The 1,145,508-nt window shown below is 42.4% G+C and overlaps 53 protein-coding genes, 8 long non-coding RNA genes and 1 other non-coding gene across 136 annotated transcripts in view; 30 read left to right on the forward strand and 32 right to left on the reverse strand.

The window, feature by feature from the left end:
- znf710a (zinc finger protein 710a) overlaps window positions 1–2,078 on the forward strand; it is a 7,196-nt gene extending 5,118 nt beyond the window's left edge. Inside the window, exon 5 of the mRNA XM_037106488.1 lies at window positions 251–2,078. Coding sequence (XP_036962383.1) covers window positions 251–420 — 170 coding nt within the window. The 3' untranslated portion in view covers window positions 421–2,078. The remainder of the gene's footprint in view (window positions 1–250) is intronic.
- Window positions 2,079–2,113: 35 nt separating this feature from the next.
- Window positions 2,114–14,969, reverse strand: idh2 (isocitrate dehydrogenase (NADP(+)) 2). The gene is made up of 11 exons (XM_037106498.1): window positions 14,715–14,969; window positions 8,679–8,770; window positions 8,071–8,236; window positions 7,616–7,776; window positions 7,346–7,489; window positions 5,798–5,934; window positions 5,486–5,637; window positions 5,249–5,361; window positions 4,889–4,986; window positions 4,711–4,803; window positions 2,114–2,528 (listed from the first exon to the last, which is right to left on the reverse strand). The coding sequence occupies exons 1-11, from the start codon at window positions 14,827–14,829 to the stop codon at window positions 2,444–2,446; spliced, it is 1,356 nt and encodes a 451-aa protein (XP_036962393.1). The 5' UTR covers window positions 14,830–14,969; the 3' UTR covers window positions 2,114–2,443.
- Window positions 14,970–19,473: 4,504 nt separating this feature from the next.
- Window positions 19,474–24,265, forward strand: LOC119024071 (retinol dehydrogenase 12-like). Its single transcript, XM_037106499.1, has 7 exons — window positions 19,474–19,755; window positions 21,152–21,292; window positions 21,383–21,574; window positions 21,663–21,824; window positions 21,935–22,051; window positions 22,167–22,371; window positions 23,499–24,265. Exons 1-7 carry the CDS (start codon window positions 19,683–19,685, stop codon window positions 23,593–23,595), a joined length of 987 nt encoding a protein of 328 aa, XP_036962394.1. The 5' UTR covers window positions 19,474–19,682; the 3' UTR covers window positions 23,596–24,265.
- A 555-nt stretch (window positions 24,266–24,820) lies between these two features.
- On the reverse strand, window positions 24,821–34,100 carry ankrd34c (ankyrin repeat domain 34C). Of its 7 annotated transcripts, none has more exons than XM_037106489.1 (3): window positions 33,665–34,099; window positions 27,509–27,549; window positions 24,821–26,564 (listed from the first exon to the last, which is right to left on the reverse strand). In XM_037106489.1, exon 3 carries the CDS (start codon window positions 26,512–26,514, stop codon window positions 24,928–24,930), a length of 1,587 nt encoding a protein of 528 aa, XP_036962384.1. In that variant the 5' UTR covers window positions 26,515–26,564; window positions 27,509–27,549; window positions 33,665–34,099; the 3' UTR covers window positions 24,821–24,927. The 7 variants fall into 7 exon arrangements, with proteins under 7 accessions (XP_036962384.1, XP_036962385.1, XP_036962386.1 ...); XM_037106490.1 differs by having other exon boundaries at window positions 27,509–27,554; XM_037106491.1 differs by lacking the exon at window positions 33,665–34,099 and adding an exon at window positions 31,230–31,248 and having other exon boundaries at window positions 27,509–27,554.
- A 24,071-nt stretch (window positions 34,101–58,171) lies between these two features.
- Window positions 58,172–61,630, forward strand: LOC119024939. The gene is made up of 2 exons (XR_005076651.1): window positions 58,172–58,262; window positions 61,237–61,630. It is a non-coding gene; the product is annotated as an uncharacterized LOC119024939 (long non-coding RNA).
- Window positions 61,631–66,902: 5,272 nt separating this feature from the next.
- On the forward strand, window positions 66,903–96,984 carry rasgrf1 (Ras protein specific guanine nucleotide releasing factor 1). Its single transcript, XM_037107713.1, has 27 exons — window positions 66,903–67,579; window positions 77,730–77,836; window positions 78,130–78,277; window positions 80,510–80,602; window positions 80,682–80,935; window positions 81,577–81,656; window positions 81,808–82,001; window positions 83,519–83,628; window positions 84,398–84,516; window positions 84,950–85,110; window positions 86,259–86,322; window positions 86,643–86,785; window positions 86,899–86,981; window positions 87,072–87,320; window positions 89,505–89,875; window positions 89,967–90,086; window positions 91,034–91,204; window positions 91,409–91,515; window positions 91,820–91,932; window positions 92,049–92,109; window positions 92,556–92,659; window positions 92,749–92,833; window positions 92,925–93,122; window positions 93,204–93,283; window positions 93,410–93,527; window positions 93,622–93,690; window positions 94,152–96,984. Exons 1-27 carry the CDS (start codon window positions 67,304–67,306, stop codon window positions 94,242–94,244), a joined length of 3,771 nt encoding a protein of 1,256 aa, XP_036963608.1. The 5' UTR covers window positions 66,903–67,303; the 3' UTR covers window positions 94,245–96,984.
- Window positions 96,985–98,799: 1,815 nt separating this feature from the next.
- On the forward strand, window positions 98,800–102,322 carry ctsh (cathepsin H). Its single transcript, XM_037107714.1, has 12 exons — window positions 98,800–98,958; window positions 99,123–99,154; window positions 99,309–99,414; window positions 99,508–99,578; window positions 99,696–99,800; window positions 100,081–100,167; window positions 100,274–100,329; window positions 100,437–100,518; window positions 100,608–100,676; window positions 101,211–101,317; window positions 101,780–101,905; window positions 101,983–102,322. Exons 1-12 carry the CDS (start codon window positions 98,895–98,897, stop codon window positions 102,050–102,052), a joined length of 975 nt encoding a protein of 324 aa, XP_036963609.1. The 5' UTR covers window positions 98,800–98,894; the 3' UTR covers window positions 102,053–102,322.
- A 773-nt stretch (window positions 102,323–103,095) lies between these two features.
- On the forward strand, window positions 103,096–111,659 carry blm (BLM RecQ like helicase). Of its 2 annotated transcripts, XM_037107194.1 has the most exons (22): window positions 103,096–103,467; window positions 104,293–104,353; window positions 104,444–105,044; window positions 105,148–105,274; window positions 105,813–105,916; window positions 106,041–106,155; window positions 106,249–106,889; window positions 107,134–107,310; window positions 107,419–107,537; window positions 107,636–107,749; window positions 107,854–107,952; window positions 108,043–108,191; window positions 108,296–108,402; window positions 108,702–108,862; window positions 109,014–109,209; window positions 109,635–109,825; window positions 109,923–110,067; window positions 110,176–110,375; window positions 110,481–110,676; window positions 110,766–110,888; window positions 110,978–111,173; window positions 111,284–111,659. In XM_037107194.1, the coding sequence occupies exons 1-22, from the start codon at window positions 103,373–103,375 to the stop codon at window positions 111,471–111,473; spliced, it is 4,107 nt and encodes a 1,368-aa protein (XP_036963089.1). In that variant the 5' UTR covers window positions 103,096–103,372; the 3' UTR covers window positions 111,474–111,659. The 2 variants fall into 2 exon arrangements, with proteins under 2 accessions (XP_036963089.1, XP_036963088.1); XM_037107193.1 differs by having other exon boundaries at window positions 104,293–105,044.
- A 1,541-nt stretch (window positions 111,660–113,200) lies between these two features.
- LOC119024412 (FERM domain-containing protein 5) lies at window positions 113,201–174,842 on the reverse strand. Of its 2 annotated transcripts, none has more exons than XM_037107204.1 (15): window positions 174,508–174,842; window positions 174,289–174,419; window positions 131,962–132,066; window positions 130,761–130,803; window positions 130,249–130,327; window positions 127,439–127,536; window positions 126,551–126,674; window positions 125,549–125,636; window positions 125,308–125,396; window positions 124,496–124,559; window positions 124,298–124,389; window positions 123,282–123,356; window positions 121,872–121,940; window positions 121,562–121,668; window positions 113,201–117,340 (listed from the first exon to the last, which is right to left on the reverse strand). In XM_037107204.1, the coding sequence occupies exons 1-15, from the start codon at window positions 174,545–174,547 to the stop codon at window positions 116,754–116,756; spliced, it is 1,791 nt and encodes a 596-aa protein (XP_036963099.1). In that variant the 5' UTR covers window positions 174,548–174,842; the 3' UTR covers window positions 113,201–116,753. The 2 variants fall into 2 exon arrangements, with proteins under 2 accessions (XP_036963099.1, XP_036963100.1); XM_037107205.1 differs by having other exon boundaries at window positions 124,298–124,380; window positions 174,508–174,841.
- Window positions 174,843–175,448: 606 nt separating this feature from the next.
- LOC119024413 lies at window positions 175,449–183,705 on the forward strand. 5 transcript variants are annotated; one of them, XR_005076468.1, is made up of 4 exons: window positions 175,449–175,549; window positions 179,345–179,505; window positions 182,429–182,518; window positions 183,571–183,705. It is a non-coding gene; the product is annotated as an uncharacterized LOC119024413 (long non-coding RNA). The 5 variants fall into 5 exon arrangements; XR_005076467.1 differs by lacking the exon at window positions 175,449–175,549 and adding an exon at window positions 176,009–176,284; XR_005076466.1 differs by lacking the exon at window positions 175,449–175,549 and adding an exon at window positions 176,042–176,280.
- On the reverse strand, window positions 175,772–175,843 carry trnah-gug. The gene has a single exon. It is a non-coding gene; the product is annotated as a tRNA-His (tRNA).
- Window positions 177,185–185,123, reverse strand: malt3 (MALT paracaspase 3). Of its 2 annotated transcripts, none has more exons than XM_037107198.1 (15): window positions 184,982–185,123; window positions 184,598–184,668; window positions 184,370–184,491; window positions 183,862–184,000; window positions 183,565–183,740; window positions 183,236–183,332; window positions 182,748–182,783; window positions 182,410–182,613; window positions 181,431–181,608; window positions 181,178–181,252; window positions 180,840–180,967; window positions 179,328–179,477; window positions 178,670–178,824; window positions 178,009–178,125; window positions 177,185–177,876 (listed from the first exon to the last, which is right to left on the reverse strand). In XM_037107198.1, exons 2-15 carry the CDS (start codon window positions 184,638–184,640, stop codon window positions 177,532–177,534), a joined length of 1,965 nt encoding a protein of 654 aa, XP_036963093.1. In that variant the 5' UTR covers window positions 184,641–184,668; window positions 184,982–185,123; the 3' UTR covers window positions 177,185–177,531. The 2 variants fall into 2 exon arrangements, with proteins under 2 accessions (XP_036963093.1, XP_036963092.1); XM_037107197.1 differs by having other exon boundaries at window positions 184,964–185,093.
- Window positions 185,124–185,452: 329 nt separating this feature from the next.
- On the forward strand, window positions 185,453–201,664 carry alpk3a (alpha-kinase 3a). Of its 4 annotated transcripts, XM_037107190.1 has the most exons (15): window positions 185,453–187,198; window positions 187,513–187,789; window positions 188,123–188,155; window positions 188,535–188,656; window positions 189,542–189,659; window positions 189,763–191,047; window positions 194,452–197,368; window positions 197,698–197,845; window positions 198,384–198,511; window positions 198,597–198,632; window positions 198,733–199,007; window positions 199,091–199,179; window positions 199,267–199,484; window positions 199,556–199,604; window positions 199,691–201,664. In XM_037107190.1, the coding sequence occupies exons 2-15, from the start codon at window positions 187,650–187,652 to the stop codon at window positions 200,025–200,027; spliced, it is 5,895 nt and encodes a 1,964-aa protein (XP_036963085.1). In that variant the 5' UTR covers window positions 185,453–187,198; window positions 187,513–187,649; the 3' UTR covers window positions 200,028–201,664. The 4 variants fall into 4 exon arrangements, 3 of the variants coding, with proteins under 3 accessions (XP_036963085.1, XP_036963084.1, XP_036963087.1); XM_037107189.1 differs by having other exon boundaries at window positions 185,453–187,789; XM_037107192.1 differs by lacking the exon at window positions 188,123–188,155 and having other exon boundaries at window positions 185,453–187,789.
- Window positions 201,665–201,750: 86 nt separating this feature from the next.
- On the reverse strand, window positions 201,751–208,400 carry slc28a1 (solute carrier family 28 member 1). Of its 4 annotated transcripts, none has more exons than XM_037107199.1 (18): window positions 208,280–208,400; window positions 207,952–208,031; window positions 207,793–207,869; window positions 207,359–207,450; window positions 207,018–207,207; window positions 206,793–206,934; window positions 206,447–206,560; window positions 205,738–205,812; window positions 205,558–205,638; window positions 205,366–205,446; window positions 205,077–205,202; window positions 204,098–204,228; window positions 203,831–203,999; window positions 203,314–203,493; window positions 203,086–203,167; window positions 202,905–203,003; window positions 202,711–202,816; window positions 201,751–202,273 (listed from the first exon to the last, which is right to left on the reverse strand). In XM_037107199.1, exons 1-18 carry the CDS (start codon window positions 208,281–208,283, stop codon window positions 202,159–202,161), a joined length of 1,944 nt encoding a protein of 647 aa, XP_036963094.1. In that variant the 5' UTR covers window positions 208,284–208,400; the 3' UTR covers window positions 201,751–202,158. The 4 variants fall into 4 exon arrangements, with proteins under 4 accessions (XP_036963094.1, XP_036963096.1, XP_036963097.1 ...); XM_037107201.1 differs by having other exon boundaries at window positions 207,952–208,028; window positions 208,280–208,300; XM_037107202.1 differs by having other exon boundaries at window positions 207,678–208,031; window positions 208,280–208,361.
- A 3,059-nt stretch (window positions 208,401–211,459) lies between these two features.
- znf592 (zinc finger protein 592) lies at window positions 211,460–219,783 on the forward strand. 2 transcript variants are annotated; one of them, XM_037107195.1, is made up of 9 exons: window positions 211,460–211,659; window positions 212,162–214,383; window positions 215,081–215,259; window positions 215,354–215,527; window positions 215,633–215,792; window positions 215,983–216,243; window positions 217,041–217,153; window positions 217,266–217,407; window positions 217,512–219,783. In XM_037107195.1, the coding sequence occupies exons 2-9, from the start codon at window positions 212,182–212,184 to the stop codon at window positions 218,004–218,006; spliced, it is 3,726 nt and encodes a 1,241-aa protein (XP_036963090.1). In that variant the 5' UTR covers window positions 211,460–211,659; window positions 212,162–212,181; the 3' UTR covers window positions 218,007–219,783. The 2 variants fall into 2 exon arrangements, with proteins under 2 accessions (XP_036963090.1, XP_036963091.1); XM_037107196.1 differs by lacking the exon at window positions 211,460–211,659 and having other exon boundaries at window positions 212,049–214,383.
- A 288-nt stretch (window positions 219,784–220,071) lies between these two features.
- nmba (neuromedin Ba) lies at window positions 220,072–220,888 on the forward strand. Its single transcript, XM_037107919.1, has 3 exons — window positions 220,072–220,262; window positions 220,359–220,536; window positions 220,684–220,888. Exons 1-3 carry the CDS (start codon window positions 220,100–220,102, stop codon window positions 220,703–220,705), a joined length of 363 nt encoding a protein of 120 aa, XP_036963814.1. The 5' UTR covers window positions 220,072–220,099; the 3' UTR covers window positions 220,706–220,888.
- Window positions 220,889–221,101: 213 nt separating this feature from the next.
- Window positions 221,102–226,400, forward strand: kti12 (KTI12 chromatin associated homolog). The gene is made up of 9 exons (XM_037108517.1): window positions 221,102–221,357; window positions 222,403–222,454; window positions 222,540–222,592; window positions 222,675–222,730; window positions 222,824–222,903; window positions 223,080–223,239; window positions 223,348–223,410; window positions 225,404–225,472; window positions 226,189–226,400. The coding sequence occupies exons 1-9, from the start codon at window positions 221,207–221,209 to the stop codon at window positions 226,330–226,332; spliced, it is 828 nt and encodes a 275-aa protein (XP_036964412.1). The 5' UTR covers window positions 221,102–221,206; the 3' UTR covers window positions 226,333–226,400.
- A 699-nt stretch (window positions 226,401–227,099) lies between these two features.
- ch25hl1.1 (cholesterol 25-hydroxylase like 1, tandem duplicate 1) lies at window positions 227,100–228,726 on the reverse strand. The gene has a single exon (XM_037107549.1). It carries the CDS (start codon window positions 228,482–228,484, stop codon window positions 227,438–227,440), a length of 1,047 nt encoding a protein of 348 aa, XP_036963444.1. The 5' UTR covers window positions 228,485–228,726; the 3' UTR covers window positions 227,100–227,437.
- A 289-nt stretch (window positions 228,727–229,015) lies between these two features.
- On the reverse strand, window positions 229,016–234,278 carry si:dkey-24l11.2 (uncharacterized protein LOC100034462 homolog). Its single transcript, XM_037108270.1, has 12 exons — window positions 234,153–234,278; window positions 232,401–232,993; window positions 231,734–231,793; window positions 231,579–231,631; window positions 231,362–231,506; window positions 230,879–231,246; window positions 230,561–230,789; window positions 230,339–230,453; window positions 230,091–230,208; window positions 229,886–229,997; window positions 229,325–229,437; window positions 229,016–229,203 (listed from the first exon to the last, which is right to left on the reverse strand). The coding sequence occupies exons 2-12, from the start codon at window positions 232,980–232,982 to the stop codon at window positions 229,134–229,136; spliced, it is 1,965 nt and encodes a 654-aa protein (XP_036964165.1). The 5' UTR covers window positions 232,983–232,993; window positions 234,153–234,278; the 3' UTR covers window positions 229,016–229,133.
- A 119-nt stretch (window positions 234,279–234,397) lies between these two features.
- Window positions 234,398–236,345, forward strand: ch25hl1.2 (cholesterol 25-hydroxylase like 1, tandem duplicate 2). Its single transcript, XM_037108271.1, has 2 exons — window positions 234,398–234,527; window positions 235,330–236,345. The coding sequence occupies exons 1-2, from the start codon at window positions 234,523–234,525 to the stop codon at window positions 236,162–236,164; spliced, it is 840 nt and encodes a 279-aa protein (XP_036964166.1). The 5' UTR covers window positions 234,398–234,522; the 3' UTR covers window positions 236,165–236,345.
- Window positions 236,346–237,221: 876 nt separating this feature from the next.
- On the forward strand, window positions 237,222–242,212 carry tspan3a (tetraspanin 3a). The gene is made up of 7 exons (XM_037107426.1): window positions 237,222–237,594; window positions 239,110–239,301; window positions 239,542–239,616; window positions 239,815–239,916; window positions 240,004–240,156; window positions 240,259–240,342; window positions 241,367–242,212. Exons 1-7 carry the CDS (start codon window positions 237,532–237,534, stop codon window positions 241,457–241,459), a joined length of 762 nt encoding a protein of 253 aa, XP_036963321.1. The 5' UTR covers window positions 237,222–237,531; the 3' UTR covers window positions 241,460–242,212.
- On the reverse strand, window positions 241,591–250,982 carry pstpip1a (proline-serine-threonine phosphatase interacting protein 1a). The gene is made up of 15 exons (XM_037107422.1): window positions 250,851–250,982; window positions 249,557–249,657; window positions 249,385–249,459; window positions 249,234–249,268; window positions 249,034–249,140; window positions 248,856–248,918; window positions 248,257–248,361; window positions 246,779–246,824; window positions 246,423–246,502; window positions 245,596–245,694; window positions 245,387–245,483; window positions 245,143–245,230; window positions 244,930–245,015; window positions 244,024–244,130; window positions 241,591–243,916 (listed from the first exon to the last, which is right to left on the reverse strand). Exons 1-15 carry the CDS (start codon window positions 250,878–250,880, stop codon window positions 243,785–243,787), a joined length of 1,251 nt encoding a protein of 416 aa, XP_036963317.1. The 5' UTR covers window positions 250,881–250,982; the 3' UTR covers window positions 241,591–243,784.
- On the reverse strand, window positions 250,463–254,020 carry rcn2 (reticulocalbin 2). 3 transcript variants are annotated; one of them, XM_037107423.1, is made up of 8 exons: window positions 253,955–254,020; window positions 253,311–253,451; window positions 253,114–253,216; window positions 252,832–253,025; window positions 252,624–252,737; window positions 252,426–252,519; window positions 252,172–252,311; window positions 250,463–251,550 (listed from the first exon to the last, which is right to left on the reverse strand). In XM_037107423.1, the coding sequence occupies exons 2-8, from the start codon at window positions 253,449–253,451 to the stop codon at window positions 251,407–251,409; spliced, it is 930 nt and encodes a 309-aa protein (XP_036963318.1). In that variant the 5' UTR covers window positions 253,955–254,020; the 3' UTR covers window positions 250,463–251,406. The 3 variants fall into 3 exon arrangements, with proteins under 3 accessions (XP_036963318.1, XP_036963320.1, XP_036963319.1); XM_037107425.1 differs by lacking the exon at window positions 253,955–254,020 and adding an exon at window positions 253,811–253,950; XM_037107424.1 differs by lacking the exon at window positions 253,955–254,020 and adding an exon at window positions 253,533–253,734.
- A 935-nt stretch (window positions 254,021–254,955) lies between these two features.
- Window positions 254,956–317,125, forward strand: scaper (S-phase cyclin A-associated protein in the ER). Of its 3 annotated transcripts, none has more exons than XM_037107521.1 (31): window positions 254,956–255,278; window positions 259,918–260,035; window positions 262,280–262,356; window positions 262,935–263,132; window positions 265,312–265,412; window positions 265,879–265,995; window positions 266,634–266,761; window positions 266,853–267,139; window positions 267,657–268,007; window positions 269,384–269,551; window positions 269,662–269,728; window positions 269,814–269,931; window positions 270,277–270,388; window positions 270,847–270,987; window positions 271,359–271,514; window positions 271,611–271,753; window positions 271,882–271,963; window positions 272,059–272,211; window positions 273,240–273,347; window positions 278,062–278,198; window positions 282,935–283,000; window positions 283,725–283,851; window positions 291,772–291,887; window positions 300,685–300,808; window positions 302,362–302,591; window positions 304,219–304,374; window positions 306,984–307,218; window positions 308,642–308,791; window positions 314,988–315,179; window positions 315,987–316,035; window positions 316,367–317,125. In XM_037107521.1, exons 1-31 carry the CDS (start codon window positions 255,111–255,113, stop codon window positions 316,459–316,461), a joined length of 4,470 nt encoding a protein of 1,489 aa, XP_036963416.1. In that variant the 5' UTR covers window positions 254,956–255,110; the 3' UTR covers window positions 316,462–317,125. The 3 variants fall into 3 exon arrangements, with proteins under 3 accessions (XP_036963416.1, XP_036963419.1, XP_036963418.1); XM_037107523.1 differs by lacking the exon at window positions 254,956–255,278 and adding an exon at window positions 256,215–256,422; XM_037107524.1 differs by lacking the exon at window positions 267,657–268,007.
- A 1,779-nt stretch (window positions 317,126–318,904) lies between these two features.
- isl2a (ISL LIM homeobox 2a) lies at window positions 318,905–323,824 on the reverse strand. Of its 2 annotated transcripts, none has more exons than XM_037107323.1 (6): window positions 322,979–323,824; window positions 322,305–322,494; window positions 321,895–322,154; window positions 321,253–321,539; window positions 320,293–320,460; window positions 318,905–319,566 (listed from the first exon to the last, which is right to left on the reverse strand). In XM_037107323.1, exons 1-6 carry the CDS (start codon window positions 323,034–323,036, stop codon window positions 319,450–319,452), a joined length of 1,080 nt encoding a protein of 359 aa, XP_036963218.1. In that variant the 5' UTR covers window positions 323,037–323,824; the 3' UTR covers window positions 318,905–319,449. The 2 variants fall into 2 exon arrangements, with proteins under 2 accessions (XP_036963218.1, XP_036963219.1); XM_037107324.1 differs by having other exon boundaries at window positions 322,745–323,824.
- A 1,307-nt stretch (window positions 323,825–325,131) lies between these two features.
- etfa (electron transfer flavoprotein subunit alpha) lies at window positions 325,132–332,310 on the forward strand. Its single transcript, XM_037107838.1, has 12 exons — window positions 325,132–325,272; window positions 326,048–326,197; window positions 326,356–326,437; window positions 326,629–326,711; window positions 326,958–327,057; window positions 327,296–327,406; window positions 327,658–327,759; window positions 327,978–328,046; window positions 328,145–328,227; window positions 329,677–329,742; window positions 330,015–330,095; window positions 331,841–332,310. The coding sequence occupies exons 1-12, from the start codon at window positions 325,234–325,236 to the stop codon at window positions 331,874–331,876; spliced, it is 1,002 nt and encodes a 333-aa protein (XP_036963733.1). The 5' UTR covers window positions 325,132–325,233; the 3' UTR covers window positions 331,877–332,310.
- A 3-nt stretch (window positions 332,311–332,313) lies between these two features.
- On the reverse strand, window positions 332,314–362,972 carry tmem266 (transmembrane protein 266). 2 transcript variants are annotated; one of them, XM_037107837.1, is made up of 11 exons: window positions 362,619–362,972; window positions 361,042–361,151; window positions 352,929–353,117; window positions 342,396–342,550; window positions 338,872–338,945; window positions 337,885–337,941; window positions 337,600–337,738; window positions 336,352–336,467; window positions 335,693–335,885; window positions 334,135–334,197; window positions 332,314–334,040 (listed from the first exon to the last, which is right to left on the reverse strand). In XM_037107837.1, exons 2-11 carry the CDS (start codon window positions 361,053–361,055, stop codon window positions 333,403–333,405), a joined length of 1,638 nt encoding a protein of 545 aa, XP_036963732.1. In that variant the 5' UTR covers window positions 361,056–361,151; window positions 362,619–362,972; the 3' UTR covers window positions 332,314–333,402. The 2 variants fall into 2 exon arrangements, with proteins under 2 accessions (XP_036963732.1, XP_036963730.1); XM_037107835.1 differs by having other exon boundaries at window positions 335,621–335,885.
- Window positions 362,973–363,009: 37 nt separating this feature from the next.
- LOC119024847 lies at window positions 363,010–366,388 on the forward strand. Its single transcript, XR_005076624.1, has 3 exons — window positions 363,010–363,226; window positions 365,997–366,123; window positions 366,353–366,388. It is a non-coding gene; the product is annotated as an uncharacterized LOC119024847 (long non-coding RNA).
- A 2,077-nt stretch (window positions 366,389–368,465) lies between these two features.
- Window positions 368,466–375,026, reverse strand: lactb (lactamase, beta). 2 transcript variants are annotated; one of them, XM_037107981.1, is made up of 7 exons: window positions 374,781–375,026; window positions 371,683–373,453; window positions 371,496–371,562; window positions 370,221–370,411; window positions 369,795–370,113; window positions 369,546–369,711; window positions 368,466–369,372 (listed from the first exon to the last, which is right to left on the reverse strand). In XM_037107981.1, exons 2-7 carry the CDS (start codon window positions 372,142–372,144, stop codon window positions 368,847–368,849), a joined length of 1,731 nt encoding a protein of 576 aa, XP_036963876.1. In that variant the 5' UTR covers window positions 372,145–373,453; window positions 374,781–375,026; the 3' UTR covers window positions 368,466–368,846. The 2 variants fall into 2 exon arrangements, with proteins under 2 accessions (XP_036963876.1, XP_036963878.1); XM_037107983.1 differs by having other exon boundaries at window positions 371,695–373,453; window positions 374,781–375,020.
- Window positions 375,027–377,314: 2,288 nt separating this feature from the next.
- tpm1 (tropomyosin 1 (alpha)) lies at window positions 377,315–389,899 on the reverse strand. 13 transcript variants are annotated; one of them, XM_037106963.1, is made up of 10 exons: window positions 389,653–389,899; window positions 389,190–389,315; window positions 388,851–388,976; window positions 385,471–385,604; window positions 385,005–385,122; window positions 383,893–383,963; window positions 382,989–383,064; window positions 382,721–382,783; window positions 382,562–382,631; window positions 377,315–378,162 (listed from the first exon to the last, which is right to left on the reverse strand). In XM_037106963.1, the coding sequence occupies exons 1-10, from the start codon at window positions 389,764–389,766 to the stop codon at window positions 378,080–378,082; spliced, it is 981 nt and encodes a 326-aa protein (XP_036962858.1). In that variant the 5' UTR covers window positions 389,767–389,899; the 3' UTR covers window positions 377,315–378,079. The 13 variants fall into 13 exon arrangements, with proteins under 13 accessions (XP_036962858.1, XP_036962853.1, XP_036962851.1 ...); XM_037106957.1 differs by lacking the exons at window positions 377,315–378,162; window positions 382,989–383,064; window positions 389,190–389,315 and adding exons at window positions 379,988–380,818; window positions 381,973–382,051; window positions 383,605–383,680; XM_037106954.1 differs by lacking the exons at window positions 377,315–378,162; window positions 388,851–388,976 and adding exons at window positions 379,988–380,818; window positions 381,973–382,051.
- Window positions 389,900–403,167: 13,268 nt separating this feature from the next.
- tln2b (talin 2b) lies at window positions 403,168–495,540 on the reverse strand. 7 transcript variants are annotated; one of them, XM_037107859.1, is made up of 59 exons: window positions 495,398–495,436; window positions 485,510–485,606; window positions 459,109–459,282; window positions 458,921–459,018; window positions 458,575–458,704; window positions 457,742–457,897; window positions 457,024–457,166; window positions 450,003–450,130; window positions 449,641–449,704; window positions 449,337–449,441; window positions 447,115–447,270; window positions 446,259–446,360; window positions 446,087–446,163; window positions 444,946–445,129; window positions 444,389–444,502; window positions 443,887–443,995; window positions 443,007–443,215; window positions 442,690–442,788; window positions 440,983–441,150; window positions 440,423–440,717; window positions 438,162–438,328; window positions 437,254–437,382; window positions 435,957–436,070; window positions 435,569–435,682; window positions 435,321–435,455; window positions 435,008–435,136; window positions 434,557–434,659; window positions 433,345–433,553; window positions 432,772–432,891; window positions 431,864–432,061; window positions 431,204–431,343; window positions 430,475–430,568; window positions 429,924–430,013; window positions 429,692–429,814; window positions 428,638–428,781; window positions 428,247–428,432; window positions 427,988–428,128; window positions 426,941–427,122; window positions 426,115–426,247; window positions 425,900–426,001; window positions 425,605–425,775; window positions 424,008–424,154; window positions 422,056–422,157; window positions 421,799–421,918; window positions 420,981–421,127; window positions 418,900–419,066; window positions 418,403–418,586; window positions 417,825–417,950; window positions 415,659–415,775; window positions 414,430–414,615; window positions 413,848–413,955; window positions 411,508–411,613; window positions 410,693–410,698; window positions 410,063–410,187; window positions 407,418–407,543; window positions 407,253–407,315; window positions 406,978–407,160; window positions 406,773–406,898; window positions 405,315–405,443 (listed from the first exon to the last, which is right to left on the reverse strand). In XM_037107859.1, the coding sequence occupies exons 3-59, from the start codon at window positions 459,242–459,244 to the stop codon at window positions 405,315–405,317; spliced, it is 7,665 nt and encodes a 2,554-aa protein (XP_036963754.1). In that variant the 5' UTR covers window positions 459,245–459,282; window positions 485,510–485,606; window positions 495,398–495,436. The 7 variants fall into 7 exon arrangements, with proteins under 7 accessions (XP_036963759.1, XP_036963755.1, XP_036963753.1 ...); XM_037107864.1 differs by lacking the exon at window positions 485,510–485,606 and having other exon boundaries at window positions 403,168–405,443; window positions 428,271–428,432; window positions 495,398–495,540; XM_037107860.1 differs by lacking the exon at window positions 485,510–485,606 and having other exon boundaries at window positions 403,168–405,443; window positions 407,418–407,540; window positions 495,398–495,540.
- On the forward strand, window positions 414,561–417,073 carry LOC119024776. Its single transcript, XR_005076599.1, has 2 exons — window positions 414,561–414,643; window positions 416,408–417,073. It is a non-coding gene; the product is annotated as an uncharacterized LOC119024776 (long non-coding RNA).
- Window positions 495,298–500,106, forward strand: c2cd4a (C2 calcium dependent domain containing 4A). The gene is made up of 3 exons (XM_037107869.1): window positions 495,298–495,316; window positions 498,451–498,563; window positions 498,676–500,106. The coding sequence occupies exon 3, from the start codon at window positions 498,703–498,705 to the stop codon at window positions 500,044–500,046; it is 1,344 nt and encodes a 447-aa protein (XP_036963764.1). The 5' UTR covers window positions 495,298–495,316; window positions 498,451–498,563; window positions 498,676–498,702; the 3' UTR covers window positions 500,047–500,106.
- Window positions 500,107–514,590: 14,484 nt separating this feature from the next.
- LOC119024775 lies at window positions 514,591–553,728 on the reverse strand. Its single transcript, XR_005076598.1, has 3 exons — window positions 553,503–553,728; window positions 552,054–552,308; window positions 514,591–516,325 (listed from the first exon to the last, which is right to left on the reverse strand). It is a non-coding gene; the product is annotated as an uncharacterized LOC119024775 (long non-coding RNA).
- A 1,373-nt stretch (window positions 553,729–555,101) lies between these two features.
- roraa (RAR-related orphan receptor A, paralog a) lies at window positions 555,102–739,247 on the forward strand. 2 transcript variants are annotated; one of them, XM_037107867.1, is made up of 11 exons: window positions 555,102–555,292; window positions 682,597–682,626; window positions 730,373–730,458; window positions 731,999–732,140; window positions 734,071–734,466; window positions 735,105–735,226; window positions 735,331–735,463; window positions 736,475–736,582; window positions 737,623–737,733; window positions 737,950–738,062; window positions 738,451–739,247. In XM_037107867.1, exons 1-11 carry the CDS (start codon window positions 555,139–555,141, stop codon window positions 738,613–738,615), a joined length of 1,560 nt encoding a protein of 519 aa, XP_036963762.1. In that variant the 5' UTR covers window positions 555,102–555,138; the 3' UTR covers window positions 738,616–739,247. The 2 variants fall into 2 exon arrangements, with proteins under 2 accessions (XP_036963762.1, XP_036963763.1); XM_037107868.1 differs by lacking the exons at window positions 555,102–555,292; window positions 682,597–682,626 and adding an exon at window positions 698,373–698,502.
- LOC119024773 lies at window positions 630,069–636,510 on the reverse strand. The gene is made up of 3 exons (XR_005076596.1): window positions 634,574–636,510; window positions 631,998–632,072; window positions 630,069–631,715 (listed from the first exon to the last, which is right to left on the reverse strand). It is a non-coding gene; the product is annotated as an uncharacterized LOC119024773 (long non-coding RNA).
- LOC119024774 lies at window positions 736,787–739,343 on the reverse strand. The gene is made up of 3 exons (XR_005076597.1): window positions 739,244–739,343; window positions 737,948–738,023; window positions 736,787–736,903 (listed from the first exon to the last, which is right to left on the reverse strand). It is a non-coding gene; the product is annotated as an uncharacterized LOC119024774 (long non-coding RNA).
- A 7,553-nt stretch (window positions 739,344–746,896) lies between these two features.
- On the forward strand, window positions 746,897–755,996 carry ice2 (interactor of little elongator complex ELL subunit 2). Its single transcript, XM_037107866.1, has 15 exons — window positions 746,897–747,050; window positions 748,649–748,750; window positions 748,881–749,238; window positions 749,326–749,445; window positions 749,535–749,669; window positions 749,864–749,980; window positions 750,295–750,454; window positions 750,893–751,074; window positions 751,172–751,979; window positions 752,082–752,254; window positions 752,357–752,486; window positions 753,731–753,815; window positions 754,057–754,107; window positions 754,685–754,928; window positions 755,550–755,996. Exons 1-15 carry the CDS (start codon window positions 746,908–746,910, stop codon window positions 755,703–755,705), a joined length of 2,964 nt encoding a protein of 987 aa, XP_036963761.1. The 5' UTR covers window positions 746,897–746,907; the 3' UTR covers window positions 755,706–755,996.
- A 278-nt stretch (window positions 755,997–756,274) lies between these two features.
- Window positions 756,275–761,396, forward strand: LOC119024772 (annexin A2-like). The gene is made up of 13 exons (XM_037107871.1): window positions 756,275–756,399; window positions 757,012–757,069; window positions 757,182–757,275; window positions 758,754–758,848; window positions 758,971–759,084; window positions 759,243–759,333; window positions 759,550–759,629; window positions 759,719–759,778; window positions 760,115–760,208; window positions 760,307–760,402; window positions 760,567–760,625; window positions 760,890–761,012; window positions 761,114–761,396. The coding sequence occupies exons 2-13, from the start codon at window positions 757,022–757,024 to the stop codon at window positions 761,171–761,173; spliced, it is 1,014 nt and encodes a 337-aa protein (XP_036963766.1). The 5' UTR covers window positions 756,275–756,399; window positions 757,012–757,021; the 3' UTR covers window positions 761,174–761,396.
- A 9,080-nt stretch (window positions 761,397–770,476) lies between these two features.
- On the reverse strand, window positions 770,477–773,719 carry LOC119025164. The gene is made up of 3 exons (XR_005076713.1): window positions 773,472–773,719; window positions 770,984–771,082; window positions 770,477–770,643 (listed from the first exon to the last, which is right to left on the reverse strand). It is a non-coding gene; the product is annotated as an uncharacterized LOC119025164 (long non-coding RNA).
- A 485-nt stretch (window positions 773,720–774,204) lies between these two features.
- On the reverse strand, window positions 774,205–829,771 carry foxb1a (forkhead box B1a). Of its 7 annotated transcripts, none has more exons than XR_005076712.1 (4): window positions 829,635–829,736; window positions 828,098–828,121; window positions 783,403–783,466; window positions 774,205–774,579 (listed from the first exon to the last, which is right to left on the reverse strand). XR_005076712.1 is itself a non-coding variant. In XM_037108566.1 (3 exons), the coding sequence occupies exons 2-3, from the start codon at window positions 828,119–828,121 to the stop codon at window positions 795,957–795,959; spliced, it is 975 nt and encodes a 324-aa protein (XP_036964461.1). In that variant the 5' UTR covers window positions 829,635–829,771; the 3' UTR covers window positions 795,673–795,956. The 7 variants fall into 7 exon arrangements, 1 of the variants encoding a protein (XP_036964461.1); XR_005076707.1 differs by having other exon boundaries at window positions 774,955–783,466; XR_005076710.1 differs by lacking the exons at window positions 774,205–774,579; window positions 783,403–783,466 and adding exons at window positions 821,490–821,875; window positions 822,913–823,056 and having other exon boundaries at window positions 829,635–829,742.
- On the forward strand, window positions 829,698–841,239 carry bnip2 (BCL2 interacting protein 2). Of its 4 annotated transcripts, XM_037108563.1 has the most exons (12): window positions 829,698–830,720; window positions 833,910–834,005; window positions 834,144–834,211; window positions 834,318–834,494; window positions 836,152–836,334; window positions 836,509–836,611; window positions 836,691–836,822; window positions 836,905–836,991; window positions 837,086–837,184; window positions 838,418–838,453; window positions 838,983–839,010; window positions 840,508–841,239. In XM_037108563.1, the coding sequence occupies exons 1-11, from the start codon at window positions 830,365–830,367 to the stop codon at window positions 838,993–838,995; spliced, it is 1,350 nt and encodes a 449-aa protein (XP_036964458.1). In that variant the 5' UTR covers window positions 829,698–830,364; the 3' UTR covers window positions 838,996–839,010; window positions 840,508–841,239. The 4 variants fall into 4 exon arrangements, with proteins under 4 accessions (XP_036964458.1, XP_036964456.1, XP_036964459.1 ...); XM_037108561.1 differs by lacking the exon at window positions 838,983–839,010; XM_037108564.1 differs by lacking the exon at window positions 838,418–838,453.
- On the reverse strand, window positions 840,994–843,671 carry gcnt3 (glucosaminyl (N-acetyl) transferase 3, mucin type). The gene has a single exon (XM_037108565.1). The coding sequence runs from the start codon at window positions 843,376–843,378 to the stop codon at window positions 842,092–842,094; it is 1,287 nt and encodes a 428-aa protein (XP_036964460.1). The 5' UTR covers window positions 843,379–843,671; the 3' UTR covers window positions 840,994–842,091.
- A 145-nt stretch (window positions 843,672–843,816) lies between these two features.
- LOC119025158 (proprotein convertase subtilisin/kexin type 5) lies at window positions 843,817–860,682 on the reverse strand. Of its 2 annotated transcripts, none has more exons than XM_037108559.1 (17): window positions 860,580–860,682; window positions 859,376–859,574; window positions 857,097–857,300; window positions 856,944–857,012; window positions 856,749–856,791; window positions 854,016–854,161; window positions 852,940–853,134; window positions 851,289–851,375; window positions 851,010–851,208; window positions 850,702–850,925; window positions 850,337–850,579; window positions 848,560–848,805; window positions 847,181–847,376; window positions 846,610–846,815; window positions 846,365–846,465; window positions 845,116–845,287; window positions 843,817–845,036 (listed from the first exon to the last, which is right to left on the reverse strand). In XM_037108559.1, the coding sequence occupies exons 1-17, from the start codon at window positions 860,580–860,582 to the stop codon at window positions 844,654–844,656; spliced, it is 2,916 nt and encodes a 971-aa protein (XP_036964454.1). In that variant the 5' UTR covers window positions 860,583–860,682; the 3' UTR covers window positions 843,817–844,653. The 2 variants fall into 2 exon arrangements, with proteins under 2 accessions (XP_036964454.1, XP_036964452.1); XM_037108557.1 differs by having other exon boundaries at window positions 860,463–860,598.
- A 67-nt stretch (window positions 860,683–860,749) lies between these two features.
- On the forward strand, window positions 860,750–906,786 carry otud7a (OTU deubiquitinase 7A). Its single transcript, XM_037108560.1, has 13 exons — window positions 860,750–860,884; window positions 880,020–880,153; window positions 884,378–884,531; window positions 887,774–887,959; window positions 888,061–888,279; window positions 890,983–891,084; window positions 891,614–891,741; window positions 892,333–892,445; window positions 895,131–895,258; window positions 895,354–895,503; window positions 902,435–902,549; window positions 903,141–903,225; window positions 903,543–906,786. The coding sequence occupies exons 3-13, from the start codon at window positions 884,447–884,449 to the stop codon at window positions 905,121–905,123; spliced, it is 2,892 nt and encodes a 963-aa protein (XP_036964455.1). The 5' UTR covers window positions 860,750–860,884; window positions 880,020–880,153; window positions 884,378–884,446; the 3' UTR covers window positions 905,124–906,786.
- A 9,773-nt stretch (window positions 906,787–916,559) lies between these two features.
- On the reverse strand, window positions 916,560–935,608 carry klf13 (Kruppel-like factor 13). The gene is made up of 2 exons (XM_037106884.1): window positions 934,638–935,608; window positions 916,560–921,268 (listed from the first exon to the last, which is right to left on the reverse strand). Exons 1-2 carry the CDS (start codon window positions 935,116–935,118, stop codon window positions 920,949–920,951), a joined length of 801 nt encoding a protein of 266 aa, XP_036962779.1. The 5' UTR covers window positions 935,119–935,608; the 3' UTR covers window positions 916,560–920,948.
- A 21,747-nt stretch (window positions 935,609–957,355) lies between these two features.
- LOC119024152 (transient receptor potential cation channel subfamily M member 1) lies at window positions 957,356–977,068 on the forward strand. Its single transcript, XM_037106650.1, has 27 exons — window positions 957,356–957,630; window positions 964,791–964,867; window positions 965,568–965,763; window positions 965,868–966,081; window positions 966,382–966,506; window positions 966,584–966,755; window positions 967,086–967,260; window positions 967,686–967,809; window positions 969,405–969,477; window positions 969,601–969,701; window positions 970,869–971,045; window positions 971,146–971,280; window positions 971,388–971,438; window positions 971,566–971,706; window positions 971,806–971,835; window positions 971,925–972,217; window positions 972,364–972,592; window positions 972,725–972,856; window positions 972,967–973,098; window positions 973,189–973,317; window positions 973,409–973,660; window positions 973,786–973,960; window positions 974,616–974,636; window positions 974,725–974,869; window positions 974,959–975,164; window positions 975,362–975,494; window positions 975,585–977,068. Exons 1-27 carry the CDS (start codon window positions 957,559–957,561, stop codon window positions 976,939–976,941), a joined length of 5,067 nt encoding a protein of 1,688 aa, XP_036962545.1. The 5' UTR covers window positions 957,356–957,558; the 3' UTR covers window positions 976,942–977,068.
- Window positions 977,069–977,204: 136 nt separating this feature from the next.
- LOC119024162 (ras-related protein Rab-8B-like) lies at window positions 977,205–983,162 on the reverse strand. 2 transcript variants are annotated; one of them, XM_037106677.1, is made up of 9 exons: window positions 983,024–983,162; window positions 981,667–981,760; window positions 980,332–980,392; window positions 980,179–980,239; window positions 980,001–980,078; window positions 979,794–979,883; window positions 979,615–979,680; window positions 979,466–979,516; window positions 977,205–978,479 (listed from the first exon to the last, which is right to left on the reverse strand). In XM_037106677.1, exons 1-9 carry the CDS (start codon window positions 983,030–983,032, stop codon window positions 978,384–978,386), a joined length of 606 nt encoding a protein of 201 aa, XP_036962572.1. In that variant the 5' UTR covers window positions 983,033–983,162; the 3' UTR covers window positions 977,205–978,383. The 2 variants fall into 2 exon arrangements, with proteins under 2 accessions (XP_036962572.1, XP_036962570.1); XM_037106675.1 differs by lacking the exon at window positions 983,024–983,162 and having other exon boundaries at window positions 981,667–982,358.
- Window positions 982,391–983,817, forward strand: rps27l (ribosomal protein S27 like). Its single transcript, XM_037106679.1, has 4 exons — window positions 982,391–982,548; window positions 983,153–983,261; window positions 983,368–983,478; window positions 983,587–983,817. Exons 1-4 carry the CDS (start codon window positions 982,543–982,545, stop codon window positions 983,613–983,615), a joined length of 255 nt encoding a protein of 84 aa, XP_036962574.1. The 5' UTR covers window positions 982,391–982,542; the 3' UTR covers window positions 983,616–983,817.
- Window positions 983,816–987,726, reverse strand: dnaja (DnaJ heat shock protein family (Hsp40) member A). 2 transcript variants are annotated; one of them, XM_037106664.1, is made up of 8 exons: window positions 987,592–987,726; window positions 987,132–987,280; window positions 985,564–985,738; window positions 985,346–985,450; window positions 985,001–985,228; window positions 984,666–984,896; window positions 984,451–984,551; window positions 983,816–984,341 (listed from the first exon to the last, which is right to left on the reverse strand). In XM_037106664.1, exons 2-8 carry the CDS (start codon window positions 987,261–987,263, stop codon window positions 984,117–984,119), a joined length of 1,197 nt encoding a protein of 398 aa, XP_036962559.1. In that variant the 5' UTR covers window positions 987,264–987,280; window positions 987,592–987,726; the 3' UTR covers window positions 983,816–984,116. The 2 variants fall into 2 exon arrangements, with proteins under 2 accessions (XP_036962559.1, XP_036962558.1); XM_037106663.1 differs by having other exon boundaries at window positions 987,582–987,724.
- Window positions 987,624–996,214, forward strand: acsbg1 (acyl-CoA synthetase bubblegum family member 1). 4 transcript variants are annotated; one of them, XM_037106653.1, is made up of 15 exons: window positions 987,624–987,837; window positions 990,839–990,940; window positions 992,247–992,302; window positions 992,479–992,747; window positions 992,831–992,919; window positions 993,054–993,174; window positions 993,264–993,344; window positions 993,430–993,579; window positions 993,698–993,874; window positions 993,977–994,158; window positions 994,276–994,509; window positions 994,623–994,840; window positions 994,991–995,130; window positions 995,253–995,499; window positions 995,612–996,214. In XM_037106653.1, exons 1-15 carry the CDS (start codon window positions 987,656–987,658, stop codon window positions 995,686–995,688), a joined length of 2,325 nt encoding a protein of 774 aa, XP_036962548.1. In that variant the 5' UTR covers window positions 987,624–987,655; the 3' UTR covers window positions 995,689–996,214. The 4 variants fall into 4 exon arrangements, with proteins under 4 accessions (XP_036962548.1, XP_036962549.1, XP_036962550.1 ...); XM_037106654.1 differs by having other exon boundaries at window positions 987,646–987,778; XM_037106655.1 differs by lacking the exon at window positions 987,624–987,837 and adding an exon at window positions 988,244–988,526.
- A 4-nt stretch (window positions 996,215–996,218) lies between these two features.
- On the reverse strand, window positions 996,219–1,000,758 carry idh3a (isocitrate dehydrogenase (NAD(+)) 3 catalytic subunit alpha). 3 transcript variants are annotated; one of them, XM_037106665.1, is made up of 12 exons: window positions 1,000,494–1,000,758; window positions 1,000,115–1,000,171; window positions 999,315–999,377; window positions 999,101–999,184; window positions 998,880–998,994; window positions 998,512–998,699; window positions 998,115–998,248; window positions 997,919–998,021; window positions 997,727–997,791; window positions 997,248–997,332; window positions 996,922–997,074; window positions 996,220–996,832 (listed from the first exon to the last, which is right to left on the reverse strand). In XM_037106665.1, exons 1-12 carry the CDS (start codon window positions 1,000,518–1,000,520, stop codon window positions 996,749–996,751), a joined length of 1,158 nt encoding a protein of 385 aa, XP_036962560.1. In that variant the 5' UTR covers window positions 1,000,521–1,000,758; the 3' UTR covers window positions 996,220–996,748. The 3 variants fall into 3 exon arrangements, with proteins under 3 accessions (XP_036962562.1, XP_036962560.1, XP_036962561.1); XM_037106667.1 differs by lacking the exons at window positions 1,000,115–1,000,171; window positions 1,000,494–1,000,758 and adding an exon at window positions 999,865–999,933 and having other exon boundaries at window positions 996,219–996,832; XM_037106666.1 differs by lacking the exon at window positions 1,000,115–1,000,171 and having other exon boundaries at window positions 1,000,494–1,000,750.
- A 678-nt stretch (window positions 1,000,759–1,001,436) lies between these two features.
- lrrc61 (leucine rich repeat containing 61) lies at window positions 1,001,437–1,005,139 on the reverse strand. Its single transcript, XM_037106678.1, has 9 exons — window positions 1,004,781–1,005,139; window positions 1,003,597–1,003,692; window positions 1,003,361–1,003,507; window positions 1,003,204–1,003,264; window positions 1,002,871–1,002,956; window positions 1,002,719–1,002,784; window positions 1,002,542–1,002,610; window positions 1,002,222–1,002,347; window positions 1,001,437–1,002,116 (listed from the first exon to the last, which is right to left on the reverse strand). Exons 1-9 carry the CDS (start codon window positions 1,004,806–1,004,808, stop codon window positions 1,002,010–1,002,012), a joined length of 786 nt encoding a protein of 261 aa, XP_036962573.1. The 5' UTR covers window positions 1,004,809–1,005,139; the 3' UTR covers window positions 1,001,437–1,002,009.
- On the forward strand, window positions 1,003,893–1,014,552 carry cib2 (calcium and integrin binding family member 2). 7 transcript variants are annotated; one of them, XM_037106668.1, is made up of 8 exons: window positions 1,003,893–1,004,575; window positions 1,006,451–1,006,717; window positions 1,008,236–1,008,485; window positions 1,008,677–1,008,711; window positions 1,011,074–1,011,185; window positions 1,012,639–1,012,786; window positions 1,012,867–1,013,062; window positions 1,013,818–1,014,552. In XM_037106668.1, the coding sequence occupies exons 2-8, from the start codon at window positions 1,006,707–1,006,709 to the stop codon at window positions 1,013,837–1,013,839; spliced, it is 774 nt and encodes a 257-aa protein (XP_036962563.1). In that variant the 5' UTR covers window positions 1,003,893–1,004,575; window positions 1,006,451–1,006,706; the 3' UTR covers window positions 1,013,840–1,014,552. The 7 variants fall into 7 exon arrangements, with proteins under 7 accessions (XP_036962563.1, XP_036962566.1, XP_036962568.1 ...); XM_037106671.1 differs by having other exon boundaries at window positions 1,003,893–1,004,571; XM_037106672.1 differs by lacking the exon at window positions 1,003,893–1,004,575 and adding an exon at window positions 1,004,578–1,004,595.
- Window positions 1,013,816–1,025,548, reverse strand: LOC119024155 (SH2 domain-containing protein 7-like). Of its 2 annotated transcripts, none has more exons than XM_037106658.1 (8): window positions 1,025,430–1,025,548; window positions 1,020,709–1,020,842; window positions 1,020,053–1,020,228; window positions 1,019,364–1,019,453; window positions 1,018,842–1,019,007; window positions 1,018,603–1,018,743; window positions 1,017,853–1,018,506; window positions 1,013,816–1,017,757 (listed from the first exon to the last, which is right to left on the reverse strand). In XM_037106658.1, exons 1-8 carry the CDS (start codon window positions 1,025,488–1,025,490, stop codon window positions 1,017,710–1,017,712), a joined length of 1,470 nt encoding a protein of 489 aa, XP_036962553.1. In that variant the 5' UTR covers window positions 1,025,491–1,025,548; the 3' UTR covers window positions 1,013,816–1,017,709. The 2 variants fall into 2 exon arrangements, with proteins under 2 accessions (XP_036962553.1, XP_036962552.1); XM_037106657.1 differs by lacking the exon at window positions 1,025,430–1,025,548 and adding an exon at window positions 1,020,948–1,021,719.
- tbc1d2b (TBC1 domain family, member 2B) lies at window positions 1,025,498–1,040,840 on the forward strand. Its single transcript, XM_037106651.1, has 13 exons — window positions 1,025,498–1,025,871; window positions 1,026,682–1,026,832; window positions 1,028,094–1,028,271; window positions 1,029,844–1,029,995; window positions 1,030,139–1,030,374; window positions 1,032,649–1,033,074; window positions 1,033,171–1,033,281; window positions 1,033,481–1,033,674; window positions 1,034,771–1,035,265; window positions 1,035,356–1,035,473; window positions 1,035,656–1,035,841; window positions 1,037,162–1,037,283; window positions 1,037,999–1,040,840. Exons 1-13 carry the CDS (start codon window positions 1,025,527–1,025,529, stop codon window positions 1,038,192–1,038,194), a joined length of 2,910 nt encoding a protein of 969 aa, XP_036962546.1. The 5' UTR covers window positions 1,025,498–1,025,526; the 3' UTR covers window positions 1,038,195–1,040,840.
- A 96-nt stretch (window positions 1,040,841–1,040,936) lies between these two features.
- On the forward strand, window positions 1,040,937–1,058,796 carry dapk2b (death-associated protein kinase 2b). 3 transcript variants are annotated; one of them, XM_037106661.1, is made up of 12 exons: window positions 1,040,978–1,041,138; window positions 1,041,705–1,041,842; window positions 1,049,031–1,049,252; window positions 1,050,325–1,050,463; window positions 1,052,108–1,052,237; window positions 1,052,337–1,052,385; window positions 1,052,478–1,052,504; window positions 1,052,610–1,052,762; window positions 1,054,231–1,054,276; window positions 1,056,699–1,056,788; window positions 1,056,885–1,056,965; window positions 1,057,809–1,058,796. In XM_037106661.1, the coding sequence occupies exons 2-12, from the start codon at window positions 1,041,766–1,041,768 to the stop codon at window positions 1,057,884–1,057,886; spliced, it is 1,092 nt and encodes a 363-aa protein (XP_036962556.1). In that variant the 5' UTR covers window positions 1,040,978–1,041,138; window positions 1,041,705–1,041,765; the 3' UTR covers window positions 1,057,887–1,058,796. The 3 variants fall into 3 exon arrangements, with proteins under 3 accessions (XP_036962555.1, XP_036962554.1, XP_036962556.1); XM_037106660.1 differs by lacking the exons at window positions 1,056,699–1,056,788; window positions 1,056,885–1,056,965; window positions 1,057,809–1,058,796 and adding an exon at window positions 1,055,007–1,056,532 and having other exon boundaries at window positions 1,040,937–1,041,138; window positions 1,041,702–1,041,842; XM_037106659.1 differs by lacking the exons at window positions 1,056,699–1,056,788; window positions 1,056,885–1,056,965; window positions 1,057,809–1,058,796 and adding an exon at window positions 1,055,007–1,056,532 and having other exon boundaries at window positions 1,040,939–1,041,138.
- A 10,344-nt stretch (window positions 1,058,797–1,069,140) lies between these two features.
- Window positions 1,069,141–1,078,039, reverse strand: LOC119024446 (circadian-associated transcriptional repressor). The gene is made up of 6 exons (XM_037107275.1): window positions 1,077,883–1,078,039; window positions 1,075,034–1,075,493; window positions 1,074,591–1,074,666; window positions 1,073,814–1,073,892; window positions 1,071,845–1,071,971; window positions 1,069,141–1,070,832 (listed from the first exon to the last, which is right to left on the reverse strand). The coding sequence occupies exons 2-6, from the start codon at window positions 1,075,451–1,075,453 to the stop codon at window positions 1,070,446–1,070,448; spliced, it is 1,089 nt and encodes a 362-aa protein (XP_036963170.1). The 5' UTR covers window positions 1,075,454–1,075,493; window positions 1,077,883–1,078,039; the 3' UTR covers window positions 1,069,141–1,070,445.
- Window positions 1,078,040–1,100,571: 22,532 nt separating this feature from the next.
- Window positions 1,100,572–1,109,962, reverse strand: fbxl22 (F-box and leucine-rich repeat protein 22). The gene is made up of 2 exons (XM_037108298.1): window positions 1,109,162–1,109,962; window positions 1,100,572–1,104,412 (listed from the first exon to the last, which is right to left on the reverse strand). The coding sequence occupies exons 1-2, from the start codon at window positions 1,109,497–1,109,499 to the stop codon at window positions 1,104,064–1,104,066; spliced, it is 687 nt and encodes a 228-aa protein (XP_036964193.1). The 5' UTR covers window positions 1,109,500–1,109,962; the 3' UTR covers window positions 1,100,572–1,104,063.
- Window positions 1,109,963–1,112,466: 2,504 nt separating this feature from the next.
- Window positions 1,112,467–1,122,820, reverse strand: usp3 (ubiquitin specific peptidase 3). 2 transcript variants are annotated; one of them, XM_037107436.1, is made up of 16 exons: window positions 1,122,630–1,122,820; window positions 1,122,104–1,122,141; window positions 1,121,771–1,121,831; window positions 1,120,763–1,120,900; window positions 1,120,235–1,120,318; window positions 1,119,904–1,119,985; window positions 1,119,510–1,119,589; window positions 1,118,280–1,118,393; window positions 1,117,978–1,118,091; window positions 1,117,636–1,117,785; window positions 1,117,200–1,117,306; window positions 1,116,955–1,117,035; window positions 1,116,752–1,116,870; window positions 1,116,521–1,116,634; window positions 1,114,600–1,114,667; window positions 1,112,467–1,114,004 (listed from the first exon to the last, which is right to left on the reverse strand). In XM_037107436.1, exons 1-16 carry the CDS (start codon window positions 1,122,815–1,122,817, stop codon window positions 1,113,527–1,113,529), a joined length of 2,016 nt encoding a protein of 671 aa, XP_036963331.1. In that variant the 5' UTR covers window positions 1,122,818–1,122,820; the 3' UTR covers window positions 1,112,467–1,113,526. The 2 variants fall into 2 exon arrangements, with proteins under 2 accessions (XP_036963331.1, XP_036963333.1); XM_037107438.1 differs by lacking the exon at window positions 1,122,630–1,122,820 and having other exon boundaries at window positions 1,122,104–1,122,562.
- A 932-nt stretch (window positions 1,122,821–1,123,752) lies between these two features.
- si:dkeyp-73b11.8 (BPTI/Kunitz domain-containing protein) lies at window positions 1,123,753–1,128,028 on the reverse strand. Its single transcript, XM_037107441.1, has 6 exons — window positions 1,127,885–1,128,028; window positions 1,126,525–1,126,716; window positions 1,125,872–1,126,048; window positions 1,125,699–1,125,749; window positions 1,125,431–1,125,509; window positions 1,123,753–1,125,307 (listed from the first exon to the last, which is right to left on the reverse strand). The coding sequence occupies exons 1-6, from the start codon at window positions 1,128,024–1,128,026 to the stop codon at window positions 1,125,226–1,125,228; spliced, it is 723 nt and encodes a 240-aa protein (XP_036963336.1). The 5' UTR covers window positions 1,128,027–1,128,028; the 3' UTR covers window positions 1,123,753–1,125,225.
- Window positions 1,128,029–1,129,356: 1,328 nt separating this feature from the next.
- ca12 (carbonic anhydrase XII) lies at window positions 1,129,357–1,143,879 on the forward strand. 2 transcript variants are annotated; one of them, XM_037107440.1, is made up of 11 exons: window positions 1,129,357–1,130,120; window positions 1,130,491–1,130,511; window positions 1,133,235–1,133,414; window positions 1,134,436–1,134,578; window positions 1,137,025–1,137,120; window positions 1,137,204–1,137,267; window positions 1,137,400–1,137,557; window positions 1,137,690–1,137,816; window positions 1,141,655–1,141,678; window positions 1,141,910–1,141,994; window positions 1,143,747–1,143,879. In XM_037107440.1, exons 1-11 carry the CDS (start codon window positions 1,130,057–1,130,059, stop codon window positions 1,143,823–1,143,825), a joined length of 1,041 nt encoding a protein of 346 aa, XP_036963335.1. In that variant the 5' UTR covers window positions 1,129,357–1,130,056; the 3' UTR covers window positions 1,143,826–1,143,879. The 2 variants fall into 2 exon arrangements, with proteins under 2 accessions (XP_036963335.1, XP_036963334.1); XM_037107439.1 differs by lacking the exons at window positions 1,141,655–1,141,678; window positions 1,141,910–1,141,994; window positions 1,143,747–1,143,879 and adding an exon at window positions 1,138,461–1,139,756.
- The last annotated feature ends 1,629 nt before the right edge of the window (window positions 1,143,880–1,145,508 follow it).

The following is a 1,145,508-nucleotide window of genomic DNA, read 5'->3' on the forward strand; positions in this document are numbered from 1 at the left end:
GGCCAAGTGTTTTGATGTTTCTCTGTCACTCCATCCCTGTGTGTGTTTAGTAAATATAGCAGTGCCTGGATTAGACATGCCTGTCTCTATCAGTAGAGACTGATACTGAGGCAGGGGAGGAGAGGCAATCTACTGGCTGTCCTCAATGAGGCCATGTGTCTTTAGGACGAGCTCTGTTTGTGTGTGTGTATGTGTGTGTGTTATTGAGGACAGGGCGCGATCATATTTGTGTCTTTGTTTCCTTCTTCAGAGCCCCCCCCGGACACGGAAGGCCAGGAGGACTACGAGGAGGAGAGCTTTGAATTCAGCGAGCGAGAAAACCGGGCTAATAACAACAACACGCCAGACATTGCTAAACTCACTCAAATGGAGTATTATAGCACCTATGGGAAGGGCACGGGGCGCTTCAGCACCGCGTGAATCTTTAAAATGACCCCAAATTGAAAATAAGTGAACTAATGAAAACGGGATATTCTTTTTTTTTTTCCCTTTTGTTTTGTTTTGTTCTTTTGCTGTTACAGGCATAGTGCTCGGGTCACTCTTCAAGGGTGAGAAGGAACCCGGCAAACTGCACACTCATATGCACTGGAATCACTCGTAATACTACAAAATTTGGAAATGTATACTTTTTACCTTATTAAATATTTTTCATCTCTAAGTCACAGCACATCTACTGAGTAAATATATTATATTTGAGAAAAAAAATGGACTGACGTTTAGGGGAAAAAAAAGAGATCTATATAAATAGGTATATCGTCAGCTGCTTAACTACAGGAATATCATCTGAGCCCGATTTACAAAGCACATTTTTAAGCTACAAGCGTAAAAAAACATATGGTGATGTTATACTGCACTTACTCATTCAGACAATCCCGGTCTCTCTCAGTCTGCTGGGGCACTCTAATGTGAAGGGTTTAAAGAAGGGAACAAGTGTTACTGTTCATTTCCACTTGCCAAAGCTTATCAAATTGCAGAGGTTTTAATGATTCACTCTGATTTATACTGTGATGAATTACATTTGAGGTCTGCAAAATAAGTTAAATTCCTTGTTTTATTGTATATTATTGTACAGAATGCATCAGTCCTCTCGTCTGTCGGCTGGTACCGTGATCAGTGCGTCGCACTGAGGACCACTGTGTCCACTTCTTAGGATTCTGCATTAACAAGCATCACCCTGTGTTGATCTCTAGTCTATGAATGTAATTGTTTCCGTGGAATGTTTTACAACGCTAATGAAAGAAAATCATAATAATGGTAGGACCCCCTTTACCAAAGAATTGGATCAAACCTTGCAGCCAACAGGCACTGTAAGTCTCTTTTCCTTGCCGGAAAAGGGACATTGGATTTCTTGGGGTCCAATCGCAGACCTCATGAAATTACATTCAGGTTCCCCTCCCACCCATCTGTAGATCTCTTCAAAAGATTACCACAGAGAACAGACTGTGGTACAGCTTCTCTCTTAAACCTCACCATTCCCCCCTTCCATCCAATCCAGGCCTTCAAAAGACAAGACTGCAGCATTTTTTTCCCCAATAGCAATGCAAAACCCTGCATTCATTTTGCAGTTTTTTTTTGGTTGTTGTTGTTTTTTTAAAATGGATGAATCTCAGCAAGAATTGTCCCAAAAAACTCGGACAGAAATATTAAGTGCCCCGGTGTGTCTGCGAGAGCATGCCATCCATCATGCTGTACACTGGTCTCAAGTGATGAACGACAACCTCCCAACATGTGACAGGGCCGTGGACCTTGTGGAAAATGATTTGGGAAATGCTCAATATATTCAGTTTCCCAGTGCTTAGCTTTTCAAACTCGTAACCTGCAAACAAGGTGTCCATTTGCAATGTTGATATAGTGCATTTAAAATAAAAAAAAAAAAAAAAAAATGCTCAATTTTGTGAGTTTTTCCAGCTTCTGTGTTCATTCCATCACTGTTTTAGTGATGATACGAAGGGAAAGGTGTTCAGCTTAAATGGCTTTCTGTATTAGACTTTAGCGTGGAGATAATGTGGATAGAGATGTATGTACAATGTTGTGTACCAGACAATACTGTAAAATAATAAATTTATTTACCTTTAAAATGGTTTGTGCGTTTTAAAAAACAAAAATTCAGATAGTGGGTCAAACAAGTGATTTATTGGCAAATATGTTTGACGTAGGCTTCAGTCCTGCCCAAGGCATTACACAGTATTGAATACAGTACTTCACATTACAAAAATAAAACCTTGCGAAGAATGGGACAGACGGTTAGGGAGGCATTGGGTGTAAGGACAGCTGTCGACCATTTAATAATACCCTAATAGAATACTACATAATGCTACAGACAGTACATAGTTTTACTTCAGGTGAAAGTGGATTTATTGACCTTTTTAAGTTAAAAATGAGGTACAAAAACAGATGATCAGACTCGCCTTCTCCAGGCTAACTATATTCTTTTTCAAGTCCTTCACTTGCCGAGGGCTTTATCCAGATTTGTCTTGATGGCGTCGAGGAAGTCTGTAGTATTGACGTAGTGCTCGTTCAGCTTGACACTGAGGAGGCAAGACGAGACGAGTTCAGAAAATTCAATAGCGTACTTTAGAAAACAGCACTGTAGCAGTATGACCAGAAAGCTTCATTGTGTGTTAGGGTTTAGCGTTAATTGAGGTTGTTGGTTAATAACACCATCATAATTATGACTTAAACCTTAAAATGAGGGGGAAATCATGATATGTGCATCTTCAAAACGCATTACGACAGTTGTATCATTTAAAAAATGTGTGTCTTCCTGTTCTGCTTAATGGATTTAAAAAAAAACAAAACAAATGCTTTAAAAAGGAAAATCAATGCATGTTAATGCTTGCAGAAGACAAATTTATGCTGAAAGCTAATGTGGTAAATATGCCAGTCATGTGCAAACCAGGACTACACAACCCTTATCTGAGGGTTTGATCAAAAAGTAAATGTTTCAGCGGTACCTGGATCAATATGTGTGATTGGTCTTCATTATTCATGTGAATGTGTTCATCAGAAATGAGCAAAGAATAACCCTTGATAAAGATTTGATGATAGTCAGAGTCCATTTAAAAAGTTTCCTGAAACTACATTTTGATTTTGATCCAAGGCCAATCCATTTTTCTCTTGGACCACAGCCTAACTTTCCACCAAACTTCAGTGCAATCTGTTTATAAAATTCTAAAGATATCCTGCTAACAGACTAGATGGAGCAAAAAACATCACATCGAACCTTACACCATATAGGCTCAGAGAAGATCATTGTTGCTTAAACTCCTGTCGGCTAAAAACAAGACGAGGTCATGATTGGGACAAGTTTCGGATTACCAACCTGTATTCCAAGATAGCAAGTCAGAGTCTGGGTAAATACCACCCTGTTTTCTGTCATTGTTTCAGACTGATGCTGGTGGTTTAATCAAAGGGAATATTTTCATTGATTGCTTGTTAAACGAAGGATATCTGCGAGAGAAAGCACCAAACATTTGTTCATGGGTGCCATTACAGGCTTAATGTCCCAAAACACTAAGATGTGCTACGGACTAAATGGATACATACTTCAAAGTATGGGCTGCAACTAATGTGTTTTTGCGTGATTGATTAATCTGTAGATTATTTTCACAAATTGTTTGGTTGCTAAAATTGTGAAAAATGGCTGTTAAGACTTTTTCACAGCTCATCGCTCTAGAACAGGGAAGAGCAGCAGGTCCTCACAACTGAGATGCTGAAACTGTGGTATGTTTGTCATTTTGCTTAAAAAAAAAGTGAATAATTAATTCATAAATAATAGTTGCAGATTATTTTTCTCTCAATAACTGTACTGATAACTGATAACTGTTTTGGCTACAGTCCAGGATTACATTAAATGCTGGACATATTGTGTGTCTTCAGTGAGTTGATGAAAAACATTTTTATTATAATTACACTTTAAAACGAAACACTCTTCTTTTGCAAGTCTAACAGACACACTGATGTCAGTTTTTCTATATCTTTTAGGTGTGATGTTGCACAGTTAAGAGCTTTACACTCCTTATTTTTAGTGTTCACAAGGCTGAAAACCTTCTTCCAAGGAAACACATGTATACTTCACCAGCTAGGGCTGCAACTAATAATTATCTTTATTCTAAATTTATATATGCTGATATTTGCATGCTTCATTGAGCAAATGTTTGATATAACACTTCTCAATACCCATTTCACATAAATGGTCAATTCACAGTTATTAATAGTAATTAAATGTTATTTTAATTTTTACTTAAACAGCATTTATTAAGCAATTGTTTATTTTATAAACCATTGCATTGTATGTCAACAATCAAATAACTATAACTATGGTTAATGAGTTAAATATCACAAATGTTACAAAGTGTTTGCAATGACAATGGTCTGCTTTTCTTTTGAGTGACTTAAAGTGTTAAAGTTATAAATAAGTCAGAAATATTTCATTCACAAATAACCCAGTTCTGCCTGAATATGTAAAGAGTGCGCTGTCATCAATGTGCCACATGACAATCTGAGTGCACAAAGATCCCCGACGGATATGTCCACAACTTTGGTTGAATCAATGAAGAACTCTAATCTGGAGACAAATCTACAACTAAGAGCAAAAACTAGGTTAATCTAATGTGTATCACCATGATACTTGTCGTCGCTAGAAATATATTACATAGATTTGAACAACTATTTTGTAAAACTCAAGCATCAACCCAGAGATGAACTTACTTGGACAGGCCGTGGATGCATCCTGCGAGGTCCTTGGTCATGGTGCCGCTCTCAACAGTCTCGACACACACCCTCTCCAGAATCTGGGAGAACCTGCAGATCAACAAAAGACACTTAGAGGTGGCATGTTCCCTTCATCCCAGGGTCAGAACGCTTATATTTTAAACACATCTCTTACCTGATCAGGTCGGGGTTGCCATCAAGTTTGCCACGATGCTCCAGGCCTCTGGTCCAGGCGAAAATGCTGGCGATGGGGTTGGTGCTGGTCGGCCTTCCCTGAGAACAGAGTTGAGAAATATGTTAATATGTTTTACTATTACACAGTAACATGAAGGGTTGCGTTTACTTATGAATATAAAGCATCCCATTTCCTACATTTGAGCATCTGAGCAGACATCTCATTCTCACCACATGATGGCAGTGTAACTCCACAGATAACACAGTCTGTTTGCAAGGCCATAAATTTGGCCTTTATTCGTTTCGTGTTTCATTACCTGGTTGATACGTTTTCCTAAGAAGAATAAAGATGGTTACTAACCTTCTGGTGCTCGCGATAGTGCCTGGTCACAGTGCCGTGGGCGGCCTCAGCCTCAATAGTCTTGCCGTCGGGGCACACGAGAACTGATGTCATCAATCCCAGAGAGCCAAAACCTAAAAGAAGAAACATGAAGCACAATTCTTCTTAAAGCAACCCACATCTGCTCAAAACCAGCAAGTAGCACAAATGCTTTCACAATTTCCCAAGAAGTGGTAGTCATGTTTCCAAATATCTCACCCTGTGCAAGGATATCAGACTGAACATCTCCGTCGTAGTTCTTGCAAGCCCACACAAAGGCCCCAGAAGACTTCAGCACTTGTGCGACCATATCGTCAATAAGCCTGTGCTCATACCAGATCTTCAGTTTGTCAAACTCAGGCTTGTAGTGCCTGAAGGAAGCACAAACATAATAAAACTAAATAAAACTCCTTTTCTTTTTTTCCCCCTCCTACTTTACTAATGACACAAAGCAAAAAGATGATTCAAATCTGCATGTGTCTGTGAATAAACTAAACTGAAAATCAAATCAAAACAAAAAGACAGACTCACTTCTCAAAGATATCCTGGAAAATGTCTTTAAATCTGCCATCATAGGCTTTAAGAATGGTGTTCTTTGTGCTCATGTACAGGGGCCACTTCTTGCCGATAGCGTACTGGAAGCAGCTGTGTGCAAAGCCCGTGATAGACTGTTGGGAGGAGAAACAAACAGTTCATGACTGCTGTAGCATTTTATCAGTAGAGTAAGGAGGTTAACAACCTTCCCCTTGACGAGTTGAAAGTCATCTACTGTGACCTCTGATGTTGTTAAATCAAACAGACCGTGCTGATGAAGGCAAACAAAACAGTAGCAGAGCAGGTTGAACGGAAGAGAGCGTACTGTAATGACTGTTGAGTTAGATTTACAAATGGCCTTTGGCAGAACTTAAGAGCACAATCAGGTTATCTTCTAGGTGTAAATAGAGTTATAAAATACAAAGTTTACGGTTTGTAATCCCTCAGTAAGATTAGGGATGACTGCATGAATACAAACCTTTGATCAATTTTAAATGCACTGTATGTGTTTTCTGTTGTTTCAATTAAAAAATGAGAAAAAGTACTGTGGGATCAAGGAAGTTGTTGTCTTCAGTGTTAAACAATAATGGATGAAAAGAAGTATATGATTCAGGCATAAACGTTGATGGATGAACACACCTTTAGTCGTATTACTAGTTACACGTTACGCTTGCCGACTTCCTTCCTCAGTAAGTCGGTATATAGCAACATGCGACCAAATTTTTAAAAAAAGGTACTGTCACTGTTCTCTCTGGGTTTCAACACAGTCGCTAAGGTTTCAGATAATCTTAGTCAAGTACACAGCTTGTCAAAATATATAAAGAAAGGTCGGGTTCAGACATTTTGAAAAAAATTCTAAACACACTGCCAAGACTTATAAACCTTTGATTATCTTGTATTCCTCTCAGTGATGAATATGTTTAAAGCTATAAATACTAAAAAGGAAAACATCCCACACACTTTCTGAAGCTTACACCTACAACAATTTCACTGCATACAGACAACAAGCCTCTCACTCTCAAGGTTTCATACACAGAGTGTCTTTGAGGACACAATCATCCCTCAATACTTTTGTATAGCACTACCAGCTCTACGTTTCCTCGCTAAAAACGCAACATTTCCTTAAGTACTATCTAATCAAAGACAAAGACATATTTGATGCCACTAGTATTTAGTATGCGCCATAGAACCCTTAATAAAAATAGATCAATAACCCACACCATTATCATCATTACAGTGATAAACATGGTAACTGTAGTTCACATCGTGTTGATCACATTAAGGTGTATGTGCAATCAACCTCCTATACATTTTCGAAGCACATCGAATACACAGCGGTGAAAAGCCCCTAGAACTACAACATTTACTTCTTCTTGAGGGCTCCCCAAACAGTGAGCGCATTTCTAAACGTTGGTCCCAAGTCTGCATAAATAGTGAGGGTTGCATCAGAAAGGACGATTTGTTGACAGTTCCAAAAACGTAAAATATGTTTATAATATTGCCAGGCTTAACTTTTAAATAGAACATTTAATAGTATTCACTCGCCTCATCGGTGTTGTACATGCCCATTCCGCAGCCGCCAGCGGGAAAGTCGTACACCTCCCATTCCTTGCCTGCGCTGCCATCAGCAGGTGTGAAGATCATCTTGAATTTTCCGGGCTGATCCACAACAAAGTCTGTAGCTCTGTACTGTACAAGAAACACGGCAAGGCTCATTAACTCTAAGAAATCTGATATCAGTGGTGAAGCTGTCTGGTTTATTTGGGCGCATGAGAAACTGTAAACTCAATTAATGCATCTTTAGATGAGACTCACCTGATCGCCAAAGGCATGTCTGCCAATGGTGATGGGCTGCGTCCAACCTGGAACAAGCCTGGGAATGTTCTTGCAGATGATTGGCTCGCGGAAGACGGTGCCGCCCAAGATGTTCCTGATGGTTCCGTTGGGGCTCTTCCACATCTTCTTCAGGCTGAACTCTGAATATAAAAACACAGAAATTATACTTAAGACATAACTCAGGGTGATCCGAAAGGTTTGGCTGGTCTGCTGTATTTTTCTAACACTGCTGATTAAAATGCAGCACACTTGCCAGGAGGAGAAGAAGAAGAAGGGCGTTTGCATAAAACATCTATGCATTCATAAATCATTTAACTTGAGTTCTGTCTGGAGTTTATTTATATAGCACTCAGCTTTACAAAAGGGCAGGTGAAATTTCTCCTAAACTCCTCTGTGATGTGCATGTATGTAAATATATAAGACTTGTTCCCTACCTTCCACTCTGGCTTCGTCGGGTGTGATGGTGGCACACTTGACCGCAACGTGATACTTCTTAGTGGCCAGGGCGGAGTCGATGGTGACCTGGTCATCAGTCTGGTCACGGTACGGCAGACCCAGGTCATAATACTTCAGCTCAACATCGACATTGCTCAGGATGAGCTTAAGGACACAGCAAAAACACACAAAAGACATTAATACCAAAACTAATTCATAACACAAGACATAAAACTGAAGTAGCATCCTCAAAATAAAGACCCTTAGAAATCAGCTAAACAAATCTCAACTTAAATAATGTACTGCAAAAGGCATTTGCATGATTGTGCTATTCACTTTTGAAACAACAACTCGTTATTTCTAATCTCATGCATCTCCACGTTTCTCCCTGAGCCAATGTGCCATCTGCCAGTGACGGAATGAAACATCACAAAGCCCCTCCCCCACATCATCATATAATCTTCCACATAACCCTCCCCTCACATCCACGTGTTGGTCTGCGATATAAAAATAGGCGAGTCAGACCGCGTAGGCACGTCCTCCACTGAGACTCGCAACCAGCGTCTGTGTGTTATCAGCCCTCCACCCCTGGACGCCACTTTGTCACCTTCTCTTTGATGAACTCCCAGATGATCCTGGTCATCTCATCTCCGTCCATCTCCACAACCGGCTGGGCCACTTTGATGCGTTTGTCGGCATCTGTCAAGTCACATATGCACAGGGGTTCAAGCAGGGACAGATTTTTTATTCACAACAGAATGTGAATTTATTTATGGGTCCATGACGGCTGGACAACAAACACAGGAAGCTACAGTGATTGGAGGTTTTTTGCTGAGATTCTGTTTCCTGTCTCCTTTACATTTGCCAGCTAACATCTGTGCCTTAGGCTGCATCTTACAATCACTACTATTATCAATTAATCTGCCTTTTATCCCCTCGGTTACTGGATCAACTATTCAGACTATGGTGCACTCAAAAAAAATGTTCCATACAATTTCAAATCTCTTTTCAAACCAACAGTTCAAAACCAAAATTATGTTCAAATTGTTGTTGTAAGAGAAGCACCAAACCAAAAACATTTTAGAGGCTGGAAATCTGCCCCAAAAATATCTATTTAATCAAATCACGATTCACAATCAAAACAGTTATCGATGTCTCAATTTTTTAATGCCATGTAGACTAGCAAGTCTTGAAAAGGCATACGAATTCACCATTTGCACCATGAAAAACACAAAACTGCATTTTTGGCACAAGCTTCTCGTCCTCTTCCTACTGGCGTTGCATTATCCTGAAAAACGTCACAGAAAGAGGAGTAATATGTCCAATCAGCATAGCCATCTTGACTAAATAATATACTGGAACGTTCAAGATCAGAGTCGGCCAGCTCTGGAGTCGAGTCAGGTGCAGAGCCACACCTCCTGAAGGAACAAACATCCAGAGTCTCATCAGATTCTGCTCTGATCTGGGTTCATTTATCATCGTAAGGAGAGTTTAGAGATTACTTTTTCAAAAAGTGGATTTTTTTTTCACTCATATCGACCTGACTGCAGCAGCGATCTGCAGAGGTGATCTCAATTTTCATGAGTTTCTGTCCTGTAATGTATTGTTGACTGGCAACTGGAGCTGTGGGAGAAATGTACTTTACTTGAACATAATGTTTAAAAAAAAAAAAAAAAAAAAAAAAGAACCAGAGTTGTGATAGACCTTAATGCAAACAGACAGGTACACACCCTTTGCATGCCATAACTTGCTAGGTTATGACTAATGTACAGTAACAAAGCTGTTTTGGGGTGAATCAACAAATGATCCTGCTGATGAAAATCCAAGTGATGTGACTCAGACACAAATGTTCACAGACGAGTTAATGATTCAGTTTTTATTCAGGTTACGTTGAGTCTCACTCGCTGACTCCCTTCCTCACTCTCTCACTATCCTAGAAGTGCAAGGGACAGGTGACCAAATGAAAAGCAATTACCTTGTGAATATATAACAAGGTTGTCATTTTAACAATAACTTATGATGAATACCAAACATTTGCTGGCTGCAGCTCTTCAAATATGAGGTTTTCTGAATGCTTGTCAATTTGGGATCATGTAACTTTTGACATTGGTCTTATACGACTTCATAGAAAATGTACTAAAATCAGTGAATTGAAAAGTGCTTTCTATTACTCTTTTCTTTTAACCAAAACACATTTCAGTTTACTCTCAGTGTTCTTACTAAAAATGCAGTATTCAAGCTGACAAACTTTTTAAGCAGATTTGCGCTCCATGTTTTGACATTTGCTATGCTTCTGATGCATTACCACTGTAGACAGCTGATTAAGGGAATAGCCAAAAATCCAATGTCAGGAAAGGGACGGGACCTGCTTACACCCCACTGCTCATTGCCAAAAACTCCACAGGGTACTTATAAGCAATGCTAATTAAAACTCACATTGGGCCAATCAGGTTTTACTCTTAAGTATACAGTCAACAGCTTCACTCCAGGATATAAATAGCCATGATCTAGAATGTCATTTTCTCAAAAACAAACACTTAAGAGTGTTAAGAGTTTTTAAAAATCACACACCAAAACTTTAATAACTACAAGTGTGTTTTGTTTTTCTCGTCAACAATGACTCTTGTGAGAGTGCCCTCTTTGCTCTCCAGTTGGATCACTGGAGATTAGTATCCTTAATCATATCTGCTCTCATTCTGCTCAGTGTGCGAGTCCTGCCAGCAGGACCATTTCACTGAATTGCCAAGTATAGGGGGAGGTGCAGAGGATCAAGTGACGATTTCCCAGCCGAGTTAATTCTCCCCTACTGTTACAAGCCTTCCTAGAATAATGCAAGTAAACATAAGGAGTCTGGTGGAATCATTACACAAACAACATTTCTTTACACGTACATATATTAACATTAATTTAATATCAAACATCTGCATAGATCAATGGAACTAGTTTGGATTACAAAGCCTTGGCAACACCTGTCCAAACAGCCACTCTTAATATGACACGCTGCCCACTGAGTACAGATACATGGTGTGACCGTGACGCACTGAAAATAACCTTATAGCAAAGACACTTGTGACCTTTATGCTAGCCAGTTAGCAGCACAAAGACAGACAGAAATAAATGACAAAAGTAAAAGTATAATCTCAGTATTACTGGTTTGTTGAGTTTTTGTTTGATTTTGGAAAAACCTCATGCTCAACAGGTTTAATCAGCAGCACTGCTAACTGTGAATAAACAACTTCTGTGTTTTTGATTACCGTCTTCGGGGACGTGAGTGGTCATTTTTGCAGAGTGGATCGTGTGTAAACGTAAATTATGACAATCATTAAGTTTTAAATTTATCCTCGGAGATGACTGAAGTTGCTCCACAAGAGGAAACGGACAGAAACACTGTCCCCAGTTTAATGTCATCAATAACCTGTATAAATATATTTATTTTCTTTGTGAAATTGTACAGCACACTAAATAGTTTGTGTGGTTCATTTAATTTGCTGAGGAAACAAGCAGTTTCAAGATGCGACTTTGGTCTTTAGAGATTGCTGATTGCTTGCCATTTTCTAACCCTGTTGTAAACCAAATGTTAAACTGAGAAAGTAACTGGCAGATTAATCAATAATGAACATAATCATTACTGTAGCTGCTGCCCTATTTGTCAAAGAGTCCCGGATAGATAGACAGAAAACAGTACATCAAATAGCAGGCTCTTCCAAACCCCTATCACCCATACTGTGTATGATGTCCATGACATAAGCTGGGAGGTGATATTTTAAGTATTATGTAATAAGATCAGGAAAAATGAAGCGTCACATAAGCAGCGGAGGTGAACTCAATTTGTGTTAATTCAATAATAGTCGAATAATTATTCTCCATCTGCAATTGGAACAGCAGTCTCCGCTACAATACATCATGGGCGAGTCATTAACAGCTACCGCTTTGGCATCATTTCTGTCTGGTCTAACCTAAATCTGCTAAAACAGCTCTCCACTATCACAGTGCAGGGGGAGGGGAGCGCAGGAGGGAGCTGAGTAGGTTACATAACTTCTGAATGTATCAACAAACTGGATGGTGAAGGGCGAGCTGAAGCAAAGTCATGCGGGTCTGCCTGCCTGACTGCCTGCCACATCATTCACACATGCACCGGAGAGACGTCTGCAAGACTTTATTTTCCCACCGGTAACCTCAGTGGAAGATAGTCAGCAGGAGGGAATATGCAGCAAAGTATAAAATGGTGGAATGAAAGAACTGCGCAGGAAATCCTGATTTGATCCTTAGCTCAGCACGGGTATGTTGATAGGAGCTGTCTCCATTTAAAAAAGACACGATAAACACAAGAGTGAATGGAAAACAAGTCAAATGTTGAAAAGGAGTGGATACCTTTCAAAAGGTTTTTAATCCAGTGCTTTAGCTTTAACACCAACATCAAAATACTTGATACTTTGAGAAATATATTCAAATAAATTGTACGTCTTAGAGGCATCATTACTGAATTTTGTCATGGCTCAAACAGCTATAACATAATCTGTATAATGAATTTGAAAATCAAGAAATATCTGATGAAAGAAGTAAACAAGACATTATGACCAAACTTTCAGAGCCAACTTTCAGCATTAGCCGTTTAAATACCCCGTCTGTAGCAGCGGGTGCTTACCACTAATTTTAGAGCTGAACTGTGGGGTTGGATGCTGAGGTCTTTACAAATAATATGTGCTCAAAATAACTTGTGCAATATACATTAGTGGCAAGCAGTCAAAGACCGCCTCAAACAATGTGTGCCTTGACTGGATGACTCCAACAACCTTTGTGTGTGTCCTCTGGTTAACTTTCAACAAAGACAGGCAAGCCCTCAGAGCCCTTCAGATTTAATCCTAAACCCAGACAAAAGGCAGTTGCCATGTAAAGACAATACCAAACCGATCTACACGCAACACTGAAGACGTTTGTAAGAAGGTCAGTTAATGAAGTGTTAAACCACAAAAAAAGCAAGCTACAGCAGCTACAAGGCGTTAAAGGTCACAAAATAAAAGTATCCTTGCTGTGTAAAATCCACAGCAAGATGAAAAAAACAAAGACTGAAAGTCGGCCAAATTTATGAGACCTGTGAAATGTTATGGGGTCATGTAATTGCAGGGAAACAACTGCAACTTGTGACCGATTGAAAAAAAACAAAAGTGCTTGCAATCTTGGTCACACTGAGGTCACAAAGACATGCATGCCGCTTTCTATCCAAGATCCTTTCAGAATAAAACACCAAATAAAAATGCTGTGCCAGTTATGTGAAACAAGGTGTTTTAAAAGATTGGACCTGTTGGACCTTTTCCACTTGGATTTTAAAAAGGTGGTTAAACTTTAAACAGCACGAGTTGTTTTAGACGTTCCAGGTGCTGCAAACAGCGACAGTTTGGTACACTACTAAAACTCAGATGACATGTTGATTCAATCAAAGTGCCCTTCAGCTGACCCAGCTGCTGTATAATCACCACATGGCAGTGCTGGAGAGAAAGGAGTTTCAAGTTCCTGCTGTATGAAATGTTGGATGTCTGCAGAGCCCAAGTGATAAGTGAATTTGGATCCCTGCTCTCATTCACAGACAATTAAAAGGGAGGAAAAAAATGATTGTGGTTGCTCCCCTGGCACTAGTCTAAATGGGGGAAAAAAAAAACTAATCTGTAATACACTTGGAGCCAATATCAAAAATAGAATCTGTCAGATGTGCAGATGTGGTTAAAAAAAAAAAACAAAAAAAACCCAGGTTTGGGATGTAAACCCCAGATTGAAAAAAAAAAAACATTATGTAGGACAAAGCGAGCAGCAAATGGCAGCGGCAGCCATTGCTCTCTATAACGGAGTCTCGTCTGCGGTGACCTCGGGAAAACTTTTCCCACCGAGTCAGCGTCGCGCAAATGACTTCAAGACGCAAGAGGTGCACATCTATTTTGCAATGTCGGACACATTATTTCACGTGATTTTCGCCTGTAAACATTCACATTCAGCTCCAGTTTGAGAGCGTTGACATTTCCGCACACACACAGAGCCAAAAACGGAAGATTCATTTTTGATTCATACTGCTTTCAGTTTTTTTTTTAGCGGCGCATCGTTATCTCCTTCATTAGTCGACAGCTGGAGTGTAAAAACTCACCCAGTCATATCTGCTTTTTAAGGCAGACAGTTTTAAGTTAACGTCTCATTCATTCATGTCAACACGTATCTTTACATTTCCATCAACTGCTCCTCGAAGTTTACATGGTGGGGGAAACAAAGACCGCTCTCCCCCGGCTGCTGCTCCTCGGCGCTTATCTCTCGATGTTTACAGCCCCCTTTATTAAGCTCGACGACCTAGACTCGACCGGCCATAAAGCGACCATTTAAAAGCAGTCGGAGGCGTTTGGAGCATCGTCGAACCTGAACCATTAAAAAACTATTAATAGCATCCCAGCTGGCTAGCAGCAGATGCAACTTGGCTAGCATGGCTGCGGCTAGCGCGGCTCCACCGGCTCCTGCGAGCTGGCTTGATTTGTCGCTCTCTGGCTCGGCTCGTATTCTCTAAAATGCACTCTGAGCGACATTAAACCCCCCGTCACCATAAAGCAGAGGTCAACAGTGAACACAATGATGCTGAGGATGACACCGGTAATCTGTCTCCACTCACAGTTTCTCTGAGGCACACTCTGGATATTTGCAGCCGGCGCAAGCACCGCGGGGTTTCTGGAGAAAGCGGCGGCGGACCTCGAAAGGGAGCTGAGGACTTTCAAATATCCAGCCATGTTTTTTTTCCCGGCCCGGATCACTTTGCGGTACAGACTCGATGAAACTCGGAGCAAAGAGGGGGCAAAGCGTCGCTGTGCTCTGGGCAATATAGTGAGCGGCTGTCGACAGCACCGCCCTTCTTCCCCTCCCCGGCGGGAGACGCTGGGCGCTACGTCAGAGGCACACGGACCCAGAGGAGGGACCGACACGAAGTAGCGGTTAAACGGCTGCAGACTGATCCGAAGATCAGACACCAAACACCGGGAGAGAGTCCTGGACGGGGTCAGCCCTGAGCTGCTCCTGCCAGGGTCATCCCAAGATAAAGTCACTCGCTGCCATTAATGTTGTGTTTCTTCCCTCGGAGTAAACACTCTGAAGAGATAGCTGACATCTTAATCCTCAATACTTTCACTAGGTGCAGCAGGGCCGTAGCCAGGATTTTAAAACTACGGAGGCCCTGCCCCCACCCCCACCACCCTGACATCCGGAAATAGTCAAGATTATTATATACATCTGTGCATTTCTCTCCATTTTGACATATAGATATATTCATTAAACATAGGTCCACTGGCTAAAAATTATCTATTAACCCTGTTCCCACTTCTCACAGACGAGGCAGGTAGTTTGGGACTTTTATCTGAAGCACCATGTTGTACGTCACTGACACCACATCTCACTTCTTGAATAAAGGTTGCAACATAAGAGAAAACAACAGTACACCCATTGTGAAAGAAGTGTCACAATCCCTGAAATGACTTGTTTCACTCTCATAATTTGAGCCATTAGGTCCAATAACATAAGGACAAGTCTAGATGAGCTGCACGATTAGATTATTTTATCCCCCTTCAAGTTAGCCATACACTAAACTGGAAAATTAGCCGGCATGGCCGGCGATCCAGGTGTTTTCACAGCTCAGAAGTCGAGCTTTATTGACTTCGAAACACCACTAAGCAGCTTTTATAGGAATGAATGGGGCTCCACCTCCAACACTGTCACCAGTAATAAAATGTCCTCAATAGACCGTATCCCAAAGTTCTTCCATATTTATGTGCCACCACTGGATGTTGATCCAGAGTCATCATTTCACGGGGCAGAATTTAGCGCGTTCTTGCGTACACTGTAAAAATGAGGGAAACCAGAAAGGGCATCACTTCAGCTCTTTAATGATGATGTTAACACTTGTAGCACAGGAGCTTTTCATGCGTGAGGGATTTAAGCAAGCAGGTTTTCCATTGCCAGCTTGCCCGTCTTTCATACGTGTGACTAAACTTGGGCCCAGCAGCTCTTGTTGACATCAAGACAGAAGCAAAGAGTCTGAGGACGTTGATGGTGGAAAATGAGACAAGCAAAACCGAAAGTGTCGGAGCAACAGGCAAGAGAGGAGAGTGGCACAAATCTCAGAGTGGCTTTTTCGTTGTTGGGGAGATCTTTGCAAAATAAAAGGCTGCAGGACATATACTGACCTGGCCTTCATGCCTTCAGCTTTCTAATAATAGCTGCCTTGTTGTGTCTTGTTTTGTTACATTTTGCAGGCTTGTTGGCAAAGCTGTCAGTTCATTCGCTTTTGATTCTAAATAATGTAGTCGTAAAACATGCATGTCATCAGTGGTATAAGTTGATTGCAATCTGAAAAACTATAGGGGTGCCAAACCACAAAACCACTTCTAACAACCAATGTTGCTTAAGAGAGAGCACTCATGTGAGACAGATTTAAAACACCTTTATTCTCAGTAAACGATCCCTCCAAAATATCAGATACTACACTTCCAATAATGCAATTTAAACCCCCAGTGACATCATTAAGGTTATTTTGACATTGTTTAGCTGTTTTCCTGGTACTCCTTGGTGCTCACCCACCCCCCAAAAGCCCCTTTTTAGAAGCTTGCCAACTCATTTCCCGTGTGTCTTGTTGAATATCTGTTACACTTAAACCACGAGTTTGCAGGAATATTTAATTCCCCCAAAACATAATTTTGTATTTTTCTGATATAATCCTACCAGTTGTTTGATCATTTGCCTTGAGCCAGTTTACTGATTGTTGAAGCCAATTGTTGAATGAATGAATCTGATCATTATGTGATATGAGAGCAAGTCTTTTCTGAAGAGAAGTGTGAATACTGATGTTGAAAGCGGACGTGAAATTGCATTGCCGGCTATTAAAACTGAAGAATATCAATAATGTGTGAAAAATGCTAAATATTTTTGGTTTGTTGAAAATTCTGGTGCTAAACTGAATAACTGCTTCCATTTGTATTGGGAAGCAACTGATGAAGGGGTAGGGTTTTAATATTTAATTTAATTTGAGAGTTGAATAAAGCTAGTTTGATGTATGAGTAATTGAAAACAATTGAAAAGGGATGAAGAGGAGAATTTAATGATATGTTCTTGTTTCTGTATTACACTGATAAGACAAAATAATGAGTGGTTTTCTTTCATCATTCACAATGATTACTTTGGATAGATCAGAAAAATACAGTGATGGAAATGCACTGCAGTGTACAGCAAAATAACAGATAATAACATTTGAGTGTCAGCATATTAATAATCCAACCCAGGCAGTTTATTGAGATGCAAATACATGTTGTAAGAGAGTACTTCACTGTTAAACTGGTCAAATACTTGGAAATATAAAAAATACATAGAGCTCACAGACATGGGTACATACAGTAGTCGTTTTTGAGATTTATGTGCCACAATTCTGTAGATCCACAAATATGAGTTGTACTTATATCATCAACTGAGAGATGAGAGCAGTATGTTGTTGTAAAAAAAACAAGCAGTTGTTGTTAAAAACCGACGGACGTGGTGAAATTCATTGAGATCTCATATCCTCTTGCTGGAGAGGCACAGGATAGTAGCCACCTTCCAAAATGTCTCAGCAGAGGGCCCTCTAATTTTAGCAAGGGGAAGGTTACCATACTGGGAGAGAGATTGGGAAGTGTGCAGAGCAGTCACATGACGGGCTTGGTAGTGAGCCAGCAAAAGAGACAGCCAGGTCACCTCTGAAGAGCTACTTTTGAGAATATAGGGGGCCTGCATCGACAGAGGTCAGATATACAAAGGCCAACCATTACTACATCTATTTAATCTATAAACATGCAATGTCTTGAGCTGTATTAAAAGGTATTCCTTAACATTTGTATATAAAAGTGAAGGACAGTGAAGGTCATCTGGTTTTGTCTCTGAAATACATTTTTTTTTCCTGCGCGTGCGAAAAGAGACTGTTGAATGTGGTTATTGCGGTCAGACAGAGACAGCTGTAGTTACATAATGTTTTAACTTTCCACAGCGACCTTTGACCTAATGGTATGTAAACAGTGGGCACATGCCGTCTGCCTTCACAGACACTCAGCAGTTCTCCGCTGTGGCTCTCAGATGTCACCCTGTAAACCCCAAGGTCAGAGCTGTAAATGTAGTCCTCGTTCAGACTCATAATGTCGCACCCCTCCATTGTTCCTCGAAGTTATAAAAAGAGACGGGGAGTGACTTATTGACATGACGTGTTAAAACTTTACTCCCATCAATATGCAATGGAATGTTTTATTTCAAGAGTCAGTTGCTCAACCGCAGCTCTGATCAGGCTTTGTATTTAGACCCGAGGGTGTAATGTCATAATTACTGTCATCTTGGAGCTGCCACTGGTTTTCTTCCTTTGTCGGCCCGAGACACGTGGTATTTTGCTCGCAGGGTATAATTTCATGCTATATAAAGTGCTTTCTTAGACTTCACTGGCAACTGTGCATATAACATAAAAGTGAGGTCTGATATTATGTATGTACTCCACCTGCTGGACTCCTTCAGAAGGCACACAGACTGTGATGCTGAGCCTACGACGACCTCTGCTGGAGGATTTCAGCTCATGGATTTCTTCATGTTCATGTTCAATTTATACCTGTGTTAAATGAAAGATCTCAACTGCAATTTAGCATTGTTAGGAGAGCAATATACACATATGTTCAAATTAGATACACACCTTTCCTGGCCTAAACACATAGCCTGTCTTGGAAAAATCTGGGTTTTGAGGCCCAGTGATAACACATCAAATTAGGCAGGGCTGATCCACTCTTTCTTATGGAAGAGTAGTGCTTTTTGTAATTGTAACAACTCTAAAAACAATTTTATTTTATAGTCTTCAGGGGAGTAACCACAGAACAAACACAGTGTAAGATTCTTATACTCTGCATTATGAAAAGCAGTGTCCCCTAGTTCATTGGGTCTAAACCTTTTCAAGTCGGGACCTCACAGAAGATATCAGATTGCAGATTAGCTTTAACTCACAACATCCTGAAAGAGTCAAAATGAACCTGTTCATCAAGACCGGCAACCTCCGCTAACTCAGTTTACGTTCCATCACTCCAACCTACTCAGTCATCTGCCCAACATCTCTCTAAAGCGGTATATAAAACTTGGATATCATATTGATTATCAGAATATAATACGTTTAATGTAAATAATGCTGTATTATTATTGTTGTAGTTATTATTATTATTATCATTATTATTATTATTATTATTATTATTGTTGTTGTTGTTGTTGTTGTTTTAACCTTTGGAAAGAGTTTCACAAGTCTTACACCATAAAAAATGTCAGTCAGAAGCGCTTTAGTAAAAACAACCAATAGGATTCTTCTCCTTCTTGGGGGTGGGCGGGACTTCCGGGTGGAAATCAGCGTGTTATGTAGCTGTCGGAGCTGCAGCTGAAGGAGTCTTGAGAGAAGGCAAATAGTCGCTTCTACGTAGTAAATTTGCAGCTCATTTGATTAAAGGACATTTTAAATCAGGAGAGACACAGTTTGGACGCTGTAACCGGACTTAAACTGCCAGGAAAAGGGTTAATTCGGTGTAAAACAGTGTAGAGTTTGGTTGGGACGATGCAGACCTTACAAACGATAAGATCATTTGTTTTCGAGTATCCCAAAACTGTCGCTCTGGTCACTTTAACAGGTCAGTAATGCGCTGAATGAATGTCTTGTGTATTAACGGAGAATGAATTAGCTCCTACAGACTGAAGCTAATGATTGATTGACCTACTGTACAGTCCTCATTGATTAGAGACAGTTTGTTATGTAATCAGTGGGGTTGCATGCTTTTAAAAGTACGACTGAACTTTCACTCATATTGTCAATAATTACCCAGTGTTATTATTTATAATAACTGAGTGTTTTGTAAATAATTTGAGATGTACCTATTTTGCGTTGTTCTTATGTGATAGCTGTTTCAGTGCACAGCTAGTAATTCTTTTTTTTTTTTTTTTGACTATGTAAATATGTAATTTTGACAGCTTTATCTATTAAAGATTTGTTGCATTGTAAGAATTGAATGAGAATAGATACAAGTGGAAGAGAGTATGAAAAGGAGAAAAAGTGGCAAAGAGATGGAGAGTGCAAAACTTTAAATTAAATTTGTTTTCTTGTTTCTGTATTATGTTTGTCGGGCACAGTAGTAAGTCTTTTTGCTGTATGTTATTAGTCAGGCTAACAGACTGACAGATGGATGGATGAACAGCTTTATTGGACGACAATAATGATACACAAAATCACCCAGTCCAGACACACAATTAAACTGTGTGAATAAAAACACAGTAAACACTTTCAGTATGGTTCTCATAAGAAAGGGATCTTCAAGTCTGGCAGGACAGATTTAAATGCATTAAATATTCAAAAACAAAGACACAAGACTGACTTTTGAGAGAAAACAGAGAAAAGTTCTTGTAGAGTTTTTGTCGGAGTGGCTGGTGTTTGGAAATAAATACATAAAAGTTATACTTGACTAAAAAAGATGACATTGTGTTAGAATATTATTGGTAAAAGTGCAAGTCCCCCATATGAATAATACTTGAGTAAAAGTCTGAAAGTATCTGAGATTAAATGTAATTGATGTAGTATCAAAAGTACAAGTAAAAGTAAAATATACATATCTTTACATGTATACAATACGTTGACCAAACATCGCTCTGGCTGATACGATATTCAGCATTTTTCTGATTATTGGTATCAGAGTTAAAACATTTTTTTAATCTGATGTCAATCAGTCAATCAAATTAAAATTATGCTGCGTTGGCTCTGATGGAGCATTTAGGAAAAAAATGGCGACTAAAAGGTTTTTGCCTACAAAATGTACTGGAGTGGAAGCAGAAAAGTATCATTTTTAAGGTACTTGTACTTTTCCATTAAGTACAGCTGTAGATTAATTATTCATCATCAGTCCTTTGGGATATGAAGGCAGTTTTTGGTAAAGTAAGATAACAAAATAAAAACCTGCAGGACTTTTACAGACAACTCTGAAGTTAAGGTGTTATGATTAGAGGAGTTTGCTGTAACTGTGTTGACTTTTCTGCCAGGAGTGGGACTTTTCAGTGTGAAGAAATGGATGGCAGGTGGAGTGTGTCGCAGCAGAGCCCGGCTGGATGGAAAGACCGTCCTGATCACCGGAGCCAACACTGGGATCGGCAAAGAAACCGCTGTTGACCTGGCGAACAGGGGTTAGCTGCTTGTCTATCTTTTTGTGTGTTCTAGTCTTTAATTACCTGAGTTCCTTTAGAAATAAGCAAGAGTTGCCGGTGTGTTTGCAGGCGCGAGGGTCATTCTGGCCTGCAGAGACATGGACAGAGCTAACAAAGCTGCAGAGGAAGTGAGGAAGAGGACTGGGAATGGCAGCGTTATTGTCAAAAAGCTGGACTTGGCATCTCTACAGTCGGTGCGAGAACTCGCCAAAGATGTCCTTGCGAGTGAAGAGAGGCTGGATGTTCTCATAAATAATGCAGGTAAAAAATAACGACATCTGATGGTGAGACATTTTCCAACAGCTATGAGACAGTGTTCACATAAACAAACTGATATTCTGGCGTTTAGGCGTTATGAGCTGTCCTAAATGGCAGACTGAAGATGGCTTTGAAATGCAGTTCGGCGTGAACCACCTGGGTCACTTCCTGTTAACAAACTGCCTGTTGGATCTCTTGAAGAAGTCGACCCCAAGCCGCGTTGTCAGTGTCTCCAGTTTAGCTCATGAAAGAGGTGCAGTTTTTCTTTCTTTCTCACTAAAAAGATGTGGATTTTCTTTTTTTCCTCTCTCATGAATGCTGTCCTTTCAGTGTCATTCAGTGTGTACTGTTTTCACCTGACAGGTCAGATTTATTTTGATGACTTACATCAGGATAAAGATTACAACCCTTGGAGAAGCTACCGGCAAAGTAAACTAGCCAACGTTCTCTTCACAAGGGAGCTTGCTAAGAGGCTACAAGGTACTGTAGCCTTTTCTAATCCTTAGCATATCAGAAAATGTGTCTATGTGTTTATTTTCACATAACTCCGTAAACATGTGGGACATTTTTTTTAAAAATTATTATTATTTTGCAGGTACCGGAGTAACAACCTACAGCCTCCATCCTGGAGTCATCCGGACTGAGCTCGGCCGACACTTCTGGCCCACCATCCCCCTTTGGAAGAGAATTGTATACACGCCACTCATGCTCTTCCTCAAGTCTCCAACAGAAGGAGCACAGACCACCATCCACTGCGCTGTGGAGGAGAGCCTGCAGAATGAGAGCGGACTGTACTACAGGTCAGTCAGTGTAGATCAGTAGAGTGTAGCTTCATTATCAGAGGCATTAATGTCTGTTCACGTCTGTTGCTCCCCGCCTCTGTTGCTCCGTGTACAGTATGGTTATGCTTGGAAATTAGTGTATTTTATAATATTTGTGTGTTTGCCACTTGGTGGCAGCAGAACAAACAGCTAACCATTGAATGTATGGACAACAGAGAGCTTTCCGTAGATGCCATTGTGAAACTTCCTTAAAAGTGCATTCTCTCTAATGGCGGGGGGGTTGCAAAAAGTAGGAGTCTATGAGAAAACAATCCTACTTCTCACTGGATTTATTACCTCAGTAAACAGTTGATAATGAGTTTATCATCTCGGATGTTAGTTTAAAGTATTCTTCCATACATCATTATGATTATCATTATGAAAATTATGATCCCATTTAGAGTAAGATAGACGGTAAAGTAAAGCAGGGTATGCTTGTGACTGACAAGCTACCGCGGTGACCATCAATCAGGAAAGAGATCCGCTATCTTGGGTATCTTTAGGATTTTACTCCTTATTTGTTGGATTCTATTTCTTAAACTCTTATCTGTTCTTTTTTTATTTATAGCTTTCAAAAAATATATTGTGTTATTATAAAAGAACCGGTAACTTTGGAGCTTATCAATGCAGTATTAAACATTTCAGTCCCAGGACTCATTTGATACCGGGTCTGTTACCCATTCCTGCTCTTCACCAGCCAAGTAGCTGTCTTTTGTCAGTCTGCCATCAGTGTGTTTATCAGAGATATTCTATAGAAATCAGCCGCCTGCTTCAGGTGGAGACTCGAGTTGATGATAGAGGAGCTGTGAAGCCAGAAAACCCATTTTAGTGTCTGCTGTCTGTAAATCTACGGAACCAAAGGGTCCTCAGAATTTAGTGAATATATACAAATCATCAATTCATTGTTGATTATGGTGCTCATCATAAATGAACCTGGATAACCTACATTATGTTAGATTAAAAAGTACCGTTATGTTACTGTGTTGTAAGTTACCCTTCGATTCCCATCTGTATGCACCACTAATAACTTATTTCCTGTGACTCCATCAGCACAGCGGGAACAGATCCAGTCACATGTTTAACACTAAATTCTGCACTGATTACAGCGACTGTGCTCCTAAAACGGCGGCCCCTCAGGGTCTGGATGATGAAGCTGCCAAGAAGCTGTGGGATCTCAGTGCCTCAATGGTCGGTCTGGCATAATCGTAGTGACATTGATGATGATGATGATGACGACGGTGGCGATGGCGACGATTGTCATCAGTACCAATTGGACTGCCGTGTGGCCCGAGGAAAGACTGGTGTGGTCTCTAATGAGCATCTGTGTGGCGACTATCAGCTGAGCATCCTCCTAATTTGATCAATGAGTAAACAGGCAGAAAAATCACAAGTGATAGACATTTATTCATAATATACAACAAACTACTTGCAAAAATACTATGGGTTAAATTATGTTTTTCTCTTTTGTTAAACAGAAGCACTGCTTCACAGGTAAGTTACATGGAAGCTGTATGATCTTTAGTTTGATTGCCATTAGCGTGAAATGACATTTAAATTGACAAGTTTCACTAATCTCTGCCGACTATGAACTCGAATGTCATTCAATGTTACTTGAACTCATCATATAAGAATTACGTGTGCTTTGAAAGTATCTTGTAACACTGTTAATAGCAACATTTTCTGTTTCTTTTTTTTTTTTCCTCCTGGGCGATAAAGTGCTGTTATACATAGCCCATAGTTTTACCTGTTTCTTAAGGCATGTTTTTCATTCATTCACATCACGTCTACTCATTTAGTTCCATGTGTGACCAACGATATTGGAATAAAACACATTTTGGTTACATTGTCATGAAATAAAAATGCTCCTAATACATCAAATGTATCTGTCCACTCTGTTTTTTGTTTTTTTGTTTTTTTAGCTTTCTTTATCTTGAAGGCACTTTGTACAAATTTGCTACAAACAGTCAAATTTCATCTTACTCAAAGCTACATCTCAGACAAGTGCATCACATTTTTCTTTTTTCAAAAGAAACTCCATTAATGGTGCTAATTACATATGCACAAAGTGCACCCAAGTGGCCTGCTGGCTACGAATGGACCCTGTATGTTCCCTACGTATTACATTATCATGTAAGAGAGCTAGTTCAGAGGAGAAGTACCATGTCTTGGCATTTACATTCAAAACTGTACTACATAAACAGCAGATGTTGTGAAGAAAACAATCCTTAAGGTTGGGTGTACACAGGGAAGAAATCTACCTATATTGCTCAGTTTCAATATATATATATGTATGTATATATATATATATATATATGTATATATATATATATATATATATATATATATATATATATATATATATATATATATATATATATATATATATATATATATATATTCTTTAAATAAATAATACATTATTCAACATCTGTGAGTCTACACAGCTGAACCTATGGATGTGCTTCCTGACAATGTGTGGTGTTGTTATAACATTTCTACCCTCACAATATGTGCTGCATAAACACCATCGCTTAACTAATGAGCCAGCTCTTCGAAATCAGAAAGCTGTTTCATCTGCTCCACTTGCATAGAGTGCCTTCTCACAAGTTTCTTCTTGGACTTGAGGCCGCCTCTCTTTGGTGTGTTTGGTGCTACTGGAGCTATAGATCTAATACCTGTGGCCAGAGGTGACGAGGGCTTGCTACTCGCCCCGATATCGGGAATGGGAGGGTTGGGGTTGACGTTGAGCGGGGGCAGGTGGCCGGGCCTGGTGTGGGAGATGTGGTCCAGCAGCAGCGTGCCCGAGCCTCTCCTCTCCAGGAGGCCCGGCGCTCGCCTGTGTGCTGTGCTGGGGGAGGAGGGGCTGGCGTTGCTGTCGAGAGATTCTCTGGAGCTGGTCAGCATCGCCAGTGGAGACGTGTTTAGTTTCCTCCGCTCCACTGGGACCTTAGGAGAGTCTAACATGGCAGAGTCTAAATAGAGCTGCGAGTCTGAGTCATAGTGATCGTTCCCCAGACGTCTCCTGTGCATTGTGTCTCTCAGACTGGCGGGTCCAGTGCCGCTGCAGCTCTCCTGCTCCGTTGGCACGGTGCTGCGCCGTGCCAGCGGCTGGTGCTGGCAGAGAGATCTCTCGTACGATGCTTTGGACGTTGGAGGAACTGATAGTGAGGTTGTCATTTTGCAGGCTTGCTCGCCCACCGGTGGGAATAAAGTGTCCTTTCCGTCCACGCTGTTGTGTCGAGACAGAACCGACCTCTTGCTTAGGGAGAGCCCGTTCACCCCTGCGACTACATCCTCATCAGAGCTTGCTTTCTTGCTCTCCTCATGGGCGGCGGCTGCAGCCAGGACTGAGGGAGCAATCAGCCCCCAGGGCTCAGACTGCAGCCTCTTCAGCTGAGGCAGACGTGCACGTTTGGGGTTTGCAGGCCGGCGCGTTGGAGACGTTGGGCCGTTGGCAAGCTTCGCAGCCGAACTCGAGGTTTTCAGCTTCGTCTGGAAACTGAAGACTGTGTTTTGCAGCTCTTGCTCAGGTGCTGGCGACGCGGACACACTGATGTCAGACGGAGAGGTGCAGTAAGTCGGGGAGGACCTCTCGTCCAGCCCTGGTGACGGTGGCGCGTTTAGGTACTGTTTGGTGGTTTTGGTGCCGGACGGCGATTTATCTGTGGTGATTATGATGACCTCCTTGCCTTTAGCCTTGCACGCATCCAAGAGCAGTTTCAGTGTCTGCTTATCATCTGCATTGATGGCGTAGACCAGGGCCGAGGCCCCGCTCCGGTCCTCCAGGCTGGGGTCGGCTCCGTTGCTCAGCAGGTGATCCACCACCTCGTGTCCGGCCCTGTGGATGCAGGCGTGCATCAGGGCCGTCCTCCCCGCCTTGTCCTGTATGTTGGGGTCTGCATGGTTGTCCAGCAGATATTTCACCAGCTTCGACTTGCCGACACTCTGCTGGTCAGTGTGTGTGGACATGCAGGCCACCATGAGCGGCGTCTCCCCGCGCTCATTGCTCTCATTGATGTAGGCGCCTCCCTCCAGCAGGAGCCTGGTCAGTCTCAGGCGTCTGAGCCACACCGCCTTCAGGAGCGAGTTCCCGTCCGTCCGCAGCTCCAGAATGTCTGCCATCTCCCGGCCAATCACAGATGTTCTCAGCGTTGAAGTTGCAGCTCACAGCCCTTCGGACAAATCAGTGAAGGGGTTCAGTTTACATGGCAAAAATCTGTATAATTAAAGCCTCATATTGTTTGTTCCTGTAATGTTTTGCTAAATCATCACCAGCAGGTGGCAGTCTATTACAACTTAAAGATAATATCTATCACTTTCACAGATTTATGGTGAAGGAAATATATTCTTCAAATGATAACTCAGATGAAAGTAGGGTGTAACAAGAAAATATAGGTTAGCGCGTAAAGCTGAAAAACAGGAGACAGCTTGCACAGCACCTGTCAGATCCACTAACGAACACTAAAGGGATGATCACACGGTTGTAATTTAATATCCAAAAAAAAAAATCAAAGTTCATCTAATAGCTGCAGCTTGTTGTGTCTTTTTCATCATATTTATTTACGGGAGCGACGAGGAAAAGCATCCACCGACCGACCCGAAAGTGCGCAAAAATCACCAGCCATGAATCTGCTGCCACTGGCACAGAAAAATGCCCGTGAGACTTCGCGTCAACGTGATTTTGTTTTTAAAAATATAAAGCTGAAATAAAATAGCGACAGCACGAAAACACCTGACCTGACAGGATCGTAGCGGCGCAGTGTGAGGCGTGAGAGCGGCGGTGCGTGCTCCTCTTTTTGGATAACTTGGCCACAGAGACGCGCTCCTTCACAACCATCGCCTGTACTCTCCATTAAACGCCTCCTTTAAGACTGTATATATAACGCAAATATGTATTATCGTGATGTACAACGAACCATACATGTGATGTTACGCGTAATGCATGTAGGTTTATCCATTCTGCCTCCTAGGATGAAGAAACCACCGCAGCGCTTCGAGACATTTACATAAATGTGAAATCGTCAACTCTCTTTTCATTTACAAAAAAAAATCTCTTTTTTTTTTTTTCTAGTTTAATAATTTCGCAAAGCAGCTTAATGTGTGTGATGTCTCTTACCTGGTCGGAAGAGAGGGTTCCCCATGCTCTCAAAGTACCCGCTGCTCTGACATTAAAAGAGATGGAGAAGAAAAAAATGATTCAAATGGAAAGTTTGGTCGCAGCTCTTCGTCCAATGTTCCCCTTTATTTCTTGTTTTTTAGTTGTTGTTTTTTTTTCTCAGCCGTGGCCGTTTCCCCACCGACGCGTCCCTGGTTTTAGGTGACAGGGAGCCGTACCTCCTCTGGCACCATCGCACATGAGCTGCGTGGCTTTTGTTATGGAGGCGCACTACATCAGTCCAATGGGGAGTATTCCTTTCACTGCGCACTCAAGGATCACAACCTGGAGACGCTGCGGGTTAAAAATAACTTACTTTCCCTGCATGTTGAATGAAACGTGTATTCTCTTGACGTCAGAGTCGACCAAAAATAAATTGCGTCTGATGGAAAAAGAAAAAAAAAAAAAAAAAAAAACCTCTGTCCTGATGCCTCTCACATCTGCTGGACACAAACAAAACGAGCACCCAAAGACATGGAAATGTGCTTTTGTGCGTGTGAAAAGGACAATTTGTAAATGAAAGACACTGACACTGTTGGGCCCACACATGGTGGAGATGAGGGGGAATCATTTTTGTTCATGTTTGTGTGCGTGTGTGCTATAAATAAGATTAAATCTATCTGCAGTCACATTTGTTCGAATAATACAAACAAAAAAAAACAGCCTTTCTCTCTCTGCCATGTGGACCATCCAGCAGTTAAAAATCTGACAGAGGCAAAGGTTTTGGGTTGTCATCGCATCACACACAAGTCACATAGATGTGCTGTGATTATCTCCATAACACAACACCAAGTCTCCAAGCTGACTGTGTCTCTGATTGGGGCTCGACACATGGAAAAGATAGAGCAGAAAAGAAAATATCTCACACCTATCTATCTATATATATATATATATATATATATATATATATATATATATATATATATATATATATATATATATACATACATACATACATACATACATACATACTGCACAATTAAAGAGGCCAAAACTTGTAGCAGCCATCACAGCCATACAGCCTAATAGGGACATTTCTATTTTTAGGTTGCTATGAGACAGCACAGAAGCAGTTTCTAATGAGAACAGTGATGTTCTCAGCCCTGCATGGAACAGGTGAATCCGACACATAACATTTCACAAAGGAGCGAAAGCCTTTTGTGTTTTTTGTTTTATCTTGTTTAAGGCACTTGCTCAAATTGGATGAGTTTTGACGCCGGTGTGTTTATTACCTTTTATTTGAATTTTTTTTTTTTTCACTTGCACACGTAGCCTATGAGCAAACGTCACATCGACCACCGCCAGCACCACGTTCAATCATTAGTCCTCTGACCCCTGCTCTTTCCCTCTGAGACTGGGACTAATCACTTTATGACCCATCCAAACACTTGACGTCTCAGGACTCCAGACGTCAATGCTGGCAGTGATTTCTCACCTGTGATTGCCTTCTCAGCCCCCACGGGGACATGTTGTTTACGAGGCACATCATGGAGAAGGTGTTTTTTTTTTGTTTTTTTTAAATAAAAAGGCACATACATATACTGTAGTCACCGAGTCAGAAGGATGCCTCCTTCCTCATCTTGATGTGGTTAAACATCTTGAATGAATAATGATTTGTGTGGATTATCGTTTTGGTATCTTTGAGACTCCGGCAGAATCTGTGACGTAGACGTATTTTTTTCACAGAGCTGATTGTCTCAGTGGTCATGCCTAGACAACCTGAAGTGCAGCTGCTATAGAAATGGTTTGGTAATGTCGAATGTGATGGGAGGCGACCTGCTGTCCGCAGAGATACGATGGATCAGAACAAGGCCAGAGCTCACATGGAGCCGCACCAACGTCAGCAGGCCTCATACGGCGCGATCCGTGCCTCGGCGTCGGTGTCTTCGTCAGTATATTAAAAAGGGAAAATAAATAATTAAAGCGGAGCTGTCACCCCTGGGAGCAGTTTCCATTTTCAGATATCGTACATCGCAGCTGCTGCTCTTCCTCCCCACCTTGTCTAAATATAACCTTTTCTTCTGCCTGCATTGTGAGGGGTTTTTACTCAACAGACTACAGTAGCTCTGAGGCTATTTATAGATCCTGAAAAACTAAAAAAAAAAAAAAAGTTATTAACAGTGATCAGATTTCAAGTGTGATCACAACGTCTCCCAAAGAACAGTCTGTGACAGAAAACATGATGATGTCTCGGCGTGATCCTCAAACCCGTGTGAGTGCTTCGAGAAAAAAAAAAGAGGAAATTGATTCAAGTGAAAATGAAAATGGAAATAAGCTCAAATTGAATCTATGAAACGTGGAATTGATTATCCAGCTACCTGCGCAGGCCGCCGCCATGCCTATTTTTAAATCCTAATGTTGATTGAATGTCTGGCTTCACTGGGCCATCAGAGGGAAGTTCAACAGTGATGTCAGCAAACCGTTGATTAATTACACACGGATATGTCACCGTCTATTCTTAAACCTTAACCCACACAGATCCAGGCTATGAGCGTATATCTGACACACAAGTCTCTTATTTGCTGTCACAGAATGCATTTTATTTTCATTCTAAAGGTCTTATTTTAGCTCAGTACCAGACAGAAATCCACCAGCTCAGTGAAATCTGTGCAGCTGAAACTGGCAGAAATCATGAGTGTAGTTATCGACTAGGTCACAACTTGACTTGGGCACGCACAACTCAGGCTTTCACTAAGCACAAAAAAACTGCAAACACTGGATAAAGTTATCCTGCCTCACTCCAAAAGTAATATGTTGTGGCCCGGCTCATGTTTTTTTGAGTCTTTATGCTAAGCTAAGTTAAACTTCTCCTTTAAAGGAGCACCGCGGAACTTCTGTTGTGCTGGAAGCCGGTCGCAAGTTTACGTTAGCAGACTCCATTTCTCAACCATCGTTAGCTGCTGTTGCTCTCTGCTAGCGGAGCTGGAGACGAGAGGCACCGAGACGAGATCCTCGAGAATCTGCGTAAAGTCACATTCTGTTCTGGAAAATCCGACCCATGTCTTTCGCGAGGCAATCTACGGTACGGCAGCTTTAAACCACTTAAAGGAATCGTCTAATTTCTCACATCGTGTTACAAACTGGTCATGTACGGCCGATAAAAAAGTAACTCAGACACGTGAATTGCTGCTAATCACTACGTACGTTCGGAAGACTGTCTAAATCTGTCTCCGTCATGCAGAACTATATTGTAAACACAGAATATACACAAGCTGTTCTTATTCGATTAACTCATGAAGGAGACTACATCCTGCCCAGCTTTACCATCTCGACAACTCCATTGTTGATTTTATTTGTACTTTTCTGTCCTCGGTTTTTGTGCTGCAGTTTGTGTGTCTTTTCCCCGCGATCGTTGTCTCTCTAAAGACCGAGTTTGACATTCTCGTGGCATTTGGTGTCTCCGCGATTGTATCAAGCGAATGTGTGGGCTGCGACAGCGATGAACTGGCACGAACCCTGCCGCAGCTTTCGCGCTGGACCGCTCCATGCCTCCCTCCTACCTCGGCGGATTTAGGAAGAAATGCCTCCAGTGCAGCTTAAAAACCTGCCACCCCTCACATATGCTGCGAGTGATTTTTTTATTTTTTTTTTCTCTTCCTTCTCCCTCATCCACTCACGATTATGTCCCGTGAAGTATAACACATTTCCGGACACTTTGATCTTTTCATATTAAGCGGTATACTTTTTCTGGCACTTGAAATCTTGGAATGGTTCCACTCCTCCTCCTCCTCCTCCCCTGCCTCCTTCTCCTCCATCACTCCTTCTGTTCTTCCACATCTCCTCGCTGTGCAAAAACCAACACCTGCCCTCCTTCTGGGCGAGCTGTAATTGAGTAGAGTGTTATTCAAGAGCGGGAGCATTGTACGGGCAACGATTTCGCCTGGTGATCCTTGTGTATGCTGGCTGTATCCTAGGAGATGGGTGCATATCTAATAAGGAGTTTGTTACTCATTTTGCAGAGTGGGCACTTTGATGTCCTCCGCGTTGAATGTTTCTGTTTCAGCTCCACGTCCCTTCCTAATGAAGCAAGAGGGCTTGAAGCTTCACAATTGGTTGCTTATCAACTCTACACCCCACTTATTAGGAGCTGTTGTAAGGAGCCTTTAATTGGATATTGGCACAGGGGGGCGGGATTTAATGGCCTGTCAGTAATCAAGTGGTCAAGATGTATCCTCACGGGACGGCACCGTTCACACCGTTGAGAATGTTGCCGTCGGTACCCGAACCGAACGCCTCGTGCGCCGTCCCCTCCACATTTTGGCGCGACCGCCTTGACTCAATCAACAAGCGTTCCGATGGTTCGTCCTCGAGTTTGGGATTCACGTACGGCCGCCTCGCCGACTACTAAAGTAATTAGTGGCAAAATTGATGTTTCGGCGGGATCTGTCACACCTCCGTTCACACCACCAGATCAAACGCTCACCAACATGTCTGCCGCCCCATCGAGCGGAGAGCTGGAAACTCTCCCTGCATCCAAATAAGTTGTTTTAATGAAACACTACGGAGCAAAAATACACAGCCATCAATAAAGGATCTGTTTATCGAGATTAATCTTAGAGGTTTTGTTCTTTCAAACCTCTCAGTTCGACTGTGCTCTGCAGAATAAACGTCTGCTGTAAAGTTTTCGACGTTCGGCGCCGTGAACACATCACGGGCGGTTTTTCGAGCTGCTCCTGTGAGCAGTTTCAGAGCACGTGGGTACATCGGCGTGGATGAGTGGATGTTCTGACAGTGAGTTGGAAGACTTCACTCTGCTCGCGGTTCACACCCCTGAGACTGTGACGTCTTTGACACCATGAGGCACTCTGACCAAAATACACCTCCTCTGCAGCACAAGATGAGGAGAAGAGCTTTTTCTGTGCCTGTTGTTGTTGTTGGTGACGTCAAATTGTTCCTGTCCAGCCTTGAGGATGTCAGGGCTCATCTGCGACATTCGACACGACAGGATCAGCCTGGCCTCTGCAAAATGAGTGCTGTCGAGGTGACAGAACTAACAATAGATCTGAAGCTTCACAAACACGGCCGCATGGCAGAATACCTGCCACCTATTAATTTAAGACTGAATCATGCTCCACTGAGTGCATCCATAATTAATCACCAAGCAACTGAATCAACCTGCAGCAGGCTGAATTCTACATCTCTATTAATCTCCTTTAATACATTTAAGTAAGTGTTGGATCATAATAACACAATCCCGCTCCAGCAATAAAAGGCTGGCGAACGGAGCTTTTGTTCAGGGAGCCGACTGTTCTTCAGGTTCCAGATAAGAAAACGCGGCAAGTGAAAGACGGCACAACTGTGCGGCAGCTGGGTCTGATCAGCAGCGTCAGGAGGTGGGAAGAGCTGGCAGGTACCAGAGGACAAACACAAGTCAGTAATTATTGCTGGGCGCTAAAAGAAAGGAGCTGTGAGACAATGAAAGCTGTCACACTGAATGCATTCCAACTCCTCAGAGATGAACCGCTCTTACGCACACGTTCCGGTTTGAGGCGGAAGATGGTGGAGGTCGCCAAACAAGGTTGAGAACTAGATGCTAATGTTTGTAGGCTAAATGGCAATGTTACACTCTGAGAGTTAGCAGGTGTACCAAGTCTGCTATCGCGTCAGAACGCTAAGATCTGCTATTTAACAATCAGAATTGTTGTCACGGTTGTCATCATCTGAAAACAATTGGAGTTTTGTTGAAATTTGACATGCAGATATTGTCAAACTCCTTTCAGCTGATTGTTGTTATATCCATATACATGCACATTCTTTGTTTACCACAGAATTACAGAAAGTATTTTGGTCCAACCCCAACTACCCTGCCACTTAGGCTGTTTACACTTCCACGTATGATGTCCCAGTTTAGTGGGTGTAAGGGCTGCGGTAAGTTCATCTGTATCATCTGTCGCTTTTTATTTTTGGTTTAATTGTCTTTTAAATGCATTCGTTCTAGCTAGCTAACTAGATAGCTAACCAGGCTAGCTTATAGCTGATTTGTGCATCTTACCTCAAAAACTAACCTACTGTTGATGTTTTCCCACGCGTGATCGTGTCACATTTACCGATCAAACAATATGCCACAGAAATGAGAAAAAAAATATTGTGTAAGGGGCAGGAGAGGAAATAACTTACATTGTCCCCCTTTGATGGCGAAATGGAACTGTGTCGCTCCACTTACATCAGTCCAGACTGGCAGGGTAGGAGCACATCTTGCTAATGTTAGCCTAATGTTGTCAACAAATTGGGAGTGTCCATGCTTTGCTATCTCCATCAGACGGTAAATGGCATTGTGATAATTCCAGGATTGCAAACATTATGCAAGAGAAATCGGCACAGCTCATACTGGAATCATCCATTCATGTCTGTGTTGCAGCGATGTCCCATTTCTGATATGTTGTTCTGTTCTGATAAGCAAGAGGGCACTTGAAAAGAGGGCTAGGGCTAAACAGTGGAAATGGGATTGAGCCAAACTCTTTCATGTAGTCGGATTACCATAACATTACCGATATTGTGATGACCCGCTGGTAGATGCACACAGACAAAGCTTTTCAGAGTGTGCAAAGAACAAAATTTTGGAAATTTTGACCTGCTGGTGGTCGTCCTTAGAATTATGTGCATTGCCAAATTTGTGGGAGACTACAAATGTCTGTATAAAAATTCAGGTCAATATGTAGAAACGTCCAGATTGATGGCACATTACAAATAAGTCAGTCTTAGTCACCTCAATAAGCAGGCATTGATCTGTATTGACCAACTTTAAGAAGTTTTTAGGTCAATGACTGCATGTTCAGGCAAACAAGAGGCTTTAAAGAGAAATAAATCAGCGTCCTGGTGTTGAAAGCATAGTATCACCTGCGTACCTCTCACGTACTCGCTGACTCTCTGAATCTGAGCGGTTCAGCCGACACTATTGGCTGACGTGTCTGTGATTGTGTCCTGCTGTTAGCGCACACAGACCAGGCAGGATTTTTTATCAGAGTTTTCAACAGGAGGTAGAGCGAGTGAGGAATCTCTCTGCTTGAGTCACACCGCTCCGGCTTTTTAATCCCCTTTCCTGTCTGATTTCAATTCCAAACAGGCGCCACAATAATACACCACCACGGTGATCTGGCTGCTGGCCTGTTGGCGAAAATGCTCGGCGCGCGAGGAAGATAATAGACGTAATTAAAATACACAGAGCTCAGTTAAAGAAAGGAAAATTCATCTGCATCCTGGTTCCCAGTGTGCTCGTGAGGCCCACAGCTAGTGTTCCCCTGGGCTGGGAGCTCTCATACCTGACTGAGCAGATCAAGATAAGAACCAGTTATCTTTGCCTCACAGCACTCCACATCCCAGAGGGAGATCACCTCTCTAAGTAGACACGGCAGCATGGGATTTATTCAAACAAGAACACAACCATTTACTCTTCCGTCTACAGTCATTTTAAAAGCAGGGGTGCATTGAAATGTGATTAATCACTATTAATCGCAGAAGAGGGTTTTGAGGAAGAATTCCTGCTCAGAGGAGATGTGCGCTCATACTGCAGATGCATCCTGTTGTCTGAGGTTGTTATTTTAACCGGGCACTTTGAGTCACAATAAGCCGAGGAAGCAGGCTGACGTAAAGAAAACGTGTTGAAATCCCTTCTACTTAATTATACCAGCGGCTGATTAGTGTCATCTTCACTGCAACAGCTGCTGAGCTGCTTATTATACATCACAGGATTCATGAAATACAACAATTTTAACCCAGAGGATTGCTGTACATTGGAAGGAAAACTACATTTTTGTCCGTGTGTGTCAGTGTACATGAATCGTAAAGATTACATTCCTGAACTGATTTTTATCACCCGAAACCACAATCTTCCCCCCTAAACCTTAACCAAGGTGAGTCCTGATAGATACACTGTGCTGAATGTTTCCTCTCTTAAACCTTAACCAAACCTTGTTGCCCAAACATAATCACAGTCTGGATGTGAACCCTGGATTCTGGTGTGGCAGTCTTGGACTTTGGATCCAGGTTTAACTTTGTAGCTCTTGCAGCATAAAAGTGCAATATGTAAGAACTGCCCATCTGTCAACTCCATACTCAAAACCAAACATGGGGCAGCATATCACCAGAGTAACCCGCCAAGTGTAGCTGCCATTAGCTGGTTAGCTTGGTTAGCTGTGCATCTAGTGGTCTGGACTGGGAGTGTAAAGGCATTTTCAGAACTAGCACAGGTGCAGTGGACCAGCATGGGCAGGGGCTAGCTAGTAGCTAGCATGCTAACAACAATAGATATCCCTGCAACACAATACATAGCCGTCGTCATGTCAGCACTGTTATTATTTTCCAATTTAGTGAATTCTTACACATTTTCAATTGAAATTCTTACATATTGCTCCTTTAAATTTGATAGCCTAATCAGTGAATCTGTTAAATAAGTAATGTCAAATTGTACATATTTATTGTGGTGCAGGCATGAAAGGTAATCAAAGTCAAATTATAATTGTGGCCACTCTAATTGTGACAATTTGACAAACTGTCGGTGAATCCGGTGCTCAAACCTCCCAAAGGTTTTGGTTTCAAATATTAAGTTTTTAAGCAGAACTCATGATTAAATGTGCAACATTCAAACTTCATATTTTTAAAAGACTTCACCTGATCTGCTTTTTTCAAGACCGTGTGAGTGTTGTTGGATCGCTGTTGACTGACGTTGCTGGAAACATAAGATAATAATCCCCCCCAAAAACCGTCCACACATTTTGATTTAAATTACACAGAATGTGGGAATCGCTAAAGCACTAAAACCTTTGTGCGGGCTCAAAGCAAACTAATCATATGTCAAGCACCACGCTGAAATCTCTGAAATCCATTATTGCTTTCACCATTAAAGCTGCATGAATTGATTTCTTTGGCCACTTGGGGAATGAAAACACGATATTGGCATATAATCACCTCAGAAGGTTGTTGGTCAACATCCACAGTTATCTACGCATCCAGCAAATATGAAGCAACATTATCACTCATTCGGAGTCGTGTTTCTGGTCCTGCATTCAGTGTCTTTTTAGTTGTTTTGGGTCTTTTTGAGGAATAAATCTCAGGCTTTCGCGGCTTGTTCACCAGCTTGCTGCTAACCGCCTCGGTCTGGTCCGTTTATCAGCGCATGTTTGCTGCACATACTCGTTCGCTCCACTGTTAATATATGAAATATTGATTCGTGCTCCTTCAAGTTTTCTCAAATGACTCAGTGTTTGAGCAGACGGAGGATGAACTGGTGTAGGCCCTTTTCATTACACTGGGCTCTCCCAGCATTTGTGTGAAGAGGAGTCAGATAAGTTTGGCTCCACACTCAGGAGTGACAAGAGCTCCAGTTGGCACATTGCGAGAACAATATCTTGTGTGGTAGGATGACGGCACGGTTGGTTATAGATGCTATCAAAGGCACACCGCTCTGTCCAAATGAAGATTTCCTGTCCGGTCAGTGCCGAGCCAAACGAGGGCACGACTGCATTCTGCAAGGTCACGAAGGGAACGCATCGGATCAAGCCCATTTTTAGTTTAACCTTAAAAATTGGCTTCAGGGGGAATTTTCATTAGAGACATTATTTTCTTGAAACAATGCGCCTTTTGTGGGCAAACCTCTGTCATTCAGATTTCTGTTTTAATTATTTAACCATTAAATGTGCTAAATGTAAGAGCGTCAGTTTAAAACATGCAAAAATTAGCATTATCATTTGACTTGGGTTGCAGAGACATCCACAGAAATTAGCATGCTAACCAGCTAGCTCCTTGCCACTTTGTGCTCCAAGCGATGCAAGTCGGATTGAAAAACACCAACATTCCCCCCGGTGCTCCAAGCTCTTTTGATGACCCCGGATCGTCCCTTCCTTTTAAGACACATTTTTTTCAGCACACATCCCATTCACTTGGAGACAGGGTGCTGCTGGGTGATGTTTTCCACGGCACGATTGTGTCAGTATCACAATGTGGTGACTCACGTTTATCATCCTCTCTCCTGTTGTGCCTCCTCTTAGTATGAGGTTTGAGGAACATGACAGATACCGTGCGTGCGCGAGTGTGTGATTCAGTATCTGTGTTACTGTCTGTGTTTACGTTAAAAAGCTTAGTCATCTGACAAGTAATTGAGATGAAATCTTCAGTTATTATGATGTCTTCAAAGCGTACATAATTCAGGATGCGTCTCTTTCTCCTGACTGTTTTTTTTCTCCTTCTATTGACTAGTCTGGCGACACATTAACATGATGTGTTGTCCTCAGACTCAATCTGTGATGCTCCTCTCCTATTCAGCGGGACGCGCTGAATGCAGAATGGAGTGGGGACCTGATTTGGTTAGCGCCGATCAAAGGCTTCACCGTGCATTTAATTGCCCACGTGTGCTTTGACAAAATGGTCACAATGCAAAATCGGCGGCGGCTTTGATACCACTGCAACACATTTGATCCAGGCGAAGTGGGCGATAAGTTAGTATCAGCTCAGGTCTCAATTCAGCACATCAGATACAGAACTCCATTTTGTTAATTTTGAACTCGCATCTTCGGTTTGCTGTTGCGATCTTTTAGCTATTTTACTTCGTAATCAGCAGTCTTACTACAGGTTTAACTGTGTCAGCGCTTGTGGGCTTTGCAACTGTATGTGCCAGCAAAAGAAATAAAAGAGAATCTGTCGAAGCACGAGTGTTGCACCTCCGCAGTCATGAGGCGATGTGGCTGTGTCTGTGTTTTTACAGTGTCACTGTTGATACTGGCACAGATGGAGGGGCTGTGCCCTAAATAAATATGTAAGTAGCCATGCTGAGTTCCTGGTCCTCCCGCTGCTCTCACTGATGCTATTGATCTAATTGCTCTTTTAAAGCCCAAATGCCTCGGCTAAAACGTTCCCAGCGCAAAATAAGTCAGCAAACGAGGGCCTTCGGGCTTCCTCGACGTGATCATCCCACTCATGTTTAAACCTCTTGGCCCCTGCACACACACACACACACGGAGCAGAGTAAAACAACGCTTTGCCTGGTTTGACTCCCTTTGAGGCCTAACATGACGACAACATGACAAAGACATTTGAATAGTTTCAGAGAAGGTGCTTTGGAGTGACTGATGATAACCTTTTACTTCTCAAAAACAACTGTTATATAACAATACGCTACAGGATTTTGCACATGATTGCTTATGACTGGTAAAACTTACAGTATTTCCCTATTTCCACTCAGTTACATGACTTTATTGGAACAGGTGTGTGTGATAGCTGTCTGTCTGTAATGTGACCTGCTTGGTCCACATGGGTCAACCATCAATAAAATGTTACATGTTTTCTTATATTAACAAGTACATTTTGACTTGCTCCACTGATGGATTTATCTACTTTTCACAAGCAAAAACCTTTGTATTTATTGTAGTTTTTCTCGATTTTCTTTTTCAAGTGACGCTGTTTCCAATGAAGTTTTAGTCAGTTGGCATCACATTCCCTGTAGCGGCTTCTCAATACACAAGAGCAAATAATAAACTTTACACACCAACAGGAGAAGCACCACCGAGGGGGTAATATGTCTCTGTGTATTTTTAGGGATGATTAATGTGATTCCCAATCCAGGACAGCCGACTGGAGAGGACAATTCATGAGGGACTGTGGATGGAACTGAATGGGGTCATCCCACATAAAAATAAAGGCAAACACTCGGTGGATGTGCAGAAACAGTTGAGCGCTCTTTCCTTCTTATTGTGCTTATCGTGACGATTATTATATTATTAACTGTTTTCTCATTTATCAGTTTTATTGGTTAAAAAACTAAACTGCTTTCTAATCTGACACTGGTTAAAGCGCCAATATACTTTTGTTTTGTTTTATGATGATGTATGATGTATGATTTTATGTTATGTTTTAAGTATGATGTAAGCGGGTTCACTAAGAAGTAATACAATTTACTATGACTGACGGCAGGAAACAGGAAACAAATGGCGATCTAAAAGCGACTCATTCATCCTCCTGTGGACTCTGTGCTCCTTAATAATCACCTGACTTCCTCCTTTGCTGCCACCAAAAAGAGAACCATAACTACTGTCATGATTACTACAGTCATCTGACGACTAAACATGTCATTGTAGCACTTTCTGAACTGAAGCCCAACAGTCTGAAGTAAACATGGCTATTTTCATTCGGACCCTTCCCTTGATTCTACGGCAAATGTAAGAAATGTAGCTGCTCTCTCTCTCTCTCTCTCTCTCTGCAGGCTGGTGCAAATGCACACATTCCCCCGGGGGGAAGACGGTCAGTCTCACAACTATCAAGATGATGCAAGTCTATTCGGTTTCTAAAAAATCTGACATATGAGTCAGACAAAATACCAGTTGAGATTGATGGGCAAATAAAACCTTGTTAGAGAGACAATCAGCAAAGGGCGGAACACGTGATGTTAATTCTCGGAAAGTCCTGTAAATACATTTAATACAAGGCGTTGTGTTAGAGTGATGCATTATTCTGCTTACATGGCAGGCTTTTGCTGAAGAAAGGTGTTTTTTGATAACGTCACATGCACGATAAAGGTTTTCATAACTTTCTAAACACTATCTCAACATCGGTGCTGACATTTGACAACAGAGATGCGACAGACGAGGATTTTTAAAAAACGAAGATAAGACACAGGTTTTGAGGCGTTCAAGGCACGCTGCTGCTGCTGCTGCTACTGTTGTTGAGCACACATTGTTAGGAGAGGTTTGGCTCGGTCAATGTGATCAGCCATGCACAGCCAGGTGTGTGAAGAAGCTCAGCCAGGCACAGGGACAGGGGTTTATAAATAAACCAAATAAAGGACGGTGCCGTCAGTGACCCTTGAGATGTGGCTTTGGAAGGGGTGGAAAGGCAGACGTTTATCCTGAAGAAACTAATAAAGCACTGTCTGTCAGCTGAGAGGTGAGTCAGCCCAGAATAGCATCATTAGAGAGAAGCAGCGCTCTGATCATGTCTCTGAGGGGAGATGACCACCGCGCTGCACCACACATCCAGGCGAGACCACCTAGCAGGCTCACTACACAATCTGTTTGTGAAAACAGCAGCTCTGCAGCACTGAAATAGAAGAAAAAAAACACACTTGTGGTGTTAGAGTCAATTGTCATGGTGACATCTCCAAACGGCGGGGGGGGGGGGGGATTATTCATCTTATCAAGCATCTTTTGTTGGATAATGATGTGTTAGCGTGTGATAGCTGTCATTACACCTCCCTCCCACAAATATCATCATCCAGACCCTTCACAACATGATATTCTTTGACTTTTCAGATGTGACAGTGTGCATCCAGAAAGATTGATTCGCTTCAAATGTCCAACATGATTGTTTACTAGAGCAGGAAAGACAACACATCATTAAGCATCATTGATCCGGCCAATGCGCGCCTCTGCCCGTCATTGCATGGAAACCATTTCGTCATCCTTGTTGGTGACGGTGTCTGTATTGAATCAGATTAAAAGAAAAGGGGTGTTTTAGTGCATTTAAAATTATTGAAAATGTGAACTGAGATAATTTTTAATGCTCGACAGTGTTTTACTTGAGGGAATAGTTTGATATATTGATTCTGGAAGGGATTCCTGGCGCTCCAAAAAAGAAAATATTAGCCGTTATTTAAGGGTGCTCTTTTGTAAAAATGCCATTTTATTGATATTGCAACAACAATAAATGCTTTTTAACATTTCCTGCCTCGTTTCTTGATATTTTCTTCTATTGGAGTGCCTGGATTGCCTTTGGAATAACCCTTTCCTCCAGGTTTCCATGATCAACCAACACAATTTTTGCCGCTATTCTGTCATAAGAGCAACCAGCGATCTTTTTGTTTCATTTTTTTTTTTTTTTTCAGAAGACCTAAAATGTTGACTGTGAAAGCATCTACCCATCAGTATTTCCAGTTTTTGTCAGAAGCCGACCGCTAGTGGCCATAGTGATTATTACTGCAGCAAAGGAGGAAGTCAGGGGAAGTTGTATAATGAGTGACAGGTCCACGTAGGAAGGTCGGGATCAGTCAGGTCAAATAAGCGCTCAGCAGGTTGCTGTCCGTGTCCAGTGTAAACTCTGAGGTTTGAAGATGTGAAGCTTGATACCACACTCATTTCTAAATGGTAAATATCAAGCTACAGCCAGCAGCTGGTCAACCAGAAGAAAGTAAAAATCCACTCATCAGCATCTTTACATCTCACTCATTTTGTTTGTTATGCAAAAAAGCTGATTTTTGTTCATTTCTGCAGGGAGTCAGGCTGGCCAATCTTCATGCCAAGCTAAGCTCTTGCAGGTTCATGTTTGGCGCGCAGACTCCAGAAAAGTATTGATCTGCTCTTTTTAGCTCTTGACAAGAAGATGATCAAACGTGTTACCCGAAAATGTCGAGCCGTTCCTTGAACATCTCCTTGCAAGTTGTACGACTTCAGTGGCGTTGAAGTGTGTCTCGCTGTCAGAAAAAAAAAGACTGTGAGCCTGACTTTACTCACACTTGCATGTCTGCATATGCTCGCTAGTTTGCTGCAAGGCTGCGGTTTCTTCCAAATACGAGGCGTTTTTTTAATTTATCTATTTTTTTTATTTCCAGCAGTCTTCAAATGCTGATAGATTTTTCAGAGCTGATGAGACTGAAAGAAAAAACTGCATGCTGCTGCAGATATTAGGTACAAAGAAGAAACGGGAGCATCGCGGACACGAGGATCTACTTTAGGCCCTTTCCACAGTGCTGAGCTGTCATCGAACGTGACGATGAGTTTGCAGCGTTGCGTCGGGGTCAAGCAGGAGTAAAAGTAGCGCAGCACAAGTAGAGCTGACCACGTCATTTGATTTAAGGAGACGACTGAAGATATGAGGGATTCGCACTGTTTTTATTTATAGTCTGGTTAATATTTCAAAGGGGAGGGAGGAGATGATCCAGCTGTGTGCTGACACTCTTCTCACAGAGCTGCATCTCACCCAAATATATATATAATATATGATGAGACTCTGGTTGCCGGAGGTACAGCTGGCATCGTTCTGATGAGCTTGTTTTTCGATTAAATAAAACACGCAGGTCTGCTTGAATCAACCTGCACAAGGAAAACAGTGATTATAAAGGTTTACAGCAGTGTAAAAAAAACAAAAAAACAAAAAACAAAAACATGACAGGAGATTTTTCTGGTTAATATGTTCGCGTATGGGGGACTGTGTGACCCATCTACCCAGGCTTTATGCCTATGATTATTTGAAATATATCTTAAAAACAAAAACAACAACAACAACAACAACAACAACAAAACAGTTTAATACAACAGTCCTGCGATAAATCCTCCTTTCATGGCACTTATCATTTTCAGTTTTAGAGATGATGATGATGATGTAGACTGAAATTTTTGGTCATTTGTAGTTTTTTGGTGCTGTGGAATGATGCGTTGCCACAAGGAGTTCTCGGTCTAAGCAAGAAACAGAGGCAGCGGGGGACCATGGGAGTTGTGGTCCCAGAGCCTTGCTTAAAATGTTTGAGTTGCTTCTTTTTACCGACACACACCTTTGTAACACCAACGAAACAAGCGACATTTGTGGCACTTTCGTCACGTTTTTTCGCGGGTAAGCTCTTAAGCAAACCTCGACTCTTTTGTCTTTTTTGTCTGTTTTTCAATATTTGATGGGCTTCCACAATTTGTTCACCTCTCCCGTGTATGTCATAAGCGTTCGAAAAGGTCAATTGATTCCCGCTCTTGCTTTCTGAAAGGTCAGTAAGGTGAATGGCAAAAGGCCGTACGTCCTGAAGGGGAGGCTCTTTCGTCACTTCGCCTGTCGAATGAAACACAATGGAGCGGGGTAAATCCAGATAGCAGCTGAAGTGGCCGTTTCTTTCATCCCTCAGCTTGCGCGGTGGCTCATCTCTGGGTGTGAATTTGCCTCCCTTGCCTCACTGGTTGGTGGCAAATAGTCATATGAAAAAAGTACATTTGGCAAAAAATATGCTCGTGCGTGGCAGCAGCACATCTCTTGTTAGCACTTCGCCAGACTTCCTGTCAAAGCTGACGCGCAGAGGCATGAAGATGTCACTGGCAGACTGCTCACGAGCCACCTTCCCAGGTCTCGTCACCATCTACTGGCATATTAAGAGGGGAAAATGCAAACCAAGTGACACAGAGCAGCTGGGGAGCGCCTCAGACCTCTGAAACTCAATTTGTTAGAGGGAAATAACTTTAACGAGGTGCAGAATCTAATAAAGACTTACACGGGTTTCCACTGATGATTTAAGTGAATGAATTCTCGGGTTCATTTTCTGGTTTTGCGACGTCCATGCAAAGTAAAAGGCCTTCGTTATTGACCCGGATTTTTCAGAACGGTTGTGGCAGGGCGTCGAAGCTCCGTGCGGCCTTACCTTTGTTGTCATAGATCCCTCCTGTGAGTAAGGCTCTGACGTCAGAGCTCGCAGCAATTACTGGCAGCGCTCGCTTCGCCGCGTGTCAAGCCATAGTAACTGCTGAGCTCCATACCAGGCAGATGGATACAAACCAGTCCCAACAGGCACAGCGCCGCTCTCCAAAAATTAATTGCTGGGCTCCTTCTCCGGGTGTCCTGAACCCAGCCTGGGATTGTTTGACTTGGATCTGTCATTCAGCCTGTCCTCTGTGGTCGGCTGGTGTGCGGATGGTGCAGGTCTGAAAAAAAAATAAAATAAAAAAAGGTCTGGTTTTTGAGGCAGCGGATGCCTGGTTAAACACTTAGCACATGGCAACAGATGGCGGCGGGGAGCTCCAAGCGTCAGTGGGTGGTCCGCTGTTAGCTGGAGATGATGGGGACGTGTTCCCCACTCAGTTTAAGGTGTGCCTCATCTCACCCCTCTTGTCCTCCTTCAAGGAATCACAGGCAGGCCGGGTTTCTCATCTCTTCAATATCCTGGACATAATCACAGCTCATTAACCGTTCTATATTTTGACCAGTGTGGAGCCGCCATCCATTCAGAGGGACCTCATGTGTCACGATGTGGTCGCGGCCTGATTTGAGGAGCGCGTCGGAATAAATTAGCAGCAGATATTAATAGGATGCGGCGATCGTATCGTGAAATGATATGCCAAATGTATGGTGATATGCGGTGCCCTTTCTGCTGCCAGAGATGCACACCAACCTCTGCCTCTCGTCTTTTTTTATTGTGTCGTCATGGTGATGGGTTTTCGTCTTTGTGCCTAATTAAAGACAGGGATTTAGATGTATTGACTATCTCAGATCACAGAACACCTCTCCTCCAATAACCCCCCCCCTTCCCCGTCGTGTCGTCATCAAACGGTCAATCTTTAATTAGAAGCGCGCACGACGCGGCCACACAAACAGCACGCAGCAAACATGTGGAGCCAGTAGTAACAGAGACAGAGACGGGCTGCTGCACTGTTATTTGGTTAAACTGTTATTATCGCTGATTTACTCACGCTGGGAGAGAAAGATTCCATCCTCCTGTGATGAGCGCTTTTGCAAATAAACTCTGCGTGACCTTTGCTGACAGACACTGGTGTCGGTAAACAAGTTTGTTTTTAGAAATATGCAGAAGTGCGAAAGAAAAAAAAAATTTCACAAATTTATCCCGGAGCGTGTCAGCAATCAAAAATCAAGTTCTTAATTAAAACACATAGTTTCCATAGTTACCAGGAGAACAGGGAAAGGGTGAGCCAAAAGCCTTCCAGTTTCAACGTTTCCACGTCATGTGTGCCACAGCTCCTATTGGAAGGGACATTATGTAACATGAGGCTGTGGATCGTGGAGGTGATGTCAAGTGACGGCGTCACCTTCTTTCTCGAAGTTGAGTTCATTCCTCAGCACCTTCACCGAGACGTTTGGAAGGAAAAGTGAAACAGTCCAAGGAGCCGAGAGAAAGAAAGCTCGAGTTATGATTAGTCAAATATAAACAGTCATAACAAAAGAAAAGCCAGAAGATTAGAAGCATCGTTGTTTTGGACCACTGCTTTGTTTCAGAAATAAAGTGATAAAGCATCTCTGTTTGTCTTATTAATCTTAGAGCTTCACTTATTCACAGAGCACTTCATCTTTTGAAAAATAATTACCCAGAAGTTGTTCCTTTTTCCAAGCCGCACATAATATCCCACCGGCCTTATTGTAAACATGATTACAAGAGCCACTCTGAGGAAATTCAACAGCTATGTCTCGCCCCATGGAGGCGTAACAACGATCCCGGCAAACAAATCAGGCAGAACGAAGCTGGAGGGTCCTTTGCTCTGCATGTGAGGATGCTTAAAGTACATTTTGATAATCCCTGAGCCCGAAGTCTGCCCTGTGCCACCGATCGACTTCAGGCGACATTGGTTGACCTTGCATATTTGATACGATTGATGGTCGTTGTAATAGATTTGGCTAATCCAAGTTGATTGCATTGGCTCTTCTCAGAGATGTCATTATAAAGGCTTTGGGTATATCAGTGGTGTGTGCACAACATCCAGTCCACCTGCGTCTGACAACCAGCGAGCCACTCTGCAAAAGTAGTGGAACAATACCCTCTTGTGTCGACTGCTGCAGCTGCAGTCTCTCGATCACAGCACAGGAGGGTTCTCTGCACAGATCCTGCAGAGTCCATCGAGGCACAAAGGTGGAAAAGCAACAGTTTGGTGGAGAAATTCGAAACGTGAATTGTTTTAATGTTGGATGAAATGTTTCAGGGAAAACAACCAAGATGACAGCAAGCCTGATCGATGGTTAATGTGCTGTATTCGTGTCATCCTGTGCCATTTGCTGAAGAGTTGTAATGAATTGATTTTCTCTAAAACTTGGTTAGATGTTAATAAACTGTCTCTCAATATCAAGAAAACCACATTCATGTTTTTTGGAATACGTGGATATTAAATTAAAATCTGTAAATCTGGGTCAGCCTTTAAACAACTATAGATTCAATCGTCTTTCTACAAAACCAAGTCACGTGTATTATTAACAGACCGATTATTACGATCAAAACAATACACTTTTGCTAAATCCCTATGGTCTGAAATGTATAGACTTGTTTTATTATCAAAAATGCAAATCCCCAGCAGTGTACAAAGGATATTTGTTTATGGTTTTCAAAAGTGTGCATGATTTTAATCATTTTCTTTTCATATTTCACAAGGGAAGTTTAAGTTTATATGTAGGATAAGCATACATAAGCCTGTTCAGTCTCTGTGACCACTGACTTTGCGAAGAAAAATAATAAAGACCGGATAGAAGGATTTCTTCAAGCACATAAAAGGAGACACATGATGCACAAATATGACATGAGGTTAGATTCATGGCACACTTTTATTTTAATGGCACAACATATTGGATCACAATAATCCTACTTGAAGTCAGGGCAGACAGAACAAAACTGTCAGAGCCGCAATTTTGGTTCATGATGTTTGAAAAAAGTGAATATACGTCTGTTCTCTTTTCCTCAGAGAAGTGTGTGAACTGGTGAAAACGATAGATGTGGCTGAATCTCTCTTTTTTTTTTTAAATGAAGTGGTGCCGTGCAGCAGAGCTGGAGCGTTTCCAAACCAGCGCTTTGCCGCATTTTGTTTCCACCAACCTCAAACCAGGATTTGATCGTTGGAAAAAGTGTCTCCCTCATTTAGTTTTTTAGTAACACTTTATAACAACATTGGTGAATAACTGGTAAAGTTATGGTTAATCAAACTTTAGTTTTTTCACTATTTCACGAGCAATAGTTTATTATAAAGTTGAAATGATGCTTATAAGCCTTTGCAATTGCCTCATAAATGTTTGTTAACAGTGAAATAACTATTATACCAGGGATTAATTAACTATAAATGTACCATTTATTAATGATGGGTCATCTTAGCAGACAGGTGGGATGACGCCTGTACAGACTGGCACTCGATCACATTCTCATTCATCTTTTAATGATGGCTGTAGCTGTGTAAGGGTACTAAAATGTTAGTGTTACATGTTAATTAAGTTTCCTGAATGGGCAACCCTGACAAGCAAACAGCAAAGCCTGATAAACTGGGTGGTTAACAATATGCCACCATTATATAATACCATACACTCACATTAAACAATGAGAAATGAAACAATGAAAACCTCCAGCTGATCAAAAATAACATGCTATTAAAACAAAGTGAGGTTCTGCTGCATATACACCAGTGCTGTATGTAGAATTTAACAAGCATGCATCAGCAGAGAGCTTCTTCTAGATGCCGCCTTGTGCCTCCACAATGCCAAATTCCAAAAAACAGTCTTGTTTTTAGTTTGATGTTGCAGCATTGGGACACAGGAACAAATTCAAACTAGTAAAATAAGATTAGATTTGTACGATTTTTGTAACCCAGCGTTGATTCGGTACAGTGATAGAACAGATAAAGGCCGGACAAAGAAGGCCAAATGAAGGCGATCATCGATGCAACATTTTTTTGAGATTAAAAGTGAAACTGGTAAGACCTGGTTGTCCCAATGACCCCGTCACTGGTTCATATAATGAACCCCTTTTTCTCCCCCAGTGGCAGCATATTGTGTCCAGTTATCAGTGATGGAAAGTGTCAGACACATACCCTTATCAGTTCTCCGTCCAACAAACATTTGATAGATAGCTGGGCTGGAAAAGTGATAAGGAGATGTGCTCGACAACATTAAAACCTGAACAGCATTTTCTAGCAAAGCAAAATTAAAAAAAACATAAACTGACCTGTGCAAAGGTCATAGACCTTAAAACAAAGTCTCACTTAGTCAGTGCAAAACAGTCGTCCAAGAAATTGTTTTTTTTTTTTTTTGTCCACAATTTAAAGTTGATGAACACAAAATGTCCTCAAAGGAAGGAAGAGCCAAAAGGTGCGTCCGGCTGCAGTCTGTGTCCGCTCAGGTCAGCACAGCTCGGTGTCCATTTAGCATCATCATCTGCATCCAACAGGCTGAGTAACTCTGAGGACACGTCCCACGAGCTGTTTTATGTCATGCTGGCCCCACCTCATCCCTGCTGCCGTCCTGTCTCTTACTGGTTGAAAAAGACTACTGAGATTATCTTTTCACTCCCTGGTCTGCACTTTGTCCGTCAGTCATTGTGTTACTGGGGGACTGAGTTTATCCCAGGAAAATAATGATAATAGTGATGACTTCATTACACTTTTATAAAACACAGTGTTACCAGAGTGCTTTGCAATAAAAGGGGGATAAATAGATTAAGCAGGAAAAGTAACAAATGATTTCTAATTGTTAAGTCATCTTAAAATGAAATAGGTGATGATTAAAAATATAATATGTAGGAATCCTGAATTAAAATGTCTAAAACACGACTAGGTCTTTGTTATATGTCGCTGAGTTGTGTACGTACATTATCCAAAATGCTTCCAACAGAGTTCACTCAAGGTAACTTGCCGAGTAATTCAACAATTAATTCAACAATTGGCAAGTAAAGACGTCTGACTGAAATGAGTCAGGAAACAAAATTCAACAATTAATAAAACTTCAAAACTACCCTGTGTGTGAATGTGTGTCTTACATGAGATATATTTTCTCAGCAGTGTCAGTTGTTAAATGGTATTAGCCACCAGCAAAGCAAGTTTGGCTGAAGGGTCATTTGGGTTTATCCACTGCAAACAGGCAGATTACTGTACTACATTAGCCGCGAGCTAGCATTAGCCAGAGTGTGTCTTGTGTGTTTGAAGGTTAATTCTTATTGTTCGGCACTCAACAGAGACCACGGTTCCCATCTCCTCTATTCCCTGCACTCCAGCACCGACATCATAACTTTTGCTTTTAATCTTAAAGGAACAGTTCACACTAAAATGAAAATTCAGTCATATCACATTTGTGCACGTCATATGCTGCTTACCGTCATATCACATTCACATCACACGTTTGTGATCTGACGGTCATATCAGGACGTGGAGGGGATGATGGCGCATTTAGGCGATTCGGCTTCTGAGCAAGTGACCACAGTTCAAGACTGCACATACACATGAAACAACTGGATATTTTAAAAGAGGCCTGGGGACAATTTCCAGCGTCATGTTTGTGCTGACAAAACAGGTATTTTACACCCAAGCATGATAATTCTAACCAATGGCACTTTTTGGCCTCGCACAGAATAGCCTTTCCATCACCAGTTTAACTGCACCGAGATGAGCCGAGTGTGTTCGCTTTTAGCCGTTTTGGGTGTCATGTTAAGTTAATGCTGGTGAAAACATTTACTCTAATGCTGCTGAAGAAGTTATAGGAAATGAAACGTGTTTGTGACTAATTAAGCAGAGCCACTTTGTTAGCAGTGATTCATCAACGGGGACCACGATGACGCCTTCTAGCAGGTAGTCCAGTTGTGGTGGCAGTGCAAATCCCTGCTGCGGTTGGATGCCAAGCCGAGTCATACCGAGTAGAGCCAGGCAGGCGGATGTAATGGAAAAAGTGTTTTTAGTGCCTAAACCCAAGCAGAGCATGAGCACAGCATTGTCAAAACATAGAAATAAACCTTAATAAATGTAAAGTTTGCAGAAACAGCGATGTAGAAATCAAAACATGTCAGTTATCTGCAGCAAAGTGTCCCATTTTTTAGGAATCCACTTTTTAAAGAATGGTGGTCACCAGATGAGAATCAAACAGGATGCTCCGACACATTTGACCCTGGATGAATTCACATCCAGCGCCGTGACATGCTTGACCCTTCGGCTTGTTATCTATGGTCACTCCAGGGCAGTGCGGTTGGCAGGGGAAGGACAGCAGACGTCTCTGTGTGCTTTGGTGCTGGTTATGTCTGCCTAGTTCCTCCCCTGGGTGTGAAAAGTCCCGTGCAAATTAACCACGGCTGGCTCGCTTTCTGATCCAGTTCCGGATTTCTTCTCCACACCAGCCGCCAACAGCAGTCACACGGATGAGGGGAGATCTGCCAAGCATCTCCTCTGCAGTGCTCTGCTCTCCTCTGGGATTAGCTGCACTGCATTCCTACCATCAGCAGCACCGGGCCTTCACACACACACACACATACAATTGAGTGCAGGCAGTGGCTGGTCGTCTATCTAAGCAAACACACACATAAATTCCTCTTCTTTCTCTCCTCTGTCTCCCACAGACTCACACCAGTCTGGTTTTACTTTTCTTTTTTTTTTTCTGTTTCGCTCAGCGTCCACTCTCTCGTTTCACCTGTAAAATGCAAACAGACAGAGTGATGCTGTAGGTTGACAAAAGTTTTTAAAGGTTGTGGTTTTTGTTTGCGTCCTCCCCAAACTGACAGGACAGAGACAGACCCCCCCCCCCAGTGTATGATCCCCGAGCTGCAAAAAAATATCATAAATCTCTGCAGGAATGTTAGCTGAGACTGTTTTTAGTCCTATTCGGACAGACTTTAAGGTGTTTCCCCCCCATCATGCTTTCCAAGAGCTTCCTGATTCAAGCCCCATTTGGTAAGATAAATCGGCTCCCTCCACCTCCTATCACTATTTATCTTCCTTGCCTCTTCCTCGGGCTGGTCGGAGGAGGTTGCAGCCCAACGTTGGGCGCCTGACGTGACCTTGGACCCCCGCTGCATCCCCCTGGGTCACGATTGCCAGTTGTTAAATAACGATAGATGATTACCCGAAGACAGAAGGGGATTTCCACGGCTCTACTTTGTCTGCAAACAAAAGAGGCACTCAGTTTAGTGGAGGCTTGATTAGGCTTTTCCATGGGAGACCAGGTAATTCCCACTAATGACGCCCTTAGAGAGAGCGAGGTGGAGCTTGGGGATCGGCTGCGTGCAGGCATGCACGCAGGGAACATGTCTTCGTGGAGAAACAGGCATCACGGAGCTCAGCTGATTGATGCGGCAGTGGAGTTAAGAGTGCAAACCTTATGATACAGTCTTGTGCGCGTGGACTCCAACATAGCATCAGTCTGCGAGCAGCCCTGCAGCACTGCTGAGTGTTCCAAAATACAGTGCAGTGCACGTCAGTGGCTCAAATTAATCTCCAGCAGAGGGCACCATGGACGCTTTCTATTTATAGTAGTTGACTAAGATTTCTAAAGGGGATTAGAGGCTTCCTGAGGATGCCTTGCTCTGTATTCAGGGATAAAAAAGGGCCATTTTCTCTGACTGAGCAGGAACAGGAGAACGTACAGCAGTCACGTATAGCCAAATGGTGATAAATGTCTGTAACTTTTCCTCCATGGATGATCTTTGCATGTCTTTTGCTTCACAGTGGTTATACACCATAGCAGCATAGTGCATTTTGTGAGATGCCGTTCAATGCGTTCTGATGATGCTGTTGCACCGTGTGTGTGTGTGTGTGTGTGTGTGTGTGTGTGTGTGTGTGTGTGTGTGTGTGTGTGTGTGTAACTGGTCGCTGTTTGTTCGGTGCACGACGCCGGCATCTAATACACATATCTCACATCTCTGAGAAGACTTGTGCCTAAACCATTTTTGGCAGCACTAAACTTGACTCAGTTGCTATGGACACAGATGATGTTTTCTTTTTCTTTTTTCAGCCTTTTTTTTTTCTTTTCTTTTTTCTATCTGTGACCATGACAACAAAATGGCTGTATGGTATGCATTTTAAGACCCAAGAAAGGGAAGGAGGGGTGACGTGTTTGTTAGTTATGGCAGGTTAATCTGGACAGTGATCACATTTTGATAATCATACTGTTGTTTCACACTACATGACTTCATCCACTTTTTATTTACACAGACATACTCTTTTAAATGGGAATCCAGGAGACAGATAACGGTCAAGCTGTAACGTAGACAACATGTGCGGTGGTGAACTGAGTCGTCACACAGTGAGTGGATCTCGACTGAAGCCTAAAGGCAACGTGAAGGCGGAAAGAGGTGGGAGGGGGGATGGTGGGATATCCCTGATGACGGGCTATTACTGTCTTCTCTTTTGTTTGTTTGTTTGTAAAGGAATACCAATGAGGGTTCAGCTTGTGAGATGAAGAATTCAGGAAAACAATTGTATTATTTGTCCGACGCTTAATGAAGCACAATATAATGTTTATTCAAGTTTTTTGTCAACAACGCATGTGATAAAAACAGGATGAATAAGCAGCTAGTGAATACTTGATAACATTATATATTTCTACTGATATATAATGACGCCAGTATGTCGTGACATCACCACATTTACCAAGACGAGATAAACTGGGAGTGCTGTGATTCATTTCAGGTGTGACCTCTTCCTTCCTGGCCTTGGACGTGTTGTATGTAGCATGTGAAGTATGCAGTTTTTTCCAGTAAGAAAGTACTTTTTATGGACTAAGTCTATTTTTTGATGAGATCATCGTGTTAACAACTATGTTTTAATGTGTTGTAACAAACTGATATAACACCAATATGGATGCTTCACAGGAAGATGTAAAGAAAGCCAAAACTACTGACTGGTATATAACCTGTTAATGAATGCTTTATAATATAATAATATGACAGAAACTATATCATATACCATGATAAGGTGTTTAATGTCAATAGCTATGCTGCGTCATCAACTATTACCTGAAACCAATGTTTTATAACAGGAGGTAGAAGGGAAGTGAGGACTCATCTTATACCCTGTACCTGTGTCTGAACACTCGATAAATAGTTTTATAATGAATTTATTACAATTTAATAAAAAAGGGCACTTTTGTAGCTGTGTTGATAGATAAACCACATCTGAAGTCATATATGAATATATGTATCTTCATGAGTTGTTAACACATTTACAAACAGTCTTCAACATATCTGAAGTCATACAGTGTGCAAGTGTACTTTATATTAACATTCAATTATTTTGATTGTGATGATTTTACATAGCTGTGTTTTTATCTATGATTTATCATCTTAATCTAATCGATTCTCCGTCATGATTGCAGTTTATGAGTTTAAGAGGTTTTTTGTCCATTGCAATTATTTCAGTTTCCTCAAATGATCTGATAACACCTGAAACCTGAAACAATAGTTTTTCTTTATCATTTTTCACGCACAAACTGTAGAACTACCTTTTCTTTTTCAGTGTTTCCCCTGTTATCGTTTCTTCTCTGTTTCTTTGTTTTGTTTTAATCTGAAGTCATTGTTAATGAGGTTCAACTCTCAGTGATCGACTATAGATAAATGGCATTGTAGTCACTGATTGATTCATTGACTGATTGATTTTAGTGTAAGGTTTAAACGTTTCTTAATGTATCCGTCACTTACTAAGATATATCACTACATATCAATAAAAATATGTTATCAAGCATCAGTTAACTGTTCATATCCAGGTGGATGCTTCATTAGAGTTATAGTTATTTACAAATACACTTGAAACGTCCTTACATCTGCTTACACCTACATTATAGTGCGTTAAAAGGTCTATACTACTTGTTTAGATTCTGCTTATAAATACTAAATAACAAGTTAATAATAAAAGCTATTACTTCACCATGTGTATGAGCTGAAGCCTCCCAGGACCTGATCCTGTTGCGTGACCACTAGATGGTGGTGTCAAGTCAACCATCAGCTGGTGTGGGGCTGTGTGGCCACCAGGCTCATTATTAGCACATGATGAGGCTGCACTTCTTGAGAGAAGCGAACGCTGGCTATACTGGATGAATATTTAAGAGGGATAAAGGAAACAAACTGAGTAGCAACACATCCAACACAAGTGGACATCCAAGGTCACTGTGAAAAAAAAAAAAAAAAAAAAAACACCCCTGAGGCTCTGAGCTCAGCAGCAGCAGCAGCAGCTTTTACACCCATCATGGATAAATTATAGACACTTAAATCATAGCCTATGTTTATTAAAACTGTCATGGAGAGGAAATGCCAGCTGTGCAGATTCAACCAACTACACACTGCTGGAAGTTTTTAAAAGGAGATTTGTCCTAACAGTAATAATAAAGGAGGCCACTCAGGAGAAAGAGCTGACGCTCCAAAAACAGCGTACAGCACAAGGGAATCTACATGTTCGGCTCTTTCATAAAACAGACTTTAATCCATCTGTGTAGAGCAAACAGAAACAGTTCCTGCAGTGGCACGTCTACTGCTAATCATTTCTTCTCTACCTCCATCTAACTCAGTGGTCAAGGTCCTGCTTCACCGACAGCGCTGAGTAAATGATTGAAGATTATATTGCATGCATGGTTTTGACTGTCAAACTAAATGGCAGCACGAGATGCAAATATGAGCCGCGGGTCTTCATGCCTTGTACATTAAACTGGGTCTGATGCAGCAGGGAGATGAGAAACCACCACATCAGTTAGTTCCTGTTTTTTTGTTTTTTGTTTTTTGTTTTTTGTTTTTTGTTGTTTTTTTTTTTAGCTCGATTTGAGGCTGATTGATTCCCTTCAGTGATCAGATTGATGACATCTGATGAGCAGAGGTGACGTTTTTGTGACACACACGGGGGGGGGAATGCATTTTCCACAGGATACTGCAGTAAAAAGGGAGAGAAAGGGGGTATTAAAGATCACAACCTCAAATATCAACTCTGCACAGTGTTGCCAAGTCCTGTTGCTATGGAGATTGCATCCTACTGCAGGTGTGAGTAACGACAGAGGAAGTCAACTGTGCTTCCCTCTCTGTGTCTCTTTTCTGCTCCTCTGTATCTCACACGGTCCTCGCTGCATGTGTGAGCGCATGTGAGCGTTCCCACCCTCAGACATGCTGATAAACAGCCTCGGAGATGAACCGCGAGCGACTCAATGCGTCGTGCACTTAAAAAAAAAAACAAAACTTTCTCTGATCTCCGTGTGCTCGTCGCAGACACCAGCAGATCGCACTTAAAGGCTTCCTTTGTCAGATCTCGTCATTTTCTTTTTTTTTCTTTTCTTTGCTGCCTTTGTCTCTCGCAGAGGCAACAATGGAGGACCTATGGACTGTGCAAATGTAATTAGCCCTCAGGCAGGGCGTGCGCACAGTGTAGGCTGAAATAAATACATGCATGCATCCACATACTGCTAGGAGATCTCCACTGAACCGAGATGGCATTGCTTTGCCTCGACGCCGTTGGAGGAAATCCAGTCTGGGAAGCTGAAAAGATCTGATCTGGCAAGATGGGATATGACTCTTTCCTGCAAAATCTTGTTTTTCGGATGTTCCTGGCAAAGAAATTGATTCAAATTGAACTCAATCAAAGACTGCTTCTTTTATCATCTTTCACTGATTGCAGTGATCAGCACAGTGACAGTCACTAAAACACACACAATTACTTCCACAGCACTTGTCTTTTTTTCTGTTTATTCAGCAACTATTTTGATAATCCATTAATGATTTAAATCATAGTTCGAGCAATCAAACATTTGCCATACTCAGCTTCTAAATGTTTATATAGCACCTTTGAAAATCATAGTTTAATAAGCGCTTTGACAGAAACTCAGGAAGACAATAACGCAGGATAAAAGCTCAACAGGCCAACCAAACACAAGGAAGCCCAAACAAAAGAGAAGTTGAAGGAGACATATTTTTAGGCTCATAGTTTTATTTTGGGTTACTACTAGAATAAGTTTACATACTTTTGTGCTCAAAAAACACATCTGTTTTCTCACAGTGTCCAGCACTGCAACACTGTCATCCCTCTGTTTTAGCTCCGGTCTATTTAAGGCCCCCCTCCTAAATACCATGTCTCCTCTGATTGGTCAGTTCACACACGCCTGAGCAACAACAGAGCAGCTGTGCCAAATGCAGTCTCATGAGCCACACTAGCCTAACAAAGTAACATAGATTATGCAAATGTGTGACATGGTGATGTAGTGTGATGTCATGAGACTACTGGCGAGGCGTTTCTGGAGCAGTTTTTTCTGTGGGAGAGAAGAGCTTCTGTTTGACCTTTTTAACACTAAAGATCTTTTACATGCACAAGAACAGTATAACACACAAGAGAAGGAAAAAATGCAAAGCCTAAAGATTGCCTTCTAAACAAGAAGGCAAAAAAAAGCAATTAAAAAAGGTGTAAGTGGACAAAAGCAATACAGATAAAATAATAAAGAAATAAAGGATGGAGAGGATGACATCACATACAAGGAATGGGTAACAGAGAAAAGTTATATATGCAGGAAGAATGTGTGTTTTGGACTGTGTGCTGCCCAAAATCAATTCAAAGACATCGGCCTTGGCAAACTGTGATGGGCATTTCCCAACATCAAATTGTTGAATCAATTGATCAGAAATAATTTTAAAATTAATGCAAGTAATCATTAGTCGCCGCCCTACAACAAGCTATTCTCTCTCTCTGAGCAATTCCACATCTACAATGCATGAAAATTTAAGTGGAAACCGTGTTATTTTTCCACAAGAATTACACCCTCACATTGACTTGTCCAGTTCCATCAGATTTGGAGCTGTTGTTATGCACTGCAGGCGGCTGATGCTCGGCTTCCTTGTGGCTTTGTGGCTTTGAGTCTAACCGAGGCAGACTGAGAGAGGCTTATTAATCCCAGGGCTGCAGCTTCACTCTGAAGGCCACAATCAGGAAAAAGAAAAAGGGAAAAAAATCACTCACTGTGTGACATAAATAGACTTCTAATGTTGATCATCTAAATAACCGGGACGAAGTTCAGACGTTAGGATCCAGCGTAGTTGATCCAGCATTGTTATTAATAGGGGCTGACATTTTCACAGTTCACGCCTCAATCACTCTATGCAAGCCTTGGCGAGCCTGCACATTTGTATTACGAAGCATAAAAGCTCACCCAAGTGTCCAAATGTGTTCATAACTGCATTTTTGAAGTACAGACACAAAGCTAAAGATAACTGTCTGCAGTGAAGGAGCAAACGGAGGTCTCTATTGTCACAGCTCTTGCTGCTAAAACCACGAGGAGAAGAGGAACAGTTTGGTTTTACGTCATCATTATCATCAAAATAATGACCCACGTTCTGCCACGTTTATCACGCGTAGCCCATAAACGAATGAATGACAAGCTGAACGCCTAATGATCTGTATCTCATTAGCAGCCGGCTGGAAAGGGCAGCAGTTTGATGAACAAATATAAATCAGAGATGGTGATGCCGATGATTGCGGCAGGTGCAGTCTTAACTCAGTGGATTTTGGTGTGAGAGGGTCACCATCGGTGTGCTGGTTGGCATGTGAAAATCACCAGAGACTAACCACAATCGTCAGACGAGGAATGCTCCAATAAATCTTTGTGAGCGAAAAATCCTTACATACATCCTGAGTAAAGAAATCAAAACAACAACAACTTTATAACAGGCCACAGATATAGAGTTTAAATTATTTGTAAAAAGCTAGGTGCTGTAGTTTTTTTAGCAGACATTGCTGACACTAGAGGAAATCATTTGTATTTCATTCAGATACACATTAGTGCTTTGGTGACTATTTATTCAAATAAACAAGTGGTAATGTCAATAATTATAATGATGAAATGATTGAATAATAATGAAACATGTTCAAACTGATGCAACAGTTTGACCCGCTGATGTGTTTTTAATTTGACAACAACAGCGCCATGGTTTGTGTTCATGGTTTAGTTATTTCCTGTTTTATTTTGTAGTCATATCCTCATGTGTTGAGTTCCTGTCTTTGTCTTTTTACCTGCCATTTTTCCAGTTAAATCTGTGTTTAATTTCCTGTGTATTCAAACCTGTTTTTTCACCTCACCCTTCGTCAGAATGTCTGTTTTCAGTCTGCATCTTCTGCACTTCCAGTGCTCCTGTGCCTGTTCCCCGGTCCTCCTCTGTGTCCACAGGCATTGGCTGCACAAATTATACTTGTTTTTAGGATAAATTCATTATTGTATGTGTGCTTTTTGTAGGATCTGCTGACAATGACAAGACACAGACTACCTCCAGCCTTGTCCTTTGAATCAGCGCTGTCACACAGACAAGAAAGGGACCAACAGCTGAAGAAGCTTAAAGATGGGTTCACGCTGGGTAGGACACTGCTGCTGAAGGAGCTGTTGATGCACTGCAAGAGCTGAGATAATAGCGGTTTTATTGAGAGCACTCGTCAACAGTGGTATAACCTTGCCCGGGCCTGGTGAGCACTGGGCTGTAGTGTAAGCGATGGCGCTCTGCCAGGATCTGACCATTAAGGCTCATTAGTCCCTATTGATAGCCCCGATGATAGGCACTCTGAAAAGAGCCAGCCGAGGAAAAGGTCAACGTTTGGATCTTAATTTGACCTCACTAACCCGTCGCTGATTGGCAGCATCTGTCATCCTTAGATTTATTTTAACAGTGATTGAGTGCTGCGGAGGCCATACAGGCAATAACCCCTGCAGGCCGTCTCATAGCCCCTGTTCTTAAAGATTAAGTCTGCGCCTGACACCCGTTATGGCACAACTGTCTCCTGTGCCCATTTCATTTAGAGAGTGAATACAGTCAGACTGGTGCCGGGGCAATTTCTGTTCGTTCTCATATAAGTCTTCAAATGGAAGTCGCAGTTAAACACCCTAAACCAAGAATATAGCAGAGATCGCTGTTATTTGCAACAAGCCAACATTTTTGCTCTCTGGCGTTTTATTTTCAGTGAAACAGTTAAATGTAATCTCCACCACTGTCTGTCTTTTCAATAAAACTCTAACAAGAGTCTACAGCTGCACTTATTGGCACCTGGTTCACTCCTATGGTCACATTCCTGAGGTTTCTTCCATTTGTTTCCCCGTTAAAGGGGACATACACCCCAAAATCACTTATTAATCCACGTAGATTGTTTTTGTGTGAGTTGCCAAAGGAGAGCGGACGTAGAAATGTTTGCTCACGGATGAGAGGCTAGCTGACTAAACTAAGGACCCGTGTCCACACAGCATTTCTCTAGAGCAGGAAAGTGCTGGCAGCGCACTTGGGAACACGGGGCTGAGGCACTTGTGCAGTGAGAGAGAAAAAAAAACTGCATGTTGGTTTTTATATTAGCTAACACGATGTTAACAGAGGGTTGACTACTGTACGCAGCAAACAACAAGCTTACAACATGTAGGGTGATAAATATACCATTCACTGTTTGATTGATCTGTTCCCGCAAACTGGCTTTTCCATCTCAGTTACGATAATGATCATTTCCGTCCGATAAAGCTCAGTCCCGCTCCATCTAACTTATGGTTGGCTGCCTGAAAAATAGCGACAGCGATGACCCCATCACCTCAGAGAGAGACCTCAATCTCTGGAGCCAGTTTCACAGCAATTCATCCAGTAGTCTTCAGGATATTTCACTTTAAATCACAATTATCAGCCCCTGCTGTCAGAAGAAAATTCAGGGGATCTCCGACGTCAATGTGTATTATGAACGCCAGAGGAAGTGCGGAACTAGACAACATCAACCATTTCCAGTCGCTGCTTCAGCTAGCGAGCGGAGAGAAGACATGACAACGACTGGGTGTGTAGAGAGAGGAGAGGACGCTTCAAGGAAGAAGGGGCTGATTATGTAATGGAGGGACTTGTTTACGTGTCCCCTCTGAGTTCATGTTAGCTGAAGGAAGACACCCTGCCTCCGCGGCTCCTCTTGGGCTCTGCCACATTGCATTAATGTCTTTATTCATAGTGACTGGTAATTGGCCTACTTTGAGCCGAGCGCCCGTCTCGTATGTGGAAATGTACAGTAAGGGAAGGGGATGGAGACCGCCAAGTGGGGACGCAAACGCAGGTATAGGAGGGAAAAATATGAGCAACAAACTAGAGCTGCACCTTTGGAGACCTGCAGCAGGTCCAGATCATACGGCACTGACCGGTGCAACAGTGAAGTGTGTCTGTTTGGTGAGGCTATGTCAAAAGTTTTGCTTTAAAAAAATTTAGATTGTAATCACGAAAATGTTATTACTTTGTATGTATTTGAATTGTTTGGGATAAGCGGTAATGATGTGTGAGCTCATGATGGCTGGAGAGAAATAATTGAGGCCATAATTGATTCTAAACCCTGGGTGCAAGACAAAGCTAGCATTTAGCAGCTAAGGACCCAAATATTTCCCTCAGTAGTTCAGCGGAAAACTGCATTAACTACATTAATTGAATTTCAACATTTGATATCTTCAAAGGTAATATTTGGAATAGTTGATTTTTGGGTCTCATTCCAAATTCGTTAATTTATGAGTTTAATGCAGTTTAAGGATCTACAGTCTTGTTGATGTAGCTTGCTAAATTAGGACCAACTGTATTATTAGTCAGTCAACACACGTCTACCCAGACAGGCTACGACACACAGTGAAATTGTTTGGCTGCATGACGATAACATTTGCACACCATATCTGATGTAACTGTATACAGACCTATAAAGGCAGTGGAGATGTCTGTATCACTTAAATCTAGGAGGGGAAAAAATGACACACTGAAATAGTGTTTCTTGTTTTACTGACGAGGTTTTAGCCTGAAGCCTGAAGAACTAAACCCAAAAGTCACGCTCCAGCAAAGGGGATATTTTGCCTCCTTCCTCTCAGGCTATGTTCACATCCTGCCTCTCTTACCTGGATTGGCCAACATAAATATCGTAACCTCCCAACCTGCTATACCGTATCTATATTGTATCCACTGTATTGATTAGAGCTGGGAGGATGTATGACCTGCAAGGTTAGTTAAAGTTAAAATGTCCCTTGCAGGTTGGGTCAAAGGGTGATTTAACATGCTGGTTAAGCCTGTGGCTCTGAAGGTATGGAAGGTTAATACATAGCATCCAGATAATCGCATACCGCTGGCAGGTCAAGGTCGACCCTCTGAAAAACACTGAAGTTTTTTAATGATTTGGCGCCGCATTTGATTTATCTTTGCGACAGGAGTTCAAAGTGTGCAGAAGCGCCGAAGTATATCCTCCCTAATCTCGATAATTCTCAACCATATCAAGATTAAATTTTTCAAGGTGTGCGCACCTTCCAGAAAACACAGTTAAGCTGACTGTGACATGTGTGAAATTCAATTACAGACCTGCTGTGGATGCACTCTATGTAACCCAGGGAGACTGGAGGAAGCGGCAGCCAGGTGGCGACCCTGTAGGCAGCGGCGAGAACAAATCACAATGGCCTGGGCCGCTGCCAAGAGCTGGGACTCTGCCATCACACAGCCCACCAACACTCACAAGAGCAGCTCATGGTCACTCATCGCAGACACTCTCCACACGTCTCTCTCTCGCAGCACTCAGGTCAGTAGAAAGGGAATGCTATACACATTGTTGGCCACTTCGCTCTATAATTCATGCACTGCTCCTAAAATAGAGTACTCGAACAGTACGCACTGTTTCTTCGGCGGCTGCAAAAACAGAGTCATGCATGTGGAGTAAAACAACGGCATGTTTTCAAATAAAAAGAGAATAAAATTGGCATATGAGGCTGTTATTTATCATGTCTAGGATGTCATGTCTGGTGGCTCTGTGCATTGTGTCATCTCTTCACACAGCTAGCAATCACAACAAGATGCGATTGGCTCATGTGAAGGAAGAAATCTCTTACTCAGCCAGGCAGACATGAAATCTGCATGCGAGCAAGCTCAGACTTCCTACATGTGACCAAGACTAAGCGGCCCCTGGGGATCCTGGAACATCTCCGTGCCGTTACACAACGATGGGAGTGTCAGCGAACGACACATGGCAGCAGCCATCTCTGGAAACAATGTATTTGCCCTGGAAACCAAACACACATGATCTGAAGGTTGGATATTGTGCGCCACGGCCAGTAGTATCACTGGACTGCTCAAACAGAATGCAGCCAGTGTCTGGTGGGTCCAGTTCCTCCCACCCCCCAACTCATGAGCTGTGAATGGCAGGCCGACTAACCGGTCGTGACACGGGGAGAATCAGCCTGAGTTGAGAGGGAGCAGCCGTGGGAGCCATGCCTGCCTGCCACATTGGAGACATGTCAGCCTCCATTCCAGTTAAAGTCGTACCATGTGTTGTACTGTACTGCAACACAGCCGGGCCTGAAACACAGACAGGAGCAGAAAGTAAATACAACTCTGCAGTATGTTAATATAATCCCAAAGAACACATGCAGGTGTTTTTCTTCTAAATTCATCAAAATTAACAATATTGCATTCAATCATTCATTCAGTGGGACACTCAACGGGCCCTTCAGAGGCTCAAGTGCTCCTAAAAGTGGCCCTCCGGTTAGTTCAAGTGCCACTTTGATGCAGCTTGAGGTAAAAAAAAAAAAAAAAGGAACCCTAATGAGATACTAAACCTTTAGATCAGTTGTAAATTATTAAAAAATAACGTTTATGTGGCCTATATAAGATATGACCCTATATTTGTGACTTTATTTGCATTTGTAACTGCTCAATTGACGACTTATTTTTATAGTTTTAAAGTTCACCCGAAAATTGTCCACCAATCATTTCTGGAGCTGAGCAGTAAAACAGCACCGCAGCATTCTCCAACACAACTGAAGTACAGCAGGACTAAAATGTTATAAAACAAATTCACTTTATAGTCACCCAGTCAAGCTTGTGCACCCACTTTAGACAGGACTGAATTTATATTTTGGGTGAACTTTGAAAGTACTTTTCTTGTAAATGTTTCATAACTGATCTACTAAACATTAATACAAGATTTATTTACCATTAGCAACCATTTATCAAGTCATAAGTTATAAACCCTTTATAAAGAAAACTTATTAGAAGTGCTAACACTGACCTCTGCGTATGAAACTTCACCCGCGCTGCTTAGAGAGTCTGTGCACGCCACTGACCAGAAGTTTTCCCAGCATGCACTGGGCAGAAGGCATTGAAGCATCCCAGACAGGTCTCAATGGGAGTCCTGGCAAGAGACGAGATCTTATGCTTTATAATTCATTGCTCTAATAAGTTTTCTGTTGAACGACAGCACATATTGGGGAAACAATCCTGAACAGTTGGGAGGAAAATGTTGGTTGCCTTCTTTGAAGAGGTCGTGTGGGCTCTGACAACTCCGCTTTTTGTCCCAACGTTGCTGCACTGCAGATTTCCCTCCACATCTCTCTGTTTTTATTTAATCCCTCTCTCTGAAAATCCAGATTGTTGAACACAGCATCATGCTTTAAGGGGATTTCAGATGTCTGTTTGTATGTTTGCTTACTCACTTTCAATCAAATAGGCTGTGACTGCCACAACAGCCAACTTGTTTGTTGCTACATGACAATGAGCATGAGGGAGCCTGGATCAAATCCAGAAAGCTGCTTCTAAAAAAGGAAGGAGTAATTAGTAAATGTCATTGGAGAAGAGTATGGCGAATTAGAAGCCTGGTGGATCATGTAATTAGGACTGGAGCCTTTTCAGAGGCGGCTCAGAGAAAGACGGGGGACACCACGGCAGCATCCTCTGCTGAGGGCTGACAGCACAACCAGTTGTTACAGAAAACACCATTTGACACACACACACGCACACACACAGTCAGACAAGGCTGACAGTGATGCATGACGGTTGCACTTGTTTTTTCCCTTGTTTCACATATCGGACCAGATGTCTCGAATGTCACATGTGAAAAAGAACATGTGGGCTTTAACGTGTAGGCTGAGCTTTAAGGGAAGGTTTGGGATTTCTACATGTCAAAGAAAGAGGACAAATTGTATGTAATATTTTGACACATCACCATTTGCAGATGTGCTTTTTTTGGTTTTTACATGTGACCTTTTTATTATTTCTATGATGTTTCTTGCCTCTCAAGTGTGCTGCTTTTGTCAGTTTCTGTGTGGAGTTTGCGTGCATGGATTTCCTCCAGGCACTCTGGTTTCCCCCATCATCAAAAACATAAATTCTTCAAAGAGTGCTCATGACAAAGGCACGGGTCATGATCTGGAGTTGGTCAGCAGGCACTGTAGCTGCCCACTGCATCCACCAGCTTCCTTGTTTATGTTAATAGACACAGTGATGTACACACACATTTGTTTCTCAGTGTGAGGATTATCTTCAGACACATCACCTTTCCATGTGTCCAAAAAAAGCAGTATGGCCTGAAAAGTCCTCACATTGAGCACAAAGGCCGCCGGATACCCTCAGTGTTATCGCGTGTTTATGCAAATCTATTCAAAAACGTGGCAGCGTTTATCACTTAGCACATGTGGTTTCATCAGTTTATGTCAAAACAGGTGTTCACTGTCATTTCTCTGATCACCTGCATTATTTTAATATAATATACTTGGGTTCAAATCGAAGTAGAGAGTTATTAATTGAAGTAAAAAAGAAAAGAGAGGGAAAAAAGGAGGTCTTGTCGAGGAGGACGCTGCACAGACTTCAGGGATTTATGGCAGGATAGATGAGAGAGCGCAGATAACAACGGAGATGGAGCAATAAATAAATCTCCTCTCTGAGAAGTAGCCAGAGGACTGACAGCAGCAGATTAGAGCCTGTGCCTTTTAAACAAATTGGGTGCTCAAAGAAGCATATTGGCCGCGTGCTCGAGTGTGTTTTACAGTGCAGATCTGTAAGACGCACACACGCCCGACGGTCACCACATGACATCATGGTGCAGTTCAAACAGGCTCACGCTGCAAAAGACGGATACGGTGCCAGGATCAGCAGTTTGTAAGCGACGAGGGATGAGATTAACCTGCATGAAAAATAACAAAAAAACAGGTAACACTCAAAAATAAGACTGAAAAAACTCAAACTAAACACAGAAGACATTCGGGATGAGAAAAGTAAAATGTTTTTAACATAAATCATCAATATGAAAGACTTTGTTTTGAGGGAAAATATCAAATATTGTTCTAAACTGATGAAACAATAACCTCCTGAATAGTAACGATGTTTATTCACATCAAAAAGGTGAAGTTGTCATAATGTTTTTTATTGTGCCGGTCCTCTCAAAGAATCCAGAGTTTCACATTTGATTTAATTGAACTCCTTCAGTGTAATCTGTATATCTGATAGTAAAGACAACGTGATCAGTGTTTGACAAGTGATATCCTCCAGAGTCTACATCCTACCACAGCAGCAGTTCATCTTCTACTATCTACTTCCTGCAACTGATCTTAAACAGTCGGACCAAACGTTAAAATCTTTTTTCTTCAAAACAACAACTTCACGTTGCATCTTATCTAAGCGGACTATGCTGGTGGGTTTTTGCTGTTTGTTCTTTTTCACAACTTCCAGGCCACCGTAGACTCCAGATGTCACACCACACGAGGAAGAGCTCAACTAGAAACATAAACATGAAATATTACAACTGAACTGAACATATCATGGCAGAAATGTGAAGTGTTTGTGACTTTAGGTTGAGAAGATGCTTTGGTTGTTCGTGTATTTTGTTTCCTACAGTGGCTAATTTGTCTAGCCCCAAAGGATGCATTCACCCCCAAAATGAAAAATGTAGTCATGATCTAAAGTCCAGCTGAAGCAAGTCTGTCCCAGCATTCTCCTGATCAGCTGAGGTAGAGGGGGGCTTGTTTTGAAATATAGAAAAAAGCAGCCCTACCATTGTGATTAAAGTCTCCTGAGGCCCCGAGATCCCAAATTTATTTGACAAAACACCTTGGACACAAGGGTGTGTGCTAACACTTTTAGCTTAGCATCTACAGTGAAGACTTCAGCTTCAAAAGGGTTTGAATAATGCATTTTTAAAACAGTGTTGGGTCTCAGGGCTTCTGGAGATTTTGATTAGAGTTTGTTTTTAGTTTGTTTGTTTTTCACGTTGTAAAGTAGTCCCCAGTTGCACTTCTGTTGTTTCTGTGTGAAACTCCAGAAATGTTTTCGTGGACGACCACACTTCACCAGATTCTGGTCGTCACGATGGGAAATAACCAATGACTTTTTCATTTTTGGATGAACTTAACCTTTAACTCATATGACTTAAGCTGCTGGCAGGAATGTAAGAAGTGTTTGTGACTTGTTGTTGTGCAACACAAGTAAAAAATACTGTTTCCTGTCAACTGTTTGTTATATGGGGTGTTTTTTTTTAATTGTCTTTTGTTTTCTACACCGGGTCTTTGGTCCTTGTGTCCTCATCTTCACTCTCTGTGACCGTGAGATGCAGTAGAAAGTTTGAGAAGAGCTTTGTGAGATTTAAAGTTGCAGGCCATAAAAAAAAAAAAAAAGGGAAAAAAATTGTTGCACCAAATGCACAAAAAAAGAAAGAGAGAGAAGACTCCTCCTCCTCCTCCTCCTCCTCCTCCTCCCCCTTCGGGTCGTGGAGCCACTTTTTAGTCAACCACTTCGAAAAAAAAAATGTAAAGAACTCAGCTTCAAATCGACGGTGTTTGCCATGAAACGATGATGAAAAGGACAGAAACGTACCAAAGAAAAGAAGGTGAGCGCACATTTATCCAGCCTCCTGCTAAACGTCTCCTCCCTCCACTGAACATCTCTCATCTCCCTCTTTATTTTAAATGTGTTGTTCCTTCCGTCCTCGACAGGATCCGCTGCGGGCTCGGAGGGGAACCTCAACTTATGCGGCATCTTGTAGAAAACGTCCCTGTCCAAGGTCCTGAAATCTGCTTTCCCAAGCATGCGTCATGTGACTTCAGCCAGCACTGCCGAGCTCAGCAGCAAGCCTTCTGCTTTCTGGAGATTTCATGTGAGAAAAGGGACAAACCCAGAGAACCCCTTCCCCTTCTCATCTTGACTAGGTTTTTTTTTTTTTTTTTTTTTAATTTTAATTTTTTTTTTTAATCCGCTCCCATTTTTCTCCCCTTCTTCTTCTTTTTTTGTTTTCCTTTTTTTGTTCTTCCTGTGGTTTGTACTCGCTGGGATGATGTGGACCCTCACAGCGCTCGGAGTATGACAGAAGATTTTTAAGGATGCTGGACTTGTGCTGCTCGTTTGGCTCCTCTCTTTCTACTTAGGTGCCAACACGGTGGATGCGTCGGACCGGAGTGGACGAGCCTGCTTCCTGCCCAGCGGTCCGCATTCACAAAGTCAACATCTTTTCGTGTGTGTGTGTGTGCGCGCGCGCGTGTGTGGTGCCTTTATTTATTTATTTATTTATTTTCTTTTTGATTTGATTCTTCTCCGGAGCGACTTGCAGAAAAGATGTAACGACCGATCCGCCTTTTATTGGTCGCGCGTCTCAGGTCTCCTCCAGCAAAATGCAGAAGGGAATACGACTTAATGACGGTCATGTCACCTACCTGGGGCTTTTGGCGAAAAAGGATGGTACGAGGCGAGGGTGCTTGAGCAAAAAGAGCTCTGACAACACGAAATGGCACACGAAGTGGTTCGCTCTGCTGCAGAACATGCTCTTTTATTTCGAGAACGAGTCCAGCTCTCGACCCTCGGGATTATACCTGTTGGAGGGATGCATATGCGACAGGGCGCCTTCACCCAAACCCTCGCAGTCAGCCAAGGAGTGTTTGGAAAAGCAGGTATGGAGAAAGAGCGCACACGCACATTCACACACACAGGCTCTCTTCTCTCCTCACACACACACACACTGCTGCTTCAGTGTTTTTCGGGGCTTCATGTTGAAATATTGTCGAGGTGCATCATAAATGTCCCTTTCTCTTTGCGCCTTGTTTGAAATATTTCCTTCACGCATGTCTCCCCACCACCATCCCGCATGATGACCTCAAAATCCAGCGCAGCAGAGCAGCACGAGGTTCCACACTGCCGTATTGCTCTCGTTATGTAATCCATACATGGCATTAATGATGAGGTAACAATATTAACACCTAATGATGTTACAGCAGCCCTGGCAGCGGGGCTCTGCAGTGTTTTCTGCTTTAGGTTGCAGCAAAAAACCCCGAGCTTCACCCCCCCCCCCACCACCTCCCTCCCCTTTTTTGTCCCCCCCTCCTTATTGATGGGATAGTTGTCAGTGGCGCATGAGATGTAAATGGACTTCTCTTCTCATCAGGGGCGATGCATTTTGCATCCTGGTCCAGCTCACGTTTTTTGCTTTTGACTTTCAGTCATCATCTTTTGGACGTTTCAGGGCGGAGAGTGGTATACCTAACGCTCCTGCCAATAAAACATGCAAAACAGAGAGCGAGAGAGAGAGAGAGAGAGAGACAGTTGTTGCTTCAAGGTTTCCATCTTGTGGTGAGGTGACGACACTGCAGCTGGAGCACCGGAGAAACAGCAGGGTGCCGGTGATCAGTCAGCTCTGATCTAGATGACCTGGATGAGATGGTTCAACCCAACGTTTTTAGATGTTTCGTCGCATCGTTAAAGAAAGATTCTCGTGGAAGGTTTTCTCACAATCTTGTTCAAAAGATCTTCACTGATTGCTGCTTATAGCAGCAAAACATGGCAGCTGGGACTGGAAAGGTTAACAGGTCTGGTGTTGTGGTGAAAAAAGAAACAGCAGAGGAACGTAATGCCTCAACCGCCACCAGCTCTCCTTTTCCTCTTCCTCTTCTCCTCTTCCTCTTCTCCTATTCCTCTCCTCTCCTCTCCTCTCCTCTCCTCTCCTCTCCTCTCCTCGTTTCCGTTTCCGGTGAGCGTGAGTGAGCGTGAGTGGTTGGTTGGTGGTGGATGTGCGAGTGGCGCGGAGATTTGAATTGTTTTGCTGTCCCTGTTTATCAGTTTCTTCTGTATGTGCATGATCAGGTAAGCTTTTTGATACTTTACTGAGTGACCGACTAATCAGTAGTTTTTTGGTGGTTTCTGGGAGGGATGGCGTCCGCCGAGACGCCACCTCCGTCTATCCGGCAGGGAGTGCGGATAGTCCCGCCGGATAGCAGCGTTAGTGTGGAGGAGGTTCTGCTGGCTGCAGGTGAGCAGGTGGGACATGACAACCTCTGCTTTGCATCGCGGATGAACAAAGCGGTGGTTGTGTTCGTTAAAGACGAGCCACTTGTTCATCTGCTGGTGCAGAGCGGAGTGTTTGTCCGAGATTTGTTTGTGCAGGTGTCCCCGCTGTCCGCTCCCTCATCGCGGATCATCGTATCCGGTGTCCCGCCGTTCATTCCCAACGAGCTGTTGGAGAATGAGCTGCGGAGGTTTGGGAAGTTTGCCAGCGGCTTTAAAACAGTGAGTTTGGGGTGTAAGGACCCGAAACTGAAGCACGTTCAGTCTCTAAGACGACAGGTGTTTATGTTTTTGGATTCGCCAACACAAACACTGGAGGTGTCGTTCAGAGTAAAACACGGAGACGGCTCTTACATGGTGTACGCTAGCTCAGGACAGCTCAAGTGCTTTGAATGTGGAGATGTGGGTCATAAGCGCTACACCTGTCCGCACAAACAGCAGGCGGCAGCCCACAGCAGTGATGCGGTGGGGGGAGCGGATCGGGCGCCGGTCGCCGCCGCTGCTGCCGCCGCCGCGGCCCGTGCGGGCTCCGCTGCCGGCGGCGGTGACGGGCCCGCTGCCACTGCCGACGGCGGTGGTGGCGCCGGGCCCGCGGCCGGCGGCGGTGGCGGCGCCGGGCCCGCGGCCGGTGGCGGCGGCGGTGGCGGTGGCGGCGATGGGCCCGCGGCCGGTGGCGGTGCTACGATCGGCGCTGCGGACGGGGGCGCCGCGGTCCGACCCAGCGGACCTGAAGCCAGTGCCGATGACGTTGTTGTGGACGCGGCCGGCGCTGCCGGTGCGCTGTTGAAAGATAGCGTAGATAGAGAGGAAGAGAGTCAGCAGGATGATGTGGCTGCAGTAAACCTGAGCAGCTCTCAGTATGCAGCTGCTGAAGCTCAGGTAGGACAAAATGAGACAGCATCTACAAGTGTTGCAAATACACAAAACAGTGAGATCGCTGAAGAAGGACTGGGTGTGTTCAGCAGCCAGGTGTCAGGGGAGGCAGATGAAATGGAGTATGACTCTGAGTCAGACACCACTTCTGTAGGTGAAATAACCACCAGGGCCACAGATCTCTACTCGCTGGAAGAAATCAACCAGTTTTTGGACGAGACCTTTAAAAAATCTGTAAAAGTCAGTGACTACTTCAGTGACACTGACAAATTCATAAGATCTGTAGATATGCTAAAAAGATTAGTCGGTTTTGACCTTTTGGATGAGAAGAAGCGCTTTCGCCTCAAAAAACATCTGACAACCTTGAGAAAAGCAACAAAAGGTAAAACTGTCAGAAGAAGGACCAGAAAGTAAAACGCGATCATGCACCACATACAAGTCTTCTCCACCTACTGTACTCTGATAGTTTCTTTCTGTCTGTTTCTTCTCTCAAACTTCTTCATGGAGAGTCTCAAAATAGGGTCTCTGAACATCAATGGGGGGAGAGAAAGACAAAAGAGGGCCATGATAGCTGAAGTTTCCACTTTAAAAAACACAGATGTGCTGTTCCTGCAGGAGACGCATTCAAATCCAGCGGATGAAACAGACTGGAGATTATGGTGGCAGGGTCCATGTGTCCTCAGCCATGGCACTAACTTCAGTGCAGGAGTAGCTGTTTTGTTTAAGACAACAGCTAATGCAACTGTTTTGTCCTGCACTGAAGTGGTGAAGGGCCGACTGCTCATTGTACAGGCAGAAATACATAACAATGTGCTCTGCTTCGTCAATGTTTATGCTCCAAATCATGGAGCAGAAAGGGTAAGGTTCTTCAGCCTGATGGAAAATGAGCTGAGAAATTACCATCAGGACCAGCTCATCATCGGTGGAGATTTTAACTGCACATTAGATTTCACTTTAGACAGAACAAGTGAGGAACCTCACCCTCAGTCAGCCCAAAGTCTCAATAAAATCATCACACATCTGGATCTGCTAGATGCATGGAGGGTAAAACATTCACAGTCCAGACAATACACATGGGTGAGGGTCATTAACAGCAGGGTCAGTGCTGCACGATTGGACAGGATCTACATTTCCCCAAACCTAAGCTCCAGACTGATTCATTGCCACATAAATCCCGTTGGTTTTACTGACCACCATTTCATCAATTTAATTTTGAACATCTCGCCAGGTGAAAGGGTTAAGTCCTACTGGCTCTTCAACAACAAGCTCCTGCAGGACACTGCTTTTTGCCAGCACTTTAAATCTCTGTGGCAAAAGTGGAGGCTTAAAAAAGCTAACTTCAGTTCTCTGAAGCTGTGGTGGGAGGTAGGCAAGGCACAGATTCGTGTTTTTTGCCAGCAGTACACCTCCCATTCAACCGCTAAGATAAAATCAACAGTTCAGGAACTCGAAGCGAGCATAAAGAGCATGGAAGAGGAATTACATGGAGACCCAGATCCAACTAAAGGCCAATTGCTGAAGGAGAAGAGGTTGGCTCTGAGCTCTTTTCTGCAGGAGAGGGTGAAGGGGGCTCTGGTAAGGTCTCGTTTCCTCCAGCTGAAGGACATGGATGCCCCAACCTCGTTTTTCTTCAACCTGGAGAGGACGGTGGCACAGAGGAAGCACATGACCTGCCTTGAGCTGCCAGGAGGTAGAGTAACCACCTGCCCAAATGAAATGAGGAACCATGCAATGGATTTCTACACCAAACTTTTTGCAAAAGAGCAGTGCAGCATGGAAGGCCGTGAGGAGCTCCTGGAGGGGCTTCCACAGCTCAGCGAGGGGGAGAGAGCTGCTCTGGATTTTGAGCTGACTTTACAAGAACTGACGATTGCTGTCAATCAGTTGGCATCAGGGCGGGCACCGGGGATTGATGGCCTTTCCACTGACTTTTTTAAACACTTTTGGAGTATACTTGGACCTGATCTGCACAGTGTTCTGCTGGAGTGTTTTAGAACAGGATCTCTTCCTGTTTCGTGCCAGCGTGCAGTGCTTTCCTTGCTGCCAAAAAAAGGAGACCTGGCATTACTGAAAAACTGGAGGCCTGTGGCTCTCCTTTGTACAGACTACAAGGTGCTTTCCAGAGCCTTATCGAACAGACTTAAGGATATACTGGAAATAATTGTACATCCCGATCAGACGTACTGCATTCCTGATAGGACGATCATGGACAACATTTTCCTCATTCGTGATATTATTGATGTGTGTAAATGTGACAATGTCAGTGTTGGCATTGTCTCTCTAGATCAGGAGAAGGCTTTCGATAGGGTTGATCACTCTTATTTGTTTTCTGCACTTAAGGCCTTTGGTATCGGCGATGGGTTTTTGTCTTGGGTGAGTTTGTTGTACAGGGATGCACAGTGTATGGTGAAGGTGGGGGCAGGGTTGAGTCGGCCAATCCCTGTACAGCGTGGAATCAGACAGGGTTGTCCTATCTCGGGCCAACTGTACAGCTTGGCCATTGAACCCTTGCTGTGCAGGCTGAGGGATCGCCTCGGCGGTCTCTCATTGACCGGTTCCTTCAAACCTAATCGAGGTTTTCCGGCCCTTTCTGCCTATGCAGATGATGTTAACATCTTCATCTCCCACCAGGGGGATGTTCAGGGTTTGAAGGACGCCCTGTCCCTATATGAAAAGGCGTCTTCTGCACGGGTGAACTGGGAAAAAAGTGAAGCTTTATGGGTTGGACACTGTAATAAACAGGTAATGCCAGGTCTGCCTGGAGGACTCAAATGGGGTAAGGAGGGATTGAAGGTATTGGGAGTCTTTTTGGGCACAGAAGGCTTCCAGAAGAAGAATTGGGAGGGAGTGAAGGAGAGAGTGTGTGCTCGGTTGTCTAAATGGAAATGGTTGCTACCCCAAATGTCATATAGGGGAAGAGTTCTGGTAGCCAATAATTTGGTCGCCTCGACCCTCTGGCACAAACTGATAGCGTTGACACCACCGAGAGGCCTGATAGAGGACATTCAAAGAGCCATTCTGGACTTCTTTTGGTCCGGAAAACACTGGGTCCGTGCAGCTGGCCTGTATCTACCTGTGGCTGAAGGGGGACAGGGACTGATCAGCATCCAATCCAAGATCACCGCTTTTAGACTCAGAACAGCTCAAAAACTTCTCTATGACTGTGTCCCAAGCTGGTGCGACATGGCTCGCTGGCTGCTAAGAAGAGCCGGACGGCTGGAATACGACAAACACCTGTTCCTCCTACAACCTGAGAACATGGACCTAAACGGATTAACACCTTTCTATACCTCGGTTCTGGAGGCATGGCGGATACTCAGGAGCAAGCGTGACAGTGCAGAGACTCCAGGGCTGTGGCTGTTTGAGGAACCTCTGTTCTTCAACAGTTTAATCAACACGCGAACTCTGCAGTCTGCCAGCCTTCGAGCCAGTTTGAGAGGAGCCGGCTGCACCAAACTTGGCCAACTCATGAAGATGACGGCTACATCCCTGGATAACCTGAGGAACAAGAGTAACATCACATCTATCAGGCTGATCAAAAAAGTGGTGGAGGAAGTCTGTGCTGCCCTGCCTCAACATCTTAAAGAGACTGCTGAAGATCGCTCACTGTGTGATCAGTGGAGTGAAGAGTGCGAATACAGCTTCCCCTCTCTGTTTATCACCCCAGCGGTGGGGGAGTGGCAGGAGGGAGAAGGTCAGCTGCTGTCTTTTGAAACCCCACACCTGGACAAGTTTCAGGCGGTCGGAAAAAAAGCACTCTATCAGATAAGCGTCAAGACCCTAAACGTACAGTCTCTGGCAGGGATGGAGGAGTCGAGGTGGACTGAGTTTTTTGGCCCAGACGCTTCCCCGAAAGGCAGTTGGCGGTCCCTGTACAAGCTGCCCATTGAAAAACGGACAGCAGACCTCCAGTGGAGGATTGTACATGGGGCAATAGCTACGAACAGATACAGAGTGCATCTTGATCCTGAGCTCGGGGAGGGATGCATTTTTTGCTCACAGGCTGAGACCTTGGCACACTTGTTTGTTCAGTGTCCTCGTTTGGACTCGTTGTTTCATTTGCTAAAAACCTGGTTTCGGGGGTTTGGGGAGGCTTTTTCTTTTGAGTTGTTTATATTTGGTCCAAAATATTCTGTAAAGAAAAGGCCTGTCCATACTCTGCTAAACTTTATATCTGGCTCTGCAAAGCTGGCCATCTGGCTGACCCGGAAAAACCAGGTACAAGCGGTGGGCAGTGTAGAGCCGGTACCGGTTCTGAGAGGACTGCTGAAGGCCCGACTGCGGGTGGAACATGCCTACTACAAAATGATGGGCACTCTGCAGGTGTTCAAAAATATATGGGCTGTTGAGGAGGTTTTGTGCTCTGTGGGGGAAGATGGGGAGCTGGATGTACATGTCTGAAACTCCCTCTGTGTTGGTGGTGGTGATCGTGTTGTTGTTGTTGCTGTTGTTGTTGTTGTTGGTGATGTTGTTGTCACACTGAGGCAAGTGAAAGAGTGAACCTGTTTGACTCCTGAAGTGGCTCAATAAAGGGATTTTTAAAACCAAACCTCTCCTCTCCTCTCCTCTCCTCTCCCTCTCCTCCTCCCCTCCTCTCCCTCTCCTCCTCCCCTCCTCTCCCTCTCCTCCTCCCCTCCTCTCCTCTCCTCTCCTCTCCCTCTCCCTCTCCTCCTCCCCTCCTCTGCCACTCCACCTCCTCACCTCTCCCACTCCTCTCCTCTCCTCTCCCTCTCCTCCTCCTCTCCCTCTCCTCCTCCTCTCCCTCTCTTCCTCCTCTCCTCTCCTCTCCTCTCCTCTCCTCTCCTCTCCTCTCCTCTCCTCTCCTCTCCTCTCCCTCTCCTCCTCCCCTCCTCTCCCTCTCCTCCTCCTCTCCTCTCCTCTCCTCTCCTCTCCCTCTCCTCCTCCCCTCCTCTCCCTCTCCTCCTCCTCTCTTCTCCCTCTCCTCCTCCTCTCCTCTCCCTCTCCTCCTCCTCTCCTCTCCTCTCTCCAGGCTCGGTGCCTGACTCTGTAGGTAGGGCTGCAATCCAAAGTGAGGCCAGGCTCTTCCTGTGAACAGCTGCCTTTGTGCTGACGAAGCAGAATGCAACACAGTGGCTAATGTTGCGCTCCCACGGTTGCTAGAAAGGCAACCCAAAAAAACAATCAAATAAAAAAAACCTTCCTATTTTTGTCACCAGTGCTGCTTCCTCTGCATTGTGCTCCGAAACGTCAGCTCGTACAGATCTCTGCCATCTTGGTCTGTTTTCACGATTAGACTCGAGGCTAGAGATATTTGATTCTCTTTGATTTTGTTTTCTTTTTTTTGTGAATCCTGAGAGTGCAGAAGCTCAAATAATGAGTGGCTAATGTGACAGGCTGCTGTCAATGTAAACAAACAAACATCCTCAACAAGGACAAACAAACACAAGAAAACATCACCTCTACTTCCAATCCCCCCCTCCACCTCCACCTGGATTTATGGTTTTAAGCAATCCCCTCCGTAATCCCCACATTATATTTATCCTCAAATGCAGTTAGTGTGAAAATGATAATGCGTTTGAGCCCCCTGGGTTTCTATGGCAACCCTTATTTGCATCCTAAAGAATGATGCAGTTGGAGGAGGCGCGGTGTAACAACCGAGAGAGGGGAGAGAGGAGAGGAAGAAGAAGAAGAGGAAGAAGAAGAAGAAGAAGTCGCAACTCTCCTATTAATGCGAGCGCTATCTGGGCTAAATTTGTTCCTTGCAGTGCCTCGGAGGGGTCAGAGTCCATTTATAGACAACACGGCTCGCGCTCACACATGGGGAAACAGCAGCGCCACACAAGAATCTGCTGGAGTGTGGAGATGGTTGATTTGGTGCAGGCTGCACTCAGAAAATCAAAAGACCTGGATGATAAAATGTGATTGTCCTGCACTGTTTGGAGTCTTTATCTGCCCAAACTAAAGCGCCGCATTAAAATGAAAGTAGAGAGATTACCAACACAACAGTTCTCCTGGACATACGTCACTGTATAGATCTCGTTATGTGATTCTTTTACAGTATTGCTGCAGGAAAACAGAGCTGTTTATCAGCGAGAAGCAAGTGTTCAAGGCAGAAGAAGAATGTAGAAAGAACGATTAATCAAAAACATGTCTACATGACGGTGCCTCACATATTCAAAGCAAATAAAACTCATGTATCTATAAGATGGATCTGATCAGCGTCCTATCAAACTCATCTCCCCGTTCAGATCAGTAATGTTGTTTAAAGGTGCATGACTCAGCCGTAAACATAAAAGCAGGAAGCAGACGGCGTGCTCAACGTCGCCTCACACCAGACACTCGCCGACCGGCGCGCTCGCAGAGACCATGAGGGAAAACTACAACAACACGCATGCCTCGCCGCCAGAAATAGATTTTTCTTTGACGGTAGGATGAATACCTAATGAATGTGAAGATGGAAGAGCAGTCGGCCATGAATAATGATCAGCTCGCAGGTTGATAGGCGCCTGTTGAACATCTGCAGGCCAAAGATTAGAGACCGCTCTGCCTCAGCACGGAGAGAGAGAGGTGACATTTCACTTCTGGGAGTTGTGGTATCGCCTCATCGTGGCTCACTTTTCGGAAATCTTTGATGCGTTTATAGTAAGAAAGATGTGCAAATGTTCTCATTATACACATAATATATAAACCCACGAGTGCAAACTTATCATGTTTCTAATTGAAAGAGAATATGCCTTGATAAGAAGACATCATTTTGACTGTGTTGTGTATATTTTGGACACATTCTTGTGGGTTAAAACACTTGAGCCCACTTTGGACAGACATCTTCGTTTGATATAAAGGGGACATTTGCTCTTTTTGACTTCATCCACGTCACACTCAGTGGCCACTTTCGTTACAAAGATTATATTATTGCGCTTTTGTTCTTAGAAATTTGAGTTATTTAATTTTTTCTTTTTTGCAACACCGGCAACTCTTTATAACAACCATCATTAATTGAATAATACATCTATAGTGAATTAAAAGTTAGTTACAAGTTATTTTGCTGTTAACAAACAATGAAAGTCTTTATGAACCATTTATGAATCAACTGTTTATTGTTAAGTTGCGAGTGATGTTTATACACTTTGTAAATGATTAATAAATAGGGTGTAGTTAACCTATTAACATCCAAATGGCTGTTATAAAGTTGCAATTGACTTTACAAATGTTACATATAAATGGTTATAAGTTGTCTACATTGTTTGCATTTGTTTACACACCTCAGTTACGTTTTTCAATCGAGCCAAGTCAAAAAAAACAACAGTATTTTAGAACTGTGAATGGAGCACCAGGAAAAAAAAACAAAACTTTCTCACTTGCCCTTCGGGGCTTCCTTAGAAAACTGATACAGTGAAGTAAAGTGGAATGTTTTTAACACAGTTAAATACCTACAGTGGCTTTTACAATTTCAAGTAGTAAAATTTACCCCCAACAATGACCCACGATTAATCTACGATCCCCCAGTAAATGACGTATTAATAATAATAATAATAATAATAATAATAATGATAATAATATTTTCAGCTGAGCTACAGTTGCTAGGAAACAGTGCTTCCCTCACTGTGCTCCATCAGTTGCACTGGTGGGCGAGGAAGATGTGGCTTCCCCAGGCCCTGTGTGGTTTTAAATCACCCGCTTGATGTCTGCAGCAGCGAGGCAGCGGAACAAACACAAAGACAAAATCAGCGGAGAAGCTCCGGTTAAGCCACTATATAATAGATTTATCGAGGAGCCGCGCAATAACGAATGCTCCGTGTTCTGTGTGGAACATATAACATGTCAGTTTAATGATAGTCCTGTTGTTTTCTAACTGGAACCCCTCTTCCTCCTCCTCCTCCTCCTCCCCCTCCTCCCCCTCTTCTTCCTCCTCCACCTGTTTTGTTTCAGTACTATTTCACCGTCAGCTTCACCCACGAAAACCAAAAGGCGCTCGAGTTACGCACAGAGGATGTAAAGGACTGCGATGAATGGGTGGCTGCGATATCCCACGCCAGGTAAAGGCACACATGTCAGGGAAACGTGCAAGCGTGGCAGTTAGAAGTTTGAGTTAGTCAGTAGAGGAGTGAGACTGCTCAGCCTGGAGGGACGCGGTTTCATAAGTGGGGTCAAAACATGAGGAACGACATGAAAAATGCTTTGTTCACAAGAAAAACCTGACTGCTTTGATGTGAGATGCAACTACACACACAGTGATGTGAAATTCATTATGCAAGCTACAAAAGAAAACCGTGTGTGTGTGTGTGTGTGTGTGTGTGTGTGTGTGTGTGTGTGTGTGTGTGTGTTACAGTTACAGAAACTTGGCCAACGAGCATGAGACTCTCATGCAGAAGTATCTTCATCTGCTTCAGATTGTGGAGACGGAGAAAACAGTTGCTAAGCAACTTCGACAACAGATAGAAGACGGGGAAATAGAGATTGAAAGGCTTAAGTCGGAGGTAATATTCACCGTGATGTCTTTACACTGAGGGGAAGGGATGTAAACAAATATAAATACATTATTCGGATATGAGCAGATAATGCGCTCTGAGCAGATACGAGCAGCATCTGGATTTTGCAGTAATATTTGCCCCTCCTGCCTCTCGCCAAATGACACAGTTTGTATCAAATGTTCCTCCTCAGTCTGGTCTAAACACAGCTTGCAACATACAACTGAATTCATTTATAACAGCGATGGTAAGATCTACAATGACCTTTGAGGAGAAATGTCTATGAATATGTTTAGAAATGCTAAAAAAAAAGAAAAGAAAAAGGTGCTCCTTGTGACTTCAGATTTTGGCTGATAATCATTTTGTTCTGACGTTTTCCTCAAAATCGGACTGACTGTTGAACCCAAATAGGCTCAAAACAAACAGAAAGAGAGTCTCAACGACATTCCTCAAGGTTCATGATCAATGACTTTCTGCAGTCATCTTCAGATTTGTTGTGCAGTTCAGGATCAATTTTAAGCGATGTTCCTCTTGACCTCATGATCTGAAGCCAGTAAATGGATAAACTGAGGCTGTATTTTAACAGAGAAAACTTCCAGGATGTACTGTAGGTCCAAATGAGGGCTGTCACGATATAACAATATAGACGATATTTGAAAGTTTGATATTGTAAAATCTACAATGTAATCTGGACAAAACACATGATGATGAGTAAATAACCCAGCATCTTAAATTATTTCTGTTCCTTTCCATTTTCGCTTTGTCATCATAGCAAGTGTTAATGGGTCTTAGCACTGACTGCTCACTAGAAGAAGAAGAAAAAGAAAATTGTGCAGTAACTTGCTGGCTACTATGTTGTTAAATTCTGATTTTGTGACATCCCCTTGTCCAAACCTACATACTTTTGTTAAATAAACAGAGAGAGCAGCAGTACTCAGCGGTGTCTGTTTGGGCTTCTTTGGCTGCACTGGGTGTCCTGATGGCAGACCGTATCTGTGTCCTCAGCACCAAAGCGAGTGCCGTTAAAATATCCAGGATTTTGTCCTCTCTGTATGAATCACAATAGCCGCGGATTACAGGATTTTCCATCTATAGACAAATGTGTGGCGGCCACACACAATATCAGTCAGACCTGCTGTAAATAGACTTCCTGAACTGGCACCATAACACAGCACCGCTTCTTCTTCTCGCGTCGCTCTCTCTCTCTCTCTCAATCCTTTCCAGAATTTGCCTGCGTCCGATCGTCACCTCGTCCTGCCAGCGCAACAAATAGCAGCTGAACCAGTGGGAGAGAGATGGATTATGTTGACTATTGTTATGTCTGTCTCATATGTGCACGGAGTAGCGTGAGAGGACCGAGATGGAAGAGAGAGAGAGAGACGCGCTCAGGCCGACCACTCTGCATCTCCTCGCTCAGAAACAATGCCTCCGACAGGGCCGCGTTCCTGGCTGTATTCTTCAGATCAAATAGTCATTTTACTTTAATGTGCAAATGTGATGCTCGAAATCAAATTATGTGCTGAATATGCATGAACACAGCTTTATATTGCACCTCATCTACGAAACGCAACGACAATTAACTCACTCGCCATCTGCGAAGTAAATGGAGACACTTTGCTTCAGTGGCGGTTCTAGACCAGTTTTAATAGGGGGGCCAGGTTGGGGCCGGCTTTTTTGTTAGGGGGGAAAAAAAGACAAATGCCTCATTCAGACGAGGGATAAATGGGACTTAAAACAGTGTTTACAATTTCAACAATCTTGATTGGTTGGTAAACTGCTGAGACACTTTATTTCTGCCATTCTCTTCAGTACAAAATGAATGTGTCATTGTATTACTGATGCAGACTCCCTGTCGAGAGGAGCCACAGGGGGGTCCGGACTGGAAGTTACGGGGGCACTGGCCCCTGTTGACCCCCCTTAGAACCGCCCCTGCTTTGTTTCAGACAGTTCAAGGCAGCTTCGGTCTGTCTGGTTTTTTTCAGCTGTTCATGCCGACTTGCAGGACAGTTTGGTGCATATTGCTTTTAAATGACCGAAGTTAAGTACATATTGACGCAGAGACACCAGCCAAGTGAAGACAGATAGTTTAGTCAGGCTAATGTCTCAGTGTTGACAGTGCTGACAGGTCCCGTCCTGTTGACTCAGTCACTGTTTTCACATGCCGGTGCAGTAAGTGAGAAGAAGAAAAGTGTGTGAGAGGGAATGATCGGTCTTTCCTCTGGCTGCTTTCCCCCCCGGCAGATCGCTGGGCTGCTCAAAGACAACGAGAAGATCAGCGCCAGCCCCGCAGCTGCCCCGTCCGATGACGACTCAGAGATCAAGAAAATCAAAAAAGTAAAGTTTTGAACCTGCTGCAACATATTCAGAGTATCTCAACATGACGAGAACTTGACCAGAGCCTTTGAATTCCCAGGTCCAGAGCTTCCTGCGAGGCTGGATCTGCAGGAGGAAGTGGAAGACAATCATCCAGGATTATATCCGCTCGCCGCACGCAGAGAGCATGAGGAAGAGGAACCAGGTGGTGTTCAGCATGTTGGACTCGGAGGCCGAGTACGTCCAGCAGCTTCACATCCTGGTGAACAACTTCCTGAGGCCGCTGCGCATGGCGGCCAGCTCCAAGAAACCGCCCATCACCCACGACGATGTCAGCAGCATATTCCTCAACAGGTTGGATTCTTTCATAATCAATCTTAAAGGTTTGAGCAATCTGTAAGATATGACCAGAATAGTATCGTAGTAGTAGATATGGAGAGGCCAGAAAAGAGTACCAGCAGCTTGTGCCAGTACGTAAGAAAAAGTTCCAAAGAGTAAAAGTACTGCGTGCCAGCAGGCCATACCGGCAATGCATAGCAGTTTGTAGTGGATAACAATGGTACGTAGAAAATGAATCAAATCCTAAAGATCTTGGTCACCTTCCTGACCTTTTCACAAGAACAATAGCTGACAATAAAAAACCCTAAACCTCAATATCTAGCAACCAATAACGTGCTGAATACACGGACGCTCCTGAGAACATGCTTCTGTATTTCCACCTCGATAAAAACAGAACTTCTATGAAGAAAGATTAAGAATGAATAATATTATTTCTCACGATGTAAACTGAAAGGACACATGTGTGCTACCTATTGTATCATCCAGACATTAAGCACTCTCAGATGTGAGGTCTCAAGGTTCCAGCTTTAGAAAAATCTTTTCCCAGACACACACTGACACCCACACATTCGTCCATGCAGGTTGCTCTTATAGACAGGGCTTTGATTTACTACTTACTTACATTTGTAATGATATTTTTCTTTCCTTTTTTGCAGTGAAACCATCATGTTTCTACATCAGATATTCTATCAGGGGCTAAAAGCTAGAATAGCGAGCTGGCCAACGTTAGTACTTGGTAAGAAACATCTCCTCTACCTCCTTCGTTTCCTTTTCATGATTTTTTTTTTTTTTTTTTGGACTGTTGTGTATCTCACGATGAATTACTCCACACCCCTCAGTACCGCTTGTGTCATTGTTACAGTATCTCTGTATTGATCTCTCCCCAGCCGACCTGTTCGATATCCTGCTGCCCATGCTGAACATCTACCAGGAGTTTGTGAGGAACCACCAGTACAGCCTGCAGATCCTGGCTCACTGCAAGCAGAACCGCGACTTTGACAAGCTGCTGAAGCAGTATGAGGCCAAGCCCGACTGTGAGGAGAGGACTCTGGAGACCTTCCTCACCTACCCCATGTTCCAGGTTAGCTCATTTGTCTCACTGATATACACAAGGAATAAAGGCAGAGCCATTTATTTGCGGCAGAGCTGCAGCCTGGAGCCAGATTTTGTCGTTAATTCTGAGCTCTCACGGCCGTTCTGGGCCAAGTTCCTCTCTCCACATATAAATGTTACCCTTGGGCCATATAATTCACCAACTTAATGCTAGTTGGCAATAGCTATGCCAGTGAAACCCAGTTATAGCTGTCTGTAAAGCAGTTGGCCTGCTTTGTTTTCTGGATATTCAAACCTGGACGTCTGTTTAAGGCGCTGCCTGTGATCCAGATGTTAACAGAGACAGAAGGTCCGTCATTAAAATCCAGAATAGACACGAGTTACAACTGGAGTGTGCTATTAGTCCTATAATGGTATGTCTCATCTACAAATCGAACTCTTAGAATATTCTTGAATTATGTACATGTGATGTGTGTTGCCACCAGTTTTCTGAAGTCCAAAGGCATTTTATCGTGCGCTCACTTTTGACTTTAAAGGTGCCCTGTGAAGTTTTATTATTTGTACTTTGAGGTGTAAATAACATGTTGAATTGATTTTGCGTTGTAATTTTTCATTCAACTCTTGCAAAGCCATTTTTGGATCACTCTGAAACTTGCAGTCTTCTTTCCACCTGCATTTCTTTGGCTGAATCCCGCCCCTAGCATTTAGGTATCCTGATTCTTGTTGCGTTGGAAGTGTTAAGGCTACACGGCCCTCCAAATACCGATACCAGCTCGGTAGCTAATTAGCTTACTAGCCAGTGTTACATTGCCAGTGTGGATTTGATCTATATAGACTTATTTTTTAGCCTACAGACTCTGGAGATGCTGCTGCTCATCTCTGTAGGGTTTTTGTTGTTGTTGTTGTTGTTGTAGTTACATCTATACCTCTACTTATTGGAGGTGTCACAATGTGTAAGATGAGTGTGAGCAAAAATGGCAAATGGCACATATGGTTAAATAAAATCCCTGTCACCGAATGGAATCATTTCCACTCGACAATATTTTCACGAATGCGTCCTGGCCTCTACTCTGGCCATCATGGCTCAGTCAGGACTTGGCTCCAAAGACCCGCCTCCTCCTTGAGCACTCACTGGCGACCGTGAGCGATGTCCCATATTGTTGCAGCGCTGATCAAAAACAGAAACAGCAGGCATTTGTCTGCTCTCGCTCAGAATATCCCTGTAGTGTTTTTCATGTCTATAAAAAGCTGTTTTTTTTAGTTGTTTTTTTTTTTTTTTTTTGAGGCTCAGGCTTTAATAATGGCTCCTTTCTGGCGAGGCACGCAGTTTCCCGACAGTCCACTCTGCTGGGGCCTACTGCAGGCTGTGCTGTGTTGATAATAAATTTTGCTGATGAGTGTAGATTGCGCTCTCCGCTGATCTACTTCTCATTAGCGAACGTGCCCATGTATATTCCTGCGGGTGCGTCTTTGTGTTGCTGTTGTTGTCACATTTACGACTGCATGTAAGCTGTTATGTTTGAGCGTGACTCTCTTCCTCTGTAGATTCCTCGCTACATTCTCACGCTCCACGAACTCCTGGCCCACACACCTCACGAGCACATAGAGAGAAACAGTCTGGACTACGCCAAGTCCAAGCTGGAGGAGCTCTCCAGGTACTTTTGTGTGACTCAGTTAAAGTCAAGCCACAAGCAAAGGATTGTGTTACAGAAGCCCTGAGAGTTCAGCGAGACATCTTTTTGATTTAGGAACAGGTGAAAAAAATTACGTTGTGCCTGGTTAATCTTTTCTAAGTTCCTTTTTCTGAATCTCTGAAACAAGCGTAGAAAAAAACAAACATTTTTTTGAGAAAATGACACTGGATTAAATCTCTGGATTTTTTTGCCTCTCAGGGCTTCAGTGGATGGGCGATATGACCTTTAAATAATATTGTGATGTTTTTAGGCTATAAAGCAATACACAATATATATTTTGATATTTTAAAATCTCCTCAAAGCCACTTCATAAATGTTAGGATTGGGTGACAAAAGCTGATGCCAACACCCCGCGACCCCATGGAAAGGGATAGGCGGTTCGGACAATGACATGACATGACAAATGTTCTGTATGATTCACAATGTTAGAGAAAATTAAGAGAAAAACCTTGAAGCCATCCTTTAATTTGGATCTGGACCTAAAGTTAAAGGCGTATATTCTGCCCCGATCCCCATCCAAGTTTTTTGGACATCAGTTCAGCAGTTTTTGTGTAATATGGCTGACAAACCAACAAACAAGCAGAGGGGAAAATATAACCTCAGCAGAGATAATTGTAAAAAAGTAGGAGGGGCAGTCATCAAAAAATCTACAGTAAGATTCAATATGTTTGATCCTCTGCAGCCCTATAAAGTTCGAAGAAGAATGACGAAATGTCCCTTTTCCCCTTAGAATCATGCACGACGAGGTGAGCGAGACCGAAAACATCCGGAAGAACCTGGCAATCGAGCGCATGATCGTGGAGGGCTGCGAGATTCTCCTCGACACCAGCCAGACGTTTGTGAGACAAGGTAACTCCTGTCTTCAAGTGTTGTACTTCAGATCACAGCAAAGAAAAAAAAAACATCCAGTCACTGTCCCTCCTTACCTGTCTGACAGCCTGATCCCAAATCTTTAGCTTCAGTTTTTAAAAAAAAAAAACACCCATCTCTCTGTCTCTCTCTCTGGGGATCAACATGTACTCCTCGTGAGGAGAGTCTTTCATTTCCAAGTGTAATTAGACTGTTCAGAGGCAAACTGATGATGAATCTGTGACTTAAAATGTCACACATCCCCAGCAGGCCCTGACGGATGAGGAAAGGGACGGCAGAAATGCTAGATTATCTAATCTTTAGTACGTCTTTTATTCAGTTTCTACACTGTCCCCACTGTCCACCGTCCTTGCCTCTTTTTTCCACTTGTATATGTATCTTTCTCCCTCTGCTCTTTTATTCCAACATCCAGGGTCTCTCATCCAGGTACCGATGAGCGAGAAGGGCAAGATCACCCGTGGGCGACTGGGCTCTCTCTCTCTGAAGAAGGAGGGGGAGAGGCAGTGCTTTCTCTTCTCCAAGCATTTAATCATCTGCACCAGAGGTTCTGGGGGAAAGCTTCATCTCACCAAGGTGGGCCCGCGCTGCTGAGCCAGCAGTGGCGCCGCTTCTTATTTCAAACGCTGCAATCTTACGGCTCCGCATTAAAAAAAAAAAAAAACCCTGAATCTCGGAGCTAAATTGAACGGATTAACTGACAGGAGATGAAAGCTACGGGGTTAGTGATGTCGCAGCTTTTATCAGTGGCAGTGACCACCGGCGCTACGTGCGCTCATACACGCCTGCATACACACACACACACACACACACACGCAGGCTCAGTCTATATGTTTGAAAGCAGCTGCTTGATGCCTTAATTATTATTACAGCACATCTATGGCTACTTCTTGTGAGATGCTTTAAAGATTTAAACCCATCGTTCATCTTTAAGGTCGCCTCAGTACTTCAGTACGCTTTCTTACTCCCTCAGCCTCGTGTTCGGTCGACTCCTGAGGGAAATATCTGTCTCTTTAGCTGCCATATGCTCCACTACATTCACCATCTAGTTGCTAAATGGTCTCTGCCTGCCGTTTGAAAACTTAACAACACCACGAGAGCAGTAAGAGCGAGCCAAAACTGTAAAGTTGTGAGGTGGACAGCTGAACAATAAGCGCAAAGTCACCATAAAGCTTACAGCCGCAGATTCAGGTGATAAATTCTCTGTGGGCTCATCACTAAAAGTGCCCCTTTTTCACATTTGATGCATTGCTTTTATATGATACAGCTGTTGGAGGAATCATAATCCTCGAGCTTCTTATGAAATCAAACCCTGTACGCAACCCGATGAATAGTTTTCACTGTGAGTGCAGGGCCTTCACATGCTCAGGCGTCGCAGTAGATGACGCCTCCATGTAATCTGCAGTTCCCCTCATTTTGCAGAGGCAGGCGAAGTTAGGTTAGAGCTGTAACATAAAAAAAAAAAAGCTGAATGATACAAGAAGATAAACACAGTCGGCACTCAGACAGATGATGTCAAAGTTTAGCAGCATATGAGGTTTTGCTGCTGAGCTGTTTTTCACAAAGAGATCAGATTTTACTTCTAAAATTCATAACACCACTCGACTGATGAACCCCTGACCGCTGTAGTGTAAACACATGTTGGGTCATGCAATGTTACAGCGCAGTGAGTCAAACATGACTCGTGTGAAGGAACTAAAGGTATATTATATGTTGTTTTGCAGAATGGAGTAGTCTCGCTGATAGACTGCACTCTTATGGAGGACCCTGAGGGGACAGATGATGAGTGTGAGTGGTTTTTTTTTCATGTAGTAGCTTATGAAAATATGCATCCCCCGTACCATGTTTTATTACTGCAGTGTCCCCGAATCTATTAATATTTGGAACAGTTATAAAGGCAGGTAGTGCCACTAGAAAGCAGTTTACTCTCTAAATAATTCAATAAAAAAGATGAAATGATATTTTGACACAAAAAATATGTTTTCCTTTGTCTTTTGTGTAAAAAAAACCAAAACACACCTAACATGTTTGTATTTTTATGTCTCTACTGTTTACGTACATCAATTTGAAGTAACATCGAGTCATGTCTTTACGTTTTTGCCTCAAAGCCAAATCAGACAAGAGCGGCCAGGACATGGAGCACCTGGACTTCAAGATTGTCGTGGAGCCGAAGGACAGCCAGTCATTCACAGTCATCCTGGTGGCCTCCTCCAGGCAGGAGAAGTCTGCATGGACCAGTGACATCAGCCAGGCACGTCAACACCAATCACAGTCTCCGGCAGTCAGACGAGAAGCCGAGAATGTCGGCAGAACTCGCTAACGTGTCCTCTCTGTTTCCCCCCCTCTGCTGCATCTGTCCTACAGTGCATAGACAACATCCGCTGCAATGGGCTGATGATGAACGCGTTTGAAGACAACTCCAAAGTCACAGTGCCACAGATGATCAAGTAAGCCTCATTTTCACTGTGGATATTCACGCAACTCTGCGCATGCTTGTCTCTCTCTAAGGTCGCTTGTGTTTTTGTTTCCCTGAGCAGGTCAGATTCCAGTCTGTACTGCGATGACGTCGACATCCGCTTCAGTAAGATGATGAACTCCTGCAAGGTGCTGCAGATCCGCTACGCCAGCGTGGAGCGCCTGCTGGAGAGGCTGACCGACCTCCGGTTCCTCTCCATTGACTTCCTCAACACCTTCCTGCACTCCTACCGCGTGTTCACCACTGCCGATGTGGTGCTAGACAAACTCATCACCATCTACAAGAAGCCCATCAGCGCCATCCCGGCTCGGTGAGTCACATTTGGACAAGTCTGAACGTTGCAAGGTTGTCGACAGCGTTTGCGATTGAAAAACAAATCTTCTTTGCCATGTTTGGCATCGTTCCACCCCTTACTGTGCTGCATAAAGATGAGATCGATCTGTAATGATGTGAAGCTTTGTTGTGCTCTCGTGAACGCGAGGCATGGGCAGGCGCCAGAGTGGCTTGAACTTTCAGGTTTAACTGCAGCCATATAAATTTATGAAATTGTGAGTAGTTTCACTCGAGGAATCTCAGTTCGAACATAAAGGCTGTGCGAGCTCTGTGGCAGTGGTATTCAAACCATCTGTGCCCAAGTTACACTAAAGGGCAAGATAAAATCTCAAGGCACACCTGTATTCATTTGTCTGTGTGTAAAGCCTCTATGACGGGTTACCTAAGCACTCTGTACACATTTATTTTTTGGGGTTTTTTTGGTTTATTTTCTCAAATGTTTTAAAGGATTTTTTTAACGGGTTCAGGATTGGTAAATGAATGTCTACAGCAGACTGGAACAATAAATGAAAACTCATTCATTGTAACAAAAAACCCACAACACACCACAAATAACTGGTAGAGGCTTTAAATTACAGTTCCTTCTAATATTTGTTAGTCGATAAGTAAACCACTTTTAAGGCGTCTTTATCAGATGGTTATTAACATAATTATGTTTTAATAAGACCACATATGTGTTAATATGCATCACAAACACGTTTATTGTATGACATTTAACATTTATAAGAAACTTGTTCATCTTTTACAGACTGCTTAAAGACATAAATAAAAGCCTTGAGTCACTTTTAATTGTGTATAATAGCATTACAGACATATTAATTGAGTTTAAGTTACAACTGCTAAGCTTTAATTAGCTGACTTGAATAATTTCTTCATTATGAACTTATTAACAGTTAACTATGTTCTTGCAAGACGGCCTTATTATGTTGAGTAAATCCTTTATTATTAGAGATGCATTAGGTGGCTTTTGCCTTTATTGGCCTATTGACACTTGTGTTCATCGTAGTTATTAGTACAAAGACTCATATCCTATAAACTAATGCTCTTTAGAGGGACTTGAAAATGAAGCTTTACCGACCAGCTTGGTGATAGATTCGTCTATCCCTTGCAAAATCCCGAACATTGTATGGAAGCAGCTTAAAAATTCTGAATTCTTATTCTTCACATTAGCTCTGAAAGTGCTGCCAGTGAAGTTCATTTACATTTGAATGTGAATTACATTGAGGATGGATGGGAGGAGGGTGAAATATGAGTCTAGTCGGTGTTCACAGATAGATATTGGTTACATGTGATGGAGTTATTGTTTTAGATTCTGTGTGTGACACTGGGTAGCTTGTTTTGTTGGTAAACGTGAGCAGCAGCAGTCAAGGAAGACAGGTTCTATGATGTTTCAGCATCACTGTGCATGTGTGTGCGTGTGTGTGTGTCGAAGGTAGTAATTGGGTCCGGTCTCTCCTGCCTGCCTGGGAGTGTCTCAACTGGGCCCTGTCGCTCTATGGCAACCATCCTCGGTGCTGCAGGACCCCACCCTCCCCTCTCTGCTCTCTCTCCCCTCCCTCTCTCCCTCCCTCTCTCCCCTCCCTCTCTCCCTCCCTCTCTCCCTCCCTCTCTCCCCTCCCTCTCTCCCTCCCTCTCTCCCCTCCCTCTCTCCCTCCTTGTCTGCAAAAGATCCATAGTGTGAAATATCGACGGAGCGTTGCGGTGGGGCTCGCTCGCCTCGCCGCAGGCTGAGAGCGCGGGGGCCCCTCTGTGGGGCTCGGATCACGGGGAACTCCCCATGCCCACGCCCTGCAGCATGCTCTCCCGTGGCGCTTGTCATGTTACTGTGCGACACCTACACTTGTCTGCGTGTGTCAGCAGTGGCCATGCGCACTATCACTCGCTGTGCTATTTATGGGAACCCGTGAGGTCGCCAGGAGGGTGGCAGGGAGTGGGAGAGGTTTTTTTTCTGCAACACTGCAGCTTGTATCCTGCTTTAAAAAAAAAAACGACCAGACGCGGCTGCAGAGAGACTTCTGGTTGCTGGGCTGCATAAATTATTTAGGAGGTGTTGTGTATTTAGCTAAGCTCTTAAAACATGAGGTATGGTTGCAAATTTATCAAAGAAAAACACACTCTTATATGTCCTAAATTCATATGCTCATATCCTCCCTTGATGCAGGTCCCTGGAGTTATTCTTTGCCAGCAGTCAGAACAGTAAACTTCTATATGGAGAGCCTCCCAGCTCCCCCAGGGCCAGCAGAAAGTTCTCCTCACCCCCTCCTCTCGCCATCGCCAAGAATTCATCCCCAAACCGCCGGCGCAAGCTCTCCCTCAACATCCCCATTATCACTGGGGGCAAAGCTCTTGACCTCGCTGCCCTCAGCTGCTCCTCAAACGGCTATGCAAGCATGTACTCATCCATGTCACCGTTCAGCAAGACCACCTTGGACATCAACAAACTGTATGTGTCCAGCCCTATCGCAAGCAAAATCCCCGACGAGGGAGAGGACAAGAAGGACAAGGCGGAGGACACTCCGGCATCCAAACAAGGTAGGTCGTCGAGCCAGTCCTCGGTGAATCACTCCAATTTTGATCTGCTGCAGTGATGTTTTTAACGACCCGCGCGATTCTGTCGATGCAGATCTCTCCGTGAGGGAAGAAAGTGACAACGATCCGAACCAGAGTGATGACGGGGACGCAGAAGCCTCTCCCACTAAGTCACCAACCACCCCGAAAAACCTCAAATGCAAAAACTCCTCAGGTACATCGTGTCCTAGATATGTGCACGACTCGATGGTGTCATATACCAAGCTTGGAACATGCCACCTGTATCCAGCGCCTCAGCCTGTTCATCACTGAGCTTCCCACAGTATTTCGTTTGACCACTCGAGCAGACTAATACAAGGCTGAAAACAGTCTTACTCATACTCAGAGCTTGTAGTTTAATAATTGTATACGGAAATTAAAGCTCTCATTTCGCGTTAGCTCGCCCTGCTGAAGTGTAATCTATATTAAAATTAAACCAGTTGATGATCATGTGGGGAAAGCCAATGCTTGGCTTCAGTAGGTGTTAGGGAAACTTGTGTCATAGCAACTACATCAAGAGCGTGTTTTCCCTTTCCGCCCACAGCAATGAGGCTGTTTCACCAGAGCCAAGATTATCTGCGCCCTTCTGCATCTTATGACAGAAATCACACGATGGGTTTTTTGTTTTTTTCTTTTTTTAAAGAATCTATCGTGGGAAGTCAGGAATTAACAGAAATTGTGAGGCAGCGAGTGTCTCGCAAATGTGTAGGCTCCTCGGCTGCCTGTGATGTGTCGATGTTCCCGGGATTTAAACATAGCAGACTGCAGAGAATCTGTTGATTCCTCTGTTATGCTGATATTTGGTGGCTATATTTAGCTGCAACCATCTTGAATATCAAAGCCTCTTGTGAAGGCAAGTCTGGAGGGAAAGAGTCCTGTTGGCTTGTAGTGCCCCCCAGTGGAGGCTTGTGCAACAACAGTCAGGCTACTCTGCAGTCTATACAGTAACAGTCGACATAAATGATGTTTTACTGACAGTTTTGAGTCACATTTAATGTAAAAACATGTTGTTCCTTATGGCTTTCCTCAACATGACCACCCATATATTTGAAAATGGTACCAAAATCAATCTCTTGCCAGTTTTCAGAGGCTTATTTTCTTTGTCTCTATGCTTCCCTGTAGAGTTTTCCCTGTTTTCCTACAACAACGGCATGGTGATGTCCTCGTGTAGAGAGATGGATAACAACCGCAGTGCCCTGTCTGCTGCCTCTGCCTTCGCTATTGCAACAGCCGGAGCGAATGAGGGCACACCTACCAAGGAAAAATATCGGCGAATGTCCCTCGCCAGCACCGGTACGCACACCGATCCATTCTTACATAGGGCCTGAGGTCTAGTCAGCTTTCCAGTATTGCAACACCGCCCCATGTCAGGTTCAGTTTACTCAAATTTAAGATTTTATGGATTCTTTAAATTTAGTTTTTCTTTGTTGCTAAAGCTGTTTGTATCATCGTGATGAGAGCTCAGCATAAAAACCTCACCGAATACATCTTCTGCAGGCTTCCCAACGGATCAGAGAAATGGAGACAAAGAGTTTGTGATCAGACGAGCAGCGACCAACAGAGTTCTGAACGTCCTGAGGCACTGGGTGTCCAAACACTCTCCGGTAAAAACATCCCAACACACGGACATATTTTTAGGCGCAGTTCACAACACTGTTATATTAATACTGGTTGTGTATATATATCTAGATTCATATCCTGACTCACTGCTTCTGTTCATATTGATTCAGCAGGTGAGCTGTGAAGCATTAATTTAACACTTAAAAAGCTAAATATATCAAATGTTCTTTTTAGGGAGTCAGTGTAGATGTGACTTTAAGATAATAATATGTAATTCTGCAAGTTTAGATTTCAAGCCACATGTGTCTGTCTGTTTGTCTGTCTGTCTGTCTGTCTGTCACTCTCCAGGATTTTGAGACAAACAACGAGCTGAAGACAAAAGTGATCGCCTTCCTGGAGGAAGTGATGCATGACCCAGAGCTGCTGACCCAGGAGAGGAAGGCAGCCGCCAACATCATCAGGTACAACAACAACAACGACAACAACAATTTATTATACGAACCCGACATTTGGGAGGATTTATGATGCTGCACACATCTCAGGGCTTGAACTTCTCTTTTTTTTAACCGTCTGTCAGGACTCTAACTCAGGAAGATCACGGTGACAATCAGATCACCCTCGAAGACGTGACACAACTGGTGAGTTAATGTTTAGTGTGGAGCAGTTGTGAAGGTGCAGGAAGCAAGGTTCAACAGTCCAAACTCCAAAGAGATTCACAAAACCATAAAATATTAACATTTGAGAAGCCAATACCAGAGAGTCTGTGGTATTGATTTCTTAAAATCAAAGAGCAATTATTAAAATCGCTTTAATTAAATCTCATTAACTGACATATCGTTTCAACTCTAATCCACATAAACTGTGAAGTATATTTACAGTGTTGATATTTGAGGTCTTGTTTCTAAATTTCTCTATCCAAAGCACGTGAAACATCATAATCAGTGAACCTTTGCTCAGCCTTCAGATCACTTGACATTAACTGTTTACCACCATCTATTTACCAGACTTTTTTTTAACTTGCTGTACATGCCACTTCTCAAAGGCTACAGTTTGAATCCATTTTTGGCTGCTTTGTTTCTCCTAGATGGACGGAGGGAAGTGCGAGCCATTCGAGAGCCACTCTGCTCTGGAGATCGCAGAGCAGCTCACCCTGCTGGACCACGTGGTGTTTAAGGTCATCCCATACGAGTGAGTGCCGTCACATCTCAGCCGACCACGGCTGTACAGGAACGAGCCGAGTCAGTGTTCACATCTTCTTTCTGTCAATCCGTCAACAGGGAATTCTTTGGACAAGGCTGGATGAAGAACGACAAAAATGAGAAGACACCGTACATCATGAGAACGACGAAGCACTTCAATGATGTGCGTTCCAGTCCGCTTAACTTTTTTCATTACGCGTCTTGATTTTGAAAAAAGGGGAAGACCAATCGTTTCTCTCTTTTCCCCTGGCCAGATAAGCAACCTTATCGCCACGGAGATCCTGCGCTGTGACGACGTGGTCACTCGCGTATCCGTCATAGAGAAATGGGTGGCTGTGGCCGACATCTGTCGCTGTCTCCACAACTACAACGCCGTGCTCGAGATCACCTCCTCCCTCAACCGCAGCTCCGTCTTCCGCCTCAAGAAGACCTGGCTCAAGGTTTCCAAGCAGGTGCTTATCTCCTGATGTTTTCTTCTTTTCTCTTCTAAGTGTGCTCTTGATAACCTCTTTTTTGTTTTTTTGTTTTCCCAGACAAAAGCTTTGATTGACAAGCTGCAGAAGCTGGTCTCATCAGAAGGCAGGTTCAAAAACCTGAGAGAAGCTTTGAAGAAGTGAGTTCACTTCAAGGACATAGTTTTGCTCTAGATCAATAACGAAGACATGCAGGACAAGTCAATAATGTGTGTGTGTGTGTGTGTGTGTGTGTGTGTGTGTGTGTGTGTGTTTTTCCCCACCAGCTGTGATCCTCCCTGTGTGCCCTATTTGGGGATGTACCTCACCGACCTGGCTTTCATCGAGGAGGGAACACCAAACTACACCGAAGACAACTTGGTCAACTTCTCCAAGATGAGAATGGTGAGATGTTCGGTGGCCTGTCGCCTGACAGAGACCACGTGTGTTTAGAGTCAGAATTTAACATCCTGGATTTTTTTTTCTTTCTGTTTCTCAGATCTCTCACATCATCAGAGAAATCAGGCAGTTTCAGCAAACAGCATACAAGATTGACCTGCAACCAAAGGTAAATAAAGACCAAAACTAAATAGATCAGTGGAGATGAACCTTTTTGGCTTGTGACACCTTAAGAGACGATACGTCTGTAACAGATACAAGCATCTGTGATAAGTACACAGAAACATTTCAAATGTTAGATTTAAACACTGACGATTTTAAAATTAAAGGGTATTCTTTAGGGCTGAAATAGTAAAAAAGAAGCTTTGTCTCTTTGCAGCTGGATCATTCTTTTTAGTTTGTCTTAATTAAGTTAAATTATACAGAAATCTACATGGAAAAAGGCACATATTCTTTTAAAGGGGACTTAGTATGCTCATTTTCAGGTTCATAATATTACTACTAGAATATGTTTACATGCTTTAATGCTCAAAAAACACAATCTACAATATAGACCAACTTAGCTGTCAAGATTTGATCTCAATTGATAGAACGTTCTTCAAACTTGCCTTTCTTCATGTGATGTTGCAGGTATCCCAGTATCTACTGGACCGGAGCTTTGTTCTGGATGAAGAAAGCATGTACGAAGCCTCACTCAGAATTGAGCCGAAAGTGCCCAACTGATGGGGAAGTCGGTCCTCCACGTTATTTTCTCTGTTAATATTACACATCAGTTAATCATCTTTTGTATAGTTGTACATGTTTAAGATATTTGCTCCTCTGTACAGTAGATGTTTAATGACACAAAAACTTTCAGTGTATTTTTTTTTTTTTTTTTGGTTTGTTGCCATGACGCCACCTGCATTAAGGATTTCTTTTTTTAAATTGTTTTGAGGTATTTCATGCATAATAACAGAGGTCACTTTGGTTGTTCACAGCTGTGCCTTCTTAGTGACCAATGACATTATTTTGCATCATCATACTGTGTCGACTTTGCACTTTCTGAGCACTCGTGCTGCCGGCTGTTGTTCTCTTTGCTTGAGTTTTATCGATAACTGAGTTTCTCTGCAACCAATGTAGCATTGTAAAAAATGTAACTGCATCAAATCAGGTAAAAGAGCAAAGAGAATATAACTGTTTCTTAAAGATAAGGAACAATGATCAGTGGAGAAGACAGAGAGATATCTGAAGCATCACTGTCTCAGTGCTTCCCAAACCAAAATAAGGTTCTTCATCTTAATCATATTTTGCACTGCGGACCATTTTTTTTTATTATTGGTTCTGTCATTGTGGATCAACCTAATCAGACAAACAGAGGATGAAAACAACACATAAAAACAAAGCCACTAAACTTATTTAAATGACACGACTTACTCCACAGCCGTGCTACAGCAGTGATTTGAGCCAAATACTAACATCATTATGTTAAAATGCTCAAAATGACAATGCTGACATGCTTATCATCATCATTTCCTATGGTCACCATCTTTTTTTGGTGTATAAGCAAGCTTACATTTGCTAATTACTGCGAAAAACAAAGTCCAGCTGAGGCTGACAGGAATGTAGTTCATTTTGCGGGTATTTGATTATAAAGAAAAGTATTACACCAGTTGAACTTATGATCTGATGGTGGCTCCAGATCAAATGTCTGAGGATCACTAAAGTAACTACATTTCATCCTGAGAGGGACCTGAACGTTTGTACCAAATTGCAGTGCAATCCATGCAATAGTTGTTGAGACATTTTATTAGAAACCACTAAAGTGAACCTCAAGGTGGCACTTGAAGAAAAGTCAGACAGTCATTAAAGTCAGTCGGCCTCATCCTTTGGGGCCACGAATTTGTGCCAAACTTTAGCGCAATCCATCTAATAGTTGTTGAAATATTTCAGTTTGAATCAAAAGGGAGACCAGCTGACAGACCTGCATTATCATCTTCATGTCCACACTACTTGCATGGCTATGAACCGTACAGTTTCTAACCTGCTCGATGGCAAAAAATGTGAAGGCCATTAACAGCTGACAGGGGTCGAGAGCCTCCGCTCTACGATACATATTAACCTAAAAAAAATCAAAGTGTCTTTATATTTGCTTTAAAGGAGCAATTGCTGAGATAAGGCCAGAATTTTAGCTGAAAAAACATTCTAAAAATGAACTTACATTATCAACAGAGTTTGAAGAAACAACAGTGTTGACATAACACCAAAGATATGTACTGTGTTCGAGGAATATCCACTGAAAGTAGCATATACCAGCTAGCCCCAGCCTGTACTGTCTCATAAATCCACTTTCAACTGGAAAGTGGCATCAGTCTAATAGCCCCGTAGTTTCACTGGGTAATAACTGAACAAAATAAATTTAGAAAATAAACAAGAAATGAAATACTTTTACTTCTATTTTTCTTTTACTACATAGAAAAATAAAATGCGTACCTTCAGAATTCATGTTTACTCGCTAAGTAGTACTCTACTAAGATGAGCGTAACTGCCTTGTTATCTCATCGTAAAACACATCTCAATGAAACTCGACATGAAACTTAATAAAAATGACAAACGCAGTCTTGGTTTGTCTTTCAGAAATCAGCCCTGATTCAGTTTAAATAAAACCTAAATTCGCAGAGGAAGATGGGATACTCGTTAGTCTCGGAGGCTGTGTTCCCTCTCATGTCAGGTAAATCCCCCTGTGATCCGAGGTCCGGCTCCAGAAAAACTCTAGGAACTACTACCAAGGTCAGCGAGCAGCAGCTTATAGCCTATTTTTCTAGAACTACCTTCAAATTCTTGCCATATTCTACAAATTACACCTTTAAGGAGCCCAAACTGATCTCAGACACCTCACGTTCATTAATCTGATCAGTTCTAAGCTGCCCAGCAACACTCAGTGAATCCTTTTCACAGATTGCTGTGAATTAAGGTGAGAAATTAGTCATTTACTGCAACGCTCAAAATACACCAGTACAGGACACCAAGTTCTCCCTGTCAAATTTCATGTTTCTTGGTTTTTTTAAATTTTTTTTAGTCCAGCTCATAAAAAAAAAAAAAGTTCACATACGATGGAAAGTGTTGTATACCTTCAGGTTTGGCGATACTTCTGTAGAGTGAAAGGTTGTTGCTCTTCTGTAATTAAAAGACAATCTGTCCTTTTTTGCTGTTCCAGTGATTGTGGAACGTGACTGTATACCACTCTGTTATATGCATTGCTGTTTAAGAACTATGATAAAACATATGTGAATGACCTCTGCCTGCAGCATTCAAACACTATTTTTGTAGTAGTATAAGAGAGAGTGACCTGCTCTTTATATGAACATGGGAAAGTATTTTGTACTTTGTTGTTAAACTCACCTCACTGAGATGTGCTGTACATTTTGTACATGCAACCCTGCATATTTCTCAATGTGGAACAGTGTAATCCTTTAAAACAAAACAACAAAAAAAATGAAATAAAAGAAAAGTTGTATCTCAAGCTTAAACACAAAACGCTACAACGGTGTGGTCCTGAAACCATGACTTAGAGGTAGGAGACAACTTCAAGGTGTTTTGCATTTATACTGTAATCCTGTCTATAACCATTTCTGTTAGCAGGAATATAGTAACGTAGTGCTTATTCTGTGAATATTTGTATGTATTTTTACTATGTATGTACAGTACACTTTTGAAGCTCATATGGCAGGCATGCAACACCCTCACAGACAGAATAATACTATATACTTATACTGTATACACTTATACATGCACATACTCTTATAAGGTATATAAACAAATAAACATTTTGCTGTTAGCAATACCCAGTGGTATGAAAATTATCTTTCAACCCTCATGTTTCCACACCTGAAGAAGAAAATATTGCCAGTTTTGTAAGAAAACAAATGAAAAGACGCCAAAAGAAAAGCTATTATGATGATGATGATGACAGTGATGATGATGATGATGATGATGATAATAACAACAACAAATAAACAAACATGTGTTTCCCGGTTTACCTCTTGCTAATAAATCCATTTTATATCAGGGGCATTTTGTTTCAAGTGTTTTTGTAGATCATCCATCAGCTGACATCACACTCGCTCCGCACGAAATAAAATGTAACGTGAAAGCATCACCAGCATCTCTCTGTCCAACTCATGTGAGCCCTTCACTGGACAAGCATGTAAAATCCTGGCTTTATCTGGGGGAAAAAAGATCTAATTATATAGAATCCACAGGTATAAACATATTGAGAATACATGGCTGGTTACATATTTTGGGCTGAAATGCAAATTAGTCTCAGGAAACTGATCAGACTTTCACGATATGTGAAGAGAATTAATCACAGGACAGGTAAAGTCAGTGTTTGCAGTTTCTTCACATCTATTTCTGTACATATATGATATAAGTGACCTCATTTAAGCATGGATAGATTACTGCCCTTGGGTGAAAAATAAGAATACCACTGCAACCTTTACTCTGTCTCCTTTATATGCCTGAGATTCCAACTAGCAGGACTCCTGTGCAAAAATACAACCTGGTCACAGGTTTTCCTTCTGTTAGCTTGAGGCAGTTTGGTTAAATACAATACAACTTTAGGAATGTGTGAGCACAATATAAACTATGCTTAAAACCAGATTTTGACATTAAAAATCAAAAAACAGCAAAGCTAGTGTGCCAATGCAGCACTAGTTTCATGACACACAGCCAAAACAATCAGATTAATGAGAAGAAATACAACCAACAAACAGCTCATTTGCGATTTCTTTGCACCTTAAGATGTTATTTGTAAGCAGTTATTTTTTAAGTTGTCAACAAGATTCAAAAATCAACTTTTCTTACAAATAGTACGTTTGAAGGCATTTGAAGGAGACACTGATCAGACATTGGTGCTTGTACTCCAAACCAAAACATCAAAATGTATATCAGAAAGTGCATTTTTTTGTATTAGTAGGGTTTTGTGATGTAGGGATTTATTCACCGAAGGACTAAAGACTTAGTAGAGTCAATAAACTGGATTAATTAAGGATTTGTATATTTGATCCACATTTTGCAGATTCATTATGATAACCAAATGAGCCCTGAGCTGACTGTGAGTTGTGTGATTTTCAACCCGAGACACCAACAAAGAGAGTGTTCAGAGGTGATTGCCAAGTCTGTTGTCATTTTTTTCCATTTCACATCTCACGTGATGTCAAAACAATCGACGAAGAAAACATTTGGCACACGGACATCATGCTCGACACCGATTGGTTCGTTCACTTGTGAGCTGAGGGGGGAATTTTTACGGGCGGGTCTTGATGTGTTGTACTTTCACCCGCCGCCTCTCTGCCTCTCTGTCACATCACCTGGAGCTTTTGACGAGTGATCATCATGAAGGCTTTCCTTCTGGTCGCCCTCCTGTCGGCAGCTTCAGCTTTCTACCTGCGTGAACAAGGTAAACTTCTGCGATCCGTCCATCCTTCACAGCCCGCTTTCTCATTGTCTCATTGTTAGTGTTTAACTTTCACTTTCATATCCTGCCATGGCGTCCGATCATGAACCAGCATTGTGTAAATTCTCTGTTTTTCACACTTTCTGACCTGTTTTAATTGTTTTCAGACGAATTTGACTTCAAAACATGGATGGCACAGGTAGGTTCGAGTCTTTGATACGTGCAGTGTAACATACGCACTGTATGTGGTTATACAGGAAGTTGCATGCAAGTGAGAAATCACTGCTAGTTTGTTGCTTGGCTGACCACACACCTCCATTTACACTAACAACAGCTGCCTCCATCCTCTGCAGCACAACAAAGCCTACAGCACACAGGAGTACAATGAGAGACTCCAGATTTTCACTGAGAACAAGAGGAGGATCGACAAACACAATGCAGGGAATCACTCTTACACAAGTAGGAGCAGCTTCATATTTCGTTTATTCATATTTTTTTTATATGTTTAACAGAGTGAAATGTGTTGAGTGTGGTTTTGTGTCTTTCCTGCAGTGGGACTCAACCAGTTTTCAGACATGACGTTCGCTGAATTCAAGAAGTCTTTCCTCTGGTCCGAGCCACAGGTAATGCCATCCATACAGGAAGTTGGTTAAGTATTTGTCAGACGTGCTTTTTGTTTTTTGTTTTTTTTGACAGTGAGGGTAATTTTTTTTTTTTTTTAACACGCTGCCTTTTTCCAGAACTGCTCTGCTACCAAGGGGAACTACCTCAGGAGCAACGCACCAAATCCGGACTCCATCGACTGGAGAAAGAAGGGCAATTATGTGTCGCCTGTGAAGAATCAGGTGACATTTAACAGCACAAACATCCACATAAACATACATATTTAATCAATGTTTTACTATTTACAACTGGGCTTTTCACACTTAGACATGTCAAGACATTTTAAGTGAAAATGGTCCCTTGATCAAGGTTGTTTTTCAGCTTCCGAGGAGTGGCATGATAGAAAAACATTTATAATCATCCTGAAATTGTTGCTGTGCATTTACTTCTTCATCTACAACCTCTCTTTGCATTTTATCTGCCAAAATAGTCACACAATGGCTGTTTGTTTTTGCGTTGAAGGGAGGTTGTGGCAGCTGCTGGACTTTTTCCACAACCGGCTGTTTGGAGTCTGTCACCGCCATCAACAAAGGGAAGCTTTTGCTACTGGTGAGTTTCTTCTTTTTACTTCTCTATAAAAACTGCTGATCTACTATGACAAAACACATTTCCTTTATTATTTGCTGTAAAGTTCAACTATTGTTATATTACTTAGTCAGAACAACAGCTGGTAGACTGTGCCCAGGACTTCAACAACCATGGATGTAACGGGTGAGAGCAAAACGTATACGTATAAGTAGTTCCCTCTTCTTTTGATAATTTCCCTGCAACTACCTACCGTCACAGTTTATATCACAAGATCTTTATTTGTCCTCCAGCGGCCTTCCCAGCCAAGCATTTGAATACATCATGTACAACAAGGGACTGATGACAGAGGAAGACTACCCATACACAGCTTATGTAAATAAATACTTTTCTATTCCACTAAATGACTGTGAATTGACACATTTGATGGTCTTTAATTTTTACTTTCTTTTCAACTAAAACAGGAGGATACTTGCGTATATAAACCAGAGAAGGCAGCCGCCTTTGTGAAGAATGTGGTGAACATAACAGCGGTGAGTGAACTTGATGGTAGACATTTTATGCTATTTTGGGTTATGACTAGAATATGTTTACCTGCTTTAATGCTGCAAAAACACACCAGTTTTTTCAGCACTGTACTCCCCCTCTGTCTGTTTTAGCTCCTGTCTCTTTCAGGCCCCTCCTCCTGAGTACCCAGTCTGCTCTGATTGGTGAGCTCACACACGCCTGAGCCAGCACCACTAGCAACAACAGAGCAGTTATTCTAAATCATGTCTTACATGCCAGTAGCCGCAAATTGTGCAAATATGTGACATAGTGACATAGTGCGATGTCACAAAGTCACAGAATTAAAGGCAGGACTACTGATGAGGTGTTTTGGGAGCAGTGTTTTCTGTGGGAGAGAGGAGCTTCTGTTTGTAAGGACTTTGGGCTATTTAACTTTCAAGACCTGTCATGGCACTAACACCGATACAGCACACTGATGGAAAGGAAAAAATGAAAAACCATAGTAGTTCTTCTTTAAGATCAGTGTCTTTATTGAGTGACGTGAGTGATGTCTGTTACAGTACGATGAGAAGGAGATGCAGGATGCGGTCGCCACACGCAATCCAGTCAGTTTCGCCTTTGAGGTGACCAGCGACTTCATGAGTTACTCCAAGGGCGTGTACACCAGGTGAGGAGAGCTCACAGAAATATTGTCACGTATGTTCTTGAAAATGTATTTCTCTGTCAGATGTTTATGCTTTTTGTACTTAAAATTATGATAAATTAGGATAACTGTGATGATACTTTCACTGGATTAACACAACATATACAAAGAAGAATTGCATTTTAGGGAAATATACGCTATGTTAAAGGGTAATAAGTGTAGTAGTTTGTTTTTTAGGAGGACTGTTTCCTGTTTTACCTCCAGTGATGCTAGTAAATTAAATACATGTAGCAGTGTCTATAAGTCACATAATTGTTTGGCTTTTTAAAATTGTGTTTTTCTGTGCACTGTGCCTTTAGAGCACACATTCAAAGGGCTGTTTGTACCCATGACGCTGCTGTATTGAAAGTGGTTTGGTTCCTCATTCTTTATCAGGCAGTCATGTGTTTAGGTTTTCATTTAACTTCCATCTCTTCCTCCTTTCAGCACTCACTGCCACAAAACCACAGATAAGGTGAACCATGCAGTGTTAGCTGTCGGGTATGGAGAGGAGAACGGCTCCCCTTACTGGATAGTGAAGAACTCATGGGGAACCAGCTGGGGAATTGACGGGTAATTCTTCTGTTTAATCACATCCTGGAAATGTGTATTAACTAGAGAAAGATAATAATGACTCTCTCCTCTCACAGCTACTTCCTCATTGAACGCGGGAAGAACATGTGTGGACTCGCTGCCTGCTCCTCTTTCCCGGAGGTGTGATTTCTGCATGACTGACCACTACAAAAGGGATGAAAACGGAACATAATTCAAACTACTTTTGGGACTTTTTTTTAAAATTATTATACAAGGTGATTTCTACAAAATCAGTATCATACAGTGCCTTTATGTCCAGTGAGATTTTGCACAATGGAGTAAGCACTTTGACTGGATAGATCATAGTCATATCCAGATAACTCAGTACATTTGAAATGATCATCAAAACTGCAATGGTTTGATTCCTGTACCCACAAATAAAATCTATCAAATCTGTTTTTTGAGTCAGTGATTACAACGTACTGCGACTGTTTGCAAAATGCCCAAATATGAGGTATGATTCAAGATGACATATTCTTTCCTGTGATTACAGAGAACTACTGTAGAAAGATAAGCACACACTAATATAAAAATAGCTTTGTATCTTTGATGTGTTCAGTAAACTACAAACATAAAATATCAACGTTATTGTGTTTTTCATTCAGAAGTAGGTAAAAACCTGCCTCGAATTTTGTGGTCCAAACACATGAAGTAGTGCAACTTTTCAAGTCCATCTCCAATAATTATATTTAGGTTAAACAGCTTTTTAATTGTGCTTCATGGAATATATAGAACATATTTCATCATGTTACAGGCCTATCTGTGGCTGTCTCCCCCAATTTTAGGAGCCATCCGCTTACATCAAAGTCATGGCCCCTCAAGAGGCACCAGTGGTCAAAAGTATGTCTAGAAACAGTGTTGGAAACTAAGTAACAAAGTAATTTTGAGTTACTTATCAAATATTTTGAACTTCTTCACTTTTTATTCTGATACATTTAGTTACTAGCCACTTTGCAGACTGAATTTAATAGCATGAAATATAATAAGAACATTTAAATTAAAAACATTTAAATTAACACACAAATTAATACATCGTTATGTATATGGGGATTAGGCTAGATTAAATTATGTTTATTTCTTAGATTACACAGGTGCTGGCAGTGCATGTCATGTTTATACTACATTTCCCAGAATCCTCGTCCCTCCCTCATTCTCAGCCAATAGGTGGGCAGTTTATTGAACGGGCGCTAAATCTGTTGTCTGTGTATCTCCCAGTGCAGTCCAGAGGAGAGTAAGCTTACTGGTGAAAACAAGTAGTTTAGACAGTGCCGTTTTAATGAACTTTGATGTAACTCGACCCAGCGGCGAGATAAACTCATTGCGAGACGTCGGCAGCTTGTGTTATCGCGTGTCGCGAGCAATGCTGAGGAAACTAACCGCCACTTCGTGAACCGAGCTGGAGACTGCAAGCTAGCAAACACTCGCTAGCTTAGCTTCTTAGCAACAATGTCTGGACTTCCACAGAATAATTTGAAGGAGCAGCTGGCGAGGCACAGCAATGCTGCCCAAAGCAGGCTGTCTCTGGCTAAACCCAAAACGGGGTAAGTCCACTGTGAGCTCACGGCACAGCAGGGAAATAACTCGAGCTAACAGCTAGCAGTGAACTGTCAACAGTGCTAACGAGTCAACACTCAGCTGCATTAGCCACTTTAGCTTTGTCAGAGATGATGTCACTTACATACAGATAAAACAAATGTAAATTCATTAAGAAGACGGTCCATTTTTCTTGTAATATAAAACATTGTATATTGATTCACCTGGTGGAGGTTGTACAGATTATAGTATATTGGTTTTACTGAGTTAGAGTTTAAGATGTGCGTGTTAATAAATGCTGCCCATAAGATGTAATTAATGCAGTCATTACAATGTATCTCTGTACAACTAATGTTTGCAGTGTTTGATTCTAGGAGTCGACCGATATGGCCTTTTCAGGCCCGATACCGATTATTGGAAATCAAGGAGACTGAAAAATGATATTTGGGACCGATATTCATTTACAAAAATGAAAATCTTTGTGTCAGAATTTTGAAGAACCAGCGATGAAATAAACCTAAAAACTATTTTTACTCAGTGACCCTTCTTGAGCACAATTTTCAGGTACTTTACTTGAGTATTTCCATGTTCTGCTTCTCTATACTTTCCGCTCCACTACATGTATTAATTGATTAATCACTAATTACGTAATTATGATATGCTCCACATTGATAATACATTGGATGCTGCACCCAAGCCTTCCAGTGTGGGGTAAAACCTAAGCTGCCATTTTTTTCTGGCTGAAGACACAACGTAAAACAGCACAAAAGTAATCTATGAATCTTTGATTATGTTTTCAATATCTCATGCTTTTTTCTTTGTTTATTTTTCAGGGCTTTTTGTTTCAAAAAGAAATCATCATCTGGTACAACCAAAGTGGAAGTCCCATCCAAGGTAATCAGCTCTAATGTTTTGGCAAACAGGAATGTCAATGTCCCTAAGAACAGTTTGGTGACTGAATCTCCTTTGACATTTTCAAACAAGCCTGAAAGACCTCAAAAATCCAAAATCAACAGCTTCTTCACTACCAGTTCAAAAAGCAAGTCGGACTCCTGCAGCCTAGCAGGTGACTGTGCTGCAGCAAGCCAGACTTCTTCAGCAGTGTCTGCAATTAAGGTGACTACAGCTCCAGCAAAATCTGACAACCAGTTAACTAGTAGTACACGAGGCACTTCCAGTCTGGATGCATCTCTTGGATTTCCACTGGACGACTGGGATGATTTTGATGACTTTGAAACTCCTGTCAAAACCAAAAAGGACTCATTCAATTCAGAAATAACTGAAAAGAGCTACAACCCTGTGCCATCTCCTGGAGAAAAAACACAATTCGCTGGAAAGACTGGTCTTTCCATAAGTGAACAATCTTGTATCAAAACGGATGAATTTGGCCACAGTTTCGACAAAGCTGCAATTTCATCAGGACCTAGTTTAAATCAGGACCCAGTAGAGAGTGAACCTGAGGATTCGCCAATTAAAACCACCAGAAGACGACGTCGTCCTCCCCCTCCTCCTCCTCCGAAATCTGTCTTCAGTGATAGTGAAGAGGACAACGATGTTGAGTTTGAGCCTTTTAAAGGAACAGCAGGTGAGAAGCTGTTTGTTGAAGCATTTGTATCTTTAATTTGTACATTGCATGGCAGAAATTGATCAGGAAAGCTTTGAACAAGCTGTATCTCTTTGCCTTTTAGAAAACAAGAAAACATGGATTGACCCAAAGGTAATAGAGCTTGATGAAAACTCAGAGCCTGAAGATGACCTTGATTTCATTCCCCCTTCTCCGATCCCTGATGAGATCTCATCTGCATTGGAAACGAGGTCAGTTCCTTAAATTCATTTTGTATCACCACAAACATTGCTTTCCTATGGCGATGCTGATTCAGGTGACATGACTTGAGGCAGTTCATCAGTGTCACACATCTTTCTCTGAAGCTACAGATTACTTTATAGTATTCCTCACATAGTAGAGACTTTGATCCTGAACTGTTTCTCTGTCTGTGAAACCAAACAGACATTGTTGTTAGTTGAATTGAGTTTTATTTCTCAGGTGAATTTGGGAACTGTGCTTTATTGCCTTTCCTTCAAAACATTTGAGAACAGAAAGCTACGTAGCAACGTTTTTTTGTGGCTATGAATACATTAACACATCTAAAGAAAATGTACTACCAGTGAGATACACATTACTTCTGATAGAAGAGTGATTATAGTTGGTACATGTATGTTGCCAAGGTATCAAATCAATGTCTGCCCTCTTAAGTGCATATGCTTGTTTTTACCGGGATATTAGACCGACTTGAAGTCCAACGAGAATTTTTAAAAAAAGATGGCATCTAACTTTTCTTTTTATTTCATACAGATTTAAATCAGCTGCTACTGAAAACAAAGCCAGTCCTGTGCAATCAAAGGGACCTGTCACAACACTAGATGAACCCTCTGATCACCTATCAAAAGACAAAACAAGTGGGTGTTATGTCCTTTTTTTGAAATTTTCCAGACTGGTGCCCATTTTAGTAATCAAATTAGAAGAAAGGTCTTCGTCACTGTTCATTCATTTCATTGTTTCTTTCCTCTGATGGCGTCACAGATGAGCAACTCCTCACTATCATGGAATCCATTTGTGCTCTAGTTGATTCCATCCCTGAATATGAGCTAATAGGACTGTCTTGTGGAAATGAGCTTTTGCTGAAGAGGGCTCAAAGGTGTGTACATTTAAGTGGAGAATGAATTTGTTATTATTCATGATATTTAATTATACCTCCCTGTGATTGCAATTATCTGCTTTTCTTACGCAGGAAGCGGATTATTGCAACTGGTGGTGGCAGTTTAATGAGGATGCAGCAGCCAGACAGCACTGTGCTTTCTGAGCCCAGCTTTAAAGATAAATCTTCTTTTAGCTGTGATACATCTAGTTTGATGTCGCCCAGCTGCTCGGTTCCCATGGACTCCAAGAATCCTCTTCAGATCAGGAGATCTTCAGCCTTCTCAGTGGACTATGACACTGATCATTCTGACAGTATTATTAAAGTAAAACCTTTGCGCAGTGAACACAGCAGGACAACACACGTGGAAAGTGAAAATATCGGTGACTCAAATCCATATTTTGATTGCTCAAAGAAATCGAGCACAGACTTGAACGGTTCAGATCTCTTCTTCTCAACCAAGAAGTCAGAGACTTCTGTCGTTCACAGCAAATTTGAAACCTCAGCTGTAGATAATAAAGAGCTAGATGACTTTTACGATGACGACTTTGACATTGATGATTTTAATGACTCGGACATCCCAGATTACTTTGATGAAACCCCAACAGCGCCGCAAAAGAACTCAAGCAATGTGACTACAACAGTGAAAGAGGGGGGACCAAGCAAGTCTACATGGGAGAGGAAACCAACAACACCAGTGTCTGCACCTAAACCTTCAAAGATCAGCTCTCCAGGCAAGTCAACACAGCGTGGAATAATCTGGGCCTGTACTTTGTCCTAATTGCTTGCACATTCTCAGAACGCCTTTTTATGCATTTATAAATTAATTTGTTAGTATGAATACTGAATAGTCTGTATTAAACCCTTTGCAAGTGTGTATCTCAAATGATAAAAACAGTATCTGATTATGATAATTTGTGAAATAGATTGATAGTCTGGTGCATTTTACTGACTTGTTTTTAATGTTTTATATTGCAGAACCGAACTTCAGAAATCCAGCCCATGATCGCTTCAGAGGGTTCGGCTTCCCCTACTCACAGGAGATGATGAAGATCTTCCACAAGCGTTTTGGTCTTCATCAGTTCAGGTTCAATCAATTGGAAGCAATTAATGCCACGCTTCAGGGAGAAGACACCTTTATTTTGATGCCCACAGGTAAGTAGTGACCAAAGCAGCACTGTCTCTTGGTAATGTGAAGAATAGGTTTAGGATGTCAACCGCAGTAAATATGACCACACTTCTCTGTAACTGATGCGTTTCTAGGTGGCGGTAAGAGTCTTTGTTACCAGCTGCCTGCCTGCGTATCTCCAGGAGTCACTGTGGTCATCTCCCCACTCAAATCACTCATTGTAGACCAGGTCCAGAAACTCACTACACTGGATGTAAGTGTGTTTGTACCTACTAGTCTATGAAGATGTTGTTGCAATATGTCTGATTCTCGGAAAGTGAATTGATTATTTTGTAATGTCCCACATTTCAGATCCCTGCAACAAGCCTGTCTGGTGAAAAAAGTGACAGTGAAGCAGCAAGGATCTACATGCAGCTGTCAAGGAAAGACCCCATCATTAAACTGCTGTATGTCACTCCTGAAAAGGCGAGTTATAAGTGTGGTACACTCTAAATGTGTTTTCAAGTTGACTGTAACTGATTTTATTTATTTTTTTACTTACGGCTGATGCATCTTCTCTTCTCCCCTAGGTGAGTGCAAGTAACAGGCTGATCTCCGCCCTGCACAACCTGTACGAGCGAGGCCTTCTGGCCCGGTTTGTCATAGATGAGGCCCATTGTGTCAGTCAGGTGTGTTCATCTGCTTCATACACAGTCTGCGGTATGCTTTTATTTTCACGACGCCCATCTTGAATAATCTTGTGACTTTATATCTTTCAGTGGGGCCACGATTTCCGCCCAGACTACAAACGGTTGCACGAACTGCGTCAGAAGTTCCCCAACGTGCTGATGATGGCCCTGACGGCCACTGCCACCCCCCGTGTTCAAAAAGACATCCTCCACCAGCTGAATATGACTCGGCCACAGGTGTACGTCCTCCATCCCAGTCACTCTGACTCAGATTTTTAAATGAGTTGTGTTTCAGTATTTTTTTAGCTAAAAGCTGCACGTTTTCCATCCAATATATTTTCAGGTTCACCATGAGCTTCAACAGGACAAACCTGAAATATGCCGTGTTGCCCAAGAAACCCAAAAAAGTGGACGAGGACTGCATCAGCTGGATCAAGAAGCACTATCCACGTAAATAATTCAGGAGTGCTTTTTTGTAGTGCTGGTTATTTTCAGAAAGCTGCCGTGACTGTTGTGTTGAAAACTCATCAGAGATTTGTATGTGAACGCAGTCTGAGGTCTGTCATATCTGAGTACTGTTGAAGGGACACTGGATTATATTCTGTCTATTTCATTTCTCTGCCTCGTGCCAAAATGATGTTGCCTTTTCTTGAGCTCGAGCTTGTATCAAAAATAATTTGAAAACAAAGCTTTGTAATTGATGTTAAATGACAGTGTTTCTAATTAACCTGCTTGTCTACATGTTGCAGGTGACTCTGGCATTGTTTACTGTCTGTCCCGTAATGACTGTGACTCCATGGCTGAGAGTCTGCAGAGAGCAGGGCTGTTAGCTTTGTCGTATCACGCAGGCTTGAACGATGCTGACAGAGAATATGTGCAGACCAAGTGGATCAATCAGGATGGCTGCCAGGTGAGGGCACTGATATTATATGAAGATGACTAATAGTTGGTTTTGGTATTGGATAAATAAAAATATAATGTAATGTTTTGCTGACCTGTAGCTTTTTGAAGAATTTAAAGCAAGCATTGCTCCTGTTTCACATTTTTCTTTTGTCTGCCAGGTCATCTGTGCCACCATCGCCTTTGGCATGGGCATCGACAAGCCTGACGTGCGCTATGTGATCCATGCCAGTCTGCCCAAGTCAGTGGAGGGTTACTATCAGGAGTCCGGGAGAGCTGGCAGAGACGGAGAGATCTCTCACTGTATTCTCTTCTACACCTACTCTGACGTGCAACGCATCAAGAGGATCATCAGCAGTACGTGGCCAAAATATGCACATAAAATTTATGAGCAGTTGTTGTTTGGTTTTTCTTATTAATGTATGTCCCTCTATAAGTGATGTTCCTGATGCAGAATTACGTTTTATACTGGGATTAGTTGACTAACAGTAAGAAAACATGCAGAAAACTGTTTAATGTATGAGCTTAAACATCTACCTAAAATGAGTGTGTTGATTATTAAAGCCATTTAAAAGCGTTAATCGCATTCTTAAATAACTAAATCAAGTTTTAACATCATCTGGCCCCCTAGTGGCTTATTATGATTATCAGTAAAATAATACAATTAAATTCATTTAAGTTCTAGTGCTGACTAGTGAGGGTAGCAGTGTTACTTTGTAAATGTCAAATATTTTGTAAATAGAATTTTTAAAAAAAAAAATTTTATTGTCCCTTCCTCACAGTGGACCGAGAAGGTGACAGACAAGCCAAGGCAACACATTTCAACAACCTCCACAGCATGGTGCACTTCTGTGAGAACACGATGGAGTGCAGAAGAATTCAGCTACTCGCATACTTTGGGGAGCTGAAGTTCAACAAAAGCTTCTGTAAGGACCACTCAGACGTCAGCTGTGACAACTGCTCCAAACCCAATGTAGGAATCGTTTCTGTAAATTTTCCTTTTTTATTCATCACACACATAAAACCTACCTGGTGGTTTCTAATTGATCTGTTGATATTCCTGCGTGCAGCAATACAAGAAGAGAAATGTCACCGAGGATGTGAAGAAGATTGTGAGGTTTGCCCAGGAGAACTGCGAGAAAGTTGGAGGGGGGTACCGTAAGACATCTCAGCAAAACAGACTGACACTGAATATGCTGGTGGATATCTTCATAGGTAAAGTACATGCACAGAAAAGACTAGTTTGTTACTATAAATCTTGCATGATGTTTGTAATGCAATCTCTCTGTGAATGGTCTTAATTTGGTGCATTCTTTCTCTTAGGGTCTAAAGCTGCTAAGGTTCAGACAGGAATGTTTGGGATAGGAGGAGCTTACTCGAGGCATAATGCTGACCGTCTCTTCAAGAAACTGATTCTCGACAACATCCTGATGGAGGATCTCTACATCACCAACGGCGGCCAAGCTGTGTCTTACATCTCTGCCGGACCCAAAGCTATGAACGTGCTCAATGGACACATGCAGGTAGCGTGACGTACGCTGACAGCATGAAGAGCTGGAAATACAAGTCCACATTTATTATGTGTTAATGAAAACAGTAATCACTGACTGGTATTCCTCACATTGCAGGTGGAATTCTATGAGACAGAGAGTGCATCTAGCATCAGGAAACACAAAGCTGCTGTATCCAAGAACGTCACTCAGAGAGAGGAGAAGGTTCAGGAGTGTCTGAAGGAGCTGACAGATCTATGCAAGCAGCTGGGAAAAGCTTTTGGCGTTCACTATTTTAACATCTTCTCCACCACCACCTTGAAGAATATAGCTGGTAATTTTTATTCTTTTAAAAGCCACAGCAGCTCATGTGATACAGCTAGCATGTTATAACTTGTGAATCTTTCCGTTTCACATGAACAGAGAAGCTTTCTCCTGACACTGAAGTCCTGCTACAAATTGACGGTGTGACAGAAGACAAACTAGAGAAGTATGGAGCTGAAGTGATTAAGGTCCTGGAGAAATACTCTCCATGGCAGATGACTGGTAAGAGACCCAAGTGAAGATTCTGCATAATATTTTTCCTTTTTTTTTATCATGCACACTGCGGTTTTAATCCTACATTGTCTCTGTAGCTGAGGAGCCAACTGACAATGGCGGAGACGGGTGGATAGATACGACTGCAGGCCGCGCACAGATAGATTATGATGATGATGAAGACGCAGAGTCCTCCACCTACTTCAGTAATCGGGCCCCACGGGGACAGAAGAGAAAGAAAGCTCCTTTCTTCCAGTATTCCAAGAAGAAGAAAGGAAATTACAACTCTAAAGGGTTGGTAGTGTCTCTGCCTCACACTTTATCAGCTAGTTGAGGATTGCACCGCTGAAACTTTTCCTCACTTTCCTTTCCTGTCTTTTTCCGCGGTGGTGTTGGGGATTCAGTCGTGGCTACAGCAGCAATAGATTGTCGTCGTCATCGGGCTCCAGGGCCGGATCAAAAGCTGCAGGCCGGGGGTCCAGGAGCTCAGCAGGAGATGCATCAGCAGGAAGGAGACCGGGCTTCATGTCCATCCCGACCCCTCAGACCAACCACAGACCCTTCCTAAAGCCGACCTTTTCTCATCTGGGTTAATACCGTCGACTGGATGACAAACCACTTTTTCACTACATTTACAAACCAGTTGATGTAAGTAACTGTATAGTTATGTTCTGTGCAGGATGATAATATTTGTATATTGGTTGTACAATGTGTCTTTCACTGTCTGTCTTGTGGTGTACATGTTATTTTTTATAATAAAGACAAATTGATTTTTTTTATCCATGATCACTGCTTCAACTGATCCAGCTGTACATCTGTTGTACCACAAAGCAACATGGAGCCACATCACATTTTTATTCAATGTTTATTTCAAGTTTGAATAGTTTTATTTAATGGCACCAGTTACAAGGGACTACTGGAGAGAAACAATATTTTATACTGACTTGTACAGAAGGTTACCTACAGTACAAACATGGGTTCGGAATGGATCAGACTGAACAAGAACTGGATTTTGGCACATGGATTTATATATATTTATATACTCATATATATATAACGTAATTAAACAACAATCTTCAATCCCAGGATAGAGCAATGCAGACTACGTAACACACCACCAGACATGGATATGCGTATACACTTATTGACGTGTATTGGCGTGTGAGGGTCTGTCTACTGGGAGCTGACGGGCAAAAAGCAGATCGAGATGTCTTCGCTCATGACTAGTTTCATCCATCAAACCCCTCATTTTTCACATGCATTAACATTAATGTGACGGGTTTGGGCCGGGAAGTAGCTAACTGAATATAAATTACTTGATTTCAATCATCCTAATTGGTTATTTTATTCTTTTTTTTCACCACATAAATATTGACAAACCTTAAAAAAATGACAGCTTTGTAAAAAAAAAAATCTTGATTATGTCGTACTTAAATTGGTTTTAGGGACTTTTCTTACTTTTTAAAAACTTTTACTTAAGATAATGATGAGTGCTAAATATATGTAAGAAAACGGGATGGACAAAAAAACTAAAACACCTCAGTACAATAATACTGTAAAATACAACCCCAGAATTGACCCTAAACATCTCTTTGACATCACTTTAGCAAAAATATAACTTTTAGTTTACTTTTTAAAGTTTTTGTTGTTTCGTTGGAATTGGATTATACCAAGTGAGTGTTTCAGTTATTGAGTAAATCCCCTGTGTATTAAATTTAAGGATTGATTTGTCGTCTTCCAGATGCACTGCATCATATTCGCATGGCTGCACCTTCACTGCTGCTTTTCAGGGACGGACACGCTGTTCTTTAACTGTTAATCAAAAAGTCACACATCTGGCCAAAAAAACTGTAGCCAATCTCCTGTGAGGTAAAAGAACTGGTAAAATATGTAAACATGACACAGCAAGCTGAACTGTAAAAAATGTAAGTCAGGTCTGTCACAGGAAACACGCCTGTAAAGACAAATTAAGACAGAGATTTTGGGGCTGCAATCAGTCTCAGACAGAGATTTTTTTTTCCCTCTCTCGACCTGGGAGATTTAAGGATGGAGTAGACTGAAGTACAATTGTTGTTGTTGTTGTTGTTGTGTTGGAGAAATTGTGTCTTTCCATTCCTTCATCGTTGCACCTTTGGTAAACTGCAGAGTTAGGATCCAGGCACAGGGAACAATTTGTCACTTAACAATGAAACAGCAAAGAAAACAGCAGAACAAATGTCCACACAAGAGGTCTCTGAGGAAAATGGGGATTTCTTTTTTCTTTTATCTGTTTTTATATATATATATATATATATATATATATATATATATATATATATATATATATATATATATATATATATATATATATATATATATAAAATGTTATTAATGAATGTGTCTTAGTGGTCACATTGTCAGTATAGTCAGCACAACAGCAATTAAGTGCTTTTCTAGAAACACAAAGGACATATTTGACTTACTCATTAGATTTTCATACACAAGTTTTCTAAATCACATCTTTTTGCTCTCGTAGCTAATTATTGCTTGTTGAATAATGCTGCCTTGTTTGTTTTTTTTAATCGTTGCATGTTCAGAGAGACCGCTGAAGCTACATAACGCTGATAGATGTATGATGTAACAGATGTAACACCTTTTGCAGACCGACCTTTGAAAAGATGTCCTGCTAACGACTCAGCCTGGCCTCGCCTGGTCAGCCATGTTGACCTTTGTGTCAGTAAAGAAGTAATAAATATGAAGTATGAATGTATACACCAAAAAAGAAAAGTCAACCCGCCCACCCTGCTCCACGCCCTGTTAGGAAATAATGTGCTTCATCTTTGCATCTGGATGTATCCGAGTTAAAAAAAACAAAACAAAAACAAAGTGACATACTTAAGCTCCTGGTGAGCTGACAGGCTTCTTTTTTTGCCAATGTAGCTCTAACAATTTGAAAATTCCCTCCAGCATTGTCGGTGCTGCTCCCTCCGCCTCTTTATAGCTGCGGTTTGAGAGGCATTAATGGGCTACAGGAGTGGATCCAGCCACAACGCCACAAGTGCATGCTACTCTGTGGTCAGGACTACAAATTGAGCCAAAGGACAAGACATGCTCGGATTACACAGGAGCAAACAAAGAAAGGTAGCACCATCGGGCCTTCTGGTGGAGCAGCTTGCAGGTGCTGGTATGAGAGTGTGACGTTCTGGGAGAAAAAAAAATCAGGCCAAAAACGAGCAACCCTGTACAGCCAGTAGATCGACGTGTGTTTCTCATTCCCAATTTCTTTTTTAAATCCCTCTTTTTCAAAGAAGCAGACCGCTCACTTGAACCTGTTCTCCAACCTCTGTCCTCTCTTTTCCTTTCTTAATTTTCATCCTTCTACAAAAAAGATGAAAAAATGAACTTTTAGACCCCCTCTCTGTCTAAACATCCGCCCGCTATCACCTCGAGTCTTGTTTCCATTCCTACATACAGACATACTAACACTTACACCTGCACTTGGTACAGGAGGTAGACACGCATTAACACAAAAAACAGATTTTACCCAGAATCCAGCAGCCGTGACAGTTATTGCTCTCCTGGAGCTGAGAGGCAGAAGAGTCTCGAGCCTGACCGACGAATCTGAGTGCAGATTATTGGCAGATATTCTGCTGCCTGATATTATTTTGGCTGACTGGAAACTGAAGTTCACAATTAGGAGAAATAGTGAAAATGAGGTATCTCAGAAAATGTCATGACTATAAACCAAACATGTTTAGTTTAGCTGCAACAAGTGATTTAATTTCTTTATATATCAATCATATTCTGTAGATGAACTGATTAACTCAGAATTTCTCAGAATCTAAAGTAAAATATTCAAAATGTTTCTTTTTAATCAGTCTGACAGTCCAAACCCAGAGATATTCAATTTAAAATTATAAACAAAAAGAAAGAGAGAGAGAGAAAAGCAGAAAATCTCTCTTTTGGAGAAGCGGAAACCAGAAATTGTTTAGTATTTTTGCTTGAAATATGAAATAAATATTAACTGATAAGCAAAATAGCTGCCAATTGATTTTCTATTGTCCTAACTAATCATTCCATCTCTACTTTAATCTCACACATTTTAAAAATATTTTTTAGTGCCACGATAGACTTTTTTTTGTGCAGATCTGTGTCGGCCAGGCTCACAGTCACCTCTCTGAACTCTTCAAGTAAAAAAAGATGTCATGAAGGGTGAAAATATGTGTTTTTGGACTATTTGGTATTTGTGATGATGTAATGACATCTCCAGATTTCATTCTGTACAACCATAATGTGCACACGCTAAAGGCTGATTCACTGCTGGTGGAGTGATGAGAAGTGTGATCAGTGTCGAGTGGATCTGGATAAAAACCCTGTTTTTTTTAAGTCCCCCCCCTTCCACATTTCCATAAAATGCTTCTGACCTTACTTGAAACACAGCGCTAAAAAAGGTATAATTTAATCTTCAATAACAAAATAACATTTCAGTTCTGTTAAAATATACATGAAAAACCTGTCAATATATATTAGGAAACAAACTAATTTGTACAAAAAGTACATCATTATTCTTATTCTAATAATAATAATAATAATAGTAATAATAATAATAATATAGTATGATACATGAACCTAAGAACAAGGTTGATATGAAACCAAAATAAATCATAAACTCTTCATACAAAGAAATTATTGAAATTCATCGAATTTCAACTTGATGAAAAAAGAAATGCAAATCAAATTAATCGGAGAAAATAACAGAACAACTGAACAAATGAGCACATTCAGAAGTACTTAATTATTAAAACCATTGCACATCTATCTAGACTATCATCTATTATTGGTGCCAGTGAATCTTTGCTCATCAAGAATGTTTTTTTTTTGTTTTTTTTTAACCGCATCTGACACTACTGGGTCACGTAACACTATTGGTTTTTATGTTTTTACTGTATCCTTATAAAATGTTATAAAACAACTCTGAGCTCTCGCCTGCTTACTTTGTACACCGCTGTATACTAAAGTATAATTTTGTCTTAAAACAATCCACAAAATTCAAGACCTGCCGACAGTCATGGACATCTTCTCAGCAAAAAAAAGAAAAAAGAAAAGAAAAAAAGGCATTTGGTAATCACCCTGTCTGATCTCTGTCTCATGAACCTTCACCGTTATTCCCTTCAGATTCTGTTTTTCCGATGAGGTGAAATCTGCTGTTTGCCTAGTTGACGTCTGACGGGGCTGAATTCATATCAGAGGATACATCGCACTACTTCGCCTCACTTCGCAGCAGCAGGCCTACCGACTCTTAACATTCACTTCCATCTTCATTTTTTTAAACAACAAATCAACTTCCTCGATTACCGTTTTCCATCCTCTCCTCCCCTTTTTCTTATGCAAACACGTGTTTTCGAAAGCAATAAATAATAATAATAATAATAAATGAATGCAACGTTCATCCGTTGCAAACGAAATCTTCCGTTCCCGTAAAAAGGAACTGTTTTGAAATTCTCCAGTTCTTTGACTTCAGTTTTTAATTTTTTTCCTTTGTGTTATTTGAAAAAATAAAATACCTGACATGATGTGCAATAAAAAAAAGGAAAAATGCAAAAAAAAAAAAAGTCTTCTGGTTTTGTAGAAAAAAAACGAAGAAGAAAATAAGCGAAACGAGGAGGTGGTTTGGGTGAGGGGGGGGGGTTAACGCAAAGTGAAGGAGGAGGAGGTGGGGGGGAGGGAGAGAGATCCTGGCCCGGTGTTACCAGGAGTGGTCCAAGCTGTATGTCTGCAGGAGGATGATGAGAGAAGCAGGGTTCATGGTTGGGACGAGGATTCCCTCCATCGCTCCGGAGTCCTAACCGTCTTCCCAGACCCCCGAACGGGTTTACGAACTCTACGACCTCACTCTCACTTGTTAATGAGCAACCCGCCCACCCAGCGGAGCTTGCAGGCAAACCACCGCCTGAGGGGACAAAAGTATTCGTAATGGAACTGCTCAAATTCGGGGGTCTGGCGGATATCACGTAAAAATGCAATGTCAAGGTCTGACTCGGTGAGGATGATGAGGAGGAGGAGCAAAACAAAGAGGAGTCCAATGGTCACAAGGAGCAAACGGAGGACACTTAAGACAAATTTATTCACCTGTTCCACCTCGCTGAGGGCCGAGTCCCCCCCAGCACCCTCCTGAGCAGATCTACCGTCCGCACCAAATTCACCCCCTTCCCCGTGCATAGGGGTGCCCGCCTCCGACTCCTTCTCCTCCTCTATGCTGCAGGGTGCCCCGTTGATCTGGCGCGAGGCTGACAGCTCCATGCCGTGCTCGGCCACTGGGGTGGGCAGGACGCTGTCGGAGGGGCTGTAGGCCTCATCCGAGATCACCGCAGTCCTCTCGCTGTGGTCTGTGGCCTGGCTCCGGGAGCGTGGCATGAAGGATTCCCCGTGGGACACTGAACGCACCGGTGTAGAGTGGGCACTGTCACGCAACGACTCCAGACCTTGTGGAAGTGGAGGGGGGGTTCAGGGAGGGAGAGGAGGGAAACAGACAGGAAGAAAGGAACATCACACACATTTCCCAGCACGACAAAAGATTTCTGATGTAACATGATGCAGCAGTTCATACTCTACAGTAGAGTGGCGTTCACGGACACAATGTACTGTAGCTCTGGCTCTAAAGGGCTGAGAGGTCTCTTTGCACCATGCCCAGCAGAGGTTAGAGAACACAGACAGAAATCAAGCAGGGATTAATACCACTGTACAGAAGGCTCATCAGCTGATGCGATGCCTGATCATCATCTTCGACTTACACCGTAAGTGTCAAACTCATTCATCAACCACGGATTGTACAAAACTATTAGGACAACGTCCGCTTTAGAGACAACCAAACAAACCGAGCCTGCTTCCTCACAACATCTTCTCTTTTTATCTACTGACACTTTCTGAGCACGGATCTCTAAATACGACAGCCTCGGATCTACCAGAGGTTCCACCACTGATCCCATGTCAGATGTTAGATTTCTCCACATGTATCGGTTGTCTTAGAAGCTTATATAGAGATGCTTAAACAACTTATACAAGCAACTTTTAAGTGGTTATGAAACAATCTTAATTTAATACTGATGGTGGTACATGACCCACGAAAGCAAATGACACATGTAAAGTTGTTCTTAATGACTGACACAAGGTCAGATTTGGAAATGTCAACTATTTTTGATGGCGGACTGTTGAGTGTGAATTTAGGAGTCTCACTCCTGAAGAAAGAAAGAAGCCGCTCTGGTTTCTGGCGGTGTGTTCGCAGATACTTGTTACCGAGCAATTTCATGCTGTTGGCTTATTATTATGACAACAGAACTTCTCAGGTGAGTTGATGACTTCAGCTTCAGCTCAACAGAATTAATGTTACCGTACGACAGAATCTGTCACCTACAGACTGCAGACAAAACATCCAACTTCCTTGAAGCTGGATATAGTATAAGTTTATTTTCAAAGGATATTTGTTGAGCTAATAGTCCTTTTTTATTCTTTATTCTTTATTTAGATAGAACAGTTCAGGAAACCAAACCTCTATGCACAGGGCTCACGCTCTACCAGGTGAACTAGCATGGCTCCCCGGTTGCTGTAATAGTTCTGACATAGCCTCATCGCTTCATACACAAACACAATGGAGGTTCACACTGAAACTCACAAGCCCTGTCCACACCGGCTTAATAGAAATCTGAGTTAGTTTGAGGCATCCAGTCTTAGTTAGAAAAGCCAAGGGGGTATTTTTTGGCGGCCTTTTTAGTACAAATTTCCCTCTTTGTGGTATAATCCCCCCACCACTGGAGCAATAACAGCAACCGCACATTGTTTCAATGCACATCTGAGTGTTGTTTAATGTAGAAAAAACTGAACTAATTCCAAACCAAACTGAAAAGGACACCAAAATATTTTTAACTTACACTTACCAGGAGGGGAGCTATCTGGGTAACATCTTCTCTTACAGTGTATGTAATCTGATATTGTGATACATAATAATGTTTTGTTACTGTCTGTTTTTAAGTAAGTTCACAAGATCGAAAATCACACACAAATCCAGCATAGCCACATTGCAGTAGTTGCCCACTGACTCACAACATTGCCCAAAATAGTCTTATACAACTGTACAGTACAGTACAGTGCAGTACAGTAGCAACCTCAGTAGATAGACCGAGAATACCTAAAACTATTCAACATTAGCTTCAGGACACGGTAAAATTACTGTTACTGTACGACTCTACTGTTACAGTACAGAATGTGAGAGGCTCACTACTTTGTACATGTCACTGAAGATGAGCTGCGGTTGAGCCCTTTGCTGACGATATCACATTCTCCAGATTGTCACAGCAGCAGCAGCATTACACTTTCACTATAAAGAGAGGGGATTAAAATTCATCTTTTGATGAGGAAGCAAATCGTTAAAAGGACGTTTTAAAGAAAACCGGCAGGAAAACTGGGGCAGATTATGTCCGGCGCCTAAGCCTCTGCTGACACGAAAACTCCCGTCAAGTCAAAAAGGAAGGAGGCATAATGTCTGGATGAGTGTCAGCGGCCATCTTTACTGAGTGTTGATCTGCCTCGGCTTACCCTGTATTATGCTTACAACAGCGAGGTTAGTGAGAGGAACTGTTTTAATTGTGTTTGTGTAATGTTCAGAGCTTTAAATTTGAAATACTAGTACACAAAAATATGCCCCTTTAAATACTGTATACTGATTGGAACCAAATATAGCTGCTGTATAAAGAGTCCTCCAGTTCAAATCAACCAAAAACCACTCAGCAAAAGCACAGAGAATAAAAACTACAAAGTCCCTGTCCAATTACTGAGACATCCAAGAGACACAGACAGCCACAGGAATGGTGTCTCCCCCTCCCTGCCAGCAGTGATGTAGCACAGACTGATTTAGAAGACAAAAAAGCCAATGGCACCTCCATGTAAAGCACAACACTGGCTGGCTCTGTGGTGAGTTTACCTGGAGGGTTGCTGGGCTGAACGCAGGGCAGCGGAGTGCCAGAAAGAGGAGTGGGGCTGGCAGACTCCGGCATCCCCGTCAGGGCAGGGTAGAGGGGCAGGACGCCCAGGGCCTTGCCCAGCATACGAGGCCCCAGGCTCAGCACGCGAACCTTCACATCCCGGTAGCAGTGGTTGATCATACGCAGGTGGACGTTCACCCGGGTGGTGATACGAATCAGACACTTCACCATGGCTGCAGCATGCACGTGTTTATCCCACCCTGATGGTCCCTATCCTGGAGTCCAGGCCACAGTCTCGCTGTGTGTGTTGTGGGCCGAAGGGTTCTGCCTTAGTTGCAGTTTCAGAGAGGAGTGTGTGGGGAAAAAACGGTGTGTTTCTGCAGCAGTGCTACAGTCGCCAGCATTGGCCTGGCCTGGTTTGGCCCCACCCAGGCCAGTGACATACATGGAGTAGAAGACCCAGGCTATTTTCAGCTGGGGTATTAATACCTCTGTAAGACACCCAGTCAGCACACACTGGGAGCTCTTATGGCTCTCTTGAGCCCACAGAAAAGGACCCTCAATATACACAGTCCACCTGCTTCTGACCTCTATTTATCTCAGTGTACACAGAGTTATAGTGTGGACTGAGAAAAGAGGGCCGAAGGGTCTCACTGCTGGTTTTACCCAGAGCCAGGCAGGACAATACGCCTGCTGCTTCCATGTCAGCAGCAGAAGCGTGGCCACCTGTTCCGGGCCAGGAGCCTGCAGGTGGGCTGAAGGAGTGACTTTAGCTGCCACTGTGTTGGCACAACAAGAACTCAAATACACACTCTGTAAGTCTGCACTGAAGTGGAGCAGGCTGACTGACGCACACACCTGCAGCATGCCCCACCAGCTCTGTAAGCATGAACCGGGCTAAATGGCTCTAGTTACAGTGTGTGTGTGTGCACGCGCATGTGTGTGTGTGCACAAGTGTGTTTTCTCAAGAAGGGGGAGGAGTTCTCACAGATAGGACTAATGAGTCCCAGATCCATGTGAAAATTAGCATTAATCATGCACTTCCATGACAAATGAGGTGTTTCAAAGGATGAGGATGACATGTGAATAAAACACCACGCTCACTGTGAGGTTTCTGACACAACAAACCCAGGAGAGGCAGTGAAGAAGACCGACATGTGCGTTACCTCACGTCACCTGTGTCTCCGCCAAAAAGCTGCACTTGAACACACCACGAAGACTACAGCTGACGATCAGTTCACTTGTACATTCTGCATCTGTGTGAAATAACATCCCGTACCACCATTCAGCGGTTGTTTGTAATCATTAAAAAATGGGAAACCAGAACACTCTGGACTGTTGATATACAAATCGTTGTAACGATAAAAGCATTTTTGACACCACTCTCACGAATAATATCCACATGAAATCAAGAATATGTCTGATAAACAGCTGCAAATGACACCAAAATAACCTGCTGAGCTGAACAGCCAGTCAGAAGGATTTCTCTCATCAACAGTTTTACCTGCTCCATCAGCCAAAAAGCTGCCGACAAGGGCTGACCCCTGTTAATATTGTGGGACGCACCACAACAACCAGGCCCGCAGCTCTCACCGATTGGCTCCAACATTGGCGTGTCAGGCATCATAAAGAATCCATACTTTTTTTTTATTAAACACACATCTGCCCTTCGGCCTCGTCCATGACTAATGGAGGATTTGTCGCTTGGCACTGAAGCTCGGTTCTTACCCTCCATGATGGATATGTGCACAGCTCTCCGACGTGTGCGCGGCACACTGCTGAGGCGAGGCCCGTGGGTGATGGATGGGCAGCTTCTGCTGGGCACGAGTCCAGCCCTGCAGAGACAAACACAGACACAGATACACAAAACATCACTGCACAGAGAGACACGACGAGAGAAGGGTAACTCATACTGTAGCCAGTAGGTGCTGCTGATATAATGACATCTACAGTAGCTTGGTGCCTAAGAAAAATGGAGGAAAATGAAAGAAAGATGTGATTGAGAACATTCTGACCTCTCCTGAGTTTACAACTCTACCTGTGTATTTCTGGAGGTTCGCGTTTGATTTTGGCACTCTGCTCCATCACCTCTTTTGCCACTCGTCCACTGTTATAAAGCACAGAGACGATGCTCAGGATGAGTTTTACATACACACACGCGCGCACACACACACACACAACCAGGCACTCTAGTGTCACCCAATGCCATGAAAGCCATCAGTGCAGTGGATGAGTACAGTTCATGAGCATCATGATTGAATTAACTCGGTGAATTCAGCCTTGTGTAACTGAATTACCACCAGTCAGACAAATGCACACACAGACTTGCAGGCAAAAATATCAAAACAATGATCATGGTTCGCCCTTCAACAGTAAACTCAATGTTAAACTAAGTGGGCTTGGGATGTCAGTTCAAGTGCAGTCTCCTTAAATTAATGAATTATAATTTTCAAATGCAAATTACTTTCCATCCCTTTCATCTTGACCTTTTAATATCTTACATTTTCTTCATAAAGGGCCCGATCATCCAAAATTGAAATATATTTCCTCTCACATTATATCAAGATATGCCGACAGTTTTGGTTTTAAATGCACAGAATGTAATTTCTGCCACTAGGGGTCGCTAAATCCAAATAATGAAACAAAAGACGCAGTTTGACCCCCTAGCGTGGGATCATGGGAGTTGTTGTTTGGACTATTGAACAGCCACCACCGCAGATGAAAACTGATTTAACGTAACGCAGAGAGAAGTCATGTAAGCAGACAAGTTGATGGTCGCCAACGTCCTTTCTCACTCTTTGTCACTACTTTGTTACAACTGGGAAAGTGAACAACTCACCAAAATATTTAACAAATGTCTCTTCATGTTAACGCACTGTGTTATACGTCTTAAACGGCTAATGTTTTGAGATATTGATGTTTTTCCAAAGTCTCAGTAAAGGGTATTCATTTAGTGTAAAGTAGTTCACATCAAGGTTTATGAATTGTCTAAAGATACCAGTGCACTGTTTCTGAAAAACACTGTCATCGTTAAAAATTGTAAATGTCTCCTGCAGGCAAATTATAATAATAATCTGTGCAAATAAAACAAACATTATCCATATGCTTGATACCACAAAAGTAAACTGAGTGCATACTTTTTAATAATTCATGTGAACTGATCCTTTAATAAAGGACAATATCTTGTCCACACTAAAGGTTTACAGCTCATACAAGGTGATAATGCCTCATGTGATCAAGTCCCCTTCATTTTTGCCCTCTGTGTCCTCCATCTTGTGAGGTGTCAGTTCTATCCTCCGGGCAACAGCAGGCTGATGTTACAGCACAGAAGGCCAGGAGGCCACGTCTCCTGGGAACACGTCTCTCCCTTTCCAGCTGTTTATTTTTTTTATTTTTTTTTCTCCCCTCCCTGTCATCATCAGTCACAGTGTCCTGTCGTGTACTCTACCTGTAACGGAAACGGCTGCCCTTGAAGAACAGGTTGCTGCTGGACACCGTGCGAACCTGACTCGACTTCTCAAGCCTGATGGAGCAAGAAAAAAAAAAAGAGAGACAAATGAAGCTGCCCCTAAAGGAAGGAAAAGCAGAAGTATGAACTCAAAAACACTAACAGTTCCTAGACTTGAAAGAATATGCTCCTGATATGATCACGCTGTTGGAGCATGAAGATATGCAATCTTTGCTTTCTGCATCCTAGAACAAAAGCAGAAGGAGGATTAAACACCCTGCTGTTAAATTATGCATGTTCTCTCCATGCACTATAGGCACGGCCCCATACAGTATTCAATATGTTTATATTGTCACACTAAGTGAGACATTAATATTTCATGTTTCATTTCAATGGATATGTGGGCTCCCCTGTCAGATTATCACGTCATCTTGCCTTTTAGCGGCCCACGCTCCTTATTACAGTGAGATCTTAATAGGTGTTAAGCTGATAAAACATTATCTGCCACTTCAGAGAGTCATCAAAAGGTCACATCATGTTAACTCAATCGGCGCTATGCCCTTCCCGTGCCCCCTCTCTTTCCATCTGCCGAACCCCCACACCTGCCCTTCATCATTACACCCCCACCACCACCGGGCACACTCACACACTCACACACTGATTTTTTTTTTTTCTTTTTTAATTAATCACCTTTTCTGTGCATGAGAGAGCAGAGGGGACCTGCGCTGTTATTCATGGCTTAGACCGGGGAGCCATATCTCAAAAAGGGAGCGCTGGAGTGCTTGCTGTCTCGTGCCAGCGCACACTCATCTACTGAAAGGTCAGAAGCAACTCACACCTCATTTTCCCCGCTGACAAACAACCCGGAGGAGAGGGCTTTTAAGGACACCAAGGTACCGTGACGGTAACCAGCCCCACAGTGCTCAAGTGATGCACGGCAGGTAGCTAAATCATGACAGTGTGCTTCAGGGGGGAATGAGAAAAAACACTGAGACGGAAGCAATTTGTGGACTCACTTGTAGAAAGCCTGGTTCTCCACTCCGCACTTCCAAAGGTGCTTGCATGCCTCCGGCGTGGGCGCAAAGTATGTCAGGATGATCTTTTCATCCTGCACGTTGAAGATGAGAGAACGTGCAGGAAAATATAACAAGCCGAGACAAATAAAAAACAAGCCTCTAGAACGTGCACGTGTTTCCAACAATTCATACTCTCACCTCCCTCTGATTTGCATATACGTGGAACGTCTTGCCTTCGAACTTCAGTTTGGTCACCTCGTTCCTGTCCGGGAGAGAGAGAGAGAGAGAGAGAGAGAGAGAGAGAGAGAGAGAGAGAGAGAGACAGAGAGAAGGAGCGCAGCAACAGTTATACATCGAGCGACGGAAACAGGAAAGCCACAGCTTCTTTAAATATTCATGAGAAAACACTTTGAGATCACATAAACAGTCACAGAGCTCTATGTTTGCCTGACAAAACAAATAAGGGATAATATTCCCTGCAGAGAGGGAGTGGAGAGCGGGGAGAAACCTGAGCACTGCCGAGCACAAACAAACCAACAACGCCAGAATAAATACTGCAGACATCACAAGTCTGTCGTCATTATTGTGACAGTTGAAATGAAACAAAACAAATGTTACATAGAAATGCTCCATGTTGCGTATATTTTCAATTCTTCAGTGAAGCGTCTTGCTGAATTCACATCAGCAGGCATCAAGCACAAGTAGAGTCTACTGGTACCAAGCTATTGTACTGGTCTAGCTGGTGTAATTAGCCATCTGTGCACACTGCAGCCGCCGGCTCTGATCGCAGGTAGAGGCAGATGGATGAGCTTTGTTGACTGTGACTGTACAGCCAGCTGTAATGCACACGCTGCTTCATGAAGAAACACTCTGCACATAGAGCGCGTTTGTCAAATCAGAAAAAATAAAAAAAGGCCTGCAGCAAAGTGTTTGTCTATTTACATCCTGCGAGTACTCGAGGCGTGTGCCGTCTCTGGCTCACATAGGAGAATGTTGCACATTTGGCTCACCATTTGAGAAAATGAACTCTCTTGTTTCCCTGAAGCACCACAAAACCAAACGGTGTGAAAGCGAGGAAGGCCGGGTTCCCAGACACGTCCTGAAAGGCAATTTGGAAAAAAAAAAAAAGAGAGAGAACATCTGAACACAAATAAATCATAAATCAAACATGTTTTGTTGTGATGTTAAAGTTAGACGTAACACTTTTTTTGTGCTATCTAGAAATAGTGCAGCAGTGCTTAAAAAAAAAACCTTGCACGGATGTGGATCAACACCATATGTCTCCAGCATCTGGGCCTTCTGCAGGAAATTTCGCTCTGATGTTTCAGGTGTCTGTCCACTGGGGGGAGAGCAACAACACACCGAACATCTGTGTCAGTCCACCATGCACATAAAAACATGCAACACAAAAAGGCCAAACACTTCTGAGAAGAGACACCAAGACAACTGTCTTCAGTTATTGTGATATATTAATGTTAAAGAGGGTTAAATGTTGAAACAAGATCAAGCTGTGGCAAAAAAAATAAATACACCTTTTCTTTATCACATCTTCAACATCCAGGCTGTCAAATCACTGCCAAGTATGAGTTTACTTGGTGGTGTGGAAAGGATGAACCACTAGTGGGCAGCAGAGTCTCATGCTGTTTGTCGCTCTGCTCCCACAGCATCAAATCTGGACTTGATCGATGCCATTCTGCCTCTTTTGTGTCTCACTGTTCGCCAGTAAACAGACATCTTTTGTTCTTTTCTTGATGACCTTCATTTGTTCCGTTTGTGCTTAAGGAATGCACGACGACACACTGGCTCATTCACAGCAGAAATGATAAAACGCATGGTGGGGTTGTGAATGAAACATCTCATCAGCTCACCTGCTGTGTGTGAGCGTGGTGTGTGTCTCAGTGTGTGCGTGGACCTGCTCTGTCTGCACACTGTCATGGCTGCGCTGCTTTTCCGACTGAAGCTGGGACCCGTCACCAGTGATGTGACTACAATAGAGGGCAGGCTATGAGCTCAAGACAATCTGACCTGAGCTATCTGAGTGGATGGTTGGGGAGAGAGTGCTATTCTTTGCTATCTGCTCGAACAAGCGACGATAATCTGTCCGGCAGACCCAACAGAGGACCAGCAGGGCCTCATTACCGCAGTCAATTACATAAATGTCAGCTGTTTGCTCAGCCTGAGTGAGCGCAGGTATGTCAAAACAACAGAGGCGCTGATTGTTTTGTGTGTTTTTTTTTTTTTCATAGCTCTTACATCAGCTCTGTCTTGTGCAGGTCTGCAATCCGGCGCTCCAGCTTCTCCGAGTGTTTCGGGAAAAACTGGAATTTGGAGCTGTAACCTTCAGGATGCTTCCCGGGGTCGTAGTCACCGATCTCAGCTGGAGGAAGGGCCAGAGAAAAAAAAAAAAGAAAAAAAAAAAAGTTAAATGTTAAACATATTCACAAACATTTCAGAGCAAATAAAAGTACCAAAAAAAAAGGATGTCTATGCAGTTCAGCACAGCGGTGCTTTTACCGGGGCTGAACATGGCCAGGATTATTTGTGTTCCTTCATGCCACGCTGCACTCCCTCGGATGACCCTGATGCTGAATTCTCTCTGCAAGGAGGAGCTGACCAGGCAGCCCATCTTTAATTCATCAGCTCCTCCTCTTGAGGACAAGCCTCTCCTCAAACAGGGCACTCTATCTGATGTTAGCTGTGCCACTGTACCTCATGTGTTTTGTGTTTGTTTATGTTTGTGTGTATGCGATGGTAAGAGGCCAGATAATCACCTCAAAGACTTGTGAAAATGAGCCTGAATTCTTGTTGCGAGTCACCGAACTAATCGTCTTACAAACAACAGAATAACCTTTCACTCTGCGTGAGCTTTGGAGTCGATATCGGTACGGAAAATCACATCAACATCAGCGTGAAATGCTTATTACACAGGCAATCTAATGTGTGAATAAAATAACACTGCGGGCCTAATCTTATAGCGCGCATCCTCACTGTGATTCAGCTTCTTTTCCACATAAAAATCTATTTGCTCGGCTGGCAGTATTCATCAGAATGGTGAATACAGGGCACGGTAAAACAGAGGTCACGAGCACAGTGCGAGGCAGAGAGTGGTGTAAGTCATTTCCATCTGTCACCTTCCATTACCTTGAAGGATGTGGGCAGCCAGCATGGCCGCATCCGAGGTTTTACACAGCAACCTCCCGTGGTAGAGGTCTCTCTTAATTTGCAGGAAGACAAGATATCTACAAAAGAAAGGACAAAATAAAAAAACACACTTCAGGCTGTCTGACAGGCCCACTCGTAACTATGCTGATGATATTCATAAATAACCTGAGCCACTCGCACAGCTACATTTCTCAGTGAGAACACGGCAGGATTAAAACAGTAAGAAAAGGCATAGCAGGAGCGGCAAAACAACAAACCTGACATACCTCAAATGCTGGTGAGTTCACGTTCCCTATGGGTGCTTTGAATATTTCTTTTTGATTTAGCTGAAATGAGGGTTTTGTTTTTGGGAGGAAAAGGAGGATAGGAAGGCCCTGAGGGAGAAGCTGCTACTGATACTGTGCTTCTCTTAAAGCCTCCAGCCTAGTTTCAGACTCACCCGACCAATCAGCTCCTCGAGCATCGGATTTACCCTTAGACCTGAAGCTAATACCACGCTGACGACTATCATCATTATCATTATTATTATTATTGTTAGATTGTTAGAGGCTAGAACACCACAGTCAGTCAGACATTTACAATTATTCTTTTGCGAACCTTGAACATTTATCTCATTTTTCACAATCAGCCAGGCAGACCTGCTTCCTTCAATCTAGGCCATTTCCACACAGGCTAATAATGTTTCCTGTGCTTCCAGGGACGCATTAAAAAAAGCTGCTTTCGTTTCACATGTTCAGCAGCTTCCAGAGACCCTCCTGAAGGTGTGACGGGTATATAATGAATGGGTGATAATTCAACAGTCATTTTAATTCCAATGGCTGTTGGTGTTTCGCTTGTTTCACTTCCGTACGATGCAAACATGAGCTCACAGACAAATCACTGTGTGAAGCGATTACACTGTTTTTAGGTGAAATCACACCTATAAAGAGGGGAAATCAGCTAGTTAGGTAACCCTGTCGCATTAACACTGATGTTTTTAAAATACCAGTGTTGATTAATGTGCATTTTCCCCTGTAAATGAACAGAAAAATGTCTCAGTTCCAACTATCTATGATTGTTCTTTTTATGTTTGTGGTTTGCATACATGCTATATTTCAAGTTCTGATGAGGAATTAAAGCTGAAACACATCAGCAGTTTTGTCAGCCATTACTTGACTAGACATGAGCTGATTCTTGTGCTTTATTTACCACTAGTGTGGTAGTTATTCCTAAATTTGCCTTTGAAAAACACATCAGGGAAGCACATCAGCAACATGTCCTACTTAACAGAGGATAGTCTGTTTACACCTGCCATTAACATGCATCTCTGGGGGGGATCTACTCAAAAGGTGCTGTTCACACCTGAGTGCATCTCTATATCTCTCGTGTGAGCACTTGTCATTGAATCTCAAACACAATACATCATACCAGTTTTCAAGGACCAAGTACATTTTTGTTCATAAGTGGTGGCCCAACAGTAGTAGCCAACACGCTGAGACAAAGGGACACACTGAACTGATGTGCGACAGTTGCTGAATTTACAAGAAGCCCCAAATAATCAAGAGTTGTTCATAAACAGTGTCACAAACTTCATAAGTTTCTCCTAACTCAACAACTCACAAAATTGCGTGATTTTCTAAGGGAGTCTGGGGCCTTTCTCTAAGGGTGACAAAAGAAATAGAAATGCATTGGTTACTGCATACTGTACTGACATGTCAGTAAAATGAATGATGGATAAATTCCATTTGGCTGCTTCAGTTTCAGCGTCCTGATATCACAGAACTGAGCTCCTGATAATCAAATAAATCTTTTGCTTTTCCTTCCATGTCAAATGTCTGCCGTGAAGAAGACCTATACCAAGAAAGTATATTTTATGGAACGCTGTCTGTTTTTTGTTATCTAGAGAATTTCAGCCACATCAACGTGCTTTCCAAACAAAATCCCTGCACAATATGTCGAGAGGGAACACCCACTGAATGAGGCTCGCGTGTGATTGATTATTTACCCTCTCCCTCCCTCTGTGGCCTGCCCTCTCCACTCTCATCATCATGTATCACTCCTTACCCCCACACCCCAGCCTTTCATTCCCCCTCCCTCTCCTTCCCACTCTCAATCAGCACCCTTTGGCCCCCATCTCCTCTATCCACCCTGTTCATTATGTACACTCTACATGTGGTGCACATTTCATCTCATTACACCTCGGAGAGGCTTTCTCTCCATCGTGTCAGTGATGAATACATCGGTAAACTGTACATGCACACATATACCAGCTGGCCAGGCTGTGTCAGGTCTTTCTGCAAATTCATTTGAGAAAAACATTATGATAGGACTGCTTTTAGGAGGTGTAACTATGGAAACATTTGTGCATTTACACTGAAAAATCTGGCATGCTGTTAATTAATTCTCTATCTATTTTCTTTTGGAGATGACGTACTAATGAAGGCTTTTACATTCCTCTCTTTGCCTACCAACTCCACTTGCAAACTGTGTTCTGTGTAATATTTATCATAACGTTTGAGACAGTAAAGTACTCAGCGATTTTAATTATGAAGGGCCCATAAATAATGCTTAAGAAACAGACATGTTTGCTCTATTTAAAAAATTTCAGGGCACAAATCGCTCCAACGGGGAAATCAGGGTCAAAAAAACAAGTAGAAATCACAGCTGCTTTTCAAAAGGTGTGTCAAATGTCAAAAAAAAAAAAAAAAATGTGCCCCACCACCCTGCTGTTAAACTGACACAAAGAGAAGATGAACATGAAGTGTCCTTATCAACTCATGTGAAGTGACAGCGGCAACAGGAAGTCGTACCGAGTGATTTCCTCCTTGAGAGCAGCAGGCTCAGGAGGGTAGAACTTGACTCGCAGACACATGGTGAACGGAGGCTGAGCTGGAGGAAAAAAACACAAAATGTTTAAGAGATGGACATGAACACTTTTATAAGAACTGATCAAACAATCAACAGGACGTCAGGGCAGCAACTAGTCCTCTGATGTTCCTTCCTTTGCATGTGTTTGTCGAATTCTTACAAATTGATTATGGATTATAACTAAATATCAGTGGCATTATTGGTGGATGTTCACTGCACTGTTTTGTGCATACGTACTACTTTGTATATACAAAATTCTTAAGATATATTGTTTTATTTCAATTTTAGGATGACTTTTAAACATCTTGCAAAACATAGTTATAATAGTGATTTTCAAATAAAGAGTCAACTAATTTTTCAGTCATTTTCTCAATAAAGTGTTATTAAATGTTCCGTCATATACATTAAGTCACGGAGCGATATAAGGTTGCTAACATGAATTCAAATTTCTTACCTTTCATTTGCTTTCCGATTGATTTTGTGAACTCCAACCAGTGCTGCGTTAGAATGACAGACAAATGCGAACAAAAATTCAATGTTACAAAAAAAAAGAAAAAACTCCACACATTGAATCATTCTGCTGACATTTTGGATATGAGTTGCCATGATGCTCAGCTGTTACTAGCGACAGTTTTCTGGAAAAACGTGTTGGCAACAATATGGCAAAGCTGTATCTAATTTAAAGAGTTTTTTTATTTTGAAAATATGTCAACAGAGGCTCATTAGACAACTGGTTTTGACTTTACACTGAGCTCCTGCTGGTGGTGACAGTCATATGGTCTGTCTAAAGCCAGATTCAGATTTCCAATTCTCTCTGGGAGCATATTCTCTCTCCATCTTTCTCCCACGTTGACTCCTCGCCGACCCCACCCACCCACAGCAACAACCACCAAAATAGTCCTGAGTGACAGCATGGGAAATGCAGCATCAGCAGGACTCGGCTCTTGTCTGCAGGACTACAACATGATCTGTGAACATGTGAATACTTCATGAATCAAGCAGTGCTCGCTACATGCCCCGCAGCCGAGGAGCCTGATGGAACAACCCGCCAGTCTGAGAGGCGCCGTGAATAAGAGAAACCGAAGAACACAACTTTTCACTCTGGACCAAAGTCTCGCTCTCATTCCTCCAACTAGATCAAATCCAATCCATTTTTTAAGTTATAGCCACGCGTGTGATTTTTATGTGGAGCAACCAAGTCGTGTGTGTGTGAAGTCATTCTGAGTTCACATTAAACCACTTCTACTCTTAAAACATCTCATGCAGTGCATATAAGAAGAGATGCTTCAAACAAGCCTGTGTCAACAAGGCTCTATTTTTGGACCAGGGAAATACTTTTATCACTCTTTTTTTTGGTAGAGAGTTACACGAGCACGTCTGCACCAAGTGTACGCCAACCTTGACGTCACTCAATGGTTTGAAGAATAAGGTTTTAGAGTCTTTACTCTGGTTTTACAGATGTCGCCATCTTGGTATTAGAGGAGTCTGAAGTGACCACACTTGGACAAGAGAGTTCAGCTGATGAGCATACGCATAGCTACGCCTATATCTTGACTGACAGTCACCATCAATCATGAGGTAACCCTTAAGCATAATAATTCACAATCAGCCATAATTCATCACACACACACACACACAAACACAAACACACTTACCCGCTGCTTGTCTGGGTCCACATATCTGATGCCAAAATAGTCTTTCTCCAGCAGGTTGAGGTGGTGGCAGATGAGGTCAAAAAGATACTGTCCCTTTGCATCCCGCTGTAATAGAAGAGAAGGAGAAACAAAAATTCAGCAAGCATCACCAGGACAACAGCGAACAGCCAACATCCGTCCATGAACAGATTCAACAAAGAGAAAACGCCACTGTCCTGAGTTCAAACGTGAGGAACTTCGTTTGGGCAGAATGTGCTTCAGATTTTTATAAACCCTGCCAGAGATATCTGAGATTCATCCAATATTAATACACAGCCAGAGCCATCTGAAGTGTCTGGAATAAACCCCCCCCCCCCCACCCCATATCTAAAAAGAGGAGCTCAGAGAGGATGGATTAAATATGCTGAGATCTCACTGGGGTTTTGCTAATACTCGGCAGCACAGATAGAAGCCTCTGCATCCTCCATCCACTGTGTCCAAATATCTGATACCCTCCTCCCGATTCACAACAATGTATCTGCGTAACGCTGCTGAACATTCTGGCTCAAAACCAGAAAATAGGGATCCGACTGGAACAGATTTTCTTGCAGAGATCCAACAGTAGCACATAATGCTCTTTGAAACGCTCCGTAGTATTTAGAAACTCGAAACGACGGCAAGACGGAAACAAATTAAGTGCCGCTCTTCAACATTATTTGCTACTTTCCCTGAGGCCAATCTTATACTCCTGTGAGGGAGGCATATATATTTTGCATAAAGTACATGAAGAGTGATGATTACAACGAGACACAGAGCTGCAGAGAGTCAGGTAGAGGAGTCACTGTGTTCCTCGACTAATCAAACACTGAGGAGGTTCCACGCCACTGCAAATCAGCGCCAGTCACTATGAAGAGCTGGAATCAAGTCTGAGTCTTGAAAACTCTCAAACAACTCAGTAAGAATGCTTAAAATTTTAAGCAAATTCAAAAGACAACAAATCATTAACATCAACATTTCAGCATCGTGACGCATATTTCTTGTGTTGAGCTAGAGGGTGGGTGTGGTTATCCAGTATCAGGACGACAGCAACATTAAGCCTAGAGCCTCTTCAGAGCTCGTACTGTTCCCTGTCTCCCTCGGTGCCACGGAGATGTCAGGCCCACATGCCACATCACAGACTCTCAATGGGGGATTTTTCTTTGGAGGCCCGCTTTATTGGGTCAGTTTGCCAGTACACAAACACCTATGAGGAGTCACGCTGTTCACTGGCACCAAGCGGAAACTCTTTTTGCATCTTTGTTCAGGCTAAATATAGTAACTGTATGTCCGTGCGTCTGTTAAGGCGGCACTAATCCAGAACTCTATGAGAGCAATCAGCCAAATGACTGCGTCCCAGTCCCAATGATCGCACCTGAATCTGCAGGACCCTTCAGCTCTATGACGCATTTTAGCGTCTTTAAGCCCATTTCAGTTTTATATCCCACAGGTCTGCAGTTTTTCCACTCACACTGAACTCATCAACTTTGCATCCATCCTTGTCTAGCAACACCAGACAGCAAAAAGACAAAGAATGTGACTGACTGGTGAACATAGTTGAGCATTTAGCAGCCAAACAGTCAAATGTGGATTATTATCAGCTCTAGCTTTTCAAACTTTCTGTGCACAGCTATGTTAGTAATAATAATTGTCTAAATGATTTCAAATATAGTTGAATAACATAACGTTAACATAACATAACATACGTGCACCTGAACCTATTACACCAGACATGTGATTCAACTTCAGGAAAAGCAAAAGAAATTCAGACTCAGAATTTTAATATTTGAAATTATTAGGATATTTCTGATGAATCATAAACTGTTCTCAAAGGAAAATAAGGTCCCCAGAGCATTGTTAGAAGATAGAGATGTGGCAGGGTCTGCAAAATATAAATGTGGTAAAGCAGTGTGAGATTATGTTGTGCTTTGGGGTCACATTGATCAATTAATTAATCAAATCAGTCCATGAGGATCTTTCTCTTGTGACTAAAATGTCTTCCTCAGAACTACAAAGTGCACCTTTAACCTAAAATGACCTAAAATGCATTTACCAAATATGTCCTTTCAAGGATTATCAAGCTCATCAGTAGGTATTTGCAACAAACGCCTGAGCAGATTATTGGTCTTGTTCAGCAATTCTTTGATTTTCTGATCCAAATCCTTAAAACGTTGCTGATTAAAACTATTTCAGAGCTTTCACGCAGCTGCTGTTCTAAAATATCACTGGTAACAGTTTGGCATAAAAACACGCTTACAGAGATTAAAATCTTGAAATGATACCAAGCCTAATTCATGTCCGTGTTTAAATCACACGTCAGCTGCAGTCTAATGGCCGAGTCTCAACCCTCATAATGACTCATGAGGAGGTCAGCTGAGGTCAAGGTTGTACAGCCTCAGTCGACCGTCTCACTCCTCCGTCCTCTCTCTCGCTCTCTCTCTCTCTCTGGTCTTTTACCCTCTGATGGCAAGTGGAAGTGTCACTGGCAGCACTCTCCTCCATGTCATTACTCAGGCTTTCAGATAAAAGGCACTTCATTAGCACAAAAGGCCTGTCGATGCCGGGCTCGTCCCTTGACCGCCGTGACTGTGACCAAACGCCGATAGCAGCTCCGCCACTCGAGGTACCTGACCTTTCCATGGCGAGACTGAGGGGCTTCGTGTTGCTCTCGCTACTGTCGCTCCAAGATTATTCCCACAATGTAATGTTAGCCACCGATCTGAGCCTCCATGCCTGCTCACTCACAGGGCCTTTCACGGCAATTATCTTTGTGATGTGCTCTTAGACATAAAACCATGTTGTACTTAAAACACAAAAAGGAGATGAGAAATGATTTTAAAAAAAAATAATACGAAGAAGAAGTGTTACACATTCTTCCTCCTGTGGGTTTTATCATCGGGCTGCGAAGGAGCCGCAGCGAGAGACAAAGCCAACCACAAATTAAAGCACGGTTCTGTGTGGAGAGGACACACTGAGTCACAAAAGACATCTGCTCTTTTGTTGAACGGAAAGAGCAAGTTTGTTAGTATTCAACAGCCCTCCCGCAACACCAGCGTTCCCTTCACCCCCTTCTTGCTCCCAAGTGCCCCCTTCCCCAGTCTTTGCCCCGCACCGAGCACAGCTGCATTTATCCCCCCACTGGTCTCTCTAATTACAAGACTGAGGGAGAAAGGAAGTCCAGAAATTTCTAATTAGCACTAATCAACCTTTTCCTCGCCCTACATTGGCATCTCTGTACAGCCCTACAGGAGCCTGAACAGATTTGCAAAATGTTTTATTAGTCTGAAAAAGTTTAAAATCAACCAGGTGACCGAGTGTGACCCTAATCCTGTCACACCCAGTCCTGCAGCGTTGGAGCTGTTGTATATAAACAGGCAGAGGCTCAAACCTCTTGTGAAAAAAAGGCAATACATAAACTGAATTAGAATGAAAATGTAACACCAGTGGCCAGATGTGCTTCTTACACAGAAAACACTGAAATGATAAATCTCAGAGAGTGTCACTGAAGAGATGTCGTCTCGTGTTGAGATAACAAGAGCTCTTATTAAAAAAAGCAAACACAATATACAGGATTTCAAGCAGGAGCTCATCCTTGTTACGAAAAACTGAATTCTTCAAGAATTGATGGCCCATTAGTCTTTATGTCTTTGTCAGGAAACAAACTTTCATACATTTGTGAATAAGAAATATTTAAGTAAGATGTTGATGACTCATCTTGTGCATTTTGAGGTTGGGAACCGCTTCCTGATTGGATGAAATACTCACTCAGGACATAATCAAATAAACAGAAAATAGAACAATAGAACAAACGAACTGGCAACTACTAATTTGGATGATAGATTAATCAGTATTAGTTGCCTATCAAGAAGAACATTGCCATCATTTTCTGGTTGCAGCTCCCCCAGTGTAGGGCCTAGATGATTTTTTGTATGGTGGTATTGTAAACTGAATATCTCCATAGATCTATCAAAACAAGACGTCTGGAGACTCGGATGTCTGGAGACTTGGATGTCTGGAGACTTGCACGCTGGGAAACCGTGAAGGACATTTTTCATTGTTGCCCAATAAAAAACAATTAACCTATTAATGAAGAAGATAATTAGCAGATTAATAATTAATATCATAATGAGCTGCAGCCCTGAAGTAATTACATAAATACATATATACAAAATAATATTGTCTGGGATTGTGAAGTAAAACACCCTGCACCTTTTACTCAAAGGTTTCTTAAACAGTCCTCAAATTCATTTTTGCTTTTTTTCCCATCCACATGATTATTCATCTCATATTGTTTTATTTAACTAATGTTGAACACTTTCAGCCTCCGTATCAAGATGTAACAGAAGTGACGGACTTTGTGCATAACTGGGCTTTGATGAAACATTTGTATCTATTAATTATTTGGTAGTTTCCTGTATGCCTGGAATGGATTGTGACCGATGAAGTCTATATACTGCGATAAATGTTTGACTAGCTCCACTGATGAATGAATTCACTCGCAACAAACATGTTTGCATCTCTCACAGAGGAATTAAAAAAAGACATTTCTGATGTTTCTCTGACTGAAAACAACTTTGTCCCGCTATCTTACTTCCTGAAGAGTCCCCAGTGTACAATGGACACTTTCCTTTCAGATTAATCATTAAAACGGTCTCTATGTCAACGCAGGAGCACAGACCATTAATAAAAGATTGTATCACTTTATAGTGGGAGGAATGGGAACACGATGCCATTGACTGTGAGGGACTGTGTGTGTGTGTGAGAGAGAGCAATGTAAAGCTAAAGGCATCGAGAACCCTGAGGTGATATCGTTGGTTTCATAAGCAGATTACTTTCTTTTGTCCCTGGAGGCCGAGCGATTGCGGCGGGTAATGTGTCAGAGCAATTCAGGCTCCTGACCGAGCTGCACCGAGTTCAAGTCATGACCCGGCCACTTCGGCTGGGACTGGGTGCACACAGAGGCCAACCCACAGCCACTTAGAGTTAATATGAAGCTTTCATTACATACAGTAGGCTGTAAATTCAAGTCTTAAACCTAAATGCTCACCACCTGGTTCAAGTTAATTAATCACACAGCGTTATAATTAAATGAAGTGTGTTGTTATGCTTTCAGCAAGTACATTAGCAGTTAGTCACCATGACAGAGGCCTGTTCACAGCCTGTGCCTTTATTCTCCCCCGTCGCTCTGCATAAAAGGCATGATGATAGACTGATGGGGTCATTCTTGTTTCGCTGTTACTTCAGCGGAAGTTGTAACAGTCGAACTGATGAGAAAGAGATTAAAAAAGTTAGCTAGCAGGAAGTTGCAGCTAATAAAATTAATAAATTAAATGCAGATGCTGTTGTGTTTCCTGTCATGCCTCCTTTTTCTTGTGAAATGGTGTCATGCTATCTAAAATCATGGCATGACACCACTGCTGTTTTGTTCAGAAGCGTCTGAGTTCCAGGGGTACTGCACAATATCAGGGCGAAAAAGGGCAAATGTCATGTTTTGCCTCACCCAGACGTGAAAAGTAAATGCATGTATGAAAATTATGAGGGAGAAAGTCTGCACAGATAGGATGTTATGTTGGACAACAAAAGACTTTCATACAGGAGTTTCTTTTTTGTGAAACCAATTGTCAACATTGATTGCTTTAAGGGAAGTAGTTATTCTAACTCAAACCACAGTCTTTTCCTAAAACTAACCAAGCGGTTCTGGTGCTTATAGTTAACCAAACTGTGACCTTCAACTGAAATAGTTCTTAGCCAGTTCTTATTTAGAAAGTCTTACGAAACATTGCACATGTATTATTGCTAACATGTTTTACAATGCCTTGGCATGAAAAGCACTCTGTGGACCGACCTGTGTATAACACACTTTTGTGTGTACACGGTTGAATTATCACTACAGTAGGTATTTCGATCATTATTTTGTCATTTCACACCAACAGATTAACAGATTGCAGTATTTGAGTGCTGATTTTAAACATGTTCTAGGAATCCATTCTCTGAAATGAAAATAATTGATATGGCTTCACAGAATTAGTTTGAGGCTGTAAATCTGCTGAGTTCTGTGGAAAAACCTTTGTTTGTTGTTAGTCACAGTAATGACACACATGGCAGGTGCTCCTGATGCAAAAGCAGGCTTCTGTTCAAGAGAAAGGGAATCGATTACCTGCTGAAATTCATGGCACATTGCTTTGTTAAAGCACCAGACATCGTTGTGGCTGAATGATTAAAAACAAGAGCGGCGCGTATTGACACACACCAGTTGAGTTTTCTTCCGTGGTTTATTGAAAAATCAATGCAGAGAAATCCGTGTTTTCAAATGCTGCTTGCGAATCATACGGCTGTAAGGAAACGACTGCTATCAGCTGCATTTATGGTGTTAATTCTCAAACAGTCGACACATTACTGCAAATACACTTCTCAAGACAACTCCAGTGGCTAATGGGGTGAGAACGAGAGAGGTTTTGGGTGGAAAAAAAATGAAAGTGTCTTTAGTATTAAACTCTAAAAACTCCCTCTCCCACTGAGCCACAGCCAGACTGAAATTACCACACTCATTAAATGTGGAGGATAATATATGAGATCTGCGAGGAAATAACTTTATCAGCGACACCATCCTCGCAGGGATCCATGGTCAGAAGGAAAGAAAGAGAATAAGAGCTTATTCTGATGTCACATGATGCTATTTATGGCACCAGATCTAATAGAAATGTTGCGGCCAAACCCCCCATTGAAACGGGAATAAAACGAAATGGCACATCTCCCAAAGGTGTGGAACCAATTGATCAGCAGTGGTCCAACATCTGCCGTCTTTCCAGCAGCACAATGGTAGCTCTAAAATATGGTTATTAAGTTATATGCAACCATGGTGCGATAAGAGGAGACACATAACATGTAATGGATCGTGGCAGAACATCTCATGTGTGATTAAAACGCTTCACTCAGACCATTCTAAAATCATCAGACATTTAAATAAAGACGCTTAAGGGACGCGACAACATCGACATCAAGCTGTCAGAGTGACGCCTCGGGGAGCGATTCAACATAAAGAGCAAAGGCACATTTTAAGATTTGACAAACACTGACCCTCAAAAGCCACAAGCGAGTGTACACAGATTTTCTTTGACCGGTTTAACGGCACACACTGATGTAACGTCATGCTGCTGTAATGAGTGTACGAGAGGATGCTGAAAAACACAGAAACAGTTTGCGGTACTATCTCACCAGGAGAAAAGTGGGCCATCAAAACACGACAGAAATGTGAGGAGGGATTTGCCCCAGAAATGTAAGGAATCGAGAGAATAAGCATGGCAAAGAGAGAGAGCTGTGGATAAAGCAATACGGATAATTGCCTTTAAAGCTTCTCAATGGTAGAAAGTTTGAATGGGTGAAATGTGAGTTTTAATTAACGATTAAAAGTGGAATTCATGAGAGAGGAATGTTCTATTCAGCTAAATGCCAAAGGGGTCTCTCCACAACCACGTAAAATATGATTCATAATTGATACGTTTAGCTGTAACCCGGCCTGACACTGTTGGAGGGGCGTTCAAAACCTCCGCAGCATTACGGCCGATGTTATTGTACTTTGACACAGATGACAGCAGAGAAGAATCGATTCAGAGAACTGACGAATAGAGGCCAAGTGTGATCTTATTGTCCTCTCGTGTGAGTTTAGTGGTTGCTCTTGTCCGCTAATGCATCCGGATACAAGGATATTTAGTAATTATAAGGGAAAAAGAGAAAGTAGTTCAGTCAAAAGTGATGATTAACTGCGTTGACCGAACGTAAATACGGCAAAACACAAAGCAGCAGTATGTCTCTTAGTTGCTTTAAATGCTTATTGGCAAGTGGTCCTAACAGCTCAGACCAATCCCACTGCTCTATAACTACTGTAACATATACACCCGTTCACACTGGACAAAAAGTCTAGTGATTGATGTAGACTGGATCCATTTCCGATCAGCTGTGATGAAAACAAAAACATCTGGGTGGACCTGAGAAGTGGCTGTGGACGTACATTTGATGGAGAGATGCTTGTGACGTGTGCATAGACGACGCTGCGTCTTCATGCCGGCATGTTTTCATGTCTAGTCTTTCAGCCCCACCGTTGATGGATTTCACTGCCTGTCTCGCCAATAGATTTTCTGTTACATCTCTCAGCTGCACGTGCAGCTGAGCATCGTGGGTGCAACTATTTCAAAATATACCCCCCCGGAGAGTCAGGTTTTAAATAATCAAAGCAAGGACAAAACAAGAACCAGGTACTAGAGTCATGTTTCATTGGCAAGCTACATATTTAATGAAATCTTAATTTTACTATCCACAATTCTGTTTGATACATAAATTTCCAGCGAGCCTGGTGTTGCTCCCCTTCTCTACAACAGTTAGGTTTTCTTACTAAAAAGTGTGACAAATACCCCCCAAAACAGAATGAGCAGCACAATTGGTGTAATGCTCGGGATTAGCATATAAACAATGCTTCATTTCTTGGCATTTGCACAGCCCTGGTGCGCCGGTTCAGCCTCCCCCAGCGTAGTGAAAGGCTGTCGGGTCTGACTCAGTGTTGCTAATTCACACTGTATCAGCCCCTCAGACCTGACATTTATTCTCACGCACTGTTAACCTACAAGAAATGAGAACTGCGCAGTCCTACAGCATTCGGTATTATCATAACTACGTCTAGGTTTGGCCCACAGGCACAATGCGTTCTAACACACATGCACAGTTGAGATGCCGGCGAAGATTTATTCACACACTGACTAATGTCTGTTTATCAGTGGAACTGCACTATTGGATTTCCTGGCAGGGTCAGCAGTTAATGCCCCTGAGCCTTTAGTAGAATTCCATCCATTTTATAAATGCCATTTAAGAACATTAGACCTCAATAGAAACTATTCCCAAGCAGGTTCAGTGTGAGAAGTTGTTAAATGCTGCACTACACGGTCTCGTAATTGGTTTCAGGCTATAACTTCCACAGTGCATCTCGACCCGGGCTTCTCCTAAACAATGGGCCTCATCCTCGTTAGGCGAAGGCAGCCGGGGCTTCACCACCGCTGCCGTTTCTAAAATATGCAAGGTACAAGGTTCATTTATTTATCATTCTACCATGCAGGTTTTTATAAGGAAATGTTAGTTGTATTCAACTCGCAAAACAACAATCATATAAATGGATGAATGAATAGAAGCCCTAAAAATAAACTATTTCATGGTGGAGTGGAGTGCTTTTCAGCCAGTAATCTGGTGTATGGCACGAAGACTTCTGTATCGCTTTCCAGGCGGCAGCAGGGAGAACAGAGCATGTGTACTTGTTCACAAAACGTTCTGTCTGGCATGATAATCAGTGATGCCGCACTGATAATGTGAACCCTCTGTCTGTGTGGGCGATCCCCTCCCGACTGCACCCTGATGACCTCCGATTGCCTTCCTGTATCAGAGCATCTCTTCCGCACGTTTACCAACTTTACTTCCAAATGAGACTTTCCTCCTGTTTTAGACACTAAACACTTTGCTTTCAACACCTGTCATTTTTGCTGCTACTTAAAGCAGGTGTTGACACAACAACAAAAAAAGCTGGTTAAGGCACCGTGTGTCTCCTTCAATAAACTGCTTGTGTCTGATCTTTAATGAAAAAAAGCAAGACTGCACGAGATAGCGGGCAGGAAGACAAAGGATTTCTGGGAGAGAGATAATTCACTGAGACACAGTTCTCTTTTGACTGTCAAACTGTAATTTCCCTTCTGAATTCTTGGTCTTTCTCTATTTTTATTGAAGAGGGATATTTCCCAGCCGCAGCCTCTCCTATTTTTGTCAAGTGGGCTGATTGAATCTGAAGTCACAGGAGGAAACATCCGTTGGGAACAGCCCTTTTGTCGTCTTAGCTGTACATTTGATAAAATTCAAAAGGATCATGACCTCGTGGTGAAAGTATTGCATCTTGAGGATTAAATCAAGATAGAAAATTAATATCATACCCAGGAATTTTGAGTTTGAATACCTGCAAATAATAGTTCTGCACCTCAGAATAAGTTGGGTTGGCAGTAAAGAGAAGAAGCCGCAGGGCTCCATCTATGGAGATATTTGTTCCTGAGATTCTCTCCTCCTCTGTCACATTAAGTTAGGCCAATATGAGGCTACGTTGTCTAAAACAGTCAACTCGTCTGAGAGCCTAGAACCAGTATTGACCACAGAGGTGATGACAGGCACATCACCTAGTCGGAAATAGCTGCAGAAGAGCATAATGGAGCTGAGACGTGACCTGTTTGTGTAGTTTTTCTTGCAGGTAGGAGAATGTGACTGAGGAGGAAATTATGAGGAATAAAATTCCAGGAGAGATTCATTGTGATGGAGCCTTTTATTTTGTGTGAATGACCTTTTGATGCCATTGTTTGCTCATGAGGAAACCAGTCTAACCGATCAAAAAGCTTGAGTGACACCTGCCAACATAAGCGCCGCTTTCTTTTTGTCCTCAGTGTCTCAGTGAGTATATCTGCAGATCAGGGCATGGTGAGAGCCTTTTTCCCTTTTGCATAATTAAAGGCTTTTAAACACCTCTGACCTCAGCATTTCCACAGGTGGGTTTAGAGACCTAAAACTGTACTGCTCTCTCGGACCCAAAGCACACTTGGGTGAAATGGAAGTAAAATGATCAGTTGCCAGCAAGGGACAGTGATAAGACTGCTGCTGTAAAGTCAAAGGCAACACATTAATGTGAGCAAGAAGAGGCAAAGGCAGCAGAATCGTTTGGAGTGAATTCAAGCTTTTCTGTTGTGAGTAGGCGGAAGCTTGATTTTTCTGGCTCAGCTAATGAAGTCACTTCCAGACTTTGCAGTGAGGACCCACTGAGGAAGTCATTGTCAGTCAACCAAAAATAACTTGTCAGAGATTAAAGATGAAATCCTTTTTCTTGGTTGTTTTCTTCGTATCCGCAACGTTAAAACACTAGTGTTGTTATGTTAACTGCAGAGATAAATCATCTCTTTGGACAAAGACATTTTAATTAGTTTGATAGCTGGGCAGATCGATGTGAGCGCAAAGGATGAGCACATTGAACAAGATGTTCTGTTGCTTTTATTGTAGTCAGACGACTCATCAAAAGGCCTTGATAAGAAAACATATTGTTCTATAAAATGCCACACAAGTTATGAACTGCTGCTTCTGTGTAAACTGAATCCAGTTGCCCCCTCACTGTAGTGAAGCCTGAATTTCACTCACTGTGCCTTTAGTACTCATGATGACCTCCCACATATTTTGGAGCTGCGTCTGTCTCCAGCATGCCAGAGGCACTCAGTGTACTGTAAATCAGACTCTGTTTATCCCTCTGAAGTGGATCGCTGCTGTTACAGAATCTCAGAAACAGCTACCACAGTTGGTTGTCTACTTGATGGATTTACCTAAATGTGAACTTATCTGTACATGACGGAAGAGCAGTACTTGTGTGACTGGCAGACAAGCTGACTGATTGGCAGTCTTTTGCTGCTTTAAACAGCTCATAGGGTGAGCGGAGGGGCCCCACCGTGGTGCCACTTCACCCTTTACATTGTCTCCAGAGCCCCGGGAAAGATCACTTTCTAGTGGTGAATCCAGCCATAAAAATGCAGAAAGCTGTTTGGCCCTGGAGACTAGCTGCTTGTGCACACAGGCGTGAAAAGACCCACCACTGCCCCTGCGTGTCAACGCTCTAATGGAGGCCCGAGGGAGATGCAATCTTCTCAATAAATGATTCAGACAAACAAGGTTTTTCATAGAAGGCAGTCCCACATAGTTATAACAAGGGTAAACGTGGCCAAAGTTGGGTCATCAAATTTCCTGCCCCTGGACCTAAATGTGCCCTGAATGCTTTGAGAGAAGATTGACTAGATTCAGTAGGGAGGAACGGTTCAGCACAGGGAGATTACTGAGCTGTTATTTCAGGAGCTATAAGATTTTATTTTTTCTAAAGTGGGGTATTATTATGTGTTACAGAGCAGACTTTTCAGATCTTTTTGTGCATAACATGACTGTGACAACAATAAAAGCAGACATCATGCTCACTAGTGCTGCAACTAAAAGTCGATTAATCAACGAGGCAGCCAATAATAAACAATGTAATAGCCAAACTTAGCTGGCAACAATTGTGATCACTTAATCACAACAAAACACTGCAACTTGCTTCAAACAACAGTCATCATTCTTGAAAGCACCCCTATGCGAGCACCCCCTCGGGTCTACTACTATTGTGCTACACTGAGGTGAAGTAACCTTCAAAAGTCACAAGCTAGCATTGAAACCAAGTAATGCCAGGCTCCACTGTAATGAAGGGGAATTAGGAAATTATCTGATTGGTCACAGACAATTGGATCGCCTACCGGGAGACAAAGGGCCATTTCAATGTCGCTGAGCTCTACGGTTCCCTACAAAACTGAGCTGTCTTTGAAAACTCCCAGAGGACACAGCAGCAAGTCCTCGTGCTGTAGGCGATAAAGACATTAGACATCAAACCGCCTGCCTCGCCATCAATTTCAAACAAAAACCTTTTTGTTAGAAATGCAACAAGAGGAGACCTATAAATACACTGCACGTTTAAAATATGCAACATTTACCAGAGCAATGTTCAAAAAATCTGTGAACTGTGTTTTGTGTGATCTAATATGATATGATGTAATATCTGGCTACTTTTCATGGCAGGCACTCCAAACTGTCCCGAGGAGGTTGCTGAGGGCTTTGGGGGGTGGGGGAGTTGGACTGAGTTGCACAGCAGCTCTCTACTTACTTTTCACCATCTTACAGACGCAATGAAACACAATCATTTCTTTGAGATTGTGTTATTTTCGTAGATTATTTAGTGTGACAGCCGTGAAGAGTTTAACTATGAAGGCGAGGGCGGCTGCTGTCTGTGACCCACTGTGCTGTACTTGGCAACCACGCAGCGAGGCAGGACAAGCTAAAAAGTGCTGTTGAGTTGTTGGCCGGGGATTTGGAGTGACAGCTTATTTGAGAGATTTGCTGTGGTGTCACTTAGGAGGCTTCAAGACTGAGTCTCTGATTGCCTAATCCTTGATACTGTTACAGCTAAATTGGACACACTGGAAATATTTTTCTTTGATCAACGTTTTAATAAGGACTAAAGTAAACAAAGTGGCCATCAGTGGAACAAAATATGAAAATGAACTCAATCCCATGACTAGTTTGTGCTACTTCTTCTTTAACAGGACATCATACGAGTAAAATCATTAAAATGTCAATTTTTTTGACAATTTTCTTGATCTTATACTATCTGCATTTCAGTCGCACCAAAGAACAGAAACGGCTCCTGTTAAGGCCTTGAATGACATCGACTCAAACACTGAAAGTTAATATTTCCATCTTAGTGTTATTTGATTTGAGAGCCGAATTCCATATGGTCTACAACAAGATACTACTAGGCAGATTGTAAAACTCGATTAGACTTTATGGCGCAGTGCTAAAAGGGTTTTAAATCCTATCTGAATGACAGAGGCCACTTTATGTCAAAAAGCAATTCCATATGTGAGCATACAAAACCATATGGAGTTCCCCAGGGCTCCATTCTTGGGCCACTTGTGTAATTGCTCCGACTAAGGCAAATTATTGAAATTATGCAGATGACACACCAGTTTATTTAACTGTATGATCAGGGGTCATATGGTCCCTAATAAGTGATATTCAACATATCAGTGAATGGATGTGCAAACTTTTCCACTAGTTAAAAACAAGGTTAAACTGTAATAATTGTCTTTGGATTTGAAATCACTATCATATAAGACCACAATCCAGGCTAGACATCCTGATGAAGTCATTGACTGAGACATACATTTCAATGTTCACATTAAAACAATAACAAAAGCTGCCTACTATCATCTTATGCAGATCTACAGATCTACCGTACTGTAGATTGTTCAAGTGGTATCTAAAAAAAAGAAGCATGTCATTCTAAGGCTCCAACTACCTAGTCATCGATTTATTATAAAGCCAATGAAATTGTTAAATATACACTCAATTAAACAATTTAACGTATAACTTCAAAAACGCCACGAGGAAAAAACGGCATGCAGAGCTGGAGAGGACTGCATTTGCAATAAGAACACGATGGCTTTCAGTGGGCTGCCTTGGCCTGCGCTTGTTTACTTTAAACCAGAAAGGTTTTATGAATTGGAGCACAAACCCTGTGGTAGTGGACGCCTTTGCAGCTAACCTTGTCTGAGGTTAACCACGGGGAAACGAAGAAGAGCATAACTTAATTGGTTTGCACGCTTAATTAAAAGCTGGTATTTTGAGAGTGATCTGATTGTACGGCTAATATAAATTAAGCCTCTTAGGATAAATTTCCCGAAGTGGAGCAAAAAATAGAACTTCCAAAGGCTGCCGTGAGAACTCTTTTAGCCGACTTTCATTTTCGGACTAGCTAGGCAGCTTGGCTTGTCCTCCTCATGGGAGACATGGTGCTGATTGTCTTAGGGCCCCACAGCGACTGAGGGTTAAAAAACCTACCACGCAATCATACGTGATCCATCATGCGGTAAGAGAGAGAGCAGAGACTGAATATGTCTCAAAGCATTCGGGTTGTGTTTTTACCAGAGAATGACAAAAAGCTGAGCAGGTACAAGAAGGATATATCAACAAAACTGACACACCGGGGCACAGGTTGTTAAGCATTGTGCCCTTTTCCGAAACATCGCTGAAAATCTGACTCCTCTCCTACAACCACTTCCCACAACCTTCTAAATCTTGACACAAACCTGGAGAGACAAACACAGGCCCTTTTGTCTCCTTGATATTCATGCTGTGTGAAAATAGAGAGGAACTGACAAGAAAACCTAAAAAATATAGAGTACTTTCACAGCGCAGGCTTATCATTCTCACTGCTTTCAACGGGCACATTATTGCATGTTTCGTAGCGGAGGGCTTAGCATAATTCTGGTGCACACAAGCCTTAGCATTAGGTGTTAAAAATATTTTAACTTTCCTCAAAACAGAGCTGTGCTTCAAACACGCTTTCCGATAGTCTCATAGCAACAGCAGTATCCATGAGCAGCACTCCTTACAAGCCTCTCTTACGCAGGGCCTTACTCTTCAATGCATGCCCTTTGAATGAATGTAGGCGACTTCTTGCAGAACATACACAATGTAAAGATAGCACTCAGTCTTCTTAAGTAACAGTCTCAGATTCATCTTCAGCTGTCTCCCACACAGCTTGCATAAGGTATTGATTTGAGTGTGCCAGACTTCAAATGGAAAAACAAGTGAGTAAGACACAACTCCAAATAGCTTGGTAAATGAAATATTCCAATCTTATCAAAGACAATCTGTTTGATTCAAAATGACTGCTTTCAACCTCAACTGTAAAATGACAGCGAACTGACGTGTCGTGATTGGAAAGACTGAGCTGAGAAGGAATGTTTTGCCTGAAGCAAAACAATGAAACGGCATCCTCATCTGGACGTGTGTTCACTAAAAAACACAGCGTTTGAGCAAAGAATTGTTATTCTAGATGCAAGTGGGTCAAACGCAAAAGAAGACAAAGACCTGAGGTTACGAATCCTATGAAAGAGAACAAACTTTCAGTGGAAACAGAGCCCAGAAAAATACCAACAACACACTAGCAGAGGATTTTTCCAAAATTCTGTGAAGAAATTATTAACATCATTTTGAAACCTGAAGAGGTAAGGTGAGCCCGTATTTTTATAGCACCTTTTCTGACAACTCAAATTGTCTGCAGCACTTGCCACATTCACCCATTCATACACACACACACACACACACATTTATACACTAATGGCAGAGGCTGCCGTGCAAGGTGCCAATCCTGCTCATCAGGACTGACACAGCTCTTCCCTAACCAAAGCACCCCGAGATATTTCTTTGCTTTCACTTCCACTCATACATCGATGGAGCAGCCATTGGGAACAATTTCACATTCTGTATCTTGCCAAAGGATATGTCAACATGAAGCCGGAGCCAAGTAACAAACACTGACCCCTCTGATAATGGAGACAACCTGCTGCATTCGAAAAGCTTCAGTATTTGGCAAGTTGGGAAGGAGAAGCGTGAGTTTATTCACCTCATAATGAGTTAAAGCAGAAATGTTGTATATTGCTAGTTAAACTTTATTGAGGAAGACCATTCAAATTGATTTTCAGAAAGCATAATGGGTTAGTATTTTTATGTACAGTGGTTTTATAAGAGGTAAGGAACTATCTGCATTTGAATGAGTTGAAAATGCATCACCACATTAGTGGCATCAGCACATCCATAATGTGACACTGAGAGAGCATAACACAGCAAACATCTTGGATGAGAAAGCAACTTAAATATAACTTAGAAAGTTGCTGCTATTTCAAAAACTTCCTTCACCTCAAGTCGCCTCCTTCAGCACTGTACTGTAAAGTCAAAAAATGTTTTGGCCCAGAAAACAACTAGTCGACCATTTAAACAAAAAAAGACTGACTGTAGCACATCCTTTCTCTGAAGAGTACTGAAGTTGCATTTCTGTAACAATCATGTTTGCCAGTGACAGCAGACCGTCTCTCCGCTCAGCTTCTGTCACACTTCAAGTACCGTCACGCCCGTTTGGCCCATCTTTCAGAGATGCCGTCTGTAGCTGACTGCTGCGTTTCGATACGACCTGGCATTGTGCTTGTGGAGCCATAGTACACAACCTAGTGCCAAATACACCATACAGTGAACAGGACTGCTGGTTATGGTCTAAGAATAATACAGAAAGCTGATTGTGGACAAAACATGGTTGGTGGGGGGGCACTGAGTGGAAGGGAGTTTCAGATTGCAATCAAACATACTGACAAGGATGATGGTGACATTTCCTGTTCCCCCTAAGTTCAGTATTTCATATGCTTCTGAAATGTATGCTGAATTTTAGGCCTAAATCAACACAAAAAATATAGAATTATGAGCTTTATTTATTTATTTCTATTTAAGGTTCCTAACAGCAAAATAGGATATAATATTACAGCTCAGTAATAACATAGTAATAGTGGGAATATAAAAAAGTAACAATCAAGTAGAACCATATAATTACCAGTATATCTCAGTGTGAGAGACTAATGGTCTAAAAGACCATAGACAAGAACGGAAATACATTTAAAGATATCAACAAAGCAAACCTATTTAGTAATAGTACAGTAATATTTTAAGAATAGAAACCTGCTAAATGGTTGAATCAGTGCAATAACTAGTATGGAGAAGTGTGAATATGGTGGCATTAAGGGGATAATGACATGATAATATAGTATTGTATTCAAATATAAAGAATGTATGTTTTTAATCTTCTATTCTTATTGAAAACATATTTCTAATAAATGTTAAAGCAAACACATAAAACAGAGATCTTAGTGTGCAACACACACTAGTCATGTTATTTTTTTTATGCCCACGACCCTTCAACGAATAGTGCCTATATGAGAAGATACAACAGAGGTTATGCATAAAAGAAACTCAGTGTTACAGCTTATAGAAGTCAAACCCTGAAATGAAAAGCAATGAGCATCATTTGTAAGTCCACTTTGCTGTTTTTTTCTCATTCTACTCTTCAACTTCTTATTAAGATAGCTGCATGTTCACAATTGAAAACAAGTGTCCTTACAAGAGCCTTCTACTTGACAGGGTTAAAATGAGATTCATGCCCCACAGCACTGTACAGTAGTAATAGCACTGTGGAAAAAGTAGGCTGTCAGCGTGACCAAAGATGGAGAGCTCCTCGTATTCCCCTTTTCGATGGTAGTGCTATGAAAGAGTTCTCACAGACATTCGCTGCAGGTTTCACCTGAAATGAATAAAGTTAGCCTGACTGATAATTTGTACTCGAGACCCACAAAGATAACAAAGTGTCAGCGCAAAAACTCCTGTCATGCAAAATGCTAAATATTCACCAGTAATTTATTGCCGGATCGGTCTTTTTTTACGCCTTTAAAAAGCCACAGTGGATGCATCAATTCTCAGGAGAATACACAAAAAAATTCAGTAGAAGGTTACATAAGTCAGGGTTTCTGTTCCCTCATCTGAATTCTACAACTGAGAGAAGTGACAGCAGTGGCTGATGAAAACCAACAAATCAATACCCTGAGAAATACATCTTACTCAGCTATTGATTATTATTGCACAGCAGATGAGTAGCAAATATTCTGATGATAAGGAGAGAGAGTGGGAATTTTAACACTAATCAACATGCTAGAGGAAAAAGTTCAGCGTCTGCAGTCACTGCTGTTCCAAACAATGGATTTACTAATCAGACATGATCATAATGTGAAATTCCCACTTCTTCTTCTTTGTTCTTCCACATTTCCTGTCTAATCAAAACTGATCCTCCTTCCTCGAGTCTGTGATTTTCTTCTAATGCAAACAAAAGCTTCCTTGATAACCTTAAAAATGTCTTGAGGGCTCAGAGGCTTTTAGATTTTGTAGGTCGAGGCTTCTTGAGCACCTTGACTGCTGCAGACAGTGACTGAATGAGGCCAGTGGATTGATGCTGCAGGTAGAAAGAAATGGGAGCCCGCTGACTGACAGAGTAGAGATGTGACATCACCCCAGAGGGCTGATGGGAGTACAGGTGCATGCTGGTCCACACTGCCCAGTCCGGACTTTGTCATTCAAGTAAATAGCATTCTGGCCTGCAGCATCTTAGACCATCAAAGAGCGTCAGGAAAGTCACCCAGTATCAGAAAAATACCTTCAGCTACTGTTCAACTTTCTCACTAACAGAATCCACATCATCGAAGGCTATAGGGCTGCAGGATATGGACAACATATGTGAGTAGTTTTAACCAAAACTACAATGTTTTCCAGTCTAAAAACCAAGTAGGTTTTTTTTTTTTGCCTAAACCTAACCAACCTGTGATGCAACAACAAAGTACGCCTGTCGCTGGTATGGTGGTATGTTGTTTTGGGAACGCTGATATGTTGTCGCTGGCAATGAACCTATTCTGTCATTTTGATACAAGGAAGTGTTAAATAAGTAGGTGGGTAAATTGCACTTTCATTTCATTGTTCTCAGTCAGGCAGAAGACTGTAACATGCGTCCTTCCTTCCAGAGTCTCTTCTTTCGTTTTTCTTGTCAGACAATCTGTTCATTTTGGTACCTGATATCAATTCAGCTTTCGCATTTTGATGAAGTCTTCGTCTTTGTCATTCATTTTTAAATTTTAATGTCATCTTAGATTTTTTAAGGCTCCAGCTGTCATCATCTTTTCTAATGTACAGTTACCATGGTAACAGCTCTCATCTATTGCAAGGTTTTTGGAAAAGACACTGTTTACTTGTTCACACAAACAACGGCCATGCCACTCTCGTTGACAGAATCATAAAACTGCAGATAAAGACCATAATCAAGAACATTTTGGTTAATTGCCAGTTTCGTTTGATACATTTCATAATGGAATCCAGTGGACAAGACACATGTCAGAGAATGATTAAAATGCACCAGAGTGTCCCCCCCCCCCATTTTCTTCAATTTCAAAACCATTCTACTTGGCATAGTTATGCACGCGCATGCTTTTCCTGCGCAATGAGGAACAATTGCTGCTGTCTGGTGATAAGATAATAAGGTGGTAAATGGATCGTCCATTGGCGCAGTTGGTAGAGCGGGCATCCAATGTACATCCCATGTGTCCTCGCTGGTTCTCAGTCCGACCTGAGTCCCTGCATACCACATTTATTAGCGATGTCACTGCAGCGTTACTAAAAGAGAAATTGTTGATTTCACTTATTTGCTGACTTATTAGTTTGTGGTTTGTTTGTTTTTTGAGGCTATGGACTATGAACCCATGCTTAACACGCTGATACTACAGACACATTCAAAAGCAGAATCAGCCGGGCTGGTTGAGCGTTGCACAAACCAGTAAAGCTGGAGCAAGGAAAAGGCTGGGTCACTTCACAGTGAGCAGCCAAGAGGAACAGATTGCTTCTGCTCTGCATGATCACAGTAGGGACTGGCCTGAAAGGGGTCTTTGTTTGCCCCGGGGGAAGCTAGAATGGCATGGCTTGGCTGCACAGGGTGGCATGTGGTCTGGTGTAACTGGGACCGGGGTGGCGTGGGAGGCTGCACTTTTTACTGCAGGGCTTTCCCCGAACCCTGTCTTTCTAACCTCTTCTCAGTCATGCAGCTCTGACAGCAATGATATCATCCAACGCTGCAGGCAGTGGGCAGTCTCCCTGAAGATACAGGGTACAAAGTCTGAGATGTAAAGACAGGCTCAAACATTCCTGTGTTCCAATGCTCTTCGTGGTTAAATGAGAACAATTTGCAGAACCATCCTTAATGTCTGTTTGTGATGCATCTGTGGTGTGCTCACATGCATAAACACTTCCCTCAAATCCCAGCAGAAGATGGTCAGGAAAAAACAATTAGTGCCATCAACAAGTGCCAACAACAGAAAATTGAAACATGAGCTGAACTGACTCAATCTATCTTTCTTCCACACACCATGGCAGGAGTGAGCACTGAACTGAATGTGACGTTCACGACGGTGGGTTTGGAGGAGAGCATCTATCACCTCAGACTGTGAGCAGCATGAGCAGAGTGCAGAGGTCCCAGAAGCAAAAGGTGTGTCTTAACATTATCATCACCTTTCTCGGCACACTGTGCTGCTGCTGCTGCTGCTGCTGCTGCTGCTCTTCTGCTGTAGATGGATGAGGTGTTGTAAGATGAAAATCTCACAACCCATAAAACGAGAACCTCCCCAGTCAGCAAAGGAAAACTGCAACTGCGAAGTAAGCTGATTGACTTGTCAGCATACATGAATTTATGACTCGGTGGTGACTCAGGTTGCATACCATCAAAATGTCAGGGATAGGGACAGAAGGAAAGGGATTCCCTGTAATGAATTTTAAAAAAACACACGGAACCTGGCAACAATTTAACTGGAGGAATAAGTGGTTTGACTTTCAAAAGAGAACAGAGTTGTTTCTGTCCCACAGAAACAACACAGCCACTAAATCTGTTTTAATCCTGCCAAACGAGGCTCTTGCTTCTTTTGACTTTCGCTAATTAATAAATACTTGTAATCAAACTGTAATCCCTGTTCAGGGATGAACGAGGGCGCACACAACCATCCGTTCGTTTTCATTGTTTAAATTCAATGACAAGACAGAGACATACAATGTGACATTTCAGGAGAGGAACGGAGAAAAACTAAAAAACACACCTACGGCCGTGCTGCGGTCAGCAAGATATGTGCGGTTAGCTTTGGTCCGGAGAAAATGCAGTGAGGGTTGGCAGCTCAATGGAAAATCATTGACTTGCATGAAGCACACACACACATCAAACATCTGTAACTGGCTGTCTGATCAGTGACAGTGATGAATGAAGGTAGGCTAAAGAGCTCTTAAGGATGACGCATCGCCTATTTAAATACCAATTGTCATCGCTTAATTTGATTCTGTGATAATAGTAATTTAAACAGAGATAACAATAGACTGTTTCTATAACAGTAGATAATCACTCATTCTTAAGTCAATTATTATCAGCATTATTTCTTACTAATAAGGAGACATTTATTTGAAGAAGAGGAAGAAGAAGAAGAAGAAGAAGAAGAAGAGTACATCAGAGTACAGAGTACATCATGCTGTTGTCGCACTCATAATTTCACAGTGTAGACAACAACACAGACCTATGAAATATTTAAACATCCATTTCAGCATTTCTAAGTACAAAAATGCAAAAATTCTGGGTTATCTAATCTGTATCGGACAACAGAAGCTGATATTGGTTATCAGTATCAGTTGAAAACCCTAGTATAATCATTTATGCACTTATCATCATGATATCAAAAGAGACAACTCTCTGACCTACAATCCCAAAGCGGTATTTGACCGGTCAGGAATGAGACTCAAAAATAAAATGTTCTTACAAACTTCAATCTTCAGGTTTTTGATCCCCAAGCAAAACAACAAAACACTGAATCGTAAGTTGCTCCCAGAGTGGATACAATGGGAAAGAAAAGTAAATTCCTCTGGCCAAAAATATTGTGCAAATTAAATGTTACATAAAACAAGTGACAGTTTATATCTAGAGATGGCATTTTTTTCTTCTGATCTTGGTTAATGAGGGCAATGTCATAACACAATGTGCAGAGGTTAACAAATTCCCTTCAGAGAACCATGACCTTGTGAAATTCACTTGAAAAAAGAAAAACAAAACCTCTTCTAAGACAGAAGTCCTCTAAACTGTGCTACAGAAGCCCAGAGAGAACTGGATCTTCCTCAAACCACCAGCCTTGAACCCAAAATGCTGATCTCATTACCACCATGTAATCAGCCTTTTTTTAATGATCAGGGCCCCTTTTCAGCCTCCCTCGGATCACGTCATCCATCTGCTCCACTAGGATTCAGTCCTACTCTCCTAGCCCTGAGCCCACTGGAGCACCGGCACTGGATTAGCAGAATGCGCTAATGCTGCACCCTTCAGGCACTAATTACTGTACCAGAACAAGTGGATTTTCATCTGCGGGCTGTATTGCTCACTGTGATGTGCCGCCACTTACTGTTGTTTTTTTGGCACGCTGCAGTTGTGAATACAGGAGGAGAAGAGAGCAGTTTGGAAGGCGAGCCAAGAAGAAAATCTCAAAGATAACAGGTCTGGTACCAAGCCTGAATGTTGACTATGGCGATGACACACAGATTGGGTGATAGGGTGCGAAAACAAAAGGAAAGGCTTCTTGTAAACATGCGATAACCAATAAATCATGAACGTTAAATAACAGCATCTACATCATGATGAAGGTATACTTAGTGTAGCACAAGGTGAAGTTCAACATGAGGTGAGACGCAGTTGGCAGCAGGGAGAGTTTGAGTGCACATTACACGGCACACCTGGGGAGCAATGAGGAAATGAAGCAGTTGCCATGGTAATGAGGCGCTACAGCGTCCCAGAACTCCAAGGACATGGAAAAGTCATTTTTTTCCTTGGCTGCCACTCAGGAAGGCCAAGGATGGATGAGAACACAAATTACAACATAAGAGCTTGTTAAAGTTGCTGTACGTCAACTTGAGTGTCGACCGTCTCTGTGAATTTAAAGGTGTTTCGGTCAAGAAATCAAGGAGCGTGTCATTTGGACCCGATAATTCTTCCTTAAATATTCAAAGACAGATTCGATGTTAGCCTTGGAGACATTAAACCCACCACGATTCACACCAGAAGGATTATTATTTACATACAACATACGACAGAAAGTAGGGCCGCATCTTCATGGCTCACTGGACTGAATTCTAAAAGTGGAGTGTTTTTTCTATAATCCTCTCAGGCTAGTGGTTACATAAAACATCTTGATTGAGAAAAATAATCCACTACTAGATATCAGAACAGGGTCACAGAGAAATAAACCTGCAGAGCGGGTTGCGATCTAAACATATCTGCAGAAGGAGGCGGAGATGGAGACCTGGATTAGACCTGCACAGCTGCAACTAGCTGACCACAACCCTCTCCGCAGTTCAACAGCAAGGAATGTCCAATTTATCTAATTCAGAAACTGTCTACTTCCATGGACAGTATGAAAAAGGGGGATAGCAGTAAAATATAGACCAGCTTTTCAGTATCAGTCAAATTTAATTCGCTTTGGATTCAATTTCTGCTGTGGCCTTACTCTCCTCCATCTGTCTTTCTCCAGTGTTGACACACTGAAGGATTTGTGACCATGTTTAAATATCATTATATTGTCATTTTGGCAGTCTGCTGTGCCCCCTCTTCCTTTCTCTCGCTGCCTCCCCACGGTGACTCATCGGGCAATAACCTTGACAAATGACCTTCAACACCCACACTCAGCATCGCAACACTGATAAGATTTACAAAGCACTTCAGAATTGGCCTTCATTTCCTTCCATCTGTCATCGTCCCAATTATATAGGTCTCCAAGCATTTCTACACTCATGATTCACCTTCTGAACATCTACAAGCGAATTTAATAGAAGCTGTGGGTTGATGCACGAATGAGATGTAATATCACCTGACTCAGTGCAGTATTAGAGGCAATTCATGCTGTGCCCATTTGGTGCAGTCTTGTTGACAAACTAGTCAACCTTGTGTGTTTGAGAAATCTAGCTTTTGTATATTTGTGTTAAAATGAATAAGGATCCCTGTCAGTCAAGAGGAAAAACAAAACCAGCACTATCTGTGGTGTAGAGTACGCAAGGAGGAAAAGTGGAGCAGTGCAATATGCCAAGCTCTGTCCTGAGGGACAAATGCAATGTGCAGCATGTACATTACTGCCAAAAAATGCCTGTGCCTGTTTGAATTGGGCCAAAGAAACATGCTCATGTCAAGCACCTCTTGTAGTTCAGAGGAAATGCATGTATTCTAAGGACACTGGTATTTTGAGTACAGTAGGAGGAGGTTTACATTTTTATTTATATCAAAGAGCATAAACCGTGTGCAGGATTAGCAGAGAGGGATGCTAAAGCGCATGCACCACCAACACACGCGTAAGAAGCAAGAGACACCTTTTCAGCCAAGGCTATCTGCTGGCTAAGCAGCTTTTACTGGAAGGGATGGACTACTCAGCCATATTCCATCTAATGTTTAATACATCCACGGTGTAAACATAATGTACATCGCAGAGCTGTGACCTTGCCTGAGGATTTACACAAAGACGCGCCTCAGTCTCCCGAGAGACACACATAGAAGGGATTTGTGTTGTTTGGCAACAACTGTGCCACTGAAGAGAGATCCCAACAGACCTTTACCACAGCAGATGTTTTGACTTGTCATGCACTTAGGGGCAGCTGGTATTTTCTCCTATTCTCCATTCACATTTCAAAGGTTTCTGTAAAGGTCCCATATTGTAGAAAAAGAAACTTCCTGGCTTTTATGAATATAAAGCAGGTCTATCACAAACTATCACACAGTCCTAACACTCAATCCACAGAGAAACGCACAGAGCTCGAAGAGTTATTCGGTTGGGTTGCGAGGTTGAGATGTCACAACTATGCAGTCTCCATCCTCAACCATAACCCCAGCACAGCTATATTGGCAAAAACGCCAGCAGAGCTTGTGAAGAAAAACAATGGGCGGTGCCTGCTCAGGCTTGCGAGAGCTGACCAATCAGCACAGACTGGGATCTTTGGGAGGGCGGGCTTAAAGAGACAGGGGCAAGTACAGCATGTTCAGACAGTGTGTGAATAGAGGTACTGCAGTAATGGACAAAAATTATTTATGAACCTAAATAAAGAGCATTATATGGGACAACATCCTCACCATGCTATGAAATCATGTTATAAAACTGATTCTGATTCAAAATGTATTAAGCATTGTAAATGGGAAGCAAACAACACTGTTTAAGTTGCTGAATTCATGTGGAATTGACCCAGACATTGCACTTGATTTAAGGTCGTAAAATCAGTTTCCTCAACATTTGATTTGATGTTTCTTGCCAACATGCACTCTGGGAGTGTTTCAACTTCTTCAGCTTTTTGTCAAACAACCAGATATTTTTTGACGCCGTTGTTAATCTTCTGTGCTGATGATTCAGCCAGGAGGAGCGCGTCAAGTGTGAGTCACAAAACATTTTCTATGGGAAAAAACGAACTGCACTTTTACTTTTAGGTGCTTCAAATAGCCACTCACAGTTCGTAAATCTTTAAAATTCTTGATTATTTTGTTACATTTTGGTGTCCAACCAAACCATACCAGTTAGCCAACGTGTACAATTCCAGCAGTGACACTCACAAAAAAGAAAAAGTTGCACAAGAAATGAAAGGTTCAAACATACTGCACAATTTTGCTGATCCTCCAATGTCCTCGATTCAGGGACAGGAGCCTTAGCGATAAATCAAATCAAGGTGATGTTTGCAGTGAATGAAGTGGGCAGTGAAGTATTGACTGCAAAGTCTGGCCAACTGTCACGGAGCAAACAGGGCCTGACAGCTGGGGGGTAATTACTACACCATTCGCAGAAGGATGCAGCCTTGGCAAAGACTCAAACACTTTTTTTTTTTTGCCCACACTAGAGTTCAAAAAGATTTAAGTTCAAACTTGTGAAATATCAGAGACAGGCAGTATGCTGATTTTTGCCAATTAAGCAACGACCAACCTTGGCATTGGTCAAGGAGAAGTGGCCTGCATTTAAATTCAATCATGTATCTGGGAGTGCGTCATCACTTTCCCAGTCAAGTAGAGTAATATCTGAATGGCACAAATCTGCAGTGTTCTGTATAAAAATACATAATTAATATATTCAGTCATCTATTATCTATTATTGAGCTACTTCCGACTTTAAGAAACTGTCTGGCTGAAGCTATGATACAGCTGATGCAAAAGGGGGATGCACTTCCCTCGTGGCTGAGATGGTGACTGTCAAACAGCGTCAATGTTGTTTGTTCTTTAATGATGTCCTTTAGTACAGATAAAAACATATTTCACTGTATGACTGAGAATTAAGCATATAGAGACCGGTGATGGAGGGATGAAAAGGTCCAGAGCTGATGTAGTAAATATAAGCAAACCCTCTATTAAAGAAAAATACATGTACTGACAGCAGTTTCACTAGATTTGTAGGAACAATAAAAAACAATCTCAGCTTGATTGTACCTCCTACAGACAACAGCACTCTTCAGCCATGACTGCCACCACAAAACATCATTACCAAGCCAGCAGCAACAGTCAGTCTGCTTCCACCAGAGGAGAGGGGTAATGGGATGTCCTGAAGGGCACTCCTGGGGGCTTTCCATAAAGCTGTGCTGCCACTCCTCAGTTAGCTACCCTCATTAATTATAGAGGACAGTTAATGCCTACTGTATAGGAGGCATTTCAGGAAAGCCCAAAGGAGCTGGGAGTGAGAGCGAAGTGGTCAATGAAGATCACTCGGGAGGAAACTCTGTCCCGCTGCTACTTGTGCTAAGAAAGTACAAGCAACAAAGCAACAGAGATGAACCAATTAACTAGGGACAGATCAACCTCAATATTAATATCAGTAATGTTTAGGGGAGATATTATGTCTATTGTTTGTTTTGCGAGCCAGACTACACGTTGATCATACTGCTAGACTAGCATCTGTTTTCCATACAATGTCATAATGGGCTGTGAAACCAGACAGATTTGCAAGCTCATGTTTCATTTGGCCTTGGTGGATGTGTCCAGTGCCTTTAGAACAGTAGCAGCGTTTTGTTGTGTGAAGTAGGCCAATGTAAGACAACTGACATTCATGAACATGAATCCACTTCACCCTGGGTGCACACCAAAACCTGTTTATGAACAAATTTGAGGTGAAATATACGTAATCTTAAAATTTGTTCTAATTTTTCTAAGGCAATGGTTGTGCTGTACTACTGTTCATTCTGTCTCTTTGGACAGAAGCTAATGTGCTAGTTAATGATGTGTTAAGTTGACAACATTATAACAACGGCAAAACAAATTAAAAAGCAGGCTGTGATTCACACAACTTATAGCTTTCGATATACAGTACTTTTTCTGAACACTGCAGAAAGGCATTTTTTGCCATTGCCAGTGTAATCATCTTACATCTATTCTTTTAACGTCAGAGAGGACACAATACTCTGAAAAGATACAAGCAATTAAAGAAGACCTCTTTACTATTTTGACAAGGCATATTTTGGATTAATAAAAAATGAATCCTAATGCATTAAACAAAAGCAAAAGGAGAAGCATTTACAAATTTGAACCAAAAAAGCACACGCAAAGCAAAGAAATACATGGCGGATACATACAACAATCACAAAAGCTACTTGTTTAAGCAACACAACACAAATGCAATCAGTAAAACTAACTGACACGCTGTTATTGGTAAAAAGCTTACAGTGGGTGTTGAGTCGACATGTCCAATAAAATCAGAATGTTAATTGTATATTCGTGTCACATTTCTTTTCTCGGATTTCTGAGAGGCACACATTTTGCTTTTTTTTTGTTTTTTTGCAGGTCTACTGTTGATTGGATGTTCGCTGTGCTGCACCTTATTCCCGTTGTTATGTTATAATTGGCGCCACCGGATCATCCTAAAAAGCAGCAACTGGAGCATCTGCTTTGAGCCGTGTTGTGAGAATCCTCTCAGAGAGGGCTACACACTATGCAACGCAACAAACTTCTAAGACTCCTTCGGCTTGAAACGGCAATAAAACTGTAGCAAAGTATGTGCAACACAATCAATCCGAGATATATCAGTGAATCTTCCCAGAGCGTTTGTACGCAGGGCACCGACAGATCAGATAATGATAGTCACAGAATGTGTTCATGATTCATTAGCTCTGCGCTGTGCCTGAGGCAGCATGTGGGCGGAGGTGGCTAGGTCCAACTCCTCTGTAGAATTTATTCTCTGTACCTGTGCTGAGGAATGACTTGTGCTATAAATAGCTAAGCTCATCACAAACAGGACCACAGCATCGTCAGCATCATCAGTGTCCCCCACGGCCCGCAGGATACCTAATTGATCTCTGTATTGATTGGACTGATGCACACTTAATTGGATTCCAATTAGGATAGCTCCTATGGTACAAGGAGGGATTGTTGGGAAAACTCTATTTGCCTCACAGTGATCACACCACCTTTGGCATATAACATATATATGATGAAACAATTCTCAAAATAAGCTTATAAGCTTAATATTTCATCTAGTAGTATATCGTGTAAACAGAAACAAGGTTTTTTGTAATGTCCTCTTACTATTTGCTATCATATGAAACTCTACCGAGGTGGCTCTGGCACTGTACAAGCAGCCAAAGGGGCCCGGGGCAAACAATCACTCTTCCCTTCCAAATGAGTTGGGAGACGGACGTGCTGGGTAGCTGTGCAAATAGCCCTTTATTCCCTTCAGCGGCACCTGTCCCCCACCCCGGGGACAGTGGGGAGCTCCATGAACACCATTTATTGAGAGGAAAGCACCACTGTTGAAACAATCCCCTCCAGACTGCCATTCTGCTGCCATATGGCACACCTCTGTCTGTGTGCTCAGCCAAAACAAAGACACGGAGCTGCGACCAAAGGCTTAAATTATTTCCTCAGCTCCACTCTTTGTTCAGATTCTGCAGTTTTGCAGTGCTACCACAGCAACACACAACACACAAAAAAAACAATAAGGAGACAATTTTGCTTAAAGGGCCATAAATGCAGCCATGTTTTCACCTAAAGGGCGTTCTTTTTAAACGCATCATTTTAGTGTTTTGTTCCTCATTTGTTTTCAGTTCTGTTCAGACACTAGAAGGCACAATAGAGTATGTGCAGGCCACAAAAATGAACACTCTCAGGATGCTGGTGTTATTTTTGGTCACATTAGCAACATGGCTCTAGGGACAGCAACGTTGTTCTGATGATCTGTCCATCACTTCGGTCTGGACTGAAATATCTCAGCAACCTTTTGATTAAATTTTGTGACTTTTTGTATTGACATTCATGGTCCCCCACGATATAATTCCCCTTCCATCGACGTACAAACTCAAATACCCCACAATATCCAAACACTAATCTGAGTTGTAGTTGTTGTAGTTGCTGATGATGCTACAAGTTGAAGCCCAGTTAGGAAGCGAAGGCTGGTGTCTACGTCATGGTTTCCAAGAATTCTCAGACACAAACAATTAAGTTTCTGAATATCGTCCCCCTGGTCAGTTTTCAGTGATTTAAAAGGTATGTTTAAGTATATTAAAGGCCAAAACTCAATAAAATGGCTTAGTTTTAAGAAACACCCATGTAAGTGTGGACTAGCCTGACTGTAGACTCTTCCAACTTTAACCACAAGATTTACCTTACCGATTCTGCCATGTTGCCAATACAAGTTTTCAATTTTCATAATCTTTCATAACTCCAACTTTCCCTTATTGTTAGGTTGTTGAGGTTTACCCTGACAATGGACTCTTATAATAAATAACAGGGCTTCTGAGGACCACTATTCCAAATCAGATTCTGGGAGAGGTGATTCTTATGGACAGTGCTGCAAACAGACTGTGGTCACTGAGAGCTGTCAGTGTGATATTTGGTAAGAAACAGAGAATGTACAAGACAGGACACAATAGCAGCAGCACATCTATGGTTTTACATAACAGGAGAGCAGGAAAGAGCATTTGATGGCTCAGAAGATATCAGATGCTCTTTTTAGTCAGTCATGACACAAACATCTCCAGAGAGACATTCACTGTGACACTCACGTGCACGGCTGTTAAACCTTAAAACCCAAGTCACTACTTTGGCCTGAAAACCCATTTTCCTCGAGACAGCAATGCAGGCGTTCAGCGCTATAACACTTCTGATGTGATTTTCTCGTGCTAGAAGTGGGAATAGTCTCCTCTTACATTTACAAACATTACAGAGCGCAGAAAGTTTTCACAACCAAATGAAAAGATGCCTGTGATTGAGTCTGCAAGGTACTCACTCTCTACTGTGGTCAGCGAGGCATTCAGAGAGGAGCGGAGAGGAAATACCCAAATAACAAGTCTCTATCTCGGCTCGTTGTCTAACATATACAGACACAACCTAATGAACCAGGAATAATGACAATGATTTTCCTTAACTGATTTCCAGCAGCTGTTGGGGCCGAGGGAGGACGACACCTGGGAAATACAATGTGACAGGCAGTGGTTGTTGTGGTCACTGAGACCGGCTTGGCTGGTTTCCAGGTTGTCCAGCTAATCAGAGACTGAGAAGATGACTCATTAAGACATTCAACAAGATTAATTCAGACAAATAAAATGATAAGAGGGCTAAATGACTTATGATTTCTCTTTCCAATGCTGTCAACTGTGAGCAAGACCAAGCCTGGTGTAAAATAGAGCTGCAACATCAGTCGATAAAGAGAAAAATTTGTTCCCAATTATTTTGATAATCGATTAATAATTAACGCAAAACTGCTGCTGAATTTAGCTTCTTAAATCTAAGGATTTCCTGCTTTTCTTTGTGAATTTTGATAGTAAATGGGGAGTCTGGGTTTTGGGCTGTTGGTGGGACAACTGGCGTGATCAAAAAACGTCATGAGGAGATGTGAAATAAAGTGACAACTAGTCACAAATTAATTTAGCAATCAACAGTCATTTGCCAACATTTGACAGGCAAAAACCTGCAAATAATTGGCATGTTTGTTTGAAAAATACCTGAGACGATCAATTGATAATAAGAAAATAATCTCACTGACTAATCACTTCAGCTCTAGTAACAATGTTTTTTTCTGGTCATAGCTGCAGGCGGTGTATGAGCCGGACTCAGGAGAAATAAAGAAGCACCAGCAGCATGTTTGCCAACTGGAAGTCATATTACAAGTCATCTTTTTTCTATTTGACTTCAGCACCAAGACAGCCAAACAACTGCAACAGTGATATTAACAGGACCGTCACAGAAAGAATACAAATCACTAAAAACAAGTCCACATTTTTTAAGTTTGGCAAAGATTCACAAAGACTCAAATAACATGCTGGTTTAGAAATACTGGAACAACAATCTAATGGTGTAAAATCCAGAAACCAAAGATCTTATGAGTTAACTATTCGGCAATGGAATACATGCAGGACTGCGAGTTTAAACAGCAGAAAAATGTCAAATAAAAGACGTCAGCTAATGCAGCTGAGGGAGACGTTCGGCTGCAGCAGAGGCAGAAATTTGTGGTACATCAGCTGAATTATATATATATAAAAAAGAAAAAACACTGTTGCAGACATATATGTCAAAAAGGAGCTAGCGAAACGTGAAAGATCCCTCAAGACAACAGAAATCTTACAAAAGATCTACATTAAACTTTGTAGGAGAAGCTCTACCCTCATTTATTACAAGCAAAAAGAAATACTACAAACCGGATTTTAATGACAAACACTACGCTACTGTTTTTAATCAAAACACACTTGCTGAATTGACCCACAAGCTGCAGGACAGCTGGCTTTGTGTCTGAGGCTCATGCGTTTCCAGTGGCCAGCCTCTTTGTCTCCGGTGTGTGTTCATCTATCTCCTCTCCAGAGACACTCATCTCATCTGACTGCTGCGCTGACACACACACAAAGGACAAGGAGACTGATTGCATGCACCGATGACCGTTAGTGTAATCTGCAGGCCCAGACACACGTGGAACAATGGAAGCCACCCAAGAATTTATTTGAGCATAAGATGGGGATAAAACATTGACCGATGGACGATATGCAAATATATATATACACACACATGTATGCACACAAGACACACACGATGCAATCATACACGCACAAACACAAATAATGACTCTCATAAAGCAGCTCAGCCTCATCTATCTACACAGTTGGAAAGCGCAACTCCTTCTCTGGAGGAAAATTATCCAGTGTGGGTGGCATATTAGACTTAGATGAATTAAACATTCAAAGGGTGATTTTCAAATCTAAATACCAAAAAAAAAACCATCCAGCACCGTCTCAACGTCTCGCTGCACCAATGCACACGCCTCCCGTCGAGCTCCTCCGCTCTCTGCCTCCCTCCATTTTTATAAGCGGATTTGTTGAACTGTGTGCCATACACACCTGAGAGACGGCATGTTTTGTCAGTCGTTTGAACAGAGAGATAAAAGACAGAAAAACAGAGAGCAGGGGTTGAGACCCACAGAGGATGCGCCAACCTTGTACTCTCTCAGCGCAGCTCGAGTAGCCCTCTTCACAGCCTCTTAGCCACATCTGTATGAAGATGACAGGAGCTCTCTTGGAACTAGACACTCGTTTGTGAGAGTCCTGACACCTTTCCTTCATGACCATTTTACTATGATGCTCAAGTTCAGCCACCATTCTCCTAATAATGAGAGCCAACAAGAAAATTACTTCATCTTTATATAATATAAAGTAGAACATACTAAAAAGAGATAATTACCCCAATACAATACTGTAAGAATAAATTATTGTCAAACGTATTTATTATTGTTCTTATTGTAAAGCTTGCACTGGTATCAGAACAATCCTAATTTGGCACTAAAGGGCTCAATGTGTGCCAGTAAAACATTTGCCACATTAGATAGCAGCGAGTTTTCTCAGTGCTTAAATCCAAGTCTGATATCATAATTCCAGTTCAGAGTGGGGTTGCGAAATTTAAAGAACGTTCAAGGTGGGAGCTTTCCATTTGAATAAACAGGAATGAAATGGAAATATAAGGGTTGTTTGCTCTGGCTGTTTTTACCATGTCATAGGCACACAGAAATAAACCTTTTACCAAATCATAAGCAGAACTGTAAAGACTTTTAATAGAAATGGAATAAATAAACAATTCGGCTGAGTCCCAGTTCACCCCTTCCAAAAAAAAGACATCTCTCCAAGAAAATGATTCCAAGCTCAAGTGTCTATATTGTCTCCATGGATTTCCTCAATGTCACACTCGGACCAATACAGACCCATTGTGAACCGTAGTTCAGGATTTATTGGCTCACTTAAACGCTAGGCACTGATGCGACAATCTGATGCACCCGATCATATCGCCAATATTGACTCAAGTAAACAGACTGCCTTGATGTGAACGCACTGCATCACATTATGTTTGGTTTTTTTTCCCCCGCCACACCTGGCAAACAACTACATTGCATCATATCTCAGGACATCATCCAAGATGCCATAAGCTTGTTCATCATCATATTCCATTGAAAACACTGAACATATGTGCACCATTTAGTCCGCTGCCGAACTTCTCAACCCTGTCTGCGTGCTTTATACTGATGTTTCATTTATTCATGACTCACTTTCTGGTTAAGTTAACTGCTTTTTAAAGACAGGAAAGATGTACAAAGTGGTTACTGAGGCTATTCAGATACAGCGCAGAGCACTGTTTATATAAGGAGAAAATAAGCTGTTACCAGATTCTGTCTGCTGAACACAGAGCCCGAAGGACCTGACAGCTCTTCGTTTGAAGATCTTTTTTCCCCTTTTACTGAACATATTGTGTGTGACATTATCCAGTCAACACAAAGTCATCATCCAGTCAAATCAAGACACCGTAAGTAATACCTCAATCTTCTGAAGGTACAGTGAATCCCAGAGGGACAGGACCCATGAATCGAGCCCGCCTTATGAAATCAAGTCAACCACAAATCCAGTTTATGTGAGCACTGAAAGCAAGAGGCTACAGCTGACCTTGGACTAAGCCTGGGGTTTCCTTCCCTGGAGCAACAAATACTGTACACAGTATTTAGAACATACCCTGTCAGAATAAAAATCAATACCGATCCAGAGGGGTGTATCTATTGTATGTGTGAATGCGTTCTTGTTTATTTGATTAGCACCAGCGTAGCAGGAGGTGTAGGATATATAATGGCACAGTTGGAAGTCTACAAGAAACTGGTTGGATATCCCAATATACAAACAATAACTGTAAAGCATCTGTTTCTTGAGCAGCAAGGACCATGATGAAAACATTACAGAGGCTAGACCCCCCACAGAGCACTCCGAGTAGGAAAATCTGCTGAGGAGACAGATAAGAGCAGGAAAAGAAGAAGGGGAGGTACAGCAATCATTAGCTCAAAAACCCTGCCGAGAGGCTGTGTGCAGCAGAACCACAAGCCTGGTGACATAAACAGAGAAAGAGGTGACCCGTGGAGTAGATGAGCGCGGGATGGACGAGAGGAATAGCAGGAGAACAAAGGGGAGAAGGATGTGTCATAAATAAAAACAGCTCAAACTCATTCTTGAGAAAATGCCCCCATGTGGGACGTCAAAATTAATTGACGCAATGACGACCAAACTAAAGAGAGCTGGAGAGGAAATTACTCTCTACACCTCGCTGGTCGTTCTCTGACTTTCACCACTCCGTTGGCCAACAGAAGAGTGTCGCGGCTGTCAGACCACGTCTGTTTTCAGCCCAGCACCTGGCCTGAGCTGCTGATGACACACAAATTAATATTAATCTCCATCACAAAGCAACTTTTGTATTGGGGAAGCATGACCGCCAATTATTCACAAGCAACAAACCATGCTGGGCTGACGAGAGACGAAACACACGCATTGCTTTGTATTTATGAACTCGGAAAACATGTCCAACAACAAGAAGCCTAACCTCACCTTAACCCTGCACACAGATATACTCCAGATCATTTAATTCTCCGCCTGCCGTGGTGCAACCTGAGTCAACGGAAAAGTGCAGATCCGCTGTTTTTCACTGTGAGCGGAGCAGCACGAGCATATGCCTGTGTTTCCTCATTAGTCTGCAGAGGCACAGGGCCTTGAAGTACAGAGCGAGACAAAGGATGGATTCTCTCATACAGCAGAGAGCCCAGAGGCCCAAAGACAAACAGGACCAGAGCAACAAGCAGTACTGACAGAGGAGAGGACAAAAAGGAAAGTGTGACTGTGGATAGATCATGATGGTTGATGCATGAGGAGTTTACATACTTACATACCAGCATTGTCTTATTGTTGGTATGAAAATCTTTCTCACTGCTACTTTATTTTACCATTATATTTGCCTTTGATGATGTTGTTTCAATGAATGTGTTTGTATTTAGAATGGAGGCTCTGAACACGATCACATGTATATCAATCGGCAGCTCATCCTGGCACTATTCACCCACTATTTCGCTTGTATTTGTTTTTTGTCGATGTTGTTTCGACAATACGTATCAGCTTTTTGTTAGTCACTGGCAGGATCCTGGCAGCTGTTTAAAGGGGTTACACCCACAAATGTCTCAGTAATGCTGAGGAAAGCCTCAGGCTAAGAGTTTCCTACTGCTGCTGCGCACCATTAAAAGTGTTACAAACTATGATTGCTGATGACTTCATTTGTTCTGATTTTGGTTATACTCCAAAGACTTTCGAGTTTTGTTGACATCACATCTTAAAAAAACTGTAAATAATCAGAATCAATTTCTATTTCAAAGTGATAAAAACCCTCCTGAACAGCGTATTCTGTGCTGTGTAAAACTCTAAAAATTAGGTTACAAAGACAACATCAGCAATAACAACGTTCCTCTCTTTCATGTAAATGTGTATTTGTTACAACACTGTACAATAAATAAGGCAGAAAATGTATTACAGTAACATCAGTTATCAGTTAATATAAAATGATATATTTGTGCCCTCTATTCACAGCTGCAAAACTGTAATCGGGCACGTTGTGCTGTGCATGAGAGCAGTTACTCAACATTACACGCCTCATTATCAAACACTACTCCATATCCAACAATAACCAAGGCTGATGTGTTGTCCTCCTTCAGTTTATGCTGAGCCTGATATAACCGGGCAATTAAAATTCTGTTTGATACCGAACTGTGCTCACAAACTTTTGAGGTCAGCATCTGAAGACGGCTCTTAACTGAAAAACTCTCTGGCTCGAGGTGGTGCATCACTCCTGCGTGTCATAACTGCAGGTTACAAACGCCCTTCATTTTCTGATTAAAGCTTAGCTCCACACTCTTTTTAAATTAGTTAAGCTATCGGAGGCTCTCCCCTCTCTGCAATCCTCAGCAAGAGCTTCGGCGCGCCGCGTTAACTCATTTATGAGGCCACTGAAGTATATAAATATCAACCAACAAGCTGTGCGATCTGTTTGCATTACTATGGCTGTAGGCTGTCTCCTTTTAAAGTGAACCTTGGCCTGACGGGGGAAATGGGATCATCAACAGTGTTCCGCTCTCGTCCACTTCTCTCATTAGCAGGCCACTCACCAGAGGAATATATTACTCTGGTAGGAGGTTTAATATTCATGCTTCCAGGTGGAGCATAACCCCAGACCCCCTTCTCTGTTTCTCTTTTGTCACACAAAACATCCCAGGCAGCACAATGGAGGTCTCAGCAGACTGCTACCGACACACTGACAGACTGCCTGCCTGCTCTCCATCCATCCACACAAACACACACACACACTAACGCACAAAGAGACGCTGGGGAGTATTATAAGAGGGCCATTTGATGAAACCCAAACAAGCTCTACACCCACATTTGTTGGCCTCGGCGTCCAGCTACGACGAGAGCTGATGACATTTCCGCGAGAAAAGTGTAAACGTGCGAGAGCCCATGTTTGCGATGAGTGCCTAACAAAAGAGTCATTTGCCATCTCGTCTTCAGCTAGGCTCATTCTTGAATCCAAGGTCAGGCAAAGTTTATTTTCTCTGTAAAAACCCGTCGGCAAATCAGAGCTGTGACTGAGAGAGCCATGAAACACAAGGGTGAACACTAAGGACCACATCCAAAGGCAGCGACAGAGCTGCCGCTGCCCTGTGCAACCTTGACACGATGCATCAGCCCTTTCATTATCAACAAGACGTGACTGATAGAGCGTATCTGGCAAGGGGCTGCTCCCACATTTCAAATCCCCGTGAAAGAGATCGAGGAGGGCTGCTAGCCGGGTCTGTCCTGCACCGCTCTGCTGTGTAGATAGATGCCACAGTGATGTAATCCTTGATCACAACCAGCCATGCGCCACAGGTTCAGCCAATCGTGATGCCGGCGCGCAGTGATGCTGGTAAACATAAGTGACGTTCTCCTGAGGTTACTCTTCATGAAACATTCAGACCTAGCACACATTTTAATCATTCATATGAAGAACAGCAACAGTGTGTGAGCCGCTGCTGGGAGCTCAGAGCGCACACACCTGCACACGAAGGACACCGTGGAGATGTCCGTGTCACTGAAGGTCCTGACGGTGTAAAGTCAGCAAAGATCTGCAGTCACCAGGGATCTCTCAAGTGTCACACTGGACACTGCAGATAAACCTGCGATATCTATATATGAGCCAGCTACATTCATCACGAATGTTTCTATTTTTCATATGAATGTACAAAAAATGGCAAAATACGAGCACTGAATGTAAAGACAGGACTATCAACTGCACTGAGAGAGACACAAAATGTTCAAAAACTGCAAAAACTGTTCAAAAGACAAAAAATCTACCACTGAACGTCTGCTCATTCTTTGATCGTGTAGATCCTGGAACTTTTGTAAGTAACGATTTTACTGAACAAAACCAAAAAAGTGCTTATAATCGTCAAAGTAGGCTATCCAAAGAAAAGTATGATTTTGTTACAGGCCTAATTCATAGCAGACATTTTGACTTTGTCACAACCAAGCTCAGATGGTCAAAACAAGAAGGCACACACGACCACATCATAGTAGAAATTCAAATAATATTTTACTAAACCAAATTGAACCAAATGAGACCGTATGTAAAGCAGATCTAAATGTAACCACAAACAGAACCAAACTAAAACGTTGCTGGCTGGTAGACACAGATGACGAAATGAAGAGCTGGAGCATTAAACTAAACCAAATCAGTAGGATATCTCTGCGACTCTGCCTCTAAACAGAAACAGGTAAAACACACCAAAAAACAGCCACAATCTGTAGTAGGAAAGGTGTTACTAACACTAATGATGGCTTTGTTCTATTCAAGCACCCATTACGCGATGAAAGTGTGAAAGAGAACCAGCATGCACAATCCCAGGAACCTGAAACTAAAGCGGCAAAATGGAATTTAGCCATCATTCGTTTCATGATTCAGATCTGTGCTTTTCATACTGTGACATGTCAAAATGTCTCAAGTAAAAAAGACCACCTAGTACCAGAACTTGTTTATTGTATCTGCATGAGCACGAGGGCTGCACAGTATGGTAAAATATATATTTTTACAGACATAATTGCATTATCATCAGTTTTGCATCACTGCTTTAAGTTTCACTGCAAAAACGTTTAAAATCATGAGGATGTGACATTCATTGGTGTCTGTAACAGACAACAAACGTGTTTTCTTACAGGATTTGTAGGCCATGGCATCTCTGTAGCACTACAGAACTTCATTACAGTGCCTGGCCATACTCCAATTTCAATAATGGATTGATTAATTGTGCAGCCCTGACTAGTGCTGAAAAATTTTAAAATGGCACCAGTTCTCGAACACATCTTAGATGTTGGTGCGAGCTTTAATGGCGTCACAGGAGGTAAAACACTGAATGTGTGTCAGGGGAACAGTGGGACAGTCCCAGGATCATCTTGGTCGGTGTCCTCCAATAGCATTCAGGGAATTAATTACCATCCTGGAGGCGCTAACGACCAAGCCTTTGTCAGGGCTTTTTGGAAGGGCAATCCTGACCAGTGAGTGATCTCATATTTTGTTGGAGTAACTGTGGAGTCACCGCAGCAACAGCTGAGAGCCTGGCACCATGCTTCAGTGTAAAGCACTCCTCAATGAGCACAAAACACACACAGCTCCCCTCCCCCGGCGGTCCCCTCCACCCACCAAGATGTCAGCAGACCTCGGGGGAACTTGTACAGCATTGGTTGTAGTTAGAGCAGCAGTGACTCTTTCTTTTTTCTACCTTAATACATCCAGAATCTGAGTCAGGATTATTGCCAAGTTCGTTTTTTTCACAAGCGATAAATGTGCCTTGGTGTTTTCTGGTGCATAACAACAAACATAACAAGTAGAAAAAAAAGGTAGAGAGCAAGATCTCAAAGTCTAAAAATGTCAATGTGGCTGTTATTTAAATGAAGGAGCTTTACAGTTTTAGGCAAGACAAGTATTCGAAGAGGAATCTGCCAAAAGCGCCATTTGAAATTCAAGAGGTTTTTTTTTTGTTTTTTTTACTGTGGGGTACAAAAGTGACACTGCCCTGAGAGCTGGTGGCTGGGGTTTCCATTAAACAAAACAGTTATTAGAAAGCCAGGGGTAATCACAGATTTCACTGGGTGTAGAGTAAGCTATAATTAACTATTTGTGTGGAGTAGAGTGGGCCAAAGCTCTGCGCTGACAGTCATTCAATAAATCCTTTATTAATTAGAAGCACAACAAAGAAATGCTGGAGGTTTTCAAGAGTGCGTAACACATTTTCTACCAGCAAAGGAGAAATTTGGTATGATATATGTTTTCTGCATTGTCTTTCGTTTTTTGCATTATAAGCATTCAAAGAAATAATAATCAGCAAAAATATGGGAAAATGCAAATCCTCAGGAACAGCAGGATTCGGGAGGAGGGGAGCTCAAAAGACACCCCACTTCGTCTTTGTAAAAGAAAAGCACGCCAATCCTTTTAGGCATAAACAATAGTTTTCCTTCTCACTCCTCACCCCACACACAATTCACAGTACATAACTGTGTAACAGTGTCATCAGTGGGGCTCCTTCATACGCACAAGCTGGGAGAACTTTTAAAGCTAACCAGAGAGAAAACAGCCTGCATTTACCCATCAATAATGCATCCGGCGGAACTTAAATTAGAATAATGCTCGACTTGTGCTTCAAGAGCACAAGCAGATGAGAGTGCATGTTGTGATGCAGCGGGTGAATCCACTTAGTCTCGTCTTTGATTAACTGTGGTGTTTTCTGTCATCCAAACAGGTTAATGACAAATTAGAGTCCCAGTCAGTCTCTCTGCTGCAACACTGCACTAAAATCAAGAGAGCAAAAGAGGCCTGAGGGCAACCGAGGATTTCAGGCACTTCCATCAACCTGCGACTGGATGTGAGCTAAATCTACAGGACTGTGTAATTACGGGTGCTCACATTTTCCTCCATAATTCATTAAGGCAAAACTTAAGTCCTTGCATTGCAGCTGCCACTTCTTTTAAAAAGGGATGGACATGTTTGCTTCTGAAAAGACCTCAACGCTCAGGCCTGGTTGAGTTTTCCTTATTTCTGCCGAAGCCAGTTTTATTAAAGCAGAAACACCACGGTGACGTCCACGTCACATCTGAAGAAGTGAGCACCTTGTTCGATGTCAGACGAGAGGATGGAGGCCGACGTCTGTCACGGGCAAATCTGAGTTTGGAGCCATTAAACAGTTTAGGGAAGGGATCAGAGTGTAATGGAAACAGGTCTAGTGGGAATAAAAGCTCAGCATAAGAAGGTGAAAAAGAGAAAGAGAGACAGAAAACACAGGGAGGCAGAGAGAGCTCATGAGAGACTGAGAATATATGACCTAGTTATGCCTCTTACTTTGCATTCCCTGGTCTAGGTGTCCTGGTATCCAGGGTGATTTGGGTTTTTTGGCAGGCCTGGAAGCCAGGAAGGAAGGAAGGAAGGGCAAAGTTTGAACTGAACGAGGAACACGCTCCAGCGGTGTGGCTGGTCAGGTGAATTAGCCTGCTCCCTCTCTCTCTCTCTCTCCCTCCCCCAGGTGCCAGGTTAGACAGAGAGAGAGTCAGGACGCCAGACAGCCGCAGCAGAGCCGGAGCATTCTCCTCTTTCACTCCGCTCCCCTCCTTCCAGCCCTGCTGACGTCAGCCACCCAGACCACACGACTCTGCTGCAAACAGCACACCTGCTGGCTTCACAGTCCATCTGGCCCAGCTCCATCTCTGGCTCAGCTCTCCGAGCGGAGACGCAGGTCTGTTTACAACCTGGGCACACAATCACGATCCTACAGTAATTGCGGTATCTATTTCACGCTTTGCTCGTGGGAGAAAAAAAGGACAAGTGGTGGCTGTACATCCTGCTGATGATAACACGTCAAAAGGGACGAGAATCACACATGTCTTATTAATGTTTCACATCGCAGGTTAACATTGTGGAGCGGCTTTAATGCATCTACATGTTGCTGCTAGTCAGGGGAGTCCCATAGGATTTCCTTGTGCACCTTTTTTTACTACAAACACAAAGAAAGGGAACAATTTTTGTCCTGCTATTGAAGTGACAGGCCCTCTAAAACACTTCTTTTCCTGAAATCAAAGCAGAGCAATCATCAAAGCATCGCCTGTAGAAGAGAAGACATTTTACTATCAGGGCCTGGTTCTGTTTTTCCATCTCTCGACAAGCAGATGAGCTTCAGCCAGCTAAATATCGATAGTTTGTTTTCATGATTGTGGAAGAACACGCACATCATTCCTGCATAGACATGGCACGGCCCATGCTTCCACCTATGCATGTGAGCCACACTGCATGTTCTCCAGGGTGGCAATGGGATACCCCATGTGCATTATTGATGTCACAGGTTCAAGGGGAAACTGCATGAGCAACAACCAGCCCAAAATGAGGAACCAACGCGCTGCTGATGAACCGACACGTAAGAAAAAAAATAATCCTGCCTTCCAGCCACACATCTCAAGAGTGCAATGTGCTCCTGACACCCCCATCCAGCCTTGTCATGTCTGTCCTCCAGAGCCCCCTGACGTCTCACAGCCGGGCTTGCCACCAAATTCCACAATTCATGTTTTTTTTGTTGTTGTTGTTTTTTTCTGGCTGCTGTGGGGCATGTGCGGAGGGAAACACATCCTCCCAGAATACGCCTTTTCTATTATTTAAAATGACAAAAATAACTCTGCATAATGCTCATCCAGGGTGTCCTCTTAGGTTAGACAACCAGCAGGCGGGACATGCAGGCAGGCAGGCAGGCAGGCACTTGCTGTCCCCCCCTTCTCTGTCTCTCTCTCTCTCTCTCTCTCTCTCTCTCTCTGCTCTCACACACTCTCGCCTCTTCTGTCTGCCAGGTCAGACGCAATCGCCAAACACCCAGAACCCCCGGTGGTCGACAGGTGACTAACCTGAATGGTGCACGTATATTCCGTATCGTCCAGCAGTCTGACGGTGCAGCTGTATTCCCGCTCAAGATTCCTGATGCTGCCGCTCATGAATCGGCTCAACATCTTCTCGGAGAGTCGCTGCTGCTCTGCGTCTGTAGGACCAGAACAATAAAACTCAACACCACAGCGCTGCGAGTGAATGTCACATTGACCACAATCCCACACGGTCCCCTACACGACCAGCAGCAGCCACGGATTCACCCGCCGAGGCGTGCACCATTGTTGTCCCGTTAAGTTTGTCTCTTTTTCTTTCTTCTTTTTTTTTTCGTGAGCTCGGAGGGCCCGTGAGAAGAGCAGAATCCGAGGGATGCCCGCATCCAGATCCAGAGGCAGCTCAGCCCTGTTGTGTGTCTGTGGCGGAGCCGAGGATTATCTCTCACCATTCACCGCCGCCACTTGAGCGGAGCGGGCGGGACCCAGAGAAAACTGACGTCAAATTGAGCCAACGGGAGCGTGTGGCGATTTCTCTGCACTTTATCACCCAATATTGTTTTTTTTTTTCTCTCCTTCTTCTTCTTACACCGCAATTATTTATCCTGACTTACAGCCGTCAAGGTACAAAAAAATAACTAAAAAAATAAATAGATAAAAACCGAATCCTGTTGGTGAAACACCCTCAAGAGACTTTACAATTAGGCTAAATATATAGGGTCATGTTTTATTTATAATGCTAAATCTTGTGGGGAAAGCCTGCAGTGCAGTTACCCCATTTATTTAAACAAAAAAAAAATGCATCAATCAAGACATCCTTGGCAAGTCCTCTTTAGGATGAGAGCTGTTTATAAATAATAAATGGTGTAATGGAGCGTAAATATTATATCAGCAGTAAAACAATTCAAACTGTAATACTTGATTTATTGACAAAGTGTTCTTTTTATTATTATTATTTTTATTTATTTATTTATTTATTTATTTATTTTACTGGAAATCTTAATAAAGGAACCAAAATCACAACAGACTGTCCTCAGGTGTCACGTCGTGTCTTCTCGAACTTAAGGTGAGCGGTGTACTATTTTTATAACAACTCTTTCTGTCTTGTTGGTGAGTGCATGTTGTAAATGTGTGTTTTGACTGCCACCTGCAGGCCAGTCAGCGTTAGTGCGATTTAATAAACAGCCATCAGTGACCCCAGTGTGTGAAAATCATTAACCCAGGCTGGTGTGAGAGGATCCTCTGGGGTCTTTAAATGCACGGTGGAGTGGATATCCAGGAAAATCAACAGGTTTGATTTTACTGCTTTTGTATTCTCACTTATTTATGTTATAACAGCACAGTTACAGCCTACGGGAGAGGAACATGTCCGGCTGAATGTTATTAAGCCAGTCTAGATTGCAACATAAACACATTTCTTGTAAAACATACTATGCTATTGTTGTGTATCTTCGGTGGGGTATTGTAAAGTTAAAACAACTAAATCCAAAAGTGGGCGCCACTTGGACTTCCCTGCCGTGACCCGGATTCGAACCGGGGTTGCTGCGGCCACAACGCAGAGTACTAACCACTATACGATCACGGCGAGCTAGCCGGGGCTGGTGGCGTCAGGCGCCATTTACAGTAGAAGAATAAAGAAGACCCCCAGATCTGATTGATTAACGATTTAACACGATGCCCTTGTTAACTAACCATATAACAATAGAGGGTCACAGTAGCCAAATGAAACGAGAACTATAGTTCGCTATGTAGTTAGCTCCGTTTTGGTAAGCTAACTTTAGCTAAAGTTTAGCTAGCGCTTCTTAACATAACGTTACTGCCTGATGACGTAATTTAACGTCTTTTGGTGAACTTTACTCAGTTACTCTTATGTCGTGTAACTACTTCGCCAAGCGGACATTTTGTGCACATTTTCAGGCTGTTCTTATATTAACTTTACCTTAATAATAACTTCTCACAGAGCTTCTCTCCTGGGTGTATTCAACATTATGCAGAAGCTAGCTTGACATTTTGCAAGATGCTGTAAGTAAGTACGCTGTTTCCAGCGTAACGCTATACCATAGGCAATAGAGGTAACGTTAACGTTAGTCTGTATAATTGGTGTGAATTCTGAAGGCATCATTTTTATGCATTATGTTAAGTTAAGGCATATGTTTTTCTAAAGAGTACACTGAAAGTACTTTATCTCCCTTTTGGCTTACATACCATCATTTATCTTGACTGGATGTAATGTTTCTTATCATATACATCCAGGTATCTTCACTGTAGCAGGGTAGTAAGTTTAGTCTTTAAAGGATAAGTTCACACAAAAATGAAAATTAAGTCATCGTCTTCTGACCCTCCTGTAAAGTCATGTGAAGTTTTGTAGTCCAAGATACATTTTCTGGAGCTTCATATGAAAAAGGGTTGTAACATCAACTATTAAAGTACATAGGAATGTAAAAAAAACAAACAAAAAAGGTGAAGAATGAAACATAAAATGGCTTCATACAGCTCTACCGAGTTTCCAGAATAGGAGATCCCATATTGAGTTGAAAAGAGGTTATTTACACCCTTACTAAAGCACAAATCTTCACTGTAGTAGCTAAGATAAAAGTGTAAGCACACCCTGTCTAAAGATCTCCAGGCATCCAGATACTTTTACTTTTTATAGAAGGTCCCAATATACTTTTTGTTATTGCAGAAAATGCTGTGATGCTCCAAAAATGTTTTGTGGCCTACAAAACTTAACAAGACTTTCCTTTGGCATTTCCAATGAACTTGCATTTCTCAGGTTTTGTAAAGAAGGTCACAACATCATAAGTGTTTTATTATGTATATGTGGTTTTTCAAACACATTCTGCAATCCAGTAAAGCTGTCAATTTTACAGAAAGACATAAGAGACATATTGGTATGTTAAAAAAAGACTGACGATCAAAACAGTGATGAAAGTAGTAGTCTTTATTTGATAAATTACAGGAATAGTCTTTAATAAGTTAGGCTAGCCAGCTTGCCACTGATGAAAAAGGAATCATTTTAAAGTATTACACAGTTTATGATGAAATCAGTGGTTTGCAAAAGCATTGCTTAATGTTTCTTCAGTGTTTAATTAAGGATTAAATGATAATACAAACCAAACACAAACTCCAGTCATTCCCTCACTCATTCATCATCATCACCAACCACAATCAACAAAGATGCATGATCAGCAACTAAGAAATTCCTAATCACATCAGTAAAAAAAAAAATGAAACGTGTCAGACTTGTATTTACAATAACAGGACCAGAAAGCCCTAATGTCGATGAGCAAGGCAATGCAGTTCGTTCTCATCATTCTCTTCAGGTTCGTTGCTCCGTGTGGAGGCAACTTTAGCAGCGCACACTGCCTTTCTGGTGAAAGGGCGACATGGACCAGCCTGAGTGTGATGCAGTGGTGGCTTGCTGCTTGAAATGTTGCCCATGCTTAGAGCACAGGCACCTTCTTGTTTCTTGGTTGTTGTTGTCGTTTGATGATTCCTCCTGTACAGTTTCCAAGATGCCGCCAGAGGCTCTCCTATGTTCACGTGTTGGCTCTCTGTCTGGCGCAGTTTACTGTCCTTGTGAGTATAGTGTAGATCCACCTTTATGAGCAGGGACTCCTAAGACAAGCAAATGAAAAACACCCATTTTCACGTTAATGATACAGACTTTCTTATTAAGACTAGTTATATCTTATTTTTAAGTAAAACCTCTCTGTAACAGGATTGGGATGCACATAATGTACTGCATACCTTGAGCTTTTGAAGACCACAGAGTCGTAGAGTGCAGTCTGGATTATCTGATTTCTTAAATAGTAAAGAGTCCATTTCATCTGACCTGCCAGGGCCGGAAAATATGTCCTCCATCGGCTAGGGATTCAGAGCAGAAAAAGACTGTGTCAGCATCATCTGAATTTTTAACCAGCTACATCAAAACATATAAATTTACTGATTAACTGTCAGCCTTTACACTGATTCTCTGGTACACAGACACCAAAAAAACTGATGCATTCATAAATCAGCCACTAGATGTCAGTGTGATCCCAGACTCTGTTGTCGTCAACAGTGTGCATGTATCAAACCGCAGCAGATAACCATTACAAGTTCCTGCTTTGTCTGTGGTTGCAGCAGGCTGGAAGTCCATATATGGGCAGAACTTCCTCAGACATGTGAAACGTGGGGGTGATTGGTCATTATTGAGAAACTCCTGCCGGCTCATGGAAACTCACTGCGCTTCCATGCTGAGCAACATGGAATGTATGATGTAGATACAACTTGCAATTTTTAAACTTATTTTTGGTTTTAGTGACTCAGACAAAAGGAACTTCAGTGGGGGCCAAAAAAATTAAGAATAATCTCTACTAGTGAGAGATTTGTTTGACCTATTATTAAAAAAAAAAAATTAGATACTTACAGGTTTGCTACTCAGAGTGACCGTGCAGTCCTGGGTCCGGGGGCCTGTGGTCTTCACAGTGGCAAACGCCACCAACACGTTAGAGAACAAAGCCGAGAAGCTGACCTCCACTTCCACTCCGCAAAGAAACATTAGCCGCTTCTTCCGTGGTAGCTCTGAGAAGAGATATGAAAAAAAGTTTTACTTTTACTGCACATCTTATGGCAGAGGTAGAACAGCTGATTTGTCTGATCCTTTTTTTTTACCACATCAGGGACTTTCACCCTCACTGTTATTTTAGCTGCAGATAAGTGTGAGGGGAAAAGCAAATTTGAGGAAGTTATGACAGGAAAATGCACTACGTAAAAACAACCATTTCCCTGTTTTGATCAATTTAAGACCACGAGGGGGCTTCTTTGAATGTTTCTGCAAACATGAAAGCACAATGTCTGCTTTGGTTTGTCACATTCTGGAGTGTAGGAGGTGTGAGGACGAGTAAATAGGACAATCTCTCTCTCTCACTCAAGGTGACAACAGATCAAATGAACAGAATTGTGGTTTAAGTGCTGGCAAATAAACTTTGGAGTGTGGATGTATTTTACACATCCTGTCCTCAACGTGGTTTGAGGATTTCCTAAATAAGAAACATATAAGTTTGGGACATTTTTCCTCAACTCACCATTTGCCCGTTTCCAGCAGGCATCTCGCAGGTGTAGCTCCCTTGTGTGGCCGGCAGTCTGAACTGGGTCTGCAAGGGATCGGGCTTCCTTCAGGGTGTGTTTGATCTCCACCACCTGCTTACCTCTCACAAGAGGGTCTTTGCTCAGATCTGGTGTAAAGAGAGGGAGAAAATGCAGGTAATTATGATCAAACTCTGCAGCAGCTTCACATTCAAAAGTCCAGGGTGTTTTCCCATATTTTACTCAGTCCACTTTGACTAATTTTTATCAAAACCACCACTTCAGTAACAGCTAACCTGTGCAAAATCCTTGACCACAAGAGCCTGTGGACTCATACTCATTTGATCGTGGGACTGCCAGAGTTTTGCAATAGCAGTAAAGAGGAGCATGAGTGGATTTACAGAAAGGTTAATTAAATCCACATGGCTAGCTCTGAGGAACTTAGGGAACTTTGAAAAACAATTGATGGTTAATATTCACAGTAATTGATCAGGCTGGATTAGTTGTGGAAAACCCCTGTGTACAATATTTAGTGAATGCAAACGTAGAAACCATTAAAAGGGTGGAATGACTGGCCAATAGTGCAAGCATGTTCATTTGATATAGATTCATGCTTGGCTTTTCAGAGGATTTGGCATCAGGGATATTCGGGGCAAGCTGTCGTCACTACGTTGACATAATGGATGAGCAACCAGCAGCTTGACTCTTTTCCCATCTCTAAATGCGTCCCAGAGAAGATGAGCAGATATCGAAATGCCTGGGAATTTCAAGTTACTGCCCGTATTGTGGCTCTGGTATTTTGAAAATAAAAAATACAAAGAGATAAAAGTAAAAAAAACCCTGTTGTGAACATGTCCTAACCAGCAGTCTAATTTGTCATGTAACTATGTCCACACATGTACACATAGAGACACACAGAACACTCTCAGCAGGGCGTCCTGTCCTCCTAGCGCTGATTTCGTGAGTGACCCATGAGAGCAGTAGCAGGGGTGCCCAAATGGCAGAGCAGCTGTCCTGCAATCTGCAGCTCTCAGGTTTCTTGCTGTTCTCTCGCCAACAGTGTGAATTTCCAGAGAATGAGGTCACATGCTAATGGTACCTCTAAAAATTATTTTACCAGAGACCCATCAAACAGACAAACAACTTGATAACACCGTACCCCGGCTTCATTCGCAGCTAGACTTACAGCTCCTGAGAAAGCAAGACTACTAAAACGATTTGCCAACGATTATAAAACTTGTCTGTGCTCCACCCAGCACATCGAAGAACACCCTGTTCCCTTCAGATCTGTTTACACTCAGTCTATAAAAATAATACTGACAAGGTTTTTGTATTCTTTGGGTAGACTTGAATTTCAAACACTAATGATTTTAGTATTAGCCATAAATGTGTTTAGTTGAATTGACCACAACCTCTCAGGAGCACACGTGTCCACTCAGCTACTACGAAACACAGCATGGTCAAAGTACACATAGATTTGTTATCATGTACACAAAAAAACAAATGCTCACCCTCAGACACCCTCTCCAAGACATGTGTGACTTTGTCAGTCTGTAGGATGTGATCGTTCAAGTACTTTGTGAAGATTCCAGTACTTTTCCCTCCGTCCTGGACCTCAAATGCCTCCGCATCTTCACATCTGCATTAGTTAACAAAGAAAACGTTATTCAAGAACATTTAGCAAAAGATTTAACTTTCGCTTTTACAGTATGTTGACTAATTTTAGAAAAGATTCTCAGCTCACAGGCCAAGGCTAATTGCGCTTGAACTGTTAAATCCATTTGCTGGTTTGGCATTGGTTTCTCCATGTGTAATTCAATATTTGAAAAACAATGAATAAAGTACATACGTGGCATAACCGTAAACAGTATTCCCAGTGGGTCCCAGTGGCATGATGCCTGAAGGAATGCAATCCTGGTTGTACCTTTTAGAAATTAAAATACATTTTTTCAGAGGAATGAAGCAATCCAAACAAATCCTGGTTATTATAACAAAAATCATCTGGCAGTGCAATAGTTTACATTTGTATAAAGCATGTGTAGAGTCATCAGTTTATGATACATTTGAAAACGCGTGTGAATTAAATTAGTCACTACACCTACCACTTTCTGCAGGTGTCCAGTAAGATCACACTCAGCGCAGTGCGTCTTTTCTGCATGCTGAGCATGACCCTCTGCACACACACACAGTTTTCAGGTCGATACGGCTGTGGAGCATCAACAGCTACCAAGTAATTCCTCCCCGCATGCTCATACCCATGACCCGCATAGTAGCAAAGGCCTGTGAGGAGTGATAAAAACACACATTTAGTTACAGCTGCACGAAAAATTGTAATCACTGCATTAGTCTGCACATATTCTTCCATCCTGGGAACAACTGTGAGAAAGGTCACGATTTCTATACAGTTTCAAAACGTGATTTCTCAGTTTTCAGCCAGTGTTTCGTTATTAGCAAGAGACAGTAGGCGAGGGGATTGTCACAGACTGTCTAATTCTGACACAGCACGACATCATATTAGAGCTCCATAATGAAAGTGTGTACCTGTCTGGTGTTTATCAAGTGGTTAAACTGTTAGTTCCAGTTAACAATATGACCAAGTGTAAACTACAATGCCACCTTTCGTTTTTCAAAAGAAAAAAAAAAAGATTTTAATACAATGGATTTCAAAAACGAATTAACAATCACATTAAAATAAGAAAATTAAAGTTAATAAAATCATGTCAATCAAATTCTGGTGTGCACTGGAACTTTTTTTGTTTTTTAGTCCACTGTGGTTTCTCCTGTACCAGCTGCACCCATGAAAAATGTTTTTCACTGTATTATCAAATGCAGAGTTGAAAGTGTATCTACCCACTCAGCCACTCATACGTGTAAAGCGATATACTATAAACCACCCGTGGGTTCATGACCGATGACAAGTGGACAACAGCAGATAAGGACCACAAAACACGACAAAGGAAGTTATATTTTAGATCGAATGAATAACTGTCAGCATTTCTCTAAGGAAGGTGAAACCTTCAAACGGGGAAATTTAGCTAATTTAAAAAAAAAAAAAAAGATTTATACGCAATTTGTACTAACCATAAACTCCTCTGTCCAGGAGCTGGGTGAACTTTTCAATAGCGGCAACCATCTCCTCCTTGGTGAGATCCAGGAGGGAAACAACTCTGAAGCCGAGCTGCTGCAGGAGGTTGGCCAACTCATGTACATCCATAACGGGGGCCATCAGGTTAGGGTGGTTTGTGTAATTCAGGTTGCCAATGAGAAGGGCAACTTTATCAGTGGCTGAAACAAAGATCACAGGATATTTGTCATTTAAACATGTAAATACAGAGCATTGTAATTTTGGTCTGTAACACAGTCGAAGCAGCGTGGGTTGACACTGACACTGAGGTTCTTTCCATAAAACTGTGGCCTACCTGTGAGTGCTGCAGGAGGGAGCTGATCAGGTTGCACTGCAGGGAATGAAAAACGACAAGCACAACATTTTTAGTTTAACTACAATCAACAGTAAGATGATACTTTCCACAGGGAACTTACGGGGCAGTACAGTTTAACAATTTGACAACAGTTGTTTTTTTGAATGTACCATACAGGACCACAATGTGAGTTACACACAGACGAAACACTGCAAGAATTAGTTTCACTTTACATCATTTTCCTGTTGTGTGTCTAAGGCTCGGCTCAAGTAGTACTGGAGTCTGACAACTTCCTTTTTGGTCTGTAGAAATGGGAAAGTACCTCGAGCATAATGGAAATAGTCCAACTGCTAAATCAGTGGAATCAGTCTTCAGAGTGATTTCATTGAAAATGAAGGAAGTAAACTCAAACAGTGAAATACAATAATAAAATCGGGAAAAGACGGCCTTTTACAGAGTAGCTACAAATAGTCTGAGATATGACCTACCTATGTCAACGTCGACTGCCTCGGTCCATCTCTCCTCTAGCACGTTAGATATGGAGCACAGGTATGAGCCTCTGTGTTCGCCTGTTGCATGGTCAATCTGCAAGTACCACAATGATTAACTTCTCACCACTGTTTGTCTTCCTTACACATGTTAGAGTACACAACCATAAATCAAAACTTTGGATAGACCTCATTTCCTAAGTAAATTGCATGGTTGGTGAAGGGTGCATGAATCAGAGTCAGTGAAAGGAAACAGTAAATATAGCTCTGTGTAAACAATCACTGTCAACACTGAGGTAAGTAAATACTGGTTTGTCATCCTTGCTTACCTGCAGAGTGTCACCAGTCTTGTCCGGCAGTGGCTGTCCATTTCTGTACCACTGATAGTGAGGAGTGGGGATGCCAAAGGCAGTGCAGCGGAGGGTGAGTTTCGTACCTTGTCGGACTGTCTGGGGTTTAGGATTGACAGCAATGTGTGGTTCACCCTGCCAGTGTACCGGCAAACCTGATGACGTTTGAAAAGAAACATCAGAAAACCAGCAATATGCGTAATACTGATAATAAAGTGTTGGAAATATGAACAAATAGCTGTGGTATGAGTCAACATGAGAGCGGCTGATGCATACCTGACTTATCGATGTCTAACACCTTCACTTTCGCCCATTCACTGAACTCGTAGTTACCACGGTGGTCATTCACTCGGCACACATAGAGCTTAGTGTCTTTGGCTCTGATGGTCAGGTCTGCCTCAGTACCACCAAGTAGCTTAAAAACAGAATAAATAATAATTCAAAGTTAGAGCACAGAAACATTCACGCTGATGAGAAAAAACGAGGCGCTCAAGATGAGTGCAAGATTGTCAGATATTTTCTCGAGGACTTGTTTCGGTTCTTATTCTAAGTAGCTGATTAATCCTGTTTGAAATGAGCAGTTTCAGTGAGACCAAAACAGCTGGGCACCAGATCAAACCTGGGCTGTAGAAGCACAGCGACACACACTCCTCACACACTGTGGACATTATTCACACACCAAATAAAACTATAGGTATACAAACTAAAAATTAAAAAATTATTTAAAATGCTTGGGCAACATTGTACATTTAAAAAAAAAAAAAAAAAGGTAAAATCCACATACCTCTTCATCACTAGTGAACCACTGGTATTTGAGGACACCTGTGCCCTCAGCACGGACACTCAGAGTCACCTGATGGTTCACAGGCACACACACGGAGACGGGGTGGCGCACTATGACAATTTCTGAAACAAATCAAGTGAGAATCTCAGTCAAATGAAATCACAATCTGTGTAATATGAAACATTGCTGCATATTGACGATGTGGCGTTGAATGGAGACATAACATACCTCTGATCATTATTCGACAGGGTTTGGGTGGGGATCCGGTCATTAGTGCATGTTCTTCTTCTTATTCCAGACTGTAAGAAGTTGATGAAAAGTTTTTAATCTTAAGTATTTTTCAATCACTTCCTATTAGAGAATGGGGTAAACAAAAAAACAAAAAACAGAGCAAACTGCGAAATGACTGACGTCAGGAAATCACGGTAAAACTGATGACTAGACTCATCCACTGACTTCTCATTTCTGGTGAAATGAGCTTTAAATGAAAATCGAAGTGATCAGTGCTGAAGAGTCACTTACAAACGTCCTGATTAAGATCAGAAAATAATCCGTGTTCAAAACATCCATAAACAGGCATGTTTGAGTGTATACCTGCCGTCTGTCTCGTACCAGATGAGCAGCTGTCGGACCTCGGCCAGAGTATGTAATGTTTGTGTTCGCTCAGTCTTCATAACTTCCATTATATCGACTAAACTCTCCCCTTTCCCGGAACGAGGCGGCGGACACAGAAATTACCGCTAAGCACATAATGTTGGAGCATCTAATATAACAGAAAGAGTCTCTCGCCAAATTGTTCACCGGGAAAAAAGAGATGTATGTTTGATTTTAAAATCATAAAACGTCTTGAATTGAATAACATCTAAACAGGCCGGTATGGGCCGGTTTAGTTTGTAGAAATCATGCGAGACAGATGAAAGTAGTAACACTTTTAGTGCCATTACGGTAATGAGCAATCTGGCCCCTTTTCAGGCGCAGCACAATCACAACCCAGAGCTGAGTTCAGGGAGGCACATAGATACAAACGTGCCGTTACAACTGGACAAACACTTACTGAAGTAGAGAAATCATTGGCTAATCTATATATAGCCTGGCTTGTGTGATGAAATATAGATCATCATCACAATAGCCTTACAGAAAGGAGACGCAGACCAAATCCTGTAACAGCCATATATGGCTTAACTTCATTGTATGTGACTTTTAAACTGTATATTGAATTGTGTGCGTGTGTGTGTGTGTGTGTGTGTGTGTGTGTGTGTGTGTGTGTGTGTGTGTGTGTGTGTGTGTGTGTGTACAATATGGACTACATTTCTTTTAACTTTTCAATCGCAAAATTAATTAACACAGTATAATGTGTTATGTCTTTAAAAGTTTTAAAATATATTCTTCAAGTCATTTATAAGAGTCACTTATCCTTTAATGATCATCTGTGTAAATAAACTATATTCAAGTAACATGCTTATTAATGTTTAACTTGTCTTTTCTTGTATACATACAGTATATTTTGTAGAGCCATACCGATATACCAGTAGGCCAATTTTATCGGCTGACAGAGTATATCAATATCAGCATATATGCATATATTTCATGCAGTATTCGCCTATATTTACCTTTTTTCTTTTTTGCAGCACACAAAGCAGAAAACCATACTTGGGGTCATTTATAATTATTCACTTTCCATCAGTATTTACTGTGTTTTTGTTAAACTTTTAAATGTCCTGCCTCTCTTACACAGGCTACATGTCTCTGCCACAAGAGTTTGATAACCACATTTGTGGGATTATTGCAAAAAATGTGTCGACACATTATATATCCTGTATATCCATACACACTAGTTTACTTGTATTGGCCAATATATCAATATCAGCATTTTTCATGCCCTGTTGGTATCGGTATTGGCCTAAAATATCCAGTATTGGACACACTCTAATATAATTGACTATTTATGTTCTTTTAGCATCCTTTTCAAATTGAAGGCAAAGGCTATATAGCATTTTTACAAATGTGCGTGTTGTGTAAATAAAGATATGTGCTTGATTTGAGGATATGCTATGTTTGTATTGAAGCCAAATTTTATTTTTGTAATCTAATATTTATCAATACAGGGAAACATCTTGGTCAATATAGAAGATGGAGTTCAGTGTTAGATTATAAATGTCATGTGCTGTAACACAAGAGCATAACAGAATTATTCTAGGAGCGAAGTTTGCAACAATGTCTAAAACCATAAACATAAATAAGACTGATGTAAAACTATAGCAAACACATTCATGAAATACCCTCAGGTCTTCAGATCAAAGTATAGATTTGTCAGTCAAGCCTCCTCTGATGTGAAATGTGAGCAGCAAGTGGGTCTCTATGTTATGACTATGTGTTGCAATACGAAGTGAGGGTGCCTGTCCTGTAACAACTCTTGTGCAAAGCATAGGACATAAATCATTGGTCATCAGCTACATCATGAACCACATTCTACAGACACGTTTTTCAAGTCCACATGCACTGCCTCACCAAGATGGGACATTATTTTTTTCCAACTTTTTAAGATGGATCAAAACAAAGCAGTGAATTATTTACAGTGTTGCCATTAAAAAATGGCACATTTTTAGTTCTGGTTCAAATAGTTAGTTTTTACTCTGAATTCAGTTTAATTTTTAGGCTTCTTCGCTAAGTCTAAAGTCTACTTTCGGAAAATCTGATGTGCTCTTGCACCTATTTGTAGGGCTGCTATAAATAGGCCCCTGCTGGCAACACATGCATGTCTATGATAGGCAGTTACAGAGATTTTCTTCACAGACTCTGGCTCCAAGCAACACTGAAGACACCTCGATGGTAGGTTGGAAAATTTACAAAGTTTAACGGTGACCAAGAAACACCTGAATCTTAGTCCTAACACATACAAGTAGATAACATGTCTTGGATTGGTTTTTGACCACTAACAGCCCTTCCACAACCTGATAGCTGATCCTATTTATAACCTGCTCCAATGTAAGTACTTTGCTTGGTTAGAAAGGACAGGCATTGAGTCTGAACTGTGTCTTTGAGATTTCTACAGCCAAATAACCCAGTGTGTATCTTATGTCTTCTTTAATTAACTTCAGACAGGTTTTGTTACCAATCTAAAATGTTTCTATTTTCTTCTTCAGGGGCTTTTACATGGATACCACCATTGAATTGGAGCCTTGAATTCTTAACAAGCTGTGGATGTGACCGTGGAGTAGTTTCATACTGGCTGATACATTTATTTGGATTTTAAGTTTTTTGTGAATTGCCTCAGTGGACAATGACTTCCAGAAGGCCTATGACTCGCACTTATTCCGGCAATGGCAGGACAAGCAGCTTCAATGAAGAGGACAGCAGCTCTTCCAATGGCCGCCCAGAAAATCGTAATAATTACCTCTCCAATGTTAGGCCTGAAAACAGGTACACAACCTTATCTATAATTCATGTATATTCAGAACATGTGAATCTTTGTTCCTCTTGAAGTGATATATATTTAAAAACATATATGTTGCATGGTGGTCAAGAAAAACAGCTTGGTCGGAGAGACCAAGTTAAAACAACAAAAAGAAACATAACTGAAATTGTCAGAACTACTTTTGTTTGAAAGAATAAATGATGAAGCCTTCACATTGTCAGTCAAAAATCATATTTATCACATGAATAATGCGTGAAGGGGGGCAGATATTTATGTAGGTTGGTTCATAGATCTCACTGAATCAATGACGTCAATTCATTTGCCTCCTTTCTGAATAGCTATTCAAGGTATTCTCACTACAGACCAACGAGGTAATCTTCACTTTTAAAACATTCCTCCCAACTAACATCTTAACCACAAACAATGGTTTACCCCAAGAATGACACCAACAGACATTTTAACTGTAATGTAAGTGTCCAGTTTGTCCAGTGATGCGTCCTGATTTAGTGATCAACATCGGTTTCAGTGTTGGATTGACAACTTTGTTTTGCCTGACATCTCACACGTCTCTGTGTCACTCTCCCCCACTTTCGTCACTACCAGATATTTTCATTAACATCCTTTCCACTAAATTAAGAAAGTTTATTGGAATGTACTGCACAGAGATGAAGAGGTCGCTGAAATGAAACAAAAGTTTAAAACTGTCTATTTGGAAGCATCAAATTAACTCTCGTGAGTGTTTGTTTCCAGGAGCACGTTGTGTAGCGTCATGGCTCAGCTGACCGAGGACATCCAGCCCTCCTTTGAGACCACCGTGAAATCAAAGGCGGTGTCAGAAAACTGTAATGTGAAGTTCAGCTGTGTCGTATCAGGTAGGACTATTCTTAACTTCCGTGTTCATTCGCATGCCTTCTTGAAGTAACAGAAACTTTCCAAAAAGTTAGTAATGTGATGATGGAGGATGTGAGTAATGTGGAAACAAGGAAGGAGTTCACCTGGAACGTCTAAATGAACTGCTTTATTCTTCCTGACCTGCTCTATAAAAACGCATCAGACCGTGTTTTATTCAAACTGGTTTTTACAGGATGTTGTTTTTGACTCCAGGCAGATTTGAAGATTGGGCCCGCCCAACAGCAGCAGCAGCTGTTCCTCTGTGACATATCACAAACATGATGCAAGAGCTACAACACAATCATGCCAAAGCATGTCCAAGTTTCAGAACAGTGATTTGTTGACTGCATAATTACATCCGGCAAATGTGTTGGTTGGTTTGGTTGACTGGTTTATACAAAAACTACGGAATTGATTTCCAGGAATCTTGGCTGGGGGATGGGTCTCGGCCCAGAATTTACCCCTTATTAACTTTTGGTGCAGATCTGGACAGAGGGACTGATTCAGGAATTTTTTTCTCACTTTCTATAACATTGCAAGAAAAGACGTTTTTCAAGATTTTCGTTAGCTTCTCAGGGAGTAACGCATGGAGCAATAAAGTCCCATGTATTTAGTTGGCTGGTACCTATGAATGAGTAAAATTTGATACAGATAAAGGGGACTGTTGGGCCTTGGTGGAGGTATGCTCTATACAGAGTGCCATTCTAGTTTCCTAAATTAATGGATCATACAAAAGGATATCGGTGCAGACTACCTCTTAGGACATGCATGTAACAAATGTTCATAAATAGTGCTTTGCATTACTTGGAATGTAATTTTTATAACCCAGAGACAATCAGTTCATTATAGTTTATCCATGTCTGCAGGTTATCCAGCTCCGGAACTGAAATGGTATAAAGATGATATGGAAATGGACCGATATTGTGGACTCCCAAAATATGAAATTCGTCGTAATGGAAAAATCCACACCCTTCATATTTACAAGTATGTAACACAATTTAGAATAATCCAATTGTTCAAATTATTAGAAATGCAGCATTTTTTGTGCAAATATCAACACTATAATATGAGATGTTTCTGTTTTCAGCTGCACATTGGATGATGCAGCTATCTACCAGGCCTCAGCCAGCAATAGCAAAGGTATTGTTTCCTGCTCGGGAGTTCTGGAGGTTGGCACCATGAGCGAGTATAAGATCCACCAGAGGTTCTTTGCCAAGCTGAAGCAGAAAGCAGAGAAGAAGAAGAGCGAATTGGAGGCGCACACCAAGAAGGACGATAAAGAAAACATTCAGAAAGAGAAACAGCAGAGTAGCCCTGAACGTCCACCAAGAAAGCGACACATCCCCCGACCAGAGGAGCTGCCAAAGGTCAAGGAGCCTGAGGCCGCTGAGCAACTTGGAGCTGCTGCAGAACCAAATGGAGTTAGCGCAGAAGTCAAGGAAAATGTCCCTGTGACACCCAAAGATGGTGACCTTGCTGCCAAAAAGAAACTAAAGATCGCAAATGGTGTAGACATTGGAGTAACCAGCGGCAGCGGCAGTACAAGCAGTAGCAATGGCAGAAGCCATATGATGGGGAATGGAGGTGAGAACTGTTATGATGGAGGAATTGGTTTAGCACAGTTCCTGGCAGAGACCCTCCAGGCCCAGACTGCTGAGGAAAAACAGAACTCATCTCGAGGGGAGAAACCTAAAGAAACTGATATACCTGTTGTAAGTGCCAGTAAAGAGAGAGAGAGAGAGCAAGAGAGGATGCGAAAAGAGAGTGAAGACCAAGAAAAAGCACGAGAGGAAGAGTATGAGAGAGAGAAGAGGAGAGAAGAAGAACTGACCACAGACAGGGAGAGAGAAAGAGAGAGGCCAGTGGCGATGTCACACACGGTACCATACACAAAACATGGTTCAGAGGTCAAACATCACAGCAAGGCTCATAAGGATCACGACCACCACAACATCCAAGCATCCATCTCTTCTATGCTCCACTCAGTCAAGGATTTCCTCTTCGGTAAGGGTAAGAAGGACTCTCATGATTACCATGAGAACAAGGAGAGAGAATTTGACCACTTGCCGTCTCAACCAGAAATGCCACCGTCCTTTCAGCTCCAACCAGAGCATAATCAAGTGTGCAAGCCACTTGCTGAGGATGTTGTGCCGATGGAAACAGATGAACCAAAGCAGCCCTCAGAAACTGTGGATATAGAACAACACTTGGAGCTAAACGAATTTAAGACAGCTGAGAGCGGAGAGGAGTCCAAAGGCCAGAGTGTCAAAGAGGTCGAGGATGCTGTAGAGGCCATGGAGGTGCCTGTTGGGCCAGGGGTCAGCAGTCCAGGTGAAGAAATGTCATTGTCTGGGCTTCAAGTTCTTACTAAGGTACGTGCGGTGGTCTTTCTGAACAGCTGACTGCCACTTGAGATTTAAATATAGGCTGCATTTGTTTGACAAGATAGTACATGATGAGCCACGTCAGGGCCAAAGCCTGAACAATGTCAACTATGACACAGTTAAGGATCCGAGCTGCTGCTGTTTGTGGTGGATGAGAATCAAAGTTGGATGTTATACTCATGGCACAATATAAGACAGTCAGACAATACAACTACTTTTAAACATACAGTATAACATTGGTGATAAGCAGTCGTTGGAGTGAGTCATCTTGGCCACGTGAGACTGTGGTTACACTGCACCAATATCTCTGAGCAGCATCGAGCCAAACAAGATAGTGTAGAGGAAACAGGGAACCATAAGAACTGGGGCAACTTGTATTTAATATATGTGGGGGTGGGGGATGTTGTGTCTATACTGCACACTGTAAGACTGGATGGGGAATATCTGAGATGTTGGCTGTGATGAGTGGGACACCAGTGCGTCAGAGATCATGATGAAACCTGAATGTCAGAGGACGCTCTCATGTTACAAACAGGGCTTTGCATGACAGAGTGACAGGGAGTAGATTTAGTTCTGCGGCAGGTCTCAGCAGGAAAGGAGGGCCTCATCACATCAACCACATTCCTCCTGCCTACACCCCTTCCTCATTTAAAGAAGAGGGAAGAGGGCAGTACTTCTGTCTCTCTCTCTTCTGTCTGAACTCAGTGTTCAGTTCGGAGAATGGTTCCATGTCTTTCACGTTTGAGGGATTAGTGCTATCACACTATGATTAACCGGCTGTACAGTGTACACCCATACAGTTAGAAAGCTGATAAGCATACCGAGTGATGAATAATTGTTGTTATATTTGGGGTTGAAATGGTTTAGTGCAGTCTGACCATGTGACTGTATGACTCTTGGCTTTTGAATATGGGTTTGTTTTATGTCTTTCTGTGAAGTCAAAGACTGAAACTCTTATGCTGTAAATACGTTACCATGTAACTTCATCCAAAGCCGTGCCTTATTCTTTTCCCATAACACTAACGTCATTATTTATTTCTTAAATTTTACAACAAAAAAAAAAGTTTCAAAGGAGCAATTTGTAAGATATGGCCAGATCGTTTGTTGTTTGTTTGTTTAAAACATTTAAAAAATGAACTAACCTTATCAACAGTGAAGAAACAAAAGTGTTGACATCTATGTATTGTGTATGGTCCGTCCTGTCTTTTACTGCCACATACCAGCAAAGATGCATAGAGATATGTGCTGGCAGGTATATGCTACCTCTTAGCAGATTAAATAACAAAATAAACTCACAAAATATCAGGAAAATAAAGCTGCACAACTTCTGAATTCTGACAGATTCCTGAATTTAAGTTTCTTTCATCTACCAAACTCTCAGGTCAGGCTACCAAATCCGGTTGAGATGGGCCCCGTCTGCCGTCCCTGTCTAGACAAACTCAAGAGCCACCTGTGCCATGGCTAACTGAGCCCATGAGCTAATTAGCTAAAGGTAGCTAGCTACAGCCAAGCATAGACAACTAATTGGTTATATGCTGCCTCCCATGCTTTTGAGGTTAGCTTTGAATTGGCAATATTCTACCAATCACTCCTTTTTATATAAACCACTTGTTCATGTAAGTGTTGTAATAGTTTATGAGAGCAGTTGATTATAGTGGCCATATTGAATTGAAATCCACTGAAGTCCATAGCCAAATCTTGAGAGCATACATTTGTTTTCAAAGACTGAATCTTAGTTTGAAGTGGTTGACAGACGGTTTAAGTTGCACATATCATAAATCAGTATCAATATTACAGCCATTTTTAGAATGTTATTTCCGCTTCTGCTAATCTTATTCAATTTGCCTGCTTGCTTGAGCAGAAGGTTGGGAAGAATTTTGTGAAAGATTTTGTCATGATTTTTATCCCATCAATCCAAAAATGTTCCTGAAAATGCAATAATTGTTATCCCTAATAGACAATCCTATGATTGGTTAAAATCAAGATATATTTAGCATCTATTAATTGTTTTTGGCACTTCAACAGCACATGTATTGAATTTGACATTGTGCCTTAACATTCACTTATATGGTGCTCAGTGAGATGACAAGTGGAAAAGGGAACTGCTGCTTTTAAACATTATCCACCTGCAGACCAGTCGGTCAAAAATGTGGAACTACCTTTGTTGTGATGATGGAACATTCTTGATGAATGACGGGTCAGAGGAAGTCAGACCTTTTACAATTTGTGCAAACAATTTTTTTTATCACATGAGTGCATTTACACACAGAGGTGTTGCGATGACCACAGCTTCATTTTTAGGCTGAGTGTGTCACCACTTCCCTTCCATCAAAAGCATGGACTTCTTTCTTTCAGTGATAGGCGCTGTGAGCCAAACGTGTTGTCACGAGGCGACACATGCTTTTTTACTCTTCTGCATTAATTGTCACAGTTTCAACGGCCAAAACTGGGGCAGTGAGGGGAAAAACCCCTGGTGATATACTCATCCATTTTCTCTTAACTGCTATGTATGTCCAATGTAAATTATTTTTCAGGAAAATCTCATTTGTTTTAATGTCCCATCGACAACAGATTTATATGAAACAGACATGTTAGGACTTGTATCCTGGTAAAGGAGAAGTTGTCATTCATTCACTGCCTAGCCGCCCAGCAGTGTTAACAGCACACGTGTGTCATTTCGCTGGGATTTCCCCTGTCTGTGTTTCAAGGGTTAGGGTTAGGGTTAAAAAACACAAGCACACTCTTTGAAGGATTATATTATTGACATAAAAGTTTGCTTAAAATGGATGTTCAAAGAGTTTTCAACAAAAAAATATAGACCCTGTTTGCTAAGGGTAAGGCTTACTTCAAAATTTTATTGGACCACTGCATGTGTAAACACCTGGTTTCAGCCGCCTTGCACGTGACATGAAGTAAAGCAGTTCCTAGAATAAACTGACAGACCATAAAACCCAAGAATGTATTGACTTACTGTGTTTGTTCTGCATATTTTCAGAGCTATTGATTTTCTACCTAATAACTAGTGTTGATCAGCTTTGTCTACAGACTGACAACAGGGTTGTCCTCCTCTGTAGGAGATATAGTGGTGCAGCACACTTAGAATCACACATCTGTTGATTTATGGTCGGAAAATGGTCTCATTCTAAAAGCGTCACGCTGTCAAAGGTCACCACAGTAACTTCTTCATAACAAGCTTCTTAAAAATCCTTTAAACTTCTCAACATGACCTGTTTTTTCTTGTTCGGTCTCTTTGCTGCCAACAAATTTGACTCTTAATGATATTTTGCATGCACAAGAATCAAATCCAGCAGTGTTAGGCATGTGCTTTCTTGGAGTTCTTTGCATAAGGTAGAAACTGGTGTCTCTAAAATGTTTTGTTTACTTCCCACCAGGATGAATCTCAGGCAGTCTCTGTTGTCACAGAAATTCCTGTTCAACCCCGAGAGCCCGACTGTCTGGTAGTTACACCACAATCTATTCACCCAGCTGCAACACACGAGTCTTCACCTAAGGAAGATATATCTGTCTTGCCACAAGCCCAAACCCCTATTGAAGAGGAATCCTCCCCCACAGCCGCCCTCACTAGTTTGGAAGAAAGCTGGGCTCCCCCCCACAGTGTTATCTCAGGGTCAGGCAGTCACAACCTTGGAGAAACACCCACTGACACTTTGAGAGAAGACGAAAAGAGTGGTGATAAGATTGGCAAAGATGACCAACCAGAGGAAGCAGAGGAGGGCCTTTCTTTTAAAAAGTTAAGTGAGGGAGAGAAAGCTGAAGTGAAATCAAACAAAGAGCCACACTCAGTTATAAACAGATCTGAGATTGCAGAATTAACAACATCTTCACTGGAAGAGAGAATAAAGCTGTGCGAATCTAAAACGCCGGATCAGGTGCTTTTACCCCTGTCTGCCGTGGCTGCGTACAGTGTCGAGAGAGATCATGTAAAAGAAGAAGCTGAACATACTTCTCTGATTCAGGAAATGAATATAGGATTTCCGCCCACTGCCGCCCCAGAGAGTTTAGAGAAGGGTGACCTAAAAATACAGCGAGAATGTGCCTCTTCAATACTGGAGGAAAATGCAGCAGTCCAAAACGTCAGTACAATGCAGAGTCCTAACTCAGAATTTAGAGGCAGTGAAGAGAGAAGTGAATTGAAAGAGGTATTGATTTCTGCTTTAGAGAAAGATTTAGACGTTAGTCCATGCAAGAAAACACACGAGCTGGCAATTTTAGAGGGTGAGAGCAGTGAAGCAAGGAATGAGAGACTACCGTTTGAAGTGGAGACAGAAAAGGATCCAATGAAAGTAGAGACGCTTGATGAATCGGAGAGCCTTTCAGTAACACAAAACAAGAAAGGCAATGACAGTGTTTTAAAGAAACATAGTATTGTTGCAAAGCCAGACAGCAGTGAGAGACCACAGGATTGCCCTTCAGAGAATATTCCACAAATCCAAATATACACCGCTGAAGACAGCCCAGATACTAAACCAGCTGTGCCAGATGTAAACCCAAAAATTGAAATAATGGAACCTGAGCTCAAAGAGTGTACTTTGCCACTCACTATTTTGTCACAAAACAAGCAAAAATCAGAGGCTGACGTTATGCCAAAACATGATGCAACTCGTGTGTCATCGGTAACAACTCAGGTCCAGGGAAAGGCTGATTCTCATAGTTTGTTGCCCACACAGAAAGGTATGCCAGATGATTACATCAAACCAAATGCACCGGATGTAAACAGCAATGAACATTTCGTAATCCCAAAAATTGAAATCATGGAGCCTGAGTTCAAAGAATGTAGTCTGCCACTGACCATTTTGTCACAAAACAAGCAAAAGTCAGAGTCTACTATTATGCCAAAACATGATGCAACGTGTGTGTCAGCAGTAATAACTCACGACCAGGACCAGGCTGATTCTCAAAGTGTGTTGCCCACACAGAAAGGTATGCCGAATGATTATATCAAGCCAAATGCACCAGATGTGTACCCCAATGAAAATTTTGTAATCCCAAAAATTGAAATCATGGAGCCCGAGCTCAAAGAGTGCACTCTGCCACTGCCTATTATGCCAAAACATGATATAACTCATGTGTCCATGGCAGAGATCCAAGACCAGAGCATGGCTGATTCTTCAAGTTTGTTGCCCACGCAGAAGGGTATGTGGAATGATAATAACCTCTCACCCACAGGGAAAGTAAAGGAAATTGTGCAATTAGATGACAAGACAGGAACATTTGAGCGAGATCAGGCTTGCGTGAAAAGCAGTGAACAGCTCCCTCAGATGGACTTTGCATCAATTCCTCTTATTAGTGTTTCATGTACTGATGACAGGGAGGATGATGGTTATGTAAACACCCATGTTTCAGATACCTCACAGCCTTTTGAAACATCAGCAGTGCCTTCGTTTGTGGTCCCACCGATCTCTGTCACTTGTCATGAAAGTGATTCTGCTCTCAGACTGTCCACTCAAAGTGAGTCAGAAACAGAAACCTCTGCTGCCACGCAAAGGGGAACAAGGCAGGATGTTGAAAATAGTATGACCATAAAGTCTGAAAAAACTCAAAGCAGAAAACAGAACCAAGAAGAAATGTCAGAAAAGATTATAAAAGAGAACACTTCCTCGATGCTATTTGAAGGTTTAGTACCACAGCTTGGTGAGAATGGGCCATCATTCAGTAAAACAACAGAAGATAACATTGTCCCTGAAACCCTGAAGACAAAACCCCTCAAAGAGCCCAAGATAGAGAATTCTGTGTCTGTTGAGAGACTCTGCTCTAAACCTCCAGCACATCCATCACTGAGTCCAGCCAGTCTTCGCAAGTTCATGTCCAGATCTTCCCCAGACTCAGACACTGTGGGTGACCGTCAGAGTGACAAGGTGGATGATGATCTAAGCGGAGGCTCAACGCCAACATCATCCCTTTCCTGTGAAAGCAGCCCCCGGCTGAAACGCAGAGACAGTCTGTCACTCATACGCTCTGCCACACCTGAGGAGTTGGCCTCCGGAGCCCGACGCAAAATCTTCATCCCAAAACCTAAAGAAGATATTGAGGGAGTAGTGGTTGGTGCGCTCGACACTCAAGGCAAGAAAGAGAGCCCCTACATGTCACCCAGCCAGGCTCGCAGAGCCGCATTACTACAGGCTCCCACAGGGCAAAATACCCCACCAATGGAGAGACGCTCTCCGCTGCTGAGCCGCAGGAAGGTCACCTTGGAGGTGCCAAAAGTCGTGGCGGAGACTCCCACAGAAGAGCCAGTCAGCATCAAACGAGAGGAAAAACCAGCTGAGAAGAAGCTAGACCCTTTGAAAGGTAAAGAATCAACCTTCTCTGTCTCTCTCAGGCTGTGGATTTCTCTGTGAAGGACTTGGGTCAGATTTTCTGTGACACTTTCTCTAGTGCCTCATCTTAGTGTGTCTCTCCACTCCACTAACAGAGAGGAACAGCGGCTAACGTAACATATATTTTGTGAGGTTTCCACAAAATATCATGATACAAATGGTTCTATGAAATACTGCATGTTTGTTTTTTTTTACATCACAGTATTGGTATCTGAGGAGATGGAAACATTAGAAAGTCTCCACTCTCTCGAGTACAGTATATATTTACTTTGGCACCCCCCCTCTCTCATGCCCCACCAGCTCCGCAGGTCATCCGTAAGATCAGGGGGGAGCCCTTCCCAGATGCCTCAGGACACCTGAAGCTGTGGTGCCAGTTCTTCAACGTGCTCAGTGACTCCACCATAAAGTGGTTCAGAGATGAGGAGGAAATACTAGAGGTGAAGAGAAGGTAAATCCCCTTCTTGTCTTACAGCCTCAACACTGCTCCAACCACCTGTAACAGAAAGTATCACATGGTGTTCACATTGCATTAAAATAATTACTTGTCTCCTTTTTCACTGCATTCATTCAGAGAATTCCCATCCAGTGTGACTGGTAAAAATGGGCAGGTTCCAAATGTGAAACAGTGTTGCTTCAGGATGTTTTTTGGGGCCTCTGAGTGCATCCCGTGTCCCTCTGTCATTCTCATATTCTCAATGCAGAGAGAGAGCCCTGCTCATGTGACTGTGAGCCCCACAGCTGTGACACAGAGAGGTGAATCTCTGGCTAGACACAGAAACTGTAACCTGACACAATATTTTTCTCATCTCCAGGGGGCATTAAAAGTCTATATATGTGCTACTGGCTGCTGTGTCAGCAGGCATGGCCTTCTTGTCTTACAGTGACACCTTGTGGGTCATTGTTGAATCTCTCAAGTTTGGTACAACTCTGATGAGCCAATCAATTTGTTTATGATTGTGTATTTTTCCCTTTTTTCATCAACCTAGTGGAGGAGATGAAAGCCAAGTAGCTCTGGCTATTGTCCTAGCGTCCAGCAAAGACTGTGGGGTATATGGCTGCTCCATCAGTAATGAATATGGGACTGACACCACTGACTTCCTGCTCAGCGAGGACAGTAAGTGCCTTAAGACATCAAGTGTGAAATCTACAGCATATGTTTTCACGTGAGCTTTAATAAGTCTGTTGTTTTCTGTTAACAGTTCTGTCTGAGATATTACTAAGAGATGATCTGGAAGGTAATATTTTCAGGAAACTATCTGCAGTATCAACTTTTTTTTTTTTTCATTTTGCATAAATTATTTCTCATTATAAATGTTTGTTTCTGTTTTCTTTTAGTCGGAGAGGAGATCGAGATGACGCCGCTGTTGTTCAACAGAGGCCTGGCTGACTCTGGTAACTGGGGCGACAAGTACTTTGGCCGCATCATGACCGAAGCGGCAAACATCGGAGAGGGCTGCGCTCACAAAACCAGCAGAGTGAAGGTCATTTACGGCCTTGATCCCATCTTTGAGTCTGGAAGCTCGTGCATCATCAAAATTCAAAACCCCATCCCCTATGGGACCAAACAGGAGAGCAACCTTGCCGAGAGAAACATAGAGATTACTAAGCAAGTGAGTATTTTGCTACCAATGAATTCCCAGTGATAGTAACTGCTGTACATTAACTTGCTCTGTTAATTTGTTTTTGTTGCCAGGAATGCAAAGTCCAAAACATGATTCGGGAATACTGTAAAATCTTTGCTGCCGAGGCAAGAATCATTGAGAACTTTGGCTGCTCACTAGAGTATGTACCAAACGTTTTATACAATGGCTGTGATAATTGACACTGCCTCTTGTGATCAACCCACTCATTTTTTTGTGTTTCCCAAAGAGTGATTCCTCAGTATCTGATGTACCGGCCTGCAAACTCTGTGCCATATGCCACAGTGGAGGCTGAACTGAAGGGTGCCTTCCTTAGCTATTGTATGATGGATGCTAAAGGCAAGCTGATTACACAAACCACTTCTGAGGTGGAGCAGAAATGCAGCACCTTCCAGCATTGGATCCATCAGTGGACGCACGGCAATTTGTTGGTCACTCGGCTAGATGGTAAGACACATGTAACGTTAGTGGCCGTTTATCTCTCTATATATTATTAATAATCTTCCTCCTCTTTGCAGGTGTTGAAACGAAGATAACAAATGTTAAAGTTGTGACCAAGTCTAAAGGGTTTGTATCTAAACCTGTACATGCAAATGTTATTATTTGTTTTCTATTATTATAGTTGCAATAAAAAGTTTTTCTTCTCCTTTTAGATATCAAGGACTGACAGAGTATGGCTCTCCTGAAGTATTTGAACAGTTCCTGACACACCATCAGTGCAACTACTACTGTGGACTGCTCAGCCTGAGGCCACTTAAGACTATGGATAGTCTGCAGCCCACCAAGACGAAGGGCTCCAGGAGCCCTCTGCTCAACCGCAAGTTGGGCTCTAACAGCCCACAGCTGCAGCGGAAAGGACAAAGCCCTCAGATGATAAGAAAGGCAAATTCTAGCCCAAAGGTGCCCAGAAAAGTTCAGGAGACCGAGGACAATAAATCAGGTGCCAAACCCATGCCTGCAGAAACCGGTGATGTTCTTGAAACGAGGTAGGAAAAAAAACACCTCTTTCGTTTCAAGCAAGATGTTAGTTCTTTTAATGGTATAGTATTACCTGTTTCTTTCCAGTTACCAAAGCCAGCAAGGACTTGAAGAGTTAATATTGTAAGAAAAGGAACGGTTCGTTGACCTGACTTGTTATAAAGAATTGTGACCTCGGTCACCATTACAGTTAGAATATGAGACATACGTCCTCATGTTTATGAGAATGTTTTCAGCATTGGGCACAGGGTTTTTGAACTTATAGCTCACCAATGCTAAACAGCAAAATCAGTGTTTTTAACTTTAACGGTATGAAAGGCAACTGGGCCACAAACATATACGCTACTGAATGGTTTGAAACACTTGTTTCAGAGTCTTATCAGCTCTATGAGTGGACAAAACTCTCCAAACACAATTTGTCTTTTAACGTCAAACCATTTGAATGGCTTGATTTAAAAAAGATTTAGCAGATTAAAGCTGCAGCCACTGAGGTTAGCTGAGGTAATGTATCCACACTATATGCCATATGTTCATCTGTGATGTACAGTATGTGTGAGAGGCATAAAGTTTATTTTGGATATGGTATTTAAAGGTGGCATTTGAACAGCATTTCTTTTCATAGCTCACGTTGTTGAAGTAGAGCACCGTTATCAGGTCAAAGATATTTGTGTGCACTTTGTTTTTGGTATTCATTTTGAGTAGTTTTTGAGTACTCTGTATCTGTCTTTGTATCTGTATCTGTGTCTTTAATAATTCCTCTTCCGGTCTTTTAAAATAAACGCTGGTGAATGCTACTGTCAAATCCATGAGCAGTAAGGGGCTTATCAGTAAACTCTTTAACTATGGTACGCTCACGCTCATTGACATGCAAACACACAAGTGTGTTCCTAGTCACATGGAAAGCTGGTAATTGAGCGCCACACAGTCATTTGCACCTGACCTATGGACTCTGGGGATAAAAGCCCGCTGAGCAAAATAACCGAAAGAGCGGAATATTGATCACCAAGTAAGGTTCCCTGCATGAAATCTGTGACATTTTTTTCCACAACTAGAAATCACTTTTGAATGAGCAAGAGAGCTGAGTTTTGCAGTTGGTCAGTAGTAACATGATCAATCTTAAGCATCGCCTTTTCTTTTTTTTTTCTATTCATTTTTTGCGAGGTGAAAAGTCAGCATGGACTGAATACAAATTAGAATGAAATCTCTTAAGTCTTAGGAACTTCAAATAATGAGGAACTTCTGTAAAGGATTGTTGGTTAACGATCAACCAGCGTCTACAAATGAGCCCAAATAGTCACATTAAACATTAGCTACCCTCACAAAAAAAAAATTTAATTGCATGAGTTTTTTTGATGATTGAAAACCCAAATTCTCAAAAAAAAGAAGAATGTTGGAAAATGACAATGACATAAGGTGTGGTGTCATGCAAACAATCTGTTGTATTTATGTGTATATAAAGTCAAAGCGCTAAATATCTGAAGTAGTGTGAAGAAAATGCAAATGTGTGAGGGAGTGTGAGTGAGCCAATGAATGAGTAGTTAGGAAAGAAGCATAAATGTGTGTTTACAATGTGTGCTGTCTCATTCGTGTAACATCATGTCGGCTTATGTTTTTTTTTTTTTTTTTTTTAAATAAACATGTAAAACATTTGTGTCCAAGCGGAGCTCACGTTTTCATTTTCAGAGTTTTATGTAGTCAAAAAGTATTACTGTGTGTCTCATTAACAATAACTTTATGAAATCATTGGTTTTTATTAGAAATATTTACATTCATCAACATTTGTGTCCAAGCAGTTCGTAAGTTTTCATTTTTACAGAGTTTTATATAGTCAAAAAGTATAACTGTGTGTATCATTTTCAATAACATTTTGAAACAATTGGTTTATTCAAAAATATTTACATTTATCAAACTGTTGATGCCTGAATACATAGGGAGGTATATGTCTAAAGGCGTGTCCTTTGAATCCTTGGTGTCAAATAAAAGCCAATATGTGAATTAATTTACAATATAATACATTAAATTTACAGTATTTCTGAAAACATGTGCATGTACATTTTTACATGAAGTATGACACAAATTTACAAACATGGAGAAAAAAATTAACCGCAGTAAAAAAATAGACAATGACATGTATTTTTCTCCTCTAACTACAAAAGTTCAAACCAGGAAGCTCACAGCACTGACAACATTTAGACAAATACAGAGTGGCATTTGCTACTGTGCTCCATGATCCTTCAATTGTCCCGTTGCTGAGAGTGCTGCAAAATAATTGATTTAAGATTTAAGTCCAAATAACCACAAATCAGATGCAAATCAGAACCATTTGAGTGCACATTTAAAGGTGACATATCATGCTCAGTTTCAGGTGCATATGTTCATTTTGGGTGTCTGCTAGAAAATGTTTACGTGCGTTAGTGTGCAAAAAACCTCAGTTCACCCTCTGTCTGAACGCTCCTGTCTCTTTAAGACCACCCTCCCAAAAAGTTCTGTTTTATAATCACAAACGTGAACTGAAGAAGCCTCTTGAATGAGAGGTGAAATGTCTTCAAGAAACCAAAAAAAGTCCAGTTGCCTTTGATACAGCACTTCAATATGCGACCCTTAAGAATCTACTGACCCTGTGTATAACCACTGCTTTCTCAAAATGATCCCAGCCACCAGAACGTATTGTTGTAATGAAAGTGCACATGCTCACCTTCTGAAGAGGTCTTCACAGCAAGTTTGTACATCTGCACTTGTGGCATTGAAAGAAGATACCTTGAACAGCTCCACACAGTCAAGTGGAGGAACAAAAAGGATCCCTGAGAAAAAAAGTGAGAAAGCTATTCAGTTGCAGTACAATAGGAAACAAGCTCAACTGCACTGCTAGTTCAGTTCAAAAGCTCTTACCTGCAATACAAGCATTGACAAGAGACACACAAGTCCCGGTGAGCATAGCTCTCAGCACCAGAGACGAGACATCGCTTCTTCTGGATGGGCAGATAGAGGCTTTGATAAAAGAAAATAGTCTGTGTCAAAGGTTGTCACTGAGGGAAAAACAGGATCTTTTTTTTGTGGTTGAAATACTCACACAGGCCTCCAATCACAATGCCCAGTGAGCTGAAATTGGCAAATCCGCAAAGAGCATAGGTGGTGATAATTTCTGATCGCACCTGGAACAAGAAAGGCCAAAATCCTGCAATGTTAATTTTGTTCTGCGTAAAATCGGCTCCCTTCCACTGTGCAGTGCTCGGGAGTTTATACATGCTGCACATCCCCATTGACAACATTCAAAGTCCAGTGAAGAACATTTACTCACAGAAATCGATTCTTCACCAAGTCCATTAATTCTGTTGCTGCTCAGTTCAGATAATTTCTGATAAGCCACAAACTCGTTGAGGAAGAGCTTTGTGCCGATCAGTTCAGCCACGATGAAACTGTCTTTATATGGCACTCCCATCATGAAGGCAATAGGCATGAAGACGTAAGAGCAAATCAGCTGTGGACACAGAGGGAAGTACGTTTATTTGAATATTGTGAGATTGACTAAATTTACAGTAGAAGCAAGCAAAATACTTGAAATGTGCCTTTAAATAAATATATGTACAGTTTATGTCAGAATGATTACTAAACATGGTGAAATATCATCATAAATAAGAAAATAATCAAAACAGCAGTGTTTGCATATTATTTGTCCACTCATTTTTGGTTTTAACTGGAATGATAATTTTATATATCGGGGCCAAACATATACATCAGATTTTTAAAAATCCAAGGAAGTATTTGACGTTTTTAAAGCATCCTTCTTGAGTTATCAGTCTTTAGCTAAAACATACCTGAAATGTCACATCAGGATATCCCACCATACCTCCAAACCAGCTCAAAGCTGCATTTATGAAGCCGAGGATGGCGAGAAAGGCGATCAGATTTGCTGCAATGTTGGCAACAAGAACTATTGAAGCAGATGCTCCACTGCTTGCAGCCTCCAGAATGTTCTGTTCATCTCTAGGGAGTTAAAAAAAAAAAAAAAAAAAAAATAGTTAAATCACAAGAGTATAAAAATCATTAAAGGGAAGAGAATAAACCAAGGGACAGATACACACCCACAAGCCACTTTAATATTGCCCTCTGACTTAAAGGGACTCTCCTCTGTCTCTGGGTAAGAGAGCTTGGAGATGGCCAAGGCACACGGAGCAGCCATCACGGAGGCTGATATCAAGGAAGATGCATCTATCTGCAAAAAAATGTCATTTATTGTTAGTGCTTATTTGTAGTGCTGTAGTGGAGCAAAGATCTGCAACAGATGCAGTATTTGATATTATACAAGATGGTGAGATTTAGCAATCAGACTTTATTGGCTTCAGTTTAAGAGAAACGGGTTGGGCTCTTTGGCTCAATTTGTGCCAGGTTCAGAAGTTACATAACAGGTCGAAACCACTTCGTAGTACTGGTATCTTAAGTCCTCTAAGTGACTTTTTTTCTCACAGCACAACGCTATACACATGTGTTTACAATAACTGTATTGCACTTTTTACAGGCCTTCAGAGTCTTATCTTCAACTGATTCAAAATATTGCAGCCAGGAGATTCACCACCATAAAACCAAAGGGCACACCTCGTTCCCCGACGAAAAGCTGCCCACATGGTTGCCTGTCACCATAGAAAAAACTGAAGGTGCCTCTCACTGTTTTATATTCAGTTCACCCTCTCATTCTGGATTAAATCACTGGTCTCCTCACAGTTCATGTTCTTAACAAATCTCTGATTTGTGCCGACACTCCCTCATTAGCATTTCCCCCCTTTAAGAACTGAAGTTGCTGGGGATGCTGCATTTAGTGTATACAGCCCCAGACTCTGGACTCTCTCAATCAAGATTTAAAACTTCATAAAGAAAAAGTAAGAGTAAGATACGGTTTTACACGTACAATATGTAATTATTCAGTAACTTGGTTTTCTGGTTCTCATTTTAATGTTCCTGTTTTGGTGTTTTTCATGTCTTGTTGAGCGTATTCAATTGCATCTTTTGCATGGAATGTGCCGTATGTATTATTTGTTGTGTGTTGTGTAAACAGCTTCATCTCACCCCAAATGAGATGAATGCCCCCATGACACTGCCTGCAATTGTGGCAAATCCGCCAGTCAAAACAGCATGGATCTCAGATTTGGTCATGTCCTTCAAATAGGGGCGGATCAGCAGCGGAGCCTCTGTCTGAAGCACGAAAAACATGAGGCAAAGTTTTTTAAATTTTTTTAAAGCAGTTATTAGTGATTATTTATGTAAACATGACAGTAACGTACTGATTGACTGGAGCTCATTACATATTAAAGCCAAATGTAATCAGACTAGTGTCAAAGATACCAAGCCAGCGTACCTGCCCAACAAATATATTGCCTGCCACACTCAAGGTCTCTGTGGGAGAGGTTCCCATCGTTATCTGCATAACCCATGAGATCTGCGTGCACAAAAACACATGGCTCTTGGTCATGGTATTTCACTGCAAGTGTAAGCAAGACCAGCAGGAACAATACAATGCTGTAAGATGCATGTTTGAACTTTTCTTTACCTTCAGAATGAGCCACTGCATAACCCCCAGAAAGTAAAGGACCGACATCACGCTGCTGAAGAACACAACAATGGGCAAAGCCTGAGGAAGAAATCAACACTCACATGAAACACATTTACTTTCAATAACTTAAAATCTTGTTAATCTGGTTATGAAAAAAACACATCATCATCCACTTACTTGAAAGGCAAAAATGTCCGCTATCAGATCCCCAAAAACAAACGATGACCCTTGTTTGGTGTAGTCAAGGAATATCTGGAATTACAGGGCAAAGAACAAACATGGGTTATTTGATTTCAAATGATTATTTATTTCTTCTACCTATTCATTTATGACATTTATGATGCGGTAACCTGGATTTGATCATTTCGATTTTAATGAAGTGCCAACTACACATTACAAAGTGATTAACAGACCGCATGCCTGCACTTTCTCAATCCTGAGATAACCCAGGAATCAGGGTGAACAGCATAATAAAGCGCTCTAAAGATAAGCATGTATAGGCATATACATGAGCGTAAAACTGTTTTTATATAAGCTTAGGTTAAGAATATATTAACACGGCAGAAAATGAACACTGTGCGCCGCCCTGTAAAGCCTGTTATGTAAACTAAAACCTTCAGGGTCACACAGGATGTGACTGGTTTAAAGGGCTGAATGTACATTTTAGATGTTATTGATATTACACAAAATGAAAGGTTGTTTCTGACAAAATAAGTGATTCTTTTTAAACATGCAAACACGTGTTCACATCTAAGCCTAACCCTAATCAAGTAGGAATTGTATGCTGTACATTCATGATGACAATGAAGTATGGAGAGCTGAGCTTGTGTAATAACCATATTGAAGCTGACATCTCCTTGTTCCTGCTGCTAAAAGAGTCTAATACCTGCACTTGTTGTCCAAGCCATTCGAATGCAATGAGTCCAGGTTGTGTTCTTATGACAAAAAGGCCGATACAGAACTGCATCCCGAGGCCCCACAGCACAGGCCTCCATTGTACCTAAAAAGGATTTTAAAAAAGGAGGTCGAAGTAATAAGACCTTCAGTTTATCAGGGAGTCTCTATAAAACTTTGTGTTATTGCAAGGAAGCATTTCTGCTAAACCTTATGATGATAGGGGCACAAGGCCAAATGATATCCAAAGTCTCAGCAAAACAGACCAGAGATAACATGTGAGATAAACCCGGACGTGTGTCAACCCAACAATACTTCGTCTTCGAGAAGTGACTCACCGCTGTCCTGTGTGCTGACAAGATGAACAGAATCACAACGAACATGCACACACCCCCGAATGAGATAAGCTGCTCGGGACGCTTGCTTGTGTCCAAGACGAGCCACACCACCAGCAGGACCACGACAGCCAAGATGAAAACCCTGAAAAACACGGTGAAGCGCCACCTTCACTTGTCAACACATTCCGTTATGTGTAGCCACCGAAAACAAGGTCAACCACTCACCATTTTAGCCATTTCAAGTTGGATTTAAAGCATCGAACGGCGGGCTTGAAACAGCGGCTGATGCTTTTCCCCTTGTAGTGCTTCAAGAGTTCATACACTTTTATAAAGATAGCCAAACTGGTTAGGACTACCAGACCAATGGCCCTCTGGAAGTCCAATACACAGGCTGCAATGAAGTAAGCCACATAACCTATAGAAACACAAAAGAGCACATTAAACACTATATTCACATGGTTGTACTTGTCTTTTCACAATCAAAGTGTTGAGGACACAACTACAGAATAAACTGCTACTGCCAGTGAAAACAGAAAAACAAACAGATTTATAAATGTTGTTTTTACCTGCTCCAAGTATGGCCAGCACAATGCATTTGAAGATTCTTGAGTGAGCCTTGATGTAATCCTCTGTGGCGTTAATCGGCTTGGAAACTTGGCTGAAGTGCAGGAGAAATTAGAGGTAAAGTCCAGATGTGTAAAAAATATATACAATATTGAAATACAAAATGTTCTCTCTCACATAATTAAAGATTCAGTGTCTTTATATATGTGTATATTTGCTCAAAAGTTATCATTTTTGTATCTTAACAGTGTCCAGCTTCACAGTAGCATCTAAAACACAACCGGTTCTCTGTTGTACATACGTTACTGTACATTTACTTACAGCATAAACAAATCCAACATGTCAGAGGTTTAATTTGATGCGATCCAGTACATCCAGAAGTATTGCTCCCTCACTATTTTTGCTTTACAAAATGCAATCACTTGAACTGACACACCTCAAGTATGATCCTAATCCCTTTTTAGTCTTTTCAGCCTGCCAATTCTGGCTGCCAGTATCAATAACGTCGTCCTCCTGAGAAAACAAAGCCGTTTCAGTTTTAAAAACACTGATCACAGTGTGCTGTGCTCTCTTAAAAATGAAATGTGACACATACCCCTATTTCAAAAGCCTTGTTGTCCACGCCATTTCCGCCGGCTTGGATTACGTTTTTGAGCTGGACGCCGTTGCTTTCTGCTGAAAAAAAGAAAAGAAAAAAAAAAGCCTGTTCACTTCACATGCAGCAGCCTTCAGGAAAGCACCCTTGTACAACAAAACCAGGAATGCCAAACAACTGACAAGCTGTGTTTCTGTCTCTGTGTAGATAAAATAATCTTAAAAATAAGTCCACACAGTCCTTGTGGCTCACTTTGTGTGGAAAGAAATCAGTTTACTGCTGCAAAACAAACGGCTTAACTCAAGGAAAGGTAGAGCTGATGGCTTACTCATTGTGCGTCGTCCTAAAGTCGGCTGTCAAATGCTGTGCCTTTAAAAGCACTGCGGGAAAATATACTCTGCCCTCTATGAAGCATCTATCATTAATTAACAGAAACGCTCCTCCGAGGAAGTACAGGACACATGCGTACGTGTGATAATGAAACAGGGATGATTTAATAGACCTTATGAAGCAACATTTGATTAGATGTGATGTTGACAACGTTCGTCACATCACTGGAGCAACAGATGATAAGTTCATTCTTGTTATTAGATATGAATTCACTGGGTCCGACTGACACAGCGAGGAAAACACACTGGATTAATCATGAATGAGTTTATCTGGAGGAGGTTGTCCTCCACCCATGTTAGTCATAAAGAGTCACGCTTATTGCTCATGTTTGTAGGGAAGAACTGTCTAACAATACATCAGGATCATGTGAATGAATGTCACGATGGTAAAGACTCAGAAGCACAACTTCTACTCTCCCTTTTCTAATCTAACAAAATTATTGGGACACAAAACCCAAATTAGATTATGAGTAAACATGATGAGATTCTCACCCTTAAATCTAAATTGAAGTAGCCTTTATACAGACATGCTGACAGATACTATACTTGTATCATACTATAATTAAAAAAAAAATGCAGATAGATGATCCTTGAGTGAGACCTACAGTGAATAAACTCCAAGAAAAAAATGCTAATTTTTTGAAAAACTCTAAATCTTACAGAGTCAAAATATTACATCACACTTAATACAAGACACACTCACCTTACAAGTAACGTCTTAGGAAGATACAGGGGTCTCTCTCTTGGATATCAAATCGTATTTCAACGAGTACATTTTCACCTTTTAACTTGTGCAAGCGAAGACTCATCTTTTCAAACCTTTCATTTTGCATAATATTAATTTCTGTCGTGTCATTATATTCTTCAACTCTGCTTATATAAACACAGTATATTTCTTTTTCGTTATTTTCTTACTGTCACATTTTGGTGCATTTTTGAATGATGACCATGCTGTGGAAATTCAGTAGGTGAAGTTATTTGTTTTGTTTTGTGGGTCGAAGTAAGGAACTGACAATTTAGCTTGTATTTTTCTGAAAGAATCTCATTACTCTTAAATATTATTTATAACATAAGTATACCGATTAATTTCCCGAGAATCAAATCGCCTCGAAATCAGATAGAGCTGTTATATGGACTATTAAATGTATTGCACCGCAATTTGTATTTTACTTTCAGGGTAATGATTCATGATTGGATATAATGGCAGCTATTTGTTCTACTCGCTGCTGTTCAGATTTTTATCTTGTCACACACACAGAAAATAAAAAATCTGTTTTCCTCATAAAACATGAATTTGTCCGCGGCTCATAACTCTCAATGGGGGCTCATTCTGCCTGGATGGATATGTTAACATTAATCCTTGTTTAAAAGTCCAGGATACTTGTGTTCAGAAAGCCTTGCAGAGCTTGTAATTCATTAGAAAGAACTTAATGTCCTGGATTTTGTACCGTATGTCTTGGTTTATTAACCCAAGACACTCTTTTTAAGTAAGCCATAAACATGTCTGACAAAAGATTCAATTTGTCAGTTGAGACGTGACAGAGCAGATGGCGCAAACTCTTGTAGGAGGATGATTGTAACGCATACAAAATAAGGAAACCTAATTCATCCAAATTTAAACTGAAGTGTGGCCATCACACAAATTAATCATATTTAAAGGTGCAATTTGAGTTTTTGTTGAAAAAGGAGAAAATGATTTGATCTTGCAGCTTTTCTAGACTATCCACTATTTATTGAACCAAATGGCTCAAATTATGATAGTAGGATGAATCATTTCGATGGGGTTGTGAAGCTAAAACAAAAAAAAAAAAAACACCATTTCACAGAGACTTCTTCACAGTGCCTCAGGAGATGTTGTAATTACTACTCTGCATTACAGTTAACTGTTGCATCATTATGTCCTTTAATAAGTCTCTAGCTGTAAACTTCTCAGGAATAAGTGTCATCACTTTACAGCCTTGCTAGTGGGAAGGAAGAAAAGATGAGTATTTTTGCCCTCAAAGTTGTCTTACAGGATTGTTCCTTCAAAAAACACAGAGGCACAGTGGCTCCTGAGTTTCTTGAATCTTAAAAACTAATATCTGAACCTTCAGTCTCCTCCTCAGATGATACTGGTACATTTGGACAATTCACATTAAATCGCAGACACAAGTGGGGAAGTGGGATGTAGTTTAGTGTCAGTTTCAGGCCACAGTCTGAGCTGTGGTGGAAAAAAGTGGTAAATACTGTGCCAGTTTTGCCTGCATTCAATTCCACATTACCTTTTGTTACATCTCAGTGTCAATATAGATTTCCAGGAAGTCCTCTGTGAACAAATATTGAAAACAAACAGTAAAACAATAGCTTATCTTTGTCTGCAATGTCATGGGATTTACAGTAGATTCAGGTCACTGACAAGAACAAACAGCGCAGCTGATGCCTATTTTTTTTCTTTGTTGACATCCTGATTATAAATTGACATGGATCAACAAAACATTAATTATAGCAACTGAGCATATCAAAGGAAGCATGGGTTGTTTTGCTGTTAGGATCAATATCCAACTGGTAATAATCACTGTGGTTTTGGTATTTAGCTGATAGGTCTACCTTATCTTAAGCAGACGGCACAAGAAGAGCAGCAGCCAAATCTTCAGGGCCACACAATTTGATCATGGACACTATTTAATATTTCTGCAGCCTGTATGTCACCTTTAAAAGTTATTTGTATCTTATTTGATTTGGATTTGATATATTTCTTTTAACAGTGAGGGTCTAATGAAAGACGCTGATGAGTTGCTTGATGGAAATTGTATGACCCGGTGGTTCTGGAGCTTGATCTCGAAACTGTTTCAGGTTCGGCTATTCTTTATATTTAGTTGTGAATCTTATAGGAAGTGTATGAAACCACACAATTTATCACTGAGAGTGTGGTTGCAAGCACTGCAATGGCAATCAAGGGCCCCTAACTATTTTACCTACAGGCGCCAAGCACGTGTTTAACATTGATTATTTTATTAACACGACACAAACCCACCTTTGACCGCTTGCCAAATGTAATAATGGCAGCGTTCAGGCTCACTGGACTCATTAAATTGGTTCCCTCTTTTGCTTTGAGGGACATGAAGGGTAGAGCCATGGCACCGCCTATCGTCTGTAAGTCAGAGTCGAGGGCAGCAATCACCCAGATACAGGAAAAGGAAAACGAAGTTAACGCTAGTAGCTTGTAGCCTAGCTATGAAACCCTGCTACAGACAAACGTAGCTGCTACTCACTCCGCGCCAACACTTAACTGGCTGTATAGCTAATTTACTAGAGCTGTAAAACATAATCGGATCCAATGGTAAGCGCACCTGTGTATCGCTAAGGGTTAATTATTTGCTCGATAGTATGATGCTAAGCTAGACTGCCAGCTGGCTAGCTTGGCTCCGTTAGCTAGTCGGCTAACGTTAGCTGACAGTACGTTCTCTTGTTAGCTGGGGTGAAAGCAAAACAACTTTCTTACACGTCGGCCCTGGAAGGAGTTGTTGTTTTCTTAACAAAATGAGCATTGTAGTCTGTATTAAACGCGTATCTACATACACATGTGTGTATTAATGCATGCCATGGTACAAAACAGTAGCTGTATATACGAAGATCAGCAGACCCTGTTAACGTTCAGCTTGCTAGCTAAAGCTAGCATTAGCATAGGGGAGAGAAGCCAGCAGTAAAAACGTTATTACTCACATTGTAAAGCAGCTATAACGCTGACAGCAGTCCCTTAAGTGCAGACTTCAGTACCCATGGTGGTAAATTTAAATAAATCAAGTTAAGATGTTTTTGTTTTTGTTTTTGTTTTTTTGCAGGTTTATGACCCTGTGCAGCTATGGGTGACATGAAAACCCCAGATTTCGATGATCTTCTCGCCGCCTTTGACATCCCAGATGCCACAGGGTTGGATGCTAAAGAGCCCATCCATGGGAGTCACGAGGAGACAGAGAGTCAGCTGAAACACACGGGAATATGTCTGGATGATGGCTTATTAAGTAACCAAGGTGTCACACCGGCAGATATTCCTGTTGTAAGTGTTATTGTGAAAAACACAAGTCGACAGGAGTCAATAGAAGGGTTCGGATCAGCGGTGCAAAATGGATTCAGGGGACAAGAGACCTCCATTGATCCGGTCGAGACAACTAACACCGTCTTTTCCAAATCATTTGTCTCTGCTTTGAATGGGGAGAGTTCAAGAGAGCTTCTTGGAAGGGCACCTATTCAGCAAAAACCTGATGGAACGCCAATATTCACTCAGTCACTTTCTCATTTTAGTCCCATCTCTAGTCCCGAGTCTGAAGACATTCAGTGTAGTCGTGATGAAATGCATCCGAAAGACAGACCCTGTTTCCCAGAGGCATCAGTTATGGTGGAACCCTCGATCCCTGACAATCCCAAAAAACTGGACCTCAGCGTGTTTGATGACTGTCCGAAGCACTCTGATATCCCCAAGATCTCTCAGAAAAGCAGAACAGAGAGTAGTAGAAGCGAGGAGCCCTCTGACATCTGTGTCGGCAATGAAACGACTAAAACGCGGAGAATACACAGTGCGCTCCCCCCACCGCCCGTGAACCAGAACTTCACTGACACCAACTGCAATTCAGGAGCCTCAGTGGATGTTCCCACTCCCTATCCACATGTAAAATCCCAGACAGCCAAATTATCTTCTTGCTTAGAGGCTCTGGTGGCTCTGAATGCTAGAAAAGACCCCAGAGAGTCATCGGCAGTTCATAATGACTGCATGAAAGCAAGCCCCAACGTGCCTATATCCCCACGAAGCCCCAGAAGTCCACTAGAGGCTGTGAAACGGTTAATGAAACCCTCAGATAGCCCTGTAAGCATCTGCAGTGATAGCAGTGGCAAAGCATCCCCTGCTGTGGCATCCGGGTCACCCCCTGCCATACCCAGGGTCAGAATCAAGACCATCAAAACCACGTCCGGGCAGATCAAGCGCACAGTCACCAGCGTGTTGCCAGATTCAGAAACGGATGAAATTCATTCTGCATATGAATCCTCTCCGTCCCAGAGTATGATTAGTGAGGATTCTTACTGTAACATGTCTCCTCATCCATCTCAAAGTGTTGATAGCATTGTCGGAATACAAACAAAAGGTCCCCCAGCTAGTACATCCTCGCCGAAAGTCTCACACAACAAATCGGAGGCTAACTCCAGGAGGTCAGGCATAACGCAGCCCGCAGCAGTATTCCATAATACCACCGGTCCCGTGAAACGATCTGGTGCACATCATGGGCAGAAACCAAAGAGGGGATCCGCTACAGCAGGCCATTCAGCTAGCACAAACCTGCTTCCCAAAGCAATGCACTTAGCTAGTCTGAACCTGGTCCCTCACAGTGTTGCGGCTTCAGTAGCTGCGCGCTCCACCTCTCAACAGCAAAGCCAACACACAATCTCCTCGACAGTGTGCAGCACTGTCCCACTGGTGCATCAGGTCAAAACAGCCAAACCACATCCTCGCACATGCACTACCAACACGGCAGCGGGAACCCTAAACAGACTGTTAAACAATGCCAACCCTGTGCCTACATACGTGCCCAACCTGAACCCCCCTCCAGAGAGCGATATCAGCCTTCCACCGCGCGGATACTGCTGCCTGGAATGCGGGGACTCCTTCGGGGTGGAGAGGAGTCTAGCATATCATTACAGCAGGAGGAGCGTTCACATCGAAGTCGGATGCACACACTGTGCAAAGACGATCGTGTTCTTCAACAAGTGCGCCTTGTTGGCACACGCACGAGAGCACAAGAACAGTGGTATGGTGATGCAGTGCACGCAGCTCCATATGAAACCCATAGCAGAGGAACAAATGTTCGCACCGCCTTGTACTGACCCTGGGAACATCGACCCTGTGAACTACACCTCACCGTCATCCTCATCCAAAAACCAACCTGTCCTGCCCCTATATCCTGACAACGTCATTCGCCACCGACTCCGTTGCCTCGAGTGTAACAAGCAGTTACCTGACTATAAAGCACTTGCAGGTCATTACCAGAGACCGTCAGAGGCTGTGGAAGGACTTGTGAGTAGATGTTTTATTGAAATATTCCAGGATAAGGCTAGAGAATTTTTTTATAGTTTCCAATGAAAAGACCAATATGTATTTAATTTCACAGCCCATTCGTTCCTATTGAGGATACATATCCTAAAAAATAGGAGACTATTGTGTGCATTTTTTGGGACTGTTGTTAGCCGAGGACTGATATACATTTAGTGAGATTGAGATTATTTATGGCAGAATAGATGTGAGACTGATTCAGAGCAAGATTTCCCACTTCAGTCAGAGTCACCCGGGAATATTCAAAGTTGATATTCATATTCATCTGTAACTGTTGGTTTTATTGTAATAATGAGAGGTGAGGACAGGAGGGGAGATTAGCCACTGTTGTGCCTCAAAAGTCGCAAGATTAACTTGTTGTTGAGCGAGTGTTAAACAGTTACAAACATGGGGGCTGGAGCTCACCGGATGGGAACGTAAACCTTGCTGTTTGTTGAGACTCTTGACCTGACGCAACATTCTGGCTGCTCTGAGTATTAAACTTGTTTGTAGGATCAATTCATTGTTGCTTTTAGTGTTTCAAGGTATTTGTTGACCGTAATCACAATATAGAATATCTCCAGACCTATTCTCTAAAGGCACTGGGAGCAGGGTTTTTATATTTCCCTTGTTTCCCATTTAGCTTTTTTGACTTTGCTGTCCTTCTCTTTTTACAAAACAGATGTGTAAGGTGTGCTTAATGTTGTTGCCCAACAAGTGCAGCCTCAAAGCTCACGATCGCATCCACGCACACAAGTCCCCTTACTGCTGTCCTGAGTGTGGCGCCCTGAGTCGTTCTGCGGACATACAGAAGCACGTCAAGGAGAACTGTCTGCATTATGCCCGCAAGGCTTGGTACAAGTAAGTTGTTCAAGTAAGAAAGGCAGGCCTTATTAGAAACATAATTACAGTGCAAACGGAAAAGTGGCATCATGTTTTTTTTGTGTATTTGCAGATGTCTTCACTGTGATATGGTTTTCAAGACCCTCCAAGGCCAAAAGACTCACATTGAGGAGAAACACTGTGAAGTCCTTCACAAGTGCTCCATCTGTCCAGTTGCCTTCAAGACCGCTGACAGCTGTGAAGTGCATTTAAAGAATAAACACAGTGCCAGCAAAATATCTCCTCAGTAAGTCAAAGTCTCATGACCTGGCTGTCATACGAGCTGTACGTTCTTCCTGTAGTTATCACCTTTTTACAGGTCATTTTAAGGGTTTTCTCTTTTCCTTCGCAGGTTAATCTTTAAGTGTTCGTGCGAGACGTTGTTCAAGAAAAAACAGTTACTGTTCGAACATTTCCATCAGAATGCAGACAAACGCGTTACGTGCGTGTTCAAGTGTCCAGAATGCAACTCGGTCTTTCCACAGAAGCAGCTGTTGATGCAGCACTTCAAGGTTAGCAATGATTGTATTTTTTTATAAAGAGATATTCTCTATGTTTACCCATAACATACATATATCGTATACATTTATCCACGTACTAGGTATATCTCTATGAAACCTGAAACTTTCATTAACAAAACAAATGGCAAAAAGCTACTAATTTCCATTATTCACATCCAAATCCACCGTTTCTGTTTTGCAGGACGTTCATATAGGTAACATGACAGCAGAGACAGAGAAGAGAAGTAAACAATCAGACAACACTGACCGGCACCAGGATGCTCATTCCGTCCAACAACAGAAGAGTCGCAGCCCAGTTAAACACCTGGAAAATCCCAGAAAAAAGGCCGAACAGGACAGCAGACCTCGTGTGAAGCCCACCGGCTGGACGTGTGGAGAGTGTCTCAAGTGGTTCCCTGAACGAGAGTCCTACGTTTCACATGTGAAGACCAACCACGGAAAGGTGAGAGAACATGAATTCCCAAAGATGAAATGTGACTGTGTTCCATCGAAACAGTGACGTAGCTGCACACTTGAATCATTTTTTTCTTAGCTCACTTATACTACTGTGTATGAAATGGGGTGTCTCCCTCAAACTACAAGATCATACTCAAAATTGTCCAGATTTCACTGTTGATATCTGAAACTGCAGTATCTTATTATGTATTTTATTACTATTTCTGTTCATTTATATTTTTATTTCAATTTAAATACAATACGGATCTTAATATTGTTGATTGCACCTTGATAAATTATCACTTTGTTGCATGCGGTCTTTTGTGCTCCCAGATTAAACTAACAGTATATATTGCTATTTGTGTTCTACTAATTTAGCATCAGCTTGTGTAAACGCCCCATGCTGGCTGAAATATAAGCACATCTATTATGTCAGGTACTACTGATAATGTGCAGAATCATTTCCTGTGTAGTCACACTTAACGTGTGAAACTCTTCTCTGACGATGGCCTTCAAGTTTCAAAATGAGATTTGATTTTCAGTATGAGCATACTTATTTTGGTCGGCAGCGTGGTGAAGTAATTGAATCCAATAGATTAAAATAAAACCCACATTTTCTACCAACATACTTGTCATGTCATCTACGTGGAAAGTATGCAAACATTAGATGGAACAGTATTTTTAGTGGCATGACTGATACGTCGATCTGTTCTGAGGCACCGTTGTTCTTCTCTTGAAATGAGGAAATGGTGCTGAAGACAGTGAGTCCTGAGGTCAGACTCATCACACTTTCTTTTTCAACAGTCAGTGAAGAAGTATCCATGTCGACATTGTGAGCAGTCTTTCAATTCTGCAACCAGTCTGAGAAGACATATTCGAAGTGACCATGATGGAAAAAAGAAAATTTATACTTGTTGGTGAGAAAAATGGACAATTGACTCTTAGCACAGTCCAAGTTTTACCAAATTACCTGAAAAATCACCAGGTAATCATTCAAAATTCCACTTTTGTTCCCTTTCTGCACTTCAGGTATTGCACGGACACCAAGACAACATTCACAACGAGTGTCACGTTGAAGAACCACATCAGTCTAATGCATGGAATCAAAAATCCTGATCTTGGCCAAATGCCGAAAACAGCTGTCCAAGAATCAAAAAAGGCTTTGGGCAAGGTAGTTTTTTTTCCCCCCAACACAAACAACAAAATAATAACAGGCAAAATTCTACATGTGAGTCTTACAACCATCAATTTAAAATGTGTGACTGTGATTTGCAGGGGCTTGTATCAGAAAGACCTGCCGTGAACGCACATAAGGAAGAGCGTGATCGCACTTCGGGCATCGGTGCTCCGTCAGCGAAGCGTCTGAAAAGCCAGTTCCGCTGTTCAAAGTGTGGTTTCATCACGGACGACAGGACACAGTTCCAGCAGCATATACCACAGCATAAAACCGATGAAAACACTCCTCAGTGCCTTCACTGTGGCCTGTGTTTCACATCACTACTGTCTCTCAACAGACATCTTGTCATTGTACACAAAGTCAAAGAAGAGGAGAAGGTAAGGGAGGTGGTGGCAGCGGTTCGGGAGATGGAGCAGGATGATCAGCGCGATGGATCAGCAGATACAGACGAGGGGAATGACGTGTTATCGGAGCTAAACGAACCTGAGCCTTCTCAGGCAGGAGAGCCAGAAAGTGTGTGCTGTGACACGACTGTGGACTGTAATTTAAAACTGAGCGCTCACTCTCACACACAAGCAGTCTCCCTCCGGTAGCGAGAGCGACCTCAACACCTCTTTAAAGCTGCTTTAATATCTTCGGTTTTTATTTGAAAGTCACATGGGATGCTTGATGTTCTGCATGGAGGTGGTACAGAGTGTTGAGGCCTTTTTAATTTTGAAATTTCTCTCAAGTTATTCAGAGGTTGTGCAGTATATTTGTGCAGATCCTTAACATTTAGTAAAGAGCAGTATTTTCATAAGCGAGAGGACGAATTAATATTCATTTTTCAATCGTTTTTATTTAACTTTGCATGTGGATAATATATTAATCTTGCCTTTCAGACATTACTGCACACGTGTAACAGATATTTCTGTCTGTCTTTTTTATTTTCCCAACTGTTTCATCCGCCCTGATAAGAGACTCAGGAATGTCTGTTAGCTTTTATGTTCGATCGATGTAACAGTGAAGGGGTGGATTTTCACCTTTGTAATCGACAGTCATTTTAATTGCTTTAAATGTCGTCTGAAGTATTTAATGCTACACACTATCACCTGAATGGGATTCAGCTTTTACGACGCGACTGTGTTGCAGTTAATTTGCAGTACAAGGCGAGAATTGTAGTCACCATTTATTACAAATTTTAGTGTTGTTCAGCAGTCATTTAAAGAAAGATGTATTTCTATGATCTTGGTAAACAGTTATTTGAAGAGCTATCCTGTGAGATCAGATGCAGGCAGGTAAAGCCTTCTGAAGTAAGGCTACATAAAAGAACAAGACTTTCATTTGACTATTTAAGCATTCTGAAATGCTTTTTGTTTTATGTTTATTGAATTTGTTTGACTTGTGAGTGCATGTGTTATCTCAGATCTGGCCTTTTATTTTTTTTATGATTTTCTTTTCTTTTTCTTTCTTTTTTTTTTTTTTGGAATGATTGTTTAGGGGAAACATGAGGAGGTATTGGATGTGTGATGCAGCAGTATTGAAAATACCTCAAATTGCCAGAAGTGTATTTTTCCGGCAAGTGGACAGTCGATGTTATGTCAAATATCAGGGTACATTGTTTTGGATAATCCAGAGCAGGCATGAAAGTGAAGTTTGGTGGCATATCGGAGATAATGTTTTATAAATCGGGACCTGTAAACGTCAGAGGCGCTCATGATAATAATACTAGTAGGATCAGGGGAGTTTGTTCAGTCTGTGATGAATAAACTGCTTAGATCAGCCCTCGTGATGGTGGGTGCCTTTCGTTTACAGGTCTGGATTTGTAAAGCAGCACTTCTTGTTTTGTATTCAATACATGACAGTTCCTACCTCCATGGTTACTGGCAGTGATTGTTAAATGATGAAGGTATTGGAGGAGTTGCAGGTAATCTCAGTGCAATGTAAAAAAAAAAAAAAAGTAAATGTGTATTATCCCACATTATTAAATTTTATAAATTATTTTGGGAATGAACTTAAGGCTATGTGGTCATATTGACTTAACTTGGCAAGTGAACTTTTTCTATTTAAGTGCTATATGAGCTCTTTCTTTCTCTTCTCTTTAAGTCCTTAAATTACTACACTGCAGCCGTTAAAACTGCAGCGCCTGGAAAGAATGACTTGATCATGACTTGTTCTTTTGTAACGCTCGTTGAAAGATATTTGTACTTTTGATACTGTGTACAGCGAGGATCTGTATTGGGAAGTAACCTGTGTACATACAGTAGCCAATCAACCCTGGATTCACAGCATTTCTTAAGCCATTACATCTATTCAGCATGCAGTGGCCCCTGTGCCTTGCTGTAATGTTTACGTTCAGTACTTACAAATAAATTGGTGCATTTAATTATATATCTGTTTTGTCTTTTCTCCCACGTGACAGACTTCTTTGTGTATTAAAGCACTGGTATTTAAAGGTATTTGGATGTGATAATTAGAGGTTTGGCATTGATGTCATGTACTTTGCAACTGTCAATACAAGTCAGAAGGGCACACGACTCTGCAATGTGCATCACTCATCCAATAAGAAACCAACCACAGACAGATGACTTCATCACATTAGAATATTAAGCCCATCCTATCTCTGTATAACTGCCCGTCCCCAAAGTAACAGAAGAGCAGAGATTTTAATTAACCGGCACCAAATTGCGTTGGACACGTTTGAGGAATGAGAGGCACTTTGACAAAGATCTGCAGAGCAGGACTCCTGTCTTCTTTCATCTTTATCTCATACATTGCCGTGACGTCTTCAATGACGCTTGATATGACCGAGCTGAGAAATAAAATTTCAAAAATCAAGGTGAATCCGAGGGGTAATCTGTGGGCAACAGGTAAGAGGAATATCACTTAATCTGGCAAATCATGTGTTTTTTTGCTCATTTTTTTCAAAAATGTATTTGATTAATTATCATTTTGTGTTCGTTAAGGGCATTTCATGGGCAAGAAAAGTGTTGTGGATGGTTCCTTTATGGAGTCTGCCTTTGAAGATGCGAATGTTCCCCCTGAAGTCAGAGCTGTGAGTCCTCTGAAGCAAATGACTGAAGACCTGGTGGCACTGCTCACTGAGATATTGAAAACTGCCCAACGGAAACAAGCATTGGACATGTTAGTTTATTACTATGATTATTATTATTATTATTATTATTATTATTATTATTATCATCGTTGTTGTTGTTGTTTATAGTGTATTATTTGTTGCTGTTGTTTTTATCCAGTCAACTGTGCAACTAACCTTTTCCTCCATTTATTTAGGGGAGATGGAGGTCCTGCTTGAGGAACACTTGAGCCACCAGTTCTTAAATCTTTACAGCAACAGCATGAAATCCTCCTGACAAAGAAAATAATATGTATATGTTTTTTAAATGTGAAACATGATGCCAGTCTCCACTGTTTTGTTCTTGGGGCCAGTTATTTTGAACCTAATATGTATTTCTCCCTGACAATAAACCCGTACTGAAAGCCAGATCCAGTTGTCAGCCAGTTTTTGTTTGTTTTTTTGATATTTTAAATCAAAAACAGAGAATGATGTAATGGATGTGCCTGTTTAATGTCTGTCAAAGTAACACAAAGTCAATTAATAGTTTATTTGATATTAAATAATCTCATATAAAAGACTAGCCACATCTGTAAACTCACTTTAATCCCACTGGTGTTGTAGCGCCTCCTGTTGGTTGCTTTGAGAAGTGCCTGCAGTTAAACATATCCGGGTGAAGCAGTCGACATGCTGCTCATCATCACACTCATGGCTACTTTATTTTGACAACACTCAGTAGTTATGCCTCTGGTAGTGATGTGCGGTTATCCCTGCAGTGGTAAAACACGAAGGGCAGAAGAACTGAAGGTGTATTTTGAACAGAACTGTGACCGGAAGGTTCATGTTGTGGGAGACGGAGGCCTGGACGTTGACAAAAACACTGTTTACGCAGGCAAGTTAAGCTAGCTAGCTGTGTCTCCGTTCAGTTTTGTTATCACGTGTTTATAGCTCATAAGTTTTTGTCGATACTCAAAAGTAATCTCAGGAAGTCCGCGTACATGTTTTCTATCGACCAAACTCTACATGTTGTTGATTGTTTTATTTATAAACGTAATATTTCAAGCTGCTACATGAGCAACCTCCCGTTGAAGCGAGGCTAACTTAGCTGGGAAGATGGTGGTGAATTACAGGGCAGCCAGCAAAAAATCTAAATACATAACTTGTTCTTAAAATGTGGCTTTTTAATTTGTTTAAATACTGCTGATGTTTAACACTACGAACAGCTTTCCATCCGTCTTCCACGGAGTGCGTGTATATCGAACGTTTGGGCAGCCTTAAATTAATGATTTTTTGAATGGAGTTTGGTGTGAGAGTGTCCACACTCTTCCTGCTGTATGATAAATACTCTTCCTATTAAATTGTATCACATAACAGGGTTACAGTTGACATTCTTTATAGAAAACACCCTACAGTTGTCTCTTGTTTACATCCTGGTAATGCAGCTGTACAACCAGCAGGTATTAGGGTTATATATTTGCTTCACAGCACTATTTTCTCACCATTATTTCAAGAAATGCCTGATAACAGCAGTGAATTTTTCAGCAGTTTGACTTCCAACCAGTCGGGTAGTCAGATAATGGGTGGAATATGAATATTTGGCAACAATTTAGATAAGACATAATAATTGATTTTCTGCTCAAATGTGAAAATTGTCTGCGTTCCTTCGTAATTCAATATATGATATTCAATATCAGACAGCCAAGCAAACGAGCACAATATTACGTTTTGATGGGCAGTTTTCACTATGAAATGTTATACAGCATTAAACAGTTAATCTAGAAAAAAAGTGGCAGATAAATTCATTAAATCTTCATAATTTCTTAATTAGACTTCTGCTGCCTGATAACACAGTCACAACATAGACTTGTTTCCTATGGAGTAACCTCTGACTTTTGTGTATTCTTGGCTGTCATTTAACCTTGTTGGATATGTTGCAGATTCCCAGAAGGAAAAAAATGTCAGAGCATCTCTGAAAGCTGCAGTAGAGAGGTGTGTTTTTCAAATATTTTTTTTGGATAAGACTCATCAATGAGTGTTCTATCAGCCCTTTTAACCTTAATTTATTTGCTTTTAGGAAAGTCGGCAAGGATGACATTGTAATTTTGGATTCATTGAATTACATAAAAGGTAAATATTGGTAACAAAAGGATTCAATGCAGTATGATTTGTTTTATGCGTTTACCTTTAAAGTTGAAATAATGTCTTACAGGCTACCGCTATGAACTGTTCTGTCTCATCAAACATGCACAGACACCACACTGTCTGGTAAGTATACAAGAGTAATAAGTAATAGACTTGTAATATTTGGAAAAAGAATATTACCCAAACATTAAAACCCTATGCTGTCGTTTGATAAAGGTGTACTGTTTGACATCAGATGAAGTGAGTTCAACATGGAATGCCAACAGAGATGCTGCTGAGCAGTACACCCAGGACATGTGAGTGTCAAGGCTTTACACAAATAGTAGAGATGCATGTCAGTCTCTGATAGTCTCTTAAACTTAGAATAGGTTTTTAAATATACATTTACACCAGTCACTGTCAAAAATGAACACTATTAAATTCTGTTTTCGTAATTTGCCTGATATACTGTCCTCTGGTTTGTCTTTTGTAGCTTTGATGCATTAGTGCTGAGGTTTGAAGCTCCAGACTCCAGAAACAGATGGGACAGTCCTCTCTTCACCATCCTGAAAGAGGACTCGCTTCCTTATGAAGCCATTTCTGATGCACTTTTCAAAAGAAAAGCACCCCCACCTAATCAGTCTACACAAAGTGTAAGGAATGCACACAAACGTTTGCTTTTTTAAAGAGGATGTAATATCCAGTAGATGTATGCATTTTTGATTATGTGATGGTAATATAGATATTGTTTTTCTCTGCAGCAACCATTGTCATCTGCAAACTTCTTGTATGAGTTGGACAAGACCACACAAGATGTGTTAATGGTAAGTCTTCATATGTTCTTTGTGGTTTTCTGTTGAGACTTTTTTGCTAAAATTAGTGTTTTTTCCATTCATGTCATATATTTTAATCACTTGCTTGAAATAAAGGACATATAGGTCATATAGTGAAAAATATTCATCTTAAACTTTAATCTACAAACTTAGATTAATCTACTAATTGTAGATTAAAGTCTATGACTCCATGTCAATGCAAAGACAGATAACATAGGTATTTATAGCCTATAAGCAGGTGCTACCAGTTTTAGGTTGTAATTATGACTGAGAAGCCTTGACTCCTGAAAATGCATTATTCAATCAATTTTTTCCTTGTAGTTTGTAAACCCAGGAATGTTTCCCATGTCTATGTCAGGACATGAGTGTGGCATGAATAGCAAATCTAGAGAACAGACTGAGTGACAGTTTATTGACTGGTAGTGATTGACACAAAGCACCAATTAGAGTCAATTTGTGGGCAAATAATTACAGTCAAGAGCTATGGTGTTTACAAAAATACAGTAAACAAATACTTTGTTCAGCATCAGGCATGAAGGAGGACATACTGGTGGACGGGGGCCTGATAATTTATAGTTGCATATTGTAGGCAGAGAATGTTGTGTTGTTACATAATAAACAAAGTAATTTTTGTTTTAGCTTCAATGTCCTGCAGCTGGGAAGAGTTGCACCTCAGAATATCAATAAATACAACCGCTCAAAAATGGGGATTACAAAAGTAGAATTGTATTCAATTGAAATAACATTACATGTATTACATATAAGTGGTAAATCACTATTTAAGATATTAAGATACTGTTTTTGTTTTTATAATGGAATATCTACATAGGTGTACAGAGGACCATTTTCAACAAACATCACCACACATTGTGTCAGCTGATCCAAGTTTGTCATGTTAAAAGGCTAATTGATCATTGAAAATGCTTATGCAGTCATGTCAGCACAGCTGAAATCTGTTGTGCTGGTTAAAGCATTAAAATTGCCCTCCATAGGATTAGGTGACTATGTCAAGCATCAGTGGGTTAGACTGACGAGTTTCAGAGGATAGGCCTTTTTTCTGTCTATTTCCACACTAATCGAGAGAAATTAATGCAAGAAATTGCCAAGAAACTGAAGATCTCATAGAACAGTGTGTACTAGTCCCTTCAAAGAACAGCACAAACTGGCTATTTTCAGAATAGAAAGAGAAGTGGGAGGCCCAGGTGCGCAATGGAGCAAGAGGACAAGTACATCAAAGTCTCTAGTCTTAGAAAGAAATCCTCACAGGTCCTCAACTGGCAGATTAATTTAGTGGTGTCTACAAAACACCAGTCTCAGTGTTAAAGTTAGAGTTTTGCAAAGAAAAAGCCATATTTGAGACTTGTCAGTAAGAGAAGAAGATTAAGATCAGCAGAAGCACTATGGACAGAGGAAGACCATTAAAAAAAGTGACCTTGAATAAAGACAACTATCACTCTATTTTGCGACGCCAGGGTTGATGTCAGAATCTCTGAATGTGTTAGCACGCACCAGTGTGTTGTGATTGTGATCATATGAACATTTTTCAATACTTTATATCTCTGCAAAGGGAAGAATTGTTTTGATTTGTGCTATAGGTTGTAGAACATTTTTAGCTTTTCTAACTCTAAATGGTTGACGTAGAGACTGCCTCATTATTAGTACGTGGTTGTGTGTCCCCCTTTTGCTCCTGTAATTATTTAGCTACCTATTGATGCGTCTGTGTGATGTGTTTTGTCTGCTAATTACTGTTAGCCAATAAGAAATCAGCTGCTCTGATGAGCTATTGAGGACACTGCTATTAGCCTGAAACAGTGTGTACTTTGTTGCATTTTCTTCTTGCATTTGTCATTTTTCTTAAGTAAAACTTCCCTAAATATGTACTCATGGATCCCACTTGGCTGATCTCAACTCCCTAAAAACCGAAATAGCCGTATTTATTAGTAAACACATAACCCTCTGTGTGTCATGTGTTTGTTTTTTGCAGGCAATTTTTAACGCACAGAAGACGAGCGTACCTGGGGATCTCATTTCAGTTCCAGGAGCAACAGAAAAGATATCCTTTTCCTTTTCACATGTCCACCTTTTTTTCTTTTTTTTTTTTTTACCTAAAACCTGATTTCCAAGTATCATCTCACAAACAAATTTGGATAATTTTGTTTTCATGCCCCAGTAGCAGTCATCTTTCACAGCTTATGCCAGTCTGAATTCTGTGTTGCCTCTTTTAATTTCTGCAGCCTCATTTTAATCATCTACCTCATAAGGAAAGTCATATTCCTTCACCAGCAGGAGGCAAAGTACTCAATATCAAATTAGTTGTTTGAAGGGAAAGCTGGATGAATGCATGTCCATCAAAAAACTTAAATGAAAGGCACAGCAGCTGACCACTGTTAAAGGTCTTGCGTATAATAACATAGTGGGGGATACACATGGAGGAGAGAAACTAAATTACACAGATAAGTAGATTTTTATTGGCAGTTGCACCGTTTCAGACGTCCTCAGAAGCAAACACTTTGATTTTCTGCTTTGAACATGTCGGTCCACACAGAAACCAGTGAGACTTTAATGACACGTGCATAATTTGGATTTACGGTTTACGTCAGTAATGTTCAGTACTTTGTGTTGTTTCACCGGTGGTTCCCCTTAAAGGTTAAGATGTGATGCTGTGACCTTCAGATAAGTTACCACTCACTCCGTGTCCAGCTGCACTGTAGAACATGTCACGTAAATGGAACATAACTTGCACTGAAATGACCTTAACCTGACGTTAACATTGAGCTCACCAGGAGCATCAACATGGCAGAGCTGAGGAAGTTACGGCGCCAGTTCATCAGCTACACCAAGATGCACCCGACAGAGAACACCGGGCAGATTTCCAATATGTTTGTGCAGTATTTAAACAAGAGTCTTCACTGACATTTTATAGCATTGGTTTTGTGTTTTTTTGTTGTTTTTTTCTGACAAATAAATGTATTTAAATATTTGTTGAATGTTTGTTTGAGTTTTTTATATGATAAAATGTAATTGCAGACATTTAAGGAAGAGAAGTTTGCAACATAATAACAAGTGGAAAATAAATGCAATGCTTATATATTATATGCATATATTTCTAAACACAGTAAGCGCAAAAGCTGTGAAGACAATGTCTCATGTATTTGACAAAAAGCACCTCATCTGAAGGTCCACTTATGATGCTTGCCCATATCTTATCAAGTGGTATATGGATGAAGTAGATATGTGGATAAAACACTGAAAATGAACCTAGTGTTGAAATTGTTTTCTAAAAAATATAATTAATTATTATATTATTATATAATTAAATGTGTTTTCTGCTTAGTATCATCCCTGATCTCTACGGGCATTCGGAGTATAAGTAAATATTTTTTGCTGTGTCATTATTTATAGTTTCCACCTTCAAGTCAGCCTTGAACAGCTCAGCACTTTCTCAAGTGTGGGCTGACAATAATGCCCCTTGACCTCTTGGTGACAGGCCAGGCTAACACTACTTAGTTTTTGTTCGAAAGCCGCTTATTCTTTTGTGGAATTTGTAGGCAAAATATTGCTGAGTAATGACCGTTCAAGACTTAGTCTTATGTAAGATTATTGTGGCAAAAGCAAGGACAGGAAGTTGTTATGAGGATTTAGTAATTGTAATTATTTCACTGCAATGACTTGGAGAACAATGTAGTAAAAGCATTTATTCCATATAAACCAAACAGAAGTGAACGAATATTTGTAAACATAATGGTTTTATTGAATGGAAATCCATAAAAATAGAGCTTTTATATTGCATATAAATATATATAATAATTATATGTCTATGTATCTGTGTGTGTGTATATATACACATATAGAGACATACAGCAATGAGAAAGCTATAAAACTGCTATAAAAATTGAGAAAATAGTAATAAAAGAAAGAAAAATAATGGATTTCACAAATGGAAAAAAGTGACAGTGCTGAAATAGTTGTGACCATAAAGAAAAAGCACTACACATGCAGTATTTACAGAATTGCATTCCTATTTTTTCAGAGTCTTTTTCTTCAGAGGAACGGCGGTGCCAAAGATTCTGTCCCAGTGGCTGAAGAAAGGAGCGTAGTTGCTGTTTGGCTTCTGGTGGTGCATGTCGTGAGCCGGTGCACCACCCAGCAGACCGAAAGGCACCAGGTGATTGAGGGTCCACGGCAGATCATAGCCAATGTGGTCCTCCACAGACATCCAGATGCTGAATACTGTGACGCACCACGTAGTCATTGGGTGGCACTTTAAAACAATCGGGTCCTGGTTGCTCCAGAATCCGACAGTCATCAGTTCTGGGATGCTGAGCTGCTCCGTCGACCAAGAGAAAGGTGCCATGTACTCATGGTGGATTGCATGGATCCAGCGGTAAAGCTGTGGGTGCTTGTGATGTATGAAATGCCAAATGTAGTACTGAGTGTCAAAGAGGAGAAGCACAGCCAGCCCCTCGATGAATACCTGATACAGGGTGGGAGCGTCCCGTGGCAGTGTTGGTGTAGGCAGGATGAACATGCCAATTATTACAGTTGGAAGAACAAAGAATATGTGGTTATAAAACGCTGTCATGAAGCTCTTGGCCATCATTCCCACGGTTGGCTGCCTGTCTGGTTGGATCTTGTACTGATGGAATAAAGGCACTCTCTCTCCCAGGAGGTCCAGTGCAGCAAAAGGTATGCTGAAGAAGAAATAGCTGGAGAAGGCGAGCAGGACAGGGAAAAAAGGAGATGAGATGAGAAGTCGGTGGTTAAGGAGCATGTAATCCCAGAAAGGCTGCAGCAGACGGTCCGAGGTCCTGGAGGGCAGGAGCTGCAGAGTCAGCTCGCTGATGTTCAACATCTTGATGTGGTGTTGCTGAAGGCTGCTGCAAGGCTCGGGCACAGGAGAAAGTTCTGCCTTTATATAGTGGAGTTCAACAGAAAGAGCTTTTCTCTCTAACGGAGCAGACCAGCAGCTTTTTTTTTTCTCCCCCAAGCAGCTCAATGTCGACAAACAGACCTTCACAAGAAGATTAACAGAGCCTTTCAAAAACACGCATAAGACACAACACATTGATATGCTTTAGACTCAACCAGTTCAAGGTTAAAAATCTGTAGTGCAAGAAAGGAAGAAGGACTAAAGGTTTTTGTGAAAAGTGAAATATGCCCCTAAATGATTGTTTTCTTATCCAAGCTGCAGGATACAGACCCTCATTTTGTTTTGCAGACATTTCTCAACATCCTAACATTAAACTGCAAAACAATCACTTTTTATAATATAGTCAGACCCAACTCTAAATTTTGTGTTTTTGGTCCATAGATAATCAATCCTGTTTTTATTTTACTAATAACAGAGGATGAACTAGCAAAGTTAGATTAGAGGGCTGGAGTTACGTAACTTTTTTAAATGTGTAATCTGACCTAATGACCTGCTATCTTTAGTTGTGTTTATGTGGTTAAATGGTATATATTTAACAGCTAGACCATATCATGTAATAATAATATCATGTAAATGCAGGTTGAATACATGTCCTCCAATTCAACCAACATTTGATCTTTAGACTTTACGTATAGGAATAAGAAAAATAACACTTCTCACACTGACTGATCATAACAACATGATTTATTGGGGAAATGTGATAATTTCATTGAAATCATGTCGTGAATCAAATCATGAGTTTTTAACAAATTAAGGCAGTGATTCTCTTCCTCTTCTTCATCGACTACTTCTTTTGGCCGGCCGCCCTCCTTGAAATAGTCTTGTTGGTGTTGGCATGTTTTTGTCGATCATTTCTGAGAAATTCAAAAAAAAAAAAACATTTAAACACAGAAAGAAATCTATCTTTTTTAATGATTAAAAACTTTTCTACTGCTACTATTATGTTTTCATCAGCAATGTTACCGATAAACTTACCTGCACATCTTGACTTTGTTTCTGCATCCCAGTCCTCCCTCCCAGTGGCTGGTGCGGGCACCTCTCGTCATCATGCTTCCGCAACTGATGCAAGGCTTTCCATTAGCGTACGGCTGCAATGACAAAAAATGAGATGATGATTTTTAAAATGCCTCCATGTCAAAAATCCCACCTGTATGCATTAGTGCTTCCAGCTGTAATTGAAGTAATAATGATAAGTTTGATGGACGTCATCAGTATAAGCTTCGGTCTATCTGATATCGCTGTTTGGTGTTGTTGTTCCTAAACATAATTAGTTACTGTTCCAGGACCATCATTAAAACTGACCAATCACATTATCTTGATGTTATCATTTTGCGACTCATGTGGGTGTTTTGATATGGCTGCAGGGCCATCATGTCAAGTCAGGAAACTGAAAATACACACAGCCGTAGGAGGCCTTTCGAGGCTGAGTAATTAATTATGATGTTCCAGGAACAACACCAACAAGGCAGAATCAGATCGTGCTATAAGCTCCATGGCTCAGAGGTTATGGAATGTCGTGTCCAGTCTATAGCTCACCTGTTCTTTGGCACAGTAGCCACAGATCATCCTGGTGGCCAGTTCCATGGGATGGTCCTGGTCCTCGTCATGGCACACGTCACAGGGGTAAGCCCGTCCACAGCAGGGAAACCTGAGGGCAGTCATGGCACAAAGCTCTCACGATATTCTACACGTTCCTCTCAGAGATAAATAAGATAGGACAAAGTGGTGATGATGATGATACCTTAACCAGCGATGGCTCTGTTTGTAATGTTTGCATGTTCCCTTTTCTGGAAGCGGCTTCCCCTTCTGCACAGCCGGATCTCTGATTGTCTTATAATTAACAGCACCAGCACTTGAACCTGCGGGAGGGAAACAGAAATCACATTATATTGGCCCAAATCACAATGTGAGGTAACAGTGGTCAGCATGCCAACTGTGGCTGTTTGTTGCTGCGGATTGCCTCGACAGCAAATGTAGGTGAGCTCTGACCTATTTTGTTGGCACGTGGTGGAATATATTGGAATCTTGTGCTCTCAGCAAGAATACTGAGTTTGCTGTGGCAGTGTTCACAATTAAACTCCTTTGTTTGACCGTAGGAGAGGTTCTGATGAAAACGAAAGACAAAAACAGAGCCCATCAAGACATGTTCTTCCTGGTGACGTTTCACACTTCTGATTCACACTGACAGTGTAGTGTTAAGCGTTTCGTCACCTGCATAGGGACGTCCTGGGAGCAGCTGAGGCAGCCCACGCTGAGTTCACACTCCTGAAGCACAAGGTCAGCAGGTGTAGCGTTGTGAAGGTCCAGGTATCCCAGGACGTCACTGTAATGATGCAGCATGCAGGGCCTGAATGCAGCGTTGATGCTCGCACTGCACTTTTCACACTGAGCCGTGCAGGGTGTCCTTCCAGTCAGTGTCAGGTCTGCAGTCACCTTACACCTGCAGACAGCACACTTACAGTCAAGTGCTTCTGTTTAATCAAACTCCAATTTGTGATATGGACATGAAATGCAGCTCTGTTTCCTCACCTGTTGCACTGAAGGCAAACTGTGATTTTTGGGGCCACTACGGTGGCTGTGTTCTCTCCAAGCCTCAGTCCCAGCAGCTTCACCTCGGTACCTCTGCGGGGATCGCTGATCTTAATGTTCTCCACCAAATGAACGGCATCCTCTTCCTCCTGCCCTCCACTGCCACCCGGACCCTCCTGCTGCACCGACCTCTCTCCCTCCACTGTCCTCTCGCCTTCATCGCTGGCTCCCTCATCTGCAGCAGCGGTGTCAGAGGCAGCCAGGTCAGACGAATGATCGTTGGAAGATTTCTCAGACACCGCTGCCTGGAGCTCCTGGTATGAAATGAACTGCAGTCCAGCTTTTTCCAAATCGATGTCTTTCTTCAGCTGCAAAAAAAACATTAACAAGAGGAGAAAGTCTATCTACTGTCTGAAGTCTTTTTTTTAAAAGGTCATTTCAGAAAATTCAAAGGGACGACACACGATCAGGTTGCAGTCTCACCTGCCTGGCTCCTTCAGTGAACAGCCTCTCCAGACTACGATCGAGCCAGCGGAGAAAAGGCCGGAAGAGCAGCTCTACCTTTCCCAGAAGATGATTGGTTGCATGCTTGGCTTGGAGCCACTCCAGTGATGCCTCCTGCACATGTCTAGAGATTTATAGAAAAGTCAGCACAGAGTACTCTAAACATTAAATGTTAAAATAAATGATGAGTATTTACCTTGACATGACTGGCGGCAGATCCTGGTCCAACGGCACATCCAATGTGAAAATCTAAGGAAATGTATCAAGAGTATGAGGAACTGTTATATGGTAGCCATCTATTGTAAACTTTGGTTCAAAACATGAAGGGTCAATGGAAGCACTTGTCTTTACCTCCTGAGGGTAGTTGTCTGGGAAGCTCACCATGATGTCGATTTCTTTCAGATCAAAAGGCTTTAAGTTAAAAAGGAGAGTTAGAATATTTCCAGATATTTCTGTGGAATAATGTTCAACTATGAAACCTACTGTAACACTCAACACCCAGGAAATGAAGGAAAGGTTGGTTCAGTATGATTTATAGGAAAAGGTTGCCTATTCTAGCCTAAACTTGGGGATAGGGGCTTAGAAACACCATGAGGGAGTAGTGGAGTGGCAACTTTTCTTTCTGGATTACTTGTTTGCAAATGAGCCAAAATAGCCAAGTTTTAATCACTGCTTTACCCCATTTCCCCAGTAACAAATGGGCTTAATTTAATCTGTGGTGCCACTTCATTGAAACAAATGCCATGTTATCCTGTACTAATTAACAATAATTATATCACAGTAAAACCACAGTGGGGGTTGTTACAGCCTTCTAGGAACGCTTCTGCTATAAAGTCTATGGAGAGGTTTCAGTACTTGTGCCCAAATTCCATCGCTACAGTCTCACTCCGTGTAGATCAAGGAGAAACTTCTTTAAATTAACAAATTAAAACTAGGCTGTAATTTATAATGGGAATAATATGTGGGTGGATTTGAGCTCAAAGCTCTCAGGAGAGGAGAAAGACTAGGGAGTGTTTACCCAGTCTGGATCAGTGGCCGCTACGCTCGCCCTGTAATAAGTAACTTTGCCATCGCTTCGTTCCTGAATAATCAGCTGGTCTTTCGGAAAACGCTTCTTCAACTGCCTGATCTCTGTGTCTCGTAGCTGCTTGGCGAGATCCTCCGTCAGGTCACACAGCTTGACCTCCTGGAGGACGCCGGGACGGGGCACTGGTGGCATCCTCTGCGCAGAACTTGAGTGATTCCCAGGAACGGGCTGGTCATCCAGCGGGGGTAACTGTGGTGGATGCCAAAAGCGACATCTGTCTTCCATGGTGCAGTGGCCTGAGAGAAAGTAGCGGCAGGGGCGGTGACCAGCTGCAGGGGCAACCCTGTACCCCACATTTCCTCCAGGGATCTCTGGGTTTGACAACGTAACATCTGATTGGCTGGGGGTCCCGGTGGTTTTCTCCTTATGAGCTCTGGCATCATCTCTTATGTGTAGGAATTTGCATCTCTTCCCAAAATTGCAGTGTCTTCCTTGAGAGAAGAAGCGACACAGCGGCTGTGTGTGAAGCACAGGCTCCGGTTCACTTGTCCTCTCTCCCCCACCCTCCTCCATCGTATCTAGCCCTAAATGAAAGAATAGAGACATAGAGATTATTGAGATGTATCTACTTGTTTTACATACATGTAAGAACTATGAGGCTAACGTATGGGGACACACAAATATTACACTCACTTCTGATTAATCTTAGCATGGATAAGGCTGCTAGAACAGCCTCCACTCTCCTGGCTACAGGCATTTGCTCTAATTCAGTCACAAGAGCCTTACTGAAGTCATGCACTGATGCTGGCAGATTCATGTTTGCCTCCACTAAACTTGCAAAAATATTTCTTTGTTTGATGGGCATAAAACCTCCCAAAACTGCTGCTACACAGTAAATCAGTGTTCCCAACCATCCAGGGGAGATCTTTTCCGTCTCAAATTGTTTCATTTGAGGGGTTTTCAAGAAGAAAATGTCTCCAGTGTTTAACAAGAAAGAGGCAAAATCTGAAATAATATACATTGTTTCATGTAACAGAAACATCTTGTGACTCCTACAATTTCCTTGGGAGCATCCTGAAGGGTCCTGACCCCCCTGTCTTAAATATCATAGTATGACATTACATTATTTATTCATTCATTTGTCTAATACAGGCCGCATATCTGCACTTGAAATCACTTCATTTATCTTCTCTTTTGAAAAAATGATAAATAAAAAACAAAAAAAACCAACACGAATATCTTATTTACAGCAAATTAAATCAAGTCTTCCACAAAACTTTGAGAAAAGGAGCATTTTTGATAGCTGCCCCAAAACCAACCCGAGCCATTAAAAACAGGACTTGGTAAAACATTAACAACACCCACGGTCAATCTGATGGACTATAATCTGTCTTATTGCTCTAGTTGTATCAAAGATATCTGAGGCTAGCACCAACAGTAGACATCAAAGTTTTTGTTGGAATCAATGACCCTAATGAGCCTTTATTTAGCCTAACATGGTTCTATTTAGCCTCATGATCCTCATCACCTTAAGTTGTATTAAAGTTTCATTACCACCCTAACAATATGTTCTTCTGCTTTTTTTTCTCTTGCTAGTCTTGTATCCGTTATGGACAGACAAAACGACTAGCTTTAGCTAAACTTTAACTGTAACCACAGTTGCCCGAAAGAGTTATAAAGTTATTTATCGATGACAGTCAATTCATTTAGAACAAAGTCGTTATCGTCGAAAGATGACATTACCTTAAATACTCCCAAGAGTCCGCGTACAGGTTTATTCCTTGCAGTGAAAACAGTGGGTTTAATGGCTAACTGTCAAGTGGCTACGTCAGACGGCGCACTCATTTTACGTCATTATGTACGTCGCAGGCTTCCGAATCGGTTGAGGTAACGGTCAGGTCCGTTACGCAATCAAACAGGAATATCATGTATAGAGGTTATGGTACTTTTAGTTACAGGCTGTCGACTGGTCCTCTGTTGTACACTGGCGAGAATTGTTTTTCGTCGCCCTCTACAGTTTGGAGGTCTGAAGTGTCCACTTCTTTACTCAGGTTGAAAGTTGACTGTAGACCTTGGAAACAGCAGTTAAGAAAACAGTCTCACCTCAAGGTCCATGAAGTAAATACTCCGGAGTTTTCTGTCATTATAACATGACTTTTATGGGGTTTGTTGACTAGGTAACAGAACGGCATATTTAGATTTAATTCTGAAAACTTGTGTCACCCATGTTGTCTTAAAAGCTGTGCAAGATTCAAGATTCAAAGGTTTAATTATCACATGCAATTATACAAATACAGCAGCAGTGAAATTAAATTGCAACCACTCTGTCAACTGTTCAAAAAAAAAAGAAAAGAAAGAAAGACAAAGAAAAAACTGTGAAATAAGATTTAAATAAGAAAATAAAACTGAAATTTTTAATTAAATACCAGACCTAAATATACATCGAAAAAAAATATATACATACCATAAACAAGAATTAGATATAAATAAAAGACAAAGACAAAAGAAATGTACAGAAAAAGAAGAAAAACGCCCTGTGCAAAGTAGCAGGGTGTGTATGTGTGATATATGGTGTGTGTTATGTTGGTTTATGAGAGTTTATTGTCTGAATGGCCTGAGGGAAGAAGCTCGTCCTCAGATGCTCATTTTTGACATTAATTTTTACACAGACTTTGAAAACATTTCCCATACTGACCAGCTCATCATGATGAGAGCTATATGCTTACCTGTTGTCCAGGCTGTATGAATAATTTGTTGCACTGTTACGCTCAGCGGCCACCTGATACCACAGTGAGCAAAGCACTAGCAGACAACCCATTTTACTGAGTCCACACCATAGCTGCTGCAATGTCCACATTCCTCAGACGTTTATAAAACATTTACCTTGTGATTTATTTTTATATTTTTTTTTTAACTTCAGGATGGATTTTGCAGACACCAGCACAGATCTCTGGATGAGATGTTTAGGGAATGACTCTTTGCTGCAGCCTCTGTGGGACAGCCTGAGGCACAACTACAGAGACTATCTGAGATCTCCACTCTTCCCCGTTGTTCTGACTGTGTCCTCCTACTTCTTGTTGTGCCTTCCTTTCCTTGTTTGCGACATCATGGGGGACAGGTGGGGATGGGTCCAACAGTTTAAAATCCAGCCCAGCCGTCGTCCTACTGCCTCCACGCTGCTGCACTGTGCAGGGGTCACCTTGCGCAACCATGTGTTTCTGGTGCTGCCGGCATCAGTGGCCCAGTGGGCATGGCGGCCACCCGTGGACCTGCCGGACCAGGCTCCATCCCTGCCGGAGCTGATTGCCGGGGTGATAGGCAACCTCCTGCTTTTTGACTTCCAGTACTTCATCTGGCACCTGCTCCATCACAAGATCCGCTGGCTGTATATGACCTTCCACGCCATCCATCATAATTACTCATCTCCCTTCGCTCTAGCCACTCAGTGCCTGGGCGGCTGGGAGCTGGTCACGGTCGGCTTTTGGACCACTTTGAACCCAGTGATACTGAGATGCCACCTCCTCACCACCTGGACATTCATGGTGCTGCACGTCTACGTCTCTATAGAGGATCACTGCGGCTATGATTTCCCCTGGTCCACATCACGTCTGATACCGTTCGGCATCTACGGAGGGCCCAGCAAACACGATGTGCACCACCAGAAACCCAACAGCAATTTCGCACCACACTTCAGCCACTGGGACAAAATATTTGGCACACATGCCGATTTCAGCTTCTCTGCCGCTGTGAAATAGAAGACCATAACACCTGTGCTTTTATGTGTCTGTGTTTCCAAATTATGTGCATATCATGTGATGAGAGTTGAAGAGAAATCTACAGAAATCTAAATCTCCTTTCCTAATGTGTAAGATGTCTTTGTGTTTCCTTCAGCTTATATTGAGCAAATTTGCTCATCTTATATGGAAATTATGAACTCCTGTAAGCTTTGTGAACATGTCTAAATAATGGCTAAAGGCATCTGTCACCTGGTGTATCTGGTTTTGCTACTTTGACAGTGATCCTGAGCTTGACACACAGCTCACATTCACTCTTCCTCGTGTAAATAAACCATTGTCTCAAATATGAGGGACTGTTTGTGTATTTCCATGTATTTGACTGTTGGACGAAAGGGACAAAATCATTTTAATAGTACAATATTTTGCAAAGCATTTGCACGTGAGTATTTTCCATTTTCTGCTACTTTATATTTCCCCTCTGCTACATTTTGGAGGCAAATATTGTACTTCGTAACCACATTAAACATCCAACACTGAAATATAACACATCTAAACTGGGCACAAAGTCTTGGAAATCAGTAACTAGAATACCAAATTTGTACAAAGTAAGGTATGAAAATATATGTAAATATATAATCAAATACATACAGCTAATGCACTCTTGTAAAGAACATGTTTATCATAGCAGCCTTCAAGACAACCCAGACTCTAGCGTGCAATGTGCAACTACGCTGCATGTATCACCTAAAACTGGAGATTTAAAAAATATAAACACATGCTACATAAAAAGTCAAAGTAAGCACAGGGTACAAAAAATATTCCGTTTCACATAGCAGACAAAAAAATGAATAAATAAATCTAAATATATTTAGTGACCACCTTATCTTTGAATTTCAATTGTGACACCAGTATACCTCTTTGCGTTTTTAGGTCATGTAATCTGACCAGTGATCCCAGAGTGGGACTGATACTCTGAAATGTTTTATGTATGAGGAACAGTTACATTTCTCACCACTAGATGTCAGTAAAACACTCCCACTGCCATTTCGACTATATTTAACATACTTTTATCTCTTTTATTATAGTCGACTGCATAATGTCATCAACAGCGCCTCATTGGAAGCAACGGATGAATCTCACATGCAGTGTATTCAGTGCATTTTAAGGGTGGTTGGGTAGATTTAGTTTCTGGAGGGTTTGTTTGTTCTCGATGTTGTTAACCTGGTGGCGCCGCTGCAACCTGCTCCAGTCAGTGACAGACAGCTGGGATATGGAGTGTGAGCGGTGGAGCTGGCCGGGACATGTCTGAGTAGGAACCTGCAGCATTTCCCAACACATACAAGCGTGTATAAAAACAAAACAAAACACCAAAATCCGTGTGGAAGATGGGGCAGTGCGGCATCACGTCGTCCAAGACGGTCCTGGTGTTTCTGAACCTGATATTTTGGGTGAGTTCGGAGCTTTCTGGCAGTTTTTAACGTGCGTCACAGACAGCGCACCAGCTAGCTAGCTGTGTCCAGTCAGCGGCTCTGCTAGCTGCGGCAGCCGACCTTCGTTCACCCGGGGAGGGATTACTGTGACAGCGCAGTAACAAACACATTATATGTCAGGGTTTTAATGATAACCTGCTAACAGCATAATAAGTAAAGCACGCTTCAGTTTGAAGGGTACATATGCCCGTTGTTTAAAGAAGCTGCAGTGTCGCTTACTGAAGTCAAACTATCACTTTTTTGTCCCTCCCTGCGGGTTGTATATGTAGTTTAATCTTAATCCACCAAACACCAAAGATTATGACTCAGCTGAAAGTGTTGACAGTAGCACAATTTAGATAAAACAAGTGAAGAAATTTGTACGTGATTGGGTGAAAAAAAGAAAGCTCTCAGGTCATCCTGTTTAAACTGCAGCTCCAGGCATTATGAACACAAACACACGTGACAGGTGTTTAAGATGTATTCAGATAATTTATTTACCCAAAGTACATTTTGTTTTTGGTTTCTGTTGACTTTTCCTGTTTAAATAGTGAAACATTTATTTTAGGGTGTAATTATCACAAACTCCAATACATCTTTTTCTTTCTTTTTTCTCTCTTTTTTTTAAACTGAAGCATTAATGTTTTGGTGGATTGGAGTGGAGCTAATTTTGACCACATAGTCATAGTTCTGTAATTTTCCTGTAAAAGCAGTGGAGTAAGGAAAATATACAGCCCTTTTCTCTGAATTTTGAAATAGCTGTGGTCAGTCTCTCCTCTGTGATTTTTTCGAAGGGATGCCGCCTGGACGTCATTTTTGGTAGTTGCATCACGTTTATTCCTGTCTTGGTTCTGGTTCTAGTGCAATAAGTGGTTTGCAGCTAAAATACTCTTCATTTTGCTTTATTGTCAAGCTACTTTTACACAGTAGGCAGGCTTCATGCTTGTGTTTTTTGTTTGCTTGTTTGTTTTATTAATTTATGTCAACTTCCCATTTTATTTAGCTGTGGAGGTAATGTTCTTACTGTCTTAACCTTTCTCCTAAATTAATGTTTGTGATGATCTGCTGTATGCTGCTGCATGTTAGATAATAAATAATAACCCGCTATAAACTCCAACACAACATATTGTTTATGGTCGTGTATAACAGCTGTGGAGCAGTGCCCAGTGAACAAGAGACACATATGAAGCTTCAATCTATTTTTTTTATTTTTTTTAAATGTGTAAAATGCTCGTCACAGTTTGCCAGAGCCCAAAATGATGTCTTCAAGTTGCTTCTTTTGTCCAACCAACAGTCCAAAATCCAAAGAGTCTTCATTTCATTGTAGGAATGACGAAGAAAAACAGCAAATCCTCACATTTTAAAAAGCTTGTACCAGCAAATGTTTGATATTTTTTGCTTGAAAAAGGACTGAAATGGATGAATGATCAAAATAGTAGACAATTGATTTCTTTGGCTAATATTGAGTTTCAAGTAATGTTATTTCTCCCACAGGCCGCTGCTGGTATCCTGTGCTATGTTGGAGCCTATGTCTTCATTACATATGACGACTACGACCACTTCTTTGAAGACGTGTACACTCTCATCCCGGCTGTGACCATTATCGCAGTTGGAGCCCTCCTCTTCATTATTGGGCTCATTGGATGCTGCGCTACAGTGAGAGAGAGCTACTGTGGACTAACAACGGTCAGTAAACAAGTAAACAGCTGCATGGATGAGGCCACTGATGCCTTTGTGCACTTCATTGTTAATAAATGATTAACTTTGAAACAGCAGACACAGCAGCTGCAGAAAAAAGTTTGTCATTGAATCCTATTCCTACAAGTTTTGTCAGACACTAACGGTGTTCCTCTCATATGCATGTTAGTTTTCCACAGTGTTTGTCGTCCGTGCATCGCATTTTAAATCTTGAAATTCAATCCACAGTTTGTCGTCATTCTCCTGCTGGTATTCATGACCGAAGTTGCCGTCGTGGTGCTCGGATATGTTTACAGAGCGAGGGTGAGCAAAATCAAATACGAGTCTGGGCATGTTTGTTTTTCTTTGTCCTCATTGATGTTGAACTTTTAGGTGGTTAACACCCAAGCTGAACAGCAGCAACCATACATCAACTACAGATGTGTTCACAATCACGTTGCATTATAATGCAAGGAACTTCTTCATCACATGTGCATTCTCACACTTCGTAACCATTGACAGGTCGAAGACGAAGTAAATAGCTCCATCAAGAAAGTGTATGACGAGTACAATGGCACCAACAGCAACGCCCAGAGCCGTGCCATTGACTACGTTCAGAGACAGGTGAGGACAGAAGGCCCCTGTAAACCTGTTTGAATTGTTCTGACAGAGCGGGTAGTAGACATTAATCTGGAGTCTTTGTTTTCACAGCTTCAGTGTTGTGGGATCCACAATTACTCAGACTGGCAGTATACACACTGGTATGAAGAATCCAAAAACAATAGTGTACCAATAAGCTGCTGCAAAAGTAATGTCGGAAGCTGCACGGGGTCCTTCACTCATCCTGAAGATCTCTATCAAGAAGTAAAACCACCTTTTAATTGGTCAAGTTTTCAAGTACAACTTATTTTTTAAGAGTGCTCGTCATAATTTAATTTCTTTATTGTCTGTGTGTGTACTGTGTAGGGCTGTGAAGCTCTGATTGTAAAGAAGTTGAAGGAGATCATGATGTACGTCATCTGGACTGCGCTGACATTTGCTGCCATCCAGGTAAATGTCACTTTGATCAAGATTAGTTGTTTCACAGACGTCACCAGTTGTGAATGTCAAACATCCACTCTGATACAGGTCTTGGCTCAAAACTAGGAAGTTAATAAGCAAATGTATGTGTAATGTAAGTATAACATGGACTCCTCAGAGAAGATATAATCAGTCAGTTGGAGTTGTTGGGAATACAAAAACACTCAGTATGATAAACTCTCTTTGGCAGAGTACAGATACTACCTTACAGGAAAAAGGCCAGGTTTTATTTTGGCCTGCTGTCAAGTTACTCACATTTTTAATCCCTGACAGCTGATGCATCCGCTGGTGACGTTTGTCATTCGAGCTGAGAAGCAGCTAGCTGAATGTTTTTTTGCACTGCTCTCGGCTAATGAGAGAGTAGAAAGAACAGATTTGTCTCCATTGAGGTTATAAAAATGTGGATGTTTTTGAAGGTCAGTTACCAGTGCCATCAAATACATTTTCAAATCTGCACACTCCTAGTGTTTTTTTTTTTTACTCACGTGGAGAAAAATGCTTATCCTGCTATTTGCTGGATTTCCAATATTCACTATAATTATACTCTTCCCTGGCTTCCCTGTTAAATGCTGGCCCACATATTGTGTTTACACATTAAGCAATTAATATGTAAATGAACTTGAGAGATGCTGCTAGTTGGTTTTGTTTTTTACTTGTGGACAGAGACAGGGGAGCTCTATCCCCTCTGGTTGTTATGTTCTGTTAAACAGTCTTCTGGCTCCATATAATCATCAAACACAGCACAGCAAGCACAAGAGTGACATTTATCTTCTCATCTAAGTCTCAACGAGAAGGCAAATAATCTCCTCCAAACTTTTACGTCCAAATGTTCCCTTACAACCATTTTTGGTATACTTTGTGCAATATATGCAAGTGCGGTGGAATTCTGTGCCGCAATGTCAGTACATTTCTGAAGTGTTGTAACTGATGGGTCATGAAAAATACAGTTTAGAACTAGAATATCACTAATTAGACGCCTGTCTCTTCTCTTCAGATGCTGGGGATGCTTTGTGCGTGTGTCGTGCTGTGCCGCAGTGGCAGAGATCATCCCTACGAGCCTCTCATTACCGGGGGCACCTACGCATAAAGGAAAACACATTTCTCATCGCAGCACACACTGTCAGAAATTACGTTTGTCTTTGGTGAGAGCATGAAAATAATATATTACCACTCTAACCTTAAAAAACACTAACCACACTGAGTTAATGTATATTTTACCTGTTTTTCCAAAAAAAAAAAAAGCTACTGACCAAATTCTTTCATGGTCACCGTAAAAGAGGTGTGGGAAGCATTCTGTTGCTCTGAGGATAACATGAGGGTGCAGACCTCCATCTTACTAAACTCAAGTCCTGTTAGTCATGTATGGAGTGAAATATGGACAGGGTAATTTCCTCATATGTTAGTTTGCACTGCGCGTGTTGCTTTCAATATTTTATATTTAAATCTGTCATGTACTTGAACGGAAGATTGTATAATTCTACCCTGAACCCCCATTACTACTACAGCTACAACTACTACTATTATTATACTCTTACTACACCTATAACAGCTCAGTTTTGGTTCAAACCTTTCACCAGCAGTATTTTGTCAAGAACTAGTTGACACCACAGGTCACATGTAATTTAACTGGCTTTTCTTGTAAGAATCAGCCCTTGTGATCCCTTTCGGTATGTGGGATTTTTCAGGTAGTTATGTACACTTAACTCTAGATAGACTTTGTCCTATAGCAGCTTGTTTTGTTTTTTTTGTCTCCTGATGGTGGTTTTAAAGTTTGATTTGCTGATATGTAGCAATGGCAAGACTCAAGAATGTCAATAAAAAAAGTGGGAAAAGTTTTAAATTAAATGAGTCTAACTTATTGGTTCAGTTTCTCTGAGGTCTTAACAAAGAGATGAAATTGTTGCACAAAAAGTGAAATTTGAGATAACATCCTTGACTGTTTTGTTTTGTCCACGGGCCAAAGATGACATGTACTGTCATAAAGGAGTAAAGCAGTAAGAAAATATTTGTATCTGAGAAGATAGAATCACAGAATTTTGACCGTTTTTTTTTTCTTTAAAAAAATATTCAGACTGAAGAATCAATAATCAAAATAGTCGGTGATTCATTTAATGGTTGGTAACTAATATATTAATTGTTGCAGCTCCAAACATTTCTGTGTGAATATCATATTAAAAGTAATCTAGGATCAGTAGACCAAGTTGTGCTCGCTTCTGAAACAACTTGTAGGCAGCGAACAACCATTTTTGCACACGTTAAAATGACTGGCCAAATGACCAATTTAGCAATGAATCACCTGCTGCAGAGTAACCAGATATCTTTGCGGACTGCTCAGACATGTGACATGAGAATTACCGCCCGGGTACGTTTCAGCTACTTTGTTTAGACTGTTCTGGTCTGGTCTGGTCTTGTTCACTACAGTGAAGAGGAAATAATAGAGCAACTTGATTTGCAGGGGCTGCAAACAAACTAAATGGTCTTTCATTTCAAATAAATAAAACTTAGTCATGCTTTGTCAAATAATTCTCTTTTTAAGCATTCAAAGTAGAAACAGTTACTACAAATAGAAATTATATACAAGCCAACAACCGAAACCAAACATTCTGCCCAACATGTAGGACTATAAAAGTGCAGTGACTTTGTGCAACAGATCACTGAAGTCTCCCAGCTGTCATTGGTATGAGAAGCACTCAACACACCAGCTGTAAGGGCAAAGTAATATGAATATGTGCCATAGCAATAAATAATAATTCACCTTTCAACACTGTCTCATGCTACCGTATGTGAAAGCCCCTATCTGTAGGATTACTGTGCAATTTCTCATTCAAATGGCACGAGTCAGCCCTATATTCATGCATCCATGTACTTTTAGAGACTGTAAACATGTATAAAATATTTAGTTTTTTCAGAAACCGTGGCTTGTTGGTTTGTGTACAGTGCATCCTTGTCAGCGCACAGAGCTGACCATAAACAGATTAGTTGCTTTGTGTTGCAATCTGTAGTGAAATCATCAATGAAAACACATAGTTTGAATTTGTTGTACACATGTACAAAGAATGCTCTGGAAAAAAAACAAAAATATCATCACATCCCACATGTCTCAAAAATTTACATCTGGAATAAGGTCTGATTCAGAATAAGCCATTACCGTGATCCATATCAAATTCAGAATCTAGTCATATGTGGAATAATAGTGGAATAGAAGTTTGCATGTAAATACAGTGCATGTGTCTAATGATTGCACTGTAGGGGGTGCTGAAATCCTACTCATGGGGGAATTAAATGATGCATGTAACATCATAATGAACAACAGATGAGTTGAAAGTCTAAGAAAAAAATAAAATGACAAGACCTTTACAAAACACGACATGAGAGAGTGTCATAGTCATACAGTCTCAGCTCTCAGGTCAACTCATTCTTTGATAAGGTAAGAGCCTGGAACCAATCCTGTGAGGCCATTCCTTTGCACCGTCCACCAGCCGTCCTCGCCTTGTTCTATGACAACCACGACGTCGCCATAAGATACAGACAGCTCATCCTCCCCCTGAACAGGCACAGAAACAATTAATCACAACACGTATCCCTGAAAATGAACAAGGTTCAGAACATTTGTCTCATGTAGAGGTTAGACATCTGTGCCAAGGAGCTGACCTGTGCCTCGTAGTCATAGATGACCTTGAACTGCTCGCTGCTCTGCTGGGGGGACTGAAATACAGGAATGGAGGCGTACACTCCTTCTGATTTTTCTGCTGAGGAGTCTGAAATGTAAACGGAACCAGCAGAGGTTCAGTTACAGCGTGAAGCAGGTCGTACTTTGCAGCTTTAATCCCAAACCAGTGATTGCAATTTCATTACATTATTGACAAAATTAATGAAATGATTTGATGGTAGGTCATGTTGGACTATGGTTTACGATTATCATAACGGCCAGTTCATCTGCTGATTTGTTTTCCTCTTATTTGGTCTAGAAAATGTAAGAAAAAGCCCCAGATGACCTCCTTAAATGTGTAGTTTTATCCACAATGCAAAGATATTCAGTTTAGTGTCATACAGGAGTAGGAAAAATATAAAATATTCACATTTAAGAAGCTAGAATCAGAGAATTTGGAGTTTTCTTCTCAAGAAATATGTCAAAATGATTTATTATAGAAAGGGTTGGTGAATAACCGTTGCAGCTCTATTATTAGATGAGCTCAACTAACCCTTGATTACTTTGAGCAATTCATTGCAACAGTGCGGTGCTGGCAAGCCTTGGGACTGGTTTAGGTGGTTAAGGTGTGAAAACAGAATCAGGTTCAAGTTATTTTGGGGGCTTGTCTGTCAGACTTTGTTTTCTTTTTTTTGCAAATGTAAAAATAAATGTACTTCACTCTACAACCACATTTGTGCTTATAATGTTCCTCAAAGACACAACAATGCGAATATATATGTGTTTTTACTCCTCAAGTCAAAACTTTTTTTTGATTTTATTAGAATAAAGTTTTGGATGGAGTACAAGTACATTTACTAGTTTACAGTCAGGTCTCTCATCGTTTTGGAAAATTCAGTGTTACTCACCTACTGTACCAGTAGATTGGGGAGCTGGTTCATTGAGACTGGATTTGGAGCCACCAGAACAGTTCCCCTGGAGAAGATTTGAAAACCTACAAATTGGGGAAAGCCTTCAGTAAGAAATACACAAAAATGTATCGAGAGGATAGAAAAGCATAGTCATGATCTCCATCGATATTTGTTTGAATCACACAATGCAAAGCACTGCGTTGCTCTGACCTTTTCATCACCCCCCCTACGAATCCAGCGCTTCCATTTCTGTCGGCTGTAGCATCCCTCTCGTAGTAATTCTGGTATTCAATCGGAGCTGATTAAAAAATTCAAACGCTTTAGAGGTTCACAAAACGTTGTCTATTTCCAATGGTGTCAAGCAGTTTGGCAGCGGCTGGGAGATTACATGGATATTTTCATATTGAAACATATTCAAATCTAAATCAGGAAGGCTGCGGGGCAGGTGCCCTACCTGGGGGGGCTGAGCCAGTTTGTTTCATCTCCACAAAGCAGTTGTTGTCTGTGATGATGTCACAATTTTCCAGTGACTTCCTCACATCCTCGTAACACTGAAAGAGCAGTTTGTCCAGAGTGAGTTTGAGATGCACAGAACCACGCACCAGACAATTCTGAAGTCTGACAGTCAGTCACATAAAGGCGTGTGAGAAAAGCTGCACGGACCTCATCATCTTTCACACACTGCATTGATAAATGGTTGCAGTGCACCCACAAAGCATTCCTTAGTACGTTGAGTCGGTCCTCTTCCTGTTGCTGAAACATCTGCAAAACATTGAAGCCCCGTCCATTAATGACACTACACAGAACTGTGCACTGTGAAAAATCATCTGGCTCCACAAATATTTTCTCATTAACTTGATGTAAATATGCAAGTTTTGTATATTTCAAGTTAACACTTTTGCTTTGTTTGAGAGTTTGTTTGAGAAATTCAAAGTCTCCTGAGATCCTTCTTTTTAGTCTATATGTGATGCAAACATGCTGCGCGTCTTTAATGCATTTTGAAATGAGTACATTTGTTTTAAGTTATTGCAAAATGACCTCAACTTCTTCTAGCATTCAGTCAGCAATTTTAAGGCAGCCTGGACACCAAAGTCTTTAGTAAAGACGAATTATCACACAGTGTATGCACACTGATATACAGTAACAGAGCTGTAAAACTGCCTTTCCTGTTTGGTTTTGTGTGTTTTTTCTCTGCTGGTGTAGTGGGTGTGTCTGCCGTGCTGTGTTACAAGTGTGATTAAAGTAAATGAATAGCTGCCTCAGTATTGTTGATGCTATCACACGTAAGTAGCCCGGAAACCTTCTGGTAGATCAGTGACTCACTCTATAGTCTGCTTTTAGGAAGTACTGCACATCCTCATTGACACCCCGGGGCTCTGGTATTGCCACTATTGGTCTAACTCAGTACATTTTTAAAATGCATCAGTGTGAATTCCTCACTTGACAAATAGAGTGACAGGAGAAATACAACTTGCAGGGCCATAATTTACCTCACACGTGCTGATGTGTGTCGATTCCCATTCTTGGCGAACCTTTTCCAGCTGTTCAGTGTTTGATATGTACTGTTTCTCTAAAGGAAAGTGAAGGAGTAAATAGTTTAGGAGAATAAATCAAGATTTTATAACAGATTTTAAACTTTGAGGTTTCATGTCATTACACGTTTGATATATAGTTTTATAAACTGTACTGCAACATATTTCTAGAGCCCGCAATAAAAAGGAAGTTCATTTTACCATGCCATCCTGAAAAAACAAAACAAAAGTTTCCTGATAAAACCGAAGCAGCTTCCTACTTGAAACGACATCCACGGCCAAAGTACCACATCCCACTTAGTGTTTGTCCTTACCAGCCTCCTCTGCAGATTCTCTGCACTGTTTCGATTTGTTGTTCATCTGAAAAAAAAGAATACGCAGAATGAATTGCTGCCTCTATATATGCAAACCTGTAGTTTTCACTATAAAAGACAACACGATTTACAGTTTTTGACATAATCGTTGCAAATTTACATTTTGAAGGTGACCAGAAACTGTGAAACAAACGAGCGGCTTACAAATGACTGAATCAAAGGATGAAGTCAGAGAAAAAGAGAATTGAATTTCCCAATGCGTTATGGAGTAACTGGGGAATAACTGTCAGTGTCGTCTGAGAAACCATCACTCTGGCTGCCAACGACAGCAAGTTATTTAAAAATGCATCTTAATTGCATCTTAAAAGTTTTTTTCTTCTACTTAATAAATCTTTCTTCTTAATTTTAAAGAGTATGCAAATTTACTACAGTTATTCTGACATATGGTAAGCAGTGCTAACGATGTGCCTGATAGACTCACGCATATCAGTGACAGTTACGACAAACGGAAGTAGGAGCACACAGTCCTTTGTACAGTGTAGACGTTTATGATTAATTTGTCAGACCTTTGTGGGAGTAGTTAAACGTTTAAAGCCAGAAGACTGTTTATCCAATTAATCTGCCGAAGGGTAAAAGTTTCTCTGTGCTCACCTTAAAGCTCAAGACATGTACGTGTATGTGCAAGCTGGATTTTGCAATATCACGACTGGCAATCACAGTCTAATATGCAGCTGACTCAACTGCGATGTGGAAACTTTAAATATCCAGTGCACATACTGTCCACTAAGAGGGGACCATAAATATAGTAGGAGACGTAAGAGTAAAGGGTAACGCCACCAATTTCACATATTAAAGTGTGTTTACAGGTCTCAGGGAGTACTACTGCATATGTGGAACGAAAAAGAAGTAGTATAAAGCCTTTTTGTGGCTGCATTTAAACTGATAAGTTCCCTCCAGTGATGTCACACAGTGGCTAAATAGCACTGTGGGTAATGTAGGCGATAAGTTTTGAAAAGGAGGAAGCATGCTCTGAATAAAAATGGTGATTTCTCTGGTTCAGTTGTACTTATTTTGATCATTTGTTTTGAAACTGTCCATGAGGAGTCCAACGGTGTGGAACGCTTTTTACAACCATGGGCCTATATTACCCACAATGCAATATGTCACTGAGTGAGATCACATTTGTCATATTACATGCAACTTTCTCTGGAGCCACAAAATGCTCTGTACTACTTTGTTCTTTAATATTATTTGCATATTATAGATTTTGGATTTTTCAGGAAGGGAGAAGGACTAGATTTAATTTGATGATTTTTTTTAATTAGCAAATTGAAAATTAAGCAGAGCATTTTTATATGTGTTAAGTAGATCTGGAGGAGATCGTTTGAGATTCATTCTTTGGAAATAATTCTAATCATTTCAGAATGTCAAGCCGGGTATATGAAATCACCACACTGAACCTTTCGCACTAGATTTACCTTCTCAATCTGTTTGGGTGTGGCTGTGGGAGCGTTACCCATCTTCTCTGCGGTTTGCTCTGCTTCATCTGCCTCCTTGCAGCGCTGCTCGTAGGATCTTTTAGACTACAGGGGGAGAAACAGAACAGAAACCATATGAAACTTTAACACCCCTGCTCTGTTCGTCGGCACTCTGCTCTGTGAACCCTCGACAGGAAAGGGGAGGTGGAGGGGTAGGGGGCAAGTTCAGTCAAGAAAAGAGGAGCCATGCGTGTGCAGGAAAAACAAAGTGTATCAAGTTGGATCTCACTTCCTCATTCAGAGAGGAGAGAAATATGATCTAAGACTCCTTACTGTGTCGACAACAAAAAAATTGGTCACTGATTCCTTCCTCTTACACATTTTAAATACACGGAGCAATACTTCTCAGAATGTGGCCTAAAGCTGCATGTCATGCACTTTATATACAAGCAGGATGTAGCTGCACTAAAAACTGCACCTGATGTGATCCATGCAGGTCACCACATACTTATATAAAGAGTAATATAAATACACCTAATGAAACAGAAATAATGACGTGTGATGGTAGAGGTCACAAGGACAATATAAATTGACCTTACATCTGTTGTTTTCTTGTAGAGTGAGACTTTTGACTTCTGGACCTTCTCCATGATGACGTCAAACTATGACGTGAAGGACAGTGCAAAGAAAAAGAAGACACAATCATCAGAAAAACCACACTGAAAACCATTACTCTTTTAGATTTCCTGTGAATGCAAATGCCGCAGAAAGAAGTACCTTTTTTCTCTGTTCTTTCTGCCGCTCTCTGAACTGCTCCATTCTCTTCACCTCCTCCTTGAGCATGCCGGCAATCTGAATGTGCATGTTCCCTATGTTTTCAATTTCTGAAAAACAACACCAATACGCTCAACTAAAAACTCAGGCCTGTGTGACGTGCACAAGAAAAAGATGATGCAGGAAACATTGCCTGTGCTTACGTGTTTTCATTTCATCAAAAGACGATTTCAAAGTGCTGTGAAGACAAAACAAACACAGGGCGTTCGTAAAAGATGCTGCACATTCACGCACTTAAGATCTATTGATTGGAACAGTTGACTCAGACTTGATGAGTATATCAATGCCACCTACCAGATCTCATATAACCCCCCAGCTTTGCGGGCGATTGTGACCAGTTCCTTGCCATATTTCTCTTCCGCTGATGCCCTAGATAGAAACCATAGCAGAGATGCTGAACCACATGGTCGTGTGGTCAAAATTTCTCATGCATGTCATTGTTCTTTTAAGAAATTCGTGAGCCCACCTCATTTTCAAGAGCTCCTCCATGTCTTTGCATGTCCGTCGTCCATCGTGAAGCCTCTGACTGATGACCTCATAGCCTATATTACTAATAAAGTCTTCTCCCTGGAAACATAAATACTCAACAATGATTCACTCATACTTTCTTTACTTTCACACTAGGTCTAAACAAATGCTATCAGTCTGAAAGGTTGTGTCCATTGGAGGGAAAGTGTGCCGTTTCTGTATTGCTTTAGTAATCAAGGACCCAAATGATTACCTTCAGGTAACAGCTGACAAGCTGAATGACATCCAACAGAAGGCGTTTAGTGTGTGTAAGTGTTATAGTGGGGTCTCACCACAGTGGAAATTAACACATGTTGCTGCTCACTTATGAATGGAAAGCCAAGTGGGAGAGACACCAGAAATCCCCCTTTGTGCACAAAGTGTTCTTACTTTTCTGAAATTTGATTGAGGAGGAAGTAAAATTAATGGTGTACAAATCTCTGGTGTTCATTTCTATTGTTACTGAATTAGCATTTACATGAGAATACTGATAACAGGGTGAGAATAAAAGAGGAAAAAGGAAGCACACAACGTCTCAAACAAAGCTCAAGCTATTAACTGGCCAGTTCCACATGCTTTGCTTGTGGTTACTGAAAAATAAAAAATAAATACATCACACCATGTTGATAACGGAATTAATTAACAGAATCTGTTGCAGTATTACACATATATGTTATTTTAGAAAGAATAAATTAGCCTGATTAAAGGGAAACCCAATACTGGTACAGGACACATGGTAACCACCATACAGCTACAGAATTCAAGCATTATTTTGGTCTTCATACACAATTTCAAAGTAAAAGTTGTACTGAGAAAGAGCTGTTTAAGTTGTGTGACACACCTGGATAGACATAGGAGTACCCAGCCCAGAGACAAAAATGTTTCTTTTTATTTTTCTTGTCAAGACTGCGTACAAAAATAATGTGAAAGTTTTAATCAAAGTAACAACTTTGTACCCATTCAGTAAGTGTCAAAGTGAGAAACAGGAAAGCAAAGAAAGCAACGATTAGAAATGTAAAGAAAGGACAAAGTCTTTAGCTAAAAAAGATAAGCTCCAGATAACCAAACACGCATCAGGTACATGGTAAAGTTGACACTGTAAAGACAATAGAAGTGACAAGATATTACCTCAAAACTCCAGTGAATACACCGAATACAACAACAGATTCCACAGCTCAGTTTAAACTCGTGGTCAGCTTCAACATAACATCACAAAACAAAGTTTAGGAATCAGTGGAATCAATCTAACTCACCCAGAAGGCATCTTTAAATTGTAATGTCATCGTGGCAGCGGTTAAAAATAATCCCCGTTGGAGAATCCACCCAGCCAAGAGTCACTCTGTAACACACGGCAGTGAAACTTGCTGTTGCTCGCTGCAAGTGAAATGGTTCATCACACATTCAGGAAACCAGCCGTCAAGCAGCCTCTACACTCACTTGATTTGAATGAGGAAGAGCTGCAACATGTCAGCGGTTACCACAACTGGACTCACACTTATGTCAGTTCACTTTTCAGCCATGTGAAAGGAAAAATAATAACGGCTTAAGTTCAGCAAGCCTGCTCTATTATTGTTATCAGAAAAAACAAAAAAACTGTTTTTCAGGGAAACGTCTTAGAGTATTATGCAACTTGGTATAACAGCCTTGCAACACATACTCTTTTGTTAAACTTCTTGTGTTTCAGATTTCAGTCAGATGTGCTGAAACACAACTGTGGCCCCTTTGACGCAGCCTGACTTTCTGATGTATCATGCTTGTATCCATCTCCATGGAAACAAATGAGAATATGTACAAAAGCATACAGTTTTGCTACAGTTCATCATGTGATACATGTAGCTGTCTGCCATAGTCTGTCACTTCACTGTTCATGAATGTTTCTTGATTTTTCAAAACTTCAGCTTCTGAGATCTGCCCGTCGTCATCATGGTCCATTTCTTTGAGGAGGTGGAGAGCCTGCGGGAAAAACGTGGGAAAGAAGATCAGTGTCTATCTGAAGATTGTGTAGACAAATTACACGTAATCATACCAGGAAACAGCTATAAAAGCATCCAAATACACTGTTTCACCATGTATTATAAAGGAGACATATCATGCCCTTTTTTTTGGTTTCATCATTTATTTTAGGTTACTAATACAATAGTAGTTTTCTCATACTGTCCAGTGCTGCAGCTCTGTATTCCCCCTCTGTCTGAAACACTGAACACACTGCCAACTACAACAGAACAGCTGTGCTAAATCAATTCTCACGTGCCAAATTAGCCGCTAGGCAGAAATTATGCAAATGTCGGACTCTGTGATGCAGTGTGATGTCACAAAGTCACGGAATTAAAAGTGACACTACTGACGAGGCGTTTCATGAGCAGTGTCCTCTGTGGGAGAGAGGAGCTTCTGTTAGTGTGGGCTTTGGTCTTTAACTTTCAAAATCTTTTACATGCACAAGAACCTTTGTAACACTGACAGGAAGGAGGAAAGTGAAAAAGTATAACAAGTCACCTTTAAACTCAAGAACTTTCTGTTAATTTACTCTTCTGCCAATAACATCCAGACACACCAGTTGTTCCAGTTGAATCATACCTCTTCTCTTGCAGAACCATAGCTATTAGGTGCAACCCAGCGCAGCTGCTCGTCTCTGTTCAACCTCCCATCCTTATCTTGATCGTAGAGGTCTTTAAACCGCACTGTTTCTTCAATTTCCCACTGTGAAGGGGAATCCTCTGGTAACCAAAAGAAAGTGTGTACATTGATTAGGGGATGACTTATGAGCACTGCAGAGGAAACCCACACCAAACAGATCATTCACTGTTTGAAAGGAATCTCTGTGGCCTTACCCTCACCACGGACATCCCCAATAAATTCACTTAGACTGATGAATCCATCTTTGTCTGTGTCATATTCAGCCAACACATCTTCAATGGCAAAATCCTGTTAGAGAAAAAGGTAAATCAATCAATTCTGACATGAGACATAAAGGGAGGGATGCATTATCATATCAGGTTTTGCAGGAGTGGGAGCTAAACTCATCTTACAGCCATGTGGTCCACTTCAGATGGATGGGTGAAGGCCAGAAACTCTGTCACGTCAAGCCCGGACGTGTTGTCCGCATCAGCAAAGTCGAAGCGCTTCCTCTCCTTGAGATGGAGCTAATGAGGATATGAGCCTAGGTGTTGAGGTGTTACATATACATCCATCTGTGGTATAATGTACGTGTTGACGAGACAGTAAAGGTTTACCTACGTGTCTGAGAGATTGTTGCTCTGGATCTTCATAGGAGATGTCATCAAAACTGATGAGCTGGTCATGAGTGACCATGTTGTATTCCTCCCACGTTACCACACCGTCTTTGTCGGTGTCAAACTCAGGGAAGCGCTCCTTTGCATCGTCCAGAGCGTATTTTCTGTAGACGCGTTGAATCCATAGTGTGATCTCCTCTGTGGATAAAACACAGCCGACTGAGTGTGAGCATCTTTCTCTTCTGTTTATCTAGGCTTTCTTTACAAATGAGAGACATAAATTTACCTGCACTTAACATATTGTCAGCATTTGTATCAATCTTTTTCACAATTTCTGTGATCTTTCTCCTCTGTTCTGCTGGGCTGAGTTTCTTTATCTCCTCGGTGTCCTGGAAGAACACAAAACAAGACATGTGCAGGTGACAAATGAGTGGGACACTGAGATGAAGGGTGTCAGAAAATGGGTAGAAACATGTAGAAGACCTCATCTCCCAGCAGGACGTTCATGTCATGCTTGGGGTTGTGCTGCTGGTCAACATAGTGGTTTTCGTGAGGGTGTTTATGAGTGCTTTGTCCAAACCCAAACTGAAGTAGCAGCAACACCAACAATGCAGAGGATGCCATCTGTGGAGTGACACAGTAAAATGAAAATCAAATGGTTATAAGGCCTCCCAAGGTGGTTTGCTGGTTGAAAACTGGACTGACCACGGAGCAAAACAGTTGTGCCAAACTGCAACTGTGCGCCCTTGTGGTCAACTGGAGGAAGTTCAAAACACATGAAAAACTTTATATGTGAACCACGTCCTGCATGATGATGAAACCTTAGTAAAATCTACCAGGAACAGCTGCGTCTGAGATGAAGAGGGAGGGGAGCAAAGGGGCAGAAAGCCTGATAGACATACTGGTTCTCATACTACTAGTTTGAAATAATTCCTGGTCATACTTTATGGGTCTGAGAGCCAATGAGAATGAGACAGATAGACCTAATGTTGCAGGCAGAATCGAGGACGACATCAACAGCGCTGGCCAAAACAAATAAAATTAGATAAACTAAAGACAGCAACGCAGTGATGTCAATGATAAAGTACTGTTAACAAAGCTGACAAGCGAGTGGAGGATGTTGTTACCGTGTTAAGATCTTCGTACAGGCGGTTGAGACTTATTACGTCAACAAACCTACAGCATACACCTACTTCCGGTCACAGATTTCAAAATACAAAGTTTATCATTCTGATATATCAAACTTTTTTGGAACTCACATGTTAACCAATGGATGTAGACCCAGCGTATAAACTAGACAAGGCTGACACGATTATACAAAGATAAGTCAACACAATGTATACACTTAAGTTTTCATATAGATATGCACTGTAGTTTTTAATATTTAGGTACTGGTTTTGTGTGTTGCACGCAAGAAAAATCATAGGACTTGTGATGACTGAGCTTTAGAATAGAATAGAATACAATAGAATAAAATAGAACTACTTTATTGATAGCAGTGCGTCTACAAGAATAAAAGAAAGAAAAAGAAAAACACTGTACATAACATAAATAAAGAAAGCAAGATATATACAATGTATATGCGCAGAGCAACTATAAACTATAAAGAATACTCATCAATACGATCGTACAATAAAGTATATATTGGGTTTGTCATTGCACATTCATAAGTATATGTTGGTTCTGTTATTGCACATTCATAGAAATTGTTTATTATTTCTTGTTTATGTATAAGCCCCAAAATAATCAATCTGTCAATGATAATGTGGAGAACAAAATAGTCTTTAAATGTGTAGGATTACTGATTATTTAAACTGCATTATCTGCGATTATCTAAACTGAGCACAGTGAAGCGTAAGACAGTCAAGGGAGAAGGGTTACTCTGCTTTTGTTTTGAAGGCAGGATCAAGTCTGTTCTGGTCTTCCTGCTAACTGTACAAACCTTCACAAATACTGAGACATCAACCAAACGTCCCGCCCGATCATCATGGTTGCTATGGAAGACAGTTTGAAATCCCGCCCCACAAATTATGCCCCACCCTTTGACCCACACTATCCTGTACCTGATTGGCTGGCGTGACTGCCGGTTCCAAGTTTCGGTTTATTTATTGGATAATCCCAATGTGTGTCAAAAATCTTAACTCAAAAGACTTCCCACTTGTTAGGTTGTCCTCACTGTCATGTATTTATCTGACATGTTTTTCCATCAACTCTAACAACAAGACAACGGCTTATTTGGACAACAATTTCTCACCGACTGAGCGTTGAATTTACCTCGGGTCGATGTCCAAAGACAACCGCCACGATGGACGACGCCGTGGCGCTGGGCAGCACCGTCTCGGCCCGAGAGTTAGCCAAGGTGGGGACGGGAGGGAGAGGTCTGGTAGCAACAGCTCGGGCTCCTCGCATGGAGGAGGCAAAAGCAAGAATTCACCCATATCCGCTTTAAAGGTACGTAGTGACTTGTTGGCTCGTTGCTAGTAGAGGGAATACAGTCGGTAAATTCGTTAAGAGCAATGTAATAGATACGCGGAGCTAGCTAGCGCGAGCTAACTTGGCTAACAAGTCCAGCAGGAATTTTGCATTTTTGAGTGACCTTACCTGCCGTAGGTGTGATGTTGGCTGCTTTCCCTAATTCTTCATATATCCTCCCCTCCACCAGCACCTTTGCTATACAAACTCACTCGTGAAACTAAAGCTTCGTGATATTGATGTGCAGAAATCTATTGTCTTGTGATTAGAAAGAATGTGACAAAAAAGGGTCGTGTTGTGTAGGGTACCACAAAATTAATTAACAGGAGAGGTCTGTAGTAGATGGGAATGGTATCCTCCTCTCCCTGTTTGTTCCAACTTCATGCAGACTCTCAAGTTTTTTTTGTGTGTGCAATTTGTAGGCAGACAAACCATGTGGGCTTGTGTGTTTTGTACCCTAGCAGCCCATGAATCATCGGGTGCCGAGTCCAATCAGATCCAGAGCATCAGCCTGTGTGCCTAGTGCACGGCCAGGCTTGCGTTAGCACACGCTGTCTCCGAGCCTGCAGCTACACTCTCATCACTGGCAACATAGCGCGGGGGGGGCAGAGCAGGCAGGCCTGCTGTGTGTTCACATGACTGCGCAGTGTTGTGGCAGAAGGAGAGTGAGAGATGAGAAACGGAGGGAGAGTGGGGGCTCTGATGCAGAGCAGGGAAAGCAGAGGAAAGAAGCTGTAAATATACGAGGCTGCGTGGAGAGGAGAGTGGCAGACAGACAGCAGCAGGCAGTGAGTCCGGCCTAAGAGGTGGCTGCTAACTCAGCAGAGCACTGAGGGCTCAGGCTAGATTACAGACAGGGTAGTCGAAGGCAGTACCGGTGGGCTACTGAGCGCTTGTCTCTTGCAGTCGCCACTTGGAGAGGAGTTGACACAGCTGGGCAAGTTGCTATAGCAGTGTGGACTACACAGTAGGAGTCTATTTTGGTCCTGCCGTCAGATGACGATGTCACCTTTCACAAGTGGCGGAGCTGGTGAGAGGGAACAGGTTGCCTGAAGTGGGCTGGAAAAGTATGTCAGGGGTGGATAAGGACGAGGAACCTGCTTACAGACTGTACTTCTATTCTGTAGGTATCATCTTGTCTTTTGATTTTTGTCTCTCCTGCCGAACTAGATCTCACCCACTTTCTTGCTACTTGCGTCTCTTTGTGGACCTTACCAAAAGGGAAACCTTACACTTGTCCCTTACTCAGCGCAGTCTAGAAAAAAAAGCACTCCTTCTGGTTCTTGGGGAAGGATTGCATGGCCATAACAGAAAATATGCTCTTCTACAGTGTATATTATTTTTCTACAGTGCAACCAAGGAGACAGCTTGTTTGCAGCTGATTAAATAGATCAAGAGAATGTTGCTGTAAGCCTTTTTTGCCTCAGGGTGCTGAGCCAGTTAGCAATCGGTTGTGAGTAGTGGCTGTGGTATTTTGACAACATTTATCTGTCATCCAGTGGCTGCGAATCCTAGGAAACACAGAGTAAATATTTGTAGTTTGTAGATGAGACATGGTGCATTGATGCTGACCCACCTCAGTAGCTGTTGCACATTTCATTGGGACCAGTGTTGTTTGATGTTCTTATCTCTTTGTAGTCTTTTCTACTTGGCCGAATAAAGCCCAGGCCACTCGACATGTAAAGAATTTTGCTCATCAAAAGTAGGTCAGCTGGGTATCTCCCTCCGGGACATTAAATAGTATCAGAGCAATACACGCATGCTGTTTCTTCATGTGTAACTGTTAATGAGTCACGTTCACATTATTCTATCGGCTGAATTGTCCGTCAAGATTGTTGCATGTTATAGTTACATAAACCTTGGCCTAATTATCACTTGTTCCAGGATAAGACATAAACTCTCACCCTCTTCATTTCACTTGCAAGTGTGGTAGAGGAATAATTTGAGCTGTAGCTTTCTTGTGGTGTTAGTGAGAGACAGCCAGGAAAAGACAGAACGGTTTGTTCCATGACTCATTTGCTATTAAGAGGAGTACTGGCTCTCGATTTTTGTGTTGGTTTCAGGTAACGATGTATTTACAGTCTGAAACCACATCTTTATAGTTGTCTGACAAAAATAGCCACGTTTGCACAGGACTTTGTCAACGCTAGCTTAAATCATATATGTAGAGAAGTGGTACAGGCTATTCTGCAGGGAGAGGATGCACAGAGATTGGAAGATCCAGAATGATAAGCCTCGAGGTATTAGCCTCTGTGTTGTTTTGTAATCAGATTGCCATAAGTCAGAATACATAGTCATGTAAGATTATGAAGCCAAATTATATCAAGTAAGCCACTGGGTACACTGAGTTTCTTTTGTCTATGTTATTGCTATGAGTGATTAAATGCTCCCAGGTTTTGGGGCAGATTTAGTTTATGAATTTATGCATGAGCTGTTTGTCTAAACTGTTTCGTGACCGAGTATCCCTCCACTGTTGATGCCATGTAGCATCACAGGGCATCAGGTAAAGGATGTGATGAATGACTTCTCACAGCATTTATTTTGGTGCACATTATCTGGCGCACCCGAGGTTATAGTCAAGTTCACTGATGCATAGTCAATGTGTGTAGGTCAACCATGATGCATGCTGGGCACATAGCACATTTAGCGCTTCTGCCTCTAGCTGTTTCTAGTCACAGTCTGTGCCAGCAGACCCCTTCCATAAACTTAATGCATGATGCAGTGTTGTGGCTTGGACAACCACTCATCAGGGATGGGACCAATTATTGAAACAGCATTGTGTAATACGCTCTCTTGTGATTGAGTCTCGCCATTTTCCCAGAATGGAAGGATTAGGGCTTTATTATGCAATAGAAATTAGTACTTGATTGATTTTTAATAATCTGAAAAACTTTTGCACACATTGAAAATGTTTGTGTTACTGTGAGGCACAGGATAGATGTAACATTTAACAGTCTCGTATTTAGATATAGATGTATTGTATTTAGATGATATTTATGTCATAGTATTTGATGTTTAAAATGTATAATGAATGGCATAAAGACAGGAAACATGTGATTTAGTTGTTGAAAAAGCTTTTGTAGTTTCTTGGTCTGTGATATCGCACTGTACTGCTTTACACAGTACATAACTCTACAAAATGGAGGTAACCATAGCAACGATACTCATGCTTCAGGCAGTGTTACTGGTTAGATCACCAGTAATTTAACTATTTGGTTTCAAGAATAATGCGGCGACATGCTATGGATTTTCTTTTTTTATTGTCAACAAATCCCATGGGAACATCATAACCAAAAATATGTCGGTCTCTTAATACTTTCCAATGTCCTTACCCTGTCTGTGGCACATCAAGCCTACTGACTCATACTGAGGACATAAATCATTAAAACAGATCATAAATGTTAGAGGCTGACCAATAGTGGGTTTTCAAACACCAGAATTATAATAAATGATATGGAGCTGGAAAAAGCCAGTAGCTGATCAAGCTATCAACCGGATATTGACTGATTAATCAGCTATTATTGACTTGAACATCAAACGTAAACTAATTAAGAAAATACATTTGGAGCTGAAGATAAAACTAAAAAGAACTATGAATCCTCAGTGATTGGACTTGACAGATACCTGTAAAAAGTCCCATCAGTCTATCTACCTCTAATACATTTCACTATGAAAGTAGGTCCTAATTTATCCTAATATAGCTGAGCACTACAGTTTTTAGTTAATCTAAACAGAGTTTTGTATGTGTTGAGGCTATCTACACCTGCATATTTGGTGTGATATTTTATATTTGTTACAAACATAAGGACATAGGATGTAACCTCGTGGAGTTGTGTACACAAATTATCCAGAATGTTTGCAACCATGTTCAAAGAGAACTAAACTTAAACTAAGGTAACTGTGTTTCATTTGGTCACCTGTCACTGTAAGTTGTGTGACAACATAAGACGAAATGTCAGAGTTAGAAAGGATGTTTGTTGAGCTATGCTAAACATTATGTAAATAAATATACAAAATATTTCCTTGTATGTGAATGTTTACTTCAGTGCCAGCTGCCCAAGATTGTCATAATAAAGGGACACGTCATCCACTGCAACTTTGTTGCTCAGTGATCTTAATTTTAAAACTCTAAGATTTAAATGTCTAAAATGCATTTTTTTATTCATTTTCTTAATACCAATGATTCCACAATACGAAGTCTTTTGTTTCGTTTCGTTTGAGGGAATTGCATACTGTGTTTGTGTATTTATTTATATATTTATTTATTTATAAATCTCTTCATGTTATTTGTTGGCAAAAAGAGAAATGTAGAATATATCTGTGGCCATGAAACAAGCATATACTGCATTTCTTGATTTCACAAAATGGAAAGTGATGAACTTGGCCCTCAGGCTTTTGTCCATTATTCCACTGATGCGTCATTGTCTCCTGTTTCTCAGAACTGTCTAATGTGAAACATGCCTTGTCTTTGGCAGCATATCATGATATTATAATGAAAGTCACCTTATGAATCCCACATCTGTGTATAAAAAACATTATGTCATATTGCTCTACACCATCTTTCCTTGTGCCTTGAATAAGATGCAACATTGATGTGTTGAATTTGTTTCTCTCACAGGCATCCTTTCAGCGCTCCAACAGCCATGACAAGGTGAGGAAAATAGTTGCTGAAGAAGGCCGTGCTGCTAGAAACCTCATTGCCTGGAGCGTACCTCTAGAGAACAAAGAGGAGGAAGGTTAGTAGTTGCAAGCAAAGCAAATGTTATGTGCAAATGTTATGTGCATGCATATGGATCATGGTTAATGGTTTTACAGAAATCTTCTTGCCTGAATTCAATTATTACATGCCCATATGAAAACTGTCAAATCAAATAACAACTTCATTGAATTTAAGGTACAAAAAAGAACTGTTAACTGGTTATGAAACAGTCTCAGTCTTATATTGATGCATGTATCTGACATGCATAAGCAAATAGGACTATCAGTGAGAAAATTGGCTGTTTCTGTATAGTCTATCGCCAGGTTGGTACCTTACTTATGTGAGTAGGAGAAGTCATAAAATAACTTCTTTATATGGTGGAGTGTTGTGGATGAATTGAGTGGTCTTGGTGAGAGAAGCTGCTCTGTAACCTGTTAATACAGTACAGCACTAAAAGTTTTACCAAGTCAGTTTACTTCACTTTGTAGTTAGAACAAGGTAACACTGTTACATGGATGCAAAGCAACAACACTCTTGCATTTCAAAAATGTTTAAGGGCTTTACGGTCTGTACAGTGTACAGCGAATGACATCCTGTCACTTTAGTCTCATAATTCAAGTGATGAAAAACTTCCCAGAATGGAAACAATCCCTTCTATCAAGGGGGGAAACATTTTGAAAAGCCACAAAAGAGGGACAGAAGAGGGACAGACATGCAGTACACATGTATGTCAAGTGTGCAGAACAGAACAATAAAATCACAGAGTATACAAATTTCATTTAGAGAATATCTGATCCTAGTAGATGATGTAGAATATAAATGAATTTTGATTCAGGGCGACGACTGAGCAGGCCAAGGCATCGCCAAGTGGTGCCTGAGCCACACATGATTTTGATTTGATTTGATTAGATGAGAAGGAGGCAAGATGATTCATTCATTAACTACTTCCATCATCTGCTCTAGAAAAAAAAACATTTTATGATTTTATTTATAAGTTAGTTTAAAATTCCCTTGCCCGATTGCTGTTGCGGACGGTGTTTACTGTAAGTTTTATTACCATATCTTTGAGCCAACAAAATGTGTTTAGTTTTGTAGTTTTTTTCTTTATTTATTACAATGCATTACAGTGGCCATCTTTTGCAATGTCAAACACAGTCTGTAATCTTACCCAAGCCAGACTCTGCTGTTTGTTGCAATGCAATATCAGCTAGAACACAATGATCATTTTCATCTCATGGCTAGACTGATAAATGATGGTAGAGTGTAGATAATCTGTCATGCAGGCTGAAGCTAACACCGATGCCCAGTGCACTGTTATGTAGAACATAACATTTTTGGAGGTACAGGTCAATGCTACGCTGTGGTTCACACTGTTTGGTTAATAGAATATTATGTAATGGGCTTTGACATGTTTACAGTGTTTTTGATGCAATTCCTGAAATCCTGAATGAAAAATATACCCATTTTAGATGTTAACTTTTCAACCCATCTTTTCAGCACTATAGTTTACTGTACAGCATGACAGAGCTCCCATCACTTTATTTAGGCTTTAAGCTCCTTTTAGAGCAACCCACTCAGAAACCCCCACTGAAGCCTCACACTTTCTCACTTTTGCCGTGACTCTGCCTCTTCCTCCTCTTTGTGGGTCAGTGCAGTTATTCTATTCAAGGCTTGTTTGCTGCTCTTGAGTTCATGCCATGAATGCTAAAAATCTTCAAACTGCCAGTTTTGTGTTGGTTGTTCTGTGTTCTGTATCTTCCACAACTGAATTGTCAATCATTTACCTTCAACACAACAATTATGGTGACTGTTTTGTCCACTCTCTCTTTGTACCTTTGTGGCATTTGGATTTGATAGTTACTAGTTAATTATGCTTCAGTGATTGTCCATGGTCAACATTAGGGTTTTAGCCAACAGTTATTTTCATTATCGATTTGATGTGCCAGTTTTTCGATTAATTGACCGTTTCCCAGACCCCAAAGTGACATCGTCAAACTTTTGTCAAACCACCAGATACCAAAACTCAAAGACTCTTCATTTACTGTCATACACGTTGAAGACAACAGCACATCCTTACATTTAAGGAGCTGCAACTGGCAAATGTTCACTTTTTAGCTTGAAATATGACTGAAATTGTTGATGAAGAATTTTATTTCCATCAACTATTCAATAGAGCTCCAAGAAACACATGCATGTTTATCGTTACCTTCATCAGGATTATCAGAGATTTATTTAATCAGTTGCTAAATGTAAATATATATTTTTTTTTATCTTCACACAGCAAAGTCCAAAAGCAACTCCAGTGGCAACTCCAGAGCCCAAAGGATCAATTCTGGGCAACAGAGGAACAAGAAACAGGTTGGTATATCATTTTCCTTCACTAGAGGGCACTGTTCACCAAGCTATGTCATCTATGTCTTTTGCCTCATGCTGCAAGTGTAACTGATGGCGATTGGATTTTCCTGTTTTGCTTTGTGTGTTTCACCTGTTGAAAAGTGGAGGCAAATCTCTGAATTTTCAATCTATAGACTTATGTACATTAGTCGTACTTGCATAAGTCTGACAGAGTTGCAAAGAGATGATTTACATTGCCACAGGCTGCAAGGAGAATGTTATAGGACTGGACTTTATGTAATGGCATGACGGCAATTGTTGCCAGCAGCAATTTGTCACCGACTGGGCTAGTATGCTAGTAATGCTCTTTAACCTAATATTTGATACCTCCTGACACGCTGGTTGAAACCAATGGGGTGATGCGTGGAGCCAGTATTGCCACGAGGGGTTCCAGTCTTAATAGGCACTAATAGCTGCACCCCACATCCCTGCAATCATGAAAACACTGCTCCTAGATGCTATAGATCACTTCAATTTTGCATGACATTGTAAGAGGTTTGTCATTGTTAGTCTAACGTTTACTCCATGTTCTCTCACCACAGAATGCTGCTTTGGAAAATAAAGGCACAGCCAGCTCCTTGTTGGACAAGGGGCCAGAGAAGAGCCCCACGAAAGCAAGGCAGCCCCGCAAGGTGGACCTGCGAGCACGCTACTGGGCTTTCCTCTTTGACAACCTGCGGCGCGCCGTGGACGAGATTTATGTCACCTGTGAATCCGATCAGAGTGTCGTCGAATGCAGGGTTAGTTTGCCATGTGGAGAAGAAAAATGGAAAAATGAATCTCCTTGGTGGAAATGCAAATTCTGTTTCCATGATCTGAACTGATCAGATAGTTCTTCTTTTGGGAGACTAAATGGTCTGCGGGTTTATGAACACTAGAGGGAGGCAGTGACATCATGATAAAATTTCTCCCTCACAGCTTGCATTCCTCCTGATTTCTGCTTTATGTCAGAGGGGCTCTCTGAAAGCTTGCTGGTGAGAGAATTATCACAGGACTCCGGGCCTGACTGGACTGAATATTGATGACAGAGAGTAAACAATAATATAAATGCTTTGCGTTTGTCATCAGGCATTCGCTGAAATTGGGCTTGGCCATTTCTACTTCATTTTGGTCCACATCTTGTGCAGAAAATGACCCTTATTTGTGAATGTGTGTGTTCTGTGTTGTCGCAGCCTTGGAGTAGTACTCTGCTGTTGCTCCAGGGCATACTGGTGTGATACTGCTGGTCCTGTGTTTTATTGATTCTTCTGCCATGCTGCATTATGCTGAGCATGGTTCTGGTGATGGTCTGCGGTCAGTACCGTAGCCCAGTTCCCTGTGGTGTGGTTGGCTCGCTGTCAGTGCCACAGTGCAGCTCCCTGTGGTGTGATAAGCATGTTGTCAGATGGCCTGTGTCAGACATCTGGCTCAGTAGGTGTCTTTTTTTTTTCTCCCCCTCACTGTATCTCTCTACACAGCCTAATGCTGTCTAATGGCCATGGAGCTGGGTGCTGGTCATAATCCCCTATCCCACCCAGCTTGGGCTTAATGGACACTGATAGATGATGGAGTCATCTGGAGGGGAAGCAGAGTGCTTTGATATCCCCCAGCCACAAACCCCCAGTGTAGCTGTGGGCAATCTGCAGTGTGTGTGCTCTCACACAAACAATTTCCCACCCAAAAACATGTGGACATAAACATAACCATTGTCAGGAAGTGATGCTCAACTCTCTGAAGTGTTACTGTAATGCTTTGTATAATTTGAATGAGAACCTCAGCACTGACCTCATGTAATATGTTTTCCCACTTGGACGGAAATTATTCACCCAGAAGAATGACTCATATATACTTCTCAATAATGCCCACACTCTTTAATCCACAGGCCTTCCTCAAATATATCAAGTTTTCCTTCAGCCCATCTGTGAGTTATTTAACCTATTACTAAGACCAGGCAAAAAAAGCTCTTGGTATTGGTGTTTGCTTGGAGGCAATACGGGTTCAGATTTTTATATATTTTTTTTATATATGTATAGAATTTTTAAACTAAAACAACAATATAAACTGTGAATGATTAACTTAGCTCAGTCAATCTGACTCAGCTTCTACCTGTTCATTCTTGTTTGTATGTATGGACCACAGGTTTTTACTGCCCATCCTACTTTATGGCAACGCCCCTGGAAGGTTAAACATTTTGTCATTCCTCATGAAATGTTATGTGAGGGTTGTATTTAGGTAAGTATGCCTGTTAACATGCTGAAAGCCACTTTACGGTGCCTTCACTCACTGTTGGTTTATCTGTCAGAGGAGAAGCGGGCTGCTCTCCGTCTTGGCCTTCATTACCAAATGAACACCAGGCCATGGCGGTGGTCTTTTCCTGTTAACCAGCTCTAATCAGCAGACCTGCTGCTGGACACATCTTTCACTGGTCTGACTTGTCTATTAACTAAAAGCACTGTGAAGCTTTACTCTCAATTACCACTCCCTTCACGCTTCCCATCAATCAGTTGTGTTCGTTTCATTAGAGCTCTGGGAAAAAGCTTTGCACAGTCCACCACCTCTGGATAACCAGCTCTTTGAGGAAGTTCAAGTGCTGATAATGGGCATTTGCCTTCTCTGTTCTTCCTCAGACTTTTCAATTGCTTTGTACATGAGCATGAACATGTGTCAGCCAGCCAGAGTAAATTTTTGAATTAACTGGAATGGCAGACTTGGGTTCTCATCAGGTGTTTGACTGTTTTATTGACTTGGCTTTATCAAAAAAAAAGAAGAACTTATCTGATTTTCACAACATTTGGACATTGTCTGAAACAAACAATTATGGATTCTTCAAAAACTATTACATAGATTTCCATGAAATTCAGATGGAGGATTGTTTTTTTTTTGTTTTTGTTTTGTTTTTTTGTAAGCACTCATCATCATTTTGTGTCTATTTGTCTTTAGGAGGTGTTGATGATGTTGGACAACTACGTACGGGATTTTAAAGCCCTCATAGACTGGATCCAGCTCCAGGAGAAGTTGGAGAAAACAGATGCCCAGAACAGGTAATCCTCAGTTTCTTTTTTTTTTTCTCACTCCTTTTCTTTGTCTCTCCCACACTACCCATTTTTAGTTGCTCCTTGAGGTGAAACTGGAAGTGCTGGTGTCTGGACTCTGGCTTTGAGTCACAAACAGAGTGGATCAATAGACTTGGCTTTGATTCAAAGAGATCCATGAGTTTATTGGCTTCTCTTTAACACAGTGACCACTACAACCGTAAATTGACTAAGAAATGAAATTCCCAGTGCTGCCTCCCAATTTGTTCATTTAAGTCATACTGTTAATCAATAAGACATCCCGAAATGTTACACGCTCCATTTATTGCAAAATTGCTGCAAGTGAATCAGCTATTTAACTGATTTGCTGAAGTGTAAGCCAAGTCTGTGTGTGTGTTTGGCAACTAAGGATTGTAATTAGCGTTATTTAAATAATGTTCACCACTCTCTCTTTTTTTTTTTTTTTTTTTTTCAGGCCCACATCTTTAGCCTGGGAAGTGCGCAAGATGTCTCCAGGACGTCACGTGATGCCCAGTCCCTCAGCAGACAGAATGGTTCCTTCTCCAGGGGCACGTCGAGCCCTCAACTTCGGGTAAGCGCTGACTTAGTCATGCTTTAAGGCCTGTATGCTGCATGAAACCTCACTTTCCATCAACCATTAGTTCTTTGATTTCATTTTAAAGATCAACATTTTATTTGATTTAAAGTTGTATTATAAGGCATCCTGTTATTAACCAATCGATATTTTAAATGATGCACTATGCCTGTTTTTGAAGGGGTTAGAAAATGCAGACTCCGTTATCTAGCAGTATAGCCATTGATTGCTGATGGAGAAGCATTTGTTTAATGCAATTTGTTCAGTCTCTCACTCTTTGGCCATAGAATCAGTGGAAGGTGTAGATGAAAGTGTCAGTTAAAGACTGCTGAAGCATCGGTTCAATATGTGCACTGCTCTGTAATCGGATGCCGCAGGAAATGGATATTGATCATGACGGAGGCCTGTTGTTCAATTCAGTCCCATGCTATCTAGGAGTGGAGAGTGCAGGCGTGTTAGATAGGCACTGTCTTCAGACTGCTCAAGTGTCTTACACGGGCAGGAATGTTGGGGCTGCTGAGAGATTAGATGTAATGGCGTAATAAAATTGAAAATCCTACCTGCTGACAGTAAAGGCTTCACTGCACAGGTGCACATTTGTTTGTTCTCATACATGATGTTTGTGTCTTATTTAGTGGTCCTCCGGCTACACTGGCTGCAGCCCGCCTCTCCCACACAGGCCCCAGCTGGGCAGACCGGGTGAAGTGCACTCAGGCCATACCTAACTCCAATCAACAAACCATCTCCCCAGTAGAAAAACTTGGTAAGAAATCTCCCCTTGCAGAAAGCCAGAATGTACTTGGACAGCACATCTTCTTCTCCTTGATTGACAAAGTCTCTTGTGTGCTCTCCAGGTAAAAAGGATGCAGAGGGATGGGAGACCGTCCAGCGAGGACGCACTGCCAAACCTCGCTCTGCTGCTATAATTGCCAAGGTCAGTCCTGTCTTGGCTCATGTCATCCCAAAACAGGACAGCGCCAAGTGTGACCACTCGCATCCGCCACCTCAAGAGGAGCAACAACTCCGTCCTCAGTGTCTCCCGGACAATGATGCAGCCAAGACGGACTCAGAGCAGGAAGTCCCTGCCGAGCCTGACGATCTGGAGAAGGTTGGACATCCAGAGAGTGGGCAGATGATTGAGGTATTGAGGTTCAGTACCTTGTGACGTCTTTCTCTCTGAGCAGTCCCTGGATATCAATTATTCACAAGGAACAGAGTAACACTAGACCATTTTATCAGCCACATTTGTTGTTGTTTTGGGCTCCATGGTATTCATAGACAGACTGTCCAGACAGGCATATCAACTTTAAGGCAATTGATTGTATGCTGACATTTCAGAGGCAGAAAATTCATTTTCACTCCCATGAAATAAATACTCTGTCGATGCCTCCAGACACACTTGGTAAGAGTGTGTTATAGTCATTGGTTGAATCACAAATACAAATCAGTATTTCCAATCTATCAGCTTAATTTGATCATAATTGGATGTTTAGGGCATGTTAGTACCAGCTTTCCTGCATGTTTTGTGTTTTTAGCTATGTGTTGGTTATTGACTGGTTTGATTTATTTTTGTGTGTGTTATTGCTCTCATGAATTGCTTGACATATGCATGTTTTTAAATTGAGTTTGCGTGTGTTTGTGTGTGACTGTCGGTGCAGCCCCCAGCAGAGAGTACACAAGACTCGGGGCAGTGTGTCGACGCACCCTGTGAAGACGCGCCTCCCCCCATAGCAGCTCTCACCCCATCCCAAGCCCCAGAGTCCAACCCGTCCTCAGCCACAGTCCCACCAACAGACATTACTCTATCAGTCCCACTCCCTGCTCTGGCACTCTCCACGTCCCCAGACCTTCCCCAGGCGGATGGGCTCAGTGCACTGTTGGCCTTGGGGGACAATGGGGCTGAGGGGGGCGCGTCGCAGGGCATGGCAACATCTGCTCCAGGACAGGCTGAGAATCCCATGGCAGCGGTGAAACTGGAGAGTGTGCTGGACCCCACAGAGCTTTCTACTGTGAGTGCTGAGAGATGGAGGAGCAGAGGGGAGGGTACGGGAGGGTGGGGGGAGCAGGGATCCCTAAGGATCCTTCACCGCCTAAACAAAGTCAATCTTAAGAAACCTCCAGACCAAATGTGCCGGCCAGACTGCTTAGCACCGTGCAGTGTTGTTATAGCACCATTCTCTGTGAAGAATAGCTGTGAGTTGATTACTTTTGTCCTTGAGCAAGTGCTCCCAGGGTGATGCCCAAAACAAATCTATCAACTTGTTTTCAGTTTAGCTTGTTTTTAATTGTTTTGGCCACCTTTTTCATATATATTGTGCAAAAAAACCCCAAACTGTAAAGAACCTTTCTGAGTTACCAATTTGTGTTCAGCCCAGCAACTGATCTTATGCAAACATTGTCTGCCCACATCAGGTGTTGTCACTGTTATTAAGCATCATGGAGTGTGTAAACACAGACCTCCGTACACTTAATCAAGGATGACTACAACTCTAAGTGGGGTACTGTCAGATTTTGACAGGCATTGAATAAAAATGTGGAAAAAACTTCAACTCAAATCTGCAGTGAAGGCTTCTTGGCCTCAAATGTAACACCAGTCTAGTTTTTGACCTCGTCCAGGCTGTTCTGGTGTTCTTAAGATTTTGAACTTTTTAACTTTCCCATACACGCCTCATGTAAAAGACTTGATGCTCTGGAGTAAACTGTGAGTCATTCCCTTTATTAAGCCATGTCATGAAAATGCATAAACGCCCAATATACTTGCAAGGTTGAGGTAAACAGGTTCCATCGGTTGCCTCCTTCCACCATCTCTTTATCCTCACAGTGAATGTGACCTGCATGACTCTTGAATGCTTCCTCACTTGTGATTCTTGTGATGATTGTGTGGTACAAACTGTGATTGGGTTGATATGGTGATCCCCTCAGTCTTTGGATCCTGCATCCAAGTACAAATCAGACCAACTTTACAGAAGTAAAAAGTATATTATTTCTGGTGCTTTACATGAAATACTTGATGTTCAACTATAATTGACCACATTTCTCTGTGTGGAATATTTTGTCCAATTAATTTACATATAGTGAGAAGAATAAGTATTGGACACACCTCTCTGACAAAATGTCAATATCAAGTAAGTCATGACTGTGAGCCAGCATGCGCAATACCAGGACCCTGACGCGGAAAATCTAAACAGAATGTAGCGTCATTCATTTGATTATTTAAGTCTGTGTTGTTGCAAAATAAGAAAATATGTATATCAAAAAGGCCAATCGTATCACAGTAACAGGTTTTGTTTTTGTTTTTTCTTGTGGTTGTTTGCATGATGTCAACATTTTATGAAATTTGAAATGCTGCATGTGTGAAGTGGTATCTATGTTGCCATGTGTCCAGCCCCAGTCCATGGCAGAAGTCCTTGCCAAGAAAGAGGAACTTGCCGACCGGCTGGAGAAGGCCAACGAGGAGGCGATTGCCAGTGCCATCGCTGAGGAAGAGCAGCTGACCAGAGAGATACAGGCCGAGAACAACGACCTGGAGACTGACAATGAAAGCGACTTCTCTGTAAGATTAATAATTCTTATTTTAAGCTTGTTAATGTTTGGATCCTTTTTATTTGACAGCAAGTTTGTACGTTGACATCTAAAAAAAAAAAAGACAAATCTTTATTACAGGCAAGCATTGGCAACGGAGGATGTGGAGTCAATATTGATTGGAGTGACATGCTGGCAGATTATGATGGTACGGTGGTCAACATCTAAACGAAAACTCAATTGTCGTCCTTTGTAATGGCAAACATTACACTGAAGTATGTTTATTTTTCTAGCTCGTGAGCCATGGCGTCAGAGTACCTCATGGGGGGATATTGTAGAAGAGGAACCAGCTCGCCCTCCTGGACATGGAATCCACATGCACGAGAAATTGTCCTCACCGTCACGCAAAAGGTGCAAAACATTTTCATGTTTCTTAACATTGTTTTGCACTGTTTATTTCTAACACAGTATCCATACAGTACAGTCAGCTAACATTTTTTTAGTGCCGTCCTCAACAGCAGTTCAGTGTACTCATTTGCAAACCCCTTTCTTTTTTTTTTTTTGACAAGGATTTAGTCCAGCAGCCTGAGAGTCACAGGCCCACTCACTGAGCCTGACCTTTTCTTTTGTTTTAGGGTGACCACCCAGAACATCTAAATAGGCCCTATTGCCTATCAGAATCTATGTCTGCTATACGCATTTTCAATTAGAGGCAAGCGGAAAGAGATGAATGATTTGTTTCCATGTTTTTGACAGAACAATTGCAGAGTCAAAGAAGAAACATGAGGAGAAACAGCTGAAGGCGCAGCAGCTGAGGGACAAACTCCGTGAGGAAAAGACGCTCAAACTGCAGAAGCTCTTGGAGAGGGTGAGTGGGCCGTGCTAAGTTGACGGAAAGCACCCTGAACAAACTCCATGCAAGCTAACGCCAGTCTGGCTCCTGACGAGAGGTTTTGTCAGCACACTGCCTGATAGAATCACTAAATATTATAACCCCCTCCAGTCGCATCCAGGCCAGCTGGCCGCAGACAGTCGTGAGAGAGACCCCCGTCCAAAATGAACAGCCTTTCATGAAGTTTGTTTTTGTTCCCCAGACCATGGCAAGATGAGTGAGTTCCAGAATAAATCAGGATTAACCACATAAATACATGAAGTGGTGTGTATTCGTGTTAATCCCCATGTGGACATGCAGGAGAGGGTAGCAACAGATAGATTAAAAATCTATTGTATGTGTTTTGGAGAGAATGTACAACATTTCTTTGCTTTTTTTTTTTTTTTTAATTCACATTTTCAACCGTACCTGCATATTGCTCTTTTTTTCTGCAGGAGAAAGAGGTGAGAAAATGGAAGGAGGAGTTGTTAGAGCAGCGTCGAAGGATGATGGAGGAAAGGCTGTTGCATGCAGAGTTCAAGCGAGAACTGCAGCTCCAGGCAATTGTGAAGAAAGCCCAAGAAGAAGAAGCCAAGGTAGAGGAGGGGATTCCCCTGAAAAGCAGTAACCAGATGCTCGTGCCAGCGAAATTGTTTTTTTTTTTTTTTTTATGACTTAAGTGGGACGTTTGCGGTCATACTTTTTTTTTTTTACTTCCAGTGTTAAATTACATTCATCAACACACAATGTCTCTAAAAAAAATGACTGCTGTGGCTTGACAGCATGTCAGTCGGCTGATTCTAGCCAAAATATTGCTCCTATTTTTTTAACACATTTCACAAGTTACAATATTTAGACTGGATGGTCAAACCAACACCCCCCAAACTTTTATATGTCTGCATTCATGTTTATTGATATTTATCCTGTCTGTATAAATTTCCTGGTTCATATGAATGTTTTTTTACAGGTGAATGAAATCGCATTCATCAACACGCTGGAGGCCCAAAACAAGAGGCATGATGCCCTGGCCAAGTTAAATGAGTATGAGCAACGGCTTAATGAGCTGCAGGAAGACAGACAGAGGAGACAGGAGGAGAAGCAGGCCAGAGATGAAGCTGTACAGGTGAGACGATAACCAAAGATTAACATTCATTTTTTTTCTTTAGTTTATAAGTTTTGATTTTAGGTGCATCTTCAATGTCCTCCACTCCCTCTGTAGGAGCGTAAACGGGTCCTGGAAGCAGAGCGGCAGGCAAGGGTGGAGGAGCTGCTGATGCGGAGGAAGGAGCAGGAGGCTCGTATTGAACAGCAGAGGCAGGAAAAGGAGAAGGCTAGGGAAGATGCAGCACGGGAAAGAGCCAGGTTTGTCGATACATAAGTGGCAGCTCCACTCCGCATTTGAATCCAACAGTTACTTTGTTAAATGGGAGACTTTTATTTACTTGTACAGTCATTTTTAATTAATTAATTTTTTTTATGGTCTTATGAAGAGACCGAGAGGAACGTCTGGCTGCTCTTAGTGCTGCTCAGCAGGAGGCCATGGAGGAGCTGCAGAAGAAGATCCAGATGAAGGTAAGTTTATACCATGCCACCTTGTGTCCCCATCGGACACCGTACAGGAATTCCCAGGTTCCCATATGACCCCTGGTGTCTGGTTTCTTCCATAGCACGATGAGAGCAGCCGGAGACATATGGAGCAAATCGAGCAGAGGAAGGAGAAGGCTGCTGAGCTCAGCAGTGGTCGACATGCTAATACGGACTATGCCCCCAAACTTACACCATATGAGCGCAAGAAACAGTGCTCCCTGTGTTGCGTTGTGGTATGTACAGCTTTTTTTACACCTTCCTAATGGGCACGAATTGTCCTGCGACCTCTTCATTTAATTACATTCCACTCCTGGACTAAGATTGAGTGAGGGAAAAGATGCCGATTTTGTAGCAAAACACCTCTGTGCAGCCCCTGTGTTTATTTGGCAGGCTGTATATACATTAAAATGTTGATGGAAGGTGATTCAGGGGATTTTTGGAAGAGGGCACATTTAAATGAGGATTTAACTGCATTGATTAAACATGGCCTCTTAAATAAAGATTTATGACTGGGCATGCTTATTCTTTTTCAAGTGTCAGGCGAGACAAGCAGACACATTTATCTCTGACAGAGTGGCTACCACGGCAACAAGGGTGGGACACCTTGAGTCTCCAAAGCAGCATCAGATAAAGAGGAGGGTCTGGGGGGTGGAAGAGGGAATCTTGTTAAAATGTTAGATGACCTTGGCCAGCATCTGACACCAGAGATCATGGATTGGTCAGCAGCAAGCACTTAATTTAATGACATTAAACACAAACCATTCTAAACGGGCTTGTTTCCAGAGATTGGAGAACAGCATTGTTTCCTGCACACCTGCCTCTTGTTGCGGCCATTTCTCAAAGCTGCATTAATTTAGACATCTATAAGTCCACTGCTGTCCCCACCATTAAATGTATTTAAAACATCTTGTAAAGCATTTTGGGTTTTGTTTTAGTGTATCCAAGATGAGTTATATTATTAAGGGTCCTATCCAGCTACATTCTATTGCTGAAGGCTCAATTGGTCTCATAAAAAATTGTTATACAAAACAAAAGGCACATTGTTGCCCATTTAGAAAAAAATATGGCTCATGTAACAAATCACTTGTCCGTTCCTTAGGTTTTCCTTTAAACTGAGCTTTAGTAGAGACAATTTTTGTCCCTTTTGAAAAGCTCATGTGGTATATTGTTTCACCAGCGTCCCCTGGGTCTCTGTTGACCCTGCTTCTGTCTCCATTGTGTCTGCAGCAGTGACCTCTGACCACTGTGTTTGTGTTTGTAGATCACCTCAGAGGTGCACCTGTTCAGCCACACCAAGGGCAAGAGGCATCAACAGGCCGTGCGAGACAGTAGCAGCATCCAGGGACGGGAGCTCTCTGATGAGGAAGTGGTGCGTATCACACACACACACACACACACACACACACACACACACACACACACACACACACACACACACACACACACACACACACTCACACACTCCCACTCCCTGCCAGGAACAAACACCCACTCATCCTGTCAAAGAATATAGCCCTGCTGCTGCTTGTGTCATGTAAAAAGACAAAAGGGACGCCATGGTTGGCTTTTATGACGTGGTCATTATTATTGTTTATGCGTCCCCTTATATACTGCCACGGCTCTGTTGCTGGCTTTGTGAGATTACAAATGGGCCTTGAAACGTACACAGTCAGGGTTCAGTGCTTCAGTGGAGGGGTGACATCACCCCCTTGTCTCTAGGCTGTTTTTGTCATGGAGCACCTTTCCAAGGGAAGGCAGCTCGTTAATGCAAGGTAACCTCTCAGGCTGCAATATGAGATTGGCTTTTCAGCAGTGCTCATTGTGAGGCTGACAACTGTTGGTGCTATACGCAGCACCTTTGGCCCCAGTAGTTCCTTCATTCAAAGCTTTTCTTCTGCGGGGAATAATTGATACCCTCCTGCTTCCTTTCCTCTATCATTTCCTCTGCAAATGCAGGTATTTATTTTTATTTGACAGAATGATAAACATGGAAGCAATGGAGAGAAGAGCTTTACCAACATAGTACTATAAACAGTTTATATATGAACAGAACTCAAAAAATTGCAATGTGTCTATCAGTATAATGTTGTTTAAAAGGGGCAAAAATAGAGAAGTTTAAGCAATGGTTTGTTTTTAAATAGCCGGTATCTGCTAAAGTTAAGATAAATCCTGCTAGCCTTGGCATGTCTTGTCTCAAATTAACGCTTTGTGACTCAAGAGGTGATAGTAGAGCTCATGCCTCTCGAGGTGGGCAGTGAGTGATGCCTGAACTTTACACCTTTCATGCCCTTGCCTAAATGTGTACTTGTTAGAGCCACTGTAAATCACCTTGTTACTGTTGTCCTGGCATCAAACTGCCCTCAGTCTGTCTTGTCTTGTCTTAGATATTGCACATTTTAATGAATCAGCAACGTTATAGTATCACTACCATGAATATTGCCTTTTTTCAGTATGTATGAATACAAGTTTACATCTCTGAACTCCAAGTCATCCTTGTATGGTTTTGTATCTGGATTATTCTAAAAGCTATACTTGACAGTTTGTATTAAGTGTGTTATTGGATTGGCCTGTTGGTCTTGAAGTTTCTCTAAAAGATAATGTTTAGAGGTCCAGAACAACTTAATCTTATTCTATGTGAAAGCTAATCAAGCTGTCCAATAAATCTACATTTGTTTAGATAGACTAATGTGGCCCCTTGTTATTTATATCAAATCTCATTTTGGTGTCTAGTATTGAATTCATAACACTGCCAACTATTTTCCAGACTGCGCCTCCATAACTCTCTCTGCAATGAAAGATTTTTAATTAAAATGAAGATGGTTGGTTCAACTGAGCACAGGTCACGGCATAGTTTTTCAGGGAGCCGGCGGCAAATGCCCTGTGCCTTCATATTTAGTCATTTTCTCTCATTCTGAAAGACCTGCAAATTAAATTGCAAATAAAATGATTATCCACTGGGTAAAGTCGATGTATAGGAGCGGAGCCTGACATGGCAATCATTCTTTTTACTCGCCAGCTGTCCTGGTTTAAAATGATGCAGGTAATATCCAAGACCCATGACATGATTCACTGATCATCTTTTAGACATGGCAGCACAAAACCCTTGCTCTTAGCAAGCATTGCTAGTAGAAAGATCACTAGAATGCAGAGGGTATCAGACTAGCCCTCCCAAAGGCACCGAGTAGTCCTAAAGGTCTTGTAGTTAAAGCTGCACTGATAGCCCTACATTGAGAACAGTGATGAAATATCCAGACTGCCAGCTGAAGCGAGCCTCTCCCTCCCCACAGTGTTATGAGATCCAACATCTTGTCTCGTTATAGCAGTGAAGCTGCTGTTAAGTGATCCAATGAATAGTTGTCTGTTTTTTTTTGTCTCGTGTGTTACTTATGCCCTTCTTAAATGTCACTGATAAGATGCTGTTCAATACAAAAATGTCATATAAACCACTGTAGTGGTGGTAACTATATCCAGTCCAGTGTCATATCTTATCTAGTAACCAACATGAAATACAGCTGTTTGTTTCACACCAAATGGAAAGCCGACCTCCCAGGCCTTTGTTTGTGACAAGAAAGGCAGTGGATGAACACATCCCATAGATTCTGTATGTTGTGTTGGCCGCTCTTTAGATCTGTTATAGGTCTGTTTGTGTCAGGGGAAAGGAGCGATGTTGAGAGCAGTATCACATTACTCGCAATCTGTCGTATTGTGCTGTAGCAGTGGCCTAAGGCCAGCGTCTATGCTGCTTTGTTACAATGGTTCAGTGGTAGACAGCTGTCTGTCATCAAATTTGATTGTCTCAAACAGTCTACACAACTTCCATTCAGACTAGCCTCTAAGCAACAGGAAATGGGATGTAATCATTATATATTTATTTGCTAAAGGATCATTGTCTGTGTGTCAGCATTATACTCTTATTTGACAGCTTAATATTCCAGGTACCCTTTTTATTTTACCACCAGTGTGATTTTGCAAAGATGTTTTGGATGCGGCACTGAAACGATTCCATTAAGTGAGTGGCTCTTGCACTGGATAGCCTCTCAGAGAGATTACTGAACAGCTGCCTCCCAAGTGAGGGACAGCTACGGTCATGAGCCATGACTGACCTGTAGTCCCTCAGAGTAGAGGGCAGAGGTGTGCGCATACAAATACAGACACACCCTCCTACCAAACACTCGCAGTGAGAAATTAACAAGTATGCAATTTCACCTTCAAATAAAATTGGTGCATAGTCTTGTGTTTAACCCAAATTCCTAGCTTATTTGTGCAATTGTGGACCATGTTGCTATGGTATAATATGAGAATGAGATTTGATTGACATTGCTGGCAACAAAAAAACTCACAACTGTCATACATTTTGATCCAAATATTACTAGAATATTTCTTAAATAGAAGACATCACTTGGGCTCTGAGAAATGGTGATAAGCACTTTTGAAAATGTTTGAATACATGTTAATCGTGAAAATAATCAAAGGATTATTCTATATTAAAAGAATCTGAGTTTGAAAAGCTATTTAAAAATGATTGATATTTGCTCCATAGTAGTGGTTTATACAAAAGGTTTTTATGGCCTTTAAGTCAAAATGGTAAAGAAACCTTTACATTCAGTTAGTTTTGTGGCACTAATTCACTCTATCACACTTTAACCCAACTAAGGACACCTGTTATTCCATGACACTAAGTGAAAACCCCTATTCAGGCAGCAGGTGCACTGACAACACTTGTGACCAAAGGGTATTGCATCCCACACACAGTTCAGCTTGACTGCTGAATGGAAGCCCCTTTATCTGTGAGGCCATCCTATCCTCTGGGGTGCTGGATGACAGCGTAATTGGGTAATTGGTTTTTCTTGCACATGCATCATGTTGTTCAAATTGGGTTACATTCCCTTGTCTCTTAGTGGAAATATCAGAATCATCTGACAGGGACAGACAGGAGGCAACACCTCCAGCTTTTTCGCAGGTCTGTGGGCGGATGGCTTCAAAAGAGTAGGGGTAATTACAGGATATAATGGTGTTATTGAGAGGTGTAGATCTACATGTCACACAATATAGTCGGTGCCACATCAAATGAGTATAACCTCTGCTTGGAGACATTGAACAAGGATTATAATAGGATATTTATTCCCATCGTAATTTTGACTTAAATATGTTTTTTGCGTCGTCATTTTTCAAAAATAAGAATGTTTTATTTATTTACATTGCACAAGAAACACAGTTTGCATTAGTGTTACAGTTTATATATGTACCCGTGGTGGAAATAATTTACATACCAGGCTGGTGCACAGTGTTGGTGCTCACTGTTTGTCATGTATTGTCTTTATGCATGTCCTCTGTGTTTGTTCTTTTTATTGTGCCTGCTGTACGAATTGCCCCTCGGGGACGAATAAAGTTTTTTTTAAATTGAATTGAGAGCAACAAGACCAGACTATGTAACAAAACTTGTTATACATGCAGAAGGTCTGCATTCAAAGTTTTACTTAGGATAAAGTACTACTTATAAGCAGAATGTACTTAAAGAACTTACAACACAAAATACACAGAAAGGCTGCTTTCAGACTGTCATGTTATATTGATAATAGTAAACTATAATTGGGTTATTATTGCTCATGTGTGAAAGTGTAACCAACAATTTAATGCTGGAGCCAAACAGATACATTTATACATACATTGGTGTGTACCTGGAAAATTTGTTTACCTGCTTTGTATTCTAGTTGTCATCTTAAACATCTTCTGTAATTTATAAGATGCTTATGAGTGTCGCAAGAGAAATCTCAATCTGCACAGTAACTGGCACCTAGAGCCATCAGATGAATGTAGATGAATGTAGTCAAGTACAGTATTTCTCTTTGTAATCTTGCACTTCTACTCCACAACATTTCAGATAATGGAAATATTCCAGTAAAGTACAAGTACCTCAAAACTATACTTAAATACAGCACTTTAGTAATAGTGCTTATTTACTTTCCGCCACTGATTTTTGGCACCCAAAACCAGACACACTAGTGATTTCAGAAGCTTGTTCTAAGTAACAGTACATAAAATTGCCAGCATTGTCTCTCATGTATTGATTTTGTCTATTCTAGGAGCATCTTTCCTTGAAGAAATACATTGTGGATATTGTGACAGACAGCTCAGTGTCCTCTGAGGGCATGAAGGATGGGGAAGAGAGACAGAAGGCACGGAAGAAGGCAAAGAAGCTGCGCGCCAGGATGAACTCCAGGTAATGCATCCATTTTCTCTCTCTGTCAGTCTGCCTCTCTCTGTTTCTCTCTCTCCCCATCCTTCTTCTCACAGGTACAGAGGATAAAACTGTGCCAGGACTTTTTTTTATGAGTGACAAGGAGATGGAAAACGGATGTTATGTGCATCCTGGCTGTCCACAAGGTAACACTGATGAGCTTAATTTATGACCACTTTCTGTGATTGGGCAGCAGAACTGCAAATCGATCTGTAGTGCAGGGCCCCGGCTTTCACCTGTAAAGAGCTTTCCTCCAAATTGCTGCCGTGGCATTGCCAAATCTGAAGCCTTCTTCGGTGTACAGGATGTATGTTAAAGTATGTATGAGCCATGCCTATTTTTCTTCTTCTGAGGTATTGATTTTTTAAATGAAGTATCAAAGAAAATCAATAGTAATCAACAAATAGTAGGCAGCGCTGCTGTGTGTCAGAACCTGGACCTGAGCTCAATCAGTTTAACCGGCTGTCACATCAGCGAGAGAGAGGAGTGGAAAGAGACACGATGTTGACAATACTTACTGTAAGATGTTATTGATGCAGATTATTGGAAGTTTTCCCCAACAACCAGGACTGCAATAATATCTGACATGTACACTCACTAATTTTTTTCATTTTATTACGCAACATTCCTGTTTTTTGAAGAGGCTTAAAGCCAGACATGGCCTCAATCATCCTGTTTGTGGCTGAGAAAATAGACATAATATAAACACTGAAAAATGTATACAAGCATACTAGGCCATGAATAATAAACTAAAAATGAGTAAAACCCCAACACACATTGTGATAATCCCATTCCAAAATTCTTTAACTCTAAATGGGCAAATTTGTAAACTATGGCCAGAATTTCAGTTGAAAACATTTGTTAAGAAATGAACTAACATTATCAACAGAATGTGAAGAAACATGTTAACCAGCTAGCCTTGGCCTATCATGTCCTGTAATACCACATTTTACCCCAAGAGGTAATAGTTGGATCGTGTAGGCTGCCAGTAGTTTAATCTAGGAGACTAAATATTTGTATTTTATTGTAGTAAGAATAACTGCCTTGCTAACTCATCATAAAACACAATTCATTCAAACTCAACTCAAGTGTATTCAAGAAACCAATGGTATTTGTCAAGAACCGTATCAAAACAAAATTTATATACTTGCAACAGAACTTAGACGTGTTACAAAATAAACACAGTGCCAATGCACCACTGCAAAACATAAAGCATTTAGATACACAGGGGAATAGAGTGCCGTTTAGCTCAGTGGGTAAAGCAGGCGTCCCATGTACAAAGGCTTTGCCCTCGCTGCAGCAGCCCCGGGTTTCCTAGTCCCGGCCTGGGGCCCTTTGCTGCGTGTCACTCCCCCCCCCCCCTCCATCATTCTGGCTCTATTGATAAGACAGTTGAAGAAATGATGGGAAACAAAACATACATACTTAAAGAAAATAAATAAATAAATAATACACAGGGAAATACAAACTTCTTGATGCGGTTGTGTAAGTAGAGCCGGTCTTCCCATCGATTCCTGACTCCCTTTGGTTAAATGTCCTTGAGCTAGGCACTGAACCTCAAATTGCCCTCAATGGCCAGGTCAGTGGTGTATGTGAGAGTGTGCATGGGTGAATGAGAGGCATTGTAAAGCTGTTTTGTCCCCCTCTGGTTGAAAAGTGCAGTATAAGTGCAGTGCATTTACTATTTATGATAGATTGGAGGGTGTGTCAATAATGCAGTCCTAAAGGTTGAGCAGAAGTAATTCAGTTCATATAGATATCAACTAATATATCATATCAATTTAAAATAACCCTCTCTATTGCAAATAATATGTTCTGTATAAGGATCCATGTATTTATTACCACCAGTAATTCCTTCTTCATAAAGATCTCTAACATGCCCCTAACAGTATTTTGATGGCTGCTCCATTACAGCTCTCCAGCTCACTCACAAGTATGTGATGAAAAAATTAAATGTGAAAGTACCAAAAAAAAAAGGTTTATAGGATGCAATAGTGGCACAGAGGAATCACTTGAAAAATATAGAATTTTTTTCATCTTATCCGTTCCCTTTGATATCAGTAGAAAATTAAAAATACTTTCTTAAATGTGGGCTAAACTCTCTCGAAGAGGAAGATGTTTTCAGCATCTTCCCTCATTTATGATATAGGTAACTGGAAAATGTATTCAATTATTAATACCATAAAAAGTATTCAAAATAGGATGATAATCGTCACCCATTTGAAAGGTCTTTGGAGGGATTTAAATGATGGCAGTTATGATTTTTGATTTATAAACTTAGGTATGGTATTTCATTGTCACAATTTTAGTTGAGATGATTGTTAATTGACTTGGGAACAGTCTGAATTATTCAGCCTTAATTATCTCTGTTGGATTTTTTTTTTTTTTTTTTTTTGTCTGGCCATGGTAGAGTACATTTCTGTTTTGATCAGAGGTCATCGTCTTTCTGTGAGCATGGGCAGACGTAATGATCCTAATAAAGCCTCCAACCACTTAAGGTGACCTCGTGAGTTTCTTAAAAGAGAATTCATTATTATGCTTTTCTAGAGAAAGTAGTTATGTAAAAAAAATAGCAACAAGAGGCTGAAACTCTCATCCGATTCTGCTACAGTGCTTGATTCTCAGTGCTGCTGTTTTTGGCTTTGTGAGGCTCAGCGGTACCGAGAAAGTGACAACATGATCTGTCTCTGTTCACCGTCACTCCTGCACCAGCCCTGCTGAGACTAGCACTCAAAGGCAGCAGGCTTTCAGAGGTCATAAATAACACAGAGCCCCAGTAAACATAAAGGTGAGCCGCTTCACCACCGGGTGGAAATGAACCGTTTTATTGGAACACCGTATGGTGTCCGTAAAACGTGAGTGGTTCTCACTAGACTTTTCACCAGGCCAACATGCAGTCCTGCTGTCATAAAGCTGTACACACACATTTTAACCCCAGTTTTTTTTGTTTTTTGTTTTTTTTGTGTGGCTTGGCTAACCTTTTTCTAATAAATGTTTTGGGGAAGGCAAATATGCTGTTAAAGTTTTAATGCAAGTAACCTGTCAGTTAGCGTCAGGATGAGTTCTGAACTTGGAAGCAAAGTCTGCTTAGGTACGAGATGTTTGCCTGTAGCCTAATTTCTTGTGGTTCACCCAGCAGGGAACAGAGTGGGCAGTGTGTTGTAGTATGTATGTAAGGACCTCAGATGGTGGTGCCTGTGTGTGTATACAAAGACTCTCCTGTATGGAATACATATGAGGTGGTAAGCATGGCACTAACTCAGTTTGCCCAGTCTGCTGCCAGAGATCAAGGCGAAAATCTTCTGCTCAAAAATGAACATGACTGCTTAACAATGCAAGCTAAACTGAGTTTAAGTACACTGAGTTATAGAGGTATTACTATGATTTTAGGTGTCTGTGGGTTCCACTTCACTTTATTGCCACTGGATAGAGATAGAGATATAGATTTTTGCTTTTCTTTCACATTGCTGATCAGATATTTATTGCCTGAGGTCCATTTCCCCCAGGCAGCTTCTGACAATAATGAATTGCTTGGCAATTGCTCCGTATTTAACCTGGTAAGATATAAACCTGTCTGAGATTAATATTGTAATAACATGAATGACAAACTGGGCAGATATAGTTCAGGCCCCTCTGAAAGGAAATCTGCTACCATTTATCCTGCTCACGAGACCTTGAAAATGACTATCTACAATTGATACTGAAGAGCAGCACAAACATTGTTATTGTCACTCACAACTTGGTCTTTTGACATTGAGAAATAATTGTGAAATGCAGTAAGGGACTGCTTGATTTTGCATTAATATTATTTTCAAATTTATTTTTGAATACAGACTTTCCAAGAGTTTTGTAACAATACCTATACAGATGATGAGTTGACAATTAGAACCATGGAACAGCAAATTAGTAATAACACTACTATCTCTCTAAATGCTAAAATTCCTGCCCTGTGTGACCAGTTGGAAAATTTTAGGAATCTCAGTATCCTGGTGTAGCTGTGAGAGGAGTTATTAGTCAGTGTTTGTTGACTGCCCTTGAATACACTAGATTGTGAAAAGAGGATGATTCTCAGGTCATTCCACAGGACAAATCCACCTGTCGTCTTCCTGGAAGTGTTTGATCCTATCAGTGTAGAGATGGGTAACCGGAAGGCGCTCTATCTGACTCTGATCAATAGTTACTTATCATGTCTGGGAATGCCTGATTGACAGATAGAAAGACGGAGAGAGAGACACAGACACACACACACACACACACACACACACACACGTACAGGTAGATATAAACGTACAGTTTGTGTTTTTCCGATTCTGGCTGTTTCAGTAATGCCACTACTTCCCTAAATGACCATGACCTTTAAATGGTCACATAATCAAAACACTGTCTATGTTGCCCGGTACCCCCATGAACTGTTTATTTGACAATGAATGGAGTCAAGAACTTGAGCCTCCCTTGTTAAAAATGACTCAAAGGAAGGCAGAATTAAGTCTTCCTTATAATAACCGATGGCAGCAAAACACTCGTCCCCACAGATCCAGTGTCTGATTATTTTAAGCCAAGTTACGTGGTGAATGGCTGACAGGCCAAATAAACAAACTCTGCTTGAACTTTCTCCCCTCTCTTCACACTTTCACCAGTTGTGTTCTTTACTGACAGGCCAAACACTTTTTTTTTTCTGGGATTCAAAGACTTTTTTCCTACTTCTTCTCCCTCTGCAGGGCAAAGGAATATGAGACATCAATGGAGGCAAAGACACAGGTCCCTGACTCTCCATACAAGGCCAAGTGAGTGTTTTTCTTTTTTGTCACTTGTTTGAGGAATTTAAATTGTTTTTGGTTTTTTTTCACTTGTAATGTTGTCTAGTGATTATAAAGTGGTGGTATACAGGAAGTCTGTAACTTTGAATCTTTATATGAATTATTAATTTGCAGCTCATTGTCTCAATTGCTTGTTAAAACATTTTGTCTGGAAGATTAGAAAATCAGTTAAAAATCTGAAAAACAAGTTGTTAAAATGCACGCTGTATTGAATTTGCAGCTAACAATTGTAACATAATCAGTAATTTAATCCAGATTAATTAATTGATGCCATGAAATTGGGGGAAATTACATTGTACCAGAAGCTAAGGAGACATCACATCGTTAAGATGCTTGTGTTTCCTGATAACGGTGCAAAACCTAAAGATTGGAAAGCAGACTTTGCGTAAAAGTGTTGGGGTTATTTTCCAGCACTAATCAGATTGTTTTGTCAGTCCTAATTCACGGATACTAAATCTGCTATCATAAAAAAACTGAGAAAAGCATCTTAACATCTGACAAACTCAAACCAGCATGTGTAATATTTGCTTGAAAAATGACTGAAATAATTATCAAAACTATTTGTAGTTTCTGCTATAATCATTCACTGACCAATATTTTCAGCTCATCTGTGGTAGATGGAAGTTGGTAATCTGTTCTTAACCTACAGTTCTGTGCTACTTCAACCAGCGTTCTGTTCCTGTATGTTCAGGTTGCAGCGCCTGGTGAAGGACCTGTTGAAGCAGCTGCAGGGCCAAGATGGCGGGCAGTGGGCCAACAACAAAGTGTCTGGTCTGGACAGGACTCTGGGAGAGATCGCTCGCATCTTGGAGAAACAGGTAGAGCAACAATGTAGATGTACGTAGATATAGTAGGCAGTGTGATTTACCTATATCTTTTCATGATGGAAAGGTTGTTGTTGTTATTGTAATATACTGGTTGTATAATAATTTCACCTATACTGTTGTTTTTCTTTAATGTAGCCCCTTGCAGTGACTTAAGTTTGCAAACACTGGGGCCATCTTCTTCGGTGCGTCTGCAGGGAGTGTCCTGCTTTGTATGCTTGTCTGCCGACTCAAACAGTCTGCAGCAGTGCACAGGTCATGCCAGCCCTTTGGCATGTCTCTCCAGTGATGAGTTATCTTTGGCTGTCTCTCCCTGTGTCTCACCCTCCCAATGTAGAGTATCACTTACTCAAAACCAACTTGCCTTTGGTTATTGGCTAATGAAGACCAGATTAACTGTGTTTTCATTGTGCACATGGTACCAATAGAGGGGCTTCCTAGCACGAGAGCAAGCATTGTCTCGTGCCTGTGCAGCTTGATCAACTCAGATGTCACTCGTTTAGACAATAGTAAATTGGATTTCCAGATGAAATGCCAGTGATGCACAAGGCTTTATTGAACAAAGGCAACCGAATTTCACTTCACTTCACTTCAGAGATCTAGCTTTTCTCTTACCCTTCTTTACAGCAGTATAAATATAATTGCCAGATACTGTATAATGGCACACATTTAAAACTATTGTTGATTTGAAACATCTGTCCCACAGGTTTTGTTGCGTGATGGGTTTTTGTTTTTGTTTTGTTTTGTTTTTACAGTAAAACTCATCAATTTGAGTCTGAGAGGAGGAATTAAAACACCTGCCACATTGTTTATGATGAGGAGAATATACAGCCCACTTCCTGTAATGAGGCATAAATTTCCTGCCAAGTTGTGGTTCGAGCCATCATAACATCCCACTGTGCATGCCTCTGGGCGTGAGGATTGAGAGATTATGGTGTCCCATCAGTGACGAGGGGGGACGGCTGGAGAGGCTATTATTGAATTTCCCCAGAGAGGCAAAGAAAGAGGTGGCTGTGGTGGGTGGCACAGCGTCCTGTAAGGAGAGAGGAGGAGACCAGGGTGATGTGAGTAGCTCACAAGCTGTCACTACATGAGGGCTCCTCCCCTTAGCGCCACATAGTCCCAGTGGGAGGTCAGAGGTCAGTGGGCCACAGGAGTCCTCCATTCAACAGTGTTGTCGCTGGCAAGGACACAGATCAAGGCTCTGTCTGGGTGCTCTTTGTCTTTAAGCTCAGTTTAAAAGCACATTTTTAAACTGTTTTGTCAAGTTCTGCTTCACCAGCTCCTTACAGAAACATCCACCCAACGCTGAGTGGAACAATGTGATTGGCCAATAAGGCAGCCAGGGGAGCACTTCCCTCTCTAATCCCTGGACAAAGTCAAATAAATAGAGTCTCCGTCAGTATGGCTGTCTGGCCCCTGAGTCACATCAAGTCAGGACCGTTTAGATTATTTGACCTAACAAGCATCTCTCATGTCATTGACTCACCTAGAGATTTGTTTTTCTCCCCCATATCTGATTCAGTCTCCACTTTCTCTGCTAATTCCTTAGACAACACCCGACACTCCCCCTCCTACACTGCTGTTTGGGTCCAACCCCCCTCACTCCTCCCCTGCTTTCTAGGCTACGTCTCGTCTCTGACCCCGGTGTGTTTCTCCCTCTGTGGCCTCTAATGGTTTATTTTGTGTCAAACCTGATTTTTTTTTTTTTTTCTCCTTTTCTTGACTTTCCATGATTGAGAATACCAGTTTTCCCAATGTGCTGCTCTTTTCTTTTTTCTGCACACTTGCCTTATTACTGAGCACTTGTATTTACTCTGTATATTGCCCAAAGTGTTTACCACTGCTTTCAGTTGAAGCCTGTCTAGAAAAGGACAACATGTATGACAAGTCAGGAACTTTCAGCATGGGGATCTGAGAGCCAAAGGCTGGTTGGGGCGACCAGTGGGGCTGGTGGGAGTTGTATCTGGGGACATTGGGGGGGGAAGGTGAAGGGAAGAGTGGCAGGATAATAAAGTTTCTTGCTTGGGCCTCCAGCAGACTGACAGATACAGCCCAGATCAACAGTGTCAGAGACAGGCAAAAGTGAGCAGCTGCTCACTTAATACATTTTCCATCTTTAATTCAACAGTGGTGGAAGCACTACTTGCTCATAAAATGTCCCTGTGTTGTCCATACTTGTTGGTTTGGCAATGTGAAGTTACAAAAACTGATGTCATCTGTTTATGATAGATACAGTAAATACAGTATAAATAAAGTAATGAAATGATAATGATAATAACAAAAGGTTTTCAAAATTACTAATGCCAAACATTTTTAAGTTGAAGCTTGTCGATTTGCTTTTAAACACCTAATACATTAATTTGGCCTCAGTAATCAAAGGTTGATAAAATGTACATCTTACAACACCAGGGTTGTAGAACAAAATGTGAGTTGAAGTCCAAAGAAGGAAACAAACTATTTCATATAGGGGAGGATGAATTAGTTTTTTCTCTTTCAGCCTGAGGAAGAGCTGCTCTGCTCTGCTCTGTGGCCTGGTGGTACAGCAGTGGATACTTTTGTATCTTTTGCCAGACAGCAGCAGGGCGAATAGACTGGCTGGGGTGGGTGTTAGTGTTGTCTTTTGGTATTCTTTTGGCTCTGTGTGGACATTTCGCCTCACCGATAACACTCATGCTCTGTAGATGGGTACCAGTAATATTCTGGGTGGTTTAAATCACCCGCGGCAGAAGATTTCTGTTCTAGGCCATGCACTAACCGTGCACCACCTTCTGCATTGTTATGATTAATAAACCATTAAATTTTCTTTGTATAAAGTCAACCCAGTTTCATTTGTAAAGCATGCTAACAGTCCTGTACGGCAGGTGTAAAGGTGTGGTTGTGATTGGTTCCGCTTCCAGTTTGTTTTGATTAGTTATGAAGATGCTGTGGGCATTTGTTACTCACTTTTAGATGAGAATATTCATTAATTATTTTATCATGCAGTGTTCTGTTATTTATGTGTTAGTCTCAACATTGAACTTATTACATTTCCTGTTAGATCAAGCCACCTTGAATACATTGTCTTTCTCTTAGAGGCAGCAATTTGTGGAATAATCAAATGTTTAATTGAAGAAAAGGACTTATACATTCACGGAAAATGGGAATCGCTTAGGTTATTGTTTTTTCTCATTCATTCCCAAACGGCATCTTTATAGTTTCTTCACCACAAGACCAATAGGGAGTGAAATGACTCTAAGTTTCTTTGTGTTTTAGTTACAGCTAGAGATGGTCTGTGGTTTCTGTGGCAGGTTGGATTTTGCACCACACTGGTCTTTTTGATTAATCTTGGTTCATTTAATGGAATAAACACAGTTAGCAGAATTGTACATTTCCATTTTCATCCTGCACTCACTTAGTCTTTTAAATCATATGCCATTATGTCTTGTAAACACACAAGTTTATACTCGACCTTAAAATGTTTACTCCAGCAGCCTTGTTGTGGTTTACAGTCGACTTGGCCCACAGAGCTTTGTTTACCACTCTCAAGCTTTTCTTTTAAGGCTGTATAATGATGAAATTCATGCGAGAAGAGGGTGATTTGTCATACTCTGCTCTGTCACTGTTAAGTTTTAGATGTAAAGGAGTGAACTCATGACTCAAAGGTGCAGATCAAAGTTGAAGCCAGCCATTAATGAACTCTGCCAGTTGTTGTCCATCTGTTGGTGAGGCAGGCCAACTGAGGCTGTGCCCTCCTCTCTGCCTTAATTAAAGTGTCTGGTGGGAGGAGACTACAAAGTACAATCTGGCTGGTCTGCTGGTCTGCTGGTCTGAGGACAGTGTCACAGGAATTGCCAGATGCTTCAGGCTTCCCATCAGCTGTGGTAACAATGACCACCCTGGACAATAATTGGATAAAATTCCCCCTGTTGTATTATTCAGGAGCCATCCATCTCACTTGTATCTTAATGCTCTGTCTTTGGTGGTTGCCCTTTTTTCCCCCCTTTTTTTTTTTGAGTGGAAATGAGTTGCTCATCTTGTCACTGTGTTTTGTTGTAGCTTCTGCTGTAGGTTGACCAGGCACATACAGATTAAACCTCACGGGGAACACTCCTGCAATTAAATGAATAAGTAAATATGACTGTTTGCATCCAGATTAACACAATTAATTTAATTTCTATGATTTAATTAAAGAGATGCAGAAAATCTGGAACATGATGGGTCTATCTTGGCACAAAGAATTATAGCAAGGGAAACAGTTGGCCAACATAAACAGAGTATGCTGTGTAAATTCTTTGCAGACCATGGAAGATGCTATTCACCTGTTTTAAAAGGCAGTAGTCCTTTTGACATGTAAAATATGAGCAGTGGCCCCCTAATAATAAAACTAGTTTACAGCCACATTAGCATCTGTGTAAGGCTGAAGGCACAGCAGGGCTTTGAGCTAAATGCTAATATGATCACAATTGTAATGCCAACAAGCTGATGTATAGCAGGTGCAATGATTACAGTGTTTACCATCTTAGGTTGGTGTGTTAGCCTGTTCAGTACAGCTGAGGCCGATAGCAATGTCATTCGTTTTCAGGTATTCATTCATAAACCAAAAAAGTGACAAATTTAAACAAGACTTTCATCTAATGACGTCATTATATCAAAAGTTAAGGGAACATCAAAGTCGTTACAGTCCTTCCGGAGGTGGACATGAATATCTACCAAATGTCATAGCTGTCCATTCAAATATTAGCTGAGTTATGTCACTTATAACCACAAGTCAGACGCTCAAGGTGAAACTGGAGGAAAAGATGAAGGGTCATCATCTGGTGACCATAAATAACTGTACAAAATGTCACACCAATGTCTACAATCTTGTATTTCTTACACAATTTATGTTTGCAGGTAGCAAGCCAGCCACCTATGCATGAAGGAGACTCATAGGTTTTGGTCTTAACTGTGAAATGTGTGCAAACCTTGCAACGTTTGAGCAAAGTGAGCTGCAGGGAATAGGGAGGAGCTGATAACTAATCTTCTCATCTAACTTTGCAAATAAATGTATCGCCCAAAGTGTTGGAGTATCCCTTCGAGCACTGGATGAAAATATTATTTTAATCCTGTATGCAAATTCGGCGAACTGTGTGCATACACTGTCACTGTGTCTGTTAAAAGCTGTATAATCCCTAGATGATATTTCCCCATGTTAGATTCAACTGCTTTGCAAGAAGATCAACATTCACAGACTTGGAGTTCTTATTATGCAAAACAAGCCTTTCTTCAGGCATTATGTCAGTGATGTAATATGTGGACACCAGTGCCTTCTTTTGTTTTCTGTGGACCATCGCATGCACAGACCACCTAAAGACACCTTGTCAGGTAGTTTGAACTTAATCCTCTTTACTTGTATTGTTCCATCATCTCGACAGATAAATCTGTCAGCAAAGCAGACAAGGCACTGACTAGCCAAGAACTTCTTGTCTGGTTTTCACAGGAGACAGCCAGGACTGGGCAGGTCCCGGTTACCCCCTTTAATACCATTTGATAAGCTGCTATGAAAGAGCTGCCTTCTCTCATTTAGCTTCGGAGCTTTTAGGTAGGTGTGTTGAAGGGAGGGTTAAGAGAGGGGTTAAGCCAAGCTCAGTGACTGAGACCCAGTTGATTAGATATGGAAACTTCTGGCAACATACAGAAAGGAAGTCTCAATGAGGTATTTTTACAAACACTGCATAGACCCTTGAGACTGTCTTTGAAACATTTCTCATCATGTTAAAGGGTCTTTTGGTGTTTTTGTTAATGTTTTTGTCCTAGATGATTGTTCAGTGCATGTCATTTGTGTGTCTAACAACCGGAATCGAGTAGCAGTTACCTCAGCACCGGGCATGAATGACGGATGAAGAGCTTATCTGTAATTTGGTAAAGCACTTTTTTTCTCAATGTGTTCAGGCTTGTTGGCAACTTCCCATCTGCAGAACAAAAGCTCTGTGAAGTGGCTGGATTTTAGTGCTGTCACAGCACTGAGGAGCCTGTAACCTCATTAGGTGGAGGAGTGACCCGCTGTGTAACACGGCCTCCTGCAGTTGTGCGAAGAAGAAGGCCCTCTGTCAGCGGCTCCCCCTTCAGCTCCTCTCCTCCCTGTCGACCCAGGCACAAACATGCCTGATCGTCAGCGCTTGCTTCTGGCTTTGTACTTGTTGATTTATAAGACAATGTAGCTGCAGCATCTGACCTGCTGCCAGTTACTCTGTCATCAGGAGGGCAGGACCTAACTATTTACATGTGTTCATAAATCTAATGTACTATGTTCTCAGTGAATTGAGCAAAAAAAGAAAATAACTTAATAACAGAAACAAATAGACTAAACTTAAAGCTGAAAAAAGGTCCTTTAATTCATTATCAAGTCCTGTTTATAGTGTAGTATTCAACATAATAATTATGAACACGGTAGTCTGAAGATAAGTAATTTTAATGGGCCATGGCACTACTACTTTTTTTCTTTTTCATTCTACCATTGTGTTGTAAAGTTTAGCTTGGTCATAAGGGTTAAACAACTGCAAAACAAAGTTCTTATATGGACATAAAAACAGTTTCTTATAATAAAAGTTGAAGTTATTGATAGTTTTACTCAAGTTATGAATTAAAGGGGCCATATGTAACTCAATGATTTTAACTAAAATTATCAACAGACTGAAGAAATGGAAATTTTAACATGATTATGTCTTTGTATTGTGTTGCAAAAAATTCTACAGAAGTTGGCTTTTTAACTAGCTACCCCTGGCACCAGCAACACTTCCCCTGAGCTCTGCTAGCTCATGCCTTAACTGAGCTATAACTACAATTGGCAGGAGTTAGTGGTTACTCTGCCCCCTATTCACTTTGAACACAAATTTGATGTCACCTTTTTTGAAATACAAATGTTGTCAGGAAAGTCAAATGACATTAACCTTAATCATCACAACATTGTGAAATTTGAGTTAGTTGCTATTTGCTGATAAGCTTCAAGTTTGTTTTTTATTATTTTGAAATGCCATTTATGGGGGATGTTCAGTCAGAATTCAGAGAAATATTGTTGTCCCCCACAAATAGAAAATAAACTGCAGTTTGCTATCAGCAGCCATATTAATGTCCTGTAATTACAGCTAGCGTGTTTTAAAAAAAAAAAAAAAAATCCCACATGCTGTCTGCACTATGATCTCTAAAATTGAATAAATAAACCAATATGAAGGGGGGGAAACAAATTTCAAAAAGAGCCAACCACTTTGAGACGAGACCATTTTATCAGACACACTTAAATCAGTTTGTAAAATAAAAGTCTGCTATCAGCGTAAATTTTCAGATCTAAAGTAACTAGAGGTGCAAGAGGAGTTCTTCTGCAAGTGTGTGGGGCTGAATGGTGTTAAAGGTTGAAGAAAAGTCACTGAACAGGATTATATGTCTCTTTAATCCCTGTACATGCTGACACAATGGGTGAAGAAATGTGAGCGCACCTTTCTTACCTCAGTAGATCTAATGCATTATCACTTCGGTCTAATTATGAGAAGGATTGAGAGTTTTTATCTGTATCCCATTCTAGTAGAATTGTTGTCTGGATTTTAAATTTCCCTTATTGGCCCGTTTCTTTTTTGGCCGAGTGGCATTTTCTCTGTTTCACTTCAGTCTGTGGTCATCCGCTAAGACCACCCTGTCGTTAACTGGAGCCTGCAGAGCGTTTGCCTTCCACTGAAACTTGACTGCTGCGGGGCGGAGTCGGGTTGTGCACTTTTGAGATTGAACAGGAATACTTTGGGGATCACTTTGTTTCACATTTCAATCCCTCGCCTCTGTAGGAGAAAGAGAGATTCCCTCTGTGGTGAGAGCCATGTAATCCCCCTGTCCAGCCTGTAGCTTGTTGTCCCCTGACTGTACCTCTGTTTCACTCCGTCTCCCTCTCTGTCCTCACCTCAACAGAACAATGCAGACCAAGTGGCCTTCCAAGTGGGCGGCGGCCTGTCGGCTCTGGAACAAATCCTGCAGGTCGTCACTGCTGCTTCCACACCCACTGCAGTTCCTCGTATTCCTCTCAAGTGAGTACAGTTACCAGATTCAATTGTTTACATTTAAGTAACATAAAGATATACTTGAATACGTGAAAGTGGAACGTGGGCGCAAGTATTTTTCGGTGGTTTCACACACAATTCAAAACAAAAGAAATAGTACACTTTCAGTACGCTATCATGACTTAATCAGGTTTCTGTTTCGAGCCAGTAGGGCGAGCTGTGTCTTTAACCTATGATCGGAACAGTACGATTTCTGAAATGCTGACCAGTTGTTGTTGAGATCAGTAATGACTTTGGCAATGAGCAAGAGAGAACTTAAGTGGAGGGGTCAGGTTAGAGAGATTCAATATTGAGGAGATTTGGTATGCAGTAGAAGAAGGCATCTCTCTTGGCACACCTTTTTGCAAACAACACTGACAGACATGATAAAACATAAAGCATTTTCTCAAGGCTCTACCTATCACGATTTAGGGGAGAATTAACAATGAGAAATAACTCAAAAATAAATGAATAAGTTAAATTATTTATTTGAATTGAACTTTATAGGGATGCTGCATACATACCACACAACATCACACACGTATTACAATACACCAACATACGTATTACCTACATCAAAGTACAATAGGCTGAAAAACACAAAACTTGAAGGAGATGAACACTTTAGAGTTGCATGTGAGTTCATCTATACTGTTTGATGTCTGTCTCTGACTCCGTGCTGTGGCTTTTAAGCAGCTGTTACAGTCTTTCTTCCCACTGTCTCCTCTTTGACTGTATCCTCTCTCTGACCCTCCTGACAACCCACTTCTTTATTTCCTCTCTGCAATTGTTTTTGCAATTGCATGAAGTGAGTGAGCTAATCTAGACCAACCTACTTCATCACTGTTTGTTTATAAATGTTTCATCCCGATAAATATCCTGAAAATGTATTAATGAGTAACAGTGCTGCCCTTCCAGAAATGGAAAGCGTTTCCATTTCCGTCATCAATTTGCGTTCATGCTTTTCTCTCGAAACACAAAAAGCACATGTGTCCCATCTATCATTTAGAGTGCGGAGTATTTTTGAGTTGTGGGTCTGGCGTTTGCATGGCCTGCCAGTAGATAACCTCAGAGAGGCTGCTGTACTCACTAGTGGGACTCTGTAATGGACTCGAATGGCCTTGCACTCCCATTCATTAGCATTTACTGGTCTCTGAATCTCTGCTAATGGACAAATGCTTCTTATATTTATAAGGCTTTTAAAGGGCATCACATGTATATTGATTTTTTTGTACTCTCTTCCTCAATCATTGTAATCTGAGGGAATTTTTAAGCAGACTTCTGAATTGGAAGAAACGTTATTATCTTAAATGGAGAGACTGTCCTCTTGTACAGAGCCTTTGTTTGCAGAGTTTGTTTGCACATCCGTGCATGACGGGGTGTAAGCTTAAGTACACACAATAACTCCTTGGCTTTTAAGACATCTTCTTGACATGCCGTGGTGACAGAACGTGAGGTGAAGATTAGACCTTTGTGTTTTTCTTCACACCAGCGCAATCAAACTAAGGAGTGGGTTATAAATAATTATGAAAGAATGGTCTTGAATTAGCTTTTCTTTAATTACTAAACCTTTCTCACATGACTAAACAGGTTTCTCTATGAAAGTTTACTCAAGCATGAGAGCAAACACACAGGGCTGTTAAATTCATTGAGTTCTTTTTTCAATTATGATTTTGTCTTCCAACAATTATGTAAACAAGATATTTGAGATAAAACGATCATAATTCTGTCTCACAGTGATGCTCTCATGTTTCCTTGTGTTATAAATACAGTGCAACTCTTTCCTTTACTGCGGTAAAGGACAGAGTGCGTTTATGCCCCTCCCTAAGAACCCAAACTCTTTCTCTTTCAGCCAGGCTGCAGCATGTTGAGGCCCGACTTTTGAATCCCGCTCGACAGAAATTAAAGAGCTGTGCGATGTTTTCAATTTATGCTTTGGCGACAGGTTTCAATCTTCTCCATCACCAGATGGTATCTCTATTTTACTGCCCAATGATGTTGCACAACAAAATATGATGATGTGTGCATCATAACAAATTTCTCCAGGTGTGCAGCATGAAAAAATACATCATTTCTTTTGAATGACACTTCTAGTTTCGAGCACAATTTCATAAATCAGGTTTTCAGGTCAGACTGTTCTGTCAGGTGCACATTCATTTGTGTAACCCAGTCAAGCCAGCCGCTGCTTGAATTTCTATTTGCCTCCTTCTGTGCGGTACCAAAGCCTGCAGTGGCAAAACAGGATGAGACAGTTGCATTTCAGCGATCCTTTCCTACATTTCATAAACCAAATAAAACGGGCATTATACATACAGTACACTAATTTTGTTGTTGTTGTTTAAACATTCAATAAATGCATGTTTTCCAAGTCATTGAGAATCCCTGCAACAATATTACTGCACCATTTGACAATCTTGTATTGAGTTGGTATGCAACCATTTGTATTGCATGCATCACATACATATCTATATTTATATTTTTAAAAAAACAACAACACACACAAAAAAAGGTCTGTCAATATTAACCAAAATAATCGTGATTAGTGTTTTTGCTATAATCAAGCAGCTCTGGTCATACAGAAAGAGTACAGTGTGTCCAAGGCCTAATAAGACTTTTATTTTAGTTGCCTGTTTTGGTATTGAGCTTGATACCTCGGTTTTTACTGCTGAAACCTTGAGAGCATACAACTGCATATGATTTAAAACAAGACATGTTTGATTAGTCACAATTTTACTCAAACGAATGACTCCTTTTTTTCTCCTGTTTAGTAAAACCATGTAAAAGACATTGTGCATAGAGGTCACACTCTAACCTTGTGATACCGCTCAGTCAGCTCAGTGTAGTCAGGAGCTGGTGACGAGATGCAACACAAGGACGCAGCCCAGCTGTCTACTTATCACTATCCGTCATCTGGATGGCTGTGTGGCCTAATGGGCTGCTATACGAACGCTAGCCCCAGAGTGCGCTACATTATCTGTTTACAGTGATGCTGCCGTATTGATCAGCTCCTCCTACCAGATAAGCAGAGCGATTTACAAAAAAGGCAGCTGCGGAGATGCTCCTGCCATATCTCTCCCCAAGGAGGCTGATTCCATATTGTTACCATTACATTAATGAGCTAATTCCTCTGCGAGGCTCCGCTAATGTCCTGGTGTAACCCTGTGGTCACTGGGATGTCTAGATCACAGTTTGTGCAGCCACTGTCATTAGCTTCAGCTGGAGAGATGGTATTCTCACAAACAACATTCTAAATGTTGGCATGTAGTTTATTGTAAACAAAGATCAATTTTATTATGCGTTCATTTTATTCTTTCTTTGATTTTGACTTTCATAAGCAAAGTGAGAAGATTGGATATTTTTGTATAATTAATGAAGTTAGTCTAAATGCCTATCACCCATTCAGATTCTGATTTATCTGGGTTTGATACATCATAACATTCAAACTATTTTTAATGGTGGAGTGCCTATATGAATTGAGTAGTCCTGCAACCGGAGGAAAGGAGCTGCTCTGTAGTCTGGTGGCACAGTAAGGCACTAAAACAAGGTCTACTTTTTTCATCATCTTTTTGTCCAAAGAGGCTGCCAGAGTCAACAAAAAAATGAAACTTCCTTGTAGCTTTAAAGTAAGGGTCTAAACCAGTGGTGTCAAACTGATCCAGTAAAGGGCCATGTGGCTGCAGGTTTTCATTCCAACCAAGCAAGAACACACCTGATTTGGATCAGCCAACCAATCGGCCAACCAAGCAAGAACACACCCGATTTGGATCAGGTGTGTTCTTGCTTGGTTGGAATGAAAACCTGCAGCCACATGGCCCTTTACTGGATCAGTTTGACACCACTGGTCTAAACTAATGGTTTGATCTTTATGTTGGCTTTGTCTGTGAAAATGTCCATCACAAGTTTCTAAGGTGAGAAATGAACATCAAAAGATATTCACATTAACTGTCAGTGATGTCTAAGATTATCCCATTTTAGTCACTGCAACTTATACTTTGAAAAACTAAACAACAAAAGCAATGGAGGCGCTTGTATACAGTTATCTTGGAAGTAAAAAATCAACTGTATGTATGACTGATTTTAAAAATAAAACAGAGCTGTGAATGAAAGTATAACAGGTGATCTCGGAAAAGGGTGGAGGAGTCCTTGGACGCTGCGTGTTAACCCAATTTGTATTTCCACCTCTGTCTCACATGACCTGGTGTATCCTGTGAAATCAGAGCCGCTACCTGTGGTTTAATTTCAGGATGTTTTCCACCATTTGTGTGTGTGTGTGTGTGTGTGTGTGTGCATGCACTCCTGCTTCTGTGCATGATGGTGTGTGACGGCTCATCAGATTTCTCCCCCCTCCTTCATACCTGGCCAGTGTGGCACGACAGACAGAGTAGATGTCTTGGAAGCACTCAGGGTATCGGAGAGATCAACAGCAGAATCAAATTAAATGTCATTTAGATAGCAGTGAATGAAGGGATTGTTTGACAGCACAAGGAAATGGTTTTGCTCCTCACCTTTTATTTTGGCTTAGGATTCTTTTTCTTCCCCTGAACACAAATTTACCCTGTTTAAGAGGCAGGGACTCAACCTGATCTGGAAGTTGGTCAGATTTCTGCAGCGTCGCTCCAGTCAGGCTTGACTGGGCACATAGGAAACACACTGAGAGGGCGAGAAATGTGAGACTCGGGTTGAGGAGCACAGATCTAAGGGTTGATAACTCGAGGCAGTGACAAAAAGCATAAAGAGCCTTTTAGATGCTTGTTGTCCTGTTGTCAACTGATTTAGAGTTTGCTATTCAGTATGATAAATGGACTTGTTTGAAAGAAAGACACAGTCCATAACTGTATAGCTCCCTGCTAGGGAAGCTGCAGCATAAATCAGAAGTAACACAGATAAACACAGTTAACCAGGCAGTGAAATCTGGGTGCCATTTGAGTCCTATTGTGAACAAATTCTGACTTTCAGGAATAGTCTTGAGCCTAAGAGGACTACAAAGAAACTTTTCACAATGGTGGCGCTGGTGCTTTTTCATGTAGGTGCACCTTTTTACAGAATGTAGTACATCTGTAAAAACATTTTAATTTTACTTTCTTTACCCACTGTGCAAATGGTTTTAAACAGGAAGACATTTGAAAATGCATGTTTTTATTTCTTTAAATTACAGCATGCACAACAAGAAATGGCAATTGTTTAATTTTCTTTTTTAAAAATAAATTGCAAGGTGCATCAATGTGATTGACCAAAATAGTCGCAGCCCGGGAGCCCTGTTAGATTAGGCTTTAAAAAAAAAATTAAATTTGTATATTTGTGTATAGTTAAAATTCAGAGGTCGATTGCACTCCTAAAGCCCCTTAAGCCCCTCAACCTTACTGTGAGTAGGCCTAATGGCCACCCAGGCAGAGCCCACGAGGATTGCAGGGGGGCGAGACAGGATCAGGTGTGCTCCATCCCTCTACCTCTTGGCCTCATTTCTCTATGCATCTGAATAGCTTTACAGGTACAATGGCATTCCCTGGCTGTGTGAGGTTAAGATGGTTAGTGTAGGTGTGCAGATTACATCACTCAGTATCTAACTTTATCTCTCTCTCTTTTTTTTTTTTTAAATCGGTGTCACACCCATCACTCCCCAGTTAAACTTGTGACAGTAACTTATGGCCTATGTTTTCAGAGCCAAATCGAGTGACAGAAAGTTAGTGCGGTAATTTTGGGAACCTGTGAAGCACAATCTCTCAATTAAATGTGTGCCCCATAGTGGTGTAGGTAGAGGAATGTTGCCTGCTCAGATCGACTGGCACATATCAGTCCCCACAAAGTTTTTGTGCAACATGAGACAGGGTGGCGTGGCACTTTACCAAATTGTTCCTTAAAATCTTTAGCTGGAGCTGTCAGTGAGGGGTATTGAGATAGAGAGATTCCCAGAGAGGGCGGACTATCAGGTGTCATGCTCATCAGGCTCAATTAGGTGGGAGGAAACCAAAGACAGATCACTGTGATGGTTCATTGTGCGAGTTGGTGTAAGGGCATAACTCAAACATGCCTTTGACAGCCTCCTCATTTGTTCAGAGATGACCAAAGACAAGCCTGATTAGCTGTGTTACAAAGCAATTGCATGCTCATTACATGAGCACTTAAGTGAGGCGATTGTGGGGACCAGAGGGTCCGATCCATCTTGACAGAGGTAAAGTCATTTTGATTAAAATATTTTAGTCAGACTGGGGGTGAGAAAAGACACCCACACTTTCAATTATTATTTTTTTTAAACCGGTGATATCATTGGAGTGTAATGTACTTCTAAAGTTGTTGTTTTTTGTAAGGAAATCTAACAGTTTTCTTTAAAAGTTCTACCCTGTTTATACCCTAAAGTAATAACCCATTTAAGTGAAAACCACTGTGTTCTCTGTACATATGATGTATCAGTGTTATAGTATTAAAGTATTATATTTCCTAACAGGCCAAGTAATGGAAAAATGGCATGAACATGTCACGCAATATATATATACATTTAAGTTTAGATATACTGTAGCACAAGGGCAACACAAATCATTGCGCTTAATGCCAAACATTGATTTAGTAAAGCTGTTCAAGGGTCCAAAGGTCTCTGATACAGATGGACCAACATTTAAAAGTTGCATGGCATTACAGAACTACAAAAAAAACTGGTAGCAGTATCAAATTAAGTTTGCTCGAACTAATATTTATGGCAAAGCTGCCATGTGGAAACTGCCTGTGTCCAATGACAACAAATAAGATCTATGACATATGCACATCCTGATGACATTTTAGCCTTTATTGACAGGAGACCAGAAACATGGTTATAGAGGGGAATGAAATGTAACAAAGGTCCCCAACTGGAACTAGTATAGTGGTGAAGATCCAAACCATGTGGTCCCAACAAAACTGATACACGGGGACTTTTGGGATTGTTTTGCCGAACAAGTATATTACCAAGAGTGGACTCATGAACTCCAGGATGAGTCAAACTTCAAATTTCTCATAAAGATTTGGAGTCGTTTTAGATGAGCGGACTGGAGAGGCAAATGCAGAGTTCAAATTGGCTCCCTGTTGTCTTCATTGCTTCTTGGGGGATGGTTAAAAACATTTTTTTTAAAAAAACATTATATGCAGTTTAGGATTCTCATGGCAGTATACCAAGGAGGACTGAAGTTCTTATAGAAAGGTAAAATTCATACAACAATTTGGCAGGAAAAGAGCACCAAATCTCAGCGTCATGGGTGTAACCTGAATGCTCCCTTTGACCAACTTGAACTTTATCTGGCTGTTCTGAAATCACTCTTTGACAGTAATGAAGTCAATCCTCCCTAGTCATTTTATCTCAGATAGGTCATGTGATATCCCTACTATTGTGCGCTGCTTTACTCAACAGGGGCATGCTCTTAAATACCAGCAGAGTGACTTAAGGCAACTAAAATAACTGCTGTCCTTTGGAGGAATGTTTATGGCAGCTACCACAGCTTAAATTTCATGAGCTGTGTGAAGCATGTAATTATACAACAATATTCGAGGAAAAGTAGTTGAGTTGTCATTTTGGTATTTGCATAGGCGTTCATTTTTGTCCCGTGTTCGCAAGAGAATCAGAGTCCTGATGCGGCGTTGCTGCATAGTTTGTTTGGGACCTCATGTTACCTCACCTCTTGCTTCACACAGACTGCACTTAACCATTATGGCTTAACTTTTTCCACCGCTTTAATAAAATTACTGTCAACATAACTGCTTTATAGAACATTAACAGTTTGCAAGAGGGCCCTGCTTTGTTGTTGTTCTCGGGTGGACTGAAGTAAGCTTTGATGTAGTCTTGGACACTGTCCTATCACTCAGAATATAGTGCTTCTCACATTATCACCACATTCTGTATCTGACAGCTTTACTCTGCAATGTCAATAATGATGCAGTGAAACGACTGATCTGCCCACGAGCAAATGCAGAGCAAAGACTACAGGAAGTTATTGACAGACTTGGGTCGGCCTCAGCCTAATCTATTTTCCTTCACTTTGCCAGCGTGGTTTAACCGAAAACGCGCAGCAGATGTGTAGGTTTCGGTAGATATCAAAATGTTTACCAGTTGAAATAAACATGGCCTACTTTAGGCACTGGAGAGGCAGATTCCTTTCTTCCAGTGAGCAGATAGGACACGCCATCCCGCCAATGGCTAAAATATACAGTTGTCAGAAAATATTAACTGATGAAACGGAGGCGAGGGGGAGTAGCAGTCACAGCAGAACGATTGGTCAGTTATCTAAAGCATTAATCTTCTCTCGGGCTTGTTTTAGAGCAGACATAATACAGAGGCATGCTGACTGGCTCGGCACTGGCCGCTGCCTGGGGCTGCCTGGCGGCCGCGAGGAGCTGCTGAGAGGAGTAGTTTTATCTCTCCAGCGGAAATGCTGCACCATCTCAGCCAAGATGGGACTGAGATTGCGCTCAAGCTCCTCCGAAGGTGGCTGCAGAAAGGGGAGTCTCCACATAAGTAGCTGATATGAGTGTTTTTATTCCTCAAATCGTCTTCCTTGCTCGCACTGTCAGTGAGATATGCTTTTGACTTGCAAAGACAAACTGCACCCTTAAGGAACCACAAATATAGAGGAGTGTGTTTGGTTTCCTGATGACTGCAGATAGTCTTGTCAGTGCCCAGGGCCAGACATTTACATCCCAGCAGTAGTGTTTCTTTAACGTATTGCAAGAGGAGTAGTGGCATGCCTCGAGGTGTGCTTTTTTTTTTTTTTTTTTTTTTTTTTTTTTCAAAGTTGATTAATGATCTTTTTCATCTGTCTGTTAGATCCCTCTGTGCTGCTGCAAACACCTACTACCTGGCATGTTCCTGCTGCCCCCTCAACTGCTCCTATGTGCTGTTTAGCAACAAGATTGCTCTCCTCATGGACCTGCTTCTGCATCAGCTAACAGTAAGTGTATGCATTCCAGCACAATAGCCTTATGAATGCTGGAATAAGATTCAGTATTTGTGTAGTATGTTTATACCAATAGCATCATTTAAAGTTGTATAAATTTCAGTAATTGTAGGAGATGCTTAACATTTCAGAATTTTTCTAGCATAGCCACACTTGAATTAAGCATTTTTATTAAACCGTCCTTGTTTTCTTTGCATGAATCTGTTGATATACGGTGCTTTGACCGCTGAGAAAACCCTGCCATTTTTGCTGGTGTCAGTTCCTGCCACAGTGTTAATGAAAGACAGGGCGAGACACAAGCCAGCGAGTAACAAGCCGTTGCCCAACCTCTCCACAGATGCCTCCTGACTGAGGGAATGTGAGAGCATAGTCAGTCAAGCAGGCAGGCAGGCAGGCTGCATTGCGGCGACATGTCAGCCCATATCCTTCAGCACTCTGTAAGAAGGACTGTAAACATCAGCCCACTCCAAACATCTAACAGTGGCGGCTCGCTGGGGCCGCCTGCACTCACAACACAGACAGGACAAGGCGCAGGCACAGGGTTGTGGTACATGCATGAACTCTACTGGGGCTTCCTTCTCCAGTGCCGAGTTCCAATCCAAAGCAGTCATATTTCCTTAGGGCACACAGGGAGAGGTTAGCCCGTATGCTTCAGTTTATATAAAACATATCCCAGCAGCTGCTCTGCTGACTGACATATTCCGCAGCAGTGCGGGAGACAAACTAACTGTTCTCTATGTGTTCAACGCAGATTTCAAATTGGCCAAAACAGTTATTCATGCTCCAAAACGCCCTGTTATTAAGTTGCGGTTTTATTTACAATTCAGACAACAAAGTTTTGAATTTTGTTATTTTGTTTGACTCTTTAACTTGGCGCACATTCATCCCATGTTCTGGTATGCGTGTGTGTGAGCAATAGAGTAAGGCAGTGGGGGTTGCACTGCCATATGAGCATGTACCCTTTTAATTAGATTTGTGGAGAATGTCGGTGGATTTACCTATGCTGTCAGGGTTCACCCCAACCATTAGACCAAATGAGAGGGTTTTACCTAAGCAAGGTTCTCCACTGAACAGTAGCACTATATTTTAGATGTGGCCCTGTGCTTGTGTGTTTTTTATTAGCTTTGTCTGGAAATGCAAATGACAAAAAATGCTCATCTGACTACACTTTCTGGCTTCTTTCTACAGCTTCTTTATTTGGGCTTCCACCTTGTTCACAGTGCATCTTTAATTGTTTACACCACCATTTTTATCACTTGTGTGGGAGGAATGCCTTAAACAGCTGCTATATTCCTTTTTTATTGTGTCTCTTACAAATCACTCCTAATTTGTAAATCTGGTGATAAACTCACTCAACATTTTGCTAAACATCAACAAACCATTTATGGTTAGTCTCTGCGTTAACTGAATGGCCATTAATGAGCAGGCTGGATGTTTGGATTGTGTGTAATGGCATTTAACGCTGTCTAATGGAGCCCGTCAGCATCAGGTCTTATTAAAGAAAATGGGTTTATTAATTGCTTTGTTTTCTTCTTCCATTCTTGCAGCTGTATGTCCCAGATGAGGACAAATCCATTTTTGGACGCAGTGTGAACAAACAAGTCTTTGAGGGTTTGACGACAGGCCTGCTGCAGACCATCGCTACCATCCTGGGGTCCCTCTGGCCACATATCTCTGAGTCTGGACAAGGTGAAAAGACATGGATTTCCTCCCCAGATGCCAAGGTCAAGAGCTCTGCCACCGAGTCCTTCAACACTCGCACACAAGACCTAATCAGGTATTTTTCCTCCAATGTACTGCACTCCTCTCACACTGCTTCTCCTCCTCCTCCTACATGGCACCTCTCTTTCTCATCTCATGACCTTTTTACCTGCTATAGTACATCCCACCTCCACTCCTCTTCACTGGGTTGAGAGTTGGTCAACCTCTGATTTCCTCAACAGCGTGCCTTATGTAAAGAATAGGCTGACAAAATGTCAGATCTCTTGGAAATGGGCCAACTGGTGTCTTGTTAGAATGGGAGTAGTGTGAGAATGAGGGCGTATTCTGGCAGCCTTCCAGCTTGTACTTTTTCCGCACATCCAGAGCCGCATTTCAAGTAAAATCAGTTTCCAACGGGGGGCATAAAGTAGCATAAACAAAGAGCACTTCCAAAGCTTTGAAAAGCCTCCTTGAACCTGGCGTTGGAGCTTGCCGTTGGGGCCTGAGCTGTAGGAGTCGGTGCTGTGTTGGAGAAATGTGGGCTGTGAGGAAAGGCAGGCCTGGCCTGTTGAAGCCGTGTGGAAGAGTGCAGTCTTTCCACCATCCCTCCCACAAACCATGATTCATCTGGACAGAGCAGCTGCACAGGCCCACCACTCTCATCCACTGACCCAGTCGTAACCCTGGAGACAGGGGAGGGCCTGAGAAAAATGGTGTCGTCAGACTGATAATCCCAAGTACGAGCTCAAGATTTACCTCAACTGCCTTGTATAATGTATATGCTAGTGAGGAAGGACAAAAGATCAAAACAGTTTCAGCTTTTGCAACCCTCTCCCATTATGCAAACCTATATATCACATAGAAAGGAGATCACTGTTTCCTTTCCTCTCATTACCAGTTTTTCAGTTTGGATTTTGGTGCTTTTAGCCCCCTATCACTGTCATAAATATTTTCAATCCATACTCGCAAAAGGAGACGCATCAAGTGGCAAGTTCGACCACCAAGCAGGCTGTCAAACAGAGAGCAGGCAATGAACAAAGCAGTCAGTGTGAGGAAAGATCCTTTCAACCCAAGTAAAGCTGTGGAAGAGGATCAAGTCAAAACAATGGGACTTGGTTCAAGTGTCAGATGACCTGCAGTGGAGCTTGAAAACGGTCATAATCACCTGTTTTGAGAGGACCTCACTGAGTGACGGTTATAACAAAAAAAGGTATGTGACAGAAGTCCAGAGTCAAGAAGTTGATAAGACAAAGAACCGTGGCTTCAGTGACCAAAGCCTTGATTGGCAGCTGTAGTGATCTATAGACTTCTGTAAGCTGTTGGTGCCTGAGCAGAGCCCAAAGGTCCAGGCACTGAGAGAAGACGGCCCCAGGTCGGAAGACTGTCAAGGGCCCAGAGCTGGGCTGGCACAACAGGCTTCTAATGACACTATTAGCAGTGATTTGTGGCTGAAAGAGTACAGGGAACATGATCATGAGACCTGTCATTGGCAAAGACAAATTGGAGATATCACCGTAATAGCAGGGGGTGGAGGGCTTAGGTGAGGTATCCGCTTTCAGCTGCAGTGCTGTGGAAGTTTGCACAGTAAAGGCCTTTGTTTGCCCGTGTGAGATGAGCTTTTACAAAGGAAGTCTCTCAAAGTAAATGTATTGGCTAATAACCACTGCATGTTTTTTTTTTCCTCCTCTTGTGTGTTCTTCCAGCTACGTGGTAAATATGGGTTTGATCGACAAGCTGTACGGGTGTTTCTTGTCGATTCAAGGTCCTGTAGACGAGCACCCAAAGATGTCCGCTTTCCTCCAGCAAGCCTCAGCTCTGCTACACAGCATGTGCAAGCTGTGTTATGCCGTAACTGGACGGTGAGAATGCCTCTTACTCTATTACACACCTTAAACATAACTGTGATCTCTTGATCCCCCTCTGATAAACATACACACACCTTTCTCTGGGCGTCTAATGACAGAGACTGAGTCACTGTCCGTTCTTAAATGTCAGGGATCCATTAAGACGGGGCTCACGGTGACTCAAACAAAGACTGTGGCTCCTCTGCAATCATCCAGCAGGTCGTTTCCTCCAGCCAGCTAGTTGGCTAAGCTGTCGTTACTGCAGATAGAGATAGGCATCTACTTGACCCAGCGCTCTGTCACTCACCATAAACCTTTGCCTGCAGCGTGGGGGGAGCCCACCCACGTGTGCTACAGTGACCTCCACTCAAAGAGGTTCAGTGGCGCCGCTGACAGAGGCTAAGCACACAGTCACACCAAGGGACATCACTACCACAATTCCTCACTTAACAGGCAAAGAAATGCTGACCAAGGTAGCCAGCTCAGAAATGCTTTGATGTCAGACATTACAATCACATTTGAACTGGAGAAATCACAATATGGATTTCTTTCAGCCAATACCGATAACCGATAATTACAGCTTCTCAAGGCAGATACTGAGAACTGACCATTTTAACCTGTAGTTTTTGCACATCTGAGGGTAAGAAACATAGATGGATGATTTGATATTCCATAGATCTGACGTTGGAAAAATCCAACTTTACTATTACGAAGGAATGACGAAGCAATGTCAATGTACTGAATTATCTCTAAAGAATAAAAGCTTTTAGAGAACCAAAAGCATATGGCTGCTTCATCTGCAGATAAAACACTATGACGAAAGGCATATCATAGACTAGTCAAAGAAAGCCATTAGGCTTGGTAATATTATCTCTATTTATCAGCTATAAATTAATTATCGGAATAATACATGATTATACAAATTTCTTATGATCGGGCATCCCTAGGAAAAGGCTCAATCAAGGTAGCAAACGAGCCAATTAAACTGTTTTCAAAGACAACCCCCGCCTCTTGGCAGTACCTCACTCTGAGATCTTGTCATTTTGTTTAAGTGTTGCCCAGTGTGTTGCCGCACTTTGCCAGCTGCAAGGTGCTGCAGTGACAACAACCAGCTGCTTCACACCTGCATAGTCAAAGACTTTTTGTCACAAAGTATCTGTGAGAAAACATAGCGTCAGACTTTACAGGTTTAATGAGACCAGTGTTATGATCGATACAGGAGCCAGCGAGCTCAGTTCTGCCAAGATTCTTGGTGTGTCATATACAAGAATGCTCAGTGGGCCTGTAGAACATTTTGGCCATGCCAGTTGCTGTGTCAGGGGATTATAACGGCATTAGGAGGCTGTGCTTTTGCCTAGCAGCATATTTCACGCAGAGCCTGTTGGCTAACATCAAGTATCAGCATGCACTGTAGGTTCCATCCAGAGGTCGCACACCCTCCATTCTACATGGCTGCAAATCGTAGCTGGGACTGCTGCAGTAGTCTTAAATCGTCTGTCCACACTAGTCACACTAGACTAGTCTTAAGTATGCATTGAAACTAGAAAAGACAGGATAACATTATTGCATAAATTGCAGTAATGCTGATTGTGCAGTCGAGGTCACCCTGTTCTGTCAAAAATTCTGTAAATGTTCAGTTTCTGCGATTGGGTCCTCCACCTAAATGTCTTTCCTTTGAAACTCCTGGCATGACAATTTTAAAACACTGAAACCATGAAAATGTGTAAATCTCCAGCACTAATGTGAAAAAGGGTTGGTCAGATCTGTGGCTCACTAAATGGAGCTTTTTTTTTTGCCATCTCGTCAGGCCTCCTCTTTCCAGCTGGCATTATCCCCGGCTTTACTGTTAAAGGATGATATTACCAATGACTTCAACCAACAGGGTGGCATCTTGTTGGAGCCAAACAAACATATCACCTTGAATCCTCTCGGGCAGGCCTTGATTAACTGTGCCGGAGCACTCAGCACTTTGTCAGGCAGCTCAACAAAATCCGCCAACTTGTAGACACCGCCGTGGGCTTCACGTCATGGCATCGCTATGTTTACTGTAGCTCGAGTGGGAACGGAAGAGCCGATCTTCAGTCTCAAAGGTCCCGCTCTTCATCTGCAACCAAAACTGGCTGTCAGCGAGTCATACGAATGAAGTCAGAGAGTGAATGGAAGCGCCTGCAAATGCAAAGAATGAAAAATTGTTATTCACTTAATGATCAGAAGCACTTGAGAGCTGAACATAAGAGTAGCTTTGACCTAACATGTCAATATGAAACACATTTTTAACTTGGTGCCCCTCCACTCGCTGCACTCAAAGTCAGGTAATAAGGCAGCACTAACAGGCTTATATCTGTTATTTTAAGGGAAAGTCATCTCTTAGTCCTTGTCTGGTGAGTAAATCTAGAAGTCGCTGAGGTCTAGGCGGTTTTTTTTGTTTTTTTTTGTTTTTTTGGCGGCCTTGGTCTTCGGATGTCACAGTGAGACAACAATCTGACTTTGAGTTTCTTTTTCCTTTTGCAAGACACCGGCAGCAGAAACGCCCAAAATAAAGACATTCAGCCATGTAGTATTTCCTTGAATCATATGTCTTCATTGTTTCTCTGACCACACACTTCCCCTCTCTTCCTCCCCAGTGCTCCCAGTATATTTGACAATAAACGCCAGGACCCGACTGGATTGACGGCCCTGCTGCAGTCCACAGATCTGGTGGGAGTGGTGCACACTCTGTATTGCATCCTGCTTCACAGTTTTGCGCCAGAGTCGGCCTCCCGGAGTCAGGAGCCCTACGGCCCCGGGGTCATCCAGGTGGCTTTGCAAGGGATCCGCTTCCTCAACAGTTTTGCCCTGCTCGACCTGTCCGCCTTCCAGGTATTCATGATAAATCCAGGATATTTTCTGTCTTCATTTTTCACAAAATAAATCCCCGTAACCTGTAGCTGATTTTGTTATCGGTGACAGATTAAACTTTTTTTTTTCATTATTGCTCTGTATCTGATGTTTGTTTGTTTGAGCATTAACTAACTGGTATTTGTCTTAGCAGTAGAAAGAGCAATCACAAACAAATATTTGAATTATCCTCTCTATTAAATCAGTGTACATTATCAGATTGATGCTGGTTCCTTTGTTAGGAGCCATTAGAAGAGGAGTTACTCTCCTCAGGACAAAGCTGACCTGTGGACATAAACACAGGTGCCCTTTGACCCCGGGTCAGATGTCAGGGTTGACTAGAGCCCGCTGGGTCAGCAGTTAGGATGGAGCACGAGTGATTAGCACTGTATGCAGGGGCCGTACATTACCAACCCCGAGGAGGAGAGGGCGACAGCTTCACGGTGCTAAGTCACCGCATAGACGGAGAGGCACGAGAGCGAGCGAGAACGCTGTTAATTATTTTAATGTCTTGTGGTAATTACTTTGAAGCAGCTTCCTCTCACTGACCTGCCACGTTCTGCCAACTCAAAACAGCTGGAAATGAAAGCGTTTCACTGCCGGAGTTTTATGAACATTTTAAATAATGTTTCTTTTTCTGGCCGGGGCGTTGTAATCACCTTGTGTTTCACATTACCTCACAGCACCGGCTAATATGAGTTGCGGTGGATGATCAGAATTGAGGCCGTTAACTCGCTCTGCTGCAGCATCAGCTCCCAATAATGTGTTTACAGAGGGGTTTTCAAAAGGGTTCAGTGCAGTAAAAATAACTGGTTTGCATCAGTTGCATTTTGGCAGCAGATGATGCAATGATTCTCCAAAATAAATGTTTAAAAAGAAGTTCACATCCAAACCAGAAATGCCCTCTTTCCGCCTTGCATTGTGGTTTTCTGGTTTGTGTTTTCTGGTTTGTGTTTGGAACATCTAAATGTTTTTGAATTGCTTTTGTTCCGTTTGTCTGCTGCTGTGGGATTATTAGATTGCCTGCATGCATAAATTATGAGGCCTGAAAACAGCCTTTAGCATCTCAGGTATTACGTGTTTGGGTGTGTTAGCGTTGTAACATCCAAACTTGTAGAGGAATAGTGATGATCTTACGGTGCTCGGTCACACTGACATGTTTAATAAATACTGTCTGTGAGCCGCTTCTAGCATCTCATTTCAGAGCGGGATTGGGGTGTTTTATGGTGGGACCCCGCTTAAGTTGCTTATACTCTTACACCGTGTATTTTCTTGCCAGCAAAACGTATTATCTTTTATTACTTTGTCTTGTTGGTGTATTGAGCTCTTTGTAATCACAATCATAGACAATTTATGCTTAATTTACTGTAAAACATGCTAACATGTTTTGTCTGTGACCTGTCAGACTGTTTTAGGAGCCGAGGGCCTGTCTCTAGCTTTCCGACACATCGTCAGCTCCCTGCTCTGGTACTGTACACAGCATTCAGCCGAAGAGCTGCTGCACGAAGTCATCATCTGCGTGGGATACTTTACCGTTAACCACCCCGACAACCAGGTAAACCAGCTTAAACTTGCACTGACTGCAGAGCAATGAAAATTCACTTTAACAAAGCCAAACTACTGTAATCATATGGATACTTATTATTATTATTATTATTGTTATTATTATTGTTATTATTATTGTTATTATTATTGTTATTATTATTATTGGTCAATTTTGTCAATTAATTGTTTAATTTATCAGTATGTAAAATATAGAAGGCTCTGGAAAATGTCTAAAGTACTAATATTGGTGATTGTTGTTGTTTTGTCAGGCCAACAGTTTAAAAAGAAGAAAGAAAAGTTTCTCACATATAAATAAAATAATTACATATCTAAAGGGGAACTGTAACAAATCTTTTTGTTTTCACTTGGCTGTTGTTTCCTAACATTTTGTATAAGAAATGTTTGTGAACAAGGGAACATTTACATTTTAATTCCCCTTAACTCAAAGTGATTTCTACAAATTGTTTTATTCGACAGTCAAAAACCCTAAAATATTCTGTTTAATATCATCTCTCTTTCTAGCTGTGGAAAGACGAGCATTCAATCCGAGAAGCTGGAATTACAGAATTTTTGGACTTTTTCCTTGAATAATGACTAAAACTATTTAATTTTTTCAGCTTTGTGTCAACTGAGTTAGGCGAGCCTGGAAATATCATCTTACTATTGTTCTGTTCATGTATTATTTGTCAGAAAAAGGGTGTAGTTTTGTAATCGTAACAAAAAGCACCTGTTTAAAGATTCATGCCTTGGCACCTTCCTGCTTTTGCTCTGTGTGTCGTCTATTGTCCCACAGAGTGACCCATTGTTCCCTCCTGTTAAAGCAGAGCAGCGTGCTGGCCTCGCTCGTACAGCTACTTAGGGGGCTCTGTGGAAGTGAGCAGGATGTGATGGAGCAGACCTGGCTGCTGTGTAATTGGCTGTCATGCGTGGCCCGTCTACCGGGCCTCTGATTAGCCATGCTACAGTTGGCTGGGCTTTGATTGTATTAAGCCTGACCCACACAGGCAGCAGCCACAGCTTCAGTCTCAAGCCTCTGATATGTCATTTATGTTGGCACGGTCGCAGTCGACCCCCTTCACCACGATATATAGGCCGATTACTAATTCTAATTTAGCAGATTTTTTTTGTTCTAATTAAAGGATCTTCCTGTCCTCTCAGCTTCTATCCACTTTAATTATTCTGATGTACAGAATTAGCATTTGTTGGTCATTGTAGATCCAATTTGCATATTATATTGAATAATTGAATGAGGGCTGATGATTAAATTAAGTGGGTGACAGATTCTTCTTCGCACACCCTCAGCAACGTCAACAGAGCAGCCATGCTTGACTGCATTTGTTTTTATGCAAGTTGTTAATTTGCAAAACCTGTGCACAGACTGGTTCTGCCAACAAGAAAGTAAAAAGCAACTGGATCTTCTTACCTTTCCTTCTGGTTGTTTTTTTTTTTTTTTTTGTGATTGTCGGGAAACAAAATCCCACACAACCTCCGCACAGAGTTGATCTTTGCCAGTGGTCCAGTTCCTGGAATGCGTCCATTCAGTTCCGCACTAAGATGGATGGCGTTGAGGAGAATATTTAGAGCAGCTTGAGCTTTTCTCAAGCTAATGTAAGCATTGGCAGGACACAAAAGCGGCCCGACCCAGGGCCTGTGCGGTCGCCGAGACTGCTGATTCACTGTCGGCACACCAGCTTTTGTTTATATGTATGCTCTAGAAATAAGGCTGCTCATAAAAAGCAGAACTTTGAAGCAGCACTATACGTAGTGATGTATTCCCTCTGCTCTGGGGGCATGAATAATTCACCTTGTCACACAAAAAGCCATTGGGAGAGTGACATATGTAGGCTTGTGTGTTTTTCAAGTGCGCTGCTGCTCATGCAGACCAGTGAGCCGTGTAGCCATATGTTTCATTGTCTGTCGTGTGCATCCGTGGAGACCTATTTGACAAAAAGTAAAAAAGCAGAACAAATTACGCCTATTTTGTAACTGACAATTGTGCTTCCTCTTTCCCTGAAGAGATGTGCACTGATAATCTCCTCGTGTTTAAATACAGTGATTCATTTGTGAATCATCCACAGTGATGATCTGTTGAATCTTTGAGCTGCCACGACTGTAATTGTAAACTGTTGACATGTTAACCCACCTGATTCCTGCTCCCTTTTGAGAGACGCATGCGATTTGAGAGTGTGGAAATCTTAAGAAAACTTTGGAAAATGGCCACACGCACACAGAGAAGAGCGAGCTCCACACACAAACGCTGTTTTGCCCCCATAACACACACACACACAGAGAAGCAGTTTCAGGTAGCGTATGGATGTTTTCATAAATGTATTGGGATCGATTTCTATGCGCTGGCTCCTGAGAGTACCTGACTCCTCTGTGCTTATATTTCCTAAACTGTTTTCTGCATCACATGAGCTGTATAGATGGCTTCTTACACTGAACATCCCACACACATCTCCAGAGCTCAGCCTTATCTGTGGGGTCATTCCTCTTCTTCCCATTCTCTACGAGGGCGTTTCCTCTGCCCCGCAGGCCCAGGCCGAGCTTTAGGCTTGTAATTCCTGTTAACCTGATGTTGAAACGCCTCCTTCAGCAGTCCATTACTGCCAAGACAACCAGGGCCCTCCGCTGCCTGCAGGGTAAGTGCAGCTCGTGCAGACCACGGGGAGCCAGCGCCGGGGAATGCACACTCTGTGTCACCCAGCAGTGTAAACAGAGGCAGAGAAAAAGGCAGACAGACACACTCTCCTCTGACTGGCAGGAGAGGGCCTTATTGTTAACTCGGTAGATGATTTACACCCCGCTTCAAGGGTGAACGCAGGTCCAACTGACTTTAAGTGAAGCTGAGGACATTTTTATCCCTGCAAACCTTTCAGTGAGGAGTTTCCATTTGTCTGTAACGCTGTCGTCAGGTTAGTTTCAGAGCAGAATTATCAGCAAGTAGGATCTGGGATGGAATGACAGCTTCTGCTCAGAGATAAATAAAGAGTTATTAAGCTTTATTGTGTTAACAGCAGGTTTTTTACGGGATTTTAAAACGACTGACGATTGCCTTAAAAGTCAAGTTGGAGTGTGGATGTCAGTGTCTGCGTCCCAAGCATCCAGTTGTCCAGAGGTAATTTACACAGCGTCCTGTGCTCGTCTCAATAAGCCTTTTTGTAAATGTTGTAAAGAAGCACTAAACTAGTACTTTGACTAACTTTGCTTTGTGGTGTCTGCTGTGCTGCTCGTCTTATCAGTGAAACAGTTCCACTCGGATGGATCTGGTTTATTTTGTGGATTCGCGTGTCAGATATATGGCCTTCCACTGATGCTGGTTCCTCCCGAGGTGTTCAGTCTGTCTAGGCACCAAGACAAATGGAGATTCCTTTTGTTGCTGGGCAATATATCAATATCATGTTGTTATTGTGATATCTTAGATGTGGATATTGCAATGTGGTGATGTGACGCAAGTGTTTTGAAGGCTGCATTACAGTAAAGTGATGCAATTTTCTGAATTTAAAAGACTGATCTTCTTGTTCTAATACTGGCCTTTACCCACTTAGTCATTATATCCATGTTAATGATTATTGATTATCAAAAATCTCATTGTGTTTGGAAAGTACCAGTAAGTCAACCCCTACAGTACTGTCACAATATCAAGGCATCAAAAATATTGTGATAACCGACCTCGCACCCGGTCCTAGAATTTATGAGGTGCTTTTTAGAAGACTTCAAAATATATAAATATGTGTTGTGTTTTACGTTATATAGACTAAAGATACTACAACTTTATTTTAAGTTGCCATATAACGCACCTCTAACTTCTCCGCACACTCAAGATTGACATCTGTGTGACATTAACATTTACAGATGTGTGGTAAAAAAATTTAAAGGTACAATATGTGAGAATCTCAGCACAAGCTGAACTATTCTACATGAGATGTTTGTGTTTCTCCATGGCTGGATGATGACAGTCTCTTCTTTCTCCTCTGTTCTTAAATCTGCTGTAACTCTGATTTCCGCCTCAGCACTGGGTTTTCCCGGGAATTTGTTTGCGTTTCAGTACATTAACTTTACACACTCTTTGTTGTCACTGTGGACAGTGAGGAAGTTATGTCATGGAAGCGTCATAAACCCCTCACTGTTTGAAAATGCCAGGTCTCTGAACTTAAGAAAGACCAGAGCGGCCAAGGCACTTGAGTTTTTTTTTTTTTGGTTTTTTTTTTACAGGGTCTGCGTTATATGCGGGGCCAGATGCATTGGTTCAGATGCTTGTTGTTAGTTTTATGATGTCAGGCTTTGAGCTGCAGATACTTCAGCTGCGCTGCTGCGACATAATCTCAAGTTGGAAACCATCTCAGGCTCTGGTGTTTCTGCTCACCTGGTGGAGGCGTGGAAAGTTGGCAGGGGACTCTGCTTCTTTTCTTACCTCCAGACTCTTGCTGCCACCAGGCTTTGTTTTATGTCTCTCTGCGTCAGGCACTTGAAGGGGGACAATTTGTTTAGGCAGCTGAAGATGGAACTGTGCGCAGTGGAGGATTATGAGATGGCTGGTTGATTTGTGGGTTGGATCTTCTCAGAGCCCCAGCTCAAACATCCAACACTTGCTCTGGTGTTAAATTATGATGCCCACGTCGTAAATGTTCTGGATTAAAACGCAAGAACGAATAGATTCTTTAGCTTTTTTGCAGAATCATGGTTTTTGCTGCCTAATGAGTTCTGCTGTATAAATTTATTACCTCCATTACCAGTTTGTCTTTGGGCAGTGTTGCAACAGAAGATAAAATGACGTTGGATTTAGTGGAAAGTAGCACGAAAATGCTAAAACTACATGCGCTGAAAATAAGCAGCTCTACTTTTGAAAACAACCAGAGCTTGCCCTTTTTTTTTTTTTTTTCCCTTTCCTTTGGCGAATGAAATCATCCAACAAGTCCCACATTCCTTTCTGAAAAACACTTATTAAGTCAGTGAATCTTTGGGGATTTTGTTCTTCCACTTTTCCACGCACATACTTGCGATGTTTTCGAGACTATTCTTTATTTCAGTAAAAACACATCCAAGCGGGAATGATGCGTCTTAGTTTCAGAAATTAGCGCTTACATTTCAAGTTGACAAATTGACTGCTCTTCACATGTTTAAATATTTGTTATGTATAAGAAGTCGGGTTGTTTGACCTGTCCACATGGTTCCTTTAAACAAATAATGGAAGGAAGTGGCACTGTTTTGTGTCCCTTTTGAACGCCGCTGTAGAGGGCAGCTCCGAGAAGCTTCACCTTGAACTGATAAAAGCGGTGAATTATCACTTTGTTTATCCTGCTGCTCAAACTTGGAGTGCATTATCAAAGGAGCAGCCAATGGCGGAGTATTAGAGAGTGTATTTTTAAAATCTTGTAAATCTCGTGAATTTATGTCACCGTGACTCGAGGACCTCACCTCGCCCTTCTGGTTTCCATTGGCATTGAGCCTCCGGTCCCAAAGTCTGGTCCTATAAAGCAGTGCAGCCAGGATTTAGCATGCTGACCCTATGGCTCTCAGAGGGGTGCTGATGGTTCTTCCCAGGCTCAGGGGAGATGACCAGAGCATTAGGCCGTGGACCCCCTTCCTTAAAAGCAGTCCCCCTTTCTAATCAAACGAGGCTGGGAGTGATTTGGTTGTAATACTGGTGGCCCGGATGTGATGGAGTATGATTGACGGGCTGTGATGGAGAGCAGGATGTCGGCCGGGTGAAAATACCATTAATGTTATTGCTCATTTCTTAAAGTGGGGGGTGGCCACAGTGTCGGTTGAGCCCTTTCACCCGGCACCCCACCTTCTCGTTTCCCGGTTGCACTGTGAATGCCCTCTCAACCTGAGCTACACTCCTGCAGGGCGGTAACAAACATTCACACTGATTCTGTAATTAAGTGTTGCTTAACACAAAAAAAAGTGAAGTTTCAACCACTGATGATGATATCAGGTCACATTTCCTTCTTATGTTACAGCAGCTCTGCTGTTACCGTTGGTACAAAGGAAGAACAAAACATCCCATCATTGTGTTTTATAGCCCATAATTGCATGGTGGGAGGCTGTGCCCCACAGGTCTCCTCCTAATGGCTGTTTGCGTGTTGTTTTAGTGGCAGATTTACATGTGGGAGGAGCGCGGGGCGGTGATTTACAGCCCACATTGCCACTGACTGGCTTAGTGACTGACTGGCCCCGCTCCCTGTGTGTGTGTGTTCCAGGTGATAGTGCAGTCTGGCCGCCAGCCCAGCGTCCTGCAGAAACTGTGTCAGCTGCCCTTCCAGTACTTCAGCCACCCGCGCCTCATCAGAGTGCTCTTCCCCTCCCTCATCTCGGCCTGCTACAACAACCCCCAAAACAAGGTCATCCTGCAGCAGGAGATGAGCTGTGTGCTGCTGGCTACGTTCATTCAGGTAAACACGGGAAAACACGTGCAGTTACATGTATTCACATAAATAAATTGTTAACTTACACATGGATGTATCACAGCTGAACAAGTCAGTGGTTTGAAATATTCAAGCTAGACAAAAACATTTTTGGAGAGGTGCACGAAAATAATCTGAAGACGTTTGACTATGAAAAGCAAACAAATAATTAAAAACACCTCTCAGGCCTTCAGAGTGTCATGCCTCTAGATAAAGCATCCAAACACGACCTCTTCCTCTGCCTCGGCCGATTAACAATTGCTCCTCTGGGCCCCGGTGAATCTGTAACAGGAAGGCTTTTACAAAGATAAATGGCTTCCTTCACAGTGGATTTACCTGCCACTGGTTCGACTCCCAGTAAACAGCTTGTCTCCTTCATCTTCTCTCCTGACGACCCGCCCCTCACCACTCTGCAACCCACACTGTTTAGACACCGATTAACTCCCATTCACAGGGAGACAAGCTATTGTCGTTTCTTTCAAACAAAGCAATAATGCATGGTGTCTTGCCCCGCTGCCCTCATTGTTGAGTTAACCTCAGGAGCATTCCTCACAGTGAAACAGTTTGATCCTGGACGGTTCCTTATCACCCGTTACTATAAACTTCAGATTTGATTAGGACATTTCATGCTGTTGTTGTAGCAGCTTTCAATGTTGACTTACATTTTTTTGTTGTGTTGCTGGAATTAATTTTAGATGGGACTAATGGGATTGTACACACATACATGCATTACTAGTATCATCAGCATACTGTCATCATAGGTATTAATGCTTCTTAATAATAATTTTCCCTTAGGACTGTGCTGCAAATGAGAAGGAGTCTGACAACAAAACAAAGCAAGGAGGTGAGTAATGCTGATAGAAGCATAACAAGAAAATTGGATGGATCAAATTGATATATTTAATTTTATTTAAAAAAGGTGTTCCCTCATGTATAAACAGCTACTTTTGCCCTGTAGACTCTCCAGCTCATTCCAGGAAAAATAATTAAATTGCTAGTATTGAGTACTGAGACGTAAAAATTGTTTCGTTGTGAAGAATTTATTTCTGCACGTGTCGGGCTTGTTTAGGTGAAACTCAAATCTTTGCCCCTTCTTTTGTTTTTGTTTTTAAACGATAAAGGATGTCTGTTTGACACCCTGTCTAATCTAGATGTTCTTCTCTGTTTGTGCAAAGTTTCCCAGCTGCTGGATTACTGCGAGTTCAATCGCTTTCCAAGAGATCAGTGGGATTCAGCGCTGCAGTTTTTTCTAAAGAAGCAGGAAGAGTGATGTAGTCGCCCACTGTCCTCAGAATGGATGAGCGCAGTATAAACACAACAAAAGAGACTGATATGTGGAATTGTTTCCGGATTGTTCTCTCCCCCCCCCCCGACTTTACTGCACACAAGTTTAAAAAAAAAAACTAAAAAAAAACGCTCTTCAAACTTTGTGAAATTTTTCAAAGCCTTATACTGTGTCTGTTCATCTGTTTGGATTTCAGAAGAAATCGGATGATATTTATGAGGAATTTGCACAAAAATCTCTTGTTTGTACATTGTAGCTAGAACACACGCACAACTATTCCATTTAATGTGTAAACAAGCCGTTTGTTCCTCTTCTTGTTTCTGTTGTAGATAGAACATGGATACAAAGTGATGATCTAAACCTGACACATTTACTTATACTGTAATTTATATGTTGCCAAACATTTTCATCGATACTGTTAATTTATTTATCATTTCTTTGAATGTGAGTGAATGTTTTACTTTAGTCTACATAAAGCCAGTCACAAGTTACTGACCTGCCTTGATTGCGAATACGTGTTAAGAGTTTATATTTTTCAAGTTCATTCTTTTTCTTTCCTCTCACTTACAAATTAATATAATTTATTGACTTATTATTATTATTACTGAGTAACATTTATCATCAAGAATAAAATACTCATGGTTATGAATTGTTGTCTTCAGTTTTGTTCTGTGTTGAATGTACAAAGTTAATATCATGAGAATGTTATGATGATGATAATAATAATAATAATAATAATAATAATAATAATAATAATAATAATAATAATAATAATAATAATAATAATAATAATAATAATAATAATAATAATAATCTCATGCTGATTCTGAGGTGAGTCATTCTGTCACTTTGACATTTTTGAGCATTGGTAATGAAGACGTCCTAATTCGGTCTCATTTGACAGAGAAATGCAATTGGTAGGAAACAAACTTCACTGTTGTATCTCAGAGAATCAATATATAGGAAGCCGTTCTCACAAACTGACACCCACAAGAAAAAAACTGGGCTTCTGAGTAGAAATATTTATATTTTAAAGAACTTTTGAATCTATTTTTGGGCATCACCAGAGTTTCTAGCTGCCTCCAGGAAGCCATCTTTATCTGTGCCTGCCCTGTATTGATTATTGGAGGGTTATTGATAAGTGTGCATGCACAATATAGAGAAAGATTTGGAGATTGCAGATGCTGCATGGCCACTAGTTTTGCATAAATCTGCATATTTTGGCTAAAGACTTTTTTTTGTTTGTTTAAAACAAAAAAACTGAAATTTGCTAACCCACTTTTTGCATTTTCCATAATGTGCCACAGAAGCATTTAATCCAGCTTGTCCAAATGTTATACTGACTGTTGTATTGATGTTGAGGACTTTGCAGCTTTTTAATTTCAGAGTTCTGTGTCAGATTTGGCGAAAAATCGCTACAGACAACTAATATTTTGTGTTCTTATTACATATTAACCCTGCCAGTATCGTTTTAGTCCACATGTTCTTAAATGTACTGATGCTGCTGCCGTTCTCTGTCACGCAGTTTAAACATTAAGCAGGTATATCAGCGCGTCTCTAAGCCCGAACAGGATTTTTAATTTCAGCGACACTCCTGTTTCCCTCGGCTGCTTAAAGCCGATCCTCCCCTAACAAATTGTTGAGGTGTAGTGTGTCAGTCCCGGCTTGACCTGCGTGCTCTCTTGTCCAGCGGCTATTTGCCGTCCAGGATTCCTACTGGAATGAAAATAAACTCGAGACACGCCAGGATGCGTCCGCAGGCTGGCCGGCGGTTCCCTCAGCGCTGCGCGGCTGCGCGCTTTGTTTTGGGTCCATTCAGTGTGTCCTCTGCAGGTGATGCCAGAGGAAGATAAGCGGCCGCCGCTGCCTGTCCTCTGTCTAGACTTGTTACCATGGGCCTCAGGTCGGTATGGCACCATGACATGTGTCTAAATACGACCGTTTTGATCGTTTTATCCGCGAAGGGAACCACAACAATAAAATGTAATGTGCAAAATGTGTGCCCAGGTTATTTGGAGGCCATGATTTACTTATTGTGTTTGATTCAGTGACCTGTGGATAAATGGTTAATAATACGGCTGGTCAGGCAGCAGTTACTGATCCACTGGGCTCAGAAAGTGAGCCGGCCTGAGTGTAACCCTGAAAGGGTTTCCAGGAGACCACCTCCGGGTTTTTGCGAAGTGAAGGTGCAGCTTACTGAATGGCACCCACACTAAACATTTGTAACACCTGAATATTCAATTTCAACCTACGGACAATATTTATATATTCATATAAGTTTTTTTTACTGAATTTATCCTCCTCAGTGTCGAGCATCACATGCAGCAGATGTGTTTCCATGTCAACTCAACACTGATTTATTTCTCTGAATACTATTTTTTCTTTAAAGATCCTCCGAAGGTATTTACCGAACAAACGGAACATGCTGTGATCAGTTAGAACTATGTTTTATTGATAAGATCGGCTATGTCTGTCCTCATAGTAATAAATAATAATAACTTATTTGCGGGAGAAAAACGCCAACAGTGCGCCTCCCCCCTCGGTTTCATTCATTCATTTTTTTTTTTTTTTTTTAACAAGAGTCGATATTGAAACTTACAAATCATGCACATCTACACAGTTCGTATTTGTGGGGGTTTTTTTCCTGATAAACATACTGTAAAACGCTCGTATCCCCCGTATTCACCGAGTTATTATGGCCCGGTCAGGCCACTGGCATCACGGTTAGAGGTCCATCAACAGCTTGTGTGTCCTGCCGGAGTGTCCTTGAGCAAGACAGCGAGCTGAAATGCCTGAAATGCGAAGGGTGGGTCAGACGTCCGATCCCTTCCAGGCGACACCTTGAATGTATCCTCGTGCATAATCCATCCTGTGTGTTGGTGTGTTTCTTCATGTTTTAAACGTGGCTGAGGTCTCTGAGCGTCCCCTCCCACCCCCCGGTGCTCCCAGCAGAAGCTGACCTCCAGGCCCTCCTCACGTGTCGATTGGACTCGGCACCATGCTGTTCGGTGTGTCCGGTAACTGCGACGACAGGGAGGTCACATCACTGCCGGAGGAGTTGCCCAGAGAGCCCGACTCAGAGAAGGACACCTGTCAGGACACACACAGGAGAGGAGTCTGGATCAGTAAGGGTTTATTCAACAGTTGATTATTTATCTGTGTTTGATTGCTGATTATTCATCCATGTTTGTTTTTTGTTTTAAATTTCTGGTTCGCTGCAGCCCTCTGAGGAAACCACCCTGTTGAAGATGTCATCATGTGACTGTGCCCTCGGAGCAGAGGCTTGCGCCGCTGCGAGGAGCTCCGGGTGGATGTGGAAATGATTACAAATGTCTTCTTTTTAGGCCCTATCTATTAAAAACACATGACAAATGTATCGGTCTTGTAAATCTCACGAGAGCTGCGTCAGCATATCCAGTGACTCCACGTGGGGGGAGTCACTTTTTTTTTTTTTTACGCGCGGTTGTGAAACAGTTTGGCACAACAAACAGCTTGTTCGCACTTGAACCTTTTGAAAATGAAAAGCGCCACTATCATTTGAGCCAGGGCTTTTTCCTTTTTTTTTTTTTTCTTTTTGTCATTTATGTAATCTTTTCTGGATAGATTAAAGTGTTTTGTTTTGTTTTTAATCTTAAACTAAATGAAGCCCATCATCACCCTTACATTTAATCCGCGTCTTTTATCAAAAAGAACGCTCAACACATGTTTCCTTTCCTTCCCTTTGTCCCTCTGTGAATGAATCCAGCCCCTTTGTATCATTTCCAACAGCCTATAATTAATTTTTGGGGGGGAATAATGAATTTGATGTAATCCTACCAGTTGCTGGAAGGCGGGCTGGTCCAGGTCGCTCTGCAGGGCGAAGTCGCTGAGGGTTTTCCACGGTGGCTGGTAGGTCTGCACCTCCACGGGGTTCCCCTGCACGGTGCTCTCGTGTCGGATGGGACTGCCAGCCACCAGAGCTGTGCCCGTCAGGCCCTGCAGATTCTGCAGGAGGAGAGAAAATCACTTCAGATATTAGCCAAGATAAATATTCCGATGTTTATCCAAATGAATGCAAGACTTTTTTTTTTTTTTTTAATTCTTATTTATTTATTTTTTTGTCATAATGATGGAACTAAAAGCCCGTTTTTGCGCACAAGAAGACAAAGAAACGCTGGAAAGTCGTGTAGAAATAATCTGTGAGAATGCGCTATGAATTTACACGAGCCTGTAAAACAGCCTAAAATCTAATTACGCAGCAGCTGGGTTATTACATTTAAGCTCCAAATAATTAGATTAAATAATTCTATTAGGGATAATTTTCCAATTTATAAAAATACCTGTACATTTAAAATGAAAAGCATCGAGCTGAAAGTTTTATATTACGGTTCCGTAACGACACATTTTATTACATTTTCTTTCTTTCTTATTTTTTCTTTTGTCTTGTTAATCAAAATCACAAGCAGAAAATGTTTTGTTTTTTTCATTTATGTAATGTTACCAGTCAAACATTTGTCCTGCATTATTACCAGTTATTCATGTTTTTCTTTTCCTGACGCGTAAAACATTTTCTGGATTCCTGATCATTCACACAGACTTTCGTTGAGTTTTCTATATAATGTTTCATCCACAATAAATTAATCACACGTTTTCTGTTGAAAATACTGAATGAATAAATAAACAAATCAGCCTTGCTAATAAGCCCGAGGCGTATTAAACGTGTGACGTGGTAAACACCTGTAATAAGTCATTGTTTTAAGCATGGCAAGCAGCCTGTGAACAGCTGAGCAGACTCACGGTTTTGTCGCTGTGCTGCTGCTGCTGGATCTGCTTCATCAGGATGGACCTCTTCTTGTCTTTGCAGCGCTTGTTCTGAAACCAGACGCGGATCACCCTGGGGCTCAGGCCGGTCATCTCCACCAGCTGCTCCTTCATCAGGGCGTCCGGTCGCGGGTTGGCGTTGTAGCAGGTCCGCAGGGTGTGGAGCTGCTTCTCGTTCAGCACCGTCCGGACCCGGGTCGTCTTCTCCGACTGCTTGTGGACGTGGTTCCGGTGGTGGGGAGGATGCCGGACCGAAACCGCGTCTGCAAGTTGGGGTGGTAGAAAAATGTTGCCTTATTCGATTAGAAACGCAGATAAATACACTGATATGAATGCATCCATAAAGACTTACATCTTTAATACATTTTAAGACAGTTATGTACAGTGTTCCTCTGCGGTTTGTGGACATATCAGGCTTTAGAAATACCGAATATTATTAGGCGATGAGGTCACAACGCTCATTAGGTTTAAGACACACTGTTGTGGAATTTCAGCGTGTGTTTTAGGCTCACAGAATATAATCAGTATTCAGTTGAAGTCAAACGTAGTCTAAAAATTATAACACAAATGCAGCGAGCAAAATGCCAGTAACAATGCTGATATTTGTGTGTGTCCCACCTGAGATGTGCAGCGGTCTGGTGTGGATGTTCCCGGGGCTCAGCGGGCTCCCTGCGGAGGCCCGCTCCACCAGCAAGCCGTGGTCGGCCCGACACAGCAGCTCGTCGTCCCGCAGAGAGAACTCGTCCCCGGGCAGGAGGTGCCGGCTGCACACCGAGCACCGAAAACACTCCATGTGATACACGTTGTCCCGGGCTCTCATCACCAGGTCGCTGCTGCAGAAGCCCATGTTGCACTTTGCGCATTTGATGCCAAATAACCTGGAGAAAATCGGGGAGGAGGGTGGTGGTGGTGGTGGGGTCAATCTCGACATATTATATCATTTTATTTCACCTCCTCTCTTTTTTTTTTTTTCTTTTTCAAACAACGCATCCTGCACGTCTCCTTCCCTCCAACTCCGAGCTTCCTACCTTGCATAGTCTCTTTTACAGTAAGTCTTCCCGTCTCGGACGAAACAAGTGCAGGTCTCGTCCAGATACTGGCTGCACTCTGCACACTTGAGGCAGGCTGCGTGCCACTCCAGGTCCGGGGAGACTCTCAGGATGTACTGGTCGTGTATCTGACTTCCACAGCCCACACACATGGCGATTCCCGACTTCTCTGTGTGAGAGTGGAGGAGAGATGCATTAATGCAAACACCGTGTGCGCTTTCTTTCTCTTCTTCTTCTTCCTCTTATTTTTGTTGGTAATCCCCATGACATCCCTGTTAACCCCCCCTTCACCCCTGAGGAGAGAAAATGTTGTGCACGTATCACAACAAACACGTCGGTCTTTCCAGGAGTGACACTGAATTAAAAATAACGAGGTCAAACGGGCTAAAAATACCAGCATGGGTCACCCTTAAACGCACCATCGTCATTGGGGTGTAAGTTTAAATTAGATTATTAGTCCGGTACTGTTGCGGGTTTTTGTTTTTTTCGTTCCAGAATCTAGTTTTCGATTTTTTTTAAAAAAACAAACGAACCAAAAAAAACAAAACAAAAAAACCCCCGCAATTAATCAAAACTCCAAGAGGCTCACACTCCGATTAGGACTTCGAACTAAACATGGGAAACACCGGAGCAGAAAATGGGACGAAACTTACTTTTTGAATGATCCCCCATATCATCCAAGAAAGAAGCATTGAGCAGGATATCCACCATACAGGAGAAAGAGCCCGGCGCGAAGCCCGACAAGACGGAGGAGAGGAGCGGCAGAGGAGACCGTCCCGTCCCTGGCTGGATGATAAACTTGTATTCCTCCACCGAGAGAGGTGGAGAGAAAACAAAGATCCTCGACCAGTGACGTCTGCAGGACCTGGACCTCTGTGGGGAGAGGGTGCCATGCAAATCTCCTCCTGGACCCCCCTGCTCTCTGTGGGCTTTTTTTTCTTTCTTTTTGCTCTTTGGACTGAATGAGGGAGTACATTTTTTATGTTAATTTTTTTTTTTTTTTTTTTTACATTTTTTTGTCTGCACATCTCTGTTTCCAATGTGAAAGCAATTAACACCGTTAGCTCTCAGCACAATTATCTTTAAGGACATCAAATGTGATTTTTGATGCTATATATTGTTTATTTATTGTCACATGTCATGCTTGTGCTCGTAATCGGGCTGTTTATTGTAACATATCCTGATCAATAGCTCATATTTATATGATATTGTGTTTTGTTGTGAGATATTGTTCTTGTAAATCCATCTCGGTGGGAAATATGCAAAAAAAAATTTGTACTCCACTACATTTATCTTACAACTATATATTCTTTACAGTTACGAGTTTAACACACAAAACCTATCTAGATCTTATAAAATATAATTGTTTTGTTGTACATTAAACTGCCCAACAACTTACACAAATGCAGGTGAAACTACTTGTCGATTAAATACATTTTTTATTGGTTGTAAGTCGGATTGTATCTAGAATATTGTGTTTGAAATGTAACATTAAAAAGAAAAAGAAAGAAAAAGTATGTCTATCATTACTGGTATAAGTTTGTAACTTCTATAAATGATTAAACACAATTTATTATTATTATTATTATAAATATTATTTAGGTGATTGTTTATTGTAGATTTAAAAAATCGATTTAAAATGCTGTTTGTTTTGTTTTATTTGAGAGTCCGCTAACCAGTATTCTCCTCTGACTGTAGAGAGCCCTCTACTGGATGAAATATCACGTGGAGGTCTTGGATCCACCAAACGATCAATGGGGTGCAAAATGTAGAAATAGATCTGTTTACATTTACGTTTAATGGATTATCCAGAGAGAGAGAGAGAGAGAGAGAGAGAGAGAGAGAGAGAGAGAGAGAGAGAGAGAGAGAGAGAGAGAGAGAGAGAGAGAGAGAGAGAGAGCATGAACACAATAGAGACACAACACAGAGCAGACACTTAATTTTACTGTTCTACCAAAAAAAGGTCTAAAAATATCAAACATCAAACAATTTAAAAAAAAAAAAAATCCAAATTCAGAATTAACTTCAGATCTGTGAGTGTGTGAGTCAGATCAGGCATTAGAAAGCTAATGCTCTCATGCCGTTTGTTGATTTGGTTCTTAGCACCGTTCAAATATGTTAAGGCAGCCAATCGTGGGCCTGGATTTTTGCAGATATCCATATGTCACTTTTCTTTTCACTCCTCTCTTTTCTCTCTCTCTCCTCTCAGGCAGAAACTCACCACCCCACTGAAAACATTTATTATAAGTTGAATCAACATGTACTACAGCCTATGAAACACAGGTGAATCATCAAATCTCTCATGCTGGTCGGTCTATACATATTTCCTTAAATGTAGATAGTTGAAAAAAATATGGATAGTATATGAATATGCCCAAAAATGGAGCTAAAAAGATTTTTTTTTACACGTGTTTTTATTTTCATTTAGCCTGTTGGATTTTCACATTTTGTTGCAACTATATGTTTACAAAGCCACATAGTATCTTAAACCACAAACTTAAAAACAATTTGATGATAAAATTTCTGGTCTGTACTTATTATACTATATAAGCTACTGACTGAAAAATTTAAAATAAAAACAGTCGCACTATGGTCGACAGAAAATAGAATTGCTGGAGATTAAATGGACCGATACGTTTGTGTTTTCAAGGATTAATAAGAGATTGACAAGGGTTTAAAGTTATTAATGTCTATTTTTTGTTGTATTTTGTGTATTCAATGCAATGTCGAGAGAGAGAGAGAGAGAGAGAGAGAGAGAGAGAGAGAGAGAGAGAGAGAGAGAGAGAGCGAAAACGATGACCGGAAGTTGTCGTTCTCGTCCGTTCTATCTCGCGAGAAGTCCGACGACCTTTGGCACAGTTTTGTTTCTGCAGCGCTAAGGAGCAAGCAGCCACAACAAGGGTCCACGATGAACAGAGCTTTGAACAAAACAAGTCTGAAACAACTGGTAAGAATATGACAGTCACGACTTCACAACATGCGCGTACTTTGAATCGATCTGTCAGCTTATAGCAGGCTGAGAACGTCAAACACGTCAGTTAGCTAACTTGTTTTTGCAGCTGCTGCTGCTAGCTGGCTGGCTAGCTAGTCTACACGTATGTAATGTAAGTCGTGCTCGTTCAGCTCATTCAAAACGCGCGTGACAGCGCTGGTTGACGTGTTTGGACATAGACTCAATCTTAACATCGTGATATAACAGATATTTTAAGTTAGTGCTGTTTTGTTATTGAAGTGGTACCAGCTGGTGTTAGCATAGCTTAGCCTAGCGGTTATGAAACCTCGTAACGTTGAACAACAGTTACGAAACTCCAAAAATTGTCATTGACGCTGCAGGTGATGCTCAAGTGTTACCTAAAGTACTTCACCTCGTATTTAAATAGTACACACAGCGTATAATACGTGATTAATAGGTATCAGGAGGTGTTTTATTTTTCATTCAGGTGTTTCATCTTGGTTTGACTGAATGTGAATGACCTTTATTAGGTGACAGTGCTCCGTCCTGTCCAGATGAGGCCGGTGTAGTCCTGTTTTGTTTTGACAGACCCTGATGCAGCTGTTTCAGACCTTGCACAGCAGACTGTTTGCCTGTTCGCCTCCATTATTGATTATTATATAATTATATACTTTTAAAATTCAGCAGCATTTCTCAATCATTCAAACAGTTTTATCAGGACAGCTCTATTCATCTCCCTTTTTAATGATTCACATGTCTTTTCCTACAGACTGGTCTCCTCCAAAGGTTTCAAAGCACCTTGGTGGTTGCGGAGCACAACAATGAGAAGCTGACGCCTATAACACTCAATGCCATCACTGCCGCCAGTAAGCTCGGGGGAGAGGTGGCATGTCTGGTTGCTGGAACAAACTGTGCACAGGTAGGCAAAGCTTTTTTATTGTGATCTGCACAAGAGATCTCCAGATGTGTTTCTATGTGTTATGTCATGTTGATGTTATTTTGGCATTACCAATATGTATTACCATAAAGACACAGAGTCAGTTGGAATGAAGTATGTTGCATTTCCTAACTTCTCAGGTCGCGGAGCAAATCAGCAAAGTACAAGGTGTGAAGAAGGTCCTGGTTGCTCAACATGATTCTTACAAAGGTTTTCTGCCAGGTATGTAACATGAAGGAAACTTGATGCCTCTTATGTATTTAACTTTGACTCACAGGTCAGATGTGTACTGTACATATATTTAAACTGGTTAGAACTGGCATGGCTGCAGTCAGAGGCAGGACTGCAGTCAGAGGCAGGGCTACAGCTACCTGATTTTGTTTTAGCATTATGATTCTATCTTCTTTCCTCAGAGGAGCTGACTCCACTTATCCTGCAAACACAAAAGCAATTCAATTTCACCCACATCTGCGCTGGTGCATCTGCCTTTGGAAAGGTAAGTTGAGGACAACAGCCTTCATTTTCTACCATACAGCATATCAGTTTAGAAACATGAAAGATGTTCCTACTTAAAATAGCTTAAATTTACAAGCTATCCAACAGTTCGCAACACTTTTTGTACTCATCATCTCCGTCAGTCAACCATTTCACGAACCACAGTCAGTCTTTATATCCCCTTTTTGTTCATCATCTAATTTGATCAGTGCTCATTTTCCTGCTTATTCAATGTTTCTCTCTATAGAACTTGCTTCCCAGAGTGGCTGCCAAGCTGGATGTTGCTCCAGTTTCAGATATTATCGAGATCAAGTCCCCAGACACTTTTGTCAGAACCATTTATGCTGGTAAGTCCTGTTATTGTGATAATGAAGTGGCACATGTTGTTTCAATCCTCTCATGAATTAGCATTTATATATTCAGAAGAAGTGTGAAATCTAGATACCTGAATTTGGCTCAGCCTCGAAATGACACCAATGTAACTTCAACCCTGCTTAGCTTTTGCAGTAGGATTTGGCTCTGGTTTTGATCTCATTGCATTTTTATATATTATAAAGCATTTTAATGATATGTTTTATTATGCAGGAAATGCTCTCAGCACTGTGAAATGTAACGAGGCAATCAAGATCTTCACCGTCAGAGGGACTTCCTTTGAGCCAGCTCCATTAGAGGGAGGAAGTGCTACATCAGAAGATGGTACAGTAACATTTTGATTCACCCAGCGAGCTCTGATACGGTGCATGCTAAGATATGACTTGATATTATGGATGTGAATGCAGTGTTTTGAGTTCCTTCATGAGGTAATTTATTAACCATGTTTGATGTTGTTTAAATAAGTTACTGACACAAACAAAAAGGTTCAGTATATCTGCAAATGTTATTTGTTTATCAAGTGTGTTCTTGATAGCGTTTTCCTCTGCATCATTTGTGATTCTCTGTGACTGCAGTTGCTGCTTCTTCTGCCACTGGAGTTTCTGAGTGGGTTGAACAGACTCTGACAAAGAGTGACCGTCCAGAGCTGACCAGCGCCAAGGTTGTGGTGTCAGGAGGTTGGAAATCTTTCAGTGTTCTGAATTACAACTTATGGCCAAAGAAATGGCACCATTTGTCTGCAAAGCCACACTCTCTTTCTCTTTTTTTAATTTTCAAAGCATTGCTCAGATACATTTTGGACTGATTATTTTATTGTTGAAAGTTTTAAGATAATGTGCATGTGTACTTTTTAAAAGTTTTCTCACAAGGTAGAAAATGGTGTTTCTTTTTGCAGGAAGGGGTTTGAAGAGTGGAGATAACTTCAAGCTGCTGTATGACCTTGCTGATAAGATGAATGCTGCAGGTAGAATTAATTCATAAATATTTTTTATTTACCTGGTTACTTAATGATACTCAAGTTACCCAAGATCAAGTTTGAACTGCATAATACTCTTTGTCCAGTTGGTGCATCCAGAGCTGCAGTGGATGCTGGGTATGTCCCGAATGACATGCAGGTCGGACAGACGGGCAAGATTGTAGCACCGGTAAGTTATTCCTTTTGTGGTTTTTGATGCATTACTTACTTACTGTAACAACAGTTGAATTCAAAAACATGATTACAGACCTCTGCCTTTAATCATTAGAACTCAGCTGTCATATCGGAGTGAATAAATCCGTTGCTTTTGACAAATGCCTGTTTGACTTGAACACAGCATCCCTACAATCCAGCGTGATCAGGGCGGCTAATCTGCCCTTTTTTAAAAGGTTAACTTCCCATTATGTGATTCAGCCGGGTTACCCCAGCTGTGATTATCCACACATTAGGCCCTGCAAAATGTACTGGATGGCACATTAAGGGGCCTAAATGATTTAGCTGATCCATTAAGGCAGAGTGCAGTGGATGTCTGGTCAGAGCTCAGGCCAGGCCAGACTGGCCAAATCGGATTTTCTAAATGTTGTAACAAGCTTGTAGAATTTTGCAAAGTTAATTAAATATAATTTGATTTGTTGTTTTGTTTTAAAGTTAAATTCCCATTTTATTTACATGTATGTGTGCATGTATGATCTCTTCTCTGCTGAGTAAATTACAGTTTATTACCAAACTGTCGTCAGTCAAGTGTATTTGAGCAGCGGTTGGTCTCTAACAGAGTGTGGTGAAAGCAGCTTGGCAGTGTTGGTCAGAGAGCGGATTAACCACAGAGATGCTTTTTTGTTTTGTTTTTTGGTCATAGAAAATGTTTCCATTAAAAAATAAATAAATAAATAAATTTGAATCAGAAATGGTTGCTTTGACAATCCTTAGTGTTCATAATCTAGACATTACATATTTGTATATCTTATGAAGCACGTATTTTAATGTATCTCTATTTCTTATTTATCTTTTCTAGTTGAATATATTTAGCATATATCATAACGTAACACCCATTTTCATTTTGTATTATTATGTAGTATGTATTTTAATTTGACATTCTCTTATGTTTTGGTATCCTCTGTTTTATATTTTTCTCATCCTGTATATTTTCTGTTCAAGAAGGAGCAGCTGTACCATCATTTCACCTTCAGGACTCATTAAAAAAAATTCAGATTCTGAAACTGATAATCTAAGAACGTCAACCAACAGATTCTGTTGTTCTCGTCTGCTCAGTGGCAGAGATTTCTTTATGCCTTCACTACAGTTATAAGACAAATATTGCTGCCTTTGTCCTCTGAGAGTGGCTGCTTTGCTTTGTCCTCAGCTGCAACATTAAATAAGCACTGAAATATTAATATGGCCGTGCATTAAACCAAGAGGCAGAGATGGTTTTCCTAACAGGTTTGCGGGCGGCTGACCCTTCGCTCACTCGCCCCAGCACCCTCTGATGGATTACACACCCGTGATCATTATACCATCAGTCAGCTCCGTTGCACCGTAGTTCTACCTTTTCCGAAGAGATTACACGTCATGTATACACGCAAGTAACACATGTCTGATTGTCTTCCGTTCGTGTCCACAGGAGTTGTACATTGCTGTAGGTATCTCTGGAGCCATTCAACACCTGGCTGGAATGAAAGATAGCAAGGTAATGTCATTGCAACTACATGAATGTATGTTTTTTTTTCCATATAGTAAAAAAAAACCCAAAATGCTCCCTTTGCAATGTAGGTGTTATGGAAACTGATAATATCAAACACATTTCTGTAATATTCTGGATTTAAGTCTGATGAATTGAATTTTTATGAATTGAATGATTGTTCCCTCTGTGCTTCTGGCTGAGCAGACGACATCGACACTTAAAATTTTGCTCTTTACTTTCTTGCTCATGAGTGCTAAACATGTTCTTTTTTTATTCAGACTATTGTTGCTATCAACAAGGACCCAGAAGCTCCCATTTTCCAGGTGGCTGACTATGGCCTGGTCGCTGATCTTTTCAAGGTAAGTGTCTGGGATTGATATTGCTGCAGTAACATCACTATGATCTCAGATTAGGAGACAACCAAGCAGTGAGACAAACTCACCACTCATGCAGCTCATGCTTGGTTTTAACTCTATGTTTTGACAGCTAAGAGTCTAGAGTGGCAGTCAGAATATGACATTTGCTTTCCAACTGATAAATTTTGCACGATGCCTTATTCCCCCTAATGGAAATGTGCCACTGTTGAATTATTAAGTCCTTGAATTAATCAGAAGAGAGTTGTGGCTGAGCTTGCTGTTCAGAGAGAAACATATTAGCATCTCAGAAGATATGAAAAGTGATCAGTAGATACTTAAAAGGTGGCTTCAGTTTTGTATTCAGCTTGCCAGGACGTTTACACGCTTAGTTGCTTTCTTGTATCTAGCTGGTGCTCGGGGAGAGTGAGCCAGAAGCGTTGGCTGCTTGTGAAGGGCTAGGAGGTTAGATTTTCATGTGTGTCCTGTCGGTCATGTTTTATTTAGCCCCCTCAGTGGTGCACAAGCAGCCCAGGTGTCCTGACAAACTCTGTAGAAGTGATTAGTAATAATAGCTAGTGGCCGCAGAGTTGTGTCCTACTGCATGAGATCGCCTTACATGTGATCAGATAGCTGATTAAAATGGATGGGCTCTCTACTTTTTCCCCAAATGGACAGTTGATACCTCTGACCAACTCAGGCAGTAAGTGATGATTCAGTTCTGAAGTTGCTCCACTCACAAAGAGCGCCAATTAAATAATTTCGTCCTCATGTGTACCATAAAAGACTCTTGGATTGGTCTTATTTAAAACTACACGACTTGGATTATCAGCCTGTTTATGAGTAGATGCCTCCCATGTAGAATCTTGCTCTGCATGTGTAAACCTTGTGATAAATGTTTGCGTGCCAGTTCCAGTCTTGATAAATCTCAGGTTGAAGTCAGCGTGTCCTCATTTATATTGTAAGCACCAGCATGTACGACAGGTTGTCTAATAAACTCATAAATCTATTTCTATGGAATATGCTGAGGATGAAAATTACATTTATCCCCACAGGTAAAGCCTGGAAATATTTCAAGTGGTCACATCAGTTATTAACGATGAATAGAAATTTCAGTACCTAAGGAGTTTCCTCTAGAGTTCGATGGTGGATTTTTAAAGACCGACATTATAAATGATAGTTTGGAGCAGGAAAAAGCAGATAGTGGCGACATAAAACACAGTGTAATATATATTTAAATGTGCAACTGAACACCACTGAGAGCAATTTTAATGTCTTTAATGTCAGTACCTTCAGCTGACAAGCCTGATATTATAACAGAGTTTGCTAACGATCTTTCCAGAGAGGAAATTTAAAAGTACACTGGAACGACTACAAGTGTATAGTTTGTTTTATGATATATCAGTTGGTATGCGCTGATAGGAAAACTTTTTTTATTGGTCATAATGCAGAAAAAGACTAAAATATCAGTGTTCACTGTTTAAGTGCACTGATGCCATTTTATACAGTAACGATTACTTTTTAACGTCCTGCATCAATCACACATCTTTGTTTCACAACCACATTTTAGAATTAAAATTGTGTACAGTGTATCGGCCGATAAAATGATAGCTTAGTGTATTGACCCCAAAAATCAGTCTGCAAAAATACACACACAGAAAATACTCACAGTATTTGCTCCTGCTGTAATGCCAGTGTAAAATGTTGGTAGAATATTGTAATGGAGTCTCTGCACTGTTTTATCTCTTCAGGCTGTTCCTGAGATGACTGCGGCTCTGGACAAGTGAGGACAAACCAAACTTCCATCACACATACGAGACCAGCAGGATTCAGAGAGCGACCGCAGGAACACATGGCCACTGCCTTAATATATTTCTGAGTGTTTGTGGGCAGAAATAATTGTTAACATCTTGTTTCTGACTGGAAACAGAAGAACACTCTCAATCGCGATATAGATGCCAGTTTTTAAAAATACTAAAAAAAAAAACAATAAATATCAATAAATAAGCGTGTATGTACCTTTTGGGGGTGTTTTTCCTCCCTATAGTCGTCTTGCTTGTAATTTGTATGTAATTTTACTGGGACTGTAAAGGACATCTTTGGGAATGTTGATGTGCTGTTGTAGTTGACTAAGATGTAACTCTTCACGCCATAGTAGAGGATGTACCTACTGAGATGCTCTTGGGAATGTGAATATGTATTAAATCGACAACTAATGGTTTTCTCATGTTGCCATGTTTTCACTTTATTGGATTCGTTTAGCAATGCCCTCTTTCAAGATAAAAAAAATGCCTGTTGACAGTACAATAAACAGGGTTAGTTTCAATTTTTTTTTTTCAAGTTTCATGCTATAATTTCCATTTTGACATATTATTATAGCTCCACTTCAAGTCCCTCACTTCTTCTTTTTTTGGCTGTGATATGAAGATCAAACCCGTCCTGAAATATTTACACAGCTTTCGAACATTAAACTCATAAAAAAGTAACATCTTAGACCTGGATGATGTCAGAATCTATCATGTGCAGGTAGATTTTCGGTCAATTCAGTGAGGGACAATTCTCAAAATCTGACTCAGCTGGGTTTTGTTCAGGTTCCAGTCATGGCACCTGGATAAAATAATCACTCAAAAGTTTGCCACAGTCTTTCCTGTCAGAATTTAGATAAAAATGTTAACATTGCTAATATAGAAAGACAAAGATTAGAAAGATGAAACTGATCCAATGTTACCCTGCAGCAGTCCCATCAAAGAGGACTGTTCTCTGTGAGTTTGCAGACACTAGACCGACTATCAAAAACAGCTGATACACCTGCTCTTGTGAAATAATCCATGCCTTTCAGCTTGGAGGAAGTGATTCGCAGTCTATGAGCTGATCAGTCCAGTGAATTCCTGCAAATCAGAGGAACTAAGCCGTCTGCACCGTTCTCTCACTGGTTTCACTTCCTAACAATCAAACCACAGCTCAACACATCAAAGCCAGATATTTTTTTTCAGCACAGTTGTCAGAACATTGTGGGCTGGAGCCCTGTTGCTGGTTTCTTTTGGTAAAATGTTTCATAAAACTCAAAAAGTGTTTTTTTTTTTTTTTTTTCTGTGAATGTCATTTTCCTGATAAGTGGTGCCTGATAACAAGTCTGCCTCCTCCAGTGCTCCACGCCCTCTGTTTTTGTGCTCCTCTCTTGAGTTCAACTTTCCGTCAGACCAGTACAAAGAGGATGGCAGACATACAGTCAGTTATGTGCCAGTGACTTCCAACAACACCGCAGAATATTTGCTGTTGATCTGACGTGCGAGTCCCGTGAGGTTCCAGAGTCTTATGTCTCTGACAGGCGGCTGACCGGGCCGTCCACTGGCTCCATCATCCTGTACTTCTCCTCTAGAAGAGGCTCGTTGCCCTGCAGGTGGATGAGAGGCTTGGAGTGCAGCCCGACTCTGCTCTCCTGGTTCCTCTTGTTGTAGATGTTGACCCTGTGCTCCAGCTCGGGGCTGGTTTTGGTGGAACCTGCTGGGCTGGGCGGTTTCAGGTTGACAGGGTCCAGGCCCTTCTGGGTGAGACAGGAGTCCTCGGACAGAGAGGAGAGCAGCTCCTGCACCACGGCGCTGGGGCTCCCTCGAGGCTGAGTGCCCAGGGCCAGAGGGCTGCTGTAGGGTGGGGGGTAGCAGCGTTGGTCGCTGTAGTCTGTGGAGGTGGAGGCCTCGCGCACCGTGGAGCTGCAGTCCGTGGTGGAGCCCAGAGTGTGGCTGCTGATGCTGTGCTGCCGGGCGCTGAAGCTGCTGCGGGACACCGTGGTGGTGGAGGCTTCACTGACCGAGCTGCCTGTGCGCTGCAAGCGTCCCGACGACACCGCGTCGGCACTCACCAAGGAGGAGGGGAGCTGGCTGGGGTTGTTGGGCAGGTGCACGTCTATGGCTGCTGTGGTGATGACTCGTGCAGGGTCTGGGATCCCCATATCTGCAAGAACGACACATAATGCACAGGGTCTTGAATTATAGTGGCGCTACCTGGGCTGCAGGGAAGAGTAAAGAAGGATAATGTTGATGCTCACCGCTGCTCGGCTCACTGTAGTACTGGCTGATGTAGTTGTTCATGTCATCTTGACCGTGGTGATCTGAGGAGGATGACAGAGGTTAATGACAAGTAATGTACTAAAACTTTGTTGAGATACCACTATCCTTTGATAGTACAAAATGTAAACAATGACTTTATTTTTTTTTTTTTCAGAATTCATACAACTTGGTTAAAGTTACGTAACAGAAAGCATTAAAACTTTAAACTGTAGGTGAGATTTTAGATTGCCTCTCATCTCACCCTCCCATAGGTGACTGCCAAAAATGTGAATGTTCGATTTGTCCTTTCTGGGTTGCTATAGAAACATGGCAGACTCTGTTTATAAAAGGCTCATTCCACAGCAACAAAAACACTATGATTCTTAGTTTCAGTCGATTATACACTAATAAAAACATCATAAAAATCATAAACCATTTCTGCCCCTGAATCTTTCACACTGGACCTTTAATTTGGCGTTTCTTCAAAAAATTAAAAATTGAATACCTTTTGGTTTTGGATAAATGAAAGACATTCATTGACTAAAGTGACTAAATCTTTTCCATTTTTGTGTTATACATGACTAATCAGTAATTAAAATTGTAAAAAAAAATGTGTTGATCTGCTAATAGCTCAATCAACAAATTATTCTAGCGCCGCCTGAATGAGCAACACTCTGTGCGAATGTGCTTCACAGATCCTAAATCAACCCAAGTGTTTCTCTTAAGTGCTCTCCGAGGTCCCACAGGACTGTTCGATGGCTCATATTCATTTATGTTTGGATTTCACAAACTCATTTTATGAATGTCCCAAGAGGGGCCGCTCATTGTTCAGCCTTAACTGTGACAGGGACCATCTCCAGCAGGTGATCAATACAACATGAGCGTGCGAGGAGCAGCCCCAGTTAAAAGGATGTCTGAGTAGGAACGTTGCTCTGACGTATGGCAGGTCGCGCCGTGATTTATGGCTTTGATAAAGGAAAAGCCTCAGTGTTTTGAGCCCTGACATCACCTACACTGACAGCGCTTTGTTGCTTTAAGCCCTGTAAGTTATGACCTGTCACTGTGTGAGAGGTTTATAGTCCATCTAGGTGTGGCGCCAGAATTTTGATGTGGATTGTGAGATGAATGTTTCAGAGATGAGGACACCAGCACTGTGCCAGTGTGTGATGTCCATTATCAATAAACCGGCCTGCCCTACAGTGTGGTGCCTCAGAGCAGGGGTTGTTTACAGAGAGGTGATGCTAATTTCTATCTTTTTTTTGTTTTGTGGCACTAAAAGGTCTCTGAACTAGACTAGCCTGCATATGTTATATTCCTTTGAGAATTATGTGTTATTTATGACGGATCAGTGTGCCCACTAAGAATGAGAGGGGAATTTTGATTTAATCTTCTTCTTAAACCTGCAATCTTTCCAATCACATAAAAGGCTGAAGGCCCTGAGTATATCTTTGAATTCAGCCTCTACTTTGTGTGCACACGATGTACCTGGCTTCCCCCTCGTGCACAGAGGTCGTGATAGCCTGTGAGACGAAGGAGTTGGGTGTTCCAGGCGGTTACCTGCAGGCCCTCCAGGCTCTCTTGCTTTCGCTGGCCCGTGATGCTCAGAGGCCCCGGGGGCCAGTCCGTCTACTTCCTGGAAACTGCTGCTCTGTTTACCCCACATATGGTGGATCTGCATGGCTGCTTCACGCTCTGCTACCAGATCCAGGTCCTGTTGGGCCAGGTGGGCCCTCAGCTGCCTGATCTCAAACTGACAAGACAGATAGAAGAAAACTTGTATCTTCCTTTAGACGCTCAAGGAAAAATACACACAGTTCGTATGCCAAACTAAACTACACATTTCCAGTCTCTGTAATATTTTCCAGGTACAGTCGATGCTCTCTTCCTCTTTTGGGTCGATATCTGAGAAATAAAAAGCACTTAACACACAACTTTTTCTTTAGCCAAGTAATATTACTTACAAAATAAGAGAACTATTACATTAAAGTCGTCAATAGAATGTGTTGAAGTAATGCACAGTGCTGGCTATCTGATATCCACAGGACTTCTGTAAAAGTATTATCCACTGATGAAATGTGATCAATGTCTTCTGCCTTTCAGAGTACAGATTTCATTCTGGTCTTTCGTGGGGCTTTGCTGCCCTCTGCTGGTAACATGAAGCTATAAATAGCAAGCTGTAAGTAGGTGAGAGATATGGGACAGATGAGAGGACATACTGCCTGTTCCTGGCAGATCTGGGTGAGCCGGTCAAGCTGTTCCTCCCTCACCGCCTTGGCCTTCTCATACTGCTGGATCTCCAGCTCCATCTCCACCTTCACTTGCAGCACATAGGCTTAAAATATAAGACATATTATGGTCAGTTTTCCAACAACTGCAGGTTTGTCTTCATACAAAATGCTACGTTGACTTTATTAATTCACAGAGATGCGGACCTGAGTCATTATGAGCCGGACCAAAGTAGACCTGACTCATTGTTTTGATGACTTACAACTCGACTAAGAAGTTGACGAGAAAATGAAATAGCAAAATGTTCCACACTAATCCGTGTTTTTGATTTAGAAGAAAACAAACAAATTGATAATATGAAATAAGCTTTTATAATGTTTTCATTTGTTTGATTAAATTTATTTCAGTGAATATAAATCATTATAATACAAATTCAAATGATTGCCAAGCTTTTTGTACAGGCTTCGTAAATTGTGAAATAATATCATTCTTGACAGCTTGTCTTTTGTCTTTATAAAGACCAGATAACTCAGGTAAGACTGCATTATCTTGTAGGGGAGAGAGTTGAAAAAGTGGAACATAACATGCTGTAACAATGGACCTAACATAACCTGCCCCCCAAAAATGACTTTGGTCTTGCTTGAGACTTGGAACAAATGACTTGAGTCTCATTCTCCTTACCAAAGAGGCTCTAAACATAAAACTCAATTGCTGTTTCTGTTAAAAAATAAAGTCTGCGTGTTCTCACTGGCACATGATGTACTGTACACAAGGTGGACAAAAATAGCAGCACAATGGCACAACGGTCCAACAGAATCTTGTATATTCATTATACATGTCTTAAGAGCTGACACAGAATGTGCTCAAGCTCTCCAATTATCCCTGTGAACACATAATGTACTGTATTTCTAAACCACAAGGGGGAGCAACATTGTTAAAAAGAATTCTTCCCAGTAACTATAATGCTCTGCATACACCTATATGCTAAAATAATTTGCAAGCAGCAGATGCTGTGCGAGCTTTAAACCACTGGTTCATACAGCAGATTATGTCCTGCACCGTTTCCTGCTGGAAAATAATGAAAAAGGAGGGAAAAAAAATAATAATTGAGCAAACAACCTCAAGATAGGATGGAGCCGATGCCGCAGAGAGCACACTGCAGTATCTATCTCTGTGACCTGACAGTAAAGGACAGGACGCAGGGGACATCAGCCCCCCCGAGCCCCTCCCAGCCTCACCATCAATGATCCTCTTGACCCTCCAGATGCGCAGTGTGATGATGAGACCGATGGCGTCCCACGGGCTGCTGGGGCCGTTGGCCACTGTAGAGGCCACCATGGGGGCCAGAGAAAGGACGATGACGGCTCCATCAAACACCTAAAAAACAAAAAAACACACACACACACACACACACACGGTTGCTGTTGTGTCTGTAGCTTCCACTGTGGCATGACATTGAGGGAATGACACTGCAGTGAAAGGGGCCCCGAGAACCAGAACTAATAGGACCCATGGGAGCTTACCTCTACTTTGTTCTCTATGTAGTCCCATATCCCCAACACCACGATCCTGAACACCGTCTGAGACAGACAGAGACGGAGACAGAGAGCAGGTTACACACACGTGGTGAGATGGAAGGCAGAGCAGTGACAGACGGGCTGATGCAGGTGGAGTAAATCCCAGTGACAATCCTGCAAACCCAGTAAACAACATTTGCAGTCGTGAGTCTGATTTCTTCATCCATTCGATGGTTATTCATCAATTACGTCATTTTCGTGCACATCACACGCGGCGTGACAGGATTTCATCCAAACAGTTAGAGACACTGCAATTAGGTCCTTCTGCTGACGCAGCAGGGGCTGCAGAGGGCAAACATCCCCGAGCCCCCCATCCTCATTTCACATATTCAAGGCTGCACTGGAGCAGAAACCAGCCTCCCTGCTATGTCCTCTCCATCACTGAGAGGGGTGTGTTTATTGATAAGTAAAACTCTGGCTACACAGAATTTAGCGGTGGGGTGGCCAGGGAGCAGGGAACTAAGACAAATGTGGCTGCTGTAAAGAAAATGGTAATCAATACGGCACACCTGCGGCCTCGAAATTATTTAAAAGTAGCAGCAGAGAAAAAAGCTCCATCTGCATTTTAAAGTGTTTTGTGCTGTGGATCAATGGAATAGCCCGAGAGGGACCAAATGTGCCGGCTTCAACAGCAGCCGTTGTACAAGTTTCTTTCACAATACTGATGTAGATCTTCGCTGTGTGATCTCATATTCGGCTCAGTTAAACCATCAGTCAAACCATTCATGGTTTCACCTCCACTAATTAGGATCTAATCAAGCGGGGACAGAGGGCACGGGCTGCTTCACGTCGCCGTTAGTCTTCCAACGAGTACCTGGCGCTGTACTTCGCTGGCCCCACATACTGCTCGGCATAGCATTAATTGACAGGCTGCAGCATCAGCTGTAAGGGAGACTGTTGTTGTGTTGAGCGGAGGGGAAGACAGACACTCACCTCAGTGAAGAACACAGAGAGGATAGCCAGGCTGATCCAGTGGATGATGCTGGCAAACTGGAACGCGTTATTAACTGAGGGAATACAAGAAAAACAACTGGTTATTTCTACAGCCAGTAAATGTGTTTTACTTCTTGTTCCTACCGTTGAGTGTTTGAGTTTCACCGTGCAGAATGATGTATGTGCAGAGTTTAACGTCAGAAGGCTGTTTTCAGATTAAGTGTGAATTTTCTCTGTGCTGACTGAAAAACTGATTTTAAGAGGCGGGCCTACGAGCATGATTTGTGACATCACATGCCAATTCTTGTCCAATACTCAGCATACACAGGTGTGATGTGGAAACCTTAAGCCCCCAGTTCACAAACACTGAGAACAGACTTTTTTTTAATTAAAGGTCAAAAGGGAGAAGTTGAAATCTGGAAGGTTTTAACAAGATAATATAAAAACCTTTTGTGAAAAGACGTTATTAGTCAAAGTACAGATTTATAAATACACATTAAAACGTGTCTGGAGGGGATCTGAGACATGAACAGGTGTAGGGAGTGACAGAATAAATGTAATCGGATTATGTAATTAGGATACATAAAAAAGGTAACAGTATTCAGTTAGTATTCTCAAACGCTGCTCAGATTTTTAGTTACTTTCTAACCGTTGATGTTTAATGCATTATCAGTAGCAGGCTTTCAATCATAAGGGTTTCCATTTCCCCAAATCTTCAGTCTTAATAACTCCTGCTCTGCTGTGCTCAGTGGTCACGGTCACTTCTCCAAACCTGTGCCTGCTGCACAGTTTTTAGTTTTCTGTGTGTCTATCAGGGTTTACATTGGCCCATTTGTGATCAGAGCCGTATAGGCTACAAAAATGACGCTGAAAAGTTTGGAAATGAATTTAAAATGTGCTCAGTACTCAATTATGATTTAAAAATATGGTGTAATGCTTACTTAAATTTGAGTAAAATTACAGACAATACAAGTATAAAGTACAAATACCAAAAAATTTGAGTAGCTGTAATTAGTTTCTTCCATCTCTACTGAATACACAATTCATCTGAAATAATATTAATCTTATTGATATCTCTTTTCTCTTACATATTTGCATGCATTTGGGATTGAGGTAATCAACAAGTAACGGAAAGTAATCAAGTAACATTACTTATGTATTGTGATGTCCCTGGACATGAGGGGGCGAAAGATGGATGCTGCAGTATGTTTTAGTTTCTAACAGCTGACAAGTGGCACCAAAGTGGTAAAAATGAGGGACAGACAGAGGCGCGAAGCAGCCTCATAAATATGAATTCACCACACGCTGTACATGCATGTCTCTATCTCCCCGTCTATTCATCAGGCTAATTGTGGACAGCCTCGAACGGCGCTCGGCTGTCAGCTGAGGCATTTCTCTTCATGCGCCACCTCTCCCTCCATCTGTCTTTGTTTGCCGTGTTCAGTGATCTGTCTATCAGTCCATTCATCTTCCTCCAGTCCTCCACACGCTCATCCGCCAGCTAACTCTGCGTCGCCTGATTTCTTTGTCCGCTAATCTCACTTCACGCATTTGTCTTACTTTTTCCTTTGTCTGTCTCGCCCCTTCCTGTCAGTCAGTCAGTCAGTCAGTCAGTCAGTGAGTCCCAGGGGAACAGTAAAGACCTGAATGCATTTGGACGCTGCTCGAGCCACATTTCCATCATGTGTGCTCTTCTTCACTCATCCCTGTGACATCAAACAGGTCGCGACCCCTCGACCTTCCACTTATGATGAATGACGATGCCTCCACCGTGCCAGATGATGTAGATGAAGGTGAGACAGGGGTGACATTGGTCACAGTGGCAGTTCGACCACCTGACATTTTGTGTTAACTGTGCAAAGCTAATGGGGGGATAATATTCCCCAGACCATGATTGATCAGAGCTTCAGGTCCCAGGAAGGATCATCAGTGACAGAGACTCATTATACAGTGGACACATAAGACCAGGTTAGTATTTACAGGCCTTCTGCACATGCTCACATACGTGTTGTACATCTAATAGTGTTCTGTCACTTCCAAATAACTGTCCTGAATTATATTACAATCAAGCATCTTAAATCATAGGCTAGAATAGAGTATAGTATGGTTGGCAATGTGCGCTTCTGCAAACCGTGGTTTTGTTGAAACGCTACATTTCTTTGGGATGAATTTCATATTTAATCTTGTGTCAACAGTAAAATGCATGGCCAAATATACCTACAGCTGCAATCTTAAAAATACGTTGTTTAACTAACCTCAAGGTGGTATAGTATTGTCAAGAGAGTTTAGAGAACTCCACAGCTGTTCTCTTTGACCCAATGTGAGTGTGAATGTTTTTACAACAAATATATAACAAGCATTTCTGATGAGGATCCCCCCAAAAAGGTCCGATGAGCAGTGTTTAGCGCCATCTAGCAGCGCGTTCGCAGAGTGCAACCAACTGAACAACCCTCGCCTCTCCCTCCCCTACGGTGCCGGCCAAATATGTGGAAAATGCAAGAAGCCCTCTTTAGAGTCGGTGTTTGGCTCTGGGCTACTGTGGGTGGTGCAACATGACTCATTGGAAGAGTACCAGCTTCCTCTAAAGATAACAAAAGGGCTAATTCTAAGGAAACACATAGCTTTTAGTTTCGAGGGTGATTATACACCAATGAAAACATAATCATGACTATTACGTTTCATTTACTGCCTCCAAGTCCCACTAAATTCTACACACTGGACCTTTAAATGTACAAGAAAGAAAATGATTTATCGGCTGACGTGTATGCAAATATTTATAGATTTAGCAAAATGATATATTGGCTGTGCTAATCATTTTTCTGGCTCCAGTCAGTGTGGGTTCGTGTACTGAGTGTATACGAGTGCAGTACAGCGTAAGGCGAGGGCGTGCTTCAGTGTCAGTGTTCTGTATTTGTTACATTGTGCATATTCAAACGAACACTGTTTACATTTTCATTGCGTGATTAAAGGCAGCTTGCCAGAAAAAGTAAAATGACTGCTTGTTGCTGGAAACAGCTGCTGCCTGTGCTTTCGTGTCAGGCACAGGTAAATGGTGCCTGTCTTTGATTAAAGACAGCATCACCTGTAAAAAGTTGCTGCTATTTTGACAACAGCTTTTGGTCAGGCTGTGAGGAAATATCGTAATGTTTCCATCCCTCATTCTCTGCTTTATAGCTTTATGGCCACTTCTAATCCTCTTGCCAAATCCTTCCATCCAAACTGCAGCTCAGTCTAACGAGATCACGGGGACATGATCTATGTGCGGCTTAATTTTTGTGCTAATTAAGTTTCTTCTCTTGTCATCGCTCCCAAGTCTATGCTTCCGTTGGCCCAGTGCCTTTGTATAACAATCAGTAAATACTTGTGCTGACGGAGCAGTCCACTTTTTGCTCTCTCTCCAGGAATGCTACAGCAAGTCAGGACCAACACACAATGAGTGTAACAAACATGCTTCCCCCAGCACAATGCCCCCCCCACATTTCTATCTCAGGTGACGTCACACCGTCCTGGTTTCTACTACTCACACTGCAACAGCTTGGTGTCGATAAGCAGCTCCAGCGTCAGCAGCAGCACCACCAGAATGACACAGGCCACCAGGAAACAGTTGAAGCCCGCCGACAGCAGACAGACCTGCCACAGCGCTGCCCTTCGCCCACAGCACGGCTTCAGCCAGTTCGACCTGACCGGCGGGGAGAGAGACAGAAGATACAAAGATAAATGGTAGGTCTTGTTGTGGTGTTATTTTAGAATGTAATACTGGTGCAGAGTGTGGATCTGACAGGCAGCAACCAAGGTCAAATCAATAAAACACAAGAAACGTCAAGATACACAAATCGTGAGGTGTATTCAACCTTGACTCTGCTCCTTTTTCTATCACTCAACACTCTTATAAATATCTCTCAGCAGAGGGCTCCATTCTGCATACAAATTTTTAGAACATGGATGCCGAAATTAATTTATAGCCTTGAATTTATGTGAGGCATAAATACATGTTCTGCTGGCTCTGAGATGAAATATTAGTATGAAGTAATTCAGCTCAGGAATCATCTCCTCATTAAAACCAGTATCTCAGTAACCTTCCTCCTCCCATTAAAGCTCTCCTTTTGGGCGTCATCTAGCAAAGTGGTTGACTTATTAAGGCAGCCATTAGTTTATTTTGTGCCTGTTTTTGGGAGCAGATTACATGGCAGCTAATGTAATTCACGATCGCGCATTAAATAATGTGTGTCTATCTCATCAGAACATGCTCGCAAGTGTATCTTTAACACTACTATGGTTACTTTTTAACTCTGTGGTTCTGTACGCCCAGTCACCAGGATAAAATGTTGGCATTTTATGTTTCCTGAAAACCGTGGGTATTTTTGATTTCGTACGTGTCATATGTACCATCATGACTACACATACAAGACATTTCCTGACGTGTTTCTGGCAACAAAAGCAGGTATTTTTAGCCACAGCATTGTTTTTCTTCCTAACCCCAAACAAGTGTTTTTTTATGCCTGAAGCTAACCAGAGCACATTATCATCATAGCACAAAGATTAAAATTGAACCCGAAGAAGAAACAGGAAGAAACAAAAAACAAATGTAGAATTTAAACTTATTCATTGTTTACAGAAACACACATTGCCAACATTCATTCTGGCGACTAGAGTCTCCCGTGTTTCAGTCACCTTCCTAACAGGAGACTCAGGTCTCTGGCTGAAAACTGGCAAGCTGACTGGCTGGCTGACTGCCCATCTGGGTGACTGTTTTGCTAACAGCCAGGCTGGTAGTTAGCTCCCTGGCTCGGCTCTTGTTTGAGCTCTGGATGGCTGATTTGCAAGCTGGCTGACCGCAAGATGTAGCTCTCCCCGGCATGACAGTGGGGATGCATGTGCACCATCTGGAGGGCGCAGTCGCACGCAGCCAAAAAGCTGATTGCTTAACTGGATCTCAATGCCTTCATCTTATTTTTTCCTGTGACAATGTTTGCACTGTCATACCTGCCTGCCTGGCTGGTAAAGAGTGAAGGGACGAGGCGGAAATTTGGGTGGGTAATAAAACACGTCTTGGTCCCAGAATCTGTGTTATACCCTGTCATTCCTTCCACTGGTTTAGCAGCTACGGATTTCTGTGACATTACTGTATATTCTCCATTAGTGTGGAGTGAGCCGCCGTCCCTCGTGTGCTCGCTTCTTGTCCAGGTACATTGTGCCTGAAGATGTGAGTGTCAGACCTGCCTTAAATCCATCCCTACTCCCCCCTCTTCAAGTCCATCCAATCAGAGACTGTGACTGACTGTGGCTCCTGGGGATTTATGGTCAATAAATAATGACAAATCTCCAGGAGGCACACGGGGCTTTCCCTTCCTGTTACAGCTCTCCATTCCACACACACACACGCTACTCAGATGTACTCTTTAGAAAAGCCCGATGCAGAGAGGAAGGTGTGTGCATGTGGGGCTGATGTCCCTTCTCCGAGGCAACGTTCAGAAAGGCAGTACGCTTCTTTGAAAATAGCAGCTATCCGTTGTCACCTGTCCCCCATAGGAGGAAAGCTACGGGCAATGTCTGTCAGAGGACAAGAGAGGATGCAATTTATTCTCCTCTCCACTTGGTTCAGAATGAAGGAGGCAAACACTGGGAGAGGAAGCGGGGTGCAGCCGGTTCAAAGACATTGGGACTCGTCCAAAAGTGAACTGGAGAGAGAGCCAGAGAGGAAGGAGGGGGGAGCTGGAGAAGGAAGAATGAGGGAGAGGGAACATAGAGAAAGATGCAGATTGATTTAAAGGGTTTATTCCATTTTATTCTGATGGTCAGAAAATAAAAGAAATGCTTGTTTAAATTTCCTGAACCACAACTTGACATGTTCATATGTCTAGTTTTGTTGAACTCACCGTCCAAAACCCAAAGAATTTCATTTGAATATCATGAAGAACAAGAAAAAAAGACAAACAAAACTGCCCTCTCAGGATGGGTTGAATACAGAATTCTATGATATGTGAAAAATGGCTGATGGACTTGCAGAGAGCATGACTAACTATATTTATAATTACTAAAGAACAGACTTGGAGATCCGATATTCATGAATCATTATGTAATGATTAGTTCATGAATATGTATGAATTGATCATACTGACCACTTTCTCCACGAGTGGTTTGTGAATAATATTTGTTATTATCTCTGTGCACCCAAGCAGTCATACATAACAGTGATTACTTAATAGATAATCCCTAATTACTTCATCACTATTTTACGAGTGCTTATAAAAGTAGCGCACGAGTGGTTTGAGGACTGAATCATTACTTCATGAGTACCTCGTCTCAGTTTTGGGTTCAGTATCTTGCCAAAGGACACTTCAACATGCAGACCAGGGGAATCGAACCAGTGACCTTCCGATGAGCCAAAGGCCACAGCCGCCCCCCGTTAGTGTTACTGCTGACATGTAGCCAACTTGACGTAGAGGGGGGAACCTAGTGAGTGGCGTCATTTTGCAGTTGCAGCTGAACCTCTGGTGTGCTGCTCTCACACGTCCTCTCCATCCTTCACCAAGGTCAGCAGAGAGGCTGGAGCTAGGCCACACTGTGTCAGTGCTCTCCCAGAGGCTAACCGGTGCACTCAGCCCTCTGCAGCAACTCTCAGTACCAGCCAAAGCCAACAGATTAGGAGCTCAACACCTGGGGTGACAAAGAGGTGGTGGAGGGTAATGGTATCATTAGCAGATACCATGGAGACTTACCCCGGCACCGATTTGTTCCCAAGGAACAATGTCAAACCCCATCTGCCAGTGGAGGAGAGCCAAGAAAAAGAAACATTTACCTAATGATACACCTAACACACAGTCACCAGACATTTGTGGACCATTAGTTAAAAGACGGAATGAGCTGCACACACACCATAGGAGCCACCTCACTTACCTTGAGGACCGAAAAGCATGATTTAACTCATGCTGCGCGGAATCATAATTCATTCAGACTGCTCCCACAAGGCAGGCAGAAAAGGTATTAATTTAATAAACCTGTAAAGAAAAACCCTGTCTGAATGCAGAGTAAAAGGCAGTGATGGATTACTCCAAGCTCAGAAACTTAATTTTAGGGAAATCACTTTAAACCTTGAATGCCGGAGACCTGAAGTATTTATGAGGAAGTGAAGCTGCTTCATTGGTGGAGCGAGCCCAGGAAGAAAATCACCTCTCCTTCTCTTTCCAGGGTCACGGCAGGTGCAGAACGAATGGGAACCGGACGGATACGTGTGTGCAGAAGTAAACATCACACACACACAGTTGAGAACACTGTGTGTGGAGGAAATGAGAGATGCAGCGTGGCATGTAGTGTGGACAGGTTCATAAAGACATCAACAGGCCAGCGGCTGCAGTGGTAACACAGTGAGGGAGGATCGAAGTGTGCCCGACAGCGGCGCAGAGCGAGGGGATTAGATCATGAGAGCGATCAATAGCGGCCTGAGATGGAAGTGATGGCATGCTGTACATGATGCCGGCTGCAGCGGCCGTGGCAGCAGAGGGGCCAGACAGGACAGAGCGGACAAAGACATCAGGCAGATTGATTGGCACAGAGGAAGGTGTCTGGCCGCTCTGCTGGGGCCCATTCACACAGACAGGACAGAGCTTTGGCTCCGGCCCCAGCTAAGTATCTCTCGCTGAGGTGGGGAGCCTATCGCAAGGAACATCTCTTTCATTATACTGTCTCCTGTAATTGAGATGGGATACAAAACAATGTAAACTCATTAGGTGCAAGTTAAATGGAAATTAAATCAGAGAGGTGGTGCTCTGTTTGTGTGGGTTAAGAGAGGGAGTGAGAGAGAGACGGGAAGGGCCGCAAAGGAGAAAATTCATTCAGAAGTAATGAGTCTGAAAGACTCTATCAACTCGTCTGAGGTATTGATCGTAGCACACATATACACACAGAGACACACACACAGACACACAGACACACAGACACACACACACAGGCACACAAACAACCAATAAACAGCTGCAAACACTAACCTCTCCCTCAAAATGTTTGCGAAGGAAAGCTTAAAATAGTGTCGCTCCAAATGAGTTGCACTGCTGTGCAAGGCCTCTAAATAATTGATTGGAACTCTTGATTGATGTCTTGATTGCACATTTACAACAGAGCAACTTTGCCTGGTGAAAAACTCCAGCACATTAGGGTACAGACCTGTGGCAGCTGACACACAATTACATTTACTTCCAGAACGATTAATCATGCTATGAATCTAAAAAACTGGCCCAGGCCATTCACGTACTCAAGCACACCTGTAAATTATACTTTGTGCCCAAAAAATGTTCATTATTTTTTAGGAGGAAAACAATTTGAAAAATGTAACTTCAGTACAGTGGTTCCCAATCTGTTTGACCCAAGCAGCCCCAAAATATAAGCTCTACAAGACTCTTAATCTCGGGTTTAGTGTCTGCTCAAAATTTGAGCTGACAGTAGTTCACCAAACAAGGATTAAAAAGGTGAAAGGCTCAAGAATGTAACACAAGCAAATATATATAGAAGTCCCCAAAAGTCCCAAAAAATAAAAATAAATTTATGTAACACAAATATTAGTTCTTTTTCCCAAACATTCAAGAGCCACGATATTTATCTTGGGACCCCTCAGAGGGTCCAAACAAAAAAGTTGGGACATCCAATAAAGTTAAAAGTGAGACACTGAATACCTCTGTTGTCCATTTATGTTGACAAGCTACGTTTTTTCAAGCTGCAGACATCTCATGAATATCTCATGACCATCATTGGAAACATGTGAACACCGGGGGGAAAAGCTTCTGAACTGAAGTAATCGTCTTTTGCAGGTGTAATGTCAGACACTACTTCAGAGCAGCAGAATATATAACTATATAGCCCCTTGGTTCCTCTGGTATTAACTTCAACCAATTCACACCAATCTGCTGAACTCAGCAGGCTCCTGCAGGGGAAAATGGACCACAACCGCGCACCTGCAGGCTACTCAATAGCAGAGGTTGGAGGACTTCATCCCATTCAGGCTGTTCAAACTCTCTACGTTACAGTTATTGCTTAACTGACTTTATACACCAAAAGAGGCATGTTTTGTTTTTTTGTTTTTTTTTTTAAACTTCTGTTTCCAGTGAAAGAACAGGTGGGGCATCTTGCTGGATTGCGTAAAAACAAACAAAAAGGAAAAATGCCAACATAACAACTGGTTTCATCCTTTCCTGTGTAACCACTGCTGAGTCATCTGTGTTATCACAGCCAAAAGAAAGCAAAAAAGCCCGGGGAGAGGAAACCCAGCTAAGCAATAAATATGCTGAACAAAGTGAAGTTATCATAGGTAATCAATTGTACATTTTAGAGCTTCCATGTGTCACCACTATTAATCTCTTACAGTCTAACGCCGGGGGAATTAAACCTTTTGTGATAAATTAACAAATAAAATAAAAAGGGCTAATCAATTACAGACGGCAATGTATTAAGTTTAGGCTTTGCCTTGTAGCAAGTAAAACATTTTGACTATTGAAAATGCACACAGCTTTCCAGTATAACCAGTCCTTCCCACTGGTTTCCCAGTGCGATCAGTCATCATCGCTCCACTCCCTGCATCCCACAACCTGGCAGAGGCGACTCGGAGCTGGTCTTTGCCGGAGAAATGGGCCACAGATACTAAGCAAATGGAGATGGATGGGGCTCCATGTGCAGAGCAGCAGACAAGCTGTCCCTGATAAATGGGTTTTCACCAGGACACTTGATCTCTCCCGCTCTCAGCCTAAAAAGCAATCTCACACTTTGCATGTCTGTGAATATTAACAAACCCTCAAACCCTGCACTCAAATGTCATCTATTGTGTCGCACATGGTGCCAGGCGAGAGAGCCAATTTGATGGAGAGGACTGTTCCTCTGTGTGTTTGAAATAGAGTCAGAGGGGGGAGAGAAAAAAAAAAAAAAGAAAAAACAGAAATCCTGCTCTCTTTTCAGACATCCATCAACACAGAACAGGTATAGTACGGCTCCGCTTCCAAAGCCCCATGAAATATTGCTGCTGCCAAGATTCATACTAGACTCTGGCAGGGTCCTTCAGTGCTATATTCTGCGGTCTACCTTTTTTCTAATTATTCCATTTTACTTCAACCTTGAGCGTTGTCAACCCAGCTTTGATTATGTGCTTGTTGACATACCTCTGTATTAATGCATTTCAGCGAGTGAAAAGGTGGTCCGAGAACTTTATTCCACAGAGGAAGTCTGAGCACTCTGTAGATACTGAGTAATGTAATAAATCTAAGCTGACCTGAGCACACTCAAGCTTATCTAATATCCAACATTTCACACTGCATCAGCCAGCAGCTGTGGCTGTCACCATGCAACATGGCACAGAATTAATCCCACACTACTGTCCAACATGAAGAGATGTGACATCCATCGAATGGAGCCATTTCCTTGTGATCTGCAGCCGGAAGCTTTGTGAATGAAAGTGTGGAGGAGGGTCGTGCGCTCCATTCCTCCCTCCATCCTTCTCTTTATACCCTCCGCCTCCGCTCTCCTCTCGTCAAAGCGACAGGTTGACCCATATGAACCATCTGTCATTGATGCAGCGCCTCACACCTCTCAGTCTGGCCCCTGGAGGTCGACTGCATATGCTTGTGCTGCTGTGGGCAGCAGGCTGATGTGGGGGCTGATAACCTAAGACAAGCGCAGGACGTGGAGATAGAGGGCAGGTCATGGGCTCTACTCAGTCCGGAGGTCATGATAAGAGGGCAGGTTAAAGGTAGAAGATCTCAACACACCACCTCTCTACTGCATTTTTATTGCATTTACATGTACAGTGTCTTATATAAACACACAGCTTCATCACTGTTTTAACTGCCTCACCCGCATTCTGTGAGTGAGCTGCGATCTGTGATATTTTCTGAAATGACTGCAGAAGGAAGGGATTGGTACCAAAATATTTTTAGTGAATTTGTTTATGCTGTTTATGAGTACAACTGCATACAGTATGTGAAAAACATGTAGTTTAAAGCCTTTTATGACTCCAGAGGAAGCTGCTGAATTGCTTCCAGTGATGTCACTTAGTAGTTAAGTTGCATTGTGGGTACTGCAGGCGCCAGGTTATAATAAGGAAGACGAATGCCTGGAATAAAAAGCTGTATTGTTTATCATTTTTAAACTGTCCATAATGAGTCCAACAGTGGACTGGTGTCTATGTTACCCACAATGCAATTTAGCTATTAAGTGACTGCCACTGTAGGCAGTTTATCAGATTACATGCAGCTTCCTCTTGAGCCACAAAAGGTTCCATGCTACTTTCTTCACATATGCAGTAAACACGCTTTAATGAGGAACATTTATGCAGTGACCCTTTAAAGACATGCTTATTATTTTTTATTATTAATAGGCAGGGATTGCTGCTAAATTGGTTAGGTTGTTATGGCTTAATCAAAATGAATCTTCATTTAAAAAATAACTAATATATGTAGTTACCAAAAAAGCATCCACTATTGAAAAAAATTATACAAATGAGACAATCATTACGTGACCAAAGGTGGATGTAGAAATCACACCACCCCCATCTTGGACTTTTCTAGCAAGATCTGGAGAATATGGCGCTGCCAAAATCTATTAATATTTCCAACCAACTCACCACTGCACAGAATCTGCAAGTACTGCGTGTGCACCTTGTAGTCCGCAAGAACATCCACCTCCTACGTGATCACCCACGTCTGCTGTTAAAGAGCCATGAGATGCTGCCATGCTAGACTAAATGCGCATCTCTGGTGTGTATTCTTCTGCTTTTTTTTTGCTTTTTTTTTCCAGTCATATAAAATACAACAAAACCACGATCTCATCATCAGAGATTTAAATTCAATTCAAAAGTAATGACCACTTTCTTTTCCCATCTCTGACCATTTTTGTAAAGATTCCTTTCACTGTGTCTGGATTCAGACCAAAGTATGAACGTTACATCCATTTAGTCCCATTCGGCTCTTCATCTCGCTGAAGGAGAGCAGGTTTGCTTGAAATGCTATTACTTTGGCATTCAATAATTTGGATTCTGGAGCCCTGCAGTGTGTGAGTCGTCTTATTTTTCTTTCTGTTTTCCCATCCAGAAAATGACATAACTAAGATATAAATACATCTCAGGAATGAAAACAAACTGTCCTGCTAATCACTAAAATGAATGCGCAAAACCACTGCAACCCCCATAGCAAGGCACTGAAAGTAGGTGTGCATTCTTCTATACGATCATTTATTAAGTGCTAAAAATTGCCCACAGCATGCAGAGGAGTATCTGTGACTATATATTCCTATAAACAATAGAAAAATAGCCAACAGAGTGGGGAAAATCATGAAGTTCATTACTTTGGCCTTCAACAGTCTCGATTAATTTAAAACATTGCATCATGGGACACATCCCACCTTCATGTCATTCCTCTGATGCTACAGACGTGAGTCACAGAGGCACCCAGAACCAGCGACGACACACTGGCTCTGCTGCTTTTCCAAGAAGGCTTCCAAACAATGAATGTTTGCATGAAACTGCGATGACAGGTGTGTCTTGGAATGCATGTGACCTGAAAATCATAAATTCCAATCTAAAAAGCTCTTTGAACACACTGCAGCGCTCACATGGGTGGCAGACTGCACACGTTTTCACGAGGCGGCCGAATACTTTCGAGCTTCATGGACTCTGAGGGAGGCGTTTCTCTGATCGGAATGAACGCCTTGGTTGTTTGCGGGGAGAAAGAATATTCACAGTTTTGACCTGATCAATCCCTCAGAGAGATTTCTTGGCACTGCATGACTTTTCCACTGCACGGTGCCAAATCCCAGGGGACCAGGGTGTCATATGGTGCCGTATGAGAGTGCCCACTGTGAAGATAATGTTACTGGCCTGCCAGATCCCGCCTTCTGCTGTTGCACTGCTATCTGCGTGTTTTCAGTCCTTTTTGTGAGCAGGACGGAGTGAGAACGATACAAGGTATGATGAAAGAGTGGGTGTTTGGGACAGGACCCATCTGTCCCTGCCCTCCGTCCCACAGAGACATCGGGCCCGGCCCGGGCCAGGCCGGGCAAAGTCCAGCCGGACATGTTCAGCTGACACACCGGGGCTTGGATGGCGAAATGCCGGATGCTCTAATTAAGCTTATGCTGTTTGTCCACTTTCTCTGCACGGATGCCAACATCGCAGTGTGCCAAAGGGTTGTGAGTCACGCTTCCTGAGTGGAGAGCCATGGACACTGGCTACAGGGGTGCTCTATGAGGGGCGTGTCCTGTCCTGAGAGTGCTGGGCCTGTAGCACAGTGATATGGTGATAAGGAAACAACACGAGCCCTGGACGTGCGGCGCCACAGGCCCCTGACATTTCAGGAAAGCCATGGTGCTAACAACAGCCTTTGTTTTCTGCCAGAAATCGACGTTACGAACAGAAGCCTGTCTAGGAGCGAGAAATTGCTGTGTCATTGAGCTGAAATGAACACATCAGCGGAGACATTGTCCATTTAACGCGGTGACACTAATAAATTCATCGGCAAATATCCTCGACTCCCGGACTCTAATATAAAATGAGGGGTGATTCAATACGCCAGGTGTAATTACCATGTGCAATAACGAGCGACGGGGAGAGTGACGGCAGAGCTTTTCTCTGCTGGGCGAGATTATAGATTGTAGTAATTGCAATTCTGCCTTAATTATGGATGTAGCACTTCATGCAACAAAGCAGAGACAATGTCTCAGACATCACATTTCTAATGTCATCCTAGCTGTGGTGGCAAACACCAGGAACATCGATCAATGTATAATTACATTCGGGGCTTTTTATTACGCAAATTAATTCTAGAAAGATTTCATTGATAATCATACTAGTCTTATTTTTTTTCTCTCAAGCTGTATGATTTTTGATATTCTTCGAAGAAAGTAGGAGTGTTCAGCTTCGTGTGGTTTCAGAAACAAGTGACCTTCACATAAACTAATAATATCCAAAAATACCAATAATAACATGATGAAGATGACGATAATATCACTGCAGATGGTTTTACTGACTGTGGTTGAGCAACAGCAGAGGATGATAGGTGATGTCAGAGCGAAATCGCTGGATTTACCCCTCTCTGTTGTCCTCTTCATCCGGGTTTGAGATAAGCTGGGATCCAGCGAGGGAGATGTCCAGGGCGGCCAAAGGCAAGTCTCTGTAGGCAAAGCTGACCAGCTGGACGGGGGCCACGCACTGGTTGTCCTCCTCCACCTGCTGGGAGATCACCTCCAGCTCTGAGGCTCCAGCCTTGGGAGGAGCCCTGTGGCACAAACAACCAGAGCACCGTTAGAGACAGAGGATGGATGTGCTGTTTATTTTGAATTAGCCAGTGTACTAACTTGGAAAACACTCCAGGTAGCGAAGGGTGACAACAACAACTGGGACCATGTGTAATATTGATGAATGAAAACAGAAACATGGTGTGAAATTCCTTGCTTCTAGTGTCTGCTGGCAAGGACACGTTTACCTGGCAACTGATTGCTGATCCACATTTCTCAATGCGAGAGTGAACTACGTCTCAAGCCACAGTAAAAATGGTCATTTGCATTTAACACAGAAATGGAAATATTACGTTTCTCAATTAAAAAGATTATCGATATTGGCTTCAACTACAAATCCCATAAACTTCTTCTTCTTTCAGACAAATTTCCAAAGAATTCATTATGATGTCATGTTCAGAATGATAGCCCAACTACCACCTTAAAGTATGGGATACTAAATACACTTAAATAACAAAAATACAAGTAAAAGTAATACATGTTTTAACTATACTATACTATGGGCTGACAGATTACAGGCCTGACTGATTATCGAAAGCAAAATTAGCAAAACTGAGCATTTTTTAATTGTCAAAATCACTGTCTTTTTTTCCAATAAATCTTGTGGAGTAAAAGTATGATAAAAGTGGAGTGGGAGTAAAACATAGCAGAAAATATTAAATAATCAAGTAAAGGATAAGTATCTCAAAACTGTACTGTGAAAGTACAGTACTTGAGTAAATGTACTTAGTTACATTCCATCACTGGGTGAAAGGAAATGTATGTATTTTGATTTTGAGCTGAACTATCCCGGTAAAACCAGTTAAAAACTCAGACTAAAGCAAAGTTTATTTAATCTTTTTTTAATATATAAATGTCAGGACGTATATCTTGTGAATGTGTGGTAGAATAGTACTTGAGTGAATGTACTTAGTTACATTCCATCATATAAGGAGGCTCTGGTTTTCAGAATTGGTCGCCAACCAAAGTGTCACTTTAAAAAGGTTCTTTTGTCTTTGTTTTTGTCCATTTCGATTCTGAATTTCTGCAAGGCTGGCTGAGCCTTAGCAGAGCAAGACAAAGTGACATTTTATCTGCCATCAAGGACCTAAAACTTAAACGTGTAGGGAGGGCTGTGTGGACCTCCGAGCTCAGCCAATAGCGGACAAGGAGAAGTCACCCTGGAACAGGAGTCTCGCACGGCTTGGCAGCCGTCCCAGTGCAGCCAGCGTGGAGACATCAATAACTCCAGTGCTTAACAGTGGAGGAAGGCATTGATTACAAGACGGAGGGAACAAAGGCCATTGGGTTGGTGAATTCTACAACCTCTGTGCTGGAGGTGAAACGGAGTGGGAGGAAACAGTTAGGAGAAGATCACTGAGCAGACCCACCTTACTGTTAAATGTTAATGTAGGCAGGCCTGGAAAGGAAAAATAGGTCTCCCTTTTCCCTGACTTACTTCTTGACTAATAGCTGTTTAATGGACTCCCTTTAAAAGGTTATTTTGTTATTCTCTGAGGAAGCTAAAAATCACTTCAACTGTATTGTCTTAACGTAGCACAGTAGGGCTGTTATCGTCTTGTCCTCACTACATAAAACGCCTTCCTGCCTTTAAATATCTGATCCTTCTGTTGTGCGCGTCCTGATAGATGTGCTGTTTAGTCCTGAGGGTCAAACGGCCATATATTAACATGCTCGCCACAAAAACATGCCTCCGCATCCAACTGAGGACTTGGCGCCTCCGCAACAAGGACGCTAATCAGTCATGACAGACACAAACTGTTTAGTGCATCAAAATCACATTTCCAGACAATCGCGGAGCAGAGCAGGCCAGGAGCCATTATGTGCAGAGCCCAGTGGAGTGACCGACTGCCATCCCGGGGAGGGAGCGGAGGCTTCACATCTGAATACTTCGCTCCCCTCAACAATGCAGGCGAGGGCAGCCGGCAGCATGCTAAAGGCTGGGATCTTTTCAGAGGCATGTGATGTATTAGCAAACGCCACAAGGAAGCAAAAAGGTTAACATAGAGCATACACGGCTGCGGGGGGGAATCTCGCATCCGTACAGAGTAAGAAGCAAGGCTCACAAGGAAGCCCAAAAGGCAAAAAAAACAAACAAAACAAAACATGCTTCTACACTCGCTAATGTTTCTAAATGCTGAGTTTGTATTGTTTTACATGTAACTGTTTAGGCTGTAGCTGCATGAAGTTGCTTTACTAGTACATAATGCAAAATACCGAAGTCAAACTGGTTAATAGCAACAATAATTATATTGTTACTACATAAAAAGAGGAAGAATTCATGATAAAAAATATTATCGCGATATCTAACCCTGCACTACAGATAGATTGTGTTGCTGGCAGTAGCTGGACACTGTGTCCACTGTGTCTTCTTTTTTCTGCTTTATGGCGGTTGGCGAGCAGCCTCGAGGTGCATTACTGCCACTTATTGTGACAAAGCGAGAACAGAAAGGAACGGAAATGTATTTAGGATACGCTGGATTATTTGCACAATGTGAATTCTTTCTAAATTATAACGGTTATTGACAACATTGTTACATGGTGATACCCCTCACATGGAGCACAGCAACGTAGGCCTTGGTGGACCATTTCTATCACAGAGCTCAATTAACTGGTAACACTAATTAAACTCAATGCATTGGTCAAAGGGGCGACTGTGGCTCAGGGGTAGAGCCAGTGTCTTGTTATCAGAAGGTCACTGGTTAGATTCCCCAGGGCAGCATGTCAAAGTGTCCATGGGCAAGACACTGAACCAACAAACTGCTCCTGATGTACTGGTCGGCACCTTGCAAAGCGGCCTGTGCATGAATGTATGTATGAATTACTATAAGTCATTTTGGACAAAAGTGTCAGCTTAATGTAAAGATACAATAACTTGTTGGGGGAATTTGTAGTGTTAATATAAACTTAGTGAAGCGGAAGAGAGTTAAAAGTGAGTGTTTTGAACGAGGTCTGTTTCCGTCTTCTGTGTAATTATTGCCAGGGATCGGCTCCTCCAGAGTGACAGTGATGTATGTTTAATTCCCACGCCGTGTTTACATCACATCACTATAAGTCATCATGCAAAGATCAATAGATATATGAAAATATAATAGCCTGCTGAGATCTCTCCTCTCCACTTCTAACTCATTGATTAGACATGTAATGATATTTACATCCAGTCCAAGACAGGGAAAATCTGTGATCAGCTCCACATGGTTTGATTATTAGTACTCTCCCTCCTCTCATTTGCCTCCAGTTGCAGCGAGGTATGACTGAATAACAGAGACACCGCCCAGTAACACATTTCTTGGAAATACATACAGCGACGCCTTTTTTTCCCTCCTTTGATTTCAATGGGAACATCTTCTTGGCAACACTCAGCGATTCCATAGCTCTGGAGTTTAAATGAATTTCACTTGTAATCTATTCCAGCCTCAGTTTTCTGCAGCTTTCTGTGAGAAACGTACTCAAATACAGCCAAAGTCCAATACTGCTGAACACAACAGAAAGTAAAACCAATTTATATCCTTTGACTCTGAATACTAACACCAGCGTGCACAAAGGAGGTTCAAACGCTGACATAGGATACATCAGGAGGGAATATGTTAACTCCCAGGGCTGTAGATTGAGGGGCCGTGTTAACTGTCAGTCAAGAGCAGGTCTTTTCATAGCAACATTTAAAGTTGAGGCAAGATTAAAGGGATAGTTCACTAAACACACAAATCACAAACACATTTTTTTCCTCTTACCTGTGGTGTCTTTTTTCATACCTCTAGATTATTTTGGTTACCAAAACTCATAGATATCAGCCACTTGTGGTGCTCAAAGCGCCCAAAAAGTACTTTGAAAGACTCAACAGCAATGACTCTTAATAGAAATCATGACACGGTTTCTAATGATAATCAACCTTTTATGTGAGAAGATTAATGCAGGAGCTATTTCCTTTCTACAAAACTACTGTATCACCATGCAGAAGGAAACGTGCATCTACTCGTTGATAAGAAGCTTGTGCTTTGGACAGCGTGGGATGCAAACATCAATGGCGTCATCCTCTGCTCAGCTCTAACATGAGCGAGCCTCTTGTCCATGAGTAGATGCATGCTTCCTTCTTTTTGGTGGTTCGGTTGGCGGGAGTAAATAAACAGAAGATAAGATTATCTTGAGTAAGCAAGGTCATGATTTCTGGAAAGAGACATTGCTGCTGAATGTTTCTAATGTATTTTTTTGTGACTTTGAGCATCACGAGCGAAGTGACATCATGTTCCTTCATATTCAAGAGATGGCAGGCATCTCTACCACTGATATCCCTGAAAAAACACTGCAAAACAGTCTTGATGGATAAAAATCACTGCACCTAAGAGAAAAAATGTCTTTTTTTTAAATTTTGGGTTGAACTATCCCTTTAAAACCTGTTTGATTGATGATATTAAATGCCAGAACATTATTATGTATAAAACAAGCAATATTATTTTGTGGCTCACTTCATTCTTTTTCTTTATTTGGTTGAACAGATTTAGATCTCAGATCTGACTGACATCTGCACCCAGCTTTTCTCTGTCCTGTACTGTATTGTATTCGCAGATAACAGTCTTTTGGTTTAAGAGGCAGGTATGGATGAGCGGTCTTTACCACTGAAACTGTAGCTCACATGTCCTATTGCACGGCACTTAACCTTCAGCACACAGGTGTGACCTGTATCTCATGGCAAAGGAATGTGTGCAGAGGTTAGCATTCATGTGTAAATAACTTAAGATAAAAATCAAACTAAACAGCGTATGGTTATCATAATGCTGCACTGCCAACACAGTAAAACTGCCAACACAGTAAAACCCTAACCCTAACCCTAATGATAAAAAAAAAAAAAAAAGTATAACAAGGCTTTTCCAATCGACGTGATAAGGGGTGAGAGTGATGCCTGTCACATCATATTCAAAATCACCTATTTTGAGCAGTAAATCCTGCCCTTCTGTCACTTCAGTGGATTTCAAAGTGCTGCCTCAGCGTGAACTGGTGGTTTGCAGAGGGCATCGGTATCATTGTCATTCTGAGTGCTCACTCCCACAGTATTTCAGGCCAGCTGTCTACAACACGGTCGCTCTGTCGTATCCAATAAGTTTTTTATACGGCCACTTGGCTACCCCCTTGGTGCACAATTCACTGTCCTGATATCATCAGGAAATCGGGACCAATGTGCCAAATCACTTATATGGGCCCCGGCCAGATTCCCCAGCAGCAGCAGCAGCAGCAGCCCTGACACAAGCTCCTGACACAGTGGTACATTTGTAAGATCCGAACTCATCGGCAACGGCTGCTCTTTCAAGGTCTGAGGGGAAATTACAGTAGTTGATTCCACTGCATCAATGAAGAGTGAATGTGTTTTGTTGGTCTTCGGAGGCTTATTTCACTGTTAATAGAGAAAATGCTTCAGCTTCAGATCTGCCGTTTAAAGTCCAAATCACATCACAGTTAGCAGGGAGAGAGGACGACGCTTGAAACATCAAAATGTTGTCTCCAGACATCCCAAACACAGCTGCTTGATCCTTTGTATGTTGGATATGGACCCACAGTATCACAGTAAAAGGTGAAGCACTCATTATTCTAGGTGTAAGGACCAAAACCAACCAATCTGTTCATCTGTTTCCCAATAATTTCCTCTTCCCAAACCCTCTCTGTGGCACTCAGCCCAAAGTCCATTAATTCTTGCTGAAAACAGGCCACAAATGCAGTTTAATCTTTAAGTAATTTAACACATTTCTTAAAACAGATTTCAGCAAAATGTAATCAAACAGAAGTTATGGGACATTTGTTGACAGTATTCAACGACTGATAATTCCACATTTGATGCACTAATGAGCATTTAAAGGATGTGTGGGATAGACGTATAATAAAGTACAGTGCCCAGGTTCATCATAATAGAGAAACATATCCCCCAGTGCAACAGTGAAGCCAACGGGTGTGTTATTCATAGTTTTTAGGCAACAACGGAGGTCATCAGCACAGAGCATTGACAATAAATTACAGCATATCAGGTTTGACAGAACAGATGGTATCTTTTAGAAAAACAATTCATTGTAACAGTTGTAAAACTAAAGTATTCGTGACTGAATATATCATTTCAAAGAATCTGTTTGGAATATGACTTAGCAATTAGAAGAACTGATGTCTCGCTAAACATCCACTGAATGATCTGAAGACCTACGACTCATAGCATTCAAGAAACGTAGCGCACCGCATTCAGAGACGGGATTAGAAACTTTGTATTTGAGCAAATGTAACTGTGTCAAGAAAGGCTAATCAATAGACTAGTCATTAGTCATCAAATACCTTCACTTTGGGTTGGTGATTGTTGGTGTTCACACTGAAAACCAATGAGATATCCTCATGAGCTATCTCATACCCAGGTCATCAAACTTTGCCCAAAGCATAGGTATTTGGTGCCCTGGGAATGAGAGTGAAAAATCAACTAAATTTTCCCACAAATCACCTACTGTGCCTTTAAAAAGGTACAGTTTGTAGTATTTGGCCCAAATTCAAAAGTAGCTGCACTTAATTTGGGGCTCAGCTCAACTGGATTTGGCAGACAGAGGTCAGTTTGACAACAGGGGATACTGTATGGAGGTGATTTACAGTGGCTCGGACCAGAAGACTACGTCTCTGGGGATGACAAGAAACCGGCAAGTGAAGACGGGGGAGGCGTGCATCGGGACAGAAGTGACAGAGAGTCGGATCATGCACTGATCACACACCACAAACTACTTTGTATTATAGATTCAATAAACAACAACACGATCTGTTTGCTTGCTGCAGACGACCTTTGTCTCTAAAGGAAGTGTGTTGTTGCACCTTGCCGCAAATCCATATGTGCACTCCGGGATAAAGCAGCGGCCACATACGGCAGAGGCACAAATATTTATGTTCAGTCTGTGTGTTGTGGACAGCTGTGCGAAAGATGTCCTATAAATCCCTTTGAATTTGTTGTATATGAGCATCTAATCATTTTTTGCATCCTGCCCACCTCCTACTGTTGAGGGCGAGAGAGAGAGAGAGAGAGAGATGGAGAGAGAGAGAGAGAGAGAGAGAGAGAGAGAGAGAGAGAGAGAGAGAGAGAGAGAGAGAAAGGATTTACAGCATCAAGACTGAGAGAGCAGAGGTGAAAAATAACTCCAAAGACCTTTCTCTGCATGAGAGTTTCCCATCTGTCACTTCATAGAGAGTCACTGGCATTCAGCAGCATTAAATCATTGTACCACTAAACAGTCAACAAACTCTACATGCGATTTGGTTACAGATCGTTTGTACTACCGTTCTTCTTCAAATGGAACCTGCAATCAACCATCAGTGGCGCTAATCTGCTGGTCTCGAGGCTGGGACAGAGATCCCTGTTGGTTGGAAGCAGCATCCTGCCCCTTTAATCAGAAGATGCAGCTGACTGAACCCATTCTGCATTCACCCTTCACTCCACTCCACTCCACTCTACTCCACCTCCTCCCACTCCACTCCATTCCCCTGCTCCCTCTCTTTTTCCCCTTCTCTTAGCCCCCACCCGGGCTGTCATCAGAATGCAGGGCCTGTCTGGAGGACCACACACAGAGTAATTATTAATAAGAGAAGATGACAAGTGAACATCCCTCCTGAATGCTAAGAGATGCCAGCGGAGACTGGAGATGGCCGGGCCGCTCTCCCGCTCTCAGCCTCGCTTGCAGAGATGCCGGGCGAGGCCGAGCTCCGCTTTCTTTCCCCCGCTGATCTGTGCTCAGAGTCATTGACTCACAGGAGGAGCGTGAGAATATGCAGGTCCAACTCTGCTAATCATATCCTACCACGCTGCTGAGATGCCCTTTGCATAAGACTGCGTGTTCATAAATAGAGATTTAAGATTTCACGCTCCTGCAGACATGGTTTCAAACAAGACTTTATACTCACTGCGTGTTGCTCATGTTGAGGTCTCGTTGCTGCGAATAGACGTCCAAACTAAATGACCCCAAGAAGAGGAAATTGATTTCACCGCTGCAGAGACCTGGCTCCTACCACACCTATGGAAATAGCAGAAGAAGAAAGAGTGTAATTACTACAGGGAAAGGAAATCAGGAAGCTAGTCATGGGCAAAACTCCATCTGCTGAAGAAGATTGTGAGACATTATTGGGAGCTCCAGTGCAGCAATCAATAGACCTTGAGGGGAGATTGTTTTGCCAACTGCTGTTTCCAAGGTCAAGACCGAACATTTGATCTCAAAATCATGAAATCTACACACACAGCTGAGCTGTTTAACCCCAACGCATGCAAAATGATCAATGAAACATCACTGCCTGTGCGTTTTCCTGAAGGCACCCTGTCCTAACTTCAGCTTTAGCTACGCTCCGTTCAACTATTTTCCTGGGGAGCACTAAACTGTAATGGATTTTAAATCTCCTCCAATATACGCTCCGCTCTGTGAATCAGGGGCTGAGGAACATCACACCTCTTGCATAGCAAGTGCAGCAGGATGCTAGCTCTTTGTACCACAGGATAGAGAGCCATTGATGTCCAAGTCGGCTCAGTGAAAGTGCGTGGGGGGGTGGGGGGGCAGGCATGACATGAGCGGACAGGGAAAGTCACAGGCTCAGATTTCTGAAATCGCCACCAAGAGATGGATTATTACACATTGGCTTTGTTGACACCTGCGTGATTTTCACAGTTATTTCACAGGACACACAGCGAAGTAACCCTCAGACACCAGAGAGGTGAGGAGTCAGCATTCGCAGCCGCGGGGAGAGGGGTGGAAGGGTGGGGGGTGGGGAGGGGTGGTGGGAACACAGCAGAGTAAATGTAGTGAAGCACAGCAGATTAAATGCTACTCAGGATAAATGAGCCCGGGTCATCCAAGGGCTGAGAGTGACACTGTTTCACTGCAGCACCCAAAAATGTGCTCATTAATGTAACACACACACAAAAACAAAAAACAAAGACGCAGCTGTGGACATGAGACGAGCAGAGACACTGAACAAGGTGCATCAGTTTTTGTGGTGAGGAATGACAGTGGAGGTGATGAGAGCGGCCAGGTGGGATCACAGGTAATTCACTGCAGAGCCGAGAAGTGTCTCTGGACTTGAGTAAATCACAGTATCGGCGACACTGAATGTCACAATTGCCATCTGGAGTTTATTACTTTAAGCACAGTCTGCAGTCGAAGTGCTTCATCAGCGGAAGACAGATTCTTCTTCTCCTTGCTCTCTTTTTTTGTTGTTGTTGTTGTACTATTTCATTTCACCCAAACAAAGCACCTTGGCGCTATTTCTGTCCGCTGCTCTCTGCATTCAACCCCTTTTAATCAAGATGCATTTGCAAATCGTAACATGGTTGTTACGCTGTTAACATTTTTTTCTTTTTAATTTTCATCCCACTGTGCTTAAAGGCCACACGGTCTCATTCTCCATTCAAAACCCAGCACGAATACACCAACTAACCGACAGGAGGAAAAAAAAAAAAAAAAAAAAAAACAAGCACAAAAAGGCACACTAACCTCTCCTGTGTTCCTGCTCTACATTGTGTAAAGTGTGGTCGTGACTCCTTTGCCCTCGCAGCGGTGATGGTAATATCTCCCTCCTCGCCGATGATGGTGATGATGGTGGTGGTGATGATGATGATGGTGATGATGATCAGCAGCGTGAGGGAAGCTCGGGTCTTGCTGTGTGTAGGCTGCGATTCCCCTTGAATTTGCGTCGGCCGAGCACCCGTATCGCCTCGCAGAAGACAGAAGACACCCACTCCGGACAGAAAGCAGCATCCTTCAGCGGAGACGACGAGGCTGTCACTGGATCAGGCTGAGAACGACATGTTCGGAGGGAGGCATGATGTGCTCGCAGGGCTTTTCTCCACCTCCCTCCCCCCCCCACCCCCCACCCCACCAACACAATCACACCAGGGACTCCATGTGCCCGATAATAAGAAAAAAAAAGAAAAAAAAAAAGAGGAGGTTCACGACCTGGAGCTGTCCAGGTGCTGAAAACTGGGGATTCCAGCGGCTGCAGATGTGCGACGAGCGGCGGCGGCGTCAGCGCGGAGGGGAGACCGAGAGAGAGTCACACACGCAAAAACATGCACACGATACATCACACGAAGCATGAACGTGTAAGTCTGGATTTAGTATGAAGCCACAAGAGCCCCGCAGACATCCCTCTTTTTCTTTTCTTTTCTTTTTTCCCTGTGCCACCCTGGATGCGTCGACGTAGAAAAAAAAAAAAAAAAAACACTCTCGCTTCACTTCACCTCTTGAGCTTCAGAGTTTTCCTCGCGATAACAACCCACCCGCACGAAACCAAAAAGAGAGAAAATAAATAAATAAGATTTTTTTTAAATTTTTTTTACTAATACTCTCACAGTGACTTCAAGTGTTTCAGTGGCGTTCACTGGCGAGTATCTGCTGTGTTTAATGAGCCTCATAAATCTGCTGCGTCACTGTAATATTTATATTCGACCTGTGTCCTATAAAACAGACCTGGTTTGTCGCTAGAATTAAAATAAATGTGCAACCACCTTCCAGTAAAGGGCTTATAAGGGTTGTATAAACTGTATCTGGTGACCTTTTTTTTTTTTTTTTTAATAACAATGTAAGCCTGCATTACTTTAAAGATCAGACACTGACTAAAATAAAGATTTCTTTGGCCAGGATATTAAAAAAAGACAAAATATTATCATTTATCTTTGATGACAGTCAGAGGAAGAAAAGGTTAGAGCTCTGAGTTTCTCTAAAAAGCTATCAAGTCTGTACTTATATATGTTAAACAGTCTTTAATAAAGGATTTTTTAAATTGTATTCTAATAAATCAGCAGTAAATATTAAGTTAATATATGGATTTTGGTTTAGATCCCAGATGGAGCTATCTGACTGGTTATTGGTTATCAATCGCTGAGGTTGTAAGCACTTTTTAAATAATAGATACTGTAAGACTTTAATTAAAGTAATATGTTACATCTTTGCTTTAACTGAAGAACTGGGTACTTTTTACAGCACTGGTTTCATGCTACAGGGGGATTTTTCACAACCTGGCAACCCATATGTTAACTGGGTGCTTAAAACTGAGCTACAAAGCATTAGTAAATTATTTATTACCATAATTTAGTTGCATAAGTTTTTAAAACTTTTTAAAAACCTGGCAACCAATAAGATGTGATTATTGGATGATTAGAATCGATATATAAGGAATTAGTAAATTTATTATTTTGCCATTTGGCAGCAAAAAAGAGAGAAAATCTCTATAAAAGGTTGCCAAATTTGAAGGTGGTGTCAGCATTATAAGCAAAGTGAAATATGGAGTCTACAGTGGTAAATAATTAATACATAACAAATTCATGTTAGTTTGGATTCTATTGTGCAGGCTTTCTGAATGACTACAGTTTTATGCTGCAGGAGCATAAACACTATAATCAAAGGATTTTTCTCAACCTGGCAACCCATATGTTGTTCTTGATGGGTGCTTATAGCTGATCCATACAACATAAGTAAATGATTTACTACCTTTAATTTCGTCATCAGTTACAAAGAAGCCTTCTGTTAAGGGTGCTATCTTCACTGAAGGGAGCTATCTGAAAAAAAAAGTTTACATGCAGTGGCGTAATGTAACTAAGTATATCTACAGAAGTGCAGTACTTAAGTATAATTCTTTCTTCTTCTTTTAATTCTTCTTGGAGGAAAAAAATAAATGTTTTACTCACATTTGTTTGGTAACTTTAGTTTCTAATTACTTTGTAGATGATGTGCTGCATCAGAGCCAAAGTAATGCAATTTTATTTTATCGGTAATGGATTAAAACCACCTAGATTAATTCAGGTAATCAGAAAAACGCTGACTATTGGATCAAATAATTGACCAGGTTGATAATCAGTTGACCCATAGTATAAAGTATATACAAATTGTATGCGTAAATATGTGTATTATTTACTTTAACCTATACTTTTGATACTTGTAATAGTATTCATTTAGGTTACTTTCCATTTTATGAAACAAATATTTTAACACGACATCTTCACTTTAACTTAAAAGTATGACTTTGGGTTACCTTTTACAGCAATGTTTTGTTTTGTTTTTTCCTACCAGCAGGGGATTTTTCACAACCTGGCAACCCATCTGTGATTCAACTGTGGTGCTCCAAACTGATCTAGTGAAACTGAGCAAATGATTTATTATTAACTTGGTACCAACATCATTATCTGACTGACATCTTCTACGGTGGGCCTTAGAGGTGTGGCCCTCATAATCTACTAATAACACCTGTCAAATGAGCAGACACTAAAAAGAAATGTCCTCAATATCAGGTTATCATCTTCACACTGTAGCTGGATTGAGGTCTGTGTAATCTGATAAAAGACTGGCCTGATGGCGCAAACACTAAATGGATCAAAGCAACACATTTCTTTTTAAAATAAGAAAGCAGTGGGTGATTAAAAATAGCCAGTTGATGAGTCACCTAACGGTTCTGCGCACACGGCAGTAATTATTTGTCTGAAGGAAGTGGTGCAATGTGTTTATAGCCAGCAAAGGTTCCCACGATTCCATTCATGCCTTCTTTGCATTCCTGTCATTCAGTTGTTTCTTACCAAACCCAGACACGCTGAGCTCACATGCACAACAGGTGATTTCCTCACCCAGCCTGATCTCACAGAGCTCCAAGAACAAAAACAAAATGCCATCTACTGAACTCTTCGTCTGATAGTATCACACTGAGGTCAACACTGTCACAATGAGACTTCTCAGACCTCTGATAGCTTTGTATTGCTTCTATGCCATGAAATGACACCATATACGACACACTAACAAATGACCTACAATTACTTGCCAGTATCCTGACATTTACCTTGCCATTTACAATGTGGACAAACTGCAATCACAACATTTTTTTAGGCGAAGGGAGGAACACGCCCACATGTGTCTTCTCCAACAAAAAGCAGTTCTGAGCTACTTTCGAGCGTCACTATGACTCACCCCGGGAACCTGTGCTGACTACCAACAGCTGGGATTTCACGATCTGGTAAGGAACAGATTTTTGGCTTATTTCAGTCAGGGTCACGTTATATATTTATATATATATTCCTCTCACAACTCAATAATAACTTAATGACACCTTTCACTTTTAAAAAAGGCCTTGAAACCTTGTGGGTGTGTTTTGATTATTTGCATTTGAACAGTCTAGTTATGACTTGCTTTCCTGGCAAGACAAAACTACCTCTGGTGTGACAGAAAGTTTCTTGTGCTCTCAGGAAAACAGCAAGAACAAACGCTCCCAATGATGGCAGGTAAATATGAGAGATGATCCGAAGCAACGACAAATCATTTTCAAAAGTGTAGAGCCGCTCTTCCTGACCTGTTGTGTCTTTGTAGAACATGGAGACCCCTGTGATGGGCCGGATGTCAACTATTGCATGAATGGAGGGACCTGCTATAAAATAACTGCCATGAATACACTCTCCTGTGTGTAAGTTGATTACAAAACTGGATTTTCATTTGTCTTTGATGTCGAAGTGACTCTTAGGGAACTTTCATGCACGTACTTTCACGTATGATGTCATCACATGGCAACACGGTTGACTAAATTCCTGTGCTGACAGATACTTTCGCCTGTCATTTCTTACGTCAGGTGCAATGACAGTTACAAAGGCAGCAGATGTGAGCAATTCCAGCTCTCCCGGAGTAACCCAGATGCAACAAGGGCAGGGTTAATTGCAGCCGTGGTCATTTCTGTCCTCCTCGCCTTAGTGATCCTGGCAGTTGTTATCTACTATGTCCGCAAGTAAGTTCATTGTAGATTTAGGTTTGCCAGCATGGCCTCTAAATTTAGCATTTGATTGTGGAAATGTTTGATATGTTATTAAGTCAGAATATCCTCTTTGAAAGCTTGTAATCATTACTTGTGTCCCCCCTGCAGGATGTTGAAAGCCAGAAGACAGAGCCAACAGAACAATCAGCAACAGTATTGGAGAGTAAAACCGAGAGTATGATCTTTTCTTCTGACGTGCGCTTGTTTCTCTCTTGGTTGTGTTGTCGGATGAGATGAGAGAAGAGTGTCAGTTGCCTTCTTGGACTCAATACCATTTTTTATTTTTTTTTGGATAGTATGAAACAACTGCTGCACTGACATCGTGCCTGGTGAAGAGCTGATAGCTCGATTGCTCGTCTCATGAGATTTCAGGGACAAAGGTGTAACTCATTACCGCACACACAAACAAGGTGTGAAACAAGTGTGAGTGGGTGGAAATTGAATCACAGCTTGCACAGTAGCCTATTTAACACAGCTATGACGTGGGCACTGGTGTTACTTGTGTTAAATCGCATTTCAATCTATGTGCTTTGTCTGAAATGTATTTACAAAGCATTGTTTGACTATGTAAAGAAAAAAATATGTGAACTATTATTCTATATATTAAACATTTAACATTACAATTATGGCATAATCCCTTGTATCAATGAATGACTATGCTCAATATGTTACTAGTTAATATTTTGAAATGATGTAAATACATGCAATGATCCCTACTGAATGTCTTCACTGTGTGATTTCTGGTGGACCACACACACACACACCCACACATATTTCTGAGGATCCTGATCCATTCTAATCTCAACATTTAGCCTATTCTTAACCTGATCCTATATCTAACCTGAACCCAAAACCATAATTGCCCCTCTGCAGTCTTTAAAACTCAAGACTGGTCCTGACGAAACTGGATGTGCAGGAACACACTTAGTAATACACTGTGCGTGGGAGTCTGTATAATTAGAGTATCCCAAGCCGTTCATCAGTCTCCTTAAATCTAAAAATGGGCACAGGAGATCCCAGGAGCTTCATAATGAGAATGGTGTCATCAAATATGCTTCAATTCAGCAAGCTCATAGGAGAGAATTATCACTAGTTGGGCCACACTGTCAGTAGCTTGGACTTTCAGTATTATCCCAACAGTTGCTACAACCAACTGTGGAAGAAGAAAAAGCTAAATTTAGACAGTCGACAGATTAGTTAGTCCCTAAAATACTAATGGCCATTAGTGAGGCAGCTTTTCAGCACTCTAATACGGGCATTAAAATCTGAAATTGTTGTTATTTGTTAGCTTAAAAGACAAAGTCATGACTGTACTCACATTTGAATTACATAAAAGTGATCTGCAAAGTCAGCTCAGCAGTGAGTAAACTGTAAAAATATCATCTTATTGATTAATGACTGAGGACAGTATAGACAGTATTTAGACACACAACTGACCAAAGGATTTTGATGCTACTATGAGGAAGTATCTGTAGAGGGTGGACCCTTAAAAGTCACTGCATGTGCCGTAGTAACTTTGGTTGTTTACTATTCTGCTTTAAAATGCAACTGACCCCTTTCCATGAGTATGAAAAATTTGTTTTATTTCTCTCAAATGCAGAAACACATCAACTCAAATCTTGTTTTACCTTTCAAAAAGGTAGAAATGGAGTATTCTCTGTATAACTCCAACAAAGTGATGATGACATCAGCCAGTAGACTTCTTTTTGTAAGAAATGTATTAATTTGCTTCCACCTAGTGGCAGAATGGTGTCACTGCCAAGAGTTGTAATGAAGCGCGAGTTGTGTTTACTTTGAAAACTTCACTAGGTGTAAAAAACACATGAAAAATATTTATTCTGTTTAAAACATCCTCTGGACTTAAAATATGTATCAAAAGTATATAAGATCACAAGATTACCTGAAATGTAAACTCATTTCTGTGAACAAACTTACTCTTACAGGCTTCTGGCTTTGTCAAACTCATATGCAATTTTCAGAGCTGTGCCGTTAAGTCCCACTGACTGCATGTTAGTGATGATGGTGACCACCACCCCCTGTGGGAGGACGGGGGTCTGTCCTTGTCGCTGGTCTATCTCCTCACTGGGTAACACCAGGAGGACGCTGCTAGCCCCCACAGCGCCTCCTGTGTGTGACACGTAGTGTCTTCGCTTCCTGCACTGACCGTATTTCTGTAGTTTCTCCACGACCAGCCAGCCTTGGGCATACAGGCCATCTTTATCCCAGCTGGCCTCTGTCCTGTCAACAGGTGCCCACAGATCTATGACAGTCTGGGGTTTGAGGAAACCCGGCAACAAACTCTCAGTGTCCTTCAGGTGGGCCACCTGGTAGCTGTAGAGTAGAGCATTACCAAAAAGCAGCAGGTCGCCTGCCGTGGAAAGGAAGCCGCCGCCTGCCCACTTGTAGGAGTTGTCCACATACGGACAGTTCACAACACGTCCTCTCTTGTTGAGATGATAAAATCTGCATAGAAGCATCAGCAATTAATATGGACTCACGGCGAAAAAGATTAAACCTGAAATAACAGACACATCTACAAACTCATCCTCTGACATCACTGTAACATCTCTCCTGTACTAATCTGTGACTTGTCAGAGTAATTTCAACATAACTTGAAACTGGCGATGATGGAGTACCTGGAGCGGTGGTAAATTATAGGGTCGTTCTCGTCGGGCACAGTATTGAGCATTCCTAGCTCACGGAACATGCTCGTCATGACATCCAGGAAGCGCTGTCCAGCTGCTCGCTCCACAGCAGCACTAAGCAGAGTGAAGGCATGGGTGGAATACAGAAAAGTGGTGCCTGCAAAAAAAGATCTTACTCAGCAAAACATTAACATCACATCAATTGACAATGTCATATTTAAGTGGGTTGATGTGCCTTACCAGGTTTGAAAATGAGCGGGTCATCCTTGAAGAGGTCCAAAGCCCGAGTGACACTTTCAAAGTTGTCCTTCAAGTAGTACTCCTCGTGCTCAAACTCCTTTTTCTTCTGAGCCGGAGTGGCTTCTTTGTCTTTGGTGTTCTGCTCTGTGGCAGGTTTATCTTTGTTTCCAGATGAGCTCTTTTCATCCTCTCTCTCTTTCACTGGTGGCTTTAACAGTCGCTTAGCTTTCTCCTTGTCCTCCTTCACTTTCTTAGCATCCTTCTCATAATGACGTATACCACTCAGGTGGGACAGAATCATACGAGGGGTTATTGTGACCTGAAAGTTCAGAAAATGATGTGCATGTGAATTGAACATGAAAATCAAGAGGGTGATATTATTAATGACAACAGTATGACTGCAACACTGTTGTTCGAGTTACTTACATCCTGTCCATCAAATTGTTTCTGGGGAAATTCTGGCACATATTTCTGGACTGGAACATCCAGATCTAGTTTCCCCTCCTCACACAGTCGTGCAGCAGCTGCGGATGTGAGGGGCTTACTGATGCTGGCGATTCGCAACACTGTGTTTGGGCTGCATGGCACACGATTCTCCAAATCAGCATAACCGATCCCTGAATTACATGAAGAATTTAAATGAATCTCACGAGAATATTTATGTGTAAAAAAACATTTACTGCGAAAATGTATTACACAACTTTTTGGAAATTTTACTAATGGATACAGAGCATGTCGGAGGCACACTGCAACCAGAGCTGTAGCTAAAAAGTCATTTGTTTGTTAATAATCTATTTAAGTCTTTTGTCCCTTCTTAATGTTTCTTTTTATCCCAAAGTAGTAAGCCCACCCAGAGCCTCTGTTAACCCGGCTGGTAATCTCCACCCTATTTTTTTGCCAAAAGTGAAATCACATGATCAGCAAGAATGGCACATCTGGGGGTTAATGGCCAGTTTCGCGCCAAAATCTGAAAGGCAAAACATTATCAACTGTGTCTACTTTGATAACAGAAGATTAGGCAACATACATAAAATGTATTTTCCTCGCAGGCCAATGTTGGCATAACTTTAGAAAGACCAATCTAACAGCATCTTATCAATGTGAGAAAAGTTAGCATTGACAAAAAAAAAAAAAAAAAAAGAAAAAAAATCAATCAGCAGCTATTTTGAGAAACAATTCAGACTTTGAGTCATTTCACAAGCAAAGATTAGACTAAATTTTCTCTAGTTCCAAGTACTCGAACGTTCAGATTTGCTACTTTCTGCTGTTCATATTTTGTTTGAATTTTACATCTGGTTTGGGTTTAGTATTGTACAAAGCAAGTCATTTGAAGACATCCCATGGGATGTACTCCACAAAAATGTTCCGGAACAGCATTCTCTTGATCATCTGAAGAAGGTGGGCACTTGTTTTAAAACGTCAAACACAGCTGGATAATAACAGAAAATGGCTCCATACGGCTTTTAGAGGTGTAATCCAAGTCGCCAAAAACCCTGACATCCCAACTTAACGTTTCAAAACAGCTCCCCATCTACTTCAACTGCTACACTGTTTCTCTGTGAAGCTTCAGACATGTTTTAGTGGGCTGTATAAAACTTCTGGCAACTTTTCATTGACATGCGGTTGAGTATATAATGACTACATTTTCTTTGATTTTGGTGAACGTATCCCTTTAATAAAGCGGATTTTCATGGCACCAACCTTCACACCAGACTTGAGCACCATCCACAGAGACTCCAACCACCAGCCCCGGAGCCCCGACCTCATCCTGAGAATCAACACACACAAACACACACTGAACTCACACAGGTGGCTCTGAAGTCAAGGCAGAGAATATACTAAGAGCAATATAGTGGTCTGAGCCACACCGAGCAGTTCACAGGCCTACCTCTGTGCCTACCTTTATCCGCTCCACAAGGTCCCTGCTAACGGCGATGGCACGGCTGTATCGATCGGTCCTCAGCGCTTCTGTTACCTGGACATCACAGGAGCTGTTGGCTGCGTCCGAGTGGTATTTCAGTCCGACGGCTAACGCGATCCCCACGCCGACCCCACATATCCAAATCCTGGACTTTGACCTGTATTTAAAAAAGCCCGTGTTTGACCCTCCGACGTGTCGTCTCTGTTGCTGATTAAAAACACTCCGCTTGTCCAAGGCTCCCCGGGGTGTCAGCAGCGGAGACTCGCGGGTTGCCAGCTGGGTACATTTGGCACAAAAACGATTTGGCAAAAACAACCGTGACATTTCTACTTGTGTTGCTTCTCTCGCCTTTTTGTTGGCGATGTGTATCTGCCCCTGGTTAACGAGCTCCAGGCTCCAGTTGACAACAACCTCTCTTCCTGTTTGCATCGTCGAGCCAGACCAGACGAATCAAATGACGACTAGGATCAAATCGAGCGAAGGAGGCAAACTCAAAGTCTGTCAGGCCTACTTTGGACTTTGGATCATCATTTTATTTATGATACAGAACATAATTATAACTAACTAACTAACAATAACTGATAACTACTAGGAATACGTGTATTTATTACTGTACGTGGTCATAATGATCTCATGGTAAACGGAGCTCGAGTCCCATGCTTTCTGTGTTTATTTGAATTGCCAGGATAAGATGCATCTAATCAATATTAACACATAATTTACAACTAATTGAGAAGGACTTGCACAACAGCACACGGAACACTTGAACATTAACATGTTATAAATCAGCAAAGCCGCATCAACTACAGTCAGAAAGTAGAGGTAGAGGGAGAGAAATTCCCCAGACTCCCTTATAAAATCGCTTAATTTTCGGAGATGTTGAATCATGGGAAACTTTATAGACATTGTTAAGTACTGTTTCTGATAATTTCCTAATTATGTGGGGGTTCTTGTAAATTCGGCATATTTTATAGAGTTGTTTCAGAGGGTGCTGCAGCCCGTTAAGCACCTCTATTTCCTGTAGAGAGCAGCAAGACTGATCCGACCAGATGTAACTTATACAGAGTTGTGGTGACTCTGGTGGAGGAGTTTATTTGTTTATTTTAAGCAAGGCCTGATGAAACCTGTTAGGTAAGGTTAGACCCTGAGGCAAAATGACAAAACTTAAATGACAAGATAAACGCCAGCCGTGATTCCCCTTTGCTTGGTCAAATCAGCCACACTTTTTTTTTTTTGTCAGTGCGCAAATGCACTAACATTTGTGGTAATGAAAACCTACCTGCTGGTAGTGAATTTGGGGCAGACTGCAGTCTCACAATCAGACCCATGAAACATACAATGCTTTTTAGAGTAATTGTAACACCTCTTATAAGTAAGCGTAGATTTCTAAATACATAATATGTACAAGTACCCTGCCCCTTTCTGTGACATCATCGTCATGAAGTCATATGAGACAGTGGGACACAGGCGGTGAGTTGAACCCCGGTCGAAGACAAAGCTTCTGGGCTGCCTGCTCTGCCAACTGAGCTAAACAGCTGCAGTGTTTTCATGGCCCTCTGGTTTGATCCAGTAAACCATGTAAAATAAGTCGCAGACTCACTGACAATCCAGGTGGTGTGCGCCAAAAAGAGGCCGTCTTGCTTGTTTCCCGCCTGAAGTTAGCACATTTCCCCCCAGAACTTTAAGATGCCACTATCAGTCTCTGACGCATCTTCACTCTGGTCGGAGCAGCTCTTCTCTGAGGACACAAACACGGTCAGTAAACTGCTCTGTACAAATCTGCTTTATGTACAGTTACCTGGTCAGTACAGGTGTATTCATGTCTGTGTGGGGGGTATACAGATCAGTTATAGCTTACCAATCTCTGGTAATAAGCCCAGGTGATGTTCCTTCATATTTCAGCGAGCTCCACATAGTAACTACCTTCATTCTTGTCTAAGCCAGGTAAGTTCTACGTACGTGCAGGTTAAAAGCGAGCCAGTCTCCCTCTCATGTCGGTGAGATTTGTTTTTGCCTCAAATGTTTCTGAAATAAGTCTGAACAGGAAGCTGGAGGCATCTCATTTAAGTTAAACTGTTGAGGTAAATTTAGCTCGAACATAATCCTCTAACTACATCCAATTAAATGTGCCATGGACGTTATGTTTTGCTCGGTGCACCAAACCTCCATTGTGATTTTGATCGTTTTATTTCTGCCGTGTTTACAACACTTATAATCCACAGTTATGCTCAGCTGTCACTACACTGTAAAAATGTCACCCTACTGATTATTGATAGGGTGGCAGTATTTGATCAACACACAACACTTTTCTTACCAAAGCATTCTATGTTGCTGTGAAGAAGTATCTGTACAGCATGGGCCCTCACTACATGGATGTGTACCGTGCTGCTTTGAATAACAACCCACCTCTTTCCATTTTGTATGAAATGTATTTTTCCTCAAATGAAGAAAATCACATTTATAAAAATGTTTGCTGTGTTCACGTTTAAAAGGTGGAAATTAATGGCCCTTTAAAATTAAACCGACAAAGAGATCTGTGGCCTTCTTTTTGTGTAAGCAATGCAGTAACTTGCTTCCACCTAGTGGCAGTGCAGCTTCAACAAAACAGCGACGCTGCTCAACACCTTCCAGGAACAACCCCACACAGACAGGACCGCCTCATACAACAGTGTCAGCGTGAATCATTGACCAGCAGATAGTGTTCACACAGTTGAACCCCAACCAACTCCCTTGGATATACAATTGCACATTGGCAACACTCATTCATTTATATATATCTATATCTATATCTATATATCTATATATCTATATCTATCTATATATATATATATATATATATATATATATATATAGACAAACACACACACACACACACACACACACACACACACACACACACACACACACACAATATTTACAACACAGCTGCTTGCTCCACAACAGCACTTAGCAAAGTAAAGGCTTCGGTGGAATACAAAAAGACACAGTAAAAACAAAATTATTTGTACTCATTTATACGTTAACAATGAAACTGTATCACATTTGAGTGGGTTGATGTGCCTTACCAGGTTTGAAAATGAGCGGTTGTCCTTTAAGAGGTCCAAAGCCGAAGTAACACTTTCAAAGTTGTCCTTCAAGTAGTACTCCTCGTGCTCAAACTCCTTTTTTCTTCTGAGCCTGAGTGGCTTCTTTGTCTTTGGTGCTCCGTTCTGTTGCAGATTTATCTTTGTTTCCAGATGAGCTCTTTTCATCCTCTCTCGCTTTTACTGGTGGCTTTAACTGTCGCTTAGCTTTCTCCTTGTCCTCCTTCACTTTCCTAGAATTCTTCTCTTAATGACGTATACCACTCAGGTGGGACAGAATCACACGTGGGGTTGTTGTGACCTGAAAGAAAAGAATAAATGACGTGCGCCTGAGCTGAACAAGAAAAGGGGCTGCTTGTTTTTTTTAAAGATCCAGATACTAAAAATAAAACTGTGACATATTAAGTGGCTTACCCCATCCAGTTGTTTCTGGGGGAAATTCTGGGACATATTTCTGGACTGGAACATCCAGATCTATTTTCCCCTCCTCACACAGTCGTGCAGCAGCTGCAGATGTGAGGGGCTTACTGATGCTGGTGATACAGTACATTGTTTCTGGGCTGCATGGCACACGATTCTCCACATCAGCATAAAGGATCCCTGAATTACATCAAGAATTTAAATGAATCATGTGAGAATATTTATTAGTTTCTAGAGCAATATGTTAAAAATTCCATGTGTTGCATTTCAAAAATCATTAACTGTGAGTAAACTGTGCGCTATTGGGCCAAGTTTCTCCGTTATTCTGCTGACTTGATTCTTGCCCAAGGCCATTTATGTTGTCAACTGTAAGTGAGCATCTTGTGTTCCAAGACAAACAGCTTTAAAGGCTTAAAAGCTATTTGTTTGTTAATAATTCATTTGTCTTCGTTGATTCTTCTGACTGTTTCTACTTTCTTCAAGGTAGCAAAGCCAACGCCAAGCCACTGTTGATGAAACTGACATGATATCAGTAAGAATGGCAGATTTCTGGGGTGTTGACCAAATGTTTTGCCAAAACCACAACGGTACACTGTTATTGTGACCATAATCATGCCAATTTTTTTTTTAATAGCATATAATTACTTTGCTTTGTGGGCCATCGTTGGACCAGTCAAGCTTGTTATGTGCAGGCCACAACACAGAACGCTAGTCTGATGTTGGCATCATGTGAGCAAGAGTGACACATTTTACAGCAAATTAAGGTAGTGAGAAAACTGACGTGGACTTAGTATTGGCAAAAAAAGTTAACTTTCTGCTGTTTACAGTTTGTTTTTTTATCAAAAGATAAATATAACCATTTTTCATGTGTACTGCGTATTAAGCAGTCCTACAGTTTGTGGGCACTGCAGTGCATCAACTCTCTTTCAGAGAAATCAGCTGGCATGGGCTGATAAATACTGTAGAAAATGAGTACTGAAGCTATTTTTAATATTCGGAATCGATATGCATAGATGGGCCGATAGTAAGCTGGAGTAAAGTGAACAGACTGATTTTCATTAACACGTTTGTTTCACAAAATTCTCAGGTTTGAACTTATCCCTTAGCCATGATACATGGCTTCACCCCAGGAGCGTATCACACTCCCCCACCACTCTCTCTGTCTCACTTGTTCACACACACACACACACACACACACACACACACACACACACACACACACACACACACACACACACACACACACACACACTCTTATCTCACACTGACTGACTGTAATCTCCTCTCTGGTGCAACAAAGGACAGGACATGCTAACTACTTAGCTGCTGTCAACACACGTGAAGATAATTTTTATGTCAAATCCCAAGCCTGCATAAGCTACTGAAAAAAAAACTGTATGTGGTGGCAACTAAGTTAAATAAGTTCAGGCAAAACATATAGTGTGCTTGCCAAAATAAAGTCATAGTTTATGATAAGGTCATAAACTGTAGTAGATTACTGGAGTTTAAATAGACTACCCAGCAATGTGCTGATAAGGTCCAAGGCACACCTGCACTTCTCAGAGGTTAATGCAGCGATAATTCCACATAAATCAAAGGCACCTTTCAAGAGGCGTTTTACTTTGATGCATCTACTTAAACACGATGAATGATATCTTTATATTGTGCTGCCGCTTCAGCTCAACCACAGACTTTTAGAAAAGTGTTTGGCCGCTGCTACATTACTTGATTATTCTGAAACTGAACTGATACGGTTCAGTAGTCCTGAGTGAACTCCAGTGAACCAAAGAAACACATGATAATGTTTTTCATCCAGCTAGAAGTCAAAACGAAGGTCGAGCGAAGAGAAAAAAAGAAGAGAAAAAAATGTGCCAGGAGTAATGCAATAAAGCTGCAAAATGAACAGCACTCCATTTGTTCTGAGCGTTTCACACATTTACACATCTGCGGGGAAGATAAATTCTATTACTCAGGTTTTCTTTTCCTGGGCACTGCATCAGACTTTGTGAAATCACTCCAAATCAGACCATGACCTGAAATGTAGGTCACGTCAATGATCGACGAATGAGCTATCAATGCACCACAAACAAAGTTAGAAAACTTTCAAAACGTGCTTTTATTTATATTCATATTTTGTACATTTCAGATATGATAAACACTTGAAACATCTATATCAATACAATGCTAAAACAATGCACAACCAGATGACTGAAATCAGACTTTAAAAGACAAGATGAACAAATTTTGAACCGTGGTTTGAAAAGGAAACTAAGAATATACTGCATTAGCATTTCTTGTCATTGCTTGACCGTACAGTAGCACCAGTATACATACTGACAGGCTCAGACAATGTATACTTACACTTTTCTGTGTCTCACAGACTGCAAATTGTGCATAATGTTGAGGTTCAACTAAGTGCAAAATTTCTCCACTTTGTCCTTTGGTATGTGCATAATTGAGGTGGAATGGAACGTACCAGATCAGCTTCAAAGCAGATGTAAAAAAAAAACAATCTGTTTTAACCAATGGCACATGACATTTCACAGGATGACTTGTCAAAAAAAGGAAAAGGAAAAAAAACAAAAACATTTCAAAATAAAAATAGGCTTTGAGAAAACAATCTTGTTTCTTGGTTTCGGCTTCATCTGAGGGAATGGCTAAGCTTTACTTCCCCTTAGCTTTGCTCCTTGGTCAAGTTCCGCTGAAGGCAGGACGGTGCGATAGAAAAAAAAGCATCTGGCTGTTTGATCTCCACCGTGGGCAAGGTACGAGAACAGGTTTTTTTTTTTTTTTGTTTACGGTAAGCAAGGTGCAAGAACAAAAAGCCAAAACCACAGTGCGTGTGGGGTCAGACTGTGCGTTCACAAATTATTCAGTTCCATTAGAGTCTGGTCCAGCATCTGGTGCATGTCGAGGTTCTCTTCTTTAGCGTGTGACAGTTTCTCTGTTAGAACATCAAATGAAGAGGTTTTAATGTCACACAAGCAGACACAAGTGAGTCAGTTAGTTAACCAGCATTAATAATCAATCAGGTCAGTTATTAATGGTCCAGTGTGCAGGATTTAGGAGGAGAGACCAGTTATACTTCTCATAACTATGATTTTGTTAAGGAAATAGAATGAGCTTTTTTATGTTCAGAAGCAGAGAGTCCTTTTCTATGCAGTTCACCATGTTGCCTTTTCTATGGTAGCCCAAAATGGACAAACCAGACACTTTTTCCAAAAACACAAAAAGGCAGCCACTATAGGGGCGAGGGGTATTTTGTGACTGCAATCTGCACCCACAGTGCTTGACTGGACTCAGTCCTGCACACTGGACCTTTAAATTTGAGTGCTTGTAAAAACCCCACACTTCACTGACAGAAAACAAGAGAAACACACTGAGTAAACAAACTCACATTATGATATGCAAGCAACCATGCAAACAGGTCACAACACAGTTTTTACTAATAGACACAAACACGACAACAGTTAATATAAAGTGATTACTGTATCATGTTGTAATACTTGGTTGTAAGACTAGAAAAATGATAAATGGTTAAGATAATCCCTGATTTTCACAGCAACAGCAACATAAGAGTTCAAGCAGTGCAGGCATCGCACGTGGACAGTATTACACTGGGTCAGATTGTCGCACACACAGTAAAACCAAAAACCGAAACCAACAGACAAAAGTTTAGTCCCCATTCAAAACCACACGTAGTTCATTATTGAGAAGGCGGTTTTTCTCAAGTTGAATGAAGAGGCGATCTTTGCAGTCAGAGAGCAAGTTAAAAAAAAACAGAGAGAGGACAGGAAGTCAGAAGAAAACAGAAAAAGAGGAAGTGCAGTGCCTGTTGACACCTACCTTATCTTGAATGGATCGCCCAGACTGCTTAATCTTTGTCAGACACGCTGACAACATTTGAATAGCCTTTAGATAACATGACCGAATCGTGATGGGGTGTTTTTTTGTTTATTGAGAGGCAGTCCACTCTTTAGATTGTTTTTGCGCCCAGCAAGTTTAGCAAGGCAGAACAGTGTGCAGAGTGAAAACAGAAGATGAGAAGGTCTGGCAGCAAACTTTAAGGGGAGACACAAGATTTTGGGCTATTTTGATTACGTGACCTCTTTTTTTTATTTTTTATTTTTACCTGACCTGTTGACCTGATTTCTGTTTTGGGCATATATGCATATTAGTGCATATTTAATTGGCATATTGGCATATTCAAAAATATTGTAACACAAAACAGCATGTCATTTCCACCACTAGAGGTCTCTCAATTGAGACAACAAAAAAGGGTATAAATAGTGTGGGATCATGGGAGTTAAACCATCACTATTGCCATTGACAACCTGATCTCGGGCAGAACTGTTTACACACAAAGTTTTAGGGGCAACTAAACTAAATGAAACTCACTGTTCGTAAGTTTGTATCTTGGTTAAACAGTTTAATGCAGAAATGTTCCATGATATATATTTAATGTAAGTGGCCAGCTCAGGATGTTTCAAAGTGATATCTATTTAACTAAGGGTATTTAGTTTAGTGTCGCCCCCTTAAAATATATCTTTAATATTAAATAATGTAGAAATAAAATATAGTTAACCATGTATACTACTATAACCGCCACTTCTCTTTGAAGTGCATCCTCACAAAAAAAAAGGATGCTGCCCGAGTTTGTTCCGACATTTCAGGTTGTGGCTCAAAAACACCAGAGAAACATCTCACTCTCGCTTATCCGTCTGTGTCTGAATGTACGGGAACGACTTTAATAAAAAACACTCAGGATGTGTGATCTTATATTTATTCAAATATATGACAGGATACTATGTAGCATACAAAGCCCACGTGTCGTAATCACTGACAGCAGTTTCATCCAATTTTTCCAGCAACCAGATGAGGCTCAACACATCTTACATACTGTTCTGTACTCTGCTATTACACCCCAATGATTCTACTTCACTGCTCTTCCTGCTAACAATCCAACACTAACTACCTCCAGTTCTCAAATCTCTTCCAGCCAGCTCCTCCTGTCACAGTATTAAATGTTGCAAAGTGCTTGCATGCATCAGTCTCAAATGCTAAGAGAGAAGACAACTTGGCTCAGCTTTCAGTCAAGTACCTGCAATTGTTTCTAGTTTTTTTTTAGTGCTCGTAGCACTACTGTGATATGTCTAATATCTCAGCGTCACAGAACAATATTTGAAGAAAATACAAAGAACATTGAAACTACACCAAGGGTAGCAGGGGTGAGGCTCGACTAATGGATGGTGGAGGTGAAGAAACAAAATCAAAAAAACATAAATCAAAATAAAGGCTTCCTGGTTTTATTAGAGCCGCTTTAAAATAAATAGAAACAAAAAGAGGAAAGAAAGGACAGAGTGAAGAGATACAGCTTACATAGAAGGAAGGGTGTTTATTTTTTACACAATGCAGAAAGATTCTAGGATTCTGTACAAGAGATTGGATGCATTTAACGTCAACGTGAGGGTGATAACATGAGGAGGGAAGGAAAGCAAAGACAGAGAGGGAAGGGCGAATGGAGAGAAGGCTGGAGAGAGTGGACAGATGCCGCTCAGCCGGCGGGAGACGTCTTTGATGATGAGGTGTAAAAAATTTATCTGCGTGAGAGAGAAGAGGCAAAGTGAACCGGTGGGGGATCGGCAGGGGGACCCACGGAAATTTGAGATTTGAGAAATTTGCACCACGACACAACAGAACAGCACGAGTCAGGGCACGACAAACCGCAATGCACACTGGTTATGCATTGCGAGGTGAGAGCAGGCTGACACAACACAAACTAGAGGTCGGAAACAGATCCTCCCTCAGATTACATTTTCTTAAAACGGGCGGAGCATACAGATTGCGGTGCACCTTGTCAATCTCTCACAGACTAGGCAAACGGTTAGGGACGACATTGATTTAGCAAAACTGGGGGCTCAACCACAGCGATGCTAAGGTGTGACGGATAACGTTCAACAAAGGGGGGGGGGGCATCTCATTAACACACGGGGGAGTGGGGCCTCTCTTCTCCGCAGAAGTAGACCATGTTAGTAGACAAGAAAAAAAACAAAGAGACGCGACAGGATTCGTCGAGATGCTATTTGGTAACACAGTCTACAACGTCTCAATAGAGAACCTGCATGCGTGTCTTAGGAGTGTCAAAATGTCATGTGGAAACATCATGAACATTTCTTTCTAAAATGAGAGAGAACTACAAGACTGAAGGAATCAGCAGGGATTACTTTTCACAATAAAAAGTAAACAATTCACATTTGAATCAGCTGAGAAAAACAAAAATCATGCAGAGATTTTGTTCATGCATCCCATTACTTCAGTCCTGTTTACAGTGTTCTCAGACACCAGTCGCACTGACACAAAGGCTTCATTAAAGCAACGTTATGTAGAAACTGGCATTTTGTACAGACTTAATGAGGGTGCTTACTACAAACAAAAGTAGCGATGTCGTAGCAAAGTTCAAAAAGTTGCATAATGTTGCTTTAAGTGCCATCATAACCACACTGAGAGGAAACCTCTTAATCTGGGTTTGAATTACACAGACACGTTATACCACAATGTCTGCTTTAAGACGTTAAAACTGTAAGACTATATAAGACCATGGCTGTATGACTATTTCAAATGTAGGAACAGACACAACAGAGTCGGATGCACTAGTTGGCAGGGGCACAAGACGAGAAGATGAAGGCGAGGTGGTTGTTGTGCAGGGAAGAGAGATGCAGGGGGGAGCGAGCAGGTGCAGGAGGCTGAAAATTACATGGAAGTCATGTCGTTGAGGGCGTGGTCCAGCTCCTCGCTGATGGCCTTGTACTTCAGTTTCTGGGCATACAACTCATCTATTGGTGGGCGAGTGGGGTGGAGGGAGGGAGGTGTAGTGAGAAAGGGAGCGTGGGGGGTAAAGGGCGACATGACAAAGAGGTGGAGGGGTGAAGAGCCACAGAGGATTGACAGCAAAGAGGTGACGGAGGAATTGAAAACAAAAAGGAAAAAAAAAAGAGGAAAACACAGTTATACCAGAAAATGATAGAATGAAAAGTGATACAAACGTCAGGAGGCGGTATGGACCACTGCCCTCGCTCACTATGACTCCTTGAACACTAAGTCAACATTAGGCCCTGATATCTCTGACAAACATCAGAGCCATTCTTTCCTACTCTGAAACTCAAGAACACATCAGCTACACTTCATAGTGAAAGAACAAGGGTAACCACAACAAAAGCATGACGCTGACTGAAAAAGAAACTCGATGAGATCAAGAGGGAAGGAGAAATAGAGTTGAAGAGCGAAGCAAAGAACTGGCTTGATTTCAAAATGACAAGAGTAGCGCTCTGAGGAAAAAAACATACCTTCCAAGTCATCAATGGTCTTCTCAAGCTTGGCTACTGATCTCTCAGCGAACTCAGCACGAGTCTCAGCCTGTGTGACGGAGAAAACAGATTTACAAGTGAGTCCACGACCCGCACAGATGACCACCGGGCTCCAGATAAGGCCTCGTGAAACCTTACCTCCTTCAGCTTGTCGGTGAGGACCTTGATCTCCTCCTCGTACTTGTCCTCCTTCTGTGAGTACTGTGGGACAAAAGCAAAGACGGGTGTCAAACACATGGGCGTGGGGGTACACACACACAACTCACACACACATTCTGGTACATTTATCTAAATAAATACTGTAAAATAAAGACTGAGGTGAAGAGATTCAACGTCTCGGGCTCATCTGCTCCCCTTCGAAAACCCAGGTTTGACAGCATGCACTCGGCTGGTGGGTCACGCTTACCTTCTCAGCCTGGGCCTCCAGTGACTTCAGGTTGTTGGTCACAGTTTTCAACTCTTCCTCAAGCTCAGAGCATTTGCTGAGGTTTTAAGACAAAGGGGTGGAGTTGCAAAGGAGGAGGAAGAGAGGGGTGGTGGAGGGAAAAAGATGGATCCGAGGGGCGGACGGAAACAGAGGCGGACACAGAACAGGTAGAGGAGACGTAAGAAAGAGGGAGAGAGGAAACAAAATACGTAAGAACTACAGGGATTCAAATAAGAAGGGAACCCCAGGTATCTTCAAAAAAAAAAAAAAGTGCCTTAACAGAGCAGGAATGTGAGAATAGCAACATGACTCATGCAAAAGAGTGCTAGGTAACAGTGAAATCGATAATTTGGATGATGGCGACGTAGGTGATGCCATGCCTTTCTTAAATGTGAGGTGTTATTCGTGCACAGTCTCTGCTTTGTTAGGAGGCACGAAAGAGTTCAAAACAGAATAAAAAGCGAGTCATAAAAGGAGGATAAGAACAAGCACAGAGAGTGAGGCAGACACCCGGTGGCATGAACGACAGCGAGAAGAGCCGCCCATCAAAAGATACACAAGTGTTAGTTTCTTTGTTTTTTTTGGTTCATAGTACCTGCGTGACCGTGGAGTTTAGTGATTTCATGCTTTGCTCCAATGCCCTTAGCTCGTCCTCCACTCGTCGAGCAGCTCTGTTAGTGGGTGTGGCGTGCGCGGGCAAGCCACAGCCATTCAAACCACGGGCGGCATGCATGCAAATAATCAGCACACACAGTGAGAGCACAGGACACAGTGTTCAAAACAGCACTTTGTGAACTGGTGGTCAGAGGCTGCGACTGTTAAAATGCAGGTGTGCGTGCGAGGGTGAAGTGCGAGTGCAAGAACTGTGGGCGAGAGGTCGTACCTTTCTGACAGCTCAGCGCGCTCCTCTGTGCGCTCCAGGTCACCCTCAATGATGACCAGCTTACGGGCAACCTTTGGGTGCAGCACAACAAAGTGTCACAACACAGCGAAACACCCGGCCGCTGAGGCACACCTGGGAGGCGGTTTAAAGTGAAAGTGTGCCACCCTAAAACGATTAAACTACAACTTCAACCACCTTGGTTTGCATTTCTAAGCATGACACAAACAAGTTTTTTAGGAGTGCTTTATAACTCGAAGTAATGTAGCTGTGAGCAGACAGAAGGGCATTTTTAAAACCAGCTGTGGAGGAAGTACTCAACACATTATGTAAAAATACTCCAGTACAGGTAAAAGTCCTGCAATTAAAATATAAGTAAGTGTAATCAGATAAATTTACTTTGTCTAGTCCATTAAATGTTTCAGTGCAAATTATATTCCTGCTAGATCATTTAATCTGAGATAAAGCATCGTTAGCATTTTATGATATCTTCATAGGTTGTCAAATATCTGTAGTGGAATAAAAACTTATTACGTATTTTTTTCCTATTAAATATAGTCAAGTATAAAGTACCTCAAAGTCATAATAAGTACAATACTTGAGTAAATGTACTTAGCTACATTCTGCCACTAAACTAACTGTTTCTACGTATTTACATTCATTACCTGTGTTTACATCTACCTCCTCTCAGGGGCCCCCAATGGACAGTGACAAATACACTGATCAATTATTATATCTGCTTACAACTGCATTATAGTGTGTTATAAACCATCTATTCGAGGCTTAAAATATGTCTTGTGAATGTGAAACTAAAGTAAAGTGTTATACTTCTTAGATAAACTCAAGAGCAACGTGAGTGTTGATTTTGGACTGAATGTTCAGAAGTGTAGTTGTAAACTAGGCACATATTTGTAAAAATGCTTCCTAATCAGTCCTTTTAAAAAAATTAAAAAAGTCAAGTGGAGTTAAAAGATTAGGATATGATTATCTACGTCTTAGCAGTCCACAGCTGTAACAAGTCTGTCACAGCACTGCTGTGTTGGAGTCAATGAGCTTCTGCATGTCTGGTGTTGCACAACAGCTCTGGGGTGGCTGCCAGAGGCCCAAGAACTCGCCTCCTCGTATTTGCGGTCAGCCTCCTCAGCGATGTGCTTGGCCTCTTTCAGCTGGATCTCCTGCAGCTCCATCTTCTCCTCGTCCTTCATGGCCCTGTTCTCAATGACCTTCATGCCTCTGTGTGAGGGAACAAAACAGTCAGAGGACGTTAGAGATCAGCGGCTGACAGGCGGCCTGCCGTCTCCCCCTGAGGACACGGCAGAGCTGGTAAATCTTTGATAAATCCTCCTGAGGTGAAAGAGTTTTCTGACGTGAAAGAGGGACAACTTGGGCTGTCAGGATGTGACTGAACTATCTGACAGAGCGACGGTGACAGTCTGACGATTTGACACCCGGCTCTGCAGCACAGAGGCTCTGCTTGTACCCCCCCTGCACAAAGGGGTGCAAACACAGCCCCTGCCACCTGCTCTCTGCAGCCAGAGAGGAGCTCAGACGCCTGAGTGTACGCCGCTCATAAGAACCCACCTCTCGCTCTCATCAGCAGCCTTCTCAGCCTCCTCCAGCTTGGTCAGGGCAGTGGCCAGACGCTCCTGAGCACGATCCAACTCCTCCTCAACCAGCTGGATACGTCTGTTAAGGGAAGCGACATCTCCCTCAGCCTGCGGAGAGAAGAGGAGCGCGTCAGGGGGGAGATCTTTCAACTGCGCAACGTGGAAATCACACAAGCAAACACATATACGTCTGCCCAAAGAACGCCGTAGTTTTTGGGGTTTTTTTGTGGTGCATGTTTATATTGTCTTAAGTGAGGTGGGTGAGTGTAATATTAGTTTTTTCATAAGTGTTTTTGTGTGCCACCTCCTGGGATTCTTGCCTGTGCTCCTCACTGACTATGTACAATGATAACAATGTCCCCCCCGCTGACAGCAGGTTGAATACCCTGCCTCATTACCAGCCCCGGGAGAGAATATTAACAAGGCCGGAGCCAAGAGCCCTGAATCTATTAGACTCTGCAACTGGCTCCTCACATGACACACACACACAGGAGTTTGCAACTGTCGGACACATTCTGGTGTAATTAAAACCGGTCTCATTCGCAACACATCAGTGATTATTCAAACCCGGAGCCACTTCTGCTTCCTGGTTATGAGGCTTGCACCTTGCACAGCCGAAACAAGCCACCAGGAGTGTCACAGCCACCTGTCTCCCCCTCTCCTTACAGCTCATGTACAAGTGTGCAACTGCAGGACCAAAGTGCATCTGAAGTTGCAAAACCCTAACAAGGAAGTTCCCAGTGATCTATAAACCCGAAGCAACCCAGTTTAAAACCCCTGAAGGCCGATTAGGATGAATTATAAGGTGTCAGACTGTGAGCCAGGGACACTGCAAACTGAAAGACAAAAGATTTATTTCCCGTCTCGGTGACACACTCGCACTCTGTAGCTGTGAGAGAAACCTGTTGTCCTTATAAGGACAGCGAGGCTCACAGTGCTGCCGGCAGGCACCTTGAGATGTTGCCACAGTTGTTCGCCTCGTAACTTCCTGCTCGCCGAGTACAATCTCAAATCAAATGTTGCGCACCGCGGCTGCAAGATAGAATTAATGGAACTCAACTTCCCCGTAGAGCAGGTCGGATGGAGTGAGTGTGTGTGTGTGTGTATGTGTGTGTGTGTGTGTGTGGGGGGGGGGATGTTGCAGCATCAGTGGAGATGCAAATCAACTAGGAAGATGAGACGGCACGCACTGCTCGACAAACTGCTTTGTGACTTTGGGGGCATCAGCGGCCTAACGTTACCAATTATAAAGCCTTTAGCCACGAGCAGCAGGCTATCAAACCCTCAGCGGGCTACTTAGTGGCAGCACAGCAGGGAGCCGCGTTAAAGCTCAGCGTGCCGTCTGCGGCGCATCAACTCACGCTGGAACACGGCCCAGGACAAAAAAAAAAGGGGGAAAAAAGGCGACCAGAGGAAGATGCGTATTTTTTTTTTTTTTGCGCTCCGTCTGAACTCGGACGCGCGGCAAACAAACCCCGAAAACAAACATGCTTACTTGATCCCTGGTTTTCCTCTCCGCAACCAACTCCTGCTGTAATCTCTCGGCTCTGTCCTCTGCAACGTCTGCCTGCTCTTGTAAGAATTTGATCTTTCGTTTCACGGCCTCCAGCGATGTAGCTCCGGCCATCGTTCACAACTATGTATGCGTATATATTCTCAATATATGTGTAGCAAAAAAAAAAAAAAAATGAATAAGGACTACACGGTGAGCTGCAGCACAATTTCCGAGAAATTCGGAAAGCAGCGAGATGACGTCCTTGATTGTGCTGAAAGCTGCGTGCAGACGGTGCGTGAGCTGTCTGGAGGCGCACTCCGCTATTTGTCCAGGAAGTGCCGCTGATTTCAAAACACGCCTGAGAATAAAACACCCCGCAGGTCCTGTGCGGACTTTTTGTTCTCTGCATTTTCCGCCTAAAATAATAAAATACGTGAAGGCGATTTTAATCAAATAGAAAAAAATAAAAATAAAATAAAATCATTTTTAAAACAAACGCGCATCCAGTCAGGACAGCCAGGGTAAAAGTCATGTTTGTGGCGCCACTCGGCGGATCAACAGCGCCATCTGCTGGTCGCTTCTGAGTAGTGCACGTTGGCAGCAAAAGTCATTTGAGAGGACAGGCAATAAGCCCTCACTGAATACTGTAATTACAGGCTACGTTTGAGACTTGAGACTGCAAATATCGCAGAAAAATCCCTCCAAGAATATGAAAAGGGGGGGGAAAAACAAGCCCATAAAACTGTAAGTGGTGGTTAAAATTCATCTGAGGGCCACAGCCATAACCGTCCCTTTACATAAAAGAAAAGAAAAAAAGGCCCAAAAGGAATAAAAAAATATCATAATAAAACAGCACCGAGTGTGTGTTAGTGTAAAACACACTCTGTGGAGTCTGTGGAGCAGTCAGGTGATGACCCCGCTCTCCGGAGCAATCCAATTAAAGGATTATTACGGCGGCTGTCCTGGAGGGTAACTACAGATCAAACTACATTGATTTCCCACTGATTGACTCTTGTGAACAAAGCCCAATTAGGCCATTAACGGGATTGTTTGTCGTGAAAAGAACACTCAAATGTCTGAATCTAAATTTGTATTTATCCAAAAGAGGGTGGACAGGGCGCCACGGGGTGCTAAATATTTTAAAGGGATGATTTATTTAATTTGTCTGTCTGTACATGTGTTTTCTTTACATCAGTAGTCTTCCAGAGACGTTTGATGGGAAACTGTGTTTTCTTTTTTTTTTTTTCTTTCTTTTTTTTTTTTTTTTCCTGCGGTAAGCAAAGAGCGCAGCCCGCAGATGTGAGCTCTATCTTGACCATATAAAGCAGTGGGCTATATTTATCCAGGCGCTCGCTCTCTGCGCCCTAAAGGAAGACTGCACATTAGGGCCACCTCGCTTTTCACTCTGGAAAAAAAAATAGACTTCCCCAGACAAAGATGTCCGACACTTTAAGGGCAAAGAACCCAGACAATTATGACACAATCTAAGATACTGAGTTGATGAGTTAACCTGTGGATGGATTTAATTTAAAATACAGAAGATGTGAAGATGTGTTGTAGTTAAAGACTTTCTTTGGGCAGACTTGGTCAGTGATTATTGTGCATGTGATAATGAAGCGACAGTCCAACAGTAATTCTGTTAGTTTTCGAGATGGATGGGTGCGCAGAGCATGCCCATCCAAGACGTAAACCAGTTTGGAGATAACAGATGAGGTCAGATTGGATTCCAGCAGAGAGGAAACTTTATTTCTGTGGTGTTGAACTGTCGCGTCTCGCTCACGGTGATGAGAGAATTAAAGGTGTGAGAGGAAGCGTGGTGCAGGAACGGTGCCATCGCGATTCCCTTTTCTTTTACTTACATCGGTGGCTTTCTTCTCAGCCAGCTCAAGCTTCTCCTGGGCATCCTTAAGAGCCTCGGAGTACTTGTCCAACTCATCCTCAGTTCCCTTGAGCTTCTTCTGCAGAGCTACCAGGTCGTCCTCAAGCTGAGGGCGAGTTTCAGTGCGCGGACAGTTTCAGAGGTGATCAGCGTGGAGCACGGAGGAGGTGCGTGAGCGCGCAAAGGCGCAAGAGCGTGAACAGAGACACACACACACACACACACACGTAGTGGAGACAGGACAGGAGAGGACAGGACAGGGGAAAAGAGAGAGAGAGCAGAAAGTTAGGAGAGCTTCATGCACGTCAGGATCAGATACCTTGGTGGCGGCTTCCTCTGCCGTCAGCAGCTTTTCCTCCGCAGTTTGGAACTCCTCAAACACTTTATCTCGCTCGTCCTCAGTAACACGCAATTTCTTTTCCAACTCTCTTATATCGTCGTCTAACTATACATGCATATAAAAGACATATTAAAGTTAACAGAGTATAGGAAGACATGCAATTAACCAATCTTTAATTAAACAGTATTTCTCTATTATTCACGTGATAAAAATAATTCCTAGGCTATATTTATATCACCAACACAGCTGAGACGATACTGATCTTTAACACCCCCCCCAAACATATAATCAATTCAATCCTTATTCGGGATTATCCATGAGAGTAATTAATCCGTATTAAGGAGGCGGTCCATTTAAAGGGCAGTAGCTTTATAAAGCTACTGGTATTCCAGAAAAGACGAAAAAAAAAAAAAGAAAAAAAAAAAAGAAGAACTCAGCCGACCTGTTTGCTTCTGTCCTCTGCTGCTTTCTTGTCTGACTCAGCCTGCTCAGCTCTGTCCAAGGCATTCTCCTTGTCGAGCTTGAGCATCTGCATCTTCTTCTTGATGGCGTCCATGGCTGCTTATTTTTTTGTTTGTTTGGCTGCACCAACAAAACGTCCAAATGAAAACCCGGGAGAGGAGAGAGAGAGGCTCGGGCGTCTGTGCCGAACTGAAGGCTAAGCTGGAGTGCAGGCTCTGCCTTACTGTGCCCTGTCAAATATGTACTTTCAAGGGGGGGTGACTGGATTCCTTTGGACATCCAATACTTTTTTGGGAGGAGGCGTGTGCGGCTGCCCGGGCGTTCTTTAAGGATCTGCTCGGTGATTCGTTGCTCCCAGACTTTTGACGTATGATACGCCTTTATATGGGGTGTGATGGACAAGCGGGCAGCTTCCAAGGAAGGACTTCCTCATGGTGGTGTAACAGAAGCCATTTAATGTACAGGGGAGATGCAGATTGCCTATTCCTACTGGATGAGCAGATCATCAAATATGCCAATGGCAACACTGTGGCACCACTAAGAACAGAGAGTGTGTGTGTTTGTAGTGTTAATGATCTTTTCTGATTTGACAGTGACAGTTCTGATCCCCCCTCCTCTATGTGGCAGGCTGAGAGTTGGACCACAGGCAGCTGCAAAAACACTTCAACCAGGCTTTTGTCAGCTTGCAGCCAGTGGTGTCTGTCTGTGTGTGCTGGTGTGTGTTTGGCTCAGTAGGTGTGTCTTAGTTCCTCTGGGATAAATTTTTAGCAGCTCAGGGCAGAGTGGGCCGTCTGAGAAGAGATGCTTTCGGTAAGCCCGGCAAGCCCTAGAGGCATTGTTCACAGTCTGCGGGGGGCTCTTGACAGGGAAGTGTTTACCTGATAATGTTATCGGATATCCTCCCTGTAAACTGTTGATGTGTCATTTGACTGCGAGAACACAGCGTCCGGCACCAGCCAGGGCAGGATGGGTTTTATACCTCGATTACAGCGGCTCAGCAGCTGATTGCCTCACCACTCGAGCAATGCTAACTGTTTTGCAGACTGCACAAGACGAATATCATATATTATGTGCGGCACATTCACAAGAGAGCTTTAATCTGAGAGGGGTAAGAATGTGTCAAGTATATTCTACATTGTCTTTAATATTTTGCTAATAAACTGCCTGATTTTTTTTTTTGGGGGGGACGATTGTTTAATCCAATAATCCTCATTTTGAGATTTTCTAAATGGCAACACACACATGAGAAGCTAACCCGCGCCCCACGCGAACTGCTCTGACACCGAGGACGCACCGAGTGTCTTCAAGTCTCCACAAAGATTCTCCGGGATATTTTTAGGCTCGCCTTCTCTTTCATGCACCTGCGTTAGTCTGTAAAATGGATCCCAGACCCTGTGCCAAGAGTCCAAGGCCTAACGCCATTAGATATGCCCCCTAAAATAAGTCCTGTCCTGCTCAGGCTTTGGTCTGTTTTATACATTATTGTTGCCACGCCTGGCTCATGTAGAAAGGGCAGCTCAGTCCTCAGTCTTCACTCAATCGGTAATAAAATATGACCAAGACAAGAGCATGGAATGATGAATGTTGTTTACAATGTTCTAATCTTATTGCCGTGCTATAATTGAAGGTATTGTCCTGCCAATTTCAGGCACCAGCCTTGTCTTGGACCTTGACTGGCAGGCACAGTGTCAGAAAAATATTGTGATAATCTCTGGGGCAGCCTGTGGTCTAATAGACCGGCATCTGTGTAATTGTGATTGGCACTGAAAAGTAGTGGTCACAGGGATCCTGCCAGAATCAGAATCAGTCTTAGGTAATACATACAGTTAAAGGATCAGATGTCTGGAAAAGCTCAGTTTCTGTTTCTCACCATACACCAGAGTAGAAAATAATTTAACCTTGATAGTTACATAAAACTTTCGGCTCTGAATATTCCACAATACTGTCTTGCCCTGACTGAACTGTGTCATTTGCTCTATTAAAATGCTTTGTCTTAGATATTTAGAACATGTCTGCATTATACATATAGTTGTAAATGTTTCTATATTTATTCCTGTATGCATGCTGTCAGATTCAATATTTTCAGAGTTACTCGTCTCCATTATGTCCTCACCACCGCTGACAGTGAAGCACCGGTTTTGAATCTCGATTTGCAATGTGATCTTAAGTATCTTCAACAGCATTTTCACTTAATGGACTCTGGGGAAGTGTGTGACGGCACACTAGATTTGCGTTGGCATGCTGGGAATGAAAATAAGCTCCATTATGATGTTTTCCTTTAACATTACTGGCAGAGTAAAAAATAGCCCAGGGTCCAATACGATTACAGTGGTCACAGATCTCTCCATCTGTCCAGCAGTTCCAGAAAGATACTGCATTCTGACTTACATCCCACTGGAAAGTTAAGGGCCTGCAGTTAAGACCAAGCTGATGAACATAAAGCACAAAGCTTTCTTTTACTTCTCTACGTTATATGTGTTAGGGGAAAAGCAATGAGAAAGTCTTTCAATATTTGAGGCAGGTTTTGGGGCTGTGGTGCAGTTCTGAAGACACCACAGCTCCAGAAAGAGTTTCTGTTTCATGGACGCTGTAGTGAAAAGAAGAAATTAAAACCATCTCCAGTCCAGACATATAATTTTGTGCTCTTTGGAACAAAAATCTGCTTCTCAAGGCCTCTTAAGCCTCCCAGCCAGAGGGGCTGATGAGAGCCCTGCCATTTACATTTTGTAGCATTAGAATTAGTACAGAAACGTGGAAACTGACTGTGCTTTAAACCTGATAAATGGGCTCTGTGGAAACGTCTGTGTTGTGCTGGAAGCCGGTCGTTACCTTAAGTTAGCAGACTCTATTTCTAAACTAGCGTTGGCTATTGTTGCCCCCTGTTAGCGGAGACACTGTGACGAGGCACTCGAGAATGTGCATAAGGTCACGTCCTTTGGACTCTTGAACATTAAACCAACGGCCTGCAAGTGTGTAGAGGCAGTCGAGAGGGACGGGGGAGGTCTCGTTTTTCACGTCACGTCAAAACCTGCTTACATGTGACCAATAAAACATGTCAATGGCAACAGATTGTCACATAGAGCCCGTTTAAAATCCACCGGATCGGCTGTGCACCGCATCAGAGCTAAGATTTGGGGACGCCAGAGACACCACAAACTAAAAACCCACTAACTCGCATAAGGTTTGGCCCAGAGGTCAGAAATTTTACAAGGATAGAGTGACATGATGTCAAAGGGTTATGTGGTGATTTTCATGTCTGTAACATTGAGCCCTGCCTTGTTTGTGCAACTCAAAGATTACTTCCTGAAGAACCACATCGTTTTCCCTTCACGTTTGAGCCGAAGTCCTGCTGGTTGTGTTTTATTCTCATACTAAATGAGCGTATATGTTTAAACTAGAGCATGTTGCCTTTCATATGAGTCTCTACCAATGCGTTTTGGCCTGACAGTTCTTCTGTACCGTCTTCAGAAGTCTATGTCTCTGCTCAAAACAGCGATTGCTATCAGCTGAGTGGGAGAATTAATTCCTCTCAACATATAGAGGGGTCCAACTGTGAAAAAACACACCCGCCTACAAACAACTGTCGCCCATTTTCTGGACATACTGACATACTCTGACATGTTGGAATCTCGATCGCCTCTGTATCCCGATTCAGTCGTCTGCATGGGGTGACAGCTGGGCGGGAGGGACAGGTGCGGCGACGAGCAGAATTCATATTCACATTCACTACGCTATCGTTATCTCTACCTTCCTACCATGTCACTTTTTTACGGGCGGGCCAAGGTTATAAACAAGGTTGTAAAAAATTACAGGATGCAGAACAACATTAAAACACGAGAGGCCACAAAACTATTTGTAGTGATAAAATGAGCAAATATAGACGTAAAGGGTGCAGAAAACTGGACAGATGGGGTGTCGAATAACCAAAACTCACATGAATATTCAGGAGCTTAGATTAAAGAGCCCCTCCCGGAACTGTCAGACCTTTCACTCTTGCGCCCTGAAGGGTGGCGGCGCAGTTTTAAATGACACAGCAGCGCCTTCATACTAATACTGTAACACTGTATTAGTTAATCTGTTAGGCCTGCAGTGACAACCCACTATGTATATGGAATGTCCGGTTCCCCTCAGTCACCGCTCGGGGAGGAGCTGCGCTTTACTTGGCTGTTGTGACTCAAATCATGTTTGCCTAAGAAGACCCACGGGGGAGACATTTAAGGTTCTCTCATGGCTGAAATGTTACTGCATCAGAGAAAGTATGTCTCTGCCCCCGCTGAGCCTGTCTGTACAAAAAAAAAAAAAAAAAAATGGCAAGCAGCTCTTACCAAAAATGTGTCATCTCCTGTAAAGGTACAGTATCCTGGAGTACGCTGGTGTGTGTGTGTGTGTGTGTGTGTGGTTATTCTTTTTAATGATTGCCACTGACTGAAGACCAAGCGAATCCTGAGGGTGTAGCTCCCCCTTCCATGTTGAGTGAAACTCTGAGAAGCTCAGCGCTGGCATGCTCCTTGTCAAATACCATCTGAAGATTTCTGCAGACATCATCCAGATATATATAGAGAGAACTCCTTGGCTCCCTCAGACGGTACCCCTGGGATTAGACAGCTCCATGCAGGGGCATAATCATTCAGCGTAGCAAAAAGCGGAGAGGGTGTACTGTGAGGGTGCAACCCAAGCTGTAACCCAAGCCCGGCCGATGGCCTACTGCCGCTGGGTTTATTCACTGCAATGTTCCACTGACATATACTGGTAGTTGTAAGACTCAAACTGGTATATTAGTGAGCACAGGTGGACGTTTTAACCACAGCCACCATACAGAGACCGCCACAGTATTTTACTTGATGGATAGTTGCAATAAGGCTGTGACACTTTGACTCACACAGTTTTGTTGGGTGATAAATCTGTCATTAAGGGTGTAAATCACGCCGGAGTGTCGCCAGGTCGGTTGTAATTCCCTTAAAAACTTTTTGTCGAGCCGTGAGCACAGTGTAAACTGCTGAAACACTTACAATTTCCACCCTGCCTAATGATGTGTGGAGTCGAATTCCAGCTGTATGAAGGTCAAATATTTCAGGTGCAGGTGCTCCATTGAAGATGGGCAGCCTTCCTCGCCGTGCCAAGTTTTTTCGCCGCCGTTCAAGTAGCTGCTGTTAAATGAAAGGATCTGTCATCTCTCAGCCTGTAATAAGTCTCTTGCAGGAACGGAGCTGTGCATAAACTTTTCAAATCAGGTGCATTAAAAGTTCTATTGAGACTGACCTCGGGCAAAACGAAAGAAATATGCTCTTTGACATGCTGTGATATTTCCTAAAAGAAGTTCACAATTCATTTTAGTGCAGACACATTGGTCATTGTTGAGATTAAGATGTGTTCTCCAAGGCCAAGAGAGGGAAAGTGTGCAGAGAAGCCTCCGTGACACAGTGTGAGCAACTACGAGTCATTGAGAGAAAACACGCTGAGCTACGGAGTAAAAATATCAAAAGTCAAGGCTTCCAGCAGTGCAAACACAAATGTGGGATAACGGAGGAATATTTGTGGCCTCGGCAGGGCTCCTCCCAGACTGTTTGTTTGTGTTCCCCCTCTACGGACGGGGACGCACAGAGAGGCAAGAATGTCAGCCATATCTGATGCTGCTCGCTCAGCTTCGACTAAAAAGTGGGGGTAGAGGAGGGCAGAGATCATTCGGGGGGAACAGTCACGATTCATTTCAAACTCATGCAGGATACCATGCTAGAATTCCTTTGTAAAATTAAATTCATGAAAAAAAAAAAAGAGGCCAGACTTGTCGCGGCACGAATACTGGAACTGAAAAGTCAATCAGTCCTGACTACAAATCTGTCTTCGATTTAGGAAAACAAAACTTTTTACATGTCTGTCGTGTGTGCTTGTGCACAGTAAAGGGGCAGGTCGGGAGGGAAGTGGGGAGTAAATTAGTGTTTACAGGCAGCTTGAACTTCACCCAGTTCCAGATAAGAGATTCCTCCCAAAGCATCGGAGTTGCGTCCTGCTCAGAAGTCTTTCCCTTCGCGGATCAGAGGCTGGTGAAAGATCTTTCCAGATTGTTCCCTGTTGATATCTTCTCCCTCTTAAAGCGTAATAATGGCTGCTTGTTCCTGCCGGGTTTTGTATCTCCGTCCCCAGCTGGCCAGCATCTTGTTGATTGCTCTCTTTAAATATTTGCCTTCAATCTTTTGCCCCTCATGTCACAGGGCTAGAAGTTTCCGTGTTTGCAGACGGAGGGAGAATCTTCCATATATGTGTCCATATATGGGCCCACTGGTGTAAGTGAGGTAGAGGAGACAGAGGAGAGGGCTAAGGGGCTTTTTGTGAGGTCCAAAGACGTACTTGATATTTCTTTCCATTCCACAGGGCTATAAAACTTCTTGGTATGCACTTCCAGCTCAGCCACTGTTCGCCCTGTTACAGTCCTGTCAGAGGCCTCTGGCGCAGGCAAATGAATACAACACAAGGGGAGGAGGATGCCGGACTTCTACGGTAGTATGTTAGTTTCCCTTTCTTAATTTTTCCAACAACAAACAATCCTCTCTGAATACATCCTGTCTCAGCTAACAGAATCCATTTAAGCTCTCCTCGAGGGAGAATAACCTTCATCCAAACATTTAAAAACTTCCATTTTTGGTAAACAAAAAGGCATCTTTTCTAAATTTGAAAGAGAAAGTGTAGGTTTATGTGAAGTTTGTAAGTAAGTTAACTTGGAAACCACAAAATGACCGTAGCTCGGCAGAAGAGAAGCCATAATGTGCAGCGTGTGTGAGAATCTATGGTGATGAGACATTCCACTGTGGTTTTGAGTGGCTGTTTGAAAGCTCGCAGGCTATGTTCACTGTGACTGGGTCACAGTAGTCTCTCTGCAGTGAGGAATGCCACAGGAACCCACAGCTCTGCGGCACCTGCATTCTTATACCAAAGCCTGTCTGCAGCTGCCCCCCCCCCCCCGTTTGATCAGATGCCGTGACTGTTCTCCAGTCAGGCTCAGACTCAGCGCACAGCTAGGGAGCTAGATAAAACAGTTGTGCAGAGTCAATCATGAAACAAGCGTCTGAGCACACAGATGTGAAAATAAATACACACCCACCTGGTGTGGTCTGGTTCGTTCCTGCCCCGAGGCCTTTAACATCTGAGATAACAATATACAGTATGATAAGCAGATAATTAGGCTGCCTGAAGAACACATCACTTCCATCAGAAGAAAGGCCAGAAGAGGAAGGAGTTTTCAAAACCTTCTGTTATTATTCTGTCATGTCAGAAAAAAGTCCTGCACTTAAAATCCCACCTGAAGATATAAAAAGTGATAACAACTCCCATAATCACACGTTAACAACTTCTGTCCTTTGCTTTTACTGTTTTGACTGAGAGACCCAGCAGCAGCACAAAATACATGCAGTGTGTTTAAAGTACCAAAAGTACAGCTTCGTCCAAAATATCTCTGTAACTGAATGCATAATCATATATTATGACATTTCATCAATGAGTTCTCAGCATTTTATTTTCATAGCTGGTTCAAGTGGAGCCAGTTGTACCAATTTTATATACATCTGGGAAGTTTAGTCAAATTTGAATACAAAAGCTCTGATCCTCTGCACAAATTTGTTTTTGCCAGTCTTGCTTTGACATAAAACCATATGAGAAATTTAGAGGGTAAATTACTGAAAGAGTCATAAAACTCAAAGGCAAAAGGGCCCAACTATTTCCACATGTGGTAAATTTAATCCACATGTGAAAAAACAAAACAAAACAAAACAAAACAAAACAAAAAAACAGTCACATATAAACTTACTAATTCAAATGTTCTTTTGTAGAACAAAGTCAATCAATTAATGAAAATGTCCAGTTCATAAATGACAGTAGTTTCTGTTTTTACATTGAAATCAAAATATTCAATTTACAGGCAAAATTGTGAGAAGGCAAATTTGAGATGTAAGATTTTTGCAGGCATGGAAAGATTTTTTTGTAAAGTGAAAACTATCTGGGTTCAACAAAGCACTGTATTTAATAACTGAATAAACTGGCTTCCAATGTTAACATTTCGGTAGACATATAAAAAGAGACGATCACATGTGAATGTGTGCGAAACTGTGGAATTGTGCGAAAATGTGCCAAATCCCAAGTTCCTCACAGTCCTCCTACAGTACTTGAGTAAATGTGCATTGTTACTTTCCACCGCTGGGAAAGACTTCAGGAAGTCCTGTGATCACTGCCTGGATCCATCAGAGCTAATCAGCCAAGCCATCTGGATTAAATGCAGTAGAAGAAGGGGCGGTCCGCGCTCACTGTCCATGTAAGACATTATGAATAAAGTCATTCTGATTAATCTTTTTTGGTGGTCTCCAAAACCAAAATCCTCTTTGAGAAAAATCTGCTGAGCACTGAGCTGGGTGTTTATTCAGCTTTATTTCAGGGCGGGGAGGCCGCAGGATTGAGAGAAGAAAAGGAGCCAAGGGCTTTTTTGTCTGTGCAGAAACGCGGCCTGTCATCTAACGAGTGTGGAGCAAAGTTTCCTTATTAAGACCGAGGGTTTGGATGGGCGAGTGTTACATTTCACTCTAGACAGCTTAAATCCCAGGAGACACTGCAGATCAGTTCCAGTCGGCAGCGCAGCCTGAGACAGACGGTTCCCCCTGTTCCACGACTCGCTCTCAGCACTGTTTGAGGATTGAAACACAACCAAGGAAAATCGAAGTATATCACTGTGAAAAGCCTTTGGAGGAGCAAGGTGTTAGGAGTCAAACGATATCATTTAATAGATATTCCTAATGTTACTGGTGAAGTTGTCCAAAATTAGCACCCAAGGTTTGAGTCTCAGCTGAGACCCAATATAGCCCTGCTGTCACTGCTGACTGAGAAATATTGTGCCTTCCTTAGGTGATAGCTAGAGGAGCTGCTGTGCTGTGGGAGAAATAGACAGCGAACACTGTCACTCAGCAGAGGATGGACGCTAAAGTTGACCACAAGTAACTCACATATTTCACATTCTGTAAAAGCACCACCCGCCTGCTATCTCCTGGAAATGGGTCATTTCTGTCTGTTACGTGAGGGCCCGAACCACTTCCTGCAAGTTGAGATTCGAAATATCACTCTCATGATGTTTAGCCGGCCAGTTAAAGGTGCAATGCGTAGAACATGAATGAACAGCTGAACTGTTTGGTTGATTAAAAAATTAAAAAAAGAACCAACTTTATCAAGAGCGTGTGAAGGAACAACAATGTTGACATTTTTACAAAGATGTCTTTTATTGTGTTGCATAGATATCTATTAAAGTTAGCATGCTAACCAGTTAGCTGCAGCCTTTCTTGCCTTGTTATACAGTTTTGTGCCTCAAGAGGTGGCACATTACATTTTTAGAAGAAATTCAATAAACACATGATATCAAGACAGTAAAAATCCTTACACCTATTTTCTTCACTTAACAGAAAATCCAACCGTAGGCCTTGTGAATTCTAGTTTCTCTAGTTTACTGAACAAAGATGAGTTTGCCTTAACTGCTCATCTTAAAACACACTTCATTCAAGCTCATCAAAAACAGTTTGTCTTTCCACTGATCCAACTTCACCTCTGGTTTCCTCTAAATAAATCCTTCATTCACAGAATTTGACGTAGATTTATTCTGGCAACTTTTCCACCCAGGCGAGGACCACCCATCCTCTCGCTCCTCTTCAACTTTGTGTTTCTCCTTTTCCCTCCTTCCATGTCTTCTCCACAGTCAGAGTCCTGGTGGGAGCTGCTGTAAATCACCTCCATACTCTTTGCCCTGTCTTCAAACAAGCGTCTGTCGGTCTGGCCGTTTAAACACCAACAGTGCTAAAAGCTAGTCAGCTAATAAGGCCACTTGCTGCACGGCCAACTGAGCTAACTAGCTAACAGCAGCTACGAGCTACAGCTAAAAATAGCTCCGCAAGAGTTTATTGGAGAGCAGTTGGCTTGTTTGGAGTGACTTTCAACAGGTGGCCAAGCTTTAAAAATGTCACCTTTGAAGCCCAAAAAAAGGGCACTGACTGTGTATGCAATTTGACTCTTTTCATTTCATGCTACTTTTCAACTCCTGAAATTTGAAATTGTGAAATTAACCACTGAATTATTTAAAGCAATATTACTGTAACCTCGTGGATTTTAACTATGTCTACTGAAATGACAGTAGACACGGACAGTAACCAGTTCTGAGTTACGACAGCAAAGGAATCATCTCTACAGACTCTGTTTACTATTCTCATTAATTCAGAGGCTTTACAGTGGATAGGTAATGGAGCCAACATGAAGGGAGATCCCCACTGATGACCTAAAATAGTCATGTGCTCCAGACCTGAGAAAAGGCTCTCTTAGATCCATCAGCTGCTGTCTCCCAGGTTTATGTTAGGGAGCGCTGCGTCTCAGAACAGGCAGAGGGGCGGTATGTGAGCATGACTAAACAACAGGTAACCTTTTTTTAACACGATGATCAAGACACTGAAATATTCCACTGTGTTTCTTTTCCTCAGCCCATTCAGGGCATTTAATTAACACTTCACGCCGACTGCATTTCCATCAACATCAACTGCCCCAGAGTCTAGCTGAGGCCTACTTGGATAAAGACGGAGACAATAGCTGGCTCAGTCATCTTTACAGAAAAGGTGGATGGAAATTACTGTGAGGTTTTGGTTATACTTCCTGTGCAATTTGTTAAGTTCCTTCTACCTTCTCCCTGCCACACCATGTTTGGGTCTGGGCTATGTGAAACTTCCTGACAAAATGGACTGAAGCCAAACATTCACCACCAGGAACAATGCTGGTTTCCACTGTTTTATCAGCTTGGGCAAGCTGGGCATATCTTGGCTTGACATGGCTGCTGAAACACTGCTAAACCCCTTCATTGTCCTACACTACATTGAACTGTCCACATCAATCAATCTCAGTAGAATTACAAGCAAATAAAAATGTCAGTAAACTTTCAGGTGTTTTGTTTCTAGTCGAGGAAAAGAAAGACGCTGTTAGATCAAGATGTTTCAGTTGCATTCGGTAGCAGGCTTTGGACAAATGGCCCAGCCCAAAACCTAAAAGCCTTTCCTGATGTGCATTTTTTCCAAACCTCACTTCCCCTTCCATCACTTTTCTCTAGAAGTGGCGAAAACTGGCTCGGGGCAGTTTCCCTCTCTGTAAAAGACCAGATGCCCTCCCAACCTGTTTTATAATTTGAGCCTTTAACTTGTGCTGGCTTACAAACAAAGAAAACATCGACAAGTCAGTTCACATATAGACCTCTTCTAAAGCAAGATTCATTGAAGTTTTTTTTTAAATATAAAAAGAAGTTACAATTCATTCACTGTAGTGATGTAACATTAAATTCAGATCAAGAAACTAATAAACACTAAAATTTCAAGGTGTATTATTAACATGCTATTACTGGCTACATAGCTCTCCAGTCTGACATCTCTCAATTTCACTCTGGCTGTTCTTAGCACAAGCCAAGACTCTATTCCTGCACAGTATCTCTTCTAAGCATACAGTCACTGGTCTGTTGTCTACCCAGGAAAATATGGATTTTAAGAAGCTGATGGCATCTGTCCTATGCTCTGCCATGGTTTATTTAACATACTGTAGACTTGTGGTGTAAAATGATGAAAGTGGAGAGTTGACCCAGTGTCATTTGGTTTAGCCACGGGGTTAACGTGGCTTCGTTTTTGAGAACTTGAGCACGGAACAAAGCCAGAGCTAAATGACTGCCAGGCTGTGGGGATTAGGCACGGCACAAGTCACAGTGACTGCAAAACAAACCGTCCAACACAGCAAATATAACATGTTTAGGATGCCAGACATGTGCACTGTAGAGGCCAAGTCTGTGGGGGTTGAGGGAGTTAAAGGATCAGTTCACTCAAAAATTAAAATTTAAGTCAATATCACCCCGATGCCCAAAGTGCAAAGAACATTTCTGGAGCTTCACAGCAAAACAGTATTGCAGCCTTCTCCTAAACAACTAAAGTAGATGGAGAATGCAACATCAGAAAACAATTAAAAAGAAAAACAAAACAGAAAAAGGCTCTGGACAGCTTGTCCAGCATAATTGACGTCTAGATCTAAATGACTGAAATGAAAAGTCATCATTTACACAAACATGCATGGCCTAGTTCATTTACCCACTTCAGATAGGGTGCATGCTACTGCCTGTAGCTTAGAAACTGAAAATTTCAGCTTGGAAAAAGGTGAAAATAATATTCATTTCAAAGCAATTTGGGACATCGTGGCTTCTGAAGACTTTGATTACACAGAACGAACTGTATGGAGCCAACCCTGACTTTTTATCAAGATGGGGGTGAGTAGATCGTGACTAAATTATAATTTTTGAGCGAAGTTATCCTTTAAGAGGAACCAACGAGCCTATAAACATGATTTGTGACATACCAACTATACCATTACTAAATAATTTTGCCTCACTGATGTGTTTCCCTGTCACTGATCTTTGTGTTTGGCCCCTGATTACCATGCTGCATCGCCTTAATGTACGTCTGATATTAGTCTGACTATTTTAACATCAAGATATTACTCTATATTAGTCTTAACATTACTTTACTTTATTGTCATACAATTACTCTACCATATCACTTCGGAGCTAGAACTTACAGCACTACAAACCTCAAGGCTTTTTTTTTTTTTTTTTTTTTTTTTTTGGAATAAAAGGACCTTTGTGGAAACTTGTGGTTTACTAACTGGTCTGAAATAATTAAGAGACAAGCTTGACCAGGCCACATCTCTGCTTCATATCACAGGATTTGATGGCTCCATACAAACACCGAAGTTAACCAGATAAACATCCTCCTGGTCCGACTGAAGGGAGAGAGCGAGAGGGTGAGAAGTAGATGGGCACTCCCAGTTAAACACATGGCTTCAGTTTCCCCTTCTTCACTGTGTGGCCTGGCCTTGCATGAGACCAAAACACTCAAACAACCAAATATGGAGTTCATTAGGACAACTCAGTTCATTGTGCCGGGCACCTCTAACCATCCTTTTTACACACTCTGCCCCCTTTTGCAGCGGAGAGGAGAGCTTCAAGAGATATACGTTTTGTAGCACCTGAGGGGGAAAAGAAAAAGGTTCACGATCAAATCTGATTTTCACCAGCAGCAGACCGACGTAAAAGTCAAAATGAGGGTACAAAAGATTTCAGCTGTGGAGCTGCGTAACATGTGAACCAAAATATCTAAATGGGAATCACTGCATACTTGAAGGTCTGGTGTGTGAACCAGGAGGAAAAAAAACAAAACAAAACACATCCACTATGTCCATATTTGGTCTGGCTAACTTTGCCAATCCTTCAACTAGAACATACTTCTCCAAACATCCACTGACCCCTCTGAACACAGGCCTCTGAACTCTGCAGTATAACACTGACATCTGCTGGAAAGAATGCAGGATGATCTTTTTTATTTTACCTCTCCATCAGACATCAGAAATCTCTCTCACCTGCATGCACTGCGGCGAAAAACAATAAAATAACCTGTACTGGTTGTTTGAAACTCTTTATTTTTGGTGAATACAAAAAATACCTTTGTGACCAGATAAATATTATACATACAGCATCAAATCATGAAACTAACGCAGTCTGTTAAAGAAAGCACAACACCTATTCATAACAGAGCTAGTAACTTTTTTTTCCTATTTCCGTTAATACTCGCACAGATCAGTTAGACAATATATTTCAGGGTACTTCTTACATTTACTGATAAAAATGTATTTTTTTTATAGTGGTTAGACAATGAAACAAGGTAGTCCAACTTCTTCGAGGGACTTGGCATAACGATTTTTCGACAATTTCTCAACTTCAAACACAAATTGCCACATGCTCATGGAATGCAGTCTAGTGTTAGTCTTCCGATATGGTCTCTAAATCCTAAAGGTATCCACAGGTGCCCTTTTATATCAGCATTATAACGTTGTAGGCAAGTGGGCCACCAGCCAAGGCATTGTATAGTATGGCAAAGGACTCGGTGACAGTTTATTAAGACCCCGATTGGGGATTAGACTGGCATAATGTTCTGATCCAGAGAGGACAAGGCTCAGGCTCCCACCACTCAGCCTGATCTTCAGCTGCTCGCGGGGCAGACTCAAGTAAGGCACTAGTACACAATGTAGTTGTGACAGACTGAGGAGATGAAACTGTTTCATGTTTTCCAATATATTACACAAGGAAGAAAAAAAAAAAATCAAAAAGAAAATCATTGAATTAGTTTCCTCAGTCAGAGCGTGAATCTATTTCCTTCTAGTTTGTTAGGAGAGCGTCCTACATTTAACATAATGGAAGCTTTAAATTGCCTTCTTCAGTGCGTGTGTTTACGAGCAACTTCAGTGCATAACGTATGCTCGTTCCATTCAAGAGCCCCGAAGCCAAATATCATTGCACAAAACCAATCCTCCAACCAATAACAGCGCAAGAGTCCCATTTTGCGAGACTGTTCAGTGTGATGTATTGCTATAGACGGTTGGGGTCTAAAGTGAAAATGCCTTTACCATGACGGGGCAAGTGATGTGGTGGAGAGTATCTGTATCTGCGAGTGTGTTTACAGTAAGTTCAGTGGTGCCCCTAAACACAATCCGGCCAGTGTTAATGGGGAGACGAATTAAAAGCATGACGACAAGCGAGAACAAACATGACAAATAAATGTAAACATATATTCCTTACACAGCTCTGTGTATGCGAGGGAGCAGTGGTGGGGTGTTACGAGAAGTTACATGATGTCCAAGCAGCATGACATATTTGGTCACATATAGTCCGGATTCTCTGAATAACGCAGAATACACCTTTCTTGGAAAAATAAGTCAAGAATAAATATCTTTATAGCTAGTGTTGGCCAGTGGTCTGGTTGTTTTTTTTGTTGTTGTTGTTGTTGTTGTTGTATTTACTCCAATCAGAGCCCCTCATTGTTTGGCGTCATGCTGAAAAACATCAGTATCCTTGATTTCTAAAGACTTGCTAGTTAAACAGCAAAACTCCCAGTTCACATTTTTTATTAGTAAAATACAAGTGCCTTTCTGCTCTACACTACTCTATTGGTTAGTAGCTTCATTGATATGTATAGACATTATGGTGCATGCAAGCCAGTGGTGAAATGAGGCGCCCCCGCCCCCCTCCCTCCCTCCATCCCATGGACCCCTTAGGTTTGTTCTGCCAGTTGCAGAGATTTCACCAGTTCATTCCTATTTGCTCTAAACCTTCAACAATTAGCGAACATTCAACTGTTATAGAGGATTTCTGCATTCGTAAAAACATCTTCGATTCATGATTGTAACAGTCGGAAATGCTCATGATGCAGCAACACTCACAAAGCAATGATACGTCCTATCGTACATCTCCATCGTACTGCCTCCGCTTGCTTATAAGAGACAACTGTAACAACCCTCTCCTTGAATGTCAATGCTGTTCACTCACAAATACATACGCACGTCACGCACACATACACGCACACACAAATACACTACAGAGCACAGGCACTTGTTTTTTTTTTTTCTTTTTCTCATCAAACAGGCCTGTTTTCAAGTGCTGTATGCTCCTCGGTTATATGAGAGTAAAGCAGCCAATCGTGCATCAGCGACAGCTCCCCCCGTGACACGAGGCGTCTCATCAGCGCGGCGGCCGCACTTCCACATCCGCTCAGCCAATCAGCCCTCGTCCTCCCGCAGCTCGGTGGGCAGGAACTTGTACTGCTGCTGTCGGATCTGAGCCAGCTTCTTCCGCGCTTCCTCCAGCTCGCGCTCCTTCCTCAGCATCTCCTCCTGCGCCGCAATGATCTGAGCAGAACGGGAACAGATGACAGTAAAAATGACACCTTCGGCCCAGAGCAGAACCGTGCTCAGACTTGCTTTCGGTATCATTTCTGACCTGGGTTAAAGAATCCTTTTAAACATCCATGTCTATCCTGACGCTAAACCGGGATCAATGCACCACGAAATAACATTCTGATCTCAGGATATTATATCATACACTTCATGGTTATGACTGTTCATGTGCTTTTATATATATGTCACATTTGTGTAACTGTGTGTATAGTTTGTGTATAAACATCTTGAGGATGCAATACATTTCAACATAAACTGACAATAAAGTTGTATCGTATCATAAGCATTTAAACACTACAGCAAAAACTTGAAAATGTCATGTTATGTCATCTATTGGACTGCATGTGCTGTATTTTTGTATAATATGTGCTTTATGTTGATTCATATCATGCTGTCGTCAATTTTAATTGTTTCGCAAATCATCCAAAAATCAGCAGAGCCATAATCTATGTTATATGGATGACAGTTTGCATTCTTCTGCAGAGCACAGCTGCAGGCGGGAAATTTGCATGAAGACACTCGAAACAAACATGCAGGAGAGTGAACACGACGCAGAATACGGTAATTCAGAACACAAGAAGTCTCCCCCTCGACCAGCCAAGACAAAATGCCGGGCTCATACCAAAAAGAGGGGCTACGGCTGTCACATGGATGTGGTTTGGGTATGAGAAGTCAACACAGACCAGAAAACCACACTTAGCTATTATGTGATGAGTATAAAATTCGAAATGTAATATAAAAAAAACACTGTCCAAAGCTCCCCCTCAGTGTGACATTGTTTAAATATCAATGAGACAGTGAGCCTCTCTGGTCAGATAGAAAGACTGACAAGCCGACGCCCTGCTGGGGTGCACCACCGACTTGAGACAGGAATTCAGTCAATCAAGATGAAAGGTAAAGCCTCCCGTAGCACTCTGGAGTTTTGAAAAAAGAGACACTCGATCTTCAATTACTGTCACTTTTTTTTTTTTTTTTTGCAGCAACGATGAAAAGGAAGCGGGTTCTCAAATCGCGAAGAAAATGTGACGTCTTGCAGCTCTGGGTGTCTGGTAAACCTGGTAAACAGCTTTGAAATGAAGCTGATGGGCTGTTTATCCACAGCAGCTCATCACAATTTCAGAAAAAAAAAACAACATTTGGCATTTTGGCATATCAGCGAGAGGTTGCAAACATTCAGTGAAAAGGGCAAACCACACAATAGGTGAGATTTTCTGCTCCAGGTCTCACGTAAACATTATTCAGGGTTTTTTTATTTTTTATTTTTATTTTCTTTTATCTTACCTGAGCTATGCCCCCAACGAATTTGGTCTTCACCACGACGCTGTCATCTTCAGTCTTGTCAAACGCAGCTTTCTGAGCCGCCTTCACCAGATTGTCCGAAGCTCTCTTCACTGCGTTGCCGGCAGCCTTCAAACAGATCATCTCGAAGTTAGCACGTAATCTGCATGTGCACAGCTGCCGCGGGTGAATAAAGACTCTGTGTTACCTGTAGTCTCCTCATGGCTTCAGAATCCTGGTCAGCCTTCACCTTGCAGGCCACCAGCAGCTGAGCCGTGGAGGCCGCGACCTGCTTGGCTGAGCAGATGAGCTTCTCCTCACTGGCGTGGCCCTGCACCGAGGCGTTAGCCGCCTCACACAGATTACTGGTGGCTGCCGCTACCATACGCGCCTACGGCAAGTCATAAATGTTGTTGGGTCAGGCTCACATTTTGGTTTTTTAATCTGGGTTATAGTTTGAACAGTCATGCTGAAGCAACTCACGGCTGATATGAGACCCTGAGACCACTGGCCGTCGTCCACTGCATTGGCTAGATTGGATCCCACCTGAAGTAGACATTGGGGGGAAAAAGATTGTATATGTTGTTTAGCCTTATTACTGTAATGTATAATGTCTTGCTGAGTGTGTGAGTAGCTGTGTTGACTGACCTTGCCTTGCGCTACCAGTTCTCTCTGAGCGGCTGATGCAGATTTAACAAGAGCACTAGTAGCGGCAGCGATGGATTTAGCCGCTTCTAAGATCTGCTCCTCAAAATCCAGCGTCTCGTCTGCCTGCTGGACGTAAAACCACACGTCAATTTAGAGACTTTACACGAAAAAAAATAAAAATAAATAATTACTGTGTCACCAGGTCACCTGGGACCTTAACCAGAATTTGTACCAAGATAGTGAATCCAGATCTCCAAAAACTATCCAAATGTTATTAAATTTGAATATATTTTATCACTATATGTTGGGATTTCGCTGCGCACACTAGGAGTTAGGGCTGAACTTGGCGAGAGTGCCTTAGATTTTAATGCAACTGACTCCTGGAAAAAAAATAAAAAAACGTACAGCACCTCCTTAAAATCAAAACATATATATTTTGGCCATTTTAAATATTTTATCCTAAACCTCCCAACCTCTGCTTGTTTTAGTTCTATATAACTTTATTCTTATTTTATACTTCAATTATTCTATGAAAATAATCTACCACTGTTGGAAAGTTTTAGGGTTACACTACCACTAACACCACCAGGAATAAACGTGCGGTGGAGAAATATTGAAATATTTATCTCTCATTTATTAGTAAGCTTCAGAAAAGTGGAATTCACGCACAGATAATATAAAAAAATACTAGAATCAGCCTAGAAAATATCTAGTTTCAATATTCATTTTTAGATTCCAGCTGGTCAGCCCCTCCAGCTTCCTGAATTGCCGTTAAATTCTGAGAATATAAGGTTGCAAAATGTTCAACTTCATCTTTCACAAAGAAGCAAAATCAAAAGTGATGGCTGTTTTAGCGACAACACAGCGGCAGCTAGATGTTATCCCCCGATTCCCACGTCAAAGACCGTTATGAAGATCACAGTGCATCGGTTCAGAGACAGTCAACAAATGGCCGTCGGCATGTGATTGACCTCCATAAACACATAAGGCACACGTGGCTGGAGACAGGGCGGGACACTGTAGGAATATGTTTGATATATAGTTGGACTGAATAACAACCTAATATATCAAACATATCAGACAGAGCCCTGCAGAGAAGGCTTCCAGGTCTACAACGGCTCAGAGAGGACGAGGGGTGGGAGGGTGGGTTGGCGGGCGGGCAGGGCAAGGAGGCATGCTGGGAGCAGGAGAGCCCTCACTCCTTGTAGGGTGGGAGGCACGAAGGAGCAGAGAGGAGAGGGAGTAAAGAGGAGGAAGAAGGAGAATCCCAGCTGCTTCAGACAAAGAATTAAAACTGTTTGAATGTGGTGGGCTAGTTTAGAAACTTTGGGGTTGCTTCATGCCTCTTGAAATGATATGTGGTAGTTAGCTCTGGTTCGGTAAAAAAACAACTCACGGCAGAACACTATTATGATGAAAATAAATACATAATAAAATTACGGGAAGTTGTGCAACTTCAGAGCTTTCGCAATACTTGGGTAAGCTTTAAGACAAAAATAAATACTCGCTCTGCACAATAATCATGTGGTTTTTATTGTCTGCTATATCAGAAAAAGAACACGCATTATGACTGCAAAACTATTTTAGCAAGTTTCTGAATACAGTGAGGCACAGTCGAGAATAAAAACTGTCCTCACGAGTTCAAAACATAGTAGAACTCTGAGGCGTTCCCCCTTTTAAATGTTTTTTTGCAGAGATCACTAGAGGGAGACACTGACACCTAAAAGAGGAAAAGCCTTTTTTTTTACTCACTAATCCCCTTTCATGATAAACAAAAAGGTTCTCATAAAAATGCAGTCTGTAGCTGTGGAACTGATGTATGAGGCGGCACATTATATGGGTGACCTAAATATGCTTTCCTTTGTATCACACGGGCAGAGTGGGTTAAACTGACGACTGCTCTGTGCACAGGAAGAGGTAAAGAAAAGGGGGAAAGCACTACAGGCACAGGAAGAAGAGCACGAGGATCCAACTATCCAGTCTCCAGAGACAGATAAACAAACAAACACGATCATGCAGTAGCACACCACGAGCACGACCTTGCATCACATACGGGACAACACACACAGCAATTTCACTTTCTCCAAAAAGCACCAACATCTTCCGCTTGTCGTCTATTTTCTTTGCCTACGATGCGGTTAACATGTTTTTGATTTTTGGGCAATAGCGCAGCGTGGGGGAGATGAATAACAGGCAGAGAGAGGCCTCCCTCAGTTTAGTTTAGAAATGACTGCAATAAAACAAAGGAAATAAGTTCAATAAGACAGAGGCCCTCCCTTTCAGGGAAGGGTCACAACAGTTCATCACACATTTGAACTCATTCCAACATAAGCCCGAGGACCCAGCGGTGTAATTGCGTCTCCTGGCAACACAACTCAAAATAATGTCCACAAGCGTCTTTGAAGAAAGTTTTTCCAGGCATCATCGGTTAGCCCACTGGACCAGCTGTCTGTTATATGTGACGAACACACATTTTTTTCCTCCCGCCTTTAATGACATGACACGAGATAGGCGCTCAGTCACAGAAAAAGATGACTCTACTTCAAAGTCACCTTTTCCCTACCGTCGTCTCCCTGCTGATTAATGGCAAAAAAGCTCTGTGTGGGTTTGTGTGGGCGGAGAAAGGTTGAGAGGGGCACTTGTACCTTGGGCTTGGCTCTGGGTTTCAGCTGCTCTAGTTTCTTGGCTGCGGCTTCAATGGACGCTGCTGCTCCGAGGAGCTCGATCTCGGCGATGACAGTGGGGTCCTCGGGGTCCACGCACTCTGATCCTGAACGGGGAAACATCGCACACCCAGACGCTGGTTATCACAGGCTTTTTTTCTCTTTTTTTTTTGCACAAAAGAAACATGAGTAGAATAATTCTGGTGATTCTGAAGGTCAATGTTTTTCATGCGCTCCTCCTCGGCCTCACGATGCTAAATCTGCTTCAGCTGCAGCGACGCTCATGAGCTCAAGAATTGTTTGCAGTGTGACGGTAAATGCCTCAAAGTTAAATAAACTAAAAAGTTAGAAGAAATGCACATTTGATGGATCATTGTCTTTTTATAGGTTTTTAAGTGCCCATAAAACGGAGCTGTTTGGGAACAGCTTGGTAAAGCAGATGGAACCGTGTTTTCATAGATTATGTCGAGCTCTGGGGAAATCTGTTCTCCACCCCCCACCAACCACCCCCACCTCCACCACCCCCCTTCCCACCCGATTCGTCTAATTCCCCCCCCCCCGACTCTATGAAAGGTGATCTGGAGGAACAAACACACACCATATCCCACTTACCTCCATCTGAGGCAGCAAGGAAAGAAAGGGGGAGAGAGGGAGAGAGGGAGGGAAGGAGGGAGGGAGAGAGCACATGGGACATTAGAGAGGTGAAGTGGATAGCCCCGCTGGGTCTCGGGCTATACACTGAAATCTAATTCTCATCCAAACACAATCTATTACTCCTGTCAGATGCGGCCGTGCAGCTTCTAGAGGAGGCACGGTGCTACATCTGTGTCACAACCATCCTGTAGAGCTTAATTTGGAACAATTTGCGCGGCAATCACTCGCCGGTGCGATTTCAATTTTCATGACCCATCTTTATTGCGGATGCAGACAGGTTCGGTGGCTGTACTCAATAACGCTATAATATTATTCGTTCAAGAGGATTAGGACTCCTTTGACTAATCTCTAACATATCTACAATCCTATCATTTTTTTTTTTTTACATCTCATCAAATTGAGTTGGTTCCTGTTGGGAATCGCCCTGCTTCAAACTGTATTTCTGCAAATTTCATCTCACCCAGCTTTACAATACAGTGGCTATAATGTCTCACAGCCATTTCAACATTAAAATCTGCTGCCAACAAGTTTTCTGGACGGCACACAAGGTCCTAATAAAACAACACTGCTTCATAAAGTACCATAAACGCTCGAAGTACTGAATAAACAGAACTTTCATGTGTGTTAAATGGTCCATGTAATCCTGTCATCAGTCAGAACGGGGTCCTTGCTAACTAACCTGTTTTTTTTTGTTTTTGTTTTTCTTTGTTTGGTTTGCTTGCGTTGTGTAAGAGTGCGTGGACAGTGTGTGTCAGCAGTGTGTGTGGCCTCACCCTTCATGGCCTCAGCTGTCTGGACGAGCTCTGTCACACACGCCGCCACATGCTTCGAGTGCGCGGCCAGCTGCTGCTTCTGCTCGGGCATGGGCTTCTGCAGCACCTGAGAATACAAGAACCCAACGCATGCACACACACACACACACACACACACACACACACACCCACACACACACACACTTGTTAAAGATGCACAGATAAGTGTAATGTGAAGGAGGGTTGACAAGTTACGTGTATGAATCCCTTTTTTTATTGGTCATATGTGAGCAGATTCTGACTTGACTTGAAAAATTAGACCTTTTCCATCCCTCAGCGCAAGATTTCTTTAAGTTGTTTGATGCTGCTGGACTGTGGATTTCTTTGGGAAGGACTTAGGTTGGATTTTCCCACGACACTCCTAAGGATGTGACTCTATACACGTTCTCGAGTTCCTCGTCTCAATGCCTCTCCGCTAAGAGAGAATAACAGTAGCTAACAGTACTTTAGAAGTGGAGGCCGCTAACAGAAGCTAACGACTGCCTTTCAACACAACACAAGACTTCCACAGAACCCCTTCAAGGTCCATTGGGTAGAATTTCAGGGGGTCTAATGCAGCTATGGAATGCAATATTAATAATTATGTTTTCATTAGGATATAATCACCTGAAACTAAGAATTATTGTAGTTTTGCTACCTAACAATGAGGCTTGACTACAGTGGGAGTGAGAGAATCCTTCTAACATTGAAATCGCTGCCTCTGTGTACCAGTCATGTTGCTGTTTCTGAACTGTGATGTTGAATAACGGCCAGAGCATTTTCTGCAGAATATAATGCCGTCACAGTAAAGAAGACCTTTGACCCTTTGGAACTTTCTCATTGAATCCCCATAGACATCTGTGTGATGTTGCCATTATTAACATAGTGAATTTTTGAGTAATAGCCAAAAAAACGTGTTGTGTGACCTTTGATCTTTGACCACAATTTATTTACAGTTCATCCTTGAGGCCAACCTGATAAGACGTTATTGAGATGACACATTCACAAGAATGGGACAGACAAAATGGGAAAATAAAGTCTCTGATGACGGCCATCGCCAGCGTGGAAGCAAGAAAATAACTTGGCCAGGGAAATAAATAATAATTGTCTTGACAGAAGATTCTTCACTTTCTCCCTGTAAGCCAGTCATTGTTTCTGTTCTCTTTATGTGTAGTTCTTTTGATGCTTGAGCAGCTAGTTGACTGGAAAAGCAGCGACAGCAAAGCCTTCATATTAGTTTATTTTAGTAGACGGTACCTTAAGTGACCTGGCGTCCTGCCAGAATCAACACAGTGTACCTGAAACTACTGTAATTATGCAAGTGAGATAATTATCAGGGATACTTAATACATTAATTAGCAGTTGTTACATGCCAACACAGTTGTCTTCACAAAACAAACAGGGACTGTTATTATGAACTAAGGTACTAAATGAAAATAAGTTGTGCTGATTAATATGCAGATTTATGTGACAAGGTGCTCAGAAATTAAATCTGATCTTCTGCAGAGGTACGTGGTGGTGTAAGATATAAAAGATACAGACAGCAGAATGTGTGATTAAAACATTTTAAGTCTTCAGGTATGTCGATCACTGGTGAAGGCCGGAGTCATTTGATATTTTTTCGTATTGACAACACGGCTCAAGAACACAACATGTGAGACTTCCTTCCCCTTCAACCACAAGAAAATATAATTCACTTTTAGAAAAGGCTGAGTAACCAACACAACTGTGCGCTAGTCTTTAGCAAACATAAATCAAAATTGGAGTAAATAGTCCCATTTGTTAAGGACTTAATATACTTTTGGTGCATTTGTGAGTATTTACTGCACAGCAGCAGGACCTAGGACAGTACATGGAATTGGTCCTAAATGAATAACAGAGTTAAAGTCACCCACTGAAACAGCGTGGCTCATTTAATTCAATTGATTTTTCAGAGGGCCTATTGCACAGAAGAATAAGCTACATAATACTTTGGCTGCACAGATAGTATTTGTTAGAATAATCAATTTATTGTTGTTACTTTTCAATATTTCGTGCAGTTGCTGACAATAAGAAAAACATATACGATCAACAGCCTTATTTGTTTGGTTACAGGGATGCTACAGTAAATATAAACATTTCTGACAGAGAGCCAGGAAGATTTCTTTCCTCAAGCAGCAGAGGATTTAATCCTGCTGATAAGACCTGTGAAACCTCACTTGGTAATAGTATATCAGGATCCACTCTTCCATCCGGTTGCTACAGGCATCCAAACGTAGACACACACAAATGAAAGTCACTTTCATCCTTTATTTATGAGACATGTGACTGTCTCATCCTAACCTGCAGCACTTGCTCCAGAAGGTTGATGTATCCGGTGGTGCACTCAGAGCTGTACTGCAGGGCCTTGCTCCTCAGCTCCTCGCTTACTTCTGGGTGGAAGGCTGCTTGCTGGAAAAAAGGACACAAAAATTGTTCCCGACGGCATGTTTAGATTTAAAGCAGGTCCTGATATAAAGGTGAAAAATGTGCCATGTGGGGCTTGAATAGCTTTTATACAATTCTTCATGTGGATAAGTATACCATCTGGTGCCAATAGCAGATCAAATACGAAGCTTATTTATTCATGAATTATTCCAAATAATTCCTCGCTAATTAGTTTGTACTGCATTGATTTTCAGAAGCACAGCCTGCGATGCTCTCTCTGTCTCATTTCAAGTGCTCTTCAGTCACCGAAGGACATCCTGACTGATGCTCCGCGGCACGACTTTGAAAAGTGACTGAGTCACTACCAGCGGGAGCAGCCATAAAGTAGACTAGACTCTAATGTCCTATCTGCTCTCTGCAGGCCGACCTCACATGTTCCCTGGCAGCCCGGTGATGTCTGTGTGAGGCCTGTTCTGGCAGGGCAATGTGGATTAGCACCTTGCAGGCAGTCAGCATATCGGAGATGGCTTTGCGGCTCAGGTTGGCAGTGGCGATCACGTCGTCCTGCTGAGCGGAGTTGCCTGCAGCCACTGCCTTGGCTGTTGCCATGGTGATGCCCTTTGTCATGCGGATGAACTCCTCGGGTGTGGTGGACTTGTCCGGGGCGTCCTTGGAATGGAACACCTGACAAGATGGAGACCAACAGACGCAGGTTGGATACGGGCGTGGCTCAGCTTTTATATTTATTCATTTTAAATCAAGTCCCCTTTCACTTCAGTTGTTTGGGAGATGCCGCAGCGCTGCTGTGCTGTGAAGCTCCAGAAATATTTTGCGGACTACAAAACCTCAGCTTACTTTCCACTCCACTCCACTGGCATGGGGGTGAGCTGATCATCTCACAATTTTAATCTTTAGAGTGTACTTAAAGAGGCGGACCTATAAGCATGATTTGTGAGATCACATATAGCCAAACTTGGTTAAAGATGTGCTGTAGAAATTTGAGGCCACCAGTGCAAATACACTCGGAGCAGACTTTACAGTGAGGAGGGCGATATCTTGTATCCAGCAGGCAAACTTTAAAATTAGCATATTTATCGATTCTGGAATTTTTAAATGGGCTGCCCTTTTAAGGACGCGGAAAAAAAAATCATTATTGCTTCGAGCTGATTGTTTGCAAATGTGTCTAAATACATGTCTGTAGGGGATGTTTAATTTAGAGAAGAAACAAAGAGGTCCACATGGACTAGTGCAGCAGCAGAAAAATGAAAAACAAGTGAGAAAGACAAGACGTCTGGATATGGGTAGCAGTAAAAATTAGGACTTAGGTAGACTGTTGGATTTGGCTTTGGACACAGCTCTCTGTAAAGCCTCCTTGAGGGTTGGGGGTCCTCTGATAAGGATTAGCTGCAAATTACAAAAAAAAAGAAAAAAAAAGAAAAGAAAACAAGCTCTTGAAATCTTCTTCCTTTCTCACTCTGCCTGCACCTGCTACACACAGTCTGATAAGAGCTGTGGGAAACCTGCAGGGGCTGAGAGGCAGGGAGGAAGGAAAGGAGCTGGACAGATAATAAAGGGAAAAAAAGGACAAAAAGCTCCCCTGTTTTTTGTTCAGAATAATAGACACAGATATCCCTGACCCTGTTTGAGCCAACTCTGCAGAGAGGCTGTGTCTCATCAGCCGACTCTCGAAAGAGACCATAAAGACGAGGTTTTTCAGGGCCCCTTACTGTCAGCTCCTGCTTGATGCACTCAATGGTGGCCTCCAGTGCCCTCGTCCCGCGAGTCGCCTCATCCTCCACCGCCTTCACTGTCTTTAGAAGAGACGTCACGTTGGTCACCATGACCTGTCGAATAAAGGGAAGTCATGATGAGGCTCGCGGTCGAACCAGGAGGTGGAGCACTTTCTACCGAAACTGCAAAACATTGCTAAATTATTTTTTCTTCCTCCTCCTCCACCGATGGAATAACGGTTTACACATGCTTATCTAATGAACATTAAAGACATCAGCAGCTGAACAAAGATAAAAGACTGAGGGATGTATTTCAAATTAAATAGAGGATGATTTACTGCTGGTAATAACACTGACAACCTAGGATGGAAATAAAAATTCACAGTGATGCCGTCTGCTCTGTCTGCGCTGCATTCAAAGTGTACATTATTGAGTTAGGAATTTGAGCAACACGATCGCCAGGAGTTTGAGAGGGGTCCCATTTGGAGGTCACCATATGTTGGAGGGAACAGCACCAATCTGTCAACATAACCTAGTCCATGGGTGGCCCTAATTCCATTTAGATGAGAAAACATAAGAAACCCCATGCAACAGTTGAAGTTACCCGCTGTGCCAGGATGATAGTTGAGAGGAAGAGAAATAAATAATATAAGGAAGTTTGCTGAAGACGAGCAAACCTTTGGTTCAGAGGTGTCTGAGGCTCCGTGACTGATACAGACACTTTGATCTCTGTTTCTCTGTTGCAGTGACCGCAGCTGCACCAAGGTTGGATACAAAGGGTCTGATCTCCGGTTTTTGTTCTTCAGCACTTGGCAGGTGTGACAGCAGTCACAACGATCAAGAGTAAAAACTCTCCCCTCTAGTGTCTGTATGATGCAGATTCTCGTAGCTCTCAGCGGCGCCTGGAAGCTGCTCCAACACTTGAACTGAAACTCTAAAAACTTGTACACTTAATTTTCAACTGCATTTGCTTAACATCACTATTCCTGTGTACTTTATATTACAACTTTAATTTATTTCAGATTGTAACTTTGCAACTCCATATGACTTCTATTGCATGTCTGTATGTTCTTAAAGATGTGTTTTGTTCCACCTGTTAAGATCTTTATGCAGGGTTTTTCCTCACCCAAACCAAGAGCAAGAACAGGCCCTTTTATCATTCAATCAGTGGGGATGACTGCGCAACAAAAATCTATTTTCTCAGGTAGAAATCACATTTTTTCAAGTCAAGAGTGATTCACAGACATCTTGGTATCATTAATTCTCGTGATGCTCATGAGCATCACAATTGCATGTATACACCATAGTATTTCTATATGTTTAAGAAAAGGACAGTGACTAGTGGAAACTTTAAGATGACAAATTAAATTCCTAACTGAATTAGTTTTAATCAAAACTGTGTATGCACCTCATGTGGCTGACCTTTCATTTGATTGAAACCAAGTCACACACATGCACGTTTATTTCTCAACTGGACATTAAACTGTGAGTGACTGTCTGAAATATAACTTTACTAGTGCAAATGTGATTTTCACTAGTAACACTTGTATTTCAGATATCTGAAATTACTCTCATGCTAGTTAGAATTCCAAGCTGATAAACTTGGCAAAAGTAAAGTAAAACTCATTTGGCATCACAGATAGAATTGTGAAGCTGAGCTGTACTTAGATCAGGTCCTGACAGCTGATATAAAAACTTGCCCTCCTACAGTGTCAGTGGTTATAATACCATAAAAAAGCACTGTGGTTGCAAACAGATCTCAGTAAAGCACACCAACCCTCTCTCTCTCTCTCACACACACACACACACACACACACACACACACACACACACACACACACACACACACACACACACACACACACACACACACACACACACACACAAGGGCTTCATCTCAGTGATGCATCTAGTCCCACATACAGGTATGACAGAAGAAGAGAATACCTTACAAAAACTGATAAGAAGTGTCATATCATTCTTTTGAAAAGCCTTACTTTGTGCTATCAGATACGTCAAGCTGAACATAGCAATTCCACAAAGAAAGCGTTTGTGGAATCCATGTCTGCACACATTCCTCCGAGTGAGGAAGCATAAGCTGAATAATAAATTACAGGCTTGTGTTGCTGACATCAATACCGGTATGACAGTCCATTCCTTTACCTTGGCGGCGCCCTTTAGCTGGTACATGGATGGGTCGTCAGCCGGCTTGCCGGCTGCACATTTGGTGGCACCGATGAGTTCGGCCAGAGCCTTGGCCACATCCCGCACAGCGTTTATCAGAACCACCTGAGGGGATACAGTTGGTATCAATACGGCACGATGGTCGGAGTAAAGGTTTATCAGTAACACCCCGGGGAAAGGATTTAACACCGCAGCTGTTATCACTCCCACGTAGTCATGATACTTCAGACTTGGTGGAGGGCAGAGATAGAGGCATGCACACAGGGGACAGAGAAGACACAATGTGTATCTGATGAAACTGGAATTGCACAGAGAATCTAACCCTGGGTGTACAGAAAAGATAGAGGACATTCATTGTCGATGACTAATGTTACAGAATTGCATAACGTTAATGGGTTATAATAGGCGGTTAAAGCTCTGCGAAGCTGAATTAAGAAGTCATAACTGAGCTTCGTCAGAAAATAAAAAGCGTCCATCTGTGACTACATATGGCCGAAACATCTGTGGATGTATTGGACATTCTTTGGTAGAAAATGTGTTTTGGGTTTTTTCATCACCTGTGTCTCAGGGTCCTCAGAACCCATACTGGTCGCTCCCAGTTTGACCACCTCAGTGAGCTGGGTGATGGTCTTGGCTGAGGACTGGGCGGCCTGGGCCAGTTTCTCCTGGCTGGACGCGGCACCAGCGACCAGCAGCTTAGTGTCCTCCACCAGCGCCTTGGCTGTCTTCAAGATGCTCTCCCTGAAGGATGACGGGACACATTGTATCACAATCTGCTCCACGGTCACACTCAAGTACCAGCAATATGAAAGGAAGCTGTTGCTTTTCTAACAGAGTGTGTGTTGAGTAAGGAACGTTTTAAATTCGGCTCATCGTGCGAAATGAATCTGAAGTGCACATTTGATTGAGTCGTCAGAAGAAAAAGAGAGATCTGTGACAAAACCCAGCAACCAAAATCTAGTTACATTACCCTCCTGCTCGTGAAACATCTCTCCTCTTTGGTGATTAGAGGTTTTTCATCTCACATCGTTTCTTTGCTTCAAGGTCACTGTACCTGTGGTCAGCAAAAGACTCCTCATTCTCAGGGTTCAGTGTTCCAGCTGAGGCGAACATGATGGTGGTGTCCAGGTCAGCGATGATGCCAGAAACGGCGCCGGCCGCTGTGATACAGGCCTGGGTGCCTTTGTTCCCCGCCTGCAGCGCTGACAGCACCAAGGACACCTGGAACATAAAGCATGCTGTCTTCAGAGGTGTAAAAACAGCTAAAAAAATAACCCCAGTTTCTGTATGCACTGCACACGTTTAATGATTAAACAGCAGCTCTTCCTCTTGCTAGGATGTTGGCAGAGCCTTTGTGAAGCAGCCGAGTGAGGTTGTAAACGTGAAAGATCTGGGCGAGCTGGATTTAAAGGAGCACGCTGGGAGCAAGAAAAGGGAGCAAGGTTAAACATGCATTCAGAGTCGGCTGCACAATCACATTAAGCCAATGAGCCTGACTCTGCAAATCACAACCCCCCATTGAGGACCGCACTCTGCCCATCCCTCATAAACAAATGGAAAGCCCTGAGAGGTAGTTATCAACAAGCTCCACATATCAGCAGGCATGAGACCCCAAATTATTCAAGTTTGATATAAGCCCCAAATCAAATCACGGCCTCAGAGCGCGGAGAAATGTTAATGTGCGAGCAGCTTGGCTAGTTGCTGCCAGGGTCACAGCAGGCAGACATTTGTATTATTATTAACTGCACAGTGTGATGGTGGCCAGGAGAGCAACCTCTCATGACCCGCATGACTGCTAGCATAATAACAATATATCAGTAAGGCACCAGTCATTTCCACCTAAAATAACATACATTCGCTACACAAGTTAAAAATTAAGCTAAAGCTAAAAAAAACCCCTTACTTAAAAATAAATTAATGAATAATAACTGAAATGCAAAGCAGCCGCAGTATAGCCAGCAATTCTTCAATCTGAGCTGCTGCTTCTTGAATTTTGCAGTTGCCCACACTCACATGTTCTCTACCACTTTATTCAAATAACTATATATATACAGCAACTCTACTGAGCAACGCGTGAAGTATATTTTCATAAAAATGCTAATGCTGAGCCCGACGCTGCTTCCCAACTTCAAACAGCAGAGATGGCAAATTATGACAGCAAAAATAGACTTCCTTTAAAACAGTCACAGATATATATATAAACTGGAATTACTCCCTTGTGGTTGACTGCCTCCACTATCCAATCAGGTGAAGTTTACATTCATGTCAGTCCAGATTCAAATGATATATGTAGTGAAGGACTTTAATAAAAGGTTTGAAGTGTATTTTTTCGAATAATGCGAGTTACCACTATGTTACACGAACACGTACCACTCCAGTGATTAATTTCCAGAGAGAGATATGCTGTCTTCATTTAGAGACTGCTGCTTTACACAGGAATGCAGAGGAGCTTCATCACCTGGTGCAACTACAATTACCTGAGGCTCAGCACCAGCAAAATCAATGAGCTCGCAGCAACAAATTTGGATTCTGAGAGACTTTTTGCAGAGCACTATGATCAGGCATGGAGAGTAACGGAATACATGTACATATAAATTTCTATATATAAGGATTACAGTGCGTAATTAGGAAACAAAAAAGTAACTACTTTCCATTAAAGTAACACAAATAAAGATGTAATTAGATTAGAGTCATATTCATTAAAACAGAGTTTACGAACAGGCCTACAATTTTAGCATCAAGAATAATATACTAGTCTGTGATCGTGCACACATCACTCTGGTCCTGCTTGAAAAATGAATACACAGTAACGATCGACTAAAAATCATCTTATTGATATTTCCTTTATCTTGTCTTGAAGTTGACATTTGGCTACAAAATAGCATCACTTCTTCATTTCTATCCTATTTGACATTTGTGCGAAATGTTGTCAAATTTAGCTCATGAATCCTCGAACTGGACGTTTGTGCCAAATTTGAAGAATTCCCTGGAGGCGGTCCATGAGATGGCCGTGTCCATGAGAACAAGGTCGACAACCTGAAAACACACTTCCTCCGGCCATGACTTTCGCCAGTACGTAGGCAATAAGAGCTTTTTTTTTCTCAAGAGCTTAAGCTCTCTGTCCACATAGCTCACCTTCTCTGTGACTGCGCGGGCACACTCAATGAGCTCCCTCTTGGAGAAGCTGTCAGTGGGGCTGAGCTGCAGGGCGCCAGCCTTCTGGACCAGGTAGATGCAGCCATGGCCCAGCTCCTGCACCCGGGACTTTATCTGGAAGCCAACCTGAAAGCATAACCAGGCACCGACTTACACCGCAGCCATGGTCTCATTTGAGTCACTGTACTGTAGAATTGCACTCAAGTCCTAAACTGGCATGCCTCTTATCCAGCAGGTGGATAAAAAATGATTTCAAGCACCCTCACAGAGGCAGTGCTGGCACTACACCTTTAATTTCCAGACTGAGATTAACGGGTGGGTGGTACTTCATCATAAGCATCACTATAGGCTTTTAGACTTGTAGAGGCACAATGTCGCTATGGCAACCAGCAGGGTTTCCAGCTGCCTGCCATATACACGATATTGATGAGCGCTCTGTGTGTATTAGTGCGATGTTTCCACACATTGCTGGGTGACACAGCAAAGCTTTAAGAAAAGACTGCGGGTCTTGAGAGTGACGGATGCTGCAGACGGATATTTTCCGTTTGATCTCGCACTGTCCGGGGCAGCCTTGAGGAAGGGGTCTCATATCAAAGAACAGAAAAAAAACATCAGTTCTTATCAGTGTGTGAGTGGATACATCCAAAAGCATTTTTTTTTGCTGTAACATGCAGACCTAGGGCTGATATTTCAGTCTGACGTTTCAGGGGCACAATTGCAAAGATATATACTGCGTGTAAATCTTTCATAAGAGTGTGTAATTTTCCCCACATGTGACGGAGTGCACAGCTTCTCACCTCCTCTGGCTCTGCGGTGGCTGCGGCGAGGCGTCCTTGATGTGCTAGCTGCCCGTAGTCCACTGTCACCTGAGAGGCAAGGCCGCCGAGCTCTTCAGGGCAGGTTACCGACTTAGTCATCTGGCAGCGGAGAGAACATACGGACGCACATTAACGGTTCTGCAGCTCTACTGACAAATATTGTCTTAGCAGATTGGATGGTTAATGGAAAGCACACACAGCCAGGCATGTACTTCCCAGTGCATTAGTGCACTCACCATCTCCTGAGCAGTGATAGCGATGGCCTTGGAGAACTTCACCATGGTGGTCTGGTAGTCCACAAAGGAGCCCTCGGGTTCAGGGGGCGTTCCTTCATCCACCTGTGAAGATGTCAACCGGTTAGTTCTTCTATAGCTACATGTGTTTTTTGCACTAGGTACTCACATTTGTATAAGCTTGATATAGGTTTCAATTAGTTATCTTATGCATAGTTAAATTGAAGTTAAAGCTTCAAAAGAAAACCATGAATTTCGGTATAATATAATAATATCCTTTATTCTGTACTGTACTACGAATGCATTACAGACCAGTATTAGGTTGTTAATATGCTAATCGTGAGCGCTATGCTTTTGGTTTGCCAAGTTGTCAGTGCAAAATGACGCTAAGGATTAACTCGGTTGACAACCTGCCAGTGGAGACTGTTGATACCTCTAATTTTTGGAAGACGACTGCAAACCAAACTATGGCCCGACCATTAAAGGAGACCTATTCAAATTTTTCGTTGTGTTTTATACAGGTTATTGTGCATGCAACAGATCTTGAAAGTTAAAAAAAGGGTTCGGTTGTGACTTTGTGACATCACAGCGTTTCACAGTCACACATTTGCATAATTAATTAGCACAGCTGCTTTGTTGTTGTTGTTGTTAGCGGTGCTGCAGCAGTGTATTGAGAAAACTGATGTGTTTCTTCTGCACGTAAACCAAGTAGTGAAATTCAAGTGATTAACCCAAAATAAAATAATGAATCTGAAAATGAGCATAACATGTCTCCTTTAAATCAGTCAGGAGTTTACACCGATATAAACTTTTTACAGATAGACTGTATCTATCTATTCTAGATGTTGGCATGAGTAACAAGAAAATATACAGAAATATGAGATTAAGATATGGTTTATAAAGCGTGTCTTCATTATATAGAATCTCCACCAGAGAGCACTAACAATTTTATTTTTCGACTTAAATATACCCAGCTCAGGATAAATCTCATTCACAATCCTTTAATTACCAAATTTAAAGAATCTTTATGAAAAAGTGTGCTAATGTTATGAGTTATTAAATGTACTGATAAATCAGTATCAGATTTTAACTCTCAGTCAGCTGGGCTACAGTCCAAACTATTTGAGTTTATTACATTTATGACTGCAGCCTTGGAGGATGTCGCTGATGAAGGACTGTGATTTTTTTTTTTTGCATTACAGTAAATTATCAAGTCTGCAACTGCAAGTGTAAACAAGTCATTTATATATGTACAGTTTTTTTGGAAGGCACATTATTGCAGGAATTCAGATGGTCCAAAGGCTGATTAATTTAAAAGGCTGCTTCGAAGATAAATCGAGCTTCGCCGCCTATACCAACACTCGATGCACCCCATTTGGCAACCCGAGATCTTTTAATAGAACAACTTGTTAATTGTTGTATAATTTCTTCACAATTAAAAAGCCATTAGTGAGAACTTATAAACCTTTTTTATGTATGCATTTGTGTAAAGTGTTCCACTTTAAATATGCTAATGGGGTTTTAATGAAGGATGCCCCCTTTATGTTTATACTGAGGGTAGAACAAAATAAAGGAAGGAAAAGGATTCAATCTGAGCCGAGCATTTCTATCTGAGAATGTGCATTTCATTATCAGTTATTAACCGCACTGTCAGCCCAGAGACACGTCCCCCCCCAGCAGGATGAATGACAGCTGACATCACCAGTGGGCTGTGGATTTAAAACTTGTCATCTACTGGACTAATGAGAGTCACTGACAAGGACACACTCAGTGCACCCGCAGCGTAATAACTCTTCCAGGGGAAAGCTCATTTTGCCTTCAGACAAGTAAGATAGGGAATAAGTGTCGACCTGAAATCTATTTAAACCACCTAAGCAGCCTTCTCATAAGAGACACATTCAGGCATGTACACCAGCATCCTCTATCAAAACACACACAAACACAACCTTACTCACCCTGCCCATGGCCTCAGCGATGGACTCCACCATACCCCCCACCATGCCTCCTTCGCTGGCCGCCTCGTTCAAAGTCACCATGATGTCGTCCACAGCCTCCTTCATCAGCTGGGCTGCCTCGGAGATGGCATCGTGGGTGTGCGACGCCTAGGGACACAGTCAGCTGATTAACGCTGGTGTGACATTGTCTTAGTCGAGCCAGGAGGAAATTTATCAGCTTGACAACAGCTCGAGTGTGTCCCTTCAGCTGCGTGGCTCTAACGACAGGACGCGTCAACAAGGTTGGACGCTTAACAAGATGACATTCACTTTATTTTTTCCCTGAAAATAATGGAAACTTTTGGTTTTGGGGGTTTTTGTGGGCAATAGGGCAATAAACTCAAGTGAGTGATATCTTTCCATTGGCACGTTCCTTTTTGGTGTTATTTTGTTATAATTTCGAGCGTAAATTGCCAATTTGATCTTTTTGTTGGCAAGCAGTAGCTTTACAAATAGCTTCATTTCACCGAACTAGATTCTCCCGAGCTTTTCCAACACTGTGTTAGACTGAAAAATGTAATATTTCCAGGGAAAAAAAGGGACTGGAGCACGCCGATTGATTTTCGGGCCTTCAAGTGAGCAAACAGACTTTAACCTTTAAACAATACTACGTCTTCACCAGCGTCAGAAATGTAAGCCAGTTTGCACAATTAAAGGCTGCAAATGTTGTTTATTTATAAGGCTCTATGATAAAAACTGCCAAGTTACCTCTGCTTTCTGCTTGATTTCAAGTACAGTACTTACAGTGTCGGGTCAATGAACATTTTGACATGACTTTTGCCAATTTCGGTGTGAACATGAGGTAGAGCCTCTTGTTCACACCGAAATTGGCAAAAGTCGGTTCAAACACTGTGTCGCATACAAATGAAATGAGCTTCTTTTTTAACTTTCTATTGTCTTACTTCAATGGAACATTTCAAAAGGTTCTACTTTCATACTTGTGATTTTTTCTAATGTATAATTTGTACATTTCTGCGTATGTCTTTCTTAAACTGTATATGTTCACATTAAACACAGGTCTCTCTTAATCAAGGTCCTGATCTCAATGAGACAACCTGTTAAATAAAGCTCCAGTCCCCTCTTTCCTTTTTCATCTTTCTGTCCTCAAACTGAAAAGCTTCTTATTCAAACTGCATACTGCTGGAAGATAATATACATCAGAATGTAGGCAGGGCATATAGGCAACAGTTATGTTTGAGGAACGGCATGATCCCCTGACAATGGGATTTGAAGTTGTGCAGTTAACAGGTTTTAAAAAATGATCACTTAAATCTTAAAATCAATTCAAACGCTAATGGAAAGCCATAAAACCGGGCGAGAACTCCCGCGGCTTTGTTCTGTATGAGTTTAACACGAGCGAGTGACTTACGACTGAAAGAAGAGCATATAATAGAGAATTACAGAGGCCGAGGCAGGGGAGTATTCTTCATGCTCAGCAGTAACAAATGGCTTGATTCTCAGCTTGACCTGCTGAAATGTAGCTTACTATCAGAGGTCAGGCTTGAAAAAGAGATCGCGGTAAGCTAAACACACTGTGGCTGTATGAACTGTCTGGTACCTTTGGGTTTCCCCCGCCTTCCTTGGCAGCATAGAGCATCTGTAGCGAGGACTCCGACAGGGTCTTGGTCTGGTCTAGGATGTTCATCTGCTGCTGGTGGTCATGCAGCTTAGAAGCCAGGCCCACTGAGGCCACAATGAGTGGTTCAAAGTAACTGGCCAGCTGGGTCACCTGAGGGAATGAGCGTAAGAGAGGTGTCTGAGGAAGGAATCGGATCACAAGATAGAAAACGGACGGAATGGGTTTTTCTTTCCAAATCTAGCGGGGATGAGGGGATGTACGGTCGGACCGGCACCTTGTGTCCTAGTTGAGCAGCTTCGCCTCGGGCCGCGGTGGAGACGGGATCAATCAGATGACCAATCTCCTGCACGGACGATGTCAGCTGCTCCTGGAGCGCCTGGTGAGTTACAACGGCAGAGAATTACGTTATAAGTCACAACGGACAGACTACGGATCCCATTAAGTTCTTTCCCTCGGACAAGATAGAGCTGATGAGGTAGTTGAACTCACTTCCATGGAGATATCATCTCTGCAGGGCAAGGTCTGCCCAACTGCAGCTAGGGAAGCTTGCTCAATGTCCCGGATGCACTTATTGATGTTATCAATTGAGTAATCACACTCTCTCTGTCCCGGTGCCTTGTCCCTGTTATCAGAGAGGTTGAAAACACAAAAATGCTGTAAATACATCTCTACATTATTGTGCACAGAGATATAAAAACACAATATTGCAAAGTTTTATTGATCATAAATATTAAGCTACAACCAGCAGCAGATTAGTTAGCATAGCTTTACGGATAGCATAACTGGGTCTCACCAAAGGTTAAAAAAATCCATATTCCAGCTCCTCGAAAGCCCCTTAAACTAAGACGCCTGATTGCTGGATGAAAACAGACAAACTAAAAAGAGTGATGGGGAAAACGGGCTTAAATACACGAGAAGTGATAAACAAATGAGCCATGGGGGAGCAGGAAAAATGGGGCTGGAGAACAGACAGTGGCGTGGAAAGTAAAAAACGACAGGCGGGGATGAACTTTCAACAAAAAACGGGAAATAACAAAATGGATGATGGTGAAGACGATGAAGACAGAAGTGGGCGGGGCACTCACACATAAATCGTGTCTCATCAATTCCCATTTATCTATCATAAGACAGCAGGAATCTCAGCAGATGTTAAGTAATGTGGCAATTTATTTCTCAGCTGAGCAGGTATCACAGAATAAGCCCCCTGGTTTCAGAAACAATTTTCTTTCCACCAACTGTGAGCAAACAATTATACACCTTGATTCGGCGTAATCCTGTAGAGAAAGATGTGGCGGTCGATGGGATTAGCACCAACCTGATGGACGTGATGAGGCTCTTGATGGAGTCGGAAACAGTTCTGGAGTGACCGGCGAGTATGGACCAGGTGGGGGGATCTTTGGGGTTGAGGACGAGCGAGCGGGCCGTTTCTAAAAGGTAAGTGGAACTATCGAGCATGGAGCGGGCTGAACGCACGATAGGCTCCTGGGCTGCCGAACCCTGTGGAAATTATGAAAGGTTAGCGCAGGTGAAACAGCAAGTCAGGTAACAGAGCTAGCTGCATTGGTATGACAGAGCTGTTAATATTCCTTGACTACCTTGGAGAGATCAAAGGTGCAATCAAAGGGGGGGAAGGGATTAGAAAGACAGCTTTACACACATGCAGGAAGAAACACCTTCAGTCTTTATGATCCCAGCCAAAGCCTCCCTCGACAATTAGATTAACAAGCTGGAGATTAGAGCAGCTGTGCTGAGAGAGAGTGCCGTTAAACACTGCCCTCCACAAGATTACAGCCATAAAGCTTTTAGAGGACTGCGCGAGAACTTGTTCCGCTTTAGATTGAAAAGTAAAAAAAAAAATCCATCATTCTCCCCGAGTCTTTTCTTGACCGTAAAAGAAAAGGAAAATCTGACCTCAACCCAACCCATGTTCACTGAACAAACCTTTGTGTGTTTGCTCACATAAGAGTGCTTGTTTAAAGTGGATTGAGAGCAGAAGTCACAAATATATTCATTAAATCTCTCTGAAGAGTTGGTACAAGATCCTTTGTAGGACGGGTGGAAATACTAATCGGATGTTTCAGAGAACAGAGAACAAAATAAACGGGTCACAACAAACAAGCTGCAGTGATTCTCTGATTCCAGCTTCTTAAATATGAATATGTTCTGGCTTCTTTTCTCCTCCATGACAGCAAACTGAACATCTTGTTAAGTTGCGGACAAAACAAGACATTTGAGGATGTCATCTTTGGCTCTAGGAAACCTCCTTTTCTGACATACTATGAACCTCAAAGCTAACCAATTAATTGAGAAAAGAATCAATTAAGAGCCCGCTCTACGAACAAGCATGACAACGGATGAATACCTCATTGCTGATCTGAGCCGGGATGCTCGCAAACTCAGGGTTGTTGGCAAAGGTTGACAGGTTTTCGACAGCCTCAAGGAGTGGTGTCGTGGCAACGCGGCACCTGTTTCTGTTCTCTTCCGAAAAATCCCCATCCAAGGCCTGAAACAAGACAATGGCGTATGAATATTTTACCATGTATTTGAAAAGGACCGAATTCTACGCACGCCCACGGCTTCCCACGCGACGAAAAGAATTCTGTAACAAATTTACACTCAACGTTTTGATCAGTTGGGGAGATGACCTTGATGGTTTTGACAAGGTTGGCCGTGGTGTTGGCCACCTCTTTGGCCGACTGGACAAACTGTCTCCTAGCCACGGGGTTGGAGGTCTTGGAGGACGCCAGGCGGCAGGCGTTACAGAGGGCTGAGGTGTGCTTCGCCACAATTGTTGCTGCCGACAAGACCTGACATACGAAGATACATCAACAAACAGGAAGCAGAGATGTATAAAAAAATGAGGTGTGTAGATGGAACTTTCTGCGACATTCAGGTCGATTTTAAGGTCTTCAAACTTAATGAGCCATTTGATTAAAGTCACAATGATCTATATGCACAACCTAAATGCAGTCCCCATATGCCAGGTAATGGTCCCAGCATGAATCCTCTTACCTGTGATGGACTGCTCGCCGGGTCCACTAAGTTCTGACATGCCATCTGTATCGCCTGGTGGGCTCTTGCAAACTGGATGGGATCCACCAGCCCCTCGTGGCCTGACTGACTGTTGGGATCAGACACACCTACGAGATAAGAGGCCTACAAGGAAGAAAACATAAAAAAGTTATTTATGGTATTCCTTTTTTCTTCCTTAATTAATTGATTTATCAGTTTGCCCCTGGACATGTTCTTTATTGTCCCCCGAGATAGCATTTTTTTTGTCACAGACAAGCTAACAAACTCCACATGCAGTCCAAGTGGATGAACAGGAACATATGTAGATTCACTGTACAACTATAAATGTAACATTTATTAATGATGGTTATCATAAAGTGGTACAACACACAAAGCAAACCAAACAATTATACAATAAACTATCCATGCTCAATGGCACTAAAGCAGTGTGCCAATTAAACGCAACTTGACTCAAACCGGCTTGCTTGCAGCTTTAAAGAAAAGGGCAGTTTTTCTATTACATAAAGATCCTTCATCCTCTCAGTAACAGAGGCGTTTCACACTGTAAACATTCTCTTGTTACATTTGTCTTACTGCTAAAGTCATGTTTGTGGATAATCGGCCGAGGCATAACACATCAAACTTAAACTGAATCTTGATATCAAGCGCACTGTCTTTTATCTTATGTAAGTCCTGCCAAAAGCAGCAAAATACACAAGATGTGATTGGCATTTAGAAAAAAACCACATTGTTTCCAGCTATTTGAGTCCTCCGAGAAATGTTTTTTTTCTGAGCTGGTGTAATAAAGAAGATACATACATATCGTATTCATGGGGGAGCTTTCTGAAGGCAGATAAGCAAGAGAAGCAAAAGATCTGTCAGAGTGTGCCCTTTTCAAGACAAGGGGACCTGAATGCTGCGTGGAGGCAAGAATGTTATTGTACAGCTCTAAGGTTGAAGTCTGTAAAACCTCCAATGGAACCCTCAAAAATGGAGCAGAAAAGCAGAAAGCTGAGACGAGAGGGGACGAGTTAGCGCCGTGCCGTGATCTCACCTGTCCTGCGGCCTCCGTCAGTCCACAGAGAGCTTTGGACGCCACGCCCACGCTCTCCCCGAAGGCGACCACATCGCCCGTCTTGCAGTGCTGAGAAATGCCAGCCATCGACTCTCCCAAGACCTGAGGCGTGTGGAAATGGAGGACAAATTAGATCTTCAGCTGCCTGCTACGTAAAATATCCCTGACAGTTAAAGCACACAATTCAAGCAATTATTTTGAACGCCCGCACCTTCGAGTTCTCCATGACGCTCTCGATGCAGTCAAAGTAGGAGAGCTCGTTGACAGGCTCGTTGGGGTTTTCTAGGAGGCCTCTGACAGCCTGTAGACAGACAGACATGATGATGGTATAAACTGCCGTGGACACGCTGAACTTTCCTGCCGTGATTTCACACTATCAGCCACTTAACTTGAGATTAGAAAAAAGGAAACTCTTTAAATGTCAAGCTGTTTAGAATATAGACTTAAACGTGTCACTTTCAATTACTTTAGATTTAGTGAACAGAGGTTTTCTGTATGCAAAATGCAAATTCAGTTATGGTAGCTCTGAACTGAATGTCCATTCACATATAAATCAAATGCAAAAAAAAGCAAAGGGTAAAAAAACTGCACCTAGCTTCCCTTGATAAAAAACATACAGGCTTGTACAGGCAACAGAAAACAGGCCTGAAGAGCGGGAGGTCTGTGTGTGTGTGTGTGTGTGTGTGTGTGTGTGTGTGTGTGTGTGTGTGTGTGTGTGTGTGTGTGTGTGTGTGTGGTACAGTGTGTGTGAGGACGGGCTACCTCCAGCTCCCTCAAGGCGTTGTCACACTCCTTTTGTCCTGCTGCTTGCTGGGTACAGAGCGTGATCAGCTGGTTAATACTCTCTGTCACTGCCCTGAAACACACAGGCAGCCACACAGGCTTTTTAGCTCTCACATGTGCCCAGTGCATGCACGCACAGCCTGGCCTCGCTCACTCACACTCACTCACTCACTCGCTCACTCGCTCACACACACACACACACACACACACACACACACACACACACACACATGCTTTTAGCTGCCCTATTCGAGCATGCCACTGCTGGCCCCCTCAGTGCGATAGGCTAACACGGCGCACAGGAGTGCAGAGATTGTCTGGAGTTTGTGTTAAGCTTTGCTGAGCACAGACAGGCCCTAGCCAAGGCTTCCATCTTCCTAATTAGACAGAGAGAAGTCAGTCAGGCCCAAAGCCCTGCGGGACCAGCTGCTCGGTTTTGCACCGGGGGGAAGGATTCAAACTCCTTCTAGCAATGCCGCACAGATACAGCTTAGCAGTGGAATACAGATGCGGCAGGGAGACATGTTTTGTGGCATTTAAACACAGAGTCTAAATTTTTCATAACTTTTAACAGGAGCGAAATCCGGACCAGGATTCATATCGAGGACTACCGGTTCACTTTACCAGCAAATATTGCGGGGTATTCACAAGAAAAGCAAAGAGAGAGATATAAGATTCACATCAGGTGTTATCTGCGTCTTATCGCACCTTGCCGCCACAGCTAGAAGATTCTTGGCGTTGGCGGCACCTGGATCCACAGACAGAGACTTGGCAGCCAGCAGCAGCTTGCTGGATGCCATGGAGATGTTCTTCAGATTACCAATAACTTGGATTTGGTCATCCTTGCTCTGTACAGGCACAGAGGAAGAGACATACAGGTGATTTTTAAGATGGATTTAGAGTTCTGTTACGTTTAATACAACAAAAGACACATTATTAACTGTATCAGCCACAGCTGTCAAGGGATGAAGCATTGTGAATAAAGTACTTAATGTGTCCCTACTACCTATATCCTCTTACCTAACTCAGCAGGCCTCTTTGAGCTCGATAAAAGCTCGGGTGTCATGCTACATCAACTCCAATCCCACAATCTTTTTTAAATTAATGAGCAAAAGTAACCAGAACAAGAACATCACAAGATCTCATTACATCCGACTGTGTTAGTGCTCTTGGGGACAATCACGTGCCTAAGTGTATTAGATTAAAAGCTCTAATTAACAAATGTCTTAAATAGCTTAGGTAATAAAGTGACACAGAAATATGCGCACGGCCACACCGCAGTTAAGACTTTTATGTTTTGACTGTTCCTCTTCTACCGCTGAACTGCTTCAGTGGAGCGCGCTGGGGGTGTACGGTCATCAAACCTACTTGGGTGTGTCCGGCCATTTCAATGCCAGCATCCAGGAACTCATCAAAGTCTTGGCTGAACTTTCCTGAGGCCGCAGCCAGCTGGCCGCTCGTTCCGCGAGAGGAGTGGACGACCTCGCCTGCGGAGTGGTTGAGTTCAGCTGCCGTGTGGTTCAGATCAGTCTGGGCCTCCTGGAATGCCTTTTTGCAGGGAGGTAGCTTCAAAGACAGGACACGCATCAATTAGGGCACACTGTGGTACTCATATCAGGAATGACGTCAGATGGAAATGACCTGTTGAGTTACTTTGATGTATGTGTTCAAAGGGCTGGTTAGGTTAACCGGGGACTCCAAGTTGCCTGTAGGTTTGAATGTGAGCGTAAATGAGTGTAATTTTAATAATATTTCTATTAAAGGTCCCATGTTATGCTCATTTTCAAGTTCTATGTGGGGCGTCTACTAGAGAAAAACATTCTCATACAGCCCAATGTTGCAGCACCTCTCTTCAGTCTCTGTCTAAATGCCCTGTGTTGGTGCCTGTCTCTTTAAGGCCCTCCTTCTGAAAAGCCCAGTCTGCTCTGATTGGTCAGCTCTCACAGGCCTGAGCAGGTACCACCACGTCAGCTCTGATGGTGTTTTTCTGGCTGAGGGTGATGACTGTACAGTTGTGACCTCATATCCTGACAGAAGGCCAGCTGGCTTATTTGAGGCCACAGTTTCTATATACCAGCAGGGTGCACTTCTCTGTGGATTCAGCTTTTTGAGGCTTTCACAGGATTTAAATAGCACTTAGACCTGTTTTATGATAAAAATTCAACTTTCTGCAATATGGGACCTTTAATTGGTCAACACTAATGTGTTCAGTACAGATTTTTTGGTGTAAACACAAACACACTAAACGGAGGAATCCCCAAGTGACCCCGACTCACAATGTCAACCAGCAGCTTCTTGCTGGCCTCTCCGATGCTCCTGAGGGCCATGTCAACATCCTTCTGGCCCGGCAGGCAATTCACACAGTTATTCAGGGAGTGCGACACTGCTTTGGCCACCTGAAACGCATATAAGCCATAAGTCATCCTAATAATGCCGTGCACAATACGAAGTCCTGTAGCAAAGCTATAAAGGGAAATAGATCTCAAATGCAAATCGGGCTCACAGCGGTGCACAGCAATCAGTGTCACTAATTTATGCTGCTGTCACAAATATATGCCAAACAATATGTTTATCCCCTGAAGGGCTGCAGGAGAATGAGCAGTTTCACCCTGGCACTCCTGAGAGAGGAATACCAGGCGAGAGACAGAGCAGAGAGAAAATAGCAGCGCTTAGAGGGGATGATTGTTATGGAAAGAAAAAAATGTTTACAAATCAGTAGAGGGGAGAGAGAGAGAGAGAGAGAGAGAGAGAGAGAGAGAGAGAGAGAGAGAGAGAGAGAGAGAGAGGGCCTGAGTGGAACAATGTGATCTCTACATGAATGTCATTGTCCTTTGGGGTATCTACCCTACCTGTGCCAGTCTCTGCTGACTCTCAGCATCTCCTGGATGTACCAGGGCCTGATGGGCTTCATGGATCAGCATGGCCGAGCCCTCCATGACATACTGGGCTGAGTCCAGCATTGCAGCTGCAGCCTGAGGCTCCCTGGTGCTGGCTGCCACTCCTCTGGCTGCTTGAGCCAACGTCCTTAAAGCCTGGGCTGTTTCTCTGGCAGCCACACCTGCAAACGAAAATAAGCAGTTTGGAAACATCACTTTTGCTTCACAGATAAATCCTGAAGCAAAACATGTTATGTCAGTATGATAACATCATCAGTAAATATAGCCTGGGTGTTTTTATGTGCATGACAGACTTCTACTGAAGTAAAAAATGTATCCACAGGTAATATGCTACAGATAATGAGTTTGACACTCTTCTCCTTTGAACAGTATAATGTAGTGACAGTAACCAACCATGTTTATGTAGGAATGGAAACGTTTTACTAAACTCATTAATTTCAGTCTCATTAGCTGCTGCAGCTGGCATGTCTAAGCAACAGAAACTGAGAGGTATGTCTGTTTCCTGATTTAACTATAATTGCATTAGCACTGTGCAGATCAGCTGGTAGGGGCTGGCTATACCACATGGAGACCAAACTGTGATACTATGGCCTCATTGTTTAAATGAATGAGTTAATATAATAAATATGGCCCCTGCCTGGGAGGTGCCCTTAAATTATTATACACAGAGCTGAGAAGAAAAAAAGCAGCAAATTCCATCAAATTGCATTAACCAGCCAAGTGAAGCCATTTGCTGATGGAATGTTAAATCTGGTGAAAATAAGATTAATGAGAAGCGAGCAGCACCCTGGGCCACAGCGTGAAGTGCTGCCTGGGAGCGTTCATTGTTAAAAAACGCTCTTCTCTATCTGTCTTCATCTCTCCTCCCCCGAGATCCCCAATTGAGACAGAATTGACAGCCAAACAGCCGAGCCATGCCGGATTCAGGGGTTTGGTTTAAGGCAATAGTGAGAGCGCAAACATATCTCTGCCCGCTTTAATCCTCACTTGGCACAGTTTAAAGAAACAACTTTTTTCAATATAATTACAGTCTGCAGTCGAAATATACAGCATATTTATTATTTCTAACGGCTCTGATAATGTAACTACTCTAAACAGAAGTAAACTTTATGGCTACTTAAGCTTCAAAGACAGGCTCTCTGCGCACAATACATCTTTACTCACCCGTATAATGTTCGTTGCCCTGTGCGGCACATGTGAGCAACTGCGCCATGGAGGAGCCCACGGCCTTAGATGTACTTCCCAAATCCTGTGCACACTTTTCCAGCTGTGCAAGCAACAGAACACACAAATAAAACCGCTGGGACCAATAGACGATGTCTTTGGGGCAGATGCCAAGGCTGACATTAAGTTAAAAAATTCAGACACTGACATTGTTATTCAAAAATGCAATTGGTGCAAAATACACACTTCACTAGGAATTTATTAATACCATATTTCCCCTGTCTTATCTTTCTGCATTATGTTCTGGAAAAAGGTTTCATATCAGTGCATGTTGGACAACATATGCCAATAGTGATAGGCCACACAGCTGACAAACCAGGTTGAATTTTTTTTTTTACAATTTCTACATTATAATGTTTCATGTGGACAGTAAAAGTTGCTCTGTACTGACCGTTTCCCCAGGAAGAGGTTTGAGCTGGGCATCAATGACAGACATCTTGGCATCCTGAAGCTCACTCTTGAGGGTCTGCACGGTTTTGAGGGCTGAATCGATCTCCAGAGGACCGCAGGCTTCATGGGCCTTCAAACAGCACACACACACATAAATGGTACTTGCACGCATCCGAATATTACGCAACACGGACAGGATGTCAGCTCATATGCTGTGCTGTGTATCTCTGAAGGAGATCAAAGAGCAGGGCTTTACAACAAACAACTTCAGTGAGATGAATCCTGCTATCTCTAATGCTGTTATGAAATGATACCTTCTGGGTGGCGGTCCTGAGCTCGGCCAGGCAGGTAGCCAAGTTCTTGGCACACTGGCCGAGTTGCATGGCAGCGGCCTGATCAGCCACCGTCGGCACTGCTGACTTTGCAGACGCCACCATCTTACTTCCAGGCTGAGAGTTGTTGACAGAAAAAAAACCCAACACATTCATACGGTAGCAGCTTTTGTTTGTGTATGTGAAGAGAATTTGATAGCTGTTAGCCCTGTCAGGGTGAAAGGTCTGACCTGTAAGAAGCTCTGGCTGGCCATGATGAGGGCAAGCTGGGCCCCGAGCTCCTCAGGCTGGGCCTGGCTGCTCCTCATGCCCTGCACCAGCTGGGGGATGCTATCTGCTACTGCCTGCGTTTAAACATGTACAATAATGTATGGTTTACATCCACATCATCATATCTGTATAAGAAAAGCACTGCCAAGACTACTGAAAAGCCTGTTTTGTTACAATATATATGTAGTGGACATGACTTCACATAATTTTGCCTTGTACTCTTTACTCTATTTCATGTTATGCAAAATACACAGATGCTGCTAGAATTTCGTTGTACACTTGTGCAATGACAATAAAAGGATTCTGATTCTGATTGTACCCATCGGTAAAACCAGTACATGATTTTACCTTGCAGCTGTGCACTAGCTGTTGGTGTGAAACTGTGTTTTTGTTGGAAGCAGCAGCATTCTGAGCCGCCGCGATGGTCTGAGTAGCAGCAGCCGCCGCCTGCTTAGCAGCTATCTGTTCAGGAGACACAAATGGAAATCATTTAGGCTAAAGTAAGAGAGCGGCGCCTGGCCGAGAGCTACATTCTTTCACTCTGCGCAGTATCAAGCTGTCATGTTCTGTACTCGGACAGAGTTGTTCTCATCAGAACTAAGAGGGGTCGCAAACCAGCTGTTTCGTAAGAAGAAGGAAACGGGCGGGATCGCTCTGCTCCATCTCAATTCACGAGATGATCATCATGGCTTTCCCCTTGCTATGTTTCCAAAACTGAAGCACTAAAAATACACTGCTAAACACATATTAAGATTGACAAGATTGTTAAAAAAAAGGGAGAAGAAATTCCCTGTTGACTAAAAAAGGAAGTAAAGCGGAAAAAAGAGAAGCCAGAATAGATGACATCATTACACTGGGAGAAGAAAAAACGACAACTGAATCACATGTGGAACTGACATGAGAGAGAGAGGAGAGGCATCTCCTAACCGTGCTGCAGCGAGCACTATACATTTTATTCACTTCGAAATAAAAGCATGTCCGTGTGAGGAGACAACAGGTAAGATTAAAGGGGATCCCAGCGGGCCTAAATGTGGCTGTGATAATTGTGACATACACACCCACAGATTCACGACACTTTGATCTTATTGGCTTACATGTTTCCTTGATGGAGGCCACCATTAGCACCATTACTGAGACCATATGATGCAGGGAGGCGGACAGAGATATAAGTCGGATAGCATTCTGATCCCAGCCCCGAGTAATGCATAGTTTATGTGCTTGGGAAATTGAACATTGGGTGCTCTGAAGCAGAGGAGGGCTAGTCATTAGGGGGCAAACTGATACCAAAGGCTAAACACAGATCTTTACACTCAGATAGTTCACTCACAGCACTAATGGGGTTTATAGCTCAGTGCTACAGGAAAAGAGAAATAGTGTAGACGAATATACTCAATGGGCCGTATTTGTACAAATGACCGCCGAGGCGTTTCATTATTCGGATTATGTCATGCTTTCTTTTATCCCAATGTCCACGCTCGCCATATTACTTCTACCATGTTTGTTCTACGTGACTACAGAATGTGGGAAAGAAAACGATTTTTACGTTCTGGCAGAGAGAAACTAGGAGAAGATTTGTGTTTTCATCAAGGTAAAAAAAAAAACAAAAACACGTAGAATACCTGACATGTTGACTTTTACAACTCACCTCCAGCCTGTTGACCAGCTTTTTCTTGATGGCGTTCTGAGCTGCAGCGTTCGTGGCCACGCGGAGCCCCTCGGCTGCCTCTCTGAGCCTCTGCTGCTGGTCCTCATTCTCTGGGTAGGCAGCTGCCCCCTGGGAGCACATAAACACACACATATGACCATGGCACGTGCATACAATATGTACGGTAACAACAGCTATCAGAGCTCGGCAGTTAAAGTTTAAGCATTTGAACACAATGTAGAATACATACAAAAAGGCATTTGGCCCTGTCTGTTTTCTGATAGTTTCCAAGGAAACTGTGAGCGCCAGATTCCCACTTCCTCTCCGATAATGGCAGTGATGTGGTGATTAATGTGTCAGATCAAAAACATCTACCGTGCCACGAGCAGCGTTACACTTGCCTGGTATTTCACACTGATAATATCCTGCTAGACAGTGCCAGGGGCTTATTAAGAGCCACGGATGCGGCACCCCTTTTTATTTTGGATGTGAAATGGATGCTGGTAGTTTGTGCAAACAGCAATGCCAACATGGAAATGATATCAAATCCAAGTATTTCAGTTCAGTTCATCTTTTAACGCTGCATTCAAAATTACATTAGTCATGCAAAGTCATCGTGGGGTGCTGACGGAAAAAAAGAAAAATCTGAAGGGAACACAACATATCTGCAGTTGTGGATCAAACTGTTTATAATGGGGCTTAACTAATGAGAAATATGTCTTGTCTTATTTTAATTTGGAGTGACAAACTAATTAACTACAGAAAGAATAATGTGATAATGACAGAAAGCAATTAGATTAGGTAATCAAGTTCAAGTCTCTTAGTAAATTACATTACTAGTTAGATGCTCAAGCAAATAATCATTTTTGGTGCATCTCATCTAGAGAGTACACGTGTTACAGTTTTACCTTAGCAGCCTCCACCATCCGAGCTGTGGCGTCGGCCAGGAGTTTAGCTGCAGCCAGCAGCTTCTTGGAGTTGTCAACGTCGACTTCAGCCTCCGCATCAGATCTCATGGCGTTGACCAAGTCAGAGGTGGCCTGGGCTAATACCCTGGCCTGACGCACCATCTCACCTGTGAACAAAGAGACACATATACAGTACTGTATGAGAACAGAAAGGAAAACAAACGCCACACACAAACAACTCAACTACAATAAAAATTAAAATTAAGCCGGTTTGGCTTTTATGTCCAGTTGCATTTGTTTTTGTTTTTTAGTGCAGTTTGTTGCACAGATTTTTGTGGATCGACAGTGAGAACTGTTCACTATAAGTGATGATAATGTTTCAGAGCTGTCATCTTACATTTAGTCATCAGAATCGAGCATATGCTTCTTACAGTATCACAAAGGAATTTCTCAAACAGTCCAAGACGAACAGCAGGACTGTTCAAGTTTGTGTCAGGTCAGCAATGTGTGGCTGGCCCCAACACATGCTTATATTTTGACAGCCAATAACACTTCATTAGTACTGACACATGTGCAGTCGTGAAAAAAAAAATTTGGATCCCTAATTTGAATAACAGTACTACTACAGCAATGTTAAAGAAACCTATTACAAGTGAAAGCTCTGTATTCACATACAAATGCAACCTAAGTAAAAGTATGTAAGTATTAACTTCCAAATGTACTTAAACTATTAACTGTTGCATGTGGGTAACACGTGAACAGCACCTCTGGTATTGAATATTTCAAGTCAATTTAAACTTATATCTGTATCTAAACAAGACCAAGTATGGCACTAGAATTCTGAAAAACCACAAATGGTTTTTAGAGTATCATGAAATTAGTTGAAACATTCCATGAACAAGATCTTGAAATTAAAACTTTGATTCAGTTTGAAATGATAAATGGAAAACTTTCAGCACAATATGCAAAGTGATCAGAATCAGAACATCTGCCAGAGAATATGAGTAGTAGGAGTATAAAGTAAGAAAATTGATAATTAAGGAAAAGTACTTTGAAACTGCATTTACTGTACTTGAGTAAATGTACTTACTTACAAAGCTGTGCATGTTTATCAGAGGAGTGTGTAAAAAGAATACAATCTTCCATGGGTAGTTTCATATTGCAATGCCAGTATATGTGCATCGTTAAATATTGTATTTTCTGGATGTTCTGTCGAGAGAAAATAACCGATGAAAATATCTATTTTTGGCTAACTGATGCAAAAAAATCATATTCGTACAATATCAGTCTAGTTCCCTGATTTGCAACAGTGCTCACAGCGGTCCTACGCAAGCAGAGATATTAAAGGGATAGTTATTCCAGCCGAACGGTGTGACAGCATGTCTGACAGTTGACAAATGAATATAATCTCATGGTATATAATCATCATATCACCCAACCTGAGCGCGCCACCGAGGCATTTCTGTAAGTCTCCTCGTCTTGCGGAGACACATCATTGTTTTCACCTTCATGAACTTTTATAGCTGAAGGTTTTCCAGTGACTCATCCTTCTCTCACACTAACGAAAGTCTTTGGAATATATGTAACATCTCCCCACACAGCTGCTATAAAAAGCTGTGTTTCCCAAACACCCACCTCTAGCTCGGAATAACTCACCCAGAGAAGTGTATGAAAGACAAGAGATCTGGGTGCTTTACAACCTCCATCCAGCTGTCTTGGGAATTAACCGACACACTACATGTAGAATGAAGTGAATCACTGAATACTGATCCGCTGCTACAGATTTTCTTTTTCTTTTCTTGTTGATTTATAGAAGGTAAAAAAGTTTGTCCTTCCAAAAAAGTGCCCAGGTCATGTGTTTCCTTTTAAGTTTCAAAGCCTTTGCTGATGCTGATTGAGACCAGATTGGGAGCTCTGTAGTGGTTTTGGATGACATGTTTCCTACAACCCCTTGAGAATTGGCTGGGGCTGGAAATTCTTCAGCCTTATGACTCGAACCATAACAAATAGCATGAGCTTCGAGAATGTTTTGGCAGGATTCCTCAGATCACCTAACATGGACACAAATACCGATAATATCTGTAGGCCTTATGATGCTGCCAAAACTCATGAGAACAAGTCAAATGAAACCAGCTTTTTTGACTATTATTACTGATTTATTAATATTTCGTGAACATTTCGTGACACCAAACAATGCTTTTTTAAGTGCACTTAACCCCCGACACTCAGAAGTAGCCCTGAATGTTTCATTTTGCACTCACCGGCATCACCCATGGAGGTGAAAATGTTTTCCGTCACGTTCATGATTGTGTCCGTGGCCTGGTCGTACCGTCCAATGGGCTCGCCGCAGCTGGCGTAGTGGCGGACATGCTGCAGCAGGTCGCTAAGGGCCTGGCTCACCACGCCAGCTGCCGCGCCGACTTGCTTCAACAGCTCGCCGTCGTCGCTGGCCGAGCGGCAAGCCTTGACACAGGTTTCTACGGAGCGGTCCACCAGCTTCCCGGCCTCGACAAGCTGCTCCTGACACACTGGGGAGCTGATGGTCGGGCTCACCACCTGCACCACACGTTGTTGTTGGCAGAAATACAGACAGATTAGAAGAGCTGAACACTGTTATGATATTAGAAGCGCTGTTATTCATTAGTTTTTTAAATTAAAAAAATCAGTTCAATCAGTTCAATAATGCACTTTCAAATCTTATGCTGTAAACAGTAAACAATGGCCAACAATGGTGTCATACATTCTGCCTGGCTGATTTCCAGTATGCTGGTATGTCCTTTACCTACTTGGCCTCTCAGAGGAGCAAGTTTCAGACCAGTACCTTGGTGCAAGCCACCAGCTGCGAGGTTGACAGGGCACACTGAGTGGCAGCTGCGATCACCCGGTTCTGCAATATGGTGTCCTCGGCCACCTGGGCCACGTTCTTGGCCTTTAGGACCAACATAGCAGCTGCATTGGCCACTGCTTTGGCCAGATTCATCAGGGTGTCCTGCAACACATTAATCAATGTCCTTCACTGAAACACAGCACAGCTGCGCACATGTGACTGAAGGGGCCAGGAAAGTAAATGTTTGTTGCTCATTTTGTTCCGCAGATGTAGTGTGAATACTAGACATCTAATGCACAAACAACAGTGTAATAGTATTGTAGTGATGATGAATTTTGGGAGGTGAGTAATAATTCATATTTACATTATGAAGTATGCAAATAGGAGGAGAGGAGCATCGGATTTGGATTATATATAAGGAATCAACACAGTAACATTTCATACTAAGGCCCTTGAAATAAGAGTTAGTTAGGCCCTCAAACTAAAACTAGACTTAAACTAGTCTCAAGAGAGTGCTCTTAACCTTTTCACAAAGACTTATGGGGGTCTTTTTGCCTATCAACTATCTATAACAAGGACCTTAATATAAAGGCTAAACATTAACATTAATGGTGCCTGTCAGACTGGATTTTTTCTGCTGAAGTTCAAAATTATGCCTCATCAACTAAATCTTTGTTCTGTGGGGTTCCCCAAGGTTTTGTTCTCATCCCAGTACTGTTTGCACTGGATTCACTTCTTGAAGATATCTCTTACCATTGTTATGCAGATTTTATTTGTTTATACATTTCATTTCAGCCTCAACATGTTTGAATAGCTTTGCTTTTCCAAATTGACTCAACTCTCTTGCCTCAAAACAGAGGTTCTTATTTCTTGCCGAGATGGAATTGCAACACCTCAACACCTTTTTTTGGTAAGGCTGCTTCATTCGTTCCTGTTTCTACCTACTGAGAAATATAGCTACACTAGGGCCCATTCCATAAATCGCCCATGGTTGGCTCAAAAATGCTGCTGCCAAGCTTCTGACGAAGACCACCAAAAGGTCTCATGTTACACCAATCCTCATGTCTTTACACTGGCTGCCTATCAAAATCTGTTATTTAGTTATCTGTAATCTAGTTCAAAAGCTACTAGTGCCATGATGCATAAACACCTCAGAGCTCTCTCCCACTGGACACAAGCTCTGTGGACACTGTCAACACCTTCAAGAAGCAGCTAAGAACCCATTTGTTCTGGCTTGCTTTTTGCGTAATTTTTCTTTTGTCTCGTGTTTTAGCTGCTTGTTTGCTTGTATTGTCTGGTGCTTTGTTTCTTTTGTTTTCCTGATTCTTTTGTGAGGCACTTTGTGACATCGGTTCTTGAAAGGAGCTATATAAATAAACGTACTATTAATATTATCATCATTATTAAAGACAGTGGTACCAAGTCTGTGATACTCTTGAAATATAAGGTGTGCATGCGGAGAATAAATGACGCAGTTAATGAAGTCTACATATTGTGTTAATGGACGTCTGAGGCACTGCATTTTCATTTCCCTCCTAAATCCTCTCCTCCTGACACTCTGTTATAAAAATCAGTCTAATAATAAAGCCAGACATGATGTGCGTATTGACATTTTTAAAGGGGGGCTGAGAATCCTAATGTGTGTGTGTCTTCCTGTTTGGCCCGAAGTGTCATAGAAACAGTGAGTGGGCGGCGTCCAACCTGGAACTTCTCATCGGTCTCGCCCTCCCCCATGTGACGGAGCAGGTCCCCGCTGGCCTGTCCGATGCTTCCTGCCGCAGTCAGCACCGTCTGTCTGGGCTGTACGAGGATGACATCACCACATTCATTACACAGGCCGGGCCTGCTCTCTCACACAGGCCCCCGTGAATTATCTAAAACAGACTTCTGGATCAAAAATCCTCATCACTGGGGCACTGATAAAAAGAGAAGCATGCAATCCAACGCTGCATGTGGCTCTCTGGCTACTGGGATCACATTGAAAGATGAAACAGAGGAATAATCAGTGGGCGCCTCACCTCAGCGGCTGCGGGCTCAACAGATCGGAGCAGATCTGACACAGCTCCTGCCAGCATCCTGGCAGCGCCCATGAGCTTGTGTCCACTGCCCACTTCATCGTCCATTAGCGCCGCTAGGAGCTTGACGCCCTTAGACATTTCGGTGAGGTTGGAGGAGATGGTGGTGATGGCGCAGCCCACCGCTGTGTAGTCGGTTTCCGTGGGTTCACCTGCAGAGGACGAATCGCCATCGTTTACTAACTACACCTCTGCTCATGCATCTTAACCTGTTCTGCTGCTGCCGCGACTGCCTAGCTAATCCATGAGGCAGCTTGCGTGTCACATGCTGTAACACACACATCAGTGTCAGTGTCATAATTAGAGCCCAGTTGAAATGGTTCCACGGGGATGAGCACGCCGATGGAGCAAGTGGCCGTGAAGAAGAAAAACTTTGTATTAGACGGTGGGGGGAGAATAAGTGCAGCCACACAGATGGCGAGGTAAGATTAAAACCCTGAAAAAGGCTGGCAGGAGCTTGACTGGCGCTGGGCCAAGCAACACGGGGAGCAGAGAGAGACGCAGGCAGTAGGCTGAGCTTCAGGACAACAAGTTCAAGATTTAGTTATCAGTAGACGTATTTATCAGGGAAAATGATCGGGTGAACGCACCTCTGTTTAAAAGAGATTCATCAGCGAGTGCTTAACAACGACTGGGTAATGTTTTTATTGATTCCCTCCTTGGGGTTGCAATAACAGCATAGATAAACTATATTTATATATAACAGAGCAATTTCCTTTGGAGCTTAGTCCAGCCAAGGCTTCATAAACTCAAACAAATGAAACCTGAAAAAACAACAGCACGTTGCATCCTTTAACTGTTTAGTATTCTCTTGGGCACTCACCTGCAGTGAGATTGACCACAGATGCTGTTCCAGCGGTGATGGCATCAACTTGAGAGTGGATTTCATGTTTGGATTCGTCCACTTTGTTCTGAACCCAGACCCTGGATGCCTTTCAGTGGAGGAGGAATACGAGAGCGATTGGCTTTCATCACAGTGGGTGATTTTCAGCTCATATAAACTTTCTCGGGCAGGATTAAAGGACGAGGGTTGTACAACACCTACAGCTCTGGAAACACTCGAGCATTGAATACAGCCTCCGTATTTACAGTCAGCCCCATATCCTAATTATATTTGAGAAATATGATTGACTTTGATGTGATGCGGATGCTTAATTGGATCTGAGCGATCTTTGCTTTGAAAAGCAGAGGGCTGAAATACCAGAAAGCAGCTCGAAACGTGGAAAGGGAGCTGCTGTTAATGGTGGGATTTTGGTGGAGTATTGTGTTTATCCTTAGAGCATCTATCCGCAAAACACTGTGTAATAAGTAGGGAGAAGACTTACCAAGTCTCGACCCAGAGGAGGCGGATTATCTACATATCCTAGGTCAGCCTGAGCCTGCTGCACAGCCTGCATACTGCTGTTGATGGTCCCCATCAGGGCCTGCTGGGCCAGACTCTGACAACAACAAACAAAAGAGACACTCAGTGAGCAGATGACTAAACAAAAGCAATCTAAATACAATGTATGTGCTGTAAGTGAGAGAAACCCTCAGTCTTGCAAAGTAATGTGTATAAACCACAGGAGACAGATGGGCTTTTAGATTGTGTATGATGACTTTTCATTCTCCATCTCACTCACAGCCCTCTTCATATTGTTTATTGTGGTTCCTTGTTGACAGCGGGGACCACAGGCAATACTTCTAGCACTGCAGATCAGATTTACATTAAAAAATGTTATCTCGCCACTGTGTTTTGACAGTTAAAAAAAAGAAAAAGAAAAGAGAATTGAGCCCAAAACCAGTGCTTCATCATTTTCTTATCCATTCAGTACATTTTTTGTTGAAGACTACAGTATTTTAAGCTTTAAGGTGTTTGTCCAGTGAAAATGCTCTCACTCACCAGCGGGGGCATGTGTCCTCTGTGCATCTGCCCTGTGGTGATTTGCTGCTGCGCCGAGGGCATAGTGCCCATATTGAAGGTGTCGGGGCCGCCGATGGACCCCGACCGAATTATACCTGGAAGTGCAACTGAGCCGTGCTCCACGCGGCCCACCCGGTTAAACTGCTGCTGCAAAATTGTGGATCTGAAACAGGAGAAAAAAAAGATGGGTGTTCAATTAGAAAGGATGCAATCGAACCTGTGACCTTTGTCATATAACCTTCTATCCTCATCAAATAAGTAATAAATGATTATATCTTAAGTTAAATGTCTGTGTTTGTAAAAATGGCATCATTCTTTGCAAACTGACTCATGACGGTGTTTTGGCGATGACTCTTTCCTCTTGTTTAACTCGTGTGTGTATCTTTAAATGCTGATAATTGTTTTCCGAAGATAACTGTTACAAAATCATAATTAAAACAATTATCATGTTAACAACTACTCCCACAGTGCAGAGGCATTGTCAGAAAAAAAAAAAAAAAAAAATTAAAATTGTACGGAGCATCATTTTTCTGCCCAGCTCAACAGATGCTCCTGACTTCATTGGTTAATTATGGCTTGTTTTGAGAGGCAGCAATTATGTTTTTGTGCTGAGAACGACAACATGAGTCAATTGGCCCATAAGCAGCAGGAATATGATGCCCCATTCTGCCAAGCGAGTGGTTTCAGGAAGAGCCATGTGGATTTCCAGCGACAACAAATTTACAAGCTCCGTGTGACAGAGCCCGAGTCCATCAGCATTACCTTAATTACTAAAAGTTACTAAGCTAGATTAGGAAAAATCAGGATGACAGTATCCAACTGAGAGATAAGAATTACTGAATAAATCAGCTTCCAATGAGACGTGATGTCTTAACTTCCAAATGATGCGGCTTCCTGTTGGGAAATAAGATGATAATTTAGCCGCTTTACCTCGAGGCACGTTTTGTGTTTAGGTGTGCAAAATCAACAATAACCCAAAGAAGCAACACAACAAACTGTACTCTGAAATATCCAGAACACTGTCAGTGTTATTTCAAAATTCATAGTGTTGTTTTTGTGTTAGATTCTAACATCGCTTCTCATGGGGGTTCTGTGCTGATAGCACACGAGTACTGCTCACTTCTTAGGGGACACCGACTCCTCCAGCATGGTGGATTCTTCATCTCCCTCAAGGCCAAAACGATCCTTACTCTGCTTCTGCAGAGGGAAGAGCAGCAGACACGCTGTATGTGATGTAGGCTAAATGTACGGATTTACTTCGCAGTCTTTACATTGAATTCTTAATTACTTGCCTTCTTAAGGATGATATCAATGTATCCGGCGATGAGTTGGGATATCTGCTCCCCCTCGGTAGTCTGGACTGAGTAGTAACTCTCCTGGTACTCTCCAAAATCCTTTTGTAATGCATCGAAGAGAGCAGAGAATCAGGGCAAACTATTTCAAATGTGTCTATCTTGCATTGACGAAAGACCCTTTACCTAATAAGATCCTCCCAGACTGCTCACAGACAAAGAGCTGCCTTACTGGCTTAGGGGTTCTGAATTAAAATTGGCAGCACCTTCATTATTTCTACCGTTAATAATAAGAAAAATTGACTGAGCTTCTGTGGCGCATCCTATTTCTCAAGTGAGATGATTAAAAATTAGATGTAGTGAACCTAGCAACTCACTTCAAAGCCTCCTTCAGAAACGCAAGGGTGAAGATTTTTGGGTTTAAATCAATGCTGGAAAAAATATACCTAAGTATTTCTAAAATTTGCATAATCTATTAATCTTTAAATGCAGCGCTCCTTTCCCATACAGAAGGAAAACAGACAGCACCATTGCCAACATTTGGTAAAAGAAAATTGAAAAAGCTTTCAGATAAATAATACATCCAAATACTGCACATTCTTCCCCGGGCATCTATTGTTAACTCAGATGAAATGGCTGGCTAGCACGCCGAAAACATTCAATACTGGGAGTCTGAGGTCGCAATGATTTTCAGGATGGTGTTTGTGTGGGGAAAATGAAAACCGGGGGAAAGATTGAATACGTGGTGCAGAGCGGTGCAGATCGCACTATGCATAGAATAACCGAGTGTGTGCAGAGGATTAGGAGTGTATGACTCTTTAAGAAAGAGGACTGGATGCAGAGAGTCGCACAGTACCAGGGTGAAGCTCTTGGGGGAGGCAGCCCATCTCTTGACTGTTGTCAGCGGCCATTCCTGCACCACATCCTTCGTCTTCTCATCCACTCGCATCACTGACTCTTTGGTTATCCCCAGAAGCCGTGGGACCAGCTTATTTTTACCCTTCATCTTTTCCTGTCGGATAGGGAAACATCAGACAGCGTTTATGTCGGCGCTAAACACCTACACAGATGATTCATTCAAGGCGCGGATACAAAATCATTGTGCCATTCCGCTGGTGCTGTCGCTGTGTCCGTGGCTTAAAGGCCCGAATGGAAGAGGAGGAGGAGGAGGAGGAGGAGGAGAAAGGGGGGTGGGGGCAGCTGTGAACTGACCCAGCAGAGTTCGGGCTTGTTTAACTGCTGCTTTATTGAACGGGGTCTCCACAGGCTTTAGTCACTGTCAGCACACCAGCATGGTGCTTCCACAGGCTCTCTGCCTGACCAGCTCCAGTGCCCTCCACTCTCTGCCCACTGAAAATCTATTACAGCTCACTTCAGAGCCTGAGCCTACACTTGGCTCCCCTCCAGGGGTGCAGAGGACGACACAAAAATTAGCGGTTTGTAGAGACGGGGGCGTTGAAAATACGCACATCTTACGTCTCCAGGCTATTGTTTCTCTATCGCTAGGTCAGAATGAAGAGCCGTGAGAATCACACCAAGGCCATTATGTTGAAAAACCCTCTGTGTTCGGGGCTCTTAAACACAAGGTCAGATAGCATTATCCGACTGTTCAAGATATTCTCATGCATAGGTTTATTAAAAACCGCCATTGTTTTGGGTTACGTTACTTGAACGTCATGAATATCAAGCAGGAAGTTTGATAATTCTTATCTGAAGTGGCCATCTGAGGTCTTACATTATAACATACAGTTTAACCTTGATTATTGTGGGGAAATGTGCTCTTGCAAAAGATCACAATAGGTGTGGGGTGTCTATATTTCACATACCTGCACGCAAACACACAAAGGGATATTTGCTTTCCATGTGCAGCGTATCCATGTCTGTGAAGTCTGCAGCCATGGAGGGCTCGCCATCCTACAACCTTCAGTGATTAAAGACTGACAGATGAAAAATGGGAGGTTACACCAAACTCTCAGATGTGCCTCAACAAAGGCCAGTCTGTGCTCCTGCCTTTGCAAGCATCAAGAGGAGAGTGCAGCTGGAGTGAATTATTTAACAGAGTCTCGAAATCTCCATCACTACATCCCCTCATCGAACACTGACGGTGCTCGTGCGTGCGCGCACACGAGGATAACCTGAACCCTGCAGTCTGCTTTAACTGCAGGCCAAACATTCCATTTATCGTCCATTAGGACCACAGCAGACGACTGCACTCTTCCTCCTTTTTCTCCCCTTCCGACTCTTTCCTGCAAGTTGGTAACCAAATGGGTTGCTGTCAGAGAGCTTTCGCAATACCTGCTGGTGTGACTTCATCCCGTTCGCATGCTGCACTTTTGTGTTCGCTAAAGCAGAACAGAACAGAATTGCCATTGTCACAAGTATTTGGCAGCGCTGAGTGTGCTGCTGAACGTCCAGCTTCCGCGCCGGAGCTCCTGATTTTGTTGCGATAATGGGGTTTTTGGTGTTTTCAACGAGCTCTCGCACTGAACCCTTCTGACAGCACGGTGCGTGTCGGAGCAGCTTCCTCATCACCTCTGCCCCTCACTGGTACAAAAGTATCTCATGCGCATGCCACGTTTTCTATAACCAGATGCATTATTAATTGACATTGCTCAGTTGTTACTAAAAGTGTCCCCCGCTTTACAATTTTCATCTGCTGCATTTAAGGACCTCATGACTTAAACTTGAGTACAATGTTACCCTCACTGATAGAAAGGAGAGCAATATGTGGAGATCACAGGGGAGACAGAAATCCCCTTTCCTTGGAAAATGAATCTGAATTTGGAACATTCCCGAGGTAAACGGGTTCATTGGTAACAGGTGATGCTATCATGATTGGGTATGAAAGGGTCGTTCTCAAAAGGCCCAGTCATTCACAAGAAAGGATGGTATAATGGAGATTACTACATGAGCTGTGGAGCACCTCGTGAAACTGTTTATGTTCTGCGCAGTGTCTAAACCTTTTTTTTTCTGGAACTGGGAATGTGAATCCAGTATATGCAATACATTTGAAAACATTCTTGTTCACCAATTCACCTCTTTACTGGCGTCGATTTGTGTGCTTTTTTTAGCGCTTACCTTCACCAGGAAGAAGGACACCCCGTACGTCTGCAGGGACCTGGCGAGCTTCACATACTTCACTTTTGCCTCGATCTCCGTCATCTCTCCGCAGTTTGCATGGTCCTAGACAGACGACATCATTCACATCTCCACCTCCTTATACTGATCACTACATGTGTTGAGCATATGTTACATTGTGTTTCATAGTTTCTCAATTTATGCCTCAACAGAGAACAAATTACTATAATTCCCACTGGCCGCCCACGGTCTCAAACACATCATTTACTTTAAATGCAACATTTGAGTGATGTAATGTGCATACTTGGAATATTTTCTTCTCGGACCCTCTCTGCTTGATGTACTCTTTGGGTAGGAACTCCTTCAGGCTACGGAGATAAATGACATTTTTACACGGTTACCCTTTGGAGCTACAGGCATTTCCTTTTCTGTTAACATACCTCTACATATGAGGTCATTCTTGACCTACTGCCTGCATATCAGAAAACAGTTGTAACAGCTGACATCACCCGAGAGCTTTCCACTGGAGGAAATCCCTGAAGCAACAGCCTGTGCTGAAGCTGGAGATAACCACTGTATATGCACAGCTGTGAGCTAAACATTACGAAAGTACAGAGTTGCTGTGATGTTGGTGCAAATGCTTGATTGTGAACAGGAAAGGCTTACTCCAGGAATCCAGGCTTGTGTTTGTGCTCCACATGGGGTCCGAACTGGATCTGGGCCTGGATCCCTGCAAACTCGCAGGCTTTATCAAAGGAGACGGGGTGGGATCCATTCAATATATCATCCCTGGCCTAGAGGAGACATGAAGAGAGGCGGGGGGGTGGAGGATAAGTAGGAGGCAGAAACACACATATCCAGGAGAGGGACAACTACAAAGGCCCGAGTATTATCCAAAATTCACCCAACAGAATGAGCACTTTGAATGCATCGTGGCTTCAGAGAGGATGTCTTCTGAGAGAATGACTAAGTGTATCCGTACTGCAGGGACACCATAACGGAGACTCATCCACGCAGGGGAGCCAAACAAGATTTGTTTGTGACAATAAAAGCCATTCTGCTGGCTTTCAAATGTGGCAGCGCCGACGATTTGTCATCACAGCCCATTACGTGTTATTAAAAAGGAAAACACATTACAGAAATGCACCAGTCTTTCACAATATCCCATCTGCATTACAGAACGGCCCTCAATATGTTGGTAAGACATCTAATGAATGCTTTGTTTCCCACTTAGAAAGACAAAAACACCGTTTGGTGCTGCTGAGACATCACTTATGTTTCCCAGCATTTTCAGCCAGGCTGTCTACATTATCTTCACCGTTTAGGTAGACGGAAAGGGAGAAGCCTTTGTTGACATCTTTCAAATGATTGTCAGTGTGTGCTGTTTTCTCCAGGGGGCAGTCAGCTCTGCCCCCCTCTCTCTCTCTCTCTCTCTCCCTGTCTGTCTCCTCTCACTCCCTCTTTCCAGCTCACTGCTGCAAAATGAATGGCTCCAAAAGCTGAGAGGCCTAGCTGATAGTGAGAAAGGATCCATCAGTGCTTTTAGCATTAGCATATCGGTGCGCGGCGAGGACCCTACTCATTCGTACGTCCCATTACATCAATGAAAAACTAAGCAGCAGCTTATTGCTGTAATGAGGGCAACAATCTCCTCCACTCACAATCAAGTCCTTTCCCCCAGTGCCATTCACAGTGGAGCACATAAGCTCTTTACTGCATGCAAGAAGATACTCTAAAATTAGCCCTTACACATGCCGTTCACCCTGCTGCACACTGCTCACAAGACGCTTTTGTTGTGAAGTTAGATGCTGGAAACTGCTCGGTGCTCGATGCAGATCATTTATGATGAGTTAACAAGAGGGCCGCAGCTATTTGCAAAAATTAATTAGTGCATAAAAGCCTGAGTGTGGGTTTGCAATTCATAATCTGCCTTCACAGAGACATAGAGTGTAGCACAGCGACTGTCGATACAGAGGCTTTAATATATTTAATTATTACAGGAAGTGTGTTATATGCAGGGCTACAGGTTTTTGTATATGGACAGTGGGGACATGCCCAAACCAAACTTGTTTCCAGTGTCTTTGGAGTGAGGTCACGTTTTTCCGATCTCCAAGATGACCAATCCCTTGGTCACAGGCTCACTAGTAGGTTATAATTGTGTGTTTGGAGTTCCCGGTTGCATATGTTGGTAGAAACCTAGAAAAGGCTATCCTGCTTTTGAGCAACTAAAATGTGCTGGAGCGCTCTCACAGAAACTAGAAAACTGCTGGATGTTAACGCTTTATAATAGACGATAACTCAGCTGGAGTAACAGAACATTGTCAGTAAAGCGAAAAATATGACGAGAACTGATTTAATGATGATCAACACCCTGAAATTAAAGTGAAAGTATGACAACAGTAATGAAAAGGATGCATGTTATCGCTTGCTGCTCTATTCTTTCATTACTGGTAATGAGGTAAGGGAGCCGATATCCAGCAGTGGTACATACAACAGTTGCCAGGCAGCCAGAAACTCCCCCCCAAAAAGGGTTCATTCTCTCAACCGCTGAGTTAACTCAGTCCGCCTGGAAATGATGGTGGTGTAACAGAAAGATGGTCAACAACCTGAATACTACTCTGGGACAGAATAGTAAATAGAAAATTAATATCCATTTTACTACTGAGAAACTGTTCAGCAAATGGCTTTGCAGGCGGAGAAGGCTCTGCTCTTTGATGAGGCAGAGAACCTTGTTGGGAGTAAAACTGCAGTGACTACCGAATTAACCGATTCATTGTTTCACAGAAAATGAATCCCCTATTCTTTAGATAAACAAGTTTAGTCGTTGGGTTATGGACTCCCCTGCACTGAGCTGGCGACTTGTCCAGGGGTGCACTCTGCCCTCGCCCAGAGACAGCTGGGACTGGCTCAATCAAAAACCCTGTGACCCCATAAAAAGGCATAAAGCGGTTACAGACAATGGAGGGACGGATGGGTTATGGACTCTATGGACTCTTGATTACAAAAACAGCAACCTGAAGACATAATTTAAGGCTCTGGGAAATTGTGATGAGCATTCTTCACAATCTTTTCGGCAATCAGTTAATGACGAAAATATCACTTGATGCAGCCCTCGTTAGTAGGGACATATCAGCAGAGTAATGTGAGAGGTGTCAAGTTACAATAGCAATGCTGTACACTAAGTTATTGGTCAGCTGATAGCTACATAGACATAATAACAGTATACTTGGCACATTAACAAGCTCATTCAGTGATAATCCCATAAAGTTTACTATCAACATTAAATTATTCATTGGCCGGGTCATTCCAAATCAATCGGCCTCAGATTAAGCAGCCAATTCACAGGTACAAGTCCTGTCTTGGTCAAACGACTCTTACCACGCCTGTCAAAAGAGAAGACAATGAGGACCGGCCCTGAGTCTTCTTACAGCGGATATGACAAGGCAAACAGGCGCTGGTTCTGGGACATTTTAATAGAGCTGCATGGGTGGAAGTGAAGCACAAGACATCAGAAGCTGTGACACATACAGCCTGAGGCTGCAGCGCTGAGGTCAGTCAGTCGACCACGGATCAGCAGAGCACACAGAGTATAATACAGTCTTAAAAATAAATGCTGACATAGGGATACAACACAGCAGCTAAATGCACGCAGAGATCGATCAGGACGGCTGCTAATAAATCACCGAAGAGAGGAATAGTGAACAGCTTCATGAGCTGGAGAGAGTGCGCAGTTTTATTCATTTGTGTTTTGACCAAAAAAATCGCATATATATTGCATTTTAAAAAGATTAATTAGGGGCATCATGGTGGATAAGTTCAGTATCTTCAGTATCTGAGCTGGCCTCACTGCAGATCCAACCTTTAACCCATCTCTCTCCTCTATCTCTCTGTATTGTTGTTTTTTAATAAAGCAGAAATGCTTCATAAGCTCTTAAAGTGCCCAAGCTCTTACAGAACTACTGCTGCAAAGAAATGTGATGATGTAATGATGTTACATTCTGTAGAATGGCAAATTCATCGTCTGTCCCCCGCTTTGGGCGATGCCACGGTACAAAGAGTGTGCTTTCTTTTAGAATCAGCTGAAGTGAGCAAAGGCGAAAAGCAAAGGAGCAGGACACACAGGGAGATGTTACTGCTGTGGAGGTTTATCCTGGCCTTAGCACAAATACATGACAGAGAGGGAGTGGCTGAGTAGTAAAGGAGATTAGTCGGTTACTGGCAGAGCTCCCATTATGTGAGTGTGTGCGTGTGGGTGTTTGTGCGTTCGTGTGTGTGTATGTGGGTGGGTTAAAAATCATGGAAGCTTCAAATCACTAATAAACATCTGAGATCATCGCCGATTCGCAGGGATGCTCCGTCAAAGGAACACCAGCAATAATGTCATCATCGGCACCATCTGAATCAAATTACTCAACGCGGCAGAGTTTGTGAGAATTACAGAGAATTGTGAATGGTGAAGGATGTTCAAGAAAGGAAAATGAAAGGAGGAAAAAAGCTGCGTGACAAAAGAATAAGAAAGCGGGGAGAGGATGGCCCGGGGTATGTTCCACTCTGCTGAAGATCTCTCTTCTGGCTCTGTTTGGCCTTTTTAACACAGTGACAAATTAGAGCGGCTGCCATGTGAAGAGTCTCTGTGATCTGCCCGTGTAACAATCTGAGTGTGTGTCACAGAGAGAACAAGGGAAAGACAGATGAGGAAGGGCAGCGAGAAGGCAAAAAGGAGGCGGGGGCGGGGGGGGTTGTTACCGCGAGAGGAAATATGAGTCTGTGTCGGGAGAGGAGAGGAGAGCATGATATGCACCGCGCCGTGGTGTGTGCCAGGGTAACTGGGTGGGGATGCGCGCGATTATGTCAGAGTGTGTAGGAGATGGAGAGGGAGTGGAGACAGGCGAGCTGGAAAAAGGGAAGGAAACGGAGGGGGTAAGAAAAATAAGAGGCAGAAACAGGAACAGACAGATAGGAGGGTGGAGAGCAGCGGGAAACAGACAGAGAGGGTGGGTGGCTGGGTGCCTCTCTTACGAACAGATTCAGGAACTCCCAACGCAGCAGGGACCGAGAAGATGAAGAGTGTCAAATACGAACGGCTGCGTATTAGCAATCTTATTGTTAGCATATATCTTTTTAAATATGTTACATCAGCTTCTGTGAGTATTTTAACTCGCTCGAATGCTCCCAAGAGCTACATCCGTACGTGTGTGTGTGTGTGTGTGTGTGTGTGTGTGTGTGTGTGTGTGTGTGTGTGTGTGTGTGAGTCTAGGTGTCAGTGGGGAGCTCCCGTCCTGCGGCTCGATGGACTAATGTGAATGCAGTGATGTGTGCAGCGAGCAAACCGTTGACTAGTGCCGTACTGGACTCAGCTGACCCCCCTCAGGGGACTCCCCGGTAACAGCAGGGCTCCCTTCGCTTTATAAAAAAACTGGTCAAACTACTGCTGCTTAGCTCTCACACACACACACACCACACACACACACACTCACACTCACAGGGAGAGAGAGAAACTAACTGATGAAATAGACGTCCTGTAACATCCTCACCAAGTCAAACTGCATCCAGCCCCGACCAGATGTATGCCGAGTGTTCAGTATTGACGTGACTCACCGCCTCAGAAAACTCCCAGACCACAAGAGCAACCAACATATGACAATATGGATAACCTCTCCAGCCACTTGAATCACCCTTTTGGTCAGTCAGTACAAACTCAGACCTTATTTGAAATTCCAGCGGGTGGGATCCCAAAGTTTTCCAAGGACACCAAATATGTCAAGCTGAATTTTTGAAGAGAATGAGAAGCCGCGCACAAGACATCTAGAATATTTCCCTTCTGAAAAGAATGGCGCGGCCATGCAAAGCGTGTTCAGTCGAGTTTCTTTCAGTCTGAGCGCTGTGAGCTGAAGAGTTGGAATGAGCTGATTTGAAACGGTGCTGAATAAGACAGTATTCCATCTACTTGAATACAATTTTCAACACGGAAGCCGTGCTCTGAAGGTTAGAAATCAGAAGGAGAAAAACATCGAGACGTGCGCTCATTTAATCAGCCGTGGAATTGTCAATCATGTGTAGCGCAGCCCACTTGAAGGGATATCTGTCTCGAGCAATATCATACCGAGTCTGCCAAAACACAGAGAACAGAAGGATGGTGTTGGAAAGCTATTCCCCACATTAAAATGTCTTGTCAGAGTGACGGCCCCCAACAATGATCAGTACAAAGCAGTGGTGCCGATAGCTGCATGTATGTACGGAGAAGATAGTGGCCACGCGATGCCCATTTACATTACAGTGATGTGAAAACAGCAGCGTGAAGGTGGGAATCAAACAGGAACTTAAAGCTGCACGAATCAATAATTCTATATCAACGTTGGATCAAATTACATGAAATGATGTGAAAGCGGTTGCTTGTCGTGACAAATCGGAGAATTAGCACCGGCGTCTGTCGTTCTACTCCACTCTACGAGGCGTTTTAGCTCCTTTCAGCAGCTTGTTTTGCTTATACAGCCCACAAATGTACTGTTTTTATCCACTAGCTACTAGCAAGTGTGGAGCATTTAGCTTTTAAAGAGCCGGATGCTTTTCTGAGGAGTAGTCAGTGTTGTGTTTAGCGCTTGTTTTGCGGCACTCAGCAGACACACGGCTTTATCTGCAACTAAGGCTTTGCGTTCATGTTAAAGGATTTATAGGGCTCTTCTCATTTCTCTAATTAACACCCCCTCGTTTCCTCTCTCATCTGTGCTCCTGCCTGCGACCCGGAAATCGATCTGAGCGAGCCCCATGTCAGAGCACAGGATGTCTCAGTTCCTAAAATGCATCTCGTGGAGATGGGAATGCATCCTTTGCGGAAGTCTTGCCGCGCGACCAGAAGAGGTGTGACACGCGGGGGGCCTCAAAATATTTCCTTTTTCTGTTGACACATCGTATTACTTACGTATTAAAGATGATCAAATGGCTTTCGTCGTTTATGAAGTGCCTCGTTAGGTGCTGCTCTAACCATAATCCCCATGATGTGATATTTCACCTCGATAACGCTCGCGTCACAACATGCCCTGTTGTGCGATGACTAAAAGTAAGTACATAAGTTGGCAGTAACACTGTTGAGCTGATCTGACAGAGAACATAAAATACAGCAGTGGGCGATAACAAAACAATGGACAGATGATGCAGATGTGCCACATGTCACGTTTGATTGACGTCTCTTTAAAATATGGCTCTGAAGCGCCGATGTCTCATTTTTTGTTAAATGCCTGTCGCCTTGACTCCTCTCTCCTCCTGCCTCTTCCCTGCCGCCTCCGCTCTGATGTCAGGGAGGAGGGACTAAGACACAAGGAGAGGAGGCGGGGGGGGGGGGGGAGTATACAAGGGGAATTTAGTCAGACCTGATATCTAAGCTGTACACATTTCATCCCGTCCAGACATGGCCAGAAGTAAGACGCACACTGCAACATGGTTGTTGAGTCTAATTGCACCTTGTGTCTCTTTTCACAACACACACAAAAAGAAAAAAACATGCCGGTTGAACCACACGCCTGCCTGCCTGGGCCTCATTTTGCAGGTCGGCCTATCACAGCAAAAAAATGCGCACAGTGCACACATCGAGTACCGGCACAGCGTGTACAGAATGAGTACAGTAGGCCATCCCGCCTCGCTGTGTTTTCTTGCTGCACCAGCGTAAAAAAGGTGTGTGTAATTGGTTTACCTGTACATAGAGCAGGTTTAGCTGCACAGGGTCCCTCGAGTCCACGTTCTGGTCCGAGTAGAAGAACTTGCGCCTGAGCAGAAGAGTCTCGCTCTCCTCCACTCCCTGCTCCCTGAACGTCCTGCTGTGGTCCAGCCAGTTCACTGTCCAATCAATACACACACACACACACACACACACACACACACACACACACACACACACACCGTGTCATCACACGGACTGAAATGAATAGACGTTCACTTTGCAAAAGACGCTACCAGAGGAGGGGATACTGACGGCGAAATTAACCAGGCAGCTCGGAGACGTCAGACAAGGCATCAGACAGACGAGCTCGGGCAGACAATCTTGCAAATTATTCACTGGGTGGGGGGGGAAGCGAAAATCTTGACAGGGCATAAACAGCGTCATTTACATTATTTTCTGCTGAGACGAAAAAAAGCCAGTTCCCAGCCAAAGTTGGAGGGTGATTTATATATTCGAATGTTTCAAAATTTAATTGGTGTCCTCTGGGGGGGAAAAGATAACAGTGGAAATTTCATTAAACTTTGATATGTCCGTGCAATAAATTAGACTTGGGTGATAAAGCACATGTCCACATGATGGCGTTGAGTCAGATTCATTAATGTGAAAATAAAAAAAAAGGTGTAAAGCCATCAAGATAGAAACAACGCTCCTGGAGGCTTTTTCTTTTTTTTTTTTGAGAGCTCACACTCACAGTCATCATCCGTGTGGAGTTTGGCTTTGAGCTTTTCCATCTTCCTCTCATCTCGCTGCAGCAGAGTTCTGTCTCTCTTCAGCGTCCCCACTCCCTCCTCCTTCTTCTCCTCCGTCACCTCCTGAATGAGGGAGTATTCCTCGTAGTTGGTGATTCCTGAAAAAGGGGGCACAAGTTAGCCAGGAGATCCTCAGAGGAGTGGGACGATAACTGAGGCTGTGATAGCGAAAGCGTTTCCTCGATTCCTCTTGCGCTCCCTCATTTTTTTTTCTTTTCCTTTTATCCCCTTCTCTGGGCTCCGAAACAGAAGTGAAGGAAAGCTGGAAGAGAGCCAGCGAAAAACTAAAATGGAAGCCGAGGAGGAGGAGAAGCCAAGCAGAAAGACCTACTCCAAACAAACATTTTCCAATAAAGCTATCTGCCAGACACACATCCCTCTCCTCCTCACCCAATTGAGCTTGATGGCAGCCCATTATAATTGAAATGTACTGCTCAGGGAACACCTCAGTGACAGGCGAGGATGGCACCGTCTGGCCCTTAGGAAGAACACTTCAGCATTTATTAGAAACCAGCTTGTTTGAGCTTGATAAATCATGCCCACCGCGCTCTAAACAAAAAAGTGATTAGGGTTTTATCAAGCGTACACCAACGCTCCAAAGTGCTTAAACAATTGCGGCCGTTTAAATATGAATTCCATGGCACATAATTGTACAGTAACGTACAGTAATGCATGAAGTCAAGTGGTATGGACTAAAAATAAAACGGACGATGAATAATTCAAGCCTCGGACGACGGCTTGACATGATTCATATTAGCAGCTCGCGGAGACTTACCGATTCTGCTGCAGATGGTGACGAGCAGCTCCCCGACCGTTTTCGAGTCGTCCACCATGATGGTTTTGATTGCGCCGTCCAGCATTTTGATCTTCTGCGGCCTCTGTTTCTTCTTGTACTCCAAAACATCCTAAAAAAAAAAACCCCAAAAAACAAAAAACAAAAACACAGGAGAGGAAGCAAAGTGACACCATTAAACTGATCCTTCTGGACATTTAACTGCAGTCGCTCCCAGCAAGCAAAGGAGGCACAAACACAGGCATAAACAGGTCCCACTGGAAACACTTAAAGAGATGGTAATTCACAGTGACGGCTCCCCACCCCAAACTATATGACTTAATCTTACTCCATTTCGCAGCATGTAGTAATCCAGGGTCCTTCCAGACTCCAGCCAGATTCCTTTCCTGGGATCATCGTCAGACAGGAAGAGGCCGTAATCTGACGCTGAAACACAAAAAAGTGTAAATGTAGAGGCCTACAGATTCCCATTTTATGTAAACAAATAAAAGACATTTACTGAGTCATCTCACTCACCTTGTCCTGTCTGGGCCTCCGGGACTCTTTCTCTGATGATCCTGCAGGCATCGTACACCGGCGTGGATGGCTCAAACTGCATCGTCTTCACCACATTGCACTGGCGCACGCAGATCTTCAGCGACAAAGCCACCATCTTGGTGGGTAGTTTAATGGCCTCGCCGACCTACACAGCTGGAAAACACAGAAGGAGAACGACACAAAGTAAGACTGGGTAAAGTCACACTGCTACTACAGAGGGGTGGACAATATCATGACATTATGTACCGTCTAGATTTTGGATATCATTATATTGTGATGTGGCTCAAGTGTTGTCTTTTCCCTGTTTTAAAGCTGTTCTACTTTACATTTTTATCAATGTATTAGTCATCCATTCCATATTGTCACAATATAGATGTTGAGTTGCTTGATCATAAATATATATAATAATTTGGCCACCTAGCCCTGGCATTTAAAGAGGCACTATTTTGCCTTTTCGTTTTTTTCTGGTTTCCTTTGGTGTGTTACACAGTTTAGGTTCTCCTGCACGTAATAAATTCAGTGCGTGCCAACGGGAGCTCCTCTCCTCCACAGAAAACGACGCTCCCGACGCGCCTCATCAGCAGTCCCGCCTTTAATTCTGTGACTTCTTGACATCACGCTGCATCAGCGTGGCACACGTTTATGCAAACATGTGCCACGCCGACAGAGTGTTCACGTCAGAGGTGAAGCTAACTTGAAGCTGAAATAAAAACAGGATGGAGCCGAACGGAAAAACGTGGTGAGCGGTGATGGCTCAGGTGTGTGTGTGTGTGTGAAGAGAGAGACGGGCTGCTGCTCTGGACTGTGTGAGAGGACTGATGCGTTTTATGAGCATTAAAGCATGTTAACCATTCTTGCAATCACCCCAAAATTAAATTATCACACCTGAAAATGGGCAGAATATAAAATGCTTAAGAAATACTGAGGCTATATATTCATACATACACACATCTATCTATGGGGAGGGAGAGACAGAGACACAGAGAGAGAGTGAGAGTGAGAGAGAGAGATATATTGTGTATGGGGATATAGCCATTTTGAGGCCGTATCAGCCAGCCCGACCGCTGGCTGCGATCCCGAATAGATAGTCTGCATCATGACCAGTATCAACAGGCGGTTATTAAAATGTCCTCTCTAAAAAACAGTCATGCTCGGGAGTGTGAAGAGGGAGAGTCGGAGGCAATATACAACACCACGAGGCGCAGAACAAATCCTCGCAATTATCTCCTCAGGGACACTTTTACCTGTGAATCAGTGTTACCGCCGTACAGCAGCTCCTCATTCTCCCCTGCTGTTCTGATATTAAAGGGCTGAGCGTCTGAAAGGTTCTGCCTGATTGCAGTGTGTGTGGAATTAGCCGAACGAAAAAGGCAAGAGACGTAACCTCGCAGCCGTAAAAGAGAAGTAAGTGCAAATCTCTCCTAATCGTCAGGAATAACACGAGGCGAGTCAAAACACAGAAAATGACATTCCACCGCCGCATCATTATCCGCTCCTCTCCCGGCTCGCGCTCTCTCCCCCAAGAAGCATCCGCCTCGACTGTGAGACGAATCAGTGGGTGTTTTTGTCACATACTGCAATTAGGGTGAATCAATTCAGGTATTCTGAGATTCTTGTATGCACAAAAAAAAAAAAAAAAAAAAGGAGAGAGACTAATACCGCGGAGGGCTTCTCCTTTGCCTTGACCTTGGCTTCAGCGGGGAAGAGGGCTGAACGTGATGAATAGGGCCATCTACACCCGGGAGGCTCTTATTCGAACACATTCACATTCAAAAATCGAGTCGTCAGTTTTTGGCGGAGAGGAATTATTCTGTGACACATTCAAAGCCAACGATCTCTCCTAGAGAAGACAGGGCACAGATTCAATTTCGCGAGTACTGGTGCTACTTTCTTCTAGGGCTGCAAATTGTGCTTATTTTCATTATTATTTAACTATTTCTCTATTAATTGATTAATCAATTAACTTTTGGGTCTGTAAGACATCAAAATCTGTTGAAAACCCTGCGGTGTGGCCTGCAGGGTAAAAAAGCATATTTTCTTGTGCAACCAAACCCTCTGTTGTTGATCTTCTTTTCTTGATTCAAATTTCTTACTTTCTCCAACCAACTGTCCAAAACGCAAAGATGTCTGGTTCAAAAACATGTAAGACTAGAAAGAATTTCTGTTGTTTTTGATTTAAAAAAAACAAAAAACAAAAAAACTACTGAAACAATCAATCGATTACCAAATGACTTGCAGAGACGCTGTCTAGCAGTCAGCTCATTCATTCATTAAATCTGCTCAACTATTCCAAACTCTACTTCATCGCTCAAAAGAATTTCGGCATTTGTCTCCACGGCTGGATATGAAAAAGGCAAAAGTTCAAATCTTCACAGTGACGGGATTCAGATCTCAGCCGCACTCTGAGACAAAGACTTGTTTTGTGCTCGGGATTCACAGCTCATCCACAGGCCCCTCTTTGAACCGGAGCAGAGAAAGTCTGAGAAGTAAATTTTCTGTAATGATGGAGTTGTGAATGAGCCTGCCTGTGACTGTGTGCTCTGTCGTGGCCATGTGTTCCTTGTCCAATAGCCCCACTCCTTCCCCCGAGTTTCTTCCACATACAAAATGGGAAAGACAAGGACAAAGAGGAAGGGGTAATGGCGCGGCATGAGCTCTCCTCTGTGCGGGGCGAGCAGGGAAGCCCCACTGAGTTTTTGTCATCCGGCTCCTCCACAGATACTCTCTTCTTCAACGACGCGGCAGGCTCAGGATGTAGACTCAGAGGTGACGACACACGCGCGCCAAATACATTACAGATTGTGCCGCGGTTTCTCGAGGACTTTCGGACGGGTTGCGTCTGACAACAGTCGCTTTAGTCTGTTGTGAGTAGCATCCGTCACTTCAGAGAGAAAGTGCTGCAGAAAGACCGCATGATGAATCCCAGGAGGATAATGATAATCCTCGGGCTTACAGTAGTGTGAGAGCACACAGTTTTCACAAGGATCCTCGTGCAAACACTCCAACGCAGCCGGCTACTCATTAGCTCTGCTTACAAGCACGTATGGATCCGAGCAGCTCGCTTTCTGTTCAGTCTTACTTATTTTATTACCCTTTCTGGATCACTAGGTAGACCCTCCAAATGCAATTTCAAAACACTATCTCCCGTGACGATCAGAAAAAAAAACGTCCTGCTCTGAATTCGATTTCTTGGCTACTCTAAATATTAAGACATGAAAATGGCCAAAGAGCAGCTTGCTGGAGGAGTCTAAACATGGACAATTCAATAGAGACCAGGGGAGGCAGGAGCCATCTGGAGAGGATACAGCTCTAATGATTGACTGTAATACCAGCAGCAGTGCACAGCCCGAGAGCAACAACTGCTGCGATTACTGCGCCAGTCTGTCACACAACGACCAAGGAGGAAATTTAAACAGTGCTGGTCCGGGGGCCTGAATAGTTCGTCTGGACCAGTCCTTTTTCCAAAAAAAAAACAACAACAAAAAAAACCGCTTCTAATAGAACTACAAATTTGAAGCAGAGTGACCCTTGAGAGCAGAACAGGGCGTGGATGGGAATGAATAACATTCCTTCAAGGACACCGTACAACAACGCTGTACAGGGGTGCTCCGGCTTTGTGGTTTTGATTCAATCAATAGCAGAGCACACGTCGGCTCTGCGTTTCTCACGCGGACTGCAGACGAAGGTGCGGGGCGCCCAGAGTGCAACAAAGATAGCAAGCTGATCCCACGGCCGTTACGTCCAGCTGTGAAGAGCACACGAGCGCTTTGCAGCTGCTTTGAACAATGCAGGTATCAGCTGTGCAGCATGTCATCCATAGTGCACAATATTGTCCCCGGCATCTTACAGCAGATTACACCAGATGTCATGTTATAATAAAACCAATTTTGTCCCTATAGTTTGTGTATCACCAGATATATTTTCTGAGGATCCAGCAGTACACGCAGCGCAAACACTTGACATTGTGCTTCTGAAGACATTAATTATTGTAGGAATCTTAAAACCCCCCTGACCTTCAGCATACTGCGAGTAGAAAATAATAATGAGAGCAACTCGAGTTAAATTGGAATGAAAAACTAATTCATAGCGTAGGTAATTCCTTTTTTTTTTCTTTTTCAAACCAACAAATCTGAACCATCCCCCCTCATTGCATCGCTGCAGGAATTTCAAGGTCAGCCCATTAAAACTGAGAACATGGAACAAACAGTAATGATTCCCTGGTAAACAAGATGTTTTTCGACTCTTTCTGCTTAAGCGGCATTTGCGAGTGGAGACGGAAAACATCTCTAGTTTTACTTAAAGCATCAATAGCGATTATTGTGGGAATAGAACAGCCACTCTGGGATAAAAAGGTAGATCAGCGAGGCGACTCTACCGTTGCACTGCAAAGGATGCCGATTCGTTTTTAAACGAGCTGTGATGCGATTGAAAATAACCCCAAAGGTCAAATGAAATAGCCAGTTAAGCAGCGGGAAAACACTGTGGCTGCATCCCTCACTAACCGCACAAATACAGTGAAGTGGCATTAACTATAGCATATTATCTGCGGCCCAGTGGACCATTATTTTTGTTTAATTTAAGCGTGTACTGTGTCAGTGGCACTGAATGGAGGGCTGAGAGTTATCCAGACCTCAGCAGTTCTCAGGACTGTTAAGAACAGCAGGATTAAAGCATGTGTGCATTGAGAAAATGCTAATTGGCTAAAACCGCTGCACACCACACCACACCACACCTCCTCCTCCTTCTCCTTCTCCTCCTGTCTCCTCTTTACATCCCGCACCAACACTCTGAGCACAACATCGGCCTCTTGCACCCCGTCTGAATGAAAGGCAAGGTCAGTCATCTGCAGGACCGCAGCACGTCTCCGGAGACCGTTGTGGAACGCAGTTAGTCCGAGGGCGACGGTGGATCGCACAGCAGCAAACATCTGTGTATTCAAATCCAATTTTCGCACAAACACAGACGCTATATTTCGGATCAACTCGTTCACCAAGGTCAGGTGCGTTATTCCTAGCAGATGTGAAAGCTGTTTCTGCATTTAATGATTGCTAAATAATATAATCACTTTGAGCGCTTCACCTCCTAATTTGAATTTGGTAAATCAGGGCCCTAACTATACACAAGAGGTAAGCTTTAATCAATCACCATAAATACATCTTTATGTGTGCGGGGCGTGCTTGATTTACAACTAAACGTATAGCAAATTATCATACATCCATTTGAAAGCCCAGGGCTGTAATCTGAGCGGCGTATGAAGCCGGAGAGACATCATTCCGCCATCTCGCTTTCACTCCATCAATAACATGGGGAGAATATGATTATGCTACACTGATGCAAAAAGTCACATGTAAGCTGCCAAAAGAATGATGGATGGAGAAAGGTTACGCCTTTTTTAGAAGGTCCAGAGAGTGTAAAAACACAAAACAAATTAACGATTAACTTGTTCAGCATACAGGTTAAGTAGTATATTGGCTCTTTAGTAGTTATTATAAAACCCTTATTAATGTTTTATTCTGCGTGACTACGTTCTACAACTACTTGGCCAACAACTAGGAATTAACCTTATTGATAGAAAGTAAGAAAGTCGTATCATATGAATTACAAAGCTTTGCTCAGACCGAGCCTGATAGGGTGGTATTACCATGTGAAAAGTCATTCACCCTTCATAGCACTTCATAAACTCTACACTACTCTTATGTAATAAAACACCATACTACAGTGTTAACACCATCTGAATAAATCCAATCACTTCCTTACTTGCTCTCACTTTGTAGTAATTTTTAAGTTAAGCGTGTAATAGACCACTGACCCAGTATAGGATGGCACGTGTCAGATGTTTGCCTCGCCAACGCACCTAAGGTACACATGAAGGTGCAGTACAGGCAGCGGGGTGATAACGACGTCTGTTTCTGAAGGCAGGAGATTGGGGTGGACTTTCAATTTCACTATTACACAGTTTGCTGTGGTACTGACTTTGGGTTTGGTTATTGAGGGAAAACTCTCAGCTCAAAGTTCACTTATAATATCAGTGAGGCAATAAACAAACTCGGAATTTCTTTCATTTCTGAATAAACAAGCTGTTCCCCAGAACACCGTTTGAAGCCAGAAAGGTGGCAGGGTCCGCCATATATAAACAAGGTAAAACGGTGGGAAATTGTGTTGTTCCTTTAAGGTCAGTCTGTGTCTTCCCCAAAACTTTGCAGTGCGCCTTTAATGGCCAAGTAGTAACAGAATATGGCCATGGGGGATAAGGGATTAAGTGCTTTATGATGACTAATATAGAACCAGCATGCTACTAATAAGCACGCTAATAAGTAGCTAGTTCATAAGTGTACCCTAAAAAAAGGATAACTGAATCGTCTTCTCAGATAGTAGATACTGACCAAACTGACCATGCCTTCTCTGTTACATGTATTTCAACATGTCCGCTCTCGCATGCCATGCAGAAACTATTCTCCTTCTTAATCAAGATGTCCTTGTGCTCATTTCCTTGCAAAGAATAGCGACTGAAGCTGGAGTCCACCTGAATACGATTCAAATAATTAATAAGTCAAAGAGCCTTCGCCTGCACCCTTATCACTTCCTCCATACGTTTCATAAATTAATTAAACCTTGCCCCAGCAGAACACACGTCCGGACGTTATTACGAAGGAGAACTGACCCCTTGCTATTTTTAAGTTCACCAGGACTATGGAAAAACAAGCTGTCATATTGTAAGAGGGCTTGCTTGGTATTATCTTGCTTAATAGAGTATTAGTTAGGGAGTGGTTGTTGAGGGGGAAAAAAAAAAGAAATACCCCAGAAAAAAAAATTACAAAAGGCACAAACCCCCCAACTCCAGATTCAGAGCCAACCACAGTTGCAATGACTTATTGTACCAAAAACGAGACCTTGCTGCTGCCGCGACCCACTCTTTGTACCACAGGCTGTGCTCCTGGGCAACACACTCCGCCGTAATGCAATTTGAGGGTATAGATACTGACAGAAATTATGATTCTTGCCCTTGTCGCAGGGAGCGAGAGAGCGGCTCCTCTTACACTAAAAATATCCAGCGAAGTAGAGCGTCCTCCAGCAGGGCCGCTTCAAAAGCATCCACAGCAGAAGCGGTTCAATACATGTCACCATTTCTTCCTCATTGTAATTCAATCACACCTTTTTTTTTTTTTTTTTTTAAATCTGATCTATTTATTCTCAAACTGAATTTCTTTTAAATTAGACTACCGATCCCTCATGAAATCTAGACATCATAAGAGTGGGTGATTGTGCTGTTTAGACTGTCCAACAGACCTGGAGCAACACAGAATTAATAATATATACCAGCCCTCATTGGGAGATGTGAAGAATGAGCTTTGTAATAGATGGAGACAGACACAGCTACTAGAGGAGGAGAGCTCCACCCAGCAGCTGCAGTCAGTCAACCAATGAACTGGTCCCTCAGTGGGCAAAGCCAGTGCGGGGTCGACCTGGTGTCTGAGTCAGTTCCTCAGTGGGAGTGGTGGTTAACAGCGGACCCCAGACAGATGTTGCCCAAACATTTGTTATTTCATTACACACCCTGATGGATGCAGAGCAAAAAACAACAAAAAAGGGCTGAGCCCATGCTGATTTTATTTTCAGTATCGACCACATTTTTGAAACATTAAAATCTCTTTCAGGGCATTTACAGTAAGCAGCAGCCTCTGGTCTGCTAGCCTACATCTGTTTTTTGACTGATAACTACGCCAGACTGAGTGATGTAATGATACAAAATACGGAACATGTTTGGAGTCAGCTCAGTGTTTTGGACTTTAAAAATAGAGGCCAAAAATTAGTTTGCAAAAGGACAGATCTGGCAAATCGAACCCACTTCAAGTTCATTTCCATTTTATGAACACTGCGAACATAAAATATTTGGGCATATACTTGCTGTATATATGACTATCATGAGCATAAAACACTGAACAGGTGCTTGTGAAAGTGGCTTCCACTGCTCAACCCACACAGCTTTGCCTGTTATGTACCGTTCACTGCGTACCATACGGATGGTCTGATCTTGAAGTACCACAGCAGGTTTAAGCAGGAGGGAGTTTTTCAGCACAATTACTTCCAGAGTAAACAGTCAGCTGTTTCATATCAGCAAACATGCAACAGATTTCCTGTTTTTGTTAAAGGTGCAATATGTAAGATTTTTTTTACATCCGAACGCTGAAAAAAAATAAGATCATCAACAGAACATTAAAGAATGAAAGTTTCAGTGGCAGGACACAGACCTATCTGTGCTGTGCTGAAGAGATCTCTACTGGAGTTAGCATGCTAACCAGCTAGCCTCAGCAGGCCCAGGCTCCTGTGCCATTGCTTCAAACACCAAAACTTCTCCATTGCTCTGAGTCCCCATTTCCAGGCATACTTGAGTGAGCTAATGGGACCACTAGCTCCACAGCTAACTCAGCTAACTAGCTAGCGGCTGGTGCAGTTAGCAGCCGCCATCCATTACTCTGGTGATATGCTGCCCCCTATTTGTTCTGAGTATGGATTCAACAAGTGGCCAAGTCTTACAAACTGCATGTTTAACATTTATATGAACTGAATTCAGTATTAATGTTAAAAAAAAATAAAAAAATAAAAAAAAAATTCACCTGTCAGATAAAGTATATCAGCGCTCATACAAATACAACTAATAAAAACCAAAACACGACTGGTCCCTCTCAGTTCTCACACTAACTGTAAAGCATAAACTGTGACATTAGCTGTGTGCAGTGCGTTCAAACATTATGGACCAGTGGTCCATAACTCCTTATTCAGGGACCAGATTCCCCAGAATGAGCATGTGAGTGACAGCGGGCAGAATGGGTTGTGGTTTACAACGTCTCTGTCAAACAAAAGGACGGCTTCATCTATACCACTTTTTCATGGGAGCCCCTAAACAATCCGAGGTGATTGAGAGTTTTGGCATTTGGCACCCTGGATAGGATTTATTTAACTTTCTCCAACTCCCGAGAAGCATTTTTCACCCGCAGACATCCGCGTTGTTTACCAACCTGGGAGCTCAGTTTGCTCGTCATTTGAGATGCAACCTGCGTGCAATCAGTGAAGTGTACTCAGCTCCTTTATGCATACACAAATCACAGGAGGAGTTGTGATGGAGTGCGCCGACTGCACATTCTGCTGTATTTACCGAGGGTTCACTTGATTTGCGAGGGTCAGTTTAGTGAGGAAATGAGCACCACCTCTCAAGCAGGTGCAGATTTGTGGATGGATAAAGAAGTGTTGAGATACACCCACAGATTAGTTCCCCTTCCAAGTTCACACGCACGGCCTTCTTTTCTAGGGCTGCACCTAATGATCATTATTTTTTTTTATTTGTCTCTTGATTGTTTTTTAAATTATCCGATTAGTTGTTTGGTCTGTAAAATATCAGAAAATGCTGAACAGTGACCATCTCAAATGACTGGCTTTGCACACAACCCGATGATATTCAGTTAACTACATCTAAGAAGCTGGAATCAAACAACATAGATGTTTTTCCCTTCAAAAATGACCCGAAACAATTCATCTTATAATCTTCTCTTATACTTATATATATCTTAGTCCTAAGTTGCACACTGTATACAGTGTACAATATATACTGACTTGTCTCTTTCTGTTTTTCTGTCTTGCACTGAATCATTTTCAACAGAACATATTTTTTTGAAATATAGTATAGAATTCTAGAACAGTTATGATAAAAACAAAAAATACGGTATCTCGTCTGCTCCACAAAGTGGGAGGAGGTATGTGCACTTCTCAGTTACCATTTAGCAGCTGGCGTGAACGTTCCTGAATTATATTATTTCTTTTAATGATTATTTCTAATTCAGCATTACTACATCCTCACTTAGCCTTGATCTTAATTAAACATTTCTGTAGAACAGGGCTTGCCTGCTCTACGAGAAACTTGGAAAAAGAAACAATCAGGAACTTGGAAGGATTATCCTGTACCCTATTATTATTGTCTTTAGCAATAAACACATGAGAGCATTTTGCATCATAACACAAGTGGTGTTTGATTCACTGTTCGTTGGCCGACATTAAGTTTCAGGAAAAAAGTTTGGGCGTAATCTCAGACAAATCTCCCCCCTCCAGTGTGACTTTCTGACCTCGCCGTGCTTCACAAGACGTGCTTGGAAGGCTGTTTCGAAACGTATAAACTGATGCTATCTTCGCACATCGAGCCAACTATTGGTGCGTGCTGAGCAAAAAGGAACAGCTAGTACATTTAAACTTTCGTGGGCTAAAAAGCATGATTTCCCACGAGCAGCACAACACACAGAACAGAAAAAAATCTTTCAGCGTATTGCAAAATCAAATCAGTATCCCGCTATAGATTCTTTCAGCCGTGTCCCTCAAGCGAACAGGGAGACTTGCAGTGAGACGCCCTCTGTCTCTCCTCGATCGAAGGGACCACTGTGTGTGCCGGCAATACAGCATGACATAACTGAAATGTTATTCCATCAAATGCAGACGGGCAGGCACGACGAGATTAAGGAGTATCAAGTCGACTTCTCAGATGTGACAGTAATTAGCGCAAGAATATGTAAGTACAAGGCAGAGCCGGCTCGTGAAATCATTGCATCACAATTACAAAGGTCACAGTTAAGATGCCAGCCCAGCTCCCACAGTATCTCGACGCTCGTCTGTCTCCCGGCATTTTACAACAAAATCAAAACCGACGCGCCTGCTCCTCATGAAGAGCAGCAGCTTGCGCGAGCGGCCTGCCAAATAATGACTTCATTACACACACGCGCGCACACACACGCGCGCGCACACACACACACACACGTGAAAAACGAGCAACACAATCTTTTATTAACAAACCATGTGGGAGTCGATGCATCCGATTGTAGCACGAGCAAATGCACCACAATAGGTAGAGGGTGAGGTGAATGTGGGCGTTTGTGAGCATGACAACGCACACACACACGCAAATACGTTTCATTGACTTGGATATCCATAATGGATCATCCTGCCGTGGGCTGTGAGCGGGAGTATCAGACGACGCCCTCACACCTCTGGCTCCCACGATCACTATACTCTGCCCCGGAGTGTCATGTCCTGTAAATCAGGCAACTCCAATCTCCGGTCTGCGCTGCCTCCCTCCCTCCCCAGCGCTGAGCCTCTCTCTCTCATACTTCAGTGGCTGGCTGCCTACCACCACTTGCATGCTGATTACAGTATCAAGAGCAGTGGAACGGAACATACACTGGCTTCTCTCCAAAGTGTGATACAGCGAGCGGCTCTATCAGCATTTAATGTCCTCTGGCACGCTGTAGAGGAAGGAACCTGACACACGAAGGTGGAGATTCATTGTTCTGGCTCTTTAGGCAAATCAAACATTTAGCTGCGAAGACCACAAGCAGACGTATCACTTGAATCGTGAAGCGCAGTTCCGATTACTTTCTCCTGCACAGTGTTTTCAGGCGCTCTGGAAAGAAAAGCAGCACTTACCAACATGGTTGTCTATTTACCGTGTCAAAGTGGCCACTTTAACATTAAAATCCCCTGCTGCTGAGGAGTGAAACCATGTTGCTGCATGAGGGGAGGTTCAGGGAGAGGCCATGTTGTTGGCCCATTGTTTCCAGATTGCCATGGCTGCTGCGGTACCCACCTTTTCCTGGACATATAAGGCCGGACAGCAGCCGCAGCAGCAACAGCAGCCTCGTCCACTCTGCCCTCGGATGCACAGCGGCTACTGCTCCCAGGGTCATTCTGGATGTAGGGTGCATACGCGGTGATTTCCGCTCAGGTCACCTTTTAAATGTCAAGCAGGCAAGGTCAAAGAGAGAGCTCTGACAATGTTAAGGCCTGATTTAGTGTGACTGTACAACCCCCGGGTTGATCCGGCGGGCCTCTCAGCTATCCTGTCACAAGTACATGGAAGTGTTGCACAGAAAAAGAAATAGAGAGAGTTGACTTTGATTCCCTTTGATAGAGCGTGTCTGAAAAATGAAAATACCTCTGTGCGAAAGTGTCACTTCAGCTTCAATGCTTTGTTGGAGGTTCTGCAGAGAAACATAATGTAGCACTTTGAGCAGAGAGCCGCACCGTGAGAACAAGAAACTGTCTGTGATATCGTCTGCCGGTACATTGATCCCCGCAGTGTAGTCAAGAAGATGAACGTGCACCGAGACGGGCAGGTTCATTATTTATTTTTTTTTTTTTACGGAGAAACACGTAAGCAAGAAACCTTTTCCCTCCACTCAATTAACCAAAAAATGCTTTCGAGAGCGCTTACCCTCCCCAAAAAATGATGGATGATAGGTCAACATCTCGAGCGCACAATAAAAAGTTAAAAGCAAACTTGCGCAAGGCCAAGGCAAACGAAAGAACTCCATCATTCAGTTAACTTGGGAGTACATTCCAACACAGTATCATTGTGCGACTCCTTGCAGCTTTGTTTTTATTCTCAGCGAGGACTAAAAGCACTGGAGAATCACATGTTTAAATTGGCCAGAGAAGGCGTATACAACAACTTTCCCTCGGACAAATGCCGTACGCTTCAGAAAGTTCTTCAAGTGGAGGCTGAGCGCAGGAGGTCTGAGGAGAAATTTGGGAGGTTTTTCTGAAGAATGAGAAAAAGAACACATGTCTGTAACTAGATTCTTCCGGTACTGGCTACAGTCTCCAGGTGAGGAGAGGTGCTATACAAAATTAATGTATCTCTCATTTCACTTGCCTATTTGAAAAAGGCACATCCCTTTGAGAAAATGTAAAGTTCAGGTTTTTAAATTACAAACATTCCGCGTAATGAGAAAAGCGTAAAACATAAATATATCCTGATTTGAAGTCAAACGTTCAGTCGCAGAAACTGATCCAGCTCTAATTTATTTTCCTAAATGATGTTTTTGCATCAATCAGACGGGTTTGTTGCGACAAGACGACTCATCTTCTTCAAATTTTCAGATATCATGTTTTTTTTGTTGTGAGCTAAAGGGAGCTGCAATCAAACCGGTGCTGTTTTATTCACTTTAAGGATAGCTCATACCTGTTGTTTTTTTTTTGCTAATGAAACTTGATATTCTTGTTGATGGAAATGCCTTGTTGACAATAAACTTCATTCAGACCGAATTTCTTGGCTCATGGGTAAAAAAACCACACAAATTACATCTAACGGCTCTTGTCATTTTTACTTCCCCGCCCAATGGGATCTAGGACAAGCAAAACAAGCAATAAATCATCTTCAATACAGGGACAACACATGAATTATATCCTGTAGAAGTCTTGAGCCATAGAATGATTTCTCACACTAGCTCTCTTGCTGGATTTCCACGCCTGAATTGCATCCAAGTGTTCCTGATTACTAGAAACAAACATCTCTGGCTCAAATCCCCCCCTCATAAACATCTGGTCAACTGAAACGCGCACCCACACTCAGCATGCGTTCCCGCCCCCCCCCCGCATATTGTGTAACAACAGGGTCAACTGACGAGAACCATGCTGACTACTTGAAATTCTTGTTGCGCATGCTTCCCGCTTGGAGCCGAGGGGACGGATGGGTAAAAACAGCGAAAGAAAAAAAAAAAAAAAACCCTCTGCTGCAGCTGGACGCTATAGCCGACACAGAGGAGAGCCACTACGATATACTGAGCGGAGCATGTGAGGGATGCTGCCATGCTTAGTTAAGGACTCACAGGCTCACTATTTCATGCTCCACATCTGCTGGTTACCATAGCAACCCCGGTTTTTGGGCAATTCCCAGGTCAGGTGGCTTCTGTCAGCTCCAAAAGAAGAAGAAGAAGGAAAAAAAAAAGGGCCTTTTCTAAGCAGTGCAGTTTGCAAGAGAAGCCAATGAATGCTAAAATAAAAAAAAAATAAAAATAAAAAAGCTTCATTACTTGCTCTTGAGATGGTCGCTGAAGATTCTTCGAAGGCTACACACATCCAATGTTAAGAGACACAAAGCTGTCACTATCGCGGATCAACTGAAGCGTGCCTGAATCTCGTTCACTGTCTTGCTCTGTAGTTTTTCTCATGAGGCCGGATGAAAAGACTCAGCCGTAAGCATCCAAGAATTTCACTTTGTACTGAAGAAAGCAAAATAAAAACTAAGGCACAAACAGGAGGGGCATTATGCAAGGCCGACACTATGATTACTGCTGAATCACAGCTTTTGTGACTCAACAAAATATAAGCTACGAAACCCAAAAGCAACAAGAGTGACCGACAGAGCTCTCTCATACACAACCCTGCTACATTTGTAAACACAGTCACTGTTTCTATGTTGTTTCACCGTGCTACTTCTGCAGTTTCGTGAAGACAAACCAAAAGGAGAGACTCGTCTGCTTCCCATCTGCGCTTCAATGTTTACGCTTCATCGGTGCAAAATCACGGTAAACTGCCACAAGCGGGATTTGCTATATACTAAGTGTGTTAGTGTGAATCCACAATAAATGGATTAGAAACTCAGAGAAGAATGGAAGCATATCAGAAGGGCTTTACAATTACAAGCCGGTCATTATGACAGCATGGGTGCAGCTGAATGCCCCAGTGTGGGTTTCATACAAACAGAAACAGCGGGAGCCGATCATTAGGTGCGGGCGTCTGCAGCGCCGGGTCCCGGTAGCTCAGCCGGAGCCTGTGTGAGAGGTTCTCCGTCTCACTGGGGAAGTCCAGAGGAAACGTGCCGCAGGCCAAGCGTTCCCCGGTTCCCCTCTTTTTAACCTGATTACTGTAATGAGCTTAGAGACTGTTGGATGCACAGCAGCTAATGTGGATGTAGACAAACACACTGCACTCACACTCACTGGCAGCTGAATGTACGGCGCATCATCAGGCTCAAACCCGGCGTTGCTAGATGGCTCATTGACCACAGAAATCGTTTTGAGTAATGGATGAGAACAGGAAACTGAAATCTGGTCGAAGGTGGAGCAGGTTTAAGGGGTAGCTCAGAGAGAAGCTGTCAAAATGCCAGGGGAATGATGCCAGCCAAGAAATATATGTGAATGTTTTGCGAATAAAGAAGCCGCAGCTACTAACACTTCTTTTGAATTATATATGCCTGACTTTTAGACCCTGATTTAAGCAGAACGCACCCCACAGCCAATTCAATTCATACTGTGCCTCCTGCACAAAGGTAAGAAATACTTAAATCAAGGTGTGTCCGTATAAGTCACCATCATAAAAAGATTCTGTCCGTGTGTCTGCATATTAATAAATGTTCAGGATATATCACCAGATCGTCTGAGTCATATAAACTAGAAGGTACGGCTGTGCGACACCGTCCACTGGTCCGTGAACAGTTGGTTGGCATTTAAAGCAATCTGACAAACCTCAACAACACAAATACCAAGATGCAGCCAAACCTTCAGGTTCTTAAGAGATAAGGGGACATCTGCAGAGGAGAAAACCAGCGCATAAGGAAGATTTCAATATCACACTATATGAGACCTCAGTCCTTGTGCATTTAGTTTTTGTCTACATAAAATACCTTATTTACACTGCCAGGCATGAGGACACGGACGTTTGATTAATTCCTGGATGTTTTCTATGGACATCACGCCAGGCTGAGGCACCTGTTGGCACTAACGACGGCATCAAGTCGGTGGTAACATGGGATCAACTCTGCCAGACAGACGTGTGAAGTTGTTTCTGTAATATATCTGCCTCATGCTGCCAGGTGCAGCTCTTAATTGTGATCAACAGTCTCATTATTGTACTGTTTGTTCATAATTGTGTATGTTGACTGAACACCAGCGTGCAAATCCGGAGTAATTAACAGATTCTCTCTTGTTGCAGGCTGTCACGTCGGCCAGTTTATCAGGCCAGCGCACACAAACTGCTTGAAGAGGAACAAGAACATAACATACATATAAGATATTCTATGAACACTGTGGTGTGCAAGTTTGGCAAATATGCAAAGTTTAAATGCAAAAATAATCAATGCAACTGCACAAAAAAATGATTATTGTGTTTGTTTAATTAAAGGATAAGTTCACCAAAAAAAAAAAAGGAAACTCAGTCATTACCTCCTCATCCCAATGCCGATTCAAAGTTGGGTCAAGTGTCAGGGGACCCTTAAAATTCTGGAGCTTCACAGCGTTTTCCAAAACAACTGAGGGAGATGATATTCTATGAATTAATGATAAAAAAAAAAAGTGTTTGGAAGCCCCAAAATCCAAAATTTCACATTTATTTGAAAATAGCTTACTTCCACAGTGTTTTAAAGCCAATATCATCACAGTAGCAACTCTGCTAAAAGTGTTTGCGCACACCTCGTCTGAAGTGGGTACACAAGCTCGACCGCACATGTAAATAACATCCTTTCAAATCAATTTTGGATCTTGGGGCTTCGGTAGATTATGCTCGACCAGCTGTAAGGAGCCATTTTATGTTGTTTTTCTTCGGTTGCTTTTCATGTCCCGAAAATATGTCCCCATCTACTTCAGTCTCTCAGGAGAATGCTCTTAAGGAGAAACGTTTTGTTGACGACAAAACCTCATCTGACTCTCTATCACCACGAGTCTTTCTTTAATGTCCAAGAAGCCTTTAGCCAATTCAGCGTTCAAGCCGCTCTTCAGTGAAAAACTCCATTAAAAGTGTGCATATGTAACTGTAGTGCCTCAGCAACAACACACTTCAGTGAGAAAAAACGAAGAGTGCAAGCTGAAGGCAGTACTGGTCATTTTCAGTCACTGTGCACATCAACAACAGTGTGGGAGGTCCTCTACAATCACTGTATTTACACATAACTTTCATAATATTCTTTATGTCATATACTGCAGTAGTTAGTGACCTTGATTCCAAGTATATTACCCAATATGTTTGGAAGATCAACAAATAAACAACATCAACAACCATTTTGCAACCCGGGCAAAGGTATTTAGATGGTTCAGTGACCAAACTATACTTTACATGGGCAGTTATTTTCCTCCCTGCAATCTGACTGTAATTAAGACTGTTGCACTGCCTGTGAAAGACAGAGCATTTGGTGAGGGGCATGACGAGTGCAATACAGTTCTGCCTCAAATGGACAGAAACTGTTTCAGTATCCTGTCCTTGAAGAAAATGCATTTTTATGGCTTTCGGTCCGCTGATTAAAAATCCATGAAACTGCAATAATTCAGACGAGAGCGCCGTGAGTCCTGGTATGGGCTATATACAGATACACATAGTACTTCCTGAAGAGGCTATTAGAGGACGACAGGGTTTGATTGATGCTAACAAGCAGAAAGAGAACTTGACTGAATCTACAAATTTCTCATCAGTGTCCGGGGGGGGGGGGTTTCTGCAGGTTCATCCTCTTGCTGGAGGAGCACGATTGCCTTAAATGGAACAAAAACACTTCCCATTTAGGGCCTGTGTGCTGTTGTGACTAATGTATATGCGTCCGCAGCCAGCATGTGACATCATGAGGTTGGTGAAACTCAAGCCTATTAGAACAAAAAAAAGCTTTCCTCTGTGTTGATTAACCTAAAGTCCATTCAGTGATCTGTAAAAGACACACACCCTGAGGGGATGAAGAGATCCTTAACGCGCGGTGCAGACTCCACGACAAAAAAAAGACATCCTGCCTCTGAGATCTTACAGTAACTACTGGGAGGGCCATAACTGTCCTATTTGCATTCAAAATACACTTACAGTTGCATCACAATACATGTACCATAGTGTTCCTTTAATTACGAAAGTTGCATCCACTGTAGTTATAATCCTCCCTGTTGGAGATGTACCCTCACTGTAAGAGCACGAATATAACGCATCTACCTGCAATTGTCATTCTAATCTCAGCTTCCTTTTATCATCCCATGTCCACAGGGGAACAGGCTTCACTGTTAGACACTGCAGCTTTGCTCAATTGTTATTTCGTCATTCATGGTTTTCTCTGACTAATACAATTCAGCCAAAGAAATTCAATTGCGGGAGAGACAGTCTTATCGTTTTCTGTCTCAGAACCAGTTCTCAACCAATGAGACTATTAAGCTCTATACATGCTACGGAGGAAATGTACAGCACAAAGAAAAGATAATGGAATTTGACAGATGACATTTACAATACAGAGCGTGTATTGTGTAAGATTATATATTCCTGTCTATCTTTAGTCATGACAGGAACATGGCTTCTAGAGAGTTGGTCGGTTGGTCCAAACTGAAATATCTCAACAGCTACTGGTTAAAAAACTACATTTTGTACTGTGGGGATTCTCTGGCTTTTCATCAGTCGCAATCATCAGGTCAATACTGTAATTAGTACCATCAGCTTTGGCTCTACAGTTAAGTGCTAATTAGCCAATGATAGCATGCTAACTAATCCAATTGCCAGAATGAATGTTGGCAGAGTATGCTTCTGCAAAAACCAAAGACAAGTTAAAACTTTATGTTTGTGTTTAAACTTTACATGTTTAGGTTAAACTGTGATTTTTTCTGTCGTCACAATGGTGCCCTTATGGTCTGATTAGGTCAAGGCACATGAACAACTTTGTTTGGGTAAGGAAAACATCATGTGTTAGCTTAAGGGGTGGCTGTGGCTCAGGGGTAGAGCCAGTGTCTTGTTATCAGAAGGTCACTGGTTCAATCGCCCTGGTTGAAGTGGCCTCGGGCAAGATACTGAACCCCATGCTGCTCCTGATCTACTGGTAGGCAGCCACTGCCATGAATGTATGTGTGAGTTGTTGTAAGTCAAGTTGAACAAAAGCGTCTGCTGAATGTGAATTATCTGTTTTGGTCAGCACAAACACGGCTGTAAACGGACCAACTTCCGATCAAAAAATATCTACCAGTTTTGAAACACTGTGGCCCCTTGTGGTTTGCGGAAACGTTAACTGCTGACAATTTATCCTGGCTGCTGGTCTGTGCCATCACTCTAAATTAAGATGGTGACCATGGTAGGTAAACATACCTGCATATCAGCATATTAGCACTGTCACTGTGAGCATAAGCATTTAGCTCAAAGCCTCACAGAACAGCTAGCATAGCCGTAGACTCCCAGCCTTGCTACATATCTTGGGACCGTGCAGCAAAAAATGACACAGTGCATTTTCTTCGTTCCTTCTTTACTGTTGGTTTACAGAAAAAAAAGAATCTCTCTCAGATGTTGACCCTTTTTGAACCATATGTTCTGAACAGCTCATCCAAGGTCCAAATACTTCACATAACTGAATCTGACTTTGATGTTGAGGACTATAAAAGTCTCTTTCATTGTTTATTCTCATCATCTGCTCCTGATTTCTGGCTATGCCAAGTTAATTGCTCACTCAGCTGAACAGATTTTCCCACCACACACGCAGCAAAACAGACTTCACACTCCGTAATATCATTTCATGGCAACTCAAATGCATCGGCGCAGCGGTAAATGAAACATTTTCATGGCGCTGATTGTCACTGTCTGTACACCAGAGGTCATCCTTGGAGCTGTGTATTGCTGATTGCTGTCAGTTATGAGCGACCCGGCCGCTGTGCAGCTCAGCGATTTGCCGTGGATTGTCGTGCTTTCTGAGAGTCACTAATTGCCTCAATGAATTCTGCCACCATAGCACACAACTCATTAATGCTGACACAGACTTCTAATTAGTTAAGTGGGGGCATTCAGCCAGCTAATAACTCAAATTCTTATTATTTCTGCTTTTTAAGTAACGATAATAACATTTCATTATCTACACTAAACACAACATCTACACAACTTATTATCAACAGCCCATTCAAACGACAGCTTTGGCAATTTGTCATTAATTGGGGGACCATGGTGCCGATCCAAACACGGCAATCATCTGCCACAGCGTGTGGGTTTGAATTCCGAGTAAAGACAACACGAGGTGAAAACAAAGAATCGGGACATCAAACCAAATTAAAACACTCGACATCAAAGAGGTTGAACCTTATGAACATCAGCTTCTTATCCTACACACACTATTTATCCTCATATCAGTCAATGTCCTCATTAAAAACACTAACAACTTTGTGTCTCTTGATCTATCCTGAGGAACATCTGGGCTTCATCCACCCATCATTTCGTGCAAGTTCTTACCCCTCGGGGATCAATAAAGTTAGCAATTAATAGAATGACTAAGGATCCAGCATCAATTAAATTAAAATATTTGTACAAACTTTTGTGTTCATTAAATAGCAGAAAATCTGTTCAAGACGAGCAGGAACAAAAACTAAGACAGGAACACCGTTCACGGGGCCCGAACATCTTCTATCTGAGGTTTGAACACAAGCAAGTTTTTAAATATCTGAATTTCAAATTCATCAGTTCAACAGGCTGGGGCTTGTATTCCAGCTGGGGAAAATTTGTAAAAGTGCCTTGACACTTGGATCTATTGCAAGAACTAAATTTGACTATTTTAGGCTGTACAGGTTCTCTTCACAGACACTAAATCAAGGAAATTTGCACGTTGTGTCAAACGGATCAAACAGGATTGATCACCACCACTGAAAATCACCATAAAGGTGGAACGGCTTTCTGACTTTTTTGACTTACAGTTACGTTATGCTTGTAGAGACAGCTGTTGGCTTGAAACCCAGGTGAGTGGGCAGAGGTACTAATAAAGAGAACCGCATCATTTCTAAAGTGTAGTTTAGGATTATAGGTTAGGCTGATTAATCCAAACCAAAGATGTGTAACTTTTCATCCATTCTAACTTGTTCTTTTGAAATCAAGACAAACCCGGTGGATATCATGAGGTCATTTCTGCATTCAGGAGGCAGACGCTGAGTTCTTTTAAAGGTCGGCACGTACATATTTAAAACAGTTAAGTGGGCTTAAGGTTAGAATTACACAAGTAAAGACACAATTCCAAAATTGAGCAGCACGTCACTGCAGACAAAAATAGTGGCGCCGTGATTGAAGATGGCAAGTTTTCAAAAAGCCTTGGAGCATCTGCAACGCTTTAACCCAGTATTGTGCTTGGAGCATGAGACTGTGGAGTCTTCAAATGCCCCGACTGTTTTCAGTGCCTTAACGCAGAAATACAATTGAGGCACGTCAGCGCATCTGCTCCAGACGTGATTGAACGAATGAATTGGAACTGTGGTGTAGATGCCTCAAATGTCCTGCCTGCAGTGTGCCACAGAAATGTGGAACGAGGCGTTTAAAATGCTGCTCTGGAAAAAATATAGAGAGTATCTGGTCCTCAAAAATCCAACAAAACGGTACCTCGAGGGGAAATACAATGTGAGAAAGTTATTTCAACTGACAATTTGTGAGACTGAGCGTGGCAATATTCTCGCAGACAATCCAATCTATTGATAGTAAAAATGTGCTCTAAAATTAGAAAGACTCTTAAGGGACTGTTTGATAGTAATGGGCTGCAACTAATGTTTTTTTTTTTATTACTATGCTGATTCTTTTTTGAATCAATCATAAAACATTAGTCTATTGAAGGGTCAGAAAAAAAAATACCCACAATGCCATAAATATGGACAAAGGCGGTGAATCTTTGCATTTTGACACGAGATAATGATTTGCACTAATTTTTCTGCAGCTCAACAAAAAATCTAAATATAACCTCGACAGTGGATCGTAACACGCTGCCCTCAGTTAACAACATGCTGTCCCTGTGGCCTTTTCTTGACAGTTGGCATATTGTAATAATGCATCAAAGACAGGCTTATAATCTAGGAGACATGGAGACTCTCGTGTCGGTATGAGAGAATGATCAATGTTGCAATATGATACGAAACAACATGATACGATACGATACGATACGATACGATACGATACGATACGATACGATACAATACGATACAATACAACGCAATACAGCTCAATGCGATGCAATATTATGCGATACGCTTTATCTTGGACTCAAATGTTTCACGCAAGTAGCTGCCTACCTCTTAGAAACTATTAACAAAGTGGCAGCAAATACAACAGTTAACAATAAGGTTGGATGATTAAATTAGTTTGAATTGACGCCAATCATTCATTAACAGTCAAATTCACGTTCTGTCTTGGCTCGTTTCCTCATTCTACCACTGATAAAGAAACAGGCAGACACACTGTGGGCACTGGGTGAGCACATGTGTATGAAGGCAGACAATGAACTGTGCTCTTCTCTGTTTCTCTAATAACCAGACAACCCATCCATTTCATCGTTTGCCTCTCCGCAGATCTCTGACAGGGGGTTACCATCATCCGATTCATTGGCGGGGATGTGTGGGAGTGAAAAGGAACCTGCTATCGTCCACATCCAGCTCAGGTTAACAAGACAAAAAAAAGTAACGCTCCGAAAGATCTGTGGGGGGAAAAAAAAAAGGGAAAAGGAAGCCTGAGGTACTGCTGAGCGCCATCTCTGCTGCTCCCCCTTAAAACTTCTGCATCTAATTGTGAGGCTGAGCACACAGCTGTGACTCTCCGCTTGGATACAGATTCTTTAATCTATCCTTTTATACGACATCGTCATGTAATCTCCATCTTGCTACCCAGGGAGCAGCCAGAGAGGCAGGAAATGAAATCAATGCCGTGTCTCTGCGCTGGGTGTTACTTCATTAGCATGGGCACTACAGATGTAGCGGTAAATCTGATTTATGAAAAAGGGAGACAACCAGAGCACCCCAGACAGAGGGAGGGATTCATAACAGCAGACGACAGGGACAAGCAAAGTCCGACGTTTCACCACAGCTTTGCCAATATTTGACAGAGGGCAAGGACAGGACTGACACGCCTCGCTCTGACTTACAGCTTATTTTCCCCAGCATTTAGATCCAGGGTCGTGTTGTATGAAATGCTATTAGGGTCCGATTTTCTAAGCTTATAAGTTATTCACATTACCTGACAAAAAAAGTGAAGCAATTAGAAAATCAATTTACAGTAAAATGGAAAAAGGACAGGTAAAGTATGACCTCCAGTGATAATCATGAGGCCTACATTTCACAGAAATCAATTACATTTTCAGTGCATTAATTTTCCTCTGCACTTAACGTGTTAATTTGTTATGTGTTATTTCTGCTCTCTATACATCACTTTCCTAATGCTGGCTATAAATTGCGTGGCGGATATCTGTGACAATGCTTTACAACAGCCGGCGCAGCTAAGTGTACTGGGTTTAATTGGGTTCAGTGTTAATCTTCATGACAGCCTTTGTCACATTATGAAGCTGTGAGCTCGGGATTTCTGGCAGGTTTGACATTTAACGCTTTTGGGCTTTCGGCGCGCACCTCTCCTCCGAAGTACAGGTGCAGGGAAAGGTCCATTATCCTAATAACTAGCTGGCAATATTTCAGTTTATAATGTCCTCAAAATGTCAAATAAAATTCACAGAATCCGAACATTGCCATTTTTTATACTCAATCAACTTAAAAAATCATACTCTGGGGAAAAGTCAGCTGCCATGATTTTCCATTTGATCAATTCGTCATTCAAGAGAAAATTAATTGCTTACTATTTCGATACTCGATTAATCGTTTTCGTTCATTTTTCAAGCTAAAATGTCAAATGCTTGATGGTTCCAGCTTCTTAAATGTTACATTCTGCTTTTGTTTGTCATTTAAGGTGGTTGATAAAGAGTCTTTGGGTTTTGGATGTTGTTTTTTTTTTTTTTTTTTTTACATTTTATCATCTAAATAAGGTCATTTTGTGGAGTAAGGTCATGTATATTGTTATACCGCGTGACATTTAAATATTGTGCTCGGGGTAAATGTCACTTGCAAGTATTTGTCATTTTATCAAAGAAAATCACTTGCCAACTATTCTGACAATCAATTAATCAATTAGTTTCAAATCGAGAACATTTCCTGCTTCCATGTGATGATTTGTCAGCAGCCAGCTTTCATTGTCCTTTATGATAGGAAATGAAGAGTACTTGGGTTTCGGGACTGGTTGTTCGACAAAAGGAGCAATTTGAAGGTGTCACTTCGGTTTCTTGGGAATTGTGGTGAGCACCTTTCATGATTTTTTGGACATTTAATCAGAAGTTGACTCAATAATGACAGTAACTGTTGGTTGCAGCCCTCATAACCTTACGGAGTGAGGTCACATATACTGTCACAATTCACTTAATTTCAAAATTGAACTTATTTCATATTCATTAATGAGCAACACAACTTTGTGGGGTACATCTGGGTACTGGGTACAGCTGTGACGGCACTGCAGCCTTCAGAGGTCACAGGGTCAAGATCCATCAGGAGTGACACCATCTGAACCTGTGGTAGCTTTGGAGATGATATGGAGAAAGGACGGAGGCTCACAGGAGGACCATTGATATACACTCGCCCTTCCCCATTTCTGAGAAACAGAGATTCCAAACGATTAGTTGTGCACTCCCATGGGACCAAGAAGCTAAGGAGGGGGGATGTGTAATTCAATTAGTCCCACGGTTCTGCACCAAAGGGAGGCAGACAACCCCATCTCATTGAGACATCCAGGATGTGCAGGCCTGGTGTATGCGCAGAAGATATTGGCAGTGCATCATTAGTGCCGTTACTTTGAATTAAAGATAGTCTCACTCACTAAAACGCTGCTGGGAATAAACCCAGGAATTTCGGCCTAACCAGCATCACCAAGCAGTACCCTCCAAAATACCCTTAGCAATTCTTATCTGCACTAAGAGTGAGGAAGGCTAGCAGAGAGCAGAGTGAGCCGCCATAAATGACAAGCCAGCCACGTTCGAAGCAATGTCTCTGAGCTCGTGCCATGTGTCGAGGATGCTGTCTCCCACTGAAGTTGCATACAGATCGGCCTTTCAGAGCGCGGCCTCCTCCGCCGTCTCTTTGTCCCTCCTCTCAGTGGGGAATTTATAAAGCGTCACAGTGCCTCGCTCCATGAGATTCCTGTAATTTATGACAGCCTTTTCCCTGGCTCAGACAAATCAAATCACACTGTAAATATAGTGCATGTTCCCCAGTATGAGCTCCTCACATCCATCGGCCGTATATCACAAATAAACGCCAGAGATCCTGACAGTCATTAAATAACGGCATCAATAATCCCACATGTGGCAGCGCTATATTTGATTTTGGATTATGAAAAGGGCAGAAAGCACGGATAATGAATGAGACGAGGCAGAAACAAATCAGAGGAAATGAGGAATTACCAGAGGCAGCAAGCTGCACGTCAGCCACTTAATGCTGTCTTTTGAAAAAAGGAGGGTCGCCAGCCGTGGTCATTAGTACAAGAGTGACCCTTGACCTCAGGCTGGCACACACACCTGGCGGTGTTATACGACTCCTTCCGAGCCAGACGGGGGCGAGAGGGTGTCATCTTGTGGGTGATATAGCCCTCGCAGGGGTAGCATGTCCACTGCGGGTGGGCAGCTACCCTCCATTGGCTTCAGGCTCATCAATTTCCTGTCTGAGGGGAAACCAAAGACTCGACGGAGGGAGAAGCAAACAGCTGCCATATAGTGGACTGAACAGATGGTGACGGTGGCAAGAAATTAACACCGTATCATTTTTACATTTTACAAACATCATCTCAATTTGGGCGAAGAACAGATTCAACACTTTTTCTAATATTAGATCTAAAAAAAAAAAAAAAAGAGCACTTCTCTGACTGTGCCATGTATTGTTGCTCGTTGTTTGATTTATTTTTCTTTTCATTACATATTCTTTCAGAAATATTTGGAACAACACACTGCATGCAACCCCCCAGCAATTTGCTCACACCCAGCAGTCTGAGAAGATGTTTTGATACTTTCTTGAAATACTGAATACTGCAGCAGCCTTTTCTAGTAATGACAATGGCGAGTGTGCAGTGGCTGACACAGGGCCAGTCTTACTCAGCGATGTGAGATTTGTCATGAATGTGTATGCTGCGAATGTAAAGGCAGGCAACATCCACAAAATGATGCAGCATTTCTTGTCCTAAAATGTACAAAATCGTCTCTGCTTTCATTTATTCCCTGTATTGTATTTTCACACCGCACAGAAGATGAAGACAGGGTTTGTGTGTCCGCTGTCGGCTCGCGTGTGTGACAGAAGGAGCGAGAAGACGCTTTGATCCATGTGTGCTAGGCATGCAAGTCATCCTCAATTGCCATGGAATGTCCTCAGTAATCCAAAATCAACATCATCCTCTTCACCCATGCCAACTGCATTGACAGAAATATGACACACACTTCGGTAATTCATTGAAATGTTAACAAATCTGCTGGGGAGCCAGCAGCACTTTATGAAGCCAAATCGGGGCCAAAAGGTTTATTAATTTGGAAAAGAAAGAACACAGACGCCATCGCAATCCGGGGATACTATGCCGCGTTCCCAGCGTTATGTGGAAATGGGAAATCGTTTCTTCAAGCACGGCTGTTAAACTTCACAATCTGGCATATTTTACTGCTCTTATATATCAATTGTTGCCAAAAGCGTCCTAAAACAGCTTGCTAAGTGGAGGTTTGTCACAAGCATTAGGATTTTCACTACCAATCTCGTGAATACGGTGTATAGAAAGTGCTGAGTCAAAATGATCAAAGTACCCATATTTCCTGAAGGCAACCTACTTGAGGAAAGGCTCTGAGCCTTCTCTGTTAGTCTGTCGCTGATTATTTTAAGCCCCTCTCAGGTGATGCTGCGCACGACCACGTGGCAAAATTCCATCTGAAAGGGAAAAAAAAGATCTGACACCAAAAACACAATTCGAAAGTGAGAAAAGTAAGATTTGATTCTGAAGAGATTAAATCTGGAACTGAAAATAAGATGGGAAATGTGAGAATGTCTGATTTATTCAAAGTAACTGAAACTACTCATGAAAAAAACTTTTCCTACACTTGTTCCTAGTTTGAATACCTTGCTGTACTTTGTTTTTAAAATCCAAGATCAAAAGATGAACTTTCTGCATCAACTTTTATTTTCTTGGTTTTATTTTTCAAATTGACAAACATTACGATGCCTTTGGACTTTAGTCGCTGCAGTCAGAGCTGAAAATGTTCAGCTTCTTTCCTGAAGAAAGCGCTCAAGTCTCAAGCGATGATCTGCTTCAAGGTGCCTTCCGATGCCAAAACATGGGTGCCAAATCTGACAGTCACATATCACGCTTAACCTTAAATTTGCTTAAAAATATCCCTTATTTAACGTCAGCTGTATTGGTAGCACGCAGGGCTGCTTTATTGTTACAGAACTCCCGTCTGTTCATACAGAAAAGCTCATAAGGGGTTTTGAATCAAAGCTCCTCAGCTGTCACTTTGTTTAAGTACCCACCGCTTTAACCAATTAATACCGCATACAGTTATTAGCAGTCCAGATATGACGCTTTTCAAGAAATGAAAAGGAGCAATTCTCCCAGCTTGAGAGCTGGGGAAGCTGACAACATGCGAGCAAAATGAATAGAGTAAGCACATAACGGTTGCCCTATTGAGGGCATTTTCAACATAGCGTCTCATCTTACATAAAGCACCATCCATTTATTTTTGTGCCGCGCCGAACAAGCAAGGCATCAGCGAAACAATGGCCGCCTGTTTTGATGTCTTTGACGACATGAGTCAGAGCTGTGGATTAAATTTGACAATGCTTCTATAAATAACGCAATTATTCTACTGAATGGCTTTTCTTTTTCTTTTTCTTTTTTTTTTTTTATCGTACTGCACATGTTCACAAGCAGGTTGAGCCGGTGTCACGACAGAATAGCCAGGGGGAAGAAATTACAGAGCACAATGGAGGGGAAACAATCAAACAGACAACATACACATGATATGGTAGTTTTGTTGCCTGTGCAGACAGCTCCTGCAGCCCGGAGTCGCTCTCCTTCCTCCCCTGTACAGGCCAGATGACGTTATGATTCATATGTTAAAGAGATGAATGAATGCTAGTTTGTCCTTATTTGTGCTCTGTGTAATCATGCACAAACCCTCACCAGATCCTGAAGGCATACCCAGGAAGCTAAAAGGTATGAATCCACAGCTTCTCTGCACGATACGCTCATCCAGCATTAGATGTCATGCAACATCACTGACGGGCCGCAATGCACGGGCATAAAGATGCAGAGACGAGGGGCGATATTAGAATCTGCTCCAGGAGGGATGCTGATTTGTCCCTCACTTCAGCGGCTGCCGACACCGGTACAGGAAATTGAACACAAGCTCAAGTCAGCTCGTAGGTTCTGATTTTTGCCAGACAATCCATGTTCCGGAGAAAGTCAGCATTGATATTCCACTCTCGCTCAGCCCCGCAGAACAACAGTGCATTGACAAACAAGGTTACAGTACGAAACATCAGGACTCTGTATAATCAGTGTCCGACTTGAATTAAAATTTCCTCCTCTGCTAATGATTTTGTGCCATCAGGCCGGGTGACCTTAGTCCCAGGGAGACCATTTAGAATTTATGTCGCACTCGCCCCAGAGGATCAGCATAACAACTAAGGTTGATTTAACGCATTAGGAGAGCAGGTGAATCCTGGAGTTTCAAAGTTAACAGATGTTAGATGCTGTACTTACGAACTTTGGTGCACTAAAGAGGCAAAAAATTTTGTCTTGTGCCAAGTTTGATTCCAAGTAATTAGTCACTAAAGAATCATGTAAAACTTTTTCATACTACTTTGTCTCAATACCTGATTTTAAAGGGCCAGTGTGCAAGATTTAGCATCACTGTGATGACTCTGCTGATTACAACCAACAAAATGCTGCTCATCTCAGCCCCCCACAGTGTCTGCATTTGGTTTGTCCATCCTGGGCTACTATAGACACATGGTGGACCCCTCAAAGAGGACCTGCTGCCATGGACAGATAACAGGACCTTGATACAGCAGCCTGTTCGTTACTGACCGATGTGAGTCAGTGGCAAGATGCTCTGCTAGGGACACCAGCTCAGTGGTAAACAACTGTTTGCTGCTACAAGATACTTATTGGGTTTTGTCATCAAAAGGAAACACTTTCACATTCACATATTCATTCATTTATAGCCGGAAATGGGATGAATCCTTATTAAGCACTAGATTGTGAGATATCCCTCCGCATGACTGCACCGATTAATTAGAGATCGTTCTAATCATGTAGCAGCCTATAGCTCTGTGCAACACAGCACAGTATATCTTGGCTGCACTGGCTCCTCCAGGGGACAAGCTTCGTCCAAGTTCAAAATGAACACCGTCAGAAAGGTCTTTATGAAGAGCACCAATCACGTCATCGTCTCCTGAGTCAACGTTATCATTCCATCTCCAAAAACAGTGACGAATGTAATCCTATATATCGCCTTCCACTGAGGGTAACCAGAGCATCCCTCTGCCCTTAACACAAGGTCACCGCGCTGCTGATGAGCAGAATACACAGGGCTAAAGTAACACAATCACTTATACAGTGCGGCTTCCAGTTGCTAAAAGCTCTTTCGCGGGGCCAATATGAAATCATTTGGACAAGAGTGTGTCAGAGCGGTCCACAGCTCTTCTTTGAGACTCAAGGTGCTGACACTACACAGCCGTGAGCTGAGAGACACACAGAGCGAGGGTGAGAGAGACAGAGAGAGAGAGATCTCGCTCGGTCAGCAACCGTGGCAGTCTGCAGAGGATCAGAGCAGAGGGAGAGCGGTAATTTCAGCGCTGCTCTTCAGACAGGAGAGTCCTTTCCCCCCGGGCAGTCACAAAAACAGGCTGACAGCTGCTGTACACACAAAGGACCTGATGGCCCTCAATTAACCTTGATGTGAAACTACTGCCTTGTCAATCCTCCCTTAAACAAGATCAACAGTGCCGTTCAGCTGCAATATCATTTTGTTTACCTCATCCGTCTGTTATTCCATCTCGCCTCCGTCCCAGTGCTGCTAGCCTTTGCTCCCTTCTTCTGAAGCCTCTCAACCTCCGGACGTCTCCCATCCCCGGCAATTTACAGGCTGGGATAACTTCACATGGTGCCCTTTGATTTTTTTATCAAGATGTTAGAAAACTGTGTCATGGGTGGAAAAAAAAAACCTCACCGTCTCATCAAGAGATTGATGTCTGAACTGTACCATGTTGCAGGACCCCCACCACTCAGCTGTATTTGGCTGTGATGTATCATTGATGCGGATCGATGGCAAGTGGCTCGATCACGAGGATCTCTGCCCCACTGTCATTGACCTCTGGCTCCCGTGGCGCTCCTCCGAGACCCCCTGCCAGTGAAAAACACTCCCAGCATGCTGATGAAACCCATCAGAGCCTTTGAGAGTGTGCCTCTAATGTGCTTCTCTTTGAGGAGCCGGCCAAAGAAAACACTCCCTAAAATAATAACGCTATAGTCCACTGAAGCTCTGGACGCATACGGCGTACTGTACGTACTTAGAGGAGTAATTACGTTTCTTTGATTATGCCGCTAAACACAGTCACTTAGAAGACACAAGGACACTTAAAGCACAAATCTCGTTTGGAGTGCAACTTCAAATACACTCAACAGAGAGACAGGTCCCGGCACTTAGAAGCTCCGAGCACTCGTACCTACAAAAGAGTGAAAGGAAGCCGGGCATGTTACAACGAGGTGACTATTGGCTGGGCACAAGCAGCCATTATACCTCAACAAAGACAACCAGGTGATAAAACTGTCCTCTTAAAAGCCCAAAAGCAGCAGCTAGCATTGTGAGAACAGAAAAGGAACATGCCGACTTTAATGCAATAATGTACGCCCGCTCCTTTTATTCACTGGGACTTTGTCGCACATAGAAACAGACATGTTGGAGACAAAAGAGGTTTTCCTCCCACCACTCTCCCCTTCTCAGAGGAGGCTATACATCACATGATCTGTACCACTGGTAATCAGTTCGCCTCAGCCAGAGTGGGTCATGTTCCCGATCGTTCCTCCGAGCCGTTCCGCTTTAAGCCACGCAGGCTCTGTGTGCGTCTGCAGCAGTAATACCTTTCCCAATAAAGTCAAAGGGCATTAATTTTCTACACCTATTCACTGACTCTTCAGTACAATTGACTGCTAATAAAGCAATTTATGCAATCTGCACAAAAGCTGTTTTAAACTTAAGCACAAATGCTGGCTCACTGCTAAATTAAACTTCAGCAAAGTAATGGACCTATCTCGAAAGAGATTACATGAATGAGAGTTAATTGAATTGAGCACAAAAATTCAAGTAAAAATTTACTAACATGAATACATAAAAGCAGCCAGGCAGCCAAAAGGTAAGTCGACAGCACTTAAGCTGACAGCTGGTGCTCAGGGAACCCTCACATCTTTTATTTTATGCCCGCTAACCCGGTTTTGGGACCAAGCATGAACGACAGCGCAGTCAGACCTGTTGTCCGCCGCCTCAAACCGACGCTGCATTTGACCCGCTGATGAGAAGTGCCACGGGCTGTGCCACTGCCTTCTGACCTGAAACATACCACGGCGGCATCTACTGACCTACTTCTCGAGTCTGCTTGCACATCACTGGCGCAGCCTCGTCGGTTTAGACCACATGGACGGTAAATACTTTGTAAGTACTCCTTCAACCTCCAGTGCCAGCTTTGTGAGGATCACGTTCAATATATAGTGCCACTTTCAGTTTCATGCTTAATGACCCTGCACACGTCAGCTGATCTGACACACGAAAGGAAAGAAGAAATAACTGCCTTCTACCTTCAGTGAAACAAAACAAAACATTCATATTGTAGATATTAGCAACCCTACAAGTTATAAACAGTGAAATAAAAGTACAATACATAAAACTGCTACACATCATAAGGATCAACAATTGAGTGACCTGTGGATATGCTGGCATTGAATGCATTGACGTGATAATGGGTGACAATTATTAATCAAGCGTGCAGTAAATTTCCTCATGATCTCTAATTACAAGTGAGATCAACCTTCGTTCGGATCTGAAAGCACATTGGGAATGTGGTCAAGTGTTTGCTAATGGAAAAAAAAGGCCCATCTGCATTAAAGCTCTCACATATTGACTGCCTGCCACATTCATCTGTTGGGAAAAATACCGGAAAAATTATGAATTCCGATTGATGCACTAGAATGGCAGCGAGCTTATAAATCCACCTCTTGATCTATAGAAAAAAAAAAAAATCTGGAAGCGAGCCAGGCCCTAAAGAGGCTGTGATCACAGCGACGGCACAGAGAAAATGCATTGCAGGGAGCGATCTGTTTCCACTGCTCGACATGAAACACAAAGGCTGGGTCACAGCGACAGCATGGGGTGTGTTTTAGTTTCCACCTCCTACACACTCATGCATTAAATATGGTTCAACAATCACACTCTCCGGTGACTCTCAGTACCCTTTACTTCCCAGCCTCTCGACCGAACACTTCCTGGGGAATTCCGACCAGGAACGTATTCTTGATGACGGAGCAACTGCAACAGCTGAGAGGAAAAAAAATCACTTTCTAATGAGCGGCGTGGAAATACAGTGGTGGCACTGTCCTTTACAATCGCTCGTTCTCACACTTAGTGGACTTAAATACATGGGAATGTGGGGCCTTGTGGTTGGTGTCTAAGGTATGCTAAGTAAAAGCACCGTTCATTTCATCAGACCATGTTTGAGACCTGTGATTCCCAGTGAATTAAGTGTTAAGTGGAACGCAAAAGTAAAGTAAGTAAAGTTGTTGTAGCCGAGACACCCTTAATAGCTGCCCATAATACAGAATCACTGTGGTAATGGCCTCTTCAATAGCTGGCAATCAGTGGGAAAAGGCACCATTGAAATAGTGCTTGGTTTTAATTACCGCTGCGAAGCCAAATTGCAGTATTTAATATTTTAAAAGCTTAGACGCGGGGAAATGTAGAATCCTGACGATATCTACTCATTTGTGCTACTTTTTGTGTCTGTGGTTGACAATGTTTCTGATTTCTTTGGCCACAAGCTTTACAAACGGGCACACATCGCCTTTCTAACCTTGGGTCTTGTGAATAGCATCTAGTGTTTTGTTTGATGGAACACTGAGCCTCTATCAGATGCCTCTGGCAGACGCATGCTGCATATGAGCTTGTGACACTGGTGTTGCTGTGATCTAATTATATCCGTGTAGTGGGAAAGAGTACAGTACTCACTGTAGATTCTCCGACAGAAAACGTCTCCACCTCTGTGTTTAAGATCAGCCAGCAAACGGCTCATATTGTGAGTCAGTAGGCGCGCTGCTGAATTTTTACATAGCTGCGGTATTTGAACAAAAAGACGCACCTGAATGCAAAATGTTATTTGCTCTCATGACTGCAAACACTGTGTCCTGCCATTGACACAAAAACAATCACGTATATGCGCACACAACGAGCAAATCTGTTATGGCTGGTCTCACCGTAAATACATTAATCCTACAGACAATCCTGCTCAATTCCATATTTAAGGAAAGGGTCTTTGCGATTCATAAAGCCGCTCCAGCACTATGTAATCTGGAGATTATTCTCTATTGGCACATTTTGACAATCTGCCATTCAACAAAGATTTTTTTTGTAGACGCTAGAAATTATGAAAATTTGTTCAAATCACGTTCGCTCCTCGAAAGTATGTTAATAGTATGTTGATAAGGAACTCAAGACGTACGTCAGAACATGTAAGTGTGACGGCCAGCTGTCAGTATTTCTTATAGCAGAAACAGTTCCTGGCTTTAGTGTTTCTGTTGAGGTAAAGCAAGTCACCGAGACTTCTATCCTATCACGCATGAAGCAGACGTCAGTGCCAAAGCAAAACTGGTGATGCTTGACACCTCCAACTGTCAAAATCCAACCAGTTTAGTCTGGAGACATCTTATATACACTGTAGGGACTGTGCACTTTTCAGAAAGGCAGAAACTAGCAAAGCCAGAAGCAGCCATCAAGCATTTAATTGGCACTTCACACACATCAAGGTAAGACTATGGAATTCTGTGTAGAAATTAAGGCTAAAGAAAAAAAGTCTACCAGCGATGTATCGTCCAATGCACCAGCTCTTAGATTTGTCAAACACTTGTGACAAAGATATGTGATGGAGGCAAGATAGTTTACGGTTAGCAATACACTTTGTGGTCTAAATAACATTTGTGAACTAAAACAGCAGACATAAAGATGCATTATTTTAGAAACTGAGACATCCATGTGTTTTCTGATTGCAGAGCAGGTCGCCACCACGTAGAGTGCAGTGCCTGCTCAGGCCCGTGAGAATGGACCAATCAGAGTAGACTGGGCTTGTCAAGAGGAGGGCCTTCAAGAGACAGGAAGTAAAACGGAGCATACAGACAGAGGGTGAATAGAGATGCTGCAACAATGGACAGTATTCTTAAACATTATTTCATATAAACATTTCTGGTATTCACCCAAAACAAAACACATAAACTGTATACATTTGCATAATATGGTAGCGCTAACAGCGAATTTGATCATTATGAATTACTCTAAACATATTTTCTTGAATTATTATCTCTAAAATCAAGACTGACTGATACATCGGTCAAGCTCTGCTTATAGCTGCACAATTAATCACAATATAACCCAAATCACAACATTGCTAAAAGCAATATGCAAATCACAAATTACCCTCTGATTGGTACTGGCTCCAAAACCTTGAGGCATCAAAACTGCAGTCCACCAACTAGTGGGTTTATGTCATGATAGTCATGACTACTTATTATTGAGATCATGAGACGGTCTAGAGCAGTATCCATATTGCAAGACGCTGCAGTTTCTTTTTTTTGACATAACAGGACAGTACTGTAGTGCTGCAGTTCTCCAGATGTGAGAAAACATCTCTTTTTGATAGAATGGACCCCAACAAATGTCACATCCCCATGATTTTAATAGCTTTGACAGAGAAAATGAAAACTGTGATGTGAAAATGATCGCCCTCACTCAAAACCTGGCAAAATAATTGAATTGCAATAGGATTTTTTTTTTTTTTTTGCATCATATCATGCAGCCCTAGTAGAAATGATGAAACGAGGAGCCCGTGCTCCTACAGTATAGCTGGTGGATGCTTTCATCCTCGTGCCTTACAGTACCACCAGGGAGTATTTTTAGTATGGGTGCTCCCATTAGGGGGATCAAATCCCCAGCACCCTCAGTGGTGCCTTCCTGTATAAAGCCATCCCGAATCACAGCTGTCTGCATCTCGCTGACACAGCTCGACTTTTTTGAGTGCCACCACTCGGGTAAAAAACATGTCACTCCTCAACGCTGAAGGCTTGAAACCCCCTCTCACGGCACGAGTATCCTTGAATTGACCCTTAATATACAAGATGCCTCTCATGGAAAATGCTCAGCTGCTTTACACCTGAGGAAGGGTGGGGTGACATTTTTCAAACAGTTGCTTCGTCAGTAAACGAGAACATGAAGAAAACAGAACACAGTAAAAAATAATAATAATAATAATAATAATAAAGGTTTTACTGTGTGGTCAGATCACCTCGAACACTCACCGTGCTCCCTAACAGTTAATGCCCTGTGCCTGTGTGAAACAACCACATGGTCACAGCTCTTAAAAACGCCTTCTTCACAAGTGCAGCAGGCACATCTGTGTGAGGCGAGCAGGGGCGGCCTGGCAGGTTCAGGAGACATGTCCTTCAGTGGACACCCTGCACAACCCCTCCCTGCTGCTGGAGAGAAGGCAACAACAGAGCCAGGTGAACATGACCTCTGCAGGTGTCAGGTAAAACAAAACCACCCCAAAAAAGGAGGAATTCTTCCACTGGGATTCATGAAATGGCAGATTTTTTATCACAGCTCAAAAAAAAAAACAAAAAAAAAACTTGACCAAACTGTCCATTACACCAGAGTATCTCCTGCCCACATTTCTGTGCTGTAAATCATCAGCGGGCACATCCCCTCCCTGCATGCGCACTCACAGCCTCGCATCGTCAGTGTGGCTCTGATGTTGAGCCGATCCAGATAACATTCAGGTCAAGTCCAAGTTACAGTACAGAGCAGCGGGGGATGCTGGAGCTGAGCAGAATTAGTTGCCTATTTTAGCCCACTTCTGAGCAAGAAACCGAATTCGAGCACACCCCGACTGTTTAAAAACACACAAGCAAGTAGGTCAGTGCAAACCGTTCGTCTGATTACCTTCCGATCTGTCAATGTCAAAAATTATTAATAATAATAATAATAAAAGCTTGCGGTCACATACTGGGCGATGAAATAGATTTGACAGGCTTGTAACAGGCGCGCCACATGAGGCAAATCGACAGATGTTAAATCCTAACCCACCTCTCTCCTACAAAAAAAAAAAAAAAAAAAAAAGGAGCAGGGACGATGGAGAAGTGGAGCACATCACACCCGATCATGTGAAAAAATAAATAAATAAATAAATAAAAAAGGGTCGACCCTGCAGGCTGTTAATGTGAAATGTTCTCAGCGCTTCTGCTGAGCCAACACCGAGCGGTCCGCCTCCGTGTAGTGAGCCCCGTTCAGGGAGGAACAGCACCTTCAAAGCGCGGCGCCAGGGTTTGTATTTTTACAACACGAGCAGCTTATTTCAGAAAGAAAAGGAAAGGACAGGAAAGAGAGACGAAGGCGAGATCCTACCTGATGTCTGTCACTCGTTTACGCATGCGACCTGGCTTGTTGGATGTAGGCTACAAGCGGGTCAGCTCAGCCTGCCTGCCTGCCTGCCTGCCTGCCTGCCTCCTCCACGGCATCAAGCCCCTCCTCGTTTATCGTACAGTGGAGAGAGAAGGATGAGGGGGAGAAAAAAAGAAAAAAAAAAAAAACCGACCGCATATCTATGCGCCGAGGAGAGGAAGCGGCGTCACACACACACACACACACACACACACACAGACACACACACACACACACACACACACACACACACACACACACACACACACACACACATCAAGGTTTTCTGATCGTCATGCGTGTAAGCCAGGTCGAGGATTGAACGGCTCAAGAGCAGATTCAAGAGATAATCCTGCGAGATAAAAACACACACACGCACTCGCTCTCTCTCTCTCACACACACACACACACACACACGCGCGCGCGCGCGCGCGCCGATCGCGTAAAAAAAAAAAAGATTTTCCGACGGCTCTTATTTTGAAAGTGCTTTTGAATGTGTGCAGTCAAGTACACCTGCCGATCAGCAGGGCGACCATCAGCGGAGGGGCAGCTCAGTGGGGCCGTGCTGTTCCTATCGTCCCACGTTGACACCGAACTGACCCGACGGCACATGACGGAAGAATGACGTTTAGATATACCGGTGGCGTCCCGACGCCATGCAGTTCGTGTCAAACTAATGGCTTCCCAGACGCGAACATGTTTATTTTAGGGATTTTCTGAAAGAATGCATGGCTGTTGGAGGGAGGGGGAATGTAGCCCGGCTGAGTTATGAATTATGAATCCATACACTCTGTACTCCAGTTCAGCACCCGAGGAGATAATCCTCCAGTTTTTCAGCTATTTTCTTTATTAATCAGAGTATATTTAACGTTTCAGTCAGACTAACAGCTCCCTCTCAGCTCATCATCTTAGTGGGTGTGCTGTTGTTGTTTTTTCTTTTTTTTTTTACCTGAGCATGTACTGCCCCCTGATGGAGACGTTCAAGCATCCATGCAACCTAGATGGCTTAGAATAAATAAGGGGATTGAATTTAAGTGTTATCAACTACATCTTAAAGGGGCAATATGTAGTTTTAGATGAGACATTTAAACTCATATGTTTTATTTCGTAATAGTAATAAGCTGATAACTGAATAAACAAGCTGTTCCACTGGAAAATAAGGTTCCAAGAACACTGTTCGAAGCTAGGAAGGTGGCAGGGTCCGCCACATATAAACAAAGTAAAACAATAAGATTGTGTCTTTAAGGTCAGCTTGTTAGTTTAGGCATAAAAAGGAAATCTGATCTTTCTCTTCAGATTAAAATGTCTTCCCCAAAACTACACAGTGCTCCTTTAATCATCATAGGAGGATGGATCATTTGCCTCTCTGGCCTGTGATGATTATTTTGAGCAAGATTCATGCTTCCCTTCTAAATTTCAGAAAGTGCTGAGCTACTTCCTAAAAACTTATTTTTGATAGCAACCAGACGACAGAGAACTTCTCCCTCTGCTGATAACTATGCATGTTGTATTAAATTGGGTGAAACTGCAGGGCCCACAGAGCAGACTCACGCCAACACCCACAGAATGAGTCCTGCATGTCTGATCATGCGCGTGGTCTGATCATGATCACCTCAAACTCACCTCGGTTCATTACCGCCAGGTACGCTCGAATCGCTCGAACATTTTTGGTCAACATTTCTGAGAAGTGGCCCCATTCGTGACATTCTCCTGGCATATTGTAAGCAGTGACATCGTGCGGTTCTTCAGTGCCTGGTAACGCGCGGTAACCAAGTCACTCCACTTGAACTTTGGCCGGGGCAGAGCAGAGTGGAGCGTGTTCACAGGAGGCCCTGACTGATTTTTCAGCGGAGGGCAGAGAAAAAGGCCAAGGGACAAAGAACTGAAATGACTGAAACTGAAGGGATGTGCCTTTCGTTTTTTGCATTCTGTTGTAAATATGCAAAAACAAGCAGCTTTTTTCAGTGTGTGTCATAAAGTTATTTGTCTGTTTTACATGGGGGGGTGGGATGATATACAGTGACTGCCAATTACGGCAGATTGAGTGCAGACAAGCCACCAATCCAGCTTTCTGTCGTGCATCATCGTCATCATCATTCTGGTGATCATTCATACTGAAGCTGCTTCGAGTCCCACCACAAGAGGGTAGCACTGACATGGCAATGTTTCAGTAAAGGTTAAAGATCTCAGGCGCAATGTTCAGTGCGGTCGTATATAAATCAGTGCTCTCATTGTCCTTCTTAACACGGATGTTGACCTTTCAGGAACTGTATCTCTGATAAAGAGACATTGTGGTCTGCCCCTCCTTCGGCAGCTCTTCAGCAAGGGTGACGTTTTGGCTCATGAACACTATACTCACTATACTCAGGTCTAAATACTATATCCAGCTGAATGGTTGGGATGTGTAGTGATATACATTCTATGTAGTCAGTGAAGTGACAATGTGGCATTCAAATGTGTCCAGAGTTTAAATATTTCTTTGAAAAGTGAGTTTGATAGAGCAGTGAAGTACTGGGATAAACGAATACAGATGGGTTCAACCGATAGGACCTCACGTATTTATTTAAATACCACAAGGACTGAGTTGTAACTTTCAGTGGTGCCTGATTGACCTGTAGCTCTCAGCAAAAGCTGGGTCAGCTGTGCTCCTTGAACTCGTGCCTCTAAAAGGTACACGCAAAAATTGTCCTGCATCATTATCTTATCAGATCACCTTGTTTATGTTCACACAAGAGGGTCACATGCACCATCGGATTTAAATTAATGGAAAAACAAACATGTGAGTTTCAAGCCTGCCATGTGTTTGTGAACACTTGTTCTACACTTTGTAGTAAGCTTATCTTGCTAAAACAGCACAGTGGCTACGACGGGGGCACCGGGATCTGTTGTGGTTTGGATATTTCCATGGGAACCGGCAGCCGAGGTGGGAGGGAGGATCCTGTTGGAGCAGCGCAGGGGGCGTGTGTTAGATTCCCTGATTTCCTGCTTCATTTAAACTGTCTTTGTCTCTCAAACAGCCACAGATGTGTGCAGGTCTTGACAAGAGAGAACCTCTGTCTGCTCCGTCTGCACCTCAGTCCACCTCTGCTCAGGACAGCCTTGTGGATTACTCATTGCTTCAGAATATAAGGTAAGAAAGTTAAGGCTTGCAGATGCTGTCACACAATTTAGACTCTCTGTGTGTTTGATTTCTAAACACAATGTAGCATCTGAGATGTCCTTTTTTTTTTTTTTTTTTTCAGAGCTTCCCAATTTCTACCAGAGGACCCATGTGGGTGGTGGAGAAGATCCGTGTGTCAGTGGAGAGATCTAACCTGCCCATGCCGTCAGCAGAACTCAGCTTTAAAATCAGCGACATCATGTTCGGAGAAAAGGGTGACAAACTCAAAAGGATTTCCCTCTGTCCCAACGTCATCACCCCTGACAACATCCCCGAGTTCTGCATCCCGCCCACGATCCCGTCCCTGCAGGAGATGAGGAATACGGAGCAGAGCCGGGCTGCTCGCATCAAGGTGTCTCCCTGTGAGAGGGCTTGCCCTGAGATAGAGATAACGCGCCACGAGCCCGTCCGCCCACACATTATCCAGGTGGAGAGCGTGGACGAGAACCCCTGCGATGGCTGCAGCGATGAGGAGACTACCAATGCAGATCCCCAGAGCCAGGCCGCCCTGTCCCTTCCACACCTGGCCAAAGCTCAGACATGCTACGGCTTCTGCACCTTACTGGAGAGCCCCCACACGAGGAGGAAGGAGTCGCTCTTCCACTCTGATCCCGGCTCCTCTCCCCTGCTGCTGCCCAAGAGTCGATCCAGCGTGTGCTCCAAATTCTCCCCCTCCACCTCGCCCTCCTCTTCACCTTCCTCCTTCAGCCTCAACTCCCTGACCTCCAGGCTTTCCCCGAGAGGGTACACCCTGAACTGGCAGACCACTCTGGACAGCGATACGACTTCCTCCACCGAATCCTCTCCTTTCAGCTCGCCGCTGCTGACCAGGTGCCCTGCCAAGTCTTCCCTGTTCAAAGCGCTGAGCCATGAACTGCTGTTGTCAAGGAACATGAGGAAGGCGATGGTGTCCAGGAACAATTCCCTGTCCACGGATGAAGGCAGCTCCACAGACAATAGCCCCAATGTCATGAGGAGGGCATCAGAGGGGTTGGTTGAAGGCCTGCCCAGCAGCTACAGCCTGGCACCGCCAAACATCTTCCCCATGGACTTGACTCTGCACAGAGAGAGGGTAATGAAGGAAAGAATAGTACCCATAGGGAAAGACGGCAGCCTGAGACTCTCAGCAGAGTACTGCTCAGATAACCAAAGACTACGGGTTCGACTGATCAGCGCTGAGGGCCTCTATCCTCTCTCTGTAGACCCAAAGATTATCAACTGCAGCGTTAGCCTCTCTCTGGTTCCCGGAAAAGTGCAGAAGCAGCGCAGCACAGTCATCAGAAAGAGCCGTAATCCAATCTTCAATGAGGATTTCTTCTTTGATAGTATCTCAGAGGAAGACCTCAGCCAGCGGTCCCTCCGCTTCAAAGTGGTGAACAAAATGTCCACCCTGAAAAGAGATTATCTCCTGGGTGACTGCGATTTGCCTCTTTCCAGCATTGTGACATTATGAACCTGAGCACTTCCTTCACTGTTTATTTATGTATTTGAATATTTATTTGATTTTGTTATGATTAAATTATGGCGAAACTCTGAGGTTGTCTGTCTTTACTACACTCCAAAATAAAACTGTGTGTCCAAGTTTCATTCTAATATCATATGTTTTGTGTCTGTGCAGAGGAGCAGTCCACTGAATACTCTCAATATTTTCAGATGCCTAGGATAAGTTTTACTCTCAGGAAGAAACTGCTTAAAAAAACAAACATAAAAGTGTTAATACAGTGATTTACAGCCTTTTAATTCCTCGGTGTGTTGACGTGGCTCGGCTGGCTTCAGACAACCACCTTCTCTAATGTCTCCTAAGCCTTTTGTTTTCCTCCTGACCTTTTCGGTGATTAATAATATCACTAGAAACCAGAAACCGTAGAGGGGGGAATTTTCACCATTGAGTATGCATAATTTTAATTGGTGCACAAAAGAAGCTCTGTCTGCTCGTTTTTCTGAAATGATACATCCCACTTAGTGTTGAATATCCGGAAGAATGAATAACAACAAAAGCTGTTAGCGAAACCCACGAGCTGGAGAGCAGGTACCATCATCTGATTTTTAATCAACGGAAGCAATGTTGTAGTTGACAGTTATCAGTGAAACTAGTAAATTCTTGACTTTAGGGACAGATTTCTAAACAAAGATTATTTCCTTTATCGACATTTTTTTAAAACTTAGAAATGAAACAAATGAATAAAAAGTGATTTAAAAAGCAGACCAAATAAAGAAATGAATAATTGCACTGAGTAATTGTGGGATAAACTGCACATCTCAGCTTGTAATATAATGAACTCAACTCCTTTGAAAAACTACAGAGCAAAACATCCTCTTTTCATGCTGAAGACAAAAAGAAACAGCATTTCTCTGTGCGATATAGACGCATGTTTGCCCAACTAAACACATCAGCAGCTCCTAATGTAGACTTCAGGCGAGTGTATCCTGCTGCTTTCAGCAATAAAGATCAGGCTTAAAAGCTCCGGCTGCCACTATAGCTCCTAGTTAAAGATTAATAGGTTTCTCGGGGCTGAGAAAAAGCTCTGATAGGGGACTGACAACTGCTGGTTATACAGTGTATGACAAAACATACATACAGTAATGTGGAGGGATGGGAAGCATCCACAAATGCATATAAATAGCTATTGCAGCCGAAGCATTAATAATAATCTGCTGGGAGACTGGTTTTAAAGCTCCACGGCCGCGATGACGCACGCTTTATAATGCAAATATTTTACTAGATCTCACCGTTTGGTTTGAGCCAATAAGAAAAGCCCCTGGACAAATACAGCTCATGATCCACATTCAGTTTGAGCCACAGATTCGGCATAGCCAACAAAAAAACCTGCAATCCCTTCTCAATTGTCTTGATGGAAATAAAGGGTTTTGTGTTTCTTACAACACACGGCCTAACACGCGGGCTTTTGTGCTTCCGTTGATACATGGGCGCACCTCGTTTGCGACAAAAGAAACCTATAAACATCCCACGCAGACAAGCAACATTTTTCAACAGTATCTCTCGACGCAGAATGCGACTGCTGATCCTGTTGGAGAGCCTGGATGCTGTTGGGCACTTTTGTATTGAGTGTTGACTCAGCTGTGAAATACCCTGTAATAAATGAGAATTACCCGTGATTCCCCTCGCTGGTAAACCACTGATAGGATTCGGAGGGCTTTCCACCAATCTATCTCCATTCGAGAGAGCGGAAGCGTTGGTTTTTTTTATGTAGCACGGTGGTTACAGCAGCATTAGGGCCTTGATTCAAGCTGGTGCCACCCAAGTCCTCCATCAATGGTACTGAATAAAAGTATTAGATAACAGCTTAGTGGCAATTCATAACAACTATCAGGTCACATTGTACAAGTGTTTTAACACTGTAGGGTACAACAGCCTGGAAAACAGTATGTTCCCAATGATGACCTCAAGCGGTAACAGTTAAATGCATAATATGTCATTTTGGCCACCAGGGGAAATATATTAGAATTTAATAGTGGGGGCGCATCATGTTCTTAGGAGACTTTACTTGCTTGAGCTTGGGCTGTGTAAGTTAACTATCACTGTTGGAGTGTGTTTCTGCTTCTAATGTTTTATCACTGCAAAGTTTAAGTTTGAGGTTTTTTTAGGATAATGTAAACACAAATCATATCTTTAATTCAAACAGTATCTCCAAAAAAAAGTCTGTGAAAGTCTTCCTGCTCTTTCCATGAACAATTAACAAGTTGCCTTTCCCTCCACAACAAATAGCTCCATGGTATGAATACAATGTTGATCCGTCGCTGGCCAGCAGGAAATACATCACCATGAGAAACAGTCACAGGCACGCTGCAATACTTCCTTCATGCGATTTCTTATTTGCCTTTTGAACATAACACAAGAAAAACGTACCGCAGTGCAAACATGAGAGGCTATTTGCACAGAATTTGCAGTGTTTTCTACTTAGTACCGAGCACTGATTGCTAGAAGTCATTTCACGTTATCTGTAGGAAACATCTGCCTCCCTAAGAGCGGTGCATCATGAATCTAAACACACAACAGGGGAAGTGCTCTGGCTTAATCTCAAGAGTCTGAAAAGAGTTGCCTGGTTACCCCTCATTCAACAGGATGCCTTTGCCCAGTTAATGCCCATTTACAATTTCAAATTAATGAGCTGGAATTGACAACAACTACATCCAGACATTGATATAGGTATAGTATTCGAACCTATTGAGTGTTTCTTAAAATGGACTGAAGGTGTGTTCATACCAAGAAGCGCAAACCACGCCCTTTCCCCTGCCATATCTCACTCGACTGTTTTAGCTTCCTAAGTAAATGAGTCCGTTCAAACCAGTTTCCTTATCTTGTTTTTCTGTTTTACCAGGCTCTTATAATGTGCCAAAATATATAATATACACCTTAAAATGTCCCTGGAAAGATGTTTGACCAGTGACCAGTGCTTTAGTCCACCTTCTTATGTTCGCAGGCTTTGGAATTAGACTGACGCAGGCTAGTAGGCGTCCATTGCAATGACTTTCTCACCTTCCTCAGCAACCGGTTGTCACTGGCATGATTTTCTGAGGACAAAGAATTCTGTCGTTTAACAATACAACAGCCAAAGGGGTGACACAGATGAACAATGAGGGAGAATTCTTTTGACCACCATAGTTAAGACATCATATATATGAGATACAAGAGGAGACAAACCTCTTCAAAAACTTAAACTTTTATCAATGATTTGACTATAGGAGGTTAAATTATTCCGTGATGTTAGCGGTGACGCTGTCTGTTATTCAGTGCCATGACATCACTGTTTATGGCCCACTGTTCAATTTGGTAAACACTGGCAGTGTTCAGCTTTGCAGCACATTAGTGGAAGTAATGAGCAGGCTGTACGCTATATTTCAGCTGCGTCAGTAGTTTGTGTGAGGACACATCACGTAAGATGAAACCAGATCTGACAGACTGAAACAGACACACAGGCAATCTGGCAGTGCCTCACTCAAACTCACAGGAGCCCTCAGTATCAAAATGAGGTGGGACATTGTCTGTTTGTCAGTTCATTTAAATTAAAACCTTCCCTTTAAGCCTCGAAAATCACGGCCGTTCCCCCTCATTTGCAATGACGTCGAGATACGCAAAAATACGCGGAGTTAAAACATTTCAGAAGAACAACACTCAGTGAAAACAACTGCACACTGAGGTGAAGTGTCTGTAGATTGTCCCCTTGAATTGTCCCAGCGTGACAAGAGTGTCAATCTTGAGAATGTTTTGTAGATAATTCCATGTGTTCGGTGCACAAAAACTACAGTCAATCTGTAGACCTGCAAGACTTGACGCATAAGACAGTTAGTGGAGTGTCTTTGATAGGGTCCTGTGGTCCAGTCCAACATACATGTCATATAGTTTAGTGAATGTCTAATGTGGAATTTATAGATGAAAACATTCAGGTGTTTATCGCGTCTCTGAGCCAGCGTTTAAAATCAAATGCCACACTTGTTTGTTGAGACGATCAGGAAAAAAGCTACTTTAACGGTTTGATTACTTTGAATATTTGACTTACTAAATATATCCCACTCTATTGATATTTCCAGCGCCGGCCTGACCATTCAGGTCATTAACTTTGCCTCTGTTTTGTCAGTTACACCATCTATTTAACAACGGCACCAAATTAACTTGATGCAACCTCCTACCATATTGTTATCTGTATAGACATTCTCAAGTTACGATAAATCCGCGAACAAATATGCTGCATCTGCACGTAGCAGACTCATCACTTAGCCTGCGCACCTGCCCCGTGTGACGCCACCCACTCAATCACCTCAGGCACTGCATGGAGCTGAGTCCAAGCGTGACCTGCTCGGTACATAACAACCAGACATAGTGTAGGTTGGACTTCCTCACATCTGATCGGACTTATATAAACAGAACCGAGGTGTTTGGTCTGACTCGGGTAAACAATTGCTCACCAGTATGGCTGTTTGGTTATTGGGTAAATTGACGGTGCGTCAGTAAAAAGTGGAGGCTAATAATAACCCACCGCGAGGCCTTGTGTAACAACATCAGTCATGTGTGTCATTTCTCGGTCGCCTCCGGGGTCTGATCACACTTGCGGACAGGCACATGCTGACGGGATGCTTAAATGCATTAGCACAATCAGGACAGGGCTTGCACAATATTGTCTGAATAGCCATTAAAACGGTTAGGCAAACAGTCTGCCACGGTACACGTCATGCATCAGGTGAGGTGGGCCGGATTGATTTTCTGAACTGAACTGAACACCATTATCCTTGATTGAATACAAAAAAAAACAAACAAAAAAAACACAACATAAAGTTTCTTTTAGGATTACTTTCAAAGATAAACTCTGCATGACTGGGTGTCATATGTGGAAAGATGACACTGTCTTCCTGCCCGTCCTTCTGTGTTTTTTCCTCCTCCAGTAGCGCCTTCCACTCCCATGGCAACGAGGCCCCGCTCCAAGGGAAACCATGGAGATCCTGCCTTTCATGTGTGAGATGCTTTTATTTCGACACATAAGTTGATCGAGGCCGTTCCCCGTCTATTTGATTCAGTCACATCTCGGCTTCAGTCACGCTGCTGCTTGCATCCGAAGCCAGATCTTTTTCTGCAGCGTCGAGAAAAAGTGTAGCGAGGGGTAAAAGTAGGAATCATGTGTTGCCAATATTCCACACTGTTACGGAAAAGACATTTCTACAGATATGATTGTAAAGACTTTGTGCAGGCAGATTGAGCATATTTGAAATAGAGTTAATGATTTGATACATATAAAGAGAAGTGCCAAATGTGATATTATTTGATCAACGCTGGATCTGATCGATTTTTGAATGAAATAACATTATACTATTTGCATGTTAAAGGATTTAAAGGATGGTTTCACGTAATTTCAAAGGGCTGAAATCTCTCTTCAGATCAAACTAAGGTTCTCAAGAAAAATGTAAAACCTTGATATAATACTTGTATAAAAAGAATCCTTGTTACCTTTTTCAAACACAGCAGAGAGAGAAAGCAAATAAAACAGGAAAATCAACCCAGCACTGGTTTGGAAATCTGATTGTGGCTCTGTTTTGTTTTTTTGTAACTTTGGTAATTTTAATACTACTGACGGAGATTGTTATCCAAAAAAGAAATGATATTTTCACAGCCTTAGACGTAGGTCTTTGCATTGCACTTGGTCATTAGCATTATGCTTTGTCTGCCCACTTCGCACACACTCTGGTGCTTGACCAGGTTTCCTGAGAGGGAGAGGCAGCGAGACACATCTAGGTCTGTCTGTGTCATCTTAGCTGTCCTACTTACTGTGATCCACTTACAAAACCAACATCCAAACCGCAGAGGGGTTTCACAGTCCCGACTCCCTCGACTTTGTTCGTCCTTGACTCCGAGAGGATATCAAAGATGTGAACTGTGGAGATGATTGTTTATTTGGGGAGAGTCGATTTATGGCCTCACCTTGTGTCATTTGTCAACTTAATTATCATAATTTAGGGGAATAATCCAATGTCATTGTAGGTCAACGAACACCGAATTCTTGTTTTATTATAAAGAAATAAGGAGGCAGATAAAAGTCCTTTTTAGATGCTGCACACGTTTGTCCTCTCGCGTTTTCAACCGCCAACAAATCCAGTTCAAAAGGTCCACTGTGGAACTTTTGTGTTGTGCGGACTCCATTTCCACTGTTGAGCGGAGAGAGGCGCCAAGTTGAGGCGCTTGAGAACGTGCATGAAGTCACATCTTTCGGACCGTCGCGGAAAATCCGACCCAAGTTGTTGACGAAGAAATCCACTGGTCTTATTTATTTGCGGCATCTGCTCTTTATATTGTAAGTATTATCATTTTGAGTTTGAATTTCCTCTCCAAAACATATTTAGTATCACTCGTAACTCGATAATTTACAGCAACTGGGAAAAAAAATTTAAACCTTCTCCCTTATTCACAGATTTGAAGAATTTCTTTTGCACATTTTCTACCAGTTGTTGCACAACCCAAAGTGGTAACTGCTACGGTGATTTGACAATACTTAGGTGTGTTGAATGGACATGTTGCTTTCTTTAGTGTACATTTAATGACAACACCTTAAAGTCTAGGCTATGAGCTTCAGATCGTCAGTACTGTGTCATTTGAAGTGCAGAGACCTAGAAAACCAATTCCCACTGGTACATGGACATAGTGTATCGTCATAGGATTCATAAAAGGGCTGTAAATATAACAGTGCATCAGGGACAAGAGATAACAAATGGCCCACAGCCTCTAGTCGTGTTATTTAAGTGAGGGTAAACACTGGAAGCTAGGTGATGGGTCTTTGTTTGCCAATTTGGTTTACTGGGCAACCGGCTGATACAGACCAGGGTAAATCACAGTGTCATTTTGTACGAGTGTTTCACAGCACGGGGCACTATTGGGAAGAGTTTGCCTCGGGAAAGATGGCTGAGTTCTACCATGAAACATGCACACTTCAAGCTGAGGGAACTGCACTTTCAAGTTAGCATAAGCCTCATTTTCCATGGTAGTCAAAGTGAGAGACCACAGCCGCAATACATTTGATGTGGGAAGAATTGGCTGCTTTTGAGGCAGTGATACCGGCTTAATAAAATGCCCCAACCTCGGCTGTAAGCAAAGGTGTTGCCTCTCGTGTTGATGTTAAGACCGCAGCGCCTGCAGTGTTCGAGGGGTGGGATATAAAATTAAAAGCTTAGAGCTTGTAGGTGCAGCTTTTTCCCTCACAATCCAAATTTTGTTTCAATTAGGTACATAAAGACATGTTTTCTTGTCAGAAAGGGTTTGAATTATGTCATGCCCCATGGGACTAATCACACCTTTTCACATTAAATCCTCTACACTGTATTATGAATCTCAAAAAGGTGTGCCATTCTGGGGCAGAAATGTGCGATCCTGCCTGAACTATACTGTACGCTATCAATGTAAAGTGCTTCAAAATGTCATCAGCAATACACATGCGCGTAGATTAAATTCAGTCATCTCAAATCTCTTTCTCCAACAGTCATACCGAGGGGGAAATTGCAAAAATTATATTGGATTGGCGATGGTTGTCAAAACTGTGCGACCTTTATTAGTCGAAGCAGTTTTTACAGTAAACAAGGTAATTTTTATGCACTCAGTGCTTTGAGAAAGACGAGGGAGGGTTGGAAGTCTGTGGTTAATCCAAAGGAGTGGGAGGTGGAAACCAGACGGACATTTTTTATCCGAGTTTTGTTTAATTACAACTGACTCCAAGTACATTTAAGCAGCCACTTCCTCTATATAAATGCATATATTTTCTACCAGATATTGTATTACCAGTAAAATTCCAAAATTAAAATGAATGTTAAATTCTTTCATCTAGCTACCATTTGTTTTGCAAATATAATACAAAACTGAAGTGTTAAAAAAGGTATAGTGTTACTGTCCATGAGCCCTTTGAAGTAGGGCCGTCTTTGCTTTGCTAGCTGTGGCCTAGCTTTCATGCTAGCCTGATATTAACCTTACAGTTGCCCCAAACACTTTGTGCTGCGGTTGCTGCACATTTAGCATTTCATAGCAAGCCTGCTACCTCAACCACGTAAGAAGCGTTTTTTTTGGAGGCATAATGTGGCTGGGGTCAACATTTATAGGTAAGGTAAGCCTTTGCTTTAAACATACTGAGTTAAGTTTTTAGCTTTCTTCAATGCGTAGCAAAGTGATTGGCTAACGTTATAGGAGGCTGCTAATGCTGCTAGCTTATCTAGCTAGCCAACCGCCCTTTCATGGAATTCAGCTGCCATCTTCGATACATAATCATCAGTAATGTGAACATAATGAAGTACATCCGTCTGGCAAGATCAGAAAATTATATCACTTTAGAGTAATGCAGCCTTTAAAACCAAGACAACACCTTATCATGATATACCAATAGAGCATCAATATATTACCCAGCCCTAATTCCATGTAATTTGGTTGACAAGTTGTTTATTTAATAGATTGATAAAAGTTTTCAATATCAACAGGTTTAGAGCTGAGCTGCATGGAAATAAAGGGTTATTAAGGTTACCTAATCGTAATTACATGGTTATTGTAAAATTACATAATCATCATAATTATACTCATAATTGAGATTTCAATCAGTGACATTTATTATGGATGGTAATTTTATGATGTTTTATTGCTAGGGCCACTGGTATTTATATTCAGTGTTTTGCAACTGTGAGCTGGCAGAGAAAGTATAAAACAAAATATGTGAAGAAACTGTGACCATAGGCTGATTTAGTGCAACAAAGCACCACATAGTCTCCCACACCAGTGTTTCTGTGAAGTGTTGGGATGATTATTTACGTAATTTACTGTTTTTTTTTCTCCCCCCACTGTCACAATGCACAATGGAAAGAGATCTGTGTTTTGATCAGCATGTGGGCATCCAAATCTGCTGGAAGCTTAGTGAATCGCTGCTTTTCCACTCTGATCAAAACCTTAATTGATTAAATTGGTGAATCATTGCCCCCGGTATCTCCCTGAGAGCTACAATACGGCATGTTTTTCCACAGCTGGGCATCCTTCGCTTCATGCAGCGTGTTGAAAGCGAGCGTTTCAAAGGCCACAAAGCTCAGATCTCAGCGGGGCACATGTTTCTCACCATGTGAGGCTGCATGTGTTGGTACACATGTCAGCGCTAGAGTGCTGATAAAGGGCAGTGTGTGTTTGTGTGTTTCTGCATGCAGAAATGTGTCCGTGCCGTGTGTGCCCTGGGGTTCAAGGAGTGGTGAAAGGGCTATGGTCACTTTTTGGAGTTAAAGAAGATGAGAAAATGCTGACGAGATCGCTGAAGCTTGCTGAAAAAATTGGTATTGCGTCTATCAAAATTAAGATCCCTTTACTGTACTGTACTGTACCATGTAATTTGTTTACTGGTGTTGCAGCTCCGCTCTCCTTTATGCTGGTCTAAAGCACAAGACTTTCAAGCAGTGTGTAATATGAGTGTATGTGGGCGCCCCGCTGAGTTTTGACAGAGGTTGAGAAAACACATGTATTCACTAAACTCTGATGCAAGCAAATCTGTTACCCCTTCTATCTCTTTCGTATAAGCAAAGTGTAAAAAGCATTCAAGTCGCACAACATTAAGCTGGCACTGACCATCACTTTCACTGGATGAAATGACAAATTGCGCAGGACGCTCGCCACTGGAGCGCTAGAGTAGAACAGAGCCACTGCTAATGATATTAGTAACACCTGTGTGTGTTTTGTGCTGTGACAAGTCAAAATGTCTGCTGTGAAAAAGGCCTAATCAGCTTACAGTACAGATGAGGCTCTCACTGTGCACCTGAGGCCCCCAAATAACGTTTGCTTAGAGGGCTGCAGACTGTCAGTCTTGTTTATGCGTAAACCTGCAGAAATTAGTTTTCATGGCCACTTGCAGGCAGCGGAAAACAAACTGTGAACTAAAACACTGACAGTTGCTTATTATCCACACATCAGTCACTTCCTGTATGGAGGAATTAATCTTTTTATTCATTAGAAGTTGTGACTTTGAACACATGGTCCTATATACTTATACATTGTTTTCTGGCCTGGCTCAGGTTAAACCTTTTGTAAAACATTAGCAAAATCATGCAGAGAACAAACGCTGTAGAACATTATTTTATTCATTTAAGTCTGTCAAATCTGAAAAAAAAAAAAACACACATAAATTTGCTGACACGTGTTTGAAGTTACGTAAATCGCTTGCTGTTTCTGGGTGATGGCTACATGTGCAGTAAAAAAAACCTGTTAGTCGCATACAGGTGTTTGGAATGCTGCTAGGAAACAGGAGGGTCCTGTGTCAGGGCTAATCAATTACATGGAGACTCCATACTCGCCGATACCTGATCCAGCATTATAGGCTGTATCAAGGGGATTTCCAATACTGGTGTCGGTATTAAACAACTCTAAATGTAAGCCCAATATCATTCTCTTCTAGCTCTGCTTTTTGTCTCCCTTGAGGGACATATCTAGCTCTTCAGCTTCTAAATGGTTTGTTACCTGGTCTGTTATTTGGTACTGAGCAGGAATAACAGTAAAACCAAACAAAGCAATAATCTATAAAGCTCTGTAAAGCAAAGGGAAGCTACAGATTTGATTGATAAATCTCCTCAGCGTTATTACTACAAAGTCCCCTCTTGTATTTCTGCCCATTGTTGTGGCTAATTAGATAAAAACAATTTGATTTGTCTTTAGTCCTATTTCCATTAATAGCTCATAAAGTTGACTAATTTATTTTTCAGTTCAAATGGTTGGAAGGAAAAACCATATGGGGATGATCTGAGGCAGGGAGATTTATACAGGGTCTCATAAGGACACGCGGTAAGGAGTAAATCTCATAATTTCCGAATAAAAACACCAAAGGGATCAGTAAATCCCTGACTGTCGGGGTGAAATAAATATCAGGCGTTATCTGATATAAGTCATCCTAGTAAGGCCCAGTAGGGCAAAACCTCCTGCAGCTGGCCTTTTGTGAGGAGGATATCATTTTCATTTCACCACATTTTTGTTCTGTGCTTCAGGTGAATGTGGTCCTTAAGTGAGGGCCACATTAACAGCATTATGAATGCGTACTCATTTCCGTATAGAGTCAGAAGTGTTCAGTATAAATTAAATATATCTGGTCCTTCTCAGGTCTGATTGGTCCTTATCTGCTATATATACACACCCACACAGCTGCCTCGTTATTCTCCCAGGCACAGAGACACAATGTCACAGTTTCCATGTCCGGTTTTAGTGAAGTCAGAGTATATCCTCAGGCAACACATACTTTTTACTTTTTTTTTTTCCCTCAAAGAGGAAATGACCTGCATCTTTGCCACATTAGTACAGGCCTGCATACATTTGTAACACACTTCCTTTTGGTCCAAAGAAAATCTGTATGTAAAGTATTTGGCTCAGAATAGCAAACTACCCCCAGAGTGGCTCTGAATGTTCCATTACACATTGCTACCGGTAATTACCTGCGTGGTTAGTTACGTTTGAGTACATTTGACTGATCAAGAGCAGAGCTAAAAGTAGAATATGATGCCTACTGGTGGGAAACATTATTGATCCACCGACTGCTGTGGTTTATATTGTCTTGAAATGTATTGGTTTACTTTTATTTGGCATTTAATGTTAAGATTGTAAATTACGCAGACTGTATGATCAGATAATTATTTCAATAATGGTAATTTGTAACTAATGGCAATACTTTAGCTGTCAGTATAGTCACCTTGTGGCAGAACCTACTGTGTAAACCAGTAAAATGCTCATGGAGCATTGAGTTTGTACCTCAACAGCAGCTTGATATGTGCTGCCATCTGCTGGTGATTTGACTTCAAATCAGTCTGAGCCAGAACCAATTTGTCTTTGTGGAAACGCCGTGCACAAGCCAGATGTGATGAGATTTGAACGTACACGCGCTCGCCCACTAAACATATTTTAAAAGGCTTGAATGCGATCAGTCCCTCTCAGCTTAACTTGCTCATGTCCCTTCTACACAAAACTAACCCTGTGTGCAGCCACATCTGCGCTTGGGCTCACGCATACACCACATAGAAAGGCAAAAACACACACGCACTCACACACGCAGGCAGGAATGGACATGTACCAGCTTCCCCCTTGAACACAAATGCACCGACTAAGCAGAGATCTCTCCATCCACGTGCGCATACAAATGAAAGAAAATTGAGGAATGCCAGGCAATGACTCTGTTGATTTACACCACGCGCCTCTAAAATCTCTTTATTCTGGCCCACAGCAATTATTTACAAGTGTTTACTCAACAACATGAAGTATGGTCTCAGCAAAGAGACACGTGTTTACAACCAATCACAGCAACCAGGCTCATGAATGTTAGGATACACAGTGCGAGAGACCCTTTCTCTCACCATGCTATTTTTAGTAGACACCAATGCCTTCCGGCAAAAATCACATGAATATGGATAGTGTGCTCGGCTGTACAGAGTGGTTTGCTGCAAGAGAGCAATGATTCAGACAGACAGCCTGCACGTACCCTGTGTGTGTTCAATAAATACTGGACCAGGGCTGTAGTAGTATCAGAAGGCTTTCAAGGAATAAAGAATGGAAGGATTACTGGACTCTCAACATGTTTTTTTTTCCAGGAGTAGACACAGTTTAACATGTCCTGTAGCGTAGAAGCCAGGATTTATTTCATATTTTTAAAGCATATTATTACAATTGCGATATCTCTTTATTTCTTTTATTACTGATTTGAAAATTACATTAGTCTTACTGGTTATGTTACCAGATTTCCTACATCAGTACCCATATTGCAGGCAAAGACAATGAACTCACTTAATTCTTAATTAATGAAAAAAGTGTCAAATAAAAATCTCATTTAGTGTCACAAAAGACATCCACGGCCACATAAAACAGCAGATTCCTCAGTCGGTGCCGTATTAAGGTTTTGCGGCTTGCTGCAATATTTTTATCCTTCTCTAAAGCACATAATTCTTGTGATCATTAAAGCTTGCAAAAATAGCACCAGCACACAATGAAAGTAATAGATTCATGATGCAGAAATGTACTGTTAAAAAAAAAGTTGGAACACTAATTTGCTTTAAATTTTAATTAATTTTCAAGCATGGGAAGTAAGCATTAGAGTGTTGATTGAATTTTCCTACAGAAAACTACCTCATTTTCATAAATATGTTTTTTTTTTTTTGTATTCTCCTCACAGCAGATACAAATCCAATCTGGTCATTCATTATTTGTAAAAATAGCAGACTACTTGACTTTTTACATTGTGCCGGTCCTAAATGTATCTGGTTTACTTTCCATCACTCTTGTGCCAACTAACATGGTCTAGCTTCCCGTCCTTGACCTGAGTGCAGTTTGCAAGTCAATATTATTCAAAGGCTGTCTATGGTTATGCCTTTAAATAGGCCAATTTAGGCTTGGAGCACATGCATCTTGGAAGACAGGTTTATTTTGGTGTAACTCAATTTTTCTCAAGTCTCCTTGGACGTCGGAATATATCCTTGAGAAAGAGGCCACCGGCATCTGTACTTTTCTAAACATCTAAAACCGAGTTGTACTTACCGAAGCAAAAAAAAAAAAATACCCCAATACCCCCACCTTTATTAGATTACTGGTCTTGCAAGTTCAGCAATGTCCAGCAGAGAGTGCCCTGACTCTCTTTAACACTAGACTGCTTAGCACCAACCACTGGCTGCAACTGGCAAGGCACATCCTACAACGCACAAGTCAGTGGAGATCTGTAGTGAGACCCTTGGTGTTACTTGTATTGTGAGCATGTAAGGAATAGAAATGAAATACGAGGAGCAGTTTGCTTATTGATGCACTGCAAGTACTTGTTGTGTGTCTAATTATTTTCTTTCACACTTAGACTACATGTTGTGTACTCTGGGGATTACATACCCACTAAGCAAATCTAAATGATTCATTTGTCATGCAGTTTAAAGCCCAAGGCAATGACAAATCATTTGGCTAAAACATTTTACAGAAACCAGTATCATGGCTGTGCTAGTTAATAATGTTTCAATTCCACTGATCAGCATTGACTTCACCTAGGGAACACCGAAGTGTCATAAAGCCTCAATACTCTTCTCTTCTCTTCTCTTCTCTTCTCTTCTCTTCTCTTCTCTTCTCTTCTCACCCTCCTCCTCCCCACGCCTCTCCAGCATTCTTATCTCCTTTATTCTTATCTGCCTCGTTCTCTTCAACTGTCCTTTCCCTACGGAGCGGTCTTGTTCTCCTCACTTGCAGATGATGTGGTTTGGAGGGCTGGAGCTGATGCAAAGTGACGTGTCTCCCCATCACAGGAGTGGAGCTGAGGCTGGGCCTCACTTCCCCCGCACTGGGCTGTTTTTGTTCGCCGCAGCTCAAGCGGATAATTTGCCGGGATGCAGTGGAGGGCTGTCACAAGGACTTGGCTCAAGGGGTGTGGGAAAATAGCAGAAGCGTCTTCTATGCTCAAACCCTGCCTTAATGATGGGCATTAAATATGAACATCTTCTTTGTGTAAGCGATGCATTAGGCGCCCTACATGTCCCTCTCCTTGCTTTTGCCTTTTCTCTCTTTTGGCCCCCTTCGTTCCCTCCCTGATTCTTCGCAGCCTTGTCGAGAGTCTTGTTTGAGAATCAGTTGAATAATCCGACTGACAAGCAGCCTTTAGGTCATGGCATCTCTGTTCAGAAAATATTCTCAATTCTTTGTGAAAGCACAGCACAAACACGGCTCTGTGCGACTGAGCTAATGCTCCTCTACGAATGCGACTGAGATGACTCGGGAAACAACAGTGGCTTTGTCTTGGAATCCTTTATCATTCTCTTTACAGTATCGTTTTGAAGGCTTTTAATGTGATTGCCTGATGTATTGCACCGTTAACCGCTGTCGTGTTTTGCGACTACATGGTACAGCGTCACCGCGCTGCCACCATATAGTGGTACCAGACCAAATGATAAATTAACAAGCAGAAAGCTCCTTCATACTTTAGTGATCAGAGACAGCAGTCCCAGTTCAGTTGAACAAGTCTACCTAGAATTCTTTACAATGACAGTTACAGATAAAGTGATCTCAGGGAACTAAGGAAGAAAACACACCACCCTCCCTTAAAATAGACCTCCCTGGGTACTGAAGCAAAGGACAGAGTGACATTGTGAATGCTAACATCTGTGCAGAACCTTGCAGTACCAAATGCCCCAACCCCAAGTTTGAGCAGACTCTACCGTCATCCTCTAAGGAGCAGCCATTTTGGAAGGCTCTCCCGGCACAGATGTTGCATATTAAAATGTAGGGCTGTTTTAGCAGAGGAAACGCTGTGGAGAGAGGGGGCTGCTCCTCTGTGGGCCTCACCTGTGCCTTCATCCGAGAAGCCAATCCAAGAGAGGGTACTGTCTAACCAACCAAAAACAAAGTGACATTCAAGATAAAGTCACCCTGCCGCCTCTTTGACCCTGGGAGGCTGTGGACAAATGATTTCACACATGAACATACCTTGTTTACAACAGACATTGGCTCACATGATAAATTCAAGAAAATAATTGCTGTTACCGCGTAGATGCACTGATATTACTCGTTTTTATGTGTTGCCGCGTCCTATGTGAAGAGCAGAACTGTAGCAAAGTAAATTAGTGCTCTGACCTTCCCTGACCAGACAATAAAACATTTGCCCCTCAACATGTCTCATATTAAGCAAACACTGTCCACAAGATGGAGATATTCACCAGTTTAACGCTGAGCTCCCACCTGGCTCCACATGAAACAGACAGACAGAGGGGAGAGACAGAGACTGAGTGAGTGAGCGAGAGAGAGACACAGAGGGAGAGATGCGCTACATGGCTGTGTGTGACAGATTGTGTTTGCATGAGGCAGTATGTGATGCCTGTATAATGTTTGAGTGTGACTCTTTGTTTATGTGTACAGTGTACGCGCCTGAGTGGGTGTGTGTTTTTTGAATAGTGCAGCACTGTCTGGCTGAGGTGCTGAGGGGGCAGAGTGTGCTAACAGAGAGGTTGCGAGTGGTCCCTGAGCTTATTGTTGGGGGTCCCAGGGGGCCACAGAGCAGAGGAGAGGTCAAAGCAGGTCGGCTGTCCTGTGTGTTTCCGGGCCCCGCGGCCCACTCTGTGTTGGGGAAGGGTTCAGGTGTGTGTCGACCTCTTGCTCCAGCGGGCTGTAAGTAAAGAGACCGGGGTCTGCTGCTCTTATCCAGGAGGCAAGCTGCTGCTGCAGGAGGCCTGACCCAGACCTGGAGAGGCCTTTATCCTCTTCATCACACCTTTACGTCCACCTTTAGAGACTGTGGAGGGTTTAGTAAACACACAGTTGGTTTCACAGTGCAGCGTCCAAAAAAACCAAACCAATAATTGAATGGCCTTGTGTCTAAAAAATCCTCCAACACTTACATACTAAAGATTACTATTGATATATATTGATATATTGATAATGGCTGTAGTATGTATCCATTTAAACCCATGTGTTTTGAAATCCTCCAAGTTAGTTAGTTGTGTAGACTCTTTTCACCATCAGTTGATTCATTGTTTTTTTCTATTAAATGACGTTTATGCACAAAAAATTAAGAAATGGATCGAATATCAGAATATTGTATTTTCATTCAGTTGATGACTAATTAATTGACAAATCATTGTAGCTCTATTTATCGTGAAAAAAAAATTAAAAAACAAAATCCAGTTTCAACTTATAAATGTGTGTTAGAATTTGTGTTTTTCTTTGATATATTAGATAAATCATTGCATTTGCAGCCAAGATACATGCAGTGTGATTATTCACTTGTTTCAAAGAAACCAATAAACTTGCTTCATTACTGTGCACTATCACTGGATCGGCATCACTGGATTCTCGTTTAAATTGGACACAAACAGGGACACAATTGTTCTGTTATGACATAAAGTGCAGAACATTTTGATGCTTTATGTCATACTTTGTTGAAAATAGAAGACCCATTTAAACAATGAAAGAAAGTATGAATGTCAAAAATACCAATCAAATTCATTCTTGTCAGTGAACACTAAGCTCCAAAACATCATTAAGGAGGCTGGCTTGATCGGCAAGAATATCTCTGCAAAAAACGGCCATTTCTTTCATGCAGCATAATGATGAAAAGCCATCGTAATGATGCTACAACGATGCTACTCGTATTCTTTTATGTGGGATGCACTCATATTTCTCCTCTCTGTCATTGTGTCTTTATGTGAGTCATTCCAGGATGCCAGCGAGCTAATCCAGAGAACAGTCATAATAGCTTCTGTGGACAGTTGAGTGCACACACCTTGTCCATGGGTGCATTAATTAAGATGGTTGCTTGAAACCACTAGCAATTAATGTACTGTATCAACAGGCACAGTGCACCACAATAGTGAATGCTAGCCAAATGGTATTACTGCAATGGCACCTGGTCCTCAATAGGCATTGTTTGGCTACCTTTTGTGCCCATGTAGTGTGACATATTGCCCTCAAGCATTGACCATCTGACCAGGGAGAGGGCTTAAACGCTAGGCTAATAATAGGAGAGCATAGCCAGGCAAAGGATTCTAGTAATTATGCCCCACTGTGGGACATGATGGGTGAAAAGAGGAGAGGATAGGGCTAAGAGAGAGAGAGAGGACAATAGAGGAAGAAAAATAACAGCACAAGTGAGAGCATCAGTTGAGTTGGTAGTACACACTCCCAACTCAAGAAACTACCACTTTTTCTGATGCAAGAGGATGACAGTCAGAACAATTAGTGGTGGTTGAGACTTAGAGGTTAAGATGGCAAGGACAGTCCAAGTACCTGAACTGGATCTGCACACCTAGGTCTGATGTGGGAGAGCTGGGGCTTCTGGTCAGTGCGGCGTACGCGTTCAAATCAGGCATGAAACGCGCTGCTAGGCCATTTCCAGGATCCAAAGCCAAGGTCTTGGCAAGAGTCTGTCTCTCTGGGTTACAGAGACCTGCCCTTGAACTCAGTTCCCAGGGAATAGACTCATTCTCTCTTGAAAAGTGGAGAAAGGAAGCTATTATCTGACACAGCCTGTGGAGGAGACGCTGGGCGATGATAGAGAACTCAGCCAGGAAAATGAGGCCGAAACAGACCACCAGACCAAAGTTTGTTTGCACAGTGACTTTCATATTGTTTGTGTTTGTGTGTGTGTGTGTGTGTGTGTGTGTGTGTGTGTGTGTGTGTGTCCGCGTGTGCTCCACTGTGCATGTGAACGTGTGTGCGCGTGCTTAATTTGCAGTATCACAGTGTATGTGAGCCCCACACTGAGAGCAAAGGAAGGATGCAATTTACATTTTTGTGCACATGTACAGGAGCAGCAACAAATAAAAACCCGTGCCTAAAAATAAAATGACTTGAGAATTAATTAAAGTCAGAGAGTGTGCAGCAACAAACAGATGTGTCCTATTTAGGGCTAATATCAACTTTAGCTAACTAGTGTAGGGAACTTGTGATTGATGGCGTCTGTCACTGTTACGGCTCCAACATGCCTTAATCCTATCCAGCGGTTGCACAGCACCCAGATACACAATGCCTGATCTTTTATTCCTTTATTCAAATCCCATCGATTGAATAGAGTGATCAGAGGCGTTGCCCTCTCTGGAAGAGCTTAATCTCTCCCTGACACATGGAAGACTTGCTGGACTTTGATGATGCAGCCGCGTGCAGTCGTGCTTTCAGAGGCCATGGTTTAAGCAATATGCTGGAATACTCCATTGTGCCCCCGTGCACTGGTTACTGGCAAATTGGAGTTTCATCAGATCTACTGTGCTAAAGACGTTTACAAAAAGCCGAAATCATGGTGGACAATTCACTTTGTTACACTCATGGCGTTAAACAAGAGCAGTCCTGAGGATTTTTAATTGATGGGTCTATTGTTTCTTTGTACTCACTAAGGATAACATAATTACCCTGTTCATTATCCCTCTGCGGTTATGCTAAAGAGTTTATCTGAGCCTGTGCAAATGGTTCTACAGCTCGCCTCTCCTTGTTAACTTGATGTTTTTATGCTATGGGGCCTATTGCATCTCTGTATGTTATATCTTCAGGCATTCGTCTTGAAAGAGTTAGTCAGGGGCACAATGACACTCGGTCGATACCGAACGAACAGACGATGATATATTTATCCCTCAAATAATCCTCAGGTCTGACTACTTCTCCATTAAAATGATAGATTTGACTTGAATAACACCCACACAGCAACGGATGTCAGAGCAGAAAAATGAGCCCGTGTTGTCACAGCAGGGAAAGAATGTCATCTGTGTATCAAATGTGATCATCTTCATGGGCTTGCGGTGTGTGTGTGTGTGTGTGTATGTGGAGCTGTATGTGCCGTCTGGTAATGTCTAGTGACAGCCACGCAGAGCCCATCCCTCACGGTGTGCCCAGATCTACCTGGGAAATGACCATCCCCATCAGACCGGGCCTGTCATCTACTACATGTCAATGTAAGGCAGCCTCATATGGTCAGATAGGCTGTGTGTGTAAACAAAGACACAAACATTCCCAGACGTGCATGCCTATACACAAAAAAAGGAGGCACTTGTAAACACGCGAGCAAGCAAGTAAACAGGCACATTTATACAAACAGAGATGCATATAGAAAAGTCAGAACAATCCTAACAAAGAGTTTTGCACGGATATGACATCACAGATGTAAACATAAATACGCTCTGTACTAAATGCAGAAATGCTATCATGTAAACTGCAGCTGTACAACATCCCTGTACAACCTAGGAAATCCCCCTTCTCCCAGCGTTTACTGGTAGCTTTAAATAAATAGACTTGAATAAATAATAAGACGAATGCCTCATGAAATCAAAATGTCACTGTTAACTACTGTTTCTTAGCGACTTAACTGATTTGTTCATGAATTTTGAAAAGCCCCATGCAGTTGGCATTAACAGTGGTTCATTTTCACATAATTTAGTATGATCATTAATAAATAACATTTACAGTGACAGTGTTCATTTGCATTTGTGCAAGCAAAGTTTTCAAACTGCTGAATTCTCATCACTTCATTGGTACTTCTTTCATTATGACTTTGCTTAGCTGAATTTTAGTGCTGGACATACTGAGATAAGTCTATTGCATTCCGGTCCATTACAACTGCAGCTAAAAAGTATTCTCACTATTGATTAATAGGGCCCTGCGATGAGCTGGCGACCTATCCAGGGAGCACCCTGCCCTCGCCCTGAGACAAGGCTGGGATTGGCTCCAGCAGCAACACCCCGCAACCCCATGGAAAGAGATAAGCGGTTCGGACAATGACATGACATAACATGACAATTGATTAATCTGCCAATAGTTTTTCAGAATTACTTGATTAAATCCTTTAGTCAATAAAATATAACAAAAAATGTGAAAACATTTTCACAGAGCCCAAAGTGACATCTTCAGATTGTCATTAGTGATAGTAAATGAGAAGTCTTTGGGTTTTGACTGTCGGTTGGACAAAAAAAACAAACAAAGAAAAGCAGAAAATCCTTACATTTAAGAAGGTTGAACCAAATATATGACATTTTTGCCTTAAAAAATGAAAGTTTAAAACCTAAGTATAAGAGCAGTTTATAATAACTGATTACCCTCTGACCTCTGTGGAATGTTTGATATGTGGAATCAAAAGTGTAGATTGTAGGAATGTGAATCACTCTCATGGATGGTGAATGTTATAATAATCTACAACTGAGAACTAGAAATCCTATTTCCTGTAATGGACAAGAAAGCTTGAAGTCATAATTGTAGGTTCTTTGTCCAGTATTTGTCGATTTTTCTCTGGCATGGTTTATTTTCTGATAACACATCTTCGAAAGCTCTTCATTTGTTTCACAACAAAAGAATGTTTTTCAGCTCGTAAAGAAGCAAAAAAGGCTACCTTGCTATTCCCTGCCCGACAAATGACATAGAATTGCAAGTGCAAAAATATTCATATTTATCTTGCTGTTTGCATTTTGCAATGCTGATCATATTTAAAGAGGGCTTCGAACAATCTGCACTTTTATTCTGTCAAATAACTTTCGAGCATTGTGTTGGATCATGCGAAACTAAAACCCCATCCTGATTGTGTGCTGTCTACTTGGGTTGAGGGGGCTTTACAAAATAAACTAGCTCCTTTTGGCTGCATTAGGGAGACAGAAACCTTGCTGACTTGCACACTTTTGAAGAGAATTCTACATTTGTATGGCTGAATCGATACAATTAAAATTGCCTTTTGCGTTAAGCAGTTCGCCTTCCAGCTCAAAGTGGGGACCTCAGCAAAGTTGTTGTTTTCTCAGTCTACACCATTTACCTCAATTCTATCATCACTGACAACCTGCTTGCAAACTTCAAGGCCAAGTGTGCATAAAACAAATCATTTCTGGGTGTCAGCAGATAATGTGGGGTAGTGATGCAAATCTGTTTACCACTTTTCTTCCGATGCATTAAAGGTGCTTTTGTGTTGCACGCTTTGACGGCATGTCATAGAGCAAAGAATATGTGTGTGTGATGATGCGTGCGTGTTTGTGTGAGAGACAGAAAAGGCAGAGAGGGTTGATTAAGTGGGAGCTTGTTTAAGCGTGAGCAGGTGGATTTTGAGGAAGCGTCTGCTTCCTTTAAGTGTTTTTGAAGTTTAACTGCATCACATTTCAGACTGTGAAGTGAATATGGGGACTAATTACAATTAATTTTAATATTGTGTGTATATTACCACAGCATAACAAGTCTTTACCCATTACAAAAGCTGTATAAACTGAGGGTTTGTGACTGTTGCTGCCTTAACTTGCTCTCTACTTGAGAGCAGTTTTTTTCAGATATGCCGTAGTGGGTGATTGTAGCCTGGATCTTTTTCATTTTGTCTCTGATGTAAGTTCAGACAACAACACAGCAAAGTTGTAACAAAGCTTTGCCTTGTGGTGCAGCCTTCTCTTGCTGACACTGTTTATCTTTCAGAGCCTCAGTTCACCCTCACGTTCAGCAGCCCCGCTCTTTAATTATGATTAGGCTGTTCACACTTCTCACCCTCCTCATCGCTCAATTACAGCACAATATTGATTTGTTCCTGGAGAAACCATCAAGGATGCACAGCCAGGAAATCACTGATATGCTCTCTAATATGATAAATGTGTTTTAATCCGACGTTACATTAAAATGCCATCTTACACCGCTATTAGTCACTAAATTAATGATCAGAATTAAGTAGTTTGGCAGTTGGAACGAGACTGGCCCCTGATCCCCCTGTTGTTGGTCATTTTGCACCAAAACTTTTGTCCTCGTATCTAATGAACTAATTTCTTTAAATGGAACTTATGGTAAAACAACAATTCATCATCACTCTTAGCGGGGGTTTGTTTGGGATCTTTTGTTCCTTTAAGTTTAAACATCCTCCCTGAGGTGCACATACAGTATAAATAGTATCCTACAGTGCACCACATTTAATAACAGTCAGTCGGTTATAGATAGTATCTGCAGTGGCACCTTAACTTGAGTCTATCATATAGACAGAGTACACAGGCTTGCAGGCTCTCCCGGCCACAGAAAGAGAGCATGTGGCAGTGTCAGCAGCCTAGTGCGGCATGGCCAGGTTTCCTGGGGCGAGGGCTGTGCTGCGCTCCATACGGAGGGCCTGTGCTGGGAGCCCGGGGGCCATGCAGTCCCAGGTCAGCAGATGGGCCTGTGATTATTATTTCCAGGCCTGTCTTACCTGACCACTTCCTCACTCCGTGAACAGCTGTTTCACTCGCTTCACTGAGACGCCACTTGAACAGCCATTTTTCTTCTGTTCTTTACTTTGTACATAATATAAATCTTTACTGTGACCCTGCTCTGGGCTCCATCCACCTGTGTCTTACCTCGGGCAAAAGCTCCCCTGGAGGATTGTTTTCCTTTTTTTTTCTTGGTCTTTACAAACCCAGAAAAAAAGAGACTATTAGGATTGTTTTCCAGACAATGGAACATGAGAGTAAACTTGTCTTAATTTTAGCACCAAAGCCCCCTTTCTGTTTGTGGCTTTGGCACAATGTCGCTAAAAGAAACAAGAAGCATTTCAGTGACATTCCATCCATAACTGTTATTTATGGATGGTGGTACTATTTTCTGATGATTCAGAACACTTATTGTGACAATCATGAGGATTGCTGATATTGGATAGAAAATATGATTCTTTTGTACATGACATTCTAAAATAGACGTGTCATTATAATCTTTCAGAATACAGTAGATGTATCACAGGTTGTAAGAACATGCCATTTTTCTTCGACTTTGTCAGGTTTAGCAATCACATATTGCAGACTATGGTGCTTTTGGATGAATACCCTCTTTAGTCAACCAATTCATCACACTGCAGGGAATATTGTTCTACAGCACCTGGTGTTCAGACTATTTCTGTGTTCTAAACACTGTTGGTACAAACCATTTGTTCTCCATCCAACAATGCTTGCAAAGCCTCATTACTGCTCTATTATGGGTAGAGGATTTTGGACTAATCTTAAAAAATATTGTTATTGAACAAATTATTACTTTTTTGTATGCATTCTGTTTGGAGGTCTAAAAAGAATAATTCTCTTTCAGCATTATTTAACATTATTTTTGTCTGGATTCTGAAATGAAAAGTTATAATCCATGAACAAAGAGTTAGGGACGGCTACAGTTCTGAAGGATCATAAACTTGAAATGGCCTTTTATGAAATATTTTTTCTGAACTTTTTGAGCAGAGTGTAATATTGGACATCTCAGGCTTTGGTTCAATATACCAGCAGACACAAACAGCCTATGGTCTGAGAGAACAACATCAAAAGTAATATCTTCATTGCTCTGCCATCCAAGAGAGAAGGATTTTTTTCCCGAGAACAAATGGTTTTAGTAAGTAGTTTAACAGCAACAAAAACAAACTGGAGGGAAACATTTAACCAGGAACACAAAGAGAACTGCTGAAGCAGTTTTAAGCCCCTCAAATCATTCAACATAGATTCAAGCGCTGAATGAAAGAGCAGAATCTGGCTTATTTATTGATGAAAATGAAATGGCTGAGAAAGGGGATTTCTTTGAAATGCACAACATAAAATAATAGATTTTCTCAACTGTGTAAACTCTAAATCCAAAGAGATTGGGGGAGGAGGCAAAGCACATTTCGACTATAGAAACCCTGCCTGCACTCTGACGGAAAAAAAGAAAACGCTGCTTGTTAGAAAGATAGGGAATACACCTGTAAGGTCAGGTGGCTGGCTTTCACCATAAGGCCCCAGCCACTGCACTGTTGATCAGACGCCTCTTTTCACACAGCTGGTACATTTAGATTCCCAGCCCCTCCCTCAAATCCCACAGTGTGCTCTCAAGGAAATGTGTGGAAATGAATTATGGAAATTTCTGATGGGAAACTTGGTGCATTAGTGTTTCATTTAGCTTGCTCGTATCCTGAAGCGCTGCTCCAACCTACGAGGGACAGAGCTGGAAATATAACTCTCAGCGGCAGGGAAGCCCACAGGGGTGCGTCTCCCAGTCAGGGCACGGGCCAGTCGATTTATCTGCCAGTGGCCTGGGCCTGTCTGATACAAGCTCTCTCACAGGTGGATTTATCACCGTTGCCTGGAGCTGCAGGCCTACAAACTCAATACAGGCCTCCATTTTTTATACTGGCTAAGCACAGCAACCTCTGCTAACTCTCCTCAACCTCTGAAACTCAGGGTGCACTCCTCTAGACATGTTTTATTTGTGTCAGTGTTCCATTTCGAAGGTAGTCCAGAAACTTAAAAGGGAAGAAATATTTATCAGGCTTACCTATCTTTCAGTTTATTCTTGTGCATATGGTTAAAGTGTTTGAAATATTTGGGTTTTTACTAATGATTGTGATAAGTCATTGTCATCATCTGGCGATACTACATAGTGGAGATTCCTCCTTTATCATACAAACATAAAGCCATCTTTATACTGCACAAAGGAAGAACTGCAAATGTTCTTTTCTTTGAACATTTTCTGGGCTGTTAATTCATTCGTTGCAAGCCTCAACCAGCGTACTGAGTCAATAAAAAAACAAAAAAACAACATGGTTAACCAACTTCTGCGTTGAACTGATGCAAGGTTGCAGTGGAATGAGCCTGTCTCAGTAACCTGCTAATGGCGGCTGACTTATTGATTTCATTTGCCAGCATAATTTTTAATGGTGAGCAGTGGGTAGTGATTTTAGACCCTGCTTACAGTCGAGACATGACAGGAAATTAGGGGAAAAAGTGATGTGGAGTGACATGCAACAAAGGCCTCCGGGGACGTTGCAGTTAATGGCCGGCCTCGTTGTCCCTTAGGCTACCTGGGCGCCCGTCTTTGTACCATTTTTATCCTTTTTATTTTTAAATTTGTCTTTTCATGATGCACTTCTTCAGTTAGTTTAGAGTTTATTGCTGCTGGTCAAATGAGGAAGGAGTGTCAACACACACATAGCTGAATAACCTGGGCATGCACGGTGACATCTTTTCAAAATAGACCATCTGTCAATAGGTGACTATTTATTTCAAAATAAACTACACTAGCCTCTATATCATGAGCATGGTTAGTTTACCAACCCTTGTGTATTGCCTATCATCATCATCAGGACAATTTAATTGTTATTTATATAATGCAGTATTTAAAAAAATGTAACAACATAAACAACGCTACAAATGCTGGTTTTACCAAAACTGCATCGTGTCCTCAGGCTGTTATGAGCGAAGTATTAAATCTACTGGCTTCCAGAAAGGAACTGCAGAATAGCAGCACCAATGCCAACAAATCTCTAATGGGTGACCATTTACATGTTTAATAGACTCGATGTCCTCCATGAATTTATGAGTAAGCACCGGAAATCCTGCCTTATGTGGTGACTTGGCACAATAGCAACACTGTGGACTGTGATCAGAATTCATGACTGTTGCACTTGTCATGCCATTACACAGACTGCTCGCAGATTTGGTTAGAACAAGAAAGTCATGCACAATGAGAGTAACAGTGGTTTTATGGGTCTCTTCATGATGTCTCACTTCTTGTGCAGCACTGCAATTTTGTACTTCTGTCATCTAGTACACCATTTTAATCTGATTAAATATGTATATGAACATATTGTTTAATTGAGCTTGACGCATATTGTGCACCAGCTTTAGTTTTGGTCTTTTAAAGCCCATACAAACTGATACTTCATTAAGAAACATACTTTGGACCGCAAAATATTTTGAAATCTGAATTTCACTTATGTGAGAAAACTATACATGAATTCATTTTAACATTAGTAGCTCAGAAAAATGAGAATTTACAGTTGGGCCACAGTTCTTAGTTACCGAGGAAAGCCTGCGAGTTTGAAGTGAAGATGGCTTGCTGCTTTTTCAACAAACATTACCATATACCACTGAGGGCTCTGTTGTGCCCCTTATGTAAGTGTAATAGAGGAGAGCAGAGAATGAATTTGCTACAGGTGTGAGTTTTCCCCTAGAGGTTTAGAAATTTAAGGCTACATAGACGGTGTGTGTGTGTGTGAGGGTGTGTGCATGAAAGGCCAGTGCACACAGACCTCTTTGAGGCATCACCACTGCAGGTTTTGTATAACAAGAGTGACACAAGACAACAAGAAATTGACAGAAAGGCCGTTTTTGTTCGAAATGGGGTTTGTCGTTGTATCATTATTATCATTTGTGGCAAAGAAAGTAAATTAGTCTGAAAAGTAAAATTCATATCGTTGGATATATTTGTAGTTTCTAAGACATTTATAGCTGGTGTACAGACACTAGCTTGAACGGTCATTCAATCTGGATGCAATACACAAGACATTCAGCATTATGCTGTTCACAGTTACAATACCACTACCACTCCCAGTGCCCTTAAAGTGATACTGATACCACCCGAGTGCTTTATTTGATACCCTTTTAAAACATACTGTCTACCTAATAAAAGGTTACATCAGTGGGGTTGCTGAAAGTAAGCGGGTAATCCTAACAGACTCGGAAACCTAGGACACATGTATACTACAGAGAGCGGTTTTCATTTCAATGAAATCTAAGTTTAAACGTACAAAAGATGATTAATTTAGCCAAGGAACTATTGATCTTACTTTAAGTAATCGGCAGTTGCAGCGTGTCGTCATGAAGAGAAGACGCTGGTGTCGAAGAAGCCGTTAGCCACTCTGAAATTTTCTCCATGCTTGATGAGGTGCTTATCACGCTACTCTAATTCCCAGTTTTTCCTGAAATAATTCATGCACATTTGATGCATTTATTTTTATCTACTGCCTCAGTATAACCATAACTGCCAACTGTATGGGCTGCGGCTGCTACTTCGAACTGGTTTATTTCAGTCGTTACCTTAAGTGTATCTAGTGTCGGTACTGGGTTTTCGATTTTATTCAAGTATTTAGACTAAATGAATTTGCTGATCAGCTGGCTAACTAAATCAGCAGAATTTGCAAATCACCGCAAACTGGAAGTTTGTAAAAAAAAAAAGAAAGGCTGCTAAAAAAAAGAAGCAATGAGCAGGTTTTACTGTAGTAAATGGGTATCTTCACTCCGTATTCTGTGGTGTGCTCTGTAGGATTTTAAATCACACTGGAGATTCACCTCTTCTAAGCATTTAAATTCTTCCCTGCAGCACTGTGCATTACAATTATTTTATGGACTGCTCATTGTTATATTATTACTTTGAGAGGGCAGGACCTCTCTGTCTGCAGTAAAACTTCAAAAGGTCAAAATCGATTGCTGTAGTGTTAAACAGACTGTATAACTAGGATAAAAGCTTTATGGCCATGCCAGTTACTCATTTTATCATATCAAGGGCCGTCTATAAAAAGGGACTCACAACCTTGACCTTACTCCTACTAATACTGCATAGATGAAAAATGCATACATTATGATTTTAGGAGTTTGCTTCCTGAAACTTTAGAATTTGCCTTCACCGCAGCCTCTACTGCAACACCATATTCTCACCTGTTCATATAAATGCACCGTCAGCCTGATTCTGATAACAAATATCTGTTTTCAGAAACACATTGTAGCAGCCAACTGGTCCCCATGTAGGAGGCAAACCCTTCGGCCAGCGGCAAGCTGGTCTCAGCCTGCTGGCAGCAGCAACAGCGTGCCCACTTCATGCTTCAGCCACACCTCCACTCACAGTCCGTCACGCCAGCCTGCAGTGCATACCTGGCAAACGCCGCAGCGGCTTGCCAAGGAAGATTTATACCTGGTGTTTGACCTACTTGAGTTTGCATCTATATTAGTGAAGGAAAGGGCTTGGTTGTGGGGGAGAGAAAGGTCACAGAGATCCCAGGTCTTCCTCTGATGCATCAGGATGATGGAACTGGCTAATTTAATGAGCAACAGTTGTCCCCTTGGCCGCTACAGATGGTGCACTGCAGCTCAGCTCAAAGCCGTCTGGAAACATAGCCTTCACAGCACACATATCATCCCCGTACATAGGCAGGAGCTAATGCTGCACAGCTGCAAAGTGAATTTACTCTAAATTGGTCTCAAACTGAAACAAAACAGTATACTTTATTTTACCATCACATTTAAAAATCATTGTTTATACAATTCTTTCTTTTTGTTCTGGGCAACAACAACAACAACCAGCCTTGCCTAACATCTGTCTCTGATTTAATTGCTGATGTTATCAATACTTTCCTCAACTTCCCCTGAAACCCCCGAGTCCCTCAAGCCGTATAAGCAGCTTTAAAGAAAGAAAAGTAGAATATTCTTTCTCTATGTGTGTTCAGACCCTTGAATGCCGCTATAACAAGTTAACCCTATGATGCTTAAAAAGAAATAAACCTCCGTGACCTGTGTTTGATTTAACATGCCACACGGAGACTTTTGATCTTGACTTCAAAATTTCAAAATGACGTTCTTTGGATTTCAAAATGACTTGTCCACATATCAGCTTATAGTTTGAGTTTAGAATGCTGCTCATCAAAAAGAGGAAAGAGAAGAAGAGGAAATTCCATCAACTGATAAAAAGTTTTTTGAATTCAGCAGCTGCAGCATTTCGTGGTCCCAAGTCCCAAACATAGTCCCGAACATTCTGCCGTTGCCTTCAATGGCAGTCTTCCTCATTGCAAGTACACCTTAGAAATGTACTGAACCTAATTATTTGAAAAATAATTACTTCCCCATATGCTCCACTTGGATGTATGTGTGTTTGCATACAGAAATAGATGATCACATGGGATGCACACTAGATGCACACAGGACATAGTTTATTTCATCTCAGATAAGAACTGCACACCGTGCAGACGCTGAGCACTGGCACTTTTCTTTTGTAGCAATTCAAGCACTGGTTAAAATGCTTTAGAATGAAAGTGTATAACCTTCATATTCAGTTTTTTTTTTTAACTCTGTCAAGGTCCAATACAGAAAACTAAATCAGTATACATAAAGGCTTTACTACAAGGGCATGACAGCCATGCTTTAAAGGTAGACTGTTACTACAGTCTCTTGTTCTTACAGATGTTGTTTCTCTAGCATTGCAAAGGTGATTTTTGACTTTTTTTTTGCCAGTTTCTAATTGAATAGACATGGATATTGATAGAAATGATCAGGCATATGTACAAAAAGGGACCGTTGGGCCAAGGTGAAGCATTTTTAAACTTTCAACTATGCATACATGCTCAAGATTTTTATGAGATGAGTTCAGATCTTTTTATGGTCTTAACTCTAAGTGGCTTCTGAAGAGGTGCACTGATCCACTTTTTTATGTTCCGATCCGATTCTGATACTTGAATTTGTATACCTGCCAATGCAGACAGAAGTCATTGCCTTTCTTTTCTGTGTTTGGAGACGAGATTATCTGCAAACTAAGAAGATGTTGATCAAGCCATGTACTACCAGCTCATTCATTATGGCAGGTTCATGGTTCAGTGCAGGCTCGGCTCTTACTGATTTTTGTGAGACAAAAAACACGTTGGTTATTTATGTAGAGCAATTGAATTACTAATGTATGTATTTGTGCCACAACATTTCAGCTATGATCTTAAAATGTCATTGTTACATATTAATAATTCATAAAAACACTGGACTATGGATTTGGGATTGATAAGTGGATTGATGATGTTACTCTAATAATATCCAGTGAGTGAATTACATCAGTGATGGTGATGTGGATGTTGGATCAGATCAGTTTGGCAGGTGTTACAATATCTGATGAGGAACCCGGCTCAGCTTTAAATAAAATACCAAATTAGGAGAATGAGATTGGAATTGCATTCTCTCCATCAAATGCCTTTGTTTTAGTGTTTTAGATTATCATCAAACCATCAAAACAGGCTTTCGGAGAGAAATAATCATGAATATTACCGTAAGAAGTTATTTCTGTGTATTTAAATTCAAATAGTAAAAAGATCATTCTTATGTCAACAATTGTCTAGTCAAAAGTTGAGACGTTAAAAGAAATTACGTATGCTGAATTTATTTTTAACTGCACCTGGGACGCTGTATCACCTCAGCATCTGGGCTTTTCTTCATTTTAAAGTGTTAACTTTCTCCCCTGTATATCACATTAATCCTCACTGAAAAGTTCATGGCACGGAATGTTTTTCAAATAGTTTCAGCTGCCACAACAACGGCAGTATTTTTTCTCTCAATGGCAACATTAAAAACACTACAGGTAAGTCACCTGGCACTAAACCTAAAATAATTTGATGTCTGTGGAATGAGACGCAAGAGAAATGTGTTGGTGCGCTGGGTAATTTGCATGATAGAATAACCTTCCCTGTGTTTGGTGGGGAAAAAAAGAGCTAATGTATTCAGTGTATTTGTGGTCATGCTCTTCAGTTTTTTATCACCTAGAGACTAGCATTAAATCACCTCACTGGGGGAATGAGTCGCAGGAAAGGAGGAAAAAAAATGAAGCAGCTTCTGGATCTAATGAATTCCTGGGAGAATAAACACGCCTTTGAATAAAGCCCTAATCACGAATTAAGTGGTTGTTGCCATCGTACCTTTGTAGAACATACCCACAGACACGGACCTGTGAATGTGTGTGTTCAAATTATTTCCTCAGCTCTGGCAACAATGAAGAAAAGATAAGAGGTAAGCTACCCAGTCCTCAGCCAGTCCGTGTTTAAAGATAGGGCAGGGCTCATTTCCAAACTAATCCCTTGTTTCAATCCCGGCTTCATTTGCACGGTGCAGACCGCAGCTTCAAGGGTCAAACTGAAATAACAGGGAGGCTGTCCACGCTGTACGAAGGTCACCTCTGGCTTTCTCTCTTTGCAGTTTAGATCCTCCAAATAAACTCTGCGATGTAGCATTATGATAAATTACCCGATATACAGTATGAAAATATACCAGTCACAAAGGGCCTCTTCATAACCAAGTTTTTTTTCCGTACCAATATTGGCCCAGAGACTTGCCTCATTGAACAAGGTAGAGCAACCAGTAGAACAAAGACTGGGGTAAGTTTTTCTCAGTGAATAATCCCACTGAGCCTTCTTTGAAGGAGTTCTTACACCAGGAAGGTGGATAGGGCAGATTTTAATCAATACAGGAAAACAAGGAGCTCAGGGGACGTGAGGAGCCTACCAGTCAGGATGAAGATTAAACACCTCTGTCTAAAACACACTCAGCTCATGTCAGAAAGCCCGGGTAACTTCAAATCCATCTATCAAAGTGGTATCAAACTGTGTTTTTCTAACAAAGCAATGTTATATGACATGTATTCTCCCCTACAGCTGTAGGTGAGCAAGTGGATCATAAATCATTGCAGACAAAGCTCAGCTTGACCTCTAAACGGTTGTATATCAGGCTATTCTGATTCAGTGTGGATGTCTTTTGGCCTCAATAGGTACACTTACTTTATGTGAGCTTTGAACAATGCAGACTTAATCCCAGAGGGCTGATTCTGCATAGCAAACAATCTCTGGTTCTGTCCGACGGCTCTTGCTGTACTTTTTCCGACGGACCTGAAAAGTGAGGACGTGCTGCACAATTTCTCAAGTCCTACAGTGAACATAATAATAGGTCCCTCTTTTTTTTATTATTTAAATGAGCTCATGACTGATTTTATAACAAACCAAGCCTTCACTGCAATGTTTGTTGTCCGCATAGAAAGCTTTGAGTTATGCTCAACATGCTAAAATAGCCAGAGTGGAAACATTCATCAGGCTGTGAAAAACAGCGTTCTCGGGGAATGTAAGGCTATCTCAGATGCAGTGATGGAGGATGCTGTTTTGAGGGACTTTGCCCAAGCAGAGTGTTTTTCTTTTGTGTTAATTAGACACTCCCAGTCATGTTGGCTGCGAGGCTGGTTTTGCTGTGAAATAATGTCTTTGATTAAAAGACCCAGCACTCATGAGAAGGCCTGTGTGATAAAGCCACGCTCAGTCGGGGGACCCCCCAGCTCTCTAAAAGCAACACCCCACCTCCCCTCCTCCTCCTCCTCCTCCTCCTCCTTTTTCACCTCTTTCCCCAGACTAGAGGAGAACAAGGAAAGAACAGAGTTGCCTGAAGTGGCCATGCTGCTCATTTCATAAGCAGCCTCGCCACTTTGACTCATTTAAGAAGATGAAAGACAGTTACTGTAATATTTGAAGCGCAGGCCACCGCAGCTGAACAACATAAGAGCGGTTCAGAGAGAAGTTGAGAGTGTGTTTCATGAGATACACTGTGTAAGAGTGTGCTGGCTGCAGCATGAAATGCAGCACAATGAGAGGAGCTAACGCTGTCACAGACCCGTCTTAGGCTGAGAAGACTCGGGCCCTCTTCTCAGAACTGAGGGTCACAGTCAGAGGGCCCGGCTGAATAATTGATCAATGAATGTGCAGTGAAAACAGAAACACAGCTTAGCACTATATTTCCCCTCTCCCCCTGTAATGTGCATTGAATCCCACAGATCCATCAGCTACATGCAAAGCTCCGCTGAGCTGAAAGGCCTCCAAGTTCACTTCAATTATTCAGCATCCCTCCAAGATTATGAATTATTGAGCTAAAAGTATGTTCCATATACGGCTATGCACTGGTAGCTTGCTGTAGACAGCGCCCACTCTGTGGATGTGTGGGAGATCTGTGTTTGTGTGAAACAACGGACAGACAGGAACTATTAAAGCCTTGGACAGTCACAACCGGAGATGATAGCGGTGATGCCATATTTCACTGGCTGGATTAAGGAATGATGAAATCAAGATGACTGTTTGCAGTGTCAGCCATTACAGTTTAATGGGGAGGGAGCAGGCACGAGGAAGCACCCTTCCTTCCAGTTTATTTAATTAGGTAAGCAGTATCTAGAGTGGTAGATTCACAAGTAGACTATTAATTGTTTCCTCCACACCTTGGCAAAGTTCTGAGCTCATGAGTCTCTGTTCTCTTCGGGGCCTGAGAGGGAAGTTGTGTAGTTTTAGCCACCATCTGCTGACAGCTTGCACAGCCAGCTTCGGTCCAATCACCCTCTCTGATGGTATGAATTGTGCCCAGGCCTCTGATGAAGAGTTGGGGTTCGCTTTTTCTTGGCTTGAGTGGAGGAGGAAACAGATGATACAATTAATTATCAATAGGTCCCTCAGTAAATCAAAGCCATTTTGGCAGCCCATGACAAAAAACCCACTGAACTGCCTGCGAGTCTTCGCCATCTCTTCATTGCCCATTCTCAACAACTGCTCTCTGGCCGCCTGCCTCCAGTACAATCCACAAGGTGTTTGAATAGATTGTTCAAATATTTTTACTGTTGATTCTTTCTCTCTGTATCGTTTTGGATATGAAGGCAGTTTTGTCTGTTGAAGAGTGGAGAACCACTTGACTGAGTGCATTCAACTCTCCTGCCCATCACCCAGGCTCTAATGAGCATTGGCTGTGGCCGAGGCAGGGAGGCTGATAGGAGCTCATTATCTCCCTGCCCATGCTGGCCCCTGTATTCTTGTTTGTGGTGAGCCTCTTCTTTTCACATTGTAGGGTAAACATTTACCCAGTGGAGATGGGCCTTGACCATTAGGCGCTGGGGAGCTGTGGTAATGGAAAGAGGGCCCGCTGGAGTTCTGCCCACCACCCTCCTTAACAGAATAACTCACTCACGCTCACTTTGGCATGAACCTTTTATTGGAATTTACAACTGTCTGGGGAGTATTCCTCTGCAGAGGTTGAACTATGGCTTTGGCCTTACAAAGCAAAGGCCATTAAGCACCGTTTTTACAAGCCCAAGAAAGCTAGATGGACTTCATGGACAGGCCATGAATTTTAAAACTGCCAAGGAAAATGTGTTCACAGTGTTGTAAAACATCAAGCAGCAACCACCTTTGCCATAGTGGTGTTGGTGGTCATTAGTAATGACATTATGGTGCTTTTATTGTAAAATAAGATCCCCTGAGTACATTTCATGAACACGGTCCAGATGAAAGCCAGCACAAAAAAAAAAAAAAAAAAAATCAAAAAACACATGATTAAAAAAAAAATGGCTCATTTGTTCATATTTGTGTTGATATGCAAGTCCGTTCCTCCCGTGGTTTAAGACAGTACGATCGTGGCGCTAACTGGTGAGCGAGTGGCCGTTTTATAGATGAAGATTGTGTTTTCATCGGCTCCCCTGCTGCGTGTTGGAAAAGCAACACATGTGATAGTGATGGAGTGTGTGCAGTCCTTCATCCTTATATTAGGGACTCTAGGGGGAGGAGTGGGGTGAGCTCTCTAGGGTAAGAGAGGCTCATTAGGCAGCCACTGCCTCCCCATAACCCAGCTGGGTCTGAGTGCCAGCAGATTGGGCAGCCATCTCTCTCTTCATCTCTCTCCCTCTTTATCCATCCACATTACACACACTGAACTGAACACATTTTTTTTAATTTTAGGGAGAATTCAAAACTGATGCAATCATATAAGACTATACGGATTTGGTTAATTACAGTAGGTGTGAATACATGTGTATGATGGAAGTCGTCTTTGAATAAAGGAAAGAGGGAAAACCAATAGATGATATTCTAATTCACCTGGAGATGTGGCAGCTGTAGCCCTGTGTCTGAACTCTCTAGCTGAATTCATTATATATTTTCGTATGACGCCCAAATCCAACTTTTATGATCGTGCATAAAATATAATGTTTAGACCCCGTTTTCTGTTCTTTTTTGCTTCCCTTCACAGGCAACATTAGGAGGCAGTCACTTCCAGGGCAAGTGTAAGGAACGATTTCTCAAGAAACCACTGGTCACATGCTTGTTAGCGAGCTGATGAGCCACTTTTCCTCCCTTCATGTTCTGGTAATTATACACTCAATTAGCAGCCTCTTTGTGTCTGTTGCCTTAAAGCTAATATTTTATTATTGATGCCCTTGCTATTACAGCTTAAGTGTGCACTCTTATTGGACTTCGCTGTGCTGAGTGAATTACAGTACTCTGAAGTTAGACGTTTTGTCATCTGCTAGACTGCCCTTCATCCAGAAGGTCTGAGTTCAGACCCTATGACAGAATACATCCATCCTTTTGAAGTGTCCTTGAGCATACGTGTGAATCCCGACCAACCTCGGCCCCGCTGTTCTGTTGCTGACCCTGTACCTTGACCACACTGCGGGGGGGGAGGCAAGCAAACAGATGAACTTCCCGTGTCACAAGACAATACAGTTTAATCTTACAGGATGGATGTGAAAACAGTGAAAACAGTGTTATTTCATTTGTAGCCTTCAAAGAGCCTTAACTGGGAATTATGCTTTATGCAGCAGTGGTAATGCTTGGGGGGTCCGCTCAAATTACTGCCTTCTACTTTCCAAGGCCGTGGACAGCCTGTCTTCAAATTTAGGCTGCTAAGCGGGAGAGTCAAATTGGAATTCCGATTCTATTAAGAAGTCATGCCCAGCAGCAAATAATGCCAAATGGGCCCAGTGCAATGGGAAAGAAGACCATTATAGAGCAAAAAATATTAAAGCACTGCTGATCTATTTGCTGAAGATAAACTTAGCATATGTCTCCCAGTGCTGTCTGGCCAGGGCCTGCAACAATGAAGACGTCTCTTTTGGAACTTGATTAAAAAGACACGTTAAGATCAAAGTCAAACAGCTCCCGAGCTCTGCAGATGTGATGAAATCTTTTTTAGCGAGAAGAGAAGAATAATACATTTCTTTGATAATAGCTGGGCAACATGAAACAATGCATATTCTGTTTCAGCAGTTTTATAATTAACAAGACACTGAGATGGAAATATGGCCGGTTTCTGCCAAGTAGAGAGGGTGCAAGACACTGTCTGGATATATTGTTAGTGTTGCACGGCGTTGTGGCGTATGTTCAAAGGAGACACAGAGAAGTCATCATATTACCACCTGCGAGGAGATGCCCAAGCATCCCAATGTGTCTATTATGTTCCCTATATGCAGCTCTTGTCTGTCGATTTCTCATTTAAAGCTGTTTGGCTCCTGACAGTTCATCAGGTTCTCATCTCCGGGCCAGGGATGAGCCATCATCAGACCACATCAGGCATGGAGAGGCAATCACAGCTGGGCCTTTTTTAGTCATGGTGTGTTCTCCCAATGACAAGCCCACTGGCTGTGTGTTGGTTCTGGCTGCGTTTGTCAGCTTTCCTCCACCGTGGAACTTCTCCGAGGTGCACAGATAGAGACGGGCGGAGACAGAGGGCGAGTCAGATACATCGGGGTCATTCATCTGTAACAGTAACCAAGCAGTGTATCACTCCAGTCCCGCTACACTATCAGCATGCGCCATGCTGAGAGATATACCTGAGGAGTGTCATACTGTCCGCAAAGCAGCCCAGCACCGGGACCCACAGATGGCTCATTCTGAGCAGACACAGACTGGTCTATCATTGCCTTGTCAGGGAGATATGCTACAGCTACAGTTTATTGCGCCACAGATCCGGTCAATCATGTAGAGAGCTGAAAAGATGCACAGGATGCCTAATCATTTGGCCTGTGAATGGGACGCAGAGAATGATTTATACTGTGAGGTGCAGTTTATCTGCAGGCATTTTCTCCCCCAAGTGCATTTGTTTATTTCTAGATAACTGTTATCATATGGAAGCCATTCCATTTATGTTATTTCCCTGTAGTGACAGCTGGAAGAAATACAGTAATAGAGCTGAAAGGAAGGTGTTTCATGTCTTTGATGTTAAACTGTCAATTCCAGTGGACCAGACCTTACTGGATATGCAAAGATTAGTTGATTGTTTAATTGAAAGAAAATTGTTTGCCAACTGTTTTGCCAACTGATCCTACATTTCACTCATTTTTACACCAAAAATGTGAAACGTGCAGGTTGGAGCCTCTTACATGTAAATATTTGATGATTTTCTTTGGCAGTTATTATAATAAATGAAGACTTTTGGGGTTTTGGACTGTTGTTTGAACAAAACAAGCACAAGTGAATAATCATGCTGCACATGTTTTGACTGCAAAAGTAATGATTATATTCTTTCATATTTTTTGATTCAATAATTCATCATTAAAAAAAAACACATTTCTCATGTATCAGAGGAAAAAGTAAACCCTCACAAAGGACGAGTTGAAACCAGAACATTTTTTCTTGATAAATAGAACTGAGTGGTGTCAGCTAGTTTGTAATGGATTAATTATAAATTAATTACAAATGTCAAACATTTACTGTTTCCAGCCTCTTACATGTAACGACTTGCTGCTTTTATTTGTCATTTTGGATAGAAAAACATAGAGACTTTGGGTTTTGGAGTGTTGGTTTGACAAAAGAAGCCATTTGAAGACTTTACTTTGCTGGTCTTTGGGAAATTGTAAGGAGCATTCTTTTCAACTAAATGATCAATCAATTATTTCAATTGATTAATTCAGTGAAAATATTTTAATTTAAAATTTAATTAGGCATACATAATTGTCTCAATGTCATTTTAATTATGAAAAAAATGTTTAAGTTGTTTTACACCGGTATGAATGAGTCTCAAACATTTTAATGTATTCACTTGTTATACTTCATCTTCTACAGAAACCTGAATGCATATTGTGTATTAGTACATTCTGTGGTGAGCTTTTTATTACTACCACAAGGTTTTTCATTTCTTTTCCTTGTAACAGAAGAATTCTACTAGAGCTGAGTCAAAGAGGGAAGCTGTAGCTGGCGGCTGTGTCTTTTTGCTGGCAGACCATTCTATCTGGGGCACTACAGGTGTAAAGGAATATTCTTTTAACTGGCTTATTCATGGCAACAGGAATACACGTTTGCAGGGTATCAAAGGTTTGTGTAAACAGCTAAAGCCAAAGTAAGATTTTTAGCCGAGTGTGGCTGATAGCCAGGTTCCTCTGTGTGCGTGTTAACACAGTTTTTATCTACTGGGTTGTAGATACCTTGTATACCACCTGGTGCAAAAGAGGATCAAGATTTACCTGGTCAGGCAGAGGGAAGAGGCAGAGACGAGGGACGCAAACGTTGTCTGCTGTTGTTTTAGAACTATAATGTAACCCAGCTTCTCTAAATTGGGGGGTTGTTGCGTTTTGGGGCCTAATTATTATGGAAATGTAATGAATTACCATTATCTGATGATCTGAACAGCTTGTGTTGACTTTTATTTGGGATTTCATGCAATTTGGGGTTCTCAAAAGACAGACCTTTTCTCTTAAATAGTAGAACATATCTGTAATGCAGATTAGATAGTGTGGCTGTCTCTTTCTCTACAATTTATAATACAAATAACTCTAATCATATGCTTAACCTATAATTGATTACCTAAAACTAGACACAAGCATTATTTCTCTGTGATAACCAGAACATATAATTATCAAATTCATAAAACATTACCGGTGCAATACATTAGTGTTACAGACTGATGTAATTTAATGGCAATGTGCTCTGGAGCTTGTCTGGCAGCACTCTGTTATGACACAAATATGAGCTTCCTTAATTTTCACTCCTAACCTTTCCATACCTGCAGGGACTTAACAAAATCATTATTTAATTGCTCAGCTATCTTGTCAGGTAACAATGCTATTACATCCGCCCATTCTCATTATGTCCCCGGTCTCACAGTAGCCGGCACAACTGAGTAAACTTGGAGACTAAATAGTCTCGTTTCCAAGCGGAGAGACACTTCCAAACAGAGTTCCACTTTCAGAAGCCACCCATTACTTGTAGAGTGACTTCTTTGTGTAGCTACCTGGGCTCCGGGTTTATTTTTACCCTCCCTACGTCCCTCCTCATTCTTTAGCAGCTTCAGGAGATGGCGTTAGTTTGGCTTCATCTCTGACAAAAGATAAATGAGCTCTGGGTCTGTGGTGATCCACTATGGCTGCCAGGGGGTTCCAAAATAGCAAACTATTTTTCATATGGAGCGAAGTGATATGGAGTGCGATGCAGCAGGCGCTAACATTTACCATATCGTAGTATGCAGGAATACATTTCATTCTTTCTTTTTTCTCGCTTGTACTTTCAACTTTCTGTTTACATTGGAGCGGTGGGAACAGTGGCAATTAAAATTGATCAAGTACATGCTGAGAGCAAGCTTACAATGTTTTTCTTTTTTTTATAGAGATCGTGTATATTTAAAATGGAAAATCATCACTAAAGGAAAACATTAAGTGATTATCTAGGTAGAAATGATTCAGCATTGTTAAAAAAAATGTTTTTAAATGTATATTTCAAGCACAAAAAGTCATTCTTTTCTCTGGTCTCAGCATTCATGTGATATTCTCTTTCTCCTACGCTTGTAACAATGTGTAGTAATTAGGGTGGATTTGCAGAGCAGCGCAGTCGCTTTGATAGAATCTCAAAATTGGTCATTAATCACCTTCTCACCACGAGGCAGAAAAACAACAGTGATGTGTTTTCACAGGGAAAAAATGTCCTGTGTCAACAGGAGATCCACCAGCGCTCGCTATCAGCTGAAAGAAACTTTCCCATTTAAATGAGGCGCTACAGAGCTTCCGAGGCTCTTTGAAGAGATGTGCTTGGCACAAACAAGAGCGGCAGCCTCTCCTGTGTTTTTAACAGCCGAAACATCGCTGACACCTGATGGGTGATCAAACACGAGCCATCTCTCCCTGAATCCTCATGGGGGCTCATCTTTGTACTCCTCTCTCTACAGATAAACCTGCAGACCACGCTGCTGGGACACCCCTCCACTCAATATTTACTAAAGGCACGATCACCTGACTGGATGCTCTGTATTTGTTAAGGCAAATACATTTGTTGGTTTTGCAGCATTTGCACTCTGACTACAAGCTTGTCAGTGCTTTGGATGTAACGCCACCCACAATGTTTCAAGTCCCACTATAGATTTTTTTTCTGAAGGGATGAGTTGCCGGCTAAATCACCTCTGGGTAGAAACAAGCCTTGATGCCTCACGGGAACAGCGAGGGTTTGTGGGATGAACTCTTAGTGGTGCTCATAGAGAGGTCAAAGTTATTCCTGCTAGTGGGATTCAAGGTTTTCCTTCCACATCTACGTCTCAGTCGCTCTCCTTAATGATCAGCCCGCGGTGTGGTGCGTGCATACTCGTTAGAGCTGTATTAGCAGGAGTATTTCAGGAGCGGGCGATCAGATGAAGTCAGACTGGCCACACAGGAGATGTGCTCTGTGAGAACCTTTTCTTGTCACGGAGGTGACATGATTTATGATTTATTTTCCAATAAATCCCAGCCTGCTCCGTGCACTGGGCCCTCCTGTCAACAAACGGCGAGCACGACTATCCCCCTACACCTTCCCTCCCACATCCACCCGTAGAAGCTTCTCCTGTGCTTCCTACCTCCCTCCGTTGAGCCAAATTGGGAAGGGCTTCCACGGTTATTAATACAGCTTATTTGTACACGTGCATGTCTGGTAATTGGAACAAGGGAAGGGATGGTGGCGAGATTAAAAAGCCATGAATGACAGAGCTCCAGTGGTGTTGGATTCGGTTGGAGGCTGGCAGGCTCTGCACACCTGGGCCTCCAGGCAGATGGTGAGGGTTGAGGGTTACATAACACCAGGCTAAGCCATATGTCCTGCTACCACACAGAACCTTTAGGAAGCCCATAGTTTGCCTCTGAATGCGGCCCACGTGAGACCGGAGGGCAAATGTGTTCTGCCCCCTGATCCCAGACCAGGTGTTGAGCGAGTTGCCTCTCTGTGCTTCTGTTGTGCACATTGGCAGAAAAACAGCTAATAATTGGATGCTGGTGCATCATAAAGGGTAATGATCATGAGTCTTATGTCCAGAGGACTGTTGGACTGTAAGTAGTGGTGTAGTACAGAGTTTGATTACATTTAGTGTAACTCAGGTCTGATACAGATAATTGTTTAGATGAAGCACAGATTCAAGGGAATTGATCTGTGAAGTACTTTCAATGTAGGCTAATTTCAGTTAATGTGAGTGCCTTTTAACATTCAGTGTTTACTAAAGTAAAGAGAAAGGCTTAAGAGGCCTGCTTAGAAAAAAACAAACAAACTTAAAGCAATCTCCTGGCTTCTCCGCACCTTATTCTCAACTAATTATCCATGGTAGATTTCCTCATTGTGATAGAATTGCTTGACAATGCGAGGCTTAAAAAACACAAATGCAGTGGCAAGTGCACCGTATCTCACACACAAACACTTTGGGAGTGACATTTGAGACATTTTGGGATAGTTATAATGCAGAGATGAAGCATCCAGAGGAGATTAGCGAGCTAAATGGGAAACAATAGACGCTGCAGCGGGACAGGAGGATATGATTCTTCATTGTGTTAATCACAGCGGAACAGCCCTGTCGTCTTCACCAAACAATGCCATGGTGATGCTAATGGCACTGCCAACCATGACTAAGAGTGCACTCCAAATGATTGATAGCCAGAATTATATCAAGGTGACTTTCAGTCAGCTCCATCAGTTTGTTTAGTTTGATCGATAATAAACCAACGCTTCTTAACATAGACATGCCTGTCACACAAACTCATTCATTAGCTCGCAGTCATTATCTCACACTTTTTAATTTCAGTTTAACACAGATAAATATTTCATCCCTGTCTGTCAGAGGCATGTAACATAACATAACATAACATCACATATCTGCAGCAGTGAGAGCCATATGAAAAGACAAAACCAGCTCTGGATCCATTGATCTAAAGTTATATTTATGTATTTATGTAATGTATCAATATGCCACAAGTTTTCCCACTCCCATGTCTAAAGAGCAGCGCAGGAGCTGGTCTCATCCACTTGTAACGTGGATGTATGAGCCGGTCAGGCCAGCTGCAGAGACGGGAGCAGCGTCTCTGTCCACTTGGCCCGCTGCCCCCGCCTCGCGCACACGGCCCAGTGTGCCCACAGGCTGCAACAACAACACACAAAGAGTGCCCCATGTGCTACATCACAAATGAAACATCAAACATCAATGTTCACCATAGGCTCTCAGAGCAAGCTGTTAATCACAGTGAATTTAATGTGTTACAGTTGAGAGAGCACCCTGAGCGTACTCCAGTTAAACTGTGGTTTCACCGAAGAGTTTTTTTTATTTATTTATTTTTTCCAATGTCTCCATATAATAGTTTACACATTACTACACTGCCACAGTAGAATTGGATGAAATGGCACATAATCACTTTCTTTTATGTCGTGGGACTCTCTGCCACATTAAATAAAAGCTGCACTGTACATTTTGGCTAATGACAAACCAGTCCCACCACACTTGCACACCGAAAAAGAAGAGTCATAAAATCCAGAAATATTATATTTCCGAGGAAGCAATCCAAATACCTAATTTTTCTTATCACCCTGGGTCGAACCTGAGCATCCACCAAGGTGCCCACAACGGAGAGTTCAGATATCAAATTTGAAAAGAAAGGCCAAATCCCAAAACGTGGCAACAGAAAGCCCAATGGCAGTGACTCACCTCTTTGAGAGGCTTATGCAAACCCAGGGGGAAGGTGATGGATTTTTTCCCTTACCTACAGTGAGCGGAGCAGATGCTGGAGAAAGATTCTGGACGTCACGAGAAGTAAAATATGAGAGTGCAGATGCGTGTGTATGTGTGTGGATTTATGTGTACATGAAACACTAGCTCAGAGAGTTCTGGAGTTTCAATAACTTCTGAAATACTTGGAGGGGGAAAAAAAAAAAAAAAGAGCGATGAGACGGAGCGATCACATACCATCGTGGCACGAGGAGCCTCTCCGCAGGAAGGCCCAGATCCCTAATGTTATATTTGTTGGCTTCTGGTCGTATTTATTGACACGTTGGAGACAAAAGGAATTCGCGAGTGCATGCAGATGAAATAAGCAGCATTAAATATGTAAAACTGGCAGTACACACAGTGTTGGTGAAATATTCTGAGAGGATATATGTGGATATATGAATCACGTAATAAATTTAGAAAAAAAATTCTTGTCATTTTTGTCCTGATTTTCAAATAATCAGTTTGATATAAAATTTGTTTTTTCTCTAATCAATAACAGAATTATCTGTTATAACTGATGTATGTTTTTTGCATGGAGCAGTAGTTTATTCAATTAGCCCTTATTAATGACAATCAAACTTATTGTTTTTACCTTTCCTATAAATATACAAATTTGAAATCTATTATAATATTCTGATTTACTCATTGTGAATGCATCACAAAAAATGCATTGTTTCTTGCCGCACACGTTGAAGTGAGCTTGATTAACTCACCCAGTCCTGCGTGCGTTCCTTTTGCAAAACACTTTACTTTTCTATTCTTATCTAACAATTTTTCAGCTCTGTTAATGCAGGCATTGTTTATTTTGAAAAGGTCATTAGAGTTGTGAGGAGAAGCGGGCTGTGTAGAAATGATTTGATTGAGGTAGTGGAGGTAGCTCTGGCACAGTGAGTTATGGACACCCAACAGAGAGGAGCCTCTTCATTAGTGGAGTGATTAAAATTGATGGGAACCTATGGAGCTCCAGCTCCCCTGAACTCCCTGGAGCATAGCTCTCATTCTGCGCTCATTTATTTGGGACTTTGTGTTGATCAATAAAAGGTGCCTGCTGCTCACTATGGGGTCTGGCTGGGGAAAAAAACCCACCTAGGAAAAGGAGAAGAGACTTGTTTTGTTGTTGAAGACAAACATTACTGTGAACAATTCAGGCTTTAGAAAACCTTGGGGAAAACGACAGCTTTGGCTGTTGTCTCTATGTAATTTTCTTTACAGGCTGTCTATTTTAGTCATGGTGAATTTTAGAGTGACGTTTAGCAGCCCACACTGTTTTTCTGAAACATATACAGTTTGAAAAACTCAAAGTTTGGTCACACTTGAACCTAAAGAAACACATTTTGAAGAGAATGAAGCCGCTCTGATACTGAATGAAGGATGTAAAGATCATTTATGGCTGCACCGACTTATTTATAAAGCGTTGTATTGATGAGGCATTGTCCCCGTGATTGCTCTGTAATATGACTGTGTTGAAACACGTTAAGGACGTGGACATCAGTGTTAATATGTTTTTAATGATCAACTTGGGAGTCATTGTTTGTTATTTTTCACATCTCAGGAGTTTTCACTAATCCCAGTCCTCTGATTTATCAAGATTACAAGTCTTTTATCAATGGTTCTACTCTGGTCTGCTGTGAAATTAATTTACAAATATGAATCATTGTCTCTACAGATTACAACAACAAAAATGTCATATTGATTTAAGGCATATTAATTAAAGTTTGCACAGCCTTTGTGGACAGAGTGATACACTTGAAACCATAGTCACTAAAAGGAACAGGAATTAAAATCTGTGTATTGGACCAGGGCCAGATAATGGGCAGAGATGCTGAACACCGTCCAGACTCTCTTTGTCTGTGTCCAGCTCTGCTCATTAGAGTGGCGCTGTGCAGCTCATGGCCCATCGCTCCCCACCGCTATGCAGGGCCTTGCCCAAACAAACAGAGATGATGTGAATCACATGTCAGTTTATTGCAGGAAATAAGAGTTTCTGCAGCACTCAGGGTTTGCAATACAATAGATGTGAGTGAGCTACAACTTAGGTTCAGGAAAGGTTATTGTATTCATTGAAATTTCTTATCTGCGCAGTCATCCTGTTGCATGATCTAAAGCAACGTTCATTCCAGTTCTTTTAGGAATCATTTTAGCGTTCAATGTGTTAGTTCTAATTAGCGACGCACCGATCTGACATGCTGCATCGCTACCAGCTCCAACACTGACCTTATGAAATGGATCAGATAATGACATGGACATGACTGAGCCACATTAATTAATGTTTCTTAGTCATTGTCATTGCAACATGTTGTTATAAACTTGCTGAAATAAGATCATTCAAATTAGCAATGATTGTTGGTGTGTAAATGTGCAAGTTACAATGAACAAATTAACGTTAAAGCTTTTTATTTCCCTATAAGTAGAAGAATAATCCCGATCACTTCTCCACAATGAGGAGTATATTTATCAGATTACAACTCTTCATGCTATACTTTGGGATTTTGCCCTCGGAGTAGGACACAAGAGAAAACGGATTGGTGCATTACTAATTGTAACTATACATACTGTATTAATCATTATTTCAGGCAACACGCTGCAAGAAATCACCCCAGGACATGTGAGCTATTATACCCCAGTCATGCATTGTAAAGATATACTCAGTAAAACTGAAAGTAAAAAGCTTGGACTGAAAAAAAAAGTCCACCAACAACACAAACTGTGCCTCAGGACTGACTGGTAGTTTGGACTATGCGTAGTCATATAGTTTACACAGTGAATTACACCTTCAGCTGAACCTGCCTTGATATGCACCTTATCTGCTGACACGAAAGGATTATAATTTAACCAGACACCAACAGAGAGCAATCAAGGCGAGACCGATCAATCAGCCAGACCGATAACTGAGGCCCTTACCAGATATATCTGTATCAGCATATACTGTATGTGGGATGATAGGCGTCAAGACACTTAATTCAGAAGCACCAAAGATACGTATAATCTAGAAATACTGATGCATTAAAACATTTGCGCTGAAAAGTAGATTTTTCAACTGCAAAATGTGCCGCCCAGTAGACATGATTGAGGACACAGTGTCCGTACCAGAAATATTTGTTAATGTTATGTGTTGGGAAAAACAACTGACTATCGATTGTTGTTATCTTTTTAAGTGATTTTTTTTTTACCTCTCCAATATCATTATAACTATCAAACTCCAACATCGACTGTTGGCTGTAGAGATTTCTCGACCCACACTTTTACTGTTCATACTAATGCTTCAAAAATGTAGCAACCTATTGATTTTGGTAACCCATTGTCCAATAGCCACAAACGCACCACGCTGCTGGCCATTTTATCAAGTTCTTATCTGATAAATAAGTCCTACTGTATTGACTTTGCTAGTGAGTATAATTTCTATAAAGCTGCACTCAGTGGAACATTAGAGCAACATAGGCTATCTCACCCAAATTCCACTTAAAAGTATGTATTTGTATATGTGAACAAACTGTATGTTATGGCCATTGTACTTCTTGAACATGCCATATGGTATTCATGATGTATCCTAATCAATAAATTACTACCATCAGTGGGTGTTGCATATCCAAGCAGGCTAATTTTTCTCATGAAAAAGGAAAAATATCATTCCAGCTCCAGGAGGAGAGTGATGGTATAAAATTGCTAATACTGGTTTCAGAACAGCTTCATCTACCCTGCATGAGTTATCTAATTTGCTTCTCGTCTTCATTTTACCTGCAGCTGTATCACAGCACCATTTGAGTTTTACAGCCTGTAATCTGCCTCGCCTTGACACTCAGACTGAGCCTGTCAAACTCTCTGTTCACACTGAACAAACAATTTAAGAGAAGCAATACAGAATTATTATAATAATTACAGCAAATGCTTCATCTTTGAGTGAGGCACTGCTCAGAGAAAAACATATCTGATAATTAAACTTGGGTCCTAGGGTGTATTGAAGTTATTTTTGTGGTAACTAGATAACATCTGAAGTGATTTCAGCTTGGTCTGGAGTTTTTTTTGTGTGTCAATCTTTGATTATGCTTTATTGCAACTAATGAGGCAATTGGGTCCTATCCTTGTATAAGTTTGTTTTAATGGTTATTTTCACAGTGTGGGTTATGACAACCAGGAGGTTTAAGCATACCAACTTCAATCTTGGCGAAATTGTAAATTTTACATTCGTACACACTCTCAGATCTGGTAGCAGACGATGAAATAAACATTCGCTGCTCAAAAGCTAATGATATCTAAATTGTGAACAATACATTTTAACGGAATTAAAATGACTCCCTTTGACTTGAGCCCTGTGATTTCTCTGTGTGGACATTTCACCCTCCCTTGCCCAGCGGATCCAGAGAGAGGCAAGCTTTGAGGAAAGTCTTTTTGTGTTAAAGCCTTTGAATATCTATTCTTTATGATCTCTATTCCCTCTGCTGAAGTTCAGAGTGTTCGTGAGCGGAGGAAGGGGAAGGGTGGAATCATAACACTGATGATGAGATGACACCGAACATACTTTGGAGAGCATTTTTGATTCTTTACACATTTTCCTAAACTCAGACAAATATATCCAGAAGCTATCACTGTATTCCATAAGCTGGTTCGATGAATAATGGTTGTTATGACAGGGAGTGTCAATCAGACATGATAGCTTGAAGAAGTAAAATAAACATGAAACAAGGCGAATAAAAGGGGAGTTATATAAAGCTCTCCTTGATGTTCAGCATCGTACCTCTTTACCCCTAGTGTGTCTGTACTATAATGGCACAAAGTAGGGATAGGTTGGCGCAGTCTTTTTCATCTCTCTGCCTTTTGTTAGTATGTTGAGAGAGGCAAAGAGAGAGGGAGAGTGAGGAAGGAGGAAGAAGAGGAGGGTGCTGGGGATTGGACCGAGTCCCTGCACACCCAATTAAAGGAATCTTCTGCTCAAAGACACAGTCTGGCAACATGTGTTCTGACATTTGTCTTCCTGAGTGTTGTGATTTACGGTACCATGGAGCTAAAGGCTAAATTAGCAGCCGCCCAACATCAGAGACCGGAGCAGTAATGTCGGATGGGCGAGGATTGTCAGATAGGATCAGGCGGGCAGTGTGCTGCTGTCTTGTTTTCATCATGGCATGCAACAGTATAGGCTGGCGACCACGGCGCTTTGTTGACCGACGAGTCACAATAATGTCGCTGTAATGAAAGATCCGCAAATTATTTACTGTGCAGTTTTTCTGTCGACGGGATATTAATTGGCACCACATCAAAGAAAAAGCCAAACACATTTTTAATTTGCGTGTTTACTATATCTGTAGACATGTTGTGTATCCTCAAAAAGTAAAACATATTTCTGGATTCATCCTGACATTTTTATGACCTTTATGAACATTATATCTCTAAACCAATGTGTCATATTTCTGAAATTAGAGATAAAGTAATAATCAATTTGAGTGCACACACAACAATTGTTAATATATTGTTGTACGGATGTACGGTATATTTGCCTAACATTAGTTCAGATGATGTTTGCCTTGTTAACTGTGGAAAATAAGTTGACATCACTAATAGCAGTGGCCCAGGTTTATCTGATGTTTACATCTATGGGCTACCAGCGTTTGACATTCCTGCCATCAGTTTATAAGGCTACATAATACCACTTTTACACCAACATTAGCTTGTATATGCAGGTTTTTTAAACATGGGTAAAAAAGGTCTTTGACTTTTTCACATTGCCAGGAGACTAGCTCGCCTTTCTGTTTTTTTCCCTGGCCTGTCAAGTTCATCATCACAAAAGCCGGAGCCACTCAATACCTGTGACGATTGCAGGGTCAATTGAACCAGGAGCGAATGCCGATTATACACATACTGAAGTCAAAAGCCAGATGTAAGTGGGTGTGAGTGGGTTTTTTGTCCCGTGTGAAATGGGTATAAGAAAAGGAAAATCATCTTTTCAATGAGTAGATAGTTGCATAATGGGCTAATGGTATGTTAGTAAGGACGATTATATTAAAGGTTGTTTCAGAAATTTGTGCGCTTTCTAATATACTTGAGTACTTTTTTATAATGATTTTTTTGTTCCCTTGGCACAAAATAACAGAAAAAAAAAATAAACCACAGCAATGAAACACCAGTATCAGCACAGCACCCCTGTAGTTAGTCTGCCACTCTTCAGTAGGGTTAAGTGATCTCACTTGTGTGGCTACTGTCACGTACATCCACTAACACAGACATGAGTCCATATGAAATATTCTGTCGTGGATGTAGTTTTTTTTTTTTTTTTAATCCGCTGAACCTTTAAAACATAAACTCTAATGGAGACCCTCCTTCCCCAGATGCTGCTTTGATCTCCTCCTGTGGGACCTGTTTGTGCCACACAGGATTCTCTGATAAGCCTTAGAACCAGGCAGCAATTACACTTCTAATTACGCAAGTGCAAAACCTTGACCTTGCACGTGATTTACCTGCCTCGGTGCTTCGCCTCCGAATCCAACTTCTGCAGGCGCACAAACAAAAACAGACCGATGCACGCAAATTAAAAACTGAAAGAAAAGAGGCCCCGTGCTAAATGCACAGACACTATAGAGGTCCAGGGGAGTGGTGCGATGTGCCATCCCAGCAGCGAGTGTAGAGGTGTGATCTCACAAGGTGAGTGGATGCTGGAGCGGAGAAGGCTGCCTTGCGGTCAGCAGGGAGGCAGCGGGCCTCAGGGAAAAGCTCTTAACTTCTGTCAGGCACAAATAACCACGCCATTTTTCACCTCCTGATTTTTAACTGAGAAAATCATTCCGGTCCCCAGTCATATGAACTCTATGCACACGCCATGAGTCAATTCTGGCTCTGACGGGATGGAGTTCACTCTGACCCGCCAATCTTTATCTCTTAGGTATTGCAGGGCCTTCTTTTTGCTCTCGGTTCAGTGTTTTGGCACAATGGGTTAGATATACAGATCTTAAATCATAGACTGAGAATGCATTACTATCTAACTATCATATCTTTGGGCACGAATGAATGCAGTGTGGCAACTCTGGCTTTCATGATTTTATACTTGTGACCAAGAGGCTACAGCAATCAGTGAGAGCATCTATGGAGAAAATAAAACAACTATATACTACCTGTATTTTTTTTTTTTTTTTATCAGGTTGCAGATAGTGCTGGAAATATTCACCTGCCTGAAATACATAATTGTAATGTAATGTAAACAGATGAGGCACAACTAACACTGTTATTTCTTATTTTCACACTGATTATATTAAAATACTTTACTAACTTATATTGTATTGTATTTATCTTCACATTATTGCATCATTTACTGTTCGAATATTCACTGACAGTGTAGTGATACGTAACTGTTACACTGACTACATTACACCTTACTGACTACCAGCCCGTACACATAATACTCCCTCATACACACTCAACAATTAAAACTGCAATTCTACAATTGTTTGCTGTTTTTGCACTATGTTGCTCTATTGTATATATTGTATGTAATAATCACAATAGAGTTGAATTAACATTTAAATGAATAAATTTAAATTGTGAGCCTGACAAAAATGTAGAAAAGGTGGATTTAAATAGTGATTTATATTCAGTCACATCATTATTTAGCATGCATAGGGATTCCTCTTAATGCAGGAATATAGGAACAAAAACATTTTAGCAACCTGCCCGTGAGTATGGACACAGTGATTTACTGTGGTCAGGCTGCTGCTAGGTGGTGCTATTGGTAGCACTGTCTTTGAGGCAGAGACAACACACCCGGAGTTAAACAACACTGTAGATTCGTCTGTGTTCGCCCCGAATCATAAAAGAGTAAAGCTCTCCAGTAAGTAGCAACCCTGCAGTTCAGTTTTAATGTTCCAAATCATTATATGTATATACTGTACGACACATGGCACTACACATGTTTGCTGAAAGAACAGCAGTGACTTCTCAGCTGCCTCGCATGTCTGCACTCCTGAGGCGCTCATTCTTAAAGTGAGAACATATAAGAGCGGGTGCCCCCGTGTTCGAGTATGTTGCCATACATCACATCATTTAACACTTTGAACTGTCAGAAATGTGTCACTCTGTCTCTCTCTTGATACCTTCATCTGTCAGAGTAAAATCATAAATACAATCATTTCCCCAATGTTGGCTCTTTACTCTGTCAACCGTTTCAAAATGTGACTGTGCGCCTCTTCATTTCCGATGCATGAATAAGTGAGAGGCCATTAATACGTCTCTTTCATTACACTCTGGCACTCTGCACTGCGTGAGCATGTAAAAAGCTGTGTGTTTGCCGGGCTCGGGTTCTGATGTCCGTTTTGTAAGGCAACAAAGATATGTCACCATGTCCGCACGAGAAAAGGAAAAGTGTCATTCTGAGGATTTTCACTCCTGCTGTTTTAATAGACGAGCAGTGCAGCACAAAGAGACGAGTGGATATCGTCTAGCACATGTCAGGGATCTGCTTTAAATTAAATGTTTTGCAATCTGAGTGAAGGACTGTTTTTGTTAACGCAGCTGAACTTATTTTCTTTTCTGAAATTTGAAATCTGAAAAAAAAAGAAGACATTATTTACTCATGATTGTGAGTTTAGTCTTTGTACAAATATTTTTCGCAAAATGACCCCGGTCAAACATTGAGTACTGCACTCGTGGCCAAACTGGTTCCTATTTTTCAGTGTGCTTTGTTTTAAGATCAACCCTGCAGTTCGACAAACACATTTTTTTTTTCCCCCCCTCTCCCTTTTCTACCGCCACTCCCAAGACAAGATTAGAGGGGAAACTCATCAGTCTCCTTGGCTGTTGTCTGATAAACTTTTTATTTGAAGGGTGTCCTGTCTGGTGTCTCTGGTGTCTTCCTCCAGTGCACTCCTGATTTGAAATATAGCCTTACATAATGAGGGAGAAAAATAGAGCGGTGTTGCACCCCTGAGCCGGTGTCAGCTTAATCAATCATTTTTAAACACAGGCAGGCATGCTTACTCTACTCGCTTCACATCCACCACATCCTTCCCTCCTGCTCAACAATGTGACAGCAGCATAATTCATTTTAACTCAAAAATTAAACAGGCAGCGTCGAACTTGTCCTTGCATCCTTTTGGTTTAAACACAGCACGGTTGTTTATGTTGCCTTCGTTTGTGCGTTTCTAAACAATAACCCCCCCCCCCCCCGTCCCTGTTACATGAAAGGTATACGCACACATATCACGTCTGTGTGCTGTGTGCATTTTAGGTAGGAGCGCACAGCCAGTTATGCAGACGTGCAGTTTTAGCGTGCTCACTTACCTCTAAAGTTCAAGATTCTCAGAGTTGTTGGTGAACGTGCGACAGGCGGAGATTGGCAGCGGAGGGTTCACACGGTCAAACTGCAGTGGGTCAGGAGGTCAGGGGAATTTGGAGGAGCTGAAGCCGAGCAGAAGGAATGGAACTTGGCCTCTTCGCCTGGCAGTGAGAGATTCCTTCTGGCCTCCTGTCAAGAAGTCGTCCTTCAGCGCAGCACAGCTCCAAAACTTATATCATGTTGTTGTTCGTGAGTTACATCTGCAGAGTGAAACATGAAAACGGGTTCTTTTTTGACAAAGTCCCTCCAAGTGACTATGACAAGTTAAATGGGGCCTGTTTTTAAATAACTATTCAGAGTGTCAGTGTTTTTAAATGGATTAAATATCCTAATCTAATTGTCATCCATTTTTTGAATTATCTGCATCTGCACATGAATCATTAGACAGAGGTACCCTTTCAGTGCCATGCTGACCCTGTTTACCTTCATGTTAATCATGTCACCTGAAAACAGACAAATAAAAGGGAGGTCGTGGCCTTTTACACAAGCTTAATAGTGGTGCTCATTTTCACTAGGGAAAGGCCGTTTATTGGCTTGGGATTATTGGAACCAGCATTCAGAATTTTTCCAAATTATCTTTGTTTATCGCTCTGATTGGTTACGTGTCACAAGTCATAGCATATCAACCCTTAATAATCCAAATCTGCAAAGTAACTCTAAGTCAAGTTATGAAACAAACGTACTGGAGCGAAAGTGTAAGTATCAGAAAATTGAATTTCTCAAGTAAGTAAGTACAGTATTGGAGTAAAGCGTACTTAATTATTATTCTATCACTGGTTATTTTAAATTTCAACAGTAGCATTTTTACTGCAAATGGCTCAAATTATTTGTTATCAGTCTCGTTGATTACTAATCGGTATATACAGATAGGCTGATTTCTGATTTTCATGTTGTCAACGGACTAAGAAAAAATCTACATCAAGGGCAAGACAAAAGGCCATCACATCTGATTAAAAAAAGGAAATACATTAATGAAGCTGATTAACCGATAAATCGTTACAACTCTATAGATCAGCAAGGCGTTCTTCTTTCAGCTATACGGATCCAAACACAGTGCCGTTTGTTTTGGTCATGTTCATCCAATGCATCGATTTTGTGCCATCCTTTTTTCCAAGTGATCCTCTAATGATAACAGTATGGCAATATAGTTAAATTGTATAAATGATCACATGAGGTACAGACACTATATCCTTGAGTCTACATCTACTGTATTTTAAAACAGTTAAATTTGCTTCTGGGTTCAATTAAATGTAGACCTAATAATCAGGTGGGGACACAGTGCTATGAAAGTGAATTCAACTCTCAGTAGCATCCTAAAAACACCTAGTAAAGTCAGCTCAATGAATATAAAAACACGTCTTAAACATCTATCGTGATTATGAATCAAATCTGACCTGAGAGAACAGATTTCAAAATCCTGCACTGAGTGCATTTATACGAGCATTATGAACCATCCAGACATCTGAGGTCGTCAGGTACAGGTCTGCTTCCCAGTCCCTAGAGTCAAAACTAAACATGGGGGAAGCAGCGTTCAGTTATTATGCGCCACACATCTGGAACAAACTCCAAGAAAACTGCAGGTCTGCTCCAACTCTCAGCTCTCTAAAATCAAGGCTGAAGACCGATCTGTTTGCCACTGCCTCTCACTGGAGCAACTGCAAGGCTTTGAATTGCATTCTGACTTTTTTAAAAACGCTTTTAAACCTGTTCTATTTCAGCTTACTTTCCGATTTCTTAACGTGTATGAATGTTTAGTTTCTTGATGTCTTTGTATTTTAACATGCCTCATAATGTCATGGCATGCCCCTGTGAAGCACTTTGAGTCGCCTTGTGTCTGAACCTCCTCTATGATCTGATCCCCTCTCAGGTTCCTGCTGCAGGCAGGCTCGGTCTGTCAGTGCGGCGCTCTGCACCGAGGGCAGGGCCATGTCAAAGTCCACGTGCACCGCTTCTGGAGGGGCGTGGTTCCGCCTCGCGGCTCTGCCCGCTGATCACGTGCAGGCAGCGTGCTGTTTGTAATTGCTGCGCAACAAGCTCCTGGTCGCCAGTGAGTGACGTCTGCTGCCAGCTGCAACACGGAGCCGCCGTCTTTCAAGAGCGTTGTATCTCAACCGAACCTGCTGTCAATCCGCAACTTTTATCAACCAGAGCGGACACAGCGAGTGAAAGCCAAGAGCCCCTTTAATCAGGCAGATCAGACTTACGCAGTGCGCTCCTCCCACAGGACGATGAAGATGATGATGATGATGATGACGGGAATAATGAAGAGCTCTTCTGGCTGTTTGAATTCTCAGACTTGAAAGTTGTTTTGTGGCTGGAGACCATAACAGCATCCACACTCGCTAAATAATTCCTCCAAGCTCTTCAGCTGTAAACCTGCAAACATAGACGCTTTTTTTGTGTGTGTGTGTGTGTATCGTGAACACAATATGATGACGTGCGTGATCTTGGCCATGTTTTTAGCTGGAAGCACATTGTGATTAAAAAGCAATGTAACAACCGCAGGAGCTACACATGATACTCGTGTTTACAGTTTAATGGGCTGATAATGTGGTTTGGATCAGGAGATGATGCAAATGCGCGTCAATCTGATGCGTTTTTGAGCAATTTTGTCCAGTTTATAATTTCAGAAACAGTCTAAACAGGAGTATTTGTAAAATATAATTTGCCTTACGTGTAATATATGATATACTAGTGGAAAAGTGTTGATCAAGGTCAGTCTGATTGGATATTTCCACTCCTGTGTAGGCCCAAAAACTGCGCAGGGTCGATCAGCATGGATTACTTTCAGGCCTACATCTATTCTTCGGCTATTGACAACCTCTCCCTTTTCAGTGTGCATGACTGGAGCTCTCACTAGCGCTGCTAGTGGACAATCAAACCTACACACCCACCTCCAGACACACTCGCATTTCTCATTTCTTACTTCTAGTCTAAATTAGATAGCAAGACGCAGTGCCGGAGCTCACAGATCGCGCCGAATTAGTTTGAAGTACTAGCGGTAGTTAAGCAGTAAATCTGAAATTCAACATGGAGTCCCCTCCAGATCCAGCGAGCGACCCGGGCAACAGCGCCTCGGAGCCGGCTACCCCGGTCAGGGAGACCCCGGTAAACCTGGAGACGCTCCGGAAAGCGGACCATCCAGCCCCGGTTCGAAGGCAGACCTGTTCGAGCACCAACAGAGGTGAGCTGGACCGCATTTCTCTCTCTTTTTATTTATTTTTTATTTTTTCTACTGTGTGAGGAAAACCGATCGGGGGAGGGATTTTTTTTTGAATCAAACTTCCAAATGAATTAAATCGCCTCCCTCGTAAATAACTGCACAGTGTCTGAATTCACGCAACCGCGGGGACGAGGCTTTTTATTTTAGTACCATCGCGGCTTCTTTTTTGCCCGTTCGGCTGTAATTAGTGCCTCGGTGTGTGTGTGTATGTGTGTATGTGTATGTGTGTGTGTTTGGCGGTGTTCAGGCTCCACTGACAGCTCAAATCATAGGGGGGGTGATACGGTCACAGATGTCACATTTACTCCGACTGCAAGATAAATCAATTACCCAGCAACTTCAATTTGGCCGTCAGGAGCTTCTCCCGGTGCCAACACGGGCCGAACCTGTCCGCTCAGACGCGATACTGTCAAAGTGTCAAAAGTGAACTTTTGCAGACTGTGGGCTAGTTTATCGATCAGTCCCATTCTCCTTCTCCTTTCATTCCCCCCCTCCTCTGTAAGGGACGTGTCTTCCACTATCCCCCCCCCCCCCCTCATACAGCACACAGCGCCGTCTGGCTGGATTTGTTGTCTTTTCTTTCTTTCACGTCTCCAGCTCCCAGATTTTTCTTTCTTTTTTTTTCTTTTCTTTTTAGGCTATTCCTGTGTGCAAAAAGACGCCCCAGCAGCTGGAATTTGTTTAGCGCCCAGCTTCCACACACACACACACACACACAAAAACACACTGTTTTGCAAGCATGACGGCGCTGCGCACGCCTGAGAAACGATCAGACACATAAAATGTAATAAAAAAAGACACTACACCCCGGCTCTTGTATTATCAATTAGCCCCCGCCAGAAGTGTGTCTGCATGGCTGCCGAGGACTAGTTCATTTTAACATGATTTATCCACCACGTCCCGTCCATGTTGTACAGTACAGACAGTATTTAACCACACCCCCCTCTCCCTCTCTCCCTCTCTCCTCGGCTGTCTCCGGCACAGGCTAACCGGGGCTCATCCAAGTTCAAAGAAAAAAAATAGTGATTTTCTCCGCTCATTCCTGACGAGCAGGAAGTCGGTGTCTGTGCGTGAGAGTGTGTGTGAGCGTACACGACAGGCGAAGGCTGCACACACGCAAACATACATGACAATTAATTCATGGCACGGTGCGTTTTTTTTTTTTTTTCTCTTTCTTTTCGCGTGCGCACTCTTCCTGTGCGCAAGGGGTATATTTAGAGTGTGATATGGTGAATGTGGAATGTAAGCTGGTTATGTAACAGGTTTAGCCATAAACAGAGAGCGCGCGCAACTGAGAGCAGAAATCATCATCGCAGATCTTTTTTTTTTTCTCCTTTACTTCAGACGAGAGCTCACCCACTCCCCCCCCCCCCCCTCCTCCATGATCACCACGACTGTTTAATTACCAAAAAAGAAAAAAAAGAAAGAAAGAATCGATGCACTTGAGCGAGTATTTATACACCACTGAAGGGAAACTGTGTGACTTTGTGGGCTGGCACAGCCGGAGCACTTATGTAATAGCGGGGCAAAAGACAGGTAGTTGGGAAAAGGGCTTTTCTGTGGATTGATTTCTTTTTTCGCAAGTCTGACTTTGAGACACTCCTAACCTGCTGACCCATATTCACCCCACCCTTTTATGCACAGGATTAAAGTGCGTCTGGGAAAGAGAAAGACAGGAAAAAGAACGCCTTCGGTCTGTTATGTAATACTGAATGGGTGAAAAAAGAAAAAAAAGAAAACACAACACATGTTCAGTGGGACGACCTCTCCAGCTTTTAAAGGAGTTTCCCTGCCCTGAAACTTGTGTTTTTGACCCTTTTTTGTGAGGAATCAGAGTGAATGTCAGAGTGAATTAGCGGCTGACGGCTTGAGGAAAAGTTTTGAGAACTTTTAAAAAAACTTATTGTGAGTCTACCTTTGTCTCAGAAGGGCTGATTCACACTCGTATGTTCGAGCTGTGTAGTATTCATGCCAGTGTGCGTTCTTTTGTGTACGCCCTGACTCAGTAACGGCAGTCTATTGTCGCCTGCCATTTAATCTGTTCTCTCTTAACCGCGTCACAGTGTGATAATAAGGCATTTAAACATGTGCAACAGTCCGCCTATATTTGCTTTAAAATAAAACTTCACTGGGCTATCACACAGCCGATTATTTATAAATGTAATTAAATGTTCAGAACATTCACCAGACAGGAGGGAGCATGTTCCTTCCATAAAGAGATGATTGCTTAATTGCTTTATTTAACTAAGCACTGCCAGTGTTCTATTAAGAAGTAGCAGCAGTTGTTTTATTACACTCACACAGTTCATTGCAGAGTTACCCAAACAAAAACAAAAACTAAATGAAACAATAAAAGATATGGCTTACGTGGTGTTAAACACTTGTAAGGCATTTTTGTAGGGATTTTGTAGCTCTCTCTCTGGCTTTTAACGGGCCACCGAACCAACATCCGAGCGGCGGCAGACACTCTCGAGCGCAGTTTCCCCTCTTCACACGCCAGCTGTATTAGACTTTTCTGAGGATGCACATTTCTTATCCTGCATGCAGAGAGTTTACTGTTTTTAACCCTGAGTGCTAATACCTTTTAAGTAGAAAGGGCTTACTTCAGCAGAAGCTCTGCTGGAAGACTGGAGCGGGTCAGAGAACAGGCCTTGGAGGGCTGTGGATATCATTACTGGAAAGAAAAAAAAAAGGGGGGGGGGGTGTTATTTTCACATAGAGAGATCCCTCCGTGCGCAAATTCGGAAACAATCAATATTAATGGCTTGGTTTATGTAAGGTTGTGGTCTCTGCAGAGGCTCGAAACCTCACGATCGTGCAGGGAAGTTGTCTTTAACGCTGTGAAAGGCGTCCTCAGGTGGTTTGCTACAGTTTGAGAATATCATTATCTTATAACGTGCCTCAGTGTCATCTCCTTATGATATTTGTTTTTCAGGCTGTTTCACATATGTAGATGGTCTCATCACAAGTTTGTCTTACCATTCTCTTAAGATAACAAAAATAAATAAATTAGCCAATTTAAATGTTGGTTCCTTTGTGGGAAGCCAATCTTACCTGACAGAGGCAGAGAACGTAACTATTCAGTCTTCCCTTAATGAGCACGTAACCAGACTTTCATCCAGCGGTTTTATTTTTGTCTCGGCTAGAGTGGCAACATTTATTTAGCTGTTGGTGACACAAGACGGATGAGGTGTAGGGACAGAGAGGCTTTAAAAAAAAAAAAAAAAGAAAAAAAAAAAGGTTTTACACAGAATCTGAAAAAGCCGGGAGTTGGCACGGGGGCTTGCACGCCGCTCGAGTGGACAGCAACATTATTGAGGCTGTGGCATTCTCAAATTCAATGAATTAGGGCTCCTGGCCCGCTGGAGAGCATGAAGTTACAGGTATAGGCTTATAGCTGAGCCTTCAGCTCGGACAAGAACTCCATTAGGTGTCTCTTTTTTTTTTTTTTTCTGGCTGGCTGGCTGTAACATAATATGGAGTCCCAAGTCCCCCTGCGTTTTCAATTCTTATGTGTGGGTGAGGTTATAATATACGTGAACTCTTTTATTGGTACCTGTCAGACAGTTAACACTGTTAAATGTTAACAGACGGTGCATTTGATGTCAAAGCTCAGCATCTGATCCATCCACAGTCCATCCTTCAATATGAAACAGCAGCCAGTTTAACAGAAAAAGATAAAGAGCTCCTCTACGTAACACCGAGCTGTTGCATACACGGTGACATCTGCTCGGAGGTTAGACTTTGGCACCCATACCTTTTGTTATGAGCTTCAAAGGTCAAATAACGTTCTGACGGCAGCGCGGTTATCTAAGGAGGATATACCTGAATGTCAACATAACATCAGGATTAGTAGTTAAATGAGCACTGATTAAGATTATGTCATATGAGGTGTGAGGCGGTTCATTTCTCACCGTCGGTTAACAAGAATAAGACTAAGAGAATATGTGTAAAATTACGAGATATCACTTTGGCTGAAATTGTCTCGTTTATGTGTTAAGTGCTCTGAATTGCTCTACAACTTTTAGCGCTGGTTAGATTAAAAAAAAAAAAAAATCCTATGTCTCTTTTTGTTTAGCTGTCTATCGTCATTGGCCAGTAATGTGTGATATGTATTTGGATATTTTTGTATCACACCCACACTCTTTTTGCACTTTCTTAGCCTCTTTGTAAAAAGTTAAATTCAATTAAACATGTTCTTTGATTTCAGAGCTTCACAACTAATTCAGTCTGAAAGTTTACCTTTGCAGTGGGACAAACTAGCGTTGGCTCAGGTAACGAGCCGACGAGGGTCTGTGTTGTGAGATAAGCGTCTCAGATTCACTTACAATATTTCAGTGAAGTTTCTGTCAATTATTTATTTATTTATATTCATTGTGGGTTTTAATCTGTCAGATATTTGATATGCAATGGCCTCTGATGACATGGAGTGTGCTGTTTTCTGTTTTTTAAGAAAGGACCGTGGATGTTATTGAAGGAAATGGCTTTATAGACTCACTGTTGCTTCTCTCCGGCCAGTGAAAGTTAACACACACTCACAGGACTTAGTTGTTAACAGGCGTACCACTGAGTTCCACACTTAAAACGATCGATTCTCTCTTTAAGTCTAAACGTTTGGGCTAATAGTGCCATAGCATGCAGAAATCTATATGTATATATATCAGATGTGTGCAAATGCCAGCTAATATGATGCGGAAAACTTGGTTTACTACGGTTCATGTTATTTGAGTCCATGTGCTTTCAATCAGTACAGGAACTTGAATTAAAGTGCAATGGTTGTTAAGTTGTTAACTGTTGTCGGCATATTATGAAACTGTTTACCTCAGGTTACACACTGTAGATGCTGGACAAGATGGTGCAGCTGCATTTTTTTTGGGTCCCTTTGTAACTTCATTTTTTTTTTTTTTAGAGTACATATTGTCGGCAACGCAGTGCAATGCCTAACAGGCCCCTAATATTAATTAAAAAAAAGTTTAGAAATGTCAAACTTACCCTAGACCAAATCTGAAAGTTTTATTCTTGTGGGACAATTTATTTTGGAGTTTAAATCACCAGTGGCTTAACTGGGGCTGGCGAGGAAGTTTCGACTAGTGACAGACACCAGATTTGATGTGAAATCTCCAGTGGTGAACGATAGCTCAGATCTATGGCCCATTTACAGAAGTTTGTATCTTAGATAGAAACGTCTGAATAGTAATGACCGGAAATACTCCAGATGCATTATTGGAGGGCGTTAAAGGCGTCTAAATTTAATGTGGGTACACTGTGACCTAAGTACTGGTGCCGCTTGGCTCCGTGCTGCTCTGCGCCTCTCTGATATGAAAAGGGCCCCTTAGAAGAGGCCTGGAGGGAAAGAGGTGGTGAAAGGGGTCTAAAGGATCACTCAGAGGAATTCTTATGTCACATCTTGGGCCAAGCCTTTCACATCCCTACCAGTGTGGAGGGTGCAAAGCTCCCGAGCAGGTAGGTAAACCCCTCGCGCTGCAAATCCCATCACTCAGTCAGGAACTTTGACCAGCTTTTGATCTAACTCATACTGGACGTATACGCTCACGCTGCTTCATGTCTTGTGTGACAGGTCATGTGAACCTTCAGCTGAAGTGTCTGCACACTCAGAGAAAATATATATATAAAATATGTTTTTTACCGCAGAGGCTTTAGGCTTCATGCAGGCTGCAGAGCGATGACATGTGTTGAACACTTGAGAGAAAAATCAGGATGAACTCCGGCGGCAGAGGTTCTCCCAGATGTTATGTGCATATGCGTGCTTTAAAACAGGAAGAGGTAACGTTGTAAAATCTAGAGTATGTTATTCAAACGGCACACCTCAAGAGCCTCTTAACCGTTATTTATCTTGCTTTCTGCAGGGTAAATGGTCCTCATGGCGGCTCGGTTTTAAGGACTCGAGTTGAGTGGTGGACTAAGACATCAGGCTGAGATGGAAATAAGTTTTGCATATTTTAGTCTGAAGGACATTAGCGAGGCGGGGGAATCTGTGTGCGCTCTCCGTCGGTTAGAGTAATGGTACCTTAACAATGTCTGTGTCCCATTAGCTTTTGCACGGACAAAGTTGGCTCGGTGGCAGTACAGAAACACACTGCTCCTCACAAAATACCGACAGATCACGTTGTAATGCACGTCTGCTGTGAATCACATGATGAGAATTGACAAAGAAAATAGACAGGCAGAATTAATCTATCATGATTTAACAGATAAATATCACCATGTAGCTTTGGACCCTTGTATATCAAAGTACAATGATTACTACATAGTACATTTCTTCTTCAGAATTGCAATATTAGTGTTTATTTTACAGCCATATATAAATTGTTTCATTCTGTAATATTATTAGGGAGTGTATTCTGTTGTTGCTCTGCTCTGTATATTACGTGATATGATGCAGTTTGGGGTTTTGGCAAAGTAAGACCTTTCACCAGAATAGTCAAGACAAGAGTGGATAATTTCTTCAATCTGGAAAATGTGTGTATTAACTTTTTGTAACTCTCTGCATCATTATTTCACCACATGTCAACTCATTGTTTTTCATTTTCACCAAACCATCTTTAAATTTAGAAAAAAAAATTAAAAAATGATAAATAATATAGTTGCAGGAGCAGAACATGTTCTCGAGCGCCTGTACTTTGATTTTTCCTTCGCTGCCATCACACGGGGTGAGGTAATGATACCGGGGAAAGGCGAGGCACGCATATCACATCCTCCGCTGTAATTTTCCGTTACATCGGTACTGCCGGAGTATTACTCGGTAAAAGTTTATTTGTCACCTGAAATAAACAAAAAAACTTTTTGGAGACAGGCAGATAAAACAACTTGAAAAATCAGTGTCATTTCTGTTGGCTTGATTATTTATATTGGAATAACAAGCGCGACTTAATCTCATAAATAAAAAAGGGAGAGATACAGATCCGTCCCCTCCAGGTACAGCCGCCACTTAATCGAATTAGCTCCACTCTCAGGCTTGACGGGCTCTTCAAACACCCCTGGTGACTTCTGAGTGCCGATTACAATCAGCTACTATTTTCAGCCTTTGATTAAAATCTGGTGAGGTTGGACAGAATTTTTTTGAGCGCAGAACCAACTAATTATTAACATCGCGGGCAGCCCATCTCTCTCTCTCTCTCTCTCTCTCTCTCTCTCTCTCTCTCTCTCTCTCTCTCTCTCTCTCTCTCTCTCTCTCTCTCTCTCTCTCTCTCTCTCTCTCTCTCTCTCTCTCTCTCTCTCACCAGTTACAGGGGGCCAATGGGCTGGAGTAGTTTAAACAACACCCATAAGTATTAATCATGTTGAATCACTCCGTGCGAAACTATTAGCGTCTTCTTATTGAAACATCCCACACTCTGTCTGTGTGTTATCCAAACACAGATATTTTTTTAACGACCTTTGTGTCATTACAAACAAATCTGAGCGGAGAAGTCTGGCTCCAGCGTTTGTGGAATCAAAGGAGGCATTTGTGTTTGTTTCACAGCGAAACATTTAGACTGATTCTGATGAGTCTTAACACCATAATCTTTGTCAGATAATCTGGTTGCTAATACAAATTTCCTCATCTGGCAGACGACAATAATGAACACAACTCTTTACTCGTGAAATAATAGAAGATGATCACAATTGTTCCTGCCTCACGCAGTATGTCATGGAGTCATTGTAATGTGCCTGTCAAAGACAATTCTGCTCTTTTGTTACTTTCAAAAGGCAGCTTTTGAATATGAATAAGTCACTAATGAATATTTGGTTCTGGCGTCTGTGGATTGATTGCTTTAGGAGGCGTACTAAGACAGAGTGTGGCACTACGGGCCTCAATCAATGCTGCAACGCTGCCGCTGCGCTGCTTTTCTGACAGTGATTGAAAGACAGCGTCACTCTTTGGCATGTACGATACGCGAGTCCTGCTCTCGCTCGCTGACGTATATCATCAGATCAATCAATATTTGCAGCTTTATTTTACTAATGCAGTACTTAAGAGGCAATAATTAACGCCATGCTGGGTTGTTAAAAGCCTATTTTTATGTGACAGACAGAAATAGACATACAGAAATAGGAAGATGAAGGCGTTTGGTTGATGTTGATAGTGGCGCGTCGTGCAGACGTTCCTTACGCACCGAACTCTGAACTTATGGAGAACTTCCCACACAACTGTTCCTGTTGCTTTTAAGTTTCGTTAATGTGCAAAAATGGTTATTTCCCTTTTGAAATACTTTTTCTTTGGATGTTTTTTATCCATTATGAATGACTAAAAAGTATTTGGGTTACACCGAGGTTAAGGGCAGTACTTGGATAAATAAAGCTCCACATCCAGCACAAACCGGCACCTTTTAAACATTTTAAATACCTACGTTTTGAATTACTGTTGACCCTTCATCAACTTAACAGACTATTTTTATTCGGCCTTTGTCGAGGTTGTGCGTTTTGTATGAGTAATTGAAATATAGTGCAAAACAGTTTAACTGAGGGAATATTCATTCGATGTCATCTTGTGTTAAACAAGTGTGGCTTGTGATGCTCATTAATTTCTGCTTGCTCCACTTGCAGTGTTTGGGCTCTCTTCTCTGGCTCGGTGCCACAGCGTCTTCTGAAAGAGCCACTTCATCTCTGTCAGGGGCAGGTGGAAATTTGCTGCACACTTCTAATTGGACAAAGTGCCTTTCAAACTCTGAGCCATCATACACAGATCAGATTATCATACAGACCAGGTGTCAACAGAGGTTTTTCACCTCCCTCTTCCCCTCCTGCTCTCTCTGGCATCTTTTGGTCGACTTTCAGATTTTTTTTTCCCCCTGTGCTGTGTCACTTTGTGACTCCCCGCCGCCTAGTGGCCCCGAGGCATAATAAGCCTGGTTTTCCAGATTAATTACAAGAAAGTGCACTTGTTATTTTGTCTTTATTGTACACTGTAGAGCAAGATTCCGACAGCAGACGCCTGAGAGAGATCACAATGGTTTTCAAGTGATTCAACAGATGGTGCTGAAATTGCCCGCCTAAGATCCATCATAAGTTTAAACCAATAGCTTGGTCATTTTTAGTCTCTTTTAGCATAGAATCATTTATAAGAGCCAGAAGGAGGATTGTGAGGCCGCTCACAGGGTGTGTTCAGATCTGCAGTATAGCTCAGGGCCAGACCTCACAGTGCTTGTAGAAGCAACCAGTGAAATCTTCAGATCAGTTCCTCACATAACAGGTAGCCAGCGTAAGAAAAAAAGAGCAGAACTCAAGGGATGTTGTTTGGTCTGTTTGAATTAATTAAGGGCATAACAGCTGAATTTTGAGTGAGCCAGAGAGGTGAAGAGGACCTCTGATCAAGACCTCAAGTTGTGCTAGCCTAAATACGAGAAGAGAACAGCCTTTTTCCATTTGTAGGCTTTAGAGATGAATTTCAGAAAGAAACTCCATCTTTTCTGGATAGAAAAGCATGAAAAACCAGCGTGTAAGAGGCGAGGCTTTTGTCGGAATCGTCGTACTCACACTGAGTCAGTGGCCTTGTTATGTGTATTGTCAGTGCAGCAGTCGGAGGAAATACTTTGTTTCCAGTTGATATGAAAAGTGTGAGCCGGTAAATGGAAAAAATAAGATGGGGCATAAAATTGAACCTTGAAGAGCAGCGAAGGAAATGTTTGTTGAAAGATGGGAAACAAGTGTGTGAGAGGTTCAGTACAAGCTGAACAGATTGCACTAACATTGAACAAATCAGTTTTCCTTTTTTATTTGCCTTTTTAACAACCTTTGCGCCTGGGCTGGAGTTGCGCCGGCGCTTGTTAGCAGTCGAACGCCGGTGTGAAAGCATAACTTGAGGAATTAGGTGAAGAATTAAGGGGCGGAATGGCAGAATCTCACTTAATCACAGTGTCCTTTGAGGAAAAAAAAAGGCTAAACCAGTTGCACACAGTGATAAATATATTATCGCTGCTCCTTTCACACATCAGCCAAACATGGCAAAATTTTGGCATACTCGATTGCTTATCTTGTCCGCACGTCGTCAGCGCAGATGTATTACCCTGTGCTGATTTGATTCTGGGCAAAGGAAAGTGGACAGGAGAGATTGATGGTGGTGTCCCCAGTCAGACAGATAACACCTGATTCTGCCTGCAGGGGGTTGGTCTAGCACACTCCTCCCCCTGCGCCCCTCAGACGCGTCGAAAGGCTGTGCTGAGGAGGTGAACCGTTCCTTCACTCAATGCAAATTCGGGGCCACATTCAGAGATGATCCCAGGACGATTGAGCCAATGTGGCCCCGAGCACTCGGCGCCACATGATCCATGCATCAGCCACACCTGGGAGAAACCCACACAGGCATGGGGGTCATTTGTTTAACACAGGTGCATCATGTATCTCAACACACACATGCGCACACACACACACACACACACACACACACACGTATCTACACGCTTGAACAGACACACACATGCCTGATTGCACACTTACACACAGATAGACAAGTGTTAATGAAATGCTGTCTGCGCACATGGCTTTATATATTGGAAAAATGTCTGCCGTGCTGCACCTTTTCTTATGACCTGTTGTTTCTGTCACTTCTTACGTGTCTCGGAAGTCTTGATCAAATATCACGAGGGAATGTACTGCATCAAATAAAAAAAAAGTACTTTAAACTGGATACCTGAATAAGCCCCGTTCACAGGAGTGTCGTCAGGTATTTAAAAATAGTCGCTTAGTTTTTGGATGTATTTAGAATTTACTGCATCGCTGTTTGGTATTGGTAGACTTTTAAGCAATTCAGACTCCCAGGTAGCTCATACTGGATCCATAATTTGAACAAGCCTGAGCTGTCAAACTGATGTTCTCAAGATCTTTCATCCCTGCAATTTATGTTACTCAATGGACAGAAAATAAGCAGATTCTTGATATTTGATTCAACCATTTATCAAGCAAATGCAAATAGTGTCCGGTTACAATTTTTGAACAAAATAATAATTGTTTTTTTGTGGAAATTTGTATTCTTTTGGGTTTTGATTATTATTTTCATCATTGATTAATTTGCTATTTTGGGAGAAAAAAATCCATGTTTTGATTGATCAATCGTTTAGTTGATAGAATATTAAAAAAAAATACTTATTATACTTATAATACTTATTATAATTTCCCATAGCCTAAAATGATGACTTCAAATTGATTACTCTCAGATAAACTCTTGATTTATAATTATAAATGTGAAAGCGAAATAATAGGTTAGAATAGTTGGCATCTAAGCTTTTTCCCATCCACTCAGAGATTAATCAACTATTTGTTGCATTTCTCTCTAAAGAACCACTGAGTATTATGAGGTTTGTAGGATGGTTGATATCGCAGCTGTACGGACATTTTTAATATATCTTTCCCTCGTGATTGATAGATTTGTCAGTTGGCACAAAATAATTGTTTTTAAACATTTTGATGATTAATAAATTCAGTCATTTATTAAGCAAAATACCAAACTATAGCAGAGTTAATGCTTTGTTACTACTGAACATTGTTTATCCAAATGTTTTGGACTGTTTGTTGGACAGGACAAGCAATATGAAGACATCACCTTTAGGCTTCTGGAGAATGTTAATATTTTTTGACATTTATTGTCAAAGTACTTAACTGATAGTGGAAATAATCATTGGTTGCAGCTCTAATACAGTTTGAAGTGTAGTCAGCGTACTGGCATCATGCAGGCTTGTTCCCTGTTCTGACTGCACCATATGGATACAGAGGGCAGTTTTAGAAAACACTCTTTGCTCTTTGCGCTTTAAAAGCTCTTTTGATGCCATTACATCATTTGTTATGATTTAGCAACAGTCAGTAACATCTGAGCATCTTGTGATCCCCACGAAATCAAAGTCTGCTGCTGCATCCTCAAACAGACATACAGTGCAGCAAAACAAATTTCCATTTTTTTTTAATTCAATAACAAGGTGTGCAGCACAGGTTCCCAGTGTGTGAAGCAGATGGTGAAAGGCTAGTGTATAATAGATCTCAATATTAACTGTAGCACATGCTGGGAGTGTTGGTGGATGGCACACAGCAGAGTAAAAGAGAAGCTATGACCTTCTGTCCCATCATTTACCCCCTCGTGCCCCCCATACCGCTCTCAAATTACTTTGTTTTAGCCAATTAAAGCGGCCGGCTGAGCATCAAGCGGGCTGCCATTTTTCGCTCACCTGGACCCATGTGACATTATCGCTCTGTCATCGGGAGAGATGGCTGTAAGTGGGGAATCTCCGGCGTGGCACCGTGCCACCTTAGACCCCACTGTGCTCACCGAGATTAATGCAATGATTCTCCCTCCAACTTGCGAGAATCTCAGTCGGCTCTCTCACCTGTTCCCGGTGATAGCGCTTGCACGCAGCTCGGCCCAGCACCTCCCTGCATGAACCAATGAGGAAATGATTGCGGCCGTTACAGCGCGCTCCAAAGCAGACTACAGATATACATCTAGTGAAATTTCCTGTGTTACTACCCCTGCTAGAAAAAAAAGAGAGATCAGTTTATAAATGTGCAAGGAATCTATTGTCCTTAAGTTGCCTTGTCGCTGATCAAGATACCATATGCTGAGAAATGGTTCTCTTCCCAAATCCTTTAATGGCTCAATAATAGAAAGAAAGGCGGCAGACACAACAATACCATGGCACGGGATGAGTGAAGGACTGGAGTGTGTGGTGTTTAACAGCCATACGAGCACAGATTATGTGCTTGAAGGGGCTGAATTGAGTGCCAGCAGTGACAGTTGGGCTGGGAATTGAGTGTGCCTGGGACGTGCGGCTTGACTCCGCTCGGAAACACCACTGGGTCCAGGGCTCATCTCTGTAGCCCTCCGCCTCCCTCCCTCCCCCCCGTAGAATCATTGTGGCCTGCCGTTTGCTCCGCTTCACCAGGGGAATGGACGGGCCCCTGCTCCCGCTTGATGAGCGCTCGCTAATGGCTGCTTCTTTGAAAGCCGACGGGCCCGTTTGAGGGGTGTCTTTTACTTCCCTCCAGCTTGCCTTGGCTGGGCATTCGTCAGGCTTGCCTGGCTTTGCTGTCCTGCCCACATGATGGTGCGCCAAGGGGCTGAAACGTCTGTCATTTGTTTTACTTTCAAATAAAAGTTGACGATTTACCAATAAAAAAGTAAAAATAGTCTTTTGATGATGTCTGGAGGCATATGGAGAAAGTGTTGCGACGGCGACATTTTCAGCACTTTGTCAGAAATAACAAAAGGGCGAAAGAGATTTGTCTTTTTGCTTAATTGTGTTTCCTCTGATACGGAATAGTGTGGCCGCGGCTTCGTGTAAAGTGAACAAGCGAGTATAGAAAATGCGACGGCTAATAAAATATGTGTGAGCGCGCGTACTAAACATAAATGTCACTGAGCTTCTTTACATCTGATACCAGTTCACGCAACCGCGTGCCAACATGCACTATGAAAGGAAGCGGGGACAATTAAATCCCCCCTTGTTAATGTTTTATTTCAGAAAAGGTATTTTTATTGCTCAGCTGCACAACAAGGACTCCAGCAGCGGTCTTAAGGAGACGTATTCTTAACACAACCTAGAACTGGGAGGTCTGTAATAACAAAATAAGCAGCTGTGTTTGAAATTGGGCCCCCTGACAGTTTGCATACTTTTTCACAGGCTGTTAGTCCTGTATAGTTCAGAAGTATACACAAACCAAGAGGGGAGACAAGAGCATTTACCTTAAGAGGAGAAGAAACCAGCCGCAGCGTTGAAAGAGAAGTTTTTATTCAGACCTTGACGCATTTGATGGTCGTTGGATGTGAGTCGATGTGTTGCTTATCTCACTGCTACCCTTGACCACTGCCCTGTCTTTTGAACCAAGAGGGAGCCGCTGGTCCCGCTGCCCTCCTCTTTCGCTACCAGCTTCTGGAGACTCCATTAGCAAGTTGGAGTCGTCCTTGGAAGTCTCCTCTCTATAACTTCTCCTGTCTTCACTCTCTCTCTATATCCCTCTCGCTCCCTGCCCCCCCCGCCAACACTTGAAACTAGGGTGAAGGTCAGAAATGGCGAATTTGATATAAGAGCTGACGTGCTTCCGTGGAGCACCTTGTCAACCCAAAACAATAGGTTTTCAAGAGCTGTTACGTCGAATAAAGAATGTTCGCATATTCCCAGAGAAATGTCCTCCGCCAGACGTTCCCAGAAGAGCCGAGAACATTTGTCTGCATACATTTTTACCTGCGCTGGCCCGATAGAAAATGGAGGTTGGAGCCAAATGAATTCGTGTTAACATGTGAGCAAATAAATGATTTCACCTGGGAGAGTGAGAAAGTCATCCAATTTGCATGTTGGAACCTTTATCCTCGTGATGTTTTATTAGGTCGTTAAATGCTCAAACGGTCCGTCGTACTCGGCTTTGTGCTGATGTAAATTTGAGCTCCCGTTCGGAAAGTCGACGTATAATGTTGCAGCTTTATTAGGCTGCACATGATGAAGAAGTAACAGATGTTAGCAGTTGCATAATGGCAAGCGGGAAAAAAAAAGGTGTGGTGTTGTACAGCGGTGCGATCAGATAGTTTAATGTGATCTGACCTCTGTGTCTCAGTGGTATCTCCGCGCTGCCTCTTGGTGGGCGCTTTCAAAACAGTCTCATCAAACGGGTCAGGATGAATGGAGACAAGAGCTGGTCAGGTCAAAATTTTTTTTTATCATACTGATAAAGCAGTCCATCTAATGAGAGCATGACAGGAAAATAAGATAGGGTCTATCAATGTAATGACCAGGTATTTTATTTCTGAACATGATCTGGAGGTATCTAATAAGAAAACGACCCTGATGAGGACAAAAAAAAAAAAAAGTTGAAAATGGATTGATGGATGTTAATATAACTGCTTTATTCATTTCCGTTGTCACAGATCTCTCAGCAAGCAGTTGTCACAGGCAGTTTCATCTCAAATTAAATTCATTTGGATATGACATTTTAATTGGAACACTATTCCCATTAATTGAACAAATTAGAGAGAGTCTGCTGGGGGAAAGGTAATCTCTGGGAGAGATGATTTGGAATTCACAGTTTAGAATTAAAAATCAGCTGCTCGGCTTTGTTTTTTTTCTGTGGCACCCAGTTTTGCGGCAGTGTGCGCGGGCAGCGCCAGAGCTTGAGGTCTCGGCGGCACTCAGGGCTCACGTTGCCTTCATTAAAAGCGATTAAGGAATAGGTCAATTTAGTCTGCTTGGCTGGTTCGAGCCGAGCATTTCCTCCTATGAAATGTCTTTGTCTTCGTCTGGCCGGGCTCCGTGGGCTCGGGGAGCCACTCGAGCAGCAAATGTGATCCGTCACCATTTCATGCATGTTTACATGTCTGATTGGACGTCTCGGCGAGCCATGGCAGTATAGTTTTAAATGTTGTCATTTTTGTTTTAATCGCTGTGTGAACGTGGTGTGCGCTCACATGTGTTTGGGTTTTCATGCCTCCGTGCTCTGTTTGAGCACACATGCCGCCTGGCTGCTGATGAGTTGCTGTCTGATTAGCAATGAAAAGTGCTGTTCACCCCTGCAGCTTGAACTACTGTGAGCAATTAATTAATTACGCTAATAAAAATCACCTTAAAAATGTGTGTGGTTGATTTCATAAACAAATGTGGATGCAGAAATGTTCCCCAAACCAAGCGTGGGGCTGTTGTGATCACCCGGGCTGAACGGATGCTGTTGCTGTGTGGATAAACCTTTTTTTTTTTTCAACATTTTGTTCACACCGTAATAGCATTCAGGATTCACGGTTGCTTTTAGTAAAGTTCAGGCGTCGCGCGTGTAACAAACTTCTGTTTATAATACAGCTTGTGTCATTGGAGTGTTCTGGAGTTGGGTTCCAGAGAGACAATTGACACCGACTAAATACAAAATGTGTTGCAAATTTTTCGTTTCAGGGTGGCCACCTGTCAGTTTAGGTAGACTGGCAATTTGGCCAGGAGAGAGAACCTGGTGCCAGGAGGAGGCAGGTGCAGATAAATGTTGCACATATGTCATCAGATTATAAAGGAAATTATCTATTTGTGTTGCATATGCAGGACAAAATGTTTAATTCTAACAAATGATTCCTCTGTCACTCTCTAATTGTTCTGCAGTTTCACGTGTCAGATATGTGCATCATCTACTGAAAGTACAAAGAAAGCGAAATCCCTGCTGCCGTGTTGGTGATATTTGTGTTACGACTTTCCAGCTCACTGTGTAGCACCCAGTTTGCATCATGTGGTTCCTCAGCTGCCGCATTGTTGTGTGTCAACAGACACTACGAGCACCTGTGACTGTGGAACTGGATGCTGAGTATGACCCTCGAAAATGAGTCACCGCACGGTTCTGAAGCACTAACACCATTTGTTTGTGCTTTCGAAATGAAATGGTGTAATTTTTGATAATTCCATAACTGTCTCGCTTAAAGCGTTCTGGAGCAAATCTTTAGAAATGCTCCCGAAATTGAAAGACGACTCTCGCCTCGGAATGGAGTAAGAAAAACAAAGGAAAATGATGATCTTGGGATGTCAGGACGGTACAGTTGTGGTCATGTAAAGTGGTTGAGAGCCCTAATTGGAGCTCTCTGTAGTAAAATGTAGAGGGAAAAGCAGAGGATGGGGTGTAAGGAGGAAAGCGAGAGAGCCAGACAGAGGGGGCTCCTAGATAGTGGGGCCAGGGGGAGAAAGTTCCCCCATGCTTGTCAGAGTTTGAGCAAGTTCAGAATTGATGAAGCCCACAGGCAGCACTGCTAATTTTAGTTGAAATCACCTAAGTGGTTTGGCTAATTTATCCAGGCTCCTCGGCCTCAGCCGTGGTTCCTGGCTCTCCCCTGCCTCCCCCCCCTCCCCTCCCAGATATACCCACAAAGCGTGAAGGTACCAGGAGGTGACAGTGGGAACAGAAGGGTATTTTGTGCCCAGCTGATTTGCGGAGCACTGGGTGGTTTCAACCTGTGTCATACATTTGGATATTGTTTGACCCTTAACGACAACCCAGGTTCAACCATCTATTCCATAAAATGATTTATGCCGCTCTGTATTTAATGGGGAAAAAAAAAGGGAAATTACATTTTCATTTCAAACCACGTGAAAATACATTGATGCAATCGATGACATATCTGGTATCTCCCAATTATATATATATATATAATATTTTTAATATTTCCATTATGTCTTGATGGTTAAATTTAGATATGAAGATTTAAGTATCAGGAGATGAAAATCACATTAAATCTTTGAGAGAGGATGTTGCCAGAAAGTCTGATTTTGTGTAATGATGGGCTGCCAGCTGGATATGCTCAACATGTTGAAGCTTAACAAGCATCATTTTCTGGCTTTTTGATTGTTTAGCAGCCCATCAGACGGTCCCCTGCCTTTGTGCAGGATTCAAAATGAAACTTAAAAATTGTCAACAAGGCACGAGTTCAGCACAGATGAAATGAATATCCTGTTTTCCAGTAATTAAAATGCTGTTAAATTCTCTGCACAGGCTCGTCGGCAAGGATTCAAACGACGAGCAAGAGTCTGCGATCCCTGGATGTGACTGCTGGGGTTATTTTGTGTGATTGTAGACGTTCACATGATGAAACCAGAGCAGGTTGTCCAAACAAGTGAAATATCAGGCTGACTGAAGTACATCAAAACCGTCAGACGTCGTGAGCTGCTTGTGAGTGAGAGTGAGGCAGCATGGTTATGCATGCCAAGATGTAGCTTATGTTTATCCCTTGCTTGACTCCCGAGTTTGTGCGGAGTAATTAGTGTCATACTTGCTCCCTGGATCCTATTCACGTATAAAAAAATAAAAAAAAAGCATTGTCCGTTATTAAGTGACAACTCAAATTGAGGATTTAATGATGTTAAATTACAGCAAGTGTGACTTGTATTTAATAGGTCCAGTAACAAGAAACAAACAAAAAACAAAAGGCATCATGCTCACACCCGATGTGACTGTGCACCAAGTTTCAACATGAAGGTTCAGTTCGATGTTTGATACCATCCGTGTCTGAATTATAAAACTTGTCCATTCTGATCGTGTTGGATTCATCAAATATTATACGAGAACATATTTAAAGGCAGATTGTGTTAGCAGCATGAAAGAAACACTGAATCGCACACGGGGCCTGTGCAGTCATCCATTCATGAATCAATCATTTTGAAAGAAAAGTGCAGCCAAAACGGGAAGGGGATGTGGCGCAAAACCCTCAAATTAATCTAATAAAAAAGAACTTGCAGACACTTTATGAAAAGCCCTCCTGTTTTCTCAATATTTAATTTGCAGACAAATGAAATATTAATTGATTTCTGGTCTTTGTGAGGAACAGGTTAACCTCAGGTTCATATTCATCACAAGGCAGCAGGGGAAAAAAAGGGAAACTATATTGCAATCTTGTAGTGGAGCATTACAGAATATGGCATGTATGATTAGTTTGATTTATGTGTGATGATATGCATTTCATTAACTGGAAGTGAGTAACAGATGATGACAAAAGACAGATAAGCGGAGAAAGTTAATGTTTCATTGTTGCCAAACCATTACGTTACATCCACAGCGAAGATAAATGTTTATTTTAGTTTCATCCCTTTTTTAAAAGTGATATCTGAACATAAACTGTTTGTGTTTCCATGCAGAGTGCAGTTTCTTGAAAAAATTATTTTCAGAGCAGCGAGCAAGGGGAGATGTTTGCAGTCTTGTGTGCGAGCCAGCAGTTTTTGGCAGATGAATGTGGGGGTTTTATGTGCCAAGCACCTGGTCAAACTGCAAACAATGAGGGGCTTATGGATTCTCTTTATCCAACAACGACTGAGATGATACCTCGAATGTTGAGCTCTTATGGGCCCTTTTAGGAAATGCTGATGCACAATAATGCTCAGCACTCCTGAATGCTTCCATGCTTCATGTACAGTGTGCAGATGGAAGTCTACAGGCTATACACCATTAACATATTCATGTTTCTTCATCCTACATGGAGAATATTTTTATGGTGATATTTACATTTACTCAGTACCATTTAAAACAAAGAAAGCAGCCTCCCGTGTTCATGAAGCAACACAAATGTGTCTCATCAGCTCCACATTCAGAAATGTGAATTATAAGGGACAAAGAAATCAGATCTAATTGAATATGGGCAGCTTCGAAATACCTGCAGAACTGAGTTTCAGTGCGGAGGGTCTTGCTTGAGTCTTTAGCAGTGATCTAATAATGAGTTCCACAGATGGGTTTGTTGGCTGAAGCTCTGCTGAGTCCACCGTGTATGCGGTAGAGAGTGTCAAAGTGTCTCCTGTGCAGGATCATCTCCAGGTTTGGGGAATGGATGGTGTCTGCCAGACATGCTGGCAGTCAGTGGGCCTTCTCTCCTGCACTACCTGGGCTGGAGCCCAGCCAGGGTTAATTATAGGGGAGCTCCAGAGTCTTGTGTCACTAAGGATGGTAGACAGAATATTGTCATACTGCCATGTCCTATACAGAAAAGACAAGAGTAAGAGCGCACCTGCTCAGCCAGAGTTTCTGCAGAATTTCTCTCTTCCACAGTCATCTCACTCCAGGTCTGAACTGAACAGCTGCCAAGAGCCAAATGGCTGGTAAAAATGTGTGTTTGGTGGATAAATCAGTAATGATGCTCCAATACACTGACTGGTAACTTCTGTGAGACGATAACATTTTAATGGGTTACTTGTGGCGTATTTTGTTTTGAGATGTTCACAAGGGATGGCCCTGAGCCGGTCGTAGCGATTGGGATCATGGCCGGTCTTTAAATATTTTAATGCGCTCCGTCCTTTCTTTCCTGCACTTCATGTGTTTTGTCCACTTGCTCCTACTGCCATGCACCTTTGTCCTCAGTGACAGCCTGGGCTCTAAGCTGCAAATGTGAGTGAAAACTAGAGGCACTTGACTGTTTGACATCCCATTCGGTGAAATACATCAGGGTCGCTAACCTGTCATCTCTCATTTCTTATTGGCATAAAGCAGTGGACAGAACTTTCAGCCAGCAGCTTCGTGTTTTTAGCCGACACAGACCGATGCTTTCTACAATTAAAATAAAAACGTCATGTTGATTTTGTCATTAGACAAAAACACACCTGAGTCTATTGAGACACCCGCCTAGAATAGACATATAGAGTGGGCTGTAGTGATGTGCTAGGTTCACTTCTTTCTAACACTACTCTAGGCAGGACTAAATTGAATTTTTTGAGCTGGTACCTATAAACAGACTTTGATTTGTAAAACTGGTGGGTTTCCTCTTTAACGTAGAGACCAACTGACAGTGGATTTTTTTTTAGGTCTATGCAGATACAGATATTAGGGAGTAAGAAGTCCAAATCATTATATCTGGTGATATAAATGCGTTTTTGCGGCGATCCCTCAAATGTGGTTGAATTAAACACCTGTCAATGTAGTGAAAAAGCTACAGAGGCGCAATGTTTTACAGTTTCTTGGAACCCAGTTTTCTGTATACTGATGTCCATTAGCCTGTTGATTCACTGAAATCTCGAGATAGCATAATCTCTTGACAACTGCTGGGAGGATTGCAATTAAGTGTTGCGTATGTTTGAAGTCCACAGAGAGTGATTACCATTGATTTTGATGATCCTTGACCTTTCATTTGGCAGCATATTCATGTCAACATCTTATCCACGACATCTTGAAGAGTGATGGCTTCACTGCAAGCGACAGACTGTCACAGCCATCAGGTAGAAACCTTCCCTTGAACCGAAGGAATGTTAGAAGATTCCCTTCAACACGCACATCGGTACCGGCGTAAGCTCAAAGATATCAAAGCTATCGTCTTACTAATGTAAAAAGTGGTTGCTTTTGTTTTCTCCAGAGAATGATATCGGAGCCGCAGCGTCAGATCCACATTTGCAGTTGTACAAAGGAAAACTGTCACACCCTCGTGCCGTCCTCTGGGGAACACATTCATGGTTCACTGTGGTGACCTCTGGCTTTTACTTTACCACCACCCTCTGGTCAAAATATCCGCTTGTACAGTACGTAGCATGTCTCAAAAACGGAAAGGGCAGATTAGCATGAGCAAATCTGAACAGTGTCATACTCCCCAGAGGAACTTGTCTTTGTATGACCTTTTTTCCTGTGCCACTGCCATTCCAAAATAAATCCTGGCCAAACTGCTGTAGATTTTCCTGTGGATATTTAAAGTCCCCAGAAGATTAACCTTGGTGGATTTTGGCTAGTGGTTCCTGTTGTGCCCCCCTTACAGTCAAAAAAACTCCACTTGGACATAAAATACTTTTTAAAAATCTTTTGTGGCTGGATCTCATTGTGTTTTCGGTGCATATTCATATGTTCCACAGGAAAAACACACGTGAACTTTGTGATAGAATGACCTGTTCTCTTCTTCTGCCATTCGGTCCATGAGGTTGCACTCTACATCTTTAGCCCCCCGGCACCCAGGCTCCAAGAACATGTGTGTGTTTGTCACCTGTACTTTCGCGTACTGTGAGGTGTAACGAACGCTGCAGTGTCCTGTTTAGTTTATCAGCACTTCTTAATGAGTCAAAAAGGTCATTTCAGACACTGCTATTGTTACTCCCACATCTCCGGCCTCGCCAACGAGATCTGCTCCCGTAGCTTAAATTGGTTTGCGAGGGAGACAAATTCATCATCTGAGAATTTTCAAGGTCTTTTACAAAGTTTCCCAAAGTGAACGTCGAAGCCGAAAATCTAAAAGCAAGTTGTACATCTATCAGCTCTCATCGGGCTTTTCTCTAAAGTAAAAGTATGTTACTTCCCCCCACCCCCCTTTTTTTTAACTTAGACAAGTGTCTAGTCATGGCAAGCTGGTGCACACTGGCCTAGAAAAAAAAGAACAGCTTGTGTTGCTGAAGTTTCCTCCCCTGTCTAGTTATTTTTAAAATGCCCCATTTCCGCCATTGTTGTGGCATTGTTTTGACCTTACGCGGAACAATTTTCCCCAAGTCAAATTAGCTTTCACCATTCAAAGAAACACTGTAATATAATGGTTTGACGGTTCTGCCGGTGAAATATATGAAGAAATGGAAGGCCGTGCCACTGGGGTTAATAATATTCCTCCTCTTCAACAAGTACCTTGGGATCCTAAGTGTCCTTGAAAGCAAACGGCATCTCACTTACGCTGGGCATCTTGCAGCACTCATGGGTAATGGCAGTCTACTTTCCCCCCCCAACTCTGTGCTCGCTGTATCAGGCTGATTCACATGCTTTTCCACCGCTGGTAGCGTTAACAAGGGTCGGCGGTGAGCGGGATGCCGAATGCCTCTGCTAATGATATTTTTTAGTCTTACTAGAATAATAACCAGCGAAGATAATTGGTGAAATCCTTCTCTTGCTATTACTTATTATATAATCTTCTTTGTACATGAGAAAAAGCATCTCCTGCCAGAGATCAATAGCAGCTCATCAGTCTTTCCAATGCACCAGCGTGAGAACTAAAGTCAGCCTTCATGCAAGTCAATGAGCACCTGGAGTGCTTTTCCCAGAGGCCGCTAAGTGTGCATAGCAAGGGACTACCAGGGAACTGCAGCAAGGTCTCACAACCTGCTTTGATAGGACAGAGTCAGGGAGGCTTCTCGCGGAGATGCAGGGCCCGCCGAGGCTTACACCACCTGTTTGTTTCCCTTCTCCCGAGCAGCGCAGATCTTTTACACGCCTTTTCTGTGCCCGGCCTGCCGGGAATTGGGGGCGTTAGATGCAACAAAAAAGGTGACTGAGGAGTGCTGAGTTCGGGATTATGATTTATTAATCTGCACTCCTTTAAATTCCAAACTAACGGTGTGGGGCTGTGATGCACACGCTGGGGAGTAATCCTAAAAACACAGAACAATTCAGATTCACCAAAGTCCTGTCTTCTCTAACTGCCGGAGAATAGACGACGTGCAAGCACAGTGCAGCCAAGGGACACGAGGAACAAAAGCTCCAAAGCCAAAAGTTCAGGAAGTGGATGGACAAAAAAAATGCAGAGTTTTTTGTTTTTTTTTCGAGTGAACTACATTTTAGTACTCAAGCAACAAGCCGGACAGCTGCTCGACATGGCTTTGTCCAAGAATCCCTTTGTTTTAAAAGCTAAAGATAGAGTTGAGCTACATACCGAACTTCATACTTTTTCGCGGTTATTGCAGGAAATGAAGAAAAACTTTTTACTACGCGTCGTCTTACTTTAACTACTGATCAGGTCAGGGCTGAACTTTGATACTCATATGGCAACTACACGAATTGCCCCGAAAAGGTTCTTGCCATTCGGTACCAAACTTACGGTAACAAATGAGTTAAACTCATCAGCGTCAGTGAGCCATCAAGCATGCAGTATGCCTGTCGTGCAGAGATCTAATATTGCTGGTGATTGGCTGTCTGGAGGAAAAGCAGGAAAAGCATTAGTTTACGTCCAGGGACAGGGCTCACTTTGTATCTGGCTAATTTAATCTTTTGTTCACATGGATTTGATAAAATTGATATCGAAAAAAAGTAGCGTTCAGGAACCGGTAACAGGGGAAATGGCCTCAGCTTGGTAAGGTTTAGGGTTAGGGTTTGAGTAAGTAAACTATATTAGTTATGTAAAAGTGACTGTAAAAGATACTTTAAGTACATTACAAAAGTTAAAATAACTCACTGTTGATCATTGGTTTCCTTGGTGAAATTCCTCTGCTTGTTGGTCCATCCTCCTCCTTGTGCAGACTTGTGCTTCTCTTAAATTTGCATCACCTGAATTCCTCCTTTGCTCCACTCATAGTTACCACGGCCGCTAGAGGTCAGTGGCCAAACAATAAACGTAAATATGGGTCACACTAAGCTGACTGCACTGACGACCTACGGTACACTGCAGGTTTTTCCGGTGAGGGAAGGCTGAGTTTTCATGTCACTTCTGCTTTCAGGGGCGTATTAATTTAGAAGTTGGGTATGATTACAGTTAATTTGGTCCCACCTGAGAGACTACAAACACAAGAAAAAAAAACCCTCAAAGTCAACTGTTCTGGTACAGTAGTGGCCTCAGGTGTACTTCTCTACCGTGGAGATTCATCCAGCAGGAGAGAAATATTTTTTTACTGCCAGACATTTCTTTGGCAATCTCGCACTCCTTGACTTGGCTCTGAGTTTGCATGCACCAGCCCAGCCAACAAGGTGGTTAAAAGAAGCAACAATGTCGGAGTGCACACTTGTAAGAGGGTGCGGGGTCGTTATTACAACTTTTATTTCATATGACTGACTCTCGTGTATGTGGTTTTGTGTAACAACTAAGAAAAAAAACATACTTTTAACTCATTTTCTCTGGTCCTTTTGTAGATATACTCGATAAGCCTGTGGGGGAAAAAAAAGGCTCAGTGTGAATTTAAAACACACCAAGTCCGTTTACCAAAATATTTTGCCCTTGGAGTCCGTCATCCTCCTCAGCAGAGAGCCTGTGTAGTGTAAAATTTTACTATCTCCACAGAGCTGTCAGCTGCATGCCAGATCTCACTCTAGCCGCATATGAAGTCAATTATGTGCAACCATTCCCCCTTGCTAATACATAGATGTCACTTAGAATGTATTTCTTTTGGGGTTACTTTGATATCTTATAATATGAAGGCCATCCATCATTGCAGATATTGCGGTCTCCAGCCTGGTGTGTGTCAAGGCAGCTACAGTAGTCATGAAAATGTGATGCATTTCCCGAACACAGCCGACACCACATGTGCTGGTTTTATAAGTGTGTATGTGTGCTGAGGCTGAAAAACGTGTGAAGATAGAATGTGTGATTTCATAACAAGTGATGACCTTTTTCTTTATAAGAAAGTCCAGGAGGAAAAAAAAAAAGTTACACTTTTTTCTTTTAACATTTTAGTTTTAGGATCAAAATGTTTTTTCTGTTATTGAAATGAGGAGTTTGAAGACTTTTAATGTGTGGCTGTTTTACATAATGTTTCTTTTTTCACTGACATTCTTTCATGTCATTGCTGCTTCTTACATAGCCATACAAACTGTCTCTGGATGAGTATAAAACTACTAAATGCCAACCTTAACGCCACTCACCAGTAGCTGAATGCAAGCAGTGGCCAGAACTTTTCAGCCCGAGTCCAGTTGTTAAGTTAAGTTGCTTTCACTATATTCAACCTGGGAAAATAAATAAATAAATAAAAACTGCCATTGGCAAGCTGGTCGCTTGCAGCCAGATGTATCTGTGCACTTTTCTTTTGCACTTCGGTGATCTTTCCAAACACACACTTGTTTAAAGACAGGCTGTTGGCGAATCACTCTTATCAAGAAATATAATAAGTTGTTTATGAGTCTGTGTGTTATCATGATGGGCTTTACATTTAAATGCAATTGAGTCAAACGTTTGAAAACATTTTCTGTTGCTTTGATGAAACATCTATGTTCTGCGTGAGTGTTGATGGTGACCAGAGCAATGATCAAGTGTAAGTAAGTGCAAATTATACTAAGAAAAGGAAGTCGGATCTCTCCGTCACAATTTTAGCTCTCTTATGGTGTAAAAATATCGAAGCTGAACTGTGCTGTGTGTGAGACAGTCTGTGAATATTTAAGACGCTCGACTGTTCATCAGTGATATTGTAGTAAAGCAATCTGTATACAAAAGCAACGAGGAAAACAGAAGAACTGATTCACTAAAATGAATTGCACAGATGTTTTTTTTTTTTGCGATTGAAATGACATCTTGTGCTCATTACAGAGTGATCAGCGTGTCTGAGCGTCGCTTTTGTGCCGGCTGCGTGGGGATTTCCTTTTTAAAGTGCTGTGTAAGTGTGAGGGCAAAGCTGCTCCTCTGTCCATTAGAGCAGAACCACTACCCTTCACCTGACAAAGTTTGGGAAAGGACACGGATGTTTCCAGTCTACTTCATAGAGTTCAGCCCCGCTCCGCCTTGGGAGCCCAAGTTTTTTTTTTTTTTTGCGTTTGAAGAGTGGATGTGAGGGGTAAATGGGACGGGGGTTGATGGGCCGGTGGGGGTCCGTATGAGCGGACACGGACGTGGGGATGTGAATAGATGGTCTAAAATAAGAAGTAGCCCCTTGGTCAGAGTCGTGGCAGATGGAGGCTCAAAGAATGAAATGATGCCAGCATTCTTTGTGCAGTCTGGTGCCAGCAGTGCACTCGACGGACCGCTTGAGACCAGTGTAGGGCCGATGTGATAAGACAGCTGCCTTAGCCTAACCTCCACAAGGTCATTTTGGCCAGAGTAGAGCATGGCAGTGATGAGGGGCGGACTCCGCAGAAGAGACGGGCGAGCTTGAAAGTGAAACGAGTCATGATTTTTTTAGACTGTGGAACTTGAGAGATGGGGTTTTTTTTTTCCCCCAGAATCATTACTAAAGTGACTTCTGAGTGATAAGAAGTCGTATTGGTTGTGAAAAAAGTTTTAAAACATCAGGGCACTGTTTCTGAACTATGTTTAAATGAGCTACCCAGTATATCAAAGCAAAAATTAGCATGGAGAAAAGTTTGGAGGTGCTAATGACTTTGACTGTCCCTGTGGAAAGGCTTACTGTTCCAGAGAAGTTGTGGAGTAGTTTGTGTGTGTGTGTGTGTGTGTGTGTGTGTGTGTGTGTGTGTGTGTGTGTGTGTGTGTGTGTGTGTGTGTGTGTGTGTGTGCGTTACGGAGCGAGAGTAGAGTGTGATTCACTAGTTAATAAATCATGCCAGATGAGTTTATCATGGAGATACAGAAGCTCCTCTGGGTCCTGAGCTAACAGCGAGTATCTGGGAGCTGGTACAACACATGATGAAATGCCGTTGTCATGTATATCATTTTTATAGCCCCCAACTTTCTACCTTCACCGCTGTCAAAAGGGGCAGGATGAGTGACTGTGTGTATCAAATATCCCAATGTGTTGCTTTAAGGGAGGAGCCGGCTGACTTAACAAACTGGGAAGGTTTTTGGCTCGCGCGCCACATTCACTGCCACGGCACCTTAAAATCAGTTTTTATCAGCTTAATCCGGTTTGATTATCTGCTGGCAACAAATTAACCATTCTTGTTTACTGTAATTGAGTTCTTCGACGAGCGCTTGGCAATTCCGCTGAACTTTCTCGGCTCTGCTTTCACAGGGGCATTGATATTATCTCCCCAGTGTGAATTGAAGACGCTCTTATCTTTGTGCCGCTGATGCAGCTTGTCATCCATCAGTGTGTGTGTGGGGGGGGTGTACTCGGATAATCATCGTTTTAAATTGACTTGATAGGTTCTGACTCGGTGACTTAAATAAGCAACTTGTAACGGCATTATTTCGGCGTCGTGCCCGAACGAGAGGAGGAGACCTCGATCACGTTAGAAACCCTTTTGTATCGTTTTATTTTTGGGATCGCATTTCTTGGAGAATCTTGCTTTATTTCCAGGAGACCAAACTCTTTGGAATGACTTTGAAGGCGAGAGCGGGCAGTGCACCATTCCTCCTGCGCTCCACTCAGGGAATAAAAGTCAGTATAGCGGCTATCTCAGCTAATGACTTGGGAGAACAAACCTTGGTCTCTTAACATCTAAGACTTATTATTTTTAGCTCTGGCCAATGCTAAGCTTATCCCTCTTACAGGGAGCACGTTTTGTGATATCAGATGTGGAAATTAAAGCTAAATGACTTAAGGGGAAGATTGCCCACACTGCAAGTAGGCTACTCTGACCTTCAATAAAGCTAAGCTTGACATGCCTATTTCCCCCCCTTTTTTTTTTTGCTCAAGTCTTTTCAAACCGTCGGGCTTGTAACATGATGGCTTCGTATTAACTGCCATCAGTTTCCTACATTCCTCCGAGGTCCATTTGTGCTGAAATTCAGAGGACTTTCCCTGGGATGATACACTTGAAATTGCCCCTTTTTCTCCCCCTTAAATGTCTCAGATGTAACCGTTCTTCACTTATTAACTTTTCAACGCAATTTTTTTTTCCTGGAATGAACCATTGAACTGTTAAATGATGGTCAGAGTGTATCTCTTTAGTCTGCTCTTGAGTTTTATATTGGACAACGCAGACGTAAAGCACATTTCTGAGTAGACTGTTTGACAGGGAGGTGTGTCTTTAATTATGCTCTGGCTTCTTGCATGGCTTAACATGCAGGGAACAGTTACATAAAAGCAAACCATGACTCAGTTTTGTTCAAGTTCAAGTTTGATTTTTTTCCCCCCATTTAGATGGGAGCTGCAGGGATAAGCCAACTAATCAATTTGTAGATTAACAGAAAAATAATTGCCAACTATTTTGATTGTGATTATTTTGATTATTTGCTCATTTTTTGTGTATTTGTCTTTTTTTTCTCACTGTTTTCAGCCTCTCAAATAAGAGGATTCCCTGCTTTTCTCTGTTTGACATTGTATTAAACTGGATATGTGTAGCTTTTGGACTGACAAAACAGTTAAAGACATCACTTTGGAAACTGGGATTGATTGTATTTCACTTGAATGAAAATAAAGTGTTATTTGCAGCCCTACTTTAGACACAAACATGATAAATGGATTGCTGAAACATCTTAGACTCTAAGTTTCTCCTTTCTCACACTTGTTGGGTGTTTACTCCCAGTTTATTTTGTATTTTGTATCACCTCAGTGGGTGGACCGGGAGGTCTATTTAGAGTTTTTATTTTCATTTTTTTTTTTTTTTTTAATATGCCCACTCTCACCTCTGTGCCTTCTGGTTCGCAGAGGAGCTCCGAGCTTCAAAGTTCCTTTCCGATGTTTTGACTCCTTCTAGTAATGAGATGAAGTACAGTACATAAGGGGAAGAACTCTCAAGATGCCTTTCCAGGGGGCTTTGGAATACATTTGGTAAAATGTTTATGATGCCAAAGACCAGGGCTGGCTTCTCATTAGCTGATCTACCCGTTGCAAGTGTTACGGCGGCATTAGTCTTTTGGGTTAATCTTCAAACGTTCCCATATTTATACCCATCAAATACCAGTGACTGCCTGCGACACCCTTGTGTGCATTCGGGGGAACTTGCTTAGTTAAACGCCACAGAATAAATGCAGAAATGTGAGCTAAACTTGACAAGATCAAACACACTGGTGAATGTACAGACGCTGGCCAGTGTTCTAAGTGCGCTGCATTATTCATGTTCTCCAACATGGGGTTCCTAATGAGAGTCTGGTGGCTGTTTTTGGAGTTAGAGTCATGGAAATCAGTGTGACCCGTGCTCGGGTCTGTGGACAAAGCTTTGCATTCGCGGCGCAGAGAAAGTGGAATTAAAGGCCAGCCGAGTTCATCAGCGCTCCAATTTAGATTTGATTCAAGTTCCAGAAATCTACACATTCATCACAGCCGCGTGTCTCTCAGTTCAGTCTGTCTTTTAATTTGGGCTTTACGCGCATACATCTTTTATTTTAGGTGTAATTTAACATCAGAATGGAGGATGATGAGGATCATTTATGTCTGAAGTTAGAACATTCTGCAGCTCTCCTCACTTCGTTTTTTTTCAACTGTGATTTTTTTTTTTTTTGCACTTTAAAAGTTTTCCTAACGCCGTAATAGGCCGTTTCATGATGTGCTGTAGACTTGACACTTCCTCCAGAGGGTTGCTCTCTCTCTCTCTCTCTCTCTCTCTCTCTCTCTATCAAGCAGCAAGGGCCTGTGGTTAAATGCAAAATTTACTGCTAGCATTGTAATAAGCCAGTGCAACAAAATAAGGATTATCACCCTGTGGCGTGCTGGTTCAGTAGGAGGACGCTGAACCAAAGGCTGAGCATCCATCCTATTAACACCACATTTCCCTTGAAGAGTAAGCAGCAGGCTGCAGCTGAGCATGTTGTCTTCATCCTTGAATCAGAACTGGCAATAACATATTCAGACTGAAGGGCCTCAATTAGACACTTTAAAATTCTGTGTAATTGGTGTCTTTCTGCAGATTGCCTGTGGATATGTAGTGCTCAAATTAACACAGCCCAACTTTACGTCTGTATTGCTGTGATTGTCATGCCGAGCGGTAGTGGCAAGGTAATGGAGACGCTGTGATTTTTTTTTCACACCTCGGTGGGTGCTCTGCTCTATCAGGCACCTCTGCTCTGAGGTCGCTGTTAGACTATACTGGTGTCACAGAACTGTACATGTCTGCTGTATATATTTCTACTACATGCGATCAAATTCATGTTTAAAAAGTGATTCGTCAGTGTTTTTTGAGTAGATTTAATTGTTAGAATGTGCGTAATTTGCCTGCAAAATAATTATTTTCATTATCAAATGTTTGTCCGTATGTTTTCTGTGTTAAGAGATGAAGACGATGGTAGAAAAATCACTTTAAATCCGTCCTGCTCTTAAATTTAAGCTGCAGTGATTAATTGATTAATTGATTAGTTAGAAGAGAATGAGTTACAAACTATTTTGACAGCTGATTGATCGTTTAAGTCATTTTCTACTTAAATATAAGTATTTTCTGCCTTTATTTGACATTTATGGGTTTTGGATTGTTGGTTGGAAAAAAAGAAGCAGTTTGAAGATGTCACTTCGGGCTCTTGGGGAGGTTGTGATGAGCAGTTTAACAATTTATGTGACATTTTATAGACTAAACGATCAATCAATAATACAAAACGATCATTACTTGCAGCCCTTTGGATACGCTTTTCATTGCGTATCACCAGACCCTAACATTAGTTTGAGCTGCTGCAGGGTTGTTTCCTTTCTCTTCTCTGTACATATGGGTTTTTCAAATTTTCACACAGTTTGGGTCCAGACATGCCTTTTTTGCCCGCTGCTTTGTGATGCCTCCTCTGAAAAAGAGGGATTGCAATAATGAATAAAGGAAAACAAAGCCAAGATTTTCGGTGGTAGACGTTCGCGAGCTGGCTGTTGGTGAGGAGGTGGAAATGACTCATGTTGCTGTAACTGACACACGTCTGGCACATCTATTCAACAAGGTCAGGTAAAGTGTGGAAATGTGTGGAGGGAATGATTTGGCATCCTACAAATTGTTTAATAAGCGATTGCCAGTTAAGCCGCTGATAGAGACGTTGATGGAGAAGAATCAATAGTCTGCAGGCTGGGAAAAAGGGTTTGGTTTGAGTTCAGGAACAATTAGCGTCACTGCCAAGTTACTGTTAGTGTTTGACCTTTCTGTTATCCTGACAGTATCCATGAGCACCTAGCTACAGTATGAAAACATCCTGGTCCTTGCAGTCAGCGCTGTTTCCTCTGTCAGTATTAGCTCTGTAGCAGCCCTTTGTCGCTTCACTGCGACTATGTAGACAGGCCTGACTGCTCTCCAATCTAAACATGTCAGCTTCGCCGTGTCTTTTCCGCAGGCACAAGCAGCCCTCTGTTAGTCACCAAGGAACAAACACATGTGTAGCAAAGAAAAGCCCCAACCTCCGCCTCCAGAGTGTGAGTCCTCTCAGCTTAAAGAGCACCTCAGCGTGGCTACCAGACCTTCCGAGGAGGGACCTGGTTAGTGGCCAGTACCTGCAGAGCCCAGCAGAGTCCCAGCAGAGCCCCGCAGCCGGTGGCTGATGGGCAATGTGAGAGGGCTTGTCACACTCACCCTGGTTAAGGAGCAGCTGGAGGTCCAGTTCACGCAGGGGCCTCTGCCCATGGATCACACGCCGGCCTCTGTCTCTGTGCCTCCATGCTGGCAACCTTATGAATGTTTCAGTGAAGAGCTGTGGGGTCTGCCTGGAGAGTCTGGCCTAATCCTGCGCTCCTTCGAGCCATGCCGCTTCATCTAGCCACAGAGACACTGCTTCTCATCGAGGCGGCTGAGATGTGGTCAAGCAGATGCAGATATTGAACTTCCCGGGGGCTGCTTTCGTCTTCCCCCCCCAGTGTAGAGAGAGGCAGGTGGGATTAGAGCACTCGGGCATCCAGCCTTCTCTCTCTCTCTCTGACTGTTAACAATCCCCGTATCGAAATCCTGTCAGCACAGTGCTTTGTGTCTTCCATTAGCATTTTGTTGTGGTGTGCATCTTGAATGGCTCAGTACGCTTCTAGAACCGCTCACTCTGGCAGGCGCCTTAAAAAGGCGATACATCCAATACTAATGAGGCTGCTTTCATACCAAAACTGCATTGGCACTTTTGTCACTTTGCAATTCCGCCTTTGTTTTCCCGACCTCATTTGTTTGAATCATGACAAGCGGTCTGCTGTTGATAAACTGACACGAGTAATGGCATACATTAGGGGAATAAAATTTGCCTTATCAGTTCTGGAAAGCGGCCATTACTGATTCAGTACACCGTTACAGTGTTGTAGCGTTCAAATGTTGTTCATGCACAGTCAGCAGGGGTGTCTCTTTTTCTCCCTGTGGTCATTGACTTCGGCGTGTAAGCTTCCTGTTTCTGATAATTAAAGGTGAAGTGTGTGTGCGTGTGTGTGTGTAAATGAAAGGGAGGCTCGATCATGAGTGTGTTGCTCAACTAGAGACTCTCCTGTGAGAGTGCGGTGGTCGCCTTTGCCCTGTAGAAAGCGCTGGCTGCTGCCGCTGCCCACTCGCTGACTAAGTAAAGGCTACATTTGCATAATTATCTGTCTAATTGGCGAGCTACTGCCAGAATAAGGTCCTTTTTTTGTGTAAGCTGTGGAGTCCACACTAAATTTGTTACAAAGATATGGGGGTAGAGATTACAAAGCAAGCAAACCGCCAGCTCATGGCTTTCTTCTCCTTAACCTGATAATGGTTGGTGCACATAAACACTTTTCTGCCCACGCGCATTTTTGTGAGATAATTTGCCAAATGGTTTTTAAAACAATCACGTTGCTCAGAAGTGACGAGAGAATCCACCATGATTAGGGCTTTTTATCCTGTTACTGAGAATAAAATCAGAGCTTTAGGAGGAGGGAGGAGTTCAGTAACATTTAATGCACTGCTAAATGCAGTTAAGTATTAGTTCAGTACCGGCGACATGCCGCTCAGAGCGGGCAAGGCAGGGTAGCACAAACATAAGTTGCTGACATGAATAGTAATAATTAAGAATAGATGCGAACTTTCCAGTCGTTGTGAAGGTGGCTGTCTCTGTTGAGGAAGCGTCACATGACGGGGTCCCATCTGCGTTTTACAGTCCAGTGACAGTGGGAAAGCATTAGTGTCCCCTCCCCCCTTTCCCCGAAAACCCCCCATCTCCATCCTGTTTTCATCTCCCAGGCTTCAGCTGCGGCCCTGTGAAATGCTCTACTGCTGAACAATTAACTGAGAGACTGTGAACTATGATTCATGTAATTAATATTTTGTGCTGAAGAAGTGGAAGAAGGATTGAAAGAAAAAAACATAAAGCTAATTTTTAATTGAATCAATCCCTGGGAACAGGTCAGAGGGAGCAAGCTGTGTTCATCTCCGCCGTCTGATCCCCGTCGGTCGGTACAGTCACGAAGGTGCGCGCGTGATTTGTTTTTTCTGAACAATGTTGTGGACACTCTGAACCTCCCCTCTGAGAGACAGCATTCAAGTATGCGCTTGTCTTTTTTTTTTTTTTTTTTTTTTCTCCTCCTCACGCTGGCTTGGCGTAGTGGGAAATGCAGTATTAAGGAGGAACTATGCGAGAGACTGTTGAATCAGTAACTTTGTTCCTTATGACACCGCCTCAGCTCTGCAGGGTGTTGTGCTTTGGCACACAATCTCCGTTTCCCTCAGCGGCGAAGCTCGCGCTCACTCTGTGTGTAGGCTATCAGTGGTGGGTAGAGGGCTCCTTTGAAACTGACTATAGTGCGAGTGTTTGTGCCCACTGCTGCTGCATTTGCTGCGCTGGGCAGCCTCTGATCAGCCTGAGCCTCGCCTGCAGAGAGCTGGCGCAGCCTCCAATCCTATTCTATGTTCAAAGGTAAAGCAGACCTCTCATAGGCCCCGTCTTTGATGTGCTCGTCGACACCAGAGTCGTATCTCTGCCACCGCACATCTCCTCGCAGACGTCGAGACCCGCTCCAAACACACACACACAAAAAAGGAGAAACTTAATTTGCAAGTCACAATGTATTTCTACAGACACGGTTCGTTTTCCATCGCAGGCCCGTTTGTTGAGCCTGTTGGTGTTATTTACGAGGAGAGCACAACAACGGCAGCACAAAGTGGAGAATTAAAAGGGCTGCTGCATTTAAGCCTCCAGTGCTGGTTGGTTGAGAAGCTGAGCCAGGATTAGCAGTAGAACAATGGTTCCCTCACAATGAGCATCCTCCATATAGCACATCACTGTATCTGCCGCAGATGGAAGGCTCACCTATAAGCATCCGAATTAGACTGAATTTACTGCGTTTGTTCATCAATCTTTGAATTGTAAACGACTCAAAGGATACAATATGTATCACTTAATCTGATTTACCGTCCCTGGCCAAACACCCCCCGAATGCTCATTTTTTGCAGCTCCTGCCACAGTGTGTAAATTAGCTGAAATTAATGCAAATGATCTCGACAAGGTGTTAAATTTAACATCACCTGGCTTGTTATGCAGTTTGCCAAAGACAGAGCACAGAACAAATGAAATCAAATGCGTTTTGGGGCGCAAGAGGTATATGACCACCATGGCATCTCTGAGGAGTATCTGTCTTAATGATTTATACCGCCACAAAGACCTCTGAGAATTTGCAGTTGAGGGTGATATTCACGGCGTCGTTCCAGTGTTGCAAATGAGCGTCCCTTGGATGCCTAATGGGCGGAAGAGGAGCCGGGGAAAGTGAGGAGATGCCCCTTTGCTGACTTCGTCGGGAAAACGATACCAGGTTTGAGAAAAGGGATTCTACTCCCTTGTTTCTAGTTTGCTGAGAAGACAGCCTAAACACTTCGGTTTGGTTTTTCTGAGCTATCACCCCAATCACGGGGTTGAGTAACTCAAGCTCAGAGCTTGCGAAGAGTGAGTCAGTTTCCAAGGTTTATTTATTATTGGTTGCCATGAAAACAAAGGCAGCGGCTATTGAATAGACGTCTTTGCTGAGGGACACACCCACGTTACAGTTGAGCTTTGTTAAAGTCAGCTGTGATTGTACAGCGATGATGGATAAATTGTAGATGAATTCACATCTGTCCTTACAATCAGAGGCCTTCGTTTCTGTTTCCTCTGGGTAATGTATTCTCTGGCTTTGTGTACGCAGAGTAATCAGGGTGGGTGTCAGTTTTCATCTACCCTGTGCTCATTGTAAGCGCTTACCTTGCTTGCTGCTAGACAAGTTGTCATGTTGGGCTTGTCTAAAGGCTCGACCATCACGGGGGATTTTGAGAGCGATTTTTGCTGCGTGCCACACCCGTGCCCTTTGGTGAAGTGCCAAAAATTACAGTTTTGATGTGGAAAAACACCTTGAAAAGCAGTAGTTAATCCTCCGTGATAAGCTCTTTGTCAGCTGTTCATGTTACAGGAACAGTCAAGAGAATCCAATCCTTACACACACGCGCGCCACAGTCAGGATTATGGCAGGTTTTGTTTGCACATTGGACACAAGATTGAAATAGATCCTTCTGAATGAATGGAACTCTGCCAAGACTGATGCCTGGGCAAAAATATCTTTCATTTGATCTCAGGAATCATGTGCAGGATACTAAGTGTTATTATACAATTACAGGACCATATGGGTGTAGTTTAACAACCTGACATCATATCCTTGCCGTGTGTGAACCAACATCATGTTCACATTTGTGAAATATTTTCTGAGCTCTGTCAGAATTCCTGTTCAGATATTCAGAGCGTTGCTCATCTGCGTTGGTCACCCCCAGCATGCAGAGTGCACCGGTGCCACTCAGGATAGAGATGAGGTGCAGCGCAGCATTGTATGAGTGTTTACAATGGCAGACAAATGGTATCACACTCAACAGCTTTCGGGCATTTATCTCACAAAATAACTCAATTCACAACTCGCTGTAGCTGTGTGTTCGCATAAATGTGATACTGACAATAGTCTGACACTTGTTCATTTGTTATGTGCCAACCGTTGTTACTGCCGCCTTGCAGTTTCAACCCTCGCAAACTGTTGGATCATCCCTAAACACCGTAAGTCCGTTTTTGCAGTGAGATGACAACTTGCACTGCACCTGGAAGGGTTGTTGCGTGCTCCTTTGCCCACTGTTATGAGATCCAGTTAAAACAAATCCTAATTGGGCTGTCTTTGAAAATCACTTAAATCACGTCAAAACGGACGTCACTGCATGGAAATGGCGATGCTGAGTCATTTTCCAAAGGCTTCTGTAATGCCGCAGATGTGGGATCGCCACATCAAGAGACAAAGCCTTCTGCCTGCCAGTAGCCAGCAAGTTCAGAAGTGGGATGACATCATAGGCTGTATAAAAATATGGGTGTAGTGTCTGTGATGTCACTCATAGCCCTCTGAATTTATTTGAAAAAGTTACATTATTCAATATTTTTATCTAGGCAGTGGATTAAAGGATAACTTCCAAAGTGAAAATGGTCGCCCGTGGTCACGAACAATTATCGACAATCTTTGCAGTTCCCTTCAGCTCCGTGGAGCATTTTAGCATCTTTCAGCCCATCGTTTTGGTTTTACAGCTCAAAACTTAACTATTCTGGTGAACTCTCGCCACTCTCAACAGACTCCTTTCTAGTCGCAGCCAGCAGTTGTTTTCTGCAAAAACAAATAAAAGGCGCATGGTACAGGAACGTATGGAGGGCTGTCCACTAGTTAATTGATCATAGATGACATCATTCTCTCAAGCAGATGAAAAAATAAATGCTAAAATGGGTTGCCGAGTGTACTTAAGAAAAAATATAAATGAGAAATTCTAAAAATGTGATTGAAAACACTAATATACTTTTGCTTCCATAAATGGGTGCTTGGCCCAAGTAAAGTTTATGAGTGGGAAACGCTTTGTCCTGGGTATGAGAGATGGATAGAGCGAGAAGGCTGGCAGCTCTGAATGCTCAAAATCAATATGTGTTGGCCAATGTTGATATTGTGGTAGGCCGCAACAGATAAGTGAATGTATGTAAAGCCCTGAGCTCTGAAAAACTCTCTGTGTGCTACCTGTCCAGCACCAAATAAGAGAAAGACTAAGATACGACTAGCTGGATATTTCCCACAAGTTAGTGGAGACCAAAACATTGCTGAAAGGAGCTGATTGTTTGTCTGTGGACAGAAAACTCCAAATGAGTGCTGATGCCAATGCGTGTTTGCTGGAGGTGTAAATCATCGTTTTATTTCTGCTCAAGTGCTTGCTATATCAACTTTTTTTTTAAATTGGTTATATGTTTACATCTTGGTCTGCTGTCCCCAAATGCCCCCCCCCCCCAAAAAAAAAAAAAATTTAATTACTGCACCTTTAATAATAGCTTCACAGTGCAGCGAAGATCCCCAGAATTACTCACAACACACACAGTAGCAAGAAAATTACAACTAGCAATAATTAATTCATGGTTTTAGGGGGGTGCTGAAGCTACTGAGTTTTTTTTTTTTTTTTAGTTGAGTCAGTAGAGCCAGAATCTAGCAGCCAGGAAATGAGGCACTGGTTATATGCGGCACTGCAGTCCAGCAGCTGTAGCTCCAAGAAGTGACCACACATGGTAGTAAAGGACTTTGGGCAGGAAGAGTACAATTTCAGTCCAACAATGAGCACTGCACTTCTTTTCAGCACAGGCGAATATTAACTTCACTTTCTTACGCCTTCCATCTCACTTAATATAAAGTATACAGCACTTTGAGACTCGGTGAAATTTTTGTTGTGGCCTGTTTGTTTTCATGGTACATCTGAATCGGTGATAGAAATTAGATACGCAGGTGTAAGATTTCCTCGGCGATCAAATGTATTGACTTAAGCTTTTGTATGCTCAGCAATCATCATAACAGCAAATAATGTGAAAAGTTACCCCTCGACCACATCTCCTCAATCTATTTTATTACCGTATAATCTCCTGGACAGAGTGGAGCTTTGCAGCGACCAGCGCATTTAAACCCTTTGGAACCAATTGTAGGAGAAAGGCTGTCTTGGGATGCCCTCAGTGGAGAGCAGCTAGGCTCATTAGTTAAATCCCCACCGTGGGCTAATACAGCCCTCTAGGAGCGAAGGAGAGAGGGGGAGAGAAGAAGACATTTCTTTGACTCCTTCTCAGGGGTTTCTTTCCCACAATTTTCTTGCATGCATCAGCAGCTAAGAAGGTGATGCACGTCGCCAGTTTTGAAGCCGCCTTCAGCGTTCTGTTGAAAACCCGTCATTGGGGGGGTGTGGGGGGGGGGGTTGACGGTGCTGAGTGCAGTGCCGGTGGTCACATGTGATGAATCTATCATAATCGCAAAATGCAAAATGCAAAATGCAATCCCTGTCTGTAATGCGAAAAGAAAATGTGATGTACTTCACGTTTTGAGATGGTCCAGTCTGGAGAATTAATGACAGCGAACGGAATATCCCAAAGGTTCTGCAGAATGTGGTGTGCACATGCACGCAATCTGACCTTTTCCATTAGTAAGTGAGAGTAAAACTCTTGTTTTGTTCATAATGATTGGGGAACTGGAGGCCACAATGCAGGCAGGTCCCCACTTAACCAGAATTTATCTTTTTGGCAGTAAGAGGAGGGGTTTTGAGTGCTGTTATCTATGGCCTCCCCCTTGAACAAGTAAACAGCCCATTTATTATTAACTCAGGTTTAAGGTAGAGCATTAATCCTCTCTGACAGTTTGCCTACTTGTTAAGGCAGCCAGTTCTTCCTCCACAGCAGATGGCTTTCAGCTGCTGTTACTCCACTGCGCAGCCCCGCTTAGATAAGAGCGGAGAACCCACCAAAGTTTGTGCTGCATTGTCTCAATCTGCGACGAGCTAATGTGAGGCAATTACGCTTATCGGTTTTAAAGGTGTAACTGTTTGGTAATTTTCAAGATACCGTGGAAACTGTTCATCAAAGTAGCCCACCACATGTGTAATTCTGGGGATTTTTGAACGGTCCCTGAAAGATGTTTTATCACCAGCTGAGTCAGCAGCACCAGATCTTTGGTCAAGTGAATGGTCACTTCATGTGCACTTCATCTTGAATTTTAGACACTGGAATTGGCTGTAGCGCTCTCCCATTGGATGACATAAAGCTTGGCCCCTTCTCCGATTTCCCTGCTGTTGCTGTTGATAATTGCACAAGAACTCCCGTAGAGCCAGCTGTTGAAGAGTGTCCTGACGTGAACTTGTAAACTGAGTCACCCTGAGACTGGCTTGCTTTCTTTCTCTTCTACTTGTCTGCACACAAATCCCTCTCGCAGCGAGACAGTAGAATGACGTGCAGACGACTCAACAATCCAGCAAACCAGAGTTGTTTGGTAAAGATACATGATGTGTCTCCAGTCGTCCGCAGAAAATGGGAGCGAACCTCTCTACCCCTACCACCCTGTTCTCATTCAACCCGACACTCCACCACAAATGTAAATACTGGCTGAATGTTTGTGCTCACAGGGCTGATTTTATGGTTGGAATGAAGCAGTTTCTGTGGAATACGAGGGGGGGGATGCCTTTCTATTTTATCAGCAAGTATGCCTCGGACTCAAAACCAGCAAATTCTATCAGCAGACAGGTTAAAAAGGCAATGCAGACTTTAGTACACTGAAGAAGGGGATATCTGTTTGCTCTCCATCAACACTGTAGCACATGAATCAATGGAAGCCTGTGGGAATCAAGTGTGAAGCTGGGAGAAAAAGAGGCGAGGGAGGCAGGGAGGGAGGGGGGGAGGTAGTACTTTCCGACTTTAAGGCCCTGTCCCTCTTTTGAGGAGTGGTAACACTCCCTGTGTGACAGTGCGAGTCCTCTGTGAGGAGAAAAAAGGTCCCCTTTTTTGCCCGTGAAGACAGAACTGACAGCAGAACTAATACTAATAGATTATAGCTTGGAACTAAAGACAGGCCCTGCAAATATCTGTGAACTATAGTCTGTCCTGTCTTCAGCTACTCCAACATCTGGCTCCCAGTTTTTCCAGCGTTCACTTTCCTTTAGTGGTAAAAAGCAAAGCAGCACAATGATCAAAATGTGACCACTTGATACGGCCTCGCAAGGCTGACAATTAGGGAAAATTCAAGTTAAAAATAACCGAAATGGGATAAAAGTACACCGTCGCAGTAATTCTCCAGAACATCTCTACACTTTTTTTTTTCTAGAATATCTTTACATTTTTTTTTTTCTGTAATCTCAAACAAAGCGCACAGCAGTAGGACTAGAATAAAGAAACTGTTTGATTTTAATGAACGTGGCTCTAATTCCCTCTTCATCACTGATTATGAAGGAGGAAATGTATCCGACCACTGCTGAGATAAATCAGCAGGCATAAAGAGCCGCATGAATTATGACATGAAGATAATTCTGTCATTCTTTCGCCTGTTTCACACATTCATTTCTGCTCTGTTGGTTTTACAGAAAGAACGTGAATGTTGCACAATAGAGTATCTGGTTCAATTAGGCAACTTTTTCCGACCGAAATGTACTTTCTCTAAGCCACTATAACACTTCAATACTGCTGTATTCAGCATTCATGCCATGGCAAATATAGAGGATTGTCTTGTGCAAACAGTTTTGCCCAAAATTGGGTCTTTTCCAAGGTTTGAAGTTATTCACTCAGAAGTGCCTTGGTATAGCGAGCACACAGAGAAAGGAAAAGACAGATTTGTTGGAATCATCAGCTATCCAAATGAAATGGAATATCTTATTTTGTGGCCATGCTTAATTTGGATTAACCATATGAAAGCAATTAAACGGAGGCTTCCATTTATGGGATGGCGGGAACAGAAAATGTCAATTTAACTCTTACCACTGGAAAGTATGAAATAAGACTGAGACTCTTGTAACCACGCTCTGCTCTTATTTCATTTCAGTGCATACGTATGTGTGAGTGTGTGTGTGTCAGTCTGAAGCTGTCTGTCTCTTCCTTGCCTACACACACACACAGACACACACACACACACACACACTGTCCTGATGTCACCAGCAAGGTCACATAGAAAGCACTACATCCTCCCATTCAGCTCCAGGTTTTTATCCCGCCCCTCAGCAGGCAGACCCACACTCCACAGCCAATGAGTGGATCAGTGTTTGTGTTTGTGTGCATGCCTGTGTGTTCAAAAAAAAAAAAAAAATGAGACAGAGAGACAACGTTAATTTGCATCAGTGTATTCACAACAAATGCGACACAATGGCGGCGTGTGTGCAGACGAGACAAAGACTGTTTACATGCACACCAGGGCACACTTACATCTGATGATGTTACTCGCAAACTGTGATGTGGCGTTTATGTACCATGGCAGCTCGCCACAGTGAGATCATTACCCACCGCGCTAAATATATTTGTCAAATAATTGTATTTATATTCCTAATGGTCCGTTTAAGTGAAGAGGAAGGAAGGAGCGCTAAAACCGCAGTGTGCTAAGTGTGTGCGACTGTGGCGTGCCACGGGCTGCGCGCTTCCTCATCATCACCTCAGCTCCTCAGTCACACCAGACATCTGAGAAGCAACGACATGAGAGGCACCGGGGAAACCGCACGAAGCACCACATCAACAATAAAGGATGTGTGAAAAGTAAACACCAAACATCAAACTTCAAAACAGAAGACAGTGACCTCACAGAAGTCCAGTAGTTTTGATTCGTTGCCTTTTAAAATTGGTGTTTTAATGATTTTCTTCTTCTTTTGTGCATGTGCAAAAAGTAACTGCAGGCAGTAATGCTGGTGGGAAACTAACTAAAATTAGAGGATAGAGAGAGGTGAACACAAGGTGAATATTAGGGCTGGGTGATATGGCCTTAGAAAAATGTTGTGGTAATTTTAGGCAATAATGCGATACATTATATACAGTGTAACTTGATGTCATTAAAAGCACGTCATAAATGCTAGGACTTGGTGACAACCTTAAATATCACAATAATTCTGACCAAATACTTTTATATCAGTATCAATGTTCTGAATAAAATGACTATTTTTCGTTACCACAATGACATTTTTGATGAATAATCATCACTAATGTGGATATGATAATTAAGAGGGTAAGGGAAAGGGGAAGTACAATGAGAAGAACAGTCTGGAATGATCACTGTACTGTAACGCAGCTTTTAAAACCAGGAACATCAACACTTTACGCAACAACATATTGCCCAGCTCTGGTGACTATGACATGATATTTGCATTATGCATCTTTCATCAGTTTAAGACATGCTATTTTAATGTAGACAGCTTTTGGTCATTTCATGGGGTCAGTTGGCAGCAAGTTGTAATGCATATGGTAGCTTTAGGCCAATCATGCTAAAAATGTAAATGTAAATCTAAATGCCAAACCAAAAGACCAGCAGATTAATGATCCATTATGCATTATATTATCAGCCTCTATACATATATGTATATAAAAAAAACCCTTTACAGCAGAAATGATCTTGTAGTGTTGGTAATAGTGACTAGATCTTATTGTTGCAATTCTAAAAAATAAGAGAAGCTGTGGTTTGCATATTTACATTCTGCAGATTGAAATGAATGTACATGAAATATTGTGCTGCAAATAAGACATGCAGTGTACTAAAATGATAAAAAAAACTCTTAAAATCCTGTGAAGTCAGGCTGAATGATGATAGACATGTAAATTCTATTAAAATGCTTCTTTGACGACACAAAAACTCAAACTCAAAAAAAAATAATTAAATTCAAAGACATTTAAATATCGTGTGCTTTGCAAAAACACGGTAGTGTCCGTCCGCTCTTGCAGCTTACTCATCCAAATCAACAGTCTACAGCCACTGAGTGCATTAGAGTGTCGGCTGTATATGTGTGAATGTGTCAGGAGAGATAGAGACTGAATTTGTGAGGCAGAGTGCATAAATGTGTGACACCAAGTGTGAGCGTACATGTGTGAGAGTGGAAAGGTAGTGTTTCAGTGGTAGTGGAAGATTGTGTGCACATGTGTGTGTACATACTTCTCTGTATACAGTATGGTATGTGTGTGTGTGTGTGTGTGTGTGCATGCGTGTGTGTGTGTGGGCCTGCTCTACACTGCGCTGGGGGCCAAAACACTAGAGATTGCTTTGATCTGGATTCTCTGTGTCTCGTCCAATCACAATCATGTCACCAACTCCCCACGGCAGGAGCGACTCATTCATGGTGCAGAGAGGAGACCCTCCTGCATGTTATTACTTTATATACACTTCATTTTACAAGAACTATGCTCACAAAATGGCTTCATCCATATCCCACAGAAGCCTCACAATAGTGACGAACAAAAGGATTTTACAGTCACTGGCAGCGATGTGACACGCAACCATTTACTTCACATCTAGGAGGCGTCTGCCGTGAAACTGTTGGACAATAAACCGACGAAAGTGTCGGAGAAGTTTTCGGCGTCTCTGTGTGTAGTGAAGTCTGTCATTTAGAGCGGAGGCATGCCTCTGTAATGTGAGAGCTTTTAATTTGGTCTCAGAAACTGGACGGAAGAATTTAACAACCTACAACACTGAAATATTCATGTTCACTTGACACTTCAATCACCCTTAGAGGTCTTTTTGAAATCTGTCCTGTGCCTGTTCGGAACGGGCTGATTGCTCTGGCCAATATTATCAACCTGCCGAGCAGGAGAGCCCCCGCAGCTTCACACCCACAGTTTCAGACGATGCATGTGCCACCAGTTTTATTCCCCTTTTTAAACTTCATTAACAACACAGTAATATAACAAAACACCACCAGTTTATTGAGTTGTACCTGAAACATGAGCTACACCTCAATTATTATTAGTAATGATCATTATTGTGCGATTTACACTTCTTTCTAAAGACATTTTAATTGGCTGAATGTGGGTCAAAGACACTCGGCACACATGAAAAGTGAAATCTACAATCGTTTATTGCTTTAAAAATGTCAAAATTTTTCCTCGAGTATCACTCAGCTGAAGTCTAATTTTATTTACCATTTAAATGTTAAACTTTAGATTGAGGAAAGTTAAGTTGAATTATTGTGAAAAATAAAAATACGATGCGTCACAGTTGACATGATGGACTGTAGTGCTGCTGTTGTCGCTGTCATTATGCACACTATATTCCTCTTGGGAGCAGCTGAGTAACATGTCGCATTTTTTCGGCATTACCGGTCCAGTCCGGTATTAAGCCTCATATCAAAAAGGTTTGACATTTTTAAATCAGCTCAACCTTAAATTATACTCCTATATCCTGCTTGCTCCTGGCTGTTGTCCTGAGTTAATGACGCAAACTTCTGCTGCTAATGACATCTAAAATAAACACAAAATTACATTTTTACCTGAAGGTGATGCTCACTTTAATTTATTTCAAACTTATAGTAATAGTAACCCCTTTAACTAGCAATCGTTTATCACAAATTGATAGTTTTTATGTACAAATAAAAAATGTTAGTAAAGCAAAAGACAGTCGATGTCTTGACTGCGGGCTACACAGATGAGTTTTTACGAACATTCAAAATGCATTAGACGGATACAGCTGCCTAAATGTGAAAGCGCAGAGCAGTATTTGTTTAAATGGCTGTTAAAGTTAGATAAAAAGACATTGTAATCAAAATAGATTATGGAATTGAACATGTCCTCCTTCTGGCTGTTTTGAAACAGCGCTAAGGTTTTTTTCTCAGTCCAGTTATGAACTGTCTCTTGAGACAGAATGGATATAGCCCAAAGGGTCCGGCCTGTGCGTATAAATGAAAGACATTTTTCACGCTTCTTACAAATTGATATTGTGCTGTAACTTCAGCTGACCAAAGTTCAAGAAAGATGGAACACTATATGAAGTAGCATTCATATATAATTTCTTCCACATGACTTTTAAAGTTCATGTGAAAAAGTGTCTCTCTCTTTCTCTCTCTCTCTATACGTATATATATAACACAGTAATCCTCATTTTTTCTTGTCTTCAAACTCGAAAAATAGCAGAGCCTCCAAGTGTGTTTCCATCCACCTGATTTTATGCACTCATACATGCACACATTTCTTTTGCTTAACATCAGGCTTCTGCTCCACTGGAGGGATGTAAAATTAAGGCAGAAGGTAATATTTCGGTGCTAAGTGTAGCCTGTGTTGCTTGTTCTGTGGACAGCTGCCTTGGATGAAGAACTAGGTAATTACACAGAGATGGCACCAGTCAATCCAGCGCATGCACCCATAAGTTTAAGCTTTGGAGTTTACCCCCTCACTGGCCCCGTCCATGAGTCCTCGTCCTATAGATTTTATTTTGGGTTGATGTCGGTGCTTTTTCCTCTGCTCGAGGAAAGTTGGAATGGCCAGCCGGAAAGGAGCGTGGATCAGAAAATCCCTCCGGACCGTCATTGTAGTCCGAATGGAAGCATGCGCTGGACGGCGCCGCTAGTTCAAATCTGTAGCCGTCTGCTAACACTGAATGCTGAACTGAATGGGTGGCTAAAGCATGCAGCATTGGCTCAGAATGCAATGAAGAGTGGGAGTTTAATTAATGAATGAAGAATTAATTACAGAATTTTTATGTGGATAAACTATAACCATGGCAGAGCAGGACAGTCGTGTTTCCTTTGTTATTAGAGTTTCGGAGAGTGTCACTTTGCTTCTGAAATTATATATTTTCTTGAATTTAGGCAGTAGAGTAATGGGGTCCAGAGAGTGACAAGACAAATTTGTTGATAACTGGCACTGACACTGAGTGATGGGAAGCAAAATTGTCTGCTGCTATTACCTTTCTAGTCATATCATTGGTATTCATTGCAACTGCAGCCCTTACTCAACGTGAGAAAACAACTTTTACATTGCCTGACATTGATTATTGATGAGCAAATTGAAAATACGTCGCATGCAACTTCTAACAGACCTAAACAGATTCTAAGTGAAATACCCATAATATGATAATGAGATATCATCACACCACTTTTATTGCAAAATATATAATCTGTGCTTTCATTATGTAAACGGCAGAACAATGAGGACACGATGTGATTGTGCATTCAGTAAATTAAGCCATTCATGCGGTTACAAATTAAGAGATGAGAAGCATCTCATCACTGTCTTTAATTTTCTTTTTCTAATACAACAAGCTAACATTGATGATGAAACAGCAAAATAAACTGATGCCCTGTCCAAGCGCCGCATTAGGCCTCTTTATTGGACTCATATTATACGATCACAGGAGAGCAATAGCCTGGAGCAAATTGATTAGTTCAAAGAGGCAGTGGGTAAAAGGGGGAGAAAAAAAAGAAAAAGAAAAAAAAACCATTCAGATGGCTCCTCGTTACCAGAGAGGGGGGACCAGCAGATGACAAACACGGACCGAGCATTCGGTCCAAACACCTGTCTGACAGCAACAGCTTTCGCCCAGCAGTGTTTAACATGTGGGGGTAAAGAGCTCGGGAAAAACGAAAATGCAAATAAAACAATAATGCCTTCTCCCTGCTTGCAAAACAGAGAGGGCTTGCATCTGTGGGAGGGGTGGGATGTCTAACAAGAACTAATGCTGTTTATGAAAGCAGAGTTTTTGCATCTAATCACAATGTCTATTCCCATGGGCCTGCTAGTTCTTCATGCTTCCCTTCAGACTGGTAGAGCACCTCTCTTCCAGGAGCGCTGTATTTTTAGGATGTTGTGAAGCTTCCTCAGCTGCATACAGAATGAGACGCTCGCCTTTAGGGGGATGTCGAGTTTGAAGATGATGTCCTTTGGATTTGATTAATTCAGTAACGGAGAGAGAAGCTGTCCCTGACTCAAAATAGACTCCCTTTAAATGACTATATCGCTGTTGTTTTCTTACTTTTCACTGTTTGGTCTCTTTGCCACTTATCAGCGTATCACGACAGGAAGCACACACACACGCGCGCACAAAAAAAGATAGATATGTTGTAGGGCTATCAGTGACGGGAGCCTGTTTATGAGTGAGTCTGCTGGTGTGTGCACATGCATGTGTTTTGCATTTGCATGGAAGAATATGCTCAGCACAGTGAAGCCTGTCGCTTTGCCAGCAGAACAGCCTCTTCCTCCCCTTCCTCTCCACCACGATGCTGCTCTTGTCTCTGCAGCGGCCACACTTGTCCAGAGTGGAGCCTTCTGAAGTTTGCAATCAAAGGGCGATCTTCACTACGAACCTGCTTTACTTGTGTCTTTTTTGTTGTTGTTGTTGCTCATAATTTGTGGTGTTTAAAGGGAACATTTGGAGACAGCTAGAGATGAAATTGTATGACAATTTTGTGTCCACAGTTATCACTATAATCAGTCTTACCGTGGTATCACAACTGAAAATGAATAGTACTGAAGGAGACGCTGGGCATAGTGTTTTGCACAGTTGTAACATTATTATATTAAATCTCTGACCTCATGTGCGATTTACATAAATACAAAGGAGTGATAAGAAGACAATGAGGGTAATTGCAATGAGCCTTAAAATGTGTTTCTCCTGCAGGAACACTTTTATAATAAGTCTGATTCTTTCTTTCATTAATTCTTAATGAGGGTAAAGGAGTTGGTTATCTCACTGTGAAGCTGGAAGTGTGCAACTTGTCACCTGCAGCTCTTCATGTAACAACTCCTTCTTTTTCCATTATTGGAAACAACACCACAGGCTGAACAGAAAGAACTACTCCATGACATATTTAAAACTTGGATGTCAACAAATGACAAAAATTACTGTTGTTTTGCGCCGTATATGCATTTTTAATGAAAAATAGTGGTAACTTGCCATTTTTTATTAAAACCAACTCTTGTTTCACCAGTAAGATGCTTTTAATGTGAAGCTGCAGCAGTAGGAAATGTGACATTTGCATTAGCAGTAAATGAATAAAGTGCTGTACAAATCATTAGTGTGTTTCCGTGTGAAGAGCCTGGTGTACCGGGTTGTCACAAGCTTATTAGTCAGTGGACCCATACCAATGCGTTTGTAATTTTTGTGCACCCTTTGGTTTAGAATCCTGTTTAAACATCATTGTAAAAGAATATATCTATCAGTAGTATCAAAACTTTTAACAACTTGAATCTGGAAGACTAATGCTAACTTTGGTTGATGCTGGACTGTATTTACTTGTTTACTTGTTAAAACGTTACCATGGTTTGTCATTAGACAACATTTTCATCCCTAGGTACATGTTGCAGACAAAAGCATTATGCCTGCCAAGGTAGAATGCAGCCAGTCATTTATTTCCGAGTGGCCAGAGGAAAAACACCCACGCTGATATAATAGAAGAGTGTTTGTTTCTGTAATAAATTGTCTGCAGAATGAACCATTCTGCCTGTAAATAAGAGATTGTAATGTCAACAAAATGGTCAGCAGATGTTAAGCTGTACACACCAAGAGCTCGGACATTTTTGCGGTAAATAGTTGCTCAAAGGACCTTTGTTGTGGATATATTATCCGTCTCATCCATCATTGCTTAAAAAAAACAAAAAACAAAACAAAACTGTAGAGCGCTGCTCCCACTTGATACTAAGAAAACGTACAATTCCCCTGAAAGATTACAATAAATCTTCAAAAACCATGTGTACAAAATCCAGTTGGCCTACAGCATGTCAATCATGTACTTAATATTCCGGCTCATTTAGCATCTCGAAGAGAGATTAATGACACGAACAATCTTTACAACAATCCCCCAAAGATGAAAGAACTCTGAAACAAAAGCACATGCGCTACAACTTTGATTTAGCGCTTTAATACAATGCTAATTAGATCACATGCAGTGTCTCCTCATGAAATCTGCTCCCGTCGTCTAATTATAACGGCCAGATATGCCATAATGGGACACATGTATTTGAAATCAAAGCGGTTGTGTGACAGAGGAGGGTGACGGGGGAAGTAATGCTGACACCGACACTGTGTACGGACAGAGTGGACATTACCTTCATCGTGTGCCCGTGCCACCCTATGGCTCTCTCCGCAGAGGGAAGGCTGCTGCTGTTGGCGGGGTGGGAGGGCTAATTGTGTGTCTGTATGACTAGTGTGCAGCCGCGGGATGACTAATGAAGAATCCTCAGCTTTTGAACACGTCGTTCACCTCCTTCAGCACTAATTAATGGCTCATTGGAGGAGGACTGAATTTCACCCCAGCCTTTTTCACCTATTATCCACTGCTTTAACATAGGCGTCCTCTGCATACTGAGCGTGTATTAAAAGAGCCTGGGTAATGTAAAGCCTCCACTGAAAGTCTTCCTGCGAAGTGTGTTTTTCTAATGAATTAAAGATGGCTTCCTTTGCTCTCTGGCTGGTAAACACTGCTGTTTGCCGCATAATCAGCATACGGATTTATACAAATGAGCGCCATGGTTAAACTCAAAATTCAGATAATGGCTGAAAGTGAGGATGTGCCATCGGATGGAGTCGCTCTCTCTCTCGCAGCTCTTTATCACTGTCAACTTTTACACGAGTGCTCTGTCTTATCAGCGGTGAGGAACGCTCATGCATCCTGTTTTGTATTTCCAGGAGATGTTTTCTCCATTACAAACCCTCCTTGGGGTATGTCAGTGTGTGGGCCTCTCTGAATGGGTTTATCTGCACCAACGGGTGACCTTCCGTTGTGCAGGGTTGATATGGGGGCCGTGAGCTGACTGTTGGAGAGAAAATCACAGCTGGGAGTGGGAGAGTAGTTCCTGATCTGACAAAAAACCAGCAGCTGATGTGAAAATGGCTCAATTAGGGCAGCCATAAACTCGTTAGGGCCCACGTCGTGCCCGCCTGGGCCGGGGCTTCTTTATTTGCCGCTGCGGTTAATATTGCTTCAGCACATTAAAATGTGCAGATGATGGGCGCTCAGGAGCCCTGGTTGTGTCAGAGAGTGCTCTCCTGGCGGACACTTAAACAAAGAATGAGCCTACTCCGCTCCCACAGCAGAGGCACAATTACCAATGCTGTTTTTCCTGGGGAGAGAACAAAACATGGTACGGCGCTCAGCCTTTTTCCTACAGGCTAATAGAAGGGTTTCACTCCTTCACTTAAACAGCTGGCAACGTGTCAGCCGCACAATACGCTCTCCGATAGCCACGGATCAAAGCAATAGTCTTAAATCATGGGTTTTGTCACTGACAGGCTGTAACAATAAGGGCCCTTTTTCCTGCGCGTCTGTCTGCCAAACAACTGAAGTAAGCACACCTTTCCTCATGCAGAGCCAAGATGTACACAGACAGATGATCACAGTGGCGGCCGGGCAGCCGATAGCACTATCCTCAGGCTGCTGCCCACGTTTGTGTCTCTGACAATTAGACTCGGGGCTGACAGGGGAGCATGGTTCAGCCACTGAGTTAAGAGACTTTGTCAAATGTGTAGCCCATCAAAATGCACGGGCGGCCCCAGCTGAAGTCAGTCATCCCCTATTAACGATGGCCCTATTAGCTCCTCCCGTGACCTGTGAGCTGGGAAATGAAAGGCGTGGAGGTGCAGTCATTTATATAACCAATGTCAGGGTGCGTCGGACATGGACACCCCTCATCTCCCCGCGCCTCATCAGCCTCTCTGATCAGATGGGGATGCATAATACATCAGACGGCCAGTAAGTGGAGGAAAGACATTCATCACTGTCCACCTTTCAAATTAGATCCCACAGACGTGGCAATCAGTCAGACGCATCAGTATTCAGTCCTGGCTGAAGGCTCTCCTGCAGAGACAAACCCCTCCATTACAGCTTTACAAACCTTACTTTAGTGTAACAACTGCCCTCATCGCGTAATCTGTACTTCAAACAATAGTGTTATTCCCCACATTGACTTTCACTCCAATGTGTTAACCTGCCACTGTGATTGTCTGTATAGATTTATGGATATGGAGGGAGGCAAAGAGGCTTCCAGGGGAGTGTTTATGTCTTACAAGCTGTATATACGTTTTCTTGAGCTTGTCAGGGAGAAGGGCCTGTGTCTATAGGGTGTACTTGAGACGTATGAAAGCTGTGGTTTAATTTAAATCTTTCCATCTTTCCCCTGTGTGACAAGAGGGTTTTAATTATCCCTATCCCTATTTGCTCCAGACACATTTTGATGGACGCAACACTGTAGCAGATTTTGTTCCATAGATTTGTTTACATTTCATGATCCTTAAAGACATCATATGTACAATTTCTGTGTTGAAATGATGAGCAACGACTATACGTTTGTTGCATGTTTTGCTGAGTAGGGTATTTACATTAACCCAACAATATCCAAACCCAGGGAAAATCCTTGATTTTGTTAAAGGTAAGGGTGTGTTTTTTCAATTGGTTGCTTTAACTTGCGAGTCGGAGGGCAAGGAAGGACGCCGGAGAACGTGAAATGACTTGAACATTCCTTTTGTCCGTGCACGTTTTTTCGCTTGAGTCACGTAGACAGATTTTCATCAGCGGTGGTGGTCGTGTAACAAAGACGGCAACTCCCGTGATCCCACGCTACTTGAGTCTTTTGTTTTGTTCTGGCGGCAGAACTGGCGTCAGTTCAGGTGTGATTAAAGAAATTTAAACTGAAGCCATAAATCCTGTTTATTTGAAAAAGAAAAAAAAAAGAAAAGAAAAAAAAGGTAAAAAATGGAGCCCGACTTGCCTAATTAGAGATGTTGTCTTTTCTCTCCCTATGTTGCTGTCCCATGGATGGTGGCCTCCTTCTTCTGCACCTCAGGTAAGAAAGTGTTTACATTTATTCCTTTGTGTATCCACAAACAATATAGTTTATACCCTGTGATAGATCAATCCTGGCAGAGTTAACTTTTTCCAATATAGATAGTGCTGCAGGGGTGTGGCATAACCTGGAAGTTAGCATAGCCCTGGTTCCTTTGACAAAAAACCCCTATTGGACTTTCCTATTTGATTTTGGATCACAGTGGTGAGTAGATGAGTCTCCATGTTCAGTGCGATGACGTTTAATGTCCTCGACAACGTCTGTGCTGTGGACTCTTTCAGCCACTTGTTAGCAACCACCCTTTTTAAGACACGTGACAGCTTTTTAAATTCACCTGTCGGGTATTTTTTGACATATTTTATGTCATAGAGCAAAACATGAAACTCTCTTTCACTTCTGATCAAAAACCCCATGGACTTCAACATGAAGGAATGTGAAGTGCAAAAATGCTAACTCTTGTCAGCGTTTTTAAGGACTGTGGCACTCTATTCCTATTAACAATTTCACTTTTTAGCGCTTGATTTTGCGATGTCGTCCGTGCAACATAGGAAGTATTTGGTTCTTTGAGCAAGTGTGTAGCTTTATTCAACCTTCCATATACAGTGTATTTTGAGTCATTCCAGTGGAGATATATCTACATTTCATGCAAATTAAGTGAAACTAGAGATGTATTAATACAATTTTCTCCCTTCCTTATACCGATTATGATACTGAAACCTCATCGAATCGATCAGATATATCTGCTAACCCTAACCCTAAAAAAATTGTTTACACCTGTATACATTATTTATACATTACTTTTAACGACTATATACTAATAACCTTAAATGTATTTTATTTTATGAAAATGCTTGACATTTATGAATATTGGCTACTTAAATTAAGCTGTACAAAGTCTTAAAAGGTTGCATACAGGTGTACAAGATGCTCCTGGGAAGTAGCAGCGTTCTGTTTCAAATAAATGAATTCAGTGGTATAGGATTGCTGTAAAGACTTGTGTACTCCCCGCTACAGAATCCAGGTTTTTAGGCGGTATCAGCAGCATTTCTGATGCTGGTATCAGTATCGTAAAAACCATAAGCGAAACAAAGTTCACCGTCAGACTTCTCATCATTAGTAGTCCATTATGAGTTGAAAGGCTTCGGAGAGCCGTGAGTAATTCAAACCCATCACAATAACATTAACACATTTCCAAAACTTTTCCTGGATGTTTCATCAGCCCAACTCATTTTGCACTGAGCTCAATATTCAACTGAAAATTGCACATCGAAATCTGCATGCTCTGTTACTGTGCAGAGTCCTCTCGCCGGCTCTGAATCCACGGTTAATTACATCTAAGTCAAGCCAATCTCCGCACTTGTATGTATTAAGCAATAGCCTCTCTGTCTCTTGGTTTTCCTCAGCAATTAAGACAGTGAGAAAAAAAGGACTTTCCACAAGTCCTTTTCCATTTAGACCTCAGGGAGATCGCTTTATTTAGTCTAGCCAGTCCGTAATGTGTAGCTTCTTTCAGTCTCGACTGAGGTGGACCATGATGCTAATTGAGTCTCTGTCTATGCCAGAGTGCTGAGAAGCAGATGTGCTGGGTGATCAGCTTGAGCCTGAGCCACAGCTCCTCTTCCTGGATGTTTGGTTCTGTGGTGTCCAACTGTCAGAGTTTCCCTGAGGCTGCTAATCGGCTTTGAAATGGAAACAATTAGTTCCATAGCTGAGGTAGTCTGTTGTGTGTTTGGACTCTGCCTCTGAGTCTTCACAGCGTTTGCTGTGTCATTGGGAGCTAGCAGAAAGGATGTGCTTTCTTAGAGTCGCATTTCTGTGTGTTGTCTTTTTGACAGTGTGATTTAAAGTTCAGACCTCCTTTTTATTATATAAACATCGTGAAATATAATAACGTGGTTGTGATCCTCGCAGTGATCCCCGTGGTCTGTTGGTGAAAAACAGTGAGATGCAGCGCAGGCCTGCAGCTTTAAAAAACAAAACAAAACAAAAAATAGCGAAATAGCTGGACAATGTAACCTGGTCTATGTGCAGTGACTTGAAAGTGTGGAAGCGTTGAGGCAGCTCTTGGAGCAGCTTGGAAGGTCTCCTCAGTCTCCTCTCATCAGATGTCTGGCTTTAATTTGTCTCAGCGCGCCTGAGGAAAGGTCATGATCCAGATGCTTTCACCCTCCTCTACTGGTCTTCAGCTTTCCACGAGGCGAAAAGAGAGAGAGAGAGGGACGGACAGAGTGGGAGGGGAGTCCTGGTGTTCCTGCCTCATACACCCTCTCAAAAATGTACGTCCTCATTTATAATGAGCGTGTCCGTCTGACAGAGTGGTGGCTCATTTGTTGGTTAGAGGGAGGAACTGGCTGGGATGACCAGAGACACCTATGGATCTCTGAGGGGGGCGAGGGGGGGGATCTACATACTCACTGTAGCACTGAGGTGATTGAACAAGTCCCAGAGCGCAGCTTGTCTCTGGGATCCCTTTTTCCAAATTATGACATTTGAAGTCTCTCCTCTCCTCTCCTCTCCTCTCCTCTCCTCTCCTCTCCTCTCCTCTCCTCTCCTCCTGTTAAAATCACATTTGTCTTGTGCACTGATCACATGGCTGTGTGGAGGTTAAGTAAGTCAAATTAAAATGCTTTCCCACTTTCAACATTTACTGTTCATTTTGTCGACAAGATGTCAGTGTTGTGAATCTTCTTGGCTGAGCTTAATAAAACACACCGAATTAAATATTTAACATTTTTTTTTTTTTTTTTGGTACAATGTATTTTTAATAAAAAAGATAATTGCATTGCTTCTCCTCTGTTTCTCGCAAATTAAAGCTTTAGCAAAGACGATTCGCAATATGTCTCTGTTAGGAAGCCTGGCGCGTTGAGAATATCTGCTAGAGATTTCCCGCCAATGCATCGATTCACGTGATCGTTGTCCAGTCGGGCTTTAATGCGGAACACTTATGATTTTTTTAAAGAAAAAGAACAATGAATACTAATAGATAATTACAATCACAAGGTGTGTCACACTGTTTGAGCGCTGAAAAAAATTAGATTGCGTACATCAGAACAGATAATTGCTGGCAACAGGGGGAAAATGCTTTAATAGGTTCTGACCTGAAGGCAATAATTGATTCAGTTCATCTCATCACAATTCACTAATTTCTGCAGGAGAAATAGCTGTGGGATTTTCTTTTTTCGTATGAAGGAAGGGGGGGTTGGAAAAATGGCTGGAAGCGCGCTCACAATTACTCACATGGAGGAGCCCATGTTAAATGAGCTTGGCACTGAAGAAACAAACCTCAGAATGTGCCTGTGCAGACGGTTGTATGCATGTTAATCAATACTCATGATTTATTCAATGAAGAAGCTGTCAGGAAGTGGTTGTGTGAAGTGTGGAGAGGGCTGATGAGAGGCATACGTTGGTTTGTATTAGTATCCGCTGAGAATGAGGGCTTTTTGTTTTAACCAAAGCCAAGAATGAGTAATGTGCTGATCCAGTAAATGTAAGAGGCAAATTACTGTATCAGGACATAAATTGTCTTGTGATGTGAAAAAAAAAAAAAAAAAATGTGGAAAGTGGAAAAGCCATACTTCTTTGACGCGTCTCGTTGTTTTGGCCTCCCTCACTTCTCTTCTTCCGCAGACGGTTCATCGAGGGCATCCGACCACTTCTTTCTAAATTGGCTACTGATTCATTTTCTAATCTGGTAATGTCTAAACACTGCCTCTGGATCGGGGTTTTTTCACTAGCTGCGTCCTGAAAATAGAGTGAAAAACAAGTGGAATCAACCATGTCTGTGTTTGTTTGGCCCACTCCGTTCAGGGCTCTTGCGAAATGTAACCAGCGTGGCATTGACAAAGATTACGGTCCCACAGGCCACAGTGGGTGTGCAGAGAGAAGTGGCCTCGCTCTGGCAGCTGGCACTGAAACATATATACTTAGGCACAGTGGCAAACGCTGGCACACTGAGACATACACAAACGCACACACACACACACACACAGGCGCGCGCACACAAACACTTGCAGCGAGAGACTTACACAGCGTCAACAAGGGGAGGGTCAGAGTCCAAACATCCGTAGTAAGTGTTTGACTCAGCTCAACCCCTCATAGACACTTTTAATGGAGTTGGCTCTGCCTCCACCCTCCACCCTGGATGCGGCCCAGACGAACGCTGCCGCTGCTCCCTCACTCGCTTCTCTCTCTCTCTCGATGGCTGCCTCTGTCTGTAGACAAATAGTAGTGGGAAGTGGAAGTTAATGATATAAAAACCGCCACACTGCCTCTTTAAGTGGGGATTAGAAAAAAAAAAAGAAAAAAAAAAGTGCAGGCCAAGGGAGGAGAGGGGGCTGTGAGGGGGGGAGTGTAAAAATAAGAAGCCCGGCAGGAGCGGCACTGCAAGGTCACCTCTGCTGTAGTGTCGGGCCTGTCGGATCGAAGGCATGGCTAAGGGGTTGCAGTGGTACGGACCGGTCTCCCAGGAATGCTTCAGGAAGATCTCCTGCCATACCTGAGGCAGCCGCTCATTTATCTGGAATGCTGCGCTCCGACTGCTAACGACCAGCTCAAATTGGACTATTTTTTCCCATTTGTCAGTCGGCCAGCTGCACTGGCTCAGCTGCGCATCTGTGCGGAGGGAAGGCGTAGGACAATGAAAGTTCCAAACTCATTTTTCTCACTTCTCTTCATTTTGTGTCTCTCTTCTCACAGTCGGGAGAGTTTTCAGTATTGTTGCCGCCTGTCAGTCTAAGTAAGTCTCCCCCTGGCGCGGTGTTAATGGAGACGAGTGCCTTGGCATGTGGCAAAGCTTTTTCCTGTGACATTTATGAGGCCATGCTCAGCGGGAGTGCTCAGTATGGCTCATAATCTGCCTGTTGTGGAGGACATTTTACATTGTGTGTACGTTTTCTCCAGCGGCCGGCGGCATGAGTTTGATGTCTTAACTCATACTAACAAAATCTACCTTTTTTATGGATGACTGATGAGAAAGTGAGCAGCAGTGAACATGATAAAAGGAATGCTCTCAACAAAGTTTAGAGTCCAGTACATCAACACTACACTAAAAATAGACAGTCCCAAGTTCTGCAAAGTTAATGTTTATGATAGGGTATGTATTAGATTTCATTTTGTGTGTCCCTTTTTTTTTTTCAATCTCCCCATTCCTCAACATATCTTTAGTTGAACATCTCTATTTAAACATGCCAAACAGTGACAAAGGACAGAGCAGCATGGCCTTAAGATAATAAGATGTTTTGCTATATAGTGATCCCCTTTATGTCTTGATATTTTGAATCCTACTCGAAAGCACTTCATGAATTCTCAGACTGGGCGACGAAATCAGTGTCACAATAATTTTGACCAAAATACCTTGATATTGATATTGATTGATATTAACATGGGCCATCCCATATTGCTGTGCGTCGGGATGATTATTGGTACTTTCACGATAAGATCTTTCATGCATAGCCATCAGTAATCTGGATATAATGACTAGTACATGAACAGTGTTGTTGGTCCAGGAAATTAAATGCCATATCACGATATGTCGGTACCCAAAATCTAAGACGATGCACGGTCTCATATGACAATAATCATATAACATCGATGTTTCCCCGCTCTACAGCGAGGGGATGTAGCTCTTTGAAAAACTCATCAAACTATACGAGGAACCGCGACTTCCTTCATTAAGAGGAAACGAGAGCCTTTTCCACAACATTTTTTATCATTTAAATGAGCTTCATCAAACAAGTCATTAATATGGAAATTACCCTCCTTTAGCTTTATTGCAAACCCTTTCCAAGCCCAGCGAAAAGCCAAATGTGACTGTAGGTTGGCACTGACTTTTTTTTTTTTTTTTTTTTTTGGACTTTTTCAAAGTCATCTCCAATTGTTTCTGAGTTCAGGGGACAGATTCTTATCCTCCTTTGCACAGAATCCTGTTCTGCTCTGTGAAATGAATGCACTTAAATATAGATAATTACACTTGTTAAAGTCAGACTGTGCATTCTGTGCATCTCATGTTTACTTCAACACGCACAAATGCACACAATACACAAAGTACCCTACAGAACATGTACAGCACACCTGAAATGACCTTATGAATGAAACAAAGGCACGGTATTGTATATGACACGCGAAAAAAAAAACAGTCGTGAATTTGTGTTTATTTTCGGTCAAGAAGTTGGAAGCAGACCCCCCCTCCCTCATGTCCGCTGTTCACACACGCCCCTATATTAAAACGGGCTCTGACTATAACTGTCCAGCTGCCTGTGGTGTGTTTTCTGGGCTCTGCTCTGCTTGGAGACTCTCCTCCAGTGCAGACGGAAAAACCACCGGCCGGTCTGCGACTGGCGGAGGCGAGTCAGTCTGACAAGGTGTGAAAAGAGTCATGATCTTCTTCTCTCTCCCTCTCAGATCTCACTTTGATGGACTGCTTTGTAGTGCAACGAGCTGGGCAAGTGCTGCTAAGCTACATTACAATATATGGTGTGTTTGCCCAGCAGGTGCCATTTCCCCCTCTGCCATAATATGAAACACTTTGAATTGGTAGCGTGCTGAATGCCAATGTCAACTTAGGCATGTAGCTCACAGACTGACTCTTTTAAAAAAAACTCCTGCACCACCTGCAAAGAGGATCAGTAATGTGCTGCTTGTTAAGCTCAGTTCTTATTAAGGTGATGTTTTAAACTCTATCAGCGGATCTTAAATCTTGGGTCGGTTCCCCCAAATTAAAAAACATGTATTCTCACCCACCTTTAATAGTATCCAGAGAGATCGTGTTGGTGTTTTGTCTTTGAGATCTCGTCCCCAACTCAATCAAAGCGAGTCGGATTTTTATTTGTGGTGCTTGCAGCTTGCAAAAATAAAAAATGAAATGGTATAAAATTCAACGGCAACATTTCTTTACAGAAAAAAAATATCTCTGACCTCACTGTGAACCGTTTTCACTGGGACTGTTGCTTTGGAAGAGAGAGAGAGTTCCAGTGAAAACCGTTGACAGCATCTACTCGGGATTTTTCCAAAGTGACGGGGACACTGATTCTGAAAACATGCGTAACTGTTTATTTTATTTATTTAGTTGTCCCTTGAATTTAATTCACCTCAAATAAAGTCAGTGCATTCATTATTTATGTAGCCCAGAATCTCGTATTTGCCTTCTTTCTTCTTTAGTCCCTCAGTTCAAACGGGGGAAAAACAAAAACTCTTTAGATTGTTGGGAAATCCCTCTTCCAGGACACAACAACATGCACACAGTATCGTGTTATATATATGGAGTAGACAGTAGCAGGGATATAAATAAAGAGTGACAGTAATAAGTCAATAAACTCAAAACCAAAAGTGTCAAAGTTGAATAAAGATAATTATATTGCTGTCCATCCTTTTCGAACCAAATAGTTTAATTTTTGTTTAAATTCAGCAGCGGCGCAGTCAGCAAACCAGACGTGGGACAGATGTTGTTGATCAAGCACCGAGCATGTCCGTGCATTCCTCCACATTTTGACCCATGACACAAACACAGCTAACGCTAACTAGCCTGAGTAGCCGTAGGACTGAATGTCGCCCCAGGACTGAATGTCGCCCCGCATGGAAAAAAACGCAGCCATCTCATTCATTTGAGTCGCACTGAGGGAGTGGGCCCCTGGCACAACAGTGCTGGGATTGCCTGGCAGAAAAAAATTAACCTAGCACAATCCAGCTAAGCACAGCCCTCGCCAGTCGCATACATGCACATGCCTGGTAGATTAATTTCTAATGTAATGGGTAGATTTTATCTTGAAATTGTTGTGACGAGAAGATATAATAGTGTTGTAAACATAATCCCTGAGAGTGGTACAAACGGTGCAGCGATGCCAAATATTGTTGATTCATTGTTTCAATCATTTTTTTCGAGCGTGAATGTCAAACGCTTGCTGGTTATGTCTTATTTGATGTCAGGATTTGATGCATTGTCATTTTTAATAGTTATCAGTCTGAGTTTGAGACTGCTCACTTAGGATACTGTGAGGGATATATTTTTTTTTTTTTTACAATAAATCTTCACATTGTATAGACTAAACAAGTAACTGACCACTAGTGATCAGTAGATGAATTAGATAAACCAGGATAATTGTTTGCTGCAGCTCTCGTGCAGGGTTGTGCAATCTGATAAGCCTTCAAACGCATTAAGCTGTTACTCCGACTGGATTTCCTGGAACGTATCTCATTGTCTCATTGGCACTTCAAACAACAGGCCGCCACCAACGCACCCACCCTGCTTTGTTTTATAATACAAGGCTCCACCGTTGTTTATCTCAGATGCATATGGGAGTCTTTGACAGGCCAGCTGAAACTCTGTCTGTCACTCGGTGGGCAGCGTAACAGAAAGGGACATGTCGCGTGGAACCTTGTAATGCACAAACAAATGGTGATATGTGATGACAGGACAAAGGCACTGAACACACCTATGACTGGCTGCCGGCTAGTCTGCAGAGGCAGGTGAAATGCCTTAGCCGTTGTTGTTTAATGTTATGTGACATTGCTCTTTGCTCGTTGGGATCAGTTGAACTGAGCAGCGAGCCGGGCACAAAAGCTTCCGTTATCTCCGTCAGTGTTATTTGTTGGCTCTGGCATAATGAGGGGAGTGTGGAAGTGGTGCTTAATACCGAGCATCAAGGTTAATGAAGTCAGCGTGCAATTAACTCAAAGCAGGGCCTCGGCTGCACGGCGACTCCTTCACCCTCTTTGATAATAACGCTGACCACACTTTGTGTCGGATGACGCGCCTCGTTTAGCTCGGAGACTCCTTCAGAAAGCAGAGGTGTGAACAGTCTGCTCCTCCAACATGTCTCTATCAACTTTGATGTCAATAACTCACCGCAGGATCCTCACAGATTAATTAATGTGATAAAAAAAATCTCCCGCAAAGGCTAAGTTTCCGCCAGATGAATAAAGCGTTTTCTCAAGTTCAGGGAAAAGGCCAAGATTCTTTCAACATTCTGTAGGTGTTTACCAAATAATCCCACACAACAAGTGAAGCAGAAACTTAATTGTAACTAATTAGCTCCCTAGAGGTTTAATTGGAGCTGCATTCTTTATTCCCCAGTTTACCTGCAATATGTAAATCCTGCTTCCATGTTGAGGAGCGAGGGGTGGCGGGGGGAGAGAAGGGAAAAAAAAAAAAACGCCGGGGTATGAGAGGGATCCGTAAAGGAAGACTGAATTAAGTGAAGTTGAAAATCAGTCTGTAACGAGCTTAATTTCTGTCTTGTCTGGCTCTCTTCACCCATGCGGCACCCCGGAGCTCTTTCCAGCCTGTGTAATTGAATGTGCGTTCACTAATGGTAAAGTATACGTCTCATCTCGGAGGTCAGGTAATAAGGAGGCTTTGTTTTTCACTCCGCTGAGTTGCTACCTCTGGATTGAATGTGACTTTTTTTTTTTAAAGACGTTCTTATTGTTGTGTGGAATCCAACTTGAGGGGAAAAATGAGCAAACCTGTCTCCGTTGTTTCGTTTTTTTTTTGACAGCACTCCTTTGAGGGAATACTGTTGTTTCTTTTTTTTTTTTGCATGATTGCACTTAAAATGATGAGGCTCAAAGTGGAGCACTGCCATCTGTCAGTCAACCTTGACTTTGGGCGGCAATTCTCTTGGCTAGGAGACGTTTTTTTTTTTTTGTTTTTTTTTGTTTTCAGGTTCATCCGCCCTGTCCCAAAGTGGGAGTCGGCGGGTGGGATGTTGTTCATTTTCCTACTGACAAATTACGTGATGGGTTAAAGGTTAAACAAGCCATGCTACCGCCAAAACAGGATATTACTGTTTTAGTTAAAACTCCCTCAAATCTCCAACCAGAGAACACAATGAAAGCCTGTTCATCCCAGACCTTCCACCACCGACAATACTGTCCATCCTGTTTTGTTTCTATAGCAACTGCAGCTCTTAACTTGGCCCTACTAAGCCCGAACAAGTATAAAGTTGCTAAACTAGTAGAAAACAGATGTCCGTGGACTGTTTGCCAAAGTCATTTTTGTTACACAGCTTTATTCCTTTTCATAACACTTCATCAACAGTTTCTTTCCGAGCACGGTCGGATTTCAGTTCGAGGAGTGACATCATCAAGGAAGCTTTTTTAATGAAATGGAAGTCGTTGCGTACGCAGCCGGGAGAAAGAAAAATGTGCATTTTGTCAAAGAATCTGTGATGCTGTGCTACTGCTTGGTCAGGGTTTGCAAACACAACTGTCTAACAGAGAGGAAAAGAAGCCTCATGGAAGGTCGCAGTGGCAGTAGACACAGGAACAGGGTGTGGAGCAGTCGGCCTCAGAGGGTGTTACATCACCAGACTTTTCCACTTTTCCATCAGGCCACACATACCACCATTCACCACAGTGAAACTCGTACGGCTGGAGTCGCTGAGCAGACTCAGGTTTTTTTTTCTTTTTTTTTTTTTCGGTCTGAAATACCATCAGAAGTTTTGGCTTCAACTTTCGGTTGACTTTTTCGACATATATATTTTTTTTTTTTCACGAGGGTAGAAATGTGGCGAGAGCATAAAAAAAAAGCCCCGAGCAAAGTTACCTTCTTTGGAAATTCATTAAAATTATAGATTCCTCATACATGCATGTGTACATTATATATGTAGATAGGTCTCATATGTGATGCGGAGAATCTGAAATCCACCTCTCTGCACTGAAAAACGGATGCAACTCCTGCTTTGATGTGATGCTGCTAAAAAAGAAATGAAGCCATAATGAGATAGCACACACCCTGTTAAAGAAAGTCAATTACACTATATTTGTTTGGTGTCAGATATTCAAAACATTGAACCTATGGCAGATGAACATTCAACTTTGCACCTTTTTTGAGCCTCATATTATGAACATGTTCTCTGAGTTTTAAAACATATATTGGGAACATTGATATTTGATTCTGAACAGTAGAGGATGTATAAATACACTCCTAAAAAGGGTTGAAATAACTTTCTTAGGCAATAAAATAGATCTCAGAAATCTAAACATGAATTAAGGAGGGTGTTAAATGAAATTTAATATCATAATATCTCTTTATGTAATTAGAAAAAATCTTAAAATCCATCCATCTTTTTTTCTAAATAGGTTGTTTGGGGCAAAAGTAAGGAAGCAAGCAAAACTTTGTGTGTATATTGTGTGTATATTGTATATATATATATATATATATATATATATATATATATATATATATATATATATATATATATATATATATATATATATATATATATATATATCACGTTTCATTCCAGGTGGAAACACAATGTTGTGCAGAGAGCGTGAGCTACCATGGAAGTAGCAGCCAAAAAAACTGTGTGGATAGTCTAAAGATAAACTATTAGACACAAGTAGGCGCATTTAGAATAAACACATAAATAAAAGATGTGAGTTAAAAATCATTTTTAAAAAATGGAAAAAAAAAGCAAAATGCCTCGTATTTTACGGAGGAGAAAGTGGCGTTAAAGCAGTAAATAGAGGCAGCTTGGCCACAGCATTCCCGTCTTCCCACTTGTTCACAAACAGCACAGTCATTTGGACAGGAGGAAGGGCTGACCTAACACTATGGTATCCGAGAGATACAAAATATAAACCATATCACTGCCCAGCTGCTCTTCCTTTGAGAGGAAATTACCAGTCTGGTGGAGAATATTATGCAATATAATTACAGAAATTACAGGAAGGCGAGAAAGTATTAAATTAAAGCATAGTGGGGTGAAAAACAGTGGTAGGTGAAGAGAAATTGACACAAGAAATCAACAAATGTGGAGATTTAGTGTATCAGCACACACACAAACACCAATTATTAGAATTGTCGAGCCGCTCTTTTTTTTTTTTTGCTCTCAGATCTTTTTGAAAGTGTTGAAATTATCGCGTTAACGTGCCGATTAAAAATGCATCGCCATGGGGACGGCGAAGGGGGTTTTAGCGATGTGTTTTAAAAAGTCCCATATGCTATTTCAGTATGTTTGTTTAAACACTACTGTCCCTGTTTACTTAGTGTTTCATTTTCAGATTGACTTCCTGAGCTTTTAATTTAAGTACATGGTGTGACAGCCAAAACAAAAATGTTTATATACATTTTGTGATGGGGGAAACTTAGTATTATTATTATTAGAATAATTACCGCTGGTTGTGACAGTAGTGATAGTAGTAGTAGAACTAGCAGTGGCAGTATTTCTCTCTACAGATGAAAGTCTGGCACCATCGGTGACAGAGTGGTGTCATGCCTGCCTGGGAAGGTTCATCATGAGCTCTAGCAAAGCATGTCAGGCATGCAGGTGAAAGACTGGAATGTGATTAGTCTGTCCTGCAGGATTGTGATAAGAGGCCACAGTTCATGCATATCAGTGCAGGAGGAACTATTCGACTCAACTCTCAAAAAGTGATACTTTAATAAAGTCGTGCTAAAAAAAAAGTCAAACGCGTTCGAGTCAGTCACCTTTCATTTGCTGATTGAGCCGCTGAATTTGATTGGCCACGACATGCTTGTATGAATGTCGATACCCGGTGTTTGTATTCCCCCCGTTGCTGATAGCAAACAGTTCTCCGATGCCTCCTCTAGAAAAATAATGATGGACCTCCAGGTTCATGCATAATGCAGAGGCTGTGAAAATAGTGTTTCCTGAGAGCACACCGCATCGCCTTTGGACTTAAGTGAAATATAACCTGAATTTGACATTTTCTAATATCCTACACCAAACTTTTTTGTTTCAAAGAGATAGGGGCGGTAATTGCTGCACCAGAAGAAAGACTGCCGATCCTTCTGGGTATTGCGGGTGACTGTGGGGACAAGGCAAGATTGGAACATGGTAATTGCAAAGACAAGGGCTGAGAATAAATGGAGGAAAGAAAAAAAAAAAAGAGTTCTTTACTGTCAAATAGAGGAAGGTCAGAAGCACAAGTGTATGACATCCATGCATGTTACAGTGTATTATTCACAGTGTACACAGGGGACTGATACCTTTTCTTAGATATCCAATTCATCGCTTTGCTTTCTGACAAAGAGAGGAGATGATCTCTGCTGAAGCCCCCCAACCCACCCGCCACCCCCCAACCGACTGCACTGAAGTAACAAGATGTGATACGAGATGCAAAGATGTCAACAGCGCTAGGTCACAGTGAATATCATAGCAGGCTACAGCATGCTTCTTTTTTCCCCTCCCGAACCATTATTTCATTATTTGATTAATGCTTCCACGGTGTTGTCAGAATGCTTATACATTTCCTCAAAGATGAAAGACAAACAGGGGCAATTTATTTCCCCAGATTAGATATTGATCACAGCGAGCGTGCTGGGCGTCAGATATCTCCCCTGAAAAATGAATGTCAAATGGGACGCATTACTACTTTTTTTTCTCTCTCTATATATATATATATATATATATATATATATATATATATATATATATATATATATATATATATATATATATATATATATATATATACTTTTCTCTTTTTATTTCTATTAATGGGCGCTCCTCCTCGCATAGAAGCATCGTCGCCATGTGTTTTTTGTGTGCTCTTAATAGAAAATGTCAACTTTTTCTGTTAGTGATTCTGCCACAGTAATGTAACCTCTTTGACGTGATCATGTCTGATCAGCCTTGTTTATGTCTCGTCCCGCTCTTCGGTATGGTCCCAATTACATTTTTTTTTTTTTTTTTTTCCAAAACTGCTCAATAGTGCTGTCCCACTTGAAGACTTAAGAGAGTGGACAGGGAGCCAGCTGACTGGCTGCAGGCACACAGCACACTACATAATGAAGAAAGAATGTCAGAGGGAAATAAACAGGACCAACGTCCCAAGCCGATTCCCCCGCGTGCAGGCTGGGGGTTTGGAGTAGCCCCTGTCTCTGTAATAGACTGTCAGAGGCAACTTCCTTGAAGATTGTAAAGAGAGATGGCAGCCCATATGCTTGTGAACAATATGAAGAACTCCTTTCTGTTGTTGTGTTGTCATGTTTGGTCTATCCAAGATGATGACTTCACCGAAGAGAGTGAATTAAAGACCACCGATGGGAAAACAAAAGATAACGGCCGAGAGCTGTGCTGCAAGATTTAGTGGCATAAAAGCAAACAAGTATTCTCAAACTGTCCATTATAACTGAGAGCGTTGTTTACTTTTTAATTCAGTCCTCTTTATCTAGTACGTATTTGTCCACTAATTAAATGCTTGATGAGTTAAATACATCCAAGTTGACATTTCTTTAATTTAACGTCAGGGCTGTCATGATGTCAACTTTTTGCTGGACGATATATTGCGATGAATGATATTGTTTTTAAGACCACTTTATGCAACTGCTCAGGGCTGCCACAGCCATAAATTCACCATTCCATTTGACTTTTGATTCAAATGCCACGATTTGATGTTTGACTTGCATTCTTTATCCTCCTTAAAAAGATACTTTAACTTTATCCTGGTGGAGTTCAACCGAAAACACTGTCCTTCCGGGGTTCAACAATAACCCACAAAAGAAAGAAAACGTGTTGTTGAAAAAGTTTGTTTTCTCAAAACTGTCCCGAGTGAATCCTGTTCCAAAAGAAATCAATAAAGGATTACTGAAAAAGAAAAACACATCATCTCCGATGCAGTTGGACGTACATTTGATACCGGTCTGTTGAGCATCTTTGTAGGCTACTAGCAAGCTAACTGTACCTTGAGTATTTTGTTTATATTCCATCAGATGTGCTAACAGGTGGAGAAAAAACAATGTACAGGGAGGATTACTGATCCTGGTTTTAATTTCGATGATCGCAATTGAAAGCTTGTTATGATCAATTTTCAATTTAAAATCTAAATCGTTGCACCCCATCACTGATTTAATGATAATATGATAGCATCATAATGCAAGTACACCCTTTCAAAGAACAATGAACCTTGATTTCTTAATAGTCACACATTGGAATTGGACTATGAATAATATATGTTAATGTACTAAATAAATAAATCATGAAGAAACTAATGCTACACAACCATAACAATTAATAAAACATGAAAAAAAAGCAAAGTCTAAGACGAATGTATTGATAAGTTGTACGATAAATCGCCCATTATCGTGACAGCCCTGTTTAGTAAGGATGCACCGATCGACCAGCAAGGGTCTGGAATCGGCTGGTTTTCATCGCGACCGGCCATGACTGGTGACCCGCTGATCAGTGTCAGATATATCCAGTTCTGCGCCGGCCAATCACACACGCTGCCTGACCCCCAACTTGACCTCTAGCTCCAAAAACAGGGACACGAGTTGAGGCGAAGATTTGGGAGAGTGAAATATTGTAGCTGAGGGGCATGAGCTGTGCATTTACTTTGACGAAAGGGATCCGTTGTCCGAACCCGAGCAGCAGACCTTTTATTCCACTCACATTAATTACAAGACTCCTTTCATTAGAGCATATATCAGTTTACACTGCTTAGATGCTTACAAGAGGGAGCTAAGATTCACTTTGACATTGTAGAACCAGGCATTAAAACTGCTTACACCATGTCATTTTTATTAGTTATTTATGAGTCAGTGTATTATTATGAGCATCCCATTGAATTTTTTTTATGTAAAATGGCTTGTGTATCCTGTTATTTACAATTATTTGACAGAAAGAAACTCTACTGTTTAGATTCTTTAAGTCCAGTTGTCAGAGGCTGTTATTGGAGAAGGCAATGATCGGAGCGTTTGAATTCCATTTCAGATGCGCAGGGGCCGGCCATGGACACACACACAGACACGCTCACGCACACACATTGTTATAAATAATTTCTTCTTGTGTGTCGTCGTCTGCGAGAGACGACATCAGCAGTGAAGTCACTGTTGCACAAAAGGGAGCATAAACACGGTGATAACTCCGGAGACTCTGGAGAGGGCCGGGAGTAAACAAATAATTATGTTCCTGTGTGTAAGCCTTACCATAACTGGGCCTGTAGCTGCAGAACAGTAGGTCATTACAGAAACACAATCCGCTGGAATTTGGCTTCATTACACATGTATTCTGTGTGACCCGGTTCAGACAGGAAGTCCGCAGATAGTTTCACCCACTTGTGTTTGTTTGTTCTTGTCTTTTTTTTTTTTTTCCCCTCTCACAGTGGCCGTAAAAAAAAGGAGGGGGGTTATTCGGTCGCACAAATGTTATTACATATTTTACCATACGCACTCACGCAGCCGAAAGGTCCGTGCGCTCCGTGTCACGGGACATTTTTCACCGCCGAAAAAATAAAAAATCCCCCTAGTTTGACCTCTATCTGCTCTGAGTGCGTGCTTCATCATCATATCCTAAATTACTTTTCTCCATAGTCGTCTTTTATTCCATGCAGCCGGGGAAAACACTGTTGCTTTGTATTTAGTGCCAGTGTGGCAGCTGAGTGTGAATTATCTCACTGATTCTGTCAGGCTAAAACAAACAGACAGAAGAGCGAGACATCAATTACTGTAGCTACTCCTGGGGAAAATAAAAGCATTGGAATCTAATGAGTGTATTGCGTTTGCCCCGCTGTTATATAATTTATACCCTGTTAACCCATCCATCACCCTCCTGCATACAGTTAACTATGAGCCGCGATCCCAGCGCTGTTCGGCAACAGGAAAAAAAACCTCCAAATGGCATTCATCTGTGGAAATTCTCCTCATAACATCATGTGTTTTTTTTTTCGTGCGCTCCTCTCATAAACACTGCTCTTTGCTCGCTTTAGTCTTTCATTTCATGCAGATTTTAACCCTGCGTTCCTGAAGTAATGCTTCTGACTTTGAAAGGCTCCTACACACCAGAGAAACACAGCTGATGATTCGCACCGCGAGCTGCGCCGTGAGTCACTGAGGCTTAGCAGGATCTAACTGCTCTGACTCAAACATGTGCTGCCAGGGATAGAGGCTCTCTCCCCCACTTTTTATTGTCTCACTGCCACAATGCAGCCTCAGACAGCCATCTCCAACCGAAATCCCTCGTCACACGGAGAAACACAACTTGTCCCTCGAGTCTGTTCCCCCGTGAACCGGTCGGACCGCTGACTGCAGTCTGAGCACCTTCGATTGAAAGAGAGAATATCTTCTTGTGTTGTTTTTTTGGTTTTTTTTTCCTCCCGCGTTGTGTTGTGTTAGGTGCCTGCCTGTTGTCAGTAGAGAGGTGTCTCGGTGACAGTTGTTGTGAGGCTTAGCCAGCTGCTGCTACAGAGTCGGAAGTCCGGTCGTAGTTTGACTGCAAGAAATGTACCATCTGGAATCAGAAAATGAAGGAATGGTAAAGGAAAATATATGATTTTTTTTTTTTTTTTTAAAAAAAACGTGAGGCCACAACAAGCTGGGCCACGCTATGAAAATGAATTCAGAGGCAAAAATAATCTAAATGGAGTTAACAGAAAAACCATGACAATCAGTAATGCACACTATATGTTCATTTTTTTCCCCCCAGACTGTCATTTCTTTCTGATCTCTTCCCCTTTGCCTCAATCATTTTCTCCCCGACCAAGAAATCCCTCTCGCTCGCTCCCTTTTATCGCCACCGAAATTCATTCAACATGTCCGCTTATAGGCATTCTATTATTTCTTTATTTATGTATTCCACTTTTTATTCAGAATCACATGTTAATGAAGAGCGTCATTATCAACCTTAAATATTTAATTTTCCGCTCTGTGTCTGCTTCCGAGGGAGGCTGACTGGAAGAGCAGCAGCAGCGGCGGCGGCGGCGGCAGTGGTGGCGAGGAGAGGGGAGGGGGGAAGAGGATGGAAAGAGTCGTGCTGTAGCATCAGCCTTATCTGCATCCGCTGCTTTAAAGTCAGCTCCAACCAAAGCACGAGTACAGCAGTGTTTTTCCCACACGGGGCTCCGTATGAAGTCCAGCTACATTCTAAATGCACCCGGAGAGTCGAGACCTGGTGCACCTGCGCTGGTTCATTTCTTTTGGGGGGTGCCTGGCACCACATCCGGCTTCAGTATCGGTCTTTGCCCCTTAGCCACATCTCTAAACTCCATCCCCAGCCTCAGCATTAGCTCCAGAGAGGCTGAGTGCCCTTGTGATAAGGTGTGAGGCCTGTCTGCCTCTGACTGACAAGCCTGCTCTCACCATGCCAGTGCCTGCTGCTTGATAAGAGAAAATGTCAGCGTGATTTTGGGAAATGTCATTTATCGTGGCTTTCTGGCCGTGTCTGTAACCCAGACTGATTATGGTTGCTGGACATTTATATCACTAGGGGTGACTCGGAAAAATTGTACAAAATGCTATGTTTTTCTGTGATAACAGCACTTAATATCCCCTTTTGCTGTAATGGATTTGATTTTGTTCCCTTTACCTCTTCGCCCCTCGTCTGAATAGTCTCAGCATCGCCTGCTGCACTCGCTGGTTTATTTTATGAAGCCGTGTATCAGGCACCATCAAAGTGTCTGGCATGTGGAGGCGTTCAGATCGGGGATTCACTCCACAGCCAGACAAAGACTTGCACCGCTCTCCTCCGTATTGTGCAGAATCCATGAGTTGAAGTGAGTGTTTGTGGTGCGAGAGGAGCCCCAGATTCAAGTGACAATCTGCTAGTCTTTGTCGGAGCACATGTGTGGGCTGCGCGGTGGATATGGGGACATCTTGCTGTATTATATAGAAAAGACAATCCCCCCCCCCCCCCAAAAAAAAACGAGTGGGTTAACAGGAACCATTAATTGGTTTAGCAGGATCGTATAGACACGAGTTCTGGCTTAGCTGTAAGGCGGAAAATGCTCACGTTCAGATGCATTTTTCCAAAGCTCCTGCCCGTTGTTGTTAATATTATTTTTCTTTACGCTGTAAATGCTCGCACTGTGAAGATGGACTATTTACTGTTTACTTTTATGCCTTGGGTTTTGATTCGTGGATCCAAGATGAAGCGGCGCTGAGTTTGTACTCACGTCATCACTTTTAATGTCGGATTCAAAAACCCAAGCTGTCATATATTATTCAGGGAGTTTTCGTCTTTTCTCCGAAGCACTTCACTATAGTACTGTACCTCTGCTCTGCTGCATGATTCTAGGAGCCGTGTGGTTTAGAGGAGGGTCTATGATTCAGTGCTGTATCTTCTTTTTTTTTTTTTTTTTTACCCTCATTGTTGACTCAAAGTGACATTTATGGGACACCCTGATAAAGCAATTCTTCCTGCTGCTCAGACCAGGCCGGCATTTTCAACAGATTTTCTCATTCATTTGTATTCACTTCTTTTTTCTTTTTTTTTCTTTTCGGGAGACCCGAAGCAGCCCTTTTGTGATCCACAGCCCCGAAGTAGACTGAGACAGAAAGAAGTGTCTTTAACATGGGCTCCCTGGCAGCCTCTTGGGAGCTTAGTGAGAGTGTTGTCCCCCCACTCTTAACCAAATTTATTGCTGGTCTGACTGTGGAAATCTAACAAAGGCACGGGCCCACTGTTCCCGGCATATTTGTCAAATCACTGCACCTGTGAGAGTCCCCGCGCAAGATGAATTCTAGGCTGGAGCGCTCGTCCAGGAATAAATCTCTCTCTTTTTGCATTGTCTTTGTTTGGGTCGAGCTGTGAGGCTGGGAATGAGCTTTCCTCGTCACATGAAGTGGAGCCGGTGAAAGCCATGATAAATGGTGCTCTTTGTTGACACCTTCATTGGGTTATTTATGGCTCATTAATTGAAGTGAAAAGGAGACTTGTTGGCGCAGCAGGGGGAGGCAGCGCCAGGCCTCCGTGGCTGTGCCTCAGAGCGGCCCACAGGCTTCGGTAGAGAGAGAGCGGGAGTGAGGGAGAGGCAGCCATCCCTCTCTCACTTCTGTCTGTTTCCTGTTTGCTGTGGAGAGAAAGGAAGACAAGCCATTCATCAGGAATGGATGGGGAAGACAGGCATGAGAAGCCAGCCTCCACCCTTCCCAATCGCCTCCCTAACATTTCAGATAGGAGGGCTGGAGTGAAAACACTTGTCTATTTGAGATAAGCATCTCTCATTTATCAAAACAAACATGACCGAGAAAAATATGCAAAGGAGTCATTTAGCATAGTTGAGATAGACTCAAGATTATGATGGCTTTTAAAGAAATCCGACCACAACAGCTGTCTAGAAGTCGGGGCTTGTTGCAGAGCAGAATTGCGCAACAGATCAGGGATATTGTGCCTGTTTTGACACGGCTGCACACGGATTTTGTCTGAAATTTTCGATACCTCGTCTCTTTTCACCCCGCCACAATTTTCTCCTTTGAACGCTTTGAGTCTTCCGAGGAGAAAGAGCCACTTCAGACATAAGCTCATGAGCACACTTGATTAACAAGTGGATTAACTATGCTCGTTTCATGGGATGATGTACCTCAAAGCACTTCAAAGGCCACGCCGAGTGCCCATGAGGTGCAGTAATGAGGGGTTCTACTACACAACGACAAATTTGGTGGCCTCGCTTCTTGTGAACCTGATCATTTTCTCATTTCGTGTGCGCTCTCTCCTTTCGGTCTCCTGCTCTCTGCCTGCTCTGTTTCTCTTGCTTCCTCTTGCTTCCTTTTTTTTTCCCCCCCTCTCGGTCTCTCATCTCCCTCCACCTTCTTCCATCGCTCCCCTCAGATTTCCTCTCATTGATCCCCTCTTTATTTCAGCTGAGCTGAGATTTAAGATTCTTCCTCGCCCGTGCACCAGGTTATCACACTGGCTGCTGTTTATCTTCAATCGTTACTTACCCTCTTAACATTTCTGCTGTTTGTTTTTGTCCACGTGCCCCCGAACGGTAAAGATGACCATCCGCGGAATCAGTCATCGCGCGTCTGGAAGTTGCCACGCTTTTTTGCCGTCCTTGAACTGCTCGACTCCTGTAAAGCCCACTCCTGACATCTCGCCGCTGTCACAGCTGTCAGTCAGCTCACAGTGACACCCATGTCCTCCAACACTTCCCCATCTCCCAACACTCGGGCTTCTGCGTCAGTTTGTATGGGGGGAACGTGTCCCGGCCTGTCATACACTCATCCACAGTGCAGTTTAGGAGAGGTGGGGGGGGGGAGCAGATTCAATTTTCTAAGTGGCATAACGTCCTCCTGAGAAGTGTGGTGAGGTTTTCTGTCTGTCTCCAGCAGTGGAAAGGCATGTACGACTCTGCCACAGCGGAGTAGCCCGCTCACGTTCCACTCTCTATCTCTCCCTCCCTGCATTTTTATTATTTTGATCTGGCAAGCACATGAGAGATAGTAATCTACACTTCAATTACATCGCGCGAGTCATCAGATGCTATCTTGCGCTGGTGATAGAATGTGCTCTGAGGCAGCCCAGCACCACTGCGAAACAGCCCCCAGAGAGCCACAGTCTCAGTGTGTGTGCACGAGTGTGTGAGTTCTATCTATCTGTGTTTGTCTTTGTGTGTTTGTGCGTGTGTGTGTGCGTGCGTGGCGTGCTCGTGTGTGAAAGAGAGAGCTAGAGGAACAGAGAGAGACCAAGAGACCGACAGAGAGACAGACTCTGGGAACTGGCTCTATTTATCAGTATAAGACACGTATTTGCCAGTAGGGTACAGTATTTAACCTCGGTTTGTCATTGCACTGATTCTTATCATTACATTTAATTTAGTTTGCAGTGAGCAGACTGCGCTGTAATAAGAGGATGAATTTTGTGCATCGTTTATCTTCCGACTTCCTGATAGCAACCAGCAGAGGGGCTAATACAGACGTGTTTTAAGGTCTTTGTCTACAAGGCAGGCGCTTGTCCTCCGTGAGCTTTTTCATTTGATTTATTGCAACGTGTTAACTGTGTAATTTTAATGCCATTCACAGCATTTTTTTTACCCCCCTCCCATACAGAACATTTTGATTTATTTAACACGTAATTTGAAAAAGATTGTTTTTTTTATCCAAGCTGTCACAACTGTTAGGGTGTCCAGAAAAAGACATTTATATATATTAATCGTGTGTATCTCTCTCTCTTTTTACGGTTGCCGTGTTCCCTCTGGCGCGCCGTCTTCATCTGATCATCCACACACGTTTTAAAGGTAAGTGCAGTCACCAAACCTCCCATCAAACTGTTAATTAAACCGCTGCTGTTTGAAACACATCAACTACACGCTGTGCAACAACAGGAGAGCTATTTTGCTTGATATGTTCGCACGGTGATGGTTGATTTTTTTTTTTTTCCTGTTTTAGCTGCAGCAGGACCGTTTTAATACCGTTTATGTTTAAATGTGAAATGTATTTTCTGTCATTCTGAAGGCAAAATGACAAACACGGTAAGTGGGCAACTCTCAGAGTACCGTGAGTGATCGTCTGAAGGAAGAACTCAACCACCAGAGTTTTTTTTTTTTTTTTTTTTTGGCCCTGTTTTCTCAGTAGTCACCGGAAATGTGACCCAAGTCATTTGGTCCGAGTCTCAAGCAAGTCCCAAATAATGTTTCCCTGGGCAGGTCAAGTCAAGTCACATCGCAGGTTGTGTCAAGTCGAGTCCTTTGTTTAGGCAAGTCAAGCCCCAAGTCAAGTTACTGTTTCCCCCCGTGGATACTGCAGAATCCAGTCTGTATGAAGACAAAAGAAAAGGTATTATACCCTGTATATAACCAATAATTTTATTACTGGCCATTGTATCTAACTTGTTATAATTATACATTTCTAATAGGATGATAATTATTCAATTACTCAGTGAAATGTGAACAAACAAATAACAAATTTATGAAAGCTTAATTATTTCTTAATTACTGTTCGAATAGGGGTGTATTGTGATGTTCACGATAACCATGACCTTAAAAAAAGAAATATTGATAATGTGTGAATACTACACGTACAGTAATATTGTGTGAATAATGCCTCGAATATGTAAGGCCACTTGTAGCATCAGTTTATGAGTTCGTCTGGTTGCCTTTTCACTCATAATTGTTCTTTTAGTACATTTTTCCAGCAGTTAGTTTGCAGTTGTGGTACACTCGTATTTTGAGGGTAATTAATTCTCCAAAAGAAATTAAGTAGACAGTAAACAAAGCTAAAGATAGATTTAATTGATGGCATTTTAAAAAAAAAGAAGATCAAATTTTCAGAGATATCGCGATAATGTCGCGACCGTGAATTTGTTCAGCCATGATAGCCTTGTAGTAAAAAATCATATATCGTGACTCCACTCTTCTCTATCAAAAAGTGAAATCCTTACAGCCAGATCAACAAAACCTAATCAACTGAACTAAAAACATAAAACGAGCACCGACAATACAATCAAGTCACCATGTCAAGTCACAAGTCTGAGACTCTGTCTCATATCAAGTCATTTATTTTCTGTTCAGTCAAGTTGCAAGTAATAAAAACAGGTTGACATGAGTCCACATCTCTTGTAGTGACACTCACATGAAGTCATTAACACATAATACATGTTTTTATTTCTGACAATGGAATGAGAAGATTTTCAATTTTCATCCTCAGTTTCATCCCTGCACATCCTCTCAAAATGGTATTAACAGGCAATAATTCTTCGAAAGACAACAATCTTATCCGTCTGATTCACTGATTTGTAAACAGCAGCACACATGTGGGTAGGTGACAGTCTTTGTCTAAAGCCCAACGCCTACAGTTGCAGTATTCTTCCACTGAGTGGCAGGTATTCTGTGCTCGTGCTCCCCGCTCCCCAACGCCGGCAAATCAAGACGGATGGCTGGATTCCATAGTTTTTATCAGGCCTTAATGTGCACTTATACAATGACAGAGAACTCTCCTAGAGGCCGACAGACCAATGTTTGAGAATTGAGCTGGAAAGAGATAGCACTCTCTGGGCTTAGCCATTTTCTTCCATCAGAGTGTCTGTGATGTGAGGCGGCCCTGGCAGCCAGGCTGATTCTCGGGTAGGCACGGTGCTCCTTCCCTCTCCTGCTGGAAGAGCAGCTGGAAACCCTCACCTACGCTTGCCCCATTAGGCATCACTCGACGCAAGACAATAGATGAGCGATTCGTTGGGAGGCACTTTGTTGTCTCTCTCAGAGATCTGGCAGGCCCTGAATAGTTATAGCCTATATTTAAAGGTTTTGATCCCGTTTACATGTTTGTTCATTCATGTCCTCCTGTCAAGAATCTTGCTGATGTAACCTCCAGATGTTAAAGGGTAAGGATATTTACTGGGAGGACTGCTGCAACATGAAGCCAACTAGCTCGATGGTGTGCGAGTCTAACAAAGCTGCTTCTGTGTTTTGTTTTTTTTTTAATCAGTGGTTTGATTGAAACAGTTGTACACAGCTCCAGTCTGTTTCAGGGGGATGAGGTGGCAATAAAAATTTGCGCTCCGTCTTTGTTTGTGCGTTACCCGCAGATAAAAAGCGCCTTGATGTTTTGAATATCTAACCGAATGAGAAAATGTAAATATTTTCTACCAGACATTTTGAGCGGGACGGCATGCAGCGGAGGTCTCCAAAGCACACTGCTGTCTAAATGAGTGGTTATTGACAGACCTTTGGTGTCATGAGAATCACATGTTGTTTGAATCTCTGGTACACTAACAAATGTGATCCTCTCTGATGGTTGCATTTGAACTTATTTTGATGTCCCTGAGCATTAAGGGAAGTGACAGCTTACAAATAAATCCATAATTATCACATCTGAAAGCCGCCATCCCAAACTTTATTTGCATACCCAACACTTGGAGGAATGTGGGTAATAAACCCTGAGGGTCTCCCAGACTCTGGCAAAGTCGCGGCTGTCATCTCATCAGCCTTTGGGTCTGTCTCAGAAGCTAGCAAAAAAGGGAAAGGCAGACTGGAGTGAGACAATACTGTTCTGTTAAAAAGAAGGCTACAGTAAATGGGCAGCACTGACTAAGGTTCAGCAGAGCACAAAAGGAAACTGAAGGACAAGATTGTTCCCATTGTGTTTCCACTGTGTATTTCCCCACAGAGCAAGGTCTGCCAAGGCCCTGCGGGCTTCATTTCACCCCTTCAAAACCCAACATATTTCTTTGAGTGTCCTGAAGATAGGAACACAATGACTGCCTGTAGAATTTCATCTTAATTCTACCTGGGAACACAAAAGACTAATCACAGCCATCACAAAAGCGCTGTTCCTGCAGCCCAGTGTGTGATAGGACGGCATAAAGGCCCGGCCCTCCAGAGAGCCAGAAGGCTGGAAGAGGCAGTCAAATGGGAAGCAGAATAGGCCAGTCGACACCCAAGATTATGTCTCCTCCACCGTGCGGGGAGAACGGGGGCCTGTAGGACCAGACATCTATCAGAGGAGGTCAGGCTCGGGGACGAGGCAATAGAACAGTAATAATTCGAGGACGCATGATGGGAACATGGAAAGTTAAGCGATAACAGTCATGTGATATCACGCTTCATTGAGGGCGTCTGTGATGTTAGAGCTTAATGAATAATACTCCTAAGATTATTCACAACTGGCTCGTAATCAAAAGTTGGACGATCGGTATCAGAGAAGAAAAACAGTTGAGGTTTTCTCACATTTGGTTTATTTATGTCCCCTTCCCTACCTACCTCCTTCCTGCACATCCTGCATACCGCCGCGCTTGGCACACAGAGAAAAGGCCTACAGTATATTGATCTAAGAGGCTGGAGGGAAAATTAAAAAAAAAACCCTGTGTTTTAGCACGTTTCAAAATAAAAGTGGCAAAATATTTTCAGTTGACTCCATAGCTCCACCTCCCAAACAGACTTCCCCCCTCGGTGGCTCAGCCTCAGTACCTCCCCGAAAGGTTCAGCTAAAGCTCGTCTAATTGGTTGCCGGGCTTTAATTAGCCAGGCTCGTTTGCATGGCTGCCATTAGGAATTCAAATAGGGTGGAGTGATAGCTGACATTTCCCCCCCTTTCCCCCCTCTCTTTCCAGAATCCTCCCCTCTGATTCATCTCATCTTCATTTCCCCAGATCCTGTTTTTAAAGTTTTATTTAGGGTGTCATTTATTTAACAAGGGATTATTTATTTAGCGCATCAAATCATTCTGGAATGAATATTTATATATTTGTGAGGGTTTTAAATATTTACATGGTCTCTCCATTTCTGGTTTTGGAGCCACTGTAATGAGTGCTGTTGTTGGATGTCGAGGGGAATAACAAGACCGGTTTCAAAGTGAAAAGTCCTTTGAATATATTTCTAACTTAATTGGTATGAATCTATTATCAGGCTTGATGCTCTGATCATAGTTTAATTGGAGGTATATTATTATGGAATGACTTTAGCGGCGGTTAATGATATTTCATTCGGCTGATGATATTCATTTGAATGGCGATGAATGATTCATGTCAGGGGTGCCGTGTGAAAACACTCGGCGGTGCCATGACCCCATGTCAGCTGCTCTAATGCACTCACAGACTCCTACTTGACTAAATTCCATTAATCCTCAAAGAAGCTTAGCCATTTTTGCCCTGATGCTCACTCTCCTTTCTGCATCTTGTTTTACAGAGACACCATTGTGTAATGGTGGCTTATGAAAGGGGATGAACATTAACAGGGTTGTGTCCCCAGGACTTTAACCACTCTTCCACCACTGGATCTGTCTGGTGGGGCACTACGGAGGGCCTGAGAGTGCCAGTGGTCTAACCAGGCGACTGAGACTCATTACTAAGTTTACACAAATTGGGCCTTAGAAAAGTCTTATTGACAGCAGCTGCAGGCAGTAGGAGAACAGAAAGCGTGGCAGCATGACTGCTGAACCAGGAAACGCCTCTCCACACTAGAACCCCCCCTCTTTCCTCCCTCCCTGCCTCCCTCCTCCTCCTCAGTCTTAATGACTAACCAGAATGAGAAGTGGAGGAGAGGAAGAGCCTGGAAGAGCCTGATTTGTTCTGCATGCTAAATATGGCCTGTAATCTTTATTCCTCTGAGTGCCTTATTAAAAGTGAAAGGAAGATGAAATCCCACCAGCCAGCCCATCCTTTCTGCTGTTTATTAGAGGGGCTTTTCCTCTGTTAATATTGAGGTTATGGTAACCTTAGTGGTGATAGATGCATCTCGTGACTTCAGGTAATAATAGCAATGATTGATTCCCACCTGAACCCTGGAGGTGTAATCTAGCAGGATGGAGGAGATAAAGTGGCAGCCGGCGTCTGAGAGATACACAGAGAGGCAGATTCCATCCAACAGCGCTGTTTATCATCCAGCAGACAACAGCCCGTTGTCAGAATTTATGATGTTTCCCCCCCGTCTCTAATTCATCATCCATTAACTACTCTTTTCTGCCCCTTAAATCCATCTCTATTTGTTAGTTTTATCAGTAAGGTTAGGATGAAAAATACCTGCGTGTTAGTTTTTGATTCCCCCAAGAAGATTAATGCGATTTTTGAGTGCAAGTGTGTCACATCAGTCAGACCCGATTTGATAATCCGGAGTGAAAGTCTTCCCCTCAGTCGGAAAAAAAAAAAAGAGTTTGTTGTCGTCTCGAAAGCAGAAGTGGCACGCACTTGGTGTAATTTGCGAGGAGACTTAATTTATTTAGATTATTTCTTAGAATGCAATCAAACTGCGATTGCGTTTTAGGGGGTTCGGAATTCCACAGAACACATAAAAAAAAAATAAAATAAAATAAAAAAAAACGGAGGAAAAACAAAAACAACCATAAAAGATTTCTCAGGGATCGACGCAGTAAAAAGTTCAGAGCGCAGCACATTTTGCATTATTTCTTTACCTTGCCCTTTCTATGCAACTGGAGTGATTCCCACTTGTGAATTTTTCTATCATTATGTAAACAGATCACCAGAATCAGAGAGAATATGATCAGCATATTTTTGTGCCTGTATTTGCATTATGGCGCTTGTGTTGGAGCACTAATGAAGCTCAAAGACAAGTGGAGTCCTAGATAATTTTTTTTTTTTTTTCCTCTAAGCCCCACACCTTTTCCTGTTGTAGTGCCGCGACTAGATGGCACATCTATTATTCCATTAGCAGGTAATTAATGACTCTCATTTGTGTAACTGTTATTAAGCCCTTTGAAAGATTGTTTGTGTTCAGATGAAATGAAACACATCCCAGAAGCCATCCATTGTGGCGGATAGATTAAAAGAGCAATAAGGCTCTTTGAAAAATGATATTTTATCAGCGGTAATTTTTCACCGTACCTCAGGGGCAGCGATGACAGGAAAACACTGCAGTCCTCCTTCATGTTGATATCCTTTTTTTAGTCAAACTACCAGGGGAGTACACTAAGTGTGATTTATTCATCCCTTGACCAGTAAAAGGTGTCAGCCAGGTGAAAATGGATGCTAGGAGAGTATTGACAGGAGAAATAGCGGTGCAGTTGTCCTGCTCTGTCACAGCATACAGAGGAGGAGGAGGAGGAGGAGGAGGAGGAGGAAGGGGGGGTAACATGTCCTGTGCTCTGGATGTCTGGTTCGCATCTGTCTGACTGTCTCACACAGTGTGCCTTAAAAATCTGTTCTCCGCTTCTGTAGATATTTTTTTATCTGCCGTTAAAGAAAAATAATTGTATGTATATTTAAAACAGTTCTATTTCTTCTCCGGGCTACATATTCCATATGATATCGTACATTTCCTTCAGTTTTCTTTTTTCCTTTTTTTTTTTTTTTTTTTTTTTTGGCCGATACTTCACTTGAATCCTGGAGTGCACTGGATAAATCTCAGACGGGAATCTGATTTCCCACATGAGCAGATCAAATTGTCTCTTTTGTTCATGGTGTCTATCTGCCAATGTAAAAAAGATCGAGGTTTTTCTTTTTTTTCCCCTTCTCCTCTCTTTTCTTTTTCTTAAAAAAGAAAAACTTATTGAAGAATAGGAGGATGGGAGAATCAAAAGCGGTGTGTCTTGTGAACAAACACCCAGCCTTTCCAAAGAAGAAGCTGTGTTACACGGGCACTGGCATTCCACAACTGCAGCTGGAAAGGCACAGTGCATCTCCCTGGGATTTATATTTAGCATTTGCTATGCTACTTATAAAATATTTCATAAATAATGTGAATATATTAGATGGGGGAGAGAACTGTCGCCAGTCATTCCATATGCACTGCCATAGCAACAAGATGTTCCGCCTTTATCTGTTTAGGGCCCATGATTCTTAAACTGTTCATTGCCCACGTTTCCTTTTTTAATCAGAGTGTGTTTGGGATCCCCTGCAGCAGGGATCTAGATAAAAGGATTAACTCTGCCTCTACTAGTTAACCACGTTTAGACTTTGCCAGGCAGGCCCTCAAAATGAAAATAGATGGATTTCAAGCGCCGACATCAATGCGTTTTGATTGCGTGTCATCAAGCATCGTGTAGAGATGCATTTATCAATTTATCAATAATTATAATAGCAACAGCTACAGGTTAAAGACGAGAGTTCAGCCAACTTCACCTTCTCCAACCTTTGTGATTGTTTCATATCACATTGTTTGAATCTGTATGTTTATTTTACGTTAAAATTCACATTTTCTCATTTTTTTCTTTAAAGCTAAGCCGCCTGTCACTTCTTGACAATTCACTTTTACTGTAATGGAGCCGCAGAGACTTTCGAACGCTCCAAAGATGCAGATATTTTTTTTTTTTTTTTTTTAAATGGGGGAGGAAAAAAAGAAGATGGAGATGTCTGCTCTGTCCAGTAGCACCAGTGGTTAAAATCATAGCCTGGTGAGGCTTAAAAAAACACGCACAGGAAGCCCTGACCAAGGTGCTGGCTGCTGGAAGATAGACATCTTTCTAGCAGAGAGCATCCATATGTGTTCATTACTGGTTTTGATCCAGCAGGCCTTGTTGGAATCTGGAGGCATTATTCCGGCCACTGCTGCACTGCCGGCTGGGTAACACAGTGTAGCAGAGGAAGAGCTGGCTCCTTTGTCACTGCTGTTAGCATTAGCCAGAGATTTGCATATATTTCTCTTGGAAGCATTAAAGGAACACAAAAAAGACTAATTCACTATTGAAAGTCTCCCTTGCAAGATTAAAAGAGTCCCATTAGAAATGTATGACTGCTCATGTAGTTTTTATTTCATTTTTCTCCCCCCCCCAACACACACACACACACACCCTCTTTTGTTGGAGGCTTTGATTATTCGCCAGGTTGGCATAAAAAAAAAAAAAAAAAAAAAAAGAAGCAATGCTGAAAAAAATTACAGCTGCCATCTTTTCTAATGTTACTTTGTTTTAAAATGCTTTTCATGGCAGCATCTCTTTCTCCTCAGGTTATCTCCATAGCACCACTAATTTTGGAGAGAATCATATCTGCTCTTTCATACTGGTGTAGCCGGAGCTGACTTGTAATTTTTATAGTTTCACACATAATATCTTGCCTTTTGAGACTGATTGCTTGGGAGGACGCTGGCTGTTTAACAAGAAAGAAAATCTTTCCAAGAAGTGCAATAATGTGTCATTTTTAAACATTTAAAGGGTTAAAATATGATTTTCTTTTTTAAACTTTTTTTTTCTCCCCCCTCATCACTCCGCACTCGCTCGGTGCTGCAGCGCCGGCCTGCCGCTGCCTCGGCGCACCCGTGTACCACACAGACGGCTGAATGAGAACATGTGAACAGCATTCCCAGAGGGAGTGCCCACAATGCTTATCACTCTGACCTGAATTCTGTGACGACAGACAATTTTACAAACAGCTGGGGATCAATCAAAGCCCACTTGAAATATGCCACCTGCCACTTTTACATTAGGAGGCATGCTGTTCAAAATGGAACATTTTCACTTGTATTTGTGATTATTTTACAGGCAAAGTTGGTCTCCTCATGGGGCCTCAAGTGCCAAATGATTTATTCCTCCCCCCACTGCCACCTCCACTCTCCAGAGCAGTGGTAAAGGGGTGGAGGGAAGGGGTAAGATTTACTTTAAGTTGTCTCTAAGCCTGGGGATGCAGTCAACAAGGGAAGGATAGATATAGTATTTGTATTTAAGCTGAAATCCTCGCGCCCACCGCTTACCACAACCCCCACCCCACTACAGTCTGTTGTCTACACCGAGTGCATGAATTTGTGATGCCATTAGTTTAGACACTTTCAAGACAAAGTAGATGCAAGAGGGGAAATATGTATATCACCTCCAGGCGGGAAACACTCCTCCACACGGCATAACGTTGCTTTTGGTGGACGGCTCCCCTCAGGTGCTGGTGGTTCCTCTACCTGTCCTCAGACTTAGCCAGGAGTCACTCCTCTCCCAGCAGGTGTCAGTGTTACTACTAGAGATACGAGAAGATGTCACTGTTAAAACGCAACTAGACAGCTCTCTTGATCACTTTCATGTCTCAAAAAATACATTTACACATGTTTTTAAACGTTTTTGAGCAACTGATAGTGACTCAACAGGTGGTGCACCCAAAACAGGTGGATTAAACTTGTTTTAATACTACCATCTTTTTTTCTGGCAGACTTTTCCTTTATGAAAGCTCTGCTGTGAAGTTATGAAATCACCAGACAAAGCGCTACGATTTTTTAAAATTTTTATTTTTAGTCCGGCTGGATGGGGTTTTTAAAAGGGTGTGAGTTTGTGTTAGGTTACAGTGTTTTAAAAGAATTCCAACTCTCCAAAATACAAAGACAGAAAGAAAAAAAAAAAAAAGAAAAAAAAAAACAAGCCTCAGACATTTACAACAGTGCTCGTTACATGTCTGTGGTTGAACTTGAAGGTCTTATTACACTCAAAGAAAAATAAGACAAACATTTCCTCCGGACCGCATGCTGCTTCTCGGGTCGGGTCAGTCGTGTTGAAAGTCGCTCCCAGACAACCGACAAGCGGCGGGATAAAAATGAGTGGAATTCAAGTGTGACCGCAGGATGAAACAGATGTGTTGGCCGTTGGTGTTGATGGGAGTTGTTTTAGCCAGACTCTTAACTCTTCCTGAACGCAGCGAGCTCGGTCTTCCCCCCCATCTGGTGGGTAGAGTGTCAGTCCTCCAGAGTAATGTTCGACACGAGGTCAGCCGAACGCCACAGACTCGCTACATATGCTCCGCAAACTGTTGCTGTTGGTCAGGAGAACATACATTATAATCCAGATTAAACCGGATAATTAGCTTTTTTGTGAGTCATTAATTCTGGCAGGTGAAGGGGGCAGAGGGGGGAATAAATAATGCGGCTGTGTCTTGTGACACACTGCTAAAAAATGGGCATCTTTCCAGCAGCTCATTTCAACTCTTCCAAATTGGCCTCATTGTAGATGAAATATTAAATGGCCAGCCACGGCTATTAATGCTGACTTTTATGGATTGGATGCTGTTGTACTTAATATACCGGTTCAGTTGTCCCTTTTATTCCTCGGCAGTGTCCTGTCCTCCCGTGATGTATTGCACGAGGAGCGAACCCACTGGTACACAATGGGGTTTCAACCCATGTGAAGCTCCTCTGGCACTGGTCCAGACGGGGAGTGAGAGCGGTCTGAGCTGTGTTGTCTGAAGCGTGTTCACTGCTGTATAGCATCGCCATCAATAGGGGGCCCTTTGCACTTTGAAATGTGTTTCAATTAACTTCATTTTTGTAAAAAGAAAAAAAGCTAGCTCACACGGATGTAAAACCACATGACTAAAAATTACTGACGAAGCGAGGGACAAACAAAATGTGCAAACAAAATTTAACAAAATGTGAAAACTGTCCGATTTTAAAGTTCCATCTTGAGAAGAAATCTCGCTCAAATAAAAGATAAACACAACTGATTTAAGCGAATTGTAATAGTGTAATCTCCTCTTAAATGTAAATAGATTTTGATAAAGACATTGATGTGATGTGACAATTAAACGTGTTTTTCTTGTTAACCTTATCCAACTCAATTAACCGTTTTTCATTCAGTGTTTGTACATTTTTTTTCACTAGTTCACCACTAACTACAGCATTTGTATGTAAAACGAATGACCACATTCCTGTCAACCTCAGCTGTACTTGCTTACTTGCTAACATAGGCTTGCTAAGCCACACATGTAACTCCAGTATGTTATTTTCAGTGCTACAATCTAGTATATTGACTATATGATGATTAAAACTGTATCATTCGGATACATACATTTAAAGTAACATCATGTAGAAACTGGCATTTTGTGCAATATGGCGCCCCCACAGATTGAGTGCAGCACCACTGTTATAAATTCAAATCCATCGTCTGTAACTGTTTGTCAGACGTAACGTAGGTGTTAACTACAAAAAAACCTCATTAGATCATAATACTATGTCTTGAAAATGTATTTTTTTTAAGTGAACATGTGCAAAAAATGGGCAAAAAAAGATACATGCAGCTTTAATGGTGATAAGAAAAAAAACTAAATAAGTACACTTCAAGTATATGTGTAAGAATTGATAAAGAAATATAAGAGTGCAAATTACATTTAATCTGTAATTTATCACATTTTATTCTTAGTTCTTATGGATTGGATGAAAATTGAAATCACGTGCGTTATTTTATCCTGGAGACGTTAATATGTGACACAACTGATGCAATTAAAACAGGAAGACAGAATATCATGCTTATGTTTTTGAAATGCTATATATTACCTGGCTTACTGTGTGCATGTTAACATACTAAACATGTTGTGTTAATGTCAAATAACAGTTTATTAATATCCAACAGTTATTAGCACAGCATGCTAATGGCTAATAGGCCATGAGTAGCAGCGATTTTGTGTTTCAGGATGCTGGTCAGGCTCATAATTACTCTGCAGTAATCGCCACTGTGCATTTTACTGTCGGTCACCCCTCTAACAACTAGTTTTAATGAATCACTGCTTTTTATTTTTTGTTACGAGGAAACTGGTGGATAACAGAAAAAAGAGTGATTACACTGTCAGTACATGTACCTGTTTGACAGCCTATTGTGGGCCACAGAACATCGTCACATGCTGTAAAGATTCTAATAAAAAACAAAAACGTTATTAAATCATTGTCTTTAACCGCAAAGAAAAGATAATTTCATGGTTCAGAGGATGACTGAAAGTAACTTCATGCTTCCAATTAGTACAGATGAAGATGGAGACTTTTTTCTTTGATTACGCTTGTGTAAAATATGCATCATCAAGACTGCTCAGCTGTAAAAATGTTCACAACCGGATGGCATGATTGTCAATTAGCTTTTGTGAGAGACAGACTGAGTGAACACAGCGAATAAATGACAATAGTTGCAGGGGGAACTGTTTTAAGATCACATTTTTCTTTTTCATCCATTAAAGTAGCAAGTCATACATTTTTTTGAAAAAATTCTTGAGCACACAAACAAAAGAGAAACTTATGAGGAGGCCCCCATCCTGCACACAAACAAACCACACAGACAAACAAAAACAAAAAAAAACAACAAATGCTGATTTTCAAAATCACCGCTACAGCTTTTTATTTAATAAAGCTGTTTCATTCACTTAGATGATGACTTAATATTGCAAAACTGAATTTCAGAAAAAGCAGATGTGCAGTCTTATGTTTGAAAATCATCTTTAGATGTCAATATCAAATGTTAGTGATCACACACAAGAACACAAAGTCCAAGTGTATGTGGTAACAAAAACACACCCCAGAGGAAGATGAACCTGAAACTATATATAGTTATACACCGCGATACAAATTGTCTTTGGCTCAAAAAGGGGAAAAAAAGGAGCGGGTCAGCTATAATTCTGTGGCGTTCTGGTGGAAGAATTATAGCCGTACAGGAGTGCGAGCAGCCAGGGCTCTCCTAGAGAAGGACGTCCCCCTCAGCATCATCCACAGTGGGGGAGGATGTGGCTGTTTTCTGCCTGGAAGGAAGACGTTGGCCAGGGACCATAATGCCTGCAGCCGCTAGCAGAGCCCCCCCTGAAATATTCATCACATAACTTTTCTGCGTGACTATATGTTTTTAGCAGATGGTTACATTTTTGAGTGGAGAACAAAGTTGTAAAAGGAATATGATTTCACTTGTTGCCATGGGAACAGAGATGGATGAAGATGTTTCATGGTTCACTGGTTGCCTCGTCTCTGCTCGCGCTCGTGTGTGTATGTGTGTGTGTTTGTGTGTCTGGGTGAATCCGCATGTCTCGGTTTGTCTGTATGCCTCGGAGTGTACATGTATGCATGTGCATGCATTCGCATAAGGAAGGGCTTTATGTAACCATAGCATTTGCAAGTGTGCAGCAGAATCTGCTGTCACTTAATTTTTCTGAAAGGATATTATGTTAAGTTGCTCAGTGAAAAGGTCAGTGCAGTTCCAAGAGAGGATCATTTCCTAATACACTCTTACACGAAGTATCAAGCTGCTAGTATTATAGAAATAATAAACGCTCTTGTCAAAAGGCTCTATTCAGAGCATGATTTATTTTGCTCTGTGATGGTGAAGTGCTGCTCATTTCACAGTGTATTAGCTAACTGTCTAAATAGTGATGATTCAGTAGCATGGCTACTCATTTTCAAATGACACATGAAAGGGAGGATCTGTCGATAAATGCGACAATAACAGCAGCAGCAAGTTATCTTGTGCCGTTTTTTAGCTACATTTCAAAATGAGTGTTCCTCCATTCGAGAGGAGCTAATTAGATTGTGTGAGTTGCATGATATGGGGTCCTACACATAAAAGCCTCGCTGTGCGGATGAGCAACGGTTGCCTGTACCCCAGACAGTGCTGATAGTCGAGCCACTCCTTTAATTCCACTCTCAAAAATCAGATCCTAATTGGGTGTCTGATTTTAGTAACTTGTTCAGCAATTTAAGAAAATTGCTTTTTGAAATGTAACAATTTCAGTGATCTTAAGCGTCTCATTTCTCATTCTGTGCACTCCGCTGAGGACTGTCTCTTTTCAGGCCTCATCAGGCAGTAATTGAAAGGTCCTCCTTCGCCTGTAAACCATTGACCCCATAGAATTTATCATGCAGTTCATTTGGAAGCATGAAAAACAGTTTGTCAAGCCCATCGAGGAGCTCAAAGAAGAAAGGGGGAAATATTTTGCGGGGGTAATTGTTTAAGATGGCTGTGAGTTTTTGTTTAGATTTTCTTCTTGCCTGATTGTGCCTCTCATCACACATAAACACATGCAGATATACGCACATAAATACACATATGCACCCACATAAACCCATTACTATTTATTAAATCTAACCTGGCAGCGTGCTGCTCGAAGACACCAGGTGAAGAATGTAGTTATTAGAGGAGGCACCTGCAGACTGAGCATGGAGCCTTTTTATTTTGCTCCTGCGACAAAGAGGAAGACAAAATTTCCACAGAGGCATGTACGAGTGGTGAAGTGTAGCTTAATGGGATGGTTTTATTCATCAAGCGAGGTCTGTGCACTCGTCCACTGCGAAGCTGCCTTGAGGGACAGTGAGTGATTCCGACCACTCAGCCTCATTATGGAGTCATATTAATATTTAAGGGGTTGGAATTGAGGAATAAAGAGGGTAATTGATAGCATCAAAATGGAAGTGTTTGAACCCCGCTACAATATGCTAAAAACGCAGCTAAGCCAATCCTCCTCTTTTTTTTAAGTGATAAAATAGTTGAGAACAAATGTAACCTTTGAACCCAGTTGTGAATGGCACAGGCGGTCACAGCAAAGAATGAAAGTCACAAATGACTGGCTCATGAGTCGTGCTAAGCAGAGGAGATTTGAGTCATAGCATAAGCAGTGGTGTTTTTCTCTCTTGCTGCAGCGAAAGAGCCACAGGCCATCCTTTTTTGGAGAAAGAATGGCGGAGAATAACAGCGCGGGCCTATTTGTTTTCATTTCCTGTTTATTTTTAACATAGATAAACCCCCCCGCTACACACGGTTATCTAGATTAAGTACTCAGAAAAGGACAGTAACCTTTAAAGCCTTCGCTGTGTGTGTGCGTGTGTGTGTGTGTTAATCAGCTGATTAGACTGTATGGAGGGAAAGTGACATGTAAGCATAAATGAGTCTGCAGGCAAGTAGACTGTGAATGATAATGATGCTCAGGAGTTCTACTTAGCATAACATAAGGGACTGCTGCTTGTGCTCATGGCATTCTTCAGAACGTAGTCAGTGGACTTTGTTACAGAGTAGCACTAATTAGGCTTCGCCACGTTTAGCCAGCGGCTCTACAAAACCACCATTGTGGCTCGTTTCTGGATCTTGTGCATGATTTAGCCTGAGCGTTGCATCAGCCCGGCTGTGGGGATGAATGCTAACTTATAGTGTTATGAGAGCGGCATATGGGGATATAGCCGTACAGGTGCAGGCAGCCTGTTATTTGATTGTTACCTAGAGATTGATAATCACACAACAAAGGCTTCACCGCCATGCTCAGTCTGGACGCTTTTTTAGGTAGAGCAGGAAAAAAAAAAAGTGCCAGCATACAGACAGATTGCAAACAGATGCCGGCGCACCTGTAGCTCCTAATCGAGTTCATTTTCTTTTTAAGGGGAAAGAAAGGCGTCGGACAGGCAACAGGCCTGTCGCTCAAAAGATGATCCAATAATGGTGAAACATAATGATGCCGTTGAAGCGAGAAAAATAAAGTTAATCGTGATCATAAACAAAAAGGAGACACGTTATGTGTTTCATTTAACATCGTGCAGTTTAAGGCTTGAATGAATGGATGCAGATGATGAGTTATATTATTGCACAGTTAAAAGATGCAGCAAGTGACATATCGCCGTACCATCCCGCAGCATTATGTGCCCCTGTCCATTCTCTAGCCCAGATGAATGATTGCCTGTTAGTCTTACGCGCCATTCAAGCAGTTGCTCGGCAGCACTTACCCGGCTTTCAATGTACACACTAACAAGGCCTCGCTGCTAAAAGGGTCCGCGCGAGACCATTTTATTTTTGCACGCAAAGTATGAAAACAAACACGAAATGACACCGTTTCATGTTTGATCACATCTTTTCTTTGTGTTGCTAATAGAAACAGTGGGAGTTAGAAGGGAACGTAGTAGCAATACAAAGGCTGTGTTGAATGAGGGATGTGTGATTAAGCAGCAGGGCCTCAGAATACTAAGATGTGGTGTCTATTGCCTGAGAAGAAAAAAAGAAAAAGGAAAAAATAAAACGTTAATGCACTGACTGCAGCCAGTGAATTTTTCTTGTGGAGTGCCTGTGTTGGTATAAATAGATAGCCAATTTGTAAAATCGTCCGCCTGAACATAAGCATCTTGGGCCACTCTAATTGGTCAATTTCCCGCCTGTATTGAGTGCCTAGATTGATTTATTGCCTTTTTTAAAAGGCCGTGGGGAACCACAGAACAGCTGTGCCAGCCGTCCGTGCCGGAATTGTTACGAAAACAAGGGGCTGAGTGCTGAGCGTCGGACAGCAGTCACGGCAGCAAACGGCGAGTAGAATGGAGCAGAGCGGCATGGCAGACAGCTGGCAAAGGCAGCGTCTGCTGTCTGGCACCACTGGAGATGCAGGATTTATTTCAGCAAACACTGCTGAGTGGAGAAGCCCTGCCCTGGTGGAGATCTCTCCCTTTCTCACACAAACACAGAACCAGGAATTTGCTTGATTGCCACAATGCCTTAATCATTTGAGAGCCTGTGTGATTGGAGCCAGAGAATAGACATTTTTCATGTCATGATATCCCCCCGCCATCCACTTGACATGGAGAGGGCTCAGAGAGAGCGGATTTGAGTGTTCTGTCTCTCGGGGCTTGAGTGATAGCTCCCCAACCTGAGCGTATCTCGGCTGAATCAGGCTGTTTGTGAGCAATCATAGTGATTTACTCCCCTGCCTCGTATCTGGCTGAGACAATTCCATCACATGTGAGATTTAGAATAATACATCCATCTACCTTCTGCTCATGTGACCTGTCTGAGCATGGCTGTTTTGTTTTTACAACTTCCTAGCAGAGTTTATCCGGATGTTAAAACTGTGAATGGTGATGCGGAGCGATCGGCGTTCTCTCAGAAGAAGCGCTTGAAAGCGGAATGCACCGTTTAGGGAACAGTGTTGTTGCAAGAAAGCTTCTTTTTCAGGTGAAACCTGTAGCGTGACTTATGACCCATGTGGGAAGAAACAAAAGCGTTTTACTCAGTATGGAGAACGTTTGAACGACTGTGTTAGAGTCACGTACGTCTGCTTGGTTCAGTGCAGCAAAATGCTTCCTTAAATACAAGCACATGCCTTTATTTCCTCTCGCCACAACACATTTTTTCCATCTCGTCTTGTTTTTTCCCCTTTTTCGATTACATTAGTGTAATCATTTCCCGGTGGATACCAGACTCCACTTGTGACATTCAAACACTTAATTTCCATGTGTTTGTTTTAGAGGGAAAGATCATCCCAAAATCAAAAAATACATATTTTTTTGACCCATTTAGATTGTTTTTTTCGTGTTAGTTGCCAAGTTTTGGAGGTATGAGCCATGCAGTCGTCTGCTTTCTCTTGAATATATTCAAACTGAGTGGGACTCTGCTTGGGGTGCTTAAAGCTACAAAGAAATACATTTGACAAACTAAACAGCAATATCTATTTCCACAAATCATCACACGATTACACAAGATAAGCCACAGATCTTGCGGAGCAGTTTCACATAGGAACTGTTATCTTTCTACCGAATCACACCCGACTGCCTTATCGCCCCGCAGAGGGAAGCCTCTCATGGATGAGAAGCACATGGATTGTCAACATTAATGCCGTGGCATGGATATCCTGTATATCTGTACCCGATGGAACCTGTCAGCCCGTGTTTGGACAAAAATTGGGAAATGATGTCTGCTTTCTGTCTGGATTCTGTGATTGTACCGTCTTCAGCTGAGCGGTAACCTTAGCTTGCAGTTTGGCCCTTTAGCACCAGAAGCAGAGTTTGGCAGGCTTAATGGCATTCATTAGAGTGCATACCTCAGCCACGGCCCAACATTCCCTGTTAATTCAATCAAGCCTTATCCAATTTCAAATTCAAGAATTACATTTTTTTTTCATGCATTATTCCCGAAGAAATTAACTAAAATGTTGAAAATGGCTGAATCTCATAATGTTGAAGAGAGTGATCCATACCAAAAGTTAATGGGGTCTGTTCTGGGCAGGGACCCATCGACCATCCAAGTTTTGTAGCAATCCGTTCAGCTTTTTTTGTGTAATTCTATTGACAAACCAACCAACCAACCATTCACAAAATGGACACAGGGGAAAACATTATGTTCTTGGTCGAGAGACCAAAGAAATGTGGGAATATCACAAGTGATGTCAGGCATACACAGGAAACAAAACAGACTTTTGATTTTGGTGTGAACTGTCCCTTTAATTTCATGAAGTAACTGCTAGGATAGTTGCATATAACCTTTTTTGTTAGGCTAGGCATTACTGTAGCATTTGCTGAAACATTTCAGATGGTCCACTCCGTGTTGAAGCATCCACTATAAACACGCTAGCGTGGCCATTGACTCTGGTTCTCTCGTGAAATGTGAGAGCACATAGCTAAGTGTCTCCTTTTTGAACTGTGATTCTTAGAAATTCCTGTATTTAGCACTGGGGATTGGGAGCCTGAGTCTTCCAGAGGCATTTGAATGCACATTTCGTGAGTCCTCCACGAAAAAAAAAAAATGGCAGAAGAGAGAAGACCGAGAGAGAGTGTGAGTGAGTGAGTGCGAGTGTGTGTGTGTGTGTGCGCAAAAGTGTGTGAAAGAGAGAATGAAAGAAAGAGAGAGAGAGAGACGAAGAGGGAGAGAGTAATCGCACAGTCTTCATCTAGTACTTAACTTTAGGAAATATGAGTCTGGTTGAAGATGAAAGGGACTTAATCTCAAATGCCTCAAATGCCTCTCTCCTCTACTCTTTCTCTGTCTGTCTTTCTCACTGCCTGCTGTCCACCGGGACTGGCCCATTCCGGCACATCGGAGTGCATTATGTAATCCCCTCCAAGTCTCCACGCCCTGCAGTAATGGTTTAATTAGGGGAGGGGGAGGCAGGCATCATAGCATCCCACCTGCCACTGCTTCTCAAACATCCACCGAGTGATTTCTCCAGCAGAGACACCTCTCTATCTATCTATCAGCAGTCCTCCACACACTTTGATAAACACCATCTGATTGATATCTTTCTAAGCTGTTAGCATTGTGCCTGCTGATGCATACTGAGATGCAGAGTTAGCAGAGCTTGTCTGTTCATCGTCCCTTGTGCAGCTTGTGGCCCCGTCCTCCTATCCTCTTTCCTTTTTCCTCCAGCAGCCTCTCTTTTCTTCACCCCACCCAGTCCCTAGCCATCCAGCCATCCAGCCAGCCAGCCAGCCAGTGCAGGCGTGCTCAGTCTGTCAACACTTCCACAGCACTCAGAGTGTTTGAATGGAAACAGGAGGAACCACGCAGCCTTGCCAGAACAGGCCTCAGAAAACAGGGGGTTAATCGCAGCCCGACTATGATGTAACTCGGTCTGCCACACTTAAGCCTTTCACTAGCTGCCTGTGTTTTAATAGATATTCGGTTCCATTCCAGTTGTGTGCATGCTGCAGTTGTGTAAACATTTAGAAATTGTTACGGAAGAATGTTTATAACCGTAACACTGCTCAGGTTTACATTCAGCACTGAGGGATTTGAGTGGTCTCAGCCACCAAGCTGCATGCTGCATACACTGTATACAAAAGAACTACAACATCATTATATCATAACATAACATATATGTGCTCATTATTATAAGAGCATCATGATGAACAGTGGTTTACTTTTTGTTTGGCCATCTTATTCAAACCACTATGATTTATGTATAATATTATGTTTTCTGTAAAGCTGCTAAAATCATTTTTAAGTGATTAAATTGAGCTTCTTGGCACAGTAGCCACTATTGGGATTTATAGTTTATATATTATGGGAAACTGTGCAAAAAATCATGTACAGGCAGTGAAAAAAAACCATGAAGCTTCTTCAGGCCGGTTCCAGACGTTTGAAAACAGGATTAATGCGATGTTGTCTAACCATTCGTGTACAAATAAATAACATATGTGCCCATACATACATTGGATACTATGATATGTCCAATGGCATGGTGTAGTTTCAGTAGTCGATGGGTGAATGAATCATGAGTAAATAATTTATTTGAAGAAGTTTGTTTAACTTCCTTGCTGGTGTTCAGGCCTGACACGTTTCTTACTCCTCTTTTTCTTCTTTCATAAGAGACCATGGACTAACACCAGCCAAAGCAAAACTTCACAGTGCCACTTTCAGTTCAAACACATTTGATCCACATAGTCCAAAACTCTTACTCAAAAATATCTGTACACAGCTCCCCCAATCCTTAGCGTCAGATCACACTGAGATGTGTCGCTAGAAACCAGTGTCCAGCAAAGGTTGGCCTTACAAAAACTGGTGTATTGGGATCAACCAAGAAAACTTAATTCAAGCATTTTCGTCTTATGTCAGGTCTTATTTGGGAGTTGATGTCAAACACAACAGTGACACATCATCACCTCTCAAGTTGACACAGCGAACTTTTTTAGCAAACGGTGTTAGCAAACGACCTGATTGATGGAGCCCATATTCACTCTCTCTTAGCTCAGTTTTCTGTCTCTACCAACTCGTCAGAGAAATCTCCAGCTCTTTAGCTGCTAAATGTTCCACAGTTTTCCTCTGCTAACTGTGTCTGTCTGCAGTTTGCTGAGCAGATAGCATCCAGTGGACTGCTAGAGCTTTTTTTCTCTGAAAACAGCCACCCACTGCCACTGAAAAGGACGCTATGAGAGTGAGGAGAGTAAACCCAAACTGTACCTGTGGCACTGTGTCGCTGCTGATGAGCAGGTCAGCAGCTCGCACGCCAACCTCTGCCATCAGTGCATGATTGTGTGTGTGAATGTGGCATGTGTTGTAGAGTGCTAGAATATAAAAGCTCTATATGAATACAGTCCATTCACCATTCAGTAACGCTGAGGGAAGCTGCAGATTTGGGTGGTAATTATCTCTATGAGCATCGTTTGATGCACTGTTTTGAAAAAATATTATTATTATGAAAATTGCAATTACAGCTGCTTTTCAAGGTAACACATTGAAAGATGCAATAATTTAAAAGGTGGATGAAATCACGTTGCTTTGCTGGGTAGTTGACACTTAGCCTCAGTTTGTGTCTCTCACATATTAGCGCATTAACCATTGATTTCTGTGAATGGTGATTAGCCAGTGATATTATTCTGACAGTATTCTCAGAATCACAATTAACCATCTGGATGAAAAAACATTCCATCTGCTAAATCATGAAATACATTTTTACCCCGTTTCCTCAGCTGCGACTCTGTTTGATATCAATGCCATCTTTGTTTAGATTTGGAAATATGCATCACAAAATTGTTCAAGCAAGCGGAATATGACCCTGTATTTGGCTTAGCGTAGGTCAACCATGATCCCAACCTGATGAGCGAGAGGCTTATTTTTTATTTCAGCCCATCAGTTCATTCGTTTTGTTTATTAGCCGGTTCAGCTGCCAAATAACAGCCTACCTAACAGAGAGAGTTAAGATCATTTCAGCAAGAAATGAAGCTGTGCATTTTTATTTATTTATTTTTTTTGACAGACTGACCTCAGTTTGGCTCCTGCTGTAGGGAATAAAAATTAAGTTTATTTCAGTTGCATCAGTCACCTGTTTTGTCTGCAGTCTGCCATGGGGCGGGGCTGTAACACGTAACAATTCCAGCAGCCTTTATTAAAATACTGTAATATCACAGAGTTGAATTGTGACTTGATGTGACTTGTTTATGTTGGTGCACCCTGTAGTAACCCTCCAGTGCTCTTCATGTGGAGGGCTTATCGGTGAGAGACGAGGCCAGCCTGACTCCAGGGCTGAAATCTGCCTCTCCCAGAAAAGGGAGACTGTCCCTGGGTCAGGATTCACTCTGCCCCCGGCAGAAACACGCACACGCATGCGCACACAAACAAAACGCAATTTTTGCATAGGGTTAACAGCACTTTTCCTCACTGTTCTCGCTATCCTGAAGGGCTGAATAGAATTAAGCTGAATTTGATAATGACTTATTAAAAACTGTGGCTGAATAAATGAAGTGTGTTGTGTAGCCATTAGAGGATGGGAGCTATTATGTTAAACGTTTTGATTTGTGAAGTGGGGTGTGGAGTTGCTAATCCAGAGACAGTTGGGGATGCTGGAGGGAGGAATCAAGCCATGCATATAATATGAGAACATTAGGTTGATGTACACAGACGGGTGCTTCTGAGCAAGAGAAATGGGGATGATCGATGAACTCCAGAGGGGGAAAATGATGGATATAAAATCAGCGAAATCACCCCATAAAGCTTAAGTAGATCAGAGATACAGTTCCACAAAATGTCAACAACAGATCATTTGTAGTTAACCTGCAGGTTTTTTATCTTTACAGCTCCGATCCCATTTCAGAAAGTCTGCTAACAGGTCAAGGTTGAAGAGTTATATCTATTCACAGACAGATGTTACTGTATTATGGCTTGGCCGAAACAGGCCAATGAGGATGGAGCATTTCTCCTCAGCATTTTCCAGGCCCGACTGCCAGACTCCGTCTGAGACTGATAAATCACCCTGCCCCAGCCCTTCTCCTGTGTTTTCTTTTCAAATGTAGAATCGATGGATTTTTCCTTCATTTCATTGACCTGTGCATAATGGTGCTCTCACTCCTCTACCATTGGGAAGGAGCCCAGCGCTACAGACGTGCTTGCCCAGGCAAAGACAGGCGGCCTGGGCTTTGTGTTGCTTATTGTTCAGCCTGGAGAAATTAATGTGCTGTGAAATTAGCATTTTATCTGACTGCAGATACAGTAATGGAGGCAATTAGAGTGCAGGGGAGAAGCAGTGCTTGGGGTAGTGGAGAGGTAAGGGACAATCCTCAAGCTGCAGGAGCCCAGTGGAGAGTTGCACAGCCGGCCTCGCAGATAACACAATCACCTCCGTCTGGCGAGCGGCGCGGTCTGACTAGAATGTCTGTTGGTTAATAAAGAACACATTTGTTGTATGAAATAACACTGTATTGTTTTGATTAGCTAACCGGGGAAACTACACTGGACTGTAACACAATATCTTTTATTCAGACGTTAGCAGGAAGGCAGATCTTTTTATGCAGTCGAGGCTGGTGCTCTGCTGTTGATTTTTTTTTATTTATTTTTTTTAACCTTTTTTTTTTTGGAGTTGCACAGGGGACAGAACTGATAGCTGAAATTATTGGAATGGGACGAGGCAGAGGCAATGGAATCAATGCACATTTTGAGCTCAGATCATTTCTCATCAGTTATTTTCAGACATGACATTGTGTATTTACAGCTGCAGGGGCGCATTGTCAACTCTCTTTATCACGTCTCCAGATTGAAATTGATCTCTCCGATCGCGAGCCACGGGCAAGGAGATGGACCTTATCAGATGCTGAGGAGCTGCCAGTACGCTGTGTTGTCACCTGAAGCCTCGTAGATTTGTTTATTTATTCTTCAAAAGGCTCTCTGATGTGATGCTGGAGGGCAGACGCTAACATAATGCTCTGTTTAATTCCGCGAGCTCGGAGACAATCGTGGCACCGACCTCCGATCCAGTTCTGGTCTGCTGAGGTCGAACCTGCGTCTACAGTATGCCCATACAGCGTTATTAGACACGCGGACTGTTATTGCATTCCTGCGTTATAATGTACTTATGGTACTGTATATCCCTCTGGCTTCCCAAGAACATCCTGTCAAGGTCTGAGTCAAATATTGACATAGCTTATAGTTACAACTGAAAAAATGTCTTCAAAGCTTTCCGTGTAGAGAATAGATGAAGTGTTCTCTCTTCGGCCCGCATGACCTCCTGAGTGGTTTGTTTGTTGAGCAGGAGCGCAGTCAAACAGGTGCACAAAGACTGCTGGCGAAGAAATCCTCGAGGTGTATTTTTCACCTGGCAAAGAACGAGCGAAAGTGGGTTTGTAAAACAACATCAAATTTCAGGTTCAGATCAGTATTTTGGGAGATCTGATAAATTAAAAATGTCCTTTTCTTGCTTGCCTTTCTTTCTTTGCAGAGCAATTTTTGGCAATACGAGGCCCTCTTCCTTGTTATTACTTATTCTCTAATTTTCTGCAAACATGTGGGTTCAAGCAAGTGTAACCGAAACTTTATTTATTTATTTTTTTTTTCTTTTTTAAATCTGTTGGGGCGAAGCCAGCCACCCACCTCCAGTCCCCCCTCTGCTTTTCTGAGTAAAGACAGCATGACTTCTGCAGTCGGAGGATCACGCCCAATAAGAACATTATCCCAAAGAGTGCACTGGGCTGGCAAGAGTCTGAGATAATACCCCTTCCTCTTAAACTCCACCAGCTCCGGCTCACAAAGTAGAGGCAGAGACAGGGAGACCTTACCGAATGATACCCCACAGCACCCATGAAACCAATTGTTCCCCCGCCACCTTATGCCTTAGGGAGGAAAGCGAAGGGATAGCCGGATGTCTGCATAATATCCTTATTCTCAAACATGAGGGTGTAGTCCGTGTGTCCATTAGTGTCAACACGCCAATGCTAAATGGGCCGGGGCTGTCTTTTCTTTTTAGCTGCCGCGTGTTTCTCTGTCTGCTTGGACCACGGTAGTTGGTCCACAGGGTATTATCCATTCTGATTGGGAGGCTGCGCTGCCTCTGAGGAGAAGGAGATAGATGAGGACATGCCACGGCGCTGAGGTATGTGTATGATTAGAGAGGCAGCTCTGATACCTGTCACCGGCAGCATGTTTACGTGCTAAATGATGCTGATCAAATGTATGAGTGCCAGCAGTGCAGCAGATGAATGAGAGGTCTTAAGCAGCCGTTTACAATATCTTCGGTGTGAGATTAGCCACATTACGCAGTGATACTTACGAGCGACACCTTTGTCGGGGAGAGCTCATCTCGAAAATACAAATGGGATTCCTGCAGCCCCCCGCTTTTCTTCTCTCACTCTCTCCTTTACAGCTCATCATTGTGAGGCGAATTGAAAGGCTCTCTCCTTATTAAGGCTAGTGTTGAAGTGGGCAGTGTTACACAACTGAGTTATCTGCTCAGCAGCCCTGGCTTACAGCAGACAGACCCCTCTTCTCGGGGCCCACACCTTTCCTCCGCGCTCCCTCGCTGATCTCAGACCAGGTGTTGTGGCTTAGGCTGACATTCGGCAACGGGGGCCGAATCTGTCCCGAGTCCAGCGCAATCAGAAAGCTCCAGGTTGCGCTCAGACTTGGCCCGAGGCCTCACATCTTGTTTGAGTTAACAACACAAGCTGAATGGCCTGTTTACAATCTCCACAGCAGGGGCAGAAAACCCTCGCTAAATCTGTCTGGATGGCTGTCAGATGTGGAACAGATGTGCCGAAATGGAGGAAATTATGTCACGTCTTTTTCCCCCCGTCTCTCATGTGACCGTGATGACTATAGAGCCGTGATCGGGGCGATGTGATTACGCGGAGGGAGAGTCGCGCTGTGGTGACAGTTGTGCCGTGTCTGTGTTTTCTTCAGTGGCTTCACGAGGCACCATAGCAGGGGCGCCGCTCCTTACATGCATCACAATGCCCTCTACAGGTGCAAATTGGTGGCATTTTTCCTGAACTTCAATTAAAAAACAAAAATCTGCAATGATTCTCAGTGACAAAATCACACTTCTGAAAGACGGCAGATCATGTCACATGTGAAGCTGCGACTAATGATTATTTTTAATTATTTTCTCAGATGATCGATCGGTTGTTTGGTCTATAACATGTCATAAAATGGTGAAAAGTGACGATCTGTCTTCCCTTGTAAACACTGTAGAGGAACAATAAAGTGGTGGGCTGTTCTGTGGCACCATTAAAAATGTACACTGTCAGAGGTTAAGGAACAGCGTGCTTACTTTACCTCAAATATTTATTCGCTCCCATGGCCTTTGAAAGCTTCGACGAGGGTTGCTTGAAGGAGTAAAATATAGAGTTGTGCCCGTGTGTTTGTGTGTGTGTGTGTGTGTGTGTGTGTCTGTGCATGCGTGAGAGAGAGGGAGAGAGAGAGACACCTGGTCACACCTTTCCATCACTCCGGGCTTCATCCTGTGATGCTGAACCTCGCTGAGGGCCATGCGAGGAATCAGAGTGCACTTACCGCAGAGCCCAGGGACATCCATCACAATGGCTGCGATGTATGCCGCCATATTTCCATTAAGATGAGAAAGAATATGACTCTTCAAACTCTAAAGGTCTCTTTAGACATTGTGCGTACAAGCCCATAGCCATTCCAGCAACATCACCTCCTTTTTGTTTTCTTCTTTTTTTTTTTTTTTTACCTGTACAAATTGTTTCTGTGTTTATCTTTGACGAGTGTCGCGCAGCGTCGACTTGATTAGTTTGTTTGTTTTTTAATGCATCTCCTGCTCCGCCGTCTCCTTATGGATGAGAGAACTCACATTTGTGCATGTGCAATGTTTCAATTATGGTTATAATTTACCTTGTGCACCGAAAGGGGAAGTAGATTACGAGTGCATGGAGATATGAGAATACTTATAATGAATGTTAGGTGTATTGCCTTGTGCATGTTTTTCCTCTCATGAGCTCGTGTTTCACCCGCTGTCCCTGTGTGATCGCTGCAGACGAGCAGACAATGAGCAGACTAAAAGACCAGACATAACGAGAGTGTTTTTTTTTTTTACAGTGAAAAAAAATGTATATTTTTAGAGCTTTCTTAGTTTTTAATTAAAGTAATGAAATGGACAATAACAGCGTTGTCAAGCTTTTCTTTTTTTTTGCATCTCTCTTCCCCCTTCTGTACATGCTGACACGTTGAGATGTTTCATTTTCAACAATGAGTCTTTTCCTCTGTCTTTTGGATATTCTTAAATCTCTTATCTTATTAATCTTTTTAAAAAAAAAAAGAAGGCTTTTTGCCGCAGGCTGCAGAAGAGGAATTTGTGTTTAGTGGATTCCTGTTCCCAGATGAGGAGAGCTAAATGAGTTTGGAGGCTTCCTGAATGCTCTATAATTGTGATGAGGCTCTGTTCCTCCGAACAATTAAAGATGCAGGAGCCCTGTCTCTTCTGAGATCCATCCCAGATCACTATCGTTGAGTCTTCCCAGTAAATCACTCACACGTTGTAGCCGGATGATGACCACCGCCGTCTCTTTCCGCTGCCCCGGCTACTTCTTTAAGGGGAAATCTCAAGGTCAGCATCGTGCCCAGCGCTATGATCAATTTATTACTCCCTGTCAAAGCATTAGAGGGTAGAAACAGAGGACTTGCCAGTCTCCCCAGTGGTCCAACCCCCCTCTCCTCCTCTGCTCCTAGTCTCACATAGCAGGCTTTTATTTGTCCCCTCAGAACAAAGCGGAGAACAAAGCTGCGTAGCCGTCTGGTCTGTGGAGCTGTGTGGCTATGCTAATGTCTCTAGGCTGGTTGGAGTCTTATTGAATGGGTGAGCAGAAGAGGTAAATAAGCGTGTCTGGATGGGAGGTGGGGGCCAGCGGGTGAAAGAGATGAAGTAATAGACTATTCCAAGGGTCAGCCCATGTGAATGCAAATATTTATATAAGTGATTAAAATACCCTCCCCACATCCCGCCCACTTCATTTAAATGAGGAACTAAACTGGTAAAAACGATTCATCTCCTAAAGGCAAGTCTGAAAGGAGGAAGCAGGAAGAGGCATTTGTGGGTGGAAAAAAAAAAGAGCAAACAAATAGTGACGTAAATCTGACTCACTCGTCTTTTTCCTTCACAATGCAAAAGATTAGAGCAGCAGGCTCTTTCGGGGATGCAGATTTCATCCCTTGCTTTTCTTAGACTTTCATCCTCACAGTGACGAGCCTGTGGAATTTCACACTGTCACAGCCATTTCTACAAAGGGTCAGATCAGCTAATCGCGCCAGCGGTATTGGCGCCATTCATTCATTTTTCACCTCAAATGTATGTGAACTTTCTTGATGAGGATGCTTTGATAAAAGAGCAGAGTCTGTTTTTTTTAATGTACGGATGCATCATGAAGTAGCTCTAAATTATTTTGATCAGAGGGAGGATCACACCACGTCCTTCTTTGTTTATTTATCACAAGAGAGGCATTAAAAAGCCTTTTTGTTAGTTTGCATCAAAGGGGTGAATGCATTCCACTGTATGCACATTGGGCCTTTGAACCTCACAAGGAGCAAGTCGCGCAAACCCCAGACGTCAGTTTTGTGTTATCCTCGACGACGTTTCATCCAATCAAAAATCCTCATATCATCAAATCTCGTGATTTCTTGGCGTGATAGGCGCAACAAATGGATTCTCAAGTCAGTTTTTAAACCGTGACCCGCGGCAATTTGTCACAGAACCAATCAGGTTTGTCTCAGTCATCTCCTCATCTGATAACGGAGGGGGGAATCCTGAGGTGCAGACACTTGAACATGCAGCTGTCCAGATCTGTGTCCTGCTCTAATTGAAATCAGGATGCGATAACATGCTCATTATTGAGGGAGTCTGTAGAGATGGACTCGAGCCAACATCCCTGCCAGGGCTGTGCCTTGATGTAGTGTTGATGTGGCAGGCTTGACCACTTTTTTATATCAGAAATCAATGTCTTCAACTGTGTAGTATTTCATCTCACAGGGCGGCAGGCAGAGGAGTTGAGTGAGTGTGCGAGTGTCTCCAGTTGCATCTGAAGCTGATTAGCCTATAATCATCTAGCTACTACATTGTTCCCAGTGTACGGCTATTTGGCTGTTTATTTTGATGCCTTAATGACGGCTCTGTGCCGAGGTACATTCCTGTCAACAGGTCCAACAAACAAGTGGACTGTTAGATCGCATCCTCAGGCTGTTGTCATTCACTTCATCATGATATTTAAGTTTCTCAAAAGGTCAAAAGTTAAAAAGATGTTTGATTTTAATGTGTTTGAATGAGAGCTTTGCAGTTACACTTGATTACACTGAATTTACATCATCTTCATTTAAAGTGTACATTAAATACGATGGGTGAGTGTGAAAATAAACTAGAACGAAGAACTTTATAGTTTTTATAATACAGTGAAATTCATCGAGCTGAAGGCTTTGTGTGTTTGTTGTTGGTGAGATGTGTGTTAATATCTGATTTTCCCATTTTCTTAGTTACGTTACAGATACATTTTTGCTGCCTCCCGGATGAGATGCACATCTCTTTTTTTTTTTTTTTTTTGTGAAAAACAATAAAAGAATCTTTGATAAGTCATCATAACTCATGAGGTCCTCCTGTGCAAATGAAAGATAAATAAATGGTGGTAATCTCATCTCCCTGTCGTTTTTTTTAGAGTGGAATCCATAGTATTTTCAAACATCCTGTTTAACTTATTTTTGTGCGGGATACAATGTGCAAGCCATGACCTCTTCCATGGTGTCCAGCTTAGGTAATTTAAGGTATCTAAGGCAACCAATAATGGATTTTTTGCGTCAGCAAGCTAGATAGCTTTTTCATTTCATTCATGTGAGGATCACCCACAATCAACTCAATAGTGAGTGTTTTTTTATTGTGATCAGTAATAAAATCTTTTCTATTTTCTATTTTCTTTTCTATTCTTATTTCATTTACTGTATGACTCTCTGGTAAATAATAAAGGTATAGGGGTGCTTTTCTTTTTTTCGAAGACAGTGTTACAGTGTGTTACAAACCTGAATGCCCTGAAATGTATACTGAAATGATGGTTGCTGTGAATGGCACGATGGAACAGGCCTCACGTATCCACATTATGAAATAATGAGTGTGGTCGCTCACAAATAAAACACTGCCGTTTACTCAACACCGGTTGTCAGAGAAAGTATTGATCCTTCATGCCTCATCATCTGGGATAATTATACAATACTGCAGTTACTCAGTAATGCTTGTTAGAGAAGAGTGAAAAAAACTAAAGCACTTATGATAATGTTTTAAGTAAGGATGTTTTTGTTGTGCTGCAGCACTGCGGACGTACGCTGGAGAGTGTAACAGTAGATCCGGCAGTAAGAGAGCTGCATTATGAGCTCAGCTTGGGGAAGTCTTTCGGACTATCTGATGTCAAAAGGAATTATTTCATTTCCTCCATCGAGGCCCTTTAGTGGTCATCAGGGAGCATTAGACATGGGCTGAAAATCCCTCTGACTTTGGTGGGGCCGCAGCTCGTCTGTCTACACCTTTAGTCAACTCGCTCAACGTCAGCGTGGCTGATATATGATGTCGATATGTATGTTGAGGCTACTCTGTGTATTTAAATCAGTCAGGTGGCTTAAAGGTAACCAGATCTGTCAGTGCAGCAGCCTTATATCAAAACCATGTCATGTGTTTCTTGTACCATATGTCTATTACATAGACCTTCACTGCAACAAAAATATAGGTTAAGGATATGATGGGTGTGCCCATATTATAAAGGAAAGTGAGCTTTTATGACGTAATCCATGTATATGAAGTGTGACTTTTTCATGGAACACTGGATCCCACAGACCACGCACGAGAGGTGGGGAGAGTCTAAAATTAAAAGTGGCAATGAAAAAAAATGTGAGTCAAAAAAAGAGAGATCAAATTAAATGAATCAATGCAGGCTTGTATCATTAAGTAAACATAACGTGTCAGTTTATTTACACGGAGTGCATTTTTCCTATTAAAGCCTTTCAATGCTCAAACATACTTCATCATCATACATCAATATAAATGACCTGATGTATGCTATTGCTGTTAAAACGCAATATAAATATGATTACTGTGGCGTGTCATGATTGTTCTTTGTCGTTGTCACTGTCCATCCGATTAATCCTGCCGTTGTGTCATCTGGCTGTTATCAAGAAAGTAAACAAATTACTTGCAGCGTCCCTTCGCGTCACAAACCCCTTCTTTGTCATCTCGGTACACGGTGTCGCTAAACGATTAGAGGTGTCGTCTCGTCTCCGCCGCTGTCACCACAAAAGAAAAAAAAAAGCTTTTTTTTGCGTTATTTGTCAAGTTGTTCACAGCTGGTGAGTGCGGAGCTAGCTAAGATAATTTTCACTTGCTAATGTGCAGAGATGACAAGCTTGTTACTTTGTTTCCCATTATTATTCACTCCCTCTATAGTGTGCGGTGGATGTGAGGCTGATTAGGTTGGACAAATACAGTACAATATGTTGACAGCGGCGCCGCTCTGTCATGGCACAGCACACAGCGCACACCGCTTCTATAACCACATTCAGACGGAAACATTTGGGCAGGTTATGTTGGGCTTTACGTGTTGTTAAAACGCTCTACTGCTCACCTTTGGTAAACAGGCATTTATAAGAAGCTGTTTAATTGAATACATGAATATTATTTATGTTTAAACTACATTCAACCAAGATTCCAGACTCATTTTTAAGAGGGTGAAAGGAAGAAGGAGCGGGCTCGAATTGTACGAAAGGGATCCAGCCTGAAAAAAGGAAATGAACCCAGAGGTTTTAAACAGTTTCAGGCACCTATGGGTCTCCATCTGGTATATCAGTCTTAAAACGTGCTTAAATGGAGCAGATTTTTTAATACAGTCTCAGCAAGAACTGCATTATCAAGTAACAGTAGTGTAACATTGATCATTATACATATAGAATTGATGTGTATTTTGATGGATTACGTCGACTCCAGTACCGATTGATTTACGTACGGTTTGGAGTAGAATGGAAATCGATGTATCGGTCGAACTGCACATCCAACAATCTTTAACCACACACCAGCACATTTGTTCTACGCTGGTCATTTGGTTGGGTTTAGGCACTGAAATCTACTCACTTAGGTTTGGGGAAAGATCGAGGTGTAGGTCAAAATAGGGTTAGGGTTTCTTGTAATTTATGTTATGTATGTGGCGTAATTTAAAGGGCTTCCACCTCATCATTTGTAGCACTTTACGGTACATCGCTTTCCCACTGGCGACTGTGCGTGGATATTAATATGACGTCTAACGTAAACTTTGCGACCGGCTTCCAGCACAACACAGAAGCTCCACAGAGCCCCTCTAACTAAGTAAAGTGAAGTAAAAATAAGTCACTGTGGATTTTTGGTTGCAAACTTGACAAGAACAAGCGCGTCTTCCTCCCTATAGAGGCATTGCTACTCTTCATACTGCTTCAGCTTACTTCCTCCTTTAATACCCTGAGGATTTTTACAGCCGCTAGAGGTTGCTGTTAAACAAGCACCACGAAAATGGTTGGCGATAAGCTGCTTGCCCGTATACAGCCACGTTTCTGATGAGGACAAGCTGAGTGTAAAAGATGAATCTCAGTGTTGTGGAGCCGTTTACTGTATGTGTGACCCTTTTAATCCTTTATCCATCAGTATGCATAGAGAGACTGTAAACGGTAAAGGTGAGCGATTAACCTGAGACAGCTGCCTTGTACAGTATGAATGGATGAAAGGAACTCACTCAGCAGACCTGCATTGTATGTGCATCTACCGTATGAAAGGGATACAAAAGTGTCACAGCATGTGCACTGTTTCTGCCTCGCATGGTGGCTATTGGCATTGTTTGCTCACACTGGAGCTATGGGGCTCTCGTTGCCTGTAGCACCGCCATAATCCTGCATTTGAAGAGGATCTGTTTGGAGGGCTGGAGACAAAGCATTCTGTAGAGGGTATCAAGTGTCCGCCACCAAAGCCCAGCTCCCTAGGCTGCCCTCCAGGGGGGTTTCCTGTGAGCTGCTGAGAAATCAAGGTGAGGGGCAAAGCGCGCACCGTGGGGTTTGAACCTGGCTTTCTGTGAGGAGCCCGAGCATTGGTCGAGGCGGGGATGAGATCACAAGCCGCCACTAGTTTTTGGTCTGTGTTTCACAAGGTCGATACAGTGACTTCTGACGTGGTTTGTTGCATTTTTTTCCCCCAGCAATGCTCCACTGACCTACTTCCTTTTAATCCCTCGATGTGACTTTAATTGACTAGAGGGAGGGGCAGGGAGGAGAGAGGGGTGTGTCTGTGTGTTGTAGGAGGGTGGGGGGGGGGGACAGCGGGTGCAGCGGGAAGAGGAGGGGAGGGGGTTTGTTGAGTGAAGATAGGGAACACAGGAGCGACCAAGAGAAAGGGAGATTTGAGAGCTTGAGTGATTTCCTGCTGCCACCGCTGTGTTCGGGCCACAAATTAATTTGATTCTGTTATGTAACTGTAATCATCATCCTCTCTAATCACATCAGTGGCTTTGTGAGACACCCAAAATAGAGGGATTGTGGGCTGGACAGGGGGCGGGGCGAACTGAAGGGTCTGGCTGCTGCAGGGCCAAAGAAAGTAAATGGACTGGGGCCTGACGACAAGCGTCTGGAGGAGACAGGTGTAGCAAATGAAAGGGGCGACTTGACTATACAAAAACACGGGATACAGTCCTTCAGAAAGACATTTAAATGCATTTACATTTAATGTCAGGGTTTTTTGTCAACAACATTTCATTCTGTATAACATTATCTGACAGTTATGTAATCCTCTGGAATTCTGCACATTGAGCTGTCGTGACATTTTTTTTTAGAAATACCCTGCTTCCTCGCACACGGACGTACGAGTAGATCAACATTGCACTTTTGCACTTGGTAGTATAATATATAAAGCTACAGCCAGAAGAAAACTAGCGTAGCTTAGCATAAAGACTGGAAACAAGGGGAAACTGCTAGCCAGAGTCCATCCAAAGGTTTTAAAAAAAAAAAATCCACCTCACAGCACATTTTGAAGCAATTTTTGTTTTACTTGCTGAAAAATATTCAGCTATGCCTTTAAAAGCACCAATACTTGATAATACCATAAATTTCTATGTGTCAGTAGATTCACACCCGACCTTTTTTGTAGTAGGGAGAACACAGGTGTAACTAATAACATTAATAATGGGTGTCTAACATTAAATGTCCCAGTAAGCCTTTTCATTGAGCCAGCATGCCTCATACAAGATCCCTGGAGCTGGCTCATGTAAATGGAATGTCGCCATCATTAATGTCATTAATTACCCCTGTGTGTTTCCTGCTATGACATAACAAAATGTCTGCCAGGACAATGGTCTCTTTATATAGTGACTAGGCTTCAGATTTTCACAAATGTCGATGGTGGATTGATGCAACATGATGCAGGCTAATGGAACTAAATAACTTTTCAGACACTTGTTTTATTCTGGGAGTGTTTCATTTCCATATGTTCCATATATTTCATTGACATTAATAATTCCTTAGGAAGGTGTTTCTCCCTGGACGTGGCTCAGACACACACAATGAATGGACTTAAAACTACTATCACTATTTTTTAAACCTGCAGGAGAGAGGAACAGGTTTTAAAAGTGTCCATATATTGATAGATCACTGAAATGAAAACACATTTCAGACTACAGCCATGGTTTAAAAACAAAGTTGGGTTGCTGAGTAGAACATGATTAAAAACAGAATTTGCGAAACATTTGCAAAAAACAGTTTCCGAGCTCATGCAGTATTCCTCTTTATACAATAATGTGTTATAGGAAGTGGTGAACCTCACCCCATACTCTCTTGTCAACGACTGGTTTGAGTAAAGAGTGGCGTGTTGCTTTGTGAGGATCTGACTCATTATTTCATAATGTGGCTACGTGAGGCCTGTTCCATCAATCCATTTACAGCAATCAGCGTTCTATTATACTATTGAGAGAAAGGTTAATACAGCTTACTGTAGCACTCTGAGTGCCAGTAAATATTAGGCCTTTTTTGGGTGTATGGCTTTAGACATTATTTACCAGACAGTAAATATCATAACATCAGCGAAATAGGCTATTTAAAATGAGAATCTTGATGAAGTTATTTTTGCAAAGTGCATATAGCTTTAAGAAAGCAGTTTAATTACTTACAACCCCAATTGAAAAAAAAAAAAGTTGGTAAGCTGTGTAAAATGTAAATAAAAATAGAATGCAGAAGTGTTCTTGAGCCCATATAATAAAATCTGTCACTTCTGAACAACAGGTGTCTGTGGAGCGTTCCACAACTTTCAAGTCTTTTGTTCTCTTGTTTGAAATGTGCTGCCGTAAAATTCAGAATAAGCATACATGTACCGAAACCAATGAAGTTGATGAGGTCAGACGTTAACTACATTGTCCTGTTATGTTTTCATTTGTGTATATGTCAAAAAGATTTTTAGTTTTTACTCCGCTTCCCAGCTTTCTTGGGATCGAGGTTGTACAAAGTGCACATATTTGGTCGCGCCTTGTGTTGAAATCATTATTGGCGTCAATGCTGAGGACGTTATGAGATACCACTATTGTGGAAAAATGGACAGGTTGTAAGCCAGATGTGTCAAGTCAGGCCCTGCTTTCACTGGAGAGAACAGAAAGCACTGAGCCGTGACTTTGTATTATCAAAGAAGTATTTCCTGGCCGGCATTAGATGGGCTCATGATAGACCACTGTTCCATCATTTTCCAGAGTGGACAGATGCCAACTGACATGACACCTCCTGTCAGTCGAGAAAGCGCGTGATGTACATTGTCTTTCAGCTGGCTGACCGTGACTCTTGGGATCCAAGTTGTTCCAGATGGGTCAAAGGTTAACTGATTTGGTGAGGGTTGTCTCCGGGGGTCTGATTGGGAGGCTGAAGGGCCCCCGTGAGTGTCCTCTGTAAAGTGCAGTCCCGTGTCACATACTGACACACTCTTGTTTGCCTTGAGTACCATTGGGTCTTCTGCCTTGTCCTGGAAAAAAAGAAAAAAAAAAAAAAATGAACCTGCTGTCTGTGGAAAAAAAAAAAAAAAAAAAAAACTCTCAACATGTCTAGTCCTTTGTTCTCAACCTGAGCTGGATGAATACAGTCATGGTGAAAATACAAGTGGGATGCAGCATCAACAGAGGTGTCTTGCTTCCTGTATCTATTGATTCTTTGTGATCGTAGCCTGTTTTTTTATTTAGTCACCGCCGGAACTTAGATGACAGCCTTCATCTGGGCCCAGGAAACAGACGACCATGCTTTGTACCTTGTTAGTACACTGTTGTGTGACAAATGCACATGGTCCACATGGCTTTTGCTTTGCATCAGAACTGCCTGTTTGTGTGTCATGTGTTTGTTGTTGTGGAAGGGCAGGAGGCTCGCGGTGTGCCTTCTCCCCCTCCAGCTGAAACCTGTCAGTCCCCCTGGGGAGCTGGGGCCCAGGTTTACAGGACAGCTGAGGCAGCCCTGACAGCCCGGCTCATCTCGTTTGGAGCAAGGCATGCCGCTTTGCCGCTCGCTGCCTGGACAGGATTTGTTCCCTTCCTGCCACTTTACATCCACAAGCTCTACATTTAATTAGAATCACTTGTCATGTCTCGTATATCACCTGGGCCTCTTGGTGTCAGCTGTCAGCCAAAGAAATGCGATAGTTATTCATTGCTCTGTGGAAGTGTGGAACAGCAAGGTCACAGGACAGAATGCACCCAGAGCTAAGTGTATTTAATGTTCATGTGTGGCTGCACAGCGTGTGTGTGGTGTCAAACAGATTTCTCAAATTAAGCTCTTCTTTTGCATCCCCCCCCAACAAATGAGACTTTTTAGATTCTACATAACGTTACAGTCAGTCACGCACACCCGAACTGGTGGAGCCCAGCTCAAGTGCAAAGCTAGTGGTGGTCAGTGGGTGGGCACGGTTAGGGGGGAGGGGCTTGCAGTTGACTATCTGAACGTCCCTTCCGTGGAGCTGGACCAAGACCAAGGCAGCCACGTGGCTCCGGGGTGCTAGCATTGCTTACATGCTGTGCTAAGATAATGCATACGTGATGGATGCAATAACCCCTGACCTGTGTTCACATCTGTGTGGCTTTTGCATTTTTAACTACTCACCAGAGATGTCTGCACATTGGACACTCACCTGCCTCTCGTCTGGTGTCTGTGCAGGCAGCACCTTGTACCGTGTTTGTTTTTGCTTTGATCATGTTGTCCCTGTCACTTTAAATGGCAATGTTTTTTCCCCGGTCCCTCTCTCGTTCTCTGTCTCTGTCTCTGTCTGTCTGTCTCCCTCACTCTCTCCCTCTGTTATAACAGCCTGGTTATATAACTCCCTTTTTCTTTCTCTGACATCCCAGAGCTCTTGCAGTCAGCTGACAGCACCCAAATGTCTGCTGGTAAACACACTGCTTTCTGTCTTTTCTCTCCCCTGATTTTTTTTTTTCCTTTTTTCTTTCACTTCCTCTTCACCCCTCCTACTCCCTACTCCTCAGCGATTAGGGATTGATTCTCTCCTCTGTCCCTCTGCCTCCTCTTCCATTGGTTGGGCTTCATATCCCCAGGCCAGTTTCCACATATTAGCACCCGAGGCCAGGGGAGGCGGGCAGATACGCATTGCCTGCCATGGCCCATGGATCCTGCAAGCCAGTGAAAAATGAGCTTTAGAGAGGCAATAAATTGCATCCAATTTAGAGATGAAGGCAGAAATAAATTTCTCTTTTCTGAAGTCTGAAGAAAGGGAAAAAAAAGCCCCTAGATAATTTCTGTTCCATCTTTTTTATGTGAACATTTCTTTGAAATATCCTTTTTGTGTTGTTTGAATTCATGAAATAATTATACATCTCCACTATAGATTGCCTTTTTATGTTTCAGCAGGTTATGAAAATAATCATTCTTGTCTTCGCTGACGTGTTTTGCATCTCACTTGAAATGCGTTTGAGTCAGAGGAGACATTTTGAAAAGATACACTTATCAGACATGATTTGGTGCACACACGCGGCTCCCCCCTCCCCCCCTCTCTCATCATTGCATTATCCTAAATGAACTGTCCAAGAGGCTTAGGCTCTCTCAGCTCAGTGCTGCAGAAGTCTGGGAGAATGAGAGAGAGTGTGCGAGATAGTCTCAGAAATGATGAAAGGAAGTGTCTAGTAATGACCACATCAACTTTCTACCTCTCCCGCTCACCGCCCGTTCCCCCAAACGTTCTCAGAAGCCTCCATCACTCCTCCGTGGCACCTCTGCAAATGGCTCCCGAAGTAATGGAGAACTTAGCAGAAAACACCTCGGTCTGTAAAGCTTGCATTGACGGTATAAGCCAATGGAGAGCCTACCGCTCGTTTTCCCTGTGGTGATGTGCGAGCCTCCTATTAGTCTCTGAAGCCCAAACTCCAGGCTGAAATGTTTCCCTTTGTGTTCAGGTAGAGAGAGTGTTGTGTGCCAGTGCTTTCCTGTGTATTACCCGGCCTGCCAAAAAAACAGTGGAAGAGACATGAGGTGGATACACTCTGGAGAATTGCATCCCATTCTGTTTTTCTCTCCTCTTTTTTTTTTTTTTTTTCTCTCCGAGAGATGTTTCGTCTCAGTTAAAAGGGCTATGTTTCTCAACACCATTTCAATGTGCTGACACCCCAACTGTGAGGTGTTGAAATTGGCAAAAAACATTGTCAGCGCGCGGTGTTGTGGTGCCAGTGAACTCCAAAAGTACAACATGAAAGGGGTGATTTTGTGTATGTTAGTGTATCTATTGACAACATCGCCATGCTGTTACTCATCACTGACTTCACCCTAGGAGATGAATAATGTGCAAATGGGCAAACATTCTTTGTTTGCTGTACACTCTGACAGTATTTACTTTGGATCACATAGTAATGTTTTGTTTTGCAGCCAAATAAGCTCAAATGGATTTACAGTGCTAAGCGTTGGATTGTTTGCTCGCTGTGTTGGATTGTATTATTTTCACACTTTCTGTGATCACTAATGGAAAGTTGCACATGCTACATGGAGAAAAATACAGAAATAGAAAATTGCACTAGTAGATAGCTTCATCTGAAGTGAGTGCGGTGTGCATTTTAAGTTGCATTATGTCAACAGTTTTTTTTTTTTCTGTCTTGGGGCTGATGCTGCAGTGTGCCACGCGCTTGTGCTGTTCATCTAAGCAGGCAGTTAGCTAAGCTCAGCTGATTAATAAATAACCATGCCATGGTCTTGGATCAGTGCACCTCTAATGTGCTCAGACTCTCTGCCTTGTTCCTGTTGCATCCATATTCCGCTTGGCTTCGTAGATGCAAAGGAGGGGTGGGGTCTTTCCACTGTCTATCAGCGTGTCGTAGGGGCGTCTCAGCATGTAGTCATCAAAGCCCGCTGTGGCATGAGCTCCCCTCGTACCGCCGTATTTGTCTCTCCACATGGCCAAACGCAATTGGACGTGAGCTTCCCGTAGCTCAGCCTCCCCCCCGCCCAACCCAACCCCCCGCTGTCCTCCCCTCCCTGTGCTTCTGTAAATTATGTAAGTGCAGGGGGAAGCAGCGGTGATGAGGCATACAGTAGTGGCATTTTCACTAACCAGGGTTGTGAGCTGCACATGCGAGCCTACTCGCCAGCCTGGCATGCCTAGCATGGTCTGCCCCCGACGCATCAGCTACACCAGATGCATTTTTAACTGGGGTTTCCAGAGCAGCCCGGCTAGACATGGTGAAGACATGGGGTTAGTGGGTTCATCTCACTGACTGTTCTCTAGTTAGGGGGGCTGACATCTCTAAATGTGCTGTCTGTGTATTGTGTAGCCATGCAGGGGAATTTCTCCCTCCAAAGCTCAGACGAAGCTCTGGCTCCACATTCAGCCCTTCTCATAAAATAACAATAGAGTGGCACTTTAAAGCGCAGACCTCACAGAAGACGAGCAGTCGGCACAAAAGAAAAAAAAAATCACATAGCGGCAAGACAGATGGACTTTTATACGTAACCTCTCTGTGTGTGTTTTGTGTTTGTTATGGATTATTCGACATTTAATCTGAGCATTTTAATATCCGGCTAGAGATTTGGTCTATCAAGCAGCCTACCCCATAATGTTAGACGTGTTCTGTTCTCGCAGTTCTTTCTGATTATGTCCTCTAACTATCATTCTTGTTCTTGAAAGCTGGTCTTCTGGGCAAAGAACTTAGCGTATGTAACTGCGCTGAGCAGACGACGCACACTCCAGCTTTGTCTTTATCTATCCTTCTCTCTCTCTCTCTCTCTCTCTCTCTCTCTCTCTCTCTCTCTCTCTTTCTCTCTCTCCCTCCCTCTGTCTCTCTCTCTCCCCCTCTATCATCCATGCCCACATAAACATACCAGCCATGTCCAGCCAAACAGCGACTCAGACTATGCAATAATGATGAAAATGAATCAACAATTCTGATCATCGGTGTATCACTTTTAGGCAAAAACAAGCAAATAATTACCAGTTTCAGCATCTCAAATAATTATTTTCATCAGTTGATTATTATTTCAACAAATCAGTTTGTTGATTTTTCTATAAGATTGTGAACAATGTATATCACTGTCTCATTAGGTTATCAAAAGTCCTGTTTTATCCACAGCCCAGTGATATCTAGTTAACTTAAACTGTACTTATGACGTAAAAATGCCTTAAATCAATTAAACGATTATGAAAATAGTTGGTGATTAATTGAATAGTAAGCAACTAATCAGTTAATTGTGAATTGCTCTAATCATCATTTGACATTTTCATACTAAACTAGATCCCAAAATATGACCTATCGATGGAAGCATTTGGCACCATCATGCCACCCTGTACGTAAATAAGACAACTATCCCTGCATGATCTTCATAGTACCTCTCTTTACACTCAGCTCAGTAACATGCAGCTCACCTCCTCCTGCTCTCTGCTGGTGGGACCTCTCACTGCGAAATGCCACAACAGGTGCCGCTCACCTATCAGATATGGTCAGCATGAAACAACAGGTTCCCCTTACCTTCTGTAGTCTGACCCGACCCCACTCTCGAATCCCTCTCACCTGCCTAATGGCCAGTCTTAACTGTTGCTCTGTTGTTTCTCTGTAGATTGAATAGGAGGTAAGTGCCATCTCTGTCTTTCTGATCATCCGCACGGTCTGTGAATTGCTATAAGTAAGTGTGTCCCATCTGCCAGGCAGAAATCAATAGGCGCTCTTCACGCCGCGCTGAGTTTGTCTGGCTTCTGAGGAATAATTAAAGAGCCTGCTTGCTGCACACAACCATGATGACTAATGCTGTTTAAGGAATGCCTCTCTTACATAAATCAATAGTTCGTATTTCTCTCTCCTCCTTTCCCTCTTTCACACTCTCTCCCTCCTTCTCCTCTCACTTGCTCTTTCCGTGTATGTGTGTGTGTTTGTGTGTGTGTGTGTGTGTTTTATAAGGCAGACAAAGTTCTCCTTTGTGCTTGTAGGTCAGTGTGTCACTGTGCCATGGCCATGATGCTTACACATTTTGACAACCTCTGAGTGAGAAAAAAGAAAAAAAAACAGAACTAAATAACCTTCCAAAAGCAACACAGATGCAACGGATTCAGTTGTTACACATGGATGCGGTAACCGTTCGTCTTTCTTTCTTCCTTTCTTTCTTTCTTTCTTTCTTTCTGTCCGTGGCCTTTATTAACCCTGCGGGTCAAGGCCAGGAACAAAAGGGCACGCATGTGTTTAGGCTGCCTGCTCAAGCCGCTGCCGCCCACCCGACAACAGAGGCAGAATAAATACGTGTGAAATAATGCATGGTTATGAGTGAGCACCACGCACACCTTTCCACCATATTAGGTTTCCATAATTGAATAAAACATGGAAGTGCTCTGAACATCCCCTCAGAGGGAAATGGCAGTCACTAAAGCATAGAAGCCAACTCAATAAAGAATTGCAAATGAATAAGTGATGAGAAGCAAACGAAGTGTGGTATATGAGAACAAGGGAGTGATTTACTCTAAAACAATATTTGAAACAGCAGGTGAATGAGGGGCAATAATTACGTTGTAAAAGCGGGGTGGTTTTGAAGTGGTCGGGCCTCGCGTGAATCACTGCTGGCCTGTTATTTTTTTAAAGCCATCCGTTCTTTCTTTTTTAAACCAGACAGAATATAGACTCGATTCATATGCAAACGTGGCCAGAGAAGCAACTCTGTCAACCGTATTTTTAGTTGCAGACACTGTACACACACACACACACACACACACACATACACACACACACAGAGGGAGACAGAGAAAAGCTGGGAAAAAAGGAGGTACGCTGTGAAATATCCTGGAGGTCCTTGGCAGCATTAGAGAAAGGCCTGGGAGGTTAGGAAACATCAAATCAATGCATTGTAATGTGAATTGACTGCTGACTTTGATCATCTGCCTTGGGAGTGCTTTAGCATTGAGTGCTGTCACACTGGCTGGGTTAAGCAAATATGGCATGGGCTGAAATGGAGAGAGATGGGGAGGAAGAGACAGGTTAGACCGGGAGTGAGAAAAAAGGGATGTGATATGATGCCTGGCTATCATCAGAGAGTAATGGGCACATTAAAATTCAATGCCCGCTTGGTAAATGGCATACTGTAGATGTTATGCATAGTTAAATTGATTCATAATTGCAGATAGTGGGAATATATATTAATGACATGGGGAGGTGTTGGCCCTGTGCTGTTGTCTCTGGGCACCTCTGACAGAAAAAAAAAAAAAAAAAAAAAAAATGACTGTAGCCTGGGCTCTGTAAACTGTATTGCTGGGCAGACAGCTGAAACCCTCCACTCAAGTCCCTCCAAAATGATGGGTCAGCCCTGCTTAGTGTCACAAGCTGCTGATATCCTAGCTCTGAAAGTGGAAATGCCCTTAAGCCTTTCTCCTATAATGGAGTGGCCAGTCTAATCTTGCCCTCTCTGAGTGAGAGCAGGTAAGGAAGAGAGTTTTTACCACAACACTCTGACCCCTTGCTTTGGCACTACACTGCCCAGATTACAGTGCATTGCGAGAGTGGCATCGTTGCTCTTTTTCGCCCGCCCTCCCTCAGCTGCACCGAGCAGTATCCTCAGGAGGGTGTCCCTCTCTTACATAAGGCGCACAGTGGGAGGTTTTCGAAAGCCTTATTTGTGCTTCAGCTGCAAAAATGTCACATTTCAGATGAAAAAAAAAAATCTGTAGCTGTGACTTAAAGAAAATTGTAAAAAACAAAAAAAAAAAAAAGAAAAAAAAAAGCTGTTTTTGCCAAAAAAAATCAAACTAAAAAAAAAAATAGATTATAGGCTACAGAGAGAAAGCTCAGATGGAGTGACAGAAAAAAAAAACACGCTACACGAGTCACTGTGACCGAATAAAAGAATATAAAGGAGGGCCAAAAGCGCACAGGAAGCGAGGAGAGATTCCTTGAGTCAAGCCGGAGCAGCAAAGAGAGGCCCGAAACCTCTTGTCACTGTATGAAAAGAATAGCAAGACGACCCGTAGGTATTGGGCTGCTAGGTGCATCTCCTAACAAGCTGACTGTTCAAAGGCTTTTTAGTGCTCTAGAGAACATGAAAGGCATGTTTAAAAATTTAAAAGCCCGATCTGTTCCAGTGCTATGGAGCGGCAGAGGGAAGCAGATTTTTACGTCGCCATAATTCCCCAGTTGCTTGCTTTGTAAATTAATTAAGATGTTTATGACAGCTGCTTGCACCTAATGGAATGCTTATAGACTATGCTATTAATTATTACTGCCGGCCACGGCTGCAAGCTTTCACATTGCTGAGAATGTATGGCTGCGGCTACGGTATAGACGCAGTCCCAGCCTCAACCCTCGGACCCCTCTTGACTCTGTTATTGCAGCGAGCATCATCAGGCTGTCTGTGCATATGTTGCGGCTGTCTGTTCTGGGGCCATTTGTGTATTCTGCATACTCCTCATGCCTCATGCGTCTGGCCGCCTACACCGCAGTGTTGACAGATGCATTTGAAATAACGTAATGTAGATTAAATAAACACTCACTTGAATGGGTATGCTCCACAAAGCCTTCCTGAACACCACAGGGAAGGTTAGAATTGCCTATGTCATAGGCCGGTGTTCTGATTGCTGATGCTGATTGGATGTTTCCCGTGTGTAAAAGTGCAAATATCCCTGCCCTCTGTCTGTCCTCGCTGTAACCTGACTTGGCTGTGGGGTGTGTTATCCAGCTGTGCCTTCTGGACATGTGCCCCCTTTCTTTTTTATCATGTTACATTAGGAGTGTATGTTAGGACTGCGTTCCTCCTACTTGATAAACCAACAGCCCTTCCTGTTACCTTGTCCAGTTGTTAGTGTAGGGCAATCGCACCGTGAACTGTAACTGACCTCGTGAGCCTGCAGGAAGTTCGGCGTTTGGCTCCCAACTGTTCACTTGGCTCATGAGTGGAGAGTTGTTATGTTTTCAGTAAGAAAGCATAAACAGCTCAACTGCTGTTCCTATGAGTGTGCAATTGCTAGTATGGCTAATTATAGCTCCTCTTTCATATGACTTCAATACGAGTTCTTTCCTCTGACATTGTTATGCAATGGCACAAGAATAACCCTATTGACAGCAGGAAGCTTTGTAGCAGCAAGATACAGTAGGCAGATTTTTTTTTTTAGATGAGATTTCACACATTTTAAAACTCTACATGATCTTACTTCTCGATTTTGATTGTCTTATACTAAGTACATTGATTCAAATACTGTATGCCAGCGCAGTTATATTTGACTTTTGATACATCTTGCAGGTAAAGGTTTAAATGTTTTATTAAAATATAAATTTGAATCCAGAACTTTTACTTGTAATGGGGTTTTTTTGAACCCGTTTTATTGCTAGTTTTACTCTGAATCTGAATTACAGCCTTTGATGCTTCAAACAAAATCTCTCATTCCAGGATTGGTCGTTTCATATCCAGATAACAAATCGTGTCCAAATATTGCACATTTTCTTTAAATTATTCTAAAATTATTTAAAATGATCACACAGAATGGTCTTTTTCTTTGACAGATAGGTACATGATTATAACACAACCCAACCATGTGACAAAAGCAGCCCCTTTTTGGTATGATCTCTTTATCTTTGTTCAGAATTACCCTGTCCTGTGTCTGGTTCAGTCTTCCCAGTTTCGTTCTCATTGTCTCATCCTTGATGTACAGAAGAATGCACAGCATCCTCCAAAATTACTCTAATCTGTGTCATTTCTTAATGATATAGCATTATAGAAAATGATATTATGTTTGATCATCACATATCATCACACGATATATACATGTATATTGTATCGTCATATTGCACAGACCAAATTTGAATACCTCATCGGCTGTTGCATAGCAAAAAAAAAAATAAATCACTGTAATACTCTACAATATATAATCATAAGATAATACTCTTGCAAGGAGCCAGATGTGCAGCTGTTAAGGGTTATTATCATACATGTGTTGCAAAACAGTTCTGAGAGGACGGCAGGTGATTTGGAGGATACAAAAGCAGGTAAAAGGTACTTCTGCTTCAACACATTTTTTCGACTTTCCTCTAATCTTGACATTTGTGAAATTATTTGATGATTTAACCTTTACATTTAGAACAGGAACGGTTCCTGTGTAGTCAGCTGTGTAGTTACATTGTTGGAGGAAAGAATCTCTCACAACCCGAGCATCCATCCAGACATCACCCCCCATGGCATCAAGTTACCTCAGAGTCAGTGGGACAAATAAATAACGCAACACAACTCACTCTGTTGATTACACCATGTGAGGTAGGCTTGTACCCCTTCATCCCCGCAGAAAGGAGTCATCATGTCTCTGCTCTGCAGAGCTTTATCCCGTGTTATCCTCCGATTACATTTACATAGAGAATGCAGCGGGGAGGGAGAAGGCAACAAACTGAAGCACACTCCACCTGCACCACAAGAGGCGATGTGTGAAATATGTATTCGGTCTTTCATCAACCTCTTTATCTGCTACACATGGGTTATCCTCGTGTGTAAAGTCCTCTGTTGTTTTAGCTTTGAAAAAGAAGGAGGAAACTGTGATCTGTGTTCTATTAATCATAGTCCAGCTCTGTGGCTGTCCCGTTATCACACATGTGTGTAATTACGGGGTATTTGTGCTTTAAGCATGGCTCTGTTGCCTGGAAATGGAAGAGTGGCTCCACTGATGAACTCCCTGCTAATAGGACTACCTTTGATCTGCATGGAGCATGGAGGGCTTACAGAACTCGCAGGTTTTAATTATGAAATACATGAAAAATAGATGCTGCACTAAGTGCCGACCATGACTGCAGTGAATCACAGTAGCAGCGCGCTTGCTAGTTTGCCTCTGCCTTTCCTTCCTTTATGTCTTCCAGTGCTCAGAAATACCTCAATCCCCGTCTCTCTCTGACTCCGTTCGTTACTGCGGCAAGGCAAAAAAGACGAGTCCATGATATTAATTAGTGGATTGACAGACATGTAATTCATCTCAGAGGAAGTTTTCATTACATGGGAGGCTTCAGAGGGGCAGTTTGGCTTATTGGCAAGTGCTAAGACCAGACCTAATGGGGCTGCAGTTCCCTCCCTTTTGAGCAATTACAGCCAAGTCCTTATCAGCAGAGCCACGAGTCCACTGTTGTGGGACCTTGACTTCCAACACACTCACACGGAGTGATCCTTCCCCATAGACCCTTGTTCATTAGACAAGTGCCTGCTGTACTGTACTTTACTGGATGAGAATTGAGACCGAATGAGTGATGGTAATGAAAGGGTTCCAATATGTTTCTGAGTCAGCCTTTATAGAGCTGATATTAGCTGACATTAGTTTGTCATCAGAGCTCTAGTCCATCCCCCCCAGGTGATTATACAAGCAGGCTTGTGTGCACAGTCTATTGACAGACCTGAACAGCTCTGGTAACAGATTGTCACCAACTGTCAGAGCACACATCAACCCACCTATTCTCATCCTATTTTTCAGAACCGCTATTCTTGCGATCACGGACAGGGGGGCAGAATAAACAAATCTTGAGCAACACTTCATCTGTTAAAATGACATATACTGTACCTTTTTGCAATAGCAGCCTACCGCTGTGGTTTCCTGAAGTAGACGGCCCGTGAATCATCCCTCGCTACTGCACGTACAAGCTGACGACAGAGAGAGAGTGAGAGAGAGAAAAAAACGAGTGAAAACAAGCCATTCCAAGTAAACTGTACATCTAAGATTCTCCTCATTTAACTGCAGTGTGCTGCGTATTGTGAATATTTAAGCTCCTCTGAATAGGTTGGCCCAAGGGGGCACATCTCCATTGGCCAATTGTAATACTCTTACAGCCTATTATTGTAAAAAAAAAAAAAAGAAAGAAAGAAGGAAAAAAAAAGCAAGTGCATAACTGGAGGAGCCTCAGGAGCTGTAGGTAATTGTATTCCCCCTTTAGATTTTAACCTGTGTAGGACTAAGATAATATATTGTAATGTGAATAGAAATTCACAAGTGTTTTCTCTGGGGAACATTAATGTTGTCGACCAGAGAAGCAGAGCAGCCTCTCACCACTGCGCTGTAATAATGTGAATTGTGACGTATCTTTCTGTATGCAGAATACAGAAGCACGTAGTTGATGTTTTTTTATGTAATAAAGCCACTTGAAATAAACACTGCTCAAACAGCAACTCCATTTCACATCGCTGTAGCTAAAGCCTCTATATAGATGTGTGTAAACACACCCAGTGGCGGCGTATTTATACTGCAGTTCGGTGCAGCTCAGTAACAGTAAAGTGAGCCAGGGTGGTCTGCTGAATGTGGTTTGTCTTTATTTATGGTGCGGGCTGAAAGGCTATTGGGTTTCATGTGTGGCTGAGGCTGGATCATTGAGAGATTACTGTTGGGCTGGGAACCGCCAGAGCCGAGAGTACACAGAGGCCTGCCTGTGCCCCTGGCCTCACTTTGACCAGCGCCAGGGGCCTTCCTGCATCCGTCTGGCCCGAGGGACCGGCATGCACTCACAGGAGAATTACTGTATAGTACAGCTTGAGCCAGGATCAGAGTGAACAACATCAGAGCAACAGAAAGCCAACATTTTGGCTTTTCACCTGCAGTGCTGCACTGAATCGCACAACAAAACGACTGAATGGAATGCCTCAGTGGTTTCTGGTTGAGTGCTTCCTTGTTTGGTTTCTGAGTTTACATTTTTTTTTTGTTTTTTTTTTCCTTCCTTCCTTCGCAGTAGCTCACCTTCGCCGGTCCTCTGAGCGCGTTGCGGATAAACACAGAGCACAGAGAGAGCCCAGTGATAAATGTTAGTACAATAGTGATATGAACTGTGCTCCTCGGAATCGTCATTAACAATAGGGCTGGTGGTGCTGCACTAGAACCCCGGTCGTTTTTTTTTTTTTTTTTGGATCTTGTCATTTTTTTTAAGCTCTCAGCTAAGTGAACCTGCGCGGCACCGTCTTACCAATAACAATAGCTCTTATCGCGGCGTTCCCTGCGGTACAATTAAAATTCCGTCAGAGTCTTCAATCTGCCTCCCAGCCATGCCTGCTGTTTCTCGGCCCTCCTGGGCCACGTCAATTCCTCTGCTGCAATGTATAATTCACGAGCCACCAAACAGCGCTGAGGACTCACCTGGAGACTCGCAGGCCCAGCAATGCAGAACTGCACAGGGGGAGGCGTTGTACATGAAGCCTGGGAGATATTTGTAGGGGGTGAGGCGCGTGTGACACGGTACGGCAAGTCAGCCGCGGCCTCTATGATCTCAGGGTCACCCTGATAGCATTGCTCCGCTGTTGGGATCCTCCAGCTCTCTCACTAGGCATGTATGCTTTTATTTTTTCCTGCCCTTTCTCCTTTCGTCTTCTGAAAGACAATTGTGGTGTCCTCTAAAACTAATTTGGATGTATATCTTCTATTTGCAGACAATTCCATAGCGATGCATTGAAGTAACCTGTGGAGTCTCGGAGTGGTTGCTTTTAGTTAAAACCAATTAGAAATGACCAGAAATAACAGCGCCTGGAGACAGAGAAGTCATTTTTCTCTTGAGCCTCCCCAGAGAGTTGGCCTCTCCATGGATTAAGTGTTTTAGTATATTAGGGGGCAGCTGATTAGAATCATTGTGCTCTTTTAATCATTAAATTTTTTGCATGTATAGTTTATAGCAGTATAATAGCTAATAAAGGCTAAGTGTGTCACTGCAAAAGGGAGGATTGTTTAAATGACTTTGTGTATGGAACTTGGCCTTCACAAAGACTGCCAAAGTTAGAACAGCACAGAGGTCCTCGAATCAGCTCATCCATCTTATTGTCTGACTTTTGATGAGATGAGCATTAACGCAGGAGCAACCTCGCATCATAGCTTTGTATTTCGGCTTTGCTTCACTCTGTCCGACCCACTGCATTACTTTAAGGCATATCCTTAAAACAAATAAAAGCAGACTAATCTAAACAAATCACCAACTGGATATTCTGTTTTGAATTTCTTGAATACACGGCACCATAAATCACAGGACAGCATGTTTCCGAATCAATTGAGACTGCTTGTGGAGCTTTGTTATGGCTAAGAAGAGAAACACATTAATTGTTTCTAATTATTTTCTCTCAGGGATGTAGCAGCGATTTGTCAGTCGGGCAGGCGGCAGCAGTCAAAAGATGGACTGCTGAATGTCGCTGCATCTATCATTCTTAAGATGACCATGGCTTTGGCGCCATCATTAGCCAGCAACCTCAGGAGTAGCCTAAAATTAACAGTCCCGCACAACTGCCATCATTAAGACGGGACAATAACCAAACCTTCTCATTATTGCGCGGTGTTTCTTTCTATCTGAGAAGCCTTATTATCAGTAGAGAGTGTGTACTGCCAGCATTCCCAAGGCCTGTGGTATTGACCCGTAATTCCAGGAGGTGTCTAGCCCGTCCCACACTGGGCCCTCACTGGCTCTTCCTGCAGCTGGGTCTGTTGCGCCGGCTGTGTCCTTGTGTGCGGCGGGCGTGCAGCAGTGGCATGTGGAGCAGGCGGCAGGAAGCGAGCCTCCCTGTCTCCCCAGACTGAACAGTGAATGAGGATAAGTGAGGAGCGCCAGTCAATGAATCAAGCAGCAGGAAGGGAGCAGCCAGGGGGGGAGTGTGACGTCCCCACGGGAGAGGCCTCGCATTAGGAACTTCCTCGTCTGTGTGTTTCTGGCACAGGTTAAATGGATCGCTCCCATTAGCGCGCTGAGAGGACAGCTCCATTATATGAAGGAGACTGTAACTTTGAATGTCACGGTGCAACAACCCCAGAGCACGCCTCGTCTCCCAGGGAGGCAGGGTGACAATAACCATCCATGATAATCATTCCCTGTCAGGCTTTAAGGAACCTGAAATTATGACGTACAGCCTGCCATGCGCCTCAGACTTCATTACAGCGCTGTCACTTTGAGTCGCCTGCGATGGCACGGTGCTCCACAGTCGGCTGCAGCACTGTGGCTGCCAAACCCCACACTCACTCTCCTCCTGTCTAAGTAGCATGTTTACAGGATGTGTGCCCCCCCTGCAGATAGATGTGGTGGAGGTTAACCTCCAGTCGCCTGCACAGCGTCTCTCTTCCTCTATAGCATAGGCAAAGTCTCTTGAGAACGTGTGCTGAATTGTTTACCGTTGCAAGGGGAAAATATGACTGATCAAAGACCACATGGTGACGGTGACTGTCCCTCCTTCCATTGTGACAAATGGTAATGCTGAAATAAGAATTCAGCCGATACTTCATGCAGGCAACAGGCTTGCCTTTGTGCTCTGATTTCTGTCATTACTTCGATGAATAATGTCCACAGAGCACATGCACGTTACAAAAAGGCGATCCTCAAGTTGTAAGCATGTTTTTAGCAGTCTGTTTGTCAGCCAAGGAGAGCTTCACCTCCACACTGACCTCTGAACCTGCCATCCAGTGGAGAAGACACGAGCTGGCAGGCATTGCCGATGTCAGTGCCCAGAGCTAACTCCTTCTTTCTCACCGTCTGACTCATCCATTGGCTTTGTGGCCCCTTCTCCTTGCCACCTCCAATCACAGGGCTCTGAATGACACATAGAGGAGGAAGTGGGCCCACTAGCCCGCCCCTTATGCTTCCTCTAACCTGCATAGCAACAGGCTAAAGCTGTGAAACAGAGAGTTGGTTCTCTGTCTGCCCCTGAGAACATTTTGATTTAGATAAGAGTTTTCATATTATTAGGTGTTTGGAAATCAGTCGGTGGGAGACTGACCGTGGTTGGTGGGGCTCCTTATTCCGCAGACACAAGAATGACGCACACATGCTTTTTGACCCCTCGTGTTGCAGAGACATTGGTGTAGCTGTTCTCACTGGCAGCACACGAGGACGCAATCGCACGCCACAAGTATCGCAAGTATCTGGTTGACTTGGGAACACATTGGGCATTGCATATTGACAGTTGACGCCAGTTACAGGTCACAGCAACTAGCAGTGAGGACAACAAAGGAGAGGAAGAGGGTGATACTGGACAGAGTAAACAAAGCAGGTTTCAAAATGATTAAGCACATTTTCAGGGGGTAGTATGTGGATTCAGTGTTTTGGGTATTTTTTTTTTTTTTTTTTTTTTGGCCTGAAGGTAACTTCCAAAGTCCAGTAAACAACACTGTGTTTGTTTGCACTGGAAATTCCCCAGAGTACCTTTACAGTAAATATCCCTCCTTAAATAGACTTGACTTTGTGACGCATCTGAATTTAGCATTTTCTCACCAGTGAGGCAATAGGAGTCACCTTAGTAACAGAATCACTATAACAAAAAATAATTAATCAAGTCAAATTTATGTTGGACATGTAGTAGTCATAGAATAAAGATTCTTCATTACTGCAACACTGATCTTTGAAAATCTGAGATTTAGAAACATGAGCCTTCGCTGTGCTAGAACAATTGATCTGTCTTGACTTTCAGCTTGTGAACGTTATCAGTGTGGTCTGTGTGGCTAACCTTGGGCGAAAGCATACATGTACTGTTAACACACACTTGTGATTCTTTCACTTCCTCTGTCATAAATATTTTGCAAAGCGAATGGTTGTTGTGCAAAGATTTCAGATCTGTGGTCAGGCATGTTTTTAACACTTTAAAAGACAAACACAGGCAACATTTTGTAAGAAAAAAAAAAAAAAAAGAAATATGGTAACATTTAGATGAAAGTCTAATCTATAGTGTAATTGTCTCTACTCCCTTTAAACCATCCGAGAATGTTTGTTTTTGTGTGTCTGCCGTATGGTTTGACAAAAAGCCAGGAAAAAGTTGCTTATTTGCCGTTTCCCTTCTGATGCACTCACTCCCCACTGAGCACACCAGCCATGTTTCTTATGTGGTCTAACAAGTTGTCTCACCCGCCAAAACAAAGAGCCAGTTAACTGCTTAATTTAGGCTTTTACAGCTGCCGTGTGTTGCAGCTTCTTGACACCACGGATCTTTAATGGACCATCAATTCTTGCTGGCTTCCATGCCATTTGATTGAAGTGTGGAATTAAGACTGGATTACTGTTTATTTTCTCCTTGCGTAATGTCACAGTTGGACAGAACGGAAGCTTTTGGCCCTGAGCACTGGAACAATGCGAGGGCTCCATCACAGACTGCTGGCCCCTAGGTGACTGTTTCCCTTCTTTCCGCTCAGTGGAGTTGATATCAGTTATGTGTTTCTGTGTGTATGTCTATAGGAGGCTGAAGGGCTTATTTGTTTTCCCCCTCGTTGCTCTTTGACTCGTTTCCCCTCAAACGTGTCTGAAACATTGTTATCTCCGGCCAGACGCCTTTTTCACAGAGAGTTATTGAATCATGTAGGCTCGCCGTCCCCCGAGTTTCAAACGCAAGCTGTAGAAAAATTAGCCATTGCTTCCGCATGACAAGTGGGATCTATTAGTGTGCTATCGCCCTGCAAAGCATGAGCATCCAGCGGGCCGCTGGGGACCACGGCTGGCTGTGCGCTCGTCCGCGTCAGGCTCCTGGGGCATTAGAGCAATGTTGCAGACAGGAGAAGCAGCCGGAGTCACAGCAAGAACTGAAGTGGCTCATTCGATGAGTTGACACCCGAAGGGGCAAGGGAGGGCAGCATGAGCGCTGGCAGCCCAGCTCCGCCTCAGCCTCAGCCAGGTCTGACTCACACTGGTCAGTCCGAGCGACTGTTTGACAAGCAGTTTGCAAATACACAAATCACATATTACTGATGACTATTCCATAGCTGATCAAATCTAATCTACTTCTATACATTTTCTCTCAGAGTGATGTTTGCAGTAAACTGGATGGTTTAGATTGTAGGAAGATGAGAATAATGTAGATCCTTTTTCTTCAATGTTTCAGTGCTGATTATTATTATTATTATTATTATTATTATTATTATTATTATTATTATTATTATTATTATTATTATTTGTCGTTGTAGTAGCAGTAGCAGTAGTAGCAGTAGTAGTAGTGGTAGCAGCACTGTTTACTGATATGGTTGACCTCGCCTTTGTATCCACTATGATATTCCACATGTGTGACACGCTGCTCAGATTCACCATCAGAATTCAAAACGGCCATCTTGAAATACTAAAATACTGTATGTTAAATCCCTAGTGGACACTACTACAGGCCTTTCTTGAAACAAGTGATATTATAGCCATGTCATGTGGACCATGTCACAGCAAGTCACAGCTTCGTGGCTTTGACAGTCCCACGGGCAGTCGGCTTATCCAAGGTTTGGGTCAACTTTCATTCTCACAATAAATTAATGATAGACACAAAAAGGTACCATGTTATATTACACACTGCTCATCCCTTAATCTGACAACTGCAATTTATACTGTTGATTCTTTGGATTTAAGTGTTGTTGGGTTTTTTTTTCGTTGTAATGAAAACATGGATGCTGTTTTCAAGATCTCCAATTTGAATTTCACTGGTATCAGTGTCCAAATAGTGAAGGTTCTTAAATTGAAAGAATGCACCTTTACAAACCTTTCTGAATTTGGCTCGGCATCACAAAGCTGGTGAATACCTAATCAAGCATATTGAAAGTTGTATTTTTGCATAGATACAGATCTGTGGTTAATAGGCATGCCTCTCCTTCCACACAAAAGGTTCACACTTATGATGTTATTTTTACCAACCATTGTGTGTTGGTTTCTAAAATTAGTTTTCGATACAGTGATGTGTACAAATGTTATTGTGCACACATTTGTTTATCACATCAATTTCAATTTCAGGTGTCAAAGACATTATACTTAGATCTTTTTAACACTACATCTAATAGTTTTCTTTATATTCTGATTTAATTTTTATTCAATTTAATTTGTATAGATATCATACTTTTGTTGTGCGCCTTTATGGACATTTTTTGTACACGCTCCTTTGAAAAAGAGGCTGTGATCTCAGTAAGACAACTTGTTTAAATAAAGGATTAACTAACTAATATTGAGGTCAAAGTGCCCCCATCCCGCTCTGGGCCACAGGCTTACTCATGTGCTCGGGCCCAATCACTGTGGCTGCACAACACATTAGCATTCCAAATGTTGTTTGTTTTAGTATAATTTCTCATTCATTGCCCGCAGAGGATGAAGTTTCAGCCACCTTGTCATGGATGTTGATGTAGCACGGCCGTAGGTCAGACACCAGCCTACACACATAATTGCCCCGGGCCTGCCACGTCAGTGACCTTGGACAGTGACAGTCTGTCGGACCACAGGGTCAAACTCTTCATCGTGATGAACACTATCAGTTAGCTACTGTATAAGCAGAACTCCATATAAATGTGTGTGCTGGGTATTTTATAGTCGTTTTTTTGATGTTTATGTGTTTAATGGTTTGTTTGTTTTGTCTTTGCAGGTATCTCAGTAACAAAGAAGACACATACCTGTGAGTACACAGAGTTTTTATTACTGTGATTTTTACCCATGTTGCAATATACAATTCCACACAGCTGTAATGCTGTAATGTGGGAGAAAAGGTCTCATATACGGCAGAAATGACAAGATCGTCTTGTTTTTAATCCGTGCCTATACATAATGTTGCCAGCATTGTAATAAATCAATACCTTCAATTAGATCCCTGCCATCCATGTTCACTATTTGGTTTATCTCCATTCTGGAGTGAATATGATGATAACCCCAGAGAGGAAATTAAAATGCTATGCAGTCTTATGACTGTTTGATAATCATGCACAGTTGAAGGAGACAGTGTGCTGAAACACTTCTTTGTTTTCTGCAAGGCCTTGCAGCTGAACAACGCGGATGTGGTGTTGTGTGGTGGTTTGTAACCTCTGAGGCTGCATTAACTACCAAGAGTTTGTATTCTTCAAGTACAGATCATATCACTGAAATTGAAAGATACACACACAGTATGTGACACATGTCTCACATGTGAGATGCAAGCCTTTCTTTGTGCACTACAACAATAGTACACAGGCTTTGCCTTTTCTAACCACTGCCTTTTCAATTTTAGTCTGCTCATAAAGAATTGATGAACAGTCAAACCTGTAGAAATCAATGATTTCCAAGAGATTTGTACTGTATTTTGACATGTGTGAAGTGCAATCGAAAGGGCATGTAAAATCGCTTTTGTGCTGTGTACTGCAGTGTGTCTGCGTGTGTGTACATCTGTGCGTGTGTGTTCATACCCCACTGTGTGAATGGAAGAAACTAGCCCTGAAGGCTATCCTTTCGCTCTGATCACTCTGATGAAACTTGTGGAGAGGGACGGCCAGAGGGCTTTTCTGTAAGAGCGGTCGGAGTGCTTCAGATTGTGAGAGGCTGCATCTCGCCCTGTAAAACACCCTGGCTCTTTCTTACATCAGACAGCAGGGCAAAGGATATTATCTCCGAAGCTAGACAGCTCTACCTTACTCAAACAGCCCCGTCAAAACAGCAGCACGATTGTGTGTTAAGCTATTTGCTTGTCTGCAGGGGTTATAGAATTTTTGTGTGTGTGTGTGCGTGTTCGTGTTTGTGTCAGGTTTTCTTCAAGGTAGAACAGAAACGCTTTGACCCACCATCCACCGCCCCACTATCTTAATTAGTGCGGCGCTAAGCACCTCTACACCGGAAGGGGGCTCATATCAAAGAGCATGATTTAAGAGTCTTGGGTTCAAAGCCCTGGGCAGAGACTGGACTACGCTGTCTGATTTCAGTGAGAAATATTCAAATCTTGTCCGCGTGAGGAAATCAAAGTAAAGCCCCTTAACAAGTCGTTGATTGCTGTGCCTCACAGACAGGAAGCGGCTGTAGAACCTCGTCAGAGCTGTGTGCACAAGAAGACGTTCAAGGGCCAGTTAATGGTCATTGAGAATGTGGAGGGAGGGTCTTCTTCTTCTTCTTCTTCTTTTTTTTTTTAAGTAGAAGCCTGGTGATTATATGGCTGCTGGAGTAATAATGAGGGAGATTGCTCTGCCCTACATGGTTATAGTCAGGCTGTAGATCTATTTCTGTTCTCGGAGTGAAAACATTGGCTTCCCCGCTACACCAGTCCACACCGCCGCTCGTAATGTGAGCTTGGCAGTCTTGCTTGTGTGTATGTGTGTGCAAGTGAGTGTGTGTGTGTTTTAGGAGGTCTACCGAGTCCAACTCAGACCACAGGGATGGGCCGTGTCTCTGACTAACTCCCCACTCTGCCTGAGTGATCAAACTGCTGGAAGCTCCCTGCCATGCCTGTCCCCTCATCAATATAAATTACAGGGGCAGCTGTTCACTGGCAGACTCCTCTCCTCTCCTCTCCTCTCCTCTACTCTCCTCTCCTCTCCTCTCCTCTCCTCTCCTCTCCTCTCCTCTCCTCTACTCTCCTCTCCTCTCCTCTCCTCTACTCTCCTCTCCTCTACTCTACCCTCCTCTCCTCTACTCTCCTCTCCTCTACTCTACTCTTCTCTCCTCTCCCATCTTTCTTTTCCTTTACTTCCCCTCTTCCATCCCCCCGACTGGACTAATCATTGAGCCATCAGAAGGTGAAGTATTCTAGATGAAAACAGATTCTTATGTCATCATGCCAGTGACTGTGATGTCCTCTTCCTCATTCTGGCTGTTATAAAGGTCTTAGGTAGATTTACTGTCTTGAGGCAGAGCCCTCACTTCTCTCCCCCTTTTTTCTTCATTCACCATAAGGGGCGGCCCCCACGCCAGCACTTTCTTTTACCACAAGGCTGTAATTCTCAGCAAGAAGTCAGCTGTGGTTTTCCTGTACATTTCCCTTGACAGTTTTATGTATTCTCTGTTATGTGGACTTTCAGTAGCAGTTGGCGTATCCTTTAAACAGCCTGTTTCAAACAGAGATGACAGAAAAATATCAGGGTTTTATTTACTGTAGTTATTTTTTATATATATATACTTAGATGGTGGACATCAGATACACGCCATCAGCGGCTCCTAGCTCGGCGAAGGCCGTGTTGCTGTGAGATGAGTTTCTGTTTGGACCTGTTGAGAGAGATGGTGTGGAGCGGAGGATCAGATGCAGCAGCTGATTACACTGAGATTAGACGTCTCACCTCTAATCTACCATCAGCAGTCTGGGGCTCCATCTCACAGCTCGAATAGCAGAGAACTGGCTAACACGTACACACACACACGCACGCACACACACACACAGGTCGTGTAGCCAGGATGCTCTTCCTCTAACAGAGCAGATCTCCTGATTACCTAGCGCTAATGCTCTCTCTCTTGCAGCTGTAGATGTACAGTAAACTGATTATATGACCGATGTTCAGACTATGTTACAGGAAAAAGGCTTACATTAGCTTCAGAGCTGCGATGAATAATCAGTTAGTGGTCAACGTTTGAATTAAACACCAACTGTTTTGAAAAGCTTCTTAAATAAGAATATTTTCTGGTTTCTTTACTTCTCAGTGACTGTAAACTGAATATCTTTGGGTTGTGTACAAAACAAGACATTTGAGGACAACATCTTGGGATTTAGGGAACACCGGTTAACCTGTTTTTACCATTTTTTCCAACACTTGATAAGCCAAAAACTTACCAATCAAAATAAAATTGACAGTTGTTATTACTCAACAATTAAAACAATTGTCAGTAATTACTTTTTTTAACACCTTATTTAATTACACAAAACATACAGTATAAATTGACAAAATAACAGAAGGCTGTTGCAGCAACATAAGCTGGTAAATGTCAACATCACCAGAGACTTTCAAGCACCATTTGTGCATTGTTCATTAATCTGATTATATTATACCTCACAGTTGTTTATGTCATTCTGCCACCCCCCCGTATTCCTGTGTACTTTATGTGCTGTGTGAGTTTAGACTGGGAATAGAGTCGCCAGAGGGAGGCAGTAGTACAAATGTAACTCCAGGAAAAAGAGAAAAGCAGACGGTCGAGGCTTCTTCTCTTCAGTCTTACAGATGCGTTGAGGAGATTCCCAGATTTTTCACCCTGTATTTATCTCCATTGTGGTGACAGACTCCTTACACTGATTGAGAAACATGGCCTCGCTCCTGCGTCTTCATTTATTTGCTAGCGGCTTGTATTGAGTTTCTCTCGTCAAGAGATGTGCACTCACATAGTAATAGTACAGCCAATCTGTTTTAAAGGAACCAGATGATTTGGATTCTTCTGCACATCCTGCCTCAGAAAGACACAGTTTGGAGCCGCAGCGAAATTAGTCATCAGTCATTGAGACTCTCTCGAAGTAATGAAGCCCGAGATTGTAGATTTCATGCCTTTGCGCATGTGAAATTTCTCTCATAAAGGTAGTCTGGTGTATGTTTGTAGAAGTATGCTGACAGCATTATTAATCCCAATAATGCTCTCTCTGTTCACACTGCACAATGACAGCTTTCACCTCTGTAAAGCATCTGCTTTACTTGCAAATGACAAGGCAGCACCCGCTTGGATATCTGAGTTGTGGAATGCTAATGCATTGGCTCTGTGTGTTGAGGTGTTTTCAGTTAATCAAACATGAGATTTATGGCCCTTAATAGGGCTGTACATTGCCAATTTAGGAGAATAATATGTCCCAGTTGCTGTCTAATTTTGCTTGGCAACAGGCGCACTCCTGTGGAATCGCCCGGGGCGAGTGTGAGTTGTCTCTGCATAGCTCAGTGTTCCATGCTCAGTGGTTGTTTGAAGGTATTTCATCACATTGTTGCCTTGATTCAGCTCTGTGGGGATTTGTTAGTTGCACTCATGTGGGAAGTGCATCCAGTACATTGTTAAGCTAGGGCTGATAATGAAGATCAGCCAGCCAGAGTCCCCTGAGCTACGCGCAGAGAGATAGTCTAGTGAGACGCTCAGCACAGACATAGTGGAGCAGGACGAGAGCGCACACACACGCACACACACACACACACACACACACACACACACACACAGAGCAATACACACAGACGCAGAGGAATCATCAGCACAAAGCACACAACGCTGAACAGCGCTGTAGTGTGTTAGAGTAAGAAATACAATACAGTAAGCACATACAGTACTTTAGATTATTATCCAATATGTTATACGTTGTTCTCCCCAAACATTATTCCGAGTTTTGTAAATGTGGCATTATTATGTTTAAATGCCGAGCAATATTTGCAATCATTTTAATGTTGGTGCCTTTTTGTTAGGGTTAGAATTGACAACGCAGGGCCCTCTAAGTACAGCCGCTCCTTCTGTGGAAAAGTTATTTGATTCTCAGCATGGTACGAGAAACTCGCTGTTTCCTCTTCTCCCAGAGCAACATTGAACGCTTAAATTGACACAATCTTTTTCTCCCTCTGTACTGTAGGTTATGTTTCATCTTACTCTATTTGTTTGTTCCACAGAAAGAGTATTTTCTTTTTGGACGTTTTGGTTTAATCTATAATAGACGGCTATTTTTTTATTTTTTTTTCTGAAATAGGTCAGTGTAATCACAACAGTGAGGGATGGACAGTCACTGTAAAAGGGAAATCAATAGAGCTATCTATTTGTCGTAAACCAGGCCAGCATGATTTTTCTCCATTTTTCCTCGGCTGCCATACTTTCTCCCCTCCAACACAATATGGCAGGCCCTCATTTTTCAGTAAAAGCATTATGTCTGCCATTTTGTAAAATTGCAAATGGCCTTTGTACATGCACTTTCTTTGCATACGTTTCTATGGGTAGGGACGCTTCTTTTTATCGTCTCCTTGGGGGCCCAGGGTGTTTTATATGGACGAGAGTGTTGAGGGAAACCATAGGGGTGCACAGGCAGCTTTTTTTGTGGGGGCGCTCTGCTTTTGTTGGCTCTTAATCTGGTTCTTCTCTCAGTGCCGGCCCTTTCAGAGAAGAGAGGCCACGTCAGCTTTTCCTCACCCCTTCCCTTTTTGTGTCTCACCCAAAACTGAAAGGCCCTGTCTGGAAGTGTTGTCAGACCAGAAAAACAAGAGTAAGTGACATGTGACAAGGAAACAATGCTTGGATGTGCCCGGCCAAAGTAAGTGGCCCCATCTGCTGCGGGCGATTTCTCTCCTGCCGGCTGTCTGCCACCTCAGGTGAGAGGGGCCAGGGAGCGAGGGCCGTGCTGAGATGGTGGCGTCTGCCAGCCGAAGCACTTGGCATGGCCGGGAGGGCACGGGCGGCCTCGCGCTCGCCGGCGGCACGCAGTCAAGCCAGCGTTTGCACAAGCGCAGGTTATCCGTCACTCATCAGGATTCCGATGCCTCATCACTTTCCCATGGTGTACACACGTTCAGCGCAGGACAAGAGTGTCAGCATGTAATGAAAGGTTTGATTCATGGAGGGCGACAGAGGCGGAGGTCATGGAGCTCCTCCAGATATGATCCTGACTGATGCTGATGGGGGAGCTCTGAGATGGGGGCCATAATTAAATGTCCTTGTGCCTTCATCAAGTCTCTCAGTCGCAGCCGTATACATCCACTGTCCTCTCGTGCTCGGAGCTTATCACTCTGACCAGCATGTTACTGATATCGATCGTCTTCACTTCTCACTGGAGTGCACTTTGACAGAAATGATATGAAACTTAAGCAGAGCAAAAAAGATTTAAAAAAAAACATCTATTGTCAGAAATATTCCATGGATTTTTTTTTTTTTTTTTTTTAGGAAACGAAAATTCTGATGCAATATCATGCATGAATAAAGGCGAGTAAAATTAACATATATAATTCAATTCCTGAATTATTCAGTGGAATGTTGTTGAATAAACCATGCAACGAGTGAGATGTCCCCTATAATAAAATTCTTTTGAAATATCTTGTAAGCACCGTTTCGAAATCAATAATAATCTTCACAGTGTGCATCAAAGAAGAGAGAAATGTGTTGGGACAAAACACAACAAACCAGACTGTTTGCATACCGAGCGTCAAATGTTTATTGAAACTCAATTAGATAAGTTTGAAGTGAGTATCATGTGGTTCCGACAAATAATGTCATTTTGTTCAGAAACTGTGGGTGGGAAAAAAAGTTACACCCGCAGAGAAGAAAGCAGAAGTGCTCACAAAAGCACTCGGTGACATTATACATTGACATTTGTGCTGATCGCATTGTGCACATTTTGTTGAATCTGCTTTATTAGAGAAATGCTGTTTTTTTTTTTTTTTCCTCCGTTGCTATTAATTTGTGTTTCTGTGGGCGTGCAGCGCGAGAACAGAGAGCTGTGGTTAACCCATTGTGAAGTTAGCCGTCATCATTAAGATTCTACAGATAACAGGCATGCGGATTTCTACTGCTCAGCATTATAGGATCCCAGACATCAAAGGCAGGTTTTCATTCTACTGTGTCTGCGGCAGGGGGAAGAAAAGAAAAGGGGAAAAAAAAAAAAAACAGGAAAGGAGATATGGAGTCAGGAAAATAAGGCAGACTGGGAGAAGAGAGAGGAGAGCATGTATACGTACCTGCTCCAGTCAGGTGACACAATGCTCTGTTTGCTGCCACGGAGGGTCCCTCCTGCATAGTTAGCTCCTTGCTAAATTGGCGTCCTCTCTGATTAAGTGGCACGGTCCTTAATAGCGCCACGGCTGAGTGCAGGTTGGTTCACTCTAAAGATCAAGTTCATTTCTCAACACGGTCATTAAAGTGCAGGTCGGCGTAATTCAAATCAATTCACTTATGTTTGTTTTTTCCGCTGTCTCCATGCTTTCTTCCTGTCAGCTCTCGCTTTCATGCAGCCTCCTTTTTTTTTTCTTTTTTTTTTTTGTAAATATCTAATCAGTGAAAAGGTACTGTTAGTGTTTTTCCTTTTTTACAAATAGTGTAATGCCATTTCCAGTTCTGTTACACAGATATTTCAATGAAGTCCCCTTTAATTCAGATTACATTCTCTTTCAGCGTGGTGCCATTATGTTTTTCTTTTTTTTTTTCTTTTTTTTTTGCCATTACATCAGAATGAGCAGTTCCACAGTGAGAGTATTGAACGTACAAGAGAGAGAAATATGCTGTTCTCCAGTATTGTGCTGGATTACAGAATCAAGGTCGACTCACAAGACACAGAGCAGCATTATCCCTTAATCCTGTGTTTTGGTTTCAAATAGCCTTTTTACACCTAATCTTCACAAGTAAAATGACAAACATGAATACTGAGGTAGGTATTTAAATGTGCATTACCTGCAATGTTAAGGTCAAAGGCTTACGCTGACTTAAAGTGGCTCTGTATTTTGTGAAAGAACAGACGATCATGTGTTTGCCACTTATTTTGTGTCGGCTGTGTTGCAGAAGACGAGGGAGTCTTGTGATGAAATTCCCGCAGGCAGTTTCAGATGGATAAGTCTGGGAACTTTCCATCCAAAACTATGAATCATCTCTTGTTTGTTTGGTGTTTTTTTTTTTCTGTTTTTCTTTTACATTGTAATAGTTTGAATGAGGATTAGGCACGACACGAGGGAAACGTGTGATGTGCATTAACTAACCCAGTGTTACATGAAAATGTGTAATACTACAGTGGTCGACAGAACAAAAACTACTTTGTTTCATTATTATGGGTCTAAGATACAATTGATACCCACAACACACCATCTTAATCCTGCATCAAATGGAAGAAATATGCCATCACAAGGACATTTTGCTCCAGGAAGTGATCTGGACATTGAAGCCAATCTAATCTTCCCAATATCAGTCCCAATTCCAACACGCATCGTGCATGTCGAGATTGTACACATTAACTGCACGATGATTGTGGAAATAATTTTCTGTTTGTTTGCTTAATAGAGATAAACATGCCAGTCTAGTGACATGGGTGCAGGACAATAAAGACAAATTGGCAGAAAAGAATAGCTCACAATTTTAGAGACATAACTGTGAAAGTACTACATTTTCCTCAGTGGACCAAAGTAGCTATTACATTATTTTAATGTAAGACTGAGTTGTGATAATCAATAGTGCAATTACGATGTGATGATGAATTTTGAAATGCCTATATCAGCTCTCCTCTCACCTCTCGGCCCGTCGTGGTAGCTGTCCTCACGGTCGCCGCCAAAGTGACACCATTTTTCTATGAGGGGAGCTGACGGCCAATCATTTGACTGGCTGAAGAGTGGTAATACATGGCACATGCGTCCAGGGCTTCATCTGATAGGTCAAATGTTTGCATGCTCAGTGGGAATGTTCGGCACATGTAAAGAAGGAAAAAGTGATTTTTTCTTATTCGTTGCATTCCAGGCAGGCTCCATGTGTGTATTATGCATTTTCATATCCCGATGATGATGAAAATATGATGTATCTGTGAGCGCTGCTGAGAATACTATCCGCCCCCCTTGCTTTTTACCTCTCATCACGTTTAATTTGGCCCGCTGTACTCGAGCACTGGGAGGATGAGCTTCACTGAGTCAACAGATACAGCGAGTGCACGGGCTCCAGCACCGAGGCAGTGTCTCCCCTTGACCAGGCTGGTCTTAGTGTGTCCGTCAGGCTCAGCTGTGGCGGAGCTGGAGGAAACTTAAAGGTGCTGTGAAAGACTAAAAGTGGGCCAGCCGCTGCTGCCTCCTGTTGACCTACCTTGTTCAGAGGGTCCAGGTACAGACTGATGACAGGACTCCTCCTCAGCGGACCACATTACTAATGTGTGAGGGTGCAAGAGGAGCACACCCAGTGATGAATCACTCCCCTGCACCCATGGCATCCTCATAAGTCAAGAGTAAAAGTGTTGAGAGTGCGCTCGGTAAAAGAGCTCCTTCGTCGCGTCCACTGTAGAGAAACTACCGTCCAGGCCCGGTGGAAGAGGGGAAGGGGGGGGAGGCTAAGTGGTGCACGTCGCGCATAGCCTGAAGATCTCCCTCAATCTTGAGGAAAACATTAGTCCCTCTTGTGGGTCACTTGTATTTATAAAGCTCATAGAACTTAGGAAAAGTTACTTTCATGCTTGAACAGAGCTCCTTTTTAATAAATGAGAGTAATCTACATTGCGTTGATGTGGACCGCCTCACCGGACCAACTGCATTACCTGAAGTCACAGAGAGAACATTAAATATGTGTTAGTTTAAGCTGAAACAGTTTTCTTCTGAGGGTCTCCGCACCGAGCAGTCAGAGGAAAAAGGCTTTGCCTCATTATTCACTTTGGTGTTTCAATAGAGGGAATAATGGTGAAATTGTTCAGGTTAAAAGCGGTGGAAATTTTTTTATAATTTAGAGGTTTTGAAATAGTTTTTCTCTGGCTGGAAACCGATGTATCTACGGAAATCTTGTACATCACCCTTTGTGTCTCTGTTTTCTTCTTTTCTTCTTGCCTTAAGCCAGAAGGTTAACTATTTTAGTTTACACGCCTACCTCCCCCCAGAGCTGATGTCGGGCTATATTGGTGATGTTGGGGGAGTGTGTAAGTTTGACGCTCGGTAATACATCACACACTCCGGGGGGTCTCCCTGGTATGCTCCTCAATAATGAAGTTCATTCGTTAACTTCCCCCTCAAAGGCCAAGTTCCCCCGCTGCCCTTTTCCAACAGCCACTGCAAGTCTTACCAGAGTCACCCAACCAACAGGAAGAAAAAAAAAAAAACACATCATCATGCTTTTCCCCTTGACAGGCTCAGTGGTCGCCTTTGCAGGGCATGAAGAATAAGCAGGTCCATTACCAATCCCTCATGCCTGGTTATAGCCATAATTATCACAGGGAGAATGACCTGCTCTGTTTGGTTTGCCGTGGAGGGGCTGCGCCTTCCTAATCACCTCCTCCTTTCCCTCCTGTCGTCCTCATGCCACGGAGATGGAGCTGGTTTTGGGGGAGTCTTGCCAGTTCATTAGAATTCACAGGGTTCCACCTCCCTGCCTAGCCAGGCTAAGCCTCTCACACAGGCTGCCATGCCTGCGATAATCTCCCCTCCTCGTTCCCTTTCGCTCCTTCTCTCTCTATCCTCCTATCCCTTTCCTTTTCTGCTCCCAAAGGCGGCTTCGCACAAAAGAGATGCAGTGCAATTCATTGTCGGATCTGATTTCTATTGATCTATTGAAAAAATTTGCTCCCTGAGATATGTGATAGCACTCCAGCAGTGCTGATGATCTTCTCCTTACTACTGCCCTTTCTCATCTGTTTAAACAAATGAATAAACTGATTCACTCTGGCCACTTGAAATGACAGCCTTTGTGGGATGTATATTTTTTTTGCGAGGGTGTATCAATCAATTGAGCATCCGGCTCCGGCGGGCAGCGGGTAAACACTTTTGTTGCCTCTGAAGTGCCCAGAGACAGAAAAGAAATGGCCAGGCAATCCACTTAGTTTAAATCTAGCAGAGAAATAACAGCAGCGACTAAACTGCCACTAAACAAAATAGCGACTGAAAAAAGCAGCTGAGGGCGTTTGATGTTTTTCATTGAAGTAGTGTAGCGCTCATCGTATTGTTCACAGCCTCTTGTCACCACCCCACTTATTACCGCGAGGGGGTCATTTAATGTGAAGTCTGCTTTAAACAACGCGAAAAACTTGGTCGGTCCACGCAGGACAAATTGGCTTTGCTGCCATGGTGACACAGCACTCGACAAAAACATCTGACAATTCAATTGATTTTGGAAATACCAGAGGCTCTTATTTTTGTGTTTGTTCGAGTAAAAACGATTTAAATTTAGCTCTATAAATAACCGTGGCAATAAAACAAGAGGCTATAGCCTTGTCAGCCATTCCACCATAAGCACTGTCTTGTTGATTCTGATTACATGACAGTTGACAGGTGTACACTTCACCTATGTAGGAATGACGCGCTTTCATATCTCTTCCTTTTGACCCCGCTGTTCTATAAATATTGTGCTTGTGTGTATTTGTATTGAGTGACAGACTGAGACAGAGAGAATAGTGCTGAGCTGGCCCCGGGGCTGCTGTGCATATAAAGGATGAAGGCCAGTGTATACAGTCTGTAATATACAGTCATCTGATCAGCGTAAGATTGTAAAGAAAACACGAGACTTACCTACAGCTGCCACCTCGCCAGACTAGACGCGTTGTTCTTCTCCGTGGAAAATCCGTTAGCCGTAATGAGTTAACAACATTTCCTGTAGCTACGCATTATACGATAAAAACCAGCACATAGCGGCGGCATGTAGTATGTTTTTTCAACTCTCGCTGCTCTTATTTAAACTTGTCTTTAAATGCAACCCTCCCCACTTCTCTGGACATAGCCCAATAGTGTCCTCTATTTTCACTGAAATAGATATTCCCTTTGTTGTCTGTGTGATTTATTGAAGTCTTCCCACAAGTGGAAGCCCCCAGGAAATTGCCTGGAATGGCCCTAAATTGGTTTATGATTGTGTGGTGTGGGCCGGTGCTGTTATGGTTCTAATATTATGCCCTCCACTCCTTGGCATCTATATTAAATTGATCTGTATTGTTTTCATGGAGTGCCTGTTGAAGCTTGTTAATTCCGCCGCCGCTTCAGGCTGGTGGTGCCGTTCCAAAAACGCCCGGGTGGCTCCGTGGTGGAAAATGAGCATCGACTCTCTAAAGTACGGCACAACAAAAAATGAGGAAGCCCATAACTGTTAATCCAGCTGGGGTCAGAGTGCAACAGCGCACGGGACGACAGGGTTTTTTTTTTTTTCCTTTTCTTTTTTTTAGGCCAGTCCAGAGCTGTAAGAGTTAACGTGGATCAGCTGCATGGTGAGTATGTGCGTGGAATGGCTACTGACAGACTGCTAATGAGGCCATTATCAGCTCTGGTCGTCTCCTCTCCTCCTGGGGCACCAGTGGATGCTCTGCACCACATCTCAATTGAATTCCATTCCACAGGGCTTGTTTACAGTAAATACGTTTGCTTCAATTAATCCAAGACGAGTGCGAAACACATGACCGGGCCCGTCTAAATGCTCAAATTTAGTGTGTTGTGGCTGGTTTCCGCTCAGTCGCAGCCGGAGTCAACTACACTGTCACGATTTCTGCTCCATACTCGGGGGTAAAAATACGTTATTGGCTAAAATGATTCTACTGATGGTCACACATCAGTGATCTCCACATTGATACTAAAAGACATTTGACCATCAGTGTCTTTGTGGCTTGATCAATGCCCTAATGAACAAGTATTAGCATTGGTATTGGCACACTGTCACTGGTAATGAGGAGCAGTCAGGGGAGGGTGTGATGAAGAGCAAATGAAGCAGCTTTGCAGGAAACATTTCTCCTTGGGGAGGCCTGGGCTTTTAAGGACAATTATATACAGTCAGAGGCAATATGTCTGTTTTGAAGCAAAACGCATACAACAATAGCAAAGTTTTTTTTATTAGTTTAGGTTTTTCCTAAAGGGCCACCTCACCAAAATTTCGACAAAATATATTTCTTTACACTTCACCTGTTGTAGCGTCTTGCTTTGCTTCCAGATCAATAAAATGAAGATGAATGGAGCTTCTTGTGCTCTCAGTATTGAAAACATCAAGTTCTTGTGGCTACAGTTTATGTGATGACTCATTTTCCTTACTGTACATCAAAGGTTACTCAAAGTCCAATTAAAGGAAAGTGACATAAAAAAAATGTATTATCCTTACTAGTGATTTATTTTAACTTTTAACCTCTGATGTGAAATTGATCAAATCTTATCAGTTTATGGCTTCATTGCATAGCAACAGTGGAGAGGTGACAGGAAATCAAGGGGGAGAGACATGGGGAATGACGGCAACAAAATTCCCCCACCTGATCTGAACCACGGCTGTGGTTCATGCTTCCTGTGAAAAAATGTCAGTCACAACGTCTCTGTCCCCGGGAAGTTACCACGTTACTCTGTGATGATCAACACAACAAGGACTGTCGGTAGTAAGCAGCTAGTGCGGTGGTTGCGAAAAACAAAAGCAGAGCTAATGTGGACATCCAGTGATGCCTGCTCGGGCCTGTGAGAGCTGACCAATCAGGGGAGACTGGGCTTTTCAGGAGGAGAGCCTTAAAGAGACTGCAGCAATGGGCAGTATGAGAAAAATGTGTTTTAAACATAAGGCCACGTAAATATTTAGTAGGAGCTGATGAGACAAGTTAGAAGACAGTGAAAGTCGTGTGAGACCTGTGGTTCTGTGTGTTCTTGTCTTTAAATGCAAAGAGTCGAGCAGCTTTTCTTTCTGCACCGAAAACGATTTGGTGAAAATTTTGTAGTTTTCACTTTTTATCTTTAGAAGTAGTCAGTATTTGTTTGTTGTTAGCTTGTAGGGAAGTTACCTGAGATCTGCACTTATTTGCCACATAGAGATTGTAAGCAGACAAAACATTCCCTCCTTCCACCCCCTCCCCTGACGCTCAGATGGTAATATGGATGTTATCCTCCTCTCAGATTTTCTTGGATAACCACCCGGCAGACTCAACCCCTGCTATCACGTTTTTGTTTTGCTTTTCCCTTAACCATTGCTCAGTGTTACACCACAGTGTGTCAAGCCACCATTTGGTTGTAGGGAGAATGAGGCTGCAGTCAGTTTCAGAGAGACGACCACAGATAGTGGCAGTTAAACATGTTCCTGCGTGGGCCCTGGCCCTGACTCATCTGGTGAACTTTTAAGATCTTGTGGGACGATGCCAAACATCTAAATGAGACGACTGTGCCGTCTCTGACATAACGTTGTTTTGAATAGTTTACCAGGGCCTGTCTGCGCATAGTTTGTATCCCATGCACGCTCCATTTGATGCTATCAGCCTCTGAATGATATTTTGTTCATTAGACAGTGTGCAATAAGAGACCAGTGTTGACACAACGTGAGTTAATGTGTTTAGTGTCTCTAATGGATCATAGAGATCCTAATGAAACATTGTCATGGGAAGATTTATGTTGCAAGTTGCTGAGTCCTCATTTCCATTTTATATGTGGTTCGAGGTACCTTTATTCAATGAACTGAACACAATGGAAGGCATCAGATGGATATAGATATTTTGCGTGCGAGACAGGAATAAATAAATAATAAAAGCCTATCATACTATCACGCTGTTGGTATAAAATTGTTGCCGAACATCGTGCCGTGGCAAAGATACAGTGCTGCTGTCATGGTATTAATATTAAACAACTGTAGAGAATTCCAAATGCACCTTTAAAATATCCAAATTTAAAATATTGGTGATGCAAATCTTTTTTTTTTTTTTTTTCACCCTTTAACTCCTAGATATCAGATATTGCAGCCTGAAACGGAGGCTGTATGATGTTTGTCTTGTAGATGATTTGAGCGCCAGCTTATTCATGGAGAAGCCAAATGCAATGTGGTTATTGGCCAAGGCTGGATTGCACTAAAACCAGAATATTGTATCAGAGAGAGGCAGCTGGTTAGGAGTCAGAACAGATTATCATATGAGAGAGGATGAGCGAGGAGAGGGGGAGGAGAGACAGAGAGAGGGAGAGAGAGAGAGAGGGAGGTAGGGACTGGAATGGGAAGCAGGGGGCGAGAGCGAGGGGCACGGGAGGGAGAGAGGGAGAAATGATAGCAAGAAACTCATCGCCCAGTCGCTGTGGGGTGGAGGGGATCATCCAAACCCTTCCGTCACTATCTCCCCTTCTTCACCTGTCAGAAAGAGTGTGTGAGAGCTGTCGTGTGTGTGTGTGTGTGTGTGTGTGTGTGTGTGTGTGTGTGAGTGAGAGAGAGAGAGAGAGAGAGAGAGAGAGCAGGGCATGCGGGTCCTCTGAGAGGTCAGGGGAAGAAGCTGAGGCTCCACTCATCTTCTCTCTGTGTAGGGCCCACCGCTGCTCGCAGACATCTGGCCTCACACTGATCACTCATATCTACAGACAGGGAGGAGGAGAAGGAGCGGAGCGCTTCGATCTTTGAGCCACTGAAAAATTACAGATCCCTTTTTATCCAGACTCTCCACTTCTCCTTTTTTTTGTTGCTTTCTCTATCTGTTGTTTCCTCTGCTACCCCCCTCCCCCCTTTCCTCTCTCATCCTCATCTAGCCTTTTATCCCCTCTTTGACTCTTTTTTCTTATCCTTGACATTGCACCATTTTTTTATTTTTTATAGAAAAAACCAAGAGGGTAGAAGGGGCGCAGAACACGAGCATGAAAAAGTGGTGTCTGCTCAAACTGGTTCTCACTTTATCCTTATGCACTATAAAGATAAGCCACAGAAGATAGCGGCGAGTGTGCTGTGTCTAGCAAGCCGGTATACAAGGCTCTGACTGCAATCAGTGGGAAGAGGGCCAGCTTCCCTGCCTGAGCTCTCAGCGCCCCTACTGGCTGCATGCTGTGCCAATCAAAGGCTAGTGGGTGGGGAGCAGTCAGACATGAACACTGATGTCACAGTCACATGGATTCTGGTGTGGTCATGCTCGGAGGCTGAGAGACAGAGCTGTGCTGGCCAGCTGCTGCTGAGACAGCAGTGGAGGGCTTTGCGCTGGTGATAGTTGTTCTCTTATGGACTCGAAGCTTAATGATGTATTTTGTGATTTCAGCTATGAAAGGTAAGAGCAAAATGCATGCTGATCCTGCACCCTGAGTAACAAGTAGGGAAGTACGGCTCCGCTATTCATAGCCTGCCAACTCTTTGCATTTCATTTGCAAGGCATGAGTGTGACAGAGAGAGAGAGAGAGAGAGAAAGAGAGAGAGCGAGCGAGGGGAGGTGGAGAGGGAGAAATACAGTAATACAGTTCTGAATGCATGCAAGTGAATTAATATTTCTTTTCACGCATGAGTAGAATTTACTCTTTTTTTTTTTAAATCCAGAAACAGAGGTAGAATTCTTTAACCTATACAAATTTGTAAAGATATTTTGCTTTGCTTTTTTAAAAATTATTCTCAGTGTGTGTTTCTCTCACTGCTACTGTTGTGTGGGGTGCTGTGGAAACCACAGCCGGCGTAATCTTTGCACGGGCTACGTCTCTGACAAGAGCAGCTCCCGAGCTCCAGAGCAGAAGTTTTTTTGGCGTAGATACGAGGTAGCATGCAGGGAAGGGGGGCAAAGGGTCGTATAGGGAGGGAAGGGGGGGGGTAAGTGTCGCTTTTCCTTTCTGCCCCGTTCTTAATCCTGTTGTTCCAGTCCAGAGGACGTGTCTGTTCCGAGGGAAGATGTGCGTGGCGGTGTTGAACGTGGGTCGCAGACGGGCGACAAGGCACTGGCGCGACTGGCAAACTGTGATTCTTTGAGTTGATACTGGTGCATGTGTGTATATCTGTCTGTGTGTGAGAGTGTGTTGTGTTCCACTGACCTATTTTTTGGTTAGTCGGGTTTACATGTGTGGCCATGGGAGCAGGACTGGGTCCTCCCAGTCGCTCTGATGTTGATCTAGTATGCTTAATCCAAGCTCTTCCACCCCCTCCATCATGCAGGCATACATGCGCATACACACATCCACGCAGACAGACGGCGAGAGTGCATTCAGACAGCCCGGCACACACTTCGCTCATGCATGCTTGCACACACACAGAAAACACGCACATGATCGTGTTTTTACATCCATATGAATACACTCTCTTTCTTCCATATAGAGAGAAGTGAGCTGCCGGATTTAAAACATACGTGCTCACACGCACTCATGAAACAATCAAACACAATAACCACGAGGAGGCACAGGCTGCTGTCAGTCTGGATTGAACGCAAAATGTCAGTAATGATCATTTGATGCGATGCTTCCTGTTTTTTTGGTTTTCCCACCTGTTCAGAAATACATTTACATCTGTGTGTTTTAAAAATCAGATTTACCGTCAATTCAAAATGCAGTGGAACATATTTAAAAGACTTGTGTATATTAACATGTATAGATATAATTAAAAGTGCTATTACTAAATGTATATATTGCGATAATTATTAGTCATTCTGATAGGAACCCTTGCAGCTTATCTGAATTTGAGTGTTTCCACATTAGTTTGCCACCTATGCTGTTAACTGTCTTCTTCCTCTTTGTGTGAAAGTGGTAACTCTGAGCACAGCCTTAATTTCCTTTTTTTGGAATTCATATATAAAGTGAGACTCACAGTTACTGGTGACACTGTGTCAATTTGAGAGAGAGTGCGCGCTTATTTCCAATGAGACCCATATGAAAAATGGCCTTTGACCCAATGTCCTTTGTATGCAATTCATAAAGAAGAGCTTTATGAGATCTCACATTTTGGGACACAATCGAGTGTCTTTTTGCTGTCCAGCATTTTTAAATCCTTTTTTTTTTTTCCCAAAAGTGTGCCGTTTACACTGCAAATTAATTTAGAGATATTCCCTCTCCTCCTCACCCAGTGTCATTTTTTTTCCATCTTCATCAATTAATTTAATTCTGATTTAATTTTAGGCATTTTCTGTTTGTCATCGGCAATTAACCCATACAGAAGCCAGTTTCTGCCTGTCTGCCTGTCCTCATGTCTTCTTTTAGCCCTGTCTTACCCCTTATTGCTACTTTCAGTTTGATAGGAGCTGCTCCCTCCATGATAGGTTACTGTGACAATGTCAGAAATGAAATTAAAATGTGAACAAGCTGTATAATTGGAAACTAATTTAAACGGCAGTGGTAATTTCTGCCTGAAAATGGTCAGTGAAATGGATGAACAGCACAATGACTCGCTGCCTTGGCATCCACTTCCTTATTGTTATTTTAATATTGTTCGTGCTGCACGTGCTGTTTTTTTTTTTGTTTGGTTTTTTTTTGGTGACTTTTTAAAAATTGTTTTTTCATACTGTAAACTACAAAATAATGCTAATGTATTATACCAAACATCTCTATGTGTCTCTGTGGCTTTGTTTCTACCCTGCCCCCCCCCCCCTTTCCACTTCCCACCTCTCCCTCTCTATTCAGCCTCTCTACCACACCACTGCCTCTCAAGTACCTAATTACCTGTAATGGAAACATCCCTCTCATTACCCCATGCAAATTAACCAGCCTACTCAGCACAATTAAGACGAAAATTCCAATTACATAATTAAAGACAGTTGTTTGATGTGTGGATCAACAGAAAAAAGGTAAAAAAAAAAAAAAAAAAGAGAGAGAAAGAAAAAAAAGTGCATCTCATCTACAGTACAGATAATTAACCCTTCAAAAAGAGCATTGTTGTGGCGAGGTATACGTAGCGGCAGTGTTCATAGCATGGCCCAGTAAGCCACGAGAGTGCATGCAGACTGAACATAAATATGTGATTTAGCACAAGTGTGTACTAGACTGTGAAAAATGTTCTGGGGCCGTAGAGAAGGTGAAGCCAAATATCTTGTGATAGGCGCTTTAAGGCTATGTTAACAAGGCTGTAAATATTTGCTGTAGATTCAGTAGTCTTTGTCTCTTTCTATCAGTGGCCGATTGAAGTGCTCACTACCAAGTGCTGCAGGCTCTCACACATTAAAGCAGAGGTTAACAAGATTGGCTATTATCCAGTTAGGGACTGAGGACACGAAGAGCCAAAGGAAAAATCGCCACAGATTAAGGGTAAGGTAAATATAGCACAAGTCACCAGCAAGGGTTTAAAATAAAAGACCCAATTACAAAGAGGGAATATTTTAAGAAGTCTTATATCTGATGTTTAAAAAAAGCATTTATTTTAGTCTGTGATTAAACTTGTTTTACTTTAAGTGAGTTCAGAACCTTGACATTGATAGTACAAAACTCAGTTTCGCCTCAACTGAAATGAGCATTTAAAAAATATTTTTTTAAGGATCATTTACATGTTGCAGTCAAAAAAGTGGCAAGACAAACAGGAGTGACTCTGCCAAATGTTGGGTGTGTGTGTGTGTGTGTGTGTGTGTGTGTGTGCTTCAGCCCTCTCTCTTGCCTCTTGGCTGGCTGAGGAAGTCGAATGGCGTCCCCACAGGTTATTAATGTGTGCGAGGTGTGCCAGTCTGTGCTGTGCACACTCAGACGAACATCCCGGCTGCCTGCCTGTGTGTGGAGCTACTGGTTAATGAGATATTGACTGCCCATTGAGAGCATGGATTTTTGATTTGGCTCCATAGAAGTTGGGGGGAGGGGGAGGTGCGAGGTGAGAAGAAGAGACCCGTGATGGGCACAAACTTATGAATTTGATGTTCTTTGTTTTTGAATTTCCAATAGTTGGTGTTGTTTAATATGATTATTTTTTATTGATAATTCTAGCAAGTCTAAACGATGGTAATGACAATACCATGAAATACAATAAATAAAAACTGAGATTCTTAATCTGTCTTAATCTTAATCTTAAACTGAAATCTTCCCAGCCATCGTATTGATAACTGTGGAATTTATTGTCACTATGTGTCACTTTGTATCCACGTCTGAGTTCTTATACTGTACAAACATTAATCTGCTACTCCATCCGAGTCATTACCAGGGTGCCAGACAGCTCTTGTCAGTCATCTTGTCTTGTCAGTCACACCTCGTGGTTTTGACAGATTAGTCCAATCGCAGGCAAGGTTAAATGACTCTGCTGTCCTGAGCCCAATCACCCAGCGGGGTACAACAAACAGCAGCGGCTCGAGATAACCATCAAGGCTACATGAGATGATTTTTGTTCATTCTGCAACATCCGCACTGGGTTCATGCAGGGTTCTCGATTTGGCTCCCCAGTCAGGTAAAACACCGAGCTGGGCTTAGTCAAATGCCTCTAACTTAAGGGTAATTTCCTACTTTACTTTCACTCTGTATTTCAGGAGTCACTTATAGATCCTTTGAAGTGTCTCCCTGTCATGCAGCATTTAGCTGCTGATAGAATACTTCCTCTGTCAGCGCTCCTTAGATAATCATATACCACAGTCCATGGAGTTAAAGAACATTTTTACTTTCATTTTTTTTCTCTTTCTTCCTGTAGCTTCCGCCGTAGAATATGTACAAAGGCTGTTCACAGAAACCCTTTGCTCTGCATTCCAATGAATTTTTGGTCATTTAAAATACAGCTCTGCAAACTCTCGGGGTGAACTTCTCTGCTCAGATTATTTAAAAAAATGTCAAACACTAAGATTAATAATGAGAATAAATAACATGTCTTCGGCCTCACGTGCCCTGTTTTACCCTCATAGGCTTTGCCACTCGGGGCTCAGAAGTTAACAGTGTTTTAAGAGAGTGAAGGGTGAATTTTTTTTTTTTTCCTCCCCTGTACTTTCATTCTGAGCTTGTTTCGTACCATTGTTTTTTTTCCCCTCTGTGGGCCTCTGGAGGACTGTCCATTGGCTTTTTGAAGTTGCATCAAAGAGGAAATGGGGGAGAAAAAGCATTATTGATTTTGCGTTTTGTCTGACTCAAACACTGAGGACAGAGAAACACATAAGGAGTTAGGTGTTGGCAGTGGGGCAGCTCCGTCTCTTGTGTGTGAGCTAAAGGGAGACGGGGCGGGGGGTTTTTGGGGGGGGGGGGGGGGTAGAAGGTGAAGAGGAACACCAGACATCGCTAATACGACTCCCGCTGGAGTCGTATGCTCAGTCGTCTCGCTTCCATCAATTCTCCTCTCCTTTCTTTTCTTAATGGTGGAGCGGATAAAGCCCCGCTACCGTACGGCTGGAGACAAACCCTCGCCTTTTGCCGGCACGTCGGATAGCTTTTCCTCCTCCTCCGTCAGGCCGGTGACTCCCGAGCTCTGACAGCACTCTCCAGTTGACCTGCTTTTCCATGAAACACCAAGCTGCTCTCTTCTCAGTTGTAATCAGATCTCCCTGCTAGGCAAGCATGCCGGCAGCAGGCAAGAAGAGGAGTATTGTTTGTGGTGGTTTATCACCTTTATCCTCCTCCTGTGTCAGCCCAGCAGAGGTGACATGAGAGTGGAGTACTTTTCTGGTGTTAATGTGACCTAGGGTGACTAAAAAGGAGCTCAGTGACAGCCGCTGATAAGGGCTGTCACCAGTATCGCTCGCTCAGCAACCGTGCTATAGAAATATGGTTTGGCCGTGTTCTTTGAACTTTGCTGGGAGTGATGTCCTAGGTTGCACGTATGGAAGTCTCTGGAATTTGCATGAATAAAAAGCACTGTAAATAGCGACGGCATTGCCAGAATTGCAGCGAAAGTATGCCGTGTAGTCGGTGAACGAGGAAGGGTCAGAGGTCACAGCATGCTAAGTCACACTCCCCTCTGCTCCAGGGAGAGCGTCTGCGGCATCTAGGGACCCCGGCGGGGGATCAAAGAATGAAAAATGAGAGGTGCATGGAATTTTGATGAGACAAGGGAGCAGGCAGCGTTATAACAAAGATCGTCACAACATGCGCTCCGTCGCTTGATTAGAAAAGGGAGAGAAGTGTGTGAGGCGTTTGATTACATGTCCCAGCAGAGGCCATTAGGGGCTCTACTTGTAGGATGGCATCATTTACACTCATCTGATCTGGAGTCTTGCGCTGATGAACAAACAAGGATGTGTGTGAATCCTCCTGAGCACTAGGGGGTGCTCTTCAAGAGAGACAGCAGATGTGAATACCCGAGTTTTTGAAGTTGCCTTCTAACTTCACCGTCCCCCGCTCGCGATCAGTGCTGGTTCCATGTCACCATAAAGCAGCGGAATGTAACCGAGCACGTTTGAATCTTCCCAGAGGAACCTGCGCAGGCCTCGGAGAAAACTGACGCTCAAGGATAGCAGCGTTAGGCCCTCCTCACCCCAAGTAAGATGCATGAAAGGAATTTTAACATCATAAATAACAAAGAAAAACAGCCTTGCCAGAACGGTCTGCTTAAGATTGATTTTTATGCACATGCATTCATTTGAAATAAAAGAAATGCTGTTTCAGTGCTAATTACAAAGATGAAAGGAAGTCGAATGTGCAAGGCAATGAACTTTGTTTAAAGGCGCAGCACATGGCTTATTCAGGGACATGGTGCTTGAATAAAATCCAGCCCCATTTATGTGACTCCAGAGTAGTGTTTGTATTTGAAACTGTATTTACACAGTTGGTACAAAGAGGAGAAAGATGCGCTCCTTTGCACGCGAGTCAGGCAGCGGAGCCAACTAAACAATGCGTGCACTAGACAATGAGTGTGTGCATGTTTCCCAGCCGGAGCAAAGGGGTTAACTGGCTGTGGAGAGATCCTTGACCTATCTGAGATGAGCTCCCCGCCCCCTCCGGCAATGTGGAATATCTGATTGCTGATTATGAGTTTATTCCCCATCGTGCTGAGCCTTTTGCATGTCAGGATCCATTCCTCCCCAGCTGAACTGATTAAGGAGCTGGAGATGATGCTACAGCTCTCAGCGATTGCTGAAAGACTCTCAGAGAGCCTGGTAATCTGGAGTGCAGCTGGCAATCATCCACCGCTGACTTTTTTGTAGGCTTTTGGGGTTGTTTTGTTGTTTTCAAGTGGGTTCTTTGGCATATTGTTGTCTTTGTTCCCCTGGGCTTCTTGTTTCTGGATGAGAGCTTTCCTAGTGCTGAGCGCAGGTCCTTGTCAACCTGGCTGCTCGGCTCAGCTCAGCCCAGTCCAGCCTCGACAACAGCAGCATCAGCAGAGACCCTCGCTCAAAGTCTCAGGATGTGCTTATGATCACCTTCTTACAGGAGCCTAATTTGGGGGAAAAAAAAAAAAAAAAAAGGATCTTCATCCCAGATCTAATAAAGCGCTCTCTTTGCTCATTTTCACGGCTCCCAGAATCCAATGCACGGGACAAAGACATCAGATAAATTGAAAGAAATAGCTCCCCAGAAAACGTGTCCCTGTGTAAACTTTCAAGGGTTTACGTGGCGTTCAGTGGATTTCTGTTGCAAGGAAACAAATGGCTTTCTAGCAAAGAAGACTGGCACGGCTGCTTTATTTGCTTGCAGGGATCTGTCGCTTAGTTACAAATCAGCAGCTGTCGTCTCTAAGTTTTGTTTTTGTCAATAGTTGCAGGGGAGAGGAAGACAGTCGTGTTCCTACCGAGCTGATGGCTGTTTTAATGCCTTTAATGTGTAACTTGGGGCAACAGAGGAGGAATCTGCCCAAACAGAGCATTCTCAATTACTATCAAAGCTGTACAGCCCACTGCTAATGACGTCCTACTGTCAAACACATCACCCACAGTTTCACAGCTCACTGCTCGAATGCATATATGTTTTCTTAGCCAGAGAAACTACAATCAATACACTGCATACCGTCCGGGTAAGACTAAAATATCACCAGCAGCATTATGTGGTTGTACACAGGCTCAGTGACAGATACACACAGTCTAATAAACTGTGGAAGAAAGCTGCCATTCGCTCCTGTGCATTTTGTATTTGAAGCATCGTGCGTACGGCATGTTACTGTTCTTGGATCCTGCAGTCGAGCTAATGGAGCACCAAATGTGACACCAACAGTACCACCAGTAAACAAATGTCCATTGTCTCGGCCCTGCTTCCTTGTGTAAATGAAATGTTGTTTTTTTTTTTTTTATGGTGCTACGCTGCTGTGATGAAAGACGCCAAACATGCTCCACACGAGAGTCGAAAAAAACCCACAGCGTCTGAGAAGTGATGCGTGGGAAGCTCCTCCCAGACTGTGTGCGTTTCTTGGAGGGGATGTCTTTTTTTTTTTTTTAATGAAGCAGGAAACATGCATATGAGACTCAATTATTTCACCTCAAATAATTTATTCCATGCTGCAGTTATACATCATCATGTTGATCATTTTTAAGTGGATGAATTGCTGCCACGGGTCAAATCTAAAGCTCAGGACTGCTTTTTCAGTGACCTGTCTTTGTTGCATAAAACACAGACGGATTCCAACTCTGCACATTTTCCTCTCTACTGTACCAGCCTCCTTGTTCGGGGCTCATAATAGCTGTCACTGTGGTTAAAGTAAAGGCAAGAGGGCCAACAATCAAAGGCATGATGGGAGATAGATAAAAGCAGCTTTTCCTCAAATTGAGAATGATCAGAGCAAAATTGCTGTACGTTTGACATACCTTGCCCACTTGAGCGGGTAAGGATGTTGTTGTTTTTTTGTTTTTTTTTTATCTTTTGACACCTGATTACGCCGGGCCTTTCTGCTTTGATCTCAGCAAGGATTTTTTTTTTCTTTCTCTTGATGTGGGATTATTATAATTTATACATAAGGGATTTTTTTTTATTATTTTTTTTTTTTTGAGCCTCAGCAAACTTGAGTAAACATAGTATACACATAGTAGATTAACATTGTATTCATTTACACATTCTCATTAGCGGGCCCTAAGGTAATTAATCAGAGACTGCGGTATGTGAGGGAGATAGACACCGTTCAAATAATTTATTCCTTTCTACTCTTACCGAGCGTGAGAAAAAGTGTCTGATCAATTCCTCCCTTAGATGTAGCTCTTTGAAGAGACACGCGATGTCTTATGAGCGCACCACCACAGTATTTATTCTCTAAGAAACAGACGGCTGCGGACCTTTTAAGTATATACTGTACAAACATTGCAGGACGTTGTTGCCTCATCCTAATAGTCCACAATTCTCTCACCATAGGAACCCCCCCCCAATTAAACTCACACAGTTGTAAAACATTCACTTTGCTGTCTTATGTTGCAGCACTGCAGCTTCTTGTCAGAGGTTGTGGTTTATTCTCTGTGTTCACAGTTCAAAATAACCTCAAGAATTAACACTTAAAATACAGGAGGCCAGTTGCTAAGATTTGTGTGCCTTTTTATTTTGCCTCAAGAACTGCAGATTATTTTCCAGGCACCTGATCAAACACATTTTTTTGTATTTTACTGTTATGTATATGCACGCAATCCAGAAAATAACATTAATATGCCTCTACAACATGCTAAATTTCAAATGACTATTAGTAAATGCACCGTTAAAAACACAAAAACGTAATCGAGTAATGCTAGCTGACATAATGGCTTCATGAAGTAATGCAGTATTAGTAATGCCCTCCTATTAAATGCTACCACGCAAGGTGCTCGCCTGACCTTCAGCAGCAACCCCGGCTATTAATAGACAATCAGTGACAGTTTCGCTGCACATCAGCAACAAGGTGAAAATGATTGCTCAAATTCCAATATCGATATGTTGGCCGATATTCAAACATTTCACTTGTTGTAACTGAGGAATGACATCAGTGCACTGAAACAGTCAGCTTCACTGGAAATATAATAATTTATAAATTACCTGATTACCTCTTAATCTGTAAGAAAAAAAAAAAAGGCTTTGATATTGGTGCATGTCGGACAACATACATGCTATATCTGTGATAATATCTGCAGACCATCATATTGGTCATGTCGGTTTTCTCTAATGTAAAAACAATGGCTCGATCTGCTGCATGACAACTCTGCCAATGACTATGTGTAGATGGCTTGATTACTTGCTAATTTGCAACCATTGTGAATTAATTTTCTGACTACATAAATGTGCCTTGAGGGCAGCGTCAGCCACTGATTGGATAATTGGTAGCTGCCCTGTAAATCAGGCGCTAACTGTGCGCATTTGCACAAAGGACAAATTGTGCGAAGGTCCTGAAAAGCACAGCGCGATTTCAGAAGCTGTAACATTTGTCTGGAGACTTCATAAAATATATTAAACTCTAAATCTTTTTGCTGTAGATAAGTTATTTAGTCATTTCATGCCATTGGCACAGAACTGTAAATCCAAACGAACAATTCGGATGGTGTTATTTTTCGTATTTGTCTTCGTTTCCATAATGTTTTTTTAATTTTCATTTTTGGTCAGTTCTATCACATTAAAGTTTAAAGTAGGGGTGGTGGAGACATCCGAGGGATTGTTCAGTTTGTACTGTAAACTCAACGCTATCCATAGGCGACAGATACTTTATGGCTGCTATTGATGTATGTTTGTGGGATAGATTTGATGTCACAATGGTACGTCCCTTGAACAACCACAAAAGCCTCCAATGATGACAGGTTTATTTTTAAAACTACACGGAGGGCTTTCTGCAGATTAATCCCAGTGTATGGTTCCCATTGTGAAAGAAACAAATTGGGCTTCACGGAATTAGTGTGTTTGCAGCATAAATCTCAAATCTATTCCTGACACATACAATCTTGTTTAATGTGATTGGATGCTCTCACATTCGCCTTTGAGCGGAAGCGGAAGCGAACTTTCCCGACCAGATTAGAGCTCGAGGTGTGGTAATGATGGCTCGGTGTTTCTCTCCGTTGACCCAGGTGTGTTGTCTAAATACAATATGGATGTGCAGGGCTGCCTGTGTACTCCGGTGCTGGGAGACTATTTGCTGAAGGTCATTTGGGATCATAGCGTGCCATTAATAATTCCTGAAAGCATCCAACATCTCCATCTGTTCTCCTGCATCCATCGCTCCACTTCAAAGACAAAGGCAGCATCTGCAGGTAAGCATTAAACCTGCCCCCGGGCTAAGATGTTGGAGGTGGGATTCTTTGTTGAGAGAACATATCTCTGGTCATCGGGTCATGCTGCTCATATATTAGCCAATTAATGTTTGTATGTTCGCTCGCACAGCTTGAACCTTTGAACACACAAGTACACAAAGACTTACAGATGCACACTTACCGAGTGTGTTTTCTTTCAGCTTTCACTGGCTGAATCCAGTGTGGCACAGTCATTCCACACATACCCTTGCAGGCTACTGGCCTCTCTACAGGGATGCAATTACCACCCTCCATCGAGTCTAGCCGGTCAGCTTGACAAGGTGTTACCGGAGGAATTATCAAAGCTGATTTTAAACGAAGCATTTAATTACGTGCATTGTGTGTGTGCGTTTGTGTGTAGCTGACCAAATTCACCTGTGCGCTGGGCATACAGCGCGGCAGAAAATCTAAACAGGTCTCAATGACAGACCCACTTCAGACGCGCGGGAGTCCTGCAGGGAGTAAATGGATGTTTGGCAGTGGCATGTGCTGCCCGGGCCTGGTGGGCGCAGTGGGCGAGGAGGCAAGTGCCTGGCTGAGTGAAAGATGGCAGCGTGCAAGGAGAGTGTGTGCACACAGCTGAGGCTGTGACAGAAAACAGTGAGAGTTCTGCTCCTGCTGCTTCATCTTCCCCCTGCCAATGATAGATCTCCGTTTTAATTTGGTTAATAGCACGAGTCCAGCGCTCACAATGGAGTCGGGGCGGCATACGACAGCCATTCCACCGGCTTTTTCCACGTTGCGTGTTTGGTTTATTTTGGGCAAAAATAGGAATGGAAAGCTTAGCTTGTATGAAGATATTTGATAATTTACTGTAACATGGAGAGTACAGCGCATCATTCCATGAAGCTTCCAATTATTCCTGCTTCACCCCTCACATGTGGTCTGCTGATAAAGCACCTGTGCCCATGAGTAACTCCACCATCTTTCAGCCGTGGGCTCTCGTACTGTACTGTAGGGCTGACCAGTGAGTCTACTCAAATCACCATCAGCTCCAAACTGCTTAGCCTGGCCAATTTGAATTTCACATCTCTGCTGACTCATAACCCTGTCAGGACCTCTCTTCTTTATCATGTCTGTGCCTCCGGTGGACTCTCATCACAAGCAATAGGAATTAATTATTCAGATTAGAAAGTGAGCCACAATTACTGTGATTTTTGTCAAAGGCTTTGTTTTAGCTTAATGTTTATATCTGATCGGGACCTCGCTGCGCGGCCAAGATTGCCTTTTGAAAGCAATTATTTTGCTATATTTATTCATTCATGACATTTCGGCGGAAGTTAATGGCTGTGTCAGAACAGGCGGGAAGGCGAGCAGGAAATGATTTTGGCTAATGACGCACTCTCCGAGCAGTCAGGTAAGAGCGAGTGCGCCGGCCGCTGCCCTGGACAGCGGCTCAGATCAACATGATAAAGAGGGACTGATTGAGCGGCGTACATCCACAGGAAGCTGAGCGTTGGGGTTCAAGGTTATCTGGACAAATCAGACTCCTGTTTCCATTCATCCCCTCCTCACCCACCAGCCAGCCCTTCCTGGGCAAACCAGCAAATTAGCAATTCTGATGTCTGCAAGCAGGTCTGGCAAGGGAATGCCTGTGAATCCTAATGCCATGATTAAACTTTCATATCCGTCCGGGGGAAGTGCTGCATATACAAAATAAGCAATCTCTTTTTATTTTTCAGCACTTTAAGTAAGGCTGTTGAGATGGGCAAACATAAACCCTTCAACAGGGTTAAATGGACCGGGCCTAGTGGTGGGCGGGGGGATGATCCTTTACACAAATCACTCAAGTCTTTGTCTCTCTTCGGTGAATATGATTAGTATCGATATGCTTAATGTAAGAAACTGTATGTGATTTGACATGCCACAGCAGTCGCAACCATTATTCCACTGTGCCCGTGCATCTGTAAGCAAGCCCAACCCCCAGTCCTCAACACTGTAAATGCTACTACTTGATGTGGATTAACATATTAAATGGTAATGTTTAGGGAAATGGAATACCCAGGCAATGTTACGCTCCTCTGGCCGGCCATGCTGAGTGGTCGGGAGAGAACGTAAGGGACAGGGAGCCTCAGTCCAAATAGCGAGCCGGGCCTGGATGTGGCCATTATGTAAGATGGTCTTATCAGGCTCTACCTCCTGCTGAGCCAAAGCCTAGCATCCCTCTGCTCCCCCTTCCTGGTGCTCCCAAAACATGGGCCTTCATTAGCAGGGCTAAATATCCCCGTTCTCTGCAATCTCTATCATTTCTTGCCTTGAGGCAATCCGATAATTACCTGTTCTCATTTCCCCTCCTTCTGGCCAGCAGGGAAGTGTTCTGACTTGCATTAGTTTGCATGAAATATTATCAGAATATTGCACATTTCTCCATCCTGCAGCCTCTGACACGAGAAATATGGAGTCACAGGGGCTGTGATTGACAGGTGTCTGTCTTTAATGTTCCTCTGAGAATAGCTGCTTTGTTCTGGAGCTACAGCAAGAATTCTGATAGAAGGAGGAATGAGTGCGTAATGTGTATAAAGGCTTTGTTGCTTTGTTTAACCCCCGTCTGCCATTATTTCTGGGCAGTATTGTTATGCGTTACATCGCTTTTTTGTCACCTACAGTGTAGGTGTAAAAAGAACTCAGAGAATTTCTGAATTTAAACTCATCAGTGAGTTTTCCCCATGGATAACTCGGCGTTTAAGTAGTGTAGCATCTTCCTCTCCGTGAATCCCGTGTGTGCTCTGGGAGAGAAACCGATGAGTACACAGCACACAATGCCTGGGAGGGGGAAGCATCTTGAATGGTCGTGGTCAGCGTTATGGTCAGGAATTCCATCCAGCTGCAAATATTCTGCCTCATATTATTCATTCCTATCTGTAATAATGTCCAGCGGCTCTGGATCAGGAGATGGATAAGCTGTACGACTGAAGGCGAGAAGCTCCCCTTGGCCTAACCGCTGCAGACGGTATAAATCACGTGTGATCCCCCTAATAAGACGAAAACTACGTCAGATCTCGATATGATGCAGTGCGTTCACATTTTCTTGTTATAAATGTCTGCTGCTGAAAAGCCCACATCCCTGTTTCAAATATTGCCGTTTTTAGAAGGGAATGTCATGCATGGTATTTGCCAAAATGCATCTCTGTTGTACGGCAACGAAGCCACAAACAGGAGACTTTTTGCCAGCAAGATTGATTGTAGCCAATTTAAGAAATGTCTTTAAATGTCATTCGGTAATGTGCATTGAAATTTTAAAGGAACTTGTGTATTAAGCAGAGGATTCCACTGATATGGGCTTGTTGTTGATGCATGAGCTTAAGCCCATTCAGTGTCTCGCCTTGCTGTGGGAAGCAGTGATGATTTTGGACTTTGTGACGGTCACTTTAATCTCTAATGAAGGCTCGTCCCTGGCTCTGCTCAGCCCTCTGATAGCGGAGCAGTCGTAAACAGGCCTGTCAGGGGGATTGCAGCGCTAGCAGTGCAAATGGCAAAGAAAACCCCAGGGACAGAGCCATGCTAGCATTATGGTCTAATTCAGATATAGCTCGGAAAATGACATGAGAAAAAAGCTTCCACTCTGCCTCGCTAGCTCGCTGTGTGGCTGAATCACAGAATACCTCTGAACTCACTTTTCCCTCCTTAATATACCCACATTCATGCGAGTATACGAGCCGCGTTCCTGCGCAGTGAGTTGGTCAACAAATCCCTCATAATAACTCAAATACCACACAGTTTATTTCGGCTGCAAATAAACACTCTTCTTTTAAGATTGCATCACAAATTGACCATAAAATTTGTGTTTCTAAATTCAGTCACGCCGCGTTATAGCATATGCTCCTTTTAGTTTTACCACATTACCATACAGATGAAGACAATTTCATGTTTAACATTTAGTTGGAGATGTAAATGTGTGCTCAAATGATTCTGTGAAACTGATTACTGGTTGCTCTGTGTTCTGACACATCCTGTGCTCATGCAGCATGTGCGACAGCTGGTTAGTAATTAGAATAATCTTCTCCCTGGTAGTGATTTAGCTTTCATGACTGCAGCTTACCTCAAATTGAAAATAAATTTATAGATAAATGCCTTTGCTGTTCCAGCAAATTATACCGCTGTAACTCAAAGGAGCCAAGTTGTTTATTTTGGTAGTAAAAGAGCAATCAGAGAAAACAAACAAAGCGCTTTATGAGTGCTGTCAGATTAATAATGATGCTACCCAGCGGTGATGATACAAACGATTATTTTGCAGCACACTCTACCCCACCTCATCATGGTAATTATAGATACTATATCATTATTATATCAAGTATTCACTACAGATTATCAAGATAATTGAAGCTTGCTCCAGCATTGCCAAGTTCACCGTAATGCCAATAAACTGGGAATTAAACTGTGCAGGAGAGAGACACACACACACATTCTGTTACCCACAACAAACCAGCACCGGATCGGTCTGGTGTGTTTTCATGTTCTCTCGCATTTTTTTCTTAAGTGAGCACAGATACACACACAAGGACACACACAAGCACACACACAAACATCAGTTGACAGTGTTAAGATGAGGCTATACATGTGATACATTGTTTTTCTCCCAGCTTCTGTTCTGGTGTATCTGGGCAAATCCCGTGGTGATGAGGCGTAGAATCTGTCATGGAGAAGGCATAAGCCTTTCATATGCATAGTAGAGATAAGAGGCAGCCATTTTATCAGGCGAGCTGTCGCTCCAACATGCTTGCGTGTTCTCTGTCCCCGGGAGCGCCTCCAGAAACATGTCCCTTTAATGACACGGCCCGCTCTCGCCAAGAGGACGCCCAGTTTGTTCCGAGCGCTAACCTGACAATTATGCCAATTACACCAGGCAGCAATGTTGACAAACACACCAGGAGAATTGTTGCAGTTGATTGGTAGCTGTGTTCCGAAGTCCCCCCGCTGTGACCTCTTCTGTAATCTAACTAGCATGGAGGAGAATTGCAACGGGTTTTCTAGAAAATTCCCCAAGCCTTGTGTTCTTTTGTAACGGGGCGATGTTCGTGCCAAACGGAACAGGCAGAGAAATTGATCTAGTGTGTCAAGAAGGCAGAGAGAGAGAGAGAGAGAGAGAGAGAGATCATTCCTCCCGCTAGTCACCACTGTATGTCATTTGTCTCGATTCATAAGGAGTGTCGCGTTTCCTGCCGGGCAAGGGCAACATGTAGAAAGTTGTTGCGGTGGATCACATTGCCTCTGAGGATTAGATCCCAAATACTGACCCAACACCATTAGCTGCTACTTATGTAACCCTTAAAGAACACGGCTGTTGGCACCTGAGCATAAAGCTTAGCAGCCTACGGAGCGAGGCAGGAAGACGCTGCCGATATGGAAGCATATTAACAATACAGCGGCGGCTCACCTGCTACAGCGTGAAGTGTGAGTGCTTGGTTAGAGTACACAAAGGCTTTTTCAGCAGGTTTTTTTGAGCAAGAACAGCATTGTACTGCATCAGCCTGTTTGCAAAAAAATCTGTTTTGATAAGCACGCATCTTTTGAAGGCAAAAAAGATGATCCCCCTTTTATTTCGGAGCACTTAAACTTCCAAGCGCAGCACATGATTTTTTAATTTCTGTCTCCAAATAACAAGGCTCCGCGTGATTGACATAAAGCTGCAATTTCACGCGAGAATAACACACTGCCGTGGAGTTATTAGACCAGATATTTCGGCGTATTACAGGTTAGTATTTCTTGTCAGGCCCTTAGGTTCTCTCGCTGAACAACAGAATTTATTTACTCTCGAACTGCGAGCAGCTCTTAGCTGCGATGCTACACCTTGCAGGGAGATTTAAAGGCAATAACAACCGCAGATTATAGTTTAACACCGAGGTCAGGAGCTATTCTATAACAGTTCACTTGAGCTCTGATCTGGTCATGTAAGCACAGGGCTGAGAGCAGCTGGGGTTGTGCCGTGAGCGTGGTTTGTTTCTCGAGTTACCTGAGAGGTGAAGTCACACCTGGTCAGTGTGAAGCGTCATCGCCCACTGAGAGCATACTATATCTTTTGTAAGTGAACGGTGATATTCACAGGCAGGCAGTAGCATGCGTCTGCTGGCCTGGTCCAAGTGAGCGGCGCTCAGTGCCCTGCATGTCCCCCCTCACTTCTCTTACATAACCCGCTGCTAAGCTGGAGTTAGCAAACATCAGAGGTCAGCTGGTTATTGGGACAGAGGAAATGTAGTCACTCACTGGAGCACTATTTACAGTAGGAAAGAGGGATTGCTGTGTGAGGCAAACCATTGTTTTCCTCCTGACATTTGTTATGAATTCAAAAATAAACATGTTTTGGGCGTTCATATTCGGAACAATGCTGAAAAAGCCCAACAACGAGGGTGTGTTCAATGTAAAGCCTGTGAAAGTATCCTGTCCATGCCTGCCGCTGCCCACATCCAGCCCTTTGTTATGTTCTCTTGAGTTTTTTCATGCCTTAAGGACATAATGTTTTCCTATTACGCTGGCGCGTTCCAACCAGCGCCGTTCGTTCGAAACGTCTGATGTAGATTAACAATGAAGGTGCGATGATTTGCACCTATGTTTGATGAAAAGAGGCCAGGGAATCCATTAGTGTCCATCTAAATTACATCAGCCAAACCACTGACACCGGCCTACAGTCCACTGCCAGCTCATTGATTAAGAAGAGTTTCCAATGGCTTTATGTAACCAGCCCTTTGCATTAGCGCCTCAGTGCTGCTGCTCCGCTGTTAATGGCAAGAAGGGGCTCTTTGTAGGGTACAGTTAGATTTTTTTTTCCTTTGTCAGGGAGAAATGCCCAAATGAAATAAAAGCTGGCAAGATTAAACGCTGCGTTTTTTTTTTGTTTTTTATTAACCAAGTGACTCACCTTCCCAAATGGGGAGTGAATAATGTAGGAACAATTGTACAGGGGTGAGCCATGTAGCACATTCGTAAATGATGGTACTGTAGCACGCCACACAAAAGGACTCTATCATTCGGCAAGTCATAAAAAGACATCACATTGTCCAATTAATAATGATTTCCGTGTGATTTCCTGAGGTGTTTTCAAGGCGTCGTAATTATTGACAACGCATGTGAAAACCAAATTTAGATTGCCGTTGGAAGTCTCCATCTTAATTCAGCCGAGTCTTCTTTTAAAGCCCCCCTTTGGTTTTGATAAAAGAAGAAGCAATGTCAATCAGGTGAACTAATGGGAACGTGCATTTTGTAATTCACTCAAAGGGAATGGTAAATTGAAAAGAGTTTGCAACCTTTTAACACACTCGCGCACACCAGCGCTGACAGTCAAGCTCCATTATCTGACAGCTGGAGAGGTTAAAAATAACTGTGCTCGCAGCAAATTAGACGTATCATTTGGCTTCTAAGTGAGAGATGAATCTTTGTGTGGATGCTCCTGCCATGCCGTGACACGGGGGCAATATATCAGGCTGTGTTTGCCTGTCTTTCTCATAAACTCCAAATGGAATTGTAAACAGATGAAGCAATTTTACACCAAATGTATTCTCTCTGAGTCGCTCCTATGCTACTGCGAGGAGCCCAGCTATCACAGACACATACATTACTGCCCCGTGCACTCTCAAGCCAAAGTACATAAATCATGATTTGGCTGCCTGCTGGGTTATTGCTATCGCTCAAAGCCAATTCTCAAAGTGTTTTATATGTTACTTTTTTATCTCACGATAAATCTGATGTTATTGCACATACGACTTTTTGAAGATGCGGCAGCCTGCTATTTTTCGGCAGATCCGCACATGCTGCAAGTTAAGACACACGCAACGCGCAAGCAATCGAGGATGAGCCGCACGAATCCCGATTCTGCCTGTCACAGTCAAGTTTTCCGTGTCATTCAATAGCACCTTGCCCACTTACGCGCGCATTTCATGTCGGGTGTCAGAAGGTGGGGTGTCGGTTCCCATTTAAGTCGGTAAGAGAAGTGTTACTGTGGGATCCTTGTTACTGTAAGGTAAGTACAGAGATTTCCATGGGAGGCTTAGGTGACAGCGACGGTGTAGCATTTCCTCTAAATACCTAACAACATCATTGTTAATTCATAGCTATTTAATCACTTACTTGAGTAAGTGCAGGAAGGATGATCTTTGTGTCATGTTGTCTCACAAGGTAATCTCTTGTATTTCCTCGCTTAAGACCCATGCTCTAAATTTGTCACCGACTGCGTGAAGCCACATTTACCCCCCCCACCCCGAGTTTTAAGATGAGTTTTAAGTCTGCATATTTACCAAGCTCAGTGTGGCCCTGACTCAGTCTGCTTGACGTGATTTATCTCATCCAGCTTAACTGACAGGTATTGATGTGATACAAGGATAAATGCAGTAGATTGATGGAATTAAAGCCTACCCTATTGTTCCCATGCTGTGCATCACTGACACGTGTGAGACTCATGTCTCTCATTAAAGAAAATAAATGCTTCAGGCATCCTCTCTGCAAAAGCATCAAGTTTTGTGTGTGTGTATGTGTGTGTATGTCTGTGTGCGTGCGTGCGCACAAACCCATGTGTGTGTGGGAAGCTATCTCAGTTGTTTTCCCTCTCTATAATCTCTCCCTCCTTGCACAATGGATTTAACCCGGCCTTGAATGGGAGAGAGTGCAAATTGCTGCTGACTCTAAACAGCAGAGCATTCACCCTGTTGACAGAGGCCTGGACATGTGATTACATTAAACAAAGGGGCAAGACCATTGATCATTTAATTAACTTTCAATTATTGCTTGTGAAAAGGACAGGATCAGAACTGCAAGCGTGGCCGTGCTCCACTGGTGAGGCATCGCGGTGTTATGCCCCTGGGCAATCCCCCCCTCGCTTCTTATATGATGCATCTAAGCCACTAAAGAAATCTAATCTTAACTATGCAAGAAATAAAGAGGGAGAGGGGGAGAGAGAGGGAAGCTTTCTCCACTTTACGTGCACGGCAGGCGCTTGGCTGTGCATCTAAATTTTTAGGGGGAGCCAGTGTTAACTCTATATTTGGATTCCACTGGAGTGGATTAAGGATCCTTTACTGCAAACCCACGGGATTCGCGGAGACATAAAAGAGGAGACTGTTTGCATCCATGCTATACAAATAATTGCAGGTTTCAAATCGAGTGTAATTTCAAGCACCAGCTATATGGGAGAGAGTGGGCTTTGATGTACAAATCCACAATTCATGGGGGATTAGCACCCCAAAGGTTAGCGGTTGCTAATTACAGGAGATTGGTTATACATATCTAACAAGGCAAGAAGACAGCCTTAATAAATGTGAGGATTCATCAGGAACAAGGATAAGCGGCTGTGATAAGCGGACATGTATTGGAATCACTAAAGAGTGATACCCTGTAAATGCCCTTCTTTAAACAGTGAAAGGACAGAAGCACTATCTCTTCCATTGTCTTTATAAACAGCATACCTTGTGCGAAATGAGATTTTGGAGATGCATTTGTGAATGCAGATTTGTGCAATCTTATAAATTAACCTCTCAGATATTCTTCCTGTGTCTCTTACTGCAGCAATTTCTCTTTTACTGTATTTTGCTTGCAGCGCTGAGTGCTGCATTACCATAATCCTTGGTTCCCTTCCACAAACCACCACTGGCTAAATGAATCTATTATTTTTGCCTGGAGCCGTAAAGATGCAACAAAATGCAATGCATTGAAGGGAATGAAACTTGTGATAAGCTGCACATTTTCACTATAATAACCCGTCTACAACAGACTTCTTACCCATGGCATGGAAAGTATCAGCGCACTTGACCTTTAATAATCTGGATGTTGTGAACTTAAAAGGTGCTATCAAAACCTAAACCTTTCCAAGGGGGAAAAAAAAAATAAAACACCCAAAATATAATTTAATTCTGCACACAGTCAGTTAGTCAGGTTCTTGGCTAGCTGGCGCTGCGTGTTGTTGATTCCCCTGACCAACAATAGCAGACCTGGCCGGTGTGGCCTTGTGTTTTCATATGGCCCTAAATTAAACATGTCCGAGCCACGGCAGGCACTTGCTCTGCCGCGGGAAACGCTTTTTCATCTCCTAATGAATGTGCCTGAGGGGGTCCCACAGGGGGCTCCACTTCACCCCTCATTAGGCGGGGTGCTGCCTCTGCCTTCATGCTGAGGAGCAACCTCCTGGAGAGGGGCCTCCCACTTCATCTGAACGTCCCACGCTCCCCTGCCCTGGACTAGTGGACTGCACTGCTCTCTCCCACCTCTCCTTTCATTCTCACTGTCTATCTCTCCCTGTCTCCACTGCCCCCCCCCCCACCACAAATCAGCTCCTCTTATAGTGGCAGACCAGGGATGACAGGGATGAGAGGACGGTCCATGCTCCTAATGTCATTTTAATGGCCTTGTTTGGTCTTTTGTGGTTGTGATTTATTGCTCTACACACACCTCTAATGTCCTTCTAAATGTCGGCTGGACTGTCTTCCTCAAAACAAGCCAAAGATGCTATTGTTTTAGAAAACGCAGTGAGGAAAAGGGCTGACAAACTAATCAGAACTACACTGAGAGCTCCGCTTTCCTCCAAACATGCTGTCTTCATTATGGCCTCATACAGACGTGCGTTATGTCATGAGCAGAGGAAGAGGTGAAGAGCTGAGGAACTGTGCAGGACCTTATGTCCTGCTCAGGCTTAGAAGTTCCCTCCTAGTGCAGCGCTACAAACACCCACTGTCATGTGGAAAATATTGACAGCTTCCTGTCGTTAATGAAGCAAACAAAGCAGGGACGATTCCTGGCCGGCATGAGGCAGCAGGAAGGGAAAGAGGGATATACTGGCTGTCAGCTGACTCCTAGAGCCTTTGCATGGCAGCAGCTTGGGCTGAAGAGCTGATTGTTATTCCAGGGCTTTTGGGATGTGTTTATGCAATCATTAATCTTGGCACTTGTTTATTTGCATGGGATTAGAGCACCATGGTGCATTCACCGGCAGTTAGGGAAGCTGGTTCACCAAAAGGTAGCAGCGAGCGCTCAGGTCCTCCCCTGTAAGCAAAGCGTGCAAGGAGGGAAGCATGCTTTGCGCATGGCTGCTTAATCCTGCCATGTTAAACAAAACCAGGCCAGTGTTTGTAGGACTGTGAAAACAGCAGTGCAGGGGGAATGTGCCTCACATGCTGTAAGCAGTCTGTGAACTCGGTGTGGCAGTAGACACTCCTCGTGCACCCCTGTCGTCTAGGAATGCCTTTCATACAGTCTGCTGCAACTGGCAGAGAGGGAGGACCATTGTAGAGTTGCTCAGCAGCTCCTCCACTGTGTGTGCAGAAATGATTGCAGAGATTTTTTAAAAAATGTTTCTTAATTCAATGTTAACTTGTTTTCATAACATGCAACATTTTAGAACTAATATAAATAGTTTTTGGTTCATTTCTGGGATAATCTGCGGGGTTATGTAAAAGTGTTTGATGACCCCCAGGAGAAGGAGCATTAAGAAACAGGTAATCCTTCAGTTGTCTTAAAAAGGTTACCGTGACCAAACTTGAAGATGCAATGTTTTTACAAAGCTCAAACAGACACAGTAGTGGAAGACATATATAGATCTTTAATTTCAGGGAAAAAAAAACACACATCACTTTGTCAAAATACTCTGTTACAAGCAAAAACACTACACTCAGAGCCTTACTTGAATAAAAAAAATATATGTATTATCAGCCACATTTCTCACATTTACGTATCAAAGGTAAAAATATTGGTGCAGAGTGACTAATAAATAGTACTGTCGGAAAAATGTAGTGGAATAAGTAGTACAAGATTTTCCTCTGAGGTGTAGTGGGGTAGAAGTAAAAGGCTGCATAAAATGGAAATACAATATAGGTAAAGTACAAATTAAATACAATATTACATCCCACCACTGCGTATTATCAAACTGTAAGGCAAGAAATCGCTGTCTGTGAACATGTTATTTGCACATCTCAAGAACCATTCATTTAACACCAAGTACATCTCCAGCTTTGAGATGCCAACCGATTTTGAAATTGGTTTGAAACTCAGAACACAGATTTTCTTCTCTGTAATCTTAAACATGCACACAGTTCAGTTTTCTCTTCTTTTCAAAATGACTCCACATCACAGATTATCATACCAGAACGAGCACTGCCCCTCTCACGTGATCTCACGGGGAAGCAGATGTAAACAAAATGGAGATCGGTGTGGTGCAGCAATTTACTGTATTACTGTGAGGAAAAAGAGAAAGCAGAAGGTAAAACTAGTCTGGATGAGAAGGGAGACTAGATCAACACAGATTCTCTCTTCATCAGCAAGATCTGGAGGTTAGATTTGCATTTTAAGATTTGTTTTCCATCGGATGTCGTAGTCCAGCTCATACTGCCGATGTAATCAGCCAGATTTTAAATCGTAAATAGCAAATAAATTCAAGAGGCTTTAGACAGGATCTGTAAAAACCCTCTCATTACCAGATAATCTGTAATCTGCTGCAAACACATCAAATATAACATATATGATGGACATGATTAGTGACAAAGTGTGCCGACACATCCGCAAACCACTGACGTTCATCGCCTCAGAGGACTCATCCTGGGCCCTGATACTGCCGGGAGCAAAATGAAATAAACAGATTGATTTTTGAAAATGCCTTGCAAATTTCATCACTGGTAAATATTTTACTCGGTCAGAATGGCAACATTTCACTTTAATCATTTTGAAGATTTAGTGGCATCGAGGATGAATGATGCATGATGGAAGTGTTCGCAGTCACTTATTAAGACACTAATAGCCAAGGGCACCATGTATGGATTAGATAATGGCTCTGTCTCGCTTTAATTTGCTCTCTGCACCTGGAAGAGAGGGCCTTGAAAATCTCTGAAGGCCAAATAGTAGCGCCGAGTGTGTGACTGTACTTAAAAAAAAAAAAAAAGGGCTCACACAAGGAGAAAAACAAAAAGTGGTCCAAAGAGCGAGCCCAGTGAAGCAGGCTCTCTGAGAAAGCTCTTCTTCTGGGGCCCCATGACACCGGTGATCTGTGGAAAGGTTGGGTGCCTCTAGTTTCAGCTCTATCTAGCCGTGGATCTTTGAGCAGCAGGATTCAGTATCCCAGCTAATGTAACAAGGCTCATTTGTCTCAATCACACGTCCCTGGAAGTATCGGCTGGCCATTGATGTCATTCATCTTCCCTGTCCTTGCCTGCTCTTTTTCAGTTGATGAAAAACCCAAGACCTTCATGCAGGATGGCAGAGGTGCGGTAAAAAGTGCTTATCAGTCCAGCCGTAAAAAAAAAAAAACTGTTGAGTAACGGCAGGGATGTGTGGACAGTTTGTGAAACTTTCCAGGTCTCACTAAAGGTAGACGAGCTGTACATGTTTAGGCAACTGACTTTTAGTTTAACAATTGTCATCAAATGGTGAGAACTTGTCCTTTAATCTTGGCTGTTCTTTAATTAATGCTTTATTTCATTAAAATTAGGTGTTTTTAGGAATGGATTGATGGGCCAATATGTATACGATTATCAGTCATCTCGCGTCCAGTTAAATAATTACATATTAAAAAATGATAATTATATATTGCAGGGTAGTTTAACCTATGACAATGTATCACAATTTATTAGTTGATAAACATTTTGTATTAATTTTGACAGGAGAGAAAGCCATGATAATGAAGCTGCAGCTAACTGAAGACAGAGAATAATTTGTATTATCTAGGCATTTATTATTATTATTATTATTTATATAGTATTATAATGATACCTGAAAAAATAAGCTATTACAAGTGTTGATTGTCACACTTCTAAAGTGTTGATCCTCCATATTAAATTTTTAATCAATGTGTGCGCTCATGTGTCCCCCCCCTTTTTTTTTTTTTTTGCTCCCAAAAATCAGATTATCAAATGTTTTGGAACAAAGTCCAGCACTTAATCTATTAACACATGTGTGCTGATGTCAGCTCCAGTGGAAATACTGACTCGCACCATAACTGCAGGCTTATGCTGAGCTCCCCCTCTTCGGCGGAGCAAATCAAGATCATGATTACTATCTGGCCCGTGCAGCCAGTCTGCGTTGTCTGGAAACATGTTTTCCTAAGGAGACCACAGAGGGACAATTACTGTCAGCTGAACTATTCAGCCTGTTCTCCATGTGTGTTCTGGCTGCGTGCCTCTGACCCACTGACCCTGAGCAGCAGCATGAGACTGGACCTCCAGCCTCCCCTCCTCTTTTTTCCTTCCCTTCATATCCCCAATCCACCCCCCCCCCCCCCCAAAAAAAAAACTGAGGCATCCAAAAATGCACTTGGCAAATGTCTAAAAAAAAAAAAAAATTAAAAAATGCTCATATACTCTGTCCCCCCTCTGGCAAAAACACCACGCAGGAAGTTGAATGGATGTAAGTTTTGATTTCTTTGTGTGAGACAGTGGAAAGATCCTATTGAAAAACCCACAGCAAGAATCCTGGTTGTCTTACAGAAATGCATACTAATACAGCAATTATAGGAGGAAGGAAGTTGGACAGTGTGGCAGTAGCAAATTCCCTGGTGCAATGGAACAAGGCTCTTTGTTGTTATGTAAAGGTTTTCTGCGTGTAATTGCAGTGGATGTTTTTGAAGGATTCATTATTTATATATTCCTGTGTTTTTCTAAAGGAGCCTACGAGGCTGTCGTCCCTGCAGGGAGATTGGGGGGCTGAGAGGTGCTTAACTAAGGCACTGTAGCACAATCGAAGGCTTTAACCACAGCCTGCGTAGTTCAAGTGGTCAGTGTGTAGGTTCAAAAGCATCGCACGAGCCTCAGCGGAAAAATCTTAGAATTCAAACGGCAGCTCCTGCACCAGTCAATCAGTCGGTCCTGTGTGATTTCAGCCTCAGTGATTTTTGAGTTTTGGTGCATCCCAATGCCTTGCTGCACAGCGCATGAGCAAAGAAAAACAACGCACAAGCAACTCTGACTCACACAAACTTCCATTTCCCCTCCAAAAAATGCATGCCGTGATAGTAGAGGACGTATCACATTTGAATTTATGACGGGGGCCCAAACCAAATGATCTAAATAGTTAGACAAAGCATGTAAATATTTGCAACACAGATAATTTTTTTTTTTTTTTATTCAGCTCTCACGGCTCTCTATGACTAACTAGAGGCTGGTAGAATGCATAAGTGAGCGCTGTCTACAGATTGTATTTTGCCATCAGAGTAAACAGTGTGAGCCTTTCTCCCTCCCGGCGCACATGTACGCCCGCACGCACACGCTCGCACACACACACAGAAGGGGCGTGCCCTCCGGTCCCCAGCACCCAGGCACAACTTCACTTGTCACTGCAGTCACAGACAAGACGGAGGGGTGGGTGGGGGGGCAGAGTAGGTGGGGGAGCGATGGGGGAGAGAGATTTGAGCTCAGGTGGGGCAGACAAGGGAGGGGAGAGGAGCGCCGCACACATGCTACCCTTCATGGTGCTCGTCTGCTCGGTAAACCCGGGCTTTTGTTGTTTCCCCCAGAGTGCAGGCGCACAGACTCCCAGTCAGGAAGCTCGTCAATCTTTGCCACAACAACACATAAATTAGTGCCCAAATTACTGTTACGCCGGTGGAGAAAGAGACATGGAGAGAGATGTCTTATGTTGCGGTTTGGGAATACATCTTCCCCTCTCCTGCTCCCCCTCATAGAGGGTGTCAGAATGCACTTCAATAAAACAGTCAAGTAAATACAGGGAGAGACATGAAGAGAGAAGCGCTGCTGTGTTGTACAGGCATCTGGAGTTGGGCAGTGTTGAAATATTAATAGGCCTCACACACAAACAAACACAGAGATGTACGCATGAGTTCATCCAAAAAGCAGCCCAGGGCAATGGTCCAGACCTGAGCTTCAGCAAAGTCACCGCGACGCTATGAAGGAATAATAGGGAAAGGCTTAAAGAGCCCATCTTTTGAAACGGAAATATCTCTTCAAATGTAGCTGGTCTCTAGTGAAGGGGGATCACAGCTTAGGCAGCTAAATAATTGGGGGGGAATTAGCAAGAAGCAGCATAGAGACATCAAAATGTGTCAATTGTGTCTTTCCCTGCTCTAATCCCTCTGGTCAGTGTATTTTCTGATGACTTCAGCGTGTTTACAGGTTGAATGGGAGCTGTTTAAAGTGAGGATATATAGAGTTTTGGTCAGCAGGTGAATTTCTGTGTGTTTTTTGAGTGCTACATACCAAGCAAATGCCATTAGAGCAGCTCTATGGTAATACGCCAGCAGCCTCCGATCCCTAAACAAATCACACATTTATACTATTCAGCCTGTGTTCCGTGCCACGACTGTCCTTTGCCGCTGACATTCAAATAACCTTTCTTCTGCTGCATAAATGGGAATAAAAAAGTATTGTGTTGCGCGCCTTCACATGACAGCAGAGCCCTGGCAGATAAAAAGAGGCAGAATTCTGATTCCAGCTCTTGTTAGGCTGTCGTCTCTCAACAGCAAGATCTGACTGTCATGGGTATCTGTTTAGAGAAGACTCTGTTTATCAACCGACAGCTGATCTCCACTGCCAAATGGGAAGTTTGTGCAGGAAAAAAAAAGAAAAAAAAAAAAGAAAATAGCTGCACGTAATGATGGAGGAGCAGTGCTTGGTGCACATTTGCAAGCCAGCTTGGTGCCGCTGGTGTTTGAATGTTGACCATGTGTGAACGCTTTGTTTTTTAAGAAAACCTGCCCCGGGAGGAAGGCATGTGATCTTTTGTAAGCTTTTGTTTTGGTTTTGTTGCAAAATATTATAAAATCGGAGTGTATTAACACGGTTTGTGGGATGGTGAAAGGACTGTTAATCTATTCATAATGCTGTGCCCTGTCCAGTTCCTTACATAATCTCTGACATGAGCCCACTGGCTTGCGTCACTCCGTCATTGACAGCTGTCAACACAACACGACCTACGCACACACACACACACACTCAGACAGCACCATGCACAGAGAAGCAAACACATCCCCCCCCCCCTCCAGCTGCTTCACATCCTTTCTTTTGGGACGGTGTACATTGTGTCATTTACTGCGCACATCTATCATGAATCATCAGGCCATGAGAAAATGATTTAATGGTCCAATCGAGTAATGGGTTAAGCTCTCGGCATTATGACGGTGGCCTGGGTATGGGTCTGTAATGTAAGGGATAATCTTAATCCTTCAGCGTTATGTCAGTAGTCCAAGGGTTCAGTGGGAACATGCAGGAGATTTTGACGAGTGATTTCCATGTTTGCACAAGCCTGTAGGACTTTCAGTCTTATTTTACTCCATGTACGTTACCGACGTGCTTAGTTGAAAAAATCTAAAACGCATGACGGGAATAAAAGAATGCTAACCAGGAAATAAATAAAATGTGTGCTTTTAACTGGCAAGAATATCGCCCACTATAGCAGCTCCTCGTCATTGCATACTAATCACAGAATTTACACTGCATACTGACGAACAGATTATTAATATGTCACTAATTTTTCGATGTATATTTTACAGCTTCGCAATGTGAGTGTCTTGTGAATGAAGCAACACCACGCTAGCAGTGGAAAAGGGAGGAAGTCTCCTGTCTGTCTGACAGTGTCTGTCTACTCAGTGCTTCTAATAAGATAAACTACGACAGGGCCCCTGTAAGCTGCTCGTGTGCATTTGGCAAATTGTTCTGGGTGCTCACATTTGACTGTCAGTTTCCAGCTCTTTGAAAACATCGTGTAGTTTTAGCGGTGGGTTGATGTCGGGGCTGTGAAGAAGACAGTGAAGGTCACTGGGTGAACATGCAGAGGCCTTGCTGCCCTATTGTACATGTGCTCTGAGTGACACGTCATCCCCTCAAAGGGCCCGCTAGTGTGGTGAATCAGTGTCCTTGAACTGCTCAACCACAGACAGACAAAGAACAAGCTTTAGCATTCGGCTTGACTGTCTCCTTTTTCTGCCATGCCCATTGTCCAAGACACCCACGCCAGGCTGCAGTGCTGCATGCAGGAAATCAGTCTTGAGCCGCTGTCCAGCCCTTTTGGTTATGCGCGTGGTGTGATTGTGCTGCAGTGTGATTCGCACATAATCTTGGCGTCTCTGCAGGTGTCTTTGAAGTGGCCTGCGCGCAGAGGCCATCTCGCAGTGCTGTGAGGAGCGGCAGGCTGCTGGGATGGGCTTTAGCATGGCTGCCCGTCTGACTGTGCCTGGCTTTGATGTCGTAAACAGAGCAGGCAGGGCTGGCTGGCAGGGAAGCGGGCGGGCAGGCAGGGAGGCAGGCAGGCAGGCGCGGTGAATGGGATCAGTGGCACTGTGCTGGTCAAGCTCAAGCGAGCCAGCAGCTGCCTGTTTCACACCAAGAGGCAGTTAACACCGCAGCTCATGTCAATAGATATTGACTGCCAGACTGGGAGTGCTTATAGGCGCGGGCCCTTTTGTGTTTGACTGACTCTCCTGTGTGAATTCAGTTTAAATCATACTCAGCGTCTGAAGTGCAGCTTAGGGGCCCTCATGACCAGTCACTCAAGTGGACAACTTGCACAGTCATACAGATATACAAATATTGACCTAGCTGATGGTGGAGGTGACTTCATGGAGTATTCGGTCTCCACTGTGTCACTGTGACCCCTCCTCTCCACATCGCTTTGAAAGCAGCTTATCCCAGTGTGGAAATCGCTATATGTTCAGACGGAGGTCTTTTCTCATACGAGAAACTACAGAGCCAGCCTCAGCCGGTCCAGAGACAAACCCTTTTTACTGTTGAGTGCACTGAGCATCCAGGGGCTTGTGCAGCGGTGGAGTGAGAGGGTGTTAGCTAGTGAGGCTGTGTGCACTCAGGGCCTTCCCGCTGCAGATAGGGCTTTGTGAGGCATGCTTGTGTATGTGTATGCCCTGCCCGGCCTGGCACCCCCGCGTCTCTACTCCCACTGCTTTCACCTGATGTGGCACAGCCTCTGTCAGGCCTGAGCGAGCGCCCAGCCAGCTCCGCTTCTTCAGGAGAGATGAAGGCATCTCGCAGCTATGCTGTGGGGGTGGGGAAGCTAGCAGCAGCCTAAGCCTGGAGCTATCAGAGGCTGGAGCTCAGAGCCAAAAGCCTGTGGGCTGGATAGGGTGGGTGGAAGCTTGGCTTAACTTGGCAAGACAACCATAGCCACAGCCCTGTACTGCCACCCAATGGCTGGGGTCTGTCACTGCAAGCTTTAGTTCACCATAACCACAGCTAGTCATAATTACAGCACGCTTCAGTTGTTGTGAGTGCATGTCAGAACAAATTATGTAAGTAATGAGGCTGAAAATGCTAAAGGAGTCGAAACACACTGCACTGCTAATGCTCATGCAGGGAGAACACAAAAACAAACAATAGAGTGCACTCATACAGAGATAGACCTAACCGAAATAACAAGCAACTGTGCACAGTAAGGAAAAGATTAATTATAAATTAACCCTCTCAGTTAGGTTGTTGGAGCCCGCCTCCTGCCTGGATTTCACTCTAATCCGGGCCGACGAGGTGCAGTGCCCTCCATTGTACGCGAGAATCACAAATCGCAGGAGGTGTTGTCTGGAGGAGAATTAATTGTGCATGTTCCACCACTCCCTTTTGTTCATTTTACTAAAATGTGGGCTAATTCCATGTAAACATGGCCGGTCTTGTTGACTCCAGCAGCGCGAGGAGAACAGACACAGATTCCTGAATGAATAGAGTGTGGCTCCGGGGTTAGTGGATTAGAGGCTCTGTGTTAAGGGCCTCTCGCGGGCATGCCTCGGGGACAAGGACATTATCCACATGACACATTACAAGCTCCTAGGCAGATGATTAAAATGGGCAGGGATCTCTGGATTGGACCCCGGCAAAAAGTACTTTTGATGTGATCAAACTAGTTTAAAGAGGTTGGTTGTTAAGGTATATGAGGGATATTAGAGGCTTCTAGTCTTGGGAAGAGAGAGTGATTGTTAGATAGTAGACAGTTAGGCCTGGCTAGAGGGGAGAGGCTGATGTAACACTCTGACATAGTGAATGTACCGCCACTTTTTTTAAAATTAGTGTAATTTTTTATTGCCTCTTATTAAGGCAAAATCTTAATATTCCTCCCCTAATTGGTATAGACTTGTGTTGCAATAGCCCCTTGCGCTCTGATTGGCCGAGTGCATGGCTGGTTGGAGAAAACCATTACATCGTGAGAAAATATCCCGCGGTGATCTTTCCTCGATTTAGATCAGATAGCAGAGTTCGTCTGGCGCTGCAGTGCACTGTTGGGACAGTGGGACTGAGATGTTGGAGATGTGGAGGAGGGCTGCGAGATAGCGATCTCGGGGGGTGGGGGGGGGCGACAGAGAGAGGGAGAAAGAGAGAGAGGGGGCAAGACGGAGGGGGAGGTGGAGGTGGAGAGGGATGTAGCATCAGTGGCTGCAGTGATAAAGCTGAGAGCAGCGGGACGAGCTGGGAGTTCTGCGTCTCTGATGTCTGTGTGTTCTGTCTGTTCTGTTGTGTTGCCCTGTGGTCCGCTCCTGAAGAGAAGGCCAACGATGGATGAGGCCTGTCCTCTCTGTGCCTTTGTCCTCTATGGCGGGTGAATCACACGCCTGTCAACAGCACAACACCACAGCCAAATCCCCCCCCCCCCCCACACACACACACACACACACACACACCACCACCACCACCACTGCATACAGTCGCTGCCACCGCTTCATCCAGCACAGTGGGCACGTTATGATTCTCTGTGGCCGCGGCGGATTTACCCCTGAGGTTTTTATGGTTTTGAAGTTTTTAAGAGGCTCCGTGAAGTCAAGTTTTCCGACAGGGAATACGTGTGTCCTCGCGTGGCTAAATGAGCCTTTGTCATTGCACAAGCTTGTATTAGCACCACTGTGGTGTGTGAGGGTTTGTGGGTAGCCGAGTTTGTCCATATGTAAGTTGTGTTCAGGATGCAAATTGACACCATGTTTACATTAGCTGCTTGTGAGGACTTAAAATGGCCTCCTCCGCTTCACACACACACACACACACACACATACACACACTCGCACACACACACATGCACACACATACACCACGCTCTGTAAATATTCTGCTAATGCTCTGTGGAAGTGAGGATTCAGAAGCCACCGGATGAGATGCTTTTAGAAGCACAGTGCGCTTTCATGTACCAACATGGATCCATGGTGAGGGTGTTGTACAGTGACTCGTGACAGCGAAAAAAAATGTGATTTTCTCTTTTTTTTTTTATTTCCTTTTCTTCTCCGCAGCTCAAATCGAAATAATTCCCTGCAAGATCTGTGGAGACAAATCATCAGGCATCCATTACGGCGTGATAACATGTGAAGGCTGTAAGGTAAGCATCAAGAGACCAAACCTGTTTGTGTCATGGGAAGTAGCGTGTGTGTGTGTGTGTGTGTGTGTGTGTGTGTGTGTGTGTGTGTGTGTGTGTGTGTGTGAGGGACAGGAGAGCTGAGAAGGGGGGGGGGGGGGGAATTGAGGGAGCAAAGTAAAAGTTGCTTGCGAGGAAAAAACGTTTGAAAATGTTGCTGAACTTTTTACGATGGATTCGGTGTCGGCACTGCAAAGTGTAAACACACAGAAGATGATCATTAAAGTGGTCAAGAACCACAGAGGACGTCACAGATCACCACAATTAGTAGGACAAAGTCATCCCTCTGCCTTGCACTGCCTCTCCCTCCCAGGGACATGTCTTTTCACTGTTTTTTTTTTTTTTTTTCCCTTTTCTTATTTTTTTCCTTGCTTCTGCTGCAGCCTGCTCTTCTTGAAATAAAATGATCAAAAAGGAGAGTGCTTTGAATTATAGCAGATTGTTGGCTGTTTGCTACAGTGTTGCCTCCATTGAAGCCGCCTTTTGTACTGTTTCAAATGCACCAGCCATTCACAGTGAGGGGAATTTTGTGCTTAGGGTGTATTCTTGTCCCTGTGCTTGTCACCAGGCACATCATTAGCATTCCTCAGCCAGCCTGCACCTTTGCTGTTTGCTCCTGAATGTGTGTGTGTGTGTGTGTGTGTGTGTGTGTGTGTGTGTGTGTGTGTGTGTGTGTGTGTGTGTGTGTACGAAAGAGAGAGAGAGAGAGAGAGAGAGAGAGAGAGAGAGAGAGAGAGAGGTTTCTTTCAGCTGCTCTTCCCAGTGCTCCTCTCCACTCACACAAGCGCTGCAAGTATCAAAACACTAAAGAATAAACTGCTGAAATCTATCTTTAATGATTGCTAATTAGTCCAAAGCAGAGGGGCCTTTAATGATATGTGCGAGCACAAAAGTTTGGACCATAAATCATAGCATTATTAAAGAGTGCTGCTTGTCACTGGCAGTTATAGCCTGTTTCCATAATGGCTTCCATTATAAAGCAACTTGGCAGCTGTCAGCTGTTTTCTTGTAATTAAACAGCCAATGAGCAGCTAATTAAGACATATGTGTATGGAGCAGTAGAGTGGGGCATGTTAATGATGTGCTGGAATCAATTCATTAAGTCAAAGGATGAGGAATCCAGTCGGTGTGCGTTCGCAATCCTTTAGCACTGCACATGCCAGTGCTGCGTTAATCAACACTAATAACCCCGCTGAAGAAAAATACCATCCACTGTTATCAGTCCTACCCAAACACACCACCCTCCCGCTGTACACGCTGGTGAAATACAGCGCTCTTTGGATGCCATATTTAAGCCGGGGGAAAATACCATTGCTGTGGCGCTATTATCTCATCTGTTTGGCAGACGAAAAATAAAAAATATCGCCGCTTGGAATACAGCGAACCACGATCAATCAGGGCTGAATTCTGTCATCACTAGAACAGTATGAAGGCATGAACCGATCCAGCGGTTTCGTCCGATAACCCGAGGTGTTTTCCGTGCCCCCTCTCTCTCCCCGTGCAGGGCTTCTTCAGGAGGAGTCAGCAGAGCAATGCAGCCTACTCCTGCCCCCGCCAGAAGAACTGCCTGATCGACCGCACCAGCCGCAACCGCTGCCAGCACTGCCGGCTGCAGAAGTGCCTGGCAGTGGGCATGTCACGAGATGGTAAGTGTTTGATGGAGGAGGTGGGTGGATACAGCAGGATGGTGTGGTGAGCAGGGGGGGCGGTGAGGAGTCCAGGTTCGAGACAGTGTGTAGGCAAGAATCTGCTCTGCTCATATGCCCTTTGGAGCTTTTTGACCTCTTTATGAGGGAAGATATAAAAAGATAGAAGTTCCTCTTCGGGTCAATATATTAGTTATTAACATTATTGTTGATAGAGCTTGTTATTTATCATTGCAAACAATCCAGAAGTTTGGCTGTGTATGTTAAGAATGAAGAATGAGGGAAGATGATTTACATTACAACTCGTGCCATCTACTAATTTTCCTCTTTAATTTCTATGACTGGAAAGATTTTCTGAGCTATGGTCGCTATGGTTTGCTGTAAACATACGGTCGTCAGCATCTAGCTTGTGGTAGGAAAAAACCAGAGAAACTCCGCCTCTGCAGTGGAAATCTGTTTTTTTTTTTCTTTTCTTTTCAGAGAAAATCAGTCAAACTGATGAGCCTGAGGTTTATTACCTCAAAAACAGTCAACACAACTCTTTGCACAAGCTTAGTTAGCGGCTAACTTTTGAGTAGCTGTTCACACCTGTGCATGTTACTTTCCGTTCATCATCATTATTATTATATGGTTGTGTATTCATGGGGCCGACGCTGACGTGGCGCTGTAAATCGAATCTTAGTGGGGACACAAAGAAAACACGCAGATAATGACAGCCATTATTCTCAGAGAGGCACGACAGACATGTTCCAAGAAAACTGTGACATGAACGCGTGCTAAGACGACAGTTCATTGTCTGCCAGGAGCAGGTGAGTGCTTTGTCTGTTGGACTAATTCGTTGCTGTGATAGAAAGTAGGTTTGATGAAATAGGAGGCTGTTAGAGGTTGTCATCAGAGCTGCTGCAGCTGAGATGCAGTAATGGGAGCACACAGGTGGGGATGTGTGCTGTAGGGCTCCTGCTGTGCCAGGCTGGTCCAGACTGGGCCGATGCAGACTGGGCAGAGCTGAGGAGATTACGTCAGAACAGAGCAGATCTACAGTATTTTTATTTTTTTTTTCCTTAGAGCACACACAGACAAGTGGAAACCTGAACATACATGCAGCGCCAGAGGCCGGCACGTCCTCTCGCACACCACTTTGCCTTAAACGCGTATATGCATATTCATGAATGTGAATGAACACAGAAGTACATTAGCACTTATAAGTGCCTTTGCGTAGCCATACACATCCTCACATGCACATACACACACACACACACACAGAGTCACACACACACTCAGGACAGACGAAGGTGACTCTCGCCTTCACTCAACACACCAGAGCCCATCTGCCCGCACTCTCCTCTGCGACGCTCCACTCGCTTTCCACTGTGCGTAGACAAACACACACATACACACACACTGTGACCGGCTGACATACTGCCAGGCCCCCAGAACTCAGGCCAAGGAGTCTCATTCTCAGCACCAATGTTTAGTCTGGAAACCTTGAAACAGGAGGCAGCAGCGTATCCTGTCTCATGTTTGAGTGGCCGGTAAGCTGTTAGTCACTTCCCACTTCTGCCTCTGTGCTCATGAAGATGTTCATTTATCATCGTGATTTCTGTCATTGCTGATCCCTCCTGAAATGTGGAGATTAGATTTTGTTTCAGTGTCATCTTTTAATAGATCCTGTGACTGTTTAGTACTGCACTGCATACTGTTCAGTCTAATGAAGTGTTTTCTGTTCAACACAAGAATATCGATATTCAGCATCACGTTCAATACCATCGGGTAAAATGGGATGAACAGTGAAGGCCTAAAATTTTAGAATTTTATAGCAATAGATGTAAGTTAATTTACTGGGACATCCATTCATTCATGAGGCTTTCATATTCAAACAAATTACATTTGTTTATGATGTGTGTCATGTTTTTTGTCTTGCTAACCACAGCGGTGAAGTTTGGCCGCATGTCGAAGAAGCAGCGAGACAGCCTGTACGCCGAGGTCCAGAAGCACAGGCTGCAGCAGCAGCAGCGTGACCACCAACAACAGCCGGGAGAGGCGGAGCCGCTCACACCTAGCTATGGCCTCTCAGCCAATGGCCTCACAGAGCTCCATGACGACCTCAGCGGCTACATGGATGGTCACACCCCTGATGGCAGCAAACCAGACTCGGCGGTCAGCAGCTTCTACCTGGACATCCAGCCATCTCCTGACCAGTCAGGCCTGGACATCAACGGCATCAAGCCGGAGCCCATCTGCGACTTTGCCCCCGGCTCTGGCTTCTTCCCTTACTGCTCCTTCACCAACGGAGAAACCTCCCCCACCGTGTCCATGGCTGAACTAGGTAAGGAGCAGAAGAGAGGCAGGGGGAGACAAGAGGAGAGACAGCAAAATGGAGGAGGGGGGGAGAACAACTCAACCGTGGGGCAAACGACACAAAGGTTGCTTAAAATAGCAGGAGGTTGGAGACTCATCTCCAACACTCATTAAAAGAGCCTCTTTTTTGTAATTAGTTTCCATTAATTAGGGCCAATCAGGATCCAGCAGGGCAGGCGTCTGGGGAAATCATTTTTTTAGGCTCCCCTGTGCCTAGGAACTCCTTTTAACAGATGTGTTTTCAAAACCATTTAAATTCTTATACTCAATATTTCTCTCAGAGAAAATGTGACCTTTGTTTCAGTGAGTAACGTGGCGCCCCTCCTCCTCTCCATGCATTTGTGTCATAACTAGATTGGCTTTGCCTCAACCTTAAGTTATGAGCTTCCTGCAGGCAGTTAAAGGAAATGTCAACAAGCCTTTTCCCAGTCAAAAAAAGCCCACGCGTATCCGCCTCTCCTCCTTCTTGAAAGCTCAGTAAATAAATCTTCCTTTCCTGTGGCATATTTCATCAGCGAGGTCTTCCCTTTCACATAGCCTCGCGAGTAACATTCGGATCTCAACCGCGGTCTTCTGGGTTTGTGACGATTGTTGGTTGTGTTGCAGAGCACCTGGCCCAGAACATCTCCAAGTCACACATGGAGACATGTCAGTACCTGAGGGAGGAGCTGCAGCAGATGACCTGGCAGGCCTTCCTGCAGGAGGAGGTGGAGAGCTACCAGAGCAAGGTAACGACCACGGGCCGAGCCTGCGCTGGCCTCCGCGGCGGTTACAGTAATCAAATTCATTGTTTTAAAGCCGATAACCCATTCTCTGTCCTATCTGTTCTTAGCCCCGGGAAGTCATGTGGCAGCTGTGTGCTATCAAAATAACAGAGGCCATTCAGTATGTGGTGGAGTTCGCCAAGCGCATCGACGGCTTCATGGAGCTGTGTCAGAATGATCAGATAGTGCTGCTGAAAGCAGGTATGACAGCCTGTCAACATGGCCTGCTGCCGTCAAACTCACCCACCACCATCACCACCACCACTACCACCACCACCACCCCCCTCTGGCATTGTCACAAGGGCGTAGCTGACCTGACTGCACAAAGCCCTCTTCTTCACACGCACAGACAGTGTCACAGAGAGGAGACCCCACCCTGCCTGTTTCCTCTCTCTGTCTCTGTCGCTCTCTATTTTCCTCCATTCATTACATACATAGCAGGGATGGACACAGCATTAGATAAGCAGTGTGTTCCTGAGCTCAGATAATACCTATCGCGAGGGCTGCCATTTCCCTTCTCTTTTCCCAGACACAGACGACGTCTACTTATTCGAAACCGCTCCCATGAAGACGTACTTACAGAATATTAAAATGTGGCCATGGCTCCGCTCACACTGTCACCTATATTTAGGCGCAAAATACAAACGCTCATGCAGATGCAAACATACCACACATGCAGCAAACAAACACCTCTCCTGGGTCTTTCCCTGAGTATTATTTACATTAGCACAGCCAATATGAATAATGAAATAAAGACTGAGATCCCTTGTCAGACGTGACATTTTAAAACAGTTGCATCTCCCTCAGAGGCAGTAATGGCTTCTCTTGATCCTCTTATCCACTCCCACAGCGTGGTACAAATTGCAGGATGGAAAAAAATTCCCCTACCTATCTCGCTAAATAAAGGTTGAATGAATAAGCACTGTCACTACTGAATGAAGCGCAATTTTTTTTATCTGGCATGTCATTACGGAAGAATAGCCTTCTGTCTATGATATTATCATCTGCAGAGTTGCTTTTTCCCCTTCCCTCTCTGACGGCAGCCTTCTTTATTTCAAAGCGGTTGTGTTACTCGTGTTGTAGGAGAATAGCACAAAGCACAATCATGTGTTTTGCATCCTTGACTGATGTGTAACTGTTAGGGAAGAAGAAAAAAAAAAGAAGAAGAAGCAAAGCTCAGATTCAGCATCTTGTTCCTGTCTGTCTCCACAGGCTCTTTGGAAGTTGTGTTTGTCAGAATGTGCCGTGCCTTTGACTCGCAAAACAACACAGTCTATTTTGATGGAAAGTATGCCGGACCTGATGTGTTCAAGTCATTAGGTAAGTGGAGTGGTTGTGTGTTTATGTGTGGGTAGGTGGGCGAGTGTGCGTGTGTGTGCGCAAGCGTAGGTTGAATGAGTCTGCATGTGTGTGTGAATCTGCATGCCGCCGTGTTTGTGTGTGTTTCTTACTGTGTCTTACTCCTTTCCTCGGTGTAATAGCCAAAATTAGAGTCTGCTGTTCTGTTCTACACGGCGCTGAAGGCCTGGAAGCAAACTCTGAGCACTCATCCCTGCCTCACCTGGCATTGCTGTCTCTGCAACGGTTATTTATGGTAGAACAGAGACGTTAGTGAGGCTCTGCTGCATATGGCTCCCGTAACTGTGGAATAAATAAAGCCAGACGGAGTGTCTTTAGGGAGCGCGCTATCAAAACCATCATTGATAGTCTGACATAAAACATCTCAGGCAAAAGCAAATAGCATTCGTGTTTGACTGCCGTGACATTAGTGAGGCTCTCCACCATGGATTTTCTCGCATTTCCTGACTGCCTTTTGACGGAAGAAAAAAATAAATAAATAAAAATGTAAATGCGTCCCACAGTGGCAGTGAAAATGCTGAATTCTGTTTCGCGGCGCAACTTTACCATTCCCTGCAACTCCCTGTTTGCGTGTGGATTGGAGCGAGCATGTGTATCTGTCCCAGCTTCAAGAAGTCCCAGTGTCCTGTGTTTTCCTGTGCAGAGGGGTCCGCGGCGGGGGAGGCAGAGTGATGGGCTTCCCGAGCCGCGGTGGCATCCGCCTGTCTCTTTCTATCCTCGATAATTGATTTAACTAAAAGCCTCAATAGTGACCTCATTTTGGCTTGCATAACACCACCCAACTGCCAAAAGTGACTCGTCTGGGAGGCAAAAACTGAGTAAAAGCATTGCCTGTTCTGCTTAAGACGCTCCCATGTGCTGTCAGCATGCCGCTTCTTTTTCATTCCTTCCCCTTCCTCTCCCCTCCCTATGTGCCTCTCTCCCAATAAAGATCAAGAGTGAATGTTGTTCTTTGGTCTTCCTCATCCTAAGCCCTCTCTCTGTGTCCTTTGCTGTGGCAGGCTGTGACGACTTGATCAGCTCCGTCTTCGAGTTTGGGAAAAACTTGTGTTCTATGCACCTGTCTGAGGATGAGATCGCCCTGTTCTCCGCCTTTGTGTTGATGTCTGCTGGTAGGTGTCACTCACGGTGCACAGAGCGAGAAAAAAAAAAAAAAAAGACAGACGCGCATTCACCACAACAAGGAGCGCTGTTGCCCTCCTGGTTTTCCTCCATCAATTAATTTCTTATATTAGTGGCACTGCGTCATTACTTTTTCGCATGAGCCGAGTTGACTTTTTCGCCGCCTGCGCGAGCTTGTGCAAAAAGTTGTGATTTGTGCCTTACAGACCGATCCTGGCTCCAGGAGAAGGTGAAGGTGGAGAAACTCCAGCAGAAGATCCAGCTGGCGCTCCAGCACGTCCTGCAGAAGAACCACAGAGAGGATGGTATACTTACAAAGGTGCACACTCCATCCATTATTCCTTAAAGTAGCTGTCTGCTAAGCATGCTCTACCCTTGTAGCGGTGTAATCTCCCACTGTTTTAGGATCTTTATCCACAGGCCATCAACCATTTTTAGAGCACAGCGCAGATTTCAGGGGAAGCATTCGTAATGTCACATGAAATGCCTTTTTATCAGTAGAGGAGTGGCAATTTATCAATTGTACCAGCTCCGTAATACGAAGTGTCAACTTTTCCTCGTGCCTTAGCGCTTGTCTCAATATTTACAAGTCTGTTTGCCCCTGTGTGAGCGCGAATACACTGTAGGGAGGGATGTTTTTCACTACCATTGCTCCGTGTCCTTGCTTCCCCGTGAATCTAAACAGCCTGTCTCCTCTCTCTCCACAGTTGATATGCAAAGTGTCGACACTGCGAGCGCTGTGCAGTAGGCATACAGAGAAGCTTACAGCTTTCAAAGCAATATACCCAGACATTGTGCGTGCCCACTTCCCCCCCTTATACAAGGAGCTGTTCGGATCAGACTTTGAGCAGTCCATGCCCGTTGACGGGTAGCAGCCCTGCCAGGTGCCAGTGTGCCCACCGTAGGGGAATGTGGAGGAGGAATCTGAGACACTTTATTGGTGCCCTGCACAAACCAGAGCGGACAGATGGCACGCTGTTCAACTTCTTCTTTTACATTGGAGGGGGAGGGCTTAGGGAGTTGATTCTCAAGGTTTACTTTATTGAATTTAGTTCTCTTTGGAAGACTTGTGGGACCCGACACCCCATGGGACATGAAGAGGAGATGGGGACAAATAATTTCTGTCTGGTTGAACTTGACCCTCTTTTGCGCATTGTCTAACCCGGAACTCATGAGTCACTTCATTTTTATCCACGTATTTCCCCAAGTATTTATTACACCGCCACTGGTATGATTTATCGGTGCATCTGGCTTGTAATTGCACGATTAATGAGTCACTTTTTGATAATCAAACCGCTGAAGACGTCTTTGACCAGAAGATAAATCCACATCAGTATTATTTTTTTTTTCCAAAATGGTCTCATCTCTAGCTGCTTCGTACACTTTATCCCCAAACTAAAACAAATGGCTGACAAATGCGCACATTATGGTCAAGTTCAGCCATCTTTTTTTTCTCTTGTGTTATCTTTTTTGGATGCAGTTCCTGGAATGAAAACTCACAGCGACTTTGAGGGAGGGGTCTGTCGGCATGGTGATGCAATCGGCACCTCTCTGTGGACAATCGTTTAAAAAAAAAAAAGAGAAAAAAAGAAAGAAACATAGAATTCTGGTAATTCTAATGAAAAACGCAATGATTTTAGCTGTCAAAGACTCCATCCACCATTGTTGCATAGTGAAATCATGTAAGGCCATCTGCTATTAATCCTTCTCTGGACAGGTGCCCTGGAGAAGCACAGGGCACCAACACAATGAAAAGGGTCCATTCCACCTGTTTTATAATGTACTACAGGGTATATGGTCATAAGTACTTACTATACAGAAAAAAGTAATGTTTATAGAATCTATTTTAAATAACATGTATGATATTAGTAGTTAGACCATTCTTAATTGTTGAATTGATAAGGCACTTTTATTTACACTTTTCTTTAATTTAAGACTTGTATATTTACCTAGTGATGTGTTGCATGTGCACAAGAAATACAAGTTGAACCATGGTCACAGAGGCGAGTCCTGGGGAGCTGCAGATGAAACCGGTTCTGGAAGTGCAAGGGCTGTCTGTTAGGGACTGCTGGCGTGGCTGCCAGGGAGTGGGGGGGTGGCGGCGAACAAAAGAGGCACAGATGAGAAGGCAGGTTAGAGGAGCTCCGTCACCTGTTACCTCAACAACTCGCCTGCCAAACGCCTGTCAAAAATGTAGCCCTGATACTCCTTTCCAGCGAGTGCGCACATGTACAGTAACGGCATGTTGCAGTCGAGCCGCTCTCCTTGATCTTTGGATCGGACGGCGTTCCTTGAGACCCTTTTGTCCAAATCTATCGCACTAATTTTATTGTGAAAAACCCTCACGTGTCGTGTGAAGAGGAACCTTAAAATCCGACGTTATCGCAACAGATCAACACTGAGCAGCCCTGAGGTCAGACTTGGGAGAGATCACACGCAGACTGTAATCCAATTGTTCCATCTAGTGGAAGGTAAAGATACAGCAAGCGAGTTCACAGCCCGAGCCTGACAAAGACACGAGGTCTAACCTTAAAGCACATTCATGAGCCTCCGTCGGAATATTTTGAGTGCTTTTCAGTTGATCGTTTTTCGAGTGACTCTATCTGCCTTCTCACCCCGGCCTCGGCGATGCCACAACAGGACACAGAAGGAAAAACAGTGAAGGGAAAGTGAATATTCAAAGCCTTGTCTGGTAGTAAAGCTTCTATTTTTGTAACATGTTTTGGTTAAATAACTCATGAAAGAGAACGAGGGAGAGAAAAAGATGTCAGGTAGCACTTAACTATATTCCCGCAATAATTAGACTAGCTGTTGTTTGTACGATTAGGGGAGAAACATAAAAATGGTAGGACAAGTGCTATTTTCAGAATGCTTTGTTGTTGTGTTTCTGTTTTGTTGAGTGTGTCTTTCTTGTCAGTGTGGTAGTAAAGTGGTAGATGAAAAAACAAAAAAAAACCCTGGATGTGCCAAACAGTAGTCGTCGCTTTCCGCTTTCCAGTCTACCCGTCTATAACGTAGAACGGATTCCTAAGACATTCCAGCAATCTCAGTAGCGGCTTCTTGAAATATCTTTTAAAAAAATGAGCAAAAGAAAAAAAAACGGAAGAAAAAAAAAGTGATATCCCTTTAGAAACCCAACAAAGCATGTTAATACATCTGTCACCAACCGTATCACAGAATCCAGTTGTTTCTTTTTCTTTCTTTTTCTTGTGTTTGCACACTATCATTCCTCTGCCGTGCAATTTGTACAAGGCGTCACCGCCTCGTGCTGTCACCCCTCAGGGACGAGTTTCTTTTGCGCTTTTGAGAGGACATTTGTTTGTACTCATTTAGGTTTTTAGTAGGTTTTTTTTTTTTTTTTTTTTTGTCAGGGATGTTCCATGACAAGTGGTTGAGATTAACATTTGAATATATTCATAAGGCAGTGGTTCAGAATTTTACATTTAAGGGGGCCTCCAAGACCACGCTGTGCCCCCCCCACCCCGCCCCCTACGGTCGAGTTCAAGAAAATCTCATTTGTAAAGAAAAAAAACAGAAAAAAAAGTCTAAACGCCATCACAGTTTTAACAGCATATTCCTGTCACACACACATACAAAAAAAAAATCTGTTTTGGTTTCAAACGGTGTCATCAGGGTCTTTAAAAGGTGGTAACCCTCTTTCTTAGAAAAACCAAATATTCTTATGCAATACTAAAATCTGTTGTGTTTGGGTTGTAGTAGATATGCTGTACCTAAGTAATAAATCTCTGTTATGATCCTATTTGGATATGCACAAGCCCTCTACGACTAGTAAACCTCAGTCTCCCAGCAAAAGAGAAAAAAAAAAAAAAGAAAAAAAAACCCAGTCTGGAACAAACTGCTAGACAATCCAGGTTTGAGAGGCCTCGGAGGCCCCGGCGAGAGAGAGAGAGAGAGAGAGAGAGAGAGCAACGGAGAGAAAATGAGGTTGTGAACGCTCAGGGAGGTTAACAGGTAGACCGAAAAAAAAACGAAGAAGCAGCTCGCTTTCCCTCCGGACAGTTGCAGAGCATTTGATTAGCTCCTTTTTTCTTTTTTCTTTTTCTTTTTTTTGTGAATCTTTCAAATCTCTTCAAAGCACTCAATTGATGAGAGGAGGAGGAGGAGGGAGGGAGGCGGCACAGCACATACTGAACACGCAGTTCAGCACTTACTGTTCAGAAACACGAGATGGAGATTTGTCTTATTTGTTTGCAAAAAGAAAACAAAAAAACAACTGATATATGGTTTGATTCTTTGTTAAGCTGTTGTAATGTAGCTTCGTTGTCACATAGTTAAGGTCTTACCACCAGAACGCCTCTTCTCTCATGAATTTGTTTTCTTAAGACTTAATGGTTGGGTGGCGTGTAACGAGTTTCTACAACATAAAAGAAATCAAGCAATACGCCTTGTGTTACAATTACGGGTCTCTACAGTGCAGTCGTCATCCTTTTTTTTTTTTCGATTGACTTTATTCATTCAGCTGACTCGAACTAATAACTCTCAGCCTAGAACAACGAAAATACAAAACAACAAAGCCCCATCCCCTCTGTTCTCATCTTTTAATGTACTGGTATGGTTGGCAGGATAGCAGGTCAATGGTCATCAAACACATGAGTTCTTGTGTCTATAAACTATAAACTGCGCCTTCACACAGGCCTGTAACGTGATGTCCTTCTGTATATTCTCACTTGAGATATATCCCAATTTTAAGTAAAGGGATTGATGCTAAGTGTACTATTCAATCAGTGTATAGTATTCAGTAAAAAAAAAAAAATGTGCTGGTCCCTTCTGTCTCTGCTCTGTCGTCTGTTTGTATAAAAAAAAAAAGCAATAGTGTGTGTGAGCGTGTGTGTATGTGTTTGTTCTCACAGTGTGTGAATAAAATAAAAACCCCAGACAAGGCTTTAATAATTACAGAGGAACAGGGTTATGTGGACGAGGAGGGTCTCGGTTTGTTTTTTATTTTGTCGGAGGGAAAAAAAAAATGGTTTTGGAGACGCTGAGCTTGATCCATCCATGATAGGTGTAGGTTTTTTTCTTTTAAAAAAGCATGACATAATGCCTTCGACAATTCAAAAGGTCTGCCGATGGCTGTGAGGCGACATTGACCCGGCTTCACAGCGCGAAAAAACAAAACAAAAAAACATCGCTTTCTATCAGTTCGGGGGTTGAAGAGGAACTGAAATGAATTCTGGAGTGCAAAATTTGTGAGAAAAAAAAGAAGTCTTCTTGACCGTAAAATTGTGAAGATGGGAGTTATGTCACGCTTAAAAACAAAAGAAAGTTGTGCCGGAGTGTCGGTGTGTTACCCAGAATTATGAGTCGAGTCATTTACATTTTTTAAAAACAGAACTCATTTTCCAAAGCACAGCTGATAAGGATTTATGATTAAAAAAAAATTACGTTTTAAGAATATAGTTTAAAAAAAAGGAAAAAACGAGAAGCAACTTTTAGCCATAATCGAATGTCAAGCAATAATATATGTCTGTGTATTATTTTTTTGATTCTTTTTGTGCATAATAGTCTTTGAACATCTGCATGTAAATACACCTCTTATTTATCACTTTTTTTTTTTGGTTTTTATTTTGTGTTGAAACTTTTTTTTCGTGGATTTTTTTTTTTCCAATTTTTTTTTTTTTTTTATGTTCCATCTGTATATTTGACCAGTTCTGTTCCTGGGTGGAGAACTAAGAACTTGACATTGGCCTGTATGCTGTATATCTTATTTTTCTCTCTCTCTCTCCCTCATTCTCGGCTGTTTATCCACCATATTTAATGTTATTATTGATCACATTGTATAAAAAAAAAGGTAGCTTTGTAATTTCTGTCTGTATAGGTAAGAGGAAAATACTGCTACTAAGGCCTACCCAGTGGAAATATTTATCTGTTTATCGATTACACCATATTGTACGATAACTCTTGTTTCTAGTTTGCTTCCCCTTCCTTTAGGATTAGTTTGATAGAGAATAGGGTGTGCTGACATTTATTTTGTGTTGCCCTAACGTGTGGTGCTAGGTAAGTTAATTTCGTGAACAAAAAGTATTGATTCCTAAGCCTGGCCGCCCTATTAGTCCGTTCATTTCATTGCATATTAATGTATTATTGATATTAGGACTCAATAAATAAATAATGATAATGAAAATGATAGTGGTTAAAAATGTACCCGGCCAGCACCCTGTATCAGTGTGCTCGTCTCGGGATAAGGCACTTATTTCCTTCTGACTTATAGCAAAGCTAGTATCTGCTAATTAACAAACTATTTAAGGTTGCTTTTTTTCTGGTTTGCGGAAAAGAAAAATCTGATAATATTCCAACTGAAACAGCAGTATTGTGTTTTTTCTTTGATTGTAAAAAAAAAAACCACTCACTGAGGCTATAGTTTGTCAGGTTTTAAGATACTAAATATTTACCTCTCTTGTGTCTGCATAGTTCTTCACCTGATGCAGGGAAGTGGTGCTTGGATTTTATTATTAAAAACAGAGCCTCGGTATGCTTTTGTTATTCCCCCATTTTAAGACTATCCTGAAAAGGTTTTTTTTCTCTCTCTTGAGACCAGTGGCATATTTTTTTTTTTTTTTGCACCACGAGAAGTGTTACAAATGTACATGAAACGAAAAATTGCCATTTTGAGGACAAAGTTGACCTTTTCTCTCCCTCTCTCTCTCTCTCTCTCTCTCTCTCTCTCTCTCTCTCTCTCTCTCTCTCTCTCCACTCTGTAGCAAATATCAGTGAGAATATGCTTGCAATAATATACAACGTATCACACTGAGTGCCTCTCGGTGTAACAAGATGCATACATGGGTTTTTTGATTGTCTTTTTTTGTGGTTTCTTCCAGACGTGTAACTGAAGTGACAATGTATTTTGTACATGAGGATGATTTTTTTCTCACTCTCGCATTGCTTCAAAAATGTTTTTTCAGATTCCTCCTTTTTATGTGATGTTTAATCATTTCTCCTCACGTGGGTTGACACGCGATGTTTAAAAGGGTTTTAATGTTTTCTCGGTGGTCCGTTTCTAGAGTGTACATGTCACCCCCCTCACCTCATTTGAGACACACAGCTGGGAAGTTTGTTTTCCGTGTCGATCTTTAATGGTCAAATAAATGCTCGCAGATGATATAACACAAAAGCTCACCTGCACATTTTGTTGTTTTTTTTTTTGTTTTTTGTTTTTTTTGATTAGGCAAAAACAAACAGGCAAACCACATTTCTTCTTCACTTTCTGTTTGTTTTATATCAACTTTCTTTTTTTTTGAATTCACAGAGAACGGAAGATTTACTAATGCATTGTATATCAAATATTTGTATGTGTTTGTAAAAGAGGCATACAACACATCTGGATTTCTTTAATGTTCTGTGTTCAGTGTATGCTCAAGTCGGTTTCGGGTAACCTAACACGAAGGGTGGGGTGGAGCACGGGTTGATTTTCTTTTTCTATTTCGTTTTTTTTGTCTTTCATGCAAAAGCAGTGCAAATTATGGGAAAGCCGAAACTAGTGTGTGGTCGTCACAAATTTCTAAGTCACACGTTTGCTACTGATGTTAAAATGGGGACAGATGATCATGTACCTTTTTATCCAGCTCTTTTGAACTCTCTTTAGCAGGTAGTCTATTCACAAACGTAGTTTTGCTCCTTCTTGTCTGATTCTTAAATATGAAAATAAGTATTTTGATTCATTTTGTAAATACGGCTGTAAAGAAAAATAAGAAATTTAATGTTGTCTTTTAAATACTTTTCATTCTAATATGAATGTTGTTATATTGTACTTAGAAACTGTACCTTTAATATTACCTTTATTAAAAGTGCATTGGACACATCGATTTTAGATGTGCTTTATGTGCTGTTATCCCATAATAAAATTTACCGCTTGTAATGGGCTTTTATTTTCTGACTCTTTATCTGTCTCTGTTGTCTAATCTCTCCCTCTCCAGCTCACTCTGTTTATAACAAAGTTATTAAAACGGATCAGTTTTAATTGACAATAATTTAATCATTTGCTCAGGCCTAACCATCCTGATTAGTGATTCAATATTGAATCAGAGGTGGTAGCAGTTCAATTGGTTTATTGCTCACATGTAAATCTGCGCGACTGCCAATGAATATCCAAGCAAAGGCATGACAATTTTAACCACATGCACACAAACATATGTCTAGAAAACAAACTTGTCCAAGACATTTTTATCTAAGACATATTATAATGATGTAAATACACCCATTACTGCATACATATTAAGTTAAACCAATAACCAGAGAAGTTCACTGCAGTAGTCTGGACATAAATCCAATGTAAACTCAGTTATCCTTGTAACAAGTTAAGTTCAGTCAAAACCTCAGCCAGTCGAACAATTTATGCGACTGAACTGCATGATTAAAATATGTGACCATGGGCAATTCTGTCCAATTTCAGAATTATAGGTATGAAGGAAATCTGTGGTGAGTTAAAGAAAAAGTAAAATCTGGAACTCTCTTAAAGATCAGTTTCAGCATTTTCCCCTCAATTCGTCACACAAACTCTGCAGATTCTTTGTAACACCTTGTAGTTTCTATACCTCCTGGGAAACAGGTCTGTTATTTTTAATGGATGACTCAATTTCCCTGCAGGGAATATATATTAATGAGTCATCTCAGTTTTGCGATGTAGCACCTTGACCGTGGTGATGAAGCCTTCGGGAGCTGCAATCTGACAAAGCTGTGGAGTCATTCATATGAATGTTTTGAGTTGATTTGTCAGATCCTTAAAATATTTGGAAAAGGTGTTGACATGTTTATCATTAACCGAATGGAAAAGAAAAAAAAACGTCATTTCCATTATTAGCAGGACCAACGGGAGGTTTCAACCTTTTGATTCTGAGGCTTGATCTTTTTTAAATATGTAACTCACCAAAACACCGGTGCACATACATACCCCGGGATCCATGCCTGAGCCAAAATGAGGGTATGAACGTCATAATATGGAAAATGCAGGAGATCCAGAACTGTCTGCGCTGGAGCTGGAAGCCATGTGATTTTACAAACCCTGCCAAAGCAAGTAAAGACAACATTTGGGATCATTATAACTCGTATTTAAATATCATCCCGTTTCATGGATATGTATTCATCAACACAGTAAATAGGCAGATCTAGTTAATGTCCATTGGGGGGCAGCAATGTACACAAGGCCTTTAATGTCAACATCATTTCAACAGACGAAGAATGTCGCCTGTCAAACGTTTGTTAGCGAGCTAATGCTAACTCAGTTATTTACAGTCACAGGGGTTTCTGTCATTCCTGCGGAGCGCTTGGTACTGGCCACAATGGAGCTGGTTTGGTGAGTAATAAATCCACTGCAAGGTTTTGTGGTAGCGTCAGATTTTGTGCCAATTGATGCAATTCAACTTATTCGTTAACTTTGGGCTGGCTAATGTTAGCAAAACAAGCTAGTTAGCGTCGCACGCCAGAGAGTTGTGTTGTGACAGATAGGCTAACCTAGCCATGCTAACTTAACTCTGGTGAGCTTTATTTGTATGATAAAAGTGCGCTTAGCCGGACACCTACCACCAGTGTGTGTCTGGGTTTGTGCGGCTGTTTTTTGTGGACTTCCACTGTTGTATGTAAAGCATGCCTCAGTCTAGCATTAGCTAACCGTCAAGCTATTTCAATAAGGCAGGAAGTTAGCTTAGCACGCTAGCTAAACACAGTGCTTCTTTTGATCGAACGAAACGTTTGGTGTTATCTATTGACAGATGCATATAACCGATTGGACTGAGCAAGACGGACTAATTGAGCAATTACGTGGCTGTTAGTGTTGAAAACAATTAATTTAGAGTAAGCAACGCTACGATACCGTTTTGTTTTATTTTGAAGGCTTTAACGGGAAGTGGTGGTGTTCACAATGTTGTGTCTAAGTTTGGAGTTTGGAGTCAGTTTCTCCATTACAGATACAACAGTATCAAAATGTACGAATAAGAGATCAATAAAATGGAAAATACTCGCATGTTTTGTGCAAAAAAATAACACAGTTGGCAGTGAAAAGCACATATATTGTGTAGTGTTAAATGTTTTGTTATAATTCAGTATTTCATGAAGATAAATTTGCTTTTTGAAATAAATTAAATGAAGGAACCAACATGCATGGCAAAGACTTAGCTGGATAAATGCAAAATTGCCCACTGAAAGATTTAAAGTGATTTCACATCACATGGCACTAAATTATAGATAATAATAATAATAATAATAATCAATTGATTCATTCATTCATTCATTTATTCATTAATTACGATGTTAAAAAAAAAAAAAAACAACAACTATGTGTCAAAACGTTTTTCAAGCTGTACCTAGAAAATGTTTAATACAGACCGGAAAAGAAACGTAAACGATTATTTAAAAAGATTTCTCGTACTGTTTTGCCCATTTGATGCTCATCGAGTATAAAGTGTTATTTTATTCATTTTACTTTATTCTTGCCATTATGCCATTTGCTGACTGTGTGTTTGGTTGGTGAGGTGAAAAGCATTAATACCTGATATAAGAGCTGACAGGGAAGGCAATGTGCCAGTGTATGTGGTAATATAATGGCTGATATTATGTCATGTGGAACCTTGTCTGTGTTGTATTAGCTGAAACGCATATAAAATAAGGAATGGTTAATTTAATCTCTATAGACACAGTTTGAAATGGAGTTGCTCATGATTCTTGTCAAACCAAGTACTTTTACGCACATTTTAGCTCAGTATTGGTGTGTTTTGGAAAATGCCACTACATTTATCATTTATTGTGAACGACCCTACAGTGGCGTTCTTTTTAAAATGTGCAACAAGATGTTTTAACCAATCCCAAAACAAAAGCAGGACAGTGCAGAAACAGTTATGGATGTCTGGGTATGACACAGACCCTCTAATATTCTATATTTTCTCCTTTTGATTTAAGGGAGGACCCTCCAGTCCCTGATGGTCCTTTCTTCACCAGAGATCTCTACGACAAATATTCTCTTGCACCAAATATCAGAGAACTGTGGGCCTTTCTACAAAGGTATTTAAATAACTAAAAGATTTAAGTAAAACATCAGATGAGGTGCATCTTTACTGTGTTTTTCAAAGGCTAACTAGCGATTGTTTGTCTGACATGTTATCTTCTCCCCATTCTTTTCTTATTCCCTAAGTCCTGCAGAGAATGCCAACATAAAACAGGGGCATGAAGTTGGGGCTGCAAAAACCTCCTGCTCTCCCTCCACAGAAGGAGCCGGCGAGTTTAAAGACAGCAGTTGCATCAGCAGCAAAGGGTCCCAGTGGGACAGCTGTGATAGTGAGGATCCGTGCACAGACAATCCTGCAGAAGGCTCAGAAGAATGTAAGGGTGCCAAAAAATCAAGAGTAAAGCTAAAGCAGGATGAGAATGAGGCGGATGCTGCCTATCCTGAACCCAGACTGCCCTACCCCTGTTTGTCGACCCTGTCCAGCAAAGAGCAAAAGATGTATCTTGATATTTTGATGAGTAAAAACAGAAACCATCCCTCACAGGTACAAACATTCACCCCATTCATGATATTTAAATCCTGCTTCTCCTTGTTCCATCACTCATTCAAATAATCCACTCTTGTATTTCAGAGTTTAAAGGTGCGAGTAGACAGTGAAGTGATGCAGTTCATGAGGTACCTGCAAGATGTGGCCAGAATATGCGCTGACGACTACAACTTCATATCACAGGGAGCTATGCAATATTCAGAGGTACTGACGCCACAGGGATTGCACCTGTCATCGGCGCTGTGAGAAGTATGTTCAAAGTCTTAAAACACGGCCCTGATTTATTTTTTCAGGATTTCTTCAGGAGCTGTTTGGGGTGCATTCAGACACTTCCGCAGCTCTACCAGATCCATGAGATGACTAGTTTGACAGGGGGAACATTCGACACAGGACTGACTTTGACCTTTGAGAAACAGCTTCTAATCATGGTAATTTACTTTTAAAGGAGCTGTTGTATTCCCATATGTGTAGGATTATCCCCTAATGTACTGAAGTTGTTCAGAAACACCACTGTCCACTTTTCTATTCAACCTTTCAACTTGTACTGTTGTATTGCAGAATCAGCCTTTTGGGTTTGATTCACTTCCTTTGTTTCCATATTTGTACCCTTTTATTTCTCCAGGGCAATGTGGATATTACAGACCACAAGATAGTGCCTGCTGACGCACAGCTTGCATCGGATTATCAGAGTGTTTCATCAGAGAATCCTCCAGCTAAAAAAGCTAAGGACATGCACGCTGTAAGCAATTGTCTCGCTTTTTTAATTACTCCAATAAAGTAAGTCACAAAGAGGTTTTACTGCTAGAATGGGATTCATGACCGCGGGTCTATTGTAACTCCTTTTCAGCTCTTGCAGTTTTCACAAAAGACACCAGAGGGTGTTCATGTCTTGCTCAGCAAAACCAGTGCTAATTGTGTTTCTGAAAGATGCCAGGTCACATGCAGTTCTGTCAAAGTCCAGTTAATTTTAGAAAGTTGTGTAGTTACCTGTGTTTTTTTTTTGATACAGCAGATGTTCTGTAGCATTAACGTAGTCTCATTTTTTCTCTCCAGACAATCAGCAGTGACGGTAATGCAGAGAAGCTGTGCGCTCGTTATGAGCCTCACGTGTGTCTGACTCGAGATGCTCTGTTCAGGCTGCTGAACAACCACGGCCCTGACTTTGCAGAGCAATGGGAAGTGCCTGTCTGGGTCAAAGCAAGGCCAGGAAAAGGTGAGCAGTGTCATTTAGCAACTCAGGCTGGCAGAAATGATACCCACCTTTTTTTTTTTTTTTTTTAACCAAAGATTTTCTAAGAGACAGATCATGACCCGAGCAAGATTCTTGGCTACATCAATGGTACATTTCTTCTTGACTGGTGTTTTTGAATGTAATGATGTCTCTTTTATTTCTTTATTTATTTTTTAAATAGAGCATTGCATTTTGGAATATTAGGATCTGTACATCCGTCGTAAGATTGTTACATTCACTGTAAAATAGGTTTCAGTAGCAGATTTTGCAAGATAGTCATCCGATTCCGTTTTTGAAATAATATTGTCTGTGAAAGAAATACAGTACGTAGCAGTAATGAATCTAAGACAGTTTGTACAGATATTGAATGGCCACATGATGGCACTGTTTCAGACTTCCTTTATTTTTTTTTACTTACAGGCAGTGGTCAGAAGAAGACTGTTTATATTGATTCACCTCTGCTGAAGACTGAGATGACAGTGAGAGAGAGGAGCCACATCTACCATGAGGAGAGTTTGAAGCTTTCCATCAAGAAGAATGGAAGTAAAAATGTGTTCCATGTAATGACAGAGCTTCCTGCCAATGAGAAGCGAATCTCACCGGTATGTTGACGCACAAATAGATGTCCTCAGTGTGGTATAGTGTACATGATGCAGTTTCATCAGTGCAATAATTGTTTGTTTTCTGTTTCTTTATCAGGAGAGCTCTCAAAGAAACGTTGTTTCTTTTGAAGACACCAGTTTTGACTTTGAGGTGGACCTCACTGACCTCGAGACATTTGGTGAGACAGCGGCCATTAAAACCCCCAAGACGCAGAAGCTCCAGGAGAAGCAGGCTGAATGTGTTGAAAGTAAAAAAGAAAAAAGTTCCCCACGTTTAAGAAACACTAAAAGCTGTTCACAAGAAGAGACAGCCACCTCAGTGGCAGATTTGGATGAGCCCATGACAGAGGAGACAACACAGCCGGTTCAGAGTGAGACCATTGTGCAAAAAACAGAACAAAGGAGACAGGACTCTGCTCAGGAAAGTGAAGAAGACGTTGCTGTTACAGGAGACTCAGATGACGAGAAGCTGGTCATTGATGACTCTTTGTCTCCAGCTGTAACACCTAAACGACCTACAACCAGATCGTGCTCTGCAAACTCCTCACTTTCCCCTGTTACTGAATCTGTGCCTGTAACTTCAGAGTCATTGTCCCCTCAAAATGTTGCCAGGATGAGGCGACAAAGCAAAAAAGCAAAGGTGTCTGGAGACCAGCTGAGTGAGATCCTGCGCATGCAGACAGCCATGTTCAATCCTGCCAGTGACACAGCCAAATCCTCAACCATATCTGAGGAGAGCACCTCATCCACCCAGTGTACGGGACCCTCGGTTCAATCCCACTCAATTTCCCTGGTTAAGCCCTGTGTGTCCTCATACTTGGAGAGAAACCACAACCAGGATGGGAAGACCTGTGCTGCTCCTCTCGAATCTGCAGCAGTGGCCAAGACTTCTCCAGAGCACAAAAGTTAGCGTCAAATCAATTTTACTTCTTTGGTTTTAAGTCATGTGAATTTGCTGAATTACTATTTAGTATTAGAATTAAGTATTTTATTGTTTCCTCATGCAGAAATACTGTCACAAGATCTGCAGGCTGGTACAGAAGATGAACAAGATTACGAGGCTCCAGAGGAAGGCAACCTGCTCTACAAGCTCTATAGTCTGCAAGATTTGCTGCTCATGGTGCGCAGCTCTGTGTCACTGACCCATAGCAGAAAAGTAGCCAGCAGCAGCCAAAACCAGGTATGCATCTTTGTCTAAAGATATACCATACCATACTGTGCAACCCTTAGAATTAGTATATGCAACAGTCCTATTACTGTCCTTTGTTTTCTGCCCCAATAGTTTGTGCCAGTGCACGTCTTACCCAAACTGGAGTACCAACTGAGTTATGGCGTTGAGTGTCTAAGCAGCAGCGAGGCTTGCCAGCTGTGGACTGAGACATTGCTCCACTCCAGCACTGTATCATACACAGGTAAAACTTCATGCACTTTCACCTTTTCTAGATTAAATGAAAATCGAAAGCCAAATTGCTCTTAGTTCTATAGTAAAGTGGACGTTCCCTTTTAGTCTTACATTTTTTAACATAATTACAAAGAAAAAAGTCATCATAATATTTATCTGGATAAAAAAAGAGATTTCTTTCCTCTCCTTCCCACATGGGGATTAGTCGAGTCCACATGGCAGATCCTCCCACAAACCAATGGAATAGTCTGTAGATGACTCACCATCCTGCTGTGACTGTGTGGTGATTGAGTTTGTTTTGTTGCCATAACTACAGCCACACATGATTGTGGGGAATTACAGAGAATGCAGTGTGCCGAGCTCAGCTAAATGTTGTTTTGAACTTTGGTTAAACTCCCCGTAATGCATATTTGTTGACTTGCATGTGCTGCTTACCTGTAGCTCAAGTCTCTCAAGACTCCAACCCCCTTTTGTACTTGGTTCTTTGAATTGTCGGCTGGTAATGTTCGTCATCATCTACTGAGCATAATTCTTTACCGTCTTATGTAGACCTTTAGCAAAAATAGCCCGCAAATTATACACCTTCCCAGTCTGTTAGCATAGTTGACGTCATCAGTGTTACTGTGAGTACAACAAGCCCGTATACCGGTTTCTTTATGATCATTGTCACTGCTATAATTAGCTTTGCTTTTGTAACCCTGTATCATGGAGTCTAGATTTTTTTCAGGAGCATGTTTCAGTTTCAAAAGATTTTGTAGTGTCGTTGGTTGTTAACAGTAGAATAGGAAAAGGAATACCCATTGGGAAAACAATGATGGCGTTCAAACTTTATTCAAAACAATATGATTTATCTCTAATGTAATGGCATTATGCAATAGGAACAACTGACAAAAGACTTCCTCCTTTGTTCAGTGGTTTGTAGTTCATCATGTGGTTTATCTTGTGGCATTGCCTCAATTGTGTATTTATAGCTATGGTTACAGGCCCTAAAGCAGTCCATAATTGAAGGAAGGCTCCATTGAAATATGCAGGCATTACAAGCTGGAGTGGGAGGCAGGAAAAAGGAGACAGGACCAACAAGCATTTCTTACCACCCACTCAAGCTTGTAACAACGCTGGCAAATCATCACAGACTAATTACTTTGTAAGCACTAGGAATGGCATTGATGATGAAGTGAAGCTCTTGATGTGCACGCTCATTAGCTCTTGTTCTTTTCCCGGTGCATCTCTCGCCCTCCCTTTCTGTCTCCGCAGCTCACATCAATGCGCACACATCAAAAGTAGCTCTGCTGAGAAAGCTGCCTGACGACTGGAGACAGAACATCTCCTGTGAGTTCAAGTGAGTGTCGTTCCAACAGATGTGTGTCGATGATTGGGATTAACCTAATCGCCACTGTGTGATTATGTTATTTAAGAGATTGTCATCTAGAGATTGCAGTCAGTTTATCAATAATCCGAGCCTTTTCATCAACGGTTGCTTTCGTCGCCTCTGGCTTTGTCATCAGATGTGGTGTTGAAATTTTAGAAATCTAGCAAAGCAGATGAGCTGTAACTTGGTGATGTCTCTTTTCCATCCACAGGCCGTCCAAGTCACTGAATATACTGCACCACCTACTGAAAAAGCTGACTGGGTAAACTGTTGAGGACTTTCACTGTCTTCATGTCATTTGTAGATTATTAGATTTGAGCTCTCAACACGATCTGATACCCTCATTCTGCACTCCTGTTAGAATATCCTGAGAGAGAGCTGTGCTTTTTGAGCTGTACAGCTACATTTTTAGATTGAATGTAACATTTCCTTGATGTTTTATGTATAAAACTATATATATAAAACTATACAAATTCCAACCAGTGTGGTTTGACAAGGGTTTAAACTCTATTGTTTAGTCAGACAACATCTACAGGTGAGTTGTCTGAGCACATCTGCTCATGCTCTGTTCAGGGTGATGAAACGACTGGACATTCAGGTCTGAGAGCCTGGGGCAAAAAAATCCGACGTCAGGCTGCCTTCATGTTTGTGTTGGAGGGTTACGCAATCGATTACTCAGCGACACACAATAGATGTGTCAACCTCTGCTTTCTTAAGACCCTGTTCACCCACACCTACATTTCAGTCATTTGACAGGAGGCTCAAAATTCTGCAGCATTCCTCGTTTGTGTCAGTTTTTGACTTTAACACACCCTTGATGACTTCATTTGGTTTTGTAGGTTAGAGGAAGGACAGTACCTGATTACGCACAAGGCAGCGGAACCATTTGTGACCCTATTAAAAGCAGCTAATGGGAAAGGGAGTCGGGGGGCTTACAACCTGCAGCAGGTCCACAGCTCTGTCCCACGGCCCCCAGCTTCGGGCCTCGTGCCCTGGATACCTGTTGATCCAGATGTGGTCCTGCCCTTCCACCAGAGACACGGCCGCGTCCCCTGCACCTTCCCACTAAAACCCTTCGCAAAGGTGTGTGCACTTGATTTATATCCCCATGCTCTGATAGATGGCACTGTGACAAAAATAGACAAACGAGACCATTCGGGTCATGGCCGGACAAACGGTGGCAATGAGGTGAAAAAATTGTTGGAACAATTGGTAGGTGTTTATTGGTCAATGCCTCGGAAGTCCACACCCTTTATGAGACATACACACAAAGGGATCTCTAAGAACTAAGATAAATGAAAATGCAGTCTCCTGTTTTATTGTGGTAAGTGCAAAGCCCATGGCCATTTTCTTATCAGACAGGCTGAACCAGCACACTGCTGTGTAATTTGCCTGCACGAGCCCAAAACTAACAACAGGGACAATGGAGAGCATAGCAGTATCAACAGAAGCTCAGCAGTCTCTACTGGCGTGGACCCTGAGACATTCACTGGATGCCTGTCTGAAATTCCACAGAGCGAAGACATTAACACATCTAACTTGTGAAACCACAAAGAAAAACAACCCTCAATAAAAACATCTGCCACTCATGTTAGTGAGTTACAAGTAAAGTTCATTGTTTGAGAGTGTAACTTACAATGCTTGTTGAATTTAGCCCAAGTGATTAAAACATGCAGCCTTTTTACCTTCTGTTTGTCCCACCAGACGGCAACAGACGGGTCACCTCAGTCCAAAAACCAAAGAGCGGGGCCGCACAACAACAACAACGCAGGAGGCAAGAAGAAGAAGAAAAAGAAGAAAAATAACCGTGCAGCTAAGCGTAACAATTATATCAAGAAGCTGATTCAGAAGTCCATTTGAAATCATACGTCAAAGGATTTGATATAATGTCTTTCATATAATTTCTTATCATAGATTAGGTGAGTCAGAAGAGGAGCTGGATCAGTACTGCAAAGGAAAGTGAAGGAAAGTGAAGCACTGATAAAGTCTACGATTCCACAATGGAAATATATTGTGACCTTAAATATGAATGTTAATGTTGAAGCACTTTTACAGTATAGAATCTATACGTTTATGGTTTTATTTTGTTCAGAAACATTTTTGTATATTTGTGTGTAAATAAATCAGCAATAAACTTTGTTTAAATATCCATATTGGAGTACAATTACTGTTTATAATGCACACCTTTGTCACCGTTTATTGTCTGTGTGAAGTGGAGACTGAAGCAATACACCTTCACGAGACGTCTCACTTCCTGAAGGTGATGAGACATCAGATCAGGTTTACTGCTTCAGTGACTTTAAATAAGATCTGTGTGGGAAAACTTAGAAAGCTTTAAAATTCTGAGCCACCCTTTTGCTGGAGCTCCCAGTGATTTCTCGTGGTGTTGGGTGGAGTTATGAGTGCATGGAAAGGGGGAGGGAACGTGAGTTAGGGGAGGTGGAAGAGGGAAATCCTTTTCTCTATGTCAGAAAAAGTTAAAAACCTCCACACCCATTTGACTTTAACATCGCCTGGTTAAGTGTTCTGCTTCATCTCAACTTCACCAACTTAGGTAAGTTCAGTGTCACTGAACATTTTAATGTGGACTGAATCTTTTGCACCTTGAAAAGATTTACAGTAGTCATGACAGAGGATTGCCATAATATTCCCATTTAGTTTGTGTTTTGTTGTTTTTCTTAACTTGACCTTGTTTTAAGTAAGAAGGAATTCCTGATCTCCAGCATGTGCTCTAACCTGTTTTCTTGTGTGCATGTGAATGTCCTCAGTTATCACACCAGACTGAAGCACAGTAGCATTTTCCAGGGTGTGTCTCTCTGGGGGTTGCTTTTTAAGGATGTATGCCAGACTGAACAACTAATGTACAGAGTCAGCGGACAGTAGTATCTAACCAGTTAACTAGAAACTATGAATGTGTATATGACAAACCAGTGAAAACAAAGGAACAGCTATGTTGCAGTGATTTGATTTGTATCAAAAGGAACAGCTTAAATGAATGAAGCGTCTCTGTTAGAAGGCGTCTCCTCGGGTGGCTCAAGCGATTTTATCTTCAGACACAACAAACATGACCCCTCGCATGGTTCAGCTCAGAGAAGTCAGCGATGGGATTACAATGAGATGCAATTACGACATTGTGTAGTGTTGACCGTTTTCTCGTCTTTTCCAGGAAGGTCAAAATGGCTATGGTGTCAGAGTTTCTCGGGCAGCTGTCTCTCAACATCGGGGTAATGTCGTATTTGTTTTCTTTCATACATTATGTGCAAAAGTTACACTCCAAACGGTTTAAAAAGCCATGAGTTTGTTTTTGTCTCACTCTGATTTCCTTTGATTCCTCAGAGCTGTGAGCCCAAATACCCGACTGTGGTAGCCGCTTTGGACTTTGACCCCGACAGAGATGCAGCCAGAATAGAGACTGCTATCAAGACTAAAGGCAAGATACAATACTGAACATGTTGGCTCCAAAAAAAAAAAAAAAAAAAGAAAAGAAAAGAAAAAAAATCAGTGCTTGGAACTGAAACTCCCCTCTACAGATGAGTAGCTGGTATTTGTGAGTCAGCATCCTGGCTTAGACTGTTTTTGACCATGCTGGGAACTCCTCCAAGTCTGTGCCTTGGTGCTGGCTGAGCTCTGCTCCGGCTACTGGCAACAGTCAGACTACACTTCAGCAGACCACCATTTTGTAATAATGAAGAATGTGTGGAGCGATGTCTCTTTACAAATGAGGTTATGAGGGAGAAAGTACCTTGTGACCATGTCATGCGTTGAAGAAAGAAAACTCTGCAAGAAGACACTCTTTTATATGTGTTCATTCATGCTTTCACACTAATTAAAGCTAGTGTATATGTTTAAATGACCTCAAGCCTGCAGTATAGCATCTGTAGGCCCTCATAATTAAAATGTTAAAAGCCCACAGTGCTCCTGTTAAAGTTGAATCTCATCTACTTGTTGACTGGCTCAATGAAGTCGCAACTTTGTGAACACGTAATATCAGGAAACACATTTAACCATCAACTAGTTGCTCATTAGCATCTTGCGAATGTAATCTGCAACTTCTTGGCCATTGACCAAGAGTTTCCCTCAATAACCTCATAATTACTGCTTATTGTTATTAAGAACAAAAGTTATTTACTCTCTTAATATGCTCTTACAGGGCCTTACAAGCTGGTAGCACCACCGCTCACTACCCATAACAATACTTTATAAGTTTGGTTTATTCTTATGTATCAAAACACAGAACTACAAGTGGTAGTTGATGGAATGTAACTAAATACATTTACATACATTTTTGAGGTACTTTCCACTTACTGCAAGAGGGAAGCCTCGACATTTTGAAGGCAAATTTTGTCATTTTTACTCCAACATTGTAATTTCTTTGATAACTTGAGCTGCTAGTTATTTTTACATACATACATTACATACATTGCATATCACATATTATCACATTATCAGAAAAAAGCTGAATAACAGACCTGATAATCAGTCAACCCATTGTATTCATCATAATACATGTAAATGTATATGATTAATATTTTCTCATGCTATTGATTAAGTACGTTTCATATCAGATACTTTAAATATGTTTACCTTTACTCCAATATGGCTTCTTGGCCCTTTAACAGGTGTCAAACTAATTGTGAATTACTTTATAATCTGCATCTACAAAGCAACCAGTCAAGACAGCTATTAAATAAATGAAGAAGAGTAAAACTACAATATTTCGCTCTGAAATGTAGTGGAGAAGAAGCCTTAAGTAGCATGCAATTATGCAAGAAATATTCAAAAAGTGTGCCTTTCAATTGTAATACTTCAGTAAATGTACTGGGAAAAGACTAGATATACGTTAATGTAAATATACTTTGTGTTTGACCGTGTGAAACATTATCATGTCCCCTGTCTTTCTCACATTAGGAGTGGATGAACAGACCATCATCGACGTCATAACAAAGCGGACATACGCACAAAGGAGAGAAATTGCTTTTGCGTATGAGAGAAGGACAAAGAAGGTACAGTAGGCCCTTTACAGAAAGTCCACACTTCATCACGGCTCTGATTATATGGTGGCTGTGACAGTAAGAGACACATTAAGTACATTCGGGTAACACTGTTAGCGTGGCTGTGTTTTTAGGACATGATCACAGCCCTGAAGGCAGCACTGTCTGGCTCTCTGGAATCAGTGATCCTCGGTCTGATGAAGAGCACGACCCAGTACGACGCCTCAGAGATCAGAGGAAGCATCAAGGTAAAACTGCCTGGATTATGTTGAAGGCTTACACTACCCTCTACTGGTCAAAAGACAGAGTCGCTTTTTGCTGCACCCAAATCTAAATGTAAAGTGTGTGTATCTGAAAGTGTCATGCGTAAAAATAAATAAATAATGAAGGCTTGTGTCTCTTCCAGGGCTTGGGAACAGATGAAGAAACGCTGATTGAGATTTTGTGCTCACGCAGCAAGGATGAGCTGACGGAGATCAAGAAGGTCTACAAAGAGTGTGAGTCCAAATCACCTTGTTCACATTAAGGGCTGAAAACACATCATAGAGCACAATGCCTCACCTATAAGGTTGTTGTGCTGTCTGCTAATGTACAACCTAGGCTCGTTCAAAGACCTGTCTTAAATGTTTTTGAATCGGACATTTGAACAACCACATGATTGCTCTGTTCATGCAGAGAGAGCTAAGAGATTAACCTGGAAATATTTCCCACAGTGTTCAAGAAGGAACTGGACAAAGATGTGGCCGGTGACACCTCTGGGAACTTTGCTAAGCTGCTCCTGGCTCTGGTGCAGGTGAGTCTTGTTACTGCATGTCTTTATGATTTATATAACAATACATACACAGTCAAAACTGAACTGGATCATGTCTTATATCTGTGCAGACCAAGAGAGCAGAGCCCTCTGCTGTTGTAGACTACGAAAAGATTGATGAAGATGCCAGAGTAAGTTTCCAGTGTTCTCTTTGTCTGGGGGAGATTAAGTCCATCTGTTTAAAAGTTAATATTTTTACATCAAGTGAAACATTTCTGAGGTTTTAAAGAACGTCTTTACTGTTCTCAATAAAGAAAAGACTAAAATTTGCCATCATAATCATTTGTGTTTCTTTGGTGTGCCGCACCTTTTTCAGTTGTTTGTTGTTGAAATAGAATCTGTTTAAATGTTAAGAAATGATCTACTTCACAAGTTCAGTTATCATCATGTCTAATTAATGTCAATGTCATACTTCACTGAAAAACATGCAAATGTAATCAAATTTATATTTTGTTGATTCAACTCAGGCTCTCTATGACGCCGGGGTAAAAATTAGAGGAACTGATGTGCCGACCTGGATCTCTATCATGTCTGAGAGAAGTGTACCCCACCTGCAAAGAGGTATGGGAGAGACCCTGTTGTGCGTTCATTTTTAATTTGCCTTCATAATTTGCAAGCCATCAAACAGTCAGTTAATCATTTTTGTGTCTGCTTGCTAGTGTTTCAGAGGTACAAGAGTTACAGCCCCTACGACATGCAGGAGAGCATCGTGAAGGAAGTTAAAGGAGACCTGCAGAAGTCCTTTCTGGTGCTCGGTACGTAGATAATGTTTCGTCAGGAAATTCATTATTTATGATAATAGTTACTTAGAATTGACATTATATATACTTTATGTTTACTTCCAAAATGGCGGAAGAAATTAATCTGTCAAATGCAAGATGTTTTATTGTGGATGTTCTGTTTTTTCTTTCTGTTCCAGTTCAGTGTTTCGAAAACAAACAGCTGTACTTTGCCAAAAGACTGAATGAAGCCATGAAGGTAGTTATACAGCGCTGCTCTCTTTCTTCATGTTCAAAAGTGGCTATTTTGAGGGCCAGACTATTTTTTTTTGTTGTTTTGGTTTTTTTTTTTAAGAAGAAAGGCGTACATCTGCTTGTGAAAGTGCAATTTTTTTGCTGCGGGAACACAGAATCCAAAGTTGGCAGAAGTTATCTTACAGCAGTGTTGCATCAGCTGCTGCTGGAGTTAAGTTTAGACTGTGTGCAACTTGAGTAAGTGCTGACTTTGTGCTTGTCTGCTCAGAGTAAAGGAGCCAAAGAGAAGATGGTGACCAGGATTATTGTGTCCCGCTGCGAGGTGGACCTGAAGAAGATCTGCTCCGAATACAAGAGCTGCTTTGGACAGTCTCTGCAGAAGACTATCCTGGTAAGTGGCTCACACAGTCTTAGCCCCCTGGCCTGTCAGTGATTTACAGTAAGGCCTGTTCTGTCATGCGGGGCCCTCTAAACCTGCTCTGTCTCTGTTAGGAACACACCAAGGGAGACTACCAGAAGGTGCTGCTCAGCCTGTGTGGACCAGAGGAGTAAAAAGATCAATCAAAAGGGCCTCACTGGAAAGGTGTTATAGAAACCGCACTTGGAACAAATTCTGTGGCAAAAGCTCATCTGACTTTTTTTTTTTTTTTTGCACAAACATTTGAATGCAGCGTTCAAGAAGAAACATTTATCTTTTTTTATTCATGACAAATCAGTATGACCGCTTACTTTTGTTATACCGAAAAAACAGCAATAAAGTTCATCATCTGTTAGAGCTGGAGTTCTGTTTCTCACATTCCCTGAACCTCACCCAGTTTGTTCTTACTTGATATTCAGCTAAGCGACCATTAGAGGGCGCTATAGCAACATAAAAAGGAACTATAAGAAGCCCCCAGCTGCCCAGTGTCTCAGGGCCTCATGATATCTGATACCTGCTGAAGAAATGCAGAAATCTTACATGTTTGAATGTGATGAAATATTTGATCTCAAATTACGTTTTTACATTTGATGATGACCCTTTTTTAAAAAAAAAAAAAAAATATGTATTGGGAGCAGTAAAGTGAGTGAAAAAAAACAAGTGAAAAAAGCTATACAGATAACATATCTTTTATTCGCGCAAGAAATGAAAATAGAACTGTGTCGCAGCTTGTGAGTTTTAATGAGTGCAGTTAGATTTATTGTTTGAATTCAAAACCGAACCCAATTCACAGCTTTATGAGAAACACACTGACGTACGATCCACACGGCAGCTTCTCATTCAAAGAATTATTGAGCAAACGTTCCTCATTTTTTCCCCACTATGAGGTTCCGTCAAGATGATTTAATCATTAGTGTGTTTTTCTGTGTTTGTTTGGTGCTAATATTTTAATTAAAAATGTTAATTTTACCCCTGGCAAAGATGATTTGCATACCACTAAACAAGCGTCTATACATGGTGAGATTCTGCTGTTTAGTTTGTGGTCTCTCAGGATGAAATAACATCCACAGTGTTGTCAAGGCATTTCCACTGAAGTATAAGAAAAAAATGGCCCCAAAAGGCAAGATCAGTTCTGCTGAACACAGCGATGAGGAAAAAGGATGTGAGGAGGAAGCGCGCAGACTTAATAATCTAATGAAAACTAAGTGGTGTGCTGAAGAAGATCATCTGCGATTGTGAGAGAAACTGCCCGATAAAATAATGCTTCTGTCTAATATTTTTCGCTGGTTGAGTAGCTGAGGGGAGGAAAATGGCTTCAGATCTTAACAAGGCTCTGGATTTATGATCATTTTGTGATAATATTGATGAGGACATTAGCCCTTTGTGATGGTTTATGTTTATAGGCAATAAAAAAATAAAATATAGAGTAAAGTAAGGTAAAACAGTATTTTGCAAAGCAGGGGAGGGAGATTTATGTGCGAATATGGTGACAGATTAATCTCTGCATCATAAAGAGGAAAGTACCACCATATTTTTCCCTTTTTTTTTTTTTTATATGGATGTACAACATGCTGTTCTGTTCAAGGCCAGCCCGTGGGGACCTCCAGCAAACCCAAGGGGAACTCTCTTCTCAATTGAAACGATGCAATTTACTGTCCCAAACGCTGGCACTTCATCATTCAGAGGACTTTAACCCCATGAATGTCAAACACAGAGCATGCTGGGAAGGAGATGGAATACCTCGCATTACCATAACAACTAGAGCCAAATGACAAGCACTCTGAAGCCTCAGAGGTGACGAATAATACCACATAATCACCTAATAACATTTGAGTTTGAGAGGAGGTTTCTGATCATTTAAATGTTTTTAATAATCTAAGGAAGGAAACAGTGGAGGTTCCCAGCCGCCATGGCAGGTTTCAAAAGGTCAGACGCGTCCTCTTCCCTTTTTCCTAATGCTTGTCCCAGTTAGATCGAACATGTGGAAAGCTCGCCCACCCCCCCCTTCACCTCAGAGACAAAGCCCAGGCAGCGCTGCAGGCATCCAGCAGCATTAAAGTTTCACAGTACAGCTGTGTAAGCTGCTGCCGGCCCGCCAGACATACCAACTGCACGTTGGGAAGGTATTAGTTTGTGCTATTTATTAATTCATTGCATTGAAGAGAACTTAGACAACCGAACGCTTCTCCATGTTTCTTCTCATCCCTCTCCCTTCTTGACACATCTGAACCTGGCTCCGATTTTTTTTTTCTTTTTCTGCAGAGCACCAAAGGGTGTTTAATTATAGAGTAGTAGGCCACCAAGGTCTGCTTTTAATGGTGTGCATCTGTGTGTTTGTGTGTGTGTGTGTGCGTGTGTGTGTGTGTGTGTGTGTGTGTGTGTTCGCCTGCAGCCCTGTAGGGCGCAGGCATACTCTAAATGAGAACTCCTACAGGCTAAGCTGGAGGAGCAGCTCCCTGCACACAGCGGCGGAGCCGAGAGAGAGAGTTTGATTAATATTTTCTTAATTATCATTATTTAATTCAGCAAAACCACCGCGTCTTCAGTGAGAGAAGCTGTGGCCTTTATCTATGGGATTGCCGCTGAATATATCCCGGCTCGTTAGGGGCACGCAGAGATCCTGTATATGGTAAATAAGAGGTTGTGTCTTATATGCTGGTGCTGCTGCTGCTGCTGCTGCTGCCCCGGGGAGAGTTGGCACCACACTGAAGGACATCTCCTTCTAAAGAATAGCACTCTGCTGATGTTTCTCAGCTCAGACCACGGAGCCGGATCCTCCGCCTCTGGCATCGTCAGGCCCCTCTTCCTTTTATGAGGCTCAAACTGAGACAGAGAAGAGCGCCGTGCACTCGTCATGCCATCAGGCTGCCTCCTTTGTACAGTAGACTGGTAATTGAAACAACATAAGAGAGCAGAATAAGGCCTGTCTCCTCCCGGGTTCTGGCTGCAGTCAGTCCATCCGCAGACATATCAGGAAGTTTATAAAAGAGCTTTGTGTACATGCCACACAATTTATTTCTTTGAAGAGTTCAGCTGCTGTCATCTTGACGAGCCAAAAAGACTCTTACGAAGGGTGTGATGAACACTCCGCTGCTCCAGTTCAGCCCGCCGGATGCAGTATGTACACATAAGGTGCAGTTTGCATTGAAGGAAAAGATGCTTTTGTTATTAATTGTGCATTGAATCAATCACGTCTGATACCAGTCACAATCCAGTTTGTTCAAAAGCCCGCCTGAAGACACGAGCAGACTTTTCTCTAGTTTATCAGATCAGCAGTATTTGATGCTCAGGGCTGGACTGGATGCTGACTTTCCTCTTTGCTTGAAGCTTCCTCTCTATTGCCATGTGCTGAATGAAGGAGAATACCCCGTGGCTGGTTAACCTACACGCTTTCCATCTATATCCACCGTCTCCCCTCCTTCGGTCGGCCCTCAGAGACGCCCCCCCCCCCCCTCCCCACCCCATGTGTCTGTTCAGCCGGTCGCCGGTCTGCCAAAACGTGCAAAAGGGAATTCTCTGACAAAGGACCAGGCTTGCAAAGATTGTTGTGATCCGCCCGGTCTGATCAAGAACCTGACACAGATTACAGAATCATACAGGATGCATGGATGCATACTGTGTGTGCACAGTTTAATCTTTTGATGGGGCGGCGTGGCCTCCAGCCAGATGCACTAATGATAATTTTCTGTGAAGTGGTTGTAATGGTGTGGCCCCAGCGTCAGCAGCTCCTCCGCTGTTTGCACATGCCACTGGATCAGTTTGGGGTGTGTGTACTTTGCAAGCGAAAGGCGATGATATACCAAGAAGAACTGCAAGGATGAGGACAGTCTTTATCTGGGTGGCATATTAATGTTTATTTACACCGTGGCTAATAAGATGTGTGCTCTGCAGCAAGGTGAGACAGAATGATGGTGGGTAATTAAACTGCTTTGCTTTAGATTCATCCATTATCCATACTCAAGCCTGCATACATAATGTAATAATGTAAAATAAGGCTTGTTGCAGCCGCGGGTGAGGTGACCATTCTGAGGCGTTCCGGCGTAAATCAATACGAAATGTCACTGCAGACAAAATGTATAGAGATCGGTGTGATAAATGTGGTAAATTGTCAAAATATGTGTTCAGAAGCAAGTGAGATACGGCCCTTTACATAATGCACTTTTGCAAGATCACAAACACACTGACGAGGCCCATACGTGTTTCAGTGTTAACCTGTTGGAGGTTCTGGATTGACTGAGAGGGTCTCCTAATCCGTGTTGCCGTGATGCTTAATCCCATCTACTGAAGCCAGGCCCTGTCACCAATGTCCTTGTCAGACCGGCCACTGGCCCTTATGCACACACACACACACACAAGCACACACACACACACACACAAACTCAGCCTCACCTTCATGCAAGAGATTGAAATCAGCCAGGCAGACACTCAAGCATGAACCAAATGTCAGCGACAAGCCACAGGGAGAGAAGAGGAGCCTTTGTTAATTATTGCAGGGAGAAATCACACTGTTTCACCTGCAAGACATGCTATCCAGGATATCTGTGGATCATGAAGTCATTTTCTTTTTTTCCCTCCTGGGATAAAACCAAGAGGAGACACAATTTCAACGAGTGGGTCTTTAAAAGCAGTGATTAGCTTTGTGATGGATGTGTTTTTTTCCTCCCCGCAAGCTTTTTTTTTTTTTGCTTACGGGGCTGTGTTGTGTGTACTTCTCTAAAGCGAATTATGACCATATTATCCCCCGCCCAAAAAAATAAAAAAATGGGGAGTAAATCCATCGAAAGATCGGCGAGTTGGAGAAAAACTGCGGCGTTCTTTTGCTCATCAAAATGTCACAGGAATTACAGATATTGTTTGAAGCCAGACTGTGAAGCTCTGCCTGCTCTGACAGGGAGCAATGCAAAGTTTTTGGAAAGGTGTCTACAAATTTCTTCCCTCTGCAACGCTACCCTCTCATTTGATTTTGAACGCACAGGAAAGGGAAAAAAAAACCCCAGCCCTTTTCTTCTTCTTCTGACAACATGTTTCCCGTGTGACACTTAACCTTTGGAGATTTCCCATTCTCTCTGATCATTCACTGTTTGGTTCATGTTAATTAACCCTGGGGCGCAGCAGAGAGTTGCAGGCTTTGAAGCAGAAGAAGAAGAAGAAGAAAAGAGAACTGAGAGAGCAGTCAAAGGGGAAAAAAAATGGTTTTGTTGTTTTCTGCCTCTTTATGGCGATTCTTCTCCCCTATCTGTGTGAGCGCCTCGGTGGTGCCAGGGAGAACGGTGAGTGGCGTGGGTGCTGGAAAAGGGACGGAGCATGGTTTGTCGCTCGGGGTTTGTGTCGCTGTCACCGTCTCCCCGTGAGGAAAGTTGGCCGGAGCAGCCTGACCTCCCTCAGGTGGCCATGGATATGGAAATCAGCTCAAAAATAGAACACAAGATGGTTTTCATAGCCTTCAGCTACCCCGAGAAAAAGAAAGAGAAGGATTTTTGTCTATCTCTTTTCATTCTTTTTGGCTCCTGGCAGAAATGGTCTTTTCTGTACTCGCTTGAAATACACAAAGCACAGTTTCTTGGTGAAAAGTGCCACTGGTGGCAAGCAGAGCGATATTGCCTGAGCCCAAAGAATATGCTGTGCATGTGAAATTATTTTCTTAACCGTTTCACTACCTGTGTCTCGTCTGTTCTGGTTAGCAAGCCGCCGATAGCTCAGAGTAAAGATCCCAGACTGTACAGCGGGGATCTAACCTCTGGCCTTCATCTCTCTTGCTAAAAATATACTATCCACCACAGTCAGGTGACATACAGTCTGGCATCTTGAACTCCAAAAGGCTTCTTTTTCTTTCTTTTTTTTTCTTTCTCTCAAAAGCACTTTTTCTTAAAGCGGCAATGGGTTGAAATCCACCACTCCAACAACAGTGGAAATATTCATGAGGAAAATCCGCTGGAGAAGACGAGCCGCAGCACAACCAGAGGCTTTATTCTTCAGGTTCTCGGGGCAAATCTGTTCCTGTGCTTCTATCTGACGCTTGTCTAAAGCACATAAAGACAAAGACAGGAAGTGTGATTAGCCATGGAGAATAGGAGTGCAGCGCTCCCTCCAGGATAAGTCTTGAGGTGGGACTGATCAAAGCTATGCCCAGAGACAGAGGGAGACTGAACCAGCACTTTTTTTCAATGGCTATCTCCGCCTTAAGACAGGAGAAGGAGGCAGGAGGAGGAAGAGGAGGAGGAGGAGGAGGAGGGGTTGTTCTATACATATTTCCCTTTCAGTGCCTTCGCTGGAAAAGTTGTTAATATTTTGTAACAGAACAATAGGTCCAACAATGCTGTTAACCCTTCATCGTTAAACTGCGCGCTATAACTGTCAGTGTTACAGTTTGTGAAAGGCTCATAAACTGAGATCTTGGCAGGAAGTGTGATCTGATTAAAAGTCTATAATGTTGATGTAGTCATCGTGTGAGATCAGAGCGAGACAGAAATCCTATGGAGGAGTTCTTCCGCGGATAAACTGTGTGTCTTTTTTTATCATTATCTTTTGTATTCCGGGGTCTTCGTTAACCCTGCCTCAAAAAATATAGACTGAGAAATGTCACACACGCCAACTTTACCGGCTGCTCGTCCTTTGAAGTGCGCCCCGGTGTCTTTTTAGTCGAGGAGGAAAAAAGAGACGACGCAGGTACATTCAGGCGGCCTCGGGGTTCGGGACTGGAAGCACGCGGCGCTGGCTGATAATTGAGACGGACACAGTGTGATGAGAGGCCTTCATTATAGATATGTAGGACGTATCACAAGGACGGCTTTGATATCTAACACTTATAGGTGTTGTAATGACAGCCGCCTGCTGTTTTGGATCTCATTGTTTCATCATCAATATTTGATTTTACTTCATGCAAAGTCCCCATAAAGTAGATCTGTCTTTAGTTCCTTATATATATTTTATGTAGATAACTTATCTTTTTAAAACATATTGGTACCCAGTCTTTTCTTGTCAACGTACAGATGATGATAATGTGACTATTTTTTGTTAATGACAATTTTAAATGCAGTTTTTAAAATGTACTTATCAATATATGTTCTGCTCGGCGTACATCATTTGACAATATGAATCCTTCAAGCTGCATAAAACGTATATCGACATGTTCGCGTGCATATAATCGACAAAACCCATCAAACACATATTGATCCAGTATTTATTCTATACTTCCTTCCATTACATTTATTGCTTCTTTGCACTGCTTTTACGTTTTTTCTATCATTGTTTCATGCTCAGGGAAAAAGTTAGACTTCTTTGAGAATAGAAGTTTTGCGTAGTTTCAGGTAAAACAAAATGACAACAGACTATCAAAAAAAAAGATGGTTAATGAAGGTCATTACATCTATCCATGTCCTGGAACACAAAACAAACAAACCCTAACCCTGGATTATCAACTAACACATGTATTCTTGCATACTCTTCCTCAAACATAAATATACACCAATATACACAAAAGCAGAGTCATACGCTTCATGTATCATATCAATATGTAAGTGAATGTGCATTCAAGTCCAATACATATGTACCTATTTTACTGAAGATTGCGTGTATTACAATGCGAATGTCAGTCAGTACTTAGATTATGAAGATTATAGTAGCTGGCACTCAAGATCTGTATCATGATTTTTAAAAGTTGGTATCAGAATTGTGTTTTTTTTAATCAGAACAGGTAATGTTGTTGAAAATCAGCACATCAATCCGATTCTTGATGGTGTTCCAAAGGTTTGTCAGTGTGACGTCATACTTAACTTGTCAATCACCTCTGTTTGCACTCATTAAACCAACAAGAACAATCTCCTGCACTTTTTTACTGAACACAATGCTGGAATACAGACTTTTCATGGTGTTGGTCTGCACACAAATACTTTCTTTCCACATGCTGTTGTACAATACGGACCTGAACATTCACAATTATCAGACTTTGTCTTATTCAGTCTGTTTCCGTGTCGTACAAACCAGAGTCAAACTCCTCGTGTGTGTGTACACACAAAGTTGATCCTGACTCTGATTAATTTACACACCGAAGCCTCACAGCAGAGCGTCGCCGCTGAGCTCACACACTGTTTATTAATGCATTGTTAACATTTTGGCAATAGCCACACAACCGTCAATATGCTTTTTCATAAAAGCGCAAATTTGAATTTCTGCCTCGGCCTGCAAGCCTCTAAACTAGGAGACTAAATATATACTTACATTTTATTTCAAAGAGGAAAAATCCTCTCTGGCAAAAAGACTGGCTATGAAGAACTTTACTCAAGGATAGGAAGCACATCATTAAAACGGGGCAGAAATATTAAAAAGGGGGGGATATGAAAGAGTGAGGATCTGCTCGCCTTTGGCTACTCTGACTCGCTTCAAAAACATCTTGAGATCTTTCCCTCCCTCAGACCTGCACTCTCCCTTGTTATTTGACTTTATTTGCTGGCTTCACACTGATTTCAGAGCTGCGGAGTTTTCCCACTAAATAATCAATCACATAGAGCTGCAGAAAGGAAGGGGAGACTCTTTTTCCTGCGTGCAAGCATAAACAGGGCGCAAGTGCCGAGGTCCCCTTCATGTCTCCTTTGACACCTCAGATTTAAATCAAAGTCCCAAAGTCTGTGTGTCCTCAAACGCCTCCCCAGACCGCGGCCTGGTTGGCCTAATTATAATACACAGAAATATGAATGCTGAGGGGAGTCGCCTTTATGAACGTGTAGGTATGAAGTAATTACCTGTTTTTTTTTTTTTTGCCGCCCTCTGTCTGCCTTTTGTCTCTCATCATCTGTGACAAGGACGGGTGCCGTGCTGTCAGCTCGGACCAAAAGACGACCACGAGTAAGGGACATTAACACATTACTCCCGCTCCCTCATGGATAATGGAACAAGGTTTGCATTTGAATGATAAACAAAATGACTTGGAGACACTGGGAAGATCACTGGCACCTGCCCCTCCCTGCGTGCCCCCACCCTGCTCCCATGCAAAGCTGAGCATTATGCAAAACAAGAGGGCAAGGTTTTTTTTTTTTTTGGGTGTCCCGTGAACTCATCTGTGTATCTCCCAGGCATGTTGGACAATTATGAGTCAGTAGAAGTAACTCCACCTTGCTAATGCGATGCGGTGTTGTGTTCACCGTCCTTTTATCATCTCGCAAAGTTCCTCCACCAGACCCTGTGTTCTTCAGATTAGCATAGACCTCTAACTGAGGGTGCCGGGGACAACAAAGCTCGACGGGCCCCGGTGTGTCCAGGGTGTTAAATAATTCTGGACCTTATCGAAAACAATCAAGTCAAATAAGGGAGGATTAAACGCTGACGTGCCAAAGTGCACAAAGTAAACACACCCTTCATTTGTATGGGGGAGAGGATTCGGCAGCCACATAGCTGCAGCGCTGTTTATTTTCATTTATGAAGACTTTCAATTCAAAACAAACTGAAGTTATTTTAGTTTATTTTGTTGCCAATAAACAGCTGGGGGGAATGTTGTTCCGCCGTGACGCTTCCGACTAAAAAAGGTATTTCAAGTCTCCTGGAATCTTTGGCGGGGGTTGCAGCTCACACGGCGCCGCCATGCTTGAAGAGTGACTCCTCAGAACTGAGTCTAAAAAGGGAGCATTGAATATATATTGGTTAACAACCTTTTAACGGCAAGCTACAATTAATGTGCGGAGCCGTGCTTGAATCCCACTTTGTGCCATACACCTGCCAATCATGGTGTTTGTAGAGCCAGATCACAGCGTTGTTTTCCCTTACTGTATTCAGCTATGTACTTACTTCCACTGGCGTAAGAAAGATTGTATTTACTGGGCTTTTTGAAGATGAGGCAGAGCTGCGCATGCTGTGCAAAGACTCGCAAATTGCAAAAAGGGGATAGGAGAGGAGTTTCGTGTGTGTGTGTGTGTGTGTGTGTGTGCACTGAAAGTCAGGCAAAGTGTTCCCACCCTTCACAGTTGTGTGCGCCCGCTGCAGCTTCATCGTCTTCTTGCTTATCTGACAGGAGGAGAAACTGACTCCCCTCTAGATGTGTCCTCATAAAGATTCTGTATGCGACAAAAAAAAAAAAAAAGGGTGAAACTCATTCTCACACGTTCTCCCACAATCCACCAAAAAAAAAAATCCTTCCCAAGGTGCCCCGTTTAATCGAGCATCTATTTCCTCGGCATGTCTAAAGAAGCCTTTGGTGTGCGCCTTTGCTCTGCGGGGACACACAGCAGTTCAGGCTTCGCGGTCCTCCGGTGGGTTTTTTTTTTCCGCAGTGTACCCAGAGAGGTGCCAATCCAGACGTCTCACCACCTTTTTTCTGAGAGAGAAAGAGAGCCCACGAGGCACAGCTAGGCACGAGTCCCTGGTTAGGACAAGCCGCCGTCTTTTATCAATGTTGACCAGCCGCACTCCTCGTGGCTCCTGCAACAGCCGCGTCTGGGAGCTCCTCTAAATCCCTCTTCTTTGTCATCTCAGGTCAGCAGACGTAGCACATTTCCACCGTGAGAATTACGACAAAGGAAATACTCCGAAGGTATGTGAAGAGGAAACGCTCTGTACCTGTGGATGTTCTTTCTGTTGCCTTTTTTTTCCCCCAAGATGCGGCGGAAGCGAGGGCCGATCGTCGGGGGGCGGCCAAGATTGAAGTCAAAGTCCAGTTTTGTCAAAATCACCCTTCCTCGATCATAATCTCGCCTGACATAATTTCAATTATTTCCACGCGGCGTCGGGGAGGCGCGGATTTAGAAAGATAAAACACAGGCTTTTATGTATAGGCCACTTTGCTAATTAGGTGGATTAAAACGTGCTCTGCGAGGGGAGTTAATTTGCAAGTGAATGGCAGTTAGCAGCCAAACGTGTATAACAGATGACACGAGTCCCTGAGGGTATTCCATGGTTAGTTTGGTACAATTTAGAAATTACACAACTCGTTTACTAAATAACAGCCTCGTTTTTTTCCCCCCCCGAACTGCATTCTTTAGTGCTTTCGCTGTCAGATGTGTTGAAAATAGGTTAGTCTATTCCAATGAGCCGAGCCTCCTGGTAGCGCCACTCACTGCAGTAATAGATAGCCATTTATAATTCATGAGGTGGCTAGTCCCCCAAGTTAATTTTGCCCCAGGCACTGTTTACTTCTGCTTTGTACTTTGTTTAAAGTCAGTTGTTGACAACTCTTGTACATGTCAAACTATCACCGCTAATAATTGCTTAAGGAGATGGAACTTTTGCAAATGTTGGCTCCACCAGAGGTACATTCGCCTCGCCCCGCGCAGAACTTCTTTCAGATGAATTTTTGATTCATCTCCTTCTCCGCTCTTGACAAAAAAAAAGGCCTCTGTAATTCAAAGCAATAGCTGTGAGAGAAATTATAAAAAAGAATAATGTAGTATGCGCTCCATAGTATCCCAGTTTTCATGTGAGATAGGAAACGTCTCTCTTCCTCCCGCTCCTCTTCCACCGCCCCCCCTTTCTTTCTTTATCTCTGACTTTCTTCTTTTTTCCTTTTTTTTTTTTTTTTTTTGCATATTGACCAAAGAGGGACTGCGCTGGTAGTCTGTCACACGCTGCAGATTGACAGACTCCATTGTGGGAGAGTGAGGGGCCTTGGGCACTACCTCTGTGGGTCAGCCCAGCTCCTCTCCTCTGCGCAGATAGCGACTTTTCTCTCAATACAAGCAGTCACTTGATTAGTGCCAATTATCCGGGCTGTCACTTTCCCTGGTGAGGGTGGCCCAGGATGCGCCCCGTCCCCCACACTTCCCGTCTAGAGCGGACGTGCACTAAAAGTCTGCGCTCATAGCTGTAGGCTGTGGGAATGATTTCGAATGCAGAGATGGGGTGGAGGGGTGGGGGGGGGGGAATGAAAGAAATGCGGGGAAGAGAGTTCTGAGTTTGACAGTGTGATAGCATTGACTTCCGAGACAGTTACAAGGGGAGTGTCATATTTCTCCCACAAAGACGTCTCCCCAGGGCTGCACCATCTTCCATCAGTCAGTCAGTCAGCGGCTGAATATTCAGCTGCACACGGTCTACAGGACCCAACTGGGTTACATTCACCAAGGTATACAAAATTCACTTGTAAGTCTGTTGGTTTTTTTTGTTTAAACCAGAGGTACCAACTTTAATGTGAAATGTGCTCGAAATGCAGCGAAAGAGCAATAACAATAGGGGTCGTTTGTCTGGAGAATAATTCATGTGGCTGAAAAGTGAATTTAGTTTTGGGATCCTGAAGGACGGGAGGCCGTGAATCCGCCCAATCCAAACAACGATGTGTTGAACCGTCGCTCAAACATGAGCAAAGGCAGCAAACGAGGGCAAAGTTAGCTAATGTAGCCTCAGGAGATTGAAAGAAACGCAATTATTATCATCAATAAAACAAATTCAGCTAAACAAACCTTCCTTCATGTACGTGTTTTGAATCTGTCCTAAAGCCCATTATCAGCTCACCTGTGCACAGGTTTTCAGCCTCTGCCTCTGCAGTCGCCGGCTCTTCTTGCCTGCTATTTTTCCTGGTTTCGGAAAAACACAATCGCAGTGTTTTCCGAGCCACTCTTTAAACAGCGCTGCTGTGTATTTACTGATCTATTTCCTGCTGCTTTCATGTTGTTACCGCGTCTCTCTTGTAACTCCTCAGCATTCGGCGGCGGAGAAGTGAGGCGCAGAGCTCCTCTAAACAGCAGAGGTTATCCTCAGTATGGATGTCTGCAGGGGAGTAAACACCATTGGAGTGCGAGTGAATATTTTGTACGAGAGGGGTATTAATTATTCATGCCCGCTTCATTGTGTATGATGATGTGTCAGGATGTTTGCCAATAAACAACAATATTCCTTGTAGGATTGATCCAATATGAAAAGTTGTTGAGCTAGTTCCTCTCGGTGTTGAAGAAGTCTGACGGAGGCAGTATGTGGGAGAGCCGGCACCTCGTACTTATTTATGGAAATATCAATATTGTATCATAATACCATATCCTCTCCTCTTAGTATAAACAATACAATCAAAGGGGGGCTTTAAATCTGGACTGTGAGAGTGGCGGTAATGCGAGGATTAAGGAAAACCACCGCACACAAAGCTGTGTAATCAAATCGATTGTGAAGCAGGCAGGCAAACTGGGTCAGTGTGGTGCCGGGATTGTCTGGATTGGCAGAAAAGTACTGACGAAAGAAAACATAAAAAAACAACCTTGTTTTGAAGTGTTTATTCTCCTCAAACGGAGGCACTAACTAAGTGTGGCACGCCCCAGTGATCCGGCTCGTCATTGGCTCTTAGTGTGATAAGCCTGGTGTGTCTGCAGGGGGAATGCTGCTCTCTTTCATGGCTGCGGTGCCCCCGCCACCGTCTCCCCGTGACGCCCCGGGGAATACATCACCACACGGGCAGGACAGCAGGCCGGCATGGGCGTTATAATTGCCATCTCCTCCTAGTACACAGTGTGCACCGCGGAGCACGGTGATTAAATCAAAAAGCTCCTCTGCATCCCAGCTCTTTACCTTGCAGGCAAAACAGCAGGCTCCTCTGGGACGGGGTCATCATGGCCCCCTCTGTGTTCTGTGATCTCTGCAAAAAAAAAAAAAGGGGGGGGGGCGGGGAGGGGTGCAGACTGCTCGCTATTATGTGGCGCTGTTTGAAAAAAAAAAAAAAAAAAGAAACAAACCGTGAAGAACTTAATGGGTGTTAAAATCAAGATTTGTCGAAAGGTTTCCGCGGCATTCACGCCGAATATGGAGGCGCCGACGTGATAAATATTTGAATTAGTGAAAAACCGAGAGCCGAGGCTGAACAACAAACAGCCATTTCACACACGCTGTTTTGATTATTACTAACATTTCTATTCGACACTTCGCGGTTTTATTCCCGAGTTCGAACACATCCTACGTCATTAGCACCCTGATTTAAACGTGTCCGTGATCATCAAAAACACAGATAACTCACCTGAAGCCATAAAGAAAATTAGTCCCGGGGTTTTATTCAGAGTTATCGTCCTTGGACAACCAGCACACACACACGAAAACCGACCATTATCACTTGGGTTAATGGCTTTGTTAATTTGAAGACATTAACAACTGCTCGGCTGTCCCCAATGAATGTGTCATACAAGGCAGGCCTTGTATTGTTAAATGGGTTGCTAAGTAGATTGATTCCTCAGCAGCGAAGCGCAGCAGCGATGTAGGCAAGCAGGTTAATTAAACATTTACACACAAACACCCAACAATCTATTGTACTCGTCTAATTTATGGCATCAATATGCACTTTCATCAGGATTTTTTTTTTTTTTTTTTCTGAAGGAGGCATATGTTTGCTCGCTTCATCCTAATTGGCACCACGCCGCTTTTACTGCGCCGCTGTGTTTTTTGAGAGGTGACTGGGACTATTGAGCTCGCCGCACTCACCCATAATAGGGACACGGCAGTCCCTCCACTGTGCAGGGAGACACTCAGATGAAGATTCAAGCACCTGCACCCACACCTCCACCTCCGCTGCCTTTCATCTCCAGCTCAGAAACACAGGCAGAGGAAGCCTAAACACCGATTCTTAATCAGCTCTCTGCACTTCCTCCACCTCTCAGCTTTCTGCAGCACACACACACACACACACACACAAATGCAAAGTGTACGCATCTGTGCACAAAAAAAATAAAAGCACACGCACACAGTCCACCACAGAGACTTCCTCACAAGGCTCTGATGAACACATGTGGAAGTGTGCGCCACACCTCTTCCAAAAGAAATTTCTGCTCTGCCCCTCTCATTCTGAAAACTCTTGGGGTCACGAGGATGGGAAAAGTTCTTGCTTTTCTGTTATTTTCGAAGAATTTCTACGTTTGTGAGTGCAAAGTGGGATTTGGGCCAGAGGCGTTGATGGTTTCCATCTTTCATGTATCCTCTGCTGACAGAAAACCGAGCTGACAGGAAGGCAGCTGGGGAACAATCAATCACCTTTCCTTTTCAACTTTCTTTTTTGGCCCACATATGTGTCGGTTAATTTGTTAACACTGGGGTAAAAAAAAAAAAGAAAAATATAAAAAAAAGGAGCTCTGTTACTTCTTCTTGTCTTTAGTGGTTGTCTAAGTGATGGAGAGTAACACTCCTGCACCGCAGCAACAGTGAGCTATGATGAATTCCAATCATCACTCCATATGCCAGGCCTCATTAGCCACGGATGTGTTTGCTTACAGCTTCGCCTAAATACCTCAACTACTGGATGCATGTTGTTTTTCTCTCCCCCTTTTAAGTTCTCTCCCTCACTTACTCACACAACAGACACTAACAAACACACACAAAGGCACACACTTATGCGCACACACTGGAGAAGCCTTTAATACACTTGCCAACCGTGGGCCCTTGGTAAGATTCCTTGAGGGCGATGTGTATCCACAACAGTGTCTCTCCCTCAGACATGTGGCATGGGTAAACAACACGGTTAAGCCTAAAACAATGTGTGTCCCTGATGACTGCAATTATTTATGAAATCAAACACAATTCAGCACTTCGCCAAGTGGGACAGCGCTGCAGATCACTCAACAAATCTCCACTCTTTACTGCTCATGATGATCTTATAGTAAATATCAGTCATCGCACTCCCACTCGGATCCGGTAATCGATTCGCCGATCTTTTCACTCACATCGAACATAAACCGCGTCTTTATTTACAGCATCCAAACAGAAATGGAACATGTGTAAACTATGCAGCCTCGAGGCCATCCCCGCTCAGGCTGCCTTTGTGGATGATCGCCGGCTAAATTATTCAACCCGAGGTGTTTTTTTTTTTTTTTTTTTTTGCTCCTGACTGCAGGAGCAGCGCGGAGTGAGAAATGCCAGTGTCAGGACAGTATGCGTGCTCTCGGGGCATTAGCCTCCGGTAAGCAGCTGCTGCAGATGGTATGCTCACTTTGTCATCCACTTTCTCGAACGCTACTCGTGAGGAGCAATTAACGAGCAGCGCAGACACAGACGAGCTCATTTCATTTTCCAAAAAGGAAAATTAGAGAGGTGGACTGAGGGACGAGGTCATTCATCACCCGGGCGCCTCTTCATCTCGCACTCTGGACTTTGAAGAGTCTCGGGACTTTGATCAAACAGTCCGACACCTTTAACGCAGCCAGTCAAACACACACAGGTGCCGACAAGCTGCATGAACTTTCCTCGTTGTTAAGGTCACCGACCTCTGTCTCATCAGTCTCCCTCTCTCTCAAGCTGCAGAACTTGTTAAGGTGTGTTTGCACCTCCTCTTTAATTGTAAGTACAACAGAGCCTGCTGGTGTTTCATGTGTGGATAACGCCCTGTTTACACCTAGCATTAACATGCATCCCGGGTGATACATTCACAAGTGGACGGGTCTAAGTACACGTATGAATAATAATAAGGTTATCTGAGCTGCATATGAGCTACATTCTCTTAGCTGTGTGTACCCAAATTCTAGGCCACGCTGAAGGAAAAACATATGTTCTCTGCCAACCAAAAATTGATAATCTGACAACACAAAGAAACAAAAAAAGCGACACTATGACTTCATGGGTTGATTGCCACGGACACTCAAAACGATTGGGTGACTGTTCCAAGAATGACATCTATGACTGTTAGACAATCTGTTACCAACAAGAGACATACTGGGTCTTTGTTGTAACATTAATAACAGTTTGAAATGGTCGAGGTTTGGGTACGTTTAGTCAGTAAAACCTCTTGGTTAATTTTATGAAAAAGATCGCAGTAGCAGCAGACTCCTGACTTCCTCCTTTGCTCCCGTTATAAATACTATGATTGCTAGAGATCGCTGCCTGACAACAAATATAGGTTGTACTAAGCTGCTTGCACAGACGACACATAGAGCTGTTTTGCAGTTAAAGGTGACGCTGGATTCTCATTGAATACACACGAGACCCGCTGTTGGATTTCCAGCTAAAAACAACAAACGCAATTGGTCTCTGACGCGTTTACTTGCATAAAGAGCGGTGAAGTGAGGATCGGATCAGAAGTGGCGACTCAAGAGACGCACTGTAATGCCGCTGTAGGTGTGAACTGACTCGCTGAGAGCCGTCCACTAATGATCGGATCAACCAAGATGCTTGTTCACTGTTGAAGACCTTCAGCTCATCTCGATTATTTCACTTTATGGTTTCATTTACTATTCAGAAAGGGAATAAAATATATCTAAGATGTGTGGTATGTTATTTCTCAGGGGTTCAGAGGTTTGTTTGTCACATACACACAAGTCACATGTGTAGTCGTATGCTAAAATTTGTGCTAAAAAGCACCGTGTGAAACAAAATGATCAGGGGGAAGCACTACAAAGGACAAGATGAGAAGATAAACAATTATAGATACGTTCAAAAAAGTTAGTCTATATGCCACAAGTGCAAAGATGTAATGTGCAAACAACACAAATGTACATAGAAATAACTTGTAATAATTTGTAAATAATTACTTTGACCCGCATTCATAATTTGGTAACATTAATCAAAGGAGGGAGGGAAGGAAGGTAGGAAGGGCTGTTTGTGTAACGTCGTCTGAAAATCTGTGGACCGACACAGTAAAAAGATACCCTACATTTCCGGCGCATAGATTCGAACCCCATAAATCACGAGCAGAAGATAAATATGGGAGGGCGACTAAATTAAATGGTACTTAGCCTTGTGAAGTGCACTGTAATAGATCTAAGGAGGAGGTTAAGAGAAACAAGGAGGTGTGCGTCCTCCCTCCTCCAGCCAGCGGTTGTAACCCTCGGTGAGCTCCCTGAACACGGGGGAAAACCAAAGATCACAACAAGACCTACAATAACTGGGAAACGTATCTCATTAGCTGCCTGCATAGCTCTCCCATCATTTCATCCTGCCCTCCTTGGGAATATAGAAAGAGGGCTTTGTCTGCTCTGTCCCCAAGCTCTTGTCAAAACCTTCTTAATTATGATTAATTACATACGCATAAAGATTCCCTCCACCAAGTATACAAATAATGGAACGCTCCCTCTAAACACTACATTATTCATTAATTATAGGGCTGTTTGCAGCAAAAAATAAAAAATAAAAGTTCCTGCCGAGAACGCGCCACTTGTCACAAGAAACAATGTTTTTCGAATTTTCACAGCGACTTGAAAAACATATCCATTTTTTTCTTTTGCAAAGTGTGCCCTAGCTCCAGGCTCCTCTGCATATTGGAGGTTTTCCCTCTGTGGGCTCAATTGTTATGGATGCTGTTTATGGTGCTGCTATGACAAGTGTGAAGGGCAGGCGTGGTGAAAGATGTATCGCTCGCTTATCTGCTCAGTGTCTGAATATGTTATAGGATTGTAAATGACCCGGTATCGTGACACGTTCAACAACAAGCGAAACCTTTTGTTTTCCCCCGTTTGATTCTCTATGATAACTTTTTTGACACAAAGTGACAAATACTGCTCGGGAGCGTACATGTCTGTAAATTCATTGAATTTGTGTCTGCGTGTGTGGTGGTGGTTCGGTTAGCGTGTGTGTGTGTGTGTGTGGGGGGGGAGTTGTTATAAAACACTTCTTATGAGATCAAATTATTTCTTGTTGTGCCAAAATTCCCACTCATGATAGAAGTTTCTCGCAAGTTTGTAGAAAGTCGTCGAACGAAAACAGCTAACTGTGAGTTAAGTAGCAGGGATGAGTGACAAGAGGCAGACTAATGATAAGGTTTATAAGTTTTGATAGTTTTTTACGGCCTCCTTCGTGGAGCCGAGGCACATCACTGAGATGTGCTCTTGAGCTCTGCACAGAGAACAATATGCCTTTGAGACACACTCGCTGCACTGAGGCAGCCTCGTCCTTCCGCCTCTTGCTGCATATGCTTTATAGCCGACAATAAACCATTTTAGTGCAAAATAAATTGGGATCGTATTGAAATGCTGGCGCTATATATGTCATCGAAGACATACAGTTATTTTTTAGCAAAGCTGGGGTGTAGTTTATCATCATGTGAGCGCCGCGATGGGTCTGTTCCACATCATTGGCGTCTCTTGCTTAGTTAGATTGTGAAGGTCAGAGTTCTCAAGCCTTTTATGGCTGTTTAACTTTAGAGAATTATCACACAGGCAGGACTCAGGCTGATATATGCTGCACACTCCTACCTCAGCATATAGTGTCATATCCATCCTGCTTTTTTTGTTTTTTTTTTGTTTTTTGAGTAAAAGGATCCAAAGCCCATCATTTTGGATCAAAATCTGCAGACACAAGTGGATAAAGGGGTGGTGTGACCTCATGCTGAAACATCTGCATCGATGAACATGAAAATTGTGTTAAATCAAACAAAATGAAAATGAAAATGATCGATTGGTTGGACAAAACAAGGATTAGTCTTGTGTTTTGTGATGTAGCAAATAAAGCTTGAGTTTCTATGTTTGTTTAACACCCTCGTATTTAGGGAAACATCCCCCTTAAAATCATATTGGATTTTTCTGACTGTCTTTTCCAATTAACCTGTCAAAACAATATCTCTGTTGACATTTCCTGGTACAAAACGCACATTAACAGCAGACCCTGAAAAAAAAAAAAAAACATATTTGAATAATTACATTTTCTGCTACAACAGTTTGGCTCTAATTGCTTTGTTGAGTTCTAAAACTTTGCAAACATAATTAACACCCCCGGTAAATGAAAGTGGCATTAGGCGCACAGTGCAATCAGAGAATTACCATAAGAAAGAATGTAAAACTTTTCCAAATGAAAGCTTGAGGGGGAGAAGTCTTCTCTCCCCACCAACCCTCCCTCCCCACTGAAACGGCAAGGTGACATTTTATTTCCAACTGTTAATTGATGTTCTGCTGATTAGAGCACATTTCATGCCGAGGACCAGGGGGGCTCTATTTCTGTGAGCTATCAGTTTGCAGGCATGGATTGCAGCAGAGTTACAAGGCTGAGCCGAACCCCGTGTCTTTTTTTTCTGTGTTGCATCAGAAATCCAGTTTCTTCAGGGGAGAAACTTCAGATGAAACTGCAGATTCAAAGACCAGAAAAAGTATAATTTGCTCTAAGAACGCCAGTTCTGTGTCGTGTGAAAGTCTAAATACTGAAACCGACATCGAAACTCTCGCAAAAAACGTGTGAGGTTGACAACTTCGGTAAAGATTTACATTTGTATTGTTGTTGTAGAAATCGGTAGCAGTTTGTATATGTGGTACATTATGTAGCCTACATGCTATTGTATTGTAAAATTGATGATATTAGTTCACTTATAAACAACCCCTGTCGTTAATCATCACCCAATATTTGTTAGAGCAGAGCAGACTAATAATTCAAATCTGCGGCGTAACTTATTTATGCGAGTGTACAATTGATAAAATGCCAGGAAGGAGTAATCTTTTAAAGCACCTCTTGCAAAAACCTCTTTGTCAGAAGAATCAACACAATCTGCATAATTTACATTACTTACTTAGATGCATGTACAGCCCGAGCTTAAAGTAAAGAAGTTTGTTTTCTCGTGTTTGTGCCTATTAGCCACAAATTAATTAATCCACCATCCAAAAACCCAATTAAGCCACGAGCTATATTAATACATCGCCCCCTTTTTTTTCCCCCAGAATGCAGAGGAAGTACCACGGAAGCACTGCTATTTTCACAAACATAATCACATTTTTGTTGCAGCCCGTGAAAGCGCTCGGGTTTGTGTCGTAATGTATTCAGGAGGCGCCGGAGCTGTTTGGGTAAAGGGAGTCAGACCCGAGATGATTCTGAGTTCATGCGGGGGGCTGATTTGTTTTCTGCCACTAGGGGGAGAGGTGCTCCTCACAGGTCTCACCACGGAGAGCAATAATATGCAGCCATAAAGTACTGATGAGGCGGCTCAGTGAATACTTGTGCAGTGTCCTGCGTTAGATTCACTCTCACAACCTTGGTCATCTTATTCAAAACGCTCTCCGGTTTATAGCCCATGTATAACGACACATCCCCCGAGCACCAATCATATAATTACCGGCGTCTCAAACTTGAGTGTTCATTCAACTCGAGTTCCCTTCGGCCCTTTTCAGACTCCCCCTATCCATCAATGATGTGAAAAACTTCAGCTCCTCCATTTAATATTGTTTGTTTTGTTGTTTGTCAACACAACAGAGGAGATGTGCTTTTCTAAAGCTCAGTGTTAAAGAGGCACCCCCGAAGAAGAATACACACAGTGTTGCCATGGAGGCCCATTGATGTGCAAATGTTTTCATTTAAATATTTTTAAGAGGATCAGCTCAGATTACGCCAAAGTTTGACAGAGATAATTCGATGGCTTGTGTAGCAGCTTTGTTTGTGGAGACCATCATTCAAGGCACGTCAGACCACCTTCACAAGCCACATAGCCTTTTTAATGAAGTTTACTTTGAGAAATAGGCCGGGGCCTGGTACGTTCCCCTCCGTGCCGGGCTATATTAGGGAAATCTTCTCAGACCTCATTGATGACGGGAGTTTATATTTGCGGTCCTGCGGCCCCAAGAAGCTGGACGAGGCTTGAAAACAACACACGGTCCTTCTGCAAAAACTTTTAGTTAACTCACCCTCTTATTCCATTTAACAACTCTGAGGGTGTGGTGAAAAAAAAAGTGCCAACAAGCCGGTAAAGAAGCATCTAGCGGATATATTTGCTCTTTTTCTTGCATTATAGATAAATGCACCATGGAGACCCCCCAGTATTTGGGACAAGGGAGAAGAGCTTAAATATTTATGCCTAAGCCTCTGGAGGCCCACTATTAGTAGTAAAATGTTTTACTTTCTGGGGCTGTCACTCTGCTCCGGCTCCCATTAACAACAGGGCTGACAGGGACCTCTGGGTCAAACACTTTGAGGCAACAAAAGGCCCTGATGAAATCACTCAGCGAGACCCAAATTACTTCTGTGTCATTGCTGGACAATATTTTCTCCCCAAAGCATTCCTCCCTCTGTTAACGCCATGACCCCGTCCACTGCATATGGAAAGGATTGTTTGTCTATAACACTGGGGGATGTAGATGAGGAGAAGTTCATGGACAATGTTCCTGGCTGTGTTCGCCCCCCACAAGCAGCGAGGCTACCCTCCCTCTGTTTTGTTGTGCTTTGTGAAAAAAGTTGATAAAAACAGGTTGTAAATGGAGATGGGCAGTTGGAAATGAACATGTTGGGGTGGAGCAGTGAAGCGGGAAATCCAAATATACAAGACCTCAAAGAGAACTGGCAAAAGCGGAGGGAGAAGCCCTCCACGGACGTTGCGGAGAAAGCATTGAAATTCAAACTGCAGGAGCAATTGAGAAAATTGCACAGCAAGTTAACACCAAATATTGAGATTTCTACACAAGCTTTTCTAAGAGGCATATATGATATTTGAGTTAAATGTGTCATATATAACATTGCAATATTTAAAAAGTCTAAAAACAACTAGATCTTTGTTATACAGTGTGTTGAGTTGTTTACTTACATGATCCCAAATGCTGTTATTCAAGGTAACGGTGCACTTCATTTGGTCGCCCTAGCTATAACTCCTGGGAGAGAGTCAGAGAGTGAGGAAGTCAACGAATGTTACCAAATGTACTGTGAATAAAACTTGCGTCAACTTGTGTGTGATATTTCTGCCTCATTCGTGTCAGATTGTAGTTGTTTCATAATGAAGACAGCAGCTCCCATGATCCTACTCCTACTAATTGATAAACCCCCGGATACGCAAATGTGATGTATATACATATATGAAATACCGTATATGTACATGTTCAAACCACATAAAGTATATTATATTTATTACATATTACAAACATGAATGTTTATTATGCAAGTTATATATTTTGGCATATATGCCACACATATAATTATTTATACATATGACATATTACTATTACCAGCTTACCAATGGTATTTCATATATGTCATAAACTTATATCTTTATATATCTTTATATCTTTACATATATGAATTAAACACATTGATGTACACATATATGTGTAGTTGCAGTATACAGTACCGTATAAAATTCATATATATGTACATATACAACTTTTATGATGGGTTTTTCACATATGTCATACATTTAAATATTTTCATATATGAATCACATATATAATGTTAAAATGTATGGCTGCAGCATTCACCAACAAAAAGGTCAACATATAAACAATTGTTATATATGTACAGGTACAACATTTATTCTGGATATATCATATATATTATAAAGCTGTAACTTTACATACCTTAATTATTGTTAACACGCATGGCGGCATATTGTGTAAGAATTCAATATGATAACATTTTTCATATATGTTCATTTGCAAATTGTATTATGGGCATTTTATAGTTGTTATAAATTTAAATCTTTACATATATAAATTGTTACATATATATGCAGCATATCATACAAACAAAATGGTCAACATATAGACATTTTTCATAGACAGTTTGCACTATGGGAATTTCATATATGTGATTAACAAATATCTCCACATGTCCAAGGATGTATGTGTGCAATAATCTTATATTGCCTTATAGGTAACATTTATTGCAGCATCACTCTTGATACAGGGGCATATATCACATTCCAGTATGGGTATAGTAGCAAAAATTACAGATGTGAAGTGTTTCAAAGTAATTTCTTCTTCTGTATTTGGCCCCTATGACAACATCAGTTTCTTCATCAGGTTCACCAAACAGACTTTGCATCGGCCCTGTTCATATGTATATTCTGTGCGGATAAAACTAAAAGCCCAGAGTCTAAATTCAATATTTGCTGAGCCTCTGTTTGTTATGAACTTAACTATTAACAGCATCTAATAAAGTATACTCGAGGTCTTCAGGAAATCCCTCAAGATGTATCAACATACACACGGATATAATCAGAAAAGGAAGATTGACAGCTGAAGCTCGCTTTCAGAGAGCTATAGAGTAACGCTGAGAGTGGCACAATTGGATGAGCCGCAAACAGTATCAGAAAGGGACTGGAAAGGAATGAGCAGGCAGGGAAGCTTCAAATCCCCTCTCAACCCTAAGTGGGTGGTCCTTTCACTGTGGGTAACCGTGCAGTCGCCAGGCATTCGCACGGAGGGTTTTGAGGAGGACTGGCTCTCCAGACGCAACATTCACCGTCCCAGGCCCATACATCCACAGAATTAGATTCATGCTACACTGACTTTATTTAAGCTAAGAGTCCTGGCAGCGGCCGCATTAAATGACAGCCAGTTCTCGGGGCCTTTTCTCTGGATTAAAGGATGATTCAGGAGAGGAAAGCAGAATGGCTTAAGAAAGAATTCACTCAGGGAGAAAGAAAGTCCATAGTTTATCTGAAAAAAGTAACTGAGACCTGCAGAGGTTGCCAAAGTGTATTGAACGCTGCGGACATGTGTGGGGATTGACAGAGAAACATGCTGTAGTCCTCCCATACGGGACCCACACGCATTCACATCATTCCCAGTTCACACATACATTAAAATATCACATAGATATTACAGTTAAGGGGAAAACCCTCTACAACGGAACAATAATATACTAAAAATGTCAGCTAGAAAATGTAATAATATGATAACATTTGTATCCAGTTAAACATACTTCCCTGGTTTATTCCTTACAAAAAATGCAATGTAGAGTTTTCTTGGACAGCAAAGGATCAGTGATGAAAATGAAAAAAATGTGACTTTCTTCACTGATTCTATAAAAGTCATCTTGTTTGTCAGTCAGACTTTTTTTTCTTCTATCGGCTCTTTACTTTAACAAACATTTATAAAATTGACGTGTACAACAGGAAGATTAAAGAACAAAAGGACCCATCAACAGGTCTAAATTAACACATCATTGTACATGTTTTAGTCACCATCAATTATCACTTAACATACGTAACTTAGCTTAACAATTAACTTATAATGATGATGAAATGACAAACAAGCCAACATTATATTTAGATGGTCTCAGGGACACTTTAGTGGCCACTGAGTGCCACCCAGGCCTGGGAATGAAAGCCAGCCAGCCTCCACGCCAAGCACATGAGAACTGTTTAAGTTGGCCCCACAAGTCATACATTTGAATGATTTCAAAGAGACCCCCAATTAAAAGCTACAAACATGTCTTTGGAATGCGAACTAACACAATTAAAAGTGCTTCATGAGTGTATTAGAGGAATAAGTTGTGAATTAGCACTTTGAATACACAAGGCTGTTTTCATTCCCCAATCCTTTCACTCATTCAAGCAGCAGAGGGAAGGAGGTCTTTTTGAAGTCAGCCGGTTCTCTTTCTTTTCCTCCCTCTCTCCGAAAGAAGATTGAGTCAGCCTAATCTGCTCCTTGTACATTTGAATGTCTTCTGCAAAGAGCTCATCCTGGCCGCTTGATAAAGGCCCAGGTGCAGAGACAGTGGCCGTGCCTAACTTCGTCTCTGTGGGGGCTGTAAATCACGGTTGGTGGGGGGGGGGGCCCGCCCTTTGAAGATACAAGCTTGCTTTCCTGGCTGATTTGTGGCCAGCAGGGCAAGCCCTTTTCCCAAGTCCTGCACAACGCTCTCGTCCAAACCAGAGAGGGTGTCACAAGGAGCCGGACTCATAACTCGTCGATATGCTCGAGGACCCTCAATCAGGCTGCACACAACACACACTCCGTGAAGTGAGAAGGAAGAGCTCATGACTGTCAAAGGTCAAGTGGAGGGAGACCCGGGTGACACTGCGGGGATTTAGTCAGAGACGGAAAAATCGTACGCAAACAAAACTGTTTACTTTGCTCTCGTGGGCAACGTCATTAGCGACTATTTAAGAAGTTTCAGAAACAAGCGCTGAAGAAGGAGAGCTTTTTGGAAACATGTTGAACACAAGTCGTAACTAGCATGACCTTTACGCTGCAGACTTACTTGAGATACTCAACATGTGGAATTATAAATAAGGTTTTATAATTGACTCGCTGCTGCAGGGCCCAGGCAGAGTGTCGATCATTCTGCATTGAAGCATTTTTTCATAAAAAACGTTCATCATGAAGCAACATCAGAAAAAGAGAAAATTTTATTTTGTTTACTCTAAACTCGTCCAACTCTTTGCTCTTTGGGCTTAACCACAAGGCCAAAGCCGTGACACACACACACACAAACACACACACCCACACAGTGGCCTTGCTTTTCATTTGTCCACTACAGTGCCATCTAATGATGCCAAAAGAAAAGAAATTAGCCGACCATTGCACGCTCCCTTTAACCGAGTCATTAAGGTGGCCAGCGCGGAGCTAAAGCTGAAGCTCACTGTGACACACAGGCTTGCATTCCTCTGTTTGTTATTTAGATCCTTATTTACACTTGTTGTCAGTGACAGGCTGGAGGCACAGCAGTGGCTTCCTCCATGGGCCCAGTAACAATGAGCTGTAGGGAGCAGCCCAGCGAGGCATTTAGCCCGGCCCTGCCCTGTCTCGAGAAAGAAGGGGAGAGAGAAGTTTACTGCCTGTGATTCAGAGACTTTCCCTCCCCACACACCGAGCCTTCCTCTCCTGCTGCTCTCTCTCTCAATTGGGAGAGACGGCAGTTTGATTAAAGGGGGGGGGGGGTGTTAACTCCAAAAACTGAGATTTGGTGGCACAGAGCTGGTCAACTTTAAGAATAAAGTGACTCAAAGTGGCTCGCTCCCCTCACTCGCTCCACTTTAGAAAAGAAAGATGGATGCAGCTGCCGACCACGTGATGTTCATTTGTGATTCTTAAAGTGCTGCCATGGCTCTTTCATCACGTTTCATCATTCTGCGCTTGTTGCTCATGAATTTAATGACCCAAAAAAAAGGAAGGGGGGTGATATAAGAGGGAACGCCACTTTTTGAACGCATCATCACAAAAAAACGCCACACGCAAACTTGGGGCTCCTTTGCCCACATTTTGGGAGCACCTCAACTCCACGTGAAGAGGAGTCTCAAGAAACAAAGACCCTGCCAAGTTAAATCAATGTTTTTCTTAATGGCGATGGCAGGTTTTTTTTGTTTTTTTTTTTACATTTTCACATTAATTTCAAGAAAAAAACGAATCAACGCTAGATAAAATAATTGTAGCTAGAGGAACCGCAGAGCCTTGAAAGCTTGTTTGATGACGGCATATTACATCATTCATAAAGAACCACATTTCCCAAGAGCATTGGTGGCTCCTATCATCGCTGCGATTCGGATTAATGAAGTGTGCGACGCACGATAAGAGTACACAAAAAAAAAAAAATCACAGTTTAAAAAAAACGAGCGCTATCTGAGCCATGTATGGGTGTGTGCGCCCATTGTGACCTTTTTGTTTGGAGACTTCCTGAGAAGACAAGCCGTGCGTTCGGAGGTATCAGCAGCTGTGTGCTACGTGCCTCTGATCCGAGCAGCTATTGACTTCCTGAGATTTGAATTAATTACTTGCTTCACAAGAGAAACTGGATTGCGGTGGAACCCCCTAAGAAGTCCACTCATTCTTCGGAAACTGCCCCATGGACTTGCAGATGGTTTCACTGAGATGTGCTTTCCCATAGAGAACAATTATACAGGGGATTGTGGCGCTGGCATAAACCTGGAGCACACAGTCTCCATTCTGAACATTTCAAAACAGCCATAGGGGAGGTTTGTGACTTAACATAAATTAGACCACCAGGGAATGGGGAGATCTGAAGTGGCGGAAGGGCAATATTGCAGATAAATGCAGTGTGAAGAGCTTCCGCGCCACAGAAGAAAGAGGAAAATTACACTGTGACACCTCCGAATCAAATAATAACCACATTAGAGCCTTTTAATGTTCGACAAACCCGATCGCCGCAACCTTGTTCTGCAAAAGGTTTTCTGGTTTAGCCGATCCCACCCCCTCGTGTGTGTTTTCACTCCGAGAGAGGAAAGAGCAATTAATGACGTGTAGAAACAATTACAGATGATGGTTCTGAGGCCTGTGTGTTTCTGCCTGAAAGGGATTAAGTTGCTGCCGCGTTTGTGTTCTGCTTACTTTCAATTGGCTCCAGGCCGTGTGTTTGGTCTTGTCAGTGCCAGCGGCCCCGAGTGAAGAGTACACTTCAGCTGTGATGAAGTATCCAGGAACGCAGAGGCTACCAGTGGCTGCTAATTAACCCCACATTGTGTCCGCTGACAAAGAAACAAAGGAACAAAGTGGAATTTCAATGCAGGAGATTATCACAATCACAATGAGCGTAGTGCCGGATCATGCACTTGATAGGGATTTTCACACTGGCCGGGACAACATGAGATTACATCAAAGACAGATGAAGTTACATTAACAAAACAATGCGGCCTTGTTATGCAATAACAATCAGCCATCTGGGGCCTTCTCCGGGGTTAGCAGAGGCCTCCGAGTGAGCAGCAGCAGCGCCAGAGCGGTGACGCGTCTTCCTCCGCAACTTCTGCAAGATTGCATTTGATGGCGAGAACTTTATGGCGTCTTTGTTCCGTCGGAGAGGAGGTAGCATCCTTCCTCAAACACATCAAGACAAAGAGGAAACGGGCTGTGTGCTCTTCGCCGGTTATTGTTGCCTCTTGCCTCCGTCCCACCGGCTGAATGGCAATTACTGCCGACTTCCTATCCAGCGCGGCGCCCGGGCCCGCTGAGGGTGCCCTGACCCCGCAAGTATCCAGAGGGGAGAGACGGGAGCTGTCAAAACTCACACCTCTCCCTGCTCCCGTGGGGAGTGCTCCTCCAGCTGCTGCCCCACGGGGCCCCCGCTGCACACTCCTGCTAATCAGCTCCATCTCATCTCTGGAAGGAACTGGCCCCAAGTGGATGCAGGCCCCCTTTTTCTCACCTCTGCTATCTCGTGCACCTTTGAAGTCCCGCGTAAGTGTTAGTTTATGGCTGGAGAGGGTACGATAAGATCCCAAGGAAAAAGGTGATGAATTAGCTTTTCGTCCCACATTTAAAAGGGGAAATAGCGGGCTGCTAAAATCCACAGAATCTGTTACAGTTCTCACACCTAACAGCTAAAGCACTTGAGAAGCGAAAACATTGCGGTGTCGAATCTGTTAAGTGCCTTCATTAAAAGCCGTTTGTTTGTATTTAGTCGGCTTCCCACACCGAAGCTCTGCACCAGCAAGCATTTGGTCAGACTCTAGCTGTGGGACTATGTAATTAGGAAATAAATGTGATGATCAAATACCTATTCGGCAGGACAAGCTGGGACAGAGCCGACAGCTGGGGCTGTCAGAACACACCCTCCACAAGTATGCACACTTTAAAACTAGGCAACAAAAACAGACTAATCAACAACTGACACAATAGAATTAGAAACTATCATAAAACCTTCCCCGATTGTAACTTTTGCTAAACTCACTCTAACAATGAAATTAAGACGAGGTCCATGCGAGGCAGACGTGAGGTTGAGGTTGACAGGCCTGGAGCCTGAAGAGTGATTGATGTTTTTTTCTGTTGGTTGTCTGTCTGAACCTGCCTCACATTTTCACACTCTCAGGAGCCAACAACAAGACATCCATGTGTAGAGAGACAGCGTCGGGTTGCCTCACATGTTGGAAAGTATGACAGTTCTGCTGTCGCGGCTTGTGAAACCACTGTCCTGTCCAAGGAAAACACATCCAAAGATGTTAGTCGAGAAATGTCAAGTGTGTTTTATGAGTTGGAAAACCACAAATTTTGCCTTTAAGGGCTTTTTCACAGTGTGTTTCGGCACATTGTGATATCTCCGACACTGTTCGGATTGGGGAAAAACTCCACAAAAACAGAATGAGGAAAACATCAAGAGCAACAGGCGAGGGATCGGTGTTTGCAAGATGTGTTTCCACTTAAAATTACATTTGAGGAAAAAATGTTTCCCCGGATGTGAAATTCTTGCACGTGAAAACCCTTGTTTTTTTCCTCACCGCTGACAATGTCAGAGCGGGAACCTCTTTCATTTGCACCTCACACACACCCCACCTGGGACAATATGCATCCTTATCTTGAATAACAATTACCACCCCATTTCCTAGGACCATTACGTCTTCTTTACGACACCCACTTCCATTAGAGAGCTTAAATTTCACCGTCTGCAGCTCAGGAACACAGCGGAAAAAAAACTCCTCCAAATATATTTTCACTCACTTTTTTTATCATCTTTTTTTTTTTTTTTTTGTGACTAGCCCGAATGCGAACCCGAGAAACCTTTGGATTTATCGCGTTAAAAAAGTTTCATCGCAGTTTACGAAACCTCTTCAAAATCTACAGCCTGCTGTAACTTCCACTTCGCGCAGCCACTGTCTGCTGCAGCTCAGTGGAATTTTTCGCCGCTGCCACCCGCTGACATAATTTGTTTCACAGTCACCACCCGGCAGCATGAATCAGATGTTGACACTCTAATTTCATGCACACATGGGTGTTTGGCTGAGCCAGCCTTGAATGCTGCTTGCGCTCCCCCCTGCCTCCCCAACCCCCCCACCCCCACAGCTGCCCACTATACCTGCCCTGTGCCCTCCGACACAGCCATGTAATGTATTTAGCCTGGGAGTCACACATTATGACTGATGATTTCGCCATGTAGTCTCATAATGAAGATGTGCACCGTGAGGCCAGGCGGCGTCGCTTCCCACAATGCACCGTTCTTTTTGTGACGTCAAATAAAGGATTTCTGAGCGAATCCTTGTGTTTCTTGTGTGTTGTTTGAACAATCTGAAAGATTTACTGGGGTGTGATTTGTGCAGCCGCAGTTAAAAGAGTCACGGTAGGTCAGAAGTAAGTGCCTGATAATAAGGATCCTCATCCAGCAGCTCCCTTCCCACCCATCACCGAGCTGCTCTATTTACTGCTAAAATAAATGTGTTTACCGTGGTCCACGGCTCCGTCTGAAAATATTGGTTTTACTTTGTTGTTTTTGTAAAAAAAAAAAAACTACATGCACTTGCAGGAAAAATAAATAAATAAACCATAGCCACTAGCCATGTTTCAAAATGTCAAAGCCTTGTCAGGGATTGATGCGTTCCCCGAGCATAATTAATGCAAGTTTTTTTGTCTATCACTGATTATTTTTGCCTCCTCTTTTAAAAGTCAGCGCTGACAGTCTGCTGTGGGAGAGGAGAAGAGCTATACCTGTGTGGTGTTTTGGTCCATGTCCTCATTCTGTCAGCCTCAAAAAAAAAAAAAAAAAAAAAAAAGAGCCAGCACCAACTCTCTTTTCTCCAACACTTTGGTGACCAGCAAGGAATAACACTGTGAACACACATGTTATGCCAGAGAGAGAAAAAAAAAGGTGAATTCCCAATATCTCTCCAATCTGACAGCCTCCACTCTGAGCGAGCATAAAATCCACAAGATAAACTCATAAGCAAATAAGTTGTTTGTGTGCGGCGGGAGGCAGGATAACGGCCGGGTGGTTTATATCAAACACTTCCTCTTTGACAAATATCCAAACAATAAACACACAGTAAATAACAGCACCCTGTCCGTATCAGCTCCCTACTTGAGGTTAAGTTGAGTTTATTGCGGAGGCCACTGCCTGCATGCATTAAGCAAATCATAAATTATACATGCTAATTACCTTGGGCCTCCACTTTAATGAATTATTTTAATTAAACTACAACATTGAGGTTTTTTTTTTTTTTTTTTCTGCATGCGGTCTATATTTCATCCTCCCCTGCCGAAGATGACCTTCTTCTTTGTCTGAAGTGGAACATAGTTGGGAGAACAAGGACAACGCAGAGTCGGATTATACAACCGAGTTCTTACTGATGCTGCTGAGGATGCTGTGGAGGATGATAGAAACAACAGATTTTATTTGAATAGGGAGGTAAAGGCAAAAAAAAAAAAAAAGTAGATTTGAAAGTGTCAGAAAATAGTGATTTTATTGTGAATGCTGTGTGTTTGACTGTCAGGTGTCTGATGGGTTTCCTGTGTGGCGAGGGTCTGACATGTGTTTTCCTCCCACCTGTTACATCATCTTTTTTTTTTTTTTTTTTTTTTTTTTTTCAGTGCCAGCAGTTTTTTTTTTCTTTTACACTTTTTTTTCCTCTCAGGGGTTAAAATTTTATTTGCTTGTTTGAACATTTTGTGCAGGAAATGCTAAAGGTGGTTATTAGTTTAACTGTAATGGAACTGAGTGCCAGCCAAACAATGCCCTGGTTGTGTTTGTCTAGACTGACTTCATTCCATTTATGTGCCACATTTTAGTCACCACCCCTCATAAAATCATCCCCGAGCAAGCTGATTTATATATGTCTGTTTTTATATCTTCCTATTGTGTATGTTTCTATTGTCTTTGATTTTGTCAGCAGTGTTTACTTTTTATTTATTTTGTATCTTTAAGCATATTGACTTATGCCTGTTGTATGAAATGTGCTATGTAAATAAATCCTAAATCACTGGCAGGATGTTTTCTCTCTGCTCCAAAAAACATCAAGTGGAAACTTTTGGTCTTTTTTTTCTCTCTTTTTTTTTTTTTACATTTAACAGGACTTCACCAGATAAATGACTTGTAATTCACAAGAAAACTATTTTCAAACAACCATCTATATATTTTTCCATATATATATTTTTACTTATAACAGTGCGATACATTCAAAACTAAGACAGAAGTAACCACACTGTGATCCAAAGTGAATAGGAGAAATGATGCTCTATAAGTATAAAGCTGTAATAAATATTGTCACTATATGTTGGCACAACGTGTTGCTGGAATACATTTGCTTGAATGTGCTCAGTATATATATATATATATATATATATATATATATATATATATATATATATATATATATATATATATATATATATATATATATATATATATATATATATATATATGATTTTTTTATATAACAGAAAACAAGATGAATCTGGGTTTTTGAAATTAAAATTAATCTTTCTACTTTCAGTACATTGAATCATCCAGAGTCAGAATTAAAATGCACAAAGTGAGGAGGGGAGGTGAAGAGAGGAAGAAGAAGAAGAAGAAGAAGAAGAAGAAGAAGAAGAAGAAGAAGAAGAAGAAGAAACTAACATTGTTGTCCAAACAGTCCAGGGGGGGAGGGGTGGATTTAAATTCCAAAAGGGTCTTGCAGCTCGTTTCCTAGTTCCCCAGTCAGCAATGTGTTTGTGAAAAATCAGTCTTTTTGTCTCGCTGAAAAAAGGCTAAATCTACATTGGTGGCCCAGTCTAAGTTTGCTATTCTTTGCACTTTCAATTCAAGTGAATGAGGGGGGAATGAAGTGGCCCGAGACCCCCTTTTATTTGATCTACTCGATTGCATAAAGTGACGGAATTCTAATGTATTTGTTTAATACCCCGAAATAGGCTGCAGCCTTTCTATAGGGGAGGCAGATAAAGCGCGTTTTTTTTTCTTATTTATTTTATTTAAGCCATTCATTTAAAAAACGGAAAAAGGAAGGTATTTTACGCGCGTTTTCTGCCTGTTTATAAACCTGTTGAATAAAAAAAAAATACAAATCCTGCGATGCGGTGGGGGAAAAAATCAACATGACACGTCTTTATTCAACTGCCCTCCTTAGAAAAAAAAAATATGTGTCGATATTAAATTGGACACTGTGCGCACTTTTTTTCTCTAAATGTTTATTCTTCGGGCTTAATTGTGTTTAAGCCTACAGCTTGATGAATGAGCCCGGTTGTCTGCGCTGTGACCGAGGCATCGCAGCTCCCTGCATCCTAATCGACTGCACGACTCATTTCTCTTCCCCACCGCCTCAGTGCAACTCTCACACTCACACAGGTCCGCATAGAAGGAGAAAGAAAGTATTATTATTATGTTGTTATTATATCATTATTATTATTGTTATCAAAAGAAATCCAACGAAAAAGATGTTCTGCCATTATAATAATAACAATAATAATGTGTATTCTGAGACATGTAATAATAATAATAATAATAATAATAATAATAATAATAATAATAATAATAATAATAATAATAATGCAATCTTAAATTAAATCTTCAGAAACATTTTTGATTGTTTACTTCACTTTTAATGAGAAAATATTTCGATGACCAGCTTTTTTTTTCTTTTCTTTTTTTTTCAATTCATTGCAGACTGTTTGCACACTTTTTTTTCTCAAAAGCACGCATGCTTGCAAAAATAAAAATAATAAAACAAACAAAAAAGAACAAAACAAAACAACAGCAATAACAACAACAGGAACAACACAAATGTTTTGTTTGTTTTTTTAGAAAGCATGCTTTACCTAAAAAAAAGATAAAACCAAAAAAAAAAGTACAAATTTACAGCATCTGATACACATGGTCACCACAGCCTTTTAAATTAAATGCTTCACAGAACATTTTCTGGAAAATAGATATCTAAAACATAAAACTAAAAAGTGCATTTTACAACATTTCAGTATCAGTTATTTGCAATATTCACATCTTGCATTTTTGAGGACGTCTCACAAATACTACTTTTCCATTCTGAAAAGATTTTCATAACTCAGTTTGCTTTTTCATTGTTCTTGTTGTTCTTTTCTCTTTTTTTTTCTTTTTCTTTTTTGTACAGGGATGGTAAGAACACAATCTAAATCCTAGTCCTATTTGGTATAACCCCCTTACCCATCATTCCAGTAGTAGAAGCAAACAAAAACACAGAGCCATTGCCTCGCAATTTCATTGACATTACAGTGGTCACACAGGAACGGTGCAAAAGTTTTGCTATTCGATCAAGACTGAAGAGAAAAAAACTGCCACAGGAATCACGAGCACCTCAGGATCACAGCTGATGTTGGTGCCAAAAACAACCCCCCCCCCCTCCTCCTCCCCCTCCTCCTCCTCCTCCTGGATCCCCCCTCAGTGGCTCCACGTTCAACACGCACATGTCACAATAAACTGAAAAATAGAACTATCAAATAATTTATATTTTCAAGAGCAAATACTTCGCTGTGCGATTCTGTGCTGGACTTCTATGACACGATTTTAAAGCGACACATTCAACACATATACACAAATAAATCGATATGCAACTGCAACTCGCCTTGATAGTTTTCCCGACGACAGAAAATAGAAACTTTGGACTCGGTAAAAGGTTCGGGCCCGGGGTTTTTTGCCCGGCCAGCAGTTCGTTCGCTCGGCTGAGGGTCGAGGCGGTCAGTGCACGGCCACAGACTGCAGTGTGGAGGGGCTCGTCAGAGTCTCGCTCGGGGTCGCAGGGCTGCTTTGGCTCGTCGCTGTCTGTGGGGACGTCGGGCTCAGGGACTGTGGAGAGTTTGATAGAAAGGCGGGGATGTGTGGCGGTAACGCCGAGAAACCGGGCATGGAGGTCGGGGTGGGCTTGATCGGCACGGGGATAGCCGGTAAGGACTGTCCCCCGTGACACAGGGACTTGATGGGCATGCCGTAGGCACTGTAGTCGCCGCCCGCCATGGAGATGGGGGCCGCCGTGTCAATCACGCTGGTGTTGTACATGTGGGGCCAGGCTGTCGTCAGCTGGTTGTGGAGCGGGTACCCGGCAGACATGGACTGCATGGTGGAGAACGCCAGGCTCCCCGGGACCTTGTACTCTCGGGCGATGATGTTCTCGATGGCGAACGGGTGCTTGAAAGTTGACGTCTGAGACACTCCGAGGTTGTAGGTTGACATCTGGGGCAGGTGCGTGCCGGTGGCCGCCAGCGCGCTCAGCCTCAGCTTGGCTTGCTGCTGGAGGTAATGCGCAGCATCCGACTGCTTGCTCGGCGCCAAGTGATCGGACGAAGTCAACACTTTGAACCTTTTGCGGCGCCTCAAGAAACTTCCATTCTCAAACATGTCCCCGCAGCTGGGGTGCAGAGCCCAGAAACTGCCCTTACCTGGCTGATCTGGGCGCCGGGGGATCTTAATGAAGCAGTCGTTGAAGGACAGGTTGTGTCGCAGCGAGTTCTGCCACCGCTGAGTGTTTTCCCTGTAGTAGGGGAACCTATCCATGATGAACTTGTAAATTTCACTGAGGGGCAGCATCTTCTCGGGGCAGCTCTGGATCGCCATGGCAGTGAGGGAGATGTAGGAGTAAGGTGGCTTCTGATCGCTGTACGTGTTTCTCCCCGGACGAGGCATCCTCGATGTCTTCAGGGGTGGGGGAGGAAAAGAAAAAGCAGTTTTTTTAAAAAAAAAAAAGAATAAAAAAATAGTCTCCCTTAATTCCTAGGCGAAAGCTTGCCGCTCCTCATGAAACCAACCGCGGAGGAAAAAGTTTTCAGTACGGGCAGAGCACCGGAGTTGCGTTGCGCGTACAAAAACAAAAAAAAAAAAAAGAAAAAAAAAAAGCTCGACAGCCGGGTTGGAGCGCCTCTGCAGTGAGCAGGCGGACGGGCGGTGCACATTTATGGAGCGACGGCTGCTGTAAAGTCTTCTCTCGCAAAGTAAGTCAGCTTGTCCCGCTAGCAGAGCTGAATAGACTTCATCTGGCGTCCTCCGATAAGACGAGCTAAGTGGATGCCTCCATGGCCTTCCTCTAACCATCTGATAGTTTTATGTGGTGACATGAGCAGAAAAGACCCCTGTAGAGGCGCTCCATTAATGTGCCACCTCTTTGCTATCACATGACAATTGCCACGGGAGGAGGAGGAGGAGGAGGAGGAGGGATGTGTGTGTGTGTGGGGGGGGGGGGGGGGGGGGGGGGGGGGGGGGTCTGGGAGGGGAAGGCATAATCTGGTTTCATTTACACCTATTTACATGGACACCTTGGGCCAATGGAAATCATTTCCATTTGAAGACAGAAAAAGGGGTGAAAAGGCTCGGCAACCGGAATTGAACTGCGATGGCACTCAGTGTGTGAAGGTATGCGCTTCAAAAATACTTCTTCAGCGGGACTTTGCGGTTAAGTCGCGAGTATATAATGTTAATGGACGTGAGGATGATTCGGCGTGTTGTAAATGCACTGACATCCAGTCATAACTATTTGTTCTGTTTTTTAAGAGGCCGACGTGCGTTGGCGCGGATTTATTAAACATATGAGCAAAGCTTTTATTTTTGGATTTTTTTTTTTTTAAGATTATTTAAAAATGCGTGTTGTTTTTTTGGGTTTTTTTTTTTTTTTTTTTGCTTTTTCTTCCTCGCTGTTCTCTTAATAATATTGTTGACGAGACGCGATGCAAAAAATAATTAGCCACGAGCAGAGTGTTGCTGATGAGCCCGACTATTAGTTTTTCTCTCAGCTAATTTCGCCCTGAGCTGAGCGGAGGAAGCAAGACGATCTGAAAACATCAACACAATGCAAACAGCAACAGAAAAGAAAAAAATACTTCATGAGGAAATCAGGTCCATTGTGTTTATGTAAAGGAGATTCAAAAAAAGTACTTCAGGAATGCAAATAAACCCTTGAGGATGGTGTGGCGAGAAACTGTATAAAATATCCATAAGTCAATTATATGAATGTGAAAACCAAATGGGAAGCCTATTTTGAGCTATTGCCATTCAAGTCCCTTTTTTTTTTTTTTTTTTTTTTTGGCCAGGGCCACCTTTCCGCTTGGAGGGTTTGCAATGCCGGGGACCACACACACGCACACGCAGATTTGCTCATAATTTATGCTAATTTCCCCCCATAAATCCACAATGCACCCCATCACCAGTCTGACGGATTACGAAAAGAATCGCATTGCGGGGGGACACCGCAGCTAGGTTTTTTTTTCCTTCACCCAGAAAGCAGGAGCAGGCTGGAGGAGAGCAGAGCGTCCTCACTGCTGCATGACGGCTGTTTAAAACTCTTTAAAGAAAAACACCCGAGTCAACACAAATGATGAAAAAGGAAATGTGGAAAGGTGTCTTTTTAATTCTAGAAAAAATACAAACTGGGAAAAAGTCACGTTTAAAAAAAAAAAAAAACCTCCGCGCTGGTTTCTTCCCCTGCAGAGTGCCTTTTAACACCTGTCATTTCCCATTAACGTTCAGCTGAAAAGGTTTTGTCCAAAAGGAAGTGGCCCAGTCGACCCATCTCGGATAATGACAACACACTGCCAAGTACCAAACATCATCTGACATCCAGCTTATCCATTCATTCCTTCATTCATTCGTTGATTTTAAAAAAGGAATAACAAAAAAATACATATCATGCTGCTGGCTCTCACTCAGATGGTCCCTGCGCATAGCAGTCAGATCGGCGCGTTTTTTGTTTTGTTTTGTTTGGGGTTTTTTTGTTTTTTGTAATTGTCTGGGTTTTTTTATATGTGATTACCATGAGCTGTTAAAATAATACACACACCAAGGCACGCAGCAAATTAAACACAGGGTATTTGGATTTTACGCGCGATTTTACGCACCGTTTTTACGCAAATGTTTGCTGTTTGCCAAACTATTTGTTTTCATGGTCTCAGCTCACTCCTTTGCAAGTTAACCCGCAACTCTCACATTAACCAGCCACACGGGAGCAGTAAGAGTATTTTCTTTTTCTTTTCTTTTTTTTTCTTCTTTTCTTTACCTCCTCCTCTCACACACAGACCGGTGTGGCTTTTTGAGCTCCAGGGTTATGGGATATTGGTAGGCCTTTTGTCCCCGTCGAATGCACACACAGAAAATACCACCATGACTCTGAATCTGAATGGGGTTTTTAGCTGCTCCCAAACTCCCCGAGTTCAAGCAGCAGTAGATCAAGTCTGCACTATGTTTGGTCATTTGTAGAAAAACCCGAACAAAGGTTGGGATAAGCCAAATTGCATTGCACTTGTGAACCGTGCCTCGGCCTGAAGTATCCTTTATAGCAGGAGAGGGGGGGGAACCAAGAACAATTTTGTATGAGCTTTCAAAAAAAAAAAAAAAAAACGAGGAGCGAAAACAAAGGGCACTTTCTGAAACATCTTAAAGTAGAGTAGTGAGGCGTGACATTCCCAGGGTGACGAGACACAAAAGCTGAGGTCATGGGGATGAAAAAGAGAATCAAACAGCCACTTTCACACGTCTGCCCTCCGCCGCTGCGGCCCCCCCAGCTCCGACACAATAGGAAACAAATGTTGTTAAAAGAGGATCGATGCCATTCATCCTAAAGCAGCGAATGATAGCCAAACAATATTGTCACAGTGAATTCGAGTTGAGATATGCTGCCACCCAGACCTGCGGAGGGAGAGAGGGAGGGAGAGAGGGAGAGAGAGGAGGGGGGAGAGAAAGAAAAATCTGGCTTTCAGGGAACCATTAAGAGGAATTTAAAGATGTGGGGGCTTTTTTTACGCAGGAGGGGAGTGAGATTAAAGTTAGTGAATTAAAATGATTGGACGTGGAAGAACAACTTTTATTCTTATTTTTTTAATTTATTTTTATTATTCTGAATGTTGGTCTACATTTTTTGGACCCTTTTAATACATGTTTGTTTTGTTTTGTTTTGTTTTTTTTGTTTTTTTGTTTTTTTGTTTTTTTTACAGGCAGACAAATCGTTGCCCGAGGTTTAACAAACACGCATAATCCCTCCCGAATTATGGGTGAAAATCACCACAAAACAATGATTTGCGATCTCTCCGTCACGCAGATTTATCGTGACCAGGCCCGCAGACTAACAGGGGGATATGTTTTGGTTTTTTTCCCCCACATCTATACCTGCTGCAGCCTCCGCGTTGCGGCGCATGCACTGCTGCTGCGAAGAAAAAACTCTCCAACCCAGCCAATAGGCCCGCGCTGCTAATTAAGTCCGTGGTGATTTCAGCCCCCCCCCGCCCCCCAGAGATGTTTTACGGTGCAATTAAGGACGCGCTGATGATAAGGTATGAATATTCAGCAGAATGACAATTAATTAGCAGACAGAGAGGACTCTTACTGCACCCTCCTCGATGGGAGATGCAGCCTATATGACGGGACACTCACACTACTTAAAGGCCATCTTCATCACGATGCCCCCCTTGAATAGGATTTATTTATTTATTTATTTTTTTTAAGACAGAAAAATAAAATCACAATCATTTCTGTATTTGCAAACACGACCACTAATATAAATCTACGATATGGTGATTATTTTGAATGTTATTTTCAATTTATTCTAACAAACAGTGGGATTATGGTGCAGGCAGAGCAGCCCGCTCCATTAGTTAGTTGTGTCTGGGTGACATCAGAGGGAGTACCTGGCACCAGACCTCAGGGCATTCACAGCATATGCTCAGATTATGCTTAATGGTCTAATTACATAAATTAGGCATCCATTATACGGCACATCATCTGTAACAGATATCTCAATTTATACAGAGGCTGGAACTTGTGATTTTAATTCGCCTGTGAAGGGTTTCTTCTAATTAGACACAAAAAGAGATGAAGAAGGGAAGAAATGTTGACCAGTAAGGCTCTTTTTTAATCCAGGACACCAAGGGATTTTTAAAAAAAAATAATTTCTTTATTTTCACGTTTTTATTTTTGATTAATTTAAATGTTTATGTTATTTTACTTTATTATAATTGTGGGATATACTTTTTTACTGTGTTTGCAGCAGTTTCACTCTGTCACCATCAGATGGTGGCAAGCTCTGTACTCTTTTTCAGTTACTGTGTAATGCTATCTATCCATCTATCCATCTATCTATCTATCTATCTATCTATCTATCTATCTATGATTTTATTTTGAAGGGGTCAATGTGACAATTTGTGCACAGTATAGATATAAAAAAACACATCTACCCATCTATCTGTTGTATTACTATGAATTTGTGTCTGCAGGCACGTGAGTGTGTGCATGTGAAGTGTCTGTGTGTGTGTGTGTGTGTGTGTGTGTGTGTGTGTGTGTGTGTGTGTGTGTGTGTGTGTGTGTGTGTGTGTGTGTGTGTGTGTGTGTGTGCGTGTATGTGTGTGTGTGTGGGAGGGCTGTCCCAGTTCATTGACTCCATATGGTGAGAAACAGCAGGACTGATGAGTGTACTACCTGAGGTCCGTGTTTGTGCTGTGGACTGTAACCAAAACACAGGGCCCCCCGCTCCCTCCCTCCATGACCCCTCCCTGCATAATTCATTACAGACAAGACAGTGCGGCTCGGGCTCTCATTTCATCATTTAGCCTTTTTTCTTTTTTTGGTGACAGATGACTCGGAGACAACAAATCATCCCGTTAAACTACACATGATACTTAGCCAGCTGACAGATGTGGAGAGGAAGGAGCAAAAGAGCAAGAGGAAAGTGGCGCGGCAAGATGGTGAGACAGAGGGAAAAATGTAAATGGGGCGAGAGATGAGAGGATAAAAAACAGAATAACAACATGAGTCCATTTCAATATTGAGAAGAAAATGCGGGAGCCCTTCACTGCTACACTATGTATGACTGTATAATGAACTGGTTCCACATGAGCTACAATCATGGAAATTCTCACTTACTGTATATATTGTAGAAAATGAGAGAATAATGCAATGTGAGGTTATAATATATTAACAACAAACTCGACGGAAAGAGTGAACTTTCACCGTGAAGCAGGAAGATTAAAGGGCTATTATGCAGGAAAAGAGTATGAATTAACATAGTTCAATCAGACACAAAGAGTTACCTTTTCACAGAGGATGAAAATGAGGTGGATGGCTTTGTGATGGATCATCTGTGCAGCTGCACAATGAGGAAGAGAAAATACCAAGTTCAGAAGGGTGGGGTGTCTTTTTTAACTGATGTACCACACAACCGGATGACATTTGACATATTGACTGAAGAGCAGAAATGGATCAATACTTTGGGTCACTTTAAGTGAAATCACATCCTCCTGAGGTCAATGTTGTAGGTTTAACCTTTCACCTTTCCTTTCCATTGCGGGGAAGTGGTTATTATTGGGGTTTCTGACAAAACAATCTGGTTGAAAGTGACCACATCAGCATGACAGCACACCACTAAAAATATCACTCTGGCATGTAATTAAACATTTTTGGAACTTGCCTTGAACTGAAGTGGTCTTTGTCGTTTAAAATCAACTTTCTTTCATGAATATAATTATAATACGTCCCTGTGCAGTAAGGGATACACAACGCCGCTTGCTTAGAGAAAGCCTTCATTTGAAGTTCATTCGATTGTCCATGGAAAAATTATTGAAATATTTGTATATACAGTCAAGCCCGAAAGTATTCATACCCCTGGAGAATTTGACTTAAACTTACTTACAGCAAGTTTTTTTTGACCAGAAATGACACAGGCTTCTCCCAGAAGACAATGAGACGATGTACAAGAGGCATCATTGTGGAAAAAAATATTTCTCAGCTTCTATTTACATTTGAACAAAAGGTGGCATGTCCAAAATTATTCCTACCCTTTGCAAACTGTCACAGTCTATGGGAATATCCAAAGTTCTATACCATTCCAAATAGTCCAGGCTGTTCTAAAGCATCCCAATTACCCTGATTCACTGGGAACAGCTGTTTTAATCAACTCAACAGGTGAAAAGCAGCAGCTCTCTGCAGTCAGCTTGTGGGCAGTCATGGCTAAGACAAAGGAGCTCACTGAGGACCTGCGGCTGCGCATCGTGGCTGCTCACAAGTCAGGAAAGGGCTATAAGACCATATCTAAATGTTGCAAGTTCCAGTGGCTACAGTACAAAGTATTATTAAAAAATACAAGACGTCCCGCATTATGCGAAATCTCAGAGGACGTGGTCGAAAGCCAAAAGTGACACCTGTGCTGGCCAGGAAGACAGTGAGAGAGGTGAAACAAAAATGGAATTGTTTGGTCACAATGATACATCCTTCATTTGGCGTAAAAAAGGAGAAGCCTTCAACTCTAAGAACACCATCCCCACTGTCAAACAGGGTGGTGAGAACCTAATGCTTTGGAGATGTTTTTCAGCCAGTGGACCAGGGAACGTAATCACAGTAAACGGCACCATGAAAATAGAGCAATACAACAAGATTTGTAACAACAACATCAGGCAGTCTGCAGAGAAACTTGGCCTTGGGCACCAGTGGACATTTCAGCACGACAACAACCCAAAACACACAGCAAAAGTGGTGACAAAATGGTTAGCGGTTAGCTTATTATCTTCTGAGAGACGCCTGTGTCATTTCCAATCAAGAAAAAACTTGCTGGATGAATAAAAGTTTAAGTCAAATTTTGCCAAGGGTAAGAATAATTTCGGGCTTGACTGTATATATAAGACTGAGCTAGCTGAGTAGGTTTTGCGTTAGTATTCATGGATCTGAAATCTCACAGTCTCTATACAGCCTTAGTGTTAGCTAAAGTTGGCTGGCTGACTTGGCAGAGATTAGAAATAGTCTCTCTGTTGTCGGGTCTTTAATACGGGTCGGCCTACTTGCTGGAGTAGTACACTAGACGATTCATTACCTTATAGGCTGATAGAATGGTACATTATGCTAAACTGTTGTTTTCCAGTATTGCAAAACACCTCACGGCAAAACTCCTGCACTGTGTGTTGCACTTTTCAGCCAGAGGTTGAAATATGTTTACTCACGTTTTTTTGGCGCACGTTCCGGAGTTAGGTCGCTTTTGCCGTTAATTACACATAGTGGTTGAATGTGCACACAGCCCTGCTCCACAGGCGCAACATGCTGTTTTGTCCACAGCAGGCTCTTCCAAAGTGTTTTTAAAGCGGATGCACCTGTAGCATAAAAATCTCTGTGTGATCAGCGCCTCAAGGGTCAACTGACTTGTCTAAATGTTTTCCAGTTCTTACTCAGACTCCCACATTTTGATTATACCTTCTATTTTGTTGGTAACCGTTGTATGACTGCAATATTACACTCAAAGGTGTATCGGTCATGCCAATAATGACAGTAAAGCACTCCCTCTTGTGTATTATTGCTTAATTAATTAACAATCATTTTCTGTTTAGCTCTGACTGTTTGCCACAAATGAATTACAAGTTTGTAGGATGTGGGGATAGCGAGGTGGGGGGGGGGGGAAGCTTTGAACTCCGGGATCAGTTCAGAGAGAAGTTGACATTGTTGTTCGTCCTCGGCAACACCGCCAACACGTCTCTCCTTTGGGGGTTAGCGTGTAAGACGTCTAACCGAGGCAAATCCCTTTTTTATTGTGAGCCTGTGTGGTTGGAAGGCACGGTCCTTTGTGTGTGGCTCATGTTCATCCAAGACCTTGGCAGTGATCAGAACACACTTAACCAACTGGGACCAAACGAGGGGCATTTTGCTCTGTCTTTCATCTTATACATCGGGGAAATGCCTGGTCTCCAAGGATCGGCTAACAGAGCCAAAGACCAGAAACAGCACAATACACAATAACAATACAGGAGTGTTTACCACGCACACGTAAACAAAAACACACGGCTTGATGCCGGTGACACCCACAGGGAAGGTAACGGAATGAAAAGACTACACAAAAAAAAAATGCCAACAGAAAAAGTTTGCGTGTGTGGACATCCGGCTGTCAAAGTGAAAGAGAGACAAATTAGATGAATTCTGACCTACATCTCCTAGGTGGCTTTTATTCTGGAGAAGAGGCGCCATCCTGTGTTTTAATGTCACTTAGTATTTGTATTTTACAAGACAGCACTGCCGCCTACCAAAGCAGTGGTGGGTCCTTTTGCGGGATTAACACAATGACCAATCACCAAGTGGCACTTCTATTGATAGATTTTAATTGGTGTGTGATATATGCCGCTGTAAGGCCCAGATTTGCATTGCTAAGCATAAACAAGCCCCACGGTAAATCACAAAGAGCTTTAAAGAGAAACGCAAACAAGCAGTGTGGCACGGCACGCCTCGCGCTGCTCCTTTATGCTTGACCAGCTCAATGTGCCTCCTGCTGAAAGGTAATGTGCATGACACATTTCCAGGCACTAATTCATTTGTTTAGTAATAGGGGAGCTAACCTGCGCTGGAAACATGGGCGCAGCGAGGAAAACATAAAAAGGTCCTGTTAATCCACGGCTAATCAAAAGGGCACAGGAAACAACCCCGCAGAAGGATTTTTGTCATATTAATTAAGGTGAGGCTTGAATATTTGTGCCTCTATAAAAAGTATGCTCACACGGCGGGGCACAGTGGCGACTTGGCATCAATATTCCACCACGCTGCTTTGACACTGTCAGTGAGGGGATGCAACCCCTAGCTGACGGCCAAGGACCGTGGAAAGCATGGCTAATATCTAGAGAAAAATATGTATTTACGTGTCTGAAATCCTGTTGATTAAGAGTTCTTGAAGCCGCGTTGTAGCCGATATACGAGAAGATTCCTTTCTTTTGAAGGATAGTGGTAATAGAGCTGATGAACTGTGATGTTGATTACTAGACCCTCGAGGGTCCACACTTGAAAATAATGTTGTTGACTCTGACCTGTTCAGGAGCGAGTACTCCAGACGAGACAAAGCATTTGAATTATAGATGGGAAATACACACAGAGCGCACACACACACACACACAGGCGAATGCAATTACGTTTCTATCAAACAAGTTTAATCTAGAGTTGAGGTTTTGCGCCATTACAATGCACTGATGGAAAAAGCACGAGAAAGAATCCCATGAAATGTCAAGTGGAAGCTGCATGCCAGGAAAAAATCCTTCCCGGTCACAGCTACTGTAGGCACAGACAGAGTATTAGCAGTCTTATCAGCTGGGGAAATGTTCAGTTCCCCTGCCTAAACCAAAGCTATTACAATCCCAAATAATTAACTTTCAGCAGAACGACCAGTTGTCGTGACAACTAAGATGGGAAGATCTGCATGCAGAAGCATTTTGATCAAAACTATCTCTGTTTCACAAAGACGAGAATAAAAAACTGCTCTGTCTTTCTGTCTTCGTCTCTAAATCACAGACTAAACCGGGTTCAGATGGTAACAGATGGTAATGAGTCAGTAAACTTGTTCCATGTTGATTTCGTGTTTTAATATCAACATTAAATTCAGAGCTCTGGTGGAAATGTGTCTGCTTTCTCTACGAAAGGTTGTTGTTATCATACAGCTGGCAGATGCTGTATATACTGTATTTATATTTTTTCTGTATACTGATTTCAATAAATAAATGACTGATTTTGAGATGAAACATTTTAATTCCATGCTAATGTAGGTTTGGTATTATGGAATGTGACAAAATGCATCATCGTCCATTGTTGACACTGAACTACAACCTTCACATGCTGCAGCTGTTCACTCATTCAGGGAGAAAATCTTACACGGACTCTACTCGCACTTTCGAAGAGAACATGCAAACCTTCCTATGAAATAAAATGAATCACATCACAATTTTCTGCATTTTGATCTTTATCAACAAATGCTGATTACACACATTGATCCATTTGCTAATTTCCAACTGTAACAAAATTATCATAAATTGTTTAACAGTGAAATTACCAAATTGCTTTTTTTTGTGAGATCTTAGAAAATCTCATAGTTTACAACAAAATGAAAGGGTTTGTTTTTCCTTTGGTTTAACAAACACACACAATATTACAGTATCATGTCCTGACAGACATGAAACTTGATATAAACTTGAAATATATAAGATGCAGTAGAATGCAATACTGTAGAAATTCAAATGTGCACAGGGTAACAGTCAAGTTTCAGATCCCAGTACTTTAAATCTGTGTACCGCTGCAACCTGGACAAGTGGAACAACAGGTTGGAGATAATGAAAATATTTAAAAGGGTAAAAAAGAAAAAGGCAATCAAAATCTGGTTATTTACTCTGATGAATAACATACTGCACTTGACCCTCTGAAAATAAAGGTCTGAACTCTGTTTCTTCATCGAGATACTCTTGGACTGGTGTTGTTGTCTTGCCTTCTTGTTGTAGAAAGTTTTCCATAAGTTGTTAGTCATGTAATTCTGTACATAAATAGTCTTTTAATATTTGAGCAAAGTTCTTAATGTTGAAAGTTAACAGCCCTGTCTAGGAGGGAACGATGGACTTGTTTTAAAAAACATTTTCTCGGTTTAAAACAAAGTGCTGAAAGTCAGCTCCAGTTCCGAACTGCCCACCCGAATCAGCGCTGTTATTCAATCATTACTCTGTTTATGTCCCCATCTCACTGACAGACTTCAACAGGCGTTAAACCAACTCAGGTAATATAGCCTAATAAATCGGCACCAATAAAAAGCTTTTAATCGTGAGTGTCAACATGATTAATTGCGCACTAAAAATCCATGTGAGACCTCACAGTCATGGGGGCAGTGAAAAAGGCATTTTGCATTTCAGCACAACTGGCACCAGGACGGGCCGTTATGTGTGTGTGTATGCTCACAGAATGGTATGAATATCAAATTAATAATTAGTCATGTAATTTCTCCTCAGGAATTACTACGCCTCAAACTGGTTGGTGAATTTAATTATTAGCAGCCTTTTTGTTTCCATGTCCCTCTCATTACTGTCAGGATTGATGTAACATAAACTTCATTAAAAATTAAAGCAAGAGTCTTAATTATGAGGCTACACTGACTGAAGTTAGAATTAGCCAACTCAGTGATGTGCAAATGAGAGCATTATTTAAGAAACACGCTGGAAGTAGTTATGCTAATTTCAAGAGTTCACAGTAGCAGACCTTTTCACTTGCAGTTGCATATTCATTAAACACACTATGCAAATTTAATGTAGCAGTCTTAGTAATGCCTTGTTAATTTATTCAGATTTATTGAGTACGACTTGTAAAAAGTACCAATTTAATTACCCTATCTCCTTGGAAGGTAAGGGATGTGGCCAAGGTTTTAAACTGTGTAAATCAGGATTAGTGTGGTTTGATGGAGGAAAAAAGGGAATGAAAGGACACTGCTGTTAATGGCCATGCTTGAAAGACATATTGATTTACTTAAGACGTGATCCAAGTAAAAAATCTATCTCTAAAGCACACGCAGCCCAAAAAAAAAACAAAAAAACAAAAAAGCATATGTGCCGTCATAGCTGGAGTAGTGTTCATCATGCAGGGTCTTCAGTGAAGCAAATAATGTCTACTGCATGTGAGGTTGTTGTTTTTGAAACGATGTGATGTGAATTTGGAAACTTTATACTTGTACTTGTGCCAGAGATGGACCAGTGAGGGTTTGTCTGGGATTTAGTGTAAGTGAAAAAGCATAAATATGAACTTAGAGGCAGTGAAATAAGTAAAAGGTGTAATACCGGTGTCCAAAATGAAAATGAAAATTTTACTGAAGGACAAACACAAAAGTATTGTCTTAAAATGTACTTCGGGTATCAAGAGTAAAGTTCCATACTATGCAGAAAGGATCTTTTGAGAGCGTTCTATGAATATACACCATATATAAATATATTTAATTGTCATTATTGATGCATTAATGTTTAAAAGTCTACTGTGTCAGATTTAGTGGCATCTGGCTGTGAGACTGCAGACTGAAACCAACTGAATACCCCTCCACTCACTCTCCAAGGTGTCACAGTTCTGGTATATAGTAACACAATAAACTTACTGTTTAGATAAGTAAAACACTGAGTTCAGTATTGTTGGAAAGGACACATGCACTTATCTGCAACAGCTCATCTATGGAGTTTTCACAAACAAAGAAGAAGTTGTGTGACCTATTTCTCACACACCTAATGTTTGGAGCCATCTGACATCAGTATTTTTGTTACTCTCTCATGTCAAGCTTCAGTTTATTACCAATCCTATCACAAAGTTTTGCAAAACCGCGAGGGAGTATTGAGTTTCACCACTCAACTTCCCAGCTTCCCTCATTTTCTTCATCACCATTTCAAAATGGAAACATCAAACAGTGATATCAGATGAATTTAAGTCATGAACATGAGGTTCCTTGCGGACTATATAAACACTAACAAAGATAAGCGAGAAGTGCAATATGAACCTTGTAGCTGTCTTTTCATATGTATGTCCACAACTCTGTTGACTACAGCATCATTTATGCTGTAAAAAAAAAATGTAAATAAAGATTGAAGGAGAATTGTTTTGTCTGAAAATCAGAAAAAGTCAGAAAAAGCAATTCTCCAACTAAAGAGATCAACATCAACAAGCTCGTCATTTTTCTGGAGCCTGAACTTTTTCCAAACTTCCATTTTTGGGAAACACAGACATGCCGTTTTATAAGTATAATGTGTGCATATATACGTATATATATATATATATATATATATATATATATATATATATATATATATATATATATATATATATATATATATATATATATATATATATATATATATATATATATATATATATATATATATATATATATATATATATACGTGCTGAGTAATAGATAAGATAAGAACAAACAAGACCACGGCTGTATCAAAAGTACAGCTTTCCATCATGTTTCACTTCCTGCATTTAGACTTAAAATATTCCTCATTTGCAATCTATAACTGTTGTGTCAGAGCATGTAAAATGCTGGTTCAATGAAAGGTGACTATTACAAACAACACAGCAATAAACATTTGCATCTGAGTGCCCGTTTACTGCATTGGACCACATCCAAATGTAAAGAATTACTGCACAAAGAGAGGGGTGTTAATTAATATGCACTTTTAATTCAACACATAAACCCCCGAAGAAGAAAATAAACATGTCTGCACACATCTGGGCACGGCCTGTATATCATAATAAACCTTTAGTTTACAGTCACATCTTCTTACGGAGCAGCGTTTGATCTGTATTCTAACAGCAGAACGATGTCGTGTCAGGTAACAGACACTTCAAAAAATAAGAGACAGGAAATGAAAGCTGGTACGCTGTGCAACCAAATAATCTTGTTAGTTTCAAGTGGTATGGTCAGTTGCCAGTGACTTGATGTTAGCCCTGGGGGACTGAGTAGAAAAGGCTGAACTGGAGAAAAACATCCTTGGGGCGTATGTGAGAAGAAGCCCCAATCATTGTGGTGGTAAAAACAACCTGCAGACGAGCACTGAGGGCCACACAGCTCTGACCGCGGCGGAGCAGAGCTCACTGACTACATACACCACTCCAGGAGATAATTACGCCGGCTGGGTGTCTATCGCTCGTGTCTGTTCCTCATTCCCTGTTGTCCCCCAGTAGTCCCTTGGGGTGTGTATGTGGGATTGTGTGTGTGTGTGTGTGTGTGTGTGTGTGTGTGTGTGTGTGTGTGTGTGTGTGTGTGTGTGTCTGTGTGTGTGAGCACTGGGGCAACCCAACGAGCCGACAGGCCCATACAGAAATCACCTTTTACTGCTTTGCTGAACAAAAATGAATGTGTTTGTCGCAACCATCAAAACAAAAGTTAACATAAAGACACAAACCTGTTAAAACACACTCTGTGCAATTAAGCTGCAAGGTTATATTTATTTTGAACTGAAGGAAAAAGGTCTGGCTTGTTTTTTTTCTTTTTTATTTGAATACAGCCTCCATGAATAAAAAATAAAATAAAATAAAAAAGGCACTCAGAAGCGAGTGTAAGTGCCCGAAAAGATTGCACACAGTATAAACCACTGAAGTATGTAGGCGTTAACGCTGCACCACAAACACCTCTGAGTTGATTACATAAATATTGCATTACTCCATTATTTATGTGTTATTAATTAAAAAACATTTTACTTGAAAAGGAAAATATTTGTAAGTAGAATCACCAGATTTTTTTGTTTAATATATTGAAGCAAGCTTTAGCAGCATAAACATGGATATTACTGTATTCTGCACGCTCGGGGTCAAAAATGATTCCAAGTAAAGGTTGAAATTGAATTAAAATGATAAAATGTTTTGTCTTTTCAAAGCAGGACGTGCTGTTTTACATAATGTAAACAAAAATAACCACTTGAGAAAACTAAAAATATCCAGCGGTTTCACGCTCAAATTAATGTCTTAATGTAACATTCAGTGGTTTCATACTTGCAAATGTCGAAACACAGTCTGGGACAGTGGTCTCTCACGTGGTAGCTGTCTCACCCAGCTGAAGAAATGTTGATATGATGCATCTAAAACATACAAATTCAACATATCCGTGACATGGAGGTACAATGCCAACATTTGACTCTGATGACTGAGCTGGTAAACACTAGAGTCAGATGTCATTATCTCCGTATACTTTGGTTTGAGAGACAGCGTGTGTGGGTTTTCTAGCACAATGACTGTAAACATTGATATTATCACTTCTGCTGCTGCAGTTCGTTCCACATTATCCTGTCACTCCTATAGTGCTGATGTCAACATTAAAATGCTGATCATATCCATCTCTATTGAACCGCCAACCAGCAGATGACTTAATATACATCCTCTATCATCTTGAGGGCAATCATTTCCATTTTTCTCACCAAGAGTGACAGATGTGAACCATCCCATTGACCATAATTAATCTGTGTTTAAAATGAACAGGCCACATAGTAGTGGAGGCATAGCCCAGGGTCTGAGGGCCTGTGTCACAGCGCTGTCTGTCTGGCCCCGTGCATCTCACTGTAATTATCCCATTGCCATGAATAATGGGACAAGGGGGATCCGAGTGATGCTTTGATAGAGATGAGATTAGTTTAATCAAGTTCATTGCTTGGGCTAGGCCACCAAATCTCATCATCCCATCCTCTCAAATCACCAGACCCTCACCCCGCCCGCCGAGGCTCCCTTTCCGCCTGCCACATTAGCCCGAAAAATTTATGACATCGTTAGTTTTAAGTGCTACCTCTGTTAGGACAATGCATACGCAAAGCAGAGGCCTTTGTGACAAAAGGATTCATATTAAACGGGGCAAAAGCAGGAGACCTGAATCTGTGGGCAGACTGATGTCATATGGACGAAGGCACATTTACAACACGGGGGTAAAAAAACAATAGTGTACAATAATTATGTTTGATATTAGTTGCGCTGGGAGTCTGCCCATAAACAGTAAAAATGCTCAATAGTGTTCTATATTTAGTTTAAAGTCAGACATATGGCATACCTCAGGTGCCTCATACATCCAGCTATAACCTTGTTAAAATAACTGAACAATTTGGTATCACACTTAGATCCATTATAAAGAAAAACTGTTGGTTTTCAATAGTTAAGGCACCTCTCATTAGAAAGTCAAACATAGGATTTATCATTGTAATGTGTTGCCCCCCTGAGGCAAATATTCATGTAAAACAGAAAGAAGGGCACTCTGGGTATTTACAGACAACAAATCATGTTTGTCAAAACTGACGAACCCAGCGTGAGACAAAGGCGGCAGGACTCCTATCGTGATCTTAGCGAGGAGAAATCCATAAACACATGTTCCCTGCAGCGCACCATCACTCTCCGCAGCCGGCCTGACGTCAGAGGACAGGGCTTAAACTGTCCACAGAGGACGGCAACTTTGCAAACAAAGCCCCAAGTCGAGACTCTCGGAAGTCCCGACTTTGACTTTCTCCTAGCTTCGTGTCAACACGCCGGGCGAGCTGCGAGCTCCCTCCACAAAAAAAAAAAAAAAAAAAAAAAATACCACTATTACAGCACAATTTGGGAGTCATTCATCAAATAAGACATAGGATTAATTAAGCCTGAGGACTGAATTAGCCTCCCTCTTCACTCATCAAGGTGTACCCTTGGCCTGGGGTTGGAGATGGGGGTGGGGGCTCCACGCTGGTGATAAAGTGGGGGGGGGGCAGGGATTTCATATCACGAGCATGTGTTTAGTACACTGAGCATTCACGCTGGGACAAAAAAATGAAAATCCCTTTATCCCCACTTTACATATGATGTATGGCAATAAAAAGCTCCAGAGGGGAATGCGACCACAGTGCTGTTCATTACATATTAGTTTTAAGGCAATATATTTACTACTAGCCCTTGCAGGGGGAAAGTTGGTGAAAGATCGAATGACAAAAACTTGAGTCCCCAGCAGGTACTTTTTTTCCACACAGAAACGCTGTTGTTAACTGATATTGAAACCTTTTGTTGTGGTGTTCAGTGGGATAAATTTACAGCCGTCACAAGGACAAGCTCAGCAGACAGAGGTGAACTCTTCCCTTTGTACTGAAACGCGATGCAGGTGGGTTGTATGTGTTGTGGTCGCCAGTAATAAGTAAAGATTCCCTCCCCTTGTGTACAGAGATATGACACACATACGTTCACACTACGCACTGGGTTCATTAGTCCACAGCGTCCCGTCCCTCACCGGAGAGGGTCACGCTTGATGAATGGACTGTGCAGCTTGTAGCTCGAGGCTAGGATTCGGCACCTCAAGAGGCAGCGAGGACCCAAGTCAGGTTAGAGCGAAGGAAGAGAAGAAAGACAGGAGGAAATGAGGGAGAGAGAAAGAGAGAGATGAATTTGGATTACCCAGGAGTTCTGTCTCCCCCGAGTCCTGCATCCGAGAGACATTAGGAATCTAATGTGCTATTATTCTCCATCACCCCCCTAAGCCTAAAACATCTGTCCTTGGGGTGTCTCCGGTAATAGACAAGGGCTTTCGGACCCTTCGCTAAGACAAGACAGCAGCTTCTACAAGGGCCCTTGACGTCCTGCCGACTTAATCTGCAAGTACTTTCGCAAAATTGACATTGCCTAGAGAGTAAAGCAATCAGCAGACACAGCGTTACAGAGAATTTGTATTTCAGCGGTGCTTCCAGAGATGGTGAAACATGACCTTTTCGGAGGCCTGGCAAAGAATTACATTTCTTTTCGCTTTTTTTTCTAACTTTAAAATGAATTTCTTTGCTGTTAAGTTTCTTCAAGGTTAGCAATAGGTGAATGTGTTGTGTGTTTTTTGGGATACACAGATATTTAGAGTATACACCAACAATTTAAACAACAATATCCTGCATTTCTCTTTAAGCTTGAACGTCATATACAATACCACAGTATTCTGATGGCAGTATTTGCATCACAGGAAGGGATTTATCTGCTTTAAATATATTCTTTTGGATGCAAAGTCATCTGGATATATCTCTAACACTCAACTCTTTAACTGTCAAAGCCTCATACAGAATCAACATCCAAATAACTGTTGGATGAAATCAGTTGGTCATTTGCTGTGATTTAAGTCAATTATTATGGTGTTTTTAAAAAGGAAAAATGTTGTGGGCTCTAGCTAAAACTCTCCTCGTGCTGTCACACTCTCTTCCACATATGCAACGTTCTTTTACCTGTGGATGTTTTATGCTCCAATTCCTGGAACCAGTGTAAATCCAAATCTTTACATAACCTCTTCATCTCTGTCTTAGATTGTGTGCAACAATGACTGTATTCAAACAAGGACTATCCACAGCCAAAACCTCATATATGTATTAAAAACACAATTATGAAGCTCATTGTTGCAATGGCTGAAATCTTCATTTATTATCATTAGCATTTTTGTTTATTTTGATTCAATTCTGGTGTCATAAACAAATCTGTAGGTGAAACTAAGTTAATATTCATGATGCTTTTTTTTCTTTTTTACATTTAGTTCAATCAATCATCTTGGCTGAGACCCACAGACAGGGGTTTTTGCTCTTGTTTATATATATATATATATATATATATATATATATATAAAAAATATATATATATATACACACACACACACACACACACACACACACATACATACATACATATATATGGTACATGTTAGGTTCATCTACACAAGTTAACAGAATCCACTCAAATAGGCATCCACTTATCTTTCAATAAACAGGTTGGAGACATTTGTTTTTATTATTGTTATTTCCTATATTGTTATTTCCTATATTAATACATTGATGACCTATTTTTTGAGACCTGGTATTTATTATGAAATAAATAATTGTTTTTATCTATTGGAGCTCTTTTTTAATTTTCCTTTTCCTTCACTTCAGCCTGATGGACTTTCAGTGTTCACTTAACATGAATTAAGTTATTTTTGTGAAAGATTTTGGAAACCTTTATTCCTATAACACTGTATATCTATGCTAGTTTTACTCTCTAGGTCCAGTAATTCCAGTAATAATCTTTACTTTCATATCCGAAAGACATGTTTGTCTTTTGTCCACTCCCTTTTCAAGATGGCTTCTCATTGTTACAAACTATTTGCCAGATGAAGGTCTCACATTCAAACATCACCAATACATGTATTTTTGCAAATTAGTCTAGGTCTAGAAGTTTGCCTGGAGCTTTTTGTGTGCTCATGCCTCACAGGTTCTGTTTTAAAAATTGAAAGGGCCACAGACAGGGACATATTGGGAGATGAAATAACACACCAGTGGTTTCAGTCTTTTAAGGGATTTACTGAAAATAACACTGATATAGAATATTGCCAACCTTGTTCTTTAGGCCATGATGATTAGCTACCAGAACTAAGACATGTCCCACCAAAACCTACAGGGTAAAATGTTGTCACTGCCAATGATCCTTTGGCTAAATACTATATTTATCATCCGATCATTTTGCTACACATTTAAGTGGGTTCTACGTGGTGCCAATTCATATTAAAACAGTGTGTGTTGATGTGAACGTCACAGTCCAGACTTAATTTCAGTCAGATCTACTACTACCTGAACAATGCAGGGAAATTACTTATGCAGCTTCTTTTTTTTTTTTTTACATCTCCACAGCACCAGAGAATAATTGTTTTCATATGACCACAGATATATTATTATATATTCATGATACTCATTTTTAACATGAAAGATCTGTTAATGGAGGCATAGTATTTGATGTTGTATTTCTACTAATTGAATTAAATCTAGTCAAAGAGCAGAGATATTTGTCTTAAAGGCTTTCGAGCCCCCAAGCTGTGATTATAAATGCACCCCATTAAATGAAAAGAATATATCTTGAGTCATTAATTATTGATTAGGGGGAGAAAAGGAGGAGAAATACTATGGGTACTCATTAATTTAAGAGAAATAATGTCTCATCATTACGTGGGATGGCATGGCAACAACTCCCAATAGATCCATCACGCTGGCTAGTGGAAAGCAAGCAACCTGTTTAAACGGGAAGTTTCTTTGCTAAAGAGATGATGTGGGCCGAACAGATGGCCAAACCTGTGCTTTTCACTCCTGCTGCTGTTGAGCAATTAAAAGTTTCTGCCTGTTTTTCTCCCTCCCCCTCCCAAAGTACAGATTGCAAACATGACAAGAGGTCAAATATCTGCAAGGGAAAAAGGAGTGGAACAACTGTTCCACCGAGCTGCTCTGGCCTCAGCTGGTGTGCAAGCGGACGAGTATTCACCTGAACGAGGACTGGTAATCACCCCACACCGAAGTGAATAATTAGTGCAATAATTACCAGGCTTAAAATGAATCTGCGCGCTGCCCTCTCTCACAATGCCATCAAGAATAACAGGTGTTGGAAGTGCCTTGAAGGGACAGAGATTAAAGATTATTTCGTTATCCCGGGTCTCCTTCAGGCACAACTGTCTTGTGTTTTATCCTGTCATCCACAGCGAGGGTCGTGTGGGGGCTCATTTTCCTCTGGCTTGGCAGTTTTGGGAGCTAAGCATTTGACAGAGAGTGAATGTTGTTTAATCTGGGAGTGTGAGCCGTCCTTGAGCTTCCTGGACACTCCGTGTCCACATAACCTCCAGCTACATGGAGTTAGGTTGTACTAATGGTTATTATTAGCTGCCACACTGTCTTTTCCGTGTAATAAAAAGAAATAAATCATACAAATACGAAATACATTTGTGGTGTGCTGTCATGTAATGTAAGCAAAATTGCACAAGGATTAACAATATATGAATCTAAACAATAAATCCAATTAATTAAGAATCTTTCCAGAATCAGAAATCGTTTATTGATCCATGAGGGGATATTGGTATGTTTATTGACAGCCAAATGAGCAGATACATAATGAGTTTACATCCTCTCAGACTACCTAAAAGCTCATATTTTCCTCAGTGTCGACCATTTAATCACTTCACTTTCTTTATTAAAAGAGTGGGCACTACTTATTGGATTTCCGTGGCAGCCTAGTGGCTGTATGTACTCTCTGTTTTGACTTAAGCAATGAAGCAAGTGAGCCTAGGGGTGTTTGTTCTTGTAAGAATTACTTAAAGACTTGTCAAGATGCCACAACTCGTGCTTCGGTTCCCGGGCTCTTTCTGTGTTTGTTATTCAGACTTCCTGTGTGTTTTTGAAATTGCTACAGCAGGTGTAACAGATCTTAGACATAGAGGATTAAATATTTGTTTCCAATGCTTAACAAAGTGTATTTTGTGCTTTAATTACTGCAGAACTGGAATAGTCCCAATAGTATACGGCTATAAATGGCCGTTATTTTTCTCTGGCATCACTCTGATAACGTATCCAGGAATGGCAATGTTGTGATATTCTTGTTGCAAACAAAAGGATCCCGCATCATAAATAGCGATTTGTGTGGGATTCCTCAGTGTTTCCATTCAGAAGTCACGGGTATATGTGAATGTCTATGCAAAATCAAGATGAATGTGTGGTTGAAACAGACACTGGTCGATTATAATATCAGCATGACATCCTGCACTTCATCTTTTACCCCTGCTCTGTTGTCTTATAATGTTGTATCATTAGTTTCCCTGACAATGATTTAGCATTCAGCCGACTACCCCATTGACCTGTGCTGTGTTTAAATGTAACCTTCTTTTAGCTCCAGCCATCATTTGTCACCTCTGAGCTGTCAAACGCACATAAATTGGACGCGACCTGCCACGGCCGGTGACAAGAGGACACAGAGGGCCCGCAAAACAGAAGCAATCAGCTGCATCTATTACATTTACATGGTCTGGGAAGGTTAGCAAGTTGTTCCTGAAAGATTACCACCTCTAATTTCTTTGGGGAGGATGGGACCTTGGTGTTGCTGCCAAGCCTGCTTTTCAGGTCAGGGCCCCCTGAATGTTAACTAAGACCCAGGAGCAGGTCAGCAGGCAGGCCAAGGGACCAGAGGAGAGCCTGCGCCCTGCTCTTGCACTGGCGGCCAGCAAGTCGTGCAGAAAGTTGCCATCCATCTTTGGCACAATGCTAATGATCCATTCTGGGAGAGGTCTGTGGTTAGGACAGCCATCCAGGTATAGTTTTCCACTGGTGCCTCCCCGCTGCTAAGCACAACACCAATTCTGTAATCTCTGCCAGCAGAAAAGACAAGCCCGCTCACCAAAAAAAATCTCTGGTACTTCTTCAATAGGAGGCAGAAGTGTTTGATGTCCTCACAACCGCTCGTCAACCCCCGTGGTTGTCTTCTTCAAGCTATGCTGCGAGAAATTTCCATGTGGTGCCACAAAGGGCACCTCCCGCTTTCGATTTTTTTTTTTTTTTTTTACTTTTACTTTGATCCAAATTATTATACAGTTTCAGCTCCGGCTCAAACTGTGATGAGCACTGCAACTGTTGTAACACTACATCATTTCTGAGTGACTTTACAAAGTTACAGATAGTTATACTACATAAAACACATAACAAGAATGTGTCCAATACAGCAGCATCTCTTTGAAATCTCTCACAGACAAGCAAGTAACGATAGTAAGTGGTGAACACATTAATCATGGTCTTTTCACTTTTGCTCCTACATGCTCTTATTATGAAATGTGCCCAAATACATGCTTGTAATATCATGTAGAATACTGAAAAATGTCATTTACATGAATTCTGATATAAATGTATAATAAACATCTCAATACAGCATAGACAAAAATAAACTTGTCTATATTTTGGTAACACTTTATAATTACCTTCATTAGTCAGTGATAAATAGTGCCACTGTAAACAAACAATGAAATGCTTTATAAATGATTTATTAAGCAATTGTCCATTGAAAAGTTACACCTGATGTTTACAATCCATTGTGATTGGTTTAATTGTGTAATTTGACTATAAACATTATTTGACGTTGCAACTGATGTTTATAAATATTTCAAATTGCTTAATAAATGGTTTATGAAACATTTAATTGTTTGATAACAGATCAGTCACTATCAACTATTAACAAGGTATCATCTTTTAATGACGGTTATTATAAAGTGTTACCTACATTCTTTTTTTATAATACACTTCACAATGAACACCTGTGTTTACATGATATACAGCATGTCATAATAACACGTTTGCATGCCCACAAACAGGTTATACACTAAAATAATACTGGCTTGCACATTTCTAGTCCACATCCTAAATCTTTTTACATTTGATAAGAAACATAATATAATATAATTTCTCTTGACCATACGTTGTTAGAGATACAAAGGTGAGCAAGACAATAATAAACACCCCTATTCTTCAGAAATGCGCCCCATGTCATTTTATCTAATTTGGTTGACGATGAAACGGCCAATTAAAAATAACTGCATTACTTTGTTAATAAAGCAGACGACTGACTCGAGGGAACATTTCATTGGCAGTTAATTATGCCGCCTGGTATTCTCAGATGTTCTGAGCAAATGTACAGTGAGACTATAAAGCTGCTATTGTGCTCTGGTTCCATTTCATATTTGCATAACAGAGAGAGCACCATGTGTTTTGTTGCTTGCCGCCACATGCGAAGAAGAGGCTCGGCGTGTTTAGAGAGAAATGCTGGCATTATTCGTAGGTGCATGGAGACGCATTTTCAGTACGTCATACCTGGATTCAAATTCCTGTGACATAAGGTGGTAATCCCCAATGTTTGATTTTCAAAACATGAGTATAATCATATATTTATACTGTTGATGCTCTGTAATCCACGGGTAAACATGCGAAACACACTGAAGAATTAATGTCCACTATGAAAAAAGAGCCACATTTAATGTTCAATACATAAAAAATATAAACAAGCTATAATTCATTTTAATCTGAATGTTTTTTTTCCCGTCAATGAACTGAACCGAATGCTGAAATGCTTTTACCCATCTTAGTTGAGTTGTGCTGTGAAGCTCACTGATTCTGTGTCTTTCTGAGGTAAATGATGCTTGAACAGCAGGGAGATCGCTCACTGTTAACCATATGGTTTCGTGCAAAAGGTCACAAGCGTGTCTGAGGGTTAATACCAAACGCCCAAACATAGACAAGAGGGACCCATGCATATTAATGACAGTCTATATTCCCTTGTGCAAAGAAGATCAGGTAGATGGCAAATCATTGTTTTTTTTTTTAAGACAACAGTGATTTCAGCAGGCAATTAATTAATGAGCATTTTCAACACAGTCTTTTCTAACCAGACCATTACGAGATTAATCAAAAAACAACCATTCAACTATTTGCTCAAAATAACGGCAACAAAAGGAGTGGATTTCAGTCAGTTAAGACAACTATCATGTCACATGGACTAAAAAAACGAACTGAGCTCATAAAGTTTAAATATATAAACTTCACGAAGGCTTACATTAATATGTGATTTTTCTCGTAGGTATGATTTTTTTTCCCGCTTTCCTTTGTCGACATTTCTCTTTACATTGACAGCGAGCGGGATCAGTCTCCCCTCGGCAACAATGTGAAATATTGGCTTTTAACAGCCACTTTAAAGCATGTGGACGCTCAAGGCCATTCCAACATCGTGTTAAAAGCCTAAAGGGAGCGTCGTTTCCCCACAAATCTGCAGCACGCACCAAAACAACTATCACTTTATGTGAGAATTAGCAAATAGTTATCATTTCTGTGACATAAAAGGGCCCATGCCAACATGCACTGAAATAATAAAATATTGAAAGGTCTATGAAACATAAATGTGAATTCTTGCTACATCTGTCTCTTGCTAATTGAGTTGCTACCAAGAATGTTAGTACTCTGGAGAATAATTTGTCAGTGCAAAACATCGAATGGACCAATTTATTGGTTGCTGCAGGCTGTGGAGTTCCAACAGTCTTTGATCAACCTTTTTAGGTCAGTATCTCTCGAAATACAGAGAGGAGAATTACATAGCAGAGAAAATATTTCATCTTTTTTAAAAGAAAAGGAAAAGTATTTTTGTAGTTACACTGTTTGGCTGAAATGGTGAATAAATTGTTAAGAGGGCTCAAAGTCTGAGTGGGGGGAAATAACAGCCTTTATGCAAGCTATTTATTGTTTTGTGTGGATGGTAACTTAAACATTTATCGTAAAAAAGTGACAGAAAGAGTAATTATAAGTTTTACTTTTTCTCATCACTCCCTGGGAGTGAGACGCAGGCACTGACAGTTACCGGTAGGCTTTTCTGACACAGTAAATTAAAAGGATGCTTCAAAGAGGTTCCTGTTGGCTGAGGGGTTGATCAATCTTTGATTTTGAGAGATCCTTGGCATTTTGACAATGGATGCACTAAAGATTGTTTGAGAGCTCAGTCAAGTGTCAGATTTTTATTTTGCCAAAATAATATGATAACTCTTTACTGAGTTGTGAGCAGCGTGCTGGTCTTTGAGATGAATGTCCTCAGTGAACCCGCTGCCGGAGGAAATTCACAGAAATTGTATCAATAGTGCTGTGCCTTGATCTGGGTTACTGCACACATCAAACGTGGACTACATGAACTCAATTTTTAACAGTAACAATGAATATCACCAGCATTACAATATTACCTTAAATGACTCTAAACTAACTCTAAAAACATGAACAAATTCACACAGTAGTTATGCTGTAAATCAAGATATCTTCAGTTTTAACAGGATGTGGTGATACAATCTGTGCTGATACCATACAAACAAACATAAACAAATCATAAACAGACCCCCTTCAATGATATCATATTTAACCGCTCTGGGTAATACTTAAAATAAGGAACACAAACATGTGAGTCATTACTGAGGAGCAAGTGAAGAATTAGTCAGGAACGACTTGATAATTAATGAATTGTTAATGGTAATTCCTGAATAACTGTGATGCAAGGACTGTTTAGTAGATAATGATGATTTACTAGGGAACAGACTGGAATATACAAAATTATTGAATCATTAAGTCATGATTAGTTCATAATCGACATACTGACCACTTTCTTCATGAGCTGTCCCCGATTAACTATAAAACATCTACCAATTGGGACAAAAGTAAGTAATGACTCATTAATTACTAATTAGTGATTCACTAATAACTCTTACTGTGCACCTTTAAGTAATGTGAAACATGATACTGAGTAGTTACCAAATAGACTCACTAAATACTGATTACATAATCATTAGTTACTACTATCTTAATCTGAGTAGTTACCCAATAGGCTCATAAAATTCTAATTACCTAACAATTAGTTACTCTTTTCGTATACCTTCAAGACTCACTAAATATCATTATTCAGACTTTTTGTGTACCTTAATGTAAATACCAATGTGGCATTAGACTAGACCTAAAGATCATTAGACCATTGTTTTATATTTGTTGAGTTACTTACATTAGCCCAAATGTTTCCAACTATGTTCAAACCCAGAGAAATACGTAATTTTTTCAAGGTAACAGTATGTTTCATTTGGATGCCTGTTGTTATAACTTACCTCACATATCAGTTACATCACATAGATTTTGTCAGCTGTGGTGGTTGTTTAACAGTGAAGTCAAAAAGAGTCCCATGATCCTGAGCCATTTCATGGTGGCACCAAACCACATCTTTTGTTGTCTTTGTTTTGGTTGAGAACCTCCTAGCGACAGTCGTAAAATGGTGTGTGGTTATTATTAACCTCTATTTGGATGTGGAAAAGGTCATCATGACCATCATTCCTACCGTTACATAAATCCACTTCATACTTTACAAGGTAATTAACTGCACATGTCAGTGGCCCCACAAGGCAAACAGAGGTAACTGTACTGTGGTGTGTAATACTGCAACACATGCGCAGCCATCAATACAGTTACTTCTGTTTGTACTCAAATGGTCTTTGAATACAGAACAGATTCTTAAAGCTGCCACTGAATATATCATTTAATATTACCTACAGTGTTTGGTTAGAAAAAGGATGGTGAATCCTCCTGCCTACTCTGGATGATCCGAAACTCTATAAAGGCTTGTTTATTTGTCTTAATCGTCACTGACCATACAAGAATGCGAGCCAGTTCTCCCTGACAACCTTTGCTTTGTAAGTGTATAAAGACTATGTTTACTATTTGTAAAGACCCTTCTTTCAAGGCACCCTGGGCCTTGTTACCATAGAAACAGACAACAAATCCTTGAAACGTCTTACAGTAACAGGTAACAGCTGGATAAATCAAACAGTGCTGGGGATGCTACAGTGTTATTTCAACTAATGGCATGGTGTGTGTTTTTTAAATAAAAATAGCATATGACACACACTGTATTGTAATAACGTAAAGAACAGTTCACCCAAAAATTAGGTGAATTTAGCCTTTAAGAGTACAGCTGGCTCATTAAGCAAATTTGGACAAATATGGAGAAGAGTCTATGCTGATCGCCACCTTTAACCATTCATTATACCTATAAATGGTCCCTCGGTCACATGGCTGGAAACTGCAACTATGCGAGCAGCGAAAGAATGAAATGGAATAGAACATTTAAAAATGCTGAATTGCTTTAATTAATTTGGAAATAGAAGCTACAGTGGAGGCCTATATCCTCCTGTGTGCCTTCAGAAACGCTGCCTCAACACCAGGCTATAGCCTTTGTTCATCTGTGCCCATATGAATCTAAATGTAGTTTGATTGATTGCATTATTTTCCACTAGTATTCACATTTACGTAAAGAGCTGCAGTCTTCTCTTGCCACAACTCATCTAAGAGTAATACAGCAATAACCACTTCAAGTGTCAGCCGCTGTGAGAACCTAATTACAAAGCAAATATCTGCTTAATAACTCGTTTCTGATCACACCTCCATATGAAATCTCTGAATTGTAAGCTGAGAACAGACACAATAAATGAAAACTTGTTTGCTTGGAATATATCCACACTCCATAACAGTGAGGTCATGCAATTCATTTCAACTCACAACATTTCAACAAGGCCCTCAAGATAAGATATCAGGTTGTACAGCGCACTACATCATTAGCTCACACATGTACAGCGTCTCAGAGGACCTTTAATTTGAGTAGGAAAAGTCTGTTCCTCCGCTATGAGGTTAAAGAGTGGGTGACAAGTGAAGAAAATCACAGCGGAATGCATTAATTAGATAGACCTAAAAGCATATTTATCAAAGGCTAAGCCGTATGGGAATTATCTCAGAAAAGGATCTAATAAAGACAGGACAGGTTAATGGAATAAAAGGCCTTGAACAGAATGTGTGCGTGTACATAAAATATCAACCTGATCTCACATGTAAACGAATCATTAGGATGTAACCATTAAATGTTATGGCGAGCGGAGCCTCCGCAATTGAAATGACCTTCATGTGGTCTGACAGTGACAATTGGCTTCTTATGTTCACTCTGATTAAAATGTCAGCGCCTCTGACTTAATTCATCACGGCATTTGAAAGATTCCACATGAAAGGGGCCAATATTTGCTCAGAGTGAAACAGACCGATTGCATCAAGTTGAATGGGCTGATATCCTTATAAGATAAATATTTCATGAACTCCCTTTAATCAGAAAACACAGTGCACTGTTGTCTCTGGTCTGCAGGGGAAATAAACAGCCCGGTGGTTCTGACTGAATCATCTAAATGGTGTCAATCACAAGTGAATATGGAGGGCCCCCGTCCCGGCTAGTGATGACTGATGGCCCTTCAGTGGCGATTGAGACAGACGGAGCTGATTGAGAGAGCTTATCTTTATGGTGGAGCCATGGAATTGTTAACAGGATGTGATGGCTGGCGTCCGCCGAGTTGAGCTGGGAAATAAAGCTGTTGGGCTCGGGCTACCTTGCCATCATTCACAGAGGTAATGATCTCTGTCTGGCTCAGAGGTAAGTAATAGTCTGCCCATGGGTTAGTAAGGGCATGGCACGGCGACACTGACAAAGTTGAACTTGGACAGATGAACGCAGGTCAGCACGCCGCTGCATTTTTAATAAATTTAAACGGTAATTTAAGAAAGATTAGAATATATTGTAAAACCCAAGGTTCATGAAATTTAAGTGAGAGACAAGAAGCCCCTTGATTTGTGGCCATGGACGTTTTTAGATTGTTCCCCATCGCAAGGAATAATGTAGAGTAGAGCAGAAGGGTGACCTACAAAATTAAAGTACAGCTCTTTAAAAAGTCCCACATGTCATTACGCCATAATGAACCACGAACGGAAGTGACCACATGTTTTGAATGATGGCGATGGCGGAGATGAGATTTCTTCTTGAGATCATAATGGAGGCAGGACTATGTCGAGAGGACGCAGTCAAAGATCTAACTCAATTATCTTTAGCAGGATAATTAATCAATTCAGTATGCACATCCAAGTCTCAGAGGCGTCTTTGAGATAATTGTTCTCATTGACTTGAATAATTATTTGTTTGCTGATTTAATTATTTTCGCATTTGGAAAACAAATGAACTGTGCTGGTACATACAACAGACTCTTTTTTTTCCTCTTTCGATGCTGGCAGTATCAGAGTATCTGATGAGAAAACACTGACGTTATGAGTGACCCTAATGCAGCACATCTCTTGAGAAATTAACTGCAACCATATTCACAATTTATGTCATTGTGTGTGTGTTTTTTTTAGCATTTTTTTTTCCAGAACCCTAACCTCAACTTGAAGAAGGTCAATAAAACATGTATTGTTTCTGCCTGGTGGCATCAATACAAACTACACTGAAGCAAAGGCTAATATTTCTCATCTATGAGGTCAGCCCTGGGTTACAGACACAGTGTCTTCACATAATGAGTGGCACGTTGAAAAACAAGTGTCGGAGTCGTCGTTGCACAGCATTACGAGTCTGAATGAGACCTCTTGGCTACTGCAGCAAACAGCACAAATTATGAGGGTCATTTTAATGCCACTCACTACTATTTATCATGCCGTTTTAAATGTTTTCCTCATTTGTTTCCATTAAATATTTCATCTTCCCTTAAATATTCATTTAACTTCCTCTTTAAATTTTTTACCAGTCTCTTTGCAGTTGCTATCTTTTTTGCCTCCCTTTTAGGCTTTGCAATCATAAATAATTATTCATCTACACCCAGAAAGAGATTGCATAAAACATGCACATGAATCCTTTTTGTCTTTTCTCATTAGTGATATACTTCGAGTAGCCTAAATACTTCCCGCTACCCCACTTATGGAAATTGGTTGGAGAACCGTCCTAATGATTCTGCTTCACAAATAGGTTACAGCTTCCATCTCTGATCCCAATGCTCAGTGCGCCTTTCATCATGAAAGGAGAGGTCTGCTGCAGCATCTGTGCTCAGATCTGGAGTTCATGTATTACTTTTAAAGGGAGGAATCAGACACATCCGGCATTAGACAATGGTGCCTTGGCTTTTATTGTTCAAAACGACTGCTAGGCTAGAGTGGAACTGTTCGAGCAATAACAGCTGCTCGCCGACTCTTAATTTTATATTGCGAAGACAGTTTTGCTGTAATGAACAATGCAACGCAAATGTTATGCTGTTCCTTTTACAAAGACTACATCACACCGGTTCTTTCTGGCTTAACAAGATTTTAGTTTGGTCTGATTCTTTTGTGAAAATTCTTCCTTTTTTCCTTAATCTTATATTGGATGTTGACACATGATCTCGGGATAAACTTTAAAAATCTAAAATGATATTTAAAAATATCAAATCCCATGATTAATCCAATTTCTAGTGTTATTGTTAGAACTGTCTGTGAAATTCTGGGTACAAATCTGAAATGAATTTACATACGGGTTAATGCTATACCCCGGCTCAGTAGATTTATCTTGTCTAAATAGACAACATTTGTCTTAATTTGTTAGATAATTGCAACATGACTCATTAGCAAACAGCACCATGGTGGACGGTGGAAGGGAAGCATAAACTCTCAATTTGACTGGATTATCCTTTTGTGATGAGGCCTAATGATCCAACAGAGTAAATAGCAACGTGTTAATTAGAAATTACACTGAATGATCCGCTGCACACAGAGGAGGTATTAACCAGGCAGCATCATTATGTTAGATCTATAGCTGCCTTTTCTTTCTTTTTTTTTTTTTTTACCATGAGGTTTGTTAGTAAAATAGCTACTATAACTATCCCCAAAAGAGAAATTATAGTGCATTTGCTGCAGTGACTCCCTGCAGTTTGGATGGGTGTTTTGCAGAAGGCTCTTAAAAACTAAATAGACGGACACGTTCGCTCCCATCCAGAAATATGTACTGATAAGTTCTCTTGTGAGACGCGACTGCAACATTTGAGATGATATACTATTTTCAAAGACATGTAGTTTTACCTGAATTACAAAGAAAACTCACAACAGCAAATTGCTGCAAAATTCAGACAAATCTGGAAATGAGTTAAAAGCTGTCTCTTTTCACTCTAACTACAATGAGCAATTTCTTCTCATCACATCTCAAACTTTGGTCCAGTTTTCTTTTCACGTTGAAGTTACAGCAGCCTCTTTATCAATAAAGTCATCCCCCAGACTACAGGTGTACGTTAGCATCTGCCTCCACCTAGTGGCAAAGATTAGGCACTAAGTGTAATGGTAAGACTTGGTGAGAACAAAATCCTTTAAGTGGATTCCGTATAATTAACAGAAATTATATATGAAATGCAACAGAACAATTAAAAGACATTTTCATGCTTATTGTTACATGGTCTTTAAATTCAATCACCATACCTGAGCATGTGTATCCACAATCATCTAAGAGGGGGGGAGAAAAAAAGAGAAAGATGGTTAGATGCAACACTTACAATGACAGTGGAAGTCCACACACTTATGAAGATGTTAATTATAGATTCATTAATCCCGCCTGTTCATTTGCAACAATATACAGTCATATAGAGTCATTATACTGTTCCCCAGTCTAAAACTTTGTATAAAGGGCTGTTGACTTCCCTTTATAGAATTATTCTACTAATAGTAGGCCTAGAGTAAACACTAATAGAGCAGTGCTGGAAGAAGTACTAAGATCTTGAACTTAAGGAACAAATACTGCAATGTAAATATCATCAGTTGCAAGTCAAAATCCTACATTCAAATATTTCTTTCACCAAAGTTATAGTATAAGCAGCGAGAAGACAAAAATGCACTTGAAGTATCAAAAGTCGAAGTAATTCTTATGCATTATAGACATTTTCTGGGTGGTATATTGTTATATTGTTGTACTCTTTTGTTAAAGATATAATATGTAACAGTACTGCATTAAAATGTTTACTAGAAATGTTATATATTTTGTTGAGTTGTGTGCTGACATTATCCTAAATGTTTCCAACAATGTTCCAACCCAGAATAATCACTATAATAGTCAACTTAAGTGAGGTGATGCGTTTCATTTGCTCTTCTGTTGCTATAGCTTCCACGGGAGCCACACAGAGTGAGGAGGGAAGTTGGCGAATGAGTCTAAATTTAAGTCGAATATAGTTTTAAAGCATTACTTTGTCCACAAACATTTCTGCCTGAGTCACAGATAGATTTTTCATCAGCACTGGTCACTATAGCACCACGATGAGGACAACAACTCCCATGATCTCACGCAACTTATGTCTCTTAGAGACACTTAGTTTAAATGGCACAGAGTTAAGACCTCTCTCTGGAATAAAGTAAAGCATATAATAGCACAGCTGAAAATATCCATGTAAAATAACTTTTAAAAATGATGACTTGATTGAATGTAAGCCTGATTAGTTGCTCAGTAACATACCTCCAACTATGTACAACTGGCAATGTAAATAGTCTTGATGATAATGTGGAAACACAGTGAGGAGATATTATTTTCCCCCCATCAGCAGAGGGCACTGAAACTCTGCTGGACACTGACAACTAAACAGTTCAGTGCAGCCAGAAGTGGCAGGGGTGCCAGGTTTGAAGATTTTCCACATTGCAGTCAGAAACATTAGACGCATATTTTTGTAATACCAATACATACATAAACCCTATGTTAAAGCCTTTAACTATTGTTATATGACATAGTTTGTTATATAGTACTGCTGGGGAGAAATGCGCCTTATCAACTTTGTTTGAATGTTTCAACTTGTGGGACACTGAAAGGGGAATTAATCACTAGATAAAATACATTTTTGCATCGTGAGACGAGGCAGTGAAAACCTTATCATTGACATGGTGAAAAAGCCGCAGCAAAACCGCGATGTAAAATAATCTGGTGTGCATTTTTGTGTGGATTTTGAGGCTTAGGAGAAGAAAAAGACATACAAACCTGCAGTAACACAACTGGCAACCCCACAGTACACCCTGCTGCCGCTAGCAGGAAAAGTAACAACAGAGCGCTTCAGTTAGTTAGCTAGCGTTGTTGGCAAACAACCGCTACAGGAGAAGCCGGCGAGTTAAATCAGCGGATACTGACTTTAAACTTTACAAGAATCAATGGGACCGTTGTCCTAACGTTGCGTCGTAGTTGACAACCGGGTTGATTTTGTGGCTTCATGCCGACGTTTAGCGTACAAAACTAGCTTGTCTTTTGCTGTGGCTAAGTGAGCTAACTGTAGCCCCGTACGCTAGCGTGACCAAAGTCTGTTACGTCCACGGGAGAGCATTCTGACTTGGAGGAAGGAAGGAAGGGAGGAAATTGATAAGTAGGATCACTGCGCACCGTTGCTTATGCAAAGCTAGGGCACTTTTTGTACTCCCGAGTTCTCTCACTGTGACGCATTTAGGAAAGGTGACTATATGTGCACCCGGTGTGACATTTAACACCGTTAAGCTAATAAGATATGCTGTTAGTTGTCATAGCTAGCTGTCAACAACAACAGCCCTCTTGGCTAGCCGTATAGCGGACGGGAGCTACCACGCTAGCCACAAACTTCTAAAAGAAGTTGTGTAAGTCACATTCGGCTATCTGATATATGCCGATAAGCAAAGCGGGGTTTTGAGCGTGCCATTGTCGGACTCTTTCACCTGCTCTAAAACAAGGTCGACTGGAGAAACTCATGGCATCGGATGTGATAGAGAGCGAAGCGGTGCTGAAGGGTGTAAGTGATATGAGTTTGAACAATAGCAGCCCAGATTTTGTCACACCCAGGAGGACTCATGAGGAGCTGGGAAACAGACATACATCTAGTCCTTCATCGTCCGGGGTGTCCGGAGAAGGCTACGAGGAGGAATTAGACGAGTTGCAAACTAGCACAGCGTCCACAGTTGAAAATGGCGAAGAGGCTCTTCAGGAGAGTCTAACCAAAACAAGAGGTACGCCACAGGAAAGGACAACTCCAGACAATGAGCAGAAACAGCCGGGAGCAAGGAGCTCAACCCCAGTGAGCCTGCCGCCACATGCACCCATTGGAAGGTCTGTATTTATGCTGGCAACATAAAACCATTAGCTGCTTTGTGGTTTCATCTTTTCTGCTGCAAGAATGCTGTTCTCCCAGACTACCTGAGGCAGATGGATGTTTTCCAGTGCCCTGGGTGTGAATGTTATTTGACATGCCAGAGATTCATCTCCTGGTCAGAGCCAGGGCCAGTGCTAATCATGCTGATTTGCTGTGCTCAAGTTCAAATTCTTCTCTTACAGGCAAAAGTGACCCATTTGATCCAAAACCTACCTCATAACAGCTGACAAACCTATAGCACTTTAGGAGGGGTTGAGTGATTATCTACGCTGGCCGATTATCAGGGCCGATATTGTCAGATTATCTGTATCAGAATCTACTTTGGCTTTGAGTGCTTGATCCTCCACTCACTTACTCCACCAGTATCTGATTGCTAATATGTATCTAATAAATGTAGTGGAGAGGAAGTATAAAGTAGCAGAGAATCGAAATAGTCAAGTAAAGTAACTCAAAATTGTACTTAAGAACAGTACTTTACTAAATTGTACTTGTGTTTAAATATTGGTATTCAGTCTGCTTGATTTCATAAATCAGTATCATATCGACCCCTGCAAAGCCATATCGGTCGACTCTGACTGTTTAGACATATTTGTAATTCATCGCCTGGTCTACAAACAGACATTAATACCGAACAAGGTGGAAATATCCTTCCCAAACCTCTTGGCATCCCTGTATTTGTAGCCTGGCCAGTAAAGCAGAAGCTAGTCTGAAGCTGGTATGACATTTATTTCGTGAATATCAGAGAGAGGAGGGACACAGCAACAGGAATACCTGTGCAGTCTCATCTCACTGTATCCAGCTGGGGTTCAAAACAGGAGGATCATATTATAATACGAGGACTGGGACTAGAAAATTCTGCAAAACTATGTCAACATTGGAAACTCGTAAGCTGTGCATATGATTGCAGGGGTGGTTTTCAGACTGTGATGTTGTGCAGGTGTAACTGTCATCTGTGGACAGCTGAGCAACGTCACTTGCACAGAGCATCACATGGCTGACCTTTGTCAAATGTATTAAGGAGAAGACAGATCTTCATCTCTGGTTCTTGGCAAACAAAACTGCATCATTAATTATAAGTATGTGGAGAAGAAATCAGTGTATGTAGAGGCTTCAGGTGGAGAGAAACATTAGACGACAAATCCTGTTTTATACAGAGCTGATATCAGGATTTTATTTCTCTGGAAATACCTATTGTGTTGATACATGTTTGAGAGGATGAGGCGGTGACATATTTTCTCTATTTGTCAGATTTCAGATTTCAGTTTAGAAATTTGAACTCTGAAAAGGCTTCACTAAATCTGAAATCAGTCACTTTTTATTTGATATGGACAGATTACGATCATATACAGTTTTAATACTAATCTGCAGCCAGCAGGGTACACAGATTTTAACTTGCTTACAAATAGTAATACTAATAACAGTAGTAATTCCAACAGTCCATTAAATACATCAGTATTTATCAGCTGATTTATATTTTGTATTGATAATCTTAATTTACAAAGTAAGGAGTGGGCTAACTAAAGCTGTTAGATAGATGTACTAAAGTGAAACGTGCAATATTTGTCTTTAAATGTGGTAGTGTAGAAGTAGAAAGTAGCTTGATTACTTTCCACCACTTCCTGTAGCCCAACTCAGCTCAGCACCGCAATTCAAATTATTAAAACAGTGCACTTTGACTGCAATGGTTCCCTTTCAGGAAACCACATTCCTGAGGCACTTCTACCTCTCTCAGTTGGATTTCAAATGGGATGTGGGGATTAGTGCTATACATAAGCAAACAGCTAAACTTATACATTATGAAATGTTGAGAACCGAATTCCCAGAATGTGTTTGTGTCTGGGAGCGCAAGTACAGTCATGTACACGATTAATGCATCAAAGGGAGCTCTGTACATTCAAAGATACAGATACCATGATCAGCATTAGCAAGTAGCCTTATGGTTTATAAACTAAGCCCTTCACACAAGCTTGTAAGCTATTCAAGAAGCCAGTGATCTGATTATGTGGCCAGTTGTGAGCTGAAACTCTCGAGGAGATTCTTTGTAAACATGCAGGACTCATCTATCCAGAAGCTGGCACAAAAAAGTTGTCATGATTATTTTCTTTGCGTGTCAAATGATTTTGTTTGTTGAAAAAATGCAACCGATGCTGGCCAGAACCGCTGTGATAGTTAAGAAGCACAAACTGCTTGGTATGTCCTGACTTGGTGTAATGCTAGGTGCTAAGTAACAGGCCATGTTGATCACACCACATGAATAGTGGTAGTTATCCTTCTAATGCACAAGAATTGGAAGTTTAAGGTACACCCTGAAAATAAAAAAGTGGCTGAAGGTGTAAATATGATTCCATGTTACTTCTTTCATGTCATGTACATTGTTCAGTCTGATAGATACTGGATTTTTGGGGACAAACACCAAGACTGATTGGGTATCGATATTGCACTTGTCCATATTGCAATTATATGTTTGATTAATTGTGCAGACTAAGCGCATATTAGACAACATGTAGCCTGATATCAATATATCCTGATATGTCTTTGATAGGCCATTATAAGAAAAAAGTGAGGAGTAGGCATAATTGATTTGAGTGTTGGTGAAAAAGTTGTCTGTGAATTTAAAAGCCAACAGCTACAGTATTACAACAGATAATACTGGTGTAGACAAATAAATACATACAATGAATGGAAAAGTTTTGCATCTGTTTACATAAATTAGCTCGTAGATGGGTCTGTCTCTGGTTATGTGTCGTTTTCTCAACATAGCCTTGCCTGTTGACAACATTAAGACCTCCAACCTCGTTGGCAGAGTGTATAATCATGTGCTTTTGTGTAGTTTTAATCATGTGTATAGTCTAGTACTGTTTTATCACAGTCACTATCCATATCCACTAACTCTGTTAAGGTTTAAGTTGCTGATGCATTAACCAATGAACACAAATTACTTTTGAATCTTAGTTTATCCCTTGAGTACAAGTCACAACCAAAATGTTGACAGATACCAATTATGTTTGTGGATTTAGGTTGTCATGCATAATCTCTCCTAGCCTAGCTCTTGATCTTAATACCTCTGTTGTGCAAGGGGAGTTTTAGCAATTACAAATCACTAAACATTAAAGATGGCATAACCTTTTTAATGTTTTATTTCCCAGCCTGGAGCGCCAAGAGTCAGTTGCCACAACAGAAGCCCGTCTAAGAATGGAAGGAGTTGAACTTAAGGAAGAGTGGCAGGATGAGGACTTTCCACGGTATAGTCAATCATCTCATAATGTTGTTAAATCATTTATGGATCACGGTTCAAAGCTTTGTATCACATGTTTGTGTTTTGAAAGTGACATGGACAATAACCCTACTAAATTCCTGATTACTTCCTGTTTGGATATTAGGCCATTGCCAGAAGAAGAGGAGCTTGAAGATGAGCTTTTTGCAGGAACCTCTGAAGAGGCAGACCCTGGTAGGGAAAACAGTCTTGTTTACTGTGCATCTGAAAAAAATCTGAACGTATCCATTAATTGTTCTCTCAAACAGTATAATCACTGATGATTTGGCATCTACTCTAGGCTATGCAATGAATCATGGCAAGAAGGCAAAGAAGAAGCTTGCAGCTCCAGAAATCAGTCTTACACTGGACCGCAGTGAAGGCTCTCTTCTCTCTGATGAGCTCGATGAAAGTACAGAGCTGGACCTCGATGACATAGACACACCCTCAGACAACAGCAATGAGTTTGAATGGGAAGGTAGGAACTTTATATCATGCAATGACAGTGCTACAGTAATATTTAGTACTTCATATCTTATCATCCTGTTTGTTTTGTTCATAGTTCCAAACATTACAAGTTGTATTTACTTGACAAAGTGGGGAGGTACAGAGATAATTTCAAAAAAATTCAGCCTTGTTGGGTGAAGCAAGTGTGTTATAAGACCAGACTTTTATTTCTCGGTGCTTTGATCCATTGGCTTTTTCCTTCCTTGATCTTACAGATATGGGTAGGCAGCTGACTGCCCCGAGTGGAGTTAAAATGTGCTCTGTTGTTTTTGTGTTTCCACACTGCTGCCTTCCTCTTTTTCACTTGGAAGAATTGTTTCCATTCAGTGCCTGGAAACAGGCAGCAGGCCAGCAACAGGTTTCTCTCTTCCGTGTGGTAAGGTCTCCTGGACAGCCCCCGTTTTTTTCCCTCCAAACCATGAGTCAATCAACCCCTATTGTCCAGATTATTTCTTAAGTTGTTCGACAAATCCTGGGGAGGTTTCATGTTTCATACCCTTCATTTTCAGTTGATGTTTTTTGTGCATGTCATTTTTCCTCTCTCTGAAATTTTGATCTTGAGGAAACAATCAGAAGCAACTTGTCAGTGAGGAAGTGGTTTAATCTGCAGAGTAATGCTACAGTTATCAGTTCTAGCCTTTGGAGCTATTTCATAACTTGCTGTTTTAGCTTTTTGTCATATTTTTCAAGATATCACAAGAAATTAGACAGTAATTGGATATTAACATCAAAGCATAATGTGTTCCTTATGACTTACATTTGTCATCGTATGATTTAAATCTTACATTATAACTCAAGATAGGTCTTTATTGATCCCCAGGTAGGAAAACAATGTTTTGCCACAGCACAAGGATAGACATCAGTAGAGGTAGAGTGGGAATGCTACAAATGAATCATGCAAAGTATGTAAAATCAAATAATAGCAGAAATAGGAACTCACAATTACAAGGAAAAATTGAAACAGTGGTGGGATCAGTAGCAGCAATTTTGTGCAGCATTATGTGATTCTAAATGCTTTTTTCTTGATGGTTTCATAAATGGTCAACATCTCATTAGTTATTTTAAGGATACATTTCTAAAGAAGTAACACAGATCGATGTGTTTGATTTGTGTATATATATTTATGAAATGGGCTTTTCAAAGAGAGATCCTCAAGAAAGCGTGTTGCTGTGATTTGGTTGCACTCTTCACTTATTTTTCGATTCTGCTTGTTGCATGTTCAGTACACATGATCATTTCACTACTGTGCTTGATGTCATACACGTCCTACAAATGATGCGCAGATGTCTTCCTGAGAAATGTTTATTAAAATGTGATGTGATGGAGGTTCATGAGTGCAATTAATTTTCCCCCATTGGGGGAAAAAAAAAAAAAAAAATGACAGAGAGACTAAAATTTAATTGTGATTGTTGGTGTTAATTTAGAGAGAAAGCATGTCAAGATATAAGCACCAAATTAAATGTAATGTTAATTTTCATTGATCGAAATGCATGTGATTGAAAAGTTTGATAATGAATTATTAAGTGATCCTTTGATAAATGATTTGATCAAAATAGATCTGATTTGATAACATCAGGCAGCCCTCACATCCAGGGGATGTAATATTCATACTGAGTCTTCTCCTTCAGACGATCTCCCCAAGCCGAAAACCACAGAGCTGCTGCAGAAGGGTGTGGAGTCGGTCCAGGAGTACTCAGTGTCCGAGGAGAGGGAGGAGGGTCGACGCTGGCGGGTTTTTCGCATTGGAGACCAGGAACACAGAGTTGACATGAAGGCCATTGAACCGTACAAGAGGGTGATCAGCCACGGAGGTTGGTGGTATTACATTGTAAAACGTGGCACACTCGCTCAGGACTACAGTCATTTTAAGCATGTCTGTGCAAGATGAACAAGCTGTTTCAGATTTTTTAGACTTGAGCTGATCAGCCTGTGTCAGTGTTTTGATGCTGAAACATACATTTTTAAACTCTGATTTTTCACTGCAGGTTACTATGGCGACGGTTTGAATGCCATAATTGTGTTTGCTGTGTGCTTTATGCCTGAGAGCAATCAACCAAATTACAGATACATCATGGACAATTTATTCAAGTGAGTGTTCATTAGAATTCCTCTGGCCTCGCGAGCCAAATATTTTCCAACCAGCACTAATGGAATTTTCCTGTCGCAGGTATGTCATCGGCACACTGGAGCTCTTGGTTGCTGAGAACTATATGATTGTGTATTTGAACGGGGCAACCTCTCGGAAAAAGATGCCAACTGTCGGCTGGCTCCGAAAGTGTTATCAGCAGATTGATAGGAGGTGAGTCTCAGTTGTAGTTTCTACAATTTATATCAAAAACCGATGTGTGGCTCAACAGCTTCTCGCAACTCTTTCTGCACAGGTTAAGAAAGAACTTGAAGTCTTTGATAATCGTCCATCCTTCTTGGTTTATTCGCACCCTGCTGGCAATCACAAAACCTTTCATAAGGTAACTTCAGTGTGTAAGGTTATTGGAATATTGAGATATAGATCTTCTCGGTTAACCTTCAGATCCTGACACTTCATGCCTCTTCTCTTCACAGCTCCAAATTCAGTCAGAAAATCAAGTATGTGTACAGCTTGGCAGACCTTGCAGAGCTGGTTCCGATGGAGTATGTGTCCATACCAGATTGTATCAAACAGTAAGTGTGCTCCATTGAAACCCATCAGCACGTCTCAAGCTTTTGAAGTAAGACAAAAGTCCTTTGAAAAGACTAAATAAATCCTGTCTGTAAGTTAATTAATATAATTCCAAGGCCATAACAGACATTTGTTTTTTATACCTCTGTGTTTGAATCGACTGTAAGCATGTAGGCATACTCATCATGCAGTATATTTACTTATCAGGGTGTTTCCTGGTTGAGGGTTGAATAATAGAAGACTTGTTCTGTTGCCATATGAAGTTGACCTGCCATCCTGCAGGCCTTTCCTAAGCTCTCATTTGCGCTCAGAGGTGTGATGAGCGAGGACACGCAAGAGCAGCCTTCACAGAAATCTTTTTACCAGCCAACACACCCCCTTAGTTTTAGATCTGATGCTGCCATGGATCAGTTTGATCTCATACATTAAAACATCACTGGAGTCTCATGCCAGAGTGACAGGGAACAGTTTAAACTCAAGTGTGTCACCATCAAGTTTTATATTTTTTGTTTTCTGATTCCCCATCGAGTTAAAATGCCAATTGTCGTGGACATCACTTGACATGGCGGTGCAGAGGAAAGGATGTCTCATTTCTCTTAAAACATCATGTTTCAACAGCTAAGATATAAGGAAAAGACACAAGTGAGAGAGACATGGATGCAATTAAGAGAAATGTGATTAACCCAAGATGTTGGTGGTTTTTGGTTGCACATTTCATATTTGTCCCAGTTTGCCCCCGGCAGGATTCAGGCATTTCCCACAATAATGAACACTCTGCCGACAAGCATGATTGTCTTACTTACATGGTACTTACTTGTATGTGTTATTATTGATGCAAACTGCAAATATCTAAGTGTTTTCCTTTGTAAAACGTACATTTGATGATGGTTATGCACTGTCTGAGCTCTTTGAACTTTTCAACAATTATGAGCGTGACTGGAAATAATCGCATCTAGATAATTTTGTCCTTTTTGTACTGCTGTAAAAAAGAACACACTCCTCATTTTCTAGTGTTAACCTCGGCTGTTACGCATTGCTGTTGAGCTCATGCTGAGAAATGGCTCATGCTGTATTTTTCCTTGATGTGGCTTAACCTGAGGGTGGACCTTGTATCCTCGTGGCATTTAAAAAAGACGCAGATACTCATCAAATGTTTTTTTTGCTCTTGGATGTTTGGTTGCTGTTGGCTGTGTATTTCTCCTTTGCTTAACGTCATTTCCCTGCCCCCTCTTAAGGTTTGACGACGAAAAAAATAGGAAAAGCCGTAAAAGGTATATGCACCTGCACCCAGGATCAGTCTCAGCATTTTTTATTTTTCTTTTTTGCAATTCACAAAACTAACAAGGCAATCCGTTGGCTCTCAGAAATGCACCAATACACCTCAGTCTGTTTCGTGTTTTTGTAGTTGGATGATTTGCAGCTACCCTCTAGCCAAAATCAACAACTCTGCTCCCCAAATGTCCCACTTTTTTCCCTCTCAGTAGATTTAGCAAGTTCCCTAAAAGAGCAGGCTGAGAAGCTGTTTGATTGGTTTCCAAAAATAGGTGGCTTGGTGATTATTTAACCAACTAAATCCCATTTCTGAGCCAATTCTGTGAAGTTAATCTCGTGAAGTTAAATGTCTTCTTTAATTATTTCCTCAAAATCATAACAGCTGTGTGTGGTTTAAAACATGGCATGTACCTTCATGGCCTTGAGATCTGTTTTTTTTTTTTTTTCGTGTTTACAAAGTTGGTGTAGATGAATTGCTGCTTTTGGGGCATCAAGTAGCACTTAATGCATGTTTCTTTTAAAACCCAGGTTTAGATTTTGATGAAGTTGATGTTGGGTAAGTTTGTCTCTACTACTGAATGGGGTGCAACTACAAGGAAGTAGCTCATCTTAGTCACTGTGGTATGTGGTTGCACAGTAACCATGTCCCTCACATGGTTCCTCTCAGTAACTCGCCCTCACCGAACACCCGGCCTGTCCACTCTCACAGCTCTCTGCATGACTCACTGCATTCCCACTCCCTGCTGATGTTTAGTAATCACTACAAACCTTTGTTAGCCTTCGCTCGCAGAAGTATTCTGCTCATTACTGGTAAGTAGTGAGCGTTCAGTTAATTTGCAGATGGGATGTTGAACTAAACTAAACAATAACCACAGTGTTTTCAAAGAGACTATTTTGTATAAATCTGTTAATTGAGAGATTTGCAAGACAAATGTGCCAAAGACTTCACATACTGTCCTGAATTTGAATTTAAATTAAAAGACAAAATCAATAAAAACAAACTTGCAAAATATGCAAAATGCAGTTTTTTAGCACAAAGCTTGTAATCATCACATGGCCACGGATTGTAGTTGATTGTTCACCGGTTTTCAAAAATGCAAAGATTGTAAATAGTTGTTGTCCAATGAGTTTATGTACAATATATGCAGTGCAGTGCAGTCCAAATCCCAGATTTTCCATGTTAAATTTGATTTTCAGTTGTGAACATTTTCAGCACTGAGAGCTGTGCCATTGTTAGTCTATTGTCTTTATTTCTGAAGTTGAACACCATTGGTTTCCTGCTGTGATGACATTTGTAACTTTTTTTTATGTCGATGTATTTACAATATTATAACTATGATTTATTTTACCTATCATTTGGAAACAAACTATTAAACACCAAAAACAAAAAATATGAATATCTGAATCTGAATAAAAAATCTCTTAAAAATGAGCTTTCAGTTGCGATAAATGAATTTAAAAGCAGGAAGTGTGCAGTGTTAATTTAAGCAGTTGTTATGAATTTAGTCTTTGCCTCTACACAAAAGTGCTCATTAATTTTAGTCTCGTTTTAGCAAAGAAAACTGAGAACATGGTAGACAACAATTAATCAATTATTTTCTCTCATTAAAGATGCTCAATATGACAAATGAGCCTCTGCAAAGATGTCGTATTGATGTCATTAAGTAGCACACTGAGGTTCAAATAAGTGCATTTGTCTTAGAAGGATTCAAACAAGGTAAGAACCTCATAATAATAATCATAATAATAATAATAATAATACTGCTGATACTGATGGTTTGTACCACCCAGATATTTTAAGTGCTTTCACTGAAAAGTGCATGGATGATATTTTAGAATGAATTTAATATATGTTAAATACAAATAGGCCAAATTAGGTATTTCTTTGGGGAATAGTTTTGATAAGAAAAAAAAATTATTCTCTTTGTAATAGTGTAAAGGTAATGATCACATTTCATGATGTGATTATCTGAAAAGTGTGTTTATGGGCAGTGTAGCCACCTTGTTTATGTCAGCTGTTCTAATGACGACTAATGACTGTATTTGTCTGCAGAATCGACCAGGACATGCACGGCAAAGTGGAGATGGCTGCAGCTGCTGTTCCAGAGTGACCCTGCTCGCACTGCTAGATGTGGAGGAGGAGAACGATGAAGAATGTTTAGACCCGCAGCCACTCTTCTGTTTATATTCTGGGCAACGTGACTGGAGACTTAGCTCTTTGCATCGAGAAAGTGCCTTTTTGAAACTATGCTGCCTGTTACATCCTGGAAGTTACTTCCGGCTTGATCCTTGGCGTTTTTTCCACATGCTGTCTGAGATGTTTTTAATCTTTTTTACTGCCGGTATATCATCATGTCAAACTTAGCTTATTGGTGTTACCTAGTGACTGTATCTACACTTTATTTAAGGCACTCTGTTACAAATGGTTGATGCATGTTCTGCTTTATTACATTTAAATATATATTTATATTCAAAAAGGTGACAATGGAGAGAAATTAATATATTTTTATGGTTGCTCTGATTTTAAAACCGCATTTTAGGTCTCTGACCATTTGAGTGGCATTTCATAGAACAAGTTTTGACATCAGCCTTTTTTTCACTGTTCACTGCTGACGTTCTCTGTTTAAAATCCTGCCTGGGGAAAATAAAGTTTTATTTTTTGCCCCCTCACATGAATGTGCCCCTCTGACTGGTGGAGAGAGAACATCTGTGAGAGCAACAATCTGCAACAAAAAAATTGTAGGTCTTAATGTAACATTTCCTCCAAGTAAAATCATCATCCACATCATTGTTTTGTATTTTGTTTATTCCATCCAATGCCGGATTTGTGGGGTAACAAGACAGAGATAACAATATTGCAGTATTTAAGAGTGTTTAGAGACCAAAGGCACGATTAAGACCATAACCACATTACAATAGGTTGTGCAGTTTTTGTTCCTTATAGATCTTTTCCACTAGATGGCACTACACATAAAGATTTCATTGAAATCATAAATAAAGCCATGGGTAAGCTTGACAGTAAACATTGAAATACACTGAATATATTTAAAAATCTGACAAGATCCATGGTAATCTGTTGAAAAACAACATAAACTGCACAAAATACAATAAGTTGCAAGAAAGCAATTTCAGTAAATTGGCACTGATATTAGAATGCAGATTGCTACATAAGGCCCATATCAATACATTAACAACAACGTTCACTTGTAAAACATCTATATGAAATATTACATGACATGTAATATATTGGAGTATTTTGGAGTAATAACCCTTTTTAATTTACATGACATCACATGATGGATAGCATAGAGCATCCTAAACTATTTCAATCATTAAAAGGTGCACTATGATTCTTTTCACAGGCCTAAAAACAACAGATCAGAGCTCTTGGTACAAGCTATATCCGTTTGCTAATGTGAACTTTAGGTGTCCTTTAATGGAGAGGGATTTAAAATAACCAAATACAAGAACCAAATTGGCAGTCAAACAGTCCTAGAGTTCTAGAATAAATGACAAAATGACCCAAATTGTTACCCAAAAAAACTTAGATTGCCCCTTAAGTGCGGTTTCTATAATATGTATGATTAAGTATGATGAGCTGCCTTCGTTGATACATCATAATTTACATGTCAGGTGATTAGAAGCTCTGCAGAACGCCCGAGTATTGACTGGTGAGCAGTGATTGCTGGCTTAAAGCTTTAAAATGCAGCACTGCCTCCAGACATCTTATCGCGACGTCATCGACCTCCGGATCGAACTTATTTGCGAAGAGCTGCTGTTGGCCCAGGACCCACGGGAGGTCCCCGGCTCCGTACACGCACACCGCCCTCCTGTACTGCCCGGTGCACGGACTGTACGGGGCCCCTTTCCTCACGTCACCCGCCAGATAGGCCCAGTTCACCACACGGGCGAGCGCGTGCATGTCCGTGGTGTCGTACTTGCTGTTCGCAGGAACTGATCCGGGAACAGTGGGCATCCTCTGCAGGGTGGCCCACAGGTGCTCGTCGGGGCTGTACGTGTCCTTCTCCCACTCCAGAAACTTCTGGACCTCTCCGTCCCGCATCACGTGTTCCACAAAGGCCCTCGAGACCACAAAGTAGGCGCTACCTGAGAACATGGGGCTGCTGATGGGTGGGGGGCTCTTTCTCACGTTTGTCCCGATGACGCTGCTGGTGACGTTGTGGTGGTACAGCCAGCGGTTCTTCTTGTAGTCGCTGGTGACTTCGGTCTCCAGGCTGTTCCTCCCGTTCAGGGTTTTCAGCGTCTGGACCATCTCCCTGTTGGTTTTGATGGGGAAGTCGGTCCCGCAGGTGTTCAGCAGGTACTTCCACCGGACAGGCGATCTCAGCAGGTCTTCCATGCAGTTTAGATCAGCCTGCACCCGGGACCATGACGCGTATATGACTGTTTCTAATTTACTGGCCACAAACACATTAGGAAAGCAGGAGACAATTGCCCCCACGGACGCCTGAAATTCTTTTGAGGCCTTCTGGTCCACGTGCACACAGTAGATGTTCTGAGGGGTGTAGATGGCTCGCAGGAGCCGCTCGAACATCTCGATCTTCTCGTGGATCACCATGGAGTAGGCGATGGGGAAGTCTATCTCCTCTTCACTGAGAGGAACCGTAAAGAAACCTCTGTTTTCCACATAAGCCGCACAGTCTTTGGTCACATTGAGGTAGGAGTCCTCAGATAGAATGGCCTTTCTTGTCCTGGAGGACAGCAGCACTTCTAATTCCCCGCTCATGCCCTCCGTGTCCCCACTGATGATGGCCGAGCAGCCAGGCAAGTCAACAGAGAGCTGCTCTGGTATCCTGTGATCAGACACCGCCTGCCTGTTAGAAGCGGAGTCCCAGACTAGGAAAAAAAGGAACATACCCATGAGGATGAGAGGGAGGCACCTCAGCGACCTTACAGGAGACATGTCTTTGGCTTGAGGTGATATTGAGACCGGTGGCCTTCTTGTCCTTCAGTGCGAGTGAGATCAAATGAGGAGATGCCACAACGCTCCCATTTATTAAAAGGAGCACAGGAAGAATCAGCCTCCAAAGTAGGTGTGTCAAACAAAGGTGTGGAAGAAACTGCTGCGGAAAATCTTGGACTAAGTAAATAGGATCTCGCCAATTGCATGTGCAAACTGCCAATGATGTATTAACTGAGAATACAGGTGGAGTAAAAAGACAACACCTTCAGATGACAGAAAACTTTGCCTTGAAGTTTGTTCATGTATTGTGTGCACATAATGTAACTGCACCGTCACTTGTCATATAATCAGTTCATTCATGTTGGTGAGTCAAGTAAGACCTCAGGTTCACCGTCGCTGAGGTGAGCCTGAGACCACCGAAAGCATCAAGTGAAAAAGGTTTTTTATTTAATTTATTTCTCTATTTACACCATATCATGCAGATTTTCGGTGATTACACATGATCGTTTGTTCGACGATTTAACAAATAGAGTAAAAAAAGACATATACATACATATACACATATATGTATTTTTTTTTTCACCGTTTGCTCACAAATGCCTCATCTAAGAATGTGCATTGTACAGATACAGGCACTTTGTAGAATAAAAGAAACACCCGAATGCAAAAAGCAAAACATAACAACGGAAAAAATGCAACTACATTCTCATCTAAACATTAAGTAAACTATTTGAGTTCTCCCGTCAGTCTTGATGATGTGAACATCCACAATACATTCTTCTGTTACTGTAACATCTGGGGGGGTATATTAAGAAGCAAGTTCAACATAGCAAGGCTTTTATTTGCATGAGCTGGCTCAACCGAACCAAAAACCCCAAACAAATGTGATGAGTATCACTACTGTGTGAACAGTTTTTCCTTCATAAGGCTCCTATAAAAAGGGGCGTTTTAATGTTTGTATCATTTGACTCTTCTTCCGCACAAAATGGACCGACTGTGTGCCGGCTCACTCAACCTGGAGCAGTTTTCTTTATTTTGTAAAATAAAACTCTGCATCACCAACTGAACGCTTAGAGGTTCACCTGGCAAATAAGCACAACTCAATGCAAACAGTTTGCTCTGCTGTAAATATACGGCTTTGTTTGACATTACCAATGTATATGCTTCAGCATGTTTAAGTATGTAACATTATAAACCTGTCTTTAGAGTCAACATACAGTACCTTAGTAGCTCATTAATCTTGCTTTGTAATACACCCCTCTGGTATGACTGTGTCTAAGATTGACTGAGACACGTGTTCTCATCCACACCCTGGTCTGCATCTGTGTCCTGCTCGTGGATGAAGCTGTAGCGCCTATAAACCGATCCACCTTTGCTGGTGTACACCACATCCACCTCGTCTCCGCTGTCCGGCTCCGGCACACCGTGGGGCATGCTGATGCTGCCGCTGCCGCTCAGTCTCTCATAGCTCTGGCTCCAGCAAAGCCTCTTCCTGGCATGGGTCTTAACCAAGGCAAACACAGCCAGAGCCAACCCCAACGCCAGCAGCAGTGCGATAGGCAAGGCGGCTGAGGTGTGCTTCAGAGCTCTAGACGACATGTTCAGGTCTGTCTCCTGATCCTGTCCTGACTTGGGTTGGGGCGCCTCCACACACAGAGCTAGAAGAAAAAAAACTGGCTTTAGTTCACGATCATATCCAAACAATGCCATGTTTCTTATGATTGACAGGGTCTCTACCGGAGCGGCTGTCACAAACACAGCAATCGGTGTTATTCCCTCCAGGATGGCAGCAGCGGGCACACCGGTTCTCCACAGCGTGGAGAGCAGAGTCTCGGTGACAGGTCAGACACTGGTCTGGCCTGGGGCCGGTGCAATGCCTACACGAGCTGTCACATGGCTCACAGGTTTCCTATAACGGTTCAATTTAAAACGTCATTGTACAGAGTAAATAAAAGAAAAACATTAAGCCAGTCAGCAATGTGGGAACAGAGATGTGGCTTTTACTGACATCTGCTATAAGTACCTGCCTGAACTTAAAAATATAAAAAAAAATATTTATTAACAGTTTTAAACCGTAATTCTGCACTAGAACATATATGTAAATTATTGTGATCTATATTGCAACTTGAGTAATGATTTTAGTTGGACATTTTCATTTTCACTGAAAAAAAAAAAGGTGGTGATTTGATTTTTGCTAGAATATCGTGGAACAATATTTCAGTTCGGTGTGCAGCCCTTAAAAACTGAGCAACAACAAAAGATAAAGTTTGGGAAAGTTAGCGAGTATTTAGCACTTAACACTTTATCCTGATAAGATGCCACATAAGATTTAAAAAAAAAAAAAATAGGCTATCAAAAATGTAGGGGCGAGCCTATCACCAAAGTAACTGACCAGTGCTGCTTGGTGATAGCTATCCTTGGCTTTAGCTGGCTACAATTAGCTAATTAGCTAATGGCTCAATTAGCTGTAGAGCCAGTTGTGCTAGAGCTTGCTTGGACCAAGCTCAGCTCAGGGGAGTCTCCACTAGGAACAGAGTTTGACTAAGTTAAGAGGCAGTTAGCTCACCTTGGTTTAGTATTTTTTTCTCTTTGATAAGCAATGGTATTTCCTTCTTTGACATCGAGTTCATTTTGTTCATTTATCAATCTGAAAGCTCAAACAGAGCTAGTGAAATGCAGCAACAGGGCAGCCAGAGCTAGTTGGTTAGCATGCTAATTTCAGTAGATATGTCTACAACACAGTACATAGACTTCTTAACATTCTCATGTTTTGAACTAAATTGTTATCCTGATCTTCCAGATTTTTCCTTCAGGTTTTTTTTTACAGCCCCTACATATTCATTTCAATCTGCACAACAAGCAAGAGTTCATATTTAGCACTTACTTTATCTTGATTAACAGTGCTCTGTCCACATCAGCAAACAATAATACAATACAATACAATAACTGTCACACATTGATGTGTGACTCAAAGATAAGAGCATACCTCTGCCGAGAAGTATCGCCCCTCCTCACAACGTGGGTAGCAGACTTTGTCCTTTAAAGTGTTGCCCCAATCGCATGTCACGCAACCCTGAGGTGAGGCATCTGCAAACACGCACACATACACAATCTGTTTCCTGACAAATCAGTTCCAATGTTGATACACAGGGAGGATAAAGACCATAAGTGCTTATCCGGCAGATGTTTTAACAAACAATTAGAACAAAGCAGAGGATGTCATATCTGTACCTGTGCAGGTCTGACAGCTAGTGTGGCACTGTTTGCAGATGTCATCAAGCTGATAGAAGCGATGTGGACAATGCTTGACACACAACTTGGTGCCTTGCAGCTCCAGAAGAGGAGGTGAACAGGCCCGGCAGGACTCAGGCCCTGGTCCTGTACACCGCTCACAGGACCGGTCACATTTCTCACAGTGGGAGCCCTCTCTGTAATACCTGACACAATGGACCTTAGAGTTAAAAATAGTCATGATGAATTGACAGAAAAAAAGAAAAAAAGAATCCCACAACTTCACCAAAAATGGGCTGAAACCACAGGAAATTTTGAAAAAATAATAATAGAAATAATAATAATTTGCAAGAATATTAATCATAATTAATGACCAGCAGTTTCATGATTTCAAAGGAAGTTGCTCTACTGCTGATGATACTCCACATAAATGAAAGACAGTGGCTGTGTTTTTTTTTTTGTGTGTGTGTTTTGGTTCCACTAGATAAAAGGTGTGGAGGAAGTTCAACAGTTCAACAAGTCCCGCAGTAATACAAAGTAAACATTTTCCACTCAATGATCAGCCTTGTACCCTGTGGGACAGTGAGTAACACAGAGCTGAAGGAGACGCAGGTATCCTTGGGAGCAAGTGAGACAATCTCTTGGTGAAGCACCAGTGCAGGTGGAACAGGCGCGGTCACAAGGCAAACAGTATCCCAGCTCTGTTCCGTCTGCCTCTTGACGTGTGTCGTATGACCTAGCCGGACACTCGCTTACGCAGGTTTTGTCTGGAAAGAAGCATAGTTTATTAGCACCTACGCATACATTTCTGTCGAATTCTTATCTTCAACAATTCTGAATTGATTCCCAAATGCTACAATAAAAGAAAAACAGAACAAGTGGAACTGTGACAGTACAGTAAATCACCCAGACGGTGTAAGGCACACAGACACAAGAGCAGTGGTCCCCATACTTTACTGCAGGGCCCCTTTTTTATAGATAACATTGATTTCAAGCTAATAAAGCTAATCTTTTGAGACACAGAACCCACTGTGGGCTCTCTTCGTTACCCCTTATTGTACTGGTGAGGCCGAGGGAAACATATGTCCCCAGGATATGGCAAGTGTTTAGTACTAATGTAGATGGTGTAATGTAACTTTAGTACAGCAGCAGACGGGCTGTTCTCCACCACTGGAGACAAAACACCACGTTACTCAGAACTCACAGATCAACTGATTTAGGAACAGATTTAAAAGGTGCTATGATAATCTTTCCAAATTCCTTAGATTATTATACCGTCAGAAAAACAGGTGGGAAAGGGTTTTTTTTATTTCAGTTTTCATCCAAATCGTGACACCAAGACTCAGAACTGATTTGGATTGTGAGATTGCTAAAGATTGCCATCCTATAACTCATCCCTCTTTAAACTGCGGGTCAGACTGAGTCCTCACACACATCAGAAATGATTTATCAAAATGTTCCCACAAGCCTTCTTTATCCCAAAATGTAAAGAGATAAAGGGTGGGCCTTTACTTTCAGTGCCGCTGAAACAGAAGGCTGAATCCTTCCTCACTTTTCCTTTGTCTTAGCTTGCAGTGTTGCCCCCCTTTTAGTTATTTGGCTGTCACTCACATTTGAACTATTTTCAGGGTTTACACTTCAATTTCGCTCAATAACTCCAAGAGTTGAAATTTAAGTGTTATTATTTTCTTAATTTGTTTAAGCGAGACCCAAATTGTGAAATATTCTCAGGGGAGCCATCATTATGTCATCATTATCACTTTTCATGGTGTAGTGAGAGCTACAACCGCAAGGACTACTGTCAAAGTCTGTGACTCAGACTCAGATTCCATTCGTCATCAAAGGTAACACAAAGATTGTTAAGAAGTCCCTGGTCAGTTGAACGTTTGGAGATGAGAGGTTTAGCTTTATTTCACTGAATCCAGTTGAACATTCTTGGAAAATGCTCACTATGAAGGTATTTGGGAATGGCGCAGGTCTGGCATTCATCGTTGCCTGGTCCCTCGCATGAGTAACAGTGGCGGTGGCAACCCATGCAGGTGAACTGGTCGTCGTGTAGGTAGGTCCTCGGTGGGCAGTCCGTGTCGCCCGTCACGCCACACAGCAATGTGTTTGGATCGAGCACGAGTCCCCTCTCACACTGCGTGCACTGGTTTGGCTCTGGGCCAGAGCAGCTCATACAAGTCTGGTGACACTCTGCACATGGTCAAACAAAACATCAGACGTCATATCACATTCACAAAAGAGGGTGTGATCGCCACCATGCTACACAGGTAAATGATAACAATTTAAACAAATATTGTATTTAATAATGAATAAGATAACTGGCAGTGACGCTATTACTGTTCCAGACACTGTGGGTTTAGTGCTTTCTCAATAATAAGCAAACTTCCATACAATAGTACAAGTAGTTTCAAACAAATGTTTCCATCCTGTCCAGTTTGTTGTAGAAAAAATACAGTCCTCTCCCAACTTCTTTGATAACCTCTAAGTGCAGGAACTGATTTTTCTGAACAACCATTTCATAAACCCTTGAAAGCCAAAGCACGAGCTTCCTGTTCTGCTTGCTCTCAGTTTCACAAAGCTGGAAATACCTCAATAGTTCAAGATTTAACACGACACACTCAATTTACGGATTTTTCTTTCTATTAGACTAGACTTGACTAATGTCCTTATTATTTCTACCATTTATTATTGATTTCTTAATTTAGGTGTTTGACCCTCTGTATCTTACCAACTGCTGTTCAGCACTATCAGGATGTACAGGATGGGCAAAAATAATCCTCGGCTTCAGCCTATTCCTTTTTCGGTTACAGAGTTTGTTTAAAATTGTGTTGTGAGAAAATGTTTGGTGGAAGCATGTATGGTAATATTTTGTCAGTTGATTGCACATAATCTCAGTATTTTATACTGTAACCGAAACAAAACTGTTCATTCACTAGTCATGGTAGGCATGTGACAGTATGACAATTTCAAGTCACAATTACGCAGAGCCAAAATACTTGTAACTTTTGAGAATGGCACTGTTGGACTACTAACATACTGTAATTACTTGATCTTACATTATGTTAAGATACAAACCTTTTCACTTGATCACAGATAGGGGACACATCTTTAATAAGGTAATCACAAGGTCCCCCTTCATCAATAAAAGATAAATAAATGGTGGGTATGTCATTCTTTAGTTTGGAACGCTAAGCATTTCCACACATCTGATTTAGGTTTAGACAGATTTTGAAATGACTGGAAAGATCCAGAATTAGGAAATCAACATGCTGCAGGTCTCTAGATTGTCCAGCAAGATCACTTTTCAAGTGACTCTTGAGGACAATCAAAATTATCCAGATTCACCATTATCTCGATTAGTGAAATCAACAGCAGTGTTTTCATTATGACATTGCTTTTGTTACTCTATAATTCTCTTGTGTTAATTTTGTGATACACACAATGAAAAAAAACACGTTTTATAACTTAAAAGTTGAGATGCCTTTGCACAGAAAAAAAAAAAAAATGAATATAAAATATTCTAATCTTCAGATTCTAATATTCAGAAAAACCCGCATATCAGATCAGACAATTGCCCAGATACATTTTTCATATCAGATATTTTAAGACTGTTACTCAAGTGCAATTCCTATGGGTGACTTTCACTTAAACCAAAGCTATATTTTGAAATTAAGTCTTGACTTTTACAACTTTTGGGTACTTTTTTAACATACAGACTCACCTTGGCATTCCATGGCTTCAGTTTCATAGTAGGTACCAGTGGGGCAGTCCTTGGTACATTCACCCTTATAAAGTTTGGGGCTAAACGTGGAGCACGTCTCACAATCATCTGCCAGAGGCCCTGAACAGCTGCCACAGGTCGGGTGGCACTGACCACAGCGGCCCTCCTCCATGTCCTCATAGTAGCCCATTGGACAACTAGCCTTACACACACCATTCAGCATTAGGTAGAGAAAACTGCATTCTGAAATTAGATGCAAGAGAGTTGTGTCAGGAGGTTTCAGGATGTAATACAATGTCTTATAACTGTCGTATGGAATATTTTTCCTCTTGAAGCTTAGCTGCACACAATTGATTATAACTCACTGAAACAGGTCCTGTCGTCTGAGCAAACGTCACAGTGGGGAGGGCAGCGTCTGCACGTGCCATCATCCGCAGGGTATGAACGCAGTGAACAGTTGAGTCTACACATACCACTCTCTAAGTAGTAGCCATCAGCACAGGACAGACACTGTGACTTGATCCCATCACATGTCAGACAAGAGCTGTCGCAGACTTCACATGACCCCTCTGCTGTCTCAAAGAAACCTCTGAAAATAGCCATTAGATATGTTTATGCATAAAGAGCAACATACAATACCATCATTTTAATATAGCTTATCCAATTTTCTTACTCAGGGCAATTCGACCAACACCGTCCCTGGTGGAGAAAAAGTTTATAGCTGCTTTTGGAACAGCTGATGCAGTTATCACTGGTGTCCACACAGGCCTCACAGTTTGGCGAGCAGTCTTCACACAGCTGAGTTGCAGAATTTGCATAGGAGCCGGATGGACACTGCATTACACAAGAGCCATCCTGGTCCAGGAAATATCCTGTGACACAGGCAATGTAATGCAAAACTGTCTTCGTTCAACGACAGAAGAAAGTAAACATATAAGGTATCACAAAATACCTTTGAAGCAGGAAGAACAATCCAGTGCTTGTGGGCCAAAACACGTTTTACAGGATGCATCACAGGCCTGACATTCACTATATTTACCTGGAAGTAAAACAATAAATAGGGTAACTGTATCTCATAGTATAACAGATAAAACATCACATTTTACATGTTACAGAGGTAAGTATCACATCCTGTTTAAAATGAGGGCTGCATTGAGAATTTTCTGTTTTACCCACCTTCACCACTAGAGGGAAGCATAATAAGCTGTAAACAGCGTGTCTGCGGTACAAGTGATGGGAAGGGATGAATAATAAAGTGCTTGCTGGCATTGATTGATCAACACTGACTGAGTGCAGTGGAGGTAACATTGGGTTTTCAGTAACTGGTCTGTATCAAACACTTATGTTACAATCTACATTTTGTCAGCATATTGTGTATGCTAAGATTTTCTATTGTGAATCACATCTGTACACACATCTATCTCGTGTCTGCCTGACCTGGGAGAGGGATCCCTCCTCTGATGCTCTTCCCATGGTTTATGCTTATTTTTTTCAACCTGGTTTAAAGGTTTTTCGTTTATTTTTTTTTCGTATTCAAAATCAAGCATCTAAGGACACAGAGAGTTGAATGTCATACCGATCATAATAAACCCTTTACTCAAATTAGGATTTGTGATGATGGGCTATATACGTAAAAGTGACTTGACTATGAAACCTGCAACGTTTTACCTGCAATACAGTGTCTAACACCTCTTGGAACACAGTTACAGCACCTTGACAGGGGATGTTATTGTGTGTGAAAAATGTTCTGATGGTGGTTTACACAAAATGATGACAGGCTACATTTAGAAGGACTGCTGACATGGAGCAGGAAAAATTGGGGAGGTCATCGAGTTATCATGGCACATGAAGTTTATGGTCAAACCTGTACATTGCTAAAGCTAACTGTTGCTGTCATAAATAATACATTGCATTTTAAATGTAAAATGCAATTATTGTTGATGACATAAAATCAACAACAAATCAGAAGCAGTAGGTCATTTAGAAAAAAACTCAGCTAAATGACAAGTGATCCTGACAATGACTGGCCCACTGATGCACACAAGGATGTAAATAATCAAACCAGTGAGGCAGAAATGTACAGGGTCACCCTGTAAGTGTCCTTTGACACAGACACCAGAGGGGAAGCAGGTGAAGAGGCCTATGATTGAGGCAGAGAAGCCTTTTCAAAATTGCTCCACTAAATGGCTCTTGAACGAAAGGTGACAGAGTACATGTGCAGCAGGGTGACACAGTGAGTAGGCGACCGTCCTTCAACCTAGAGGTCCTTCAGCAGGGTTCAAACGCCCTTCTCAGCGGCAAGCGTCTACCAGGCTAAAGTGTCCTTGAGCAAGAAGCTGAATCCCTCCAAATTCCAGGGACACTGTACTGACCTGTGCTAACCTCCCATAGGAGGAAAGTAATTATTTCTATCAGAGAATCAGTCAAGTATCATGTGTTACATCTGACTTCACTGCCACATGATAGTCATAAGCTGTTCAGTAAAAGACTCATTTTGTTTTCCTGTAAAACATACAGGACATTCACCAGTCTTTAAAGCTTCGTATCTCTAAAATGAAAAATGACCAGGATTAACATTTAAAAATTAGATCTGTGCCTCTTACCGTCATAGTACTGTCCCAAGGGACAGTTAACCAGAGGACATTGCCCATGTAGTGGAGCATTTCCACCAAGACAAAGATCACAGTCTGACGGATGAGACCCATGGCATGTCTGGCATGAGCTGTAGCAAGGCTGGCAGCGCCACCCACTGGAGTCACTGAAGGTTTTCTGTGGGCACTGTTTCATACACTCACCTCCTGGCAGAGCAGAGCAGAATAGACGGAAGTGGCTTTTTTTTCAGTACAACATCCAGTATACAACTCTATTCGTACTGAATGGTTTTAAAAAAACCTAGAGGAGACAATATAATATGCAGATAATATCAATTTACAGCCTCATTGTCTTTTTTAACGTGTATTTATCTGGGAAAGTTTCACTAAAAGCAAAACGCCCTGATCACTTTCTGTTACTGAAATATAAATAATTTTGAAAGAGTGATGAAAAAAAGTCAAAAGTCATTGTTTAGCATTGGAAAAATACATGTTTTGGTTCAGCTGGCTCTATTGCAGTCTCAGAAAAGATCTGCTCATCACTCCTTTTTTCTACACAGATGTTTAAATCCTTCACCATCATCTGCTCTTCTGGGTTCTCTCAAAATTCAACTGTCCAAATACAGAACAGTTCTGTAAATCTTTTCAAAGAGGTCCTTGTAGCTGAAGAAGTGGTCGATGGCTCTCGTCATCACAATGTACCAATACATGGTAAAATAATATTTATAGTGGTCTTGCTAATCTTGTTTTTAACAGCTAGAGGCTTAAATGAACTTTTACTGAGATGTCCGTTGAGAACACAACCTACCAACACAAGCCTAATTCCTTGTTTGTATAAACCTACATTTACATATCTCATGTTACAGATTTGCTGACGTGGACTTGATTTGCAATCCAAATAGAGACTCAGAGGACCATCATTAGTCCTCAACAAGAATGACTGATTACTCTAACACGCAGTGATTGAAGAGTATATTAAACACGAACACTACTAGTACTGTATAAGACGAAAGGGTCACCTGAATCCTTTAGTATGTTAGTAGTTACAAAATATACATAGAAATGATAATGCTTTGCTGTACTGGTACCATTGAGGAAGTAACCAGGTTGGCAGGAGAGGCAGTGTGTGTTACTCCTGCAATCTGTGCATGGTGCTGGACAGGACAGACACACACCCTTGCCCCAGTCCTCATAGGTGCTCTGGGGACAGTGCCTGCGACACTGGTGTCTGAAACTGGAAAAGAAAAAAAAACAAAAATCAGAAACCATTCATGTATTCATCGATATTTCATTTTTTTTTTTTTAAACCTAGCGTTGGTGTATGCGTGTGTGAAATCAGCCAAGAAATGGTTGACAAAAACTTGCTGTCACAGCTATTCAACAAAAGGAGGCTTCATTTTCCAACACAAACATGCAGAGTAAAGCTACTGAATCAAATCAAAGACATGATGAAAACTATTGTGATTTAATGGCACTTTGAAAGCTTTATAGTGAATGAAGAATGATGTTGTTGCAGGCAGCCCTCGCCCACACGGATGAGTCTGAGGCTATGAACTTAAACCAGAGAAAAGACCAAACGCACCACATGCAAGTGGCCATGCACTGTGTCAGTCCACAGCACACCTGCAGCTGTATTGTTGACTTCAATACAAAAGGTGCACTCAATCAAACACCAGTATTACTGATGTTTCATCCTTACAATGAGGATGGCAAACAAAGGTGGAAACATAAAGTAGGCTGCTTTTCTTCAAGCTTATCATGCTTCTATTCTCCTCTTAAGGCAGAAAGTTAATTGGTGTTTTATTTGTAGCCCAGAGGCATGGGGAGATTTCTGTCATTAACCTGTCCTATCTGTCCTTCGGGGCTTAACTGAGCTATTAAACACGAGATGGCTGTCCTAAAAAAACTCTAGCCTACAGGAGCTGATATATTGAGTTGCTAAGATGTTACACATAAAACATTAATGCAAGAAAGACTCCTTACAGACTTCCCAATCTAAATGAAACGAGTCATAACAGCAATAAGAAACTAGCTTAGATTACAGCACAACATCCTCTGGTGCCTCTTTTGCCACTTCCCGAAATGAGAGAATCTGACCACTGACAGCCCAAGCTGCACTTCCTACCGCGTTGCCGTGGATCTGGTGCTAAGATGCGGTGGTTGTTTGAGAAGGAACAGCTGGAGGCGCCACACTGCATCCATCAACTCACACACAATAGCAGCTGGTGCAGACCAGGCCATGTCTCTGGCCTGGAAACAGTACACTACTTAAGAATCTGCGGGATGTTTAAGAATCCCTCTGTGCAAATATTAGACTATCCATTCCAGGAGAGAGCATTAGCATTACCAAAGCAACTTTTGTTTAGGGCTGTAAACTCCTTGAATTAATTACAAAAAGGTGAAAATATGCTGTCGGTAGTCCCTAAAGTTAGGAAAGCTTAGGTAAATAAATAGTATAAACCACATTAAGAGTGCATCACAGCCATCTTTAAAACATAGCTCCTTAGAGAGGAAAGTAAATGTCAATAAATACCAAGCATCAATCATGCGTGACTCTTCAATACTCAGAGATTCATTCAAGCCCCATAGATTCACAGTTACGCCGAAAGTGTCAAACTTTAACATTTTTTATTACTTCTCACAAAGCCTCAGTAGTGGAAATTCTTTAAAGTGCCTAAAACTGTCACAATCTATCACAGAGAGGCAGTTCCTGCAGTTCATGATCGCCCATGCTCTATTGGGTTTCTTTTATTGGTGTTTGCCTCACATCGTTGATGTAATAAGTCCAGCAGCCACAGAAATTACTGAGACGACCTGTCATTGTAAATCTCTAAAACCATTACTATGAAAGTAAAAGTTACACAAGTAGATTCACGGGAGAAGACTGAGGGTCTTGCCGCACCTATGTAACAGCAGTTAAAGGAGTTGAGTGCAGTGAAGCAGTGAATTTTCTTTCAACCCACCTCTGCTGTGATTCGCACGAGCAGTCAGTGAAGTCAAGATGGTGCACCCTATATAATCACACCTGCTACTGACTGTGCTTTCCACTTATGCTTGCTCCCTTTTGTCTCTCTTCTCCTCTCCGCCTGACATAGTATAACATAAAAACACACCCTATTAATTACAACTGAGAAGCAGACTACACTTCTGTGCTCAAAACATGGCTCAGGTAACAGTGTATGACTCCGAATGGAAGGTAACCTGACTCACACAATACCTGGAGGCCTAAACCCGGGGGGAAAGTAAACAATTGGAGGTCTGTTCGAGCTCTGTAACCTGTGTTAGACACTGGGTCCAAGTGATAGGCTGGCATAAACAGAAATACAGGTAAAATGGAGTTTCTGTGGAGTGAGGAAAAATTAACCACATTCTGAAAGCCAATATATGGAAACCCAGATACTGCTCATTGATTAACCCAAGGCAATGGTGATGCAAAGAAAACATTTACAAGGACATTTTGTAAGTTAATTGTCCTGGCAGGATATTTAATGTCCATAATGCAAAGCACAAAACACTCAAATGCTCTCATTCCAGCTACTCAACATGAATATTTGTTGTTTTTCCTAGTATTCCAGAGCTGTAAAATGAATATCTTGGCTGGTGGTCAGACAATATAAGCAATATAATATGTCAACTTTGGCTTTTGGTAATGGCATTTGGCGTCAGTCAATCAAGATTATAACAATTACATTAGACAAAAATAACTGTTAGCTGCAGTTTTGTAGTGTCTATTAATACCCGAGTGTGTTTTTGATTTCAGAGCAGAGGACATGGGAAGCTAGAAAAGTCTGCTTATCAGTAGAAAATAAGAAAACACTCACAGAAAGTAACCTTCAACACAGCTGTTGCAGATCTCAGGGTCGTCTGCGTGAAAATGAGAAAAAGGTGATTAATTAGAATTTATGCAGAGAGGCAGACTCATGCAGTAATGGCTATATTCATATTGTGGTGCCCAATGCACAATTATCACCAGTGTTTTAATGTACACTTCAGGTGCTCTTTACTGATGGACTTACCTGTGGAACATGTTTTGCAACCCATCTCACAGTCAATGCACTCTCCTGTGTCAGGGTCCTGCACCTGCCCTGAAACACAGAGACCCAGCATAAAAAGCCTGAACATATTTCTCTTGAGCTACAGCCAATGCAGAAACTCTGCTTTACATTTACCTATGTCACAGGACGTCGTTTGGCAGACCCCGTTCTGGAGTTTGTAGTGTTCCCGACATTTGGCACATATGTTGCCATCTGTGCAGAGTTCACAATTGGCTATGCAGGGCAGGCAGGCATAGTGACCCCTGTCAGGATAGAGTCCCCGGGGGCAGTGTGTCCGACAGCGTCCTTGGTGAAGAAAACGTTCCTGTCCATCTTCATCTGGGGAGGAGGAGGAGGAAACAGAGGACTTGTTAACATAAAGCCTACTCTATTTTCTCCTCGGATGAAGATGCCATTAGCCATATGGAACTCCTGCCAGGTAATGGCGTTTACAAAAATCCGGACTGTTCTGAAAGCGAAAATCAATGAGCTTCTCATAATAAATACAGAGGTGAAGCCAAATGGATCTGACAATTACATGGATGAGGGAAAGATGAAAGGACTTGATGCCAACTGTGTGAAAGTTCAGTGCATTCAGCAAATTACAGCCTTATCACACATTAAAAAAATCAACTGGTTGATTGAAAGGAGAAACAGGTGGCAATTACCAGCAATTATTGGGAAGAAGAGAATTCATACATTTGAATACAAACGCATTTAGTCATTTGAAAAGAAAATGAATGCCAACTGTGAATGAAAATGGATTATTTTCATTTTTTATCAAAAATATAAAACATTCACTGGTTCCAGCCTCTTAGACTTAAGGATTCGCTCCTTTCTTTCATCATTAAGGATTGTAAATGAAAACTCTCTGGGATGTGGATTATTTGGTTGGACAAAAGAAGCCATTTAAAGATGTCACTTTAGGCTCTGATACATTGTCACATTCATTTGACATTTCATAGACTAGATAATTAATTAATTGTGAAAGTAATGGGTGAAATGATCATTAGTTGCAGCCCTTCATGCAATTAGTGAAAAAATAGTGAGAACAAATGGATGCTGAAGACATGAACATCATCATCGTGAACTGAAGGCTGCAGCCCAGCATGCTGACTGTAGGCCTGCAAATAACTGATCACAGTGTGAAATCATTTCCTGACTGATGATGCTCCAACTTATATAAACAAGGGCAATCAGAGGCAGATGAGAGATCAGAGCTGTGGGCAGAGACAGGGTCTTGTGTTGGTTCTAATGATTAATACTCCACCACCTGCCACTAGCCTAGTTGTGGCACCTGAGGCATCTCTGGAAGCAGCTGAGTTACAGCATTGTCTCATCTGCTCAGTGCTGCACAGAAGATGTGTGAGACAGGGAGGAGAGGGGCAACAAGCTGCTGCTGCCTTCCTAACCCTTTACCTTCCCTCACCCTCAGCATCACACAGAGAAATGTGGCTTCTGTATGACAACACCACAGAGCAAGAGGCATAGGGTAGAGACCTGTGATGTTCCTCCACCAAGATACAAACCAGGATGAAATATTTACTACTGTATAGCAGTAAAGTATACCCAACAAAAAACATCTGCAGCAATGTACATTAAAATGTTGTTCAGTGAAACAAAATGTATGATTGTAGCAATGTCACAATGCATGTATCTAAAGAAAATGGAGAGTTTGTGAAGGAGAGAGAGAGACTTGCAGGTTTTGCAGGTTAAGCCCAGTGAACTGCAACAGTAACACTTCTAGCTCAAGGGGATATTTTTTCCCTTTCCCTCTGATTAACAAAGGCCCCATTCTGACGTGATCAGATTACACTGTGAAAAACTCAGGAGAAAAATGATCACACCTTCATTTCTTACCTATTTCGAAAGGTGCCCCTGTGACAGTAAAATCAACATGTTCCGCAGCCAATCTCAGACTGTTTAACAAGAGTAAATGGTAAACCGGAGCTGAATGCTCCTCCTCTGATTCAAAAGCCCTTAAACAAGTTTGCTTTGTTAACCATTAAATAGTGCTGCTCTGAAAGAAAAAAAACACCCCAACTCCATTTCAGCTGGATTAAATAGTCTGTGACAAGGATTTGTTTTAATCAGACATCTGTGGAGCCAAATAAAATCAAAACAGAGAAAATTTAGTGATTTTTTTTTCACCTTTCCAACAGACATTGTGAGATATCTGAAATTTGTCACACGATGCCAGGAATATTGTTTAACTTCCATGAAGCCATTGTTGTAGCTGTTGAATTATTTATTGTCTTCGCTGAAATTAGACTACGCAAAACATTAGTTTGAACCCATCTTAGTTTAAAACGAGTGCATCGAGGTGTGACAAATAATAAAACATTTAGCCTTTTTTCCCCCCCTTTGGAACAGCCACCCACGATTTCAGTACGGACATAGGTAATTGTACTCACTAACTCCACAGGTAGTGCATTCAAACAGCTCGTGCCCGTCGCACTCGGAGCAGGTGGGGTGACAGAGGACACACTGGCTCTTCAGCATAAACTGTCCACTCGGACAGGGCGACGAGGGTTTACATCCAATAAATCCGACGCCGGAGAAGAAGATCAGAAACGCGGCGAAGGACCTCATGGCTGTGCCCGAGGACTTTCCCTGGAAGTGAGGGGAAAAAAAACGGCAGACAGTGAGGAGGAGTGTCTCCAAAGACGCAGTGTCCCTCCGTGCAGCAGGTATGCTGGTAGATCGATATGGGGCTCCGTCAACACCAGCCCAGAAATAACTTGCTGGACCAGTTCGCTCAAGTGAGATCACAGTGGACAATGAGCGTGGACTGCGGTCAGCCTTTAGTAAATGATCCTGGCAAGAAAAAAGGGAGAACAACCCAGTTTCTGTGTCACGACAGACAGACAGCCAGACAGACACACAGTCAGACAGATACAGGGATAGATAGATAAATAGATAACGTTATGTGTAGCTTTAATAAATCATCTCTACATATATTATTTCCCAAAAAGGAATTGTGTGCCTGATTAAAAACAGGGAACTTCCGGTTCTGATTACACCTGATAATAACATTACTTTATAGAGACACACCTGTGACTACAATTTGCTGGTAGGTAACAAAGGTATATGCACAACAACCCTAGGTTAAGAGTTTAAAAACGGAATTATATGTAAATATCGTCAACGTTAGATAAATAATCATAAAAACGGGTTGTAAAATGAGTATATTTCATTAAGTCATATGCCTCTGGTGAACATTTGAGATTTAGCTAATGATAGGTTAGCTTAGGTTGTGTTTCAGATAAAAGGCATAAATATGATTTAAAATTGAGCCTGTACTGGTTTACAAGTTAGGTTATGTGACTGTCGCGTTTGAACGGACAACTTGACTCTCAAAAGACAGAATAAAACTCAAATTAAAGACTATATGTGTCCGTTCCTGTAGCCTGCGGACTATATTGCTACCTACATTGCATGAAGAATCATGTTTAGATGAACTGCTATTAGCTTAAATTTTGTTAGCTTTCACAGTCTTACCTTTTCCATGTGGTTCAAAACTTATATACACATCATAAAGACAGTTAATGCTAGTGTTTTAATGTATTAATATTGTGGGGGGTGTTGTTATATATAAAGAACCAAGCTAGTGGATACCATTTAAGTCTCTTAAAAATCAAAGTGGAAGTGGTTCGTTTCAGTGAAGGAGGCACAGCGGCCTCTCGCGGCGCCTCGCCGGACGTGTATCCCTCCGAGGGCGTGAGCCAGAGCCTCTTTCACCGGCTGACGTCACGCGGCTGTCGGAGGAGGCGTGGCTTTGTTCTGCTGCAGCGGAGAAATATGACATGGGGATGAGCGAGAGAGGAGGGGAGAGAGTGAGACAGCCCGAGAGGAATTAACGGTTCGTCAGAGGGTCTGGACCGAAAACCTGAGGATGGGGAGCAATGACTGAAAACACATCGGTAAGAGACAGACATGTTTGTATTTTCCCCTCTCTCTCTCCCACACTCACACACACTCACGCACACACACAGCTCGACAGGCCGATCCGTGGCTCGTTTGATAGTGAACACAATAGGCTACCACTGCAGACAGGTGCACCTGCCTTCATGCGAGTACGTGCCTCGATGCATTCAACTTCAGGTTCCGTGCGAATACCTTTTTTCTTCTTCTTCTTCTTCTTCTTCTTCTTCTTCTTCTTCTTATTGTTATGATTATTTCAGGTCGAAGGCAAACGCACCAAGGCCACAAAATCTACATCGACAGTCTGGGGACGAGACGTCTCAGAGTTAAATGCTGTAAACATGGATGTGCTCTTAAATCTGTATGCTTAGTCACAGACCTTTGTGATGTGGAGCATACAGTAACCAGTGTGGTATAAATCTGAGACAGCTGAGCTTTATTTTGTGATGGTACAAAACAAATAGCCTCTTAGCTCACTGGGGCTATGCTTCTTCTTCTTCTTCTTCTTCTTCTTTTTTTTTATTTTTTACAGACATGGAATATTAATCATCACAGTGTGTTTTGGGCCAGATGGCAGAGATGGTGATGAAATGCATAACAACTATTTGTTTTGTGTAGTAAATCAAAGCAGCAGTTTCACTTTTGGCTTTTCTGTTCATCTTGAAATATAGGAAGCTTCGTGGGATAACTGCAAATCCCACTGCCTGGTTTCATCCTGGTGCCCATATATACGTTTCTTTTATTGTTGGCCTGGTTCACAATATCCACCAATACGCCTGCCTGTAGAGATGGTAAGGCCACTAATTCATTGCTGTGGGATTTTTATTTTTTTTTTAAACCATACCCGCATCCCCCTGACAAAGACCTACATAATAAAACCTTTAATCTATCATTAATATCAGATTATATTTGAGCTCAGCCAGATAAATTGGACTCTGCCACGGTTTCCTCCTGGTCATTTGGAAGACGGTGATTTACATCACATCAACTTGCCTGCTGTCATACCTGCACGACTTATTCAGCCCCCTGTCACCCCTGTCTTAATGCTTACTTGCGAGCCAGTGCGATTGACAGTGGTCGAGTGTGATTTGGAGACAGCTTGAGTGGACGGGGCAGAGATACAAAGCAGGGCCCGTGGCTGCCAGGCCAAGCCAGGCCATGCCAGCTCCACAGAGGGCTTCAGTGCAGCAGGGCACTGGGGAGAGGGCGCTTGGCACCTGATCAGTTACCACAGTGAATTCTGTTCCTGTCACTGGCATTTAGCTACAGAAAAGCAGAGCCGAGATGACGGTTGTTGTTGAACCCAGTTGGGCTTTCATGTCACTGTGGCAGTGCCGCTTTATCAAACCGCCTCTCGACTGATACAAAATGACATTCCTTTGCAAACATCTGTGCCAGTTGCCCACTACCTACTTCAAGAAGCAAGCGGAAGCTGCCCTCAGAAGCTAGCATTGCAATAGAACAAAAGAAAAAAACACCAGTTGCGTTATTAAAATGATATTTTGCACTTATACATGTTTTGCACGAGAGGATCCAGCAGCAATGTTTTTTTGTTTGTTTGTTTTTGTTTTTTTCTTACTACCATTGGACAGAAGTCTAAAGGAACATGAATCATAATAAATCATCTTGTGGGCCTTGAAAAGCACCTGCACAGGGGTGGCTTATATCTCCCATTTCTTTTCAAAAGAATCCCATGTGTTCATGCTTGATTCCCCCAAAGTTTAGTCCTTCAGAGGAGACGAAAATGAGTCAAGTGGCCGTGGTAATCACGGCCCAATCACTGCACGACTTTGAAGTGGGCCCTGTTCTTCAGACATCTCTACAGGTGGGGAAGCAATGTTAAGTGCTCTGTCTGCAGGCAGTGGGAGGTCAGCTAGAGGCCACTGAGGCAGGCAGAGGGGCTTCTCTCTCACATCAAAATAAGGGAGGGTGGAGGGGGCACTGGTCACCCTCCCACAGTCACTTCCCTGAGGTCCTGTGTGAATCTGTACACCGGCCTTGATGTTGGAGAGATGCTTTTGGGGGAAATGTGTCTCCAAGTGAATTTGTGCCAATATTGCAGTCAAATGATCCTTGTGGCGTAAAGCTGTAGTAAATCCTCACACCGGTATCCCCTTTCATGTCGTGGTAAAGGCTTCAAACCACTGACGTGTTGTAGTAAGTCTGCAAAAACCATTTAACCATGTTTTATGTACTCTTTTTTTAATAGCAAGGCTAGACTTGTCAGTGTTTGCAAGGTCAGAGCTTGTACTTTACATGTGTTTGTTTTTGATGTCTGAATGGCTGAAGGTACATTAGGGATCCTACATCCCCACAGTCTGAAGGGACCCACAGACATGTAGGTTTGATATCTGTTGTAAGTTACAGGGGCTAGAAAAATCTAAATGAAAGCCACAGTAAGAATGAGCAAATCTGGACGGGGCTGAAGTGATACATGGAAGTGGCAACCGCTGTGGCTGACAGTGATGGAGTGAGACACCTGTCAGTCAAGTAAACACTCCCACATAGTCCCATTTCACCCTTAACGCCGTCCTAATGGACACGTTTGTTTTATTTCAGGCTTGGGAGACTACAGACTGTTTCCCTGAAACTGGCATCTAATGGCTATTAGATGAAGTCTGTCCTGAAGGCACATTTTAAGGTCTGCACCGGTTTTAGAATTTGATCGTAATGGCTGCTGTTTAATTTCTAGAGGTGGGGATGAACCTCTCAGAGCAAAATCTAGTGCATTACTGTCTCATGGTCAAGTTGTTGAATCCAGACACTGTAAGCAAAATGTTATGGATGCATTATTACTGGCTTCTCATGGCCAATACCAATAATCAGTGATTTCATTGCTTTGTGTTATAGTTTATAACCTGTAGTTTATGCACACCTGAGGGTAGACAGGCTAACATGGAGTTTGCAAAAATGGATGATTTTACATTCCATCACTCTAATAAGATTTTATTTTTGTTATAACCCTTAGACATTTCCCCTGCTCTCTTGGGAGATTTGTGAAACACAAAGTACTAATTGCAATCGTTTCCTCTTCCTCTGAAACCGTATCACACGTCCACACTGGCGACGACATGTCTGGCTCTCTAGTCTACACTGTGTGGATCTGCCCAGGTGCAGCAGGTTGACATCATGAGCACGACCAGCCACAAATACTCCTTGTCAAGTGAATGACAGCAATTTGGCTTCATATCATTGGTTCTATTTATCAGCTAGAACTGATAAGTGGCCGATAATATGAATTTCACGATGTCAGGCTGATGATTTATAGGTCTGATATATGTCGGGCATCCCTACAAAATATAGACCTATCTTTTTAACACAGAAGTCAATAAACTAAATGTTGTTTGATACATTTAAAGTACATTTGACCACATTGTATGCTTCTTTGATGAGATACATCACAGAGCTACATGAACTTTCACTGTATATTTGCAACTTTCACTTTTGTGATTGTAATATAATATCAAAGTTTGTGTTAATATTGTGATTTACTGCCCCAAAGACACAAACCCTGAATTGGATGTACATTGCTGGGCCATACAGTATGTATTGTGGCTGTTACAAGGGTTAGGGTTAATGTTTACCATTCTCCTTAATACGCATTAGTTTAGCATCAGTTTATTCAATATTTTGGAAGGTATTTAACCAAAAGAAGTGATTTTTTTAATATCAGGTATGAAACATTGTTTCTTCTACGTTTGAAGTAATTTGATTGGCTGTGTCCCGCTATCTATTTCAGCGTATTTAGTCAATCAAGGCCTCTTCATTGGTTGAGGTTGATCACTGTCTTGTGTTACTGGGCCTGTATTACATATCAGTTCCTGTGTCTCAGTATTGTTGTTGATCTTGAAGAATGCCAGAGGGCTGAAACGTCATCGGATCAAAAAGAAAAATGCGTACAGAGCCAGAATGTGTGGCACCTTTTTCTGCTTTCTAGTCTTCTTCCAGTGATCAGCACCTCATTGCAACCTTTGCTGTGTGTTACTTTTCTACTGTGTGACAGAAACAGTGACCACTGAGGTTCCAATTAACCCTCAAGTTTTGCAACAGATGATGTTTCTGTGGAACGTTTAGATGACATGTAAAGCCTGACGTTCCAATTTTTTTTTACAGCGACTAAACCTTCCTCACCAAAGAGGAGCTGATATGATCAAGGCTGAAAGAGACAACCTCAGACACAAAGACACCACAGTATTTGTGTTTGACAGACAGAGCTTTTTTCTTTATCCTAACGTGAAACAGGCTGCAACAGGAGTTGGATGTCAGGTTTTGGCGAGAAGATATCCTTCGTGACACCCATAGCTTTTCAACGCCTGTGTGTACGTGTGTGTCTGCACTTCCTCCACCTAATTGCATTTGCGTTGCTTCACCCGTCTGGTGCTGAGTCTGGGAGCAGGCTGGCTGCTGGAGAGGTCTGGCGTTGTAACATTCTCCCCACAAGGCCCGACAGGCACAGCCATCCCCTGCCCTGCGTCGAATCAGCAAGGGAGCAGTTTCTAAATCAAACAGAACACTGTTGCACAGGATACCCTTGGTGACTCAATTTAGATTCATGCGGGCCCACAGCGTAGGTCATTTTCATTCATTCAGAAAAAGAGGTCAGGCCTCTTTTTCTCTTCAAAACTCCAGCTGCAATTGTTGGAAACTCAGTGTATCTCCATTTTGTCTCATGACTTATTTCCGCTGAAGGAGATATTAAACGGGAAATGCAGGTTAGACATAACCCTGAGAACAAGAAGAGCAGCAGCGCTGTTGTTCAGCCTGCTCCCTACGTCATTCATTTTCTTAAGTAGAGAAAACAAATGCTCTGCGGTCCGTCACTGTCACTGCCCCTTCTACCATCTTTCCTCCAAAATATACGACAGCACATCTCATCAAATGTTTAGCAGAAGGGGAGGACATTCACTCATTCTCAGCATTAGAAATATTTCTCCCATCTATGTTGTCTCCTTTCTGGCGAGATGAAGAAGAAGAGATCTAAGATGACCCAAGAGGGTCAAGAAGTACGGTAGCCTATATTTTCTTACACTATATTTATCTCATGAAGGCTTGCAGGGAAATTACTTTGACGTCAGCATCTGTTAACAGCCGTTTAGTTGCACATATACTGTACGTTCACCCTGCAGCTACTTTCCTCCCACTGCTTTTCTTTATGACTCTTCTTACTTCCATCAACAGATTCATTGGCCATCCCACCCCCCCACCTACATGCTTTCTCAATTGTGGTGTCTGGACCCCATGTTCAATCTGGATTTCTAGGATTGCCGAGTTAATTGTTATAAGGATATATTTGATATGTTTGGAATATATCAAATCATAATCATACAGTCTATTTGTGTAAATTAGAATGCAAAGTTATGCCATGCTCAGATTGACAACTCTGTAATAAATGTTTTAGTGCCTTAATTTAAACGCACAGAATATAATATCTGCAGCTCAGGGATCTCTCAGTCAAACCAAAACAAAAGACGTATGTAGCGTGGGATCATGGGAGTTATCTTCATTGTTAAACAACCACCGCTGCTGATGAAAATCCACCAGTGTGACTCGGAGAAGAATCGTTCACAGACGAGAATAAAGTCTAATTCGTGTTATGTTTAGTCACGTTCACCGGCTTCCCTCAGCACTCTCGGACTCTCTCCCAGAAGCTGTAGCGACAGGTGACCAAATAAAACACACTGTTACTTTAAATGAAATTCTCTGGGTTTCAACGTTGCTGAAAATATTTGGAATACGGTCTATTAGTTTTTGATACATTGCATTGCAGAAATGTTATATTTTTGAGATTTCAATTTAAGTGATTTAGCAACACCCGTTGTTGCAAGGAAGTATGGTTTAGTACTACAGGTCCCAGGATATGATACAGGATAATGGGGAGTGATCTTTGTGCATCACAGTAATAATATTTATATTACTTGTGCAGCTCTAATGCAGATGTAATTACAGAGGGTAAATACTGACTATGCTAGAATAACATAAAAAAAGTGTTGTTTTCATGAAAATCTGAAAAATTGTATTCTCATATCAAAAACAAGATAACAACAACATATCTACAAGTTATTCCCAGCACACATTACACAAAAAGAAAAAAAATATAGCACAAATCAATTAAGTGGCATATTATGTCACATTGTTGGTTATGCTATATTTTTTAAAGTATGAATATTTTATGTTAATCACATATGTCAAAATGATCACAATATAATGTTCTTTATCATGTATCGTGCAGACCTGATCTCATCATAGTAGTTTTCGTCAGTGGCTGTGTCCGCTCGCTGCTGCTCAAGGAATGTCCCGGAGTTCTGTGACCTTCAGTACTGACCCACACATAGATGTCAAATCAACCAGAACGGAAATCATGGGTGACGGTGCTACCATTTTAATGACCACCATGTCAGTGAGAAATCCTTGCAAAAACGTATCGGACCGTACTGTAGGCTGTACCAGATCAGAAAATCACTTCAACTTATCATCTCTGCTGGTTCTAAAACACATTTTCCACTGAAAATCGTTTGATATACAAAAGGGAAGCATATTTTTTTTTTGCATCATGTTTCACTACAACATAATAATAAATGTCAGTTACTGATACTGGTCCGAGTATGACACATCTTTCCTCCGCAATGCACCCACACCCACTGAATGCCCTCTCTGTGGGTGCGTGTGAGGCCAGTTTAGAGAACAGGCATCAGACAAAGTAATGAAGTCTAAGATTTCTTTTTTTTTTCCCATCCAAGAACCCAACAAAAAAAAAAAGTTTACATCAGAGATCTTGGTGGGACAGCTGTGGATCAACCTAGTACAATAATAACTGATGTCTAAAATGACTCTAGGTAATATAAAGTAGATGAAAACTGTGTTGGGTGCTCTTGGAAAATGGGAGGGAAAAGAGAAAGAAAAAGTATTTAAAAACTTATTATAGTGGCTAAATCATTAAAAGTCCCATCATTAAAAAAGCATCCCTATAACGAGGTCAAGAATATTGTAATATTTGATTTGTATCGTTCAGTCCCAGCAATCAGGAAGGACTTTTTAGGAGCTATATTGAAACATATATTGTGTTTCATGACATGTATGTAAACACTAACCCTGTGCTCTGATGTTGACCGGCAAAGTCTGGGTGTCATTGAGCCCAGTGGTAAAGTGCCGGATGCACTTGAGGTCCTGTGGTTGAATTCAGGGTAATGCCTGTAGCTTCCTTCAGTAAGACTCAGAAGCGCATTTAGCTCAGTCTTAGTATGTTGCTATTGTAGCACAATGCTCAGATCATTGTTTCGATTCCAGTCTGTCTGTTTGAGATCATTTTTATTTGCTAGCAGTTCTAATATATGCAGCACTTTACCTCTGATGACAATACACTGCCCATAGTTACATTTAGACTCTTTGTTGTTCTTCAGGTTGCTGAACACTCAAACCCACAGTAGTTTTTTCTGCATGTGAAACAAAAATGTTTTTTCCATGAAAGAGAGGGAAGCGCTCTTTAATGGAAAAACTCCACATTAATTTTATTATTGTTGCCATCAAATGGTGCAAACCTACTTGAATGTTGCTGGCAGGAAAGATGTCCAAATTAACATGTACTGGTTTGATGTGTGTACACTGGCCATACCTTTGTGCATGTATTTTTCTGTCTCTATACGTGGTTTCATTTGATGCATGTACACATTGAAACGAAATTTGTTTCAGTACGGGAACTCCTGAAAATGATCCTCGTGTACTACATTGGGGAGATGGAATATACCACTCTTAGGGGCTGAGAGGAGGTTATAACCATAGCTCATAGCTGTAATTATTAATTTGCCTTTAAGTGACTGCACCCACCTGCAAATTGCTTTAACTCCCCCCTCCCTCACTTCAGTGTGTTGATCTCAGTGGGCCAAAGGACACAGTGACAGCCTACTGAAGGAAGAGCTGTAGTAGTATTTGTATATTAGTATTTGTTTTGATTCATAACAAAGGGCACACGTGTGTTGCATTCTGGTGTTATAGCCAGAAACAACTTGTGTTTTTATTCAGGAACCTCCGGGTTTATGGGTTTTAATCTCTTTTTCTTCAGATTCTATATTAAGAATGAGGTTATGTGATATTGCCCTCGCCGCCTACTTGAGTGTGCACGCACAACTGTGCGCACACACCCACGCATCCAATAGTAGTACCACACTGTAAGATACAGGTATTGTGTATATGTGGGGGCTAAGCTATAACAAGTGTCAAAACAATCTGTTCTAGTATTTCCTTTCTTATTGGATTTTCTTTAGAGAAAATGAAATTCGTAGTTTTGCGGCTCACAGTAGGACATCGTAGCTGGCCTATGATTGAACCAGAGTTTCAGATGAATACAAATATATCCTTGATATTTTATTACACCTCTGATGCTTGTTTAAAAAAGCCACTACTGCTACTGAAGTGATCTGGCCCACATGACATTTTCTCATGGTACCAGAATGAGATAATCAGGTTGACAAGAGAACATGAAGAACTGTACAGCTGTGTAGCTTCGCTGTATGTGCTTTGTGTTTCTTGTCTGGAACAGAAAGTGTGGATTCACCTGGTCTTTCTGATATCCCTGTGTTGGTGTTGTTCCTAGAACATCATAATTAATGTTGTTCCTGGACCATTATCGCAGCTGACCAATCACACTGGTGTGATGTCATTAGCTGTTCAAATTGTGTTGGTCTTGTTCCTGGAACATCATTAGTTGTTGTGACTGAATGGGTTGAGTTACCCAGGAGGTTTGCGTCCCAATTGGAAAATGTAATTATATTGTTAATTTTTATTTTTGCAGTAAGTTTTCTTATTATGATATATTGTTTCTTTTCAGTTTTCTGTCACTGTTTCTTCAGATTTAGGAAACTACAACATTTGCTTTGTTTTAGGAAAGTTTGGGTTCAAATCATGGACGTCACAGAGTGAGACAAATCCAACTCGCCTTTTTTGAAGTAATAGTTTAGATGGAGGATGTATGTAGGAAAGGTACAGGGGCATTACAGCTGCCCCCTAAACATTAACAGAAATAATTTTGCCTTTTTTTAAGATTGCCTGAGAGATTCTTGAGGGTGACCCGCATTTACAGTGACACAGAGATTACACCATGGTACCAAAAACAAAAAACAACCAAACCAATTCAGCTAAAATAGTGATCATAACCACACAGATCAAGGAAATTAACTGAGGCAGTAACAAGCAGGTGATGGATGGGTCAGTCATTTCCGCTCTGTGATTTGGCCTCAATCGCTTCCTCAGGATGAAATGAAAGTATATATCGAGACACAAGTGTCCACCCACCTGTTAGAGGGTGAATACATAGTAAATACAGAATTAAGGAAACAACATCTACTCAGTGAAAGCATTTCTGGGAAAACCCCCCACTCAGACTAATGGAGTCACAAGGCAATGACATTACAAAGATGTGATCGGTCAGTTGCAATTACGGTACCTGAGCAACATTAATTATGATGTTCCAGCAACAACACCAACACGGCAATATCAGATTGTGCATCATAACCTATTGTTAAACTGGGTTTAGGTGTACAAAATATGTGCAGTGACAGCCTGCCCTCAATTATCACTGACCTGTAGGTGAAAAATCTTTACAGATAAAGCCTATTAGTCTAATATCGTATTCTCGGATGCCTTGGAGAGTTGCATTATAGTTCTTTGAGCTGGTGAGGACGGAGGAAGCAAGCAAGAGATTGTGTGTTCAACACTTGAGAGGACACCCTCCCTCAGCACAAACACCAGCTGGCTTCAGCTAGTTTGTCTCACGTTGGATCAGAAAATAATTATTCAGATCGCAAGCAGTTCTGTACATCTCATCCGTGCGTACGTCACAGCTTCCGTGCTCGAAACCCCCCTTTCGCCGTGTCATTAATACACCTCACAATAGCTGCTAAGTGTGTAATTTATATCCACAGCTGTTTTTGTATTTTGTATTTTTTTTTTTTTTGTCTTTCTTTGCCGTGTTCTTCTAATCAACAGAAAGTCAGGAACCTTCTGCTTCAGTAAGGCTTTGTTCAGTAGTCGCAGCTGTCTGCTCGTGGCGCTCTGTTGAAAAGGGCCCAGCCTGGGAAAAAGAGGTATTGGCCGCTGTGTTTGGAAGGCTGCAGGGACTGACATTTTAAGGGGTTATGATCTTGTTCCGTGCCCCTCAGCAACCAGCTCTTTGTTTGGGTGCACACTGCACACACAGCTGAGCTGCAGGTCTGTTGGACCTGAACAATTGTCTCGGCTTTAAGGTCAAACAGAAGAACTATCAGTTGGTTTTTTAAATGTATTTATTGCTCATAGTGAAAATACTGAACATTGCTTTCGGTGTGCTTGACTCAAACTGTAGTCAACCGCTTGGCAGCCGTGTTTGTTTGGTAAAGACTCCCAACAAATGTCACATCAGCATGATTTGGTTGTTTAGTGCATTGAAAATGAAAAATGTGATGCAAAATTGTCATTCCCATTAATCATGATGAATCATTAAATATCACCATCATCATAATAATCACATATCAAAATTGCAGCCCTGACTTTGATGCCAAATTTATGTCCCGAGCTTCTTAACTTTCTTACAAAGGCTGAAAGGTTTTCTAGGAACACTGATGTCCCTCAGGTATACTCACAGTGTGGTGCTCCTGCTGTCCACAGCAGCAATAATTGACATTGCCTCAAATATTAATGCGATGATGCATTTAGTGCAAATTGACAACAATCCCCGCTCCATGCATATGCTGTGCTGGCAGTGTGCAGCGCAGCAATGAGATGCAAAGTGACATTATTGCTTCTAGCAGCATCTTTCTCGCAGCATGTGAGGGGCTACTGCACAGAAGTCTGGGTATTTTTTTTAAGTTGAGAGAACGATTAAAAAAGGGAGAGTGGAGGCATATGTGCCAGTGTGTATGGTTTGATTTCAGACTGTCCAAAGGTCACATCTTGGGAGGATTACGCTTTCTGTCTGCCTCCTGTCAAGGAGTGGTTAGCGTTTGACTGACATGCAACAGTCCTTCCACCTTCTTGGTTTTCTCTGTGTTGCTCTCCATCCTCTTGCATCTGTAAATTGGGGCTGAGCAGTTGCTTTCTCAGGGTGTCAGGGTGCTCTGAGGTCACGGCTAATAAATGCCGCCTGAGGGTCCTGAAGGCAGGGGGAGTCCCACAAGCGAACAGAGCATAATGGATGGATGAGGAAGGCCTCGGCACACTCTCCCAGGTGGTGGACGGAGAGAAAGACAGACATTGATGGAGCTCTCAAAAATCAGAATGGCTTAACTTGATGAGCCGGCGCCCGGGGTGAAGAGCACTCACTCGAATGCGGTGTCCGAGGCACTGATTGGAAAACGTCACACATTCCATAGGCCGCCTGGATGTACACGCACGCGTTTGCTGCCGCTAGACGCTGAGCACTGGTGAGGCACATACACAATCACCTCAAGTACAAGCTTGCCATTGTGGCTGCAGGAGGAGGAGGAGGAGGAGGGACAGAGATTGGGGCTGACTGACTGATATGAAGGCTGAATAGCAAGTGCTGCTTCCACTCTGCATTGAAATTCCTTGATTGAATCTGCTGCTCTCAAGCAAGGACTTTGAAATAGTGGAAGTGCTTAGTATGTAGTTTGGCAAGACATTATAATATCCCATTACATGAATTTTCCATGCCACTTAAGGGTGCTGTGTTATGAAGCAGGCTAATGGATTGTGTTGATTGCCGATGCAAGGTGGAAATGATCTGTTTCGCTGGAAATGTGCTCATTTGTTTCCCCAATATACAATTACGCCAAGTCTAGTGTAACACTATTTTCCGTCGCTACCTTTATTCATCGAATTACATCAATAACAGCTTGCACATTATTTTGAAACTGTCGTCTGGCTTTAGTGTTTTCCATCTCGTAGTATATTAAAATAGCCATTGTTTCAGTAAAACATTTCTGGACCATAACTGAGGCTTGACATTTCGCCGTGCCCAAGCATGTGAGTGAGAACTGGATGAGAATGAATGCCATCTTTTATTAGCTGTCTTCAGTGTTTTGGCAGCCCTTTGTGGAAGCACTTGCTCTGTTGGCTTTGAGATTGGTAAACACACTGAGGGCACACTGAGGAGCGAACATGTAATGGTTAGTGTTTTCTTTTTTTTTTTTTTTTGCACACACACATATGCGCTCCGTAGACGGGGAGCTAGCAGCAGTTTGAGCCTGTCAGTGCTTTGGCCCGGCTAACTGCAGCTCAGCTCACACACTGGTGATGAAGCCACATTGGCCCAACGGAGCTGTTCGTCCAGGCCCGACTGTAAAATTTCATTCTCTGTCTGCCCTCGAAGGACTGAAAACATTCTGTCCATCAGAGGAGGGATCAGACTCTTTGAGGCTTAAGTGACTCAATTTATGTTTAACCAACAAGCCCACATCTTATGTCCCAGGCTTGCTAGACTGGTCTCTTGCTACTGTTTTGTAAATCAGGCTCAGGTTTCAGGTTTCAAAGGTCATTTTGACTCTGTGGATTAGTGCCACTTGCTACATCTGGAAGCTCTTGAGTGCACTAGAAGGATGTATTTGAATCAGTTCCATCAGATGAACTGTCTCGTTCATAATTGTTATTTTTTAGTATATATGTATTATCTCATATTTAGCGAAAACTACACATCTGTGAGTGTTCTTTAATATGCATTATACATTCAGTAATATGCAGAGATGTGAGATATTTAACTGTTAATGTAGTCAAGAATAACACATTTCTCATATCAGATCATACATAGGAATCTGTCCAAGACATTAAAAATTATATATATTTTAGTGGGAAAATGCTTAATGTTAGCTCATCATGCTGTAGCTGATGAGCTGATGTCTTCATATTGACACAGCAGTCCCAAATCATTTCCTTTCATTGAAATCGGCTAATTGATTCAGTTCAAATAATGCATTTTAAAAAAACAAAATCTTGATGATGAGACACCTTCCTGATGACAGTTTACTTTATGTGCTAATGTTTGTTTTTTTACAGTTTTTACAGTTTTTCTGTGAGCTTCAGTTTGCTAGGGTTTGTTTTTCAAGTGATTAACTACAGGGAACCAGACTGTAGTCCTCCTATGATTGTATAGGTTGTTTATTGTAATATTACTTTGTATTACTTTTGTATATATATATTTATTTTTACATTATTGGCATGCTGTGGAAGAACTTCATTGTACGGAGGAACGTGTTTCCTTACTGTGCATATGACGATAAACATTTTGATTCTTGAATCTTGAATCTGAGGATGCAGTATAGAGTATGCGTGTTAGATTTTTGTCATTTGAATAAGCGTTGATACATCCTCCGATTTAGTAAGTGAGCCATTTCACCTTTTATATGTAAGGGTGTAACCATCATTAATAAATGGTAAATGTATTGTTTATTTTACAGTTATTTCACTGTTAAAAGACACTAAAATGTTTTGTAAGCCATTTATTCAGCTGTTGTTCATTGTTAAGTTGCAACAGGTGTTTACAAATGGTTAATAAAAACAGTGTAGTTCATCTACAGACATTACTTGGAAGACACATTTATAAACCATCATGATTGCTTAATAAAAGTTTTATAAAGCGTTTAACTGTTGACAGTGATCTATAAATAGACTTTGTCTATTTCAAAGGGCACATTTGTTTCCATTCATCAGTATGAATGAAATGGAAAATCAACACCCTGACACTTAAACACTAACGAGCTGCAATAATATTCATGAAATATCTTAACGTTACTGGCCTTTTTGTTTTGTCCAGTGTAACTGGTCCCAGACAGTGTGAGGTGATGCAAAGTTATTTCCACAGCTACAGTGTTAAAAAAGACTTTTAATTAGGGATTACTTACATGTATAAGGCTTTTAATGGGGATTATTTTTAGTCTGCTAACCTTTCATACCATTCTATCATACGAAACAAATACCAGACATGCCAATTTTTCCATTGATAGTCACCTCACATGACCAGAACAGGGTTATTAAACGGCGTCACACTGTGAGGGGTTTCTATGTGCGTCTGTCACAGCGTGTCATATGTGCCTTTTATATATGTGCTGTATTTTGGAAGCAGCTCTTTGGGAGTCGTGGAAAAGCATTCTGTATAATAGAGGAAGTTGTAAGCTTAAAGTAAAAGCAGACGAGGCAGATTTATGGAAAGTGGAAACAAATCATAAAAGGATAACAGCATGTAAAGTAAAAAAAAAAAAAAAGTTCCCTCATAGCTTCGGTATTTTTATGCTGCAGCACACAGTCTACACAAGTGTACTCAGACATCTACACAAACTCACATTAGCGAAAAAAAAAAACAACATAAAAATCCCATGTCAAAATAGGAGCTGCCTCTTAAAAGCTTATTTAAGAGCTTAACAGCAAATGTATACGCTGCTGTTAACCTCTGTGCACCCGTATAGGATTCACAGCCGCGACCATTTTTCCAGTTACGGAGGAGATGCAGTGCAAAGAGTGGAGTATAAGTGTTTGTACAGTATGTTCACCTCCCACCTGCTGTGTATCTGCCTCGCATGTGGGCGATCCCCACTCACTGTGGAGACAATTATCTCCATCTCTATAGCTATAACTCATCCTATTACTCTGAAATGGCCACGTATGTGAACGTACATCACGGAAAGATGGACCTTTTTTTTTTTTTTTTTTACGGGAAAAAAATAAAGCTTCTGTCGATGTGGGGGGGGCTGAACCACTCGTGTGTCATTTTTCCTGTGACTGTACTGAAATCTGAAGTATTCACAGAGAAAAAAGGCTGCAAGTTTTTCATTGTTAAATCGTTTCACACATGCTAATCAGCCAACTGGTTTTTACTGTTGGTTTTAAAAGTAGTGACGCTTCAAATAGTGTTAAACATAAAAAGGAAGTAGTGGGTGGGGGAGCCGTTCTACAGTGTCAAGATGAATGCTGCTGGGTGGTTTTTGCATTTAATTTTTTTTTTGTTTTTTTTGTTTTTTCAAAGCACAGTTAGAAAGCAGATGTGTTTGTAAGAGGTACTCACTGACAAGAGATCCTGTATTCTTTTTTTTTTTTTTTCTGAGAAAGCCAAATAGATTTTTAACACCTTCGACGCCCCTCGACCAGAGAACTCACACGGGTAAGTTCATTGTCTCTTGGAATAAAGAATGCTTTTAGGTGTGATTGACAGTCGATAATGATTGAATCGGCACGGCGGTAGAAGATGTCATATACACATACTACTTTTCAAATGTCGCCCGAGAACGAAAAGCACTTGTCTTTTGGTCCTTGAATTACCGAACATCAGCAATGTTCGGCTCTCGTCTGGTGTAAATCCGACAGCTCCCCGGGTGGCTCATTTATAATAGTCAGTTCTGTGCAATGTTTTGCTTGCATCCAAATTATGGCTGTGAAAAAAAATGTATTTGAGATTGCTTAGTAGGTATTTCATTTAAAGCGTGCCTGATGCTGACAGTTATAATTGTAAATGTGAGGTTCTGCGGCTGCTGTGTGTGTTGAGTGCACTGTGATGCTGAAGGAGAGTTCAGTAGATTTTCCTCCACTGATTAAGAAACAAGTCCCATGTGTCCTTTTTTTTTTACTATCTACAAACAGGCCCTTGTAAATACGGAGCGACTGCTGGCAGAATGCTCACAGGTCAGTGGACCATAGGAAGTAAACAGTGTGGTTGTGAGTACAGTAAGGAAACGACTATGTTCTTCTCTGTTGCTAACATGTTGGGAAGATTTGAAGAAAGCAAGAGCATGTGAGTGAAAAACTGAAGCGGTAGCTGTTTGCAAGACCACACGTCTCAACCCCCCCCATGGTCGAAAAAACCTGAGTGTTTGTATCGAGACCGCAAAGATCAAAGATATTGCCTGTAGAGAACGCTGTTCATCTGTGACCTAAATATACCACCAGCACACACACTCTGACTAATCACCAGGTGTGGAAACATTCTGTGTGCGGTACTTTCAATATTAGAAGTGAGTGGCTTTATCAAATGCTTTCTGATGATCTCGAAAATCATTTATTCTGGGTTCCCCGAATATAGAATACAGTGTTTGCTCTCTAAAAAAACATTCACTTAAGGACGAACACATTTTCACAAGGTATAGTAATAATTAAGCATCACAAAAATACCTGTCTTGCATCAAATACATATATTTTTCAGAGGTATTGACAATGATGTCTAATTATTGGACCTCTGTTAAAGTCTTAGGCTTATTATTTTCATTTGGATCAGAAATCCGCTTGCCTGAAATCAATTCTTACTTGTCATATTTGTACTCATTTATTAGCAGTTATCAAATACCAAGAGACTGAAGTTGACTGTCATGTTTGATCTAAATTTAACTAAATGAATCTAAATGAATCAGGACACAGTTTGTCATAGACGCAAAGCAGCAAACATCTTTTTCTTTCCCCCGTTCTACCCGGAGACGAGTGAGATTGAACACGCTCTCTCTGCTCTGCTCACTGCCATCTTTGTACAGCACACTTAGTATCAGTCAAGCGACTTGCTAGATTTACCAGCCTGACGTGGCGTTTGACTGGTCGATCCTTTCTGTTGAGCCCTGAGAGTGCAGGACTTTGCGGCACCTAGTGGTGAGGTTGAAGACTGCCTCCAACTGGACACCCCCCAAAACATGCTCCCCCTACAGCAGCGACTAGAAATATGAGAAAATAAATATGAGAAATTAAATAAAACAAAATGCCCTCTAGGGGGCGGCTGTAACTCGGCTAGTGATCGGAAAGTTGCTGGTTCAAATTCCAGCTCCCCCAGGCTGAACTGAGCTGCATGTCGAAGTGTCCATGAGCAAGATACTGAACCCCGAATTGCTCCTGATGTGCAGCTGCCATCAGTGAGGGCCCTGCGATGAGCTGGCGACTTGTTCAGGATGTACCCAGAGACAGCTGGGATTGGCTCCAGCAACAACCTCTGCGACCCCTTGAAAAAAGGATAAAGCGGTTACAGACGTAACATGACATGACAAAATGCCCTCTATAGAGCCGGTGTTTGGTTTGTCCGCTCTGGATTACTGTAGAAACATGGCTCTGCAACACAGCGACCCACGTGGAAGATGACCTGCTCCCTCTTTAGATAAAAAAAAAAGACTCATTCTAAAGTAACAAAATGATTATGAATATTATTATATTAATGATTTTTATTGACTAATCAAAACATAGCTGTTACATTTCTCCTAACAGATCCTGAATGCTGCACACTGGATCTGTGAAATAGCAAATGTTTGTGACGCACAGTCTATGAATTTATATCCTTGGATATTAAAAATTTAATCCATAACAATGCTCCATATTTCCAAAGGCAGATCATATGTTTTATATGTAGGATCTGAATACGAAAGTAACTATAGATGAATAAATAATGTGAAGAGAAAGGGCAAGTTTCCCCTCAGACATGTAGCGCAGTTAGATTATAAGTACTTAAGAGCTCAGTTAAATGCAGTTAGTTGCTTTCCACCAATGATAGAAACTACAGAGAAGCCTACCGCGAAGAGTTTGCAGCTCAGTTGCAGGCTGCAGCTCGGGTGGCAGGGCAGTTCGGACGTTAATTGTAAAGCTGGTGGTCTGATCCCCGGCCTCTCATGATGATGTGTATCTCTGAGCAATGCGCCCAACTGTGATATCATTTTAACATTTAACTTCTTGCCATTCACAAGAAAAGATTTCTCGTTCGGAGAAAGAAACGGGCATCACAAAGGAGGTAATGTGGTCAGTGGCACGTAGTTATCTTGAATGTTGGTCATGATCCTCTCTGGTGGTCTTTGACAATGACTGTTACCCAGACAACCTTTTTTCTACTCCAGAATTTCAGCCTAATTATTTTTTAACGATCCCACCTGAGAATCATATTAGTCAGGTAACTTCTGCTCGAGCGAGTTGTTCTTGTACTGCGGCAATGGTTGAAGTGGTATTAGTTGTTCCACCATTGTTGGTGACGATCCAGGCAACAACAGAATCAACAAAATAGAAACCAATCTGTGACGCCCTTAGTTCAAACACTGTATAACCGATAAGTTAAGTTATAATTTACTTTGCTGTCATATCAATTTAGATATTGCTCTGATTGTTAAAGATGCTGTGGTTAAAGTTGTCCAAATAAAGGACACATCACACTATATGAACCTTTTTTTTTTTTTACTGTTCATGTGAATTATGCATGGCACTGAAGGATATTTCAGTCGCACTTAGGAGTTCTTTGGCGCTAACTCCTCGGCACTTCGCAGTCTTCTTGCTGAGAGGGTGGAGAGAGTCATCGGCTGGTGTGATCCACCGGGGACAGTGGAGGAGAGCACTCAGAGTTTCCACTGTTGCTCCGTGCGGGGCTTCTCTCAAACTCTCCTCTCACTGTTTCAATAATCGTCTTCCTGCTTGCTGCGTCATGCCGGACCAACCTTTTCCTGCCTTTACTGGCGGCATCATCACATGATCAGTGTTCTTCGTTACGCAGAAAAGCGAAGATCACGAGGCCGGCTCTGCACTTTCTTTACCCTGTTGGGGTCACACACACACACACACACACACACACACACCTGCATCTCAAAGCGAGAACCTGAAATGTGTTCCGTCAGAAGGCGGGGGCTCTGCTTTTCAAGTGCTGCTGCTGCTGCTGCCTAAAACTTTGCAATTCGAGGGAATGTTTAGGAGCGCCTCAGAAGAAATGAAAGCTGCTTTACAGGGTTCTCACAGCAGCTGACAGGTGTAGTTGCACACATCACAATGCAAATTAAACCCCTCTGCTGCTTGAAAAGGACTCAAGCATGAGATTAAGTGGTGTAATGACATAAAAACGCATTTTGGGGTAAAAAGGATGCAAAATTAGGAAAATGAGTCTTTGATTTTCGATCTGTAATTAAATACTCTCAGCTGGTTCGATGAACAGGCAGTAGACACAGTGTTTTTTCTAAATGATCTGTGATGAAAGTAACGATTTGAGGGGTAATTTGGGGCTCATGCATGAACACCGATGCAGTCACAGGTGCGTGTCGGCCGGGTGTTTTACAGCTGCCCCCGAATTGAAGTCAGTGAATCAGAACTAAGGGCCATAACTTTCTGTTTCAGGATGATCACTTTCAATATTCATATCTGTGTGTGTGTGTGTGTGTGTGTGTGTGTGTGTGTGTGTGTGTGTGTGTGTGTGTGTGTGTGTGTGTGTGTGTGTGTTTGCTTCAGGGTTCTCTGCATCCCCGGTCTCTTCCTCCTCTCCTCTGCTGCCTCTGAAGCCATGGACTAGAGCTGCGTTCTGGTCCGGACAGTCCCGTGGTCATCAGATGGCTTCTCAACAACCCTCAGCAACAATACAGAAAGTACGTGAGCGTATTAACAGAAGAAGGTTGAGTCGCAGTCATCCCACTTTGTCACTGACAGCTGCTAAATAACATTAGTGGAGGTATTCTGTGTTTTTCTGATTATCAGCAAATCCCATGAAAAGACCGATACAAGCGATGAATTGATCCTGTTACCAAGTATTGCCTGTGTGGGCAAATATTGATTTATAACTAAATCACAGACCTCCATTGTTGTCCAACAGTTTCAAACTCCTGAGCAACAGCATCACTGTCGTTATGATGAAACAAGCACAGCAGTTTCCTTTCAGGCAGTCCCACATACACTGTATATCATGCTCAGTATACAGGTCTTTTAGCAGAGATGGAATGTAACCAAGTACATTTATCCAGTAACTTCACTCAAGTATAAATATGAGGTACCTTTGTTAGATGTAACTGTATCCATCTACTTCCAAAACACCTCATTGGCAAATGTTGTACTTTTTACTTGAGTACATCTGTCTGACAGCTTTAGTTACAACTCGCTTTTTTGTATTAGTCTTTAATCCTGCTCCTGTCGAAAAAACCACGCATCTACAAATGCACTCATGAGCGCATGAATAGTTGACTTTTTAGAGATATGCGGTCCTGACAGGGCAGCAACACTAAAACCGCATGAAGTTCTTATATATAAAGTAGTTGAAATTAGCTTGCCCTCAAACATCTACAAGAGTAAAATGCAACATATTCATTAATGTATTTGTAATATTAATCCCAAATCATCATCTATAATAGTAAAACACTGACAGGGATCATTTTACCTCACAGAAAGTACTTTTAGTTAAGATACCTTTAATATGTTTTGCTGATAATATTTAAATACTTAAGAAAATATCTGGATACTTTCTCCACAACTGTCTTACTGAAGTAAATGTAGCAGTACCACAGCAGGAAATACACCATTAAAAGCCTTACATTAAAAGTCATATAAGTTATAGTAATGGAGTATCATGAGCAAGCAGAACTGAAGGCCCTGTGATTGTCATACTGCTAAACACAGTATCACATACATTATGCATTAATGTGGAAAGCACAAGCGTAATTGGTAGAGCTGCAGATGATTTGAACTGCATTATATACTGTTGGGTGGTTCAGTTTGTCACCCTGTCATATGTCATGAGCGGATCACACAGGATGTTTATGCATGTAAGATGTTAGTCAGCAAAGTAACGGCTGATTATAGATGTGTATATATAAACGTAGTGCAAGTTCTCCTTCTGAAATGTAGTCAAATAAAAGTGCTTGATGAGTAAATGTATTTAATTCAATTCCAAGGGGGCAAAGAATAGATTGGCCAGCTGTTTCAGGAGAATAGTTAGTGTGTGTGTGTTTTTTTTAAATTAAACTCTGTAGTATTAACGCGTTGTTACTTCTTGTCTTTTCATCGGATATGTTGGGAAAAAAAACAAAAATGTAGACATCCATTATCCTTATAAAGAAGATTTTTGTCCCCGTTCGCTGTGCTGTTATAATGCATTCATGTTATGTCGAAGCCTCATCCACCGAATGTGTGACAAATATGCAAATTGTCATTATGATTAACAGGAAGCCGAACAGTCCCAGGTTCCTCTGGCCCACACGGCTTTACGTCAAGCAGAAAAACACGCATTAGCATGTTTCTGAGTCATAATTACCTCCCACAGGGAAAGCGATGTGAATAGGGCTGTTCTTAAGGGAAAAGATGAGGTCATGACTTATAATATTCAGCTTCTTTTTTTTTGTATGTGTGTCGTTCCACACCACTAGACTCGAGGCTTTTTTGCCTTGCAAAGCATTATTCTGATACTTTTCCTGATTGGCAGCCCATTATTCTGTGCTGAGTTTAGTGTCCACCCCTAGAGAGCATGATGATGTGCACATATGTCGTCACTTTGGTCCTCAGAGGAGACACGTGCCTCATAGACTTGCCTTGGAATTTTGAATTGCCTGTAAAAGATGTACAACAAATGAAACAAGTACACTGGCCTTTATTAAAAACAGACATTGTGTATCAGGGTACACATATTAACCACTGAAACACAAAATTGCAAGTGTTAAGAGCTTCCAAATTCTAGATCAATCCTGCGCACATGTACATGGGTATTTCTTAAAACTGATTCCAAAGATATCCAGAAACTCAATTGTCGGTGTTTACGTCCAGATGGGCAGACAGAAATTAAGATCTCTCAAAACAATGATGCAGACTCAACAGTTTATCAGTGTTTGTGACATCATCACCAAATGTGAATTTGCAATGTGTGTCATGATACTGGACTATGTTGGAGTTTGGAGAGAGATTTGTTTGTTTCAACACGTGTGAAGTAGTCGAGTGAGGACCTCACTTTAGAAAGGGACCTTATTCTTAGCCGGAGAGACGAAATATATTCGGACGCTGTTGACACTTGTAGTTTTGTGTTTTGTCTCATAATAATAGGCCATATTTATTAATATTATTAAGGCAGAATGACTATTCTTGTGGTATTGCCACATTTTAAGGCCAATATTCATTAAAAAAAACATGATTCATATAAGAAACTCACTTACTTACAATCAATAAGAAGAAATCAGGAGATTATTGAGGGAATCTCATTAACTTCCCTAAATAACTTAATTGTTATGTAGTTGTGGAATATGGTCATACAAGACAACACATTAATAAATGCTTATCATGACTAATAAGAAGCCAGTATGCTGCTAAGATGTGCGCTAATAAGCAACTAGTCGATGGTTAATATGTGTTCTCTAATATTGGGTGACAAAACAAAACATTTAGTATATGTCTACGAAAGAAGCACCATTAAAGAGACAGCAGTGCTCTTCAGAGATGCGTTTCTGTTCCTCATTGACCTGATAACTTAATGTGCATCCATCATAATCTCATGATCTCTGACAAACTTGTGATTCTGACTGCTCCAGATGACCACTCTGTGTTTCCTGTAGTTCACATCTGCTCAGATTCTCTCAGTACAACAATGCAACACAATGCAAATGGCTGACGGTAACTAGGTCAGCTAAACTACAGCTTAAGTGCAGCTTTGACTCATTAATAATGCATTTGATAAAGACTAAAGTTGCCGGGTCTCGAGCAAAGATATTTTTCTCTCCGATGCCGACAATCAAGCGGTGCTCAGCCGTCTCTTTTTGTCATGAGCTTGTAATTTTTGTGCGGCGATAATACCAACTGAGAAGACGTTTCTCAAATTGTTCTGTCATGGTTGGTAAAAATAAATAAATAAAATATGCCACGATGTCCCCATCATCCTGCTGTCAGAGTAACCCACTAATATTCCTCAGCAGAGGAAGTGGGAAACAACTGCGTTTGCTTTGCATCAGCTCTATTTAGTGTCTGCTGGTTCGCAACACTGAGCCAAAACCCGATTGACGGTCATGTAGCGTGGCACAATTGGACTCGGGAGCTCAGAGGTGTAGGCAGAGTGTCTGCGTGTCTTCAGCGTGCTTCCTCACTCCTCTCTGGGTCAAAGCTGCAGACCTGAGCCACGGTCGAACCTCTGGTCCGCACACAGAGGTCCCCGCGTCAGAGCTGCGAACCCGTGGGTGTGTGTTTCTCCGCTGACAGTGCTCTGAGCGACGTTCCTCTGTCACCCACACAGCCTCTAGTGGAATGAAAGCTATGCGTGGAGTCATTCATTCCATGAACCGAGGGAGTGCATCTCAGCAGTGTTGTTTATGATCTAACAAGGCAGTATTTGTTGATCATTAGAGCCCGAGTGCCATATAGCCGTGTTCCCTCTACGAAATAACATCACACTGAATCACCGGCTCCACAAGCACTCAACAACATCCTTCCGTCGCTGTCCAGCTCTGAGCACTGATGTGGTTGAAGAAACTGGATCATACCCAGAAACCTCTGGTTGACACTCGGTGGCAGGAAGAGGGTTAGTGTTGTTATGATCGTGGGCGGTGGGCCAAAGGCTTTGGAGATAGGCAGGTGTGTCCTGGATACGACCTCTGGCTGTGTTGTTGATATTACATCTGTGCTGCTGGATATCATGTTATGACTGCTAGCAGGAGCAGGGAGGAGCGCTGGGAGTGGAGCGCTATTCAACTCTCAGCTCTATGAAGCATTACACATGAGTACAGGCAGGCTGAGACTACAGGCTGGGATTAAAATAAGAGAAAGGAGGCTGTCGGATGACTGTTTTCCTCACAGGGGGGTTAGCTGCTGCTGTGTGTTTAAGGCCCGCTGTGTTTTCTCGTTTCCAGATGAGAACGTGAAGGCTGGCGTCCACCAAGGCCACCGCTGCACCTTGGGCAGCGCACACACATGATCACATGACTCTGGACATGGACGCGGTCCTGTCAGACTTTGTTCGGTCCACGGGGGCGGAACCTGGTCTGGCAAGAGACCTGCTGGAAGGTAAGAGGCCAACGCTGCCCTTATTAGAAGACTCAATATTTCTATCTTCTTTTTTTTTTTTTTTGATCAGCTGCTCCCTGATGTGCCGCGGTCGCGCTCGAGCGAGTGTTAAGAACAGAAGAGGAGAGGAAATGAGGGGAAAAGGAGAAGAAAGGAAACAAAGGAGGGGAGGAGAGGAGCAGGGGATTGCAACGGCGAGCCAGCTTGCTGATTTAGAGGCCAGAGTGACGGTTTTACGAGCACACTCCCCTAGGAGAGCTTTGTGCCCATTCATTGGAACTCATTGAGGAGCAGAGTGCTACTGGCACTTGTATAGCTTACATACAGTAGTGGGTGGGTGGAGGAAAAAACAAAACAAAACAGGAGAGCAAAAAGTGCACAGAGCAACAGAAAAGCTGGTTGATGGTCAGCTGAATTGGCAGCGATATCCAGAGCTTGTAAAAAGTAATGTTAATGTTTTTGTTTCCAGTTTTTTTTTTTTTTTTTTTTTTTTTAAGTGTTCCAGTTTCGCACTGCAATTCCCGGATCGGGTCAAACTGCAGTAAAGAAACGCTGAGCCCTAAATGCAGATGCAGTTTTGTCTACTTTACAGGAATAAAAGCACGCTCCACATTAATCAGACTTCCATTAGGGGATGAAATCCTTGTGCAGGATGTGTGTCCTGGAGATCTTTTTAGTCTCTGCGTGTCTATTATGCAGCTGGTGTCTAGTCTGATAAAAGAATTAAAGTGTTGGGTGTCTGTCTCTCCCTCCCCCTCAGTCATTTTCTTTCTTTTTTTTTTTTTTACTGATTCCGCCTTGGCTCAAAGCCACCGGGGCATACTTGTGACACTAACAGGCACCAAACAAGACAGTGCACTCAGACAAAGACAGACGTGGGCATGGATGTCCTATTTCAGTATCATGCCTGCTGCCTTCTTGCGGGTGTTAGCTTAGCTTTCCAGGCCCAGCATCAATCAGCCGCTCTGTGACCCACTGCTCTGAGTCAGAAAAGGTGTGAGGAGGAGCGTGAAGAGAGGCAGAGGGAGAAATGTGACAGCGCCACATATGTGGTGCTTCCCCCTAGAGGCTGGTTTGTGTACAGAAGAATGTGTTTGACCACTGACGTACAGTATGTGAGGACGGTTTTTGACCTTTTATGGCCAAATTTATTGACAGCCCAGTTGAGCTCTTGGGCAATTCTTCACAAGAAAGGAAAACTTTATAATCATGTACTTTGGATGTTGTTTAATTGAAGAAATTAGTTAGATTAGTTGGTAAGGCATGCTCATTATCAGAAGCCAAATCAGTTTCACTGATTATTTTTTTTTTTTCCATTTGAGGACGCAAGACAAGATGAGATGCCTGAATAGAAATAAGGGAATTGTCGACAATATTTGAAAAATATCATTAATATGATATGATATGTACAATATTTGTCATTATATAAATGAGAAAGCTGTGCAGGTTTGTGAAAGAAATGTGCACAAACATTGACCGGGGATTGTGCAGTGAGTTATTTTCACTTGGGTTGCACGACATATATTGGACTCGGCAGATAACCGTGATATTTAAAAAGAAAATATCGATATCATGTTTATTTTACACATATGATGATTTTTTGTCAATTCTACATCATATTGTAAATCATTTCTGTTTGCCACCCACCATAAAGCAGAAACTTTTATTAAGGTTTAATATTTTTTATTTCGTTTTTTTATGCAGTTATGGTTAGAGGCTTACAGTTTTCGGAGGAAGGAAACATGATTTGCACTTCGCAATACATTTTCAGTGAAGGTTCAGGGAGTTGGGAAAAAGCCTGTCGTGTGGAATATGAAATCATCCATCTTTGCTCACTACATTTTCGCCTTCCTTACCCTCAGGTGTGCATAAAGTACAGGTCATAAACCTAAAACATAAAAATGTGAATTTATCGGTAATTAGAAGTGAGAAGTTACTAATTATCGGTTATCGGTATTGGCTGAAAAATCTTATTTTACTTACTTTTCACTGTTCTGCTATGAAAACCCTCTCATGCAACTGGTTTAATTCAAAATTTTTCGAGGTGATAAAAGGAGTTCAATGAAGCTGCTGTGTTTCTAATAGATGGAGATAATTCATGTTCCTACTGCAGATGAATTTATGAGTGTACCTTCTGCTGACACCAGCCATTACAAATGAAGGAGCTGAAACAATGCCCTCCATACCACAGTAAAAGCGTGCTAATGCAGAGGCATTTAAAGTCTGTGCATTAGATGCTGATGTATGTTGCGGGACTCTAAGTTGTATTCCTGGATCTGTGTTGCTCGAGATTGTCGAGATGCTCAGAGTACAATCAGTTTTGCATTGATTGGCGTGAGAGACAGAGATTAGCGGTGCCAGGTTTCATGTTCAGACTGCTGCTAATCATCGTGTCTGGAAGTCGGGAGGAAAGAGGACAACTTCCTGTAGGTCTCTTACACAGGGAGTGCATTAATGGACCCGGCCTCGAAAATCATGCTCAGATTACAGGCAGGTGCCCTGTGACTGTCTGCAGTTGTAGGAGTTGATGTCAGTTTTATAAGGACTGTTTTTTGCAGATAGTTCCTGTGGCATCACGAGAAGGCACGCTGAGTTATAATAAGGCTGAGGCTTGACTCGTGTCTCTTAAACCTGCGAGGGAGTTCTGTTAGAAACACCAAAAGCAGACTTCTGGGTGTGTGTGTGTGTGTGTGTGTGTGTGTGTTGCTGGCGTGCATGTGTAAGCAGTGTGAGGGTCCCTCCTGCACATCAGGATATTGCTGTCACTTTGTTAACGGATCTGTCTCCCGTCACTATTTTCATTGTTGTGGCACCGCCCAACCTCAACCTCTAGTTATTGTCAGTGTGTTGCAGCATCAGGTCATTGATCTGCTTTATTTTTGACTTTCTGTGTTTTTAGTGTTTATTTTATCTTTTAAAAAAAAAAAATCTGAGCTGGTTTGATCAGTTGCTTGTAGGGACTACAACATACTCAGCAGACCTTACCCCCATTGTCCTCGTCACTTTCTGCTATCGGTAGCATGTTAAGGGTTATTCACCCGGAGATGACCCTGTTTACTGTAAACTGCATTGAGCAGTGTCCCGTTGCACCAGAAAAACGACACATTTTGATGTGTGGGAACAAAACTGTTGATATTTTTGAGTGAGAATCGCAAAAGAAATCACTTCTAATGAGAAGCGTTCACCCTTGATGTTCGTAATCAGCGCTGACATGCAATCAACCAGATCTTTGCGTCCCGCAGGTAAAAACTGGGACCTCAGTGCTGCTCTAAATGATTACGAGGAGCTCAGGCAGGTCCACACTGCCAACCTGCCACAGGTCTTCAACGAGGGCCGCTACTACAAGCAGCCAGAGACACGTGACACACCCACCCATGTCAGCAAGATCGACAGGCCGTGTTCACAGAAGCAGGAGGACAATGCACAAGGTACGAGACGGCGCCTCGACACCATATTATCGCCTTGGTGGTTTTGTTTTTCCTCACTTGCCTGCCACTCATCAATTCTTCTCCGCTCTTGTCCCCTCTAGAGAAGCGTCTGTCCCGCGGGATCTCCCACGCCAGCTCCGCTATCGTCTCCCTGGCGAGGCTGCAGGTGGCCAACGACTGTACCAGCGAGCAGTTCCCTCTCGAGATGCCCATCTACACATTCCAGCTGCCGGACCTCAGTGTGTACAGCGAGGACTTCAGGAGCTTCATAGAGAGAGACCTGATAGAGCAGTCCACCATGATGGCTCTGGAGCAGGCCGGTGAGTGTTACAGGATGTATTACACCATAGTACGTCTCCCGCCACTGATATGAAACGTGTAACAAACTCTTAATGCATTTCGCCGTATTCTTTATTTAGATTACACTGAAATGCAAGCACAGAGCAGAACCCAATGAGGGACGCCTGTAATGTAGACAGAGACGTAGAGGGTGAGACAGAGACAGAGCAGATCAGAGAGGCAAGCATCATCTGGAAGCAAGACGACAACAGCTAATTCAAAGCATCCAGGATCCCAAAGGATTCATCTCCCAGCTGAAGCTTTGAACTAAAGGAGAGAAAAACTAGTTAGCGAAGTTTCGAATCTTCCTGCAGATTCCCCCCCGCCCCACCACCCCACACAGACACTGCAGAGATCGTAAAGCCTTCCTCACCCAATTCAGTGCAAAATCTAGAAACGGCGAACCGAGAAGAACATTGGGACACTTAAATATGTTGACCTTCATATTTCTATATTTCATAAAACATAAATAAAGACTCACAGTCCTTTTCAACTGTGGCTTAACCAAGCAGAAGATAGAGTCTGATCTCCAGTGATAAGTGAATATATATATATGCATCATAAACTGCTGAGACACTCTGATAAAATATCTCTCTCTGCAATTAACAAAAAGGTAAGATAAAGTACAACAGGGTACTCCAGTAGCTCACTTGGTTGAGCATGTGCCTCATGTATAATGAGTCCCCAGCTGCCCTGTCCAATAATAAATGCACATAAAGTCAGAAAAGAAAATATAAATAAAATAAAGCACAACAACCAGGTGTGTATGAGCTTCGCTCCACTGGTGATTGGATCTCAACCAGCATATGGATCAGTCTCGGCCCATCATCTATCATAACAGCACTGTATAACACACAGCTAAAACAAACTGGGATGTGGCAGTTTCCCGTGTTTCTAGAAACTGAACTTCGATATCCACCGTGTGAAATAACGGAGAGATGCAAAAGAAAGATCCGCATTTCCTAGCCCATCTACACCGAGGGGTAAATCATTCAGAGCCTCTTCTGTGTTTACTGTTGTTAAATAAATGATGCAGTCAGATCACCCCGGGCTCGGAGCAGCGAGGCTGCCTGCAGTACAGCAACGTGCCGTGCCCACGGCTGTGAAGCAGTCGTCTCTCCCTCGGGGACTTGGGCAGGGCGGTGATGGAGCACAAGCTGGAGATACTGTAAAGAGTCGGGCTGAGTCGGCCTCTGCTAATCATTGCTGTTGAGGCTAATTACAGTGTGCTTGTTGGATGATTGTTCTCGGTGGGCAGTTACTGGTAGAGAAGCTGACCGCATCTCCCCCCTCCGAGCTGCCCGTTCACTTATTCTTCCCCCCCGGAACGATTAATGATGTAATAAATAATTAGAAATAATGTGCTCTCCAACTTTTTCATGAACATGTCTCCTGAGACCGATCTATTTAGAGCTACTTTATTGGTCTCATTATATCCTAATTAGACTAGCTATGAACCTATAGATGCATTTCTCTCATTTCCCCACCCACAACTCCTGTTAAACCTGTTATTTGACCCTCATGTCAAATAAACGTCTCTTATTGAAAGGTCTCCCCCCCATTGTGGTAGATTACATTCTTTTCTTCTTACAGATGTTTGGCTGGGTTTAGGAATAAATGTTGTTGTTGGCTTGTAGAACCCAATGACACATTACGTTGGACTAGGAGTGTTAATGATTCATCAAATGATTGCCATTAAGAATTTTAGTGAGTTAAAAATTATATTAACTGACGTCAGAGATGGTACAAACACATCAGAGATGGGTACAAATACATCAGTATTAACAAGTCTTGTCTTTTATGGTGAAAAATAACAGTGAGTTTTATACAATTAACAGTTCAAACTGCGGTTACAGTTTCTGTCATTTACAGTCCATGTTTCCATATTTTGAAACTTGTTCAGAGAAAAGTATTTGAAGCTGAAATCATCACGGCGTGTCCTGACACCTGCTGGACTGAGCAGTAGCATGTTGAGCTGAGCAGCTGACAAAATAAACTGTTGAAATTGATATTAGTCAGCTCCGTCCTGAGGATTTGTGTGTGCTGATATTATACCTTTGGGTATTCGGCAGTTTACACAGATGAACCATATCAAAAAATATCTTATTACACATTACTTCCTTATCAAATATATCCAAATAAAATATAAAATACTGGCGTGAGAAAATATATTTAATTAAGATTGATTGCGAGTGATTTTTAATCCAAAAATATATTGGGGAAAAGAAAAAACACTGTAACCTGATAACTTAATATTTTAGCCATTTTGTCAAGTGAGTCTCAGCTGGATGTTGTTGGACCTCAGCAGGTCTTTACTTTATGTTTACTTTATTTGTTCTTTTAACTCCTAATGAAGCATACTAGGATTTTGCATCAAACATGGATCAAGTCAGTGGTTAAAACAGTTTTCTGTTCATTATTGATTAACCAATAATTAATTTGTTAAAGCAGTCGACTACCATTTGGAGATACTGATTTGAATTTGCATCCCTTAATTGGCCCATACAATGAAATTTGACTCAGGAATCCTATCACCAATCTTTGTGTTTGTGTTTTTGACTAAATTAGAAGAATGCTGACTTGAAAATGCATCGCCGCTAATGTTGTTGAGTGTGTTTTCTCCCCTTCTGTTTCTCAGTTTTGTGCAGAGTTCACAGCCTCTTTGTCTTGTGCGTTGCGTGCAGGTCGTCTGAACTGGTGGTCCACCATGTGCACGAGCTGTAAGAAGCTGCTTCCTCTAGCCACCACAGGGGATGGAAACTGCCTGCTGCACGCTGCCTCTTTAGGTGAGCTACCCGTGCACATCTGCGGTCTATTTCACATGTAGTATGAGCGCAGCATCTATCAGGATTTCTTGGGGTGGGATAACTGGGTGACTCGGTGTCACAGCTGTCTCATAACGGCGTCCGTGCTGCGTCACAGCTCCTCGAGGGGAGGGTAGCTGACCTATACGTTGCAGGAAATTGTCAGCCACAATGTTCAGGGGGGGGCAGCAGGGTATTCAGGTCCCTGCTGAAGGAGACTGTTGCCTCCCCAGTGTGAGGACTGCTGGAGCAGCCCAGGAGCCGTCAGGGTTAGAGGCACCAGAGCTAACGTAATCTACCCTGACAGTTAGACAACTAAAGCCCTTTGACGAGCGATGAAAGGCATTTTTAGACGTGAAGTTAAAGAGCTGAGGTCATCTCGGTATGATTTTATAGCCACACTTAAGGAATCCAACCTCTAGCCAGCCATCTTGTGTGTGTGTGTGTGTGTGTGTGTGTTATCCTAACATGCAATTAAAGGTGTTGTGTGTGTGTTCTGTGTTGTGATCAGGGATGTGGGGCTTCCACGACAGAGACCTGATGCTGAGAAAATCCCTGTACACCATGATGAAGAGCGGAGCAGAGAGAGACGCTCTGAAGAGGAGGTGGAGGTGGCAGCAAACCCAGCAGAACAAGGAGGTTCGGAGAGCTTCAGCATCGTCACAACCCTCTAAATGCATCACATCCTCGTTATCCAACGAGATGTAGATAAGCGGAGGGATGAGCCACTCGTAGCCTCGGTTAATAAGCGAAGGTTTCGGCTTCCTCGCCATGGTCGCATGTGGATTTTTGCTGCGGGGAATAAGTCCAAATCCTCTGCACATCCTATCCCTTCTCTAGATGTTCATGGATTAAAGCATTTTGCTAATCTATTAGAAAAATGGTGTCACCAAAGATAGCTCAGGCACAGAACTAGTCCAGATGCTCATGTTTTAATAAATGCCCGAGGCGTCCTGGTGGCCCAGTGATCTAAGACACATCACATGTAAAATCGGTGTCCTGGTTATGAATCTGGCCAGGGACCTTTGTTGCATGTCATTTACATTTCTCCATTAACCCATATTTCAATTACAGCAAAAAGATGATAGAAAAAAAAAACATATGATGCATAAAGCTTCAGGAAACAAACCTTCTAGATGCAGACAAGAATAGAAAGAATGAATAATAATAGGGATTGTGTGGGCGAGCATCAGCACGTGCTAACCAGAATTTCCATTTCTGTGTGTGCAGTCGGGGCTGGTGTACACCGAGGAGGAGTGGGAGAGAGAGTGGAACGAGCTGCTGAAGTTGGCCTCCAGTGAGCCTCGCACGCACCTCAGCAAAAATGGCAACACCAGCGGAGGGTAAGCCGTCTCGCCTTGCGTTCATCCCCAAAGAAACATCCTGCGAGCACCTCACCCTGAACTCCCCGAGACACCCCACACATTACTTTTACTTTAATCATAAATCCAGCAGTGTTTGCCCCGTGATCATGGTGTACGTTGGAGAGAAGGATGCAGCAGCGGTAGGGAGCCTTGCTGCTCTCGTAAATGCATCACAAGTCGCAGCGTTACAGTTGAAACATTGCAGCGCAATTAAAAACAAAAAGTGACCTTCTCACTGAGATGGATTTGTCAGGGAAACTCGTTGTTCCCACTCGGGCTGTTGCTCTTTCAAAATTGCTTTCTCGATTCAGTAACAGTCTGGGAGCTCTCATGTGAGACTGTGCCATCTACTGGACGCCACCAGTATTAATCACTTCTGCAGCCTCCCCTGAGCTGCAGGTTGCTCTTAGCCGCAGCAGGTGATGTGATCCGTGCACCCCCCCCCACCCCCCTTGTTGCATAAACAACTGTAAGAGTGGGTTTATCTCAGGCTGCAGAGGCAGATTGGAAACTAACTCTGGTTTCCACCTACGCACAGAAACCTTGTGGTTTGTCTCTTGTTTCCATTTTACGCTGAACCAAACACACAGTCCTTTCACAGGTATAGCAGCTGCTTCTTTGGTTTTTAATCCAATGATGAACAGAGAGACTCATTAAGGTTTCTGCTGCAGATTGACATGTCATTTAATTACATAAAATGCAGCTCAAGCAAGGTTGCGGTTGTCTGCTTATCAGTGTTTCAAGCGTTGTCCTTTTAATTCACTGTTGTTGTCCCCAGCGTTAAGGGGCCTATTGCTAAAAATATCCCATTAAAGAGCGTAATTTGCTAATTTGGTCTGGTGGTTTTAACCTCTCGTTGAGTTTGACTGTAATACAGTAATCAGGTTAGGGATGTTTGATGGTCCTAGTGCGAGATGAGCCCCTAAATAGGATGAGTGGGATTCACATATTAAGAGGCTCTTTATTAGAGTGAATCTGGCAGCGTGGCTGTTTGTGTGGCTGACAACTTAATTGTTGCACATCCCCTGGTTCCCTGGTGGTTGCACGCCTGAGAGCTCTGCCTCTGCTTTCTTCTCTCTCTCTCTCTCTCTCTCTCTCTCTCTCTCTCTCTCTCTCTCTCTCTCTCTCTCACCCCCTCCGCTGCCTGTTTCTCTCCTCCGCTCTCTTTCATTCAAAGAGATAAAAACAGACGGATCTCGGCGCGTTGTTGTCCTTGTCTTTTAAAGATAGACAGAGGGGGGAAAATGGATCGGAGTTAATTGCGTTAGATTACACAGGCGCATAATTAGCAGGAACATTTATTAGGGATCAACTGATGTGTTTCTTTCAGGTACCGATACTGATAGCTATTATTAGTAATCAAGGACACTGATTATAGATAATTAGCACCAGCAAAAAGGAAAATCTGGGTGTCCAAATTGACAATAACAAGTGATGGAATGTATGAACAATTTACCCAAGTACTCTACCTAAACTACAAGGAACTTTTAATTGGTTATCAAACAGTCATGGCCTACATGTGCAAACAAGACCATCAGCAGGCGAGTTCCAGTTGTTCTTAATTATGTGCACCTGGGTCATAAAATAAAAACTTTTTTTTATAGCGGAGTACTGAGGATGAATTGATGTGTCAGCTGGCTTGTCTTCCAAAATAAAGTTTATTTTCTTACACCATGTTAAAGTCATTAATTTGACATGGCCACGAAAAGAGAGCCCTTATGTCATTGCTAGGCATCCTGTAACAGCTTTGTTTAAAAAGAAAATCAGTAGTAATCTTCTCATGATACCTAAATCAGTGTACTAAAAGGTTTTGTTACATATGTCTTGAAAATGTCAGAAAAGTTGTTTTTGTAAGGTTGATTATTTGTGTTTATTTCTTACAAAAAGATAAACATGTTGATGTCTGCACTAAGGGGGTGCACAAATTTTTTGCCCAATAACCTTTTTCTTAATTTTCATGACGTATGGATGTATAAAAAGAAGGATACCCACGAGTGTTTCTGGGGAAAAACACAACTTTATAACTTGTGCACAGAGGAAATTTCTAGCTCCTGCAGAACAGAACTTTTTAGCTTGTTTTCACTGATTTAGGTGAAACTGGATCAATTTCTGTTGTCCTCTGGCTGCTCTGGCTCAACTTTGCACAGATCGCTTAACTTGTTGCCAAATCAAATAGCGCTCTGCCAGCCGCTTCATGTGAACTTTAAAAAAAAATAAAAAAATAAAAAATGTCTTACAGTACAGTTTTGAGATATCCATACCTTACTTGACTGTTTCCATTTTACGCAACTTAATACTTACACTTAACTACACTTTGGAGAAAATATTGTACTTTTTAGTCCACTACATTATTACTGACTTGTGACTAATCATATAGTACTGTGGGTGGGATACTGAGTGGTGATCACAGATAAGAAGCTGGCTGCATCAGACCCAAAGCAGCACATTTAATTTATTTTCACAGCAATTGGACAAAAAACAAAAACAATTCATCACTCAATAGGAAAAATGCTGAATATAGATCCAGTCTATCCCTAACATCTAGATATGTATTGGTCAGTACCACTTAAGGAAATTTTCATAGTCTCACTGTGATACATGTTTTCTGATATTTATTGTTGTTTTGTGTATGTTTTTTTTTTTGTTTTTTTTTTTTTTTATCAGGGTTGATAACTCTGAAGATCCGGTCTATGAGAGTCTGGAAGAATTCCATGTATTTGTGCTGGCCCACGTGTTGCGCAGGCCAATTGTAGTGGTGGCTGACACGATGCTGAGAGACTCGGGAGGAGAAGGTAGACTAACTACATCTTGCCTCCATCCTCTACATTACAGTAGAATAAGCACCGGACCATCTGACGCTAGATGTGGTGTTCTAACTGTATTCCAGCGTTTGCTCCCATCCCGTTCGGAGGGCTCTATCTGCCTCTGGAGGTGCCTCCGAGCCGCTGTCACTGCTCCCCTCTGGTCCTTGCCTACGATCAGGCTCACTTCTCCGCACTGGTGTCCATGGAGCAGAGAGACCAGCAGCGAGAGCAAGGTAGGCGATCGTACATCGTCACACTCACGCTCACATTCACACTGATTTTAAATTCTTTATTTTTGAAAAGAGACAATCTATCAATCACACAAATGTGACCCTTCATGCACCTGAGTTAGGTGAACCATCAGTGTTCAGTGGCAGCGCATTCACCTGATGTTAATGGTCATCATATAACGAGTAAAATAATAGATAAAAACACTTTTCGTAAAGCCAGTTGGCATCCACAGATTGACGTATGAGGTAGAAATAATTTCTTGACTTTTTGCTCTTTTTCTGGCTGCTGTAATGTTCAATAGTCAGAGGAGGAAGTCAGATCTTTTACTTAGTTAAATGTAGCATTGCCACAGTGCAGAGGAAGTATTATGTTACTAGTAAAGGCCTGCATTCAAATGTGTGCTACTGAGCAAAAGTACCAAAGTAAAGATAATTTTAAAGCACCAAAAGTAAAGAATAGAAACACTTAGCAGAATTTCCCATCTCAGTATAATGTATATATTATATTACTGTAGTGATTCTTTGATGTGTACGTCACGTTAATGTTGCAGTTGTTGAACTTTCTTACTGTATATGTGACACGAGGCTTGTAAATTCCACCAAGGGATCAAAAAAGTTTTATCTAAAACAAACAACTAAAACAATACATCGAAATTGATTTGTTGATTACAATTTTAATTATTAATCTGAATCCACAAAGTAACTAGTAAGTAAAGGTGTTGAATACATGTTGTGTAGTAAAAAGTACAATATTTGCCCCCTCTAACTCAAGTGGTGTACATGAGGTGAGTAAAGTCGTGGTAATTAGCGTCAATGAATTTGTAAGAAGGCCCCCGTAATTCCTCTTAAGATGCTGATTAACATTATTAGGAGTTAATAAGACTGTGTAAGCGTTAATAATGGCATCATAAACATGTTCATTGTTGTATTATAAGACATTTATAAGCACTAAACTTTGTTGACAGTTTACATACTGCTTAAGAGCATTAATGATGTTACCTAATAAAAACATTATAAAAACACAATAATTAAGTTTAAATGTGACCATATTTGTAATACACATATTCTGAGTCATAATGTGCAAAAAATCTTTTTTACAAAAATAAGAATGTCATTGCGCGCAGACACTGGATTGCACAGGGGACACACAGAGATCACACAGGTTGGTTGTAATTATAAGGTAGCAGTAAATGGAAGAACTTTAGTACAAGTGCCTCAAACTGTACTTAAGTTCAGTGCCTGAGGAAATGCAATTGGTTTTACTATTAGCAATAGTTAAGTTATGTAATAGTTAGACAGCCTTTTGCTTTTAACTTGGGTAGATGCGGAATGAGGCCGAGTAGTCTGCCTGTCCTGCTGTAGGTGAATAATGTATGAGACAGCCGTCTAATTACCTGTGATCCATTATTAAAACGGGCTGGGTGGCAGCAGGAAGTGGGGAGTGGCCAACATGGAGGGGAAAGTGGCAGCAGGCTCCTTCCTCATGACTTTTTGAGCTTTGACCAAATCATGCAAGCCCGTATGTGACTGTATGTCCACATTTTTCCATCTGGAGTCACTCTTGGTCAAATTTAGTCTGTTCCAGGTTGTGCGTCTGTTTCTGCATAGGACTCTGACATGGCGCCGTGTGGAACGTATTGATCATTCCCTTTGTGTTGAGTGACTCTTGATTTTGTGTTGTTTTTTTTCGCTCGCTCGGATGCCAGCGTTCCCACTCCGGATGCGTTGCTTATTCTCAAGGTCAGAGTAATCCTCACATGGAGTTCCTTTAATTGACAAATAGAGAGGATCTCCTTGACAACCAGTCTTAGTAGTCACAGCACTCTTCTGTATCTGACTCAGTGGGTGGAACTCTCTTGTCATTTGCGTGGGAAGCCGGCCAACTCTGTTTCTTTTTCTCACTCTCAAGTACAAATGCACTTGCGCAAACTGTTTCTTTCTTCCTCTCTCGGTCTTCCTCCTTCTCTTGTACTTTTCCGAGTGCGTAAGGTCCTATTCTCAGGCCCGCAGACACCAACCTAGCTATTAAGTCTGGGTAGGACCACTGCAGACAGACAGATGATTACTAACCTGCCATCCCTGCCCTGAAGTGTTCCCCTTTTATGCATCAAAGCCAGCCTATGTAACTATCCAGCACTCCCACTGTAGTTTGTTTTAGTGTGGCAGAGGAGGTGGTTTCTCTTTTTCGTCCACCAGATGGTGCATATGTCCAAAGAACTGTAGCAGTAGAGCTCGATCACAACACCACTGCATGACTGTACTTTTTCATTCTGGTACACTGTGTCCTGTGATAGGATCAGAGTGCGTTTTGTCTGCAGTCTCTCTCCAGGATGTTATGAAAACGCTTGTGTGCGTAGCTTGGCGCGTCGGTTTTTCATCCGATGAATCATATTGCGCAGCAGTGATACAGTGTGCAGCTTCTGTTGTGCTTTTCTGGGTGCAAGGGGTGTCGATTTCAGTTTTATTTGTTTGCAATTTCTCTTGTATTTCTGCATTTGGCTGAACAGATGCCAGACAGACAGACAGACAGACAGACAGGCGGACAGAGGGTCAGACGGACAGACCTAATCTTCCACTGCCAATTAGGGCAGAGTAGCCCCAGCCGGCCCCTAAGCCCTGACCACATCGCCACATATGGGCAGAGTCCCGGGCTGCAAACCAAACCCTTCTCTCCTGACAGTCGGGCCAATGTGCGCTGGTCTCAGGTGGAGGCTCGCTCTCAGCTCCCCCGCCCCCGGCATGGCGCAGAGCATCCGAGAGGCCGTTGGCTCTGTGTGTGTTCAGGTGCCAGAGGCTGAGTTAGAATACTGGCTCTTTCTTCAGCTCTGTATGGAAGATTATAGCAAAGTCCACCCCCCCACCCGCTAGTAACCTGAATCTAAATCACACTGACACATCACGCCACTGCCCCTTTAATGGCCTGCGTGTGTGACTGTATAGATGCCGAATGTTGGGGAAAAAAAAAAAAACAAGGGGAGGGGTGACTAAAGTCAGAGGTTATTGCTGAGAATCAAAACTTTTTTTCTTTCTGAGTGGTTTTTATTGGTAAGGTAGTCAGGTGACCCCGGGTTTGTTTTCTATCAGCCCCACTGCTGCTCACCTGCTGTGTAATAATGACTGGCTCCTCCGTAGACGCCCGCTGGCTTGTCTTTTATCAGCTTGTTTGTGCTCCCGTGGTTAAACGACGTATGAGTGGAACTGGCCCTCGAGGAAAAAAAAAAACTCTGGAGCTATTTCAAGCTCTGGTCCCGATAACCAAAACACTTCCAGGTTTTCTTTGGCATCCCCTCATCAACCCTCTCACACCCATTTGAATGGAGGACTTTTACACCTTCTACACAAAGACCACCTACATAACAGTGCAGCTCTGGACAGGTTTCACTTCTCCATCTAGTAAAGACACCCAGTGTATTACATCTCATGCAGTCAGCGTAATTAATCCAATATGGGCGATGAGGATTAAAATGCTATTTGTTGTGGTTTTTATGTGTTGCTCCAAATGCAATGCTCTTGTAATTACCACCCTGGTTCCGCTGTTAAAAATCTGTGGAGAAAAAAAAAGGCCCAGGCTTGTTTATATGCATGACTGCTGTTTACTCTGGTGAATTGGGCCCTTTAAGTCTGCAGCTGTGCAGAGTGACCAAAGTCAGGAATTCAAATTTGTGCATTTTCCAGACAGTACAAATTGTTCTTGAATCGCAAAACAGAGGAAACATTGGCTCAGTGTTGCCGCTGTGAATCGAAGCTTGTAATGGGTGACTTTGTCCTCAGAAAGGGAGTCAAAGAGGCGAATCTTCTCCCTTTCTGCCCTCATCACACAAGGCTTGAAGCACTTGACGTGATCATATTGCGCAAATTGAGAAAAGACATTTATGTCCAGTCCGATCATGTTATTAAATGCTCAGAGAGGTTATCTGCCTCATTTCAAACAGCTGCTTCCTCGCAGGTTACACCCGAGTTTCCTCCCCGCTCTCCCTGTCTGCATCCCTGCGAATCAAAGATGCAAAGTGAGCAGGGCGAGGCGGGCGGGTGAGCAGCTATGTTGCTGAGTACACAGCTCGCATACCACAGAGGGCTATGATGTCATCCATGCATAAGCTATGGGAATCGGTCATTCAAGGACAACAAAACAGGGTTGCCAACAGGGATCGTAAATACATTACAGCACACTTTAGTCCCCCAGAGCTCAATTGGCAGTGTTGAGGCTCTGAATCTGGACCGGGCCCAAGCGGGAACAACAGCGCTTACACACACACACACACACACACACACACACACACACACACACACATATACACACACAGCACTTTGGAATGGCGAGAGAAAAGGAGGACAGCTGCATCGTGGGAGCCGGGACGCCACCTCACAGACCTCAGCTGCCTGCTGCATGACCCGAGTGGGAACTGAGTGGGAGCTGGTCCACTGTCCTCTGTTCGCCCGTGTGTGTTTGTGATTATGACTGAATTTTTCTGGGCAGGAGTGTTTTAGGAAAGAGTTGCCTTCAAGAAAACCTCTCTCTTTTCTCCTTCCCAGTTTTCAGAGTTGCCATGCCACCAGTGTCATTACAGTGGCCTCTGTGGGCACAGGCGTGAGTCATGCCTCTTTTTTTTTTTTTTTTTAGGTAGAAGGTGTAAAATGCATGGTAATTTGCAGGTGTGACGCAAAAGCAGCCTTGACATTTTCGGCTGGACGGAGCCTGGTCCGTCAGCAGCTATATAAGTGATATATTTACTCAGCTGATGGAATTTGTTTGCTGAGCAGCTAATGGTGTCAGATATAAATAAGTGATCATCTCAGAAGTGCTAATGTAGGCGTGGCCGCACACTAATTCTGTTTCAAGAGCACAAGGCCATCACCACAATGCTGCACTAGCACTATTTTTGACACTTAACATCATGGGTCACGTACTTTGCACCCACACAGAGGTGCTCGAAAAGAAACACAAAAAGGAGAGAGTTCGGCCTGCAGTGTCATCGGGGACACAGAGGGAGGCCCTTGCTGCCGCTGGTGTCTGTGTCTCCGTGAAGCCTGCAGAGCTGAGCAGCCTATTGGCAGCGGAAGAATTGATGAGGATGGGAGGAGACTGTCTTCCATCTGGGGCTGACAGCGAAGGCTGGAATGTCCTCGGCCCGAACAGCCTGCCTCTCGCTGCTGTCATGTGGACAACAGCCCCCACACACTAGGTAGCCCGAGGAGAGCTGTCATGCGGGCCAGTGGGGTCGAGCTAGTCCTCCTCGCGCTGTTGTTTTGAAAGGCAGCCATGCACTCATCATACTACAACACGTACACGCCCGCACTGTGCACATACTGTAAGCACGCCTCCCACGAGAGGAAGCCCGGGTGGGTGTCTGTTTTGTGTTCTGAGTCCAGTGATTAATGTTGAAAACCTCTTCCTGCTTGTAAGTAGCTGATCCTATCAGCGGGCTATGAATGAAATTATTTCAGCGCTCCTGCTCTTATTCTGTACTGCTGCGTCTGATCGCGCTATATTACTAAACTAAATCATCATCTACGGTCCAGACCAACTGTAGAGCTATCTGTTCAATGTAAATCTCATCATGTCAAGGTCAGTAGTAGTGCTAATATTAGCACAGAGGCTGTTCCAGTTTAGCACAACAAGGGTCCTGGTTGTCTTGTTTTTGTAGATCTGGCATTCATTCTTCTTGGTTAATGAAAAGACTGGACTGGAAGAAACATAGACAGCTTTTAAAAAACACCCTTGGTTAGCCAAACTTATTTGCAACTGAGTTCTAGACATGGCAACACAGTTTACAGATTTACTTTCCATTTTAACTTTGACCAACAGAGTTGCAGTGTTGTGAGGACACAAAGGTCACACTTATTTATAAGTAAAGACATTGTGTTGAAACATTATTTGAGGTGTGAGAGTCACTCACACAATTAGTACTTGAGCAAAAGGTAAATTGTACATAATGTTTATTGTACATGTGTGTTTACTTCCTATATGCTATGAGTTGACTCATTATTGTCCTTGATGAACCTTATTGGATCTGATATATCTGGGGATTGTTTTTTTGTTTTTTTTTGTTTAAGTTACTTAATTTGCATGTAATCTGCGGAGTGACTAGTAACTAAAGTCATCAAATACATGTAATAGTGTATCACATTCCTCATCACGAATGCGCTGAAAGACAGGAAACAGTAGAAAGCAGCACGGACCCCAGTGTCTGCGCTACACTGGCTACTTTTCTTTGACTTCGGTCTCTCCTTTAAACTCAGTGCCAACTGAACAGATGAGTTTAAGTGCTGTTTGAACAAAGACAGATGTAAAAGTCTTTACACTCCCAGCATCCAGAACTTCAACCCGCGTTACAGCGTCACTCCAGAAAATGTGTGGCGGGGGGGTGGATTAGTGTGTCCACCTGGGTGTCATTTTTCCATCCCTCCTCCAGTGTACTTTGCCACTAAAGGGGAAGGCCAGATGTTAGTATGTGTTTTTTTGTCTAGTTTAATAGGTGTACCAGTAGCTTTCAGCCAGTTGTAGCAAACCACATTTTTTTTCCCTTGATTATCTTCTTAAATGTTATAAATACGTTTCCACTTGACGAACGACACAAGCGCAGAAGCTACCCAGGACATGGGGCGGTCAGTGTTACAAAAGAACCAATCAAGCTGAAGCTTTAGAGAGCCACTGAGCCTCTTCCCTGTCTGGATGACTCAGTAGGAGTGACACTCACTGGTCACGGTTGCCTCTCTACTTAAAAAATAGATGGCAGATAGAACACAGACATGTCACCCTCACTGATAGGCATCTGGGATAATGAACGTGGCATTATTCTAGTGTGTCATTATGGCGTCACTTCAGCTCTGACACCATGGCGGTCTTGAGAGGGAAAACGCGTGGCGTGCAAACGTAGCGTTCCAGTGGTAAAGCCTGTCCAAACTAACCTTCTGATAATCTCATCTCTTCCAGCTGTTATCCCTTTGACCGACTCGGAACACAAGCTGCTGGCACTCCATTTTGCCGTGGACCCTGGTCGGGACTGGGAGTGGGGGAGGGACGACAACGATAATACCAAGCTAGCCAAGTAAGTCCCGTATAGTATATCACGGGGTGTTGATACTTATCAACGGAGCTCACACAGAGGCGCTGATTATTAAGGCAGGGCGAGAGGGTAAAAACCGCAGGCGAAGGCAGTTCTGTTGGTCTGCCCACAAGGCTGCATGTGGGGGATTTAACTCTGATTATAGGCTCCGGGCTCAGGTCACATCAAAGAGTGAGCAGAGAGAGAACAAATTGTGAGTCACGTCAGTCATCCATAGGGTTTTCCCAGGAACGGCCTCACTAAAGCAGCAACACCCTCTCTGAGTTTAGCAAAGAGTTTATGTAAGGGTTTCTGTTTCACATTCCTGTCAGTCAGGGGGTTAGATTATCCTCTAACAAGCTGCAGTGTGAACAGTACAGATGTACAGAAAAGAGATGCTCAAACCACTTCACTAATACCACCCCTTGTATATTACCCTTAATGCATTGCAGGCGTGGTTCGGCTCTGGAAAATGTCATGAGCAGAGCCATAAATGTGCTTCATACGCCATTAGGTTTTAGTGAAATTGTCTGTTGCATGTCAGCTGCGTTGTACCGCCGCTTGTTGTTAATTATGTCTGCATCTTTCCCGCAGTCTCATCTTGTCCCTGGAGGCCAAACTCAACCTGCTGCACAACTACATGAATGTAACGTGGATCCGAATTCCATCTGAAACAAGGGTAACTTGTTCTCACGCATGTGTCTTGTTCGTCATGGTGGGTTTAGCTCTGGAGAGGCTCCTCCGTGCCAGATGTTATTGAAACCGCCAGTTCAGTCAATCAATTTTATTTACTGTCAGAGTCCAATAATCTCAGGCATTCATGTGTTTGTCCTGATTATGAATCACCAGCCGGCGAAGCTCTGCTTAAGTGTTTTTCTGGTGAACTTTGTCTGGAATACATTGGGAGTCCTTCAAAGCGCTCCACTCTTAAATTCATAAACATACTGAATATGTTTTCCTCATCGCTGATATGTGTTTGTGTGTTTCTCTGTGCAGGCTCCCTTGGCTCAGCCAGAGTCTCCCACAGCCTCTGCAGGTGAGGATGTCCAGTCTCTAGCTGAGTCCATGGACTCTGACCGCGAGTCTGTCGGCAGCAACTCCAACGTCAACAGCGGCAAGCCCAGCAAGGAGAAGGACAAAGACAAGCAGCGCAAGGACAAGGACAAGAGCCGGGCTGATTCTGTAGCCAACAAACTAGGTAGCTTCAGCAAAACCTTGGGGATCAAGTTGAAGAAGAACATGGGAGGTCTGGGTGGCCTCGTGCACGGCAAAATGAACAAATCTAACTCTGGCTCAGGGCGCAACGGGGAGAACGGAGGGGAGAAGACGAAGAAGAAGGAGTCCAAGGCAAACAAGGGAAGCAAGGAGGAGTCGGGCCAGTCGGCCAGCTCCACCTCTTCTGAGAAGGCCACAAGCCCCTCTCCTACAGATAGAGACAGACCCTCTAGCTCCTCCCCCACCGAGAGACAGGACAGTGCAGGGAAAGTCTTGGGGGACAAGACCCTGGAGAACTGGAAGTACAGCACCGATGTCAAGCTCAGCCTCAACATCCTGCGGGCTGCCATGCAGGGGGAGCGCAAGTTCATCTTCGCGGGCCTCCTCCTCACCAGCCATCGACACCAGTTCCACGAGGAGATGATCAGCTACTACCTGACCAACGCCCAGGAGCGCTTCAGCCAGGAGCAGGAGCAGAAGAGGAAGGAAGCCGAGAAGAAGCCCCCCACCACCGCCGCCACCGCCGCCGAGGTGGCCGTGAAGAAGCCAGAGCACGAGAGTGTCTTCCAGAGGGAGAGATCGGACAGCTCGCCTCCGGAGAGCTGCTCTCCTGTCCTGCCCCACCATACCCACACCTACAACCACAACTCACAGCCCCCACTGGGTCTCAAGATGCAGGGCAGGAACAGTCCCACTCCTGTAGCTCCTCTTGCCTCTATCCCAGTCCCTCCTCTCACCCCGCCAATAGCCTCCCACCACGTCTCCCACCCAGCCCCAGCCCCTGCGCCTTACTCTTCCCCCAGTATTGGTGCTAAGAGACCTGGGCCCGTACCTGTGTCCGCCCACTACAGCCATACACCGCCCATCCAGAGGCACAGCGTGATTCACTTACAAGATGTCAACATGCAATCTTCCATCTTCCAGGATGACCCCTATAAGCCTGTGGTGGGCACCCTAAAGACATGTGCCACCTACCCCCAGCAGAACCGCTCGCTCTCGTCCCAGAGTTACAGCCCTGCTCGCCTGTCGGGGGTCCGCACTGTTAACACCATAGAGACGCTGTCCTACAACATGCCCGGCGAACACAAGTCCCACACCTACACCAACGGATTCGACGCGGGAGACATTCAGGACTGCCTGGAGTTTGCTGATGAGGACAACTCGTCTCACACCTGGCTCAACCAAGACAAAACCAAAGGGCGGAGCACTGGAAGCCCTTTGTACTGCTTTCAGCAGCGCCGCTGCAAGAGGGAGAACTGCTCCTTCTACGGCAGGCCAGAAACAGACAACTATTGCTCCTACTGCTACAGAGAGGAGCTGAAACGCAGGGAGAGGGAGAGCAAAGTGCAGAGGCCTGCATAGCCATCACAGCCACTTCAGCCACATGTCAGCAAGGCCGCGGGAGACCTGAGGGAACTACACCATCTGCACTCTGCATTTAGAACAACATGGTGGCAAACATTTTCCTATTTTGTTGAAGAATGCTCTTGTATTCCTGTCACCCTTCCCTTGTTAGTAAAGATTCTTACTTTATGATGGGGGAAGCAGAACTTGAAACAGTGAGCAGCTTTGGCCAGAAATCGTGCTATTTTGTTTATTTGGGAGTTATTTTCTGTCTCATTGAACTTAGTCTTTTACTTGTTTTAGAGTAAAAGTCATCTCTCTGTGATGTAAATTTTCTGTATGTTGAGGGAAAGTTCTTTATTTTTCAAAAGTACTAAAGATTTGCATCTCATCAGGAGGGAACATTTTAGCTCTTTTAATCAGTTTGAATGCAATACCTCTGCTTGGTTCTTCAAAAAATCTCTGTGGAAAAAAATTGTTGTTTTGCAATCAAAAGAAATTCAACGGGAGATCAATATTAGACTTTAAAGCAATAAATTGGTGATTTTTGCTACACCCTCTCCCAATTTTGTCTATGCACCAATAATATAGTTACTGTAGGTTAACTGTGTCTTGTAAATTGTAAAGGATTGTCACGGTGTGCTTTTGTAAACAAATTTGAACTACAGGAATTAAAAATGTGTAAGCATTATAGATTGTAATGTCGGATTAGAATGAAATGTACAACTATCTCATTTGTTAAGTGTACTTTTGTTCTTAACACGGTGCAAAAGGATTGCTGTGTCACAATTGGACTCGAAATATTGTGTAAGATATCATTTCACACTTTTGCCCGTCTGACGACCACAAGCACTGCCAAAACTGGCTTCTTAAGAGAAAAAAAAAAACAGTTAAGTTATGATTCAAAAATGTTCTTTTTTTGTGGCAAGCACCAAACAATGTGCATAGGATGAATTGCTTCTCAAGTATGCAGTGTTTATGGTGTGTTTTCCTCCGAGTCGCCTGTTAACTACTATTCGGTCAGTGTGTTTTTAGATGAGAAGAATTTGTGGGTAGCGAGAGCAGGCCGATGCGTATTTGTCTGAAGTGTGATTACGTGTCTGCCCCCCCCCCTCCTAAACACACAACACAACGTGCAATCATGCTACTAGCACTATGTGGTGACCTGCAGTATAGATGTGTCACCGGTCCAGTGTGAGATTGTCTGTTCTTCTTCCATATCTAGAGGCCGTTTTAAAAAGAAGCACCTGCTGCTAAGAGCACCTCAAGCCTTTTGTGATCATCAGTGCTTTAACCAATCAGTGGGTTTGTAAAACCCCGGGCCTCCAAGTGCTTTCTGCTCATTCGACATGACTACTGTAAAGACGCAGTGTTTGTGTTGCTGTTTGTTCTGGTGATGCTTGGATAATGTACCATGCTGTCCTTAACTAAGTGTGTCCTGGCCAAGGATGTCCACTGCTCCCTGGGTTCGCTTCTGTCTCTCTCTCTCTCTCTCTCCTGTACACACTGCAGTGTTGCTCCTCTTCGTTTCTATGTGACCAGTTCATGGACTCTCACCATGTTAGGACTGTAAGATATGATTTTGTATTCCTTTAAGAGTTTTACACTACTTTAAATTATTAATTTGCACATTAGGTACAGATGTAAATATGAAAAAAAAAATAGTTTATTGTTACAAACATTGTGTGTCTGTGTCTTTTTTGTTATCGCCAAAGGAGGTCATCATGAGAAGTCTAGAGATCATAGATTACATGTTCAGGTTGTGGAGTGTTTACTTGATTTTGTGTTCTTCTGGTTTAAAGTTATTTATAAGAGTCAAGTTTAGGTTTTTCTTAACCCAGGTAAGAACACAATACACTTTTTGCTAGCTTCTTTTTTCCAGTGACGCCTCAAACTCAAGATAAAAGATTCAAATCACTCTGTTAGTGTACCATTTTTAATAATTTATATTTTTCACTAATATGTCCAAAAACGTGCAAAAGGCAGATTTAGAAAATGTGACATCCATGTTTCATGTTTAGTTTTTATATTGAAGCAGGTCTAGGTGCCATATAAATACTGTAAAATAAATGCTCAGTCCACAGAAAAATGCACAAATATAGCTGTCAGGACATCCGTAATGATGTGATGTCACAACTGTACAGTCAACGCCCTCCAGCAGGGCGGTGGTTGTATAAACATCAGCAGGGCTGATGTGGAAATGTTGTGTCTGGTGCCTGCTCAGGCCTGTGAGAGCTGACCAATCAGAGCAGACAGAGTGGAGGGCCTTAAAGAGATGGGCACTAAAATGGAGTGTGGACCTACTTTCACCAAGGCCCAACAGGCCCCTTTTTTACTCACTCATAGATGCCAGCCACCTAAATAAGGCTTGTTTTTATTCATAAAGATGCATTATTCCCTGAGAAATTAACCAAAATCTTTTGCAGAAAAGAAATAATTATATCTAATCAATAAAGGGCTCTGTCCCTTTGTCTGGATCAGCATCAAAATTAATATCTGATTTAAGCGCTGTAAATTACTTCCTTTACACTTTTGCTGTCAGCAATCCCTTCCCTCCTTTCTACGTCACCACCTGACTGCAGAGTGGTGATCAACAGATGTAGCTGCAAACAGGAGGATCTGTGCATCGGAGTTCTCTGTCCTGATTGGGTAAAGTGTGCAGATACGCCAGTAAATGCTCTTCTCTTTTAATACATGAGCAGAGAGTTGCTAACCAGAGCATGTAAGTGGAGCTGACAGGTGAAACCACAACCTTCTTGGTGGATATAATAATGTGAACATTAAAGCATGAAAAAAAATGTTCTATTAGACACCCAAAGTAAACTGAAGATGAATAGTAGACGCAGAGGAGAGATTATTTTAATGCAAATGTGGGTCAAGCTCCACAGAAAGGCTAAATCCCACAATTCCCAGAATGCAAATACATTTTTTTTCTAACTATAAAATCCTTCTGCTGTGTTTTAAATTCCATGCCTCAAGTCTGTAACTGTACAGTACACAACATGTCAACTAAGCTGACCTTCATATGTAAAATCAGTGCAGTGCCCCTTTAAGAGGCTATATGAATTTTTAGAATAGGACACTTGATGGTTATTTATAAGACTCAGCATTGGAAAGAAAGTTAATTAATCTTGTTTTGAATGAGTCAAGCTAAACAGAACGAGGGGAAATTTTCCACAGAAAATCGGTCTGAGGTTACAGAGTTGAGATTCTCTGGAAGTGAACTGCCAAGTAGGGCAGCATTCCAGACTGAGAGCTGTAACTCTGCCGTATTCCTCCAGAGACACTCCTACACTGGCAGGAGGATTGAAGCCACGCAGCGAAACAGGCTTTTTGAAAAGCTGCAGAAAATCTGCAAGTGCTTTCATGTGAAGTGTCCTCCATCCCTGCGATGGTTAAATCTGGTGAGGGGGCACGCTGCATGTGAGCATAAGTCACATGTCAAGATAAGTATCAAGCGCTACATGAATAAATGGCTGGTGGAGAGTGTTTTAATGATTTATTTCTCGTTGCAGAGGGGTAACGATGAATTTAATTACAGCTACGGTTAATCTTCAAAGCTTGTGAGAATAACAGAGTAGGAAGGGTTTTTCAAAAGCTGCTACTAAAGGCTTCCAGCCTGTTTATCATTATTGGTTTTACACACACATACACACGCAGTCATGAGTTTGAAATTATACAAAGTCTTTAGGGTTTGTTTCTCGATCGGTCTGTGCCACTATAGTGCTGACTTAAAGGGACAGTTCACCCAAAAATCACAAACACATATTTCTAACCATGGATTTGGAGAGGGGCGTAAGAAGACTGCATCCAGGGTCCAGGATATGTGCTACGCCCCTGACAGAGCACTGCTGGTAAGTGGGAAAATATTTTAATACTTTGAATAGCTCAACCATTGGATGTGTTGTTACTGAAATGAATCATAATGACTGTGGTGACCCTTTCACTTTTCATCCAGCACTACTACCGGGCGGTCAAATATTTCACTGATCTGGTCACATCATATCGAGTGGTGATCTTCCCGCTGGTTCCTCCTGCCATGTGGTTCACATTTGTGGTTTTTGGGTCAAATGTCCCGACAACAATTGGACGAATCTCCGTAAAATCTCATGCAGACATTCATTTCCTCCACGAGATGAGTTGTGACTTTGGTGTTCCCCTTAAAGGATAAGTTCACTCAAAAGGGAAAATTCAGTCAATGTGTACAGAAGTTTTATGGGAACAAAGCACTTCTCGAGCTTCACCGCAAAACAGCATTGCAACATGCGCCTAAACAATTTAAGTAGATGGGGATTTCCTTTAGAAATGTAAAAAAAAAACAAAACAAGAATTGGAACAGAATAGGTAAACAGCTTGTTAGCGTAAGCCAATTCTCCAGAAGCGCTGAAATCCCTGATAAATTGGAAAAGACGTTATTCACACCCTTTTATTTTTTTCATTTTAAATACATGTACCCATCTACTTCAGTTGTTCAGGAGAATGCTGCAACACAGTTTTTGCTGTGAAGCTGCAGTAAAAGTTTCGTGGATTACAGAACTTGACCCGTCTTTCCATATCAACGGCTGTGAATAGATTATGAATTAATTCTCATGTTAGAGTGAACTTGAGAGAACAGTGACCAGATGACTGCTACACATTCATATCTGCCTCAGCTGCACTGGCTCAGTGCTAATTAGCAAATGTTAGCATGCTAACACGCTAACCCAGTGTTTTTGTTTTGTTTTGTTCTGTCATGCCCCCCTTCCAAACCTAAAAGAAAAGACAAAAAGGTTGAATTTTAGCTGAATAAATGTCACTCAAAAAGAAAATTGGCCCCGCTGACAGAGGAGGCAAAGAAGTTGAAGAGGAAGTGAGATGAAACAACAGTGAACAGGCGGGCACTCACTGGTGATGTCAAAGCTGGTATGTTTCTCCAAAGCGGACTCAAGACAGCTCACAACTGGCGTTCTTTCTTCAAGATGAGTAAGTAACAAAACCGGCCTACTTTCTACAAAACCAGGTGTAAAACTGGGATTCTTTCAGTTGTTTTATGTTTTGGAACAGTATGCTAGCCAGGCTGCTAGCAGTTGCTATGTTGCTAATATTGTGTTAGTGACAGCGGTGCCGACAGTGACACCACACAGGGGGGAAAAAAGGGTAAAGTTGAAAAGTTTTCTGTTTAAACTTATTTTCACTTGACATTTGTTCCCCCAACCCCACCTCTGCAGCCCGCACTGTGCTAACTCAAGACGATGAACAGCGTAAACATTTTAGCATGTTAGCACACAGCTCAAAGCGGCGCTGTGTCGCCTCACAGAGCTGCTAGCATGACTGTCGATTCCAAGGTCCTGTTAAACTATCATACACCCACAGATACTTAAACATATGGAGACAGGCAAATTCTGACCGTGTGTTAAAACTCATGAGCTCCGAAAGATTGCATTCGATTTAAAAAGTGTTTTTAATAGAGTACGAGTAAGAGGTAAAATTAGCCGCGGCTACAGTCGGTACAGTAGCAGCTGACTGAGTTGGTGTAGTGAGAGTGAGAGGAGAAGGTTGTTCAGTGGGCAGCAGCCTGTTATGTGTGGGATGAATCACATACTTCAGAGTGAGCGTACAGTCTCGTGACTGTGGGCTAGACTCACTCCTCCAACTGTTGCCCCGCACTGCAGGTCATGGTTGTGGACCACGGACTGCAAATAATGCGGACTGACTTGTTCGGTTTTCGAGGATGAATTACATCTCCACGTGACGCCTGATGTTAGTCACACAATGGCACACGAGGGCCCCTTTTCTCCAGAGCAATGTATCCCAGGCTCTTGTGTCTCTGCGTCTTCCATAACAAGCGCTGAATGAGACAGAGTGCATTGTCTTCTTTCTTGGATCCGCTTTTCTCAGAATTTCCTTTGAATTTGCATGCGGGACCTCCCTTTGCTTTTTTCAGAGCAACAAAGAGCTCCATCAGGCATACAGCAGCCGTTTGGCAGGCCCCTCATCCTCTCGAACGGCAAAGCACAGCCTCCATATTGTCAAATTCACTCATCTCATTGCAAACCAAGGATATAGAGATTCTGCCCCGCTTCTTTACTTCCCCTTTTCAGATGCATCTGTCTCCTTTCTTGCACAATTAGAAGCCATTAGAGGCCTTAAAGCAACACAATACTTCATAAATATTGATTTTCATGGTAAGCAGTTGTCTCATTAAGACGCTGAAATTAAAACGTGGCACAATAACGCACATCCATGGGTACATAAATTGAATATTTATATCCTCTTTGCACTATTCTCGTCATCTATTCTCATCGCCCCGGATTGTGAACTGCTCTACCTGACAGTATTTACAGTGCTGTTGTGTTTCAAGCAGGTTGCTGGCTTTGATGCCTCTGCTGCAGTGAGTAGTAATGCCAAACTCTCTCTCTGTCCCCCCCCCCAACCCACCTCCCATAGCTAAGCCTTGTTCTCAGCCAGTGCCAGCCTCCAATATCTGAGCTCATCCCACCCGCTCTGCAGGATCTAGCGCCAGCCCTGCCATGCACTGCACTCGAGAGTGGGTGGCATCACATGGCCCTTCAGCCTGCCTTCTGGGGCTTGGCATGGAGGAAGAGGGACGTACACACACACACACACACACACACACAGGCCTCTGTGTGATTAGGACCACTGCTGCTGCTGACCACATCTCTCCCTCTTTTTTTCCTGTGGATTAATTCCACCGAGTCTTAAAAGTCAGCGATGCCCACACACCTCAGTGGAGCAGAGACCCTTTCCAGCCCACAAAGCCTCCCACGCTCTAGACTTTTGAGCGTGTCTAGGTTGGGCGCACCAATCAGCGCAGGGTAACACCACCCACCCACCCACCCACCGCCTCATCCTCATCTTCAATCCCTCTCACACGCCGGTACTGTACTATTCCCTCAGACAATGCTTTCAAAATAACTCGAGGTTTATGGCCTAAAAACACGAGTTTGTTCTGCGCACAGAGGTTCACCTGGAGACTGGGTTGCGCAGGGAGCTGATAATCCAAAAGAAAAGGTGTGACTGAAGAGATAAATCAGTCAAACTGAAACCACCTCCTCCGCCCCCGCATCCTGTCAGCAGGGTGATACCAGCAGAGATGTGCTCTCACTGCTCATATAACTGTCTGTACTTTGCCCGGCATCTACAGCAATATAAGTCACTACAGAGGGGAAAATGTGTCATCTTGAGAATCAACATGTGACTGAAAGACGTGCAAGCCGGAGAGAATATGTGCCTCGCCCACACAACCAGCAACAACTCGAGAGCTTTCTTGTAATACGGCGAGATATGTGTGAATTAGCTCAGTCAGTGGTCTGCAGAGGGACTCTCTACCGTTGCATGATCAGAAGCTCCGCTATCACGGCAGGGTTTTTATAATTCAGGAGCAGTCTTTCCTTGACAACAGCCCCCTGCCGACATCCAAAGCTTTAAGACAATAAAAACGTACGTGCACGCATGAAAATCAACTCTGCAGAAGTCCCTCATGTTGCCACACAAACATGAAAAACAAGCTCTGGGAACATGCCGGCTGTGATGGCACACCAAATTGTGTGGCGGTGCCAGGGGTGGCAGCTTGTCTGTTTGTGTAGCGTGGTGTGATGGTAGCTCCAACCTGCCCGGAGACAGGAGGTGTGCAGATTGAGCGGGGCGAACACCAGGGCTCCTCGTCAAGAATTTTTAATGCCTTCGCTCTTTTTCTCTACCTTCCTGTCTCACTCCACATCGCATGATTCATTGAGAGCAGGAAAGGCCACGCCTGTGATCTCTGCTGGTGCTGGTGGGTGCACTCGGCTTAAGAGAGGGATAAAAGCATGGTGGCAGTGATTCTTTTCTTTTTTCTTTTTTTTTTTTTGCAGGGCAGCGAATGCGGATTGAAGGAAAAACTCTGTTTTTGTGTGTCACATGGAGTTAAAAGTGCACTTTGCACAGGAGGAGGCTGCAGGTTTTGGAGTGAATCATCTATTCTTCTGAAGTTGCAAGTGCGCTGGGTATATACAGGAAACCTCACACTCTTTATCAGTCTGTTTGGCCTGAAATACAATAAGGAAGGAAAGAGTCCCCAGCATTTGTGGTGCCCCGCCCATTGTTGATACCCCAGCAGTTACTGTAAATATTTGCATGGGTGAAGTGAGGGAACAAGGTGTACTTCCTGTTGCAAGAATAATACTGAAGCTTGTGAGAAAAAGGCTGCATTATAACTGCTGGTTGTAACTCTCCACCCTCCGGCAGTTCTCCGCTGTAAATGTTGCTGTAAACTTTCTGATATTTTACAGTTGCAAATGAGGAACTTCCTCAGAGGAACACTGACAGTGAAGAGAAACTATGTACTTTTAAAAATTAAAAAGAAGCATTTAGCTTTAAAACATACACTAGCTGAAATTACTGATTCACTTCGCCGACTCAAATAAACAGTTTGCAGTCTTGCTAAGAGTTTGGTGAGAAGCTTGATACCACTCTCATATCATATCTGCTGGTTAGCTTAGCTTAGCATTAAGGCTGGGTACACTCCTTGCTGGAAAAACCAGCATAGACTTCCTGGTTACAAGCATATATTGTGTTGTGGTGCTGGTCTATGTTGTTTTTCCAGCAGGGCTGTGAAACAGTTAGTTGGCTCTGTCCAAAGCTAACAAAATCCACCAACCAGAACCTCCAAAGCTAAATGTTGCATCTGGTTTTGTCCAATCACTAAAAGGCTTGAAGGACTCATGGAAACATGCATCTTTTGTGACCGAGACAGCATGGGATGTAAACATGGCGTCCTTCTCCGTTGAGCTGTAACGGTTGCTAGCTTGATTAGCTATGAAAGTGCTCTGTGGATTAGCGGGTCCTGATTTTTAGAAATCGTCATTACTTTATTAATCAACCGGATTGACTGGATATAATTTTAACAGTTAATGTTTCTGCCAGAGATACGTCTGAGTTCGAACATATGTACCAAGTGTGGCTTATCATGTTCATTATGTGCTTTTCACATCAGGTGCAGGGAATGATAGTGGCGCAATTACAAGCCAACATGGCTGCCAAACGGAGTCTGTTTACGGCCAATATGTCCAAAACTCTACAACGCCACAAGAGAGTAACATTTTTTGTATTTTTGACTGTGAAGTGAACGATCCCTTTAACAGGAAAGGGAAACAAGCACCAAACCAAATGTAGCTGCTTATTTTATGAATTTATTTCCAAATGTAAACACTATTTCATGCATACAAGTTATGACAACATACATTATTCAACAATCTGTTATTTTTCATATTTGCATAGGACATGGTCACAATATATTGTCTAACATGTAAAAAATAATGCCATAAAAAGGTACAGCAGAGCAGCTAAGACCAGCACATTATCATGTGTGTAGAATCCGAGGAACTGTACAACTGTAATACTTGAATGTAGTGATTTTGGTTTGCTGAGAGAGAGAGAAAAAAAAAAAACAACCTGAAGGTTAGAGTGAGGTCATTGAAGAATGTACTGGCCATAGCTGAGTCAAGAGTTATTTACAGATTAGATTATATTGGTGCTGAGAGGGGAAACAGCACCATGGAGTCACTACAACAGGCAACTGATGGTGATGGGCAGAGGAGAAACGCACAGAGGTATCAAGAGAGCAACATTACACTGAGGAGGTACATTGAGGACAAACAGGTACAGGAAACAGAACCAAAAGGCTGGTGAGAGGCTCTCTTTGTAATCAAAGGGAGGTCATTCACAGCACGGCGTGCCGCACAACCTGAAACAGACAAAATCCTTTGAGGGCAAAACTATCCGACGCTTGAGCCAAACACTTCTCGTCAGTGTGCATTTTCTCCACAGCAAAGAGCGAACGCCGCCGCACGGTGTCAGCTCAGGCAGTCGAGCAAGACCACGCGGTCGGCGAAGGGTTCAGACAGATGTGGTCTGCTGTGCTGCGTGCTCCCTGCTCACTCAGTCTCCTTTGTCTCTCATCTATCGACTCATTCAGAATGCGTTTTGCTCGCATGATTAACTGGGCACTGATCATTCAAGTGATAAAAAATAAACAAAGTTTGCTCACTCAAGACGTAGAAAAAGGTCCATATTTAAGCACGACATCCATTGATCAACACTTACAGTGTATAAAGTTGAAACCCCGGGGGTCCAAAATTACTGCAACATTCATCTTTCCCTTCAAAGCCTTTGGTAACAACAGCTCCTAAGCGTGGAGCGTCTGATGAGCTCCCTCTCACCGCTCGAGAACCACTCTCTCCTATCATGGCCGCCTCTCAAACATTATCCCAACTTTTAAAAATAAAAAAATTAAGCCTCCGAGGGAAGACATGCACTGTATGTCCTTAACTTTTAAAAATTTCACATGTCGTAATACTTTAAAAATATTGCATGTGTCATTCGAATTGGCTTAGCCTAGCACAAGGAGCCCGAAGAGGAGGAGAAAAAAACAAGGAGAGATACAACCTGGGAAAATGTCGACAATGAGAAACGTACCTTGTGCACAACTCACAACGTGTAAAAACCTCACAGTCGAGACAGACTTCTATTCATTACCTACAAAAATGCATCGGGTCGATGTAAGCAGCACATTTATAGCAAAATGCAAATTCTCAATCCTTTGGAATGGTTGGGCGTTTGTTTTCATTAAGATTGTTTTATGTCAACAAAATACCTGTAATAAGCCATTTTATACATTGCTTGAGTATTGTACAGCGAGAAGAAAAAGAAAGAAGAGGGAAAAAAATTAAATAACAAATGAAAAACAAAGCTACACGATCAAAAAATTGACATGAAGCAGAAAAGAAAAAAATATTACTGTACATTACATAAAAACATGTCACACTTTATAAAACTGTACACATTTTGCTAAATGTCTGATAGTAGCTAGGTTTCTCTCTTTTTTTGTTTCTTTTCTTTTTTTTTTTTTTTTACCCACATCATCTTTATGAAGTTTCCATTATAGTTTTGGCACACAATTGCATCGATCATGCTTGTACGCTGAGATCACTCGTGAAGATTTCAGTTGAGACTCTCTGATCACTGATATATTCATGAAAACTGTTAGTTCTTTACATATTAGGCAACAATCAATTCACTTTCATTTATATATATATATATATATATATATATATATATATATATATATATATATATATATATATATATATATATATTTGTCTTTTTTTTACAATTAGCAGAAAAAAGACATTAACTGGTACACGGTCGCGGCATCTTGTAGAAACCTCGCATTTACATTGCCATTGTTTAAAGTCTCTAACAGATGTTTGAAGTCTGTAATCGTACTGAGATTACAATCTTAACGTTGGATTAGAAAATGCTGACGTTGTAGTTTGATAGTAATTTACAGCTGACATCATCCCTCACGTAGAAAAAAAAGTTGAAACTAAGACAAACATGTGGAGCTCAGTAGGGAAGGGGACGCATTAAATATATCGTCTGGAACACAAAATAATAAAAAATAAGTTTTTTTTCTTATTTCCTGGAAAGATAACTTCTTGAATCTACAAGGATGTGCACAACCCTGACGACATGGGATGGTCATATAAAAATGTAGCCCAGTGTTTTGTTTTCGTTTTTTTTTTGTTTTTTGTACAGAAAAAAAGTCTCTTTCTTTCTTTCTTTCTTTCTTTCTTTCTTTCTTTCTTTCTTTCTTTCTTTCTTTCTTTCTTTCTTTCTTTCTTTCTTTCTTTCTTTTCCTTCTTCATTCAAGTAGGGGCAAATAAAAACCACCGATTATTTGTGCTACTCGTCAAGCGAACGTAAGCTACATGATGGATGTTTTTGAAAAAAGATATGAAGGTACAACATATTTCAAGAGGTATGATTTTTGAGAAAAAAAAATATACAAGCTTAAACATTTCATATGAGACACACACACAAAAAAGCAATAATAATAATAATAATAATAATAATAAAAATCATGACTACATTGCTAACTCACAATGCTGTGGTCTCTATATTCTTATGGAAAAAACGTTCAGAAGAATCTAAAAATAGCAAAGAAAATGAGTCAATCCATCTGAAATTGTCGTACATAAGAGGTCAGGAAGTTTCCTTATTTCTTATCGTCACCACCGACCGATCCTTTCAGTTTTTGACTTGGAGGAAATTTTTTTGGATTGCGGGCCAACTGGAGGAACCCCCATCCTGACATCAACAGAGTAAAGTAGCTGTTCTGATTAAAGGGGTGAACCCCGTTAGTGGGGCTTAAAATGATGTGTGTGTATTTTTTTTTTTTGCAAACAGAGTATGGTGCTTATAAAAACAGTCCCGACACAAACAGTCATCCTTAATGCTGCGGTAAAATATTGAAAAATAGTTGCTGAAATGACCTGAAGACAATGGAAAAAAAAGAAACAACAAAACAAATTAAAAAAAAAACATACTGTACATCTTTTTTTTTTCTCCAGAGAGGTTAATTATCATTTGACAACAAAAGCAAGTACAGTAAAAATGGACAATGTACAAAACTGTGTTCAATGGCCTTTTGTTTTGAATTATTCAAGTAGATTTGATACAGTGAGAATAAAAAGTTATGAGACACTCTGCCTGTGGAGGCCTACATGTCACCGTTGCAGTCTGGATGGATGGATAGACTGGGGTTTGTTCACACGGTCACAGTCGCTTTTCGTTTTCCCGTCGCCTACTGTAAGTCCACTGACACGGGGGGTCAAACAACGGTGTTTTTAAAGGGGCGTTTCACTGAAAAAAACGGCTCCACGGTGCCCAGTGCTTACTTTAAGACAGGACTGCAGGATGTTATGAAGACATTACAGGCAGGAGCTGGACCCCGTTTCGGAGGCGTTCCTGTGTTTCCAGTGTGGTCGGACACTGACCAGCAGTGAGCACGAAGCACCCAGGAACACCAGGGAGGGTGGGGGATGGGGGATGGGGGGGCTGGCAGACATTTCTGTGCAGCAACTGGTATTAGAACAAAAATCCACAAACTGTCCCACATCTGCTTTGCGGATGTCGACCCTGAGGTAAATGTGCAGATTATGGATTAAGAAGTGATTAACTTAGCATGCTTGAGGGTGAGCTACTGAGATTCTTTTCGTTTTGTTGTTGTTGTTGTTGTTGTTGTTTACACTACAAATCAAGTCAGAAATTGACCAAAAAGAAAAAAAAAAAAAAAGAAAAAGGTCGTGGATTGAAACCACGAAAAAAAAAGCCGCTCAACGGCAGTTTTGAATTTTCCAGAAACGGTAAACGAAAAAAAAAACAAAAAACCTCTCAGTGCTTCTTTTTCACTAAGAGCTGCTGATCAGTGGCATTCGAAGCGTCATCTTTGCAGCCTGGAAACTATTTAAACATCTTTACAGAGGGTTGTGTTATGAGGAAACTACTGCGTTCGATCTAAAATAAGGGATGTTTTCTCTCTGGAGGATGTGACAGAGCTGATTCTTCACAACTTTAAAGAGAAGATGGCTGCTGCGAAGGGAACAGGGACAAGGCCCGCCATTCATGAACTTACACCTGCCAGAACCGCCTCAGAAAAAAAAAAAAGCCCCCTTCGACGCTTCCAAAGGCAAAGTTGTTAGCATGCATATCATGCGATTCGCGATGACGACCGTCTGGAGGGGGTCTGACGGGACCAGATACATGGATGAGACGGTTTCCGGCCGAAGCATTAAAAGAAAATGTAGGCATAACACAGACTGGCGGGGGCTGCAGCAGTTTTGATAGTGGTGCCTGGTTCCATGGAAGGTTTTACTGTGCCTTTTGCCTGATTTATTGAGGCATGTCTGTCTAGAAACACAAGTCAGCTTTCTCACGGGACATCGGAGCTTCACAGGCAGGACGACGTGAGGCTGGTGGAGCGCTGCACTTTGCTGATATGTTCGTTTTGGTTCAAATGTTTTTACAACAGTTTAAAAGCCCCCCCCCCCCCTTGGTTGTCTTTTTTTTCTTTTTCGCGAGCGAGAAGTTTGAAAGCAGCTGTTTGAGTTGAGTTTTTGGAGCAACATTTTTCCTTGGCATTGTGAAATTTCCGACTCTCCAGCAGTAGCAGTAGTAGTAGAGGGTTTTTCTCCCTGTGCTTAGGATGGTACATCCCATCCACGCTGCTAGCATCGTCTAGGTAGTACTGTTGTTCATCTCTTGCTGTCTTATCACACAGGTTGAATCAAGCCACTAATTGCAGCCACTTTTTTTTTTCCACTCACGGTTTCTACAGTTGGAGGGAGGAAGGAGGAGGTGGGGGTGTCCGCGACCGGGTGTCTCCTCCTCTGTACTGCTTGGCTCGTGATAAACCTCTCCTCTTTTATCAGGACCTGCCCTCTCTTGCCTGTCTATTGCAGATAGCCGCTTTGTTCGCTCGGTGATCCACGATGTCTCGGCCCAGCCCCGGCTCTGCCCCGACACTCTCTGGCCTACATCTGAACCCCCCCCATCAGAGTTAAGCAACCCTTACGCAATTTTGAGAGGCTCCACTCTCTGGCAGGACAGGTAGAGCCAGATGGGTGAGGCAGGACTCCCCCAGCAGTGGCATGTTTGCACTCCTCCTGCGGGCTGTGAATGGCTTCTTGTGGGATGCAGCTGTTTCCTCCAGGGAGGCCACAAAAGGCGAAAAGGCAAGGAGGAGGGAAGTGAGCCGGCTGTCTGGCTCTACCTGTGATACTGCCAAACACCAGCCCCAGGCCTCGATGAAGGGCGGCTCACAAGACTGAATAGAAAGCTTTCATTCACTCTTGTCTTTGGTACTTTTTCCTATGTGCTTGAGAGGAGAAGGATAAACATTGTTTCAACTAAAGTCCCTTTGTGTCCGTTTCGGCTGATGATACAGCGCTTTCTTTTTTTAAAGAAAAACAGCTGCTTTGAAACTTAACTGTCTCTATTTAAAGGGTCGCGAGCTTCTTAGACAGAGTGTATTTATAAAACCTGCCGACCCGATATTATCCCGATCCTCCCACAATGCAGATTCACACAGTATAACGCTGCATGCCGCCGCGTAATGAAACACATATTTCACCCAATGTCACAGCAACTGAATATTACCGTTGCGGTGGAGGAACAGCTGTATTGTGTTTACTGAGGTGGGTTCTCTTCTTAAACACACAGCGTTTACATTACATGTGAAAACCCCCTCCCTGGAACACGATGGGGGAACAGAGTCCGGTGTATGATTGACCGTGTGACCGCAGAGCGAGTTTCCCTCAAACGTAAAAACCAACAAATCAAAAATTAAAAAAAAACAAAACAACAGAGTGCAAATTGTGTTGAGTGTAAGGCTGCTATATATGTACTGTATGTTTCTCTCTCTTCACCATGTTCATTCTTTCAAGCTAACAAGGCCATCCCTGAGCAGGGCGTAAAATTCAACCCCCGTTGAATTTCAGAGTAAAGTGATGAGTATATTGTGCAGTCAATGTGAGTACTTTTAAAGTACTGTGGTATTACAGAAATAGCAACTGTCTTCAATCCTGAGGTGTGTGTGTGTGTGGCCCCTCTCCTCACCCGTTCAAAAAAAAAAAAAAAACCAGAGAAAAACACCAAAAAAAAAAGAGCCATTTTGATAAGACTTGTCAGGGTGTCTGTTTTCTCTTCTTCTAAACCTTGTTTAGCTGACTGCGAACATACATTGGACAACTAGCCATGATCAGAAGCTAAAAAAATACAGACATATGGTACAGAATGTAAATATTGCCATCTGGGAAAGGCATTACCTTCTTTTAGGATCACACAAGTAATTGCACTACAATAAGCAGTTATGTACAGTATGGTACACCACAGCAAGCGCAGGAATAGCAACGGGGCGGCGGGGAAAGGGCGGGGGGGTTCTGACAACTGTGCAACACAAGTGTTATGACAAAAACACAGGCCTCCCAGGTCAGAGGCAGAAAGTGCGACAGGGTTTTCAGTTTAAGGCGAGTTGGCTGGGCTGAGGGTGGGGCTGAGGGTGGGGCTGGAGGCGTCCGAGCGGCTGTAGTCGCTGAGGGAGCTGGGACGTGTGGTAGCGCCGCCGCCGCTGCCGCCGTGGGGCCTCTTCAGCATGCCGGGCTGGAAATCTGAGTGGCGCCGGGCGTGCTTCATCAGGTGGTCGCTGCGCATGAAGCGCTTGTCACAAAGCGGGCAGCCGAACTTCTTCTCCCCCGTGTGGGTGCGATAGTGGCGCGCCAGCTCGTCAGAACGGGCGAACTTCTTACTGCAGTCAGGCCAGGTACATGGGAAAGGCCGTTCTCCTGAAACACACAGAGACAAGGGGAGATGTCAAGTGTTTGTTTAGTTTTCATTATTTACTTGCTGCTGACCATTGTCTACATCATTTTGCACAGTTTTCCCATGAATTGCTTGTTTAAGCGCACTCGCAAATACTAATTTATCTCTGATGTGTTTTCAGGCCTTCCCACCCGTCATTGTTTTCTGCTAAATTCATTTTGATATGAAAACCTACTTGCAAGAATGTGAAACCTGAGGTGAGGTGGAACTCAAAATAATGAGCAGACATACGGCTGCTGTTATTTTTTAAGTAGCTTGTTGTGTGATATTTTTTTCAGGGCACACTTTCAAATCGATCCATGTCCAAACAGTCGAATTTCGCCATGTGGCCACTCACGGAATTGCAGCAGGGAAAAAAATCCCCCCTGCAGCCCAAAAACCTTCTTCCCGCAGTCTGTGAAAGTGTTGACAGGACACCTCAAACTGCAAACAAAGCCAATTCTGTCTCCTTCTATTATCTGTTTTCGATCAGTGGAGGATTTGCATTCGTAAAACTTCTGTGACATTGTCACATTGAGATGTCTATGAGCTCAGAACTGATGGGCGGGGCCAGCGGGCGAAACACTACTGTGTGTATTTAGTGGGTTGTATGACCAGGATGTTATCCCAACATGTCAGCACCATGGCAACAGGTCAAGAGCATAATATTATCATGATGTGAGACTTTGTACTGTCTTGGATTGTGGATATCAGTATATCCTGATATAGCACAAGTCGTTGTCCCTTTCTGGTTTTAAAGGCAGCATAACCAACAAGGCTGTTCTAATACTTTCATTTATGCACTTAGTCATTATATTCACATTACTGATGATTTTTTTTTCAGATGTTGTCAAAGGACCAGTAGCCCCCCTACACTGTATATAGTCTACAAATATCACAATAATTATTTTAAGGCCATATTGCCCAGCCTTTACACTTATGACATGAATTGGAGTCAATGGCTCCTGAAAAGTTGGAACAACACAATCAAAATCCAACAAAAAAAAAATGTAAAATTAAATCTTGTTGTCTCGTGTTGAATCCGTGCTTGGGCTGTTTCTTAATCATGTAAAGCAAACAAAAACACGCTGATAGGAAATCTGGTGCCCGCTAAGCACCCGGTGGCTCATCAAAGTGAGAGATGTGAGTCACTGTGGGACGGTTACAGGTTAACAAGTCATTAAAGCTGCCACGCACAGCTAACAAACTTTTTTTTTTTCATCCAGAATACCCAGCCTGCAGAACAAGATCGTGCTGTTTTTTTTCTGTACACAGTAACCTCTGAGTCTTCGGGGAGTAATGATGTCAAGGTTATCGCTTGGTCTCATAGGCACCTAAAGAAACCGTCTTCAAAATATTCAAAAATTGGGACAGGAAAATGCTGTCGTGGGCCGAGGGAATTGGGGGTAAATCACCTAAAAATTGGCGCTGTGCTGGAGGAGCAGACAGAGTTTAATTATCTAAGCTCCAGATGCTAATCAGGCTCACAATGGTTACCCAGCCCATTTTCCAACATGCAACTATCTGTGACTCGGCACATGGGAAATTACACCCTTCCCCCCTCCATCAGGCAATAAAAAAGTGGGCTTTGACACAAATCTAGTCAAAGCCAGATGGTACTATATATCTTGTGGTTTCCTTCCATTCTGATGTGGAAACAGTGTGCATGGAGCCTGAATGCAGCGCTCCGCATCTACTGCCCGACATGTCTAATACTGTACTCCGTTTAGTTCCATTTCAGCGAGTTTCTGCCTGACAATAGCCACATCCAGCGTCTAAATTTACCAGCGTGACATTGCAGTACTATAGCGAAGGGCAGGAACGCATTCCTTTAATGTTATGGTTCTTTCCTGAGAATAAGAAATAATCATTCATCCTGCGCAAGCCCTTGCCAGGGATTTGAGGTATGAAAAGGAATAGATGGGGAGATGCGTGAATGTTTATAGGTGGCATGACAAATGAGCACATAAGGACGGGCCTGCCAAATGCTTTCCTTTGTTCTGCGGCTTCCCTCAGGGCCACAATGGAAACAGCGCTGTTCAGCATCAAACACTCCTAGGCTACCTGATGCCAGTGAGTCTCAAAAAACAAGAACTCTGTGCACGACTAGTCTCGGTCCCTCCCCACCACCCCCCCCCCCCCTATACTGCATGGTTACAAAACATGCAGACAGACAGAGCAAGTCTAGACAGCCCGGTCTGTGTTCCTGCCTCTGACGCCTCACCTCAGCTCCAGACAAAAATCAGTCAGCCCTGCCCACAACAGCTCCTGCGGGCTTCTGCAGGGCTCAGTGTATGTAAACTCTGTAACTGACATATAGACATTTGCATGTGCACACAGACAACATATCTACACTGTTCACTAAGGGAGTTCACACACACACGCACAGAGAAACAATCTATCTGCCCTGCCCGGAGCTACGAGTGGAAATTCATAGAAAGGAGGAGGCCACGGATGTTTGACCCCGTTACACATCCTGGATTACACCCCAGAGAAAAGGAGGCGGTTTAACTTTTTAAGGCACTAATCTCATTGAAGAGACTCGTGATAGTCTGATTTCATACCTTATTAGCAAGAGAAGCAGCCTGCGTTGCCACCTGGCACTGCAAACGGAGTTATTGGCTAAAAAGTGGAGCTAAGCTCTGCGGGCTGCTTAAGGCTCAATAACCAGCGTAACGGATCCAACAACATTAATATTTAACCAGACACCAGAGAGCCAGGCTGAGATATCCAGTCGAACTGCCCTGATACAGTAATGCAGTCATAGTGGAAGCATCAGGTATCCGACTCAACTCATCGAGATGCGTCAAATTATTTAGAGCGCCGTGACTTCTGAGAAAATGCAGGATAAACAGCCACGCCGGCCATTTTCACCTCAAGCTGCACTGCAGTTGGCATTTAGGTCACTGGTATGAAAAAAAAAGAAATATGCATGCTTCAATGTCAGCCTGAAAAGATTAACTTGCATAAAGAAAACAAATGCAATGCCCCATTTCATCGTGTGCTTGTTTTGTAACATGAGGATTTCCATGAGGGCACGGGAAGTCTTTCTGGAAACAATCAGGGGGTTTTAGGGGAACAAACTCCTTCATCCTGAGAGGAAATGATGATCGCCTGCGTGGCGGGAGGATGCCACTCTCCCTGAGATATTTCAATAGACTGCAGCTATTACTCAGCATCTCTCGCAAAAAGAAAGCTGCAAGCTACTCCCCTTACCCTGGCTCGTGTTCCCATCTAGCTCCAGTAGCTGTCACAGCGGGGCGCCGTGGCGATCGTGACGCCAGGCCCCGCCGATTGGTTATCCCATCCCTGGCAGCGTCCGCAACCAGGGAGTGGTTTGTCTTTCTCAGAATGTGTCGGTTGCAGAGGGTGAGAGCGGGGGGGCTTGTAATGAGGGAAGCTTTCCCTCACGAACACAGTGACCCAGTTACCCGTTAAGTGAGTTACATCATGCACACACAAACTGTACCTCTACTAAGCACTAGTGTCCCCCCTCCAAGGAGATGCGATTATGTCACAGGTACTCTTGTTATATAACTGTTCTCTCTGAGGCCACTGGGTCAGTAAATAAACAGCTCATCTCTGCTCCCCCCCTTCTGTCATTCACGTCTAAGGAGCTCGATTGCAGAAATGGTTAAGAGGGATGGAATCCGAGTCCGTCTCCCTGGTGTAAGAGATGCTGCTCACAAAAGGGGAGATCAAATCTCTTTTTTGACGTGAGCAGCGGCGGCGAAGGAACTCAACTCGGTCACCTGCTCCAACAGCAGCCACCAGCATTTCAAACAAGAGCAGATAACATTCCTGGTGTGTCCTCAGGCATGGGCCAAATTCACACAGTGTACAGCTGAAAATGTCCACGTGAGCCTGCCAAAAGAGAGCTAGAGTAAATAGCTCTGCAAGGTGAGGAGGGGAAAAAACACAGTTCCTGTGGATACATCAGAGATCACCTTGAAGTTACCTTTGCTCTGCCTGTGCGGTGAGAACTTGAACAGGAAATATCTTTTACAGAGCTCAGAACAAAAACAAGGTGCACACCAAAAACTTGCATGGACAAAGCTGGAAGGGAAAGTAAAGCCGGCTCAGAGTCAGACTGCAGGTCACAGCTCATTAGAGCTGGAGTTACCTCACTTCAGCGCTGGCTCAGTGGCACAGTCATCTTGGCAACATGAAATGAGAGGGGTACCACTAACTCCAGTGGTAGGACTCAGTGCAATCCTGTAATTTGGTTGCGTGTTTACAACAGACGCTGACCCGTAACCAACCAGGAGCCGGCTACTCTGCCAGCAGACAACCATTCAGGGGATTTTAGGTAATACCAAAATGACTGACTGCGCGGAGTCCTTCATAAGCATGAAACCGCCGGAGCAGACAGGGTTAACCTAACCAGCCGCTCCTACGACACGCACCATCACATGCCAAGAAGATATAAACACTAACATGTGTGTGCAAGAACAATGCGTATACATTAAGGTGTTTGTGGCTCGTCTTCTCGCGTTCACACGGCAGCACACGCAGGCTCCCTTTGAGCAAAAAATAACAACAAAGGCTCAGAAGGCTCTGCGGTCTGTAGGAAGGGAAAAAAAAGGCACTGCTTGATTTGAAACACATCTGAGATCAGAACAACTGTTTACGTGGCTATTTGTGTATGAAAAATTAACAGAGAAAATCGCTCAGTCAAAACATGTTTTTTTCTGAGAGGCTCGGCTCAGAGTTCGACGCACGCACAAAACTCTGCAGGAGCAATAAAAAAGGACCCTCGGGTGGGTCAGGTGCCCGTGATGAGGACAAGCTCGAGCCTGTCAGGAGAAAGCTAGGCAAAAACATGCAGCATTTGATCTATTATCATCTTTTGTCTTTATTGAGAGGAAACCTTTCCTCGCCGTTGAACAGCCTACCTCCCCTTGTGGGCCTATAGCTGTCGGGTTGTGAACAATAGCAGCAGCCTCGCTCCCAGCAGGAGAGGCACTCCTCTAATGCATTTCAATCAGGCAGCCTATGTGTTCTAACCGTAACTCACTCTCCTCAAGTCTGCGCCGCACAGGGCGATTGACATTCACCTGGAGACATGAGGCGGGGGTCGAGTGTGACCCGTCTGATTCCAGCACACACTCAGCCATACATTACTCCATCCCTTTAACTCTTTAAGGGGAAAAAAGGGCCGGTATGGCTCGCCTGCATCGACCAGCTCATCACATTTGCCTCAATTAGTTAGAGTGGGCACTCTCTTTCAGCCTTGAGTGCATGCTAAAACAACCTGCAGCCTTGGTGTGTTGCAGCCAGCCTCCTTATCTTAAACTCTGGTTAACTAAGGACGTTCGAGCAGCTGCAGCCTTTAGTGGGTGTTTACAGTTTAGAGAAGCAGGTGGGAGCAGGGATGCCCCATCATCCGTGACTCTCACTCACGCAGCACAATGCCAGCTCATTCCGCTGATGGAGTCTGACACTATAGCTCATATGAAACTGACGTGCCTCACTACCCGGCGCTGAACAAAGAGCCATAGCCCTGCTAGCTCCTGAGAGGCCCCCGCGATAAGAGCAGATACAGGCTGGAGATAGTGCCAGCTGTCCAACGTTATACCTGATACTCCGAGGGCGAGCCGGAGAGAAATATTTTCATGTCTCACAGAAAAATGATTATGCCTTCCTTCCCCCAAGACGCCACAAAAACACTCCTCATCTCGTGCCGAGGACCACACCCCCGTGTGTCGTGGTCTGCCACAGTGTGATTTATCAGGCTGAGAGAGGGGACACACCTTACATACCGTAGGGAACATAAACAGCCAGCTAGAGACACAACACTCCCTCTGACATTAGCTCCACAGTAATCTCCAGCCATCCCTCCCTTCTTCAAGCTGAAGTTGAAAAAACAACACAGTGGACACAGCCAGAATCTAACCCTTTAGATAGGACCCTGTGAGTGCCGGGCTGACGGGGGTGTACTCCGCTGCATAGGTCACAGCCCTTCAAACGTTAATCAGATTAGCTGCAGACGCAGCTGAATATATGACCTACATCAATGGAGGGCATTGACAGTGAATATCCTAGTATCTAAGCCCACCCCCACCCTGCCGCACTGTATATTCCTCGGCTTTGTACTGCGGCTCCCTCCCTTGCATGCGAGATGCGGTTTTTCACAGTGTTCCACAGGTCTGTATCCCTCTCTTCCTGCCGCCGGTAATCAACACCACGCCACAAGCCGTGGCCCGGGCTCGGCCTTGCAACACAACACGCTCGAGCACCTATTTTGCTTTGCAAGCTGGATGTGGGTGGGAGGGACTGCTGGGAGAATACACAGAGCAGCTTTTATAGAAGTACTCCAGAGCTAACTAAAGAATACATGAGCCCCGTGGGCCACTGAAGGCGACGTGGAACTGCTTGACAGGGGCCTTCAGTGTCCACCATGCATGCTTGGCTGCTTAATCACAGTAAAATCAGGTTTATACTCGAGCATGAGCGAGGAACCGTCAGCTTTACATGTGCACGTATAGGAGAGCATATGGGCAGCACGTGCTCCAGCACACGCCTCAGAGATATCTCTTATTGGGCGGCAGAGGATTAGAACAGGCAAGATGGCGGCTCCACTTTGGTTTTATTTACATCCTGTGGATCAAGTAGATTTAACTAATACCTTGTTTCTATATGACACACACTTCATTGTAAATGTGACCTTCATGAGCCAACCAGCTTTCATTCACAAGAGCTGCTTTTAGGAAATAAGACTTATCAAATGACAGAAGATAACACGAGAGTTTGTGCATCAGTAAATTATGACAAGATTAAGAGACTGCAGCCACGCTGACTGCTCTGTGAGGCTGCCGTTAACACACTGGTGCTTTAAGCTATATGCTAATGTTGGCATGCTAATAATGACAACTAGGGCTGGACAGTATATACAGTATATATAATTATGGTGATATCAGGTTATATACTATCTTTTGGGTGCCGTTATATTGCAATATGGCATAAGTATTGTCTTACTGCTGATTATTTACCAAAAATCTGATTGTGCTAATGTTTTGTGAAAGTACAAATATTGTCACAATATTAATATTGAGGTATCTGCTCAAAAGTATTGTGATTTGATGCTTAATCACAGCAAAATTAAGTGCTTTTGATGACATTAACAGTGTATCACGATATAGCTATATAGATATTTTAAGGCCTTGCTGTCCAGTGATATTATTGACATGCAGATGTTTAGCAGGTTAGTATGCTTACATCGCTAATTACCACTAATTGCATAGTAGGGTTAAAGCTAGGAATGCAACAGATCACAAAATTCACTGTGTGATACACATCTGATCAGTTTTTAATTTTTTTCCAGATGAACAAAAAGAATCTCTTCTAAATCACAGAATGTTTCCATCATGTACATGTTTTCACTGCACCTCTGCATGGAGATTTCAGTAATTATTACTTAAAACATACTGGTGGTAGTAATTACATTGCGACGGCTACATTTTGGCATTAATATGCAGTTCACATGTGTGCCGAACCAGGAGGCACAATCCATATGGCTCACAGATTGGCTGCGTTCCATCACACTCCTACTTGAGGCTGATGTGAATTTATTTTATAGGTATTGTTGACCTACTGCTGGCACTGGATGAGAAGGGGATCGAATAAGTTATTCCACTTCATCCAGAAAGGAACATGTACTGAATTTCTGTACCAAACACTGCGGCACACTGTTGGGACATCTCAGTCAAAACCACAAATGTCACCCTTATAGTGACCGACAGAGTCATTAGGATTCGCCATCTGGGAATCGTGAATGTCTGTACAAAATTCCGTGGTAATCCATCACAAAGTTGTTGAGATATTCCAGTCTGACCTACACGGTGCTGGCAAGGCTAAAAACACAACCTCTGTAATGTCACCAGAATGGGAGCAAATGGAAAACTGCTGAGCGTCTCCTGACTGAAGAGTCATCGTTTTATTTGCCATCAGGAGAAATATGGCTCATCTGGGTGGGATGCTGGAAATCCTGCCGTGGGGCAGGTAGACAGACTGACCTCTTGTGCCCCAGTGGAGTTTTTACCCAATGCGGTGCCAAGGTCAGTCTTAGCAAGAGCAGGAAAACCCCATCTCCACCCTGCTACCTCATCACCAGCCACACAGGAACACTGTGCACTCTGTGTAGCAGTGCAGCCAAATATAAAACCACTGGCAGGGATGCAGCATATATAATCAGAGACTCCTGCTTCTTTTTTCCGTGTGGAATTTGGGATAATTTCACGTTTAAAAAACTGTCATTAACCACAGTTATTCGGCTGAAAATAGAAAGCATGCATGAATAACTGGGTCTATATGGCAGTGGAACTGTGCTGCCAGGTGGTGCCACTTAATTTTTAGGACAGGGATTTACAGTCATCTCGCAGTGTTAGACGTACCCCCAGTCGAACACAAAAGAAATCCAGACAAAACATCAAACCAACTGTAAAATATGTCATTAGGTTCTTTGTCTATGAGAAACATTGACCCTGTTCCTTCTGGTGATTGCAATAGCTTTCGAATGGACAAGATGACAAGATGGCCTTTTGTGAGGCCCAGCTGTGGGGGGCACAGGAGGCCCGGGCTGTTCTTTCAGAAGAAGACATGACTTGTAATGAGTTTGTCAGGGGCCATCTCTCCTTTGGAGATGGCCGTCTGCATGACATGAACAGAGCAGAGTAATGAGGCTTCACAGAGAACACCATGTACTCCAGGACCTCAAGACACCTCTTGGGAAAGTGGGCCTTCATCGTTAAGAGTCCGTTATGCAGCATAAGACAAAGAGTTGATAAAAGCCGGACTGAAAAGAAACCAACTGGTGCTGAAGGAAATCCTTAGAAAGAATCAGACGCACTTTGTTTTATACAGCCTTCATTTGTTCCATTAGGAACAGAGTTTGTCTGTGCATCTGTGTTACTGCATTTTCCATACCGCGGGATAAGTATATGTGTCGGGGCGCGGGGGGGGAGTCCCACCTCCCACACCAGGACATCAGACAAAAGCTGTCTGGTAACCTTACACCCCTAAACTGCGCTGGATTCCTCACCATCAAACTCAATGCAGTATAATGAGCAATTTATATTCAGCGCGTACTCTCGTGTCTGCTACATCCCAGTGTCGAGGTAGACAACCGTGCATTGAGAAGAGACCTAAAATAAACCCTGCATCTCTACTTGAGGGACCAGGAACTTTTTAATGCCTTTAAAGAGACAAGAGGTCCCAGATACTTGAGGTAATCCAAAGAAATTCACCCTGTGCAGTTTTTCCTGTGTAGTTTCCAATGATAACTGACTTGATCACATTGTTTCCGGAATTACTGCTGATAAAATGTATATTGTGTTAATGCTTTGATCACTGCAACTGAACTTTTATCAGAAGCATTATTACATGAAAGGGTGCACAAATAATCAATAAAGTAGCAATTAATCACACCCTCAAGTGTAATATTGGGTTTATAAAATGGTAACCAACTAAATAATAGATATAATCAAATTGTAGTCATACAGTATTTCCTCTGAAAATCTGTAAAAACATGGGGTCCGACTAATAATTGGAAAACAAGTCAGTCACATCGGTAGACATTTATAATGAAATCTGCTCCAGCAAGTAATCCGGCCCTTAGTAACAGCCTAGCAACAGACAAGTAGTCCCTGTTGAGTCAGCCAGCCAACCTGAGCTAACACTAATGCTTATGAAGGATCATGGGATTTCCCAAACTGAATAAATACCACATATAGATACCACATATACATAGATTTAGGGACGAGCTACATCTGTGAACGTCACATGTATTTTACAGCTAGCAGCGCTGTGTTGTGGACACGGCACAGCAAAACGGTTCAATCGCGTGGCTCTACTTTCCAAATGTTAATGGACCGAAAGGATCTAATTTACAAAAACAAAGTTGTGACGCTCAAAAACATGTATTCAGTGTTTTATATGTAATGAAACCCCTTAGTAATGACCTAGCAACAGACGTGAAATGGAGTCCTTGTTACATCAGCCAGCCAACTTGAGCTAATGCTAATGCTTTATAAAAGGTTGTAAGATCTCTCAAACTGAATCAATACCACTTGACAGTTAAATGACTTATTTTGTGAGGGTTTGCTCAAAGAAATATAGCTGCTGTTTACTTTTACCTGCCTGTTTCACATTGTAAGCTTATGGGAAAAGTCTTTCTTGGCCGCAGTGCATCAGGTGACATTGTAGTTACACAGTTTGTGTCAGTAGGCTTCAAAGCCTGGTGCCTGCACTGGAGACTCGATCTGATCACATCCCCTTACCAGTGCCTCTGGTGAAGTTTTGATGCTGCGCTCAACAATTTCTGTGAATTCCGCAGAACCTTGAATTTTCGTCTAATCACAGCAACTTCTGTGCAAATCTGACCAATCGTGACGCTGCGTTTGGACAAAACTGCAAGGTCGAGCAGAATTCACTGTGATCACGACTTCCTTGGGGAACTACGTAACGTCTGGTTAATCCAGCCATTAAGACTGCCTGATGAGAACTTCTTGTTGCATAAACACCTCTGTTGTACAGAAGCAAACGAGACTAACTTCTTAAAACCTCGGCAAAAGAAGCTGAAACTATCTCCATGGCTCAGTTGTATGCAAATCGGGGTGCCCGACACTTCACAGTACTTCAGTAATTTGCAAAAGAAAGTATAGAGATGCTGAACTTCATTTGTTTGTGCAAACTTGCTTGACTGTAGTTACTCTTTTATGGCTTAAAATAAAACATTCTGACGCCTCTCGCAAGACATGACTACCGAGTGAAGTTCATTTTGAGCCAGTAATGGGATTGATTTCTTTGCGTGCTGTAGACATTTCATGAGAAATAACAGTGTAGCTCAGGTTTCAGCTCCTCTTGTGCTCTGAGAGATCACACACCAGGATTGCAGAAGCTGGGATGATGAGGCTTTGGGCGTTACAGAAGTCAAGTGAGGACGCCTTGTGCCTGGGCTCTTTGTTCAGTGTCTATAACAGTGTTTTCCCCCCTCAATTAGATAGCGGTGTTTGGCCGCGGCTGACTGGGCTGGAATCCATTCTCTCCTGACTCTGCTAGTCGGGGCTGGAGGGAAGCACAGTGACAGAGTCTGGCTCTGTGAAAGCACTGCAAGGCTGAGGCAGCCCGCCTGAACTCAGATGACCCACATTCTGGGACTATCCAATCAAATAAGCAGAAAGAGCCATTATTATCAGAATTTATGGGACACAAACCAATCGTCAAAGCCAGACACTGGAGCATAGCTAAACAGAAAGGCAGGCGAAAGGAAACTCTTAATAGGCATAGAGACAAGGGCAGGGCTAATACGGAGCAATAAAGCCGCTCTGAAAACACATGGTCGGGGGCTGAAGGGAAGCACACGGAGGGCTGGAGGCTGGCTCTCTGCGAGCGCTGCTGCAAGCTTGGCCGAGACAGGAGATGACTCACGTTCTGTGACCGGCCATCCAATGAAACAAGCAGAAATCAGTTCTCATTATGAGAAATTATAGGACACAAACCAATCAGAGAGCCAGGCACGGGAATGTATCCCCCCCAAAAAAAGAAAAGGAAGGAGACAAGGGCAGGGCTGATCGACAGGAATAAAAACTGCACTGAAATAAACACAGGAGGGAGTGATTTAACTAATGATACCGGATCATTATAGACCCTTATGTTATGCACACGCAGGAGCCAAATCAGGGCTGCGATCTCGACACTGCAGTCAGCTTAACCCGGCTGCAGCTGATGGATGGGTGTGTATGACATTTTCAAGAAGCATGATTAAAATACAGTGGCAGCACAGGAGCATCCACATTCTACAAGGACAAATCACCCTATATTTATCTACGGTTGTGTTTGCTTGTGTGACATATGGCATCCATTTGAAAAACGCCTCTGATGCATAGGTGATATGAGGACACACACACCAATCACAGTCAGATGGGAGGGGGGCGAGTGTATCTTAGGACAAAGGCAGCAGAAAAGGAAAAAGCTTAGCAGGCAGCGAGATGAGAATCTACCCTCTCTGCTAGGATGGATCAGATTTTTTTGAACAGCAAGACAAAACGAGGGGGAGAGGAGATGTGCAGAGAGAAGTGAACTCTGTGTGTTTTCTCTCACGCGCTTTGTCTCTGCGAATTTTTCTATATGACTCAAATGTGGGTCAAGTTCGCACAAGGCGTGTTTTTTTTTTTTTTCTCTCATGAGATCCAGAGAGATTTATGTTTGTTTCTGTGCTGTCAGGGCTGATGTGTGTGTGTGTGTGTGTGTGTGTGTGTGTATGTGTGTGAAGTGTGTTGCAGCAGCAGCAGCAGCAGCGGCACACAGAGCTGAGGAGGCTCCTCTTGAGTCGAGGCTCAGCTAGCTGAGTCTGTTGCTGGCCAGATCAGCTGGCGGTCTGTCTAGCGGGGGTGTGGCACATCACAACAAAGGGCTTTGGGCAGACAGGCGACTGCACAGCTCTTATCAACCCCCCAATTTGAGTCCATCTACATCTTTCCCCCCCACCACCACCACCACCACCACCTCTCTGCCTCTCTCTGTAGCCTATCCTGCGGAATGCAAAGAGCAAACACAAGAGGTATGGTCCTTGAGGAAAGTCAAACGTTATCACGCCGCTGCTGATCTGCAGTGTGATTGGGGCTGATCTCCAAAACTTTTCTGTGCATGCCCACGTCCTATTCTGTGACATGCTGAATCTCCAATTCATTTTTATTGTTTATTTCCCTCTCCCCTTCATTCCCTCTTCCTTTCCTTCATTCCTTTCTTCCTCATTGCCTTGTTATTTAACGTGCCCAGGAAAACCCAGCTGGGAACTCAGATCTGTGTCATTTTGTTCTTTTCCTGCGTTTTGCACACTGCGGTTTCACTTTGCACACACTGACCAATGCAGGGGAGGATGAGGAGGATGATGATGATGGTGAGGATGAGGAGGAGGGGGAGGAGGAGGAGGGGGGGGGTGCAAAGCAAGAGGGAAAAGCAGTGACAAAGCTCGGAGACTTTGAGTGGGAGTGGCACTATTCTCGGCTCCCCCTCCCCTCCCCAACCCGAAATTAAAAGGACATTTCGCAAAAAAAAAAAAAAGTTCACACAACTTAAGAGGAACAATGCGATCATTAAAGCAAAGCTACGACTCTGGCTTTCACTGCACTGCTTGAGAAGGATTTACAATAATAATAATGATTTTTTTTTTTAAAAAAAGGTGGATCCGTGAATATTTCCGCACGCACCTCCTGCTGAACAAACCCTAGACTGGCTTGTGAAGAGAAACCGACACTTCTTATCTGTGTCTTAATTTCCCTTTTATTCTCACACAGCCAAGTGCAACACGGCAGCAACAAACACCACAACACTCGCATCCAATCACAAACTGACCTGTGTGTGTCCTTAGGTGGGCTTTGAGGTGGGATGATTTGCCATAAACTTTTTCACAACCTGAATAGTGGCATTTGTGCTTTTTCTGAGGCGACTCTTGCTCAGTCCGACCCCGCGATCTTTTGCCTCTTTGTTTGAGCGCAGGATCGGAGATGGTGGTAGGTGTGGCAGAGTTTCCATCATCTCTGAGGCTCGGCGTGCTCTCGTCCTTTATTTTTGCCTGCTCGGCAACATTGTTAGGAGTCTGCTGCTGGTTAAAATCCGCCAGGATCCGCGCCACCACGAAGAGAGAGGAGTTGTCCTTCACCAGGGGCTCTTTGATTTCCTCCCCGTTCCTGGAGGAGGACGGGATCTCTGGTTTAATCTCCCTATTCCCTTTAGGAGCGTGGACAATTGCACGACTGGACATTGAAACAAGGCACTCCGCTGCAAAGTGATCCATTTTGTCTTTGAAACAGCCCCCTCTGCTTCTTGATGACATTCAAAAAAAATAAAACAGAAAATAAAAATAAAAACGATGGCGTGTGAGGAAAAAAAAAAAGAAAAAGTACTTGTTCCGTGGTTCCCTTTGTGTGGCGGTGGTGGTGAGAGGAGGAAGAGGAGGAGGAGGAGGAGGTCGTTCTCATCAGAGAGAACTGACTTTATGATCTTACCCGGCTTTATCCAATATCATCAACATCCTGTGAGAAGAAACGCCTCGGACAAAAAAACGCAGACAAGCCCCCTCAGAGAGAGAGAGAGAGAGAGAGAGAGAGAGAGAGAGAGAGAGAGAGAGAGAGAGAGAGAGAGAGAGAGAAACCAAAAAAAAACAGAGAGAGAAGCCAATGTCTTTTCTTTTTGTTGTATTGTTGTTGTTTTTTTTTCAGTGCAACGACGCTGGGAACAGGACCTCCAGAAACTTGGTTGTGTTAACTCCCATCGCGGCCACACAAACACTCTCCGGCATAGTGAGCGTGTCTCCGGAGCGCCTGTTCCTGCTGGTTGTATCCATGCTGGGGGCGTGTCGACCGGCAGCGCTCGGCGAGCCTCGTCAGAGCAGCCGCCCTCGTTCATTGGGCGCCGCGTGTCCCCGAATGCACCGAGCAGCACGAGTTTCCTGCAAGTTTCACCTCAGGTTGCCTCCGTGCATTTAGATGATGTATCTCACGGGGGTGGCACGAGCAACTGCGGAGACGTTATGTTGGGGGGGGGCGCCGTGCACATGAAGTACGGCTGGTGGGTGGTGGAGGGGTGTTTCTGCAGCATCCTGCTCCATCTGCATGCAATATAGGACACTTTGATCCTTTATGATTGTGAGATGTGCTCAGTGTGCACTGGATGACGTTGGTTAGGGTGGCAGCCGACTATTTGTTTGTTGTTATGGGCCTGATTAGTCGATTAATCATTAGAGAAATGTTTTTTTTTATAGATTTGCTATCAATTATATGAAACAGGTTAGAGCTACAGATCATCACATTAGGAGAAAAAAAAACTAAATCAGAGAAAATGTTTGCTTTTTTTTTTTTTTTTGCGAGAATTATTCCTGTTATTATTATACTGAGCCAGTGTCTTGTTATCGGATGGTTCCGTTGGTGCGTGCGTCCGAAGTGTCCTTGGGCAAGATGCTGAACACCAAACTGCTCCTGATGTGCCGGTCGGCACCTTGCCTGCTAGCCACCGCCATCAGTGTATGGATGTATATATGAATTACTGTACGTTGCTTTGGACAGAAAGCATCTGCTAAATGTAATTGCATTAGTCAATAATCAGAATACAGCTGCAGATTGATTTTTCTCTGATCCACTGACTGATGGACTGAATCGTTTCGGTCCTAAAATTGGCCAAAACAAGCAAACAGGTTTGTTCACTACAGATGGAACTGATGGGAAACCAGTGCTGAAGTATAAAATGGATATTTCGAGTTTTTATATAACCTGGGCTCAGTTTCACTCATGAGACTTTATTTCGGGCAACACTTTGTTTGTTAGTGAACAGAGTGAGTTGAATCGAGCAATGAATCACATGGACAATGTCCTTCAATTTTGAAAGCTACATTTTCATCTTGAAAAAGTTGTAGATTGTCATGAACCGATGAAACATTAAACCGCAGAAGTACATTATTTCAAAGACGCGTTAGTGACGTTGTCTCGATGATCGTTACCAAAATCTGTAACCTAAACCTCACAGAGCTGGTCCTGTGTGTTAGCGGCTCACAGAACTGACAAACCTTCCCTCCACATGACTGCAGTCATCAGTATGAACAGATTTGAAGTGATCTTCATCCTTTTCAGTATCTTTTCTGTGCAGAGTTGGTGGCCATGTTGGTGTTGTTGGTCTTTAATTACAACAAACTACGACATCGTACATCATATGTGTAGTTCATGGCACAGTTTAAACGGGATCAAACCATTTTTTTTGCCTTTTTACATTTACTACTATACCATGTTTTTCAAAAATAAGGTCCCATGGGGGAAACCGGAAGGGGCGTGACTTCATCTCTCTATATTTATGTATAATCCCGGCTGCAACATAATCCATAGGAATGCCTCCGACCATCAAAGTTACCTCCACTGTAAGCTCGTTTTTTGTCAGCCACAGGTTGAGGGTGTTATTTTAAGTGTCTGACATCATTACTGAAACGATACCTACGGAGACAGAACTTTTTTGTGAAATATAATGATCCATTTTCCGAGCAGAAACACAGAATCGCTCAAGGAGAATCTTTATAGATTTATTCAACATAGGATGCCCTTCCAGTGGTGTAAATGTGATCAGGTGCCCTGTTGGGTGCTTCTATAATAGACAAAACACAAGCAGTGCCATATAGGCTTCCCTGCCTGCTAGGAGTGTAGTTGGCCCTTGTGTTTGTGACTCTAAATGGTTAAACAGTTCATGGTCAGCTTAGTCTCACGTCCTGTCAGTCCACCATGTTGGTGTCATGGTTTGCCTCACCTAGGTGTAAAAGTGCACTTGTGTATGTAGGTGCGCTCGCAAACATAGCATAAAAGCAGGAAGCTAGCGTGGTGGAATAGGTCAAACAGTGGACTTTCACCCAGGAGGCTCCTGTTGGTGTCCAAAAGTGAAACCAAGAGTCAGAGTCACTTATTTTAACTGGTGTACATCCTGTCAGTTAACTTGCGTAACACGCTCAATTTACATCATGTAACATGATCCTCTCCTCAGCCCAGACGAGTGGTTTTGGTACCAAAACCAAACTGTGTCCCCGAGCCGAAAAGCTTCGCAGCAAGCTCGAGTTTGAAAGTCGTGCAGCTAAGTTCCCCGTGTAATGAAAACTCGTACATTTCAAGCCAATTTCAGGCAAATCTCGACACTGGCACGGTGGATGTCGGGTCTATTACATGCTTTGGCTTTTAATCGCCGAGGCAAGTTTTTAGCTCAGAGGTGTGGTCCATCAACTTTAAATCTCAGTTCTATAATTAAACAAGCTTAATCTTAACCAGGGTTTGGAAATATGTCACCATGAATGCACCATGAATTTCTGTGCGCTGGTGCCCTTTTTAAATAGCCTGATGTCTGCCACTGTGATGACGTGGATCTCAATAAAAAGCCATCGCACAATATTGAATTCTCCTGTTACATTATAATCCAATCCCGAATGGAGAAATGATAATGAAAAGCACACAAGTCAGACTGGAACAGTAACCATTCTGAGGCGAGTGAGTTGTCTACTCTGCAAAATGGGCTGCAGTTCTTCATCGACAGGATGTCTGTGATACTTTGAATATTACTGTGTCACCTTCTTGGAGCCATCAGCACACTCTGGGGCCCCTCGCCAGCGAGACAGTGAACCAGCAGAGTGCTCAAACGCTTCGAACTGCCAAATTACTGGCTTAGCCTGCTGAGATTCCACACAGGCAGAATAATTCTTCTTCGCAGGCTTTTAATTACATCTTAGTCAGAGAGGGGATGATAGTGTAAACATGACAATTGTAATAACTGATACACTGGTTCAAATGTCTGTGTAGCTTGTGAGTTCAGCCTACTCGTTACTGTAATGCAGTATTAGCAGAGTGCTTTCGCAAGACAGAGTTAGGTTGAATGTATAAATACATATATGAAGACAGAAATGGAGAAGTTGCATCATATTTGCGCTTGCTGCCTTTGACGGCTCAAGAAAGGCATTATGACCACTGACTGAACAAAGTATGGCCGAAGCGTTCAAGTCTGAAATGAGAAGCCAAAATGAGTCCGAAGTGTCTCAAACCTGCCTCTTTCTATGCAGCCCCACTGGTTTCAAAAAGGAGGTACGATTGTATGTAAGCTTATAGGATTTACCTCACTTGATTTATTACCTCAGTAAACAAGTTTCCTGATAAGATTACTGTGTTAATCGCTAGTTTCAAGTCCTCTGCAATGCAGCATGATGTTCATCTTTTAAATTATCATCCCATTTACAGTGAAATGGACGATATCTTGTCCCCGGGCTCTCAGTCAGATCTGATCAGGATGTCCTTTCCAGCTCCACCCTCTCATGTGAATATGGTCGCCTCTGGCTCCACATTTTTAAAAAAAAATTTCTAAATAGACATGACAGGCGTAATTACAAACTTTAACAACCAATTGGTGGTGTCACAGTGAATTTTACGCTTGATAATGACCCATTCTCAAGAGAACTATTCCGTGTTCAACTGTTTGTACATTATTCAGAAGTTGGTAGCTTCCTTTCAGCGAACTTGAAATTTACTGCAAACCCTGCAAACCAGCCGACCACCAGAGTCAGTATGAAACATCCAAGCCATTAAAAAAAAAACACTTTTTATTTGTTTCCAATTTAAGATTTAAGCACAAAGAGACCAGCCTGGTGTGGAAAATCAGCACGTCACCAGTTACACAGTCTCGACTGAAAACAAACCAGCTGATGCTATTGATTAGCAGCAAGGTCGCGCTTGAATGTCCCTGTGAACATGCACCCAGTTTAACCCCGCTCTTCATGTCAGAAACAGTTTCTCGGGACACGTTTGTCTCCACAAAATGTCGCTTTGTGCGCAATGTTCCCTGTCATCAGTGCTGCAGCATTTCATCTCGTATTTATCAAGCTCAAAGCCCAATTAACAGTCCATTTAAGCAAAATTATTAAGAGTAAGAATACATTTGCACTCTGCCAATGCAGGATAAGACCTGCTTTTCCTGCAGCAGCTGATGCTCTCCTGTGAGAATGAATGCACACTTTCAGCGCTGTGCACAAAGGACCCACACTAGAAAGTTCCCAGTGTTCAGTGTCAGCAAGGCGATGTGGCATTCAGAAGGCCATCTGGCTGTATTATTTTACATATTCTTTCACCACAAAAACGTGGTGTTCTTGTGTTTCATGTGGTGCTTTGGCGATCTTTTCTAATGAGAGCACGACAAGAGGGCACGGTTCCTCTTTCACAGGGTTATTTCCCAGAGCTGTGTAGAAACTGCAAGTGTTTATCAACTCCCACCGGGTGTCAAGCACGAGAAGGCCAAAAGAGACAGTGAGGAAATCAGCTGCAGCTTATACAACCGAACCTCTCCAAAGGTAACAAGCAGCTGTGGAAGCGATCGTTTTCGAGAAAAAAAAAAAAGAAAGAAAAGAAATCACTCAGAGGGAAACAGTGAAGTCTCTCTCTCTCTCTCTCTCTCTCTCTCTCTCTCTCTCTCTCTCTCTCTCGCTGTAGCTGCAGCAATGTGATGATTCAAGAGACCTTTTGTACGTTCCCAAATCCCAGCACCAACCCCCAGTGCGCAGTGTCCAAACACCACGCTGTCTGGCACTGACATAAAGTTCTCAGGCAGGAACAGCACTTTGATTGGCCTCTTCACTTCTGTTTGTAATGAGAGAGATCCTCTTTAGTCACAGGGCAGCCCGACCACTATAACAATCAGGTTGGACTGCTGTGTCAAGGCCACGCTCTCAAGGCAGATTTAAAAAACAAAACAAAACAAAACAAAACAAAAAACAAACAGAAAAACAAAGAACTATAAAAGCACAAAACACCACAAGTGGATTTGGATAGTTGGCAGCGTTTTCTCTTCACCGCAGCAGGCGCTGATGTTCAGTGGAGGGAGCTGACCTCTGGCTTATGACCAGAGTTTGATCCCCGCATTTGAGTTAAACACTGAGTCAGACGACAAGCCCTTGTTAAGTGTAGGCATATTGGTGTTTTGTTGTTTTTCTTCATGTTTGGCCCAACCAATGACAGAGCCCTACTGCCAGGACTCGACTTTCTTTAAACAAAACAAGTCCTTATCTGATTTATGCCAAGAACATACAACAAACCCAAAGAACAGATTAGTCTATATTTGAACAACACTCCACCGATGTTAGAAGCTCTCTGAGATTTAACCTGAGGCACAATGGCACTTTAAGCTTAACGCCAACATGAGCATGCTAACACGCTAACGGTCACGCAGATGTTAAACAGGTATGTTTACCATGTTCGCCATCTTCTTTACCATTTTGACAGGTAGAGTCCATATGAATTCCCTCTTTTCTGTGCTATTCACAACCTCACAAGTTGTTCTCAGAAAAGTTAGAGGCCCTGGATGCTCATTTTCTGGAGGACAATAAGTTAATGTATAATAATTTTAGTTGGCAGATAATTATGACAAGTCTGAGGAAAATCATTTCACCAATACCTTTGCATTTCCTGCGCTCCTTCACCCGCTCATTAGTGTGCTAAATTGTTAGCCTCGGTGGCTTCTAGATTGCAGTTGCCTACCAGCAGTGTTCTTATGACTTAAACTCAAAGTATATCCTGTACATGACTTCCTTTTTCTTCAAGACAAGCTTATAACCTTTATTTGAAGGCAGCATTAGTGTGTTAGCGTGCTAATGATTGCTAATTAGCACCAAGCACAAACCCTGAGTTTATTATGTCATTAGTTTTCCACATGTTTGGTCAAATTGAATGTAACATGTAAGTTAGTGATCTTCTCTCCAGTCGAGACCCCTGTACTCAGATTTTTTTGTGGTGCCCCAAACATTTGTCTTGATTGCCTCTCATGACGGTGAACTCTGCATGTGTATCATCTTGGTTTAGCATGTTTGCATGCTAATACTTGCTAATTAGTAGGCAACTCCAGACAAAGTGCAACTAAGTTCACAAAGAGTGTCCCTGTTAGTGTTGCAGGTACTTGGTCATAAACCAAAGTACTGGATAGCCTGAAGTTTGGACCTGTTGATGGCTACACATTAAGCTAAAAGTTAATCACCGCTATCATGGCTACAGCTGTATTATGTTGTTTTTCCTTCGAATGCAACTATGCTCATAAAACCTGATCATTTATTGACTATAACTCCCTGCTGGGCTGCCTTTAATCCAGTGAAGTTGCAAGGCCAAAACTTTTCAAACTTCCCCAGAGCAAAAGTAAACAACTCTTATCAGAACAGAAGTAATAAAGCCCTTAAGGTTGTTTTGGTGTGGAGCCAGCTTGTCTGGAAATGTCACCTGTCATTATCTGTTATGGGATTGAGGAGAATACTACTAAGACTGAACCGGTGGTTTCATGGAGCTCAGAGACACTTTCACAGGTAGAAATAAACTCAAGTTGAGTCAAGTGGTAACCTGATACGGAGCATAAGGTGCTATAGTGTGGTTACTTATTATCATCACGCTGTCTCTCTTCTTTGTTGATGTGCTGCAAACGCTTACTCATCGTTAGTCACACAACAGTCGAGCCCCATGACTAATGATGAGAAAACAGGCTACAGTTTCACCTGTACAGAAGAACAGAGCATTAGTCAGACCGGAGCCGTTTGTACAGGTGTCAAAAGAGCAAACACGTTCATGTAACACCCACCTCACGAGCCTCTCTGTAACAATGTGGTTCACGTGTGCTGCCGCTTTACTAGGCTACAGGTGAAACTGAAATGTTGTTCCTTGTTCTTTTGACCGATGAGGGGAAAAGAACACCAGGTACCTCAGGAATGAATGCACAAGTAGTCACATGAGTCAGTCAGGCGTAGGTGAGACGCGTAAACAAGTCCAAACTACATGTTATTGTAACAAAGCGTGACCCGGCTGGCTGTCTAGCAGGATATACTAGGTGCAGCGTTATTGGGTGCTTATCACTAAGACTCCATCATGACATTTGCCCGCAGACAGACAAAGCGCAAACACAAAACTAAGTGAAAGCCAAACGATTACGTATAAGATCACATGGCCCTGCTCCTGTTCCATCTCATCCCGAAGAATTATCAAAGGTTTGCTCAGCCTTGACTGCCATGAGTCACTTACCCTGTTTTGGTTTGTAGAAGTGTTCCTACCACAAGAAGGCTGCCTGCTGATCAGTTTATTCATTTGAGTTTGGAAAAGTCCCTCAGGGATATGAGTTGAGTGGAGGAAAAGCTTCGACATCTTTGGGTAGAACTCTCGTGACTTTCTTGTTGTGGTGTAGGAGAGAAGATCAATACAACTGAGCATTAAGAGTGGAAATAAGGGGAAACAGGTTGCTTAACTCCATCCAGTGGTAAATAGAATCAATCTAATAGCACAACTAAAGCCTACTGATTAAACACACTATGTTCTGTATGTATAATACATGTGTCATTTTACACGGGGTTGTGTTTGGGACTTTTTCTTTGTCAGGCACATTCTGATCTGAAACCCAGCCAACCCAACCCAACTAGTCTGACACACGACTTCCTGTAAAAACCACACATTGTTTCCACAGATTAAACAAAAAATATAATGCATCCATTAGTTAGCTTTAGAGTGGATTTTACAATCTGCGGACACAGAGGTGTCCAAGGTGAGCTGTTTCCACCTGCTTCGTGTCTTTGTGTAAAGCTGGCTAAGCGACTCATGGCTGTATTTGACAGACGCATGTTTGATCTTCCATTCTTGTCTAACTCTCTGTGAATAATCATGCTTCCTAAAATGTTCCTTTAAAGCAGCTACAAGGTCCTTTTTTGTTTTGTTTTTTTGTTGATTCTGGCGCCCCCTGTGGTCAAACGGTGCATGAGCACTACTGCCTCCTGTGCTAAAGGTCTTATATGGCTAGTGCTAGATTTGTTTTGGATGTTCTCTAGTAATGTTTCGGTCTTCATGGTGACAATAAGCAAACAGCAAAATAAACCTTGGTAGCAAGGCCAACATAAAATGGTATAAGCAGACATAGAAGTATGCTCTGCCATACCAGCAGACTACAGAGCAGCTTTGCTCGGGCTGTGAAACACCATATCTGACCTGGTGGCAGCCATTGTGAACAACCACATAGAAATCTTCAGTTGCATATGTAGGTCGTATAGAGCCTTCAGTACAAAACTGAGACTGTTTCATACCAGGTTAAAGGTTCCTTATAGTACATTTGTGTAGCTATAAATAAATCAATCATTGCCTTCAGTGGCTATAAATATATAAAAGTATTCACATTGACAAGTGCAGACATATCATATGCTCACTTCACAGCTTGTATTATGAATACCTGTACAAGCCATTGATATGGAGGAATCATATATAAAGAACATTGTGTGTGCACTAAGAGAGCTGAAAGCAGTCCAGGTACAGTTTGTGCTGCCATGCAGGTGTCCACCTCCAGCTACTGCCAGACAGTTGAGACTGGAAGGAGGACGAGTAGACCTCTGTGAGGACTGATGGCACAAAAGAAGACTCCAAGGGGCTCTGTGAGGCACTTCGTAGGGAGGGGATGGAGGTTGAAAGTTGAAAGCTACATCAGTTCACAGAAGGGTGGGAGGTGTTGTTTAAAATGGAAATCAATTTGGTCGTCATTCCTCCCTCTGCCTGAGCCTCCAGGCTGTCCACGTTCGGCCACACAACAGAGGCAGCCTTTTTTCACCAGTATGTTAATCCCGCCTGCCTGCCTCCCCCGCCTTGGTGCTGCCTCTCCGCCACACCGACCGCAGAACACAGTGCTGCCCAAAACACTCATTGATAGAACATTTCGGCGCGTCTGTTGCATAACATGAAGAGAGCCCTCTCAAGACAAGACTGCCCTTTCCCGTCCTGTGACGTGAAAGTGACGACCGCCACGCATGTAGAGTTGAGTCCATCATCACAAGCTCTGGGAGCGACGTCACTCGTTTGACCCCCGGGCTGAGCCATGACTATGTACTGGCATCATTGTTCCTTCACATCACAGTGTGGTGGCTTTGTCCGCTGCACACAATACAGCTCAAAAGAGCAAAGTGAAGCGGACGCAGTTTTGTTTTCGCACCCATTCGCCGGTCAGTAGTGGCCCCATTCAGAATGCATTGATCAGTGCAGTGGCAGGGGAGGGATGTGCCTCGCAGGCACTGGTGAGGGGACCCGACTATGAAATACGCCATTCAGCTGGGTGGCGAGTCCGCGGGCGCTGCATTAACTGGTGCTGACGCTAAAGAGCTGAGGGTCTCTTTTACCAAGGCCATTCAACAGAAGCACTTAAATGGCAGGTCAGCCGTGAGGAATAAACCTGCAGTGCGCTCGAGACTGCACAGAGTAAAAACTGCAACAATACACTGAAAATACAGTGAGACACTTGACCTGGTGGAAACCAAGAGGACTGATTATTTTCTCTATGAGTCAACCAGTTCACCTTCTATTCAATTCTATACTTTTCTTTTTGTTACTTATATACTGATGTCATACTGTTTTTTACTGCGTACATATACGTATATAATTGTTTACATTTCTTTTATTTTGTCTTTAGTTGCATATGTTTGGTATTGAGGTAATCCAAAGGGCCGGGAAGCAATCAGGTTGCTCCACAAACATAACTCCACATACATGAACAGGAAACAGAGAAGTGGGAGCTGGTGCCAACAACTTGAACAATAAATCGGTTACAGTTGCCAGTTCATTTTGCCTTAATTAAACAATCAGCTCCTTAAAAAAACGCGCCCCTTGTTCCATAATGAAGTGGTTTATGTTCGCAGATGATGTTTGAATCCATTGTAGCTGCAGCCAGACAGTCTGACCTTCTTTTGCTGTTTGCATCACAAAAGACATTCTTAAAACTACACTTCTCATAATTAGACATCAAAATAGACACTGCAGTGTTTTATTCCGTGACATGTCTGAATTTTTGATCTTGTGTTCTATGAATATCGTCGGTGAACAAAAACAATGTGACACATTTAATGCACATGAATATCTGACTGCAACCCATATCCCAGTATCTCATTTTGGGCGATTTAACGGGACTTTGTTTGAGAGAGTTAGAATAAAAAGCAGATTCAGTCGTCCTCAAAAGAAAAACTGCTCGGTCTTATAGGTCCTCTTGGAAGAGGCTTTACTATGAGCTCCTCTGTACTTAAAGCCAGACTACCAATTAGAATCTCTGGCTGACATAAATAAACATCAAGACTTTTTTTTGGAGTGTGTGTCTCATGTCCTCACTTCAATCTGACTTTGAAAAGTTCTCCTTTGTGTGTATGTGTTTTTAATTTCAGGGTTAGACATCACCTTTATATTGTCCTTTAGATTTATCAGATTGTAGATTTTTTTTTGGGGGGGGGGGGCTTTTATGGCCATTTTGTAATAAATAAGAAAAACGCGGCACGAGCGGCCTGTAGTTTTAAAATTACCGTGCGGCGCACTTTGGAGTTGAAAGCGGGACAAGGAAAAAAACAAACAAACAAAACAAAACAAAAAAAAAAAACGAGGTTGAATTTCAAAACATACGATTTCCAAAGAGGCGCTGTTACATCATATGACTGTTTTCAGCGCCTAGACCAGGAGTCACCGGGTTCACATGTGGGCGAGGCTCCACGCTGACTGGAGCGGTGCGTGCGTGAGGCGGGCTGACCGCAGGGGTTGCGCCCGGTGCGGGGAGGAGGAGGAGGAGGAGGAAGAGGGGCGCGTCGACTAAAATGTGAGAAGTTGAAGCGTCTCCCTCAAAACTTGCTGGGTTTATTATTATTATTATTTTTTTTAAATTATATTATTACATAGACGTAAACTGCGACGTCTATCAAGAAGTGGGGACTGGAGGGGGGACGGGTGACGGGGACGCAACTTGTTTATCCTCGAGTGACCCCGATGCCGAAGCGAGAACATCCCGTCCCTGAGATATTAATAGCTCTCCTTGCGTCACCGAACTGTGGCGCACCGCTTTGCTAGACACGCAACGGATCTGCGAACTGTGCCAGCAACACATTTCACCCTCCAGAGCAAAACATGGTTATAAAACAGGTAGTCATCGTCGTTTCTCCCAACCAGCTGTCTGCTACTGCAGCCAAAAGTGATTACCACTTTGCAAGTGTTACACACGTTGTTATTAAAGGTGGTGAGCGCTGACTCCTGATCACAGCAACTCAGCCGGTGCATGCTTTCTTTTTCTTTTTTTTCTTTTTTTCTTTTTGGAGGGGAGTCTGGTGTCAGGGGGTTTGTTATTTTTTTGTGCGCACAGACAGGAAGCGACATTTTTCCAACACAGTTCTCTGCAGCAGGAGGAGGAGGAGAGCCAGTGTTGTTGATGAGCTTAAAGCCGAGCCCACAATGCACAATAAGCCATATGTTAACTCAGTCCCTTCCCCCAATCCTGGAGCCCAGTCGAGGCTGGAGAGCTACAGAGCCTGGCCTGCATAGCTCCAGAGGGAGGGAGGGGAGGGGAGGGGAGGTGGGAGGAGAGTTTTCTGTTGCTATGTTCTGTGGGAGTCTCCTGTCTGGAGGATCCATGGGGCCGGCTGATTCTGAGGGCTGACATGGCAGTGTTGTATGTAGGTCAGCAACAGTTAAACTCAGACAGCCCTGACCAAAAAAAAAAAAAAAAAAAAAAAAAAAAAACAACGCTGGGATGGAGGAGCCACGTTCAACATGTTGCTGGTATGCAAGAGGCGCTCAGTCATACAGGAGTTCAACCTGACACACATCGTTTCCCCCCCCAGTTACTGTGACTGTGCGCCTGGATACACAAGCGCAACAGTCAAGGCGTTCACCTCTGGATGATGCACGATTTTCAGAAGCCAAACCAAATATCCTGCGGGATCACTAAAAAAAAAAATATCCATGTGTGATGTTGCGTAAGCTCAGCTGAAAGACGAAAAAAAGTTGAAATAAACGAGCACAACATCAGATCTGCTGAGTTTACGATCACACAGTCCTAATCAGTGGAACGGGTTCCCTCAGTTTCCATTAAAGTGGCTTCAGGAGTTGGACTTTGGCAGCTCATCCTTGACCTCAGAAAACAAAAACAAACTCGGGGTCTGCAGAAGTCAAGATTGTTTTGTCACCTGCCATTTCCAAGGTCAAGAATCAACTGGGCCCACTGTCATAAATCCATCCTATGTTCCCTCTCACAAAGTTCGTAGGTGCTTCACGCTCACGATGGTCCCGGTACACACTTTGCTGCAGGGAGTTTCTGTCTTACGTCAGCCTTACCTCAGCCAAACCCGCACTTCCTGTCAGTGTGAGGAAACAGCGTGTTCTTAAGGGAAATGGTTTTAATCTCAGCAGAAACGTTCAGACCAAAAGGCTCAAATGAAACTTCATGACTGAGACGCCTGAACACGCAGCTCTACATGGGAGCTAGCCAAAATGATACTGAGGTTCAAAACCGAGAATACCTTTTGGATCCTGATTAAGAAGTTTTGGTGCACCGTGCCAACACCGATATATCACAGGTGCACCGAGCCCCTAGTCCAGGCTGTTAGCTGCATGGCTAACTGAGCTAAGTAGGTAATGGTAGCTACAATTAGCAGCAGTTAGAGGTTATTCTGGCGATAATCTTCCCCTCCTCTTGTTTTGATGTACAAATTCAATGCAGAGTCTTGCATATTGCACCTTTGCAAGCAGGTGTTTTAAGCCAAAACCTGATCTTTTCCTACTCTTAACCAAGTTTTGTTTTTCTGCCTAAACCTCACCAGACTGAACGAGACAGCACAGAGCAGTCACAAACTAAAGTTGAATGTTGAAACCAAAAGAAACTGTAGTTGCAACATAAAGAAAGGTGAATTTTTCAACATAACTGTTCAACATATATCTGATCCCTTTCAGATGATTGCCTGGATGCACGACATGCCTCGAGCGATGGTTGAGAAGGTTAATGAACACCAAGAGCACATGACTACATGTGATTCAATGGCCCTTATTTGATTAACTGCACTTAAGGTCCATCAGACCACCCCATGTCTACAACTGTAACTGTAACACAGCTGAAGGGGTTACCTCAGCAATGCGAAGCTGCAGAAAACGTCTACAGACCGGCCACTCCCGATCAGGTTCAATGATTGGAGTGTTTAGCCTCCGTCAGCGCAGGTATTTAAAGATTTGTCTGTTCCCTGCGGCCCCAACCGATTACTTCCGTTCGCTTAGTCTCCCACCACCATCTGTGTTTCAGATCATCCAAGGCAGTTGTAATCACAGTCGCAGGCAAGAGCCCATAAATAATGACAATGCTGCTATGATCAGCAGGATTAGACAGGTGCTTGTCCACTTGGGCTTTTATGGTCTGCAACACACACACAAACAGACACACACACACGCACCGGACAATCAATGAGGAGACGAGAACCTCACTGACTCTTTGTCTCCTGCTCAGAGACACTGACAATCCAATTTCCATCATCAAACAGGTGTTTCTTGTTCCTGGTCACACGCGCGTGAACACCGCGATAAGGGTTTCGGTTTGATTCAATTTGGTGAGAATAGTTTTGAAATTGCCCGTTGTTGAAATCGCACGCACTTCACGCAGGTCTTCTGAGATTATTTGCCAGGAGAATTAAACCAATTTCAGCTGTGTGTCTTGACATGGTGCGTCCATGTAACTTATTATTAGTTTCTAATTTGGATTGAGGGTGAGGGTTAGAGCGAAGGGGCGATGTGCGTAGGACATCGTTAACTCTGTGATGCCCCTCTTTGCTGCAGGCGAGTCCATCGCCCCCTCTGGAGCGCTGGTTGATGTATATGGTGTATAAAGTGATTTGTTTTATTGACCTCCCGACCCTTTGCGCTACTCTCACGGCAACTTATGAATGTTTAGGCAAATCATTAGCAAGGTAAGAACCAAGCCGATGAGGTTCACTTCATCTAACTCTTTCATAGTGTGTGTTGTGATACATAAAAAAAACTAGTGGCAATTTAGATTATTCATTATTCTTCTCATGAGCGTTCAAGTTTAAACCACATCCATTTGTGGCCACGCGATGAACGGTTATCTCCGGCTTTTGGTTTGGAAACATCGAGGCAGCTTTATTGACTGCAGATTTAGTTTATTTTATTCAGATGGAGAAATCGGATTGAAATGAACTAATTGTGTTGTATACTTTTACACCAACTCAGCACAATAAGCCGCGTCCATGTGGTCCGGTGATTCTCGGCATTTCGGTCAGTCGAGACTGGAGCAGAACGAACGGAGCTCATGGTTTTTCTCGTGCGAGTTGACGCTGTGTTCCATGTATGACCCAGTCACAGACACGTCTCTGTGGATTACACAGGGCTCACATGCATTAACGGCCTGTGGCTCGGACGAAGCGCCGAACGTATTGACGTTTTTCTTCCCCCCTCATAATGTCCTGTACTCCCGCTCGCAGCAGCTCTAATCAAACAATCACAGCAATGACTATTGATTTTGCGTGTTTACATCTGAATCTGACATTCATTTGCATCTATTAAACTGCGGTCATGGTCCAGCACAGAGACAGCTGCATCATGTGGCTTCGGTTCCTGGTGTGAAACTGTTGGTCAGCAGTTCCGTGCTTTTTTGTCTGTCTGGCTGTCTGTTCCCGTCTCGCATCTCTGGAGTGTTACTGGAGGGCAGCTCCCATCTTTTTCTGATCCGTTTTCATGGCGGTCCTTCATAAAGGTCATCCGCAGTGTGGTGGGAAATGAGGCTTTTCGAGCGTGAATCCCACATCTGGTTGTTTGGATGTTGGACTATAAGTTGATTCTGGAAGTTTACGCAGCTGAGCGCTGGACTCAGCGTCCCCTCCTCCAGTGAGAAAAAGATCTGCTTCACTGCTCCCTGGGAAAGGCTTATGTGCCACCCACCCCCCCCGACAGCACAAATGCTGCAATCACAAACACGGAGGTTTACGAAACTCCTCCGATCAAAGGAAGGAGCCACTGTTCAGTTCAGTATGACTTATTTCGAAACAGAGTCAGTGGTTTAGTAACTTCCTGCAGGTCAAGAGAGCTGCTGTTTAACAGCCCCACTGCAGCATATGGATTCCCTGTTAACCTTTGTGTGGGCCCCAGGTCAGTCTTTGAAAAGACTTACGCCAGCGTGCACTCAGTGAGGGGCTGAATAGAGATATGTACACGGTCAGCCGTTTAGCAGCACCGAGCAGGATATTCATGGAATGCGTTTCTCCCTGGGGGACGGGTTTCCAGGAAAGGTTTTGCCCTAGTGGTGTGCAATGAGCCAGTCGGCCAGCAGAAGCAGACAGCTGGGTGTGCACGAGCCTGCCACAGCGTTCAACGGTGAATTTGTAGGGCACAGGCAGACCTATAGTCTGCCACGCCCACTTCCTTATAATCCGTTTTGTGCTGACAGCAGTGCGCAGAGGGACCACTCCTATAAACACAGGAACATGTCCGAGCATCAGTGTTACCGTAACCCTCAGGAAGACCCGTGGCTCAACACTACTGCTTATGCAATTTTGCCCATCAACACACTCTGGCCCCTCTCGAGCCCCAGACATCGTAAACATCCTCTTTCTGACACTGATGGACTCTACAGAGACTCCACCTCCTACAGGGGGGACTTCCTCCTCTGGTTTTAAAAAGATACTCCATATTATTCATACATACTGTGTGCATCTTACATTACCTGCTTACTAAAATGGGTCTGATGAGCTGAATTATTATTTTGGCATTTTGAATGCTCAGCAAGAGTTTTGTATTCCCAGAAAAAAAAAAAGCACATAAAGGGCCTCGACTTAGAGAAATTGAAGGTTGAGTCATGGTGCCAAGTTCTCGTCAACTTTGACAGAGCCGCAATGAAAAGCATTCTGACTGGAAACATCACACGAGTATCTGCTGCTGCATGAGGGAGCAGCATCTTCCCTCAGGCTGTGAGACCCCTGACCCCCCTCATCCTCAACGCTCCACCATAAAAATGAGTTTTTCTAGCGCAACATAATTTGAATTTTGTTGTGACGACGAACAAACGAACGTTTTTCACTGTAACGTACAGCACACTCACCACAGGATTAGACAATCAGATTTTATTGTCATTGCATTCGAAGTGCAGTTTGGCATCGGGCCAGATGGTGTAAAGAGCAGCGAGAGTGAATATATGAATACAAAGATATACAAACATACAGAATGAACAACTGAGCCAGTCATGTTCTGAAAGTAAAAAACAAAACTATTTACAAAATGGGAGGTTGGAATGAATGCAGCTATGATGTGTCTGTACAGACATTGACAGCGTAATGATGTGTTTGGCATGGACCGACATGACGTAGTACATGTTGCAGAATACACTGTGTGGGTGAGTAGGGATGTAATGTGTAAAAGACACAATATGCAGCTATGGAAGAAGTATAACCTAAACAATATCTCATTACAAAACAATATTTCCTGCATTCTTTGACTTAGTCCTGCAATAACTCAACTTAAGCAGAAGTAAAGCCGTATTACCAGCGAACTGGACTTTAAGTGTTAATAATAAAAGCGCTTGTTTGTTTCTGCTGATGCATCAGTGTGCTAAGAGGCATTGCAGTGTTTGAGCTGGTCGAGGTCGAGCCACTTTCAACTACATTATACACAGCTGTCACGTATTGTAGTTTAGTTGCACATTTTCTTAATGTTATACTTTATATTTGAATACTTTTTCAGTAATTCTATTCATACTTCCTACGTACCTTTCTCTGTCAGTCTTCTTTATCTACAGTGTGATATCTCTACTCTAGAAGGAGCAATCCATTTTTGCCCGGTTCCATTTCTAAAACTGATTTCAAATATGTCCAGCTCATGCAGCATATATATGTTTATAAAGCTATATTCATCCATCCATCCATCCATCCATCATCTGTACACATTATATGTACGCCGCTTAATCCTCTGCAGGGTCGCGGGGGCTATATTCATTCAACAACAATGCTTATATTTGTTTACATTCTCAACAAGCACAGCTGAATGTAACACAGATTTAGTATGTTATAAATTAAAGTTAGCCTGTGTTTGATTGACTCCGTTCCACAAATCTTTTCATGTATCCTTTTGTTGGATTTGTGAATCGCAAATCGTGTTTTTCGCTGTCACGCCTAATAAGTGCTTATTATGTGGGGAGCCCAAAGGTGCTTCCATGGACGCGCCGCGGGAACATGCCCTGACACGAACCACTCATAACAAACCACTAAAGACCGCTTCCTGCCCTTAAGTTCAGGCGGTGTGTGTTTGTGTGTGTGTGTGTGTGTGTGTGTGTGTGTGTGTGTCTGGTCTGGAGAGGGAAAGAGAGAGAGAGAGAGAGAGAGAGAGAGAGAGAGAGAGACGAAATGTCAGCAGTCAAACATCTTGTGTGTCATGCTATCTGCCTTCATGTAATGTTTTCATTAACCCCGCTTTGTGCGCTGGTTGATTTCAGGTGAGCGTGTTTGCCCTCCTTCTGCTGCACTGAGGGACTTAAGGCACCTGGAGCGCCGAGGTCTCAGGTGAGGGTGTAGTCTTGTTTCCCTTAGCAACCAGGGAAAACACTGGCTGAGTGAAAAAAAACAAACAAACACACAAGTTTCATTGTTAGGTTTATGTAGGTCGCTGCTGATCACACAACCAAAAGCAGACGGAGATGCCTTTGACTGGTGTTTCTTTTGTTGTTGTTGTTGTTTTTTCACTCTGCGGCGCTGGTGCTTGTACATTGAAAATGTTTGGGTTTCCTCTGCCAGGGGTGGTGCCTCCAACCACTTTACAGGAACAAAGGAGGGCTTCCACAGTACACCAAGTGAAACATGCCTCCCCCCTCAACACCACCACCACCACCCACCTTCCCCCCTGAGTGGCGTCTTCCTCCTTTCCAGAGAATCACATGCGGAAGTTGTTTTTCAGCTTTAACCTGATTTTCCAGCTGTTTGCCCCATCTGGCCCCAACTTGATGACATCAGTCACACGAGAAAATTTACAAATTAGCAGGTTGAGAACAACTGAGGGGGGCTGAGTTGAGGTCAATGTGAAGCAGGTGTCTCGAATGAAACGCGTGGTAGAAGAAAAGCAAGAGCGCCTTTCCCTGGTGGGGTTTGCAGACTCGTGCTCGCGGTTCAGGCGGCGCTGTTGGGATGTGACGTACAGATTTAACCTCGGACAACCTGACGGAGCCAAAGTACAGGGTGTTTCTTACGGCCACTGTTTGAGGCCTATAGTTAAGAGATGGGCATTAAAGTCTCTGGCTATGGAAGAGTGCAGGGCGCCCTCTAGTGGCTGAACATGGGGAATGTGTATGAACACCTGTGCCCTGCGCCAGTCAGAGGTTTGTGGTACATTGTGTCCTGCTGCTGTGTAATCCTGGCTGCACAGATTGTCCTCAAATCACCCGAAGCTGTCACATTAATTTTGACTGAGGAATTAAATGCTTGCTTATACATATATTTACAATGTATGTGCATACATATGTATATTTATAAAGCATCAATTTATATTAAGCACTAATCTTTATAATTCATACAATTTTTACAGAATATTTTTACATTTCTATCCTTACACCAAGGATGTTACAGAATGCATCTGTCACGCTGACGTCTATATGATTGTGTATTTAAATCTTCTCCTGTTAGTGTTATTTTATTACATTCTGCACACAGGTCTCACTTGTAAATGAGACGTTCAGCCCATTGTGACTTCCTGAATAAATCATATCATATTATATATGAAGTCTTTTGAGTATAGTGTGTATTATACATAATATATCTTATCTTTACCATCTCTATGTGTAATACTATTCTTTTTTCCATTTTACCACAAAAAGTATTGAATCTTCTGTGTATGTGCCAAAAAAAAAAAACCCATGAACCTTTGAACCATTGAACATTATTATCATTTGAACTAACTGATTCAAAATTCAAATATGTGCAGCAGAATTCAGGAACAAGGGAGATCTGTTTCAATCCCCTTCTCCTCCAACAGCAGCCTGTTGTTGGCTTCATTTTAAATATTACACACTGCCCATGACAAGAGATGATGTCGACATACTTTTGCAGGCTTTCTGAGTTCCAGCATCTGCCACTCCATGGGAAAACATTGCCCAGAATTGTGCGTGAACAGTGAATTTTGTCTCCGTAATAAAAACTCCAAACTGCCACCACATTTAATTAATCTATGGCTCTTTATTTATTCATGGAGGGTTCACTGAGAGTGATGGTTATTATTTCAGGAATGAGCTGAATACAGTCACACATTCACACATTCACTAGAGGGGTTCAGGGCCTTGCTCAAGGGAACCTCAGCAGAGGTCATGATGGAAAAGTAAGCGCTGCCTTTCACTTTCCCCCCTGCAGATTCATCCAGTCAACAACCTTGCTTTGTCTAACCTTCAGGCCACCCAGAGTACCTGTTTCACACACACTTCTAAGTTTTATTGTAGCAACCCAAGTCCTTCAGTCATTTCCCCTCTTCCTTTCTACAATATAATACACAGTATACTGTATGTGTGTACAATTATAAATGTGCAGGTTCTGTGTGTCTGCTTGACTGGAGACTCTGAATCAAACAAACTACATTATAATCAGAGAAATCAATGTAATGTCCCCTTAACTGCATTTGATCTTAATGAAGCACTTGTAGGCCCAGCGTAATTCAAGTTTCCGTAGTGACATTATGTGCCATTTTTCCTTTTTTGTTTTTACATCCCACCGCACTCCCAAATCACTATTCCCTCGCTGCCTGCTCCATTCAGAGCTCTGCCTCCTTCTGAAGAACAGGTAATCTCCTGCACTGATACACACAAAGCCACTGGCAGATGATAAAGCTCATTTGTGTCTGCTTACTAGGAGAAACTACGCATTATCCATTCTTAGAGGCAGGCGACACCGAGACACATGGCTGCCAAGGGAGTAGGAAAAATAAGTCAATCATTCATTCATGGACTTCTTATCAAGACTCTCTCTGCCGAGTTTGAGATAAAGACCAGCAGCAGTCATCCAAACAGGTAAGGCTGACGACTGTCAGCACAGTAGATACGTGGTGACATCACACGGTAGTACTGTTATTTCCTCGTGGCACTTAATTAACTTGTTGCAAAGTCTTCCATGACAGAAGTTGTCCTCATTTACCCCTTTTACTGTCCCACTGGTGTGCAGCAAACTCTTGTTTCTGGAGGATATCGAAGAGTTTATGAGGATGTAAATCAGGTCATGATAAAAAATTTGGAGACGATAGAAAAATGAGGCAAAAAAACATGATAATACACAACTGAAGTAATATTTCAGTTGAGTGTAAACATCATATACTGTAGCTTCAAAGAAGGGCTGGGATGCGTTTATACATTACTTTACACTAATAGTGTAAAATAAGATGATTTTTTCATACCTTAAAGCTACTAAAAATAGGAAATGAAAGGGAAAACTGGATGTTTAGGGTTTTTTCTCAGGTTAGCTTATTCTATTGTAAAGCAAATGTCTGTTGATCAGGCTGCCTCCTCCTCCTCCTCCTCGTTCCATGATAAATTTCAATATCACTCTGTGGAAATGTTGGTTTTTGCCATAATTTGACCCCCAAGGTCAACTTCAGACACTCATGTGAGTTTCCTGTTGCAACCATTCCACCCAGGATCCAGCAGAGGGAGTAGCTGCATATGTAATTTGTCTGTCTAAACTGGACTAAACCCCCTCGATCAGTTTCATTCAAAGACAGAGCCCTACACACAAGCGCACACCTTGCTGCTCTCATGCACGCAGCATCCTGTCACAGACCTGCTACGAGGCGACAGGTAGTTCAGATCCTCAGGCTGAGACGCTGAGGCCCCTTTTTTTTAAACATCGTGTTCCCTGTGCAGCCAAAAAATCAGCAGCAAATAATGAGTCATAATGGCATTGTGTAACAGGCTCCACTTGTTTCTGGAAGTGATAAATTCAGCATTAAAGTAGCACAGTTCATCGCCGCTAATGTTCTTTTTTTTTTTTTTCACCATTCCGAGCTCTGCTAATGAACAGCGCAAATATTTGCTCAGGGTAGACCAAGAGCAGCGTGGTATTAAGCCTTAATAGTTTCACTTCCCATCATTTTTGTTGGCGTTATATAACAGGTCAACCCCTTTAACAATACTTAACATCCAGCTGCTCTGAATCTGTGTTGCCAGACTACTTTGTGTGGAAACAAAACTGCATTTAAAATGTTCCCCTCAAATGGAAACGAGAGATTAAAAAACCTCACCGCGCATTTAATTCTTCTTCATTCTAATGGTTAACAAAATTACAGAAACCACAGGACAATGGGGGATTTTTTTCATCCCTCCTATTGAAGATCAGAGTTCAGTCTGCATGATGGTAGGCAGGTGTGCAGGTTTGCCTTCTGCACCACACTCTGTGTGTGCGCATGCCTTTGTGTTTGCACCTTGTCTCCAGACACACTGAGCCTCATCTGGTGGGACAACCTTTGGCTGCCCGCCGGCTAACTTTAGCCTCACAGCTTGCATGGTTTCTCTAAGCCTTTTTTGGGGTTGTGGTGTGCCAAAGTAGATTTACCTTCAATAACCATTTATTAAATCTCTATCCATTAGACCCTGAGGCTTCGTAAGAGCTGGCTGCATTAAGCCTGATTATGGGATGCCCGGCAGAGGAAAAGGGTCTATGTGTCAAGTGTGTCATCGAGTGATTTATATCCCTGGCTGGGATCTCTGTCTTGTCAGTCGGGAGTAAGCTGCAGAGAGGAGAGAGACGCACTGTAACCTGCAATGATGTGAACCTTTGATCATTTTTTTTTGTCAGTATGAGTCAAGAGGTTGCCGTCATGCCTCGGTTCTGTAGTGGGTATCTGGGGGTTTCTGTCTGTTTCTAATGCTGACGCTGCTGCTGATCCCTGACCTGTCGCCAGTCGCTGAGGATCCCTTTTTAAGTCAGTTTTGACTTAAACTCTGAGTCTTCAACATGGACCCCAAGGGCCCGAGTAGCACCTTTAAACGTTCCTCCCTGAAACGTACCACATCCGGCTCGCAGAAGGTAAGATGAAGCCTATTCGGGGCACATTCAACAGGTGACTCTACACTGAGACAGCTCCAACTTCTTTTCACGTCTCATCTTGAGGGGGAAAACCCAGAGGAAAATTTTACTGCTCAAAGCTTGGTCTCTTTGATCTCTTTTCCAATTTTTGTTTTCTCTGGGAATGTTTCACGATGTTTTATTGTGTCTCCTTACTCTGAAATGTAGCTGTGGCATTAATTTTGAAGGTAAATGTTTGATGTTGCTTTATAAATGACAAACAACTGCACTTTATCTTACCTTTTTCAATGGTTTTTCACTTTTTTGCATCCCAAGACCATATGACTGCTCAATGAATACTCAGTGTCACATGGGGCCGTCGCTATGGGCTGCACAGACTCTACATTAGTTTCCAACCAATCGCTTCACAGCCTCTTTGTGCTGCATAATAACACGAACCATTCAAGACTGCCGGTCATATGTTGGTATGCACATGGTCTGCAGATTTACCACTAAGTGGTGTTTGAAGCTGAGCAGGCTCCACTCGCTCCAGTACTACGCTTTAATCCCTCATAATGGCCCAGTATGCACGACCACAGCCATGACCGATTAAGCACTTTTATATCTTACTAAGTCTACTTTCATGTGATTAACACACTCCTGTTAACGTGTCCTTGAAAGCATGAAAGATGCTTTACATATATATTATATATATATATATCTATATATATATATATATATATATATATATATATATATATATATATATATATATATATATATATATATATATATATATATATATATATATATATTTATTATATACACGCCAGCTTCTGCTCCCAATCCAACAAGCAGTGCGTGTTGGGATGAACTAACTCGGTTTGTGCTGCTTTTGTGGACTCATGCAATCGCAGAAGAGCTGTGATACATCTGAGGACAAAAAACAAAACCAGGTTACTTGAATTGTTTTAAAATAGAAAGGATAAGTAGACCTAAACAATTCAAAATTCATTTAGTTTCCAGAAAAGGATAAATATGGAAGATAAAGGGCGACATAAAGCATTTAAAGTTGAACATCTTACTGCCCATGTCCATAATCAACATCAACATGTTCCAGCTAACATGCAGTTTCTAAAAATACCGATGTGGCTAAATCCGCCAGACTCCTGCTGTACATTTCAACAGTATATCTGACACCGACTGACATCATTAAAAAGACTTGAGTAATGGGTTTCTATAAATTACAGTGAGCATTATTTGGCGAGATTAATATTCTACAGATAATCCACGGTCTTTTTATGTACGAGGTTTTACTCTGTAAAGCAATCACCAATGTGGTGGCTCCCAGCTGAACGCCGCTGGACTTTTAATGAGATCGGATATGTTTCTAAATATAAACTCATTGGTCGCACTGACAAGACTGCTGAGAGATAGCATTGACCATTTCCACCCCCCTTCTGATCATGCATTTTTGTAATAGTCTTTAATCGTGGATTAATCCACCTTTCTTTTTCAACTGGCAGGCGCATACTCAATCATTTACAGTGGGTCAGTATATGCAGGAGAATCTATTTTTAGTCTATGGCATCGTGAATCAGAAAATGGAGTGAAGGCTCTTTGAACACGCGCTTGGATGGATGACACTTGATTAGAAATGAGGGTAAAAGTCGTGCCACCGGGAGCCTCAAAACAGAGAGCACATTCAGCTGAACGCGGTCATATGATATTACCTTGCTGCCATAAATGAACTGAGTGGAGATTTGTGCCGTTCTGTCTTCAGATAGCAATGTTCGCCGGCAGATAAGATAAACTTGTAGCTCCTTTACTGAGATTTTTAGAGGGAAAGAAAAGCATCTGACAAGTTCACGCTCGGACCCCTTTAACCATGTAAAAACTGCAAAGGTGACAAAAATCAATTCAAATGTGATTAACAAGTCCAACACTCTTCTCTCCAGAGCTTGCAAGATCATATGACCGGCGTGATGTAAGCATCAGCCTCCAGGTCAGGTGAGGGCCAAGAATCTGCAAAAAAAAAAAAAAAAAAAAAGCTTTAAGGCTCAGGTCAGGATTGAGCACTAATGTGTGTAGAAGGGTCACAGGCCCGGTTACAGCACCATGTGAAAAATAAAAGTTAAGCAAGCAATCTTCAAATGTGGCAGCATTCTGGAATAAAAGTTTATCAGGTTTCTCTTGACTTGTTTGGTTGTCGAGCCTTCAATCAGTTGGACACTGGAGGAAAACTGGTTAGCAGATTTAATTCTGCTTTCACGCCCCATAAAGTGACACGTCAAAACAGGGAGAAACATTTACCACTGAGTGACTGATACCATGAGTTGACACTCTATGTTGCAGAATTGTAGGAGTAATAAGATCATATCTGTTAGAACAGAGTGTTACAGCCGCGGCACTAGTTGTATCTAAATATAACATGGCACATAATCAGTGATGTACATTCACCAAAGTACTGTAGTTAAGTAGAATTTGAGGTTTTTGTACTTTACTTGAGTATTTTCTGCTACTTCATACCTCTACTCCACTATATTTATTTGACGACCTTAGTTACTTTGCAGATTACATCCTGCACCAGAGCAAAAGGATCACACGTTTAAATCAATTTTATTTGGTACCTGATAAACCCTGGAGCCGATAGTTGTCCAGGCCGATAACCAGACAACCCGTAGGACCACTACTTCTGATACTCATTACCCAAATAATAAAATGCTGTTAAATAGTCATAATTTGCTGTAAATTAACAGTTAATGTGGTTGGTGAAGCATTAAAATAGATTTAAAACTTTAATTTATCAGCATAAAGTCCAGTCACTATATCGCACTGATGATAGTCGGTTAACACTTCTTGTTGTTATCCCTTCTCACGGGTGGACAAGACTTTTAAAAGGCTTTAAAGTTATTGTTAGTTATTTAACGAAGGCACGATCTTTGTTCTGATGCCCTGATGTGATCTCAAATGTAAGTTTTGTCTCCTTTTTCACTCAGACTTTCCTTTAGGGTGAAGCACAGACAAACAGCAGCTTTAAAAACATGTCTTATGACTCCCCTCCACTCTCGGGGATAATCAGTGACATGTTGGCCTCATGTGATTGCTAACTGGATTTTCAAACCCGGGCAGACAATGAGTGCATTTACAGACAGCACCGAGGGGAAAACAGTTAGCCTCACAGTTGATGCAAATTTGCCTATCCAGAGCCTGTGAGCGTGTCACTTTGTCAAAATATCTCTTCACCCCTCCAGTGAAAATGTGTAAAAGGCCGCTTTTTATTCGGTCCACGTGGGATCGACCATGAGTCTGGATGTTTCTTTTTTCCTTTTTTTCTTTTTTTTTAGACAGTAAAAAGGGGGTCTACGTGGGTTTCCTTCCTGTCACACTGCATCAGGCTCTGAGCGTGTTGCCATTCACTACCAAAAGCTGAGCAATTAGTTGCTTTTATCTTCAACCCTGGTGACATCACATTCCATTAGGACCCCCAAATCCTTTCTGATCCATCTCACTCGTGCTGATGAGGCTTTTGTTGTGTGAAGCCCGTCGTTACCACAAAGCGACATAAAAATTGCGAACACGGTTCTTTTCCAAAGCCACCTGAGGCCGGTTGGGTTTGAGTCTGATGAAAAATGCACAAAAGTAACAGCTGTGGCTTCACCTTTCTCCTTGTGACTGTGGAGATGAATACTCTGTGTAATTGTAGCAGCACTGAAGCAAATTTGCTGTGATCTGGTTGCTCGCTGAGCTGCGGGTCAGGAGACCAGGGCCATGTGATGCCGGTGCAAAAAGTCACGGATGTATGGCACCCCGTGTCTCGACTCAAAAACTTTATCTGCTGCATTGTGAAAGTGGTAAAAAAAAACAAAAATTAAACTCAGGATGGAAACAAGTAAAACCAGAGTACTCTACTGTGTTACAGTGTCCTCAAATAGCTAGAATTTGATGCATCACTGCATCAAAACAACTTATATAAAAAAAGAGGTCATAAATATCTTTTCTACCTTTCTGTGTCCTCTTCGGCAATCAGGCAACTATTTCTTTCTCGCACAATTCCCTTTTGTTTCGAGCGACCTTTTTTCTCAGAAAATTCTGCACAATGGAATGAATGTGGCTTATTGTTCCGAGGCTTGTCTTAAGTCTCGTTAATTTGCTTGGTGTGACACAATCGGATCCTGCAAATATCTAATTCCTCAAGCCCTTTCCCCACCCCCACCCCCCTCTGCTGTCGAGCGCTCAGGGGCAGCTCTCTTAACAAGGCAGCTGGTTTTTGCCGACTGGATTTGGGTTTTAATTGCTGTGGTTAATGAGTTTAAGTACGCTGAAATAACTGCGTCATATTCACCAAAACCCCTTCTGGAAATGCACTTTGTTTACTTGGGCTATAATTAACAGCGGCCCACGTGCATTTTTTTTTTGTTGTTGTTGTTGTTGGACCAGAGCAGGACCAAAAGGGGGGAAGTCGGGGGGGATGTTAGCCTCTTCTCTCTCTCCTGTCTTTCTGAGTCGTCAACCACCAACCTCTCCCCTTGTCTTTATCACTGTGAGTTACAGTCAGGCTCAAACTGCTCATTTCAACCATAAAAGGAGCGCTTATCATACCATTTCACATGAGGAAGGTTTTAAATGGATGTCTGCAACTTTGTGCTTGTTAACTCCATCTCAGCGTTCTACTTCAGCTAATGCCTCCCCCCTAGCTATTTAAGCATGCACCTAAAAACCCCTCAATGGCAATAAAGCTCAACGTGTACAATAAACAGGATTAATTTAAACAAATCTAAATAGGTCCGATTTGAATTTTCCCAAATGAAGCAGAAGCCTGCTGGATCTATTTTTAGGCTACAAGTTTACAGCCAGTTAGCTAAACGTGTAACATCCATTCTCAGCCTGCTGGGAGGCTGTTTGTTGCACTAAATGGCAAGGTATCTTTTATAAATGCAAATCCACTAAAAACATGAGCAAAACGGATAAGGCAAAGACCAAGAGAATATTGAATAGCTGGTGAGCTGGGTTTTTGTTTTTTTCTTTTTTCTCTCCCTCCACAAAAACATGGTGGGTGGAAATAGAGATTAACTGCAATTAGCATTGACTGACCTTGCCCCCAACTGGAGACCAGTCATGTCTTAACAAGGCGCCTTCCAAAAGAATGCCTGCATCCAATTCTCTCAATTATGCAAATTGGGTTGAAATCAAAGTAGTTGGAGGGGGTGAAAATTTGTTCTAATGAAAAGTCGGGGAGCTTCTGAAACGAGACCGCAGTGCTTTTAGGTTAGCCAGCGTGCTCCTCGACGCAGGCTAAGATCTTCCACACTGTGAAGTGAACACAAAGAAAGGAGTTTTCAACAAATTGGGGAGATTAGGGGCCGGTTATCAAAGTAGATTTATTGTGCCTTGTTCAAGCGAAGGATGAAAATACCCTGTGGGCATGGAGAAGGGGTCATGGGACTCCCAAAAGGATTACCTTGAACTGGAGTCATGAGACTTGGGCGAACAAAGACCCTGCTCACATGCTCATCATATTAACTGGCCCTCATAAAGTGAAGAAGTTTCATGTCCTGTGGGATTCAATGAGAGCACTCGACTGGGAGTGCAGCAGCAGCAGGAGCAGCAGCAGCAGCAGGGCTCTGCTGAAGGAGCAGCAGACTGGAGGCTTTTCTACACTCCACTCTTTATCTCCAGCAGCACTGGAGGTAGAAGGAGCCTGCAGCTCGGACAGAAGACCGTGAGTAAGTGTACCTACGAACTGCAAACTCTTTCTCAAACTTAATTTCATCTTTTTGCTACAGAATTTGTGCGACACTGCAGAGCGGCGAGAGATAGACAAGCGGATTCAAGAAGCGGTGAATGTGAACAGGCAGCGCTGTTCGAGCTCTGCAGCGCTTAATGACGCGTGATAACACTGAGATGGAAAAACTGCTGAGACAAGACAGGCAGCAACACCCGCACGGCGCCTGGGACGTTTTTTGAAGATACAACAGGGCGATTGCATTTGAGCAAAAACCTACCTAAAGTCAAAAGTATTTGTCGATTACATTGGCTTTTACTAGTCGCACTGCTTCCATCCAAAAAATCAGGTTAACATTTTAGTGGGAAAATACAAAAGATGCAAACGCAAATGCACAAATCTGCTGTATTCAATGATTTTAGCATTACTTTGTGATTTTATCTGCCTAAAGCGAGTCATCATCAGATAACTGCTTCGGAGACAAAATGAGATGACTCTTAATTAATCTGACGGAGGGGGAGAAAGTAGGAGATGCAGAGAAAAGAGGTTCAATTTTTATTTAGGGGAAGGAAGAGGATCGTGGATTCAAAAGAGAACAATTCATTTATTACAAAATAGAATGTGTAACTCGAAAAACAGAAAATATGCATATGTGTTAGACTTTCTGCAAAGAGCACAGCATCTACAAAGTTGTCAACAAATGATCTATGCTGTCATCAATACTAATATGACAACAATATCTCCGAAAGTATGGGGTTTCCCAGCTGCCTGAGGCCTTTTGTGTCAATAAAGAGTGAGAACAGTCAGAGCACTGTGTTAAAGAAACTTGTGATCACTGCTCACAAGACCAGGATTTATCTACGGTCGTTCATGTATAATCATGTGAATATCGGAAAGATTTCTTGTCAGTAAACTTCCGGGTGTTTTTCTTGGAAAGATTTGCTTCCAATGCTTTAGTTTTAATTGGGTCTCTGTCGTCAACAATGGCTCTCAGAGAAAAAAAAACCCTTTCCTTTGTATTTGAAGGTCATCTTTTTTGCTCAGCACTGGAAAAACATCAAACAGCAATCAGAGCTGGATCTGACAGAGTGTGTGGGCATCGTACTTTTTTTTTTTTTTCACTGGCTACTTATCAAGAGCTCCGGCATAATAGGGAAAGTTATTCTTACTCCGGGACATCAACTGTGTCTCTAATAACCTCAGGAGTTACAGAACAAGCTCAGCCTCACTGTATGAGCTGCTTTTTTCTGTCGACACTCGATATAAACTGTATTTGGACTTTTATTTATAGGATGCAAACGGTCTTCATCTTTTAGCCAGGATCACCACTAAGAGGATTTTGATAGTGAAACTTAAATTTAGATATCAGCAAAGATGATCCCCCTGTGACTGGGGTATAACACCGTGTGAGCTAACCCTTCTTTTTCTATCGCTCTCTTTATTTTTGTTGTTACAGGCGCAAAAAGCTTGGATTGAGAGGAACTTTTTCAAAAGAGAATGTATTCACATATTTCCCACCAAGGACCCGACCAGGTAATTGCTTCAAATGACCTTTTAAAATGTGTTTTTTTTTTTTGTTTTGTTTTGTTTTAGCAGCATCTGTAACTTTATTGCTTATTATGACAGTTTGCGTGCAGCTCTGGAATCCAAAACTTTGTATCCAGTTTAGTTTCATTGCGGTACTCAAAAAACGATTTGTTGATGACGATGAATGCTTTCCAAGTCTCGAAACTCGTGATAGTGTTCATAACCAAATTAAAGTATGAACAAGGCTGCCATTCATCTCCATATTCACTGTGAGCAATGTTTTTAAATAGATCGAGTCGGTCATTAATTTACTAAATCATGACACCTACGACTACAGATTATCAGACATTTATCAGGATGAAAGCAGATTTTTTTCAGAGTGTACTGAAGGACAGGGTTACTATCCTGGGCGGCGAGTACAGGCTGAGAGCAGCCAGGCAGCGCGGGCCTTTGTTCATCGAGGCACCCCTTTCCCAGAAATGGGCACAGTCATGGAAGAGTGTGCTCGATTTGTGTTTCGAGGAAAAAAAAAACCCAAAAAAAACCACAAGCTTCATGAGCAGACTAAACAACAATCCACCCTGACTTGGCTCACACTCGCCCGCTATTCATGGTTCATACGCTGGATAGTATAGCTCAGGGATTCCCGTGAATGATCAACACCGACGTGTTAACTCATGTGGTGCTTCTTCTGTGCTCCATCTAGATGTGCCTGTGGTCAGCTGACAACGCAGCACGTGGCCATCCCTCCTGGTGCCAACTCGCTAGAGGAGGCACACCAGTTGGTGCAGATCGACACCCCAAAGGATAAATGGAGCGTGATCAAGCACACCAGGACCTACCCGACCGACTCCTTTGGCCTGATTGAATTCCAGGGTGGAGGGTTCATCAACAAGGCCATGGTGAGTCCCAATTACGTGGCCGGTCAGCGATTACAACAGCATGAGGGAGGAGGGTGGACACATTTGGTCAAACTTTGTCGTAATACTGTTCTTTTCTCTGCTAGTATATCCGAGTCTCGTACGACACCAAGCCGGACAACCTCCTGCATTTAATGGTGAAGGACTGGCAGTTGGAGCTGCCCACCTTGCTCATCTCCGTACACGGAGGCCTCCAGAACTTCGACCTGCAGCCAAAACTCAAGCAAGTGTTCGGCAAAGGCCTGATCAAAGCCGCCGTCACCACTGGAGCTTGGATCTTCACGGGCGGAGTCAACACGGGTAAGGACGCTGCCAGTTCAGGATTTTTAATGCTCACTTAACAAATAACAGTTTGTGACATTAGAAGATTACCTTTGTTCTAAATTGTCATTACATAACACCTATTCTGCAATTTCCTGGGGGAGATTTGACCGAACCCATTGTCACAGGTTTAAGCACTGTAATTAAAGCTTTTGCGGGGTAAATTCATCACAAATGACAATCTGTGTGGATTTTGCGTGCAGTTACCACACTGTGTCCCATCATGCGGCCCCTATTAGGCAGCTGAAAGACTCATTCCTCATGCTCTTTACACTATAGGGGTGATCCGTCATGTCGGGGATGCCTTAAAGGAACATTCCTCCAAGTCACGAGGGAAGGTGTGCGCGATAGGAATCGCTCCCTGGGGGATCCTGGAAAACAAAGAGGACCTCATCGGAAAAGATGTGAGAAACACTTGCAGCTGCAGCTTGCTGACATTTCCTCTTGAACATATTCAACTCATTACTTCTTCTTTTCCCAGGTAAACAGACCCTATCAGACAATGGCGAACCCTCTGAGCAAGCTGGCTGTGCTCAACAACAGCCACTCGCACTTCATCCTGACCGACAACGGCACCTGCGGCAAGTACGGCTCCGAGGTCAAACTCCGTCGGCTGCTGGAGAAGCACATCTCCCTGCAGAAGATCAACACTCGTAAGTGACACAGCGCGCCACGCGCGCTCCAGAACACATTTCATCCTTCACGGTGTTTGTGTGTGTGTGTGTGAATGAGCCAGAGTCTTGCTGGACATGTGGATGGAGAGCTCCTCTGTGACCTGTGGGCTTCCCTTTGTCATCCTATGCCTGGAGCTCGGATAAGGCAGGGACAGCAAAGGGATGCTCAGCTGTCACCACTGACGTCACCTCCTTCCCTCCTCTGGTTTGACTGTTCATGCATCTCCTCGATGTGTTCCGCTTTGACATCTAAATCCTAAAGTTCGTCTACTGTGAGGTGACACTATTTTTTTCGCTGGTGTGTTCCAGGATTGGGTCAGGGGGTCCCTCTAGTGTGTCTCATAGTGGAGGGAGGTCCTAACGTGATCTCCATCGCACTGGAGAGTCTGAGAGATGAGCCTCCGATCCCCGTGGTGGTGTGCGACGGCAGTGGCAGAGCTTCTGACATCATTTCCTTTGCGCACAAGTTCTCAGAGGATGGAGGGTGAGATTTTAGATGATTTCTGCACCCAAATGCGGCCTCAAAAAAGACAGGACAGGAAATAGAAAGGGAAACAGAACAGGAACACACAAGGAGCAGGGAACAGATACTGGAGACACAGGATGACAACAGACGAAACCAACAAAAAGTGAGGGGCCAACACAGGCTTAAATGCAAACCCAACTAACAAGGCTGAAGCGAGACAGGTATGGGGAGGAGCACAGGAACACAGATGGGCACAGAACACTAGGAGCGCAGGTGAGCAGGAAATAGGAAGTGACAAGAAGACAGGAGGAAATAATTACTAAATAAAACAGGAAATCAACAAACCAAAAACCAAAACCACGACAGTTTCTCCTCTGCTGTGTTTGGCTAGTACTCCTCTGGCAAAAAGCTGAAACGTTCTCTGCTTCCTCCTCCTCCTCCAGCCTGGTTAACGATGATGTCAGAGAGCAGCTTCTGGTGACCATTCAGAAGACTTTCAACTACAGCAAAAGCCAGTCGCAGCAGATCCTGCTCATGGTTATGGAGTGCATGAAGAAGAGGGAGCTGGTGAGTAGAAGAATAAAGGTGGAGCTCCACGCTGTTTAACCTGTACTTGTCTGTGTCGATGAATAAATATTTTCTGACTTCTGAAACATCTGGTCTCCATCGTCATTCATCCATTCCACTCATCTGTGTGTTTTCCATTAACATATTGAATAAACGTAATCCCCACGACGTGCTTGTCTCATTTTCTCCTCCTTGTTGTGGTCATGTCATGTAATCTGGGGCATTCGCCGCTTGACCGTGGCTCATCGTCAACCCTCACGTATAAGCACACGGCCGTAAAGTGGTGTCAGGAGTGTTGAACTGTTAACTTTAATGTAAATAATGCAGCTCGCCCCTCTATAAAGAAGCGTCTTCCCAGATAGCAGATTAATCCCCCCGAGCTGAGAGTGTTTCTCCAAAGTGTTTGCCCGGAGACTTTGGGTGCATGAAGAGCGGCAGCATTTGTGCATCCTCTGGGCAGCTTTCCATAAGTGACGTGATTAGTAGTTTGTAATACCCAACGCATATAATCTCCAGACTCCATACATTTGGGTGGGAAAGATCAGCGACCACTACCACCTGCTTAGCAGAGGCTCTCACTTCATCCATTCACAGTAAGCATGTAGCACACAGATGGAGGAGAGCATCCATCTCCCTAATCCTCCAGGCCAGGTCCCTCTTCCTCTCTCTGTCGGCCTGTAGTAGAGTGCTATCGCCCCACCAGCGTCTCTGCATCCTCTATCCCCCAGCTGTATTAGACCGCTTAATGCGCCAACACACTCAGATAAGCAACTTAAACAGCTTTTTTAAAGATCATACCGCTGCAGGCCTTTTTTTTTTTTTTTAAACGTACCATTTACTTTTCACTGATACCCGACCCAGACATTGTGGCAGAACCACAAGTTGTTTGAGCACTTTATACGCGACTAAGAGGCCACACTATTGCCCACTATTAATCCAAAGTGCCATGACTAACCTACAGGTGAATGAGGGTCATAGTCTAGTCCCCACATAATCCTCTCATCCTAAGTGCATCCCATGTGAACAGCTGGGTTAGATACATAAAAACACTCATTTGGAGACAGAAATTTGCTGTGATGTAACACCAGGAAGCAACATTTAACCGAATTAGGAGCTCAGCAATCTGGAAAAAAAACTCCCTTTTCGTGAAAAATAAAAAAAGTACACAACCCACCCTACAAACATCTGAAAGCGTGATACAAAGTCTTTCCGGAGTTTCTCATTATCAACGCATCAGGAGACCAGCTCTGGCGTCGCGCCATTCAATCATGCCAACCTAATCCCATTTATCATGGCTGCACATGTGATGGTCCGGTCAGCGTAATTTCATTGGACATAGCTCGAGTTTCAAACAAGGAGAGCTCTATCACGCCGTCTGACGAGTAAATTAGCTGTTTGTGCTGGATGGGTCCAGCCGGAGAGAGACAACACTGCATGTTTACAGCCGCTGTGAGAAGTGGGAACATTTTCCTGACGCCAGTTCACTCCCTCATTCAATCACGCATCATTGTGTGCTTTGTTTTTAACCGATTTAACCATCGAAGTATGACGCCTGCATTCGCCTCTTCTCTTTCCGTTTCTTTGCCCACATGTAGATCACGGTTTTTCGAATGGGCTCAGAAGGACAACAAGATATTGAAATGGCCATTCTCACTGCCTTGTTAAAAGGTATTATCTCAGTCAGTGTGTGTGTGCCATTTCTTCACAGCAATAGTTTTCACCTCATGTTCTTCACGCCACCTACTCTCCTTTTCTTTTTCTTTCTGTGCACTTCTGTTTCTTTTGCATCAGGAACAAATGCGGCAGCAGCCGACCAGCTCAGTTTGGCTCTGGCCTGGAACAGGGTGGATATTGCTCGCAATCACATATTTGTGTACGGACACAATTTACCAGTGAGTGGTGATCCCGTCTTACTAGTGTAAACTGATCGTTCCACAGGAGTGCAGTAAATTGGTGAGGATGCACAATTTAGGAAATGCCTAAAATCTCCCTCCACTTATTTCACGTGGATGTTCTTCACTGTGTGGAATCACGTTTGGGCAGTTGACTTTGACACTTCGGCTGTTGAAGGAGAGAAAGTTTCTCTGGCGCTCACTTTTAATCAGATTTAAGGACGTAATCTGGCAACCAACTGGCCCGCGGCAGTCATTTTCCTCTGACATCACACTGACATCGGGAAGCTCAAATGCTGTTTCCCAGGTTGTAAGTCCTACAAACGCGGGAAATCTGACAAATCGTTATCATCTCCCAGCTTCCTGATTGATAAGCAACTGAAAGACGGAGAGTGAAAACCATAAAATCATAAAACATTATATCTGATAATCCGTAACGCTGGCATTCATCCACCTCTGTTGTGCTTGATACCATTACATGATAGGATAGGAAACGCACAACATTTATTCTTAAATATCAACACACATGCTGGACACAGTCATTTAAACCTGGAAGTGAAACACACTGGTTACACTAGCGAGAAAGTGGTTCAATGCTAATGTTAGCTAGTGGGTACCAAATATGTTGCTTGCAGATTTTCAGGAAGCAGTACCTGAAACACAGCAGCACAACCTCATCCCAGCCTGCAAGCTTCTTGACGTCAGAGGAAAATGGCCACCGTGTGAATGTGGTCTGTTGAGATTCAATATGCAATTTACATGTGGAAACGTAGAGTCTCCAGCTCACATTCTGCAAGAAGGACCTTTCAGTGAAGAGTGGGGCATCGGGTCGAGTAGATGCACTTTTCAAAACAAAAGATTCTTGAATGATTCTTGATAAGAGGGGGACGTAGCAGCTTTTAGAGTTCAAACGAGGCATCTGAGTTTGTACGATGTGCTAAAAATCGTACTGCAAAGTAATGGTTGGGCTCCAATTAAATGTGCAGCCCTTTCAGACGCTATATTACTCTTAATATTTTGAAGGGAGGACAGAAATATTGTCTGTGTCTGAACTCACAAAAATGCCAAATATTCAAAGCAGTCAAATACTGTTGATAGCAGAGAAGAGACTGATACGTTGATGCCTGAGCAAAGAAGAGATACAGCTTCGTCTATTTTCCTCATTAGCCTGCCGGTGCCATCGCCAACACTGCAGCCTCGGGAGCTCCGGCCCAGGAGAAGCAAAAGAGTCCTGCCAGCGCTCCTCGCAGCAAAACCCGGGGGAAGAAAGGGAAGGGGAAGGGAAAGGCAAAGCCTGAACCTCCAGAGGAAACAGACCCACGGAAGCTGGAGATGATTCGCTGGGTAAGAGCAGAGTTTCAGACAAAGAGTCTCTCCCTTTATTGTAAAAGACAAGACTATAATAATGGCTGTGATGTGTAAATAATAATTCACTGTCTCTCAGGTGAACTCTCTGGAGCAGGCCATGATGGATGCTCTGGTGCTGGACAGAGTGGACTTTGTTAAGCTGCTCCTTGAGAATGGGGTCAATATTCACCACTTCCTCACCATTCCCAGACTGGAGGAGTTATACAACACGGTGGGCCTGACACACATTCTGAATTTCTCAAAATACAGAACTGACAAATAGGTAGAAAGGGTTGACACTTATTTCTTATCCTCCCACATTTTCTTCTCTTTTCTCAGAAACTTGGCCCTGCTAACTCACTGAACGCTGTGGTTCGGGACGTCAAGAAGGTGAAAAAAAAAACCATATCGAACAAACAAACAACAAATCGAAAAGATTTAGCCGCATAATATATAATCTTTCAGACCGTTTCAGGTTATGTACTTGCTATATCATATTTCTCTGGTGATTCTGCAGGGAAACCTTCCTCCAGATTATCAGATCACCTTGATTGATATTGGTCTGGTGCTGGAGTGCTTCATGGGTGGAGCTTACAGGAGCAATTACACCAGGAAGGCTTTCCGGAACCTTTACAATAATTTGTACGGACTAAAAAGGGTACGCATGGGTGGAATAAAATAATTGATGATGGCCTGTTCATCATATTAAGTAACATTCAATATTAATAAATGATCATGTTTTGTTCTGTTCTTGCAGCCAAAGGCTCTGAAGCTCCTGGGAATGGAGGTGGGGTATCCTTTCCATAACAGAATGCCATCAAGTTACAATACAACCCACATGCAACAGAATATTCAATCATTTTTTTTTTCATTTAGGATGATGAACCCAGGCAAAAAGGCAAGAAAAAGGCAAAAAAGAAGAAAGAGGAAGAGGTGGAGATTGACGTGGATGACCCCGAGGTCTGTCGATTCAAGTTCCCCTTCCACGAGCTAATGCTGTGGGCAGTGTTGATGAAGCGCCAGAAGATGGCGCTGTTCCTCTGGCAGCGCGGAGAGGAGGCCATGGCGAAGGCCCTGGTGGCCTGCAAGCTGTATAAAGCCATGGCCCACGAGTGCTCAGAGAGTGAACTGGTGGATGACATCTCCCAAGATCTGGAGAACAACTCCAAGTCAGTACCTGTAACATGTGTCATACAGGCCTCGCTTCTCTTGCTTCTGTTTTATGTTTTTTGGTTTTTTTTTTAAAAAATTGACGTATAACTCATTTAACAAGTGCTGTATAATAAATATTGTCACTGTCGCCTCTCTTTCACAGAGAATTTGGCCAGCTGGCCTACGAGCTGTTGGACCAGTCGTACAAGCATGATGAACAGGTGGCCATGAAACTCTTAACATACGAGCTGGTCAACTGGAGTAACTCCACCTGCCTGAAGCTGGCTGTTGCTGCTAAGCAACGTGACTTCATCGCTCACACCTGCAGCCAAATGTTGCTCACTGACATGTGGATGGGCAGCTTGAGGATTGGCAAAAATCCTGGCCTCAAGGTTGACTACAAAATGTTTTTCCATTGAGGCATTCATAGAGATATTTAACAATAATAATGAGAGATATCGCTTGCCTTTAATCGTATAAAGACAAATTGACTCTTGGTACTAACTCATCCATTTTTCACCTAGGTTATTCTTGGAATCATTTTCCCTCCTCTGATCCTACTGCTCGATTTCCGTCTCGGAGATGATGCATCCTATCACACACCTGGAGACAAAGAAGAAGGAAAGGACAAGGACGACGATGCAAAATCCAGCAAGGTTGACACTGAATTTGTCTGATTCATTCATTTTACAAGTGCTGTTTACAGTTGCTCTGTCAAGAATGAGAAACAATTTGCTGAAACAGAGCGTGTAATGTTATGCTGCAGGACCCGAACGCTGATGCAACTTCCCGTAAAGGGGACGAAGAGGAGGGCAGCCATAATGTCCGAAAAATCCCCATTGGAAAAAGGTTCTTTGAGTTTTACGATGCGCCATTCACCAAATTCTGGTTCAACACTGTAAGTTTCCTCCACGTAAACAAGATGAATTTCTTACAGACTTAAGAGACGTAGGTGATCTGACATTTCAGTGTTTTCCTCTTTCAACAGATCTGCTATCTGGGCTATCTGATGTTGTACAACTACATAATCCTGGTGAAGATGGAGCGATGGCCGTCTTTACAAGAGTGGACTGTCATTGCATACATACTCACACTTGGTGCTGAAAAAGTCAGACAGGTACAAGCCAATTAAAGAGATCACAATCGGGTCATTATATGTGTGGAAAATATTTCGGGGGACTCTGTGTGACCATTCAACTTGTGTCTAGATTCTGATGTCAGAGCCGGGGAAGCTGAAACAGAAGATAAGTGTGTGGCTGGAGGAGTACTGGAACATCACGGACCTGGCTGCCATTTGCACCTTCCTTCTTGGGCTAATGCTGCGGCTGCAGCATGAACCTTATATGGGCTACGGGAGAGTCATCTACTGTATTGATATCATCTTCTGGTACATCCGCGTATTGGACATCTTTGGTGTGAACAAATACCTGGGGCCCTATGTGATGATGATAGGGAAAATGGTAATTGAGTGTTTCACTCGGACCTGAACAAAAGCCATGTGGAACATCACATGACAAACACCAGACAAATACAGATGAACAGGAGGTCACATTGAGTTCAAATTTATATGTTTCTTGTCTTTTAGATGATAGATATGATGTACTTTGTGGTCATCATGCTGGTGGTGCTGATGAGCTTCGGGGTGGCTCGGCAAGCCATCCTCCACCCCGATGAGGAGCCGACATGGCGCCTGGCCAGAAACATTTTCTACATGCCCTACTGGATGATCTATGGAGAGGTTTTTGCGGACTCGATAGACCGTAAGACTAGAATTCATAGTAAGATTCTGTTTCCTGATCCTGGGCAGATGATCAGTGTTACATTAACTTCTGTCTGAAATTTTGTGATGTTTAGTAATAATACATAACACTGTGACCCCCGTCAATACTTTGTCTCCCTCTGCTGGCACATTTACAATAGATGGTAATTTTTTTTTTTTTTTTAAGAGCAGGATCGGTACTAGTGTCTCATCTCCTCAAACTTGATCATCTGCCTTCCAGTTTCTTTTCTCTGTCTTTTTTCTTCTGTCAGGGTGAAGGCAACAAGGCAGGATTAACATTTATTTTCAGAGGACGTTAATATTCTGTATATTGGCATTGAAAGCTGCATATTGGCTTTCCTCAGTCTTTGAATGGTCCACACTCTTGATTTAGCTGAACCAAGTTCTAACTAATTTGAAAAACAGATTTACCACCAAAATTTGACTTGAGATAAACAATAGATATTAGACACACAAACAATAGACACAGATATTTACTGTTTGAATATTGGCAATTTTTCGTTGACACTTGTCCATGGTTGAACGGACATCAGCTTGACCTTGACAGAAGCATTATATAGAAGAACTGGTTTTGATTGATTTTAACGCTCTCTCCATGTTTCTGCATGACCGCGCTTCTCTGGAATTTCTCCAAGTCTATGCGATGGAAATCAACCGTGAGTAGTCTTCAAGTCAAGAATGTTAATCAAATCAGTTAGCTAAAGATGTCAGAATAAATGTTGCATCTATAACTTCCTCCCACAGCTCCATGTGGTGAACATTTATATGACGAGGACGGGAAGAAACTGCCTCCATGTATCCCTGGCGCCTGGCTCACACCTGCTATAATGGCCTGTTACCTTCTCGTGGCAAACATTCTTCTGGTCAACTTGCTCATTGCAGTGTTCAAGTAAGAATATGCTCCAGTGTATAACACGGGAAACAACTACTATTACAGTGTGTATTGACTGCTCTTGGTCTTGGTTTCCCGTCCCACAGCAACACTTTCTTTGAGGTCAAGTCCATTTCCAACCAGGTGTGGAAGTTCCAGAGATATCAGCTGATCATGACGTTCCATGACCGTCCCATCCTGCCGCCACCGCTCATCATCTTCAGCCACCTCTACATCGTCTTAAACAGGCTGTTTCGGCGTTGTGCCAGGAAGAGGCAAGAGGGGGAGCTGGATGAGAAGGACCGCGGGCTCAGTAAGTCAACTCTAATGATTCAAACAAATATATTTCACATGAGATAAGGACAGAAAGTGATTAAATTTGGTCGAATCCCGGATCAGGCAGCATCAAAATCTTACCCCACTTTAGTACATAGATATACACTGACAGAACACCATTGGTCCTGACAGAAAGACACTGACTGAAATCATGTCATTTTTTGTTTCTCCCAGAGCTTAGGCTGAATCCAGAAGAACTGAAAAGCCTGTATGAGTTTGAAGAACAATGTGTGGAGGAATACTTCCGTGAGAAGGAGGACGAGCAGCAGTCCTCCAGCGATGAACGCATCAAGGTCACATCAGAAAGGTGCACTCTGTTTTTCAAGACTAACTTCAGCATTTCCAAGAATGCTAAGGACAGTTCATACTGACATAAACTTTTTGTTTCTCTTGTCAGAGTTGAGAATATGTCCATGCGTCTGGAGGAGGTAAATGAGAGGGAGAACACTATGAAGGCCTCCCTGCAGACCGTGGATCTGCGCCTGGCCCAACTGGAGGAGATCCACGGACGAATGGCAGTTGCCCTGGAAAAACTTGCAGGGGTAGACAGATTGGAGCTGACCAGAACCTATTCACGAAACTCCTCTGTGTGTGACCCCTCTTCCCTACTTCGCCAGGGTAGTATCAACAGCGCTGATGGTTACAGTCTTTACCGCTTCCACATGGATATGGAGGAGTTTGCATCGAAGCAGAAAGACACCGACGAGGCAACTAAAACTAGTGTCGAAAGACAGAGGAGTCTGCGGCAAGCCTCTAGTGTTTCTACTCTCGCAAAAGAAGGTGGGCAGACCCTAGAGGTTGGTGGTTTGGAGAGATCACGGCCAAGTTCATGTGTTGACATTCTCATATCTCCCTGTGAACCAAAGCCTCTTTCTGCAGCATCAAGTCAAGATCCCCTAAGACAAGGCAGCACAATGCTGCTAAATAGACTACCAGATACAAATAGACTCAGGCCTTCTTCCCCTCCAAAAAGGACTAAATCCTTGAAACACTATCCAGTCGAAGACCAAGCCCCGTGTCCTTTGACAAAGAGGAGGTCGATGAGCACCATCATCGTCAGCCCACCTGATGAACCAGAGAAAGCAGCCGAACCCATACAGAAGGCCGAGCTACCGCAGCAAACCTCCTCTTCCCCAAAGAGGACTAAATCACTAAGATATATCCCACCTGAAAGCCAAAGCCAGACATCTCCTATCACAAAGAAGAGAGCTATGAGCAGCATCCTCTACAACCCAGACGAGGCAGGTGATGATGTGCTGCACCCTCCAGACTACAAGTCAGTGATGGAGCAGGTCACTAAATCACCAAATCAGTGGCCAGCAAACTTGGAGTACCAGGTGCATTCCAGCACTTATGGTCAAATGCCGAAAGTTTCTACAGTCAGAGCTCTTGCCCAGCAGTTTCAAACTGGTGCTCCAACAATGAAAAAAGAGGAGACGCCGATCGATCATGTTTCTTTAGAAAGTAAAGGAGCCATTCCAACAGAAGAACCTGTGGTAGACCAAACAAAGATGAAGGCCAAGAGAAACCTCTCAGACACTACTGACTATCTGACTGTAGCTGACGCAAGGTGCATGCCGTCTCACAGGTCACAGAGCTGGAATGAAACGGAGAGGAAAGCGATGCATGCCATGGGTAGCAGGGATCGGAGAACCTCCAGCAGCGAGAGAGACCTTGTCGACGCCTGCAATGTGGCGGGAGAGGAAAACAAGATGGATGCAGGGAAGAGAGAAGATGGTGCACAAGAAAAATAAATGACAGCCACAAAGAGAGGGGGATCAATGAAGGCAGCAACAGAGGACAGTAATGCAGACAAAGAAGAAGAGGAAGTGAATGCTACCAGTGAGGAAGGGAACTGCGAAACTGTTATTGCCGCTGACTGGAAATCATTACTGACTGGCTTTATGAATCTTTTCACAATAACGAGAAAAAGACAATGACAGCAGTGAAAAAAATCATTAACGAAATGCTTCAATATCTTAAGTCACAGTGCAGCGTAGAAAGAAATCAACAGGACTCTTTAAATATCTTCTTCCTTTACTGTCTTTTCGTTTCATTGGTGTAGCATACAGTATCTTAAAATGACAGCTTTCCCCAGTCATTGTGTTTTAATGTTGGAGATGTCAAGGGAACTTGTTGGATGTCCACAGTTTAAGGTGAAAATAAAGTATACACACAACAGCTCGCTGTGCTGGCATATGCACAATGTAAACGGCGAAAAACATGAACTTCCTTCACGAATGACACTTTCAAATACTTTCTGTAAACATTTTTTTTTCTTTTCAGATACTGTAAAATGTGCTTAACGATGATCCACTCCGAGGTATCTCTACAGCTTTCATGCAAATACTGACAATCGCGTAACATTATGTAGTAAGTACGGCTCCCAAGAAACAAACAACTTCTTCATTTTTTTTTTCATTTTGACACAGAAACCTGTATAAATAAAGGTTGCATTAAAAAGAATACAAATGGGTTATATTCATACATATTTTTGCCTTTCCATCACAGTTCTGTGACTCACTCCAGGCACAGATGAACAAATAGAGATGATGCCAGTGCTACAGAGGCATCTTAATATACATGAAATTCACAGACAAATACAATCAACGCTGAGACTTGATATGTCTATCTGGCAGCATCGCAGTAGTAAATATGACAATAGGTAGTGTGTATAAAACAATGCTACATTTTATGAAAGAATTTTTTCATTTTTTTTTTTCCCAGATCGTAAGACAACTATGTGTAACCTAGATATTCTCATGAGATCAAACAGAGGTATTATATATATATATATATAGATATATATAGATATATATATATATATATATATATATATATATAGATATATATAGATATATATATATATATATATGTATATGTATATATGTGCCAACAAAACCACTGCCTCCTGTGAGCAGACTCTGCAGCGCCAGCTACAAACCAATGCTGGCGATCATGTACAAGTCTTTTGCATGAGCGGACATACATTATCAGGCCTCATTCCTCATTGATCCTCCTCGGGACAGCAGATTAGGATGGCATCTCAACCACTCGTGAACCTGTGAGCCTCAGCTGGCAGTGTAAGGCCCTCTGAGTTTGACCACTTGTGCTGCTGCTGCAAGGACGTCCGGGAGGCAGGAACCCTCCAAAACAGTCAAGCTAGAGCCGTGCACACTGTAGAGGGGTGAGCCGCCTAGAGAAGCGAGCACTTTAAGAATTTTATCCTCTTCGACTTTTTCTCTGTGATCTTGATTGGTTTGCCTGATCCTCCGGCATTGTTGTTGTCAGTCTGGCGAGGAGAGACATGATAACAGAGAAACGTTGTCAGAACAAGATTAAACAATCAGGGCTTTTAATTTTTAATTCTGTTAACATTTGGTATCAACGTCCATCCTGATCTATCCGATCACAAGTGGACAGCTTTACGCCCGTCAGTTTACACCTCACATTAACATGCGTCTCAGCATACGTTTCATCTCACTTCACCTCCGTCCACAGAGTTTCTCCTTGCGTCATAAACATCAAACCCTTTACACCTTCAGTTGTGGTGATTCAGTGACTGGATCTCAAATGTCAACATGTCTTGAGGGTCTCGCTTGTACTTAGAGCCGTCCGCTTGTGATTGGATCACTCAGGACGCATGTTGATACCAAATCTGAAAACTCTGTGTAAAGGGCGCAAGTCTTGGTTCACAAGGGTGCGATTTATTGCAAATAACATTAAAATTAAACACATAATCAGGATTTAAAATGTGAGAAATCATACATTTATTGTAGTACTATTAACACACTAATGTCAAATAAAAAATTTGGTTTTCAATAAAAGAGAGTTCACCGGTTATGTTAAACAGTGTATTTGCATATTTCCATCAAAGTCCTCTACTGCCTAATGTTTGAGGGATCTTTCTAGGAGAATACTGTCGATAAACAAACATATTATATATATTACACTCATCTAAGATACAAACTGGCTGCAGGTACAAATATCCACCTATGAGTAGTCTTTTTGTGGGCTAGCACAGGGTAAATAAAGCCTGCTACTGCTTGTGTAGCTTGATTGCTGTGAGTGAAAGCAACCTTGATGAGCGTATCGACATTTTTATCAGCTCCAGGCAGCTGAACAGTAAGACGACTCTTTTTTTCGAGAGATTTCAGTGATTAAATCAAACTGGAGGTGTTAGAGTGTGGGACAGAACACATTTGTGAAGTGAGAGGGACACTTCCGAAGAAATTACACCCTTCACCCATTTGTTATAAAATTATCGTATCCACTTACTGCCTTTGAGCTCAGATTGTGTAATATGTCTCTTCCCATAGTGTAAAAAGCCTAGAATGACAAAAGAACACACAGAATGTTAATGTGCACACAGTGTTTATCAGTAGAGTTAAAAATGGTACTTTTGTGGTTGAAACATTTTTGCTTACCTCTTCTACATTCAAGCTCGACTTTGCACTGGTTTCCAAGAACTTGACTCCATAATCAATTGCCAGCTGAGTAAGATAAGAATATGATGTGAGTGTCACGCGACGCATTTTGGAAAAGTTCGCTGGCTTTCGATGTGTTTGAGACTGCTTATCAGTAATGACTGGCTGCAGAGGCTCACCTTTTCACCTCTGTCTTTGGACACCTGTCTCCTGTCAGTCATGTCACATTTGTTGCCCAGGATCATCTTCTCCACATCAGATGAGGCATGCTGGGAGAAGTTCAAAGGCTCATTATGCCTCAGTACATAGTAACGCTGTCAAAAGGCAACTTCCACCATGAATAAATTCATTTTATGAATATAATTTAGCTTCATTTCAGAGCTCACCTCTTCAATATTTCTAATCCAGTTTTTAATGTTTTCGAAGGACTTCTCATTGCTGATGTCATACACCAACATAATGCCCTGTGAAGAGAAACAGTCGTCCTCACAAACAAGATCTCAGACCACGTGATGTACGAGATAAATTCAGGAGGAGTACGTGAAGGACGGAGCGCAGACTCACCATGGCCCCTCTGTAGTAAGCTGTGGTGATGGTGCGAAACCTCTCCTGTCCTGCAGTGTCCCTGAAAACATCAAATCAGCTTCAACGGTCAACGGGCTGCTTTGTGTCACATACTTTTTTTTTAAAGAGAAAAAATATATAAATTGAACTCACCAAATTTGAAGTTTGACTCTCTTTCCATCCAGCTCGATTGTTCTGATTTTGAAGTCTATTCCTGCATTTGAACAGACAAACAGACTGAGACTGATGCTTTCTGCATTGATTGATGACATGTAAGGCTGCAACCGGAGGTCGACTGATATGGTTTTATCAGGGCCGATACCGATCGTTAGAAAATCAAGGAGATGGAAAAATGATTTTGGGACTGATTTTCATTTGTAGTTAAAATAATTAATTACTATTCTTAAGTACAAGTTTGAGGTACTTCACATGAGTATTTTCATTTACTGATCCTTTATGCCTCCTCTCCACAACATTATTTAATCACTACTATTACTAGGCACTTTGCCGATTCCGATTAATCAGTGCTTATAAGATATTCATTGTGACGTGTTACCAGTATTGTTGTGCATGGGCGGGATACTGAGTGAGAGGATACTGCATCACAGCCAAAGTAGCACATTTTTAAATTGTTTTCAGCAATCTGGCAGAATAATGATGACTATTGGCCCCGATATTGGCTCATAATCAGTCTTCCACTAGCTGCAACAGTGTGAGATTTTCACAGTACGACAACCATCTCAGAAAACATCATAGTTTCATGGTATCACAGGACACGGTAATTCACATTCACAGTTATAATAATCAGTTACCATGACCCACGGTGGAACAGTTGCTTTGTTATAATTTGAAAAAAAATCATATCTTGAAATATCTTTTTAATCGTCAAATTTCATACCACATTATTCTTTGAAAACGGTATATCGCCGCAACCCTTGCTGCATAATATTCTAAAAGAAAAATTGCAAACCTGACAAACCAGCCACTTTGTTAACTAAACAAATGCCTTAGACTTTTAAATCCTATATCAAGTTGTCACAGGACATCATTCAAAGTCACAGCAAAATCAACAGCTGCATTAAGCTGCACTACAGAGCTTTATGAAGGTTATAACAATATTATAAGCACATTTTCCAGGAAACGTAGCATTTTAACAAGGTCTCCTAATGTCTGACATCTCTTGATCTTACTCTAATCTCATATTTAACCTTACTGGTGGCGATGAGCCATCAAGGACAGGAGATCATCAGAATGTGTCTCTCAGATCTATTGTCTTGCTCTTATGCAGCACTGCCCCTTTAAACAACGTGGGTCTGTATAATATAATACAATTGAATTTACTTCCATATAGCTGTAATTACCACACTGAGCAACACCAATGCAAAGCAAATAAATCATAATCCTGTCCTGTTCATATGAGCATGCATGATGTCAGATCTATCTATCTATCTATCAGAGGGGCGGCTGCTGCTGCTGCCGGGCACTCACCTATTGTGGATATGAAGGTGGTATTGAAGGAGTCCTCGCTGAATCTGAACAGCAGACATGTCTTCCCGACTCCGCTGTCTCCGATCAGCAGCAGCTTGAACAGATAATCGTATGTTTTCGCCATTTTTTTTTAAAAAAACAAACAAACTGCAGAGCGCAACGTTACGACAATGTGTAAGGCCGGGATCTCCTGTCTGGAAGTCCTCAGCTGTCTGTGGCAAGGCTGGCAGCAGACCGGTGCCGAAAGGAGTGACGCCACGTTTCGCTTTGCATCATGGTCCATGTAGTCTTAAGCGGGTTGGGCAAGTTCTGCTTTTTTTCTGATGAGCTGACTGCAACTTGCCATATATTTAATGTGTGTGTGATTTGGAAAAAAAAAATCTCAAAGGCATACACACGAACACAAATGCTTTGTGTTCTCATCTGAACCCAGTCCGTGCTCTTATGTCTTAAAAATGCTTTGTCAAAGCCTAATGATCAATGTCCTTTTTAATATATATAATTCTTGTAAAATGCTGAAAAATGTCATGAATCGTGACCTCGATATATCAGCAAAAAACAACAACCTTGCAAAAACAAATATTGTTTTTACAAATGCTTAATGATGCAATGTCAAATATCATTAAAATATAAGACCCTCTATGTTGACATTTGCTTTTTCAAATAATATTTGGATCTGTCCTTATTATCTTTATTTTCTTACTTACCTTTGTGCAATGCTTGACTGAAGGCAGTGTCTAATGTGTGTTTTAACACCCTGCTCATGGTATTCAGGGGTGTCTCAGCCCCTCTGGTCTGCCAGTTCCTGTTGCTGCACAGTTTCTGTTCCACCAGCACCACGTTCATGCGCAGGAAAGACAGCCTAGCACCGTGAAAATGCCTGTAAGTTGTATTGTTTTTATGCTGATTTGTCTAAATCGAGTTCATGTGCAGCGTTGTCAGCTGTCAGTGGTTTCATTGTCGACTGTCCTCCGTCGGACAGTGCAGTCGTGCCCTCGGTCCGAGACCTCTAAGTTGTGTTGTTGGTACGTAGCAGCAGCAGCACATGGACGAAAAGTTAGCTAGCTCAAGACATGTCCGGCTCGGGTGGCGACTACTTGCTGGAACGCAACCGCGTCGAACGCCTATGCGACGCAAGTTGTGGCGGAATAGTTTCGGCCCAAGAAATAGTCTGTACTTGCAAATATTTTCCCCACCGTAGGCCCGTTTTTTAGCACATGCACAGGGTGTTAACATGTTTTACAGCTTTTATTCGTCGTTTTATGTGTTACTAAAACGTAAGCTAATGCCTGGACTTGCTTGCTATGTGTAAAAGTTTAACGCTAGATTTATGAAAAGATAACAAATGGCCACCTACCTTGTGCATCAGTTCAGTGGCGTTGGGATTATTAAAACGATGATAAAGAAAATATCGTTCCAAATGACTTGAACTGATTTAAACAATCTCATTAAACGAGTCATCTGCCTTTTGATTTATTTACTCTAGCTGGCTAAAGACCTCCTCCACCCGACTATTGACCATGAGAGAAGACAACATAAGAAGAAACGACTTGTCCAGTCTCCTAACTCTTACTTTATGGATGTGAAGTGCCCAGGTAAACCAATAGCGTATAGTTAAGTCCACTTGAACATGTGCTACATGCAAGAATAAATGCACTGGGATGAAGTGATCTTATTGTATTTAATCCTGTGTGATTGCAGGTTGCTACAAGATCACCACCATGTTCAGCCATGCTCAGACTGTGGTGCTCTGTGTAGGATGCTCAACAGTGTTGTGCCAGCCAAAAGGAGGAAAGGCCAGACTCACAGAGGGTAACACATCCACAGAAAACTTTTGATTATTGCTATACGTAATGTCGAGAGGATGGAGCCAAGTGGCATTATCTGTGAAATCTTATTTAATTTTTTTCTCCTCTGCAGGCTGTTCTTTCAGGAGGAAGCAACATTAAAAAAAAGGAATTACACACTCAATCATGTCTGTAATTAAGCCCTTAAGTTTCCATTGATTACAATGTAGTTGTACATTCAATAATGACAGGTTCTGTCACTGTACAGATGTTCAACAAAGACGCATTTAAGAACTAACAACGTTTGTAATATGCAAAAATACTAAAGGTGAAAAATCAATAAAAGAAAGCTGTTGTAAAAGTTGAGGCATCACGGTAGTTTTATTGAGAAATAACCGAAATGTTTGTCACAACTGAAATTACCTTCACAGAAAGCATACAAGTCTGGATGAAAAGAAAACATTTGTGCCATAGATTTTTTTTGGGAAACAAAACATATAAAAGACACTGATTTTAAATAGTGAACAGAGAAGACAAGAACACCAAAACACAGTTCTGATAAATTTGTGAGTACACCACTTGGATATTTGAATGCCAGGACAGTCCAACAACAAAAAGAATCCCACATTATCTACAACATATTTTCTATCACAGACTTTTTGATCACTGTGTCTGACACTGCACTCCGCCTCTGGGACCCTCGTCATCATCGCCGTCTACCTCATACGCTTCTCTGCTGCGGCTCCTCTGTTGTGACTGCACATCCACCACGCTGAGCTCCACCTCCTCCATGTCATCTGTGATCATCAAGTCCTCCCTGGGAGGAAGCAGTCGTTCCAGCTGGTACATGAGGTGCTCCGGGAGAAAGTGATTATCTGGGAATTCCACCTGTGGGATAAATGACAATTATCCTTAATTATACGCAACAATCAAATCTGACAGAGATTAAAACCAGGAGTTGTAACACACCGGTGAAATGTTTTGCGATTTGTCTTACCTCGAAATGAATGAAAAGCTCTCCCTTCTCATACGGATCCCTGTACAGTGGCATGCCCTCATTCTGAACACATTTGACGTCGCCGTGCTTTATTACCTCACCTGTTGATACACAGACAGACCTTCATTAAATCTGAGTAACATAACTACTGTTTACCAAAGATAAATATTTCCACCAAACAAACCAGCAGTGGAAGACAAGCTGATCTCAACTACCTGGCTGTGTGCCGATGATGAGCGTTCTGTTGTCCAATGTGCGAATGGTCTTCTTGAAACCACACAGGGCCTCGACCAGTTTGATTTGCAGCTTCATCACCAAATGATTGTCTTGCCTCTGGAAAACATCGTGGTCCTTCTGATCCAGCACAATAATTACATCCCCAGGCTCTAGTCCTGGTTCCTGGTCACCTTCTCCTTGGAATGTAATTCTCTGACCATCTTTCATACCTGCACAACACATTTATCTTTAGTTTCATTTGCATCGCTTACCATGTTCACACCACTGAATACATTTTAAACATGAGAATCGTAAAAATAAAATAAAAATGCACCTTTGTCGATGTTGACTTCAATAATTTTCTTCTTCCGTTCTACTTTGTGTCCATTGCAGTTCTTGCAGCGGTCCTTTGAGTTAAATTTCTCGCCCTGTCCCTGGCAGTCTGAACACATGCTTTGGATCTGCTGGATCATGCCTGGTCCGATCTGTTGCACTCTGATTTGTACTCCTTTACCTTTGCATGTTGAGCACTTCTCGAGGGTACCTTTCTTACCACCATAACCTGTAATAACAAGGATAATGTCATTTACTGTACTTTTTACAAGATAGTAAAGACAAAATAGTAACTGTTCAAACAGTTACTATTTATGGGATTAAAAACCAACGTAACACAACGTACCGTCACATTTTTCACAAATGACATTCTTCTGAAGTCCAAGCTTCCTGGTGCTGCCATTGTACATCTCCTCCAGTGTGACACTGAGCTGGTGGATAACATTCTTGCCTACATGGAAAAGCAGATACATTTAAGTTAAACAGTTATATGCTATGGAGTATTTTGATACATCAGTTCAACCTGCTACTAGATTACTTAAAACACTAAGAGAAAATATATACCTCTTCTCTCCCTCTGCATCCTTCCACCACCTCCAAAGAACATGTTGAAGATGTCCATCGGCGAAGATCCTCCACCCATTCCTCCTTCTTTGATTGCTTGTTCTCCGCCTTGGTCATATAGGTCCCTTTTCTTTGGATCTGACAGCACCTCATATGCTTGAGAGATGTGCTTGAACTGTGGCCAAAAGAAATAATTCAAAAAACATAGCATTAAGTCACTTTTGAAAACAAGACAGGATTTAAAGCCTTGGTGAAAGAAGTTAACAGTCCGACCAATACTGGACTTTAATGACACTAAGAATAAATACAAAATTTCAATATTGGACAACATATACACTGACAGTGCTATAGCTGTGATGTCAAACAATATCAATAGGGCCAGAGAAGATGCATTTATTACCTTTACTTGGGTGCAACAATTACCAAAATTTTAAGTTTTTTTAAAAAAGGTGTTAATGGTGTCTTGAAATGTTCTGGTCTAGTTTAAAATAGAGCTAATTCTAAACTACTTTATACACACAGTTGAGTAGTTAAATCTACAGCAATGTATCATATTCTACATAGGTCATATGTTGTGTCCTGTGAGAACCACATTATCTTTAAAATGTCAGCTCAGAAGAGCTGAGAAAAGCAGTCTGTCTCAAGGTTCATGACACTGTATTTTCCAGCTAATCCAAGGGGGGTTTCATAAGAGTTCATTAATCTTAAAGAGGTAGGAGAATTTTCTTAACCCATGAAGCAACACTTCACCCTTCAGCTGATCAAACAATTAAAATCAACACATTTGGAGATGCAGGGTATTAAAAAAAGTGCAACCTGAAAAGTGACTATAGACTAAAACTGCCAGATTAATGCAAAAAAGCAGAAAAGACAAAACAAAAACAGGTTTGACTGATTACTGGTGCTGATATTCAACATGTCTAAATTGAAATACTCAAGTACTACAAAATTGTACTTGAATAAAGCCCTTGAGTGAGTTGTTATTTGTATTACACCACAGGTTATTCTAAATGTATATTCTTTTTACTGCAAATGAGTTACCAGTGTCCTTGATTACTAATATCAGTTTTCATTATTGGCTGTGAAATAACCATATCAGTCAAAAGTATACCATTTGTCTCTGAAATACAGTGGGGTTGAAGTACAAAGTTGTAAAAAATAGGAATGTAGCCTATATCAGTTGCATTTTCAGCATATTTCATAGTATGACTGAGTTTTTGCAGATGGCAGATATTTGTCAAACCAAATTAATCAGCCCAACGACCCCTCAAGTGTGACGATACCGTCTTAAAAATCAAAGTAAATGACCAACTTGGTTTCTTTCATTTTAATATAATATAACCTTACAGCCTTCTAACATTGTGTCCGGGGGCGTTTCAGCACAGTGGGAGGGCCTTTTCCTCCAGTGTCTATAAACAAAAGAGCTGCTGGATCCTTCCAGAAAGTTCCGGCTGTCAATTCAACCGGACGTGCTGTTTTAAAATTAGCAAAGGCCGTTTCCATCGCTCCATAAACGGCTACACACGGACACCCCGACGGTCTCTAACGCTAAATGTGGCATCACCCACCTTTTCTCCTCCACTGGGGTTCTTGTCGGGATGATATTTCAACGCCAGCTTTCTGTAGGCTTTTTTCAGCTCGTCCTGCGTGGCTTTGGGGCTGACACCAAGGAGGTCGTAGTAACCCGTTTCGTGGACCATGGTGACAGCCTAGCTAGCTAAAAAACAACAACAACATAAAAACTCGTTAGCCTCAAGTTTAAGATGAAGCGGTGTTTATTTTGTCCATGAGGTTAAAAACATAAAAGATATAACAGCAACAAAGTTGACATTTAGCCACATGGTGAAGCAGCCTCGGACGGACGACATGAGGTCTCTTAAAAAGGAGGCGTTCAAAGACGTTTTCCTGGCAGGGCTCGTGGCTACTAACGTTCACCAACGGCTGAATGAAACCGCTACTATTTACCTGCCCTTCAGCTAAATATTCTTCCAAATCCACGCCACAGTTTCTCCACTCACCAAGTCTTATCGCTTATCCAAGAGTGCTTGCTTGCTCGCTCGAGTTTCCTCCTCAGTGTGGCCGCTGACGGAAGATGGCTGGGTCTTATAGCCGCTCCACAGCCGTGCAGAACTTTCTGGAGAGCTCTGAGAAGAGGGAGAAGTGGGGCCGCCGGATGTGTCGTTGGAGCTGGACCTGGGTGAAAAAAAAAATTAAGGCAAGAGGAATGAAGAGGGAGGTGGGGCTGGAGGTAGTCAACACCAGCCCGATGAACCGGTATATGTATGGAAACTGATTAAAGTCTGTAATACTCTGGTTTAGTGTCGAACAAGGAAGATGTGCTTAAGGTGCGCAGTAGAGTCTCGTTTTGGGGGATGACATTTTCAATCAGAACAGCAAGAACCCTCGTTGACAGTCTAAACAAATTTAATAAACAAGATCAATAAATCAAATCAGTTACATTTATATTGCAACCAAATCACAATCACATCCTCAGTCCTCAGACCCTGGTCAGGAGTGAGGGAAAAACAACAACCATTTAACAGAAAAGATGGAAGAAAACCTCTGGAAGAGCCACAGAAGAGGGGTCCCTCTCCCAGGGAGGACAGACATGCAGTAGATGTCGGATGTACATAACAGAACAACAAAATCACAGTGTAAAAATTGCCATGACAGAGTACCTAATACTATATAAGGAGACAGTGCAACAGAGGAGAGCAATGATCCAGCGGAAGCTATTAAGTATGATGATCCAGATCCGTCAATATGTGCGGCAGCAGGGGCCCCTGTCCATCAGGAAGGAGCCTGAATGAAAAGATTTGAGGAGGAGGAAGCGATAGAGAGTGGACACTGAGATAGCAGCACAGCTTGCAGCTTGAGGGAACATAAAAGTGTTGAAGTAATAATAAAAACTCAGAACTATTTCCCTGACTGAATAAAACAGGCTGTTCTCAGAGGAAAATAAGGTGCAGTAAACTGTTTTTGAAGCTAGACAGGTGGCAGGGTCCGCCACAATATAAACAAAGTAAAACAGTCTGAAACTGTGTTGTCCTTTAAAGTGAGGATCTCGAAGATTTTCACGTACAGTGGGGCAAATAAGTATTTAGTCAACCACCAATTGTGCAAGTTCTCCTACTTGAAAAGATTAGAGAGGCCTGTAATTGTCAACATGGGTAAACCTCAACCATGAGAGACAGAATGTGGAAAAAAAAAACAGAAAATCACATTGTTTGATTTTTAAAGAATTTATTTCCAAATTAGAGTGGAAAATAAGTATTTGGTCAGCTACAAAGAAGCAAGATTTCTGGCTGTCAAAGAGGTCTAACTTCTTCTAATGAGGTCTAACGAGGCTCCACTCGTTACCTGTATTAATGGCACCTGTTTTAACTCATTATTGGTATAAAAGACACCTGTCCACAACCTCAGTCAGTCACACTCCAAACTCCACTATGGCCAAGACCAAAGAGCTGTCGAAGGACACCAGAGACAAAATTGTAGACCTGCACCAGGCTGGGAAGACTGAATCTGCAATAGGTAAAACGCTTGGTGTAAAGAAATCAACCTTGGGAGCAATTATTAGAAAATGGAAGACATACAAGACCACTGATAATCTCCCTCGATCTGGGGCTCCATGCAAGATCTCACCCCGTGGCGTCAAAATGATAACAAGAACGGTGAGCAAAAATCCCAGAACCACACGGGGGGACCTAGTGAATGACCTACAGAGAGCTGGGACCACAGTAACAAAGGCTACTATCAGTAACACAATGCGCCGCCAGGGACTCAAATCCTGCACTGCCAGACGTGTCCCCCTGCTGAAGCCAGTACACGTCCAGGCCTGTCTGCGGTTCGCTAGAGAGCATTTGGATGATCCAGAAGAGGACTGGGAGAATGTGTTATGGTCAGATGAAACCAAAATGGAACTTTTTGGTAGACACACAGGTTCTTGTGTTTGGAGGAGAAAGAATACTGAATTGCATCTGAAGAACACCACACCCACTGTGAAGCATGGGGGTGGAAACATCATGCTTTGGGGCTGTTTTTCTGCAAAGGGAACAGGACGACTGATCTGTGTAAAGGAAAGAATGAATGGGGCCATGTATCGAGAGATTTTGAGTGAAAATCTCCTTCCATCAGCAAGGGCATTGAAGATGAGACGTGGCTGGGTCTTTCAGCATGACAATGATCCCAAACACACAGCCAGGGCAACAGAGGAGTGGCTTCGTAAGAAGCATTTCAAGGTCCTGGAGTGGCCTAGCCAGTCTCCAGATCTCAACCCCATAGAAAATCTATGGAGGGAGTTGAAAGTCCGTGTTGCCCAACGACAGCCCCAAAACATCACTGCTCTAGAGGAGATCTGCATGGAGGAATGGGCCAAAATACCAGCAACAGTGTGTGAAAAGCTTGTGAAGAGTTACAGAAAACGTTTGGCCTCCGTTATTGCCAACAAAGGGTACATAACAAAGTATTGAGATGAACTTTTGGTATTGACCAAATACTTATTTTCCACCATGATTTGCAAATAAATTCTTTAAAAATCAAACAATGTGATTTTCTGGGGGTTTTTTTTTATTTTTTTTTTCCACATTCTGTCTCTCATGGTTGGGGTTTACCCATGTTGACAATTACAGGCCTCTCTAATCTTTTCAAGTAGGAGAACTTGCACAATTGGTGGTTGACTAAATACTTATTTGCCCCACTGTATATAAATATCTGTTAAGTCACTAACCATCGCTGATTGAGGTAACGCAGCGATGACTGAGCCTGATGAAAGCCCTTGGCAGTCACTGTAATACCAAAGATGTACAATGGGTGTCACTGGTGATCACCCTTTAAAAGTATTAGAGCTCTATAAAACTTTTTTGATTACTTGAGATTCTAATGTTGGAGCCACTTAAACACAACAGATCAAACTTTTGGAACACTAAACTCAAAGACAAGGCTTTTATTATTTCCATCAGATTTATTGGTCCTTGGTAAAAGCCTAAAATGTGGTTATGATTTTGGTTTTACCTTTCTGTGTGAGATTTAAGGGAGGGTTATAATCACTCTGTTTTACATATGAAAAGATTGAGCTCATTTAAATTCTGGACATGGTCCTGAGCGATCAGTCCATTGCAGTGCTCACGAGGACTTTCTGACTTGTTTCGCAACCATTCATCACTTCATGCAGTTCAACTCGTTTGTCTCTTTAGTTTGTTCGTTCATGAGAAATAAATGTGGTACTATAAAGCGTGAACACAAGATTTAGAAACGTTTCTCCTTTGAACTAATCCAGAGGCTTGGACCTGCGTAACTTGTATCCACGCTGCCAGGACTACCATACTGACGAGATGGAATTTGCAGACGAAGAGAAGGGAGGTGATCAACTTGAGCAAAGGTAAGCAACATATAAAAGCGATCTCATGTTGTGTCTTTAATCCAGTCTCACCAGACTTCACTAGAACTCTCAAGCATAAATTACCAGTTTATCCATATATTTCCAGTTCAGATGTGGGACAGGTTACAGCACTTTAAAGTTGAACCAGTTTCAACACATAGCATGCAAAGTCGTGACAATGAAAAACTAATGTGACAACGATTGCACAGAGTTTTGTCCCTGATTACTTCTGTTGTTAGTCTGTATTCTTTAGAGCAGGGCTGCCCAAACTTTATCCCTTGGAGGGTCAACACTGAAACTTTAAAACTGGAAGTGGGGCCAAAAGCTGACACATACTGTAAAGCATTTTTAAGATGCAAAATGGTACTAGGTTCCCAACTGACTTCAGAGTAACTCTGCCCATCCATAAGATGTTTTAAGATTGTGATAACTAATTCATCAGGGATCCTACATATGTAAAGAGCATTTTCTGACAGAAATAAACAGACATTTATATTCGAATAATTTAAAGATTCAGTATATAAGCATATAACACCCCTGGAATTCATAATTAGAACAAATAGCGGGCGCATTTCACCAGAGTTAGTGCAAAATGCTGCCAATAGTGGCTATCATTAGCTAGTTGGGTAGCAATGGAGCTAGTGGTCCAGAGCAACATAGAACAGGTCCAGACTGGCCCGGGCTAGCTGGTTAGCATGCTAACATCAGCAGACACTTCTTCAACATGATACCTTATATTCTGTTGGTACTTTTAGTTAATCTTTGAATGTTTCCAACTAAAATGATTATGCACCTTTTAACTGATATTTTTGTATTCTCTAATAGCATCTGGTGGTCCAATTTTAACCTTATGGTGGGCAGCTCTTTAGAGTGTCAATAGAACATGCTGGATTAATTTTAACACCCACTTTGTACTGTCCTCATCTACCTCTCTACAAATACAGATAGGGGAACGGAAACTAAAAGTCAATACAGTCTCATTTAGCAAATATACTGTTGTGCACATGATTTCTAACTGTTACTTCTCAATTCCCTGCTTAAATCAGACTAAATATTTATCAGTATCATATTTTTATTGAGTGAGAGTGGGCAGTCCTCTGAGCTCTCATTGAATATATTTTGTCGAACAAAGCAAAGCAGGCTTTAGCTGTGCCAAAAGCCTGACATTGTGTTGGATAAACAATGCAGCTGAAAATTAGGACCCATGTGATGAAATGAAAACAGCAGGCCAAACCATTGGCGCAATGTGAGGGGTGGAGTGTGGATATGAGCTGCTTGGAGCCCATGTTTCCTCTGTGTGTTTCAGTGTTCAGGAGTCTATGGCACGCGAGCCGACAGATAAGGAAGAAGATGCCCCTGTAGGTAAGTTTTAAGCATATGGGTCTGCTGAATGAGACGGTGTCAGCTGCGGTGCAGGAAGTCCATCACCAATAGACCCAGCTGGTTGTGAAAAATACCGGTAAGGGTTACAATTATGCATTTTATTCCTCCATTGTGTGAAGGACTAGATTTTGTTTTTGCTTTCTCGCTTATCTCAGGAAAGAAGAACATAGAAGAGGAGTGTGCCGGCACACCTCTTGCTCCGGCTGTTTCTCTTTGGACCTCTGATGCCGATGGCTCAGTAAGACTGAGAATAGATGAGGGATGTCCTGAGGAACCTGTCACAGTTCACCAAATATTCAAAGCATCAGTCGAAAAATATGGAAACATGCACGCCCTCGCCAGCAAGAAGAACAACAAATGGGAGAAGATAACCTTCTTAGAGTACTACCAGTTCTGCCGGAAGGCAGCCAAGAGCTTTATAAAGGTATATTATACAACTAACTAGCTACTGAGTATATCAATGGCCTTGATTTGCAAAAGATAACAGACATAATGAATTTGTTGTAGCTTGGATTAGAGCGATTCCATGGAGTGGCAATACTAGGATTCAATTCAGCTGAATGGTTCTTCTCTGCGGTCGGTGCCATCATGGCCGGGTGAGAAGGACACCCTGAATCAGCCATTCTATGCTCCTAAATGCACTGTGATGCACTGTGTGGCTGTTATTCTGCTGTTATCACTGTTACACCTGACACATGCTGTTCTACATTGGCCTGTTATCGTCCTACAGGGGGATAATGACAGGAATTTATGCTACAAACTCACCAGAGGCTTGCCAGTATGTGGCTAGTGACTCCAAATCCAACATCATTGTGGTGGAAAACCAAAAGCAACTGGATAAAATCTTGCAGGTACTGTTAACGTAAAAATATAAAGGATTCTACCTACATCCAAAACATGCGATAAATTAAAAATAAATTTCTCACTCTTGACACCACAGATACGTGACAGGCTGCCCTATTTGAAAGCCATAGTGCAGTACAGTGGAGAACCTCAGCAGAAGATCTCCAATCTTTACTCTGTAAGTCCTGACGGCACATGAAATGATAGGGGGTCACAGTGTGGGAGCTCATGGTCTGATGCTGCATGTTGCTGTGTTTGGACAGTGGGGGGAGTTCATGGAGCTGGGTCTGGATGTTTCCGAGACAGAAGTGGATGACATCATCAGTAGCCAGAGAGCCAATCAATGCTGTGTTTTGATCTACACCTCTGGCACCACGGGCAAGCCGAAGGGAGTCATGCTTAGTCATGACAATGTAAGCTTTGGTGTGGCTATTTTTAAGCTGTGCTCATTAGAGCTATGTGTATAGAAGGGGTTGCAAAACCACAGCAAAGTAAATAAGGCTTCTGTCTCAATCTGTTATGAATATTCAGATCACATGGACTGCCAAAAACGCAAGCAGGGCCGGGGACATGCAGCCAGCTGACACTAAACAGGAGTCACTGGTGAGCTACCTGCCGCTCAGCCACATCGCTGCTCAGATCTATGACCTCTGGACGGGCATCCAGTGGGGCGAGCTCGTATACTTTGCACAGCCAGATGCCTTAAAGGTGAACAAAAAAGCCCAGATCACACGAATGTTAAAAGCATATCTTTAAAGCAGTTTTCATCAGAAGGAAATGTTTACTCAATCAGAATTTACGTAATTGTAGGGAAGCCTGGTAACAACGCTGCGAGAAGTTTGTCCCACATCCCACATGGGCGTCCCGCGGGTATGGGAGAAGATGATGGAGAAGATAAAAGAGGGCATCAGCGAGTGTGGATATTTGAAGAAGAAGTTGATCACATGGGCAATGTCAGTCAGTCTGGAAGCCAATCAGAAGTATATGTACAAGTAAGAGCAGATGAAATGGTGTATGTGAGCATCCAAAACAACACACACGAATGCATTTTTGCTGCGAGACGTTTTTGTTTTATTGTTATTCACTTTTTATTTATTTCTTTTATTCAGGGAGGATGAGAGACCATTCCTCGTCTCCCTGGCTGACAGCCTTGTGCTGCAGAAGCTTCGGGCTGAGCTTGGCCTTTCTTGCTGTCGGAAGTTTTTCTCTGGAGCCGCACCGATCAGCAGCGAAACTGTGCAGTTTTTCCTGGGCTTGAATATCTGCTTGTACGAGGCGTATGGCATGAGTGAGAGTACAGGACCACACTTTATGTCAGGTCCCAAAGCTTACAAACTACCAAGGTAAAAATAAAAGGGCCGTAACAACGCATGTCAAAAAATACCAAAGTTAGTCATAAAGTGCTTTGAATGCAATGAGTACAACCCAACAGTGAGCATGATTTTGCCTGTTACAGCTGCGGTAAGGTGGTGCCTGGCTGTCGATACAAGATGGCCGACATCGACTGTGAGGGGACGGGTGAAATTTGCTTTTGGGGACGTAACATTTTCATGGGTTTCCTGAACATGGAAGACAAGACAAGAGAAGCTTTGGATGAAGACGGATGGCTCCATTCTGGAGACCTGGGGAAGATAGACGAGGAGGGTTTCTTGTACATCACAGGGAGGATAAAAGGTAGAGCTATCTGGGAAAATAAGGCTGTTGTAAGATAATTGCTTTTCTTAGGTCACCATAGACCCACACCTTGTGTGAACAGAAGATGCATTATTTTTGTTATAAACCATAAGCAGCTCTAATGTCAGGGCGTCCTCTCTCTCTTTACAGAGTTGATCATCACAGCTGGAGGGGAGAATATTCCCCCTGTTCCCATCGAGGAAGCAGTGAAGAAGGAGCTGCCCATCATCAGCAGTGCCATGCTCATAGGTGACAAGAGGAAATTCTTGTCAATGCTTTTGACCCTCAAGGTAATCTTTATTAATATCCATATAATAGTAAATGCTTTAATGCACTAAATGACAACTTTCCCGATTAGTCATCATTTGTGTTGAAAGATGTAAGATTCCAGGATTGAAATTCTGTGTTCCAGTGCTGTAGTGATGCAGAAACCATGGAACCGACAGAGGAGCTGAGCCCGGAGGCTGTGGAGTTTTGCAAACAGCTCGGCAGCCAAGCAACTAAAGTGTCTGACATCATTGGAGGAAAAGACAAAGAGGTGTACCAGGCAATTCAAGATGGAATCAACAGAGTCAACTCTGCTGCCACTTCTAATGCCCAGCGCATACAAAAGTGGACGATTCTCAGCAAGGACTTTTCTGTTTCTGGAGGAGAGCTAGGTAAATTTAATCAGTCTACAGACACTTTTTTCCTAAAAAAAAAAATTTAAAAATGTGCTTTTCATATTAAAAGCTATGCAATTTTGAGACTTGTATCGTTATCTCGTTCTAGGCCCCACTATGAAGCTTCGGCGCCCGGTCGTGTTGGAGATGTACCACAAGGTCGTAGAGAACTTATATCAAGAATAGTGCGACTGACTGTGTAACTGTCTGAGAATCACGTGGCACCTGCATATCTCATCATTCTTGTGGACATGCATGGGATTTAATTATATGTGTTGTGTGTATAGAATGCATAAAGAATAGAGGTACTATATTTATTTATTTTTAATATTCAAGAGGAAACCAGGATTAAGATTTAAATAGTGAATAATACTTGCTAATACAATATTAAGAATTTCCCAACGTTACAGCATTTTCATGCATTTCTCATAGGCTTAAATATGTGCTTCTAGTTCATCTTTGTCTTTAGTCAACAAAACAATTTGTTTTTCCTGCTTAAAACCATACCAGCTACATTACTTGCATTACAGGATCTTACTGTTTATTTTGTGTAAACGTTTGGTGGTATAGAGTATATGGTTTACGACAAATTCAGATAAAAACTCAACTTTCACCAGGAATCTAATCACAGGTCAACCTCATAGCAGCTAGAAGGGCATATGACACCCCTGAGAGTCATTTGTATAACACTGAATAAAAAGTCTTGCATTTCGGAAGTCATTGTTATATTCATTTTTCTTTATACATTCATGTTATTTGCTTCGAGGAAAACAGAATGACATGAAAAAAGTGCAGAACATTGGTAAATATCACGTACGGAAGCTTGATTATATTTAAGTTGTTACAGCCCTAATCTGTATTTTTTAACCACATGTATTTGAAATATTTTCTGACAGGTTTGACACAAATTTAGAATGTTTCTTGATTTATAATGGGCGTTACAGATTGTGTGTTTAATATTGAAATAACAGTGTCAAATACATTAGACAAAGGGCCAAGTATAGCCAATAAATAGACAACATCCACCACATAAACAGTTCAGGCATAAAATGCGTATCACATACACTAAATGCTGCTCAAGAGTTTTAAGACAGTGCTTTTGAGTGTGCTGAGAAAAATAAAACATTCAGGATCCCAAACTCCTGAGTCTTTTTTTTAAATACGTATTTTGGTTTAAAATGTGCAGATAAAGCATGACATGATGAAAAGACCCTAACGAATAACTCACAGCCCCATCAGCATCCTTTTACTGCATATCTCGCACTCTTTGACATATTGCTTCAGTGAATTCCGAGCACTTTGAGTTTCCTCCCAGGTCTTTTGTGCGTACCTTGAAGAGAAATAACAAAAAGCTTTATAAATCCGAGTGGGAACATGTCATCAAAACTGCACATCTCACTTTCCTGTCAAGTAGATTACCTTTTCGTCTCGAATGGTGTCAAAGCAGGCAGCTTCAATCTTCTTGGCGTGGCCATGCAGGCCCATGTGCCGCAACATCATGACCGCACTGAGCAGCAAGGCGGTCGGGTTGGCCATGTCTTTTCCAGCTATATCTGGGGCAGTCCCATGAACCTGTTGGGAGAAATGAATTACAATCTATCATCGGCTTGTCTATGTCTATAAAAACCTATTTTTTTATATCAGAAATACAAACAAATATAGTCTCACATCATTGATTGAAACTGCACAACTTATGTAATTGGCAAACTTAAGAAAAAGGAGTCTGATTATTAACGAGAGCATACCGACTCAAATATGGCAACACCATTGGCACCAATGTTTCCACTCGGAGTCACTCCGAGGCCTCCAATAAGTCCAGCACAGAGATCACTGCAATAGTCAGCACAGTAACCTTTAGACTATACTTAAGTGTACTTTCACCTTACTAATAATATTTCATGTGTGTAGGCACATAAGTTTTAACTGATACAGACAATGTCAGTGCTATCTGCCATTGCAATACCATCTTCAGCATTTACTGAAGTTTTTAATCAACCTTACTTTGCCTAAAGAAAGGTTTGGTGATTGTTATTATTTAGGTTAATATATGGCCTGGTTGAGTCCTTGCAGTCAGCACTACTCGCCTGGTCTACATATATTTTTTCATGTACACTGTGTGTATCATGCATGTCCAAATATGTTTTTTCTGGCAAAGTAAATCTGTTTCTATTTGGTGCAATTCAAAGACACACAAAAATAATGGAGAACATGTGCTCTAACTTACCTCAGAATGTCTCCATACAGATTTGGCATCACTAATACATCAAACTGTGTGGGATCTTGTACCATCTGTTGAAACAGGTATAAATAAAGCTACTTTATCCATTAGGATTTTTAAATATGCAAACTTTCAAAAGAACCACTGCTTCTTATCCCTCTTATACACAAATTTATAACAAAAGCTATTGGGACTTACATTAAGGCACACAGTATCCAAGTACATCTCAGTGAATTTCACATCTTTGTGCTTTTCAGCAGCCTCTCTGCATTTCCGGAGGAAGAGCCCATCTGACATGCGCCTACAAAAAAAAATGAGGATAACCATTTCAATAAAACAAATTACTTTAAAATGACAAATTAGATCAAAATAATGTGTATTGAATCCAACTTACATAATATTGGCCTTATGAACAGCAGTAACACTGGCCCTCTGGTTATTTCTGGCATATTCGAAAGCATAATCTGCAATGCGTTGGCTGGCTTGCTCTGTAATGAGCTTAATACTCTGTACAACTCCATCAACAATCTGAAAATATACACATCCAAGAAAGATTCAGGTCAAATCCGTAAACTATAAATAGCGTTTGAATGATTTCAGAAACAAAATGCTACCAATCATATTATTAAATATTAGAGGGCATTTTAGGGAAATTAAAAAACATTATTGATGTTTTGATCCACAGAAAATTAAAGATATTCCTACATGTTAACTCAGTGAGGATATTATCAAAAAGGTCAAAAGAGTAAAACTATAATCAATAAAATGTAACAACCAGACAAGGGTCTTACCACATGTTCAATCCCACTGTATTCTCCCTCAGTGTTCTCCCTGATGGTGACCAGGTTCACATCAGTGTACGGGGTCTTATAGCCCTCGATGGACACACACGGACGCACATTGGCATAGAGGTCAAAGGTTTTCCTCAGCAGCAGGTTCATAGATGGGTGGCCAGCAGCTATTGGCGTCTTCAAAGGACCTGTATTTTATTAACAAAATTCAAAATTATTTACGAGTTCACCTGCCAGCCCCTTTTTGGAGGGATACAAGTGAACTGCCATGTTTGTAATGAAAAGTTATGCATCAATTAAGTATTTGTGAAAACATCTTTCCAACACGAAGGATAATTGTACTTTATTGGTGTTTTAAGTAGGTTAACCTTTTAGGCCAATTTTGTTCCTGTCCATCGACTCTTTGGCATCAGGAGGGATCATCCACTTGCCACCAGGTCCTTGGATGGCTGTAACATTTCTCTCCTCCCACTGGATAGGAGCCTAGATCAAAAGCACAGCAACGTTAGTTCACTGCATTACTTTTCATCTTGCCGTTTTTAAAAGACATGTTTTTTAGTAAAAGATGTTCTGCTTCTCTAGAACTAACCTCAGCTGCCTCAAATATCTTCATAACAGCAGTGGAGATCTCCGGACCAATCCCATCCCCGGGGATTAGAGTAACAGTTTGAATCTGTGAGGCAGGACAAAGACAGGTAACATTTAGTGACACATGAACAACTATGCACTTCAAAGATATTCAACATGCTGTCACAAAATCTTGAAGGAAATTTTTACTGTTGCTCCAAAGGACAGGCACGTACCCCACGGGTGAAAGTCCTGGCCTGTGGAGTCTCTCTCTTCACAGCTCCGACCGCCCATGACACCTGACAGTCAAAAATAATCAGGTTTATATGGGTACAAATCAAACACTTCCACGCAGCAAAAGGATGTGAACTGAGAAAAGCATATTGGAGTAGCGAACCTACTAGGAATATAATGATTCAAGAATTGTGCACTCTCATGTTTACAGAACTTAATCTGGAAAACTGCTAAACTAATGTAGTCTTTCTTGAACAAGAAAGTACGAAACATGAATAGTGGTACAATTACATGAAATACGCAAGGGATGAAGGTCTATATGAACATAATAAATAGATAAATTAGCTCTTAACTAGCATGTAAGATGTCATTGTCATTTTTGTGTTATCTAGCGCAGTATAATATGTGTGACTGTATGACTATAAGCCAATTAATTCGCCTTCAGCTTCAGGGCCCATATACCACCTCAAAATGCCCGCAAAAAAGGCATAGACAACCGTGACAGGAAATGAATGTTGTGATGTACAGAAGATGACTGAGGCGAGAGATCACCTTTAGTTTTGAAGCACAATCGGTAGCTTGCAGCAGATAACTTGGTTACTTGGCTTTGCTCGGCTGAATTGCAGAAATTGTGGAAGTGCACTAGAAAAGGCGATCTGACTTAGCAAATGTGGCAAAAGAAAATGCCCATTCCAGATTTGAATATAACACAGCTACTGAGGGAGATCGCTAGCAAGCTCTTCTCCTACCGCAGCAAGGACAGTCAACCTTGTAGTTAGCTTAAGACGTATGCTTAACTTACTTCCTGTGCCTTGATTTTATCCTTGCCACTGAGCCATGTTCTTAGTAGATTAAGAATCTGTAGACGAGGGACATTTCATTGACATGTGTTGCAATACGGTGCCTAACTTCAGAAACCAGTTGTGACTTCTACGACAGTAATTCACAAGAGAAAATGTAGCTAGCTAGCTAGCTAAATAGCAATCAAGAGTCAGGTTGCTATAGTAACCACAGCCATGTAGCCTGTGCGTTAGTGCCTAGCATGTTAGCTGAACAGACGCTGTCTCTGGCATGTCTGCTGTCTTTGACTATGTCAACGACAGTCAACTACTCAGTTGACGAACACAATGTCATGCATTTGGTGCAGTAACGTTACTTATGAACATTTCTGCCGTACGTACCGCTGACCTCCACGCTTTCCCTGCCATCCTCAGCCAGCCAAGGTCGATGCCGCAGTAGCAGCTCTTATGAAGCTAGCAGCAACAGCAACAGCACAGGGCGGATTTCCGTTCTGAGAAGCCTCCTCTTTCGAAGTAAACCCATATTAACTACATTCACGCGTTACATAACGTCAGAATGTGAGAGAATTTCACTTATTTTGTAGGAGTGAAAGTGCTTGATTCCTGACCACTTTGCAAACAACGTTACAGTCACGATAATCTTCTCTGCATGTCTTCCGGGATTAGCACTGGGTGACATTAAGGAAGTGAGTTGACTAAATGCAGGTTTCTCACCATAAACACGTTAAGAAAATACTGTTGGTCTTAACTACGACTGTATGGGACACACAGTGTATCTATCCATCACTGACAAATATAAATCCTGCTTTAACAATATTGTGCAAGTCTTCTCTGACTAGAATGTATGGAATGTATTTATTTTGTGCTATTGATTTGGCAAGATGAATTATAACCCATTCATTGCACAACTTTTAATTTAACATAAACACTTCTTTGCTTGTGTAATAAGCATTGTATGTTATTTGAGACCTTGAAAATCAGGTTTCCCTCATATGCAACGATGAGTTAAAACAGACCATTGCACACTGGGGTGGTGTTTTTGACCTATTTTTGTTCAGCTTTGTTGTCTGCTGTATGTTGATTTCTATCTTCATATAAATTGTTCTTGTGTGTGAGTACACTGTGGTTATATTATAACTGGACTGCACATATTTTTGGCCAGTATAGCTGATTGAGATTAGTTTTGGAGGGCAGTTTGAGCCAGCAGGTGGCGCCAGTGGACTGCAACAAACCCCCACCACAAGTGACTTCCAAGGTTTGCCCATTTCTTTCAAACGTGTAAACAGCAAGTACACTCTGTAGATTGGAATGAAAACCAAAGATGTCAAGTACGCCTTTTTATAAGCACAGTAAATCCCACAAGTTGATTGTACACTTAATAAACTTTATGGTATAAAACAAGTAGAAACAGCTGAAACAATCATTCAATCACATTTTGCAAAAGTTCAACTTACATAGAAAGCATACAGCATGGGACGCAGTAACTCCCAAAAACTATCCAGCAATGCAAAATGGAAAAACAGCTCTTAATCACTTACCTATAGAAATGTTTTAAGCAGCATAGCTCTTGGCATAATTACGGGCTACAACATGGTACAAAATGCACACTGTGCAAGTAAAGACATCTTGGAACCAAACTGAGGGGTGTCAGTATGGATAAAGGTTTTTAAAACCACTTACATGTATCGTCAGTTACATAATGCATAGGATGCGATACAACTTCAACAAATGCCTCACACTGCAACACAGAGCGAGTGTGTCCAGCAATGACACGGATCAAGCATTTGGATGTAGCTTAGTAATTCGAAAAATCCTACAGTACATTATAGCCATGGTTTTATCATAGAACAAAAAAGTTGCTAAATGTTGCACACCAATGTGTCCAATATTTCCCAACTCAGATGGCAAACTGCTTTGGCTGCTTCTTCAGGCTCATGGATCTTTCAGTTTGCGAAATGACATGAGTGGCTCTGTTGTTGAGGAGTCTGCATTCATGAAGAACATCTGAAGAAACAGAAATGTTGGTGGGGAGGGGGGGCGAGGATTAGACAGGATACCACAACATAATCGAGTAACACCTTGTTAGATCACGTGCAGCGCATTTCTTACCGTTAAACTGTTTGTAAGCCTCATCAATGATAGCGTTGTTTGATCTCTTTATCTCCCAGTAACTGTCCTCCACCCATGGTTTGCAATCGGTGTGTTCAACAAGCTGTCCATTCTTGTAAGAACCAGCTAAAACATTTATAGAAAGAGGAATCATCAGCTCGTTCATTAATATTTTACATGGACAAGACGGGGCAAACACAACAAATGCACCACAGACTTGATGAATAAATACTACGTCCAACAACGGAAGCTAATCTGATGAATGGACTGCAGTCACAAGTTGCCAGTGGTGACACAAAAACACATTAGTTAACATGTACCTTTGATGGTATCATCAATGTCTTTGCATAATTGGTACAAGTCACTCCCACGTCCGACCACTCTTTCACCTACAATTTTTAAGAGATTTTATTTTAGATGTCAAAATCCAGAGACACACTCAGCATCGTCTGAGAGTTAATTTTATGTCAAGAAAGTGAAAAGAAAACACAACTTACCATCCAGCACCTTGATGTTGGGGAACATCTCAAGAACTATTGTTCTGTATGATGCGTTCCTGCACACTGATAGAGAGAAATCATTGTGAGTTCCCCTTCTTGAGATTTTTCTGTCCACATTGTTGTTTTCAAATAAACTCACTACAAATTACCTGGATTGGAGTAATTGTAGGTGTTGTCTTTAAAACGTATATTTTCTAGCTTTTTCAAAGGCTGAAGGCCGCTTAGGCTCTCAATGCTGTCGAGGAACAAAACATGTAAGGGATTATTTAACCAATTTTATTTATTTATTTTTTAAATTTTTATTTGATCAATTCAGAATATTGCATTTTCTTTTTAAATATAATAACGAGAAGAAAATATTTGTATGTATATCATTAATGACAGATGTAATTGCTGGCACACACCTAACAATGCAATCAGGCACATATTCATTTGTTTATTCATCTAGGCTAAGCATCTGGTCAAGGGTTATGTAGTGATACCTTGATATGATATTACCAGCCACGTTTAAGTTCTGTAAACTCTCACAACTACGCAGGGGCTCTGAAATGACAAAAGCAAAAAATAGCACATTAAAATATCTAATTCTGTCCATGACAGGCACTGGAAATAAACAAAAGATTGCTCTTGAACTCTCACCTATATTGGAAATCCTGTTAGATGACAAATTGAGTGAAGTAAGATGTCGCAGAGATGCCAGAGGACCTAAATTTGTGATGTTGTTTCCGGAGAGGTCCAGTCTCTCCAAAGTCACACACTCGCCAATGCATCCAAGATCATGAATTCCTGCCAGAGCAAGAAATATCAATTAAAAATACAATTAAAACATTATAAAAGAGGCATTTTTCAAAAGCTCACACAGTAGCACATCTTACCAAGACCTCTCAATTTGAGGAACAGTATCGACTCCAGATCAAATTCCCCCGTGCGGGACTTGAGCAGTGCAGCGGATATCTTCTCACAGTCTGCATCTGAAAGAACCGAGAGGGACAAGACTGCAGCATAATAACAAAGCGCATCCACTTTTTTTTTCTTCTCTTCTTAACTATGCAATACAATCACAGACTCCTTATTTGTGAGTCATGAGCAGAAGAATGCCTGAAGCGATGTGTCTCTTCTGCTTTACGGTGGGACGATCAAATAACCCGTGCAATCGTCTCGAAGTGAATACCAATTCAAGCGGACCACGGTTTTCTCATATTTGGCAGCACGCTGGGCTTGTCTCCTGTCAGCTCCAGAGCACAGGGGAGGTCAACAAAGAGGCAGATGTGCCGGCTCCTGTGTGTTGACTGTGATGGTATTAGCTTGAAAGCGGCATGCATGAATAACAGCTGAAGGGAAGTCGTATTTGGTTTAATTTCCTGAGGCAGCATCAGACCCCTGACTCTTAACCACACATGAGTAGTCCTTCATGAGCCTGCACATAATGAAACAGTGAGAGCCTGAGGAGAGCAGTTGTCACTGGGAAAAACAAGGCTCACCAGGTTTAACCAGGAATAATGATGTTTGGGTCCCCATTTCACCATTTCATTATCAGATTTAAATCAACACTGGTTTGATCTTATTCACTTGAAAATTAGACTATGACAGGACAGGGCAGACACACACACAACAAACATGATAGAAGACAGTCGTGGGTGGGATGAGTAGGGCCACCAAACACACACATCTTGCATTATGTTACCACCTGCAGAAATACAATAAAAAGGCTGACGGCGTTTAGCTTAGCTTGATGCTCAGCAAATGTCTTTTTCAAGCTAATGTGGGTAGCGACCTGCACCTGAACTATAAAACGTCGTGAGGAAGAAGCAGGCTGTGTGATTTCATGAGGATGATTCAGCCGGATGAAAGTGGGTGGGTTATTCAATGAATTGGTAATTGTACAGTTTTTTCCTCCCACCCTTCTCTCTAAAAAGCTGACACACGTACATTTGAATCTGTGCAACGGACGAATACGTTGTTAGCTAGAGCTTAGTTAGCTTAAGCCCCGGCTAGCTAGCGCTAAGCCGCTTGTGGCTAGCATAGCGACGTAGCAACAAGCTATCCGGAGACAACTTACCTTGTTCTTTATCTCGCTTCGAGTCCATCGTGGAGCCAACTTTGCTACGTTTAAACCAACAAAAAGAGCTACCTATCGCAATTAAAACGCGACGGGATGTTTTTAAATAACGCAGTGGGGGGGGAAAAAAAGGCAAAGGCAAGTGGTTATTTACGGGGAGGATGTGAAATTGGCATCTGTCCTGGGGTGCAGTCAGGACACGCTCACTGTACCGCTGTGCTGCAATAGCACGCAGGTGGAGACGGACTGGAGCCGTCCGCAGTCCAGCATAAGCTAAGCAGGAGGCGAGAGACTGATGATGATGATGATGATGATGATGGAAGGAGGGTGGAGGACGAGGCTGGAAATCATCATGTTTTTCATGTCGCTACCGAGCAACAGGTTCTGTACCAATTAAAAGTTTTTACAGAACTGACCTGGAGTCAGTCCTCTCTAAACAGATCTGCAGCGCTCTGAATATGCTGTAAATGATTATCAAATGTAATGAATTTGTGCTAAAGCAGGAGCGAGACAGATTGGAGCGTGAGTTAATGTAAGTGCCAGAATCAGACATGTTTTTAAGGGTTGTATAAGTAGATCAAGTATTGGGCCGATATTTAGCTTTTCCTCAAATATCGGTATCAGGGATATTTTTTTTAATCAAATGTATTTTTGCCAATAAAATAAAATAATGTGCTAAAAACACATCAATATCTGATCAGTAACATGTCACAGTTAATGGCCTATCATCGCTAAATCTGCAGAGTAAAGTGTCTTAATGTACAAAATAAATGTGGAGGAGAGGACATATAAAGTGGGAGAAAATCTAATTTAAGTACCTAAAAAACTGTACACAGCACTTGAGAAAATGCTACTTATTTTATTTTTAATTCACTGGTTGTTCAAATTTTTTGATGCTATTTCATTTTTCTTTCTTTTTTTTTTTTTTTAATTGCAAATGAATATCGGTCTCAAAAATATCAGCTTTCTCCATCTCCTTGATTTCTGACAGTATCGGCATCTGCCGGAATAAGCCACATGAGTCGACCCCTAGTTGTGCCAGTGCCAGTGTGATGGCAAGTACAGTAACTAAATGCATTTACTCAAGTACTGTATGTAGGTGTGAATAAAACTCGCACACACACAATGTAATTCCCACTAGATTCTAATTCAGGCTTCCGCTGCACGACATTTATGTGAAAAATTAAATTGCCCAAAAGCAAACAAGTTTTAAAGCACTAGCACACTGATTACATTCCAATGTGTCAATAGGCATAATAATAATAATAATAATAATAATAATAATAATAATAATAATAATAATAATCATCATCATATTGCACCTGAGCTCTTTTCTTTACCTAAAATAATGAAGTTGTTGCCATTTCAGTTCATTTACTCAGCGTAATTTAAGCAGCATTAGGCAGAGTTAGTTTATTTAAGACTGCCTCCTCGTCAGCAGCAGGCTCTACCTATTTATTTATTTACCTGAGGTCCTATTGGTCTGTCTCGCCTCCGGTGGCCAGCAGCAGCAGCAGCTGGGTGCGTAAAGACTCCCGGATCAGTTTGCAGGTCTCTCTCTCTCTGTCTCTGTCCCTCTCTCCGCGGACACAACGCTGGCACCGCCATCTCTACTTTACATTTTTCACCTTTTTTTATTCTAAAGCACCCTCTGCGTTTTTTGTTTTCAGTCATGGCGGACTTCTCCTGCAAGGACAGCAACAAACACAGCAGCAGCAGCAGCAACCCCTTATAAGAGTTTTTCCCCCAGCGTCGTCGAGCCCTTCCTGTGCGCAGGGGGGGACTCTTGTCTCCGAGGAGCCCCACTAAATGCCTCTCACTGAGAAAAAGGCTCCGGACGTTCAGTGTTGTGAATGCGTTCAAGCGAGCAGATGATTTGATCTAAGATGGGTAATAAGCAGACTATATTTACCGACGAGCAACTTGATGCCTACCAGGTAAGATACCTGCAGCGTCTTCACTCCACAGTGAAGCAGGTCATGTTCACTGTGTATGTCAGTGTTGATCTATAGTAATCTTCCAGCATTATAACCGATATACAGTCTTTTATGACTTTTTAATCACTATTCCACATGTACATCACCATGTTTCTGTTTAATTCCCCATTTTGACCTCCTGATGGTCGCTCCAATGTGTCTTGGTTAAAACAGAAAATGGCATTAACATCAGTAAAGATCATTGACATCACCTGACCTCAGTCTAAAGCAAGCCTTGTCCCCAGTTAACAAAAATCCAACGACCGAATCCCTACTAGATGCCGGTGGGTTATAACTCCACTGTTTAAATATTTAGTTTCGATAGCTGAGAGTAGCTGGGGGTTTTTGATGTCACTGCAAACTGGAGGATCTTGTGCCACCACCTGAGAGGATCTGACCTTATTCTTGTGTGACAATCATCCAGGTTTTTACCCTGTGAATCCTCCTGTGCACAGGTTTATCATGTGATTAGGTGTGGGCTTAATAATTGATGCCAAGCAAGCGTGATATGCTGTGAAACTCTACTCTCAGGAGACAGTTCGGTTCTCAAGAACCTCTCTGGTTACTCCTGCTCCTCTTTAAAACCCCTTACTAGACTACCGCAGCTTTCTGTTTGCCTCTGTAGTAATTAGTCCTCCTGGGTATCAATAGGTATTTTATTTTATTTCTTTTATTTAAGATAAAAGACCCAATGGGACATCAACTAAGTGAGCTGAAGTGTTTTGTTTGTTCACCAGCAGCACTTCACTCTTCAATGCGTAGGCTTCATTACCTTCACCAAGGAGGGTATGTTTTCACCCTTGTTGTTTGATTGGTTGGTTAGTTGGTTGGTTGATCTGTTGGTTGTAGGTTGATTTGTTTGTTGATTCTTTTGCTGGATGATTCGTTGGGTGGCTGGTGTTTTGATTTGTTGGCTGATTGGTTGATTTTTTTTGGTTAGTGCATTGGTTAGTTGGTTGGTTGGTTGGCTTGTTTGTTGGTCGGCTAGCTGTTTAGTTTGTTGGCATGTTGATTTGCTGATTTGTTGGCCAGTTGGTTGTCAAAAACTACCAAACGTGTTTCAACAAAACCTGGATGGACTATGGGTCTTGGCCCAGAATAGACCCCTTTAACCTTGATCTTGATTAATAAAATCAAGAATGCCAAAGTGGCTGGTACATATCAGTGGGTTACGCTATGATGCAGAGCCAAATAAATCCTGGATCCAGCAGATTTGGATATGTTTCATTTGATACATTTATCAAATTGGAGGGGACTGTTGGGCTGTAGTGGACGTATGCGCTCGACTGAATTCCATTCTGGTTTATAGTGTAATCTGACGTGATGGAAACTATATAGTCAGATACTGCTTTACATATACTGACACACAATTATCATAAACCCACATTATCTTCAGTAGGACTGTTAGAGTGGATGTAACAGCAGTGACGAAGGCTCCCAGGAAAGCTTTTTTAGTTTTGTTAATCACATTGTCTGCAGCACTCGGCTGGCTGCGCTCTGCTTCTCACACTCAGGAGCACAGCTCAGACAGAAGGGATACAAGAGCAAATGTAAAACGAGGCGCCTCCACTCGGGCCGCTGGATAATGTGTGTGCCAAGACATGCATGTCAGACAACAGCAGATCATGTTGCTCTGCCTCACCGTTCCTATTGGAAGTGGCAGGTGACAACACACACACGTCGTCGCCCGAGAGACACCAGACACCTCAATGAGCAGTTTGCAGGAACGGTAACACACGTGACTTCAGAGAAACTGTAATGTTATTTCATATATGACTCACAGATGTGTCATTCAGGGTGTCTTTAGGCCTTTTATAGAAGATGAAAATAGTTATTGTACATTAAACAATTGATCATTTTCCCTTTGTCAAACAATTTGTAATATTATTGTGTTGTGATGTCGTTTTTCTCTCTTTGCAGGACTGTACATTTTTCACCCGCAAAGAAATTCTGCGGTAAGTTTTATTCAGCTGTACTTCTCGATTCTAGTTCATTACTCACAGCTGTCAGACTGTCCCGCTGAAGAAATTAAAGGTTCATGTGTGAACCATGCCAAGTCCTCAGAGCAGACTGCTTCCCGCTTAGGAAACTTAATGCTGAAGCTGATTTCATTGGCAGCTGCCATGCGTAAAATTTTGGCACCATACTAAAGGGGAAGATGAAACAAAATCATTGTACGTTGTGATGATTTCATCTGATTTACATCTGATTATTCTTATTTCAAAATGTCAGAAAATGGGGCAATATGTTGATCATCGTTTCCCAATTTCTCATTTTGTCCACGACCCAAGGCTGCTCTTCTTATGCCATCATGGAGGAGTGAAGTAACCAGAAAATATTTACAATTAAGAAGCTGGAAACTGAAATCAAACTAATCAGTCGAGTATCAAAAGAGCTGCTCTTTCATTTAATAGTTGGCAACTAATCGATTAATCGTTGCAGGATCACGGTTGATTAGAGAATAATGTACAACATTAATTTGAACTGAGAATCAATCGAATGTGGCAATTAAGTAATCTATCATCAATCACAAACTTGCCATTTTAAGTGGTGTATGTGCTGCAGCTACTGTATATAAAGGAAATAAAACATTATTTCAAAGTGCCAAATAATGAGGCAGAGGGCAAAATTAGGTGATACGGTAATTTCTGTACAGAATAAGCACACAGTCATTTAACATTTAGTGGCTGCTAAGTTTCCTTGTACAGACTGCTATCCTAAATTATCCTCTCATCCAAACCTTTCATTATCTCCCCATCAAAACACCCCAGTACATACAAACAGACTGCAGCATAGCAGCCTCTCCAGACACGTAATTACATCTATGAATGGCTCCGTGTTGCTCATGCAGATTGCTGGTAAAGATTTTCAAGCGTTACTCAATGAAGATCCAGGAGGTTTTGTCCCGTAGAGGCGTCACAGCATCATCTAAACCTCTGAATGTCACGCTGACCTTTTGACTGCGGTGTTGTTTTTCAGCGCCACCCAGTTTCATATTTCTACATCCACTGACAAAGCCAACTTCATCACTTTAAAAAAATGAAATAAATATCATTCTACTCTCCATGATTGCACAAGGGAGTATCGTGACTCATCGGGCAGCATCATTTCAGTCTTCCCGACGCTCACCACCACGATCACAGGCATAGATTAAACCAGTTGACGCTCATGTTTCAGTATCTTTTATCAGTGGTTGGAGATGGTGGAAGATAGAAACAGCTGCTAAAAGAAATTAAATGCCGATTCTCACAATGTCTGGGGGGGTCTGATTTACCCTGACGTAGTTAAGGTTGTCTTTAAGTAATCAAATTTAACAGGAAACCCAGCATGCTTGTTTTATCATTCATTGTGGAATACAATACATTTGTAGGGTGTCAGGTTTGTTTTTGTTGAAAGATATGCATTTCATCCAATTATGCTTATTTTTCTTTCCAATTAATGTTTTTTTTCTTCTCCCCTTTAACTTATTAATGATTTGTGTGTGTATAAACCAAGAGTGATATCGAATTAACTTATATTCCGAGGCCATCAGTGGACCAGAGACTCAAAATTGACAATCAGCAGAGGGCGTAATTGGGTTCTCCATTTAATGACCTTCATAAAACACTCCTTGTTTCTGTCTCGAGCAGCTCGGTTTTACTACACGTTCATGTAACATCGTAGAGACAGGTCCTCTTCGAGGGTCATGATGTCACTGGTTCAGCCTTACCTTAGCATCAGCATGATGATCAGCAGTAGAATTAGAATTTAAACCACACGTTAATACTCAACATCGTAGAATTTGCAGAAGCTGTGCCGTCCGAACACTTTCAAGTGTCGTGGTCCATTAGAGCTGCAGGTTTAGCCGCTCATGTGCCGCAGTGAACCAGTGAAACTCCATCATTTTGACGGGTTTATCTCGTAATTTAATTGTTTGTGAGTTTGCCCTCTAAGACCAGTGTCCCTGCTGATAAATTGCTCCGCTTTGACAACGAGGTACGCCATGACGGGATTGGCCAAAGGACAGAGTGAAAGATAAGCAAAGACAGTCTCGACTTGTGTTTATCATTCATACTGCCTCCTTGCAGTTTGTTGACATCGTTATCAATAATTAATGACATTAAATTAAATATTCTCTTAAGAGTGAGAGAGGGAAAGGTTAAAAAGAGGACCATCGAGGACAGTTTTTGGCAGGTTAGGCCCTTTTACCTCTGTGTTTTTGTCGGCCATCTTTGATCCACTTAGTGGTCATGTTTTACATTTTTTCTTTTTCGTAGTCGGTGTATTCATGTATTAACATGCAATTTCTGTAAAAGTTTTGTTTTGTATGTATTCTAGGTTGCACGGCAGATACCATGAGTTGGCTCCACATCTTGTACCGATGGACTACACCAAAGATCCTGATTGTAAACTGCCTTTAGCCTTAATAGTCAACATGCCAGAGTTAAAGGTAAAGGAAATTCACAGTTCCAGTCTTCCCTCGTGGATCGGCCTCTTCTTATTTTGACTTTTTTGTTTGTGTTTTTCTTATTTTGGATTGTGTTACAGGGACTCCCTTTAAAACAAATGTGACACCCACTGCTTACGTGTGCAGAGACCTAATCAATACAAGCGCTCTTTCGGGGGGACGGAATTGATTTTTAACCATCATCATCATCACCCTCTGATTCTGTGACACCACGTTCTGTGAGCTAATGAAAGTTGATGTGCCTCTATCCTCTCCTAATTTTAAGTAACTGCCATTCAAAAAGAACATCCAGAGATTTCCAGAAATGCCATGTTGCGTAACATCACAGCCAAACGAGTACCACACGGTTTTATATGGAGTCCTTATCCACCAGAAGCTTTAGCACGGAGGCTCATAATGTGTGCTGCCTCTGGGCGTAATTGGCCCCTCGCCTGTAAAACTGTCTGACTGCAGGGCCTGTAGGGATGGCAGAAGGAAGATGGAGGCCACCACAGGCGGGATTGATGAGGCACACAAAGTCTTCATAAATACGTTTCATACTCACTTTTAACGAGCTGTGTGGAGTCGAGCTGCGCTGAGTCAGGCTGCGCTGACGCGTCTTCCGATACGCATCACTTCATATGGCCGATTGCTGTTTTATATAAATGGATTATTTTGCTGAGCTCATATTCAGCTCGAACTTTTACTTGTAGAACTCGTGACATTCCAAGTCCTTTTTTTTGTTTTATTACAAGTTGTGTGAAATCAGCTAATTACCAGGGGTTTTATATGATAAATCTAAACTGCTGGTTGAGCAACAGAGGAGAAAATATTGGCTTCACCTTCACAGCAAAGAGAGAGAGTCAGGTTTTTTTCTCAGTTGAACCCTGGCATCAGCAAAAAATATCTTTCAGTTTATACCGCCGCAGCTCACATGTGAAACTGACAGCAGCATGTAAAAACAAAAGGTCATGCTACCTCTTGTTCCTTCAGGGCACGCCTATTCAACATCTTTTTTTAGAAGGGCCGGATATGAAATAAGGTGAAGTGCCAAGGGGCCCGGCTATTTACATTCCCTACATCTGACCTTTAAAACTTGGAGTTTGAATGTGTTAAAACAATGCACTTTTATTCATTCTTTTCAAATTTGAAAAGAAGACATAGAAGTATGAAAGCACAGGAGAAGAATAATGCATCTTTATGATCCTAGAAGCAGGTTTGGTTCTTGTAAATTCCTCCTGCTTAGATTGCCTGGGTTAAAACTTTTAAATAAGAGTATTTTTGTGCGAGGCAACAGACGTATGTAATGGGTCGGCTAATTTAGGTTGTTAAAGGGCCGCATTTGGCCCAAAAGCTGTTGTTTTAATAGGCCTGCTTGGGGTTATTTTTAAGATACTGTGCTTGTTTTTCTTGTCCAACCACATATTCCTACATTGATGTAAATATTTGTCTCTAGGAAAACCCATTCCGCAACAGGATCGTAGAGTCTTTCTCAGAGGACGGGATGGGGAACCTCAGCTTCAATGAATTTGTGGACATGTTCTCAGTCCTGAGCGAAATGGCTCCTCGAGAACTCAAGGCCATTTACGCCTTCAAAATATACGGTAATAATACGTTTTAATTCAATTTCAACACATTTCGGGAACTCATAAAATGAGAAAAATGATGACTGTGTTGCCCACAGATTTCAATGTGGATAATTACCTGTGCAAAGAGGACCTGGAAAAGACTCTGAATAAGCTGACGAAGGAGGAATTGACTCCTGAGGAGGTGGAGCTGGTGTGCCAGAAAGCCATCGAGGAGGCGGATTTAGACGGAGACAACAAACTCTCTTTTGCTGACTTTGAAAATATGATAACTAGGGCTCCGGACTTTTTAAGGTAATGGAATGCACCTCACTTCAGACATATAATATTATTGCATGACATTTATATAAAAGCGAGTGTCAGCACTCTTTACTTTAAAATCAGGCAGTGCATGCATTATTCCTCCAGCTGCAGTGCGGTGAGCTGCAGTTTTCATTACCCAGATGGCTGCTAATCATTTTTATCATTTAACTGTCAGCCGAACAACATCACTTTAATCCTGAGCCGCCGCAATGCCCATTCATTTGTATGCAAACAGCCTCAAGACTATCTGTCCTCACTGACATGACAGCCCAATCACCAGAATAAATGTTGTGTGTGTTTCTGCAAACCATGGATACTGTAAACGGAGAAGTATTGTTTCACATGCTGAAATTTTTGTTTCTTTAAGTCAAATTCTTTCTAGTTTAATGTCGTGATAAGGTTCTGCTCGTGCTCTGATTAGGCTCAGGCACAAAACAACCTTGGATAAGGCTGGAAAAATGTTTTGGCTTATCTGTTTCTATCGCTAAAAACATGGCTGTAAATTGTCCCCAAAATATGTTAAAAAATACACAGTTTTCAGCTGCGTATTGTCCCAGTGCCTTGTTAAAAATGTCCGGTTATATTGCATTATAAGTATATAGTCTGGGTATAATATTGGTATGAAACATACAAATCTAAAGTATCCGTGGTTTGTAGAAGCAAGTTAATACTCAGCATGTTTTCACACACAATGACTACTACTGTTTCAATGCCAGCTTCTCACATTGCCTCTTGTGTCCCTCCAGTACCTTCCATATACGAATCTGAGACGACTTGGTGGAAAATTTTCATGGAGGGAAGCGTGGTGATCCTCAGGACTCTACCTGCACCCTGTCCTGGGTGCCTGTGTCCCACCCTCATCGTCCAAATATCGTACATCAGCCTTCTTCAACCTCAGTGAAATCTGCTTAAGTTAGAAAGCAAAATACTGGATATGGTGGAAATTCTCACAATCCATGTATTATTATTTTACCACTGATAAAAGGGCTTGACCTGCAATGGTCTCTTGTTGGGTGAAAAGGCTATTCTTTCTACATTTGAAAAGTCAATGAGGAATGTATAAAATAGTGACCTACCTGTATTGCACATATGATACTCCCAGTGAAGTCTTCCTGGTATTACACACGAGATACAAAGTATTTATAAGGTTCTGGGCGACACTTGAAGAGGGTGAAAGCACAGCGTTGGCATTAAGGACATACAGATGTTTTTAAATGAGCTATGCAATATTTTTACACGCAGTCTGTTGCTTTTTGTGATTTTAAGTTATTCGCTTGTGTAACTGGAACATGGTGACAATCACATCTTACTGATCTCCAGTTGGATGAAGGGCTCCGTCATCTTTTTTTTTTTTTTTTCATCCCCTGCCTCAGCCATCATCATCATGAGATATTACATACAGCCATCTTTTGGATACACGTGTAACAGTATTTTATGTGTCTTCAGGTATTTGTCTTACTTTGAATAAATGTTTTTTTGTGTGTGTGTGTACTGAGTGAATTACATTTTTGTTGTCACTGCGAAAAAAAAAAAAAAGCAAGAAGACTCTCTCGGTGTTGTGATATCCCGTCCGTACAACCAGCTCATGTCAGTCCATCCACCCGCGATGATCGAGGCATGTGCACAGTAAAGATCAGGAAACGGCCGTGCCTCTGTACAGCCCGTCATATAAGCAGTGATAACTTGTTAAGCAGGATGTGATCATTAGGAGCGAGCTGCCTCAGCACTCACAGGCATGATTACATCCTACACACACAGTTAATCTCAACGGGGGGGAGCTACTGGAAACAGCCTCGGCTCCGTTGGCTGGCGATTACGGTTTCTGAGCTGCAGGGTATAGATTTGCATCAGTATATGGGGTTGTGTAGTTGTTTGTGTTCAACCCAGGTTGTCCTAGTGAGTCATACTGCACAAGGGACAAAGTCATCTTTACATCTTTGCTGCCAAGCACAGTGACTGCAAAATAAGTATGACCCGGTTAAATGGTGCTGACTCTGACAAATACACAGCTGTCACAAAAAATGAAATTGGGACACAAGCTACAGGCTAAAGGAACCAACATAAGCAGTGACAGGCTATTCTCATGTGATTGTTGAGGCTGAATCTTGTGTGTGACAACAGAACAAAAAAAAAAAAAAAGTGCACATGCAAATCAACATAAGAGTATGAAAAAATGAGAAGTTGATGTTGAGCGTCTCATTTTCATCTGAGACAAGAGGCTGTCGAAGTCAGTTAAACAGTGTGCAGCAACCAGAGCAGCCGGTTAATTCTTCACTCCATTATCTCCAGTTCCCTTTATGAGGCCAGTATCAAATATTCAGGGCAATACGGCGCTGATTGTGTGGCTTCATTAATTACCGGTCTCACCGAGAACATCTGTTAATTATGATTCCAGCAGAGAAGCTTCTGGTGCAATGTGATACTGAGGCTGTAAAGCAGCCGTTAACTGTACGCAACCGTTTCTGAAGTGGAGAGAAGGGCCAACAAGTGTGTGAAACTCACACTGCTTTCACTCCACGGGACCATTTCTGTCTTAATTTGATCAGATTTAAGATGCCTGGAGGTTTTACAATCTGCTCCACGGCCCGTAAAGAGAATCCTGTGGAGGCTGGTGCTTTATCAGTCTCCTACAAATGTACGTTTTCTTAAAATTGACAATACTAATACTATAACTCCTATGAAGCCTCTGTGAATGTCTGACAATATTATAGTTATCATCATATGACAGTGTTTTCCCAATCTATATGATAATGAAATATCAAGAGCCCTATGTGCTAGTTACACTTCAAATTGAGCTTTTAGCAGTTATTTATTATTTCTGATTATTGTCTTAAATGCGCAGTGTGTGATTTTTGGACAAAGCGTAAGTAGCGAGGCATTACGGGAGTTGTGAAAATCTGTCTGACGTAGTGTCACTTTACGTTGCGTAACATTTTGTCACAATCGCTTGACTTTCTTCCTCAGTCAGTCACTCTGCGTTTGAACATCACTGGAAACATTTGGGATGATGTAAAAACGCCACTCTGCAAAATATATAACAAATGTCTTTGAGTAAATACCAACAGATTACATCCGTCGACCTATAACAGATGTCAGCATTTATGTTGCCTGATGTGAAAGAGATTATAATGCAGAAAAAGATGCTCGGGTTATTTATGATTAATACATTCCCAGTAAAGTATTGGTTTCAGTGCACTGATGTCATTTTACATCATTATGTTTATAAGTAAACCGTAAAATATCCTGTTCTCAAGTGTTCGTTAACCTCATTTGAGTAAATAAATTAATTCTGGGATTTTGACTGATCAAAAATAATACCAGTCAGGTTTTAGTTTTTAGAAATTTTGATGCTGAAATGTTGCATACAAATATAAATATCAATATAGATAAACATTATATCTTCAATTCTCCATGATAAGCTGAAAGCTCCAGGAGACGTAAATGTAACCTTTTTTCTTTTCAAACTACTATCTCTGTTGCACCTGCGTAATAAAGCCCTCCTGTGAATGGTAATGTGGATATACAGTTATTGAATATATCGCACTGTAGAATGTGTTTACACAGTGTTACCAATCATTAATTATCTTTGTTATGCATAATTTAAAAAAAAGAAATGTTGAGAAACACTAGTAGTCAATTAAAGTGTATCACAAGTGTTTATATACTGTGTATAAAAGCTTAATATGGACTTAAATAAAGTGTTGCCAGTGAGAGATGTGATGCTAGAATTAATATAATTGTTTCCAAGTGTCAATTGAACAGGTGCAGAAACCCACTGACACACACTGACATCAAACGCGACGTCTTGCTCATCTGTTATAAGAAGTGACACACGTTTTTGTTTTTTTTTTTCCTTTTTTTTTCCAGTGACGCTTGATTTTCTGCATCTAAGAAAAAAAAATTGCAGAAACAGTCATGGTAAAATTGTTCATTTTCCAAGTCTGACTGTGTTTATATTTCAGTGGGTTATTTTATCCCGGTCTGCGCAATGTCAATGGCGGGAAAACACCTAATTTCCTTATCCTGCCTCCTGAGTGCCGCATAAAATAGCAACAACAACCGTTCCTCTATTTGAACGGCCTGTAAAGATAACTCTGACCTGGCAAACATTCAGGTACTGCACCGAAAAGACTGTTGAACAATGAGCGACACGTTGGGTTTAGTGAGTGCCATCGAAACTATAATTAGAAAGTAGAAGATAGGCATGTGATAAGAGATAATAAATGACATTTCGACATCTTTGATACGCTTTCCTGTTGCTTTTGTATACAGTTCGAAATCTGTATGCAAATCAGGTTTCCTGAGAATGTGGGCCGCATTGATGGTGGCAGGATGTAGTCTGAACATATTTTAAAGGTCAGTAGTAAAACACAGTGCAGCCTTTTTCTTCTGACATTTGAATTGACAAATCATTTGTGTTTTATTCAGTGCGTCGGCTTACAGTACATGTGGAAAAATGAAATGTAAATAGTCTTTAAATAAATACATTAGAAAAGCAGACAAACAGCAGGCGTCATTTAAATAGTTAGAGACATGTAAACCCATGTGAAATATATAGAAACAAGTGTGTTTTGGACGGGGCCATTGTAGTGTCGGAGTACAATTAGAAAACCTTGTCGTCGGCAGCTGGTCACCCCCTCACCACTTCCTCTTGGCCTCGGGGAACAGCCATTTCCATTTATCATTCTGCAGGAAGTAAAAGAAAGGCTAGGATGAACATCAAATACAACTCGAGGAGGGTGGCGTGTTCAAATGAAAAGCCTTTTGATGACATTACTAACCTTGAACCCAGAGGCTGAGTGTTTGGGTCTGATGTCCTCCAGAGGCTCGTAGGTGTTGCTGTTAGGTTTAGGCCCAGCCGCGTCCACGTGGCCGGGCATTCGCTCGAACGTATTCACGTGAGGGTAACGGGCGACGAGGCCTTCGACAGGGACCTCGGCGTACACCGAATCGACCTGCTGCTCTGATCTCGTCTCTGTAGTGTGTGGGCTGCCGGGTTTGCCAGCCAGGTGATAAACAGCGCTGTCGCTCATGTGTTCCAGGCTGTGGCTGCTGCACGAGTTCGTCGCCTCCGTGGCTTGTCTGACGGGTTTGGGGGAAAGTCTCGGTGGCGTTTGAGGGGGTGCGCTCAGCCTGTGGGACTGCTCTCCGTCAGAGCTGTTGTCCAGGAGCGGCAGAGATCTGCTCTTCGTGTCCAGCAGGCCGAGCTCAGAGTAAACTGAGGCCGGTGGAGGCGGAGGGCTGCACCTCCTCGTGTTGTGATCCTGGGCCGGGGACCTCTCAGGTCTCCCTGGATTATCGGCGGGTGAAATGTCCTGAGAGGTGCGACAGAATCTGGGTGATTGCTTGCTGAGCTGAGCGTACAAAACGCTGTCCTGGTCGTTCAGGGGTCCACTGTCAAGGTGCCTGCTCCTCCGAGGCAAAGGTGGTCCTTCCTGTTTTTACAGAAAAAGCCAGGATCTTAAAATCAGCGTGGAGATGTTGACGCAACAATTTCAACGTAACGTATTGGTTAGACTAGCCGTACTCACCTTTAGTGTTCTGTTGGTCTTTGGTGGCCGAGTAGGTGGCTGCTCTGAACTATTTTGTGGTTTTGGCATGTTCCTCCCAGTGACCACAGGCTTTTCTTTAGGGCTGATCTGAATGACATCATACAGGTCTTCATTCAGCGCCTGCAGGGGCAAAAAAAAAAAAGGACCAGTCAGAACTTTATTCTTGCTCAACTCAACTCAACTTACTTAAAGCGAGCAACTGAGGGGTTTATTCTCACCTCGAAGCACGAGTATGTCAGATACTCTCCGAATGGCTCAATGGGGCTCGTCTTGTAGTGTTCTATCAGGCCGAGGACCGTGCTGTGCCCCTCAGTGTCTCCATACACTACAAACTGGCCTGATTCGCTTTGGTTTATCACGAAATGTCGACACCGATCCCTGCCTCTGCAACAGGAAAACAGCAACACATTGTTGTTTGCCCCAGAAATCAGACAAGTAGAATTAAAAATCACAAACTAAAATGGGTGCCTTTGGCTAAAAAAAAAAAAAAAAAAAAAAAAAAAAGAGAAGAATTTGAATGAGAGTAAGATCTGAGGTTGGGAAAAGATGGAAAACAGTTGGATGTTTAGTTCAGTGTGAATTTAGTGAACACTTGAAACATCCCATTTTTGACTTTTGGGGTTCGGGTGTTCTCGAATAAAGTTTACCTGCCAACAAATCGCTTTACCTGCCCTAGAAATGTAACTACAGCCAAATCAGCTCCCTCTGCAACACGTTGTTCAGACTAAACCAATACTCACTTATAAGACAGTATGTATCCAATGGCCTTATCACTGAGACGGATCAAGAAACAGCCCAGCTCCTTTTCTCGGAGCATTTCTTCGGCATCCCTGTCGATAAAACCAAGAAGAACTTTAAAAAAAAACCTTAAAAAACCAAAACACCCCAATACAAATGTTTTCCCAAAAGCCCAGTTGGCATGAGTTGACAAGAGCAGCGAGGCGGATGACGTACAGTAAATTCCCCCCTGGAAATTACATCAAAGGAAAATCCATTTGTGTTTTCCATAAACCTGTCATTCATTAAGCAAAAAAAAAAAAAAAAAGAGTGTGTGACGAAAACGTAGCTGGCGTTGTTTATGTAGGAGGAGAGGGCAAAGGTGAGCGTGGGTGTGTTGACAAGTGGACACTTTGCATCATACAAAGCAAAAGAGCTGACCTAATCATTTGCTGTACTGGTACATCAGCCAGTTAAAATAATAGGAATCAATATATAAACCATAAACATTTCTTTTCTTGACAATTTAATGCATCATTGTATATTAAAAGTCAACAGATCATCTCTTTCCACCCTGGATTTGGAAAAGTTCTACTTCAGAAAATGGGATATCTGTTTTTAATGGTTTAAAATTATTTCTTGACCCTTGAAATAATATTTAGAGATACATTTTAGATTTTTAAAAGATAACGTTTCCCCAAAAAACACTCACTTTCTTGTGATGAAGCCCACGAACCAGGTGGGGAAGAAGCCGTTGTGGACGATGAGCGGCACCTGAGTGTCTATGAACCACTTTGCAGTCAGCTCCCTGAGTCTCCCTTCGGCCCCTTCGGCCCCTTCGACGTGAGAATCCGCCGGTGGTTCTCTCTGCTCCATCCTCGCCCGGTCCTAATCAGAGCCACACAGACAACCGATTAAGCCAACCCAGCGGTCACTCCCCCAGTGCGAGTGGCGAGGCTGTGTTTCAGCCGTCTTATTTGCTTATTTTCCAGGAGGCGTCAACCAAAGCTCAGTGTCCTCATTGTTGTAGGTCAGCACTGGTATAGCGAGAACAACTTGATCATTTGTGTGTGTGTACAGTACTCTAACTTACATGTTTTTTGAAATAAATCCAATTTGATATTTATTTACTGTTATATTGCAATATCTAATCATTATTCAAAAAACTCCTCAGTGTCCTCAGAGTCCAAAGTCCATTCTCGCTTTTGAAAACACTTTTCAAGGAATGCGACTTTTATTTACATTGACCTCCCTTGCTGTAATGTCACACTGATGTTAGGCAAAAATGTATTTTTGCATGTAGATACGTGGTTAATACGTCAGTCATTAATGCAGCAGGGCATCAGTTTGTGTAGTAGCAGTACCTACCTTGAAGCAAAGTGTCAGACAGGTCCTGAGGCAGGGTGATTTGGTATGTCTCTGATCCTTTGTCCTTGACCCTGAACAGTGGCAGATCCGCGGTTTGTCTTGTCTGTGCAGTGTGCAGCAATCCCTCTCAATCCCTAGGAAAAAAAACAACGAAAATAAATTGTATTCTCAGTCTAATGTGAAGCTCATGTACTGCTACCATTAGCTGAGAGATTTTCTAACACAGCTGGTGTACATACCTTTCCTTGAGATTACCAGTGTATGGTTTGAACCCGGTGTCATTTCAGCAAACGTTACAATGCTTCTCTCAACTTCTGAACTGTCAGTATAACTGAGAGAGTATGACCCCGCATGCGAGATATAGACAGATGACATTTACAGTTACACACTTTTTTCCACTGGCTTGGAAAGCAGCAGTGTTGAGGCAACGGCACACACAAAGGCGGTTCACACAGCTCATTTGCATGACAGGGACGGCTCAAAGTTGCTGCCGAACAAAGCCAGAGGAGCTTCCTGAAGAGAAACGGAAAGTAAGACCGCACAGAAACTGCGGTTTGTGCGCACACAAGCGCGCTGGTTCTGCAAGAGAACATGCTGCTTTACCCACAGACTGTCTGCTTACTGTAGTAATGGGAGATACGTTGCGTCAGCAGTTGATCCAGCCTGGGTTTGCAATAAATCATAACTGAAGGGGCCAAAAGTGTGAGAGGATGGAAACGTTTGGGAAGATTCGCTCTGTTTGCTGAGATTTTTCAGGGGCACAGACAAGACACTAATAAGATGAGATATTTCCAGGCCTTGTTTTTAAGGTCCTCATGAATAATGGCTAACTCATCCCCCCCATGGCTGAGGCGAGTCGTCGTGAATCACCTGTTTTGGTTTCTGATCGGCGGCGAGGAGTGTACTGTAGGAACTCCCTGAGGGGGAGAAGCACTAACCAGAAACAGTCTGTGTCATACCGAGCGGGATGAGATGGCGTTTCAGCATTCCCCACTTTTAACGTGGCTCCCACTTTGATCTTAAATGACACACTGCTTCTTTTCCTCTTCGCCCAGCTGATCAGATCTGCCTCTGAACGTGACACCGGTGTGGCTGTGGTTGTCAGTCTCCCTCCACTTTTCGTACAGTCAAACTTACGGGCTTCTAATCCATGTTCCAATATGACTAAATGTTGCTACAGTACCATGAGCTAGAATTTCAACATCGTCTCGATCCTGTCTCATCTCAACAAATGACTTTGTGACTCATTATACGCTCCTCTGGGGGTGTGAAGAGGTTTGGTGTCAAATGTTATCAGTGGTTCCGTGTTTGTAACATTTGATATTACGTGCAAGAATCATAGCACACAAATAATGAACTGTTACTGGCGCGCGGACGGCATAGAGATGTATTTTATCGACATAGAGGTAAATGGGTATTTATGAAAGGAAGGAAGCAAAGGTGCCAGACAAAATGTTTTATCAGTCTGGTGATGCAGTGTGGTGGTGATGGGGTGTGTGTGTGTGTGTGTGTGTGTGTGTGTGTATATGTGGGGTCTTTAAAAAGGTCACGAGTCAGTTGATGTCTACAGTGTCATGGCAGCAAAATCGAATTGCTTTTGCCCACACTTTCCTTTTAACCAGAGAACATCTATCCAACAGACATCAACCGTAATCATACTAAAATAGTAATCACGTAACTTGTAGCAAAATGCAAGCTGCACTTTTATCACAGGTGGTTCTGTAGTTCTGCTATATTGCCATTATTTAGAGCAAATAGCAGATGACCAGTCACCTTCAATCAACAGTGTCTACAGACTTTTTTTTGACTTGCACGGCCCTGAGTGGGGTATACCTCCACCAAGGCCTCACAGTCACCTTTAATTCAGTCAAGCTTAGTCCAATATCAACTCTATGACCATTGCTCTGAACTTTAAAGCACACATAACTGCTAAAACTATATTTTAGGCTCACCAGGAGCCACACTGAATTGTACTCATTTTATCTCGCATTATTCTGTGAGAAAATCGACAAAACAAAAATGTCAAAAAAGCAAAAACAACAAAAAAAACCTTTAAACAAGAACAAAAAAACACCTTATCTTGCAATAGTAAAGAAAGTGAGAAAAAGTTTCTGGATCCGTCCCCTCATCTGGATCTACAGTAAGTTAATGGGGTCTATTCTGGGCCAAGACCCACCCTCCATCTAAGTTTCACATTGGTCTGTTCAGTAGTTTTTTGTGTAATCCTGCTTACAAACCAACTAACCAACAAACAACTGGACACAGGCGAAACAAAACCTCACAATTATAAAAACCCATTCATTCTTGTAGACATATTTCTTGTAGTTCTCTCAGGAAGTTTTTAAATATCTCATAAAGGAAAGGCCAAGCCTGGTTAACAATTTGTTCTGCGTTCCAGCAGGCTGAACTCTACTCTGTCACAGCCCTTTGTCCCACTGTATGAGTCACACTGTGCATGTCAACAAAACAGTTGATTGATTTATTGATTAGTGCAGCCTACTGTAGCTCCTTCAAAGACAGGAGAGAATGACTCATTTTGTCTTCTTTAGTTCTGCACAGTGTTTCATGAGCTGATCTTGTATTTCAGAATTTCCACTGTTTTATTACCTACTGCATAATGTGATGTAAATGTTGTAGTTATTTGTTTTGCTTAGATTTTTACCTTCATGGACATATTGAAAGTAACCACAGGGAGTATGAAGAGAGAGAGAGAGTGAAGGCTATAGCAGTCCAACTCACATCAGGGATTGTTCAGTTTTGTAATTTTCACTTCACTGCATTTATTTGTGGTTGTATCATTTTGCATATTAGGATTTTACATTCAACATGGAGAATCACTTTAATTGTTATTGCTGTACAACAGCTTTTTTTTTCCGCTCAGTGACAAGTTCATCAGATTTTAGAAAGTTCTGGGGAATTTTATCAACCTGTTCAGGAGAATTTAATCCTTAAACTGATCTGAGAGCATGTGAAGCTCCAGGCAGCGGCAGAATGAAACTCTAATTCTTCCACTTTTTTGGCAAAATGTTGTACTTTTCACTCGGCAACATTTACAGTTCTTCTCATCAAATTAAGACTTTAAGTCTGAAACCTATGTCCAGTTTATAAAATGTGAACACAGATTGAGCTACACAAAATCCCATCAGCTAGGTACAATGAAGTTAACTTACATTATCAAGCATCAACAGTGATAATCGATTATTACAAAAAGGTCATAATGATTAACCCTTTGTGCCTGAATATAACTACTTTTGATACATTAAGCTGGCCAGTGTTTTTATGCGAACAGACACTACTTTTACCTCAGTGAGATTTAAACTGGCCTACAAGATTTTTTTATTTGTGACAGAGTTTTTTTTTTTCTTTTATAGAGTGATATTGTGGCTATCACATTAGCGAATGATCAGAACACTTCTTCCTCTGGTGCGCTGAGATTATATTAAAGCTGCCACCTCCCTGAACTACTGCCCTTTAAACACTATTAATTCACTTGCATCGTCAACACACAGTTTACACTTTATCTGTATTTTCTTTGTGTGTAGTTAATATATTTTTCATACATTTTGCTTGTTGTTGTTTTTTTGTTTTTTTTCCTGGTGTTTTGTTTTTAGCTTATTAGCTTTTATAATTTATGTCTCTTGCTCTGCCGGGGAGTCTGACACAACAACATGTCACTAGAACTACGAAAATTCAGTAAGAACAATATAAACAGTATAGATAGGAAAAAATAACCCCAAAGATATTTATACAAATGCACAGTGAGGGAAAAATTTACACCAAAGCTCATTTAAATAAGGGCCTCAGTGCAATTATGTGCTGTTGGGCCCCTGATGACTGTGAATACAACATCTACAAGGCACATATCATATATCTACCACATACACATACGATATAATATGTGTATATAATATATGTGGCAAATTAAACACGTGTCATGTAGATAGTTGTATACACAGTCAACAGGGGCCTCTTATCTAAATGTATGTGGTGTTTATATTGTTCTGAATGCTTTCTTTCTTACGTATATATTTTTTTATCATTACTGTCTTTAATTGATGCTCTTTATTTTTACTGTCCTCTTTGCTGCTGTAATAATGCAAATTTTCCTGTTGTGGGATTTATACAGAATTTTTCATGAAGACAAATTAGGTTTTTTCTTGTTCCTGTTGTTATTTATCTCAGGAACCCTGCACATTTGATCATTTATTATCTATTGCACATTATTCATGTACACACAAGGACAGTTACTCTATATAATATGTTTATCTTTATTCTAATAGTTTTTTAATTACATTTTTTATTCAAATTGTTATTTTGTTTTTTCCAATATCTCTCTATTATTGTCTCTATTTTTTGAGACTTACTCTTGTTCTGTTACATATTTCTCTCTGTACTGTTGTGTGAATTTCTCCCATGGGGGATCAATAAAGGAACATCTTTTTCCATTTATGTATTTTATTATGTGATTATCGACCAGAATTTTTTTTTAAATTGTTTTTCTTTAGATCTCCAATTACTAGGTTCCTTCTGTGACTATATGAACATATTTTTCATAAGTCTTGAATGTTAAATCATAACTTCTAGTCTTCTCTTTGACCCCCACCAGCAGCTTGAGCATCTGAAGGTGCACATCTGGTCAAACAGCGCCACCCAGCGGTTTCCTCCCTCCTTCTCTTCCACCCACGTCACCCGTCTAAAAAAAAAAAAAAATTAAACTACACCTCCCATGCTCCCCCTGGGCAGGAGGCAGGCAGTCATGTGGATGGAAACAGGAGTGGGCATCCGCTGCGCTGCACGAAGTAGAAAGTCCGAGGAAAGATGCACGAAGAGGAGGATGGCAGCGAAGCCGGGTCCTGCGCAGCCTCTCGGGTGGTGGTGGCCTCCAGGTCCGTGGATGTGGCCGAGGCCGAGGGCGCGAAGGAGCAGGCCTCCAAGCTGTGCGGCTACCTGAACAAACTGTCCGGCAAGGGGCCTCTGAGGGGCTACAAGCCGCGGTGGTTCGTGTACGATCCGAGGAAATGTTACTTGTACTACTTCAAGACTCCCCAGGATGCCCTGCCGCTCGGACACATCGAGATCGGCGACGCGTGCTTCAGCTACGACGTGGAGGGGGAAGAGGGCCAGTTCGAGATCCGCACGGCCGGGAAGGAGTTCCTCCTCAAGGTAGGAACTTTGTGTTATTTTTTTCTTTCTCTCTCTCTCTTTCTCTGCTGCATATTGTAGCTCAGATCTAACCGTGTTGTGCTGTCATTTGTCACTTCCTTTGCCATTGTGGCAAAAGGGCAGAAGGACAGACACACCCATTCTTACTGCAACAGATTTCATTTGTGGTGACAGGGAGGTGATCTGACAACTTATAGAACATCTGGCTTAAAATCAACAAGTGAATCATGTTTTTCTCTTAGGGGCATCAGCACATGATCAGCTGATTGCATCAGACAGCCAGCCCCCATGTTTACATCTAGAGACTGCATGTAACTGTGATTTTTCTTTTCCTTTTTTTTTTTTTTTTAAACATACACATGAGCTCATCAGCCCTCATGACAGCTGTGCCGTTTTACTTGGTGGGGGGGGTGGTCACAGCATCTCATGTGATGCTGATGGTGAGGCTCTGTCATATGACTTGTGATGGCGTCAGTGCCAACACAGGTGCCTCTGGTATTTTATTTTAAACTCAGCCCCGGCCGTCTGCTCGCTGGAGTCTGCATCACTCTCAGCAGATGGAGTGAATAGTTAATACCAAACAGCTTGCTCAGGGCCCCGCAGGCTGGAACTGAGACTGAAACCAGAGTCTGCCCTCATTCACATGACAGAATCAGAATTGTAATTTTTAAAGCGCGGGTGGACTCTTTCATATGTTGTTTTTTTTTTTTTTTTTCTAAATTCCACAGCTGCTACCATAGTCCTGATGTTTCACTTGTCTTTTCCCAATACAAATGATTGACGTGTGTGTGTGTGTGTGTGTGTCTCAAGGCCCCCAGCAGGCAGGTGATGCACTACTGGCTGCAGCAGCTACAGCAGAAACGCTGGGAGTACAGCAACACACGGGGCTCCGGCCAGAGGGACAGCTGGAGCTCGCCGACCCTGGCGTACCCTCCCAGCGGCCTCGTCAGCAAAGACAATGGTAGGCGGGTGGCACACACACTCACACACACACACACACAGACGCACACTCTCGCTGCATCACATCCAGGCACCAAGCTGAGAGTCAACACTTCTTTCTGATGGATTAATGTTTGCTCAGGTTATTCTGATTCCTGTTTCCTGGAGAAAAAAATGGGCTGTGTCACAGTCGAGCGCGCATTGAATGAGATATCGATAAAGGGAATGAAAGAAAAGGACTCTACCTTATCAGGGGTGTGTTTTTATGTTAATGCACTCTGATTGTGCAGACTGCCCACTGTTTGCAAGATACATGCGTATCATGGCAGAATAAATTCCGCCCAGCAGCATTTACAGTACAAACAGGAGGATGTACTTAATATTAACATCATAACCAGCAGGGGCCTCAGCTTTTATACATCAGCATGACGCTGCTCACATTCCAGGTGTTGACCCCGGTGACGGCAGACAGGTTAGTCACCTGGCATGACTGGAGGAGAAATTGGGTAAAAGTGATTCATAGGTTAATGTCTGAAATGTTTTTTTTTTGTTTTTTTTTCTGTGTCAGACAGCCCTTGACCTTTTAGTCAGTGAGCTGTGTTGAAATGCAACCAGGCCTCCCACTAATGGACATTTGTAGCCTCTAGCTGTGAAGACATTAAATGTTTCATGTTGCACTTTTCTTTTACAGCGAAAGATTAACACGACTCAGCTTCACACTAAAACCAAGGTAACAGCTACTGACTGCTGTGACATGAGCCAGCCTTACTCTGCCATATTACTCGAAGCTCTCACAGGTTCAGAAGAGGATAAAAGGATTTGTGTTTCCTTTTTTCTGAATATGTCAAAGTAGTCTTATCTTTGAAATACTTGAGCTGCTGTGTAAAGACATCTATGTGTTGGTGGTCACAGGTATCCCCTCGACACTTGGCACCGTAATTGTGGAGCTGCAAGGCTTTTTTTTTAATATAAACAAATGTTCCCACGCGGTCCCGGCGAATTTCATTGAAGGGCGGATTTATATTTAGCGTGCTGGTCACAGAAAATGCTGCGCAGTGTACTTTCTGATGGTGAGAGAGCTGCTCGTGTGACCACAGACATCCACCCTGCTGTAAATGGCAGCCTCAGTTGCTCAAAATATTGCTTCATTTTACTCTGGAATCCACTCAAGGACATCACAGTCTCATTTCCTCAACAAACAATTGAAGCTGCAAAACAGAAGTGGTGATATGACTCTTCCTTTACTTGTCGTTGTTTTTTTGTTTTTTTTTTTATATTCTCAGATGCGTTTGTCTTCGAGAAGCTGAGTGACAGCATGGAGAAAGTCCGCAGCGATCTGACGGCCGTGGAGACGGAGTCGGAAGGCGGGGGAATGGTGGGGATCCAGTCGGCCAGAGGGCCCTCCTCCGCGTCCACGAACCCACTCAACTTCTCCCTCAGAAACTTCGGTACAGAACTCAGGTAAGCCTGATGCTGCCGTGTCCCTGCCAAACAGGCACAACGAGTTTGAGCTGCGATGAGGAAAGACAACGCCTCTTCACTTCTCCCTGAAGTTGACGGCGGCAAAGGGGAAATGGTTGCATCCACAGGTGGCTAGTTGCTCTAGTTTGTGGCCACCAACAAGTTCCCCCTTGTTGGCCAACACAACACATCTGTTCAAATGATGCAACGCACTGACATCCAAAAAATGTGACATGGTTTGGAATTCACTTTGTTTCTGCAGTGGAGGGAGAGGTCACTGATAAAGGTGCACAGGAATCTTGGAGGATTTGAGCCGCTGATAGTGCATCTCCACACCCGTGTGCTCTACTTTTTGTGATAAGGGTGTTTTGGGATGTTCAATACTGGTGCAGGATGGTTATAGAGGCTAGTCTAAGATGTTATCTGTGAGATGCTAGTTAAGGGAGACATTTTGATCATGTCTGGGTTCATACATTTATTTTGGCTCACGCCCAAATAGGTGGAATAGGTTTACACGCTTGTGCTTATAAACACATCGGTTTTGTCATATTGTCCTTTGCTACAGCTCTGTTTTAGCTCCTGTCTCTTTAAGGCCCCCCCCCCCCGAATACCCAGACTGCTCCGATTGGTCAGCTCACACACGCCTGAGCCAGCTCTGCTAACAACAGAGCAGCTGTGCCACATCAATTCTTATATGCCAAACTAGTTGCCAGGCAGAAATGATGCAAAAATGTTTGACTCTGTGACGTAGTGTGATGTCACAAAGTCACAGAATTAAAGGGAGGACTGCTGATGAGGCATTTCAGGAGCTGTATTTTCTGTGGGAGAGGGGAGCTTCTGTTGATGCTGATACTTCTCCTTTAAGCATGATATCATATCTCACGATCAGAGCAGAAGCAGCAAATGCTCGAGAATGTTAACACCAGAAATGCGATGTCAGAAAATGGGTTTTGGTCGCTGTTATGCTCATAAAGAGTAAATGAATGGTGGGGCGGCTATAGACAGACGCTATGATTAAAATGGCAGCATGTGTGCCCTGTCTGAAGAGGCATGGCCCAAACAGGTCCGGTGTAGACGAGGTGCGATGGCGCGAACTTGATCGCGCTGCACAGAAATAGATGCGCGTTTGCAGCGATCTCACATTCAGAAGTGTGAGAAACACAAGTGTGAAGGCTTGTTGTCAGACGCGACCCTGTTAGTATCATGTGCAAGATGAAATGCGAGGCTTCCTTTTGTTATTTTATTCCGATTATTATTTGATTTTACAAAGGCATGTTCCTCCCATAGAAGGGAACCTGGACATACCGAGATTGCAGAGAGAGCTGTATTGTGTATTTCTTTTCACCTGTATACAGCTGCAGTTCTGTTGTCAAGACAAAACAAACAAAAAAAACGACAACTACAAGGCTGTTCATAGCAGAGCATGAGGATTCCCTGCAGTTTGTCCTTGATCCCTGTGGATTTTTTTAAAAAAGCCTTCACATCGTAGCAGCCGCTGAATGTCCAAGATAACGCTGAATGTCCGCGGTCTTGGTCTCACTCACCCTTTTGTCTGGTTTCTGTTTCTGTCAGGAACTCCATGTCTTATCTGCGGCCGGGGAGAGGAGGCGAGAACAGACGCAGTGTGTTTTACACTAGCAACAGCAGCGCAGAGGATTGGGAGCTGGTGGATGCTCCACCCAAGGACTTCCCTGAACAGAAACCTCATCCAGACACACACAGGCGTACGTCCATTGCTTCACTCATTTGCTCATTGCTGTGACTAGTGGATGAACAATCCATGTTTCTGTCTGCTTTAACCTCCTGAGTCTGTTGTTCATTTCCACGAAAAAACGCCAAAGAGTCATGCAGTTCTCCTCTCTCTCAGATTCCTTTGGGTCGGCGTTCGACTTTGTGCGCAACCCTTCGCGGCCTAAGAGGCCTTTGCTTCGAGACATGATGGGCTCCGGAAGGTTCGGGCGCAACAGTTCAGAAAACGTCCCAGCGGAGTGTAACGGCAGCAAGCCTTTTGAGCTGCAGCTTCGCCTCCAGAGCCAACAGGAAGAACTGAGCCGCATGCAGCAGGAAGACACCAAACTCAGAGAAGAGCTGGCCGGCCAGAAGGTACGGCGATCCCGCTCGTGTGGATAACATGAAAACATAATACAAAGAGTATGAGCTAATGCTTACACTTATTTAGATTGTGTACACAGTCTTGTTATCACTGAAAGAAAGTATTTATAGTTTTTGAAAGACAGGAACGTATGGAGTACTTTAAAGTCATTTAGACCTTTTGATGGTGTGGTCAGCATTTTTAGCCTCACCGGTTGGTTGGTCCACCATGTCAGTCCTCGCTGTCAAACTTCGCTCACACCAGAGCCTGATCATAACTGCATTTTTTTTGTGGCTGATACCAAAATTAGGAAGTTAAAAAATTACATATACGCAGAGTGATATGAAAATACACATTATTCTGTCCACAATGATATCGCTGCTCTGAAACAATAAACCTCACAGGGATTTAGATAATTGAAGTTTCCCCTATGCAGCTTTTTATAAGTACTTTTTTCATTTCATGACTAAATGCCTGCAAAATTGATGCCATTCTGGGCCTTGGCTGCACTAATTACAAATGCTAGCATGCTACGCTAAAATGGCGAACGTACTTAGCATTATTCATGCATAACATCGGCATGTTGTCATTGTGACCCGGTTATCATGCTGGCATTACAATTTAGTTCCAAGCACAGCTGATGTACTCTCAGTTTTTTCATTTTTAATTATTGCCCCTTGGTATCGTTATCCTGATTAAATTAAACCAACCTCATTTTTGCCATTATGTTACTTCAACAAACGTTTGTTACGTTGCTGCTGCTCCATGTGCATGTATCTTCAAAACCAAATATTCTTCTGTCAGCCTTATCTGTCATTAGGCTATTTATCTTGGCCGAAGACTCATTTAGACCTGAAAAAGAGCAGCTTTTCTTCTGTTTGATGCCTTAAAACTCCTCTTTGATAGTCTTCTTACCAGTGTTTCTTGTTTACAATAATTGCAATATTTAAAAAGATGCTTTTCGCAGTTAACTGCAAAACACCGTGACTGACTTCATAAAGTGTGATTTATCAGGAGTAGGGGGGGAAAAACCAAGCTGACTGGGGTGCTTTTTATTTTCATTTTACTTCATTCGGCGCAGGCCTGGGGGTTGTGGTGCCTGACTGGGCGGTTTGGTGTAATCATCATGCTCTCACTAATCCAGGAAGACAGCAAATGATTAGTCATGCTTCAGCAAGAAACAGCAGTTCTCCTCAACAACAATCACAGCTGTGTTGTTCCTTCCTGCTGCTCTCTGTTCTTGTTTTACTGTTTTGGGACCAGCTGATTGGTCACAACGGCTGCAGCGCGAGTCGGATGAATGTATAATGTACGTGCGTATTCTTCCCCCTGTCGAGTGTTTATCTGCCAGCTCCAACTTTAACGGGAATTTACTGAGTAACCGAGTCAGGTGGCTGCGCTGCGTAGCCATTGTAGGAAACATTCTGTCACTCCTGACTCCTGCTCAGGTCGGGCAGACTGAAGCCAGCATTGTGTTGTTAATAACACTGATTCGCTGTATGTCCTCCAGGTAACGTTGGGCTGAGGCTGAGTTTGATAATCAAATTAGGCCCATACTCTTATTAAAGGATAAGTGCAGCCAAATGACAAAGAACAATGTTTTCCCACAAGCCGTCTCTCGGCTTCTGCGCCGACAAAGTTTCATTATTACATTTTAAAAATGGTGACGTTTCTCTGCGGACACTTTGTCAGCATTTGCTGCCTTTGTTAGAGAACTTTGCTGGAGAAAAGTGTAACTTTTATTGTTCGCCGTTTATTGCTTGTTGTGTCTGTGTGACCGCGTAAATGTGGTGCATCAGTGCATTCACGTGTGAGCCAGGTATCTGCACACTGCAGCAGATTTAATGAAATACACGACTATGATAAACTTTCGTTATTGAATTTCATGCTCTGTGATTGGTTTAACAGGGCGTAGTGGTGCTTCATGTTGCTGCTTGGGTCAGCATGACTGTGGTCTCTGTCAAACAGTGTGAATGAGAAGGAACTTTTCTTTTTTTTTTTTTTTTCTCAGCAGATGTGGTTAGCCACTCACATTGTGACGCATCCTATTGCATGCAGTTTGTCCATGATGTTGTAAACAATAGCCACACTCAATATGATGGTTTTTGCAGGGTGAATTGGTGCCGAGTATGATGTTGCGTGGCCTTTGTTTTAAGTTCAGGTGGCCAAGGACATCAAATTAACCTGGAATTCAACAGATCGAATGAGTCGGCCACATTTTAAGTGGAGATCATGACCCTGCAAGACCACATGTTGACCAAAAAACACCCTGTTTACTTAACCAGGAGCTGGTGAGACTTCTGCAGCAGACTCTGAGAACCACCCAGTGCGACAGGCAGCCAGTGCAACGTCCAGCCCCGGCTCCAGACTCTCCTGCGGCGTCAGACCAGACTCAAAGTCCAGCAGTGACACAGGGAGAGATCGATCATTTGGAGGCCCTGCTTCAGGAGAGGGATGGACAGATCCAGTCCCTGTGTGGCCACATGGAGCGTCTGGCCTTGGAGAAGGACAGTCTGCAACAAGAGCTGAAGGGCCTGAAAATAAAGGTCGGGGAGATAAACGACCAGCTGGGCATGCTGATGGAGACCATCCAGGCCAAGGATGAAGTCATCATCAAGCTGTCGCAGGAGAGCTCCGAGCAGAGCGGCAACCCAAATGATCCTGGTTCGCCGTCTCCTAACAAAGACCAGCAGGAGGTGGACATCCTCAAGGTACAGACAGAAACACTTATGATATTATGAGAACTGGGAGCGCTCATTCGGGTTGAATTTCTAAACTAAACTGAGCGCGTGTTTCTCCAATTTCAGGACAGCCTTCAAGGCTACAAATCCCAGAACAAGTTCCTGAACAAAGAGATCCTGGAGCTGACAGTGTTACGCAGAAATGCAGAGAGCAGAGAGAAGGCGCTGGAAGCAAAGGTAGGAGCGCGCACCGGTCTGTTAACAGTGCATCACTCTGTTATTAGAAAGAGGAAGTCTGAGTAGCTTTTAGGGGAAGTCCAGTATTGACCTCAGCAGCTGCCCTCTAAACCTAAAATGCCAAGTAGGAACAATGGGTAACCAACTGTAATCCTGCTCTCGTTAAAATGCTAACGTGATTGTGCTGTCTCTGCTGCAGTACACGGCCCTGGAGGCCAAGCTGTGTCAGGTGGAGAGTAAGTACCTGGTGCTGCTTCAAGAAGTGAAGACCCCGGTGTGTTCGTCCGAGCAGAACCCGGCCCGCGAGGTCATCTCCAGATTGCTAGAGGACGCGCTGCAGGCAGAGAGCCCCGACCAGCAGGAGCAACACATCTTTAAACCGAACACCGTCAGGTACGGACGAGGCCTTCCTGAACTGATTTATTCATATTGAACAGTATGTTCAGTTCGTCTGTAATAGATAACAGATAACAGATTTGCTTTAAGGTATCATTATGAAGTAAGTGTTGATTGCATAATGTAACGACTGTGGAATAATTACACAACAGCTGAAATCCCAGAATTCTCCCTGAAAATGAAACGTTCAGTTCATGCTACGACCTGATCTGCTTTCCTTTCTCTGTCGCAGACTAAATGAATGAATGAACTTGTTCTCTTCTCTCTTTTACTCTGTATGAAATTGAGACAGTTTCTGGTGCTGATCGTTTCGTCACAAAATTTGGCAACAAATTCAGCGTTTCCTGTGTTGCTTGTGGCTCTCGAGTCAACAAGAACAATACCGACTGATTATTAGTCATTTTGTCAGAATTTAGAATAACCAGTTTCTTGCGTATTTCCATTTTTGTCGTGTATCAAAGAGCATCAAAGCCAACATTTTTTTTACATTTATTTAGTTTATCGGCAGTTGTACACAAAAGAACAGAGATATCGATCATCTGAACAATGCTGAATATCGTCCTGGATAATCTACCTCACGGAAACATGAGAGGGGAGGAAGTTGAAAAGTTTTCTGTTTCCTCTCAGTGTTGCAACAGTTATGCAGCATTTAACATCTATACAAAGTTTTGCAAAGATAGTGACTAAATGTAGATCATATCACATCATGGCATCATGGGAAATTTTCAGCACAGCTACACTGAAGTTGAATAGAAAACAATCCAAAGCGGTGTTGCTCCTTCAGTAACAAAGGCCTAAAGTTCTCTGTAGACATGGCAGTCCTCATGTTACCTCGGTAGCTTTTTATAGACATTAATCTGACACAGTCACCAGACCTGTTTTACATTCACTGACGGCTGCATTTTATTTTTCTTACCTGGAAAAACTCGATCTGCTAATTGGTATTTTGGACTTCTGTGCGCGTTCAGGCATGTCCTCGACAAAATACATTGTTTAGGGTATCCATAAGTGATCGAGTGATGCTGGTATCCCTAAAATGTTGATAACTTTTGTACTGACTTGACGTTTCTTCTGTGCCTTGGTTTATCCTCAGTGAGTACGATGTGTACGGCTTCAAGACCGTCCCAGAGGAGGAGGAAGAGGAGGAGAAGCTGGTTGCGAAGGTGAGAGCTCTGGAGCTGAAGTCCCTGTCCATGTGTGATCAGGAGGTGTCCGTCGGGGTGAAGTGGGAGAACTACCTGGCCAGCACCATGAACAGAGACCTGGTGCGATCGCCCGAGCTCAAGGCCCTGATCCGCTGCGGCGTCCCCCACGAGCACCGCTCCCAGGTGTGGCGCTGGTGCGTCTCCTTCCACGTCAAAAAGTTCCGGGACCAACTGGCGCCCGACTACTACGAGACCTTACTAAACGTGGCCCGGGACAAGCCCAACCCGGCCTCGAAGCAGATCGAACTGGACTTGCTGCGCACTTTGCCCAACAACAAGCACTACGCCTCCCCAAGTGCAGGCGGCATCCAGAAACTCAGGAACGTCCTGATGGCCTTCTCCTGGAGGAATCCAGACATCGGCTACTGCCAGGGACTGAACAGGTTTGGGACAACTTCTGGTATCCTCCTTATTTTCTTTCTCCTCCATCAGGCCTTGTAACCATTACATTTTATTGCGTGTTACTCCCTCAGACTTGCAGCTATTGCCCTGCTCTATCTGGACCAAGAGGACGCCTTCTGGAGCCTCATAGCCATCGTGGAGGTCTTCATGCCAAGAGACTATTACACCAAGACTCTGCTTGGCTCACAGGTAAACAAGCTCAAAGGTTGTGTTGTCTTTTTTTTTTTTTTTTTTGGAGGACACGGGACAATTCCAGGCTTCTGCGGCGTCAGCAGTGTCATAGTCACGAGACTGAGGCCACTGCTCGTGAGTAATCAAAGAAAGAATGCAGCGCAGTAAACAGCGGCGGTTGTTTTCTTGCATCTGCGCAGGTTGACCAGCGCGTGTTCAGGGACCTGATGAGTGAGAAGCTGCCGCGGCTTCACGCCCACTTCGAGCAGCACAAGGTGGACTTCTCCCTCATCACCTTCAACTGGTTCCTGGTGGTGTTTGTGGACAGCGTGGTGAGCGACATCCTCTTCAAGATCTGGGATGCCTTTCTCTACGAAGGGCCAAAGGTAGGAGACGGATGAGAAAGTGAAACCGTGGTCCCTCTGATCTTGACAGAGATAGCGATATGTCCTGACATGTTCACAGAGTTCTAGAAAACCTTTAAAAAAAATTGGGATGTGGCCATTCAGTCAGCTGAGCTTAGTGTTTTACCAGCATTTTCTGTTGAAATTCTGCCTCATAAGGTGGAGATAGTCTATAGTCTATTTTAGTCTTTATTATGTATTCTTGTCAAAGCCTTATGACTAAAATCCAGGTCTTCAGATCCACAGAGCCTTTTAGCTTTTTTCTTTGTAGCTTTGTTTTAGCTTGTTGTTTTGGTTTTGAACCCTACTAGCTGTGCTTTTATATACCTTATTTCCAGCAGCAAAGAGCTCTCACAAACTCACTATATACTGCCTGCACCGCACCAATGGTCAGATGGACAAAGTTGGCAATCTTTGGTTGAAGGAAGAAAGAAAAAAAGAAAGAAAGAAAGAGAAAAAAAAAGCCAGCTGAGACTGACTCACGTTATTCAAAAGGCGTGTCAATATTGGGCCTGCTAATGTTGCTCGATTGTGCAAATATCCAGTTGTTTGCTGACATGTTGGCTAAACGTTTTTAAGCGGTAATGTATTGACACTTAATGGTTTAAGCTTGTAGAAGAAAAATCAATTAATGCACCACTGAACCTGCTGTAACTGAGTTTTGGCCACCAGGGGGCAGCAGGAATAACACTGACTTACCGTGTTGTCACTCTTCAAATTATCATTAGGGTTCATTTGACGTGTTTGCATTCACTGATGAATGTGAGTCGAACATTCACTCTCTCTTTTTTTTTAGAATGTGGTGTCCTCCGTCTCCTGAGGGAAACAGCTGGTTATTTAGCTTCTAAAAACGATCCACTCTGTTCACCAGCTGGTCGCTAACTTTGTCCATCTGCTAGTTTTGTTGCCGGGCCTGCAGTGTACAGTGTAAAGCTTTTTACATGAGAGACAGCAGCCTCCTGTGGCTGAAATCAACACAATCAGGAAAAACCAAAACATGGAGTCAAAAGCTTCTGCAGAGCTTGTAGAGTTGGGCGATAACTGTCTGCATTCATTCCTACGTGCGACCACTTTTCACAAACAGTCAGTCATGTGATCAGTGATACATACATGAATCATTTAACTGAAAATAACTGAACATTGAACATACTGTGCTGCATGCTCAGATGAAATACTGCTGTGCCCACACACACATCTAACAGCGACATGTTTTCAGTCTGGTAATGTGGCCTCGCATGTCAGATGGATGATGTGTGCCGCGAGGCCGATTTCACGCCTTTGACCATTTTTTTTCCTCCGCAGATCATATTTCGCTTCGCCCTCGCTCTCTTCAAGCACAAAGAGGAAGAGTTTTTGAAGTTGCAGGACTCGACCGCCATCTTTAAATATCTCCGCTGCTTCACACGCACCATCCTGGACTCGAGGTACAGTGACTGACGGTTCTGTAAATGTTACTGACGGTGACAATTGGTTCTGGTATTCGCCATCACGTGTACAAGGCACAGTGTGTCCAGACGTCTCTGAGGACGGCGTGTCTGCAGGAAATAAGAAGCAAGATAATTAACCCTGGAATAGCTGATCGTATCTTCTCGCTGTGTGGCAGGCTGCTGTAAACAGACTGAGTCATCTGTGGGTTCTGCATTCGTAGACATGGCAACCAGGGATGCACGATATGGATATTTTTCAGTACGGAAAACAGATAAATACCTGCCTCTCATGGCCGGTACCGATAAGATAAAAAAATACTCTCTCTCTTTTTGTAATTTTACCTCCTCTTGGAATACTAGCAGAACATGTATTCCAAACTGCTTCTTCTTTTTCTTCTTATACTACTACTACTCATACTACTAATCAGTGTACAAATAAAATAAAATACTTTATTATAAATGATTATTTTAAAAAAACCCTACCCCGACGATAATATTGTCTGTTGCGATATTTGAGCGGGACAGTATGGTGAAACCCAAGCCTTGAGTTTACCTTCAGTAAAACCAGTCGCAATGCGATCTCTTGCATAATAATTAGGTAGAATTAATGTTGTTGCTTCGACCACATCTCTTTATTGACCAGAGCCTTCTGAACAATATAAAACCATCCCGGGCTGACAGAACTGTCTCCTTTTCCTTTTCCTTCTTTCAGGAAGCTGATGAGCATCGCTTTCGGGGACATGAACCCGTTTCCCATGCGGCAAATCCAGAACCGCCGGTCCTTCCACCTGGAGAAGGTGCGCCTGGAGCTGACGGAGCTGGAGGCGATCAGACAGACCTTCCTGAGGGAGAGGGAGACGACTCAGGACGGACGGAGCTTCGTCAGCGACGACGAGGAGGATAACTGACCGTAGCCTTGTCACGTTTCCCCGGCACTTGTTGCTGAAGTATGAAGACAAGAACCTTCATCACCGACACCGGTGATGTGCTGCAGCTTGTAAAGGGATTTTATTTTTCCTAAAGAATTGTTGGAGTTCAAATCAGAGCTGGAACAATCAACTTTCTGTCGAGCAAAAATCGCATCGAAGGACCAAAACATTACAGCCGATCAGGCTTTCTATCAGTATTCCTGCCATTGTTTTTTTTGTAAACGCCTTATTTGTTGTATGCTCCTGTGTTTATGTGACAGTATGCTGTGTTCACGGCTCTTCAACCTTCAGTGCCAAGCTACACTCTCGCAGTCCCAATCAGTATTTCCAAAAACATGGCTGTGATCTTTTAATAGTCTGCAATTTTATACCTTTTTAAGGACTGATTGTATTTTTTTTTTTTTTATTCCCTCCCCCAGTTCCTTCCTTAAATGTCTTAAAATTCTTCACTTAATTTTTTATATATATATGTATAGATATATATTTTTTTTCAATATTGCCACTCAACAGCACATCTTATGTGTTTGATCCCTGTGTCTCATGATGCACTTGAATCACCTATGCTGATATTCAAATTTTGCTGAAAGTCTTAGAGGCTACTGATCACTCACTCATGTTGCCTTAGATTGTACATATCATTCCATACCCTTCATATTGTCAACTTATTTTTATACCACTTAATTACTTCAATTTTCCCAAAGCACAGGTCTGAAGAGCTCAAACTATTTTGCACCGCTAATATTCTTTAAGAAAAAATTCAATCAGAAATTCAGTCATTACTGCCTCACCCTCGTGCAGATGGAGAGGTGTGACGTTTCATGGTCAAAAAAATACTTCTGGAGCTTCAAAACAGCATAATTCAAATCTGTGGAAGCCCCAAGAGCCCATGTTGATTTGTTCTCTTCAGATAAGATGCATGCTAACGCTTTTAGAGCCAAAGTGAAGATGTCAGCTTAATTAACATCATTTCATGTCAATTTGGGATATACGGAGCCATTTTATGTTGTCCTGGTCTATTTCAGTTTAGGTAGCTTCAGAATATTTTGTGGACTACAGAACTTGACCAGACTCATGAGGGTGAGTATATAATGTCTGAATTTTCATTTTTGGGGGAACTTGTCCTTTAAACTAAAAACATTGTCCAAAGGCCACTGGATTATTCAGGAGATTATTACAGTACCTGGCATTGACAGATATCGATCAGTACAGATTCCCTCATTAGTTTAGTATTTTTCTCCTCATTAGGAACCTTATTAGCTTTAGCAACACGGTCGCTAATCTTCCTGGGGTCCTAAACACAACAACAAATAATACAAATTCAAATGTCATTGTATTAATGAGACGAAAAAACGCAATACGTTACGATGTTTGTTCTTTTGTACGCCTGCCCACATGTGCTGCTCTTAAGTGTTTTGTTTTTAGTCTTGCTCTTGATTTGAGGTGTTTTTAAATGGTTCAGTCTCCTCCGACTACAACCTGGTTTGAAAGTTTTACAGTACATGCCGAATGCTGGGATCCCTTTTTTTTTTTCCTGAGCCCCATTCGAAAATTCTGATTGTATTTGCATGCATTGTCCTCCGAGTGGCAGTATAACACTTGTCTACCCAGTGTTTGCGCCGCTCCGCAGGTGCCCTCCACACAGTATGTAGTTTGTCGTACTGGATTTTCAGCTTTGGATGACGTGTCTGTGAATTCAAGTCTGTCAACATGATGTTTTTGTTTTGTTTTTTTTTTGTGCAAAAAATGAAAGTAACATTTTGAAATCAATGAGGGAAGTATTTCAGGAGGTTGCTAAACATGTGGAGCAACGTCTCTCTCGCCTTCCACTTCCAGGTACTTTAAAGACGAGAGTTTACTCTTCAGCATTCTGATCTCTATTACACCTGTTTAAAAACCCAACTGTGTAGCAAACCAGAACAAAAAATGTCAATGTTCAAAACTTGTTTCTCTTGTATGCTGATATATTGTTTACAGTTTAAACTTTTAATATCCTTTTAATTGTGTTTCACTCTGAGCTGTTTACAGATCTGATGACCGTCTCTCTGCAGTCACAGTATTGTCAGCCGTAGCATCAACCTAAACCTTTTTCTTTAATGGAACAAATGGTAGAATTGTTGTTTTTTTTGATGATGGAAATGGAAATGGAACAAAGAGACCATGGGAGCAAATGTCTGATTCGTTTTCCTTCATGAGAGCCGGCCTCTCATGAGATCAAAATTTTCAAGATTTGAAAAAAAAAAGTTTCTTTAGGTTTTGTCAAAAGGCTCATATAGTAGGTTTTCAGTGTTTACTCGTATTCTATTCTTTGGCTTGTCTGCTGTCAGTTTTGATTTTCACATTGAATAAGCTACATTTAATTTGTCATCATCCTTTCTTTCATTTCTTTCCTCTTTTTTTCACAGCAAAGTATTGCACAAGAATACTTCAGAATATTATCGGGCACTTCACCCCCTTTTTTTTATACGTCAGTCTCTGTGGTGTTTGATGTTAATCTGTATCCACTCAATGATGAAAAGTGCCACGCTTTTTTTTTGTGTGTGTGTTACTGCAATAAGCACACGCCACTGTATGCTTTTTGTAACGCCAGTTAAGAGACAATTTCAATAAACAAACGTCTGAACCGAGTTTGTTCTGCCTCGTCTGTCGTAATCCTCGCTTCCTTAAAACGCGTAGAATAAACTCCAGTCTCATCTTTATTGATAGCCGGCCTACTCTCTCTAGCTGCAGTTTCATAATAGAGCCATCAGGGGGAGGGACTTGTGAGGACACAAAAGCCTGATGGTTGCTGCCACAAGTGACAGAAAACAACAGGGAGGCTGAGGGAGCAGTGTGTGTGTGTGTGTGTGTATGTGTGTGTGTGAGCTCATACATGAGGAGAGCGGAGCAGCTGTAGAAGAAGTTTACCATCAGCTGTGACAAGAAGGTAAGACAGTAAAAGTCTTGGTCGCTGTCAGTGTTGTTGAGCCAGTGAAGTGAGACAGGAAGTTTGTGGTATTTAAAGTTTTCGCAGAAGTTTGTTGTCTTCACAGTTCATGTTCACTCTTACAGTGTTCGATTAACTGCTGTTTTTATGTTTTTAATTCTAATTTAGAGACGCAGAAATTGTTTTTTTCTAGTGCTGCCAATGTTTAACCAGACAGAGTGTTTCATAACAGGGGCACATTTCACAGATAGACTGCCCTAATTAGCCCAAAAGCTCTTTTTCTTTTTAATTTCTAATCCTGTTATAATCACACAAACACTGTTGCACTGCTCGGCTTGGCACAGTTCTGCCCATTACAACTTTAAAGCCAATAATCAGCATTTGGATGAGGAGGAAGACAGGCTCAGACTTATTTATTTCCTATGCCATTATGTCAAGCTATAGTGCATAGGCTGCCTCGGCAGTGAAAGTCTGAGATGGAATGCTTTACAGCAAGCTGGAACATGTAGTTAACTTTGCCACGGCTCCAGTCAGATATGAGCAGAAACACCTCTTTGTATCAGCAGGGTTGGACTCGCGGAGAGGAGTCTTCAAGCGGTGCGCATCAAGGAGAGAGAAACCACGTCAATGAAGACACCTGGCATGGCGGTGTTCAAGCAACAGAATGTGGAGGATTTCTATGAAATTGGAGAAGTGCTGGGGAGGTGAGTATTTATTTCTCAAAGCCGTCTAATGAAGGGAGTACAGAGTCGCAGATGTCTAATTGCAGCTCACAGAAAGTGATCCTCTTCCACTTTTTTTTTTTTTTATGTGTGAGTCAGGGTGTGATTCAGCTCTCTGCTACCCGGCATGCCTCTTGACGCAGTGGTCCCCGGTGTGTACGTAGGTATGCAAACAGCTGGCCTGTTTAAGCTTGAAACGGGGAGTGTCGCTGTGTTGAAGTAGGCTGAAGTTTACAGCGGGAGATAGGGTTTCAAAGGTAAACGCACTCCAAGGAAACAAGCCGTGTCTGGGCCACAATGTGTGTGAGAGTCAGATATGATTGTTTCTGCTGTTGGTAAAGAGCTGATTCTGGGTGGTGCATCAATATGTTGAGGAATGTTAATCAGGCCCGTGCAGAGCAGACGTCAAGGAAACCAGCTCCCATGGGGAAATACATTAAAGGAAGTTGGCCAGGTGCAATATGGATTTGAGGAAGCTGCAAATCCATCTTTGCACGGAAGGGCAGCTCGGGCATGTGCAGCACTCGCTAACAGATAGAGAGGGCGTGAAGGGAAAGCATATGACCTCTAACCTTTCACTGCTGGGCTGCATATACACCATGTCCAAGTATTCACTCGTCAATTTAGTGTTGCAGCTTCTTTGACACACCCTGACAGGACGAACTAAAAGCCCACTGTTGAAATGGATGCATGTTACATCGAGGATTCCTCGTATATTTTGCCTCGAATGAAAGGATATTATTTGAAAAAACTGGTAATCCACTTAGATGAAGGCAGGTGCCATTTTTCAAATCTGGCAGCCTTTGTAAGTTGCATCTTATGGTTCATTAAAGGAGCACTATGTAGTTTTTGGGTAAGAAATTTGAATTGCATTTGAATCAGAAGAGAAAGATTGTCATATACAAACAGTTTTCACGACTAAATAAACTGAATAAACAAACTGACCTTTGTTGTTTTACTTTGTTTATATGTGGCGGACCCTGCCACCTTTTTTTATCTTCCATTTGTGCTCTGGGGCCCTTATTTTTGTCTGATAACAGCTTGTTTATTCAGTTATGGTAAAAGTAAATATCTCTGATTTGTATTAGCTCCTTAATATTGTAAGTTATTGGTTTAAATTACTAGTCTGCCCCTTTAATGTTAATAAATCACGTGGCAATGCTTTATAGATCAGTTATAAGACCTTAATAACAACAGCTTTATAATGGCTTAGATTGTTACTCTATAAATACATGCATTACTTACTTCTCATAAACAGTGAGTGAACAATTAACTTATAGAACTGTAGAACCTTTAGAACCCTATAACTATAATAATTACTTTTGAAAAGATTAATGAAGCATTTAGTTATAATAATAAAAAACTTACAAAACCTGTTTTGTAAGCACCTTATTGGAAAGTAATCCTGGTGAAAGTTTCAGTTTTTTTTTTATACATTTACATATCAGTGAAATTTCCATATTTTTGATTTTTTTCCCATACCAGACTCTCCAGCTCAGAACACACAGACTGCGCAACAACATAAGCACATTTCCACAATATTCTTACTTAAAACAACAGAGTGCAGAGTATCCTTTGTTGCTTTGAATGCATTGAATCTCATTCTACATCAACATCTAAAAGCCCCCTGCTCGTGTTCTGTGTGAAGAGAGGTGTGGGCATGTGTTGTTTAAACACTGACAATATCACTGAGCTGTGGTTTGCAAACATGTTGCTTGAGAAGACAACTCGGTTTGTGATGTGAGCTCGGTACGTGTTGAGCACCAACATCACGACAAAAACTCTGTTGTGGATGAAAGCCGCAGATGTTCGCAACCGGAAGCAAGAAAGTCATTTTCAATCAGAAGGTGTCTGAGAATTTGTGTCAGCTTTGTCCTGAGTGCTTGGGGGACGCAGCCCACCCCGCCCACGGTTTTTGAGAGCCTCTTGGGTTCAGACCTCTCCACCATGCACCACAACGGAAGAGTTACTCAATCGTCCTCTCGAGAGGGTGGGGGAAATTTAATGAGGGGGGCCCATGAAGTGATCTGTGATGTTCTGTGCTCTCTGGAACTGTTGCGCCATTCGCCACAGGAAAGTCAATTAATCATACTGTCCACCCCCTATGGACGGATCTTAATGTCACGGGGCCCCACGCAGTTGTACTCAATGTTTCTTTCCACTGGTGACGTGGAAGAGTTTTTGGTAAACCTATCTGCAAAACAAGCCTTTGCTTGAGATGTGAGGAATTTACTGACAACTTATACTGTCTTGCGATCTGAGTGATGAGACTGACGATGACATACAGTAGGATGTATCTCAGTGTGAGACCACAGCTGCCACCTGCCCTCCCGCGAGACCGGTGAAACTGTGGCGAGCTGTTGCGCAAGTGACCGTCACGGCAAGGCGGAGGAAGGAAGGACTTCTGAGCAGATGGTAGAAGCCTACCTGTCAACAACTGATTCATTCTTGGTCATAACACCCTAGACCTTTTTACCCAATGCCCTTACTACCACTTTTGTGAGATACATTGGTGGTCATCAGACACTAATTGAATGAATCTGTGTTAGTCATCATCAAGCAATGTCAGAAATTCACAGGATACGCCGTTGGATGGGAAGTTCCATTGTCTTTGCGTGTCTGAACAGAAATAAATGGCTTGTAAACTTCCTCCTCATTTTGAAATCTTGATATGAACCCTCACTTGCTGCTCGTCCCTTTGTACAGAAAGTTGTGAGTCTGTAGTATTTTAGCAGCGTGACTCTGTGTGATGGCAGAGTCGGACATTCAGGTTCTCCAGAGGATGAATCCAAATGACTTTGGCGATTCTCAGATTTTTCCTCCATACCACCATGAGACTGACATGTATGGTTCTTAGTGGCTCTAACACATCCTCATACCTAAATGACTGGCTAGCTGTCTCCCTAAATGACGTGTTTGTAATCGTTCCCAAAACAATATAGTTGTATTGTATCAGCAGTGGACCGTACCATACGTTTGTCATGCGATTGCAGTTTCCTTAGGTTTAGGCATGAAAAGTCCTTGGTTAGTTTAGGAAGACATTGTGGTCTGGGCTGAAATCTCTACGTTTCGACTGTGAATCCTGATGAGGACAAACTGTTTTCTGGAAATGTCTCAACAACTATTGGATGGACACTTTCGATGGACTATTGAAAGTGATCATTTTAACCCAAACGCTGATCTTTCTTTCCCTGTATCTCTGTGTCAGCCTTAACATATCTTAACCATGGCATTGTCACATTATGAAATATTATTGCGGTAGACCACAAACAGGTGTGTGTTATCACAGCAGGTTCAAACTCGTTCACAACCTTACAAATCTCAGAACTTTCCCATCAGCCGTAATGGCAGGCTACTTTGTGTACTGTGCTAATTAGCGAATGTTGGCATCCTAACATGCTAAGATTGAAATGGTGAACACGGTAAGCATTGAATACCTGTCAAACATCAGCATGTTAGCGGTATCCTTACGAGCATGTGCGCATTTTAAAGTTATCATTTATCTGAAAGCACCACTGTCTCGACACTCAGCACATCCACACAGAGCTGATTTCATGGCCCCAGACTATTAAATTACTCCGATGTCTGCTTCCATCCAAATGCAGGGAGACTGAAAAGGTCACATTACACCACACTTGTTATGCAGAGTATTTCCAAATATGCCTCCGGGCACTGCCATATTTGTAACATCTATGAAACACTCTGCAGGTTTGTTCAGAGGGTTACGAATCAGAGACATGTTTCAGTCTGGGGAGGATGCAGGGAGGGCAGCGATGCACACTGTAAGGCCTCCGCACACTTGATGTGTTGAAGTGAAAAGAGCTGACAGTCGCGAGGCAGACAGGTGCTGCTGATGAGCGCAGCAGAGTGCCAGAATTCCTCCAAAGGGATTTACTGTACATGATGTATCTATAGCAGGGTCAGCGGGCACGCATGTTCGAGGAGCAGGACGAGGCTGTGAGCAGTCGGCTCTGAGGAGCACACATTCCTGCTGGTGAGTGGGTGAAAAATGTGTTTATTCAGTGCAGCATGACGGAGGGAACTCCATGGTGACCTCTTGTACACACCCGGAGTTCCCGTTTGATGGGGGGCCGGCACTGGACTGCTTCGAAACGAAGTGGGAATCTAGAGTACCCTGAACACAGCACGAGCATAAAATGTTGAGATAAAGCTACATAAATGAATCGACTGGTTAATCAAAAGAAAACAGGTTGTGGATTACTTTTATTATCAATGAATCGTTTCAGTCATGTTTTTTTAAAGCAAAAATGTGAAACATCTGCTGGTGTCTTTGAGTTTTGGACTCTTGGTTGGACACAAAGCAATTTGAAGATGACTCTTCGATGAAACAGACGAATCGAATGACGGATCAATCAGGGTTAACTGCTCTATTCAGGATATTTCATATAACAGCAGATAGAGCGGCACACCAATTGTGTGGTTGGGTTTTCAAGAAATTGTTGGACCCGGTGTGATCGGCTGCTTACACCAGATAATAAAACAGAACATATATTATCCGGTGATGAGTCATTTTGAAATAAAAAAAAACTGAGCTGTTTCTTCTTCACATTCGATTACAGATGCTGAGGGTGGGAAGGGGACAGGGCTCGGCCAATTATGAATCTGTCCGTCTTTGTTCCGCCGCCCCAGAGGTTGTTCAGCCGAGAAATGTGTTTAAGTATTGGGCCGGCGCCACTTGTCGTCCACAGCATTCCTCCAACCTTGGCTGTGGATAATGACCTTCAGCTGTTGGAAGTGGAAACTCTGTGGGGAGATGGTACTCTCAGCCCCACCGGCCAGCTTAGAGCTAATACAGCCGGCACGCCTGGCCCGCTGTGGAATACCACTCCCAGCATCGCAGCTACAGTAACAACACTCAAGCTGAAGCCCTTTGCTCTGACTCTCGTGTTGTGCATCAAGGAGAGGAGCGATTCTGTTCTGTCTTGCAGTCTTGTAGCTGCTCTCCTTCCATGTGACAGGTCCTCCCCTCGGGGGGCGAACTTTCACGCCTGTTTTTCCAAGTGGAATTCATTGAGTGACTTACCCTCCTCTTCGGTTCACACATTATCGTAGCCATCTCTAACAGGGTCAGCCTTTCAGGGATGTCTCAGGGGTGGAACTGTCCTGTGAATAGAACGGAGAGAGGGAGCGTTTGAGATGCGGCGCCGCAGCGCCTCGTCCGCCGTGTTTTCATGCTGTCTCTGGAGACGATTGTTACAACATGTAACTCCCGCCCCTTCTCTCTGTCTTCTTCTCCTGCGTTCTCTGTTGGGACACGTTCATCACCAATATTGTGTTCGGGTTTTTGGTGCCCCGATATGAAGCAAATTAGCTCAGTTATAACTTCCTGTTGGATTTGTGGTTGCACAAAAAACATTCCTTATTCCTTTTAATGCAATCCAACACGAACTCAAGCCCCTGTAAGCTTGTGAGGCCGCTAATCTCGTTCCTATTCAGACTGTGTCGAAGAAATGCTGAATTAAATATTTGCGGCCAGAGTTTGCAGTGCCGCTGTGCTCGATTGTGTAATATTGCGAAAACATTTTGTCCCTGCAGTGTAGTCACTGAAGGTCTTGTTTTTGAGAGAGTACACCTCGGTGAAAGTTGTTTTTGTTGTTTTTGAGTGAGCCAACTTAAGAAAAATGTCAGTGGAGCTGGTCTGAGGACAGGGGACAGGGTGTGCCTCGGAATGAGCAAACTGGCTCAATGTTCCCCGCAACTGAAGAGACTTTGAACCACAAAGACGACTACTTATGTGTTTAATCCATGTATTTGTTTTGTTAGTAGCTGGAGCTAGTAGTAGAAAGTGTTAAACTGCTCAGTGTGGATGAGAGGGAGCAGGAGCAGCTCTTCATCCAGCAGCTTCTCCACCTCGGCCCAGCAGGCTTTTCCCTTCTCCCCAGCAGCAGCAGTGGAGAGGTGGCAGGTGGAGAACGAGCCTGTGGATCGGGGCGCTATTCTTAGCCCACTAGACGCTGTGATGATAGTGGACACGGGCTGGACAGCCTCTCGCAGCCACCCTGGAATCTCTGTGTGGACAGTTATGTTGTGGAAACGTACGAAAAGCCTGCCAGTTATTATCTGTTTCCTTTCTCTTGCGCTCGCTCTTTCGCAATGTCCTAAAAATACACGAGCTGTGAGGAGTTTGGCGGTGGTAAATTTTGTGGGGCTCAGTCACGCCGGCCACTGTTCTGTTCAGCACCGCTCGGCTGAATGTTCCTCTTCTGTCTTGTCAAAGATAACGTTTCATCCTCCCCACTCACTCAGACGCTCTCTGCCAGCGTCGGTGACTGAGAGGCTTGTTTTTCGGCGGTCTGAATGCATGTACGGGTGGGCCGGTCACCCACAGCAGCAGGAAGCGTGTAAATTAGACAGAGTGGCAGCAGCAGCGCTTAGTCAGGCCCGAGATTATAAGTGCCCAGTCTGATAATGAAGCCGTGGAGACTCGCAACGTATATTTAACTTGGTGACGCTGCTGGAACACGCTCTTGTACATCTTATTCGGTCTGTCAGTGGGTCAATTATGAATGAAGTGACTCTGTAGTTACGTTTGAGGAGAGTGACAGTGAAGGAATGTGTTTACCAGCGGAGTCACCCCATTCCTGAGATATAAAATGACCATATTGGGTTAGTATGGCTCAGGATTTAAACTCGTTATGAAGATGCCACGACCACGTGTCACCAGGCTGCAGCATGAGACACAACAGCACATTGAGAATGAAACAATAATCCACAGAGAACATGGTCACGAAGCCACACCTCTGTTGTGAAATATTCAGAGTTTTGGGGACTGATCTCTCGAAAAAGGATGGCTGGAAATTTGGCAGGAATGTTGCTGCCCCAGTGGGAGGACAGCCGCTCTGTCCACACTGCTGGCTTGTCTGATTGTTCTCTGTCTGGCTGGGAAACAGGAAGTGATGGACTGTGCCTTAATATTTCAGCCGGGTTTTCGACACGTGGCTTCCTCCCTGACGTCCGTCTTCACCCGTGGCCTCATCCTGTTGCTAACTGTTAAGACTTTTTTCTATCTTGAGAAACGAGGCCTATAACACACATAACACACACGAGAGATGACCAAACTTTACATAAATATATATATGATAAAATCTGTCATTAGGATGTAGCCGTTAAATGATTAACATGTTGTGTTTCCTTCTTTTGTCTCTGCAGCGGGCAGTTTGCGATCGTCAAACGCTGTATAGACAAGAGTACAGGCATCGAATATGCAGCCAAGTTCATCAAGAAGCGGCAGAGTCGGGCCAGCAGGCGCGGCGTGAGGAGAGAGGAGATCGAGCGGGAGGTGGACATCCTGCAGCAGATCACGCACCCCAACATCGTCGCGCTGCACGACGTGTACGAGAACCGCACAGATGTGGTGCTCATCCTCGAACTGTGAGTCACTGCAGCACACCACAACATCTGCACCAGATGAACTTTCTACTCCACTACCTTTAGTTACGATCACATTTTCAGTTACCAGTTCTCTAAACCTTTGAGGAAGTGTATGATATCTCCAGATGTCCAGGTGTGTTGATTTTGAATGTGTTATGTAATTTAACTATTTTAAACTATTTGAAGGCAATAGTTTGAAAATGCATCGCCACAAAGCTGATTTCAGTGAGGGAACATAACAAAGTACATTAAAGCACTGTACCTAAGTACAATTTACAGGTACTTGTACTTTACTTGAGTATTTCCATATTCTTCTACAGGCAAAAATTGCATTTATACTTACCTTATCTTAAGACATCCAAATACATGCACAGAAGACTTTTGCATTTCCCCTGAGGCCACTTTGCACACAGCTCACGGCATTTTGTCTCGATCAAAAACCATGATGTCAGCATATCAGAGATCACTCATGTCATGTTCTGATCTGCAAACTTGTGTCTGTGTACACAGATTGTTTGTTGAACCTGTGTTTGCTGAAAGGCCTTCTGCAATGCAGGGTCACGTGTGCTGGAGAGAACCGAGCTGTGTCAATAAGGCTTGTGTTGAAAAAAAGGGGGCCTCAGAGGACCCCGTCTGGGTCCAGTGAGTGCCTGGGAACATGGAAGGGCACAATTAGGACTAAAAGCGAGCTCGGTCCGATCAGAACTGACTGACAGAACAGTTCCTGTTTGACGCAGGGCGACACACTGCGCGTCAATCGGTCCATTATGTTTTTCTTTGTACGAGCATGAAAAGAACATTGAGTTTATGGGCCACCAGCTGCTCGGAGGGCACTTTATACCACTTTTCAGCAGCTTTACAAGATCGTTATAATGAAAAGGTTGACAGCATGATTCATAGGCTGACTCAAGGCTGACCTAAATAGCACAAACAAACATATCTAAGGCATCCCGAACCCCTGCATCCAAATCCTGAGAACTCACTTTAGATAACGTTTAAGAGAGCCATTGCTCCAGATTATCAGTGTGCAGGATGAGTCTCTGACTGTGTGTGTGTGTCTGTGTGTGTGCAGGGTATCTGGAGGAGAGCTGTTCGATTTCTTGGCTCAGAAGGAGTCTCTCAGCGAGGAGGAGGCCACTCAGTTTATCAAGCAGATCCTCGACGGAGTCCACTATCTCCACTCCAAGAGGATCACGCATTTCGATCTGAAGGTACAGAACGCTCCCGTCTACGCATGTAAATCTATATTTGTCTCGCGATGACTTCTTTACCTCCACAGCTCCAGATCTTGTGCGTTCACTTTAGGTCGGCTTTAATGTCAAATATATATAGCAGGTGTCTAATGTTCGTGCTGGTAGAGTTTCTCTATTCTGATTCGCACATCCTTCCTGTTTTCTGTGGCTGGAGTCCAGGCTCTCAGATACAGACACCACAAGGTTATCTGCTCACTTTCAGAGAGCAGCGTCTCCCACGCTGCACTCTTGATTGTCACCGTCCTGTGTTTCTGTGCAGCCACGGCTCTTGTTCACTCCTGGCGCTCGTTCACTTTGGCAATTAAGGAAAAAACTTAAGTTTGCCTAACATTTTCGGTCAAATCAGAAAGCTAAGAAAATGTCAAAGAAAATGTGACCCAGACTGGGTGCGACAGAGCTCGTGACCCCTGCCTACTTATTAGCTTTATCAAAAAGTGGGACATTTTAAGAAATGATCTTATTTGCTTTCTTGCTGCTTATCAGATGAAAGGACTGATACAGCTTAGTCTGCATGCTCGCTTCATAAACCCAATCTGACACTTCGGAGTTTTCTTTCCTGTCAATGTGTAGCGCCTCGTGTGCAAGCGCTTGTCGTCAACAGTGACAATGTTAGAGATGATGACAGATACCACTGCAACACTACGTCCCTTAATATAAGACTTAGAAACAAAGGTTACTAGCTAGCAGTAAGCTAAATAAGCACACACAAACACCTCGCTCCTCTCCGCTCTGCTCACATGTGCTCAATTATTTTCGTTAATTCACCCGTCTGGCTACAGTCGCCACATTTAGCTCGGGACACCATTTCACCTGTTCATGAGACATTGACTGCTCTTGGCGCTTCGACCAACCGAAAGGGCATGTTCCACCAGCACTCCGTGTTTACAAATGGTCCAGTTTAATCAGAGCAGCTATTCGCGAACGCGCCCTTAATATGAGCTCCTGCTAGCAGCTGGCTAACTTTACTGTTGCTTAGCGCAAAGAGCAAAAACAGCAAGCAACAATCCACTGAGCAGTTCCTCTAAAGCTCATTGATTAACACGCTGCAACTTTTATTATTTTATTTCCCGGCTATTTCTTGGTCTGGACCAACTTACCATAGTCTTTTGTGATTGCCTAGTCTTCATTCCTGACCAAGAAATGGTCCGGCACATTACGCCTTTAAAATGGCGATTTGTCTCTTTCACATCGTGGCTTTTTTGTAGGGATTGAACAGACCGGACATAATGTGTTAATTAGCGAGCTTAGCGTAGCTTTGGAGGTGCTGAAGATTTTGTTACTATTGGACAGAGCCGGGCCCGCTGTTCCTACTGTGTCCAGTCTTTGTGCTAACTGTTAGCAGGAGCTTCATATCATGCGAGACATACGATATGACATCAATGTCCTCATCCGACTCACAGCAAGCGCTCAATTACCTTTTAATGTTTCACACTAATAATGACCTTTGTGATTGTTTTTCTTAAATGCTTACGCACAAGAGGGCTTTAACCAGGTAACTTGTTTTGCTCAACATTGATTACGTATCTCTCAATCTTGGTGTTCGAGGACATTCGCTGACCAAAGTGCCTCTCTCTTTCTGTGTGTTGTTCTTTTTGTATTCAGCCTGAAAATATAATGCTGCTGGACAGGAATGTTCCTCTACCCCGCATCAAACTCATAGACTTTGGCCTGGCGCACAAACTGGAAGCTGGGTCGGATTTCAAAAACATTTTCGGAACCCCCGAATTTGTCGGTAAGTGTTTTTGTGCGAGATTCTGTTTGCAGCGCGCGACATGTTAAGAGGAGGCTTGGCTGTGTTTGTGATGCCGGAGTGTGTGCTGTCTATTTTCAGCTCCGGAGATAGTCAACTATGAGCCACTGGGATTGGAGGCAGACATGTGGTAAGAGCCTTTAATTACCCCTGACTCTGCTGCCTTTCACACAACAGGCTGCAGTGCATAACTCCGGATTAACCTTGTGCTGTTTTTCACAGGAGCATTGGAGTCATCACATATATACTGTAAGTTGGAGCGATTCGTGCTTATTAAGGGGAATCTTAATGTACCAAAAGAGATTGTCGAGGACAGTGTTGGTGAGAGTGTGAAGACCTGTGCTGTCGTTTCAGTTTGAGCGGCGCGTCACCGTTCCTCGGTGACACGAAGCAGGAAACGCTGGGGAACATCTCGGCGATGAACTATGACTTCGACGAGGAGCTCTTCAGCAACACGAGCGAGCTGGCCAAGAGCTTCATCAGACAGCTCCTGGAGAAAGACACGAGGTAAAAAAAATAAAAAAGCTGACAAACAGCTGAAGGCCAAAGGTCAAGTCTGACAATTCCAGTACAAAGCCCGGCATTAGAGGTTTCGCTGCAATAAAGCTTAAGCGTATTAAATTCCCCACACCTGATCCAAATGAGAACGAAAGGCCGGCAGCCAGTCCACAGAAATCTAGAGCAAGGATTTAGGCACATTTGTTTTTGGTACACAATGTAACACACTTAATAAAATAAGCTAGAATAAACATTATTAATACTGTGAACCACAAGAAAAAAAAAAAACTGCTTAACACTTGTCTTGGACCGTGCAATCATGTTCTGATAGTTTAAAGGAACTGTCAACCTCACCCAAGATCACAAACGCATATTTTTTTGTGTCAACTTTAGTTTATCCATCTAGATTGTTGATCCGTCCATCTAGAAGTCTGTCTGCTCTGGAATAGAACTAGATGGCACTTGGCCTGCAATGCTCAAAGAAACTAAGACTAATATATCTGAAAAAACTCAACGGCAATGAAAACAAATGACCTTGTCACTCACAATAATCCACAGACCTTGTTGTGAACAGTTCCATACACGCACCATTTTATTTCTCACCAACGTCATTCCACCATCTCCTCCAGCGCTGTAACATGAGCTAGCTTAGCGAGCTAGCCTCTCACCGCAGCCAGAAACACATATTTGACTCTCCGCGACCGTCTTTATGATATAAGCCTCCTCCTCATTACAGCCTTTTAATGGGTTTTCTAACAAGTGTGTGACAGGGTAGCTGTTTCCGCCTGCTTCCGTTATTAAAGTTAGGTAAGCTAACCAGCTGCTGGTTGTGGTGTCATCAGTTTTTCTCACGTAAATCTCAGCAAGACAGATGAGAAGCTAGCTAACTAAGCTAACTATCTTGCTAATGTTACAACTCAGCTCTTCAGTGTTTATATCCAATGCTGTCACGGGCACAAGCCTCTCATCCACACATAGATGCACGCCTCCTTCTGCGTAGTTATGCGGTGTGGTTACGTAGATAGTAAAAGTTCCCACATGAAACAAGGTCTGTGGATTATCTCAAGTAAGCGAGCCATGATTTGAAAAGTGACTTTGCCGCCAATATTTTCAAATATATGCTTTTTTGGTGCTTTGAGCAACACAAGCCGAGAGCCCTGTAGTAACACTGAGAAGGCAGACATGTCTCCAAAATTCAGCAGCTCACACCAAAACAATCCAGATGGTGGATAAGTAGCTCTACGGCAAGATATATCTATTTCTGTCCTCGTGGTGAACTGTCCCTTTAACATGTGCTTCCATTCGAATGTACCTCCAGGAAACCGAATATTCCTGTGAAAGCTGTCTGAGCGTATTCCTGAGAGAGTCACGTCCTAAAGCACGACTGCTCACAATGCACCGCGTTCCGGGTCTATTTACTCAGCTGCATTCTCTCTCTCTCTCTCTCTCTCTCTCTCTCTCTCTCTCATCATTATAGAAAACGAATGACCATACAGGAAGCCCTCAATCATCACTGGATTAAGGTATGATTTATGCTTACTACAGCATGTTTTTCGTGTTCTCAATAACTGCTGCCTACATGTGAAATGGTGTTGAGTGCTCCACGTCAAAGGTAACTCACATTTTCTTATCAGGGAGGAAAAGCCGTCTTTAAACATGCCAAAAATACACCCACTAACTTTTTTTTTTTTTTTTTTACATTTGCCCTGGCTTGTTGAAAACATACTTCATCACATTACCGTACATTGTTTCCATCAGAGCACCACACCCATCTCTCTCGGGGAATACTTCTCTCACCCTCCACCTACACATCTCATACAGCTGTTTTCTGTCAGTCGTGACATTTTGTCCAGAAATCCAAGCGATCGAACTGATGCAACATCTCATTGTTGTCTAATTGTCATCTAATTGTTGTTTTTTAACGGCACGGACATTTAACCCACCCGTAATGTTGAAGGCGTCTGCTCCAACATTAGTCGCCGAGATGCATGCAAATGGTGTTTTGCTGTGGAGTCTGCGTCCCCCTCCGTCCGGATACGAGCATGAAGCCGGGAAGCATAACACACTCTCAACAGGAATGTTTGTGTGGCGCTCTTACCTGCCATGGCTTTCTTCGCTGTAGGGTCACACACTAATCCTACAGTGCCACATCTGCTGGAACATCTGCCACCATGTGTGTTTTCAAGATGCAACAATGAGACGGATTCTCACTCAGTGTCCCCCCCCCACCCTCCTCCACCCTTCTGTCTGAAGTCCTGTGGCCCCATGGAAGAGGACGCCGCTGTGCTTGAGGCGGAGAAGAAAGCGGAGCAGCTGCAGACAAGGCGTCTTAAGGAGTACACCATCCAGTCCCACTCCAGCATGCCCCAGAACAACACGTATGCCAACTTCGAGCGTTTCGCCCATGTGGTGGAGGACGTCAGTCTGATGGAGACGGGGCTGTCGGAGGTGGCAGGGGCCCACCACACCCTGCAGGGTGACATAGACGCACTGCTCTCCATCTACAACGACAAGGAGGCCTGGTACAAGGAGGAGAGCGAGACCACAAGGGAGCAGCTCTCCCAGGTCCGCTACGAGTTCCGTAAGGTGGAGGCCACGAGGAGGCTGCTGCAGGAGGACATGAAGGCCATAGACGCCAGTCTGGAGAGCATCAGCGGGAAGTACAGCCAGAGGCAGAGTCAGCTGGACGCGCTGAGGCAGGAGCTGAACTCTGAGCTGCAGTGGCTGCAGGAGGTGATGAGCTCTCTGCGCCCGGAAGGAGCCAACGGCAGCATCCTCAGCAGCAGTCTGAACATGGATGTGAAGCAGGCGCTGATGGAGCTGCTGCATCAGTCCTGCAGGAGGGAACTGTGTCCTGAGGCCGAGCAGCCGCTCACAGAGTCCGGCTGACGGATGAAGACACTTTTATTGATCTTACAAAGCTTTGATTTTTTAAATTTTTTTTTTAAAGGAGGCTGTTTAAATTCAAACAGTTTTTTTTTTTTTTCAATGAATGTATTTTTTAAATATATAACTGTGTAGTTTCATTATTCCAAATTTCTTTTTCTGTACAATACTTTAAATACTTAAATATATTCTAGGAAAAGGAGTTTGGAGAAATATGCAATAAGAAAATTCATAGCTAGTGGGCAGATATAGAGCATATTTCCCCAAATTTGTACGTATTATTTTAAGAAGCTTAATTTAGGCACAATTGGGGAATTATTCTAAAACTGACTTGAAGATTTAACTAGATTTATATATGCATATTGTTTGATTAAGCAGGTTAAGTAGATTGAATGAAGATTATTATCGATCATGAATGTTCTCACTGTGGTACGACCAGGAGATAACACAGGAATGATTTTTAATGGAATAAAAAAAATCATATTTTTTGATTGATTTATTTTTGAATTCCATTTTGTTTTTTTAAGACTGTATGAATGTTGTTGTATTTTTGCAATGGTTATCTATTTGTAAAGTTACATGTGTAGCGTTTCTTTTTATCACATTATTTTTCATCGACTCAACTATGCACTTTGACTAAAGGTTGAATTTACTTATTTATTTTTGAAACCTTTTTCGATTTCTTTCTTTGAGATGTTTCTATATGAGCCCACAGGAAAAAAACAGCATCTATGATAAGATCACGAGTGTTTAAAGACCTGTCATGCCCTTGTCTTTTTTAGCGTCTCATCAGATAAGCACGCACCTGTACGCGTTTTGACTTCCCATTTGGTGTGCACGCAGACATTTCTCACTGTCATCTCCGCACTGAAATAAACTTTCATCACTTGTTTCCCGCTGTGTCTTGTGATCTGAGCTTTTAGTGTATTTCCTGTTTCACCTCTGCATTGATTTCAGTCAGAAATAGACCAGTAACAGTTTTTGAACTTGTTTGCATATGTACGACATTAACGTGAGAGATACTTTTTTGCAATTTCATTCCTCATTGTGTCTCTGCAGCCTCTGAATCCCAGACAGGCCATGGTGAAGCGGTTGTCTGTGGTCAACTTGGAGAACTTTAGGAGACAGTATGCCAGACGCAGGTGGAAGGTAAAGTAAAGTCAGATTATCTCCCAAAAGCATGAAACATTGTTTGTTCTTTATCACTTTGGGGACTCATTCTCTTTGCTTCTATCTGTTCAACAGCTGTCGTTTAGAATCGTTGCTCTGTGCAACCACTTAACGCGGATCATGAAGAAGGGCAACAAGCTGCCTGAGCAGGACGGGGTAAGAGCTCACTGACGCTAACAGCAACAGCTCAACCTGGAAATGTCCCATATTTGCTATCTCGCTGGGGAGTTAGTCGAGAAGATGCCACTCTTGTGTCTGTATGCTAGATATGACGGTGCTGTCGGCAGTTGGCTAGCTTAGCTTAGCACGGCACAAAGACTGGAGACAAGGTCCATCAGCTAGCATGCAATATCTCTACCAGCCTGCCTACTGATTAACTCATATTTCCTTTGTTTATTCTGTACGTTCGAAAATGACAAGTTTAGGTTTCCCAGGGGTGTTGTTGTCACATTGAGGTGAGAGGGCACCAAATAGAGACTCTGGGAAATCCCTCCAAACAATCTAGAAATAGTACATAAAAAGTCAATATTTGTTTTAATGTTTCAGAATTAAGGTGCGCGTGTTTATGGATTTCGGACAGTCAGACAGAGCCAGGCGAGCTGTTTCACCCTGTGTCCTTTTGTGCTAAGCTAAACTGACTGGCTGATGGCTGAACTGTGCGAACTTGATATAAATCCTCCCAAAGTAACTCCAGCAGAAAAGCATATAAGTGTATTTGTCAAATGTCCAGCTATTTGTTTGCAGTAACAATGCAGTGTGTTAGCTACTATGTGACACACGCTGCATTGGACTCCTTACATGACGTGTCCAAGCTGGTGCTTTGGCGAGCAGCTAGTAATTCTGGACCCCACTTTCCAAAAAAAAAAAAAAAAAAAAACACAAAGTAAAGAAAATATTCCTCACATTTTGTTGGGGCCCTTATTACTGTCATCATCACCTGTCACAGCTGAAAACAATTTCACTGCTGCTGCTCAACTGAAACATTTTGATGATTTTCAGAGGGATTGTGAAAGTGACCAGGAAGAAGAAATCCTGAAGAGGAGGCCGAGGACCAGAAAGAGAAGCAGCACTTCCTGAGAGCAGCAGCCGGCTACAAGTGTGTCTGTTGCCGACGTTCCGGTTGCTAAACAGTGACTCTGCACCTTTTTTGACACACACTTTGCAGCTGTTACTTGTCTTAAGGACTTTAGCTACAGTATTTGTTTTGAGTGACGGCTGTGAAGGCAGCATTCCGATTGGCCAAGGTGACTTTGTCCGTTGCGGCGACCCACAAAAAAACAGCAGATCATCTGATAGTTTCTGCCCTTTTTTCCTAATTCGAGCAACTGTTTTCTGGCATGAGAAGATGTAACTGGATTGTTGTTGACAGGAACTGAGAAGCCAATGTTAGCACACACAAAAAAAGCATGTAGGCAGCTTCCTCTAATGATGGCAGTCTTAAAAGTCCCTCAGCTGTTGTTTAACAGGCGACTGTAGACTGGGAGTTAGTCTTTATATTGTGCGTGGCCGCATGCGGAGACTGATAAAAGTGCTCAGCTCTGCAGGATGACAAGATGGTAGCAGATCTTCATAACCAAATGTTTACATGTTGTTCTGCTTAACATACACTGTTTACCGTCCACCTCTGTACTCACCACATCAGGATGATTTACTATATTTAACACAGGATGTTGTTCATTACTGTTGCTCCTGTTCAGTAATGTGACAGTAATTCTTGTGTATACATAAAGACAGGAAAAATTTCTTTAAATATAAAAACAAGTTTCAGAGTTGAATATTTTGAAGCAAATGTTAGGTTCTGATATGCAGTATATTGATGAATTTATGGTTTAAACATATATGAATGTCGGCCAAATGTCTTAATTGCAGTTTTACTCGGCTCTTTTTAAAAAGGAGCATTCACGTCCTTTAAACACGCATACGCTTTCATTCTGTTCACTGTATGTACTGTAAATTGAAATTTTGTTTAATAAATTAATGAACGTGATTGTTTTTTTGTTTTTTTTTGCTTGTTAGTTTCCATAAAGTCATAAAATCAAGGACTCAAGGATTTCAATCGTCATCATATGATGTTGTTGTTGCATATTTAGTAGCCACCACAGGGGACTGTGAGGTGATGGTTATTTAGTTGGTGTCAGTATGAAAATCCTACACACTGGACCTTTGATGCAATCATTATAAAATGGCCCCTGTAACTTTGATCCTAAGGTGTGATTAGGAACATCTGTTGGTTTAGCAGTTTTAATCAGCATCCAGAAAACCCTCAGAGACCTTGTTTAGCACAAATCCCATTTATGTAATGTGCTGTTAAACAACATGATGTCGCAGGCCAATGCCTCAGTCAAACCAAAGTAAGATTATAAAAGACAGTCCATACATTATTAACTCTCTGAACATCAGTGAGCACTAAACTGTGGTTTCCCAGTAAACGGTCAATTACTCTGTTCCACAACAGTTTTGCTGTTTGGGCCCAGTTAGGCTGAAAGAGATTGGAGGGGATAAATTGACCTGAACTAAATAACAGTTTTGGCAGTGACACAATGTAGGCCAGTTCCTCACCGATGGTAAGAAAGGAATCATAATCGACAAGTGGGTCAGTCTGAAATCTGTAAGCCTGTTAGTGCCTCGGTGTCCCGTTGCTGAATTACTTCAGTCAGTCAAAACTGTGATTGTGACACTTTCACATTCATTCATGTTGAAAGTTTAATTTTTTCTCTGTGCTCACTGAAAATCTGATACAAAAAAGCAGGCTGATGAACATGATTTATGACATCAGAAATAGTTTGGAAGTCAATCTTTGTCTAATACTGTGGTACATGTGTAGAAGGAGCCTTTAATGTTCAGCACAAAAACACATTATTTTGTACACGTCATTGTACACAACATCAAGACTTTTATTCTCATGTGTGGGTCAAGAAACCAAAACAGCTGTATCTTACATTTCCCATAATGCAACATCAATTCAGAGTTCATTTTTCATACTTTCACACAGCAGGATACACAATATTAGATGGGAGAAGGGTTTATTTACCTACTGTTTTTCTCTAATGTATATAAAAATGTGTAGCTCTTCTATCAATAGATACATTTCTTACAATTAAGATAAAAACTTTTAAAGCTATTTAAATGTCTATGTTTTATTTACTTCAGCCTGTATTACTGAAATAAATACGTTTTACTCTATATAGCTGTCAGAGTGAAAGGGGACAACATCACACTGGTGACTTCATACATCTCAAGTCCTTATTAGAGGGTACACTTACAGTGATTTTACAGTAGAGTGATTAATGACAACCTGTGAGTTACTGGCAGCAGAAACAGCACGCCCCGGCCGTCTATCTCCAGGCTGGTGACTGTAAATATTTCAGCCACGTCTCACTGACACATGAGCTTTGAGTCCTTTGTAGCTTTGTCATTGGTAGAGAGTGAAACGACATGCCTTCCAGTCAGCCGTTACAGTTAGGTCTTAAGCATCTCGTGTAACAGAATCACAGCTGGTATGTCGGGATCAATTCTGTGGTGGACCAGCGACAGGGTTATGGGATCATGGGATTCCAGCAGACTTACGCTGGTATGATCCGATGGATGGGCCCTTCGCACAGACAAATAAGGAGTGCTGTCAGAAATTGGACGCTGTAACACAAAACCACATCATTCATCGAAAGGGACACAGACGTCTTTTTGAAGCGGTCACTGACTCAGTGATGTGTCAGGAGGCCAAACTATATGTGATGTGATGAGCAAGAAGTGGCTTAATCCATTTATTCAAATACTGAATAGTACTTCCATGATGTACATTTCCATGTTATGGAAGGCAGTTGTTGTACTGGATTACATTTATTTTAAAACGTTAGTTACTGGTGACTCTGCAGATTGAATCTGCTAATAGAAAAAAACATAAATCAGCTAATAAATGATAATATAATCGTAAATCAAGCTTCCAATCAGTGTATTAAAGTTATTAAAATTAGCACCAGTTGCAACATTAATGAGATGTACACATAAATGAATCAGTAATTATAATCAAATTGAAGTACATTTACTCAAGTATTGTACTTAAGTACAGTTTTGAGGAACTTGTACTTTACTTGAGTAATTCCATATTTTGCTATGTTATACTTCCATTCTGCCTTTTTTTCAACTACCACGTAACTGATAAGTTTAGTTACTAGTTGCTTTGCAGATAACAGCCTGTTTCAGAGCCAAAGCAGCACTTTAAACATTTTTTTAATTTTATTTTTACTCAAGTATTATTTGTATGGATGACTTTCACTTTCACCAAAGTAACATGATCATTTTTACTTTTACTCAAGGATGAATTCTGGGTACTTCACACAGCACTGTAAAATACTTTTGTTCTCTTACCTAAGAAGGATTTTGAATGCAAGACTTTTGAGTGACAGAGTGTTTTTACATTTAAGTGTTTCTACTTTTCCTCAAGTAAAAGATCTAAATATGACGTTCACCAGCTGTCAGTGACTGTCTGACTGAATGTCACTGTAAGGTGCCTGCAGGTAACTTTTGGTTACCATGGTGACATTTGACACTTAAAGGCAGCCTGATGTAAGCACACCAATAATCCATATATTGACTTTTTTCCAAATGTTAACCTCAGTGCTGTTGTTTCAGTGTTGGACCTCTGCTCAAAGTGAATTCTCATGTGTACATTCCCACCCTGCAGAGGCTCTGAGATCATTGCATGGGCCTGTTATGTGTGACTTTACTGTTGAAGAATTAAACTTTGGTCAGAGGGGAAAATGTGTTTGCCTTTCACAATGGTGCCACCTCCTGGGCAGGAGAAGGACGTGTGGAGTGAGATGTAAAAGAGCTGGTACAAGATTGTGAACAAAAAGAAAATACATATACTCACTCAGAAAGTATTACATCAGTATGTGCAAATTCCACAAATAAATCTTACTTTTAAAAGCATGCAGACAACAGGAACAAACAAAGCCTCATGAGCACATCAAGTCGACTTCACTGTATGCCTCTAATGTGCATTTACAGTATAAATATATGCTGTCTTCACGTGTAGAAAACAAAATATGAGACACTCTGTTCTTCATGGACTTCTGTATTTTCAGCAACCAGCCATATTTCACATGAATATTGTATAAATGAGTCTTGTGCAGATATTCTGTGTCTGATTTTTTACAGCAATGTGTGCAGTGACAAATGTCAACAACACATCTTCAGTAGCCCGCAGTGACTAAAAGTGCAAATTATTTTTTCTGTGGGCTCTTAATGCTTTTGTGCTCAGCGAACAAAGCCGTGAGAAGCTCTGATGGCGGCGGCGGCGGCTGTGTAACTCTGAGAGACAGACCTGAGGGCATTAATCATGGATGCCAGCCTCTCACTTTATCTGTGTGATCATTAGGCCATACTTGAGCATGATGATCACTCCCTGGAAATGAGCTCCAGGAGGCTTGCTTCCATTATTCATACCTACAAGAGCGCAGTCTGCCCCCTATTCTGGGAAATGAGACTTAATGAAGGGTGGCCATATTTAGGCTCAGTGCTCCTGATACGTCGTTATGTTACACTTCTTTGTTTGTGCTTTCAAACCCCCGCGGCTTCGTACCGAGAAACCTGCGTCCATGGTACCTGCGTGATTACGCCCACGGGAGGTGACAGGTGTTGCTCATTAGGATGCTGAGGATGACTATTATAGGCCCCTTTAAAGCAAAGCGTTACATTTGATTGGTTGACCTTCTCATCAAAGTACAGTAGTGTTTCGCAGCTATAAAGGCAACTGGATCTGACATAACAGGCGCCACGGATCCATGTGACAGTAATTCCGTCAGGCCTGTATAATGTTGTGCTGCATGATCTATTTTCATACGTAGTTCATCATGATAATCAACTGTCAATTTATTGCATATAAAACCAGTCACACTCTGTTTTAGAGCACAATCAGACGTAATAAGCTTGACTTGTTGTCAAATTAGGCAAAAACTAGAGGTGATATTGTATTCTAGACAGTTAACAAACACACTTATATTCTAAGTAAGCTTGTAAAATGTAACAAGCTGAACTTTGTATGAACTGAGAAAAAAGGAGACAATTGAAAACTTCTCTGTAAGTAAACTTGTCAGATTAGACACAATTATCATACATGAAAGTAATGCATCTCATAATTGGGTATTCTGTCTCCTGTAATAAATCACACATCTAGTTAATTCATTCATTCTCGTGGACTCAAACATTTCATTAGATGTGAACGGTCACATTGAACTTATGTAAAGGAAATAGATGGAAAATGTACGTGTAGTTTAAATAGTTAAAGTCACCCCTTAAAGCTGCTGTTAGCTTGGTAATCATTTAAGATCACTTCCTGCCTGGTTTTGCTGTGAGCAAACCCTCCTGAATGGTGAGGGCCATGAGACATAACAGCAAACAGTTGGATCCTCATTTCTTTAACCGCAAACAGACAGACGCCTCTTTTTGGAGTCCTGTGTCCTGACTGGATAAAGTGGGCAGGAGTACCAGGAAAGATAGTGAGTTTCTGAACAAACAATTTATAACAATGATTACTGTTGGAATACATGGCACTGTAAAAAAAAAAAAAAAAAAAAAAAGGAAAAAAATAAATATATCACTTACAGCAGTTTAATGAACGTGTTGTGGTCGGTTGATCCAAATGTATGTGCTTTAATCCAATTGTGCTCACTTTCATTTTCGTTACAAATGTAGGTACAGTATGACATTAGACTTTATTATTCCTAAAAATGGAAAAGGAGCTTAAGATAATGTAAACTACAATAAAAACTGAAATAGTACATGTTTTGGAAGATATTCTGCACCATGTTGTGTATATATGTTTACACCCAGAGGGACGCGGGGATTCCCAGATGTACTCGGCTAAACTGCCTCTTGTTTGTTCTTTCCCTGCACAGTTTGCGTCTTCCAGAAGGATCAAAAGCCCACAAGAATCAGTTCTGCTCCTCTGCTCCACGACTAAGTGCAGATAATTAGCTGGGAATGTGTGGACTGTTGTGGTGAGAGGGCTCGATGATGCCTCGCACGCGTAATTGGTCTCTGAGGCCCCCGACGTGTCCACGTCTAGAGAACCTGCGCGCAAATTAACCGGTGAAAAACGGAGCTTGTGTAAGATGTTGAATCGGTGACAGCTGACCACGTTGTCAGAGCATACTGAGTGGGCTGAATTTCATAATTAATTCAAAAAGTCCATGTCGATATACAGCTGAATTCCTATTAATCCTGAATTAATTACTTCACTTGGATTAAATGTTTAATTATCTCGTTCATGGCTCCCTCATTGTGAATTGCTCTGTACATGCTCCGTGAAGCGTTTGTCACTCGTATAATGGTCTTGACAAGTAATCATGTATGATTTAGCTTTTACATCGTGCTCGAGCCTTCGTGTCAGTTCCCACGTGCACGTACACCATGTGTGGGGAAAATCACCTGCTATCAGAACAAATACACCGAATCAATCCTGTTGGTAACACCTACTCAGAATAGCAACATTGCTCTTTGAACATTGTTCTTTCGCTTAAAAGGGCCGAGAGTAACCTATTGGAGAAGGCAAAATCAATCGCACTGTGCTGAATTGCGCAGAGGGCCACTGTCGGCGGCCATTTGGCTCCGGAGACCAGAACATCCCCGCTGCAATATGGGGAAGAAACAGCAGCCTCCCTCACACAGCATCGATCAATCCACGTCAATACCACGATGGATTAAACTATAAATAATAAATAACAAGCCATTAAAATGCATCTGTCTTGTTGTCCGTGCACCACGGCTGAGACAACAACCGACCAGACCTCCCCCGCTGTTGATGCAAACGCCCCAGAATCTCCCCAGCGAGAGGCAGCGATGAGCGTTTGATCATTTGTGTAACCTGCTCTTCAAATAATTGAGCGGGGGATATTTTGGGTTCACAGGTCTCTTAATTAAAGGTGCTCGGTCCTCTGACAGATGAGATCATTATCTCTGTTGGGTGTGAATGAGTCTGCCGCTGCACAGCTCATGATAACATTATGAGTCTGTCCCACGCGTTGATCAGATCTCACTGTGTGGCTGCCGTCGTTTGCAGAATGCCCTGAAACATGCTGCTCCTCTTCTCCTCCCGCTGCTCCAACAACCTGTGAATTATTGAGTGAGCCCGTGTTTTGTTTTGTTTTTTTTTCAGTTTTGTTTTTATCGATGCACTCCTCAGCGGAGAGGGAAGACGTAATGGATTTGATTTTCCTTGTGAATCCATTGGGCCTTTTATTTCATGAATTAAAAAAAAAAAATCATTGATCATTAATCTGACATTTGAGACTTGGGAGGTAATGAGAGCGATTATTAAACTCTGTCTGGGTCTGAGGATATGAGCAGGCAACCGTTGACCGTTGCATTACAGAAGCAGAGTCGACCATGAGGGGGAGAGGAGTGAGGCTTTCTGGGACTAAGTCTAAGGCAGTGGTACCCAAACCTTTTCAGCCGGTAGATAATGATGTTTTCAAGCTCCCGCAGCCCTCATCTTTTGCTTGCAGACCCCTTTAGAAAACATCTCTAACACTGTCTCTTCAGTGTGATATCTTGCTGAAAAAAAACAAATCAAATAAGGGGACAATCCACCATTACGGTGGGTCCAGCATGCATCCTTTTCCAAAATGTTCACTGTGAACGATTTTCTTATCATTGCTCCTCTGCACTACCTGACAACTCCATGTGAGCAAACAAAAACCTGAACATTTTCTGGCCAAGAAAACACATTAAACTGTTGAAGCCGAGGGCGAAACATTCCTCAACAAAGTTTCTTGTCTTTGTTTCGGTCGTCGTCACGTTTGCTGGAGATTCATCGTCTGCTTTATGTTTCCGTCCCAAGCTCGTCCGTGCTTTGCCAGCGGTGCTAACCATGCCTCGTTCATTTAGCCAAGTCGCAACCCCTGCTAAACTCCAGGCCGCCCCTCAGAGGTCGAACCACTTTTGATAACCAACCGACCTATCGCAGATACATCAGCACTGGATTGTATCTGAACGTAATGCAGAAAATGATGCTTGAGGTAACGTATGATTGTCACATGTATCAGCACATATCTGCCAATATCAGTCACCAATGCCAGGAACCTACACGTAAATCAGGATGCCATAAAGCTGCTCCCAACCAATCAGAAGAGCCGATCGATAGCGTGGAGGCTAACTTCGCTTGCCAAGAGGTTGCATGCGTCAGTAAAGGAGCCACCGCCTGTGAGAGAGAGGATGATGACGACAAGAGCCGAGACGCTCAACATGTGTTTCTGTGGAATGGAGAGAGAGCGCATGCGGTGGCGTGAGTGAAGCAGACCTGCAGAGGAGACGCAGCAGTTATCTGCCCTTCTTTCACTACCTGCAGCGACATGGAGAGGTTTTGTCTCACTTCTTGTATTTCTATTCTCATTTATCTCTGATTGGGTAGCTAACAGTCCTGAGATGAATTCTCATTTGCCTCCTTCTGTCTGGCAAGACTTGAGAAAATGAATTACATAGATACAGCATGTATAAATAACTGCAGCTGAGTGGAGCGCTGGCACCTTGGCTTTGATTCAACACCACACCGCCTTGTCATTTCACACTCAGCTGGAGCTCGAATTAATGCCAATTTACAATGAAAGGGTAGCTGCACAGAATGAAGCGCTATTTATTATTCCTTCCGGCTTTTTGCAACTGGAACCATGGACCTGTCCCCCGCCCCCCCTTCTTTTTCTCTCCCACTCGCCTTTGAATAGATGCAACAAAAGGCCCACATCTCTGCTTCTCCAGCAGTGATTAGCCTTTGTAGTTTTGGCCGCACACAGCCTGGACAAAACACTTGGATATCAATCAGTTCTGTAAAGCATAACCACTGTAGCCTTTAAAATGGGTAGAGGGTCGAGCAATTTGCTCAGCTGTGTGTTAAACTGTTTGAGATGCTCTAGAGTTAGCTGGTGACATTATTGACCGGTTAATTCTGGTACAATTTAAACAGATGAACACAAAATTGAGCAAATTAACATCTACTTTATAATCATTTATGGAGTACTCATAAATGGCATTTTTTTTCTAAGGAATTTTCTCTTTGGATATAATTCATGGATAAATATTTGTTAAAAAGCACAAAAAAGAGAAGCATCCTTAAAACAACATTGTTTTCAGAGCATGTCCTAGTGGCCCTTCACATCCTCGCATTTTTTGTTACGTAATGCACCCAAATGAGGTATCTATAGCTATATCTATATCTATCTATTTTGATTACATTTGTTTGCAATTTCCCTTCACATCACATGTTGCTCGGCTGGCAGCCGTTTCACTGCGTGTGATTTGGTCCAACTCCCTCCTAGAGCTCTCTGGGAAAAGGTGCCTTTCTGTTGATGCAGCTCTTCCTCACATTCAAAACAACTTCCCTTTTTCAGGGCGAGTGCGAGGCAGATCTGTGCCAGCTGTCTTTGGACATGGATGCTGTCAGGTCGTCTGTGCACGTGAGTCCAGACCATTAGCTTTGCCCTGGGAGATGGAATCTGGGGCGGCAACGCTGAAACAATGCAGTCTGGGTAATCGACCCTTCTAACTGCTGCCAATCAACCCTTTTAATCTAGAATAGGAGACATGTGACTTCAGAGACAGACAGATTTAAAAAAGAATGGTCGACTTCTACCATTTTTTAATCTTCTTAATTTCCTGACAGATTGTTTTCCAGGCCACAGTACAGCCCACACACTTCTGTTTGAACACACTGTGCTTTCACTGCAAGAGAATAAAACGAGTCTGGCATGAGTTAACTAAAACTGGGTCCACAGCAGGGGTATCAGAGTGGTTTCACAAAAATGTTCAAACTCACCAAGGTCGGCTTGAACAAAGGAAAGCGAGTCCAGAGCAGCATTGTCGTGCAAATTTCAAGAATGTGTGTTTTTCCAAATGAGAGTATGAAAAAGAGGAATGTTAACCGCGGTGCTGACCTGTAATCTATTTCTGAGCGTCAACCCTCAGTGCTTCTGATTGCAGAGCAACAAAGAGTGGATGACGTTCACTCGCGCACCTTTAGATGGCAGTATGCAGTTTGAATTCTAGTTGGCAGACTGAACGTCTTGTGCCAGTGCAGGTACAGTTTACCATGTTCAGAGTGCAGCTCCAGGCAGCGAGAGCAGAAAATTGTTTTTATCCGTAGAAAGCGCGTTGAACTGCCAATAACAGGTAACACGGCACAATTACGATAGCCTCATTTTCTGCTTATTTGATCAAAGGTGGAGAGTTTCCCAATATTTTACCCAAGCAGAGGCGTTCCCGTGGTGCATCTACGTCACGGATAATGACACCTGTACATCAATCATTACCTCCGTAATTATCATGCCATGAAGTCTGCTTTGTCTGTAGGTACATAAAATGCACACACACACACACACACACACATACTCTCTTTCTCTCTCACACACACACACACAGACACAGAAAAAGAAAGCCCCACCTTCCCCACAAACAGCCAACGCTTTCTGAGAAATGTGAAGTGATACTGAGCTGGTACATTTCACTGCACTTCTGTGAAACGCTGAAAATTCACTTTGTCCGCAGCGCAGAACTGAAGCAGTGAAAATTACATCCTGCTTTTCAGACAATAAATCGTATTATTCTGTCAGGACGTGAGCTCGCTTTGAGGTTTTTCCCGCTCGACTCACCCTATAATTGGTCTAAGTGTGGTATAAATCAGATAACAACCTTTCTTCTGGGATCTTTGATGCTTAATTGAGCTAATTTGAGACTTTGAAAGAGGTTACTTGATGGATTCTTTTTGCTGGCACAGTTTCCCTCCTGTGTCTCGCCCTTTAAAATAAGTAGTCTTTTGTTACCGCAAAGGAGTTTTTGAATATTCCACCCGACGGAGAGGTGAGCGGGTGGAGTGGAAGAATAGAATAAAGAGATATATGCTGTGTAATAGTGACAAATTCAAGGTAGAGAGAGCGAAAAACCTCAGTCAACCCCCTACTGTTGGTTCTCTGTATTCAAAGGCGATATCCTTATTCTTAAGTCCTGTCTCTTTAAGACCCCCCCACCAAATACCGTGTCTGCTTTGATTGGTCAGCTCACACACGCCTGATCCAGCACTGCTAACAACAACAGTGCTAAATCAATTTCTTATGTGACAAACCAGCCACTTTATATAAATGGGGAAAATGTGCGATAAGGTGACATAGTGTTTTCTGTGGGAGAGAAGAGCTTCTGCTGGCGTGGGCTTTGACCTCTTTAACTTTCAAAGATGTTTATCACGTACACGAGAATATTAAAAACACTGAAACAAGGACAAAACTGAAAAAAAAGCATAATGGGTCTGTGTTAACAATAAAATTAACAATAAAACAATCCAAAGCCATTTTGCATCAAACAAAGATAACCACATTTATTTTGAAAGTATAAAATTCACACTATAAAGGCCACTTTTCAGGGTAAATCGACAACCTTTTTTCTGTAAGATTTACACAGAGAAATACCTTGTCCCTCTCTGCTGGTCTAACATACTGTCCAGTTCTGTGGCAAAATAAAAGAATTGTTCTACTCCACCACAGAAAGTAGTTGGCAAGATCTGAATAATTTACTTGATACAGGAGAATGGCAGGAGAGTGAGAATTCCTGATTTGTACATCCCACAGAGGAGCAGGTATTCTGAACGGTTCCCTCGCTATTATCAAACCGGCTTACAGGCACAGCTTGACGTTACAGGCACTGTTTGCCTTCTACTGGGAGACTCGAGAAAAAGAAATCTGCAGTTGACATTCTTTACAATGGCACCAGTCAGGCCACGAGAGCATCCCCATGGAGAGAGCATCCTCTGTTTGTACAAGCAGAACGACTCGCACTGCAGACCTCGCTGTCAGAGGCCGCTTGGCTCGCTGCAGATCTGATGAGGTGTCCACACTTTGTATAGCGTTCACATTCCTACCCACTAACTTTGACGTGGTGCCCACTGAGGTAGAACAGTTGTACCAAAAGACTTATTTATAAAGTATACAAATCAGTAACAGTCACATCAATAAACTTAAGAGTGGAGTCATGAAGGGGTTGGAGGAGGGGGAGGGGTGGGGGTTGGGGGGGGTGTCGGAGGGGAGAAGAGAAAATAACATCACATTTCACCCACGTTTTTCAGCACAACAATATGTAGACCACTGACATGTCTGGATATCTGAAATGCTCCCTTCCAGCACAAACTACTTCCGCGATTCTTTCCCTTTCAGGCGTAAATGGTGGTTTTCACAGATACTCAAAACTGTATTATTGCATCTACAAGCCAGTGGGGAACGATTCGGTTGTGAAGTCACCCGCTCTCCGGTGGTGATCTCGGCGTGTGAAATCCTAAATCCTTCCCGCTCTCACACACGCTATTCAAAAGAGTGCAAACGAAAAAGAAAGAAAAAAAAACAAAACAAAGAAAAAGTCAACAGAAGGGAACTAAAGCGGACACGTGTCATGTCAGAGAGGGCACATTCCCATACAGAGAGTACAACATGTTCATCGACACTCTTTCCGCGTTGAAGAGGAATCTGTGACGTCCCTTATGAAGGCTCCCGTCTCCCCCGAAGGCTGGAATGGGCTAAGCGAGCTGACTGGCTCCCGGCAGGGTGGGCAAGGCTAAGCTGGGCTGTGCAGTGCTTACAGCTGGACACCCAGCCCTCTGTGTGGACTAGGACCAGCTGCTGTCCATCACACCACCCGTCCCCTTTGGGGTGATGATGCTTTCTGTCGACTTAAGGAGCCTCTCTAGACAGGGCGCGTTAATTTTACCCGGTGGAGGGCCCCTGGGCACCGAGTCTGTCTTAGTGAGACTGTCTGTGCTGGAGGACACAGCGTTGTCCTGCGTTAGGTCTCTGTCTCTGGGGGCCAGCAGGTGCCTGGGGCCAGCCTGGGCCTGCTCTGCTGTAGGGGAGCAGATGGGTGAAGTGTGGAACCACTTCAGGTTACTGGCGGAGTACGCTCCAGGAGGAGTGAGGTCGGTGACTCTCAGGGGTTTGACGCCGGCTGGAGGGTCACTGACGGTGACGGGGCTCACAGCTGCAGGGGTGTTAGATAGCTGTCAGGAAAGAAAGGGAAAAAAAAATGATTATTTAGTTTATTTAGTAGATAACTATTCATGATTAACAACAAAATGTTCACTGAAATCTCCTGTTACCTTTATTTATTTAGAAAGTATGAAATATAAATAGCAGACTCCCTCTCCTTCGAGCTCACAACTCCCGAGAAAAACATCAGGTGCTTAAGCGGCTAACTGTTCCAAAGTGTTTACTAGCTTGTTGCTAACTAAATCTGTTTGGTGCACTCGCTTCATTTATCACCGTAAAAAGCTGAGGGGAGCCAAAACAGTAAAAGTTCAGTGCCATGACAGCAAAACAATGATCTGAAAGAAGCAACAGAGCTAAAAATTGCAGAATTGTGGGTTTCCAGGTCGTGGAAGCCATGTAGCCTAAATGTAACCCTGCACAGAGCAAACACGGGCTTATATGATCATTAATTATTATAAAGTTAGAGGGGCCTTGCAGATTACAAAAGATTTGGCTTGAAACATGGGAGAAACCTTGAAAAACTGTCAGGTTTTACATTATAAAAACAGCAGTTTCATCCTTTGTTAATATGGAAATACTAATCATGCTGGCATACTGTAAGGCCCCCGCTAACAGTCTGACCAATGTCAAGTACAAAACAGCTTGGTGACTTAAAAAAAAAACAAAAAGCCCTGTTTATGGGAGGGTGTGTCGGGATTAGCCGCAGAAATAAATCCTCCCCCAATTAAATGCAAAGGAATGTTCCAGAGTATTCTAACCTTTGTTATCCCCTTAGGGACACTCCTCCAAAATTACCTCTTCTCCTCTGTCATTGTTCTTAGTGAACCTGAGACTGCTGTAATACCTCGGTAAAAATAGCTTTTAATCCTCCGTTCCCTATCCCAGACCTGTGATTAAATAATAATAGATATTTTCGTCCTTCTTTCTCTGCGTCGTCACCATATGTTCTTGGCAGCGTCCAACTCTTACACAACAGCTTCGGGTATTTATTTATTTGTTTATTCATTTTAAATGCAACTTTACCTTCGGTTTCTTGGTAGGAACGGCTTCCTCTGTCTGGGTGGCGGCAAGTTGGTCTTGGAGTTTTACATTAGGGAACCAGCTCTTCAGCATTTCCTCCATTTTAAGAATGATATTCATATACTTCTCTCTGAAAAAAAAAGAAAGAAAAGAAGGAGGGAGAGAGAGAGAGAGAGAGAGAAAAATGTGAGTCAAACTATCAGGTATGAATGTGAGTAATCTACCAAAAATCTTGACAACCTCTTCTTTTGAAAATCTTATCTCTCCATCAATCTCACACAGGAAATACGCAACCTTGAACAGCGAGTGCACGCTTACACTCACTCAGCAAAGCCTCTACTCTATGTGTGTGTGTGTGTGTGTGTGTGTGTGTGTGAGTGTGTGTGTGGGGATTGTCTTAAGAACATTTCTCACATGTTTTGAGCTCACACGTGGCCTGTATAATAGTTCTGCTCGCCTCTAAATATAAACACCAGAGCCGCAACGGTCTCCAACAGCGTCATTGTGAAAATAAACTGGTCTCTGTGACGCAGTTCTCGGTGGAGGTGGGCAGCGGAGAGATACAGAGAGATACGGAGAGAGAGAGAACGAGCCTGCGTCCCGATAACTCCCACCCGTCAAAACCAGATGGTGGGTAGGGATTAGCCTCGTGTCATATGATCAGCACCTTCCTGCTATACTCCATTCAGTGCATGTTAAATTCATGTGAAAGATTATCCGCAACAGTGACTGCTAAAAAAGTCACTTTGATCCTATCTACCATTGTGCTGCTGCAGGGGCTGCCAGCTGGCAGCACCGAGCAGGCGCAGGGAGTGACGGCGGGAGGAGTGGGGGGTGGATTTTAGTCCACCTTCCAGCCTCTGCCCCGGCTGTCTGCTGGGAGGCTGCCACACCCACTCTTTGTCTCCCACATGAAGGCAGCAGCTGGTGGGTAGGGGCTCCAATTAATCTGTGCCAAAGTCAGCAGCACTTTGTCTTATATCGGTGCACCTTAAATGCAAGGCCTCGCATGTGACGGGCTGCTCAGTGAGACATCCAGGTATCAGTGGTGCTGCTTTGTATTCGGAAGCAAATGGTCGACTGCTCGCGTAATTCTGTCGTCCAATTAAGCACTAACGTGATTTTTATTGTTCAGTTAGACACGACCCCAACCCTAATCCTTGCCGAAGCTGCTGGGCTAGCCAACGAGACTTACACTGAGCTCCCAGTCCTGACTGCTAGCTGCACAGCTAACTGGGCTAACTAGCGAATTTGAACATATTGCACCTTTCAAGGAAACTGAAATGAAAAACTAGCTAAATTATTAATTTTTTTATTATGCATGTAATCATTTAAATCAACCTTACATGCTGTAATACACATTTTTATTAGACCATATTCCTATTGATATCGTGACTTTCAACCATATTGCCTTGTGCTTAAAAAAATACAAAACCAGATGCTAAAATGCCAGACAAGCGCAGCCAATTCTATGCCATTTTTAAGCCGTTAAAACAAATGTAAAAACATCAAAACATTTACAAATGATCCTATTACAGCGACCAAGGCTTTCTCCTTCAAAGGGGTCATATCATACTCCATTATACCGTCTGGCCAGTGGAGAGCTAATCAAGCACACACAAGTGTGCTGCTCCCACAGTGGAGCCTGATACATTTTTAACAAGATGCCCAGCTATAGTGAGAGCCAGCCATCTCGGCGGTAAATTTATCCTGAGTGTGTGGGGGTAGCAGCAGCTCCTTGCTGAGCAACCTGCTGTGAGCCATGTGTCACGGACATGTTGGAGACCACTTTGACCCACAGACGGCGAGCAGCACTGTGTGGTTTGAATGTACAGTAGATGGAGCAACAGAGGTTTTCTGTGTTTGTAGCTCCAAAAAAAAAACATCCACAAGAGATGCACTGAATCTTATAAGATGACAGAGCTCATTGATTCCAGTATAACAGTATGTGGGCCACCCTGAGGACACTTACCCCATGCAGGGGTTCTGCAGGACACCCATGATCCTCTGGATCCTGTCCATGGCCACACTCTCCTGGAAACTGCTGAGTCCTGGAAAAGAACAAAGTTGTACGGTAAGCCACATGTACTGTGTTGACTGAGGGGCCGAGTCTGTGAAGCACATGGGTTGTGTGAAATGTGAACAGGCTCCCTGCCTCTGTGGTCAGGAAGTGCCGGGTCACACAAGGTCTGGGTTTGACAGAGATCCCATATTAAGCAGTTTTTGGAACCCGCCTGAGCACGGTCCCTCCTGATGCCTATTAGACGACTCATAAACAGCTGCTGTTTTACTGGAGACTGTGGTACAGTACAGTTTATTCTGTCTCTCACCCCTGCTTAGCTGCTCAAGTGTGACACTGCTTGTTCTCACTTGGTTAAATATAACATTTAAATGTGTTCTCTGGCTCTTACAGGGCACATTTTAAAACAGTGTCACTCATGGGTGAACCGTTACCCAATATGAACTCATTATCATAGGAAGACAAACACACACACACACACACAGGAAATACTTGTGGTTACTTGATAGTCCTATAACAATACATCTTTCAGACATCTTGCTCTCAAATCTCAGGGACACATATTCCATAGAATGGCACGCTGTCTATGAGGCCTATTGTTTTTCCTGTGAGATGCAAGAGAGAAAGAAACGGAGAGGGGAAGGGGTGCAGACGCGACTACGAAACGGTCGTACGAGAGCGAGAATGTGCTGAGATTTTTTTCTGATGATAAGAAAATGACCGACTTACGTTCTCTGTATCTCCCTGAACGAAGGCCATTCAAGATAGACGACAGCGGATGAATGTAGCATTGTAGCTCCGTGCACTGAAAATGAAAAATAGATATATCTCAATCAAAACATGTTCATTTTTGTCCATTTTCTTTCTTTTTTTTTTAATCTGCAGGATGAAAAGCTGCTCAACATGATTTATGTGGAATGGAAACTCCCCCCGTGTGTCTGATTTATGATGCACTGATTGTAGTTCTTCAGAAATGCGTGACTAATTCTGCTCATACAGTGGTTACTTGGGAGGATCATCTTCACTGGAAACAAAGTCAAGTCAGTCAAAAAAACAAAAAACAAAAAAAAAAAAGAAGGGGGGTCTATCTAAGTGATAGGGCATGCTCTAGTTTGGCTGCCACTGTGCACAACCTCCTGGGGGAAACAGACATCAGCCGCGGCAGCGCTCACCTTGCGGCTGAAAAGTCGGTTCTTCTCCGACGCGTTGGAAATGAGCTGCCATTCCCTGCACTCCTCCTCCACGGAGCTGCGAGGTCTCTTCAGTGCGTGCTGAGTGTTTTTGCCATTAGTTTTTTCTCCTTGTTTTCTTTTACACAGTCCAATGGTGCTGTCCCACGTCTCCGTGCAGCCGGGGGGAGATCCTTGATGGGAGGCCTGCGTGACCTCGCCCCAGTCGCCGTCGCCCCCCTTCACCTCGCTGCTCCGGTGGCAGCTGCTGTCAGACGGGCCCAGGTGTGGCGGGCTGCCGGAGGATGGAGGGGCCTCCGTCTGGCTGTGCTTTCTGGTACAGTCAAACTCCTGTTCGCTCTCGTTGTCTTCATAGTCGCTAGCCAGCCAGTCAATGGAGTTGTCCGAATCTGTAGCAGACATCCTCGGCTGCAGGCTCTAACTAGCACTGACCATCACTGACCTGCCAGAACAGAAAAGTCATGGTTATTACAATTCAAAGCAGCAGGCGGGGGACAGTGATGAAGACGAACGGGGCATTCGTGATATGTAACAGCAAACACATGCAGCAGCAGACACAATGCCCCTGCTGAGGTGTCCTTGGGCAAACACTGCAGGTCAACCTGGATAAAAACCTCCAAGCAGGCATGAATAAACGCAGAGACACAGCAGAGCAGATGGTGGCAGTAAGATCACAGTCGCTGAGGCCACAATGACCTGTTTGTTTTGCAGATGCAACACCTGAGCCAGTAAACACGGACCGGCCACCCTCGAAAAAAAAAAGCAAACACCAAACGGCCTCGTGACCAGACTGACCCCGCCACAGCCCTCAGACCTTTTGTCTCCGGCAGTTACTGTCATTATAAATCTCCACGTCGTGACGTCACGCAAGGACACATTTCCTACATTTTACAGCCTGAGTAATTTTCCCCCCATTCAAGGCTGCAGCAGCGGGGCCTGCCAGCTGCTACCACCACAGTCATTCATAAACATTGTTAGCTTGTTTATACAAAGGGAGCAGGGGTCTGCCACCATGACGACCGATGCCTCAGACTGCAGACCTCCCATCAGCACAAGTGACACTTGTGTGTGGGGAATTTTTTTTAAAAAAGGGAGTTTTTGTTTATAAATGGGAGACTGGCACTGTTTGTTCACAACATGCAGGATAAAAAAAAAAAAAAAACCTCTTCTGACCAATCGCTCTGCGCCGAGGACGCTTAGTGGCTTGTGGGATCTTTGCAGCTCTCCAACATGTTTCCTCAGCGATCAACCACATAAAAAAAAAAAGGAAGTGAAAGCAGCATTTTCGGGACATTATCTCCTGCTAAATGTGAGGCTAATTGCTGCCTGGCCTCTTTGTCTCAGCGATGACCACCCTCTTGATCTTACTGTTACAGGAGGAGGGTGGAGTAGAGGGGTTTTACTGATGTATCAAGCTCCAACCTGACGCAAGTTAAACCAAAAAAAAAAAAAAAAAGACTGGATGTTTTTCCGATTCCAGGTGTTAATACGGCTCCTGGGTTGGCGGAGGGCACAGCTGACTGATTTGAGTGAAAACAAAACGATGTGCGAGGGGAAAATGTTTGTGCAGTGGCCAGGCATATCGCCCAGCAGGGGGAACAGCAGCTGTAATAAAAATGCATTTTATATCCGAATGTTGGGAGATTTGACGAAGCTTATATGTACCTGGAGGCTCGCCTGTTTTAATATTCCATCCCAGATGCTCCTTAAACACCACGAGGAAGGTAAAATAAAACTTATTTCCAATTACCAATCTAAAAGAAGTATAAAGCGGGCCTGTGTGTGACTCAGTCTTGATAAAGAAAGCTTTCCTGTTATATAAATCACATCCGAGCACACATCTCGCACGATGACCTTCTCAGTCACTCATGTTTCTTTCGATTACAAGACCATATTCCTCCTTATTTACAATAAAGCTCAAAACACATGGTGTAAAATGACTGCCATGACTTCCTTTTTTAATAAAAACAGCATGCACACGCCATAACTTGTCCATAAAATGCACTTGTCCCAGGCCCTTGAACACACCACACACACACACACACACACACACTACATCTGGACACTTTCTGGCGTTTTTCAGACACAAACTGCTGCCATGCAAATGATAACACCTCCTGATCTCTTGTGTGACACACACACACACACACACACACACACACACACACACACACACACACACACACTTCTCAGATAATCAGATAGCCTTTATTATTATTATTATTTAAGGATCTTAATGTCTCCATCTACCTGTGTAGTAGGTGGGGCACAGAGCAGAGATGCGACCTCCACTGCACACACTCTGATTTAAAAAGAAACAATAATAATAATGATAAATTAAATGAGAGTACTGTGCACACCCAGAGACTAAATATCAGAGAGCGCAATATCTAAAAATAAATAAATAATAATAATAAATAAATAATAATGATACAAAAAAACACGATGAGGTGGATGATCCGCTCTGTGAGGCTGAACGCAGGTTTCACATCAGACACAATAGACTTCCTCATCAGTCATAGTAGATGTTGGCAGCGTGCACTGTTACATTATATAAAACCATTTAACAGCAGCAGTGATCGGTCTCTCACTGTCACGCCTTTCATCTGACATGTCAAAATCTACCAAATCCATCATCACCTTCGACTGTTTTATCATTCGCGTCTGCGTCACAAATTCCTGTGGACGTTTAATTTTTAAATATACATATAAGAATAATAAAACCGCCTCTCTCTCACACACAAACACTCTCTCTCGCACACACGAATATAGATATATATATCTATAATCGGTGATGTGTAGATGTATTGATTAGTGATCGGAGAGCGTACCTTCCCAGGATGGAGCGGCTCGGTTTAAACTCTCCCGTTTGTGTTCAGCGGTAAATCCAGCAGGACTCGTCGGGCAGAGAGCAGCTGATGCGTTGGACGTGCGGCGTGTGAGTGTGGAGACGGTACAGCCAGCGATCGGGCCCGTGTTGCTTCTCCCAAGGCAACGTGTCTGGGAGGGGGCGGGACCGGCGCGGGCCCGCTCTCCCATTCGCTCCACGCACGCACCTGGCGGACCAATCGGCTGCCTCGGTGCGTGCAGCCGCGGCGCGATAGGCGAGGCCCGTTTGCATATGCAAATGAGATGGAAATGACACAAACACGTGGACACGCGGATCGGTTTCATCAGCAGCTGGGCGAAAAGTCAATCCGGGGCTAGTCTTGGTCACTCGACAGGCGTTCCGCCTCATTAGATCATCCGGACGGCGGTGGCGGACCGGTGGCATGTCGGTGGAGCCGAGCGAGCCTGGTAAAGGCGCAGTCAGCAGTTTGTCAGGAGCAACTGTGATGGGTCATGTAAGCTGTTTGCTCAAGGACACGCAGGTTTTCATAACTTAACTTGTCCCCCCCCCCCAAAAAAATGGCACTTTATCCCACCACATACACTAGATCTGGACAGTGCTTCAGACAGAAAATTGCCTCTGTGACACCTCCTGTTTACACATCTGCTGTTATGTGTTTGCTCAAGGACACTTCAGAAGAACTATATATGTACAGGGATTGTCTGGACGAACATTTACCAGAGAATACATTTTGGAGGAAGAGGTTTTCATAGCTTAACTTGTCCAAGAAATGCACTTGTCCCATGTATCTGAACACACTACATACAGTAGATCTGGACTCTTTCAGAGTTTCAGACAGAGACTGCTTCTGTACAACTGATAACTGTCTAGACAGACATCGCCCCAGGAGCATATTCAAGAGGAAGAAGCATTCAGATGTTAGTTAAAGAAGCATATCCACACATTAAAAAAAATAGATCCTCATTAGGTGGACTGTGATGTAACCTGTTGGTGTTATGTAGTCATGTTTTTGTCAAAACAAGAATGTGAGCAGTAGCTGAATGTTACACTTGCTATTACATACTTTAGCTGATGAAAAGATAGAGACATTTTAAAGGGGCACTGTGTAGTTTTGAAAGACAAAAATCCAAACTCTAAATTTCATATTTGAAATGTTATATATATTTTATTTTTTTAAGAAATAATTTAATAAACAGGAAAATAAGGTCCACAATAGTGTTTGAAGCTAGAGAGGTGGCAGGGTCCGCCACATATAAACCAAGTAAAACCACATGGAATTGTGTTGTCCTTTAAAGTCAGTTTGTTTATTCAGTCATGAAAACAAAGGAAGTTAGTTTGTTGAGGCATTAAATCTAGATCACACAGAGCACCTTTAAACTTATTTACCTCTAAGACTGATCAAATGTGATTAAGAGCTATTTAACCGCTGAATGCACACGACCAGTTACTGAATCCATCGTCTTGATGTCATTTGCTGATTGTTTCATGTCAGTAACTTATGTAAAACAAAGTTTTTATTTAGTTTGTTTTAAATTGTTGTTTGATTTAACTGAAACTTCTCATGCCGCTGTCTTGGCCACGACTACTGTCTATAACTAATAATCCTTCTAATCAGAACATACTTAAGTAATACTGCACACTGTGAAGCCGTGATATTTTCTAAGAAGTTTATCCTAGGTTGATAAGCAATCCTACTGTTAAGTTTATATATCTGAAACCAGGCAATATATTGATTTAAGACTACTGTCATGATATGAGACTATAATCTCTCTGAGATTTTTTATATTGTCATGTTGTTTATGACATCAGTGTTTTCTTTTCCTGGGTTTAAAGGCTGCGTTCCACTAAAGTGATGTCATTTTCTGAACTTACCAGACTGTCCTACTTTTAAGTCTTCTTCTCGCCCACTGACTCACTAAATCCACATTACTGATGATTATTTATCAAAAATCTCGACAAGTATCGACAGTCATACTGATAATGACGTAAGACATGATGAAGCACAAAATGCAGATACTCAGGTACAGCATCTTAAGTTTGAACTCAAGCAAATGTATTGACTTAAATGTATGTGTATGAGTCATTAAGTAAAAGGTAAGTGATTAATTAAGGTGATTTACAGTCGATTAACTCAGTCATTATGTCATGTTACTCATCTTTAAAAACTCTAACCAGTGAATCATTTCACGAGCAAAACTGTCTGTAATCGAAGATGCTGTTGACGCGGAGCATTTTTGGTCTGCATGTTTTTTTGTGTGTGTGTGTGTGTTTTTCTCTGGCCACAGTGTCGGTTAAGGCATGACTCACAGGACCTCTGTTTGACTGCCTGAGAGGGTGGGATTAGGGAGCACTCTGTCAGAGGCCAGACGAGGATCCTGAGCCTGGAGCCAGCAGTGAGTCACGAACCCTCTCACAGAAAACGTGATCACGTGCGACTGGGCGACGCCCACTCAGAACGCATAACCAGCCTCCTCTCCCTCGGCTCGCCCTCCCTTCAATTGACACTGAGGACAAAACAGTATGTAAAACATCACATTTTCTACACTTGTATCTGCAGAGTGAACGGGTCACGTGAACAAAAAAAAATAGGAAAAAAAAAAAAAAAGCAAGTGGGAGATGTTTACGGAGGCAAAGACTTTACCCAGACTGTTTTAATAACTGCGTACGAATCTGTCTGACAGGGCTACTTGGGCTGTCTTCTGCGCTTCTATAATGAGCCCGTGCCATTCGACTCTACGAGCGTTTTGTGGTCAGGTGATCATAGAGGAGCATGTTTGGGTACTTCTTGTTTTATGTGCAGCTGTCGAAGTGAAGAGCGGGCAGGAAAAGGGCACCAGCCAGCCGCCCGGTGTCCTAACGGTGGGGTTTACTCTCTCTGCCGCTGTGCATTTAATCACATCCTGCTGTGAATACGGCACACCGCAGTCACCGGGAGCACCCATAAAGATGGTCGAGGTGACACGCCTGCTGGCACGGAGAGCCACTCATGTTGAATTTTAATTGTCTCATAAGCCTGTTGCAATCTCCCGTCCCCATAAACAGTCTCCTGTCGTCCTGCTCCCCAGGCCCCGGGTCCTCCGGTGACCCCAGACTTTGTGACGACTGAGAGCTTCCTACCGATTCCCAGAAAAAAAGGCTCATTTCCCTTTTTTGTCTTCAAGTCTTCCAAATCACTGCGGAGTATATCACATCCCCTTCAAAGCACAGGAAGCAGACATGTGCATTTTCTTGTCTGGATCAAAGCACTTTGAACTCTACACACACACACACACACACACAGGCACACAGTATGAAATGTGCAGGAAACGACGTCCCCATTTGAATAAGCAACAGATTAGCACGGCTACTCAAATGTCTTTTGACGAAAGTGTTTCTCAGTGTTTAACCGCACATTGTTCTGGATGTTTCAGTAAATCTTCTGTGTAATCTCCGGGAACATTTGTGCATTAACTATAATCCGGCTTCGCTTAGTCGCGCCGCAATTTGTCATCCGCATAAAAGAGAAACAACAGCAGCAATTTGCAATCTCCTCACAAAGGGAAACTCTTTTATCTGTGCATTCTCCTGTCAGGATCCGAGATGAGTCACACAACACAAACTGGCACTGTGATTTTCAATTTGTCAGAGAGGCTGGCTGATTCTGTATCCCACAGAGACTGCATGTCTCCCGCTCCCATTCATAAAAAATAAAAGCCAGATCGGAGCCTCACGCCCACTTTATTATAGGGCATACACTGAACATCTGCCCCGACCACCCCTCCTGGAGAGATGCAGCATGTGTGCGTGGGTGAGCAGCGTTGCCAAAACCTCACCCTATGGGCCGAGAAAAGTTTGGAAGCGGCGCGGCTTGTCGAGGCTCTCCGTGCATGTGTGTGCAATTTTACAGGCGCTGCGAAAAAATCTGTTTCTCGTTCTCAAACAGGGTGACGTGTCTAATGCAATAACTAGCCGTTGGCAGCGCTTTCCTGGAGTGAGGAGCTGATAGCCTGAGTTGACCCTTCCACGTTCATGCTGGAGACGCACAGAGAGAGCGCTTTGTCCTTACCTGCACAGACATTGAAATCTGCTGCTCTTTGTCAGACGCCGTGTCTAATGCAAAAGCTATATGAAAACAATCGCCTGATTGTGGAGCTGATAGCCCGAGCTGAACCTAAGCATGCATGCTGCATAGTGAGAAAGCATGTCCTTACCTGCAAGTGTGCTGCAAGGTGATAGGGGTGTATGTATACGGTATGTGAGTGTTTGGGTGTTGCTGGCGGGAAACACGTATGTGTGCGTCGTGTCTTTACAAGCAGCTGTCCCCTGCGACGAGCTGTGCAAATGACTCAGCTCTGGCTCTGTGCCGCATGCTGTCCTGTACCCAAATCTGGACCTATAGTGACGTGAGTGCCTAAGTGTGTGCGTGTGTGTGTCTGCTTGTCTCTAAATTTGGACACCAGTCACCGGGCTTTCCACAGCATTATTCACATTATAACTGCTCACCACTAATAGCGGGAGTGTTACCCGAGCACGAGTTCTGGTCTGAGCGCAGAGAGACGAGAGGAGCGGCTGGAATGTCCATAACCATGTTAACGACAAGTGAAGCCGCCGCAGGGAAAACAGAAACGTAAACACAAACATGTGAGACATGACACGACAGTGTGAAACAGACCTTAAAGGAAAAGTTTGTCCAAAAAGGGAAAATTCACTCAGTATCTACTCGTCCCCATGCCGTAAAGAAAGTTGATTGCACAAAAACATTTGTGGAGCTTCACAGTATAACAGTATTGAGGCTTTTTCACCAAAAGAACTGAAGAAGATTTAAAAAAAACAACATGAAATGGCTCAATACAGCCTGTGTGGCCCATCCCAAGTCTCCAGAAGCTGTGGACTTTTTTAAAAACCTGACTTTTAACCGGCATGAGGATGGCCAGATAACGGGTCAATTTTCTGGGGATGTTTTTTGGGTGAACATATCCTTTAAAGACACATGCACTGGCTGGCCTCAGTTGATGCAGTATATTTAGGCCTTGCAGCGATTCGCAGCTTTGTAAAAACAAGATTACGTAATTTTCCCCCGTTTAAGTTCAAGGCCTTGCACCAGCTGCTCGTCTTTTAAAACAAATCGAGCTTGTCTGTGTCTACAAGGGATTCGAGCCTTATTGTGCTCGTAAGTCTCGCCGAAAAAAGTACGTTTGCTGCTCGGATCTTAAAAGGTTTTCCAGCAAATAAAAACACATCAAATGCCTTGCTACACATGTTCCACGATTAACAAAAAAAAACAAAAAAACCCTGAAAGCACATAAGAGTGCTGCTTGCATAATTTGGTCAGCGCCCCACAGAGTCTGGACTCTGTAACTCTTGTTAATCTTGGTTTGAAAACGTGTCTTCCACTTCTCACTAGTGCAGCTCACTCCTCCAGATATGTCATCCTGTTACAGTAAATGCTAGTTTCACGGAGTTAACCCCACCCACACACCAGAAATGTGACTGCATGTAATGTAGGCACGCTGCAAACGGTGCGGGGCGGGGGTGGGGTGGTGGGGGGGGGGTGCCAGTTGTGTGTGGCAAGCCTCAGCCAATAGGATTGAGAGATGGTGTTGGAGGTTATGTAGTCAGTAGAGAAGTGATACTGGGCGATTTTTTTTTTTTTTTTTTTTTTTTTTAAGGGCTGGACTTCCGGCAGCCCGTCATGTTCCCCTCCCTCTCCCTTTGTGGCTTCTTCCCGGTCCAGCTCCACTCAGTCACATGCGCCTCACTCCGAGAGAAAGCTCTCTGACTATTTTCCACACACAGTTCACATGCAGGGAGTTGGGAATGTCTGGCAGCGAATCACTGTCAAATCTTTTGTGGCTCTGTGTGCGCGTATGTGTGCGTCTGTGTGCGTGTGTCTGTGTGTGTGTGTTTATACTCTCTCTAATGTCTGAACGGCTGCCAGAGCAGCTCAAGCGACAGTGGGATATCTATCTGCAGGGCTGAACGTTACATGTGACTGGGGTATATTTTAACTGGGTTATGTAAGTGCTCCAGCCTGCGCACTCCACGCACAGATGAGGAGGGCTACGCATGATGCAGAGGACTGTGAGCTCACCACAAGCATTGCCTTCGCAGCACATTGAATAATTCCTTCACTCGGCTGGAACTTCGGCCAAGGCTGCATTTAGACGTAGACTCTGGCTTTTTCGGCGTTTTGGTCCCCCACCAGCTCGGCCTTTTTACAAAATGGGCCGAGCTCTCGTGACAATCGCCGTTACCGCAGCTCGTCTTTTGCCGTCAGCAAAATGTGTTATATTGATTTCAGATGATGTAACATATTAGGCTAGTAGCGGTATAATATAATCTAAATGTGAAGGTTAGGGTTATGTAAGAGGATTTCTGGAGGATAAAAAAAGAAAAAGTAAAAAAAGAAAAAAAAAAAAGAGTGAAGCTCACACACGCTGCGACTGCTCTCCTCACACTTGTTTTCATCCGAGGGTTGAGATCATGTGGTGCGAAATGGGCAGATAACGATCACATGCAGACGCGATTCAGACACGTCTTGATCAAGTCCTCACTTGATAGGCGTCCTGTGGACAGCTTTTCGAGATCACTGACAACAGGCTCGCCGCCAAATCTATGTCCGATGTAGAGCTGCCCACGCTCCCTCTGCTAGCACTTTTATGGGATCATTATGTGGGTGTTTCAGTGTGAGATCCCATCTAGAAGTGATGCAATATGGGCTGATAATTTATTACTAGACAACCACTCGGAGAGGAGCTCACGATCACGGCACTTTCGTGGCAGAGTTTTGACCCTAAACTTCCATTGCAGGTCTGATCTGAGCGTGTACATTCACAGGTTCAGGGAGATTTCGGGCTACTGAAAAAGACCTGTACAGTGTAAACAGAGATATCGTGATGTTACATCACTCGACCAGTCACATGAACAAGGTCAAACGGCCTCGTGAATCGCGATGCCCTAAATTAATGCATGTGACCTGTGCTAGTTGTGTAGTTTTTACGCCAGATTTCCCACTTTTTATGTGAGGGGTTTTCAACCCCCCCAGATCCTGGTCTCCTGTTTATCAGCGACTACAGGTGAAAAAACATCAATTTATCATGCAAATGTATATTTTGAGATTTAGGGATGTTTGTTTCCATGACATGTCTCTATTCAAAAATGTCCAAAATATGCATTAGGTGTATAGCTTAGTTCAGGTTTCTTCTCTGGAGATTAATTAATTCAACTTAGCATTTAACAGTTACATAATGACTCATTTGCATGTTTCAACAAAAAAACAGAAAACTTGAAGGTCAAAAAAAGGATCGTCCCTTACGTCTTCAGTGTACAGCATGTTATTTAATCTCTCATCAAAACAAAAGGCCTTGTAGCGTGGCATCATGGGAGTTGTTGTCTTGTCAATGTTTGTCATCGCTGCTGATAAAAATCGATCTTCATCTGTATTGCTTTGTTGTCCTGGTGGTTGGAGACGTGCGCTCTCTTGTCAGTGCCTTAAATTGATTAATCTATTTCGTCTATAAAATAACAGAAAATAACAGTCGAAAATGTTTTCACAATGGCCGTCCCAGAGTCCATGAATGAGTCTATTAATGGACTAAAAACTGCAGCTGTACTTACTTTATCACAATTACAACTGCAGGATACGAAACACGTTGGACAAAAGGCAAATTGAAGCAAGTGTTTCGATCAGTTGTGTTATTTGCTCAAAAAATACTTTGAACAGGTCCTATTGCAGAATAACGGGGTATTAGAGTCCGATCATATCATTCAAAATGTGTCTTTCTCTCAACATTATATTCTTCATCACCAGTGAAGCCTCTAATGTTCGGAGTTGTGTTTAATGTCACTAAAGATGTTTGTCAGGGGAGCTGCATGAGATGACGGGGAGGGGGGGCTGTGTCCTGGGCTGTGCCCTCACCCAGGAGGCAAAATGTCAGGGTTCACTTTCACCTTGTGATGCCTCGCAGTCACACCTGACTGCTGCAGCAGAGGAGGCGCACACATGCATTAGTCACCCATTCAGAGTTACTTTACAGTGCGTTTACAGAGTCGGTCCTCAAAAAAAAAAAAATTCCGACCAGAACAGATCTTTAGTAGTGGGGGTTGTTTGTGGGTAACACGTGTCCCTGGCCCTGCCCCAGGTGTGAGGTTTCTGCTCTCCTTACCAATGAGAACAGGAAAGCTTCAACGTGGGCTTTATGCTTTTTTTTTTTTTTTATATGCTGCTGCTGCTGCAGTCATACACTTGCATAACATAGTGAGGCCCACATTAGGACTACAGCTCTTTTGTTTGGATGTCATCCCAACCTTTCAAAGTGGGAAAAAAAAAGTACCTGGCATCTCTCCAGCCTTCTTCTGAGGAGCAGTGCTGGGATTCAACAGGGGCCACAGAGAGGAGTTTGCTTCTCCTGCAGTCGCATCCTTTTGAAAACAGAGAGACCAAGATGGCACTTTAAGTGGTGGCTGTACCCTATAGTTAACCATAGGACACATACTGGGGTCGCTCCTATGCGCGAGCTGCAGCGAGGAGGCACATGTGTGTATTGGCTTTCAAATGTCAGCAACGTACAGTTTACTGGTAATGCTGCACACGAGCGTGAAGCACGGATGAAGACATTCCCCGAAAACCTCTACCCTCGAGGGGGGAAATGTTTATCGGTGCAGTGGGAATAAGACTGAATTATTGCAACAAAGTGGTTCAGGGATGAGATAATCTGAGGGGGAGGACAGGTGTCGAAGTGTGGCTGCTGCAGAAGGTACATGTGGAAGGACCCGGGGGACCGAGGGTCTGACTCGCTGCTGTGGCCAGAGAACGCCCCGGTGCTGCTCTGTGCTTATTCTGGCATACACGTGACGTGGTCGCTCTCACTCTGCTGCCCCCCCCCAACATACACACACACACACACACACACACACACACACACACACACACACACACACACACACACACACACACACACATCTTCTATCACTCTACATACAGTGCACTAATCCTGTTCCTGCCCCCTCACTGGCCTGTCTCACATTTTTACACTCCCTTTCCTAATTCCTACAGTGATCTTCCAGTCAGTCACCTCAGCTGGTTCGCTGCCTCCCCCGACCCCCACCACCCCCACCCCCACCATCTCTCTCTCTCGTGTCGTCCCGTCTTGCCCACAAGTGCACACATGTGCGAACAGCCGCATCCGTCCCTCCATGTGATCTTAAGCATGATGACTTCATAGATTAAAAGCCCACTGCTCTTAATATTTCATACGTATTTGAAAAATTCAGCAAGCTAAAAGAAAGCATGATTCACAGCACTTTTTCTGGTACATTTTGTATAACTTAAAAAAAAAAATGTTTGACTGTGCGAGTCTTCTACTGTTAAATAAAGACACCAAGAGGCTGATGAAGAGCCTGATTATGACGTGAGCTGCAGTGTGCAACAGGGCTTTTTTTATATTTATTCTGTCAATACAGTACGAGGCTTCAGGAAGCAGTCAAGACAAAGAAAGGACCGGATGATTAAGACTTTTGCTGCCACTGGCGTCAAAGCTAATATGATGATAAGAAGACATTTTCCTGTCATGTTTATTTAGACCACATTTTATTATTTAGACCAATTATCCTATATTTAGATAAATATAGTCCATTACCAGAGAAAAAAAAAGGTGCTTTAAGAGGCTGATCCTGTCCACAGCAAAGAAACCTCAGTATGATACAATGGATACAAAAGGATCAATAAAACCTTTAAATAACTGGTGACATTACGTCCAACTATGGATCGTTTTAATGTGTCACTGTGATGTGTCAACACACTTCACTATGTGCTGAATTCCACCAGTTGTCTGTTTGTCCAGACAGGGTTTTTGTCTCTTGTTTTTCATTTTTGCATAAAGTTGGCATGTACCCTACTTTCTGTTAACAGCCCCACAGTCCATTGCAACACATTTTGTAAATGCCAAAATCAATGATTTATAAAAAAAAAAAAAGTATGCAGTCTGAATTTACCGCTCACTAAACCTACTGAGTGTCTGTTATGTTATATATGTAAGTAATATACGAGTAGTGAATGAGTTCCAGGGGAGTGATTTTAGGCACAGCTCAGGACCCCTTTTTTTCCCCACAGAGGACATTTTGACATGTTGCCGTATGAACGTCACAGGTACAAGTAATAAAATGAGTGAAGGCTGAATTCCATTTAGCTGCCCAGGTTTCAGCGTCATGTCATCGTGCATGCTGACTCACCATCACACTGTCATGACTTACTTGTACCTTTAAGCTGGGGTGGCTAAAATGGGAAAAAAAAAAAAAAAAAACCCCACAAAGGGTCATTTTTAAAGTGCCAAACCTAAAAAAAAAATGTGCTCCTCCCTTCAGGCCCTACTTGCAAAGCTACTTGTCTAAATTTGTTGTAATCGCCAACTGTATCCAACTACCCCATATCTCGTAAGAAAACAGCTAATTATGTCATAATGACCGTAAACCACGGGCATGGCTGTTGTTAGCACTCACCTCTGTCAGGCTAGTATGTCAGGATTGGGAAAGTTTGGCTTCACTCTCTCTTCCGTTCTTGCGCAACTAGCTCGCCAATAGCCATAGCAATACATCTGCCTCGCCCAGTGGAAAACTACGCTCATGTGCAACGAGTGCATGGCTCTCCTATATAAAAATATTGTGCACCAGGCCCTGGACCTAGCCGCTAAATGCTTCCAGTCTGGCATGGTGGCCACTCGAGGTACTGCAGCAAAAAAAATTCCCCTGTGGCCTCAAAAAGCATTTTCCCCACAGGCCGCTATTTTAACATCAACGTCTGTAAAACTGTTGACAGAACACAATGAACTGCAAAGGAGATTGGTTATGACTCCTTCTATTATGCACTTTTGATCCATGGTGTTTTTATATTTGTAAAATGTTCAGTGACCTGAGAAAATATCATCACAATGTGAAGTCTACGGGCCGAGCTGGAGCTCATGGGGCCAGCGGGGGAAACTGTAGTACGTATATTGAATTGGCCGCATAAGCAGGAAGTAAACGTGTGAGCCAGAAAACTTTCTGGGTGTATGCGCTAGGCAAGCAGCTCTCAGTGCTTTGATCTTTCCATCTGGTATCTAAATCTCCTAAATAAATCCATGATGCACGGGCTGAGTGTGTGCAGATAGGCTGGTGCAAAGGTAAACAGGCGGTATCCAATCATGTCATTCAGGCCAACTGGAATGAGTGGAAGGGTTTATTACAGGCCTGCAACAGCCACAGATACACGACTTTGGGATGTTAGTGCCTATAATTCTTTTTTGTTACTTCTTTTTTTTTTAATTTTACATATATTGACAAATTTTACTTGGAGGATACATCTGTGGGTTCTCATTTCAGCTGATCACTTGTAAAAAAAAAAAAAAGTTAGAACAAAACAGGAGATTCAAAACACTTACAATAAGGGAAAGTCAAGGAAGAAGCGAGCGCTTATCTCAGAGAAAAGCTTACCCTCATTTGCCCTCTCACTACACTGATAATTGTTCACTCAGTAAGTGCTGGTCGATTTTATCTGCATACGACCCATTCGCAGCTCACGCGTGCATTTGAGGCAGAAGTCAACGGAACTCAGTCTCACTCTGTAATAGATGTAACATTTGGCAAAACCAAATTAAATCACCATGACATTTTGATGCTGGGGAGGTACTCAGTTTGATAAAAGGTGGTAAACTCGCTATGGTCCGACCAGGTGTAAAGTCAAAGCGTTGTAAAGCTGTAAAAGCTGCCGATCTCACCCTGTAGTAAACCCTGAGCCAAAAAAATGCCCCTCCCCCCCAGTAGCCTGACCTGTGAACTGGGTTTGTTAAGTGTGGAAAATTCCAGGGTTTTTTTGGGGAGAGAGAGAGAGAGAGGCAGTTGCGTGTGTTTACTCCTCCATCTCTCCAGAGACATTAACTAGGTCAAGCGCAAATGAATCTGCCAACAGCCTAAAGAGTGGTGGTGACAGTGGGGAGGGAGGTGGTGGGGTTCTGTGGACTTTGACAAATCTCATAGTCGGGATGAAACTCAGTTACCTAATTTTAGCTCAAACCTCCCCCCATGGCCCATTAACTTTCCAAAGGAGGGCTGAATTCACGCAGCAGTGGTCGGAGCTCAGCTCAGCGGGATCCTGGTTAAACAGTTTAATGGTCACACAGCTAATTATGCTCCGCCACAAACTGAGCCAGTCAAGGACGCTCGACATTACGACCATTTATCCTGCACTAAATCTTCTCTTTCGCTGCAATCCCCGGGACTTTTAAATGACATGTTTTCTGTTCCCATAAAAGCGCTAAATTATCCATATATGTTTTTGTTTTTTTTTGTGCATGTGAGTCCACTCATGATTTCATTTCTCTCTTGGCCGGAGTTCACCCAAGTTAAGCCCATCCTCTCTGTGGTATTTTCATTTAGTCAATAAAACGTGACCGTGGAGTGAAACTGCGGCTTTTCTTTTCTGTCTCTTTTTTTTCATGTACAGTTTCACAACTTCCTCCGAGATAAATATCTGTGACAGCCTTCATGATTGTGTTTCCCCTTCATAAAAAAAGAACAAAAAAAAAAAAACAAGGCCATGAAATAACACCACACGTATCACTGAGTCTTGTGGGCATAATTTTAGCCATGGAAATCGGCAGTGTGCATTTTTTGAACGATGCTCTGACATATTTAGGACCAGACAGAGGGAAACCATATAATTTACGTACGGAAGGGTACATGTTGTAATGGAAACATAACATAAATGTTTCTTTACGTAATGGAACATACCTCTCAGACATGTGCATATAGTGGTGGTGGTGGTGGTGGTGGAGAAGGGGTGTGAACTTGAGGGGAAATAGCCTCAAAACATAGCTGAGCACGTTGAGTCTGACAGCCGATCCTCCAGAGGTTTTTTTTCTTTTTTTTTCGGCCTAATGTTTCAGGCTAATTCACAGGTCTACTTTTCCGCAAGGTCAGAAGGTTCAGGGTGTCACAGATGGCTGAGCCCAGGAGCTGAGGAGCTGGTATTTCTCAGCAAAGAGAAACAGAGAGCAGGGTGGTGGAGGTAGTGGGGGGGGGGGGCTTCCAGCAGGTCAATGGGTTTTTCTGTGCATGTGTATGTGTGGAGCCACGTGTGTTTGTGCAGTGTCCCAATTTTGTTTAAGAGCGACCAATTAGTGGATTAGATTGTATGTCTGCATGGAAATTTGGACTCGAAAGCCCCTCTGTTTCCACTTTACGGGAGGACTAATAAATGAGCCCGATGATGTAAAGGATGTAATCTCACTTTAAAGCCATCTAATTCGACAGATTTATGTCAACACGCAGGTTTCGGACTAATGAGCTTCAAGCGCCTCAAAGAGAAATTCCAGAAATCAGTCAGCCGTATCCAGAAATGACGAATGATGCTGCGTGTATCGCAGCGATCCCTTCCACCTGTTACGGAAACACTTGGAGAAGTGAAGTGAGTGTGCACTTGCTGGTACTTAACACACAGTGACCTCTCATTGTCCTTGGCCTCTGTCGAGTTTTTCCCTCTTTCTTTTGAAAACACGAGCTCTGGTCTAAGCCGCGTGCTGAAGGACTGACATTTCCTCCTTCTGCTGTGACCTAACGCTCACATATAGCCCGCTGTACACATGCAGTACATGTAAAGGCTCGGGTCATTTTTAATCACTGACGCAGTCGATGATTCAATGTGGGTTTCTTTGTTGCTGCCAAGTTTCACTCTAGGCTGCTATCCATGTCATTGTGGTTTTAGATCTTATCAATCATTATTCACCTCGACTTACTGACAAACAGTGTGCAGTTATTTTTGGGAAACAGTCACCTTTGCTTTCTTGACTTGAGTCAGATGAGACGCCTGACACCACTCTATTGTTTCTAGGGTGAATAGCAGCTGGTTACCTTACCTGACAACAGGTGGAAATAGGTTAGCTAAACGGGGCTCGTTTTTGAAGGTAACAGCATCTGTCTGAGTTAATGCGTCAGTGTGTTCGACAGGAGCGGTTGTCAGGCAACTAGTGGGGACTCAAGGGAGGAAGCCTCCCGCTCCCTGAAGTAACAGTTGAGCGCACAACCATCCAGAAAAAACATTTTACACTTCACTTTTTATGCGGATTAAACAAACAAGATATGTTTGTGGTAATTAGTGAACTTTAGAGGTGCTGATAGGCGACTTTTGTTACCTTTGGACTGAGCCAAGCAATGGAAACCATGCCTGCTTCCAGTATTTGTGCTAATGATGCCAGCTGCCACTGTGGCTTTATATTTAACTGAAAGTAAAATCAATCTCATCTAACGCTCAACAGAGAGTGAATGGATGTACTTCCAAAAATGACAAGCAACTACAATGACTGAAGTGGCCTTAGAGTCTAAGATAGTTGTCATGTTGGTGTGATGCTCGCAGTTAAAATTTAGCTCAGGGTCTTTTTTTACAAGCCCTCCTCTCTCCCCTTCCCAGCCCACATTCCTTGTCCATCTCTTTTCTTTACTTTACCCCCAAAATGTTCCTGATGGCAGTTAGACCACATTATACCAGATGATGTGATCGCAAAGACTACAAACCTCCCCGAGTGGAAGAGCGAATTCTACTGATAAGCAGCACAAAATTAAACTTATTCGGTGAGTAAGCATGTGACTTCCATCACGCCACTGATGAACAATTACTGAAATACAATACAACGCTCCAGAAATTGGTGTAAAACTAACTCCCTGTTCATTCTATTGAGTTTCTGCAGGATGGTATCGACGAGCGGGCCCTCGTGGCTATTCTTACCTCATGTGACCTGACCTTTGACATCGGCTTTTGAGTAGAATGTAACGAGACACAGTGTGAAATGTGAGGTCTTGCATGACCTGTCAGAGAATTCATTTTCTTCTCAGCGAGCCAGCTACGATGTCACAGCTGAACCATAGATCATCCTGGAAATCACGTGAATGAGGTCAGAGGGTTCAGTACAGGGATGCGTCAGGTTGCTGCTGGAAAGAAACTAAATGTATTCACTCAAGTACTTATTTGAGGAACTAATGACATCTTATGCAGCACATTGTACTTTGTACTCCTCTACATTCATGTGACAGCTACAGATACTTTTTGTTATCAGGATTTAATTAATAATAAATTATTATATAATTGGGATGATAAACAGAGAGAATGAAACTGATCTGATGCACAGAGAGTTTATAGCTATTGCTAATTTTCAACTCTTGTCCCTAATTAAGCTTTTACGTGTACAGCATAATTACTCTATCACCCATACATCTTTAACACATAGAATTACAATAAGATACACATATCACAACCCACATGTTATATAATTTCTATATAAAACATATAATCGGCTTCTTTAAACATACTGAAGTGTTCATTGATTAAAAAAAAATAAAAATCACCCTTGAATCAAGGACATCATGGACAATCAAATTAGTCCATTAATAGACATTTTCCTATAATATTAGTAGGAATATTTTCACCTTTTATTTCAATGTCATTAGTTTTGTCGCAAGCAGAATGAACTGCCTGCTTTGGCTTGTTCAAAGATGTAGGCTCTCATTTAGAACATTTTCCATTTTTCCTCACCGTTTTCTTTAACAGTTTGAAATATTTCTGCCGGTCTGCAAAATAAAAATAAGGTTTTAACACTCAAACACAGACAAAACTGGCTTTGTAAGATTGGACTTTTTTGCACGTTCAACTGCCAAAACTTTTCAAAGTAGCTCAAACGAAGTCATCATGAGCAAGTTTTCGCCACCCTGACAGTTATTTTGGGCTAACAAGACCAGGCTCTGATCCAAATGAATCGGCAGAGAGTGCATGTATAGAATCACCACCGGAAATAAGGTTTAAAATGCCTGTTGTCATGAATCTCAACTGTGTGTCAATCCCGTCAATGCAACAATGAGATTGGTTGATATATTTCCTGGTTCAGCTGTGATAAAGCATGCGTTTGGCCCTCAGCTGTCGGACTTCCCCATTTAAAATGCTTTAGGCACTTTGTCCCTTCTATAATGTCTGTATAATTGTAGATTAGATGCCTCTCATACTGTCATTGTGCATAACAAGTATTTTTTTTTACATGTGTCACTTTTTTGGCTGCAGTGATGGGACTAATAAAGGAATTTCTGATTCTGAGTCTGATTGTTGATAACATCCAGAAAGATTTAGAGTGCAGGACCTCTGCCTCTGCATTTATCTAAGTAAAGGACCCGTATAATGCTTTAACCCCTAAAGACGACTGGATGGATGATAACGACGTGATCCAGCCCAGCAGGGCTTAACCAAAGCTTGTTACACCAGTAAAGATTCCTTCAGCTCACAACCAGGTGAAAAGGTCTGGACATTAATCGTGGCCAGACAGGCAGGTTCGCGTCATGCCGAGGCTCCATTCACATAGTTTTGGTAAGATCACCTTACAAGACGAAAAGAGTTGTGAGAACCCTTTCGCAGCTACTTCTTTTCTTAAAAAAACAAAAAAAACAACAAAAAAACCCCCACATCAGCCTGATCCTGTTGCGTGCGCCAAGGTTAGAAACCCATTACTGCTCTGCATTTCTAATCCTCTCCTTCCATGTTCCCCTCCGCAATTTGAGTGCCGCTGACAACAAAAGAGGGAACGCATGATGGATTCAAGTTGAAAGCTTGTCATTATAAGTAGCGCACTCATGTGCCCATGCTGTGACTCATGAGCGAGCTTCATTCAGCCTCCCACTCCTATTTGCACATGTCATCTGCTGCTCTGTCCTCCATCCATGCTAACGTCAGAGGAGGCTGGCTGTCCTCCTACATCCCCTGCCGAGTGCGACCAGTTGGATAGGCAGCCTGGTCCAAGTATGCAGCCTCTCTGTAGATGCTGTGATCGACAGCAGACACAGAGAGCCCTCATACTGCCTGTCTAATTACCAGGCCACATGGGGGGGGGGGAGACAAGCGAATGGCACGCGGTGTACGATATCGGCTCAGTGTGCTCCTTCACATCTCTGCACAACACAAGTTTGATTCTGTCCTTGCCTGAAGCCCAGCCGAAAAAAAAATAAAAAAAATAAAAATAAAAAAAAAGCACCAGCAGTGTCTCCACCGTCTTCCCCTTTAGTGCTCCAGTTACTCCCTCACATGCGCTCGGCCGGAGCTCGGCAGCCTTTGTGGATGCTCTGACAGACGGAAACAGAAATAGCTCCACAAATAGACCCATCCTCTGGCTCACAGGGGAGCAGTAGCCCCACTTCTGTGTGCTCTTGCCTCCTATTCCGTGTGTGCCTCGGGCCAAAACAAGTTAGCTAGGAAACCACAGGGAAATCAAATTCGGAATTATTAGATCGTACCGAAAGTATCGAGGGAGAAAGAGAAAGTGTGTGCATAAATACATATTGTTATGAAAATAGGTTGATTTCGGTAGCTCTCCACAGCCTGTCAATAACACTGTCCGGACCAGTTTGACTCTAAATGGATAAATGACAACAAAGTAGGTGGCTATTCATCTCACATCACGCTAACCTGTAGGCCCGCTTTAATTTGCAGTGTAATAAACTGAGAGAGACAGACTTGTTCTGAATATAGACAATGACAAAATGAAAGCCGTTTATCTCTGGACGCCATTAGCGTGGCGATTAGATTACCTAAGACTCCCTCTTTTTTAGCCAGACATGTTACATGATGCTCTCCGTCTGACAGGAAGGAAGCAGCGCTGAAAGAATATGTGGAAACTGAGCGTGTACAATGCCAGCGTAGCGTGGAAGGGAGGAAAAAAAAAATGTTCACTCTTTCAAAATGTTTCAAATCAAACTTTGGAACAGAGTGTGCGATCTGTAAAACTCACATTCTTGATGTGGTTCGACAGCGTGTGAAAGTGGGAGGTGAGAGACTGCAGATGACTGAGTCAAACCACCGTCTGTGATGCGGCATGTGCCATTTTTCTTTTTTTTTTTTAAACTTCTTTTTTTCTTTTTCTTGTAGGGTCTGTCATGTTGTGACTCCTCGCTGCACCGACTCACTGTGACCTCGAGCCAGACGCTTCAGCTCCATCTCTACCGTGTGACCGAACTCATTTCAACAACTTGCTCGAGTATCTAACAAATCTTAGCTTTTAATAATGAAACCAGAACTGATGGACTTAAATGTGCATTGTCACCATAAAAAAAAAAAAAGCCTCAGATTAGATATCTAAACATACAGAACGCACTACAGCGTGGCCTCAGCTAAGAGGCAGACCCCAGAGAGCCACCTGAGGGCCTCAGACAAGAAGCCTCTGAGTTACTCAAGCAGGAAATGTTGAGAGTAAAGTGTCCCGGGACAAAGCTCTGCTAGACTCCCACCCTCCAGAGCAGGTGCAAGATAACAAGTATTAAGAAGCAACAGGCAAAGCCCCAAAAACGTTACTTGAAAGGAAAGTGTTTTTCATCTTGTTCCTACAGCTGAAATGGTTTTGCCTCACGGGAATGATAATGCAGAGTTTTAAACCAGTTCAAGTCGTTTGTTTACGCTCACGAGTTGTGACATCACGAGCAGTTTTGATGGCAGCACGTTCAGCTTGAAAAAGTGCGACGTGCGTATGTAAATCCTCCAGCACACGTACAACGAGAACGGACCTGACAGAGAAGTAGGAAACACCTGTCGTTCAGCTGTCCCACCTGCTGTTTATTTATGTATGTTGGGTGTTTAATGAAGGGGAAAGAGCAGAGGTGAAAGACTTCTTTTGTGAAACGAATACAACAGATGCAAATCGGTATTCAAAGTACAGCAATTTACACATGCCTAGAGAGGATCTTCAAAGGGCGACGCGGGGCGCGAGTGTGTTTACAAGTCCTCAGGAGTCCTACTGCGTATGTGAAAATGCTGCATGTAATCTGATAACTTTCATTCAGTGAGTTGCATCGTGGGCATTGTAGGCATCAGGATCAGCAAAGGGAGAAGACTGCATGTTGATATTTCTGGATCTGCTTATTCGATTTTGACCATTTGTTTTTAAACTGTCCACGATGAGTCCAACAGTGTTGCAGATGTCCAGCGCTAAACCAGTGGACTGCTTTTCTAAACCTGGTGTCTAAATCATGCTCAGTGCAACTTAGACACTGAGTGACATCACTGGAGGCAATTTATCAGATTACACACAGCTTCCTCTGGAGCCGCAAAAGGCCTTAAACTACATTTTTCACATGCAGTTATAACCCCAAAGACCTGTAAACACACTTTAAAGGGACAATATGTTGTTTTTGGAGAAGACATTCAAAGTTATCTTTTCCATAAGTGATTAAACAAGCTGTTCTCAGAGGAAAATAATAATAACCCCAGAACACTGTTTGAAGCAATGAAGGTGGCAGGGTCCGCCAAATATAAACAGAGTAAAACAGTATGAAACTGTGTTGTCCTTTAAGGTCAGTTTATTCATTCAGTCATGAAAACGAAGAGTTTTTTTATTTAGTTTTGGCCAAAAACATCAGTCAGCAAAGATCTTTCTCTTCTGATCAAACTGTCTTTGTCTTGTCTTCAAATGTCTGATTTTAATTTGGACTTGACGGAGACTTTGCCAGACATGTCTTATCAACTCTCACTGTAAATGAGTCCATCGCTAATGTGAAGATCTACCGTTGATGAAAGTAGTGAACTGAAGAAACTGCATCCTATTTATGCCAGTCTCACACAGGAGAAGATACTCCCACTGTCTAGACTGCATTACTCATCCCCATTGTAAAGTTTTATGTCACAGTCCGTACCCCAGACTCTAATGACGTGAAGCTTCGGGGGCTGTAAAAAAGCAGCACGGTTACTGCTTATTCACTGCAGCCAAATCACCCTGCGTCTGACATGACAATGAGGGTCAGACGTCCTCTGTGGCGCAAGAGTTGAAGATTAACAGAGCCCCTCCCCGAGTCTGAACTAGGTCACAGACTTACACAATCACACACAAAGTACTCAAAAACTTAAAAAAAAAAAAAAGAAAGAAAGAAAAAAGAAAACACAAATTCCTTTTCCTTCCTCTTTTCTGCAGAGGCCTCCACACCCTCCTCCCCCGTCGACGGGTGAGTAATCAGTTAACGGATACTGGAAATGCCTCCTAGGGCTGACCTTAAAAGGCTGCCCGGAAACTGCTGATTTCAGGTTTCAGGGCTCAAATAGTTCCTCCTTCCCTTTTACCTCCACTGCTTCAGTCCCCCTCCCTCTTATCACCAGCAGCTTCCTGTCTTTACCAGCTCGTATTTCACACAGGGGGAAAGGCCGGTGCTGAGAGCTCCACAAAGGGCCTTCTCCCAGCATGAACCCTGAAGATTACAAGCTCTGCCTGCTGTCATCTACTGTATGTCATGTCAGGGGTCTGCTCTGCTAATGGCAGGATGCAGACGAGAGCGTACAGCATGTATGTATTTCATCATTAAAGATCACTTCCTGTCAGTGTAGATTCACAGTTTTTCAATCCAGTCGTATTAATTGCACACATATGGATTTTTCCATGTGTGTCATGTTCTACTTTCCACTTCCTGTCTTTGTCTCTTTCCTGCCCTTTTCTGTGTACACCTGCATCTCATTCCTGTGTACTGAAGCCAGTGTTTTCCCCCCAACTCTATGCCAGTTTGTTTCCTGCGTTTCCTCAGTCTCTGTTCGCTGATCCTGTTCGGTCCTGATGTCACAGAGTTTGCTCCTCGTGTCTTTTGCCATCCGGTCTGTGTCCCCCTTGCTCCATCCTGGTTTGTTCTTCATTTAGTTTTGTCTTTTTTTTTCTTTAGTCTTACGGTTTTGTTCTGGGTGGGATGTGTTCGCATTTTTAGAGCTTTTTAAGATTAGAATACACATAAAAGATAAAGTGGCTGAGAAGGGAGAGCACACATCGAGCTTTTCCTACTTATGCCGGGTACACGACACCAGCACGAGCAGGGCGTCATAAAACCTCTTGCTTCCCATCATGGCGCCTATGTTGGTGGTTCGGAGCAACCACGCAGACGGCGTCAGCTAGAGACTGAGAGTGCTTTTTCCCCGTCACCAGCGCAGTTCTGAGCAAAAGCAGACCTGAAAGCAATGTGTGGATACTCATATCGGCCAGGTTACAGGTACAGTAAGTGTCAGGGTATACTGTTAATTTCCTGTTTTTAAGAAGACGATTCGTCATGGCTTTTCTTAGAATGCAACCACTGACTCATTGGACTGTGTTTCAACTGATTCAGGGGCTGCAGCACAAAGTTTCATTGTTAAAGCTGTTTGTTGTTGTGGTCTGCTACATTTGAATGAAGGGGAATTTACCGCCCTTATTTTTGGAAACAGCTGAAAATCCTGTGACGTTGGAGATAGCTGTGTGAAAACAAGTTTTTTTTAAAAAAGAAAAAAAGATATCTGGGAGCATGCAGGGGTTTAAAGAAGTGAGCTTACTAGATCTCTGTAGCTGCATCTCATCTCTGCTAGCAGCCTCAGGGGCTATGTTAGCCGCTACTAGCATTGCGCACCAGAATCCCTGGATTAGCCATTAGCAGTGAGAGTTGAGAGACAAACAGTCCATCATGATAATTTCCAGCAGCTTAATGTCCTAAAATAAAGAGTAGCCTATCGTTGGCAGGCAAAGTATTGAGACTTAACTTTAAAGAATACTTCCTGTAACTCTTCTTGAAGTCTGCACATCAGAGTTTTGGATTACTTTACTTTTAATAGCTCTGCCGATGTCACCTGTCAACCTGGTTTAGCATAACAAAATTCAAATTATCCTCACAAATGAATTATTAAAATCTAGACTTATTTGACTTTTTTGAATCATATTAAAATGCAATAAGCGCGTGTCTTCCAATCTTAATGCAAAAAAAAAAAAAAAAAAAGCCTCATCATTAGCGCCTTAGTCTCTCGTCTCTCAACATGAAGCCACTTGTTGAGAGCGGAGCAGCTTATTAGAATGATTAAAGGCTGAGCGGAAATATTTTAATGAAATTTGTTATTCTAATGGAGTGAGAGTGATGAATTTAATCAATCCCGTTGGAATGAGACTTTTGAACCATTTTCTGTCAGGAGTATAAAAAATCTCACTGTTGGTTTAGTTCAGATGCGTCGGGGCCCAGAGGCAGCAGAGTTGTTGGATAGGCCAAAACTGCAGGATCTGAAGCTGAACTACATTTTCTAAAGTGCTGTACCCACATATTACTTTATGGTACTTGCACTGTACAGGAGTTCTTCCATCTATTTTAAACTACCTTGTACTTTTGCTTCTTCTTGCACTATATGTATTGAAAGCTACTCCAAATGTTTCATATTTGTTGATGGTGCCCCCTGTGGTCAAAAGATGAGAATGGTGAATTAAAGTAAAGTTTGTTTGAGTGTGTCGTACGTCCAGACTACAGAGCAGCTTCGTTCTTCAATTCATTTTCAAGTCAGCTCGAGTTCAGGCGTGTGATTGTCAACTCCTGTTTTGGAAAAATAGATGCAAGAATATTTTCTTTCTTGACATTTTGGTTCCTTTGTTACACTAAAAGCTAAGAGAGTCATTTGCATATATCTCTCCCAGCTGAATCTCCCTTCTTGGGGTACAAAGTGGTGTCATGAGAAGGGCCGAGCTGGGGCTGGCTGGTAATCATGCTAACTTCAGTACACATCTCTGCATCACAAAACGTAGACAGTCAACAGTGTTGTTACTTCACATTTTGCTTTAGTTCATTTTTTGAATGAAAAACTAAAATTCGGGCCATATTTTGCAAATTGCTTCTTTAAGTAAGCGATCAGAACACAACAAATGACAAGAACAGTCCCGCTTGCAGTATTCTTTTATTGCCGTAATCACGGGGATGCGACTTAATCATTTTGTTACAATAACAAAGCTCATTTTCCGGAGATAATGAATTGATTTACTTGTGATCTGGAGAAGGTCATAAAAGAAACAATCGCAAGCGCAGCTGTTTCCGGCGTTTGCAGCATTCCTCCTCCACCACTGACTATGTCCCTCCTTGGTGACTTGAACCTGTTTAGTGGGTTGTTAAGTATTATGTAAGGCATATCAGCCAAAGAAGTGGAAATAATATCAAAAAATGTCATGTCATCAATGGTAGAGTTACATAATAGGACATGAAAAGTAGAGACCGAGTATTGTGACTTCCTGCAGTGTTTCAGCTTAAAAACAGTCCACAGGCGGTTCAAACAACCCTGTCATGTCTTTTGAAGTAGGTCGTAAAGATACAATCTTTCATCCAGTTTCTTCAGCCAAAAGTGATTTGGCACGATATGTTACTGAAGCATTTTTAATCATGAAGCGTCTCGCAGCCTGTTCTCATAAAGCAGCGGCGTAATGGTAAAGTGTGGTCTGTTTGAAGATGTAGTTAGCCCCGACTCCCGGACCCAGTGTGCTTCACCTCAGACCGGGTCTGCGATCCGCCACAGGCAATGGTGGTGACAGACGCATGTGGGTGTCCACATTTGATCTTGGATGATTTGCATCGCACCAGCTTATTCATTAAATGTACTTTGCAGAGTAAAACCAGGAGTCTGAGGACAGAAAAAGAAAACCGACTGACATTTGCATTTCGTGGAAGGCTGGAGATCTGATTAGCAGGAACTGTGAGTTTCCCAGTTATGTGTTTAGGTTTTTGCACAATAATTTAAATATCAAATCACACGCACAGGGAGCGGTTGTTCAGCTCACAGTGCGACTCTCTCCCACAGTATAATAGCACCACATTCAACAAGGTAGGTGGCCTCTGAAACTTTATTCACAATTCAGATGAGGAGTCCCACAATGTCACATCAGTGCTGGTGAGGTAACAAAAACCGATGCAGCTGCCAGCTTGCGCAGCAAAAGGCAGTGCTTTTAAGGACACACATCTGGGCAACAGGTCTTTCAAGAACGTACTCTTTTGAAATCATACGCCCTTAGAAAAACAAAGAAAAAAAACCTGCCTCTGATGGAAAAAGCAGAGGAGCGATGCTTTGATACGGTCGTGTTGATACATGATGCTCAGTCCTGTTATTGTGTTGGAGTGCTGTATGCAGGCGGATGTGCCTCAGAAGTGTCCCCACCTGGAACTCATAACTCTTCACGGCTTTTCCTGACATAGACTTTGCTATTAAGTCATATTTCTTTATGGTAAATAATATAGCATTTGTTCTCCGGTCTCTACACAGCTGAACCTCTGTCTCTCCGTTCAGTCATAGAGTTGTATTTATCATTGGTTTGGGGCTTTCTTGGCTGGAAAACAACATGTTTTTATCTTTACTAACACGGGACACGCTTTACTGTCCTCTCTTACGTGGCTGCAGAGTTCTCATGAGCAGAAGGCTGTACGCAGCGTGACAGAAATGCCTTTGGACTTCTTGTCAAGCCATTGCACATTTTTTCGTTTCACTTAAATAGATACAGTTACTCTCGAACGCACGCTTGATGCTTGTTTAATGACATGAAAGCCTGAGGAAATGTTTTCGCAATCGATCTCATTGCCCAAACCACACAGACCGCATTTCTCAACTCATTGTATTTCATTTAACCGAGAACCCAACCTGCGTTAGAGGTTAGGGAGCGCCAACAAATGCACATCAAACACAAATTCTGCTCATGTTTGTTCCATTACAGATCACAAATGAGACCAATGGGCATTGGCACACCGTCTACACAGATATAACCTATTGTTTCCTGAATGCGATTTGGCCCAAAACATTTTCCATGAGGTAGAAAGACAATAACCAGAGTTAAAATGATATATTATAATAATGATAATCACAGCACCACTTCAAGATGCTACTTGACATTATTAAAAATCCTAATATAAATGTGGATATTGCAGAAGACCTCTTTAAGTTGTCATTGTTGTTTAGCTCCTCGCTTTTATGATTCAGATTCACAGCCAGAAAACCTCACAACGTATTTGATGAAGAAGTACAAACATACAGTCACACAGTCAATAGAAAAGACACACAGTATTGTGGCCTTTCAAAGGAAAGCTGGAAAATAAATATAAATATTTGAATAGCGCCATTGCAGGCAGGACTGACAAAAGCTCTTTCTTCCTTCAGTTGACCTTGTGTGAATATATATACGGTCACTCTTCAGAGCTGCAGTCACAGGACGGGGTAGCAGCCTCGAGAACATTTGTCACATGGCATTTACAAAAACACACACACACACACACACACACACACACACTCCCCTAATCAACCTACTTTCGTATGTCTCAGTCTTATATAACGTGATTCCTGCTCAGGCACACTTTGCCCTCAGAGATCGCTTCCTCTGAGGTCTGACGTGTCGAAGACAGAGCGCAACCACGCGCCTCTCGCTCTTATATATTGCGCAGGTGTGTCTTCCTGTGTGTGATGTTATTCAAACCGTATTATAACATCATTATGTAACTTTTTTTTACCTTTAATGCGACAGCCTCAAAATCATTTTGATGATATGGTGTCTTGTAATTTGGTGAATGGTGTCTGTGTATAAGCCGATGTATCACATGTTTCTGCACCATGTGAGGAATCAGAAACAAAAAAAAATATTATGATGTAACGAGTTGTGTTTGTAGTTAGCACCAACATTACGTCTGACAAAAAGTTACAGAGCTGGGATTTGTATTTATGACAGTGGTGTTGCACTCAGAAATGGCAGGAAAAAAAATGCGCAAAATGCCAATTTCTACATAATGTTGCTTTAAAGGAACAGTTTGACATTTTGGAACATATGCTTATTCCTTTCTTGTCGAATGTAAGATGAGAGGGTCAACACTCTTACATTGAAATGGTCAACATTTTGCTGTTGCCAAAAAAACGTGGATAAAATGAAAATGTGCAAAAAAAAATTCCAAACTATTCCTCGGCTTATAGTCATATTATACTCCCTGTGGCGGATTTTGTTATCTTCAGAAACAAGCTAGCTGTTTCCCCGTGTTTGCAGTCTTTGTGCTAAGCTAAGCTAAACTTGTCTCATCTAACTCTGCAAGAAAACCAACAAGCAGTTGTTCCAAAATGACATCTTTTTTAACGATGGAAATTATTTAATGGAATTATATGACTGCAAGACTGAATGAATGTTGCGATTAAGACTTACTGTTAAGGCCACATGTGTAAGACTCGGTTGGGTTTCGGATGAAATAGAAAAGAGACGGCTCAAAGGCAAGGTAGCAAAAAGCAAGGAATATTTCAATTCAACATGTGCTGTATAAAAATGTATACAAAATGGAAAACACTTCAAATCAAAAACATCACAGTCAGTAAGTCTGAAAGTCACAGGACGCGCTCCTCCTTGTGCTCCATGTGAGATTGGTTCCATCAGGAGAACAGCAGGAGCTTCTGCAGTGTCCTCCTGAGCGGCACCTTCTCCTCAGGCCTGCTGTCCGGGATCAGATCTGCGCTGCGCTCCGAGCTCAGCTGGACGCCGGGCCTCTTCTCCCTGACAGCCTGCAGCCCCGCCTGAGTGATGTTCCTGCAAAAGTCCACCTTCACTTCCTCCAGACTGCCCCCGTGGGCTGCCACGCCCTCCAGGCTGCGGTCGGTGATGCGGACGCAGTTCTCCAGGTGGAGGCGGCGCAACTTCCTGCAGCTCTGCAGCACGGAGATCACATCCTGGTCGGTGATGTGTCCACAGCCGGATAGCGAGAGCGAGAGCAGGTTGGGGCACCTGTCATGCAAACAGCAGTCAGTAACAACATAAAACAATGACACGTGTTGGTTTGAACGCAGCACAAAGGCCTGTTCCGTGTCATCTTTACTCATCACGCCTTAGGACATAGTGTACGACAAGGAGGGATTAGTTTGTTTGAAGGAGGACTAGCCTTATGTAAGCTGTGCTGTTTGAGGCGTGTGCTTATTTTCCAGATTTAAAAAAAACTCAGCAGGTCTCTTAAATAGAATCAGATAACAGTGGAAGGCATATAGATCTGGAGCCCGATCTGAGTTTTGCTCGATAAAAATGCAGACAACACTGCTGAGTGGGAGAAATACGATCTGTTCCACGATAGGGCAGTTTAATACCTCGACCGAGCTATCTTCTCTTCATACACCGTCCCACCGGGCTCGCGTGTTTCCGTCCGCTACAAAGCTTTTGTGAATAAATAGAGTGTGGCGCTTTCGCACAGAACAATCACAGGATGTTTGGTGACTTATAGTGTTTCTTTGCCATAATTACGTTCCCAAAAAAATAAAAAATAAAAAAAAGAATGTGAATTGTTGCTGTAAAATGCGTGTTTTATGCTTTTCCACCCGGCGACGAGGAGCACACCGCAGCCTAGTGGCGGGCCGGCAGCACAGAGCTGGCAGACGCACACTTCGGATGGCAGCGGATCGAGGATGTCATTCACGTTCACTGACGCAGATTACATAAAGACTTACATAATCTTACCGCCTTACCACATGTGAGCCAAACATATTCCAGTTGCCTGCAAGTGGTGAGGGTACTGTCCCAGTAACCTCTGAACATGGGGCAGCACAGTCGATCCACGTGCCCCGGTGCTTTGTTTGCGTGGGGGCCAATGTGGGGCTTTATCAGCGGATGTGATTGCACGGTATTGACATTAACAAAATAAAAAGGAGGGGAGGGGGGGGTGGAGCGCTGGAATGACAAGAGCTCAAAGCCGGTGGTGTTTAGACGCTCAGTAGTCTCTAATGACTGTAGTTAGTGTGTCTCAGCAGAGAGAAAAAACAGTGCACGAGGGACGTGAGGGGAGGTGAACATGACAGCAATAAAAACTTCATCAACCTTCGTTACATAATCGCGGCACCTCCCCTCAGATGTTTGTGTGTGTTGTTTTCTCCACCCGAGCATCCAACAGTCTGCATGACGCCTTTTCCTAATCTGTCCTCATTAAAAAAAACCAAAAAAAAACTGGGTAATAACCTTTTTAAATTGTTCTTACTGCTTCATTTGTCAGCCGACAGTCTTTCACCATCAAAATTGTTGTCCAGGCTATTAAGGCTTTAAAGGGACAGTCCACCCCGACGTTAAACACACATATGTTCGTCTTACCTCTAAATCAGTGTTTCTCCAACTTTTTTACAATGTGTACCACCTCGGGAAATATTTGGCTTTCACTGCGATCAGCATTAAAATACCGTAGCAGAGGCCGTCTGTTTGCCGCCACAGTTCAGTGAGTTTAGCTGGTAACTAATCATGGATGTGGTGTGTGCACACGAAAACTAAAACAGTGCGTAGTCTGAGAGTATTAACCTTGTGTTTTTACGTTAACTAACTTCATTTTTCTCAATAAACATATCTGGGATTCCTCTGCGTGCCGATAGAGGGAGACTCACAGCATGAGAAAGTATGGATCTAGATCGTTTGAGTGTGAGCGATGCAGAGTTTTGCAGATTTCAGAAGTAGAGATATCTGCTTTCTGGTGCTTGGCTCGTGGTGCCTGACCACCTCTGCGACTCACACCAAAGATGGATCGACAGCACCACAGGTGAGAGGGCACAAGCTACCGAATGTAGCAGACATGTCTCATCTGGCCTTGTTTTTCCTTTTTATTTATTGTTTTGCAAGATACTAATGTTTCTTGGCCCCGCAGCGATTTTTATTCCACTGATGTTTCTCATGCTTCTTCTTTGTGTCGAGTACAGTTGTGGTTCTTAGGAACATGGAAAAACAAATTGCAGTGAAGCAATTCGCATCACAAGAGTAATCTGCTCTGCTGTTTACCGCAACATGAAAGGGACAAACAACAGACATCATCCAATGTGTTCGCAGGCCATCTATCTATCTATCTATCTATCTATCTATCTATCTATCTATCTATCTATCTATCTGTCTGTCTGTCTATCTATCTATCTAGTATGCCACAGAAACTGACTGTGCCGTTTCCCTCTTTCCATCTCGGTTTAAGACATTAAAACAAACAGCGCTGAGGACAGTCTGGTCTGAGCTGAGCACAAGCAGAACACCGCACCGCGAACCTGTAATCATCCCCCTAATGACCTGTTTGGTTTCCCTAACGGTTATTTTGTCGGGTCAAATTATCCAGTGAACTCCAAAAGGAACCAAGAAGAACCGTTTAATGTTCAGCTGCTTCTCAGTCTTCTTAAGTGGTAGGGGTTCGTTTTCAACACAGATTTTTGGAGCTCTTTCGTTCGCTAAGTTTAGAAGAAGTGAATGCAGCCGCCAGCTAAAAACTTTACTTTGTAAAGCGGGAGTCTCAATTTCTGTAACTGAAATAGTAACTTCATACAATGCTTTAGAGAAAGGGCACCACTTTATTCACACGGTGCCGATCGAATGCTGGAATGCAACTGTTTAACCACGAAAGCCTCGTGCCAAAAGCTCTTTGTGCCACCCACAGTGCACCGCGCACATGGCGTGTTGAGCATGTTGTATAATTCTGACACTGTGATAAGATAACGGCTATAACAGAAATCAGATTACAATGTTCCTGACTGGCTGATTTAATGCAGTCATGTGGTGCTGGAGGAGCATTACACTGGGAAACTGCACTACAAGATGAGCCCAAAGACGAGCCGTGTTTTATAATTTTTTTGTTTTTTTTTTTCCAGGAAGATAAAAAAAAAAGGGAAGGAAAAGAAAAGAAAAAAAAACAGGGAGAGAGAGACATGAGTTTGGCGTCAGAGTTTGCGTGGAGTCTTATCCAGGAAGAAGGCAGGCAGAGACGGACGCACATGTTCATTCCCTCTGACAGCAACAAAGAGCCAATTGTAGGCTCCACCTGCCTGCGTAAATCTGCGCTCTGCAGCTGACTGGGAGGGTCTGCGGCCAAATCACTCTTTTATCACCCCCACAGCTCCTCGGCGTCCCCTCCCACTCTGTCACGTGCACTTTGCTTTTCTTCCTCTCCGAGACAATTTGGGAGGGTTTATCAGTATGCAGCGAGTGTGCCTGAAGGGCGCTGAGCTACAGGACCCAGACAAAAAGTAGGTGGTTCTTAGTAGTTTTTTTTTTTTTCTTTTCGACTGATCTCACAGCTCTCATGTCTGGGCGTCTCAAATTTCACAATACAGGAAATCCTCACAGGGTCCTTCACTGAGCCAACAAGCCAGCCCCCCGTCTCTCTCCCCCTCCCCTCACCGTGGCCAGCTGCGGTGGCCAGGCTCCCTCACATCAACGGTTATTACTGGCTGCCTTGGAGAAATTATCCAGAGACCTCATTACGCCTCTCCAGGCTGATTCCTGCATGCAGCCAGCCACGCACACAAGGCCAAAAGCCAATTTCAGTGACCTATCAAATCCAACTGTCACATCATTCAATAAATATAATTTGATATCTGACCACAGTTATGCTACTTAATAGAATCAGTCTTATATCCCGCAGATGTGTCATTTCTCTGTCTCTATAGCCAGCGCCGGACACACCATCTGTTTCTAATGATTTTCCTCCACCGCTGCCTACAAGCTAAACATGGCAGTTTCAGTAAGCCATGTGCCGCTCAGTGAAAACAATCGGGTGATTGGGTGTGAATGACCCTGAAAAAGCATGGGGGAGAAACGTGCATTTTTGTCGGGTTTGAACGTCCGCGTGCGATGCCGAACTGTGAAACCTCAGGCGACCCGTGAAACATTTTAGCTTCATCTTGTGAAAAGCAGCCGCAGGAATGGAGAAAATGACACCTTAAAATGCAATGCACTGAAACTACTCATGCTCAGGTTTAATTGAGGACGTGTCAACTCTGTGGTCATGAGTTTTTGTACTTCTTCTTTTCTTTCAACTTTGGGTTTCGGGACCCTGACAACAGGTCACATGGTTATCCAAGGGACAAGAGAGAGCCAATTGAAGGGGCTCTACGTACAATTTGAAGCAATTTACATGTATGAATCCCTTTTTTATTGGCCATATATGGACGGATTGATACGTGATATGAAAAATGAGACCTCCCCGTCTATCTCGGTTGTCTGAACGATCCTGTGGACGATTTGCTTAAGTTGTTAAATGCTGCTGGATTTCTCGGTGACGGACGCGGGTCAGATTTTCCCAGACGGTCCTAAAGGATGTGACTTTATGCCCGTTCTCAAGTGCCTCTCTCCACTCTAACAGAGAGCAACAGTAGCTAATGCTAGTCTAGAACTGGAGTCCGCTAACACAAACAGATGTTAAACATAAACAACATATTTCTGTCACCCAACATTTTGTTTCTTAGACTTTGTAAAAACATTTTTTTTTACTTTGTCTAGGACTCCAAAAGCGATTCAGATAAAACAGGGTAAATTCTGCTGAATCCCTGGCTGAACTGGTCACACAGGGGTAACTGCAGGTCACGAGTAAACAATGTTTTGTTTTAGTAACCCTAACCCTAACCCCCGTTACCACCACTGTCAAGCACCACCGCTGTTTTGTCCACCCTCTCCTGGTTTCTGTCAACGCTGACCATAGAAAACAATTCTTTTGTCAGTTATCAAAACACACGACAACCACACACAAATACTCACATGTGGCAGACATGGGCCAGGAAAGTGCTGACCAGGCTCTCATGTTTACTGCAGATGTCCTTCTGAAACGAGGTCTTCAGCCAGTCCTCAATGTTGCACACTTGCAGGACCCTGCTGGAGTACCAGCAAATGGTCAAGTACCGCAGCGAGGGTCCCAGCACGAAGTTGTCCCACCTCAGCTGACACGGGGAGCTGAAGTGAAGAAGGTTCCAGAGTCGGGGGTCCAGGAAGACCTCTCGCAGCTGATGACAGGTCAGGGACAAACTTTTGCGGCTGTCCTTGTCCAGGAAGGAGAAAAGGTGGAGGAGACATTCGTGGTTGAGCTGGGTGAGATGCATGGTGAGTCTGGAGACTGAAAGAGAGGCCTCGTCCCTGAGGCGGTGATAGGCCTGCTGGTAAGCAGCAACAATGAGCCCGTATTGTGTGGCCTAGATACATGATGCCTCTTCAGGCACACGCTGGAGGCCTGCACATATAAGGCCGGGGAGTGCAGGCTATTTTGGGAAGACAACTGGCGGCACAGTCAAAGATGGAAGTGTTTGAGCTATACGCTCCCTTTCCATCTGTCATGGCTCTCAACAGGCAGCAAGCGCTGGACTGAGCCAGATGTTTACACTCTCCTGGCCTAGTTCTCATATACACACTGAGTGACATGAAAGAAGAGAAACACCTCCATTAAGTGCTGCGGCTCACCAGCCCTGCAGTGCGAACTTCCCCTAGTTAAAATGTTCTTTTGTCATTGAGACTAAGAGTCGCCTTTCACTCAAAAATGTGTTTTGTGTTGAAGTTTCTTCAGTTTGAGCGTCACTACACAGAATGATGTAGGTGCAGTTTGAAATTGTAGAAGGCTGTTAGGCATTCATTACTATTTAATGCAGGAGGGGGAGGAGGAGGAATAGATGTCATATTAAAGGGACAGTTCATCAGAAAACCAACAAAGAAATCCCCTCTTACTTGTTTGTGCATCTAGATTCACAGTTAGAGTCACAGTTGCCAGGTTTTAGGAAAATCAGCTGTAGAGATGTCTGCCTTCTCTTAAACATAAAGGAGCTAGATGTCACATTTTAAAAAGAAAACGCAACAGAAATGTCTCTTGTCCCAGTTACTCTAGATATTCCACAGACTGTATTGTGGGCAGTTTCAGTTTGTAGGAACAAATTTCTTACGACTGTATAACTGCACAACCTTTTCCCATATGCTTACAATGTGAAAGAATACACTGGATATGTATTTTTTCTCAAATCATAACCCCCGCTACAATGACTTGAAGAGCTGCACCGTTAAACTGTTATTCCCATTAACGTTAGCATGAGGTTGAAAACTGAATGCAGAAGGGACAATGCAGAAGGCCTGCACAGTTTTACACCCAAGAAGTCGAGTTTTTTTGGCTTTTTCATCACTGAAAAACTTTCACACAGTTGAACGGGCTAGCTAAATAGACTCCCTAAGCTAGCTACAGCCGCAGTTTAGCCGAGGTGGACAGCAATCTCATCATTTTCCATTTAGGGGTGAACTGTCTTTTTAAGAATCTCTAGATAGATCTTACAATGTTTATTTTTTTTCCTTTTTAAAGCTAACGGTGCTGTGACAGATTAAAGGGGTCCTGTGTAACAATTCACATGTAGGAATGTAACATGACGCGAACAATTAGACCTTCAGTCTCTCTCTCGTCGCCTCAAAAAGCCTGCAGATGATTTGTTGACAGTGTTTAATGCAGCTGGACTGCGGACTTCTTTGTGAAGGGCTCGGATGGGATTTTCCGCGACAGTTCAAAGGATGTGACTTTATGCACGTTCGCTGAGTGCGTCGCCTCAGTGCCCCTCTCCGCTCTGCTAACAGTGAGAAATGGAGTCTGCCAACATCAACTAACCACCAGCTTCCAGCAAGAGTTTCACAGAGACCGCCTTTAAAAAATACTTCTAAGTTGTTCACTTCATGTGACAAGGAGCAAATAAAAGCTTCTCGATTATAAGACACTGAATGAAATAATGACGCCACGCTTAAAGGACAATGGAACTTTCCGGTGCTGTGTTCAAAATAATCACCCAAACACTGGCAAACCCTTCACGTGTGTGAAAGTCACACGCACGCACAGCATGACGTAGCACTTCACCTAAAGGAACACTGTGAACTGTGACTCATGGTTGGAAATTGCTCAACTGGAGCACAGCAGAGTACATACTGTTATGGCAGAAAGGCAAAATCCCATTATATCTATGTCATCACGCCGTACCACGTTACCAGTCATGTCCTGTTCCACTTGTTATCACCAGTCTAGGAAGAATGCGGGCCATTGGGAAATGCCACTGTTGGGAGGCTGATTACAGCCTGTACCGTGACTCACCAGGTCATGATGTCCTTAACCAGAGCTTCTGATCTACTAAACACAACACAATGTGAGCTTATTATTGACAGATGTGATCTAGCCATCAAGAGGAGAGAGGAAAAAGGAGGAGAGGGCCACTTGTGTCATTACTGGAGGGAGAGTAGTGAGCCCACAGCCACCTGCGAGCGAGGCGAGGAAGAGCAGCTGTTCCTCATCATACAGGAGTGCTTGTTCCTGCCTGAGCGAGAGGGCTGACTGGCTGGCATGTGTCCCGAGGGGAGCTCTTATGTGTGTGAGTGTGAGAGTGTGTGTGGGCGGAGATGTTCGCCGGGGGAAGAAAAACAACAAATTAAAAAAAAAAAAAAAAAAAGAGCTTAAAAATAAAAATGTGCTCTCTCTCTCTCTACTTGAAGGTCGCTCTGGGACATATCAACGGCTGTTTGGACAGTTAAATGGGGCACATGAACACAATGTAAAGCACCTTTTGCTGTACGCATGTCCAGCTCACAAAGATTTGTGTTCACTTATCTGGATCTTGAGTGAGTACAGTAGGGACTACCAACAGGAACTGTTGGGCCTTGGCGCTACTGAGTGCTAGCTAGTACGGAATGAATCTCCCAGTAAATGTCCTGACAAATCAACAGTTTGGTTGATATAATGTACAAAGAACTAGTGGAGAAATGGTATTCTAGAGCCCAAGATACAGTCTACAAATGTTGTATTATCTGTCTGAAAAAACATTCAAACCCAAGATATAATAGATAATTATAATTTCCTTTTTTTTTTTTTACTTTATAATTGTACTTTTTTGCTTTAAAAAACAACTTAAGATCAATTATCAAAATAGCTGAAAATTACTTGGTTGAGAGATTCAATGTTTCAGCACTTTGTTGGCTCATCTTCCCTTTTACAAACATCATTAAGCATCACTTAATCATATAAACATTTTCCAAGATGCCATTATATGATTCAGCTATAAATCAATTTAAACAAAGTCTTTAACAACAAACTGAATCCACTTGGATTTTGTAAATCTAGGGAGTCAACGTGGCCGTATGATTTTAGGCTTTTATAATTCTGACTTCAGTTAATTGCATAATAATGGGAGCTTCTTCCAAAAGATTACCGAAAGAACACATTAGCACCTAGTGGATGAAAAAGGTTTAAAAGCTTTAAACAGTAATGACATGAAACAAAAAACCCCTCTTCATGTTTTAACGGCTCGATGTTGTCTGGCTGTGGTAATGGATTTGCTGTGTCGGGTTCAGAGAAGGGGGAAATGTTTTCCGCTGATAACCAAAACAAAAAACATCAAACATTTGAAAAAGGATTCTTCGTTGTATTTTATCACTGATATATGTTTTTAAAAGAGCATTTCACCAGGGCCCGTTTCCAAGCCCATTTCAGATCAACACCAAATGTTAAATTATACGCCAACGTCAACACAGACAACAAAACAATTTGAGAATGATCATTTCTTTCACATTGGTTCTGGTCAAGAAGTTGAGACAACTTTCTCAAGCACTACCGAGCACTTGTCAGTAAATAAATGCATTGCATTCTATTTGCTAAAATCGTCCCTAATGACTGGATAACAGAACTACGAGGTTCTCAAGAAGAGGTGGAAATGATAAAATTAGAAACTTTAAAAACAATAGAAAAACCAAATATTGTTACAATGACAGTGTCTTGACACAACCGATCTCATCAGTCTACGCTAAACATTGGACCAACTGAGGTTTTCCAAGGCTACAGCTTTACTTCATAATTTTCAACAATCACCTTTGGAATCTATTACATATGGAGAAGTCTACCTTGACTGAGGAATACAACATCAAGGAAACAAATGAAAAATGTCATACTAAACAAAACTCAAGCAGCAAATTATACATGATGCTGTCATGCAGGTCATAAAAAACAAAATAGTTGCACAGACATTGAAACGTGAAAATTAACTATTTAAATCAAGCACTGTGAGAAATGTGATTGAGGTGAAGCCAAACTGGAGTGACCAGCTGGTCTGAGGCAGTCTAACAGAGTCATTGTGCAACGGCTTGTATAGCTTGGCTGGCTTGGCTGGCTTCCTCGGTTGCAGCCTTTTCTGAGGTATCCCTATCTAGTGCAGCTTCCTTGGAAGCTGTGTCAGCGTTATGCAGTTCAGCCATGTCTTCACTCTCATTTCCCAACACAGCATTATCTGGGGACGCCACGTCGAGGGCATTCATGTGTGATGCTGCCACGTCCAGCAAAACCACGTCTGTGGCAACTGTGTCCTGAGCAACTGCTTCTGAGGAAACTCTGTCCACGGCTGCTGAGTCCACAGCAGGCTTGTTAGTGGCTGTGCTGTCTGTGGCACTCTTGTCAGATGCCCCCTGCTCAGTCCTCTCCACGTAGAACAGGATGTAGGCCTTGGCCTTCCTCACTGCGTCCTCATTGGTCAGAGTCACTGTGCTGTCATTGAAGTGGTACCAGCGGCTCTCGTGGCTGCCATATGCTGTATAATGCCCTGATCCAACCCTGTGAACACAGACACATATATCACATTCTGCTGTCTGGCTTGCAGGACTTCATTTACTGCTGCTGGCATGAGAGCGACACATTCAGCTCGACAACACAGCAGTGGTGCATCAGCACCACTTAGAGGCCAGAGGTAAATCTGCAGGACTCTGACAAACTGCTCTAGGCATATCTAAACACATTTTCAAGGACTTTCAGCCTAATGCCTTTCAGCATGTAGTGGCTTCATGAATTTTTAAACTGCAGCTGTCCACAAGGCTTTTCAACTAAATTGGATCGGAATTGTTTGTACAGCAACTGGATGACTGACGGCCAGCTCAGGCAGACAGAGCTAGTCGGCAGATGTTAATGTATAGATTTATGATGGCTGGATCCAGCTGTTCATTTTGCTGCCATGGTGACAAAATCACATGCATCTGAACACAGCCGGAGGGAAAAAAACAAATTGACCCCAACAAGTCTGATATATGCAGGACACTGCAGTACTCTGGATGCCGTGTGTGCCAAGTATGATTAAACAGATCAAACTTGAACAAATATCAATTTCAACTCCCCCCATTTGAGTGTTTAAACTGTGGTGCTTCAATTTACTCACCCAGATCCATGATGCACTACGACAGCAACAAGGTCATACAGGCACCGTTCTGGTAATGAATTCTCTGGCTGTAAAACACAAACAGAAATGCCAAGATAAGGATTTCCTTTCTGGGTTCTCGATTCCATCCACAACATCTCGACTGAAAGATTTACAACTTCAACAAGACAGAACACTCAGCACCTGGAACAAAAAGGCTATCAATATATAGAGGTATATATTCAAACAAGATACATTTTGAGCCAACTGTTTATATAAATATAGTTTTCACTACACTTGTAATGAAATAATGTTTCACTACATAATCCATTTCTTCAGTAAAGCGATACCAGCTGAATTTCACATCCTAAATAACGCACAAGTTCTCCTGTAACACTCCATTTTAATTAGTCTGGTGATTAGTTTGAAGTGTGACACAGGCCTCACACACAGGCTTGTGTGTGCGTGTGTGTGAGACAGAGCCATCTGAGGTGAGGCTTTATGTGCTTGTTGGCGTTTGAGGTGAATCAAAGCGCATTGTTATTCTACTTAGGTATCAGCAGTCCAGTGTGTGACAGTAAGATGCTACCTGGATGTGGGTGAGAGATGAGTTCATGAAAATGTAAAGCACGGATGGTACAAACATTTCCTACACGAGAAGAATATAGGACGGTCAAGGCTCCATCTCATTTTAGGTGAAACAGTTTATATTCTAGGTTTGTCGGATAACAGGAGCACTGCAGGTATCACTCAGTGATCCAAATAATTAATCAATACACTGCAGATGAACAGCAACAACAAAGTTAATTGCTCATCATGGCTTATCCTCAACATTCAGATTTCTGTCTTTCTTCAGAACAATCAAACACACTAAACATTAATTATTTAGTCTGTAAAATGTTGGAAATGTGAAATATGACATGATTACAAAAAACAGTTACAGTTCATTACCATGAGGAACTTAGCAAATCCTAATATTTGAGTCTAAGCATTTTTATTACAAAAAGATGACATAAACTTATAATTAACAGGTTACTGAATACATGTTATGATGATCAACCAATTAATTTATTCATTAATTGATTGTTACAACCCTGTTAGTGTGTGCAGTGTAATTTATGATGAGTTCCATCATTTTTTACACTCACTTTACACTGTGTTTCTCCAGTCAGCCAGCAGATGCCGACAGTGATCTGTGTCTTTTGGTTGTGGATGTAAATCAGTCGTCAGCTGACTGTTCAGTTAGACTACATCACCAATCTGGCAAAGAAGCTTTTGTAATTTTTGTAAATAAAAGGACCTCCTGCATCCACACTTTAAATGGTCCTTTCTTCACGCTGTCTGCGGCTCTCAGTTTGTGACCAACGTACAACGCAGCTGTTCACCATCATAATTCATATGTTTGACATGGTCAGATGTCAAGTCACATCATGGAAAGATCTTAAGCAAAGCGTTCATGTTTTGACTCTGTGTTTTTTAAGTTACCAAACCATACCCCTTCATTACAAAGGTTCACATTTGGCACAAGTACACAAAGCCACTGTGGTATTGTGATGTTTCCTAGTATGACTGAGTAATACCAATACAATTTCCACAATGACATCTTTAGCAAACTTGTTTTGCACGTGGAATCTTCCATAACAGTAAACAGAGAGAAAAAGGGGATGTGGGTAGTTGTTGGGTGGCTTATTTATTTTGCATATTGTGTTATGAGTACAGCTGCAGTTTTTCAGTACACAAACCCACAGCTAATTTTCAGAAAGACCTGGTTTTTTATTGTGGCACTTGTGTGGCTAATGAGCCATGCTGACCAAACAGCAGAACTTCCCTTTTCATAAAAGTATCATTTAAACCATTTCCTGATGAGCCTTTTCTGAAATTACTCAATTTAAAATGATGATCCACCCATCCATGACACGCATTTATTCTGTTCTGAGCTCACCTCAAGTAAGTAGCCCCTCATGTCCAGGCCTCTCAGTGGAAATTCCACGTAGGTGTCCACTTTGTTTCTCAGAAAGGCTGTCCAGTGGAACCTTTTTAGGTGCAGACACAAAACCTACAATTGGAAATAAAAACCTCCAATTATACCAGCCATTTCTTTACTTTCATAAAAGTAAAGAGTAAAATTAGTAAACTGTTATAAAACAATTATACGACACAATGGTTGTACTACCTTTGGCAGCTTCTGGATCCAGAACTTCTTTGTGGATTTCTGTCGCTTCTTACACTTGTGGCAATAGTACAGCTCTGTTTCATCAAGTTCTTCCAGGTCAGTGAAGCTATGCAAGCAGTCTAAAACAAAGCAAAACAAATATAAAGTGTTTATACTGCCAAAAATGTCTAATGAGTCATTACCTCTGACACTTGGAAACGTACCACGTAAGGTGCATGTTGGCCCTGGCTCCTGGTCCTTGCTTCTCTTTTGTCTGAACTGGCTGGGAATGTCCAAAGACAGATCTGAGTAAAAAAGGGAGGGAAACTAGGCATTAAAGGATTGTATTATATAAGCCCAAATAAATTAAATACAGTCTTTTAGAAAGCCTACAGGGGAAATGGCTTTGCTAGATCACAAAAGCACTGAAAATGACAAAACATACTGAGTCTATCTTTGACCTGCTTACCAAGAAATGGATCAAACTTCCGAGATTCTGTCCCACAGATCAGGCAGTTGACTTCATTCTGAAGTATCCCACCAAAATTTGATGTGACAACACTGGCAGTCCCATTTCTGTAAGGAATCAAAAGGCAATTATAAACCTTTGTATTGATAATTAATTTTAATAAATGCACAACTGAATCTTGTGTTCAATAAATGCATATTTATTTATTTATTTATTTATTTATGTATGATTGTATGTATGTATGTATGTATGTATGTATGTATGTATGTATGTATGTATGTATGTATGTATGTATGTATGTATGTATGTATGTATGTATGTATGTATGATTGTATGTATGTATGTATGTATGTATGTATGTGTAATCAAATCAGACCAGAACAAAAGCGGTCACATGTAGCGTTCACACGAAAACACTTTAATTGTAAGAGCTTACATGCAGCATTTGCCCTCTGCGGTGGAGAGTCTGACCCCATCCTGAGGTGAGACCGGGTGAGACGCCCCATTGCGACTGTACTGGAGCTCCCGGTGTAGGTGGTCCAGCAGGTAACGCATGAACTCATGAGCATCCTGCTGCTGGTAGCCCCTGAATAATCAAACACAGGTTTAAATTATGTTACTGTAATAACACACAATGGACTGTTTCAATTTGTTAGGCATGGAGCATCTTTGACCAAATCTCTAGTATAATGTGCACCACCCAAACACACTGAAAGAAAAGATAGCAGTTTCCTGCTTAGATTAATTCGGTCAAATTCTTTGTATAGTGTTGACATACCTGAAACTTGGCATGATTTTCCATATAGCATAAAATAAGGAGTCTGGACTGAAGGCGGACTGGTTGCCCTGCCACAGGGAACAAAGGGTTTTCCTGAACTCCTCCACCAAAGACCTGTTCAACATAAAGAAACCCTTTTACCATGCTGCACAACCTGGGACTACCAACATCTAAAGACTGTCATATACTCTTCAGCAAAAGACATTACTCATTGTATAATACTAAGTGTGCGAAAGTGAAATTTGTTTCAGATAAATGCACTTAGCCCATAGATCCCCCCCTCCTCTAGAAGAGGACCTTACACACTGTTGTCCCCTTGGCTGCGGGTGTGGTACATCCTTCTTCCTGCCGTCTTACCACTGCGCAGAGCCACTGCAGGCAGCTCTTTGAAATAACAGCTGAACTGCTCGATGTTGCTGTCAAAGAGACACACGTTTTGTGAGAATATGTTTCAAACCTGAACAGGCGCACACATTAACGAAAGTGAGAGTAGTCTGAGTGGTTTATATAGTGGTCTGAGCACCTCGTTGGAAGGAAACACACTTTAATAATAATAATCAAAAAATGTTTTTAAACACTACAAGATGCTTGTTCTGTCCACTTTGTTTGCAGATAAAGTCTGTTACATTACTTCTGACCCTCTTTCAAATAAGTCAGGTTTTTGTTTTTTAATGTTTTCTAGCCTTTTACACAAACATTTGGTACTGTTGCTTTATAGTTATATGGTAATACAATTGAAGATGCAGACTAATTTGATAAACAGCAGCCTTTTCAAGGCAGACGTTAGAAGTTATGTCTGTCTTGTTAAGACAGTACTTTAGATTTGACCACCTCACCAACAAACAGTACTGCACTTAAAACTCAGAAATTCAGGATTTCAGAAAACCCAGACTGAAACTCATTGAGCATTTCAGTTTCCTGCATGCTACAAGTTCCTGCAAAAATCATCCATTAAATTGTAGCCTGCTTAAGCAGCATTTTTACACAGGCAATGACGTAGTGACACTACAATTAAATACTGATGATTTGCATTATTGACTTTAAGGGGCAAGCAGACGTTTGCTATGTAAAGGTCTGACTGCTTACATAACATACAACTAGAAATTAACACCAATGACTTAACTTCATGAAGCACATTTCAAGTTTCTGCACATTGATTTTATCACTATACTGAAAAAAATGGAAACTGATGGCTTCGTGGAAATTATGAAAACAGATTCAATTTCTATCAAAAATCTATGGCATGCTTTGGTAAATGATCAGCAGTAATAGAACATGTACGTGATATAAACTAACTCTGGGAACATGCCAGTATATGTTCCTGGCAAAATATTTTTTGTTCGCTGGGAAATCTGGCCTTTGACTGTGTCTTGTTTCCAAGCTGCCTGTGTAATTCCCCTGCCTGTGCCCCAGACTATATTAATAAAGGATGACTGGTCGTGAGGCCCTGGGTCTACAGGGGCAGAGCTACTGAACCATGCTGCAAACCCAGTTTACCACCCACATACCTCATCTTCAGTGCACCGCCTTACCTGAGGGACTGCAGAATGGCGTTCATGAAGCACGTGTTGCCCAAGTTCCGCAGGCCTGTAGCACCTAACGCCACCCCATCCTGACAGAGACAAGAGGGACAGAGAGAGATGCACATGTACCTAAATTATATCTTTTAATTGCCTGAGGAAGAATTGTGACTAAAAGCAAGTTCCAAGTGAACATTTAAAGATATCTTGAGAGTCACTTAGTGTCGCGCTCTATAAAGGCTGCTGTGGCTCATTTAATTGGAGCCTTGTACCACAGTGTAAAAGGAAAATGTGAGTAAAGTGTGAGTGGTAGTACAGTCTTTTGTGCAAGCACATAATTGTGAAGCAGCTCCAACTTTGCCTCTTCTAAGAGAAGAAAACAATCAGAAAATCTTCAGGCACTTACATTGTCTTTTACCAACTTGCCGTCTGGAACTAGGCTTTCCTGAAATTTCCTTTTCCTCGGCCTGTCCCCCATCAGTGCTGCGCTGTAAGGAGGAAAATCACTTTATCTGGGGATCTTGTGTGGAGTAGTTTTCAATCAAGTTTTGTGAGTGTATCTTCCTGATTAGGCTGATTTTCTTGGGAGATACGTCTTACCTTGACTATCAATGTCAAACATGGTCAATCTATCAAAACTAATGCTACATTTTACTTACATAATTTGGCAAGTGTAATGATGCCAGAGTAGAACAATGATACCAACAACATAGCCTACTGAAAGACTTTGTACTTACTTTTCTAAACTCTGAAGATGCTCCCTCATCTTCTGCACCTGCCCGGGTTTGGTGTCATTGACGACAAAGTCATCACATCTGTAACTATAAATCCACAATAGTCAAGTCGTATAAACACAATTATGTTATTGAGATTAAAACTTTGCATAAGAAAAACGGTATCATAAATCATCATATCATCATAAATATACTGCATTGCATTTCACTGTGGTGTCACGCACCATTTAACCACAGGTATAAATGTGGTAGCAGTGATTTCCATCAAATAAGTCTGAATATAGTTGTAATTAACATGTGATCATTTGTAGCATGTAACCAGGAGAATTTGGGATTACTAGCAAATTAACTGATCGTTTGTTCTCATTTATTTATCAAATACATTTGTGATGATAAACAAAATATAATTTACATACAACATCATAACAATGCTTCTATGTTCAAACATTTATTACTGTACTTTTGCAGGTTCTCACAATGAGTGAGAGAGTGGTCAGATTGGTAGATAAATTAGTCATGAAGGACACTCACCAGAATACACTGTGGTTGCTGCAGTCCATGCAGACAGAATGATGGGATTTCTCTTTCTCCTGTTTCTCACCCTTCTTTTGACTAACACCAGTGACTTGGCTCTCTTCAAAGTGTTTCTTTGCATGTCCATTGACATATCTATTCAGGAAGAGATTGCTTAATAAAACACACAACATCTGGTACTATCTGGAAATTACAAATATAAATCACAACAGGTACTGGCCTACATTGTGCCATGAAAGAATCTGTTCCCCCTCAAAAAAAACAAAACAAACTAAACTACTTGCTGAATGTTTTGACAACATTTCTAAATAAAACTCCTCTAACCATCTGTTTAAAATCAGTCTGCAGCACAACATATGATATTTACTAAGCTACGACTACTACTACACACAATGTCCAAATAAAAATATCTTCTTGCTTACTTTGTAGGACATGTACCAACACTTGAGATTAAATCATTAGTTATAGTTGCATTTGCCAATAATACATTTACAGTTTTCCTTTGTGGTACAAACATTAGCGAATACACATAATTCCCATAGACTGTTTCAAAGTTTTTTACAGTCGACAGAAAATTTCAATCCACACGATTAGATGAGTCTCTGAGGATTTTGGAAATATGGCGAGTGTTGTCAAATGATCTTCTCTCTCTCTTTTTTTTAAAGTTGTCCAAGAAAAAAAACAGATGTTTCATTATATGACTTGAATGCAAGTATAACACACAGAAAACAGGGGCTACATAGACCCAACCAAACACAATCGCAGGACTGTGAGAAAGATTTTGCCAAACACTTGACATGCATTTTGTTAGACCTATGTTTTGAGGAGCAGACTATATTTACACACAGCCATCACAGTGACCACTAAGTTCTGTAGACGATAAACCTTAATTTATGTATAGCAGCTCTTACAAGGCTGACAATGTTCAAGGAAAGGAAAAGGACTGGCACACACACACACACACCAGAGATTAAGTTGCCAACAAAGCAACAGAGACTAACTTACCTTCCACAGTGGACCACCAGACAGGTAAGGCAAACCCATGGGCTTTTATTGGACCGGCAAACTGAAGATACAAGAAGTTGTCTTGGTTGAGAAGCGTACTGCCAAATAAGACTGCTTTTGAAAGCATGATACTTTTATGTGTCATATGGGTATGCAGTGTATCTGGTGAATTGTGATCTCCATCTGTGATAGCTGCTGACTTGTAGCTACACTACCTGGCTGACACAAACAAACTAGGCAGCATCAGTGCCGACTGGAGCTAATTTTATGTTTCCATTAACGTGAAGTTTAGTAATGCTGAATGACAGCGATAGTGAGGAGCACTTTTCTTACCGTTGCAGCACCAGGAGGAAGGAGTACCGTTAGGGAACCTGGAGGAATCGATAGAACTGCTCACGTTTGAGTTCAGATGAGGGCACTCCATCAGTGTACAATCGCGAGTAAGTCAGCTAATGTTAGCCAACACCACAGCACAGACGGTACCAGGAACAAGGGAGCTAACAATAGTTAGCCAATTAACCTAAACTAGCTAGCTAAGGTTAGCTGACCAACTAGCGTTACTTCTGTTCGCGAACGCACGTTTTCCTGTCTTTGCTAACGCTTACACGTCTGAAAGCCACTATATTTTTTGCGTAATTTCAGAGTACAGCAGTACAGAGAAATGAAAGGCACTGCTGTTTCCACCCTGACATACTGAAAATCACAATAGTCTCGTTGTCTTTGGTGTATAAGGTAGAAGATAACTGCTGGCGTTTGCCACAAACAAATGGAAATAACTTGAGGAAGTGACGTCTTGTCTGCCGGCTCGGCTGTTTGCCAACTACAAAACAAAGATGAGAAAGCTTCTGGGAGGACGTACCGACTACTTCCTGCTTCGTTTACAGTTCCCGGGCCGCTTATGGATGCTGTAGGTGCCTCATATCTGGGTCGGCAGTGTTTCCTGGGGTAATTATACCTGCCGACATTTAAAAACTCTGGTGTTAAACCTATTTCAGCAACGGTGCACGACTTTAGTTGTATCTGCGTGGTACGCATGCGTGGTAGCATGCCTCTGCCCCGCTTCCGACAACGTTTGTGAGTTTTGTTAAAATGGTGAAATAGTTTTACCGTCAGATTACAGCATACACGTGTTGCGTGTATAATTTTAGACGGAATAGGAAAACACTTCCTGCACCTGCACAATACCACAAATGGCATTTTTAGAAATTTAAGTAAGACAGTCGGCCCACTATCACCAAAATATCATTTTCCTTTCATCATTTATTAATCTTCAATTTCACAAATACTATTACTTTAGCTTATGTGTTTGTGACTATGAGATGCACACGTTTGAAAATTTGACCGGTGACTACTTGCTCAAGTAAGAAAGGTACTGCTTAAGTCTGATTGCCAGACTACTGATATTAATTAGCCTAACTGGCTATTCACAACAGTGAGTGAGAATGAGTATGTGTGTGTGTATTTCTATACGCATGTAGGAAACATGAAAACTTGTGATTTTACGACGCCATCCTTTTTCATCCCAGTCGATCAGGTCACACTTAGAGCAAGCATTGACAACCGCAAGATCTTCAGAACTTGCCTTCTCTAGATATTTATTTACAGGTTATGATAGTTGACTATATTGATCAGTCCATCAGCATGTTAAAGATCAATCCATCAGCATGTTGTTCAGTAATTCTGAACGCAATATGAGCCCTTGGAAAAGCAAAGAATTCCCTTTTAAATATGATAAACAATTTGTTTTCCACACATATGATGAAGGCAGTGCAGCAGCTGGTAAATGATTGTGCATGATGTCATATAGGCTAAGCTATACATTTGAGACATTGTCTAATAGGACCATTGCTAAATTCGACCCCTTCTTCATCACAGAGTCATGACCTTATTTGATCTAATGAGAGAACAACTTTGACAGAGTTCCTGGACACTCACAGAAAGTCAGTTCACTGCAACCGCAGTGGGACTTTGTGTCAAATGAATATTGTTTTCCAAATGTTTATTTTTAAAGGAATATACAATTCAGGCTCACACACAATTACAAAATGGGGACATGGCTTGATAGGTTGCAAAATTAATTACATTTCATCAATAATGGTGGTAAACTTGACATCAAAATGAATGCAAGCAGCACATTCTGTTAAAATAATCGAACAACCTAACTGTGAAAAAATCCTGTTCAAATCTTGTCTCTGTTTTTTAACAGTATAAAAGCACCCTGAAACGACGTATCTGCTGTGTATTTTGTTAACCTACACTGGTCAAGAACACTTTCAGCTCTAAAACCCATTAGCCTACATAATATGAAGATAACAGAATCTTTTATGATATCTTTTACAATAAAAAGCATCTGAACCCCACCAAAATATTTTCCATGAAATTAGACATTGTGATGTATTATTTTATATCAAAAACACAGAGCATAAGCATCTAATCATATTACAGCCATACATTCTAAGATACATCGTAGAAAATGTGAAAGGTTGTTTGTCACACTATTTGTTGCGATCTTAACAGCCTAAAACAAAAAGATTTCAAAGATGCTGAGCAGAAAAACGTAATAACACAGAGTGCCCAGCGGTCGTCACAGTACAACAACAGCTCTAAATATATGTGTTGGGTTTTCAATTTGCACGTGCCTTCAGAAGACTTCAGACATTTTTCAGCAAATTTCTGAGCCAGGTGATGATGCAGTTGTATTTTGGAAACACTGAAATGACCATAAGAGCACACTGCTGACAGCTATTCACTTAATTGTAATGATGCTGTTCTGCTTGTGTTGATGCCTGAATACTGAGCACTGTCTTGATCTGATCTAAAATTTGTGGAAATAACTCTCTGAATGTTTCTTTTAGGGTTGTTATAGTAATCACCATTAATAATTCATGTGACTTCTTCGTGATTAATCGTTTGGTCTATGAAAAATCTTTGAGAAAAGGGTCCTAAATTGCCTGTTTTGACAGGCAAACAGTCCAAAGCCCAAGTTTATTTTGCGTATTCACACATAATACAAAGAAAAGCAGGAAATCTCACAAATGAAAAGCTGGAAAAAAGGGAACCTTTGTTATATTCCCTAGAAAATTTACCTCAACAATTAAGCAAATTATCAAAATGGTTGCTGGTGATTTTTTCCATCAATCAGCAAATCAATTAATTGACTTTGTTAAGCTCTGGTTTCTTTGGATTACTCTTAACCAAATTAGATTGGTGACTGAAAGTATAAAGGATAAAGCTTGCAGGAAAAAAAAAACAACTTAAAAAACATCAACTTGCACATATTGTAGAGGTGGGACGAAATAGAAAACTGAGCAGAATTGTAATGCCTAATACATATGTCAGTAAACAACTTAAATGTTAGAATCAGTTGATACGTTTGGTATCAAGAACTAGTTGAGTTATAATACAAAACCGAGCTGGAAAAGACTCCACATTTTGGCTGGAAGTGACATGATTCTCTATGACATTTCAATCCTCTGTTCCTGGAGAGGTGGGTCAGACTCGTTATATTTCCCTCCAGACTTCTTGGACTTCTTTTTCCTGAGGAAGTAGAAACGTATATTGAGACAATTTATGAGGAGTGATCATTAGCCGTAAGTAATGCTAATTGTTTTATTTTCATTGCTGTTAGTCATCAGTCTTGATGTAGAGAAACTGTCTTACTTTGACTTAAGGGTCAAGACGATCACAGTTGTGAAGATGGCGACAACGATGACGGCCAGCAGAACTCCACAGATGATCGCTGTTTAAAATGACACAAGTGCTTCGGATGAGTAGGATTCATGTAAATCAATAAAAACACTAAAATAAATTGTCTGCAGGTAACCAAAACAGGAATCTGTTCTGTTTATGTCACTTATAAGAAAAAACAAATAAGAAAGAGTATATATTGTAAATAAAGTCTTTTTGAGATAATTGTGTCTTTACTGACCAATAGGAGTGTCCGGCTCGTCGTCCTCGATTTCATCGCCCAGAGGATCATCTTAGAAACAATTACCATTAACGTGATTACACTGAACAAGATATCACTGCACCAAGTTTTAAGCATCATTGCCGACATTACTTAACAGCAACTGTGTACATGAGGGAGAAACTTGTGCTCACCGTGGACGCCGTCACAGGTGGAGTTGCAGAGATTCGAGCTGAGGAACCTGTTCCCGTTTCCAATGCATCCAGTCCAAAGGAATCTCTTGCATTTCCCATGAACTGGATCATAGTAGTATCTCAAGTACTTGCCACTACATGAACCTTCGGCCTTTTTGTAGTGGCAAGCTTGACGGGCTGTGAGGAGAAAAACACCATCCTCATTAACACCATCATCATTTGAGGTACTCATGGCAGTTTTTGCTATTACATAGAAAACTGCACTGCTTTTAATAGAGCAGAGTATTAGATGATAAAACATAATCGGACAGTATTTATTCACACTTTCATCTGTCATGAGCAGTCCTGCTCTTTCACCACTGGGTGGCGTATTGCTAACACTCAATGTCTTTCTTGCAGCATGTGAAAAAAATTACTGTTCCCTTTCATTGTACCTGAGGCCATAAAACTCTGCCTCGTTAACCAGTTCATGTTCCAAAGTCCTCAACAAACAAACAGGAGGAAGGATCGTTTTTTTTTCTTTTAAAGACTAGCTTCATATACATGTGGGTGTTTTTTAAAAATGTTTTGAAGTGAGACATTTTGCACATTTCAAACAGTTTCAAACACATGAATTGATCCTCCGTCATTATAAATTCATGACATCATCTTACCATCCATGGGGTAGAGGTTTTCTGCATTGGCAGAGCAGTTTCTTATGCACTCTCTTTCATTTTCAAACCGGTTGGCATTTCCTCCCTCGCCTTTGTATAGGAATGGTTGGCACTGATCTTGTGCGCCGTCGTAATGCAGGGCAATGATAAACTGGGTGCCTTGTCCTTCATCAGAGGGCAAGCTGCAGAAAGCTGTGGGATGATTAGAAAAAAAAAAAAGTTTTATTTGCAGAAGTTGATGCTCTGTTTTTTCGAGCAGTTACACAGTGTTTTGGTCAGTGGTACTACTGGCTATGGAGCACGATGGCAGGATGGCACAGTTACTGTATGAAAGTGTTAGAGTAGAAATCACCGACCGGTGACCAAGCGTTTAATGTTTAACTAACCTCATCACCAGAGACCCACTCCCTGTTTTTATGACAGCAATAAAAAGTATCATTTATGGTACATTTTCAGTCCTCCCGCCCTTCATAGATTTCACAGAAGGAAAGCGGTTTCAGAGGTTCTTTAAAGATCAAAGTTTTCACCCAAAGTGCATTTGGTTTTGGGGGGAAACCAACCAGCTTGTCAACTAGATGCTCATGTTGTGGCTCTCCTTGATCATTTGCACAGGTGCAAGGTGAGATGAGGTCACCGGTTGACATAGTTTCAGTTTATCTCGCTCTGGCTCAGACAGAAATGATCTCAGTGTTTAAATGTTTGGAATTATAGAGGAAGGAAATGTCCAGTCAGCTTAGCACGTCGTTAACAGTATGTAAATAACATTTCCAGGAGAGTAAATGTACAGTAGGCTAAAGACTGTCTTTTCCTTTGGGTCATGCCTAAAGACAATTATTGTTGGCTTTAGTTTCAAGTCACAGTGTGAACATGAAGTCAGTGAAAAGGTCAACTACAATGTAATCCTGCTGAGACTTGCAGCCTGTATAATGAACTGAAACCTCCTTTCACATCGTCTTTTGATTTCTGATTAAAATTAATGTTTTGTCTCCACTTTAATGCAAGAAAATACGTAGGCGTCACTCTGAAACTGTGTGTGATTCAGCACGCAGTTTATCAAGTCCCGCCACGTAACCGCCATATTGCTTTCACATGATCAAAGGTAGAGCTTTCAGCAAAAATTTAAAATAGAATTTGAGTGAAAAAGACTGGCGGTCATGTCCAACAAATGTACGTAATATTAAAGCACTAATCCTGCGCTTAGGTTGGAAAACAATTAACAAGGCGAGGACTTCATCGTTATTCACCAAAGATGAGCCCATCTGCTAAAAGCCAATTCCAAAAAGGTAAACCTGCTCTTGTGTCACAGTTTTAAATTAACAGCGATTAAAAACAGAAAAGAAAAAAAAAAAGTTTGATGTACCTGGAATATTCGAATGGCTGACGTGGAGTGTGACAAAAGCAATCCCCAGAAACAACAGGTGCTTCATCTTGCTGCTTGTCTTTCTGCCGTCTTCCCCCAGACTGAGTGACGGTTGTAAACTACAGTGGGAGTGGGTTGTCATCACTGACCTTTGGACCGAGATTTACCTAAGGGTGTCACCTTCGATCGAAACAAAAGTTAACGGAAGCGATAGTTATCTATAGTTATAGCCTCTTCATACTATGTATGTTAACAGGTCAACATATTTTTTTTTTATATATATATATTAGGGCGTCACCACAGTTGTAACCAGCTACTTGTGTGTACAGTGTGTAACAGGATTGGGTGTAATTTATGCAACGCCTTCATATATGTGTGGTAGTTTTCTGAACCTGATTCAGGGAACATTCAGGCTCCATGTAGGCTGAGGCGTAGGTCAGTTACACTCTATATTGGTTATTTTTGTCGGGTTTTTTTGCTCCATGTTGACAGCTTATGCATAAAAACTGAGATTACCTAAAGCAATGACTGTGGACGCAGCCCAGCCTTTCAGAGAGGGCTTGATTAGAGAGCTATTTCAGTAAGTTCATATCCCTCTGTCATCGACTTAACCTGAGATGCATTCAATCTTCTCATTCTGTCAGAAGAAGGCTGAGATGCTCACATCAGCTTTCCATTCTCAAACTTTCATCTTTGATGCATGATAGTCTTAATCCTCTTCAGGAGCCCAGGTGAAAAAAAAAAACGGACTCCATAAGGAGTTTGTTTATGCGTTACGTGTTCAAAGAGCATGAGGATAGATAATGTGATATCAATTTGTGTCTGATTTGTTTTGTTTTTTTCCTTGTGAAGATATAAAGTGGTCCTCCTCCCTATTTGAAAGATCCTAAATCATCAAATGTTTTCCCCTCAGGTGTATATTGGAGATGTAATCCACTCAACTGCCTTCCAAACTTGTTTCTTTTGCTCCTTCAGCTGATGAATGTCATACACAGCAGCACATACATCAGTGCAAAAAAAACCTCAAAATCATACCAGCTGTATTTCTGGTCAAAAACATCTTATTACACTTCTTGGTTTGGTTTATTTACTAAATAAATGTGGAATCTGTAAGAAACGGCCACCTGTTGAGTTCATACATTTTTGACCATTTTCACTTGTTAAAAAAAACAACACTTTTTTATATTGTGTATTCATTGTTATCCTGCATATTTTAGGTGTAGGTCGTAGGCTTCAAGTTTCCAACCCAGAAAGTTCATATTTACAACATTAACACAACACTGATAAGGTAACACTTAAAACTCAGACGGGTCAGGTCTCCAGGACAAAGGTTGACCCTAAACATAGATAGCTGGCTACTTACAAGGGTCCTGCTGCAAATATAAAGGAAATAAAACCGTGAGAAATTATGTTTTCATTTAAGGACAGTGTGTTTATTCAGTAATGAGAATCAATGAGGGAAATGTCTGCCCCATAACTACATAGTGTACTTTTAAAATAAACTTGCCTTAATGATTAATACACTTTTCATACATGGGCTGTACACTGCTGTTTTGGATATAATTTAATTATTATTTTTTAAATGTTTTAAATTTTGTCCCATAATTTACCCTGTAAACTCGGTTGGACATTAGAGCAACGAAGCTTCCACCTTGCAGACAGGTGGGACAAAGGGAAACTCCATTAAGCAGTGCTGCCCTGCAGAGTTTGTGGAGCCCTCACATTCACCTGAGAGGACCCGCTCAGCCTCTCCGGCTCCTGGTTCCTTCACCGTCACACAGACCTGAAGGGGCCAACATGTGCGCGGCGCTCAGCATTTCCCGCATCCTTCGCCCGCCCTGGAAAAAGAAAGAAAGAAAGAAAGAAAGAAATGAGTGAGTGCGCTCTGGATGCGGTCTCCGCTGTTGAGCTGTCACTCTCCGGTGACCAGATGACTGTGGAGGCTGGTTTTGTTGTTGCTCTGACGTCAGTGCGAGCTACAATGAAGCTGGCAACATGGATATAAAAGCCGGTTTGAAGGCTGGCGCTCCCGGTGCTCCAAGCTCCTTCTTCTTCTGCTGCTTCTTCTTCTACTTCGTCGTCGTTGTCGTCGTTGTCTTCTTCTTCTCCTTCTCCTCCACACCGGGTTGACTTCAGGCTCGCCGCGCTGAGGGAGGGCTGAGGGGATCAAAGATGCACTCTCTGAGCTTCACACCCATCGCGCTGCTCCAGCTGACTTCCCTCGCTGTGCTGCATGGTAAGACCTGTGATGAGTGCCAGAAGTCTTCTGTCGGCATTGGATGGTTTAGATACTCTTTCAGATGTGTGCAGACTTAAAAAGTAGAATACACTAATTGAACTAGAGGAGGATTTGTGGAGCATTTAACACATGCAGGTTATGCAGAAAATGATGCTTCAGAACAGGTGTGTCCATCCAACTGCACGTGCTGATATTAAATGTCTAAGAAATATGTTTTGTTCTTTTTTTAGTTTTTGCTTTATTGGTAAAATGTGCATGTTAGATTATTATAAAGTATTATAAAAAGTTACACACAAATAAATTATTCATATTATTGATAATATAATACCATAAGTATAATAATACGATTATTGTCTTTCTGTTTCAGGTGCCAAGTGGACATACAATGGTAAGTTTGATCATATTTATCTCACAGTATGTTAATGATAATCCTAACAGGGGTGCATATTCATCTTTGCATCCAGTTTTCACCTGCGTTCGCAGTCCAAGTGCTCTAAAGTGTGCCTTCACCACAGTGTTAGAGTGCAATAACATGCAACTCACTGACAGAAAAAAAACAGCCTCGTCAGACAAGATGTTGTTGTGCCTCTCCCCCTCCAGACAAGATAGATCAAGGGGAGAAAACCTTCCCTGACCCTCCTTTGACCTCCGAGGACACCCCGCGCTGACATCCCCTCCGTCACCTCGTGTAAAGTAATTGCAGCGCTCCTCTGCTCACTCTGCAATTACAACAATTCATAAGTGGCTGACTGCCTTTGTCTCACGCCTTAAGGAGTGCGAGCAGCGACTTCTTGACCCATGACCATCTCTTACATAAACTCAAGAGTGCTCAGAGCGCGACCTCTCGTCATTGTGTCACTGCCTCTCCAAAGTCTGATGCTCAAGTTCAGGAGCAAAGTGTTAGAGCTGAGAAGCAGCAGGTGGAGCGACTCAAACACATTTAAAACAAAATGCAAAGTTTTTGACTCCGTGAGAATCATTAGTCAAACTTATTGCCCTCTTCTAAAGATAACTTTGTAGAGTGCGAATCATTTCACACAGATGGATAAGAAAAGAGCGACTTCTCCACTCAGCAATTTACGGTCGAATAATTATAGATTATGAAATCAAACTCGCTTAATTTGGATCTCGGGGAGATTCTGATCTCTGTCGTAATCACAGCATTGACTTGGCATTTATGCGAGCAAATTTGCCCGTTGTGGATTCCTTCTAGACAGCTGTTTGTCTCCCACGCGTGAAAAGTTGTAAAACTCAAACCCCTAAGCACACCAAATTAGATTAGGGAACATTTCTAATGATTTTTGTTTTTTTTCGCTGTACTCGGCCAAAGTCATGTGTTAGCTACATGTAAACACTTATGAGGGAGCACTGTAAATAATAATAAAAACAAAATAACAAAACAAGCAGAAACCCGAGCGATTTTGATGATAACACAATCAACAAGGAGTCAAAGTGGACATGATTGTGATAACTGCTGACGAAAGATGTATACAGAATATATATATATATATATATATATATATATATATATATATATATATATATATATATATATATATATATATATATATATATATATAACAAAAAGCCTCTGGCCTCCTATGTGCAGCGTGGTGGATTTCATCCTCAGTTACAGTCAAACCCTCAAGAGGCCTTGTCATAGCAGTCAGTGGACTGGAGGGCTGGTCGCACTTTCTGATGATGGGGGCACTGCTGAGTCATGCGATTTATCTTCACCTCAACACTCCACCCTCTGGCAGAGGACGCGACACAGAACCTTCACATGGGAGTCAAATAAATCATGTTGTGTAGTGCTGTTTTCTCACCCTGGAACTATATATTTTTTTTTAATTTTCTGAATATTAATGTTGTTTAAAACAGTTTTCTCTACAGAAATTCCTATATAAATCATCTTATTTAACACCCCTTTAATTCAGGAAAAGCCTGATGTTGTTTAAAAAAAATTACCCAAAGTCATGTGTGTTCTACCAAGGACTGCCAAGAGGCCACCAAAGGCCACTGAAGGCCTTTTATTAAAGGGCAGGCTGGGTCTCATTAAAGCAGCAAATGAAGTGGACACTGAGTAATTATAGCCATAAGAGTAACTTTCTTTTTTATGATAGGGAGAGTTTGCCTAGATTGAACTTTGAGTTTTGCTCCAAACGAGTATTCAGTGATCTCGAAACTTCGCTGGATGCCTCTTGGCATGTCTTGTACAATCAATTCACATTTGTCTGGGAACTGACAGTGGGGTTTGGGGCTGCATCATTCATATTTAATCATCTGGCATATGGTGAATGGTGGATTTCTTGGATGGATAATGAATTAGTGGCAAGTACGCACGAGTGATGACAGCGCTGCTTCATTCATGGCGTCAGTGATGTCACTTCAGATTTGATGGGATCCGTTCACGCCGTACTGTACACCATGTTTGAAAAGCTCAGTACGGATCCTTACACTTCAGTAAATGCACTGAATGCAAATGTCGGAGATGTTCCCTCTCTTCTGCTTCAGCTCTCACCAGCACTTTGTTCTCTTTCGCATTATTTCTGAGACCGCAGTTCCCCGTAGCCTCTGCCGACACGCTCTCGAGAGACACCCTCGTGTAGCTGAGGTCACTTTGTAAACTGCATGACTCGATCTGCAAATGTGGCCATTTTCAGTGTCCTGTGCTTTAGAGAAACCTCTCATTTGGAGAGAGACAGCGTTCTCACTGGCTCTCGCCCGCAAACAACAGCCTGGTTCTCACTCTTGCTGGGCACAAAGCGAAGCCACGGGCCTCTCCCATGCCGCCTTGTGCATAGATAATAATACTTAACTCTTGATTATGGATAAAATGCTTTGTAGGCCAAGACATGCCCTGGCCCTTATTGGACCCATCTCCTTTCTCTACTTCACACTGGGGCACGCTTTTCTCCTTTGCCCTTTTAAAGTGGAGCAGCCTAACATCTGAAAAGACATGCAGTGTTTCCCTGCTAGTGTTCTGAGGTAAAACAGATGACTGTGCGGCATATTGATAGACCCTTTTGAGCGAAATGAATAGTGAAAATGACATTTGGGCAACAATGAGGTAATGATAATTTCGAATAATTAACATCCATGCTGTTGCAGGGCCAGAAGGAGAGCACAGCTGGGCCAAGCATTATCCATACTGTGGTGGAGCTTTCCAGTCTCCTATAAACATCAAGTCAGAGCTGCTGAGGTTCGACCCAACACTGCGCCCCGTCGAGGTCCAAAACTACAACCTGTCGCCCAACGAGCAGCTCACTCTTGGAAATAATGGACATTCTGGTGAGTATGAAACATCATGTTTTCAGCAAGAACACATAACAAGGCGCAGCGCTTACAATTAAATGTTTCCTTTCAAGCTCACATCATCACAGGAGTGGATGCATTCATTAGAGAAGGTTACACGTAAACTCGGAGGAGTCTGTTCTTGCTGGGGAAGCCTAATTTCTGTGTCAACCTACAGAAAATGATACGTGGATCTTCTGACACAGCAATTTTCCATAATAACTCTCTTATTATCTCAGCTGTCCTTCCACCGAAAGAGAGGGAGCTCCACGTTTAGTCTGGGGAAATATGGGCAGAGATTAGTCACCCGCTGCTCCGTCTCTGATGCAACAACAGTAACCAGCTTTAGTTTGGTGTCGGACATGAATTTGCAACACAGTCTCGAATTTGATCGCTAAATATAGCAATCACAGTGCAAACAACATGTGCCGCCGAATCAAACAGTTTGCTGACTTACGTGGGGGATTGTGATTATCCCACAGAATCACAGTCTTGTTGAATGATTCTGCTACATTGTTTGGAGATAAGAAGCCCTTTCGGTCAGAGGAAGCTGAGGTTAACTGTGGCACTATGCATCAGTACTCATTTTAGACAATGTCAGTGACAAACTCTGTTAAGCCAAACATGCATGTAATGTCTTCCCCGTGGAGGTCACGATTCGGATCGCTCTAAAAATGATATACGGTAAGTAAACTTTAAGCCACTGACAGAGTGCAAAGACCAGACAAATGCTTATGTGTGCATGCCTGATGGGCCTCAACGCCACAAGCTGAGTGGCATCATTAGCGTGACGTGTGTCTGAAATAGGCTGACGGAGGTTTTTTTTCGCTTGTAAACATTCATCATACACTGGCGGGCATGTGCAAGGCACCCCTGTGTCACTCCAACATCTCTTGCCTCTTTGAAAAAGGACTTTGGCAGCGCCGAGTTTGCCGCGCTGACGTCCTTAGATGAGATCGAGTTGATGTTTCTCGATTCCTGCGACTGAAGTCACCTTCTAACCTCTTTTGATCCACAGTACAAATATCGCTGCCCTCTAAGATGTACATCTCCGGCCTGCCTCACCGCTACACTGCCGCTCAGCTACATTTTCACTGGGGCTCCTCTGGCAGACCAGCAGGCTCCGAGCACATGGTCAACGGCAGGCAGTATGCAGCGGAGGTACACAAAGCACCTCTTACTACACACTCACAACATAGAAGACAGTTGTGCAGAGTAACTAAGTATATTTACTCTAGGACCGTCCCTAAATAGAATGCACTGTACTTACACTTCCTAGTCTATAATATGTCAGAAACAAACGTTGTTTGTTTTCTGCATCACGTTACAGCAGAAACACTTTGTGGGAGACACTTTAAGTAAATGTTGCCGAGAATACTTAGTTGTGTTTGCATCAAGGACATTGACGTGTATATGAGTTTTTTTGTACCTCAGTATTGCTGCTTTTGCTTGACTAAAACGTCTCAATATTTTGGTTAAAGGTCAGTGAATATTTAGCCATCAGGTGAGCTCAGTCTATTCATATAAATGGGTCCTCCACTTAACCGCGGCCTCAGGCGACAGCGACTCTGACACCAGACAAATGATTTAATGCCCGATGACTTAAACGTGTGACACTTGACTGGCAAAGGAATCAGAGCCGCTGACACCCTCTGAGGCCTCCAGACGCCGCTCGAGCTGAGGAAAAACTCTGCATCTGCATATTCCTTCGCCAGTGTCTTGACACTGTGGCAGACAATCGGCTGACAGCTACTCGCCAGTCAGACGGTTTCAGAAAAAAAGCTTATTGTGCATCTTCCACTTTAATTGTGGAACTGGCTGTAAAGAACAATTAAATGCTTCTATAAAATGCATATAATTAAAGAGACTTGGACACTTTTTAACAATACGCAAGTTGTGAGCCTTTTAAAATTGCCACCGCTGAGCTTATAAAGAGAGGGCAGTTAAGGTCACAGTTTTTCTTTCGATATAAATCATCCCTCTGCCGATCAAACTAGAGTATTTTATCACAGAGAATTGCGCTTACTAGGAGGCAAAGAGATCATTTCAGTCAGCCTCGGTATGTAAAGTATGACAGCATGTCTTATTTCTGAAGGGTTTAAGGAGATTAGAGTACCAGACTATTATGTGCTTTGGTTTTCAACCACCTCTGGAAAAGGAGTGGCTGTCTATGCTATTTAATGTGTCAAGCGCTGTAAGCGCTTTTCACACACTAGTTTACTCTGTTGACTTTGGTACTTGAAGTACAGCAGACAGTGAAGTTTAAAGTAAGAGACAGTTTTATGTGATATGAACAAAAATAGGAGACTTTATTTTATTTAATTTGGTATCATTTGAATTATAGTGGCTAGAAGCTGAAATGGTTACAACCTGTGAGCTTTTCATGTGAGCATGCCCCGGCTGCAGCACGGCCACATGTAAGGTGCTGTGGTTTGACCTGGGTTTCAGAGTGGACACGTTGAGAGCCTGCATCTTTTCAAGTCCCGCCAGACTGCAGAACCACAGTTCCTTGATGACATGTTGTTTCAGAGGGATGGAATGATGGGAAATTGAACATTTCCCAGAAATAGTGCAAATGTCCACCTAGATATCCAAGACAGAGGGAAAGCCGGTAAATACAGCTACGTCATATTTGGAGAGAATGACTAACATGGCTCGTGCCAAATATAAAACACAATACCGTCATCAAAACAGCTGACAGCCTGGTGTTTATTTACGTGCCGAAATAGATCACCTGCTGTAATACATCTGTAGCCTTCCATCAGTGTTACATCCTATGAACAACACCAGCTGTTTCTAATCCAGTTAATGCCTGCCCTTCATGGAACAAGTGAGGTGAGATGGTATAAATATCCAATCTGCATGCTACCTGAGGCGTCACTACGTTGAAGAAAAAATGGACAAAGTTTTAACTTCGATCATGACAGGCGAGTGAATGAAGTGAAGATGATGTGTGAGAATTTAGTCTTGTCAGAAAATCTTCAGAGCTTAGACTCAACAGGGAGGTTCTGTGATCAATAGAGTGTCTGCCCTGAGCAGCAGCAAGATAACCCCCCCAGTGGCGTCCAGACCCCGGTGGTGGTGGTTGATGGTGGCTGATGAAACGATGCGTGTTTGAAGAGAGCACCAAAGGCAGAGATCGAATGTATCTTAAAAGACAGGAACAAGATGACAGGCTAGCTGTCGTGCTGTGGTGTTGGATAGACGTGACAGGCAGATGTGACCAGCTGATATCTCAACTGACAGATAATGAGTGAGCATGCATGTGACGACCGAATGACAGAGCGATGTGAGAAATAAACAAAAAGCCTGAGCGTACGTCTTCCTGACTGAAGTTTTGCCCAAGCTAAAAATGGCAGTGGTTGCAAAAGAAATATACGTAATTTTAAAGAGCTCAACCGCATTCATCACTGATATCGTGGAGTAAAATATTCTGATTTCATATATTATGAAATATAATATATGAAATCATATATTATATTTATATTTCATATAAATATGCACGTTTTTATAATGATCCGTTAATGTGGTTATCAGCTAGTGGTTTTGACTACTTGTAACAACATACTTTGTGTTGTACTTGACTCTTTTTTTTTTTCTCCCGCAGATGCATGTAGTGCACTACAACTCGGACAAGTATCCCAACATGTCCACGGCTGTGGACAAGTCTGACGGCCTGGCCGTGCTGGGAGTCCTGATTGAGGTGAGGCGTCGTGGACGGGGTGGGCGAGTGACGTGTGAATCTCTGGGGAGCAGCGGAATGATCTAACTGTGTTTGTCATGCAGGTTGGAGAGTTCAATCCAGCCTTTGAACAGTTTCTGAAGTTCATCAACGGCATCAAATACAGAGGTGAGTCTGACTATATGACAACATGAGCTATCGTGATGATACACAGTCATTTAACACATTTTCTTTTATGGGTTTGAGGTCAGAAACTCTTCAGCAGTTACAAATCTGTTCTGTTTCATTTTCAACTGGCAGATCAGCGAGTGCAGGTTCCCGGTTTCAACATCAGAGCACTGCTGCCTGCACGTTTGGATGAGTATTATCGCTACGACGGCTCACTGACGACTCCTCCGTGCTATCCCAGTGTCCTGTGGACAGTGTTCAGGGATCATGTCACAATATCTCGCAAACAGGTGCTCCATCAGCAGTCGTTAAACCAAATTACCAGACATGTTTTATACGGCGTGCCCCTCGTGTTTAACCTTAATTGCGTGGAAAAAGCTTGTCTGTACGTAAAGTGCTTTTGTTTTGTTGTGTCTTCTTAGTTTGTGAGCTTGGCAACGGCCCTCTACTCCTCCCATGCCCAGGACTCGGCCCCGGTGCCTCTGAATGGCAACTACAGGAAACCGCAGCTCGCCGACAGCCGAGTTGTGCTGGTATCTTTTAAGGAGGGTAAGTATGGTCTTCGAAATGGGCTTGCTTTATTGTTGGAGCATGAGTGCAAAAAAGTCACATGAATGACATGGCCATGGCCGCGCTGCTTTAAAATGTCAAACGGACACGTTTGAATGATGTATAGGCTTGATTTTGGGCTGTCACACTTTGTGTAGCATCACCTGCTTGCGGTCGAGCTTTCATGTTGATGTACTTCTTAATCATCTTTAAAGTTGATTGACTTTGATGAGCTTGTTGGAAAGTAGGCCATCTTTTAAGACACAACAAATTAACCGTCCCTCTGACATACTGAGAGTTTGCAGCCCTTAAATTTTGTCTTTAAAGACTTACTTTTATGTGGTCGACTGGTTTACCGCACTGTATGGTATTTAGGTCCATATAGTGTGGTATGAATGCGCTTGTTTTCCTCATTTTCAAAGCTTCCCTCTCAGAGCTATGCTTCTCTAATGGCACACGTTTTCACATGGCAGCGTGGATTCCTCTGCTTTCATGAGCGGCATTCACCGGGTGATGGCTTGTGCTTCTAGTTTACTGCAGGCAGCGCTGTTGCATGCTGGGTGTGAGGGCCTGTAGTCGTTCCAAAGAATATCCCGCAGGCTGGGATGTTTAACACGTTATGATTGGCTGTGTGTCCGATGCAGGCAGAGGACTGCACGGCATTCTCACAGTCACATCTCCCCTCACGAGGAAGCGAATCGTCGAGCAGCTGCTGGTCGGTGACCTAGCAGACCTGGCCGATGAAGGGCTCTATCAGCTCCTACCAAGTGGCACAGAGAAGATCCATGCTGGCAAGAACAAGTACCACAAGAACCAGCAGACCGAGACTCTTGCCAAATCCAAACAACAAATGCTGTTGAAGAAGAGCCAGACCAACCGCTCCGTGGGAAAGTTAGGGCTGGCTGAAGACGCGCTGTGCTACGTCGCAATGGAGCACAAAGTTTTCCAACATCTTAAACAGTCTCACCGGGAGACGCAGCTGGTTCAGGCTCTCAGAGATGCAGTTTTCCCTGAGCTCAACCTCAAGAGCTACCTGGACTGTAGGTCAGACTTAGCCCTCCCCGCCATCAGACACATTCTCCGTGGAAGGCCACCAACAGATGAGGCGCTGGAGTTAGATCGCTCTCTGACAAGAGCTTTGAAGAATCAGAAGAAGACTTCCACAACAATCAAGCAAAGTGTGCCAGTGACAAACTACGGCGGTCTCTCCCCTGCTACTGTTCCCAGGAAACCGCACAGCCAGGGCTATCCACATCCTTGGCTTTTGCCAATGGAGTGGGAAGACTAGAGAGATTCCTGACATAGTTGAGACTAACATTATGTCACTTTCGGTTGCAGAATGAAAGACTAATTTACAAGCCATGCCCTGAACTCCTTTGACCACTCTTTCTCACAAATGTATTTAATGATAAATTATTCTTTTCAAGTATGTGCACATAATATTAATACGGTTTCTATCTAGATAGAAGACTGTAGTATGAGGTAATTTACTGTATTTATTGTTGTTGTTGTTGCAAACAATGCAGAAATACGCCTATGTATAACCACTCAGCACCAGTGACTGCGCTCAGTACTGTAAGAAGATCTCAATATGTACATATTTGTCATGAAAATCTGCAAAATTGAGAAACATCTCCTTCGCTGTAGGTTTGTCTGCATCATTTTTGCCTTAACCCACATAATGCTTCACTTCGAAAGCACATATTTCATGCTTTGAAATCTATATCCATCAAGCTATATGTAGTAGTGTCTGGAAAAAAATATATTTATAGTGTCTTAATGTATGCCAAGTTCAGTTGTATACTATGGTAATTGTAGAGGTATACTAGTAATTTGTGCACAATATAGAAATGCAAGAAACCAAAGGCATTTCCAGGAGATTATGTGCTCTACGTCACATGCCTGTCTTGTCTTACAATTTGTTCTTCTTTACAATAAGTAAGGAGACAGTTACTGTACATAGGGAACTGTTCTCAATAAAAGCATTTTACATGAAGCATATATGGCAAACATTTCTTCCCTATTACATTTGCAAACGTTACTTTTCAGGAACACATGGTGCTCTGCCAGCATACACTGGCCAAAACTATTCTCTGTCTAAGAGACACATCAAGCTTATTTTCAGGTTCATGATTTTATTTTTGGGTGACTGTAATAGGTTTATATGTTTTAATGCTCAGAAAACACAAACACATTTAATACATATCTCATATGGTTTGTTTGTGCAGCACTTTATTCCCACTTAAGGGAATTTCACAGATTTAAAAGGTGGCACTTCTGACGAGGTGTTTCAGGAGCAGGGTATTTTGTGGGAGAGAGGAGCTTCCGTTGGAACGGACTTTGACTGTTAACGATCAAGATCTTTTACATGTCCTTTTTGGACATCATCTTAGTATAGTGTTTTTACACATTCAGCAATATCTGTGATGACGTAAGATTCTAAACTGTGCAATACGAAGAAATTAGAGAAGAGTTTGAATTTGCTATGAAAACATATGTACAGTTTACATTCTGCTCGTGTTGCTAGCATAAATAGCTGGAATAAAATAACGGCATTTAACATTTTGACAAATATTCTAACAGGCTACACACTATATTGGCATCAATACTGAATGTTTCATGCGTCAGTGTGTTGATTAGTGTTACATGTGTATGACCTGACTTTCTCATTGTGAGGCGGAGGTGATGGTAGCTGCGAGAGGGCTGCCAAGCCAGTGACCGCAGCTCAAGCCCGGGTTTTAACATTTGTAATCGTGACACCACTGGATATTTTAAGGGAAACCTCGGTTTATCTCCAGCAGTGATTGTGGCGACCCAAACAAGTATCTGAAGCCTAAACGGGCTGTCTTCCTCACCTTAACCGGGTGGTTTTAGTACCTACACCAAACCAGAGCAAGATAAAAATAGACAATTGAGCCGACAATTGAACACAAACAAATCTAACATTTTGGCATATATGTAGTTTGCAGGAACATATTTATCATTATTTGAGCTATTTCAGCTGAACAGGCAGGTACAGGACGCTGGTGGAGCTTAAATGGTTTTGAAGACAAACGTAATAGCTCTGAGGAGTAAACTGATAAAAGTGTGATGTTGTGCCTGTTTAAAAGTCTCCATATGGCATAAATGCCTCTTTTTTTTCAAAGTTTAGGTTTTATTCATGTAAAGCCTCCATTACCACATGCAGGTCCTTATAATGTATTGGTGTATACCATGATTTGCGCTACAGTTTGAACTGTATCCATTAAAGACTTAAAAGACAGTCAAGTCATCCTTCAAGTTCGAAGACTGGTGTTCAGCTGCTCAAGAGACGAGGAGTGTGTGTGTGTGGATTAGTATTACTCATGCTGAAGGGACATAAATCTGTTGACACAGTCACATTGCGGGACTCGCCTTCCATATGGGGACCTCAACGTCTCCATCACGTAAAGCGTTAAATTTCAGGGTGAGGGCCTGGTTTAAAGTTAGGTTAAGGTGGGGTGGGGGGGATGAGGATCAGGGTGAGGCGAGTAATGGTTATGTGGTAAGTGTTCAGATAATGAATGCAAGTCTATGTAATGTACCCAAAACAGTCGACTGACGGGATGGATTGGCCAAGAGCAGAGCGCCGAGATTAAATGAGGTTACAGCCTTTCTGCAAGAGCATCATGTCTGTTAATACGGTCAGCTTGTGTCATGAAAAGACCTGTTTGGACGTTAAAGCCACAGTTTATTTTATCTCTCATAAAACCTCCTGAGCACTTCAACTCTTTTGTCTTTGTCGGCACCGTATCTTAGGTGTCCTCCTCTCTGTGAATTTCATTTTCACCTTTTTTCTCTCTTCTTCTCTGTTACTCAGCAGACCTGTCTTGGATAAACACTGGTATGTAGCCCTTTGCATATTTTTCCCCTCTCTTTATTTGCCATCTTAAATTTCATTAATCCTCCCTTCTTACGACGATTGTAGGCCGAACTATACCTAAATGAATGGAATGAATGTGTATACTGCATACGCCTGTGATACATACTAGCCCACATGCTAAATGAAAAGATGGAGGAAAAGACCGTAATCGTCATGTGATCCGTTCTGCTTCTGTTGCTCCATGATCTGCAGGTTTACTGGTTCCCATACTGGTGAGCTCTGCACTGGGACTTGTTCTCATTGTCTCTTTGTTGTGCTGTCTAATAAGGCATAAAAGGTAAGCAAAGGGCAGAAGCATCAAAACAAGACCACAAATGATGCTTGTTGAAGTCATGATGATGATAAATGTTTGAGAATTGTTTGTTAGTCGGAGCAAGTTTGGTGCACATCACACTGTTAGAACACATCTGTAGGACTAAATCTCCCCCAAAAAACATTTTAAAGGTCTGTGCTGATACTTAGTGTACAAATCCAAAGCTGTTATTTTAGTTGGTGATATATATATATATATATATATATATATATATATATATATATATATATATATATATATATATATATATATATATATATATACTATAAAGTGGGCAGTTTTTGCACGGTTTACAGAGAATGGTCAACCTTAATTGACCCTAATGTCTGAGGGTCAGACAGAATCAAAGACTTTATAAGGGTTGTGTCCTCATTAGTTTGGATTTTTTCTGGGAACGCACACTCACTTGCGCCAGCGTAATTCACCCATGACAGTGTGAGGTTGCATAAATTATGAGCCCATTTTGTATAATTGTGGTTTTCTATAAAAAGCTATATTCCCTCATACCCTAGAGAATATTTTCTTGGCTTTGCATCACTGTGTGTCTTGCAGAGCCTTTTTTTTTAGATTTTGTTTTGTGGTGCGTGGTTGAGAATTCATTTGAGAATTCACATTGTTTTTGTTTTTTTTAAAGTCGAGGAAAAATTGCTCTGAAGGAAAGCGTGATGGTTACAGTAACCCAGAGGGTTTGTTGTTGAAAAGCAGCACATGTGAGGTGAAATATGTCACTAAGAGGCTCTCAAGAAGTAAAATACACTCTGAAGCTGCCTCCTCATCTTGGTTGTCACTTCTCTTCCTTCACTTCTTTATTCTAATGACGCCCAGTCTGCTTTTGGAGGTGCCGGGCTAAGTGACAGACTCGTTACAGTTGGGCTGGTGTCGGGCTTTGTGCATTAAACAGTGTCAAATGCTTAAACAGTGTCCTCTCTTCACTTTCTCTATCCGACTCTTCCTCACCCAGCCCGTTCGCCAGGATAAAATGTTGGCAGTTAAGTTTCTGCTCACATTTCTATAACCTATAGACTGCGTACGGCATTGACATTTCCACAAAAGTATCACATGATTACGTGTTTGTGACAAGTCCACAGTCGAGAAGGCTTCCAAGCCAGTGACCACAGTTCAAGTCTGCGTTTTCAACACTTCTTCAACATTTGTATGAAAACAAGTATGAAAGTATGAAAACCACAGGATGTTTTCAATGAGACCCTGGGACAATTTCCAGCTGTGTTTGTGGCAAAACAAAAAATAGATATTTTCAACAGGCGGTCAGGACATCTCCAGCTGTGTGTGTTGACCAAAACAGGTAGCTTATATTGAGCCAAAACATGAGCTCATCTGAACTCTATGTGGTGTTTGTGCCCAAAGCTAACCAGAATACAGGCAAAGCATGTTCACAAGATGAAATGGAAAATTGAACTAATGAAAAGAAATCTTTAATTATTTTTGTGGTATGCAGAAACATACACTGCCAACATTTATTCTGGCGATTTCGTCCTTTCAGCAGTAGGTCGAGACAAAACGTTGACATCCTGCTCATATCTTGGAGCTTAATAACAAACTTTATCATGATAGCAACATAAGCCTCAACAAGAAAAACACTTGATAGATATGGAATGGGACCATCCAACTAAGTAAATGACATGTATTTATGCATCAAATTCTCAATGTATTATGGTCGTTTTATGGTCGATTTTTTTTTTTTTTTTTTTTTTTTAGAGCTGGTGCTCAACAGGACAAAAGCAAAGGTGTTGGATACAACAGTGGGGAGAGAGACGAGTACGGCTCACGGGTGTAGCTCCTCTCACTTCAAAGGACCTCCTGAAACTTCAAGAAGACCACGAGACCTTTGTCCCCCCCCCCCCTTTTTTTGCATCATTCTTCCTGTATTTGTGAAATCGTCCTGTGGGTCAGTTGGAACCTTTAGTGGGAGCATGAAAGGTTTAAGTAGGTCACATGATAATGTTTGCGTGCAGCTCTGGGGTTTTTGGGAAGCACAAGCCGCAGTCTGGACGTCCTTTGCTGTGTTGTGGCAGAGCAGTACATGGTAGGCCTCCGTGCTGGAGTGTTTTAAATGCTGTATGACTTCCTTAGAGCAAGAGGAGCAGCTGTCCTCTCTTATCCCCCTTTATTTATCCGACACAATGTGGTGAGCTTCTTAAGGAGAGCTCCACGGTGGAGCTGCACTGGGAAGAGTCTCAGGTCAAGTCTGACCATGGCACCCGTTCCCTCGGGCAGTCCTGGCATGGAGGAGAGCCCGACCGCAGTCCAAACAATAGGGGGATCGGAGTCGTCAGACATCCCTGATGGTAGCGTGGCCCGGGAGGGATGGGCTGCACCACATTTCCACCAAGCCTGTACTTAGAGCTGCTCTATGGATTTTATAATAAAAGGGCGCTTCGCTTTGTACAAACACAGAAACACACAGTTCCTTCCCTGTGAATAATGCTGAGGAGGGAAAAAAAAGGCTTTTGTGTTGTCCAGCTACATGTGGGCTGACCCCTAACCCCTGTCCACTGGTCCGATCACGAGTCTAACTCCCCAGCACTCCTGAGAGGCTCTCAGTCAGCCTACAGCCCATAGAGTTAGCAGCAAGACCGCCGGAGAGTTATTACATCATCATGTCTTCCCCACAGGGCTTCCCTCATTCACTGTGTCATCTCCTCTGGCTTCAGTATATCAGATCGTTCTAGCTGCTCCCGAGTTCACATCCAGTGCTTAGTACAGTATTTGCATGCTTATGGAGTAGAAGGTGACACATTTACTGCAACACCAGACTTTAGATACTCTAGACTATCTGTTAAAATGAGGAAATAACATTGTATGTGACGATAAACGCAGGGTGACTGTTCCTGCATCATAAAGTGTTATGGCGGTACACACCGTCCTCCATTACTATTCATCGCTGCTTGTGGCCTCATTGCTCTGTTGATATCCTGATGTGCTGCTCCGTGTGCTGTTGAACTGTAGTCGTTTTGTACATTTTGTTCATGCTATAGGTGTTTTTCAGTTGTAACTTAATGTATGATAAGTGTAAATAACTGCTGTGTCAGAATGGAAATAAAACAATATTTATGTGTTTTTAAAGACTTATTGTTTGTTGCATTTTTCCTCACTGTTTCCTCGCTATCAGCAAGGTTGGGAAGTAATGGATTACATGTAACTGAGATCGTTTGTAAACATTGAAATTGCTATTAACTAAAGTTTAATTAATTATAGATTTATCATTTATCAATGATGGCCATTATAAAGTGTCACCCAATTTGATTATACTTTAAAATATAGCTTTTTAAAATCTTTTTTTTCCCTTCATGATAACCAGTTCTCTATGAACGCATGAAAAGTGTGTCGGACACACAGTCTGTGTTACAATAAGGGCTCCACTTTGTTTTTGACCTAGTGGATTTGATTTGGTGTGATGAAGTGGTGAAATATGGGTAATGGAGTTTTTTTCATTCATTTTTATTTACGTCAATGAAAG

Source organism: Acanthopagrus latus, chromosome 8, assembly GCF_904848185.1.
Source record: "Acanthopagrus latus isolate v.2019 chromosome 8, fAcaLat1.1, whole genome shotgun sequence".
NCBI lineage: Eukaryota > Metazoa > Chordata > Actinopteri > Spariformes > Sparidae > Acanthopagrus > Acanthopagrus latus.

Coding starts and splice junctions, on each gene's coding strand:
- si:dkey-24l11.2 (XM_037108270.1), bottom strand. CDS start 232,982: ATGGAGGAGGGTGGGGGAGAGAGGACAAGTGAACCGGAGCCTGTGCTT. Junction 231,507..231,578: donor CTGCCGCCAGTCATGTCAAG/GTAAATACTCAT, acceptor ATAAATCTCTAG/ACATGTGCAGGAGGCATCAC. Junction 229,998..230,090: donor CAGAGCCATCGCTGGTTAAG/GTATCATCATCA, acceptor GACTGCCCTCAG/GTTTCCCTGCTGTGGACGGG.
- foxb1a (XM_037108566.1), bottom strand. CDS start 828,121: ATGATTGTGGATACACATGCTCAG. Junction 796,908..828,097: donor TTGTGGATACACATGCTCAG/GTATGGTGATTG, acceptor CCACCCCTGAAG/ACATCGAGGATGCCTCGTCC.
- c2cd4a (XM_037107869.1), top strand. CDS start 498,703: ATGTGGGTGGTGGAGAAGATCCGTGTGTCAGTGGAGAGATCTAACCTG.
- dapk2b (XM_037106660.1), top strand. CDS start 1,041,766: ATGAAGACACCTGGCATGGCGGTGTTCAAGCAACAGAATGTGGAGGAT. Junction 1,052,386..1,052,477: donor GGATTGGAGGCAGACATGTG/GTAAGAGCCTTT, acceptor TGTTTTTCACAG/GAGCATTGGAGTCATCACAT. Junction 1,054,277..1,055,006: donor TCAATCATCACTGGATTAAG/GTATGATTTATG, acceptor TTCTGTCTGAAG/TCCTGTGGCCCCATGGAAGA.
- tpm1 (XM_037106963.1), bottom strand. CDS start 389,766: ATGGACGCCATCAAGAAGAAGATGCAGATGCTCAAGCTCGACAAGGAG. Junction 385,123..385,470: donor GCTGCTGATGAGAGCGAGAG/GTGGGTTCTTAT, acceptor TCCCTCACACAG/AGGCATGAAGGTCATTGAGA. Junction 383,964..385,004: donor CTGACCGCAAATACGAGGAG/GCGAGTTCTTGG, acceptor CTGCACCCAAAG/GTTGCCCGTAAGCTGGTCAT.
- dnaja (XM_037106664.1), bottom strand. CDS start 987,263: ATGGTCCACGAAACGGGTTACTACGACCTCCTTGGTGTCAGCCCCAAA. Junction 985,739..987,131: donor ACCCCAGTGGAGGAGAAAAG/GTGGGTGATGCC, acceptor TTTTGGCCACAG/TTCAAGCACATCTCTCAAGC. Junction 985,229..985,345: donor CATTTGTGAAAAATGTGACG/GTACGTTGTGTT, acceptor TTGTTATTACAG/GTTATGGTGGTAAGAAAGGT.
- usp3 (XM_037107436.1), bottom strand. CDS start 1,122,817: ATGCTACCACGCATGCGTACCACGCAGATACAACTAAAGTCGTGCACC. Junction 1,116,871..1,116,954: donor GCCAACATGCACCTTACGTG/GTACGTTTCCAA, acceptor GCTTTGTTTTAG/ACTGCTTGCATAGCTTCACT. Junction 1,114,005..1,114,599: donor GTAGTGCATCATGGATCTGG/GTGAGTAAATTG, acceptor CTGTGTTCACAG/GGTTGGATCAGGGCATTATA.
- tbc1d2b (XM_037106651.1), top strand. CDS start 1,025,527: ATGCACGAAGAGGAGGATGGCAGCGAAGCCGGGTCCTGCGCAGCCTCT. Junction 1,026,833..1,028,093: donor CCTCGTCAGCAAAGACAATG/GTAGGCGGGTGG, acceptor TTATATTCTCAG/ATGCGTTTGTCTTCGAGAAG. Junction 1,037,284..1,037,998: donor CGCACCATCCTGGACTCGAG/GTACAGTGACTG, acceptor TCCTTCTTTCAG/GAAGCTGATGAGCATCGCTT.
- ctsh (XM_037107714.1), top strand. CDS start 98,895: ATGAAGGCTTTCCTTCTGGTCGCCCTCCTGTCGGCAGCTTCAGCTTTC. Junction 99,415..99,507: donor AGGGAATCACTCTTACACAA/GTAGGAGCAGCT, acceptor TCTTTCCTGCAG/TGGGACTCAACCAGTTTTCA. Junction 100,168..100,273: donor AAGGGAAGCTTTTGCTACTG/GTGAGTTTCTTC, acceptor TATATTACTTAG/TCAGAACAACAGCTGGTAGA.
- ch25hl1.1 (XM_037107549.1), bottom strand. CDS start 228,484: ATGTGTTGTGTCTTATGCGTGTTTTTGAAAGGCTCTGTTAATCTTCTT.
- kti12 (XM_037108517.1), top strand. CDS start 221,207: ATGCCTCTGGTAGTGATGTGCGGTTATCCCTGCAGTGGTAAAACACGA. Junction 221,358..222,402: donor CAAAAACACTGTTTACGCAG/GCAAGTTAAGCT, acceptor GATATGTTGCAG/ATTCCCAGAAGGAAAAAAAT. Junction 225,473..226,188: donor TTCCAGGAGCAACAGAAAAG/ATATCCTTTTCC, acceptor CCTGACGTTAAC/ATTGAGCTCACCAGGAGCAT.
- ankrd34c (XM_037106496.1), bottom strand. CDS start 26,514: ATGGCAGACATTCTGGAGCTGCGGACGGACGGGAACTCGCTCCTGAAG.
- gcnt3 (XM_037108565.1), bottom strand. CDS start 843,378: ATGTCTCCTGTAAGGTCGCTGAGGTGCCTCCCTCTCATCCTCATGGGT.
- LOC119024155 (XM_037106657.1), bottom strand. CDS start 1,021,083: ATGTCATCTGTCTATATCTCGCATGCGGGGTCATACTCTCTCAGTTAT. Junction 1,020,843..1,020,947: donor ACTGGTAATCTCAAGGAAAG/GTATGTACACCA, acceptor TTTTTTTCCTAG/GGATTGAGAGGGATTGCTGC. Junction 1,019,008..1,019,363: donor GGATACATACTGTCTTATAA/GTGAGTATTGGT, acceptor TTCCTGTTGCAG/AGGCAGGGATCGGTGTCGAC.
- acsbg1 (XM_037106653.1), top strand. CDS start 987,656: ATGGCTGGGTCTTATAGCCGCTCCACAGCCGTGCAGAACTTTCTGGAG. Junction 987,838..990,838: donor AACACCAGCCCGATGAACCG/GTATATGTATGG, acceptor GAACTAATCCAG/AGGCTTGGACCTGCGTAACT. Junction 990,941..992,246: donor GGTGATCAACTTGAGCAAAG/GTAAGCAACATA, acceptor TGTGTGTTTCAG/TGTTCAGGAGTCTATGGCAC.
- roraa (XM_037107867.1), top strand. CDS start 555,139: ATGGAGTCCCCTCCAGATCCAGCGAGCGACCCGGGCAACAGCGCCTCG. Junction 682,627..730,372: donor AACAAAGAAGACACATACCT/GTGAGTACACAG, acceptor TCTTCTCCGCAG/CTCAAATCGAAATAATTCCC. Junction 732,141..734,070: donor AGTGGGCATGTCACGAGATG/GTAAGTGTTTGA, acceptor TGCTAACCACAG/CGGTGAAGTTTGGCCGCATG.
- LOC119025158 (XM_037108557.1), bottom strand. Junction 850,926..851,009: donor TGTTGGTCGAATTGCCCTGA/GTAAGAAAATTG, acceptor GGCTATTTTCAG/AGGTTTCTTTGAGACAGCAG. Junction 848,806..850,336: donor TGAAGCCATGGAATGCCAAG/GTGAGTCTGTAT, acceptor GACCATGTGCAG/AGTGTCACCAGACTTGTATG.
- LOC119024772 (XM_037107871.1), top strand. CDS start 757,022: ATGGCTATGGTGTCAGAGTTTCTCGGGCAGCTGTCTCTCAACATCGGG. Junction 757,276..758,753: donor GACTGCTATCAAGACTAAAG/GCAAGATACAAT, acceptor TTCTCACATTAG/GAGTGGATGAACAGACCATC. Junction 759,334..759,549: donor CAAGAAGGTCTACAAAGAGT/GTGAGTCCAAAT, acceptor TATTTCCCACAG/TGTTCAAGAAGGAACTGGAC.
- rps27l (XM_037106679.1), top strand. Junction 983,262..983,367: donor TATGGATGTGAAGTGCCCAG/GTAAACCAATAG, acceptor GTGTGATTGCAG/GTTGCTACAAGATCACCACC. Junction 983,479..983,586: donor AAAGGCCAGACTCACAGAGG/GTAACACATCCA, acceptor TCTCCTCTGCAG/GCTGTTCTTTCAGGAGGAAG.
- slc28a1 (XM_037107199.1), bottom strand. Junction 206,935..207,017: donor AACTTGAAATGGCTAAAATG/GTGAGTGGTTGA, acceptor CGTGTTTTTCAG/GGTTTTCATCTTGGCTGTCG. Junction 203,168..203,313: donor TTGGTGAAGAATCGATTTCT/GTGAGTAAATGT, acceptor TTCTTGTTCCAG/GTGCGATCAGAAATTATCAC.
- isl2a (XM_037107323.1), bottom strand. CDS start 323,036: ATGGTGGATATCCTGCTCAATGCTTCTTTCTTGGATGATATGGGGGAT. Junction 321,540..321,894: donor CAGACCGCTGCACATCTCAG/GTGGGACACACA, acceptor CCCAACTTGCAG/ACGCGGTTTCGGTCCGGCAT. Junction 319,567..320,292: donor AGCCCGCCTTCCAGCAACTG/GTAGGATTACAT, acceptor GTGTCCTGACAG/GTGTCCTTCTCTGAGTCGGG.
- ca12 (XM_037107439.1), top strand. CDS start 1,130,057: ATGCACTCTCTGAGCTTCACACCCATCGCGCTGCTCCAGCTGACTTCC. Junction 1,133,415..1,134,435: donor TGGAAATAATGGACATTCTG/GTGAGTATGAAA, acceptor TTTGATCCACAG/TACAAATATCGCTGCCCTCT. Junction 1,137,817..1,138,460: donor GCTGGTATCTTTTAAGGAGG/GTAAGTATGGTC, acceptor TGTCCGATGCAG/GCAGAGGACTGCACGGCATT.
- blm (XM_037107193.1), top strand. CDS start 103,373: ATGTCTGGACTTCCACAGAATAATTTGAAGGAGCAGCTGGCGAGGCAC. Junction 105,917..106,040: donor CCTATCAAAAGACAAAACAA/GTGGGTGTTATG, acceptor ATGGCGTCACAG/ATGAGCAACTCCTCACTATC. Junction 107,311..107,418: donor CTTTATTTTGATGCCCACAG/GTAAGTAGTGAC, acceptor ATGCGTTTCTAG/GTGGCGGTAAGAGTCTTTGT.
- rcn2 (XM_037107423.1), bottom strand. CDS start 253,451: ATGGCATCCTCTGCATTGTTGGTGTTGCTGCTACTTCAGTTTGGGTTT. Junction 253,026..253,113: donor TGACAATATGTTAAGTGCAG/GTAAATTTATGT, acceptor TTTTATCCACAG/AGGAGATCACACTATGGATT. Junction 252,520..252,623: donor CTGAAGTGGACCACATGGCT/GTAAGATGAGTT, acceptor TTTCTCTAACAG/GATTTTGCCATTGAAGATGT.
- ice2 (XM_037107866.1), top strand. CDS start 746,908: ATGTCAACATCATTTCAACAGACGAAGAATGTCGCCTGTCAAACGTTT. Junction 749,981..750,294: donor AAGCTAAGGACATGCACGCT/GTAAGCAATTGT, acceptor TTTTCTCTCCAG/ACAATCAGCAGTGACGGTAA. Junction 752,487..753,730: donor CAGCACTGTATCATACACAG/GTAAAACTTCAT, acceptor CTGTCTCCGCAG/CTCACATCAATGCGCACACA.
- idh3a (XM_037106665.1), bottom strand. CDS start 1,000,520: ATGGCAGGGAAAGCGTGGAGGTCAGCG. Junction 998,995..999,100: donor AGATATTTGAGGCAGCTGAG/GTTAGTTCTAGA, acceptor CTTTTGATCTAG/GCTCCTATCCAGTGGGAGGA. Junction 998,022..998,114: donor GTTCATAAGGCCAATATTAT/GTAAGTTGGATT, acceptor TTTTTTTTGTAG/GCGCATGTCAGATGGGCTCT.
- znf592 (XM_037107195.1), top strand. CDS start 212,182: ATGGGTGACATGAAAACCCCAGATTTCGATGATCTTCTCGCCGCCTTT. Junction 216,244..217,040: donor TGAAGACCAACCACGGAAAG/GTGAGAGAACAT, acceptor CTTTTTCAACAG/TCAGTGAAGAAGTATCCATG. Junction 217,154..217,265: donor AAGAAAATTTATACTTGTTG/GTGAGAAAAATG, acceptor TCTGCACTTCAG/GTATTGCACGGACACCAAGA.
- otud7a (XM_037108560.1), top strand. CDS start 884,447: ATGACTCTGGACATGGACGCGGTCCTGTCAGACTTTGTTCGGTCCACG. Junction 888,280..890,982: donor GATGGCTCTGGAGCAGGCCG/GTGAGTGTTACA, acceptor CGTTGCGTGCAG/GTCGTCTGAACTGGTGGTCC. Junction 891,085..891,613: donor GCTGCACGCTGCCTCTTTAG/GTGAGCTACCCG, acceptor TGTTGTGATCAG/GGATGTGGGGCTTCCACGAC.
- LOC119024446 (XM_037107275.1), bottom strand. CDS start 1,075,453: ATGTCTGCTACAGATTCGGACAACTCCATTGACTGGCTGGCTAGCGAC. Junction 1,074,667..1,075,033: donor ACCGACTTTTCAGCCGCAAG/GTGAGCGCTGCC, acceptor TTTCATTTTCAG/TGCACGGAGCTACAATGCTA. Junction 1,073,893..1,074,590: donor TTCAGGGAGATACAGAGAAC/GTAAGTCGGTCA, acceptor GTTCTTTTCCAG/GACTCAGCAGTTTCCAGGAG.
- si:dkeyp-73b11.8 (XM_037107441.1), bottom strand. CDS start 1,128,026: ATGACAACCCACTCCCACTGTAGTTTACAACCGTCACTCAGTCTGGGG. Junction 1,126,717..1,127,884: donor CAGCCATTCGAATATTCCAG/GTACATCAAACT, acceptor ATCATCCCACAG/CTTTCTGCAGCTTGCCCTCT. Junction 1,125,750..1,125,871: donor CACCTGTGACGGCGTCCACG/GTGAGCACAAGT, acceptor ATTGTTTCTAAG/ATGATCCTCTGGGCGATGAA.
- lrrc61 (XM_037106678.1), bottom strand. CDS start 1,004,808: ATGGACTCGAAGCGAGATAAAGAACAAG. Junction 1,002,785..1,002,870: donor CTACAATTACTCCAATCCAG/GTAATTTGTAGT, acceptor TCTCTCTATCAG/TGTGCAGGAACGCATCATAC. Junction 1,002,117..1,002,221: donor GGCTTACAAACAGTTTAACG/GTAAGAAATGCG, acceptor CTGTTTCTTCAG/ATGTTCTTCATGAATGCAGA.
- tspan3a (XM_037107426.1), top strand. CDS start 237,532: ATGGGGCAGTGCGGCATCACGTCGTCCAAGACGGTCCTGGTGTTTCTG. Junction 239,302..239,541: donor GCTACTGTGGACTAACAACG/GTCAGTAAACAA, acceptor TTCAATCCACAG/TTTGTCGTCATTCTCCTGCT. Junction 239,917..240,003: donor TTGACTACGTTCAGAGACAG/GTGAGGACAGAA, acceptor TTGTTTTCACAG/CTTCAGTGTTGTGGGATCCA.
- rasgrf1 (XM_037107713.1), top strand. CDS start 67,304: ATGCAGAAGGGAATACGACTTAATGACGGTCATGTCACCTACCTGGGG. Junction 86,323..86,642: donor TGAGGGGACAGATGATGAGT/GTGAGTGGTTTT, acceptor TTTGCCTCAAAG/CCAAATCAGACAAGAGCGGC. Junction 86,786..86,898: donor GGACCAGTGACATCAGCCAG/GCACGTCAACAC, acceptor TCTGTCCTACAG/TGCATAGACAACATCCGCTG.
- lactb (XM_037107981.1), bottom strand. CDS start 372,144: ATGCAAACAGGAAGAGAGGTTGTTGTCAACTGGAGCCTGGAGCTCGTT. Junction 371,563..371,682: donor GGATAAAGGTAGGCACAGAG/GTAGGCCTGTGA, acceptor GTTGATTCTCAG/GATGAGGTCGGGGCTCCGGG. Junction 369,373..369,545: donor ATAATTTACCACCGCTCCAG/GTACTCCATCAT, acceptor GCTTCTATGCAG/ATTTTATCATCTCAACAAGA.
- malt3 (XM_037107198.1), bottom strand. CDS start 184,640: ATGACCGGATCCCCACCCAAACCCTGTCGAATAATGATCAGAG. Junction 178,126..178,669: donor TCACTCTGAGTAGCAAACCT/GTAAGTATCTAA, acceptor CTGAATCCCTAG/CCGATGGAGGACATATTTTC. Junction 177,877..178,008: donor GTGGTCTTCAAAAGCTCAAG/GTATGCAGTACA, acceptor TGCTTGTCTTAG/GAGTCCCTGCTCATAAAGGT.
- tmem266 (XM_037107835.1), bottom strand. Junction 337,942..338,871: donor TCTCTGTGTTCTTCACTGAG/GTGAGTGTCTGT, acceptor TGTCTGTCTCAG/ACGGTGTTCAGGATCGTGGT. Junction 337,739..337,884: donor ACATAGAGAACAAAGTAGAG/GTAAGCTCCCAT, acceptor TTTGTTTTTTAG/GTGTTTGATGGAGCCGTCAT.
- fbxl22 (XM_037108298.1), bottom strand. CDS start 1,109,499: ATGCATCTCACCCAGCTCAACCACGAATGTCTCCTCCACCTTTTCTCC. Junction 1,104,413..1,109,161: donor CTGGCCCATGTCTGCCACAT/GTGAGTATTTGT, acceptor TTTGCATGACAG/GTGCCCCAACCTGCTCTCGC.
- tln2b (XM_037107858.1), bottom strand. CDS start 459,244: ATGGTGGCTTTGTCGCTGAAGATCTGCGTGCGCCAGTGCAATGTGGTG. Junction 445,130..446,086: donor GAGTCGGTGTCCCCTAAGAA/GTGAGCAGTACT, acceptor CTCCTGTTTCAG/ATCCACAATTTTGCAGCAGC. Junction 428,433..428,637: donor CGGCGAGCAGTCCATCACAG/GTAAGAGGATTC, acceptor TTCGTATGTCAG/GTCTTGTCGGCAGCAACAAT.
- cib2 (XM_037106668.1), top strand. Junction 1,008,712..1,011,073: donor ACCCGCAAAGAAATTCTGCG/GTAAGTTTTATT, acceptor TATGTATTCTAG/GTTGCACGGCAGATACCATG. Junction 1,011,186..1,012,638: donor TCAACATGCCAGAGTTAAAG/GTAAAGGAAATT, acceptor ATTTGTCTCTAG/GAAAACCCATTCCGCAACAG.
- idh2 (XM_037106498.1), bottom strand. CDS start 14,829: ATGGCTGGATATTTGAAAGTCCTCAGCTCCCTTTCGAGGTCCGCCGCC. Junction 8,771..14,714: donor GAGTGTGCCTCAGAGAAACT/GTGAGTGGAGAC, acceptor GTGACTTGACAG/ATGCCGACAAACGCATCAAA. Junction 5,362..5,485: donor GTCTGATATCCTTGCACAGG/GTGAGATATTTG, acceptor TTCTTCTTTTAG/GTTTTGGCTCTCTGGGATTG.
- scaper (XM_037107521.1), top strand. CDS start 255,111: ATGTCCAAAGACAACCGCCACGATGGACGACGCCGTGGCGCTGGGCAG. Junction 291,888..300,684: donor GTTCCTCGTATTCCTCTCAA/GTGAGTACAGTT, acceptor TCTGTCTGTTAG/ATCCCTCTGTGCTGCTGCAA. Junction 315,180..315,986: donor TGCTGGCTACGTTCATTCAG/GTAAACACGGGA, acceptor ATTTTCCCTTAG/GACTGTGCTGCAAATGAGAA.
- bnip2 (XM_037108561.1), top strand. CDS start 830,365: ATGGCATCGGATGTGATAGAGAGCGAAGCGGTGCTGAAGGGTGTAAGT. Junction 834,495..836,151: donor CAATGAGTTTGAATGGGAAG/GTAGGAACTTTA, acceptor CTTCTCCTTCAG/ACGATCTCCCCAAGCCGAAA. Junction 836,992..837,085: donor ATCACAAAACCTTTCATAAG/GTAACTTCAGTG, acceptor TTCTCTTCACAG/CTCCAAATTCAGTCAGAAAA.
- LOC119024412 (XM_037107204.1), bottom strand. CDS start 174,547: ATGGTGCACGCCTCGGCGGGTGAATCCGTGGCTGCTGCTG. Junction 123,357..124,297: donor GAGAACCAGGCTTTCTACAA/GTGAGTCCACAA, acceptor TTGCTCCATCAG/GCTTGAGAAGTCGAGTCAGG. Junction 121,941..123,281: donor GGCAGCCGTTTCCGTTACAG/GTAGAGTACACG, acceptor GCTTTATAACAG/TGGACGAGTGGCAAAAGAGG.
- LOC119024071 (XM_037106499.1), top strand. CDS start 19,683: ATGCAGACCTTACAAACGATAAGATCATTTGTTTTCGAGTATCCCAAA. Junction 21,293..21,382: donor TGTTGACCTGGCGAACAGGG/GTTAGCTGCTTG, acceptor GTGTGTTTGCAG/GCGCGAGGGTCATTCTGGCC. Junction 22,052..22,166: donor GCTTGCTAAGAGGCTACAAG/GTACTGTAGCCT, acceptor ATTATTTTGCAG/GTACCGGAGTAACAACCTAC.
- pstpip1a (XM_037107422.1), bottom strand. CDS start 250,880: ATGACATTACAATTTAAAGATGCCTTCTGG. Junction 248,919..249,033: donor AGAAAGAACAGAGAAAAAAG/GTACTTCTTTCT, acceptor TTCACGTCATAG/TTTGACGTCATCATGGAGAA. Junction 245,231..245,386: donor AACTGGCTCAGCCCCCCCAG/GTAGGGCACCTG, acceptor TTTTTTAATCAG/CTCCGATTGAATACCAGAAT.
- alpk3a (XM_037107189.1), top strand. CDS start 187,650: ATGACTTCCAGAAGGCCTATGACTCGCACTTATTCCGGCAATGGCAGG. Junction 199,008..199,090: donor ACATAGAGATTACTAAGCAA/GTGAGTATTTTG, acceptor TTTTGTTGCCAG/GAATGCAAAGTCCAAAACAT. Junction 199,605..199,690: donor GTTGTGACCAAGTCTAAAGG/GTTTGTATCTAA, acceptor TTCTCCTTTTAG/ATATCAAGGACTGACAGAGT.
- LOC119024162 (XM_037106675.1), bottom strand. CDS start 981,790: ATGGCGAAAACATACGATTATCTGTTCAAGCTGCTGCTGATCGGAGAC. Junction 979,681..979,793: donor CCAAAGACAGAGGTGAAAAG/GTGAGCCTCTGC, acceptor TATCTTACTCAG/CTGGCAATTGATTATGGAGT. Junction 978,480..979,465: donor ACAATCTGAGCTCAAAGGCA/GTAAGTGGATAC, acceptor TCTCCTCGCCAG/ACTGACAACAACAATGCCGG.
- klf13 (XM_037106884.1), bottom strand. CDS start 935,118: ATGTCATCAAGAAGCAGAGGGGGCTGTTTCAAAGACAAAATGGATCAC. Junction 921,269..934,637: donor CCACCTAAGGACACACACAG/GTCAGTTTGTGA, acceptor TGTGTGTTTCAG/GAGAACGGCCTTTCCCATGT.
- nmba (XM_037107919.1), top strand. CDS start 220,100: ATGAGAGGCACTTTGACAAAGATCTGCAGAGCAGGACTCCTGTCTTCT. Junction 220,263..220,358: donor GGGTAATCTGTGGGCAACAG/GTAAGAGGAATA, acceptor GTGTTCGTTAAG/GGCATTTCATGGGCAAGAAA. Junction 220,537..220,683: donor CGGAAACAAGCATTGGACAT/GTTAGTTTATTA, acceptor CCATTTATTTAG/GGGAGATGGAGGTCCTGCTT.
- etfa (XM_037107838.1), top strand. CDS start 325,234: ATGAACAGAGCTTTGAACAAAACAAGTCTGAAACAACTG. Junction 327,407..327,657: donor AAGTGCTACATCAGAAGATG/GTACAGTAACAT, acceptor CTGTGACTGCAG/TTGCTGCTTCTTCTGCCACT. Junction 328,047..328,144: donor TGATAAGATGAATGCTGCAG/GTAGAATTAATT, acceptor CTCTTTGTCCAG/TTGGTGCATCCAGAGCTGCA.
- LOC119024152 (XM_037106650.1), top strand. CDS start 957,559: ATGGACCCCAAGGGCCCGAGTAGCACCTTTAAACGTTCCTCCCTGAAA. Junction 965,764..965,867: donor GGTTCATCAACAAGGCCATG/GTGAGTCCCAAT, acceptor TTTCTCTGCTAG/TATATCCGAGTCTCGTACGA. Junction 966,756..967,085: donor CCTGCAGAAGATCAACACTC/GTAAGTGACACA, acceptor GGTGTGTTCCAG/GATTGGGTCAGGGGGTCCCT.